Raw genomic sequence first — 1,153,433 nt, 5'->3', positions numbered from 1 at the left:
CGGAGTGCAATTCTGACGACGGCTGGAGCCTCACGTACAACAAGTCTGGGATTGTCGTGTGGATCCAGATCCTGGAGGCAGAGAAATCCCTGCACAAGATCAAGGTAAGGAATGCGCTGTGGAGCGTGGAAGGATCTGGCCCAGCACAAGCAACCAGGGTTTTGTTGTGGCTTCAGGCCACAGGCCCTGGTTGGCAGGGTTGTTGTTTTTTAATTCTCTTGTTTATTAACAACTTTTCTTTTCTCTCAGTTGCCACTTCTACTTTTCTGTCTCTTTTGGGGTCGACGCAGGAAACCCAAGGCAGTTTTCAGACGTAGCGTTTTGAGGTATTTAATATGCAGGGGGCTGCAGCCCATAGTGAACCTGTCCCACGCGAGCCTCACAAAAAGGAAATGTGTGAGAGGGCACCTGTGGCCTTGCACCACTCCTGTGAGTTGTCACGTATGACTCCCAACCACGCCAGAATGCCTGGCGGCTGAAGTTTCGAAACCTAACGTGCACTTTGCTGGGAAGTCCGGTTGTCCTCTTAACCTGACATTTTGACCGCTGCATGGAAGTCCTTGATAAGGCATTTCGTTAGAAATTCAGTTGCGCAATCCTCAGCGTCACCGCCACAAAATGAAGCAAGTCCCACAAGGCAGAAGAAAAGCGGCAGATTACTAACTCACAAAAGGGCAGGAGTTACAAAGCGCTGTGCTGTCTTGAACTGGGCCGCTTTGGAACATGTAGATTTTCGGGTTTCACAGAACTCTTTGTCAGATAGAAACTGATGAAGACTTTTGAAAAAGTGGAACATGTGCATGCTTTTATACCAGCTAAAAACATATAATGTACCGGCTATGTTTTCCTTTCCCTGCATGCACCAAGTTTAAATTTTTTTGGGGGGGGGGTGCATTTGTGCAAACCTGAATATCTTGGTCTTTTTTATTTGAACTTCTAAGTCACCTGAACTCTGTCCTTGAAGCTCCAGGGAGGCTGCAGTGCAAACACCCACCCACCAGTGATTCACTGCCCTGTGAACCAGGAACTTCCTGGTGCGAGTCTTTCACGAGATCACCCTCTGTCCAACTTAGCAACTCCTCTTTCGATCGGGTTAAGATGATGCTGGCCTTCCTTACAGGGGCGGCGTTGCGTTTAGTTGGTCAGGATGCAAAGTTCCCTGAATCCTATAAGCAGTATAATGATCCTTGAATCACTCCGGTGCTTTCCCTCCTTATCAACACAAGAACCTTGCGAGGTAGGTCAGGCAGGGAAAGAGAGTTTTCTCCAGAGAGCATTGAAGTTCCACTGGAACTAGAATCTTGGCTGCTTTTGGCTGAACACCACATGCTAACTACTATATAATAAATGGAGGATGCCCTAATGTAATTATTCTTTAAGAACAGAGGAAGCTTATTGCCTTCACTCACTGACAGTGATTCTCTCAGGTTTCAGATTAGTGCCCCCCCCCCGGAGATGCTCTCCAAGCATTCAAAACTTGCTAGGTACATTTTGCACCAGGCTATCAGCCACTTGCGACCAAGTGAAGATGCCCGGGAGCCAGGATGGCACCTGATGTATCCACCACCTGTGGATCCTTGGCTCAGGACTGTTTTCACGCACCAATTCCACAGGTACCAAAAAGTCGCACGGAAAAATACGACTTTTGAGTCGTCTGGAGCCCAAATGGCCACTAGGCATTCCATTTTGGCAACCCTGGTTTAAGGAGCCATTTGGCGCCTAGCATATATATCTGAATTCCTAACCCTGTTTGTCTCTGAGCTTTGCAACGCACACAGCTTTCTGAGAGCTCCAAGTGCCTCCCATACAAGGTCTTCCTAATACTCGCAACAACCCTGTAAGCGAGGCAGTAATTATTATCTCGCTATGAGCCAGGGTAGGGCTGTGGCCCTGGCGTCTTACACGGCGCCCCCTTCTGGATTTCTGACGGAGGCAAGGTTGGTTGAACCAGGGGATTTTATCACATGCGACTTTTCATACAGGGGAGGGAGAAGCTGCTTTGGAGATCCCCTTTTCTATGCAAGGAGTTAGGGGCTCAGCGGGCCTCTCCCCTCTATGCCTGCCTGCTAGACAGAAAGTAGCCAAACAATTAAACCCCTGTGTTGCAAACAATTATCAGTAATAGCCAAGGCAACACAATGACCAAGTATAACAATGCGATGTCAATATGAACTCTTTATATAATCCATACAGAACATTGAACAGCATGAAATATATGAAATATGCACCCTCTGCAAAACCAAATAAACAGAAATCTTATAAATCTCTGAAAGTCACAAAATAGGCACTCTTGATGGATCCTCTTGAAAACATAGAACCAAATAAACATAAGTCTTAGAAAGTCTTTGTAGACTATGCAGGTCTCTGAAAGAAGCAATGGGTCAGATTCTTATCTGGTGAAAATAAGCCGTAAAGCTTTGTTTTATGACGTCCAACGCTGCTGAAGTGGTCCGCAAACAGATGTAGTGAGCAGTGATTCCAGATATACCCACTTTCTGCTGTACAGAAAGGGCTTCTCTTCATCCAGGACTCCTTTGGGAGGGGAGGAAGGGCAGGATACCAATCTTTGTTAATAATAATAATTATTAATTATTATATTAATAATGATAGAGAAAACTCATGTTCGGGCTTTGCCAAATACCCTGCATGTGGTTCAGATACACAGTGAGCCAGTTCACACATGCATTTTAAACGTGGCATTTGTTAGTCAGCTTTTCTGGGTCTTGCGAATGCTATGGTGTCCAACGGGTGTTGAGATCGCAGTTCATTGCCTCCAGCCTCAGTTCTATTGGCCATCCAACCACGGCTTAAAAACCTCTCCCGAAGGAGAGTCCACCATGTTCATAAGACCAATCACTCTGGCAAAGAGGAGAACCAAACCGGACTGAAAAGGCAGTTATAGGAGCCGACCCAAAGTTTCCCCCCCCTACATCATGCGAGAGAGCTGTGAAAATATGATTCCTTTCCCCGTTCCTCATCTGTCTCCTCACCCATCTCCTTCTGTCTCGTATGCCTGAAGCTTTTTAGCAGAGATCCTCTTTGCTTAATCACATAAAGAGATGGAGCAGGGAGATCGGTTTCCCGAGGGGGGAAACGGATGTTTCCATCCCATTAACGTTACCCGGCACTCTGGGGCCAGAGGTCAGTTGGTGCCTCCGAGACGCCGTCTCTAAGCAGCAACAAGGATCAATGGGCTCTGGTGGCTCCTTCCGTGCTTTGCATCCGCGCAGAACGACGGCTAAGTGGTGTCAAGGAATAGATTCATTCGCCACAGATTTAAAGAGGTGGATTTGGAGGACGGGCCTCAGAGATCCTTGAGCGCCAGCAAACGTAGATCCTTTTTAGGCTTGGCAAGTGACCAGAAGCAGGAGGGAATGATATGAAGTGCTCTTGTGCTGTTTGGCGGCAGCTCAGTCTGTGGAAATCTCCCGGTGAAGCTTTTTCGCAGCCTGGAAATAAACACCGTGCTTTTTGTAAACATGAAATCTGCCTGCGGTGGCAGATCTCGAGGTACCAAGCTCTTTCTGCACAGCAGCAGAGGCATTTTGAGAAAGCTGGCAACCTCAGCTCCACAGGTCCATCTGCCTGCATCTCTTGATCCAGGCATAGCCTTGGAAAGAGATTTCTTTTATTTTCTCTTGAAAAATAATAGAATCAAACGTTTTTATTTTTCTGGCTCGGTTAAGAGGAACGGTTACCCTCCAAAATCGTGCCTCAACAGGGTGAGGGCTTGGAGAAACGATATATGATAGCTTGTTTCCTCCAGTTCCATCTATTGGAGATGGTGAAATGAGGCAGCTGTTTAAGAGGCCCAGAATCTGTTTTCCCATCTTGCAGTTTGTAATCTCATCTATTCTCCCTTCTCAGAAACACACACACACACACACACACACACACACACACACACAGAGAGAGAGAGAGAGAGGCACAGAGGCATAAACGAAAGGGTAGCACCACCTGGTAGATGACTCTTGGTGGTTATTGTTGTTATAATATATTTAATTATACCCTGTCTTTTTCCTTGACGGGGACTCGTCGACTTACAGTTAAAAATAAGAACTGCTAAAAATGTAAGGGGAGGGCAAACAATAACCAAAAAGCAAATTAAACATTGATAGAATTACAACTCTTTCTCTCTCTCATCATAGAATCATAGGACTGTAGAGTTGGAAGGGACCACAAGGGTCATCTAGTCCAGCCCCCTGCAATGCAGGAATCTTTTGCCCAGCGTGGGGCTCAAACCCACAACCTGAGATTAAGAGTCCCGTACTCTATGGACCAAGCACACACACATATATGTATATCTATTAAAACTATACATATAAGTGCAATAAAAACAGCAAGCAACAGACCTTTCCTTAAAAGGAGTCAGATCCCCAAAGTCTGTTGGAACAAGCAAGCCTTCATCTGCTGGAGGCAGGACAGCAAGGAGGGAGTCTGTCTGGCTTCTCTAGGGAGGGGGTTTTCAGGTTGCTTGGGAGGAGCCACCACCGAGAAGGCCCTCTTCTGCGTCCCCAACAAGCGTCCCTGTGAGGGTGGTGAGACCGAGCTAAGGGCCTCCCCTGAAGGTTTGCAGCTGACCAGCTGCTCTTCAGAGTTAGGGGAGGTCAATGGATGCTGCAGGGATCGGCAAACCTTTTCAGCAGGGGGCCAGTCCACTGTCCCTCAGACCATGTGGGGGCCGGACTATAATTTGAAAAAAGATAAGAAAAAAAAGAATGAATTCCTAGGCCGCACAAATAACCCAGAGATGCATTTTAAATAAAAGGACGCATTCTACTCATGTGAAAACCCGCTGATTCCTGGACCGTCTGCGGGCTGGATTTAGAAGGCGATTGGGCCGGATCCGACCCCCGGGCCTTAGTTTGCCTACCCATGCTGTTGAGAGTTTCAGAGAAGGAGACGGATAGACCTTACGCATGGCTAGAAACCAAGAGAGCTGGCATGGTAGTGGTTAGAGAGTTGGACTAGGACCTGCGAGACCCAGGTTCGAATCCTGACTTGGCCACATGCATTGTGTGGCCTTGGGGGTCAGTGGCTGCCTCTCAGCCCAGCCTACCTTGCAGGGTCGATGGGGGGATTAAATGAGGAGGGGGAGCATCACTTAGGCCCCCTTGAGCTCCTTGGAGAAAAAGGTGGGAAAATACATTGGATAAGTAGATAACAAGGGCACAGCTCTACTGGGAGAATGTCCCACTAGGTAGCGTGTCGTTTTAGGGGCTGAAACCCAATTTTTCATCCTTAAAAATATGTTTTTGGGTGTAAGAAATTCAAACCTGCTATTATTTTCTGTGATTGGACAATGCGTAGCTTGGTAAGGCTACTTTTGAAGAAGAAGCACATAAACCGCTTGAAGGAAAACCAAAGGATTTTAATCTTACCTTCTGAAAATGGCAGGTAATGCTAAATAACAGCAATAAATATAACAAGATATAATATTATATGACAGATGGACATCTGCCCTCTGTTTAAAAACTGCCTGTGGTGAATAATCCATCACTTTCTGAGTGGACGTTTGTGGATAAGGCGTTTCTGCCGGGAAACTGGTACAAATTGTTAAGGACTCCATGTGCTAACATATGAGTGAATGCTGAGGGAACAGTTGTCATCTAACGTCCCTGCAAACTTTGCGCAAGCAAAAAGGCATTTCTTCTTTTTAAAAAGACACGTGTTCTAAGGTGCTACAGGTTCGTAAATGTCACATATAAAGCATTGGGGGGGGGGGGCCTGTTGGTCAGTGTCAGAAGGTCCCGGGTTCAAAACTCACTGGCTTCTCCAGGAAAGCTGGGAGAGATCCCTGCCTGACCACTGGTCTGATTCTATATTACACAGCTTCCCTTGCTCTTATCTAAGAGTCCAGCTGTTTCTTCTCCACCAGAGCCAGCATGAAATTGTGCAAAAGACCGGCAGCGTTTCTCAATCTGAAGCCCACTTCCTGGCATTCAGAACTTTGCAGATGGCGTGTACAGGTTCTTAGGCCCTTGCAGACTTGTGTTCAAGGCATGAACGTGCGGCGTTGGTTGGTGAAGCTAAATAGGTTTGCGTCCCAAGCCCAGTTATGGAACTCATTGCCACAGGAGCAGAGTTGGCCACTGACCTTAGATAGCTTTAAAAGACCAGTAGGCCAATTCATGGAGGAGGAGAGGGCTATCGAGGGCTTCGAGCCAGGATGGAAGTTTCTGGAAGCCACAGGAGGGGAGAGGGCTCCTGTGTTCACTTCAGATCCTGCTTGTGTTAATATTTTAAATTCCCTGCCCTGGAGCTCCAGACCACCCCTCCATACATCATGCATACATCACAGAAGGGGTGTAACCCAAGACCACCACCCCAGAAACGTACATCACAGAAAAGGCGGTCTACAGCAGAAATCTGAGTGTGTTGTTTACCTCCTGTCTGGCAGGTTACCTGTTAATGCTTGCTTGATTGGATACCCTGGGGAGCCTGGCCAGTCTTTTGTAATGATAAATTCTTAGTTCCTGAGCCAGGTCACAGCCTCACACCATTCATACACAGACATACCCTTAAGACAGGATTTGTGAAGGAAAAGACAATGGGGAGGCTTTTCCATTTTCCTTTGACCTTGCAGAGAAAACATTTGGTCAGTTTGGGAATAAAAAATGGTTTCAGGTCGGTCTTCCTGTGCTGATCTATGTATGTGCTTGGTTGGTACATTTATGAACATTTCATACATATCTAAGACCTTAAAATTGTTATCACACTTGCAAGAGGTATCTGGTTGGTCTCTGCAAGAACAGGATGCCGGGCTAGATGGGCCATTGGCCTAATTCAGCAGGCTCTTCTTAGGTTTTTAGGTTATGTCCCCCCCCCCCCGACACCAAGAGACACCAGTACAACACACACAAACACACACGAGACATTGGGCGGACAAAAAGGTAATTTGGTTCTTAGGCTTCTACATTTGGAGAGAGGCAAGAGTTTTCTCTCGGCAGAAGGGCAGATGTTGGGCACCTTATTTTGTGCCAGGCCTACCACGCCTTTCCCTGCTGCACAGCAGGCGGAAATTAAACCGGTGCAGTTTCCCAGCACCGCTGGGGTGTGGCGCCGGGAAAGCTTTGCTTCTTGAACCCTTGCGAGTAGCGTGTAAGGTAGAGGAGAACCTGACAGAAGAAGATAAGTGGCAATTTGAAGAGAAACCCAGGTGGAAGCTGTTCACTGTGTCCTTTGAAAGCGATTCTTTGCAAGCCTTGAGAAGCAGGCGAGGCAGGCGGGGGTCTTTTTTTAGAAGCAAGAGTCTTCATTTTGCTTCGGCATTTACACTTTGCTGATACAAAGCTTCCCACTCTCCACGGGGGAGGCAGTTTTAGCTCATTGTTGAGTAAATGAGAAGCTTCTATCAGTCCTTGCTGGAGGCACCTCACTCTGGCAGATAAATTCACACTTAGGCAAGAGAGGTTACAGGTTCCTGTTTCTCCCTTCCTTCAAAAGAAAGGGGAAAGGGAGAAGAATATTGTCTCTGCTTCAGAGGCCTGCATTCAGGCTTCAAAGCCAGACAGAGAAACATCCACAATGTTTTTATTTTCCCTCTGCGTTAGAGAAACCTGGGCTATGGGTCTCCTTCCAGCCCTTTCTCTCCACCTGCTCTCCAAGACTGATGAGCGGTTTGGGTTCGGATGGGGCTGGAAATCTGATTCAGATAGCATTCGTAGGTGAATCTGATTTGCACCTTCCGAAACAAAAGTGAAGTGAAACGCAGCCATCGTTGGAAATTTTCACATCTCCGAATCTGCAGTGCCCTTTTCCAGCCCAGAAACATAAACAAAATTGCACATCATTGTGTGCAGGAAAATGCATGTTTTATTTATATAGTGCATTTATATCCCACCTTTCCTTGAAGGAGCTCAAGGTGGGCTACGTCGTTTTCCTCCTGGGGGCTGGTCCCCACCCAGGGTTACCCAGTGAGCTTCATGGGTAATTTGAACCTTGTTCTCTCTCCCTCTCTATCCCAGCCCAGCATTCTAACCTGCTCCTTTTCCCTTATGGGGTATCTAAGAGCCTGTATAGAGTCTTTAAGAAGGTCCCCTATCGGAAGGAGAAAACAACAGAGGCCAGCTAGAGAGTATTGAGAAGCAAAGCAGCTAGTAAGCCTGATCTTTATCGATCTGTTGCAACAGGGTCCTCGCCACTCACCACATGCAGGAGGGAGGAGGGACCCAGAACAGTGGTGCGCAAGCCCTTATACACTGTAAAGACCTATGAAATTGCCCCCCTCGTAGCCCAAGACCACCCCCCAAAACAACATACATACATCACAGAAGGAGGCTGTCTACAGCAGAAATCCTGTGTGCCAGGATACCTGATAATGGTCACTGATTGCTTTAACTGGGCAGCCTGGCCATTCTTTTGTGATGGTAAATACTTTAATTCCTGAATCCAGGTCACAGGCTGGTAAGCAAAAGACAATGGGGGAGCTTTCCCATTTCCTCCCTCACTGCAGAGAATATTTGAGTCAAAATGACTTCGGGACTGCTCTCCTGTACTATTTCAGACACGTGGTTTATATTGTCTGTGTTTGCCTTGTAGATTTATGAACATATGATTTATATATATGAGACCTTAGAATTCCCATAACAACCTGCCTCTCCCAACTCTCTTATCACAGCCCAGCCTTCTAACCATTGCACCACACCGGCATACAAATTGCATGATGTAAGCAAAAACTGCTTTGCAAAAATGGGTATATTGGCCAAACTGCAGATAAAGGTGGGTGAGTTAGGAGAAGTCTTCCCTTACAGGTTGCCTAATTGTCACAAGGACTTTTGTTGTTGTTGTTGCAAAATTCCACTTAAGAGTGGAAAACAGAGAAATTTAGATTGACAGATTTATCCATCCCTAACTGTGCAAAGAGTGAAGGAGCAACTTCAGCCGATTTTGGATGCCGCTAAGGGTGAGACTGACAGATCCAACTTGTGGATGGAAATTCAGGGCCCCGTCCATTGCCTTATGCAACTGTGCTGACCACTCGATTTCACAGCATTTTCAGTGGACCCGTACCCTAGGCCTTAATCCAGCTCTGCTTTTAATTTTTTAGTGTCAAGTTTGCTTCTGACACTAACTTTTTCTCCATTAAAAAAAAGAGTCCTTTTTGTGCTTTGAGAAATATACATCTTTGGAGCGTGTTCTCTTGTTCACATTGCTAGGAATAATATGTTTGCACAGTTGCACTTTTCAGCAAACCGAGGGCGTGAAATGCAGGCGGCAGAATCCTTGCCCAAGTTGTGAGACGGAAATGGCAGCTTTGTATCTTTTCTGATCCGAAAACGGTCCGTCTTAAAAATAAATAAAAATGCCCTAATTTCAATTACCATTTCTAACAAGTAAGATGGGTTCTTCCTTAGGCTGTTTGCTGTGAAGTTCGGGATCCATTTAGGAACATGAAAAGCTGCCTCGTGCAGAATCGGACCCTTGTTCCACTAAAGACAGGAGTAGGGGAACATCTGTGGCCTTGCAGATGTGGCTGGACTCCAACTCCCATCATCACTGACTGGGGCTGATGGGAGCTGGAGTCCGGCAAGCCTTATGGGGAGCAGTTGAAGGAGCTGGGTATGTTTAGCCTGGAAAAGAGGAGACCGAGAGGAGATAGGATAGCCATCTTCATATATTTGAAGGGCTGGCACATGGAAGATGGAGCAAGCTTGTTTTCTCCTGCTCTGGAGGAGAGGACTCGAACCCATGGCTTCAGGTTACAAGAAAAGAGATTCCAACTATATGTTGAAGAATCATTGCTTCGACACTGGTGATCTTTGCTTCTTCCAGTACACTGGTATTTGTTCGCCTGTCTTCCCAAGTGATGTGTAGATTTTTTCAGAGACACTGTTGATGGAATCTTTTGAGGAGTTGGAGATGGCGTTTATAAGTGGTCCATGTTTCACCATAGTTTAATAAACCACGGCTTAGTGTTAAGTGAGCATTGGGGGGGGGGGGGTCCGAGGTGCCTCTGAAACAAGGAGACCTAGCGGTAAGTGGGAACTCAGTTCTGCATCTGGTTAGACCAGTTCTCTTCCTCTTCTCCCGCCCTTCCTCTTCCCCTGACAGTTTCACCTGCTGTCAGGGCTGGCTCCGGGTCCCAGCTCACCAAGGACCAACGCTAGCCGATAGTACAGTATCAAAGTCTTTATTGAAGAATAGTCTCCATTTACAAGTCTCAGCGTCCCAGCCCTACGTCTGGACTTTAGACCGGCGAAGCTCTGTCTGGATCTCCACCCCCTGTGCACCAGTTCAAGACTCTAATCTTACTCCACCTCTTCCTTCTCTCTCTCTTCCTCTGGGTCTTACTACCCCCCGGGGTCTCATTCCTCCTGGACTCTTCCGACGCAGAGCTTGACCCCTCTGACTCCTCCCCCTCTCTTCGGCGGGCTTTAGGACCTGGCTCCCTACCCGGGCTGCCCACCTTGCCGCCCTCCTGTACATTTGAACTTGGCGCGCGCGCGCGTTTTACTTTCCGGATGACCGTTTCCTCGCTCCCTGACGAGGGTGTGGCCACTCCTGCCTCACGTTCTCCCTCTGCCTGCGCGCTCCCTGATCCCGATGCCTTGGACTCCTCCCCCCTACTGCACTCTGGGGGGGACGCTGGTCCGGATTTCCAGCTGCTACTCTCTGAGTCCCCTCTGGCCCCTTCTTCCCGAGGTGTCCCCCTGGGCACTCCCCTTGCCCTGACCATGGGGGCCCCTCTCTGTGAATCCTCCGAGTCACTGGAGAGACTCAGAGACCTTGGACTACTGTCGCCGCTGACATTTCCTTCCGACTCCTCCCCCTCGCTCTCTGTTTCTTCCCTCTCCAGTGACTCTGCTCCTGAACCCCTGACACCTGCTCTTTAGATTTACTGGTTCCATAAAAAGATAAGCCTTTCCCACACCTGTGCACGTCCTTGAGACGCCTCCAGCCTTCTGAGTCTCCCGTCCTTCCCTAAAGATTGCAGTTCCCAAGAGAGAACCGGTTAGGGTTCCCATATTTCAAAAAGTAGAAACCAGGACACACCGAAAGTTTGGTGGGAAAAGCCACCCAGAAACCCACAATTTTTCGATTGACTTGCCTAAGATCCAGGACAAAGCGCCACCCTCCTAAAATTCCCCCGGACGTCACTTCCTCCCTTGAAATCCCGGTAATGTCTGGGAAAATCCAGACATATGGCAGCCATAGAAACTGTGCTGGTCTGGAGCTGAGCCTGGCAGCCTGTTTTCAATACTGGGGCTTTGTCTTTGAGTACTGAAGTAGTGAAGAAGAGCGACTGTGAGCATGCGCAAAGTGCCCTTCCCCTCACCCCTGCACAGCCTTATCCTCCTGCACAAATGGGTGTGATCCTCTTTTAAAACTTTCTTTCTTTCTGTGTTGCATTTACCGTATTTTTCGCTCCATAAGATGCACCTGGCCATAAGACACACCTAGTTTTTAGAGGAGGATAACAAGAAAAAAAATATTCTGAACGAAACAGTGAATGTATGATTTTTGTGGTTCATGCTGTGGCCACAGACATGTGATTTGATGGTGAGTTTGGGATAGCCCAATGCAAAAATCCTGAGAATCCATGTGGATCTGTGCTTTGTAACTACATTTTTGCGTCGTTGTGGTCCACGAAACAGTGGATATGTGTGTTTTTTGGTGCAGGCTGTAGCCATGGACATGCTATGTGATCTGATGATGCATTTGAGGTGACCCAATGCAAAAATCCTGAGGATCCATGTGCTTTTACCTCCCCCCCCCGGCAGCCTCCTTTATCACTAGCGTCCCTTATCTCCCTCCCGATCACTTGCCGATCAGCTGCTCAGCGGCTTCGTTTCAACACCCCCTACCCTCTTTCTAAAAAAAGAAAGAAAAAGCACAATCTGCTTTTCACCCCTGGGCAATTTGCCTCCAGGGACCACGCATTCGCTCCATAAGACGCACACACATACATTTCCCCTTACTTTTTAGGAGGAACAAAGTGCGTATTATGGAGCGAAAAATACGGTACATCCCACCTTTTTCTTGAGGTGGCCTACATGTTTCTTCCCCTCCTCTGTTAATCCCCACCACAACCCTGTGAGGTAGGTCAGACTGAGAGGCAGTGACTGGCTCAGGATCACACCCAAGGGAGCTTCATAGCCGAGTGGAGATTCGAACCCTGGTCTCCCAGGTCTTAGTCTGACACTCTAACCACTGCCCTCCTGTGGCAGGGAGTTCCATAGTTGAACCCTGTGCTGCATGAAGAAGTACTAATTCTTCCCACATTCAGCTTTATGGGATGCCTGCAAGTTTGAGTGTTCTCAGAGAGGGAGAACACTTTCCTCTATCCAATTTCTCGAGGCCTGTCTTCCTGTCTTCTAGACAACGGGGATTATCGGTTCTCGCAGGCAGCAAAAGAGATGTTAACGCTTTTAACTGGTCTGGACTACAGGGGGGTGTCTCCTTTTATTTTAATTTGCGCAGAGGGGGATTCAGCTCCTCCTTTGAGCCCCTGTTTGCATCTGGAAGTTGTCCAGTCCAGAAACAGCTTTCCCCTCCTTCTCTGCTGTTTGGGAACAGCAGGACTCGGCCCCCTCCCCCATCATTGATTTATTGATTTATGGATAGAACAAATTATATCCTGCCCTTCAAAATGGTGTTTCTAGGGCAGCCTTGCAGCCAAACAAAAACAAAACACGCAACCGATCCGTCAGAACAGGACAATGTCAAGGATAACGGATAAAACAGGATATGCAAGCAGCGTGGAACCAGGCACCTCCCAAGCTGTGCAGGGCTTCTGCCCATTTGCTAAGTCCCTGTCTCTCTTGGTTCCTGGCTGCCTGAGGTCCTTTGCCAGGCTGGCGTCCTCTGGAAGTTCCGGACTACAACTCCCATCAGCCCCTGCCAACATGGTCCGGACGTTTCAGACTACAGTGGACCCTAGGGTTACGTTACCTTCGGGTAATGCAACTTTCGGGTTGTGAACGTGGCAAACCGGAAGTGTATTCTTCTGGGTTTCGTGTGCGCGCACGTGCACAGAAGTGGTGCCTCTGCTTACAGAATTTTGGGGTGCAGACAGACCCCCGGAAAGAATTAAATTCATATCCAGAGGGTCCACTGTACAGTGGTACCTTGGTTCTCAAACGCCTTGGTTCTCAAACAACTTGGAACCCAAACACTGCAAACCCGGAAGTAAGTGTTCCAGTTTGTGAACATTTTTTGGAAGCCGAACGTGCTCCATTCTGAGTGCCACACTTCCATGTTGAGTGTTACGCTGAGGTCTGTCTGTGTTTGGTATTTATTTTGTGTTTTTGTTTTTGTGGCTCTTTTTTTGTTTTGTTTCGTGACTTTGTGGAACCCAGTTCAGCTACTGATTGATTGATTGATTGTGTGACTGCAGTACAGTGGTATCTCGGGTTACATAAGCTTCAGGTTACAGACTCTGCTAACCCAGAAATTATACCTCGGGTTAAGAACTTTGCTTCAGGATGAGAACAGAAATCAAGCGGCGGCAGCGGGATGCCCCATTAGCTAAAGTGGTGCTTCAGGTTAAGAACATTTTCAGGTTAAGAATGGACCTCCAGAATGAATTAAGTACTTAACCCGAGGTACCACTGTACATTGTTTATTGCTTTCATTTTATGGATCAATGGTCTCGTTAGATAGTAAAATCCATGTTAAATGGCTGTTTTAGTTTTTTGTTTTTTTTAAGTCTGGAATGGATTAATCCGTTTTGCATTACTTTCTATGGGAAAGCACGCCTTGGTTTTGGAATGTTTTGGTTTGGAACAGTCTTCCGGATCAGATTAAGTTTGGGAACCAAGGTCCCACTGTACAAAGCCCATCATCCTGAGCCAGCACAACTGTGCACCTGGGTCAGCAGAGTCCTCTCTAGGCATCATCCATGAAACTGTCCTTTACTTACATAATGTTCCACTACACTTTTTGGGCAGGTATGACTCATCCTCTGCTTTCCCCCATTTCTTTATTTTCGTTGCCGTGATCATTCCCCGCTCTTCTGCTTTATATAGTCCAGATCTATCTTTCCCGGTAACAGAGACGTTTCAAGACCCTGACTGCTCTGGCGTTCATTAAGATGTTGTTGTTGTTTAGTCGTGTCCGCCTCTCCGTGCCCAAGGGACCAGAGCACGCCAGGCACTCCTGTCTTCCACTGCCTCCCGCAGTTTGGTCAGACTCATGCTGGTAGCTTCGAGAACACTGTCCCACCATCTCGTCCTCTGTCGTCCCCTTCTCCTTGTGCCCTCCATCTTTCCCAACATCAGGGTCTTTTCCAGGGAGTCTTCTCTTCTCAGGAGGTGGCCAAAGTCTTGGAGCCTCAGCGTCAGGATCTGTCCTTCCAGTGAGCACTCAGGGCTGATTTCCTTCAGAATGGATAGGTTTGATCTTCTTGCAGTCCATGGGACTCTCATTAAGATAAGCTTTGCTAAAAGTGCGTTGCTGAGACCTCAGACCTTAGAGCACGTGCTGAATAAGGAAGACGGAGATCACAACGCTTGAGGCGCTTAGCTTGCATGTGATCTGAGAGAGTGCAAAAAATATCCCCTTCCCAAAACATTTTTCTCAGGTTTATTGCTTTCAGCTTGCAGATGATCTGTAAAAAAACTACTATAACAACAACAACAACAACAACAACAACAACAACAACAACAACAATTTATTATTTGTACCCTGCCCATCTGGATGGGTTTCTCCAGCCACTCTGGGCAGCTTCTAACAATTATTCTGGATTAATTGCGGTTTCCGGGTCACCTTCAAAGGTAGCCCCACGTAGAGCACATTGCAGTAGTCCAAACGGGAGATAACCAGAGCATGCACCACTCTGGCGAGACAGTCTGCGGGCAGGGAGGGTCTCATCCTGCGTACCAGATGGAGCTGGTAGACAGTTGCCCTGGACACAGAATTGACCTGCGCCTCCATGGACAGCTGTGAGTCCAGAATGACTCCCAGGCTGCGCACCTGGTCCTTCGGGGGCACAGTTACCCCATTCAGGACCAGGGAGTCCTCCACACCAGCCCACCCCCTGTCCCCCCAAAACAGTACTTCTGTCTTGTCAGGATTCAACCTCAATCTGTTAGCCGCCATCCATCCTCCAACCGCCTCCAGGCACTTGCACAGGGAAGGGAAAGGAAGAAATTTAGTGGGAAAGGGAATGGAAGAAATTTAGTGGAGTCACTGAAGTCCCCCAAAGTTCTGTAGGCGACAGGATAGACATTTATGAAATTCTGCATCCTTCCCTCATAAGGGAGTCGCTCCAGTCCCTCCCTTGACCATTTTGGTTGCCCTTTCCCGAATCTTTTCCAAGTCCACAATGCCTTTTTGAGGCAAGGTACCCAGAATCCTTCACAACTTGAGACCTCAGTACTTAAGACCCCGTCCCTTATACACCTCCCTGCATCCTAAGCTCTAGGAAGCCCCTTCTCTGTGGGGTCCCTCAACCTGAAGCTCAGAAGGGGGCAACAAGAGAGACACGCCCCTTTGGTGGTGGCCCCACATCTATGGAACGCTCTCCCAAGAGAAACCCACCCAACACCCCCTTTGCGGTTCTTTAGGTTAAGGTTTTCCTGATCCTCCCCATCCTTTTAAGATCAAGTCCCCATGTTATCGGTGGCAGGCTTAATTTATACTTTATTGTGCTAGTTTTGCATTTGGTCTTCTATTCCGGTTCCCGCTTATAATCTTATCGTGGCTCGATTGCAGTATATAGCTTTAGGGTTGTTTTATTTTTTGGGACTCGGACAGCGGCTAGATAAGATTATTTTATGACGTTCCTTATCGGCGTAATAAATGAACGGATTGCGCGGAAGAGAGAAGGGGCTTTGTTTTGTTTGAGCACCTGCCATTCACCTCTCTTGCCTCCCTCCCCGGTCAGTTTCTCCCTCAATAGATGTTCAGGATACGTCATGGAGCGCAATCTAACCCTGAAAGGTTTTGGCAGGGAGCCGGTTCTGGGAACAGCCGATAGCCTGGCTCATCTTGGCATCAAATGACACGTCTCACTTATGAGACTCTGCCTGTTAGTTAATGTTTAAACAGCCACCCTGATCTGCTTCCAAACAACATTAGCTGAGTTTTCCCAACTGACATGAAAAGTGGGCGCTGCTCGCATCCTGCTGTTCCCTGTCATTATGGATATGTGGAAAGGCATGATTCACACAAACCACACAGGCTGTCGCTCCTTGATGGCATGTGTTTAACAGATGAGGATACAGCCTCAAAGACAATTCCCATGTGAAAAAGGGACCTTAGACATAACGCAGCCCAACTCAGTTCAGGGAATAAAGGTAAAGGTAAAGAGACCCCTGACCATTAGGTCCAGTCGTGACCGACTCTGGGGTTGCGGCGCTCATCTCGCTCTATTGGCCGAGGGAGCCAGCGTACAGCTTCTGGGTCATGTGGCCAGCATGACTAAGCCGCTTCTAGCGAACCAGAGCAACGCACGGAAACGCCGTTTACCTTCCCACCGGAGTGGTACCTATTTATCTACTTGCACTTTGACGTGCTTTTGAACTGCTAGGTTGGCAGGAGCAGGGACCGAGCAACGGGAACTCACCCCGTCGCGGGGATTCGAACCACCGACCTTCTGATCGACAAGTCCTAGGCTCTGTGGTATAACCCACAGCGCCACCTGTGTCCCTGTTCAGGGAATAGTTCCACTCTATTCTGCCTTGGTCAGATCCCCACCTGCGATATTGTGTCCAGTTTTGGGCGCCACGATTTAAGAATGATGTTGACAAGCTGGAAGCTAGACTGGTGACTGGGAGCAGCCGCCAAGACCACATAACACCAGTCCTGAAAGACCTACATTGGCTCCCAGGACGTTTCCGAATGCAATTCAAAGTGTTGGTGCTGAACTTTGAAGCCCTAAACGGCTTCGGCTCAGTAGACCTGAAGGAGCGTCTCCACTCCCATCGTCCAGCCCAGACACTGAGGTCCAGCTATGAGGGCCTTCTGGTGGTTCCCTCCCTGCGAGAAGTGAGGTTATAGGGCCTTCTCGGTAGTGGCTCCCTCTCTGTGGAATGCCCTCCCATCAGATATCAAAGAAATAAACAACTATATGACTTTTAGACGACATCTGATGGCAGCCCTGTTTATGGAAGCTTTTAATATTTGATAAATTATTGTATTTTAATACTTTGTTGGAAGCCGCCCAGAGTGGCTGGGGAACCCAGCCAGATGGGTGGAGTACAAAGAATATATTATATTATATATATAGGTCTGCAGATGATCAAGGGTCTAGAACATGGGTAGGCAAATTAAGGCCCGGGGTTGAAGGAGCTGGGTATGTTCAGCCTGGAAAAGAGGAGACTGAGAGGAGATGCGATAGCCATCTTCAAATATCTCAAGGGCTGTCACATGGAAGAGGGAGCAGGCTTGTTTTCTCCTGCTCTGGAAAGTAGGACTCAAACCCATGGCTTCGAGTTACAAGAAAGGAGATTCCGACTAAAGACTAGGAAGACCTTTCTGAGAGTAAGAGCTCCCTTGGAAAGTGGGTGACTCCCCTTCTTGGGAAGTTTTCAAGCACAGGAAGTGTGCCAGCCCTGGAAATGGGGCACTGATCGGGCCGGCAGCTCGCAGATATCGAAGGGGGTGGGGTGGGAGTTTGTGTCTGCTGGCTGGAGAACAGTTCCCCAACCCATTTGCTAGGATAATAATTTGTGCGGATGCCGAGAGAGGCAGCATTTCATGGAAACAGCCTTGAGCCGAAGCCTTGAGCTCTCAGACCTTGAAGGGATTAAATTTGCGCAACTGAAGAAGTGTGCATGCACACATTTGTGTATCTGAAGAAGTGTGCATGCACACAAAAGCTCATACCGATAACTAACTTAGTTGGTCTCTAAGGGGCTACTGGAAGGAATTTTTAAATTAAATTAAATTTATTTTGTTTTGTTTCGATTTGTGCAACAGTGAGAGCTCGATGTGTAACAAAAATATACATGCACCATTTTGTTATTTGTTCGCCAGGCTCTATATCTCACGTTTGTCCAAAACACGAATGGAGAACCTCTGGCCCAGAGACGAAATGTGGCCCTCTGGGCGTCTCTCTCTGGCCCTTGAGACTCTCTCCTGGCCACACCCCTTTTACCCAGGCCACGCCCCTCAGTGGCTCTGCTCTGCAACTTCCTCCAGTGGTTTTGCCCCGACTTTAATTCTGCTGTTGAACTGGAGGGAGGGAGGTGCGTGTTTATGTGCGTGTAAAAACCTCTGGCCTTTGCGTGGCTAGAGTGTAAACCAGTAGGGCAAAAGAAGAGGAGAAGATCATGCTGGATCAGGCCCAAATGGCACATCTAGTCCCAAGTCTCCGCTTGTCACTATGGCCAACCAGATGCCTGTGGGAAACCCGCAATCGGGATTCGAACACAAGACCCCTCTCCCCTCCTGCCGTTTCCGGCAACTGGTATTCAGAAACAGCCATCCTCTCCTCCATGAATTATCCCAATCCTCTTTCAAAGCCATCCAAGTTGGGGGCCAAGCAAGGTCAAGCATGGGTCTTCTTCTTCTTCTTCTTCTTCTTCTTCTTCTAATAGTTTTTATTGAAAATTTCAACATAACAATTTATCAAAAATGTTAAGTTGTGGGTTGACATAGCAGATGACACAGCGATTTCTCCAAAGCAGCTCTTTATTTTGTAAGCTGGAACAGAACTGAGCTGAGGGGCTCAGTCAGCCTGCTTATATAGAGCTACAGAACAATTGTAACTGTTGCCATTTTCTAAAACTATCCAATCACTGAACATCACTTTTCGATCCTTCATTTGCATACAAAACTATCCAATCACTGAACGTCACTTTTCGATCCTTCATTTGCATACAAAACTATCCAATCACTGAACGTCACTTTTCGATCCTTCATTTGCATACAAAACTATCCAATCGCTGAACGTCACTTTTCGATCCTTCATTTGCATAACTATCTACAGTATCCCCCTGCTGGCCCAGGGTGAGGACTTCAGTACATAACAAAAAACATATCTTCCTCACCTCCCCCCCCCCCAATTTTCCCTCACCCCTCCCTAAAAGAAACCCACCCTCCCGGACTTCCCTCAACTCCTCTCTCTGGTTTTTAAGCACATATTATTTTCTGCGTATTATCAAATTGTAATGATCCTTAATTTGTCTGTCTATAAGTTACCAATAATAAATTTGCTTTTTGTTTATTCAAAGCCTGCCAAGGAGATCGGTTCATTTTGTTGTTTCTTTAAATACTTTGAAAAAGGTCCCCATTGTTTTTAAAGTCACAGTTGGCCTTTTCCCGTAATTTATACGTCAATTTCGCCAGTTCCACATATTCCATTAGTTTCCCTTGCCGCAATTCTTTTGTCGGGATTTCTTCGTTCTTCCACCCTTGCGCTATTAAGACTCTTGCCGCCGTTGTCGCATACATGAATACCGTATTTTTTGCTCTGTAAGACGCACCAGACCACAAGACGCACCTAGTTTTAGGAGGAGGAAAACAAGAAAAAATAATATTGTGAATCTCAGAAGCCAGAACAGCAAGAGGGATCGCTGAGCAGTGAAGGCAGCAATCCCTCTTGCTGTTCTGGCTTCTGGGATAGCTGTGCAGCGTGCATTCGCTCCATAAGATGCACACACATTTCCCCTTACTTTTTAGGAGGGAAAAAGTGAGTCTTATAGAGCTAAAAATACGGTATGTTCTTCAATTTCCTTGGCAGGTCTTTGCCTACAATCCCTAACAAAAATGTTTCATGGGGCTTATTCGCTCTCCCACTCTTTAGCGCTCAGTCAGAGCAAACAGCAGTCGGGTTTTCTGCGGAAAGCTGTTCCCGTTGGAGCTAAATTGCGGGTTTTCTTTGGGAACGGAGCGTGACAAGGGGAAAACTGCTCTGACCTGTTCTTTCCAGCCATGGGACAAGCAGAGTTGGGGATTTGGGGACGAGCCCATGGTTTAACTTTTCACTGTGTGGAGAAGGACTTCCTTCCAGGTGTCCTCAATCTTCGAAGCTTCATGGGATATCCGCGAGTTCTAGTGTTACGAGAGACGGAGAAGAACCTTTCCATATCTTCTTCCATATCTTCTTTCTCATGAACTTTCCTCCTATTCCCTCCCTCCGTCTCATCCCTGCTCTGCACCTGGTCCTTATCGTGCTTTGATTCTCACCAAACCTGTTTTTCCGGATTCTGCCAATGTTGAGGCAGAACCACCAGCCTTTGAACTGGGCGACTTTCCTAAATGCAAATCCACCGCCCCACAACCAACACCACAACTCCCCCCTAGGAAGGGCAAGGAAGATCGTGGAGAGATGCTTGCAGAGGATTGTCCTCACCCATCTAACCAGTCCGCTAGGAGTCCATGAGGACAAGGCCCTGGAAAGGTCTCCTGTCCTCTCCTTGGCAGTGCCTGCTTCTTACCTTGAGACTCATCCGGAAGAACCAGAATGATGCCCTAGCTGGACTGTTGATGTGGACCAGACCAAGGGGAGCGAGCAACTCACACCTGCGGTTAAAGTTTGCAACGTTTGGGATTTTTCAGCCCCGAGAAAGGGCAAGGAAGAGGCAATGGCATTTATAAAATCAAACATGGCAGGGAGAAAGTGGACGGCGGGGGAGGTTTCCCTCCCTCCCGTGTAACTCTAGAACTTGTTGAATGCGGGAAGATTCACAACGGAGCAAAGGAAGTCCTGATTAATCTGTGGAACTCCCTCCCACAGGAAGCAGGAAGGGCCACCAACTAGGATGGCTTTGAAAGGAGATGCCCGGTGCTGGTGACACCCAGGTTGTGGGTTCGATGCTTATGCAGGCCACCAGCATATTCCTGCATTGCAAGGAGTTGGACTAGATGAACCCTGGGGTCATGATTCTGTGAAATTCATGGAGGAGGAGACGGCTGTCGACGGCTACTAGCCAGGATGGCTATGTTCTGCCTCCGTGGTTGCTGGAAACCCCAGGAGCGGAGATTGGTCTTGTGTTCGAATCCTACTCGCGGGTTTCCCACAGGCTTGGCCACTGTGAGAACAGGATGCTGGACTAGGTGGGCCATTGGCCTGATCCTGCAGCCAGGCTCCTCCTAGAGCTCTGCAAACATGGAGAGAGGATTGCAGGAAAACGTCTGTCTGGTGTCGGTGGCGCAATTCTTCCAGGGCTGTCCAGAGCAGGGGCACTGCTGCCTTGCCAATGAGTAGCAGACCCAGCCGAAGGCTGCCAGGCCCGAGGGCATCCTGTGCCACGTCGCCAGGCCCCCTTTACAAGCAGCCCATCTTCAAGCTGCACACCTATACTTTGCCATTTCGCTGCCTTGCCCACGCCTGCCTTTCTCCCCTCCCTGTGGTTACTGACAGCGCTCTTCAGAAGTGAAGCCCACAACTGTAATTAAATGAAACGGGCCATCATTTTGGATGTCGGGAATCTTTCCTGACACATGTCTTGGTCGCTGGGGTCGGTCGTGACGATGTGGAAAGGAGAGAAGGCAGGGACGTCTGTTCTGTGCAGCTCAGGGGGGGCTGGGAAGCGAAACCCAACCCATTGGACCTCATTGTTCTCAGGCCCAGTGTTTGGAGATGCTCAGCTAAGCGCTGCTCATGCAGAAGACCTCAAGATCAACCCCCAGAGTCTCTAGGCAGGACTGGGAAAAGACTAATCTAAAATCCCGACTGGTGTACACAAAACTGGGCTAGAGAGGCCGACGGTCTGGCTCCCTATACAGCAACTCCCTCTGTTCCTGGTTGAACCCTTCATTCAAAACTATGAGGACTAGCATCTTAGCTCAGTGGTAGAGTCCTTGCCCTGCACGCAGAAGGACCCTGGTTCAATCCCCAGTGCCTGAAACCCTGGAGAGGTGCTGCCGGCCTGTGTAGCCAAGGCTGGACTGAATAGATGGTCCCCTTCCACCTACTGAGCTTCCTGCATTGCAGTGGGGTTGGACTAGATGAGCCTTGGGGTTCCCTCCGATGCTACAATTTTATGATTCTGTGACAGGCAGGGAGCCCGGAATGGCGCTCCCGTCGGCCCCTCTCGCAGCCAAAGCCCAGGAAACGAAACTTGCCCCTTTGGAATCGCACTCAGAGCTTTGTGCCGGCACTCGATGGCTGGCTGGCATAAGGGAGGGAGAGCACAGGGCCAAGAACTTCGTATCAGCTGGTGGACATCTTCCAGCTGAAGAGGATAAAAGCAGGCTCCGTGCGAGGTGGATTCCAGAGGGCAAATCGCTTCGGGGGATTTTGCATTCCACCACTTCTCCGCTCTGGGCCTGGGGCTCATCGAAGAGGGCTTGAAAATCAGAGAATCGTAGAATCGGAAAGGACTCCGAGGATCCAACGCCCTGCAAGGCGGGAAGACCCAGCTGCCTTTTTCAAGGAGAGAAGTTGCTCCTGAATCGGTAAGGCTATGTGTCCTGTCTTGGTGTCCCCATACAAACCCAGGCTCATCCTGACATCTGCTTCATCATTTATTTTGCAGTATATCTGTGTCTTCCTTAGGTGTTTGAGCTGCTGCTCTGTAGGATTTCAGTGCAATGGGTTTCAGTGGAATGGACTCTCCTTCTTTGGAGGTTTGTAAACAGAGGTTGGGATGACCCTCTGTCCGGGGTCCAACTCCCCAGTTCCATGTTCCTACGATCTCTATGGACTTACTTCTGGCCGAACACGCCCAGTTCTGGACTGTACATCTCAGCTACGGGGCCGAGGTCTTGCAAAGCTCGCTCCGAAGTCCTGAGTCGCATTGGAGTCTCTGCGAAGCTCTCAGAAAGCCTGAGATGCCAGAACATATTTGGGATTTGAGGCTTAGGAACACCGGAAGCTGTCTTATACCAAGACAAACCACTGGTTAACCTAGGTCAGTATTGTGTGACACAGACTGGCAGCAGCTGTCTGGGGTTTAAGGCAGGGGTGCTTTTGCCAACCGGCCTGGAGACGCTGTGGCTCAAAACAGGCACCTTCTGCAGGCCAAGCAGGTGACCTACCACCGAGTCACCGCCCTTTCCCTAAATTGTGAATCTAATGAATAGTATGGCTTATGAATCTTATGGGAGGCAGTGTGGGGTAGTGGTTAGAGTGTCAGACTAGGACCTGGGAGACCAGGGTTCAGATCACTTTGCCATGAAGCTCATTGGGTGACCTTGGGCCTGCCACTGCCTCTCACCCTGACCAGTCTCGCAGGGGATTAAATTGGGTTAGACCACGTATGCCATTGCACAAAATAAATAGATAAATAACGGGGAACATTTGAACCTTCAGCTGTGACCCCTGCAATGGGGCTGGAATTTATGATTTGGCGAATCTGCCATTTACCAAGTCGGACCCTTGGCCCATCGAGCTCAGCTTCGTCCAGACTGGCTGACAGGGGCTCTCCAGGGTTTTGGAAAATGGGGGTCTCTCCTAGCCCTACTGGGATATGCCAGTGGCGGTTGAACCTGCCTGCAAAGCGGTGCTCTACCACTGAACTACGGCCTGGAAATCAGTGCCTGCCACCGACATGCCTGCTTTCTCCTTCTTGTCATCTCCCAGCTCGCTAGAGAGAGTCAATATTGACTTGCAGCTGAGCGATTCCTTGCCCTGTTCTGCAAAGAACCCGGATCTGCTGCATGCATCCCGCGCAGGACTGGCGAGCACAGAAATTTCCTTCGCCCGCCCGTTTTCCCTGCTGTGCTGCTGCTGCTGCTGCCTGGCTGCTGTGGGGTCTTCTCTTGCTCCCCCAAGGGCAGAGTTGGCCACACGGCTGGCGCTGATGGGTGACTAGGAGGAGGAGGAAGCAAAGGGCATGGCTGTCCTTCAAGCTGCGCTGATTCATCATCCACATAAGACCATATGAAGGGCCTCGCTGGATCTGGCCAAGGGCCCATCTAGTCCGGCATCCTGTTCTCACCATGGGAAACCCCTCGAGCAGGATCCGAGCTCAAGAGCAACTCTCCTCTCCTGGCATCTCCAGCAACTGGGAATCAGAGGCTGCCTTTGCTGCCTGCCGTTTGGAAGCCGCTGCTGGCAACAAATTCATCACAGAGTTGGGGGGGAAAGGTTCAGGAAAGGGCCACCCAAATGATGGAGGGGGTGGAGTAGCTCCCCTAAGAAGAAAGGTTGAAACATTTTAAGTTTAGAGAAAAGACGAGCACACACTTCGCTTTCCCCTGCCGCTTCCCTGCGGGGAAACTTGCTGCTCACCGCTGAATCCCAGCAAATGTCAACTGGGTTTTCTCAGAGGAAGGGGACAGAGAGACCTTTTTCTCCCTCTCACTAGAACTTGGGGGCATCCCGTGACGCTGAATGTTGGAAGATTCAGGACATCTCCATGCGGCGCAGAATTAAACTGTGGAACTCCCTCCCACTGGAGACAGGATGCCCACCAACTTGGATGGCTTGAAAAGAGGATTAGGCAGATTCATGGAGGAGTAGAGGGTGATCAAAGGCCGCTGCCCATGATAGGTGTTTTCTGTCTCCAAAAGTCAGAGGCAGCAAAGCCTTTACTGGAAACTGCAGGAATATGCAGCTGTCCCATACAGGGAGCGAACCTGCAACCTTGGCGCAATCAGCACCATGCTCTGACCCATTACGAATGAGGGACGTCAACCTTTCTTGGACCAGCTTTGGGAAAAGGGCTGTTGATTCCCCTCCTGGGATGTCAGAAGGAATAAGTATTAAAATAAGAAGAGCTGGGGGTTTTTAAAAAGTGGTATTAGTAGGAAACCATCAATTTTAATTCCCTGCCAAGAGCGCATGGAGCGGTTTGTGCAGATTCCAGCAGCTGTTGCGAAGCAATTACCTGCGCAGGAAACAGATCAAGGTGCCAACACTTCGTCTCTCTAAGAGCATAAAAATAGCAGCCAAGTGCGGCACGACTCCGCTCGGTTTCTCTGATGCTCTCTGGTGCTCCCAGGGACCTGTCACAGACTCTCTGCCTGCTGCTGAAAGCCATGTAACTTTGGAGTCAGAACTGCTCACCCAAGGCCTAAGAGCACCAGAAGAAGATCCTGGCTCCTGGATCAGGCCCACGGGGGCTGCTCTCGTCCAGAATCCTATTCCCACCGTGGTGAACCAGTTGCCCCAGAAGGAAGCCCTCAAGCGAGATCTAACCACTAGTCATCATGGTCCAGCTCGGCCTCTGTACTTGCCGCAAACCAGTTTCTGGAAACCACAGGAGGGGAGAGATGCTTTCGCACTCGGGTGCAGGCTCTGGGTTTCCCAAAGAGGTCCCCGGTTGGCCCCTCTGAGTACAGGGTGCCGAACCAGATTCTTCTTCGGGTCGTCAGGTCACAGGGATGGCAACTGAACGGAGGAGCTTTCGGGACACTTGAGCAGAAGTCGTTCTCCATGCAGCACCTCGTTAATCTGTGGAACTCCCTGCCACAGGAGACAGTGAAGGTCACTGACCCGCATGGCTTTGAAAGAGGATCACCAACAATAATAGATTGGCAAACACTCATGAGCGAGTATTTTCAGTTAGCAAAGCTGACTGGAAAAGTCAGGGGAGCCCCGAACCAAAAAGCATAAGGGAGAACGGAAACTATTCGAGGAATATATAAGGATATATTGTAATAACGATATTATCCTAGCAGAATTGAATGGTGCTTGTATATAATAAACAAATGAAACAAACAAACATCTTAGAAGAATAAATAGAAAATGTTATAAAACAAACTGTGCGATAAAATCATGACGACATAAAAAAGTACAATGAGAACGATAGGAAGTTTTTCTCAGAAGACTTTATTGGATAAGATATGATGCTATATAAATAATTGGCTTTTTAAACTGATTTTCTTTTTGTTATTGTTTATTCTTTTTATGTATTTTTTTCCTTTTTTCTTTCTTTCTTTTCATTTCGGGTTCAACTCTGCTGTACTCATCTGTAATGTATGATTGTATTTTAAATCAATAAAGACAATTTTTTAAAAAAGGAAAAGAAAGAAAGAGGATCAGACAGGGTCTTGGAGGAGGGAGCTATCAGTGGCTGTTTGAAGAGCTACTTTATTTTATCCGTCCATGCGCTCATGTCCACCGTGAGGAGAGCAGGGTGCTGGACTAAGATGGGCCTCCTTTGGCCTGATCCGTCAAGCACTTCTTATGTTCTCATGACCTGAGTGTGACAGCATCGCTCTCCCTGCTTGAGATTCCTGGCAGTGCTGAGTAGCCATCTTCAAATCCTGTATCTCAAAGGCTGATTTCTCCTGCTCTGGAGCTCAGGGCCTGAACCAAAGGCTGCTGCTGTTATGATTGCAGCGGCGTCAGCGCAGAGAAGCAGGCAAGATATCCTCTTACCCTCTTTGGGATACTCCAGGCACTCGTTTCGATTTGAAAGCCATGTAATTGCCCTAAAGTGCACTTACTGGTTGACTTTACGTCAGAGGCTAAAAACGTCTCTCTCTTCCTTGCTCAGCGATGCCAGCTAAGTATTTCGGGAGGTCTGCGGTCCGGCTGTGATGACATGGCTAGCAGAGCTGCAATTTCTCCCTCTCTTTCTCCCCCTCCCTGGCCCCTGTGTGGCAGCAAAAATAGTCGAGAGGTAGCCATGAGCTCTGGTTTTCCCAGTAGTGATGTCTGGAAGTGAGAGCTGGACCACAAGGAAGGCTGATCGCCGAAGAATTGATGCTTTTGAATTATGGTGCTGGAGGAGACTCGTGAGAGTCCCATGGACTGCAAGAAGATCAAACGCATCCATTCTTAAGGAAATCAGCCCTGAGTGCTCACTGGAAGGACAGATCCTGAAGTTGAGGCTCCAAGACTTTGGCCACCTCATGAGAAGAGAAGACGCCCTGGGAAAGACCCTGATGTTGGGAAAGATGGAGGGCACAAGGAGAAGGGGACGACAGAGGACGAGATGGTGGGACAGTGTTCTCGAAGCTACCAGCATGAGTTTGATCAAACGGCAGGAGGCAGTGGAAGATAGGAGGACCTGGCGTGCTCTGGTCCAGGGGGTCACGAAGAGTCGGACACGACTAAACAACTAAATAAAAGCCACGAGACAGCCGGAAACACCAGCCCAATTTGCACCACCTGGATTGCACGGGAGGGTCTAGGCTTTTTCCATCTCGTCTCCTTCCCAATTCTTCACTCCTTTCTGCTCTAGTTTGGCTCCCTTTCCTCCACCCCCTGGAAATGGCTCATAGAAGAATCATAGAATTGTAGGGTTGGAAGGGACCCCCAGGGGTCATCTAGTCCAACCCCAGCAATGCAGGAATTTCAGCTAAAGCATCCCTGGCTGGTGGCCACCCAACCTTAAAAACCTCCAAGGAAGGAGAGTCCACCACCTTCTGAGGGATTCTGGGAAAGAGGAGACTCGAGGAGATAGATAGCCATCTTCAGATATCTTAAGGGCTGTCACATGAAGGATGGAACAAGCTTGTTTTCTGCTCTGGAGGGTAGGACTCGAACCAGGTCCTGCCCTATGGAGCAGCGGGAAACAGGCTGGCACCATCTTCCATGTGACAGGTGATTTTTATCAGAGCAACCTCTGCCAACCTGGTGCAGAGGGCGCCAGCACAGCCTGATGGGAGTTGTAGTCCAACGAATATCTGGAGGGCACCAGCTGGGCAGAGGTTCCTCCAGTAGAAGGAAGCTGTCAAAGGTAAAAAGGAAAAGAAAAAGGACCCCTGGATGGTTAAGTCCAGTCAAAGGTGACTATGGGGTTGCGGCGCTCATCTCGCTTTCAGGCCGAGGGAGCCGGCGTTTGTCCACAGACAGCTTTCCAGGTCATGTGGCCAGCAGGACTAAACACTTCTGCTGCAACATAACACCGTGATGGAAACCAGAGCACACGGAAATGCCATTTACTTTCCTGCTGCAGTGGTACCTGTTTATCTACTTGCACTGGTGTGCTTTCGAACTGCTAGGTTGGTAGGAGCTGGGGCAAAGCAACGGGAGCTCACTTTGTCACAGGGATTCGAGCCGCCGACCTTCCGATCAGCAAGCCCAAGAGGCTCAATGGTTTAGACCACAGCACCACCCGTGTAGCTATCAAGGTAAAGGTAAAAGGTAAAGGACCCCTGAATGGTTAAGTCCAGTCAAAGGCGACTATGGGGTTGCAGCGCCCATCTTGCTTTCAGGCTGAAGGAGCCAGCGTTTGTCCACAGACAGCTTTCCAGGTCATGTGGCCAGCATGACTAAACCACTTATGGCACAACTGAACACCATTATGGAAACCAGAGAGCACTTAATCACCGTTTACCTTCCTGCCAGATTGGTACCTATTTATCTACTTGCACTGGTGTGCTTTCAAACTGCTAGGTTGGCAGGAGCTGGGACAGAACAGCAGGAGCTCACCCCGTCGCGGGGATTCGAACCGCCTACCTTCCGATCGGCAAGCCCAAGAGGCTTAGTGGAAGCCATTAAGTAGATGACCATGAGGTGCTGTGCTCTTTGCGGTGCTTAGTCGAACTTGTAAGAAGTTCTTCAGGATGCTTAGTTAATCCTACATCATGTGGGAACAGTTTTTGCGAACTTGGAAGCCAGTTTCCACTGGAAAATTTGATGACTGTCTGAAAGAACTTGGCACAGACTTTGCCACCAGGAAGATGGCTAGTGTTGCCAGGCCCAATGTGATCATCAGTCGCAATGGAGACGTTATAACCATCGAAAGAGACAGCAGTCTAAGGAACACTGAGATTTCCTTCAAAGGGGAGTAGGGGAGAGTTTGATGAGACCACTGCAGATGACTGGAAAGTAAAGAGCGTTGTGAGGTTAGACAGTGGGACATTCGACCAGTTGCAGAAATGGAATGAGAAAAGAGATGGCAACAAAAAGACGAAGAGCAGATGGGAAGCTGGTTGTGGAGTGTGAAATGAACAACCTTATCTGCACCAGAAAGCATGAAGACAGACTCCTTTCCCTGTGTGGTTAATGGGACATGGAAACAGGAGAGTTAGCTGGTTCAGGGAGCAGAGCCCCACAAGACAGTTGTTTTCTCCAAAGAACTGAGACGGTAGTTCTAGAACTATTCCCAAGAACCTGTATACAGTATCCAACCTAAAAGCATTGTGACTATTCAACAAAGGGCTTAATGAAAAATAATGAAAAATAATGTAAATAATAATAATAGTAATTTATTATTTATACCCCGCCCATCTGGCTGGGTTTCCCTCAGTGGAACTCCCTGCCACCAGCCTGGATGGCTTTAAAAGAGGATTGGACAAATTCATGGAAGAGAAGAGGGCTGTCCATGCCTCCTGGCCACAATTGCTCTGCTCTGCCGCCACGGTCAGAGGCATCAATGCTTCCGAATGCCAGTTGCTGGAAACCACAGGAGGAAAGAATTGCTCTTGCGCACGGATCCTGCTTGGGGGTTCCCCACGGGGGCATCCGGTTGGCCACTGCAAATACAGGATACTGGACTAGATGGGCCACTGGCCTGATCCAGCAAGCTGTTATGTTCTCAATCGAGGGATTTACTGTATTTTTACTCACCTAGTTTTTAGAGGAAGAACGGGGAAAAGCCCCTTTTTTGAGGATCAGCTCAAAGTTGTTGAGCTTATTTTGCAAAGGGGGAAAATCCTGTTTTTATGGGGTTCAACTCACAGTTCTGCAGCTTCTTTAGGAAAGGAAAGGGAGCCATTTCTACAGTTTTCAGACAGATAATCTAATCAGCCAGTCCCATGTCGCTGGGGAAACAAACAGCCTCCGTCTGCAGAACATTAAAAAATGGAGGACTGGGCAAGAGGCCGGAAAGGGAGCCAGCGATCGACCCACTCCATAAGACGCACAGACATTTCCCCTCACCTTTTAGGAGGAAAAAAGTGTGTCTTATGGAGTGAAAAATACGGTAATTTTCGAATGTGGGGTTTGTCGTCTTAAGGCTGCACAAAACCTTTGCTTTTTTAATTCACGAGCGTTTCAGTTGTGAGACTGAAGTCAGTACGGTGTCCTCCTAGCTTCTGCAAAATCCACTTTACCCCTACAATTTGTGCGCGCGCTGGCAAGTCCAGGCCATGCAGCTGGCTCTGGTTAGGAGTGCAGCTGCTGTCTACCCACTGCAGAGAACAATCCTGTGCCGCTTAACCCAGAAAAGTAAAATCTCTGGAGTGCACCTTTTCGTGCGGCAGGACCGAGTGTTTCCAAAAATATCTGGAAAAGAGGGAGATTTGTGCCTTCAAGGAGCTTAGCGTCCGGCTCAGTCAAGGAAGCGAAGAAATGTGTTGAATTGGAGTGACGAGGGCGTGCAGATGGCTTGCTGGAGCCAATGCTTTGCACCTCTCCTTGGGGATGGCAAGAGGCGCTGCAGGATCCGTGGCGTAATCTCTCCGTCTCCCGCGAAACAAGCGCAGGTTATCCCCAGATGAGTTTCAGGAGCAAGCCAGGAAAATAGAGGTTTGCTTTTATTCGGCATAATGGCAGATAAGCTGTCGGGTGTTTTGAGCTCGCATCGCGCCAATCGGTTCCTTGGCGGAGAGGAGAGCGGCTCGCTTTTTCCCGGGGATCAAAGGGAAGGCTTCCCAGAAGAGATCAAATAGCAAAATGTAAATCGATGGAAATGTCTTCCTGCTTCCTCGGCGGCCTAATTGGCACGGAGAAGCCGGGCCTGGCTTCAAAGGCAGCCGTGGGGACCCCTAGAGGCCTCGCTGCTGCAGAGACCGGGGGCAGGCAGGATGGCTGGGTCTCAAAAGGGGCCTGAGCGCCTGCTGGATCAGGCCAGCATCCTGTGGCCAACCCAGGGGAGCAGGATGCCAGGCAAGATGCCTCTGTTGTCTGACCCAGAGGGGTTCTTCTTACTTTTAGTTAACCAAACATTTTATCTGACAGATTTTATCTTTGCGTGAAATCAATGCCTGCTAAAAAAGGTAAAGGGACCCCTGACAGTGAAGTCCAGTCGCGGAAAACTCTGGGGTTGCGTGCTCATCTTGCTTTACTGGCCGAGGGAACCGGCGTTTGTCCACAGAGAATTTTTCCGGGTCATGCGGCCAGCATGACTAAACCGCTTCTGGTGAACCAGAGCAGCACACAGAAATGCCGTTTACCTTCCCGCCAGAGTGGTACCTATTCATCTACTTGTGCTTTTTGCACTGCTAGGTTGCCTGCTAGCGGGGGGGGGGGGGATGCACTGTGGAAGGTACATTTTTGATAATCTGAGGGTGACTGCATTTGTAGCACTCAACTTCAGCAGTGCTCCCAGAAGCCCTGAGCAAACTGGGGATGATGGGAGTTGTAGTTCAAAAGAATTTGGAATGCACCAGGTTAGGGAAAGCTGAGGTGCACCAAGGAAAATTGTGTGCCAGTGTTGAAGTGAGACATCAGAGGGGAGCCCCCAGCCCTCTTCCAGTTCTACAGTTACTTAGCACATCATGTCGGATAATGATAATAATAATAATAATAATAATAATAATAATAATAATAATAATAATTCAGTGGTGCTTTAGATCAGGGGTCAGCAAACTTTTTCAGAATGGGGCTGGTCCACTGTCCCTCAGACCCTGTGGGGGGCCGGACTATATTTTTTTGGGGGAAATGAACGAATTCCTATGCCCCACAAATAACCCAGAGATTAAATTTTAAATAAAAGGACACATTCTACTCATGTAAAAACAGGCTAGATCCAGGGGCCGGATTTAGAAGGCGATTGGGCCTGATCTGGCCCCCGGGCCTTAGTTTGCCTACCCATGCTTTAGATGCACTCTGTTCTTATAGGTACCAAAAGGGTTTTATTCTGTGTCATTAGATCTGCTCTCATAAAATCTATAGTGCTGCCACCTAGTGGATAATGCAGGGAAGCAGCTCTGAGAGCTCCAGGTGGTCTCAGTGGTCTTCAACCAGTGTGCACCCTGGGGTGCCTTGAATGATGGTCAGGGGTGCTGCGGACAAGACTGGCCTCTGTCCCGCTTTCCTTGCCTCCCTCTTCTGATGCCCTTTCAGGACTCTGCCTCCCAAAGCTTGCACAACTGTCTGTTGCAGCAGCCCTGGCTACACGCTCTTCAGGCGAATGGTGCCTCTGGGGCTGGCCAGGGGCTAATAGCCAGGCCCCTATGCGGCAGTGTGAGGAGGCACCTCTCTTTGGGGCAGGGTAGGGGGCAGTTCATGCCAACAAAGGTCCGTATAGTTAAAGCTATGGTTTTCCCAGTAGTGATGTATGGAAGTGAGAGCTGGACCATAAAGAAGGCTGATCGCCGAAGAATTGACGCTTTTGAATTATGGTGCTGGAGGAAACTCTTGAGAGTCCCATGGACTGCAAGAAGATCTAACCTCTCCATTCTGAAGGAAATCAGCCCTGAGTGCTCACTGGAAGGACAGATCCTGAAGCTGAGGCTCCAATACTTTGGCCACCTCATGAGAAGAGAAGACTCACTGGAAAAGACCCTGATGCTGGGAAAGATGGAGGGCACAAGGAGAAGGGGACGACAGAGGATGAGATGGTTGGACAGTGTTCTCGAAGCTACAAACATGAGTCTGACCAGACTGCGGGTGGCAGTGGAAGACAGGAGTGCCTGGCGTGCTCTGGTCCAGGGGATCACGAAGAGTCGGACACGACTGAACGACTAAACAACAACAACAACAACAGGGGGCAGTTCAGAGACCAGGGGCAGCAGGTGTGGCTGCCCAGAGGACTCCCAAGGAGAGGGGAGAGGAGGCTGAGGGAACGCTCCACAAGGGAGGGTGCTCAAAAAGGGGTGAGGGGCTGCCAGCTCTGCAGGCAAGGGGGGGCATAATTGGGGTCCTGAGCCCCACAGGGGTGCCGCAGACAGAATGTAGTTGGTCGAGGGAGCCAGGGACTCAAGAAGGTTGGAAACCTCTGACCTAATTAAAATTCTCTCTCTGTGTGTATATATCTGCGGAAAATGCTCACATGGATTTCCCCCCATAAATTCTAAAGATTCGATGCCAAACAACGTTGATGTCAAACATTGCTTCTGTGTGTGCAAGACGTTTGGCACCAGCTTGGCAGCAGGAGTTGCCCGAAGGAGGCAGTACAGCGGTACCTCGGGTTACAGACGCTTCAGGTTACAGACGCCGCTAACCCAGAAATAGTACCTCGGGTTAAGAACTTTGCTTCAGGATGAGAACAGAAATCGTGCGGTGGCGGCGCAGCAGAAGCAGGAGGCCCCATTAGCTAAAGTGGTGCTTCAGGTTAAGAACAGTTTCAGGTTCAGAACGGACCTCCGGAACGAATTAAGTGCTTAACCCGAGGTACCACTGTATAAGGCGCCATCCAACCGCCTTAGGGACTCCACTCCAGATTTGTGTGGCGCAGGCATGTCCAAAGTCTGTTTCAGGGGCCTAATCCTGCCCGCCGGTCAGTTTAATCCAGCCCCTGTGGCAGTTTATTTCCTGGGGTAAAATCCTAAAAAAAACCCTCAACAACTTCAGTCCTAAAAAACAACTTTGGTCGGCCCTTTGGTCGGCCCTCACAACCCTTCACTTCATCAAATCTGGCCCTCTTTGAAAAAAGTTTGGACACCTCTGTAGGGTTTCCCCCTGAGCTTTTCTTCTCCCGAAGTTATCCCCCCCCCCACGCATACGGCTGACAATTTGCTGAGCGTTCTCCAAGTATTTATATCCCCATTTCGCATCTTATGTCAATGGGTTTCAGTTGCTGATATTTCACAGTCGAGAGTCAACAGTCGCTCCTGGAGCCATATTGATGCTATTTTGGGGTGGGCCATCTGTCAGGGCCCCACCCCTGAGGAGGAGGTGGATGGCATTCCAAGCTGGAGATAAGAAGGCAAACATAGAATTATAGAATCCTAGAGTTGGAAGAGACCACAAGGGCCATCGAGTCCAACCCCCTGCCAAGCAGGTAACACCATCAGAGCACTCCTGACATATGGTTGTCAAGCCTCTGCTTAAAGACCTCCAAAGAAGGAGACTCCACCACACTCCTTGGCAGCAAATTCCACTGGCGAACAGCTCTTACTGTCAGGAAGTTCTTCCTCATGTTTAGGTGGAATCTTCTTTCTTGTCGTTTGGATCCATTGCTCCATGTCCGCTTCTCTGGAGCAGCAGAAAACAACCTTTCTCCCTCATATTATCATCTCCCTCATATTAACATCATATTATCAGCGCTTGCTTGGGAAGATGCTCTCAGCTGGGCTGGCTTTGAACCAGCCCTCCAGAACCTGCCGCTGAGCCAGACCTCTTTGGGTTCTCCACGTATTTGCAGGATCCCTTTGTGGGGGCCACTCATCCCTAGCAAAGACCGTGGGAAGGCAGCATCCATCCGATAGCCATCCAGCGTGAGTGTTGACTGTCCTTAGTCGGACTCTGTTAGGTCTCGGATGGCTTAAAAAGAGGATTTGGCTCATTCGCGGAAAAGGCTATCAATGGCTACTAGCCAGGATGTCTACCCTTTGCCTCCGCAGTTGGAGGTGTTGTAAATAAAAATCTGTCCTTTCCCCCCCTTATGGGGTACCCAAGAGCCCATATAGAGTCCCTATGTAGGTTCCCTATTGGTAGGAGAAAATAACAACCAGAGAATATTGAGAAGCAAAGCAGCTCGTAAGCCTTATCTTTATTGATCTGTTGCAACAGGGGGCTCACTGCCACACGCAAGAGGCAGAAGGGACCCGAACAATGACACACAAGCCCGTATATAGACATTTTAAATTGCTTGCCTTGGAGTCCAAGACCACCCCCAGAATATCATACATACATCACAGAAGGGGTGTAACCTAAGACCACCCCCCAGATACATCATACCTACATCACAGAAAAGGCGGTCTACAGCAGAAATCCGAGTGCGTTGTTTATCTCGTCTGACAGGTTTACCTGTTTAATGGTCACTTGATTGGATACCCTGGGGAGCCTGGCCAGTCTTTTGTAATGACAAATACTTAGTTCCTGAGCCAGGTCACAGACTCACCCTCACACAGACAGACATACCCTTAAGACAGGATTTGTGAAGGAAAAGACAATGGGGAGGCTCTTCCATTTTCCTTGACCTTGCAGAGAAATCATTTGGTCAGTTTGGGAATCAAAAATGGTTTCAGGTCGGTCTTCCTGTGCTGATCTATGTACGTGCTTGGTTGGTACACTTATGAACATTTAACATATATCTAAGACCTCAAAATTCCTATCACAGAGGCAGCTGTGTTTCAGAATCCCAGTTGCTGGAAACCGCAGGAGGGGGAGAGGACTCTTGGGTTCGAATCCTGCTTACTGGTTTCCCATGGGAGAATCTGGTCGGCCCCTGGGAGAAGAGGATGCTGGGATAGTTGGGCCATTGGCCTGATCCAGCAGGCTGTTCTTATTACCTTAAAAGGGGCAAGAGGAGCCAGCCGGGGTGTAGGTCTGGACCTGGGCCATAGAATCATAGAGCTGTAGGGGAGACCCCAGGGGTCATCTAGTCCAACCCCCAAACCCGCAATGCATAGCAGGATGCCTGGTGCCTTTCCTGCTTCTTGCCCTGCCTTTGCACCCAGCCTTGTCAACCCCCCCAATATCTGACCCCCCCAGGCTTTTTTCAGCGCTGTTTGTTCCACCTGGTGCAGTGGAAAAATGAGCCCCTGCGCCTTTGAAATGGGCACAATGGCAGGTTTGTGCAATTCATCCCCTTCACAAAAGGCCCCCTTGAAAGCCAAGCGCTGCCGTGGGTCCCAGACCGCCTGATGTTCTGCCCAGGAGGAGGAGGGGGGCTCTTTGTGGGTATCGGTGTTGCGCATCAGGTTTCGGGACTGCAGACCTTTCCGTTCCGTGGCTTCCTGGGTCGAGAGGCAGCCTCCTTTGTTTGGCGGTCTTCTGGCGGGCGGGTGGCGAGAAACGACTCCGGATGGCTGATGAAATATTTAGAGGCTCGGCTTGTAAGCCGGCAAAAATGATAGGCCTGATTAATAATGAGAGAGCCTGGAAATGGATCCACAGACCCACTTTGCCACGATTGCCGCCATCTGACAGGCAGTGTGCTTTTGCAAAAGGAGCCGTGTGTGTGTTTGTGCTGGGCCCGCAGGGAGGAGAAAACGAGGGATGTTCTAAATTCTCATCATCTTCAGGTCTGGGTGCCCAAACTCCATTTTTGCAGCCTCATCCTGTTTGCTGAATATTCCGTGGGGAAGCGGGGGCTCTGTCTTGGCCCTCAATTGCCCATTGATCTCTAAGTTCCTGAAATAAACCAAACAACTCAATACAATCAAAAGCAGAGTTGCCGTATTTCGAAAGGTAAAAACCAGGACACCCTGAAAGTTGCTGAGGCAGCCCTAATCGAAAGAGCAGAAGTACAAAAAAAAATCATCTGAGAGAGACTGAATATTATGGATGAGGAAGTACTTAAGGCCATTAAGAAAGTCAGTTTTCATGTTGCACTGTAGGGAGAAAGGCCTGTGGGTCTAAATTTGTTGCACATGAGATAAAATCCCACCAAACATCATCTTTTGAGGTCCTCTGAGCCTTTGGTAACAGGGGCGGAGGAAGGGTGTGTGTGGTGTGTGGGGGCCGGCCCGGGTGTCACCACTGGGGTGTGTGTGACAAAATGCCCGGCGGCACTCACCACAGGGCCTGCAGTGTGCCCCCACCCCTGGGCACACAGCCCCAGGTGCCCGAGCGGCTTCCTCCGCCACTGTTTGGTAACACGTAACTTATGAAGTTTTTCCCCCAGCTAATGCAAAACTCCACATATTTTAATAACAAAACAGAAGTTGCAAATCCTGCATCCATTTTGGGGGAATATGAGGTTTTGGCAGCTGCCAGGGTCCTGAGAGCTGAAACCTTTCAATGGGTCGCCCCATAGATTTAACGAACAAAACTGCAATGAATTTGGAATGGGGTATTTTGAGGGATTTTGGTAATTTCTAGGCAAACCATTGTTCAGAATTTGAATCCTTGTGGGCAGTGCCACCATAGGTGGGGGAAAGTGCCTATTTTTTGAAAAAAAACAGTTTGGAGACCAGTTCAGGAAAGGGCTTTCTTTGCTAGAGCATCCAGCTCAATGCCTCTCACATGTACTGTGAGAGACAGAGTACTGTGTCCAGTTCTGGGCACCACAGTTCAAGAAGGACACTGACAAACTGGAACGTGTCCAGAGGAGGGCAACCAAAATGGTCAAAGGCCTGGAAACGATGCCTTATGAGGAACGGCTAAGGGAGCTGGGCATGTTTAGCCTGGAGAAGAGGAGGTTAAGGGGTGATATGATAGCCATGTTCAAATATATAAAAGGATGCCAAATAGAGGAAGGAGAAAGGTTGTTTTCTGCTGCTCCAGAGAAGCGGACACAGAGCAATGGATCCAAACTACAAGAAAGAAGATTCCACCTCAACATTAGGAAGAACTTCCTGACAGTAAGAGCTGTTCGACAGTGGAATTTGCTGCCAAGGAGTGTGGTGGAGTCTCCTTCTTTGGAGGCCTTTAAGCAGAGGCTTGACAACCATATGTCAGGAGTGCTCTGATGGTGTTTCCTGCTTGGCAGGGGGTTGGACTTGATGGCCCTTGTGGTCTCTTCCAACTCTATGATTCTAGGATTCTATGTGTTGCATCAGGAAAGTTTTGGGCATCGCAGGGCAGGAGAGAGTTTCAAAGATGTGCTCTCTTCAGCCCACATTCCCAGGCTATTCACACTGCTGTCTCTGCACTATCTGCACTGGCTTGGCCATGTCCACAGAACGGAAGGCGGCAGGATCCTCAAGGATGTTCTCTGTGGGGAGCTGGCTTCAGGCGCAAGCCCCGTTGGCAGACTGACTCTGCAATATGAAGATGTCTGCAAATGTTACACAAAGACTGGCAATGTTGACCCCGCCCTGTGGGAATCCCGGACGACCGCAGTGCCTGGAGACAGTCAGTCAGTGCATCTCTAGCAGTGACCAGAGGAGGAATGACCTCTGGGAGGAGAGCAGAAAGGAGAAATGCCCGGGTGCATCTGCAGCAGCACAACCGGACGCCTTCCTCTGCCCCAGCTGCAACAAAACATCTCTCTCCCCTATCGGTCTCTACAGCCACAGCAGGTGCTGCAGGTGTCCAATAGTTTGCCTTCACCCCAAAGGAGCACTTCTCCACTGTCTCCCGAGATGGACGGATGCCAGCAAATTCTCTGCCGGCCCGTTCTTTCTTGGCAACCACAGAAAGGTGATTTCTCATCACCTGAAGATGGACTTTGCATTTATTTTTTAAGCGTTGCATCCCTTCCAACCAATAGATAATACTGTACAGTTTGGCTTCCACTGACTCCTTTTGCCTAGTTCTGCCTACAAAATCAGTCCCTGGTATTGCTGAGTTAAAGACCGCCGTGTTTCTCTTTAAATCTGCTCTTTGCCTGCCATGGGAAGCTCTGAGTTCCCTTTACAGTTTGAGACAGTTCTGGGTTACAAGCCAGACACTTGAAGGTGGAGGGTTCTTTTATCTCAGAATCCCAGGCGTGCAACCTGATAATCTCAGCGCCTGAGAGGGGCTTAGCTTGCAGTCTCCACCTTGGAGCTGAGTCTACAAGCCCACCTCGTGGCTACAACATCCAGGTTTTTTTACACGCACAGACCCCTCCCCCTGCACCCCTGGCTTTGTGCAACATCTTGCCCAGTCGAGAGCTCTGGAAAACTCAGGAGCTTGCAAAACTCCTGCGGCTTTTTGGTCGCTCTCAGAAAAGGTGCTGCCTCACACAGAAAGGATATTGCAGAATTGGAAAAGTTTCCGAAAAGGGCAGCCCAAATGATTGAGGAGATGCAGCGATTTCCTCCCCTGTGAGGAAGCTCCCAACCAAGACAGATTGCAGCATTTGGGACTCTTTAGTTGAGAGAAACTTTGAGGAAGAGGCAACATGATGTTTATAATAGAAGTTTATAAAATGATGCTTGGCCGAGAGAAAGTGTATAGGGAGCAGTTTTTCTCCGTCTCTCATATCACTAGAACTCGTCAGCCTCCAAGGAAGCTGAAGGTTGGAAGATTCAGGATGGGGAAAACAAAGCCCTTCTTTGCACATAATTAAGCTGTGGAACTCCTTGCCACAGGAGGCAGTGATGGCCACCAACGCAGCTGGCTTTGAAAAAGAATCAGACCAGGGGTCACCAAACCTTTTCAGCAGGGGGCTGGTCCACTGTCCCTCAGACCTTGTGGGGGGACGGACTATATTTGGGGGAAAGAAAAGAAAAAAAGAATGAATTCCTATGGCCCACAAACAACCCAGAAATGCATTTTAAATGAAAATAACGTCATGTCCCTGAAGATTTCCAGAGGGGTCACTGTGTTGCAGCAAAAGCCGTTTTTAATTCTCCACCAACAACACAGTTAAACAGTGGAACTCACTGCCACAGGAGGGGATGGCCACTGCCTGGGGTGCTTTTAAAAGAGAATTCTGCAATTCATAGAGATTTGCCACAATGTCTATTCTCTGTGTCTCCACCTCGGAGGCAGCAGGGCTTCTGAATCCCAGTTTCTGGAAACCACCAGAGGGGAGAGAGCGGTTTCCCACGGGGGCACCTGGTTGGCTGAGTCCTCTTTGAAGAGGTCGGGGGGGGGGCAGATGAGGAGCTCTTTGCCCCCCTGACCCCAGAGCCAGGCTCTGCTTATCTCCTTTGGGTAGTCGGGTCACAGGGATGGCAATTGAATGGAGTAACATTCAGGACAGAGCAATGGAAATAGGTCCTTACGCGGCACATAGTTATCCTGTGGAACTCCCTGCCACAGGGGTGGCCACCAACCTAGATAGCTTTGAAAGAGGATCAGACAGATTCTGGGAGGAGGAGAGGGCTCTCCATGGCTGCGTGAAGAAATTCTTTCTTTTATCTGGCCTGGATGTAGCGAGCGTGCCTCGCACTCGTGTCCTGCTTGTGAGGAAGTTGCACTAGATAAGCCTCTGGTCTAGTCTGACCCAGCAGGGCTTTCCCTGCGCTTACTGAACAACAATCTTTATCTCTGGGCGAAAGCAGAGACTGTGTCAAAATACGCCTCTGAGGAGGAAACAAAATTGCATTGCAGAAGTTAAATTTCTGATAATTTGAAAGCACTTGAATTTCCTAACGCTGCAGCACTTTGTAGAAATCTTTTGTCTGATCCGTGGTGCCTGTTTGATTTTTCCGTTGAGAGCCCGTTTTAAATCTTTGAGTGTAATGTGCAGATATAATTAAAATTGGACCTTGTGCTGTGTTTGTGTGTGAGGCTAATTTGGTCCCGCTTTCGAATCTTGCAAATGGCTCTTCTTACAAGAGGGAGCTCCCCTCTGTGAAGCTGCAAATTTCATTTCTTCCTTCGTATTTCCTTAGCCTGCCTTTTGGCCCTGCAAGCACACCCCCCCCCCAAGCAGTAAACAATAATTAAGATAAGGTTCACATCAACAGTATAAAATGATGTCATGTGCAATAGCTGTAAATCAGAATTTGCATTGTTTTGTTTACATGAAAGCTTTTTAGCTCGAGACGTTTGGAGAGGAATGTAATTTCCCCAATTAAGGAATGAAAAAGCAAATTATATGAATATGCAATTATGGATAAATTACGCTGTAACTAAAGGAAGAAGACATAATCCGTTACTGTGATAATTGGCTTTGGCTTATTAAATTATTGGAACGACAATGAAGGGGAGCATTTCAACTTGTTGACAGTGAGGCTGCAATCCTGGCTAATTTACTTGAGAGTAAGTTCCATTGCTCTTGGGGGGACTTACTTCTGAGTAGCCGTGTGCAGGATTGTGTAGGCTTGCACTGTTATCATGGTCACAGAAATAACTGAAGTGTACCTATAATTATCTATAAACATTGTGATTAGGGTGAGATTACTTGATGTATATTTCCAGATGTTTCTCTTACGCAGTTTTAAAAATTCTCCTAACTTTCTTCAACAAGGCCTCTGAGGCAACTTTATTGAGATGTTGAAATGCAGATTTATTTAAACGTTGGCAGTTGGTTATTTGGAGGGGAGTTTATTCTGCAAAAGGATGCTGCAAACTTTGGCAGCTCTGAAACACTTCTTTCAAAATGGGACTTTCAGGCATTTCAGCTCTGAGAAAGGAAACACTTTTCAAGGAGCGTTATGTGTCTCATTAATACAGGGATCTTTATCCCCATTTACAAATAATAAAGATTTTAAAGATTTAGAAAAACAAGAGCATTCACCAGCGGACTGAGAAAAAAGGTTCTGCATAGGCACTGAGTGACCATGTGCCTCAGTATTTGTGTAAGAAATAAAACCGTGCCATATATATTTATGGGTGGGTGGGTGTCGTTTGAGCTCTGCCCTTTGAATGCTGCTAGCTCATGAAATATCTTCTCAAGACGGGTTGTTCCCAGGTCTGTGTTCTATGAAGACCACCCCCCTCCACCAGTTGACATACCTTCTCCCAACAGGCTGTGCACATGTAGTCGGAGACTTTGCCCGCATTGAAAATACCTCTGCTCTTCCCTTTTCAGCCCACTCCTGGTTCTGGGAGACAGCAATGCAAAAGAGGAGAGGAAGCACTTGGCCCTTCACTTGCCTGGCCTGCCTCTTCCTCCTCTTCTTCCTCATCCTCCAGCTCATCCCTCCAACTCCAAAACTTCCCCTGCCTCTGACTCCTGTCTCCTGGTTGGCACAGTTCCCCACAAATCACTGGCCCCCTCTCCTGAGTAAGACTCCAGCCCCTCTGCCCCCGGTGCACACTTGCCAGCGAACACCCTCCAACATTTCTCTGGTGAAAATAGGGATGTCCTATTCAACAACAACAGTTTTGCAATTTTTACCACACTCAACTGACTGAGTTGTCCTAGCCACTCTAGGCGGCTTCCAACACATATCAAAATATAATAAAACATTTAAAAACTTTCCTACAAAGGGCTGCCTTCAGACGGCTCAGGGTTTGAATAACTCCATCCCCTCCAACATTTCTACTGTGAAAATCAGGACGTCCTATTCCATCCCCTCCAACATTTTCCCAAAGAAAGTAGGGATGTCCTATTCCATCCCCTCCAACATTTCTCCCATGAAAATAGGGACGTCCTAAGGAAAAGTGGGGCACTCTGGGGTCAAATAAAAAACCGGGACGGCTTCTGTAAATCCTGGACAGTCTTTGGAAAATAGGGGCACTTGGGGGGTCTTCCAGTATCCGGCCCGGTCCCTGACATCTAGGGTTGGGAAAGAGACCCCCTGCCTGAAACTCTGAAGAGCCTCTTCCGGTCAGTGTCGACCACACTGAGCCAGGTGGACCGATGGCTCTGACTCCGTAAAAAGCATCTTCCTACATGGCCCAAGAATCACAGTTTCCCCACTCCAGTTTGAAAGGGATCCTGCGGACATTAGTGCCGGCGTTTGGGCTGCTGTTGGGTTTCTGACGCCCCGTTTCTCTCCAGTGCAGGATAGAGTGCAAGGATGTTGCGGCAGAAACCCTCTATGACGTCCTGCACGACATCGAGTACAGGAAAAAGTGGGACACAAACGTCATTGAGACCTTCGACATCGGCAAGCTGACGGTCAATGCCGACGTGGGATACTACTCCTGTGAGACGCTGGGGGAGTTTGTGCGGGCGGCTCTTGTCTAAGGCAGCCTCCGCCAAAGAGGGGTGTTCCAGATGTTTGGAATGGCAGCTTCTGTCAGCGCTGCGGCCCAAATCATCTGGGGGTCCCAGATTTGGAAAGGCAGGCTGCCACCAGTTGCCGTTATTTCGAGCCATCAGTTGCCTGGATGTTTTTGCCCAGATGTTTTGGCCCTCCCCAAAACAGCCCAGCTGTGCTGGCTGGGGTTGTTGGGAATTGCAGCCCCAAACGTCTGGAGGGTGCCAGGTCAGCAGAGCCAAATCTAGGGGTCCCTCCTGAAACTGCAGCCGTGTTCAGGTCGACCCCGGAGGAGAGGGCTGTTGGTGACTTACTAGCTAGCAGCCTCTTCTGTTCTGTCTCAGGGGTCCCTCCCACACCTTTGAGGTGATGCTGACAGCCACCTAAGGAAGCTTCGCATGCTCAGAGGGCACTGGATTCTGGATCATGGCCTTATGGCTGCAGTGCCTCCGCCAGCACATCACCCTTAAGGCACGGGGCATTTAACTTTACTCTTTGGTGACAACATCAAACGTCAGGGGTGCCCAGTGACGTCTGCCCTTTATGTTGCAGCAATCTATAGGAGCCAACTCCTAGGGGCCCTGGGGGCTTTGCCCCCCCTAAAATATTTGAGGGGGCTGGGCTATGGTTACCAGATTTTTTCCAATGAATCCGGGGACACTTTTTTCTTTGAAGCTGAGTAGCAACAGGGAGTCAGTAGCAGGGATGGTGAGGCAAAAGACCCTGGGCCCAAGCACACATGCATGTTGTATAAAGGTGCAAAGCCCTTCTTTTGCACCCTGTGAAACATAAATGTGCAGAGTTTTTAAAAAAACTGGGCAACGGCCGCCCGCCTGCAACTCCCGAGCCTCCCCCGATCAGTCAAAGCAAAGGGGGCAGGAGATCTGTACCGCTGGACGTCCCCAGTTCCCCTTCGGCAGCAGCAGCGGCAGTGAGCAGCCTGGAGCCAGCCTGGTAGCGCAGTTGGCTCTGGCTGGCTTCAGGAGCTGCTTGCTGCCCACTGCTGTGGTGCCCTCCATTTTCCCTCACCAGAAGTTCCGGCAAGGAAAAATGGAAGGCGCCACAGCAGCCAGCAGCCAGCAGCTCCTGAAGCCAGCCAGAGCTGAGGCTGCTGCTGCCACGTTTTCCAGGGACAGATTTGCAAATCTGGGGACTGTCCCTGGGAACTGGGGGCATCTGGTAACCCTAGGCTGGCCCCCCACATTGTTCAAATGGTGTGTGTGCACTGCGTCATGATTGATTATGTGGGGTGGGACTGACCCTGGGCCCCCCAGCAGCAAACTAACCTGGAAGCTTCCCCTGCAAGTTTAACTTGCATGCATTCAGACACACTTTGGAAACTCCTTGCCTAGTGAAATCCTCCGGGCTCCTTCCCTGCGTTCTTTTTGGCATGTGCTAAAGGCATTCTCCTTTGGGCAAGCCTGTCTAGAAGTTTAGAATGCTGGTGTGTTTTTAGTTTATCGCTGTGATGTTCTTGTCGTTTTATAGAAAAAGAGCGATCGCTTTATTTGTTCTTAGTTATAACCTTGATGCTTTTTTCCTGCCCTAAGCCACTTTGAGGGTTTTTTCTCTACACAGCTGAGAGGCATATAATTTTTTGGTGTGGAGTTATAAATACACAATAGGTTTGCTGCAGGGAGAGGGGTGAGAGTTGTTAGTTGCAGCCAGGATGTCTGTTTGCTTTTCCTGAAATGACCTTCCCTCTCCTCTCCCCCCGCTTTTTGGCAGGGAAATGCCCCAAGCCCTTGAAGAACCGAGACGTCATCACCTTGCGCTCCTGGCTGCCCATGGGCAACGACTTCATCATCATGAACTACTCCGTCAAACATCCTGTGAGCGACAGGCTTTTTCTGGAGAGGGGGGAGCGAGGAGGAGGGGTGTGCATGGACGATGTTCTGTACACAGACGCGGGTGATCTAAACCACTGAGCCTCTTGGGCTTGCCGATCAGAAGGTCGGCAGTTCGAATCCCCACGACGAAGTGAGCTCCCGTTGCTCTGTCCTGGCTCCTGCCAACCTAGCAGTTCGAAAGCACACCAGTGCAAGTAGATAAGTAGGTACCACTGCAGCAGGAATCTAAAAGGCGTTTCCATGCGCTGCTCTGGTTTCCATCACAGTGTCCCGTTGTGGCAGAAGCGGTTCAGTCCTGCTGCCCACATGACCCAGAAAGCTGTCTGTGGACAAACGCCAGCTCCCTCAGCCTGAAATTGAGATGAGCGCTGCAACCCCAGAGTCGACTTTGACTGGACTTAACTGTCCAGGGGTCCTTTGATAGGGATGCGGGTGGCACTGTCAGAAGGTCGGCAGTTCGAATCCCCATGACAAAGTGAGCTCCCGTTGCTCTGTCCTGGCTCCTGCCAACCTAGCAGTTCAAAAGCACACCGGTGCAAGTAGATAAATAGCTACCGCTCTGGCAAGAAGGTAAATGGCATTTCCATGCAGTCTGGTTTGTCTGTGGACAAACGCCAGCTCCCTCAGCCTGAAAGTGAGATGAGCTACACAACCCCGTAGTCACATTTGACTGGACTTAACCATCCAGGGGTCCTTTACCTTTTACACATGCGCTAGAGTTTTAGGTACTGCAGAAATTCTGGGGTTGAGCTTGCAGCAAGTGGCATGCCTGTTATAGGAAAAGCTAAACAGGAAGGATGGCTTTTCAGGATGATTTAATACTGGGGTCCTGAACGGGGCACCCTAGGGGCACCATGGTGCCCCGAGACCCCCCGCATGGTACCTGCAAAGGCCCTTCCCCCCATTGTTATTCGTTAGAGCGGTTAGAGCGACCCACTCTTGGTCTGGTCCGCTCCATCCATCGGATCCTGTCTTCGGGAAACCAGGGATAAAAACATGAGAGCAAGAGTCCTCTTGCCTCACATGGTTTCCAGCAATTGGGATTCCCCCACCCGCAACACCCCATACAACTCCCACAGGGAGGTCTAATATAATAATTGATTTATTGCTTATACTCTGCCCATCCAGCTAATCTGGGCGGCTTCCAACAGGATTATTAACAACACAACAAAACATTAAAAACTTTCCCTAAACAGGGCTGCCTTCAGATGTCTTCTAAAAGTCTGGTAGTTGTTTATCTCTTTGACATCTGGTGGGAGGGCGTTCCACAGGGCGGGCGCCACCACCAAGTAGGCCCTCTGCCTGGTTCCCTGTAACCTCATTTCTCGCAGGAAGGGAACCGCCAGAAGGCCCTCGGCGCTGGACCTCCGTGTCCGGGCTGAACGATGGGGGTGGAGATGCTCCTTCAGGTATACTGGACCGAGACTGTTTAGGGCTTTCAAGGTCAGCACCAACAACAGCCCCCCCCCCGAAGCACATCTTTCCCCTAAATTAACTCCGGATTGGAGGAGGGCGCTCCTTGCTGGCAGTTTGGGAGCTGCACGGATGGCCGTCCTAGATGGCTTATGGCAGAGTTTCAATTTCACCAGTCTTTTTTGTTTCTTCTTTTTGCCTTCCCCAGAAATACCCTCCTAGGAAAGACATGGTGAGGGCCGTCTCCATCAAAACTGGTTACCTGATCCAGGGGAAAGGAGAAAAGAACTGCAGCCTCACCTACCTGGCCCAGGTAGACCCCAAAGGTAAGGTCCGTGAAGAGCCACAATTTCTTGGGCGGTGGTGTCAGTGTCCTGGCTCACGATGAACAGTGACACAACTTCCTATTTTAAAATATTGCTCGTCCAAGCTTCTTCCTTGCTCCCGGACAATAAAGTTGGATAAAAATCATAGAGTTCTTTCTCTCTGCAAGAACGGACACGCATGCATAAGAAAATGAGAAGAGGCTGCTGGCCCATGGCCCATCTAGTCCAACATCCTGTTCTCAAGGGGTGGATCGGATGCTTGTGGGAAATATAAATAATAATAATAATTTTTTTTTTATTTATACCCCGCCCTTCCCGGTTCAAAAACCAGGCTCAGGGCGGCTAACAACAAATTTAAAACACTTTAAAACACTTAATTATAAAAGCAGCATAAAATACAGTATAAAAACATGAATAACAATAAAATTCAAAATTCAATTAGATAATCCCCAGGGCTAGCTGGCTGAATTGGCCCTACTTGGGCCAGCGAGGAGGCCAGGGGAGAATTAGCTGTGGGGTCTCAGAGCGGGTGATCTTCATAAAAGGGGAGGGGGAGGGAAGAGAAGGGAAATAAAAGATCAGGCTGAATTCAAATTAAAGGCCAGGCGGAATAGCTCTGTCTTACAGAGGTTAGGAGGTTAAATCCTGCAGGGCCCTGGTCTCCTGGGGGAGAACATTCCACCAGGTCGGAGCCATCACTGAGAAGGCCCTGGCCCTGATGGAGGATAGTCTGACTTCCTTAGGGCCCGGGACCTCTAAACTATGGTTATTCATGGGCCTTAAGGTCCTCTGCGGGGCATAGCAAGGAGAACTGGAACGCAAGAGCAACTCTCCCCTCCTTTGGTTTCCAGCAACTGGTTTCAGGGCTCAGCCACACTTAGCTTTCCTCTGCATTTCCAGGCACAGGTGCAATCTTTCTAGGTCTGCTGTGTTCGAGCAAATTTTTGTCCCCACACCTTTCTCTGCAAAAAGCCTGCTGTTTACTCCTGAATTGGCAATCTGCGGGAAACCCAAATTGCCGTTGGTTCTGATTCAGGGTAAATATTGAGTTTTCCTTGGGGAAAGCAGCAGAAAGGGGGAAAAGCGCTTGGATACGGACTGGGGAAATGCAGACCTGAAAAGGGTGGGATGAATGGTAAGTGTGAATGAACCCTCTGATACTCTGCTTCCTCTGATGAATTCTCCTCCATGAATTTGTCCAACTCTCTTTTAAAGCCATCCAGGTTAGTGGTCATCACAGCTGTCAACGTTTCTGTTATGTACTGAGTTGAATAGGATCCAAAAGGCAGCAGTCTGATTGGCCCTAGAACAATAGGATTCGGAATGCAGCAGTCTGATTGGTCCACAGGAGCCACCCAATCCAGCTCCAGGTGGAAGTGAATCTGCAACCTGATTGGCCTACAGGAGAATCCTGGAATTAGCCAATCACGTGCAGCCCATTGTGTAAATAATGTATATAAGGCAGACATTCTGGAGGAACTTCCATTCCTCCTCACCACTATGAGCTGAATAAAAAGCACGAAATCCACTCTCGACTCCAAGTATATTTCAGTTTGCTTTTTTTAAAGGGAAATTCCCTTATTCCGAATAGGATTCCTTGCAAGAAAAGGGAAAAGTTGACAGCTATGGTTGCCATCACTGCCTCCACAGTTTGACTATGTGCTGCGTGAAAAAGTCCTTTTTTAATTCTGCCCCGAATCTCCCATCGATGGATGCAATTGATAAAAGCTCCAATTTTATGCAAGAAATGTTGCATAATTTATGGTCAGGGTTTAGGGATGCTTGTTGCAGAATTATTCAGGCTGTTTTTAGCAAAGCAGGGAGAGGAGGTAGCGGAGTCAGCAGAGCTTCATTCTCTGCAGTCTCAGCCACCCATTAAATCCCCTCCTCTCCAGCTTTGCCCCTAATCAGCCGTGTCTGAGCCCATAAAGGCCCTTCTCTAGCTCTGACCTTGGAGTCTGTCCAGGCTGCCAAGAGAACGGCGTCTCTGCAGCGGAGCCCCTGTGCCGCTCGGCAGCGCGGAATTTGCTAAGCGCCGGCGATTGACGCGGGGAGTTTGCAGGCACTAAAGCTGGGCAGATTTGGGAGTTATCCTTTTTTTAGTCCTTTAAGCACAAACCCCAGCTGTGCAGAGGATTTCTGCCAGCTTTGGAGAAGATGGATCTTTGGGAAAGGTGAAGGACACTGAGGACCATCAGAACAGAAAAAGAGCCTGCTGGATCAGGCCAATGGCCCTTCAAGTCCAGCATCCTGTACTCACAGTGGCCAATCAGATGCCCTAAAGGGAAACTGACAGGATTCGGACACAAGAGCCTTCTTCCCTCCTGCAGTTTCCAGCAACTGGCATTCAGAAACATCGCTGCCTCTAAATGTGGAAGCAGATCACAGCCATTCTGGCTAGTAGCCTTCGATAGCCCTCTCCTCCTCCTCCTGAATTTGCCTAATCGCCTGGAGAAGAAGAGACATTTAAGAGGCGATATGAGAGCCACCGTCCAATACAGTGGACGCTCGGGTTGTGAACATGATCCGCGAGGGATGAACGTTCACAACCTGCAGCGTTCGCAAGCCGCGTCTGCACACGCGTGGGTTGCAATTCGGCGCTTTTGTGCATGCGCAACCGCCGAAACCCGGAAGTACCGTATTTTTTGCTCTGTAAGACTCACTTTTTCCCTCCTAAAAAGTAAGGGGAAATGTGTGTGCGTCTTAGGGAGCGAATGCAGGCTGCGCAGCTATCCCAGAAGCCAGAACAGCAAGAGGGATCGCTGCTTTCACTGCGCAGCGATCCCTCTTGCTGTTCTGGCTTCTGAGATTCAGAATATTTTTTTTCTTGTTTTCCTCCTCCAAAAACTAGGTGCGTCTTATGGTCTGGTGCGTCTTATAGAGCAAAAAATACGTAGCCTGTTCCAGTACTTCTGTGTTTTGGTGGTCCGCAACCCGAAAAAATGCAACCTGAAGTGGCTGTTACCCAAGGTATGACTGTACAGTGGTACCTCGGGTTACAGACGCTTCAGGTTACATACGCTTCAGGTTACAGACTCCGCTAACCCAGAAATAGTACCTCGGATTAAGAACTTTGCTTCAGGATGAGAACAGAAATCGTGCTCCGCAGTGCGGCGGCAGCGGGAGACCCCATTATCTAAAGTGGTGCTCAGGTTAAGAACCATTTCAGGTTAAGAACAGACCTCCGGAATGAATTAAGTTCTTAACCCGAGGTACCACTGTATGTGGAGGGCTGCCACATAGATGCTGATGGAGACAATCCATTTTCCTTTGCTGCAGGCTCAGAATGTAGAGCCTACGCGGGCAGGTTCAAATCACAGTGAGTTACTTAGGCAGAGGCGTACCTAGGGGCTGGTGCATGTGCAAAAATCACCTATCATTGGGGCTTTTTTTCCAGCCGGAACTTGCCAGAACTCTGATCTGGCCCCTCTCGGGTGGGTGCCATTGTCATTCGAAGACAGGCAACCCCAAACTCGGCCCTCCAGAAGTTTTGGGAATACAACTCCCATCATCCCTAGCGAACAGGAGCAGTGGTCAGGGATGATGGGAATTGTAGTCCCAAAACATCTGGAAGGCCAAGTTTGGGGGTGCCTGTTCTAAGAGAACAAGGGAGGCGTTGGTGGCGAGTTCTCTGGAAAAAAATATCACTGCCTATCGTAGCATGGAATGTATGGCATATCCGTGTGTGTGTGTGTCGATGCAATGAGGCAAGATCAAATGAAGGAGAAGCTTCCTGTCCTTCTTGCACTGTGGCACAAAGGTGATTGGGGTGTGTGTGTGTGTGCGCACACCAATACAGCTCCTTGCCAGGGGTGCAAAGGACCCTCAATACGCCTCTTTATTTTAGGAAGACCCTCCTTGTCTGTCAAGCAGCTTAGCTCATCTTATGTTCTTATGCTTTGGGGCTTCCCATCATGGCCATCTGTTTATAATTATTATAATAATAATAATTTATTATTTATACCCCGCCCATCTGGCTGAGTTTCCCCAGCCACTCTGGGCGGCTCCCAATCGAGTGTTAAAAACAATACCGCATTAAATATTAAAAACTTCCCTAAACAGAGCTGCCTTCAGATGTCTTCTAAAAGTCAGTCAGTTGTTTATTTCCTTCACATCTGATGGGAGGGCGTTCCACAGGGCGGGTGCCACTACCAAGAAGGCCCTCTGTTTGGTTCCCTGTAACCTCACTTCTCGCAATGAGGGAACAGCCAGAAGGCCCTCGGAGCTGGACCTCAGTGTCCGGGCTGAACGATGGGGGTGGAGATGCTCCTTCAGGTATACTGGGCTGAGGCCGTGCTCGGAAACGTACTGGGAGCCAGTGCAGATCTCTCAGGACTGGTGTGATGTGGTCTCAGCAGCCGCTCCCAGTCACCAGTCTAGCTGCTGCATTCTGCATTAGTTGCAGTTTCCTGGTCCCCTTCAAAGGTAGCCCCACGCAGAGCACATTGCAGTAGTCCAAGCGGGAGATAAGTGTTTGGTCACTGTGGGGCCAGGACTCTAGGTTAGACGGGCTGCTAGCCAGACCCATCATCCCAGGCTCTCCCGTCCCCTCCAACATTTCTCCGGGGGGAAAAGGGATGTCCTATTCCATTCCCCTCCAACGTTTCCCTGGTGAAGGCAAAGCGGGACATTCCAGGATCAAATCAGAAACCGGGACGGCTTCCGTAGTTCTGGGACGGTCCCTGGAAAATCAGGACACTTGGAGGGTCTGCTCTGCCATTCATAGAACCACAGAATTGTAGAGTCAGAAGGGTCCCCATGTAGTCATCTAGTCCAACCCCCTGCAATGCAGGAATCCCGGCTAAATAATCCTTGACAGATGCCCAACAATCTTCAGCTTAAAAACCTCCAAGGAAAATGAGTCTTTGTTCCAGATATTTTGGAAGGGTGCAGAAAAACCGTCTTATGAGATTTGAGGGCAAGGTGTCCATTGCTTTGGGATTTTGGTTTGCAAGCCTGGGGTTGAAAACCACATACCGTATTTTTCTATCTATAACACGCCCCCTGTTTTTTGGGGCTCCAAATTGAGAAATGGGGGGGGGGGAGTGTTGTTGAGCTTTTTGGGGGGTGGTTGCTGAAAATTGCTCACCCACAAGACCACCACAGCCAATCGCACACACGTCAACCAATCCTGCAGGTTCGCCAAAAGCAAACAGCAATCGCCCTCCCATTTGCAGCAGCAGAAAATCGCCAGTGGACCTTGCCGCACCTGCCAATCACAAGAAAATACGCTGGTGACAATCTCCTGATCACAGCAGCCGCCAATACCCCATCCTGCCTCTCCGCTATCCGTGTCTAGGACGACCCAAAAAATTTACCATACTATTTATGTAAAGTAACCTCGTCTTATACACGGAAAAATACGGTATGTAGGGGCCAAGACTCCAGGGACTGTGTTTCCTTCCCGCCTGCATTTTGTACACCTTTTTTGGGTGGGTGTTTTCTTCTCCTTGGGGTACGGGGCTGTGTCGCACTCTAAAAACTCTTCTCCCCTCCTCAGGTTCTTTGCCAAAGTGGGTGGTGAACAAGTCCTCTCAGTTCCTCGCTCCAAAAGTAAGTCAAGAGAAACCGTCCCGTCCTTCCTCTGCCTCTTTCGTCCCGCCAGCCGGCTGCCGGTTGTCCGTGTTTCCCTTTCCTTGCCAGCCTCATCCTTAGGCTCTCCGTGGAAACAATAAGTGTGTGGACTGTTGCTGGTGACGCAGAGGAAAAAATTGTTTTCTGGGGGGTCACAAATGGGGCTGCACAGGACCCCCAAAGGATCTGGCAGAGCCTCCTGAGCCCCTTTGGCTAAACTCATTTTCTGCACGTGAGACAAACGGGTTATTTATTATTTTATGCCTTTTTTATCTTGCCTTTTTCTCCATGGTTCTCCCCCCCCCTCCTATTTTAGTTCCCACAACAGGGGCTGGCTCAGTGAGCTCCATGGCCAGTTGGGGATTCGAACCCTGGTCCCTCCTAGGCCAGAGGCCAGTGCTCCAACCGCTACACCCTACTGCCTCTCTCATATTATTCAGGATCCATCTTGAATAACTTTTGCAAAAGGTTCAGTTACGTTTGGTCTTTATTGAGCATCCTTTCTGGTTTGCTTGTTGGCTGTTTACACTTGGTCACATTCCAAATTTTCTCAGTCACTTTCCTAACTGCAAAAAATAAAATAAAAATCCATTTATTTTTCTGTGCCAGGGAAACAAGAGTCTTTCATGGTGCAAACCCACGGTTCCTGGGATGCGATTGGGCTTCTCCCTCAAAACACTGGCACTCTCGAGGCGCCTCGAAATGAGCCAGTATGGTATAGTGGTTAGAGGACTTTGGAAAGACCACAGTTCGAATCCTCCCACTTGACTGTGGTTCTCAGTGGCTGGACCTTGGCTCAGTCTCGGCCTTCTCTCAGGGCGGTTGTGGGGATTAAATAAAGGGGAGAGCTATGTCCATCAGTTCCTCTGGGAGAAAAGGCAGCCTATAAGCGCCATGCCATCCCATGCAGCAGGCAGCTTTCCACAGACGGCCATTTCTTCCAAGAGCGCCCCCTTGTGGTGCGATTGGAATTTTATCTCATGGAATCATCGAATCGGGTGGGACCCCTCCCGGTCATCTAGTCCAGCCCCATGCAATGCAACTAAATAATCCTTGTTTCTACTTAAAAATCTCTGATGAAGGAGAGTCGTTGTTAGCAGTCAGGGGCCTCAGGAAAACACCCCTAGTTTCTGTGCATTTTGGCTGAAAGGGGGGGGAAATGAGATTTTAAAGGCGCTTGCTGTTTCGTTCCTGCCCAAAGGGCCTGGGATGAAGCCTGGGCTCACATGGTCTGGCTCTCCAGGCTGCCGAACGTGAGGCCGGCATTGTGCTGGGCCTCCTTCGATACTGTTACGGTAAAATCTGGGTGCGAGGCTGCTCTGCCACCCAACTCGTCGGACTAAGCCGGAGACAGGAGCAAACTGCAGAAGATCCATGTTTATTGCGCAACAGGTTCAAAGCGAGATTGAACAGCGAGAAAGGGGTGACATGAACTTTTGAAACTTCCCTCCATGTCCCAGAATACAGTGCAAAATACATCCCAGTTACATCATGAATACATTAAGAAGAGGTTGGGTTACACAGATTACATCATGAATATATTAAGAAGAGGTTGGGTTACACAGGATTAATATATGGAGGAAGGAGGGGGGAATATGCAGAGCTGGAGATATGCGCAGATAAGCACATCCTGAGTCCGGGTGATGAGAAGACAATGGTCCATGTATGCATAGTCTGCCACCTGGCATTGCCCAGAGGAAAGGCTTGGCAGAGTGATTTGACAGGGTTAGGGTCTTGACACCTTGCTTGAGGGATTATGGAGGACAGGGGAGGTGTCATGGAGTCCTAGAGAAATTGAGCAAATTGGCATGTTGATTTTCTATGAATTTTATAGATTTTAGTCCCTTTTGACATTGACAATTGGAAATAAATGGATATATTGTAGCGAAGAAGGAGGTGAAGAAGACATGCCCCCCCTCCATATCAGATGCTGACACCCACAGAGGGCACATGAGCGCGCTGCCGTCTCCCATGACCTGGGCAGGTCACCCTCTTGCCACATTGCTCTCCTTTTCCATGAGCCCATCGCCGGATTAATTAGCCTTGTTGCTGAGATGTCACGCTAAACCCCTCCATGGCACCGGAGAACAGAGCAGATCAGCAAATGAGACGATGCCTCCATTTAATTAAAAAACCCAGAACTGCAAGAGAGAGAGAGAGCGCACACATTTGTTCTTCGCGAGCATATTAGCTTTCCAGAGGCGGAAGGCGTCTTGAGTTTTTCTGGGGTTTCTGCTCAGCAAAGGAGGCCTGTTTTTTGAATTTCATTTCATTTCATCGTCTGGGGATTCCCCCCCCCACCTGGGGGGGAACAGATGACGACAACGCTGTTCTTTTGCTTCAGAAATCGAGGTGGATTATGAGATCCAGAAGGCTGTGTGGTGAAATTGAACGCATAAGCCCTGCACATGTCCGAAATGCAGGGCCAGACAGATGCAGCTTTGTGGTTAATAATAATAATAATAATAATAATACCCGGCCACTCTGGGTAGCTTCCAACAGAAGGTTAGAAATACATTAAAACATCAGTTATTAAAAACTTCCCTAAACAGGGCTGCCTTCAGATGTCTTCTAAATGTCAGATAGTTGTTTATTTCATTGATGTCTCATGGGAGGGAGCCACCACCGAGAAGGCCCTCTGCCTGATTCCCTGTAACCTCACTTCTTGCAGGGAGGGAACCACCAGAAGACTCTCGGAGCGGGACCTCAGTATCTAGGCTGAATGATGAGGAGATCGTATCTATATACTTTTCTGAATGTCTTTTACCAGCGCAGCTTCCTCTGGCTGGTAGATCACGAGACTCTTAATCTCAGGGCTGCGAGTTCGAGTCTCGCGTTGGGCATTGCAGGGGGTTGGACTAGATGACCTTGGAGGGTCCCTTCCAACTCTAGGGTCCTACGGCCGGAGCGCCCCCTGCTTTGGCCTCGGCTGCTTCCTCTTTCCCTCTCTCTTCCCCTCCAGGCGATGAAGAAGATGCACAAGGCTTGCTTAAAGTACCCAGACTGGAAGCAGAAGCACAACCCCAACTTTAAGCCCTGGCTGTACCCGGAGCAGAACACCCTCGCCAGCCTGGCGCTCTCGGATCTGGCCATCCAGCACGCCGACTCCCTCGAGAACATCGACGAGAGCAGCCTCTCCGAGACCAAAGACGACCGGGGCGAGGCCAGCGACGAGGACAGCGTCAACTGAGTGCCGCCCACCGGCCTCTCCTCCTCCTCCCCATTCGCGCACCCGGCCTTTGTTTTGTCTGTGTGACCCAGGCCTCGGCCAGCCGGGGGTCGCCGGCTCTTTCGGACTACAACTCCCACGGCGCCGGCTGGGCCGTCTGGGAGTTGTGGCTCAAAAGAGCGGCGGGGCCCCAGCTTGCCAAAGGCCGGGGTCACCAACGCAGTTTGTGTTTTCCGAAAAGATACCTCCACGCCTGTCCGGCACGCTCAGTGGTGCAGGGGGGAGGAAAGCGGGTTGGAATGGATGACCTCGGGGGATCCCTTTTTATCCCCCCGCCCACAGTTCTATGATCTCCACTCACAGGTGTAGCAAAGCACCCACTTGTCCCCTCTCCGGGTGTTTTGGGCTATAATTCCCATCAGCCTCAACCAGGACAGCCTTATGATGCCCGGGCTTATGACAGTGGCGGAGTTTGGGCTCTCAGATTTCAGCGGCGCATTGAACTGCGCCAAAATCCAGCCCCCACCCCACCCTGCCTCCTACCACCCGTTGCTTGTCATTGTAGCGGCACCCGGTGCAGGCGAACCGGTCGCGCCCCCCTAAATCCACATCTGGCTGGTGGGAGTTGTAGTTCGAAGCAGCTTGGAGGGCTCCACGGCGCCGAAGGCTGGCGGAACCAATGCAGTTTGTGGCTTTTAAACCGGTCCCCTCTCCCGGCGCTTTGGGCCACAACTCCCACCAGCCCCACCTGAGACAGCCTTAAGACGCCGCGGCTGGCGGGAACTGTAGTTCGAAACATCTTGAGGGTGTCCAGCTGGGGAATGGGTAGCGGAAATAAGACTTTTCCTTGGACGGCGAGCAGCAGACCAGATGTGCTTTCCCCTTTTGGGTTCCTTGTCCGTCCAAAAGCCTGCTTAGGCGACAGATCCCTGCCCTGCCCTCGGTTTTAAACACACATTTTAAACCGAGCCACAATTGTGCTTTGCAACGGTTTGCAAATGGGTGGAGAAGCAAATTTCAAATTTTCTGCTCCAGGTTGCTGCCTCCCTCTCCCCCAACCACCCGGATTTCAGGTCCTGGCCGTGTCTGGTGGGGCCCCTTTCCCTGCAAATCTTGTCCCCCCGCGGAGGTAGCTGAAGAAAACACTCTGGACGCTCCCAGGAGCCTTGTACATCTTTTCGTCTGGTTCAGTGGCTGCTATTTTTCACTCTTTTCTGTGTTTCTCCGTAATTGTTATTAGAGCTGCCTCTTGAGGGTTGGGGTCAAGTCTTTTCTTTCTGGTGTGCTTGTGATGGCCGTGGAGGGAGCTTCTGTTTTTGCCGGCGGGGTGTGGGGGCCTTTTCGCAATAGGTTTGGGGGCCGAAGTCTCCCGCAGGCCTCCTCCTTCAAGCCTGTTGCCCTCTTTCTCTCCCTGCAAAATCTGGAAGCCTTTAGCAGCCTTTGGCGTGGAATTTAGCCACTCACAGATCTGGGGTTTGATGACTGTTTTATTGGGGGGGCAGGCGGGCTCCTTGAAGCCTCTTTTGAATTTCGGGGGGTGGGGGCAAAAGAAGAAGAAGAAGAAGCGAGATTTCATACGTTGTTATCGGAGCCGTTTATTTCAAAATAAAAGAATTCAAGCAAGCCTGTGTGTCGTCTCTCTTTGCATTGGAAGCGGCCTAGATTAATAATAATAATAATAATAATAATAATAATAATAATAATAATAATAATTTATTTATTATTTATACCCTTACCATCTGGCTGGGCTTCCCCAGCCACTCTGGGCGGCTTCCCACAAAATATTAAAATACTGTAATACATTAAAAGCTTCCCTAAACAGGTCTGATGAAAGATCTAGAAACCGAGCCTTGTAAGGAACGGTTGAGAGAGTTGGGCATCTTTGGCCTGCAAAAGAGGAGACTGAGAGGCGATATGAACCGCCCTGTGACCTTTGGATGAAAGGAGGTATATAAATTTAATAAATATATGAGAGCCATCTGCAAATATCTCAAAGGGCTGTCACCCGGAAGATGGGGCGAGCAATGGTGATGAGGGCGATTTCTGCAACCAGTGAAAACGTCACCAGGACCCAACATCCTTTTTTAAAATGTTATTATTTTATTAAATTGATAATACACAAGGATAACAGAGTATTCAAACAATTCAATAAAAGGGACGAAAAAAAGTGAGTGTGGTCAGGGGATGAAAGCTAAATATTTAAAGAAACGTGTGCAAAAGAGGCAATATGGCAGTATGCCAAGATATGGCATAAAAACCGGATCACAAACTCTCATAATCAAAAATAGCACCAGATTATATCATTTTTGGACGGCGTTTGCCATACATGCAACTTTTATGATTTTTTCCATTTCTTTTGTTAAAGGTATAATACTTGGACAAAATTAAGAAATATTCACCATCCCTCAAAGTAGTAGTAGTAGTAGTAATAATAATAATAATAATAATAATAATAATAATAATAATAATAGTCTTGCTTTCCAGAATGTGAATGCTTTTACTAAAGACTGAACATCTGGCGCCCTCGTGTGGCAGCACTTGGAAATACTTGTGTGTGTGAAACAGCGCCCCCTGCTGCCTCCATTCATGATCATATCATAAGAAAAATGCCCAAATCCACATTAGGGCAATAATAATAATAATTTATTATTTATACCCCGCCCTTCTGGCTGGGCCATATAATTACTGCAGCAGTGGGGACCCTTTTTTGGCCCCGCCCCCACGGGACAACTTTTGACGAGGCAGCCCACCTGCCAGTCCATCTATTCTGATTGGCCTGCCCCGGCAGCCGAACTCTTCTGAAGTTGAAGCCAAATAAAATATCACAAAGTAGCCTGCGAGGTTTTGATTCCTCCCTAATAGTTGATCATGCTGGGGGCAAAAACCATGGGGAAGTGGGGAAGGAGAGAGAGAGAATACCATATTTTTCACTCTATAAGGCGCACTTTTTCCCTCCTAAGAAGTAAGTAATGTGTGTGCATCTTATGGAGCGAATGCAAGCTGCGCAGCTATCCCAGAAGCCAGGACAGCCCTGCGCAGAGCTCACTCTTGCTGTTCTAGCTTCTGGCTTAGCCCCTCAGTCCTTTTCCCCACCTCCCGGAAAAGCCCCCAAGAGCCGTGCTCCCTTTAAAGAGCTGCGCGGAGCATGTGTGCGGCTCATGGGGGGTTTTCCCCAAGGAGGGAGAAGGGCCTCACACACACTCCACACAGCTCATGAAAGGGAGCGCTGAGCAGAGCCTGGGATGCATACAGGCTCTGCTCAGTGCTCCCTTTAAAAAAATATATTTTTTCTTGTATTCCCCCTCTAAAAACTAGGTGCGTCTTATGTTCAGGTGCGTCTTATGGAGCGAAAAATACGAATCTGTGTCTGCATTTGGTAAGAGTTTTAAGATAAAGCAAGAGCTTGAGGCAGAACTTCCAAGTGTCCCTATTTTCCAGGGACAGTCCCAGATTTATGGAAGATTTCTGATTTGATCCTGGAATGTCTTACTTTTCCGTAGGACACCCCTTTTTCCATCGGAGGGTATTGAGTTATGTGCCCCCCAAACCAAGGTGATAAGAAACTGTACAATCTTTAGAAGACACCTGAAGGCAGGCCTGCATAGCGAAGTATTTTTTAATGTTTACTTTTCTATTATGCTTTTATATACAGTGGTTCCTTGGTTCTCAAACTTAATCTGTTCTGGAAGTCTGTTCCAAAACCAAAGCATTCCAAAACCAAGGCGTGCTTTCCCATAGAAAGGAATGCAAAATGAATTAATCTGTTCCAGACTTTTCCTAAAACAGCAATTTAACATGAATTTTTTACTATCTAACGAGACCATTGATCCATAAAATGAAAGCAATAAACAATGTACTGCAGTCACACAATCAATCAATCAGTAGCTGAACTGGGTTCCACGCAGTCACAAAAACAAAACAAAAAAGAGCTGCAAAAACAAAACAGCAAAATAGATAGCAAAAACAGACAGACCTCAGCGTAACGCTCAAAACGGAAGCGTGACACTCAAAAGGGAGCACGTTCGGCTTCCAAAAAAAGTTTGCGAACCAGTAATTCCGGGTTTGTAGGTTTTGGGTTCCAAGTTGTTTGAGTACCAAGGCGTTTGAGAACCAAAGTACCGCTGTATGTTGGAAGCCGCCCAGAGAGGCTGGGGAAACCAAGTCAAATCGGTGGGATATAAATTTAAAAAATAGTAGTAGTAGCTCCCCTCCCCCCATAAATAAGCCAAAACATAATGCTAGTAACCTGAATATTCAAAGTGCTTTCAATTATTATGTTCTGTACTTTGGAAACAGAATTGTAGCCTTCTCGTCTTTGGGTTATCAATAAGTCTACTAGACAGCATGTCTCATCTCTGCTTCCAGAATTGGAGGCAGCAACGCTTCTGAATCCCAGTTGCTGGAAACCCCAGGAGAGGACGGGGTCTTGTGTTCGAATCCTGCTTATGGGTTTCCCATAAAGGGCACCCGGTTGGCCCCTGTGAGAAGAGGATCCTGGACTGGAGGGGGATCTGGCTGCAGCTTCTTATGATGTTCGCATCGCTAGGCAGTCTTGGCTGCCCTCCAGATGTTTTTGACCGCAGCTGTCCTGGCTGAGGCCAATGGGGATTGTCGCCCAAAACATCTGGAGCATCCCAGCTGGGCTGCAGGGTGTTGCAATGTTGGGGATTTGTTTGGCGCATGGCAATATTGCAAAGCATGGAAACTGGTGGAGGCTGCTTCTGCTAATCCTTTGCCCTTGTCAACCGAAGAGCAGAAGAACGTAAAATAAAAACGCCCTGCTGGATCAGGCCAGCAGCCCATAGAGTCTAGCATCCTGTTCTCACAGCAGCCAACCAGTTGCCTGTGGGAAATCTGCAAGCAGGATTCGAACAGAAGAGCCCCTCTTCCCTCTTGCGGTTTCCAGCAACTGAGATTCAGAAGCGTTGCTGTCTTCAACTGGGGAGGGCAGAGCAGAGCCATTAGCAGCTCTCTCCATTCATTTGTCTCATCCCCTTTTAAAGCCTCTGTGATGGCCTGGGATTCGGACTCGGATGCTGAACCTGAGGGATCCCAGCCTGCACAGGATTCCCTGCCTCCAGAACCAGCTGAGCCAGGGCTGGGGCATGAGCCTGAAGGGTCCTCACCTGTGCTGGATCCACAGCTGTGGGCACCAGCTGAGTCTGCTCTGGCTCCTGAGGTGATGGAGGACCCATTGCGTGCAGGTGCTCCACTCTCAGCCCCGTCAGAGAAAGCTGAGGTTGCCTCTGGGTCCGGTAACCCTCCAGCCACTCCTGAGCTGCAGAGGCTCAGGGTTAGAGAGGCAAGTCACCAGAGGATCGGGGCCGCCCTATGCCTCAGGGCAGATAAAAGCCGGCCAGCCCCAGTCCCAAGTTGCGGGAGCAACATTGTTGGTTGCTAGTTCCTGCCTGAGCTCCTGACCCGTCCTGGCTCCCTGCTTGCAAGCCTGTTCCTGACTTCACCCAACTCCCTCCCCTGCACCCAGCTTCAGCTACTACGGACTGCCTCCGCGTTGCACCTTTGACCACAGACTGGACTTAGATCTAGCCTCTCGGGTAACCCACGGGACCAGCACAGCCTCCCAAGTTGGCAGCAAGTTCCTGTGGCAGTGAGTTCCATAGTTTACCTCTGTGCTGCATGAAGAAGTCCTTTCTTTTTCTCTTCCCTGCCTCTTCCTAGGGGGCCCCTGAGTTCTACTGCTCTGACCACTTTCTCCAGGCAATGCATCCATTTATGCAATTATATCAGATCACCTTTTCCCTAACCTAAAAAACCCTGCAACCTTTCTCCCTCCTGGGTTCGCTCAATCGGCTCAATCATTTCGGCTGCCCTTCCCTGCACCTTTCCCAATGCTGCAATATCCCCCTAGAGGCAAGGCAACCGAAATTGCTTCTCTTCCTCTCCCTTTCCTTTTTATTCCAAGTAAATATTCCCCGTTTTTTATTCCTCCCACGGCACACGGATCTCGTTTAACGGAAAGGAAAGTCCTGGTCCCCGTGAGATTCTGCTCTCCTCCTCCTCCTCCCACCTCTGGGATGATGCACAACCCCAGGTGAGTCTCTCAGGGGCACCTTTTGGGGAGTTAGGACGGGTGCCTCGGATGCCAGGGGGCACAGGGGTGAAGGGAGGGAGAGGCAGAGGAGGAGGAGGAGGAGGCCTGGGCGCCTTGTGCTGAGTCATCGCAGCGGTAGCATCGCCAGCTGCTCCCGCTGAGTCACGCTTTTGTTGCATGTGGACCATCGCCATGGCACTGGGGTGCCAATCTTATTTATTTATTCCTTTGATTGTTCGTGCAATTCATAGGGCTTCCTGGAAGCCGAATGCTTGGAGTGGCAAACAGGAGTTTAATGCCAGAGGGTGCATTTGGGGCACTGCCTTCTGGCTGACCCTCCTCCAGGGCCCACAGCAGAAGGTCCTGACCTATACTGAATCCATCTAGTTCAGTAGTGTCTACACTGGCAGGCAGCAGCTCTTTAGGATTTCGGACAGAATCTCTCCCCTGCCGCTGAGCCATGGCCTCATCCTGTATGTCCGTGGTGGTCTCTTGCCAAATGCAAGGCGGTTCTTTTAAAGTGAGGTTCAGAAGCAATACCAAACACAAGCGAGTGAGAAGATTAAAGGTTTTATTCTCAACAGCAAGCAATTTCTCAAAACAATGTCCAACATCAAAGAAGGTACCCAGCACTATCACTTCCTCCCAACTAACTGATTAGGACATTAAAGGCTGTTCTTCATGCCATCAGAGAACTTAAGAAGAGACGAGGGGAGGGGAAAGGAACGAGGCAGGAAGAGAAAGCATGTCAGGTCGCTAACTCCTTGAAATACCATTTATCTTCCGGATGCAGTGCCCATACAGGTGGGCACGGCTGAGGCGAGAAAGGGGAATGTCACCTGAGCGCCCCTCCTCTCTCACAGTCAGGGCTTCAAAGAAGCATTTTATCCAGGGCTTTGAGAGACCATCCTGGGCTGCTGTGGGACGAAGGGAGGAAGAAATCCCTGCATTGCAGGGGGGTGGACTAGATGACCGCTGGGGATCCTGGCACAACTCTCCAGTTCTCTGACGGGAAAGCTCAAAATAAAGAAAAAATAAAGAAATCGGGAAGATTGCAACCGCGGGAATGAGGATTAGCCCTCGCCTCTCCAGGAAGATTGTATCCTCTGGGGATGTGTTGTAAATAAAAATATGCCCTTTTCCCTTATGGGGTATTCAAGAGCCCATATAGAGTCCTTACATAGGTTCCCTATTGGTAGGAGAAAATAACAGAGGCCAACCAGAGAATATTGAGAAGCAAAGCAGCTCGTAAGCCTGATCTTTATTGATCTGTTGCAACAGGGTACTCCCCTCACACGCAGGAGAGGAAGAGGACCCCCAAAATTGCTGTGCAAGGGCTTATAAAGACTTTGAAATTCCCATCCTGTAGATCAAGACCACCCCCAGAAACATTATGCATACATCACAGAAGGGGTGTAACCTAAGACCACCCCTCAGATACATCCCACCTACTTCACAGAAATTTAAATGTTGTTTTTCTCCTGTCACAGTTTATCTCCTGTCTGGCAAGTTACTTGATTGGATTGCCTGGGGTGCCTGGCCATTCTTTTGTAGTGGTAAAATACTTATTTCCGGGGCCAGGTCACAGGCTCACACCTGATTCAAACAGACATATCTTGTGAGGAAAGAGACAATGGGGAGGCTTTTCCAGTTTAACCTTGCGGAGAAAGGATTTGGTCAGTTTAGGAATCAAAATGGTTCCAGGTTGGTCTTCCTGTGTTGATCTATGTATGTGCAGTTATGAGCATTACCATATGTCTAAGAGCATAAAATTCCTATCACAGATGGAAGGATCTGCCAAACTCAGTTCTATCAGTTTCTGCTTCTTCTATCCTGAAATTTGGGATTTTTTTAACATTTCTACAGCAACTTGCAAATATTCCTTTAAAAAATCCCAGTGTGAATTTCTCCCAGTAAACACATTTTTGATTGCGGTTTTGTTGCACACCTTTCCTCCACTATTTTCATAAACACGGGTTGGTTGGGAAACTGCCAAGAAGATTTTGAACAAGCGCAAATTTCAAAGGACTTTTTGGATCTTGCAATGTCTGAGAAAGCGCAAAGTTAAGAAATCCGGCTTTAACTGTGAAGTGAATCAAATATCTCCCCCCACAGCAATTCAGTTAATAATAATAATAATAATAATAATAATAATAATAATAATAATTTATTATTTATACCCCGCCCATCTGGCTGGGTTTCCCCAGCCACTCTGGGCGGCTTCCAAAAGAATATTAAAATACTGTGATACATCAAACATTAAAAGCTTCCCTAAGTTTGAAAATGCCTTCTGTGGGAGCCCATTCAAGGCTTTCCCCATTAAATCTCATCCTGCCCCCCCCCCCACCTTGCACATCCACCCAACTTAATTTTCAGCCCCATTTCAGGTGGAGTGTTTGCTAACATTCTACCACCTGCATTCCGCCTCTGAGCAACTTCAAGTGATTAATAATACTAATATTATGTGGCTTTATCCAATGGATTTCAAAAGAAGGAGCTTATTCCAGACAATGATTTGTAGGCAGCCAGGGCAGAGAACCCACATTTGAGGCGAATCGCAAAATCTGTGGCCCTGTTGCACCAAGCGCTGGGTCTTGATGCAAGTCCAGGAATCGGACTCCAGGGGGGGCCAGTGGTCCAGGTCATCACTAAAGTATTTCATTTGGCTCTTGAGCAGCTGAGAGGCTGCACTGAACCCATGCAGGGAGAGGAAGGCAAAAGCAGCCCCTCTGGACACATTTTAAATAATAATAATAATAATTAATTTATAACCTGCCCATCTGGCTGGGTTTCCCCAGCCACTCTGGGCGGCTTCCAGCAAAATATTAAAATACAATAGTCCTTCCGATATTAAAAACTTCCCTAAACAGGGCTGCCTTCAGATGTCTTCTAAAAGTCAGGCAGTTGTTTATTTCCTTGACATCTGACGGGAGGGCGTTCCACAGGGAGGGAGCCACCACCGAGAAGGCCCTCTGCCTGGTTGCCTGTAACTTGGCTTCTCGCAGGGAGGGAACCGCCAGAAGGCCCTCAGAGCTGGACCTCAGTGTCCGGGCAGAACTATGAAGGTTGGAGACACTCCTTCAGGTATACTGGGCTGAGGCCATTTAGGGTTTTAAAGGTCAGCACCAACACTCTGAATTGTGCTCGGAAACGTCCTGGGAGCCAGTGTAGGTCTTTCAGGACCGGTGTTATGGGGTCTTGGCGGCCGCTCCCAGTCCCCAGTCTAGCTGCCGCATTCTGTGTGAGTTGTGCATTCATTGGTGCCCATGATGCAATGGGCGAGTCTTTCTGTTACGGTGCAATCCTCCTTTGCACAGCTGGGCTAGATTGGCCTGATGACCCAGCGGGCTCTTATTTCAGGACCCCCCTCATTTTTTACATGATTGCACCTTTGATGGTGTATTTGCCTGGGATTTGGTCTATATCCACCATGCATGCTTTAGCTGCGATGTCTGCATTGTGCCGGGTGGGGTGGGATAGATGGCATTTGGGTTTCCCTCCCAACAGTCTACACATCTATGATTTAGGCTGCCTGCAACCCTGTCCCATCAAAGTGCATGGGACTTACTTTTGAGTAGGAATGGACAGGGTGGTGGTGATGCTGCTTTAAAGGAGGCCTGTTTTCCTTAAGCCATCATCATCATCATCATCATATCTTTATTGTCATTGCCCCCTTCGGGGACAACGAAATTACTTGGCTGCTCCATAAAAACACTAATTAAACAATATAGTAAAATACAGCAAGGGAGATTAGATGACTTTCAAAGTCCGGGCTTCCCATTCAGGGCCGAGATCGCTCTGGAGAAGAAGCTGTTCTTAAGACGGCTCGTTCTTGTCTTCATCGTCCTGTATCTCCGTCCCGACGGCAAGAGCTCGAAGAGACAGTGACCAGGATGCGATGGATCTTTTACTATGTCCAGTGCCTTCCTATGGCACCTTGTGGCATAAATCTGCTCTAAGGTGGAGAGAGGGCAGCCAACAATGCTCTCTGCTGCCTTAACAACAACAACAACAACAACAACAACAACAATGCAATTGTGCACCATCAAGAGACAGCCCCCTGTTCAGCTGGCCCTAAAATAGGAGGAAGTTTGTGATATACAGAGTCACAGAACCATGGAGTTGGAAAACCCCAAGGATCATCTAGTCCAACCCCCAGCCAGGCAGGAATACGCAGCTGTCGCGCCACAACTGCAGCTAGAATTTTGTTAGCCAAGAATTGTAAAACACAAGAAGTGCCAACAGTGGAGGAATGGCAGGTGAAGATGATGGACTTTTCGGAGCTGGCCGACCCGACTGGAAGAGTCCCCGATCAGAAGGAGGAGGAGTACCAGGAGGAATGGAAGAAATTTAAAGAATATTTAGTTAAATATGTTAAGATAATTTAAATAGAAAAACTTGCAAACACCAGATAGGATTTAAATATGTGGTGCTATAGAATAACATGTTTAAATTCTATATGAAAAGAAAGAAAGACGTTAATGGATTAAGTAAATTTTATGAGAAATTTTCGGAAAACTGTTATAAATGATATATATTGGAACTCAGCCAGGGGGATTCGAGGAAGTCACGTAACAATGTTATTAAGACTGGAATTATTACAGTTAGGATTTATGTTTGTTTGTTTATAAATTTTGGAAAATCAATAAAAAAAAATTGAAAAAAGGAATAGGCAGCTGTCCCTTAGGGGGCTCAAACCTAAGACCTCGGTGTTATCAGCACCAGCGCGCCCTAACCAACGGAGTACAGTGCAAGGGGGGGGGGACCCCAGTTCCAAGGAGCCTTGCTGCCCTGGGTGCAAAAGGTGCCCTCTTTCCCGGCCCGCCGCGCCTTTCCTCTGCCCCTCCCGCGGCGAAGCTCCCTCCCAGTTTTCCCCGGCGGAGAAAGGGAAGGAGGCAGGAGGAGGAGAGGAGGAGGAGGAGGAGGAGGAGGAGCGGAGCCCGCGCGCGAAGGAGGAGCAGCTGCGGAGCAGCAAGCGCCTCGCCTGCACTACTCCTCTGCCCTCCTCTTGCGCCTTTCCTTTCTTTACGCGTCTCCGCCGAGGAGGAAAAAGAAGGGGGAAGGCGGCAGCGTCTGGCCAGCCCTTCGTCCGCCGGCCTGGAAGGAAGGAAAGAAGGCAGCCAGGCAGGAGGGCCGGCCGGGGAGGTGCTTGGCCGGCGGCGAGCGCTTCGTCTCCCCGCCCAGGCGCCGCCTCCGCCGGCCGAGAGCGCACGGAGGCGCCGGGGAAGGAGTCGGCGCGGCGGTAAGTGGATCGCGGGTGCTGCTCTCCTTTGCCTCTGGTCTTGAAGAGCTGCGGAGCAGGCAGGCATTCAACGGGGGCAGTTTCCCACCCGTTCCCTTTTTGGAGAAGCGTTCCCCGTTGGCTTTCTGCCTACCTCGGGGGAAGGCAACGGGCTGGGGGAATCTTCTAACACAACTCCCGTTCGTCCTTATTTGGAGAGGCTCCCCGGCTGAGCTTGTGCAAAGCAGGCAGACATTCAACAGGGAAAGCTTATTCCACACACCAGTGGGGAGCGGCGGCGGGGGGGGGAACTTCCGCCGTTGAGTTTCTGCGAGGCAGGCAGAAAGTCAACAGGGGAAGTTTCCCCCCCTCTACTCGCTTTTGTCATTCAGAGAAGCTTCCCCTGTTGAATTTCTGGGAGCTTTCGCACCCCCCCCTTGCTAGTGACCCGCTGGTGAAATGGATGCAGGAGCCAAACGAGGATTACACGCGAATGAGGTTAGGATTGATCTGCCTGTTTTATATACATTATAAGATGACAGTTTCTTGGGACTGTGGAATTTCAGAGCTGGCAGGGGACCCCCAAGGGTCATCTAATCGAACCCCCTGCAAAAGGCGGGCGGGCGGGGGGGGGGAGCAGCTCGTAAACCAGCCCTCCCTAACCTGGTGCCCTCTAGCCATTTGCAACTACAACTCCCAGAAGCCCCGGCTGGCTCATCAATGGGACTTGTAGTACAAAACAGCTGGATGGCGCCCAATTGGGGTGGGCTGTCAAACAGGGAGGCTCAGAGGCTACAATATTATTACTACTACTACTATTATTATTATTATTAATAATAATAATAATAATAATTTATTATTTATACCCCACCCATCTGGCTGGGCTTCCCCAGCCACTCTGGGCGGCTTCCAACAGAATATTAAAAATACGATAAAACATCAAACATTAAAAGCTTCCCTAAGCAGATCCACGCTGTGACATTTCTGCAAAGTGGACTTCTTAATATTTCTGCTGCGGGAGAGGTGTCACTTCAGCAAAGCGAACCCGGGAACATTATGGGATGCGGACCTTATAGCACTGCTGTTGTTTGTATTTATTTGAGCTTTGCTTGGAAATAAACCTGTTTGCGTTTTCCCAGACCTTTCAAACTCTCAGCCTCACTGAATTCAAGAGCCCCAGTTCTGCTTGCAGCCGAGGCCTGCCTCTGCAAAATCCCTTTCTTGCTTCTCGCTGGAATGCCCGAATAACTAGGGTTTTGTGTCCTAGTTGCGTTTTAAAGTATAAATGCGTACGAAATGGGGGGGGGGGGTTTAAATAGGTCTTGAAGCCGCCTCCAGCTGCAGAGGGGGAAATCATTTTAAGTGCGTGTAATTGGGTCTCGGCTACTCTGGGGACTTGCAAATGTTTGCTGCTTCTTATAGAATCGGAGAACGGTAGAGTTAGAGGGGTTCCCAGCGGTCATCTAGCCCAACCCCCTGCAATGCAGGAATCTCAACTAAAGCATCCCTGGCAGGTGGCCGGGGGGGGGGGGGTTCCCACAGTGAGTGGGGGACATGGTGGGGCAGGGAAGGGACTCTTTCCCCATTACTAGCTTTGCTCATGTGTGGGTTTTTTAAAAGACTTGCCTATTGGAGCAGCATTGTGATCTGAGAGCCTCCTCCGCAGGGTCGTTGTGTCCGACATCATGGGGTGCAGTTGATCTTGAGGCAGAAAAACATCCCGGGTCAGCCATGCTGTGGCTAATGCCCTTTTTGGTCTCGCAAAGTGGTGAAACTCTACCTTTGCTGGAATATTTCTGTTACTTCGTGTGATTTCAGTATTTGTTAACACCTGCTTCTCTCGTTGTGTCTGTGGGTCCTTTGGGGTTTTCCCCAATCATGTTTCTGAAGACTTGAGGACTAGCGACTTGATCTTCTAAAACCCCTACATTTTTGGAATGCTGATTTTAGAGGTGGACATCTAATGGCTGCAAGTGAAATTGTGAATCCTTTAGACTGCGATCTGATTTTATTATTGTTGTTGTTACTAAATTTGTATACTGTACTGGCCTTCATCTGTAGATCTCAGGCCATAAAATTACAAGAAAAAAACACAAACACTTCTTAAACAGACTTATGAGCTCATTGGGGGGCTATGACACTGTGTTAAAGATTTTAACCGCTGAGTAAAAACTGCCTCTTTCTTGGTCATCTGACCTGGTAGGAAGTGTGTGGACCACAGGAAGCAGCCTTGAAATAAGCAGGCTGCTGGGTCAAATTACCATATTTTTTGACCCATAAGACGCACCTGACCATAAGATGCACCCAGTTTTTAGAGGAGGAAAACAAGAAAAAAAATATTCTGAACAAAACAGTGGATGTATGATTTTTGTGGTTCATGCAGTGGCCACAGACATGTGATTTGACAATGAATTTGGGGTAGCCCAATGCAAAAATCCTGAGGATCCATGTGGATCCGTGCTTTGTAACCACGTTTTTGCACCATTGCTACCCCACGAAACAGTGGATGCGTGATTTTCTGGTGCGGGCTGTAGCCATGGACATGCTATGTGATCTGTTGGTGAATTTGGGGTGACCCAACGCAAAAATCCTGAGGAGCCATGTGCTTTTACCTCTCCCCTCCCAGGCAGCCTCCTTCATCGCTAGCGTCCCTTATCTGCTCAGCTGCTCAGCAGCTTTCTTTCAACACCCACTTCCCTCTTTCTAAAAAAAAAGAGCATAATCTGCTTTTCACCCCTGGGCAATTTGGCTTCAGGGACCACACATTCGCTCCATAAGACGCACAGACATTTCCCCTTACTTTTTAGGAGGAAAAAAGTGTGTCTTATGGAGCGAAAAATACGGTAGCTTACTGTAGTTGGCATTGAGTGCCATGGGACTCTCCAGGATCTTAACCTGAGGACATTCCTCTCTCTACCTGGAGATGCCAGGAATCCAACCTGGAACACCAGAGGAGCCGGCTGGATCAGGCCAGTGGCCCATCTATTCCAGCATCCTGTTCTCACAGGGGCCGAGCAGGATCCGAACCCAAGCGCCCTCTCCCCTCCTGCGGTTTCCAAGCAACTAGTATTCAGAAGCATCCCTGCCTCTGACTAAGTCAGGGCTCAGCCGTCATGGCCAGTAGCCACCAATAGCTTTATCCTCCTCCATCAATTGGTCCAGTCCTTTTAAAAACTTTTGCAGGAATTTATGTGGGGGTGTTGCCCCTCCAGCAGATATCAGGCACATGCAGCCCACTACCAAAATCAGCACAATCACTTTTGTGACTTGTGTGATTTGTCCCCACGAAATACTTCATCACACTTTCTTCCTTCCTATCTATTCAAAGGGCCTTTGCTACACAATACCAAATGTAATAATTCACTGATAAATGTATCTATGCACTGGCTCACTGGGGAAACTTCAGAAATTCATATAGACATGTGAGCTCATCTACTCAGCAGCCCCTCTGCCTGAGTGATAATCCCTGGCATCCTGATACCTGAGTGCCAGACAGGTAGCCATTCCAGAAATACCAAACCCAGATGAGGACAAAAGGGTGGGATTAACTTGGCTGGGAAACAGGCAAATGTAAATATCTTTTTTGTGACACTTGATGGGTGTTTGGTGGAGGGCAAGGGGAACCATGGGGCAGGGTCCAGGATGCTCAGATCACTGCCACCAGACCTCCCCTTTCATGATGTAACCATGATGTATTAGTGATATGGTTTGGGGGCATGTAACATGGGGATTAGCAGCTAATAAAAGTTTGGGTTCTCTTTTGTACGGGGCTTCCATCTTGCTTCGTCTTGTGGCAGGTGGGAGTCCTGTCACGACAGTCTTCAAGAAAGACCAAGCTGCTGTTTTGCTGTGGTATTCCTGGCTGGTGTCCTTGTTTTTTGTCCAAGGGAACCCTCAGATTTCTCCGTTAACAGAAGCCATCTGGCTCGGCGGCCCACTGCTGCGTCCTGTGGCAGGGAGTTCCATAGTTTTAACTTCCGCATGTGTAGCAGGTTCTCTGCCCCTGACTCCTTACCGAAGCCTGCTGATGGCTCAGATTTACTAAAGCTGGGAAATTTTAAGGGCGCAGCTGGCATGCCTTTCGGAGAGAGATGCGCTGGTAAAACCCAGAGCCAGCTGAAGCAGGAGCAGGAGGAGATGGAGGCGGGCTTGGCATGTCTGCCACATCGGCCTCCTCTTGGCATCGGCGCTTTTGCGAGGTAGCCGAGGGGAAACAAGGCCTGCAGAGCCTTCAGCAGGAGCCAAGACTCGCGTGCCCATCGCTGCAGCGCTGGGTCCTGGGATGCAGGCCTTGGCTTGCGTGCCACAGCTGTTCCTGGCAGCGGTGCCAAAGGAGAGATGTAAGGCTCCTGGCTTGGAAGCTGCATCCCTGAGGCTTCCGGTTGGTGCTGGGCTCACAAATTGAGGCTTGCCCTCCAGCCTGCCCTTTTGCAGCTGGGAAAACAAGTCAGCTCCGACAATCTCACTGCTGTGCGCATATCTGGGGTTAGAGGGACAATGCTCCCAATTTCTGGGCAGTTTTAAGAATTCAGCAGCAAGCCAAGGATGGAAAGAAATTCCAGGTCTTTTGTTGTTGCTGCTGCTGCTGCTCCTTCTGCCTTGGTGACCACCAGGTGACTGGGAATTTTTTATTTTTTATCTCTGGCTGTAGAGTCCAAAGTTGCAGCTTCCTTGCTTCTGGAGCTGCTCTGAAACATAATTGAGAAAAGTCACGGGGCCCTTGAAAGATGAATGGATGTGTTGTGGCGCCCAGGGCTGTGTCAGATTTGGGAAGCTTTCTCAGGGCCCCCAAACCCTTTTCTCGCCTGACTCTCCCTTCTCTGCAGGCTGAAAATAAAGGGTAGCTCTGATGTTCAGGGAGGCTGAGCTTCTGATCTTGGCCCCCGCAGATAGAAGGCTGGATGTGGCCCTTTGCTTGAGCTTCACTTCAGAGAGCCGGGATTCTGTGCCCAGTCCAGGAGAAGTTTAGCAGGGCACCCTCACCCAGCGCGGAGAGCGGGGAGAAAAGGCTCTTTGTCTGCCGGAAGAATAGGCCAGAAATTCCCCTTACATTCAGACCTTCCCACAAACATTTCTGTTCCTGCTACGAGGCCGAAGGGGACCTGGCTGCTCCCTGGTGAAGCACGCGGTCTGCAGGGACGGATCGGTGCCAGGTTTTGCTTTGATTTCCAGGAAGCCATCGCCCCTTTTCTGTCTGCTGCCAGGTGAGTTCTTCCCTGTAGCCCAGGCTAAACAGCCTCTTCGCCCCGTCTCTCTCACGTTCTTGGGATGACTGAAGGGGGCTCAGAAGTGGGGTCCCCTCTTTTCCTCCCCCTCCCCAGTCTTCAGGGCCCTTTAGAGAATAATAAAGAGCCCGAAATGTACCGTATTTTTCGCTCTATAAGATGCACCAGACCACAAGACGCACCTAGTTTTTGGAGGAGGAAAACAAGAGAAAATATATTCTGAATCTCAGAAGCCAGAAAAGCAAGAGGGATCGCTGCGCAGTGAAAGCAGCAATCCCTCTTGCTGTTCTGGCTTCTGGGATAGCTGTGCAGCCTGCATTCGCTCCATAAGACGCACACACATTTCCCCTTACTTTTTAGGAGGGGAAAAATGAGTCTTATAGAGCAAAAAATACGGTATGTTCCAGCCTTAGGGAGGCAGCGCTAGGAAGAGGCCAAAGGGAGCTGACTGGGGCTGCCCCCCCACTTGTGTTTGGGGTGTCCAGGGATGCGGCAAGGGTTTCAGAAATCGGACCGACCCGCATCAGGCGCAATGCCTTGGGAAGGTCTCCTGCACAAGCTCGGTGAAAACTGGGGGTGCCCACGCATGTCCCCCTCTCTTGTGTTTTGCGTTTCCTCCTCCCTTTGAACATTTATTGCGTTCTCTTTTATGAATCGGGATGAATCGGGGTCTGTGTCTCTTGCCAGACTGGGAGGGGCGGAGAATAGAGCGCCCTTTCTGATGGGGCTCGGCTGCGGTTCCTTCGTCTTGCTCTTGAGGAAGGCCCCTCTCGCCTTATCTTTTCATATTTAATAGCTTAATCCACTCTGTTTGGCCTTCTGGTTTATGAGGAACTTTGGGTGGTGGTTTGATTATGCCTTTGGTTTTATGGGCTGGAGGGAGATTCCCTGCGCCTTTCGCTTGCTCAGATTCTGACAGTTCGGTTTGGATCGGTGTGCATCTGCAAGGGCGTTTTCACGAAGTGACATTGAAAGCCCCTCAGCTTCCAGTGCTGGCTCCAGGAATCTGCACTTGTGTGTGAATTGCCAGGGGTGGTGGGAGTGATTTAAGTTCGCAGAATAAAAGAATGCAACAGTCATTTGAGGAAATGCAGGAGGAGGTGAAAGAATGAGAACAGGAAAGCTTGAAATGTTTTGGGCTTTTTGGTTTAGAGAAAAGCTGAGAAAGGAGTGGAAATGTGTAAAATCATGCGTGGCCTGGAGGAAGTGGCCAGGGAACAGCCTCTCTCTCTCTCATATATATAATATTGGAAGGTGCAGAACAGATAAAATACAGTAAAGGGCTTTTTCATGCAGCACCATAATTAAACTATGGAACCGGAGGCAGTGATGACCCCCAACTTGTACGGTTTTAAAAGGACTGGGCAAACTCACGGGTAGCCTTGGCATTATTAGCACTGCAGTTAACATTAACGAAGTTGTAGCCGAAATCCACTGCAACTTGAGTGTGCCATATTAAGCCAAGCTCATCTCCTTGTCATCCGGCCCCCTCCCAGGGTGAACGCCACATTCCCTCCTCTCTCTGTTGGAATGTGTGTCTTGTCAGAGTAGATGCGGGGGACCTCTATGTGTGCCCCCATTTCCCTCACCCCCTTTTTTTTAAAAAAGGAATTGCATCCTTTTCTCCCTTTTCTCTATCTAGTAGGTTTCAGCCCAAGCCAAGATATTTTGCTGTCTGAGGCAGAGGAGGAAATGCTCCCCCCCCCAGCTGTTTCCTTCTCAAGGCGGCCCACGTCATTTTGGTACCCGAATGAGGGGAAAACAACAACTAAACCCAATCAAAAACAAAACAACTAAAAAATGAAAGTGTTTAACCATTTCCTGCCCTGTTTCCTTTTGCCCCTAATGGTAGGGCCGGCCCATAATCATCTGGTTGCTGCAGCCACTGCGTGGCACCTTGTCTGTCTCCTTCCAGCAACTCCTGCAGCCCAGGTAAAGGGACCCCTGACCATTAGGTCCAGTCGTGGCCGACTCTGGGATTGCGGCGCTCATCTCGCTTTATTGGCCAAGGGAGCCGGCATACAGCTTCTGGGTCATGTGGCCAGCAGGACTAAGCCACTTCTGGCGAACCAGAGCAGCGCATGGAAACGCCGTTTACCTTCCCGCCAGAGCGGTATCTATTTATCTACTTTGACGTACTTTCGAACTGGTAGGTGGGCAGGAGCAGGGACCGAGCAACGGGAGCTCACCCCGTCACGGGGATTCGAACCGCCGACCTTCTGATCGGCAAGCCTTAGGCTCTGTGGTTTAACCCACAGCGCCACCCGCGTCCCTGCAGCCCAGCTGGTGCCAAATGTCTTGCTCTGCTTTCCTTTGGACCACATCTTGTTGTCTGGGCAGCCCAGGACCCCAGACAAACTGCCCAGGCTTGCAGGTCGCTTCAGTGCTGCTAACACAGCAGAAACAACACGGGACGCAGCAGTTTCGAGTTGCCGGCCTCTGCAGCCGCAGCAGCCGCTGCGATTCTCCTACAGTTTCACTTCACCCTTGGAGGCACACTCCATTGTCTCTCGAGACGAGTTTTGCCGATTCTGCAGATTAAAGTGGTTAAGTGGGCCCATGCGGGTGTGGCAATCTAGTCTCAAGTTGTGAAGGACTTTATTTATTAAGTGTTTAACACCTTGAGCTTGGCCGGGTTGAAAGGGAGGTCTTACGAGAGAGGAAGACGGAACTTCAGGGAGAGAAGTGCCAGCGTGATTTGGGGCTGCAGGTCAGGGCCTGGTCAAAGGAAGCTGGAATGGCGCCCGAGGGGCGCAGAGCCAGGGATTTCTCAGAAGCCACAGGGACATCCAGGCCTGCTGTATTTATAGCGAACGAGGGCAGAGGCTGGGCTTCCGCGTGTCGCAGGGTGAGGTGGAGGGCAGGGGATTTGAGGGGGCAGAGCGGACCGATTCGGGGAGGGCTGAGGATGCCACACTATGTACCATTCTGGTCGCCTCCACTAAAAAGGATATTGGAAATGGTTCAGATAAGGTATAGCTTCCGTTACATTCAGATATCCCTGGTCATTACCGGGATTTCAAAGGCGGAATTGACGTCGTGGGTGTGGATTTCCAAAAGGTGGCAAGTCAATCGAAGAAATCACTTGGTGTGTTTCTTTGGTGTTTTAGTAAAAAGAACTAAACAACTTTGGGATTTTACCAGTGACAGGTTTACCTATAAGCTAAACAAGCTGTAGCTCAGGGCCCCACACTCTCGGGGGCCCCCCAAAAATTTAAGGGAAAAGAAAAACTGGATGTACATTTCCGAAATAGAAGATAAAAAACAGATAAAATAAAACCTACATACAGCAACAGTGCTTTGTGTTGTGTAGGCTCCTATGATATAAGTCATGGGCCCTGCCTGCTAGCCTGCTCCCTAAAATATCACTGGTTTGCTGATTTCTATATATAGGGTGCCTACATTCTGCATGTGCAAATGGCTTCAGATACCTATTAGGTCCATAAATTACCATCTAGCATATATGCAACACAAAAAAACAGTGACAGTTTGTTGTTGGCAAAGGACAGCTGGACATATAAAGGGCCCCATTACCTTCGGTAGTTTAGGCCCTCATCAAACCTAAACCTGGCCCTGGGTTTGACTTTAAAAAAAAAAGCTAAGTGAGGGGATAAGGAAGGAAAGGTTGCAGCATTTGGGACTTTTAGAGATGTTCATAAAAATGCACACTGCATAGAAAAAGGATAGTTGAAACTGTGGAACTCACTGCCACATGAGGCAGAGAAAGCTGTGGATGGCTGCTAGCCAGGAGGGTTCTTCTCTGCCTACGCAGTCAGTATCCCAGTATCAGGGTACTGGTTGGCCCCTGTTTGCCTTTTGAGACTTTATTATGAGGTTAAAATAACAAACCAATAGGAATTCTGAAATAAAGAGAGAGAGAAAGGGGGAGGAGAATGAAAAACAACAACCCGGGTTCACAGCCTCATAAAATAAAGAGCCTTCTCAAGTGACTAACGATTGAATTGGATGTTACAACAAGAACTGACTTGATGCGCAGGGAGTGCAAAACAAATGAGACGAATGCTTAAATACTTGGCTCCCTGAAGTTGGGTTTATTCCTATTTCTGAGAAATTAACAGCGTCTTCAGGCTGCAGCAAGACCTATGGGTTTTGCCTGGGGGTGTCCTGCCTGATGAAATATGACTTTTTAGGGTTTGCCCTTTTTAAAAAATGCCCTCCTGCTTTGACAAACGAAGAGGAACTCCCTGCACAGAGAGAAATAGCAGGTCAGGGAGCCAAAGCAAAAGCGGTTTGTGTGTGTGTGTGTGGGGGGGGGGACACACGCAGATCTGCAAAACTGAGGGGTTTTTCTGTGGCTGGATGAAGAAGTCCAAGTGGAAATTTACTGCTGGGAATTCTCAGGCGGGCGGCATGCCAAGCGGTAAATGGGGCAGCAAGAACAACTCACAAGCCGCAGCAGGGAGATGGGGGGGAAGAAGCAGAATTCTTTGCACTGTGCTCTCCTGCTAGTCCTCTCCCCGGGAATTGGAGCAGGAGGGGGGGTCAATGGAAGGAAGGGGGAGGCGTGGATGGGTGACGGTGTCTGGAAACGGGTTTGCACGGGTTTGGAGACTTAACCTGGGCAGAAAACAGCAAAGACCTGATGAAGAGAGCACAGCAGAGGTTATATTTTCTGAGAATCCTCTGGAAAAACAATCTCGCCAAGGACCTGTTGATGGCATTTTACCATTGTACTGTGGAGAGCGTATTAACTTATGGTCTGTGTGTGTGGTTTGAGAGCTGCACGGTCAGGGAAAAAACAATGCTGTCCAGGGTTGCAAAGACTGCGGAGAGAATAATTGGGTGCACTCTTCCCACCTTGGATCAAATCTATGCTGCCAGGTGCCATAAGAAAGCGGCAGAGATAGCGCAGGATAGTGCGCACCCCGGAAATGATCTCTTTCTGCCTTCTGGAAGAAGGTACAAGATTATAAAGACCAGGACTAGCCACCTGAGAAACAGTTTTTATCCAAATGCGATCTTGGTTTTAAACGCAGTGTAAGGTAGTTTCTGTGGGAGTATATTGTATTTTAAAATGGGGTATCAGAGTTTTTAGGGGCTAACCAGGCTGGGATAGCTGGGATAGCAGACTTGTGGGTTTTTGAATGTCTTATGTAGATTTTCAATTTCGTTGTTCTGTATGGGACAATGACAATAAAGATTATTGTATCGTATCATATGGTATTCTGGGTGGGTGGCAGAGGAGGAGACCTGGCAGCTGTGACTGTGTGCCCACAAAGTTACCCGAAAGAAGAGGATCAGGGAGGGAAGCAAGGGAATTGTAGGATTTTAGAGTTGGAAGGGCTCTCCAGGGGTCATTTAGACCAACCCCCAGCAATGCAGGAATCTCTGCTAAAGCATCCCTGACAGATAGCCGTCCAACCTGTGGTGGAAAACCTTCAAGGAGGGAGAGCCCACGACCCCCCGTCTTACAGTCAAACTGCTCTTACCGCCAGAAATTTCTTCCTGGTGTTTATTCGGAATCTCCTTTCTCGAAACGTGAAGCTATGGGTTCGAGTCCTACCCTCCAGAGCAGGAGAAAACAAGCGTGCTCCCTCTTCCGTGTGACAGCCCTTGAGATACTTGAAGATGGCTGTCGTATCTCCTCCTAAATGGCAGGCGAGTGGTTATATTAATCATCCCTGGGGATATTTGCCCACTGCTTAATATACTGCATCCCTAAGTGGTTTAGGTCAGGGGTCAGCAAACTTTTTCAGCAGGGGGCCGGTCCACCGTCCCTCAGACCTTGTGGGGGGCCGGACTGTATTTTGAAGGAAAAAATATGAATGAATTCCTATGCCCCACAAGTAACCCAGAGATGCATTTTAAATAAAAGGACACATTCTACTCATGTAAAAACACGCTGATTCCCGGACCGTCCGCGGGCCGGGTTTAGAAGGGGATTGGGCTGGATCCGGCCCCCAGGCCTTAGTTTGCTTACCTATGGTTTAGGCATAGCTGTCAACGTTTCCCTTTTTTAAAAGGGAAATTCCCTTATTCCGAATAGGATTCCTCGCAAGAAAAGGGAAAAGTTGACAGCTACGGGTTTAGGTCATACTAAAACACATTAAGATTTTTATTTTGATGGGGGGGGGGGAGGAAATGTATGTGCAACATTAAAAACCCAAAATACAAAGAGATGCGCCAGTAACCCTTTCTGTGCTGGAAATCCCACGGGCTTCAAAGTAGAGGTTTGCCCCATTGACCTCCTGCTTCAAGGTCAGGGGTCAGCTCTGGACCCCTTGCCTCCCAGCTCTTTCCTTTTCTGTCAATATTCCTATCATCCTCCTCATCTTGGAAGGTTTGAGGAAACTCCCACTTACCCTCAGGGCTCTTTGCAGTTTGAAAAGAGAGAGAGGCGGAGGGAGAGACAATAACAACAGCAGCGAAATAGAAATTCCAGGATATTGTGCCAAAGTGGAGCTTAATTCTGCGAAGGAAGCGAGTTGGCATATATACTGTTGTTTGTAAGGAGGCTAAGCAGAATACCAAATATCCTTTGGGTGCCAGACGCTGCCCCGCAAGGTGCCTGTCTGTACTGCCATAATCCTGTTTTATTGACCTTCCCCCCCCCCTTGCTCTTGGGTCAAAAGGGCTGCCAGAGCGACTTACAAAAAACCACTGGCTTATCTAAAAGGCACAACACAAAAGGAAGAAGGAACTGGAAGGGAGGAGGAAAAGAAAACTTGGGTAAACTTTATTTAACAAAGACCTCTGCAGTTTTCAGGAGGAGGGATTCTGTGCTCAGTGCTGGGTAATGGCACTTCCTCTGCGGAATTATGGGATGTCAGCAGAATCAGGGCAGGGCTTTGAGAGCAGAAATGTTGCCACTAGGTGGTGACTAATTGCAAATGCGCCATCTAAATTTTTTGCTCCATATACTTGAAGCGCTGAAAATGTGTCTTGGGGTTAAAGCCTGGGTCACGCTGAGCTTTGTCCTTGTTTTACTTCATTTTGTCCGCTCAGACGGCCTTACCGTGAGGGACATTAGACCAAACATCTTGCTCTCGGGACTCCTAAGAATTCGAACCCAGATCTCGGTTTGCTGGCCCAGTGGATTGAGTGACTTGAATCGTTCAGATGGATAAAGAAGAAATACTTGTAGAAAAACTGAGACCCTTTTCGGATTATTTGAGAAAATATTGCAGTGAAATGAACTCACAGGCGGGACTTGAAATATAAGCAAAAAGGAAGGAGAATGATGAAAGGAATGTACTGTAAGATACACGCGTTGGAGAAATATTACATATATGACAGGCGATGAATGGTTTGAATAGAAACATCGTGGAAAGTCAAAATCTCACAGCAGTATTGCATTGAAATTGAACTGAATTTGTTAAATTGTTAGAAAACCAATTTGAAATTATGTCTGTGTTTGGAAGCTGGTCTACAGGTAAGATTCACATTCGTTGCTCCGCCTACTTTCTCTCCTGACCCCGCCCCCACTGTCAATGTGGCCCCCAGAAGCTTGTATGGAAGGAAATGTGGCCCTCTGGTGGACAATGCGTCCCCAGCTCTGCGGCGGCAGAGCCAGGTTCCCAGGATAGGGGAAGTGGCAGTTCTGAGTCTCCTGTCTTAAAATAAATCACCGTTAACCGCAGACGGGATGCTGTGCCTTGGCACTGCCCACCCTGGTTGGCGTCACTGCTGCGTGCCTTCCTCGCAGGGCTCACGTTTTGCCCGAGTCACTGCAGGTGGGGCAGGCCAGGGGGCGGGCGAGAGGCCTCCCGACGGGAAGCCAGGGTGGCTTGGGTGACTCACAGGAAGGGACAGGACCTCTGGTCGATGAGTCAGCCCTTAGGGGCTGTCAGGCAGAGCGATTGCTGCAGATCGGTGCCCCGGCTGGTGTTGTAAACAAAATATGCCCTTTTCCCCCTTATGGGGTACCCAAGAGCCCGTATAGAGTCCTTACATGGGTTCCCTATTTGTAGGAGAAAATACCAGAGGCCAACCAGAGAATATTGAGAAGCAAAGCAGCTAGTAAACCTGATCTTTATCGAACTGTTGCAACAGGGTGCTCCCCTCACCCGCAGGAGAGGAGGAGGAACCCAGAACAAAGGTGTGCCTGTCCTTATACAGTATTTGTTTTGTTGTTTAGTTATTTAGTCGTGTCCGACTCTTCGTGACCCCTGGACCAGAGCACGCCAGGCATTCCTGTCTTCCACTGCCTCCCGCAGTTTGGTCCAACTCATGCTGGTAGCTTTGAGAACACTGTCCCACCATCTCGTCCTCTGCCGTCCCCTTCTCCTTGTGCCCTCCATCTTTCCCAAGATCGGGTCTTCTCCAGGGAGTCTTCTCTTCTCATGAGGTGGCCAAAGTCTTGGAGCCTCAGCTTCAGGATCTGTCCTTCCAGTCAGCACTCAGGGCTGATTTCCTTAAGAATGGAGAGGTTGATCTTCTTGCAGTCCATGGGACTCTCCAGAGTCTCCTCCAGCACCAGAATTCAAAAGCATCCATTCTTCGGCGATCAGCCTTCTTTATGGTCTAGCTCTCACTTCCATACATGTCCTTATACAGTATAGATATTTTAAATTCCCTGCCCAGGAGCTCAAGACCACCCCTCCATACATCATACATACATCACAGAAGGGGTAGTACCCAAGACTACCCTCCCAGATACATCATACCTACATCACAGAAAGGGTGGTTTACAGCAGAAATCTGAGTGGTGTGTTTACCTCCTGTCTGCCAGGTTACCTGTTTAATGGTCACTTGATTGGATTGCCTGGGGAGCCTGGCCAGTCTTTTGTAATGATAAATACTTAGTTCCTGAGCCAGGTCACAGGCTCACACCCTATTCATATCTTAAATGAGCCCTTAAGACAGGATTTGTGAAGGAAAAGACAATGGGGAGGCTTTTCCATTTTCCTTTGACCTTGCAGAGAAAACATTTGCTCAGTTTGGGAATCAAATGGTTTCAGGTTGGTCTTCCTGTGCTGATCTGTTTACGCGCTTGGTTGGTACACTTATGAACATTTAACATATATCTAAGACCTCAAAATTCCTATCACACTGGCAGAATTTCAAATAACCAGCTCCACCTCGCCTGGCTCTCTGATTGCAGGTCCTGTCACTGTTTAGTAGGTCTTCTTTAAGAACAGGAATTTCAATAGGGTCAAATGTCAGGTTCTGCAAAGGCAGGAAGAACCAGACGCACAAATATAGTATGGGGGTCATCTGTGTTATAATAAAAAAAACTCAGGCTCCCTTTCCCTTATGAGCCCATTTAGAGTCCTTAAGTGGGTTCCCTGTCGCTAGAAGAAAATAACAGAGGCCAACCAGAGAATATTGAGAAGCAAAGAGGCTAGTAAGATCTTTATTAAACTGTTGCAACACTCACCACACACAGGAGGGAGGAGAAACCCAGAACAATGGTGCACGAGCCCTTATATAGACTTTTGAAATTGCCCACCTTGGAGCCCAAGACCACCCCCAAAAACATCATACGTGCATCACAGAAGGAGGCGGTTTACAGCAGAAATCCTGTCTGCTGGGATACCTGATAATGGTCACTGGTTGCTTTACCTCTGCTTAAAAACCTCCAATGAAGGTTTTAAGGTCTCTTGTTGTGCCAGTTCGGTACGTCCCCCCCCATCCCCCCCCCCAAAAAAGAATTCATGTGCAAAGGATTTGTTGGGGCTGTTGGCAATCTTGTCAGAAGAAGATCCGTGGAAGATGGAGCCGGCTTGTTTTCTGCTGCTCCAGAAGGCAGGACTCGAATCCATGGCTTCAAATGAGAAGAACTGAGATTCTAAGATTCAGGAATAACTTTCAACTGTTCAGCAGTGGAACGGACTCACCCACGTTGGAGGTTTTTAAGCAGAGGTTGGGTGACCGTCTGTCAGGGATGCTTTAGTTTGAGATTCCTGCATTGCATGGGGTTGGGCTAGATGACCTTAAGGGGTGCCTTTCAACTCTTAAGACTCATCAGATTCTATGATTCTAAGGTCTGGCATGACGTTCTCCCTTCTGAAACACAGGGGGCCCCTTCAGTGCTGCCATTCCCCCAGCTCAGGTAGACACACCTGTGAAAACAGCCTCCCTCCCTTGATCTCCTGACCAGAGCGTCCTGTTCCAATTGTTCTCATTGTTAACGCTGGTTCAGTGGGTTTTCTTTATTGTACATTTTAATTATGGATGGATGCTTCTAACGTTTCGATGGAATGGTTTTATTGTGCATTTTAACCACGTGTGGATGTATTTTTGAAATAGGTTTTTTACTTTGACACTGCCTGGATAAATTATCGTTATTACAGTATTATTATTTTTTTTCAATATAATTTTTATTCAGTTTACAAATAAAACAAATTAATACAATTCATACAATTTTTTAAAAACCATTCTCACTTTTTGACTTCCCTCAACTTGGCTGGTACTCCTTCCCTTCTTAATTTCCCACACATTTCTTAATTCTCATCTAGTTTGTAAATTAAATCTTATTTCACTCCAATTTTAATCTTTCTTTTTTACAAAGCTTCATTAAAAGTTACAAGCGTTATTTGTTTTTCACTTAAATTATGCATATATTCTGAAAATTTTTCCCATTCTTCAGTAAATCTCTGATCTCGTTGATTTCGAATTCTTCCTGTCATTCTGTCCAGTTCTGTAATGTCCATCATCTTCATTCTCCATTCTTCCAGTGTTGGTAGTTCTTCTTGCTTCCATTTCTTGCTTCCATTTCATCGTTATTATTAACTGCATTTCATTCATACACACACACACACACACACACGCACATTATTGAATCATAGAATTGTAGAGTTGTAAGGGACCCCTAGGGTCATCTAGGCCAACCCCCTGCAATGCAGGAATCCTGCGCACAGCCGTCCCTGGGTGGGCTCGAACCACCAACCTTCTAAACATCCTCTCGGTGACATTTGAGAGAGTGAAGAGTAACCCTGGCGGTCATCTAGTCCAACCCCTTGCAATGCAGCTACAGAATCCCTGACCGATGGCCAGGCATCCTCTGTTTAAAAGCCTCCAAGGCGGTGAAGGTCCTGTGTGAGTGTCAAGAGGTGGTTGGAGATGGATCGTGGCTAACAGATTGAGGTTGAATCCTGGCAAGACAGAAGTACTGTTTTTGGGGGACAGGAGGCGGGCAGGTGTGGAGGACTCCCTGGTCCTGAATGGGGTAACTGTGCCCCTGAAGGACCAGGTGCGCAGCCTGGGAGTCATTTTGGATTCACAGCTGTCCATGGAGGCGCAGGTCAATTCTGTGTCCAGGGCAGCTGTCTCCCAGCTCCATCTGGTACGCAGGATGAGACCCTCCCTGCCCGTGGACTGTCTCGCCAGAGTGGTGCATGCTCTGGTTATCTGCCGCTTGGACTAATGCAATGCGCTCTTTGTGGGGCTACCTTTGAAGGTGACCCAGAAACTACAACTAATCCAGAATGCGGCAGCTAGACTGGGGACTGGGAGCGGCTGCTGAGACCACATAACACCGGTCTTGAAAGACCTACACTGACTCCCAGTACATTTCTGAGCGCAATTCAAAGTGTTGGTGCTGACCTTGAAAGGCCTAAACAGCCTCAGTCCAGTATACCTGAAGGAGTGTCTCCACCCCCATCGTTCTACCCGTACACTGAGGTCCCGTGCCAAGGGTCTTCTGGCGGTTCCCTCCCTGCGAGAAGTGAGGTTACAGGGAACCAGGCAGAGGGCCTTCTCGCTAGTGGCGCCTGCCCTGTGGAACGCCCTCCCACCAAATGTCAAAGAGAACAACAACTGCAGTGGTACCTCGTGTTAAGTACTTAATTCGTTCCGGAGCTCTGTTCTTCACCTGAAACTGTTCTTAACCTGAAGCACCACTTTAGCTAATGGGGACTCCCGCTGCCGCTGAGCTGTCGCTGCACGATTTCTGTTCTTATCCTGAAGCAAAATTCTTAACCCGAGGTAATATTTCTGGGTTAGCAGAGTTTGTAACCTGAAGCGTATGTAACCTGAGGTACCACTGTACCAGACTTTTAGAAGACATCTGAAGACAGCCCTCTTTAGGGAAGCTTTTAATGTTCAACAGACTACTGCATTTTAATACTTTGTTGGAAGCCGCCCAGAGTAGCTGGGGGAAAATAATAAATTCTATTCTATTCTATTCTATTCTATTCTATTCTATTCTATTCTATTAAGGAGGGAGAGTCCATCACCTTTGGAGGAAGTCTGTTCCACGGTCAAACAGCTCTTGCTGTCAAAAAGTTCTTCCTGATGTTTACTTGGGGATCTACTTTCCCATAACTTGAATCCGGGTCCTAGCCTCCGGAGCAGGAGAAAGCAAGCTTGCTCCACCCTCCAGCCCTTCAGATACTTGCTATTAATATTCCTCCAGGGGCTCAAAGTGGCGCACATGATTCTCTCCACTCACCTTTTAGCCCCACAACAACCCTGCGAGGTAGGACAGGCCGAGAGGCAGTGAGTGGCCCAAGGGCACAGAGGAGCATGCTTCACGCTCTGGGTGGGGATTTGAACTGCGCACCACATGGAAAAGGATGTGGTATGCGAAATAAGAACAACGGCAACTTGTGGGCATCTCAGGAGCAAAGGAGGACCAGGGGAAGGAGGACCATGGCAAGGCTGGATTCGACCCTTTGCTTCAGAATCCCAGCTGCTTTGGAAAATGCAGGGCTCTTGCGCTCGGATCCTGCTTGCCAGTGTCTCACAGGCATCTGCGAGAAGAGGACGAGCCCTTGGCCTGATCCAGCCACCTAGCCCACAAGGCGAGCCCTCGCTGGCGGAAGCAGAGCACAGAAATGAAAGCAGAGGCGTTGCTCCTCTCTCTCCGCTTCACTAAGTGCCTGTCGTTTTTTCGCATGCATTTCCTGCCCGGCGCTGGATCATGTCTTAATGAACTTCCTGGAGCAGGAAACGTGGGTCAAGGCCGTTGCCCTTTCGGATCCGGCGCCCTGCAACACACAACAGAGCGGATCCTGCCAGCAGCAGCAGCAGCAGCGAATGAACCAAATTGCATTATGTTCTGGAATGTAAAACTTGCTGCAGCGAAGAGCGCTCCTTGCAGAATGAAAGGGGATGGGGGCCAATCCAGCCCACTGGTCAATTCAATCCTGGTGGCATCATATGTCCTTGGGTAAAATTCTTTAAAAAGTTCAGCACTTTCAACTCTAAAAAAAAGCTCAACAGCTTTGGTTGATCCTCACGCATGTTCAGTTCATCAAATCTGGCCCTCATCGAAAAAGATTTGGGCAAGGGATCCCAATTTTTTTCAGGCCAGCGCCTCCTCGGTTCCATCAACTCGTCCTCAGTGGCCCCCCCTTACCCTATTACAAAGTGTTATTCATAATAGCGATTTGCACGGCCCATTAAGGACATACCCTCCAACATTTCTTGGATGAAAATAGGGACATTTCTCATTTCCCCCCTCCAACTGGTAAAGGTAACCCTGACCGTTAGATCCAGTCGCAGACGACTCGGGTTGCACGCTCATCTCGCTCTATAAGCCAAGGGAGCCGGCATTTGTCCGCAGACAGCTTCTGGATCATGTGGCCAGCATGACTAAGCCGCTTCTGGCAAACCAGAGCAGCGCACGGAAACGCCGTTTACCGGAGCGGTACCTATTTATCTACTTGCACTTTGACGTGCTTTCAAACTGCAAGGTTGGCAGGAGCAGGGTCCGAGCAACGGGAGCTCAGCCCATCGCGGGGATTCGAACCGCCGACCTTCTGATCGGCAAGTCCTAGGCTCTGTGGTTTAGACCACAGCGCCACCCGCGTCCCTCCCCCTCAATGTTACCCTCCTCCTATTTTTTGCAGAGCATTTCCTATCAGAAGAAGGGTCAGTGCCATCACCGGTACACCAAGGGGACACAGCGCACACACCGTCTTGAGAAAACCCCTTAATCCTGATCCTTACGGGATCTTCGCTGCGAGATCACATTCACTCAGTGCTATACCAGCTGCACTGGCTCCCGGTGGAATATAGGATCAGGTTTAAGGTGCTGGTTTTAACCTTTAAAGCCCTATACGGCCTAGGACCCTCGTATCTATGGGACCGCCTCTCCTGATATGCCCCACAGAGAAACTTATGGTCTTCAAATAAAAACATCTTGAAGGTCCCAGGCCACAGAGAGGTTAGGCTGGCCTCAACTAGAGCCAGGGCTTTTTCGGCTGTGGCTCCATTCTGGTGGAACGCTCTGTCACAAGAGACTTGGGCCCTGTGGGATTTGACATCTTTCCGCAGGGCCTGCAAGACAGAGCTGTTCCACCAGGCCTTTGGTCAGGGCACAGCCTGACTCCCTCCATTGGCAATCTTCGCAGAGCTCTGGCCCAATGGTTGCCAGTGGCTTGAATTAATTAATTTTATAATGAATGATTTTAGAGTATTGTGTTGTACTGTTGTACTGTTTTATTGTTGTTAGCCGCCCTGAGCCCGGCTTCGGCTGGGGAGGGCGGGATATAAATAAAAATTATTATTTATTATTATTATTATTATTTTAATCTTTGGTAAAATCATAGAATTGTAGATTTGGAAGGGACCCTGAGGGTCATCTAGTCCAACCCCCTGCAATGCAGGAATCTCAGCTAAAGCATCCAGGACCGATGGCCATCCAACCTCTGCACTGGGCTGGGTTTTGGCAGCTGCAGCCATGCCGCTATGAGCTGCCCAAGGGAGGAGGCTGGCTGCAGCCGCTATGGAGAGGCCATGAGACGCTCCCTTGCGGCCATCGTTGTCCCTTGGGACAAGTCTCGGCTCGACCTCTTCCCCGAGCTCAGCAGCAACAGCAGCAGCACTGGCAGAGGAAATGGGGACATTCCAGCATCAAATCAGAAGGCGGAATGGCTTTCGTAATTCTGGGACTTTCTGGGGAAATTGGGACATTTGGAGCAGTGCCAGATTTATGTATAAGAAGAAGAAGAAGAAGAAGAAGAAGAAGAGTTTGGATTTGATATCCCGCCTTTCACTCCCTTTAAGGAGTCTCAAAACGGCTAACATTCTCCTTTCCCTTCCTCCCCCACAACAAACACTCTGTGAGGCGAGTGGGGCTGAGAGACTTCAGAGAAGTGTGACTGGCCCAAGGTCACCCAGCAACTGCATGTGGAGGAGCGGAGAAGCGAACCCGGTTCCCCAGATTACGAGGGTTCCCCAGATTACGAGACTACCGCTCTTAATCACTACACCAGGCTGACTCTCTAAGCTAAACAAGCTACAGCTTAGGGCCCCACTCTCTTGGGGGCCCCAAAAAAATTTAAAAGGAAAAAAGAACTGGATGTTCATTTCCAAAATATAAGATAAAAAACAAATAAAATAACACCTACAGCAACAGTGTTTTGTGTTGTGTAGGCTCCTAGGATGTAAGTCATGGGCCCCGCCTGCTAGCCTGCTCCCTAAAATATCACAGGTTTGCCCCTTTCTATATATAGGGTGCCTACATTCTGCATGGACTGGTTGCATGGCAACCTGTGCAAATGGCTTTAGAGACCTATTAGGTCTATAAATTACTATCTAGCATATATTCAACACAAAAAACAGCAACAATTTATTGTTGGCAAAGGACAGCTGGACATATAAAGGGCCCCATTACTTTCAGTAGCCTGGCCCTGATTTGGAGGGTGTGCAACCCACCAAGGTTAGACAATAACGCAATAAAATTCATAGTAGTAACAATTAGTTTCACCTGTCTTCAAAATCCAATTAGATGTATTTCGTGTTGATGGCAAGGAAAAAGATGCCAAGATCCAGGTTTGGGGCACAAACTCTTTGGCGAGATGCCCCAGGGAGAAGCTGGCAAGGAGGACTTGAATACAACAGCATTTGCTCTCCCCACCTGCAGATCCTGGCAACAGGTGGCTCACCTGTTCAACAGGTGATTGTGAACATAGAGCAGAGCCCTTGTGAGAAGCGCCGGCTTAGAAGGTGGCTGCGTTCTGCGTCGTTTTGTGTGACTTCCCCGGCTTGCGGAGAAATCATCTCCCCCCACCTGTAGCTCTCATGATTTTGTCGATAAGATTTGGAAGCAGACAGGCGGGGTCTGAATGGCTCCAGTGTTCAGCGGCTGGAATGTCCAAGCCCTCTGGCGAAACTCTTGCTCATCGTCTCAGCCATCAAGTTTCCGCACCCTCCAAAATTTCTCCAAAAAAATCAGGATACAGTGGTACCTTGGGTTACATACGCTTCAGGTTACAGACACTTCAGGTTACAGACTCCGCTAACCCAGAAACAGTGCTTCAGGTTAAGAACTTTGCTTCAGGTTGAGAACAGAAATCGGGCTCTGGCAGCGTGGCAGCAGCGGGAGGCCCCATTAGCTAAAGTGGTTCTTCGGGTTAAGAACAGTTTCAGGTTAAGAACGGACCTCCGGAACGAATTAAGTACTTAACCAGAGGTACCACTGTACAGTCATACCTCGGGTTACAGCTGCTTTAGGTTGCGTTTTTTTGGGTTGCGGACTGCTGAAACCCGGAAGTACCAGAACAGGTTACTTTCGGGTTTCGGCAGCTGCGCATGTGCAGAAGCGCCGAATCGCAACCCACACGGGCGCAGACGCGGGTTGCGAACGCTGCAGATTGCGAATGTGTATCCTGCACCGATCACGTTCGCAACGCGAGCATCCACTGTACAACAACAACAATGACAACAATTTTATTATTTATACCCTGCCCATTGACTGGGCTGCCCCAGCGTCTCTGGGCGGCTTCCAACATAGATAAATACATAGTAAAACGTTAAACATTTTAAAAGCCTTCCCTAGACAGGGCTGCCTTCAGATGCCTTCCAGAGGTTGTCTAGTTACTTATCTCCTTGGCTCGGGGGTTGCATAACTCCACACCCTCCCAACATTTCTCAGATGAAAACAGGGACGCCTTAAGGAAAAACAGGACATTCCAGGATCCAGTCAGAAACTGGGACGGCTTCTGTAAATCCGGGACTGTCACTGGACAATAGGGACACTTGGAGGGTCTGCATTGGGTCTGTGTGTTTGTGTGTGTGTTTGTGTGTGTGTGCGCAGGAGAGCATCCTGGTGGATAGTTCCCCAAATCATCAACAGGGGTCAATGGAGCCGCTTGGATTACTGTTTAATAGCTGTTCTTTAGGAGTTCTGTCTTGAACGGCACCCTTTCTCCTAGTTCCCACAACTCTTCCGTTGTTCCTCTGCCTCCTTTTTAAAAATAATTGATCTTGTTAACAAAATGTACAAACATAACCCCCCAAAAAAGAAAAGGAAAGAATCAAAAATGTGGACCGTGGAGTGTTATAGTCTGGAAAAACAAGTCCAAAGATGTCGTTCAGTTCCAAAGGCTTAAGAAAGTATTAACTCATACAGGGATTCGCTTTACAAATAAGAAAGATGCGTCAAAATACATCCATTCTCCATCTGTGAGCGCCATCCTTATTGAGAATAAAGTTTCTACGGGGGTCTTAGATGAGTTTGACATTTTCATATACTGGTGGCACTGGATGACCCTGTGGCTGAAAGTTTGTTTAAGAAAGGAAATCCACCCACACATGCCATATCTCTGTGTGATTCAGCCTCTGCCTTTTCGATTCTTTTAGTGTAGGCGATACCTTTTCATGAAGGGCACTTTGCCAGAGCCTTGAAGACCAGCAGTCCAAACTATTAGGATTAAAGGTCTTTCAAGGGTTTGTTTCTTCCGGCCAGTTTCACCCATCAATCATTTTTTATTTTATTTTTTTAAAAAAGGCTCTTTTGCATTTCTGGGGCCTTAGGAGACAGGAATGCCCACGCGCCCTCCTTCCTTCTGCTATGAGCTAATTGCAAAACGCTTTCTGCCGAATATTCAATTCCCCCCCCCCTTTCAAGTTCCTCATCTGCAATTTCTGCAGTTGGAAAGGTCTCGTAAGCAGAAACTCCCTCGCTCTTGACGGAAGCACAGTAGCCTTCAGTAAAAGGGGGCATGGATCACTCAGACCCACCCAGACATTGCCAACGGAGGAGCTGAAGACCATAGGTTGGTGCCACAGTGCCTTTTTTCCTTAAAATAAACGTTGTTTTGGGGAATCTTAGGATGTGCTACCCTGGGGCTCGAGGGATGTTTGGGGCGAGTTTGTTTGCACCTTTCTGTTCAAGGAGGCTTTTCTTCCTGGTGGGTGTTGGGCTGGCATGATCTTCGGACTGAAAATGTGTAAAAGAGGGCATGGGCAGGAAAATCTCAACAGCTGGGAAGCGTCTTTGACCCGCGTTGCTTTGGGCAAATTCCTAAGGAATATCCTGGGGTTTCTCTTCTGGCGCCTCCGTTTTGGTTCATAATATGTGGAACTTGACAGAGTGGTAAGAGCCTTGGGTGGAGAAGGTTCGCTCCCCAGCTTCTCCAGACTCTGCCCGAGAGAGCTGCTGGCAGTCAGAGTAGGCATACTGAGCTAAACAGGCCAAAAGTTTGACTTGATATAATGCAGGTTCCTGTGTTGCTGGTTGAAAGAAAAGCTAGCTTTTTGCAACTGATTTTGCTACCCTGGAAATTCCTTGCCTGATTCGCTCACATAGGAAATGCTGGATGAAATTTGTCGCAGTGTACTTTAGACGGAATGGTTTACTTTAGATGAAATTTGTCGCAGGGCTCTGTTTGGGCCAGGAAGTTTGCCCTCTGCAACCCTCATGATCTCGGGTGCTTTCCTCCCACTGGGGAGCGTGACAAATATGGGACAGGCTGTCAGGCGGTGTGGAACTAGATTTTTGCAAAACTCTGTTATTTGTTGTCCTCTCCCAGTGAAATTTGCTTTTTCTCTGTTTTGGTTGCTTCTGCATTGTGGGCGTATTTTCACTTTCTGCTGCAGCGTGTGTGTGCTCTGGAAGCCCGTCCCCCGCCCCCCCCTCCTGGTGCCATCTGGCTTGTCTTAGCACACGGCACAGCTCTGTATTGTGTGGGCTGTTCTGTGAGCAGAAGGACAGAAGGACCATCTCCAGTCCTGTTCTCACAGGGGCCAAGCAGATTCCCGTAAGCAGGATTTGAACACAGGAGCAACTCTCCCCTCCTTCAGTTTCCAGCCACTGGCATTCAGACGCATTTCACCCTCTGACTTCCCCATAGCCATGGTGACTAGTAGCCGTCAACAGCCCACTCCTCTTTCAAAGCCATCTAGGTCCCTGCATCCTGTGGCAGTGAGTTCCATAGGTTAACTCTCTGCTGTGTGAAGAAAGACTTTCTTTCATTTGTCCCGAATCTTCCAAAGTTTAGCTTCGTTGGATATCCATGAGTTCTAATGTTATTAGCGAGGGAGAAAAACGTCTCTCTCTCCACTGTGCAATGCAGCACAGAGGCTAGCAGGCTTGTTGTGGGAGCCTCACGATGATCGTCCCCTGTTGTCCATCGCTAGCAGTTGGAACCAGTGCCGGATTTACGTATAAGCTAAACAAGCTATAACTTAGGGCCCCACTCTCTTGGAGGCCCCCCCCCAAAAAAAAGTAAAGAAAAAAACCTGGATGTACATTTCCAAAATATAAGGTGAAAAACAAATAAGATAAAACCTACACATGGCAACAGTGTTTTGTGTTGTGTTGGCTCCTGTGATGTAAGTCATAGGCCCCGCCTGCTCCCCAAAATATCACTGGTTTCCTCCTTTCTATATATAGGGTGCCTACATTCTGCGTAGGGACGCAGGTGGCGCTGTGGGTAAAACCTCAGTGCCTAGGACTTGCCGATCGCATGGTCGGCGGTTCGAATCCCTGCGGCGGGGTGAGCTCCTGTCTTTCGGTCCCAGCTCCTGCCCACCTAGTAGTTCGAAAGCACCCCTAAGTGCAAGTAGATAAATAGGTACCGCTTTATAGCAGGAAGGTAAACGGCGTTTCCGTGTGCTGCGCTGGTGCTGGCTTGCCAGAGCAGCTTCGTCATGCTGGCCACGTGACCCGGAAGTGTCTCTGGACAGCGCTGGCTCCCGGCCTCTTAAGTGAGATGAGCGCACAACCCTAGAGTCTTTCAAGACTGGCCCGTACGGGCAGGGGTACCTTTACCTTTACATTCTGCATGGACTGGCTGCAAGGCAACATGTGCAAAAGGCTTTAGGTACCTATTAGGTCCATCAATGACCATATAGCATATATTCAACACAAAAAACAGCGACCATTTGTTGCTGACAAAGGACAGCTGGACATAGAAAGGGCCCCTTTACCTTCAGGAGCTGAGGGCTTCATCAAACCTGAATCCGGCCCTGTTTGGGACCCAGAGGTATACTGCTCCCGCTCTGGAGGCTCCATTTGGTTAAGAGCCACTGACGTACCTTCTCTTTATTTATTTTGAAAAATGTGCCCAATCCCCCTTCTTAACAGTACTCAGAGCTGGGTTTGGCAAACTGCCCTTTTTTTTTTTTTTTGAAATAATTTTTATTAACAGGCCAATCACATCACATTGTTCAAATCACATTAGTTCCAGATTATACAGCCAAATTTTAAAATTTTGGGGGGTACCCATACATCAAGCTCCGCACGAGTCCAAAATTCCAGATGACTCCAGACATCACTTATTTGCTGCTTTTATTAAACAGTTCCATCCAGTTTGATTCGGATAGACCTTTATTACTTTCTTTCTCTTCTTGTTGTTATCATTTATTCCTTTCTTTGCGATCTCTGATGGTTTTCACAAACAGATTGAAGATTTGGCGTCTCTGTGTGGGTTTTGTGCTCTTCCAAGCTCATATTATTCAGGAACGACCTCTGTTAAATACTTCCATAAACAAAGTTAATCTTCGGTCGGTCCATTATTTTTCCTCAGGCTAGCCCAATAAATCAGACAAATCAGGGGGCTCTGTCAGGTCAAACTTGCATTCCAACCTTCCTTCTCTTTCAAGTAGTCCTGAATCTCCTCCCCCTGTTCCTTCTGTTCCTTCTCCGGCCAGCCTGTCTTGGCGAGACGCCATATTTTTTTAACTGCGTCATAGAAATTTTCCTCCTTCTCGCCATTCGATCTTCTCTTATTGTAATTATTTCCTCCCACACAGTCTTAAAGTTCTGTTTATGATTATTAAAACGCGACGATCTTATTTCTTTCTGGGGTGGAGGATTATTATAGTCATATCATGCAAAGGAAATAGAAAGAGTTTTTTCCTCCACCCCCCCCTTCGTTCCAGCCTTACATTCTCATAGTGGTAATTCATCAAAAGATTTACTTATCCATCCGTCACTCCCGGTCACAGAGATGCATTAATCAGCAGTCTTATCGTCGAGCTTCACTTGATACATGTGCTTCAGCCTTCTTTCCAATCCGTTATTTCCAATTAGTTCCAATTATAATTCCAAGCTGAAGCAACCAGCACTCGCTGATTGGAATCGGCGTCGGGAAGATCTGATTCCATCGAGGGCTTGTGCCAAGTGTTCCGCACCCCCGTCTCTCGGATCAGGGGGTGCATTATGAACACCGCTGGCAGGGCAGTCCCCCCCATACCCTTGGGGGGCCAGGAAGGCTGCCAACTTCCCATAGCAGCCCCTTAATACCTCGTATGGGTCAGAGAGATGTTATTGTCGGCCATCTTCCAACGCGCCACCCTTCTTGAAAAGATATCTCACAAACTAAGCATATCGAAAGGACATTTAATAGTGACAATTTTTTAAAAATGGCATTATTTTATTTCTCAGGCAAATATTGAGGCACGTGGTTGCTCAATGCAACTTCTTCTTTGCCAAGCATTACTTTACAAACTCCCACCATGTGGCCTGTTCCTCACCTTTAACCTGAAAGGTCTGAGATGCTGCAACTTTTCTTCACCCCCTTTTCTGGAGTGGAATCTGCACACATAAAAAAACCATTGTGAAAATGCTTTTTTAAAAAAAGACGTTGAATTTTCCGTAAGGCTCACCACCGCCATCTCCTGCCACATTGTATATTGCCCTGAAAACACACTTAAAATATTTTATTTGCAGCTGTATAGCTGAGTCCCAAGTCTAAGATAGCCTTTTTTCGGTGAGGCGACCAGAACAGCACCCAGTATTTCAAATGCGGGGAAAACCCGGAAGCAGAACTGCTGGCATCTTTTATCTCTCTCTCCCGGCAAGGCTGCTGAGCGGATTAACGCCTGAGCAACAAGCCAGCGTTTTTTAACGCTGCAGCTTTCCTCCAGCGCTGCAACTTCTTGCCTCGAAAAGACTCAGCAGTCAGGGTCTGCTTGCCCCGCGTTTGCGGAAAGCGCTGGAGCTTTGTCGGGGAGGAAGGCAGTCGTGTGGACTAGGCGCTCCTGTTTGCTGTCATTGAGTTGGGCTGCTGGGCTTCCAGTTCCTTCTTGAGTTCGCTGTTTCAGCCACAGAGAGGAATCGCACATGGAGCAGCTTGTGGTTAGCAAGTAGAAGAGGGAGACTCTGTTTTGCATACATTTTAAAGCCGCCTTTGGCAGCTTGGTGTTCTTCATAACACCTCCACGAGAGGTTCAGAGGGTGGCAACACGACAACGGGGCCTTTACTGCAGTGGCTCCCCGTTCATAGGGTGCTTGTCTGGTGCCTTCATTATATACATTTATGCGCCAGGAAAAGCCGTTCCTCTTCAACCAGGCCTGTGACTGGTTAACGTCTGATACCCTTTTAAATGTGCAGACTGATCACAGAATCACAGAGTCATCTTCTTCTTGGGTGATCACTTGTAGCTGAGTAAGATTGTCTTCCATGAACACGGTTTTAACAGTGATTCCGTAAGTGACTGTGGAGGCCAATTCTGGACCCACACGTCCTTCCAAAGTGGGGACATTGGTTTCCGGGCGGGAGTTGATCACGGTGTGGGTTTGCCAAGCGTGCCTTCCTCTTAGCGTCCTGAGTTCGAGTGTCTTCAAAGCCCATGACACCTTTGGTCAAGGCTGTTCTCCAACTGGAGCGCTCGCAGGCCAGTGTTTCCCAATTGTCAGTGTTTATGCTACATTTTTAAAGATTTGCCTTGAGACAGTCTTTACAGACTCTACTAACTGAGCTATTGTGGGAAAGGGGGATTATTGGTTTGCTTTTGCTTTTATTACGAAATTTGAGTTTCTTATATTGTAATTTCGTGTTGCAAAGAGCTGGAGCATAGCACTTGAAGCGGTGGCTTCAAGTTACAAGAAACGAGTGGGAAAAACTGTGGACTAAAACAATTAAATTTATAGCATGTGTGTCACTCAAAGAAAATATATTTAAGATGATGTACTGATGGTATATCACACCTGCCAAACTTGCTAAAATGTATAGAAATCAAGACAAAAATGGTTGGAAGTTTAAGGAGAAAGAGGGGAATTTCCTCCATATGTGGTGGACTTGCTCCAAAGTGAAAGCCTTCTGGGATATAATATATAATGAGTTTTAAAAGGTTTTGAAATATAACTTCAGTAAAAAACCAGAGGAATTTTTATTAGGTTTAATTGGTGAGGAAATACACAAAAGAGATGTAAACATGTTTATGTATGCCACAACGACTGCAAGGACACTTCTGACTCAGAAATGGAAGCAGCAGGAACTTCTAACACTGGAAGATTGGCAGGTCAATAATAATAATAATAAATTTTATTTATATTCCGCCCTCCCCAGCCAAAGCCGGGCTCAGGGTAGCTAACAACACTAAAATAGTGCAGCATTATAAAAACATTATAAAAATTAATTAAAATCAAAATTGATGGCAACCATGAACTAAAGTTTTGTAAAGATTGCCAAAGAAGGGAGTCAGGCTGCGCCCTGACCAAAGGCCTTGTGGAACAGCTCTGTCTTGCAGGCTCTGTGGAAAGATGGTGGAGAACGTAGAGATGGCCAAGTTGACGGGGAAGATCCGGAATCAGCGCGACAAACTGTTTCAAAAGGACTGGAACATATTTATATTTTATATGAAAGAAAATTGTAAACATTTGAAAACGTTTGTAGGTCTGAATTGAAATGTTTTGTAATGTAAATATAAGGAACTAATTTGCCGATAGTAAGGTGAAATATTATAATTTGACAAAGGGTAAATAAGTGATTATAGAAATGCGAAGAATATGGAAATGTATGTGGAAGTCAGAAAAAGGGAGGGAAGGAGGTCGATGCTCTTACAGAGTAATATATAAAGTCATAGAATTATGTAACAAAATGTGAATATGATTTAAGCGGAAAATCCAATAAAAATTATTTAAAAGGGGAAAAAAAGAAACGAGATTCCAACTAAACTTCAGGAAGAATTTTCTGACAGTGAGAGCTGTTTGACAGTGGAATGGACTTTCTCGGGAGGTGATGGACTCTCCTTCCTTGGAGGTTTTTAAGCAGAGGCTGGATGGCCATCTGTCATGGATGATCTAGCTGAGATCAGACTACATGACCTGCTTGTTGGTTTCCCATAATGGGAATTTGTTTGGCCATGGTGAGAACATGATGCTGGACTAAATGCCTACTGCACCCGGCCCCAATCTGGTGCCCTTCTGACGTCACGGACTACAACTCCCATCAGGCACAGCATCATATGTCCGTGCTGGCTGGGGTTGATGGGTGTTGTAGTCTGAAACATCTGGAAGGCAAGCTGGCTGGGGAAGCCTGCTTTAATGAGCCATAAGATTGCTACAATACAGTGGTGCCTTGGTTCTCAAACCTGCCTTGGTACTCAAACAACTTGGAACCCAAACACTGCAAACCCGGAAGTAAGTGTTCTGGTTTGCAAACGTGCTCCGTTTTGAGTGTTACTCTGTCTGCTTTTGCTATTTATTTGGCGTTTGTGTTTTTGTGGCTCTTTTTTGTTTGTTTTTGTGCAACCCAGTTCAGCTACTGATTGATTGATTGTGTGACTGCAGTACAGTGGTACCTCTGGTTGCGAACGGGATCCGTTCCGGAGGCCCGCTCGCAACATGAAAAGAGCGCAACCCGCAGCGGCATGTCTGCGCACTCGTGGGTTGCGATTCGCTGCTTCTGCGCATGCGTGTGACATCACCTTGCGCTTCTGCGCATGCGCGAGTGGCGAAACCCGGAAGTAACCCTTTCCAGTACTTCCGGGTCACCGCGGGACGTAACCTCAGAGAACGTAACATGAAGCAAACGTAACATGAGGTATGACTGTATATTGTCTATTGCTTTCATTTTATGGGTCAATGGTCTCGTTAGAAAGTAGAATTCAAATTAAATTGCTGTTTTAGGGGTTGTTTTAAAAAGTCTGGAACGGATTAATCCATTTTGCGTTACTTTCTATGGGAAAGCGCGCCTTGGTTTTGGAACGCTTTGGTTTTGGAACGGACTTATGGAATGGGTTAAGATTGAGAACCATCTCCCCTTCCTTTCTCTCTTTTTCTGACTGATGATGAGCAATGTCCGCCAACCCACTAGGGGAACAGCAGGCTAAGCATCTGCTAAAATAATATTACTGGTTGGAGGAAGAGTGTGCAGGCTGGCTTGCCATAGTCTGCCACATGGTCGATGTCCCTCATGGAGTTGCACGAAGAAGCACCGTTCGTTTTTGTCTTCGGCGGGTGGGTTTTGCTCACGCCAATTTCACTCGCGCAAATTTGGCGAGACCGGCTTTGTGAAACACGATTGCATGCGTGGAGGAACGTGCCGAGTGGCCAGCTAGGCCTTAAATCCGCAGGAGTCAATATAAGCTTTTTAAAAAATGGCATGATATCTGCTGGAGGGACAACCCCCCCAACCTATACATAAATTCCTGCAACAAGGTGTACAGTTATTTTAGGACAGTGTGGTGTAGTGGTTAGAGTGCCATTCTAGGATCTGGGAGACCAGGGTTCCAATCCCCTCCCCACTCACTGGGTGACCTTGAGGGGTGGGGGCTGTCACTCTCAGTGTCCCCTACCTCACAGAGTTGTTGTGCGGACACATGACTAAGTGGGGGAGTACCATGGTTTGCCACCTTGAGCTCCTTGGAGATATAAATTCAGCCCAGTAAAACAAAGTAAAATAAAATAGGCAACCTAATGAAACCTGTACATGATTACAGCACATGAGAAAACGTTAAAAGTTCTGGGATAGCGTGATAGGAATTTTATGGTCTTAGATATATGTTAAATGTTCATAAGTGTACCAACCAAGCATGTACATAGATCAGCACAGGAAGACCGACCTGGAACCATTTTTGATTCCCAAACTGACCAAATGTTTTCTCCGCAAGGTCAAAGTGGGAAACCTCCCCATTGTCTTTTCCTTCACAAATCCTCTCTTAAGGGTATGTCTGTGTTTGAATAGGGTGTGAGCCTGTGACCTGGCCCAGGAACTAAGTATTTATCATTACAAAAGACTGGCCAGGCTCCCCAGTCAAGTAACCTGCCAGACAGGAGATAAACAAGGCAGGAGAAAAACAACATTCAAATTTCTGTTTACACCGCCTTTTCTGTGATGTAGGTGTGATGTATCTGAGGGGTGGTCTTAGGTCACACCCCTTCTGTGATGTATGTATGATGTTTCTGGGGGTGGTCTTGATCTACAGGGTGGCAATTTCAAAAGTCTTTATAAGGCTTTGCGCGCCATTTTTCTGGGTTCCTCCTCTTCTCCTTCGTGTGAAGGGGGCACCCTGTTGCAACAGACCAATAAAGATCAGGCTTACTAGCTGCTTTGCTTCTCAGTATTCTCTGGTTGGCCTCTGTTATTCTCTCCTACCAATAGGGAACCTATGTAAGGACTCTATATGGCCTCTTGGATACCCCATAAGGGAAAAGGGCAATTTTTGTATACAACAATAGCTCAGTCGGTAGAGCATGAGAGTCATCATCTCAGGGTCTTGGGGTCAAACTCCACATTGGGCAAAAAGATTCCTGCATTTCAGGGGGTTGGACTAGATGTCCATAAGTATTTCTCTTCCAGCTATGAGCCCATCAGGACTTCCTCAGTTAAAATATACAGTATAATTAGCCAGCTGAAAAGCATAACCCAGCGGGCTGCACACCATGTGCTCAGGAGTTTTGTAGCCCTGGGCATCTACTGATGGCACTCTTGACGTGCTCTGGAGGCCCCTGCGGCTGCCCAGGGTTATCCTGCCCTTGCTGGGGACCAAGATGTGGTCCTCCTGCATTTGGTGCCCACCCCCTGAAATGTTCTCCCCGATGATCTCTCTATCTCTCTCTGCTTATTTGCTCCACACTCCCTCGCTTTAGATATTGCGTGGCGAGTTCCCGCCCCCCACCAGGATAAATAAAGACACGTGACACCATGATATAAGGTTAAATGGGCGAATTAGGCCACAACTTTATTGAATTCAGGAATGAGAGGCATTGGCTTAGGCACTGGTCCTACCGACTATCCGGCTCCAGCCCATTTGCTGGAGACACGGTGAAGGGTTAACACCATAGTGGGGGAGTCTCCTGAGGCACGTCAGCTAGGAGCTCCCCCGGTCACCGCTCTGGGGCGTGCCTTCGGCCCACACCTCCATAGGCTTCGGACAGGGCCACGCCCCCCGGAGTCCTTTAACGGACCACCCTTCGTTCAATGGGGGGAGGTGATGGCGTCCCCCCCCCACATCCTCTGAACCCCTTCTTACCAATGCCTAACCGCCAATGCCGAGGAGTTGTGACGAGTTGCTACGAGGTAGGCGAAAAACCAAAAGGCTGGAAATTGCCAATTGGGAAAAATTCCTACCATGCCCCTTGCGACGACAGACCTAAAGGGAGGGAGGGCGGGCAAACGTGGGGATTTCCTACTCTCGCGGGGGCTAAACCAGCCCCCGCTCACGTGGGGTGGGCATGACGCCCGCAGCCCCACCTCCTGGGGCAAGCCGGAAGTGGCTTTGCGAAAACCATTAACTTAACAGTTTGGGAAGAACTATGGAGAAAGTACTTGAAATTTACAGCCTGTGAAGTTTTGAGGGAAAACCTAATCAAGATGTTTTATAGATGGTACTTAACACCTACCAAAATAGCTAAAATGTATAAGACAAAAAACAAATCTGTGCTGGAGGTGTGGTAAAACAGAGGGGACGACATGTTTGGTGGACCTGTGAAAAAAAATCAAAAGCTTCTGGAGCACAGTATATGACGAGCTTAAAAAAATGTTTAAATATAACTTTATGAAAAATACAGAAGCTTTTCTACTAGATATAATGGACACAGGTATAGCAAGAGAAGATTAGAAAATATTCCTCTATGCCACAGGAGCAGCAAGGATCCTAACTGCTAAAAACTGGAAAAAAGAAACTGTGCCAACAGAAAAGGAATGGCAAGACAAACTGTTAGAGTATATTGAACTGGCTAGATGAACAGAGGCAATGAGAGATCACACTAGACAAGCTTTTCAAAAAGCATGGGGGAAATGCAGAAACACTTCACAAAACAGTGCCCTAAAATACATACCTGGACTTGTTTCGATTAATGTCTGCAGGAGACTTTGTGAATATTTAAGTTATACCGTATTTTTCGCTCTATAACACGCACCCGACCATAACACGGACGTAGTTTTTAGAGGAGGAAAATCCGTAGGCATGCCACCCGTAGGCAATCCCTCCATAACACACACAGACATTTCCCCTTACTTTCTAGGAGGAAAAAAGTGAGTGTTATGGTGCAAAAAATACGGTAATTAGAAAATTCTTAATAATTATTCAGAAAGGAAACAGTTTATAAGAAGTAAATAAGGAGGCCAGATACAGGATAAAGGAAGTCTTTTATTTGGTTGTTTGTACAGTGGTACCTCGGGTTACAGATGCTTCAGGTTACAGATGCTTCAGGTTACAGGCTCCACTAACACAGAAATAGTACCTCGGGTTAATGAGGCATCTGATCAAGATCTGTATTTTAAATTGAGCTTAAAAATATATATATATTTGCAAATGCTTGTTTCATGCCAGGCAGAAACCAGCTGGCTGAGTACTTTTGCAGTTGTTTACCTCAAAATTGTAAAAGGAGCAAAAGCTGGGAGCAGAGGTCATACAATCAAGAATACAATCAAGCTGCAAAAACACTAATTAAGAGTTGGTAAATAGTTCACCATGTGCCTCCCATCAGCCACATTTTCCTAAGGTTAAAGGGCAAGAGCTAATAGGAACAGCAGCTGGCTGGGAAAGGGGGGGGTGTAAAATGAAGAGGTTTTTCTCTTTACTGAGTTTCTCAGGCAAAGGCCTTTCTGCTAAAAATCTATGTTATGTATGAAATATATTAGCTTTAATGTAATTATGCAAAGGATTTAGAAAGTAAGAAATGTTAGATTCTTATGTTAGATTCTTATTTCATTGATGGTGTGTGAGAAGGTGAACCCAAGATCTCTGTTACCATGAGCCATCTGTTTTAGCCATCTGTTTTGGAGTGAAGGGGCAATAGAGCAATAGGGCAAAAAGGGCAAAAGGTGATCTGGTAATTAAGGTGCCTTGTCGAGGCAAATGTAAGATATATGACTACTTGTCTGCCATTTATGGATAGAAGGAAATATAGCTCTTTGTCTCCCATAAAAGGTAATAGGAAATGGGTGTATCTTTTATGATTGGTTCTAGCAAACAGCCAATAGGAATTTCAACCAGGCTGATTGGACAGAGGCAGCCAAAGGAGGAGTAAGGAGGCTGGGCTGAGGAAATATAAGTGCTGGCCACCAGGGCTGGAGTGTGCAGAGCTTTGGTAACCATATACCACTGTGCCTATCATTTATTTGTCTGACAAATAAATTATTATTTTAATTTCTCTATTGCTGCGTTGAATATTTCATTCCAGCTAAGCGTTAACCACAAGCAGGGTGCTACATTAAGCACTTTGCTTCAGGATGAGAACAGAAATTGTGCGGTGGAGGAACTTTGCTTCAGGATGAGAACAGAAATTGTGCAGCAGGAGGCCCCATTAGCTAAAGTGGTGCTTCAGGTTAAGAACAGTTTCAGGTTAAGAACGGACCTCCAGAACGAATTAAGTTCTTAACCTGAGGTACCACTGTATTGTTGTATGTTATGCTCACTGTATGTTATGTTCACGTTTAATGAGGGTGGATTTCTGTATTGTGTTATGTTCTTCTTCTTCTTCTCCTCCTCCTCTAGAAGGGATGCTGCAAGAATTTCTAAGTCTCTTACAAAAGCCGTTAATGCCCGTTGCCTAATCCTGGGCAGGAATGCATTTTGCAAGGACTTGGCGGGGATTTGTGACTGGGGTAGGGACGCCAGTCATGGCTAAGGCAGGGAGAAGAAGAAGAGGAAAAAAATGCTGGATCTCTCTCTCTCCCCCCTCTTTCTTTCTTTCTTTCTTTCTTTCTTTCTTTCTTTCTTTCTCTGCAGCTTTTGTGGGGCCCTGTAATGCACTTGGTCTTTGGGAGACCAGAGGTAAATGCAATCTAAAAAACACACGACACAAAAGGAAAATGGATTGTCAGGGAGAAGGAAATAAGAAGACTCAGGCGCAAGCTTGTAGTCGTTAAAGGTAAAGGGACCCCTGACCATTAGGTCCAGTTGTGGCTGACTCTGGGGATGCGGCGCTCATTTCGCTTTACTGGCCAAGGGAGCCGGCGTACAGCTTCTGGGTCATGTGGCCAGCATGACTAAGCCGCTTCTGGCGAACCAGTGCAGCACACGGAAACGCCGTTTACCTTCCCGCCGGAGCGGTACCTATTTATCTACTTGCACTCTGACGTGCTTTTGAACTGCTAGGTTGGCAGGAGCTGGGACTGAACAACGGGAGCTCACCCCGTTGCGGGGATTCGAACCACCGACCTTCTGATCGGCAAGTCCTAGGCTCTGTGGTTTAACCCACAGTGCCGCCCATGTAGTCGTTAGCGTACCTTTTGAATACTTATTTAGGTCACGATGACTGCAGTCTTATCACACGTTTACCCGGGAGTAAGTCTCCTTGAGCTGAATGGCCCCCGCTTCTGAGCGGGGACATAAGGATTGTTTGTGCGTATAAAGTTTGTGCTGTGAACTGCAATTGCCCAAAAATCACGGGGGGCCTGGGGTTATGTTTGCTTTCCGTTGCTGCGTTAAAACGACCAGAAGCTCCCTTTGATAGTGTAGATGGTTTCACAATCTTATCATGCCCGTTTCTGCAACTCAAGTGCTTCTAAGCAGTAAAAGATGCAGATTTTCCACACGCGGAGATGGGCTTGTGGCTGTGACTCACCCTGTGTGTTTTCCCCGGACTGTCCCGGGTCCTTGGGTGACGTACGAGGAGTGTGAGAAGCAGAAGAAGAAGCAGCCCAGGGTGATGCAAGAAGGACACAGCCCTTGCCAGGACAGCGGCGAGTAGAGACCCCGTGACGGTGAGCCCTCCGTTCTGCTGACATCGTCCTGGGCGTGATGTGCAAATTGGAAGACGGTGGTCTGTGATCAACGAACAAACTGAAATTTGAAAATATGGTGGGAGCGGATATTGATAAGAAGGATCAGAAATTGTTCCTATACGCAACAACAGCAGCGAGATTACTGCTTGCTCAGGTGTGGAAGCAACAACAATTGCCACCAGTAGAAGAGTGGAAGTACAAGGTCAAGGAATATGCGGAAATAGCCAAAATTCGACAACAGGGCAATGAAACATTTCAAAAAGAATGGGAAAAGCATCATCTGCCATGGATGCTTGAGCTGTGATTCCTGCAGTGCAGTGGGTTGGACTGGATGACCCCTGGGGTCCCTTCCAACTCTTATGATTCTATGAACCCATTGGTTCAGGTCCCCCCCTCTGGAGCAGCAGAAAGCAAGCTTGCCAGCGCATCACTCTGATGTTCAGCTGCCCGTATGCTCCTGGGCCAGTTTCAAATTTCTTCTATTATTTTACAAGGCCCTTAACAGCTTGGGTCCAGGATCTCTCAGGGACTGCCTGATCCCTTATATCCTTGCCCTCTCGCTGAGGTCTTCTGGTGTCTGCTGAAAACTCAAAAAATAAATGAATCCAACAGGCCTTTTAAATGCATTCTGATTTTACGGTTTTAACTGATATTGGTTTATTTGTTGTTTAGTTGTTTAGTCGTGTCCGCCTCTTTGTGACCCCCTGGACCAGAGCACGCCAGGCCCTCCTGTCTTCCACTGCCTCCCGCAGTTTGGTCAAACTCATGCTGGTAGCTTCGAGAACACTGTCCCACCATCTCGTCCTCTGTCATCCCCTTCTCCTTGTGCCCTCCATCTTTCCCAGCATCAGGGTCTTTTCCAGGGAGTCTTCTCTTCTCATGAGGTGGCCAAAGTACTGGAGCCTCAGCTTCAGGATCTGTCCTTCCAGTGAGCACTCAGGGCTGATTTCCTTCAGAATGGATACGTTTGATCTTCTTGCAGTCCATGGGACTCTCAAGAGTCTCCTCCAGCACCAGAATTCAAAAGCATCCATTCTTCGGCGATCAGCCTTCTTTATGGTCCAGCTCTCACTTCCATCCATCACTACTGGGAAAACCAGAGCTTTAACTAGACGGACCTTTGTCGGCAAGGTGATGTCTCTGCTTTTTAAGATGCTATCGGTTTATTACTCAGCGCCTAAAAGCCACAGATGTGGTGCTGCTGCAAAAATGGAGAGTGCAGTTCTTTGATGCAGTAGCAAGTTGAAGTATTTCTGGTAGATTTTCGAAGGGACTTGAGGCGATTTCAGGTCCTGCTCTTTAAATGGAGGGCAGTATACAAATTTAATAACGTCGGACAAACTTGGAAGCCTGATTTAATGTACTAATTAGTTTTAAATTTCTACTGTCCTTCAAGCTGAGCAACAGGAGCCAAACACATGCAGTTGGGTCTGTACCTTAACGCACCCTTGAGCCTCTGCGCTTAATACCTTTTTAACGAAGCTTTCCTTTTTTTATAGAATAAACGTACCTTGGAACTAAATTTAGCCTCGGCTAATGAGGGCTTAACAGCTACAGGAGTGTTGAAAAGATGCTAGGTCATTTTCTCCCTCCAACAGCGCCGTGTCCTTTTTTGAGTCTTCCATGTAGAATCATAGAGATGTACAGCTGGAAAGGGAACCTCAGGGGCCATCTAGTCCAGCCCCCTTCAACGCAGGAACCGCGGCTCAAGCAGAGGCTGAACGAGGGCCCAGTCGGAGGTGGAGCAGTCCCTCTTGGTTGACTCAGCTGTTCTGCTTCCGCTAGTAACTTCTGGGAGAAGTCGTTTCCTGGGAGAGGACGGGGGTTTGGAGTGTGTGCGTGTTTTTCAAAGTCTTCTGCTCTGGGGAGGCTGCTGGATTTAGTGTTGGGAAAGACTCTCTAGCCGCAAAGCAGCATGACGGGCCGTTGGTATGTGAACGTTTTCAGGAAGCTTAAATTAGCTGAGTTGGGCTATTTTTACCCGTTTCTTGTTTACCAACAACCCCGAGAGAAAAGTCAGCCTTGCGATGCGATCCGGGCAGGGTGATCTAACTTCCCTTTCCCAGTTTTACTAGACTGGGGCAAACTGCAGCCCTTTGCTTTCTGGAAACCGCAGGAAGGGAGAGGGCTTCTGTGTTCGAATCCTGCTCACCAGTTTCCCGCAGGCATCAGGTCAGCCCCAGTGAGAGCAGGATGTCATTGGCTCGGTCCAGCCGGCTCTTCCTAGTTTCCGATATTCTGGATGGCGGGAGATTCAGGAGAGGTAAAAGAAAGCCCTTCTTTGTGTAGCTCGTCGTTAAACTGTGGAACTCCCTCCCACAAGGGGCAAGGGTGGGCAGAAACCCAGATGGCAGCTTCCAGGAAGAGAGAGCCCGCGATTGATGGCCGCTAGCCATGGTCAGAGGCAATGATGCTTCTGAACAGGAGGGGAGAGAATTGGCTTGTGCTCGGATCCTGCTTGCAGGTTTCGCACAAGAAGACCAGGACGCCAGGCTGGATGGGCCACTGGGTCTAGTAGCCCTCAAGAGCCCTCTCCTGCATGCATTTGTCGAATCCTCTTCTAAAGCCTTCTATTGCAGCCATCACTGTGGAAGGGAGTTCCGTAGGTTAATCATGCGCCGTGGTGCCCAAATGCTGTGTGTTAGTTCAGCAAAGTGATGAGCAGTCCAAATGGACATCTCTGTTGAATAACACACAGTCCCCAAACCATAAAGCAGTAGAATTCTAGAATTGTAGAGTTGGAAGGGAACCCTAAAGATCATCTAGACCTTCCCCCTGCAGTGCAGGAATCTAACCAGCTGAGTATGTTTTGGACGGTGTCAGGGCCGGATTTAGGTCTGATGAGGCCCTAAGCTGCTGGAGGTAATGGGGCCCTTTGTATGTCCAGTTGTCCTTTGTCAACAACAAATTGTCGCACGGAAACGCCGTTTACCTTCCCGCTAGTAAGCGGTCCCTATTTATCTACTTGCACCCGAGAGTGCTTTCGAACTGCTAGGTTGGCAGGCGCTGGGACCGAGCAATGGGAGCGCACCCCGCCGCGGGGATTCGAACCGCCGACCTTTCGATCGGCAAGCCCTAGGCACTGAGGCTTTTACCCACAGCGCCACCCGCATCCCAATTTATGGACCTAATAGGTATCTAAAGCCATTTGCACATAACACAATACGTATTTTATCAAAGTAATTGGTGAACTGAAATACAATTAAGAAGTATATTAATAGTAAAATACAATTAAGAAGAAGTATATTAATAGTGAAATCATTATTAAGCTCTAACTTAAAATGATTTTTGAGTCATAACAAACTTAATAATGCAAACACATTGGCATTAGCAATAATAAAAGTTCCTTTAGAAATACAATTTACAGACACTCATAATCTAGTCTCTAAAAACCAGTCTCTATGCAACCAGTCCATGCAGAATGTAGGCATCCTATATATAGAAAGGAGCAAACCAGTGATATTTTAGGGAGCAGGCTAGCAGTCTTACATCATAGGAGCCTACACAACACAAAACACTGTTGCTGTATGTAGGTTTTATCTTATTTGCTTTTCATCTTATATTTTGGAAATGTACATCCATTTTTTTCCCTTTACATTTTTTTGGGGGGCCCCAAGACAGTGGAGCCCTAAGCTAGAGCTTGTTTAGCTTTATATGTAAATCCAGCGCTAAACGGTGTGCTAGCTGGGACCCATGGGAGTTTGTGGTGTAAAATAAGTTGGAGGGGGCAGATTGGCGAAGGAGCACACAGAGGCCGGACCTTTGCCCTTCGTTCCCTTTCTGCATCAGTTGAGGTTTGCTGGTTTTGGTCGCAAAGGTCATTTCTGAAGAGGCTGGGCAATGCCTCCCTCCTCTGAAAAGCGCTTTGTGACGGGACCAGTTGCATCCTGGCTGCTAGCTCCTGGCCACAGTCCCGCACAGGCAGGCAGGTGCCTGTGGCGACGGCTGAGGGAGAGGGAGCAAGTTGTGAGTCACCGAATTGTGACTATGATGGGCAGCCGTTTCTTTTAGCGTTCCTTTTTTTAGCTGCAGGAAACTCCTTCCGCCCCCACATCCGGCAACTGTTTTGCAACTCCAGCGCCTCTGGGAGAGCCTGGCAGGAGAGGGTTTTCGTGGCTACCCTTTCTAAGCTTGCACCTCGCCTCTTGCCCTCGAGGGCTCGGCCGTTCAGATTTAGCCTTCCAGACAAGAGGATTTAGTTGCAGGAGTGCAAAATTTTGCTAAAGGGCTTTTCAGACGGCCTCGTGGTGCAATGCAATCACTAGAGAATTATTTGTCGGTTTTGCAAATATCACTCGCGTAAGCAAGCAAGCAAGCAAATGACGGTAATTTAGTCATACCTCGGGTTACAGACGCTTCAGGTTGCGTTTTTTTCGGGTTATGGACCGCTGAAACCTAGAAGTACCGGAATGGGTAACTTCCGGGTTTCGGCGGTCGTGCATGCGCAGAACCGCTAAATCGCGCTTTGCACATGCGCAGAAGCACTGAATCGTAACCCGCACATGCGCAGACATGCTGCTGCGGGTTGCAGATTCTGTGGCTTGCGAACGTGCATCCTGCACGGATCATGTTCGCAACCCGAGCATCCACTGTATATTGAATAAGGAAATTGTATTGTCTTTTAGCAGCAAATAATAAATACGAGACCATATAACACTGGTCCTGAAAGATCTACATTGGCTCGCAGTACGTTTCCGAGCACAATTCAAAGTGTTGGTGCTGACCTTGAAAGCCCTAAATGGCCTCAGTCCAGTATACCTGAAGGAGTGTCTCCACCCCCATCATTCTGCCTGGACATTGAGGTCCAGCTCCGAGGGCCTTCTGGCGATTCTCTCCCTTCGAGAAGTGAGGTGACAGGGAACCAGGCAGAGGGCCTTCTCGGTGGTGGCGCCTGCCCAGTGGAACACCCTCCCACTGATGGGCTGCCTTTCTCCCTCTCCGGGAACTGGGAGGGACCCCAGTGGTCATCTAGTCCAACCCCCTGCAATGCAGGAATCTCAGCTCATGGGTCCCTGTTGGGGGGAGCAACCGATGCCAGGTGATTAGGAGACATGACCGGTGGAGATTCCCGGTCTGGGACAACACTCGCCACTCCCCTAATTTATGTCATGGTCTGGCCAGCCAAATGATGGTTTGCCAGGGGAACAGCAAGCCAGTTTACCCCCCTCTGTATATTGTGTTAAAAGAGGATGTTGGGGAAATTAAAAAGTACTTTTGGGGAAGGGATAGGGAAGGCGAGGAATCCAGAACAGGTTAGCCACCCTTGCCCTAGGGCACACCCTGGTTAAGAGCGGCAAAACCTTGAAAACGTTTCCTCCTTTTTTTGTCTTCAAACTGAAAAAAAAACCCCCAACCTGTAGGCAAGAATGCAGTTGTAAGTTTAACACTGTGCCTGCTTCAAAGGCAGATTTATTTATTTTTATTAAAAAAACCATACACATCCAAGCCTGAAAAAGGGTTCTGTGTCACTCCAAAAGCTTGCACACTACAAAGCTTGCAAGTGTGCATACTTTTAATACTGTCGGTGTAAAGAATTTGCAGGGCGTACGGTTCCACGTCATACTGTCTAGAGTAGACGGGATCGGGTTGATCCGTGAGTCTGACTTGGTGGCCAGGCCTGGTGTGGAAATAGAATAGAAGATCCCATGTGCCAGCCACTGCTGTTCATATGATACACTTTCCGGTCATGGAGAGGAGAAATCTGAATAGGGAACTCATCCAAACTTACCTTTTCCCTGTTATTTCCAGGCACAGATCCATTCTTTAAAACTCTGTGTCCAAGCAGTTTTATATATATTTTTGCCCCGGAGCTTCCCCTGCAAGACCCTGCTCTTTGGCACAAAACCCGAGCAAATGTCAGTTCACGTCTTCCAAAGATTGCTCTTTGCTCCGATTCACCTTTAAAGAGCAGCTTTTCGCAGGGAAAGCTCTGGAACTCAGACATGGAACTTTAAAGCATGAATTTTTGTGTGTGCATGTGACCTTGAATTCAAAACAGCCCTGTTTCTTCTTCATGTGATCTATTTGGATGAGATGATCACAGAATCAAGACGTAGAGTTGGAAGAGGGTCATCTATTCTAGTCCAACCCCCTGCAATGAAGGAATCTGTCACCCAAGGTGGGACTATAACCCACAACCCTGAGATTAAGAGTCCAACAGAGATAGAAGCTGCCGATGGGCAAGACTTGAAGGCAGGGTGGATAGAAATCAATGATTTTTTAAAAAGTAAATATTTTATTTTGGATTTTTTGAAATTTAAATTGAATTTTTTTGATCTAAATTGGATTTTTAAAATAAAATGCTTTTGGAGAAAAAAATCTTTCTAAAGGTAGTTTTCTACGTATTTAAGTTACAGAGCCTAGGGCTTGCTGATCAGAAGGTTGGCGGTTCGAATCCCCGTGACGGGGTGAGCTCCCGTTGCTCTGTCCCAGCTCCTGCCAACCGAGCAGTTCAAAAGCACGTCAAAGTGCAAGTAGATAAATAGGTACCGCTCCGGTGGGAAGGTAAATGGCGTTTCCGTGCGCTGCTCTGGTTTGCCAGAAGTGGCTTAGTCATGCTGGCCACATGACCCGGAAGCTGTACTCCCTCGGCCAGTAAAGCGAGATGAGCACCACAACCCCAGAGTCGGCCACAACTGGACCTAATGGTCAGGGGTCCCTTTACTTTTACCTTTATTGTATAGTCCAAAGGCTATTCATCAGGACATAAGGATTTGTTTTAAGTTTTTCATGTGTGCTAAAACTCAGTATAAATTTGTTTGTTTTTTTAAAAAGTTTAACCACATCAGTTAACAAACAGGGATACATATGCTGTAATATTATTGTTTTAGTTAAATAAATTGTTTAAGTTGTTATTAAGGGAATGATTATTTTTCTCCTTCCAATAAAGTACAGCAGAAAAGTTGTCCAAATATAAACAGTTAACTTATTAAACCTCACAATCAGTTCATAATTATCAGTCTACGTATTTATAATAGTATAACCAAATCAGTAATTTTTGTTATAACTGTAAACACTACTGTACTCTGAAAATTTATTATTCCAAAAATGAAACCTTCATCTGGTTGTAAATATTAAGTTGATACCAGCAAGAATGAGCCTTTCTGTGAAAAAACGATTTAAATCAAGTCTTACTGACTAGTGATTTAAATCGTGATTTAAATCAGTTTGATTTAAATCAGATCCGCCCGGCTTGAAGGTGACTTTGCTGTGCTCTGTCTGATTGGCAGGTCCCACACGATCATCCGCACGCTGTTTGTGCATCTGGTGCTAACGTGACGAAGCGCTTTGAGCCACACAAAGCTCCCATTGTTCCCCATCAGGGCATTCCCCAGATTGCAGGTGAGCATGAGGAGGGAGAAAGGTTGTTTTCTGCTGCTCCAGAGAAGCGGACACGGAGCAATGGATCCAAACTACAAGAAAGAAGATTCCACCTAAACATGAGGAAGGACTTCCTGACAGTAAGAGCTGTTTGACAGTGGAATTTGCTGCCAAGGAGTGTGGTGGAGTCTCCTTCTTTGGAGGTCTTTAAGCAGAGGCTTGACAACCATATGTCAGGAGTGCTCTGATGGTGTTTCCTGTTTGGCAGGGGGTTGGACTCGATGGCCCTTGTGGTCTCTTCCAACTCTAGGATTCTATGATTCTATGATTCAGTAAACAGAAACACCCAACCACTCGCACAAGCTCTTCGTTGGGTCTGTGGATCAGGACCACGGAGGGGTGGGAAGGAGACCTTGCTAATGCTGTAAAATGCCTTTCCACTCATCCTCGCATTGTCACTGCAAAGCTTGCAGGCTTCAATGTTTTCACACATCCCTGTCTTGAATCCTGGCAGTAAAATCTCCGAGAAAGAAGAAATTCCTAGTTGTCTGAAATTTGCTGTGTGTGGGCCTTGCAACCATGCAGAGTCATTGTTCTCAGAGAGGGCTGGAGATCCTGGCATGGGGACGGAACAAGAGATGACTTGCCGTTCCTATGATCATCATCATCATAATTTATTATTTGTACCCCGCCCATCTGGATGGGTTTCCCCAGCCACTCTGGGCGGCTTCCAACAAAGATTAAAAATACAGTCATACCTCAGGTTACAGATACGTCAGGTTGCGTTTTTTCGGGTTATGGACCCGCCGAAACCTAGAAGTACCGTAATGGGTTACTTCCAGGTTTCGGGGATTGCGCATGTGCAGAAGCATTAAATCGTGCTTTGCGCATGCGCAGAAGTGCCGAATCACAACTCGTGAGTGTGCAGACGCACCGCTGTGGGTTGTGAAATCACGTTCGCAACCCAAGCATCCACTGTACATTAAAATGTCACACATTAAAAACTTTCCTAAACAGGGCTGCCTTCAGATGACTTCTAAATGTCAGGTAGTTGTTTTTCTCTTTGACATCTGAAGGGAGGGTGTTCCGCAGGGCGGGTGCCACTGCCGAGAAGGCCCTCTGCCTGGTTCCCTGTAACCTCACTTCTCGCAGTGAGGGAACTGCCAGAAGGCCCTCGGAGCTGGACCTCAGTGTCTGGGCAGAACGATTGGGGTGGAGACGCTCCTTCAGATATACTGGGCCTTTGAGACCGTTTAGGGCTTTAAAGGTCAGCACCAACACTTTGAATTGTGCTCGGAAACGTCCTGGGAGCCAATGTAGGTCTTTCAGAACTGGTGTTATGTGGTCTTGGCGGCCGCTCCCAGTCCCCAGTCTAGCTGCCCCATTCCAGATTAGTTGTAGTTTCCGGGTCACCTTCCAAGGTAGCCCCATGTAGAGTGCATGGCAGTAGTCCAAGCGGGAGATAACCAGAAAATGCACCACTTTGGTGAGATCAGTGTTTGAGTCTCCTGATCTGCTCACTGGGATTATGATGGGCTAGACCTGGGGATGCTTTGACATTTTGCTATTGTTTGGGATAATTGCCTCCAGTTCAGAAGGTGCGGACAGAGCGAGCCAGGCGCTTTGGGAGAAGGCTTTCTCAGTCGCCTTATCTTTTCTTGTCGATCTGAGCAAACGTCAGTGTAGGGGTTGCTCGTGCGTAAGCTTGTCCCAACCTGGCTGGGTTACCTGAGTGAACCTTTCCTGTCCGGGCAGCCACTCGCCCGTGACTGTCTCAATCGCTGGCAGGATCCGTCAGTGGGCGTTTCTTAAACTTCTTCCAGCAAAGAAGCTCTTTGACGCCTAGTCTCCTCCTACTCTCTCTGCGCGAAAGCCTTCTGCGCAAGGAGGGCGTAGGCAGCGGAGGACCTCTACTCTCCCCGCTGGTCCCAGGAAATGAGTCATGGGACCGCCTTGCCGATTCCCCCATCTGCCCCCCTTCTCCACTGGTGCTACGTTGATTCTCTTCCCCAGAAGACGGGCTGCCTCTCCCACTCCCGGGACGCTCTCTGGGATCCCTTCAGAGCTTGCTCTCTCCCTCGGACACTGATGGCAGTTCCCTGACAGTCAGGTGTATGGGAAGGGAGCGTGGTGCTTGAGTCCTCCATTGTTCTTTGCAGTGTTTTCACAGTAATTCACCTGAAGCACTTCAAGCAACCACTTCCTTGAACAGCAATATTTGGACTTAAATCCATAGACATGGAAATAAAAGGAGAGCGGGAGAAAGAATTAGGGTGGGCCTTCCCCTCCTTTTTTCTTTGATGGAGTTCCGTTTTCAGACTAGGTGCTTAAATGGCAAAGCCCAGAGTGGCTGGGCCAACCCAGTCAGATGGGTGGGGTATGTATGTATTGTAATAAAAAACAATCTGCCCTTGTTCCCTTATGGGGGACACAAGAGCCCTTCTAGAGTCCTTTGCAGGTTCTCTATTGGTAGGAGAAAATAACAGAGGCCAAGCAGAGAATATTGAGAAGCAAAGCAGCTAGTAAGCCTGATCTTTATTGATCTGTTGCAGCAAGGTGCCCCCTTCATATGCAGGAGAAGGAGGAGAACCCCAAACAAAGGTGTGCCTGCTCTTATATAGACCTTTTAAATTGCCCGCCCTGGAGTCCAAGACCACCCCCAGACACATCATACCTACATCACAGAAAGGGCGGTCTACAGCAGAAATCTGAGTGCGTTTTTTACCTCCTTTCTGGCAGATTACCTGTGAATGCTCACTTGATTGGATTCCCTGGTGAGCCTGGCCAGTCTTTTGTAATGACAAATACTTAGTTCCTGAGCCGAGTCACAGGCTCAACCTATTCATACACAGACATACCCTTAATAATAATAATAATAATAATAATAATAATAATTTATTTTTTATACCCCGCCCATCTGGCTGGGTTTCCCCAGCCACTCTGGGCGGCTTCCAAAAGAATATTAAAATACTGTGATACATCAAACATTAAAAGCTCCCCTAAACAGGGACAGGATTTGTGAAGGAAAAGACAATGGGGAGGCTTTTCCATTTTCCTTTGACCTTGCAGAGAAATGGCTCCAGGGCTGCCCTCCTGTGCTATCTCAGACATGTGGCCCATACATTTATGTACATGTTTCCCTGGCACATCTATGAACATTATACACACACACACACACACACATATATATATAACCTTTTTTAAAAATTTCAGTATGTATGTATAAACAAACAAACAAACAAACAAACAATAAATAAAATCTTGCTGGCTTGCTTGCAATAGTGTCTGTATTTGGAATTAAAAGCTGAAACATGCCTCTCATCAGCTTTAGCCTTTGCTGAATGAATGCCCCATGTGTCTTCACAAGTTAAGCCGGTGCATATTTAGTCAAAAGTCCACCTCACTGAATTCACCGGGGTTTGCTCACAGGCAACCCTGAGCAGGATGGGCGTTTTAGATGCCGTTGAAAGGCGGATGGCTTTAAAAGAGGATTCGAAGACAGCGGATAGCTCAGTTGACAAGAGGGTGGTGCTGGCAGTGCCAAGGTCGCAAGCTCGATCCCCGCATGGGACAGCTGCGTTGTAGGGGGTTGGGCTAGATGACCGTTGAGGGTCCCTCCCAACCCTACAAGTCCATGATTTTATCTCTTTCCCTTGCTTCCTTCCCCAGGTGCGGCCGCCGTTTGGGGTCCAGCGAAGACGGAGGAGCTGGAGGGATGAATTGAGGTTTCGGCTGGTGCCCCCTCCGGTGCCATGGCGGACGGGGCCTCGCTCCCCATGGGCGACTGGCTCCGTGCCCTCCATCTGGAGCAGTATGCCGAGAACTTTGAGCGGAACGAGCTGTGGCGCGTCTCGGACTGCCAGCACCTGTCGGACGAGGCCCTGACCCGCCTGGGCATCCTTCTCCCGGGGCACCGCCGGCGCATCCTCTCTGGGCTCCTGAAGGCCTTCACCGAGGCGCTGCCCGTCATGGACGCCCCCAAGCTGCCCCCCAGGAGGCCGGTGCCCATGAAACGCAACATCTTCCGCGCCGGCGCTGCAACCGCTGCTTCCTCCACGGAGCAGGAGGCTGGCAGCGACTCTGCGACAGAAGCGTCGCCTCCTCGCCGGGAGCTGGAAGCAGCTCCCACGCCGCCGCCCATCCCTCCCCGGACGAGCTGTCACCCGCCGCTGAAGTTTTCCTCTACTGCTGCGTCCGAACTTCCCGCAGGCCCTTCTCTTTTGGAGTTTACGTCGCCGGCAAGAGGCAGGCTCAGCCCGGACGCTGCGGAAGAGACAGGGAACCCTCCCCTGCCCCCTCTGCCTGCCAAGCGCCACCATCTGGAGGGCAAGCCCCCCGCCCAAAAGGCCCCTCCGGTGCCCAGCCGCCCTCCCACGCTGCCCCCCAGGGGCCCACCCCAGAAAGCAGCAGCCAGGTGAGTCCAAAAGATGCAAAGGTGTTGGGCAGGGGGCGTTTCTGAGTGAGGGGACGGTCGCTTCCTTCCCACTGGCCTGAGCCGCTGCGGTGTAGTGGTTAGAGTGTTGGCCTGTGACTTAAGAGACCAGGGTTCGAATCCCCTCTCGGCATTGTTGACCCTGGAGCGGGTGCTGAACTGGCGTTCGAAATTTGCCAGGTGCATTTTGAACCTGGCTATCGGCCACTTGCAGCCAGGTGAAGATGCCACCCCCAGAAGCATCATACCTACATCACTGCAGGGGTGTAGCTCAAGACACCCCCCCCCCCAAGATACATCATACCTACATCACAGAAAAGGCGGTCTACAGCAGAAATCTGAGTGTGTTGTTTACCTCCTGTCTGCCAGGTTACCTGTTTAATGGTCACTTGATTGGATTGCCTGGGGAGCTTGGCCAGTCTTTTGTAATGATAACTACTTAGTTCCTGAGTCAGGTCAGGCTCACACCCTATTCATATCTTTAATGTGCCCTTAAGACAGGATTTGTGAAGGAAAAGACAATGGGGAGGCTTTTCCATTTTCCTTTCACCTTGCAGAGCAAACATTTGGTCAGTTTGTTAGCCAAAATGGTTCCAGGGCTGTTTTCCTGTGCTGCTTCAGACATGTGGTTTATATATTTATGTACGTTTGCTTGGTCCATTTATTATATATATATATATGACCTTAATTTTTTTATTTCACCACCATCGCGAGGTGCCTGCCTGGGGAATCCTTGGAGTTGCCTGTTCTCACGCAGAAATCTCACATCCTGTAGCTATTTTATCTGCACAGTCAGAACGGATTTCAGGAACCAAAAAGTTGCATCGAAAAAGACGACTTCCGAGCTGCCTGGCCCCCAAATGGCAACTAGGCATTTTGTTTTGGCGACTGTGACCCAGGTTTAAGGGGCCATTTGGTACCTAGCTGTAATGGTTCTAAGGGGTTGCTCGTGCGTAAGTTGCCTTTACTCCTGGCTAGGTTGCATGGTTGAACCCTTTTGTCTGGACAGCCTCAAGTTCCGTGGCTGCCTCAGTCGCTGGCAGAATCCGTCAGTGGGCGTTTCTTAAACCGCTTCCAGCATAGAAGCTGTTTGACGCCCAGTCTCCTCCCCCGTTGCCTGCGCGAAAGTTTCCCTGCGCAAGGTGGGTGTGGGCAACGGAGTACTCGTGCCCTCTCCGCTGGTCTCCTGCGAAGAGTCCTGGAGCCACCTCTCCGATTCCTCCATCTCCTCCCCTTCTCCACTGGTGTTGCGCTGATTACCTTCCCCAGCGGATGGGCTATCCCTCCTCCTACTAGGACCTTCTCCACCATCGTCCGGGAGCCTCCTCTCCGCCTCCCGCTCCGATGGCAGTTCCCTGACACAAGCCTTTATATCTGAATTTGTAACACTGAGTTGAACTTACCCTGCAGGGTTTTTGTGGGGTTAAATAAGGAGGGAGAGAAGAACCATGCGGAAAGGCGGCGCAGCCTTCTGGGAAACAAAAAACAGCAAAGGGTCTGGTGGCCTGATTATGATGGCATTGTCTGGGCAAGCAGGCTTTAAAAAGGGCTAGCGTTTAAGGCGAGCTTCTGCAACCTGGTGGTTCTTCAGGTGGTTGGACTACATCTCCCATCAGCCCCAGTTAACTTTCTCGCCCTGATCTGGCCACAGTGATCCCTGCGACAGTCACCTCCAGGCTTGATGATTGTAACTCGCTCTACGCCGGGCTGCCCTTGAAGCTGGCCCAGAAACTCCAGCGGGTGCAGAATGCCGTGGCGAGGCTCTTTGCCGCGGGATCAAATTCATTCAGTGCTTTACCAACTGCACTGGCTCCCAGTGGAGTACGGGGTCAGGATTAAGGTGCTGGTTTAAACCTTTAAAGCCCTATGCGGCCTAGGACCCTTGTACCTACGGGACCGCCTCTCCTGGTCTGCCCCGTGGAGGACCTTAAGGTCCACAAATGACAACACATTGGAGGTCCTAAGTCACAAGGCGGTTAGATTGGTCTCAACTAGGGCCAGGGCCTTTTCAGCACTGGCCCCGACTTGTGGAACGCTCTGTGTGAGAGACCAGGGCCCTGCAGGACTTGACATCTTTCTGCAGGGCCTGCAAAATGGAGCTGTTCTGCCTGGCCTTTGGTTTGGACTCAGTCTGACCCTTATGTTTCCCTCCTCTTACGGTTTTGATCTATGGGCTACTTTTAAAATGAGGCTGCATTTTAAATTGTATTTTAACCCGTATTTTAAATTGTTTCCCCGCTTTTTCTTTCTTTTTTCCTCCTGTTATGTTTTTATTGTAATTTTACTGGTGTTAGCCGCCCTGAGCCCGGCTCTGGCCAGGGAGGGCGGGGTATAACTAAAATTTATTATTATCATTATTATTGGAGTTGGGGATGGGGCAAGGGGCTTTTAAGGACAGGCAGAAGAAAGGACTTCTTTGCACAGCGCATGAGCTGTGGAACTCCCTGCCACAGGAGGCAGGGATGCCACCAACATGGGTGGCTTTGATAAAGGATTGGACAAATTGGAGGAGGAGAGGGCTGTCCATGGATCCTGGCCACAATGGCTCTGTTCTCCCTCCACGGTCAGAGGCAGAAACCACAGGATAGGACAGGGCTCTTCTGGCCGGATCCTGCGTTTGGGCTTCCCGTGAGCAGCAGGTTGGCCAGGTGAGGTGAAACTTGAATTCCTACCTGGGCTGCAGTTTGCTTTCTGAGCTGCTGCTGTGGTTGTTGTTTAGTCGTTTAGTCGTTTCCGACTCTTCGTGACCCCCTGGACCAGAGCACGCCAGGCACTCCTGTCTTCCACTGCCACCCGCAGTTTGGTCAAACTCATGCTGGTAGCTTCAAGAACACCATCCAACCATCTCGTCCTCTGCCGTCCCCTTCTCCTTGTGCCCTCCATCTTTCCCAACATCAGGGTCTTTTCCAGGGAGTCTTCTCTTCTCCTGAGGTGGCCAAAGTCTTGGAGCCTCAGCTTCAGGATCTGTCCTTCCAGTGAGCACTCAGGGCTGATTTCCTTCAGAATGGATGCGTTTGATCTTCTTGCAGTCCATGGGACTCTCAAGAGTCTCCTCCAGCACCATAATTCAAAAGCGTCAGTTCTTCGGCGATCAGCCTTCTTTATGGTCCAGCTTTCACTTCCATACATCACTCCTGGGAAAACCATAGCTTTTACTATACGGACCTTTGTTGGCAAGGTGATGTCTCTGCTTTTTAAGATGCTGTCTAGGTTTGTCATTGCTTTTCTCCCAAGAAACAGGCGTCTTTTAATTTTGTGACTGCTGTCACCATCTGCAGTGATCACGGAGCCCAAGAAAGTAAAATCTCTCACTGTCTCCATTTCTTCCCCTTCTATTTGCCAGGAGGTGATGGGCCCAGTGGCCACGATCTTCGTTTTTTTGATGTTGAGCTTCAGACCATATTTTGCGCTCTCCTTTTTCACCCTCATTAAAAGGTTCTTTAATTCCTCCTCACTTTCTGCCATCAAGGTTGTGTCATCTGCATATCTGAGGTTGTTGATATTTCTTCCGGCAATCTTAATTCCGGCTTGGGATTCATCCAGCCCAGCCTTTCGCATGATGAATTCTGCATATAAGTTAAATGAGCAGGGAGACAATATACAGCCTTGCCGTACTCCTTTCCCAAGCTTTCTGAGCTACAATCCTTCAAAAACTGTGTGGAAGAGATCTTAAAGCGCGATGAGCATTTCTGAAGCGCCACCACTTTGTCCCAAAGAGCAGCAAATCAGCTCAGATGGGTAGAACAGAACTTCCTTTTTGAGGGCAAATAGCTGGTTCCCCAGAGTGAGGCTGTGACTATGCCGATTTTTAGGTGATGCTGCCACCTCGTGTTGAAATCAATTCAGCCGAGAACCCAGTGAGAGAGGTAAGTTAACAGGCACGGCGTCCTAGGAATGTCTCCTGTTCAAGTCCACATCGTAGAATCATGGAATTACCGAGTTGGAAGGGACCCTGAGGGTCATCCAGTCCAACCTGGAGAATAATAATAATAATAATAATAATAATAATAATAATAATAATAAATTTATTTATACCCCACCCATCAAACATTAAAAGCTTCCCTAAAAAGGGCTGCCTTCAGATGTCTTCTAAAAGTCTGGTAGTTGTTTATTTCCTTGACATCTGATGGGAGGGCATTCCACAGGGCAGGCGCCACCACCGAGAAGGCCCTGTGCCTGGTTCCGTGTAACCTCACTTCTCACAGGGAGGGACCGCCAGAAGGCCCTCGGAGCTGGACCTCAGTGTCCGGGCAGAACGATGGCGGTGGAGATGCTACTTCAGGTCTACTGGACTGAGGCCATTTAGGGCTTTCAAGGTCAGCACCAACACTTTGAATTGTTCTTGGAAACGTACTGGGAGTCAGTGTAGGTCTGTAGAGACACTGTACATGAAAGCACTAGCAGGGCACTCATGGTGGTGGCCCCCACAGGTGGAACTCCCTGCCTGGGAAAATCCCACTTCTAGCCGTGTTCAGGCGCAGCTTGGAATCTCTCCTCTTTTGTTCAGGCCTTTGGGATGTGTGTGTGCATATAAGAAGGGTGTCAGGGAGATATTATCTGCTGCCATTTTTGTAGATTTTTTAAAACGGTGAAATGTATTGCTTTGTTGCTTGAGAGCCGGTGTGGTTTAGTGCTTATAGTGCCGGACTGGGACCTGAGAGACCAGGGTTCGAATCCCCCACTCAGCTGTGAAGCTCCCTTGGTGACCTTGGCTTAGCCTACCTCACAGGGAAGTTGTGGGGATCAGTTGAGGAGGGGGAGAACCATGTTGTTGTTGTTTAGTCGTGTCCGACTCTTCGTGACCCCCTGGACCTGAGCACGCCAGGCACTCCTGTCTTCCATTGCCTCCCGCAGTTTAGTCAAACTCATGTCCATAGCCTCGAGAACACTGTCCAACCATCTCATCCTCTGTCGTCCCCTTCTCCTTGCGCCCTCCATCTTTCCCAACATCAGGGTCTTTTCCAGGGAATCTTCTCGTCTCATGAGGTGGCCAAAGTATTGGAGCCTCAGCTTCAGGATCTGTCCTTCCAGTGAGCACTCAGGGCTGATTTCCTTCAGAATGGAGAGGTTTGATCTTCTTTCAGTCCATGGGACTCTCAAGAGTCTCCTCCAGCACCATAATTCAAAAACATCCATTCTTTGGCAATCAGCCTTCTTTATGGTCCAGCTCTCACTTCCATACATCACTACTGGGAAAACCAGAGCTTTACAGGGACGTAATTGCAAAATTGTTATGCCGTGGTACGGCTCGTTCCTCCTGGGCCGTTTCCAGAAAGTGGGACAAGTCTAAACTGAATTCTGTCCTCTTAGGCAAAGAACACAAGACGACCTGGCTGGTAGCCAGATTCTGCGCCCAGATTTGTAGGTACAGATCATCCTCTAGAATAAAATATCTTACTAGGAAAATGCTGAAGTTGCCCTTTGGGGCACCTCAGGGTCAATTTTTATGGCAGCCCAAATCTCAGTTGGACGGGTGTATGTATATATCTCAGTTTTAACTCATGAGCTATTGCTGCAATCTGCTCCGATTGTATAGTTTATCTTTATGAACGCTGTTTTTATTGTGTTATGTTATGTAAGCTGGTCTTTGACCGTAAGAAATTATCTCATCCAACTATCTACCCAGCTCTACCTCTGACACAGGTCCTGTGTGAGTGTCTGGAGATGGTTGTAGGAAGGATGGCAGCGTAGGCGAGTCGGTTTGGCCAATCTTGGTTCCAGACGGGCAGCGGCAGTTGGTGAGAGCGAAACAGCTTTCCTTGGCAGACTGGAGTGAAGACTTGGACTTGCGAGTCGGTGAAGAGGGGGTGTCAGACGGAGCCAATCGGCAGACCTTAGCAATGTGGCCCCTTCTGGAACACGTGCGACAGATGGCGTCTCTGAATCAATTGAGGTTGAATCCTGACAAGACAGAAGTACTGTTTTTGGGGGACAGGGGGTGGGCTGGTGTGGAGGACTCCCTGATCCTGAATGGGGCAACTGTGCCCCTGAAGGACCAGGTGTGCAGCCTGGGAGTCATTCTGGACTCACAGCTGTCCACGGAGGAGCAGGTCAATTCTGTCTCCTGGGCAGGTGTCTACCAGCTCCATCTGGTATGCAGGATGAGACCTTCCCTGCCCGCAGACTGTCTGGTCTGAGTGGTGTGTGCTCTGGTTATCTCCCGCTTCAGCCATTCTTTTGAGATGGTAAATGACTTAGTTCTTGAATCGAAGGTCACACGCCCATCTTAACCATCCACCAAATATGCCCTTAAAACAGGATCCGTAGGATTTGAAAAGAACTGGGGAAAGTTTATCGAAGGCATTTGCTTCTGCAGAGGAAACACTTCGATTCATTAGGAGAGACAAGATGGCTTTCGGGATTGTTCTGTGTGCTAAAATAAAGGACAGTTTTCTCAGGGTTTGTTTCCCAAAATGCCCAAGGGTGAAGGAATGGTTTTCTGTGCAGTGTGTGCACCCTTAAAATGTCATAGCAATTACAAAGCAAAAGACAGACACTTTTAAACACAGGTTGCTTTTGTCTTGCAGCCCTCTTGTTTCTGAGCAACGCAGATTGTCTTCTCTCTCTCTCTCTCTCTCTCTCTCTCTCTCTCTCTCTCTTTCAAGGCCAGACCCTTCAGAACCTCCGGGGTCTGTGCAAAAAACAAAAAAGGAGAATGAAAAGAAGTTTCTGCGAGAGGAGGAAGTCTGTCAGCCGTGGTGGATTCTGGGTGCTGTCGCTTTCTCTCTCCCACTTTCATATTCTCTCTCTTTAAAGCAGCCTGTCCGCTGTCTCTCTCTCTCTGCAATTTTCAGGAAGTCCTATCAGGAAGCAATTTTGCCGAAAGCAACAAGAAAAAGTTTGCTCTGCAACGGTTGTGGTCTCTTGGCTTTTCCAGTTCATCTGGAGGGGGGCTCCCTTTCTCTCCCTTTCTTTCTCTCTTTCTTTTTCTCTGGGGCAGCTCTCTAAAGGGGGATCTTTGAGACAAAAGGACAGAAAAGGGGCGCCCCCTTTTTCGCTGCTCTCTTGTGCCCCGCTGGCATTTGGGAGCCAGCCTGCCTGCCACGGGACTGCAGAGGTCTCCGCCTTCGCCGCCACTTCCCCCAGGTAACAGATCTGAGGACAAACTTGGACTTGTCTCCTTTTTGCAAAGCAAGGAGCTGAAAGGAGAGGCATGACTTTTGCTTTGTGTGGGTCGATGCCGTTAACTCTCTCTGCCTCTTTAGCAGGCTGCCTGTCTGCCTTTTTTTCCTGATTTACCGCTATTTGATCTCGCCTCCGGGCTGTTGAAAACTGCTCTGTGTCGACATATTTTGGAAGGAGATTTGGGGCTTTTGTGGGGTGTGTGGGGGAAACATCTCCTTGTGTAGGGGAGAGGGAGAAATTTAACTTTCTTGATGTGGATTTATTTATTCTTTTAAGCTGCTTGGTTTCTCCCAGTTTGGGGCTTTGTTTCTGGAAGGTCTGAGGTTCTATGAGATTTATATGTGTGTAGAAGTTGGGAAACTTTGTTGAAGCTTTGTGAAGAGTCGACCCCAAGGAGCCTCGCTGATGCTCCAAGATTGAGAGGGTGCTGGCAGAATCACAGAATTGTGGAATCAGGAGGGACCCCAAAAGATCATCATTCTAGACCAACCCCCTGCAATGCAGGAATCTAAAGTTCCCCGTCAATCACTTATCAGGGTTATTGATTCTGGACTGGGATATTTTCCCTTGTCATGGTAAACATGGGTGAAAGATGGCTAGGATTTATTGGGGCTTTTCTGGCTGCTGAAAGGAATCTTCGATAACAAATCAAATGAAAATGTATTTTATCAGCCAGCTGGGAGTTGTAGTCCAAAAACATCGGGCGGGAACCAGGTTGGTGGAGGCTGGGATAGAGAATGTATGTTCTTCCCCCACCCAAAGAACTCCAAAATGGTTATTCCCGTGTTAATCAATTCAGTCGATTGATTAACTAACGTGCCGCCCCCTACTTAAAAATTTTAATTATTACATAAAACAATATTGAATAGGCTGGAAAATGCATATGTTGCAGTCTACACAGAAGCACAGGGTGTTTTTCCCCCCAAAGTTGGCTTTTCACTGTTAACCTCAGGATTTCCCATGATTTTTATTGATAATTTGATTTTTATTGATCATTTTATTCTTTTATCTCTTTTGTAAAATGCTTTGAGTTTTTTGTTTTTACAATCAAGCAGGGTATACATTTTATGAAATAAATAAATATGATTTGTTCACACACACACACACACACACACACACATACATATTTAAAGAGCAGCAATAAATGAGAACATGCCTTTCGGATAAAAACTGTTCCTTTATATATTCATTTTTACATATAATTTCCAAAAATCTTATACCATATTTTCTTATACAATGCTTTGACTTCCATCAACTACATCTGTAGTTTTTTTAATCATTATCACTTAATCTGCATTTCATTAATTTCACTATTACTTTTAATAGTCCTTCACTAATAATTCTCATCATAATTTTCTCTGCAATATTTCGCCTAGTCCTCCTTACAAAACTACTTGCAATCCTATTAGTGTCATTTGTGGATTACAATTGCTTTTCAAATAATTCACGTATTTACTCCAGTCCGGATAAAAAAATGTTTCTTAGACCTACCCCAAAACGGGCCAAGGGGGAGCTTAGCGGATCTCCCAAGAGATCTCCCTTTGTGGAGCCACCACTGAAAAGGCCTTTACCGAAGATGGGGCAGAGAACAGAACCCCAAGTGAAGATGCCCAGGTGCCAGGATGGTGCCTGGCGTCTCTACCATCTGGAGCTGCATGCCTGGGGGTCCTCGGATCAGGACCGTTTTCAGAAACTAGCAACGCATCCTGTAGAATTCTATCAGTTATATTTTATCTGAACAATCAGAACGAATTTCAGGAACCAAAAAGGTCATACTGAAATATATGACTTTTGTGCCATCTGGCCGCAAAATGGCACTGGGCATTCTGTTTTGGCGACTGTAACCCTGGTTTAGGGGATGCGGGTGGCGCTGTGGGTTAAACCACAGAGCCTAGGACTTGCTGATCAGAAGGTTGGTGGTTTGAATCCCCGCGACAGAGTGAGCTCCCGTTGCTCGGTCCCTGCTCCTGCCAACCTAGCAGTTCGAAAGCACAAAAGTGCAAGTAGATAAATAGGTACCACTCTGGCGGGAAGGTAAACGGCGTTTCCGTGCGCTGCTCTGGTTTGCCAGAAGCGGCTTAGTCATGCTGGCCACATGACCCGGAAGCTGTATGCCGGCTCCCTTGGCCACTAAAGCGAGATCAGCGCCGCGACCCCAGAGTCGGCCACAGCTGGACCTAATGGTCAGGGGTCCCTTTACCTGTGGTTTAAGGAGCCATTTGGCGCCCAGCTTATATACCCAAGTTCCTAACAGTACACAAAGATTGTGAAACTTCACAAAGGCTGGCAACATCAACCCCACTGTGTGGGAATCCCTCGCGGATGACCGCAGTGTCTGGAGACAGGTTGTGCATCCAGAGCAGTGACCAGAGGAGGAATGACCGCTGGGAGGAGTGCAGAAAGACCAAACGCCCGGGTGTATCTGAAGCAGCACAACTGGACACCTTCATCTGGCCCGGCTGCAACAAAACATGTCTCTCCTGTAACGGTCTCTACAGCAACAGCAGGCGCTGCAACCTCCCAGCAGTTTGACTCCCAAAGGCACGTTCCTTCACCGTCTCCCGAGAAAGATGGGTGCCGACAACAATAGCACCTGCGATGCATGCAGAAGACCCCAAATTCAGTCCCCGGTGACTCCAGGTACGGCTCGGAGAAAAGCCTGTTTGAAATTCTGGAGAGCTGCTGCCAGCCAGTGTAGGCTAAGGTTACCAGATCTTTTCCAATGAATCCGGACACACTTCAAATAAATAAATACTACACGTTAGGGATGTTGATGCTGCAGCGATGGCGGTGGCAGAGGGGCGGCCACCGCCTTGACCTCAACCGCCACGGTTCCCCTTCCTCCGAGGCTTCTATCTCCTTTCTCCATGAGCCTGGGCAGCCCCTGAGTTGTGGGTTCTTCGGTGGTGGGGAAGCGCTGCGCGGCGGGTCAGGCATGGAAGGTGAAGAAGGAGGGCCAAGAGCAGCGGCAAGGCTTGGGCAGCGCGATGGCTCCCTTCCCATCGGAGCAGCCCCAATCCCATTCCTACTTGCATGCTAGCAGGAGGGAGCGTAGATCCCTTAGCTGCGAAGGGAGGCTTTACACTGCCTTTCGGAGCAGCCCCATCCCAACTCCTACTTGCGTGCAAGCAGGAGGGGGCAGGGATCTCTCAGGCAGCGCGATGCCTCCCTTCCCATCAGAGCGGCCCCAATCCCATTCCTACTTGCATGCAAGCAGGAGGTGGTGGGGATCCCTCAGCTGGGAAGGGAGGCTTCCCGATGCCTAAATGAGAGGTGCCTGCCCCCTCCTGCTTGCACGCAAGCTCTGATAGGCAGCGTAAAGCCTCCCTTCACAGCTGAGAGATCCTCGCTCTGCTCCTGCTTGCACGCAAGTAGGAGTTTGGAGGCTGCTCCGATAGGCAGCATGAAGCCCCCTTTCACAGCTTCATTGCTGGGGTCAGGGAAGGTGGAGGCAGCCCGGAAGCTGCATCTTGGAGCCCCTGCACCACCATCATATGGGGACTTCTGAACAGCTCCGGAAGCCAGCCAGAGCCAACTGCTCCGGGCTGCTGAGACTGCCGCTGCTGCGTTTCCCGGGGACATTAGATGAAATCCGGGGACATTCCGGGGATGGAATTTGTCCGGGGACATATTCGCGAATCTGGGGACTGTCCCCAGGAAACGGGGACGTCTGGTAACCCTGGTGTAGGCAGCACCAAGCCGGAATTAATGCTGCATTTAATGCTTATTAGCCAGAAATTATCCTTTCCTGGCAAGGGAACAGGGATTTTTTTTTTTTATCTACAAGAAGCGGCCATTTAATTCAGTTGTGATTCCAGCATTGCAGGGGGGCAGTCGACTAGGTGCTTTTTGGTTGCCTTCTGCGATTCCACTTTAATGGCTTTCCTCTCTCCTTCTCCCCAAACGAATTATGAAGATTGCGGCCCACATTCTTAATTCGCCCAGTGCGGCCAGATTCCTAAATGCAGGGGGTTGGACTTGATGACCTTCGGGGGCCCGCTTCCAACTCTGCAATTCCACCAGCCTAGAAAGCAGCCTTGAGTCACAAGGAGCTGGCTTGGGTTATTCCCGTCTCCATCTTCCCAGAACCTAATGACAGGGCTGTAAGGAAATAATTAACAGGATTCTGGCTCTTTTTTGCGGCCAGTGATGTCGGGAGACAAGGGAGTCCTTGTTCCTGCAGCTGAGGCGGGTGCTGAGTTTGGGGAGAGGGCAGTTTCTTTCAGCTCTTTCTCTCCAGCTTGTGGTCTGCTTGGCCTCTCCGTCTCCTTTGCCCTCTCCGGCGTCTATATTTAGGGCTCTCTCAGACAGCGCTAATTTGGGTGCAGAGAGGGCAAGTCTTTTCCATATGCATTTAGGAACAATGGGCAGCACAGATTGGGGGTCACCAACTCTCTGACCCTCTGCCTGTTTCCACCCTTGAGTGCATCGTGAAGTTTAATACACACCAAGATGCATCTTTGGGTAGAGGCATTCCTAAAAATGGTTGTTTATTTCATATAAGGTAACGGTACCCCTGCCCGTACAGGCCAGTCTTGACAGACTCTAGGGTTGTGCGCCCATCTCACTCAAGAGGCCGGGGGCCAGCACTGTCCGGAGACACTTCCGGGTCACGTGGCCAGCGTGACATCTACTTGCACCCGGGAGTGCTTTCGAATTGCTAGGTTGGCAGGCGCTGGGACCGAACGACGGGAGCGCACCCCGCCACGGGGATTCGAACCTCCGACCTTTCAATCAGCAAGCCCTAGGCGCTGAGGCTTTTACCCACAGCGCCACCCGCGTTATTTCATATAGAAATGTCTTAAAAGGTAAAGGGACCCCTGACCATTAGGTCCAGTTGCGGACGACTCTGGGGTTGCAGTGCTCATCTCGCTTTACTGGCCAAGGGAGCTGGCATACAGCTTCTGGGTCATGTGGCCAGCATGACTAAGCCGCTTCTGGCAAACCAGAGCAGCACACGGAAACGCCGTTTACCTTCCCGCTGGAGCGGTACCTATTTATCTACTTGCACTTTGACGTGCTTTTGAACTGCTAGGTTGGCAGGAGCAGGGACCGAGCAACAGGAGCTCACCCCGTCGGAGGGATTCAAACCACCGACCTTCTGATCCGCAGGTCCTAGCCCCTGTGGTTTAACCCACAGCGCCACCCGCGTCCCGAGGAATCTCTTACCATAGAATAAAAACATATATGCAGTGTTAGAAACTTAGGTATATAAGCTAGACACCAAATGGCTCCTTAAACCACGGTTAAAGTTGCCAAAACAGAATGCCTAGCTGTCATTTTGGGGCCAGACAGCACAAAAGTCGTATACAGTCATATCTTGGGTTACGAACACTGCGGGTTGCGTGTTTGCGGGTTGCGGACCGTGCCGAACCTGGAATTACTGGAACGGGTTACTTTCGGGTTTCGGCGCATGCGCAGAAGCGCAAAATGATGTCACACACATGCACAGAAGCGCCGAATTGCGCGTGCGCAGATGCGGTGCTTCAGGCTTTGAACGCTGTGGGTTGCAAACATGCCTCCCGCACGGATCACGTTCACAACCCGAGGTATGACTATACAGTCGTGCCTTGGATCTCGAATGCCTTGCCTCCTGAATAAATCGGCTCCCGAACGACCGAAACCCGGAAGTGAGCATTCCAGTTTTCGAATGCTTTTTGGAAGCCGAACGCCCGGCTGCAGGAGCCTCCTTCAGCCAATCGGAAGCCGCATGTTTTGGAAGTTGAATGGACTTCTGGAACAGATTCCGTTTGACTTCCCAGGTTCCAAGGTATTTCAGTATGGCCTTTTTGGTTCCTGAAATTCGTTCTGATTGTTCAGATAAAATATAACAGATAGAATTCTACAGGATGTGTTGCTAGCGTGTGAAAACGGGCAAGACCCAAGGATCCAGGTGCAGGAGACGTCATGTGTCTGCTTGGCGCTTACCTGGCACCTGGGCATCCTCCCTTGGTTGCAAGTGGCCCATAGCCAGGTGCCAAATGTGCTTGACTCCTGGCAGATTTTCTGCCTATATCCATAAAAATGCAAGGCTGTCGTCACACTGCTCCCATTGGAGGATTTGTAGGGCTGTATTTCAATCCTGGATTTGTACAAAGTCAAGGGTCGGTAGGGGAGCAAAGGGAAGGCAGGTTGCATCAAACCAATGGCCATAGCATGGGCATGAGAAGGGGGAGACACTGAAGGGGGAGGGAATTGTGGTTTAAAACAATAGTTTACTCAAAGTCTAGTGTCCTGATCAAGGGAAGTAATGGTACCACTGTATTCTGCTGTGGTCAGACCCCATCTGGAACACTGGGTCCAATTCTGGGCACCACAATTTAAGAAGGATGTTGACAAGCTGGAAGGTGGGCAGAGTAGAGTGACCAAGAGCCAGGGTCTGGAAAGGATGCCTGATGAAGAATGGTTGAAGGAGCTGGGTATGTTTAGCCTGGAAAAGGGGAGACTCAGAGGAGATAGGATAGCACTCTTCAAATACCTGAAGGCCTGTCACATGGAGGAGGGAGCAGGCTTGTTTTCTCCTGCTCTGGAGGGTAGGACTCGAACCCATGGTTTCAAGTTGCAAGAAAGGAGATTCCAACTAAATATAAGGAAGAACTTCCTGCCAGTCAGCTGAATGGTCTCCCTCGGGAGTTTGTTGACTGTCCTTCCTTTTGAGCAAAGCTTGGATGCTCATCTGTCATGGATGATCAAACTGAGATTCCTGCATGACGGGGGTTGGACTAGATGGCCTTTGGGGTTCCTTCCAACTCTGCAATCCTATGCTGCTTTGACGGAAGTAAGCTCCCCTGGGTTGCTGGTTATCACTTTGCACAAAGTTGTAAGGGTGATCTCAAAGCTGGCTTAGTAGTGAGATAGCTTCTGTTACATCTCCCATTATTTTTTCAAGCTATGTACTTTGTCTGATTGATATCCTACAGCCTTTTAAATGTCTTTGTGGGAAGTGGGGAGGGGGGTTATTGCTTTTATTTTATTTTATTTTATTTTATTTTATTATTTTTACAATCTACTTGTGTTTTTACCTTGTATGAAGCTCTTGTGACAAAGGGCCAAATATGAATCTCACAATACTTTGCAATATACCGTATTTTTTGCTCTATAAGACTCACTTTTTCCCTCCTAAAAAGGAAGGGGAAATGTGTTCGCGTCTTATGGAGCGAATGCAGGCTGCGCAGCTATCCCAGGAGCCAGAACAGCAAGAGGGATTGCTGCTTTCACTGCGCAGCGATCCCTCTTGCTGTTCTGGCTTCTGAGATTCAGAATATTTTCTTTCATATTTTCCTCCTCCAAAAACTAGGTGCGTCTTGTGGTCTCGTGCATCTTATAGAGCGAAAAATACGGCAAATTGAGCAGAAACCTCTAGATACGGGCACAAGAAGGCCTCTCGCAGGCAGCCTCGCTGCAGCTCTTGCCCTCATTGTGTCTGGCTAATCGGCATTCATTTGGCATTGCATTTGCGCCCAAAATGCATTTTGTTCCGCCCCCTGCAAGATGGGGTGCTGGTGCTCATTTTCGGCACACTTTTAGCGCTGCGATGGCCAGACCCCTTTCCCCAAATGCGTGTGAAGGTGGCGCAGAGCTTCTACCCAAAGGTTTTATTATTATTATTATTATTGATACAGCAAGAAAAGAAAAAAGAGAAAACACAAATACCGAATTCCACACAGGAATAACCACAGACACAGAATTTTCTTAAACAATAAGACATAAACTGGTCTTAACACTAAAGACCCAACCTCCCGTCTATTCCGTATTTCAATTTCATATAACTTATTTCCAATACACACTTTTATCATCATTAAACTTTTTCTTAATATATCTTAATTCTTATATCTGCCTTGCAGCTGTTACTGAAGTTCCTCGAATGCCACAACCGAGTTTAAACTACTGTATTTATAGTTCAAATATTCTTTGAAAACCTCCCATTTTGAAACAAATTCCTGTTTTGATTTATTCTTTATTTTTTTCTGATAGACCGTCGAATTCTGCATATTCTGTCAGCTTTTGAACCCAATCTTGTATAGAGGGAATTTCATTACTCTTCTGTTTTGCCGCGATAAGAACTCTACCCAAAGTTTTACCCTCTGGCTTGGCACACCTTTTCCATTCAGCCTCTGGGAGCCAGGATTACTGCCTCTTTGTTTCCTGCATGGATGGCTGAAGCTCGTTTCTATAGAGACGGCAGCCCAGGGAGAGCCAGGCCCAGTTGGATTTGCCATGTAAGTTTCCACCACTGCCCTCCTAGCCTGCCCAGAGGCTGGCTGTCCGGGAGCCAAGAATAGGGTGTCCGGCCCCCCCAAATCCCATCAGGCTACAAGGGACCCCAGAGGTAACCCCAGAGCCTGGACGCCAGCCCTGTAAGGGGGGCTCTGCTGCAGCTTGGACTTGCCAGGGACCCTTTAGCTGCGGTTGTTGCATCCCAGGGGTTGGACTTGATGAGCTCTGGGGGTCCCTTCCAACTCTCTATGAGGCCAGCCAGGATTCCTCTTTTGCTGTTTCTGATCTCCTCTGTTCTTTGCATTCAGGTCAGTTCCACTCTTAAAAAGAGAGAGAGATTGAGAGAGAGAGAGATTTTGTTCTTTTAAAGCAGCCTTTCTCAACCTGTGGGTCCCCAGATGTTGTTGGACTACAACTCCCATCACCCCTAGCTAGCAAGGCCACTTATTATTGAGGGGGAGTGTGTGGAACAGGTCTCGGAGTTTCGATTTCTGGGAATGGAGATGTGAGATGACCTAACCTGGGGAGAAAACAGCAAAGACCTGATGAAGAGAGCACAGCAGAGGTTATATTTTCTGAGAATCCTCCGGAAAAACAATCTCTCAAAGGACCTGTTTTACCATGTTACCATTGTACTGTGGAGAGTGTATTAACTTATGGTCTGTGTGTGTGGTTTGGGAGCTGCACGGTCAGGGGAAAAAGCAATGCTGTCCAGGGTTGTAAAGACTGCGGAGAGAATAATTGGGTGCACTTTTCCCACCTTGGATCAAATCTACGCTTCCAGGTGCCATAACAAAGCGGCAGAGATAGCGCAGGATAGTGCGCACCCCGGAAATTATCTCTTTCAGTTTCTGCCTTCTGGAAAAGAAGGTCCAGGGTTATAAAGACCAGGACTAGCCGCCTGAGAAACAGTTTCTACCCAAATGCGATTTTGGTTTTAAACGCAGTGTAAGGTAGTCTGTATGGGAGTATATTGTATTTTAAAATGGGGTATCAGAGTTTTTAGGGGCTAACCAGGCTGGGATAGCTGGGATAGCGGGCTTGTGGGTTTTTGAATGTCTGATGTAGATTTTTCAATTTCGTTGTTCTGTATGGGACAGTGACAATAAAGATTATCGTATCGATGATGCGAGTTGTAGTCCAACAACATCTGGGGACCCACAGGTTGAGAACTGCTGTTTTAAAGTCTGTGTGTGTGTGTGTGTTTGTGTTTTGGGGGGGAGGACAGGAACCTCCCACTCTGTTTGGCGTTGCTCTCTTTGGTCAACATTTGATCTTCCGGATGTGGCAACAGGTTTCCCCCCAGTGCACTCTCCTTGCGCATGAACTCCCTCTCCCCTCCCTCTCTGTCTATTTCTGTAACAGGCCCTGGCGTTTGGCAGGAATCTCTTATTGTATTTGGGGACTTTGCAACAAACGAATTCATTTGGCTTTCCACCCTGCTCTCGCTCCACTGGCCAGGGGCCTCTTTTGCAGTTGTCGATGGCACATGTGGTGAGAGTCTGCTGTAGCTTTCCGCATTTCACTGCGCTGTGGGGGGTGGCTTGCAGCGAACACTCGGCACGTATTGTGCCGTCTTTTGTAAACTACCACTTTTAGGGTTTCCCCAACCGCTTAGAAATATGAAGCAGTCAACAATAAGTCAACAATAAGTCAACAAACTTATATCCTGGAGCAGTGTAGACAGGGCTTTTGTTTCCAGGCGGAGCTCTCAGGAGCTCAGTTCCGGCACCTCTCAGGTGGGTGCCATTGCCATTCTGAGAGAACGAGGGAGAATGTGAGCTCCAGCACCTGTTTTTCTTGAAAAATAGCACTGAGTATGCAAGTTCAATATGGTTAATAATAATACAGTGGTGCCTCGCAAGACGAAAAGAATCCATTCCGCGAGTCTTTTTGTCTTGCGGTTTTTTCGTCTTGCGAAGCAAGCCCATTAGTGGATTAGCGCTATTAGCGCTATTGACAGTTTAAGGGCTAAAAACGGCTTTTTAAGGCTTAAGGGATTAGTGGTTTTGCTGCTAAAATGCTTTTAGCAGCTTAGCGCTTCAGAAAAAGGGGTTTTGGAGCGAAAAAAACCCTCAAAAATTTTCGTCAATTTTCGTCTTGCGAAGCAAGCCCATAGGGAAATTCGTCTTGCGAAGCGCCTCTGCAAACGGAAAACCCTTTCGTCTTACGGGTTTTCTGTCTTGCGAGGCATTCGTCTTGCGGGGCACCACTGTAACAAGATTGTGTACTGCTTCAGGAAATCTGTTCGTGTGGTTTACACCTCAACAAAAACCAGTGCATTCTCCCTAAAAATACAAATCCTTTGTCCGCCCGCAACTTCTTAGTGATAATAGTAAAATCACACCTTTTAAATAAGCAATAGGCAGCTCTTTTCAGTGTGCGTGAAATAAAAAAACAAGCAAACCACTAAGAAATCCATTGTGACACACCCCCAGAGTGCAACATAGCTGCAATATATATCTTAAAATATCTCATAAATATCACCAAATGAAAATGGGTGTTCACATGTAATAATAGAAAGCTGTTCGACAGTGGAATGGACTCAGCTTTGCTGGAGGTTGGATGGCCATTTAGGTTAAGAACGGACCTCCAGAACGAATTAAGTTCTTAACCCGAGGTACCACTGTAATCAGGTACAAATCCTGCCACAGGTCAAAAACTGACCCCCCATCCTTTCCACCCCATCTCTTACCTGGGGGACAGTGACGTCCCCCCAACTCTCAGCTAGAGAGATGAACGCCCTTCTCCACCAACAGACGCCCACCCTGTATTTTAAATAATAACCACATAAATAAATGCTTCCCTTTGCCAAGAGAGATCAGTGCCGAGAATCCATCCTCGATGTATCTTTGTTCAGACAGGATACCGTATTTTTTGCTCTAGAAGACTCACTTTTTCCCTCCTAAAAAGTAAGGGGAAATGTGTGTGCGTCTTATGGAGTGAATGCAGGCTGCGCAGCTATCCCAGAAGCCTGAATAGCAAGAGGGATTGCTGCTTTCACTGCACAGCGATCCCTCTTGCTGTTCTGGCTTCTGAGATTCAGAATATTTTTTTTCTTGTTTTCCTCCTCCAAAAACTAGGTGCGTCTTATGGTCTGGTGCGTCTTATAGAGGGAAAAATACGGCACTTAAGAAAACAATGAGAGACCTACATTTTAAAAAACGGTTTGCATTTTTTTAAAAAACCAACAACCCATAGTTCCTCTTTCTTTTTTTGGACCAGTTAAGGCCTGTGTGCATGTTTTTGCAAGAATCGTTTTAGAAGCCCGATGGTTGTGTTTTGTTGCTTTCAAGTGAGTCCTGTTTTCCCCTTCTGTCTGGGTTTCTCGTTGCTGCTGATCTCAGTGGTGGATTGGCAGGGATCCCAGAGGCCAAGTGGAAAAGCAGGTTTCGAGTCTGCAGATGCCATGGGAACCTGTTTTACTGCAGGACGAGGTTTCTCCAGGGAGGAACGGTCTGCCGAGTGAACTGCAGAATGTAATTTTTGGGAGGCGGAACCTTGCAAAAGCTAAAAGAACTGAAAAGCAGCAGCAGCAGCCTGCTTTAGTTTAATGGGGTGTGCTGTGGCTGCAGAGATCTAGAAAAACTGCTGATTAGGAAAAGGGAACAACTACAGAGCCTGAGGTTGTGCCCTCACTACTGGAGAAGAGAGAACTTCTCAAATCTCTGCTCTTGAATTAACTTGGAAACCTAACTAGCCTCTTTTGTAAAAGGGATTTTTTTCTGAGCTCATGTGGACTCTGTGTGTGTGGAAGAAATGGACACCTCCCCCTGCCATGAACTGGGCACCCCAGTTTAGAAGGATACTGACCAGCTGGAAGGTGTGCAGAGAGGGTTGAACAAGATGATCAAGGGTCTGGAGACTAAGCCATATGAGGATCGGTCGAGGGAGTTGGGTATGTTTACTAGGACTGGGCGATATCTGGTTTTCAATATGGGACGTGGGTGGTGCTGTGGGTTAAACCACAGAGCCTAGGACGTGCCGATCAGAAGGTAGGCTGTTCGAATCCCTGCGACGGGGTGAGCTCCCGTTGCTTGGTCCCTGCTCCTGCTAACCTAGCAGTTCAAAAGCACATCAAAGTGCAAGTAGATAAAGAGGTACCACTCCGGCGGGAAGGTAAACGGCGTTTCCGTGCACTGCTCTGGTTCGCCAGAAGCAGCTTAGTCATGCTGGCCACATGACCCGGAAGCTGTACGCCGGCTCCCTTGGCCAATAAAGCGAGATGTGTACTGCAACCCCAGGCCACGACTCGACCTAATGGTCAGGGGTCCCTTTACCTTTACTTTAAGCATCGCGATATACCAATATATCACAATGTCTGGAATAAGGATGGAGCTATGTAAAGGTGATATCTGGTTTTCAGCTAAGTAGAGGCATTGACTTGCTTTATGGTTTTCCCCACATCGTGATTTCTGCATAGCGCACACAAACACGTCATGATTTGCGATATATTGCCGGGTCAAGAAGTACAAAACCGATCTCACGATACGGACTTCAAACCGGTTTTGGATGATATACCGACATCTTGCCCATCCCTAATGTTTAGCCTGGAAAAGAGGAGACTGTGAGTTGGTATGACAGCCGTCTTCAACTATCTGAAGGGCTGTCTCATTGACTGATGGATTTATCCAAAAGTTCTCCAACCTTTTCCCTGACAGAACTCAAGGTGGTTTCCAGATAAAAGGTAAAGGTAAAGGGACCCCTGACCATTAGGTCCAGGCATGGACGACTCTGGGGTTGCGGCGCTCATCTCGCTTTACTGGCCGAGGGAGCCAGCGTACAGCTTCCGGGTCATGTGGCCAGCATGACTGAGCCGCTTCTGGTGAACCAGAGCAGTGCACGGAAACGCCGTTTACCTTCCCACCGGAATGGTACCTATTTATCTACTCGCACTGTGAGGTGCTTTCAAACTGCTAGGTTGGCAGGAGCAGGGACCGAGCAACGGGAGCTCACCCCGTCATTGCGGGGATTCGAACCCCCGACCTTCCGATTGGCAAGCCCTAGGCTCTGTGGTTTAACCCACAGCGCCACCTGCGTCCCGGTTTACAGATAAGAACTGCTAAAAATGTAGAAAGACAGAGCAAGCTTGTTTTCTGCTTCACCGGAGGGCAGACCTGGAAAGGATGGATTCAAATAGCAAGAAAGGATGTTTCCGGCTAAACATTAGGAAGAAATGCCTGAGGGCAAAGGTTGTCTGACCACAGAACGGACTCCAACGGAAGGTGCGGGAGTCTCCTTTGTTGGAGGTTACTAGACAGTGGTTGGGCGGCAGGAATTCATTAGCTGCGATTACACTTCTATGATCCCCTCCATTGCATTTGCACGTAAAGCAGCCTTTGCCAGACTGCAGTGCTCCTGATGTTTTGGACTACAACTCCCATCAGTCCCAGCCGTCACATACCATCAAGCACTGATGGGATTTGTAGTCCAGAAACTACAAGAGCACTCCAGGCTGGTGACCTCTGCCCTAGAGGGAGATCTAGGCCTGTGACAACAGCATGTCCCTAGGTGTCCTTGCACCTCCTTGGAAGGGACGCCAGGGGCCATCACGTCCAACCCCCTGCCATGCAATGTGGGGCTCGAACCCACAACCCTGAGATTAAGAATCTCAAGCTCTACCAACTGAGCTATCCCAGCTATTGCAGAGCCCATCTAGTCCAGCGTATTTTCACTGGGGCCATCCAGCTTCGTAGCAAAAGGGAACGGGGAACCGATTATTTATTTTGGGGGGAACCAGTGATTTAGTTTTTCCGCTTTGCTCGGGGGGGGGATCCCCCCTCCTCGTTTCCTGAGAGTAAGTAAATCACTGCCTCCTCCTCACGTGGCGCACTGAGCTTGGAAGGCAGCGAGAGGGAAGTTGCAACAGCAAAGGAAGTCTAATTTTGCTGCGTTTTCTGGTTGCAGCAAAGAACCTTCCTTTGTGCCTCCTCTCTGGGAGCCAACAGGGTGACTCTTGGCCAGTTGGTGACTGGGCACTTCTCTAAAAGAGGGTTAGACAAATTCAAGGAGGAGAGGGCTTTCGATGGCTACTAGGCAAGGTGGCTCTGCCCTCCCTCCACAGTTGGTCCATTGACCACTTTGAGGATGGGATGCTGGTCTTAGGTGAGCCATTGGGTTATAAAAAGCCTCTTCCTAAGATCTTGGCCCCATTTTTAAAAAATCTGTAACCTTGAGTTCCTTTCTGACTCTCCTGTTTGCCTTTCTGTCATTCTGTTCTCTTTAAATTGCTGCAAAAGCTCACATTCAGATTGTTACAATAAAGACATCACATTACTAGTGATATTATTATTATTATTGTTATTATTATTATTTATTACATTTGTTTATATCCTTTCTGAAGCTGAAAGTGTCTAGAAGACAAACTCTACAAAGTAATTTAATAGAATTAAAACAGTATAAAGAAGGGAATCTATTAAAACAGAAGTACAGTGGTGCCCTGCAAGACGAATGCTTCGGAAGACGAAAAACTCGCAAGACGAAAGAGTTTTTCGTTTTCTGAGTTGCTTCGCAAGACGGATTTCCCTATGGGCTTGCTTCGCAAGATGAAAACGTCTTGCGCCTTTTTTTAAAAACCGTCAATGCATTCCTATGGGAAACCGTCAATGCACAGTGGTGCTTCGCAAGATGAAAAAATTCACAAGACGAAAAAACTCGCAGAACGAATTAATTTCGTCTTGCGAGGCACCACTGTAATAAAAACAGAGTGCTGCTATTATCATGGGTTTCAGCAGCTTACAGTAAATCCTCCCAAGTATCTCTCGGAATTGCTCATCCCGCTGGGACATCCAAGAAGAAATTGAGGATAGTTTTTTGAGGGCCTTCTTGGTAGTGACGCCCGCACTCCCAGCAGATGTCAAGGAAATACACAGCTATCTGACTTTTAGAAGACATCTGAAGGCAGCCCTCTTTAGGGAAGTTTTTAGTGTTTGATATTTTATCATGTTTTTAATATTCTGTTGGGAGCCGCCCAGAGTGGTTGGGGAAACCCAGCCAGATGGGTGGGGTATAAGTAATAAATAATAATAATTTTACATAAAATGATTTTTATTAAACAATTTCAACATACCAAATTATCAATCCAAATAATCAGTTACATTATTTCCCCCCTTCCGCCCCCCACCCACGGAATTCCCTCAGCTCCCCTCTTTGCCTTATCGATCAGATGTTCAACTAATAAATTTGTGGATGTTTATTCAAAACCTGCCAAGGAGTCCAGATCATTTTCTTGTCTTTTAAAATAATTTGTAAAAAGTTCCCACTCTTCCTTGAAGTCACTTCCTTCTCAGGCAGCTTGTATGTCAATTTGGCCAATTCCGCATAGCTCACCAATTTTTCTTGCCAGTGTTCTTTAGTTGGGATTTCCTCATTCTTCCATCCTTGTGCTAACAAGACTCTTGCCGCTGTTGTAGCATACATAAATAAGTTCTTTATTTTTCTTGGCAGGTGGACTGAGATATTTCTTTTTTTCCTCTTGCACAAGACCTGTCCTCTGTTGTCCCCTTCTCCTTGTGCCCTCCATCTTTCCCAACATCAGGGTCTTTTCCAGGGAGTCTTCTCTTCTCATGAGGTGGCCAAAGTCTTGGAGCCTCAGCTTCAGGATCTGTCCTTCCAGTGAGCACTCAGGGCTGATTTCCTTCAGAATGGATCGGTTTGATCTTCTTGCAGTCCATGGGACTCTCAAGAGTCTCCTCCAGCACCAGAATTCAAAAGCATCCATTCTTCGACGATCAGCCTTCTTTATGGTCCAGCTCTCACTTCCATACATCACTACTGGGAAAACCAGAGCTTTAACTAGACGGACCTTTGCCGGCAAGGTGATGTCTCTGCTTTTTAAGGCTAGAACTAGAACCCAGTAAAGCTGAATATTGTAGGATTCAGATGAAAGAAATAACTTCTTGACACAGTGCATGGTTAAATTATGGGATTTCCGCCATAATGGCTCTGTTTTGCCTCCATGGTCGGAGGCAGCGATGCTTCTGGAAACTGCAGGAGGGGAGCGTTGCTCTTGTGTTCGAATCCTGCTTGCTGGCTTGTCCCTAGAGGCACCCTGCGAGAACAGGATGCTGGACTCGGTGGCCCAAGGGCCTGATCCTGCCGGGCTCTTTGGATGTTCTTCTGAGCTCATGAAGCGGCTGAGCCAGGAGAACGATGCCAGCTTTGGGGCTGATTTTAAAGCGAGGTCTCTGTTGTTTCTCATTCCAGTCCTCCTGTGAAAAACGACCGGCAAGATCCCGAGCAGCCGCCCGCGCTCTTTCCCCGCCTGAAGATTGTGGAGCGGACCGGTGCCCCTGAGCCACCTTCGAAGCCCCCCCTCCTCTTCCAGACAGACTTGGGTGAGTGCCTGTGACTGGCGGAAGAGAAAGCTCAGTGCTGTGCGATCCCTCCTTTGCAGGGGGGGGGGGGTTTGGACTAGATGCCCTTTGACGTTCCCTTCCAACACAGCAGTTCTGTGATTCTGTGAAAGGGGTATTTGGAAGTCGGCCCGCTTTCCCCAACTTCACTGTTCAGATTCTGAATGTGAAGTTCTGTTTTGAAATCTGGGCATGTGATACAGTTTGGCACCTCTCAAGCGAGCACCAACAATATCGCCCACCTTGGAAAACCTCTTCCAATAGATTTTGGTCTAGGTGCACAATAGGGCATTCCTGGAAATCTAAGCCACTCTTGTGCGTCCCACAAAATGTCAACATCGCAGAAAAACGGGTTGGTGTCAGTTTTAATCTGGTTTTTATAGTCTGTTGGTGTTTTAGCTTTCAGAAGCTTTTTGTTGTTCATCTTGGCCTGGAAACGATGCCTTATGAGGAACGGCTAAGGGAGCTGGGCATGTTTAGCCTGGAGAAGAGGAGGTTAAGGGGTGATATGATAGCCATGTTCAAATATATAAAAGGATGTCACCTAGAGGAGGGAGAAAGGTTGTTTTCTGCTGCTCCAGAGAAGCGGACACGGAGCAATGGATCCAAACTACAAGAAAGAAGATTCCACCTAAACATTAGGAAGAACTTCCTGACAGTAAGAGCTGTTTGACAGTGGAATTTGCTGCCAGGGAGTGTGGTGGAGTCTCCTTCTTTGGAGGTCTTTAAGCAGAGGCTTGACAACCATATGTCAGGAGTGCTCTGATGGTGTTTCCTGCTTGGCAGGGGGTTGGACTCGATGGCCCTTGTGGTCTCTTCCAACTCTATGATTCTTTCTCTGTTACAATGTTATCGTCTACTATTTTGTAAACTGCTTTGAGATTGGTTTTTTAAAAAAGAATAAAATATTCATAATAATATTTAAAATAATATCAGCAGCAGAAAAAATATATCAGTAATAAAATTATATCAATGAAATTGATATCAATAACAGCAGAAAAATAATACCGCAGCAACAGCCCTCCCCAACAGAACCCCCTAAACAACACCCCTGTCCGAGAGTCTGTTCAGCAGCCTCAGCTTTTGCAGCTGGAGTCAGTCCGGACCAGCTGGGAGAAGTCCTTCAGGCAGGGAGCAGGTCTTCCAGGACTCATAGCCAAGGGGATTAGTAGCCTCCACCTCCTTCTCCATGAACGTGCTTAATCCTCTTTCATAGCCATCACTGCCTCCTGTGGCAAGGAGTTCCATAGTTCAACTATGCCTGGTCTGTCTCCGCAGATGATTCTGATTATGAAGATCCCCCGTTTGAGGAGGAGATAGAAGCTCTGGCAGAAGAAATGACTGACAAGGTAGGTCCGGATCTCTCGGGGGGCCATGCTGCCCATCTCATCCTCAAAATAACTCGGAGGTTGCCTTCCCCTCCCAGATGTCCTAATGCAGGGGTCGGCAATTTTTTTCAGCAGGGGGCCGGTCCACTGTCCCTCAGACCTTGTGGAGGGCTGGACTATATTTGGGGGGGGGGAATGGACAAATTCCCACAAATAACACAGAGATGCATTTTAAATAAAAGGACACATTCTACTCAGGTAAGCCACCCTGGTATATTATTTATACCACGCCCATCTGACTGGGTTTCCCCAGCCACTCTGGGCGACTTCCAACAGAATATTAAAATACAATAGTCTATTAAACATTAAAAGCTTCCCTAAACAGGGCTGCCTACAGATGTCTTCTAAAAGTTTGGTAGTTATTTTTCTCTTTGACATCTGGTGGGAGGGCGTTCCACAGGGCAGGTGCCACTACCGAGAAGGCCCTCTGCCTGCTTCCCTGTAACTTGGCTTCCCACAGGGAGGGAACCGCCAGAAGGCCCTCAGAGCTGGACCTCAGTGTCCGGGATGGACGATGGGGGTGGAGACGCTCCTTAAGGTCTACTGGGCAGAGGCCATTTAGGGCTTTAAAGGTCAACATCAACACTTTGAATTGTGCTCGGAAATGTACTGGGAGCCAGTAGGTCTTTCAAGACCGGTGTTATGTTGTCTCAGCGGCCGCTCCCAGTCCCCAGTCTAGCTGCCGCATTCTAGATTAATTGCAGTTTCCGGGTCACCTTCAAAGGTAGCCCCACAGAGCGCAATGCATTAGTCCAAGCGGGAGATAACCAGAGCATGCACCACTCTGGCAAGACAGTCTGCGGGCAGGTGGGGTCTCATCCTGCGTACCAGATGGAGCTGGTAAACAGCTGCCCTGGGCACAGAATTAACTTGGGCCTCCATGGACAGCTGTGAGTCCAGAATGACTCCCAGGCTGCACACCTGGTCCTTCAGGGACACAGTTACCCCATTCAGGACCAGGGAGTCCTCCACACCCGCCCGCCTCCTGTCCCCCCAAAACAGTACTTCTGTCTTGTCAGGATTCAACCTCAATCCATTAGCCGCCATCCATCCTCCAACTGCCTCCAGACATTCACACAGGACCTTCACCGCCTTCACTGGTTCCGATTTGAAAGAGAGGTAGAGCTGGGTACCATCTGCATATTGATGGACACCCAGTCCAAACCCCCTGACGGTCTCTCCCAGCGGCTGCATGTAGATGTTGAAAAGCATATTGCGAGCAGCAGGGGCTGGCAGCGGCGGGATGATGAGCAGCGCGTGAAAGGGCTCCGGAGAGGGGCTGGCAGCAGCAAAGCCCAGCCCCCTTACTCTCCGCTCTAGGGAGGGTGGGGAGAAGCCAGGGGGAGGGAGGGAGGAGGCGCCGCTGAACGCGAGCAGTGGCGCAGCCCAAACGATCAGATCCACGCCAATCCACACGGCGATTACTGGACCGTCTGTGGGCCAGACCCAGACGGCAACTGGGCTGGATCCGGTCCCCGGGCCTTAGCTTGCCTACCCATATGCTAATGGGTTGTCCCAGCCACTCTGGTTTGTTCAAAGGCTTGGGACTTGTGTTCAGAGTAGGTGTGCCTATTGGATGTGCAGCAGCAGAGATCATTCCGTTTACTTTAAGGGTTAAATCTGTTATTGGTAAGTCAGCTGACCAAGAGGGGCAGGGAAGGAGGTGTTGCTTAGCAGCCAGGCGGAAGGGCTTGAGCCTCGCTGAGCTAGCACACGCTCTGATTGGCTGTGTAGCCTAGAGGAAGTTTTCCTCTGTGTGTTTGGTTGAAAGCCTCGGTGTTTAGCATGAGGCCTGATCATAAGAAAAGTGAAAGCTTGCTTTCTCCTTAAATCACACACTGGTTTTGTTCATTTTGCTCAGTTAAAAGATAAGCAAGAGGACCCATTAGCGAAAGCATGCCTCTAGTTAAGAACTGTTTCAGGTTAAGAACGGAGCTCCAGAACTAATTAAGTTCGTAACTAGAGGTACCACTGTGCTACCAATAGAGTAAAGAAAAAGAAAGAAAGTGTTAATATTTTCAGGATGATATTAAAGAACAACAACAGCTGAAATACAAATGGTCTGCTCCTAATCTGCTCTCATGTTTGCAAGTTTGCTTTTTCCCAGCACCTGTTCCTTTTTTATTTTATCTTATTTTAAACTTTTGTTTTGTGGCATCTTCAGCAGCTTGAGCTCTGAGATTCCTTAAATCCCTGAGCCCTTTCTAAAGGAATAAGGGGTGGGGGGAAGACGAAATGAAACATGAAAACTAAATGAAAAGGATAGAGAGAGGACAAATTCATTCCCCCCGTCTCCTCTTTGTTTCTTGAAAGGAAGTGGTGAACATATGAACATAGTAAGCTGCCTTAGACGGAGTCCGACCACTCATCTATCTACCTCTATATGGTCTGCACTGACTGGCAGTGGCTCTAAGAAACATCAGAATAGCCTTCTGGATCAGGCCAATGACCCACCTTGTCCAGCGTCCTCTTCTCACAGTCGCCAACCAAATGCCTGTGGGAAACCCGCAAGCAGGATTCGAACCCAAGGGCCCTATCCAGCAAGGAAGCATTGCTGCGTCCGGCCGTGGAGGCAGAGCCCAGGCACCCTGGCTAGTAGCCATCCATAGCCTTCTCCCGCTCCATAAATTTGTTGAATAATCTTTTAAAGCCATCTCAGCTGGTGGTCCTCTCTGCTTCCTGCAGCAGGAAGTTCCGCAGGTTAACTATGTGCTGCTTGAACAAGCCCTTTCTTTTTACTGTGCAGAATCGGGGGGTGGGGAATCAGTTAACAACAGGTATTCAAAAACAGTATTATTACAAATACTATTATTATTATTTATCAAATTAGTGTACTGCCCTTCATCCATAGAGCTCAGGGTAACACACAAGGTAAAAACACGCAAAAAGGATTTTGGCATGTGAAAGAAGGGCATGAGAGAGAGAGCTTGGTCTTTGGGTGGCCTGTGGGTAAAAGCCTCAGTGCCTAGGACTTGCCGATCGAAAGGTCGGCGGTTCGAATCCCCGCGGCGGGGTGAGCTCCCGTTGCTCGGTCCCAGCGCCTGCCAACCTAGCAGTTCGAAAGCACTCTCGGGTGCAAGTAGATAAATAGGGACCGCTTATTGGCGGGAAGGTAAACTGCGTTTCCGTGTGGGGCTCTGGCTCGCCAGAGCAGCGATGTCACGCTGGCCACGTGACCCGGAAGTGTCTGCGGACAGCGCTGGCCCCCGGCCTCTTAAGTGAGATGGGCGCACAACCCTAGAGTCTGTCAAGACTGGCCTGTACGGGCAGGGGTACCTTTACCTTTACCTTTTAAATATCGTCACTGTTACAGTGGTACCTCTGGTTGTGAACGGGATCCATTCTGGAGCCCTGTTCACAACCTGAAAGGAATGCAACCTGCGTCTGCGCATGCGCGTGACGTAATTTTGCGCATCTGTGCATGCGTGAGCTGTGAAACCCGGAACTAACCCTTTCTGGTACTTCCGGGTCACCGCAGGACGCAACCTGAAAAGATGTAACCTGAACCGATCGTAACAAGAGGTATGACTGTATAAGAATTTAAGGTCTCAAATATATAAATTCAGTGTTCATAAATGTACAAGGCAAACACATACATAGGGATATAGTCCACATGCCTGATATAGTACAGGAGAACAAGCCAGAAGTCATTTTGACTCTCCCAGTGACCACAAATATTCCTCTGCAGTTTGTCATTGTCTCTGTGCTCACAAATCCTGTCTTAAGGGTACATTTAAGATATTACTAGGGTGTGAGCCTGTGACCTGGACTCAGGAATTAAGTATTTATCAGCACAAAAGAATGGCCAGGATGCCCAGGTAAAAGGATTCAGTGACCATTAACAGGTTTGCTGCCAGACAGGATGCTGCTGTAGACTGCGCCCTGTGATATACCATATTTTTCGCCCTATAGGACGCACCGGCCCATAGGACGCACCTAGTTTTCAGGGGGGGAAATCAAGTAAAAAAATATGATTTCCCCCCCGCAGCTCTGGGAGCAGCGGACAGGCTGCACGCAGCCTGTGCGCTACTCCAAGACCTTCTCCCTGCTTTTGTGGGAGGTGGCGGAATTCCCCCACCTCCCAAAAACCCCACAGGAGCCCAGCGTGACTCTTGCGGTCTTTTCGACCAGGAGGGAGAAGGGACTGAAACGGCCAGTCAGTCCCTTCTCCCTCCTCGAGGAAAAGCCCCCAAGAGCGGTGCGCTCTTTAAAGGGTGCGCGGCTCCTGCGGGCTTTTCTAGGAGGTGGGGGAATCCCCCCCCCCATAAAAAAGCCAGCAGAAGCCGCTGAGCCCCTTTAAAGAGCGCGTGGCTTTTGTCTGCTTTTGCGGGAGGTGGGGGAATTCCCCCATCTCCCGCAAAAGCCCACAGGAGGGTTGGAGAGTAGTGGGAAGGCGTCACGCGCCTCCCCGCTGCCCCCCATCCTCTGGGGCTGGCGATGGGGGAAGCGCTGCTTTCCCCACCGCCAGCCTTGAAGCCGGGTTGGAGAGTAGCGGGAAGGCGTTGCGCGCCTTCCTGCTGCCCCCCATCCTCTGGGGCTGGTGATGGGGGAAGCGCTGCTTTCCCCACCGCCAGCCTCAAAGAGCAGACTCTCCTGGCTTCAGCGGAAGCAACGCAAAGCCTCCAAAGCGCAGGCTTCGGAGGCTTCACATTGCTATCGCTGAAGCCAAGGAGCCTGCATTTGCCCCATAGGACGCACACACATTTCCCCTTCATTTTTGGAGGGGAAAAAGTGCGTCTTATAGGGCGAAAAATACGGTATTTCTGTTGGGGACCACCTCTTTCTGTGATGTATGCATGATGTATTGGGGGGTAGTCCTGGGCTACAGGGTGGGCAATTTCAAATGTGTCTATATAAAAGCTTGCATACCAATATTCTGGGTTCCTCTTCCCTCGTGTGTGTGTGTGAGAGAGAGAGAGAGAGAGAGAGAGAGCACACTGTTGCAACAGTTTAATAAAATCAGGCTTACTAGCTGCTTTGCTTCTCAATATTATCTGGTTGGCCCCTGTTATTTTCTCCTACTGACAGGGAACCCACTTAAGGACTCTATACAGGCTCTTGGGTACCCCATAAGGGAAAAAGAGCCGGTTTTGTTTGCTTCAGTCACCGAGGAAGTAGCAGTGGGGACGGAGAAGCTGAAATCCCTGATTCTCTTTGCTCTGCTGTGGCCCAGGGGGGAAATTGCTGATGCGCCTCTCAGCAGAAAGCTCCCGGACGGTGGTTCTTTCGGCTATTAATAGAGGAGTTCTGTGCAACATCCGGTTGCATCATGCACCAGAAGCAAGGAGGCGGTGAAGCGGCCCCAGCCGAGGAGGAGGACAGCTTTGACCTTCCAAGCACCGCTCTGCACCCCAAGCAATTTTTCATTTGTGGTGCATGGCAATAATTCTCAGGCGGGGCTGGTGCCAGACCCAGGGAGCTGGGTGGGACATTTTGCAGCCACTTCCTGGTTCCTTGCATTAAGAGCTGTGCGCTGTGGTCTAAACCACAAAGCCTAGGACTTGCTGATCAGAAGGTTGGCGGTTCGAATCCCCGTGACAGGGTGAGCTCCCGTTGCTCGGTCCCTCCTCCTGCCAACCTAGCAGTTCGAAAGCACCTCAAAGTGCAAGTAGATAAATAGGTACCGCTCCGGCAGGAAGGTAAACGGCGTTTCCGTGCGCTGCTCTGGTTCGCCAGAAGCGGCTTGGTCATGCTGGCCACATGACCCGGAAGCTGTATGCCGGCTCCGTCGGCCAATAAAACGAGATGAGCACCAGAGTCGTTTGCAACTGGACCTAACAGTCAGGGGTCCCTTTACCTTTTGCAGAGCTGCAACATGGAGCCATTTCACCGATCAGGTCAAAACTCTCTTAATTGGTTTTTAAAGCTGCCATCTATTTTATTTTATTTTTTATCATGTGAAATTATCTCCCCCCCCCATTTCCCCCCCCCAATTGAGTTTAGAAAACCTAGCAACAAATGCTACCTTGGGCAAGGGCTGGCCAAATCACCTTTTAATTTAATGCTTCCACATCTGTGTGGGGCCACTGCAGAAAAGGCTTGTTCTCATAGCATTGGAATTGTGAAGTTGGAAGGGACCCCGAGGGTCATCCAGCTCAACCCCCAGCAAAAGCAGGAATCTCAGCTAAAGCTTCCAGGACAGATGCCCGTCCAAACTCTGCTTAAAAACCTCTAGGGAAGGTTTTTAAGTATTGGGTGTCAAAAAAGGTTATTTAGGTCTGCCACTCTCATGGCCTGTGTTTCGTTAGCCCCAAAATGGAAATCGAGCGAGGTCCCAGCTAAAGAAGAATGGCAACTTAAACTGATGGAATCTGCACAACTCACAGACTTAACATACAGAATAAGGGAATAAGAGGAACTTAAGTTTAGAGAAGACTGGGAAATATATGGGAAATAACTGTGTACAGCTGAAAACACTGGCAGCGATAAGATAAATTCAACGGTGTAAATAAGTTATGATGGCATACGGAATGCTTTAGTTTATATAAAATATGCAGGGATTTATGCTATTCAAAATGAACCATGGAAGGAGAAGAAGGTAGGCCTTGATATTTTAAGGTTGTATAAATCAATATTCTAAATTGTAAAACAGGAAATTTAATAAAAATTATATATACAATGGTACCTCGGGTTACGTACTTAATTTGTTCTGGAGGTCTGTTCTTAAGCTGAAACTGTTCTTAACCTGAAGCACCACTTTAGCTAATGGGGCCTCTTGAAGCAGAGCGTCTCCACCCCCATCGTTCTGCCCGAACACTGAGGTCCAGCTCCGAGGGCCTTCTGGCGGTTCCCTCCCTGCAAGAAGTGAGGTTATAGGGAAGCAGGCAGAGGGCCTTCTCGGTGGTGGCACCCGCCCTGTGGAACGCCCTCCCATCAGATTCCAAGGAAATAAACAACTGTCTCACTTTTAGAAGACATCTGAAAGCAGCCCTGTTTAGGGAAGTTTTTCATGTTTAATGCTGTATCGTGTTTTTAATATTCGTTTGGGAGCCGCCCAGAGTGGCTGGGGAAGCCCAGCCAGATGGGTGGGATTGTTGCTTAGTCATGTCCGACTCTTTGTGACCCCATGGACCAGAGCATGCCAGGCACTCCTATCTTCCTGTGGGGCGTTAATAATAATAATAATAATATAATAATAATAATAATAATAATATTCTGAGTGCAACTCCTTTTTGTCTTCTTCCCTCTGCAGGAGGATGTGCTGGTGGAGTCGACATCCCAGAAACGTCGCTCTGCCAGGTTCAGCAGCCTGATGAGCGAAGACGAGCTGATTGAGGATTATTTCAAGGAGGAATCTCCCACCAAGTGAGGGCTGCTTTGGTTATATTTGTCCATGTGTGGGCACGCACATTTTGGCAGTTCGGGTGAGCTCCCGTTCTTCGGCCCTTGCTCCTGCCAACCTAGCAGTTCAAAAGCACCTCAAAGTGCAAGTAGATAAATAGGTACCACTCCGGCGGGAAGGTAAACGGCGTTTCTGTGCGCTGCTCTGGTTCGCCAGAAGCGGCTTAGTCCTGCTGGCCACATGACCCGGAAGCCGTACGCCGGCTCCCTCGGCCAATAAAGCGAGATGAGCACCGCAACCCCAGAGTCAGCCACGACTGGACCTAATGGTCAGGGGTCCCTTTACCTGGAATATCTGGCCTCGCCCTCTTGTTTCCAGGGATGCCTTCGAAAGCTAGGAAGGAGCTTCCGCTTGATAGACAAGCTATGCCAGGTCCAGAAAAAGAGCAACTGAAATGATCAAGTGGATCGTAGTATTGGAAGGGGCCTTCAGGGGTCATCTAGTGCCACCCCCTGCATTGCAGCGGGGATGGAGCAACCTGCCGTCTCAGGTTGCAGAATTTGGAGCTATTTCGTTTAGAGAAAATGCCAACGAGAGGCAACATGTTAGGTTCCTGGCATGGAGAAAGCAGAGAGAGAAAAGCTCCCCGCTCCTTTATCATAACATCTTATGAACTTGAAGGCTGGGAGATTCAAGACAGACAATTGGAAGCACTTCCCATGCAGTGCATAGTTAACCCGGTAGGGTGCTGTCAAGTCAACCAGCCTCAACCAGACATTGAGCGTTTAGCATCCCTGGTCCCAAGGGATGCTCTTCTGGCAGCGATGCAACAGGGAGTCTTGCTTTCGACTTCCAGGCATCCCTGGAAGATTTGTTATGTGGACAGGCCTACGCAGTTGTTCAGAAATGTCCTGGAATAACCATGTGTTCAAACCATTTGACTGGCGATGCCCATCAACGTTTTTGAGGGGCCCCCACTCCCCTCAAATAATTTATTGGGGAGCGAAGGGGCCTCGGCCCCTAGGAGTTGGCTCCCCTGCTCCCAGCCCTTCAGTTTCCCAGGAGGTTTGTGGGTGGTTTTTTTGTTTTTTTAAAAATTATATCTATTAGATTTTCCACAAATACCAAAAACAAAGTTACAAAGACAAAAAGAACGAAATACCACAAGATAGAAAAAAAAGGAAGAGAAAAAAGCAAATACCCAAAACTACATAAAAAAAACCACCCTCCCTCCACCCCACCTACACAAAAAATAACAAAAAAGCACAAACATTCAAAGAGAAAAAGAAAAATTTCCATTTTTCAAATTCCAACTTTCAATAACTTATTTCCTCGGCCTCCTCCCACCTCCCTTTCTGTATTCCAGTTATTAATCAAATCAGCAAATTCTTTCCATCTTTCACTGCTTGCTTATTCACTTATTGCTTATTTACTTATATACCTTAATCCATTTAAACTTTAATCTCCCATCAGCATCTAAAAAAGACCCCTACCCCTACCTGCTAAATGGGTACAGAGAAAAAGAAGAAAAAGTAAAGAAAAAACCTTAAATCTTATCCCCTTAGATCCTAATGTCTCAACTCTTTATCTTGTTTTCACTAAAGCCAAATAGATTCATTCCACCATCTCCCAAGAATTCTTAATCATACAATATTATACTAAATATTATTTTTGTGGGTGTTACTTGCAGCCAATTCTCTGCTGGGGTCCTCTGTGGATTTTGCAGATGACTCATCTCAGGCCTTCCTTGTAGTTAGTGGCCCTGTTTTCCCGGAAGAGGGTGCTCAGCAGGGCTTCCAGGAAGGGCGACAGACTATTTCTGACCCAGGGGGAATCTAAGGGGGGGGGGGGGAAGAGGCTGCTATTTCCCAAACATGGTTTTGCAATGCAAATGGGGAGGAAGCAGAGTGTATTTCAAAGTGGGATGAGAGCAAAAAGCAATTTGGGATTTGGAAAATGGGGTTTTATTTTAGTAATCTATGCAGACGCATAGTGAATGGGCATCCAAAAGCAAAGTTCCATCTATTTATCGTGGTTCTTTCCCGCGTTATCCTCTTAAGGACTTGTCGGATGTTCTGGTTCCAAATAACATTTGCAAACCGGAACACTCACTTCTGGGTTTGCGGTGTACGGGAGCCAAAACGTTTGAGTTGCAAGGTGTTTGGGAGTTGTGATAAGAACATAAATATATAAACCACATGTCTGAAAACCCCACAGAAAAAAAAAGTCCTGAACAAATTGACCTCAATTATTTCTCTGCAAGGTCAAAATGGGAAACCTCTCCATTCTCTTTTTCCTTCACAAATCCTGTCTTGAGGGCACATTTAAGATACGAATAGGGTGTGAGCCTGTGACCTGGCTCAGGAACGAAGTATCATTACAAAAGACTGGCCAGGCTCCCCAGGGTATCCAATCAAGTGAGCATTAAACAGGTAACCTGTCAGACGAAATAAACAAGTCACTCAGATTTCTGCTGTAGACCGCCTTTTCTGTGATGTAGGTATGATGTATCTGGGGGGTGGTCTTAGGTTACACCCCTTCTATGATGTATGTATGATGTATGGAGGGGGTGGTCTGCAGCTTCAGGGCAGGGAATTTAAATTGTCTATATAAGGCCTTGCGCGCCATTGTTCTGGGTTCCTCCTCCCTCCTGCGTGTGGCAGTGAGCTCCCTGTTGCAACAGATCAATAAAGATCAGGCTCACTAGCTGCTTTGCTTTTCAATATTCTCTGGTTGGCCTCTGTTATTTTATCCTACCAATAGGGAACCTACGTAAGGACTCTATATGGGCTCTTGGATACTCCATAAGGGGAAAAGGGGCAGATTTTTGTTTACAACAGAACCAAGGTATGACTATATATAAAAATAAATAAATGTAAATATACACACAGCTGAACATTCGACGTGGCTTCCACGGCTTCCGATTGAGTGCAGGAAACTCCTGCAGCTAATCAGAAGACGCACCTTGGTTTTTGAACGTTTTTGCAAGTCGAACAGACTTCCGGAACGGATTCTGTCTGAGAACCAAGATCCGATTGTATATACACGACACCCACGCTCTTCCTCCTCACAATGACAATGGATAGATCCATGCCAGTTTTTTTTATACAGGTAGGTAGGTAGCCGTGTGGGGCGCGGGTGGCGCTGTGGGTAAAAGCCTCAGCGCCTAGGGCTTGCCGATTGAAAGGTCGGCGGTTCGAATCCCCGCGGTGGGGTGCACTCCCGTTGCTTGGTCCCAGTGCCTGCCAACCTAGCAGTTCGAAAGCACCCCCGGGGGCAAGTAGATAAATAGGGACCGCTTACTAGCGGGAAGGTAAACAGCGTTCCGTGTGCGGCTCTGGCTCGCCAGATGCAGCTTGTCATGCTGGCCACGTGACCCGGAAGTGTCTCTGGACAGCGCTGGCCCCCGGCCTATAGAGTGAGATGGGCGCACAACCCTAGAGTCTGTCAAGACTGACCCGTACGGGCAGGGGTACCTTTACCTTTACCTTTTTAGGTAGCCGTGTTGGTCTGCCGTAGTCAAAACAAAATAAAACAGTTCCTTCCAGCAGCACCTTAGAGACCAACTACAGTGGCACCTCAGGTTACAGACGCTTCAGGTTACAGATGCTTCAGCTTACATACACTTCAGGTTACAGACTCCACTAACCCAGAAACAGTGCTTCAGGTTAAGAACTTTGCTTCAGGATGAGAACAGAAATCGCGTGGTGACAGTGGGAGGCCCTATTAGCTAAAGTGGTGCTTCAGGTTAAGAACAGTTTCAGGTTAAGAACGGACCTCCAGAACGAATTAAGTTCTTAACCCGAGGTACCACTGTAAGTTTGTTATTGGTATGAGCTTTTGTGTCCATGCACACTTCTTCAGATACTGTGAGTAGATCGCAGTCCCTGATCTAGACCAGGGGTAGGCAACCTAAGGCCCGGGAGCCAGATCCGGCCCAATTGCCTTCTCAATCCGGCCCACGGACGGTCCGGGAATCAGCATGTTTTTACATGAGTAGAATGTGTCCTTTTATTTAAAATGCATCTCTGGGTTATTTGTGGGGCATAGGAATTCGTTCATTTCTTTTTCCAAAATATAGTCCGGCCCCCCACGAGGTCTGAGGGACGGTGGACCGGCCCACGGCTGAAAAAGGTTGCTGACCCCTGGACTAGGACCTAGGAGGCCTGGGTTCGAATCCTTCCCTGCAAGGCCTGATGTGTCGCCCCTCTTTTTTCTCCACAGCAGCAACCACTGGAATGACTGCGAGCTGAATTCGTACTCCGGCAGCGCTCTGTCCTTGGGCGCCTTGAGCCTCCACGGTGACGGGATGAACAGGACGGAGTCGTCCTCTCAGCTCTCGCCTGTCATCAAGGCGGGCTGGCTGGATAAGAACCCGCCTCAGGGGTGAGCAAAGCAAAATTGTGCCTCCCTTGCAAAAGCCGATGGGAGTTGTAGTACCAAAACACCCGGCAGGTTGGCAGTGGCTGCCCTTGTGATAACGTGCGCCTGGTTTTATTAAGACCCTGATCTGCTTCAAGCCCCTGTGTTTGTTTGCAGTGAAAAAAAGACAGTCACGGAAGCAAGAAATTACACAAAACAAAAGAATTGCCATGAAAATCCCTGAAACGAGAAGTATTCGACTCTAGAATTGGATTAAATAACAAAAATCAAAAGAATTTAAGGGGAAATTAACCTAGAATTAAACAAAGACTTAATGAGATGCCGGCTACAAAACTCGTTTCACTGAACTAATCAGTTTCCTCAGAAGGAAATAAAGAAATTTATAAACCTTAAATGATTTTAGGTGATATCAAACAAACTCAAGAGCAGGGCTGAAACGCTTCCTTGAGCTTACAAAAAAGTTATGCAAACCTCAATGACAACTTTGAAACATAGCCCTATTTAAGAGAACCAAGCAGTAGTAATAAGAAATTGAGATTTTAAGTTTCAAACAAACTCAAAAACGGGGCAGAAACTCAAAAACAGGGCTGAAGCGCTCCTGACTGCTGATGTTAAAGACTCCAGGCACGGGTTCAAGAGATTTTTCTTTGGCCCCGCTGCTCCCCACCCTCCCGGGGAAAAAAAACCGCTCTTTGCCGCTGAATCGGAACCAACAACCATCCGATGGACGCTTGCTCCTTTTCGGCGGGAAAACGGCTGGGCAATAGGAAAACCGATTGGATCTGCTTGGAGGCAAATCTGTTTATTCCGTTAATTTGACAGGCAACATTGTGGCCTGTCCTTGCCGCCCCCCCCCCCGAGCCCAATCCCCGTGATCTTCAGAGGAAGGGCGGTATACAAATCTAATAATTATTAATAATAATAATGATTGCCCTTTCTGATGCACTGGGTATACCAGCCAGTTTTCAAAACCGCTTTTGTGTTCCTGAGTGCTCTAAGATGCTTTGTCAGGATTCTCAATGGGGGCTGTAGTTCCATAGTCTATCTCCCCCCCCCCCAGCTCTATAGAGTTGAGTCGGCAGCTCTTTCCCCAATATTGTGCTGCTGTTTTTCCAGCTGCAGACATGAAAAAGATTAGCGGGCCCTGAAATGCATATGGTTGTCTACAAACAGATTTAAGAATGCCAGCCTTTAACCCTGGAGGGTTAAAGAAAGAGGAAAATGGTGTAAAAAGTATAAAGATAGAGGTAATCTACATTTGACACAACAACTTTGAAAGAGTAAAAATTTTGAGGTCTTAGAACAAAGGAAGGAAGTTAATACGTGGTTTTGTATGTAATGATTAGATTAGAAGGATGATATGGTTTTATTTGTAGATGTGTGTTTTTGGTTTTTGTGTTCTTTTTTCTCTTGTGTTTTTCTTTTCTTGTTTGTACTGTTTCATTTTGGATTCAATGTTGGTAATTTTTGTTGTAATTTTGCATTGAACAAAAAAATAAAAATAAAAGAATGCCAGCCTTGGATCAGGTTGCATCGCCTGTCCTGTGATAGAAGAAACAATTTTATTTTATTTCGTAAAAATAAAATATGCCGCTTGACTGCAAATAACCACAAAGCGGTTTACGAAAAGAGATTCTTCTGCGAAATGATCCTGCAGTTTCCATGCGGTTATAAGCTGCTTTGGGTTGTCTTGGGCAGGATAATTAATAAATGATAATAAAATAATACTGGGGTGGGAATCCTGCAAGTCATTGACCACCTGATTTTACCTCCTTAAGGACTACCCTGCTGACCCACAGAGCACCCCAGCTAACAGTCTTTTCCGGCTCCAGGTCCTATATCTACCAGAGGCGATGGGTGAAATTGGATAGCGACAACCTCCGCTACTTTGACAATGAGAAGGTGAGCGGGGGAAAGATAGGTCCACGCAGAGCGCAGCAGTTAGACTGTGGAACTCCCTGCCACAGGAGACAGGGGTGGCCGCCTGCTTGGATGGGTTTGAAAGAGGGTTGGACAAATTCATGGAGGAGGGGGAGACAATACAAATAACCCCTTTGACTCCCCCCCCCTTTGTGGATCTTTAGGTTGCAATTCCCCCCCCCCCCACTGCATCTCCTGTATAATTCCAATTTTTAATAAATCCTTAAGTATCCCTTAGTTAAAAAATTTAACTGCAAGTTTTAAATCAATCCTGCTAATGAATTTAATTGTTTCCAGTAATTTTTTCCAATAAATTATATACTTGCCCCCTTCTTTATTAAAAAATGGGTTCTTCCTGGTTTCTAATTCTTCCCATTACTGCGTAGTCCATTAATTTCATCTGCCGTTCTTCCTTGGTCGGTATTCCTGTTTTCCATAAGGCTCTCCTTATGGAAAGCAATGGGGATAGATGGGTTTGGAGGTATAGCCTACAGTGGCGTAGCGTGGGTTGTCAGCACCCGGGGCAAGGCAAGTAATTTGAACCCCCTAACCCGTGGATTTGCGCCCCCTAACCCGTGGATTTGCGCCCCCTAACCCTACCCCCCAGATGTTGCGCCCGGTGCGGCTGGCCCCCCCTGCACCCCCCACGCTACGCCACTGATAGCCTATCCCTTTCCACATTCTGCACCAATTTTGTGCCCTAACTCAGCCCCCCACCTGCCCACCTGCAGGATAAATTTAAATCAGTACCAGCCATCGCTTCCCCCCAAAAGTGCTGGGAAGTGTAGTTCTTTATAGGGGATTAGAGTCGCTAAGGTAGGGTTGCCATATTCCAAAAAGTGAAAATCTGGACAGAAAAGAAAATAATTGTTTTGAGCTATTTTTAAGGCTCCCCCCCCCCAAAAAATACTAGGAATTAAATATTGAGTGCCTCGCTCGGTCCCCAAATTTCCCATTGTGTCAGTCTCCTGCCCCTGAAGAACTGCTGAGAAACTGGTGGCTGGGTTTTGCTTTTTCCTCTGCCCTCCTCATCCTTCTTTCCTTGCATGTGTGTGTGTCTGTTGCATTTGTATCGATTGCGAGCCTGCAAGTAGCGTGCAAAAGCCACCCTCCGAATGACTCATGGCGATCATGCGTTCTGTTGACCAACCTCTCTTTCTAATGTTTCAGGATGTTTACTCCAAACGGCTCATCCCCATTTGCTGTATTTCCCGTGTGGTCAGTATCGGGGACCAGAAATTTGAGGTGATCACCAACAACCGGACCTTTGCTTTCCGGGCTGAGAGTGACGGTAGGTGAGATTCCTCTCCCTCCCTCTCTCACAATGCTGTTAAATTTCCTGTTTTAATTTAAAATGCTCATTTAAACAGCCTTAAAATATCAACGACTCCCCATCTTCTCTTCCATGGTTCATTTTACATATCATAAATCCCTTCATATTTAAGAAAAACCATGCCATTCAGTATTCCATTATTACATCCATCAAAACATATTTACACTGTTGAATCTATCTTAATGCTGCCAGCATTTTCAGCTGTACACAGTTATTTCCCATATATTCAATAAACGTTTTCCAATCTCCCTTAAACTTATGTTCCTCTTGTTCGCTTATTCTAATGTTAAGTCTGCAAGCTGTGCATATTCCGTCAGCTTAAGTTGCCGTTCTTCTTTGGCTAGGACCTCACTCGTTTTCCATTTTTGGGCTAACAAAACACGGGCCGCAGTTGTTGCCTACATAATTAATCTTTTTTGACACCTGGGAATTTCAGTCTGAATTATCCCCAACAATAAGGACTCTGGTTTTTGTTTGTTTTTTGGAGAAGTACATTTAAACATTTTTTCCCAGTTCACTATGGATTATTTCCCTAATCCAAAAGAGAGAACTTCTTCAACCCGCTTGTGGAGACTATCAGAGATCACAAAGAAAGGAATATATGATAACAACAAGAAGATGAGGAAAATAACAAAGAGACTATCTGGGCAGAACTGTGTAATTAAAGCAGCAGCAAGAGAGATGTTTGGATCCCTTTCGGAGCTCGAAGCATGAGTACCCCCAACAACAAAAAATAATTAAAAATTTGGCTGTGTAATTTGGAACTACAGTGGTGCCTCGCAAGACGAAATTAATTCGTTCTGCGAGTTTTTTCGTTCTACGAGTTTTTTCGTCTTCCGAAGCACCACTGTGTATTGATGGTTTCCCATAGGAATGCATTGGCGGTTTTAAAAAAAAAGGCGCAAGACGTTGCGTCTTGCGAAGCAAGCCCATAGGGAAATCCGTCTTGCGAAGCAGCTCAGAAAACAAAAAACTCTTTCGTCTTGCGAGTTTTTCGTCTTCCGAGGCATTCGTCTTGCGGGGCACCACTGAAATGTGATTTGGAATTAATGTGATTTGATTGGCCTGTTAATAAAAATTATTAAAACAAAAAACAAAAGAGAGAACTTCTTCATATAGTTAAACTGTGGAACTCCCTGCCACAGGAGCCAGTGATGGCCACCTAGATTCTTTGATTTCTTTTTCCCCTGCTGGGAGAACATTATACATGGGATCCCCCCTCCCCGAACGAAGTAGCGCCATCCGAGAACGGTTCTGTTTTGTTTCTCTAAATACCAACGCTGTCTCCTGCGCTGCAGCGGATCGCAACGAGTGGATCAGGGCCCTTCAGAAGGTAGTGGACGAGAAGAAGTCGAGGTGTTTGGACAGAGCGTCCGCCTTCCAGGTGCCCGGCGGCAGTTTCGACTCGGTGGACAAAAGCGGCCTCTTGGAGCTGCGAGGATTTAAAAACAAGCTGTATGTTGTGGTGGCCGGGGAGAAAGTTTTCCTCTACAAGAACGCAGAGGTGAGATATGCACTACAAGTGTGCTGCTCATAGCCGCTGGGTTGAACTGCGGAACTACCTGCCACAGGAGGCCGCCAATCTGGATGGCTTCAAAAGAGGATTGGACAAATTCATGGAAGAGGAGAGGGCTATCGAGGGCTCCTAGCTAGGATTAAAAACTTCCCTAAACCGGGTTGCCTTCAGAAAGTCTTCAGAAAGACTTCTGAAAGTCAGATAGTTGGATGAGATAATTGATTACGGTCAAAGACCAGCTTGCATAACACAATAAAAACAGCGTTCATAAAGATAAAATATACAACCAGAGCAGATTGCAGCAATAGCTCATGAGTTAAAATTGAGATATATATATACACCCGTACAACTGAGATTTGGGCTGCCATAAAAATTGACCCTGAGGCTCCCCAAAGGGCGACTTCAGCATTTCCCTAGTAAGCTATTTTATTCTAGAGGATGATCTGTGCCTACAAATCTGGGCGCAGAATCTGGCTACCAGCCAGGTCGTCTTGTGATCTTTGCCTAAGAGGAGAGAATTACCGTATTTTTCGCCCCATAGGGTGCACCGGCCCATAGGGCGCACCTAGTTTTTTGGGGGGGAAATAAAGGGGGGGGGAAATCCCCCCACCCCAGGCACGGGGCTGGTGCGAGGGAAGCCCGAGCTTCCGCCGACCCCAGCCCCCAGAACAGGCTGCTATCCGCAAGCCTAGGGAGCCCGGTGGGAAGTCGCGCCGGTCTCCCCAGGGTTGCGGATATCTGCCCGAAGCCCGGGGCGTGCTGCTCTCGCTCTCCAGGCTTCAGCGAAAGCCTGCATTCGCCCCATAGGACGCACACACATTTCCCCTTCATTTTTGGAGGGGGAAAAGTGTGTCCTATAGGGCGAAAAATACGGTAAGTTTAGACTTGTCTGAAAGATCGGTGAGTCTCTTCAGCAAAGGATCAATGGTGTTTCTTCGAAACTCAACATAAAAAGGACATCTAAGAAATATATGTTCAGGGCTTCCTATTTCCCCTAATGGGCAGGTGCAAAGTCTCTGTGCATATGGAACTCTTCTATAGGAAGTCAGATAGTTGTTTATTCCTTTGACATCTGATGGGAGGGCATTCCACAGGGCGGGTGCCACCACTGAGAAGGCCCTCTGCCTGGTTCCCTGTAGCTTCGCTTCTCGCAGGGAGGAAACTGCCCAAAGGCCTTCATAGCTGACCTTGGTGTCTGGGCTGGACGATGGAGGTGGAGACGCTCCTTCCATCGTGAAACCACTTTCCAATCCAGTACGGATTGCGATTGAGGCCTCCCTTTCAATTCTTGTGCCCTCGACTTAGGAATTCCGCCTGGGCATTGGGATCACCTACATCGAAATGAACGTGGGCAACGTCAAGGATGTGGACAGGAGGGGCTTTGACTTGACGACACCCTACCGGATCTTCAGGTAATGATGGCTGCTAACGCAGAAAGGCCTCATCCTGCCCCTGTGTGTTTTGGGGAAGGGCTGAGCTCAACAGCAGCAGACTGCCTTGCTTTGCCACAGAAGAACCCTGGTCCCATCTCTGACATCTCTGAAACTTCTGGGTCCCAGTTACTGGAAATTGCAGGAAGGGAGAGGCCTCCGGGGCCCGGATCCGGCATTTGCCATTAAGGTTGGCCACAGTGAGAACAGGACGCCAGACTAGCTGAGTAGGCTATTCTTGCATAGTTCTAGTTACAGGTAGGTAGCCGTGCTGGTCTGCCGTAGTCGAAACAAAATTAAAAAAATCCTTCTAGTAGCACCTTAGAAACTAACTACAGTGGTGCCTCGCAAGACGAAAAGAATCCGTTCCGTGAGTCTCTTCGTCTTGCGGTTTTTTTCGTCTTGCGAAGCAAGCCCATTAGCGGATTAGCGCTATTGGCGCTATTAGCGGTTTAAGGGCTATTAGCGGCTATTAAGGGATTAGCGGCTATTAAGGGATTAGCGACTATTAAGGGATTAGTGGACCAGCTGATAAGCGGCTTAGCTAACAGCTGTTAAGCGGCTTAGGGGCTGGGGGAAAAGGGGGAGAGGGAAAAAACCCCCGCAGAACTCGCAAGACATTTTCGTCTTGCGAAGCAAGCCCATAGCAAATTCGTTTTGCGAAGCACCTCCAAAACGGAAAACCCTTTCGTCTAGCGGGTTTTCCGTCTTGCGAGGCATTCGTCTTGCGGGGCACCACTGTAAGTTGGTTATTGGTATGAGCTTTCGTGTGCATGCACACTTCTTCAGATACTAAAATATCCACCCGATGAAGTTAAACAACAGATCAACAGAGCCAGACTGATACCCAGAGAGAATTTGCTGCAAGACAGACCCAAAAAAGAAAATAACACAACACCACTAGTAATCACATACAGCTCCCAAGTTAAAACAGCACAACGCATCACCAGAGATCTACAACCTCTCCTAGACAGTTCTCTTTCTCAAGCTCTGGGAGGAAAACCTTTCATCGCCTACAGACCCAATCTTAAACAACTCCTCACCCACAATAATACAACAACCAGACTTAACATGGACACTGGTACCAGAGCCTGCAATAAACCCAGATGCCAACTTTGCTACCACATACACCCAGACAGGGACGCGGGTGGCGCTGTGGGCTAAACCACAGAGCCTAGGACTTGCCGATCAGAAGGTCGGCGGTTCGAATCCCCGCGACGGGGTGAGCTCCCGTTGCTCGGTCCCTGCTCCTGCCCACCTAGCAGTTCAAAAGCACGTCAAAGTGCAAGTAGATAAATAGGTACTGCTCCGGCGGGAAAGTAAATGGCATTTCCGTGTGCTGCTCTGGTTTGCCAGAAGCGGCTTAGTCATGCTGGCCACATGACCCGGAAGCTGTACGCCGGCTCCCTCGGCCAATAAAGCGAGATGAGCACCGCAACCCCAGAGTCGGCCACGACTGGACCTAATGGTCAGGGGTCCCTTTACCTTTACACCCAGACAACACCGTTACTGGCCCCAACAACATCAAACATACCATCTCAGCACTATTTAATTGCTCATCTTCTAACATTCTGTATGCCATTAAATGCCAGCAGTGTCCTTCAGCTTTCTATATTGGACAAACAGGCCAAACCCTACGCCAAAGGATAAATGGACATAAATCTGACATCAGGGATCACAAGACAGAGAAATCAGTAGGAGAACACTTCAGTCTCCCAGGACATTCTATACAAGATCTCAAAGTAGCTGTCTTATTACAAAAGAATTTTAGAAATAGACTGGAAAGAGAAGTTGCTGAATTGCAACTTATTACCAAACTTAAAACCATGGAGAGACCTGGTCTGAATAGAGACATTGGATTCTTATCCTATTATACATGATAAAGCTATTTTTAGCCATCTCACCCCTTGCTTTTTCCTGTAAGCCCAATTGCAGTCGTTAACAGTCGTCAACAGGTTTACCACCCCTATCAGCCAATCACCCCTTCCCACCACCCATCTGAGAAAAACCCCTCTCCACCCTCTCACTATATATAAGGGTCCAGTGACTTCTGTTTCAGTGTATCTGAAGAAGTGCACATGCACACAAAAGCTCATACCAAGAACAAACTTAGCTGAGCTCTAAGGTGCTGCTGGATGGAATTTTTTAATTTTATTCTTGCATAGTTACGTTTTGTCCTTGCCGAACTCCACAGCATGAGACCCAAACCAGAATTTGCTGGCTCTGACCCACCTGCTGCCGGTTCTGGCCGCTGCTCCTGTTTAGCCTCCATCTGTTCCACTTCCAGATTCCTCCCCTCAGTCCTAGATATCGCACAGGATTAGTCCTCAGTCCCTAACCCGCTGCTCTTCTCGTCTTTCCCAGCTTCATTGCAGAATCCGACCAGGAGAAGGAGGAATGGGTGGAGGCCATGCAGCAATCCATTGCCGAAGCGCTTTCCAACTTTGAGGTGGCCGAGAGGATTTGGAAGGTGGAGGAAAACTGCTTCTGCGCTGACTGCGGCTCCCCAAAACCTGACTGGGGCTCCATCAACCTCTGTGTGGTCATCTGCAAGAGATGCGCAGGTAAGGAACAATTTGTTTCTCTCTCTCTCCCACCCCCAATCATTTTATTGTACCTACGGGACCGCCTCTCCTGGTATGTCCCACAGAAGAACTTGCGGTCTGCAAATAAAAATATCCTGAAGATCCCAGGCCACAGAGAGGTTAGGCTGGCCTCAACTAGAGCCAGGGCCTTCTCGGCCGCAGCTCCAATCTGGTGGAACGCTCTGTCACAAGAGACTAGGGTCCTGCGGGACCTGACATCTTTCCGCAGGGCCTGCAAGACAGAGCTGTTCCACCTTGGCCTTTGGTCAAGGTGCAGCCTGACCCCCTCCTCTGGCAATCTGCACAGAATCTTGCTTAATGGTTGCCATCAAATGATTTTAATTAATTTTTATAATGAAAGGTTTTTAGAATGTTGGATTATTTTGATTGTTGTTAGCCGCCCTGAGCCCAGCTTTGGCTGGGGAGGGCAGGGTATAAATAAATTTTATTATTATTATTATTATTATTAATCTGGGTTTTCAAAGAGAACCATAAAACAAATAGAAAACAGACCAAGCAACTTCTTGCAAGATTCATCGGATGAAAATGAGCCCCGCAGTGCTTCTCCTTGATCTGGACAGACAAAAGAAAGCCTTTCTTCCTGGTTAAACTGTGGAACTCCCTGCCACATGAGGCAGTGGGGATCACCAACTAGGATAGCTTTAAAAGAGGATTAGGCAAATTTGTGAAGGAGGAGGGGGCTACCAGTGGCTGCTAGCCAGGACGGCTATTCTCCGCCTCCGCAGTCGGAGGCAGCAATCCTCCTGAATCCAAATAATTCCAGCAGTAGAAAGTATATAGAGTATGAAAAGGTAACATGAACAGAAGCAGATATGGACTGATGAAAATATGCAGCAGAGCAGGTTTTGATAAAGGACGTCATGGAAGGGGAAAGGGAAGCCAAGGTTTATAGGCTGTCATTATGTGTTGTTGGAAAATTATAAATAAAATTATTTTTTTAAAAGCAATGCTTCTGAAATCCCGGTTCCTGGAAACCACAATCAGGAGAGAGTTCTCCTTGTGCTCGGATCCTGTTTCCCAGTTTCCTGCAGGCATTGGGTAATCCAGACTTGCAAGTCCCGAATGCTGCAAGCTTTCCATATGGGGTTGTTGCTCAGCCTGCAAAAAGTATAATTATAGCCGAAGCTCTTTTTAAAGTGTATTTCTTCTGGCCTTTTGCAGCTTCTTTCCCTTAAGCGGCGTTGCTCCTTGCAAGTGTACGGAGCGAGAAACTGAGGCGCGAAGCTGTTCTCGAGGTCAGCGAGTGGGGAAGACCTCCCCGCCTGTCTCGCCAGGCCTCTGCGCTGCGATTTTGGAACGCGGCACCTTTTCAAAAATTCTTCCTCTCCTTCCCGACACAGGAGAACACCGCGGGCTGGGACCCAACGTGACCAAAGTCCGGAGCCTCAAGATGGATAAGAAAGTCTGGACGGAGGAGCTGATTGAGGTGGGGAATTAAGGGGCTGGAAAGGAGCGAGGGAACTTGCGACCACATGTCCTCAGGGAGCTCTAATATCATCTGTATTTATTTATGGCATTAGAGGTTATATTTTCTGAGAATCCTTTGGAAAAATAATCTCTCAAAGGACCTGTTGATGGCATTTTACCATTGTACTGCTGAGTGTATTAACTTATGGTCTGTGTGTGTGGTTTGGGAGCTGCACAGTCGGGGGAAAACAATGCTGTCCAGGGTTGTAAAGACTGCGGAGAGAATAATTGGGTGCCCTCTTCCCACCTTGGATCAAATCTACGCTTCCAGGTGCCATAAGAAAGCGGCAGAGATAGCGCAGGATAGTGCGCACCCCAGAAACGATCTCTTTCAGCTTCTGCCTTCTGGAAGAAGGTACAGGGTTGTAAAGACCAGGACTAGCTACCTGAGAAACAGTTTCTACCCAAATTCAATACTGGTTTTAAACTCAGTGTAAGGTGGTCTCTATGGGAGTATATTGTATTTAATTATGGGAGTCATAGAATCCTAGAGTTGGAAGAGACCACAAGGGCCATCGAGTCCAACCCCCTGCCAAGCAGGAAACACCATCAGAGCACTCCTGACATATGGTTGTCAAGCCTCTGCTTAAAGACCTCCAAAGAAGGAGACTCCACCACACTCCTTGGCAGCAAATTCCACTGTCAAACAGCTCTTACTGTCAGGAAGTTCTTCCTAATGTTTAGGTGGAATCTTCTTTCTTGTAGTTTGGATCCATTGCTCTGTGTCCGCTTCTCTGGAGCAGCAGAAAACAACCTTTCTCCCTCCTCTATGTGACATCCTTTTATATATTTGAACACGGCTATCATATCACCCCTTAACCTCCTCTTCTCCAGGCTAAACATGCCCAGCTCCCTTAGCCGTTCCTCATAAGGCATCGTTTCCAGGCCTTTGACCATTTTGGTTGCCCTCCTCTGGACACGTTCCAGTTTGTCAGTGTCCTTCTTGAACTGTGGTGCCCAGAACTGGACACAGTACTCCAGGTGAGGTCTGACCAGAGCAGAATACAGTGGCACTATTACTTCCCTTGATCTAGATGCTATACTCCTATTGATGCAGCCCAGCATTGCATTGGCTTTTTTAGCTGCCGCGTCACACTGTTGGCTCATATCAAGTTTGTGGTCAACCAAGACTCCTAGATCCTTTTCACATGTACTGCTCTCAAGCCAGGTCAAGCCAGGAGTATAAGAGTTTTTAGGGCACTAACCAGGTTGGGATAGCAGGCTTGTTGCTTTTTGAATGTCCGATGTAGATTTTTTCAATTTCGTTGTTCTGTATGGGACAATGACAATAAAGATTATCGTATCATACCACCTCTCCCCCCCCCCAAGGAGTTCCAGGTGGCTTCTTCTCCCAACGACCCTGTGAGGTTGGTTCAGCTGGGAGTGAATGGCTGGCCCAAGGCCACCGCGTGAGCTTTCATGGCTGAGTGGAGATTCAAACCCTGGTCTCCCAGGTCCTAGTCCGATGCTCTAACAGCTGTATGACGCTGGCATTCTTCCGCATTGCCGAAAGGGTGATAATGTGAACAAGTTGGGGGAAAGTGAGAAGATGCCATCGGCAGCAAGAGTCTTAAGAGCTGGACCGAGGGCAGGATGATCAGTCTTCCTCCATGAGGATTTCTGCACTTCCTTCCTGACATGCGCCTCATCAGAAGCTGCATCTGAAAGGTGCTGGTTAGGAGGCAGAGGCCAAGAGGGTTTTTTGGTTGGGTTCACTCCTGTTTGGAAGAAGAAACTCTTCTTCACTCTCTGCAGGCTCATTTGCTAGAAAAAGGGCCTAAAGAAGATCCCAGAGTATTGATGCAAGGAATTAATTGCTGGAGAGCAAAAAGCAAGGAATTCAGAAGGGGGTTGGGTTGGATAGCCCTTGGGGTCTCTTCCAACTCCACAATCCTAAGATTCTATGACTATTTGTTGTGAAAAAGTGTCAGGATGGTGCAGTGTTCAGGGTGTCTGAGTCGGACCTGGGAGAACAGGCTTCAAATCCCTATGTAGCCATGAGGCTCCCTGGGTGACCCTGAGAGACAAGGTTCTGTCAGCATCGCCCTTGAGCCAGTGTCACCAACTGGACTCATCCACTCAGCCCCGACTGGGCTAGGCGAGGTGGGTAGCACTTCCAGAAGACCACCTTCTGCACAGGAACAGGTCAAAGTGCTGTGGACTCGCAACTCAGAGCTGTGAGCACCGCAAATCACTCCAACAAGAAGACAGTCGTTGTACAGCAGAGTCCAGCAGAGCATAAATCACTCGGACGACAGCGCTGAAGAATATCTTCTTTTATTCACTAACAGCTACTGTACTATACAAACTATATACAAATGGAGATGCTGGAGTGCACTGAGCGTTTCAGCTGCTTTCTGCAGTGACCTTATCTACACAGAGATAACACTCAGTCTTTTCTCTCCCTGACTGACTCACTCACTGACCGACTCTCTCTTTCACTGACCGACTCACACACTGACTCTGGTGCTGGAGCAGAATATGTAGATATCAGAACACGCCTCCTCCTCTCTGCAGAATCAGCAGACTGCTCAGGAGATTCTTAGATATGGGAGGGGTGAAATCTCCTCAGGTTCCTGCCTCTCAGCCCAACCTACTTTGCAGGGTTCTCTTGAGGGTTAACTGAAGAGGAGGAGAACTCTGTACATCGCCTTAGAGTTCCTTGGAGAACAAAGTCGGATATAAAGACAAGTAGTGATGATGACAAAGGTCCGTATAGTATAGTCCGTCTAGTTAAAGCTCTGGGTTTCCCAGTAGTGATGTATGGAAGTGAGAGCTGGACCATAAAGATGGCTGATCGCCGAAGAATGGATGCGTTTGAATTCTGGTGCTGGAGGAGACTCTTGAGAGTCCCATGGACTGCAAGAAGATCAAACCTCTCCATTCTGAAGGAAATCAGCCCTGAGTGCTCACTGGAAGGACAGATCCTGAAACTGAGGCTCCAATACTTTGGCCACCTCATGAGAAGAGAAGACTCCCTGGAAAAGACCCTGATGTTGGGAAAGATGGAGGGCACAAGGAGAAGGGGACGACAGAGGACGAGATGGTGGGACAGTGTTCTCGAAGTCACCAGCATGTGTTTGACCAAACTGCAGGAGGCAGTGGAAGACAGGAGTGCCTGGAGTGCTCTAGTTCAGGGGGTCACGAAGAGGCGGACACGACTAAATGACTAAACAACAACAGCAACGATGATGATGATGATTTGAACCAAGGAGCTTTTCCTCTTCCTGAAATGCCACTTTAAAGCCCTTTGACTTTGGACCTTGGCCTGGGTTGAGCCAATTGCATTTCTCAAAAAGCAAGGTTGTTTTAAATCTCAGAGATGCACCAATGCTTCCACATGAGGGCAGAGTTTTCATAAGATAGCACCTCTGCTCAGAGTGTCTTTGGGAAATCTTGGAGAGAGCCACTCTCCTTTTCTGGAGCCAGTTTGCAAGCTCCTTTTCCTGCAGCCTGGGCCCCCAAAGAGAGAACCACCCCTTTAATCCACCCCATCTGGCAAATACAGAAAAGGCTGCTCTCGTTCAGGGCTTTAAAGGTCGGCACCAGCCCTTTGAATTGTGCTCAGAAATGTCCTGGGAGCCCGTGAAGATCCTTGAGGACCGGTGTTATATGGTCCCGTCGGCCGCTCCCAGTCACCAGTCTAGCTGCCGCATTCTGGATTAGCTGTAGTTTCCGAGTCACCTTCAAAGGGAGCCCCACGGAGAGCGCATTGCAGTAGTCCAAGCGGGACATAACCAGTAACAGCAACAACACCCCAATGAAACCCCAGCCCAAGATAAGATCTGTTTTCAAAAGCCAGTCCTTGTCTGCTGTCTCATGTTTGGAAAGACATGGCACAAAAGGAAAAAAGGGATGAGGAGGGTAGAGGGAGACAAGCTGCGTTATAGATCGCTTTCCTGACTGTGCTTGGGCACATCTAGTCTAGTCCCTTGGTGAGATGGCAGCTCCTGAATTTCCCCATAGTTTAACCCAGCCATGTCCAATCTGGTACCCTCCGGATATTTTGGACCTCCGCGCGAGACAATTAGGATGTGGTGGGATAATGATTTTGATGTGTTTTCCTGCCACCACTGGCTTATTTATCCAAAATTCTCATCCTTGCTTAAGCTTCCAGCTGGGGCAGATGGGAGTTGTGGGCAGTACGGTGTAGTGGTTAGAGTGTTGGGTTCGAACGTGGGAGAGACCATAGTTCAATGCCCCACTTGGCCACAAAGTGTCATAGAAGCTACCAACATGAGTTTGACCAAACTGCAGAAGACAGGAGGGCCTGGTGTGCTCAGGTCCATGGGGTCACGAAGAGTCGGACACAACTAAACTACTAAACAACAACAAGCCCTGCACTGACTACGCTATGATTTATTTGCTAATGAATTGTGCAAAGAAAGGGCGCACTATATCACAGTGATTTCGTTTTACTGCTTCTAATTGTTCTCTTATATGCTCTAATCTTATGTCATTCCTTCCGCTGAGGATCAAGCAACAACTATTGCTAATGTTGCTGATGATAGTAAATCCTGGATGTTCTGAGGTCTTGGCAATGCGTCCCAAAACATCCCAGTGCTGCTGGGTGTGTCTGGCTGATCTCATCCCTCGGAAATGCCTGCTTGGCTTTTAATGTTAGTGCAGCTCCCAAGCGCTGTGAGGTTTAAGGTGCCCTGAGCTGAAATCATTTGTCTGTTTGTCTGTGTGCTTTTGACTGTATAGAGTTGAATCCCAGAATTGTAGAGTTGAAGACCATGAGGGTCTCCCAGTCCAACCCCCTGCAATGTAGGAATCTATTGCCCAGTGTGAGACTATGTCACATTCATCACTGTGCCCACATTTCTAAGCCTCTTTTACACCTTTTCAATGATACATGGCAGGGGGGTTGCAGTAGATGTTCCCGGGCTCCGTTCCAAATCTACAATTCCACGATTCTGTGATTTTTTGGGGGTACATTATTTGAGCTGAGATCTGTCTTGCAAAATTTGGAGAAGGGTGAATTCTGAAGGGTGGTCATGTTTCAATCAGGGAGGGGTGAATTGGGTCACAATATGGACCGAACAAACTTCTCTTCCATTGCTGGCTCGGGGGTCTGGGGGCTGACTCCCTGGGGCCCTGGGGGCCTGAGCACCCACAAAATTCCTCACGAAGGGGATATAAATTAAAAATATATCTATTATTATAAATAGTTAAGAATTTTGGGAGATGCAGGTTGATGCAGGTTGTTGGGGTTTTTTTGGGGGGCGCCGTATTCTCCCTCCCAGAGCTACGATTCCCAGAATTCCCAGGGAAGAGGGGCTGGTCGTTAAACCACTGTGGGAACTGGGAGGGGAATGGTGTGTGTGTGTGTGTGTGTGTGTGTGTGTGTGTCTGTCTGTCTGTCTGTCTGTCTCTCTCTCTCTCTGTGTGTCTCCAAACAACTCTCAGCACCCTAAGCCAGGCTTCCTCAACCTCGGCCCTCCAGATGTTTTGAGACTACAACTCCCAGCATCCCTGACCACTGGTCCCTCTAGCTAGGGATCATGGGAGTTGTAGGCCAATAACATCTGGAGGGCTGAGGCTGAGGAAGCCTGGACTAGATGACTCCATGAGGCCCAGAGCGGCGGTGGATCAGGCAGTGCAGTTGCTTAGTCTGTCCCTACATGGCCGGCCTTCACCTCCCTGCTCCTTTTGCCTCCTCAGCTCTTCCTACAGATTGGCAACGCAGTGGCCAACCAGTTCTGGGCGGCCAACGTCCCCCCCAGCGAGGCCGTCCACCCCAGGAGCGACAGCCAGGAGAGGCGCCGCTTCCTCGTGGCAAAGTACAGGGAAGGAAAATACCGGCGCTACCACCCGCTCTTTGGCAACCAGGAGGAGCTCAACAAGGTGGATATTCCGATTATTATTATTAGAATTATTTATTTATTTACTGAATTTGTATATTGCACAGAAGAATACAGAAGGATAACACACAATACATAATAACAAACGAAAGCAAAAGCAAAAATCCCCACCTCCCACAACACATTTTATTTTATTTTTTTATTTTTTATTTTTTAGCCAAAAACGTAGCATTTATATCTGCATTCTAATATGTCAAAGCGCACCACATACATAACCTAAAGGGCACCAGATGTCAATCCTCCAAATAATAATAAGATTTTTTAATATATATTTGCACTCTGCCCAACTGGGTCACCCCAACCACTCTGGGTAACTTCCAGCACATAAAAAAACATGCAGTCATACCTCGGGTTACAGACGCTTCAGGTTGCGTTTCTTTGGGTTACGGACACGCTGAAACCCGGAAGTACTGGAACAGGTTACTTCTGGGTTTGGGGGGTTGTGCATGCACAGAAGTGCTAAATTGCGCTCTGCTCATGCGCAGAAGTGCCGAATTGCAACCCGCGCAGACATGCCGCTGTGGTTTGCGAACGCTGCGGGTTGCGAGCGTACATCCCGCACGGATCACGTTTGCAACCTGAGCATCCGCTGTAGTACACTCATACCTTGATACCTTGGTTCTCGAACGCCTTGTGACTTGGAACATTTTGACTTCCGTGCACCACAAACCCGGAAGCGAGTGTTCTGGTTTGCGAACAATTTTTGGAACCCGAACGTCCGACGGGCCTTCTGATTGGCTGCAGGTGCTTCCTGCAGCCAATCGGAAGCCGCGCTTTGGTTTCTGAACATTTTGGAAGTCAAGCGGACTTCTGGAACGGATTCTGTGGGACTTCCAAGGTACGGCTGTATGTCTGGCCTGGTTAAAAAGGAACGTTTTTGCCTGGCACCTAAGGGTGTAGAACAGGGGTCAGCAAACCTTTTTTAGGAGGGGCCTGGTTCACCGCCCCTCAGACCTTGTGGCGGGCCGGACTGTGCACACGCACGGGGCAGAGGGGGGCTACTCTCTCCCCCCCTCCCCCCCAGCCACTCCCCTCCCCCTGCTTTCCTACCTCCTCCGCCGCTCTGCCTGCAGTTGGGTGGCGGCGATGGCGGTGAAGCCTCTCTTTTAGGGGTCAGCTATCTCGGACGCCAGGTGTGGGGCCAGCAGGCATGCCAAGCTCCTGCTGAAGCCCCGCGACACGCCCCGTCAAGATGCCCACAGCGTGTACATAAATATTTATGTATGCAACTATGGCGGCAAGGTTATTGATTGCCAAAAATTGGAAAAGCAGCAGCGTCTCAACTAAAACAGACTAAAATGATGGAATACTTCCATATTGCCGAACTAACAGGGAGGATAAGAGGAGATAGATAAACTTGATTCGCCTTAGCCAACGGCCATGGCAACATAAAACAAGCAATATCTACAAATAAAAAGACAGCAATGGGTAAAAAGGGCAGTCAAATGAGCAATGTTATGGTTCACATAGTGGCCCTTAATCTCATCGCACCCTTGATAACCCTAGCAACCTTTGCTGTTGTCTGATCATTTTGATCTGTATAAGAGGAGATCTGGTACAAAAAGTGAATAAGGAGTGGGCTATCTTTAAGGAAGGGATGCGGGTGGCGCTGTGGGTAAAAGCCTCAGTGCCTAGGGCTTGCCGATCGAAAGGTTGGCGGTTCGAATCCCCGCAGCGGGGTGCGCTCCCACCGTTCGGTCCCAGCGCCTGCCAACCTAGCAGTTCGAAAGCACTCCCGGGTGCAAGTAGATAAATAGGGACCGCTTACTAGCGGGAAGGTAAACGGCGTTTCCGTGTGCGGCTCTGGCTCACCAGAGCAGCTATGTCACGCTGGCCATGTGACCCGGAAGTGTCTCCGGACAGCGCTGGCCTCCGGCCTATGGAGTGAGATGGGCGCACAACCCTAGAGTCTGTCAAGACTGGCCCGTATGGGCAGGGGTACCTTTACCTTTACCTATCTTTAAGGAATCCATCAAAATTTATGTGGGAAAAGTAGAATTTCTGACAGATACTGAGTGAATCCAGAAAATGATTAGAGTGAAAGGAGTGTAAAGTTAAGATAGAAGATGAGATTAAAGAAACAAAGAAATGTGTTTAAGCTAGTTGGAAAAATAAAGCAGCGTAACAAGAACGGCTGAAAGTCAAGTCACTTTGTGGGTGTCCATGTGGGGTAGGTGTGTAGGTATGTTGATATGTATAGTATAGGTAGGTATTATATAGAGTAATGTTTTATGTTATGAAAATAAGGTAGTGTGTTGTGTACGTGTATTGTGTACAGTGGTACCTCGGGTTCCATACGCTTCAGGTTACAGACTCTGCTAACCCAGAAATAGTGCTTAAGAACAGAAATCGTGCTCCGGCGGCGTGGCAGCAGCAGGAGGCCCCATTAGCTAAAGTGGTGCTTCAGGTTAAGAACAGTTTCAGGTTAAGAACGGACCTCCAGAACGAATTAAGTACTTAACCTGAGGTACCACTGTAATAATAATAAAAAGAGGCCGGCGGGCAGGCAGTGAGTCTGAGCTGCGGCTCAGCGCAGGGGCGGCGAGTCTTTGGATTGACAGGCACCGATCAAAGCAAGCTCCCTTTCTCTGCAGGGTGGGGAGAAGCCAGGAGGAGGGAGGGAGGAGGCGCCGCCGAGGTGTGTGTGTGTGTGGGGGGGAGCCACCCTCCCTCAAAATTGCAAAAAAATGGTGCAGCCCGAATGATCACGCCGATCCAAGCGCCGATTCCAGGACCGTCCTCGGGCCAGATCCAGAGGGCAATTGGGCCGGATACGGCCCACGGGCCTTGTATTTTCAGGACCGCCTCTCCTGGTATGCCCTGCAGAGGACCTTAAGGTCCATGAATAATCATAGTTTAGAGGTCCCGGGCCCTAAGGAAGTCAGATTATCCTCTACCAGGGCCAGGGTCTTCTCAGTGATGGCTCCGTCCTGGTGGAATGCTCTGTCCCAGGAGACCAGGGCCCTGCAGGATTTAACTTCCTTCCGCAGGGCCTGTAAGACAGAGCTACTCTGCCTGGCTTTCAGTTTGAACTTAGCCTGATCTTTTATTCCCCTTCCTTCCTTCCTTCCTTCCTTCCTTCCTTCCTTCCCTCCCTCGCCCTCCCCTTTTTATGAAGATTACCAGCTCTGAGACCCCACAGCTAATTCTCCCCTGGCCTCCTCGCTGGCCCAAGTAGAACCAATTCAGCCAGCTAGCCCTGGTGATCATCCAATGTTTATTGGATGGATTCCCCCCCCCCTCCAAATTGATTTTTGAATTCTGAATTTATTGTTATTCACGTTTTATATTGTATTTTACGCTGCTTTTTGTTGCATCAATTAAGTGTTTTAAATTTGTTGTTAGCCACCCTGAGCTCGGTTTTCTGAACTGGGAAGGGAAGGGGTATAAATTATTATTATTATTATTATTATTATTATTATTATTATTATTATTTTATTAGTTTGCTGATCCCTAGTGTAGAAGGACGGCACCAGGCGAGCCTCCCTGGGGAGAGCATCCCACAAACGGGGAGCCACCACAGAAAAGGCCCTGTTCTCATGTTGCCACCTTGGGTAGAAGGCAGACGGAGAAGTGCCTCTGAAGATGATATCCGATTGGTTCATATGACAAGAGGGGGTCCTGAGCTGTTTAAAGCTAGTTCCCGGATAGGGAGGGCGAGGGTTAAGAAACCGGGTCCCCCAGGCCTGTGCATCTTGGACCGGCAGGTGGGCAGATGCTGTCATCTGGATAGCAGAAGGGGGGGCGGGGTGTGTGTGGAACTGCCTCTGCTTATGGCTTGCATCTCCTGCGCCAGATCCGGCTCTGGGCGAGACGCCCAGAACGGTGTCCAAGCAACCAGGAAATTTGTTCATAGCTTGTAGGAGCTGGGCGAAGAGCAATGAATTGCAGTGTTGTGTCTCGTGGTGCAGAGAGCCTCTAGGCGTGTGCGGAGTGCCTTTCCCTCACCTCCAAAGCTGAGTTTAATGGTAGGAAATCCCTACCATTTCCCCCATGGTTATTAGTACAGTGGTGCCTTGCAAGACGAAATTAATTTGTTCCGCGAGTTTTCTCGTCTAGCGAATTTTTCGTCTTGCGAAGCACGGTTTCCCATAGGAATGCATTGAAAATCAATTAATGCTTTCCTATGGTCAAAAAAAGTCGGAACAAAGCCAAATTTGGTACAAGAACAGTTTATTAAGTGCTCTTTAAAGTCACACATACTGTAAAGAGCATTTCAAATTTTTTTTAAAAAAAATGGCAGTTTGCCCAATGGTCACAGCAAGTCAGAAAAATGCAGAAAACTCCCCACAAACTTCCAGATTCCTGCAAACCCCTTCTCAACAACTCCCTGAACCACCCCCCAGCCACCCTCCACACAGAAATCCAAAGCCTGAATTTTTTTTTTTAAAAAAGGCAGTTTACCCCAATGGTCACAGCAAATCAGAAAAATGCAGAAAAACCTGCAAAAGCTTCCAGATTCCTGCAAACCCCTTCTCAACAACTCCCTGAACCACCCCCCAGCCACCCTCCACACAGAAATCCAAAGCCTGAATTTTTTTTTTCAAAAAAGGCAGTTTACCCCAATGGTCACAGCAAATCAGAAAAATGCAGAAAAACCTGCAAAAGCTTCCAGATTCCTGCAAACCCCTTCTCAACAACTCCCTGAACCACCCCCCAGCCACCCTCCACACAGAAATCCAAAGCCTGAATTTTTTTTTTTAAATGGCAGTTTGTCCCAATGGTCACAGCAAGTCAGAAAAATGCAGAAAACCCCCCACAAACTTCCAGATTCCTGCAAACCCCTTCTCAACAGTTCCCTGAACCCCCCCAGCCACCCAACACTCAGAAATCCAAAGCCTGGAATTTTTTTTTTCAAAAAATGCAGTTTGCCCCAATGGTCACAGCAAATCAGAAAAAATCAGGAAAAAAAACCCACAAGCTTCCAGATTCTTGCAGACCCTTCCCCAACACCGTCCTTCAATTCCTAACACCCCAACCCAAAATCCAAAAACCCCAAAAAAGTTTTTAAAAGTTTTAAAAGTTTAACTTACGAAATGGCTGCAAAAGAAGTTCTGGAAAATCTTCAAAAAATCACAGAAGTCTTCAAAAATCGCAGAAATCGCAAAAAAGGCTACCACACCGCATGCTATGAGTTGCTCCTTGAAGTCAAGTCGCAACTGCACCTCTTGAAGCAATGCACCCTGGGTATTAACAGTTTTAAGAAACAGGAAACAAACTTGCAAGACGTTTTCGTCTTGCGAAGCAAGCCCATAGGGAAATTCATCTTGCGAAGCACCTCTGAAAACGGAAAACCCTTTCGTCTTGTGGGTTTTTCGTCTTGCGAGGCATTCGTCTTGCGGGGCACCACTGTATTAGTATTTTTAGTAGTAGTATCGCTATTCTTTCTTCTGCAATTGGTTCCCCATTCCCAGAGCAGGGGATAAATGAATCCATTTCCTCCATAGACCTATCTGCGCAGTTGGTGCATAGCTGTCAACTTACAGATTTGAAAATAAGGGACCAGCAGCCTTGAAAATAAGGGACCAGGTAATTTTTGGAGAGCAGCGCCAGTTTTTAGCCCTTCATTTCCAGAGGTTGCTGCTCAAGACACCAGCCGATGAAACATTGCAATTAAATAACTACAAGCAGCAACCACTTTTCGTGCAAAACGAAGTCCAAGTTACGAAGATGCTGTTGCAGTTCTGTATCTTTTCTCTCGTGCTTCATCTGCAGCTCTCAGTTCCATCAGGCAGGAGGGGTGGGGGGAATAGCGCCTGAAGTAAACCCGCAGATCAGACCACCTATGCCAGTCTACCACTACAAATCTATGGGAGAAGCGCTTGCGGTCCTTCCCTTGTAGCCCTTGGAACACCTGCCCACGCCTCCCCCTCCTCCTCTTCCTCCTCTCTCTGAACTGCTTTCTCTATGGTTGCCCTCGCTCTCCTCTCAAGGCTCCTCATCAATTCATAGACCATGCCAGGCTGCCCATCTCATCCGGGTCCTTCGGCGGCACAGCCGCAGTACGGCCTAGCGGGAGCGGCGGTGACGGGCAGAGGGGAGGCCCCAGGCAGAGACGCTCAGTTTGGCGCCCGCAAGGAGGATGGCGGCAGAAGGGCCTGAGGCTCCCACCAGTCCCAGCAGGGAGGGGCTCCCGGGGGCCGAGGCTGGTGAGAGGAGGCCGGAGGGGGGTGGGCTGGGCAGCCAAGCAACACAGTTGGAGCCTCCCTCCTCCCTGGCCGGCAGCGAGGGAGGGAGAGGAGCTGCTTCCTTTGAAACCCGGGAAATTTAAGGGACATCATCAATAAGGGACAGCAGCGGGACACGGAGCTGGGATAAGGGACCGTCCCTCCAAATAAGGGACGGTTGACAGCTATGAGTTGGTGAGTGCCAGTCCTCAGGGTCTTGCATTTGAGCATTTTTTAAAAGGGGGCCGTATTTCAACAAAACCACCTGCCTCCGATGCATCATTCAGAGCATGTCGGGGGTTGGACTAGATGAGCCTTGAGGGTCCCTTCCAACGCTGTGATTCTCTGCTTCTGAGTGCATGAGGCCGCTTCCTGTGTTCCTGCCGCGAGGGTGTGCGCTGAGCCATTTTATGGCCGTGGAAAACCGGCGCCTCTCCCCTATTTATTTTTTTCTTCGGAAATGTCCTGGCCCCAGAGAGCTGTGAGGAAGCTGTGAAGGAATGCGTGAAAGAAGCTGGAATCGTTTGAACATCCCTTGCAAGCTCAGTCGCTTGACCTGCTGGGATTTTTATACACTTATTATTATTATTATTGTACCCTGCTTTGGATTTCCCGCTTATGGGCTTAGTGAGCAAGACTTCCGGGACGTTTGCTTTCGTGCTCTGGGGGGTGACTGACCTTTTTTATTGCAAATTGACGAGCCTTGGTGGGCGCGATTGGAATTGCTAAGTTCAGAGGGAAAGCAAGGAAGAGGCGACCTGAAATGTGTAGAATTAGGCACAGCGTGGGCAAAATCTTATTATATGTCAAGGGAATCTTCGGACCAATTTATTCTTTATTATCGCTTTGGAGCTGCGCTGTGTCTTTCGGACTTTAGTCCTTCTGGGCTGGGACACTGGATGCTTTCAACGTTGGATTCTTTGCCTTCCTCCTTTTTGTGACGACCCCACTTCCCCGCTTAATACGGTGGTACCTTGGTTCTCAAACCTAGTCCGTTCTGGAATCCGTTCCAAAACCAAAGCGTTCCAAAACCAAGGCACGCTTTCCCATAGAAAGTCATGCAAAATGGATTAATCCGTTCCAGACTTTTAAAAACAACCCTTAAAACAGCAATTTAACATAGATTTTACTATCTAACGAGACCATTGATCCATAAAATGAAAACAATAAAGAGTGTACTGCAGCCACCCAGTCAATCCATCTGTAGCTGCACTGGGTTCCACACAAAAACAAAGCAAAAAGAGCCGCAAAAACAAAAACGCAAAATAAATAGCAAAAACAGACAGACCTCAGTGTAACACTCAAATGAGAAGTGTAACACTCAAAAAGGAGCATGTTCGGTTTCCGGAAAAAGTTTGCAAACCAGAACACTTACTTCCAGGTTTGCAGTGTTTGGTTTCTAAGTTGTTTGAGAACCAAGGGGTTTGAGAACCAAGGTACCACTGTAAAGGTAAAGGTGACCATTAGGTCCAGTTGCGGACGACTCTGGTGTTACTGTGCTCATCTCACTTTCCTGGCCGAGGGAGCTGACGTTTGTCCGCAGACAGTTTTTCCGGGTCATGTGGCCAGCATGACTAAGCCGCTTCTGGCAAACCAGAGCAGTACACGGAAACGCTGTTTACCTTCCTGCTGGAGTGGTACCTATTTATCTACTTGCACTTTGACGTGCTTTCGAACTGCTAGGTTGGCAGGAGCAGGGACCAAGCAACGGGAGCTCACCCCGTCATTGCGGGGATTCGAACCGCCAACCTTCCTATTGACAAGCCCTAGGCTCTGTGGTTTAACCCACAGCGCCACCCGCGTCCCCTAACCACTGTAAATCAATGCCAATATAAATGAGCCTGGGGATGAGGCACGCCCCCTGCCCTCAGCTGGTGCAGCGGAAGAGTCGCCCTTCGCTTTTAAAAAATGCGAGCTTGGGAGCAGTCCAGAGCTGCGTTCCATGCACTGTTTTTGCAGCTCGTGTGTTGTTTCCCCATGCGGCGGTGGGGGAAGGGAGGCCAGTGACTCTCCCCCCTCCTCCATCCCTCCTCCCCTCTACCCTCCGGCAGAGCCAAGTTAGTGGGATCTGACCTTGCAGGATCAGATTGCAGCCTCCCTCCCTCCCTCCCGGGGCTTCTCTGCTTCTCATTTGCAGCAAAGTCTAGTCCCCACCCTCCTGGCCAGGAATGCCACCCGTGGGGTGCCTTGCCTCCTTCCGATAAAGACCCGTTGCCTTCTCTCGGGCTGAAAACTTCCTTTGTGCAGCCAGCTCCCGCTGTCTCCCTTGGACGGCTCCTGCCGTCTCAGCCAACGCTGCTTTGAGGATGGTTTGCTGGCACCTGCCTGGGCAGAGGTTCGGAAGTCCCCCTCTCCTCCTTCCTTTCCTCCTCTCTCTCAGGTGCGCCTAACTCTCTCCCCCTTGTCGTCGTCCCCCCCCACAGGCTCTGTGCGCAGCCGTGACCACCAGTGACCTGGCGGAGACGCTCTCCCTCTTGTTCTGCGGCGCCGAGGTCAACTGCTACACGGGCGACCCCGGCTACCCCTCGCCCATCGCCTTAGCGGAGCAGGCCGGCCGGAGGCTTCAGGTGGAGTTTCTGCTGCACAACAAGACCTCCGGTGAGGAGGGGAAAGGGGCAGAGGAATTTGGCCAGAGGGGCTGGAGCAGAGGGTGCCTGCAAGTCGGAGTGCGGGTGTTGCAAGCCGGACAGCGAGTGCCTGGGGAAATGAGGCAGGAGGAAGCAAGGGGGCTGTGTCGTCCAGAGTTTTCTGGGCTTCCTCCCGAAACTATTTCTCTCCCCGGTGCATTTGGAAGCACCAGCCATCAGATGTGAGGTGCAAGCAGCAGGTGTCCGCTGCTTCAGTATCCCATAGCCAGGTCAGACTCTAGCCTAGGATCATAGAATCATAGAATCATAGAGTTGGAAGAGACCACAAGGGCCATCAAGTCCAACCCCCTGCCAAGCAGGAAACACCATCAGAGCACTCCTGACATATGGTTGTCAAGCCTCTGCTTAAAGACCTCCAAAGAAGGAGACTCCACCACACTCCTTGGCAGCAAATTCCACTGTCGAACAGCTCTTACGGTCAGGAAGTTCTTCCTAATGTTTAGGTGGAATCTTCTTTCTTGTAGTTTGGATCCATTGCTCCGTGTCCGCTTCTCTGGAGCAGCAGAAAACAACCTTTCTCCCTCCTCTATGTGACATCCTTTTATATATTTGAACATGGCTATCCTATCACCCCTTAACCTCCTCTTCTCCAGGCTAAACATGCCCAGCTCCCTTAGCCGTTCCTCATAAGGCATCGTTTCCAGGCCTTTGACCATTTTGGTTGCCCTCCTCTGGACACGTTCCAGTTTGTCAGTGTCCTTCTTGAACTGTGGTGCCCAGAACTGGACACAGTACTCCAGGTGAGGTCTGACCAGAGCAGAATACAGTGGCACTATTACTTCCCTTGATCTAGATCAGGATCAGGGCCTTGCAGAGCCAGGCAGAGGCCCCGGCCAGGTAGGTAATGTGCACCCCCCTTTTTTTTTACCCTGGGGATAACTGAAGTCTTATAAATAAGTGTATAAATAATTTTCACAAAAGTTATGCTGACAAATAATTTTATTTCAAGGCTTGAACCGCATCTGCATATAAAGACAAAATGGAAAATATAGATGTACAATAGTGCTTTTAAAAAAATATGCTGACCCTTTGGAATCAGAGGCCCGGGCCAAGTGGCCCATTCCCCCCCCCCCCATCTGGACCTGCCTAGGATGGTCTGCTCTGACTGGCAGCAGCTCTTGGGGGCGTTGGGCATTGCAAGGAGGTTGGACCAGAGGACCTTTAGGGTGCCCTCCAACTTTATATTTCTATGATTGTGTAACTCCAAACTGGGAGGGGTGGCTAACACCCCAGAGGACAGGATCACACTTCAAAACGACCTTGACAGATTAGAGAACTGGGCCAAAACAAACAAGATGAATTTTAACAGGGAGAAATGTAAAGTATTGCACTTGGGCAAAAAAAAATGAGAGGCACAAATCCAAGATGGGTGACACCTGGCTTGAGAGCAGTACATGTGAAAAGGATCTAGGAGTCTTGGTTGACCACAAACTTGACATGAGCCAACAGTGTGACGCGGCAGCTAAAAAAGCCTTATGAGGAACGGCTAAGGGAGCTGGGCATGTTTAGTCTGGAGAGGAGGAGGTTAAGGGGTGATATGATAGCCATGTTCAAATATATAAAAGGATGTCACCTAGAGGAGGGAGAAAGGTTGTTTTCTGCTGCTGCAGAGAAGCGGACACGGAGCAATGGATCCAAACTACAAGAAAGAAGATTCCACCTAAACATTAGGAAGAACTTCCTGGCAGTAAGAGCTGTTTGACAGTGGAATTTGCTGCCAAGGAGTGTGGTGGAGTCTCCTTCTTTGGAGGTCTTTAAGCAGAGGCTTGACAACCATATGTCAGGAGTGCTCTGATGGTGTTTCCTGCTTGGCAGAGGGTTGGACTCGATGGCCCTTGTGGTCTCTTCCAACTCTATGATTCTATGAACTCTGCAGAGGTCTGTGTCCAGCTTTCCGAAGTTGTGAAGTGGGAAAGCATGGAGGACGTTGACCAGGAAAGACAATCATTTTTTTGGGGGGGGGGCACCCGGTTGAACCTGTAAAGGGTCTAGACCAGCAGTTCCTAAACTTTATTAAACCACCGCCTCCTTGGGGGGGTCCCTTCCCAGTGACTGCCACCTGACCTTATCAAAAAAACATCATTCAGAATAGCAGTTTGCACCACCCCCTAAGGAAGACCAATAACAAAATAACGTTGAAACTAGTAACAATGATTTGCACATTTATTTTTGCTTGGGGAACTGTTGTACCTGAGCAGGAGACTTCGGACCAGCAGTTCAGCTCTGCGCTTCGGAATTGGGAAGGAAGGGGCATGGATATTGGGTGTGATGTTCCGGCATATCTTCCATCCCTGGTCCTTGCCCCCCCCCACCCCCCCAAATGGAAGAACAAGGCAGGGCAGCTTTATCTGCAAAGAGAACCCTGCAAAACCACACTCCTTTGCACCCTCTCTTGCGGTTTTTGGGAAATGAACCGTTCTCCCCCCCCTTTTTTTTTTGAACCTGAAAACAGACCTGAAAATGTGTCGGAAGCATAAAGCGGAATACCTCAGATTTTGCTGGTGTTTAAGGTAAAAACAACAACCAGCAGGAATCAAATGTGGCTTCTAGGTCGGAAGCATCGCTGCGTCCAATTTGTGAAGGCAGAACATCGCCCTTTTGGCTGGCAGCCCCTGAGGCTACTCCATGAATTTGTCTTGTCCTTTTTTAAAGCCACCCAGATTGGAGCCCATCCCTGTGGCAGGGAGTTCCACAGTTGAACCACCTGCTGCCTGAATAAGTCCTTCCTTTTCTCTGCCCTAAATCTTCCAACATCCAGCTTTATGGCATGCCCGCAAGTGTTACGAGAGAGGGAGCAAAACCTTTTCTCTCTCTGATTTCTCCACCCTAGGCTTCATATTATAACTTTCTGTCAAGTCGCCTCCTCCTCGCCTTTTCTCTACGCTGGAAAGTCCCAAAGGCTGCAACCTTTCCACGTAGGGAAGTTGGTCCACCCCTCTTGATATTTCCGGGGTCATAGAATAATAGAATTGTAGAGTTGGAAGGGACCTCTAGAGGCATCTAGTCCATCCCCGGCAATGCAGGAAGCATCCCTGTTCCGTACCTTCTCAATACCAGATATTGTAAGAAATGGGGGGTCTGTTCTGGGAAGTGGAGAAGCAGCTTTGCTGGGAATCCAGACTGCGCAGGGCTTGGAACAAAAGCCCCTCTGCCCCACCGCCAGGACGACAAAAAGCCAAGCCCAAATTCCCAGCTCCCCCCGCCGTAAGTTCTTATTTCGCTACCTACCCAGAACGATGCTTCGCTGACTCACTGCTTTTGGCAAGCTCAGCACAGCCCCGCGCTGACCCTTCCCCGCTCCCCTTCCGCCTCGGCCAAATTTCTCCCCACACCCTTTTCGGTTTTTGGAAAGCCCACGGAGCGAATTACTGGCAGGAAGGGCCAAAAGGCTTGTCTCTGAAGATGGATGAGCCGGTGACTGAGCGGCTTGAAAAACAAAAGGCGGGTGGGCTGGAAAAACAGACAGGCTTGCTGAGCGGGCGTTGCAAAGCTTTGATGGGTCTTCCCCCGCCCCCCCCGGCACATCTGGTTTGCATCGATTCTCTGGCCCCCACGCCCCTTGGCTGTTTGGCTTGGCGGCTCGGGCCCCTGAAGCAGTCAAGAGCAGGGGCAACCGAGTTGGGGGGAGTAGGAGGTGTCCTGTGCTCTTTGTGTTTTTTACAGGAAGGGAGGAAAGGAAGGCAGAATCACAGAATCGTGGAGTTGGAAGGGACCCCCAAGGGTCATCCAGTCCAACCCCCTGCAATTCAGGAATCACAACTCAAGCATCCATGACAGGCGGCCGTCCAAGCTCTGCTTGAAAACCTCCAAGGAAGGAGAGTCCATCGCCTCCCAAGGGATATTGTTCCACTCTCAAATAATAACAATAACAATAATAATATGATAATAATTTATTATTTATATCCCGCCCGTCTGGCTGAGTTTCCCCAGCCACTCTGGGTGGCTCCCAGTGTTCAAAACATGCCATGTTTAAGTTGATCAGGTCCAACATGGTTTAAACTAAAATTTGAAGCAAGCTTGCATTTTTAAACTACAGTGGTACCCCGCAAGACGAATGCCTCGCAAGACGGAAAACCCACTAGACGAAAGGGTTTTCTGTTTTTCGATGCGCTTCGCAGGACGAATTTCCCTATGGGCTTGCTTCGCAAGATGAAAAGGTCTTGCGAGTCTTGAGATTTTTTTCCGCTCCCCACCCCCTTTTTCTAAGCCGCTAAACCGCTAATAGCCTTTTAGCAGCTAATCCGCTAATCCCTTCAGCCTTTAATAGCCGCTAATAGCGCTAATCCGCTAATAGGGTTGCTTTGCAAGACGAAAAAACCGCTAGACGAAGAGACTCGCAGAACGAATTAATTTCGTCTTGCGAGGCACCACTGTATTCACGCTTAAGAAAGGCAGTCTGTGGATGTTGTGGCCAATTTTAAACACAATTTTTAAAACACCCCTTAAACATTTCTAAAATGACAGAGACACAAGAAACAGACTCACATACACTTAACGGTATCATATGTGGTCCCAGCACATATGATAAAATGTTCCTTCGTTTTCTTTATAACAGACCCTTGATCATCTTGGTGCCCTCCCCTGCACGCTTGTCTGATGGTAGGGGTGATGGAGAGACACGAATGGTGCTGTCATAGAATCATAGAATCGTTGAGTTGGAAGGGACCCCGAGGGGTCATCTAGTCCAACCCCTGAAATGCAGAGATCAGAGCTAAATAATCGGTGACAGATGGCCACCGAACCTCTGCTTAAAAGCCTTCGAGAAAGGAGAGCCCACCAGCTCCCGAGGGAGCCCAGTGTTGAATGGCTCTTGCCGCCCAAAAGTTCTTCCCGACGTTTTGCTGGAATCTCTTTTGTCGTCATTTGAGTTCAGGCAGGCTTCCTCCATCTTCCATGGGGCAGCCCTTTGGAGGTGGGACTCCATCTCCTCTGCTCCAGGCCAAGCGCTCCCTGCCCTGTGACGTCAGCCTGCCACTCACCCCGTTTCTCTCTTGCCTTGGCAGAGACCCCTCAGCTGGACATGGGCACCAACATCGAGAAGCACTACTCCATCAGCCTGCCTTCTGTCGCTCACAACGGCTTCCTCTACAAGGCGCCCTCCATGGCCAAGCTGGTCCACGAACAGAAATCACGGGAAGGTGAGGCAAGGCGGGGGGGGGGGGCACCGAGGCAAGTTTCTAATAATAATAATAATAATAATAATAATAATAATAATTTATTATTTATACCCTGCCCATCTGGCTGAGTTTCCCCAGCTGCTCTGGGCGGCTCCGAATCGAGTGTTAAAAGCAATACAGCATTAAATATTAAAAACCTCCCTAACAGGGCTGCCTTCAGATGTCTTTTAAAGATAAGATAGCTGCTTATTTCCTTCACATCTGATGGGAGGGTGTTCCACAGGGCGGGTGCCACCACCAAGAAGGCCCTCTGCCTGGTTCCCTGTAACCTGACTTCTCACAGGGAGGGAACCGCAAGAAGGCCCTCGGAGCTGGACCTCAGTGTCTGGGCAGAATGATGGGGGTGGAGATGCTCCTTCAGGAATACTGGGCAGAGGCTGATGGCCGGCAGAAAAGCCGTCAACTTTCCTCCCTGCACTGCCACCGCTTGAAAACGCAACCCTGAAACGTGGAGCAGAGATCGAAATCACTGACTTCACTCTCTCATGGACCCCCCAAGATTGGCTGCACAAAAAGCAGCGGCAATTTGTTGTTGGCAAAGGACAGCTGGACATAGAAAGGGCCCCATTACCTTCAGTAGCTTAGGGCCTCAACAAACCTAAATCTGGCCCTGCCTTTTTGAGCAAGTTGCTAGACCTCATGGTTCTTGCAGCGTTTCTGAATGCGCAGGGGGGTGGGCTGCTGATAACCTGCCGAAATCTCTCAAGACGCGATGGCAGCTTAAGTGATAAGGGTTGAGCGTTAGTCAAGTGGACCCGCCGGGGAAAAATTAATGGGCGTGACCGACTTAGGTCCATTGATTTTGGTGTGTTTACTCGTTGGGCTCTGAAGGCAGGGCACATGTTTTGGCACCTCCATAGCAGAAAAGTACCGTATTTTTCGCTCTAGGGCGCACGTTTTCCCCTCCAAAAATGAAGGGAAAATGTGTGTGCGTCCTATGGAGCGAATGCAGGCTCCTTGACTTCAGCGATAGCAACGGGAAACCTCCGAAGCACAGAGGGAGCACTCCCTCCGCGCTCCAAAGGCTTCGCGTTGCTTTCACTGAAGCCTGGAGAGCGAGAGGCTTTGGTGCGCAACAGGTGTTCCCCCCGCGCTCCAAAGGCTTGCGGATAGCAGCCTGAAGCCCGGGGAGCGCAGTGCCAACTCCCGCTGCGCTCCCCGGGCTTGAGGCAGCTATCCCCAAGCCTTTGGAGTGCGCCTCCAGCCCTGCAAGCTCCGGGAGCGGCAGCAAGGCTGCGTGCAACCTTGCCGCCGCTCCTGGACCTGTTCTGGGGGCTGGGGTTCCCCCGCCCCAGCCCCGCGGCTAAAAACGAAGCCAAGACAGCGAGCGGGCTCCATCCAAATGCCGCATGCAGCCTCTCCCAGCTGGATAGGTTGTGCGCGGCTAAAGAGGAAGCCAAGACAGCCAGTGGGATGGATCCTGCATGCTGTCTTGGCTTCTTTGCTCTTTGGGGCTGGCGGGGGGTATTTTTTTTTATTTCCCCCCCTAAAAACTAGGTACGCCCTATGATCCGGTGCGCCCTATGGAGCGAAAAATACGGTACAGTTGTGCCCCGCCAGACGAATGCCTCGCAAGACGGAAAACCCGCAAGACGAAAGGGTTTTCCGTTTTTCAATGCGCTTCGCAGGACGAATTTCCCTATGGGCTTGCTTCGCAAGACGAAAATGTCTTGCGATTCTTGAGGTTTTTTTCCGCTCCCCAACCCCTTTTTCTAAGCCGCTAAACTGCTAATAGCCTTTTAGCAGCTAATCCGCTAATCCCTTAAGCCTTTAATAGCCGCTAATAGCCGCTAAACCGCTAAGCCGCTAATAGGGTTGCTTCGCAAGACGAAAAAACCGCTAGACGAAGAGACTCATGGAACGAATTAATTTCGTCTTGCGAGGCACCACTGTATTTTAATATTGTGTTGGAAGCCACCCATAAGGGACCGTCCCTTGCATTGCCTCGAAGTGTGCTCCAGCGATGGGTCTTGTTCTCTCCCTGAGCTGAGCTGTGCCTCTCCCTTTCTCCGCTCTTTTGGCTAACGCTTGACTCCTTCCCCACTTAGAGTTCAGCCGCCGCTGGTGCCGGCTCCACGAGGGCATCTTCAGCTACTACGACAGCAACACCAGCACCGTGCCAAACGGAGAGATCCGGATGCAGGAGGTGGCCTGCCTGGTGAATAACCCCCCGGAGGCCCACGGGTGAGCAGGGCTGCCCCCTTTGTGCATTGGGGGGGTGGGATTTAGGGGTACCCCCAGCGTAGGATGCTTGGTTCATCACCCTACTGAGGAAGTGGGGTCCTAAGTAATGAAACTGACCGTAATTATTATTACCATTACAATCATCCGTTTAATTTATGCCCTGCCTTTCCCCCCCCGACGGGCTTCCACCAAATGAGACAGATAAAATGCAAAAGGTCGAAAGCATATAAAGGATCGTAGCTAAGAAGCAATTAAACTGTAACGGAACAGAATCCATATAAAAATGATCCCTTGAAATGCAGGTAGTTGTGGGAATGTTCAGGGATGCAGGAGAGGATATATATTTTTGATTATAGCCTTTCCAACTTGTGTTAACAAGTTTCATAATTTAGCAGAGTAACATTCCCCTTTTTAAACTTGCAGCGGATGCGTTTGCTCAGGCTTGCTAAAGCCTCTATAATAACTGTTCTGGTATTTCCCCCTTATTCCCTCATAAAAGATAAGACACTACACAGTCTTCTATAAAAGTATAAAAAGGTTTACTCACACATCATTCTGTTCACAATTGGATCCCAGAAGGCAGACTTAGATTAGAAAAGTAACATATACCTGGAAACTATCTCATAAGGAGACAGTCCCTTTATCCTGTCTTGGCTGGAAGACAAGAGAGCATCTTTGGCTAATCAGATGTTGCTTCTTCGATGCATGTAGTCAAAGAGAGAGAGAGATGGCTGCCCTGCCCTGTGCTTTTGTCGTTACCTGCACAGGTGAGGCCACGCCCACCTCTAGTCACATGCAGAGGAAGTCTGTCCCAGCCCAGAAGGAAACTGGAAGTTTAGCTGCTGGCTGGACAAACATTCCTCCTCATGTGCAAACATGTTCACTCTAGGAATGTTGTACTTGACTGCTCTTGTGTTTCACATCTCACAGTAGTAAAATGACACCATCATAAAAAAAAACATTGGCAAACTATGTTTCCCAGGACCTTGGGGGGAAGTCACGTGCATCAAATGTGGGCTGGATCCTTCTCCAATTAAGTGGAGGGCATCTGTCCTAATTAATTTTCAGAATTTGCCGGGGGCAAGAAACATATCAAGGCATCGGCCCATATTACTCAGTGGTCGCCTAAAGCCAGAATCCTCTTCTCCCAGTGGCTGACCAGGTGCCTATTGTGCGAAGCCTGCAAGCAGGATCCGAACCCAAAACCAACTCTCCCCTCTGGTGGTTTCCAGCAACTGGGACCCAGAAGCATTCCTGTTCCCGACCGTGGAGTAGCCATCACTATCCCTCTCCTCCTGCAAGAATTTGTCCAATCCTCTTTTAAAGCCGTCTAGGTTTGGTGGCCATCCCTGCCTACTGTGGCAGGGAGTTCCGCAGTTTAACTCTGTGCTGCGTGAAAAAGGAAAAATTATTTGTCCCGAATCTTCCCCGCGTTCAGCTTCCTCGGATGCCGCCCAGTTCTAGCATTACACGAGAGGGAGAAGGACTTTCCCCAATTCACCTCCTCCTCTCCCTGACGTTTCCTCCCTGTCTTTTGCCGCAGGTTTGCCTGCACTTTCGAGGTCTATATAGAAGCGGAGAGGCTCTACCTCTTTGGGCTGGACTGTCCAGAGGCCATCCGGGAGTGGGTCAAATGCATCGGAAAGGTGAGAGCGTCCGGCAGGTACTTCTCCAGCTCTGGGAAACTCGAATCCCGGCTTGTGGGGGCTTGGCATCTTCTGGGGTTGGGCTAGAAAGCACCCCTCTGCAATGCTCCCTTCCTGCGCCACAATGTGGGTCTTGAAGAGCGAATTCCACCCCCCTGCCAGCTGTGCGGTTGGTTCTGTTGCATTTCCATTGCCAATTAATTTTGTTTGTCTTTCAAAAAAAAATTAACCGATTCACATGAAATTTAATACAGTGGTGCCTTGGTTCTCAAACTTAGTCTGTTCTGGAAGTCCATTCCAAAACCAAAGCGTTCCAAAACCAAGGCACGCTTTCCCATAGAAAGTCATGCGGTCCAGACTTTTAAAAACAACCCCTAAAACAGCAATTTAACATGAATTTTACTATCTAACAAGACCATTGATCCATAAAATGAAAGCAATAATCAATATACTGCAGTCACACCACCAGTCAATCAATCAATCAATTGGTAGCTGAACTGAGTTCCACACAGTCATAAAAACAAAACGCAAGGAGTCACAAAAACGTAAAATAAATAGCAAAAACAGACAGATCAACGTAACACTCAAAATGAAAGTGTGGCACTCAGATCGGAAGTGTATCTAACGAGACCATTGACCCGTAAAATGAAAGCAATAATCAATGTACTGTACTATAAAATAAATAAGACAGTAGATGATAAAAAAAAAATTAAAAAAAATTCTTACCTGCACTGATGATAGTTATTGTTTGGATGGGGGGCTTTTATCCATTTCTGCAGTCACACAGTCAATCAATCAGTAGCTGAAGTGGGTTCCACACAGTCACAGAAACAAATTAACCGAAAAAGCCACAAAAGCGCAAAATAAATAGCAAAAACAAAAGTGCCAAACTTAATCCATTCTGGAAGTCCATTTGACTTCTGAAATGTTTGAAAACCAAGCAAAGCTTCTGATTGGTGCAAGTGCCCCGGAAACAATAGCCGACAGCTGCATTGGACGTTTGGCTTCCGAAAACGGTTTAAAAACTGGAACACTTACTTCCAGGTTTTTGGCGTTTGGGAACCAAGGCACCACTGTACTAGTTTAAAAGTTGACTTCCCAGGCCCCTTCTATAATATTTCTCTTCCCATATCATTAATTCCCACCCCCCTTCCTCATTTTTCATTGGCTGCACATACAGTCATACCTGGGTTACAGCGTTTTTGTGACTCCTTGCGTTTTGTTTTTATGACTGTGTGGAACTCAGTTCAGCTACCAATTGATTGATTGATTGACTGATGGTGTGACTGCAGTATATTGATTATTGCTTTCATTTTATGGATCAATGGTCTTGTTAGATAGTAAAATTCATGTTTTAGGGGTTGTTTTTAAAAGTCTGGACCGCATTCCTTTCTATGGGAAAGCACACCTTGGTTTTGGAACGCTTTAGTTTTGGAACGGACTTCCAGAACAGACTAAGTTTGAGAACCAAGGCACCACTGTATTAAATTTCATGTGAATTGGTTAAATTTTTTTTTGAAAGACAAACAAAATTAATTGGCAATGGAAATGCAATAGAACCAACCGCACAGCTGGCAGGGGGGTGGAATTTGCTTCAGGTTGCATTTTTTAGGGTTACAGATGTGCTGGGTTTCGGCGGTCACACATGCGCAGAAGCGCTAAATCACGCTTTGTGCAGAAGCGCCGAACTGCAATCCATGTACAGACACACTGCTGCAGGTTGTGAACGTGCATCGCGCACGGATCATGTTTGCAACCTGAGCGTCCGCTGTATTCCAGTTCCTGCTTCGTTTGACTATCACCTGTTCCCAAAAGGTGGTGTTCTTTTTCACTTTGCCTGCCGGTTGCGTTTCCTTCCAGTCCTTCGTCCCCCCGGGGGCTGACGGCTTGCTTTCCCACGACTTTGAGCGCCTCGGGCGGCTGCAGTACAAAGGCGGCCTGAACCTGGAGCGGGCCAAGGAGGGCTGGTTTGCGCTGGCGCAGGGCACCCTCTACGCCTACCTGGAAGGCAGCGAGAAGGAGGAGGCCGTGCACCTGAGGAAGCTGCAGGAGCTCTGTGAGTACCCGGGGGCAGGCGGGCAGGGAAATGCCAGGGTGCCAGACTTTCCCAGGGACCCCAGCAGAACCCCCTCCTCTTGGGCAGAACAAATCCTCTAAGCAGTCCATCTCCACCCAGTCGTCCTTTCCCCTAATATACCTCGCTGGGTGCTCTCAACCAGGAGTTATCTGTGCCCCACATGTGCCCACCGAACTGCGTTAATGGGAGACAGTTTCCAGATTTGTAAGAACCCAGTTATCCACTCTGGAACTCCCTGCCTATTGATACCACGCAGGTGCCTTCGCTGTCCCCTTTGGGGCTGAAAGCATTTTCCGGTTGGGGTTTCTTTCTTTTTTTAAAAAAAAAGATATTTATTGACTTTTCAACACATTACAAAAATTAGAATAAATAAATAAATAAATAAATAATTAAAATAAAATAAAATACAAAATAAAAACAGTTAAAAACAAATCAGTATTTCTGTATCTTTCCTTTCATTTACTTGTTTCCCTGACCTCCTCACACCTCCCCTTCTTGTATTCCAGTTCAGTTGGTTAATTCAGCAAATCCTTTCCCTCTTTAACTTTATCTTAATCTTTTATCTTAATATATTAGCTTTAAATTGTGACCCATTAACAATCCATTTTTACACATTCCTTAACATTGCTGCTAAAAACCCCCCACTTAAGTTCAATCCAGCATCATTCTAACATTCATTAATTTTGCAGTGTTTCTGTAAATAATCTTTAAATTTCTTCCAATCTTCGGAAGAAGAAGGTTCCGGTTGGGGTTTCGACCCTGACACCCCGTTTAATCTCTTTGCTCTTGTTCTTTTCACATTTTGAAAGTCTTAACCAATGGGTAGGTAACCTAAGTCCCGGGGGCCGGATGCAGCCCAATCGCCTTCTCAATCTGGCCTGTGGACGGTCTGGGAATCAGTGTGTTTTTACATGGGTAGAATGTGTCCTTTTATTTAAAATGCATCTCTGGGTTATTTGTGGGGCATCGGAATTTCTTCATTTCCCCCCTCAAAATATAGTCCGGTCTCCCACAAGATCTGAGGGACAGTGGACTGGCTCCCTGCTGAAAAAGTTTGCTGACCCCTGTCTTAAATGATTGTTGATTTTTCTCATGGGGAGCAGGGGTCCCCCACTCCCTTGCCAACCGAAGCCCATTGACTTTCCAACCCTCTAAACTGGCTTTCCCCTACCTGAGGCCTTCAAGATATTTTAGACTGCAACTGCCATCACCCGCCGTGTCCGACACAGCAGTGCTGCCATCTTCCTACGGCATCGGGCAGCTGTGCTGGCGCTGGGAGTTGTAGTCCAAGACATCTGGTGGGCCCCAGATTGGCAAGGAATGCCTCAAGGGAGGAACAAACTCTTTATTGTCCAAAGCACACTTACATGTTGAGAAAAGGCACATATTATTATTATTATTATTATTATTATTACCCCACCCACCTGGCTGGGTTCCCCTGCCACTCTGAGCGCCCGCCAACAGAATATTAAAAACACAATAAAACATCACACATTAAAAGCTTCCCTAAACAGGGCTACCTTCAGGTGTCTTCTAAAAGTCTGATAGTTGTTTATTTTCTTGACATCTGATGGGAGGGCGTTCCACAGGGTGGACAGGGGAAGTCACTGATACCTTAAGGATGTAAAATGAGTATTTTAAATTCTAAAACAGAAAATTTTAGGGGTGTGTGTGTGGAATTGTAGCGTTTGTTATGGATTGGGGGCATTTCTGGTTTCGGTCACGGTGTCCCATTGCACCAGAAGCGGTTTAGTCCTGCTGGCCACATGACCCGGAAGCTGTCTGCGGACAAACGCCGGCTCCCTTGGCCAGTAAAGCGAGATGAGCGCCACAACCCCAGAGTCGCCTTTGACTGGACTTAACAGTCCAGGGGTCCTTTACCTTTACCTTTGTACAGATTATTCATTAGCCACACCCTCCCAATGCCTCACTCTCTGAAAACAATGTCCAACATCAAAGAAGGTACCCGGCACTATCACTTCCTTCCAACTAACTGATTAGGACATTAAAGGCTGTTCTCCATCCCATCATGTATCACTTCCAGGGTGCGCACTATCCTGCGCTATCTCTGCAGCTTTCTTATGGCACCTGGAAGCATAGATTTGATCCAAGGTGGGAAGAGTGCACCCAGTTATTCTCTCCGCAGTCTTTACAACCCTGGACAGCATTGTTTTTCCCCTGACAGTGCAGCTCCCAAACCACACACACAGACCATAAGTTAATACACTCTCCACACTACAATGGACTCTTGACTCTCCACCAGCCTGACCTCTCTCTTCCTCTTGCACCTGTTCTTTGCTCTGCAGCCCTCCAGCGTCGCCTACCTCTGACCCTCTCCTCCTGGCTGTCACAGGTTCCTCTGCATCACCGAGCCCCACATCTTCCAAGCCCACTTCTCCCAATGCCCTGTCAGCATCGCTCTTGAGCCAGTGCCATTCACTGGACTCATCCACTTCGGCCCCGACTGGGCTAGGCGAGCTGGGGTAGCACTTCCAGAGACCACCTTCAGCACAGGAACAGGTCTAAGTGCTGTGGACTCACAGCTTAGGGTTGTGAGCACCGGATTCACTTCCACAAGATGACAGTCGTCGCACAGCAGAGTATAGCAGAGTATAGCAGAGCATAAATGACTCGGAGAGCAGCTCTGTAAAATATCTTCTTTATTCTATCTACAACTATAATACACAACTATATACAGAGCTAAATGAGGTCTAAGCATAAAGAATGCTGAACCGCACTGAGTGTCTGCAGCTGCTCTTAGCAGCAACCTTATCTATACACACGATCTCTAACACTCAATCTCTCTCTCTCCCCGACACACTGACTGACTCACTGACCGACTCTTTGATGTGGTGCTGGAGCAGAATAAGTAGAGAGCAGAACACAGCTCCTCCTCTCTGCAGAATCAGCAGACTCCTCAGGAGATTCTTGGATATGGGAGGGGTGAAATCTCATGCCCATGTGGAGTCTTCTTTCCAGTCCCTGACACCATTCAAACCAACGGCAGGTTGCATCCCTAAGCATTAATGCCGGTTTTTGCCTTGCAGCCATCCAGGGAGACAATGAAGTTCTCGTGCTGGTGGAGAGGAGAAGGTAAATGGTTTTTTTTGGCGGGGTGGGATGGGACGGAACCTGGGATGGGATGAAAATTGGAAAGCAAGCCTTATGTTACCAGATCCTCTGGTTCCTCCGCTCCCCACGTTATTTCCTTTTGCACATTTGTTATGAAATGTTTTGCATCCTGCCCTGCCAAAATCCAGGCGACTTCCAAAGTACGTTGAAACAGCTGATGATTCCTTTGCAGCCTAGCAGAACATGCCGGGTATTAAATGAAATAAAATAGAAACGATAAAAGACCTGCAGAGATCACGTGGTCCAGCCCAGTGGTGGAGTTTGGGCTGTCAAATTTCAGCAGCGCTCTGGGTGGCGCGAGAATTCGGGACACGGTGGGACCGCGCCTCTCGCACCACCTGAAAAATGAAGGGAATCTTTTTATACATCTTTCACACCCGGTTTCTGACGTATCTCCCCCAGGACGCTCTACATCCAAGGTGAGAGGAAACTGGACTTCCTGGGTTGGGTCAACGCCATCCAAAAGGCAGCTGGAAGCTCGGGAGATACCTTGTCCGAACAGCAGCTCACAGACACAGATGTGCCCATCATTGTGGACCGATGCATCGATTATATCACGCAGTGCGGTACGTTGGGTTTGTGTGCCGGGGAACTCAGTCTTGAATCCTACTAGGCGACCTTGGGCCAGTCCCCCATTCTCAGCCTAATCTACCTCACAGGGTTGTTGTGAGGGTGAATTTGGAGTGTGTTGGGGAAAGACCTGTGTGTTCCACCATGAGCTCCTTGCTGGCCACATGACCCAGAAAGCTGTCTGTGGGCAAATGCCGACTCCCTTGGCCTGGAAGCGCCGCAACTCCATAATTGCCTTTCACTGGTCTTAACCATCAGTTGATCGTTCGGGAGCTTCAAAGCTTTTTTTAGCCCGAACATGACAGCGACCGTTGCCAACAGACATCGGCACACTTAGGGATCCGCAGGGTCTTCGCAGCTTGTGTAACAGACCTCAGCAACTCAGCATTTTGGCTAATCTACTTTATTTACATATAAACACACACGGAGCACTGCAACATGGCTCCCTCCCTCTCTCTAGCATCAGACAGCAATTATTATTATTATTATTATTCCCCCAGGACTGACCTCGGAAGGAATCTATCGGAAGAGCGGACAGAACTCCAAGACGACGGGCCTCTTGGAGATCCTCCGCAAGGATGCCCGCAGGGTCCGGCTCAAGGAAGGGGAGCACCAGGTGGACGACGTGGCCAACACCCTCAAGAGATTCTTCCGGGATGTGGAAGACGGGCTCTTCACCAAAGATTCCTCCCCGGCCTGGCTGAAGGCAACAGGTAAAGGTTGGCGCACGATGGCCTTCTCTCCCAGATTCACCTGCCTGCACCTTGAACCTCGTTGACATCAACACGGCAGCCACAGAAGCGCCGCTCCGTTGTTAAACTGCAGAACCTCCTGCCACAGGAGACAGCGACAGCCACCAACCTGGGCAGCTTTTATTTTTTATTTATATACATTTTTATTAGATTTTTAACATATCATTTTCAACAATACCTTATACAGCTTTTTTTGACTTCCATCAATCACATCTGAAAATTTTCCAATCTATTCACTTAATATACATTTCTTACTTTCACTATTACATTTAAATCTCATAACTAATATTTCTATTCTTTATCTGCTTTGCAATATTCCATATATTTCTCCTTACAAAACTTCTTGTAGTCCTAGTAGCATAATTTGTTGATTGCAGTTGCTCTTCAAATACCGTATTTTTCGCTCTATAAGACGCACCAGACCACAAGACGCACCTAGTTTTTGGAGGAGGAAAACAAGGGGAAAAAATATTCTGAATCTCAGAAGCCAGAACAGCAAGAGGAAAGCAGCAATCCCTCTTGCTGTTCTGGCTTCTGGGATAGCTGCGCAGCCTGCATTCGCTCTATAAGACGCACACACATCTCCCCTTACTTTTTAGGAGGGGAAAAGTGAGCCTTATAGAGCAAAAAATGCGGTAATTCATATACTTCTTCCAATCTTCTGTAAATCTCTGGTCCTGCAGGTTTCGAATCCTTCCTGTCATTTTATCTAATTCTGCATAGTCCATTAATTTTGTCTGCCGTTCTTCTTTCGTCGGAATTTCTTCTTGCTTCCATTTCTGGGCTAACAAGACTCTTGCCGCTGTCGTTGCATATAAAAAGAATTTAACATCTTGTCTATTAATATCCTCACCTGTAATGAACTTGGGTGGCTTTTAGAGAGGACTGGGTAAATCCACGGAGGGAGATGGCTCGGTTGGTTGGAGCACGGTGCTGATAACGCCAAGGTGGCAGGTTTGAGCCCCGTGTAGCACAGCTGCATCGCATGGGGTTGGACTAGATGACCGCTGAGGGTCCCTTCCAGCTCTACCATTCTATTGACGGCTACTAGCCGCGATGGCTATGTTTCCCTTCCGATGTCGAGAGCCAGCAATGCTCCTGAATCCCAGTTGCTGGGAGTCACAGAAAGGGGGCCTTGGGTTCGAATCCTGCTTGTGGGTTTCCCTATAGGATCTCTGCTTGGCCCCTGTGAGAACAGGATTCTGGCCTGTGTGGGTCACTCACCAGATCCAGCAACATTTTCTTATATTCTTACTGAGCTCGGAGGTTTTTGGGTCCTTAGACAGCTTTTCCAATAATGTTGGATGACTTCACCAGCCCTTTCTTGTCAGTCCCCCCATCTTATAATATAATAATAATAATGATAATTTATTATTTATACCCCGCCCATCTGGCTGGGTTTCCCGAGAGACTCTGGGTGGCTTCCAACAATATTAAAATACAGTAATGCATCAAACATTAAAAGCTTCCCTGAACAGGGCTGCCTTCAGATGTCTTCTAAAAGTCTGGTAGTTGTTGTTCTCTTTGACATCTGGTGGGAGAGCATTCCACAGGGCGGGTGCCACCACCAAGAAGACCCTCTGTTTGGTTCCCTGTAACCTCACTTCTCTCAGGGAGGGAACCACCGGAAGGTCCTCGGAGCCGGACCTCAGTGTCCAGGCTGGACGATGGGGGTGGAGACGCTCCTTCAGACTGATGCCATCTTACCCTTGCAAAGGGCAGAGGTGAGCCAGGCAACTTCAGGGCAACCAGTTCCTCCGACGTAGACCCTCGTTGCCTGGGAAATGGTGTTCTTGATGCTCCCAGACTCTGTTGGTAAAGTTTTTAATGCTCAAAGCGCATGCTGCATCTCAGAGCAGCCGGTCCCTCCTTAAAGAAACACACACCTATTTTTGGAGCCAGAGTTATTTCTCTTGGAAACAGCTCAGGGTGCTTTCTAGCTATGAAAAAACGCCCCTCCTGCTTTCTTAAATCCTGGGATCTCTGACTTCTCATGGGAATAATAAGGCACAGACAGATCACTTTTGCGCCCCCTGCTGGTTGTTGTTTTATTGCAACAGGACTGAAAATGTACATTTGAAAATTAATTATACTACTTTGCTTTCTCAGATGTGGGACACCTGAAACTCAGGTTAGGCTATCGGGGACATTCTGGCCAGAACTCAGAGTCTGTTTTTAACCCTTTTGCCCTGGTTAATGGTTTTTATTGTCTGGCTTTTATGTTTTATTGCTATAAACCACACACATAAGAAGAGCTTGCTTTTGTTGTTGCTGTTGTTTAGTCGTTTAGTCGTGTCTGACTCTTCGTGACCCCCTGGACCAGAGCACGCCAGGCACTCCTGTCTTCCACTGCCTCCTGCAGTTTGGTCAAACTCATGCTGGTAGCTTCGAGAACACTGCCCAACCATCTCGTCCTCTGTCATCCCCTTCTCCTTGTGCCCTCAATCTTTCCCAACATCAGGGTCTTTTCCAGGGAGTCTTCTCTTCTCATGAGGTGGCCAAAGTCTTGGAGCCTCAGGTTCAGGATCTGTCCTTCCAGTGAGCACTCAGGGCTGATTTCCTTCAGAATGGAGAGGTTTGATCTTCTTGCAGTCCATGGGACTCTCAAGAGAGTCTCTTCAAGCACCATTATTCAAAAGCATTCATTCTTTAGCGATCAGCCTTCTTTAGGGTCCAGCTGTCACTTCCATACATCACTACTGGGAAAACCAGAGCTTTAACTATACGGACTATATACAGTGGTGCCCCGCAAGACGAATGCATCGCAAGACGGAAAACCCGCAAGACGAAAGGGTTTTCCGTTTGCAGAGGCGCTTCGCAAGACGAATTTCCCTATGGGCTTGCTTCGCAAGACGAAAATTGACGAAAAATTTGAATTTTCCCCCCGCTCCAAAACCCCTTTTTCTGAAGCGCTAAGCTGCTAAAAGCATTTTAGCAGCAAAACCGCTAATCCCTTAAGCCTTAAAAAGCCGTTTTTAGCCCTTAAACTGTCAATAGCGCTAATAGCGCTAATCCGCCAATGGGCTTGCTTCGCAAGACAAAAAAACCACAAGACGAAAAGACTCGCGGAACGGATTCTTTTCGTCTTGCGAGTCACCGCTGTAGTCTACCGTTCTATGATGATGAAATCCAGCTATATGCTGTAGGTTACAGTCAGTTGATTTATCTTGCCTGGAATGCAGAATCAGGCGATCTTTCAAGGCCTGGGAGAAACAGCAGTCTTGCAGCTCAGTTGGTAGAGCATGCGACTGTTAACTGCAGGGTCATGAGTTCGAGTCTCACATTGGGCAAAAGATTCATCCGTTGGAGGGGGTTGGACTAGATGACCCTTTGGGGTCCCTTCCAACTCTACAATTCTGTGCTTCTGTGATGTGTAGCTGCATCCTTTATACCGGCTGCTCCCACACCACTCACTGCTATTGGGCACAGTTTCCTATGGAGGATGTTGGTGTTCATCAATTCAGGCTTGGGCGGGATATCAGAGAAGGGAGCTGGCTGGAGCTTGGCTCTGGCTAGGTGCCTTCTGCATCTGGAGCTGTTCCTGGCTCCAGGTTTTCCTGCCCTGCCTGAACGGAGCTGGTCTTGAAGGATGTTCCTTCGCAGAGATTTTCCATCCCAAAACACCACTGCTCCCTTCCAGCACAATGTTGGGGATGCTCGCCGTAACATCTCTGTCCCTGCCAGACTCCTGTTCATGGCTTTGCATTTCTCTCTCTTTTAAATTTTATGCATGCTTTTCAGGTTTTTACATTGCAATAATTTTACAATCATTTTCACATTCCAAAACTTGACTTCCTTCCCCACCCCTCTTTCTGCTGTTCCTTCAATTTATTTTTAATACAGTGGTGCCCCGCAAGACGAATGCCTCGCAAGACGGAAAACCCGCTAGACGAAAGGGTTTTCCGTTTTGGAGGTGCTTCGCAAAACGAATTTCCTATGGGCTTGCTTCGAAAGACGAAAATGTCTTGCGAGTTCCTGCGGGGTTTTTTTCCTCCCCCCCCCCTTTTCCCCAAGGCGCTAAGCCGCTTATCAGCTGATCCGCTAAGCCGCTTATCAGCTGATCCGCTAAGCCGCTTAACAGCTGATCCGCTAAGCCGCTTATCAGCTGATCCGCTAAGCCGCTTATCAGCTGATCCGCTAAGCCTGCTAAGCCGCTAATAGCGCTAATCCGCTAAACCGCTAATGGGCTTGCTTCGCAAGACGAAAAAAACCGCAAGACGAAGAGACTCGTGGAACGGATTCTTTTCGTCTTGCGAGGCACCACTGTATCTTCTGCATATCCAAGTTAACTTAATTTGCTCCTTCATTCATCTACTTTAAATATACAGTCGTACCTGTAATTACGTATCCCTCTGGATAGGGAATCTTCAGGTTACGGCCATGGCAAACCGGAAGTGTATACTTTCCGATTTTGCCGCATGCACAGAAGCGCACCTTTATTTACATAATTTGTGGGGTGCGAACAGACCCCCAGAACGAATTAAGTTCTTATCCAGAGGGTCCACTGTATACTCTTATAAAACTGCAGGTTATTACAAGAATCCCACCAATGCTCTTACCTGTGTACAATTTACCTGTAAATATTCAATAAGCCATTTCCATTCTTTTATTACGAGTTTCCACCTTGATTTCTTATTTGCGTCTCACTCGCCCTTCCAGCCATCGAAGACGACAAGGAGAAGGTCGGCCGCTATCGGAAGCTCCTCAGCAGCCTCCCCGCCGTCAACAGAGCCACGGTGAAAGCGCTCATCAATCACCTGTACAGGTGAGAAGGGCGTCGCAGGTCTCAGGCCACCCTTCCGCCTAGGCCACCCACCTTGGCTGGACCTGCCTCTGCGCCCTCTAGTTGGCCAGAGAGGGGTGCTTGGACGCAGAGGTCCCCGGTGGGTGGGTGGCTGCAAGGGAGCAAAGCCAAGAGTCATCTAGGTTGCCACACCCAGGTCTGCCTCTGACGGATGTCAGTCAGACATCATTCCCCCCTCGGTTGTCACCCGGGGGAAGCCATTCCATCCGGCTACGTCAGCAGGAGAAAAAGGACGCAGGCGGCCCATTTCACACTTTGCTGGAGGTTCCTGCCCCTGAACTGGGCCAGCTGGTCATTATAGGAGCAATAAGTTGGAAATGGGCACCTGAGTTTTGCTTTTTCCTCTTCCCTCCCCATCCCTTTCCCCTTGTGTGTCGTGGGTGTTGTTGTTTTTAATTTTTTTTTTGAAAAAGAAGTTAAGCGGATCTGGGGGTCTTTTTGGCTGAAGAGTGTGGGACAAGCCCTGCAAATAAATACAGGCAGCCCCCCCCCCATATTTACACAGGGGTTACATTCTGAGGTACCATGCTCATAAGTGAAAACATGTAGAATTGAAACCCGTTGAAAAAGCCTGCAAACACCCCAGTCTGCCCCTGTTCTGCCATTTTAGAGACGTTTCAGGGACTTCTTTATGATGTTTCCGGGTCGTCTCACGCACATATTGATCGCATGTAAATGGGGGTGGGGGTGGGACGAGGAGGGCCCTGCCTGCAAATAAATATTAAGATAAATTACCCCTTCAATAAACAAATCACACAAACAAACAAACAAACAAACAAATAAACAACAAACCAACCAAACATATGGTCCGAAAAAATAACTAAATAATAAGTCAAGTAAGTTGCATAAATAATAAAGTAAGTACCCCCCCCCCGGATAAACAAATAATAAAAGAAAAAAGCCCTACAAACAAACAAACAAACAAACAAGTAATGAACTAAATAAATCCTCCAAATAAATAAATATTAATATAAATAAATACAGTGGTGCCCCGCAAGACGAATGCCTCGCAAGATGAAAAACCCGCTAGACGAAAGAGTTTTCCATTTTTCAATGCGCTTCGCAGGACGAATTTCCCTATGGGCTTGCTTCACAAGACGAAAATGTCTTGCGATTCTTGCGATTTTTTTTTCGCTCCCCACCCCCTTTTTCTAAGGCCCTAAGCTGCTAATAGCCTTTTAGCAGCTAATCCGCTAATCCCTTAAGCCTTTAATAGCCGCTAATAGCCGCTAAATGGGGTTGCTTCGCAAGACGAAAAAACCGCTAGACGAAGAGACTCGCGGAACGGATTCCTTTCGTCTTGCGAGGCACCACTGTACTTCAAATAAATGAATAATAGAATAAAAAATAAATAATAAAATAAAATAAAATAAATTACACAATAAATCGATAGATATTCCCACCCCCTAGCCTAAGGCGTCCCCCCCCCTTACAGGGACAGCCCCTTTGAGGCTCTTCTCTCTCGCTGGACGGAGGCCCCCCCCCGTTTCCCAGCGGCTGCTTTGCCTCCCTCTCAGGGTCCAGTGCTTCTCGGACATGAACCAGATGACCACACACAACCTGGCCATTGTCTTTGGGCCGACACTCTTCCAGACGGACGGCAAGGACTACAAGGCGGGGCGCGTGGTGGAGGACCTCATACGCTGCTACGTGGACATTTTCAGCGTATGTTTGGCTGGGGGGGGGGGGGAGACACCTCGCCCTCTGGGGTGGGAGGGGGGCCAGGCTGGAGCAGGGTCGGGCTGCCGGTGGGACATCCGCCCCCCCCCCGCCTGTCACTTGGCAGGACTGGGACGGGAGGAGGCACAGAGGTCTCCCCAGGGTGGGCAATATCCTGCTTGGAGGAAGAGCACCCGGCAGGGAATCCTGGAAGACTCAGGATCGGTAAAAGAAAGTCCTTCTTCACACAGCGCATAGTCGTAGAATCATAGAATCGTAGAGTTGAAAGGAACCTCAGAGGTCCTCTAGACCCACCCCCTGCAAGGCAAGAATCTTAGCTAAAGCATCCATAGTTGCGTAATCGTGTTGCGTAACTCCCAGGTGTACGGAATCTTCAGGTTACGGCCGCAGCAAACCCGAAAGTGTTTACTTCTGGGTTTTGCCCCTCGCGCATGTGCAGAAGTGCTCTATCGTATTGCGCGCATGCGCAGAAGCAGTGTCTCTAGCTACGGATTTTTCAGGGTGCTCATGGCACCCGAAAACGAATTAAATCCGTAACCAGAGGTACCACTGTAGTTTGAATGAATCACGTAGTTTGGATGAATCACATAGTTTGAATGAATCTCAAAGGAACACATACCATATTTTTCGCTCCATAAGACACACCTGACCATAAGACCATAGTTTTTAGAGGAGGAAAACAAGGAAAAAAAATATTCTGAATGAAACAGTGGATGTATGATTTTTGTGGTTCATGCTGTGGCCACAGACATGATATGTGATTTGACGGTGAGTTTGGGGTAGCCCAATGCAAAAATCCTGAGAATCCATGTGGATCCTTGCTTTGTAACCATGTTTTTGCGCCATTGCGGCCCCACGAAACAGTGGATGCATGCTTTTTTTGGTGCAGGCTATTGCCATGGACATGCTATGTGATCTGATGGTGAATTTTGGGTGACCCAATGCAAAAATCCTGAGGATCCATGTGCTTTTACCTCCCCCTCCCAAGCAGCCTCCTTTATTGCTAGCGTCCCTTATCTCCTTCCTGATCGCTTGCCGATCAGCTGCTCAGTGGCTTCGTTTCAATAACCCCTTCCCTCTTTCTAAAAAAAAAAAAAAAGCACAATCTGCTTTTCACCCCTGGGCAATTTGGCTCCAGGGACCACACATTCATTGCATAAGACGCACAGACATTTCCCCTTACTTTTTAGGAGGAAAAAAGTGTGTCTTATGGAGCGAAAAATAGTTTGAATGAATGGAACCCATAGTTTGAATGAATGGAACCCATAGTTTGAATGAATGGAACCCATAGTTTGAATGAATGGAACCCATAGTTTGAATGAATCTCACAGGGGGGCACAGGCTTAGGGGGCCTTTGGTCAACTTCAGGGGGTCCCCCTCACATTCTTAGGACATGCTCCCCCTCTCAAGCCCCAAGGCCAAGGCAGGTCACCCAGCTCCTATTCTTGCTCTGGTCCTGAGGGGGTTGAGTGCCTCGCCTTAAATGCAAAGAGGTTTCTTGCCCAACGCTCTGGAAGGTACCAGCTGAGCTCTCAAGTGCTTCCCCCTTTGCTTCTGCCTCAAGAGACAACAGAAAAGTGTGTCATTGGGGGCGAAGCCAAGCGGTTGGAGAGTCCGATGTGGGAGAGGCATGTTTTGTTGGGATACTGCTGGGGAGATGGGGGCATTCGGCAGGCCCCCAGCTGGCTCCAACCACTGGCTGGCAGCCGGACAATCACCGGTCTCCCTTGGAACAGCATCAATCAGCGACACGAGCCTCAGATATGCTTAGAGACCCGTGCATGCTCTATCAGCAGAGTGAATAAATCTTCTCACAGCAGAAGAGGCGGATAGAGAAATGTGTAAGCATAATGTGCAGCATTTTATTCAGCATAGTTCAGGAACAAAGGAAAACATGTCTGCTTCCCTTCATCTCCAGCAAAACAGCAGCAATGCAAAAGCTATATACAAACAAATAGAGAGGCACAAATACAAGATGGGTGACACCTGGCTTGAGAGCAGTACATGTGAAAAGGATCTAGGAGTCTTGGTTGACCACAAACTTAACATGAGCCAACAGTGTGACGCGGCAGCTAAAAAAGCCAATGCAATTCTGGGCTGCATCAATAGGAGTATAGCATCTAGATCAAGGGAAGTTATAGTGCCACTGTATTCTGCTCTGGTCAGACCTCACCTGGAGTACTGTGTCCAGTTCTGGGCACCACAGTTCAAGAAGGACACTGACAAACTGGAACGTGTCCATAGGAGGGCAACCAAAATGGTCAAAGGCCTGGAAACGATGCCTTATGAGGAACGGCTAAGGGAGCTGGGCATGTTTAGCCTGGAGAAGAGGAGGTTAAGGGGTGATATGATAGCCATGTTGAAATATATAAAAGGATGTCACCTAGAGGAGGGAGAAAGGTTGTTTTCTGCTGCTCCAGAGAAGAAGAAGAAGAAGAAGAGTTTGGATTTGATATCTCGCCTTTCACTCCCTTTAAGGAGTCTCAAAGCGGCTAACATTCTCCTTTCCCTTCCTCCCCCACAACAAACACTCTGTGAGGTGAGTGGGGCTGAGAGACTGTGACTGGCCCAAGGTCACCCAGCAGCTGCATGTGGAGGAGCGGAGACGCGAACCCGGTTACCCAGATTACGTGACTACCGCTCTTAACCACTACACCACACTGGCTCTCACGGAGCAATGGATCCAAACTACAAGAAAGAAGATTCCACCTAAACATTAGGAAGAACTTCCTGACAGTAAGAGCTGTTTGACAGTGGAATTTGCTGCCAAGGAGTGTGGTGGAGTCTCCTTCTTTGGAGGTCTTTAAGCAGAGGCTTGACAACCATATGTCAGGAGTGCTCTGATGGTGTTTCCTGCTTGGCAGGGCATTCGACTCGATGGCCCTTGTGGTCTCTTCCAACTCTATGATTCTATAAACAGAAGTTCCCAGCGAGACTGTGCTGGAAGTAAACAGACATGTGACACAACAGTCATGCCTGTTCCCTTTTAAGGTGGAACGGAACTATATCCTCACCTGTTTTGCTGCAGCGGAGCAGAAGTTTCTTCTCTCTGCGCTGCAAAGGCAATGGATTGCCCGTGAACAAGAGGTTTGCTTGAAATGTGTTGGGGGAAGAACCAGGCCTGTGTTTCCTTTCTCACCAGAAACTGCCGCCGCTGTTTTCATGGACCCCCATTGCAACGTTATGACACTGACTTTCGTTTCTGGCAGAAGCGAAGCCTTGGCCTCCCCCCCCCCCCCCCGCGGCTTGGTTTCTCCTCTTTAGTCTTCTCTCTCTTCCTCAAATGCTCGGCAGGTGGACGAGGAGGAGATGAGGAAGCAGCAGGAGGAGATCACGGCCATCATGAAGATGCGTGAGGCTGGTTCTTCTAGTGCGACGCAGGTGAGATGGGGCAGGGCTAGGGTTCGGCCGGCAGCCGGCCTGGCGGGGGAGCAGAGGCAGAATAACAAGGCTGCCCTCCTTTTCTCCTTCTCTGCACCAATCTTGATAATAATCATTTTATAATTTATACCCCGCCCATCTGGCTGATTTTCCACAGCCACTCTGGGCTGCTTCCAACAAAATATTAAAATACAATAACAGGGCTGCCTTCAGATGTCCTCTAAAAGTCAGGTAGTTTTTTATCTCTTTGACATCTGATGGGAGGGCATTCCACAGGGCGGGCGCCACTACCGAGAAGGCCCTCTGCCCGGTTCCCTGTAACTTGGGTTCTTGCAGCGAGGGAACCACCTGAAGGCCCTCGGAGCTGGATCTCAGTGTCCGGGCTGAACGATGGAGGTGGAGACGCTCCTTCAGGTCTACTGGACCGAGGCCGTTTAGGGCTTTCAAGGTCAGCACCAACACTTTGAATTGTGCTTGGAAACATACTGGGAGCCAGTGTAGGTCTTTCAAGACCGGTGTTACATGGTCTTGGTGGCCGCTCCCAGTCACCAGTCTAGCTGCTGCATTCTGGATTAGTTGTAGTTTCCAGGTCACCTTCAAAGGTAGCCCCACGTACAGCGCATGGCAGGAGTCCAAGCGGGAGATAACCAGAGCATGCACTACTCTGGCCAGACGGTCTGCAGGCAGGGAGGGTCTCATCCTGCGTACCAGATGGAACTGGTAGACAGCTGCCCTGGACACAGAATTGACCTGCGCCTCCATGGACAGCAGTGAGTCCAAAATGACTCCCAGGCTGCGCACCTGGTCCTTCAGGGGCACGGTTACCCCATTCAGGACCAGGAAGTCCTCCATACCCACCTGCCCCCTGTCCCCCAAAAACAGTACTTCTGTCTTGTCAGGATTCAGCCTCAATCTGTTAGCTGCCATCCATCCTCCAGCCGCCTCCAGACCCTGCGTCCAGGCAGTTGTGTTGATGGGGAGCTGGAGGCAGCCTGGCAAAACCCTCCTCAACTGCTGGTACCACACTTGATCTTCTGGATGAAGATGGGGACAGGAAATTAAATGCAACTTCTAAGGTTGTTTTCAATGCAACTTCCAGTTTAAGGCCTTTGCCCGGAGCTTTCATTCTCGGCAGCAATCCTCCGTCCTTCTAAATATATGTTCTGGACTCCAGCTCCCATCACCCCTGGCTTCTAGGGCTGCTGGGAGTTGTAGTCAGCGCCTGGAATGCCCGGGACCTTCTGCCTTTTTGACCTGGCTTCCTTCTCCACCCAGCAAGCCGGAGACTTCATCTGCACGGTGTACCTGGAGGAGAAGAAGACGGAAGCAGAGCAGCACATCAAGGTGCGTGGAGGGAGGGTCAGGGAGGAGACCCGGGAAGGGTTCGGTCACGCGGGGAGGAGGCAGAGCCAACTGGTGGCTGGTATCTCTGGTGGGAGAGAAACCGGCCTCTCTTGGCAAGCCGTGGGGGGAGATAGTGGCGGGACGTTGGCTGTGTGTTGGCAAAGATGGGAAACGAGAGAAAATAACAACAACAACAAAATTTATTTATACCCCGTCCTTCCTTGTTCAAAAACCAGGCTCAGGGCAGCTAACAACAAATTTAAACACTTAATTGTAAAAGCAGCATAAAATACAGTATAAAAACATGAACACGATACGATAATCTTTATTGATAAAATCTTTAATGATAAAATCGATGCTTCCAGGTGCCATAAGAAAGCTGCAGAGATAGCGCAGGATAGTGCGCACCCCAGAAATGATCTCTTTCAGCTTCTGCCTTCTGGAAGAAGGTACAGGGTTATTGTTATGGTAAAATCTGGGTGCGAGGCTGCTCTGCCACGCAGCTCGTCGGACTAAGTCCGCGGGTCCCTGCGGAGGAAAATGAGCTCAGCCGGAGACAGGAGCAAGCTGCAGAAGATCCAAGTTTATTGCGCAACAGGTTCAAGGCGAGATTGAACAGCGAGAAAGGGGTGACATGAACTTTTGAAACTTCCTCCATGTCCCAGAATACAGTGCAAAATACATCCCAGTTACATCATGAATACATTAAGGAGAGGTTGGGTTACACAAATTACATCATGAATACATCAAGAAGAGGTTGGGTTACACAGGATTAACATATGGAGGAGGGAGGGGGGAATATGTAGAGCTGGAGATATGTGCAGATAAGCACATCCTGAGTACCGGTGATGAGAAGACAATGGTCCATGTATGCATAGTCTGCCACCTGGCATTGCCCGGAGGAAAGGCTTGGCAGAGTGATTTGATAGGATTAGACTCTTCCTGAGAGTACGTGACACTTTGCTTGAGGGATTATGGAAGACAGGTGAGGTGTCATGGAGTCCTAGAGAAACTGAGCCGATTGGCACCAGAAGCAAGAAAATCGGAGTTGTGGTTGATTTTATACGAATTTAGATTTTAGTCCATTTTATATTGATAATTGAGATCGGAAACAAAATAGATACATTGTAGTGCGATTTCACACTTTTATGGGTTCACAAGTTTTGATTCCATTGTTCTCCCAGCGGGGAGCCGTCAGCAGCTTGTCAAGAGGTTAAATGAGGCGTGCGGGGGCTCGCTGAGCTAGCTCTGCAAAGACTAATGCATGGTTCTGATTGGGTAGAACGCACCCATTCAAGAGATACAAAATGTCTGTATACACGGTCTACTAATGGAAACAATACAGCGGGTATAGCGAAAGGGAGACATAAGGCGGTTTGGGCTTATTTTCGCCCGGTCTATTTATTCTAGCGAATGGACGTAGGGAAAGGAGAAAGGCAATCTTATTTATGGGGTTCGGAGTTAAGTGTGGTGCTTGTGTAACAGTGTGGGGGCTGAGGGGTCCATATGGGGCTGGGTGCCCTAGTGGTCATCGCCTCAGACCCTCTGGTGACCGGCGGAAGGGGTGAAGAAGACATGCCCCCCCCTTCCGTATCAGTTATAAAGACCAGGACTAGCCATCTGAGAAACAGTTCCTATCCAAATGCGATTTTAGTTTTAAACTCAGTCTCTATGGGAGTATATTGTATTTAAAAATGGGGTATCAGAGTTTTTAGGGGGCTAACCAGGCTGGGATAGCAGGCTTGTTGGTTTTTGAATGTCTGATGTAGATTTTTCAATTTCATTGTTCTGTATGGGACAATGACAATAAAGATTATCGTATCGTATCATCTCTGGAAGGTCCTTCATTCACACACACACCCCTCTCCGCCTCCAGATCCCGGCCACCATGACTGCGGAAGAGCTAACCTTCGAAATCTTGGACCGGCGGAAAATCGTCATGAAGGAGAAAGAGTTCTGGAGCTGCTTCGAAGTCAACGAGCGGGAGGAGGCAGGTAGGAGTCTTCTGGGGGCTTCTGGTGCTCACAGCATCCTCTTCCTCGGGGCAGACCCCCCCCCAATCGGAGGGCCCCCCTTGAAAGTGCTGCGAAAGATGCGCCTCTCTGGTGGCCCCCTGCCTAAACTCTGCACCGGGCTTTCTTCTGTCGCCATGTTGGAGGGGGCTGCAGCTGTCTTAGGGTTCCCACACTTCTACAGTGGCGCCTCGGTTGTCAAACGTAATCCAATCCGGAAGACTGTTCGACTTCTGAAACATTCGACAACGAGGCTCAATGGATGGTCTGCAGAATAATAATAATAAATAATAATAATAACAATTTTTTATTTATACCCCGCCCTCCCCGGCCAACACTGAATATAAATACAGTAAAAACATTTTTTAAAAAACCCAAACAAACAAGCAGTTGATTAAAATATAAATTAGAATACAGGTTAAAATGCAGCTTAAAATGCAGTCTCGTTTTAGTGGTAGCCTATAGATCAAAGCCATAAGGGGAGAAAATGTCAAATCCATTGAGAAAATGGAGAAACGTGCCTTGGAAGCCATTGGACTCCTGAGGCATGTCCAAGAACGGACGCAATGACCGTATTTTTCCGTGTTATAACATGCCCCCTTGTATAAGACTATTTTGGGGGGCTCAGGATTAAGAAAATGAGGAGAGATTGCCCCTGTGTATAAGGCTATGCCACCTTTTAACATTATATTTCAGTAAAGAAAACTTAGTCTTATAGACTGAAGTTTTCCGTCCCTGCAGCCAAACGAGCCTGGCTTAATCGACTACAGTATAGTGTAAATGCAGGTGGCGCTGTGGGTTAAACCACAGAGCCTAGGACTTGCCGATCCGAAGGTCGGCGGTTCGAATCACCGCGACGGGGTGAGCTCCCGTTGCTCGGTCCCTGCTCCTGCCAACCTAACAGTTCGAAAGCACGTCTAAGTGCAAGTAGATAAATAGGTACCGCTCTGGCGGGAAGGTAAAGGGCGTTTCCGTGCGCTGCTCTGGTTGGCCAGAAGCGGCTTAGTCCTGCTGGCCACATGACCTGGAAGCTGTACGCCGGCTCCCTCGGCCAGTAAAGCGAGATGAGCACCGCAACCCCAGAGTCATTCGCAAGTGGACCTAACGGTCTGGGGTCCCTTTACCTAACTTTTTATATTCAGTGGGAAAGCAACAAATAAAAATGTTGTGGCTCGCTTTATTCCGATATTTGCTAACTTGCAGTGGTCTGGAACCGAACCCACAGTACAGCGTTCGAAATTCACCAGGCGCATTTGTACCTGGCAGTTGACTGCTTGCGACCAAGTGAAGATGCCTGGGTGTCAGGATGGCACCTATGTAGAGGTGCATGCCTGGGGATCCTTGAGTAGTAATAATAATAATAATAATAATAATAATAATAATAATAATAATAAAAAATTTATACCCCGGTTTCCCCAGCTACTCTGGGTGGCTCCCAACAGAATTAAAACATCAGGCATTAAAAACTTCTGGACTGTTTTCACACACTAATTCCGCATCCTGTAGAATCCTGTTTTGTCTGCACAATCAGAAGGTATTTCAGGAACCAAAAAGTCCCATTGAAAAATGCTACTTTTGTGCCACTTGACCCAAAAAATGGTTGCCAGGCATTCTGTTTTGGTGACTGTACCCCTGGTTTAAGGACATGACATCTTTCCACAGGGCCTGCAAAGCCGAGCTGTTCCACCAGGCCTTTGGCTAAGGCACAGCCTGACCCCCTCCTTTGGTAATCCTGATAGAACTCTAGCCCAATGGTTGCCATTAACTTGATTTTTAATTGATTTTAGAATGAATTGATTTTAGAATGCTTTTATTGTTGTTAGCTGCTCTGAGCCCAGCTTCGGCTGGGGAGGGCAGGATATAAATAAATTATTATTATTATTATTATTATTATTATTATTATTATTATTAGCACCTAGCTTATACAAGCTATATACAAGCCATGGTTTTCCCAGTAGTGATGTATGGAAGTGAGAGCTGGACCATAAAGAAGGCTGATCGCCAAAGAATGGATGCTTTTGAATTCTGGTGCTGGAGGAGACTCTTGAGAGTCCCATGGACTGCAAGAAGATCAAAGCGATCCATTCTGAAGGAAAGCAGCCCTGAGTGCTCACTGAAAGGACAGATCGTGAAGCTGAGGCTCCAATACTTTGGCCACCTCATGAGAAGAGAAGACTGTCTGGAAAAGACCCTGATGTTGGGAAAGATGGAGGGCACAAGAAGAAGGGGACGACAGAGGACAGGTCTTGTGCAAGAGGGAAAAAAGAAATATCTCAGTCCTGGTGCTGGAGGAGACTCTTGCAAGAAGATCTAACCTCTCCATTCTGAAGGAAATCAGCCCCAAGTGCTCACTGGAAGGACAGATCCTGAAGCTGAGGCTCCAATACTTTGGCCACCTGATGAGAAGAGAAGACTCCCTGGAAAAGACCCTGATGTTGGGAAAGATGGAGGGCACATGGAGAAGGGGATGACAGAGGACGAGATGGCTGGACAGTGTTCTCGAAGCTACCAGCATGAGTCTGACCAAACTGCGGGAGGCAGTGGAAGACAGGAGTGCCTGGCGTGCTCTGGTCCATGGGGACACAAAGAGTCGGACACGGCTAAACGACTAAACAACAACAAAGCTTATACATCTGAGTTTCTAGCACTGCTGCAGTGGGATGCCTGTATATCCATATCATATGTTTTTCTGCCACTCCCCCCCTCTCTGTATTTTCTCCTTGGAAAGTCTAATTTAGCCTCTTTTTCTCTCTCGCACGCAGAACGGCCTTTGCACTACAGCGAGAAGGTGCTTCCCATCTTGCACAGCCTGGGCAAGGACAGCTACCTGGTGGTGAAAAAGCAGCTCTCGATGGAGAACATGCTGCTCTATCTAGGTAGGTAGGCAGGGGCAGAGGAAGCCCATTGCCACCCAGGGGGAAGGGGCAGAGCTGGGCACCGACCAGGAGCGAGACCCCAGGGTTTGTAACAGAGAGCACGCAGAAGACATGAACCCCGGGGTGCAGCAAATTCCAGGCTAGGGATCGTTAGGAAAGGAGCTGGAAACAAAACTGCCCCTATCAAAAGACCGTTCTTTCATTTCATTTACCCGCTTTTAATTTGTATACAGTGGTCCCTCGGTTCTCGAATAGTTTCGGAACCCAAAGGCTGAAAACCCGGAAGTAAATTCTTCCATTTTCAAATGGCTTCCGCTGAGTTATTTTTCAATTTTCTCTATTGAATTTGCAGGCTGCCCTTTGCGCCTCAGTTTTCGAACGTTCCAGAAGTCAAACGGTCTTCCGGAACGGATGACGTTTGAGAACCGAGGTTCCACTCTGCCTCTTTTCTCTTATTACTATACACATGGGGTTTGCGTCAGCAAAACAGACAGCAAAGATCACCCGTCTTGTAATAATCTGACCCAATATAACGATGTCATAATTTTAAAATAAAGAACTTGTATCGAACGACGTAATGTTCAATAATCCACTAGGTTACAATAGTACACAATGTAATGAAGTCTCAAAATATTGGCAAACAGCAATTGAACTGAAATTGCCATATTTTTTGCTCTATAAGACTCACTTTTCCCCTCCTAAAAAGTAAGGGGAAATGTGTGTACGTCTTATGGAGCGAATGCAGGCTGCGCAGCTATCCCAGAAGCCAGAACAGCAAGAGAGATCGCTGCTTTCACTGCGCAGCGATCCCTCTTGCTGTTCGGGCTTCTGAGATTCAGAATATTTTTTTTCTTGTTTTCCTCCTCCAAAAACTAGGTGCGTCTTGTGGTCTGGTGCGTCTTATAGAGCGAAAAATACGGTAACTCATAGCAATTGCAGTCAAGAATTATGAAACTACCCTCAGTGAAAATAATAGCAGGTCGCAATGCATGAAATACCACTGTACAGATTCCCCTACAGGGAAAGGTTTCAGCGTTTGGGACTTTTCAGTTTAGGGAAAAGGCAAATAAGTGGTGTTATGATTGAAGTTTGTAAACTGCTGCCTGGCATAGAGGAAGTGTCACTGAGCACCCCTCAGTGAAGATTTGTCTAAGAAATAAATCACGGCATACCGTATTTTTCCGTCTATAAGACACCCCCTATTTTTGGGAACTCCGATTTAAGAAAGGGGGTGGTAGATACTATCTGTGTATAAGGCGAGCCCAGATTTTGAGCTTTATTTTAGAGTAAAAAAAAAAGAAAAGTATTGTACATGGAAAAGTACGGTAATTTTTTAAAAAGTCTAGTCATCATCATCACTTTTTATTTGTGTACCGTCTTTCTATTTTGCAATACCCAAGGCGGTTTGCAAGCCGAAGAAACAAAGAATGTACACCTTATAACAATCTAATCCAATACAAAAATGTGATAATAAAACATAACTTTAAAATAAGCAACTTGCTTCAAATAAAATAATATTCAACAATCCATTAGAATAGTATAGAGTAATGCTCAATAGTATATAAAATTAAACTGAAATCCACTCTTACCAATTATAATAAATAATTTCTAACCTATAATCAATAAAACAACGGCAGTAATTTGAGCTTTTAGATGACGTTTAATTTATGAGCTATCGTTTCAGGAAGGGCAGTTTGCCAAACCCAGCTTTCGGTATCTTTAAGAAGGGGGAATTGGACATGTTTTTCAGAGTGAATAAAGAGAAGGTACCTCAGTGGCTCTTAACTAATGGAGCCTCCAGAGCTGGGAGCAGTATACCTCTGAGTCCCAAATGCTAGCAATGGACAACAGGGGACGACCGCCGTGTGGCTCCCACAACAAGCCTGCTAGCCTCTGTGTTGCATTGCACCCGTTTGAGGGCAGGGGAACGGGGGAGCTGATCTCCTCCCCCCAAAAAACCCCCAAGGGATAGCTCAGTTGGTAGAACATGAGACTGTTTTTTATTATGGATCTTTTATTAGAAGAATTTCATTTGTAAAAAGTGGTGTAAAGAAGAAAAGGGGGGGGGAGGAAAATAATAATACTTTTTTATTTATACCCCGCCCTTCCCGGTTCAGGAAACCAGGCTCAGGGCAGCTAACAACAAATTTAAAACACTTAACAGCATAAAATACAGTATAAAGTGTAAATAACAATAAAACCAAGAATCAAAAATCAATTGGGGAGGGGTGGAATCCATCCAAAAATGTGAATGAAAAGAAATACTCAATTACATTTCCATATGAAGAGCATGAGACTCTTAACCTCAGGGTTGTGGGTTCGAGACCTGTGTTGGGCAAAAGATTCCTGCGTTGCAGGGGCTGGGACTTTATAATCCTCGTGGTCCCTTGAAATCCAGCAATTTCATGACCCCTCACTTTTAACCTACGGACTTGCCCTTCAGCAATTGCTAACCAGCACCCGTCACCTCCCTCCTCCATTGCCCCCATAAGCCTTGCCATGGCGCTAGTCCTCAGGCCCTTGGCTCCCCCCCCCCCCAGCGTCCTGATGCCTTTGTTCTTCCCCAGCCAGCAAGGTGGGCGACAGCAAGCATGGCATGATGAAGTTCCGGGAGGAGAAGAACGTGCTGGGCATGGGGCTCAGCACCGGCTTCCACGACCGATATTTCATCCTCAACAGCAGCTGCCTGCGCCTCTACAAGGAAGTCCGGGTACGTGCAGAGGTCCCCTTGACAACCCTCTCCGGGCGCCAGCCCCGTCGTCTGCCTGTTTTGAGAGTCTTGGCCACATTATGTGGCTGGCAGAGGCCATGGTGACTCCCAGACACTTGATTTCCATTTTGCAATTGGGGGAAGAGCTCAAGTCAGCACCGGTCTCGAAAGACCTACATTGGCTCCCAGTACGTTTCCGAGCACAGTTCAAAGTGTTGGTGCTGACCTTGAAAGCCCTAAACGGCCTCGGTCCAGTAGACCTGAAGGAGCGTCTCCACCCCCATCATTCTGCCTGGACACTGAGGTCCAGCTCCGAGGGCCTTCTCGGTGGTGGTGCCTGTTAGGATATTTCCGTTCCACCTTAAAAGGGAGCAGGCTTTGACAGTCACAGAGTCTGCGTATTTCCTGTTTCACAGGATGTTTCTGTTGTGTCTTTGTTTTCGTCTCTCTCTGCCGGAACACTGAAGCAGGCAGTCATGTTTTTCTTTATTCTGATCAACGCAGAAATAAACTTGTAAATAATGCTCTCCTGAGTGCATCTTTCACTGTGCGGTATCTGCTGATAGAGCGTGCATCGGCTCTGGAATGTGGCAAGCTATTTCTGGAGCTTGTGTCGCTAATTGCTGATACTGCGTGTCTACGGGAGATCAATGGACGTCCGGAGACGACGTGGAGTCATGATGGACTTTGTCTCCCTGGCAGTATCCCAACAGTGCCCACCCCATGGAACACCCTCCCACCAGATGTCAAGGAGATAGACAACTGTCTGACTTTTTGAAGGCAGCCCTGTTCAGGGAGGCTTTTAGTATTTGTATTTTATTATTTTGTTGGAAGCCACCCAGAGTGGCTGGGACAACCCAGCCAGATGGGCGGGGTATAAATAATAAATTATTAATTATTATTATTATGCAAACCGTCCTGGGTTCAATCCCCAGTGCACCCCCTAATATGTCTAAGACAGGCGTCCCCAAACTAAGGCCCGTGGGCCGGATAAGGCCCGAGGGACTCATTTATCCGGCCTGCGGCTACTGCGGCTACCCGCTTTTACCTGTGCTGCGCTGCACAGCTGCCCACTTCCAGGTTGAAGGAGCACCGGAAATAGCTTGCGCGCATGTGTAAGAGTTATTTCCGCTCCACATCCGGGTCGGAGGAGGCCCGTGCACATGCGCACAAGCTATTTCCAGTGCTCCTCCGACCCAGAAGTGCACCGGAAATAGCGTGTGATTGGTGCTGGAGACACCGGCATGAGGCACGGTAAGTTTGCTGACCCCAGTTCTAAGATTAAATCCTGCCTCAAATCCCGGCGTTGACAGCACAGTACCAACGTAGACTAGGGGTTAGAGTCTGCTTCTGACAGTGGCGTAGCGTGGGGAGTGCAGGGGGGGCCGGCCGCACCGGGCACAACATCTGGGGGTTAGGGTTAGGGGGCGCAAATCCACAGGTTAGGGGGCGCAAATCCACGGGTTAGGGGGCGCAAATTACTTGCCTTGCCCCGGGTGCTGACAACCCACGCTACGCCACTGGCTTCTGAGGTTTGGCTCTTGGGATTTGGGGATGCTCGTCTGATTTGCAGGTGACATCAAACTCAGAGGGGTAACTGCAGTCGTACCTTGGTTCTCGAACGCCTTGGTACTCGTACGTTTGGCTCCTGAACGCCAAAAACCTTGAAGTAAGTGTTCCGGTTTTCGGACATTTTTCAGAAGCCAAACGTCCGATGCGGCTTCTTATTGAGTGCAGGAAGCTCCTGCAGCCGATAGGAAGTAGCGCCTTGGCTTTCAAATGGTTTCGGATGAAGTTCGAGAACCAAGGTTTCACTGTAACTCCACAGAAGGCAGAACCAGGATCCAAGGTGACCTGGACAGGTCAGGGAGCTGGGCCAAAACGAACCAAATGGATTTCAGTCGGGGCAGGAAGAACCAGATGTGCAAATGTAAGATTGGGGGACACCCCTGGCTTGCATGTGAACAGGATTGAGGGGTCTCAGTGGACCACAAGCTGAACATGAGGCAACAGCGCGTTGCAGCAGCAAAAAAAGCTAATACTATTCTGGGCTGCATCAACAGAAGTCTAATGTCCAGGTCAAGGGAAGGAATAGTACGTTTATGGGGGTTTAAATACAGAGCTCACAGGTTCAATCCTCCGTTGGAGGTTTTTAAGCTGAGGTTGGATGGGCACCTGTTAGGGATTCTTTAACCGTGATTTCTGCATTGCAGGGGGTTGGACTAGATGACCCCTGGGGTCCCTTCCAGCGCTACAATTTTGTGCCGATGAGTCACAGAATTGTAAGTTCCCTTTCTGCTCTCTCACTCTTCTTGTTCTTCTCCAGAGCCACAAACCAGAGAAAGAATGGCCAGTGAAGAACCTGAAGATCTACCTGGGAATAAAGAAGAAAGTCCGTCCTCCGAGCTGGTGAGTGTCTGCTCTGGGTTCAAGTTCCGCTGCCTCTTCATCTATGCCAGTCTCATCCTGGCTGGACACCCCTTTATCCGGGCTGAATTTTTGTCAGCGCGCCTGACCCTTCTTCCTCAAAAGATCCGCTTCCAGAACCTTCAGGATCACCGAATCAGAGAATTTTAGAGGGAACCCCAAGGCTCATCTAGTCCAACCCCCTGAAGCCCATGGCAATGTTTCGTTATGTTTATGTGTTGTGCGTGAAGCATCCCAGAGTGACTGCAGCAACTTAGTTGGATGCATGGGGGATTAATAATAATAGTAATAGTAATAATAATAATATTCTCATCAGCACCATATTCAGAGGAGTGCCTCCTGCATCTCTGCCTGAGTCCATGAGTCTATAACCCTCCAAATGTTTCTGGACTCTGGCATAGCCGTAGCCAGAGAGGCAATACATTAATACATAAAAATACTTACCGTATTTTTCTCCCTATAAGACGCACTTTTCCCCCTCCAAAAATGAAGGGGAAATGTGTGTGCGTCTTATGGGGCGAATGCAGGCTCCTTGGCTTCAGCGTTAGCAATGCGAAGCCTCTGAAGCCTGCGCTCCGGAGGCTTCGCGTTGCTTTCACTGAACCCAGGAGAGTCTGGTCTTTGAGGCTGGCGGTGGGGAAAGCAGCGCTTCCCCCATGGCCAGCCCCAGAGGATGGGGGGCAGCGGAAAGGCATGTGACGCCATCCCGCTACTCTCCAGCCCTCCTGTGGGCTTTTGCGGGAGATGGGGGAATTCCCCCACCTCCCAGAAAAGCAGGCAAAAGCCGTGCACTCCTTAAAGGAGCTCTGCGGCTTCTGCTGGCTTTTCTAGGAGGTGGGGGAATTCCCCCACCTCGTAGAAAATTCCCCCACCTCGTAGAAAAGCCCGCAGGAGCCGCGCACCCTTTGAAGAGTGTGTCCCTCTTGGGGGCTTTTCCCCGAGGAGGGAGAAGGGACTGACTGGCCGTTTCAGTCCCTTTTCCCTCCTGGTTGAAAAGCCCGTAGAAGTTGCGCACGGCTCCTGTAGGCTTTTGCGGGAGGTGGGGGAATTCCACCACCTCCCGCAAAAGCAGGGAGAAGGTCTTGGAGTAGCGCACAGGCTGTGTGCAGCCTGTCCGCTGTTCCCAGAGCTGCGGGGGGGGGCGTGTCATATTTTTTTCCTTGATTTCCCCCCCTGAAAACTAGGTGCGCCCTATGGGCCGGTGCGTCCAATAGGGCGAAAAATACGGTAACAAACTGACCAATTGCGTCACAGATAGCTCGGTTCTGTCCCCCCCCCCCGAAACATAAATCCTGGCTGTGCCTATGGACTCCCCCCCCCCCCCGACTCCTTCCTGCCAGTTTGGAAGATTCAGAGCCAATAAAAGAAAAAAACCTTCCTTGTGCAGTGCAGAGTTAGACTGTGGAACTCTCTGCCACAGCGATGGCCAACAACTAGGACGACTTTAAAAGAGGCTCGGGAGGAGAGGGCTATCAAGGGCCACACTCTGCCTCCACAGTCAGAGACAGCAATGCTTCTCAACATCAGTTACCGGAAACCACAGGAGGGGAGAGCCGTTCTTGGGCCTGGATCTGCCTGCGGGTTTTGCACCGCGAGAACAGGAGGCTGGGCTGGTTGGGCCCCTGGCCTGATCCTGCAGGCTCTGCTTACCTGTTCTTCTTGAGCTCATGCAAAACCTGCCTTTGGCCGCCAGGTGGCAAACCTGCTTCGCAAGACGCACAGCTCTGTTAAGTGGTACCAGCTGAGCACAGGGTTTCTCCATCTGGGGGAAAGTTTTGAGGGTCTGGGGAAAAACACCCACAGGGCTCTCAGCTGAAGAAAGGACCCTGATTTTGCTGCAGTTGCTGCCTATTAGGGCTGATCGCAAAGAGGAGGTGTGATGCTTCAGAGAGGAAGTAAGGTGTGATGCTTCAAGGGAAGTAATAGTGCCACTGTATTCTGCTCTGGTCAGACCTCACCTGGAGTACTGTGTCCAGTTCTGGGCACCACAGTTCAAGAAGGACACTGACAAACTGGAACGTGTCCAGAGGAGGGCAACCAAAATGGTCAAAGGCCTGGAAACGATGCCTTATGAGGAACGGCTAAGGGAGCTGGGCATGTTTAGCCTGGAGAAGAGGATGTTAAGGGGTGATATGATAGCCATGTTCAAATATATAAAAGGATGTCATATAGAGGAGGGAGAAAGGTTGTTTTCTGCTGCTCCAGAGAAGCGGACACGGAGCAATGGATCCAAACTACAAGAAAGAAGATTCCACCTAAACATTAGGAAGAACTTCCTGACAGTAAGAGCTGTTCGACAGTGGAATTTGCTGCCAAGGAGTGTGGTGGAGTCTCCTTCTTTGGAGGTCTTTAAGCAGAGGCTTGACAACCATATGTCAGGAGTGCTCTGATGGTGTTTCCTGCTTGGCAGGGGCTTGGACTCGATGGCCCTTGTGGTCTCTTCCAACTCTATGATTCTATGATTCTAGGAGCTGGAACTGATGTTCAAAGATGTGCTCTGTTGCGTGATGGCGGGATTTGAAGTGTGGGCATTGGTGGTGGGCTGTGGGGTGAGTTTTCAGCCCTTCCGGGAGACACCATGTTGGACCAGGGACCTTCGGGATGCTGCTCAGATAATAATAATAAAATTTTTTGGAGGTCCCATCCAGCTGTACAGTTCCGTGATTCTGTAAATGTGTGTAACCTTCCCTGCCCACCTGCTTAACCTGGGGAAACACTGAAACCCCAAGGAACCATTTCCCCTGAGGCAGCCCAAAAATGGGATGGAGGCGGCTGGTGCTTTTTCTGGCTTGCTCTCCTTTTGACTCTTCCTCGCTCCCTCTCTTCCAGCTGGGGGTTCACCGTCTTCTTTGAGAACGAGAAGCTGGAGAAGCAGCAATGGTAAGCGGCTCGTTGGGGGTCAGACCCACAACTGTGGTTTTTGGCTTGTTTGTTTCCAGCCCATCCCATTGCGATAAAAGCTGGGGGAATTCCTTTTTATTTATTTCGTAAAATTTATATGCCGCCTGGCCGGGGGTGGTGGATCAGAGTGGTTTACAGGAAAAAATAAATCAATAAAATTTAAGAAAAATGGGCAGCAATAATTTATGGCTTTCGGAAAAGTTTGGTAGGCAGACAGCCTTTTTTCGAAGGCAAGGGATGCTGGGCACAATCCCAGATACATCCCTTCCTCCTTTTCATTTTGTAATGATTCCCCCCCCCCCCCAAGGTTTTATCTATTCTGTGAGCCACCTCAAGTCCCCGACATGGGGAAAAGCAAGGTATAAATAAATAGAAACAGTAATAATGTGGGTTAAACCACAGAGCCTAGGACATGCCGATCAGAAGGTCGGCGGTTCGAATCCCCGCGATGGGTTTGAGCTCCCGTTGGTTCGGTCCCAGCTCCTGCCAACCTAGCAGTTCGAAAGCACGTCAAAGTGCAAGTAGATAACTAGGGACCACTCCGGCGGGAAGGCAAATGGTGTTTCCGTGCGCTGCTCTGGTTTCGCCAGAAGTGGCTTAGTCATGCTGGCCACATGACCCGGAAGCTGTACACCGGCTCCCTCGGCCAATAAAGCGAGATGAGCGCCTCAACCCTAGAGTCGTCCACGACTGGACCTAATGGTCAGGGGTCCCTTTACCCTTCACCTTACTTTGATTCTCAAACTTAATCCATTCCAGAAGTCCGTTCCAAAACCAGGGCACGCTTTCCCATAGAAAGTAATGCAAAATGGATTAATCCATTCCAGACTTTTAAAAACAACCCCTAAAACAGCAATTTAACATGGATTTTACTACCTAACGTAGTAAAATGAAAGCAATAATCAATGTACTATACTATAAAATAAATGAGATAGTAGATAGTATTGTAGATGATAATAATAATAATATTTTTTTCTTACCTGCACTGATGATGTTTGGATGGGGGGCTTTTATTCATTTCCGCAGTCGTACAATCAATCAATCAATCAATCAATCAATCAACCAATCAGTAGCTGAACCGGATTCCATACAGTCACAGAAACAAATTTGTCAAAAACAAAAACACAAAATAAATAGCAAAAACAAAAGCCCCAAACTTAATCCGTTCCGGAAATCCGTTTGATATCCAAAATGTTCGAAAACCAAGGCAAAGCTTCTGATTGGTGCAGGCACCCCGGAAACAATAGCTGACAGCTGCGTCGGACGTTCGGCTTCCGAAAAACGTTTAAAAACCAGAGCACTCACTTCTTGGTTTTTGGCATTTGAGAACCAAGGCGTTTGAGTACCAAGCAAGACAAACCTGTTTTGGTTTGGACTCACTCTGACCCTTATGTTTCCCTCCCCTTACGGTTTTGACTTTTAAAATGAGGCTGCATTTTAAATTGCATTTTAATCTGTATTTTAAATTGTTTTTTCTTTTTCTTTTTTGCTTCTTATTATGTTTTTACTGAAATTTTATTGATGTTAGCTGCCCTGAGCCCAGCTCTGGCCTGGGAGAGCAGGGTATAAAGAATTTATTATTATTATTATTATTATTATTATTATTATTATTATTATTATTATCTCCCCACCCCCCACAGGTATCTCTGCTGTGACACGCAGATGGAGTTGCGGGGCTGGTTTGCCACCTTCCTCTCTGTGCAGGTAAGTGGAGGGGTCTCGGCCTGACCTACCTCGCAGGGTTGTCGGAGGGGGGTGGGCTAGATGGCCTCTGGGGTCCTTCCCAACTCTACAATGCTAGGATTCTATGAGGGTGGAGCAGGAGGGGGAGAACTGACCTGCGACTAGCCGCCGGGCCTGGTCCACCTTGTCCCTTCTTGTGCTCCTTGTGACCTCTTCCTCCCCCTCTGGCTTTCCCAGCACGGCGGGAACATCTGGCCGCCAGAGTCCTCCAAGGTTCGGGCGTCCAGGATGCAGCACGATTCCCGGCTGGGGAACATCTCCCTGATCCCTCTGCGAGGCAACGAGAGCGAGATGAGGAACAGCGTTGCGGCCTTCGCAGCCGACCCGCTGACGGTGAGGGCAACACACAGGTGCTGCCTTTGGGCACAGGTTGCCTGCATTCTGCTGGGCGCTAGGCACCTGGGGGGCGGGCAGCAGGCGAGGGGAGGCTGCTCAGCTCTGCATCCTTGTTGGCAATACCCCAGCAGAGACGTCCGCGCTCTGCTTTTTTGCTCTAAGAAGCCAGCGTCAATTCTGTGCTCAGGGCAGCTGTTTACCGGCTCCATCTGGTGCACAGGCTGAGACCCTCCCTGCCCGCAGACTGTCTCGCCAGAGTGGTGCATGCTCTGGTTATCTCCCGCTTGGACTACTGCAATGCGCTCTACGTGGGGCTACCTTTGAAGGTGACCCGGAAACTGCAACTAATCCAGAATGCGGCAGCTAGACTGGTGACTGGGAGCGGCTGCTGAGACCACATAACACCGGTCTTGAACGACCTACACTGGCTCCCAGTATGTTTCCGAGCCCAATTCAAAGTGTTGGTGCTGACCTTTAAAGCCCTAAATGGTCTCGGTCCAGTATATCTGAAGGAGCGTCTCCACCCCCATCGTTCTGCCAGGACACTGAGGTCCAGCTCCAAGGGCCTTCTGGCGGTTCCCTCCTTGCGAGAAGCCAAGTTACAGAGAACCAGGCAGAGGGCCTTCTCGGTGGTGGCGCCCGCCCTGTGGAATGCCCTCCCACCAGATGTCAATTTTTTTCAAAGAGAAAACCAACTACCTGACAGTTAGAAGACATCTGAAGGCAGCCCTGTTTAGGGAAGCTTTTAATGTTTAATAGGCTATTGTATTTTAGTGTTTAGTTGGAAGCCGCCCAGAGTGGCTGGGGAAACCCAGCCAGATGGGCGGGATATAAATAATAAATTATTATTATTATTACTGTCCCTGATCACCACACACATAGCTGGGTCTGGCTTATTTCTTTGGTAGAGCAAGCCCTACAGGCTTGAGAGGCAGTGTGGTGTAGTGGTCAGAGTGTCAGACTAGGACCTGGGAGAGACCGGGGTTCGAATCTCACACGTGGCCACTCACTCTCAGCCAACCTCGCAGGGTAGTTGTTGTGAAGATAATAGGAGGAGGAGGACTACTTAGGCCACCTTGAGCTCCGTGGAGGAAAGGTGGGGTGGAAATCCGAGACCAGAGAGAAGAGTCGGTGGAAGAAGACTGGAAAAAATTCAGAGTATATTTACAGAAATATTGCAAAATTAATGAATGTTAGAAGAATGCTGGAATGAAGTTATATGGTTTTAGCAGAAACTTAAGGAATTAAGTGAAAACTGATTGGCAATGGGCCAAAGTGGAAAATTTAAAGTTAGATTGTGTTAAGATTAATTATAGAACAAAAATTTGAGAAAGTTGGAAAGGATTTGCTGAAATAGCTATGAACTAGAATACAAAAAAGGGAGGTGTGAGGAGGTCGATGAAACAAGTAAATGAAAAGTAAGGATATGGAAACATTGGATGTGTTTTTAAATTTTTCTGTTCTTTTTGTTGCCTTAATGCACTGTTTTTTTCTGTTTCTTTTTTATTTTACTTTTGATGTATTGATTGTTAAATTTTTTAATGGTTTTTGTTGTCTTTCTTTTTCTCTTCCCCCCCTGTAATTATTAAACTTCTAATAAATATTATCATATATAAAATATAATATATATATATATAATGTTAATATATATATATAAATATATATATAAAAGGAAATGCAATGAATCAAGGTTTCCCCATCTTGGGTCTCCCGCTGTTTTTGGACTACAGTTCCCATCATCCCTGGCCACTGGTTCCACTAGCTAGGGATGATGGGAGTTGTAGTCCAAAAACACAGCAGGGAGACCCAAGCTGGGGAAACCCTGCAAGAAACAGCAGCCGTCCTGATGAGGCCTGTCAGGCCCCGCCCTGGGCCAGGTGGCGAGACAGGAGGACAGGAAGGTGACTTCTCCCTTTCTAAGCTTGTCTCCTTTCCCCTCCAGCTCCTTCGGGATGTATGAAACCGGACACCGAGCATGGCAGGTAACTATTGTCTCCCTGGGCCACGGATGCCAACTTGCCCCCACATGCAGTCCGCATGGCTGCTGAGAAGAGACCTGGTTTTCAAAGGACCACTGAGGTCTCTCAGTCCTCTTGACCAAAAGGTTTCTAAAAGCCACAACACCCTGGCTCAGGAGCAGTTTCACAACAAAGGCGATTGACTAATGCTCTTCTAGGGGCATCAGCTGAAGTCCACTGTCCAGACCAACGTAGAAAAAATCTGGTACAGTGGTGCCCCGCAAGACGAATGCCTCGCAAGATGGAAAACCCGCTAGGGTTTTCCGTTTTGGAGGTGCTTCGCAAAACGAATTTGCTATGGGCTTGCTTTGCAAGACGAAAATGTCTTGCGAGTTCCTGCGGGGTTTCCCCCCTCCCCCCCTTTTCCCCAAGCCGCTAAGCCGCTTAACAGCTGATCGCTAAGCCGCTTAACAGCTGATCCCTAAGCCGCTTAACAGCTGATCCCTAAGCCGCTTAACAGCTGATCCACTAAGCCCGCAAAGCCTCTAATAGCCTTTTAGCAGCTAATCTGCTAATCCCTTAAGCCTTTAATAGCTGCTAATAGCCGCTAAACCGCTAATAGCGCTAATCCGCTAAGCCGCTAATGGGCTTGCTTCGCAAGACGAAAAAACTGCAAGACGAAGAGACTCGCGGAACGGATTCTTTTCGTCTTGCGAGGCACCACTGTATATGCACAAATGGCAACCAGGGGACGGGGTATTGTTAAGAAGACCTTGCCTGAACAGACCTAGCCTAGGATCCTCTTTCCCCCAGTGGCTAACCAGAGAGAGAGAGAAAAAAAACTTTATTCGCATTAGCCAATGGCCATAGCAACAGTAAAGCATTACAGTATACGCAGAAAAGGAAATTTGACATAAAAGCACAATTTAAATTCCTGAATCAGCAGTCAGTTAGTAGCCCTTATTCTGATTGCCCCTGCTATGAATCTAGCAACCTTTGCTGTTATCTGATAGAAGAAAGGGCATTGTGGCAGCGGCCCTGGGATGCTTAGTACAAGTGGGGTGATGATCTCATTCCTCAGGTCTTTTTAGTTTTGTACAGGACAGGTGTGTAGAGAGTACAGGACAGGAGGACGTGTTCCTGGGTGTAATTTATCGTCTCTCTTTCCTCCTGCAGGATGGTTGGCCAAAGTCCAAGGAGGCGAAGGAGCCGTCCAGAAACAAAGAGCCCTTGGCTGGTCCAGCAGGGAAGGGAGGGGGGGGATGTTCAGGAACAAAGCCTGCCCTTTAGGGACTCCCCATCTCCCTGCGAGGCCGAGCCGAGGACTCCCAAAAGGAAGGAGGGAGCTTTCTTCAAGGACAGCCCTGGAGACAGTCCTCAGGAGGCTGGGACATTGATAAGCCGACTGGAGAAGGAGCCCCGGGAACCCAAGACAAACCCCAGGAGGACATTGCATCTCTGATCAACATGTGCCAAATTCGCTACCGAACCGGCATCGCTCCTGCCCCCCCGTCCTGTCCTGGTGGCTTTAGCCACAGGTGTCCCTCGCCCGCGGCATCTTCCTTCTTTTGGATTGTTCAGGAACCGTGAGATGCCTCCACTGGCCGCAGCGTGGATTTTGAACCCTTTCTGGAGGTGCTCCAGGGCTTTGCCAACCCAGTTTTGTTCTCACTGAGAAACAGTGGGGCAGAAAGGACTGTGACCATTTTGGATCCGGCCGAGGGCTTCCTGGCAGTATCACACAGGGAAATCCTGCCGGATCGGGCCAGTGACTTGTCTAGTCCTGCATCCTGTTCTTGCAAGGACCAAGCAGATGCCTCTTGCGGGGCGAAGCCGCCAGCAGGATTCGAACACAGAGCGCACTTGCTTTGCAGGGACTGGTATTCAGAAGCATCTCTGCTTCCTGCGCTCACTTCAGAGAGTTGGCAGGAGAGAGATGCTGTTGTCCGCCTCTCTCCGCGTGGCTTTTTGCCAACCCCTTTGCCTTGACCTGGTGGGTTGCGGGTGCTGAGAACTTTTGCCTGTCTCCCTCGGCAAGACCGGGTGCTCCTGTTTGGTACCCGGGTGGACGGAGGAGGGCCAAAGGAGCCTCGCCAGAGCCGCCAAGCAGCAGCGCTGGGTGCAGAGAGATGTCAGGGCTGGGTGCTTCTCGCCCGCCTCTGTTTGGACAGGGAGGAGGCCAGCGAGGCTTAAGGCCCGGGAAAAACCCCCTGCCTTCTTCGTCTGATGCTGGGAAGCTGTGGGAAAAGCGGGCAGGCAGAATCTTTCCTTAAGAGCAACACCTCTTCTTGTCGTCTTTTTTTGTAATGTTAATAAATACCCTCGGAGAATCCCGTGTCATGGTGTCTCTGACATTTTATTTAGTCGCATCCACTGCTATGCAGGGATCAGAGTTCTCTAAAGGGCTGTCGCCAGGATACTGACTGAGGATTGTGAAGGGGAGGAGGGAGACAGATTTCTTACCTCTTCTATTTTTAATAATAATAATAATAATAATAATAATTTATACCCTGCCCATCTGGCTGGGTTTCCCCAGCCACTCTGGGCGGCTTCCAGCAGAATATTAAAATACAATAGTCTATTAAACATTAAAAGCTTCCCTAAACAGGGCTGCCTTCATATGTCTTCTAAAAGTCTGGTAGTTGTTGTTCCCTTTGACATCTGGTGGGAGGGCATTCCACAGGGCGGGTGCCACCACCGAGAAGGCCCGTTGTTATGTGGTCTCGGCGGCCACTCCCAGTCACCAGTCTAGCTGCCGCATTCTGGTTTAGTTGTAATTTTCGGGTCACCTTCAAAGATAGCCCCACGTAGAGCACATTTCAGTAGCCCAAGCGAGAGATAACCAGCATGCACCACTCTGGCCAGACAGTCCATGGACAGGTAGGGTCTTATCCTGCGTACCAGATGGAGCTGATAAACAGCTGCCCTGGACACAGAATTAACCTGCGCCTCCATGGACGGCTGTGAGTCCAAAATGACTCCCAGGCTGCGCACCTGGTCCTTTTGGGGCACAGTTACCCCATTCAGGACCAGGGAGTCCTCCCCACCTGCCCGCCTCCTGTCCCCCCAGAACGGTACTTCTGTCTTGTCAGGATTCAGCCTCAGTCTGTTGAATGTGTTTATAACCTACCTTTTTCTGCAAGAGGTTGCTTTCATGACTCTGAACCTCCTTCCAACATTGCAGTTCTGTGATTCCCTGCCTTTGCGGGAGCAAATTCATGGTTTAACCGGTGACCTGTGGCTGAGCAGTGATTTGGGCAGAGCGACCTGTATGCATCCCTTTCTGTGTTCCCACACGCCGTGGGATCATGTTTGCAGTTTCTGGGCTGCCCAAGAGCTGAGATCCTCTCCCAACGTGTTTTCATCCTGGCTTTTTCCTCTTGCACTGAACATTGCAAGAATCCTTTCTTTTTATTATTGTTAGGATTCAAATGCATCCATTAACGCCAGAGCAGCGGCTGCTTCTGCAGCTAATGGAGAAGAGTCTTCCACTGTGTCAGTCCCCAAGGCTCCATTAGTCTCCCTGGGCTATTATGCATCCATTTGCCGGGTGGGGGGGGGGGAGGGGAGGAGGAGATGATGGTGCAGGGATCCCATGTCCCTTTTAAGGGAACAGAAGAGACAGCAGCATTGCAAAGCTGGTAAGAGGGAGGTTTCTCTTTGGAAAGAACTTTGTCATTTATTGCATTTCTATCCTAGCTTGTCTTCCAAGGAGCTCACAGCCAGTGGCGTAGCGTGGGTTGTCAGCACCCGGGGCAAGGCAAGTAATTTGCGCCCCCTAACCTGTGGATTTGCACCCCCTAACCTGTGGATTTGCGCCCCCTAACCCTAACCCCCAGGTGTTGTGCCCGGTGCGGCCGGCCCCCCTGCACCCCCCCACGCTACGCCACTGCTCACAGCAACCCTGTGTGGTAGGATAGGCTGAGAAGCACTGACTGGCCCCCAGGGTCACAGCCAGTGAGCTTCATGCCCAAGTGGAGATCTGCACCCGGGTCTCTCCCAGGTCTCTAACCATTGCACTGCACTGCCTGTCGTGAAATAACACAGAACAGGGACTTGGCCTTTGCTATTTGTTCTGGATTCTGGGGCCCAGCCCAGGATGCAGGAACCAGAATCTGGATAGTGTCTCTGAACATGTGCAAAGGGCATTTCCCTCCCTCCAGTTAAATAACTGCTGGCAGTGGCTCTTTGCAGGAGAGGTTTGCCTGCTTTTTGTTTTTTAAGCATCAGAATACTCATGGGGAAAACCAGAACTATTGCTCATCCCCACCTAAACGGGAAGGGAGGGGGCATTGTCCAGCGCAAATCAAAATAATGCAATGAAATCAGACCCTGTCCTGTGTTGCAATTAGTCTATGTTTCATTTTCATTTCATTAAAAAAATCCTTTACAGTTCAGTGTTGTTTTTATTTTGAATTCTGTGGGGCCTTAATCTGGCTTTGGGGGCAGCAGTGCCTCTCAATAGCAGCTTCCGGAAGCTGCAAGAGGAGCGAATAGTAGAATCATGGAATTGTAGAGTTGGAAGGGACACTGAGGGTCATCTAGTCCAACCCCCTACAGTGCAGGAATCTTTTGCCCAACGTGAGACTGGAATCCACAACCTTGAGATTAAGAGTCTCCTGCTCTTACCAGCTGAGATATTAATGGTGCTATTGAACTCAAGTCCAGCTTTTTATTTTTATTATTGCATTTCTACCTGACTCCCCCCCCGCCCTGCAGGAGTTCAAGGTGCCCCACACGGTTCTCCCTCTTGCCATTTGATCCCTGCAACAGCCCTGCGAGGTAGGCTGGCATGAGAGACTGGTTTCATATTGCTTTTATTTCGAATCACACATATCATCTTTTCAGTGCTTGGGGCCTTTCAAGGACTTAATCCAGCCCAGGAGGGTGGCAGTGCTGAATCTGAGGATCACGTCCCTTGACATGCTTTGGCTGTGCTTTCTGCGTTGCAGGGGGGTCAGACTAGATGACTCTTGGGTAGGGTTACCAGACGTCCCCAGTTCCCGGGGACAGTCCCTGGCTTTGCAAATCTGTCCCCGGGAAACGTGGCAGCGGCAGCCTCAGAGCAGCCTGGTAGCGCACTTGGCTCTGGCAGGCTTCAGGAGCTGCTTGCTGCCGCCGCCACTGCCAAAGGGGACCTGGGGACATCCGGAGGTTTAGATCTCTTGCCCCCTTCCCCCTTTGTTTTGACTGATCTGGGGAAGCTCAGGAGTTTCGGGTGGAAGGCGCGCCATTGCCCAGGAGGGGCAGTGGGTGCACAGTTTCTCTGCCAGGCAAGGTGCAAAGCCCATCTTTTGCACCCTGTGAAACATAAATGCACAGTTTTTTTAAAAAACTGGGCAATGGCCGGTCAGCCGCAACTCCCGAGCCTCCCCCGAATCTGTCAAAACAATGGGAGAAGGGGGCAGGAGACCAGGGAAGGCTTGGGAGTCACGGGTGAGCGGCACGCTGTTGCCCAGGTTTTTAAAAACTGCGCATTTATGTTTTACAGGATGCAAAAGAAGGGCTTTGCACCTTTATACAACATGCATGTGTGCTTGGGCCCAGGGTCTTTTGCCTCACCATCCCTGCTCCTGACTCCCTGTTGCTTGCAGGGCTTTGCACCTGGCTTGAGAGTAGTACATGTGAAAAGGATCTAGGAGTCTTGGTTGACCACAAACTTGACATGAGCCAACAGTGCGACGCGGCAGCTAAAAAAGCCAATGCAATTCTGGGCTGCATCAATAGGAGTATAGCATCTAGATCAAGGGAAGTAATAGTGCCACTGTATTCTGCTCTGGTCAGACCTCACCTGGAGTACTGTGTCCAGTTCTGGGCACCACAGTTCAAGAAGGACACTGACAAACTGGAATGTGTCCAGAGGAGGGCAACCACAGAGCCAACCAAAATGGTCAAAGGCCTGGAAACGATGCCTTATGAGGAACGGCTAAGGGAGCTGGGCATGTTTAGCCTAGAGAAGAGGAGGTTAAGGGGTGATATGATAGCCATGTTCAAATATATAAAAGGACGTCACATAGAGGAGGGAGAAAGGTTGTTTTCTGCTGCTCCAGAGAAGCGGACACGGAGCAATGGATCCAAACTACAAGAAAGAAGATTCCACCTAAACATTAGGAAGAACTTCCTGACAGTAAGAGCTGTTCGACAGTGGAATTTGCTGCCAAGGAGTGTGGTGGAGTCTCCTTCCTTGGAGGTCTTTAAGCAGAGGCTTGACAACCATATGTCAGGAGTGCTCTGATGGTGTTTCCTTCCTTGATGGCCCTTGTGGTCTCTTCCAACTCTATGATTCTATGCTACTCAGCTTCAAAAAAACACCCCAGATTCATTGGAAAAAACCTGGTAACCATACTCTTGGGACCCCCTTCCAACTCCATCATTCCATGACATGCCCGGATCTCTCGCTGCCTTTTCATTTCGGAAAAGAAAGCCTGGAGCCATGCTGACATCTACTGGGTTCAAGTGGGCAGGGAGAGAGGCGCGCTCTGCAGAGTGAGAACGGGAGGCGGTGGAGGAAGAAGGAGGAGGAGAGCGTTCGCATCACAATGGCCATCCTCGCAGGGGGAGCGTTTGCGCCCGCGAGACGGAAGGAGCAGGTGCAGAGAGGTTGCAGGCAATGAATGGACAAGAGGCGGAAGCGAGCCGGCTCCGTCTTGGGCTGGGAGTGCTGATCATTGTTCGAGATAATCAACGTGGGAAGCCTTGGCAACCTTGAGATGGAGAGGCGTGCCGGTACAAAAGAGCGAGAGGAATCTGCGCTCCGCTTCGAAGGCTCTTGAGGCGTCTCTGCGCAAGCGAGACCCGCTTTCGAAGGCTGGGGAACGAGTGCCAGGCAGGCTGTCCGTCGAGTGGGCGACAAATTAAGTTTCCCTGCGACTTGTTCTGACTTGGAGCATTTTCCTCCTTGAAGCAGAGCACGGGGGAGGCCACGCAGAGAAGGGATGGCGCTCAATGCGACTGCAAACTCTGAGCTTGCGAGGGGGAAAGGGCTAGGGCAAGGAGGGCTAGCAGTGGATCCAGGGCCGGATCCAAGCTCCTGAAGGTAATGCGAAGCCCACAAGCTGTACTCTCCTCTCCTGTAGTTCCCCAAAAAACATGTGGGGCCACAGCATGGCCATAGGATCCATTCAGTGCCAGATTACTAAGCCAAACAATTTAAAGGGGAAAAAAACCTGGAGGTACATTTCTAAAATATAAGATAAAAAACAAATAAAATAAAACCTACACACAGCAATAGTGTTTTGTGTTGTGTAGGCTCCTATGGTGTAAGTCATGGGTAGGCAAACTAAGGCCTGGGGGCTGGATATGGCCCAATTGCCTTCTCAATCCAGCCCACGGGCGGTCCAGGAATCAGCGTGTTTTTGCATGAGTAGAATGTGTGCTTTTATTTAAAATGCATCTCTGGGTTATTTGTGGGGCATAGGAATTCGTTCACTCCCCCCAAAAAATATAGTCCGGCCCCCCACAAGGTCTGAGGGACAGTGGACCGGCTCCCTGCTGAAAAAGTTTGCTGACCTCTTATATAAGTAATGGGCCCCGTCTGCTAGCCTGCTCCCTAAATGATCACTGGTTTGCTCATTTCTATATATAGGGTGCCTACATTTTAAGTTAGAGCTTAATAATTATTTCAGTATTAATATACTTCTTAATTGTATTTCAGTTCAACAATTACTTTGATAAAATACATATTGTGTTATGTGCAAATGGCTTTAGATACCTAGTAGGTCCATAAATTACCATCTAGCATATATTCCACAATAAAAAAAAAACAGTGACCATTTGTTGTTGACAAAGGGCAGCTGGACATACAGTGGACACTCGGGTTCCGAATGTGATCCATGCAGGATGCATGTTCGCAACCCACAGCTGCACGTCTGTGCGCGCATGGGTTGTGATTCGACACTTCTGCACATGCGCAAAGCACGATTTAGTGCTTCTGCACATGCGTGACCACCGAAACCCGAAAGTAACCCGTTCCAGTACTTCCAGGTTTCCGCGGTCCATAACCCCAAAAAATGCAACCTGGAGGTATGACTGTATAATTGAAACTAAAAGTCAAAAAGGTAAAAGGTCAAGGACCCCTGGATGGTTAAGTCCAGTCAAAGGTGACTATGGGGTTGCGGTGCTCATCTCGCTTTCAGGCCAAGGGAGCTGGCATTTGTCCACAGACAGCTTTCCGGGTCATGTGGCCAGCAGGACTAAACTGATTCTGGCGCAACGGGACACCATGATGGAAACCAGAGTGCATGGAAACACCATTTACCAGTACCTTCCTGCCGCAGTGGTGCCTATTTATCTACTTGCACTTTGTGCTTTCGAACTGCTAGGTTGGCAGGAGCTGGGACAGAGCAACGGGAGCTCACCCCATTGCGGGGATTCGAACTGCCGACCTTCTGACCGGCAAGCCCTAGGCTCTGTGGTTTAGCCCAAAACTATACTGAACTGTAAAATATTTTTTTTAATGAAATGAAAGGAAACATAGACTAATTGCAACACAGGCCAGGCCAGTGGTTTATACCGCAGCGTCACCCGCGTCCCTGAAACTAAAAGTAATAATACCTTTAATGGGTAACAGAAAGGGATGGTTTTGGAGTAATTTAAGAACTTCCTGAGACCTTCTATCCGACCTCAGTCACTGAGACCATGCCAAAGAGCACCAGAGATCAGGTGTTCAGTATTGCTGGTCCCAGACTGTGGAATACTCTTCCAGCAGAGATGAGACAGACACCCTGGCTTTTGACTTCCAGACGTCCAGATGATTTCTTTGTTAATTATGTGTCTCTTTTTTTTAGAACACTGATTTGGGTTTTAACATCGCAAAATGCCCTGATATGGCAGTAGAGAAATCCTCGCATGAATCATGGAGCGATATTTTCCTGCAATTTTTCTTGGGTTATTGCTGCAAATGTTCCTTCCGATGCAAACTGGGGGCACTGCTGGAATAGAGACACACGATGGTTTTGCACCCCGCAGGGCTTCACTTGCAGGATCAACGTGACGTCAGGGAAGAAATCTTCAATGCGCCACAACTAAGGATCCTGTGCGGAAATTCATTTTTCTGCTTGGACTTCCTTCATAGAATCATAGAATCATAGAATCATAGAGTTGGAAGAGACCACAAGGGCCATTGAGTCCAACCCCCTGCCAAGCAGGAAACACCATCAGAGCACTCCTGGCATATGGTTGTCAAGCCTCTGCTTAAAGACCTCCAAAGAAGGAGACTCCACCACACTCCTTGGCAGCAAATTCCACTGTCAAACAGCTCTTACGGTCAGGAAGTTCTTCCTAATGTTTAGGTGGAATCTTCTTTCTTGTAGTTTGGATCCATTGCTCCGTGTCCGCTTCTCTGGAGCAGCAGAAAACAACCTTTCCCCCTCCCCTATGTGACATCCTTTTATATATTTGAACATGGCTATCATATCACCCCTTAACCTCCTCTTCTCCAGGCTAAACATGCCCAGCTCCCTTAGCCGTTCCTCATAAGGCATCGTTTCCAGGCCTTTGACCATTTTGGTTGCCCTCCTCTGGACGCGTTCCAGTTTGTCAGTGTCCTTCTTGAACTGTGGTGCCCAGAACTGGACACAGTACTCCAGGTGAGGTCTGACCAGAGCAGAATACAGTGGCACTATTACTTCCCTTGATCTAGATGCTATACTCCTATTGATGCAGCCCAGAATTGCATTGGCTTTTTTAGCTGCCATGTCAAGTTTGTGGTCAACCAAGACTCCTAGATCCTTTTCTCAATTTTTCAAGTGAGCATGGGATTTGGCTCACTTGCGTGAATCACCAGAATCTTCCTTTGCGAGGCGCCGGCTCACAGCCCACGCTGCGCAATGTCACATCACGAGGACATTTTATTTATTGTTTCCTAACATTTATGCACTGCTTGTTTGCAAAACCAAACCAAGCCCCAAAGTGGTTTGCAAGAAAGATAATACAGTAAAATTGCCCATAAGAAAGATTACCAGTGATAACTTACAGACTTTCGAAAAACTAAAATGACAACAGAACTAAAAGCAGATTAAAACGCACATCAACCTCCTGAACATCTGGGTAGGCTTGTCTACACAAAAAAACCTGTTTTTAGCAGGTGTGTGAGTGGGGGGAAAGAACGGCGAAGGCATCTGCCTGATGTCAATTGGCAGGGAGTTACAAAGTTCTGAGTTATTACAAAGGTGGAAGGGGTCTTATGTGCATCTCTGAGAGTGCCAGTTCTGTGGATCAAAGTGGTCGAGTTTGTGTATACAGTGGTACCTCAGGTTAAGTGCTTAATTCGTTCCGGAGGTCCGTTCTTAACCTGAAACTGTTCTTAACCTGAAGCACCACTTTAGCTAATGGGGCCTCCTGCTGCCGCCGCACCACCAGAGCACGATTTCTGTTCTTATCCTGAAGCAAAGTTCTTAACCTGAAGCACTATTTCTGGGTTAGCGGAGTCTGTAACCTGAAGCGTCTGTAACCTGAAGTGTATGTTAAGAGAGTCTGTGTACTGGTCCAGTAAGTGCTTCCGCTGCGCCACCAGCAACAGCTTTCTTTGCAGAGCATTAATTAAGTCCAGTGCAGAGATTCTTGTTGCAGTACAAGTTTCAAAGTCTCAGCAGCAAAAAAAACGACACAGGGAAGCCTGTCTTTCCAAAGACAGGTTTATTGCAGAAAGATAACAGAAACACCTCCGGAGCTTTCAGACATTTTGCTTCACGCCCAGCCCCCCCCCCCCAAACAAGCAGAGAAAACAAACACTCTTTATATACTGAGCAACTTAACAACTTAACGAGCTTGACTACTTAAAGTCACATGACATTGCTAATTTGCCAGCGTCTTAGGTGTAACCCAAGGTACCACTGTATGGAATAAGGAGATGTCACAGGTAAACTGTTCCCAGGTTGTTTTAAGAAGTGCTAGTGATTTGTGAATGAGACAGAATAGCAGGACTGGGTAGAGCCAGATTCTGAGCTATTAACTCTGCTATAAGCTGTAAACAAGGTAAAGGTAAAGGGACCCCTGACCATTAGGTCCAGTCGTGACTGACTCTGGGGTTGTGGCGCTCATCTCGCTTTACTGGCCGAGGGAGCCGGCGTACAGCTTCCAGGTCATGTGACCAGCATGACTAAGCTGCTTCTGGCGAACCAGAGCAGCGCACGGAAATGCCGTTTACCTTCCCGCCGGAGTGGTACCTATTTATCTACTTGCACTTTGACGTGCTTTCGAACTGCTGGGTTGGCAGGAGTAGGGATCAAGCTGCGGGAGCTCACACCGTCATTGCGGGGATTCGAACCGCCGACCTTCTGATCGGCAAGTCCTAGGCTCTGTGGTTTAACCCACAGCGCCACCCACGTCCCTGTAAACGGGATGTATGTGTGTGTGTTTGTGTGTGTGTGTGTATGAACTAACCAATGTTATTCTTTTTAATGGTGGTGCTACATCTGGTGTGCAAGCGCATTATTTATTTCAGGCCCTGTTCTTCTTATTCATAGACCTGCTTCCTATCACAAATTGCACGGGGAATATTGCTTTGCAAAAAGGAAGGAGGCAATCAATTAGACGCTCCCCTGCTTTCCGACAAATGCAAAAAGAAAGGGGGGAAGAGAAACCCGGCGAGGATTAAGTTGAAGAGCACAACCAAGGGAAGAAAATTGAAATAAGGACAAAGGGGGAAATTATTCTAGGTTCCTGGGGAAATGAAGCCTGCTGTTATTTCGGTGATGCATATGTTTGCATAGAGAGCAGCCCTCCTTGCTTGCTCCCGCACAGAGATGTTTGTGAGCTGGCCTGGCCCTTTCCAAAGGGAGCTTGAAGTAGCCAGGCAGAGGGCCTTCCCGGTAGTGGCGCCCGCCCTGTGGAACTCCCTCCCACCAGATGTCAAGGAAATAAACAGCTGTCTGACTTTTAGAAGACATCTGAAGGCAGCCCTGTTTAGGGAAGTTTTTAATGTTTGACGTTTTATTGTGTTTTTCATATTCTGTTGGGAGCTGCCCAGAGTGGCTGGGGAAACCCAGCCAGATGGGCAGGGTATAAGTAATAAATTATTATTATCATTATTATTACTACTACTATTACGCCCACCCCAAGGGCAGGAAGCTGGCAAAACTCCCAGTTCATCTTGGACATAAGTGCCAGTCCCAACTTGAAACTTTGGATGGGATGACCTGTATTTGTTCCTCCCCAGGAGTTCAAATTATTTTATTTTTGAAGACACAAGATCTACCCACCAGGGAAGAATGGCAGATGAAGCTGATGGACTACATGGAATTGGCGGAAATGACTGGCAGAATCCGAGACCAGGGAGAAGAGTTGGTGGAAGAAGACTGGGAAAAATTCAGAGTATATTTACAGAAATACTGCAAAATTAATGAATGTTAGTAGAATGCTGGAATGAAGTTATATATTTTTAGCAGAAATGTTATAAAGAATTAAGCAAAAACTGATTGTTAATGGGCCAAAGTGGAAAATATAAAGTTAGATTGTGTTAAGATAAAGTATAGAACAAAAATTGAGAAAGATGGAAAGGATTTGCTGAAATAGCTGATTGAACTAGAATACAAAAAAGGGAGGTGTGAGGAGGTCGATGAAACAAGTAAATGAAAGATAAAGATATGGAAATATTGGATGTGTTTTTAAATGTTTTTGTTTTTCTTGTTGTTTTGATGTAATGATTTTTTTGTTTTTATTTTTGATGTATTGTTTGTTAATTTTTTTATTGTTCTTTTTTCTTTCCTTTTTTCTTCTTCTGTAACTATTAAACTTCTAATAAATATTATTTAAAAAAACAAAACAAAACAAAACAAATTATTTTATTTTTGTGATATACAAAGTCTAAAAACCTCCCAAGAACCTTTTCTGCATCCTCCCAGCAGCTGGCGCATCACCTCCCCCCTTGGTGTTTTGGGTGTAGATGACCTGGGCTCTGTGATTGGACACCAGTTTGAATAGGCCCTTGCTGAGAAGCCAAGGAACCTCGAATCTTCAGCCTCTCAGAGACCACAGCAAGTGTGATGAGTTTGTCATTTGGCACCTCCTTGCACAGCTTGTCGTAAGTAGCTTTGTCAAACAGAACAAGGTTGTTCACCTTTTCTCTTACTTTCCCTTCTTCTTCTTGGCTTTTCCACCAGACTTGTTGATGGGCCCCTTGTCCTTCTTGGCTGACTTGTCCGCATCCTTCTTCTTCTTCATCTTGGACATAAGTGCCAGGTCCCAACTTGAAACTTATGATGGGATGACCTGTATGACAGGGAAGAGCGATTTCACAGAATCACATAATTGTGGAGTTGGAAGGAAACCCAATGGCCATCTAGACCAACCCTCTGAAATCCAGGACTCACAGCTAAAGCATCCCTGATAGAGGGCCTACAAAGGAGAGTCCACCACCTTTCCAGGGAAGATATCATAGCCACCTTCCAGTATCTCAAGGGCTGTCCCCTGGGAGAGGAAACCAGCTTGTAGTCTCCTGCTCTGGAGGGTAGGACCCGAACCCATGGCTTCAAGTAGCACTCTCTTCTCCCTTGGTCAGATGACACCTGTGACTAGTTCTGGGCATCACAATCTGAGAAGGATGTTGACAAGCGGGAACATGGGCAGAGGAGATGATCAAGGGTCTGGAAACCAAGCCTTATGAGGAACGGTTGAGGGAGCTGAATATGTTTAGCCTGGGGAAAAGGAGACCGAGAAGAGATTGATAGCAATATTTCAATATCTCAAGTATCACGTGGAAGATGGAGCAAGCTTGTTTTCTCCTGCTCCAGAGGGTAGGACTCGAACCCATGGCTCCAAGTCACATGAAAGGAGATTCCGACTAAACAACAGGAAGAACTTTCTGACAGTGAGAGCTGTTCAAAAATGGAATAATGGTCTTGCTTGCTTGACTGTAGACTCTCCATCCTTGGATGTTTTTAAGCAGAGCTTGGATGGCCCATCTGTCATGGATGCTTGAGCTGAGATTCCTGCATTGCAGGGGGTTGGACTAGATGACCCTTGGGGTCCCTTCCTACAATTCTGCATTTCTATGCATTTCTCCAGCGGGTGGACTACGCAGAATTAGATAAAATGACAGGAAGGATTTGAAACCTGCGGGATCAGAGATTCACAGAAGACTGGAAGAAATATACAAACTATTTGAAGAGCAACTGTAATCAACAAATTACGCTAGTAAGACTACAAGAAGTTTCGTGAGGAGAAATATATGAAACATTGCGAAATAGGAAAAGAAGAGAGATACAGTGGTACCTCGGGTTAAGTACTTAATTCGTTCCGGAGGTCCGTTCTTAACCTGAAACTGTTCTTAACCTGAAGCACCACTTTAGCTAATGGGGCCTCCCGCTGCCGCCGCGCCGCCAGAGCACGATTTCTGTTCTCATCCTGAAGCAAAGTTCTTAACCTGAAGCACTATTTCTGGGTTAGCGGAGTCTGTAACCTGAAGCGTATGTAACCTGAAGCGGATGTAACCCGAGGTACTGCTGTATTAGTTATGAGATTTAAATGTAATAATGAAATGGATACTAAGTGATTAGATTGGAAAATTTTCAGATGTGATTGATGGAAGTCAAAAAAAATCGTATAAGATGTAAAATAATGTTTAATTATTGTTGAAAATGATATGGTAAAACAAATAAAAATTTATATTTATAAAGGAAAAGCCCAGCGGGGCTGCCTCCCTCCCGCAGTTGCAGAGCAATGACTCATTCCTGAGACCTTCCTTCTCCAAAGCTGCTCTTGCAATGTGCCAGCCGAGCTCCATTGAAGCCAAGCTGTCTTTGGAGAGCTCTTGAGAGCATTTAGAGGCCCCTCGAAGCCCTGGAGAGGGAGGCGCAAGTGGGAGAAGAAGACTCAGTGGAAAGCGAGGCCTCTTGGCTCGCGAAACGCAGGCACCTGCCTTCGACTGAGGCAGGAAGCGGGGAGCAGGTGGAGTGGCCAAGGAGGGTGACTCACGGGGCTCCAGAAGGCAGGAAGAATGTCAGAGCGCGCGCATCTCGCTTCTGCGCTCTCTCCAGAGCACCGGGATCTTTTGTCGCCTGCGAAAGCGGGAGATCTTAATCGGGCGACTTGTCATTCAGAAAGCTGCTTTGCCGGAGAATAAAAGAAGCCAAGATATGGACACTGAGGGAGCTGCGGAAAGAAAGGGATGTCGTTGCACAGAGAGGTGGGCGCCCTCAGATGGGCGCTCAGGTGGATGTGAACCGGAGGAGGAGATAAGGGCTTCCTTTCACCGGAGCGCTCTTCTTCGCAAGGAGAGATTTCCACACGCAGGGAACAGGGCTGCATCAATAGGAGTATAGCATCTAGATCAAGGGAAGTAATAGTGCCACTGTATTCTGCTCTGGTCAGACCTCACCTGGAGTACTGCGTCCAGTTCTGGGCACCACAGATCAAGAAGGACACTGACAAACTGGAAGGTGTCCAGAGGAGGGCAACCAAAATGGTCAAAGGCCTGGAAAAGATGCCTTATGAGGAACGGCTAAGGAAGCTGGGCATGTTTAGCCTGGAGAAGAGGAGGTTAAGGGGTGATATGATAGCCATGTTCAAATATATAAAAGGATGTCACATAGAGGAGGGAGAAAGGTTGTTTTCTGCTGCTCCAGAGAAGCGGACATGGAGCAATGGATCCAAACTACAAGAAAGAAGATTCCACCTAAACATTAGGAAGAACTTCCTGACAGTAAGAGCTGTTTGACAGTGGAATTTGCTGCCAAGGAGTGTGGTGGAGTCTCCTTCTTTGGAGGTCTTTAAGCAGAGGCTTGACAACCATATGTCAGGAGTGCTCTGATGGTGTTTCCTGCTTGGCAGGGGGTTGGACTCGATGGCCCTTGTGGTCTCTTCCAACTCTATGATTCTATGATTCTATGTGGGGAAGATGAGGCCTGGCGGAGGAAAACAGTGAGTTTCCGAGCCGACGGCCATCACCTTTCGTTCTGGCGTTGAAGTCCCCTGCGTTGTTTGTGAGCTGAATGGAAGAGTTGTTTCGGGTGCCAGGGTGTGAGAATCGTGGCATCCCAGCATTGGAAGGGACCTCTGAGAGCCATCTAGTCCAACCCCCTGAAATGCAGGAAAAAATGCTGCAAAGGTCTAGGAGAGCAGGAGGAGTCCTAGAAGTGTGGAGCGACTTCTGGCTCCCGAAAGGGAGAACCGGCTGGCCATCCTGGGAGATCAATTTTCCTGGCTGACAGGGGTCATCTTGGTCATCCTGCCAATATCCTTCTTAAACTGGGGTGCCCAAAAGGAGGAGAATTCTCAAGATCCCCTTTCTCCAAACGAGGCATCATTTTTCTAATCCATGTTTAAACTTGGGAACTCCCTGCCACAGCAGGCATTGATGGCCACCAACCTAGATGGCTTTTGAAGAGGATTAGACAAAGAGAGGTCTATCAAAGGCTACTAGCCAGGAGGCAGCAATAAATACTACTACTACTACTAATATATTATTTATACCCTGCCCATCTGGCTGAGCTTCCCCAGCCACTCTGGGCAGCTTCCAACAAAATATTAAAATACAGTAATGCATCAAACATTAAAAGCTTCCCTAAACAGGGCTGCCTTCAGATGTCTTCTAAAAGTCTGGTAGTTGTTCTCTTTGACATCTGGTGGGAGGGCGTTCCACAGGACGGGTGCCACCACCGAGAAGGCCCTCTGCCTGGTTCCCTGTAACTTGGCTTCTCACAGCAAAGGAACTGCCAGAAGGCCCTCAGAGCTGGACCTCAGTCCGGGCAGAACGATGGGGGTGGAGACGCTCCTTCAGATATACTGGACCGAGGCTGTTTAGGGCTTTCAAGGTCGGCACCAACACTTTGAATTGTGCTTGGAAACGTACTGGGAGCCAATGCAGATCTCTCAGGACCGGTGTTATGTGGTCCCGGCGCCCACTCCCAGTCACCAGTCTAGCTGCAGCATCCTGGATTAGTTGCAGTTTCCGGGTCACCTTTAAAGGTAGCCCCACGTAGAGCGCGTTGCAGTAGTTCAAGCGGGAGATAACCAGAGCATGCACCACTCTGGGGAGACAGTCTGCGGGCAGGAAGGGTCTCATCCTGCGTACCAGATGGAGCTGGGAGACAGCTGCCCTGGACACAGAATTGACCTGCACCTCCATGGACGGCTGCGAGTCCAAAATGCATCTGAATGCCAGCTGTTGGAAACTACAGGACAGGAGAGGGGTCTTGTGTTCTAATCCTGCCGGTGGATTTCCTTTTGGGGCATCTGTTTGGCCACCGTGAGAACTGGTCTACATGGCCCATTGGCCTGATCCTGCAGGCTCTTCTTATGTTTCAAACCATTTTAAAAATATCTCTGCCTTTGGCCCCCGGGCTGGAGTCCCTCTCCCTCCCTGCCGTAACAATTGAGTTAGTTTTGCGGCTTGAAAATATTTCCCTTGCTTCTTCCCGAGCAGAGAAGCTGTGACAGCCGTGATAACGTGCGATCAAATTATTACTTAAGAAGCCTGGAATGTGGGTGACGAAGAAACTGTGTTTCTTTTCACAGAAGTTCTAATTGTTAACAAATATTGAATTAACTTCTTAAGTGACAGCTCATACAATGCCGTTCCAAAATACTAAATTTAGATGAGGTGAACAAACAGCCAATGGTATGAGTTATTAAATCTCCTTAAGTCTCTTAGCTACCTGGTTCTCTGAGGCTGACGTCATCCCATGCCCCAGTTTGGGCTTTTTCTGCCAGAAAGTTCTTCCTGGTGTCCGAGTTGGAATCTCCTTTCATGTAACACGAAGCCATGGGTTCGAGGCCTACCTTCCAGAGCTGGAGAAAACAAGCATGCTCCCTCCTCTGTGTAACAAAACATTTAAAGCTGGCTATCAAATCTCCTCTTTTCCAGGTGAAACATTCCCAGCTCCTTCAACTGTTCCACCTAAGGTTTCCAATTCCCTGATCATCTTGGTTGCCCTCTGTTGCACTTTCAGGTTTGTCAATATCTTTCTCAAATTGTGGTGCCCTGAGCATCTGGTTGGCCCATAGGTGTCAATGTTTCCCTTTTTTAAAGGGAAATTCCCTTATTCCGAATAGGATTCCTCGCAAGAAAAGGGAAAAGTTGACAGCTATGGGTTGGCCTGCAGAAGGTCCCAGCTTCCATCTTGGGTAAGGCTGAGAAGACTCCCTGTCTGAAGCCTACAGAGATGCTGATGTTGATGATTCTGAGCTGGATGGACCAATGGTCTGACTCAGTATTCTTCCTAAGACTGGGGATACCCTGGCTATTGTAGTCTCTGTGTTGGTACCCTTGGGGCTAGACTCCTGCAATGCGCTCTGTGTGGGGCTGCCCTTGAGCTTTATGGTGTTTATGGAAGACAATCTTACTTGGCTACATGAAATACACTCGGAGTCTAGTGTGAATTTCATGCTCTTTATTCAGTTCATAGTAGCAATGAATGAAGCTTTCCCCAAAACGTCTAGCTATATATACATTATTTACACAATGGGCCCCATGTGATTGGCTAATTCCGGGCTGCTCCTGTAGGCCAATCAGGTTGCGGATTCACTTCCTCCAGAAGCCTGATTGGCTGCTCCTGCAGGCCAATCAGGTCACTGATTCACTTCATCCAGGAGCCTGATTGGCTGCTCCTGCAGTCCAATCAGACTGCTGCATTCTGGTTCCTATTGTTCTAGGATTCAGCTCAGTACATAACACCACGAGTGATCGCCAAAGAAGAAGAAGAAGCCTTTGAGCTGGGTGCAGACGCTCCATCTGGCGCAGGGATTCAGAGTCAAGGCTGCAGATTGGACCAGTTAGCAACACAGGACATCATTTAAAACACATCTGCTCTGGCTGCCCATCTGCTGCAGAGTCAGGTTCTTTTGTAAATTTACAAAGCCCTGAAGTACTTCAGTCCACAGCGGCTGAGAGATTGCCTGAAGCATTTTCTCTCTCGCCCGATCACTGAGATCATCTTTGCTTGTCCCCTGAGAGGCTGAGCCTTGCCTGATGTCAACACATAACCAATCCTTGAGCTGTCGGCCCAGTCTTGTGGAATCCGCTTCCAGCAGAGACTCGGCAGCCATCTTCAGTATTAGTTTGTAAACATTTGATTCCTGCCTTGCAGGTGTGATAGGAATTTTGAGGTCAAAGGCCTGGAAACGATGCCTTACGAGGAACGGCTAAGGGAGCTGGGCATGTTTAGCCTGGAGAAGAGGAGGTTAAGGGGTGATATGATAGCCATGTTCAAATATATAAAAGGATGTCACATAGAGGAGGGAGAAAGGTTGTTTTCTGCTGCTCCAGAGAAGCGGACACAGAGCAATGGATCCAAACCACAAGAAAGAATATTCCACCTATACATTAGGAAGAACTTCCTGACAGTAAGAGCTGTTCGACAGTGGAATTTGCTGCCAAGGAGTGTGGTGGAGTCTCCTTCTTTGGAGGTCTTTAAGCAGAGGCTTGACAACCATATGTCAGGAGTGCTCTGATGGTGTTTCCTGCTTGGCAGGGGGTTGGACTCGATGGCCCTTGTGGTCTCTTCCAACTCTATGATTCTATGATATATGTTAAATGTTCACAAGTGTACCAGCCAAGCACGTACATAGATCAGCACAGGAAGACCGACCTGAAAACATTTTTGATTCCCAAACTGACCAAATGTTTTCTTTGCAAGGTCAAAGGAAAATGGAAAAGCCTCCCCATTGTCTTTTCCTTCGCAAATCCTGTCTTAAGGGCTCATTTAAGATATGAATAGGGTGTGAGCCTATGACCTGGCTCAGGAACTAAGCACACACTTAGTTCCTGAGCCAGGTCATAGGCTAAGGAACTAAGTACCATACTTTTATCATTTTTCATTACAAAATTTATCATTACATTACAAAATTTATCATATTTATCATTACAAAAGACTGGCCAGGCTACCCAGGAAATCCAATCAAGTAACCTGCCAGACAGGAGATAAACAATGACAGCAGAAAAACAATATTCAAATTTTCTGTTTTAGACAGCCTTTTCTGTGATGTAGGTGTGATGTATCTGAGGGGTGGTCTTAGGTCACACCCCTTCTGTGATGTATGTATGATGTTTCTGGGGGTGGTCTTGATCTACAGGGTGGCAATTTCAAAAGTCTTTATAAGGCCTTGCGCGCCATTTTTCTGGGTTCCTCCTCCTCCCTCCTGCGTGTGGTGAGTGAGGACCCTGTTGCAACAGATCAATAAAGATCAGGCTTACTAGATGCTTTGCTTCTCAATATTCTCTGGTTGGCCTCTGTTATTCTCTCCTACCAATAGGGAACCTATGTAAGGACTTTATATGGGCTCTTGGATACCCCAAAAGGGAAAAAAGGGCAAATTTTTGTTTACAACACAGGGGGTTGGACTAGATGATCCTTGGGGGTCTCTCCCAACTTTACAGCTCAATGATTCTGTGCCACCAGGCTTATGCAGACAATTAAAGTGAGTGTGGGGAATCTTATACAGTTAGCTGGCATACTTTGATTTTGATGTGCCCGTGTATTTGCGGCACATCTTAGAATCATAGAATCCTAGAGTTGGAAGAGACCACAAGGGCCATCGAGTCCAACCCCCTGCCAAGCAGGAAACACCATCAGAGCACTCCTGACATATGGTTGTCAAGCCTCTGCTTAAAGACATCGCTTGAATGTGAATGAAATGGTGGTCTATCTGTATCTTGATCAATTGAACCAATTAACGCGGAGTTTGCGATGACGGCCAGGAATGGAAAATGGCAGAAGGCTTTGCGCAAAAGGGATTTTGGGGGGACTGCCCGGAACAAAAGAGGCGCGTAATAACAAAACGGTGCCCCTGTTGTTGCAGAGCCTTTGGCCTCTGGAAGAAATTCGATGTCAGTGTTGCAAACACGGCGGGACTAATTCATGGAGGAGAGGGCTATTGATGGCTACTAGCCATGACAGCTATTCTCTCCCCTCCAAACAACCCCACCCACCAGGGTTATGTGGTTGCCCATTGTGCAGAAGCAAACACACCTCAGCTCCTCTTGATGTACCCTGAGCCGTCAAACATTCAACCCAACAGACTTTCTCTTTTTCTCTCCCCATGCCTGCATCTGGCAATGTATTTAACAGATGGCGACATCTTTGACCGGTAGCTGAGAGTTAAAGCTGCGTGCAATCCAATTTGCCAGAAAGCTCAGATAAGTGTGGGCTTTTGTTGAAATTTGAAAAAATAAAATAAAAACTGATCTCCGAGAAGATAAGACGGAACGTACTGACAGTTCTCAGAGCCTTGACCTCAGAAGGAAGAGAGAGGACACAGCTTCACGTAAATGAGATGATTAAATGAATCCCAACTCCGGAGAGACAAGTTTGGTCCTAAGCGCAGGGGGAAGATCTTCTGTCTCACAAAAACAGGTCTGACTTAAGAGTCAAAAGTATCAGAGATGCTTTCAGTTGGCCACGGCAACTCTGCTTCCCTCTTCCTTCATGTGCAGGCACTGGCCGGTAGCAGCGCTCTGTGGAAGATGACCAGGTCTGCAGCTGTGGTTAGAATCATAAAACCTTAAAAGGGACCCCAGGGGTCATCTAGTCCAACCCCCTGCAAGGTAGGAATCTCAGCTTGATAATCAGCTGGGCTTTGTGATTCCTTCAACCCATGTGCCAATTTTATCATTTTGCTTTTCATCTTTTAATTTCCCTCTGTTGTTATAATCATATATATATGATTATAAAATGAAATATTAAAAAAAAACCACCTTTACCGAAAAAGGAAGAAATCGGAGGCGTGTTTCTTTCTTCGCTGTAAATAATTGCCCTCTGCTCCCTGCCCCGGCCTCAGTGTCCCTTTCAATTGCTCCATTTGCAGCCCTGCAGCGCTGGCAGAACGTGCCAGGACAGATTAGCGCTGGGCAGTGACATTGCAGCGGGTGGCCCTCGAAGCTGCAGCTCGTCACCCTCCAAAGCTGGATTTCGACTTCGATTTTCTTGGAGACGTTCCCTCCAGCGTCTCGAGGAGTTCCCCGGCCAACTCATTTGCAGCCTCGCATGAACCCCATCTCTCAAGAGCCGCTGCCTGCCACTTTGGGTTTAACGTACCAGCTGCTCCCGGCTTCTCAGGCGCCGCGGAATTGGGGAAGTGGAGAAATGAGGCGCCTTGTGCCGATTTCCTTGGGGCCTCTCTGGCAGCCGCAGAACTGCTCTGAGACTCATAGAACTGTAGAGTGGGGTCCCCAGAGACCGTCTAGTCCAGCCCCCCGCAATGCAGACAGTCTCTTTTCCTTTATTTTGCCCGGCTAAAGGTAGCAACTCTAATCCAATAACCCCCCGTGACAGTATTGCTTTCCTCGTATATTTTCATTCATTTTCAAGTGTAATATCTAGGGACAGGATAAAATAGAAATGTCCTCAGCAGTGCAGGTATTTGTCATTTTTTAGTCAGTAACATTTACTGCAAAGGTTGAGGGATGCAAAATAGATCCAATGACAATAGAACAAATAACTATCACCCCCCCACCCTTCAGAAGACACCCCCCTCACCGCCGCCGCCAAATAAAATTCTTTTGTTAGCATCCGCCAGAATAACACTTCAGCAAAACTCTATTACGAGTGGGAGACAAAGAAGATAAATAAGGTCAGGGAAAATGTTTGCAAGACAAGGTAACAACATTGAATTTTGAAGTGAAGTGTACTGACAAAGGAAGAGCGATCTGAGCTCAGCCATACTGTAGAGTTCACACAAGAAAGTGTTCTTGAACAACCTTGGATCATGGCCAGGGAGAGCTTTCTCCCTGCACCCGCAAGAGCAGTGGCCTCTCTTTTTCTCCGCTGTAGCTCCTCAGACAGCTGAGGAAATGCCAGGAAGTCTGCATCACCTTGTGGGAATGTTCTGGGGTGCAGGAGAGGATATATTGACTATTTATATCCTTATCCAACTTGTGCTAACAAGTTCCCAAAATATCAGCAGAGGTTATAGACATTCCCCTTTAAGTTCGCAACGGTAACGTTTGCACAGGTTCGCTAGAACCTCTATAATAATTACTCTGGTAATTTCCCCTTTTTGTTCCCTCTTAAAATACAAGACACGACACAGTCTTCATAAAAGTATAAAAGAGTTTACTCACGTTCTGTTCACAATATGATCCCAGAAGGCAGACAGGCTTAAAAAAAGTTACATACACTTAGAATCTATCTTGTAGCAAGATAGTCCTTATCTCCTCTCTTGGCTGAGAGCCAAGAGAGCATCCTTAGATGTTTCCTCATCGAAGGAAGATGGCAGAGAGAGAGAGATGGCTGCCTGCCCTGTGCTTTTATCATTTACCTGCACAGGTGAGGCCACACCCACCTCTGGTCACATGCGGAGGAAGTCCATCCCCAGGAAGTTTACCTGCTTGCTAGACAGACATCCCTCCCCATGTTCTAACATGTACACTCTAGGAATGTTGTCATTGACTGCTGCTGTGTTTACATCCCACACACCTCCCATTTGATCCCAGAGGTACCGGGGCCTGTGTTCATCACTTGGCACCAGGTCATTGCAACCCGAGCCTCAGATTAGGCAGGAAGAACCAGACGCACAAATATCAGATGACTTACTAGCAGTACATGTGAAAAGGATCTTGGTGGACCACAAGCTCAACATCAGTCCACAGTGTGATGCAGTGTGACCCCAGAAACGTAAGGATAGGTGGTTCAGATTTTCTGCAGTAGCCGGAAGCATTCTTCAGAAGTGTCAACTTGATTGTGATAGAATGGTCGATCGGAGAGAGCGGTCGGAGGCTAATTGCTTGTATGAAATAAATCTTCTGTTAAATGACCTCTTGCGTGCTGTTTTCTCAAGCCGGCCACCGGCCAGCTCCTGGCAGTTACAGCGCCTGCTGTGGCTGCAGAAACTGATACAGGAGAGAGATGTTTTGTTGCAGATGGGGCAGATTGTGGGGTATTTGGAATGCAGTCAAAACCAACAACAACGCATGTTTGCTAGATAGGAACATGATAGGAGCTGGAGCTTACTGAGTTTTCCTGTAAGAGGACTCTGTGAAAGACACTCTCGCTGTGCCCTGGCAGGGAAAAGGAGTAGCTATATTTAGTCTATTGTATAATGGCATTACGGCATTGGACAGTCCCCCCCCCCAATCCTTTTTAAATGATCCCTAGCATGGCATTTGCCTCTTCCACAGTGGCCACACACTGTGTGCACACATTCACCGAGTCCCCCACGGTCACAAGGTCTTAGATCTCACCCAGAGAGCTACCTAACCTACCTTCTGCCAGTCTCTAGTCTAGACACTGTTTTGCCAGCCGTGGAGGCCCTGTGCCAGTAATGTTTTGCAAAGCTGCCTCGATTTCATACCAGGAAACAACAATAACCCTGAATGGCAAGCCAGAGGTTAGAGGATTGCACTGGCTCCCAGTGGAGTATCGGGTCAAGTTTAAGGTGCTGGTTTTGACCTTTAAAGCCCTTTGTGGCTTAGGGCCCTTGTATTTACAGGACTGCCTCTCCCAGCATGCCCCGCAGAGGACCTTAAGGTCCATGAATAACCATAGTTTAGATGTCCCGGGCCATAAGGAAGTCAGATTATCCTCCACCAGGGCCAGGGTCTTCTCAGTGATGGCTCCGTCCTGGTGGAATGCTCTGTCCCAGGAGACCAGGGCCCTGCAGGATTTAACCTCCTTCCGCAGGGCCTGAAGACAGAGCTATTCCACTTGGCTTTCCGTTAGAATGTGGCCTGATCTTTTATTCCCCTTCCTTCCCTCCCTTTCCCCTTTTTATGAAGATCACCCACTCTGGGATCCCACAGCTAATTCTCCCCTGGTCTCCTCGCTGGCCCACATAGGACTAATTTAGCCAGCTAGCCCTGGTGATCATCTAATGTTTATTGGATGGATTTCCCCCCAAATTGATTTTTGAATTCTGAATTTATTATTCATGTTCTATACTGTATTTTATGCTGTTTTTTGTTGCATCAATTAAGTGTTTTAAATTTGTTGTTAGCTGCCCTGAACCCGGTTTTTTGAACCGGGAAGGGCAGGGTATAAATAAAAAATTATTATTGTATTAGGAGACCTGCGATAGAATCCCCACTTGACGCTCACGGGGCAACGTCAGCCTAACCTACCTCGCAGGGCCGTTGTGAGATTGGAATGGGACGAAGGAGAACCTTGAGCAACTTGGGGGGGGGGGGAGGTGGGACATAGATAGACGAGGGTCCCATCTTCTAGCCAATGGACGTTGGCTCAGCTCCACAGGCTGGACATCCAACAGGTGCAGCAGGCGGGTGCCGTGGCGAGGAGACTGCCGCCTGGGACCGCAGGGAGAAGCCACTTTTGTGCTTCAGGCTTTGCAGAGCTTGGATCCTGTCATGCTGAGCAGTCGTGGGGAAAGTGAGTTGGAGCAGGGTGTGGGGGAAAATTGACAATTTAATGGGGCGTCTGATGAAATAATGACTGTTTTAAAGTCTGGCAGAGCGCGGCGGCTGTCCTATTAAAGAAACGCTGTTCCTAATCGGCAGCAGTTATTACTTCGGCGTGGGTTGGGGTGGGAGGCGGGGGGGGGGCCATCTTCACGGGCTTCAACGGCAGGGTGCTCAGCGCTCAGCTTCACACGCAACTGAAATCTCACTGCCCCCCCCCCCTTTTGTGCAGAAAAGGATCAGAGGGGCTGGAGAAGGAGTGGGGACCTGGAGGTGGGCTGGGGGTGATGAAAGGCCTAGCCAGAGGAAGGACAGGACAGGATGAGGGAAAACAGGATTTAAGGTCAGGTGGAAGTTTTGTTTGATGAGGGTAAAGAGAAGAAAAAAGAAATTAGAATATAAGAATACAGTGGTGCCTCGCAAGACGAAAAGAATCCGTTCCGCGAGTCTTTTCGTCTTGCGTTTTTTTCGTCTTGCGAAGCAAGCGCATTAGCGGATTAGCGCTATTAGCGGTTTAGCGGCTATTAAAGGCTTAAGGGATTAGCGGATTAGCTGCTAAAAGGCTATTAGCAGCTTAGTGCCTTAGAAAAAGGGGGTGGGGAGCGGAAAAAACCCCCAGGAATTGCAAGACATTTTCGTCTTGTGAAGCAAGCCCATAGAGAAATTCGTCCTGCGAAGCACCTCCAAAACGGAAAACCCTTTCGTCTAGCGGGTTTTCCGTCTTGCGAGGCATTCGTCTTGCGGGGCACCACTGTAGCTTGCTCAATCATCCCAATGCCTTATCTGGTCCACCCTCCTGTTCTCACAGGGGGCAACCAGAGGTCCATTCTTCTTTGGCGATCCCTCGTAGCCGAGTAAGATTGTCTCCCATGAACACGGTTTTAACAATGAGTCCGTAAGTGACTGTGGAGGCCAATTCTGGACCCACACGTCCTTCCACAGTGGGGACATTGGTTTCCGGGCGGGAGTTGATCACGGTGAGGGTTTGCCAAGCGTGCCTTCCTCTTAGCACGTTTCTCCCTTGCATCCTGAGTTTGAGTGTCTTCAAAACCCATGACACCTTTGGTAAAGGTTGTTCTCCAACTGGAGCGCTCGCAGGCCACTGTTTCCCAGTTGTCAGTGTTTATACTACATTTTTAAAGATTTGCCTTGAGTGTCTTTAAACCTCTTTTGTTGACCACCAGCATTATGCTTTCCATTTTTAAGTTTGGAATAGAGTAGTTGCTTTGGAAGACGACAATCAGGCATCCACACAACAGGACCAGTCCAACGAAGTTGATGTTGAAGAATCATTGCTTCAACACTGGTGATCTTTGCTTCTTCCAGTACACTGGCGTTAGTTCGCCTGTCTTCCCAAGTGATGTGTAGAATTTTTCGAAGCTACCATTAGAAGAGAGGGAGGAAAACTTTCCTCTACCCACTTTATTCCTTTAACTGATAACTTAAGGATATTTGAGCAGCCCTTGGGGATCCTGGTCCAACGCCACAGTTCCGTGATGGGAAAGCTCATAAAATTAAAATAAAGAAATCACAAAGATGGCAACTGTGAGAGTGAGGATTAACCCTTCCCTCTCCAGAAAGATTGTCCCATTCTGGGAGGGAAGGACCTGCCAAGTTGCCATAAGTCCTCTTTTCCCAGGAAATGTCCTCCTTTTCATGGGTAGGTAAAATGGGAGTCTTCATAGTGATCCATAGTTAATAGTAGAAGTTGGCAAATGTGTCCTCTTTTTTTGCTCTTCAAAATATATCAACCCTATGACAGAGTAGCTGGGGAAACCCAGCCAGATGGGCGGGGTATAAATAAATTATTATTATTATTATTATTATTATTATTATTATTATTATTATTAACTGTTCAGTTTGTACAGACTTCACACACACTCACACTCACACACTACATACGCTACACTTCTGTTATAAATTCATAGAAAATCAACCATACATCGGATTTGCACTGTTCCACTTTTATTTTACTCCATGAGGGAAAGACTACAGAATGGGGAAGGTTTGATACAGGGCGCCATAATCCCTTCACCATCCCAGCACATCCACAGGAGCCCTGCCCAGTTGCTATGCCAACCCTGATGATCCCAGACAGAGGACAATCAGGATCACAAAGAACTTGCATATGGGAGTGGATTCGGCAGAGGACAGTGATCGGATCTTCCCTCAGGGGGCAGGAAACTGCGACTACCTTTTGTCTTCAGAAAATGACTCATGGGGAGGGGTAGAAGGGAACCAGCCAGGTGACAGGACACTCAGGTTACCACCACAACTCCTCCCTCAACCCCTCCTTTCTGTGATGTATGCGTGATGTTTCTGGGGGTGGGCTTGACCTAGAGGAGGGGAATTTCAAAAGTTTTTATAAGGTCTTGCACACCATTTTTCTGTGTCTTTCCTCTCTCCTGCAAGTGAGGGGAACACCCTGCTGCAACAGTTCAATAAAGGCCAAGCCTACAGGCTGCTGATTTGCTCCAATTTACTCTGGTTGATGTCTTTACTTTTTGTCCAAGGGAGCCCTCGGATTTTTCCGGTAACAACTGCAAGCTGGATTTGAGCACCAGAGCCACTCTCTCCTCCTGTGGCTTCTGGCAACTGTTATTTGGAAGCATTGCTGTCTGCAAGTGAAGAGGCAGAGCAGAGCTATTCTTCTCTGCAAATTTGGGAGGAATCCCAAGAGATGGCCAGGGGAAGCGGGCAAAAGCATGTTTCTCTATTCAGGGAGGAGAGGATGATTGATGGCTACTAGCCATGATGGCAAGACCCTTGCTCATCTCTGTCGCCCTCCTCTGCCCACGTTCCAGCTTGTCAGCATCCTTCTTCAATTCATAGAATCATATAGGATCTTCGAGTTGGAAGGGGGCCTCAAGGGTCATCTAGTCTGACCCTCTGCAATGCAGGAACCTCAGCTAAAGCATTCAGGACAGATGACCATCCACCCTCTGCTTAAAAACCTCCAAGGAAGGAGAGTCCACCATTGCCCAAGGGAGTCGGTTCCACTGCTGAACAGCTCTTGCTGTCAGAAAGTTTCCTTTCTTGCAACTTGAAGCCACGGGTTCGAGTCCTACCCTCCAGAGCAGGAGAAAACAAGCTTGCTCCATCTTCCAGGTGACAGCCCTTAAGATATTTGAAGATGGCTCTCATATCTCCTCTCAGTCTCCAGGCTAAACATACTTACCTTCTTCAACTGTTCCTCATAAGGCTTAGTTTCTAGAACGTTGATCTGTTGACTCATGTTAAGCTTGTGGTCCGTCAAGATCCCTAGATCCTTTTCACATGTACAGTGGTACCTCGGGTTACATACGCTTCAGGTTACATACGCTTCAGGTTACAAATGGTTCAGGTTACAGACTCCGCTAACCTGGAAATAGTACCTCGGGTTAAGAACTTTGCTTCAGGATGAGAACAGAAATTGTGTGGTGGCAGCAGCGAGAGGCCCCATTAGCTAAAGTGGTGCTTCAGGTTAAGAACAGTTTCAGGTTAAGAACGGACCTCCAGAACGAATTAAGTTCTTAACCCGAGGTGCCACTGTACTGCTAGAAAGCCAGGTGTCCCCCATCCTATATTTTGGCATCTGGTTCTTTCTTCCTAAGTACAGAACTTTAACTTTGTCCCTACTGAATTTCATTTTGTTAGCTTGCACCCTGCTCTCCGATCTCTTCAGGTCGTTCTGAGTTCAGATTCTGTCTTCTGTGGCCTTAGCTACCCCTCCCAGTTTGGTGTCATCTGCAAATTTGATGAGCGTCCATTCCTTCATCCAAGTCACTGATAAAAGACGTTGTGGTTGTGCGAGCCGACAACCACAAAGCCATTAAGCACGTGCCTCCCTAAACCGCAGGCACCTAGAAGCTAAGTCTGACCCCTGGCTCATCTAGGCCAATTCTGTCTGCACTGACTGGCAGCCATGATTGGCACCAAGCCTGCTGCTCCGAGTTCCTTGAAAGGGAGAGATTACAGCATCACCGGTAGCCAGCAACTGTTAACTTAAACCTTATTAAAGTCAAGATGTATGTGGGCAGGGAATCAAGTGTGTGTGTACTTGTGTGCTTGTACACTGGGAAAGCTTTTAAGCGTGCCAGAAAGGGAAAATGAGCCCCCCTCCCTTCAAAACCCTTTCAGACTCCACAGGCCCCCCTCCCCCTGTGTTCCCGCTTTCCCCTCCATTAGCTGCCCACACATTGCTTGCTTTCTTTCGAAAAACGCAGGAGCACTGTTGCACGTGAGATGTCAGGTTGACAGCTCTCCTCGCCAGAACGGATCGCCTACTCAGCCCGTCTCTCCGTTCTGCTTCGGATCGGGCCTCCTCGTTCCAGATCTATGCCTCCCAAGTTGGCGCTCCCCCAGAACATCCAGACCCTCCAAGTGTCCCTATTTCCCCGGTTTTACAGAAGCTGCCCCTGTTTCCAATTTGAACCCAGAACGTTCCCCTTTTCCTTAGGATATCCATATTTTCGCCAGAGAAAAGTTGGAGGGCATGGAGTTCTGTGACCCCTGAGGCAAGGAGATGAGTAACTACAGTGGTACCTCATAAATCGAACGGAATCCATTCTGGAAGTCCGTTCGACTTCCGAAAACGTTCGAGAACCAAGGCGCGACTTCCGATTGGCTGCAGGAAGATCCTGCAGCCAATTGGAAGCCGCAGAAGCCGTGTTCAACATTCGGGTTCCAAAGAACATTCACAAACCGGAACACTCACTTCTGGGTTTGCGGCGTTCAGGAGCCAAAACGTTTGACTTGCAAGACATTCATGATCCAAGGTATTCAATCTTTAGAAGACATCTGAAGGCAGCCCTGTCTAAGGAAAGATTTTTAACATTTAATGTTTCATTATGCTTTCATATTATGGTATAAGCCACCCAGAGTGGCTGGGGCAACCCAGGTGGGGAGGGGTACAAATAATAAAATCATTATTATGGAATTTGTTGTTGTTGTTTAGTCGTTTAGTCGTGTCCGACTCTTTGTGACCCCCTGGACCAGAGCACGCCAGGCACTCCTGTCTTCCACTGCCTCCCACAGTTTGGTCAAACTCATGCTGGTAGCTTTGAGGACACTGTCCCACCATCTCGTCCTCCGTCGTCCCCTTCTCCTTGTGCCCTCCATCTTTCCCAACATCAGGGTCTTTTCCAGGGAGCCTTCTCTTCTCATGAGGTGGCCAAAGTCTTGGAGCCTCGGTTTCAGGGTCTGTCCTTCCAGTGAGCACTCAGGGCTGATTTCCTTCAGAATGGATCGGTTTGATCTTCTTGCAGTCCATGGGACCCTCAAGAGTCTCCTTCAGCACCAGAATTCAAAAACATCCATTCTTCGGCGATCAGCCTTCTTTATGGTCCAGCTCTCACTTCCATACATCACTACTGGGAAAACCAGAGCTTTAACTAGACGGACCTTTTAGGACGTTCCTATTTTTGTGGGAGAAATGTTGGCAGATATGGAACCCCACTCTGCAAATGTGAAAGCTTTTTTTCTTTTTTTTGTGGACAATTCAAACTGGATCCCAAAAGACAGAGCATTGGAAAGTTTGGCCACCAGTGTGGGGGTCGTGTCTTCAAAGCCAACATTTTTTGGGGTGGTGTGGAGCCGAGTGCAATTTTCTCAGCTATCTTTGCAAACCTAAGCAAGTTGACCATGTCCTCTGATACTTTTAAATGAAGATAGGCAAGGAGCTGAGATGCGATCACATTACAAAAACTCAAGTATATAAAAAATATTTATTAATTGCCTTTATATCCCATTCCCTGCCCCCTGCAAGAAGCTCAAGATACCATACCCTCCAGCATATTTCTCAGATGAAAATAGGGATGTCCCATTCCATAATGATAATTTTACTATTTATACCCCGCACATCTTATTGGGTTGCCCCAGCCACTCTGGGAAGCTTCCAAAATATATAAAAATATAATAAAACATTAAACATAAAAAATATTCCTATACAGTACAGGATTGCCTTCAGATGGCTCAGGGGTTGGATAAATCCATCCATCCATTTCTTCAATGAAAATAGTAAAAGGTAAAGGGACCCCTGACTATTAGGTCCAGTCGCGGCCGACTCTGGGGTTGCGGCGCTCATCTCGCTTTACTGGCCGAGGGAGCCGGAGTACAGCTTCCGGGTCATGTGGCCAGCATGAATAAGCCACTTCTGGCGAACCAGAGCAGTGCACGGAAATGCCATTTACCTTCCCGCCAGAGTGGTACCTATTTATCTACTTGCACTTGACGTGCTTTCGAACTGCTAGGTTGGCAGCAGCAGGGACCGAGCAATGGGAGTTCAGCCCGTTGCGGGCAGTGGCATAGCGTGGGGGGTGCAGGGGGGGACGGCTGCACCGGGCACAACATCTGGGGGGGGGGCGCGCTTGCACTCGCAGCTCTCTGCCCCTACCTGGCTCACTCACTCTCTCTCACTGCAGTGCTGGCTGTGCGAATCCGATCCGAGCCGCCGGTTCACCGCCCACTGTGGAGGGGAGGGTGCCAGGCGTGCGGTGCGGTGAGGAGAGAGAGCGAGGGACTATCTGGGGGAGGGATAGTGTAGCGGGGGGGGGGGGCGCAAATTACTTGCCTTGCCCTGGGTTAGGGGGCGCAAATTACTTGCCTTGCCCCGGGTGCTGACAACCCATTCTACGCCACTGGTTGCGGGGATTCGAACCGCCAACCTTCTGATCGGCAAGTCCTAGGCTCTGTGGTTTAACCCACAGCACCACCCACGTCCCCCAATGAAAATAGGGATGTCCTAAGGAAAAGTGGAATATTCTGGGATCAAATAGGAAACTAGAACGACTTCTCTAAATCAAGGAAGTCCCTGGAAAATAGAGGCCCTTGGGGGGTCTGCGATACAGGGGACGCTCGGGTTGCGAATGTGATCCGTGTGGGAAGCACATTCACAACCCACAGTGCCGCATGTGATCATGTGAGGGTCGTGATTCGGTGCCTCTGCGCATGCGCAAAGCGTGATTAATGCAATGGTTTAGCGCAAGCGCCTTGCGCAGCCTGAAGTCTCTGTAACCCGAGGTCTGACTGTACATGTTTCTCTTCCTCCTCCTCCTCTAATTTCCCACAACAGCCCTGTGATGTAGGTTATGCTGCAATGATTTGAAATTGCCACAGGCTCGAAGCCAGCCTTGAACATGCACCCAAAGTCTGAGCCTCCTGCCCTGGCACTGCTGACCCTTCTGGTTTGCCCTGGTGCTCCCAGCGGGGGGGGGTTCAGCTGCCCTCCCTCCTTCCTGCTCCTCATCTCATCTCGCCTCTGTTTGCAGGAACCGGGAGCTGCCGGCCTCTCGCCGGGTTTGTCTGTCTTCATTAATCAGACATTGGATTTCGCTTTATTTTTAAATAACGGAGCCCAGATTAGCGCGTCCTGCTTGGCAAGCTTTGCCTGCAGGGCCCTGTGTGCACTGAGCTGTTTTCGCTCGCCGGCTCCGGAAAGAGCAGCTGCTGCAGTCAAATCCACAGGTGGCAAAAAACAATTTCCTTCTTTCTCTCCCTCGGTCCTTTTTTGCTTTCAAAGGACCAAGCCAACCTGGCGGAGGGGCGGGGAAAGAAAGTGGATAGAGAAAAGCTTTTATCCTACAGGGACAGACTTGGGTCTTCTTTGCCAATAGGGCGCTCCTAGTGAAGCCAAAAACTGGCACCTCCAAATGGGCCTAATAATAATAATAATAATAATAATACAGTGGTGCCTCGCAAGACGAAAAGAATCCGTTCCGCGAGTCTCTTTGTCTTGCGGTTTTTTTCGTCTTGCGAAGCAAGCCCATTAGCGGATTAGTGCTATTAGCGCTATTAGCGGCTATTAGCGGCTATTAAAGGCTTAAGGGATTAGCGGATTAGCTGCTAAAAGGCTGTTAGCGGCTTAGATCAGCTGATAAGCGGCTTAGATCAGCTGTTAAGCGGCTTAGCGAACAGCTGTTAAGCAGCTTAGGGGCTTGGGAAAAAGGGGGGGGGGAGGGGAAAAAAACCCCAGGAATCGCAAGGCATTTTCGTTTTGCGAAGGAAGCCCATAGCAAATTCGTCCTGCGAAGCACCTCCAAAACGGAAAACCCTTTCGTCTAGCGGGTTTTCCGTCTTGCGAGGCATTCGTCTTGCAGGGCACCACTGTAATAATAATAATAATAATAATAATAATAATAATAATAATAATAATTTATTTATACCCCGCCGATCTGGCTGAGTTTCCCCAGCCACTCTGGGGGGCTCCCAATCGAGTGTTAAAAGCAATACAGCATTAAATATTAAAAACTTCCCTAACAGGGCTGCCTTCAGATGTCTTTTAAAGAGAAGATAGCTGCTTATTTCCTTCACATCTGATGGGAGAGCGTTCCACAGGGCAGGCGCCACCACTGAGAAGGCCCTCTGCCTGGTTCCCTGTAGCTTTGCTTCTCGCATTGAGGGAACCGCCAGAAGGTCCTCGGCGCTGGACCTCAGTGTCCAGGCAGAACGATGGGGGTAGAGACGCTCCTTCAGGTATACTGGACCAAGGCCGTTTAGGGCTTTAAAGGTCAGCACCAACACTTTGAATTGTGCTCGGAAACGTACTGGGAGCCCATGTAGGTCTTTCAGGACCGGTGCTATATGGTCTCGGCGGCCACTCACCCAGGGACTTCCATGATTCCTCTCTAAAACCTTCAGGTCATGAATGACGATGGCCACGCTTCCACCATCAAAGACAAGATCTTGACCATCGATGTGCGCTCAGGGTGGGAACAAGGAACAAGGATCACCTTTCAAGAGGAGGGAGACCAGGTCATGCCACCTTGGGCGCGAGGGAGGAGAGAGGCTGCTTAAATCTTGGAGCGCCCCTGCCCACGACTGCATCTCAATATTTGCTGTTACGAGAAGAATGATTCCGACTCGAGGGTTACCTCGCACGACCCTGTGCTAAAGGTAGTCCCCACGAAACTGGAGCGGTATTTCTCTTTTTTAAAAAAATAATTTTTTTATTAGATTTTCCACAATGATAACACAAACCACAAAGCAAAATGATACACAAAAACAGAAAAAAGGAAGAATAAACAGATAAACAATAACAACAAACTTCCCTCCCTTCTGAGTTTCCTTGTAATTAGAAGTAACAGCTTTCCAATATCATTATTAAACTAAAACGATTTCCAGTTATAGTCCATCTTATTCACTTTTCTTAACATTTTAAATCCCATTTATTTATTTATTTATTTAATTATAACTTAGTTTAATCCTAGGCCTATTTGTTTCTTTCAAGTAATTTCTAATTTTCTATATTACAATATTTATTCAAATAGTCCTTGAATTTCCTCCAATCCTCTTGAAACTCCTCTTCTTTCTGGTCGTGGATTCTTCCGGTCAGGTCAGCCAGCTCCGAAAAGTCCATCATCTTCATCTGCCAATCTTCCACTGTTGGTAGTTCTTGTGTCTTCCAATTTTTAGCAAGTAATATTCGGGCGGCCGTTGTGGCATACAAAAATAATTTAACATCTTTCTTGGCAACTCGGAACCTGTTATTCCTTCTTGGAGCAGTAATTCTCACAGGGGCAATGCTCCTGCCACCAGCCTCAATAGCTGTAGCATGAGCAGTTTTTCTCTGGACTGCAGCCATGGGTTTTATAACATCAGGTCGAAATCCAACCGGTGCAGCACTTGGTTGCTTTGGGGGTGGGGAGGTGTGACCGGCCTTGCCCCTGTGTGGGCATGCTTCCCACCTTGTGGTGGGCAAAGGGGTCAGTGGGTCTTACCTTCTGCCCTCCCTACAGGTGCTGGGGACAACCATTGGGTCTGAACCCCACACCCCCTTTGGGCTTCTTCCTGCGTTTCATTCCAGGGCCCAAACATCATCCCAGCAGACATCATCTTCATCGTCAAGGAGAAGATTCACCCCAGATTTAAGAGAGAAGGCGATAACCTGATCCATAGATCAGGTCCACTGGCTTTTCTTATGTTCTTATGCAAAGGGCCAAGTGTGGACCCACAAAGGCTCCCCAGTTCAATTCTGGGATCTGAAAGAGCAAGGCTGGCTCATATTGATTCATTCAGTCAATCTATTGCATCTTTCCATGTAGCTTGCAAGAACCCTATAAAACCCAGCAAAACACACATCAATTTAGCAGTTGACATTTATGGGTTCCCGGGATTTTTTTTTAATCTATAGTTTTGATTCAACTGCGGGCACCACTGTTTAAGAAGGATATTGAGAAGCTGGGAAGCGAGCAGAGAAGGGCAACCAAGATGATCAAGGGACTGGAAACTAAGCCTGATGAGGAACGGTTGAAGGAGTTGGGTGCATTTAGCCTGTAAAAGAGGAGACTGAGAGAAGATACGAGAGCCATCTTCAAATATCTCGAGGGCTGTCACATGGAAGAGGGAGCAAGCTTGTTTTCTCCTGCTCTAGAGGGTAGGGGCAATTACAATTTAGAAAGAACTATCTAAAAGTAAAAGCTGTTTGAAAGCTTGAAGGACTCCCTTCATTAAAGGGAGTTGGACTAGATCAGGCTGTGACCAACTCCCAAGAGACTGTGATCTACTCACAGTTAAAGACTGGCAGTGATCTACCCCTTTTTGAGGGGTTCAGGTCAAAGTTGTTGAGTTTTTTTTAGGGAGTAGGAAAGACCCGTTTTTGTGGGGTGCAGGAGGCATATGAGCTTCTTTGGGGGGGAGCCAGTGATCTACCACAGACGTCCAGTGATCTACCAGTAGATCACCATCTACCTGTTGGACGTGCCTGGACTAGATGATCCTTGGGTCCCTTCCAGTGCTATGATTCTATGATTTGTTAGATTGCTGCTTATCTATCTTACCTTGTTTGTCAGCTAGAGGCTATTTTTGCACACGCAAATCATAAATCTAGCAAACACACAACCGTCTAAAATAAAAAAAAATCAATCTTCACATAGCAAAGGCAGCATGACTTGACAGGGCATCAGCAAATTTTTTTAAAAAATCACGGCGAAGTACTAAATGCAGCTGCTAGGTCCCAACTAGAAAAAGCAACAGCAACAGCAACAAAGTTTGGCTGATGGAAGGAGATTGTTGAGCTTTGCTGAGGATGGAATGATATTCGGAGGGTGCCACTACTAAAAAGGCCCTGCCCCTTCTCTAATGCTGAAGGAGTTTTGGAGCAAGGCCCCACCTGAAGATCTTAGTCCAGAAGATGGGTCTCTTATGAGCCGAGAGGAGACCTCGCTGCTGGAGCCTGCTGCCAGTCAGAGCGGACAGCATTGGGCCATTGGCTCAAGTTAGCGCAATGCAGGTTCATGTCTGTCTTCTGAAGCCCATTGTAATCTTGGCCAAAAGTGGCCTTGCTGGTTGGATGAGCTAGCCACAAAATTTTAGAAGGAAAAGCAGGTATTTGTAGAGAGGGGCCTTGCGGGAAGGACAGGGCCCCGAGTTCCAAACTCTGTCACTTATAAAGCCGGGATTTCTGCGCCGCAGAGGGTTGGACTGGATGACCCTTCCAACTCAGCTCTATGATTCCATGAAAGTAAGGCTGGCTAAGTTTGAACTGGCCTGTGGCCAACCCTCTGGGGCAGGGTACTGTGTTCCAATCCCTCCCAGTCGTAGGTGTAGCTACCCCACATTCTCATGCATGGAGGTGCACAGAAACATATGCAAGCTCCACAGAGATCAGCACCCATCAAATGATAAATTGGATGACTGGCGGAAGGGGCAATTTGTCTCCCCCTCAGGGCACTGGGCCGTGTGGAGAGGTTTAAACCTCTTTGCACCCTCAATTTTGCTGCCCAAATCTGATGGAGCTCTGAGGGTGAAGGCAATAAGCCCCTTCTCTGGGAATCAGCCGTCCCTGCTGTGCTATGAAGGGAGCGCTGTGCTTGCGTAAGCCTCCCAAGGCCATCATCACCTCCACCACCAACTTCACCTCCAACCATGAACGAGAAACAAACAAGCAAGCCCCCCAACGAGGGAAAAAGGCATTCTTTCCCACAGGCTCCCTCAGGATTGGTTGCCATCAGAGCAGTATCCCGTTGGGAGGTTTCCATGGCTACCTGGGGGACCTTGGCAACCGGAACCAACTGGGGATGTGGATGCAACAGGCCTTCCATGTGCGCAAGAGCACATGTTTCATAACACCGATAATAATAGTAGCAGCGCACCTTGAAGCCACTCGCTGGGCAGTGCGCTGGCATTAATGCTTTCTTAGCTTCCTGCGGAGATGAAGGCGCAGAGAACTGGGAGGAGGCTCAGCGGAGCATCTCCTGCACCCGGGCAGAGGGCCTGTACCGGTAGCATCAACAGGTGTTTTCTCTCTCTCTCCTCTTTCTTTCTTTCTTTCTTTCTTTCTTTCTTTCTTTCTTTCTTTCTTTCTTTCTAGAAAGTATTAAGCAGTCGGTCCCTTACCTTTCTTGCCCTGATCTGGCCATAGTGATCCATGCCACGGTCACCTCCAGGCTTGATTATTGTGTTGCATGAATTTATGTATAGGTTAGGGGGGGGGGTTGCCCCTCCAGCAGATATCCTGCACATGCAGCCCACTTCCAAAATCAGCACAATCACTTTTGTGACTTTTGTGATTTGTCCCCACAAAACACTTCATCACAGTTTCTTCCTATCTATTCAAAGGGCCTCTGCTGCAGAATACCAAATGTAAGAATTCACTGATCAATGTACCTGTGTACTGGCTCACTGGGAAAACTTCAGAAATTCACATAGACATGTGAGCTCATCTACTCAGCAGCCCCTCTGCCTGAGTGATAATCCCTGGCATCCTAATACCTGAGTGCCAGACAGGTAGCCATTCCAGAAATAACAAACTCGGATGAAGACAAAAGCGTGTGATGAACTTGGCTGGGAAACAGGGAAATGTAAATATCTTTTTTGTGACACTTGATGGGTGTTTGGTGGAGGGCAAGGGGAACCACGGGGCCGGGTGCAGGATGCTCAGATTACAGCCACCAGACCTCCCCTTTCGTGATGTGTTAGTGATGTAGTTGGGGGGGGTGTAACATGGGGATTAGCAGCTAATAAAAGTTTGGGGGCTCTTTTGTTCAGGGCTTCCGTCTTGTTCCACCTTGTGGCAGGTGGGAGTCCTGTCGCGACAGTCTTCAATAAAGACCAAGCCTACTGGCTGCTGTTTTGCTCTGGTATTCCTGGCTGGTGTCCTTGTTTTTTTGTCCAAGGGAGCCCTCAGATTTCTCCATTAACAATTGTAACTCGCTCTATGTGGGGCTGCCCTTAAAGCTGACCCAGAAACTCCATTGGGCGCAGAATGCTGCGGCGAGGCTCCTTACTGGGTCCTTGCCGCGGGATCACATTCATCCAGTGCTTTACCAATTGCACTGACTCCGGGTGGAGGACAGGGTCAGGTTTAAGGTGCTGGTTTTGACCTTTAAGGCCCTATGGGACCACCTCTCCTGGTATGCCCCGCAGAGGACCTTAAAGTCCACAAATGACAACACTTTGGAGGTCCCAAGTCACAAGGTGGTAGGATTGGTTTCAGCTAGGGCCAGGGCCTTTTCAGTACTGGCCCCAACTTGGTGTCACAAGAGACCAGGGCCCTGCAGGACTTGACATCTTTCCGGAGGGCCTGCAAGACAGAGCTGTTCCGCCTGGCCTTTGGTTTGGACTCAGTCTGACCCTTATGTTTCCCTCCCCTTATAGTTTTGATGTATGGGCTACTTTTAAAATGAGGCTGCATTTTAAATTGTATTTTAACCTGTATTTTAAATTGGTTTTTTCCCCATATTATGCTTTTATTGTAATTTTATTGGTGTTAGCCTCCCTGAGCCCGGCTCTGGCCAGGGAGGGCGGGGTATAAATAAAATTATTATTATTATTTTCTTTCTTTCTTTCTTTCTTTCTTTCTTTCTTTCTTTCTTTCTTTCTTTCTTGCAGCAAAGCTACACGAGCCCTGGCTTGCCCCCGGATCAAAACTCCTGTTTCCAGATCTCCTGGAATCTCAGCCTGTCTCTCCCCTCTTCGTCCCATCTCTCTTTCAAAAATGGAATTAAACCCCTGGATAGTAATAATTAGAATAATAATAAATTTTATTTATACCCTGCCCTCCCTGGCCAGAGCCTGTCTGGAGCCACCCTTCTCTGTGTGCCCATTCTAGGAAACAGGAAATGTTGGACTTGGCTGCTCTGTCTGGATATCCCACGCTTATGCAGTTTGAAAGATCTGAAGGGAGGGGGGCAAAATCGGAGAGCCAGCTTCAGGGTCTGCTGTTTGCTCCACATAGTCTGCCTCCCTTTTTCCCTGACTGGATTACCACGCCCAGTGGGGTCACCACCCAGCGGTCATAAAAGAAAATTGAAAAGCGTAACGCTGGTGGTCAACAAAAGAGGTTTAAAGACTGTCTCAAGGCAGATTTTTAAAAATGTAGTATAAACACTGACAACTGGGAAACACTGGCCTGCGAGCGCTCCAGTTGGAGAACAGCCTTTACCAAAGGTGTCATGGGCTTGGAAGACACTCGAACTCAGGACGTAAGGGAGAAACGTGCCAAGAGGAAGGCACGCTTGGCAAATCCACGCTGAGATCTACTCCTGCCCGGAAACCTATGTCCCCACTGTGGAAGGACGTGTGGATCCAGAATTGGCCTCCACAGTCACTTATGGACTCATTGTTAAAGCCATGTTTATGAAAGACAATCTTACTCGGCTACGAGGGATTGCCAGAGAAGAAGACTAGGAGCCTGAGGAATGTAGCTGCTGTAATAAACAAAAATCTGCCCTTATTCCCTTATGGGGAACACAAGAGCCCTTACAGAGTCCTTTGTAGGTTCTCCATCGGTTGGAAAAAAGAACAGAGGCCAACCAGAGAAAACTGAGAAGCAAAGCAGCTCGTAAGCCTGATCTTTATTGATCTGTTGCAACAAGGTGCCCCCTTCACATGCAGGAAAGGAGGAGGACCCAGAACAAAGGTGTGCCCGCCCCTGTATAAACATTTTAAATTGCCTGCCCTGGAGCTCAAGACCAACCCTCCATACATCATACATACAGCACAGAAGGGGTGTAGCTCAAGACCACCCCCCACAAACATCATACCTACATCACAGAAAAGGTGGTCTACAACAGAAATTTGAATGTTGTTGTTTTTCCTGTCTGCCAGGTTATCTGATAATGCCTTATCCGATTGCCTTTCCTGGTAGTCTGCCCACTCCTTTGAAATGGTGATTCCCCAATTCCTGAGACCATGGGAAGGTTCCCTCACCCCCTCCCTCCTTGCAGAGAAAACATTTGGTCAGTTTGGGAGTCAAAATGGTTTCAGGGAGGTCTTCCTGTGCTGCTCCAGACATGTGGTCCCCATATCTATGTACGTGCTAGATTGGTACATTTATGAACATTTATATATATTGTTGTTTAGTCGTTCAGTCGTGTCCGACTCTTCGTGACCCCATGGACCAGAGCATGCCAGGCACTTCTGTCTTCCACTGCCACCCGCAGTTTGGTCAGAATTTATATATATAGAAGACCTTAATTTTTTTATTTCACTCCCATCACCCTCATATTATTCTATTATCTAGAAAGTGCTTTGCGACCCTTTTCAGAACCTGTCAGTTGCACAGCGCTCAAGATCCAAGGGGCATCACGCCTGGGAAGTTGGTCCTGGGGTCCTGCCAAATGACAAGCCCCCTTCCAGCTGACTGACAGCCAGGCCAAAGGTGCTTCGCTCAGGTCCTTCCTCGAAAGGTCAGGTTTCCTGGGAGACAGGACCCTTGGCTAGTTGTGACAGCTGACCCCACGTGCTCAGAGGCAGGGGGCGCCCCATGCCTTGCCCTGGGTGTCAAGGGATGGGCTGTCCTTGTCTTTCATCCGGGCTATGCATGCTTCTTCCAAGGTCTGAACCGGCCAGAGAGGATTTCTGCTTGCAGGGCAGCGGGTAGGAAGGAAGAGGGCAGTTTACGGGCTCTTACGGGAGCAGTAAGGGACCGGGGGGGGGGGGGGGACTTTATAAAAGACTGGGGGAAATTCATGGATTGTCTGAAATGTTATTGTATACATAGATAGGTTCATTAGCAGGATTAACTGAAACCAGTGGTGTCCAAACTTTTTTCAAAGAGGGCCAGATTTGATTTAGTGAAAGGCTGTGAGGGCCGGCCAAAGGACCGACCAAAGTTGTTTTTTTAGGATTGAAGTTGTTGAGGATTTTTTAAGGATTTTACCCCAGGAAATAAACTGCCACAGGGGCTGGATTAAACCGACCAGCAGGCTAGATTAGGCCCCTGAAACTGACTTTGGACATGCCTGACTTAAACCAAACAAACTGGGGAGTAATTGTTAATTGGAGTAATGAAGGAGATGCAGTGTTATAAATTTAAAAAGATAATAAACCACAAAAGGAGGGGGGGGAGATATTTTTGTGGGAAATATTGGATTATTATTATTATATTATTATTGTTATTATTATTACCGTATTTTTCGCTCTATAAGACACACCAGACCACAAGATGCACCTAGTTTTTGGAGGAGGAAAACAAGAAAAAAATTATTCTGAATCTCAGAAGCCAGAACAGCAAGAGGGATCGCTGCGCAGTGAAAGCAGCGATCCCTCTTGCTGTTCTGGCTTCTGGGATAGCTGCGCAGCCTGCATTCGCTCCATAAGACGCACACACATTTCCCCTTACTTTTTAGGAGGGAAAAAGTGAGTCTTATAGAGCAAAAAATACGGTATTATTATTAATAATAATAAAATACCCTGCCCATCTGTCTGGGTTTCACCAGCCACTCTGGGCGGCTCCCAACAGAATATTAAAAACATGATAAAACATTAAAAACGTCCCTAAACAGGGCTGCCTTCAGATGTCTTCTAAAAGTCATATAGTTGTTTATTTCCTTGACATCTGATGGGAGGGTGTTCCACAGGGTGGGCACCACTGCTGAAAAAGAGGGGAAGTCACTGATATCTTAAGGATGTAAAATGTAGAATTGTAGCATTTGTTATGGATTGGGGGGGCGGGTGGTGTTGGGATACTGCCAGGGAGACAGGGGCATCAGGCAAGCCCCCAGCTGGCTCCGGACAATCACCGGTCTCCCGTGGAACAGCATCAGTCAATTAGTGACACTAGCCTCAGGTCCGTTCTGAGACCCGTGCACACTCTGTCAGCAGAGGGTATAAATCATCCACAACGGAAGATACAGATAGAGAGAGTTGTGCAAGCATTTTTACAGCATTTATTCAGCGTGTTCAGGAACAAAGAAAAACATGACTGGTCAGACCTCACCTGGAGTACTGTGTCCAGTTCTGGGCACCACAGTTCAAGAAGGACACTGACAAACTGGAACGTGTCCAGAGGAGGGCAACCAAAATGGTCAAAGGCCTGGAAACGATGCCTTATGAGGAACGGCTAAGGGAGCTGGGCATGTTTAGCCTGGAGAAGAGGAGGTTAAGGGGTGATATGATAGCCATGTTCAAATATATAAAAGGATGTCACCTAGAGGAGGGAGAAAGGTTGTTTTCTGCTGCTCCAGAGAAGCGGACACGGAGCAATGGATCCAAACTACAAGAAAGAAGATTCCACCTAAACATTAGGAAGAACTTCCTGACAGTAAGAGCTGTTTGACAGTGGAATTTGCTGCCAAGGAGTGTGGTGGAGTCTCCTTCTCTGGAGGTCTTTAAGCAGAGGCTTGACAACCATATGTCAGGAGTGCTCTGATAGTGTTTCCTGCTTGGCAGAGGGTTGGACTCGATGGCCCCGGTGGTCTCTTCCAACTCTATGATTCTATGATTCTATGACTGCTTGCCTTCGTGTCCAGCAAAACAGCCGTAATACAAAAGCAACACACAATGGAAGTTCCCAGCAGACAGTGCTAGGTGTAAACAGGCATGTGATACACAACAGTCATGCTTGACCCTTTTAAGGCGGGACCTCCCCCAAACCCTAGAAATTAATAAATGGTAGGATTTTGATGATTTGGGATGTGAAGGGAGAGATACAAGCTGCAGAGGAGTTCCAGAGCTAGCCTATGCAAAATGACCTGGCCAAGCTAGTGCCAACGGAGAAATAAGAGAGGTCCATTGAGAGCCATTGGCAAGGGGAGAGAACTGTCCTTCCTCTTTGTCCCGAGGCATGGACAGAGATTGGGGGCTTGGAAGGTTGCCAGGGGAAGTGGGTGTGAGGTGATGGGAAAAGAGAGTTATTAGCAAGGTGTTTTTGGGAAGCGGAAGGAAGAAGAGAAACTGGGATCCATCTTGGGCAGGCTGGCTGAAGGCTGGCTGGCTGGGAGAGATGCCTTGGTCTCCAGGGCTGCACTGCTATGGGGGACAAGCCCCTCTTGAAAGGACCATGCTCTAAGATCTGGACTCCCTCTGTGCACACGGAAAGTGTAAATAGGGGACTAAGACACCTTTCTTAAAGCTTAGTCTCCACCGTGCCTCAATTCTCCAAAGGACCACAGACCCTGGGTGAATGCCTGGAAGCCCCTGGAGTCTTTGTTAGAATTCCTGTTCTATGATTGCAGTCATGAGATTGTTGTCTATCACATGATGGTGTATGTTGTCATTCCACAGAGTGGGAAGTGACGGAGACAGGATGTTTGTGTTACTGTGTTCCAAGAAGTGGGACTGTTGTCCTTTGTTCTTTTTCTCTGCTAGATGCTAGAGAGAGAGGGAGCCATGTTGCAGTGCTCTGTGTGTGTTTCTATGTAAATAAAGTAGATTAGCCAAAATGCTGCGTTGCTGAGGTCTGTCACGAAAGGTGCGCAAACTCTGTGGATCCCTAAGTGTGCCGGTGTCTGTTGGCATCGGTCGCTGTGATGTTCAGGCTGAAGAAAGCTTTTGAAGCTCCCAAACGGAAGACCAGGAGGGAAAGAACATGCCAGTTGGGCATGTGTCTCTACCAAGGTCCTACTCGAGTGTAGGATGAGCTCCTGACACTCTTGCCATCACTCGGCAGAGGGAGGGGGAGGCACCAAACTTTTGCAACACATTGTAGCATTGGAAGGGACCCCCAAGGGCCATCTAGTCTAACCCCATTCCGTTGTGGCAACTGAAGTTTAAGTGCAATTTGGCACCTAGCTTTTATATCTAGCACTGAGAGAAGGCACCGGCTGGACCACGATCACCCAAGTCAGCTTCATGGCCGAGTGCAGAATTTGAACCTTTGTCTCTCCCAGGTCTTATTTCGACACCCTAACCACGCTGGCATGCTGGCTCTCAGTCTGAAATCCCGGCGTCTCCACGGTTTGCAGGACAGCTGTTTCCCTCCTTTCCTCCTTGCTCACTTGCTGTCCAAGAAAACAAAAGGCTCAATCGGCGCAGTGCTGAGCCGTCAATTAAATGTGCAGGAGGGCAGTAATGGATTGCCTGGAATCAATGCCAGGTGGCATAAAGGAGGCCTTTGTGCGGAGCTGATCAGCCGGCGCATTACACGGAGCCGTGCCGATAAAGCCTCTTGTATTCGAAGAAAGAGAGACGAGCACTTAGTGCACTGATGGCTCTCTGGGCTGGGAGCCCCACAGGAGCAGCGGAAGGAAAAATCACTTTGGCTGCTCCCAGCCTCCTTTTAGCAGGAGCTGGAAGCACCAGGTAGATCCCAGCCTGTGGCAAGAATGCCCACCAGAATCCATGGGATCCCAGATTTGGGGTGGGTGCACAATCATAGAATTGTAGAGTTGGAACAGACCCCAATGGTCATCTAGGAATCACACCCGAAGAATGAATCCCTGATAGATGGCCACCCAGCCTCTGTTTTAAAACCTTCAAGGAATCATATAATTGCAGGCAGGGCTGGATTTAGGTTTGATGAGGCCCTAAGCCAGGGGTCAGCAACCTTTCTCAGCTGGGGGCTGGTCCTGAGGAGATTTCACCCCTCCCATATCCAAGAATCTCCTGAGGAGTCTGCTGATTCTGCAGAGAGGAGGAGGTGTGTTCTGCTCTCTACTTATTCTGCTCCAAAGAGTCGGTCAGTGAGTCAGTCAGTGAGTGGGTCAGTCAGTGTGTCAGAGAGAGAGAGACTGTTAGAGATTGTGTGTATAGATAAGGTTGCTGCTAAGAGCAGCTGCAGACACTCAGTGCGGTTTAGCATTCTTTATGCTTAGACCTATTTAGCTCTGTATATAGTTGTATAATAGTTGTAGTTATAGAATAAAGAGAATATTCTACAGAGCTGCTCTCCAAGTTGTTTATATACTCTGCTGGACTCTGCTATACTCTGCTGTGCGATGACTGTCTTCTTGTGGAAGTGAATCCGGTGCTCACAACCCTAAGCTGTGAGTCCACAGCACTTAGACCTGTTCCTGTGCAGAAGGTGGTCTCTGGAAGTGCTACCCAGCTCGCCTAGCCCAGTCGGGCTGAAGTGGATGAGTCCAGTTAGTGGCACTGGCTCAAGGGCGATGCTGACAGGTCCACCGTCCCTCCCACCTTGTGGGGGGGCCGGACTATATTTTGAAAAAAAACAATGAACAAATTCCTATGCCCTACAAATAACCCAGAGATGTATTTTTAATGAAAGCACACATTCTACTCATGTAAAGACACCAGGCAGACCCCACAAATAACCCAGAGATGCATTTTAAATAAAAGGGTACATTCTACTCATGTAAAAACACACTGACTCCCGGACCTTCTGTGGGCCGAATTTAGAAAGTGATTGGGCCGCATCTGGCCCCCGGGCCTTAGGTTGCCTGCCCCTGCCCTAAGCTCCTGAAGGTAATGGGGCCCTTTCTATGTCCAGCTGTTCTTTGTCAACAACAAATGGTCACTGTTTTTTGTGTTGAATATATGCTATATGGTAATTTATGGCTCTAGTAGGTATCTAAAGCCATTTGCACATAACAAAGTATGTATTTTATCAAAGTAATTGATGAACTGAAATACAATTAAGAAGAAGTATATTAATAGTGAGATGCAATTAAGAAGAGGTATATCAATAGTGAAATAATTATTAAGCTCTAACCTAAACTGATTTTTTATTCATAACCAACTTAAGAATGCAAACACATTGGCATTTGGCAATAACAAAAGCTCATTGAGAAACACAATTGACAAAGACTCATAATCTAGTCTCTAGAAACTTGCTATAACATGAAATAATAATAGGTGTAAATATATGATGCAAACTACTAATAATTATGAATAGCTTTATTAATATGGAATTAAGCATTATAACCTGTACAATACAACAATACAATTGTAGGTTTTATTTTATTTGTTTTTTTATCTTATATTTTGGAAATGTACATCTAGGTGTTTTTTTCTTTACCGTATTTTTCGCTCTATAACACGCACCAGACCATAACACGCACGTAGTTTTTAGAGGAGGAAAACAAGAAAAAAATATTCTAAACGAAACAGTGGATGTATGATTTTTGTGGTTCATGCTGTGGCCACAAACATGTGATCTGACGGTGAGTTTGGGGTGACCCAATGCAAAAATCCTGAGGATCCATGTGGATCCATGCTAAAGTCGCCCTAAAGTCGCAGGGGCGCTGGGGGAGTGAACCGGAAGCAAGAGGAGAACAATGCCTCACACACAGACACACAGAGTATCAATCCTAAAGTCGCAGGAGAGCGCAGGGAGAGTGAACGGCAAGCAGGAGGAGGAGAATGATAGCTCAAGCACACACACATACACAGCCCCTACAGTGGCTAATCCAAAATCGGAGAGCAAAAATCTGCAGGCAGGGACAGAGAGCACGGGGTTGTTTTAAAGCAGCCAACCCCGCTCTGCTTCTCTCCCTCCTCCTGGCTAGGCTGGCTGAAATGCTTTGCTGCTTCTTAGCAGCTCAGTGGGGAGGAGAGAGGGACATAGAGCACGGGGTTGTTTTAAAGCAGCCAACCCCACTCTGCTTCTCTCCCTCCTCCCCGGCTCGGCTCCCTGACAGGAGCCGCTTACACCCGCTTTGCAGTTTCAAAGCGAGCCACGGACTGCTCACGACTGCAGCTGATTCCGCTGCCATCCGTAGGCATTTCGCACTAAATTTGGCACTGATTGCAGAGGAGAAGGGACCCTCAAGTGTCATCTAATCTAACCCCCTGCAGTGCAGGAATCACGTCAGAAAAAGCCTTGACAGATGGTCACCCTGTGGGATTGTTCAGGGATGCAGGAGAGGATATATTGTTTGATTATAGCCTTTCCAACTTGTGTTAACAATTTAGCAGAGTAACATTTCCCCCTTTAAGCTCACAGCGGATGCGTTTGCTCAGGCTCGCTAAAGCCTCTATAATAACTGTTCCAGTATTTCCCCCTTATTCCCTCATAAAAGACAAGACACGACACAGTCTTCTATAAAAATATAAAAAGAGTTTACTCACTCACATTCTGTTCACAATCGGATCCCAGAAGGCAGACTTAGCTTAGAAAAGTAACATACACCTGGAAACTATCTCATAAGGAGACAGTCCCTCTGTCCTCTCTTGGCTGGAGCCCAAGAGAGCTTCTATGGCTAAGCAGATGTTGCTTCTTCGACGAATGGAGTCAGAGAGAGAGGCATGGCTGCCCTGCCCTGTGCTTTTGTCATTACCTGCACAGGTGAGGCCACGCCCACCTCTAGTCACATGCAGAGGAAGTCTGTCCCAGCCCAGAAGGAAACAGGAAGTTTACCTGCTGGCTGGACAAACATTCCTCCTCATGTGTAAACATGTTCACTCTAGGAATGTTGTACTTGACTGCTCTTGTGTTTCACATCCCACACACCCAACCTCTGCTTAAAGACATTCACCTTTCAAGGGACTCTGTTCCCCCACTGAGCAGCTTTTACTGGGACAAAGGTCTTGCTAATGTTTAGTTGGAATATCCTTAGTTGGAATTTCCTTGTCATTGGAATCCATTGGTTTAGGTCCTTCCCTCTGGAGCAAAAGAAAACAAGCTCGCTCCATCATCCGTGTGGTGGCTGGCTCTTCAGATATTTGAAGATGGTGATTGTATCTCCTCTCAGTTTTGTGGTGTGGCAATAAAACTGCTCGCACATTTGCAAAGCTAAGCAGGGTCCTGTATGGTTTCAAATTGGATGGGGGACTGTGCGTTGAGATTCCTGCATTGCAGGGAGCTGGACTCAAAAAAACAAAGATCGTGGCCACTGGTCCCATCACCTCCTGGCAAATAGAAGGGGAAGAAATGGAGGCAGTGAGAGATTTAACTTTCTTGGGCTCCATGATCATTGCAGATGGTGATAGCAGCCACGAAATTAAAAGATGCCTGTTTCTTGGGAGAAAAGTGATGACAAACCTAGACAACATCTTAAAAAGTAGAGAGATCACCTTGCCGACAAAAGTCCATCTAGTAAAAGCTCTGGTTTCCCCAGTAGTGATGTATGGAACTGAGAGCGGATTGCCATCATCCGAAGAATTGATCGCCGAAGAATTGATGCTTTTGAATTCTGGTGCTGGAGGAGACTCTTGAGAGTCCCATGGACTGCAAGAAGATCAAACTTCTCCAATCTGAAGGAAATCAGCCCTGAGTGCTGACTGGAAGGACAGATCCTGAAGCTGAGGCTCCAATACTTTGGCCACCTCATGAGAAGAGAAGACTCCCTGGTAAAGACTCTGATGTTGGGAAAGATGGAGGGCACAAGGAGAAGTGGACGACAGAGGACGAGATGGTGGGACAGTGTTCTCGAGGCTACGGACATGAGTTTGACCAATCTGCGGGAGGCAGTTTAAGACAGGAGTGCCTGGTGTGCTCTGGTCCAGGGGGTCACGAAGAGGCGGACACGACTAAACAACAAACAAAGGACTCGATTACCTTTGGCAACCCTTATTAGGGACTGCGAAATATTTGTATGAATCTCAGATCAATAAACAAAGCTGTTTGAAACAGATTTGGGACTTTTCTGCACTGAAGGGGGATCTTTCCAAAGTGCTCAGAGATTTGGGCATCAAGGAGAAAAATGCTGCTGTGTGTCTGCAAAAAAATTACATCTATCGCTCCAAACTTGCCAGGTAAGGAGAGCACCAGAGGTGTAGGAAAGGGGGAGTGGAGCTTCTTTGTGACTGACACAAACAGCATCCTATCCGAAGGACTGATCTCACCAGGGTTGTCCAATCCCCATGCCTTTGGGAAGGGATGCTGAAGCAATATATCAATTTTGTCTCTTCTATGTTCTTCGCTAGCTCTGCTCACTTAGGAAAAGCTGGGCTTCCAAGTCCTTCCAACTGCCATATGCCTCTAACGTCCACACCTGTCAAATCAGGTTTGCGCACGGTTTATGTGACGTTTGGTGCCAAACTGAGCAGAATGCAAGCCTGCAGCGGCTGATTTCGTTCCCCGTCACTCCCCAGCCCCTGACCTCATTTTGCAGGCTCTGCTCCTGGGGCACCTCCATGATGTATGCCATTTCAGAAATGAAATCATTGCCCACAAAACCACAGGGAAGGCAAAAAAATAAAGACACATGTTTCGAGTTCTTGAGAACTTAAGACTAGCCTCCTTGATCAGCGCAATGACTCATCTAGGCCAGCATTCTGTTCTGAGAGCCAGTGTGGTGTAGTGGTAAAGAGCGGTGGACTCGTAATCTGGTGAACCGGGTTCGCGTCTCCGCTCCTCCACATGCAGCTGCTGGGTGACCTTGGGCCAGTGACACTTCTCTGAAGTCTCTCAGCCTCACTCACCTCACAGAGTGTTTGTGGTGGGGGAGGAAGGGAAAGGAGAATGTTTGAGACTCCTTAAAGGGAGTGAAAGGCGGGATATCAAGTCTAAACTCTTCTTCTTCTTCTTCTTCTTCTTCTTCTTCTTCTTCTTCTTCTTCTCACAGTGGCCAACTAGATGCCCCCATGGGAAACCACAAGCAGGATTCAAACACAAGGGAACCCTTCTGTGGTTTCCAGCAGCAGCTGGGATTCAGAAGCACCACTGCCTCCAGACATGGAGGCAAAGCATAGCCATCCTGGCTACAAGCCATCAATAGTCCTCTCCTCCTCCCTGCATCTTCTTTTAAAGCCATCCAAGTTAGTGGCCATCGCTTCTTCCTGTGGCAGGGAGTTCCACAGTTTATTACAAAACCAAACCAAGGTAATATCAAAAATGTATGATACATTATTGGAGTGGGAGGTCAAAGATGAACAGGTCAAGGAGGTAATGATCATGTGGGCTTTAGATATTGGGAAAACCATTAACTTAACAGTGTGGGAAGAACTATGGAGAAAGAATGGGAAATTTACAGCCTGTGAAGTATTGAGGGAAAACCTAATCAAGATGTTTTATAGATGGTACTTAACACCTACCAAAATAGCTAAAATGTATAAGACGAAAACAAATCTGTGCTGGAGGTGTGTTAAACAGAGGGGAGACTTATACATGTTCAGTGTGAAGAAACCAAAAGCTTCTGGAACATAGTATACGACAGGCTTAAAAAAATGTTTAAGTATAACTTTACGAAAAATACAGAAGCTTTTCTACTAGGGATAACAGATACAGCAAGAGAAGATCAGAAAATATTCCTCTATGCCACAGGAGCGGCAAGGATCCTAATTGCTAAAAACTGGAAAAAAGAAACTGTGCCAACAAAAAGGAATGGCAAGACAAACTGTTAGAGTATATTGAACTGGCTAGATGAACAGAGGCAATGAGAGATCACACTAGACAAGCTTTTCAAAAAGCATGGGGGAAATGCAGAGAACACTTCGCAAAACAGTGCCCTAAAATACATACCTGGACTTGTTTCGATTAATGTCTGCAGGAGACTTTGTGGATATTTAAGTTATAATTAGAAAAATCTCAATAATTATTCATAAAGGAAACAGCTTATAAGAAGTAAATAAGGAGGCCAGATACAGGATAAAGGAAGTCTTTTATTTGGTTGTTTGTATTGTTGTATGTTATGCTCACTGTATGTTATGTTCATGTTTAATGAGGGTGGATTTGCGTATTGGGTGGGGGGGTGGGGGGGTTTATATTATGTTGTAAATAAAATTCCAATAAAAAGGGGGGGGGGGAGGGGAAAAAAAGAAGTACTTTCTTCCCTCGACTTTAAAAGTGCTTAGCACAAAACCTCCTAAAATTTGTGAGATTTCTTACCTAGGGGCACCTCTCTCAGTAGGCTATTTTCATACAAATCACCCATAAAACAATAGTGGATCTTAAATGGTTACTTTCAAAACTGCAGATACCTTTATGAATTTGACAGGATTCATTTGCTCCAGAAGATGCTATAAGTCTGCAACTTTTACCCAATTCTTCCAAGAAGTATGAGAAAGGTCCCCTTCCTCCCAATCAGGGTGGAATTTCAGATTTCAAAGGTGTCAAGCAGAAGATCTATTTGTCTGGTTTTTGGCAGGTGTGATGGAGGGTATAATGTGCCTGCAAATTTCATCCAATTCTGCAAAACATGCAAGGCGTAGAGGTTAAAAATAAACAAATCCTATAAAAAGTTTATTGGGAAGAGATAATAATAATAATAATAATAATAATAATAATAATAATAATAATAATTTATTACTTATACCCCACCCATCTGGGGCGGCCAGCCACTCTGGGCAGCTTCCAACAGGAGATTAAAAATACATTAAAAACACCAGTCATTAAAAAACTTCCCTAAACAGCTTTGCCATTCTGAATTGGGATTATAATTTGGGCTTTGAGCTGAGCTGGGCAGCCCCCAAAGTCCTTTGGACTAAATTTTGCTCTTTTCTGAAGCAGGGTCTGAATTGAAGTTTATGGTAAGTGCAAACCGCTGCTGTTTGTGTATGTACCCACATAGTGACTGGCTCCAAAGGTCACCCAGTGAGCTTCATGGCTGAGTCAGGATTCGAACCCAGGCCTCCTAGGTCCTAGTCCAGGGGTCAGCAACCTTTTCCAGCAGGGGGCCGGTCCACCGTCCCTCAGACCATGTGGTGGGCCGCACTATACTTTGAAAAGAAGAAGAAGAACGAATTCCTATGCCCCACAAATAACCCAGAGATGCATTTTAAACAAAAGGACACATTGTACTCATGTAAAAACACGCTGATTCCCGGACCGTCCATGGGCTGGATTGAGAAGGCGATTGGGCCGGATCCGGCCCCCGGGCCTTAGGTTGCCTACCCCTGTCCTAGTCTAACCCCTGTACCATAACAGGTTGCATTGCCTCTTTCTTCCACAGGAACAGGCAGGAGACTCAAACAAGGACCTGTCCGGATTTCTTTTCTCAGCTCCAGAAACGTTGCCTTTATTTACCGTATTTTTCGCTCCATAACACCTTTCCCCTCCTACAAAGGGGAAATGTGTGTGCGTCTTATGGAGCGAATGCAGGGGGGGGGGCAGGCAGGAAAAGCCCCAAGAGCCACACACAAACTCCACACAGCTCTTGTGGGCTTTTCCCCAGCAGCGAGAAGGGACTGATGCGGCCAGTCAGTCCCTTCTCCCTCCTCGTAGAAAAGCCCGCAGGAGCCGCACGCTCCTTAAAGGGTGCGTGGCTCCTGTGGGCTTTTGCGGGAGGTGGGGGAATTAAAGAGGAAGCCAAGACAGCGAGCGGGATGGATCGCGCTCGCTGACTTGGCTTCTTTAGCCACGCACAACCTCTCCAGCCGGGAGAGGCTGCGCGCGGCTATGGCAGAAGTCAAGACAGCGAGTGGGATGGATCCTGCTCGCTGTCTTGGCTTCTTCACTCTTTGGGGCTGGGGGGGAAACCCGGGCTTCCCCCGGCAGCCCCGAGAAGCTCTGGGAGAAGCAGACAGGCTGTGCGCAGCCTGTCCGCTGCTCTTTGGGGCTGGGGGAAAAAACAATTCCCCCCCTCATTTCCCCCTCTAAAAACTAAGTGCGCCTTATGGTCCGGTGCACCTTATGGAGCGAAAAATACGGTAATTTAAAGATGAGCTTCCTTTCTGGGAATCCACGCTTCCTTCTCTCGCCTGAAGAGGGCAGGCAGAAGCACCCGTCATCACCCCCATCGCAGAGCCTGTGTGTTTTTCATCTGAACATTTTCACCGAGGTTTTTAATTAAATCTCCCAGTTGCGAAAAGCATTAGCGGCGTGCAAGGAAAATGCTCTGCACCCAAAGAGCTCTAAATGGAACTTTTCAATAACAGCAATAAACGCGGATCTTCAAGGACATGTTGCCATCACACAAACTGGTGATGAAAAAACGGGCCAGCAAACAGCAAGACTGTTTGGCGAAGGAGAATTTCATCTTTCTCAGGGTGTCTGGAGGCCTGGGGAGAGAGGAAGGTTTGCCAGGAATGACTCAACAGATCAACCTCTAAAATGAGGAAGCCATCATAACTCCATGGTAGAAACCCTGTCTGGCATTCAGAAGGTCCCAGGAAGCCCTGTAAGGGGAATTTTTTAATGTTTGTTTTTTTCAGAAATACAGTATATCTTTATTCATTTAAAATAAATACATTTATGAGAAAACAGACGTACATACAAGTAAATAAACATACAATCAAACAAACAAACAACAGAAAAATCAAACAAACCACCCCCCTATAAGATACAAGAAGATTAATATAATTATCATCATATATACTCCTGATACTGAACACAATTATAAAACTTATAGAGAAGAAATTTAAAACTGACTTCCAATTAATCTCACTGTACTTTATCTATCCATCACTTTATACCACACAGTTACATATTTCTTATATAATTTCTTTTTACCTCCCTGTTTGATGTTCTGTTATGTTTTTCTATGTGTTGGAAGCCACCCAGAGTGGCCGGGGCAACACAGCCAGGTGGGCGGGGTATAAATAATCAAATTATTGCTATTATTATTATTGGAGGTTTTTAAGCAGAGGTGGAATGGCCATCTCTCTTGGAGCCTTTAGTTGAGGTCCCTTCAACTCTGTGATCTCTCTCTGACATCCTGGACAGCCCCTGAAAGCACTAAACCTCTTGACATTGTTATAAGAATTCTAAGGTCTCAAATTAAATGCTCGTAAATGTACAAGGCAAACACATGCATAAGTATAGGAACCATGTGTCTGAAATAGTACAGGAGAGCAATCCTGGGGCCGTTTTGACTCTCCCAATGACCTCAAATATTCCTCTGCAGTAAGGGAGGCAAATGGTGAAAACCTTCCCATTGTCTTTTTGCTTGCAAATCCTGTCTTAAGGGCACATTTGTGTATGAATAAAGGTAAAGCTAAAGGTACCCCTGCCCGTACGGGCGAGTCGTGTCCAACTCTGGGGTTGCGCGCCCATCTCGCTTAAGAGGCTGGGGGCCAGCGCTGTCCGAAGACACTTCCGGGTCACGTGGCCAGCGTGACGAAGCTGCTCTGGCGAGCCAGCACCAGCGCAGCACACAGAACGCCGTTTACCTTCCTGCTAGTAAGCGGTCCCTATTTATCTACTTGCACCCGGGGTGCTTTCGAACTGCTAGGTTGCCAGGCGCTGGGACCGAGCAATGGGAGCGCACCCCGCTGCGGGGATTCGAACCGCCGACCTGATGATCGGCAAGTCCTAGGCGCTGAGGTTTTACCCACAGCGCCACCCGCATCCCTGTGTATGAATAGGGTGAGCCTGTTACCTGGATTCAGGAACTAAACTATTAACCATCACAAAAGAATGGCCAGGCTGCCCAGGTAAAGCAATCAGTGACCATTATTAGGTATCCTGGAAAACAGGATTTCTGCTGTAGACCGCCTCCTTCTGTGATGTATGTATGCTGGGGGTTTTTTGGGATGGGGGTGGTCTTGGGCTACAGGGTAGGTGCCATTGTCCGGGGTTCTCTCCTCCCTCCTGCGTGTGGTGAGTGGGGACCCAGTTGCAACAGTTTAATAAAGATCAGGCTTACTAGCTGCTTTGCTTCTCGATATTCTCTGATTGGTCTCTGTTATTTTCTCCTACCGATAGAGGACTTACTTAAGGAATCTGCTTGGGCTCTTGGATACCCCATAAGGGGAAAGGAGCAGGGTTTTTTTCTTATAACAACAATGTTTTAAGTCAGTGCAATGGTGAAAATTGTAACAACAAAGAGCAGAAAGCAAGCCTTAAAGGGACCCCAAAGAATTCGGGCACATTAGGGGGGGTATGCATGTGTGGAGGACAAATGGAACATCGCAAAGGAGCATCCAAGAAAAAAGCATTGTAATCTTTCCTTGAACTTCCTTCATTCCTAGATGGCTCCCTGAAGTAGAGTCAGGCTTGGATTATCCTGGGACATTCGCAGGGAAACCAAAATGCTTGTTTACAAAGCTATTGTACTACCAACCTTACTGTATGCTTGTGAAACGTGGACCACTTATAAATGCTATCTCCAACTCCTTGAAAGATTCCATCAATGGTGTCTCTGAAAAAATTTACACATCACTTGGGAAGACAGGTGAACAAATACCAGTGTACTGGAAAAAGCAAAGCTCACCAGTGTTGAAGCAATGATTCTTCAACATCAACTTCATTGGGCTGGTCATGTTGTGAGGATGCCTGACTGTCGTCTTCCAAAGCAACTACTCTATTCTGAACTTAAAAATGGAAAGCGCAATGCTGGTGGTCAACAAAAGAGGTTTACAGACTCTCTCAAGGCATGTCTAAAAAAATGTAGTATAAACACTGACAACTGGGAAACACTGGCCTGCAAGCGCTCCAGTTGGAGAACAGCCTTTACCGAAGGTGTCGTGGACTTTGAAGACACTTGAACTCAGGACGCAAGGGAGAAATGTGCTAGGAGGAAGGCATGCTTGGCAAATCCACGCCGTGATCAACTCCCGCCCGGAAACCAATGTCCCCACTGTGGAAGGACATGTGGATCCAGAACTGGCCTCCACAGTCACTTACAGACTCATTGTTAAAATCGTGATTGCCAAAGAAGAAAAAGAAGAAGATCCTGTATTGGAAGACACAAGAATTACCCACTCTGGAAGAATGGCAGATGAAGGTGATGGACTATGTGGAATTGTCGGAAATGACCGGCAGAATACGAAACCAGGGAGAAGAGTTGGTGGAAGAAGATTGGAAGAAATTTAAAGACTATTTACAGAAATATTATAAAATTAATGGATGTTAGAATGATGTTGGATTGAGGTTAAGGGGTTTTTAGTAACAACGGTACGAAGGAATATGCAAAAACGGAATGTTAACAGGTGAAAATTTAAAGGTATAATATATTAAGATCAAGATAAGGATAAAGTAAAGAGGGAAAGGATTTGCTGAATAAATAAATTGAATTGGAATACAAGGAGGGGAGGTGTAGGGAGGTCTGGGAAACAAGCAAATGCAAGATATGTTACGAAAAATTGAATTGTTTTTAACTGCTTTTCTTTATTCTTTTTTGTATTTTTCTTTTTCTTTTTGGAAAGATATGGAAAATCTTAATAAAAATATTATTAAAAAAAGAAGAAGAAGAAGATCCTGGGAGGTGGAAACACCCCCTCCTCACCAGCCCTAACAGGAAGACATACTTATCAAAGTGTATACACAGGAACAAGGTCCTCATTCATGCCGGCTTGTAGCAGGAAGAAGGAAACAAAGCGACTGGTGGCAGCACCTTGATCAAGCAGATTTATTGCATCTTTTGTGAACTATAGGAGTGCAGTTTATCCTCGGCTGACAGAGAGATTATCCACACACACAGAGGTGGGTGCAAATAGGACACCGGGAGCCCAGGGCTCACCACACAGGAGCAGAGACCCAGTTCCTAATCACAGTAGCAGGAGCGATTGCCTGGGATGTTAATGGTCATTCAGCTAGTGCAAATGACTAATGTTTATGTATGCCTGTCTTTCTTTACCTCTTTGCTTTTATGAATCACTTTCCGTGAATCATCCAGAGCGACTTCCCAAAACAATAGACCGCAGAATCATATAATTGTAGAGCTGGGTCCCCCAAGGGTCATCTAGCCCAACCCCATGCAATCACAGCTGACGAATGTTGTAAACAAAAATCTGCCCTTTTCCCCTTACGGGGTATCCAAGAGCCCATATAGAGTCCTTATGTGGGTTCGCTATTGGTAGGAGAAGATAACAGAGGCCAACTAGAGAATATTGAGAAACAAAGCAGCTAGTAAGCCTGATCTTTATTGATCTGTTGCAACAGGATGCTCCCCTCACACGCAGGAAAGGAGGAGGAACCCAGAACAAAGGTGTGCCCGCCCTTATATAGACATTTTAAATTCCCTACCTGGAGTCCAAGACCATTCCCAGAAACATCACACATACATCACAGAAGGGGTGTAGCTCAAGACCACCCCCCAGATACATTATACCTACATCACAGACGGTCTACAGCAGAAATCTGAGTGCTTTGTTTACCTCCTGTCTGCCAGGTTACCTGTTTAAAGGTCATTTGATTGGATTGCCTGGGGAGCTTGGCCAGTCTTTTGTAATGATAAATACTTAGTTCTTGAGCCAGGTCACAGACTCACACCCTATTCATCTCTTAAATGTGCCCTTAAGACAGGATTTGCGAAGGGAAAGACAATGGGGAGGCTTTTCCATTTTCCTTTGACCTTGCAAAGAAAACACTTGGTCAGTTTGGGAATCAAAAATGGTTTCAGGTCGGTCTTCCTGTGCTGATCTATGTACGTGCTTGGTTGGTACACTTATGAACATTTAACATATATCTAAGACCTCAAAATTCCTATCGCAGGAACCCCTGACAGGTGACCATCCAACCTCTGCTTAAAAACCTCCAAGGAAGGAGAGCCCAGCACCTTCGCTTCTAACTGTGCAATATTCATATTAATTTCTGCAATATGTGTGGCCCTCCTGCCTTGCATGGGGCCTTCCCAAAGGGCATCTGGTCAGGACAGAGGCTTCTCCGCAGCCTAGGACTTAGTGTGGGATCTTAACTTAAGCCCGGAAGTGTCCTCTTTGCCAGCATGGTGGTGATTGGCAGGTAGCAACGTGGCTTGGCTTCTCCTGGGGAGAAACAGATGCAAACACAGCCCTCTCTGGACTCCCATTGCCTTTTGGCTCAGGTTGCAAAGTTAAATAAACAGCTGACCTCGTTGAGCATCTATGCCTCCCGCATTGATCCTTGGACAAATCAATTCACCGCAGTGTGACTTTCCAGCGCTAATTGCTGTAGAGATTTCCAATCGGAGCGAAAGACAAAATGGGCTTCGCCCAGAGTGGGTGTTCTTCCTAGCCCATCGCCTCCAGGCGAAGGCAGGGAGCACGGGAAGAAGGCTGTGGAGGAAAGCAGCTTCCAGGAAATTAATTCAGCAAAACTACTAAGCCATCAGGAAAGCAATTATGGGCTTGCTGACAGCACAAAGATGGTTTGATTGAGGACGTATTTATCCCCTCTTTGCAGAACACCTGGGTCAAAAGGAAACAGTTGAGTATCACACAACTGTAGAGTTGGGAAGGACCCAAACGGGCATGTAGTTCATGCCTGGAAAGCATGGAGGAAAGGCAAGCCCAGAATCTCTCTTCCTGTCGGGTGGCAAACATAAACCATCAGCCCTAGAAGTCTTCCAAGCTAAACCCCTAGCACAGCTACTATACGGGGCTCAGATTTGGACTGGTGCCACCTTAGCACTTCGGAAGCTGTTCAATCAAAGTTTCTAAGGCAGATTTTTTCTGTACCACCATGCGTCCCAAACACATCATTGCGACTGAAGGCAAGTCTCCCTTCAGTAGATGTATGAACTTGGCAAAGAACTTTTAACTTCTGGCTCCGCCTAAACTCAACCCCCCCCCCCCCCGGTTTACTATCCCTAGTACTTCAAGACTCCCATAAAAGTGCCTGGCTTAAAACCGTCTATCAAAAACTTCACTCTTGTGGCCTATCCCCACAACACCTACTCCGTTGCTCTGTCCCAGCTCCTGCCAACTTAGCAGTTCAAAAGCACACCAGTGCAAGAAGATAAATAGGTACTGCTCCGGCGGGAAGGTAAACGGCGTTTCTGTGTGCTCAGGTTTCCATCATGGAGTCCTGTTGCTCCAGAAGAGGTTTAGTCCTGCTGGCAACATGACCCAGAAAGCTGTCTGTGGACAAATGCCGGCTCCCTCGGCCTGAAAGCGAGATGAGCGCTGCAACCCCATAGTTGCCTTTGATTGGACTTAACCGTCCAGGGATCCTTTACCTTTTTACCTACCGTATTTTTTGCTCTATAAGACTCACTTTTTCCCTTCTAAAAAGTAAGGGAAAATGTGTGTGCGTCTTATGGAGCGAATGCAGGCTGCGCAGCTATCCCAGAAGCCAGAACAGCAAGAGGGATCGCTGCTTTCACTGTGCAGCGATCCCTCTTGCTGTTCTGGCTTCTGAGATTCAGAATATTTTTCTTCTTGTTTTCCTCCTCCAAAAACTAGGTGCGTCTTGTGGTCTGGTGCATCTTATAGAGCGAAAAATACGGTAATCACTACACCACACTGACCCATATATCCCTAAAGAGGGGGAACGGTCTTATTTTGGCCTGGGGCATTTTTATTTCTGGCTTATACCTCCTTCTGGAAGTACAGGGAAATACACACATGTGGAGCAAGCTGTTTCTAACAGTCTGTCTTTTGTGGCAAACTGGAACGTGGCTTCTCATCCAACTTCTCAGCTTCTTTATCTTCCTGGTTCTTCCTTCCTTGGCTCAGCTAACTGGGCTCTCCACCCCCCACCCCCAACGAACCAGCAGCCCTGCCAAGTTCTGTGCACACACCATAATCGCTTCTCGTTTTAACATCTCTGATTATGGCAATTGGTGCTTTGACCAGCTGCAGCTGACTCACTCGGTCCAAACATGGTGCCACATCAGCAAACATCAATCAGTCCTCTGGGGCTTCCGGTGTGGGGGTTGGGGTGGGTCGGCCGATGGGCCTGAGAGCATGCGGTGCTGCCTGGCTCCCGCTCTGTCCCTGCGGAGTGCGGGCAACAGTGTCTGACATGAAGGCAATTAGCCAGCACAGAATTTTAAGGGCGAGCTTACATAATCTATTTTTGACACTGCCACGGTGTCACAACAAGGTGACATTTCCCTGCGAGGAAACAGATTATTCTAAAAGAAATTGGAGGGTGACTCAGTGGAATCTGTAAATGCCCCATCATAGAATAATGGAACTGTAGAGCTGGAAGCGGACGGCCAAGGGTCATCTAGTCCAACCCCTTCACAACGCAGGAATCTCAGCTAAAGCATCCATGATAGATAGCCCTTTCTTGTAACTTGAAGCAATGGGTTGAAGTCCTACTCTCCAGAGCAGGAGAAAACAACCTTGCTTCCTCTTCATTGTGACAGCCCTTGAGATATCTGAAGATGGCTATCATATCTCCTCTCAGTTTCCCAGCCAGATGGGCGGGGTAGAAATAATAATAATAATAATAATAATAATAATAATAATAATTCCTTCTTTCCAGGCTAAACATACCCAGCTCCTTCAACCATTCCTCATCAGGCCTGGTTTCCAGACCCTCAATCATCTTGATCACATCCCTCCTGTGTCCACATTCCAGCTTGTCAATATCCTTCATAAATTGTGCTGCCCAAAATTGGACACAGCATACCAGGTGTGGTCTGACCAAGGCAGAATAGAGTGGAACTATTATTCCCTTGACCTGGACGCTAGACTTCTGTGGATGCAGCCTAGAATGACATTTGCTTTTTTTGCAGCTGTATCACACTGTTGGCTCATGTTAAATCTGTGGTGCACTAAGACCCCTAGATCCTTTTCACATGTCCTGCTAGTAAGCCAGATGTCCGCCATCTGTCTGGGTTTCCCAAGCCACTCTGGGCAGCTTCCAACCAAATATTAAAAACAATACAGCATCAGACATTAAAAACTTCCCTAAACAGGGCCGCCTTCAGTTGTCTTTTAGAAGTAAAATAGTTGCTTATTCCTTTGACATCTGCTGGAAGGGCGTTCCACAGGGCAGGTGCCACTACCGAGAAGGCCCTCTGTCTGGTTCCCTGTAAGCTCACGTCTCGCAGTGAGGGAACCACCAGAAGGCCCTTGAGGCTAGATCTCAGTGTCCAGGCTGGATCATGGGGGTGGAGACACTCCAAGGTCCTTTAGGGCTTTCAAGGTCAGCACCAACACTTTGAATTGTGCTCGGAAACGTACCGAGAGCCAATGAAGATCTTTCAGGATTGGTGTTATGTGGTCTCATCGGCCACTCCCAGTCACCAGTCTAGCTGCCACATTCTGGATTAGTTGTAATTTCCGAGTCACCTTCAAAGGTAGCCCAAGTGGGAGAAAACTAGAACATGCACCACTCTGGCGAGACAGTCTGCGGGCAGGTAGGGTCTTAGTCTGCCTGCCAGATGGAGCTGGGAGACAGCTGCCCTGGACACAGAACTGACCTGTGTCTCCATGGACAGCTGTGAGTCCAAAATGACTCCCAGGCTGCGCACCTGGTCCTTCAGGGGCACAGTTACCCCATTCAGGACCAGGGAGTCCCCCACACCACGCCTCCTGTCCCCCCAAAATAGTACTTCTGTCTTGTCAGGATTCAGCCTCAATCTGTTAGTTGCCATCCATCCTCCAGCCGCCTCCAGACACTCACACAGGACCTTCACTGCCTTCACTGGTTCTGATCTGAAAGAGAGGTAGAGCTGGGTATCATCTGCATGTAGATGTTGAAAAGCATGGGGGAGAGCGGATGGCAGCGGAATCCCCCCCCCCCTGCAACACAGCCCACTCCCCCTCATGTCTCCCAATCCAGTTCTGAGACCAGTTGTTGCCTGGAGCGAAAAGTGGGTCACACCAAAGCTTGAGTTGAAGAGGGCAGGCAGGATCACGTGGGACACTGCTGCCCCCGTGGGGGATCTTGCACTCAGATCAGGTGCCGGCGCTCTGCTGTCTGCGCATATTGCCAGCCTGTGATTTTGCTCCGATTTCCTTGCCAAACTGCCGGAAAGAATGTCCTCAGTAGCAGCTCCCCCAAACCTAGACAGCGTCCTAAAAAGCAGAGACATCACCTTGCCAACAAAGGTTTGTCTAGTTAAAGGTCTGGTCTTCCCAGTAGTGATGTATGGAAGTGAGAGCTGGACCATAAAGAAGGCTGATCGCCGAAGAATGGATGCTTTTGGATTATGGTGCTGGAGGAGACTCTTGAGAGTCCCATGGACTGCAAGAAGATCAAACTGATCCATTCTGAAGGAAATCAGCCCTGAGTGCTCACTGGAAGGACAGATCCTGAAGCTGAGGCTCCAAGACTTTGGCCACCTCCTGAGAAGAGAAGACTCCCTGGAAAAGACCCTGATGTTGGGAAAGATGGAGGGCACAAGGAGAAGGGGACGACAGAGGACGAGATGGTTGGGCAGTGTTCTCGAAGCTACCAGCATGAGTTTGACCAAACTGCGGGAGGCAGTGGAAGACAGGAGTGCCTGGCGTGCTCTGGTCCAGGGGGTCACAAAGAGTTGGACATGACTAAACGACTAAACAACAACAAAGCCGTTCCCCGCAAAGCCACACCCCCTCAAGCATTAATTGGCTGAGGAGGGGGAAGGAAAGCGCATTGCCCAGAGAAAGTCTCAGGTGCTGGGCCAAGGAGGGCAACAGAGCTGCGAGGTTTGGCCAAAGGGTACCCAGTTGCCTCCCGAGGTGGTGGAGCAACCTGGGGACGTCCATCAGGAAACCTACAAGTTCCCTGGGGAGTCAACTGGCCGCAGTGCCAGCTGAGAACATAAGAAGAGTCTGCCTGATCAGACCACTGGCTGTCCAGTCCAGCATCCTATTCTCACAGTGGCCGACCAGATGCCCCAAAGATGCCACTATTGGGAAACCCACAAGCAGGATTTGAACACAAGAGCAACTCTCCCCTCCTGCAGTTTCCAGTATTTCCAGTTGGTTTGTTTATAAAGCAAATCTATTAATTTTCAAAAAAAGAGAGAGGTTATATTAAATTCAGTGTTATCAGACTGTTGGTGACTGTTGGTGACCATGTACATGGTCCATATACAATTATAGTGGAACCTTGTTCCACTGGGTCAAAATTAAGGGAGAGAAGAATAACAGTGACCTCATTGTGGGAGTTTACTATAGATCCCCAAGCCAAACGGAGGACATAGATGATGCCTTCCTGGAACAGATGGCCAAGCATGCAAAAGGAAGGGAGACAGTAGTAATGGGGGACTTCAATTACCCGGATATTTGTTGGATGTCAAACTCAGCCAAGAGCATAAGGTCAAACAGATCCAAACTACAAGAAAGAAGATTCCACCTAAACATTAGGAAGAACTTCCTGACAGTAAGAGCTGTTTGACCGTGGAATTTGCTGCCAAGGAGTGTGGTGGAGTCTCCTTCTTTGGAGGTCTTTAAGCAGAGGCTTGACAGCCATATGTCAGGAGTGCTCTGATGGTGTTTCCTGCTTGGCAGGGGGTTGGACTCGATGGCCCTTGTGGTCTCTTCCAACTCTATGATTCTATGATTCTATGATTCTATGATTCTCGGTTTCTTGAACAAACATTTCGGTTTTTGAATGCCATAAACCTGGAAGTAAATACTCGGTTTTCGAACTCACCTTGGAAGTCGAACATGCCATGCAGCTTCCACATTGAGTTTTCTGTATTGTGTTTTCCATATTGAATTTTTGCTTTTCAAACGCTTCAGAACTTGAACAGTCTTCCGGAATGGATTACCGTATGTTTGAAAACCGAGGTACCACTGTATAGAGCCCCGTTGGATGAAAAATGACATAAAATAAGACTGCAAATAACCCAGATGTATGTGAATGCAGAGAAAGTAGTGCCTGGAAGTATTCATAACATAGACAGGGTTAAGCAAGACAGGGTTACAAAACATGGACCCCATTATGCCAAAGGAAAGTGCCCTCTCCTCTTCTGTCATTTCCAGCAACTGGGATTCAGAAACATCGCTGCCTCTAACTGTGAAGGCAGAGCGGAGCCATCCTGGCGAGGAGCCATCAATAGCCTTCTCCCCTTCTGCAAATTTGTCCCATTAAGCCATACAAGTTGGTGGCCATCACTGCCTCCTGTGGCAGGGAGTTCCATAGTTTAACTGTGTGAAGAAGTCCTTCCTTTTACCTCATCTGAATCTTCCAACATTAAGAATATAAGAGGAGCCCGCTGGGTCAGTGGGGGATGGGAAACCTCCTGCCTGGGGGCCAGATGAGGCCGTCCCTCCCGGTCGTTCTTCTTGGGCCTATTCCCAGGCCACACCCCCTTTCTCAACCACATCCCCTCCCCAGGCCACGCCCCTTGCCACTTGCAATCTTGCACGGGTGTATTTTGTTCCTTGGTGGGATGTCTCCCTACACCAGCGTGGTGCAGTGGTTAAGAGCGGTGGACTCGTAATCTGGGGAACCGGGTTCGCGTCTCCGCTCCTCCACATGCAGCTGCTGAGTGACCTTGGGCTAGTCACACTTCTCTGAAGTCTCTCAGCCCCACGAACCTCACAGAGTGTTTGTTGTGGGGGAGGAAGGGAAAGGAGAATGTTAGCCGCTTTTGAGACTCCTTAAAGGGAGTGAAAGGCGGGATATCAAATCCAAACTTCTTCTTCTTCTTCTTCTTCTTCTTCTTCTTCTTCTTCTTCTTCTTCTTCTTCTTCTTCTTCTTCTTCTTCTTCTTCTTCCTCTTCTTCTTCTTCTTCTTCTTCTTCTTCTTCTTCCTCCTCCTCTTTTTCTTCTTTTTCTTTTTCTTCTTCTTCTTCTTCTTCTTCTTCTTCTTCTTCTTCTTCTTCTTCTTCTTCTTCTTCTTCCTTTTCCTCTTCCTCTTCTTCCTCCTCCTCCTCCTCCTCCTCCTCTTCTTCTTCTTCTTCTTCTTCCCTGCCTGGATAAAGGACAGAGAGCAGTTGATGGGTGGGTGTAGAAGAGGGTTACCAGACATCCCCAGTTCCCGGGGACAGTCCCCACATTTGCAAATCTGTCCCTGGGAAACGTGGCAACAGCAGCCAGCACTGTTGGCTCTGGCTGGCTTCAGGAGCTGCTCGCGGCAATGGCACCCACCACTTTTCCTCTCCGGAAGTCCCCATATGATGTGTCTCGTGTGCAACGCATCATGTGGGGACTTCCGAGAGGAAAAATGGTGGGCACCACGGCCGTGAGCAGCTCCTGAAGCCAGCCAGAGCCAACTGCGCTACCAGGCTGGCTCCGGGCTGCTGACTGCCGCCTCTGCTGAAGGGGAACTGTGGACCTTTCACTGGGTGCAAAAGAAGGGCTTTGCACCTTTATACAAGATGCATGTGTGCTTGGGCCCAGGGTCTTTTGCCTCACCATCCCCTCTACTGACTCCCTGTTGCTACTCAGCTTCAAAAGAAAAAAAGAAAAGAAAAAGTGTACCCTGATTCATTGAAAAAAAATCTGGTAATCATAGTGTAGAAACCAGCCTATCATAGGAAAGTAAAATTCCCATGCATTGTCCCTGCCAGCCACTGGGATGTGGCCCCCCAGAAGACCACTTAGAAGCAAATGCGGCCCTCCGGCTCAGAATCTTCCCCCAGCTCAGATTACACGGGATAGGAACTGCAAGGTGCCCTGTTGCCAAATGATATTGTTTCCCGCTGAAAGAAAGCCACCAACCTCTCTCCGCCCATGTCCAGCCTGCGTTGGTGATGATCATAGAGTCACAGAATTGCAGAGCTGGAAAAGGACCCCAAGGGTCATCTAGTCCTGTGGGATGTGATACATAAGTAGCAGTCAAGTACAACATTCCTTGTTTTCCTAGAGTGGACATGCGGGGGAATGTTCGGTCCAGCAGTTGAAAACTTCCTGTTTCCTACTGGCTGGGACATATTTCCTTTGCATGTGGCTTAGGGCCCTCATATTTATGGGACTGCCTCTCCTGGTCTACCCCGCAGAGGACCTTAAGGTCCATGAATAACCATAGTTTAGAGGTCCCGGGACCGAAGGAAGCCAGACTATCCTCCACCAGGGCCAGGGCCTTCTCAGTGATGGCTCCGACCTGGTGGAATGCTCTGTCCCAGGAAACCAGGGCCCTGCAGGATTTAAGAAGAAGAAGAAGAAGAAGAGTTTGGATTTGATATCCCGCCTTTCACTCCCTTTAAGGAGTCTCAAAGCGGCTAACATTCTCCTTTCCCTTCCTCCCCCACAACAAACACTCTGTGGGGTGAGTGGGGCTGAGAGACTTCAGAGAAGTGTGACTGGCCCAAGGTCACCCAGCAGCTGCATGTGGAGGAGCGGAGACGCGAACCCGGTTCCCCAGATTACGAATCTACCGCTCTTTACCACTGCACTTCCTTCTGTCGGGCCTGTAAGACAGAGCTATTCTGCCTGGCCTTTAATTTGAATTCAGCCTGATCTTTTATTTCTGTGATGGCCTGGGAATCCGATTCAGAGGCTGAACCGGAGGAATCCCAGCCTGCACAGGAATCCCCGCCTCCAGGGCCGGCTGAACTGGGGCAGGGCCTTCTTTCTGAAGTGCCTGCACCTGTGCCGGATCCTCAGGAGCAGGCACCAGGTGATTCCACTCTGGCTCCGGAGGTGGTTGAGGTCACAGTGCCTGCAGGTGCTCCTCTCCCAGCCCTGTCAGGGGAAGGTGAGTCTCCCCCTGGGTCCAGTAACCCTCCAGCCTCTCCGGAGCTGCAGAGGCTCAGGGCAGAGAGGCGGAGGGAACTGGTTTCTCCCAGGAGGAGTGCTCGCCTTAAGGCCAGGAGAGGCGGGTCTCCTGGGGGCCGGGACCGCCCCTGGCCTCAGAGAAGATAAAGGCCAGTCAGCCCGGTCCCAGGTTGCGGGAGCAACGTCGTTGAAGAGCTGTTTCGGCCAGCACCCAGTCCTGTTCCTCCAGAGTTCCTGTCCTTGCCAGGCTCCCGCTTCGCCTGTGGAGGACTGTCTGCCAACCCTCGACTCAGGTCCTGGCCCTCGCCCCACGGTAACCTCCTCCCGGGACCAGCACAATTTCCCTTCTCTTCCCTCCCCCTCCCCTTTTATGAAGATTACCTGTTCTGAGACCCCACAGCTAATTCTCCCCTGGCCTCCTCGCTGGCCCAAGTAGGACCAATTCAGCCAGCTAGCCCTGGGGATTATCTAATGCTTATTTCCCCTAAATTGATTTCTGAATTTTGAATTTTATTGTTATTCGTGTTTTTATACTGTATTTTATGCTGCTTTCACAATTAAGTGTTTTAAATTTGTTGTTAGCCACCCTGAGCCCAGTTTTTGAAGGGCGGGGGAGGCCGGGGTAGAAATATTTTATTATTATCATTATTAGAGGTGGACGTGACCTTACCTGTCCAGGTAACAAAAGGACAAGTCACAAAGAACTCTCTCTTTGACTTCCTCCATCATTGGAGCAGCTTTTTAACTAGAGATGCTCTGTTGGCTTCCAGCAAAGGACACTGGGATTATCCCCATATGGGATAGAATAGATCCACATGTATATACTTTGTACCTAAGTCCGCCTTTAGGGATCCAACCGTGAACTGAATGTGAGTAAACTTCTTTTATATACTTTAAACAAGATTGTGGTGTGTTTATTCTTTTAAGAGGGATATAAGGGAACTTAGCAGGAACCTGGTAGTGAGAAGCTTACACAAGCCTGCAACCAGCAATCTGCTGTGCGTTTAAAAGGGGAATGTGAAACTCTGCTAAGTAAAGGAACTTGCTAGCACAAGTTAGGAAGGATGTTAACAAATGATATATCTTCTCCCGCCTCCCTGAACATTCCCACAAGTCCCACCCCCTGCAATGCAGGAACCTCATCTAAAACATCCATGACAGATGCTGTACAGTAGCAGGCATGATGCTTATCCCAGGACAGGAAATGGCAGGTTTTGCTGTTGTTGTTTTTTAATGATATTTTATTAAGATTTTCACAAAAAGAAAAAAAGAAAAATACAAAAATAAAAAACAATTAAAAACAGTTCCATCTTTCATAACATATCTTGCATTTGCTTGTTTCTCGGACCTCCCCACACCTCCCCTCTTTGTATTCCAATTCAATTTATTTCTTCAGCAAATCCTTTCCCTCTTTACCTTTATCTTAATCTTGATCTTAATATATTATAGCTTTAACTTTCCACTTGTTAACATTCCATTTTTGCATATTCTTTCAACATTATTGCTAAAAAACCCTTAACCTCAATCCAACATCATTCTAACATTCATTAATTTTACAATATTTCTGTAGATAATCTTCAAATTTCTTCCAATCTTCTTCCACCAGCTCTTCTCCCTGGTCTCGGGTTTTGCTGTTTTTAACTGTTTATGCAGTTTTCTTTACCATAGGCATTGGTTTTCAAGACATTTCGAAACAGTGTCTTTACAGTGGTTCACGTTGTCTGCTGGCAATATTTGTCTGTTTCCGAAGCCTTCCTCGTCCTCCATGGATGTGCCTTTTTATTTTTTTAAAAAGAACTTGTAGCCATTGACAGTTGTCTCTAAATAATGAAGCCTGGAATGACGCCATTGAAGAGACAATGTGGGATGTAAAAGGCGATTTAAGAGTCTTTTAATAGCCTCGACTTGTGACTTCACCTCATCCTCCCTCCAGAATAACACATTTCCCCCAAACCCCTGACTGATAGAATATAATTGCATTTGCTTTGGTGGCATTTATACTGTTTTGCCTCTCGGATTAGGAACATCCACGTGGGGGATTGGATCTGATTAACAGATAGCCATTTGTCACACAAGCCAAGCAGGGCATTGCAATCTCCCAAATGAAAGGATTTGAGGAAGCAAAAATGCTGAGAGTTTTTGCATCAGGATTGTCATATAGGCAGAATGGGCGCAGCTAAATTGATCTGTTACAGTGCAGAAGGGGGGGGGGGGGAACCATACATAAAGATCTACCCTTTTTTTCTTGCTACATCAGCACAGAGAAACATCAAAAGCAAAATTGACAGGCGGAAAGCGTTATGAGCAGCCATCCAATCTATATCCTATTTCTAAATTGGTGCGGATGTTCATCTGTGTGAGAGCATCTCATGGCTGGAGCAAACGAAGCTCTAAGTGACATGTCAAATATAAGCGGAGAAGGAACAGCCTATGTTTTTATCTGCAGAAAGTAAAAGACACAAACTAGGAAGGCACAGGTTTAGGTGAGCAATCATAGAATTGTAGGGATCCCAAGGGTCATCTAGCCCAACCTGCCTGCAATGCAGGAATCATAGCTATGAGAGAGGGCTGTTGTCCTGTGTTGGTGTGGCAGCGCTTCTCAGCCCTTGGTTGTGGGTGATTCTGGTTGCCTCACCTCAAAAAGGATATTGCAAGGTCCAGAAAAGGTCCAGAATAGAGCAACGAACTGGCTTCGGCTGGGGAAGGCTGGATATAAATAAAATTTAGTATTATTATTATGATGATGATCAAGAGGGTGGAGCAACTTCTCTAGGAAGAAAAGTTGCAGCGCTTGGGGCTTTTTGGCTTAGAAAAAAGGCAAGGAAGAGGCAACATGATAGAAGTTTATAAGGTAAAAAGGTAAAGGTAAAGGACCCCTGGATGGTTAAAATCCAGTGAAAGGCGACTATGGGGTTGCAGCGCTCATCCAGGCCGAGGGAGCTGGCGTTTGTCCACAGGCAGCTTTCCGGGTCATGCAGCCAGCAGGACTAAACTGCTTCCGGTTCAACAGAACACTGTGACGAGTGCCAGAGTGCATGGAAACACCGTTTACCTTCCTGCTGCAGCAGAACCTATTTATCTGCTTGCACTGGTGTGCTTTGGAACTGCAAGGTTGGCAGAAGCTGAGAAAGAGCAATGGGAGCTCACTCTGCCGTGGGGTTTCGAACCGCCAACCTTCTGATCAGCCAGCCCAAGAGGCTTGGTGGTTTAGACCACAGCCCAACCATGATGCCTTGCATGGAGAAAATCCCTGCCCTCCATAACACTAGAATGATTCAGGATAAATAAAAGGAAGTCATTCTTCATGCAGCACATTGTTAACCTGTGGAACTCACCCCCACAGGAGGCAGTTATAGCCACCAGCAGCTGCATGAAACCACAGGAGGGGAGAGGGCCCTTGTGCTTGGATCCTGCTTGGGAGTTTCCCATGGGGGCATTTGGTTGGCCACTGTGAGATCAGGATGTTGGACTAGATGGGACATTGGCCTCATCCCAGTATACGGCCTCGATCCAGTATATCTGAAGGAGCATCTCCACCCCCATCGTTCTGCCTGGACGCTGAGGTCCAGCGCCAAGCGCCTTCTGGTGGTTCCCTCACTGCGAGGCTACAAGAAACCAGGCACCGGGCCTTCTTGGTAGTGGCTCCTGCCTTGTGGAACGCCCTCCCATCAGATGTCAAAGAGATAAACAACTACCAGACTTTTAGAAGACTTCAGGGATGTTTTTAATGTGTGACATTTTAATGTATTTTTAATCTTTGTTGGAAGCTGCCCAGGGTGGCTGGGGAAACCCAGCCAGATGGGTGGGGTACAAATAAATCATCATCATCATCTTCATCACAATCATCACCCAGCATCCTCTTCTTAAGTTCTTGACTTGCTGTGATGTCACTAAAGCTTATGGAGGGATGTAACGTCGGAAGGCAGCGGGGACTACAAGATTGGGGAAATGAGCAGAAAGAGGGGTTGCTCCTCTTTTCAGGCCTGTGAGCCCTTTTCCTGGGGCTGATGGGAGTTGTAGTCCAAAAAACATATGGAGGGCACCAGGTTGGGGAAGAGGGTTCTAGGCAAGACTGAATTTGCTAACTGGAAACGTGCGCACACCTTGCCAGGAGGCTTTGCTTTATCACTGGCAGTTTGTAGCCGGGGGGAAAAGGTCCAGATATAAATCAGTAGAGGTAATTTAAATAAAGCAATTAACATGGAAAACTGCAGTCAGAACAGCAGAAGCCGTAGATCAGGCTTCCAGAAGCACAATAAAATATTCTCCTTACTCAAGGAGGGATGTGGAATTAATCACATTTTGATGAGCTAAAGCATCACTTAATGACATAATACACCCTTTTGGGTGCCTGCACACTTAAGTGAAACCAGTTTGGTATTAGCTCTGCTCTCAAGACATTTCAGAGGATAATTGCGTCGAGTTTTGCAGCATTACAAGGTGCTGAATGTATAATCCACGGGGCTTTTCTCTGGACTAGGGACCTAATGAGAGAGAGAGAGAGAGTAGAAGAAGAAGAAGACGAAGGGGAGGTCGAACCCTCTCCACAAAGTGCCCCAAATTGGCTTCAATTCCATCAAGGCTTTTCACTGCTGAGTTTCTGCCATAATGGCCACACTTTGGGTTAAATAGAGCCTCCATTTTCTGGGCTTTAAAACTGAGTCAGAGGTAGACCCAGGCCCAATGAAAGGAAGAGCTCTAGATGGCTTCCCCACAGAACAAAGTAGAGCCATAGTGATGTGGGGTTTTTTTTGGGGGGGGGGCGATATATTAAAAATTTGCTCGTGTCCATTTGCTGAAAAACAACACGGCTCAGTGGGGAAATGAACAGAGGAGCAGTCAAATTGTGCTTTGGCAATGGATTTCTCCTGCGGAGCCAAGACACAAACCGATTCAAATTGCAAGAAAGGAGATTCGGACTAAATATTAGGAAGTTAAGTGCCATCTGACAGTGCCATGGATGTTCTTGGAAGGCAGCGGACTCTCCTTGGTTGGTGGTCTTTAAGCAAAGGTTAAAGGGATTCCTTAGACGTGATTCCTGCATTGCAGGGGGCTGGTCCAGTTGACATTGGGGAGCTCCTTGCAATTCTACAATTCTATGATCCTACGACTTAGACAAAACTTAGAGAAGAACTTGCTGAAGGGAAGAGCTGTTCAGTCATGGGGGAGGCAGCCTCGGTTAGGGCTCTTGAAACAAAAGTCTGGGTGGCCACCTGCCAGGGATGTTGCAGCAGTGGATCCCTGGCAGCTGGCAGTGGGCTGGACTAGATGGCATCTGAGGGGCCCTTTGAGGGCTAAGATAATGGGGAGGCAAACTAAGGCCCAGGGGCCGGATGTGGCCCAATTGCCTTCTCAATCCGGCCCACAGACGGTCTGGGAATCAGTGTGTTTTAACAGGAGTAGAATGTGTGCTTTTATTTAAAATGCACCTCTGGGTTATTTGTGGGGCATAGGATTCATTCATTTTTTTCCCTTCAAAATATAGTCTGCCCCCCCCAAGGTCTGAAGGGCAGTGGACCGGCCCCCTGGTGAAAAAAATTGCTGACCCCTGGCTAAGATCCTCTGGTCCTCTGCCCATCACTGCCCTGATCACACTGACGCCTGGTGGGGAGAGGTTGGCTCATCGTCTGCCTGTTGATCAAATCAAGAGAAAGGGGAAAACACATCCATGATTAAATAAAGGCAGAGTCTGAATAGAGCTTGTGTCATCCCCAGAAAGAGGCTGAGCTCACATACAGAGTCGCCAGGGCCCGGCTGACTGGAGGAGAGCCCTCTTTGCCAAGCACAGCATAAGTGTCCTGATCTCTCCTTGTCACAGCAAGCTGCAGCCTTTCAGGGCAGAGAGAAGAAAGGACTTATTCATACAGCACAGAGCTAAACTACGGAACTCCCTGCAACAGGAGGCAGTGAGGACCAGGAGCTCGGATGGCTTCAAAAGAGGACTACACAGCTTAATGGAGGAGGGGATGATTAATAATAATAATAATAATAATTTTTTATTTCTATCCTGCCCTCCCCAGCCAAAGCTGGGCTCAGAGTGGCTAACAACAGTAAAAATAACACAATTTCCATAAAATCACAGTCAATTAATTGAAATACGTTCCAAAATCAGTTCAGAATCAAATTAATGGCAACCATTGGGCTAGAGTTCTATGAGGATTACAGAAGGAGAGAGGAGGTCAGACTGTGACTTGGCCAAAGGTCAGGCGGAACAGCTCCGTCTTGCAGGCCCTGTAGAAAGATGTCAAGTCCCGCAGGGCCCTAGTCTCTTGTGACAGAGCGTTCCACCAAGTCGGGGCCACAGCCGAAAAAGCCCTGGCTGTGGTTGAGGCCAGCCTAACCTCCCTGTGGCCCAGGATCTCCAATATGTTTTTATTTGAAGACCGTAAGGTCCTCCGTGGGACATACCAGGAGAGGCGGTCCCGTAGGTACGAGGGTCCTAGGCCGTATAGGGCTTTAAAAGTTAAAACCAGCACCTTAAACCTGATCCTGTACTCCACCGGGAGCCAGTGCAGCTGGCATAGCACTGGGTGAATGTGATCCCACGGCGGCGACCCCATAAGGAGTCTTGCCGCTGCATTCTGCACCCGCTGGAGTTTCTGGGTCAGTCTCAAGGGCAGCCCCACGGGCTCAAGGGCTGCTGTCGATGGCTACCCCAGTTGGAGGCAGCAATGCTTCTGAACTCAGTTGCTGGAAAGCACAGGAGGGGAGAGATGCTCTTGTGCTCTAATCCCGCTTGCAGGTTGGCCCCTGTGAGAACAGGATGCTGGACTAGATAGGCCATTGGCCTCATCCAGGAGGCTCTCCCTATGCCCTGATGTCTCTTTTGCTTAATCCGATGTTGTCTGGCTCCTCTCCTCCCCCCCACCACACCCCGCTTTGCTCCCGCAGCTTGAGCTGCCTCTCCCCAACCGGCCTTTGTGATCAGGAATCATCCTGACCCGATTTCCGAGGCTCCCCCTGTTTCTTACAGCCTGCCAGCGAAAAACGGATTAACATACACAGCGGCTCCTTTCCCTCTCCATTGTAGCAATGCGAGGAGGAGAAGGAGAAGAAAAAAACCCTGCGCGAATTAAATTACCAACATGCACCCGGCTAATAATAGCTAGAGCGATTTCAGCAGTGGAACAGCAGCCCCGAAATCGACCAGCTCACTCATTAGCCACAATTAGGCATTCTTGGCCCAAGCCAGGCTCAAGGCGGCTGCTTTGGGGAGAGGGAGATGGGTTGGCGCACTGGCGATGGTGTGTGTGCATTGGAGGTGTGGGTAGGGGCAGTGAGAGGATTCCTGCAGGGTCCTTGATCCCAGCAGGAGGGAAGGAACAGCAGTTTGAAATGGGACAGGAGAGGAGAGAAACCTTCACAGTTGAAGAAGGACACTGACAAACTGGAACGTGTCCAGAGGAGGGCAACCAAAATGGTCAAAGGCCTGGAAACGATGCCTTATGAGGAGCGGCTAAGGGAGCTGGGCATGTTTAGCCTGGAGAAGAGGAGGTTAAGGGGTGATATGATAGCCATGTTCAAATATATCAAAGGATGTCACATAGAGGAGGGAGAAAGGTTGTTTTCTGTTGCTCCAGAGAAGCGGACACGGAGCAATGGATCCAAACTACAAGAAAGAAGATTCCACCTAAACATTAGGAAGAACTTCCTGACAGTAAGAGCTGTTCGAGAGTGGAATTTGCTGCCAAGGAGTGTGGTGGAGTCTCCTTCTTTGGAGGTCTTTAAGCAGAGGCTTGACAACCATATGTCAGGAGTGCTCTGATGGTGTTTCCTGCTTGGCAGGGGGTTGGACTCGATGGCCCTTGTGGTCTCTTCCAACTCTATGATTCTATGGAGGCAGCCACACTTCTGAACAGGGCTGCCTTAAGCATATCCGGCGCCGTGGTGCAAAGATCCCTCCGATGCTGCCCCCTTTCCCAGAGTTGACCATTTTTTAGGGCTGGAGGAGGCGGGCAGCTGCTGGAGGGCAGCTCCTATGAAGGGGAAGAGGTGGAGGCTGGACGCGGCACCTCCTGGCTCGTGCATCACTCCCACCAATCGCCGGCTCGGTTTTTTCCCTTTTAGTCTTCTGGCGCCCCACAGAATCAGTGCCTGAAGGCTAAAAGGGGAAAAAACCGAGTTGATGCTCAGTGAGAGTGGTGCGCACCCCCTCGCTCACTCAGCGCGCTCGTTCGGTGTTCCCCGGACTCTCGCCTGGCGCCCTCCAGAACCTGGTGCCCTGGTGCCCCACACCACTAGCCTCTGTGGGTAAGATGGGCCTGTTTCTGAATCCCAGTTGTGGGATCCACAGGATCGAGAGGGCTCTGGTGCTTGGATCCTGCTTGCAGGCTTCCCTGCAGGCATCTGCTTGGCCACTGTGAATACAGGATGTTGGACTACAAGCCCCATTATCCCTGGCTGCTGTTCCTGCTAGCTAGGGAAGATGGGAGTTGTAGTCCAAAAACAGCTGGAGACTCAAGTTTGGGAAACCCTGTTCTAAGGGGACCAGATATGCAAGAAGGGTCCTTTGGGAGAAATAAAAACTGGGAGTCAGGGAGTTGAGGGGCACAGGGAGGGCTTGGCTGGAGACCAAGTGCAAGAAGACGGTCGTAGGGTAATATAGCGAGTCTCTGCCTGCCTGTGTATTTTGACTCTCAGCTGCAAAGTGCTGTAAATAAACCCACTGGTGGAGGAAGAGGAGTGGAGCGCACCTCCCCTGGCAGCGTGATCCCAGTAGGGTGCCATTGCGGCTGGCCCAGTGGCGTAGCGTGGGTTGTCAGCAGCCGGGGCAAGGCAAGTAATTTGCGCCCCCCCCCCCCCGCTGCACTGTCCCTCCCCCAGATAGTCCCTCGCTCTCTCTCCGCACCGCACCGCACACCTGGCACCCTCCCCTCCACAGTGGGCAGCGACCCGGCGGCTCGGATCGGATTCGCACAGCCAGCACTTCAGTGAGAGTGAGTGAGTGAACCAGGTAGGGGCAGAGAGCTGCGAGTGCGAGTGCCCCCCCCAGATGTTGCGCCCGGTGCGGCCGGCCCCCCCTGCACCTCCCACGCTACGCCACTGTGCTGGCCCCCCCCCACCAGTGTTGGGCGCCATGCCCCTGCAGGCAGCATACCCCACCCCCAGGATGCATGCCATGCCCCTATGGGCTGTGCAGCACACCCCCACCAGCCCCGTCCCCGCCTGCTCTCCACCCACCCCCCCGGTGCCGGAGCATGAAACTCTGCCACTGAATAAACCCAATGGCTCAGATGCTCCAGCCAGAGAAGAGGATTTATTGGGCACACATGAACCAGCATCTGAATAAGCAGACACACACTGTAAGAAAAGCCTCCCGGACTAGTCATGTGGCCCATCAAGTCCACCATCCTTTTCTCGCCGTGGCCAACCAGATTCCCCAAAGAGAAGCCCCCAAGTAGGCCCTGGGCAGAGCAGCACTTGAGATTCCCTGCAACTAGTATTCTCACAGTAATCCAGTCCAGCTCCCGGCACTCTATAGCCTGGCTCACATGCAGGGCTAAGTAGCTAAGGCTCATCAAACCGTGGCCTGGCATTATGTCTGAATCCAGCCTAGCAGCTTAAGTCGAGTTAAGTGTGGTGTAGTGGTTAAGAGCGGTAGTCTCGTAATCTGGTGAACCGGGTTCAATTCCCCGCTCCTCCACCTGCAGCTGCTGGGTGACCTTGGGCCAGTCACACTTCTTTGAAGTCTCTCAGCCCTACTCACCTCATAGAGTGTTTGTTGTGGGGGAGGAAGGGAAAGGAGGATGTTAGCCGCTTTGAGACTCCTTCGGGTAGTGATAAAGCGGGATATCAAATCCAAACTCTTCTTCTTCTTCTTCTTAACATAAGAGAAGCCTGCTGGGTCAGGTCAATGGGAGCCCAGCAAGCCCCACATCCTGTCCTCGCAGGGGCCAACCAGGTGCCCTAATGGGAAACCCACAAGCAGGATCAGAGTGCAAGGTTTCCTGCGACTGGTGTTCAGAGGACTTGTTGCCTCTGAATGTGAAGAGCCATCCTGGCCAGAAGCCATCAATAGGCCTCTCCTCCTCCATCAATTTGTCCAACCCTCTTTCAAAGCCATCCAAGTTGGGGGCCATCGCTGCATCTTCCAACCTCCAAGGCGGGGCCTCAGCCCCTGGGGGTGTATGAGGCCCTCCATAGCCCTCCATGTGGCCCCTTGGGACTTTCCCCAGACCATGCCCCTCACTGGTCCTGCCCTCTGCTCTCCTTGGGCGCATTTGGCTGAGCGCCATGTGCTCTTGAACTGTGATCCTGCCTCTTCCTCCTGCCTGGATGGAAAACGGGAAGAGTCACGGGTGCAGAAACCTGTAGTTCAGGTGTGGCTGGAATTTATTTATTTGGGAGATTTTTACCCCACCTTTCACCTGAAGTCCTCAAAGCACCTTTCGATGCCTCTAACACACAGCAGATGCACTCAAGAGCCCAAACAGAGACACCTTGCTTGATGAGTCCTGTGATCTCCAGTACAGACTAGCCAGACAGCTCAGTGAAGAGGCAGGACAGAGTGTCTGTCCCCACCTGCTTTTGCCAATGGAGCATATTGCTACTGAACAGAGAGGCAACTTTCTGGCTGTTTTGGCTAATCGCTGCTGATTGGTCAACTGACACTGCCTGTGTCAATTTGCCTAATTTGCATACTCTAGAGGTCACCTGCTGTGCAAAGGTAATGAGTATGTGCTTAGAGGGTGAAACTTGGATCTGGGAGACTCTGGTTCGAATCCTCACTCAGCCCATCAAGCTCACCGGGTGACCTTGGGCCAGTCCGTCATGCTCAGCCTAACCAACCTCACAGGGTTGTTGGGAGGATGAAATGGGGAGGAGGAGAACCATGCACACTACTTTGAGCTTTGGGATATAAATGTAATAAATTAAAATAAAGAGCTGCACCCTTTTCTCCATCCACTTTTTTTGCCTCCCCCCACACCTGGCATTTGACTAATAATAATAATAATAATAATAATAATAATAATAATAATTGTACCCCACCCATTTAACTGGGTTGCCCCAGCCACTCTAGGCAGCTTCCAACAAATATAAAAGAGTACTAAAACATCAGACATGAAAATCTTCCTGATCCATGACCACCTCCAGTAGGTTCCTCATGGGGCAATGTGGTCTTCAGCATGAAAACAGCTCCCAACACCTGCTCTGGAGCATGAACATGTTCTCATTAAGCACAGCAGCCTCCTTATTAACTATCCCACAGAGCTGCTTCAGTGACAGAAGAGAATCAGTGTGGTATAGTGGTGAGAGTCTGGATTAGGACCTGGGAGATCAGGGTTCAAATCCCCAATTCAGCCATGAAGCTCACTGGGTGACCTTGTGGGCCAGTCACTCTCCCTCTCAACCTAATCTACCGTATTTTTTGCTGTATAAGACTCACTTTTTCCCTCCTAAAAAGTAAATGTATGTGCGTCTTATGGAGCGAATGCAGGCTGCGCAGCTATCCCAGAAGCCAGAACAGCAAGAGGGATTGCTGCTTTCACTCTGCAGCGATCCCTCTCGCTGTTCTGGCTTCTGAGATTCAGGATATTCTTTTTCTTGTTTTCCTCCTCCAAAAACTAGGTGCATCTTGTGGTCCGGTGCGTCTTATAGAGCGAAAAATACGGTACCTCATAGGGTTCTTGTGAGGATAAGAATGAAGGGGGGGGGCAGAAATGTGTGTAGCTACCTTGAGGTCTTTGGAGAAAAGCTGGAATATAAATGTTATAAAGGATAACTAATAAACAGGAAGGCCAAGTGAAGGGAACGGTCCTGTCCTCCCCACCCCCGCCATTGGGGTAGGGGCCCTCCAAGCTCGTGCACCTAGTCTTGCTTACTCACTGGCCTACAGAGAGGGGCTGGAGCAAACACCAGTTTTGTCCTGGACCCCACAACTGGAAGACCCACATCCTGGATATGTGGGGAGATGGGGAGGCTGGGCGGCAGCACCTCGAGGAAACGCATCCCTTAGAGCAGCGGTTCTCAACCTGTGGGTCCCCAGATGTTGTTGGATTATAACTCCCATCATCCCTGAGCTCTGGCCTTGCTAGCTAGGGGTGATGGGAGTTGTAGTTCAACAACATCTGGGGACCCACTGCTTGAGAAAGGCTGCCTTAGAGTGTCAGAGGCCCCCGCTTCTGTATTGTTGTTTCCTTGATTCCTGTGTTCAGGTTTTGGGGCTGATCTCCAACGAGCCTTTGCGCCTTCACCCCTGCAGTGTTGTGAAACGCTGCTGGGCTCGCTGTCAACAGCTCAGGGCGATGGTGCATATTCTATAGCCCACTTTTCCTTTTTTTAAAAAAGCAAACCCAGATGTGTCAGTGAGCAAGAGCCAGCCTTTCCGCACCGCCTAGTCCTGGCAGAGGCGACAACACGCCTCTAACCCTCTCTGCTTTGCGACACCACGAAACCGACCCGCGGGTTCGCCAAAGCGGGCTCCTCGCTCGCTTGTTCACGCGCCACACATCCACGCTCTCTCTCTCTCTCTCTCTCTCGCTCCCTCTCTCGCTCACTCCCCCCTCCTTCTGCATGCTTCGGCAACCTGCATTAGGATCCGTTACAGCATCAGCCTTGAGAGCAGAGCAGAGCGAGCGAGCGAGAGGAGAGTACCCTAACACAGCTCCATCATTTTTTGTTCTTCGGTGGAGGCGAGCGGCGGCTGCCTCGCCCCGGGGGCCACTGGGGCGGCATCCCTGGCCACCGGCCCCTGCCTTCCCGCCCGCCCGCCCGCCCGCCTCCTCCTCTTCCTCCTTCTGGCGAGGCTGACGAAAGGATGAGGAGTCATGGGCCAAGCTTGCGGCCACTCCATCCTCTGCCGGAGCCAGCAGTACCAGCCGGCGGCATCTGACTTGTGAGTGGTTCGTCCTTCCCTCGGAGTCCCTGGCCGCCGCCAGGAGTTCGGAGACTTATGGGGAATTTGGGAGGGGGGAGGGGGAGAGGGAGGCGGACGGGACCGGAGCCGAAGGAGCCTGGCTGGCGGAGAGGCGGGGAGAGAGAGAGAGACAGAGAGGCGAAATCGGGAGGTGGAGAGAGTTGGAAAGGAATGCAGGCAGTTCGGAAATAGCAGCCAGGAAGAACAAAAGGCTTTGGAGAAAGAGAGAGATGGCGGGGAGGGGCGCGCGCGCGCACAGAAGCGCTGGGAAGAGTGATTAGACCGAGATGGGAACGCGGAGGGGGGGAGTGGAAGGGGGGTAGAGGGGGGAAAGGATGATGGAATGTGGAAGGTGAAAGAGGGGGTAAAAGGGGGGATTTAGAGGGTGTGTGTGGAGAGAAAAGTTATCCCCGCAGCTGGATGGAAAGCGTTGAGCTGGACAAAAAAAAAAAGCCAAGAGGGCTTTGCTCCCCCCTGGGTTGGTCCCTCGGCTGCAGGCACACCTGTCCAAGGTAGAAGGGAGTGGGGCGCGCGGCATCCCCCTCCCCAAGCGGTTGCCAGGGCGACGCCGAGGGATGCTGTGCTCCGCCTGCCTTAGAGCATCCCTGCATCCCACGCCGGCCGCCCTTGGGTACCTCTCGGCGAGCGCTGTCCGTGGTGCTGAAGGCGGGAGGTTGCGCGGAGCGAGGCGGAGCGCCTGCAGCGCCTGGCGAGGGGAAGGGCGAGAGGGAGGAAGCCGCTGGCTCCACATGGGCGACTTTGCCAGGTGCGGAGACACCTGAGGATGCGGCTGGGCAGGTAGCTGGGATTTCCCTCGCTGAGCTGGGCTGCTCCTTCCTCCGGGGTTGAGTCGGTGTCACTGTGATGGTCGGCTGGCCGGGTGCAAAGAAGGCAACAGTTTGGGGTGGGGGTGGATGGGGGTAAAACGGTTTTGGTCAAGTTCTGCCTTCCGTTTCCTCCAGGATATGCTGGCGCAGGGCGGGGTGGGGGACATCCTGTGAGGGAACAGGAGCCTGAAAAGGGTTCCACTGGTAAGGAGAGCTCCCCTGGTCTTGTTGATACAGGGAACCACATTCCTCAAAGTTTGGTTGCTGCTCAAAACTAGAAATGCATGGAAAGGTGAGTGTGGATTGTGAGTTATGGAAGGGCTACTTTGGATCTTGTGGGGATTCAGTCGGATTCCTCTAAGAGTGGTCATTTAATGTTTGCAAGCATTTAAAGTGACATGTCATAAAGAGTGAAAGGTGAAAGTGGTCCAGTGAGGGGCTGCAACCTTGTTGTGGTTTTAAGCTTCGCATCTCTTTCATCCAGAGCGCTGGATGGTTGGCACCATGTTGAGAAGAAGCCTCAGTTTGGTTATGACTATAAACAACGTCTCTCCACCACCCCCAGCTGGTTTTGTGTGCTCTTAAGCTAAAGGGAGGAAGACCAAGATATGGTTATTTCTGCTTAGATTGCAGTATGTGGCTTGCCTCAGAAGAGCTGCATCACTTTGATGGTCTTCACTGAAGGGCAGAGGATGGAAATGGAATACATTACTTGCTGTCCAGCGCCCTGGATCAAGAAACTTCTCCCCTCTTATCTCTAAGCTGAAGGAGCAAATGCTCTTGTGATCTTCCGTGATCTGATGGTGTGGATCGCTGTGCCAGTTGAAAAGTGGAAAGGCTCAGGCCTTTGCATGTCATGGAGTTGCACCCAGGGAGTTGCTCTGTCTCGAGTGGTGCAAATGCTCTGGTGCAAGAGTGCAAAATGGGGAGGAAGAGGGTGTGGGAAGGCACAAGTCAATGGAGTGACAGCAGCAACTCCAATCCTGAGCAGGACAAAATGCACTTCTTGCAGGGGTGCAACCACCAATGGTGATGATGATTTATTTGTTGCATTCATATCCCTCCTTTTTCTCCAAGGAGCTCAAGGTGGTGCACATGGTTTTCCCCTTCCTAATTCAACCTCCAGAACAATCCTGTGTAGTAGATTAGGCTGAGAGGCCACGACTGGCCCAAGGCCACCCAGGCCCTAGGCCTACACTCTAACCATTATGCCACACTGCCTCTTACCAAGACCCACAGGTGCAACAGAGTAGGTATTGCAGCACAAAGTACAAACAGCTGCACACCTATAGAATAAAACTAAAATCTCAGAAGTTTTCAAGTGGTTCAGATGACAATTTTCACAGATGGCTGAAGAAGAGCCCTGTGCTGCTCTGAAGCTTGGCAGCCTGCCAGCACAGCTAGTCCTCTAGAAGTAGGCAGGCAGGCAGGCCCCATTAAATGGTACCCACTGAAGACACTAATCAAAACCATCCTCACTATCCCTTCTATGCTGAACAGGCCTTCTGTTCACCTTCAAGAGCCTACTTTTTGTGCTATGCTTTGATACTTTGAGCCCACGTGAAAGTCCTAGCTTGCCTACATCTTTCAGATAATTAGGATGACTTGCACATTGTGGAAAATATGATGTGAGAAATGGGGGCATATCATGGTCAAGTCTCTGGCAGCCATGCTAAGGGTTGTGGGAGTTGCACAAAAACCCGTTGTGTGACCCACCGTGCTAATGATGTCACCACTGCTCTTCCGCTATTTACATAGGTCACGTAAACCAGCTGCTCTGCTTGTAGACTCTTGTAAAGCCTTTAGGCGAAGTAGGTATGGTGTCCTATATATATATGAATATATAAGAGCAAAACACACAGCCAGGGAATAAATAGAAACACATCAGACTGTTAAAACGACAGCTAAACTTCAAGAACCAGTTCAGCTCATGCATATATGAAGTCATCTCACTAGGCAATTTGGGGCAAGGTGTCATCAGCGCGCTGACGATGCCCAGATCTCTTTCTCTGTAGCATCTTAATCACAAGAGGCTGTGCAAGGCTTGGAACGGTGCCTGGACTCAGTGATGGCTGAACGAGGGCCAGTAAACAGATTTTGAATCCTGGCGTGATGGAGGCACTGTGGGAGGATAGTTCCTGAGTCCGGATAATTGGTCCATTGTCCTACGGTCGATCCTGTAGGAGTTGTGTGGCCAAAGCATACAACATGGGCTCAAAAGCTAGCTATGGGGAGCACATGGCTCCCATGTTGCAAAAGCTCCACTGGTGACCTGTCTGTTTTGAGGCACAATTCCAAGTGCTGCTATGACCTATCAAGCCCTTTAAGGCTTAAGTCCAGGCTATCTGAAAGACCGTATTCCCTCATATGAACCTACCTGGGCTCTGAGGAAGCCCTTCTCTTGGTCCCACCATTCTCAGAGGGACATTTGATGAGGATGTGGAAGAGGGTCTCCTCAGTGGTGGCTTCTCCCAAACAACTTTGGAACTTTCTCCCTAGAGAAGCCAGACTGGCTCCTTCCTGGTTTTCCTTCTACCAACAGGTGAAGGCAGTTTTATTCCAGCAGGTCTTTGGGAACTGACTGCATTTTGAGGAAAGGGAGTTTAAAGAGTGCTGTGCTGATTTTTATTATCTGTACTTAAATAGATTTTTAAAAATATATTGTTTTAATTCTTTTAACGGTACTGTTTGATGTATTTTAAGCTATTTGTGTTTTACTTGTGTGGTTATGGCCTGTGGAAGCTGCCTTGAGACCTGGTTTGGAAGAAAGCTGAGATATTATTATTATTATTATTATTATTATTATTATTATTATTAGCTTTGAGGAGGTGCTCTCTCTTGGCAGAAAGTAGTGTTGGCATAAAGGTGTTATAAGAGGCTCATGAATTATGATCCTCAGACAGCAGCAAAAGTGTGTCTTCTTGGCAGATTTATACTGAAACTGACACTCATACGGATCTTAATAGAGGGATAATCTTCATGGAACACGCATGCAACATCAAAATATAGACATCCATTGCTGCAATGGGGAGCAGCCCGGCAACAAATGTCTACATTTCTTTGGTTTGAGAGAATTAGCTAATTTATTCTAACCATGACTAAACTCTCTCACACACAAAACATACAGACGAGGAGAGGCATAGGTGGCTCTCAGACCACCTCCTTAAATCTGCTCTTTTCTGGGCTAGACATCCCCAACCCCTTCAACCATTCCTCATAGGGCTTAGTTTCCAGACCTTTCATCATCTTGACCCCCTGCCTCTGCGCACTTTCTAGCTTGTCCACCCCCTTCTTAAACTGTGGGGCAGGGCGAGGTTTTAGTCTCACGAGGAGAGGGCCCATCTCTCTAGGCTCCTCCCTGCTCCCTCCAAATGTTGGAGTGCCTTGCTCACTTTCTGTGCACAAGCCTTGAGGCCATCGGTGCAACTCGTTTGGTGTCTCTTTTGCACGATGCTGCCAGTCTCCCTGCCTTGCAGATGAGAACCCCCTGGAACCATTTTCAAGAATCGTATGCCGGCTGCTGAAGCAGGGTGTCTCCCCGGCTCTTGCAGCCAGCAGCCTGGCAATATTAAATATCCAGCCCGAGGTGTTTTGTGCTCTGAGTCTTGATCTGCTTATTTACCCCCAGCGGCTGCTGGATGGAAGTAGGTCACACTGCTTGAGTTGGATCGTGTCTTCCTCTGCACTCATTGCATGGTCATTGCAGGGACATCCAACAATTGCTCCATTGACTGGCTTTTTGTCCCCACTTAGTAAACTCTTTCTTTCTTCCTCTCCTTTTCTTTCTGTATATTTATTTACTTATCACGTTTCTATACTTATCACGGCATAGGACCCTCGTACCTACGGGACCGCCTCTCCCGGTCTGCCCCAGGGAGGACCTTAAGGTCCATAAATAGCAACACCCTAGAGGTCCCAGGCCCTAAGGAAGTCAGATTAGCCTCAACCAGAGCCAGGGCCTTTTCAGTACTGGCCCCAACTTGGTGGAACGCTCTGTCTCATGAGACCAGGGCCCTGAGGGATCTGATTTCTTTCCGCAGGGCCTGTAAGACAGAATTGTTCCACCTGGCCTTTGGCTTGGAATCAACTTGATCCCCTCCCCCTCTTTCCTTTTTCCATTCTCCTTCTATGATGGAACTCCTAGTTGGGGACTTCCCTGGCTTTTTTTCTGGCCCACGTAGGACCAGTCTGGATAGTTGGCCTTGGTGAAGACTTGACGTTTTCATCCCCAAAAAGTTTTTGATTTGAGTTTCTACTGAAATGAGGCTGCATTTTAATGTTGCATTTTAATCTTGTTTTTAAGTTGTATTTTAATCAATTGTTTTTATACCTGGTGTTAGCCGCCCTGAGCCCGGTCTTGGCTGGGAAGGGCAGGGTATAAATAAAATTTATTATTATTATCCCACCTTTTCCTCCAGGGAACCTAGGGGGGGGGGTCACATGGTTCTCTTCACAACATCCCTGTGAGGTAGGTCAGGCTGTATGGCCACGGCTGCCCCTCCAGGTCCACCCAGTCAGCTTCATCACCAAATGAGAATTAGAACCCTGGCCCAGTGGCGTAGCGTGGGTGGTCAGCACCCGGGGCAAGGCAAGTAATTTGCGCCCCCCCCCGCTGCACTGTCCCTCCCCCAGATAGTCCCTCGCTCTCTCTCCGCACCGCACGCCTGGCACCCTCCCCTCCACAGTGGGCGGCGACCCAGCGGCTTGGATCGGATTCGCACAGCCAGCACTGCAGTGAGAGAGAGTGAGTGAGCCAGGTAGGGGCAGAGAGCTGCGAGTGCGAGCGCGCCCCCAGATGTTGCGCCCGGTGCGGCCGGCCCCCCCTGCACCCCCCACGCTACGCCACTGCCCTGGCCTCCCATGGTCATAGTTCCCATTTCATCATCACAACAACCCTGTGAGGTAGGGCAGGCTGAAAGGGAGCCACTGGTCCAAGTTGACCCAGTGAGTTTTATGGCCAAGAGGGAATCTGAACCCTGTTCTCCCAGGTCCTATTCTGACACCGCTGCATCATAATTTTCTGTGGGCCCATGTGGACCCCTACCTACCAACAGAGAAGAGGACACTTAACCTGAAAAAGTAGGGCACGGTGTTCTCCATTAGCCTTAAGGTTGTTGCAGACCCAGGCAGTACAGATGCCTGATTTACCCAGGAGTAAAGTTTCATACAATGGTTTTGCTTGGTCATCTCTGTTCATGAAAACGTGGCGTCATTTGTTTAATTATTATTTTTTTGCAATTAACTCTAATGCATGGTGAAGGTTAGGATCTGTATCATGCCATAAGGCTTGTCCACATTTACCACTTGGAATCATAAAGTTGGAAAAGAACTTAAGGATCATCTAGTCCAACCCTCTGCAATGAGGAATATGCAAGGATCGAACCTGCAACCTTGGTATTATCAACACCGTGCTCTAACCAACAGAGCTATCCAGGCTCCCTTGATCTCTTCATCATCTGTAAGAACATAAGAGCCTTCTGGATCAGGCTGGTGGCTCATCTAGTCCACCATCCTCTTCTCACAGTGGCCAACCGGATGCCTGTCGGAAACCCCCCAAGCAGGATTCAAACACAAGGGCATCTCTATCCTCCTGTGGTTTCCAGCAACCGAGATTCAGAAGCAGACTGTGGAGGGCAGAGCATTGTCATCAATAGCCCCTTCCTCCTCCATGAATTTCTCCCATCCTCTTTTTTTTTTTAAAAAATATTTTTTATTAGGAATTTCAGCATAACAATTTATCAAAAACATATCGTCCTCATTCCCCCCCTTTTCCCTCCCCAAGAGAAACCCACCCTCCCGCCCCCACCCGGACTTCCCTCAGCTCCTCTCTCTGGTTTTTCAGCACACATTATTCTCTGCATATTATAAAATTGTAAAAATCCTTAAATTATCTGTCTGTATGTTGCCAATAATAAATTTGTGATTGTTTATTCAAAACCTGCCACGGAGGCCAGTTCATTTTGTTGTTTCTTTAGCTACTTTGTTAAAGTTTCCCATTCTTCTTTAAAGTCACAGTTGTCCTTTTCACGCAGTTTGTGCGTCAGTTTCGCCAGTTCCACATAGTCCATCAATTTCTCTTACCACAGTTCTTTGGTCGGGATTTCTTCGTTCTTCCATCCTTGTGCTATTAAGACTCTTGCCGCCATTGTCGCATACATGAATATGTTCTTCAATTTCCTTGGCAGGTCTTTTCCTACAATCCCTAACAAAAATGCTTCAGGCTTTTTTACAAATTTTAATTGGAACATTTTCTTCAATTCATTGTATATCATTTCCCAGAATTTTTTAATTTCACCTCACATATGATTTTATCACACTCCCTTCTTTTTCCTTACATTTCTAACATATGCTTGAACCGGTTTTGAACCCATCCTCTTTTAAGCCATACAAATTGGTGTCCCTCACAGCCTCCTGTGGGAGGGAGTTCCGTAGTCTAACCATGCAATTTCTTTATCTGTCCTGAATTTCCCAGCATTCAGCTTCATTAGGTGCCCATGAGTTCACACACAGCCTCACAGAAGTCTGCTTTGAAGATGCATCCTTCTATTGATATAGACACATCCTTGATATTCTGACAATCCCTTCATTTCTTCCTCTCTCTGCTTGACTGACGGGATGAGAGAGAGAGGGAGAGAGAGAGAGAGAGAGAAGAGAGAGGAACATCTGTGGGATGGGATGCTGAAATATCGGTTGACATGGTGTGATAAAAGGAACATAATATCAAGGCAGCTTATCATGTATTTATGCAGCATGGAGGCACATCTTATCAGAGCAATTATGCTTAATAAATGAGTTGCAAGACAACAGAGACCCCAGAGTGAATAATTGCCTTATTGGGCCATACCCAGAGCTAGTTTAAGGCTTGACTGCCTCGCTTACGTAGGAAACTGCAAATTCACCAGAACGCAAGTGATGGAAATGCATCTCCTTCAAGCTTTCAAGGGTGTTTTTTTTTGGGGGGGGGGAACAGTTACTGTCCCATACTTGGTTCACAGGCCGTGACTGACAGCGTGTCAAAAACCCCAGAGGGGTTTTCCTAGAATAGAAAAAGAGGAAAACGGGATCCTTTTGTGTCTGCTCTGCCTGTGACATTGCAAAGCCGCCTGGGTACGGAGGGAGGCCAAAATGTCTCCCACAGGCCTCAGGGTGATTTCGGTCTGTGAACAGAGTACAGAGGACTGACAAAAGATTTTTTTAAAAAGCCAAATGTCCAAAGAAGAACATGGTCTAAGCCCAAATAAGGAACCCTGGAAGAAAAAGGAAGTGTTTAGAATTTTTTAGTTTAGAGAAAAGGCAAGTACGGTGATACCTTGGTTCTCAAATTTAATCCGTTCCGGAAGTCTGTTCCAAAAATCAAAGTGTTCCAAACTCAAGGCACGCTTTCCCAAAATGCAGAACGGGTTAATCCGTTCCAGACTTTTAAAAACAACCCCTAAAACAACGATTTAACATGAATATTACTAATTGACAAGTCCATTGATCCATAAAATGAAAGCAATAAATAATGTACTGCTCTATAAAATAAATAAAACAATATTGTAGATGATGAAAATTAAAATTATTATTTTTTATTAGCTGCACTGAAGATAGTCATTGTTTGGATGGGGGGGGGGGGGGCTTTTATCGATTTCTGCAGTCACACAATCAATCAATCAATCAATCAATCAATCAGTAGCTGCACTGGGATCCACACAGCCACAACAACAAATTAACTGAAAAAGCCTTGAAACAAAAACACGCAAAATAAATAGCAAAAACAAAAGCACCAAATATAAGCTCCAAATTTCACCCCAGAAGACTGCAATCGGAGACAGAAGGCTTGAATTACGATGGGTGGGACACAAATTAGCAGCGCAACAGGAAACACAGGGGGACGAAAAATGGGGCACGTTCAGCTTCCAAAAAAAGTTCAAAAACCGGCACACTTACTTCTGGTTTTGCAGTGTTCTGGTTCCAAGTTATTCGTGAACTAAGCTGTTTGAAAACCAAGGTACCACTGTAACAGGTGACAGAAAAGAAATATATAAAATTATACATGGCATGGAGAAAGTGAATAGAGAAACATCTATCTATCTATATCTATCATCTATCTATCTATCTATCATCTATCTATCTATCTATCTATCTATCTATCTAACATCTATCTATCATCTATCTATCTATCTATCTATCTATCTATCTATCTATCATCTATCTATCTATCATCTATCTCTATCTATCTATCTATCTATCTATCTATCTATCTATCTATCTATCATCTATCTATCTATCATCTATCTATCTATCATCTATCTATCTATATCTATCTATCTATCATCTATCTATCTATCATCTATCTATCTATCTATCTATATCTATCATCTATCTATATCTATCTATATCATCTATCATCTATCTATCTATCTATCTATCTATCTATATCATCTATCTATCTATCTATCAATCATCTATCTATCTATCATCTATCTATCTATCTATCTATCTATCCATCTATCTATCTATCATCTATCTATCTATCATCTATCTATCTATCATCTATCTATCTATCTCTATCTATCTATCATCTATCATCTATCTATCTATCTATCATCTATCATCTATCTATCTATCTATCTATCTATCTATCTATCTATCTATCATCTATCTATCACCTATCTATCTATCTATCTATCTATCTATCTATCTATCTATCATCTATCTATCTATCATCATCATTATCTATCTATCTATCATCTATCTATCTATCTATCTATCTATCTATCTATATCTATCATCTATCTATCATCTATCTATCTATCTATCTATCTATCTATCTATCTATCTATCTATCTATCTCTATCTATCTATCTATCTATCTATCTATCATCTATCTATATCTATCTATATCTATCTATCTATCTATCTATCTATCTATCTATCATCTATCTATCATCATCTATCATCTATCTATCATCTCATAACACTAGAATTCATGGGCATCCAATGATGATGAATGCGGAACGATTCGGGAAAGATAGAAAGAAGTCATTCTTCACACAATACGTAGATACACTGTGGAACTCCCTCCCACAGAAGGCAGTGATGGCCACCAACATGGATGGATTCAAAAGAGGATTAAATTTGCAGAATCACAGAGTTGGAAGGGACCCTGAGGGTCATCTAGTCCAACCCGCTGCAATGCCGGAATCTCAACTAAAGGATCCATCTAACCTCTGCTTAAAAACCTCCAAGAAAGGAGAGTCCACAAGGTGGTGGGCTCTCCTTCCTTGGAGGATTTTAAGCAGAACCTGGGTGGCCATCTGTCTTGCATGCTTGAGTTGAGATCCCTGCATTGTAGCGGGTTGGACTAGATGACCCTCGGGGTTCCTCCCAACTCTACAATTTTATGGTTCTGTGTGCCTTTGCAGCTGGAGATTTGCATTGTGCTGTGCATGAGGGTGGGGAGAATAAAAAGGAGACCCATAGCCTTGGCTTCACTGTCAGTCTGTGATTCCAGCCCTCAATCACTGCCTCTTAGCTAACCCTGCAGTTTTGTCCCTCCGTGGGGGACATTTTCCTCCCTGATTATCTGGTTATCCAAGTGTTTTATTGCTCTGGCATCTAAGCAAATGCACAACGCTGCCTCTTCCGGATGGCGCAGAGGCCGCCGAAAGAGCGGAGGCACAGCACGCAGCGTTGGGGGACGGCAGCCCCCCGTCTTTTGCAGAAAAGACCTGTGTTTGGATTTCCAAAACACGACGGGATAGGGATATTTCTGCAAGGCCTTTGCGCGCGCATTTCCGCTGCGAGAAATGCACGGCAGCCTCCGCAATGGGGCTCTCTTCATGAAACAGGAGGGGGAAACAATGGGGTTTATTATTTGCAATGGGCTGCCCTTCCCGGCCTCTGAGGCCGTGGTCGTCATTCCACCACCGAATGCCAGGCACGGGTTACAATTGTGGTGTTCATGTCAGCTGGCTTCAGAAGCTGCCTCTGCCTACGGACATTTTTAGTAGCAAGACCAGCACTTTTGAGATGCACACTTGACCGCTGTCGATGCAAGCTAGAATTGCGTCAGCTTTCACCCCTGCTGCTTCATGCTGCTGGGCTTAAATCTGGGAGGGGGCTCTGCTGAGACCTTCTTGCTCATACCCACCCACCCCACTCTGGGCTAGCCCTAACACATTCCAACTGTTCCCATTTCCCCAGGTTCCTGTGTGATATCTTGTCTGCTGTGCCACATGAAATGCTGCCCCTGTTTTGGCCTTGTTAAAAAATGTGATGCCTTTGTCAGGAGTTCAGCCTACACTTGAGAAAGGACCCTGGCAGAGACACATGCCCAACTGGCATGTTCTCTCCCTCCTGGTCAATAGTTCGGGAGCTTCCAAAGCTTTCTTCAGCCCACAGCGACCGATGCCAACAGACACCGGCACACTTAGGGATCCGCAGAGTTTGCGCACCTTTCGCGCGACAGACCTCAGCAACTCAGCATTTTGGCTAATCTACTTTATTTACATATAAACACACACAGAGCACTGCAACATGGCTCCCTCTCTCTCTAGCATCAGACAGCAAAGAGAAAAAGAACAAAGGACAATAGTCCCACTTCACGGAACACAGGAACACAAACATCCCGTCTCCGTCACTTTCCACTCTGTGGAGTCAAAACACATACCGTCATGTGATAGACAACAATCCCATGACTACAATCATGGAGCAGGAATTTTAACAGCCTTGTGAGTGACTTGGTATCTCTCAGGGTCCAATTCCTTTGCCCCCTGGATTCCTAGAAGTTAAACAACATGCCTCACTTCTTTCTTTCCTTTTAAAATATTTTTATTAAAGTTTTCTTGGTTTGCAAAGGTGTGTGCAATGTCTCTTTTTTCAAGTTACATTTTCCACAGGTCAGTTTCATTTGTTGAAACATTAGGGATACATTAGGAAGAAAAGGGGGGGGGAGAGGTGGAGGGGGGAAAGGTGAGGGGTGAGTGTCGGGAGGCGATGTTTCTAATTTGCTTAACGTATGTGTGGGTTTTTGTGCCAGTGTCGTTTGTGAGGGTTCTCTATGCTATTTGCTTGTGTTCCTTTGGTGGCGAGAGAAATTGGGGTTGGCATAGGGTGCGGTTGCTTGTTTGCGATTGGCAGTAGTGAACTTTCTTTTCATGTGTGAGTGGGGCGGGTGGGTGTCTTTGAATCAGCCATATTGATTCGTATGCTGGAGGTGGATCTTGTAGAGTTCATGCTCATAGAACTGTAGATCGGGAATGTTATGTACTGAGTTGAATAGGATCCAGAATGCAGCAGTCTGATTGGTCCACAGGAGCCACCCAATCCAGCTCCAGGTGGAAGTGAATCCGCAACCTGATTGGCCTACAGGTGAATCCTGGAATTAGCCAATCACGTGGGGCCCATTGTGTAAATAATGTATATAAAGCAGACATTCTGGGGGAACTTCCATTCCTCCTCACCACTATGAGCTGAATAAAAAGCAGGAAATCCAATCTCAACTCAGAGTATATTTCAGGGAAGAAGAAGAGGAGTTTGGATTTGATATCCTGCTTTATCACTACACGAAGGAGTCTCAAAGCGGCTCACACTCTCCTTTCCCTCCCCCCCCCCAACAAACACTCTGTGGGGTGAGTGGGGCTGAGAGACTTCAGAGAAGTGTGACTGGCCCAAGGTCACCCAGCAGCTGCATGTGGAGGAGCCGAGATGTGAACCCAGTTCAACAGATTACGAGACTACCGCTCTTAACTACTACACCATGCTGGGACCCAAAGAGTCATCTAGTCCAACCCCCTGCAATGTATGGGGGTTTCATTTACACTCCCAATCCCCCCCCCCAGGAACTTAAGGGCTTAAGGTGCTCAAACACACAATTTCATTTATATCCCACTTTCTCCAAGGAGCTCCAGGGGGCATATGCTGTTCCCCACAACAACCGTGTGAAGCAGACTAGGTTGAGGGGAAATGACTGGCCCAAGACCACCAAGGGAGCTTCATAGCTGAGCAGGGATTTGAACCCCAGTCTCTCCCAGGTCCTAGTCTGACACTCTAACCGCAACACTATGCTGGCTCTGATAATCCACCCTACTGATAATACAACTATATATATATTGCTGTGGTCTTGAAAGACCTACACTGACTCCCAGGACGTTTCTGAGCACAATTCAAAGTGTTGGTGCTGACCTTGAAAGCCCTAAACGGCCTCGGTCCAGTATATCTGAAGGAGCGTCTCCACCCCCATCGTTCTGCCTGGACACTGAGGTCCAGCTCCGAGTGCCTTCTGGCAGTTCCCTCATTGCGAGAAGCGAGGTCACAGGGAACCAGGCAGAGGGCCTTCTCAGTAGTGGCGCCCGCCCTGTGGAACGCCTTCCCACCAGATGTCAAAGAGAAAAACAACTCCCAGACTTTTAGAAGACATCTAAAGGCAGCCCTGTTTAGGGAAGCTTTTAATGTTTCATAGACTATTGTATTTTAATATTTTGTTGGAAGCCGCCCAGAGTGGCTGGGGAAACCCAGCCAGATGTGCAGGGTATAAATAATAAATTATTATTATTATTATTATTATTATTATTATTATGGCACAGACACTGCAGCTGCGGAGGCATGTTTTGAAGTGTGGCTGCCTATTGTCAGCCAGCGATGTTTTCCTGCTGCATCTTTAGCCACCTTGTCTTTTGAATTGGTGGAAGACAGGCTATTATCAGAGGCAATGACTCCCGCAAATCGAGAAGAGGAGAGCCTTTGGCGATGGGAGGGAGCTGTCAGCATTGACCTGGGAACAGGGGCACTGCAAGCATGACTCTGTTTCCGCAGGGAAACACGGGCGCGCTTGGGATGTTAGCTCCACAGGGAGGTTCCTGGTGTACTCATAGAATCGTAGAGTTGTACGGGAATTGCATTTAAACAACTCCTGATCTTCCAACCTCCATTTAAAAACCTCTAGTGAAACAGAGCCCACCACTTTTGAACAGCTCTTAACTGTCAGATGGCTTTTCCTGATGTTTAGTCAGACCAATGGCTCCAAGTTGCAAGAAAGGAGATTCCTACTACAGTGGTACCTCGGGTTAAGAACTTAATTTGTTCTGGAGGTCCGTTCTAACCTGAAACTGTTCTTAACCTGAAGCACCACTTTAGCTAATGGGGCCTCCCACTGCTGCCGCACGATTTCTGTTCTCATCCTGAAGCAAAGTTCTTAACCCGAGGTAATATTTCTGGGTTAGTGGAGTCTGTAACCTGAAGCGTCTGTAACCTGAGGTACCACTGTAAACATCAGGAACAACTTTCTGGCAGTAAGAGCTGTTCAAAAGGGGAACGGTCTCCCTTGGGAGATGGTGGGGTTTCCTTCCTTGGGGGGTTTTAAACAGAGGGTGGGTGGCTGTCAGGGATGCTTTAGGTGAGATTCCTGCATAGCAGGGGGCTGGACTAGATGACTTCTTGAGGTCCCTTCCAACTCTGTGATTCTGTGCAGACGTGGCATCGCAGCCACCCCTCGTCTACCTCCGTTTTAGTCCCACTCTTAAAATACAGGCCTAACTTTCACAAGACAATAGGTGCTTTATTTCAGCGGCAAGTTTCCAACCAGCCTGTTTTTATTAAACCTCCTCGTAACGGAGGCTCCACCGTCTCCCTCGAGGGCTCTCGGAAGCAAGAACATAACTTAACGTCTACCTTGTTGCAATTTAAACCCATTCTTGGCTTCCCTTTGGTTGCCATGGAGAGTGTTTGTGGCACACACACACACAGAGCGCATTGTTCAAAGATCTATCGGTTCATGTGGCTTGGAAGGAACCCCATATTTCATTTTGTCCAACGCCAGTCCACAAAGCATGTCTCATATGCCAGCCCAGTTTCCTTTATATGCAGCCTACACCTGTGAGACTTTTAACAGGTGCTCAACTGGTAGACATTAAGCAAAGAAAGGCTTCTGCACCAGCTTGCATTGAAGCTAAGAAAAATAAAAGACCGATTTTGTGTGTGGATCAGGCTGCTGTCGAAGGGGCAGGGACGGAGCCAGGTTGTTGTTGTTTTTTAGCCTCTCCTGCTGAAAGAACAGAGCAAAGGAAGCACATCTAGGTCAGCATTGCAGACACTGACTGGCAGGCTCTCTCTCCAGGATTTCAGCCAGAGGTGTCCCCCAGACCTACTGGAGATGGTGGGGCTTGAACCTGGGACCTCTTGGACACAAAGCAGATGCTCTCCTCACTGAGATACACTCCCTGTGCTCAGGGCTAAAACGCTTTGCTACTAGGGGACTCTTGGAGAGGAGAAGTGCACTCTAGTATTTTTATTTATTAATGCATTAATTTGGAGGTTTAAAGTACTTATTTGTACTGAGTAGGTCTGACACCTGATTTGAAGGAATGTCTCCTTATTTGACATTACATTTTAACGTTACTCAATTGCAGGAGGGCTGGACTAGTTGGCCTTTGAGGGTCCCGACTCTACAACTCCATGATTCTAAAGAAGGGACTGTTCCTTTAAATAAGGAACAGGTGGGATGGGGAGCCTATTTACATTCTTCTCTTCTTCCAAAGAGCTCAAGACAGCATACACAGCCTCGTTTTTTACTATTTCAGTCACCCAGTGAGGTCACTTATACCTAGTGGAAGCCCCACAGCTGTGGAATGTAATACATAAGTAGCAGTCAAATACAACATTCCTTGTTTTCCTAGAGTGGACATGTGGGGGAATGTTTGGTCCAGCCAGTTGAAGCTTCCTGTTTCCTCCTGGCTGGGACATCCTTCTTTTGCATGTGACTAGAGGTGGGTGTGACCTTACCTGTCCAGGTAATAAAAGGACGAGTCATGCAGCACACACACACTCTCTCTCTGACTTCCTCCATCATTGGAGCAGCTTTTTAGCTAGAAATGCTCTATTGGCTTTCAGACAACAGAGGACACTGGAATTATCCCCATATGTGATAGATCCACATGTATATACTTTGTAACTAAGTCTGCCTTCAGGGATCCAACTGTGAACTGATGTGAGTAAACTACTTTTAGATACTTTAAACAAGATTGTAGCATGTTTATTCTTTTATGAGGGATATAAGGGAACTTACCAGGAACCTAATAGTGAGAGGCTTAAAAAACCCTGCAACCAGCTATTCGCTGTGCGTTTAAAAAGGGGAATGTGAACCTCTGCTAAGTAAAGGAACTTGCTAGCGCAAGTCAGGAAGGATATTAATAAACAATATACCCTCTCCTGCCTCCCTGAACATTCCCACAATAGCTGGATGTGGATCTGAACCTGGGATTCTGCAGGCACTGTCTTTGTTGTGACACACAAGAGAGCTCACCCCCTGACGGTATGGTCAGCTTTTCCCAACCTGGGGAGACAATGGAAGACAGAACACTTTTGCAAGTGAAGTCAACCTGTTGGAAAGTTTCAGCGCCTGCTATGGCTGTAGAGACAGATACAGGAGGGACATGTTTTGTTGCAGCTGGGGCAGATGAAGGCGTCTGGTTGTACTGCTGCGTTTCTTCTCTCTGCACTCCTCCCGGAGGTCATTCCTCCCCTGGTCACTGCTATGAATGCATGACCTGTCTGTCTCTGAGCACTGCAGTCGTCTGCAAGGGATTCCCAAAGGGCAGGGCTGATGTTGCCAGCCTTCATGATACATTTGGAGACATTCCAACTAAACCTTAGGGAAAACGTTCCAAAGATAAGGGCTGTTCAGCAGGGAGACAAACTCGCTCGGAGGGTGCTGGACTCTCCTTCCTTGGAGGTTTCTCAGCAGAGATTGGACGGCCACCTGTCAGGGATTCTTCCGCTGTGATTCCTGCATTGCAGGGGGGTGGACTGGATTGCACCTGGGGTCCCTTCCAACCAGCACTGTCTTTAGCATATGCAAAGTTCTGCCCAGTGCCTCCAAATTTAGTTTAGCCCCCAAATTAACTTTTACTATGCTTATGTCAAACACCACGCTTACGCCTTATCTCTTGTTCACAAAAGAAGAGAGGAAAAAGAAACAAACCTTTTTATTTGCTCATTTATTTACAATGCACTTATACTTAAGTATACAACACCACAACACTTAAACTTATAAGTATTGTTTAGGCACCTACTTAGGAGAAACACCAGTCGTGTCAAAGGGCCACTAACCCCGCAGCTGAATAGCAGCTCAATACAATACGTAACATAATATTTTGATGTAAGAGTTAATTCTGCGTGCACGGTGCCGTTGTGAATGACAAGCGCCGTCGTTGAGTCTGACAAGTGCCGCTGCTGGGGCGGCGCGTCTTTGGTAAATGAGCGCACAAAGTCGAAAGTCCTTTAGTGAAACAGTAGGTATACATTTTGGTAATACCTAGGTATACAGTCATACCTCATGTTACGTTTGCTTCAGGTTGACCGTTTTCAGGTTGCGTCCCGCGGCGACCTGGAAGTACCAGAAAGGGTTACTTCCGAGTTTCGCCACTCGCACATGCGCAGATGTGCAAAATGATGTCACGCACATGCGCAGAAGTGACAAATCGTGACCCGTGCACGCGCAGATGCACAGATGAGGGTTGCGTTCTGCTCATGTTGTGAACGGGCCTCTGGAACGGATCCTGTTCACAACCAGAGGTACCACTGTATATGTATTTTGTTTTTCTAGCTTGATCAAAATTATTTATTACTTCATAACAGGTAGATAGTTAAGAGCTTAGGCGGCTTCAGCGGGGGGTGCCTGGCACCCACCAGAATTCGGCGCCCGGGTGCCCCGCACCCCTTGCACCCCCGGGTAAAGACGGCCCTGCTTCCAGCTCTACAGTCCTATGGTTCTATGACTTGGGAAGCAATGGGTTCAAACCTGTTGAGAAAATGAATTTGATGCTGTGCCCCGTTCATCAGTAACTTGACACACTTCATTTCAGTTTCTCAATAATAATAATAATAATAATAATAATAATAATTTTATTTATACCCCACCCTCCCCGACCAGAGCCAGGCTCAGGGCAGCTAACACCAATAAAACCACAGTAAAAATATAAGGGGGGGACCAATTTAAAATACAGGTTAAAATGCAATTTAAAATGCAACCTCATTTTAAATAGCCGATAAATCAAGACCATAAGGGGAGGGAAACATAAGGGTCAGACTGAGTCCAAACCAAAGGCCAGGCAGAACAGCTCTGTCTTGCAGGTCCTGCAAAAAGATGTCAAGTCCCGCAGGGCCCTAGTCTCTTGTGACAGAGCGTTCCACCAAGTCGGGGCCAGTGCTGAAAAGGCCCTGGTCCTAGTTGAAACCAATCTAATCTCCTTGAGGCTCAGGACCTCCAAAGTGTTGTTATTTGTGGACCGTAAGGTCCTCTGCGGGGCATACCAGGAGAGGCGGTCCCATAGGTACGTGGGTCCTAGGCTGCATGGGGCTTTAAAGGTCGAAACCAGCACCTTAAAGCTGACCCTGTACTCTACCGGGAGCCAGTGCCTCGAGACATCTCTACATTTCCCCAAATCACAGATCCTGAAACAGGTTGGTAGTTAGCTGCTGCCAGAAGATGAACTTAGTCACTCTGATGTCAAGGGGAATGATTTCACGAGTGCCCGCCTGGGAGAATTCAGGTCTCCTTGAGCTCTGCACCCGCCTTCCCCATGCCTGAATTAACTTCTCCGCTCTTTATTTCTGTTTTGGATCTTTCCTGAATCTCATGCATACTCAAAACCAGGAAGATGCCACAACAATGCCCTCCGGCAATGCACCCTTCATTATTGCTCTCCCTTCCCATCCGAAGAGAGAAGCCAGAGGGGCAGCAGTGACTTGCTCAAGGCTCTGTTGTAGCCTGCCGGATGCAGAAAGGACGTCTGAAATTGTTCCTTGCCAAGCCTCACCCTGTCTGCTTTCCTGCCTGCAAAATAAGAATATATTTTTTTTCAGTTTCCTAATGCATCCCCTGAATTTGTGGTGCTCATGAGAGCATCCATCCATCAGCCATCATGTGTACCCAGAACAATATTAGGACTCATGACAGATAAAAGTTAGTCCTTCTTCATGCAGCACATCATTAAACTGTGGAACTCCCTCCCACAGGAGACGGCTACAGCAGCCATTCTAGATGGCTTTAAAAGGGCTGTCAATGGCTTCTGGCCAGGATAGGTCTGCTCTGACTCCACCGTTACTCTTGTGCTTGAATCCTGCTTGCAGGTTTTCCACAGGCATCTGGTTGGCCTCTGTGAGAGCAGGATGCTGGACAAGATGGGTCACTGGCCTGATCCTGCAGGGCTTATGCTCTTATGTTCTTAAATGGTGGCTGGGCAAGAGTCAGACACAAAGGCCTTTCATTCATAGACTCGGAGAGAGGGAAACACACACAGGAGAAGAATCAAGAGGAGATGTGTTGAGCTGCTTTGCCTGCAAAGACTTCCTGGCTCTTCTTCCAAGCAACCAGTTACTATTTCAGTTGAGGGGAAAGACTGAATCACATGAAGGCTTGGTTAACTCTGATATTGCTCAGCAGAGCACATGGCTTTTATGCGGCCGCAAGCAGAGGCAATTTCAAGATCTGCCTGCCTGGCTTTGAGAAAGCCAAAGGAAAGTGCTGCCCAGTTCCAGGTCAAGTGTCAGACTGTATTGTTATGAGTTCGGGGGCCTGTCTGGATGATAACCCGAGTCCCTTCTGTAAGGAGCTCATCCTGCACTCGAGTAGGACCCTGGCAGAGACACATGCCCGACTGGTATGTTCTCTCCCTCTTGGTCTTTCGTTCGGGAGCTTCAAAAGCTTTATTCAGCCCAAACATCACAGCGACCGATGCCAACCGACACTGGCACACTTAGGGATGCACAGAGTTTGCACAGCATGCACATGACAGACCTCAGCATTTTGGCTAATCGACTTTATTTACATATAAACACACACGGAGCACTGCAACATGGCTCCCTCTCTCTCTAGCATCAGACAGCAAAGAGAAAAAGAACAAAGGACAATAGTCCCACTTCATGGAACACAGGAACACAAACATCCTGTCTCCGTCACTTCCCACTCTGTGGAATGAAAACATACACCGTCATGTGATAGACGACAATCCCATGACTGCAATCACAGAGCAGGAATTCTAACACCTTCCAGTTCTTGGGGTTCTGTGTGCAGTGATGGTTAACTGCCAGTGAGCACTCAGGGCTGATTTCCTTCAGAATGGTTCGGTTTGATCTTCTTGCAGTCCATGGGACTCTCAAGAGTCTCCTCCAGCACCAGAATTCAAAAGCATCCATTCTTCGGCGATCAGCCTTCTTTATGGTCCAGCTCTCACTTCCATACATCACTACTGGGAAAACCAGAGCTTTAACTATACGGACCTTTGTTGGCAAGGTGATGTCTCTGCTTTTTAAGATGCTTTGCCAGGTTGTATATACCTGCGCATAAAAGCATATCTCCTGCAGACACCACGGTCTGCGCTGACCTTCCTTCCAAGGAAACCCAACCTGTGTAAGTGTCTGAAATCCAGAACCCCTCCCCATTCAGAGATTGGGGTGGCGTGCGACAGTGTCTCTGGAGCAGGGAGGTCACTTTCGTAAGTGATGTTACAAATGTCATTTTTGTCTGCGGCATATATTTCCTCCCCCTAAAAAAGCTTGACTCGATATAGCACAGGGAACATGAATTTTTAATGTGAACTATATCATCTTTTAAAAGATATATTCTTATTTATAAAGCGTCCAAGAAAGGGTTGGCAAGGTGCTGGTCGAAGATAAAAATAAATGGCAGGCTTTTGCCTGCAGGAATGCAATCTGAAATGTCCCTGGGTTATGGCTATTACAACCCAAGTGATCTGAAAAGTGTGCATTTGCTTGTTCACTTAAACAGACATAGTCCTAAAGGCATTTATTGTTAGTAATAGTCGTTGAGGGCCATCTTTAGCTGCATCTACACAGCTGTAAAAAACACCGCTCTGGAAAAAACACACGTTTTAAAGCTCACAATGGAAAATTTCATCGAGTTCCGAATTCAGCTCTACAGCGCCATCTGGTGTCACGGTGTTATATCGCATTTATAATTTGTGTTTTTTTACTGAAGTAGCTGAGTCCTTTGTCAAAAAGGAACCTGGAGCAAACAGGCTTTGCTGCTGCTACTGTGTGTGAATGCAGCCTACGACCCTGTCCTGGGAAGCAAATTGGGGAGGGTTTCTGTGGCTAGAAATGCCTTTTGCCAGCTACCAGTGGTATGAGAGCTATGGGCATTACTAGACTGGGAAAGCTGTTCATGCGCTGGTCCCTTTGGACCAAAATGAAGTTCTGGAATAGCTGACCTGGTAGAGCACAAGATTCTTAGTCTCAGGTTCATGGGCTCAAGCTCCACATGGGGCAAAAGATCCCTGTATTGCAGGGGGTGGACTTGTTGACCACCCAGGGTCCCTTCCAGCTCTGTGATTCTTTGATTACATGTCAAGACAGGATAATAATAATAATAATAATAATAATAATAATAATAATAATAATAATAATTTATTATTTATTATTTATACCCCGCCCATCTGGATGTTTCCCCAGCCACTCTGGGCAGCTTCCAACAGAACACTAAAATACAATAACCTATTAAACATTAAAAGCTTCCCTAAACAGGGCTGCCTTTAGATGTCTTCTAAAGGTTTGGTATAGGGACGCGGGTGGCGCTGTGGGTTAAAGCCTCAGTGCCTAGGGCTTGCCGATTGAAAGGTCAGCGATTCGAATCCCCGCGGCGGGGTGCGTTCCCGTTGTTCAGTCCCAGCGCCTGCCAACCTAGCAGTTCGAAAGCACTCCCGGGTGCAAGTAGATAAATAGGGACCGCGTACTAGCGGGAAGGTAAACAGCGTTTCCGTGTGCGGCTCTGGCTCGCCAGAGCAGCGATGTCACGCTGGCCACGTGACCCGGAAGTGTCTCCGGACAGCGCTGGCCCCTGGCCTCTTGAGTGATATGGGCGCACAACCCTAGAGTCTGTCAAGACTGGCCCGTACGGGCAGGGGTACCTTTACCTTTACTAAAGGTTTGGTAGTTATTTTTCTCTTTGACATCTGGTGGGAGGGCGTTCCACAGGGCGGGTGCCACTACTAAGAAGGCCCTCTGCCTGGTTCCCTGTAACTTGGCTTCTCGCAATGAGGGAACTTCCAGAAGGCCCTTGGAGCTGGACCTCAGGGTCTGGGCAGAACGATGGGGGTGGAGACGCTCCTTCAGGTATACTGGGCTGAGGCCGTTTAGGGCTTTAAAGGTCAGCACCAACACTTTGAATTGTGCTCGGAAACGGACTGGGAGCCAGTGTAGATCTTTCAGGACTGGTGTTATGTGGTCTTGGTGACTGCTCCCAGTCACCAGTCTAGCTGCCGCATTCTGGATTGGTTGTAGTTTCCGGGTCACCTTCACTGCAATGTGCCCTGTGTGAGGCTTCTCCTGCGCCTGATCCGGAAGCTGTAGTTGGTGCTGAATGCTGCAGCATGATTGCTGACGAGAGTGAGGCCTTGTCAGCACAGAACACATAATTTGCCCTGGTTGCCAATTTTCTACTTGGCCAAGTTAAAACCCTCAACAATTTGGGACGCCTTGGTGCTCAAACAACTTGGAACCCAAACACTGCAAACCCGGAAGTAAGTGTTCCTGTTTGTGAACTTTTTTTGGAAGCCAAATGTGCTCCATTTTTCACTTTTACACTTCCAGTTTGAGTGCCACACTTCCGTTTTGAGCATCGCACTATCTGTTTTTGCTATTTATTTTGTGTTTTTGTGGCTCTTTTTGTGTATGTGACTGTGTGGAACCCAGTTCAGCTACTGATTGATTGATTGTGTGACTGCAGTACATTGTTTATTGCTTTCATTTTATGGATCAATGGTCTCGTTAGATAGTAAAAATTCACGTTAAATTGCTGTTTTAGGGGTTGTTTTTAAAAGTCTGGAACAGATTAATCCATTTTGCATTACTTTCTATGGGAAAGCGCATCTTGGTTTGGGAATGCTTTTGTTTTGGAACGGACTTCCGAATTAAGATTAAGTTTGAGAACCAAGGTACCACTGTATTTATTTTTATCATGTATCATCGCATTCAAACAGTTTGTGTAATCATTTTGTGAGATTCTCTGAATCTCGTGACTTTCCCCACCCCCTACATGGCTCCTTAAAACAGAATTTAAAACTACATATCAGTACATTCTCCGTAATTTTCATTTTTCCAAATTACCGTATTTTTTGCTCTATAAGACTCACTTTTTCCCTCCTAAAAAGTAAGGGGAAATGTGTGTGCGTCTTATGGAGCAAATGCAGACTGCGCAGCTATCCCAGAAGCCAGAACAGCAAGAGGGATCACTGCTTTCGCTGCTCAGTGATCCCTCTTGTTGTTTTGGCTTCTGAGTTTCAGAATAGTTTTTTTTTCTTGTTTTACTCCTCCAAAAACTAGGTGCGTCTTGTGGTCTGGTGCGTCTTATAGAGCGAAAAATACGGTATCCATAATCTCCGTACTTTACAAGTGTTTCTTAAGAGTCCAGCTAGGATTTTAATTCGTTTACAATGGTCTCCTAGGTAAATTATAATTTCCCCCCATTCTTTTTTAAAGTCCTTGTCTTCTTGATTCCTGAGTCTCCCTGTTAGTTTTGCCATTTCAGCACAGCAGCATCTTGGTACCAAGGTACCCCTGTACTTGACTGCACTGCCAAAGCAAGCCAATAGCTTTTTGCCTCCCAAGGAGGGAGGGATCTGCAGAGACTAATGATCTCACGCCGCCGCCGATTCCAGGAATCTATTCCCCTCTCCCTCCCGGCACCTCTCAGCCTCTGAGCTTTTATTCTGCCTTTTCCTCTGCCTCCTTCTCGGCTCCCACGTGGCCGGCTGATGGGTGTGTTGGGCCTTTGCCAGGGCTGGAGAGGAGGAAGCTGCCGGGAGTCTCTCTGGAGAAGCCCAGACAGGAGCAGCGGCGAGGAGGCTGATGTCGCTGCACCTTCAGAGGGGATGGGCAGAAGCGATGGAGCGGGTGGGAACGCGTGGAGCTTTCAGAATCCATTCCGCCCCATTCCCAGCTTGCATTAACCATTTCTTTCCTGTCGATTCTCCTCCTCATACCTACTGCATTTAAAACTCAAGCCTTATAGAATTGCAGAGTCGGATGGGACCCCTAAGGGTCATCTAATCCAACCCCCTGCAATGCAGGAATTTCAACTAAAGGATCCCTGGCCGTGCAATGTCTGTTTAAAAACATCTGATGAAGGAGAGTCTAGCACCTCCCAAGGGAGTCTGTTCCACTGTCAAACCCATCTTATTTCGAATGAACGTATATAAATGAAAATATCAGATGCTGTGCTCATGTAATAATGTGGTCACTGCAGATGGGTTTATGAAGCATTCTATAGCTACGCAGGACGCGGGTGGTGCTGTGGGTTAAACCACAGAGCCTAGGGTTTGCCAATCAGAAGGTCAGCGGTTCGAATCCCTGCAATGGGGTGAGCTCCTGTTGCTCGGTCCCTGCTCCTGCCAACCTAGCAGTTTGAAAGCCCATCAAAGTGCAAGTAGATAAATAGGTACCACTCCGGCAGGAAGGTAAACGGTGTTTCCGTGCGCTGCTCTGCTTTGCCAGAAGCGGCTCAGTCATGTTGGCCAAATGACCCGGAAGCTGTACGCCGGCTCCCTCAGCCAATAAAGCGAGATGAGCGCCGCAACCCCAGAGTCGTCCGCAACTGGACCTAACGGTCAGGGGTCCCTTTACCTATATCCACCCACCACGCTGATGAAGAATTCTACAAAACAGTAGTCAATATCCGGAATTACTGTTCAGTGTTGGACATCATTGTTGAATACACAAAGCTTCACAGCTTGTCTTCCACCATGCAGCGTCTGGTACCTTGCTTCATTTAAAGATTTTCAGAGACTTTGAGATTAAAGATTACATTTTGAACTTTTTATGATTTGAAGGAATTCTATAAAGATTGTCTATTACGTATATATATGGTCATCGTGTTGCCTAGACATTGTTGACGTTCTCTTGGCAACACAGGGGTTTGCTTGGATGCAAACTGCTCTTCTTGTCAGAAAGTTATTCCTGAATTTTAGCCGTAATCTCCTTCCTTGTCATTTGAATCTATTGGTTTGGCTCCATCGTCCTCCTCTCCAGAGCAGCAGAAAACGGGCTTTGTCCATCTTCTATTATATATATAATTTCTAAGGATCATTCCATAGAGTCGTAAAATTTGCCATAGGATAATGGAATCGTAGAATTGTAGACTTGGAAGAGACCACATGGGTCATCTAGTCCAACCCCCCTGCAATGCTCAAATCTTTTGCCCAGTGTGGGGCTCGAACCCATGGCCCTGAGGTCAAGAGCCTCATGCTCTCCTGACTGAGCCAACCCTTTGTGTGTTGCTTGCTTTAAGCAGCCCTGTTTTGCAAGATGCCTCCACTTATGAGACAACAGCAGCAGGACTGCAGATACGGACTGCAGCAGGGCCTTCTCTGTGTGGGCACTTTCACTTTGGTGATGCTCATTCCCCAAGAGTCTAGATTCAGGTAGGTAGCCGTGCTGGTCTGACGAAGTCGAAACAAATTTAAAAAATTTAAAAATTGTCCATTTGCACCTTAGAGACCAACTAAGTTTGTTCTGGGTATAAGCTTTCTGAAGAAGTGTGCATGCACATGAAAGCTTATACCCAGAACAAACTTAGTTGGTCTCTAAGGTGCTACTATGGGACACGAGTGGTCTAAACCACAGAGCCTAGGGCTTGCCGATTGGAACATTGGCGGTTCAAATCCCCGCGACAGGGCGAGAGCACATCAAAGTACAAGTAGATAAATAGGTACTGCTCCAGCGGGAAGGTAATACTACCAAACTTTTAGAAGACATCTAAAGGCAGCCCTGTTTAGGGAAGTTTTTAATATTTAATAGGTTATTGTATTTTAGTGCTTTGTTGGAAGCCACCCAGAGTGGCTGGGGAAACCCAGCCAGATGGGCAGGGTATAAATAATAAATAATAATAATAATAATAATAATAATAATTATTATTATTATTATTATTATTATTATTATTCCGTGCGCTGCTCTGGTTTCAGTGTTCTTTTGTGCCAGAAGCAGTTTAGTCCTGCTGGCCACATGACCCGGAAAAACTGTCTGCGGACAAACATCCGCTCCCTCGGTCTGTAAAGCGAGATGAGCACCGCAACCCCAGAGTCGTCTGCGATTGGACTCTACTGCCGGGGGTCCTTTACCCTTTTTTTAAGGTGCTACTGGACAATTTTCTAATTCTCCAAAAAGTTAACCAAGTTAGTGAATCGAAGGGAGGAAATGTGCAAAGAGGAAGCTGCGAACCGATGCTCACATTGGTCCATCTACCTCAATATTGTCTACCCTTTGGGCATGCAAGGTAGATGCTCAAACAGTGAACCCAGGTGAGAGCAGAAGGGAGCCACAAACCCTCAGCTTGAGCTCTTGGAGGGGCCTCTCTCTCCACCTCTGTGGGTGGCATCTCTCTCTCTCTCCCCTGTTGGCACCACGGAAATATCACTGCGCATGGGGTTACCGGAGAGTTGACTCACATCTCCCAGGCAGAGAGCTGGGATTAAGATGCCAGGGCTCCCTCCGGATATCTTGTGCATTTCACAGCCTCTGCACGATAGCTTCTGGCAGCAGGGTTCCTGCCAGAGTGGCTGGCTAACACCAGTTGGGAAAGCTCCGTTTGATTTTGGAAGAAGGGGGTGGGAAGGTGGGGGGGGGCAAGGACTCTCAGGAGGAGGAAGCAGCTCCCAGATCTGGAGAGTTCTTCCTTGGGGCACAACCTTTTGTCTCTTGATCTCGCCACGGACTCTTGTGCTCATGTAATAAGCTATTAAATATTAAAAACTTCCCTAAACAGGGCTGCCTTTAGATGTCTTCTAAAAGTTTGGTAGTATTACCTTCCCGCTGGAGCAGTACCTATTTATCTACTTGTACTTTGATGTGCTTTCGCCCTGTCGCAGGGATTCGAACCGTCATGTAATAATGTGGTCACTGCAGATGGGTTTATGAAGCATTCTATATCTACGCAGGACACGGGTGGCGCTGTGGGTTAAACCACAGAGCCTAGGGCTTGCCAATCAGAAGGTCAGCGGTTCGAATCCCCGTGACGGGGTGAGCTCCTGTTGCTCAGTCCCTGCTCCTGCCAACCTAGCACTTTGAAAGCCCATCAAAGTGCAAGTAGATAAATAGGTACCACTCCAGTGGGAAGGTAAACGATGTTTCTGTGCGCTGCTCTGGTTCGCCAGAAGCGGCTCAGTCATGTTGGCCAAATGACCCGGAAGCTGTACGCCGGCTCCCTCAGCCAATAAAGCGAGATGAGCGCCGCAACCCCAGAGTCGTCCGCAACTGGACCTAACGGTCAGGGGTCCCTTTACCTATATCCACCCACCACGCTGATGAAGAATTCTACAAAACAGTAGTCAATATCCGGAATTACTGTTCAGTGTTGGACATCATTGTTGAATACACAAAGCTTCACAGCTTGTCTTCCACCATGCAGCGTCTGGTACCTTGCTTCATTTAAAGATTTTCAGAGACTTTGAGATTAAAGATTACATTTTGAACTTTTTATGATTTGAAGGAATTCTATAAAGATTGTCTATTACGTATATATATGGTCATCGTGTTGCCTAGACATTGTTGACGTTCTCTTGGCAACACAGGGGTTTGCTTGGATGCAAACTGCTCTTCTTGTCAGAAAGTTATTCCTGAATTTTAGCCGTAATCTCCTTCCTTGTCATTTGAATCTATTGGTTTGGCTCCATCGTCCTCCTCTCCAGAGCAGCAGAAAACGGGCTTTGTCCATCTTCTATTATATATATAATTTCTAAGGATCATTCCATAGAGTCGTAAAATTTGCCATAGGATAATGGAATCGTAGAATTGTAGACTTGGAAGAGACCACATGGGTCATCTAGTCCAACCCCCCTGCAATGCTCAAATCTTTTGCCCAGTGTGGGGCTCGAACCCATGGCCCTGAGGTCAAGAGCCTCATGCTCTCCTGACTGAGCCAACCCTTTGTGTGTTGCTTGCTTTAAGCAGCCCTGTTTTGCAAGATGCCTCCACTTATGAGACAACAGCAGCAGGACTGCAGATACGGACTGCAGCAGGGCCTTCTCTGTGTGGGCACTTTCACTTTGGTGATGCTCATTCCCCAAGAGTCTAGATTCAGGTAGGTAGCCGTGCTGGTCTGACGAAGTCGAAACAAATTTAAAAAATTTAAAAATTGTCCATTTGCACCTTAGAGACCAACTAAGTTTGTTCTGGGTATAAGCTTTCTGAAGAAGTGTGCATGCACATGAAAGCTTATACCCAGAACAAACTTAGTTGGTCTCTAAGGTGCTACTATGGGACACGAGTGGTCTAAACCACAGAGCCTAGGGCTTGCCGATTGGAACATTGGCGGTTCAAATCCCCGCGACAGGGCGAGAGCACATCAAAGTACAAGTAGATAAATAGGTACTGCTCCAGCGGGAAGGTAATACTACCAAACTTTTAGAAGACATCTAAAGGCAGCCCTGTTTAGGGAAGTTTTTAATATTTAATAGGTTATTGTATTTTAGTGCTTTGTTGGAAGCCACCCAGAGTGGCTGGGGAAACCCAGCCAGATGGGCAGGGTATAAATAATAAATAATAATAATAATAATAATAATAATTATTATTATTATTATTATTATTATTATTATTCCGTGCGCTGCTCTGGTTTCAGTGTTCTTTTGTGCCAGAAGCAGTTTAGTCCTGCTGGCCACATGACCCGGAAAAACTGTCTGCGGACAAACATCCGCTCCCTCGGTCTGTAAAGCGAGATGAGCACCGCAACCCCAGAGTCGTCTGCGATTGGACTCTACTGCCGGGGGTCCTTTACCCTTTTTTTAAGGTGCTACTGGACAATTTTCTAATTCTCCAAAAAGTTAACCAAGTTAGTGAATCGAAGGGAGGAAATGTGCAAAGAGGAAGCTGCGAACCGATGCTCACATTGGTCCATCTACCTCAATATTGTCTACCCTTTGGGCATGCAAGGTAGATGCTCAAACAGTGAACCCAGGTGAGAGCAGAAGGGAGCCACAAACCCTCAGCTTGAGCTCTTGGAGGGGCCTCTCTCTCCACCTCTGTGGGTGGCATCTCTCTCTCTCTCCCCTGTTGGCACCACGGAAATATCACTGCGCATGGGGTTACCGGAGAGTTGACTCACATCTCCCAGGCAGAGAGCTGGGATTAAGATGCCAGGGCTCCCTCCGGATATCTTGTGCATTTCACAGCCTCTGCACGATAGCTTCTGGCAGCAGGGTTCCTGCCAGAGTGGCTGGCTAACACCAGTTGGGAAAGCTCCGTTTGATTTTGGAAGAAGGGGGTGGGAAGGTGGGGGGGGGGCAAGGACTCTCAGGAGGAGGAAGCAGCTCCCAGATCTGGAGAGTTCTTCCTTGGGGCACAACCTTTTGTCTCTTGATCTCGCCACGGACTCTTGTGCTCATGTAATAAGCTATTAAATATTAAAAACTTCCCTAAACAGGGCTGCCTTTAGATGTCTTCTAAAAGTTTGGTAGTATTACCTTCCCGCTGGAGCAGTACCTATTTATCTACTTGTACTTTGATGTGCTTTCGCCCTGTCGCAGGGATTCGAACCGTCATGTAATAATGTGGTCACTGCAGATGGGTTTATGAAGCATTCTATATCTACGCAGGACACGGGTGGCGCTGTGGGTTAAACCACAGAGCCTAGGGCTTGCCAATCAGAAGGTCAGCGGTTCGAATCCCCGTGACGGGGTGAGCTCCTGTTGCTCAGTCCCTGCTCCTGCCAACCTAGCACTTTGAAAGCCCATCAAAGTGCAAGTAGATAAATAGGTACCACTCCAGTGGGAAGGTAAACGATGTTTCTGTGCGCTGCGGCTCAGTCATGTTGGCCAAATGACCCGGAAGCTGTACGCCGGCTCCCTCAGCCAATAAAGCGAGATGAGCGCCGCAACCCCAGAGTCGTCCGCAACTGGACCTAACGGTCAGGGGTCCCTTTACCTATATCCACCCACCACGCTGATGAAGAATTCTACAAAACAGTAGTCAATATCCGGAATTACTGTTCAGTGTTGGACATCATTGTTGAATACACAAAGCTTCACAGCTTGTCTTCCACCATGCAGCGTCTGGTACCTTGCTTCATTTAAAGATTTTCAGAGACTTTGAGATTAAAGATTACATTTTGAACTTTTTATGATTTGAAGGAATTCTATAAAGATTGTCTATTACGTATATATATGGTCATCGTGTTGCCTAGACATTGTTGACGTTCTCTTGGCAACACAGGGGTTTGCTTGGATGCAAACTGCTCTTCTTGTCAGAAAGTTATTCCTGAATTTTAGCCGTAATCTCCTTCCTTGTCATTTGAATCTATTGGTTTGGCTCCATCGTCCTCCTCTCCAGAGCAGCAGAAAACGGGCTTTGTCCATCTTCTATTATATATATAATTTCTAAGGATCATTCCATAGAGTCGTAAAATTTGCCATAGGATAATGGAATCGTAGAATTGTAGACTTGGAAGAGACCACATGGGTCATCTAGTCCAACCCCCCTGCAATGCTCAAATCTTTTGCCCAGTGTGGGGCTCGAACCCATGGCCCTGAGGTCAAGAGCCTCATGCTCTCCTGACTGAGCCAACCCTTTGTGTGTTGCTTGCTTTAAGCAGCCCTGTTTTGCAAGATGCCTCCACTTATGAGACAACAGCAGCAGGACTGCAGATACGGACTGCAGCAGGGCCTTCTCTGTGTGGGCACTTTCACTTTGGTGATGCTCATTCCCCAAGAGTCTAGATTCAGGTAGGTAGCCGTGCTGGTCTGACGAAGTCGAAACAAATTTAAAAAATTTAAAAATTGTCCATTTGCACCTTAGAGACCAACTAAGTTTGTTCTGGGTATAAGCTTTCTGAAGAAGTGTGCATGCACATGAAAGCTTATACCCAGAACAAACTTAGTTGGTCTCTAAGGTGCTACTATGGGACACGAGTGGTCTAAACCACAGAGCCTAGGGCTTGCCGATTGGAACATTGGCGGTTCGAATCCCCGCGACAGGGCGAAAGCACATCAAAGTACAAGTAGATAAATAGGTACTGCTCCAGCGGGAAGGTAATACTACCAAACTTTTAGAAGACATCTAAAGGCAGCCCTGTTTAGGGAAGTTTTTAATATTTAATAGGTTATTGTATTTTAGTGCTTTGTTGGAAGCCGCCCAGAGTGGCTGGGGAAACCCAGCCAGATGGGCAGGGTATAAATAATAAATAATAATAATAATAATAATAATAATAATAATAATAATAATAATTATTCCGTGCGCTGCTCTGGTTTCAGTGTTCTTTTGTGCCAGAAGCAGTTTAGTCCTGCTGGCCACATGACCCGGAAAAACTGTCTGCGGACAAACATCCGTTCCCTCGGTCTGTAAAGCGAGATGAGTGCCGCAACCCCAGAGTCGTCTGCGATTGGACTCTACTGCCGGGGGTCCTTTACCCATTTTTTAAGGTGCTACTGGACAATTTTTTAATTCCCCAAGAGGTTAACCAAGTTGGTGAATTGAAGGGAGGAAATGTGCAAAGAGGAAGCTGCGAACCGATGCTCACATTGGTCCATCTACCTCAATATTGTCTACCCTTTGGGCATGCAAGGTAGATGCTCTAACAGTGGAACCAGGTGAGAGCAGAAGGGAGCCACAAACCCTCAGCTTGAGCTCTTGGAGGGGCCTCTCTCTCCACCTCTGTGGGTGGCATCTCTCTCTCTCTCTCTCCCCTGTTGGCACCACGGAAATATCACTGCGCATGGGCTTACCGGAGAGTTGACTCACATCTCCCAGGCAGACAGCTGGGATTAAGATGCCAGGGCTCCCTCCGGATATCTTGTGCATTTCACAGGCTCTGCACGATAGCTTCTGGCAGCAGGGTTCCTGCCAGGGTGGCTGGCTAATACCAGTTGCGAAAGCTCCGTTTTATTTTGGAAGAAGGGGGTGGGCAGGTGGGGGGGGGGCGAGGACTCTCAGGAGGAGGAGGAGGAAGCAGCCCCCAGACCTGGAGAGTTCTTCCTTGGGGCACAACCTTGTGTCTCTTGATCTCGCTACAGACTCTGGATTCCTCCTGCCTCTGAATTCTCAGCCACACCATCCGCACATCATTCGAGCTCTCGGCCCTTCGGAAACTGAGGTCTGCGCTTTTCAAGATCATTTCTTAGAACGCGGCTATATAGCTACACTGGAAGCTGCTTTATTCTGAGTCAGACCGTTCGTCCATCTAGCTCAGTATTGTTTTACACACAGACTGGCAGAGGCTCGCTAGGGTTTCCGGCAGGGATCTCCCGCATCCCTACTTGGAAATGTGGGAATGTTCAGGGATGCAGGAGAGGATATATTATTTGATTATAGCCTTTCCAACTTGTGTTAACAAGTTTCAAAATTTAGCAGAGTAGCATTCCCTTTTAAAACTTACGGCGGATGCGTTTGCTCAGGCTCGCTAAAGCCTCTATAATAACTGTTCTGGTATTTTCCCCTTAAATGGTAAAGGGACCCCTGACCGTTAGGTCCAGTCGCGGACGACTCTGGGGTTGTGATGCTCATCTCGCTTTATTGGCCAAGGGAGCCGGCATACAGCTTCCGGGTCATGTGGCCAGCATGACTAAGCCGCTTCTGGTGAACCAGAGCAGCGCACGGAAACACCGTTTACCTTCCCGCCGGAGCGGTACCTATTTAACTACTTGCACTTTGACGTGCTTTCAAACTGCTAGGTTGGCAGGAGCAGGGACCGAACAACGGGAGCTCACCCCGTCGTGGGGATTCGAACCGCTGACCTTCTGATTGGCAAGTCCTAGGCTCTGTGGTTTAACCCACAGTGCTGCCCGTGTCCCTTCAGACTCCTTAGGGTAGTGATAAAGTGGGGTATCAAATCCAAACTCTTCTTCTTCTCTTCTTCTTCTGGGTACCACCCACAGCAGGGGAGATTTGCTCTTGTGCTTGGTTCTTGCTTGTCGGTTTTCCAGGGTGGCCCCTGGTGGGTCCCTGTGAGAAATGGACTAGATGCAACCTTGGCCTGATCCAGCAGGCTCTGCTTACTTTCTTTTGATTCCCTGGGAAGAAAGAGCGAGCGAGCGAGCGTTTGAACCAGTTTGTTTGGTAAATATATCTACAGTGACTCGCATGCAGGGCCCCCGGGTGCCTGTGGCATATCCAGCACAGTATCCCTGGCAAGTGTAAGGATGCAGGTGTCTGTTCTCCTCACTCACTGCGGTCCACTGGGGCATGGAAGAGGAGCCTAGAGGCAGCAGCAACACGATGGGCATAATCACTGGGATGCCAGCCCTCAAATCCTCAGATCCGCATCCCATGCAGGCCACAGACAGACAGCCAAGCTGCTTCTCAATCTCAGGCTCCTTTATGAATTCACAAGAGCGCAAATGAGTTTTGCTAATCAAGTCTTTATTAGGTGTCTCCTCTTGCCCCCCATATTTCTCCTTTTGTACTTTGCATCGCATTAATCTCTTAAACTCCTCTGGAAGCGCATCGCAGTGCGTTAATTACAATGATATCTTTGGAGCGCAGCAACCGCTGCCTCCCATTGTATCCGCGATCCGAGCGACAGACCTTTCCAAATTCCCTGCTCCGTCCTTGCGCATACAGCCCCCCCTCTCCCCCTTCCCCCCACCTCCCCTTTCCTCCCAAAACAACCGCTGATGAGATGAGAAGGTTCATCGTACCTGGCCTCTCGCTTGTAAAATTACTGGTGACAACAACTCTAAACGCTGCTAATTATATCAAAGCTTGCAGGCTGCTTTGGGCTCACCTCAAAAGGGGTTTTTATAGAGTTGCAAGAGGTGCTGGAAAGGGCAGCCAACATGATGAAGGGAAGGGGGCGACTCTCCTGTGAAAAAAGCAAGTGAGAGGCGACATGATGGAAGTTTATGAAATGTTGCCTGGCCTGGAGAGAATCATAGAATCATAGAGTTGGAAGAGACCACAAGGGCCATTGAGTCCAACCCCCTGCCAAGCAGGAAACACCATCAGAGCACTCCTGACATATGGTTGTCAAGCCTCTGCTTAAAGACCTCCAAAGAAGGAGACTCCACCACACTCCTTGGCAGCAAATTCCACTGTCAAACAGCTCTTACTGTCAGGAAGTTCTTCCTAATGTTTAGGTGGAATCTTCTTTCTTGTAGTTTGGATCCATTGCTCCGTGTCCGCTTCTCTGGAGCAGCAGAAAACAACCTTTCTCCCTCCTCTATGTGACATCCTTTTATATATTGGAACATGGCTATCATATCACCCCTTAACCTCCTCTTCTCCATGCTAAGCATGCCCAGCTCCCTTAGCCGTTCCTCATAAGGCATCGTTTCCAGGCCTTTGACCATTTTGGTTGCCCTCCTTTGGACACGTTCCAGTTTGTCAGTGTCCTTCTTGAACTGTGGTGCCCAGAACTGGACACAGTACTCCAGGTGAGGTCTGACCAGAGCAGAATACAGTGGCACTATTACTTCCCTTGATCTAGATGCTATACTCCTATTGATGCAGCCCAGAATTGCATTGGCTTTTTTAGCTGCCGCGTCACACTGTTGGCTCATGTCAAGTTTGTGGTCAACCAAGACTCCTAGATCCTTTTCACATGTACTGCTCTCAAGCCAGGTGTCACCCATCTTGTATTTGTGCCTCTCATTTTTTTTGCCCAAGTGCAATACTTTACATTTCTCCCTTGTTTGTTTTTGCCCAGTTCTCTAATCTGTCAAGGTCGTTTTGAAGTGTGATCCTGTCCTCTTTTCCACCCCTCCCAGTTTGGGAAACTTTCCTCCCTCTCTTGTAACGCTAGACCTCGTGAGCATCCTCATGGACAACCCCCTGCAATCTTTTTGCCCAATTTGGGGCTTGAACCTTGCATCCCATTTATCCAAAGCCTTGGCTGATGCGTCAGAGGCAGCCCCAGCATCAGAAGCAGCACATGTTTCGCCCAAAGGGACTGTTTCAGTCAAAGTCCTGGTTGATATCCCACCTGGGGCAAGGAGATGTGGGACACTTTCAGATTTCCATAATTCAGAGGATCACAGCTAGAGCCCCTGGAAGCCAGAAAGGCTTTGGTGCAAAGCTTGCCAGACATCCAGTCTGCCGTTCCAGAGCAGTGCCTGCATGAGAAAGGCAGAGCAGTAGCAGCCACATGCAGTTTTAAATGCAGGGCTGGAACAGATCTCATCACTGCATGGAGCTTAGAAATTAGTGGGAAGGTGCAGAATTCAGCACCTAGGAAATCTCCATGTTCTTTTTCCAAAGCAAGTTTCTTCCTGTTTTTACTTCTTTCATTCTTGCTCATCTTCCCAAGGATCTGGGTTGCTGAGGCTGAGGAGAAGGAGGAACTGGCTCAAGGGAGCGCCATCTGAACCACAGATTATAGAATTGTAGACTTGGAAGAGACCCCAATGGTCATCTATATTTCAGATCAGTGGCGTAGCGTGGGGGGTGCAGGGGGGGCCAGCCGCACCGGGCGCAACATCTGGGGGTTAGGGTTAGGGGGCGCAAATCCACGGGTTAGGGGGCGCAAATTACTTGCTTTGCCCCGGGTGCTGACAACCCACGCTACGCCACTGTTTCAGATATTAATATTCTGCAGTTTGAAGCAACTGGAAGCATAAGAACGGGCTCCTTTTGGAAGAAATCATTGTCCAGACCCATAAAAACACTATTTGACTTTTACTTGCAGAAATTTTGTTATAAGAAAAACTGCTCCTTTTTCCTTATGGGGTACCCAAGAGCCCATATAGATTTCCTGTGTAGGTTCTCCAACAGTAGGAGAAAAGAACAGAGGCCAAACAGAGAATATTGGGAAGCAAAGCAGCTAGTAAGCCTGATCTTTATTAAACTGTTGCAACAGGGTGCTCACCTCCATGTGCAGGAGCGGGGAGGAAACCAGAACATTGGTGTGCAAGCTCTTATATAGACTTTTGAAATTGCCCACCCTGTAGCCCAAGACCACCCTCCTGAAACATCATACATACGTCACAGAAGGGGGCAGTCAACAGCAGAGGAGGCGGTCTACAGCAGAAATCCTGTTTGCCGGGACCTGATAATGCTCACTGATTGCTGATAATGCTCACTGATTGCTTTTACCTGGGCATCCTGGCCATTCTTTTGTGATGGTAAATACTCAGTTCCTGAATCCAGGTCACAGGCTCACCCTGTTCATACACAGATACGCCCTTAAGACAGGATTTGTGAGCAAAGAGACAATGGGGAGATTTTCCCATTTCCTTCCTCCTTGTAGAGAAATATTTGAGGTCAATTTGGGAGAGTCAAAACGGTTTCAGGACTGTTTTCCTGTACTGTTTCAGACATGTGGTTTATATATTTATGTATGTGTTTCCCGGTACATTTATGAACATTTATTTTATATCTTAGACCTTATAATTCTCATAACACTTTCTTCATAACACAATTAAAGCATCAAATGTACATCAAAAATATCCATAGAATATTTTGTGTTGCCCAGAACAGGCTCAGCATCTTAGAAAATATGAAATAACCCAAACAGACCCAGAAGCAAAGGTTTCTCTCCTTCAGAACCCTTTTGCCTGGAGCTGTTTTCCTTGAGAGCTTCACTCCACAAAGTCTTGAGAAAAAGGGATCAAGGACTACTCCCTTCAAAATGGAGATTTGCAACCAAATACCACCACCAACTGATCTAAGGTTACTCACGTGTTAGCTAGCAGGAAACAACAACAGTTAATTATCAACTAGTTAAAGCTCAGACACAGCTCTTTTTGCTTTTAATATAGGCCCATGGAAAATTGCCATGTTAAAACCTTTTCACCAATACACAGTCCAACTTCAGTGTCAAATAAACCAGTTTCTCCAGTGAAAATAGGGACGTCCTAAGGAAAAGAGGGACATTCCGGGATCAAATCAGAAACCTGGATGGCTTCTCTAAATCAGGGACGTCCCTGGAAAATGGCGGCACTTGGAGGGTCTGAACCTGTGGTGTTTCAGCTCTGTCATGCTGCCTGAGCATCAGCTGCAGCAAGGTATGCTGGGAGCTGCCCCTGCAAAGGGAGGGGGCTTTTCCCTTTTCTTTGAGATTCATGGCAGTGTAGGAGTGTGAAGCGAGATTTAGAAAACAAAAAACACCCAGCAGCTGAGCTGCGTTCTGTTCCCTTCCAGGCTGTGTCAAAAACCCACCTGTTTATTTTCTCCCTTTTAATTGCCAGCTCGGGAAGCGGCCTGATTTGCGCAGCGAAAGAGCAAGGGTCGAATCCGAGGCTGGTGCTAATTGCAGAACATTTCTTGGCTGCCTTCAGCTCCTGCCACGCGGGGCCGTTTGTCGCCAAAGTTCAGCGAAACGCTTTGGAGGCCGGGGCCTAATGAAAGGCGACGCATTGCCGACTCCTTTGGAGAAGGCTGAGCCTCAGGTGCCCACAGAGGAGAAACCTCTCCGCCTTTTAGATCAGAAGATGTTGGAGAAGGAAATGACTGCCTTTCTGATTTTGGGCTGCTCTGAGATCCTTTAGGCATGAGCATGAGTTCTTGAAGGAGCAGCAGAGCTGGCAAGTTGAGATATTTTGTTTGCCTCTGAGGCAAATATGCCCATTTTGGTTCCTCTCAGTTTTAAGTCTGGCTCTCAATATCAGCTGCAAGTTTTGAGAAACGCAAGATCTCGTGAATATTCAGTAGCATTTCGCATCCAAACATACATACCTTTTTACACCATTGCCTCATCTGCCCATTACCGCAAAGCAATTCATCCTAATGCAATGCACTTTTCTATGTTCTTTGCATATGCATTCTGCACACAGTTTACCCTGGTGAGAGTTTTTCTATATACATTACTGATGCGCGTGGCATTGCAAAATTGGGGAAAGTGTGAAAACCATAGGAGAGTGGCGTCGCATATTGGGAGTGAGAATGATGGAAAATTGCTTTCAAATACAAACTGAAGCAATTTCCCCTCCAATTCCTACTAGGAACATGCATGGCATTCTCAGCGCCATCCTTTAAGAGAGCTGCATACCAGCAGATGTTTGCAGCGAGAGATTTTGGGGTGCTCCTCTTTGACCCAAAGGGTGCTTAAGGCGAAAACCCCCCAAAAGTAGTTTATGATCACCTTTATATCCAGTAAGAATAAGAATAAGAATAAGAATAAGAATATAGTATTTATACCCCGCCCATCTGGCTGGGTTTCCCCAGCCACTCTGGGGGGCTTCCAACACAATATTAAAATACAATAATCTATTAAACATTAAAAGCTTCCCTAAACAGGGCTGCCTGCTGCCTTCAGATGTCTTCAAAAAGTCTGGTAGTTGTTCTTCTCTTTGACATCTGGTGGGAGGGGGTTCCACAGGGCAGGCGCCACTACCGAGAAGGCCCTCTGCCTGTTTCCCTGTAACGTGGCTTCTCGCAGCGAGGGAACCGCCAGAAGGCCCTCGGCATTGGACCTCAGTGTCCGGGCAGAACGATGGAGGTGGAGACGCTCCTTCAGGTATACTGGGCCTTTGAGGCCGTTTAGGGCTTTCAAGGTCAGCACCAACACTTTGAATTGTGCTCGGAAACGTACTGGGAGCCAATGTCGGTCTTTCAAGACCAGTGTTATGTGGTCTTGGCAGCCTCTCACAGTCACCAGTCTAGCTGCCGCATTCTGGATTAGTTGTAGTTTCCTGATCACCTTCAAAGGTAGCCCCAAGTAGAGCGCATTGCAGTAGTCCAAGCGGGAGATAAGCAGAACATGCACCACTTTGGTGAGACAGTCTGCGGGCAGGAAGGATCTCAGCCTGCGTACCAGATGGAGCTGGTAAACAGCTGCCCTGGACACAGAATTGACCTGTGCCTCCATGGACAGCTGTGAGTCCGGAATGACTCCCAGGCTGCGCACCTGGTCCTTAAGGGACACAGTTACCCCATTCAGGACCAGGGAGCCCTCCACCCCTGCCCACCCCCTGTCCGCCCAAAACAGTACTTCTGTTTGTCAGGATTCAACCTCAATCTGTTAGCCGCCATCTATCCTCCAACCGCCTCCAGACACTCACACAGGATCTTCACCACCTTCATTTACCCACAGTGAGAACAGGAAGCAGGATTAGATGAGCCATTGGCCTGATCCACCAGCCTCTTCTGATGCTCTTACATTTTCTGAACCCTGAAGAGACCCTGCCAGTCAGAGTAGACAATATGGAGCGAAATGGACCAAAGTAGTCCAACTTGGTATAATGCAGTTTTCATCGTTCCTTACTGGCCGAGATCCCCATTGATCACTGCCATGTTTCTGATCATAAATACATACATGATGAATGCTTTCCCAGGAGCGTGAAAACAGCCGACGGCAGCAACCTGGAAGGAAGCGGGGAGAGAAGGCAACAGAGCCCCGGATAAATAATGGGATTCAAACACCAGCCGTCTCGCCCGCTTTGATTCATTCTAGTGAGGACGCTCAGGTCGATAAATAAGCGGGACTTGAGGGATGTGAGAAAGGTGCTGTTCTGAGCTGCGACTGGGGGGAGAGGAGCGAGGGGACTTCTCTGCATGGCAGGCCTGCCTCATGATAGGTCCTTCGAGGAGAGATAATGGAGGTGCCTGATTACCTCTAATTCCTCTCCTCCCTGCTGCGAATGTACCGGGGGTTTAATAAATGCAACATTTAGGAACCTGCCTGTTCATCTTTCAATTAAGAGATCCCTTCAGCAGAAGAAGGGAAGAGTAGGAAGAGATGAAAATAAAGATAATTGCCTAGATGGTAGGTTGACATAAGTTCTCTTTTTCCGGGACATGTCTTACTTTTTCAGAATTAAAAATTTCTCTTCAGGCAGATTTTTAAAATTTGGCAAAATGTCCACTTTTTTGTGTGGCTTACACCAACCCCTCCCCTCGCCATTTTCATGAATGAAACGGGAGCATTCCACAGCACTGTCTTCCCAATGAGGGGTTGCGGCTGTGGTCATGTGGGTCTTTGTAGTTGCAACGCCCGCAGCTCTACTCCTGCGGGCTCCTTAAAGCAGGCATAGGCAAACTCAGCCCTCCAGATGTTTTGGGACTACAATTCCCATCATCCCTGACCACTGGTCTGCTAGCTAGGGATGATGGGAGTTGTAGTCCCCAAAAACATCTAGAGGGCTGAATTTGCCTATGCCTGCTTTAAAGTTAAGAACATTGCTATTAGCAATCTACCATAGGGTTACCAGACATCCCTGGATTTGCGAATAAGTCCCTGGACAAATTCCATCCCTGGAATGTCCCCGGATTTCATCTAATGTCCCCGGGAAACGCAGCAGCGGCAGTCTCAGCAGCCCGGAGCAGTTGGCTCTGGCTGGCTTCAGGAGCTGCTCAGAAGTCCCCACATGATGGTGGTGCAGGGGCTCAAAGATGCAGCTTCCGGGCTGCCTCCACCTTCCCTGACTCCAGCAACTAAGCTGTGAAGGGGGGCTTCATGGTGCCTATCAGAGCAGCCTCCCAACTCCTACTTGTGTGCAAGCAAGCGGGGCGGGGATCTCTCAGCTGTGAAGGGAGGCTTCACGCTGCCTATCAGAGCTTGCGTGCAAGCAAGAGGGGGCAGGGATCTCTCAGTTAGGCAATGGAAAGCCTCCCTTCCCAGCTGAGGGATCCCCGCCCCCTCCTGCTTGCATGCAAGTTGGAGTTAGGATGGGGCTGCTCTGGAAGGCAGGGTGAAACCTCTCTTCCCTCTGCCACTGCCATCGCTGCAGCATCAATGCGCCGAACATGTAGTATTTATTTATTTATTTATTTATTTATTTATTTATTTAAAGTGTCCCCGGATTCATTGGAAAAAAAATCTGGTAACTTTAATGACAATTAATACCAAGGAGGTTCATAGATATGAGAGAGGAATCTCCTCAGGAACTTCCCCTGATTGCTATCTGCCTAAGTCAGCGGTCAGCAAACTTACTGCGCCTCGGGCCGGTGTCTCCAGCGCCGATCGCACAGCGGGCTGGAGGGCGGGGGAGTGGGTGCCCATATGCGTGTGCACACATTATTTCCAGCGCACTTCAGGGTCGGAGGAGCACTAAAAATCGCTTGTGCGCATGTGCATGGGCCTCCTCCGACCCGGATGTGAGCCAGAAATTAACACTTGCGCATGCACACAAGCTATTTCCAGTGCTCCTCCGACCCGGAAGTGGGCAGCCGCGCAGCGCAGCGCAGGTAAGAGCGGGCGGCGGCAGCAGGCGGCGGGGGGTCACTGCGGGCCGGATAAACGAGTCCCTCGGGCCTTATCCGGCCTGCAGGCCTTAGTTTGGGGACCCCTGGCCTAAGTGTTCTCAGGCAAGGGGGATTAAGGAGGCGAGGAAATATTTAGAGTATTTAGGAGTGCCGAGATGGTTTTTAGCTTGATCTCCTGTACTATTTTAGACACTGTTTTAGACAAACTTAGTTGGTCACTAAGGTGCTACTGGACAATTTTTTAATGTATTTCAACTGTGTCAGACCTACCTGAATCTATTTTAGACACGTGGTTTACAAACTTATATATGTGTGTTTACCTTGTGCAGTTATCAACATTTATTCTATACTTGAGACCTTAGAATTCCCATAACACTGGAAAACACAGGAGAGAAGGGTTGGTCGAATCCTGCTTGTGAGGTTTCGCATTGGAGCATGTGGTTGGCCCCTGTGAGAACAGGATGCTGGACCAAATGGGCCATTGGCCTGATCCTGCATGCCCTTCTGATGTTATGTCGTACAACCACTGTTACGGTAAAATCTGGGTGCGAGGCTGCTCTGCCACCCAGCTCGTCGGACTAAGTCCGCGGGTCCCTGCAGAGGAAAGTGAGTTCAGCCGGAGACAGGAGCAAACTGCAGAAGATCCATGTTTATTTCGCAACAGGTTCAAGGCGAGATTGAACAGCGAGAAAGGGGTGACATGAACTTTTGAAACTTCCCTCCATGTCCCAGAATACAGTGCAAAATACATCCCAGTTACATTACGAATACATTAAGAAGAGGTTGGGTTACACAGATTACATCATGAATACATTAAGAAGAGGTTGGGTTACACAGGATTAACATATGGAGGAGGGAGGAGGGAATATGCAGAGCTGGAGATATGCGCAGATAAGCACATCCTGAGTACCGGTGATGAGAAGACAATGGTCCATGTATGAATAGTCTGCCACCTGGCATTGCCCAGAGGAAAGGCTTGGCAGAGTGATTTGACAGGATTAGGGTCGTGACACCTTGCTTGAGGGATTATGGAGGACAGGAAAGGTGTCATGGAGTCCTAGAGAAATTGAGCAAATGGGCACGTTGATTTTCTATGAATTTTATAGATTTTAGTCCCTTTTGACATTGACAATTGGAAATAAATGGATATATTGTAGCGAAGAAGAAGGTGCATGCCCCCCCCCCCGTATCAACCACAAAGAGGCACCTGAAGATTTGCATCTCACAAATTCGTTTATCGACTACAAGCCCATTTAATTCTTTGGCAGCCCCCATAAAATGTACTGAGTGGAGGGATCTAGTGGCAGTTAAGCCCCTGCAAAGGACGGACTTAAATACAAGCTGCCCAACTTTCCCCATTGAGACGTTCTGACTTTTCCGGACTGGGGTTTTTCCTTGCTGCTTATTTGGAAGAGAGAAAGAAAGAGTTGCGAACTGCCTACACCCCTCTCCTAAATTACATGGCTTTGATCCTGCGGCTTTCAAGGGAAAATCATCTCCGATAGCGAGTTCCAGTTCCACGCAGCTAGCAGAAGTACAGTGGAAGTCAAGGAGGTGGAACACCTTCTCTGTTGGGAACAGCTGCAGCCTTTGAGGCTTTGAGGCTTAGATTCAAAAGACGCCTCTCTATAGGGGCTTTTGCAAATTTATCGAGGGGGAAACTTCCCTCCCACTCGTATCGCATTGGAACTCAGAGTCACCAAATAGAAGCGGCAGGAGATGGCCCTTCGCCAACCTGGCGCCCTCTGTGTGTTCTGGACCACAAACCCCGTTAGCCCACCAGATGCCCTAATGGGAAACCCACAAGTAGGACGCGGGTACATGAGGGCTTCCCCCCACCTATGGTTTACAGCAACTGGGGTTCGGAAACATTGAGAGCTTCTAATCTCAGGGTTGTGGGTTCGAACCCCACGTTGGGGAAAAGATTCCTGCATTGCAGGGGGTTGGACTAGATGACCTGCAGGGTCCCTTCCAACTCTATGATTCTGTGACCGTGCAAGTTGTTACGGAAATGACAAGGGGGGGGGGCACATCTTTAAGATCGGGTTTCTGCCTCCCCCCTTGTTATGTACTGAGTTGAATAGGATCCAAAAGGCAGCAGTCTGATTGGTCCTAGAACAATAGGGTCCAGAATGCAGCAGTCTGATTGGCCCACAGGAGCCACCCAATCCAGCTCCAGGTGGAAGTGAATCCGCAACCTGATTGGCCTACAGGTGAATCCCGGAATTAGCCAATCACATGGGGCCCATTGTGTAAATAATGTATATAAAGCAGACATTTGGGGGGAACTTCCATTCCTCACTACTTTGAGCTGAATAAAGAGCACGAAATCCACTCTCGACTCCGAGTATATTTCACCCCTTTACTCTTAAGCCCCAGGATGATGAGCCCAAGCCCTTCTCGCCATCAGTCGCACAAGCACAACACACACATCTTTTGATTGCCTAAAGTTGTTGCAATGTTACAAATATGCCTGAATGTATCCTTTCGACTTGACAGATCAGGGAAGAAACCTAGCTTTATAAATTTGTAAAAAATCCATACTTTAACCGATTCTCCTTATTCTCCTCATTCCAAGCCCATTTTAACCGTTAAAGAAAGGTGAATTTGGACTCCACTTCCCTCCATGAACCAAGAAGCGGGAAGTCACGTGGGCAGCAGGAACAGGGCATCACGCCATAATTCCCCAAGTGTGGAAGCACATACAGGGCCCCCCACCCAGGAAGTGACCAAGGGGGCAACAATCAACATTGCAGAGGCAGTTTTGCTAAAGTCAGGTGTTCTTGCTAAAGTCAGGTGTTCTGAAAGTCCATCTCCAGACAAGTCCTGAGGGCAAGGAGATGTAGAGTTTTATTGTTCTTTCGGTGATGGGTACTTAAGAGGTTGGGACTTGGGTGGCACTGTGGTCTAAACTACTGAGCCTCTTGGGCTTGCTGATCAGAAGGTTGGTGGTTCGAGTCCCCATGACGGGGTGAGCTCCTGTTGCTCTGTCCCAGCTCCTGCCAACCTAGAAGTTCGAAAGCACGTCAAAGTGCAAGTAGATAAATAGGTACCGCTGTGGCGGGAAGGTAAAAAATGTTTCTGTGGGCTCTGGTTTCCATCATGGTGTTCTGTTGTGCCAGAAGTGGTTTAGTCCTGCTAGCCACATGACCCGGAAAGCTGTCTGTGGACAAATGCCGGCTCCCTCGGCCTGAAAGCGAGATGAGCGCCGCAACCCCATAGTCACCTTTGACTAGACTTAACCATCCAGGGGTCCTTTACCTTCTACCTTTACCTTTATTTAAGAGGTGTTGGGAAAGGTGTCTGATAAAGTGGCCTAATGTTGAACTTGTGCAACCCTTGTATACCCCTCCCCATTTGTGACATGCTAGCGATGTAGTGAGTGGATGCGGGTGGTGCTGTGGTCTAAACCACAGAGCCTAGGGCTTGCTGATTGGAAGGTCGGCAGTTTGAATCCCTGCGACGGGGTGAGCTCCCGTTGCTCGGTCCCAGCTCCTGCTAACCTAGCAGTTTGAAAGCAAGTCAAAGTGCAAGTAGATAAGTAGGTACCGCTCCGGCGGGAAGGTAAACAGCGTTTCCGTGCGCTGCTCTGGTTCGCCAGAAGCGGCTTAGTCATGCTGGCCACATGACCCGGAAGCTGTCTGCGGACAAACGCCGGCTCACTTGGCCTCTAGAGCGAGATGAGCGCGGCAACCCAAGAGTTGTCCATGACTGGACCTAACGGTCAGGGGTACCTTTACCTTCTTAGTGATGTAGTGATGATGTATCAATGATACCACTCAAAGTGTATTCTGGGGGAAAGAGGGACATTTTAAAAGAGGACGTCACCCCATGCTTGGGGTTCTTGCTCTGTGCGGGGACCTGTTGCGCAACAATAAAGATCGTGGTCTACTGACCGCTGTTTTGCTCCAAATTACTTGGCTAGAACTTCCTTCTTTTACTGACTGCATGGACCCGCGGGGGACTTGCACCCCCGCTGAGCTGGACTGTTGAGTAGCCTCTCACCCCAGAATTTTTCCGTCACAATGCAAAGCATAGTCATCGGGGCTAGTAGGCCTCAATATCTCTCTCCTCCTCCATCAATGGGTCTAATCCTCATGGAGTCTCTTACTTGTTCTTCTCTGAACTCAAAAGCCCCAGCCCTTTCTTTGCAGGGGAGTCTTTCCACCCCCCTCAATCATTTTGGTTGCCCTTCTCTGACCCTTTCCCCAAGTCCACAATATCGTTTTCGAGGTGAGGCGGCCAGATGGAGCCTTGGTCTGATCAGAACAGCCCTTTCTGGTGCTTGATTTCTCTGCACAATCCACCCTGAATCCCCAAGAAATTGCGGGGAGCGATTATTCCTAATAAACACCGGCAAAGGAGCAGGGTGGGAGGGGCAGGGCTGGGAGCGAGGCCGTTAGGCTGATGAGGAAACGAGGGCTAATTAATGCTCAGGCTGTCTCTCGGCAAGAATTGAAACCTAATTAAGTGCGCTGGGCAGCCGCGGGTTATCGGGAACGGTGCTGCGCTCACCGGCACAGCCTCAAGCATGTTTTGCAGCCCCTGCATCCTTGGCAAACATCTTCAGGATTGACAGCTGCCAACCCAGCCAAGGCAGCCGAGTGGGGTTCTGGTCCAGGGGCTCTTGGGAAACTTCCCCATAAAGCAGGGCTGGCCCAAGACATTTTGGCACCGGATGCGAACCACAAAATGGCCCGCTGAGCCACGGAATAAGGGGTGAATGAAAATCTACTGATCTGATGCCCCTGTGGAAATAATAATAATAATAATAATAATAGGCAACCAAGAATTCTGCAGCACCATAAAGTCTAAGGCTCCAGTTCCCAAACCTTTATCCAGCCATCTCATTCCAGCCCAAAAGTTGGGCCTAGTGAGCATTTAAGGTTCCCAACCCTAATCTGAGGGATGCCATCTGATTGGATTTTATTCTGATCCTGATCTGATTTTAGGATGTAGTTTAATTGATTGCCTGATTTCAAGTTAATGTGTTGTAGACTTGATGTTAGCTGCTCTGAGCCCAGTTTTGGCCAGGGAGGGTGGGGTAATAATAATAATAATAATAATAATAATAATAATAATAATCTCACACCCTCCAAGTGTCCCTGTTATCCAGGGACAGTCCTGGATTTACAGAAGCCATCCCAGTTTCCGATTTGAACCTTCACTGGAGGTTTTTAAAGACAGGTTGGGCGGCCCTCTGTAAGCTGAGATTCTTGCATTGCAAGGGGTTGGACTAGATGATCCCAGGGGTCCCTTACAGCTCTACGATTCTACGCTTCCATGAGGTTATCGATGAGCTGGCCATTGGTGCAACGGCAGCTTCGTCCCAGAGATGAGCTGCGCTATGAGAAAGCCTATCCGACCCCGTAACACAGAGCGAGTGGGTTTTGGAAGAATCTCCGGAGATGGAGGGTTGCAGCCTCCAAGGTCAAAACTCACGCTGGCATTGACACAGTGCCTGACCCTTCGAGCAACTTGCACAGCCTCTGGTGTTACGGTCCCATTCTTCCTACGCAATTGCCACTGGCCTTTGCTCTTTCTCCTCCTTGGAGGGCCGCCGGGAGAAGCTTGCCGGCTTTTGTTGACACAGTCAAGACTCCCTTTGAAGCCTTCCTGTGGTTTATTTGACCTCCTCGACTGTAGAAGGTCAGGCGGTGGTGACATTTTCCAGAGCTCGGGCCGCTAGGTCAGGCTCTATTTATGCACATAGTGAGCAAATTGTGTGTAATTTGCGCTTGTTATGAAAAAATCTAGGTGTGAGGCTGCTCAGTCACCCAGCTCGCCGGGCAGAGCCCGCGGGTCCCTGCGGAATAAAGGAAGGAGTCCAGCCACCAACCGGAGCAAATAGCTGTAGACCAAAATTTATTGCGCAACGGGTTCAAAGAGGAATTTTGAACCCCGAGGATGGGGTGACAAGGACTTTTAAAACTTTCCCACCATATCCCAGATTACAATTCGTACAGCATCATTGATACATCACTGACATGTCACAAAAGGGGAGGGGTAGACAGGGGTTACACTAGTTTAACCATGGCAAACATGTCCAGACAAGTCCTTGGTACAAGCTTAGCATAAGGGTATAAGATTAGCCTAGGCAAACACCTCTAAAGTCCCACCACCCAAAGTCCAATAGAACTTCCTTTGCATGTCTGAACCCCTTGGCAGGTCTGGTGGTGGGATTAGGCTTTCCTTGGAGAACAATGAGACCAGCCATTGTCACCTCTGGGCATTTCCTGGGGTAAAGGTACCCCCCCTGCCCGTACGGGCCAGTCTTGACAGACTCTAGGGTTGTGCACCCATCTCACTCAAGAGGCTGGGGGCCAGCGCTGTCCGGAGACACTTCCGGGTCACGTGGCCAGCGTGACATCGCTGCTCTGGTGAGCCAGAGCCGCACACGGAAACGCCGTTTACCTTCCCGCTGGTAAGCGGTCCCTATTTATCTACTTGCACCCGAGAGTGCTTTCAAACTGCTAGGTTGGCAGGCGCTGGGACCGAACGACGGGAGCGCACCCCGCCGCGGGGATTCGAACCGCCGACCTTTCGATCGGCAAGCCCTAGGCACTGAGGCTTTAACCCACAGCGCCACCCGCGTCCCTTATTTCCTGGGGTAGGAGGTGTGTATACATGTCTCCACGCTTGGGGAGGTGGCAAGGAAAAGGGTTGTTTTTCCAAGAGCAAAATAGTGTTGAAATGGAGGAAACTGGCAAAGGGGTTGATTTTATATGATTGTTAAGGCTAGGCAACTTCCCTGAGCTGTCAAGTCGAAAGGATACATTCAGGCATAATATTTGTAACGTTTAACAACTTTAAAGATGTGCCCCCCCCCTAATTTCCGTAACAGCGCTCGAAGATGCTTTCAGTGCAACCTTCCTTCTGCAAGCTGGCGCCCTCCCAGATCTTTTGGATGGCAACTCCCATCCACTGCACCCAGCGCGGCCCAGATCTTTCAAACTACAACTCCCGCTGGGACCGATTGGAGTTACGTTCTAGAGGGCACCAGGTTGGGAAAGACTGGGCTGGACCAATTCATGGAGGAGGGGGAGAGGTCTGTCAGTAGCCAGTTGTCATGATAGCTAAGTGGAACCTCCATAGCCAGTAGCAACATATCCCTTAATAGCAAAGAAAAAGGACGACTTCTTGGCGGCTTCATGTCCTGAAATGGAAGGTGTGTACGGCTGCCTCTCCTGGAAAATCACTCTGTTTCATGTTGTTAAAAGTTTGGAGGGGTGTCAGTTTGGATTATATCCACGGGTACGTTTCAGGCTTGTGATCCTGTATCCATTGAGATTAGCATGGCTGGGGCTGATGGGTGTTGTAGTCCAAAGCATATGGGAGGGTGCCTGGTCACAGACGACCTGCTCCAGTAGTTTGGGGTGTTTGCACCTGTAATATATGAAAATCTGCCCTTATTCCCTTATGGGGGACACAAGAGCCCTTGCAGAGTCCTTTGCAGGTTCTCCATCGGTCGGAGAAAATAACAGAGGCCAAGGAAAGGAGGAGGACCCCAACAAAGGTGTGCCCGCCCTTATATAGACATTTTCAATTGCCTGCCCTGGAGTCCAAGACCGCCCCCCAGATACATCATACCTACATCACAGAAAGGGGTGGTCTACAACAGAAATCTGAGTGCGTTGTTTACCTCCTGTCTGGCAGTTTACCTGTTAATGCTTACTTGATTGGATACCCTGGGGAGCCTGGCCAGTCTTTTGTAATGACAAATACTTAGTTCCTGAGCCAGGTCACAGGCTCACCCTATTCATACACAGACATACCCTTAAGAGAGGATTTGTGAAGGAAGAGACAATGGGGAGGCTTTTCCATTTTCCTTGACCTTGCAGAGAAAACATTTGGTCAGTTTGGGAGCCAAAATGGCTTCATGGCTGTTTTCCTGTGCTGCTTCAGACATGTGGTTTATATATTTATGTACGTGTTTGCCCGGTACATTTATGAACATTTATTATGTATGTAAGACCTTAATTTTTTTATTTCACACCTATTAGCAAATCATGACCCAACATGCTGTCCTTTAACAGGATTCTTTTCAGCCTTTCGGAAAATAAAGCAGCCCTGTTTCTGCTCTTCCCTAATTCTACCTTCAAGCGGAAAAGGTCAGTTTAGGTGGGGTTCAAGTGTTTGAATAATAATAATAATAATAATAATAATAATAATAATAATAATAATAATTTATTATTTGTACCCCGCCCATCTGGCTGGGTTTCCCCAGCCACTCTGGGCAGCTTCCACAGAAACCAAAAATACACTAAAATATCACACATTAAAAACTTCCCTGAACAAGGCTGCCTTAAGATGTCTTCTGAATGTCAGGTAGTTGTTTATCGCTTTGACATCTAATGGGAGGGCGTTCCACAGGGCGGGCGCCACTACCGAGAAGGCCCTCTGCCTGGTTCCCTGGTTTGAAAGATCCACTTTGCACCGCTCCCGACTGGTACTGTTGTTGCTTTTGCTGTACATGCCCCCATGCTTTCTGTTAACTGCTCCTGCCTCACTCCTGAATTCGCTGCACAGATGATCCCACACAACCAGGAATCACGCTGCCAACAGCACCAGGTCCCAGCGCTGACCTCATGCTGACCTAGTTAGGCAATGAAGTCATTGAGGTCGGTGCAAATGAAGGAGCGGAGGTTTCTTGCAAGGAGTGGTGAAAAATTGCCAAGAGGCACGGCTAATTGTGAAAATGGAAGTCATTCAAGCTTTTACTCTGGAAAACAGGCTCCTCTCTTAAGCTCTTTGGCTCAGCCCCCAACTGTGTTCTTGGCAGAATCCTTATGCCTTTCGAATGGGGGTTGGCAGGTGCAGCAACTCTGAGCTCACCATAACTTTGCACATCCTGCCCTGACGCCAGCCCCTGATGGAGGCAAGGAGAGCTCCTGCCCCTTACAGCCTACTCACTTTATTATTATTATTTGACATCTGGTGGGAGGGCATTCCACAGGACGGGTGCCACTACCGAGAAGGCCCTCTGCCTGGTTCCCTGTAACTTGGCTTCTCATAGCGAGGCCCTAGGCACTGGACCTCAGTATCCGGGCTGAACGATGGGAGTGGAGACGCTCCTTCAGGTCTACTGGGCCGAGGCCATTGAGGGCTTTCAAGGTCAGCACCAACACTTTGAATTGTGCTCGGAAACATACTGGAAGCCAATGTAGGTCTTTCAAGACTGGTGTTATGTGGTCTCGGCAGCCGTTCCCAGTCACCAGTCTAGCTGCCGCATTCTGGATTAGTTGCAGCTTCCGGGTCACCTTCAAAGGTAGCCCCACGTAGAGCGCATGGCAGTAGTCTAAGCTCCATGTTCCTTAGGATGTCCCTATATTAATCGGAGATTTCTTGGGGGGTATGGAGTTATCCGACCCCCAAGTCAAGGAGATAGCAAGACAACCTCTAGAAGACGTATGAAGACAGCCCTGTCTAGGGAATTTTTTCAATGTTTAATGTTTTATTATGTTTTTCTGTATGTTGGAAGCTGCCCAGAGTTGATGGGGAAACCCAGTCAGACGGGCAGGGTATAAATAATAAAATTGTTATTGTTGTTGTTGTTGTGTTTTCCGGCTTCTGCTCTTGCCCAAACTTCCTCCCAGAGCCTTTCGCCTAGGTGTGCAAATTACACCCCACTGAACCCAAAAAAACACTCATTTGCTGCCCGAAATAGGCCATTCTCAGGCATGTTTGTCTCTCTCCTGCATACATGATCCGAATGATGGCAGAAAAAACCCACATTACGATTCCTGACCTACTTTCCCGGGGTTTGCATTCGGCGCCAGCCAAGGGGAGAATGCGAAAGCTGCTTTACTTGGGGTTTTGAAACGTTGACAGCTGTGCGCTTTGCACATTGAGATAATTGCGTGGAGATGACTTGAAGAGTGTGGGCAGCAGCGTGGTGGGTCTCGCAGAGGAAGAGCAGAAACCGCCTTGTGTGCTGACTCAGACCCTTGAGCCACCTAGCCCAGTACAGCCTGCACTGACTGGCAGGGGCTGTCTAGGAATGCATGCAGGGAGTCTTTCCTACCTGGAGGTGCCAAGGGGGTTCAAACCTGTCAAAGTAGATGCTGTCGCTAAGCTACATCCCTTGAGCCAAGATGTGCCACTACTATTGCGCTCTTGAAGTGCAGGAGTTTTATTTATGAACGCATTGATTTGGAGAATCATAGAATCATGATTCTGTTGTAAATCATAGATTTTGTTGTAAACAAAATCAATCTGCCATTTTTCCCCTTATGGGGTATCCAAGAGCCCGTATAGAGTCCTTACGTGGGCTCCCTATTGGTAGGAGAAAAGAACAGAGGCCAAGCAGAGAATATTGAGAAGCAAAGCAGCTAGTAAGCCTGTTCTTTATTGATCTGTTGCAACAGGGTGCTCCCCTCACATGCAGGAAAGGAGGAGGACCTCGAACAATGGCGCGCGAGGCCTTATATAGACATTTTAAATTCCCTGCCCTGGAGCTCCAGATCACCCCTCCATACATCATACATACATCACAGAAGGGGTGTAACCCAAGACACCCCCCGATGCATCATACCTACATCACAGAAAAGGCGGTCTACAGCAGAAATCCAAGTGCATTGTTTATCTGGTCTGACAGGTTACCTGTTAATGCTCACTTGATTGGATACCCTGGGTAGCCTGGCCAGTCTTTTGTAATGGTAAATACCGTATTTTTCGTCCTATAAGACGCACTTTTTCCCCTCCAAAAATGAAGGGGAAATGTGTGTGCGTCCTATGGGGCGAATGCAGGCTTTCGCTGAAGCCTGGAGAGCGAGAGGGGTCGGTGTGCACCGACCCCTCTCGCTCTCCAGGCTTCAGGAAGCTATCCGCAAGTCTTGCAAACCCGGCGGGAGGTCCCGCGGGCTGCCAAGGCTTGCGGGCAGCAGCCTGCAGCCCAAAAGCTCGGGGGACAGCAGGGAGGCGCAGCGCCGCCACCCCGCTATTCCCCGACCTGGTCTGGAGGCTGGCGGGGGGAGAAGCAGGCTTGCTTTTCCCCCCTGCCAGCCCCACAACCTCGGAGGATAGCGGGGAGGCGCAGCGCCGCCACCCCGCTATTCCCCGACATGGTCTGGAGGCTGGCGGGGGGGAGAAGCAGGCTTGCTTTTCCACCCTGACAGCCCCACAACCTCGGAGGATAGCGGGGAGGCGGAGCACCGCCACCCCGCTATTCTCCAACATGATCTGGAGGCTGGTGGGGGGGAGAAGCAGGCTTGCTTCTCCCTCCTGCCAGCCCCACAACCTCGGAGGATAGCGGGGAGGCGGAGCACCGCCACCCCGCTATTCCCCCACCTGATCTGGAGGCTGGCGGGGGAGAGGGGAGAAGCAGGCTTGCTTTTCCCCACTGACAGCCCCACAACCTCGGGGGATAGCGGGGAGGCGGAGCACCGCCACCCCGCTATTCCCCCACCTGATCTGGAGGCTGGGGGGGGGGAGAGAGAAGCAAGCTTGCTTCTCCCCCCCCCACCAGCCCCACAACCTCGGGGGACAGCGGGGCAAGCCGCTGCCCCACGGAGGCTAGAGAGGCTGTCCCTGAAGGCAGAAGAGGGAGACGGTGCGCTCCGTCTCCCTCTTCTAGCTTGGGTATGGCTGCGCAAACCTGGGGGGGAAATAAAAATTTTTTTCTTGATTTCCCCCCCAAAAAACTAGGTGCGTCCTATGGGCCGGTGCGTCCTATAGGGCGAAAAATACGGTACTTAGTTCCTGAGCCAGGTCACAGGCTCACCCTATTCATACACAGACATACCCTTAAGACAGGATTTGTGAAGGAAAAGACATTAGGGAGGCTTTTCCATTTTCCAGTGTGGTGTAGTGGTTAAGAGCGGTAGTCTTGTAATCTGGTGAACCGGGTTCGCGTCTCCGCTCCTCCACCTGCAGCTGCTGGGTGACCTTGGGCCAGTCACACTTCTCTGAAGTCTCTCAGCCCCACTCACCTCACAGAGTGTTTGTTGTGGGGGAGGAAGGGAAAAGGAGATTGTTAGCCGCTTTGAGACTCCTTAGGGTAGTGATAAAGCGGGATATCAAATCCAAACTCTTCTTCTTCTTTGACCTTGCAGAGAAAACATTTGGTCAGTTTGGGAATCAAAAATGGTTTCAGGTCGGTCTTCCTGTGCTGATCTATGTACGTGCTTGGTTGGTACACTTATGAACATTTAATATATATCTAAGACTTTAAAATTCTTATCACAGGACCCCCGAGGGTCATCGAGCCCAAGCCCCTGCGATGCAGGACTATTTTGCCCAGCCCGGGACTTGAACCCACAACCCTGACATGAAGGGCCTCATGCTGTACCATGGAGTAGCTCCTCATTTGATATTTGAATGCTGCTTAATGGCTCTTCCTTGAAAGAAGGAACCGCTGGCAAGTCTGTTGATATTCCCTTTCCAAAGAGCTGAGGATGGCATACATGGGCTTATGGTATTTGGGCCTGGCAAGAGCCCTGTGGCAGCTGTGGGTTGTGCGATTGGCCTTGCAGAGGAACAGCACCAACTGCCCTCTGCAGAGTCAGACCCTTGGCTCTCATCTTAGTTCAGTATTGTCAACACAGGCCGGCAGCAGCGACTCTCCAGGATTTCAGACCAGGAGTCTTTGCCAGCCCTGCTGGGAGATGCCAGGGATAGAAGTTGGCACCTTCTGCATGCAAGCAGGAGCTCCGCCACTGAGCTATGGCCCTTTTCCAGCAGGAATGGTGCTTGCTTCTGTAGGGGAGGCATATAGCCATTCTGGCTTGTGGCCGTCGAAAGCCTGATCTTCCACGAACTGAGAATGGGAAAGTGGTTTTCAAGGACTGGGCGCCGGGTTCCTTCACGCCTTGCCACCTTCCATCTTCATTCCTCCGGCAGAGAGGGCGCGTGCTTGCGCTCATCGCCGCAATAGTGCACGAACGTATGGGCCACTAAATGCGGTAATTGCAGCTAAGCTTTAATTAACATAATTACATTTCTGTACAAATAAAACATTCAGCCTCGTAATTCCTAGTCTGCAAATGCGAGCTGGCAGATTTTTCTCTTCTTTTGCTTCCCCTCCAACTTAACAACAGCAGAAAGCAAACGGCTTAACCGAGGGTGAGTAAATACAATCGGAATTCAGGCGAGTGAAGGGTGTGCTTGCGAGTGCGAGGACACACACACCTTGTGGCTGTGAGCCAAATGGTAGAGCTGCCTAACTGAATCTCACAAAGTCTTAAATTGTTGGATATGCTATTGCAACTACAGTAGCTGGAAGCAGGGCTGGATTTAGGTTTGATGAGGTCCTAAGCTACTGAAGGTAAAGTAAAGGTAAAGGGACCCTGACCATTAGGTCCAGTCATGGCTGACTCTGGGGTTGCGGCGCTCATCTCACTTTATTGGCCGAGGGAGCCGGCGTACAGCTTCCGGGTAATGTGGCCAGCATGACTAAGCCACTTCTGGCAAACCAGAGCAGCGCACGGAAACGCCATTTACCTTCCCGCTGGAGCGGTACCTATTTATCTATTTGCACTTAGACGTGCTTTCAAACTGCTAGGTTGGCAGGAGCAGGGACCGACCAACGGGAGCTCACCCCGTCGCGGGGATCTGAACTGCCTACCTTCTGATCGGCAAGTCCTAGGCTCTGTGGTTTAACCCACAGCACCACCCGCATCCCTTACCATTATTTACCATTACTTACCATTACCCTTACCATTACTGAAGGTAATGGGGCCCTTTATATGTCCAGCTGTCCTTTGTCAACAACAAATTGTTCCTGTTTTTTGTGTTGAATATATGCTATATGGTAATTTATGGACCTAATAGGTATCTCAAGCCATTTGCACGTGTTGCCGTGCAATCAGTCCATGTAACCAGTCCAGGCACCCTATATATAGAAAGGAGCAAACCAGTGATCTTTTAGGGAGCAGGCTAGTAGGTGGGGGCAGTGGCGTAGCGTAGGGGGTGCAGGGGGGGCCGGCCGCACCGGGCGCAACATCTGGGGGGGGCGCTCGCCCTCGCAGCTCTCTGCCCCAACCTGGCTCACTCACTCTCTCTCACTGCAGTGCTGGCTGTGCGAATCCGATCCGAGCTGCCGGGTCGCTGCCCACTGTGGAGGGGAGGGTGCCAGGCGTGCGGTGCGGTGCGGAGAGAGAGCGAGGGACTATCTGGGGGAGGGACAGTGCAGCGGGGGGGGGCGCAAATTACTTGCCTTGCCCCGGGTGCTGACAACCCACGCTACGCCACTGGGTGGAGGCCATTACTTACATCATAGGAGCCTACACAACACAAAACACTGTTGCTGTATGTAGGTTTTATTCTATTTGTTTTTTATCTTATATCTTGGAAATGTACATTTAAATTTTTGGGGGGCCCCCAAGAGAATGGGGCCCTGAGCAATAGCTTGTTTAGCTTATACAGTGGAACCTTGGGCTATGTTACCCTTGGGTAATGTAAACTTAGGGTTATGTTACTGGCACCCCCGGAAGTGTTTCGCTGCGCACGCATGCGCAGAAGCGGTCTATCGCTGCACGCATTTCTGGTTCTCTGTTTTTATCTTGCCGCTTTCCCAGGAGAAGCTGCTGTTTCCCACTGGGTCAGAACAAAAGCCAATCAATCCACAGAAAACCCAACTGGCTTTTGCTCCAATTCAGCAGTAAACAGAGGGTCTCCCTGGGGAAAGAGGTGGGACAAAAGAAATCATGGCTAGAAATCAGGGGACAAAGAGAAATGTGGATAAGCGCCAAGTCTAGCTTAAAGAGGAAAGAACCTGAAGGAGAGAGAGCGGGAAAGCTGACCATTAATAGTTAGCACCTAGAGAACAGCCTTTCCCACAGGTGTCATGGGCTTTGAAGACACTTGAACTCAGGACGAAAGGGAGAAACTGCTAAGAGGAAGGCACGCTTGGCAAATCCACACCATTCGGAAACCAATGTCCCCACTGTGGAAGAACTTGTAGATCTGGAATTGGCCTCCACAGTCACTTACGGACTCACTGTTAAGACTGTGTTTATAGAAGACAATCTTACTCGCCTTACATCATGATTTGTGATATATTGCCAGGTCAAAAATTATGAAACCAACATAAGGACTTAAAACCAGTTTTGCATGATATATTGAGATCTTGCCCAGCCCTATCACCGTTTGGGCCCAGCAGGGCTTGTTTTATGTTTTTTAAAGCGTGCAGAAATCTCTTTGGATAAAAAAAACTGCTGAGCTTGGCGGAGGAGAAAGAGGAGCGGTAGAAAGGTTCATTTCCCCTCCTCCTCCTCCTCCTCCCTCTTCCAATTCCTCTCCAGGATTCTCTATTCACAGCAGGAGGACATCCTGCAAAGCCTCTCTCTGCATCAAGGACCTGGCTTTTTATAGACTAATTAATGATACATGTGGCCTTTTTTCTTTATTGATGACAAAAGAGATACAAGGAGTTTGGAAGCAGCTCCCAGCTCTTTAGGAGCAGACCTGTTAATGGAGCCATAAGGACCCACTTTACACTTAGCCTCATTGACTAAGCAGGCAATTCTAGATGTGCAGGGAAGCAAATCCCATTGAAATCAAGGTGACTTCAGAGTAAATGCAGATGGCATTGAGCTGCAGGTTAACCACAGGTACCCAGCACCCTCTCTGTTAAGGGATCAGGGTCTCCGTGGCACCAGGAGCTCCTCCAGAACTTCCTGCTTCTTGGAGATCCATCCTGATTTGCTTGTACAGTCATCCCTCGGGTTACAGCAGCTTCAGTTTGCATTTTTTCGGGTTGTGGACCGCTGAAACCGGGAAGTACCGGAACGGGTTACTTCTGGGTTTTGACGGTTGCACATGTGCAGAAGCGCTAAATCATGCTTTGCACATGCGCAGAAGCACTGAATCGCAACCCACACATGTGCGGACATGCAGACGCAGGTTGTGAACGCTGCGGGTTGCGAATGTGCATCCTGCACGGATCATGTTCACAACCTGAGCGTCCACTATACAACGCTTAAGCAGTAGCAGGAGTGCTTGCCTGGGAATTTTCAGAAACAAAAATTATATCACGATATATCACCAGTGGCCAAAAAATGGGCATGGTCACATCAAAGTCATGCCTTGGTCTGACATCTTGATTCAAGTGCCCAGCAATGTCCAGAAATGTTAAGAAACCCAGAAACACTGTGATTTCTAAATCGATAGTGTAAATTGTGAGTTTGGGCCAGTCGCGCCAATGATTGGATGGAGTCACACCAGAGTGACTCCTTGGTCTACCATTCAGTGCTGGGAGGGGCGACTGGAGAGCATCTCCTAGTCAGTGTGTTGGTGTTGTTCTTTAGTTGTTTATGTTGGGATACTGCCAGGGAGACAAAGTCCATCATGAGTCCACGTCGTCTCCGGACGTCCATTGTTCTCCCATAGACATGCAGTATCAGCAATTAGCGACACGAGCTCCAGAAATAGCTTGCCACATTCCAGAGCCAATGCACGCTCTATCAGCAGATAATGCACAGCGAAAGATGCACTCAGGAGAGCATGATTTACATGTTTATTTCTGCGTTGATCAGAACAAAGAAAAACATGACTGCCTGCTTCAGTGTTCCGGCAGAGAGAGACGAAAACAAAGACACAACAGAAACATCCTGTGAAACAGGAAATACGCAGGCTGTGGTACAAACATCCTGCTCCCTTTTAAGGTGGAACGGAAATATCCTAACAGTTTAGTCGTGTCCGACTCTTTGTGACCCCATGGACCCTCCTGTTTTCCACTGCCTCCCGCAGTTTGGTCAGACTCATGCTGGTAGCTGCAAAAACACTGTCCAACCATCTCGTCCTCTGTCATCCCCTTCTCCTTGTGCCCTCCATCTTTCCCAACATCAGGGTCTTTTCCAGGGAGTCTTCTCTTCAAGTCAGTGTAGGGAGCATTATTTATTTATTTTATTTATTGAATTTATATACCGCCCTATACCCGGAGGTCTCAGGGCGGTTCACAAAAAAGATCACTCTATATAAAATAAAAATAAAAGCAATAACCCAGCAATACTCCCCCTCCCAAAAAAGAGCCACATTTTAAAAGGGTATAGGATGTTGATCAGATCAACCAAAGGCCTGGTTGAAAAGGAACGTTTTTGCCTGGTGCCTAAAGGTGTTTAGTGATGGCGCCAGACAAACTTCCCTGGGGAGAGCATTCCACTGACAGGGAGTCACTGCACACAAGGCCCTGTTCTCGTGTTGCCACCCTCCACACCTCTTGAGGAGGAGGCACATGAAGGAGGGCCTCAGAAGATGATCTCAGGGTTCATATGGGAAGAGGCAGCTCTTGAGGTACTGCGGTCATGAGCTGTTTAAGGCTTTATAGGTCAAAACCAGCACTTTGAATTGGGCCTGGAAACTAACTGGTAGCCAGTGTTGACATTTCTATTCCACCTTAAGGAGCAGACGTGTGGAACTGTTGCGTGTCACTTGTCTGTTTACATTCCAGCACAGCTTGCTGGGAACTTCCGTTGTGTATAGCTTTTGCTTTTCCCATTCTCTCTGAGACGAAGAGAAAGAGAGACGACATGTTTCTTTGTCCTGATTTATGATTAATAAATCTGTAGTTGTGGTATGCTTCCACAAGCCTCAAGCCTATTCTGTGTGAGCAGTTTGCTCTGCTGATAGTATGTCCTGGCTTTGAAGCCTGGGTCGCTGATTTACATCAGAGCAGAGGCCGATGGTCTTCACAGCGGGACGACTGGAGGGAAACGGCCCAGCTGGGGCTAGCCAGCTGGCCTTGCGACCCTCTGCATGCCGACAGCCAGTGCAGTTGCTGTAAGTTCGGGTGGCGCTGTGGTCTAAACAACGTATGTTATGTAAAAGGTTAACATGAGTTCACAGTGTGATGCAGCAGCAAAAGCAGCTAATGCTATTCTAGGCTGCATCAACAGAAGTCAAGTGACCAGATCAAGGGAAGAAATAGTTCCAGTCTATTCTGCCTTGGTGTACAGAGGAGGGCGACAAAGATGATCCAGGGTCTGGAAACTAAGCCTGATGAGGAACGGTCGAAGGAGCTGGGTCTGTTTAGCCTGGAAAAGAGGAGACTGAGATATGAGAACCACCTTCAAATATCTCAAGGGCTGTCACATGGAAGATGGAGCAAGCTTATTTTCTCCTGCTCCGGAGGGTAGGACTCGAACCCATGGCTTCAAGTCGCAAGAAAGGAGATTCCAATTAACATCAGGAGGAACTTTCTGACAGTAAGAGCTGTTCAACCTTGGGATGGAAGGTGGTGGTGGGTTTTAAGCAGAGCTGGGATGATGGCCAACGTTCATGGACACTTCCATTGCACTCCAGGGGGTTGAAGACCCTCAAGGTCCCATCCAACTCTTCCAATTCTTTAATTCCATGATCTCAGGATTATGATCATCCTGCCCCTGATAGCAGCTCTGGGCTGGCTCAGTGATGGTTCCATCTCTTTGCCAGGCAGTTGCCCTGGATTCCACTTTCTTTACAGCTCCTCGTCTCGGGATAAAATACGGCGGCTGTAAAGGTTCGTGTTTGCAGGGACAGGGAGAGGAAGGCGATTTGCCGCAGCTCATCGCGTCTTACAGTAATAATGACAAGGCTGGCATGCCGGCCGCCGTGGCTGAGCTGTCAGCCGGATGTTCTATCGCTCTCTCGCCAGCGACGCTCAGCCTGCCACGGCAGCTGCTCCAGCGCACTGGCTCCCCGGGCTTGTGCCGCGCGGCTGACGAGGCCAAGCGCACCGTGAAATATGACATCTCTGTGGCAGGGAGACAGGGAGAGGCCTCGCTCGTCTTTATTAAGTGTGGGCGGGAGACGGAGAAATGAGCGTGGGAATGGGAGGAGGAGTCTCCCCGCTCTCGCGCATCTTTACGCACCGGCTCCATCTCATAGGATCGTTGGGAGGGACCCCCAGAGGTCATCCAGCCCAGCCCCCTGCAATGCAGGGGTCACAGCAGGAGAATCCAACCTCTGCTTTAACCCCTCCAACGAATGCCCCCCCCCGCCATGTTGTGATGGAGTCGGTCCCACTGTCGAACAGGTCTGGTTAGTTAAGTACCGTGATTTAGCATCACCAAGGAGGCTGCTCTGTTGCCATGGAGACCCCGCTCACCTGTCTTGAAGGCAGAAGAACAATAGCCAAGGTGGTTGTGGGTGTGCGAGCCAGAAGCTGGGAACCAGATGCTGAAAGCTGGAGACAGAGGGGTGTCTTTGCTCAGCCCTTAGTTAAGTGGAACCAACTTGAAATAGCTTCTTCCTAACGCGAGCAAAAGGCTGCCTTGCTAATGGAGGCGAAAACCCTCCTTCCGTGTCTCAAAGCAGAAACTATTAGCTTCCTTCCCAAAGGTGTTTCTCCCTTAAGAAAATATGAAAAAAAGTAGATTTGGCATCACAAAGGATGGAAAGCATGTAATTATTATTTTGATAGAAGAGCGTCGGAATTGCCTTTAAAAATATTTCCCCCCCTCCCTTTAATTCAGCCCCCCCCCTTTTTCTGGCACTGCATATTAAAGCATTTATATAACTCGCAGTAAATGACTTAAAAGGGATGACTCATTACAGCAAGTACAGAAAAGTCACTGTATATTTTTAGCTGCCACAGCGCACCCTCGGCGCACGTTAACCCTTTGGTGGAAACAGGGAAGGCAGAGCTTCGTCAGGCCCCGAAGGAAGGAACCCCCCCCCCCCAAATGTGGGAAATGTGTATTTTATTACACTTGTGTCCCATGTGTGCTTCTCCCCCTCACAACAACCCTGTGAGGTAGACTAGGTTAAGCCTAGCCCAAGATGAGCTTCATGGCTGAGTGCTGATTTTAACCTGGGTCCAGGGCCGGATTTAGGTTTGATGAGGCCCTAAACTACTGAAGGTAAATTAAAGTTAAAGGGACCCCTGACCATTAGGTCCAGTCATGGCCGACTCTGGGGTTGCGGCGCTCATCTCGCTTTATTGGCCGAGGGAGCCGGCATACAGCTTCCGGGTCATGTGGCCAGCATGACTAAGCCGCTTCTGGCGCACCAGAGCAGCGCATGGAAACGCCGTTTACCTTCCCACCAGAGTGGTACCTCTTTATCTACTTGCACTTTGATGTGCTTTTGAACTGCTAGGTAGGCAGGAGCAGGGACCGAGCAACGGGAGCTCACCCCATTGCGGGGATTTGAACCACTGACCTTCTGATCAGCAAGTGCTAGAGCCTACTGAAGATAATGGGGCCCTTTATATGTCCAACTGTCCTCTGTCAACAACAAATGTGTTGAATACAGCCATACCTTGGGTTGAAGTAGTTTCGGGATAAGTATTTTCAGGTTACGCGCTGTAGCGACCTGTAAGCAACGGTGTACGTTACTTCTGGGTTTCGATGCATGCGCATATGCAGATGGTCAAAATGACATCATGTGCATGCGCAGAAGCAGCGAATCGTGACCTGTGCATGCGCAGACGCGGGTTGCGTTCTGCTCATGATGCGAACAGAGCTCTGGAATGGATCCCGTTCGCATCCAGAGGTACCACTGTATATGCCAGATGGTAATTTATGGACCTAATAGGTATCTAAAGCCATTTGCACATGCAGAATGTCGGCACCCTATATATAGAAAGGAGCAAACCAGGGATATTTTAGGGAGCAGGCTAGCAGGCGGGGCCCATGACTTACATCACAGGAGCCAACACAACACAAAACACGGTTGCTGTATGTAGGTTTTATTCTATTAGTTTTTTATCTTCTATTTTGGAAATGTACATCCATTTTTCCCCTTTAAATTTTTTTGGGGGTCCCAAGAGAGTGTGAGCCTAAGCTATAGTTTGTTTAGCTTATACGTAAATCCGGCACTGCCTGGGTCTGCTTAGTCGTAGATTCATTAATTTCAATTTCATGCTCTTTGTTGTATCTGTCTTCTAATTTCCTATTGGAAGCTGTCCAGAAAACCTATGTTATTGGAAGGCACATAGCTATCGTAAATAAACACATTAAAGGCATAAGATGGCATCTCCCCCCCCCCATGTAGTTATTCCCCCCCCCCCAGCTCCAGGTATGGGCTGGGCTGGGCACATGCACCAACTGGGACCAAATCAGTGCGTCCATCCCATAATGTCTGCAAAGTGCAAACTGCTTTAAAAGCAGGACGGTACATATAACCCCCCTGATAGCATCTTGAGCACAAATCATCGCAAATGAGCAATAAAAAGGACTTCTGCCAAAGCCCGTGGAGAACAGAGAGCAAATGTTCGTGGAACAAATTTGGCTCTCTGGTTCCCCCTCCATTTCCAGACAGCCAGCGGCCAATCGCACCGCAGAGCCCTATCATTCTGGTCATGTCTAAAGAAAGAAAGAAAGAAAGAAAATCTGATCGTTAACGCTCTCTCTGCTGCTTGGTTTCCTTCCCAAGGCTCCTGCGTCGGTCTCATTAAATGCGATCCCCTTTCCGCAGCTCCTCTCAGCACGATACCCCGGCAAATTAATTTGGAAATATAAATATTGAATGAATTAATTGGGAGAGAAATGATCCCTTTTTAATCCAGGTTGAACTGCTTGGCAAAGCGTGAGCAGGGGAGGGTGGGAGGAGAGAGACCGTGTGTGGTGTCAGGAGAGGTCTCTGTTGCTGTTAAATCAAAGCACAGAAGTGCAGGTCCCGGGAAGCGACTTTGAGCTCCTTGGATGGAAGGTGGGATAGAAATGGAATAAATGCATGTACCCTTGTCAGCAGTTCTTTAGCCTCCTCGAATCATGGGGTTGTAAAGGGTCCAACCCCCTGCAATCAGTGGCGTAGCGTGGGGGGTGCAGGGGGGGCCGGCCGCACCGGGCGCAACATCTGGGGGTTAGGGTTAGGGGGCGCAAATCCACGGGTTAGGGGGCGCAAATTACTTGCCTTGCCCCGGGTGCTGACAACCCACGCTACACCACTGCCTGCAATGCAGGAAACACAGTTCAGATGGCCGGCCAACCTCTGTTTAAAATCTCCAAAGAAGGTCATCCTCTCACAGTTCAGGGGGTCATAGAGATTTAAAGTTGGAAGGTGCCCCCAGAGGTAATCCATGTCAGTACGCCTTTCAACTGATGTCAGCGACTGGGCTCAATCACTGGTTCTGCCCCGACTGGGCTAGGCGACTGGAGCACTTTCAGAGACCTTCCAATCCTGGAAAACAGGTCCCAGGGCACTGGACTCACAACTGCGCATTGTGAGCACCAGACTCATGCAGAGGATAAATAACGCGTAAGTTAGCTGTGAAGCACAACTCCTTTTATTTCTAATACCTCGGGTTACATGCGCTTCAGGTTACAGACTCCGCTAACCCAAAAATAGTACCTTGGGTTAAGAACTTTGCTTCAGGATGAGAACAGAAATTGTGCGGCGGCAGCGGGAGGCCCCATTAGCTAAAGTGGTGCTTCAGGTTAAGAACAGTTTCAGGTTAAGAACGGACCTCCGGAACGAATTAAGTATGTAACCAGAGGTACCACTGTAGCTACTACAAACTAACGAGCTACCGGCTTGCATGAGTGTGAGAGCTCCCACTCAGCCATCTGGTCACTACATAGATAAGACTCTCTCCACACACAGAGTCAAGCAGTCAGTCAGGAGTGGATGAGGAGAAGAGGAGTTTCCGCCCCTTCCTTTCTCAAAACATCAGATCAGGAAGATCTGTCAATGGGAGGGGTGAAAATATCAACAATCCAGTCCAACCCATGCCAAAATCACAACTAGGTGGTCATCCCAACAATTGAAAGACCCCCAATGAAGGAGAGCCTGCCACTTTCTGAGGGGGTCCATCCCACGGTTGAACACCTCTTATGCTCAAAAAGTTCTTCCTGATGTTGAGTCAGATTCTCCTTTCTTCTCACTTGAATCCATCGGTTTGGGTCCTACAGAGAAGGAGAAAACAAGCTTGCTCTATCTTCCATGTGACAGCCCTTCAGCTATTTGAAGGTGGCTCTCATGTTGAGCTCTCCATCTTCTCTTCTGCAGGCTACACCCCCCCCCAACTCTCTTGGATCCCAGAATTGTAGAGTTGGAAGGGATCCCAAGGATCATTCAGTCCGGCTCCCTGCAATGTAGGAATCTCAGATATGGGTTTCTCAAAAATAAGTGTTGATGACCTGGTTAGTGGGGTAGAAGTGGAAGGATCATTAGGTGCGAGTGATCATGCCCTTCTGAAGTTTACTATACAGCGGAAAGGAGCAGCCAAGCATACTAGGACTCAATTTCTTGACTTTAAGAAAGCCGACTTCATAAAACTTAGGGAAGTGCTGGATGAGATCCCATGGACAGTAATACTAAAAGGAAAGGGAGTTCATGATGGCTAGGAGTTTGTTAAGAGTAAAAGCACAACTTCAGGCAATACCAATGATCAAAGGCCTGGAAACGATGCCTTATGAGGAACGACTAAGGGAGCTGGGCATGTATAGCCTGGAAAAGAGGAGGTTAAGGGGTGATATGATCGCCATGTTCAAATATATAAAAGGATGTCATATAGAGGAGGGAGAAAGGTTGTTTTCTGCTGCTCCAGAGAAGCGGACACGGAGCAATGGATCCAAACTACAAGAAAGAAGATTCCACCTAAACATTAGGAAGAACTTCCTGACAGTAAGAGCTGTTCGACAGTGGAATTTGCTGCCAAGGAGTGTGGTGGAGTCTCCTTCTTTGGAGGTCTTTAAGCAGAGGCTTGACAACCATATGTCAGGAGTGCTCTGGTGGTGTTTCCTGCTTGGCAGGGGGTTGGACTCGATGGCCTTTGTGGTCTCTTCCAACTCTATGATTCTATGATTCTATGATTTTGAAATATACTCAGTCGCAAAGTGATTTCATGCTCTTTATTCTGCTCATAGTGGTGAGGAGGAATGAATGAATGTCCCCTCAAAGTATCTGCTTTATATACATTATTTACACAATGGGCTGCACATGATTGGCTAATTCTGGAATTCTACTGTAAGCCAATCAGGTTGTGGATTCACTTATATCTGGAGCATGATTGGGTGGTTCCTGCCAACCAATCAGACTGCTGCATTGTTCTAGGACCAATCAGACTGATGCATTCTGAATCCTATTGTTCTAGGACCAATCAGACTGCTGCAATTTGGATCCTATTGTTCTAGGACCAATCAGACTGCTGCAGTTTGGATCCTATTCAACTCAGTACATAACAGATTTCTTCTTTTTTTGATGGAGTTACATGCTTGGTGGATCAAGGGAATGCTGTGGACATAGTGTATCTTGATTTCAGCGAGGCTTTTGGTATTCTGATATTCTTGTGGGGAAACTGGTAAAATGTGGATTGAGCGAGGTTACTGTTAGGTGGATTTGTAGCTGGTTACCATAATTGGCTGAACCCAAAGTGTACCCATTAATGGGAGCCTTCAATTACTGGTTCAAACAAAGAGAAACAAATCCCAAACTATAATCTGTTTAATCTGTTTTTAGTTTAACTGTGGAAGTCTGAACTTGGTCGCTGCTTTTGAATAACCTCTGTAGTTCTACCAAGTAAGAAATAAGGATGCAGGAGAAAGAATATTCTACTGTAAAAGGTTTGTGCAAAAAGTTAGTAAACTAGAAATGAAGTATGGAGAAGATGGGAAGTCAATGAATTACAATATTTATTGTCAGTTATCGTATTTTTTGCTCTATAAGACTCACTTTTCCCCTCCTAAAAAGTAAGGGGAAATGTGTGTGCGTCTTATGGAGCGAATGCAGGCTGCGCAGCTATCCCAGAAGCCAGAACAGCAAGAGGCATTGCTGCTTTCACTGCGCAGCGATCCCTCTTGCTGTTCTGGCTTCTGAGATTCAGAATATTTTTTTTCTTGTTTTCCTCCTCCAAAAACTAGGTGCGTCTTGTGGTCTGGTGCGTCTTATAGAGCGAAAAATACGGTATATAAATTTATCCTTTTTGGTAAATGGTGTAATTTGTAACAAATGACATAAGTACTTTCTTTTTGTGCATTTTGTTGGTGCGTAAGCATAAATAAAGGGACGCGGGTGGCGCTGTGGGTTAAACCACAGAGCCTAGGACTTGCCGATCAGAAGGTTGGTAAATTAGTTTTATTGTTTTACACTGTAAAACAGGGGGTTGTTTTTGTTCCTTTCCTTGTTTGCTTTGTGAGCCGCCCAGAAAGACTCCTTCCATGGGGGGCGGCCAAATAAACCCAGTAAATAAAAAAAATTATTTATTGCTCTGGCAATATTATCAGCACAGCACAGCCCTGCCTTGCACGGAAGCAAAGGAATTTGTGCTTTTGGCAGATGTACAGAGCACATAATCCCATTTAATCCATTTCAGGTCTGTGCTGAGGGTCACCATGTTCCCCATCCACGAATCTGGGAGGCCTAGCTTGCATATTATGCAAATTCTTTGCCAAGCATGCAAATTCCATTCTGACTTGATGGGAAATGACATTGCATCAAGCAAATATTATACCACACTTTCCAGGTGCATTTTCTCTCTCCCCCCCCCATATTTATTTATAGTGGTACCTTGGTTCTCAAACGCCTTGGTACTCAAACAACTTGGATCCCAAACACTGCAAACCCGGAAGTAAGTGTTCCGGTTTGTGAACTTTTTTTGGAAGCTGAACGTGCTCCATTTTGAGCGTTATGGTTCCGATTTGAGCGCCACACTCAGTGTTACACTGAGTTCTGTCTGTTTTTGCTATTTATTCTGCGGTTTTTGTGACTCTTTTTGTGACTGCGTGGAACCCAGTTCAGCTACTGATTGATTGATTGTGTGACTGCAGTACATTGTTTATTGCTTTCATTTTATGGATTGATGGTCTCGTTGTTTGTTGTTGTTTAGTTGTTTAGTCGTGTCTGACTCTTTGTGACCCCCTGGACCAGAGCACGCCAGGCCCTCCTGTCTTCCACTGCCTCCCGCAGTTTGGTCAAACTCATGCTGGTAGCTTCGAGAACACTGTCCCACCATCTCGTCCTCTGTCGTCCCCTTCTCCTTGTGCCCTCCATCTTTCCCAGTCCTCAGTCTCCTTCATGGATCACTGCCTTGCTGTGGAGATGGGGCTTGAATAACTCGGAGAAGCTATGAACTATGCCGAGCAGGGCACCCAAGATGGACAGGTCATAGTAGAGAGTTTTGACTAAACGTGATCCACCTGGAGCAGGAACCGGCAAGCCACTCCAGTATCCCTACCAAGAAAACTCCATGGACAAAGACAACAGGCATGGTCTTGTTAGATAGTAAAATCCATGTTAAATTGCTGTTTTAGGTTTTTTTTTTTTAAAGTCTGGAAAGGATTAATCCATTTTGCATTATTTTCTATGGGAAAACGTACCTTGGTTTTGGAACACTTTTGTTTTGGAACGGACTTCCGAAATGGATTAAGCTTGAGAACCAATGTAGCACTGTATTTATTTTTATCATGTATCATTGCATTCAAAGTTTGTGTAATCATTTTGTGAGATTCTCTGAATCTCGTGACTTTCCCCCACCTCCTACATGGCTCCTTAAAACAGAATTTTAAACTACATATCAGTAGATTCTCCATAATTTTCATTTTTCCAAATTATGCATAATCTCCATACTTTACAAGTGTTTCTTAAGAGTCCAGCTAAGATTTTAATTTGCTTACAATGGTCTCCTAGGTAAATTATAATTTCCCCCCATTCTTTTTTAAAGTCCTTGTCTTCTTGATTCCTGAGTCCCCCCCGTTAGTTTTGCCATTTCGGCACAGTCCAGCATCTCGGCTTGCCATTCTTCCCTTGTTGGGATTGTCGTTTCTCTCCATCTTTGGGCTAATAACATCCGTGCAGCTGTTGTCACGTACATTAAAAGTCTTTTCTGATCTTTTGGAATCTCGGTACCTATAATTCCTGGTAAAAACACTTCTGGTTTTTGGACAAAAGTTATTTTAAACATTTTTAACAGTTCATTATATACCATTTCCCAGGATGATTTTATTATCTTACGTGTCCACCACATATAAGAAAAGCTACCTTCCTTTTCTTTTCACTTCCAGCAGATATTTGAACTTGTCCTATACATTTTAGATAATGTAAAGGTAAAGGGACCCCTGACCGTTAGGTCCAGTCACGGACGACTCTGGGGTTGCAGTGCTCATCTCGCTTTACTGGCTTACGGAGCCGATGTTTGTCTGCAGAGAGTTTTTCCAGGTCATGTGGCCAGCATGACTAAGCCGCTTCTGGGAAAACCAGAGCAGCGCATGGAAACGCCATTTACCTTCCTGCTGGAGCGGTACCTATTTATCTACTTGCACTTTGACATGCTTTCAAACTGCTAGGTGGGCAGGAGCAGGGACTGAGCAACGGGAGCTCACTCCGTTGCGGGGATTCGAACCGCTGACCTTCTGATCAGCAGGCCCTAGGCTCTGTGGTTTAGACAACAGCGCCACCCACATCCCTTTTTAGATAATTTTGTTGTTGTTGTTTAGTCGTTTAGTCGTGTCCGCCTCTTTGTTACCCCCTGGACCAGAGCACGCCAGGCACTCCTGTCTTCCACTGCCTCCTGCAGTTTGGTCAAACTCATGCTGGTAGCTTCGAGAACACTGCCCAACCACCTCGTCCTCTGTCGTCCTCTTCTCCTTGTGCCCTCCATCTTTCCCAACATCAGGGTCTTTTCCAGAGAGTCTTCTCTTCTCATGAGGTGGCCAAATTATTCAAGCCCCAGCTTCAGGACCTGTCCTTCCAGTGAGCACACAGGGCTGATTTCCTTCAGAATGGAGAGGTTTGATCTTCTTGCAGTCCCTGGGACTCTCAAGAGTCTCCTCCAGCACCATAATTCAAAAGTATCAATTCTTTGGCGATCAGCCTTCTTGATGGTCCAGCTCTCACTTCCATACATCACTACTGGGAAAACCATAGCTTTAACTTATACAGACCTTTGTTGGCAAGGTGATGTCTCTGCTTTTTAAGGCAAATGGCTCAATTATAACAACAGATGAAGATTGACAGGTGAAAAGCAAAACTACAAAACAGACACGTAGAATGACCACAGTTGCACATGGGTTAAAAAATAAAAACCTCTAAGATTATCAGCGCTACCGGATTATCGAATATACTTCCAGATTTTCCAGGCCTGTGGCGAGGGTTGTTTTGAAAATGGTGGTTCTGCTGTAAATGTCATAAAAAATGCTAAATCATATTAAAAGTGGAAGTGGTAGTCCTTGTCAAAATATCAAATTATGCATATTTTTTTCCATTATAGTTCTATTCCAGAATGAGTGGTGCCAAGTGTCCTGCATAAAATTTTGAGATTTCCTCCATGAATTTGTCTTTTGACCCTCTTTGAAAGCCGTCCAAGTTCGTGGACATCGGCAAGAGTATTGTTAGCCCAGAAATGGAAGCAAGAAGAAATTCCGATGAAAGAAGAATGGCAGACGAAATTAATGGACTAAATGACAGGAAGGATTCGAAACCTGCAGGACCAGAGATTTACAGAAGATTGGAAGAAGTATATGAATTATTTGAAGAGCAACTGTAATCAACAAAGTACGCTAGTAGGACTACTAGAAGTTTTGTAAGGAGAAATATACAAAGTAGAAAAAGATAGAGATATTGGTTATGAGTTTGAAATGTAGTAGGGAAAATAAGAAATGCATACTAAGAGATTAGATTGGAAAATTTTCAGACAGGACTGATGGAAGTCAGAAAAATTGAATAAGATGTAAAAGTATGTTTAATTACTGTTGAAAATGATATGTTAAAAAACTAATGAAAATTTATATATATAAAACAAAGTTGGTGGACATCACTGCCTCCTGTGGCGGTGAGTTCCATAGTTTGTGCTGCATGAAGATGTCCTTCTTTTTCTCTGTCCCAAATCTCCAACATTCCTTGGATGTCCACAGGTTCTACTGTTCTGAGAGAGAGAGAATGACTTTCCTTCCTTCTTTTTCTCCCTGCCATGCATCATTTTACAGACTTCCCTTATGTTGTCCTCAACTCGTCTTGTCTCCAAATGAACAAGTTCCAACTCTGCAACCTTTCTTCATAGGGGAGTCACTCCAGTGCATTAATTTGTTCTCCCTCCCCATTAGCACCCCACGCCCCACTGGCTAGCATGAACGCTCCTTCCCGGTAGACCACTTAGAAGACGTAAATTAGCATTCGAAACAGCCAGCCAAGTCCTGTTCTTCCAAAGGGACTTATGCAAATTGTGATAAGACGCTGGCGATATCACAAATAATACTCGACTATAATTACATCAGGTAGTGGTGCTCAGGGAGGGCATCGCGGGGAGGAGGGACTAGCCTTCAAAAGCAACTGGCATGAATACAATGAGTCACGGAATGAGGGTCCCTCCCAGGGAATAGGCTAAGGATGCAGCTCCAGAGTCTTTGGGAATGCTGGGTACAGTTCTGGTCGCCTCGCCTCAGAAAGGAGTTGGAAAAGGTTCGGAAAAGGGAGACCAAAACTGTTATGTACTGAGTTGAATAGGATCCAAAATGCAGCAGTCTGATTGGTCCTAGAACAGTAGGATTCAGAATGCAGCAGTCTGATTGGCCCTAGAACAATAGGATCCAGAACGCAGCAGTCTGATTGGTCCACAGGAGCCACCCAATCCAGCTCCTGGTGGAAGTGAATCCGCAACCTGATTGGCCTACAGGAGAATCCTGGAATTAGCCAATCACGTGGGGCCCATTGTGTAAACAATGTATATAAAGCAGACATTTCGGGGGAACTTGCATTCCTCACTACTATGAGCTGAATAAAGAGCATGAAATCCACTCCCGACTCTGAGTATATTTCAAAAACGAATAAGGAGATGGAGCGATTCCCTCGTGAGGGAAAGGTTGCTGTGCTTGGGACTTTTTATGTTAGAGGAAAGGCAAGAAAGAGCTTCCCCATGTTTTGTTCTGTGCCGCTGCTCAAAACCAGGAAAACCACTCTTTAGCACTCAGTCAGAGCAACCGGTAATTTTGGCTCTCTCCAGATTGATGTTTGCTCTGATTTAGCACTAAAGAATGGGTTTTCTCGGGGAAAGGTGCAAGGCAAGAGGGGAAATGTGTGGGTCTGTGCTTTCTAGCCACGGGGCAAGCAGACGTGTGGGCAAGCCCTACGAGGAGGCGTGGCAGACGTTTGCAAAATGTCGCATGGCGTGAAGAAAAGGATGGAGAAAAGTTTTCTCGTAACCCTAGAACCCGGGACATCCAACAAAGCTGAATGTTGGAAGAGCCGGGAAAGATAAAGGAAAGTTAAACTATGGAACTCCCTGCTGCAGGAGGTGAGAAGAGGGCCCTCTGCTCTCTAACACTAGACCAAGATTAACCTTCCCTTGCGATGCAAATCAGGTCCCTGCTGAAAATCTCCTGTTGGCTACTGTCTAAATCTCAGCATAGGTTAATTCAAGGTAAAGGTAAAAGGAAAGGAAAAGGTAAAGGACCCCTGGACAGTTAAGTCCAGTCAAAGGCAACTATGGGGTTTTGGCACTCATCTGGCTTTCAGGCCGAGGGACCTGGCGTTTGTCCACAGACAGCTTTCTGGGTCATGTGGCCAGCAGGACTAAACCGCTTCTGGTGCAACGGGACATCGTGACGGAAACCAGAGCGCATGGAAACGCCGTTTACCTTCCTGCCACAGTGGTACCTATTTATCTACTTGCACTGGCATGCTTTTGAACTGCTAGATTGACAGGAGCTGGGACAGAGCAACGGGAGCTCACCCTGTCAGGATTTGACCTTCTGATTGGCAAGCCCAAGAGGCATGGTGGTTTAGACCCCTCAACGCCCCCTGAAATTCACTAGCCACCACCCCGCCTCCAGGCAAACATCATGGCTATTTAGCTTTAAACTGCTTTGGTAACCAACAGTGTGTTTGGATTTGATATCCCGCTTTATCACTACCCAAAGGAGTCTCAAAGCGGCTCACATTCTCCTTTCCCTTCCTCCCCCACAACAAACACTCTGTGAGGTGAGTGGGGCTGAGAGACTTCAGAGAAGTGTGACTGGCCCAAGGTCACCCAGCAGCTGCATGTGGAGCAGCAGGGAAGCGAACCCGGTTCACCAGATTACGAGTCCACCGCTCTTAACCACTGCACCACGCTGGCTTCCTACTCAATTCCCTGATGCAAAAAAGGCTCAGCTTCCAGAAACACAAGGGAAACTCATAACCGAATAGCTCTCGTCTTGTGGGAAGAAGAAGACTGCAAGACCTCTTCCTTGCCTGAATGGACTACTCCATCCTCGCCCACAGTCTCTTGATCCCCCTCCGTAAAATCTCTTTGCAGCTGAGCCTGGATCGATTTCAGGAAAGCTGCAACTGTTGTGGAGACAGGCAAGGTACCAAGAGGGACTCGTTCCTTTTGTTCAGCTGCTGGTGGAAAGGGGAATAACTCTTCTCTAGCCTCTTTCCCCAATGCAAGGCATAATTCTGTAAGTTTCTATCGTGCCATCTCTCACCTGCCTTTTCTCTGAACTAAGGAGTCCCCAGTGCTGTGCTCCAAATCTGGCCAAACCATAGATTTGTATAATGACCTTAAGATTATTACCAGTTTTATTTTCAATTCCTTTCCTGGTGATCCCAAGCCTAGAATTTGGCTTTACGGTTTACACAGTGGTGGAAAGAGAGGGAAGTGCAGCCTCTCACCTTTCCCATGAGCGCATGAGCACATTTTTGGAGCCTTCTCTCTTCTTAAAACAAGGGCTTTTTGATCCTCAAACTGTATTTAAGAATTCTCTCTGCCCGCAGGCAGCGTGGCGATGTACATCGTTAAAGCACAGAACATTGTGTTGTACAAAAGACCTGCTCCGGGTTGTTTCTCAGGCGGATTCGAGGCTGCTGCTTTTCAGGTGGGATTCAGTCCCAATTCAGGCAATTCAAGTTCACAGGGAGCGCTTGCAGGACAAATCCAGCCCCCCCCCCCAAAAAAAAATTGGATTGGAAAATGCACCGGAACATGTTGTACGCTGAAAGAAAACTATATGAAATACTGGTGGTATTTGACGCCTACTAGAGTCCCATGGACTGCAAGAAGATCAAACCAATCCATTCTGAAGGAAATCAGCCCTGAGGGCTCACTGGAAGGACAGATCCTGAAGCTGAGGCTCCAAGACTTTGGCCACCTCATGAGAAGAGAAGACTCCCTGGAAAAGACCCTGATGCTGGGAAAGATGGAGGGCACAAGGAGAAGGGGACAACAGAGGACGAGATGGTTGGACAGTGTTCTCGAAGCTCCCAGCATGAGTTTGAACAAACTGCGGGAGGCAGTGGAAGACAGGAGTGCCTGGCCCAGGGGGTCACGAAGGGGTGGACACGACTGAACGACTAAACATACATTATAAAATGGATTTAAAAAAAAAAAACTTTTGAAAAACAACAACACTAGCCGTGATGGCTGTGCTCTGTCTCCACGATCAGAGGCAGTAGTGCTTCTGAATATCAATTGCTGGAAACTGCAGTATGGCTCATTGGCCTGAGCCAGCAAAACTCTTCTTATGTCCCCGACTCCTGGCCCTAACTCCTTCCACATTTCTCTGGGATTTCCTGAAGTTTTTGTGTGGCAAAATTCAGGCCACCCACCTGCCCGCCCCAGGACTTAGGTCTGCTGCATCAGAGCTCCAAAATTAGAATTCCTGCTTTTTTTCTGGAGTGCAATTAGTTTCTGATTGTCCTCATTGTCGGATGCATGGAGCTGATTGTAGGAATGGATTTAGACACTAGGAGAGGATATTTTGTTCTAACTCTACAATTCTACGATTATTATTCCTTGCTCACTCCATCCTTTGCAGCTTAAACTTGGAAAAGACAAGGTTGATTTAACCTTCTAGAAATGGTAATTGGGATGCTTTAAGGCAGGCTAGATATTCCTGGTATTACCCCTATTCTCCTCCTTAAAAACAGCTCTCTCTCTCTCTCTCTCTCTCTTTCACACACACACATGCTGTTTGGTGGAGAAGTAAAAGTCGTATTTACTTACATAACCGAGGTCTCGAAGCAGCAGTTACAAAAGCAACATTAAGGGAAGTTTATAACTACTATTACTCAGAGCTTGACCATGAGTTTGACCAAACTGCGGGAGGCAGTGGAAGACAGGAGGGCCTGGTGTGCTCTGGGTCACAAAGAGTTGGATACAACTAAACAATAACATAACTACTATATAAGTTACAAAAGTACAAGAATCTAAGTTAAAACTTATGTCTGAGCTGCAGACCTCAGACATACACATGGGCTCAGCTTGGAAGCATGACAAAGAAAAACATAGATGCCCAGGCAACAACAACAATGCTGGGAGTCATTTTGGACTCACAGCTGTCCATGGAGGCACAGGTCAAATCTGTATCCAGGGCAGCTGTTTACCAGCTCCACCTGGTACGCAGGCTGAGACCCTCCCTGCTCGCTGTCTGTCTCGCCAGAGTGGTGCATGCTCTGGTTATCTCCCGCTTGGACTACTGCAATGCGCTCTACGTGGGGCTACCTTTGAAGGTGACCCGGAAACTACAACTAATCCAGAATGCGGCAGCTAGACTGGTGACTGGGAGTGGAGACCATATAACACCTGTCTTGAAAGACCTACATTGGCTCCCAGTACGTTTCTGAGCACAATTCAAAGTGTTGGTGCTGACCTTTAAAGCCCTAAACGGCCTCGGTCCAGTATATCTGAAGGAGCGTCTCCACCTCCATCGTTCTGCCCGGACACTGAGGTCCAGCTTCGAGGGCCTTCTGGCAGTTCCCTCACTGCGAGAGGCCAAGTTACAGGGAACCAGGCAGAGGGCCTTCTTGGTAGTGGCGCCCGCCATGTGGAATGCCCTCCCATCAGATGTCAAAGCGATAAACAACTACCTGACATTCAGAAGACATCTGAAGGCAGCCCTGTTCAGGGAAGTTTTTAATATGTGACATTTTAGTGTATTTTTCATCTTTGTTGGAAGCCGCCCAGAGTGGCTGGGGAAACCCAGCCAGGTGGGCGGGGTACAAATAATAAATTATTGTTGTTGTTGTTGTTGTTGTTGTTGTTATTATTTATTGGCAGCTGCAAGAGTTATTATAGCTAGGAAGTGGAAGGGGCAAGCAGAATATAAAATGGAAGAATGGTATAAAGAGGTGTGGGATATAGCTTATTAATGATAAATTAACATGTGCTGGAGAAATGATTTTGAGGAAATATGGAAGGTGTTTGCAGAAAGGGGTTAAACCATCGCAAGAGGTGTTGAAATTTTTGGGAGGTTGGATAGTTACAATGGAGTGGTCTCGGTGGTGAGGTGCACATTTTTATTCTTATTTATGTATGATTATTACTTTGTCAAAATAAACTTAATTAATTAATTAATTAATTAATTGAAAGAAAAATATGAAAAGAAAAAGAGATGGGGAAGCTGTGGTCCTTTGGATGTTGTCAGACTCCAACTCCCATTAGCCAGCATGTCCAGCGGTCAGAGATGACACAAGCTGGAGACTGAGGCTATGTACACGCCTTGCATTTGTCTTCCGTATCCTTGGCGTCTCTTCCAGCTCTACAGTTCCATGAGCCTATTAAATCCCTCTGAGTTGCCAAGAAAGTCTTTGCAACTTCTGCAGAGTGCGGTGCGAACGAGATGGCGGAACTGACTGCATCACTTCCATCTAGGGCAGGGGTCTGCAACCCGCGGCTCCAGAGCCGCATGTGGCTCTTTTACACCTTTGCCGCGGCTCCGGGGCAGATACTAGCGAGGGGAGGAGGCGCATTGTGCGCCCCGACACTCCCCACTGTGGCGGGCTCTGAACTTGCTGTGACGTCGCATGGGGGCGGGGTGTGCGTTAGTCACGCACCGTCCCGACGTCACCTTCCCGCCCGCTGTCAGATCGCGGCTCCGGAGATATATTTGTTTTAAATGTCTCAATGGTTTTGCGGCTCCCAGTTTTTTCCCCCTTCGGAAACGGGTCCAAGTGGATCTTTTTGTGTTAAAGGTTGCAGACCCCTGATCTAGGGGAATCCTAGAATATGCAGCTTAACGTAGAGAAAGCTAGAGCAGGGCCACTCTCCCATAGCTGCTAGCTTTCCTCTTGCAAGGAGCTCCATTGACTGTTGTCCTTTTAAGCAGGAGGGTGGCTGAGGCGGGGGAGGGATGGAAGAGAACATTTTCCCTTTTGCTGCCCAGAATGATGCAGTCCTCTCCGCCCCCCTCTTCAGGTGGGGGGTACAGTCCCAGGTAGTTCAACGACGACACTGAGCCATCTTCATTCAGAGGCCTTTGGCTTCCACAAGCCACCGGTTCAGTTTGTACATCTAATTTTAATGCGCTGCCCTTGGCACCAGCTTGAGGAAATAAATGGGACTTGGCAAGTTATTCCTAAATGGTAATTTGGGATGGAAATTAGGAGCTAATCACTTGCTGAAATGTAAATTGACCCAGTTAGGCGACTGTGGTCCAGCTGTTCCCCAGGAGGAGATGAAAGGAAATCCACGAGTGGGCTGCCTTCAGATGGCTTATTTTGGGCTCGTAATATGGAGCCCCTTCGTAGGCCAGGGAGGAAATTGTGGGACTTCAGCCACACTGTCCTGGCGTCGCCACCTTTCTGAGCTGGTTGGTGTGCCCAAAGACCCACCCTGGGAGTGGCAGCAAACGGGCATTTGGAGGGTCTGCAATACAGCTGGCACAATTTGAGCCGTACTCGCAGCGCTTTCCCTCCCTCTTACAACGCGCACAACCGAACGATCCTTTGTGCGGGGTGAAGACACCACAACGTTCAACAATGGGGGAAACAAATTGTCTGGCTTTTGCTGGCTGGCAGCCCGCAGAGAAAAATCCCACCCCAAGCAGAAATACATAGCAGAAGTTATTGACCGTATTGGCCAAGACCCCCAGAGACTCTGGTCTTTGTTTAGAGAACGTTCCACTTTGTATTATACTTTCCTTTGTGTCGTGGGCATCGACGAAAAAGCCTGACTGATTTCAGTCTGGCATTCATCGCATCCAAGGCCGTTCCTGCATAAAACGTGTGAAATTCAGCCTTAGGTTTTTAATATTCGATTTAGAGTCCTACAGTGATGTTGCTGAGCGGGCAGACGGAAGGAGTGCCATACGCTGTTACTGTTAAACGGAAAAACAAAGCAATTTGTTAGGGGTTGGTTCTGAAATGTATAATTCCATACCAATCTGTAACTTGCCAGCAGGCGCAGCCCACTATTGTTCCTTGCTGCTGTTCTTACGAACATAAGAAAATAAGAACCGCAGAGCCTGCTGGATGAGGCCAATGGCCCGTCCAGGCCAGGATCCTGTTCTCACAGTGGCTGACAAGATGCCCCAAAGCGAAACCCACAAGCCGAATAACTGCATTGCAAAACTGCAGGTTTCAAAGGACAGCTGGGTATCAGGCTGAAGACTGTTTTGAACCCTGTGAATTTGAATCGTAGAATTGTAGAGTTGGAAGGGACTGTGTGGGTCATCTAGACCAGGGGCCAGCAAACTTTTTCAGCAGGGGGCTGGTCCACTGTCCCTCAGACCTTGTGGGGGGCCAGACTATATTTGGGGGAGGGGGAATGAATGAATTCCTATGCCCCACAAATAACCCAGAGATGTGTTTTAAATAAAATGACACATTCTACTCATGTGAAAAGACCAGGCAGGCCCCACAAATAACCCCGAGATGCATTTTAAATAAAATGACACATTCTACTCATGTAAAAATACGCTGATTCCCAGACCATCCGCGGGCTAGATTTAGAAGGTGATTGGGCCAGATCCGGCCCCCGAGCCTTAGTTTGTCTACCCATGATCTAGACCAACCCCCTGCAATGCAGGAATCTTTTGCTCAAACCCACAACCCTGAGATCCAGAGTCTTGTGCTCTACCGACTGAGCTATCCCATCCCATTTGATTCACTTTTAAATGCGAATGGAATTGAATTGTTCCATTGTCATGGGCCAGGAGTCGGCTTCACCTGTTGAGCAGCAGCCTGAAGCAGCAGAGGGCGAAGGGGCTCCACCTGTTGCTGATCAGCCTTTATTGCTCCTGATGAGAAGCAGCTGGCTCCAGCTTTCTGAAGCAGCGTTTCCAGCCTCACTCAGTTGCTGGAAATCACATTCGTTGTTCTTGCGCTGACCTTGCTGCTTCTTGTGGACCCTCGGCTTTCTTGACCTCCAGATCGCCTGACTATGTGAACTGCGAAAGACCTGGCCTTAAGACTGAACTCTGCCCCCAGGTAAGTACCCCCTGGTTGCCTCCACTGACCTCTGCCACAGCTGGCAGCGCAGGACTATGACAGCCACCCCTAGCCAGGCAGCTGACTTCCGGGAGTGTGCTGTTCTCCCTCCCATCTCAAGTGATCTGCCTCACTCTTCCGCATTGCAGAGGGTTGGCCTAGATGACCGTTGGGGGTCCCTTTCAGCTCTTCAATTCTGTGAGTCAGAGTCACTCACCCAGCTCCCATGTTTTGCTGCTAACTCAAAGCTGCAGCTTGGTTTGGGGGCGGTGGAAACAATGAGCCACTGCGTGAAAAGATTACGCCAATCATCCAGGGCGCTTATCTGCATTTTCTGTTCAGGAGTGTTTTTTTCCTTTATTTTTCTTTTTTTGCATGGAGGTGTTTATTTGCATAGCACTGCAAAATGTGGCATTTTAAGGGCAGCAGAGCATGCAGAGGAATTCAGAAAGGTAGAGGCTTTCCAAGAGAGCAGGATTTCTCTTTTTTTGGGGGGGGGGGTGTCCTAAATTAAAGGAGAAGGAGGCACCCATTTTTTCATGCTCCCACGTTCTGGAGTGGTGCCAGAAGTCAAGATGAACCAGGGAAACTGTGTCTTATGAGGAATGGTTGGGTGTTCTGAGTCTGGAGAAAAGATGGAAAGGTGAGACAATAGAGTCAGGATTCAAGATGACCTTAACAGATTGGGGGAACTGGGCCAAAATGAACCAAATGATTGCTGATCGGGACAAAAGTAAGGTTCTACACGTGGCCAGGAAGAACCCAAAGTGCAAATATAAGAATGGGAGGCACATGGCTTGAGATCAGTACATGTGAAAAGGATCCGGTGACTTAGCAGATCTCAAGCTGAACAAGAGTCCACAGTGTGATGCAGCAGCAAATAAAGCTAATGCTATTCTAGGCTGCATAGCAGAAGTCTAGTGTCCAGGTCAAGAGAAATAATAGTGCTGCTTTATTGATCCTTAGTAAGACCACACCTGGAGTCCTGTGTCCAGTTCTGGGCACCACAATTTAAGAAGGATGTTGACAAACTGGAACGAGTGCAGAGGAGGGTGACCGATATGATCAAGGGTCTAGAAGCCAAGCCTGATGAGGAACGGCTGAGGGAGGTGGGTCTGTTTAGCCTGGAAAAGAGGAGACTGAGATATGAGAGCCATCTTCAAATATCTGAAGGGCTGTCACATGGAAGAGGGAACAAGCTTGTTTTTTCTTCCTCTGGAGGGTAGGACTCGAACCCATGGCTTCAGGTTGCAAGAAAGGAGATTCCGACTAAATGTCAGGAAGAATTTTGACCGTGGAACAGACTCCCTCGGGAGATGGTGGGCTCTCCTTCCTTGGGGGTTTTTAAGCAGAGGTTGGATGGCCATCTGCCATGGATGCTTGAGATTCCTGCATTGCAGGGGGTTGGACTAGATAACCCTCGGGTCCCTTCCAACTCTACATTTCTGTGATTCTACAGCTGAGATTTGAACCCTGGCCTTTCAGGTCCTAGTCTGACAACCTAACAACCCCACCACACTGGCATGGGTGGGTCATGTTGTGACTGGCACCAAAGCGTGGGCTGTGTGAAGGTCCCTTTCCCATTTATGTAAGGATATGTTTAGCATTTTGGGGACGCGGGTGGCTCTGTGGGTAAAAGCCTCAGCGCCTAGGGCTTGCCGATTGAAAGGTCGGCGGTTCGAATCCCCACGGCGGGGTGCGCTCCCGTTGTTCGGTCCCAGCGCCTGCCAACCTAGCAGTTCGAAAGCACTCCCGGGTGCAAGTAGATAAATAGGGACCGCTTACTGATGGGAAGGTAAACGGCGTTTCCGTGTGCGGCTCTGGCTCGCCAGAGCAGCGATGTCACGCTGGCCACGTGACCCGGAAGTGTCTTCGGACAGCGCTGGCCCCCGGCCTATAGAGTGAGATGGGCGCACAACCCTAGAGTCTGTCAAGACTGGCCCGTACGGGCAGGGGTACCTTTACCTTTTTATGTTTGCATTTAGCTAATCCTGCCCAGAAATTTGCATCTGACTACCTTCCCCCTTTCAGAACCTCTCGACTCATCTGTCATGAATACTGTTTTCAAAAATAATAATTAAAAGATGGGGAAAGAGCAAAGCCCTGTCCTGGAGTCAGGGAGATCATTTATGGCCTGCAATGGCGGAGCCTAAGAAGACTGCATTATGTTTCTCTCTGCTTATCGTGGTAAAATCATTTCCTTAGATACCAGTAATACAGTTATGTCAGGTCATTACTCTGTGCTGTTGTGTAAATGGAGGTCAGAAAAAACCTTGGCATTTCAGATCCTCCTTTTCTTCCGGGAAGAGCTGCCAGAGATATTTTCATAATAGTCTATTCTCTATTAGGACTGTGAGTGGCTTTGCTAAATGTTATGGGGGGTGTGTGTGCACATTTTGAATCTGTTGCGGGCTTGTGAATTAGTTGTGCGACCAACAATGAGGGAGTGAAGGAGGGTGAGAAACGGTGTCCTTTGTGGAAAAATGGCCTCCGTGGAAAATGGGATCCCTTTATTTCATAATGGAATTCTTGCCGTACAATATTAGGGCAGAAAGATGATTGATTGATTGATTGATTATTCACCCTTCACCTTAAGGTCCCAGAGTACATTATGACAAAACAAACCCAATGCTAAAAGCAGCTTAAAATGGCTTAACCATTTAACAGAGATGAGGTGGGTCATCAAATTGTATTACTGGACGGGGCTCCCAAGGTTCATCTAGACCAACCCTCTACAAGGCAGGTGCTAAAAGAATTAGGACTACCTGAGAAGGTCCTTCGTTGGAGGTTTCAAAGCAGAGTTGGGACGGCCGTCTGTCATGGATGCTTTAGCTGTGATACAAGCATTGCAGGGGGTTGGACTGGATGACCCTAGTGGCCCCTTCCAACTTTACAGTTCTATGATTCTATGAAGATGCTATTCTCAGAGGTGGGAAATTTAGCAGAGGATGCAGAGATGTTCTCTTCATGCTCTGCAGCAAACATAGACTTGATTTCTTCCCTTCGGCCTCTCAGCGAAGCAAATGGATTTCACACTTTCCCCTCTCTGAGAGATGTCTGAGCTGTCAGGAAAACACCGGAAAGTTGTGCTAGGTGAGCGGTGCCCAGCAAAACAAAAATTGCCTCCCTGTATCGGGCAGATGGAAATACTTGCCTGTCAGGGCTCCTTCCTGTTTTTTGAGCAACGCCTGTCTAATTCTTCCTGTCAGCATCTAGCAATCACACAAGGCTTTTCTCTCGTTGCTTCTGCGTATTTTCCACGGGCTTTGAAACCTGACACGTATACCTGTTCAAGACCCGCTCTGTTTTGTGTGACTGTGTTTTTTAATTGCGAGTTTTTTTTAAACTGCTTTAAACTGCGCTTTAAAATGCTGTGATGGGCCCTGGGAGCCTAGAGCAGGGGTCAGCAAACATTTTCAGCAGGGGGCCAGTCCACTGTCCCTCAGACCATATGGGGGGCCGGACTATATTTTGAAAAAAAATAATGAATGAATGCCTATGCCCCACAAATAACCCAGAGATGCACTTTAAATAAAAGCACACATTCAACTCATAATAATAAATAATAATAATAAATTTTATTTATACCCAGCCCTCCCCGGCCAAAGCCGGGTCAGGGTGGCAGTAAAAGGTAAAGGTACCCCTGCCCGTACGGGCCAGTCTTGACAGACTCTAGGGTTGTGCGCCCATCTCACTCAAAGAGGCCGAGGGCCAGCGCTGTCCACAGACACTTCCGGGTCACGTGGCCAGCGTGACAAGCTGCATCTGGCGAGCCAGCGCAGCACACGGAAACGCCGTTTACCTTCCTGCTGGTAAGCGGTCCCTATTTATCTACTTGCACCCAAGAGTGCTTTCGAACTGCTAGGTTGGCAGGCGCTGGGACCGAACGACGGGAGCGCACCCCGCCACGGGGATTCGAACCGCCGACCTTTTGATCGGCAAGCCCTAGGCGCTGAGGCTTTAACCCACAGTGCCACCCGCGTCCCGTTGTCAGGGCGGCAAACACCAATAAAATTTCAGTAAAAACATAATAAGAAAAAAACAACAATTTAAAATGCAGGTTAAAATGCAATTTAAAATGCAGCCTCAAAACCATAAGGGGAGGGAAACATGATGGCAAAACATAATCATGTAAAAACATGCTGGTTCCCGTACTGTCCATGGGCCGGATTTAGAAGGTGATTGGGCCAGATCCGGCCCCCGGGCCTTAGGTTGCCTACCCATGGCCTAGAGTGAAAGGCAGGTAACAGAACTGACCTGAATCCAAGGAAACTGAAGGTACCATCTCAGAGCCTGTGCCTTTATCTTTCAGTTGCGTATTTTGCCTGAGGTCGAGGGACCATCTCCTCCAGCATCCTGTTCTCACAGTGGCCATACAGATGCATCAGTGGGGGGAAAGCAAGCAGGATCTGAGCACAAGAGCATCTTCTCCCCTCCTGTGCTTTGCAGAAATGGCTTTCAGAAGCATTGCTCCTTCTGACTGCGGAGACAGAGCCGAGCCATCGTGCCAAGTAGCCATTGATAGCTGTCTCCTCCATCAATTTATCCAACCCTCTTTTAAAGCCATCCAGCTTTTCCGAGCACAATTCAAAGTGTTGGTGCTGACCTTTCACGCCCTAAACGGCCTTAGTCCTTTATACCTGAAGGAGCATCTCCACCCCCATCGTTCAGCCCAGCTTCCAAACTCGGCTTTGTATTGTTGCTTGCTGCCCCAATCACAGAGTGCTGAGAGACTCCAACAGTCCCAGGTGTGGGAATGTTCAGGGATGCAGGAGAGGATATATTGTTTGATTGTAGCCTTTCCAACTTGTGTTAACAAGTTCACAAATTAGCAGAGTAACATTCCCCTTTTTAATCTCACAGCGGTTGCGTTTGCTCAGGCTCACTAAAGCCTCTATAATAACTGTTCTGGTATTTTCCCCTTATTCCCTCATAAAAAATAAGACACAACACAGTCTTCTATAAAAGTATAAAAAGAGTTTACTCACTCACATTCTGTTCACAATTGCATCCCAGAAGGCAGACTTAGCTTAGAAAAGTAACATACACCTTGAAACTATCTCATAAGGAGACAGTCCCTTTGTCCTTTCTTGGTTTCCAGCTTTGGCTAAGTAGATGCTGCTTCTTTAACAAATGGAGTCAGAGAGAGATAGCGGCCTCCGCTGAGATATTTTGTTACCTGCACAGGTGAGGCCACGCCCACCTCTAGTCACATGCAGAGGAAGTCTGTCCCAGCGCTGAAGGAAACAGGACAAACATTCCTCCTCATGTGTAAACATGTTCACTCTAGGAATGTTGTACTTGACTGCTCTGTGTTTCACATCCCACACCCCTAAAAAATTTTTAAGAAGAAAAACACTGCCCAGAACATTTAGACTAGACTAGTCTAGTCCTCCTAGCCCACTGACCGCACACCGTTGTTCCAAGCTGAGTTTAAAATGTATAGCGCTGTTTAATATCTCTTCAGCTCCCTGTTCTGCCTAAGGTCGAGGGAGCCCGGAAGCAGAGTTTATGGAAAGTGTCTCCTGCAAAGCTTTGAAATCTCTCTCTGATTCACACTGGGGCTGCCACACTTTCTGAAAGTGATCCTGCTGGAGGGTTTCATGGGAAGTGCTAATTGCTGGCCTCCCCCAGGGGGACTGTAGGCAGCTGATGAACCTCTCCAAAGAGTTTGAGATCCGTGCAGCTCTGGGGAGGCACCGGCTGCCGCACAGTAGTCGTGTCCCCACGGGGGTCTTGAGAGGCAATCAGAAAAGCATTAAAAGACTCGATGAAGGGAAGAGGGCTGCATCGCAACTCAGCACTGCTGTGTGCAGGCACAGTGTGTGTGCGTCCATGCGCACTTAGAGTTCGGTGGGACCCCTGCTGGTCATCTAGCCCAACCCCCAGCAATGCAGTGATATGTCTGTCGGAGGAAGGCAACATCTTGCTCAAAGGGCTGTGCTAAATATTAGTTTTAAATGCACAAAAATCCCCCCAAAAGCCCCACAACGTCATATATTTGGGTAAGGTAAAGGACCCCTGAAAGTTAAGTCCAATTGCGGACGACTCTGGAGTTGCGGCTCTCATCTCGCTTTACAGGCTGAGGGAGCCAAGCGTTTGTCTGCAGAGAGTTTTTCCGGGTCATGTGGCCAGCAGGACTAAGCCGCTTTTGGCGAACCAGAGCAGCGCACGGAAACACCATTTACATTCCCACCGGAGCGGTACCTATTGATCTACTCGCACTGGCGTGCTTTCGAACTGCTAGGTTGGCAGGAGCAGGGACCGAGCCACGTGAGCTTACTCTGTTGCAGGGATTCGAACCGCCGACCTTCTGATCGGCAAGCCCAAGAGGCTCTGTGCCACCCACGTCCCCCGTGTCCCTTTATATTTGGGTAGATGTTGCCAAAAAAAAGCTCCACAACTTTGAAAAAACAAACAACTTTGTCCTGATTTTCACTTTGGGGAATATGGCAACCCTAACTGTGCGCTAGTTTTGACCAGGGAGATCTGCAGACTTTACATAATGATCTGTGAGGGATTTTTTAGGTGTGATTCCTGCATTGCAGGGGGTTGGACTAGATGTCCCTTGGGGTTCCTTCCAGCCAATCTTACGATTCTGTGATAAAGGCGTGATGGAGCAGATCTGTGGATTCCAAACTTTTTCAGGCCATCATTGCATAAACACATTCCCTTTTTAAAATAAATAAATAAATAAATATTTATTACTTTTCCAACAATTTAAACATTACAACAAAAAAGAAAAAAGAAAAAATAGACAATACAATAAAACACTACAAAACACTAACACTAGCACATCAAACTAACAAAACAAAAACAAAAACAATTTAAAACACATCAAACAATTTCAATATCTTATCTTCCATTCACTTATTTCAATGACCTCCTCACACCTCCCTTTTTGTGTTCCACTTCTATTAATTGTTTCAACAATTCCTTTCCATCTTCCTCTGTTTTCTATCCTATAATTATCTTAAAACAGTTTAACCTTATTTTTCCTTTAACACTCTATTAGTCTAAACAGGTAAAGGTACCCCTGCCTGTACGGGCCAGTCTTGACAGACTCTACGTTTGTGCGCCCATCTCACCCAAGAGGCCGGGGGCCAGCGCTGTCCGAAGACACTTCCGGGTCACGTGGCCAGCGTGACATTGCTGCTCTGGCGAGCCAGAGCTGCACACGGAAACGCCGTTTACCTTCCCGCTAGTAAGCGGTCCCTATTTATCTACTTGCACCCGGGAGTGCTTTCGAACTGCTAGGTTGGCAGGCGCTGGGACCGAACAACGGGAGCGCACCCCACCGCGGGGATTCGAACCGCCTACCTTTTGATCGGCAAGCCCTAGGTGCTGAGGCTTTAACCCACAGCGCCACCCGCGTCCCCTCTATTAGTCTATTTATACTTAATTCCTTATAACATTTCTGCTAAAGCCATATAGCTTCATTCCAACTTTGTTCTAACATTCATTAATTTTACAGTATTTCTGTAAATAGTCTTTAAACTTTTTCCAGTCTTCTTCCACCAACTCTTCTCCTTGGTCTCGAATTCTGCATTGCATAAACGCATTCCCAGTGTCTCCTAAACAAACATCAGTCAGAAAGGGGGTTTGCATGGCTCACCAGATAATCGCTTAAATAAAATCCACACAGTAACAATTAATTGCACGTATGTTCAAAACATGATTAAAACTATTTAGTTGAAGGGCCTTCTCAGTGATGGCTCCGACTTGGTGGAATGCTCTGTCCCATGAGACCAGGGCCCTGCAGGATTTAACTTCATTCCGCAGGGCCTGTAAGACAGAGCTATTCCGCCTGGTTTTCAATTTGAACTTGGCCTGATCTTTCATTCCCTTTCCTTCCCTCCCCTTTTTATGAAGATCACCCGCTCTGGGATCCCAAAGCTAATTCTCCCCTGGTCTCCTCGCTGGCCCAAATAGGACTAATTTAGCCAGCTAGCCCTGGTGATCATCTAATGTTTATTGGATGGATTTCTGAATGTATTGTTATTCACGTTTTATACTGTATTTTGTGCTGGTTTTGTTGCATCAATTAAGTGTTTTACATTTGTTGTTAGCTGCCCTGATCCTGGTTTTCTGAACTGGGAAGAGTGGGATATAAATAAATTATTATTATTATTATTACCCATTTACATATCCAGGGGCACCTGTCTCCTTGCCCCTTAGCAGCCCTGGGTAATTCCACCCAGCCTAGGGTTGTGAGGACGCGGGTGGCGCTGTGGGTAAAAGCCTCAGCACGTAGGGCTTGCCGATCGAAAGGTCGGCGGTTCGAATCCCTGTGGCGGGGTGCGCTCCCGTTGTTCGGTCCCAGCGCCTGCCAACCTAGCAGTTCAAAAGCACTCCCGGGTGCAAGTAGATAAATAGGGACCGCTTACTAGTGGGAAGGTAAACGGCGTTTCCGTGTGCGGCTCTGGCTCGCCAGAGCAGCAATGTCATGCTGGCCACGTGACCCGGAAGTGTCTTCGGACAGCGCTGGCCCCCGGCCTCTTGGGTGAGATGGGCGCACAAACGTAGAGTCTGTCAAGACTGGCCCGTACGGGCAGGGGTACCTTTACCTTTACCTAGGGTTGTGAGGAAGGATTTCTGGCCAGAGGTGATGGTGGTCTCTGGGCAAATGGGAGCACCGCTGACTCTCTGCGCAGAAATTGCCTGGGGGGGGGGGAGCAGGGAGTACCCAGCTTCTATTGATTACCCCTTTCCTGTAGCTAAGCAACAGGAGAATTTGACTCCAGCGCTTTCCCGGTATCTTTCCACTTTAGATCTGAGAGAGGAGCTGCTGGTGATGGAAAGCTTTCTCACTCGCCTCAGACTGGTGGAATCCCCCTGCCCAAGACTTAACCCATTATTGCCAATGGCAACTAGCTCTGCCTCCGTGGGTCTCAAGTAGCCCTGCCGGAAGTAACAGGAGAGTTGCTCTTCTGTTCGAATCCTGCTTGCAGGTTTCCCACAGGCTTTTTGTCAGTCACTGCGAGAACAGGATGCTGGACAAGATGGGCCATTGGCCTGATCCTGCAGGGGACTCTTCTTATGACTTCCATAGAACCATAGAAATGTGGGGAACACTGGGACAAGATGCTTGGAGCCCATTGCACTGATCCTGGCCCGACTGCACTGGCTGCCATTTAGTTTCTGGGCCCAATTCAGAGTGATGGTTTTTAGCTATAAAGACTTAAAGAGCTCAGGACTGCAGTATCGGAAGAACTGCCTCTCCCAGGGTTGCTATATTTCATAGAATCATAGAATCATAGAGTTGGAGGAGACCACAAGGGCCATCGAGTCCAACCCCCTGCCAAGCAGGAAACACCATCAGAGCACTCCTGACATATGGTTGTCAAGCCTCTGCTTAAAGACCTCCAAAGAAGGAGACTCCACCACACTCCTTGGCAGCAAATTCCACTGTCAAACAGCTCTTACTGTCAGGAAGTTCTTCCTAATGTTTAGGTGGAATCTTCTTTCTTGTAGTTTGGATCCATTGCTCCGTGTCCGCTTCTCTGGAGCAGCAGAAAACAACCTTTCTCCCTCCTCTATATGACATCCTTTTATATATTTGAACATGGCTATCATATCACCCCTTAACCTCCTCTTCTCCAGGCTAAACATGCCCAGCTCCCTTAGCCGTTCCTCATAAGGCATCGTTTCCAGGCCTTTGACCATTTTGGTTGCCCTCCTCTGGACACGTTCTAGTTTGTCAGTGTCCTTCTTGAACTGTGGTGCCCAGAACTGGACACAGTACTCCAGGTGAGGTCTGACCAGAGCAGAATACAGTGGCACTATTACTTCCCTTGATCTAGATGCTATACTCCTATTGATGCAGCCCAGAATTGCATTGGCTTTTTTAGCTGCTGCGTCACACTGTTGGCTCATGTCAAGTTTGTGGTCAACCAAGACTCCTAGATCCTTTGATTCTATGATTTCAAAAGGTAAAATTCCTGACACCCACTAAGTTGTTGAATATTTCTTTATAGGAAGACCTCAACATTGCGGAGCTTTTTTGGGGAAACCTAACCCCAAAATAGTGATTCTAAGCATTTTGAGCTGTTTCACTGTTATTTTCCATTGTGTTGCGGTACATCCGGGTTTCCCCTGATATTTTGCCGGTTTGGCAAAATTCCCCCCAACGCCTTTTTTGCACCCGAAAACCACGACATGTCAGGGATTTTCCTGACATTCGGCAAGCCTAGCCTCTCCCCATATATACCACCCCTGACTGTGTCCATCCTTTGAGACCCTCCTTCGCATGCCACCTTCTTTGTGGCAACATGAAAACGGGGCCTTTTCTGTGGTGGTTCCCCATTTGCGCGATGCTGTCCCCAGGGAGGCTCACCTGGAGCCTTCATTATACATCTTTAGGCACCAGGCGGAAACGTTCCTCTTCAACCAGGTTTTGGGCTGATTTGCATCTGATACCCTTCTAAATGTGGTTGTGGGAGGTGGTGTGTAGGAACAGCAAACCCTCCAACACGACACAGCCCAAATAAGGACACCATCTTCCAGAATCGAAATCTTGTATGAGTCATGTGGCCCACGAGAGATCACCGACCCCCCAAAAGCGCATGATGCAACCCCGAAATGTTTTTTCAGGGTGAGATCTCAGTGTGAAATTGTGCGAGAGCAAGGGGCCCCAAATGGCTGCCATGCTCTTGCATTGATAAAAGGGATGTCCCAGTTTTTCTGGGGCAGTTAATGGGCAGGGAGGCAGGCTTATTATTTTGTTTTGGTTTTATTATTATGTATTTTGTGTGTGGGGTTTTAAATCTTGTATTTTTATGCTGTCTATCGACCTGAGATCTACAGATGTATCTCAGGTTACAGACGCTTCAGGTTACATACGCTTCAGGTTACAGACTCCGCTAACCCAGAAATAGTGCTTCAGGTTAAGAACTTTGCTTCAGGATGAGAACAGAAATCGTGCTCCGGCGGCGCAGTGGCAGCGGGAGGCCTCATTAGCTAAAGTGATGCTTCAGGCTAAGAACACTTTCAGGTTAAGAACGGACCTCCGGAACGAATTAAGTACTTAAACCGAGGTACCACTGTATACAAATTGCAACAACAACATCATAAGCCAGGCTTTAGAGACTGGTGCATATTGTTTAGGTTTGTTAATTCAGCCTTTGGCAACCTGGTGCCCTCTGGCTGCTTTGGACTACAACTCCCATCAGTCTGATGTAGTTCAAAACATCAGGCTGGATAGCTCAGTTGGTTAGAGCGTGGTGCTGCTAATGTCAAGGTTGCTGGTTCAATTCCCGTATGGGACTGTTGCATATTCTTGCATTGCACTGAGCAAAATTCAAAGTGTTGGTGCTGACCTTGAAAGCCCTAAACGACCTTGGTCCAGTATCCCTGAAGGAGCGTCTCCACCTCCATCATTCTGCACGGACCCTGAGGTCCAGAGCTGAGGGCCTTCTGGCAGTTCCCTCACTGCAAGAAGCAAAGCTACAGGGAACCAAGCAGAGGGCCTTCTTGGTGGTGGCTCCCTCCCTGTGGAATGCCCTCCCACCAGATGTCAAAGAGATAAACAACTACCAGACTTTTAGAAAACATCTGAAGGCAGCCCTGTTTAGGGAAGCTTTTAATGTTTAATAGGTTATTGTATTTTAATACAGTGGTACCTCTGGTTAAGTACTTAATTCATTCCGGAGGTCTGTACTTAACCTGAAACTGTTCTTAACCTGAAGCACCACTTTAGCTAATGGGACCTCCTGCTGCTGCCATGCTGCAGGAGCACAATTTCTGTTCTCATCCTGAAGCAAAGTTCTTAACCTGAAGCACTATTTCTGGGTTAGCGGAGTCTGTAACCTGAAGCGTATGTAACCTGAGGTACCACTGTATTCTGTTGGAAGCTGCCCAGAGTGGCTGGGGAAACCCAGCCAGATGGACAGGATATAATTTTTTTTTTTTATTATTATTATTATTATTATTATTATTATTATTATTATTGCAAAGGGTTGGACTGAATGATCCTTATGGTCCCATCCAACTCTGCAGTTCTGATTCTCTCCAAAGAGCACCAGGTTGCCGAAGGCTGACTCAGAGGCACCTTCCGGAAATGGCTCTTCCGCGCTGCCGTTTTGCGGGTCCCGAGTTCAAATCTGCCTCCCCCAATGGGCTTCCTCCGTCTCCCCTCGGGGCTACCTCCCCGTCCAAAGAGGCCAGCTGGGTCAGCCGTCGAGTCTTTCAAATCAGGCTGGTAGCTCAGCTTCTGCTGGTGGATGAATTGATGCCCAGAGGGAGCATAGCAGGTTCTGCGCGGAAGGAAAGGCCTAATCGAAATGTGATATATGAGTGTGGTCTTGCACAGGGCATCGCGTACCGAGGGGGCTGGGGATTAATGCACACTTGTCTGCTGTGGGAAGTGGGGGAATGGATATTGATTTGCAACGGCGGGCTCACCTGGAGATGCCCATCTCTGCCATTCTTGCGCAGCCTGGGAGTCATTTTGGACTCACAGCTGTCCGTGGAGGCGCAGGTTAATTCTGTGTCCAGGGCAGCCGTCTCCCAGCTCCATCTGGTACGCAGGCTGAGACCCTACCTGCCCGCAGACTGTCTCGCCAGAGTGGTGCATGCTCTGGTTATCTCCCTCTTGGACTACTGCAATTCGCTCTACGTGGGGCTACCTTTGAAGGTGACCCAGAAGCTGCAACTAATCCAGAATGCGGCAGCTAGACTGGTGACTGGGGGCGGCCGCCGAGACCACATAACACCGGTCTTGAAAGACCTACATTGGCTCCCAGTACGTTTCCGAGAACAATTCAAAGTGCTGGTGCTGACCTTTAAAGCCCTAAACAGCCTCGGCCCAGTATACCTGAAGGAGCGTCTCCACCCCCATCGTTCTGCCCGGACGCTGCGGTCCAGCTCCAAGGGCCTTCTGGCGGTTCCCTCATTGCGAGAAGCAAAGCTACAGGGAACCAGGCAGAGGGCCTTCTCGGTAGTGGCACCCGCCCTGTGGAACGTCCTCCCATCAGATGTCAAAGCGATAAATAACTACCTGACATTTAGAAGACATCTTAAGGCAGCCCTGTTCAGGGAAGTTTTTAATCTGTGATATTTTACTGTATTTTTTGTTTCTATGAAGCCGCCCAGAGTGGCTGGGGAAACCCAGCCAGATGGGCGGGGTACAAATAATAAATTTATTATTATTATTATTATTATTATTATTATTGAGATGTTAGTGTCACAGTCAGGTTTATGGGTTATCAAAGTCCTGGCTGAGGACGTTGGGACCGGGGGCAAGATGGCAGGGTGGGAGCAGGAATGAGAGTCCAGAAGCCAGGAATCTGAGGGTCAAAGAGCTGGGAGTCAAGCAGCCAAGGGTCCAAGGATCAGGAAGCAAGGAGTCACAAAGCCAAGGGTCTGAGGATCAGGAAGTAAGAAGCCAAACACAGCAAGGCAGGAAGTGTGTTCCTGTGGCAAAGAGCCAAAGGAAAATGCTGAGCTTATATCCCTTCCCGGCTCTTGCCACCAGGTGCTGTGAGTTACCAAACGGCCTCACCTGTGCGGCCATGGCTTGCCTCTTGAGAACAAACTTAGGAAGGCCCCAGTCCTGCGAAGCCTTACCGGTCACAGGGCCTGGCTCCTGCACACACTCCTGACAGTTAGCGGCCCTTTGCAGAGCACAATGGGGTCAGAGGCCACCATCATGAATCTGCCCAGGACAGTTCAGAAAGGTCAGTGTGGGGTGACGGGTCCTCCACTTCTTCTTCTTTGGCGATCCCTCGTAACCGAGTAAGATTGTCTTCCATAAACACGGTTTTAACAGTGAGTCCGTAAGTGACTGTGGAGTCCAGTTCTGGATCCACATGTCCTTCCACAGTGGGGACATAGGTTTCCGGGCAGGATTTGATCACGGTGTGGATTTGCCAAGTGTGCCTTCCTCTTAGCACGTCTCTCCTTTGCATCCTGAGTTTGAGTGTTTTCAAACCCAGGACACCTTTGGTAAAGGCTGTTCTCCAATTGGAGCATTCACAGGCCAGTGTTTCCCAATTGTTGGTGTTTATACTACTATTTTTTAGATTTGCCTTGAGAGAGTCTTTGAACCTCTTTTGTTGACCACCAGCATTACGCTTTCCATTTTTAAGTTAGATTAGTTGCTTTGGAAGTTGATAATTCGGCATCCGCACAACATGACCAGTCCAATGAAGTTGATGTTGAAGACTCATTGCTTCAACAAGGGCGATCTTTGCTTCTTCCAGTACACTGGTATTAGTTCGCCTGTCTTCCCAGGTGATGTGTAAAAAATTTCGGAGACACTGTTGGTGGAATCTTTTGAGGAGGTGGAGATGGCCTCTAACTCATATCCCTTTTCGTCATAATACTATAAGTTTGGGGGAGGTTAGGGAACCAGTCAGGCAAGTTTCTCCAAAGACAACAGCAGCTGAGCACTTTAGTGCCCTGATCAGAACAATAGATTGTAGAGTTGGGACCCCAAGAGGACATCTAGTCCAACCCCCTGCAATGCAGGAATTACAGCAAAGTATCCCTGGCAGGTCGTTACCCAACCTGTGTATAAAACCTTCCAAGGAAGAGTCCACAACCTCCCAAGGGAGACTGATCCATGGTCAAACAACTCTTACTGTCAGAAAGTTGGGACGGTTCACATCTTATTGTGTTGGACAAGATCTACCTGTGAGTAAAGAATTTGCATTCTTCTTTCCCCTTCTTTTTTGTTTGTTTAGATTTTAATGTGTTTTAATGTTTAGTTGGGAACTCCTTTCTTGTCATTTGAGCAGAGCAGCAGGTCATATGACAGCCCTTCAGATATTTGAAGATGGCTAGAATTGCATTAGCTTTTTTTGCTGCTGCATCACATGGAGACTTGTGAAGCAGGTGGGGTCTGTGTTTTCGTCTGTGTTTCATAGAATCATAGAGTTGGAAGAGACCACAAGGGCCATTGAGTCCAACCCCCTGCCAAGCAGGAAACACCATCAGAGCACTCCTGACATATGGTGGTCAAGCCTCTGCTTAAAGACCTCCAAAGAAGGAGACTCCACCACACTCCTTGGCAGCAAATTCCACTGTCGGACAGCTCTTGCTGTCAGGAAGTTCTTCCTAATGTTTAGGTGGAATCTTCTTTCTTGTAGTTTGGATCCATTGCTCCGTGTCCGCTTCTCTGGAGCCGCAGAAAACAACCTTTCTCCCTCCTCTATGGGACATCCTTTTATATATTTGAACATGGCTATCATATCACCCCTTTGCATGTGAGCAGTGAGAATTTGGTGGTTTCTCAGTGAAATGCAAACAAAATAGATTTCCTCCTCCATCCCTATTGTGGCAGCAAAATGCAAATGACTACCTAGGGTCTGCTCCTCCTCCTTCTTCTCCTTGGAAAGGAGATCCCAACATAACATCAGGAAGCACTTTCTGACCATAAAGTGGAATCTAAAGGTCAAAGGTAAAGGGACCCCTGACCATTAGGTCCAGTCATGGATGACTCTGGGGTTGCGGCGCTCATCTCGCTTTACTGGCCGAGGGAGCCGACGTACAGCTTCCAGGTCATGTGGCCAGCATGACTAAGCCGCTTCTGGCGAACCAGAGCAGCGCACAGAAACGCCATTTACCTTCCTGCCAGAGCGGTACCTATTTATCTACTTGCACTTTGACGTGCTTTCGAACTGCTAGCTTGGCAGGAGCTGGGACCGAGCAACGGGAGCTCACCCTGTCACGGGGATTTGAACCACCAACCTTCTGATTGGCAAGTCCTAGGCTCTGTGGTTTAACCCACAGCGCCACCCGCGTCCCACCAAGGTGGAATCTACACACATGCTAAAAGCGTTGTGAAAACCCTTTCTTCAAAAATCGTTCTGAAAAATGCATTGAATTTGCTATAGCTCACGGCCGCCATCTAGTGTCACAACTGTATATTGCACTTTACAGCACACTCCAAACCTTTTCTTTGCAGCTGTATAGCTGAGTCCTAAGAGCTGTTTGACACTGGAATGGTCTCCCTCGGAAGATGGTAGACTCTCGTTCCTTGGAGGTTTTAAAGCAGAGGTTGAATGGTCCTCTGTCTTGGATGCTTCAGTTGAGATGCCTGCATTGGAAGGGGTTGGACTAGATGACCCTCAGGGTACCCTTCCCACTCTGCAATTCTGTGATTCTCGTTCTCCTCCTCCTTAATTCCAGCACATTTGGGTCCGGTGCCTTCCCCTTGTTGACGCCGCTTCCAAGCCGCCACTTAAGTTTCTCTCGAGCGCACACAAAACCAGCTGGAACGCCCGCTTTGCTCTGCCACAATTTCCCGCTCTGGGTTGTTGTCAAAAAGTGCTTATTTCAGGCAGCTGGAGCGCCACACTTTACCTGCCAGGGGGCTGTCATTGCCAGCAGGGGTGGGGAAGCAGCGGCAGCCTGGCTATTACTTACTGTACCCTATCATCACGGCGGCTTCTGCTGCCACGGCGCATTTGCATCCAGACAGATGCCAAAGGCGGTCTCTAGGATCCTTCAAAAGAGCCTTTCGAGCACTGCTGGGAAGCACAGCTCCTTCATCTTCCTAGATTTCCCCTCCACCGTTGTGTCTCTGAGGTCGCCTTCCCATGGCCCTTCTGGACAAATAAACAACTCTGCCAATGGTAGCCAGAGAGTCCTTTTCCTTCAGGCATCTTTTGTTGTTGTTTAATCGCTTAGTCGTGTCCGACTCTTCGTGACCCCAGGGACCAGAGCACGCCAGGCACGACTGTCTTCCGCTGCCTCCTGCAGTTTGGTCAAACTCATGCTCGTAGCTTCGAGAACACTGTCCAACCATCTCGTCCTCTGTCATCTGAAATGAAGGCCCAATACAGGTGTTGATCATAGAATCATAGAGTTGGAAGAGACCACAAGGGCCATCGAGTCCAGCCCCCTGCCAAGCAGGAAACACCATCAGAGCACTCCTGACACATGGTTGTCAAGCCTCTGCTTAAAGACCTCCAAAGAAGGAGACTCCACCACACTCCTTGGCAGCAAATTCCACTGTCGAACAGCTCTTACTGTCAGGAAGTTCTTCCTAATGTTTAGGTGGAATCTTCTTTCTTGTAGTTTGGATCCATTGCTCCGTGTCCGCTTCTCTGGAGCAGCAGAAAACAACCTTTCTCCCTCCTCTAGGTGACATCCTTTTATATATTTGAACATGGCTATCATATCACCCCTTAACCTCCTCTTCTCCAGGCTAAACATGCCCAGCTCCCTTAGCCGTTCCTCATAAGGCATCGTTTCCAGGCCTTTGACCATTTTGGTTGCCCTCCTCTGGACACGTTCCAGTTTGTCATGTGAGCTGCGCACAGGTGGTCTGAAGCGAGCGAGCTACCACCATTCCTGTGGAGCCTCTTTTTATTGAGACAAATATGCAAGCTAGGCAAATACATTTTTGGGCTGTAACCTTTACACATCTTCCGTCCCGAAATCGTGGGGTGGCACAAAGCTATTTTGGCACCTGTTCCACAGCGTCATTTTCCCCTTGCACAGTGTATGACGTAGGAGACAAAAGGTCTTGGGGGAAAACTTACAGACAGGACACTGCTGACTCTGAGACCGCAAAAGGTCAGACATGGGTGGAACAATGTACAGACAGCTGTGGCTTGTCTGGGGGGGGGGGGGTTGCCCTGCACCCCAAGGACACGTGTGCAGGCCGACCGTGGCTGCCTGCTGGTGGGGAAGTGTGCTCCCTCCAGACCCCACAGCCCCACTCCGTGATATCCCTACAGTCATCCCCTTCTCCTTGTGCCCTCCATCTTTCCCAACATCAGGGTCTTTTCCAGGGAGTCTTCTCTTCTCACGAGGTGGCCAAAGTACTGGAGCCTCAGCTTCAGGATCTGTCCTTCCAGTGAGTACTCAGGGCTGATTTCCTTCAGAATGGATCGGTTTGATCTTCTTGCAGTCCATGGGACTCTCCAGAGTCTCCTCCAGCACCAGAATTCAAAAGCATCCATTCTTCGGCGATCAGCCTTCTTGATAGTCCAGCTCTCACTTCCATACATCACTACTGGGAAAACCAGAGCTTTAACTAGACGGACCTTTGTTGGCAGTGCCTGTTGTCTTTGTCCATGGAGTTTCTTGGCAGGGATACTGGAATGGCTTGCCGGTTCCTGCTCCAGGTGGATCACGTTTGGTCAAAACTCTCCACTATGACCTGTCCATCTTGGGTGGCCCTGCATGGCATAGCTCATAGCTTCTCTGAGTTATTCAAGCCCCTTCGTCATGGCAAGGCAGTGATCCATGAAGGAGCATCTTGTCCACCACTAAATTCCAGACCTGCTTTGGCATGTAGAAGGTCCCAGACTGGATGGCTGCCATCTCCAGGGAGGGCTGCGAAAGACTCCTGAATGAAACTCTGGACAGCCGCTGCCAGTCAGTGTGGGAGCTACTGAGCTAAGCAGACCATAGGAGCATAAGAGCCTGCTAGCTCAGGCCAAGGTTGTAAGGTTGGGGATAGGCTAAAGAAAGTGCTTCTTCCTGCAGAGCACAGTTACTGTAGAGCAAGAGATTATTTGTGGAATTGTAATGTTGGAAGGGACACCCTGAAGGTCATCTAGTCCAACCCCCTGCAATGCCAGAATCTTGATGTTCTTGTGGGAATGTTGTGGATAGTAGGAGAGGATATGTTGATTAAATATTACCCTTCCTCACTCACACTAGTGAGCTGGTAGCAGAGCACATTCCTTTGCACATTGCTGGAAGCAAGTTGATGGATTTGTTACCATCATTTAAGTTGAGCAAACCAGTCTGGCTTGTCCAGATTGGGTCGTTCCTGGCAAATTCCCCTTTAGTCATAGCTGTCAACGTTTCCCTTTTCTTGCAAGGAAACCTATTCGGAATAAGGGAATTTCCCTTTAAAAAAAGGGAAACGTTGACAGCTATGCCCTTTCGTTCCTTCTTAAAACCAGTAACGACATGACAGTCTTCTTTTAAAAGTAATGGTAAAGTTTACTTACATTCAGTTCACAGTATTGCCTTGAAGAGCAGGCTTTATCTTATAGTTACAGGTACAGTGGTACCTCGGGTTACAGACGCTTCAGGTTACAAACTCAGCTATAAGAACTTTGCTTCAGGATGAGAACAGAAATCGTAATGGGAGGCCCCATTAGCTGAAGTGGTACCTCAGGTTAAGAACAGTTTCAGGTTAAAAACGGACCTCCAGAACGAATTAAGTTCTTAACCTGAGGTACCACTGTACACGTGTAGAGAAAAGAAGCCTGAGCTAGGCCTCAGACTTTCTACCTTGTGGCTTCCATTCTCTGTAAGGATGAGCCGTGTGCTGCTGGCTAACACCCAGCAGAAGGAAGATAATAAAAATTTATAATAATAATTTAGTATTTATACCCCGCCCATCTAGCTGGGTTTCCCCAGCCACTCTGGGCGGCTTCCAACAAAACACTAAAATACAATAACCTATTAAACATTAAAAGCTTCCCTAAACAGGGCTGCCTTTAGATGTCTTCTAAAAGTTTGGTAGTTATTTTTCTCTTTGACATCTGATGGGAGGGCGTTCCACAGGGCGGGTGCCACTACCAAAAAGGCCCTCTGCCTGGTTCCCTGTAACTTGGCTTCTCGCAGCGAGGGAACCGCCAGAAGGCCCTCGGAGCTGGACCTCAGTGTCCGGGCAGAGCGATGGGGGTGGAGACGCTCCTTCAGATATACTGCACCGAGGCCGTTTAGGGCTTTCAAGGTCAGCACTAACACTTTGAATTGTGCTCGGAAATGTACTGGGAGCCAATGTAGGTCTTTCAAGACCGGTGTTATGTGGTCTCGGCAGCCGCTCCCAGTCACCAGTCTAGCTGCCGCATTCTGGATTAGTTGTAGTTTCCGGGTCACCTTCAAAGGTAGCCCCACAGAGAGCGCATGGCAGTAGTCCAAGCGGGAGATAACCAGAGCATGCACCACTCTGGCGAGACAGTCCACGGGCAGGAGGGGTCTCATCCTGCATACCAGATGGAGCTGGGAGACAGCTGCCCTGGACACAGAATTGACCTGCGCCTCCATGGACAGCTGTGAGTCCAGAATGACTCCCAGGCTGCGCACCTGGTCCTTCAGGGGCACATTTGCCCCATTCAGGACCAGGGAGTCCTCCACCCCCGCCCACCCCCTGTCCCCCATTGGGCAGATTGGGGACGCTCCTTCAGGTCTACTGGACCACGGTTCCAATATGGCAGCTGAGGTTCTCTTTGCTTGCCCTGTCCTCAGGGCAGCTCAGCCAATCGCTGCCCACTCCAAAACAGCAGCAGCCCGAAAGCTCCCTCAGAAGGTGTGTAGAAGGTGAGACGTTTGAAAGTAGGGAAGAGGCTGGATTCTGCAAAACATACAGGGCAAAGCGATGCTGCCAAACCAAGTAAATACAGAAAGACCTTCACGAATCTTCCGCTCAGCATCAGTATTCTTTTTTTTCATGCGCCCAGATTAGAATTCCAATTTATTTATTTGCCACTGGAAAAAAAAAGAGGATTCAAAGGGGAGAGCCTCAAAACCTGGAGAGTAGATTATGAAGAGCCGGGGGAATGTCAGTTTAAAACGAGCTTTCCTTTGGCATCGGTTGTCAGGGCAGAGAACATGGAAGGGCAGTTGGCAGGCAGGGCGATGCCCAGGCCAGAGGGCTCTGGTGTTCCAAGGCTGCTTGTTGGTTTCCCGTTGAGGCACCTGGGAGGGCAAGATGCTCTCTTGGCCTGATCCTGCTGCAGGACTCTTCTGACGCGTTCTTGGGGCCATTTCTCCCAAGAAAGCAAAAGCAGATGTTTCACCACCGACAGAGGCATTGCACGTGTGTGGGGTGGGGGGAAGCAGGGGCCACTGTCCTGGCTGCACATTCAGAAGGGCGCAACTGGGCCGCAGTGGTCCTGAAGGTACCGCGAAAATGGGAGGGATGTGGCTCCCTTTTTTGGCCTGGCAAAGCATAGCGCATGTGTTTCCTGGGTGGTGGGATGGGTTGTAAGTGTCAGGAGTTCAGCCTACACTCAAGTAGGACCCTGGCAGAGACACATGCCCAACTGGCATGTTCCCTCCCTCCTGGTCGATCGTTCGGGAGCTTCAAAAGCTTTCTTCTGCCCAAACATCACAGTGACTGATGCCAACTGACACCGGCACACTTAGGGATCCGCAGAGTCTTCGCAGCTTGCGTGACAGACCTCAGCCACTCAGCATTTTGGCTAATCTACTTTATTTACATAGAAACACACACGGAGCATTGCAACATGGCTCCCTCTCTCTCTAGCATCAGACAGCAAAGAGAAAAAGAACAAAGGACAATAGTCCCACTTCACGGAACACAGGAACACAAACATCCTGTCTCCGTCACTTCCCACTCTGTGGAGTTTAAACATATACTGTCGTGTGATAGACAAGAATCCCATGACTGCAATCATGGAGCAGGAATTCTAACAGTGACTGGAGAGTGGGCAGCCTGCCATGCGGAGCCCCTCTGTTTGCCCATTGCCTTCAGCACCTTGGAACAGTGCACGCCACCTGCTTCTCATGCCATGGCTGGTGCCACCATTGTGCGTGCTGGGCTGCTGCTGTGCGGGGCAGCCTCTTTGGCTGTCTCCTGCCCAGGCGCCACCACAGAACTCCCAGCGAAGGCCCCCATACGGGAGCAGGCAGCTGCAGGCACGGCGGGGCACTGCCAAAGTGCCTGACGCAGACACAGGTGAGCTGCGGTTCCTGTCTCTTTTGCTCCTTGCCCCGGGCACTGGCAACTGACGATACACCACTTGGTCCACAAGCTTGATCCCCATTGCACCCAGCAACTGATATGTGCCAAAACCATCACAATAAAAAGCCCCTGTGGGGATGCTGAGGTACATGGACCAGTGGCCTGATCCTGCAGGCTTGCCCTGAACTCAGACATTGCCTCTTGCTCATCTGGAGACGGTATGTGAGCCTGCTGTGCAACATTGGCACAGCCTTCTTTTGCTTTCTTGGGAGAAATGGCCCCAAGAATGTCAGAAGAGTCCTGCAGCCGGATCAGGCCAATGGAGCATCTTGTCCTCCTAGGGGCCAACTGTCAGGAGTTGAGCCTACACTCGAGTAGGACCCTGGCAGAGACACATGCCCGACTGGCATGTTCCCTCCCTCCTGGTCTTTCGTTTGGGAGCTTCAAAAGCTTTCTTCAGCCCGAACATCAGCGACCAATGCCAACCGACACTGGCACACTTAGGGATGTGTAGAGTTTGCGCAACTTGCATGTGACAGACCTCAGCAACTCAGCATTTTGGCTAATCTACTTTATTTACATATAAACACACACGGAGCACTGCAACATGGCTCCCTCTCTCTAGCGGCATCAGACAGCAAAGAGAAAAAGAACAAAGGACAATAGTCCCCCTTCACGGAACACAGGAACACAAACATCCTGTCTCCGTCACTTCCCACTCTGTGGAGTCAAAACATACACTGTCATGTGAAAGACAACAATCCCATGACTGCAATCATGGAGCAGGAATTCTAACATCAACCAGGTGCCTCAATGGGAAACCAACAAGCAGCCTTAGAGCACCCGAGCCCTCTTGCCTGGGCACCGCCCTGCCTGCCGAGTTCCCTTCCATGCTCTCTGCTCACTTTTGACTCTGACACCACCCAGCCCCGGACGGTGGTTCAGATCCAGCCAACTCTACTCCCTTCCTTAGCATGCCAATGACTTGACAGGCGAGCTGTCTGGGAGGCAGGGTGAATTCCTTCCTTTTGAAGAGAGGAGCAGTGGCGCTGCGCTGCTGGCAAGAGGCCGCTGCTCTCCGTGCCAGAGCAAGGATGTTCGACACATGTTCCCTCATTACCGAAAGGAGCATTTGCTGCTCGGATGCTTGGCTTACAGCTTTATGAGTCAGAAAGACGAGGCTTATGGGAGGGAAAGGGATGGAGCTCTCAGCTGGGAGAGGCTGGGCTGATTCGAGCCTTTCCCCAGCCCCAGTTTTGGGAAATTGAAAGGAATACTCTCCTTCCAGCGACTCCCACCAGTTTAGAGGCTGAAGTGCTGAACTAGGACCCGAGTTCGAATCCCATGAAGCTACCTTGCAGGGTTGTCGTGGGGATGAAACAAGAAGCATGTATGCTACCTTGTGCTCCTTGGGATAGAAAGGCAATGGAGAAAAGGAAATAAATCGGAAACAGACAAGTTCCAGAGGCTTTGCTAGCAATGGTTGCAGAAGGCACAGATCCTTGCAGGCAGCTCAGGGAGAGGGGGGTTGAAATGGGGCTCCACTTTACCAAAGGCCGAAATGGAAGGATTTCCAACCCCAACCATCAGCCTGAAGTACCTTGCAAGGTTGTTGTGAGCAGTGGCGTAGCGTGGGTTGTCAGCACCCGGGGCAAGGCAAGTAATTTGCACCCCCTAACCTGTGGCAAGGCAAGTAATTTGCGGGGCGCCCCCACTGCACTGTCCCTCCCCCAGATAGTCCCTCGCTCTCTCTCCCCACCGCACCCCACGCCTGGCACCCTCCCCTCCACAGTGGGCGGCGACCCGGCGGCTCGGATCGGATTCGCACAGCCAGCACTGCAGTGAGAGAGAGTGAGTGAGCCAGGTAGGGGGAGAGCTGCGAGTGCAAGCGCGCCCCCCCCCCAGATGTTGCGCCCGGTGCGGCCGGCCCCCCCTGCACCCCCCACGCTACGCCACTGGTTGTGAGGAAAGCATGGAGGGAGGGACAGAAATGCAATAGTGAAGCAATTTTGCTGCCCACTGAAACCACATTTGCAGAAATGTCGACCCCCTCCTTTCTTTTTTTGCAATATCTGAGGGCAGAAACAACCTCAGTGGGTGCTGTCAGGGTGGGCTCCAGCACTTGGCATCCCTCGGCAATGGGAATCGGAGATGGGGAGAGCGCTGCTCTTGGGCTCAGATTCCTAGCAGGGCATCTGGTTGGCAACTGTGAGAATGGGGTGCTGGACTCAGATGTGCCCAGGACTTTCCTCCTTCTGTTCATAAGAAAGACAATCGGGCAACAATTGTCTGCTCAAGTTTTTCCACCTGCCAGCTGTTTCCAGAGGCATAAAGTAACAGTGAGGCAGCACAAAATATTTGACTGGCCCAGCAGCTAACAATCTCCCTGTCTTTCGTTTTTTGAGCTGCCCTGGTACCCAGCCCTGATTTCGGACAACAGCCCCACCACCCGCTCCCATGCACCCCCTTCGGCACAGCTGGATCCAGGATGTACTATATCTCTGGACCCGAAAGAGCATTGCGGCCTTTTTAATTTTTCTTTTTGCAAGCGGGGGGTGGGGTGGGGGGTGGGACTCTAATTTTAGCACAGCACGGATTGACTCACCGCTGACAATGAACACTCCCACACTGGGAAGTATAGCTTTCCTTTGCAGCGTGAGTAACACTGCTCCACACACCTGCCAGCTCTGGGGAAATCCAGAAAGGGGGGGGGGGCTCTAGGGCTTTCTTGCCTGATCTTCCAACACCCCCCCCTCCCCACAACTGCAAGGCAAACGAAACATCACAGGCAGTTAAATACAGTCAGGCCAGCCTTGAAGGGTCAGACTGGGGTGCAATGGGGTGGGGAGAGCTGGCGTTTATTGGGACGGGGGTTGGATTGGATGACCTTTGGGGTCCCCTTCCAACTCCACAGTTCTATGATTCAAAGAAAAGGGAGCCCAGTGGAGCAGCCTCTGTTGTCAAGGTGGGCCCATCTATGCCATTTCATTTATTTGCTTCACTGGATTTGTACTCCGCTTGATGGTAAACAAACAAACAAGCCTATGAGACTCTCAATCTCTAGGTCGTGGGTTCGAGCCCCGCATTGGGCAAAAGATTCATGCATTGCCTGGGGTTGGGCTAGATGACCCTAAGGGGTCCCTCACAACTCTGCAATTCTATCACACTAATAAATTATCAAGGGGGGGGGAGGAGAATTGGCAACAAATAATTTGTGGCTTTGTTGGTGATGGTTCAACAATACCTGGTTGGGGGAGCAGGTTTCCCATCCTCCCTTTTTGCACATGTTGGCATCAAGAGGTTCTGCACATGCTCTCTTGATTAATAATGTTGTATGCGCTCCAATAGGACGCGGGTGGCGCTGTGGTCTAAACCACAGAGCCTAGGGCTTGCTGATCAGGTTGAATCGCCATGACGGGGTGAGCTCCCGCTGCTTGGTCCCTGCTTCTGCCCACCTAGCAGTTCAAAAGCACGTCAAAGTGCAAGTAGATAAATAGGTACCGCTCCGGCGGGAAGGTAAACGGTGTTCCGTGCACTGCTCTGGTTTCACCAGAAGCGGCTTAGTCCTGCTGGCCACATGACCCGGAAGCTGTACGCAGGCTCCCTCGGCCAGTAAAGCGAGATGAGCGACGCAACCCCAGAGTCGGCCACGACTGGACCTAATGGTCAGGGGTCCCTTTACCCTTTAGAAGAAGAAAAAGAAGAGTTTGGATTTGATATCCCGCCTTTCACTCCCCTTCAGGAGTCTCAAAGCGGCTCACATTCTCCTTTCCCTTCCCTTTACCTTTATGCGCTCCAATATTTGAGTCGTGAGAGATTCCAGCTCTTACCCAAGTTTGGTTTCCTTGGAATGAAGGTCTAGTGCTTTGGGGGCGTATGGTTTTATTTGCACATATATAGGATGGAAGGGCTCACAGCATTAACATCCCAGAAAATCTTGCTTCTCTGTTAGATATTTTTTTTGGGGGGGGGGGATGCCTCTGAAGCCTTAGCTTTGGTGTCAGCAGAGATAGAAAGTCTGGCCTCTCTGCCTTTCCACCTTTCAGCCCCCGGCCAAGAAGAAGCGCACTCACTCTGGAGATTGTTCTCCTACTTGCAAGAAGATGCTGTCTCCAGCCAGGTGGGAAGGAAGGCTGGCCCCCCCTCCGAGAGCATCCTCTCCCAGCTGTCTCTATGGCAACCTCTTCAGTCCTACAGAGGGGGGTACTTAACTGGGCCAGCTAGGAAAAAGAAAATGCTTTGACTAGTTCAGTTTCTCCTATAGACCCCCATGTGGTAGAGACAGGTGTGGGACCCATAGGCACAATCCAAACCAACCTCCCATCAAACCTAGCAAAAATGCTTCAGGATTTTTTTGGGGGGAAAGGTATATCTAAACATCTTTTTAAATCCATTATAGATCAGTTCCCAAAATGTTTTTACTTTGTCACAAGTCCACCACATATGGTAAAAGTCTCCGTCCCAGCAGCGCTCTTCTTGCACCCTTCTTGCATCCTTAAATGCTGTTCTGTTGGGCCGGGAGCTGATGGGAGTTCTAGTTCGAAACGACTGCAGAGCACAAGGTTGGGAATTGCAGAGCAAAACATCTGGAAGGGGGGGTTGACTTTGATGAGAGTGCAAAAATCAACAGAGGGAGCAGAGTTCCTAAACAACAACAACAAAAATATTCAGCTTTACTGAGTTCTAGTTCTAATCTTAAAAAGCAGAGACATCACCTTGCCGACAAAGGTCCGCTAGCTAAAGCTCTGGTTTTTCCAGTCGTGATGTATGGAAGTGAGAGCTGGACCATCAGGAAGGCTGATCGCCAAAGAATGGATGCTTTTGAATTCTGGTGCTGGAGGAGACTCTTGAGAGTCCCATGGACTGCAAGAAGATCAAACCTCTCCATTCTGAAGGAAATCAGCCCTGAGTGCTCACTGGAAGGACAGATCCTGAAGCTGAAGCTGCAATACTTTGGTCACCTCATGAGAAGAGAAGACTACCTGGAAAAGAGCCTGATGTTGGGAAAGATGGAGGGCACAAGGAGAAGGGGACGACAGAGGACAAGATGGTTAGACAGTGTTCTCGAAGCTACAAACATGAGTCTGACCAAACTGCGGGTGGCAGTGGAAGACAGGAGTGCCTGGCGTGCTCTGGTCCATGGGGTCACGAGGAGTCGGACACGACTGAACGACTAAACAACAACAACAACTTGAAATTTTGGTGTACTATCCCCTCACCACCTGGCAAATAGAAGGGGAAGAAATGGAGGCAGTGAGAGATTTTACTTTCTTGGGCTCCATGATCACTGCAGATGGTGACAGCAGCCACGAAATTAAAAGACGCCTGCTCCCTGGGAGAAAAGCAATGACAAACCTAAACACCATCTTAAAAAGCAGAGACATCACCTTGCCAACAAAGGTCCGTATAGTTAAAGCCCTGAGTGCTCACTGGAAGGACAGATCCTGAAGCTGAGGCTCCAATACTTTGGCCACCTCATGAGAAGAGAAGACTCCCTGGAAAAGACCCTGATGTTGGGAAAGATGGAGGGCACAAGGAGAAGGGGACGACGGAGGACGAGATGGTTGGACAGTGTTCTTGAAGCTACCAGCATGAGTTTGACCAAACTGCGGGAGGCAGTGGAAGACAGGAGGGCCTGGTGTGCTCTGGTCCAGGGGGTCACGAAGAGGCAGACACGACTAAACGACAACAATGAATTTGGTGAAAGGCTACATCTGAGCCTCCCTTGCCTAAGCCAGCCGTGTCCATTTGTGACGACAGAGTGACTAACCAGCATCCTTGAAAGCTAATTAGAGCCGACTGAACGTTTGACCTCACTCTGCTTTCCCCTTTCCTTGGCAACGATCTGCACCAGAGAATGGAGAAAAAAGGGAGAAGAAGGAGTTCAGTTATGAAATTGCCACTTGTGGAGATGAAAGCCAACGCGCGAGAGAGGATAATGAGCCACAAAGCATTGTAGAAAAGCAACGCCACACAGGCGGTAGTTATGGGTTTTGTAGGCTGTGTGTGTTGTGTGTGTTGTGTGTGTGTGTGTGTGTGTGTGTGTGTGTGTGTGTGTGTGTGTTTTAAAAAGAAGCACACAGCAACCCAAATTAATGGAAACATGGATGCCCCCTGAAGGATGAGAAGTTGTTTTCAAGGGAGCTTGACGCTCAGAGCGAAGATGGGCAATTTGATGCTGATTTAGGGGGGCTCTGTGGGACCCCAGATTCTGGTGCGCAGCCAAAGCCTTTCCTACCGGGGTTCAAGAGACAACTGATTTGATTGCTGGCTGAGGCAAGTTGTTGGCAAAAAGAGAGATGACTAAAAGAAGCAGCTTATTAACAGGAACAGGAGCCGAGGGAGGGAGGAAGGAGGAAGGAGGAAGGAGCCTCATCTCCACCCAACAGCCACTAGAGGGCAGCTGTGTTCCCTAGAATCACAAAAACTGTAGAACCGGAGAATTGAAAGGGACCCCTGAAGGCCATCTAGTCCAACCCCCCCACAATGCAGGAAACACAGCTCAAGGATCCCTGGCGGATGGGCATCAAATCTCTACTTAAGGCCCTCCAGTGAAGGAGAGCCCACACAACCTCCCTGGGGAGACCGTTTCTCGGTCCAGCAGCTCTTGCTGCCAGAAGGTTCAACCTCCAATGGCAGAACAGACCAGATAGCCAGCTTCAAATATCTCAAGGGCTGCCGCATGGAAGATGGAGCAAGCTTATTTTCTCCAGCTCTGGAGGGCAGAACTCGAACCCATGGCTTCGAGCTGCAAGAAAGGAGATTCCAACTAAACACACAGAAGGAACTTTCTGACAGTAAGAGCTCTTCGACGGTGGAATGATCTCCCTTGGAAGGTTGTGGACTCTCCTTGGACCTTTTTAACAGAGGCTGGGTGGCCATCCGTCATGGATGCTTTAGCTGAGATTCCTGGGTTGGTATGGATGACCCTCGGGGGGTACCTTCCAACTCTATGATTCTAGGAGTTTGAAGGAGGGGGTTGTTCTTCTGGTGCTTTTTTTTGCCCTTCCTGGTGAGTTTTGTGCTTGCTGCTTTGTTAGTCTTCTGGCCGGAGGAAGGCTCGCTTCCACCACAAGGGGGCGCTCTGGGACAGCTCAGAGCACCAGGCAGGTAGAAGATGGATCTTCTGGGTAAACTGCACTGCTAGTTTCTGCTAGTTTCCCTGTGCAAAAGTTAGGGTTTTATTTGCATCAGAACATCACAGGTTGCCTTCTGCTGTGTCAGACCCTGGGACCAATGAGCCTGGCATCGCCGCTCTCCCAGGCTTTCAGACATTGGAGCTTTTCTCAGTCCTGCTGTAGAATGAACCAGGGGCCTTCTGCATTCAAAGCAGCTGTTCGGCCATTGAAGTACAGGCGCTTGTCCCCATCTTCTTCCTCATTAACTTCTAAAAAGGGGAGGTGAGAATGTGGTAGCAGAGCTTCAGAAACTCTTTCTATCAACAGTGCAAGAGCGATAGAAGAGGCCAACCGGATGCCCCTTTTCTGCAAGCCTGCAAGCAGGATTCGAACACAAGAGCAACTCCTCCCCCCCCCCCGTGGCTTCCAGCAACATGTATTCAGAAGCATTCCTACCTTCAGAGCCATCCTAGTAGCCTTTGATAGCCCTCTTCTCCTCCATGAATTTATACAGCCCTCTTTTAAAGCCGCCCAGGTTGGTTTTGCACCACGGTTTCCGGCGGGAGGGAGTTCCATAGTCTATCTATGCAGTTTTTGTTTTTTACACTACTTAAAATTGCCATTTATTTCCGATTGTGTTTCTACATTTACTGCATCTGCAGATAAATAGAAATCCGGCTCTGGCTAGAATGTACATTGCAGTTTTAAAACCAGGCCCTTCCGCTTCCTCCCTCTTTTCAATGACATTCACAAGTCATGAAGTCCAGAACCCTGGTCAGCAACTGCTTCGAGGAAGAATCACTTCTGGTGTGGGGTGCTGTGCAAGTCAGGCCACTGCTTATTCCACTGCGGCCAGATCAGGGCCTCCCTCTGAGGTCTAAGAGTCCAGACAGGTTCATATAGGAGAGTATGATTTTTCAGATAAAAAGGTAAGGTAAAGGTACCCCTGCCCGTACGGGCCAGTCTTGACAGACTCTAGGGTTGTGCGCCCATCTCACTCAAAGAGGCCGGGGGCCAGCGCTGTCCAAAGACACTTCTGGGTCACGTGGCCAGCGTGACATCGCTGCTCTGGCGAGCCAGAGCCGCACACGGAAACGTCGTTTACCTTCCCGCTAATAAGCGGTCCCTATTTATCTACTTGCACCCGAGAGTGCTTTCGAACTGCTAGGTTGGCAGGCGCTGGGACCGAACAGCGGGAGCGCACCCCGCCACGGGGATTCGAACCGCCGACCTTTCGATCGGCAAGCCCTAGGCGCTGAGGCTTTTACCCACAGTGCCACCCGCGTCCCTGATTTTTCAGATAGACTGGGTCTAAATTGCATTAGGCTTTACAGGTCATAGCCAGCACTTTGAACTGTGCCCAGAAACAGGTTGGAAGTCAGTGTTGCAACAAGGCTGTCAACAAGGGAGCGGCTGTTGAGACCACATAACACCGGTCCCGAAAGACCTTTGTTGGCTCCCAGTACATTTCTGAGCACAATTCAAAGTGTTGGTGCTGACTTTTAAAGCCCTAAACGGCCTCAAAGGCCCAGTATACCTGAAGGAGCGTCTCCACCCCCATCGTTCTGCCCAGACACTGAGGTCCAGCTCCGAGGGCCTTCTGGCAGTTCGCTCCCTGCGAAAAGTGAGGTTATAGGGAACCAGGCAGAGGGCCTTCTCGGTGGTGGCGCCCACCCTGTAGAACGCCCTCCCATCAGATGTCAAGGAAAGAAAGAACCATCTGACTTTTAGAAGACATCTGAAGGCAGCCCTGTTCAGGGAAGTTTGTAATGACTGATGCTTTAATGTATTTTTAATCTTTTGTTGGAAGCCACCCAGAGTGGCTTTATATTTATATAAATTGTTGTTGTTGTTTATTAAACCTTGATCTGGGCACTTGACTTCTGTTGATGCAACCTAGAATAGGACTCATGTCAAGTTTGTGGTCTACTGAGACCCTCCAGATTCTTTCCACGGCTATTAAGCTGGGCAACTTCCTATCTTCTATTTGTGCCTCTGGTTCTTCCTGTGTGAGTGCAGGGACTTGTGCCTTTTGGCAGATCAGGCCTGGCCTGACTGCAGGGAGGGAGAAGTTGCTGAAGAGCGAGCAGCAGAAGGAGATCTCCCTGGCTCTGCTTCTGCACTTTGGCCTTGGGTCTTGTCCTCTTGGACCACACGGATGATCCACACGCCGGAGCCTCTGCGTGACGCAGTCATTTCCATAACAAGCATGCAGGATCCCTGGGACGCCGTCATGTGGGCAGATAAGCATGCAAATCGGTTGATGCGCAGCAGCTGCTTTGCACGCACAACCTCGTTCCTGGAAGAGTGTGAACGTGTGTCTCACAGGTGAGAGATTGGCAAAGCAGAAGCGAGACGGTGTTTTCTTTTTTTAAAAAAAATAATATTTATTAAAGGTTTTATAGTTACAGAAGAAAAAAAAGGAAAAAGACAATAAGAAGAAAATTAAGAGACAATACATAAAAAAAAATACATCAACACAACAATAAAAAGCAAAAACATTTAAAAACACACCCATTTTCCATATCTTTATCTTTCAATGACTTATTTCCTCGACCTCCTCCCACCTCCCATTTTTGTATTCCAGTTAATAATTAAATCAGCAAATCCTTTCCATCTTCCACTGCTTTCTATCATTTAATTGTCTTAATTTATTTTAACCTTATTTTACCATCAAAATCTTTATCTATACTTTATCTATACTTAAGTCCTTATCATATTTCTACTAAAGTCATATAATTCCATTCCACCATTTCCCAACATTCCTTAATTATGCTATGTTACACTAAATAAAAATTTAAAAATTTTCCCTATCTTTTTCCACCGTCTCTTCTGTTTTCGATGAGCCAGAGTGAACTTGGGCTGAGTGCTGCGCCTAGGCCTCAAGTGCCACAGTTCAGTGCTGGAAGATATGAACATGAGGACTCCTGAGCATGAGCAGAGTGTTCATTCCTCTGTTATTCAGTATACCTGAAGGAGTGTCTCCACCCCCATCGTTCAGCCCGGACACTGAGGTCCAGCACTGAGGGCCTTCTGGCGGTTCCCTCACTGTGAGAGGCCAAGTTACAGGGAACCAGGCAGAGGGCCTTCTCAGTAGTGGCACCCACTCTGTGGAACGCCCTCCCATCAGATGTCAAGGAAATAACGAACTATCTGACTTTTAGAAGATATCTGAAGGCAGCTCTGTTTAGGGAAGTTTTTAATGTTTGATGTTTTATCGTGCTTTTAATATTCTGTTGGGAACCACCCAGAGTGGCTGGGGAGGCCCGGCCAAATGGGCGAGATATAAATAATAAATTATTATTATTATTATTATTACTATTATTAGACTGGAAAGGAAAAGTCTTTGGAACAGGGTGTTGATGTAGCATAAGACGTTTTGGGAGGGAGGTGAAAGCAAAAGGGGTTTGAGGGAATATTGGTGTAATTTTATACAGTACTGGAAGTAAATGGCAAACCATTGTAGGAACCTAGGAAGCCGCGTGGATGTTCCTCAGAGAGAGAGAGAATGCAGGAAGATATGGGCTGAAAAGTTAATGAATGGAGTGCCTTCCCCCAGGACTCCCTGAACATTCCTCAAGTCACCCCAGGGTGCTACGGCACACGGGTTGAAAACCAATGATCTATGAGAACCCATACCACACCCTATATCAGGGGTTCTTAACCTGTGGGTCCCCAGATGTTGTTGGACTACAACTCCCATCATCCCTGAGCTCTGGCCTTGCTAGCTAGGGGTGATGGGAGTTGTAGTCCAAGAACATCTGGGGATCTGCAGGTTGAGAAAGGCTGCCAGATGGGCAGGGTATAAATGAAAACATTATTATTATTAATTTATGAGGTGTGATTTTTCCAGCATTTTGGAGCTTGAGTAGACATGGAAAACTCTGAGAACACATCTGCCCCCAAGGCCTTTTGTTGATTGAATTTATATTGTATCTTGAATAGATGCTTATGGGTCTCCCACTAGAGTTCCAAGTGCTTTTTCTGAGTTTGGTTTCTTTGGAACAAAAGTCAGCAGAGATTGTGGTGTCTTTAGGATATGTGGTTTTATTTATATACAACTTGACCACAGGGTGGAGGGGCTCACATCATTAACACCCCAACAGATCTTGCTTTGGTTTCCAGGGGAGCCCCCAAGTCTAGTTTATACTCAGCACAGATCAAGTTATATCTCTGTCTCTCTCCAGTATCCAGCTTTGGGCTCACATACACTCAACACCGGGACGCGGGTGGCGCTGTGGGTTAAAGCCTCAGCGCCTAGGGCTTGCCGATCAAGAGGTCGGCGGTTCGAATCCCCGCGGCGGGGTGCACTCCCGTTGTTCGGTCCCAGCGCCTGCCAACCTAGCAGTTCGAAAGCACTCTCGGGTGCAAGTAGATAAATAGGGACCGCTTACCAGCGGGAAGGTAAACGGCGTTTCTGTGTGCGGCTCTGACTCGCCAGAGCAGCAATGTCACGCTGGCCACGTGACCCGGAAGTGTCTTCGGACAGCGCTGGCCCCCGGCCTCTAGAGTGAGATGGGCGCACAACCCTAGAGTCTGTCAAGACTGGCCCATACGGGCAGGGGTACCTTTACCTTTACCTTTACACTCAACACCTCTGGCTATTTTTCTTCTACCTACCAGCCTGGTGAAGTGGGTGGAAAAAGGACCCACCCATTTGTTTCTATGGCAACAGAGCAACTTCTTTGGAGATGCTAATTTGCGGTACTTAACTACCTAGACAAAGGAACTGGTTTGGAAAACTTCCTCATTCATTATGTTGTTGTTGTTTAGTCATGTCTGACTCTTCATGACCCCCTGGACCAGAGTACGCCAGGCACTCCTGTCTTCCACTGCCTCCCGCAGTTTGGTCAGACTCATGTTTGTATCTTCAAGAACACTTTCCCACCATCTCGTCCTCTGTCGTCCCCTTCTCCTTGTGCCCTCCATCTTTCCCAACATCAGGGTCTTTTCCAGGGAGTCTTCTCTTCTCATGAGGTGGCCAAAGTATTGGAGCCTCAGCTTCACGATCTGTCCTTCCAGTGACCACTCAGGGCTGATTTCCTTAAGAATGGATGCGTTTGATCTTCTTGCAGTCCATGGGACTCTCAAGAGTCTCCTCCAGCACCAGAATTCAAAAGCATCCATTCTTCGGCGATTGGCCTTCTTTACGGTCCAGCTCCCACTTCCATACATCACTACAGTGGTACCTCAGATTAAGACCTTAATTCATTCCGGAGGTCCGTTCTTAACCTGAAACTGTTCATAACCTGAAGCACCACTTTAGCTAATGGGGTCTCCTGCTGCCCCCGCGTGATTTCTGTTCTCATCCTGAAGCAAAGTTCTTAACCCAAGTTACTATTTCTGGGTTAGCGGAGTCTGTAACCTGAAGTGTCTGTAACCCGAGCTACCAATGTACTGGGGAAACCATAGCTTTAAGTATACAGACCTTTGTCAGCTTCAGGACCTGTCGTTCATTGTACCCTCCTGCATATGTAAAAAAATAGGTTGTACAGTCTTCTGTGTATCTAAGGTTTGGGCACATGCTGTTGGAAGATTTAGGGCACATAAAAGAAAGTCCTCCTTCATGCAGTACATAATTAACCTATGGAACTCACTGCCACAGGAGGCAGTGATGGCCATTAGCTTGGATGACTTGTAAAGACAATTCAGCAAATTTACAGAGAAGGAGAGAGCTGTTGATTGCTACTAGCCACAGCGGCTATGCTCTCTGCATCCATAGTTAGAGGCAGCAGTGCTTCTGAATGCCAGTGGATGTGGATGGAAACCACAGGAAGGGAGAGGGCTCTCATGCTTGGATCCTGCTAATGGGTTTCCCATTGAGGCATCTGGCTGGCCACCATGAGAAGAGGATGCTGGACCAGATGGGCCATTGGCCTGATCCAGCAGACTTTCCTTGTGTTCTGATCTCTCTCTGCCTCTCCCGGGCCCTATGGAAGTCAGACTATCCTCCACCAGGGCCAGGGCCTTCTCAGTGATGGCTCCGACCTGGTGGAATGCTCTGTCCCCTGAGACCAGGGCCCTGCAGGATTTAACCTCCTTCCGCAGGGCCTGTAAGACAGAGCTATTCCTCCTGGCCTTTAATTTGAATTGAGCCAGATCTTTTATTTCCCTTCTCTTCCCTCCCCCTCCCCTTTTATGAAGATCACCTGCTCTGAGACCCCACAGCTAATTCTCCCCTGGCCTCCTCACTGGCCCAAGTAGGACCAATTCAGCCAACTAGTCCTGGTGACTATCTAACTGATTTTTTTATTTTTATTGTTTTTATACTGTATTTTATGCTGCTTTTATATTTAAGTGTTTTAAAGTGTTTTAAATTTGTTGTTAGCTGCCCTGAGCCCGGTTTTTGAACCGGGAAGGGTGGGGTATAAATAAAAATTTATTATAATTATTTTATTTTAGCATATTAACCTTGCTTTAGGGTAGCAATCGCTTGCCAAACATCCCCGCTCAAAGCAAATAATGAAAGGAAGCGTGGATCTTGGCCCAGGGGGCCAGGCTGACAAAAGCAGTTAGCATTTGCGAGAGGCTCGACGGCCAACCAATAACTCTGAAATGAAATGGAAGCTCAGCCTCAAGTTATCAGGCCCGCTTGGTGCGACTCCCTGCAGAGTTTGACAAATTTGTTTGCTGCGTAGGAAAAGAACACAAACCCGGGACTCTGGGCTCATTTGTAGCATTTAATCTTGATTAAGCTGGATTACCTGTGCGCTCAGGGTGATTCGTTTTGTATTGTCTCGATTCAATAAACAAAATGGAGAGGAAACGCACCATTTGAACCCAAGGCGAGATGGGCTATTCCAGAGGGGTTGTGTGTGCTGTTTTGCAAAGAGTTTGGCTGCCTCAACTTCATTTATTGATCGGGTCTCGCCAGCCTTCTGTGCGAGAGGTGCAGGGTGTGAGCTGATTTGCATGATTAAAAGGGATTCCACGTGTGGAGTGGACACGGCTGTCATCTTGTCCCCAGTACCGGAGGATGATTTCCCCTGTCCATTTCACATCCTTGCTTCCCGCTTTTGAAAAAAGAATTATTTATTTGCAATCCCCGAGGCTCAGAGGGGCAGCAACAATTTAAACGAGAGGTGACCGGTTAAGATTGGTTTTGATCCTTTTGGGCGTAACCTTCACAAAATGAAAATGTCGGAACTAGAGCCCGGCTGACGTGGTGCCCCCCCCCTCCTAATCCCCACAGCGCAGAGGACTGCTTCATAGAATCATAGAACTGTAGAGTTGAAAGGGGTTCCAGGGGTCATCTAGACCAACCCCCTGCAATGCTTGCTGCGCTATGTTGAGGCAAAGGAACTCTGCACGTGATTTAGTCACCCTCTTCTTTCATTAGTGACACTTCTGGGGTGAACCAGGTTCAAGTCCCCACTGGGTGACCTCAGGCCAGATATTTAACCCCTGAGTGCCTCCTTAATTGCCTTTCGCCCTAAACTAAAACTCCCCAAGTGCTGTAACTGTTCCACCCTCTTTTCCAGCCCCCAATATCGTTTTTTGAGGCAAGTCAGCCAAAATTGTACGCAACATTCCAAGTATGCTATGATCATAGATTTGCATTCTGAAGTACAAGTTTCAGATATACGCTCATGTATCCTGGCTAGTCAAGGATGCGGGTGGTGCTGTGGTCTAAACCACTGAGCCTAGAGCTTGCCAGTCGGAAGGTTGGCGGTTCGAACACAGCTGTCAACCTTCCCTTTTTTTTGTTGGCGGGAAATTCCCTTATTCCAGTGCCGTTTCCCGCTGCTATCCCGGATTGTTAGATATCCCGTAGACTGTCCCTGGGACAGGTGAGGCTGCTGATCCCTTATTTTCAAATCTGAAAGTTGACAGCTATGGGTTTGAATCCCAATGAAGGGGTGAGCTCCCATTGCTCTGTCCCAGCTCCTGCCAACCAAGCAGTTCAAAAGCACGAAGTGCAAGTAGATAAATAGGTATTGTCTGTGGTGTGGAGAAATGGAATAGAGGAATTCTCCTCTCTCATAAAACTAGAATTCAGGGCCATCCAATGAAGATGAATGTTGGAAAATTCAGGACGGATAAAAGAAAGTGCATTGTTAGCCTATGGAACTCACTTCCACAGGAGGCAGCGATGAACACCAACTTGGATGGCTTTAAAGGTGGAGTGGAAAATTCATGGAGGAGAAGGCCATAAATGGCTACTGGGCAGGATGGCTTTGCTCTGCCTCCGCAGATGGAGGCAAAAATGCTTCTGGATAGCAGTTGCTGGAAACCACAAGAGGGGAGTGTCGCTGCTGTGCTGTGGTCCATCTTGCAGATTTCCCGCTAAGGTACCTGGCTTGGCTAATCTGAGAACAGGATTCTGGACTAGATGGGCTACTGGTCTGATCCAGCTACAGGGTGGTTCTTACGTGCTTAATTGTAGGTGCCAGTGTCCTGGGTGCCTGAGCACCCACAAAATTCCCCATGAAGCGGCCAGGCACCTACAAATTTCAGGAACTAGGGCCATGCATGTTGCAGGGCACCCACAGTCACAGGGCCAAGCTGTTGCTAATAGTAATTGTATTTGTTCTGGGTGTACGATAACTGGCAGGCTCATATATCTGGAAACCAATTGTTTGGTGATGAAACCTGGAATAGGAATTGAGTATAAAGACACCAGAAAAGACTGAGGCATCATATCTCTGAATTATTATATGTTTGAGTCTCTCTCTCTCTCTCTCTCTCTCTCTCTCTCTCTCTCTCCCCCCCCCCCCCCCCCCAATTCTCATTAGCTTTCTTAACTTTACCAGCTTGGTCATTATTTCCACTTTCCAAATTCCATCCGTCAACTTCCAGAGCTCTCCTCTTTAGCTTTTAATTCCAGCCAAGCTACGTTTGATCCTCAGCACATTTAGAAATAATTCTGCTTAAGATGCGGTTTCTGTTGGTTTAAATAGGTTTCTTGGGCCACAGATGAATGCGGGAACACCTGCTCTGCATGTCACAGGACCCAGGTTGTGAACCTGGGCATCTCCGGTGAAAAGGACCAGGTTTCACGTGATGGGGATAAAGAACTTTGCTCGCAGGGGATCTGCAGAGAATGCGGCTGCCGTTCAGAACAGGCAATGCTGAGCTAGAACTGGACAGCTTGATATGTTCAGTTTCACATGCAATAGCTCTAAGACTAAGTCCAACAACCTCTTCTTACAGTGGCCAGACAGGATTTGACCAGAGGAGCACACTGCTGTCCTGTGGTTTCCAGTAACATTGCTTCATCTGACCCTGGATGCAGTCCACAGCCATCAAGGCTAATGAATTTGCCTAATCCTCTTTTCAAGACATCGTTTAAAGACAATAGTTCCATATAGTTTAAATACATGCTGCATGGAGAAATCTTTTTTTTTTTTAATCTGTCCTGAATCTTCTAACATTCAGCTCCATATGCTCTAATGTTTGACTGCAAACCTATGCACAAAACTATTGGACTGTGTGGAACTTCCTTCTAAGGACACATGGAAAACATGCATGTTGTTAGTTTTGGAGTCAAATGGTTTATTATTTCATCTCAGGCATCCTCCATTGACGTGTTTATTCCCCCGCTCATCTTATTTGCCTGCAGAAAGCGTTGTGCATTACTTAGACTATGCCCAGCCTTTATCGAGCATATGTTCTGATTTGCTTACAGGGTGGTTAAACAATGATCACTCATCCTACAATCATCCTGATTTGCTTGCAGTCTGTTTACACATCTTCCCTGTTGAATGACTGGGCCAGTTATCTGTTGGAGTTCTTTAGTATGCGAGTAAGCATTGTATGGTTAGTAGACTTTGCCTGTTGCAAACACACACACACACACACAGAGAGAGAGAGAGAGAAGGAGGGGGAGAGAGATTTGTTGTGCAAAAAAATAACAAATTAATTTATTATAGGAAGTACGTTTAACTTGGTTATAAATGATACCTAGTTCTAGCCTAAACAGCTACTCTAGAGAAGGCAAAGGCAATCAGGCCAATGGAACCTTTTGTGTGTTCCTGTCAAATTCATGTATACCTTTAAACCTTATAGACAATAAAGCAGAGTTCCCAAACTTGGGTCTCCAACAGTTTATGGATTACAATTCCCATCATTCCTGACCACTAGTCCTACCAGCTAGGGATGATGCGAGTTGGTCCAAAAACAGCTGGGGACCCCCTTTAAAAGTTTATTTCCAAAGTCCCCCTCTTCCCCTAGCATGGAAAAAGACCATGTTTGATAAGTTAAACATGGTTTACTTACAAACTCTCCAAAGGTCAGATTCATGTGCTTTTCCACACTGCATTCAGAAAAAGTTGCACAGGCAGTAAATCTTTGTTTAGGTACAAAGTGATGAAAGTTCTTAATTTATTGGTATAGGAACTCAGGAGTGGCTTCTGAGTGCATGCAGTTGAGCTGGAGCAAGCACCTCAAACCTCTTCTTCACTGGAGCTGTGAGCTAGCTAACCATTGGGGAAAAAACAAACCCCTCTCAGGTTTGCACATACTAAATTAAATTTGAACTTCTACGGGGAAAGAGGAGAGCGCTTGCTTTGAATTGCTGCTGGTTCCTTCTGGCTTGCTACTTCATTTCTGTAAGATTAAGTCTGAAGTGAGGATGGCTCAGCCTTAATTTAGGGAAGACGGCGTCTTATCATTGCAGTTCCTGAATCATAAATTGACCTTAAAAGCAATCTTCCATTTCCATTTGAGGCCTGGTTCCTGCCTACAGGAGTCTGATAACTAGATCTTCCTGGCAAAGGCAAAGATTAGCACACTGATCTTTTCTGGAACTGTTAGGCGGTCCAGAAGCTAGTTGTTCTCTGCAGGTCATGTATGAGATAAGAGCTTGTACCAGGGTCGGAGATCAGCTGCACTGATGCCATGATCCATAGAAATAAACCATGTGAAAAGTCTAGACTAGCACCTGCCGTTACACCTCTTCCTGAGCGCCATTTCCCCATCAAGGAAATCCAAAACCACACGTTCACAAAATCCTTTCGGGAACGGTTTACTCTCTTCTTTTCTGTTCCACTGCACAGCCTTCCCCAACCTAGTGCCCACATGGTGTCGTAAACTACAACTCCCACACCAATGGGAGCATGGCCAAGCTGGCGGGGGGTGATGGGAATTGTGGGCCAAGACATCTGGAGTGGAGGGTGTTGCCCAAGGCAGCACACACACAAAAAGGTCTCTGCTGCTTTCTGGAAGGATTGCCTCCCAGTCTCTATTTTGCTTGGACTGAATATTCTTAGTTCATTTCTGTAAGTCCTGGCCCCGCCAAAAAAATAAATCCTGGCTAGGCCCATGGTCCTAGGCCTCTGGGGGGATGTGGGGGCCCTTAAAGGCCTCAGCCCAGTATACCTGAAGGAGCATCTCCACCCCCATTGTTCTGCCCGGACACTGAGGTCCAGCGCTGAGGGCCTTCTGGCGGTTCCCTCACTGCGAGAAGTGAGGCTACAGGGAACCAGGCAGAGGGCCTTCTCGGTGGTGGCGCCCGCCCTGTGGAACACCCTCCCACCAGATGTCAAGGAAAACAACGACAACTAGACTTTTAGAAGACATCTGAAGGCAGCACTCTTTAGGGGAGCTTTTAATGTTTGATGCATTACTGTATTTAAATATTTTGTTGGAAGCCTTCCAGAATAGCTGGGGAAGCCCAGCCAGAAGGGCGGGGTATAATTAATAAATTATTATTATTATTATTATTATTATTATTATTAGTAGTAGTAGTAGTAGTAGTGGGTGCCATTGTTCAAAACCTGAAAAGTTGCATGTAGTTAAAGAGACACTGGGTGCTTCTGGGCGGGGGGCGGGTTGTCAAAATAAAATAATAAGCTGCGTAAGAATCACTGCTTATGAGCGATCAGTAAGAAAGCCATGGTGTAAAAAAAGTAAATAAGCAACGGGACTTCTACAGCAGCAGGCGCTGAGGTCTGGGGGACGGAGGCAGCCCCTCTCTCCGTCTCTCCAGGTTTTTAGGACCCGGGGAAGCCCCTAGGCTCTGCTGCTTCTTGCATCAAGCCTGCGAAGTCTTCCTCTTTGCTTCTGCCTCTGCTTGGCAGCGAGAGAGCGATGCCCAGCCGCGCTCCCGGGAGCAGGTGTGCATGACAAGCCAAGTGTGTGTGACAGAGGCAGGCCGGCCACCGGGAGGGGGGACGGGCGCGCTCTAGCTCTGTATCTCTCTCTCTCTCTGTCTCTCGCTTGCAAAAGTCTCCCGGCTCCAGCGGCGGCCGCGCTCGGTCCTCAGCCGGCTTCTTCTGCAAGCCCGGCGGGGCAGCAGGATGGTCCTGATCCTGCCGCACATTCTCATTGCTGCCCTTCACTTTTTCAGACGGGGCCAACAGGTCTTCCTGAAGGCGGAGGAGGCGGCGGCCCGAGGCTCGGACACGCTACAGGTAGGTCGCTCTTTTCGGTTCCCCCTTTTTTTTCTGGGGGTGGGGGTGACGGGTTCCCCCCAGGGTGGTCCCCAAAGGTGGTGACTCTCTTCGCGTGCTCGGGATGTCCGCCCTTTGCATGTTCTCGCGGCGCTCTGTACGTGGCCCGGTGAACTCTTGATTGCGGTTGAGGAACTCTTGTTGGCGATCGGCCAAGTTCCCCACGACCCCCCAAAATTAACTTGTTTTACTCTGTTCTAAACATAGCTGTCAACTTTTCCCTTTTCTTGCGAGGAATCCTATTCGGAATAAGGGAATGTCCCTTTCGAATGCCACTTCCATCCTTCCTTCCATCCAGCAACTGGCGGCTAACTTTGCAAATGACTTTGGGATGTCTCAAAAGATATTCCAAAGCATCTTAGCACTTTGAAATTGTCTGCGATTCCTGCATTGCAGGCGGTTTGAACGACCCCTTGCGGGGGGGGGGACACTCCCCTCCAACTCTTTGATTCTTCGTAAATGGACATGGCGCAAGCACAGTGAAGGTCATGCGTGGCATAAACAGAAGACAACTCTTCTGAATGCGATCCTTTGATCCCATCCCTAATAGATCATTTCGTAGCTGGCTGGGACAAAGGGTGGCGCTTGTTAACGCGGCCCCCAAAGCAGGGTTCGTCCAGAGGCACTGCGAAGCTTTTACAGTTTTGTTGTCCCGCTAGCATATCAGCGCCCAAAGATTTGTTCTCAACTAAGCATGGGGAAAGACCTAGGATTGCTGGTGCCTTCATCTCTGCCCGGTTGGGTTTTGAGTAGGGGGAGTGCGCTCTCCTGCTATTTCAGAAGAAACCAAGTCTTGTTTGTAATTGACCCAAAACAACCCCCCTCCTCTCTCTCTCTCCTTCCTTCCCTCCCTCCCTCCCTCCCTCCCTCTGTTGGCTAAAACACCTTTTATTCACATTATTTATCCTTTCCCTCTCCTTTATGTCTTCTCCTTCCCTCCCTCCCTCTCCTCTTATTGGACAGTCCGTGGGGCTCCGTCGCCTCTTCTCCTCGCCTGATTTTCCTCGGTTTGAGTTTGTCAATGGAGGAGCTCTTTGCGCCCCGGGCAGTACCACCCCATGCGTGCCCCCCCCCCCTTTTCGCGAGGCACGGAGGCTGCCAGCTACGACCCTCGCAGCGGCTCGGCAGGGCCCGGGAGGCGCGTGGCGCGCTCCTGCCAGCCGCAGGCAGAGCGGGCTCGCTGCAATGCAGGCGTGCTCTGCTCGGCACCGCTCCTGCGAGCAGAGCAGAGGCCCTGGAAGTCTCTGAAAGTTGCTGGCTGCTGTTGGCAAGCAGAGAAGCAGCTTCAGAGCATTGGCTTGGCGTCTGTATCTCCCTCTCCTCCTCTGCAAGCACCCAGGGGACTCTGCGGGCCACACACACACACACACACACACACACACACACACCATTCTTCTATTTCCAGGCACCTGCTTCTCTACCCGCCAGCACCCCAAAGCTGTGTGCATGATGGGTGGCAAATCTTTATTATTTTGATATCCCTCCTTTCCTCCTCCAAGGAGCTGAAGGCAGTGTACACGGTTCTCTACCCCCCTCATTTAGTTCCCACAACGACCCTGCAAGGTAGGTTAGGCTGAGAGGCAGGGACAGATAGCTCAACCGGTACAGCACGAGACCCCTTAATCTCAGGGTTGTGTGTTCAAGTCCCAAAGTGGGTGAAATATTGCAGGGGGTTGGACTAGATGACCCTTGTGTGTCCCAACTCTACAATTCTACGATTCTATCACTGGCCTCCAAGGTCACACCCAGGAAACTTCATGGCAGAGCAGGGATTTGAACCCTGGTTTCCCAAGTCATAATCTGATGCTCTAACCATTATGACACACTGCCTCTCTTTTGAAACCCGTCGGCTGGTTCCTGGGGTGAATCGTCAAATTCTGTGATTCTGCATTGCTGGTGCAAAACTTTGGCCTTTCTTGAAAGCTGTTGTGCGCAGGGAGTTGGCCGTTTGGTCAGTACGGATAAGCTAACATCATCCTAAAGAGAGAACCCCATATTGGAAAGAGAAACACCACTTTCTGTGTGGTGTGGTTTAATTTTATTAAAGTTTATTCAATATTTTATTGAAGATGGCTTCCATGCACCAGCTTCTCACGGGACTCTGTGGAAGAACACTTTGTGTTGATTTCTTCTTGCTGTGTGGCATCACTTTGCATCTTGATTCCAATGTACTATTTTTTAACGCCGTCTCTGTGCTTGGGGGAAGGGAGTGGACTGGCAATAATGTTGTTATTATGTTCTTAGTTCTGTTATATCTGAATATCAATGGAATACAGGGTTGGGTGTTTTGTTTTGTTTTTTTTTAAAAAAGGAATCAGAACTGGACCCTTTGACCTGCGGGGTAGTGCATGCAAGTTTATTTTGGGTAGGATTCCAGCCAGAATGCAAAGGCGTTGAGTCTTCTACAACATCTGCTGGCAGAAGAGTTCTAGGAATCGAAAGCCATGCCTGCTTCTCATAGAATTGTAGAGTTGGAAGGGACCTAAAGGCTGTGGGAATGTTCAGGGATGCAGAAGAGGATATATTGTCTGATAATAGCCTTTCCAACTTGTGTAAACAAGTTCACAATTTAGCAGAGTAACATTCCCCTTTTTAAACTTGCAGCGGATGCATTTGCTCAGGCTCGCTAAAGCCTTTATAATAACTGTTCTGGTATTTTCCCCTTATTCCCCCATAAAAAGATAAGACACAATACAGTCTTCTTTAAAGGATAAAAAGAGTTTACTCACACATCATTCTGTTCACAATAGGATCCCAGAAGGCAGACTTAGCTTAGAAAAGTAACATACACCTAGAAACTATCTCAAAAGAAGACAGTCCCTTTGTCATCTCTTGGCTGGAGCATCTTAAGCTAAGCAGATGTTGATTCTTCGACGAATGGAGTCAGAGAGAGATAGTGGCCTCCACTCAGGTACTTTGTTACCTGCACAGGTGAGGCCATGCCCACCTCTGGTCACATGCACAGGAAGTCTGTCCCAGCCCAGAAGGAAACAGGAAGTTTACCTCCTGGCTGGACAAACATTCCTCTCCATGTGTAAACATGTTCACTCTAGGAATGTTGTATTTGACTGCTCTTGTGTTTCACATCCCACATAGGCTCATCTACTCCAATCTCCTGTGATGCAGACAATGGCAACCAAGATGCTTGAGGGCTTGGCAGGTCCCACTTGTGAGCTTCCCATAGGCATCTGGATGGCCACAGTGAGGACTATTTGGCTGGTCCAGTGTCTCCAGGAAGCCCACAAGCAATAAATAACTCCTTGCCCTCTAACAGGTGGTATTCAGTGAAAGATTCCCCCTAACTCTGGGGATTCTACAGAGCTATAATTGATTATTACCATTGATACTCTTCTCCTCCTCTTCTCCATGAATTGGTGTAACAAACATCCTTTCCCAACCTCCTCAGCTAGCAGCCCTTGTCTCGCCTTGTGCTTCTGAATTCCATAGATTCATTCATTTATATATATATATATATACACACACACATACATTTTAATTGATTTTTTAGCATATCAGTTCCAACAGGCATACAACATATCTTCTCATCTTATACAATATTTTAGACTTCCGTCAACACCTTTCCATTCTTTGTCACTTATTCTGCATTTCTTAATTTCTATATTACATTTACTTATCCTTAACTAATAATTCTCTTCATAGTCTTTCTTGCAGTATTTCAAATAATCCACCTTACAAAACTTCTTGCAGTCCTACCAGCGTAATCTGTACATCACAATTACTTTTCAAATAATTCATGTATTTACTCCAGTCTTCTAAGAATCTCTAATCCCACAGGTTTCGAATCCTTCCTGTTAATTTAATTTATCTAATTTTGCATAGCCCATCAACTTCATCCTCCATTCTTCTTCCGTCGGTAGTTCTTCCTGCTTCCATTTTTGTGCCAATAATATTCTTGCTGCTGGCATTGCATATAAAAACAACTTACAATCCTGTCTATTAATATCTCCTACAATGCCAAGTAAAAATGCTTCTGGTTTCTTAATAAATGTATATTTCAACATCTTTTTCATCTCATTATATATCATTTCCCAGAATTTTTTCCATAGATTAATTCAATGTTACATGAAGCCCCCATCAATGATGTCAGGCGAACAAAGACCCAGAACACTTTTGTGTACTTCAGATCTCTTGTTGCTGAGCTTCTCCTGAACTAGACCTTGTGACCACCAGCCAACTCAGTCCCTGTGATTTCTCCCTTCTGTGCTGCACATTTGCCTAGCACTTTTGAAAACATCTTTGCCTCCCCTAGAATTGCAGAGTTGTAGGGGGACCCCGTGGGTCATCTAGTCCAGCCCCCTACAACACAGCTAAAGAACCCCTGGCAGGTCGCCGTCCAACCTCTGCTCAGAAACTTCGGATGAAGGAGAATCCACCTTCTGAGAGAGTCTGCTACACTGTCAAACAGCTCTCTCCCTCAGAAAGTTCTTCCCAGTCTTGAGTCAAAATCTCCTTTCTTGTCATTTGAATTAATTGGTTCAAATCCTCCCTTCTGGAGTAGCCGAAAACAGGCTTGCTCCATCCTCCATGTGACAGCTCTTTAGATGGCTATCATATGTCCTCTCTCAGCCTCCTCTTTCACAGACTAAATATTCCCAGTTCCCTCCGCCATTCCTTGCACGGCTCGGTTTCCAGACCATTTTCAGTCTCCCTCCTCGGCACACCTTCCAGCTTGTCAATATTTTTTGAAAACACTCCGTGCTCGTAACCTTTCTGTGCCGCAGAACCTGGTCTGAACTTTGTGTCCCCTTCACATGGAGCGAGACACCCCCAGCTCTGCACCTCATCAATTCGTCCAGATGGCAACTGTTTGGCTCGAGGTTTCGAGGATGTTTGCATCAACCTCAAATTGGGGGACTTGTCATCCTCCGCTGGCTCATCTCCAAAGAGGAGATAATGATGTTCAGATGCTTCCGAAGGATTATTTGCCAGTGGAATAGACTGGCCTTGATAGCATCACGGGGTACCTTGTCTGGAAGCAGGGGACATTCAGCAATGGTTTTTAAACATTCATTGGAGGTGTTTGAACAGAGGTTGGGTACCCACCTCTCAAGTATACTACTACTACTACTACTAACAACAACAACAACAACAAAATTCTGGAGTTGGAAGGGACCCTGAGGATCATCTAGTCCAACCCCCTGCAGTGCAGGAATAATAATAATAATAATAATAATAATAATAATAATAATAATAATAATATAAAAGGATGTCATATAGAGGAGGGAGAAAGGTTGTTTTCTGCTGCTCCAGAGAAGCGGACACGGAGCAATGGATCCAAACTACAAGAAAGAAGATTCCACCTAAACATTAGGAAGAACTTCCTGACAGTAAGAGCTGTTCAACAGTGGAATTTGCTGCCAAGGCGTGTGGTGGAGTCTCCTTCTTTGGAGGTCTTTAAGCAGAGGCTTGACAACCATATGTCAGGAGTGCTCTGATGGTGTTTCCTGCTTGGCAGGGGGTTGGACTCGATGGCCCTTGTGGTCTCTTCCAACTCTATGATTCTATTCTATGATTCTAATAATTGTACACAACGCATCTTACTGGGTTTCCCCAGCTACTCTGGGTGACTTCCAGCATAATATAAAAACACAACTAAACATCAAGCATTCAAAACTCCCCGATACAGGGCTGCCTTCATGTAACAACAACAACAACAACAACAACAACAACATTTTATTTATATCCCACCCTCCCCGGCCAGCGCTGGGCTCAGGGCGGCTAACACCAAATATAAAGTACAATAAAATGTATATAAAAAAACCCCAGTTAATTAAAATGCAGCTTAAAATGCAGCCTCATTTAGTAGCCCATAAATCAAGACCATAAAGGGAGGAAACACCAGATATTCACCCGAGCCAGCTATCCATGCTGGTCCTACATGGGCCAGCAAAAAAGCCAAGAGAAAAATTATATACCAAATCCCATATAAGGGGTCAGAGTGAGTGTAAGCCAAAGGCCAGGCGGAACAGCTCCGTCTTGCAGGCCATGCGGGAAGGTATCAAATCCCGCAGGGCCCTGGTCTCCCACGACAAAGTGTTCCACCAGGTCGGGGCCAGTGTTAAAAAGGCCTTGGCCCTAGTTGAGACCAATCTAACCTCCTTGAGGCTCGGGACCTCCAAAGTGTTGTCATTTGTGGACCTTAAGGTTCTCCGCAGGGCATACCAGGAGAGGCGGTCCCATAGGTACGAGGGTCCTAGGCCACATAGGGCTTTAAAGGTAATTGGTTATCTCCTTGACATCTGATGGAAGGGCATCCCACGGGACGGGCACCACTACCGAGAAGGCCCTCTACCTGGTTCCCTGTAGCTTCACTTCTCACAGGGAGGGAACCGCAAGAAGGCCCTTGGAGCTGGACCTCAGTGTCCAGGCAGAACGATGGGGGTGGAGACACTCCTTCCGGTATACAGGATACTTTAGCTGTGATCCCGTCCTTGCAAGGGTTGGACTAGATGACTTCTGGGGTCCCTTCCAATTCTACAATTCTATGGTTCTTTGTTCCAGATCATTATGCATGTATGCATTGCTCATTCTTCCTTCTAAGGCATCAGAGCAGGCTGCAACATTATAGCAGAGCATTAAGAACAGTTTAAAAGCCTTCTGCGTGCCCCAGAAGTTGCATGATGAAGGTGCCAGGCAAGCTCTGCAGGAGGGAGTTCCTCAGCCTGGGCATCTGGTTGGCCCCTGTAGGAACAGGATGCTGGCACTGGCCTGATCCAGCAACCTCTTTTTATGTCCTTATCCTTTCCAGCAAGCCATCCCCGTTGGCGGCACACAGCACCAGTAACCGAGAGCAATAAAGTCCGCTATCTGCTAGATGAGAGTAATTGACTTTGCCCTCAAAGGGTTGCTAAAGACTCCTAAAGCGCGTTGCCAATTAAAAAATGGCAAATTGCACCGGCGACATCCTCCTGTTGGCTGCGCCTCTCCGGTTTTATGGCAGGCAAATGTTCTGTTCCACAAAAGGAGTGCTATGCGCATGAGAGGAGCCAGCGCCAGTTAGCTGAGAAGGTCACCCACCCGTGTGGCTTGTCGGCATCCGAGACGCACAGCAGTCCTGGAAGGCGGGCTCTGCCTGGTTGTCAGGAATTCCGTTCTATTCTGGCAACAAGCACACACTGCTCTCCTTCTGCTGGGGAGAGGAACTGGAATCTCAGGAAGACAGTGGAGCTGGCAGGCAGGCGGTGGCAGCAGAGAGTGGAGGTGTTCTTGTTTGTTCTGCTTAATGGGATGTGTGGCTATTTTATTGCTCTTGGAGCCGGCCGAGGGGGCACGACCGGCAAGCTTTATCTGTGGAAAGCCAGGCTGAACAGGCTCTGGAGGTGTCAAGAGGGACTGCTGGGGAAACCCACTGTTTTCATGCAATATATTCTCACAGGTGGATTTTCCCAAGCAAACGTAGTACCTCGGGTTACAGACGCTTTAGCTTCCGGACTCTGCTAACTCAGAAATAGTACTTTGGGTTAAGAACTTTGCTTCAGGATGAGAACAGAAATCATGCAGCAGCAGTGGGAGGCCCCATTAGCTAAAGTGGTGCTTCAGGTTCAGAACAGTTTCAGCTTAAGAACGGACCTCCAGAACAAATTAAGTTCTTAACCTGAGGTACCACTGTAATTGGTATTTCATTCAGGATCAATGAAGAACATTCAAAGAGCCTCCTGGATTAGGCCAATGGGCAGCATTGCTAGAACAGGTGATGGTTCATAGAATCATAGAACTGTGGAGTTGTAAGGGACACCGGGGGGACGCGGGTGGCGCTGTGGGTTAAACCACTGAACCTAGGGCTTGCCGATCAGAAGGTCGGCAGTTTGAATCTCCACGGCGGGGTGAGCTCCCATTGCTCAGTCCCTGCTCCTGCCAACCTAGCAGTTCGAAAGCATGTCAAAGTGCAAGTAGATAAATAGGTACCGCTCTGGCGGGAAGGTAAACAGCGTTTCCATGCGCTGCTCTGGTTCGCCAGAAGCGGCTTCATCATGCTGGCCACATGACCCGGAAGCTGTACGCCGGCTCCCTCAGCCAGTAAAGCGAGATGAGGGCCGCAACCCCAGAGTCATCTGTGACTGAACCTAACCGTCAGGGGTCCCTTTACCTTTAAGGGACACCAAGGTTCATCTAGTCCAACCCCCTGCAATGCAGGAAACTCAGCTAGGTTCACCTAGCCCAGCATCCTGTTCTCCCAGTGGCCAGTCAGATACCTATATGGGAAACTGAAAAGCAGGTTATGAGCACAAGAGCAACTCTCCCCTCCTGTGGTTTCCAGCAACTGGTATTCAGAAGCAGCGCACCCGATAGCTGTCTCCTCCTCCATGAAATTGTCCAATCCTCTTTTAAATCCATCCATGTTGGTGGCCATCATTGCCTCTTGTGGCAGGGAGTTCCACAGTTTATATATGTGCTGTGTGGACCACTTCCTTTTCTGTGTCCCAAATCTTTCAATGTTCAGCTTAATTGTTCTAGTGCTACGAAGACAAAGGAAAACCTTTCGCTCTCCCCCTTTTCTCTGCCATGCACAATCTTATAAACATTTTTTTTAAAATATAAATATAAATAAATATAATATAAATAAAATTTATTTATATTTTTCGGGTTTATACATTTCACTAATTACAATCATTTTAACATTTCAAAACTTGACTTCTTCCTCCCCCTTCTTTCTCCATTTCCTTAAATTTATTTTTAATATCTTCTGTATATACAAATTAATTTAATTTGCCCATTTATTCATCTACTTTAAATATATATACTCTTATAAAATTGCAGGTTATTGCAATAATCCTGCCAATGTTCTTCCGGTAAGTTTCATTATTTCTGCATAATCCATAACTTTTTGTATCCATTCTTCCTTTGCTGGGACTTCTTTTTCTTTCCATTTTTGGGTGAGTAGCATTCTTGCCACCTATACATGCATAAGTTTCTATACAGTTTAGGTAGTTCTGTCGCTATAATTCCCCAAAGAAAAGCTGCTGCTGCTGCTGCTGCTGCTGCTGCTGCTTCTCCTTCTTCTTCTTCTTCTTCTTCTTCTTCTTCTTCTTCTTCTTCTTCTTCTTCTTCTTCTTTGCTTTACACAAATGTTATTTTAAACATCCTTTTCAATTCATTCTATATCATTTCCCAGTAAGCTTTAATCTTACTACAAGACCGCCACATGTTATAAAAAGAACCTTCTTTCTCTTTACATTTCCAACACATAAACTTCTATCAGGTGGCATCCTTGCTTTCCTCTAAATTAAAAACGCCCAAATGCTGCAAGCTTCCTTCGCAGGGCAATCGCTCGCTCTCCTGGCTCCTCTTGTTTGCTCTTCCCTGAAGCTTTTCCAACTTGATCTCAGCCATGCAGCCAGGAGGCAAAGATTCCCATGCTTGGTTCTGGTGCTGTTTTGCTCACCATCCAGGGGGTCGTGCGCACACTGGGAGGCAGTGTGGCGCAGCTCCTGTTGCTTCTAGTTTAGCAGGCAGAAAAAGCAATGCAGAGAGAGAGAGAGAGAGAGAGAGAGAGAGAGAGAGAGAGAGAGGCAGGTCAGATGAGCAGAGCTGGGCTATCCACTCTTAAATAAATGGCTTTGCACCCACTTTGAGAAGCGCTTTGCTAGCAGAGGGGCCTGGGAAGAGCCTTCTGAAAATCTCACAACTGTGATATTGACACACTGCTGCACCTGGAGCAAAACAGGGTGGGCTATCGTAGGGTTACCAGATGTCCCCGTTCCCTGGGGACAGTCCCCGGACAAATTCCATCCCCGGAATGTCCCTAGATTTCATCTAATGTCCCCGGGAAACGCAGCAGCGGCAGTCTCAGCAGCCCAGAGCAGTTGGCTCTGGCTGGCTTCAGGAGCTGTTTGGAAGTCCCCAAATGATGGTGGTGCAGGGGCTCAAAGATGCAGCTTCCGGGCTGCCTCCACCTTCCCTGACCCCAGCGAGTAAGCTGTGAAGGGAGGCTTTGTGCTGCCTATTGGAGCAGCCTCCCAACTCCTACTTGCGTGCAAGCAAGCGGGGCGGGGATCTCTCAGCTGTGAAGGGAGGCTCCACGCTGCCTATCAGAGCTTCAGTGCAAGCAGGAGGGGGCAGGGGCCTCTCATTTAGGCAATGGGAAGCCTCCCTTCCCAGCTGAGAAATCCCTGCCCCCTCCTGCTTACACACAAGTAGGAATGGGATTGGGACTGCTCCGATGGGAAAGGAGGCATTGTGCTGCCCGAGTCTTGTTGCCACCCAGGCTTATGGAGAGAGGAGATAGAAGCCTCAGAGGAAGGGGAAACATAGTGGTTGAGGTCAAGGCGTTGGCCGTCCCTCCACCACCGCCATTGCTGCAGCATCAACATCCCAAACGTGTATGTATGTATGTATGTATGTATGTATGTATGTATTGTGTCCCCAGATTCATTGGAAACAATCTGGTAACCTTAGGTTATTGACATTGGACAGGTCTCTGAAAAAGGAGAGGGTAGTAAGGTAGAAGATACATGGCAATGCTGAGATCACAATTTTTGGATTTCCTGATGTCACGGGATGGTGTCGACAGTGGAATAGGCTCCCTCGGAAGGTGGCAGACTCTTTTGTTGGAGGCTTTCAAACAGAGGTGGGATGGGCATCTGTCAGGGATTCCTGGGCCTCGGTTCCTGCATTGCAGGGGGCTGGACTAGGTAACTCTTGACCAGATGACTACAGTGTGGTGTGGTGTGGTGAAGAGCGGTGGATTCGTAATCTGGTGAACCGGGTTTGCTTCCCCGCTCCTCCACATGCAGCTGCTGGGTGACCTTGGGCCAGTCACACTTCTCTGAAGTCTCTCAGCCCCACTCACCTCACAGAGTGTTTGTTGTGGGGGAGGAAGGGAAAGGAGATTGTTAGCCGCTTTGAGACTCCTTAGGGTAGTGATAAAGTGGGATATCAAGTCCAAACAGACTCTTCTAAAGTGGCAGAGGAGACATGGACCTAGACTAAATTGCTGGCAGAGCAGAAAGAGATGGGAAGAGGTTTTGCCCAGGCAGGTAAGAGAAGCTACAGCTTAGTCCTCCTGCTGTCAGGGCACAAAAGAAGTATCTCGCAGAGTTCTCTCTAGCAAACTTGCAGGGAAATTCTGCGAGCTTCCGCTCCCGTCATGTGCATATGTAACATGGCATCATAGACTCATTCAGGATGGATGGGAGTATGGGTGAAATATTGAAGGCCCGAATGCAGGCGGTACCAGCAAGAAAGAGAAGTGGGAGGCATCTAAGGAAACCGGTGTGGTTGCATAAGGAGCTTACAGACCAGCGGAGATTTAACAAGGGCACGGAAGAAAGGAGGAAATAGGAAAACGTGAATTGAGAATATCTCTCAAGGCTGAGAGGCTGTCACTGGCCCAAACTCACTGGCCACCTTGACCGAGTGGGGATTTGAACCTAGATATTTTACACACATGTGCCATTTCACATAGATCTGCCCCTGACATTGCAGGGGACGGCTAGCCAAGCCCCTGGCCAACCTCGTGAGTGACGTTGCAGGGAGGGCGGTTTCCACTGACAGGGGCAGTGTTGAGGAACTAGTTGGTGCTCATAGCATCAGGACAAGAAGATAATAAAAGCACCCTTAAAGAGGCCTGGAATGACCCTAAATTGTAGCATTGGGGGAGACGATAAGAGTCACTTCTCCCCCCAGCTTTCTCTTGAAAGAGCATGCCTGATTTCATAAGCGTGTGTGTCTAAACTAGGCATCCCCAAACTCAGCCCTCCAGGTGTTTGAGACTACAGTTCCCATCACCCCTGACCACTGGTCCTGTTAGCTAGGGATGATGGGAGTTGTAGTCCCAAAACAACTGGAGGGCTGAGTTTGCCTATGCCTGGTCTGAGCACAAGTTATGGACAGGGACACCTTTCAGTGAACTAGATTTCTGTTGCAGCAAAATGATCTCCACTCATGTGTGCTCCCGTGGCAGTGAGTTCTGCAGGCTTATTCTGCGAAGAAGCATTTCAGACAAGTACCTGGAGGAGTATGCATTCCTGAATTTCAGAGGGTTGGGCTAGATGACCCCTGGGTCCCTCCCAACTCTATGATGCAGGGAGTTGATGGTGAACTGATTTCAGGCAGTCAGCCCCCTCCCTTTCTATGCCGCAGAATTATTAGTACAGTGGTACCTCGGGTTAAGTACTTAATTCGTTCCAGAAGTCCGTTCTTAACCTGAAACTGTTCTTAACCTGAAGCACCACTTTAGCTGCCACCGCGCCGCCGGAACACGATTTCTGTTCTCATCCTGAAGCAAAGTTCTTAACCCGAGGTACTATTTCTGGGTTAGCGGAGTCTGTAACCTGAAGTGTCTGTAACCTGAAGCGTATGTAACCCGAGGTACCACTGTATTGCATTTCTGGCCCACCTCTAGGGAGCTCAAGGTAGCGTAGGTTGTTCTCCTCTCCTCCCCCCTCCCCATTTAATCCCCACAACAACCCGAGAGATTCAGTGACTGGCCCTAGACCACCCAGGAACAGGGAATATGTAGAGATGAGGAGAATTTTCTGTGGGCTGCTAACTTTTGCTTCCAGAGTCAGGCCACAGAGCAGTCCCTGGCTGACATCTCGCCCTACAAAACCCCTGCCGCCATGTGCCTCTGTCAGAAGGGGCTGGTTGCACATAATGCAAGCCACTGATTTCATAGGAACAGAGGTAAGTGTCTTACATTGAATCAGAACACTGGTCAATCTTGCTTGGTGTTGTCCACACAGACGGGCAGCAGCTCTCCAGGGTATCAGAGAAGGCTCTTTCCCTGTCCTGTCTGGAGAGGCCAGCGGTGGAACTGAACTTGGGACCTTCCCCTTAACAACAACAACAACAACAACAACAACAACAACAACAACAACAGATTCTAGTCTCTGTGGTTCTACAAAAAGAAAATAGAGTTGAACTGAACAGGAGCTGCCTTGTTCTGAGTTATACCTGGGTAGCTCAATTGGTTGCGTGGAGCTGATAAATGCCGAGGTTGCAGGTTCGATCCCCGTATGGTAAAATCGCATAGTCCTGCATTGCAGGGGGTTAGACTAGATGATCATGGGGACCCCTTCAAATTCTGATTCTATGATATAGAGCCATGGTGTCCATCTAGCTCAGTAATGTCTGCTCTGGCTGGCAGCAGGTTGCCCAGGGTTTCCCCGCCCTGCCCGGATATATTATTGAGACCTTCTGCATTCAAAGCAGCTGAACCACAGCTCCTTCTGCAATATGAAAGAGAACTTCAATCTCACTTAGAGAGGCGGGTGGAGAGAAGCTGCGCTCTCGCTTTCTGTGCAGGAAAGCGCTTGTGGATCGTGCTTCCTAACTCACGCAAAAAACCCAGGCTGGTCCTGGTGAGCGAGGCTCCCTCGCCAGGCGCGGCAGATGAGTTGGGGAGCGGGGGGGGGGGGCTTGGCTTGGCTCGGCGCCCCGTTCCTGCCTCCCTCGCCCGGGCGCACACGCTCCTGCATCATTCCTCGCGCAGAGAGAGGCAGCCGCGCGCTCTCGCGCCGAGGGAGAGCCGCCTTGCAGACCGCAGCGGTTCGAGCCGGAGCTTGGAGGAAATGGGCAGGACGAGACTCCCTCTTCCAGGGCAGCCGAGCTGAGCCCCGTCTCCCCGCAGCCTCAGCACCACTTTCCAGGGACCCAGCAGGCTGGCCGGATCGCAGGTGATGGGCTCCGGACATGGGCACCTTCTCCGAGAGTGTAAGGACCCCTTTTTACTCGATGCGCTTTGAGGGGCGCTCGGCTGCGCCTCCCAAACTCCCCGCCTCTCCAGCTTGCAAGCCTGCCTCCCTCTTTTCCTTGTCCTAGTCTCTTATAGTTGCGATTCACATCCTTTTCGGAGAGAAGGAACGCCCGACTTCAGCTTGCTGAGGGGGTCCCCTGTTCCCGAGAGGGCTGCGGAATTGCTTCCCGCCTGCCTTTCTGCTTTAGGGCTTTGTGCACGTGTGCAAGCGTAAGAACTGTGCTCCGGTTGCGTGTGCGTTTTCCTGTTGGGGAAGTCGAGGTGACTGACTGAGCACTAGCGAGCATTACGGAGCATGGTAGGTGGCGAGGCTGAGCATTTCAGGACAGCCGGAGGAACATTTCCTCCTTGTCTTCTGGGAGCGAGAACGGCTGCTCCTTAGTGCTTGATCCGTCAGGGATCCCGGCAGATCCACCCACCTTAAACCTCACTCTGTCCTGTCAGGGCATATTCCCGCTGTTGCCCCCAGATCTCTCCGGGTCCGGGTGGGCGTCACAGCTAACCACCCCCTGTGCCTAACACAGGAAAATAACGGTTCGCCGTTGGCCCTGACATTCTCTGAAAATGATTCTGAGCATAAAAGTTTTTGGACTTGGGTGTTTCCTTCCTTCCTGCTCTGCGCTGCCTTTCAGGTCGGGGATGAAACGTCTGCCAGGGGACCTCCTCCTAGATGCCTCTTTTATTGTATGGTTGTCATGATCTGCGCTCTTGATGGTATCAGGGAGGTTATACGCAATCCCACTTTAATTCTGTTTGAGCTTGCAAAAGTTTCAGGGTGGGTGTACTGCAACTTTTCCAAACTGGGGCACTTCCCGTTGAAACCCTGTAACTTTTTAGACTGCTAATGTGGGTTGTTGTGGCTTTATTTTTTTTGGGGGGGGGTGTTTATTTGTCACATTTCCGTTGCTGTGCTCTGACACCAGCATGTTACAGTCATTAGAGTGTCTGACTAGCAGCAGGGAGACCAGGGTTCTCATCCCCACTCCTTTTTAAAAGGGAAATTCCCTTATTCCAAATAGGATTCCTCGCATAAAAAGCTGACAGCTATGCATGAAGCCCGCCAAGTGACTTTGAGCCTGTCCCCATCTCTCTGCCAAGCCTCCCTCACAGGGCTGTTGTGAGGTTAGCATGGAGAGGGGGAGAGAATTGTGTGTGTGCCTCCTCAGGCTCTTTGGAGCAGCATGTGGCTCAGTTCTGTTTTCTGAAAAATGGCCTGATCGCTGGAGCATCTTGGCACAAATGCCATCCCTTCTGCTCTCTGCCTGCAGCAGCAGCCTGTGGGTGATGTGAATTGATGGGCGGAAGCCCGGCTGGCTGTGGATCTCTTCCAGTTCCCTGATTTCCTGACCGGCGTCCGTTCCGGACCAAGATTGTGTGATTCTGGCAGAGATGTTCATTTGCTGCAACCTATACATGCAACGTGCTTTCGGTCAGCGCTGGCGTGGCGCGAGGTTAAGAGGAAGCAGCTCAGTAGCAGCTGTAGCTTTCCAAGGCAGCCTTTGGCAACCTGTTGGAAGTCGTAGTCTGAAATATCTGGAATCTGGAGGGCGCCGCGTTGGCAAAGCCTTTTTAAGGCTTAAGCGGACATGTGTATCATTATGAATGAGCAACTGTCAATCACTGGTGGGGAACATTTGTCATACTTGTGGGCGGGGCTGGGTGCAAAAGTAGGAAGAGTGACAGCTGTGGCTCTCACCTTTGTACAGCGGCCATTTCAGGCATACAGATGGGCCATAGCTCAGAGGTCCCGGTTCAATCCGCAACGGTATCTCCAGGTAGGGTTGGCAAAGAATGTTGCCTGAACTCCTGGAGCTTTCACTGCCAATCAGGGTAGACCAGGGCTTCCCCAACTCCAGCTGATTTTGAACTCCAGCGCCCATCATCCCTGATCACTGGTCCTGCTAGCTAGGGATGTTGGGAGTGGTAGCCCCAAAACAGCTGGAGACAGTGGCTTAGCATGGGTTGCCAGCACCCGGAGCAAGGCAAGGATCCTCAGCGCTGCCTGCTGATAGGGTGGAAGGGAGGGGCGATAGCTCAGCGACTGACCTGAGTGGCAGCCGAGGTGCCCCATGAGCTTTGAGCATGGAGGAGAGTGGGATGGGAGATTGCTCAGAGTGATTACCTTTCCAAAGTCTGTGCAGAGGGTGCCCTAGCAAAGCGGCCGTCACTCAAATTCATTCCTCCATCTGCCCACGCGATCGTCAGGAGATTTTCTCTGTGAGGGGGAGGATGTGTTATTTTTTATTCCTACTTTTTGTCTTTTGAAATTTTGTAACCCTAAGAATTTTGTGCCCAGGGGAGCCTCCCCCCCCCCCCCATGCTATGCCACTGGCTGGAGACCCAAGTATGAGAAACTCTAGGCAATATGAGCTCAGTGAGCCGAAGGTCTGACTCTGTAAAACACAGTTTCCTATGCGCATGTAAAGGCCAGAGGTTTCTACATATCCAGGAAACCAAGAGGCATAATTCAGTCCAATGGGGTGGGGTGGGGGGCTGCCTGGGAAGAAGGGGTGTGGTTTAGTTTAGGGAGAGTCCAGTAGAGAGATCTGGATGGTCCACACCCTGTTATCACATCATGGTATTTACCACACCATTGTTGTATAGATGCCAGAAACAGAGAAACGCCACAATCGAGCTGGTTTTTAGAGGTCTCCGCGGTTTAGCTTGCTGATGACTGTGTTTCTTGTCTACGCCGTTTGGTGTCATAACCTGGCCTGCAATCTGAAATAGGTGTGCATAATAAAAATAAATCGATAAATAATCTGACTGCAGTACTAAACAATACTAGAAGCTGTTGGAGACGCCAAACCTCCAAGGGACTCGGCTACTGAAAGGACACTCCTTTTGGTCTGGGGTTTGTGTGTGTGGAGTTGTGGACCAAGTCAAGGGGTGTGGGGACATGATTTTGTGTGTGTGTGTGTGGGGGGGGGGTAGGAGGGTAGCTGTGGAAAAGGGTTTACAGCTCGTCTTCTCGCTCCCCCACCCTTCCCAATCTCTCATCGCTTCTGCGCTTGACATTTAAAGAAAAGCTTTGAGGCTTCTTAAACATGTTCTTGTGTGATAACTATAGTGAGAAACGATGGCATTAAACCCTGGTTTCTTTCTGACCTTTCATGGGGTTTTTTTTAAGGGAGCCTGGGTGGTTTGCTGATGTCTGCCACATGAAACACACCCAGGGCTACTTCAGACTGATTTATTCAGTATTTATCCTGATTTGCTTACTTTGCTGTCAGACTATTAGCTGATGTCCAGACTTTATTGACCATTCATTCCACAAAAACATAAGAAAGGGCTGCTGCTGGCTGAGCTCAACCACCCAGCTGGTCCGTCATCCTGTTCTCACAGTGGCCAACCAGATGCCCGTTGTGGGAAACCTGCAATCAGGATCCGAGCGCAGGTGGCCTCTCCCTTCCTGTGGTTTCCAGCAACTGTGACCCATAAGCTTTGCTGCCCCCCAACTGTGGAGGCACAGCAGAGCCATCCTGGCTAGTAGCCTTCGACAGCCCTCTCATCCTCTATGAATTTGTCTGATCCTCTTTTAGAACCATCCAGTGGGAGGGAGTTCCATAGGTCAACTGTCTGCTGAGTGACGTCTTCTCAGTCTTTTGAGGTGCAGTGATGCCATGCAGCTGCCCCTTTCTTCAGAACCACCCTTGGATAGCCTGTGACTGAAGAAGCCAACATGGCGCCCTCCGGATCTTATAGGACTGCAAGTCCCATCATCCTTGACCCTGCTGCCTGGGGCTGATGGGAGTTGGAGTCATTCAGTGTCTTTTTTTTTAAAAAAATGCTTTTTATTGGCGCTTCATTTAATACAAACAAACAAAATACAGCAAAATTCAATAGTCATTTACCCACACTCTGCTGAGCATTGGCTTCCTTCCCTCCCTTCAAGAGGTTTTCTTATGTCAGTTACTTTTCCACAGTTTCTTATTGTATCCAATCCTATCGACATTTTCAGATTTATTTCAGTCCTGCCAGAGTCTTCAAATTTCTACAGTTATTATTTATGTATTCCATAGTTTTACTCCAATCTTTTTGGAATTTTGTTTCCTCCTGATTTCGGATTCTACAGGTCAGTTTTGCTAGTTCCGCATAATCAACCATCTTCATCTGCCACTCCTCTATTGTTGGTAATTCTGGTGCTGTCCATTTTTGGGCTAACAAAGTTCTGGCAGCAGTCGTAGCATACATAACTAACCTTTGACCTGCCTTTTCTATTTCCTGTCCCATCAAGCCTAGCAAGAAAGCTTTTTCGGGAAAGTGTATTAAAATATCTTTTTCAATTCGTTATAAATCTGTTCCCAAAGTCCTTCAGTGTCTTGAGGGCCCCATGCCAGCTACCCTGTGGGGTGGAGGTGGGTGCTTATCATTGGGGAATCTGGTTGGCCCCTGTGAGAGCAGGATTCTGACCTAGATGGGCCATTGGGCTGATCCAGCAGGCTCTACTCATGTTCATGATGCCCGTGGGAATGTACAGGGAGCCAGGAGAGGTTATATTGTTTAATTAACAAGTTCTACAATTTAGCAGAGTAACATTCCCCTTTTAAACTCGTACCAGCAGATAATGTCTTTGCCAGGCTTGTATAAGCCTCTAAAATAAGTTTCCCGGTCAATTCCCCTTTATTCCCTCATAAAAGATTAGACACGACACAGTCTTGTATAAAAGTATAAAAGAGTTTACTCACACACATTCTGTTCACAGATGGATCCCAGAAGGCAGACTTAAGTTACAAAGTATATACACCTGGAATCTATCTCATGAGGAGATAGTTCCTTTGTTCTTTCAGGGTAAGAAGATGTTGCTTCTTCGAACAATGGAGTCAGAGACAGAGATGGCAGCCTCCCTTGTGCTATTTTGTTACCTGCACAGGTGAGGCCACGCCCACCTCTGGTCACATGTAGAGGAGGTCTGTCCCAGCCCAGGAGGAAACAGGAAGTCCAACAGGCTGGTCCAGACATCCCCTTTTTATGTCCACTCTAGGAATGTCGTATTTGACTCCTCTGTGTTTCACATCCCACACTACCAAGGACCAGAGTCGGCCTTCCTCAGAGGTGCGAAGTGTGATCCTCAGATGCACATTGTGTGAGGGTGGGGTGGAATTGCAAGCAGTATGGTCAGAGCAGAGGCAAATGAAATGCAAAATTTGCAGACGCTGAGCGTTTGAGCGTGAGGATCTCACATTTCCTGTTTCCCTGCTTCTCTGCAACACTCATTGCAAAATTTCTTCGTTTTCCCTGCCAGAAAGAGGAAGAAGCTGCCGCCTCTTCCTGTGACAGGAGAAATTAGAGTTCCCCACTGAATCTTGCAGAGACGCCTGCGAGCTGCTTGTTCTCTGCTCTTGAAAATAAGCAGCAGGGCCTAGGAGTTAGCACAGGACCTTCCCCAAACCTGGTGCCCTCTGGGTGAGTTGGACTGCAACTCAGAGAAGTCCCAGTTAGCACAGGCCAGGGAGATGCTTTGGACTACAACTCCCATCAGCCCCAGCCAGCACGCTGTCCAACAGATCCTGAGGGCAACAGCTTGGGGAAGGCTGAATGAGCACATTGCACGTGTTCTGGGGTGACTAGTGACCAAACTTCCAGTGGAAATGCCACTCTTAGCATCTCTCCTGCCCAACTGCTAATGTCCTTATTCTTCACCATATCGCGAGGATTTCGTTGTGACCTCCAGTCTCTTACAAAAGTAACTTCCTAGTCCTCATGAATAGGGAGAAAACCCTGTTTTATTGCAAGAGAATCAAGGTCCCCAGGGTTGATTTGTGTTTTTGGGACTTCTCATGTATAGTACCTTGTAATCCTTACAGAAATGGGGTGCAGGTCAGTCAGATGATCTCCCCATATTTCAGAGTTGCCAAAGCTTGAAAAGAAAATGGCTTTCTGATGGCCATTCAGGGAGTCCACGGCAGAGGAGACATTTGAACTGCGGACCTCCTGGTTTGTCGTTTAACCTGTTTCCCCTTCTTCCCTTCTGCACCAGCTCTGCAACGTTCTAAATCTCCAGCTCATTCAAAAATCCCAACAGAAATGATTTTAGAAAGATAAATGATTTTAGAAAGATAAATATCCACCGCAACGTCTCTCCTGCAAAGAAATTGATCTAGCAACACAAAAGGATGTCCAGTCTCTAGAGGCCTCCAGTCTCTATAACGGGGGAACCAGCATGGTTAATTCAAGATATCCTTGGACCCCTACCGCACAGCTGGAGGGAAATGTTTTCGGCCTGGGGCCGTATTATCTCATGGGCTATCTTCTAGGGGGCATGAGCCAGTCAGGGCAAGAGGCGAAAGTGGGTACAGCAGTACCAGAGCCTACATTGACTCCCAGTACGATTCCGAGCACAATTCAAAGTGTTGGTGCTGACCTTCAAAGCCCTAAACGGCCTCGGTCCAGTATATCTGAAGGAGCGTCTCCACCCCCATCGTTCTGCCCGGACACTGAGGTCCAGCTCCGAGGGCTTCTGGCGGTTCCCTCCCTGCGAGAAGCCAAGTTACAGGGAACCAGGCAGAGGGCCTTCTCGGTGGTGGCGCCTGCCCTGTGGAACGCCCTCCCATCAGATGTCAAGGAAAGAAACAACTATCTGACTTTCAGAAGACATCTGAAGGCAGCCCTGTTTAGGGAAGCTTTTAATGTTTGATGCTTTATTGTGTTTTGAATATTCTGTTGGGAGCCTCCCCGAGTGGCTGGGGAAACCTAGCCAGATGGGTGGGGTATAAATTATGATTATGATGATTATGATTATGATTATTTATTTGCCTTTTGTACAATAGAGTGCATTCACAAGCATGCAAAGGTCAGAGGTCTCTCCCCTACAGTACTCCTCTCCCCACACAGGCAGGCAAGAGGCGTCGATGCAGTCCAAGGATGTAATCTGGCCAAGCCAGAGCAATCCAGTGGGGGGGGGGGAGGGATGGAGAGGGGGGGCCCTGGGAGAGGGGGCATGGCCAGAATCCAAAGGGCCGCATAGACAAGTCTAGAGGTCCACATTTGCCTCCCAGGTGTTATTCTGACTTCACCCCTGGACGCGCACTCCATTGTCCCATTAAGACAATGTCTCTTATTGACCTGGGTAGCTCAGTTGCTTACAGCGGGGTGCTGATAACATGAAGGTTTACAGGTTTGATCCCCATATGGGACAGCTGCATATTCCTGCATTGCAGGGGGTTGGACTAGATGATCCTCAGGGTCCCATCCAACTGTATTCCAGGACACATGAATGCCAATAAGAACCTTAGGGAGAGCAGACTGGGTTTTAAGGAAAGGGCCTTAGAAGCACCACAACGCTTTTATTACCTGCCTTTTAATAGATTTGTTTTTAATATTGTTTCAATTCTATTCAAAGTTAATCACCTTTGTAATGACTTCCCTGTTTTTAGCTTTTTGTATTTTCCCTGCATCGTTTTAATGTCTTTAAGCTGCCTCGGGTCTGGGAGTATAAGTCAGGATATAAACAAAGGTAACAGAAGCTCTCATTGCCCTGGACCGCTGGCCATGCTGGCTGGCGCAGATGGGAACCACATTTGAGGTTGCTACCTCTGGCTATCCCCAACAACTGGAGCATATCCTGGAAGCCATTCATGGGTTAGGATGGATCTGGTTTTGCTCAGAGGGCTCTCTCTCCTTTGCACTTGCTAAGTAAGGGAGTCATTTCTTACCTACTTTGGGGCCTTAATTTTGGAGACCGCCAGTCGAAAACTCAGCGGGAAGTCATGCTATAATGGGACGGATCTCTCTCTCTCTCTCTCTCTCTCTCTCTCTCTCTCTCTCTCTCTCCTCCTTCCCCCCCTTCTCTCAGCAGCCCATGACTTTAGTCCCTTCAGCCACTGGCTAGAAGCTAGATCTCTCGGCTTGCAGCTCAATGCAATTATCCACTGTCAGTGACACTCCGATAAATCACACCCTAATTGATATGTGTTAGCAGCCTGCCTAAATGGGAAATAATCTGATTGTGAGTCCCTGGTGCTGCTGCTGCTGCAGCAGTTTCTTTCTTGTTTCCAAGCCAGGGGAGCACAGAAAGAGCGAGAGCATGTCAAAAGGACAAAGGGAAGGACCAACTGACCACAACCTTCTCTTTTTGTTCTAGAGCAGTGATGGCCAAACTCGGCCCTCCAGCTGTTTTGGGACTACAATTCCCATCATCCCTGACCACTGGTCCTGTTAGCTAGGGATGATGGGGGTTGTAGTCCCAAAACAGCTGGAGGGCCAAGTATGGCCATCACTGTTCTAGAGGTTAGCTGTAAGCCACACCCACCTAGAAGGGGCAGAGATGTAAATCGCTCTGAGCGGCAGCCAGGCTTCCTCTATCTGAAACTTCCAAAGGTTTAGCAGATTCTGAACGGCTGCCTATCCCAAACAAGACGTTCCTTTCATTTCACTTTTAGGGAAGTTTCTAAATGTTTGATGTTTTATCGTGTTTTTAATACTCTTGTTGGGAGCCGCCCAGAGTGGCTGGGGAAACCGAGCCAGATGGGCAGAGTATGTATGTATGTATGCATGTATGTATAAATAAATAAATAAATTATTATTATTAGAATTTGTATGCCGCCTTTCTATATGGAGAGCCAGTGTGGTGTAGTGGTTAAGATCAGTGGACTTGTAATCTGGGGAACCGGGTTCGCTTCCCCGCTCCTCCACATGCAGCTGCTGGGTGACCTTGGGCCAGTCACACTTCTTTGAAGTCTCTCAGCCCCACTCACCTCACAGAGTGTTTGTTGTGGGGGAGGAAGGGAAAGGAGAATGTTAGCCGCTTTGAGACTCCTTCGGGTAGTGATAAAGCGGGATATCAAATCCAAACTCTTCTATATTACTATGCACAAGGCAGCTTACAAAGCCGAAGAAACAACAAAATAGACAGCAAAAGTCACACTCCTCATAACAATCTGACTCAATACAAAAAGCCACATTAACTTTAAAATAAACAACTTAATCCATCAGAATGTAATAGTAAACAGTAAAATCAAACATCAGCAAATAAAATTTAAGCAGTTTACAGTGGTACCTCGGATTAAGAACTTAATTTGTTCTGAAGGTCCGTTCTTAACCTGAAACTGTTCTTAACCTGAGGTACCACTTTAGCTAATGGGGCCTCCCCCTGCTGCCGCACTGCCAGCATGCAATTTCTGTTCTCATCCTGAATCAAAGTTCTTAACCCAAGGTACTACATCTGGGTTAGCGGAGTCTGTAACCTGAAGTGCCTGTAACCTGAAGCGTCTGTAACCCGAGGTACCACTGTACACTTATCCTTTGCTATAAATAATTACTAAAGTATGATAAATAAAAACAATAGCCCGTCGCAGTGCATAAAATACCACAAAACATCCACAACCATGTGAAAGGATCAAATTGAGAAACAAGGACACACAACTTAAAAAAATATTTTATGAAAATATCCCTGAATATTCTGCTGTTTTCAAAGCCGTGGGTCTGGGAAAGGCTCCTGAGGCTGGAGGGTGGAGCAAGGCAGGTGGGAAAAGCTGTTGCCTGATGGACAGCAGAAAGTCAATCTCCCCCCTCATGTTTTGCACTATATTTCCCATCAGCCCTGTTCCAGTGTGGCCATACTCCCAGGGGCAGATAGATGGGAGTTGTAGTTCAAGATAATTGGAGGGCACCAGGTTGAGGAAGGGTGCTAGATTCCAAACATGGATTTGGCGATTTATTGACATTGGTAACCCCACAGGAAATGGGGTTAAGAACTAAAGCCTTAAGAACATATAAGTGCCCTGTTGGACCAGGCCCATCTAATCCAATGGTTTAATACTTCCAATAGACCAAAAGCAGATTAAAGCTTGCATCAGCTTTCTCTACATCTGGGTAAAATGTTTTCAGCAGGTGCTGAAAGCAGTGGAGGCTCCTGTCTGGTGTTCAAGTGGCAGGGAGTTCCAAAGTGCAGTGGAATGAAACGTCACGTTTTCACAAATGTGGCACAAAATGTGGCTGCTGGGCCAGTTCTGCCGATTGAAGGGTTTGAGGGGGTGCATATGGGGGTCAGTCCATTTCATGGGTAAACTGGTCTTGAGCTGCTAAAGGCTTTACACGCTCATAACAACACCCTGAAATTGCCCCGGCAGCAAATCGGCAAGCAGTGCGGATTTCTGAGCCCAGGTGTTATTTGCTGGCAAGGCCTCACACCTGTTCAGCAATTGGACTGCAGCATTCTGCACGGACAGCAGCTTCTGGCTCAACTGCAAGGAGAGGAAAGGGAAGAGGTAGGGGAAGGAAGGAAGGAAGGAAGGAAGGAAGGAAGGAAGGAAGGAAGGAAGGAAGGAAGATAGATAGATGCATAGAGGTTCCTGCTGCCGACCACTTGGCAAACCATTCCATCTATATCATCATGTCTTCCAGGACGGAGGAGGACCTTACCCGCTTCTTGGCTCCTTCCCCAGATTTCTGCTCATATCCTCCTTGGCACCATCACTCAGGCTGTCCATGTAAACAGTCTCCACTGAGTGTGCTGCCTCTGAGGGCGATGTAGGGTGACAGCGACGCTCTGTCTTTGGCGAGCGGCCTGGACACTTGCCAGCCCTGCCATGTGATGCTGCAGTCATTAAGGGATGAGCGTGCCTCTGCCAATGCTGGCAAGAGTGCTGCTCACAGGTCTGGTTCGAAATGGGTGGCACAGGAGGGTGGCACAACTCCGAAAGGGCGTTCCCTTGGGAAAGGGTGTTTGTGTGGCTTCCCCACATCTGTGCCAAAGCAGGAGTATGCCTTGCCTGATTCCCTGACATTGCCGGTTAGAACAGCAGTCAGCAAACTTACTGCGCCTCGGGCCAGTGTCTCCAGTGCCAATCGCGAGGTGGGCTGGAGAGTGGGGGAGCTCGTCCCCATACACATGCGCAAAAGCTATTTCCGGTGCTCCTCCGACCCGGAAGTGGGCAGCCGCGCAGCGCTGGTAAGAGCGGGCAGCGGCAGCTGGCAGCAGGGGTCACCATGGGCCGGATAAACGAGTCCCTCGGGCCTTAGGCTGGCCTCAACTAGAGAGGTTAGGCTGGCCTCAACTAGAGCCAGGGCTTTCTCGGCTGCGGCTCCAATCTGGTGGAACGTTCTGTCACAAGAGACTAGGGCCCTGCGGGACTTGACATCTTTCCGCAGGGCCTGTAAGACAGAGCTGTTCCACCAGGCCTTTGGTCAGGGCGCAGCCTGACCCCCTCCTCTGGCAATCTGCACAGGGTCTTGCTTGCTGGTTGCCATCAATTTGTTTTTGATTGATTTTATAATGAAAGGTTTTTAGAATGTTGGATTATTTTGATTGTTGTTAGCCGCCCTGAGCCCAGCTTTGGCTGGGGAGGGCAGGGTATAAATAAAATTTATTATTATTATTATCCAGCCCACGGGACTTAGTTTGGGGATCCCTGGGTTAGAATCACGGAATCATAGAATAGCAAGGTTGGAAGGGATCCCCACGGGTCCAAAGATCTGCAATGCAAGAATGACAGAGTTAATGGGGAATCAGTTTCCCCACAAATGACTTTTGTTTTACCTGTCCTGGCCACCTAGTGAAACCCGCAGCTGTATCAGGGACGTGATAATGGAGAAGTAAAAGATTTGGATCATCAAAAAAGATGAGGGAGGAAATGATTAAATTAGGACCCATAAAGCGGAGGGTGGAAGTCCAGGGGGATGCTTTGCTTTTTGGCAGACCGGCGTCTTTTGCTGAATTTATACCGTTCTGTTTTGGTTGGTGGAATATACTCGGAGTCAAGTGTGAATTTCATGCTCTTTATTCAGCTTGTAGCAGCAATGAATCAAACTTTCCCCAAAAAGTCTAGCTATATATACACATTATTTACACAATGAGCCCCACGCGAGTGGCTAATTCCGGGCTGCTCCTGTAAGCCAATCAGGTTGTGGATTCCCTTTCTCCAGAAGCCTGATTGGCTGCTCCTGCAGGCCAATCAGGTTGCTGATTCACTTCATCCAGGAGCCTGATTGGCTGCTCCAGCGGACCAATCAGACTGCTGCATTCTGGATCCTACTGTTCTAGGATTCAGCTCAGGACATAACAGTTGGAACAGTTTTCCTGCTGGACAGTGGAACAGACTCCCACAAGAGATGGTGGACTCTCCTTCCGTGGAGGTTTTAAGCAGAGGTTGGGCGGCCATCTGTCATGGATGCTTTAGCTGAGTTTTCTGCATTGAAGGGGATTGGAGGAGATTACCTTCAGGTCCCTCCCGACTCTACAATTCTGTGATCCTTATATCATATATTGGTATCTCATTCTGGGGACATTATGGCAGAGGTCGGATAAGAGATGTTGCAAATGAGCGAATAAACAAACCTCCAACCGCTGCGTCATCCTTGACTAGCTGGCTCATGATTGTCATCTGGTCCTCATAGATTGGTGCGGAATTGATGGACTGTCTCCTCCTTGTGGGCTTAGATGAGCTTCTCTTGCCCCACACAATTTCTTCTCTTCTTCTTAGGCGATCCCTCGTAGCCGAATAAGATTGTCTTCCATGAACACAGTCTTAACAGTGAGTCCGTAAGTGACTGTGGAGGCCAGTTCTGGACCCACAAGTCCTTCCACAGTGGGGACATTGGTTTCTGGGCAGGAGTTGATCGCGGTGAGGGTTTGTCAAGCGTGCCTTCCTCCTAGCGCATTTCCCCCTTTTGTCCTGAGTTTGAGTGTCTTCAAAGCCCACGACACCTTTGGTCAAGGCTGTTCTCCACCCGTATGTGCACACCTCCAGGACTCAAAGCGAATCCTCTGCAGGTGTGAGCTGCACCTGTGAATGGTCCGCCAAACCCACGATGGGTGCAAAGGGGAGGAGACCCTTTGGTTCCCACCCATCTCTACAGTTGCGACCTGAACTGCAGGCAGCCCCTCTTCAGTGAAACGGCGTCCTACTGCGGCATGACTAACTGAAATGTGAGCCGTCTCCTTCTGCACATGATTGCTACAAATGCGCTTCCTTAGCAGATCTAATGATCGTGGTGAATTGCCGCCTGCCTCGGTAATTAGCCCTTCTGCCAATATGGTGCCTATCGAGGAGGAGGAGGAGGAGGAGGAGGTTTTTCTTGTTAAGGGAAGGAGGGCGGTGAGGATGGTCCCAGCAGCGGATCATAGAATGGTAAGGGGCCACCAATGGTCATCTAGTCGCTGCTATGCAGAAGTGTGTGAAGAGCAGGCATGGCAGCAGGACTCCTGGGTTTGATTTTCATCCCAGGGACAGGAGCACAGCTTACAAAGGTGCAAGCAGCTGAGGGGAAAGGCTTCTTGTTGTCCTTGCACATGCGCATGCGCGCGCACACACACACGCACACACGAAACCTCCATAGAATAATAATAATAATAATAATAATAATAATAATAATAATAATAATAATAATAAATTTTATTTATATCCTGCCCTCCCCAGCCAAAGCCGGGCTCAGGGTGGCTAACAACAATAAAACAGTACAGAAGTACAGCACAAACAACACTCTAAAATCATTCATTATAAAATTAATTAATTCAAGCCACTGGCAACCATTGGGCCAGAGCTCTGCGAAGATTGTCGAGGGAGGGAGTCAGGCTGTGCCCAGGCCAAAGGCCTGGTGGGACAGCTCTGTCTTGCAGGCCCTGCGGAAAGATGTCAAGTCCCGCAGGGCCCTGGTCTCTTGTGACAGAGTGTTCCACCAGATCGGAGCCACAGCCGAAAAAGCCCTGGCTCTAGTTGAGGCCAGTCTAACTTCTCTGTGGCCTGGGACCTTCAAGATGTTTTTATTTGTAGACCGTAAGGTCCTCTGTGGGGCATACCAGGAGAGGCGGTCCCGTAGGTACGAGGGTCCTAGGCCGTATAGGGCTTTAAAGGTTAAAACCAGCACCTTAAACTTGATCCTGTACTCCACCGGGAGCCAGTGCAGCTGGTATAGCACCGGGTGAATGTGATCCCACAGCGAAGACCCCATAAGGAGTCTCGCTGCAGCATTCTGCACCCGCTGGAGTTTCTGGGTCAGTCTCAAGGGCAGCCCCACGTAGAGCGAGTTACAATAATCCAGTCTGGAGGTGACCGTCGCGTGGGTCACAGTGGATCAATTTCTTTAGCTTGCAAAGTTGAAGCCTGCCTTTCAGCTGTGCAGAGCCCGAGAGCATCCATCATCATCATCATCGCCACCACTTTTAATTTGTATACAGTACCATCTTTCTATCTTACAGTACTCAAGGCGGTTTACAAGGAATGTACATCTTATAATAATCAGTGCAATACAAAAATGTGATAATAAAACATAACTTTAAAACAAGCAACCTACATAAAAAAATGTAATATTCAACAATCATTAGAATAGTATAGACCAGGGGTCAGCAAACTTTTTCCGCAGGGGGCCGGTCCACTGTCCCTCAGAACTTTTGGGGGTCGGACTATAATTTGGAAAAAAAATAATGAATGAATTCCTATGCCCCACAAATAACCCAGAGATGCATTTTAAATAAAAGGACACATTCTACTCATGCAAAAATACACTGATTCCTGGACCATCCGTGGGCTGGATTTAGAAGGCGATTGGGCCGCATCTGGGCCCTGGGCCTTAGTTTGCCTACCCATGGCATAGACTATAATTTCAGGCTCCAGACTTTAATTTCAGGCTCTTGAAAACAGAGGCGCTCTTCCAGCCTTAGACTCATAGAATTGTAGAGCTGAAAGGGGCACACTAGGGCCATCTAGTCAACCCCCTGCAATGCAGGAAGCACTGCTGAAGATTCCAGCTCCACAGTTCCCTTCCAGCTCTACAGCTTTGTGACTCGGTTGGGAATAATTGCACAAACTGAATTTTCTGGTTTGCGGTCGCCGAATCCACCCGCAAGCAGCGAGAATCTGGGAGCGCTCTGGGGCGACAAGGCAAGGTTCATTCAGGAGCCGGAACCAGTTCCTCCCTGCTCCCCTCCCACACCCTTGTTTTGTATCAGCTGTATTTGCTGATTGAACAGTAATCTGTCTCCTGCCAATTTAAAAGCCAGAGGATGTTTGTTTTCTGGGTTGATGATATGCTAGAAAAACGTAATTGACCTCCGCAAGGTTTTACAACAGTTCGGAACAGGACTCGGCAGCTGCAAGGTGTAAAACAGCCATGCAGGGGGCTGCCTGGTTATCGTAGCGCAGTGGTTCTCCACCTGTGGGTGCCCAGATGTTGTTGGACTACAACTCCCATCATCCCTGAGCTCTGGCCTTGCTAGCTAGGGGTGATGGGAGTTGTATTCCAACAACATCTGGGGACCCACAGGTTTGAGAAAGGCTGTCTTAGTGCATCTGCACTTGACTTAGGAACATAAATCCACAAAAGCTATGAAGATGGATCGGGCCGAAGGAGGCCCATCTAGTCCAGCGTCCAGTTCTCACAGTGGCCAGCCAGATACCCCCCAAAGGAAGCTAAAAGTTGGAAGGTTCCAGGCACAGAAAACAAGTCTGTCTTTCATGCAGCACGTAGTTAAACTGCGGAACTCCCTCCCACAGGAAGCTGGGATGACCATGACCCTGGATGGTTTTGAGAGAGAATTAGACAACATTATGGAGGAGGAGAGGGCTATCTGGCCATATCTGGATAGCTATCTGGATAGCTATCTGGCTATCCAGCTAGAGGGCTAGCTGGAGGCAGAGATGCTTCTGAATACCAGCTTCTGGAAGCTGCAGGAAGGAGAGTTGCTCTTGTGCTCAGATCCTGCTTGTGGGTTTCCTGTGGGCATTTGTTCCTCCGCCACTGTGAGTACAGGAGGCTGGACCAGGTGGACCTTTGACCTGATTCAGCAGGTTTCTGGAATCATAGAGTTGAAGAGTTGGAAAGAGACCGCAAGGGTCCTCTAACTCCCTGAAATGTACGAATCTCAACAAATGCCAGCCAGATTTTAAGTCATGACTCTCCAGGTCCAGAATGTGTGCATTATCCAATGTAATCCATTCTCTTAACCAGCACAAGCAGGCTGCCTCATAATACATTTGCAGGTCAGGCAGGGCAAAGCCTCCTTTTCCATTTATGTCTATCATAATTTTATGTTTAATTCTTGGCTTTCCCCCCTGCCAGATGAAATAGGAAATATCCTCCTTCCATTCTTTGAAGCAGCCTGAATTATTTATAATAATTCAGAAGATTTTTTTTGGGCAGTACAGTAGATTCATTTTGGTGGCTGAGATTTTGCCAAGCAAGGAGAGCTTCATTCTCTCTCCCAGATCTCCAACTTTTTCTTAATCTCTTTTCACAGTTTAACATAATTATTTCCAAAGAAGTTGAGATTTCTTACTGTGAGCCAGATTCCCAGATTTCTAACTATTTTAAAAAAACGTATTTTCAAACCAAACTGTTTTTCTAACATATTTTTCGACACACGGTCCCACATCCAATTGAAACCATATCAGACCCTCCTTGAAAATATCCTAGCATGGTCTTACGCTACGTACCAGTATGGCTGAATACTCTTCCAAGTTGCCTGCTGTATGTTCAGCATACAGGGACAGTCCCGGAATTACGGAAGCCGCCCCGGTTTCTGATTTGATCCTGGAATGTCCTGCTTTTCCTTTCCCCTCCCCTCCGTGTCTCAGAGAACAATGAAAAGTGTGCGTTTGTAGGTGCAAGACCGGAGTCCTGTTTATCCTGAACATAAAATCCCTGCACCAAATGGAGGAAATGGTGACGCTGGCATAATAAGTCCTTCCTATAATTTTGAAGGGAAACGTCAGCAATCCACTTTAAATCCTCTCATTGCAATGCTTCCGCAGCCAGCCATCTCTTAGGAAATGCATGGAGTCTTTATTCCTTTATTGTAAGTGGAGCCTGACACTATCTACCGAGTCCCACTATATTCAGTTGAGCTTACTCTCAGGTAACCCAGTAAAGACTGTGCAGCCTTACACTGCAGTCCTAAGCCTTTTTACTCAGAAGTAAGTCCCGCTCTGCTATGTTCCCCATCATTCTTACAGTTTCCATTATTATTATTATTATTATTATTATTATTATTATTATTATTATATCCCACCTTTTCCCCTGGCAGGCACTCAAAGCAGCTTACTGCCTATTTCAAAAGAAGTGATAAGTGATGATCCATAATGAATTGGAAAAAAATGTTTAAAAGTACTCCCCCCCCAACCCAGAGTCCTTTCTTTTGCAGATAATTCAGATTGAAATTCAGATAATTCAGATTGAAACTCCCAAGTGTCAAAAAAAGGTTATTTGTGTATGCCACCACTGCAGCCCATGTTTTGTTAGCTCAAAAATGGAAAACGAGCGAGGTCCCAACCAAAGAAGAACTTTGACTGAGTATGTACAACTCGCAGACCTAACATAAAGAATAAAAGAGCGTAAGTTTAGAGAAGATTGGGAAATGTATGGGAAATAACTGCGCGCAGCTGAAAACGCTGGCAGCATTAAGATAAATTCAGCGGTGTAAATAAGTTGTGATGGATGTAATAATGGAATACTGAGTGGTATAGTTTCTGTAAAATATGCAGGGATTTATGTTATGCAAAACATAATGTTATGGAAAGAGAAGAAGGGAAGTCGTTGATATTCTCTGAGTGTTTAAATGAATATTCTAAAACAGGCATCCCCAAACTCGGCCCTCCAGATGTTTTGGGACTACAACTCCCATCATCCCTTTTTACAGTATGTGGGGTCACCGCACGTACCCAGTTCTGGGAAGCCAGGAAGAGACCAAGCTTTCCATGTCATTGTATGAAGTCACAGGCTGCCCTTCCCCTCTCATTTATCACCAGCCTGAAGAGTCATGAGAGGAAATGCTGCTTTGTTGTTGTTGTTGTTTAGTCGTTTAGTTGTGACCCCCTGGACCAGAGCACGCCAGGCACTCCTGTCTTCCACTGCCTCCCGCAGTTTGGTCAGACTCATGCTGGTAGCTTCGAGAACACTGTCTAACCATCTCGTCCTCTGTCGTCCCCTTCTCCCTCTGCCCTCCATCTTTCCCAACATCAGGGTCTTTTCCAGGGAGTCTTCTCTTCTCATGCGGTGGCCAAAGTCTTGGAGCCTCAGCTTCACAATCTGTCCTTCCAGTGAGCACTCAGGGCTGATTTCCTTCAGAATGGATCGGTTTGATCTTCTTGCAGTCCATGGGACTCTCAAGAGTCTCCTCCAGCACCATAATTCAAAAACATCCATTCTTCGGTGATCAGCCTTCTTGTTGGTCCAGCTCTCACCTCCATACATCACTACTGGGGAAACCAGAGCTTTAACTATACAGATCTTTGTAGGCAAGGTGATGTCTCTGCTTTTTAAGATGTTTCTTAAGGAGAGACAAATGAGGAACTGGAGGCCGTCTCAACCGGACACTGCAACCCTGGTTGCTTTGCCAGTTGGGGATGCCATGATCAGACTGGAAGAGCTCGGTTTCCACAAAGCCTCTGCAGTTGCTCAGAAGTCCCACCACCTGGGGGTACAGTGGCATCACCTGGGGGGCCCTTAGAGCAGGCATAGGCAAACTCGGCCCTCCAGCTGTTTTGGGATTACAGTTCCCATCATCCCTGACTGCTGGTCCTGTTAGATAGGGATGATGGGAGTTGTAGTCCCAAAACATCTGGAGGGCAGAGTTTGCCTATGGCTGCCTTAGAGGCAAGGAGGCGGGGGGGGGGGCACTGGAAATGGCTTCCTCCAAGTGCATTGATCAATTATTTTCCATTCACCAGCCTAGAGCCCAGAGCAAAACATCTTCCTTATTTAAACTTTTACTGCTCTTCTTACTTTCAAAGCTGTTGCCTTGCTCAGTGTTGTATAAATTAGTTACTGTACATCTCTGTACAGATGAAGGTTCGGTAAGTAGTTTTATATGAATGTTTCAGGCTATAAATTACGCAAGAATGCGTAAAAATATTTTTCATGCAATACTCTTTGCTGCATATACCTTTTTTTTTAAAAAAAAAAATACAACCTACAAGATCAGATCAGAGCATAAATTTATTTATCCAAATTACTTTTTCTGAGAACTCATACCTACAAATGGGGTTTTGAATAAGGGTGCAATTAATTATTGCTGTTTTGAATTTTATGATGTTACTATATTCCTGAACGGGTTGTGCGGATCGCTGTTCTGAGTTATTTATTTATTTCATGAAAATTTATGTGCCACTTGCTTGATTATAAAAACAACAGCAATGACACCTCCAAGCAATTTTTTTGAAAGATAAAACAATAAAACTGAGAAGAAGAAAAACCACAACCACACTTTAAAACATACAAAAGTTAAAACGCTAAAACAAATTAAAATTACTCCGATAGGGTAGGGGGCATTGAGGATATGTTTATTGAACCAAGTGTGCAGTTGCCAGAAAAAGTTGGGGAACGTCTAGCATTGTGGTAAATGCTGATATACAGGATCGCTTCCAGGCCAGAGGTGGGGGCAGGGACAGGGCGGCAGGACCAGATTTACCGTATTTTTCTCTCTATAGGACGCACCGGACCATAGGACGCACCTTGTTTTAGAGGGAGACAACAAGAAAAAAATTCTCCCCTCTCTGCTCAGCGCCCCTTCAGCGAAGCGGCAGGAGGAACGGAGAAGCTTGTGGGGCTGGGGGTGGGGGGAAGCGCTGCTTTCCCCCCACCGCCAGCCTCAAAGATCCCTGAAGCCTTTGGAGCGCAGCAGGACCTCGCGCTGCGCTCCGAAGGCTTCAGGCGGCTATCCCTGAAGCCTGGAGAGCGAGAGGGATCGGTGCGCACCCTCTGCCCTTCAGAGGCTTCATGTTGCTATCGCTGAAGCCAAGGAGCCTGCATTCACTCCATAGGACGCACACACATTTCCCCTTAATTTTTGGAGGGGAAGAAGAAGAAGAAGAGTTTGGATTTGATATCCCGCCTTTCACTCCCCTTCAGGAGTCTCAAAGCGGCTAACATTCTCCTTCCCCTTCCTCCCCCACAACAAACACTCTGTGAGGTGAGTGGGGCTGAGAGACTTCAAAGAAGTGTGACTGGCCCAAGGTCACCCAGCAGCTGCATGTGGAGGAGCGGGGAATCGAACCCTGTTCCCCAGATCACGAGACTACCGCTCTTAACCACTACACCACACTGGCTGGAAAAAGTGTGTCCTATAGAGATTCAGGTTTGATGAGGCCCTAAGCTCCTGAAGGTAATGGGGCCCTTTCTATGTCCAGCTGTCCTTTGTCAACAACAAATTGTCACTGTTTTTTCTGTTGAATATATGCTAGATGGTAATTTATGGACCTAGTAGGTATCTAAAGCAATTTGCACGTGTTGCCATGCAACCAATCCATGCAGAATGTAGGCACCCTGTATATAGAAAGGAGCAAAGCAGTGATATTTTAGGGAGCAGGTGAGCAGGCGGGGCCCATGACTTATATCATAGGAGCCTACACAACACAAAGCACTGTTGCTCTATGTAAAGGTAAAGGTAAAGGGACCCCTAACCATTAGGTCCAGTTGTGACCGACTCTGGGGTTGCGGCATTCATCTCTCTTTATTGGCCGAGGGAGCTGGTGTACAGCTTCCGGGTCATGTGTCCAGCATGACAAAGCCGCCTCTGGCGAACGAAAGCAGTGCACGGAAACCGCTGGAGCGGTACCTATTTATCTACTTGCACTGGTGTGCTTTCGAACTGCTAGGTTGGCAGGAGCAGGGATCGAGCAACGGGAGCTCACCCTGTGTTGCTGTATGCTGGTTTTATCTTATTTGTTTTTTATCTTATATTTTGGAAATGTACATCCAGTTTTTTCTCCTTTAATTTTTTTGGGGGAACTTCAGGTGAGTCAGGCCCTAAGCTACAGCTTATTTAGCTTATACGTAAATCCAGCACTGGGGGGTCAGGCAGCAAGGCTTCTGAACACTGGTTGCTGGGGGCGATAATTGCTCTTCCCATTGGCCTCATCTGGCAGATTCTTATGTTCAATGCAGGAGTGCCAACTTGGCCCTGTGACTGTGGGTGCCCGGGGCCCTGGGTGTCATGTAGCATGTATGGCCCTGGTGCCAAAATTTGGGGGTGCTTGGCCCCTTCATGGGGAATTCTGTGGGCACCCAGGGCCCCAGGGAGCCAGCACCTATGGTTCAATGTGTATGTGCCACTTTGCTAAAAGAGTGATTTTATTTTTATTTTAACAAACGCGGGTGTTATGTGGCACTTGGGTTGTTGTTTTTTTGTTTTTTATTAAGGATTTTCTTGTTTTACAGAAGTAAGTGTAATGCCTCGTTGTTTTGGTCCCCCCCCCCCCCCCCGTGTAACATTTTTACAAATCCATTTCGTTTGTTGAGGCATTAGGGGGAGAAGAAAAAAAAGAAAAAAGAAAGGGGGGGTGGAGAGAGGGAAGATGGATGGGGGTGGGGTCGGGTGGCGGTGTTTCTATTATGTTTAATGTATGTAGAGTTTGGGGTCAGCGTTGCTTGTGCTGTTCACTTGTGTATCCTTTGGTGGTGAGAGAGGTTGGGGTTGGCCTAGGGTGTGATTGTTTGCTTGTGATTGGCTGTGGTGATCTTTGTTTTCGTGTGTGAGTGAGGTGGGTGGGTGTTTTGGATCAGGTTAGCCATACTGATTTGTATGCTGTTGGTGGATTATTGTCATTGTCCTGTTGAGCTGTGTATGTGATAAAGGGGAGCCATACCGGGGTGAAGGCGTCTTCTTCTGTTTGTCCCCATGTCAGTTTCAGTTTATTAGTTAATTTTTCTAGTATGGCTGTTTCCCATACTATTTGGTACCATTGGTCCATGCTTACTCCTGACATGTGGCACTTGTTGACAGTGCCAGTATATTAGGCCAGTATATCTCTGTCCTGAGATCTTCGGATGAAAGGGGTGGTGGTGTACAAATGTAATAAATAAATATGAATAAAACGTTAGTTGAAGTTTCATACCACAATCTGCATCTTAGGAGAGACCCAACCCGTTCTGAATCTCCCATCCAGCCACCAAGCAGCTTCCCACACTTCGTAGGGGAAAGCAAATTGGACGGGAATCAGAAAAGTGAGATCATCCCTTTGGCACTGAAATATCCGCATTGGACATCAAAGCTGAAAGGGACCTGAGAATTCGGGAGTGTTGGGTTGGGTGCGGCTTGGAAGGCACCAAAAGATCCCACCTTCTCACCCGTCTCAAACCCCAAAACCTTTGGGAGGAGGAGAGTGGCAAAACCTAAGGGAGGAGGGAAGAAAACTCCCCCAGCATTGTCTGAAGGTAGTTAAGGCGTTGCTAGGGAAATTACAAATTATTGAGTCGTTCTGGATGAATGTGGCAGGATGGAGTACTTGGCTGACAGGAAAAGAACACCCACCTTGCAAGGAGTTGCCATGGGGACTGTTGCATGCTTACAGGCGCCTGTTCAGCCATGGGGGGGGGGGTCATTTAAATCGACCCTCTTTAAACTTCCCTGCCCCCCAAGTCTCCTCTGTCTGGCTAAAGAGCCTCGGAGATATGTCCTGAAGCCTATGTCCAGCTTCAGCCAAGGGGGGCAATGTACACCAGCCGTTAACCTCTTTGACCTCTCCTCAACAATTCTGTCAAATTCACAATTTATTTATCTTATTTATTCACCTCATTTATATCCAACCCTTTTCTCCAAGGAGCTCGAGGTGTCTTTTTGTGGTTCTGCCCCTCTGTTTTATCCTCCCCACAACCCTGAAAGGTAGGGCAGGCTTGACAGGCAGTAGCTAGCCCAACGAGCTTCACACCCAGCAAGCTTCACGGATGAGTGGGGATTTGAACCCTGGCCTCCCAGGTCCTAGTCCAACACGCTAACCACTACACCACCTTTTTGCGGTTGGCATCCATCCGTCTCAAGAGACAATGGAGTGGGCCTCTGTGGGATGTAATCCACTGGGAGCAGTCAAATACAACATTCCTCGTTTTCCTAGAGGGGATGTTTGGTCCAGCCAGTCGAAACTTCCTTGTTCCTCCTGGCTGGAGCATCCTTCCTTTTGCATGTGATAGAAGGTGGGCGTGACCTAACCTGTCCAGGTAACAAAAGGACGAGTCACGCAGCACACCTCTCTCTTTTTCCTTCTTCTTCGCTCGACCAGCTTCTAGCTAGGACTGCTCTGCCAACTCTCAGCTAGCAGAAGCACTGGGATTATTCCTCAATATGGCGTAGATCCACGTGTACATATTTGTAGCTAAGTCTGCCTTCAGGGATCCAACTGTGAACTGATGTGAGTACACTTCTTTTATTGACTTGGAATAAGATTGTGGCGTCTTTATTCTTTTAAGAGGGATTCAAGGGAACTTACCAGGAATGTACAATTCAATCTATCTTAGATTGAATTGTACAATAGTGAGAGGCTCACACGAGCCTGCAACCAGCTATCTGCTGAGCATGTAAAAAGGGGAATGTAAACTCTGCTAAATAAAGGAACTGGCTAGCGCAAGTTAGGTAGGATATTAATAAAGAATGTATCCTCTCCTGCCTCCCTGAACATTCCCACAGCCTCCAGGAGTAAAATCAGACCAGTGGAGGATCACGGCGCCTGCTGTGGCTGCAGCGACCGGTAACTCATAACTGCTGCCTCCTGCGTTGTTTTTAGCAGCACCAAAGTAACGACTCTGGGGCTTTCTTGCCAAATGCCAGGTGGTTCTTCTCAGATGAGATTCAGAGGCAATACAAAACATAAGTGAGTGAGAAGATTAAAGCATTATATACATTACCAAGCAAGCGCTTCGATCTGCTACTTGGAAGCCCTCAAGATGCGGCAAAGTGACTCCCCCAGGTAGCCTTTGGTTTGCACGACCCTCTATCGATCATCTGCTTTCTAGGTAGATAGCCTGTTAGCCTGCGTAGTTTGCCTGGCTGGCTATGTGCTACTAGCTACGCGCAAATTATTTATTAGCCACCCTCTCCCAATGCCTCACTTTCTTCAAACAATGTCCAGCATCAAAAGAATGTACCCACCAATATCCACTTCCTTCCAGCAGATTAGGACTAGGACATTAATGGCTGTTCTCAGCCATCAAAGAGCTTAACAAAATATAGGGAAAAGGAAGGAACAAGGTGGCAGGAAGAGGGCAACCGAGTTAGATCGCTAACTCCTCGAAATACAAATGATTGCCCATAGAGGGGCACAAGCCTGGGCAATGTGTCTGGAGGTCCTGGGCTGCCCAGATGACAAGGCCTCACGGATCTGGTCCACAGGAAAGCAGAACTGTAGCTATATTGGGGGAGAGACAGGCTAGGCAGGTTTTTTGCCCTGTGTGAAGCCTCCAGAGGCATTGAGGCTCCCAGCCTGACCTGAGAGAGAGAGAGAGAGAGAGAGAGAGAGAGAGAAAGAAAGAAAGAAAGAAAGAAAGCAAGCAAGCAAGCAAGCCTGTTCTCACCCTCGTCTACTATCCCTGATGGCTCAGCTCAGCTTCCACGGTCAGGTGCAAGTGATTGTAATAAACAAAAATCTGCCCTTATTCCCTTATGAGGGACACAAGAGCCCTTATAGAGTCCTTTGCAGGTTCTCCATCGGTCGGAGAAAATAACAGAGGCCAAGCAGAGAATATTGAGAAGCAAAGCAGCTAGTAAGCCTGATCTTTATTGATCTGTTGCAACAGGGTGCTCCCCTCACACACAGGAAATGAGGAGGACCCTGAACAAAGGTGTGTCCGCCCTTATATAGACATTTTAAGTTGCCTGCCCTGGAGCTCAAGACCACTCCTCCATACATCATACATACATCACAGAAGGGGTATAACCCAAGACCACCCCCACAAACATCATACCTACATCACAGAAAAGGTGGTCTACAACAGAAATTTGAATGCTATTGTTTTTCCTGTCTGCCAGGTTATCTGATAATGCCTTATCCGATTGCCTTTCCTGGTAGTCTGCCCATTGCTTTGAGATGGTGATTCCCCAATTCCTGAGACAATGGGAAAATTCCCTCACCCCCTCCCTCCCTGCAGAGAAAACATTTGGTCAGTTTGGGAGTCAAAATGGTTTCAGGACGGTCTTCCTGTGCTTCTCCGGACATGTGGTCCGCACATCTATGTATGTGCTTGGTTGGTACATTTATGAACATTATATATATATATATATATAAGACCTTAATTTTTTTATTTCACAATGCTTCTGAAACCAAGAGGGGAGAGGGCTCTTGAGTTTGAATCCTGCTTGCGGGTTTCCCACAATGGGCATCTGGTCAGCCACTGTGACAATAGGATGTTGGACTAGATGGACCACTGGCCTGATCCAGCAGGTGATTCTTATGTTCGTGTGTGTGTGTGTGTGTGTGTGTGTGTGTATGTCTTTCCATTTTGGGGAGGCTTGATGTCTTTGGAGACCTGTCGGATTCCTCTAGGTGCTTTGAGCCAGCCTTGCTATTTCGCACCAAGATGTGACTTTTCTCATGTAGGGGGCAACCCAGCTGACCTGCTTGATTCCCCAGGAGGCAGAAACAATGGTCCCCTTCAGTGGGGTCTGTGCAGCTGTCCAGACCCACCAGAAAGCAGAGAGAAGCCATTGGCTGCCATCTAGAGCTCCTCACTTTTCCTTAGTGCTGCTTTTTCATTGCAAAACCATGGTGAATATTTTTTTTAGGGGATGGGGGATGAACTGTGCTATCAAACTTTAAAACACCCCCCCCCAAAAAAAAACTCCCACAAAATATATGGAGCAAAGCACTCTTCCTGGTTCAAATTGCCTTCTGCTTTCCCCTTTTCCTCCTCCCTGAGCTTTTGAAGCCAGGAGGAGATATTTGCAGTGAGAGGCAATTAGCAGCCCCATTCGCTGCCCTGATAAGCGCCTGGCTCATCCTCCAGGGCTGACAAAACAAACTGTACTCAGGTTGAAGGAGCCTTGGAGTAGAGAAGTTGTGGAGAGCGGCTCCCCTTTATCACATACACAGCCCAACAGGACAATGACAATAATCCACCAACAGCATACAAATCAATATGGCTAACCTGATCCAAAAGACCCACCCACCTCACTCACACACGAAAACAAAGATCACCACTGCCAATCACAAGCAAACAACCACACCCTAGGCCAACCCCAACCTCTCTCACCACCAAAGGAACACAAGTGAACAACACAAGCAACGCTGACCCCAAACTCTACATACATTAAACATAATAGAAACACCGCCACCCGACCCCACCCCCATCCATCTTCCCTCTCTCCACCCCCCTTTCTTTTTTCTTTCTTTTTTTTCTTCTCCCCCTAATGCCTCAACAAATGAAATGGATTTGTAATAATGTTACATGGGGGGAAAACACACACACACACACAAAAAAAAAAACATGCAGGGCCATGGTGTGTTTTTTAAAAAGAGGAAGGCGTAGATCAAGCACCCCCAAACTCGGCCCTCCAGATGTTTTGGGACTACAGTTCCCATCATCCCTGACCACTGGTCCTGTTAGCTAGGGATGATGGGTGAGGTATAAATAAATTATTATTATTATTATTATTATTATTAAAGGTAAAGGTACCCCTGCCCGTACGGGCCAGTCTTGACAGACTCTAGGGTTGTGTGCCCATCTCACTCAAAGAGGCCGGGGGCCAGCGCTGTCCGAAGACACTTCCGGGTCACGTGGCCAGCGTGACATCGTGCTCTGGCGAGCCACAGCCGCACACGGAAACGCCGTTTACCTTCCCGCTATTAAGCGGTCCCTATTTATCTACTTGCACCCAAGAGTGCTTTCGAACTGCTAGGTTGGCAGGCACTGGGACCGAGCAATGGGAGTGCACCCCGCCGTGGGGATTCGAACCGCCGACCTTTCGATCGGCAAGCCCTAGGCACTGAGGCTTTAACCCACAGCGCCACCCGCGTCCCGATTATTATTATTATTATTATTATTATTATTATTATTATTCCCCTTTTAAAGCCATTGAAGTTGGTGGCCATCACTGCCTCCTGTGGCAGAGAGTTCCTTAGTATGTGCTGCACAATGAAGGACTTTATTTTACCTGCCCTAAATCTTCCAACATGCTTTGCATGCGGGAATCCCAGCTTCAATCGCCAACAACATCTCCGGGCAGTGCCAGGAAAATATTATTGTCTGACAGCTCATTCACACTTCCGCTTGACCCAGAAAGCACAGGTCTGAGTGGTTTCCCACTTTCCCCATGATTTCTGGGCACACGTGAGCAGTTGTGCCTTTGCCCTGCTTCTTTCATAGAATCATAGAATTGCAAGGGACCCCAACGGCCATCTAGTCCACCCCCCTGCAATGCATTTTGCATTGGGAAATTTTTTTGCCGTGGAAAATTCGCTCTCTGGTGCTAAATCATAATACGAGGCAATTCCTTTTTTATAATTTTTTATTGAATGCTTTCACATAACAAATTATTCCAACAAATCATCTTCATTCTATTTCACCCTGTTTTCCCCCTCCCCCTCTCTCCTCCCTCCGACTTCCCTCTCTCTAATTTTTTAACACACATTTTTCTCTGCATGTTATAAAAATGTAAAGATCCTCAGTTTATTTATTATATTAGTAACAATAAGTTTGTGCATGTTTATTCAAAACCTGCCAAGGAGTCCAGTTCATTTTGTTGTTGTTTTTTAAAAAAATAATTTGTAAAAGGTTCCCATTCTTCTTTAAAGTCACACTTGTCCTTATCTCGCAATTTATACGTCAATTTTGCCAGTTTTGCATAATCCATCAATTTCTCTTGCCACTGTTTTTTTGTTGGGGTTTCTTCATTCTTCCATCCTTGTGCTATTAAGACTCTTGCCGCCGTTGTTGCATACCTAAATATATTCTTCACTTTCCTTGGCGCAGGTCTTTTCCTACAATCCCTAACAAAAATGCTTCTGGCTAGAATAAGAGGCAATTCTGCAGAAAACCCAATTGCTGTTTGTTCTGATTCAGTGCTAAACTGCAGAAGGAAAGCTTTGGGGCAAACCCAAGTGTTGTATTATTTTATTGTTGTTAGCTGCCCTGAGCCCGGCTTCGGCTGGCGAGGGCGGGATATAAATAAAATGAAATTATTATTATTATTATTATTATTATTATTAAGTGTGGGTGAGCCCTAAAATCCCGGACAGCTGCTTCCAGTCAGTGTGGACATTACAGAGCTAGCTGGACCAAGTGCCAGTCCCAAATTCAGTTGCCAGCTTGCAAAATTCTTCATATCACTCCTAATTTGTGGTTTGGTGGCAGAACACTTGCTGGGCATGGAGAAGGCATCTCCAGGTCGGGCCGGGTCTCCTTTTGATTTGCAATTCCCTTCTTCCATTCAGCACTGACAAAACTGAGCATAGCAGATCTAGCATGGTGGGAACAGCTGCTCTAGGTGTTTTTCCTCTTCTTGCACACCTGACTGAAGAGCTGCAGATTCTTCTGCCTTGATACAACGCCAGAATATCTGCCTGGCTCTCTTATCCGTGTCGAGAGCTCCTTGGATGAATGAGCGCTATTGATCCTGAGTGTTGCTATTCCTGTCGAGCTTCTTGCGGTTTGGGTTCTGTTTCTGGGCCAACACAAAACCCAGGGGACCCGTCCCACGCTCAGGGTCTCGCTCACACTTGGGTGATGATGGCTCATTATGTTTCTCTCTCATGGCATCTTTTCCTTGTCAGTTAGGAAGGCCCAGCTTTGACTTTATGGCACCAGGGTGACTCCAGCCACTGGAAAGGGGGCCTGTTAGAGAGGTCTTTGTTTTTCAGTAACATAAAAATGAAACGATAGCTGTGTTGTATATTAAACGAAAATCTGCCTTTATTCCCTTATGGGGGACACAAGAGCTCTTAGAGAGTCCATTGCAGGTTCTCCATCGGTCAGAGAAAATAACAGAGGCCAAGCAGAGAATACTGAGAAGCAAAGCAGCTAGTAAGCCTGATCTTTATTGAACTGTTGCCACAGGGTGCTCCCCCCACACGCAGGAAAGGAGGAGGATCTCTAACAAAGGTGTGTCCGCCCTTATATAGACATTTTAAATTGCCTGCCCTGGAGTTCAAGACCACCCCCAGAAACATCATACCTACATCACAGAAAGGGTGGTCTACAACAGAAATCTGAGTGCGTTGTTTACCTCCAGTCTGGCAGGTTTCCTGTTAATGCTTACTTGATTGGATACCCTGGGGAGCCTGGCCAGCCTTTTGTCATGATAAATACTTAGTTCCTGAGCCAGGTCACAGGCTCACATCCTGTTCATACACACCCTTATGGTTTCAGCTCTACAATTCTGTGATAGTTCTGATTGCCCTTATCTACAAGGCTTATGCCCCACTTTGCCACCCTCTTTGCCTTTGTCAGGTATTTCCCCAAAAATGAGCTGTGAGTTCTTATGGGTCAACTGAAATAAAAAATGTAAGGTCTTATATGTATAATAAATGTTCATAAATGTACCAAGCAAACACATACATAAATATATAAACCACATGTCTGAAGCAGCACAGGAAAACAGCCCTGAAACCATTTTTGATTCCCAAACTGACCAAATGATTTCTCTGCAAGGTCAAGGAAAATGGAAAAGCCTCCCCATTGTCTTTTCCTTCACAAAGCCTGTCTTAAGGGTATGTCTGTGTATGAATAGGGTGAGCCTGTGACCTGGCTCAGGAACTAAGTATTTATCATGACAAAAGGCTGGCCAGGCTACCCAGGGTATCGAATCAAGTGAGCATTAACAGGTAAACCTGTCAGACGAGATAAACAACGCACTCAGATTTCTGCTGTAGACCGCCTTTTCTGTGATGTAGGTATGATGTATCTGGGGGGTGGTCTTAGGTTACACCCCTTCTGTGATGTATGTATGATGTTTCTGGGGGTGGTCTTAGACTCCAAGGCGGGCAATTTAAAATGTCTATATAAGGGCAGGCACACTTTTGTTCTGGGTTCCTCTTCCTGCGTGTGAAGGGAGCACCCTGTTGCAACTGATCAATAAAGATCAGGCTTACGAGCTGCTTTGCTTCTCCATATTCTCTGGCTGGCCTCTGTTCTTTTCTCCTACCAATAGGGAACCTACGTAAGGACTCTATATGGGCTCTTGGATACCCCAAAAGGGGAAAAGGGCAGGTTTTGTTTACTGTACAGTCGGAGGCAGCAAGGCTTCTGAATTGCAGTTGCTGGGAACCACAGCGGGGCAGAGTTGCCCTCGTGCTCGGATCCTGCTTGCGGCACTGATGCGTCTGGTCAGGCCCTGGGAGAACATGATGCTGGGCGACCCAACAGGCTCTTCTTAGGTACTTCTGTTTTGAAATGACAGGCGTGCTTTCTCTCTGCTTCCCCCGTCTAAGCACCGCTTTCTCGTGATCTCGTTGCCTGTCGAGAGGAAGTGGGGGAAAATGCAAGCCTGCCCTGCCATGGCAGGCTCTGCATCCTGACCTCTGACCCGTCCCAAAGTGCTTTTCAGAGATGTTTGTTTCCCGAAGAGAAAGGAGGTCACTGGGTCTCCTCTTCCTGCCTGCACCGAAGAGTCGGAGAGCTTCTGCCTGGAGGGAGACAAAGGGCAGTGGCAGAAATAGGGCATTTATTCCACGCCTTCCACACGTCAGGGGAGAGGGGAGGCGGGCAGAACACAGCGTGGAGCATTGGGGGATGAATGGAAAGTGCTTTTGCTGCACTCGCAGAATCAGAGAAGTGTAGGGATGGAAGGGCCCCCTGAGGGTCATCTAGTCCAACCCTCTGAAATGCAGGAATCATCCCTGACATGTGGCCATCCGAGCTCTTCCTAAAAACTTCCAGCAAAGGAGAGTCTGCCACTTTCTGTTTTTTTTTATATAATAATATTTTATTGAGATTTTCACAAAAAGAAAAAAAGAAAAAAAAGAAAGATACAAAAAGTAAAAAGCAATTAAAAACAGTTCAATCTTTCATAACATATCTTGCATTTGCTTGTTTCTCCGACCTCCCCACACCTCCCCTCTTTGTATTCCAATTCAATTTATTTATTCAGCAAATCCTTTCCCTCTTTACCTTTATCTTAATCTTGATCTTAATATATTTTAGCTTTAACTTTCCACCTGTTAACATTCCATTTTTGCATATTCTTTCATAACATTATTGCTAAAAAACCCTTAACCGAGTCTGCCACTTTCTGAAGATCTGGAAGCCCCTTTCCCAAATGAGGTGGTGCTCCCAAAGTTGGAGAACTGGGAACTGCTATGTTCCTTAAGAAAGCAGGCAGGCAGGCAGGAGGCAGGCGGCCTCTAAGAAATCCTGCAGGGCTGCTGCCAGTCAGTGCAGGCTATGCAGAGCTAAATGGGGCAAGAGTCCGATTCGGGATCAGCCAGCTTTTTATGTCCCCGTGTTAGAATCATGGAATTGTACAGCTGGATGGGACCCCATTTCAGTCCAAACACCTGCAATGCAGGAATTGTGACTAAAACTTCCATGAGAGATAACCAGCCAACCAATAATAATAATAATAAAAAAAAAATTTATTTATATCCCGCCCTCCCCAGCCGAAGCCGGGGTCAGAGCGGCTAAAAACAGTAAAAAACACAGTTTACATAAAATCATAATTTAATTGAAATACATTCTAAAATCAATTCATTCTAAAATCAATTCAGAGTCTAATTAATAGCAACCATTGGGCTAGAGTTCTGTGAGGATTGCCAAAGGAGGGGTGACGTCAGGCTGTGCCCCGGCCAAAGGCCTGGTGGAACAGCTCTGTCCTGCAGGCCCTGCGGAAAGATGTCAAGTCCCTAGTCTCTTGTGACAGAGCGTTCCACCAGAACGGGGCCACAGCCGAAAAAGCCCTGGCTCTGGTTGAGGCCAGTCTAACCTGTCTGTGGCCCGGGACCTCCAAGATGTTTTTGTTTGAAGACCGTAAGGTCCTCCGTGGGGCATACCAGGAGAGGCGGTCCCGTAGGTACGAGGGTCCTAGGTCACATAGGGCTTTAAAGGTTAAAACCAGCACCTTAAACCTGATCCTGTACTCCACCGGGGGCCAGTGCAGCTGGTATAGCACCTGGTGAATGTGATCCCGCAGCGAAGACCCCGTAAGGAGTCTTGCAGCGGCATTCTGCACCCGCTGGAGTTTCTGGGTCAGTCTCAAGGGCAGCCCCACGTAGAGTGAGTTAGAATAATCCAGTCTGGAGGTGACCGTCGCCTGGATCTGCTTAGAAACCTCCAATGGACCTTCCTATGTTTACACTCGGATGAGGATTTTCTTGGGGTTTCAGCAAATGCAGCCACCAGGAGTGGGTGGTGGTCTGCAGAGTGCAGACCCCTGGAGATAAGATTTGTTGCATGAAGGGTGCTCACCCACCCCAGCCCAACCTGTGCATTTCACAAAGCCTGCCTCTCTCCTTTCATAATTTTCAAATGCAGCTCCTTTCCTCAAAAATACATGGAGGGAAGAAAAGAATAAAAATAACGCAGGTTAAAAATTTTCTGGCACAACCCTAACTCCAGATGTATCTGCTCCTGTCCAAGATTGAGCTCACTCCCCCCTCCTCCCTCCCCACCCCCCAAAAACCTGGCAGTGGGATGCAAGTTGCCCAGATTCACCTCTGGTTTGTTCTAATTAATTTTCAGCTGCTCCCCCCCCCCCAAACAGGGCAAGCAGCAAACGAGCACATCAAATCAATACAACAAAATGAATATATTTTTTAAAAAACGACAAAATCAATATCCCCCCCAAAAAAGACAAACAAACCATTTAAAAAAAAAATCCTGACAATGAGCAGAAATAAATGCACCAGGGAAACAGCGAAATCATCAGTGTAAAAAAAAAAAAAGCCCTTTAAAAATGCCTGTTGGGATAATGAAATAAAAGTTTTCAGAACCCATCTAAAAGCAGGATGGGAGGTCAAGGTTCTGATGGATTGTTTCACAAAGGGAGTTCTATACTGGTGGGTGTGGGATGTAATCCACTGGAGCAGTCAAGTACAACATTCCTTGTTTGCCTAGAGTGGACATGCAGGGGAATGTTGGTCCAGCCAGTCGAACTTCCTGTTACACCTGGCTGGAGCATCCTTCCTTTGCATGTGACCAGTAGGTGGGCGTGACCTTTCCAGACTTGGTCAAAGGCCAAGTCTTGTAGCTACCTCCCTTCCTTTTCATCCTGCCTGCATCACCTGGACTGCACTCTCAGCCAACAGTCCCTGGGTTATCTCCCATATGGGGTAAACCTGTTTGTACATATTTGTAACTTTAAGCCTAAAGTCTGCCTTCAGGCATCACACTGTGCTTTGCCTGATCGTGAGTAAAACTACTTTTTGTTGCAGGCAGGTAGCTGTGTTGTTCTGCCGTAGTCGAAACAAAATTAAAAAATTCCTTCCAGTAGCACCTGAGAGACCAACTAAGTTTGTTACTGTAGGGACGCAGGTGGCGCTGTGTGTTAAACCACAGAGCCTAGGACTTGCCGATCAGAAGGTCGGCAGTTCAAATCCCCATGACGGGGTGAGCTCCCATTTCTCGGTCCCTGCTCCTGCCAACCTAGCAGTTCAAAAGCACGTCAAAGTGCAAGTAGATAAATAGGCACTGCTCCAGCGGGAAGGTAAACGGCGTTTGCGTGCGCTGCTCTGGTTCGCCAGAAGCGGCTTAGTCATGCTGGCCACATGACCCGGAAGCTGTACGCCGGCTCCCTCCGCCAATAAAACGAGATGAGCACCAAAACCCCAGAGTCGGACATGACTGGACCTAACGGTCAGGGGTCCCTTTACCTTTACCTAAGTTTGTTATTGGTATGAGCTTTCATGCTCATGCACACGAAACGGTATCTGAAGAAGTGTGCATGCACATGAAAGCTCATACCAATAACAAACTTAGTTGGTCTCTAAGGTGCTACCAGAAGGAATTATTTTTTTAAAACTTTTTGGTACTTATGAATAAGGCTGTTGTGCCTTTATTCTTTTAGGAGGGATCAAAGGGGAATAATAGAACATATCTCATTCTGGGCAAGCCAGATTGAATTGCTTATTGCCTTAAGAGACTCATACGAGTCTGCTGCCAGCTTCCTGGTGTGTAATAGGGGAATGCAGTTTGCCGTATAAAGAAACTTGTTAGCGCGAGTTAGGAAGGATAATATTAATCAATATATCCTCTCCTGTTAACCACAACATCCCCACAGTGGGGCCACCCACGAGATGGCAGTAGGGCAGGGGTATTGCCTTTGGGACGCGGGTGGCGCTGTGGGTAAAACCTCAGTGCCTAAGACTTGCTGATCGTAAGGTCGGCGGTTCGATCCCCCGCGACGGGGTGAGCTCCCATCATTCGGTCCCAGCTCCTGCCCACCTAGCAGTTCGAAAGCACCCCTAAGTGCAAGTAGATAAATAGGTACCGCTTTATAGCGGGAAGGTAAACGGCGTTTCCGTGTGCAGCGCTGGTCTGGTTCGCCAGCTGCAGCTTCGTCACGCTGGCCACATGACCCGGAAGTGTCTTCGGACGGCGCCGGCTCCCGGCCTCTTAAGCAAGATGAGCGTGCAACCCTAGAGTCGGACACGACTGGCCCGTACGGGCAGGAGTACCTTTACCTTTATTGCCTTTGGAGGTTCAGTATAACCACCCCAAGTTCTCTACTTCTTAGGCTTTATTCAGAGGAATGTGTTACAGGGCAAACTCTGCAAGATCGCTTCATTATGATACACTCTCTATAGGAAAAATATGCATGAACTTAGCACTCTTTCGCCCCACCATCTTTCATCTCACCACAGTCCCTGGAAGCTCAGCTCATTTTCTTTACTGTACATGCAGGCCATTGGCCTGATTCTGCAAGCTCTTCTTCGGTGACCTTTGAAAGGACCGACTGTGTCTCTTGGGCAAAAAGGGTTCCCACTTCTCTAGTCTAAAGCACCTTTGTGGAATGAACTCTGCAAGGAGATGTGAGTAGCTGACTGCTACCTCCCCTGCCTGGTCGAACCCCTGGGGTTTTCCCGGAGCATCTTAAAGATGTCTTTGTTACACGGAGCCGAGCCCTGAATTATGGATCTGTTCTGCTGCCCTCAAGTCCTTGTTTTTAATCTCTCTTCTTCTGCTTGTATTGATGTGCTAGCTCTTTTTAGATTTGCTTTTTTTGTGGGGGGGAGCTGATATTTTATATATGGTTTTTTTTTTATACTGTGGGAAGCGAGAATCTTAGTGGGATGAACAGCATATGCGTTTAAATAAATGAAGGGATGGAAATTTGCAAGTGGGCAGAGACTGAAGCAGCAGCGATGTGTGAGAAGAGGAAGACGAGGAACAGGGGATTGGGGCCTGACCCAGAAGACAAACTTTCCTGCATTGTCATTGGGTCGAGGGCTGGGCCAATTCATGAGCAACATCTGTGCAAAGGTCCTGCAGCTCACAATATGACACAGTCCTGATCACAGAATCATAGCGTTGTAGAGTTCGAAGGGACCTCTGAGGGTCATCCAATCCAACCCCCGGCAACACACCAATCACAGCTCAAGGATCCCTGACAGGCAGCCTGGATCCAGCCTCTGCTTAAAAACGTCTGAGGAAGGAGATTCCTGCAAGGAAAAACTTCAGAATCTCCTTCCTCAGACGTTTTAAAGCAGAGGTTGATGGCTTGTGGTCATCCATCAGGGAATCTTGAGCTGCGACTCCTGCATTGCAGCGGGTTGGACTGGATGACCCTCAGAGGTACCTTTGAACTCTACAATCGTATGATTGAAAAGTCATCTCAAGAAGCAGGGATGGAGAAGATGCTGTTTCTGCCTGAGACCCCAAGGAGGTGAGGCAGTCATGGAGGGGAGCAATGAACGGTCCGACTCAGCCGCCGACAACTTCATACGTTAAGTCTTTTTTTGGCACAGTTTGGGCCCTTTCTTTCTTGTTGACTTACCCGTCTGTTTTTATTTTCTTCCTGTTTTTTGCTCTCTCAGCCACTGATAAGTGGGATGGGCTTAATCTCCTGATGTGGCGACAGGCGGCCACGTTTTATATATATTATTGCAGGCGCAGGTTGGGAAGGAGTTAACCGCCTTTCTTTCCAACTCAAGGGCCGCAGTTGAGCAATTCTTCATATTCCTGATGTTTTCCACCAGGCGCCTGCGTCTTCATAATCACTGTGATTAAACCACCCGCGGAGAACTAGGTCCACACAGAAATGAGCTGCCGAAAGTGAAAATACTCTGGGCTGTGCAGTTGTTGCCATTTGAGGAGCTGGAGAAAAAAGGAGGGAGAGAGAGAGGTTAAGAAACACTTTATTTTGGCAAGGAGGGCTTTGCTGGCTCCTTTTGTGACTCAGTGACACTTTGAAGAGGAAGGAAGAATTATTGCACTCATGCTTGGAAGTCCCAGAGTCCCGGGCAAACCAAGTTGATGGACTATGCCGGGGTCAGCAAACATTTCCAGCAGGGGGCCGGTCCACTGTCCCTCAGACCTTGTGGGGGGCCAGGTTATATTTTTTGGGGGGTGGGATGAACAAATTCCTATGCCCCACAAATAACCCAGAGATGCATTTGAAATAAAAGGGCACATTCTACTCATGTAAAAACACGCTGATTCCCGGACCGTCCGTGGGCCGGATTTAGAAGGCGAATGGGCCGGATCCGGCCCCTGGGCCTTAGTTTGCCTACCCATGGACTATGCCGAAATGGCAAAATTAACTGGGCAACTCAGAAATCAAGAAGACAAGAACTTTGACAAGGAATGGGGAAAGTTTATAATTTATTTAAGAGACCACTGCAAGCAGGTTAAAACATTAGCAGGATTTGAACCACACTTGTAAAGTAATGGAAAGCAGGGATAATTTAGAAGGATTAATTTTTTTAATAAGTATTGATAAGTATACCTGAAGGAGCATCTCTACCCCCATCATTCTGCCTGGAAACCGAGGTCCAGTGCCAAGGGCCTTCGGGCAGGGTTTCCTCCCTCCGAGAAGCCAAGTTACAGGGAACCAGGCAGAGGGCCTTCTCAGTAGTGGCACCCGCCCTGTGGAATGCCCTCCCACCAGATGTCAAGGAAATAAACAACTGACTTTGAGAAGACATCTGAAGGGAGATGGGAAGTTTAGGGAAGTTTTTAATGGTTGGTTCTATTTTTAATATTCTTTTAGGAGCTGCCCAGAGTGGGTGGGGTATAAATAATAAATTATTATTATTATTATTATTAGTAGTAGTAGTAGTAGTAGTAGTAAATAATACGCTTAGGACCCACAAAGGGATGGGGGGAAGTCAAAAGATTCAGAGCAATCTTGATATTGGGATTCGGAACTATTTTTGGTTGTATGTTTATATATATACTTAAATCAAATAAAAAAATTATATATATAAAAGGAAATCCCAGGGTCCCTCCAGATAGCCCTTCTCCTTATGACAAATTGTGCTCACGATGGTGTCAGAGCACTTATACACAACACAACTTTCAGTAGTATTTGCAGCTGCAAAAGTTTTAGGGAAGATATATCACCCCAAAAAGGATATTATAGAGTTGGAATTTTTTCAGTAAAGGGCAAGCCAAGTGACCCAGGGGAAGGAGAGACTCCCCTGTGAAGAATGGGGAGTATTTGAGGCTTTTCAGTTCTGAGAACAGCCAAGGAAGATGCAACATGGTAGAAGTTTTAAAAAATAATGCAAAGTAGGGAGAAAGCAGAGAGAGAAAAGTTTTTTCTCTTCCTCGCTCATAGCGCTAGAACTTGTGGACACGCAATGAAGCTGAACGTTGAAAGACTGAGGACAAAAGAAGAAAGTCCCTCTTAAAGCTATGGAACTCCCTGCCACTGGAGGCAGGGATGGCCAGTAATCTTGATGGCATTAAAAGAGGACCGGACAAATTCACGGGGGGTGAGGCTTTCAATGGCTACAGACCACGATGGCTAAGCTTTGCCTTCACAGTTGGTGGCTGCAATTCTTCTGAATACTAGTGGCTGGAAAAAGCAAGAGGGGAGAGGTGCTCTTGTGTTCGAATCCTGCTTGCGGGTTTCCCATAGGCATCCGTGAAGACAGGATACTGGTCTGGGTGGGCCGTTGGCCTGATTCAGGAAGCTCTTCTGACATTAATGTCCAGTTTCTCTAAAGTTATGCTGTGTACTTACTTGCACCCGTCCTCTTAAGAATATATAGAAAAAGCTAAGGTGGCTGGACCGACCTTTCTTCTCCCCTCCTTTTCACTGAAAATAAACCAAACCCATTTCAGTTGCAGGAGGTGATCAAATTAAATCCCATTCAGCTGCCAGTAATGAGCGGAGGAGGCGGGGGAATATTGAGGGACCACTTCTTCACTCTCATTATTCGCATGAAGAGAAGCATGAGGTATTTTATTCTGTTCTCCAGAGATGCTGAGGGTGGACTTGTCTTTTCTGGCTACAAGTGGATGTGGGAATGTTCAGGGTGGCAGGAGAGATATGTTGTTTATTAATATCCTTCCTTCCTTGCGCTAACAAGTTCCCTTATGTAGCAGAGTTTACATTCCCCCTTTTACATGCACAGCAGATAGCTGCTTGCAGGCTCGTGTGAGCCTCTCTCTATTATACAATTCAGTCTGTCTCAGTTGTATGTTCCTGGTATGTTCCCTTGAATCCCTCTTAAAAGAATAAAGATGCCACAGTCTTATTCAAAGCCAATAAAATAAGTTTACTTATGACAGTTCACAGTTGGGTCCCTGATGGCAGACTTAGTTACAGCTATGTGCATGTGGATCTACCCCATATGGGGAATAATCCCAATTACTGCAGGCTAGCAGTCCAGCAGTTCACACGATGAAAGGAAGATGGAAGAGGAGGAGGTGTGCTGGTCACGCCCACCTTCTATCACATGCGAAAGGAAGGATGCTCCAGCCAGGAGGAACAGGAAGTTTTGACTGGCTGGACCAAACATTCCCTTGCATGTCCACTCTAGGAAAACAAGGAATGTTGTACTTGACTGCCTCTCATGGGTCACATCCCAGAGTGGAGAGTGAGACTTCGCTTTCTGCCTGCCTCTTGTAGCACAGGGGTGATCAATACCGGTGATTACCTGCAGATCTGGGAGAGATCAAGCCACTGCTTTTGCAGATACTCCTGGTGGGGGGGTCCGACCAAGGCAGAACCCTAAAATGCTAGAATTGCAAGCTGGGAGGGACTCCAAGGGTCATCTAGTCCAACCCCTGCAATTCAGGAGTCCCAGCTAAAGCCTCCGTGACAGAGGGCCACCCATCCAGTAAGAGCTGTTTGACAGTGGAATTTGCTGCCAAGGAGTGTGGTGGAGTCTCCTTCTTTGGAGGTCTTTAAGCAGAGGCTTGACAACCATATGTCAGGAGTGCTCTGATGGTGTTTCCTGCTTGGCAGGGGGTTGGACTCGATGGCCCTTGTGGTCTCTTCCAACTCTTCTATGATTCTATGATTCTATCCCCTGTTTAAAACCTTCCAATGAAGGAGAGTCCAGCATCTTCTGTGGCGGTGCAAGGCGCTGTTCCTTCCCCCAATACTTTTGTTGATGCCGGCCAGAATTGGACTCGCTTTTCTTTCGTTGCTGAGCAATGAGCTCGGCTTTATCGCTTTGCAGCCAGACTAGGGTGGTGGGGGGGGGGGGTAGAAGCAAAGAAGGCAAAATGCTTAAATGGGGGGAGGGGGGCGTTGTTGCTGCTTTCCCCAGACACAGAACAATCCAGCCTGTCCGGCGAAGATCTAATAAAAGATAACTTGGCGACTCATTCCCCCGAAGCAGATGGAGAGCCTAGCAACCGTCATCGACAGTCGCTGATAATTACTTTTAATCAAGGCAGATTCATTCTTGTAGGGGTTTCATTTAAAACCACACACAAAAACAGCCCACGTTGGTCCGCTTTTCCCTGTTCTCCGCAGCCCTTTCTGTCTTGTTTTCACAGGGTGGCTTCGAAGGACTAGAAACTTTGCCCAGTTTGTGCCACCCCACCCTCTGCCGCGCTGGGCCACAACAGCTTGAGTATCTACTGCCCCACCTCCTTTTCCTTATTCCGATGCAGCCAAGGATTTGCGAGACCCTTCTCTCCAGCACTGCCAAGCTCCCCTTCCCTTTCCCCACCGGTCCCATCCTGTCTTTCTGTCAAGGAGTCTAGGATCTCGTCTCTTCTCTTCCTCCTCCTCCTCTCTGTCCATTTTCAGTTTGCCCAGGAGGGCTAGGGGTGGAGTAGAATGGCAGCAAGCTTTTATGAGCCCCCTACCCACTCGAGAACCTTCCGAATGAAGTGAGCAAACCTTGTGTTCGAATTCTGCTTGCAGGTTTCCTTTGGGGGCATCTGGTCGGCCACTATGACAACATAATATTGGACCAGATGTGACATTGGCCTGATCCAGCAGACGCTTCTCACATCTCCTCCAACATTTCTCCGATGAAAATAGAGACACCCTATCGCATAATAATAATAATAATAATAATAATTTTATTATTTATACCCTGCCCATTGAGAGCCAGTGTGGTGTAGTGGTTAAGAGCGATAGACTCGTAATCTGGGGAACCAGGTTTGTGTCCCCGCTCCTCCACATGCAGCTGCTGGGTAACCTTGGGCCAGTCACACTTCTTTGAAGTCTCTCAGCCCCACGCATCTTGCAGAGTGTTTGTTGTGGGGGCGGAAGGGAAAGGAGAATGTTAGCCGCTTTGAGACTCCTGAAGGGGGGTGAAAGGCGGGATATCAAATCCAAACTCTTCTTCTTCTTTTTCCATCTGACTGGGTTGTCCCAGCCACTCTGGGCAGCTTCCAACATAGAAGAACATGTTGTTGTTGTTTAGTCGTTTAGTCGTGTCCGACTCTTCGTGACCCCCTGGACCAGAGCATGCCAGGCACTCCTGTCTTCCACTGCCTCCCACAGTTTGGTCAGACTCATGTTCGTAGCTTCAAGAACACCGTTCAGCCATCTCGTCCTCTGTCGTCCCCTTCTCCTTGTGCCCTCCATCTTTCCCAACATCAGGGTCTTTTCCAGGGAGTCTTCTCTTCTCATGAGGTGGCCAAAGTCTTGGAGCCTCAGCTTCAGGATCTGTCCTTCCAGTGAGCACTCAGGGCTGATTTCCTTCAGAATGGAGAGGTTTGATCTTCTTGCAGTCCATGGGACTCTCAAGAGTCTCCTCCAGCACCAACACCAGAAAAACATAACATCACATTAAACATTTTATTAAAAAAAACACCTTCCCTAGACAGGGCTGCCTTCAGATATCTTCTAAAGGTTGTCTAGTTACTGACATCCTTGGCTCGAGGGTTGCATAACTCCATACCCTCCCACATTTCTCCGATGGAATGATGGACACCCTGAGGAAAAGCGGGAGATTCTAGGATCAAAATGTACTTCTTTAAGTCTGAGGCTGTCCCTGGAAAATAGGGAAACTTGGAGGGTCTCAGGTTCTTAGGCAAGCTGGGTGTCAGCTTCAGCTGTTTGGAAAGGTGGCAGGTGTGCTTCGAGTTTAATGGCAATTTCTGAACCTGCCACGAAGGCTGAGATTTGTAGAGGAGGTGTGGGAAACCGATCTTGCGCAGACCTCAAAGTACATGTGCCAGAATAAATATGACTCTGCTGTCTGGGCGCTGGTTGCCCTTCAAAGTGAGAAAAATCCTTTTGTCTCCTGTGACAACAATGCCCGTGCCCTAGAATGCTGCAGCATAGCTCTTTATCCCACATATAGCATGCAGCCCATGAGATGCTGGCCCTCTGATCTCCCCAGAAAAGCCCCAAGCCCCACGCTCTACCCGTCCCAAGATTCCAGGAACAGAACAGCTGAGATTAATGCTTTGCATTCCACAGCTACAATCTCAGGGTTTCTGCTTCAGGGCAGTAATCCCTCCGGCCAGAAATAAATGCCTTGAGGGCAGATCCGGTTACATCTGAATGTGGCATCAGCTGGCTTTAGCAACCTGTTTGCTTGTATGGCAATGGAGATATCTCATGTCTCTCTTTGAAAGTACATGAGAACATATGCGCCAACCTGGACCTGGAGATCTTCTTCTGTGGCCCTTCTTCATGTGCCTCATCTGCCAGAGGTCTAGAGGGAGGCAACACAAGAACAAGGCCTTCTCTGCAGTGGCTCCCCGTCTGTGCAGAGAGGCTCATGAGGCGCTTCATAATACACCTGGCATAGGCAAACTCGGCCCTCCAGATGTTTGAGACTACAATTCCCATCATCCCTGACCACTGTTCCTGTTAGCTAGGGATGATGGGAGTTGTAGTCCCAAAACATCTGGAAGGCCGAGTTTACCTATGTCTGCAATACACCTTTAGGGCCTAGGTGCAGGGCATAAATATTCCTCTTCGACAGATGTCCATCCAACCTCTGCTTAAAAACCTGCAAGGACAGTCCATCCCACGTCTTGAACAGCTCGCTCTTTCAGAAAGTTCTTTCTGATGTTTATTCAGAAACTCCTACCTTGTAACTTGAATCTACTGGGTTGGGTCCTGTCTGGAGCAGGAGAAAACAAGATTCCAGTTCTGGGCACCACAGTTCAAGAAGGACACTGACAAACTGGAACGTGTCCAGAAGAGGGCAACCAAAATGGTCAAAGACCTGGAAACGATGCCTTATGAGGAACGGCTAAGGGAGCTGGGCATGTTTAGCCTGGAGAAGAGGAGGTTAAGGGGTGATAGGATAGCCATGTTCAAATATATAAAAGGATGTCACATAGAGGAGGGAGAAAGGTTGTTTTCTGCTGCTCCAGAGAAGCGGACACGGAGCAATGGATCCAAACTACAAGGAAGAAGATTCCACCTAAACATTAGGAAGAACTTCCTGACAGTAAGAGCTGTTTGACAGTGGAATTTGCTGCCAAGGAGTGTGGTGGAGTCTCCTTCTTTGGAGGTCTTTAAGCAGAGGCTTGTCAACCATATGTCAGGAGTGCTCTGATGGTGTTTCCTGCTTGGCAGGGGGTTGGACTCGATGGCCCTTGTGGTCTCTTCCAACTCTATGATTCTATGATTCTAAGATTGCTCCATCTTCCATGGGGAATCCATTAGAGATCTGAAGATCGCTATCGTATCACCCCCTTAGTCTTCCCTTCTCCAGGCTAGACTTGCCCAACTCCCTCAACCATTCCTCACAAGGCTGGGTTACCAGATCCCAGATCACCTTGGTTGTTCCCTCTGCACACGTTCCAGCTTATCAACATCCTTCTTAAATTGTACTGCCCAGAATTAGACACAGGACTCCAGATGTGGTCGGAACAAGGCATAATAGATTGGTATTGCAACTTCCCTTGATTCTGAATCAGGCCCTGGTTAGATTTCCACTCTGTAACTGTGGTTAAGCAGCTTTCTTTACAGAGCTCTGGGCAAAGCAAAACCTTTCTCAATCTCCCGATACATCTGTATCTGCCTGCTGTTCTCTTTATCCCGCATGCTGAGCAGCAGCAGCTCAAAGAAACTTAACAGAGCTGTCCGAGGCGCTGCTACAAAATTTAGTGTGCTTTTTATAGACTGCTGTTTGGATGGCTTTCAGAGAGGATTAGGAATAAAGGCTATCAGTGCTACTAGCCATGGCAAAGGCTATGCTCTGCCTGCAAAGTTGGAGGCTGTGAAGCTTCTGAGTAGCCATGGCTGGAAGCCCCAGGAGGGGACAAGAGAGGCTCTTGTCTCCAAGTCTTGCTTGTGGGGTTCCTGCAATGGACCTCTGGTTGGCCAACGTGAGGACTAGGTTGGCCAGTGGCCTGATCTTGCAGAATTCTTTTCGCGTTCCTAATACTTGTCTGGAGAGATGCTTTGCAAATGGCTGCGTTTCAGTTCATGAATTGTTTGGGGAAATGTATGACAGTAGAACCTCAGGTTATGTACCGTCCTCCTTACGCACACTACGGGTAATGAGCTCTGCTAACCCGGAAGTAGATGCTCCTGGTTGTTAACTTTGCCCTGGGATGCGAGCGGAAGTTGTGCGCCGGCGGCACGGTTGCAGCGGGAGGCCCCATTAGCGAAAGCACGCCTCATGTTAAGAACGGTTTCGGGTGAAGAACAGACCTCCGGATCAAATTGAGTTCTTACCCGGAGGTACCACTGCATTAGTTTTGCCTTTCATTGTGAGATGAATCTGATTTCTACCCGACTAGATATCAGGAAGAACTTTCTGACAGTAAGTTTGACAGTGGAACAGGCTCCCTTGTGAGGCGGCGGACTCTCCTCCCTTGGAGGTTTTCAAGCAGAGGTTGGACGGCCATCTGCCAGGGATGCTGTAGCTGAGTGGGCTAGAGGACTCTACAGTTCTGTGATTCTATACCCTCTCAATACCAGCCACTCACAGAGATGCTCATTTGGACCCTGAGTGAACATTTCAGGTGATAAAACTGGCTGCCCCCAGATCTGCAAGGAAACCATGTCAGCCCGCAGGGCAGAGCGAGGAAACACGTCTGCTTGACTGGCCCCTTTGGATAACCATTTCTTGAATCATTCTTCCTGTGATTCTCATATTCCGGGGGTTGGACTAGATGACCCTTCGTGTCCCTTGCAGCTCTACAATTCCGTGATTCCTTCCTTCCTTTTCAGCAAAGCAGTAGGTGATGCCACGCACCGGAGCATCTCCTCCTGACTGACAGCTCCTCATTTCACTAAGAAGAGGGTGGGCGTCGAGTTCAAATCCCTTCGCAGAATGGCAGCTCCCCTTAATTACAGGCTTTGCATTGCCCCCTGCTCTCTTTCCCTCCTTCCTGATCTTGGGCTCTCTAATTTCTCATTAGGCCTTGTGTGCTCACGCTCTCTGGATTCCAGCTGCATTGGCAGATTTGGCCGAATCTCTCAGGCTCGCTCTGAAGCCATCATCTCCATTGCCTGATGTGCCCCTTCCATCTCTTCATCTGTTAAGCAATAGAAAAAAGCTAGGAACAGGTGGGGATTGCAGCAAACTGTTGAAGCCTGGAGGGAGGTGAGGAGGTTTCTATCTCGCTCTGTGTTTATCACAACCAGCACTGTTCCTTCTCTGCTAGAAGATGCAGAGACAAGATGTAAACCAAGCCTTATGAGGAACAGTTGAGGTAGTTGGGGATATTTAGCTTGTAGATTGAGAGGAGATATGATAGGTAAAAGGTAAAGGGACCCTTGACCATTAGGTCCAGTCGTGACCGACTCTGGAGTTGCGGTGCTCATCTCGCTTTATTGGCCGAGGGAGCCGGCGTACAGCTTCCGGGTCATGTGGCCAGCAGGACTAAGCCGCTTCTGGCGAACCAGAGCAGCGCACGGAAACACCGTTTACCTTCCCGCCAGAGTGGTACCTATTTATCTACTTGCACTTTGAGGTGCTTTTGAACTGCTAGGTTGGCAGGAGTAGGGACTGAAAAATGGGAGCTCACCCCGTCGTGGGGATTTGAACCGCCGACCTTCTGATCGGCAAGTCCTACCTTCTGTGGTTTAACCCACAGCGCCACCAGCGTCCCGCGAGAGGAGATATGATGGTTGTCTTCAAATATCTAAAGCGCTCTCACAAGCTTGGACCCAAATCAATGGACAATTGTCTTTGTATTTCTCTTTAACAACTCTACTAAAATTTATTTTTATTTTTACAAAAGAAAAGTTGAGAGAGTTGTTGGGAATGTTTAGCCTGGAGAAGAGGAGATGTGAGAGCCACTTTCAAATATCCGAAGGGCTTGTTTTCTGCTGCCCCATCGGGGAGGACCCAAACCAATGGATTCAAGGGCAAGAAAGGAGATTCTGACTAAGCATTAGGAAGAATTTTCTAAGAGCCGTTCGACAGGGGATGTTGGGTTCTCCGTCATTGAATGTCCTTAAACAGAACTTAGCTGTTAGATAATTTATTACGGTCGGAGACCAGCTTATAAAACACACTTGGGGGTACAATCCCAAAAGGAAAACAAACATTTAACACAATGTACAACAATAAATTTAAAATTTATAAATGCGATCATCGTATAGACACTTAAACTTTAAGATAAGCCACCGCAGAGAGATGACCCAGAGTCACCCATGGAACCGAGTTGGGGGATTTTCTTAACGAACTAGTTTGGGTTGAGGGATGGTCTGCGCCTACAGATCTGTACACAGAATCTGGCGACCATTCGGGTCGTCTTATGACCTTTGCCTAACAGGAGAAGGTCAATTTTTTGCTTTTCCGGGAGGTCAGTGAGCCTCACCAGCAGGGGATCAATGGTCTCACTATGTGCCTCTTCATAAAAGGGACATCTAAAGAACAAGTGCTCTGGGCTTCCTATCTCCCCCAATGGACAGGCGCAAAGTCTCTGAGCATACGGGACTTTTTAAAAGGATGCTTCCAGGACCTGTGAGGGCAGAGCTGAGCTTCTGGCGAGTGTAAAAGCCCTTCTTGCATTCTTGGATATGAGAAAGAAGAGATATGCTGCTAGTGTGGCTCTCACTCTCTCTCAATTTCTCCAATTTGAACTTAGCTGTTCAAGAGTGGAATTAATTTCCTTGGAAGGTGGTGGGCTCTCCTCTGGTTTTTAAAGAGAGGCCAGGATGGGCACCTATTAGGGATTCTTCAGCAACGATTCCTGAATTGCAGGGGGTTGGACTAAATGACTCTTGGGGTCCCTTCTCTACAATTCTATGATTCTATGACATGAGAAGGTGGTGCTATGGATTAAACCACAGAGCCTAGGACTTGCCGATCAGAAGGTCGGCAGTTTGAATTCCCATGACCGGGTGAGCTCCCGTTGCTTGGTCCCTACTCCTGCCCACCTAGCAGTTTGAAAGCACGCCAGTGAAAGTAGATAAATAGGTACCGCTCTGGCGGGAACGTAAACGGCGTTTCCGTGCGCTGCTCTGGTTCACCAGAAGCAGCTTAGTCATGCTGGCCACATGACCCAGAAGCTGTACACCGGCTCCCTCGGCCAGTAAAGCGAGATGAGTGCCACAATCCCAGAGTCAGCCACAACTGGACCTAATGGTCAGGGGTCCCTTTGTTGTTGTTGTTTAGTCATGTCCGACTCGTAGTGACCCCCTGGATCAAAACACTCCAGGCACTCCTGTCTTCCACTGCCTCCCGCAGTTTGGTCAAACTCATGCTGGTAGCTTCAAGAACACTGTCCAACCATCTCGTCCTCCGTCGTCCCCTTCTCCTTGTGCCCTCCATCTTTCCCAACATCAGGGCCTTTTCCAGGGAGTCTTCTCTTCTCATGAGATGGCCAAAGTCTTGGAGCCTCAACTTCAGGATCTGTCCTTCCAGTGAGCACTCAGGGCTGATTTCCTTCAGAATGGAGAGGTTTGATCTTCTTGCAGTCCATGGGACTCTCCAGAGTCTCCTCCAGCACCAGAATTCAAAAGCATCAATTCTTTGGCGATCAGCCTTCTTTACGGTCCAGCTCTCACTTCCATAGATCACAACTGGGAAAACCAGAGCTTTAACTATACGGACCTTTGTCGGCAAGGTGATGTCTCTGCTTTTTAGGATGCTGTCACTTTACCTTTATGACATGAGAACAGGCCTCCTCGGTGGTGGCTCCCTGCTTGGGGAACCCTTTCCCTAGTGAGGTACACCTGGCACCTTCACTATCTGTTTTTAGGCACCGTGCAAAAAGTTTTCTCTCCTGCCAGACCTCTGTGACCTTGTTTAGTGGGCGTATTAGTAGGAATGTATTTTCAGCTTTTATTCTGTTCTAGCTTCATGTGGGTTTTAATGTATGTCCCTTTTTTTTGAGCTACTTTCCGTTAATAAAAAAACAGCGACTAATAATTGCAATCAATCAATCAAGGTTGGAAGAAAGTGCTTGAGGGTTCGTATCGGAGAGCTTCCAGTGGGATCATGTTGTGATTTAGCCCGGCTGGGAACCTCTGAAAGCTACCCTGCCGTACAATGGGGGCAGCCCTGCCAGCTAAACAGAATAATTGTCCGGCTTCTAGCTGCGCCGCCTGAGCTGGGGATGGACGTGCTGCCTTTGATGTGGCTGAGAACTTGCTCTCTCCTGGGAATGCGCTCACGGATAAACAACTTCATTTGGTATTGTGTGTGCTCCCCTCCCTCTTTCATTGTGCACAAGCTAGCCAGCGGAGAGTTGTGTGTGTGGGAGAGATGTTTTTGCGGTTCCAAGGCGAAAGTGTGCACTTGCTTTGGCCACATCTGCAAAACCACTGATCGTTGCGCACTGACACCCGCACAGAGAGGAGCACATGACCTTCCCTCTTCTCTCCCAGACCCTCCAATGTCCCTACTTTCCAGGGACAGCCCCGGATTTACAAAAGCTGTCCCGGTTTCTGATTTGTTGGAGGGTATGGAGTTATGCGACCCCTGAACTGAAGAAGAAGAAGAAGAAGAGTTTGGATTTGATATCCCGCCTTTCACTCCCTTTAAGGAGTCTCAAAGCGGCTAACATTCTCCTTTCCCTCCCTCCCCCACAACAAACACTCTGTGAGGTGAGTGGGGCTGAGAGACTTCAAGGAAGTGTGACTGGCCCAAGGTCACCCAGCAGCTGCATGTGGAGGAGCGGAGATGTGAACCCGGTTCACCAGATTACAAGACTACCGCTCTCAACCGCTGCACCACACTGGCTCTCTGAGGCTCACTGAGGAGATAAGGAACTAGACGACCTGCAGAATATATCAAATCACACCTCTGAAGAGGTCCAGAAGAAGGATTGTGCTCCTTGTCCCTTTTGTTCCCCAGCAAAACAGCAAGGATGTTGAGAACGAACAACACCTCCTGTTTACACCCTGGCAGCTGGCCCCTGTTGGAGTCACAGCACAGGGGAAGATTAACCTTTAGTCCCGTCCACCATGGCCTTGCCTAGATTCTTGACAGCTTTATTCTCGATGAATTGCTTCGCTTGACATTCCCGAAAACAAAAGTTGGCTCGCAGCTGGGCGTGAGCTGGGCTGGAGTGGGCTGCATGTGCGCAAAGAATGTCTTTAGTACTTCTCAAGGCCAGGCAAACAGTTTATTTTGATGTCCAGGGCTGGGGAGGTACGGCACGCCTCTCGCACCCAGAACCACTTGTCTCTTCTCCATCCTTTGTTTACCCCTTAAATCAACGACTTCCTGCCCCTTCTCGGAGAGCCACCCCAACGCCTCCGCCTTATCCCCGTCTTGTGAGCGGCAAATAAGAATACAGTGTTCGCTTCCAGGGAGAGCGCAATGTTCTGCGCGACGGGAAATCCTTGAAGAGGGACGCCAGGCGTCCGCCGCACCATTTGTCCTCTCCGACAGCTGAGGATCAACAGGATGCGGCCTTGACACGGGCTCCCTCTGTTTCCCTTTTCTTAATCGCTGCCCTCGAGGCTTTTTGTTCAGCTGGGCGCTTGACGCGGGCGATGTCCAGCTGGGGCAAGGCTGCAAGGGGAGGGCGGGAGGAGGTGGCCCCCGAGGTGCCAAATGGGCACATCCAGATAACGTAGGCGCACGTGTTGGCTTCTGCCTGCCCTCCGGGGAGGACACGATGTGCAGCGGGAGATCTGACGGATGCCTTCTTTTGACGCAGCCTCCCACAATCCGGGCACGGTGACATACCCTCCAAGGTTTCCCCGATGGAAATAGGGACATCCTATTCCACAACAACAACAACAACAACAGCAACAATTTTGTTATTTATATTCTGCCCATCTGACTGGGTTGCCCCAGCCACTCTGGGCGACTTCCAACATATATAAAAACACAATGAAACATTAAACATTGAAAAAACAAACTTCCCTATACAGGGCTGCCTTCTAAAGGTTGTCTAGTTGTCTAGTTGCCGTGGCTGGGGGGCGGGTCACATTATTCCATACCCTCCAACATTTCTCCAATGGAAATAGGGGTGTCCTTTTTAAAAAAGTTTTTTTTATTAACAAATTCAGTGTAACAAATCAACAATACAAATCATCTTCGTTGTTTCCCCCCTCCCATTCCCCCCCCCACCTCCCCAACAAACCCTCCCCCCCCCCGGATTTCCCTCAGCTCCTCTCTCTGCTTTCTCATCTCATATTTTTTTCTGCATATTAAAAAATTCTATACATCCTTATATTATCTATCCACCATATTGACCCAATAAATTTGTGTATGTCTATTCAAAACCCGCCACAGAGTCCAATTCATTTTGCTGTATTTTTAAATAGACTGCAAAAGGTTCCCATTCTTCTTTAAAGTCACAGTTGTCTTTGTCTCGCAATTTACATGTCAGTTTCACCAGTTCTGCGTAGTTCATTAATTTCTCTTGCCACTCTTCTTTTGTCGGGGTTTCCTCATTCTTCCATCCTTGCGGTATCAAGAGTCTTGCCCTAAGATAAAGCAGGGCCTTCCGGGATCAAATCAGAAACCGGGATGGCTTCTGTAAATCTGGAACTGTCCCTGAAAAATAGGGAAACTTGGAGGGTCTCAGGTTCTTAGGTAAACTGCAGGTAAGCTCCAGCTGCTTGGAAAGGTGGCAGGTGTGCCTTGAGTTTAATGAAAATTGCTGAACCAGCCACGAAGGCTGAGATTTGTAGAGAAGGTGTGGGAAACGGACATTTGGAGCACTGACCCCTCCATATATTGAAAGCACCATGGCTTTACATAGTCATGGCTTCCCTCCCAGAATCCTGGGAATTCTGTTTTTCAAAGGGTGTTGAGCGATGTTAGGTGACTTATTAATAATATTAATAATATGAATACCCTACATTTCCTCCAGGGAGCATACACAGCTCTTTTCCTTCCCATTTACCCCCACAACCAGTGGCATAGCGTGGGGGGTTCAGGGGGGGCGACCGCACCGGGCGCAACATCTGGGGGGCGCTCGCTCGCACTCACAGCTCTCTGCCCCTACCTGGCTCACTCACTCTCTCTCACTGCAGTGCTGGCTGTGCGAATCCGATCCGAGCCGCCGGGTCGCCGCCCACTGTGGAGGGGAGGGTGCCAGGCGTGCGGTGCGGTGCGGAGAGAGAGCGAGGGACTATCTGGGGGAGGGACAGTGCAGCAGGGGGGCGCAAATTACTTGCCTTGCCCCGGGTTAGGGGGCGCAAATTACTTGCCTTGCCCCGGGTGCTGACAACCCACGCTACGCCACTGCCCACAACAACCTAGGCTGAGAGCCAGTGACTGCCTCACCCTGTGAACCTCATGACTGAGTGGGGATTCGAACCCAGGTCTCCCAACACCCTGTCAACATTCCACAGCTCATCCTTTCCACTCCCCACCGCCTGGCAGCATTGGAATGCTCACGTGCATTCTGTGACATCACAGCAGCTCCACTCGTGGCTGGGAAGTGAGAGAGGGGACCGTATGTAGAGCAGATCCTGAGGTTCACTAGGCAATATAAGAGAGTTGACCCAAATAATGGGGGCTGTATTGTTAAGCCCCTCTCCTGGCAGACGGGGCAGCATTTAAAGTCTGGTCACTGAGCCCAGAGAAATGGCATTGCGAGGCAGATGGACCCCAGGCAGAAAGAGTTTTCTTGGCACTGGTTCTCGTTATCCTATTATCAAAGGTTACGCAATTAGGAGGGGTACCTCCAGCTGCAGGCTGTGGCTGCCTGATTTGATTCCAGGAATCTAATTTGCAAACTAAGCTACGTTGGGAAAGAAATCATCACAGGGCCTGGAATGAATTCGCTTTCTTTCTTTTTATATATATATAAATTTTTATTAGTTTTTTTAACATATCATTTTCAACAATAATTAAACATACTTTTACATCTTATACAGTTTTTTTGACTTCCATCAATCACATCTGAAAATGTTCCAGTCTATTCACTTAATATACATTTCTTACTTTCACTATTACATTTAAATCTCATAACTAATATCTCTATTCTTTCTCTACTTTGCAATATTTCATATATTTCTTGTAGTCCTGCTAATGTAATTTGTTGATTACAGTTGCTCTTCAAATAGTTCGTATATTTCTTTCAATCTTCTGTGAATCTCTGTCCCGCAGGTTTCGAATCCTTTCTGTCATTTTATCTAATTCTGTGTAGTCCATTAATTTTGTCTGTCATTCTTCTTTCTTTGGAATTTCTTCTTGCTTCCATTTCTGGGCTAACAGTACTTTTGCCGCTGTTGTTGCAAATAAAAACAATTTAACATCTTGTCTATTAATATCCTCACCTATAATACCAAGTAAAAATGCTTCTGGGTTTTTAAAAAATGTATATTCCAACATCTTTTTCATCTCATTATATATCATTTCCCAGAAGTTTCTTACATTCCCACCACATATGATAAAATGTTCCTTCTTTTTTCTTTACATTTCCAGCATTTATTATTTGTCTTATCAATAAGTTTCCTAAATCTTTCATAAATCTATTCTAAACACAATCAATACCTTACATTTAATCCTTGTCCTTCTTCTTCTTTGGTGATCACTTGTAGTCAAGTAAGATTGTCTTCCATAAACACATTTTAGCAGTGAGTCTGTAAGTGACTGTGGAGGCCAATTCTGGATCCACACGTCCTTCCACAGTGGGGACATAGGTTTCCGGGCAGGAGTTGATCACGGTGTGAATTTGCCAAGTGTGCCTTCCTCTTAGAACGTTTCTCCCTTGCGTCCTGAGTTTGAGTATCTTCAAAGCCCACGACACCTTTGGGAAAGGCTGTTCTCCAACTGAAGCGCTCGCAGGCCAGTGTTTCCCAGTTGTCAGTGTTTATTAGATTTGCCATGAGAGAGTCTTTTAACCTCTTTTGTTGACCGCCAGCATTATGCTGTCCATTTTTCTTATATATATAATATTTTATTATGATTTTCACATTAAAAAAAGAAAAAGAAAAAAATACAAAAACAAGTAAAAACAATTCCATTTTCATAGTATTTGTTACATTTGCTTATTTCCCAGACTTCCCCACCCCTCCCCTCTCTGTATTCCAGTTCAAATATTTAGTCAGCAAATCCCTTCCCTCTGTCTTGTCTTTATCTTTATCTTAGTATACTATACCTTTAATTCTTCATCTTTTTAATCTTCCATTTTTCCATACTCCTTCACCACATTATTACTAATAACCCTTTAACCTCAATCCGACATCATTCTAGCATTCATCAATTTTATAATATTTCTGTAGATAGTCTTTAAATTTCTTCCAATCTTCCTCCACCATCTCTTCTCCCTGGTCTCGGATTCTGCTGGTCATTTTGGCCAGTTCCATATAGTCCATCACCTTCATCTGCCATTCTTCCAGAGTGGGTACTTCTTGTGTCTTCCAATACTTTGCGATGAGTATTCTTGCTGCTGTTGTGGCATACATAAAGAAAATTCTATCCTTCTTTTGCACCTGTTGGCCCACCATGCCCAGGAGGAAGGCCTCTGGTTTCTTCGGAAAGGTATATTTAAATACCTTTTTCATTTCATTATATATCATCTCCCAGAAAGCCTTAATCCTTGGGCACGTCCACCAAAGGTGAAAGAATGTGCCTTCAGTTTCTTTACATTTCCAGCATTTATTATCGGGCAAATGATAGATTTTTGCTAGCTTGACTGGTGTCATGCTGTCCATTTTTAAGTTTGGAATAGAGTACAGTCATACCTTGGGTTACAGACACTTCAGACTGCGTTTTTTTCGGGTTACGGATGCGCCGAAACCCGGAAGTACCGGAACAGGTTACTTCCAGGTTTTGGTGGGCGGGCATGCGCAGAAGCACCGAATCACAACCCGTGCATGCGCAGACGCGGTGCGGTGGGTTGCGAACGCTTTGGGTTGCGAATGTGTCTCCCACATGGATCACGTTTGCCACCCAAGCATCCACTGTACAGTGGTACCTCGGGTTACATACGCTTCAGGTTACATATGCTTCAGGTTACAGACTCCGCTAACCCAGAAATAGTACCTCGGGTTAAGAACTTTGCCTCAGGATGAGAACAGAAATCGTGCTCCGGTGGCGCAGCGGCAGCAGGAGGCCCCATTAGCTAAAGTGGTGCTTCAGGTTAAGAACAGTTTCAGGTTAAGTACAGACCTTCGGAACGAATTAAGTACTTAACCTGAGGTACCACTGTAGTTGCTTTGGCAGACGACAATCAGGCATCTGCACAACATGACCAGCCCAATGAAGTTGATGTTGAAGAATCATCGCTTTGACACTGGTGATCTTTGCTTCTCCTTTGCTGGCATTAAGGTAAAGGTACCCCTGACCATTAGGGACGCGGGTGGCGCTGTGGGTTAAAGCCTCAGCGCCTAGGGCTTGTCGATCGAAAGGTCAGCGGTTCAAATCCCTGTGGCGGGGTGCGCTCCCGTCGCTCGGTCCCAGCGCCTGCCAACCTAGCAGTTCGAAAGCACCCCCGGGTGCAAGTAGATAAATAGGGACCGCTTACCAGCGGGAAGGTAAACGGCGTTTCCGTGTGCGGCTCTGGCTCGCCAGAGCAGCGATGTCATGCTGGCCACGTGACCCGGAAGTGTCTTCAGACAGCGCTGGCCCTCGGCCTCTTTGAGTGAGATGGGCACACAACCCTAGAGTCTGTCAAGACTGGCCCGTACGGGCAGGGGTACCTTTACCTTTACCTTACCCCTGACCATTAGGTCCAGTCGTGACCGACTCTGGGGTTGCGGCGCTCATCTTGCTCCATGGGCCGAGGGAGACGGCGTTTGTCCGCAGACAGCTTCCAGGTCATGTGGCCAGCATGACTAAGCTGCTTCTGGCGAACCAGAGCAGCACACGGAAACGCCGTTTATCTTCCTGCCAGAGCGCTACCTATTTATCTACTTGCACTTTGACGTGCTTTCGAACTGCTAGCTTGGCAGGAGCAGGGACAGAGGAACGGGAGCTCATCCATCGCGGGGATTCGAACCGCCGACCTTCTGATCGGCAAGTCCTAGGCTCAGTGGTTTAACCCACAGCGCCACCCGCGTCCCTTATGCTGGCATTCGTTCGCCATTATTTCACTGGCATTAGTTTGATCACAGGCTGCAATGCAGGAATATGCAGCTGTCCCATACGGGAACAGAACTCGCACCCTTGGCATTATCCGCACCAGGCTGTAACTAACCAAGCAATCCACTGGGATGTGAATTTTAATCTGCTTTAACGTTTTAACTTTTCGTATGTTTTCTTGGCTTTATCTTTTCGCAAACAGCTTTGAGAGGCCTTCTTTGCAATCAAGGGTGTATACATTTTATGAAAAAAAGATACCATATTTTTTGCCCTATAGGACGCACTGTCCCATAAGTCGCACCTAGTTTTTTTTGAGGGGGGGGGGATAAAGGGGAAAAAAATATTTCCCCCCCAGGCACGGGGCTGGGGCTGGGGAAGCCCGAGCTTCCCCCGACCCCAGCCCCCAGAACAGGCAACTCTCCGCAAGCCGCGGGAGCCTGGCAATGGGCTCCCGCGCCTTGCGGACAGCTACCTGAAGCCCCGGCACGACTGCTCAGCGCGCCGGGGCTTCGGGATAAGAGGCAGCTCTGCACAAGCCGGGGGAGCCCAGGGGGAACTCCCGCGGGCTCCCAAGGCTTGCGGATAGCTTCCTGAAGCCTGGAGAGGGAGAGGGGTCAGTGCGCACCGATCCCTCTCGCTCTCCAGGCTTCAGCGAAAGCCTGCATTCGCCCCATAGGACACACACACATTTCCCCTTCATTTTTGGAGGGGGAAAAGTGCGTCCTATAGGGCGAAAAATACGGTAAGTAAAGTAAATCATGGGACATGGTTTGGGGTCTTCCTCTCATCCCTCCTCCTCTCTCCGTCTCAGCTACTGGCCTTCCCCCTCCCATGTGCATACCCGCCAACATTTCTCCGATGAAAATAGGGATGTCTCATTCCATAGTTATACTTTTTTACCATTTAGGCCCCACACATCTTACTGGGTTGCCCCAGCCACTCTGGGCAGCTTCCAACATATATAAAAAACATAATAAAACATTAAACATTAACAAACCCCTTCCCTATACAGGATTGCCTTCAGATGCCTCAGGGGTCAGATAACTCCATACCCTCCAACACTTCTCCAATGCAAATAGGGACGTCCTAAGGAAAAGTGGGATATTCCAGGATCAAATCAGAAACTGGGACGGCTTCTCTAAATCAGGGACGGCCCTGGAAAACAGGGACGCTCGGAGGGTCTGCATAAGCCTCTTCTTCAGCTCCGCAGTCCCAGGACAGCCACAGGGGCTGAGTTAAAGGATCGTTTCCCTTTCCCATTAAGCTCAGGATGCCAGAAGGAAGGTCCTTTCCTGCCGGGACAGAGGCCAAGAGCGGTGCTGTGAGGTGCCCTTGCGAGAGGCAGGTCTGTGGCCGGCGGGGGGGGGGGGGGGGACTCCAGGATGTTCAGCCCCTCCACTTGGAGGGTTTGGTTGTGACAGAAGTCAGGGCTTTTCCTGCCGAAAAAGGGAAAAAGGCATCTTGGTTTTATGCCCTGTTACCTCTCTCTCTCTCTCTCTCTCTCAATCGAATGCCCCTTTTAGAAAAGATGGGAGACCTACAGAATTCTGCAAAGTGAATGGAATATGGAAATTGTGGCATTGTGCATCTGTATTTTTAAAAACTTTGCTTTGCTGGTTGTGTTGGTGGAGTGGGGAAATGAATGTAGATCTCTCTGCCTTTGACAGAGGAAATACAGTGGTGCCTCGCAAGACGAAATTAATTCGTTCCGCGAGTTTTCTCGCTGTACGAGTTTTTTCACCTTGCGAAGCACCACTGCATTTAAACACTGACAATGGCGGGGAGGGGCGGGGAGAAGCAGGACAGCTGCCGCAGCCGGTACCTCAGACTCCCCCGCGCGTTGTGGCCACCGTGCAACGTGGCTGCTGGAGGGCGGCGGGGCTCAGGAGCGCGACTCCAGGGAGAGAGAGGCGCTGGCGGCAACGGCTCTCTGAGGGGAGCGCGCGAGGGGGGTGGGCAGCGGCGCGAGGCACTAACCGTCAGCCGGAAGGTGGGAGGGAGCCGGAGGAGCGGGGAAGCGAGCGTGCGTGCATGCAGTGACCGTCGCCATGACACGAGAGGCAGGGCCGTTTCGTCTAGCGAAGCAAGCCCTTAGGGAAATCCGTCTTGCGAAGCACCTCAGAAAACGAAAAACCCTTTCGTCTTGCGAGTTTTTCGTCTTCTGAGGCATTCGTCTTGCGGGGTACCACTGTAATAATAATAATAATAATAATAATAATAATAATAATAATAATAATTACTACTACTATTATACCCTGACCATCTGGCTGGGTTTCCCCAGCCACGCTGGGATGCTCCCAACAGAATAGAGTAGTATCTCAGGTTACGTTACCTTCGGCTAACGTAACTTTTGGGTTGTGAATGCTGCAAACCCGGAAGTGTATATTTCCGGGTTTCGCTACACGCAGAAGCAGCACCTCATTGCGGACTTATCTGGTTGTGCAAGGACCCCCAGAATGAATTAAGTTTGTATCTGGAGGGTCCACTGTATTATTAATAAAAGCGATAAAAGATCAAACATGAAAAACCTAACTAAACAGGGCTGCCTTCAGATGTCTTCTAAAAGTCAGATAGCTGTATAATTCCTTGACATCTGATGGGAGGGCATTCCGCAGGGCGGGCGCCACCACCGAGAAGGTCCTCTGCCTGGTTCGCTGCAACCTCACTTCTCACAGGGGGGGAACCACCAGAAGGCCCTCGGAGACGGACCTCAGTGTCTAGGTAGAACGATGGGGGTGGAGACACTCCTTCAGGTGTACTGGGCTGAGGCCGTTTAGGGCTTTCAAGGTCAGCACCAACACTTTGAATTGTGCTCAGAAATGTACTGGGACCCAATGTAGGTCTTTCAATGTAGGAAAGAGGCTGCCTTGGAAAGTGGTGGACTCTCCTGCAGTGGAGGGTAGGATCGTAGAATTGTAGCATTGGAGGGCAAGCGGTCATCTAGTCCAACCCTACGCAATGCAAGAATCCCAGCTAAAGAACCTCAGACACATGGCGCTCCAAACTCTGCTTGAAAATCTTGTTTCCTTTTCAAACAAAAGAATTCAAATGACAAGGAAGAACTTTCTGATGGCAAGAGCCGTGGTGGATTCCCTCGGAGGTTTTTAAACAGAGGTTGGATCACGGGTTCCTGCGTTGGAGGGGGTTGGGATCTTTCCAACTCTACAATTCATTCATCTTATGGGATTTGGGCAGCGGCATGCTTGCTCTTGCGCTAAAAGTGTTCCCTGTATGCGCCTTCCGAAGTGGAAGGTGGGCCCCAAACGCACTCCGCTCCGCTGCCTTGTGTCACGTACTTCATTTTGAGCTCCAGAGGCAGATGGCTCATGCAACAGCAAGAATGAATTCGCGTACACTCGGGGCCCCGGCATCCCACTGTGCTTTGCCCAGCATGGAATGGGCAAATTCCAATTGTTTCTGACGTACTGCAAGTTTCCAGCTATGCCAGCAGATAATTGAAGAGCAAGGAGCCGCAAGCGTGCCTGCACCATGGGATGCGTTGCAAAGTGAATCACAGCCGAACTTTTGCATAAGGCTGGGTGGGATTTGGTGGAGCTGCTGGGCAGCGCAACTCAGTGGTTGCAGCATGCATACTTTGAATGCCGGAAGTCCCAGATTCAGCCTGCAGCATCTACCGCAAGAAGCTTCCTTCCCCAAGCTGGTAAGACAAAGCATGCAAAAGGATGCTAGTCTCTTTCCCAGCCCCCTCTGGTAAAGGGTGTATTCATAAGAGCAGAAGAAGGTAAGAGACTGCTGGGTCAGACTAAAGGGAGCCTATCTATTCAAGTGTCCTCTTCTCACAGGGGCCGACCAAGCAGCTTTGACATGGTTTCCTTGCAGATCTGGGGGCAGCCAGCTTTATCACCTGAAAGACTGAAGGAGGGAAAAAGAGCAGGGGGCAATGCAAAGCCTGTAATTAAGGGGAGCTGCCATTCTGCGAAGGGATTTGAACTCGACGCCCACCCTGTTCTTAGTGAAACAAGGAGCTGTCAGTCAGGAGGAGATGCTCCGGAGCATGGCATCACCTGCTGCTTTGCTGAAAAGAAAGGAAGGAATCATGGAATTGTAGGGACACGAAGGGTCATCTAGTCCAACCCCTGGAATATGAGAATCACAGGAAGGATGGTTCAAGAAATGGTTATCCAAAGGGGCCAGTCTGTTGGGATATTTCCGTTCCACCTTAAAAGGGAGCAGGATGCTTGTGTCACAGCCTGCGTATTTCCTGTCTCACAGGATGTTTCTGTTGTGTCTTTTGCTTTCGTTCTCTCTCACTGCCGGAACTCTCTCTCATGCAGGCAGTCATGGTGTTTCTTTGTTCTGATCAACGCTGAATAAACCTCTAAATAATGCTCTCCTGTGTGCATCTTCCTTTGTGCATATCTGCTGATAGAGCGTGCAAGAGCTCTGGATCTTTGGGAAGCTATTTCTGGAGCTCCTGTCGCTAATTGCTGATACTGCGTGTCTACGGGAGATTGATGGATGTCCGGAGACGACGTGGAGTCAAGATGGACTTTATCTCCCTGGCAGTAGCCCAACAACAGGTTATGGGCCCAGACGTGTTTCCTCGCTCTGCCCTGCGGGTTGACATGGTTTCCTTGCAGATCTGGGGGCAGCCAGCTTTATCACCTGAAATGTTCACTCAGGGTCCAAATGAGCATCTCTGTGAGTGGCTGCTATTGAGAGGGTATAGAATCACAGAAGTGTAGAGTCCTCTAGCCCACTCAGCTACAGCATCCCTGGCAAATGGCCGTCCAACCTCTGCTTGAAAACCTCCAAGGGAGGAGAGTCCGCTGCCTCGCGAGGGAGTCTGTTCCACTGTCAAACTTACTGTCAGAAAGTTCTGTCTGGTACCTAGTCGGGTAGAAATCAGATTCATCTCATAATGAAAGGCAAAACTAATACAGTGGAACCTCTGGGTAAGAATTTAATTCATTCCGGAGATGCGTTCTTAACCCGAAACTGTTCTTAACATGAGGCGCGCTTTCGCTAATGGGGCCTCCCACTGCTGCCATGCTGCTGGCACACGACTTCCGCTCGCATCCTGGGGCAAAGTTCGCAACCAGGAGCATCTACTTCCGGGTTAGCAGAGCTCATTACCCGTAGTGTGCATAAGGAGGACAGTACATAACCCGAGGTTCTACTGTCCTACATTTCCCCAAACAATTCATAAACTGAAACGCAGCCATTTGCAAAGCATCTCTCCAGGCAAGTATTAGGAACGTGAAAATAATTCTGCAAGAACAGGCCACTGGCCAACCTAGTTCTCACAGTGGCCAACCAGAGGTCCATTGCAGGAACCCCACAAGCAAGACTTGGAGACAAGAGCCCTCTTGTCCCCTCCTGTGGCTTCCAGCCACGGCTCCTCAGAAGCGCCACAGCCTCCAACTTTGCAAGCAGAGCATAGCCTTTGCCATGGCTAGTAGCACTGATAGCCTTGATTGCCAGGAATTTGCCTAATCCTCTCTGAAAGCCATCCAAACAGCAGTCTATAAAAAGCACACTAAATTTTGTAGCAGCGCCTCGGACATCTCTGTTAAGTTTCTTTGAGCTGCTGCTGCTCAGCATGCGGGATAAAGAGAACAGCAGGCAGATACAGATGTATCGGGAGATTGAGAAAGGTTTTGCTTTGCCCTGAGCTCTGTAAAGAAAGCTGCTTTGCCACAGTTACAGAGTGGAAATCTAACCAGGCCCTGATTCAGAAGCCCATCCTAAACACTGGGCTGTGATTTAGTCTCTTCCACCTTGAGAAGTCTGTGAATCCAGGACTGCCCCTGCTTTGTGCTGCGGAGTCCAGTATGGAAGACTCTAGAGGTGCAACCATCCACCCAACACCTCACCTTGCTTCAAGGGCTGAAGCATGCAGTTCAGTGGCTTACCACATGGGGCAGCAGCAGCAAATCCCAAAATCTCATAAGTGTGGCCATAGGCCACCACACCCTTCCAAAGCCCTCCTATTTCCTTCCCACCAATTAAGGGCAGCTCAGGGCATGGGAATGAGGGCACATGACCCAGCAATACTATGGAACCCAGGCAGCTTTGGGTCTCATTCTCAGTGACCACCATCCTCCAAAGTACAGTTGGTGATGACACAAGGGAGTGAGCCTTTTTCGTGGCTGCTTCCCGATTGCGGAATTCCCTCCCCAGACAGGCTTGTTATCCTCCCACCTACAGGTTAAGTCCTCGTTCAAGCAGGCCTTTGGAGACTAAGACTGACCGCCTGGCTGCTGTCGGTGCGAACTGTATTTTAGTCGCCAGTTCTAAACATGTTCCAGCGGGTTTTAGCTATTGTCTTTCACTGCTTCATTAAAATGCTGGAAGCCTCCTTGAATCTCCATCTCAGGAGAAAGACGGGATATTAAGTAAATAGACAGCAAATAATTAAATGCTTTAAGTAAAAAAGACAGCAATGAACATTTGAAAACAGCAAATTAGCCACAGGCAAAACCTCCTTGGAAATCTCTTTCAGTCCATTTTTAAGACACACACGCAGTAGACTCTACATGCCAATTTAGTACTTGCTTGTTCAATTGTATGGAGAGATTAGGCCCTGCCTTATCTTTGCCGGCAAAGTGACAAGAGCTTTAGTGCAAGGCAGTTCAGAGCTGGACACACCGACCTGGATTACCTGAAGGCAGCAAAGAGCTCCTTCCAAGTTTTGACATGAGCGTCCGTGGCTGCGGGGTTGGCGTGGCAGTGTTTGATCTCCGAGGGATTCCATCTCTGAGCTGGTAAATCCACGCAGCCCAGCTTATTATCCCCTTCTTTAGAAAAGGAGCAGCCCTCCCCTGACCATAATGGATGATGGGGCTGGAAGATGGTTGGGTGGGCATGCAAGAGAGAGCTGGGGGAGGAGGGCTTGCTGAAGCATTCCTGCAAGGACAGCATTTGCAAGCTTTAGTCAAAGCTGACACTTTACGAAAATGACCAAAGTCCATAAAACTATTGCACGGCAAGGAGAAAATGGATAGGGAACATGAGAACAGCCAATGACCCATATAGTCCAGCATCTTCTTCTCAGGGTGGATAAGCAGATGTACAATGAAGCTGAATGTTGGAAGATTCTGTTAGGAGCGTCCTACTCTCGTGTAGGACCCTGGCAGGGACACATGCCTGACTGGCATGTTCTCTCCCTCCTGGTCGATCGTTCAGGAGCTTCAAAAGCTTTCTTCAGCCCAAACATCACAGCGACTGATTCCAAGAGACATCAGCACACTTAGGGATCCGCAGAGTACAGAACCAATAGCACAGCATTTTGGCTAATCTACTTTATTTACATATAATACACTTGGAGCATTCTGACTTAGCTCCTGCCTCTTTCTCATCAGACAGCAAAGAGAGAAAGAACAAAGGACAATAGTCCCACTTCACGGAACACAGTAACGCAAACATCCTGTCTCCGTCACTTCCCACACTGTGGAATGAAAACATGCACTGTCATGTGATAGACAACAATCTCATAACTGCAAACAAAGAGCAGGAATCTTAACAGATTCTTCCTAATGTCTGTTTGGAATCTTCTTTCTTGAATCCATTAGTACCCACTGGAGCAGGAGAAAACAAGTTTGCTCCATCTCACATATGACAGCCCTTTAGATGTTTGAAAGTGGCTATCGTATCTCCTCTCAGTCTCCTCTTCTCCAGCCTAAGCATACCCAACTCCATCTATTGTTCCTCATAAGTTACAAGAAAGGAGAATCCAACAAAATGTCATGAAGAACTTTCTGAAAGACAGTGGAACAGTCTCCCTTGGGGGGTTGTGGACTCTCCTTCTTTAATCAGAGGTGAGATGCTAATGGGTCATGTATAATCTATCTGAGATTCCTCTGTTGCAGGGTGTTGGACTAGATTTCCCTTGGGGTCCCTTCCAATCTACAATTCTATGATTCTGTAAAGCTTGTTTTCAGACCCTTGATCATCTTGGTTGCCCTTCTCTGCACACATTCCAGCTTGTCTTAAATTGTGGCGCCCAGAACTGGACACAGGACTCCAGGTGTGACAGAATAAAGGCTGATCGCCGAAGAATTGATGCTTTTGAATTCTGGTGCTGGAGGAGACTCTTGAGAGTCCCATGGACTGCAAGAAGATCAAACGCATCCATTCTTAAGGAAATCAGCCCTGAGTGCTCACTGGAAGGACAGATCCTGAAGCTGAGGCTCCAATACTTTGGTCACCTCGTGAGAAGAGAAGACTCCCTGGCAAAGACCCTGATGTTGAGAAAGATGGAGGGCACAAGGAGAAGGGGACGGCGGAGGATGAGATGGTTGGGCAGTGTTCTCGAAGCTACCAGCATGAGTCTGACCAAACTGCGGGAGGCAGTGGAAGACAGGAGTGCCTGGCGTGCTCTGGTCCAGGGGGTCACAAAGAGTCGGACATGACTAAACAACAATAACTTCCCTTGATCTGGACATTATTACCTCACTTGATGCAGCCTAGAATAGCATTTGACTTTTTTGTTTTGCTGCTGCAATATGTTGCTCGTGTGAAGCTTGCGATCTTCTAAGACCCATCAGGTCCTGTTCACATGTACTGCTATCCAGCTCAGAACAATAGCCTATCTCCAGACATGCCACACACCTTTGAGCATGGCAAGAACAAGCATGTTTCGGAGCGAAGGTGACTAGAATTCATTCCTTCAGCCCCTGCTGGAGTGTCGTCTCCGCTCCACAGAAGATGATGAGTTGAGCTCCGATAATGGAAAACAAAGGCACCTATTTCCATCTGTCAAATGTCAGGAGGCAGGTGGAGGAAGTGAAAATGAATCCTATTTCCGGCTGGGGGCACAGCAGGGGCTGATGTCAGCAGAAGGCCCCAAGAACTTTCACTGGAGAGAAAGTTTTACAGCAGGACAAGACGTAGCCGCTTTTTTTGCAACCATGCGTTGAAATATAAACTATGTCCTCTGTTCCTTTGGCTCTGCAAACAGAGAATTGCCACCTTGGGCCCTTAGAACAAAGGACGTTCATTGCTGGGGAAAGAGCAGAGAGATCGCTCACCTCAGTGTTTCAGCAGGGGGAGAGCCTTTCGACAGTGGACTCCATCAGAAGGCAGTGGGATCTCCTTCGATGGAAGTTTTGAACAGAGGCTGGGTGGTCATCTTGGAGGCTTTTAAGTGGATGACCTTCTGTTGGAGATTCCTTAGCTGCACTGAAGGGCTTTGGGCTAGATGACTCTTGAGCTCCCTTCCATGTTTACAGCGGTATGATTCTATAATTCTATGAAGTTTCTCCTGAGTGCTAATGACGAAAGGAGCAGATGCAGCACTCCTGTTCCTCAAATGGGGAGCCATCACTTAGAAGGCCCTGTGTTATGTACTAAGATTGGATCCTATAACAATAGGCAAGTAGGATCCTAGAATGCAACAACTGATTGGCTTGCGGGCATCCTGATCAAATTTGCAGATGACACCAAACTGGGAGGGGTGGCTAACACACCAGAGGTGATATGATAGCCATGTTCAAATATATAAAAGGATGTCACATAGAGGAGGGAGAAAGGTTGTTTTCTGCTGCTCCAGAGAAGCGGACACGGAGCAATGGATCCAAACTACAAGAAAGAAGATTCCACCTAAACATTAGGAAGAACTTCTTGACAGTAAGAGCTGTTCGACAGTGGAATTTGCTGCCAAGGAGTGTGGTGGAGTCTCCTTCTTTGGAGGTCTTTAAGCAGAGGCTTGACAACCATATGTCAGGAGTGCTCTGATGGTGTTTCCTGCTTGGCAGGGGGTTGGACTCGATGGCCCTTGTGGTCTCTTCCAACTCTATGATTGATTCTATGGAAAGCATTTTGCAGAACAGCAGTTTGAATGACCCGCTAATGAAGATAACAACACTGTTAAATTCAAAGTGGTAACAATTAACTGCACGTTTATTCAAAAATAAATACATGCAAACAAAAATATGTGCTATGGTCTAACCCTGTAGCTAAAAAAAGGACGCGCAGCTAAGAATATCATGTGAAAAGTATTTATACGCATTGCTACTAACGCAAACATAAGGGTGAGGGAAATTTATAGCATAAAATGTTTATACGTACATAACTGCTTACCAAATATGTACAAACTGTCCCCTGCCGCAGATGTACGGTTTAATAAGAAGAACAATAATTGGCCATCTTGTGACAATTCAGAGTTGCAAATACAAAGAAAATATGAGCAAAGGCAACAGCTTTGAAAGTGATAAGAGCAGGAAAACGTTAAATACGAAGCAAGGGAGGCGTTTTGTTCTAGGAACTAGCCTGGTCAATTGTTGTTGTTGTTTAGTCGTTTAGTCGTGTCCGACTCTTCGTGACCCCCTGGACCAGAGCACGCCAGGCCCTCCTGTCTTCCACTGCCTCCCACAGTTTGGACAAACTCATGCTGGTAGCTTCGAGAACACTATCTAACCATCTCATCCTCTGTCATCCCCTTCTCCTTGTGCCCTCCATCTTTCCCAACATCAGGGTCTTTTCCAGGGAGTCTTCTCTTCTCATGAGGTGGCCAAAGTCTTGGAGCCTCAGCTTCAGGATCTGTCCTTCCAGTGAGCACTCAGGGCTGATTTCCTTAGGAATGGATAGGTTTGATCTTCTTGCAGTCCATGGGACTCTCCAGAGTCTCCTCCAGCACCAGATTTCGAAAGCATCCATTCTTCAGTGATCAGCCTTCTTGATGGTCCAGCTCCCACTTCCATACATCACATACATTAATTGTGTATGTGATCAATGGGGGGGGGGGGCTCCAGTGCCCTCCTGCTGCTTCCTTGCCCCATAGCATCTCCCCAGGTAACCCTACTGCCTGTTTTGGGATCCACTGCTCTAGACTGCCTCCAAGGGCAGCCCCATGGGGAGTACATTGCAGTAGTGCAGGTGGGAAGTCAGCCGAGAATGGACAATCAATCCCGTCTCTCTGGGTAACCTGAAAGGGGATTTGGCTGCTGCAGTGAAGCAGCCTGGTTAACTAAGGCTCTGCTTAGCCCTTCCTTTGAGATGCTGGGAGTTTGCAACAGAGTGGAAGTTTCCGACAAACTCACCGGAGGGGAGGCAGGAGCGAAGAACGGGCTATTATTTCTTTCTGGCTTTGTCCCTTGGCTTTTGCGAGCACTTCTGGAGAGAGGCCCAGCTGGGAGAAGGGAGATTACTCAGCCTTCCATCAGAAGCAAAGTGCTCACCTTTCTTTTGGCATCCTGGAGGAATTTGAATAGATGCTTAATAGAGGTCAAGTTGCATCGCACCAAGGCTTTGCAGATAGCAGCCACAATGTGTGTGTGTCTGTCTCTCTCTGCGTCTGTTTAAATACCACGGCTCTCCAATTTTCATTTTTTTAAAAAACTGCAATCACTGCACCTTATTCCACCTCCTTTTGCAAAGCATTTCCTCCTACCTGGCATATTTTCCGGGAGCCAATGCAGTGCCCTTCAAAGATTTGAGCGTTTCATTCTGACAGCTGAATCGAAAGCGGCGAGGAAAAACATCATCTGTGTCCAAGTCGGTTTATCCAGCCACTGCCAGCCAAGCACCTGAAATTGCTTTGGTGGTGATTAGTTAACCTGCGTGCTTTCCAAATGGCCAGGGATCGATTCTCCCCCACTGGGGAAACCGAGGCAGTCCCTGGCTAAAGTGCAACTTGGGGCCTATCCGCATGCCCTCTTTTCCCCCAGGAGAAACTGCTCTTTAGCGCTCAATCAGAGCAAACAGCAATTCAGGTTTTCCTCATATTGACATTTTATAGAATCATAGAAATGTAGCGTTGGAATGGACCCCAAGGATTAGCTACTCCTAGTCCAACCCCCAGCAATGCAGAAACCTCAGTAGAGTGAGCGGCAATAGACCTGAGAACATAGAATTTAAAAAGTGTTGGAAGGGACCTCAAGAGTCATCTTCTCCATGCCCTGCATGGCAACTCAATCATCCATGACAGATGACCTCCACTTAAAACCAGTGCCGGATTTATGTATAAGCTAAACAAGCTATAGCTTAGGGCCCCGCTCTCTTGGGGACCCCCGAAAAATTTAAAGGAAAAGAAACTGGATGTACATTTCCAAAATATAAGATAAAAAACAAATAAAGTAAAACCTACATACAGCAACTGTGTTTTGTGTTGTGTAGGCTCCTAAGATGTAAGTCATGGGCCCCGCCTGCTAGCCTGCTCCCTAAAATATCACTGGTTTGCTCATTCCTATATATAGGGTGCCTACATTCTGCATGGACTGGTTGCACGGCAACATGTGCAAATGGCTTTAGATACCTATTAGGTCCATAAATTACCATCTAGCATATATTCAACACAAAAAACGTTTGTTGTTGACAAAGGACAGCTGGACATATAAAGGGGCCTTCAGTAGCTTAGGGCCTCATCAAACCTCAATCCGGCTCTGCTTAAAAAGCCTCCAAGAAGGAGAGCCCGCCACCTTCTGAGAGGGAGACTGGTCCACTGTCAAACAGCTCTTAGTGTCAGGAAGTTCTTACTGATGTTTAGTCTGAATTGCCTTTCTTGAAGCCATGGGTTCAAGTCCTACCCTCCAGAGCAGGAGAAAACAAGCATGCTCCCTCCTCCATGTGACAGCCCTTCAGATATTTGAAGGTGGCTATCACATCTCCTCTCAGCCTCTTCTTTTCCAGGGGAAATATTCTCAGCTCCTTCAACCATTCCTCATCAGGCTTGCCTTCCAGACCCTTGATCATCTTGGTCTCCCTCCTCTGCCCACCTTCCAGCTTGTCAACATCCTTCTTAAATTGTGGTGCCCAGAATTCGACACGGGACTCCAGGTGTGGGCTGACCAAGGCAGAATAGTGGGGCTATTCCTTCCTTTGATCTGGACCCTAGCCTTCTGTTGAGGCAGCCTAGAATAGTGTTAGGGTTTTTTTGCTGCTGCATCACACTGTTGCGTTAAGCTTGTGGTCTACTAAGACTCCCAGATCCTTTTCACCTGTATTACTAGTAAGCCAGATCTCCCCATCTTATATATGTGCATCTGGTTCTTCCTGTATTTTTTCAATCTATCACTAAGGAGTGGGTTTTCCCTTGGAGCAAGGGGAAAACGGCTCAGACCTTCACTTTCTAGGCATGGCACAACAAGCGAAAGCAGGGACAAGCCCTTTGGTATTGATTCTTTTTGCCGAGGGAATAAGACTTATGTGCATGTTTTCTTGACACACAACTCCTCTTAGAAGGAAAGTTGGGCAGCCTGGAGGCGATTCTCAGCTTTTAGTTCTGAAGTAAGCCTGCTAACTGGCCAGACATTGCAACCGGAGATTGACAGCCAGAAACACAAAAATGGTGTTGCTGTTTTCATATATTATAGGAGATGTGGGTTTCTCCGTTCAAAAAATGCAGGCAAACATGCATCTCCTGGGACAAAGTGTAGATAAAAACACATTGATTGTGGAGCATATAGAAAAAATGCGTCGTATTAGGGGATCTTGCGGTCCCAAAAATGTGTTGCTTAGGCAAAATTGCACACAAATGCATCACATTAGGAAAGTGGTTGCCCATTCCCCACCTAAGCAACTCTAAAATCCTGATGCCCCCTCCTTGTGATATATAATTCTTGGTCTAACTCATTCTCAAATTGCCCTTCTTAAAAATCAAATTGCTGCCCACCCCCACCCCCTGTGGGCTGTTCCCCCGGTGGGAACCTCAGCATTAGGAGAAATTCGCAGGAAAACACCAGTGAAATTTTTGTGTCAATTTAAAAAAACAAACTGAATTGGTCAGTGAACTGAGTTTAAGCCTGGAAAGATGAAAAACTGAGAAAAACCAAAATAAGCAGATTTGCTCATCCCCAGCAAAGAGTTGTCTTCCCCTATCACTTAGTGACGGGTGTTGGAGGTAGCACAGTCTATTAACATGGTGCGATTGGGGGGGGGGGTATCAAACAATGCCCAGACCCTGAGGTCCAGCTCCGAGGGTCTTCTGGCAGTTCCCTCCCTGCAAGAAGTGAGGTTACAGGGAACTAGGCAGAGGGCCTTCTCGGTGGTGGTGCCCGCCCTCCCATCAGATGTCAAGGAAAGAAACAGCTGTCTGACTTTTAGAAGACATCTGAAGGCAGCCCTGTTTAGGGAAGGTTTTTAATGTTTGGTGTTTTATTGTATTTTTAATATTTTGTTGGAAGCTAGTCAGAGTGAAACCCAGCCAGATGGGTGGGGTATGAATGAATGAATAATGTACCGTACTTTTCCGTGTACGGTGGCACCTCAAGTTACAGATGCTTCAGGTTACAGAGTCCGCTAACCCAGAAATAGTACCTCGGGTTAAGAACTTTGCTTCAGGATGCGAACAGAAATCGCGCGGTGTCAGCAGCGGGAGGCCCCATTAGTTAAAGTGGTACCTCAGGTTAAGAACAGTTTCAGGTTAAGAACGGACCTCCAGAATGAATTAAATTCTTAACCCAAGGTACTACTGTATAAGACTAGGATTTTGTCTTCCAAAGTTATTCTAAAAAGTGGTGGTCGTCTTATACATGCATAGGGTGGACATTTGATTGACTGCTGCCATGGCTGTCAGCAGCTGTTGGGCGTGTTATTGGTTGCTGCGTCATGGGCTGGTGTTGATTGGCTGGCGCTACGGCAATTGGGCGGGCGATTGGCAGCTTCTGCCAGCGAGGGGGCAGGCGAGTTTTGCGCTGCGTGCAGGCTAGCCGTTTTTGTCAATCCTCCCCCCCCCAAAATAGCTCAACAACTCTGAGTTATCTCCCCCCATTTTCTTAAATATGAGTCCCCCCAAATTGGGGGTGTCTTATACACGAAAAAAATCGGTACATTCCTTGACTCCTAGCTGGAAGGTGGCGATTTCTCAGCTGAAAGGAAGGATAAGCATTGTCAGGAGTGCGTGCAGGAGCCAGGCCCTGTGACCAGTAGGACTTTGCAGGGCTGGGGCCTTCCTAAGTTTCTTCTGAAGAGGCAAGGCATGGCCGCACAGGTGAGGCCGTTTGGTAACTCACAGCACCTGGTGGCAAGAGCCGGGAAGGGATATAAGGTCAGCATTTCGCCTTGGCTCTTTGCCACAGCAACACGCTTCCTGCCTTGGGCTTCTTGCTTCCTGATCATTGAACCTCGGCTTCTTGACTCCTTGCTTCTTGATCCTTGGACCCTTGGCTTCTTGACTCCTGGCTCTCTGACCCTCGGACTCTTGGCTTTCTGACTCCTGGCTTCTGGACCCCCGTTCCTGCTCCCACCCCGCCATCTTGCCCTCAGTCCTGATGTCCCCTGCCGGGAATTCGATCACCCGTGAACCACACCGTGAGAAGCACATCTGGATTTGCATTAGCTGTGATTTCCGCCTTGTATGGGGTTGGGCTAGATGAGCTCTGGGGGTCCCTTGCAATTCTGCCACCTGTGAGTTGGGTTTGGCGCACCTGTGGATGGGAGTTCCACCTTGCCTGCATCATCTGCCTGCCTCCTTTCATCAGCAAACAGAGCAGGAAGATGGCATTTGCTGAGTGACACAGGCCGGCGGGAGGGGGTGGGGTAGATGTCAGTGCGTCGCATCCCATAACTGGCAGCTGAACTCCTCCGTCTCGGCCCTTCAGAGGTGTCGGAGGGAAGTGACACTGACACGGCGCTGTGACACTCTCTGCTACTACACTGCTGGGATGCCGTCAAAGGGTAAGAGAAGGGGGCAGATTATGTGGCCTGCCGCAGTGGCAATAATGCGGAGAGCCCTCCTGTTTGGCTGGCAGCCCCTGATTAATTCTGAGTCTCTCCTCTTTGTCAGATGAGCTGAGGTGTGGATTGACTCTGGCCCTTGCCTTGCAAGGATGCCTTCATGTCTGGGACGGCACTTGTCACCAGCGACCGACTGAGCAGCCTCTCTTTCCGTTTCGTCAGTGCTAATGCATCATATCCCGTTTTCGCACAGGTGTCTTGGAAAAGAACCCGCACAGAAGCTCTGCATTTAAACGGTGCTCAACTTTTTAGGTAAAATAAGCATCTTCAAGCAGTGGCGTAGCGTGGGTTGTCAGCACCCGGGGCAAGGCAAGTAATTTGCGCCCCCTAACCCGGGGCAAGGCAAGTAATTTGCCCCCCCCCTCGCTGCACTGTCCCTCCCCCAGATAGTCCCTCGCTCTCTCTCCGCACCGCACCGCATGCCTGGCACCCCCCCCTCCACAGTGGGCGGCGACCCGGCGGCTCGGATCGGATTCGCACAGCCAGCACTGCAGTGAGAGAGAGTGAGTGAGCCAGGTAGGGGCAGAGAGCTGCGAGTGCGAGCGCCCCCCCCAGATGTTGCGCCCGGTGTGGCCGGCCCCCCCTGCACCCCCACGCTACGACACTGTCTTCAAGGCTTTCTGAGGCATTGCCCCATAAAAACGCCCTGTCCTGTGGGCATTTTATACAATTATATGGGACGCGGGTGGCGGTGTGGTCAAAACCACTAAGCCTCTTGGACTGGCAGTTCGAATCCCCGCGACGGGGTGAGCTCCCGTTGCTCGGTCCCTGCTCCTGCCCACCTAGCAGTTCGAAAGCACGTCAAAGTGCAAGTAGATAAATAGGTACCACTCCAGCGGGAAGGTGAACGGCGTTTCCGTGCGCTGCTCTGGTTCGCCAGAAGCAGCTTAGTCATTCTGGCCTCATGACCTGGAAGCTGTACACCGGCTCCCTCGGCCAGTAAAGCAAGATGAGCGCCGTAACCCCAGAGTCGGTCATGGCTGGACCTAATGGTCAGGGGTCCCTGTACCTTTATGATTCTATAATTCTATGTTTATCACTCTGATGAGTCAACCTGGTCCAATCTCAAGAGAAGAACCAGAAGTCCCTGCCCCCATGTACAACTTTGGTCATAAGCCGTACTGTGCAATACTGTAAGAGAAAGGAAGAAGAGAATTTCGGGAATTATAGGGACAAAACTACTTAAATTATATAGAGATTTATTCATGTATGCTACTACAGCAGCAAGAATGTTGTTGTTGTTGTTTAGTTGTTTAGTCGTGTCCGACTCTTCGTGACCCCATGGACCAGAGCACGCCAGGCACTTCTGTCCTCCACTGCCACCCGCAGTTTGGTCAAACTCATGTTTGTAGCTTCGAGAACACCATCCAACCATCTCATCCTCTGTCGTCCCCTTCTCCTTGTGCCCTCCATCTTTCCCAGCATCAGGGTCTTTTCCAGGGAGTCTTCTCTTCTCATGAGGTGGCCAAAGTCTTGGAGCCTCAGCTTCACGATCTGTCCTTCCAGTGAGCACTCAGGGCTGATTTCCCTCAGAATGGATAGGTTTGATCTTCTTGCAGTCCATGGGACTCTCAAGAGTCTCCTCCAGCACCAGAATTCAAAAGCATCAATTCTTCGGCGATCAGCCTTCTTTATGGTCCAGCTCTCACTTCCATACATCACTACTGGGAAAACCAGAGCTTTTACTATACGGACCTTTGTTGGCAAGGTGATGTCTCTGCTTTTTAGGATGCTGTCTAGGTTTGTCATTGCTTTTCTCCCAAGAAGGAGGCGTCTTTTAATTTCGTGACTGCTGTCACCATCTGCAGTGATCAGCAAGAATGTTACTTGCCCCAAAATGGAAAGAGGAAGAATTCCCAGCAAAGGAAGAACGGATACAAAAACTTATGGAATATGCAGAAATGGCAAAACTTACCAGAAGAATAAGAAATCAAGATAGCGTTTATATATATATATATAAAATAAAGGAAATAGTTTATTGAATATTTCCAGATAAATGGTAAACAGATAAAAAGATTGGCAGGACTATTGTAATAACCTGCAGTTTCTGAAGAAGATGTATTTAAAGAAGATGAATAAATGAGCAAATTAAGTTAATTTGGATAAGCATAAGATGTTAAAAATAAATGTAAGGAACTGCAGAAAGAGCGGGGAGGAAGCCAGTTTTTGAAATGTCAAAAGGATTGTAAAATTAGTGAAATGTATAAACTTGAAAAGTATAAATAATTAAAAAAAAAAAACCAACCAAGGGAAAAAATACGGTAGGAACTGTTTGAGAGTGGAATGGACTCCTTCAAAAGGTTGTGGACTCTCCTTCCTTGGAGGCTTTTAAGCAGAGGTTAGATGGCCCTTTGTCATGGATGCTTGGGATTCCTGCATTGCAGGGGGTTCGACTAGATGACCCCTGGAGGTCCCTTCCAACTCTACACTTCTATGGTTCTTTGACTTCCTGGCTGGCGTATGAGGCGACAACTTAGTAAAGTTTGGCTTGTTCTGTCCCAGAACTTGCTGTAGTTCCTCTTTGTAGGTCTTCCTTCCATTTGTGGAAAAAATAGCTTTTTTGTATCAACGTGCAAAGCTTCAACGGCTGGAAAAGAAGGAAAAAACGAAATGTAAGAATGGTATTCCTGGCCATTTGGGGAGCAAGGGGGGGTCCCCTCTCCATTAAAAGCAAGGCCCCGTGATGCTTCTCATGTTCTTTCAATTTAATGGTCCGTGGGTCAAGAAAATGGCATTGAATCAGGAAATCAGTAGGGAGGCTGCCTTGGAGAGAGAAAGAGGCCGGATTTCATGTTCTTCAGGACTGTTGCCACACACACACACACACACACACACGACCAAATGAGCTGGGTGATGGCAAAGGTTATTGGTGGTCCCTTCCCGAAGCTTCCCCATTGCTGTGGGAGGCCATGCAATACAAATAAAACCACTTGATTCCCTTCTGGAAGTCTGGATCCATCATCAGACCAGAGATGGGTCAGCAAAGCTGGTAGAGGAACGTCCTTGTGCAGCTGTTTCACCAAATAATTTTAGAGCATGCTTGGTGGTCCTGCTATTTGCTGGACCTCAGAAGGTTCCTGGGCCAGAGGATGTGCTAATCCTTTCCTGCTGCTCTGTGGGGCAGGGGGGTGGAAGGTCTCAGGCAGGGCCTGACTTGCACTGCACCCCCAGTTGTGTGCTGCTGCTGCTGCTTCTTCTTCTTCTTCTTCTTCTTCATCATAACAATAACAACATTTTATTTATGTCCCGCTCTCCCCAGCCGAAGCCGGGCTCAGACAACAGTAAAAAAACCACAGTTTACATAAAATCACAATCAATTAATTGAAATACATTCTAAAATCAGTTCAGAATCAAATTAATGGCAACCATTGGGCTAGAGTTCTATGAGGATTACAGAAGGAGGGGGGTCAGACTGTGCCTTGGCCAAAGGCCTGGTGGAACAGCTCTGTCTTGCAGGCATTGTGGAAAGATGTCAAGTCCCGCAGAGCCCTAGTCTCATGACAGAGCGTTCCACCAGATCGGGGCCACAGCTGAAAAGGCCCTGGCTCTGGTTGAGGCCAGCCTAACCCCCCTGTGGCCCGGGATCTCCAAGATGTTTTTGTTTGAAGACCATAAGGTCCTCCGTAGGACATACCAGGAGAGGCGGTCCCGTAGATACAAGGGTCCTAGGCCGTATAGGGCTATAAAGGCTATAGAAGACTATAGAAGAGGACCCTGAGAGTCATCTAGCCCAACCCCCTGCAATGCAGGACTCTCAGCTGAAGGCATCCATGAGAGGTGGCTATCCAACCTCAGAAAGTTCTTCCTGGTGGGGAACTCCATGGGGAAGGAGGTCCACAGAGGCTGCCACAGAGAATGCCCCCCCTCCTGGGATGCCCCCCTAAGTCTCTAAGGATGGAGGAACTACCAAGAGGCCACCCTCTGCCAATCTCAGCACCTGAGAGGGTCTAGCAGTGTTTCTCAAACTTGGGTTCCCAGCTGTCATCGGGCTACAACTGCCAACATCCCTTGCTAGCAGAACAAGCAGTCAGGGATGATGGGATTTGTAGTCCAACAACAGCTGAGGATGCAAGGTTGAGAAACAGTCATCTATAGGGAAGGAGATATTTGGGGCCTGAGTCGTTTAGGGCATGGGTAGGCAAACTAAGGCCTGGGGGCAGGATCCGGCCCAATCACCTTCTCAATCCAGCCCAAGGATGGTCCGGGAATCAGCGTGTTTTTACATGAGTAGAATGTGTGCTTTTATTTAAAATGCATCTCTGGGTTACTTGTGGGGCATAGGATAGGAATTCGTTTATTTATTTTTTTTTCAAAATATAGTCAAGGTCTGAGGGACAGTGGACCGGCCCCCTGCTAAAAAATTTTTGCTGACCCCTGGTTTAGGGCTTTCGATACCAATATGTGCACCTTGAATTGGGCCTGAAAATGAGGTGGCAATGGGTACAACCTTTTTAAAAAAATAGGGGTTGTGTGAGATCAACACAGAACCCCCGGCAGCAACCCGGCTGCTCCATTTAGGACCAAATTTCTGAGTCATCTCCAAAGGTGGCCCCACGCACAGCGCATTGCGGTAGTCCAGCCTGGACGGTTCCAGAGCATGCACTCCTGGGTTGCAGGGGGTTGGACTAGATGACCCCTGGGGTCCCTTCCAATTCTACAGTTCTGTGATTCTTTGGTGTACAACGACCAGGACATCTTCATCCGAAAGGGGTTGTAGCTGGTGTACTAGCTGGAACTGGGAAAAGGCCCTCCTAGCCATTGTGGCTGGCTGAGTCGACAGGGACGGGGTCAGATCCTGAAGTATCCCCTTGGCTGGTTCTTCTGTCCCACGCTTCCCGCGGGCTTGGCCTCTTGACGCCAGTGGATCTTCTCTGTTCACAGCCTTTTTTGCAAGAACTGGCTGTTGACAGGCATGTCTCAGGGCTTTGTTTCCTCGTCGCTCCCCTTTGGGAGTTGCCGTTTTCATGTTTCCTTTCAATTCACGGCAGTGCGGGACACTTCATTTCAAAGAGCTGACAGGGTAGATCAGATACACTTTCCGTCAGGTGGTGGCTGGGAGCAACAGCAGCAGCAGCTGGCTGGCTGGCAGTATGTGAGAGCAAAGGAGTTCATTTTCGGTGGCAAAGCTTTCCGTCAAGAGGGAGTGGAGTATTGCATGAGACAAGGGGACTTCATTCCACATGGGAACCTCAAAAGAGCCAGTGGCCTCTCCAGTCCAGCATCCTGTTCTCACAGGGGCCAACCCATTATGAGAAACTCACAACCAGGATTCGAACACAAGAGCCGCCCTGCGGTTTCCAGCAACTGGCATTCAGAAACATTGCTGCCTCCGACTGTGGAGGCAGAGCAGAGCCATCATGACTAGGAGCCATCAACAGTCATCTCCTGCTCTGGAGGGTAGGACTCGAACCCATGGCTTCAAGTCAGAAGGAAGGAGATTCCGACTAAACATCAGGAAAACCCTTCTGACACTAAGAGTTGCGTGGCAAGTCCCCCCCCCCAACAGTGGAAATAATAATAATAATAATAATAATAATAATAATAATAATAATAATAATGATAATAATAATAATTTATTATTTGTACCCCGCCCATCTGGCTGGGTTTCACCAGCCACTCTGGGCGGCTTCCAACAAAGATGAAAAATACACTAAAATGTCACATATTAAAAACTTCCCTGAACAGGGAACAGATGTCTTCTGAATGTCAGGTAGTTGTTTATCGCTTTGACATCTGATGGGAGGGCGTTCCACAGGGCGGGCGCCACTACTGAGAAGGTCCTCTGCCTGGTTCCCTGTAACTTAGCCTCTCGCAGTGAGGGAACCGCCAGAAGGCACTCGGAGCTGGACCTCAGTGTCCGGGCAGAACGATGGGGGTGGAGACACTCCTTCAGATATAAAGGGCCGAGGCCTTTTAAAGACACATGAAACAATTATTAAGGTTAATGGGCTAAAAAAGGCCACAACTTTATTGGTTACAAGTATTGGCTTAGGCATTGGTCCTAACCGACTATATCTGACTTCAGCCCGTCCGCTTGAAGTCTGGGAAGGGTTAACCACCAGTAGAGGGAGTCCTTCACATGCACATCAACTAGGAACTCCTCCGGGGTCACCGTTAGGGGCGTGCCTTAGGCGTGCGATAGGGGCTTGCGATAGGGGGCATGCCTTCGGACAGGGCCACGCCCCCCAGAATCCTTTACTGGACCACCCTTCAATATGCGGGGCAGATGATGGCGCTACCTCCCCTCTTTCATCTACAGAACTATTCCAATGCCTAACTGACAATAACCAGAAAGTTGTGGCGATTTGCTACTAGGTAGTCGAAAACCCAGTGGCTGGTGCCAATTTGCCAAGTGGAAAAATTCCTATCAGGCCCCTCAACGGCGACCAACCGAAGTCCATAGCAAGGTCAAGGAATGAGAACCTTAGAGGGCGGGGAAACAGGAACAGTTGGTAGGTGGCAAAAAAGGGAGATTCCCCAGCTGCAGCTGCCTTAAATAGGGCAGGCCACACCCCCAGAGCTAGCCAATTGGGGGTGACGCAGCCGGGGATTCCCCCAATCTCGCGGGGGCTGGGCTCAACTGCCACGCACCGTGAAGCCCGCAACCCCACCTCCTTTGCAGGGTGGAAGTGGCTTTGTTTGAGAGTAAAACAGTCGCCCTCAGGAGATGGTGGGCTCTCCTTCTTTGGAGGCTTTTAAGCAGAAGTCGGATGGTCTCTGTTGTAGATGCTTTAGCTGAGATTCCTGCTTTGCAAGGGGGGCTGGACCAGATTGTGGTCCCTCCCAACTGTACAGTCCTCTTTTAAAGCCATCTAGCTTGGTGGGTACTGTTACCGGAAAAATCCGAGGGCTCCCTTGGACAAAAAGTAAAGACACCAACCAGAGTAAATTGGAGCAAATCAGCAGCCTGTAGGCTTGGCCTTTATTGAACTGTTGCAGCAGGGTGTTCCCCTCACTCGCAGGAGAGAGGAAAGACCCAGAACAATGGTGTGCAAGACCTTATAAAAACTTTTGAAATTCCCCTCCTCTAGGTCAAGCCCACCCCCAGAAAGGAGGGGTTGAGGGAGGAGTTGTGGTGGTAACCTGAGTGTCCTGTCACCTGGCTGGTTCCCTTCTCCCCCTCCGCATGAGTCATTTCCTGAAGACAAAAGGTAGTCGCAGTTTCCTGCCCCCTGAGGGAAATCTGATCATGCTGAATCCACTCCCATATGCAAGTTCTTTGTGATTTTTGATTGTCTTCTGTCTGGGACCATCAGGGTTGGCATAGCAACTGGGCAGGGCTCCTGTGGATGTGCTGCTATGCTCAAGGGATTATGGTGGCCTGTATCAAACCTTCCCCATTTTGTAGTCCTTCCTTCATGGAGTAAAATAAAAGTGGAACAGTGCAAATCTGATGTATGGTTGATTTTCTATGAATTTATAACAGAAGTGTAGCGTATGTAGTGTGTGAGTGTGAGTGTGTGTGAAGTCTGTACAAACTGAATGATGGGGGGGGGGTTTCCTGCTACAGTTCCACTACCTCCTGTGGCAGTGAGTTCCACAGTTAACTGTGTCCTTTAATCTATTTGTGCTGACTCTTCCAACATTCAGCTTCCACCAGTTATAATGTTGGGGGCGGGGACCCCTTTTCTCAATCTGCTTTCTCCATGGTTTTATGAACTCCTATCATTTTGCTTCACGCTTTACTAAAACAACCCAAATGCTGCAACTTTTCTCTCCATCGCCTTGATCATTTCGGTCGCCCTTTCCCAAACCTTCCCCACCTTTCTAAGGTGAGGCAAACAGAGAGGTACACCCATCTCCAAATGCCGCCGCGCCAGAGATCCGAGTGGCAGGATTATGACCCCGGCGCTTATATTTTTCGATTCCTTTCCTAACGATCCCTAGCACCTTCCACCACTCGCACCCGCCTCCCAGGCACACCCACCCAAACCGAGGTGGCCAGGAGTATTGTTCCTCCCATAAATAGTTCCAGAACTAATTTCGACGGGATGTTGCTAGGCGACTGGCATCACACCGTGGCAACAGAAACTCTATCGGACCTTCGGTGAGAAGGTGGAAGGGGCAGCGATATTTCGGAGGGGAGAAAGCAACTGTTTCTCTTGGCCTGGGGCAGGGCTTGGCAGGGCTCATCAGGACTGCGGCGACAGCGCCTGCCCAGCAAGAACTGGGGTATTTGGGGGGAAGTTTGGTCGGGAGTTTTTGCTGCGGTTACTTTTGTGTCTTTCTTTTTATGTGGAAATTGTTCAGTTGGGTTATGTGGATTTCAATGAGTTTTATTCATTTTTATGACTACAGTGGTGCCTCGCAAGACGAAATTAATCCGTTCCGCGAGTCTCTTCGTCTAGCGGTTTTTTCGTCTTGCGAAGCAACCCTATTAGCGGATTAGCGCTATTAGCGCTATTAGCGGTTTAGTGGCTATTAGCGGCTATTAAAGGCTTAAGGGATTAGCGGATTAGCTGCTAAAAGGCTATTAGCAACTTAGCGCCTTAGAAAAAGGGGGTGGGGAGCGAAAAAAACCCTCAAGAATCGCAAGACATTTTCGTCTTGCGAAGCAAGCCCATAGAGAAATTCGTCCTGCGAAGCACCTCTGAAAACGGAAAACCCTTTCGTCTAGCGGGTTTTCCGTCTTGCGAGGCATTCGTCTTGCGGGGCACCACTGTACTTTGCTATATTTGCATTTATGTAAGTCTTTTCATATTGTAAGCTGCCTTGAGCATTGTTTTAACTGTGGGAAGATGGCATACCCAAAAAGTAAAGAAAAGAAGGGATGGCGAAGATAAGCTTTTCCAGGGGTGTAGGAAGGGGGAGCGGGGGGCGGGGGCGGGCCACCCCAGGGGTCATCCTGGGGGGGGGCAACAAAATCCCCCCGGGTGTGATCGCCCCGTCCCCAGGTGCACGGCATGTGCGCTGCTCCGGGTGCTCCAGCGCTGAGCTTTGCAAAGGACGACTCCTGGCTGGTAATTCAGCAATCTTTTCCCTTGAGACGACTCAGTGGCCCAGCTGACTACCATAGCTGGGATCAGCGAGGGCTAGTGACAGCCCTAAGGGACGCGGGTGGCACTGTGGTCTAAACCACTGAGCCTCTTGGGCTTGCCGATCGGAAGGTTGGTGGTTCGAATCCCCACGATGGGGTGAGCTCCCATTACTCTGTCCCAGCTTCTGCCAGCCTAGCAGTTCAAAAGCACACCGGTGCAAGTAGATAAATAGGTACCACTGTGGCAGGAAGGTAAACGCCGTTTCTGTGCGCTTTGGTTTCTGTCACGGTGTGGCCGCATGACCCTGAAAGCTGTCTGTGGACAAACGCCAGTTCCCTCGGCCTGAAAGCAAGAAGAGTGCCACAACTCCATAGTCATAGTTGGGATCCAGGGATCCTTTACTTTTAAACCTTTTTTACCTTTAGCGACAATCCTGTGGCCCATATCTGTGTAGAAGACCGCAAGCTTCACACGAGCAACATATTGCAGCAGCAAAACAAAAAAGTCAAATGCTATTCTAGGCTGCTTCAAGTGAGGTAATAATGTCCAGATCAAGGGAAGTCATGTTGATGTCCGACTCTTTGTGACCCCCTGGACCAGAGCACGCCAGGCACTCCTGTCTTCCACTGCCTCCCACACTTTGGTCAAACTCATGCTGGTAGCTTCGAGAACACTGTCCCACCATCTTGTCCTCTGTCGTCCCCTTCTCCTTGTGCCCTCCATCTTTCCCAACATCAGGGTCTTTTCCAGGGAGTCTTCTCTTCTCACGAGGTGGTCAAAGTATTGGAGCCTCAGCTTCAGGATCTGTCCTTCCAGTCAGCACTCAGGGCTGATTTCCTTCAGAATGGATGCGTTTGTTCTTCTTGCAGTCCATGGGACTCTCAAGAGTCTCCTCCAGCACCAGAATTCAAAAGCATCCATTCTTCGGCGATCAGCCTTCTTGATGGTCCAGCTCTCACTTCCATACATCACTACTGGGAAAACCAGAGCTTTAACTATACTGTGGGCTGCTAGTCCTCATGAAAATGTACGCATGTATTTAAATTGTATACCACCCTATAACCGCAGGTCTCAGGGTAGTCGCAACATAAAATCACAAAATAAAAACACAAAATACATTTTAAAAAAACAAAACACTAGCATTTTAGTGCAGATTTCTAGTAGACACATTTTGGTATGCAATTTCCCCTAATATTTTGGTATGTTACTTTTTCACTAGCATATGCATTTTTTAACACACACTTGATTTATTTTTATTATTCATAGTTACATCCCACCTTTCACACCCAAGGAACTCAAAGTGTCATTCTTCTGCCTCTCTCCATATTTATCCTCACACCAGCCCTGTGGGGTAGGCTAGGCTGAAAGAAAACCCCCAGTGGGCTTCATAGCTGAGTGGGATTTGAATCCTGTTTGCCCAGGTCCTAGTCCAGCACTCTAACCACTGCACCACACTTCCCCAAGTATATGCATTTTTGTGCACATTACTCAGCTACAGGACTGTGCTGCAAAATTCAGAAAAGGGCGGATTTCTATATATATATATATATAGAGAGAGAGAGAGAGAGAGAGAGAGAGAGAGAATATATATATATATATATATATATATATTTGCTTTCGTAGATTTTCACGGGTACAGGAATGCAGGTTTTGGTGTCTTCGGGTGTCTTCCCGTGTAAAAGTTGGGGTGTCTAGGCGACGTTTCGACGAGGTCTCACTCGTCATCTTCAGGCTGGTGCTTTCGGCTTCTTGTTACTGGAACAGAGCAGGATCTCAGTGTTTGAGTTCCTATAAATACTGTTGAGGAGGTGTGGTGTATAGCCTCCAATGTTCTGGGCAGAGAGGAGGTTCCCAGGCTAGTGTGCCTTTTCTTCTTTTGTTCCTTAATTACTTGAGGGATATCTTGAGTGATTTCTTGAGTGATTTCCTGAATCCCACTTAGGTGGGTCGTTAGGTGTGGATTAGTTGTTAAAGCCTTCGTGTCTTGAACTCTTGAACTTTGTGAAGAGTTTTTCTGAGAAGATGGCTGTACTGCACTTGGTTGTGCTCTGGCTTGGCTTCGTGTATAGGGGCGAGCTGTGGTTTTGTGGCCTGTGCCAGCCAGATCTGTGTAGGGATTGCAGGGGGGTGCAGCATCCGGAGGTGCCACCCTGGTTTGGCTACTGGATGGTGTCTGTAATTTATCTGTGGAGAGGGTCTGGGTTTGGGTCTGGTGTGGTTGATTGGTGATGGCGTTCTGTGTGCCTCTGGATCTGGTGTCAGATTTTGTGGGGAGGGCTAATTTCCAGATGTCTGGCAAGCGGGATGTGTCGTCACACAATAAACACAATAAACTCCATAAACACAATATCAAAACAGCCTTTTGCACCAACCAAAAAATAGCCAATATCCTCAGAAACCCCAAGGATAAAATTCAGTTGGAAAACCAAGGAGTCTATGAAATACCCTGCAAAGTCTGCCCAGCCACGTACATTGGACAAACAAACAGACGAATAAATGCACGGATCGCAGAACACAAGAATGCCGTCAAAAAAGAAGAAAAAACTTCCTCTCTTTTCCAACACATGAAAGAAACAGGACACGAAATTAATTTTGCAGATTCCAAATTGCTCTTTAACATGGAACATCACCACAAGAGAATAATCATGGAAGCCATCGAGATAGAGAAACACCCTCACAACATGAACAAGCGTGACGACACATCCCGCTTGCCAGACATCTGGAAATTAGCCCTCCCCACAAAATCTGACACCAGATCCAGAGGCACACAGAACGCCATCACCAATCAACCACACCAGACCCAAACCCAGACCCTCTCCACAGATAAATTACAGACACCATCCAGTAGCCAAACCAGGGTGGCACCTCCGGATGCTGCACCCCCCTGCAATCCCTACACAGATCTGGCTGGCACAGGCCACAAAACCACAGCTCGCCCCTATACACGAAGCCAAGCCAGAGCACAACCAAGTGCAGTACAGCCATCTTCTCAGAAAAACTCTTCACAAAGTTCAAGAGTTCAAGACACGAAGGCTTTAACAACTAATCCACACCTAACGACCCACCTAAGTGGGATTCAGGAAATCACTCAAGAAATCACTCAAGATATCCCTCAAGTAATTAAGGAACAAAAGAAGAAAAGGCACACTAGCCTGGGAACCTCCTCTCTGCCCAGAACATTGGAGGCTATACACCACACCTCCTCAACAGTATTTATAGGAACTCAAACACTGAGATCCTGCTCTGTTCCAGTAACAAGAAGCCGAAAGCACCAGCCTGAAGATGACGAGTGAGACCTCGTCGAAACGTCGCCTAGACACCCCAACTTTTACACGGGAAGACACCCGAAGACACCAAAACCTGCATATATATATATATATATATATATATATTCAATTTACAAATGAAACAAATTAATACAATTCGTACATCTTTTTTACATCCAATCTCTCTTGACTTGACTGGTACTCCCTCCCTTCTTAATTTCTTACACATTTCTGAAGTCTCATCCATTATTTGTATATTAAATCTTATTTCACTCAAATTCAAACATTTCTTTTTTACAGAGCTTCATTAAAGCTTACAAGCGTTATTTGTTTTTCACTTAAATTTTGCATGTACTCTGTAAACTTTTCTCAATCTTCTGTAAATCTTTGATCTCGTCGATTTCGAATCCTTCCTGTCAGTCTATCAAGTTCTGCAAAGTCCGTCATCTTCATTCTCCATTCTTCTAATGTGGGTAATTCTTCTTGCTTCCATTTCTGAGCCATTAATATTCTCGCTGCTGTCACTGCATATAAAAATAACTTCCTATCTTTCTTATTTATCTCATTCCCTATAATACCAAGTAAGAGTGCTTCTGGTTTCTTAACAAAGGTATATTTAAACATTTTTTCAATTCATTATATATCATTTCCCAGTAGCTTTTTACTTTCTTACACTCCCACCACACAGAAAAGGGCGGATTTCAAAGGGTGTCTGTCTTTCAGTTTGCATTTTATTTCAGGAAGGGTGAATTAGGCAGGTTGATCTTTAAATGCGAACTGACTTGAATTTATCCCCGCATTCCCACCTCTTGATTCCAGTTGCTGGAAACCACAGGAGGGGAGAGTTGTGTTCGAATCCTGCTTGCGGGTTTCGCTTTGGGGCAAGTGGTCGGTCAGTTTGAGAAGAGGATGTTGGGCTCAGTGGGCCACTGGCCTGATGCAGCAGTCAGGCTCTCCTGACGAGTCCCTTCCATGTCTCTGTTTTTACAATTCTCAGTTCCACATCTGTAAAATAGGAAACTTAATGAAACTTGTCAAGGAGTTGCGTTCTGAGGCTGTCGGAGAGGAGGTTGGCAAATCGCTTTTGTGCAGGCTGAAAATTCTGCGGAAGCAACACATGATTAATGGTGATGATGAAAGTAGTTACAGAAGTTTGAAAACAAAGAATTAAGCTTCCTTCTTTCTTTCTATTTTGCCTCTCAGCGGGTGCCGGAGTCAAGATGCTGGCAAATTGCCTTCCCAGGTTTCTGGCATCATTTAGAGAAAAGGTTAAAAAGGCATTCAGGGATTTCATACTCCCTGTGAAACTGCAAACCTGAAGGGTGTGTGTGTGTGGAAATGTATGGGGACCAGCAGGGCCAACCCAAGACAGTTGGGCACCAGAGGTGAACTGCAAAATGTCTCTCCCTGCCTGGGAATCATAGAATCGTAGAATTGGAAGGGACCCTGAGGGTCATCTAGGCCACCCCCAGCAATGCAGGAATCTCAGCTAAAGCATCCATGCCAGATGGCCGCCCAACCTCTGCTTAACAATCTCCAAGGAAGGAGAGTCCACCATCTCTTGTGGGAGTCTGTTCCACTGTCAAACAGATCTTACTCTTTTTAAATGCTTAATGTTTATTACGTTTTTATATACAATTGTACCTTGGAAGTCAAACGGAATTTATTCCGGAAGTCTGTTCGACTTCCAAAACCTTTGGAAACCAAAGCACAGCTTCTGATTGGCTGCATGAAGCTGCTGCAGCCAATCAGAAGCTGCAGAAGTCCAGCCAGACGTTCAGCTTCCAAAAGGCCATTCGAAAACCGGAACAGTTACTGCCAGGTTTCAATTGTTTGAGAGTCGATTTGTTCGGGAGCCAAGGCATTCGAGATCCAAGGTACGACTGTACAGTGGCGCCTCTGGTTACGAACGGGATCCGTTCCCGAGGTCCATTCGCAACGTGAAAAGCCCGCAACCTGAAGCGCTGTATCTGCACAGGTGCGCGCCGCAATTTGGTGCTTGTGCACATGCGTGAAGCACGATTTGGCGCTACTGCGCATGTGTGAGCGGTGAAAACCGGAAGTAATCCTTTCCGGTACTTCCGGGTCGCCGCAGGACGCAACCTGAAAAAACGTAACAGGAAGCAAACGTAACATGAGGTATGACTGTATGTTGGACAACCCAGTCAGATGGGCAGAGTATTAACAACAACAACAACAACAACTGAATAGGCTGTCCCTATTTTAATGTTTGAGGGTATGCAGTTTTGAGAGCCGTTGGGAACCTTGACGATGGGGCTGACAGCTTGCCGTCGCTGCTTTCCTGCTGCGGAATAACATTTCCAGTGCTAACCGACGGCTTTGCTCACTTGCAAGTGCCTTTTAAGAAAGGTGCCGGCAGCAGGGAACCTTTCTGGTAGTGATCAGCGCTGCATTTTAGTGGCATTTTGCCGTGGCCTTTCCGTGACCCCGAAAACGTGGCTCTCCGTGTACCCGGCTCACAGACAAGCTCTTGCACGGAGGCAGCATCTGAATCTGATGTTCGAGGGATGGAGAAGAGCTTCCCCCCTCTGTCTGCAGGGGTGGGGGCTTTCCTCCCTGGAGGGGGGGGGGCCTCCCGCATGGATTGAACACGCACAATCCCACATTATGGATCTGTTGCATAGATCCATAATGTGGGGAGACTTGTGCGTTGTGCATCATCAGTCCTTGCAGGAGCCACATTATGGATCTTTTTTAATATCTATATATACATTTTTATTGATTTTTTAACACATCAGTTCCAACAGTCATACAACATATCTTATACAATATTTTTGATTTGCGTCAACACCTCTGATGATTTCCCATTCTTTATCACTTATTCTGCATTACTTAATTTCCTATTACATTTCATTGTCCTTAACTAATAAGTCTCTTCATAGTCTTTCTTGCAGTATTTCAAATAACCCGCCTTACAAAACTTCTTGCAATGCTGCTAGCGTAATCTGTTCGTCACAATTACTTTTCAGATGATTCATATATTTACTCCAGTGGCGTAGCATGGGTTGTCAGCACCCGGGGCAAGGCAAGTAATTTGCGCCCCCTAACCTGTGGATTTGCGGCCTCTAACCCCCAGATGTTGCGCCTGGTGCGGCCGGCACCCCCTGCACCCCCCACACTACGCCACTGATTTACTCCAGTCTTCTAAGAATCTCTGATTCCGCAGGTCTCAAATCCTTCCTGTCAATTTATCCAGTTCTGCATAGTCCATCAACTTCACCCTCCGTTCTTCTTTCGTCGGCAGTTCGTCTTGCTTCCATTTTTGTGCCATTAATGTTCCCCACATTGTGGATCTGTTGCAACATGCAATACACGTGGTCAAGGTTGCAGCATTCGAGACTTCTCAGGTTAGAGAAAAGGCGAGTAACAGGCCACATGATGGAAGGGAATAAAATGCGTGGCCTAGAGAGAGAGGCTGGAGAAAAGTTTCTCTTGCAGCAGTAGAACTCATGGACATCCCGTGCACCTGCAGTTTGGAAGACTCAGGGCAAATAAAAGAAAGCAAATTGTTAAACTATGGAACTCCCTGCCACAGGAGGAAGTAATTGACACTGACCCCTGATCGGCGGCACCCTCCAGGACGCACGCCACGCCCTCTGGGACGAGCGCCGCTCCGGGTACTGGAGCAGGTTGCTTCACCTCTGAAGAGGTCGCAATGTTTCTGAACACCAGTTGCTGGAAACCACAGGAGGGGAGAGGGTCTTGTGTTTGAATCCTGCTTGCAGTTTTCTCGCAGGCATTTGGTTGGCCCCTGTGAGATGCTTAAAATGCCACTGACTGCTTAAGGACATTTTAAGCCACATTAGACACTTGGAAGAGGGAGGCAATAGCAGAAGAACCCCACACTTCCCCAAGAGTTTGTTCCAAATGAGTCCAGCCCCACTCACTAGGCACTGCCGCATGAGTCCTTTTGTAGCTGGGCGTGTGAGGGCCTGGAAAAGGCCCTGGAAGGGAGCAGGCCCTGCAGTCCTCACCACAGCCGATGGTACGCAGATATTGTTGTATGTTTCGCCATTTCTCCACGCGATAGGAATTTGCAAGGGCGGCGTCAGGTTCCCTTTGGCTGAGAGGACACAGAAGGCTTTTGAGCACAAGAAGAGCCTTTGCTGGATCAGGCCAATGGCCCAGCGAGTCCAGCATCCTGTTCTCACAGTGGCCCAACCAGATGACTCAGGGGGGAAACCTGCAAGCAGAATTCGAACCCAAGAGCAACTCTTCTTCTGAATACCAGTTGCCGGAAACCACAGGGGGGGGGGGAGAGTTGCTCTTGCGTTCGAATCCTGCTTGCGGTTTTCTCGCAGGCATTTGGTTGGCCGCTGTGAGGACAGAATGCTGGACTAGGTAGGCCATTGGCCTGATCCAGCGGGCCCTTCCTATGTTCTTAAAAGATGCACATCATTGTAGCTTGCCTTTGAAGACACGTGCTGAAATAACAGCAATCTGTCCCTACCCCCACCGCCCACCCCCAGACTAATAGAGAAGCGGCTCGCTCCCTGCCATACTGTAAATTCGTAGTGGATGCAAAACACTGTCTGTTTTCTTCTGTCAAACCTTGAAGGGTGTGAATGATGGAGCTGGCGAGGAGGAAGGTGTGATCTCGGTTTGGAATGACAGAAGGCATGATGTTGAGGAATGAAAGCGGGCCAGAGAACGCCATATTAGCGCACTGGTGCATGCTGTCATTCAGAGCCAGTGGCCCTACCACAGGATGCAGAGAGGAGAACCAAGATTCTTGCAGAGAGCTAGAAGTGTAGATGACTTTCACTGATACCACTGCATCCAATCCATCTGTTTTCTTTAACGAATTAAACTAGATAGTTTTAATTTGGTTTTGAATAAATGTATAAGTAATTGTTGCTGTTTTGACGTTTGTTTTCATTCCTATCTTCCTTAGTGGGTCTTGCAACCCGCTCTTCTGAACAATGTTTTTTATAGGGTAGGGTAAGGGGTGCTGGGGATGAGTTAATGGAATGGATGGGATGTTAGGAGAGCTTGCAGCTTGGTGAATTGGATTGAAATGATCACTTGCAGTTTCTGGGGTTCAAAGGCTTTATTCATGCAGGAGGCATTCACAGGTTGAGTAGAGATGAAAGAGAGAAATAACAGACATCTTGTCTCAGCAAGTTGGGAGAGAGAAAAACCAAAACATGACTCAGCTTTTAGGGGCGGAGGTAACCTTGATGAAGAGGCTACAAGCAAGTTAGACCAGGCATGTGCAAAGTCCATGGGGGGGGGTTAATCCGGTCCACCGGCCGGTTTAATCCAGCCCCTGTGGCAGTTTATTTCCTGGGGTAAAATGCTAAAACCTCAACAACTTAGTCCTAAAAAAAGGTTAACTTTGGTTAACCCTTTGGTCAGCCCTCACGGCCCTTCACTTCATCAAATCTGGCCCTCTTTGAAAAAAGTTTGGACACCACTGAGTTAGACAAACAGTGGCCTCGTGTAACACATGCATTAGTTCAAGAGGAAGGAAATGTATTTATTTTTCTTTCAACGGGGGGCTGTAGCCCCCAAAAGTTTGCAAACCACTTGTCTAACCCCTTTGCCCTTTCCTTCAACTGAAAAGAAGCCTGTAAATGAGGGTGGTGGTTCAGATGAGCCAATGTGGTTAGTGTGTTAGACCTGGGAAACCTGGATTTAAATCCTCACTCAACCTTTGGGGTCAATCACTGCCTCTCAGCTTAACCTACCTCACAGGGTTGTTGTGACAATTAAAGAGGAGGGAAAGACCTGGGTGTGGGGGACTCCCTGGTCCTGAATGGGGTCACTGTGCCCCTGAAGCACCAGGTGTACAGCCTGAGAGTCATTTTGGACTCACAGCTGTCCATGGAGGTGCAGGTCAACTCTGTGTCCAGGGCAGCTGTTTACCAGCTCCATCTGGTACGCAGGATGAGACCCTCCCTCCCACAGACTGTCTCGCCAGAGTGGTGCATGGTCTGGTTATCTCCCGCTTGGACTACTGCAATGCGTTCTATGTGGGGCTACCTTTGAAGGTGACCCGGAAACTACAACTAATCCAGAATGCGGCAGCAAGACTGGTGACTGGGGGCGGCCGCTGAGACCACATAACACCGGTCTTGAAAGACCTACACTGGCTCCCAGTACGTTTCCGAGCACAATTCAAAGTGTTGGTGCTGAACTTTGAAGCCCTCAACAGCCTCAGACCAGGACATCTGAAGGAGCGTCTCCACCCCCATCATCCAGCCAGTACACTGCGGTCCAGCTCCGAGGGCCTTCTGGCAGTTCCCTCACTGCGAGAAGCCAAGTTACAGGGAACCAGGCAGAGGGCCTTCTCAGTAATGGCACTCACTCTGTGGAACGCTCTCCTACCAGATGTCAAAGAGAAAAACAACTACCAGACTTTTAAAAGACATCTGAAGGCAGGCCTGTTTAGGGAAGCTCTTAATGTTTGATGAATTATTGTATTTTAATTTTTTGTTGGGAGCCGCCCAGAGTGGCTGGGGAAACCTAGCCAGATGGGCGGGGTATAAATAATAAATTATTATTATTATTATTATCCCATGCAGACTGACCACTCCCAAACATTCTGCATTTGCGAAACTGTTCGTGTTTCTTTGTGTGTGCCTGTATGTTTCCTTGATACCGTTCAGCTCTTTTCACTGCTTGGCTTGTGACATTTATGAAGGTTGCTGCAGATGGAGATCATTCTCTCAAACTCTGCTGACTGACGGGAGACGGTTTTGTCACCTGCTGAGTCATGGGAGGGGACAGCGTTTTGCTTGCACCCTGTCCACTCATTGGTAGCGCTTTGCTTGCGCTTTTGCTGACTGGAGAAAAGAGCCCAGTCGATGGAGAGCTGTCCACGCTCATCGCAGGAGATCACAGGCACTCATTTGCTAAGTGTTTGACGTGCACCATTTGCAAGCGCTTGGCAAACTATTTGCCTTCCTGCCAAGAACACGGAGGCGATTTAACCACACTTCTGCACCCGATTTAAGTCCAGGAAAGCGAGAGAGAGAGCGCTAAGAATCATCTCACTGCTGGGCGGGAGGCTGCAGAAGGACGGCCGGCTTAATAGTGATATGTGCAACTTGAGGAGCAGTCAACTGTAATCACTCAAAGTTTTGGCAAGGAGAAGCTGCAAGGAATTAGCTTTGGCTGGTGGCTGCATGTCAGCCTTGCCAGCCTTGAAGAGAGCCAGTTCTAATCAGGCAGACAGCGGAGACAGAAAGCAAATGGGCTGGGCTGCTCTCCATCAGGTACGTCAACATGTAGAGACAGGCAGATGGAGGACTCAAAAGTCGAGAGAGAAGTTTCATAACACAGGCTGGGGAACTGGGTTCATCCTTAATCCTCAAACCCCTAAGGACCAGTTTCCAATCGTAATGATGGCAAGCCACTTTGAGCCAAAGATTGAGGAGGTCCAATGTTGCAGGCAGGCAATGAGCTCTTGTGACATCACTTTGTGGAAATGTTCAGGGTGGCAGGAGAGGATATATTTTTTATTAATATCCTTCCTAACTTGCACTAGCAAGTTCCTTTATGTAGCAGAGTAACATTCCCCCTTTTATATGCACAACTGATAGCTGGTTGCAGGCTCGTGTGAGCCTCACACTGTCTCAGACTGAATTGTACGTTCCTGGTAAATTCCCTTGAATCCCTCTCAAAAGAATAAAGATGCCACAATCTTATTCAAAGTCAATAAAAGAAGTGTACTCACATCAGTTCACAGCTGGATTCCTGAAGGCAGACTTAACTTGCACTAGGAATTTCCTTTACTTAGCAGAGTTTTACATTCCCCTTTTCACACATAGCAGATAACTGGTTGCAGGCTCGTGTGAGCCTCTCACTATTATACAATTAATTCTGTCTCAGATTGAACTGTACGTTCCTGGTAAATTCCCTTGAATCCCTCTTAAAAAGAGTAAAGACACCACAATCTTATTCAAAGTCAATAAAAGAAGTGTACTCACATCAGTTCACAGCTGGATTCCTGAAGGCAGACTTAGTTAAAAATATGTACATGTGGATCTGCTCCATATGGGGGAATAATCCCAGTGCTTCTGAGAGCTAACAGAGCAGTCCTAGCTAGAAGCTGGTCAAACGAAGAAGGAAGTCAAAAAGAGGGAGGTGTGCTGCGTGACTCGTCCTTTTGTTACCTGGACAGGTTAGGTCACGCCCACCTTCTATCACATGCAAAAGGAAGGATGCTCCAGCCAGGAGGAACAGGAAGTTTCGACTGGCTGCACCAAACATTCCCTCGCATGTCCTCTCTAGCATTACAAGGAATGTTGGACTTGACTGCCTCTTGTCGATCACTGCCCACACATGTGCACAAAGTGCTTGTGACATGACTATCTCAAGGGCTGTCATATTCTCTCTTGGTCAGACAGCTGGAATAGTGTGTCCAATTTAAGAAGGATGTTGACAAGCTGGAAGGTGTGCAGAGGAGGGAGACCAAGATGACCAAGGGTCTGGAAACCAAGCCTAATGAGGAACGGTTGAAGGAGCTGGGTCTGTTTAACCTGGAAAAGAGGAGACTGAGAGGAGATACGATAGCCATCTTCAAATATCTGAAGGCCTATCCCATGGAAGAAGGAACAAGCTTGTTTTCTGCTGCTCTGGAGGGTAGGACTCGAACCCATGGCTTCAAATTACAAAACTAAAGCATCTGGGAAAACCTTTCTGAAAGTAAGAACTGTTTGACAGGGGAACAGACTCCCTTAGGAGGCAGTGGACTCTACGCCCTTGGAGGTTTTAAAGCAGAGGTTGGGTAGCCATCTGGATGTTTTAGCTGAGATTCCTGCATTGCAGGGGGTTGGACTAGATGACCCTGGGTGTCCCTTCCAACTCTGCAATTGGATGATTCTATGTAATGTCAATCTGAGGAGAATCTGAATTGCCGTTTTCTCCAGTTGGACTAGAGGACCATTGGCCTTCCATCTCTACGATTCTTTGATCCTGAGACTAGGTGGGCCTGATCCAGCAGACTCTCCTTCGGTTCTTATGATCGTTCTTATGTTCAGGATTGGGAGCAGGGGGAGGTAGACAGTCTGGACTGGCTCAAACAAAACACCAGGGTGTGATGCTATGGTGGAGCATCTATGCGCTGCCTGCTTCCAGCCCTGGCGTTGCTTGTCTTAATTGACGTCTAGGGGTGCAGTTGAGTCATTCCCTTCCTCTTTGCCCTCTGGCGTCTCCTGCTATTCTCCTTGATTGAGAAGCTGGCAGGGAGCAGAAAGACAGGCTGATGAAGGCTGATTGGATTGTCGGATGTCAAGGACTCATCAAGTTAACCCGCAAGCGTCACAATCTCAGCCAGCCTTCCCCAAGCTGGTGCCCGCCGTCTGTTTTGGATGAACTATGGCTGGCGCTAGAGGTGGTCCAAAACAGATGGAGGGCACCAGCTTGGGGAAGGGTGATTTTTCAAGGAGCATTGCAAGTGTGTGCTCTTTTTTAAAATTAGCAGGGAGAGACAGGTAAGCAGAAGGGATCGCATAGCAATAGCCGGGCATAATTGGCCAAGGTGGAGAATCAGTTGACTAGCAGCCAGGGAATGAATGAATGAATTTAAAAACCTAAGAAGAGCCTGATAGATCAGGCCTATGACCCACCCTAGCTGTGTTATCAAGGGTTAGTGATAAAAGGCCTGGGAAAATTAAAATGTTGTTTTTTCATAGAATTGTAGAGTTGGGATCCCGAGGGTCATCTAGTCCAACCTGTTCAGTTTGGGCCTGTTACTCAGAAGGCCGCAGGTCTCATTTGCACCACCTCACCTGAGACAGCAGGAGCACCTCCAAAGAATATATTGAGGTATTGGCAGCCCCATGTGAAGGCATTCAGACTGAAAGGCTTCAATGTCTCTGAAGGCAAGGACCAGCAGTTTGAGCAGTCTGGATTGTTTTAAAAGAGGATTTGACAAATTCATGAAGGAGAGGGCTGTCCCTAGAAATTGCAGACATCCCGTGAAGTTGAATGCTGGAAGATCAAGGACAGGCGAAAGAAAGCCCTTCTTCACACAGTGCAGAGAAACTGTGGAACTCCCTCCCACAGGAGGCGGTCAAGGTCACCAACTTAGATTACTTTAAAAGAGGAATAGACAAATTCCTGGAGGATGTGATGGCCTGGGACTCGGAGCCAGGGGAGTCTCAGTCTGCACCGAACCCTTTGCCTCAGGCGGCAGCTGAAACTAGTCTGGGGCCTGATTCTGAAGAGCCCCAGTCTGCACAGGTTCCCCTGCAACAAGCACCAGCTGGGCCGAGTCAGGGGCCTGAGCCTGCCCTGGCTCCAGATGCGGGGATGACCTCGTTGCCTCCAGCTGGGCCATCACTTGCAGTTGCTCCACTACCGGTTGGGTCAGGAGAGGCTGAGGCAGCCCCTGGGTCTAGTAACCCACCGACGTCTCCCAAGCTGCAGAGACTCAGGTCGGAAAGAAGGAGAGACCTGAGTACTCACAGGAGGAGGGCTCACCTTTGGGTGAAACAGGGAGGTGAGTCGCCGGGGGATCAGGACCGGCCGTTACCCCGACAAAGATAAAAGGCTGCTGGACCCCACCCCAGGTTGCGGGAGCAACATTGCTGTTGGCCAGAACATGCCTGGGATCCTGTGCCTGACCTTGCCTGGTTTCCTGCCTTGGCCCTGTGGGACTGACTCCTCGCGGAACCCTTGGATTCAGGACCGGACCTGGACCGCGTTGCTCGGGTTACCCCCGGGCCCAGCACAGTGGAGAAGCCTATTGATGGCGAGAAGCCAAGCTGGCTGCACACTGCCTCCATGGTTGGAGGCAGCAATGCTGAATCCCACAGGGGCTGGAGATGGCTCTTGTGTTCGAATCCTGCTTTCATTTTTTTAAAATAATTTTTTATTAAGTTTTGCACAAATATATCCAATCATACAAATTCCCAATTAACATATTTTCAGTTTTAGGACTTCAGTTTTGGGTTTTAGGACTTCCCTCAACTTCTCTGACAATCATCCGTATTTAAAATTTTGTCTACGCATTCCTCAAATTTAGTATCGCCTTCTTTTTTTTTTAATGTCTTAATAGTCTTATTTGCATTTTTGCAATATTCCTTATTTTTTCACAGAGCTTCTTTAAAACCCACTAGCGTTGTTTGCTCGTCACATACACTCTTCAAATACTCTGAATTTTTTTTCCAGTCCTGCTTTCAGGGTTCTCTCAGGCATTTGGTTGTCCCCTGTGAGAAGAGGGTGCTGGTTTCGATGGGCCACTGGCCTGATCCGGCAGGCCCTTCTTAGGCTCTTTCCTTCTTAACTGATGATTCCAGTCTCCTCTCTGCTTCTTCATCTGCTCCCATTAACCCGACATGGATGCTCCGAAAACGCAGCACGTCCTCTATTGAAACGGGTGGGTGGTTTCCCTCCCCTCCCCAAGTGGACCCATGTTCCCGCATTGTGTCCCTCCTAATGAAAGCGGGGCCCTATCTTGTCCGCGATAAGGCTGCTATTGTGTCCTCTTATTTGGCGCCCAGCATCACCCGCCGCCATCAACGCCGCCCTTTGGAGAAGAGATCAGATAGGAGGTTATGAAAGGAAGAGTGCTGCCTTTCATTCGCTGCCCCATCCAGGCTAGCCGGGAGACTGTCATTGTTAGTATTGCTGTCACCGTGCTGTCAATGGGGCAGGCGTCTCTGCCGGAGCGCCCTCCCCACCCGCCGCTGCTGCTGCCATGGCCTTGCCACCCACTCGGAGGACGTGATGCCCCTCCTCTCCCTTCTCTAATCTCCTAAATGGCTCCATCAATAACAATCTCAAGGAGTGCGCATGAGACATATGGGCAAACCTTTATCGGTGTACGCGAGCCCCTGGCAAGGCACTTGAGAATGGGCCCAGACCAGCAGGGCTGGCGCGCTGGTGTCTTTGGGGGGCTGCTGACCCCCAGCAGTGTCTCCAAGTGATCCAGGGCAACTCTGGATTTCTGGCAGATTGCCGCGGACTCTGCAGGTTTGGCTCAAAGCAAGTGTTTGCAGCTCCTTGAAATCTTACCTTTGCAGCTAGTGATGTTCTGGGAGTTTTTTCCTTTCTCTCTCTCATGTGGGGAGGGGGGAAGGTAGCAAAGAGAAAACATAATAGCTGGTCAGTTTGGGTTAGAATGGGCGGCTGATAATGCCAAGGTTGCAGGTTTGATCTGCACATTCCTGCGTTGCATTGGTGGGGGGGGGGTGGACAAAATGATTCTCAGTGTCCCTTCTAACTCTATAATGTTATGATTTCCTATGATAAGGCCAGTCGCCCATCTAGCCAAACTTCCCACAGTGGCCAACTGATGGCTGCAGTTCACATCTGTGTCCGAGGTCATGAATGAAACTCACGCAGGCGAACAGGAGAGGGATTTGTTGCCTGCCTTTTATCAGTCCGCAAAATTACACACTGTTTTCTGCCTTGTTTTTGAAGTTTCCTTTCCCATGGAAATTCGTATTCCATGTTGCTCATTTAGTGAGATGAATGACGCAGGTCTTAGTGGAAGCTGAAGTGGAGCTGAATGGAAGCAGCGCTGGTGGTGCTGAACCCAGGACAGGATGGGGCCTCCTTACACCCCTAGAGGTTCACAAGTTCATGGCACACATTCGGTCTCCGTACCTCTCTCAGCCACCATCGTGGACCAGCATGCGTGACACACTCTCTGACACACACACACACACACACACACACACACACACACACCTTTCTGATGGCTCCGCTCTGCCCTCCACAGTCAATGGAAGATATGCTTCTCTATACCGGTTACTGGAAACCAAGTCTTGCTTTTGGGTTTCCCATGATGGGCATCTGTTTGGCCACTAAAAGAACAGGATGCTGGGTGTTGGGAGCGAGCCAACAGTAAATCACACCATGAAAGTTGGAATTAAGTCTTTATTACCAACTTTTTTCAAGATTCGGTTGAGCATCAGCCCTAATGAGCACAGCAGCTCATTCCTGGCACTTCCTCCATGGAAATAAGTTGCCAAGACTGAAAGTCCCCATCTCCCCGCAGCCATCTAAGTCCCTTCCTTCCCATGGCTTTTCCCAAGCAATCAGAGACTGTGCCTGTGTGATGCTTTCCTCTCCTCCGCCCTTTTCATGCCTCGCCTTGTTCTGGGAGACCAGGGAGGAGTGTAGCTTGTCACAGCAGGAGGGGGGGACATCCATGACTCTTCACCAGCCTGACTCATCTCTGCCTCTTGGCCTCCCTCATCCCACTCTCTTGCTTCCGCTTCTGCCTCTGATTCTGCACTGCTCTCTGCCACAGACTCCACCCGCTCACTAAGCCCTGTTACCTCTTCAGCCTCTGACACCTCCTCTTCCCAGGCTTCTCTCTCTTCTCCCTCTGACCACCCATCCTCGTCTCACCACCACTCCCCAGGCTCTGAGCCTTCTTCCCTTGGGGGTCCCCCAGCTGCTTCCTTCCACCATTCCTCTGCGTCCATGACATTGAGCTGCACCCTCGTGCAAATTAATTGAAACAAACAATGTCGTTTATTGTATAAAACTCATATATACATGTACAAAACTCACATACACGTACATTAGTAATGGATATGACCTCCGCTATTTTTAAGCAGCATTTGAACACGGTTTGGCATGGAGTTTAATAGTTTCAAACAGTTACTGTTGTTTTTCGGATCCCTGGACCACACTCAGATCAGCAGCTGAATAAGCTTCTCCATAGTCGTACCGTCTACAGCACGGAGGCGACTTTTGCATATAGCCCACAAATTCTCAATGGGATTTACGTCCGGGGAATTCCCTGGTCAATCAAATACCTGTATTGGCTGCTCTGAATTCCTTCACCACTTTCGATGTGTGACAGGGGGCTAGATCCTGCTGCAATATCCCAGTCCCATCAGGATACCTGTTTTCCAGCTCTGGAATAACTCTCTTTTGTAGAACCTCAATATATTGTGGCGAGCGCATCATTCCTTCTATTGGCTGCAGGCTTCCGACACCATAATGACCAACTGACTTTTCGTGTTTGTTTTGAGTACAGGATTACGAGTAAGATAGAAAACAGGCTTTGTTTCAGTTAATTTGCACAGGGGTGTAGATGTGCTGCTGGTCAGATCCAGAACGTGCTCTCCTGCTGTTCTTATATCCTTTGCCTTCGGCAGCCAGGGATGACCAGGGCTCAAAGAGAGACAGGTGATTTTGGGGGCTGGGCATCTTGACAGTTGGCCACTTTTGCCTTCAGCATCTTTGCACGTACCCTGGCAATCTGCCCATGCTCAATACAGCCATGAAAAGGTCCAGCCAGACTGTCCTGTTCGGCACCGGTCCTGCTTAAGCCCACTTAAACAGAGGAGCCAGGGATTCTCTCTCGTGTCCTTGAAGACATAGCCCCATTTTTGCGACTAGCTCACTAGGCCACACTACCCCGTTCCTCCTCCCTACGGGGCTCCCCTGCTGTCGGGAGGGAGGGCCAGAGTTACAGGCTTTGCCCGCCTGCTGTCCTCTCCCAGGCTGTCACCAGCAATTCCTCTCCGCTGTGAGCGCAGGCAGCCGAGGGCTGCGTGTTGTGGTGATGGTGTTGTTGTTGTGAACAAACCTTGGGGCTTGATGATTTCTTCAAAGCATCTGTCAGCTTTGAAGGCATCCAGCACGTTCGGGTTGTTCTGAGCCGCCAGCCATGACCTTTCCCCTGGCTGATGAGTTCGATGGAGAAGAAAGAGCTCTGGTGGAAAGCCTGGCATCCTTTTAATCCTCCAAATTTATGGTCGGCCCTGCAAGGGGGGAGTGATTTAGGGAGCCGCTGCCGCCCCACAAAAGGGTGGAGGGGAAGCAAGAAGGGCTTAAGGGAAGCAAGACCCTCTCCGTCCCCACCATGCAAGGTTGTCACCTGTCCTGTATCCTGTATTTTGATGCAAAATGCTATGTCTTGTTTTGATACGGTTTTGTCTTGTATTTCAAGTCTGTCCTCCCTCCCTCCCTCCCTCCCTCCCTCCCTCTCTCTCTCTCTCTCTCTGCCAAGTTAGGGATTCTTTCCAATGCATGTGTTTGAAGGGGTTTCAAAAAAATTCCACTGGAAAAACGGTTATGTCCCTGTGAAGATGGCAGTAGTGAGTCAGTGGCTCATGTGCTTCTGGCTTGCACCCATTATAAAGATTTGAGGAGTGAGGTTATTACCCCTCTATTATTGTACATGCCAGGTCACTCAGCCATTACTACTGTGTCCTTTCTTATAGCAGATCAAGATGATCAGGTGACAGCAAAAACTGCAGGGATTTTAGTGGGGGCACTTAGAATTAGATCTATTCTTTGATTATTGATGTAAACCCCAAAATGTATTTTCTATACCGTATATACTCGAGTGTAAGCTGACCTTTTCAGCACGTTTTTTCTGCTGAAAAAAGCCCCCCTCGGCTTATACTTGAGTGAGGAGGGCGGCGGAGGGATGAGCGGCCTGAAAGGAGCCCTTTCTGGCTGCTTGTTCTTCTTCCACCGCTGTCGCCGCCACCAGGTTTTGTGGTGTGGTGAACCGGCTTATACCCGAGTCAATAAGTTTTCCCAGTTTTTTTTTGTGCTAAAATTAGGTGCCTTGGCTTATAAAGTGGTACCTTGGGTTAAGTACTTAATTCGTTCCAGAGGTCCGTTCTTAACCTGAAGCTGTTCTTAACCTGAAGCACCACTTTAGCTAATGGGGCCTCCCACTGCCCCCGCGCCGCCGGAGCACAATTTCCGTTCTCATCCTGAAGCAAAGTTCTTAACCCGAGGTACTATTTCGGAGTCTGTAACCTGAAGCGTATGTAACCTGAGGTACCACTGTATTCGGGTTGGCTTATACTCGAGTATATACGGTAGTTAAGTTTTTACCTCCATTTTCAGTACATTTTATTTTATTTTATTGCTATGGCTGGTGCCTGATGCAAATAAAGATTCTTCTGACTCTGAAGGGGTTTGTGAAAGTTCATGTATTTAAGCTCTGAGTAGCCATGCACAGACAGATTTACACATTCGTGTGCATGTGTGTGAAAAATTCCAGAGGGGCCATCCTGTTAGGCTGCAGTAGTTGTAAGGGGTTGCTTTGAAGCTTCTTCAGCACTAGATGGGGGGGGGGGAATCTCCCCTCTTAACCGCCCCTCCATGTCCTGTACAGTGGTGCCTCGCAAGACGAAATTAATTCGTTCTGCGAGTCTCTTCGTCTAGCGGTTTTTTCGTCTTGCGAAGCAACCCTATTAGCGGCTTAGCGGATTAGTGGTTTAGCGGCTATTAGCGGCTATTAGCGGCTATTAAAGGCTTAAGGGATTAGCGGATTAGCTGCTAAAAGGCTATTAGCGGTTTAGCGGCTTAGAAAAAGGGGGTGGGGAGCGAAAAAAAATCTCAAGACTCGCAAGACATTTTCGTCTTGCGAAGCAAGCCCATAGGGAAATTCGTCCTGCGAAGCACATCGAAAAACGGAAAACCCTTTCGTCTAGCGGGTTTTCCTTCTTGCGAGGCATTCGTCTTGCGGGGCACCACTGTATTTTGCCAGAACAAAGGTGGCAACCCTGCTACCTAGACGGAAGGGTCTGTAGCCTTGGCTGAGAGGAGCCAGGAGTTTGTTTGTTGCTCTATTGTATGAGGGATAACCTATTAGGGATTCTTTAGCTGAGATTCCTGCATTGCAGGGGGTTGGACTAGATGACCCCTGAGTTCGCTTCCAACTCTACAATTCTATAATTCTAGGAATACAGTGGCTCTTGCAAATCATGGCACAGGATGATGGTGAGCAGCTGGCAGGATGCTTCTGAGTGCTTCACAGCTGAATGAATGCCCATGGGCATCTAAAGGGATCCCCCTACCCCTGTAAGATCACTAAATTTGTGGGAATGTTCAGGGAGGCAGGAGATGATATACTGTTTATTAATAGCCTTCCTAACTTGCACTAGCAAGTTCCTTTACTTAGCAGAGTTTTACATTCCCCTTTGAAACACACAGCTGGTAGCAGGTTTTATTAAGCCTCTCACTATCATACAATTCCACAGCAACCCGGAAGTAACGGAATCTGCCAGAATATTATTTCCAGCATGCATTTCTAGCTAAAAAGCTGCTTCAACAACAGAGGAAGTCAAAGAGACAGAGAGAGAGTGCTGCGTGCCTTGTGCTTTGTTACCTGGACAGGTAAAGTCACGCCCACCTCTAGTCACATGCAAAGGAAGTATGTCCCAGCCCAGGAGGAAAGAGGAAGTTCCGACTGGCTGGACCAAACATCCCCTTGCATGTCCACTCTAGGAAAACAAGGAATGTTGTACTTGACTGCTACTTACCTTATGTATTAAGATTAGCTGCAGTTCTCACTCAGGGCCACCAGTATGCAAATAAAGGATTGAGAACTGTCACTCACTGATTGGTTAGCTAGTTGGGCGTTGTTACTGTTACAAGTTACTTAGTATTATAGAAAGCAGCCAGCTAGGCTGCAGTCAGTCTGACTCCATGAGCAGTTCTAACTGCTGTAATAAAGAGCTGTGAATCTGACAGAGCTGTGCCCTTCATCCATCTTTCCCACTATTCAACAACTTACATATCACATCCCACAAAATTCAGGATCTGAAATTATCTAGCTGCACCTCTGACCCTTACGTATCCTCGCTCAGAGGTGCATTCTATTTCACGTCGGGTTAATGCCTGCTTTGCAAAATTCTAAAATGTGCATTTGGTTTCATGCAGGGAAAGAAGCAGCATTTGTCAGCTGCATAGTAAACCTGCTCACCTGTTCAACATTATGGGCCTAATTCTGCAGAAGTCTCCCTCTCCTGATGAGGTCAGACAGGCCTTCCTCCCTGTTGAACTTAGGAGCAGAGTAAGAAAGAGGCTGCTGGATTCGGCCAAGGGCCCATCTAGTCCAGCATCCTGTTCCCGCAGTGGCTGACCAGATGCCCATTATGGGAAACCCGCAAGCAGGATCCGAGCACAGAAGCCCTCCCCCCTCCTGCGGTTTCAAACAACTGGCATTCAGAAGCATTTCTTCCTCTGAATGTGGAGACAGAACATAACCTTCATCGTGGCTGCTAGCCATCAATAGCCCTCTCCTCCATGAATGTGTCTAATCTGCTTTAAAGTCTATCCAAGTTGATGTCCACCACTGCTTCCTTCTTCCATAAGTCTAGCCTCTGCTGCTTGGTGACTTATATACAACGATATACGATATCTTTATTGTCATTGTCCCTTGCGGAACAATGAAATTGAAAAACTACAAAAAACTACATAAAACTACCACAAAACTACATAAAAACTACATAAAAACTACATAAAACATTCAAAAACCCCTAAAAAACTCTAGAACCCCATTTTAAAATACACTATACTACAGAGACCCCTTATGCTGCGTTTAGAACCAGAATTGCATTATTTATGGAAGCAGGCATTTTTAGCAAGTTTCCCAGTTGATTTACCTTTTGTAAACTCACAGGGCGCTGTTTAGAGACTATGAAGTTAAGTGACATATAAATTGTTGTGGGGAAAAGGTTGGAATAAACTTAGCGGTAGAAGCAGGCGCAGAAGTTATCCCTCCAGGCGCAGGAACGCGATGGCAAAAGACAACGCCACCTTATTTTCAGAGCCTGCCTGTTCCCAAATATAATAGGCCTCCTTGGCGCCCATAAATCCTTCTGCAACAGCAGGAGAGTGAGCACTTGCTCTCTCCTGGGCAGCCTCCGTTGTGCACCGAGAAATGGAAGAGTGAGCTTCATTATTTACGGACAGCCTCCTGCCTTCCCTTGTGTTCCTTCCTCCTTTCCATCTAGCTGGGTCCCTAATGGAGAGCAGATACTCAAACAAGCTCCCTAACCATCCCTGACTGCCCGACTGGATTGGAAAAACATGGGTTTGTGCAGTGAGATGAAGAAGTCTTCGCCCCATTAGGGGGACAGGGGATTTTGTTTTTAGAATGTTGCACTATTTTAGTGTTGTTAGCCGCCCTGAGCCCGGCTTCGGCTGGGGAAGGCGGGATATAAATAAAAAATATTATTATTATTATTATTATTATTATTATTATTATTATTATGTGCATGTGTTGTGGCAGGGCTCACTACAGCCGCCCTAATGGGAGTACAGGGATCACATTCACTTTCACCCCTAATGTTAGGAGTTCTTGCTTCCATTTCAATCTATGATTGAAATGATTCTATGATTCTATGATTCAATCTGTGCACCCCTAAGGGTTAAGGGAGGGAGCAGGCATTTGATTCAAAGGACTTAGAATCAGGTCACCTTTGTTGCGCCAGAATCTGCCTTTTCCCCCCCGTATATAATTTTTATTTGATTTTACAAGTGTGAAATTACAACAGCATCAAATACATACAGTGGTGCCTCACAAGAGGAAATTAATTCATTCTGCGAGTTTTTTCGTTCTACGAGTTTTTTCATCTTGCGAAGCGCCACTGTGTATTGACGGTTTCCCGTAGGAATGCATTGGCGGTTAAAAAAAAAAAAAAGGCGCAAGACGTTTCGTCTTGCGAAGCAAGCCCATAGGGAAATCCGTCTTGTGAAGCAACTCAGAAAACAAAAAACTCTTTCGTCTTGCGAGTTTTTCGTCTTCCGAGGCATTCGTCTTGCGAGGTACCACTGTAGTCATTTAGAGATTTCTCTGTATCTCTATAGACTTCCCTCCAGGGGTCCTATTGTCAGCATTTTCAACTGCATATTATTTCATCATCCATATTTTAAATCTATCCATATTGTCCAAAGTATTTGTAATAATAATAATAATAATAATAATAATAATAATAATAATAATGTTGTATTATTTATACCCTGCCCACTCTGTGCAGCTCCTAACCAAATATTAAAAACACAATACTGTACAGCATTAAACATTAAAAACTTCCCTAAACAGGGCTGCCTTCAGATGTCTTTTAATGCCGGCTCAGACTCGTTATCCATCCAGCCCAGCATTTTTATTTAATTCTTATTTATTGCATTTATACCCCACCTTTACCTCCATGGGGCTCAGGGTGGCATTACTCAGCTCTCCATCCCACTCCTGACTGAAGCCCTGAGGGGCTGAGAGAGACAGCAACTTGCCCCCCCCCCCAGGCCACACCCAGCAAGTGCCATGATGGCCAAGTGGGGATTCACTGCTCTGTTAGCAAATCAGGTGCTGTTTCAACAAGCTAGTTGTCCTTGCTTTGCTTACCCTCTGCTTGCGTATTTTTAAAAAAATAAAGAAAAAGAAAACTTAGGGAGAGACCTGAAGTCTCTATTGTGGGAATGTTTAGGGAGGCAGGAGAGGATATATTGTTTATTAATATCCTTCCTAACTTGCACTAGGAAGTTCCTTTACTTAGCAGAGTTTTACATTCCCCTTTTCACACATAGCAGATAACTGGTTGCAGGCTCGTGTGAGCCTCTCACTATTATACAATTAATTCTGTCTCAGATTGAACTGTACGTTCCTGGTAAATTCCCTTGAATCCCTCTTAAAAAGAGTAAAGACACCACAATCTTATTGAAAGATGATAAAGGTTTACTCACATCAGTTCACAGTTGGATTCCTGAAGGCAGACTTAGTTACAAATATGTACATGTGGATCTACGCCATATTGAGGAATAATCCCAGTGCTTCTGCTAGCTGAGATCTGGCAGAGCAGTCCTAGCTAGAAGCTGGTCAAAAGGAGAAGGAAGTCAAAAAGAGACAGGTGTGCTGCGTGACTCGTCCTTTTGTTACCTGGACAGGTTAGGTCATGCCCACCTTCTAGCACATGTAAAAGGAAGGATGCTCCAGCCAGGAGAAACAGGAAGTTTCGACTGGCTGGACCAAACATTCCCTCACATGTCTTCTCTAGCATTACAAGGAATGTTGTACTTGACTGCCTCTCATAGATCACATGGCAGCTCAGTCCAGCCATATGCTACCCCTGGGTTGGGTTGGTGTTGGCATCCGTCTGTCTTGAGAGACAACAGAGTTTGTCCCTGGGGTGAAGTCAAACTACTGGAGAATCCCAATGCCCGCTGTGACTGCAGAGACGAGTAGCTCCTCACTGCTGCCCCCCGCGTTGTTTTTGCTGCGCACCGAAGTGACCTCCTGAGCAGCGTGTCTGGGGGTCCTGGGCTGCCCAGATGGCTTTGTGGTCCAAAGGAAAGCCGAGCAAGACGCTGGGCACCAGCTTGGAAGGAGGCATTTGAGGAGCCACCCAACCGATGGAGTTGAGCCTCTTCTTCTCCCGAAAATGTTCTGCAAAGCATCGGGTTGGGCTAGGATGGGTGCAAATGCTCAGGGTTCTTGTTGCCGGTGCCTCCGGGTCCCCTAGGCAGGCTTTGGGGACGGGATAGGCAGTATCTCGGATGGAGCCTCACCCAGAAACAGAGCCCCCAAACGGGCAGCGCCTGACGGAGCCCACGGCAAGGAAGGCCTGGCTGTATTCTACAGTGCATGTGTCTCCAGTGTTTTTGAGCAGCTGGAGATACGGCCCTGTCGGAATAACAGCCAGAGCCAAGAGCGTCAAAGGGATCCGTCTCTCAGGTATCTGCAGTGGGACTGATGACGTTGACTGATGATTTAGTTTACTTATATGCCGCTTTCCCACAACGTGCTGTGCCCAATCAGCTCACAGCAAACATTCAGAAACACCAAAACACTGAAAATACAAACATACAGTGGTACCTCTGGTTACGTACTTAATTCGTTCCGGAGGTCCGTTCTTAACCTGAAACTGTTCTTAACCTGAGGTACCACTTTAGCTAATGAGGCCTCCCACTGCCGCTGCGCGATTTCTGTTCTCATCCTGAAGCAAAGTTCTTAACCTGAGGTACTATTTCTGGGTTAGCTGAGTCTGTAACCTGAAGCGTATGTAACCCGAGGTACCACTGTACAAATTACAGAACATGTTAATAAAGTCAAATGACAAAAATCAACAATTCAACAAATGCAGAATAAATCAGTGTTACCAAAACAAACAAACAAACAAACCCCACCAAATCAATGTTTAAGTACATAAAGTAAAACAAAAGTGAACCAGCAATAATGTACTCTAAGGAGACTGACCCATAATTTAGAGGGAAGGAGTAGATGACGTACAGCTGGCATACAGGCTAGATGACACACAGCTGGTCGACTTAATATTTTAAGATATGGTCTCACTGACACATTAGACTGATTATATGCTGATTTATTAAAGCAAAAATACATACCCAGTTTCAAATGCAAAATTAGTACAAAGAAGAAGAAGAAGAAGAGTTTGGATTTGATATCCCGCCTTTCACTCCCTTTAAGGAGTCTCAAAGCAGCTAACATTCTCCTTTCCCTTCCTCCCCCACAACAAACACTCTGTGGGGTGAGTGGGGCTGAGAGACTTCAAAGAAGTGTGACTGGCCCAAGGTCACGCAGCAGCTGAATGTGGAGGAGCGGGGAAGCGAACCTGGTTCACCAGATTACGAGTCCACTGCTCTTAACCACTACACCACACTGGCTCCTCCAGTGGCATCTCTTCCATTTTCAGCCTCGTGCTGTTATTCGTAGCGGGAAAGGCAGGTCCAGCTTCTTCTCTGCTTTGCAAAAGTAACATGCCCGGCTAAGGGAGCTGGGCATGTTTAGCCTGGAGAAGAGGAGGTTAAGGGGTGATATGATAGCCATGTTCAAATATATAAAAGGATGTCACATAGGGGAGGGAGAAAGGTTGTTTTCTGATGCTCCAGAGAAGCGGACACGGAGCAATGGATCCTAAACATTAGGAAGAACTTCCTGACAGTAAGAGCTGTTCGACAGTGGAATTTGCTGCCAAGGAGTGTGGTGGAGTCTCCTTCTTTGGAGGTCTTTAAGCAGAGGCTTGACAACCATATGTCAGGAGTGCTCTGATGGTGGTTCCTGGTTGGCAGGGGGTTGGACTCGATGGCCCTTGTGGTCTCTTCCAACTCTATGATTCTATGATTCTAAGTAGATGCAGCCATGTTGTTTAGTATTGGGGACATGATAGAATGTGAGCCCAGGCCAGAGCAAACTTCGTAGTACAGCCATACCTCGGGTTACAGACGCTTCTGGTTGCATAATTTCAGGTTGCACACTGCGCCGAACTCTGAAGTACCGGAACGGGTTACGGCACATGCACATGCGGAGAAGAGCTAAATCGCACATGTGCAGAAGTGCCAAATCGCAACCCGCGTGTGCACAGACGCGGCGCTGTGGGTTGTGAACGTGCTTCCCGCTGTGCTACCAGTCTGCCTCCCCTCTCAAACTGGATGCTCTGCGACCCTTTAGGAATATTGGGACATTGGGGCAAGGCACTGGGCTGCGGGACAGGAATAAAAAACATTCCCATGGAATGGGGTGGGGGGTTAGGGGTGGGAAGAAAGGGGCCAGTGGGGGGGGGGAGCTCCCCTTTGGGGTTCGAGAATGGAGGCTCACACCATTCCCAATTGGTCAGACTTTATTTAGTGATGAATCACAGGCAGAGCCCAAAGGGTCTGCAAGAACATTTCCATTAGGACACACACAAGAAATAAATTGTTGTCTGCCCCCCCCGCCCCCAATCTCTGAGTTCTGTGAGATTCCAGTGGTTCGAGGGTTTGTGATTCCTTTTGGGATTGAGGCACAGCAGAGATTACAGTGTCTGTAGAAGAGGTTGTTTATTTACACATATATACAACCTGAGCCTACGATGGACGGATTCGCAGCATCAACAGCCCAAAAGGGTGTTGCTTCTCCCATAGTCAGCTGTATGCCGAGACCTTTCTAATTCCTGGTTCCAGCAAGTGCTAAAATCTAAACAAGGGTTAGGGAATGGCCAGGCTAGCTTCCTGGTGAGGTAATGGCCAGGAAGCGGGAGCCATGCCTGATTTCTGCTTGAAATAACCCCACAAATAACCCAGAGATGCATTTTAAATAAAAGCACACATTCTAAACATGTAAAAACACGCTGATTCCCCGACCGTCCACATGGCGGATTTAGAAGGCAATTGGGCCAGCTCCAGCTCCCAGGCTTTAGTTTGCCTACCCATGGTGTAAATAAACCATATATCATTGAGCCACTGCAGTCTCCTCTGTGCCTTATTCCCAGAAGGAAACACAAACAAGGAACCCCTGGAATCTCGCCCCACCTGGAGATTGGGGTGGTGTGCCAAAATATTTAGGGTGCCCTGCCTCCCTGCTGTGGATTTTTCTCTCCTGCCCTCCACATATTTCCCCCAGTCTCCGCCACCTTTCAGCCTCTCCTCGCTAGCTAAGCTATAATCCACACCCTCCCTGCGGCGTCTGCTCTCTGAGTTCATTACTGGGCCCTGCGATGGGCTTGTGAGCTGCATCGATCTGTCCATAAGCATCACAACACAGCTAAAGTATGTCCTGATGATCAATGACACCCGGCCTCGAGGGACAGCGAAGATGCTCGCAGGCTGCAGATGCTTGCACAAAAGCGAAGGAGTGTGTGCGAGAGAGACGGAGCCTCTCTCTCCAATTTCAGGTGCTTATGGCTTATGGCTGCAGTTAATCAATGGCGAGGCAAAAACACTCTGGACAAAGAAGCAAAGAATCGTAGAGTTGGAAGGGACCCCCCGGGGTCATCTAGCAGACACTCCAGGTGTCTCCAGTTCCTGGGGACGTCCCTGATTTAGAGACGCCATCCCGGTTTGATACTGGAACGCCCCACTTTTCCTTAAGATGTCCCCAGGGCCGGATTTAGGTCTGATGAGGCCCTAAGCTACTGAAGGTAAAGGGGCCCTTTATATGTCCAGCTGTCCTTTGTCAACAACAGATGGTCACTGTTTTTTCTGTTGAAAACAGTCATACCTCAGCAGTGGCATAGCGTGGGTTGTCAGCACCCGGGGCAAGGCAAGTAATTTGCGCCCCCCCCCGCTGCACTGTCCCTCCCCCAGATAGTCCCTGGCTCTCTCTCCGCACCGCACCGCATGCCTGGCACCCTCCCCTCCACAGTGGTCAGCGACCCGGCGGCTCGGATCCGATTCGCACAGCCAGCACTGCAGTGAGAGTGAGTGAGTGAGCCAGGTAGGGGCAGAGAGCTGCGAGTGCGAGCGCCCCCCCCCAGATGTTGCGCCCGGTGCTGCCGGCCCCCCTGCACCCCCCCACGCTACGCCACTGTACCTCAGGTTAAAGACGCTTCAGGTTGAGTGTTTTCAGCCTGCATCCCACGGCAACCTGGAAGTAACGGAATCTGCCAGAATCTTATTTCCACCATGCAGAAACAAAGCTGGTTTCCTGGGTGTGTGGGTGCGAGGAGAACCCTCTAGAAGAGTGTGTGATGTGTGGGGAAGGAAACATTGTACCTGGCAAGCTGATATCTGTTGGTTCCGCCTCTCCTTGGCTCTGGCTCCTCCTACCATAGGCTGTCTTGCCTTCTGCCCCACAAGTCCAAATGGGGTCTGCCCCCCACTGCTTATCAATGCAATATCTGTTTCCTCCTGACCACCACTGCAACAGTAGTCCAAGACCCTCCTGCAAGGTAAACCGACTAGAAATCTTTACAAGGGATATAAAATAAATGTGTGGTCTTAGAATCAAAGAGTTGCAGGGAAGGGATCCCCCAGCGGTCATCTAGTCCAACCCACTGCAATGCAGGAATCGCACGTAAAGCACCCCTGAAACATGGTCATCCAAAACTCATCCTAATCTCATTTTTTGTGTTGAGAATTAATGCGATAATATTCTTACCTGATGAGAAGATTGAGATCCTCGTGACTGATATCAATAATATAAGTGCTCACACGATCGCAGCTGAACTAACCATACGCTTTAAATTTTGAATGTGCACGTGTACCACAACGCAGCGGGCATCACACCTTGTTGTATTTGCACAGGGTTCGCTTATGAAAGCATGCAAATGCGACTGTGACTAACAAAATGAGACTCGGAAGTACTCAGTTCACAGCAAAAGTTTGCAATCCGTAATTCAGAATTGTGCATGCACTGAACAGGAAATATATAGATATATTATTAGGAATTACATAAAACATGTCCTATAATCTAGTTCAGGCAAACTCGGCCCTCCAGCTGTTTGGGGACTACAGTTCCCATCACCCCTGACCACTGGTCCTGTTAGCTAGGGATGATGGGAGTTGTAGTCCAAAAGCAGCTGGAGGGCTGAGTTTGGGGATGCCTGATCTAGTTGGACCCCAAGCCTCCTTCTGGACCCCCAGGCCCCAGTAATTTGTTCTACCTCCCCCCCCCTTCTCATCATCCCTGCCTAGGAGCGCCTTCAATTTCCACAAATCAGAAGCATGTGCAAAGCAGAGAAGAGTTAACTTTGTGCGTCAAACTTAAGATCCTGCAGTCCGTGGAGAAGATTCTTTCTCATATCAGAAGGAAAGCCCATTATTTTTGCCCTGCTATATCTGGCTGGTTATGAAAAATTGGAGCCAGCGATCATGGAAAAATTACTTTCGTTCTTTTTTTCTGCTCCCAGATAGGCTCCTGTCCTAAGAAAAGAAAAAGGATGCTCTGAAAATAGCAAGAGCCCCATTGTCCTCTAAAAGTAGAAAAATTGCTCTGAGCCATTTATAAAAGCTTCTTATTCCCCACCCCCACCCCCGCCAGTCCACCTCCCCAGGATATCTGTGGTTATGCAACCAAATTGTGGCACACCTCCAGGTACGCACAGGTCTTCTGTGGCCATCGATATAGGGGAGATTTGATTTATAGGCGTTTTTAGAGAAGGGCTCTATTCTCAGCTGGGCAGAGCAGAAAGTGGATGAGGCTACACATACACAAGGGATGTGGGTGGCGCTGTGGTCTAAACCACTGAGCCTCTTGGGCTTGCTGATCAGAAGGTCGGCGGTTTGAATCCCCACAACAGAATGAGCTCCCGTTGCTCGGTCCCAGCTCCTGACAACCTAGCAGTTCGAAAGCATGTCAAAGTGCAAGTAGATAAATAGGTACTGCTCCAGCAGGAAGGTAAACAGTGTTTCCGTGCACTGTTCTAGTTCACCAGAAGCGGCTTAGCCATACTGGCCACATGACCCGGAAGCTGTACGCCGGCTCTCTCAGCCAGTAAAGCGAGATGAGCACTGCAACCCCAGAGTCGTCCACAACTGGACCTAATGGTTAGGGGTCCCTTTAAACGGTGTTTCCGTGCGCTGCTCTGGTTTCACCAGTAAACTAGAAAAACTATCTGTGGACCAACGGCGGCTCCCTCGGCCTGTAAAGCAAGATGAGCGCCGCAACCCCAAAGTCATCTGCAACTGAACTTAACTGTCTAGGGGTCCTTTACCTTTTACCTTTAAAGCCCTTAGGGATGAGGGTGGTGCTGTAGTCTAAGCCACAGAGCCTCTTGGGCTTGCCGATTGGAAGGTCAACAGTTCGAATCCCCGTGACGGGGTGAGCTCCCGTTGCGCTGTCCCAGCTCCTGCCAACCTAGCAGTTCAAAAGTATGTCAAAGTGCAAGTAGATAAATAGGTACCGCTCCGGCAGGAAGGTAAACGGTGTTTCCGTGCGCTCTGGTTTCCGTCACGGTGTCCCGTTGTGCCAGAAGCGGTTTAGTCCTGCTGGCCACATGACCCGGAAAGCTGTCTGTGGACAAACACCAGCTCCCTTGGCCTGAAAAGCAAGATGAGCACCACAACCCCATAGTCACCTTTGACTAGACTTAACCATCTAGGGATCCTTTGCCTTTTTCCTTTACCTTCTCTCTCTCTCTCTCTCTCTCTCTCTCTCTCACACACACACACACGAGTTGTAGTGCTTCCCAGTGCTGGTGCAACAACTCTAGACAACACTGGTGCAGCTGAATTCTGCAAAGACTTTCTCAATGGTGCGGTGGGGCAGGTTTGGAGAATAGTCAAATTGCATACAATGACACTCCTATCATCATCATCATCATCATTATTAAGCTTGTATACCAGCCTTCATTCGATGATGTCAGGGCAGTTCGCAACATAAAAATACGGAATGAAACCCACAAAGTATGTAATGGAAACAAGAACAGGAGCTACATCCTTTGTGATGCTGAATCCACAAGACATGAAGAATAATGTTTGCAGTGCTTATGTGAGGCTGCCTTAAGAATTCAGTAAGATCAGAGGAGGTTGCTGGATCAGGCCCATGGCTCATCTCAGCCAGCATCCTGTTCTCCCAGTGGCCAAACCGATGCACCAGTAGGAAATCAGCAGACAGGATTCATGCACAAGAGCATGAATTGGCGCCAACCTGATGATTGGGCTCCAAGTGTGGGGCCAGAGCTAAATCATCCTTACAAGTAGCCATCGATAGCCCTCTTCTCCTCCATGAATTTGCCCAAGCCTCTGTTGGTGGCTGTCACTTTTCCTGTGGCAGGGAGTTCCACAGTTTAACTCATCAATGCGTGAAGAAGGACTTACTTTCATCTCTCCTGAATCTTCCAAGACTCCTCTTCACGGGATGTCTGCAAGTTCTAGTGTTAGGAGGGAGGGAGAAAACATTTTCTCTGCCCACTTTTTCCCTGTCATGCAACATTTTAGAAATTTCCTCCTTTTTTGGAAATAAATTTTATTAGTTTTACAAAACAAAAATTCTTCTGAATCTTAAACCTTCCCTCCTCCCCACTGTGGGTCCTTTCAATATCATAATCAACTGCATTTTATAGTTCATCCAAATTATAGTCCTCCAATATGTTCAAAATCTTTGTAACATTGCAAGAGTTATTGAAAGCCTGCCAAAGAGTTCAGGTGTTTACAGTGTTAGATGCCATCTGTGTTTACAGTTTTAGATACAATCTGTATTTATCCCATTCTCTGTTGAAATTTTGATCCTCCTGGTTTCTGATTTTCCCAGTCAATCTGGCCATCTCTGCATAGTCCAGTAATTTCATCTGCCATTCCGACTTTGTTGGCATCCTATCCTCTTTCCATCCCTGGGCGAGCAGCGTCCTTGCAGCTATAGTCCCGTACATGAACAGTCTTCTCAAGTCTTTCAGTATATCTGCACCCAAAATTCCTAAGAGAAAGGCTTCTGGTCTTTTAACAAAGGTTATTTTAAATGTGTGTTTTTTCCAAAATTCATTATATATCATTTCCCAGAATTCCTTTATCTTATTACAATTCCACCACATGTGGTAAAAAGTGTTCTCTTTTTCCTTACGTTTCCAACAGACATGTGAGTTAGTCCTTGAATACACTCGGAGTTGAGAGTGGATTTCATGCTCTTTATTCAGCTCATAGTGGTGAGGAGGAATGGAAGTTCCCCCAGAATGTCTGCTTTATATACATTATTTACACAATGGGCCCCCACGTGATTGGCTAATTCTAGGATTCTCCTGTAGGCCAATCAGGTTGCGGATTCACTTCCACCTGGAGTTGGATTGGGTGGCTCCTGTGGACCAATCAGACTGCTGCATTCTGGGTCCTATTGTTCTAGGACCAATCAAACTGCTGCATTCTGAATCCTATTGTTCTAGGACCAATCAGACTGCTGCATGCTGAATCCTATTGTTCTAGGACCAATCAGACTGCTGCATGCTGAATCCTATTGTTCTAGGACCAATCAGACTGCTGCATTTTGGATCCTATTCAACTCAGTACATAACAGTCCTACACATTTTCGCTAACTTACTGGGTGTTAAATACCCGCTGTACATCATCTTCATATAGTTTTCTTGCACTGTATAACACGCTGTAAATTTTAGCTCCTCTCTCCAAAGTTTTTCCCATGCTGCCAATTGTATAATATATCCAAAATCTCTTGCCCATTGAATCATTGCAAGTTTTAGAGATTTCCACCCGGTCGCTCCTTTCTCACCAATGATGGTCATGGACCACTGTTGGTCTGCAGACCACAGTTTGGGAACCATGGATCTTAAGAGCAGAAGAGCAGAGCGTTTCTCATATTGTTAATGCGTTGTTTCCAACACATTGGTGGTTCAGAGATGGAATCTTGAAAACACCAGAATGTCTGTGCGTGGTTTTTCCCAGAAGCCCCTCCAACCCAGCCACCAGCGCCTCATGACAGTGGCTGCTCAGGTGTCTCTGCAAAGCTTGATATCTCAGGACGTTCATCATCCACCACACCTGCAAATCCGAGCTGCCCTGGCTCACGGTACGGAGGCTTTCTTTGGAGCTGCGGCAGCTGATATACATTGATGGACGTATCCTCCACAAACATAGCTAATCCCTTTAAAAGCTTCTTGTCATGGAATGATGATGGATTTGATAGGCTAATTGGCTAATTACACTTCGAGAGAGAACCTGGATTGTCCTGAGCTCTAGTGTGTGGGTGAGAGAGAGAGGCAGACAGACTTCATTTCGCTCTCTTTCTTTCCTCCGCATCATTCATAACACGGTGGCTGGGCGTAGTGGTTAGAGCATCGGACTTGGACCTGGGAGAAGAGCAGGGTTCGAATCCCCACAACTCGGGCATGAAGCTCACTAGGTGTGACCTTGGGGGCCAGTCACGGCCTCTCACCCTAGCCCACCTCGCAGGGTTGTTGTGGGAATTAAATGAGGAGAGGAGGGGGAGGAACCATGCTTGCCACCTTGAGCTCCTTAGAGAGTGGAAGGAAGGAAGGAAGGAAGGAAGGAAGGAAGGAAGGAAGGGGGGAAGTCATATGTTTCTGGGTATCACATACCGGTATATCTTTATGAATGATGCACAAATTCGCTTGGCTCAAATTGATGACTGGTTGATCAGGCACCTTGTAGGAAAAGGTGTTATATAAATGTAAACAATAACAACGTTATTTAAATGTACCCCACCCATCTGACTGGGTTGCCCCAGCCACTCAGGCTTTGTTGTTTAGTCGTTCAGTCATGTCCGACTCTTCGTGACCCCATGGACCAGAGCACGCCAGGCACCCCTGTCTTCCACTGCCACCCGCAGTTTGGTCAGATTCATGTTTGTAGCTTCGAGAACACTGTCTAACCATCCCGTCCTCTGTCGTCCCCTTCTCCTTGTGCCCTCCATCTTTCCGAACAGCAGGGTCTTTCCCAGGGAGTCTTCTCTTCTCATGAGGTGGCCAAAGTATTGGAGCCTCAGCTTCAGGATCTGTCCTTCCAGTGAGCACTCAGGGCTGATTTCCTCCAGAATGGAGAGGTTTGCTCTTCTTGCAATGCATGGGACTCTCAAGAGTTTTCTCCAGCACCATAATTCAAAAGCGTCAATTCTTCGGCAGCTTCCAACAAATTATAAAAATAATACAGTCATACCTCATGTTACGTCTGCTTCATGTTATGTTCTTTCAGGTTATGTCAAGCGGCAACCCGGAAGTACTGGAAAGGGTTACTTCCGGGTTTCGCCGCTCAGGCACCTGCAGACTCGCCGCTGCAGGTTGCATTCCTTTCATGTTGTGAAGGGGCCTCCGGAACGGATCCCGTTCGCAACCAGAGGTACCACTGCAAACGATTCCCTTTGCCTGTTGGCTATCCCAGTTGTGCCGGGAGTCTTTTGGGCCCAGCAGTCAGAATCCTCAGCTGAAGCTCTGTAGCACCTTGAGCTCAAAGGATACAGGAGCAGCCCTCCAGTTTAGCTTCTCCTAGGGCGATATTTTAAGAGACTTGTGAGGAGATGGACTCTCTGAACTCGGGGGAAGATGGAAGACTCTTGCACTGAGCATGATGCAAAATTCCTCGAGGCTTTTTCAAGTCCTGTAAACAAACCACCCTCGTCTGAAATGACAGGCCCTCCAAGTTTTCTCCGTTGAAAATAGGGACGTCCGATTTCATAATGATATTTTTACTATTTATACCCTACACATCTTACTAGGTTGCCCCAGCCACTCTGGGTAGTTTCCAACATATATAAAAACACAATAAGACGTTAAAAAAGCAACATCTATACAGGACAGCCTTCAGACGGCTCGGGGTCAGATAACTCCAGACCCTCCAACATTTCTCCAAGGAAAATTAGGATGTCCTAAGGAAAAGTGGGACATTCTGGGATCAAATCAGAAACTGGGATGGCTTCTCTAAGTCAGGGACATCCCTGGAAAATAGGGACACTTATAGGGTCTGAAATGCATATCCCTCAATGCTTCCTTGCTTCTGGTAAAGCAAAATCGAGATTGCCTCCAGTTTTAAGTAAACAGATTCCTTTTTTCCTTAAATGCCTGGGAGGAAATCAACACACGGATCAGTCTTGTAAGATGCACACCAGCCTTGGAAGGAGAGAAGATGATTATATATAAATATATTTAAGCACAAGAAGGATGTCTCTGGGTAGAGAAAGTCCGTTTCACAATTCAACTACAGTTTACTGAGCATCCCCTTTGCAGTAAACAAATGTTCTCTGCAGAAAACTGGTGTGAGCCTGGAAATTTAGCATTATGTAGCATGACTTAAAAAGGGGGGGGGGAGAGAAAAAAGTCCGTTGGGCAGCAAAAATTGTTACATGGATGACTACATGTGAGAACAAGGCCATTAAGGCGGGCAGATATCCATTGCACAAAGAGAGGGGCTTCTTCTTCTTTGGCGATCCCTCGTAGCCGAGTAAGATTGTCTTCCATAAACACGGTTTTAACAGTGAGTCTGTAAGTGACTGTGGAGGCCAATTCTGGACCCACACATCCTTCCACAGTGGGGACTTTGGTTTCCAGGCGGGAGTTGATCACGGTGTGGATCTGCCAAGCGTGCCTTCCTCTTAGCACGTTTCTCCCTTGCGTCCTGAGTTCGAGTGTCTTCAAAGCCCAGGACACCTTTGGTAAAGGCCGTTCTCCAATTGGAGCGCTCACAGGCCAGAGTTTCCCAATTGTTGGTGTTTATACTACATTTTTTTAGATTTGCCTTGAGAGAGTCTTTAAACCTCTTTTGTTGACCACCATCATTACGCTTTCCATTTTTAAGTTCAGAATAGAGTAGTTGCTTTGGAAGACGATCACCAGGCATCCACACAACATGACCAGTCCAACGAAGTTGATGTTGAAGAATCATTGCTTCGACACGGGTGATCTTTGCTTCTTCCAGTACACTGGTATTAGTTCGTCTGTCTTCCCAAGTGATGTGTAAAAATTTTTGGAGGCACCATTGATGGACTCTTTTGAGGAGTTGGAGATGGCGTTTATAAGTGGTCCATGTTTCACAAACATACTGAAGACTGCGGTGACTTCGGAAAGAGATCCAGGAAGCACCAAAATGTAACAGCAGAATCAGACCACGGAATGGCTGCAGAGTTGCAATTGAGGGCCAAGGATTTCAGCTTAGCTGTTGTGTGGATAGTGTTGGACATTAGCCAGGGGGCAGGTGGGGGGTGGGGGGGGGGAGAGCCAGGTTTCCTTGGCATCCCTGATTTAAAGCCATTCTCCTTCCAGCTTCGATGGAGCAACTTCATCCCAGGAACATGAATGACATTTTAACGCACGAGGCTTAATATCCCTGATGGATATTTTGGCTGCGTTGAATATTCCGCTCTTGGCACCTGCGAGAAAGTCTGCAAACCTTGCTGAATTACTCTCCTCAGCGCTGCTGCTACAACAACTCTGACAAATCATTATTTTATTAGATTTCTTTTTTAAAAAAGCACTTTCCGTCTGCCGTGCTTGTGATGCTCAGTCTGAAGCGCTCGCAAGCGAAGAAGCATTTTCTCGGGCTGAAAACTTAGGTGTTAGTTATTCCCGCAGTTTTGTTCCTTCTCTGCTTCATTATTCATTCATTGTTTGGCAGCTCCAACTTCAAACTGTCTGCACATTGTTGATTGCCCGAACCATCTGGCCTGATGAAGGAGAAAGTAACTAAGTCCGGTTCCAAATGCCAAGATATTTGAATTTGGCAGACATTTTCTGTTTTAAAAGTGCCATATACCTGACAATGTACAAACAAGCAGAAGCCAGAGCTGGGGCTGGTGGAAGCTCTCATCCAAAACAACTCTCATTAGGGCACCACATTTGAGAACCATAGAATTGTAGAGTTGGAAGGGACCCCCAGGGTCATCTAGTCCAACCCCCTGAGATGAGACAACTACAGCTAAAAAGTGGTGATCCGACCTCTGTTTTAAAACCTGCAGTGAAGGAGAGAACACCACCTTCTGGAGTCCTCTCCTTCAGAAGGTTCTTCCTAATATTTAGTTGAAATCTCCTTCCTTGTAATTTGAACCCATTGTTTCAAGTCCTACCTTCCAGAGGAGGAGAAAACACGCTTCTTCCATCTTCCACATGACCAGGGCTTTTTCCCCAGACAAAACCTGCCAGAACTCAGATCCAGCGCCGCTCAGGTGGGCGCCACTGCCGTTATAAGAAAATGAGGGAGGCGTTCATGGTGAGTTCTGGCACCTCTTTGTGTGTAGGGTAGGGTAAGGCCCGGGGGCCAGATCCGGCCCAATTGCCTTCTCAATCCGGCCCACAGATGGTCCAGGAGTCAGTGTGTTTTTACATGAGTAGAATGTGTCCTTTTATTTAAAATGCATCTCTGGGTTATTTGTAGGGCATAGGAATTTGTTCATTTCCCCCCCAAAACATAGTCCAGCCCCCCACAAGGTCTGAGGGACAGTGGACTGGACCCCTGCTGAAAAAGTTTGCTGACCCCTGGTGTAGAAAAATAGCCCTGCATTTGACAACCCGTGAGATATCTGAAGATGGCTCTCATATCTCTTCTCAGTGTCCTCTTTTCCAGGCTGAACATTCCCAGCTCCTTCAACCATTCCTCATCAGGCTTGGTTTCCAGACCCTTGATCATCTTGGTCGCCCTCCTCTGCTCACATTCCTGCTTGTCAATCTCCTTCTTAAACTGGGGCACATAGAATAATGGAGCCTCCCTCTTCCGACACAGTGTACCTCTTGCGTACCAGTTGCTGGGGGACTAATGCTATCTTGTCACCCTGTTTGTGGGCTTTTGGAGTTATCTGATTGGCCAGCATTTCATCCTGTCCCCTCTTGCTCTCTCTCTCTCTCTCTCTCTCTCTCTCTCTCTCTCTCTCTCTCTCTGCAGCTGTCTTACATAATGCATATCAGAGCCACGTCACTAGCCAGCTGTTATCATTGCTGGAGAAAATAGCTTCTGGGCAGGCCTGTATGCAAAGGAGAATGTCAATGTGTGTTTTGGGAGAAGGAGGCTCCCATTTTGCCCGCGGCCGCCACTTTCTCTCCCACCTGACGCTTCCTGGGCAACAAACAGAAAGCTGCAAAACAGGTGCCAGCAAGGATGGAGAGATCTTACGTCGCTATCCTAACCCTGCTTACCTGAGTGCATAATTCCCATTGACTTCAGCAGGGCTTGCTTTCCAGCAGATGTGATTTTAAGGCACTTTCAAGGACAATTTGACCCTTCAACCGAGAGTTCGGGCTTCTCAGCTCTGGGGAATTTTGGCGCAGTTGCAGTCCTTAAAGCCAAACATAAACTACATCCTGAGAGCCCCCACCTTGGCTTGAGAGATGTCAAAGTTTCTTTTTTAAAAAATAATTTTTATTGAGTTTCCCACTTTTATTATATTCACATTTTGTTGCATAATTCTATAGCTTAATACATTACTCTATAAGAGCATTGACCTCCTTCCCTTTTTTTGACTTCCACACATCTTTCTATATTCTTCTTGTTGTTGTTGTTGTTTAGTCATTTAGTCGTGTCCGACTCTTCGTGACTCCCTGGACCAGAGCACGCCAGGCCCTCCTGTCTTCCACTGCCTCCCACAGTTTGGTCAAACTCATGCTGGTAGCTTCGACAACACTGTCCCACCATCTCGTCCTCTGTCGTCCCCTTCTCCTTGTGCCCTCCAGCTTTCCCAACATCAGGGTCTTTTCCAGGGAGTCTTCTCTTCTCATGAGGTGGCCAAAGTATTGGAGCCTCAGCTTCAGGATCTGTCCTTCCAGTGAGCACTCAGGGCTGATTTCCTTCAGAATGGAGAGTTTGATCTTCTTGCAGTCCATGGGACTCTCAAGAGTCTCCTCCAGCACCATAATTCAAAAGCATCACTTCTTCGGCGATCAGCCTTCTTTATGGTCCAGCTCTCACTTCCATACATCACTACTGGGAAAACCAGAGCTTTAACTAGATGGACCTTTGTCGGCAAGGTGATGTCTCTGCTTTGCTTTGTTTGTCTATATTCTTAGCATTTCTATAATCACTTATTTACCTTCTATCTTAATTGTAGTATTTCACCTTGTTATCGGTAAATCAGTTCCTTATGTATACATTACAAAACATTTCATTTCAAGCCTACAAACCTTTTCAGATGTTTACAATTTTCTTTCATATAAAATATAAATTTGTTCCAGTCCTTTTGAAACAGTTCGTCGCGCTGATTCCGGATCTTAAATCCAAACATAAACTACATCCTGAGAGTTTCCACCTTGGCTTGAGAGACGTCAAAGTTTCAGTGGCAGACATCCCAAGGAAGGGCTCACAGTAGCCTAAAGTGGGCTAGAAAACAGGGAGAAGGAACAGGAAAAGAAGGGATGGAAAGAAAACACCCTGTGACAGAACGGCAGATTGTGTGACATTGCAAATGAGGGAATAATTCATGAATAATGGCAAATTTGCAAGTTCAAGACGAACAATTTGCCAGGAAGAGGACAAATGTGACAGGCCTGCCTTCCTGGCTCGTTGTTCTTTCCACCCACAACGGCCAGGCAGACAGGAGAGTCCCCAGGAAGTCTTACGAACAGGGAAGATCAGTACATCCGCCCTCTGTCATTATGCCTACAAAGCTGAAATGTTGACAGTTGCCCTTTGGGTGATTCTGGCTAGTAGCCAAGAATAGATCTGCCTGCAATATTTCCCCCTAACTCATATTTGTTGGAAGATTTGGAACTGATGAAGGAAAGCGCATAGTTAAACTGCGGAACTCCCTCCCACAGGACGGAGTGATGGCAAACACCAATCCAGGTGGCTTTATAAGAGGACAGGACAAATTCGTGGAGGAGGAGAGGGCTATCGATGACTACTAAGCGCAATGATTTTGCTCTGCCTTCACAGTCAGAAGCAGCGATGCCTCTGAACCCCAGTTGCCAAAGACCACAGGAGGGGAGAGTGCTGCTCCTGTGCTTCAACCCTGCTTGCTAGTTTCCCATAATGACGTAAATGTAATAGGCTGTATAATAACAATTGGAAACTGCTTGCCGATCAGAAGGTCAGCGGTTCGAATCCCCGCAACGGGGTGAGCTCCTGTTGCTCAGTCCCAGCTCCTGCCAACCTAGCAGTTTGAAAGCACACAATGCAAGGAGATAACTAGGTACCGCTCTGGCGGGAAGGTAAACAGCGTTTCCGTGCGCTGCTCTAGTTCACCAGAAGCGGCTTAGCCATACTGGCCACATGACCCAGAAGCTGTACGCCGGCTCTCTCAGCCAGTAAAGCGAGATGAGCGCTGCAACCCCAGAGTCGGCCATGACTGGACCTAATGGTCAGGGGTCCCTTTACCTTTTTCTCATAATGTCAAAATCAGCATCGTGACCTAACATATTAAAATGTAGCTTATTCAGTTAACCACCAAGTCCAAGTGGTACCTCGGGTTACAGACGCTTCAGGTTACAGACTCCGCTAACCCAGAAATAGTACCTCGGGTTAAGAACTTTGCGTCAGGATGAGAACAGAAATCGCATGATGGCGGCACGGCAGCAGCCGGAGGCCCCATTAGCTAAAGTGGTGCTTCAGGTTAAGAACAGTTTCAGGTTAAGAAAGGACCTCCAGAACGAATTAAGTTCTTAACCCGAGGTACCACTGTATGTACAAAATGAGATTCCTATTTTGTCAGTCCTGTAGTGCATTCCTTTCTAATTTCTTCATCTTCTCTTGTATTTTCCTATCTGACGTACAGTGGTGCCTTGCAAGACGAAATTAATTCGTTCTGCGAGTTTTTTCACCTTGTGAATTTTTTCATCTTGCGAAGCACCACTGTATATTGATGGTTTCCCATAGGAATGCATTGGCGGTTTTAAAAAAAAGGCGCAAGACGTTTTCGTCTTGCGAAGCAAGCCCATAGGGAAATCCGTCTTGCGGAGCAACTCAAAACAAAAAACTCTTTCGTCTTGCGAGTTTTTCGTCTTGAGAGGCATTCGTCTTGCGAGGTACCACTGTATTCCTTAGAAGAGTACCATGAAATAGTCTTGCACAGTAAGTGCCTAATGAAGATGATAAGGTTGTTGGACATAAGAAACTGGCACTGGTAGATGCTGGCACAGGTAGGCAAGACAAGGATTCCTGGATATTCCTCTGTTTCGCCCCAAGGGGCTTCATCAGTTGTGCGCGGTTCTAAATCATATGGATTTGCACAATATAGGCATTCTAGTGGTTTTGGTTTCCCATAATGGGCATCTAATTGGCGGCCATGCGAACAGGACACTGTACTTGATGGGCTGCTAGCCTGATCATTTAAGGGCTCTTTTGATGTTCTTATGTTGTATGAAAAAGCCCCTGGCCCAGCCCAGCCTTGAGACTTCTGTGGGGATGCTGGGAGGACCTTGACCTCCCGCCTTGCCAGGCTCGGCTGGCTGCCAGCTCCTCTCCTGTTGGAGGCTAGCCTGATAACCCCTGCTTTCATCTCAGCCACGACAACTTAGCCCGTTGTTCATGGCATTCCTAACTCTGCATGGGATGGAGCTCACCAATGATGTCTCGCTGTTTGGAGAGGCAGCTTTGGAGTCAAGGTCGTAGGCAGTTAATGCACAAGATTCGACAGCGAGCAGTAAGAATAAATGCACGGGCCATTGCACCCAACCTAGAAAAGGAGGGCGGTTGCAAATGGATAGGCAGGGAGCAGCCTTTTAAGGAAGGAATAATTGCTGAGTGGAGCTTCACCTGGGACTCTGCTGCTGGTGGAGAATTCAAGCAGGATTTGCACCCCTGCAAAATTTCCCAATGGGCCAATGAATCATAGAACTGTAGAGTTAGAAGGGACTCCAGGGGTCATCTAGTCCAACCCCCTGCAATGCAAGACTCGCAGCTAAATCATCCATGACAGATGGCCGTCCGATCTCTGCTTAAAGACCTCCAAGGAAGGAGAGTCCACCACCTCCCGAGGGAGACTGTTCCTCTTTCGAACAGCTCTTACTGTCAGAAAGTTTTTCTTTATGTATAGTCAGAATCTCCTTTCTTGTAACTTGAAGCCATGGGTTCGAGTCCTACCCTCCAGAGCAGGAGAAAACAAGCTTGCTCCGTCTTCCATGTGACAGCCCTTGTGATATTTGAAGATGGCTATCCTATCTCCTCTCAGTCTCCTCTTTTCCAGGCTAAACAGACCCAAGTCTTTCAACCATTCCTCATAAGGCTTTGTTTCCAGACCCTCAATCATCTTGGTAACCTTCCTCTGCACATATTCCAGCTTGTCAACATCCTCCTTAAGTTGTGATGCCCTGAATTGGACACAGTATTCCAGGTGTGGTCTGACGATGGCAGAATATGGTGGTACTATTTCTTCCCTTGATCCGGACACTATTGATGCAGCCTAGAATAGCATTAGCCTTTTTTGCTGCTGCATCACACTGTTGACCTAGTGGCATTCTTAATAAATACTTTATTAAGCATATAAAATTCAGATAAAATTAAGGCCTTCTTCACACAGTGCATAGTCAGGGTTTTTTGGTTTGTTTGTTTTTTTACTGTTTATTGTACTGCAAACCTCGAGGTTCCCCTTAGAATGCTTTTGCTTCCCCCTGAACCCTCAATGGCTCCAATCCTGTCTGCATCTGAGTTTACTGTTGCACGATGTGACAAAAGAAATAAAGGGAGGGGAGATATGCAGGGAAAACAGCAATTAAATCTCCTCCACCTCATATCAGAAGCAGATGATTACAGTCTGAACACATACGCACAAATCAATTTAATGTGCACGATTTAGGCTTGAGACGCAACACTCAGCAGTTCCTTAGTGTGTAATTTGGATATATGCCCCCCCCAAAAAACCTGCCGACCCGTTTCCAAAGAGGAGCCTGGTTCTGTTTCACTCCCTCTCCAACTCAGGTGTGCTTACCTGCTCTTGCAATCTTTGCCAGTCCTATGAATATTGCATCATGAGTTCGTCGAGGAGTATGGGGAGTTGGAGAGTTACAACCTACCAGTAAATATTCAAAACGCAAAAGGTGCATTTTGGATTCGGTCTCATCCAAGCGTCTTAAAAAATTAACGGTTGCCTTAAGCGGTGTGCACTGTCAGCGGAGAACTTCGGGTGACACTCGCTGGGGCGGACTCTGTCAGATGGGGTCTAACTCGCACAGAGAGAGCAGCGCCTCTTGAGAAGGGGATGTGGGTTCATTGCAATATGCCGCACTGCCCTTGAAGCTAAAGCTAGTGCAGAAGGCAACAGCAAGGTTGTTTTTGGGTGCCCATGATAGATCCGGTCTGGTCGCCTCTCCTCAAAACGGAGGTGGCAGAGAAAAGGGCAAACAGAATGCTCAAGGAGATGGAGTGAAAAGCTGCAGCATTTGGGTAAGGGAGAAAGAGGTGACATGATAGGAGCTTATATAACGTTGGAAAATGTCAACCGCTTCTCCTACCTGGGCAGTTATCTTTCCGCAAGGGCCGACATTGATGCCAAAATCCAGCATCGCCTGAGCTCTGCGAGTGCGGCTTTCTCCCGATTGAAGTGCAGAGTGTTTGAGGACCGGGACATTCGCAGGGAAACCAAAATGCTCGTTTACAAAGCTCTTGTACTACCAACCTTACTGTATGCTTGTGAAACATGGACCACTTATAAAAGCCATCTCCAATTCCTTGAAAGATTCCACCAACGGTGTCTCTGAAAATTTTTACACATCACTTGGGAAGACAAGTGAATTAATGCCAGTGTACTGGAAGAAGCAAAGATCACCCGTGTTGAAGCAATGATTCTTCAACATCAGCTTTGTTGGACTGGTTGTATAGTGTGGGTGCCTGATGATTGTCTTCCAAAGCAACTACTCTATTCCGAACTTAAAAATGGAAAGCGTAATGCTGGTGGTCAACAGAAGAGGTTTAAAGACTGTCTCAAGGCAAATCTAAAAAAATGTAGTATAAACACCAACAATTGGGAAACACTTACCTGCTCCAGTTGGAGAACAGCCTTTCCCAAAGGTGTCATGGGCTTTGAAGACACTCAAACTCAGGACGCAAGGGAGACACGTGCTAGGAGGAAGGCACGCTTGGCAAATCCACACAGTGATCAACTTCTGCCTGGAAACCAATGTCCCCACTGTGGAAGGACATGTGGATCCAGAATTGGCTTCCACAGTCACTTATGGATTCATTATTAAATGGAAGACAATCTTACTTGGCTATGAGTGATCGCCAAAGAATAAGACATAATTATGCATGGCAGAGAGAAAGGTTTTTCTCCCTCTCTCATAACACTAGAACTAGTTGGCATCCCACGAAGCTGATTGCTGGACCATTCAGGGCAGATAAAAGGGAGTCCTCCTTCTTTCAGCACATTGTTAAACTATGGAACTCCCTGCCACAGGAGGCAGCGATGGTCACCAACTTTAAAAGAGGATTGGACAAATTCATGGAGAAGGAGAGGGCTAGAGATGGCTGATGGACATCAGGACTAAGCTGTGCCTCCACAGACAGAGGCAGTGAATACTTCTGAATACCAGTTGTGGATACAGCCATAGCTCATCTGCAGAAGATGGATGATAGATTAGATGGCTCTCAAAGGGGGTTGATCAAATTCATGGAGGATGGTGCTTTCGATAGCTGGCAGTTGTGACAGGAACCTCCATCTTCAGAAAAGGAATGCAAGAGCAGCTAAGCAGATCGGATGGCAGAGTTGGAAAGAGAGCGAAAAAGAACCAAGATCCTTTTCAAAGCATCCCTGGCCATTTGGGTGAGCTCCGCAAAAATTGTGGGAATGTTCAGGGATGCAGGAGAGGATATATTGTTTGATTTTAGCCTTTCCAACTTGTGTTAACAAGTTCCACAATTTAGCAGAGTAACATTCTCCTTTTTTAAACTTGCAGCAGATGCGTTTGCTCAGGCTCGCTAAAGCCTCTATAATAATTGTTCTGGTATTTCCCCCTTATTCCCTCATAAAAGATAAGACACGACACAGTCTTCTATAAAAGTATAAAAAGAGTTTACTCACTCACATTCTGTTCACAATCAGATCCCAGAAGGCAGACTTAGCTTAGAAAAGTAACATACACCTGGAAACTATCTCATAAGGAGATAGTCCCTTTATTCTGTCTTGGCTGGAAGGCAAGAGAGCATCTTTGGCTAATCAGATGTTGCTTCTTTGATGCATGTAGTCAAAGAGAGATGGCTGCCCTGCCCTGTGCTTTTGTCGTTACCTGCACAGGTGAGGCCACGCCCACCTCTAGTCACATGCAGAGGAAGTCTGTCCCAGACAGGAGAAACAGGAAGTTCCAACTGGCTGGTCCAGACATCCCCTTTTATGTCCACTCTAGGGATGTTGTACAGTGGTACTTCAGGTTACAGACTCTTCAGGTTACAGACTCTGCTAACCCAGAAAAGTACCTCGGGTTAAGAACTTTGCTTCAGGATGAGAATAGAAATTGCGCAGCAGCGGCACGGCAGCAGCGGGAAACCCCATTAGCTAAAGTGGTGCTTCATGTTAAGAACAGTTGCAGGTTAAGAACGGACCTCCAGAACAAATTAAGTTCTTAACCCGAGGTACCACTGTACCTGACTGCTCTTGTGTTTCACATCCAACCAAAATATGCACATATGCACATCTGAATTATGCACATTAAATAGATTTGTGTAGATCTGTTCATACTGATGTAGCTACTGATATAATCTGCGTCGGGGGGGGGGGGTCTCGCTCGGGTTGCCATGGGGTGCCCCGAGACTCCCCGGCAGCCTTATAGGGCTGCTAGTGTTGTACATGGCGGCTCCTTAGTAATCTGCACCGATTCCTGGCCATGATGGGCACATCGGCTCCCGGCTCCGATTTCAATCTGCCAGCATTGCTGATCTCGCAGTGCTCCCGCGGTGACATTTTCGGAGGGCACAATAGCACAGCATCAATCACAGCTGGGGAACAAACAACAGCAGCTCCACGCAAAGGCAAAAGGTCGGGGCAAGCGTAGACGTAAGAAAATGCCCTCTCCAGCTGTGGGGGGAGCCGCCCCCCACCCATGCAATGCCCTCTCCTTTGTGCATGGAATGTGTTCCAATTTGTATAGTCCCTCTCAATCTTTCTCTTTGATACCTGTCAGCTTTCCTACTATCCTCAAAAGAGACAGCAGCAGCTGTCAGATTTTTTTTTTTTTGGGGGGGGGAATCAGCTTGTAGAATCATAGCATTCTAGAGTTGGAAGGGACCCCTGAGGGTCATCTAGTCCAACCCGCTGCAATGCGAGAGCCACAGCGAGAAGTATCCCTGACAGATGGCCACCCAACCTTCGCTTAAAAACATCCGAGGAAGGAGAGTCCACCACCTCCCGAGGGAGACCACTCCTCTGTCTAACAGCTCTTGTCGCCAGAAGGTTCTGCCTAATTCTTGTCTGAAATCTCCTTCCTCATCATTTGAAACCACTGGGTTCACATCCTCCCCTGTGGAGTAGCAGAAAGCAAGCCTCCTCCGTCCAACAGCCTTTCAGATATTTGAAGATGGCTAGCAACGCGGGTGGTGCTGTGGTTAAACCACAGAGCCTTGGGCTTGCCAATCAGAAGGTTGGCGGTTCGAATCCCCGCGAAGGGGTGAGCTCCCGTTGCTCGGTCCCTGCTCCTGCCAACCTAGCAGTTCGAAAGCACATCAAAATGCAAGTAGATAAATAGGTACCGCTCCAGCGAGAAGGTAAACGGCATTTCCGTGCGCTGCTCTGGTTCGCCAGAAGCGGCTTAGCCATGCTGGCCTCATGACCCGGAAGCTGTATGCCGGCCAATAAAGTGAGATGAGCGCCACAACCCCAGAGTCGTCCGCGACTGGACCTAATGGTCAGGGGTCCCTTTACCCTTTACCTTTATCATGTCCCCTCTCTATCTTCACATACTCCCTCAATAAGGCTCAGTTTCCAGACTCCTGATCATCTTGGTCACCCTCCTCTGCCCACCTTCCAGCTTGTCAATATCCTTCTTCAACTGGGGTCCCCTGAAGTAAACACAGGATTCCAGGTGGCTTCTGAGCAAGGCAGAATAGAGCAGGGCTCTTATTGTCCTTCACCTTGCAGCCGTTGAAGTTCACATGGGCAGCTTAAGAGCATAAGAATAGCTTGCTGGATCAGACCAATGGTCCACCTAGTCCAGCACCCTGTTCTCACGCTTCAGGTTACAGATGCTTCAGGTTACAAACTCCGCTAACCCAGAAATAGAACCTCGGGTTAAGAACTTTGCTTCAGGATGAGAACAGAAATCGCATGGCAGCAGCGGGAGGCCCCATTAGCTAAAGTAGTGCTTCAGGTTAAGAACAGTTTCAGGTTAAGTACGGACCTCCGGAACGAATTAAATACTTAACCCGAGGTACCACTGTAAAGCCATCATTTTAACCCCTGCAGAAGCGAGTTACACAGTTTGACCCGGTGCTGTGTAAAGAAGCATTTCATTTTATCTCCCCTAAATCTTCAGCTACATTGGATGTCCATGTGAGAGAGAGAGAGTGAGAGAGAGCAGTCCTGGATTTACGTATAAGCGAAACAAGCTATAGAATCATAGAATCCTAGAGTTGGAAGAGACCACAAGGGCCATTGAGTCCAACCCCCTGCCAAGCAGGAAACACCATCAGAGCACTCCTGACATATGGTTGTCAAGCCTCTGCTTAAAGACCTCCAAAGAAGGAGACTCCACCACACTCCTTGGCAGCAAATTCCACTGTCAAACAGCTCTTACTGTCAGGAAATTCTTCCTAATGTTTAGGTGGAATCTTCTTTCTTGTAGTTTGGATCCATTGCTCCGTGTCCGCTTCTCTGGAGCAGCAGAAAACAACCTTTCTCCCTCCTCTATGTGACATCCTTTTATATATTTGAACATGGCTATCATATCACCCCTTAGAGCTTAGGGCCCCACTCCCTTGAGGGCCCTAAAAAAAATTAAAGGAAAAAAAACCTGTATGTACATTTCCAAAATATAAGATTTATAAGATATAAAATCTATATTAGGGGTCAGCAACCTTTCCCAGCCTTGGGCCAGTCCACCGTCCCTCAGACCTTGTGGGGGGGCGTGACCATATTGGGGGGGGGGGGAATGAACAAATTCCTATGCCGCACAAATAACCCAGAGATGCATTTTAAATAAAAGGACACATTCTACTCAAGTCATAACACGCTGGTTCCCGGACAGTCTGCGGGCCGGATTTAGAAGGCGAATGGGCCGCATCTGGCCCCTGGGCCTTAGTTTGCCTACTCCTGGTTTACTCATTTCTATATATAGGTTGCTGACATTCTCCGTGCATTTCAGTTCAACAATTACTTTAATAAAATACATATTTTGTTATGTGCAAACGGCTTGAGATACCTATTAGATCCGTGAATTATCATATAGAATATATTCAACACAAGAAACAGTGAAAATTTGGTTTTGACAAAGGACAGCTAGACATATAAAGGGCCCCGTTACCTTCAGCAACTTAGGGCCTCATCAAACCTAAATCCGGCCCTGAGAGAGAGAGAGAAGAGAAGATCCCAACTGGTGATCTGGGTCACTTGACCTTTGCTGCAGTACCCTGTCTGGCCATCGGTCGTGGGGGCGCTGCAGTGTTCTCCCAGGTCTCAGAATCACAGTCCGCTCTAGAAGCAATTTCCCTCCTGTCCGAGAAAACAAAGATATCATTGATGTGCTCAAAGCCATCGAATGTTGCTTCCCAGACTGGATCCAGCCAAGTCCCATTGTGCCTGCTGGTTTCAGCAGAAGCCCCTCGAGAGATATTTTTGTCCCGTACTCTATTAAACCATTCTGCAATCCTTTAAGCAGGGCAGGAAAGAGAGAGGCCTCTCCGCCCTCTTGTGGGTCAGAGTGAGGCCACCTCTGAAAAGCCAATCTCCTTTAGCGCACTTTGCCTGCGTTAGTCCATTCCTTGCAAAACGGTGGTGTTTTTTTTTTTTTTACCTTTAATATCAGTAATTTAGATTGCTGGCATTCAAGGGTTTGGCAAATTGCCCCTTTTGAAAATATATCTCAATGACTAAATGACTCCAGAGAGCAGGACTTGAACGACTTGGTTTTTCTTTTTTTAATGGCATGCATTCATTTCTTATACGGTAGCAAAATGAGGCACACGGTCACTCAGTGTCCACAGCAGAAGCAAATGCCTGGCTCATTTCAGACCACGTAGAACCTTTATTCACAATAATGAACTCACAGGTGGATAATGCTTCCATTTTTTGTATTTCTTTATTCTTTGAGAAGGGAATCTTTGTACAAGTTAATATGCTGCGCGCTGTCTTTCGACTTTTGTCCTTCCCAGCTCTGACGCTTTATGGCTGAAACGTCTGATTCTTTGTTTTCTTTCTTTTTGATAGGCTTTTGTTGTTAACAAATCAAGATTTTTTCAAAGATCGTTTTGCTAGGGATCTGCATGCACACCTTCAGCATCTCAAAGCAGGGATGCTCCCCAGCTAAATAGTGACTCCTAGAGAGGAAGAGGACAGCAGAAAAGACTGAGCGCTACACTCCAAATATTTAAATAATAATAATAATAATTTTTATTATTTATACCCTGCCCATTTGGCTGGGTTTCCCCAGCCACTCTGGGCGAATCCCAACAGAATATTAAAAACACGATAAAACATCAAACATTAAAATTTTCCCTAAACAGTGCTGCCTTCAGATGTCTTCTAAAAGTCAGATAGTTGTTTATTTCCTTGACATCTGATGGGAGGGCGTTCCATGCGGCAGGCGCCACCACAGAGAAGGCCCTCTGACTGGTTCCCTGTAACCTCGCTTCTCGCAGGGAGGGAACCGCCAGAAGGTCTTCGGAGCTGGACCTCAGTGTCCAGGTTGAACAATGGGGGTAGAGACGCTCTTTCAGGTATACTGGACCGAGGCCGTTTAGGGCTTTCGAGGTCAACACCAATACTTTGAATTGTGCTCGGAAATGTACTGGGAGCCAATGTAGGTCTTTCAAGACCAGTGTTATGTGGTCTCGGCAGCCGCTCCCAGTCACCAGTCTGGCTGCCGCATTCTGGATTAGTTGTAGTTTCCGGGTCACCTTCAAAGGTAGCCCCACGTAGAGCGCATGGCAGTAGTCCAAGCGAGAGATAACCAGAGCATGCACCACTCAGGTGAGACAGTCTGCGGGCAGGGAGGTTCTCAGCCAGTGTACCAGATGGAGCTGATAGACAGCTGCCCTTGACACAGAATAAAGTGTGCCCGCCCCCAACAATCATAGAATCATAGAATCATAGAGTTGGAAGAGCCCACAAGGGCCATCGAGTCCAACCCCCTGCCAAGCAGGAAACACCACCAGAGCACTCCTGACATATGGCTGTCAAGCCTCTGCTTCAAGACCTCCAAAGAAGGAGACTCCACCACACTCCTTGGCAGCAAATTCCACTGTCGAACAGCTCTTACTGTCAGGAAGTTCTTCCTAATGTTTAGGTGGAATCGTCTTTCTTGTAGTTTGGATCCATTGCTCCGTGTCCACTTCTCTGGAGCAGCAGAAAACAACCTTTCTCCCTTCTCTATATGACATCCTTTTCTATATTTGAACATGGCTATCATATCACCCCTTAACCTCCTCTTCTCCAGGCTAAACATGCCCAGCTCCCTTAGCCGTTCCTCATAAGGCATCGTTTCCAGGCCTTTGACCATTTTGGTTGCCCTCCTCTGGACATGTTCCAGTTTGTCAGTGTCCTTCTTGAACTGTGGTGCCCAGAACTGGACACAGTACTCCAGGTGAGGTCTGACCAGGTGAGGTCTGGGAACTGTACTGGTGGGTAAACTAGAGTTCCCATTATTCTTTGCAGGGCTGTTTCAAATGTATGGCATGTGTGCAGCAGTGGTCAGAGAACCTGGGAGTCCAGAGTTCAAATCCTCCCACTTGGCCATGCATCTCACTGGGTGGGCCAGTCATGGCCTTGCCGCCTCGCCTACCTCACAGGGCTGTTGTGGGTGTTAAATGAGGATGGAGGGGGGTGGGGAAGGATAACACACACTACCTTGAGCTCCCTGGAGGAAAGACGAAATATGAGCGCAATGCATCAACAAACCCCAAACCCAGCAAAGTGACAGATCTGTTTCTACTCTCTATCATTGTGGGTTGGCATGGCTGTTTCTCCTGGTCCTCTGTGATCCCACCGCTCAGTCCCTGTTCATCACTGGCAGATGCTAACTGAGAGAATTAGCATTATGGACTCACAAATTTTTATGTTGCCATTGGTAAAACGCCCATAAGAATCTCGTGTGCTGCTGCGACAGCATCAATCACACTCTCTGTGGCTGAAATGCCACAGTCAGTGAGAGGATCTCTGGTAGAAGCCAAAGATGCTGATTTGGGGACATTGCGTGCAAAGAGAAATAAAGCCGAACCGAACAGCAATCCTCCGCCCCTTTCTTTTTTCTTTTTTTAATATTTTATTAAGGATTTTCTTGTTTTACAGAAGTAAGTGTAATGCCTCGTATTTTTTTTCCATGTAAAATTTTTTGCCCCTTTCTTTTTTAGTTCCTGCAGGCTCTCGGTGCTTATAAACTAGAGAGGGGGAAAAGAAAAGGAGAAATAAGAAGTCAGTACCAGAAAATGAAAAGTAATAACTGTCCTCGGCAAGCTAGAGGCAGGCAGAGGTTGTTCCTTGGTTTCCGATTCGTAATTCCAAGCCGAACCTCAGTCATGTTTAGGGATGGAGGAGAAATTCAAGGGCCATAGCGCAGCGGCAGAGCATTTGCCTTGCATGCAAAACGGTTCTGGGTTCAGTCCCCAACGGCATCTGAAACTGTGTGAAGCTGCTGTGTGAAGCTGCTACCAGTCAGTGCAGGCACTACTGAGTTAGATGGGGCAGTAGGTCTGGCTCCGCATAGGGCAGCTTCCGCTGTTTTGAGTTTGCATTTGCTAAATACAATAGTTTTATTTATTTGTTCCCTGCATGGAAGTGGAGATTGTGGTTAATACAGTGTAATTCTGTCCATCAGGGCTAGGGGGGTCTGTGATGGGAGTGTCTCTGGTGGCATTTTGTAACAGTTTCCTTTTAGAGGGGAATGTTGTGCTTTGGGATCAAACCCCAGGGTGCAGTGGCGTAGCGTGGGGGGTGCAGGGGGGCCAGCCGCACCGGGCGCAACATCTGGGGGGGGGCGCTCGCACTCGCAGCTCTCTGCCCCTACCTGGCTCACTGCAGTGCTGGCTGTGCGAATCCGATCCGAGCCGTCGGGTCGCCGCCCACTGTGGGGGGGGGGTGCCAGGCGTGTGGTGCGGTGCGGAGAGAGAGCGAGGGACTATCTGGGGGAGGGACAGTGCAGCGGGGGGGGGGGGCGCAAATTACTTGCCTTGCCCCGGGTTAGGGGGCGCAAATTGCTTGCCTTGCCCCGGGTGCTGACAAACCACGCTACGCCACTGCCGGGGTGGCCTTTCTGTGGACAGCAGGATTCAGCAAGAGGTTGTCATCCGCTTGTGGGGACTGATAACAAGGCCCCGAACCAGTGTTGGCAACACTGATGAACTCAGATCTGCTTCTGGGACAGCGTAGGCTGAGCGTCATAGCCGGGGACTGGGCAAACACTCCATCATATTTGGATAAGGCAGCACAGCAATTTCGTATTTACCCACTGCCTTGCAGGACATCTTCTGGAGAGGAAAGGCCAAGGAATAAAATCAACATAAATGCAGAGCGGGGTCCCTGAGACTTGATTCTGTACTTGATTCTGACTAGGCCTCCTGATGTATATTGTGCTCAAGGAAGTCTGGTTTGGTCAGAATTGAGTACAGTGGTACCTCGGTTTACGAAAAGTCCTGTTTGCAAAAGATTTGGCTTACGAACTCTACAAAACCGGAAGTAGTGTCCCGGTTTGCAAACTTTACCTCGGTCTAAGAACGGAATCCGAACGGTGGAAGGGCACCAGCGGTGGGAGGCCTCATCAGGGAAAGCATGCCTCGGTTTAAGAATGGTTTCGGTTTAAGAACGGACTTCCGAAATGGATTAAGTCCATAAAACCAAGTACCACAGTACAGTCAAACCTGTAGAATGTAATCCATTCCAGAATACCGTTCGACTTCTGAAACGTTTGACAACCAAAAACTGAAAGCAGAAGCCTTGATACAATAGGGAATCTCAAAACGGAAGCCAGGTAGCACGTTCGGTTTCCAAAAATCGTTCGGAAACTGGAGCAGTTATTTCTGGGTTTTCAGCTTTGGGAATCAAGTCATGACTGTATACACTTCCAGGTAAAGGTAAAGGGACCCCTGACTGTTAAGTCCAGTCGTGGATGACTCTGGGGTTGCAGTGCTCATCTCGCTTTATTGGCCGAGGGAGCCGGCGTACAACTTCCGGGTCATGTGGCCAGCATGACTAAGCTGCTTCTGGCGAACCAGAGCAGCACACGGAAATGCCGTTTACTTTCCCGCCGGAGCGGTACCTGTTTGTCTACTTGCACTTTGACGTGCTTTCGAACTGCTAGGTTGGCAGGAGCAAGGACCGAGCAACGGGAGCTTACCCAATTACGGGGATTTGAACCGCCAACCTTCTGATTGGCAAGTCCTAGGCTCTGTGGTTTAACCCACAGTGCCACTCACGTTCCGTGTTCTTCTGATTAAAGTTAAAGGTAAAAGGACCCCTGACCATTAGGTCCAGTTGTGGCTGACTCTGGGGATGCGGCGCTCATCTCGCTTTATTGGCGAGGGAGCCGGCGTACAGCTTCTGGGTCATGTGGCCAGCATGACTAAGCCGCTTCTGGCAAACCAGAGCAGCACACGGAAATGCCGTTCACCTTCCTGCCACAGCAGTACCTATTTATCTACTTGCACTTTGACGTGTTTTTGAACTGCTAGGTTGGCAGGAGGAGGGACCAAGCAACGGGAGCTCACTCCGTCACAGGGATTTGAACCGCCGACCTTCTGATCGATAACCCTAGGCTTAGTGGTTTAGACCACAGCGCCACCCACGTCCCATACACTTCCAGACTTAACGCTAAATACATTCCTTCTGGCCAATGAGCCACCACAGCTGCTGGAGGGCCGTGAAAATGTGTGTCCCAGGCTTTTTAGACTTGTACTATGTGAAAGCAAAGAGATGCATTGGTTGCCAGATCAGAAAGATCTTGGCTTTGTTTTAAGCTCTCCCATCCCATTATAGTCACTGCTTCTCAGGCTAACCTATCTCACAGGGTCGTTGCGGGGATTAAATTGGTGAACCATGGACTCCACCTGGAGCTTATAGAATCATAGAATCATAGAGTTGGAAGAGACCACAAGGGCCATCGAGTCCAACCCCCTGCCAAGCAGGAAACACCATCAGAGCACTCCTGACATATGGTTGTCAAGCCTCTGCTTAAAGACCTCCAAAGAAGGAGACTCCACCACACTCCTTGGCAGCAAATTCCACTGTCAAACAGCTCTTACTGTCAGGAAGTTCTTCCTAATGTTTAGGTGGAATCTTCTTTCTTGTAGTTTGGATCCATTGCTCCGTGTCCGCTTCTCTGGAGCAGCAGAAAACAACCTCTCTCCCTCCTCTATGTGACATCCTTTTATATATTTGAACATGGCTATCATATCACCCCTTAACCTCCTCTTCTCCAGGCTAAACATGCCCAGCTCCCTTAGCCGTTCCTCATAAGGCATCGTTTCCAGGCCTTTGACCATTTTGGTTGCCCTCCTCTGGACACGTTCCAGTTTGTCAGTGTCCTTCTGGAACTGTGGTGCCCAGAACTGGACACAGTACTCCAGGTGAGGTCTGACCAGAGCAGAATACAGTGGCACTATTACTTCCCTCGATCTAGATGCTATACTCCTATTGATGCAGCCCAGAATTGCATTGGCTTTTTTAGCTGCCGCGTCACACTGTTGGCTTCTTGGTGAAAAAAGCGGGATAGATGTGCAATAAATGAATAATTCTTAAAAATAATAAAGAATGCCTGGGTCTTTGAACCGGCAGGGCAGTTCTCCTGTGCTAAAGCTCTTGCTGTTTTCCCCTTTCTCCCAGGATGCCTTGCTGAGCCTGGGCTCTGTCATTGATGTCTCCAGCCTCCGGGAAGTCATCAAAGATGCCATCGCCTCGGTGCTCCCCAAAGTGGTAAGTAGAGCAGTCAGTTTTTATTTTAGGAGGGGGCTGGCCTGAGGACGGGCAGCTTCTTTCCCCTTCCAGATTAATCTGTGCAGCTGAAATGGCCAGAGGGAGGAGGGGGCTCCCTTTTGAGAGAAACTGAGTTTTCAGGTGTAGAGGGCCGGGAGGCCAGCTGGCAAGCCCCAGCTGTGCTGTCTCCTTCCATCGGCCCATGCGTAAATCAGTGACCCGGGCTTCAAAGCCAGGGCATGCTATTAGCAGAGAGAACTGCGCACACAGAATAGGCGTGAGGCTTGTGGAAGCATACTACAACTACAGATTTATTAATCATAAATCAGGACAAAGAAACATGTCGTCTCTCCCTCATGTCGTCTCAGAGAGAACAGCAAAAGCTATACACAAGCGGAAGTTCCCAGCATACTATGCTGGAATGCAAACAGACATGTGACATGTAACAATTCCACATGTCTGTTCCTTAAGGTGGAATAGAAATCTCAACAGGTCCCAGTCTGCTTTGAAGCATCTTTGGAGGTTTTGTCTGCAGATCTTTGGAGATTCTGAACCACAGAACTGCATTTGCTTGCCTTCATGTTCCTGGCTAGAACGCCAGAAACTGCCTTCTACTTGGTTATGTTTAGATCCATCTTCTTCAGTATTGTTGTGAGTTTGGGGGGGGGGGTCAGTCTGGGTGATGTCCCAAACCCCTTGTCGGTCTTGGGGTCCTGTACCCAGTGGGAGTTAGCATCTAAGAGAGGATGCTATTGCTGAACTGGTCAGGCAGGTTTTATGGGGAGACAAATGACCTTAGCTGGCCACTTAAGTGTCCTCATCAACATCCCAAAAGAATGAGCTAGGTTGCAAAAGCTACAGCTAAGGAATGGTGCCCTCCAGGCTGGTGTGTGTGTGTGTGTGTGCTAAGTGTGTGCTCACCTGCCTGCTAAGTAGGAGGACTATAGTGCAAAATATGTTTGAGCGGAGCTTGAAAGCAGGCTGGGAGCTGGATGCGCAGAGACCTGCTTGCTCTGTGCTGGATCCAAAGATCTGACTAATGGAGAGGCAAGATCTGTTGGGGTGTCCATGCTGGGAACACCTTCGTCTTATGCTCTGGGGGTGGGTGTGTGTGTAAATAAATCCAGATATCCTAAAGACACCACAGTCTCTGTTGACCTTCATTCCAAGGAAACCTGACACCAGGGCAAGCTCCTGGAAGCCCTGGAATTTCTCACTGCTTGGAGACTGGGGTGGTAAACAACAGCATTATCTGCTGGGATGGACAGCTGTTTTCTCAAGGCCGGAGGGCTTTGCTGTCCTGCTACCCGAGATCCTTTCAGTTGGGGGTGTCGAGATTTGAACCCAGGACCTTCGAAACAAACCTGACATTCCCTTTGTCACTGACCTGCAGCTCCTCCTCTTCCTCCTCTTCTTGTTCCCTCTCCTCAATAAGGGCCAGCAGCTTAATCAACTGAAAAATTGGTGGGGGCCAATTTTATTCTGCAGGGCTTTTGGTTAAGGGCACACCTGTCTTTCATGATTCTAGATTCAGGAAGGTAGCCATGTTGGTCTGACACAATCAAAATACCGTATTTTTTGCTCTATAAGACTCACTTTTCCCCTCCTAAAAAGTAAGGGGAAATGTGTGTGCGTCTTATGGAGCGAATGCAGGCTGCGTAGCTATCCCAGAAGCCAGAACAGCAAGAGGGATTGCTGCTTTCACTGTGTAGCGATCCCTCTTGCTATTCTGGCTTCTGGGATTCAGAATATTTTTTTTTCTTGTTTTCCTCTTCCAAAAACTAGGTGCGTCTTGTGGTCTGGTGCGTCTTATAGAGCGAAAAATACGGTAAATTAAAAAATTGTCCAGTAGCACCTTAGAGACCACCTAGGTTTGTTCTGGGTATAAGTGTGCATACACACGAAAGCTTATACCCAGAACAAACTTAGTTGGTCTCTAAGGTGCTACTGGACAATTTTTATTTTTTTAAATTTATTTTGACCTGTCTTTCCATTTCAGTTCAGGTGTGTTTCCATAGCAGGTAATGGAGAACAGGGGAGGAAGTCTTAGAGATAGCTCCTCCTTTAAGCAATAAGTGGTAGCTTTGGTGTTTTTAATTTAAAGTAATATCTCACATATCTACATCTGAAAAAGACGCTTCCGTTGACTGTTTAGAAACATGCATATTAAATCTCAGGTGATACATGCGCTAATATTCTTGGGAATGATTGACAACCCGGCTGTTCACCCATGATGAAAGTAAAAAAATAGTCACAGCGTTTTAATATTTGCATTTTGTCAAGTTCCAAGACACTTCCCGTGGCCAGACTGTGAGGCTGAAGAGCCAGAAAAACACTGTTCCCCCTCTCTTCTGAGCGTGGCACCTCTTGGAAGATCCGGCTGCGTGACCTTAGAGTTGGATTCAGAAGCAGCTCAGGTTCAGCAGAGTGCAAGCTGTGAGGCTGTGCTTTGATCCAGCAACTCCTTGGGGATTATTCAGGTCCCGGAGTTCAGCTGGCCAGTTCAAAGCAAAGCACTGCTGCGTGGCTGCTCAGGTCTTTCCTGAGCTAATGTGTGCCACATAAGGGCGAAACTGCTCAGGTTGTCTTGCAAAGCAATCGACTACCAAAAGAAGATGCAGTTCAACAAGCCCCATCTGTTCCTAAAACCTGCACATGGCAGCTTGCCATGGGTCCGAGGCCAACCCATGCCTATTATTATTATTATTATTATCCCACTGTTTACTCCTTATGGGCTCCCTCCTCCTCTCCTCCTTGTCTGCTTCATCCGCTGAGTTTTGCTGTAACAGCCATGCTTGATAAGGTAAAACCCGGGTTTCCAGGATGATGTAGTGGTTAAGAGCGGTAGTCTCGTAATCTGGGGAACTGGGTTCGATTCCCCGCTCCTCCACATGCAGCTGCTGGGTGACCTTGGGCTAGTCACACTTCTCTGAAGTCTCTCAGCCTCACTCACCTCACAGAGTGTTTGTTGTGGGGGAGGAAGGGAAAGGAGATTGTGAGACGCTTTGAGGTAATAATAATAATAATAATAATAATAATAATTTATACCCCGCCCATCTGGCTGGGTTTCCCCAGCCACTCTGGGCGGCTTCCAACAAAACACTAAAATACAATAACCTATTAAACATTAAAAGCTTTCCTAAACAGGGCTGCCTTCAGATGTCTTCTAAAAGTTTGGTAGTTATTTTTCTCTTTGACATCTGGTGGGAGGGTGTTCCGCAGGGCGGGTGCCACCACCGAGAAGGCCCTCTGCCTGCTTCCCTGTAACTTGGCTTCTCGCAGCGAGGGAACCACCAGAAGGCCCTTGGAGCCGGACCTCAGTGTCCGGGCAGAATGATGGGGGTGGAGACGCTCCTTCAGGTATTCTAGACCGAGGCCCCCACCCACCCCTGAAGAAGTTTATTCCCCCCCTGTTCCTGGACTAGATCTTTCCTGGGAAGGGGCCATTTCGTGGTCCTCATGTGCGAAAATGTCTTGGGCCAGCCCTGCTCTAAATGCAGATGGATGGACTGCATGATAGATGGGGAGACACACCTGGTGTAGGACTGTTTCCTGCATTTTCCGAATGCCAGACATAAAAGCAAAGGTCACCTTGGAAACGTCCCGAAGTGACGGCGTGAGCATGTGCTTGTACCACTTTAAATCCATCTCCGTCCTCTGCCTCGTGGGCATGTTGCTTTGATGTGCTGTTAGCCATTTCAGAACATGAAATCATTCTTTCTGACATTTGCTAATCGCCCGCGCGCTCCCTCCCTCTTTCCCCGATAGCGCAGCGCTCAACAATGCCAAATCCCCGCTGCGTCTCCAAACTATTGTGTTCCTAATCTCCTGGCATTACAGCACTAATGCCGCAGGATAATAACACCTTGCGCAGGCCCCCCTCCCCCTCAGAGAGTCTATTAGCGCTTAATCTCAGCTATGAGCTCCTCCAGAAGGCGGCACAGGCGACCACGCTGCGGCTGTACCGGCGCTGCTCCCTTAGAAAGATAAGAGGAGCCTGCCGGATCAGGCCCATGGGAGTCCATCGAGTCCAGCATCCTGCTCTCACAGCGGCCGGCCAGATACGTGTTGGAAATCAGCAGGCAGGATTCGCACACAAGAGCCTTCTCCCCTCCTGAGGTTTCCAGCAACTTATTCAGGAGTTTTGCTGCCTCCAACATTGGGGGCAGAGCAGAGCCATCGTGACTAATAGCCATCAATAGTAAATTGCCCCCTTCGGAAAGGAGTTCCACAGCTGAATTATGCACTCGTCAAGTGCAAGTAGATAAATAGGTACCGCTCCGGCGGGAAGGTAAATGGCATTTCCGTGTGTTGCTCTGGTTTCGCCAGAAGCGGCTTAGTCATGCTGGCTACATGACCCGGAAGCTGTACACCGGCTCCCTCAGCCAATAAAGCAAGATGAGCACCGCAACCCCAGAGTCGGCCACGACTGGACCTAATGGTCAGGGGTTCCTTTAGCTTTTTTACATGAAGGAAGACAAACCTAGACAGCATCTTAAAAAGCAGAGACATCACCTTGCCAACAAAGGTCCGTATAGTTAAAGCTCTGATTTTCCCAGTAGTGATGTATGGAAGTGAGAGCTGGAACATAAAGGAGGCTGGTCGCCGAAGAATGGATGCTTTTGAATTCTGGTGCTGGAGGAGACTCTTGAGAGTTCCGTGGACTGCAAGAAGATCAAACGTATCCATTCTGAAGGAAATCAGCCCTGAGTGCTCACTGGAAGGACAGATTGTGAAGCTGAGGCTCCAAGACTTTGGCCACCTCATGAGAAGAGAAGACTCCCTGGAAAAGACCCTGATGTTGGGAAAGATGGAGGGCACAAGGAGAAGGGGACGACAGAGGACGAGATGGTTGGACAGTGTTCTCGAAGCTACCAAAATAAATTTGACCCAACTGTGGGATGCAGTGGAAGACAGGAGGGCCTGGCGTGCTCTGGTCCAGGGGGTCATGAAGAGTCGGACACGATGAAACGACAACAATATGAAGGAAGATTTCCTTTTAGCTGGCCTAAAACTTCTTCTATATATATATATATATATATATATATATATATATATTCTCATTTCTCTTTTCCATTCATTACATACATCTCAAATTCTTAACATTTACTATATATTCCTCCCTCCCTCCCTCCCTCCCTCCCTCCCCTCCAGGTCTTCCCCCAATTTTGTTTCTATTTTCACCCACTTTGCTAACTCTCAACAGAAAAAGTTAATAATAACATAACATCAAACATAAAAACATAAAAATAAAATTAAATACTCCATCCTATTTCACTATCTTATAAACATTTTCTGATGCTAATAATGTGGATTAAATCCTACCATCAAGTCTATTGACCTTCTTTGTTTCTGCAAATATAATATGAATGGTTCCCAATCTTGTTGAAAGTCTCTGTTGCCTTTTTCTCTTAGTCTTTCTGTCATTTTTGCCAGTTCTGCATAGTTCATCAACTTCTCTTGCCGTTGTTCTTTAGTTGGTATTTCTCCAGTCTTCCAATTTTGTGCAATCAACATTCTCGCTGCTGTAAAACTTCAACAACCAGCTTCATTTGAGGTATTAAGAGAGAGGGAGGGGGGAAATCTCTATCCACTTTTACCATGCAATGCATGATTTTTTAAAACTGATCTCATGCCAGATGTCAAAGAGCAAACAACTACCAGACTTTTAGATGCCATCTGAAGGCAGCCCTGTTTAGGGAAGCTTTTAATGTTTGATGCATTACTGTATTTTAATATTTTGTTGGAAGCCGCCCAGGGTGGCTGGGGAAACCCACATTCTACTCATGTAAAAACATGCTGATTCCCAGACCGTCCATCGGCCGGATTTAGAAGGCGATTGGGCCGCATCTGGCCACCGGGCCTTAGGTTGCCTACCTATGGCCTACTCCGTGGTGGCCCCTGAGTTGTGGAACGGCCTCCCCAAAGAGATGCCTCTGGCCCCTTCTTGGTACAGATTTCAGCAACTGTTGAAGATGCACCTGCTCAACCTCGCTCTTGACGCTTGAGGTGTGTATTTTTAGCACCCACCTTATTCTCGTTAATTTAAGCTGTTTCAAAATAGACATTTGGTGCTTCTGTGGTGGGTGGGGTCGTTGAGAATATAACCGTTGCAAATAAGTGGAAAAGCTAAAATATTTGGGGATTGCGGAAGAAAGAGCTCCAGAAGGAGCACACAGACACATATTGCCATAAAAAAACCCCCAAAAATAATGAAGTGAGGAAAGCGCATTAATGCTTCGAGTGCAGAAAAAGTGTCTGAGAGAAGACAGAGCTTGCTTCTCAGAGAATAAATGATTTTGAAAGTGGTCCTTGCTTTTCCCCAGCGGGCAAGGGGATGGTGACCAAACGGAAGCCAAGGGGCTAAAGTTTGTTCAGAAATGTTTATTTCAAAAAAAATTAAAATCATCAGGAGTTGAGGAGGGTGTAGTTTAGACTGTTTGCAGAATATTGTGTAATATTGTGCTGAATGTGTTTCCATTGTTGTAACCTGCCCTGGGACCTTGGAGTGATGGATAGGTAATAAGTTGTAATATTAATAATATTAATATTATTATTATTATTATTAATAATAATAAATGTTCTCTCTGTCCCCGATTCTCACACACGCATAGAGAGGGAGAGAAATAAATGAGGACGTTCTCGTTTTCCCCTTAGCTGTTTTCACGCAGTGCAATTATTGCTGAGCGCCTGTTAGCAAGGGAGCTTTGTGTGAGTGCGCATGTTAATTAAATTCTTTTCAAAAAGCCAAGATCAGAATGACTATTCTTTGTAAAACAGAAATCCACGCTTTGCAGCTTTGAGAGAGACTCGTTTGCTGCATTGGGGCGGGAGTGAAATCCCCTTGCCTTGTTTCTGGAAAAGATAATTGCGGGGGCTGTTCTTGTGTTAGAGAGGCACAGAGGCACTTTCAAGGCTGCAGGGGGCCCTGATCCTGCAAGCTCTCCCTAGGTCCTTCGGATCCTTATATTGACCTATCTTACAGGGTTGTTGTAAGCTCTGCAGCTAGACAACGCCGGTGCAAAGTCCCCAGAACACTCGCAAGCGCCAGACAAATGTAAAGTAGGACGTTTTTCAACCCACCAATTATCGGACAACCTCCCTCAAATCCCCCCTCCAGACAGCAGACGGCGCTTTCATGCTCTGACTCACTTCCTGGCAACTGGGTGCCAAAATAATTAATGATAACGAATGTGTTATTGGGTCCGTGCCAGCTAATTATTGCAGATCTTTCAGCCTGCCCTTGCCCAATTAAATACATTTAATTAACGCCGTTTGCAAAACTTGTACACACTGTAGCACCCTTTTGGAGGAAGCTGTGAAAAAGTTTGTCTTCAAGATGAGAGCTGTGTCTTTTGCAAAAACAAAGGCGCCTCCTCTGTGGGAAATGGTGCTTTGTGGTTTTCATCCGCGGTGCAAAGCCATCCATAGGGAGACCACCTGGCCTTCCTGTCTGCAGCTGGTGGTTGTGGAGGTCCTTGAGAGAGAGCCAGTCCGGTATAGACCACTGGGTGTTAAACTTGTACAGTGGTACCTCGAGTTAAGAACTTAATTCATTCTGGATGTCCGTTCTTAACCTGAAGCTGTTCTCAACCTGAGGTACCACTTTAGCTGATGGGGCCTCCCACTGCCGCCGCGCCACCGCGCGATTTCTGTTCTCATCCTGTAGCAAAGGTTCTTAACCTGAGGTAATATTTCTGGGTTAGCGGAGTCTGTATCCTGAAGCGTCTGTAATCTGAAGCGTCTGTAACCCGAGGTACCCCTGTACACTGAAGCAGGAAGGGGAACAGGGAAAAAGAAGTTGAGCAGATAGCGTACATTTTTTACACACAGTAGATTTTAGATGTGATCCCTGACAGCATTTCCAATTAAGAAGGGGTCGTCGGATAGCAGTTGAAGGGAAAGTGCGCTGTCCTGGCTCTCTGCCTAAGAGACCCTGGAGACCTGCTGGCAGTCAGGGCAGGCCATGGGTGGGCTTGAAGGACCGATTTTGGTGCTTTACTAAAACCACTGATGCCTCCTGAAGGCTCCTTCGTCAAGTCTCTCTTTGCTCTGCCCTCTTCATCCCTCTGTGTGTCTTGGGAATCCAAGTGGGGGAGGGTCATAGAATCATAGGGTGGAAGGGACCCCAAGGGTCATCTAGTCCAACCCCCTGCAATGCAGGAATCTCAGACAAAGCATCCACGACAGGTGGCTACCCAACCTCTGCTTAAAAGCCTCCGAGGAAGGGGAGTTGACAACCTTCTGAGGCTGTTCCATTGTCAAATAGCTCTTACTGCATGGGTAGGCAAACTAAGGACTGAGGGCCACATCCAGCCTAATCGCCTTCTACATCTGGCCCGCAGATGGTCCAGGAATCAGCATGTTTTTACATGAGTAGAATGTGTGCTTTTATTTAAAATGCATCTCTGGGTTATTTGTGGGGCATAGGAATTCATTCATTTCCCCCCCAAAACTATAGTCCGGCCCCCTACAGGGTCTGAGGGACAGTGGACCAGCCCCCTGCTGAAAAAGTTTGCTCACCCCTGTCTTACTGCCATAAAGTTCTTCCCGATATTTAGTGGGGATCCCCTTTCTTGTAACTTGAAGCTGTTGCTTCAAGTCCTACCTTCCAGTCAGGAGAAAACAAGCTTTTCCCTCTTTGCAGCAGGCAGGGGAGACACTTAAGCAGTCGGCCTCGTCTCTGTCTCCTGGCCCCTCTGCTCCTTCTGCTGAGTCTGAACTGCTCTCTGCCCCAGCCTCTTCCTGCTCACCTAAGCCTGTTGCTCCTTCAGCTTCTGATGCCTCCTTCTTCCAGTCTGCCCCCTCTTCTCCCTCTGACTACTCATCATCGCCCCACCACCAATCCACTGGCTCTGAGCCTTCTTCCCACCCCTCCCATGGGCCCCCAGCCTGCTGCCCTGAGACAATGCCTTCCGCTTGCTTCATGGGTGCGCCAGCTCTGTTTGGAAACAATGCAAAAATATGCCCAACATCTTTGATCAAGAGGCAGTCATTCCTAGCACATCGAACCCTTTCTGCATCTGAGCTAAATCAGTTAATTGCACTCATCGGTTAATTTAAGCTCGCGACCCGAATGATGAAGAGGCCTTGGGCTGGAGTTTGATGAGAGAAGCATTGGGTTGTTGCTAGTCCTGTAGTTCTGCCTCCATCGCGCAGATGATACCCAGCTCTACCTCTCTTTCAAATCAGAACCAGTGAAGGCGGTGAAGGTCACTTGTGAGTGCCTGGAGGCGGTTGGAGGATGGATGGCGGCTAATGGATTGAAGTTGAATCCTGACAAGACAGAAGAACTGTTTTTGGGGGACAGGGGGCGGGCAGGTGTGGAGGACTCCCTGGTCCTGAATAGGGTAACTGTGCCCCTGAAGGACCAGGTGCGCAGCCTGGGAGTCATTTTGGACTCACAGCTGTCCACGGAGGCGCAGGTCAGTTCTGTATCCGGGGCAGCTGTCTATCAACTCCACCTGGCACGCAGGCTGAGACCCTACCTGCCCGTGGACTGTCTCGCCAGAGTGGTGCATGCTCTAGTTACCTCCCACTTGGACTACTGCAATGCACTCTACGTGGAGCTACCTTTGAAGGTGACCCGGAAACTGCAATTAATCCAGAATGCGGCAGCTAGACCGGTGACTGGGAGCGGCCACCAAGACCACATAACACTGGTCCTGAAAGACCTACATTGGCTCCCAGTACGTTTCCGAGCACAATTCAAAGTGCTGGTGTTGACCTTTAAAGCCCTAAATGGCCTCAGCCCAGTATACCTGAAGGAGCGTCTCCACCCCCATCGTTCTGCCCGGTCCTGGCGTGCTTTTGAACTGCTAGGTTGGCAGCAGCTGGGACAGGAGCGGGAGCTCACTCCGTTGTGGGGATTTGAACCGCCAACCTTCCAATCAGCAAGCCCAAGAGGCTCTGTAGTTTAGACCACAGCGCCACCCACATCCCTTAGCCACCAGGTACACAGCAATGGCATGAATCAGTGGTCTCCTTTCCATCCTTTGGGTTAGCATCTGTGCTCAGCAGGCATGGCACACGGAGCATCTGTTTGCCAGAAACTAATGCGCAAAGCTCTCAGCACAGGTACTGATCACCTGTCCGAAAGGGGGGGGGGATCAGGCAGGTTAGCTGGCCTGCCTATGAAACAACTGTTGCTCCACACAATGGCTCAATAAGCAACACCTGTCACTCCATACAGGCTTGAAGCCAACAGGAAAACCTGCCTGGTACTGCCAAGTGGGTTACCGCACGTGGAACAACAACAAAGGGCTGGCTTGCGCTTATCACATGATGGCTGCTGCAACTCCTCATGTGACAACCCCAGCATCCAGTGGTGGCATTTTATGTGACAATGAGCCGCAGCAGACTGGACACTCATCACTTGATTGCCACCTAAGTGGAACACATTGTGTTTGCGGATGTGAAGGCAAAGAGTCATGTGTGGGACATTGCATGTACATTTCCAAAATATAAGATAAAAAACAAATAAAATAAAACCTATATACAGTGTCAAATAGGGACGTGGGTGGCGCTGTGGGTTAAACCACAGAGCCTAGGACTTGCCAATCAGAAGGTCGGCGGTTTGAATCCCCGCAAGGGGGTGAGCTCCCATTGCTCAGTCCCTGCTCCTGCCAACCTAGCAGTTCAAAAGCACATCAAAGTGCAAGTAGATAAATAGGTACCGCTCTGGCGGGAAGGTCAACGGCGTTTCCATGTGCTGCTCTGGTTCGCCAGAAGCGGCTTAGTCATGCTGGCCACATGACCCGGAAGCTGTACGCTGGCTCCCTCGGCCAATAAAGCGAGATGAGCACGGCAATCCCAGAGTCAGTCACGACTGGACCTAATGGTCAGGGTCCCTTTACCTTTACCTTACAGTGTTAAATGGCTTTAAATACCTATTAGGTCCATAAATTACCATAGAGCATATATTCAACACAAAAAGCAGCAACAGTTTGTTGTTGACAAAGGACAGCTGGACAAAGGGCCCCATTCCCTTCAATAACTGAAGGCCTCATCAAACCGAAATCCAGCCCTGGCTATGATGGAGTCCTTTCTGAGAAGAGGAGGTCAGGACAGGACACAATATGCCAAACGCGGTCGAGCCATAGAATGGTGTAATCTACAGATTTGTATAACGACATTTTCCGCCTGTGGAATCATTTGGGTGGGAAATGACTAGTCTGGGCTGCTGTTGCATTTTCCTTCCTCACATGTCACACGGTAGAACAGCAGATTATAAATGGGGCTTCCATTCCTCAACTGGACAGGCAGAGCTTAGCTTTAATTAACCCTGCCTCCGTGCAGAAGGAGAGATTAACAGCTTCCTGAAGCCTCTTCCAAGCCCTCTCATTTCATCGAGGCGGCGAAACAATGACCGGTTCTTTGAAGCTGGTCAACTGAAGTGTCCGCCCACCATGTTCCCCTCCGGGGTGCATTGCGCAGATTGCAGAACCCGTCATCAGACGGACTCTGAAAGGCGTCTGGGAGGGGAGAAGGTAGAAGAAAGCACTGACGGAGAAGGGAAGGAACTGGGAATGGTTTCGAATCATAAAACTATAGAATTGCAGAGTTGGAAGGGACCCGAGGGTCATAGAGTCCAACCCCATGCAATGCAGGAATCTCAAGATTTTGATGACCTCTGTAATAAACGAAAATCTGCCCTTATTCCCTTATGGGGGACACGAGAGTCCTTTGCAGAAGCAAAGCAGCTAGTAAGCCTGATCTTTATTGAACTGTTGCAACAGGGTGCTCCCCTCACACACAGGAAAGGAGGAGGAACCCAGGTGTGCCCGCCCTTATATAGACATTTTTAATTGCCCACCTGGAGTCCAAGACCACCCTCAGAAACATCATACCTACATCACAGAAGGGGTGTAGCTCAAGAACACCCCCCAGGTACATCATACCTACATCACAGAAAAGGGCGGTCTACAGCAGAAATCTGAGTGCGTTGTTTACCTCCTGTCTGGCAGGTTACTTGTTAACGCTTACTTGTTTAGATACCCTGAGGAGCCTGGCCAATCTTTTGGAATGACAAATACTTAGTTCCTGAGCCAGGTCACAGGCTCACCCTATTCATACACAGACATACCCTTAAGACAGGATTTGTGAAGGAAAAGACAATGGGGAGGCTTTTCCATTTTCCTTGACCTTGCATATGTCAGGAGTGCTCTGATGGTGTTTCCTGCTTGGCAGGGGGTTGGACTCGATGGCCCTTGTGGTCTCTTCCAACTCTATGATTCTATGATTCTAGCCAGTGTGGTGGCTGAGCAGTCAGCAACAGAATATGAGGTGAGTGAGGCTGAGAGACTTCAGAGAAGTGTGACTAGCCCAAGGTCACCCAGCAGCTGCAGGTGGAGGAGCGGAGACGCGAACCCGGTTCACCAGATTACGAGACTACTGCTCTTAACCACTACACCACGCTGGCTCAAAAGGTCAGGGGGGAACCCTGTTTTCTAGCCAAGAAGGCAAAAGGTCAGAGAAAGCATGCGCAACACTCCTTGCCATACTGTTGCATGTCTGGTGCGAGGTTTGCCTTTGCAAACCTCTGCTTAAAAACCTCCAAGGAAGAAGAGCCCACAACCTCCCCAGGGAGTTCGTTCCACTGCTGAACAGCTTTTACTGTCAGAAAGTTCTTCCTGTTTAGTTGGGACCTCCTTTCTTGTAACTTGAAGCCCTTGTGTCACGGTCTGGTCTACGGGCGATCGAAGTCCCAGCTGAGGATGTCGGGACCGGGGTTAAGATGGTGGGGTGGGAGCAGGAACAAGAGGCCAGAAGCCAGGAGTCCGAGGGTCAGGAAGCAGGGAGTCACGAAGTCAAGGGTCCGAGGGTCGAGAAGCAGGGAGTCAGGAAGCCGAGGTCCGAGGATCAGGAAGCAAGAAGCCAAACGCAGCAAGGCAGGAAACGTGTTGCTGTGGCAAAGAGCCGAAGGGAAATGCTGACCTTATATCCCTTCCCGGCTCTTGCCACCAGGTTACCAAGCGGCCTCACCTGTGCGGCTGCGCCTTGCTTCTTCAGAACAAACTTAGGAAGGCCCCAGTCCTGCGAAGCCCTACTGGTCACAGGGCCTGGCTCCTGCACGCACTCCTCACACCTTGCTTCAAGTCCTCTGTTCTTGAGAAGAAAAAAAACAAGCTCGCTCCACCTTCCATGCGACAGCCCTTGAGATATTTGGAGATGGCTATCACCTCTCATGAGTGCTCACTGGAAGGACATATCGTGAAGCTGAGGCTCCAATACTTTAGCCACCTCATGAGAAGAGAAGACTCCCTGGAAAAGACCCTGATGTTGGGAAAGATGGAGGGCAGAAGGAGAAGGGGACGACAGAGGACGAGATGGTTGGATAGTGTCTTCGAAGCTACAAACATGAGTCTGACCAAACTGCTGGAGGCAGTGGAAGACAGGAGTGCCTGGCGTGCTCTGGTCCATGGGGTCACGAAGAGTCAGACACGACCGAACGACTAAACAACAACAACATCACCTCTCAGACTTTTCCCCTCCAGATGAAACATACCCAACTCCTTCAACTCTCTCTCATAAGCCTCATAAGGCTCAGTTTCCACCATGACCACCCTCCTCTGTATACCTTCACACCAACAAGCCGCACAGATCCCAGCTTACCTGAGGGAGACCGTTCCACAGTCAAACCACTCTTGCTGTCAGAAAGTTTTTCCTGGTCCATACAGCTCAGTATTGTCTACACAGACTGGCAGCAGCTCTTCAGGGTTTCAGGCAAGGAGTCTCTCCTCCCAGCCTTTCCAGGAGATGCCAGCATGACTTGAACCCAGAGCCTTTTGCTTGCAAAGGAGATCCTCTGCCGCTGAGGTTCTTAATCCTGCCACCCAATGGCAAAACATCACACAACCGTGTTTCCTGGCTCGGAAGGGAGTTGTAGTCCAAAAGGGCTGTGTTGGCCAGGGCTGATGGGAGTTGTAGTCCAAAACAGCTTGGACTACAGGGCAGCAGGTTGGGGAAGAACGGCCTTCGCTCTTTTTCTCCCTGAGGTGCACAAAGATTTTTCTGTTCCACTGAGCCTTAGGAGTGTATTCTGCTGCCAGCAATGCTTCTTTTGAAACAGTTTTATCAAAGATGTTTAATTTGTAATAGTTTCCCGCTCCAATTTAATGCCATTTTGCAAACTTCCTTGAGAACATCTGTCAAGAGGCAGTCTATAAATACTGCGAGCACAAGAGTAAATAAGGGGGAAACACCGACAAAGACTACTGCAAAGGGAGGCAGAGTATCTCTTCCCTTCTCAGATCTTTTAAGCTAATCTTTTGGAGAACAAGGTAAAAAAAACAACAATTAAATCTGAAACCACTCAATTACAGTGGTGCCTCGCAAGACGAAAAGAATCCGTTCCGCGAGTCTCTTCGTCTTGCGGTTTTTTTCGTCTTGCGAAGCAAGCCCATTAGCGGATTAGCGCTATTAGCGGCTTAGCGGGCTTAGTGGATCAGCTGATAAGCGGCTTAGCGGATCAGCTGTTAAGCGGCTTAGCGATCAGCTGTTAAGCGGCTTAGCGATCAGCTGTTAAGCGGCTTAGCGATCAGCTGTTAAGCGGCTTAGCGGCTTGGGAAAAAGGGGGGGAGGGGGAAAAACCCCGCAGGAACTCGCAAGACATTTTCGTCTTGCGAAGCAAGCCCATAGCAAATTCGTTTTGCGAAGCACCTCCAAAACGGAAAACCCTTTCGTCTAGCGGGTTTTCCATCTTGCGAGGCATTCGTCTTGCGGGGCACCACTGTATTGGCTCATAAAATGCACTGCACAGTAGTATTATTGTGGCCTCTTGCCACAATAAGTCAAAAAGCACTGGTGGTGCCACAACCATCCTCTCTCCACTCCAGGGAAGTTCAGAGGTCCTTAGCAAAGGCCACAGTCATCTATAGAGAGCATATTGCACCAATCCTGGCCCAACTGCACTGGCTGCCAATTAGTCTCCAGCCCCAATTCAAAGTGCTGGTTTTGAGCTGTAAAGCCTTAAACAGCTCAGGATGGCAAGGCCTCAAGGGCCGCTTCTTCCCATATGAACAGACTCAGACAATTCCAAAATTGCCCTCTGGTCCTGCTGCAACTCCTAGCTCATCATAGAAGAGTTGGAAGGGAACCCAGTGGCCATCTAGTCCACACAGCCCAGCCCACCCTGTAATGCAGAAATCATGGCTCAATAATCTCTGACAGGTGGCCATCCAACCTCAGTTTTAAAAGGTAAAGGTAAAGGTACCCCTGACCGTTAGGTCCAGTCGCGGACGACTCTGGGGTTGCGCGCTCATCTCGCTCTATAGGCTGAGGGAGCCGGCATTTGCCTGCAGACAGTTTTTCCAGGTCATGTGGCCAGCAGGACTAAGCCGCTTCTGGCGAACCAGAGCAGTGCAAGGACGCTATGGTCTAAACCACAGAGCCTACGGCTTGCCGATCAGAAGGTCGGAAGTTCGAATCCCTGCGACTTGTTTGGTCCCAGCTCCTGCCAACCTAGCGGTTCGAAAGCACATCAATGTGGAAGTAGATAAATAGGTACCACTCCGGCGGGAAGGTAAACGGCGCTTCCGTGCGCTGCTCTGTTTTCGCCAGAAGCGGCTTAGTCATGCTGGCCACATGACCCAGAAAAACTATCTGTGGACAAACACCGGCTCCCTTGGCCTATAGAGCGAGCTGTTGCACTGTCAACGAGCTCTTGCCGCCAGAAAGTTTATCCTATACTTTAGCTAGAATCGCCTTTCTTATCATTTGACTCCATCGGTTCAGATCTTCCACCCTGGAGCAGCAGAACTTGCACCACCTTCCACTTTGCAGCCCTTTTGATATCAGAATATGACACAGGTTTGCCCACTGACTGCGAAGGACTAGCCGTAAGCAGTGGGGTCTCCCGCTTCAATTGCAAAGGCTGGTTCAGCATCCGCCTGTGCGCACCCCCCCAAATTGCCAGTCTCCCACCTGCTTAACATCTTCCCCAGGTTGTCCCCGTCAGTGCCAACTGGGACTCTGGCATTGCGCCACTCGGTTATCGTCTCCTCCTTCGGGAGGAGGCAAAGCGCCTCTTCTGTAATGAGCTTCATTGAGCGTGAAATTGAGCGGAAGTCCTTGTCAGCTCCCAAATAAATCAATGGCTCAGATAAATATAGGCAAGAGATGCAGCCACGCTCCTCAGAAAGATGTAGTGCCGTCGCCGTCATTTAAGCACGCTGCCCTGGAGGTTGTTAGAAGATGACAGCGGCAATTGATAAAGCACTTCAGGGAGGTTTGGAGTATTTTCTTGCAATCCTAACAATAGCCCTGTAAGGTAGGTCACTATTATTAATCCCCATGGGGTGTGGGGGGGGGATGAGAATGTCAGAAGAGTCTGCTGGATCAAGCTGATGCAGAGTACAGCTAGTGTGGCCAGAAGCCACAGAAAGCCCTCTTCTCCTCCATCAATTTGTTTAATCCTCTTTTAAAGGCTCCCAGGTTGGTGGCTATCATGGCCTCCTGTGGCAGGGAGTTCCATAGTCTATGCACAAAGAAGTCGTTCCTTTTATGTGTCCTGAGTCTTCTAACATTCAGCTTCTTCTTTTTTATGGTTTATTAATGTTTATATTTTGTTTTGGGTTTTTTTATTTACATTTCACTTATTTGTTAACATTCTTATATTACATTGGTAAACGTTGTCATATTACATTACAGGACTTACTATAATATAATTTCCAACATGTATACAGAAATTATAAAAAAAAATTATATACCTAGAAAGAAAATGAAACAAAAAGAAAAAAGAAAGAGGAGAAAAAACAAAAACACCAACACACTAGACTTCCTGTCTTTCCTGCTGTATATACCTTTTTCACAAATGAATGTACTCTTATTATTGTATATTTCTTTACGTATTATCTAATACATTCCTATATCAATATGTGCTCTTAGTCTTATTTCTCAGCTCAGTCTCACTCCAACGTCAATCAAATGCTAGCATAGATAGCGAACCTTTCCTGTATTTTTGAACATAAGTTTTATACCTATCCCACTTTTCCATCTTACATTCAGCTTCATTGGTTGACCACGAGAGATGGATAAAAGCATTTCTCTGTCTGCTTTCTTGTGTCATAAACTTCTATCCCGTCCCAGGCACAGCAGACTTTCTTCATAGAAAGACTTTCTCCATCTCCTTGATCATTTGGGCGCCCTGAACCTTTCTCAGCACTACAATATCTGGTGACCAGCGCAATATTCCCAGTGTGGTTGTACTACGAGAGAGCGTGAGGTTGCTTGGAGCCACCTTGTGAGTTTGTGGCAAGGGCAGGATTCAGAACTGGTGCCTTTGGGGCGAACTTCAGGGTGACATGGTCCCCTTTGACATGGGGATTTCCATCCTTAAACCTCCTTCCCCCTGTGTCCATCCTTTTTTGATGTTGAAGAATCATTGAAGAATCATTGAAGTGTCGAAGCTCTTGTTGTGAACACATCATGGCTCATATAATAATAATAATAATAATAATAATAATAATAATAATAATAATAATAAATTTTATTTATATCCCGCCCTCCCCAGCCGAAGCCAGGCTCAGGGCGGCTAACAACACTAAAATCGTGCAACATTATAAAAACATTATAAAAATTAATTAAAATCAAATTGATGGCAACCATAAACTAAAGTTTTGTAAAGATTGCCAAAGGAGGGAGTCAGGCTGCACCCTGACCAAAGGCCTGGTGGAACAGCTCTGTCTTGCAGGCCCTGCGGAAAGATGTCAAGTCCTGCAGGGCCCTTGTCTCTTGTGACAGAGCGTTCCACCAGGTTGGAGCCGCAGCCGAGAAAGCCCTGGCTCTAGTTGAGGCCAGCCTAACCTCTCTGTGGTCTGGGACCTTCAAGATGTTTTTATTTGAAGACCGTAAGTTCCTCTGTGGGGCATACCAGGAGAGGCGGTCCTGTAGGTACTAGGGTCCTAGGCCATATAGGGCTTTGAAGGTTAAAACCAGCACCTTAAACCTGATCCTGTATTCCACCAGGAGCCAGTGCAGCTGGTATAGCACCGGATGAATGTGATCTCGCAGCGAAGACCCCGTAAGGAGTCTCGCTGCGGCATTCTGCACCTGCTGGAGTTTCTGGGTCAGTCTCAAGGGCAGCCCCACGTAGAGCGAGTTACAATAATCCAGTCTGGAGGTGACCGTCGCGTGGATCACAGTGGCTAGGTCAGGGCGAGAGAGGTAAGGAGCCAACTGCTTAGCTTGGCGGAGATGAAAAAATGCTGCCTTTGTTATAGCTGCAATCTGCGCCTCCATGGAGAGGGAGGTGTCGAATGCTTGGCATTCTACTGGAAAAGAAAAAGGGGAGGGCAAAATCAGATCCCTGCCCCAAGGAGCTTACAGTCTAATGCAAGGCACAAGGGCACTGAATCTGACCAAATGTAGCGACATGTATATCTGGCTTTATTGTAGGTGAGATAAGGGCTCCCAGGACCAAGTCCTTGTGGAAAAGATAAAATTTGCATGGGCCGTTTGGAGAGAGGGAGAAAGGGATATTCTTCATTAAACATATTCAATGCTTCCCCCAGCCCCGGTGTAACCCAAAACAACTTACAGCAATAAATAAACAATATACGTTTAAAACCATCACAAAGCAAAGCATTGCAAAATCTAAAAGGCAGCCCTGTTTTTAAAAAGAAGGATTAAAACAACCCAACCGCTCAAGGTTGTTCTGCGTGCCCACCGTCCTGGATGATTCGCTAAATTAGGTTCCAGAATAGTGTTACAAAAGTTTGGTGCCTCCCGCTCTCTCTGCCAAATGGTGGCAAGAGTCCAGGGCAGTGGCGTAGCGTGGGTTGTCAGCACCCGGGGCAAGGCAAGTAATTTGCGCCTCCTAACCTGGGGCAAGGCAAGTAATTTGCGCCCCCCCACTGCACTGTCCCTCCCCCAGATAGTCCCTCGCTCTCTCTCCGCACCGCACCGCATGCCTGGTACCCCCCCCTTCACAGTGGGCGGCGACCCGGCAGCTCGGATTGGATTTGCACAGCCAGCACTGCAGTGAGAGAGAGTGAGTGAGCCAGGTAGGGGCAGAGAGCTGCGACTGTGAGCGCCCCCCCCCCAGATGTTGCGCCCGGTGCGGCCGCCCCCCCCCTGCACCCCCATGCTACGCCACTGGTCCAGGGGGTTCCAGGCACTCACCCAGTGTCTGTGGTCCTTTGGAGAATTGAGGCACGGCGGAGATTGTCTTAGCTTTAAGAAATGTGGCTTAGTCCCCTATTTACACCTTAGGTTTGCATGGAAGGAGCCTTGATTTTACAGCATGGTCCTTCCAAGAGAGGGTTGTGCAGTCCTGGGGTCCAAGGCATCTCTTCCAGCCAGCCAGCCTTCAGCCAGCCTGCCCAAGATGGAGCCCAGTCTTTCCTCTTCCTTCCTCTTCCAGCACACCTTGCTAAGAACTGTCTTTTCCTGTCACCTCACGCCCCGTTACCCTGGCTACCTTCCAAACCTCCAGTCTCTGTTCACACCTCAGGGCAAGTGGGGAGGACAGTTCTCCCGCATTGCCAATGGTCCTCAATGGCCCTCTCTTCTTTCTTTCTTTCTTTCTTTCTTTCTTTCTTTCTTTCTTTCTTTCTTTCTATAAATGTTATTGAGTACAAATTAGGGGGGGGAATACAAATATACAAAAAAAGAAAATACAAAAGAAAGAGAAAAAATTAGAAAACATTTTGCCTCTTTTCATATTTACAGTTATTTATACCTCTATAAAATACTATTCACAATAAAGAGGAGAAATGAAAGATAAATTATAAGAGAAAAAGAACAAAGAGAAAATAAAGAAGTAGGAGAAAAAGATCAAAGGTGAAAATGTTAAAAGTAGATAAGTATTCACTATACACAGCCATTTCCAACCAATATTTATATTCGATTATGTGATTTAATCTTGTCCTTGTCATCAAGTCCCTCTCTTGTTTCTTAATGGCTGTATCTTGGCCAGGTCATTTTGCGTAGGCTAACCCAGGAATTCCCTCAACCTGTATTTCTCCCTTCACATCCCAAATAATCAAAATCCCACCATTTATTAATTTCTAGGGTTTAGTCCCCATCCCACCCCCCAGAAATCTAAAACAAAAGGATCAAAACTGGTTCCCAGAGTGCAGCATGGCTCACTTGCTAGAGAAATTTGGAGAGATCTTCTTTTTAAAAAACACATTTCTTCTCTGTATGTTGCTCGGCCTGGGCTGTCCAGCAGATGTTGAAGAATCCTTTTAGCCTTATTTAGCTTTTTCTCTTTCATTGCAATACTTCAGTTGCAAGACAGTGAAAAGAATGGCTCTCATGGCAATTGCCAATCGATATATGAAACATTAAAAAAATCGTGGGGAGAAACCATCTGAAACAAACAGCAGTTGTTTTTAAGGCATACGCTGCAAAGTTCATCTATCAAAGTAAAGGCCTTTCAGAAAAGGGACATTTGTGCTATTATTTTCACTGACACAAATCACAAAGCCCAGAGACACCGCTTTGCACTCTGGTGATGCTCCAGGAACAGTCAATGTCTGTGTGTCACACACAAACTGCAAGAAGAATGTTGTCCCTACTCTCAAAGGACCTGGGTTCCTGCTTAGGCCATTTATTAGTTTAAAAAGACAGCTGTGCTGCTTTTTGAAGATTGCAACGTGGTGTGAGATCCATAAAATCCACCAAGGTGGTTAATACAATAAGATTACCTGGAGTCCAGTGTCCAGTTCTGGGTGCCACGATTTAAGAAGGATGCTGACAAGCTGGAAGGTGTGCAGAGAAGGGCGACCAAGAAGATCAGGGGTCTGGAAAAACCAAGCCTGATGAGGAACGGTTGAAGGAGCTGGGTATGTTTAGCCTGGGAAAGAGGATATATGATACAGTAGCAAGCTTGCTTTCTCCTGCTCTGGAGGGTAGGACTCGAACCCATGGCTTTAAGGAGATTCGGACGAAGCATTTGGAAGAACTTTCTGAGGGTAAGAGCTGTCCAACAGTGGAACAGTCTCCCTTGGAAGGTGGTGGGCTCTCCTTCATTGAAGGTTTTAAAGCAGAGGCTGACTGGCCATCTGTCAGGGATTTTCTATCTGTGATTCCTGCATTGCAGGGGGTTGGACTAGATGCCCCCTGGAGGTCCCTCCTGATTCTACAATTCTAGGACGGCATGAGGTGGTAGCAGTAACTGCTTTTAATTCTTCTGGAATATTTTACTTGTTGTCATAAACCGCTTTGTAGGTATGTTTGCCTGAAAAGTGTTATACAGATAGGATAATAATAATACAGCGGTACCTCTGGTTACGTACTTAATTTGTTCCGGAGGTCCGTTCTTAACCTGAAACTGTTCATAACCTGAAGCACCACTTTAGCTAATGGGGCCTCCTGCTGCCGCCGCACCACCGCTGCATCATTTTTGTTCTCATCCTGAAGCAAAGTTCTTAACCTGAGGTACTATTTCTGGGTTAGCGGAGTCTGTAACCTGAAGCGTATGTAACCTGATGCATATGTAACCCGAGGTACCACAATAATAATAATAATAATAATAATAATAATAATAATAATAATAATAATAATAATTTATTTATTATTTATACCCCCCCCCCATCTGGCTGGGTTTCCCCAGCAACTCTGGGCAGTTTCCAACTGAATATTAAAAACAATACAGCGTCAGACATTAAAAACTGCCCTAAACAGGGCTGCCTTCACTTGTCTTTTAAAAGTAAAATAGTTGTTTATTGCCTTGACATCTGCTGGGAGGGCGTTCCACAGGGCAGGTGCCACCACCGAGAAGGCCCTCTGCCTGGTTCCCTGTAACCTCCCTTCTCGCAGGGAGGGAACCACTAGAAGGCTCTCGGAGCTGGACCTCAGTGTCCAGGCAGAACGATGGAGGTGGAGATGCTCCTTCAGGTATACAGGACCGAGGAAACGTACTGGGAGCCAATGTAGGTCTTTCAAGACCAGTGTTATATGGTCTCAGCGGGTGCTCCCAGTCACCAGTCTAGATGCCACATTCTGGATTAGTTGTAGTTTCTGGGTCACCTTCAAAGGTAGCCCCACATAGAGCGCATTGCAGTAGTCCAAGCGGGAGATAACTAGAGCTTGCACCACTCTGGCAAGACAGTCTGCGGGCAGGGAGGGTCTCATCCTGTGTACCAGTTGGAGCTGATAAGGTCCGTATAGTTAAAGCTCTGGTTTCCCCAGTAGTGATGTATGGAAGTGAGAGCTGGACCATAAAGAAGGCTGGTCGCCGAAGAATGGATGCTTTTGAATTCTGGTGCTGGAGGAGACTCTGGAGAGTCCCATGGACTGCAAGAAGATCAAACGCATCCATTCTGAAGGAAATCAGCCCTGAGTGCTCACTGGAAGGACAGATCGTGAAGCTGAGGCTCCAAGACTTTGGCCACCTCATGGGAAGAGAAGACTCCCTGGAAAAGACCCTGATGTTGGGAAAGATGGAGGGCACAAGGAGAAGGGGACGACAGGGGACGAGATGGTGGGACAGTGTTCTTGAAGCTACGAGCATGAGTCTGACCAAACTGCGGGAGGCAGTGGAAGACAGTAGTGCCTGGCGTGCTCTGGTCCAGGGGGTCACGAAGAGGCGGACACAGCTAAATGACTAAACAACAGCAATGCATGTTTGCCTGAAAAGTGTTATACAGATAGGATAAATAAATAAATAGATGATATTTATTTCTGCTCAGTCCCATGGGGCTTATGCCGGTTGGGCTGGGAGAGAGCCCTGCCTGAAATCCCAGAGAGCTGCTGCCGGTCCGTGTAGACAGTATTAAGCTAGATGGACCAAGGTCCTGATGGTCCGATCCTGAGCAATCTCCACCTCCTCTACCCCCGGCGTGGCAGCATCACGTCCGCTGCCTCCTTCCCACCCAGCCTCCAACGCTCGGCTTTGCTGCTCCCCTGCTGCAAAGTGCCCGTCTCCGTGGCCAAATTAAGCACAGCTTCATTACGGACGTTACTATTACGGGTGGAGAGCGAGCAATTTGCAGGCACTGCTCTGCCTGGAGAGAGACTGCTGAACCCTTCATTTGTCTGGAAGGGGTGATTTAGACAAATCAGGGCCTCGAAGATCGGGAACAGCTGAGGCGGAACAAAACAGAGGGCATGTTTCTGTGGCACCAGGACGTCAAATCACTCAGCGGCGACTGCATTATTTCCGATATTAGCTAAAGATAATGGCTCCGCGTCCCACTCGACTGGCATGAATTGCGCTTACTGACTTCAGCATGCCTCTCTGCCTCGTTGTCTGCGGCAGGCCTGGAGTTCTGGGGTTGGGGACCCCATCTGCCCACAGCTATGGTGCAGCGATGTGCATCACCCATGGGCATACAGAAGGGATGCGGGTGGCGCTGAGGTCTAAACCACTGAGCCTCTTGGGCTTGCCGATGGGAAGGTCGGCTGTTTGAATCCCCGCGTCGGGGTGAGCTCCCATTGCTCAGTCCCAGCTCCTGCCAACCTAGCAGTTTGAAAGCACACCAGTGCAAGCAGATAAACAGGTACCGCTGTGGTGAGAAGGTAAATGGTGTTTCCATGAGCTCTGGCTTCCATCACGGTGTCCCATTGCTCCAGAAGTGGTTTAGTTCTGCTGCCCACCTGACCCAGAAAGCTGTCTGCAGAAAAACGCCGGCTCCCTCGGCCTGAAAACAAGATGAGCGCCACAACCCCATAGTCGCCTTTGACTGGACTTAACTGTCCAGGGGTACAGTAACAATCTTCTTTTAAAGCCATCTAAGTTGGTGGCGCTGTGGGTTAAACCACAGGGCCTTGGGCTTGCCAATCGGAAGGTCGGCGCTTTGAATCCCTGCGACGGGGTGAGCCCCCGTTGCTCGGTCCCAGCTCCTACCAACCTAGCGGTTCAGAAACACGCCAGTGCAAGTAGATAAATAGGTACCACAGTGGCGGGAAGAACTTCCTGACAGTAAGAGCTATTTCAAAGTGGAACAGGTTGTGGACTCCACTTCTTTGGAGGTTTTTAAGCAGAGGTTGCCATGGGTACTTTAGCTGAGATCCTTGCATTGCAGGGGGTTGGACTAGATGGTCCCATGGGGTTCCGTTCAATTCTTTGATTTTATGTCACAGAGATGGCATTGCTTCTGGGGTGCACAGCATCTTCTGGCCACACCCTGGACCAGGCATAGGCAAACTCAGCCCTTCAGATGTTTTGGGACTACAATTCCCATCATCCCTGACCTCTGGTCCTGTTAGCTAGAGATCATGGGAGTTGTAGTCCCAAAACATCTGGAGGGCCAAGTTTGCCTATGCTTGCCCTGGACCATTAGGATTTTAGCATTGTGCAATTGGAAGGGACCTCTGCTTAGGGAAGTTTTTAATGTTTGAAGTTTTATTCTGTTTTTAGTGTTCCATTGGGAGCCGCCCAGAGTGGCTGGCAAAACCCAGCCAGATGTGCGGGGTATAAATATTCTTATTCTTATCACCTCAAGTGTCATCCAGTCCAACCCCCGGCAATTCCCAAATTTGTTTTGGGGAAAATGATTTTCATCTGCAGTGGAAAACAATGCAATCGAATAAGAAGAGAGGGAGGTAGAACAGTCAGTCCGCCAAGAGAACAGCCACACCAACCCATTCAGCTAAGCCCCCCTGAAGAGGATTTAATTGTGAGGCTCCTCAGTGGTGAAGACATTGGGAGACAATTAGCAGCAAAATAGTATTAATCTGTTCCGGGAGGTTGCAAGACGTTGGCTATCTGGGGCATGGGGTGGGGTGGAGGCACGCAGGAAGTTGGGTTTTTATTCCGGAAAGCTGTGCCAACAGTGCCTGGGTACTGTGGCCTGTCGCCTGCCCTCCGCAATCCCCCTCTTCTCTCGGCGCTAATGGCCTGGCGTCTCCTGGGCGCCTTTGCCAGCCTCCCTGACACCCTTAATAGGCTCGAGCGGATGTCCAAATCAGAGTTAATTGGAGCCAGAAGCAGCGCTGTTTCATCTTGGGAAAAGCAACCAGCTCAGGCTCCAACTTCATGTGGATCTAGGATTCTGACAAGCACTGCAAATCCTCCATTGGGTGTTGCGTGATGACAACCTTATGTTTTTATTTATATAGGAAGATAGGGCTCTTCTGATGTTCTGGTGCCAAGCTGTACTGGGCTTTATTCACGCAAGCCAGCACCATGAACATAGCCCAGTAGGTAATTGATAGTATCTGTGACTTATTCTGCAGTGGCTTAACATGGCATAACAATCTGTACTCTTTAACCCTCAGGAAAGAGTGTATGTCTACCTCCTGGACGGGGAAACCCGGCTGACGTGCAACGACCCACCCCATGAGTTGCCACAGGAGGGAAAGCTTGGGTAAGCTATATCATCTCTATGTGGGGGGTGGATTTCATATAAAGAGATCGCAGTGTGACACCAGCATTACCATCTTCTGCAAGTGTTGTGCTATAGCATGTGATATTGATTTTATTGGAGCCCAGCACCGAATCCCCGCCCCGCGGTGGGGCGCGGGAAATGTGGCGTACAGAAGACCCACTCCCCGGCGTCGCTCCGATGGGGGGCCCAAGTCCTTCTGATCGAGGCACAGCCCGTGGACGGTGTGAGGCCGGTAGAGGCCCCCGGCGCGCCGGGACCGGGTCTTCTCGGAGTCGGGTTGCTTGGGAATGCAGCCCAAAGCGGGTGGTAAACTCCATCTAAGGCTAAATACCGGCACGAGACCGATAGTCAACAAGTACCGTAAGGGAAAGTTGAAAAGAACTTTGAAGAGAGAGTTCAAGAGGGCGTGAAACCGTTGAGAGGTAAACGGGTGGGGTCCGCGCAGTCCGCCCGGAGGATTCAACCTGGCGGGCCCGGCCGGCCGGCTCGGGCCGGCGGATCCCCTCCCTCCCCCCGCCCCCTCGCGGGGAGGGGGGCTCCGGGAGGGGACCGCTGCCCGTCCGGCCCCGGCCCCCGTCGGGCGCATTTCCACTGTGGCGGTGCGCCGCGACCGGCTCCGGGTCGGCTGGGAAGGCCTCGTTTCGGGGGAAGGTGGCCCGCCGCCCTTGTCCGGCGGCGGGTGTTACAGCCCCCGGGCAGCAGCTCTCGCCGCATCCCGGGGCCGAGGGAGACGACCGCCGCCGCGCCCTTTCCCCCTGCTGGCCCCCGTCCCTACCCCTCGCGGGGCGAGGCTGCGTGAGGGCCTGGAGTGCGGGGGCCGAGCCTCCCCCTGCGCGGCTGTCCAACGGGGCGGACTGTCCTCAGTGTGCCCCGACCGCGTAGCGCCGCCGGGCAGGGAGGCGCCACGGAGGGCGCCCAGGGTCCGCGGCGATGTCGGCCACCCCCCCGACCCGTCAAAAATAAAATAAAATATTGATTTTATTGGTCGAGAAAGAGAGTGAATCGGCTGTAACGTTCTTATTATTTCCCCATCTATTAATATACTACAAATATAGTCCTAGTGGTGCAGCAATGAAACTGCTAGCATATTGGCAAAGCTAAGTTGGCTCTGTTGGGACACGGGTGGCGCTGTGGGTTAAACCACAAAGCCTAGGACTTGCTGATCAGAAGGTCGGCGGTTTGAATCCCCATGAAGGGGTGAGCTGCCATTGCTCGGTCCCAGCTCCTGCCCACCTAGTAGTCCGAAAGCACGTCAAAGTGCAAATAGATAAATAGGTACTGCTCCGGCGGGAAGGTAAACGGTGTTTCCATGCGCTGCTCTAGTTCGCCAGAAGCGGCTTAGTCATGCTGGCCACATGACCCGGAAGCTGTACGCCAGCTCCCTCGGCCAGTAAAGTGAGATGAGTGCTGCAACCCCAGAGTCGGCCACGACTGGACCTAATGGTCAGGGGTCCCTTTAACTTTACCTTTAAGCTGGCTCTGGTATGGTGGAGGGGGGACAGCGTGTTGAGATTCCTGCATTGCAGGGGGGGTTGAACTAGACGCCTCGTGGGACCCTTCCAACTCTACAATTCTATGATTCTATGATTGCACTCTAATACAAAAAAAATCCCCAACAACTTCAGCCCATTTGCTGTCTTCTTTCCTCTCGGTCTTAATGTGAAAATGCCGGTCTGATCACTCTCAAATTTCATTTCACAAAGCCTTTCGCTTTTCACAAGCTCACTCAGCCACAGCTGTGTCATCAAATTCACAACAGCTAATTCCTGATGGTGATTTCTGATTGTACCTTTTATTTTATTTTTATTTTTACAGATTGGGGGGTGGGTGCCACAGACTACACACTTCTGAACTCCAGGTCAGGGAAAGGACATTTTTCTTGAAGGCTATGCATACTGAGCAGAGAGAATTCTCCATATTGACTGGAGAATGTACAATAGCCGAACACGGTGCAGGTGTTTGCGTGACGTCACAGGTGCTAGCCAATTGGCGTCCTTCACAGCTGTGTTTTGCAAGGGATTTGAAGAACTTATTTATTTTTAGCTTGGCCCTGGTGAGGAAAAAAAATACATGTGCATTGAAGGGAGTGGTGCTTCCAAACCTGCTCCTCCACTGTAACTGTTAAATCTGTTTTTGTCCAAATGTTATTGAGGGTTTTTCTTATTCTTATTAAAAATAAGAGGCTTTGTGTTTCTGCTGGAAAGAGGAAAGGATGCAAAACTGCCCATAATGATTCCAAATCGCCCTGCTTTATCTGCGGTTGCTGGTCTATCACTTGCAAATCAACTTGCCACCGTCAACAAACCAGTTATGGCGAAGGCGATGGCTCTTCCTCTGCAAAAATAACTTGTTATCTGAGTTACGATTCACTCAACTGCGGCATGTTCTCCTGGTCCCATCTGGACCTATAAAGTGCATCCACTTCAGTGACCTCACAGAGATAGATAGATGCACATAAAGCCACTCTCGCTGTGTGGATACAAGATACGGAGCTTTATAACCTTTCGCTAAAGCCTGCCAAGAACAGGCCAAGGGTCTGTTCAACCCAAGCACAATATGCAGTCTTCTTGGTCAAAGCCACTGCAGGTTGAGGGCAGCCTTCTCAGGTAGCTATTGATTTCATTTACTTATTTTACTAATACCCTACCTTTCCTCCAAGGGAGGTGGGTGGTGCTGTGGTCTAAACCACTGAGCCTAGGGCTTGCCGATCAGAAGGTCGGCGGTTCAAATCCCCATGACGGGGTGAGCTCCCGTTGCTCGGTCCCTGCTCCTGCCAACCTAGCAGTTTGAAAGCACGTCAAAGTGCAAGTAGATAAATAGGTACTGCTCTGGTGGGAAGGTAAACGGCATTTCCGTGCGCTGCTCTGGTTCGCCAGAAGCGGCTTAGTCATACTGGCCACATGACCCGGAAGCTGTACGCCGGCTCCCTTGGCCAATAAAGCGAGATGAGCGCTGCAACCCCAGAATCTGCCACGACTGGACCTAACGATCAGGAGTCCCTTTACCTTTACCTTTCCTCCAAGGAGCTCAAGGGGGCATGCACAGTTTTCGTGTTCCCCGTTCCCCCTCACAACAACCCTGCAAGGTAGGCTAAGCTGAGAGGCAGCCACTGTGACCTAAGGTCACCCAGTGAGATTCAAGCGGCCGAGTGGAGATTTGTACCCTGGTCTCCCAGGCCCTAGACTGACACTTTTAACTATTACACCACCACTGAGACCAGAAAGCAAGAGGAATTGATTGATGGATTGATTGATCTATTATATTTCTATGCCGCTTTTTATTCAAATGATTCCCAAAGCGCCTTATAATAGTTTAGTTGGTTAGAGTGGATTCTGACATATTTCTTCATTGCAGGGAATTGGATTAGACGGTCCTCAGGTTTTCTTCCAACTTTGTGATTCTATGAGAAATAACAGGTAGAACATAACAGGGCATCGCAAATCATATAGAATAATTAACGAATCACCGGTAAAACAATTGCAATCTATAAAGCACTGCAAACAAAGGAACAACTAAAAAATGAGCTAAATGTCACAATTTAAGCAAAAGTATTATATTATATGGATATTGTATTATTATATGGATGGGACGCGGGTGGCGCTGTGGGTTAAAGCCTCAGCGCCTAGGGCTTGCTGATCGAAAGGTCGGCGGTTCGAATCCCCGTGGCGGGGTGCGCTCCCGTTGTTCGGTCCCAGCGCCTGCCAACCTAGCAGTTCGAAAGCACCCCCGGGTGCAAGTAGATAAATAGGGACCGCTTACTAGCGGGAAGGTAAACGGCGTTCGGTGTGCGGCTCTGGCTCGCCAGAGCAGCGATGTCACGCTGGCCACATGACCCGGAAGTGTCTCCGGACAGCGCTGGCCCTCGGCCTCTTGAGTGAGATGGGCGCACAATCCTAGAGTCTGTCAAGACTGGCCCATAGGGCAGGGGTACCTTTACCTTTACCTATTATTATATGATTAACAAATCAAGACTGCGTTTACAATTAACGAAACAATAATTAACAGCATTAGCAAAATAGCAACCAAAAGACCAACTCAGCACTGTTAAGTTCATGCTCTCCACACCCCTGTGACTCAAAATCTTTTATTCTATTTCACTCATTAAACTACATATACAGCTAACGCCCTCCCAGCTGCTCTGCTCTATTGCAATGAAACGCGGGACTAGGACGGAAAGGAGAAATCTAAGAGCTGAAATCTCCTTGAGGAGGTTTAGAGAATGCTGTCCTAGCCTGGCGCCCTCCAGGTGCTTTGCGCTATAATTCCCACCAGCGCCAGCATCCCGTAGCGCTGCATCAACTACATGACCAGAGGCAGCTGTTCTGCTTCTTCCTCCTTAGTGCCAGCCCTTTTTGGTGCGCTTGCGGCTACTCGGCTGCAACCCGACAGCCAGTCTGGGAGAGGTGCCAGTTGCCAGCGGCAGATTAATGCCCTCCCCAGGCTGTTTACAGCCCCTGGCTGTTATCTACTGCAAACAAGTCAGCGGCAGGCAGACAAATCGTTTTCCGCGGATATTGCTCTGCTGCCTCAGAGTGCCAGAGGATAAGACGGCCTCCGTCGGCCAGGAGTCAGCCTGCCCACACCCAGCCCCTTTGCAGCTCTCGGACTGGCACACTGGGCTGTGGGAGGCTCTCATGAGATCGTAGAATTGTAGAGTTGCAAAGGGACCCCCGAGGGTCATCCAGTCCAGCCCCCTGCAATGCAGGAATCTCAGCGGAAGCATCCATGACAGGTGGCCATCCAACCTCTGCTTAAAAACATCCAGGGAATCCCTTGAGATCTCGGCTGGTCCTGTGAGATGTTGTGAGAATCTTCCAGAGCCTCTTAAGCAAGGAAGAGAACTTAAAAGCTCTCTGCCTTGCATTGGGTGGGAGATCTTTCCAGTGCAGCAGGTTAAGGTTGCTTGGATGGGGCAGTTCCAAGGGGGTGCTTCGAGGATGTAAGCCCCACGCCAGTTGCAAATCGACCGTATAAACAGACAAGCAGTGCTCAACTTAGAGCAGGGGTCGGCAAGGTTCCCTCATAAGGGTTGGTTTCCTAAGACTTGAGGGCATCTTATGTTAGAATCACAGAATTGTAGATTTGGAAGGGGTCCCACGGGTCATCCAGCCCAACCCCCTGCAATGTAGGTTAAAATCTGCAGTCCAGCTAAGTCAGATTGCTCCTAGCTGCCCTTGGTCATGAGGGTCCCAGAGCCTCCTTGGCTGGGCAAGCAGAAACTCCCCGCTTGGGGAAGAAAAGCTTGATAAGCCGAGCAAACTGATTCCTATAACCACACACTGCCTGGCAGGATCAGGGAATATGAATGTTGGCTATGCTGCAGCGCCACCGCTGCATGTGGCTGGCAGGTAGTACTGCAACCACCAGCTTCGGAGGGATCAGATGATGGAAGGAGCCCACCTGAGTCTCACTGGCCTTATAAAAGCTGCCAGTTGCCCTGGCACCTTGGTGCAAGCGGCACCATCTCTCCATCGCAGGATGAGATTCCAGGGCCGCCAGCCCAAACGGGAGCAAACAACTTAGCTGGCTAATGAATTGCTCTTAAAGGAATGGTGAACAGCCATCCCTTGACGGAGGCATTGCACTGGGGCACGGCTGCAGGAGTGATTTTAACAGTCCTTCAGTTGCACAGCCGCTATTCCGGTGGCAAATGTTTGCTTATCAGGACACTTCTTGTGCTTTTATAGCCTTGCACACACGGGAGCTGCCGGAGGTTTATGGCCTACTATTCATTTTAAGGTCTGTTTGCTCATAGGGACTTTCAGCACTTTTTTTCTGGAGATAGCAGATGAGGCTTCGGGGGGGGGGGGGCGGAGAGGAGCTCATTTCTTCACCCTTTCTTGGCACCTAGATGAAACTGCTCCCCTCATTTCAGGGACGGCTTCTTTTGCAAAAGACGTTCGAGTCATCTCAGTTAACATAATCAAGAAACTGCATTGTACTAAATCAAACCTTTAGACCACTTAGTTCAGAACTGCCTGCTCTGACCGGCAGCATCTGTGCAGGCTTTGGGGGCCTTTCCACTCTACCTGGAGTTGCCACTGGAGGCCGGACTGAGACTATCTGCCTGCAAGGTGGATGCTATCTCATCCAGCCATGGCCCCTCCTCTGCCCTAGGGAGTTGCCCTCTGTGAGTCAGACCTTTGGTCCACTTAGCTCAGTATTGTCTGCACTGACTGGCAGAAGCTCTCACAGAATCATAGATTTGGAAGGGACCACAAGCGTCATCTAGTCCAACCCCCTTCAATGCAGGAATCTCAGCTAAAGCATCTGTGACAGGTGACCGTCCAACTTCTGCTTAAAAGTCTCCAAGGAGCAAGAGTCCACCAGCTTCCAAAGGAGACTGTTCCACTGCCAAACAATTCTTGCTGTCAGAAAGCTCTTCCTGATGTTTAGTTGGAATCTCCTTTCTTGTAACTTGAAGCCATGGGTTCGAGTCCTACCTTCCAGAGCAGAAGAAAACAAGCTTGTTCCCTCCTCCATGTGACAGCCCTTGAGCTATTGGAAGATGGCTATCTCCTCTCAGCCTCCTCTTTCCCAGGCTAAACATCCCCAGCTCCTTCAACCGTTCCTCATACGGCTTGCCTTCCAGACCCTTGATCATCCTGGTCTCCCTCCTCTGCACACCTTCCAGCTTCTCAACATCCTTCTTAATGTGGTGCCCAGAACTGGACACAGGACTCCAGGTGTGGGCTGACCAAGACAGAACAGATAGAGTGGGACCATGACTTCCCTTGAGCCGGACATTAGACTTCTGTTGATGCAGCCTAGAATAGCACTAGCTTTTTTGCTGCTGCATCACACTGTGGTCTACCAAGATCCCTAGATCCTTTCCACATGTACTGCTAGTAAGCCAGGTGTCCCCCGTCCTATATTTGTGCAGCTGGTTCTTCCTGCCTGAATGCCTTCAGGGTTTTGGACCTGGGACTTTCCCAGCCCTACATAAAAAAGTCATTTGGGACTGAACCTGAACCAAAGAAGAGTTTGGATTTGATATCCCGCTTTATCACTACCCTAAGGAGTCTCAAAGCGGCTAACATTCTCCTTTCCCTTCCTCCCCCACAACAAACACTCTGTGAGGTAAGTGAGGCTGAGAGACTTCAGAGAAGTGTGACTAGCCCAAGGTCACCCAGCAGCTGCAGGTGGAGGAGCGGAGACACGAACCCAGTTCACCAGATTATGAGTCCACCGCTCTTAACACCACACTGGCTCCCTTGGGAAGGGAGAAATAAAACCACGTGTACAAAGCGCATGCAAACTTCCCTGGGATTCAGACAACCAACTGCCCACCCATTTCTTTAAAAGTCTTTTTTTAAAAAAGAAAGAAAGAAAGAAAGAAAGAAAGAAAGAAAGAAAGAAAAGAGGAAAAATAAACACCCTCAGCCCTCTTGCCTAAGGCCAGCCAAATCTCCGAAACCCTGAAATTTCAGTGAGATGTGACTGCCTCCCAATTTCGTGGGGTGTCTTTGTCGCCTCCCCATCACCCTGCAAAATAAAACCTAGACCAGAAGATGCAGCCAAGCTCTAAAAAGTCCAACGGTGTCAATAGCTCACAGCCACTGTATTGTGCCACTGTATTCTGCTCTGGTCAGACCTCACCTGGAGTACTGTGTCCAGTTCTGGGCACCACAGTTCAAGAAGGACACTGGCAAACTGGAACGTGTCCAGAGGAGGGCAACCAAAATGGTCAAAGGCCTGGAAACGATGCCTTATGAGGAACGGCTAAGGGAGCTGGGCATGTTTAGCCTGGAGAAGAGGAGGTTAAGGGGTGATATGATAGCCATGTTCAAATATATAAAAGGATGTCACATAGAGGAGGGAGAAAGGTTGTTTTCTGCTGCTCCAGAGAAGCGGACACGGAGCAATGGATCCAAACTACAGGAAAGAAGATTCCACCTAAACATTAGGAAGAACTTCCTGACAGTAAGAGCTGTTTGACAGTGGAATTTGCTGCCAAGGAGTGTGGTGGAGTCTCCTTCTTTGGAGGTCTTTAAGCAGAGGCTTGACAACCATATGTCAGGAGTGCTCTGATGGTATTTCCTGCTTGGCAAGGGGTTGGACTCGATGGCCCTTGTGGTCTCTTCCAACTCTATGATTCTATGATTCTAGCCACCAAGTCCTCTAATGGCAGGGTGATCTTTCCCCAGGGATCAAAAGGGCCAAAATGGGGCTCACGCCACTCTCTTCCCCCTTCCCTGTGTTATAAAGAGGTTAAGGCCACCACTAATCTCTCCGAATAGAAGGGCGGGACCAGCAGGGAGGCCCCACTCCTCGCTCGCTTGCTCGCCTGGGAGGTAATCGCTGCTCACCGTGGGCGATCAGGAAAGCGATGAATTACCCCTCCGCCAAACGGCAGGGCCCATTTCTGTGCCGCATGGCAATAAGCGCATATTGGGAATAATAATAGCAACAAATTAGAGACCGAGAGAGAGAGGGAGAGATTTGATTTGTTTCTGTCGCTTTTGCAGAAAGGGAGGGGCGGGGGAAAACCTGTCTCTGAAGCGCTGTCAAGAGAAGCATGTTGCGCTTCAGATTGACACACAGGGGGCAGGCATGTAGGCAGCGAAGTACAATAGGCAGGCAATCCAACACGCATCTGATTTTGGATTTTTTTTTAAGCGTGTGGGATGGCAGTGCTACCCCAGGAGGCGAGAAAACGCAAGTATACAGCGCGATCATTTTTGTTCAACTTTCAAAGGGTGTGTGTGTGTGTTTATGATTTGCATTCTTTTAAAAACCGACAGAGATGATTCATGCCAACCCCGCTTTGCCAGCAAGGCATATTTCATCTTGTTTAGCTGCGTGGCGAGCCGCTGTTAATTGCATCCGTGAAACACATCAAACGGAACCGGAGATAAATTGGAAATGGAGACTGACATGAAAAGGAAGACAGCCAGATCCATGCCTCTGTATCACACGGGAACCTTTCTTCCATGCCCTCAAGGTTGTTGGCCTGGGTTTATTTTCTCACCTTCGAAACACACTTTGTGGGCTCCTGCACTGTAGGCTTTGCTTTCATCTCCCGGAAAAATCCTGGGGGCGCCATTCTGCCTGGCAGAAGCAGACAGGCAGGAAAAGGTCCGTCCGCACAGAATTGAACTGTGGAACTCATTACCACTGGAGGAAGTGATGAGTATCAACCTAGAAGGCTTTAAGCCAAAGTTGGACGGCCATCTGTCAGGGATGCTTCCTGCTTTGCAGGGGGTTGGGCTAGATGACCCTTGCGGTCCCCTTGTTAGCGTTTCATTCCTCCGTTGATGGATGTGTGATTGTTACATCACATGTCTGTGTTTACTTTCCAGGCTTGGGAAGTGTGAGAACGGAAGTCAGTCCTATCTCTCTAACTAAATATTAATTTTAGTAGGTGACTACAGATGAGATTTGTGTGTTCCCAGGCCCTTCCTCAGGGTTCATCTTCCTTGAAATAAAGGTCAGTGGTGCCTTTAGGATACAGGCTCCTAATTTGCACGTGTATGCAACCTAAGTATAGTACCTCGGGTTAAGTATAGTACCTCGGGTTAAGAACTTTGCATCAGGATGAGAACAGAAATCACATGGTAGTGGCACAGTTGCAGCAGGAGGCCCCATTAGCTAAAGCGGTCCCTCAGGTTAAGAACAGTTTCAGGTTAAGAACGGAACTCCAGAACGAATTAAGTTCTTAACCCGAGGTACCACTGTACATTAAAACAGTCATTAAAGAGGGCTGCCTTCAGATGTCTTCTAAACGTCAGATAGTTGATTATTTCCTTGACATCTGATGGGAGGATGTTCCACAGGGCTGGCGCCACCACTGAGAAGGCCCTCTGCCTGGTTCCCTGTAACCTCACTTCTCGCAGGGAGGGAACTGCCAGAAGGCCCTTGGAGCTGGACCTCAGTGTCCGAGCAGAACGATGGGGGTGGAGACGCTCCTTCAAGTCTACTGGGCCAAGGCCGTTTAGGGCTTTAAAGGTCAGCACCGACACTTTGAATTGTGCTTGGAAATGTACTGGGAGCCAATGTAGGTCTTTCAGGACCGGTGTTATATGGTCTCGGCGGCCGCCCCCAGTCACCAGTCTAGTATCTTCTCTTAGCTTCTAAACCTCCCCGGGTACAAGACTCCAAGAATGACAAGGGGTTTAGGGCATCATCCAGACTGACGCCCGCCCACCTCCCAAAAAACTGATAACATCATTTTTTTAAAAAAAGTTTTCCTTTCATCACCCAATGAAAAACCAGTGAAGCTGGCCACACAGCCCAGGTTCAAGAGATTTTGCTCTGTGTCCATTTGTAGTTCAATGCCAGCCCCCCTTCTGCAACTTTGCTGAGTGGAGCAGTGAAAAATCAAACTGCCAGGGAAGAAAAATGCAGCAAGCCGCTTTCTCTAATCTCTTAATTGCAATCTTCTTTTTTTTAAGGTTGCTGTTTCTCTGTTCTTTGCAAAAGGTGTGATTTGTAAGCCGCCACGGTGCTTTGGGAATATTTCATTAGCACGGCGGGTTTGCACATTTAACCCAGCTCCCCGGGACTCCCGGAGTTTGCAATTGCTGCTTGAAAGGTTTCAGATCTTTCGACAAAGGAGCATTTAGGAACTGCAGGTCCTCCATAGCAGTGGGATGCTTTGGGCGTTTGCTTGAGACTGTCTCGCTGCAGATCCATTGATGGCCAGAAAAACCAAATGAGATCTGGGAATCTGTTGATCTTGGCTCCTTGTCAAGGAATTTGCCAGGCCCTGAGATGACACTTTTGAATTCTGGTGCTGGAGGAGACTCTTGAGAGTCCCGTGGACTGCAAGAAGATCAAACACATCCATTCTTAAGGAAATCAGCCCTGAGTGCTCACTGGAAGGACAGATCCTGAAGCTGAGGCTCCAAGACTTTGGCCACCTCATGAGAAGAGAAGACTCCCTGGAAAAGACCCTGATGTTGGGGAAGATGGAGGGCGCAAGGAGAAGGGGATGACAGAGGACGAGATGGTTAGACAGTGTTCTCGAAGCTACAAACATGAATCTGACCAAACTACGGGCGGCAGTGGAAGACAGGAGTGCCTGGCGTGCTCTGGTCCAGGGGGTCACGAAGAGTCGGACACGACTGAACGACTAAACAACAACAACGAGATGGGATCCTCTCCCTGCCCCACATAACTCCTGCCCCTCTCTAGAGAGATATCAGCTTGCCTAATGCTCGCTGGTTCGCTCATTTCTATATATAGGGTGCCTACATTGTGCATGTGGAAATGGCTTTAGATACCTATTAAAGGTAAAGGTAAAGGGGTAAAGGGACCCCTTGACTGTTAAGTCCAGTCGCAGACGACTCTGGGGTTGCGGCGCTCATCTCGCTCTATAGGCCAAGGGAGCTGGCGTTTGTCCGCAGACATTTTTTCCGGGTCATGTGGCCAGCATGACTAAGCCACTTCTGGCAAAACCAGAGCAGCGTACGGAAACGCCGTTTACCTTCCCGCCGGAGCGGTACCTATTTATCTACTTGCACTGTGTGCTTTCGAACTGCTAGGTTGGCAGGCGCTGGGACCGAACAACGGGAGCTCACCCCGTCATGGGGATTCGAACCGCCGACCTTTCAGTCCATAAATTACCATATAGCATATATTCAACACAAAAGAACAGCATCAATTTGTTGTTGACAAAGGGCAGCTGGAAACAGAAAGGGCCCCATTACCTTCAGTAGTTTAGGGCCTCATCAAACCTAAATCCGGCTCTGTTGGGTGGTGGCAAAGGGACCTGGGCCCCTGGGAGTTGGCACCCCTTATTGGCACTTGAAACTGATGGAATATGCAGAATTAGCAAATTTAACTTGCAAAATCAGAGAGCAAAATGAAATCGATTTCAAGGAGGGTTGGAAAATGTTTGTAGGTTATTTTTTTAAAAAATATTGTAAACGTGTTGGCACGCTAGCAGGTTTGGAGTATATTCAGCAGTTAAAGTTCTTTTGCAATAAAGCTGGAAAAAAAAGTTATAGATTCATTTTGATACACAGCAGCAAAAGATAGCCATGAGAAAACATGGAAGGGTGGGAGGGAAGTCGACTTTTCAAAGTGAATGTTTACTGGGAAATGTTTGATTAATTGTCTTTTGTTTTTGAAAAGTTAATAAATAAAAATCTAAAAAAGGAGAGTTGGTGCCCTCGATCATGGCACTGGCCTGGCCAGCCTGAATTTCAACTTCTGGTTGACTTGGTCACTGCAGAGGACTTTCTTCTCCCCCAGAAGGAGCAGCCAAGTACTGGGCGCAAGAGGTCTATCGGTGGCCACGAGCCACAAGGGCTCTGCTCTGCCTCCACGGTCGAAGGCTTCTCAATCCCACTTGCTGGAAACCACAGGACGCAAGTGGGGTCTTGTGTTCGAATCCTGCTTGCAGGTTTCCCATAAGGGGCATCTAGTTGGCCCTTGTGGAAACAGGATGCTGGACTAGACGGGCCATTGCAATCATCCAGATGGCTCTTCTTCTGTTAATGCAGCAAGCAATCGATTTCCTCCTCTCCGGCTGTTGGTGGAAAGATAAGGGGTTATTGTGGGCCACTTCATCATATGGAAACCATAGGCTGAGTTGTCACTTGGTTTCCTTCATCAGATCCACATCAGTCACGACTCTGAGCGGTTGTTTTTCATGGCGGGGGCAGGGAATAACGATCCTTTGATCTGAGACAGAAATGTAAACTTCTTTAAAAGTCTTGTTTCTCGGTTTGCAACCATCTGTGCCCAGAGACCTGTGCCTAAGACGACAGGAGGCTCTCAGCGCTGCAGAATGACGACAGTTGGTCTGCCTCGGTCTGTGGGCCCAATATGGCCACTTTGGATGGCCTGCGTGGCTGGGATTTGTGGCAGATGCTGTTTGACAGGCAGATGATTAATTGGCTGGGATGAGTAAATGGCCTGTGGGAAAGAGAGAGAGGGAGGGAGAGATTAATAGCATGCTAAAAATCAGTCTTTGCCAACCTGGTGCTCTCCAAATAAGAGCATTAAGAACAGCCTCCTGGATCTGTCCAAAGGAGACCCATCTAGTCCAGCTTCCTGTTCTCACACAGGCCAACCAGCTGCCCCTTTTGGGAAGCCACCAAGCAGGATTCAAGCACAAGAGCAGCAAGAGACAGCCGGAACATGTCTTTCGATCGGCAGCATGAGAAACCAGCCCTAGGATCGTGGAAATTCGGGAGCGACCTGCAGGCTGCCGAGCTGAGCTTCCTGTGATGGTCTGGGATTCAGACTCGGAGGCTGAACCTGAGGAATCCCAGCCTGCACAGGAGTCCCTGCCTCCAGAACCAGCTGAGCCGGGGCTGGGGCTTGAGCCTGAAGGGTCCTCACCTGTGCTGGATCCTCAGGTGCAGGCACCAGCTGAGTCTGCTCTGGCTCCTGAGGTGATGGAGGACCCATTGCCTGCAGGTGCTCCACTCTCAGCCCCGTCAGAGGAAGCTGAGGTTGCCTCTGGGTCCGGTAACCCTCCAGCTTCTCCTGGGCTGTAGAGGCTCAGGGCAGAGAGGCGGAGGGAACTAAGTTCCCGCAGGAGGAGGGCTCGCCTCCAGGCCAGGAGAGGCAAGTCACCAGAGGATCGGGGCCGCCCTAGCCAGGAAGGTGAGTCACCTGTGGACCAGGACTGCCCTATGCCTCAGGGCAGATAAAAGTCAGCCAGCCCCAGTCCCAGGTTGCGGGTGCAACATTCTTGGTAGCCAGTTCCTGCCTGCACCCTGTTCACCCTGTTCCTGCCTGCACCCTGTTCTGCTCTTCTGCCAGAGTTCCTGACCACATCCGACTCCCTGCTTTGGACCCAGCTTCAGCTCTGACGGACTGCCTCCATACTTCACCCTCAACCTCGGACTGGACACGGACCTCGCCTCACGGATATCCCACAGGATCAGCATACTTCCAGCATCCAGGGAGGGAGACTCAGAATGGACTTGCAGTTGTCTCTAACTTTCTGCCGCCGCCTCCTCCTCTGTGGTGGGGCTTGGTTTCTGATCGGCAAGGCTAAGGAGCTGTCCAGCATCACCAGGGTGCTGAAGCAGTGCAGCAGCCAAGGCACCACAACCCGGCCCCTGAGAACGCAAGGAGGTGCCCGGGGGATTGCACTGAGGGCATTATCCCAATGGAGGCGTGTTCCTTTTGGGGGTGAAGTCAAACCATCAGAGAGTTACAGTGCCTGCTGTGGCTGCAGAGGCCAATACAGGAGAGACACTGACAAACTGGAACGTGTCCAGAGGAGGGCAACCAAAATGGTCAAAGGCCTGGAAACGATGCCTTATGAGGAACGGCTAAGGGAGCTGGGCATGTTTAGCCTGGAGAAGAGGAGGTTAAGGGGGGATATGATAGCCATGTTCAAATATATAAAAGGATGTCACCTAGAGGAGGGAGAAAGGTTGTTTTCTGCTGCTCCAGAGAAGCGGACACGGAGCAATGGATCCAAACGACAAGAAAGAAGATTCCACCTAAACATTAGGAAGAACTTCCTGACAGTAAGAGCTGTTTGACAGTGGAATTTGCTGCCAAGGAGTGTGGTGGAGTCTCCTTCTTTGGAGGTCTTTAAGCAGAGGCTTGACAACCATATGTCAGGAGTGCTCTGATGGTGGTTCCTGCTTGGCAGGGGGTTGGACTCGATGGCCCTTGTGGTCTCTTCCAGCTCTATGATTCTATGATTTCTATGACATGTTTTGTTGCAGCCGGGGCAGATGAAGGCATCCAGTTGTGCTGAGGCAGATGCACCAGGGCGTTCCTTCCCTTTGTGTTTTTTAGGCATGAGTGTGCACTTTCCTGGTCCATGTCTGAGCACACACTCCCCTGCTGTTGCTTTCCCCAGGAAAACCTGCTCTTCAGTGTTGAATTGGAGCAAACAGCGATTCTGGTTTCCCATGGATTGTTGAGTGCTCCAGTTCAGTGTTGGTGCTGACCTTTAAAGCCCTAAACGGCCTCGGTCCAGTGTACCTGAAGGAGCGTCTCCACCCCCAGTGCCGAGGTCCTTCTGACAGTTTCATCACTGCGAGAAGCCAAGTTACAGGGAACCAGGCAGAGGGCCTTCTCAGTGGTGGCACCCGCCCTGTGGAACACCCTCCCACCAGATGTCAAAGAGAACAACAACTACCAGACTTTTAGAAGACATCTGAAGGCAGCCTTGTTTAGGGAAGCTTTTAATGTTTCATAGGTTATTGTATTTTAATATTCTGTTGGAAGCCGCCCAGAGTGGCTTGGGAAACCCAGCCAGATGGGTGAAGTATAAATAAATTATTCAGTGGCATATAGGAGATTTCTGTGGGGAAAGTGAAGTGGGTGGGTGTGTGCTTGGACAGGGATTTTTAAAGCATGGGGGTATGCCTAGCAATGCAGCACAAAAGCAACTCCAGATGAGCCCTAAAGACCCAGCATCCTGTTCCCACAGTGGGCAAGCAGGTCTCTTCTGGCAAGCCCACTCTCAGGACCTGAGTGCAACAGCAATTCTGGATGGCTTCAGGTTCCACCACCACCCTATCCTATCCTATCCTGGACCGATGTCCCTCCTGGTCACTGACACAAGAACATAAGAAGAGCCCACTGGATCAGGCCAGTATCCTGATCTCACAGTGACTAACCAGATGCCCATCGTGGGAAGCACCCAAGCAAGATTCGGGCACAACAGCCTTCCTTCCTTGCAGTTTCCAGCCTCCTCCATTAGTATGCTTAATCCTCTGTTAAAGCCACCCTAGTAGGTGCCATTACTACTTCCTGTGGGAGTGAGTTCCATAGGTGAACTCTGTGCTATGTGAAGTTGGGGGTGGGGTGGAGTATGCCCTGAAATTTCCAACATTCAGGTTCATTGGATGTCTGTCCCAGAGTTCTAATATTATGTGGAAGAGAAAAGCTTCTCTCCATCTTCGTTTCCCCACACTGTGCTTAATTTTATTCACTGTAGCAGCATTATGATATTGGCAGCTTTATTTCCAGTTCCTTTTCTAACGGCCCCTAGCATGTAATTTGCCATTTTCACAGCTGCTCCATGCTGTGCCAATCTTTTCATTGACCCCAAGGTCTCAGTCCTAATCTGTCGCTGCCAGTTCCGACCCCAGGAGTGCAGAGGTGAAACTAAGGTTTTGGGCTTGTTGTTTCTTGCCCTAATATGCATAAATTTGCACCAGCTGACATTGATTTGCATTTGCCATTTTACTACCTATCCACTCAGTTTGGAGAGGTTCTGCAATCCTTCTTTGCTTTAACCATCCTGAACAAGTTGGTGACATCAGCAAACTTGAAAGTACGGGCACCAGAATAGGCACCAGATCTCAACATTCATAGGTGCATCCAGACACATATAATTTGAGTGGTGCATCTGTTGTGTTAGTTTTGTTCAGATGTTCAACCTTCTGTGAAATGGTTTGGAAGGAAGGAAGGGCTTGTTGTTGTTTAGTCGTTTAGTCGTGTCCGACTCTTCGTGACCCCCAGGACCAGAGCACGCCAGGCACTCCTGTCTTCCACTGCCTCCCTCATGCTGATCTCTTTGAGAACACTGTCCAGCCACCTCGTCCTCTGTCGTCCCCTTCTCCTTGTGCCCTCCATCTTTCCCAACATCAGGGTCTTTTCCAGGGAGTCTTCTCTTCTCATGAAGTGGCCAAAGTATTGGAGCCTTGGCTTCACGATCTGTCCTTCCAGGGAGCACTCAGGGCTGATTTCCTTCAGAATGGATCGGTTGGATCTTCTTGCAGTCCATGGGACTCTCCAGAGTCTCCTCCAGCACCATAATTCAAAAGCATCAATTCTTTGGCGATCAGCCTTCTTTGTGGTCCAGCTCTCACTTCCAGACATCACTACTGTGAAAACCATAGCTTTAACTATATGGACCTTTGTTGGCAAGGTGATGTCTCTGCTTTTTCAGATGCTGTCTAGGCTTGTCATTGCTTTTCTCCCAAGAAGCAGGTGTCTTTTAATTTCATGACTGCTGAAGGAAGAGAAGAGGTAACCTATTCCTCCTGTTGGCAGCTGAAGCTGGCTGACCACAGCCCTGATTGGCCGGCTCACAGCTGAATCTGGCCGTGCACAGTGCTGATTTGTTCCCTACCTATGTTGCCACAGCCACTTCCCCTGGAGCTGTTTTTCAAACTTTTTCAAAACCGATTCTCTCCCTCTTCCCCAAGGAGGAACAAAACTGAATGAGGTGTACATTCTGTGCTTTTAAAATTCTTATTCTTTTTTAAAGGAGGCAGCGTGTGAAGAGGGCCGGGCAGTAAACTGAATCAGTGTTCAGTTAGTATGTCTGCCATTGGAATTCAAGGCACAGGAAGAAGGTGGACTCCTCCTCTGCTCCAAGGGGAAATCTATGCTGCAGTTCCTGGGCTTTTTATGTACTTTTGTACATACTTAGTTTCACTCTTCTATGAAGGAGAAACAAAATCCCCAGCTGCCAAACACAAACAGCCAGATCTCATTCATCGGGTCTCTGCATGTTCAAACAATGGACTCCTATGTCGCGAGTTTCCTTTTCCCTTAAAAAATGCATTTCGGGTTTCTTTTATTTGCATTTCAATTGCTTGATCCTCCAGAGCACACCAGATGATCTTGGTTTTTAGAAATACACCCATTCTTGTTATTCAAAAAGGGTTGCAGAGAGTTTCAGTCTTTCAGCAGGTGAGGTCTTCGGAATACTCCAGATGAAACCCTGTTTGCAGTGAAATAATCTGAAAACTTGCAGCCAGGAAGCTGGTCCTGTCTAGGCCGGCCTTGTTGTCGTTAACCTGTGGGACTCACTTCCACAGGAGACAGGGATGGCCAGCAATGTGGATGGTTTTAAAAGAGGATTAGATAAATTCATGGAGAGGGCTATCGATGGCTAATAGCCAGGGTGGCTCTGCCTCCACCATTGGAGGCAGCAATGCTTCTGAAAACCAGTTGCTGGAAACCACAAGGGGAGTGCTCTTGTGTTCGAATCCTGCTTTTGGGTTTCCCAAAGGCATCTGGCCGGCCCCTGTGAGAACAGGATGCTGGGCTTATCTTATGTTCTTATGTACCGCAGCAACCGGCACCCAACATTTGACAGCAGAGGTAAAAAGGTAATGGTACCTCTGACAGTTAAGTCCAGTTGCGGACGACTCTGGGGTTGTGGCGCTCATCTCGCTTTATTGGCCGAGGGAGCCGGTGTTTGTCCGCAGACAGCTTCCGGGTCATGTGTCCAGCATGACTAAGCCACTTCTGGCGAACCAGAGCAGCACACGGAAATGCCGTTTACCTTCCTGCCGGAGTGTTACCTATTTATCTACTTGCACTTTGATGTGCTTTCGAACTGCTAGGTTGGCAGGAGCAGGGATTGAGCAATGGGAGCTCACCCCATCACGGGGATTCAAACTGCTGACCTTCTGATCAGCAAGCCCTAGGCTCTGTGGTTTAACCCACAGCGCCACCCGCGTCCCTGACAACAGAGGTACGACATAGCTATTGAAGCTTTTCCAAAAGCCTCCCAACCTTGCTCTGTGTGAAGGTTGGTGCGGAGAGCAGAGGGGTTGCTGTCGCTTTTTTAAAAAAAACAACGAGGCAATAAGATCATCTCAGCATAAACAGAGAGGCTGACACCGAGAGCCATCAGTCTTGCCATTTGTCTGTGATGGAGAGCTTCAGCAGGCCTGGAGGAGAGATGAGTTCATGACTCTCCAGGCCATTAAGCAGGGACCCATAGCCACTGGCAGTGACTGATATCAGTGCCTGAGACATCCATCGGAACATCATTATTCTCACACAGCCAGGAAAGGAAGCCCATTAAACAGAGCCTATCTCGAGGTACGCTGTGCCCTCAAGGGGCCATCAGTCACAGGGATGGGCCGAGAGCCGGGAGCCACGTTCCTACGAAGTCACCTGTCTGGTGCTCTCCCTCCCAGCATTCACTTGGCAAAAAATCTTTTTCCTGTCCAGATGGCCATCAGCTCTTGCTCTGCTGGCCACAGTGCCGGATTTACGTATAAGCTAAGCAAGCTCTAGCTTAGGGCCCCACTCTATTGGGGGCCCCAAAAATTTAAAGAAAAGAAAACTGGGTGTACATTTCCAAAATATACGATAAAAAACAAATAAAATAAAACCTACAAACAGCAACAGTGTTTTGTGTTATTTAGGCTCCTATGGTGTAAGTTATGGGCCTCAGCTGCTGGCCTGCTCCCTAAAATATCACTGGTTTGCTCCTTTCTATATATAGGGTGCCTACATTCTGCTATTTATCATTATTAGTAGTTTGCACCATATATTTACACCTATTATTATGTCACGTTATAGCGAGTTTCTAGAGACTAGGCCATGAGTCTTTGTAAATTGTGTTTCTAAATGAACTTTTGTTGTTGCCAAATGCCAATGTGTTTGCATTATTAAGTTTGTTATGAATAAAAAATCATTTCAAGCTAGAGCTTAATAATTATTTCACTGTTAATATACTTCTTCTTAATTGTATTTCAGTTCAACAATTCCTTTGATAAAATGCATACTTTGTTATATGCAAATGGCTTGAGATACCTATTGGGTTCATAAATTACCATATAGCATATATTCAACACAAAAAACAGTGGCAATTTGTTGTTGACAAAGGACAGCTGGACATATAAAGGGGCCCCATTACCTTCAGGAGCTGAGGGCCTCGTCAAACCTAAATCCCGCCCTGCCTGGCCATATTTATCTATCTATTTATTTGATTCATTTAACCCGTCTCTTCCTCAAATGCACTTCTCTGCAAAGCAGCTTACAAATACATCTAAAACCACACCCTCCAACATTTCTCCAGTGAAAATGGGGTGGTCGTATTCCATCATCATCATCATCATCATCATCATACGCCGGCCATCTTACAGTGTTGACCCAGCCACTCTGAGCAGCTTCCAACATTCAATAATAATAATAATAATAATAATAATAATAATAATAATAATAATAAATAAATAAATAAATAAAAACTATACAGGGCTGTACAGTTACTTATCTCCTTGGCTCAGGGTTCGCATAACGCCAAACCCTCCAACCTTTCTCCAACGAAAATAGGTACATTCCAGGGTCATATCAGAAACTGGGACGGCTTCTGTAAATCCAGGACTGTCCCTGGAGAATAGGGACACTTAGAGGGTCTGTAAAACTACAGTCAGCACCACAAATGTGTGTGTTTGTGTGCAACAGTTGAAGGAGCTGGGAATGTTTCTCCAGGAAAAGAGGAGAGTGAGAGGAGAGATTACAGCCACCTTCAAAAATCTAAAGGGCTGTCACAGGAAAGACCGGCTGGAGCAACCCAGCCAGATGGGCAGGGTATAAATAATAAAATTATTACCATCTCAAGCTCCCAGGCTTGTTTTCTCCTGCTCTGGAGGGTAGGACTCGAACCCATGGCTTCAAGTTACAAGAAAGGAGATTCTGATGAAACATCAGAAAGAACTTTCTGACAGCAACAGCTGTTCAGCAGTGGAACAGTCTCCCTCGGGAGGTTGTGGACTCTCCTGACTTGGAGGTTTTTAAGCAGATGTTGGATGGCCAATTTGTCAGGGATCATTGAGCTGAGATTCCAGCCTTAAAGGGGGTTGGACTAGAGGAGCCTCGGAAGAATCATCTCCAAGGAAGGAGAAGCAGGTGCAACACAGTTCGAGTAGGGCAGTGGTGGTCAAACTTGTTTTTGGACTACAACTCCCATCATCCCTGGCTAACAGGACCGGTGGCCAGGGATGATGGGAGTTGTAGTCCCAAGACAGCTGGAGGGCCAAGTTTGGCCACCACTGGAGTAGGGCTATAAAAGGCTCCCTTTCTGAAACCCTGTCAACCAGTGTGGACATTACTGAGCCAGCTGGACCAAAGATCAGCCACAGCTTCCCATGTGGCTCATAATTTGGAGGAGAACGGTTAGGTAGAACACGTGCCTTACATGCAGAAGGTCCCAGAGTCACCTCCCAAGTATGGCTGAGAAGGACTCCCTGCCTGACACCCTGGAAAGCTGCTGGCAGTCAGTGTGGACAATACTGAGCTACATGGACTGATGTTACGGCTCTGTCCTAGGCTGCTTCCAAGGTTCTTTGTCCCTGAAAGCTCTCCTCCTATCTCACCCCAGGCCTGCTGAGGAGGAAAGGAACAGCTTGAATCAGTTTCCAACGACATGCCACAGATAAGGACGCGCAGCGACTGAGAGATGCTTTAGGAGGAGAACTTTTGCCAGCCATAAATCAAAACGTAGCTGGAGATCAAATGCAGGGCTCATTGTGGGTTTTTGAGGGACTTGTCATGCCTCCTGCAGATATTTTTCCAGCGGAAGAGATGTCTGTTTCCATGGCCAGCTGCTATCGGTAACCCCTCGGTGGGTTGTTCATTCTGCATTCCCTTTCTGCTTGCAAGAGGCACAGCAGATGCCGGCAACCACCGAGCTTCGCTCTGAAAGACCGTTTCCTGCTCCCAGGAAACACCATCTCTCTCTGGGGGAACTGAGAAGCCTCTGCACAAAGAAGACTCTGAATAGGTGTGATTGAAATGGAGCTACCTCTGGAGAGGAGCGCAGCGACAGCGGACATTATTTTATTGTTTCATGATCTACTGTTTCACAGCATTTATACACTGCTCAGTTGTCAATAAAACACACCGGAGCGGTTTATTAGGAGAATAAAATTATCAGTAAAAGCAACTATTGTGATAAATAAAACCAGCAATAAACTAAAAGCAGATTAAAATGCACACCAGCATTTTACGCATCCTAAAGCCCCGTGGATTGTGAAGGAGGCATGCGGTTCGTTTCGTTTGACACCTGTCCAACGGCACGGAATTTTGCAGAATCTTCCCGAGGCTCCAGAATCCTGAGAGCCCAAGCTTTCATCTTTGTTTTTCAGTTTAAATAAAAGTCTGCTTCTAGTTCACATTGTTACAGAGATAGGCTGGGACCAGTGGCGTAGCGTGGGGGTGCAGGGGGGGCTGGCCGCACCGGGCGCAACATCTGGGGGTTAGGGTTAAGGGGCGCAAATCCACTGGTTAGGGGGCACAAATCTATGGGTTAGGGGGCGCAAATTACTTGCCTTGCCCCGGGTGCTGACAACCCACGCTACGCCACTGGCTGGGACACCCATCATCCTTCTCTGTAAAAAAAAAGTTCAGTTGCCCAACAGATGGAGCCCTCAGACTGTACATCCCTGGTCAGTGCTGGAGGGGGGAAGGGGCTGTCCGTCCCGTTCTGGCCTGTCGTGGGCTTTGCAGTGATCCGGACGTGCAAGGATTAACTGAGCAATGAAAAAGCAGCAGGGAACTGTTTAATGGGATGATTCAATAATCCCATAGCCAGAAGTAACAGGAAACCACTAATTAAAGAGGAAGTAGCGTTGGGAGCCGAAAATGATTTAAACGAATAGAGGCAAGAGGAGATGGTTCATTCAAAGGCCTGCAGCGAAACAGGGATTTAAGTCAAAGAGGAGTACTTATGAAGAAACATGTATCAGGATCTTCCCCCTGGAGATGGCCTTTGCAGGATCATTATGGGAAATATACGGTTATATTAAGTGTGGAGCTAAAAGGCTGCCAGCTGAACGTGCAGGAGGAGTGCCACTTAGGGCTTTTTTCCAGCCAGAACGTACCAGAACTCAGTTCCGGCACCTCTCAGGTTGGCAGCATTGCAGTTACAAGAGAACAAGGGAGGTGTTCATGGTGCGCTCCAGCACCTCTTTTCCTACACAAGGGGGTGAGGGGAGGTTTGTAAACAGTGGGTCAGGGAACAGGCACTAAATTTCTACTGTCTCTGGAGGGTGTGCCATGGACAGCCACGAAAGTGCGCCCAAGGCACCTGAGATAGATAGACATTTAGTATCCACCCTATTCTCTTGACTGCAGTTTGGTTTAACTGATTGCAATATTGTATTTTTACATCGGTTACCCCACCCATTGGAGCTCAGCCTGCAGCTATATTGGATTCAAATTTGTTTTCATACATGAAATTGTTTCTAACTATTTGCATATACTGATTTTTTAAACATATGGATCTGCTTTCATCTGTGGAATCGTTTTTAACCATTGGTGTCTTTGCTGTGAACCAGCTTTGAGATAATTTGTGGGACTCGATTAATGAATAGGATTAAATGAATGAATGGTGGAGTCAAGCAAGAAATATTCATAACCACCCTTTCCCTGCCTTTTATGCCCTAATAAGATCTGTCACACTTGTTTCCCCCCCTCCCTCCCTTCTTGATCAGGAATTCAGCCCCTTCCTTCCACAATCATAGAACTGCAGAGTTGGAAGGGACCCCAACGGTCATCTAGTCCAACCCACTGCAATTCAGGAATCACAGCGAAATAAAACTTTATCCTCTTTGCTCTGCTCTCTCTATTCCAGCTCACCTTCAGCCGTCCTTCACCCATCTCCTATGGAATGCAGCTTGGCTTACTTGCTAGAGCTCTCTGGGGCGGCGTCTCCCGCAGGGGCCTGCTCCCCTTAGGGTAGCCCACCTGCCACACTCTCTGCTTGTAACGGACCCTGGCATAATAATAATAATAATAATAATAATAATAATAATAATAATTTATTCAGGACTGGTGTTATGTGGTCTCGGCGGCCGCTCCCAGTCACCAGTCTAGCTGCCGCATTCTGGATTAGTTGTAGTTTCCGGGTCACCTTCAAAGGTAGCCCCACATAGAGTGCATTGCAGTAGTCCAAGCGGGAGAAAACTAAGAGCATGCACCACTCTGGCGAGACAGTCCGCAGGCAGGGAGGGTCTCAGCCTGCGTACCAGATGGAGCTGATAAAGCCACTCCCGAGCTTGAGAGGGGGTGGGGTTGTGGGCTCTCGCCCGCGACCACAGTCTCGCGGGGCTGGGAAGCCCCGCGGGAAAGTCAGGGATTCCCCGGCCTTAATTATTATGCATCTCCCCCGGGCCAGCCAATCGGCTGGTGAGGGGGCGGGGCCGGCCAGGGCAATGTAAGGTCAGGGCTGCCCTGGCTCGCCCCTTTCTCTCCTCGCACCGGCTCCAGATCGCTTTAAAAAAAAGTTCAGTTGCCCAACAGATGGAGCCCTCAGACTGTACATCCCTGGTCAGTGCTGGAGGGGGGAAGGAGCTGTCCGTCCCGTTCTGGCCTGTCCTGGGCTTTGCAGTGATCCGGACGTGCAAGGATTAACTGAGCAATGAAAAAGCAGCAGGGAACTGTTTAATGGGATGATTCAATAATCCCATAGCCAGAAGTAACAGGAAACCACTAATTAAAGAGGAAGTAGCGTTGGAAGCTGAAAATGATTTAAACAAATAGAGGCAAGAGGAGATGGCTCATTCAAAGGCCTGCAGCGAAACAGGGATTTAAGTCAAAGAGGAGTACTTATGAGGAAACATGTATCAGGATCTTCCCCCTGGAGATGGCCTTTGCAGGATCATTATGGGAAATATACGGTTATATTAAGTGTGGAGCTAAAAGACTGCCAGCTGAACGTGCAGGAGGAGTGCCACTTAGGGCTTTTTTCCAGCCAGAACGTACCAGAACTCAGTTCCGGCACCTCTCAGGTTGGCAGCATTGCAGTTACAAGAGAACAAGGGAGGTGTTCATGGTGCGCTCCAGCACCTCTTTTCCTACACAAGGGGGTGAGGGGAGGTTTGTAAACAGTGGGTCAGGGAACAGGCACTAAATTTCTACTGTCTCTGGAGGGTGTGCCATGGACAGCCACGAAAGTGCGCCCAAGGCACCTGAGATAGATAGACATTTAGTATCCACCCTATTCTCTTGACTGCAGTTTGGTTTAACTGATTGCAATATTGTATTTTTACATCGGTTACCCCACCCATTGGAGCTCAGCCTGCAGCTATATTGGATTCAAATTTGTTTTCATACATGAAATTGTTTCTAACTATTTGCATATACTGATTTTTTAAACATATGGATCTGCTTTCATCTGTGGAATCGTTTTTAACCATTGGTGTCTTTGCTGTGAACCAGCTTTGAGATAATTTGTGGGACTCGATTAATGAATAGGATTAAATGAATGAATGGTGGAGTCAAGCAAGAAATATTCATAACCACCCTTTCCCTGCCTTTTATGCCCTAATAAGATCTGTCACACTTGTTTCCCCCCCTCCCTCCCTTCTTGATCAGGAATTCAGCCCCTTCCTTCCACAATCATAGAACTGCAGAGTTGGAAGGGACCCCAACGGTCATCTAGTCCAACCCACTGCAATTCAGGAATCACAGCGAAATAAAACTTTATCCTCTTTGCTCTGCTCTCTCTATTCCAGCTCACCTTCAGCCGTCCTTCACCCATCTCCTATGGAATGCAGCTTGGCTTACTTGCTAGAGCTCTCTGGGGCGGCGTCTCCCGCAGGGGCCTGCTCCCCTTAGGGTAGCCCACCTGCCACACTCTCTGCTTGTAACGGACCCTGGCATAATAATAATAATAATAATAATAATAATAATAATAATAATTTATTCAGGACTGGTGTTATGTGGTCTCGGCGGCCGCTCCCAGTCACCAGTCTAGCTGCCGCATTCTGGATTAGTTGTAGTTTCCGGGTCACCTTCAAAGGTAGCCCCACATAGAGTGCATTGCAGTAGTCCAAGCGGGAGAAAACTAAGAGCATGCACCACTCTGGCGAGACAGTCCGCAGGCAGGGAGGGTCTCAGCCTGCGTACCAGATGGAGCTGATAAACAGCTGCCCTGGACATAGAATTAACCCGCGCCTCCATGGACAGCTGTGAGTCCAAAATGACTCCCAGGCTGCGCACCTGTTCCTTCGGGGGCACAGTTACCCCATTCAGGACCAGTGAATCCCCCACACCTGCCCACCTCCTGTCCCCCAAAAACAGTACTTCTCTCTTGTCAGGATTCAATCTCAATCTGTTAGCCGCCATCCATCCCCCAACCACCTCCAGACACTCACACAGGACTTTCACCTTCTTCACTGGTTCCTATTTCAAAGAGAGGTACAGCTGGGTATCATCCGCATACTGATGAACACCCAGCCCAAACCCCCTGATGGTCTCTCCCAGCGGCTGCATATAGATGTTAAAAAGCATGGGGGAGAGGACAGGACCCTGAGGCACCCCACAAGTGAGAGCCCAGGGGTCTGAACACTCATCCCCCACCACCACTTTCTGGACACAGCCCAGGCGTAGTCAACAAGGAGAGCGTGGGGACCCCTGCCTTTCCTTCCGCAACAAACAATCCCTTAGCTTCCGTTCCCGCGTGGGTCCGAATGATCCTCGGGTGTCCCTTCCAGCCCTACCATCCTATGAATCTAGGAGCCTCGGTCTCTTTTCCAGCTCTGCTGTTCTTCTTTTAGGGAGCTTCTGATTCACCAGGAAGTCTCGCCTCCCCAAAGGGAGAGCTGGATCTCGTGGGCAGCTGTAGCAGATTACCGTCAAATCCTCTGAAATGCCAGGGAGGCTTTGGCAGTAATCCTGACAAGGTGGCAAGAGGGAGGGAGGGAGGGAGGGAGGGACACACACACACATATCACAAGCTGTTCTGCTACCTGAATGGAAATCAGGTGGGAAGCAGGGAAGCAATGGCCAGTTTGTGCCAGCAGCAAATATATATAAATATATATATGTATTCAAAGTGTTGGTACTGACCTTTAAAGCCCTAAACCAGGGCTTTAAAGGACCAGGTGCACAGCCTGGGAGTCATTTTGGACTCACCGCTGTCCATGGAGGCACTAGTCAATTCTGTGTCCAGGGCAGCTGTCCCACTCCACCTGGTACGCAGGCTGAGACCCCACCTGCCCGTGGACTGTCTGGCCAGAGTGGTGCATGCTCTAGTTATCTCTCGCTTGGACTACTGCAATGTGCTCTATGTGGGGCTACCTTTGCAGGTGACTCAGAAACTACAACCAATCCAGAATGCGGCAGCTAGACTTGAGACTGGGAGCGGCTACAGAGACCATATAACTCTGGTCCTGAAAGACCTACATTGGCTCCTAGTACGTTTCCAAGCACAATTCAAAGTGTTGGTGCTGACCTTTAAAGCCCTAAATGGCCTCGGTCCAGTAGACCTGAAGGAGCGTCTCCACCTCCATTGTTCAGCCCAGACACTGAGGTCCAGCTCCGAGGGCCTTCTGGCGGTTCCCTCCCTGCGAGAAGTGAGGCTACAGGGAACCAGGCAGAAGGCCTTCTCAGTGGTGGCCCCCACCCTGTGGAACACCCTCCCATCAAATGTCAAGGAAATAAACAACTACCTGACTTTTAGAAGACATCTGATGGCAGCCCTGTTTAGGGAAGTTTTAAATGTCTGATGTTCTGTCGTGTTTTTAATATTATGTTGAAAGCTGCCCAGAGTGTGCGGGGTATAAGTAATATGTTGTTGTTGTTGTTGTTGTTGTTTGGCATCCATGTCTCTGGATCTGAGCAGCAATCAAATCTGCAAAGGCTGAGACCATGTCTCTTCCAAAGCCCAGTTTATAATCTATTATTTTATCTTGTGAACCGCCCTGGGATCTTCTGATGAAGGATGGTATATCAATCTAATAAATAAACAGATATAAATTAAAATGAAATACTCTGTGGCTCAGCAGAATTAACTGTACAGCTTCCTTCCTTCTCTACCTGGGATCCGTTCTTACACCTGTGCAGCCTGCTCTGACGCTAAACATGAGCTGCTCGGTGTGTACATATGCTTGGCTGTGATCCCCGCATTGTGTGGGGCTGGACTAGAGGACCTTGAGGGCCCTTTCAACTCAGATGGTTAGAAACAATTTAAAGCGTACGCCTCAAGGTTCAAAAGTGGACAGGGGGTTTTCAGCATCCTCCTTAAACTGCTCAAGGAAGGTGGCAGTTACAAATCCTTGCAGAGGGAGTCCCACAGATTAGGGGCCGCCACAGAGAAGACCCTCTTCCCCTGAGGCTGCCGCCACCCCATAGCCTCTGAGGGCAGAGGGGCTACATTCAGCTGGACTGTTTTAAAGGCCTGGTCCTGGCAGGAGGCTGTTTCTCGCTTCCCCTTCACACTCAGCAGAGAAAAATCTTTGCTTGGTGAGAATGACCACTTAGCACTCTGATTCTAACCCAGGCTCCTTTATTGGGAAGCGCCAGCAAGCAGGTGCTAATGGGACTTGCTCCCGGCTTTTGAATGGCACCTCTGAGCACCCCACCCTCAGCTTGGAGAGGTCCCCTTTCTTTATGCTCAGTGTTCATTGCATATTTGAGAGCTTTTTGGAGAACACCAGGGCTCTGTTTCTCTAAAGAATTCCTAAACTGCTGAATGCACACCCTCCAATGAAAATTATTATTATTATTAGTAGTAGTAGTAGTAGTAGTAGTTATATAATATATGTTATAATATATATGTTATATTATATATTATTATATGTTTCCCTCCCCTTATGGTTTTTATCTATGGGCTACTTTTAAAATGAGGCTGCATGTTAAATTGCATTTTAACACCTATTTTAAATTGGATTTTTCCCCCTATTATGTTTTTACTGTAATTTTACTGGTGTTAGCCACCCTGAGCTTGGCTCTGACTGGGGAGGGTGGGGTATAAATAAAATATTATTGTTATTGTTATTTTATTTATACCCCACCCATCTGACTGGGTTGCCCCATCCACTCTGGGCGGCTTCCAACATCATAGAACATTTTTTAAAAACCTCCCTAGACAGGGCTGCCTTCAGACGTCTTCTAAAGATTGTCTAGTTACTTATCCCCTTGGCTCAGGGGCCACATAGCTCCATACCCTCCAACACATCTCTGATGAAAATAGGGACATCCTAAGGAAAAGTAGGGACATCCTAAGGAAAAGGGAAGCGGGTGGCGCTGTGGGTAAAACCTCAGCGCCTAGGACTTGCCGATCGCATGGTCGGCGGTTCGAATCCCCGCGGCGGGGTGCGCTCCCGTCGTTCGGTCCCAGCGCCTGCCAACCTAGCAGTTCGAAAGCACCCCCGGGTGCAAGTAGATAAATAGGGACCAGCGTGAAGGTAAACGGCGTTTCCGTGTGCTGCGCTGGCTCGCCAGATGCAGCTTGTCACGCTGGCCACGTGACCCAGAAGTGTCTTCGGACAGTGCTGGCCCTCGGCCTCTTGAGTGAGATGGGCGCACAACCCTAGAGTCTGTCAAGACTGGCCCGTACGGGCAGGGGTACCTTTACCTTTACCGTTATGGAAAAGTGGGACATTCCGGGATCAAATCAGAAACCGGGATGCCTAAAGATGGAGCCTTAAAATGGTGCCAGGCGAGTCTCCCTGGGGAAAGCATCCCACAAACAGGGAGCTACTGCAGAAAAGGCCTCGTTCTCGTGATGCCACCCTCTGAACCTCTCATGAAGGAGGCGCCTGGATTCCTTCGGCATTTCTCCAACGCTAATTTCCTCTACCATTTTGCATTTGCGGGGCACTCTAGACTTTCGCCTCATTCTCGTACCAGCTCTCCTTCAGCTCTGCTTTCCTCTTTAATTGTCCTTTCAGAGATGCCGTCCTGCAGCAGAAGAGGGTGGACTGCAAAGGGCTGCCGCCGGCTGAGTTGCAGGGCAAGCCCCTGGTTGGTCTGGCCGCCCCGTTAGCCCCGGATAAGCAAGGTAAGAACCGTCCTGGGGAAAAGCTGGAGCGGAAGCGGGTTGAGCTTACGGTTACGAGATTTCTTTCAAGGAATCTGGGGACACTTTCCTTTTTCTTCTTTTGAATTTCATGCTTTATTATTTTAGGAAAGCCACTTCCGCCCTGCGGAGGAGGTGGGGTAATAATAATAATAATAATAATAATAATTTATTATTTATACCCTGCTCATCTGGCTGGGTTTCCCCAGCCACTCTGGGCGGCTTCCAACAAAATATTAAAATACTGTAATACATCAAACATTAAAAGCTTCCCTAAACTGGGCTGCCTTCAGATGTCTTCTAAAAATCTGGTACTTGTTTTTCTCTTTGACATCTGATGGGAGGGCATTCCACAGGGTGGGTGCCACTACCAAGAAGGCCCTCTGCCTGGTTCCCTGTAGCCTCACTTCTCACAGGGAGGAAACTGCCAAAAGGCCCTTGGAGCTTGACCTCAGTGTCCAGGCTGAACGATGGGGGTGGAGACGCTCCTTCAGGTATACTGGGCCTTTGAGGCCGTTTAGAGCTTTAAAGGTCAGCACCGACACTTTGAATTGTGCTTGGAAACGTACTGGGAGCCAATGCAGGTCTTTCAAGACCGGTGTTATGTGGTTTCGGCGGCCGCTCCCAGTCAACAGTCTAGCTGCCGCATTCTGCAGGCTTCACAGCCCCACCACAGGTGCGGCGGCTGGAGCCCTGCCCCCCCCCCCCATGATTGGGGGAATCCCCAGCTTTCTGACTAGTTTGGGGGAATCCCCAACTTTCTGACTAGTTGCAAGACCTTAGCCAGACCTAGCAGAGTACACACAGAATCCACGGAAGCAATTGGCAGCTTGGCTGCAGACAGGATAGACAAGGCAGGAACCAGGAACTTGTAGTTAGGTGTTTATTATATATAGTGGATTATTTACAGGAACAGAACACGGATCTTTAGCTTGCTCTCTCATACACAACTCACAACTCCTACACTGACACACAGAACTCTGAACTCACGAACTCCGAACTAACAGATTCCAGTTAGTAGGCCATTAATTATCACTCCTTTGAAAGAGCTTGACCAATCAGGGAGCAGTCTCCATGTCTCTGTTATCACCAGGCAGACTTACTCCTTCAGATTGCCTTCTGGCTGTCTGCCAAACCTGAATTGACTCTGTGTGAGTAGCTGCACGTATACAGTTTCCCAACAAGATTTTGTCCGGGGACAGATTGGTGAATCTGGGGGCTGTCACCGGGAACCAGGGACGTCTGGTAACCCTAGTTTAGGTTATTGAGATCTATGGGTATAGGGTGGTGTAAAAATTTATTAAATAGTAACAATAAAAATATCCCCCCATTCTGCCCAAATAGTGCCTGGCTGGGGAACCTGGAGAGGCAGTGTGGTGCAGTGGTTAGAGTGCTGGACTAGGACCTGGGAGACCAAGGTTCAAATCCCCACCCATCCGTGAATGAAGGTCACTGGGTGTGACCTTGAGCCAGTCTCTGCTCCTCTCAGCATACCCTACCTCACAGGGTTGAGGAAGGGAAAGGAGAATGTTAGCCGCTTTGAGACTCCTTAAAGGGAGTGAAAGGTGGGATATCAAATCCAAACTCTTGTTGTTGTTGTTGTTGTTGTTGTTGTGAGGATAAACCATGCAGGAAGCGAAAGCTGCACACGCCACCTTGAGCTCCTGGGAGGAAAAGGGAGGCTTTAAATGCAAAACAAAATAAGGCAAAATTACATACATTTTATTTTTTTCTATCCCGCCCCTCTGACTGGCTTGCCCCAGCCTCTTTGGGTAGCTATGAGTCCGTTTGGAGAAGTTTGCACGAAAATGCTTGCAAACCTTCATGAGGATTTTATTTTTTAAAAATGATGTGGAAATCATAGAATCAGAGTTGGAAGGGACCACAGGGGTCATCTAGTCCAACCCCCTGCAATGCAGGAATTTTTAGCCAGGGGCTTGAACCCTGAGATTAAGAGTCTCTGCCGACTGAGCTATCTCACTTAATACAGAACAATGGGGAAACAAGGAACTGATTTTTATTTTTATTTTTATTTGGAGGATTAATACCCTGATCTTCAGCCCAAAATATCAGAGAAGCTTACATACGATCAGAACAAGACAGTCCCTACACACGGGCTTGTAATCTGGAAAAAAAAACACGACACGCAAGGGGAATGGGACAGGGAGGGAAGAGGAAGAACAAAACCTCAAACCAGGCACCAGTTTCTAAGCAGTTGTTCCTATAATGAACAGCCGGCTCGGTTCAGGTGCAAAGAGGTGCGTGGGGAGCTAAGAATCCAACAATATGGATGAAATTTTACCTGTGTTTGTTGTCCAGAATAGTTGGGTTTGGGGGCACTCCTACCACATGTGGAGGTATGTGCCTGTGGAGGTGCACCCTCTCCAGCATTTTGGTGAGGTTCCTGGACACATTAGCGCTAATTTTCTTCCTAATGTCTCAACAAATGAAACTGATTTGTAAGAACGTAACATGGGGGGGAAATACGAGAGAGAGACATTGCACACACTTTGTAAATCAAGAAAATATTTAATTTTTAAAAAAACCATTAAAAAAATATGGATGAAATGAGCCTTCTGCTTCCTGTTTCTCTCTCTCCTCCCTGCCCCAGCCCCCTGCCACCACCGCCCCAGGGCAACCTGGCAGAATGGCTGCCCCACCCGGGTGACAGTTGAAGAAATTACCCATTTCTCAAATCTGGGTAGCATTGCCCTGTTCCCGCTGCCTTTCTCCTCCATCTCGTGGGGTGCAAAGGGTTCTCCCCCCCCCATCTCCAGCCCCCCTTATTCCCACTTCCTTCTCCTTCCTGCCTCCCCCTTTGCTAAACTCTCGCCCTGATGGGGTCCCTTCCTCTTTGCCTTGCAGTGTTGATCATCCCCTTGGCAGACAAGGATTCAGGGACCGTGGTCTGTGTCATCCTGGTAAGTCCACAGGTATTCACACCTAAGAGGGTCTGCGGGGAAGGAGGCATTCTACTCAGGTCTTTGTAGACGGAGGCATTATTTATTTCACAAAATATATACACCTCCCAGTTGTTGTTTTAAAAAACCCTACAACCTCAAAGCGGTATATGAACAGGCTAAAGCAGTTAAATTATCACGACGAAAAACGAGCACCCATAATTTTAGATCTTTGAAAAGTTAAAATAGCAGTCGACTAAGAAGCGGGTCCCTAAGACTAGGGACGCGGTTGGCACTGTGGCTTAAACCACTGAGCCTAGGACTTGCCGATCAGAAGGTCGGCGGTTCGAATCCCCGTAAAGGGGTGAGCTCCCGTTGCTCAGCCCCACCTCCTGCCAACCTAGCAGTTCGAAAGCACGTCAAAGTGCAAATAGATAAATAGGTACTACTCAGGCGGGAAGGTAAACGGCGTTTCCGTGCGCTGCTCTAGTTCGCCAGAAGCGGCTTAGTCATGTTGGCCACATGTCCCGGAAGCTGTACGCCGGCTCCCTCGGCCAATAAAGCGAGATGAGCGCCGCAACCCCAGAGTCAGCCACGACTGGACCTAATGGTCAGGGGTCCCTTTACCTAAGAAGCGAAGAAAGCGCACATTCTCAACAACTGAGCCGGCTTGTCTGACCAAGGACGTTTTTAGCAGGCACCAAAAAGAATACAGGGAAGGCTTCTGCCTGAAGTCAAGAGGCAGGGAGTTCCACAGGGCAGGTGCTGCCACACTAAGCAATTGAGTTCTTACAAATGCACAGCAGGTATTATGTAGCAGCTGTGGCCGTGCCAATTTCACCAACTGAAGCAGTCGAGTGGGCAATACGTATATGGGGTACAGTGGTCTCGTAGGTAAACTGCTCCCCAAAGGCTTTAGATACCAATAGCAACACCTTGAACCTGGCTTGGCAACAGATTGGTGCCCGGTGTAGCTTTCTGAGCAGCAGATATTAGATGCCGAAAAGGCCTTGCTTCTGTTGGCATCCACAGCACCAAGTTGGCACCGGGAAGCCTGATTTAAATGGGCTGTTTTGCATTTAATTCCTGGGCTGGGCTCTGTAACGTTTTTTCAGACTGCTGCTTTCAGCTTGTTCTACCTGTAACGAGATTATTTTAGCCGTAGTTTGAGGTTTTAATTGCTTATGCGGGCTGCCTTGAGAGGGCTTTACCCAGAAACCCAGACTGGCGGCTCAGCAGTGTGTGGCAAGAGAGGCTGAAGAGGTTATTCGTGGCAGCCTCTCTGACACGGCCATTATCGGCACTCCAATTAAGCCGCCTCGTTCAAGCCCCAAGAGCCAGAGGGTCAAACCGGGGTGCGATTTCTGCAGAACTTTCCCTTCACGGAGGCGGCGAGGCGAGCGGCGAGGTTAACCAAGCCCTAGAGCTGCCCGACTTCTCTTGCCAGCGCCCAGCAAGGTTGCGGCGACGGAGTCGGCAGCCGGGGAGATAAGGGCTTAAGTGGATTAGCGCCTGGTGCTCTGGTACCACATCTGCGAAATTCGCACCAGCGCTTATTAAAAAGGAATTAAGATGATTAAGAGGCGCTGACCTTTCCCTGCTGGCACAGGGAGATGGGACCACATGGCAGCCGCCCTTCATTTCCACAAAGCCGCATTGGCCTTTACAGTTGCTGGCAGGAGTGAGGCCTTGTCAGCAAAATAAAATAAAATAATAATAATAATAATAATAATAATAATAATAATAATAATAATACCATGCCCCTCTGGCTGGGCAGCTTCCAACAAATGCAAAAGCATAATAAAATGACAAACATTAAAAACTTCCCGGTACAGGGCTGCCTTCAGGTGAATAACATCTGTGCTCAGAGATTGGCGCTGGCCACCGCTTTGCAACTGGGTGTTAGAATAATAGAAATGTAGAGCTGGAAGAGACCCAGAGGGTCATCTAGTCCAACCCCCTGCAATGCAGGAAACTCAGCTATTCCTATATAAAGCCGTTAAAAGCTCGGGGCCGGTTTAGCTGTGAGATCACCTCACCCCCTATGCACCCATTCAGCTGCTTTGACTGGCAGAACTGGCACCCAAGTATCACCTGTTCCACATTCGTAAGAATTTGCTCTTTTTGTGTGGCAGTGCTTACTATATACTTTGGAACTCCCTGCCACTTGAAATCAGGCAAGTACCTTCAGAGTCCTCTTTTCCACTCCTGCTAAAAACACCCCTCCTTTGACAAGCCAGTCCAGCGGTTTTAGAAATGGTGAGTTTTAATCTGTTTTGGGGGTTTTTTTAAAAAAAACTTTTGAAAAGTTTTAAATTGTTGTTGTTGTTTGGTTATCGTCAATCTTATCGCTTTATCTTTTTTTGTGAACAGTTTTGAGGTTTTTTTAACAATCGAGCGGCGTACGAATTTTATAAAATCAAATAAATTAAAATAAATAAAGATCAAGTATGTAGCTTTTACGGACAGCAAAAGGATGGCAGTAGAAACTTTAACTATCCAGAGTGGTTTAACCAGTCATAGGCAAACTCAGCCCCCAAGATGTTTTGGGACCACAACTCCCATCATCCCTAGCTAACGGGACCAGTGGTCAGGGATGATGGGAATTGTAGTCCCAAAACATCTGGAGGGCTGAGTTTGCCTATGCCTGGGTTTAACTATCCACCCCTCTGCATGGAGAATTCTGGAAAATGTAGCTCTGGGAGAGGAATTGAGGACCCCCTAGCAACTCTCAGCACCCTAAACAAGCTACAACTCCCAGGATTCTTTACCGGGGGGGGGGGGGAGCCATGGCTGTTTGAACTGGCATCATTGTGTTTTAAAGGGATGGTGTGAATGTGGCCAGGCTGATTGACAGGGAGAACTGGGCTCCTTTCTGCAGGATCTCATGCTCCCCAGTTGTTGGACTGGGCCTGCTTTTAGCAGCTTGCTTGTCAGAATTACAGAGCAGGGAGCTTGTGTTGCATTTCTTCCTGGCAGGCTTGGTGGGGTTGGCTAAGGTCTCTGCGAGGCTGGTGAGAACTCAGTGCTAATTAACCGGAGATTTATGACAGGGGCGCTTTTCTAGGGACAACTGCAAATGGAAGGAACGAAGTAGAGAAAGAGAAGAATGCTGTGCATTCATTGCCAGAATCTCTGTGGAAGCATTCTTAGTGTAATTCAGTGGCAAGAGGGCATTACAGTTTAATTTGCGCGCAGAGAGAGAGAGAGAGAGAGAGAGAGAGAGAGAGAGAGAGCGCTTTACATATAAGCTAAACAAGCTCTGGGACGTGGGTGGCACTGTGGGTTAAACCACAGAGCCTAGGGCTTGCCAATCAGAAGGTCGGCAGTTCGAATCCCCGCGACGGGGTGAGCTCCCGTTGCTCGGTCCCTGCTCCTGCCCACCTAGCAGTTCAAAAGCACGTCAAAGTGCAAGTAGATCAATAGGTACCACTCTGGCGGGAAAGTAAACGATGTTTCCGTGTGCTGCTCTGGTTTGCCAGAAGCGGCTTAGTCATGCTGGCCACATGACCCGGAAGCTGTACACCGGCTCCCTTGGCCAATAAAGCAAGATGAGCGCCTCAATCCCAGAGTCGGCCACGACTGGACCTAATGGTCAGGGGTCCGTTTACCTTTTTAAACAAGCTCTAGCTTAGGGTTCCACTCCCTTTGGGCCCCCAAAAAATTAAAGGTAAAAAAAACCCTGGATGTACATTTCCAAAATAGAAGATAAAAAACAAATAAAACAAAACGTACATACAGCAACCGTGTTTTGTATTGTGTAGGCTCCTGTGATGTAAGTCATGGGCCCCGCCTGCTAGCCTGCTCCCTAAAATATCACTGGTTGGCTCATTTCTATATATAGGGTGCCTACATTCTGCATGGTTGCATGGCAACCTGTACAAATGGCTTTAGATACCTATTAGGTCCATAAATTGAGACGCAGGTGGCACTGTGGGTTAAACCACAGAGCCTTGGGCTTGCCGATCAGAAGGTCGGCGGTTCGAATCCCCACAACGGGGTGAGCTCCCGTTGCTCGGTCCCTGCTCCTGCCAACCTAGCTGTTCGAAAGAACATCTAAGTGCAAGTAGATAAATAGGTACCGCTCCGGTGGGAAGGTAAACGGCGTTTCCGTGTGCTGCTCTGGTTCGCCAGAAGCGGCTTAGTCCTGCTGGCCACATGACCCGGAAGCTGTACGCCGGCTCCCTCGGCCAGTAAAGCGAGATGAGCGCCACAACCCCAGAGTTGTCCACGACTGGACCTAACAGTCAGGGGTCCCTTTACCTTTATCTTTAGGTCCATAAATTACCATCTAGCATATATTCAACACAAAATCAGCGACCATTTGTTGTTGACAAAGGACAGCTGGACATAGAAAGGGCCCCATTACCTTCAGGAGCTGAGGGCCTCATCAAACCTAAATCCGGCCCTGTACACACACAAACATACATACATTCAGTTTATGGCAGAGGAAGCTAACACTGCACACTATCTAGTTTGATGTCCAAACTCCCATCTGTGAGGTTTTCTCTTCTTCCCCAAAATCACCACTTTACTTTTAGAATGGTTGACTGTTAAGTGCTCTTTTGTGCAAAACGCATTCAATTTCCTCAAAAGTCTCCGCATCCCAGTTAAGGCAGCAGAAATCAAAACAGTATCATCGGCATACATTAGAACTGAGAGCTTGACATTCTGAATAGAAACAGGAAAATATTCTAGACCTCTCAGTTCTCGAACAATGTCATTTATATAAAAATGAAAAAAGAAAGCGTGCGAGGACTGTCTGGTTGAGGGAGCTGGGTATGTTTAGCCTGGAGAAGAGAAGAAACAGAAGAGATGTGATTTGCTGTTGTTTAGTCCTTTAGTCGTGTCCGACTCTTCGTGACCCCCTGGACCAGAGCACACCAGGCCCTCCTGTCTTCCACTGCTTCCCTCAGTGTGGTAACAAACTCATGCTGGTAGCTTCGAGATAGATGGGATAGCCATCTTCAAAGATCGGAAGTGCTGTCACGTGGAAGGGCAAAACCAAAACCAATGCATTAAAGTGGCAATAAAGGAGATTCCAGTTTTACAAAAAAAAAAACCTGGAATCATTCCTTCTTGGGATTCTAACTGACAATATTCCAAAAGAAAGATTAAAATTATTTTTCTATGCAGTAACGGTGGCTAGGATATTAATAGCCAAGTACTGGAAGGGTCTTGGGACGCGGGTGGCGCTGTGGGGAAAAGCCTCAGCGCCTAGGGCTTGCCGATTGAAAGGTCGGCGGTTCGAATCCCCGCGGCGGGGTGCGCTCCCGTTGTTCGGTCCCAGCGCCTGCCAACCTAGCAGTTCGAAAGCACCTTCGGGTGCAAGTAGATAAATAGGGACCGCTTACCAGCGGGAAGGTAAACGGCGTTCCGTGTGCTGCGATGGCTCGCCAGAGCAGCTTTGTCACGCTGGCCACGTGACCTGGAAGTGTCTGGGGACAGCGCTGGCTCCTGGCCTATAGAGTGAGATGAGCGCACAACCCTAGCGTCTGTCAAGACTGGCCCGTACGGGCAGGGGTACCTTTACCTTTTTACTGGAAGGGTAACCATATGCCAACTAGAGGAAAATGGCTACAAAAGCTGAGTGAATACTCGGAACTCGCTAAGTTGACGGAAGCCTTAAGGAACAAGTCAAATAAAGTAGCCCAGAAGGAATGGGAATGGCTAAATACCTACCTATCGAGTCAAGGTTCAACAACCAAGATTTGGTTGTGTTTAGAATAAATCCGTAAGTGGGGAAATGTCTCCTTATACCAAGATGAGGAATATATTGAAATACAGAGAAATTGTTTTAGTTACAGGAAATGAACCACCATGAGGTAGATGGAAGTAAAAAAAAACCAATAATAAAAAGAAATCCACTCTAAAAGGGTCAGCTTCTTGGTAGAGAAATGACATTCTGGGATGTCTATTATAGTTATCTTGTATTATACTTATGTTCTGACTTTTTGCGTTTGCTCTGTTTTGCTGTTTTCTTTTTTCCTTTTTTTTTATTCAGTTGAAATATTTGTATACTTTGTTTCATTTGCATCTGCATAATAATTCAATAAAAATTTAAATTAAAAAAAAATTGAAAAGGAAAAAATAAAATAAAGGTGATTCTGACCAGCCATTGGGTCCTCCAGTGGCATAACACCTCTCATAGAATCACAGCACAGCAGAATTGGAAGGGGACCCCCAAGGCTCATCTAGTCCAACCCCCTTCCAGGCAGGAACCACCGCTAAAGAATCCATGACAAACGACCACCCAAGCTCTGTTTAAAAACCTCCAATGAAAGAGAGTCCACCACCTCCTGAGGGAGACTGTTTCACTGTCCAACAGCTCTTACTGCCAGACAGTTCCTCCTGATGTTTAGTGGGAACCTCCTTTCTTGGAACTTGAAGCCATGGATTCGAGTCCTACCCTCCAAAGCACGAGGAAGCAAGCTTGCTCCATCTTCCACATGGCAGCCCTTTAGGTATTTGAAGCTGGCTACCCCATCTCCTCTCAGTCTCCTCTTTTCCAGGCTAAGCACACCCAGCTCCTTCAACCATTCCTCTGTTAGATTTCTGTTATGCCACTGTGCAGTTTTTGGAGTCGCAAGACTCTGTTGACATTCCAGACTGTTGGAAGTCTCATGGGAGACGGGAGACGGATGTTGAAGTTCTGGTTTCCTGTTTTCTTTGCTCTTATTGTTCTCTGTCTCTCACAGAGAGCAGACACATATTCTTTTCTGTCCTGCGTAGTTACAAAATAAACATAGCAATGTAGCACATATTTCTGGCTCGGTGTAGTGGTTAAGAGCAGTAGACTCGTAATCTGGTGAACCGGGTTCGCTTCCCCGCTCCTCCACATGCAGCTGCTGGGTGACCTTGGGCCAGTCACACTTCTCTGAAGTCTCTCAGCCCCACTCACCTCACAGAGTGTTTGTTGTGGGGGAGGAAGGGAAAGGAGATTGTTAGCCGCTTTGAGACTCCTTAGGGTAGTGATAAAGTGGGATATCAAATCCAAATCCAAACTCTTCTGTTTGGGTACTCTGCGTAATGGGAGTGTACCTGAAGTCTCATTAAAGGCTTAGGTTATTAATCACCGTCGGAGCAGAGTTTGATGGATTCCAAAGATACGACGAGGAGGAGAGCCATTACAGCTCGGTCGTACGGAAGTTTGGTTTCCAGACCCTTGATCATCTTGGTCGCCCTCCTCTGCACGCTTCCCAGCTTGTCAACATCCTTCTTAAACTGTGCTGCCCAGAACTAGACATAGAATCACAGAATTGTAGTATTGGAAGGGGGCCCAAGGGTCATCCAGCCCAACCCGCTGCAATGTAGGAATCCTTTTGCCCAACGTGAGACTCAAACCCACGACCTTGAGATTAAGAGTCTCATGCTCTACCAACTGAGCTATCAAGAAGAGAGAGAGAGAGAGCTCTTAATGTTCAGCCGATCGGCTGTTTGTGGTCCTTCGTTCTCAAACGGTTGCATCGATGGTCTGCTGCAGCACTTTTACTGCTGCGTAGTTTGGATAAGCTGTCAAGGTTCTGAGAAAATGGGGTGATAAACGGTGACACAAGCTCAGCTTCCAGCAGCTGCATAAAGCAGACCCATGTTATATTGCCCCCAGGCTGCATCAGTGGCCATAAGGCTGGGAGACGTGCCTGTTGCTGCCTCACGAGTCCATGTCCGAGGCCAGATCCGAACCAGAGGCTTCTGTCACTATCCTATGTCACTGCTGGCGCCCTCCATCTCTGCAGCCCCTCTTAAGAGCCCGTTTTCTGGGCTGGCTGGCTGGCTGGCTTGGGCCTTTCCTTCCACGAGTCAGAGAGAACTCTAGCATGTGGGAGCTTCTGCTAGGCAAAAGGACCTTGAGGCAAGGGCTTTGGGATGACGGGGAGCGAGGAGCACCCCCCCTTCTCTGCATCTCATTATCCTTATCTCCCTGGGACTGTAGTTATCTGTCTCTGCTTTCTCGAACTCATTTGTGTCTAACTCTCTGCTGAGGGATGCTCGCCTCGCGCAGGGAAGCAGAGAAGGCACTCACCCAAAGCGTAACCCAGGGGTCAGCAACCTTTTTCAGCCGTGGGCCGGTCCACCGTCCCTCAGACCTTAGTGGGGGCCGGACTATATATTTTTTTTTGGGGGGGGGGAGACGAATTCCTATGCCTCACAAATAACCCAGAGATGCATTTTAAATAAAAGCACATATTCTACTCATGTAAAAACACCAGGCAGACCCCACAAATAACCCAGAGGTGCATTTTAAATAACATGACACGTTCTACTCATGTAAAAACACGCTGATTCCCGGACCATCTCGCTTCATTTAAAGATTTTCAGAGACTTTGAGACTAACGATTTCATTTTGCACTTATTATGGTCTGAAGGAATTCCATACCTTCTCCTTTTCAGGTACACTGCAGTCAACTCTCTGAATCGGATGAGCTGAACCTTCGCGCTTTAGAGAAGCACGTAAGTATTATTATTATTATTATTATTATTATCCTTGTGTGATGCTACTCACCAGTACGGAATACCTTAAACTCTTTGTGTGTCTGCTGCTACCAACAGCACTTTGATCACGATATTTTTTTACCCTTGTCCTTGTTACCTGTCGACCTGCTTTAGACACCGTTTTAATGCGGGGACTCTGCTGCTGCCATCTCTTAAGACTCACCTTCCATCATCTTTCTCCCTGGAAGACATTTACATGTGTTAGCGGATAATATGTCATCTTCTTGAGCGGGTGGAGATTTACCAAGTTGTTACTCCAGCATCTCATCTACCGCAGTGAACATAAGAATATAAGGAGAGCCTGGTTTCAGAATCAGGACAATTCCCCCTGGGTAGTCCAGTATCAGGGGACACGGGTGGCGCTGTGGGTTAAACCACAGAGCCTAGGCCTTGTCGATCAGAAGGTCGGCAGTTCAGATCCCCGCGACGGGGTGAGCTCCCGTTGCTCGGTCCCTGCTCCTGCCAACCTAGCAGTTCAAAAGCACGTCAAAGTGCAAGTAGATAAATAGATACTGCTCCGGCGGGAAGGTAAACGGCGTTTCTGTGTGCTGCTCTGGTTCACCAGAAGTGGCTTAGTCATGCTGGCCACATGACCCGGAAAAACTGTCTGTGGACAGACACCGGCTCCCTCCGCCAATAAAGCAAGATGAGCACCACAACCCCAGAGTTGTCTGTGACTGGACTTAACTGTCAGGGGTCCTTTACCTTTACCTTTTTATCACTTCACCTCTCAGCCTTCTCTTTTCCACTTTCCAGCTTGTATGATATCCTTCTTCTGGGAATGTTGTGGGTCACAGAAGAGGATATATTGTTTAATATTTTCCTTCCTAACTTGCGCTACCAAGTTTCTTTACATAGCAGAGCGTATTCCCCTGTTACACAGCAGGAATCTGGTTGCAGATTCATTAGAATCTCTTAACTTCTGTTATTCCTGGTAAGACCCCTTTAATTCCCTCCTAAAAGAATAAAGACACAACACTCTTGCTCATAAGTAACAATAAGAAGTTTACTCACCGTCAGGCAGATCACAGTGTGATCCCTGAAGGCAGGCTTTAGGCTCAAGGTTACAAATATGTACAAATAGGTTTACCCCGTATGGGAGATAACCCAGGGACTGCTGGCTGAGAGTGCGGTCCAGGTGAAGCAGGAAGCAGACAGGACGAAAAAGAGAACGAAAAGGAAGATGGCTACGTGACTTGGCCTTTGACCAGGTCCGGAAAGGTAACGCCCACCTATTGGTCACATGCAAAGGAAGGATGCTCCAGCCAGGTGCAACAGGAAGTTCTACTTGCTGGACCAACATTCCCCTGCATGTCCACTCTAGGCAAACAAGGAATGTTGTACTTGACTGCTCCAGAGGATTACATCCCACACTTCTTAAACTGGGGTTCCCAGAATTGAACACAGGACTCCTCTGAGATAAGCTCTGGTTCCTGCATTGCAGGCGTTTCGAATGGGTGACGCATTGCATCCCTTCTGACTCTATGATTCTAAGTCCAATGTCATTCATCCTCGCCCTGTCTCCCTCCTTAGAGCACCATCCCTCTTAACAGGCCTCTTAGGGAACAGTAAAAATCCATCCATCCACATCCCTAGCCACACAAACCCTGCTCTCGCCTCGCAGATCTGAAAACTCCCGTCCGGCTTAATCAGCCGGCAACAGGAGACTAGAATAGTTGACACGGAGAGACCTGTGCGGGAGTGTTGCAAGGGAACGCCAACCCTGCCAGGTGGAGCGGGTGGGAGGCTGCTGCGAAGACGGAAGCGTTCAAAGCCGCTCTCCCTCTCCATCTGCCTGCGTTTTCTTGATGCCGTGATAATGAGGAGCCCACCTGCCACTCAAGAGACAAGGCGCTGCTGTAGCAAAGATGAGCTCCACACCCAATGAGTTTGTGCTAGCGCTGCATTTGGAACCTGGGGTGGGGGGTTGCAGGATTCAAGCCTGCCTATAAACCTCATCCTCTGATCATCAAGGTTTTGGACATTTTGGACTCACAGCTGTCCATGGAGGCGCAGGTCAATTCTGTGTCCAGGGCACCGGTCTACCAGCTGAGACCCCACCTGCCCACTGACTTTCTTGCCAGAGTGGTGCATGCTCTGGTTATCTCCCGCTTGGACTACTGCAATGTGCTCTACGTGGGGCAACCTTATTATTTATACCCCGCCCATCTGGCTGGGCTTTCCCAGCCACTCTGGGCAGCTTCCAACAAAATATTAAAATACAGTAATGCATCAAACATTAAAAGCTTCCCCTAAACAGGGCTGCCTTCAGATGTCTTCTAAAATTCAGATAGTTGTTTATTTCCTTGACATCTGATGGGAGGGAGCCACTACCGAGAAGGCCCTCTGAAGAATGATCATGATAATAATAATAATAATAATAACATTTTATAATGATAAGGGGAGAAGGGCAACTTAACTGGGGGTGGGGTTGTGCTTTGGGCCTCATTCCACTGCGAATTTTCTGTCCTTCGCACCCAGAGCTCTTTGCTCCATCTGTTTCCCTTGCCTGCTTGCAAAATGCACTTCCTTACAGATCCTGGTGTCCTACAAGCGCATCCAAGCCCTGCAGAAGCTGCAGCCCTGGCCGCAGGTCAGCCTGTCCACCAGTTCGTCGCAGAATTCTCTAGCAAAAACCGAGGGGCCCCCCAAGAACAGCTACAGCGACTTGGACCGCAAGATCCTCCAGCTGTGCGGTAAGGGTGCGAGGCAGCCAACGACGTGCTCTGATGCAGATAGATAACAATATACTGTACATTATTTTATATATCATCTTCAACCATTGTTTTTATATTTAGGGGTGCCACATTTCCAAAAGTGAACATCCGGACAGAGTTATTGAGCTCCCCACCTCCCACCCAGACATTTTGCTGATTTCTGAAACTTCCCACTGGATTTTCCTGGGCAGATAAACAAATGGCAGCCCTATATATATGCAATTATTTTAATTGTTTTTATATATTGCTGTGGCAGGTGGGGTCAGTCTGGATGATGCCATGAGTCCCTCCCAATTCATGGAGGTTCCTGTACCCAAGTGCTGGTTAGGGAGGATGCTATCACTGAACTGGTCAGACCAGTTTCTTTGTAAGACCTTAGCTGGCTGCTTAAGTATCCTCATTTGCATCCCAAAGGAAGGAGCCAGGTTGCAAGAGCTACAACTCAGTGAGGGGGCCACCCAGGTGGGCTTTTCCTCCACCCCCTCGCCTATCTGCTAGCTAGGAGAACAATACAGTGGTACCTTGGTTCTCAAACTTAATCCGTTCCGGAAATCCATTCCAAAACTAAAGCGTTCCAAAACCAAGGCATGCTTTCCCATAGAAAGTAATGCAAAATGGATTGATCCATTCCAGACTTTTGAAAACAACCCCTAAAACAGCAATTTAACATGAATTTTACTATCTCACAAGACCATTGATCCATAAAATGAAAGCAACAATCAATGTACTGTACTATAAAATAAGACAGTATTGTAGTTGATAAAAATTAAAATTAATTTTTTTTCTTTACCTGCAACGATGATAGTCATTGTTTGGATGGGGGGCTTTTATCCATTTCCGCAGTCACACAAATCAATCAGTAGCTGAACTAGGTTCCACACAGACACAAAAACAAATTAACCAAAAAAGCCTCAAAAACACAAAATAAACAGCAAAAACGAAATGTTCAAAAACCAAGGCCTTGCAGCTTCTGATTGGTGCAGGCGCCCCGGAAACAATAGCCGACAGCCGCATCGGATGTTCGGCTTCCGAAAAACATTTGAAAACTGGAACACTCACTTCCGGGTTTTCGGCGTTTGAGAACCAAGGCTTTTGAGAAGCAAGGTATCACTGGAACAGGAAAGTGTGTGTCAGCTGGGATTGAAAGCAGGCTGGGAGCTGGAGACACAGAGACTTGCTCGCTCTGTACTGGACCCAAAGCTCATGCAGAAGAAAGATCTTTTGTGGTGGCGATGCAGTGAGCTCCTCCATACCTTGACGAGGTTGCAAATAAAACCATGAATCCTAAAAACACTGCAGTCTGTGCTGACCTTCATTCCAGGGAAACCGAACCTGAGCAAACGTCTGAAAGCATTGGAGATTCTCACCTCTTGGGAGACCATGGTGGCCTGAAACACATATTCTTCTATATGTTTTTATGAATCGGTTCCGGGTTCCTCAGCGGAAGTGATTCAGAAATGAAATAAGCAGTTCTGGTTATGTTTGTTAATCTCGTAGCAAGAACTCACAGCTCCCGATCTGTTGCTTTTGCAGGCGAACTGTACGACTTGGATGCAGCCTCACTCCAGCTCAAAGTTATTAATTACGTGAGTATTTTGGAGCCTGGCTGTCAGAATCATAGAATTGTCGAGGTGGGACCCCCGAGTGTCATCTAGTCTGACCCTCTGCAGTGCAGGAATCTCAGCTAAAGCATCCAGCACAGATGGCCAGCCAACCTCTGCTTAAAAAAGGAGAGTCATTACTTATTTCCTGCTCGATCCCTGCTGGGGAAGAGGGGTCCTTTTGTCTTCCACAGATACCTGGGAAACCATTTCCAGCTAAGTGAGAAGGGAATGACGCCTTGTGGCCGTGACAACCTTCATTTCCTGCACTGCAGTGGGTTGTACTAGATAACCCCTTTGGGTCTCTTCCAATTCCATGATTCTATGGAGAACAGAAGTCTGATGGTCTGGGAGCGGCTGGGATGTGGGTGGCTTCCCCCTCCTGGGAATGGCTCACTTTTCTCTCTCCCTCTCTCGCAGCTGAAGCAAGAGACCCAGTCGCCCTGTTGCTGCCTCCTCTTGGTTTCTGAAGACAACCACCAGCTATTCTGCCAGGTGAGCTTCCTGCCCTAAGGGAATCACTGCTCCCGATTATTCCCCTATGCAGAGTTTTTGCAAGGCTGCCTAATTTTTGAGCTATGCTGTAGATCAGACTAAATCACACAGAGCACCATGAATGGCCTACCGGGGTATTGTTTATTAATTTTATTTATTGCCCCATGTGCAAAGACAGCTGGAATGGCAGGGCCTAAGTCGTGAAAAGATTCTAGAATTGTTGTGATAGTAATACCAAGTTAAGACCCAGAAGCTGAGGCTCCAAGACTTTGGCCACCTCATGAGAAGAGAAGACTCCCTGGAAAAGACCCTGATGTTGGGAAAGATGGAGGGCACAAGGAGAAGGGGACGACAGGGGACGAGATGGTGGGACATGAGTCTGACCAAACTGCGGGTGGCAGTGGAAGACAGGAATGCCTGGCGTGCTCTGGTCCAGGGGGTCACAAAGAGTCGGACACGACTAAACGACTAAACAACAACAACAAAGACCCAGAAAATGATATAGGAACACCTTGTGTAAAGGGCTCCCTAGATGTTCACAAGGCTTTTGACAAAGTTGATTGGGATTATTCATTCCAATTACAGTCACACCTCGGGTTACAGACGCTTCAGGTTGCACTTCTTCGGGTTGCGGACCACCAAAACCCGGAAGTACCGGAACAGATTACTTCTGGGTTTCGGTGGTCGTGCATGTGCAGAAGTGCTAAATTGCACTTTGCTCATGCGCAGAAGTGCCAAATCACAACCCGCATGTGCACAGATGTGCCGCTGCGGAAAGGACGCTGCGGGTTGCGAACGTGCCTCCCGCACGGATCATGTTCTCAATCTGAGTGTCCACTGTAAGCAGCAAAGGGGTGGGTGGGAGCTGGGTCCTGCTCTCTGGACAGCAAGATGAGTGCATCTCATAGAATCATAGAATCATAGAGTTGGAAGAGACCACAAGGGCCATCGAGTCCAACCCCCTGCCAAGCAGGAAACACCATCAGAGCACTCCTGACATATGGTTGTCAAGCCTCTGCTTAAAGACCTCCAAAGAAGGAGACTCCACCACACTCCTTGGCAGCAAATTCCACTGTCAAACAGCTCTTACTGTCAGGAAGTTCTTCCAAATTTGAGGTGGAATCTTCTTTCTTGTAGTTTGGATCCATTGCTCCGTCTCCTGGACAAGGCTGGAGAAAAGCATCGCAGCAGCAAAGTCACGTCCTGACTACTGGAAAACTTTTTCTCTGTGTTATGAAACGTGCCAGACAACCCACAAATCCCAACTTCCAGAGGAACGGCTAAGGGAGCTGGGCATGTTTAGCCTGGAGAAGAGGAGGTTAAGGGGTGATATGATAGCCATGTTCAAATATATAAAAGGATGTCACCTAGAGGAGGGAGAAAGGTTGTTTCCTGCTGCTCCAGGGAAGCGGACACGGGGCAATGGATCCAAACTACAAGAAAGAAGATTCCACCTAAACATTAGGAAGAACTTCCTGACAGTAAGAGCTGTTCGACAGTGGCATTTGCTGCCAAGGAGTGTGGTGGAGTCTCCTTCTTTGGAGGTCTTTAAGCAGAGGCTGGACAACCATATGTCAGGAGTTGGACTCGATGGCCCTTGTGGTCTCTTCCAACTATGTGATTCTATGATTCTATGAACTGGATGTACATTTCCAAAATATAAGATAAGAAACAAATAAATAAAACCTACATACAGCAACAGTGTTTTGTGTTGTGTAGGCTTCTGTGATGTAAATAATGGGCCCTGCCTGCTAGGCTGCTCCCTAAAATATCCCTGGTTGGCTCCTTTCTATATACAGGGTGCCTACATTCTGCATGGACTGGTTGCATGGCAACATGTGCAAATGGCTTGAGATACCTACTAGGTCCATAAATTACCATATAGCATATATTCAACACAAAATCCGTTAAGAGCTTGGGTGTAATCTTCGATACCTCCCTCTCCATGGAGGCGCAGATTGCAGCTACAACAAAGGCGGCATTTTTCCATCTCCGCCAAGCTAAGCAGTTGGCTCCTTATCTCTCTCGCCCTGACCTAGCCACTGTGATCCATGCGACGGTCACCTCCAGACTGGATTATTGTAACTCGCTCTACGTGGGGCTGCCCTTGAGACTGACCCAGAAACTCCAGCGGGTGCAGAATGCCGCAGCGAGACTCCTTATGGGGTCGTCACTGCGAGATCACATTCATCCAGTACTATACCAGCTGCACTGGCTCCCGGTGGAGTACAGGATCAGGTTTAAGGTGCTGGTCTTAACCTTCAAAGCCCTATACGGCCTAGGACCCTCGTACCTACGGGACCGCCTCTCCTGGTATGCCCCACAGAGGAACTTACGGTCTTCAAATAAAAACATCTTGAAGGTCCCAGGCCTCAGAGAGGTTAGGCTGGCCTCAACTAGAGCCAAGGCTTTTTCAGCTGCGGCTCCAACCTGGTGGAACGCTCTGTCACAAGAGACTAGGGCCCTGCAAGACTTGACATCTTTCCGCAGGGCCTGCAAGACAGAGCTGTTCCACCAGGCCTTTGGTCAGGGTGCAGCCTGACTCCCTCCTTTGGCAATCTTTACAAAACTTTAGTTATGGTTGCCATCAATTTTCAATTTGATCTTAATTAATTTTTTATAATGTTTTATAATGTTGCACTATTTTAGTGTTGTTAGCCGCCCTGAGCCCGGCTTTGGCTGGGGAGGGCGGGATATAAATAAAATTTATTATATTATTATTATTATTAAAAAAACAGTGACAATTTGTTGTTGACAAAGGACAGCTGGACAAATAATGGGCCCCATTACCTTCAGGAGCTTAGGGCCTCATCAAACCTCAATCCGGCCCTGCCAGGAGGCATCTTAGATGCATGGCTGCAGGCTCAGCGGTGAGCGCAGTCAAGGACATTTGTGACTATCAGACTTTGAAAAGCTGGAATTGAAGGTTCAAGTTTGTCAGTTTTGTTGAAACTAAATAGCTTTGTCACTGTTTTGAGTTTCTCTATGTTGTTGTCTTGGTGGGTCAGGCAAACCCCTGTTCTGAGTAATGTCTTTTGTAGGGATGAATTTTTGGAACTACTTATTCCTCCCTAAGGTCATTGTCTTACGAAGAATTTGTCAGACCATTGCAGCCACCTCTTCCATTAGTTTTTATCCCTCACTGGGTAGAGGACCCCCAAAATTGGAAGGGACTTAGTGCATTGTCCAAGACTGACCCCCCTTAAAAACCTAAAACAGTATATTCCATCCCCTCTGTTTCTGGTGATCAGGCGCCATTGATTATGTAGCCAAAACTGGATAATCTATCCAGAAAAATGGAGTAGTACCAGGAAGTCTGGACAACCTCTGAGATTTTCAGAAGTGCCCCAAATTGGGGTGGGGAAAATTAAGAGGGGAACCCCAAAATCACACTAGTGAGAGCTGAGCATACTTTGCGGCTGTGCTGGTCCGGGGGGGGGGTTACCGAGAGGCGTGGTCAGAGTCCGGTCCTGGGTCGAGGGTCTGGAGACTGTCCACCAAAGGCGAAGCGGGGTCCAAAGCAAGAAGCTGGGCGTGGTCAGGAACTCTGGAAAAACAGGTGTGGGTGCTGGCAGAAACAGGTTTCCAACGACGTTGCTCCCGCCACCTGGGACCGGGCTGACTGGCCTTTATCTTCTCTGAGGCCAGAGGCGGTCCCGGCCCCCAGGAGACCCGCCTCTCCAGGCCTTAAGGCGAGCACTCCTCCTGGGAGAAACCAGTTCCCTCTGCCTCTCTGCCCTGAGCCTCTGCAGCTCAGGAGAGGCTGGAGGGTTACTGGACCCAGGGGGAGACTCACCTTCCCCTGACAGGGCTGGGAGAGGAGCACCTGCAGGCAATGGGTCCTCAATCACCCCCCGGAGCCAGAGTGTCTGTTCCTGAGGATCCGGCACAGGTGCAGGCGCTTCAGAAACAAGGCCCTGCCCCAGTTCAGCCGGCCCTGGAGGCGGGGACTCCTGTGCAGGCTGGGATTCCTCCGGTTCAGCCTCTGAATCAGACTCCCAGGCCATCACAGCGGCCACACAAAGCTGTCAGAATGGAGTAGTTGGAAGGTATCACTCTACACTGCAACATTTTGTTGCAGTTCCCACTTGTGTGTTATCTTTAGGTGGACAATATTTCAAGTGATTGCTGCTCCCTTCCTCCCAGCCAACCATTCGGTGAGATGGTGGTCTGCAAGCCTTAAGAAACGACCTGTGGCTCCTTCAGCATCCGAGATTTAAATGCTGCTACGTCTTTGAAGATGGGAAAACCTTTGATTCCTTCCTTTTTCCCACACTCCTGTTTCCTTGTTTCTTGCAGGTCGTTGGAGACAAAGTGTTGGAGGAAGAGATCAGCTTCCCTGTGAGTGGATCATCATCATCATCATCAGTGCTTTTTTCTAAAGAAAATGTTTAGGGCTACTCTCATTTTGACTCAAGAAAATCACCATTTCATAGTTTGAATCGAGGGAAATAAATACAGTAAATGGACAAAAGTACAGAGATTTACAAAATGTTTAGGGGTATGTGCACCCCTGCGTCCCCCCAGAAAAAAGCACTAATAATAATAACAATAATAATAATAATAATTGTGCCTTGCAGTTTAGGAGGCATCTCTTCTCCTGGAGATCGTGAGCCTCTGTCTAATTATTTTTATTTTTCTTTTATCCCGCCTTTTTCCCTGACAGGGACTCAAGGTGACCTGAGGTGCTGATTGCAATCCTCTAAGTAATAATAATAATAATAATAATAATAATAATAATTTATTATTTATACCCCGCCCACCTGGCTGAGTGTCCATATTTCCCCTTCCAACTCTGCAATTCTGTGATTCTCTGAAGCCTTCGCCTCTTTCCCATCGCTCTCTCTTTCTTTCCCCCATGCAGTTAACGGTTGGGCGTCTGGGGAAGGTTGTGGAGGAGAAGAAATCGATCACTCTGCAGGACATCAGCTTGGTAGGTCTTTCCGTGCGGCCGATTCTGCCCTGGGCTTCTTCAGTGCGTGTCACGGGGGCTCCCATGCTGTGGCTCCAGCACGCTTCACATTTTATTTCTCCGGCTGCCTGCTCTTGAATGAAGCCAGGATTACAGAGATGCATGTCAACTGCCTACCCAGCAGCGGCTGTTTGGAATGTGCCCTTTCATATTTGGTTTGCAAAAAAGAGGCAGATCTTCCTGGAATATATATATATATATATATATATATATATATATATATAAGGTAAAGGTACCCCTGCCCGTACGGGCCAGTCTTGACAGACTCTAGGGTTGTGCGCCCATCTCACTCAAAGAGGCCGGGGGCCAGCGCTGTCCGAAGACACTTCCGGGTCACGTGGCCAGCGTGACATCGCTGCTCTGGCAAGCCAGAGCCGCACACGGAAACGCCGTTTACCTTCCTGCTAGTAAGCGGTCCCTATTTATCTACTTGCACCCGGGGTGCTTTCGAACTGCTAGGTTGGCAAGCGCTGGGACCGAACAGCGGGAGCGCACCCCGCCGCAGGGATTCGAACTGCCGACCTCTTGATCGGCAAGCCCTAGGCGCTGAGGCTTTTACCCACAGCGCCACCCGCATCCCTATATATATATATATATATATATATAGTGGTACCTTGATTCTCAAACTTAATCCGTTCCACAGGTCCATTCCAAAACCAAAGCATTTTAAAACCAAGGCGCGCTTTCCCATAGAAAGTAATGCAGAATGGATTAATCTGTTCCAGACTTTTTAAAAACAACCCCTAAAACAGCAATTTAACATGGATTTTACTATCTCACAAGACCATTGATCCATTCAGCCGGCACCTCTTCCTTAACCGCGATTTGCTCAGCTCAAACCACTTTGGCTCAATCTGTCTTCTCCGTGCCCAATTTAAGAGCCCTCTCGCGTCCCAGACCTCCTCTCTCTCAGCTAGATTTGTCACGCTCCAGGGTGGACTAATATCGCGTCTTAATCGTGGCTTGGCTGTACGCAGGGAAATCTGGCGGGTCAGGGAAAGGCTGGCCGGCCCTCTCCCTTTTTCTGCCTTGGCAGTCGGCTGCCAGGCAGCATCCATGCAAGGCTGGCATCCCGCGATTTTGGACCAGCCAGAAATGTGTTTAACTCCCCGGCCTGCCCTATTTGTTGACTGAGGCATGGATGACGGATCGGCCGAGCAAAAGAGCTTGCCGAGGCGCCACAGGCTGGCTCTGGCGGTTGCGACGGGGATGGGTTTGATTAAAGGGGGAAAATAGAACTAGTTGCTTCCCTTCTTCGTTCCCGAATGTTTTGGCTCCCGAATGTTGCAAACTTGGAAATGACTGTTGCAGTTTGCAAACTATTTTTGGAAGCTGAACATCCAGCAGGGCTTCCGCGGCTTCCGATTGGCTGCAGGAGATTCTTGCAGCCAATCGGAAGCCTCGCTTTGGTTTCTGAATGTTTTGGAAGTCAGACAGAGTTCCGGAATGGACTCCGTTCAACTTCCAAGGTACGACTGTATCGGTAAAATGCCCAGGAAAATCTGGGCATATGGGAACCCGTGTTGGAAGTGTTGGTTTGCGGGCGAATTTCCTTAAAAATAGTTTTTTAAAAAACCAACAACTTTGTCATCCCCCCGCCCAAAAAAACCCTCAATAACTTTTTGAAATATGGCATTTATCTGAGGGATGTTGGAGGGTATGCCAGGGGGGTTCCCTAGGTCTCAGGTTTGGACCCTAATATCTCAGGGTCTGTGACATTTCTGATGTTTCAATCCTCGAGACGCCCCACCCCACCAAGCAAACCACAGACGGAAGGGAACCTGCCAACTCTGCTCCCGTCCCCTGGATGACCAGCCCTTGTCTCTCCCCGCCAGGAGGAGCATAAGCAGCTGAACAGTATGCTGGGCTTTGAGGTGACCGCCATGCTGTGCGTCCCGGTGATCAGCAGAGCCACCTCGCAAGTCGTGGCGTTGGCCTGTGCCTTCAACAAGATCGGTGGAGAGAGGTGAGTTCGAGGCTCCGTGCCGGCTGCGGACAGGAGTCGGAACAGAGCCGCTGCCAAGAATTCTCCCCTGCAAAGTTTGATGGTCTCTCAGTCTAGACCCCCTTCCTGCCAGGAATATATATTGCAACAAAACCATAACTGATGTGCCCTGGTGGCTGTTTTCATTGGGGGGGGGGGGAGAAAACTTCCACAAAAGCACCATGAAAATTTCTTTCTATGGAAGCTTGCTACAGGAGTGGGGAGGGATGGCGGCAAATGCGACTCCAGTGGCGGGTAGTTCCGCAGTACAGAATTAACATGGTTCCTGTTCTTCTCTTCCCCCCTCATCCCTGTAGCTACTCAGAAATGGATGAGCACAAGATCCAGCACTGCTTCTGCTACACCTCCACGGTGCTGACCAGCACACTGGCCTTCCAGAAGGAGCAGAAGCTGAAATGCGAGTGTCAGGTGAGGGGCGGGCAGGCGGGCACACCTGGCGTCTCTAGGGCAGTGCTGGAGAGGTGGGTCTGGAGCTCTGCATCTCAAGGGCATCTCCAGACAATGTGCTTGCATCAGTTTAACCGGTACAAAGGCACTGTAGTTTGTTGATATGGCAGGGCACTGCGGTGTAGTGGTTACAGCAGGGGTTGGCAAACTAAGGCCTGGGGGCGGGATGCGGCCCCCCAAGCTTGTAAATCCAGCCCGCAGACCCTGCCACCTGCTCAGTCAGTCCCCGCGCACTGCAGATGACTCGCCACGCGGGGACTGACGTCCGTGACACTGGCAAGGCTTCTGGGCGGGTGGCAACACTGGCGAGGCTTCGGATCAGCTGCAGAAAGCTCCTGCAGCCCATCCGAATTGCAGGCAGCTCTGGGTGGGTGGTGACGCTGGCACAGCTTCGGATTGGCTGCAGGAAGTTCCCACAGCCAATCTGAAGCCTCGCCCCCTGCGGCTGAGGTAAACCCGGCAGGCGGGCAGCGGGTCTGGACTGTGCCATGGGCATCGTGACGGGCGCATCGCGGGGCTTCAGCTGGAGCTTGGCACATCTGCTGGCCCCGCACCTGGCGCCTGGCTCGGCATTGCTGCTGGTGGCACGCTCGGCGGCTGCGCTGCCTGCCCGGTACTCTGTGTGCACGGCCTGCCCGCCGACCTGGCCTCAGACAACAGGCCGCAGCGCATGGTGCACCTAGGAGCTCCGTGGGGACAGGCCAATGGAGCAGCTGCTGTTTGTCAACAACGCCAGTGAGCGGGCACCACCGAGACGCGCTCCTGAGCGCGTGCAAAGTGCATTCCTCCTCCAGATCCGAAGGCAGTTCAGGACCTGCTTGCAGGATATTTGTATTTTTCAAAACCTAGTCCGGCCCCCCCACAAGGTCTGAGGGACAGTGGACCAGCCCCCTGATGAAAAATTTTGCTGACCCCTGTGTCCAAATGGTTGCCCTTTTCTGAACGTCCCCCTCTTTAGCAAACTCTCATCTGCCCCCCATCCTTGAAACCTTCCTTGGTCCTACTGCCAAACGCACGCCCAGCATGGAGGGAACTTTCCTTTGCCGGAGCCGTGCAAAGTTTTTGACCTGTCGACTGAAACTCTTGTAAATACTGCTGTTCTCCGTTTCCCCACCCACTGGCCTTCTGACGCTGGAAGCAGCAGCGAAAGCTCAGCAAGGATGCTCTCTGCAGGATCCTGCGCAGCCCACAGAGCAGCCTCTGAGCTCAAGCAGCAAGGGGGACGCAGGCAGTCGCCTTCTCAAAGGCCCCCGGCCTCATTAGAGCCAGCCAGGTGACTGCATGAAAGGGAAGGACGGAAGCAGGTTCCGGGAAGCAAGCTGAGATCAAAAGAGCCGGGAGGCTGCTGCAGAAGAGGGGGCAGGAATCGAGGAATCCTAGAACCTTAGAGCTGGAAGGGGTCCCCCAGAGGTCATCCAGTCCAACCCCCCCCCATGCCCACACCACAGTTAAGCCTCTGTTTGGAAACCTCTGGTTTGAAAGTTTTTCCAAGTTAGGTTCAAAGGAGCATATGTACAGCAAGGACATGGAAACACAGAATTGCAGAGGTGGAAGGGACCCTCAGGATCATCCAGTCCAACCCCCTACAATGCAGGAAGATGCAGCTGTCCCATATGGAGATCGAACCTGCAACCTTGGCGTTATCAGCACCACGCTGTAACCAACTGAGCTATCCATTCATTTGGCAAAATAGCTTGCAGACAAAATAGATTAAAAACAACAACAAGGGTCTGAGCCATTCGTGTCCTTGGTCCAGTCTGATGAAATGCAGGCTTTTCCTGTTCCAACTTTTAATAGAATCACGATCTTGTCGAGTTGGAGGGGACTCCAGTGGTCATCTAGCCCTGCCCCCTGTGATTCAGGAATAACAGCTAAAGAATCTCTGACAGATGCCCACACCCCAACCTCCCCAACCCTTGTGGGGGGCCAGATGGGTGGGGTATAAATAATAAATTCTATTCTATTCTATTCTATTCTATTCTATTCTACAATCTTATTCAAAGTCAAAAAAAGAAGTTTACTCACATCAGTTCACAGTTGGATCCCTGAAGGCAGACTTAGTTACAAATATGTACATGAGGATCTACGCCATATGGGGGAATAATCTCAGTGCTTCTGCTAGCTGAGAGCTGACAGAGCAGTCCTAGCTAGAAGCTGGTCAAACAAAGAAGGAAGTCAAAAAGAGAGGGAGGTGTGCTGCGTGACTCGTCCTTTTGTTACCTGGACAGGTTAGGTCACGCCCACCTTCTATCACATGCAAAAGGAAGGATGCTCCAGGAGGAACAGGAAGTTTCGACTGGCTGGAACAGAGCCCCCCCCCAAAAAAAAACAAAGAAAGAAGAGATGGCTATCGGGAGCTACTAACCAAAATGGCTCTGCTGTGGAGGTTGCTAGAAACCACAGGAGGCGGCTCTTGTCTTTTAATCCTGCTTGCATGTTTTCTGGTTGATGATTTGTGAGAACAGGACTGGAGGGGCCATGGCCCTCATCCAGCAGGGTCTTCAAATGTAGCCAAGTCTGTGGGTAGTATCCCATCGCCCACCAGGCTCTGCATCCCCCCCCCCTTTCCACCCCAAAACACCTGAGTAGTTCTCCAGCTCCCCAGAGATAGATAGATAGATGATAGCTAGATAGATAGATAGATAGATAGATAGATAGATAGATAGATAGATAGATAGATGATAGATAGAGAGATAGTTTATTACGGCCATAGGCCCATATTCAATACATCATACAGCAACACAGGTATAACAAGATAAAATTAATAAATTAAATTACGTTAAAATCAAGTACATCTCAGACCGTAGGTTTCTAAATTCCATTAAAATAAGAACAATATAGCGCTTAAAATATCAAATTATCAGTATAAATCAATATTATTTAGGCAAAATCAATAATCATAGAGTAATCCATTTTTCCTTTTATAGGCTAATGCTGTTATCAGAAATCTGGCAACAGAAAGGGACCTACTCGGATCAGAATCTTGCAATAAATGCATTAGCTGTGTTTCCAAGGAGTCACCTGAGATTTCCAATAATAAAGGGGACAAAAATCTGACCCCAAAACACCTAAGTAGTTCTCCAACTCCCCAGAGAGCAAAGGTCATGAATTGGGTGAGCAGGGGACGGCAGCTGGCTGGTCCAAATGAGAGCCAGTGTGGGGCAGTGGTTAGAGTGTACCAGGGAGAGACCTGGGTTCGAATTCCTCCCCAACTGGGCCATGAAGCTCATTGGGTGTGACCTTGGGCCCAGTCACTGCCTCTAACCTCCCTCGCAGGGTCGTTGTGGGGATAAAGCGAGGGGTGCAGGACAACCATGCACTGTCGCTTGGAGCAGACAGGTGGCAAAAATCAAGGAAAATATTAAAGGACGGCTTTCTCAACTTTAAAATATTTTTGTGCCAACTGCGTGCAAAGGGCACCCTCCTGTGGCACCAGCTGGTGCTGCAGGGCAATAAATAGCATTGGCTGAGGAGCAAAGCTGATTTACTGCTAATACTGCTGCACATGGAAATTGATTTGGCGTGGAAGGATTTATTTGTCTGTTTGTTTCATAAAATTTATACACCACTTGCTGGATTTAAAAAACCATTGTGTTCCTTCTGGGGTGGTTTGTCCACCTTTGGTTCCTATCCTGAACTCAGCTCACCTGTGGCTCCTAGAAGCGGTCAGAAGGCCACAGCAGCCAAACCCAGGAAACAGCTTCCGCTGACCGATTAAATCAAGTGAAGGCAGCCGGTGGGTCTCTAACCCTCAGGGAATTAGGGACCTCCCCTGAATGAGAAGAGAGGCTCTTGAAGATTGAGGAGACCAAGAGTGGGTCTAATGGTCAAGAAAGCTGTTTCTGCAAGTGCTGTAGAGAGAAGGGAGGGGCAGGCTGGGTCATCCACTTGGAAGGGGGCCCATCTAGGAGAAGGAAAACTCTGGTGCTAGATGTCTTCTGCCTTGAGGGACATCTTCGGGAGAAGAAGAAGAAGAAGAAGAAGAAGAAGAAGAAGAAGAAGAGGAGGAGGAGGAGTTTGGATTTGATATCCCGCCTTTCACTCCCTTTAAGGAGTCTCAAAGCGGCTAACATTCTCCTTTCCCTTCCTCCCCCACAACAAACACTCTGTGAGGTGAGTGGGGCTGAGAGACTTCAGAGAAGTGTGACTGGCCCAAGGTCACCCAGCAGCTGCATGTGGAGGAGCGGAGACGCGAACCCGGTTCCCCAGATTAGGAGTCTACCGCTCTTAACCACTACACCACACTGGCTCAGGAGCAAACCCTACACAAATCTGGAGTGGAGTCCTGAAGACAGTTGGATGGCGTCTTTTATACTCCTCTTTCCAGCAACTCTGGCAGCCAGGTAAAGGTAAAGGAACCCCTGACTGCTAGTTTCAGTCATGGCCAACTCTGAGGTTGCGGCGCTCATCTCGCTTTATTGGCCGAGGGAGCCGGCGTACAGCTTCCTGGTCATGTGGCCAGCCTGACTAAGCCGCTTCTGGCGAACCAGAGCAGCACACGGAAACGCCGTTCACCTTCCCGCCAGAGTGCTACCTATTTATCTACTTGCACTTTGACGTGCTTTTGAACTGCTAGGTGGGCAGGAGCAGGGACCGAGCAACGGGAGCTCACCCCGTCGCGGGGATTCGAACTGACCACATCAGCAAGGTTGAGAGGGCCTCATATACTACATAGTGTTGTAACTCTAATTCCATTGTCATTTTGATGTTGTGTCGTATGAATCACGAAGTGGGCGGGAAGGCATCACCTGCTTTGATTTCAGAATTAAGGAGTAAGGTTTATATATTTCATCTCTCTCTCCTTCTCTCTCTCTCCTCCCCCAGGCTCTTCTGCAAGTAGCCAAGAATCTCTTCACACACCTCGGTAGGTACCCTCCATCATGGCTGCCCCCAGTGGCATCGTGTAGCCTTGGGACTCAACCCCCATCTGTAAAATGGGAATAATGGCAACTACAACAAACAATGGGGGAGCTTTGCAATGAAATCCTGAAGGGCCAAAAAGGCCTCTGTGTGCCCCTGCAGTCATGATATTCAACGGGGAACATTTTCAATGGCCCATGTCAAGCATCGCTGAGCTGTTGACGTCAGGAGGGGCCCTTGAGCCACCCACCGTTCCTACCTCACAGGGTTGTCGGGAGGGTAAAATGGGGAAAGGGGGGGGGGGAATCCTGCGTGCCACCTTGAGCTTCTTGGACAAACAGGTGGGGTCTAAATGTGATAATATTAAATAAATCGAAGGGGAAAGGGGGCTGCAGGGAAAAGGGGTGCCTTTCTGGTCCTCGCTCTGGACCCCAGAAGTCTCTCCGCATTTGAGACTCACCACAGCTTGACGCGCTCTCTTGTGCTGAGCGAAGGAAGATGATGGGATACAAACTTAGCCTAGAGTTTCCAGCAGATGTGATGGAAGTCCTGTATGGCTTATTTATTTACTTTAATCATTTTTATTGATCTTCCAATAAAAAACATCCAATTAATATCTCCAATCATAAAATTAAAAAAAGCTAAAATAAAAAAGACCAAATTATAATTATTAATTTTTCAGAGCTCCCCACGGTCTGGATCTCTGAAGCGTATCTCCACACCTCAGTGCTGCCTCTCCTCGTTGTTTCCATATTTTCCACATCTCGATTTTGACGCTTTATAATTCTCCGTCTCTTGAGTCCACGATTCTCAATCATGTCAAACATCATGTACTTTCATCCGTCGACGACAGCTTTGTTAGTGTATATTTTTCCAACTGTCTTTTTATCAGCGCAGGTTCCTCTTGACTCCGTTCCAATCTGGGATGTTGTCCAAGTCTGTTATCTGGAGTTTAATGGCGCAGCAACTCCCAGTCATTAATTGTCCAAACCTTCCTTTTGAGCTTTATTGAACCAGTACCTTCCAAGTTAAATTGTTAGGCAAAACTGTTTGGAATATTGCAATGTAGATAAACTGTATTCCACAAATATCAGTCATTTGGCGATTGATCAGCCTTTGGAGGCCGCACTCTGCCCCCTCTGGGGAAGTCCTATATGGCTTAGGTCCAGGCTATCTGATAGGCCTTCTCCTTCCTGGGCTCTGAGATATTCAGAGATGCTCTTCTTTGAATCTCCGCTTGGTGGGGACGTGGCAGAGGGCCGTCTCATACCTTCCCAAAACCAGGATGCCTGTCTTCCAGGACATCTTCCCGGGCGAGTCATGTGACCCACAACTCACTCTCGCTCCCCCCCAAAAAATGCTTTTTTCAGGGCAAAATCTCACATGATGCCCCAAAGTATGCATTTTTGGGCGCCGTGCAAAATCGCAGCTCCCAAAATGGCCACAGTGCTCTCGTGCAAAAAACCCCGTTTTTTCTGGGGCACTTGGCCGGTTATGCCTTCTCAGTGGTTTCTGCTCCCAGACAACTTTGGAATTTGCTCCCTGGAGAAGCCAGACTTCTCCTTGCTGTCGTGCCAACAGCCAGGGGAGACTGTTTTATTCTGGCAGGCCTGGAAAACTGCCTGTTTTCCAAGGGCTTTTCAACAGTGCTGTGCCATTTTCACTGTATTTTCATAGATCTTTAAATTGCTTTAGCTCTACTGCAGTCCAGTTGTTTTTCGACAATCATCTTTGATATGTTTCCAGCTTTTTGTATTCTGACTTGCTTTCAATTTCTGCAACCCTCCTTGAGTCCCGGCCGGGATATAATTAAAATTAGCCGTAACCAAGAATAAGAATAATCTTCCACAAGCCGCTCAGTGGCCTTTGGGTCTCCTAACCGACTGCTTCTCTGACCCTTGGCAGATGACGTCTCGGTGCTGCTGCAAGAGATCATCACAGAAGCCCGGAATCTCAGCAACGCCGAAATGTGAGTCTCCCGCAGCGACAGTGACGCACGGAGCCCCCTCTGGTGCAACGTGAAGCCAGGGGGGCTGGCATTCCTGAATCAAGCCCCCGCCCTGAGACACCAGACCCTCTGGCCAAGGGCGGGTCTTTTCATGGGTCGGTATATTTAGAAAATTGCCTCCAAGATGGTTTGGGAACAGCAGGACAAACACATTTCTGAATTTAGCCGTGTGGGTTTGGATTCCCAATGCTTCACCCCCGCAAGGAGTTTGTTCCCTCTCCCTGTTATTTGTTTTGTTTTTAAAAATGAATTTGGGGTTGTTTTGGAGAAATGAGCTAGAATAAGCTTTAGGTAAAGGTAAAGGGACCCCTGACTGTTAAGTCCAGTGGCCGACTCTGGGGTTGCAGCGCTCATCTTGCTTTATTGGCCGAGGGAGCCGGCATACAGCTTCCGGGTCATGTGGCCAGCAGGACTAAGCCGCTTGTGGCGAACCAGAGCAGCGCACGGAAATGCCGTTTACCTTCCCGCCAGAGTGGTACCTATTTATCTACTTGCACTTTGATGTGCGTTCGAACTGCTAGGTTGGCAGGAGCTGGGACCGAGCAACAGGAGCTCACCCCGTCGCAGGGATTCGAACCGCCGACCTTCTGATTGGCAAGCCCAAGAGGCTCAGTGGTTTAACCCACAGCGCCACCTGCGCTTTAAAGGAGGCTTTAGTGCACCAATATTCCCCTATCTCTTAGTTTCCGCATCCTGTTCCAACTTTCACCTGACGCAGAAGAAGCTTGTGGAAACCAAGTGGAATATAGCACAAGTTTGGCACTCATTTCTGCGCTATTTGCTTCCAGCAAAAATCCATTTCTAAATAACGTGGAAATGAGCGCTTAACCTGCACCAGGCAGCACAATCACCTCTTGCACCCGGGTAACTTGTGCTATTTCAACCATACGTAGCTTCTGGGACCTCACAGTTTCTCACCCCGCCACCGCCACTTGAACCCGTGCGCAGGCCCAGAGGTTGCGTTCCTCCTCGCTTGTCTCAGAGAACGGTCAGGATCCTGGTGACGGTGGTTTATCGAGCCCGTATCTCACCTGGGCTTGTTCTTTTGCAGATGTTCTGTATTCCTGCTGGACAGAAGCAGCCATGAGCTGGTGGCCAAGGTTTTTGACGGGGGCGTGGTGGATGATGAGGTAAGGGCCACCGGCAGTGGCGGATTTACGTGTAAGCTAAACAAGCTCTAGCTTTGAAATATACCTGGAGTCGAGTGGATTTCATGCTCTTTATTCAGCTCATAGTGGAGAGGAGGAATGAGAGTTCCCCCAAAATATCTGCTTTGTATACATTATTTACACAATGGGCTGCACATGATTGGCTAATTCCGGGATTCTCCTGTAGGCCAATCAGGTTGTAGATTCACTTCCACCTGGAGCTGGATTGGGTGGCTCCTGCGGACCAATCATATTGCTACATTGTTCTAGGAGCAATCAGACTGCTGCATTTTGGATCCTATTGTTCTAGGAGCAATCAGACTGCTGCATTTTGGATCCTATTCAACTCAGTACATAAGAAGCTTAGGGCCCCACTCTCTTGGGGGCCCCCAAAAAATGTAAAGGGAAAAAATCCTGGATGTACATTTCCAAAATAGAAGATAAAAAACTAATAGAATAAAACCTACATACAGCAACAGTGCTTTGTGTTGTGTAGGCTCCTATGATGTAAGTCATGGGCCCCGCCTGCTAGCCTGCACCCTAAAATATCACTGGTTTGCTCCTTTCTATATATAGGGTGCCTACATTCTGCATGGACTGGTTGCATAGAGACTGGTTTTTAGAGATTAGATTATGAGTCTCTGAAAATTGTGTTTCTAAAGGAACTTTTGTTATTGCCAAATGCCAATGTGTTTGCATTATTAAGTTTGTTACGAATAAAAAATCATTTTAAGTTAGAGCTTAATAATTATTTCACTATTAATATACTTCCTAATTGTATTTCAGTTCAACAATTACTTTGATAAAATACACATTTTGTTGTGTGCAAATGGCTTGAGATACCTATTGGGTCCATAAATCACCATATAGCATTTATTCAAACACAAGAAACAGCGACAATTTGTTGTTGACAAAGGACAGCCGGACATATAAAGGGCCCCATTACCTTCAGTAGCTGAGGGCCACATCAAACCTAAATCCGGCCCTGGCCACCAGAAGGAAAGCACGGGGAGGGGACTGCAGTGAGAGTGGGAGTGGAGAAATGGGGGTCATTTTTCTCCAGTTTTCCCCATTCTTTTTTCCAGTTTTTTAGGGACAAATTGAGGGGGGGGAGAGGAAAAATGGGGAAGGGAAACCCCTCCCCTGAGTCTCCCCCCTTCATATATCTCTGGTCCCCCAGATATGGTTGGATCAGAATTCCAACCATCCTCATCCCTGACCAGTGGCCATACTGGGACTACTGGGAGGTGGTGGGGTCTAACAATATTTGGAAGGCAGCAGGTTAGACACCCCTGAACTAAAGGGATGGGAGTATAATTGTGGGCCCTGCCTTATTTTTATCCTTGTAAGTTCTTTTAAACTGCTCTTAATATTTCATTTCTTGGTTGTCTCAAGGATTTGGCCCCAGTGTGGTTTTTAAGGCTCCAGGTATCTTTTGCCAAACTCAATTCCCATCCCTTCTCTTATTCTTTTTTTAAAAAAGATATTTATTAAAAGTTTTTTAGTTACAGAAAACAAAAGTATAAGAGAAAACAGAAACAATGAAAAATTTTACAAACAATACATCAAAAATAAGAAAAAAAGAAAAAGAAAAAAGAACAATACCTCGAAACAGCATAATAATAAAAAAAGAAAACACATCCAAATTCCATATCATTATCTTTCATTTACTTGTTTCCTCGACTTCCTCACACCTCCCTTTTTTGTATTCTAGTTCAAATTAACTAATTCAGCAAATCCCTTCCCTCTTTCTCAATTTTTTATTCTATAATTTGTCTTAACCTAATCTAACTTTAAATTTTCCACTTTAGCCCATTAACAATCAGTTTTTGCTTAATTCTTTATCACATTTCTGCTAAAACCATATAATTTCATTCCAGTATTCTTCTAACATTCATTAATTTTACAGTATTTCTGTAAATATACTTTAAACTTTTTCCAATCTTCTTCCATCGACTCTTCTCCCTGGTCTCGGATTCTGCCAGTCATTTCCGCCATTTCCATGTCCCTTCTCTTATTCTTACACCATCTGAATCCGGAGAGATTATTGCAAAAATGAAATAAAAAAGAACTGGGAGAATTTGAATTCATTTTAAATCCCAGCACATTCAAGCCAAGCTTTTGGCAGTAACTGACCTTTGGGTGGAAGCTAGAAGTCAATTTTGCACCAACGCTTTGGTGAAGGAAGCCTCAACTGGCTGGGAGGAAAATGGAAAGAAATTCTGGGCAGGAATTATCCAAATTTCTGGCAGCTGTCAGAGCCTCAGTTGCCCCCTAACTTGAAAACCTCACTTGTGACTTTCGCTTTGGTGCAAAAGTAGGTGAGATTTAGCATTAGCTGAAAGATACTAAGTCATATATTGCATGTTGCCAAAGGCTTGGAGGACCCTGGTAAATTCTAAGCTGTTCGGTGCAGTGGCGTAGCGTGGGTTGTCAGCACCCGGGGCAAGGCAAGTAATTTGCGGCCCCCCCCCCCCGCTGCACTGTCCCTCCCCCAGATAGTCCCTCGCTCTCTCTCCGCACTGCACCGCACGCCTGGCACCCTCCCCTCCACAGTGGGCGGCGACCCGGCGGCTCGGATCGGATTCGCACAGCCAGCACTGCAGTGAGAGAGAGTGAGTGAGCCAGGTAGGGGCAGAGAGCTGCGAGTGCGAGCGCGCCCCCCCCCCCCGATGTTGCGCCCGGTGCGGCCGGCCCCCCCTGCACCCCCCACGCTACGCCACTGGTTCGGTGGGATTTTATCTTCGATACAGCAAATGCAGACACCCAGGACTCCCTCCCCACAGTGCAACATGAAATTTGGCTTTCCTGATGGTCTTATGCAGTCTACCAGCCTAATCACAGAACTGCAGAGTTGGAAGGGACACCTGAGGGTCATCTAGTCCAACCCTCTGCAATGCAGAAATCTTTTGCACAACGTGGGGCTCGAACCCACAAACCTAAGAGTCTCATGCTCTACCGACCGATAACACTTTATTAGAAAAGTAAGCTACGGCGAAGTCACTTATTTAAGATATTTATCCCGTTAGATTTCAAGCAGATCAATTTTCAGTATCTTTTAATAGTCTGCTCCTGGTTAATATTACGTGTTTTCCGGATAAATCACACTGGTTTTTTTGAACTTCTGTTATTTTTATTCTGTCAGTTTCCCCCCTTCTCCTCCCAACCAGTTTGTGCTTCCATCCCCTCCTTTCCTTCCTGTTGAGGCAGAATGTCTGATGTCTTCGAGCCGAAGGCCGAGTATTGGCTGGCCTTCCTCTCAGTCCTCAACGATGCCCTTCCAGTAACAAGGCTGGTTGGTGGCGGGTAGTTCCACACACACACACACACGACTGTGGAGTAACCCACTTTCCTTCTGCTGTGCACTCCTTTCTCAGAGCCACGAATTCCGGATTCCGGCTGATCAGGGCATCGCGGGCCACGTGGCGACCACGGGCAAGATCCTCAACATCAAGGACGCCTATTCGCACCCGCTCTTCTACCGCGGGGTGGACGACAGCACCGGCTTTCGCACCCGGAACATCCTCTGCTTCCCCATCAAGGACGAGAACCAGGGTGAGTGTGCGGAAGAAGCGCAACGCCAGGTGTGCGCAGTGCCCCACGCGGGTGAGATGTTTGAGAATCCCCGTCTTCCGTGCTCCCCCAAGTGGGAGAAGGATCTACGTCCCTTCCCCCTTCCCCTCCACCTGGGCTCACCGACTTACTCGAGAGTAACTGACAGCTCCCTTGCCTCTTGACGTGCCAAGAAGAAGGCACATCATCAGAGCACCCTTTGGAAGGGAGAAAGAAAGAGAAACATAAGGAGAGCTGGCTGGATCAGGCCAGCAACATGCCAATTATGGGAAACCCGCAAGCAGGATTCGAACACAACATCCCTCTCCGCTCCTGCTCTTTTCCAGCAACTGGCATTCAGAAGCAGAGCCCTCCTGACTAGTAGCAACTGATAGCCCTCTCCTCCTCCATGAATTTATCTAATCCACTCATTGCTGCCTCTGGTGGGAGAGAGTTCCGTAGTCTAACTATGCACTGCAATTGTGGGAATGTTCAGGGAGGCAGGAGAGGATATATTGTTTATTAATATCCTTCCTAATTTGTGCCAGCAAGTTCTATAACTCAGCAGAGTTTCACATTTCCCTTTTAAATGCACAGCAGATAGCTGGTTGCAGGCTTGTGTAAGCATTTCACTATTAAGTTCCTGGTAAGTTCCCTTATAAGGGATGCGGGGGGCGCTGTGGGTTAAACCACAGAGTCTAGGGCTTGCCAATCAGAAGGTCGGTGGTTCGAAACCCCGCAACGGGGTGAGCTCCCATTGCTCTGCCCAAGCTCCTGCCAACCTAGCAGTTCGAAAGCACACCAGTGCAAGTAGATAAATAGGTACCGCTCCGGCGGGAAGGTAAACGGTGTTTCTGTGCACTGCTCTGGTTCGCCAAAAGCGGCTTAGTCATGCTGGCCACATGACCCGGAAGCTGTATGCCCGCTCCCTCGGCCAATAAAGCGAGATGAGCGCCGCAACCCCAGAGTCGGCCACGACTGGGCCTAATGGTCAGGGGTCCCTTTACCTTTACCTAAGTTACCTTATATCCCTCTTAAAAGAATAAACACGCCACAATCTTGTTTAAAGTATATAAAAGAGGTTTACTCACATCATCAGTTCACAGTTGGATCCCTGAAGGCAGACTTAGTTACATGTGGATCTATCCCATATGGGGATAATCCCAGTTTCTTCTACTGGCTGAAAGCCAACAGAGCATCTCTAGCTAAAAAGCTGCTTCAACGACGAAGAAAGTCAAAGAGAGGAAAGAAGAAAAGTGCTGTGTGTGTCATGCTTTTGTTACCTGGACAGGTAAAGTCACGCCCACCTCTAGTCACATGCAAAGGAAGTATGTCCCAGCCCAGGAGGAAAGAGGAAGTTCCGACTGGCTGGACCAAACATCCCCTTGCATGTCCACTCTAGGAAAACAAGGAATGTTGTACTTGACTGCTATCTATGTATCACATCCCACAGCAATCGGGTGTGCTCCTTTTCCTGCCCATCCAACGCCAGAACTCACCTGTTGTCTTCTTCTCCGCTTCTTCCAGAGGTCATTGGAGTGGCTGAGCTGGTGAACAAAATCAACGGGCCTTGGTTCAGCAAGTTCGATGAAGATCTGGCCACGGCCTTCTCCATCTACTGCGGCATCAGCATCGCCCACGTAAGCAGGATCCTTTGGGTTCCCCTGGCTCTTTTCTCCACCTCCCTTGCGCAGTGGACCAGCCTTCTCCAACCTTGTGCTCTCCAGAAGCCTTGGGTGCAGCTTCCACGACTGCGCCAGCTGGGAGGGCACCAGATTGGGGAAGCCTGCAACGGACCATATTCTTTCCAGGGAAGAGGGTGCAAAGCAAGCCTTCTTGCTGAAGATCACTAGATTTTGATCCACTAACACAGAGACGCGTTTCCATCCTATAAAAAGGTTTTTCAAGCTTTTACTTGCAGATCTTTCTTCAGAAACAAAACAAAAGCATCCAAGATACATCAAAAACATCCATACACTCAAGTAGGACCCTGGCAGAGACACATGCCCGACTGGCATGTTCTCTCCCTCCTGGTCTTTTGTTCGGGGGCTTCAAAAGCTTTCTTCTGCCGAAACATCACAGAGACCGATGCCAACAGACACCGGCACACTTAGGATCCGCAGAGTCTTCGCAGCTTGCATGACAGACCTCAGCAACTCAGCATTTTGGCTAATCTACTTTATTTACATATAAACACACACGGAGCACTGCAACATGGCTCCCTCTCTCTCTAGCATCAGACAGCAAAGAGAAAAAGAACAAAGGACAATAGTCCCACTTCACGGAACACAGTAACACAAACATCCTGTCTCCGTCACTTCCCACTCTGTGGAGTCAAAACATACACCGTCATGTGATAGACAACAATCCCATGACTGCAATCATGGAGCAGGAATTCTAACGGGGGGCACCACTGGAAGCCTTCATGGGTGCTTTGGTGCCCGTGGTCACTGGATTGGCGACCCCTGTATTAACATATTCCCTACCCACCCCTTGTTTTCCTTCACTCCAGTCTCTGCTCTACAAGAAGGTCCATGAAGCCCAGTACCGGAGCCACCTGGCCAACGAGATGATGATGTACCATATGAAGGTAAGGCTGGCTTGCCTTTGCGTTATAGAATAATAGAACTGTAGAGTTAGAAGGGACCCCAAAGGTCATCCAGTCCAACCCCCTGCCATGCAGGAATCCCAGCTCCAGAATCGCTGGCAGGTGGCCATCCAACCTCTGTTTAGAAACCTCCAGTAGAGTCTACTGCCTTCCGAGGGAGACCATTGCACTGTTGATCAGCTCTTACAGTCAGACGGTTCTTCCTAATGTTCAGTTGCATTTCTGGTTAATTGAATCCATTGGTCCAAGTCCTTCCCTATGGAGCACCAGAAAACAAGCTGACTCCCTCTTGCTGCATCACCTTCCTCTTGGGGGCATGTGAGGGGGGTAGACCTGAGCTATCTCCAGCATCAATATACTGATAGCGTAGCTCAGTGGCAGAGCATCTGCTTGGCATGCAGGAGGTTCTGGGTTCGAACCCTGGCAGCATCTTCAGGTATAATAATAACAAATAATAATAATAATAATTTATTATTTATACTCCACCCATCTGGCTAGGTTTCCCCAGCCACCCTGGGCAGCTTCCAACAAAATATTAAAAATACATTAAAACATCAGTCATTAAAAACTTCCTTAAACAGGGCTGCCTTCAGATGTCTTCTAAAAGTCAGATAGTTGTTTATTTCCTTGACATCTGATGGGAGGGCATTCCACAGGGCAGGTGCCACCACCAAGAAGGCCCTCTGCCTGGTTCCCTGTAACCTCACTTCTCGCAGGGAGGGAACCACCAGAAGGCCCTCGGAGCTGGACCGCAGTGTCTGGGCAGAACGATGGGGGTAGAGATGCTCCTTCAGGTATACTGGACTGAGGCTGTTTAGGGCTTTAAAGGTCAGCACCAACACTTTGAATTGTGCTCGGAAACGGACTGGGAGCCAGTGTGGGTCTTTCAGGACTGGTGTTATGTGGTCTCGGCGGGCGCTCCCAGTCACCAGTCTAGCAGCCGCATTCTGGATTAGTTGTAGTTTCCGGGTCACCTTGAAAGGTAGCCCCACGTAGAGCGCATTGCAGTAGTCCAAGCGGGAGATAACTAGAGCATGCACCACTCTGGCGAGACAGTCTGCGGGCAGGTAGGGTCTCATCCTGCGTACCAGATGGAGCTGGTAAATAGCTGCCCTGGACACAGAACTGACCTGTGCCTCCATGGACAGCTGTGAGTCCAAAATGACTCCCAGGCTGCGCACCTGGTCCTTCAGGAGCACAGTTGCCCCATTCAGGACCAGGGAGTCCTCCACACCTGCCTCCCCCCTGTCCCCCAAGAACAGTACTTCTGTCTTGTCAGGATTCAACCTCAATCCGTTAGCCACCATCCATCCTCTAACCGCCCAGGTAGGGCTGGGGAAGACCTTGGAGAGTTAGAATCATAGGCTTGGAAGGGATCCCGAGGGTCATCCAGTCCAACCCCCTGCAATGCAGAAATCTGCTGCCAGTCATACTGGAAAATACTTAGGTGGATAGACCATGGCTCTGATTCTGTAACTGCCGGCTGCCTAGGTTCCTGTCATCCTATTTCAGCTTATGGCAGCCTCTGCTCACCTGGCACCTTGCACTGTTGAACTACAACTCCCACCATGGCTGGGCTTGAGGGAAGTTGTGCTCTAACAACCTCCGGCCAGCACCAGGTTGGCAGAGGCTGGCCTATGTGTTGCTAAACAGGTAAATGAACATGCTAACACAAGTGACTTAGTACTGGCAGTTTAGCTTAAAGTTGGGGTTGTGGCCAGTTTGCAGGTACATCTTCATGTGGAGTCGAAAAGGGACTCCAAGTGTCATCTAGTCTAACCCCCGGCAGTCACCATTTCTCCTTCTCAAAACAGCTTGCTCCAAATAATAATAATAATAATAATAATAATAGGCGGCACCAGCTATTTTTCCTTTTGAAAAGCTAAGCGCTGCTTCGTCTTCCAGGTTTCAGATGATGAATACACCAAGCTCCTCGACGAAGGAATCGTGCCCGTCTCAGAAATTGACCCAAACTTTGCCAAATTCACCTACACCCCCCGTTCCCTTCCGGAGGATGACACGTCTATGGTGAGCATTGGCGGGCAGAGGAGAAATCCGGTTGGGTTTGCATTTTAATGAGAGATGTACCTATTTTGTACTTTCCAAAACAAGGCAAAACACAGGGATCCTTAGAAATCGGCTCCAGATTTTGTGAGGGAGATCTCCACCCATACAGCATATGCCCTCTGTGCTTTCTTGGGCTGATGGGAGTTGTAGTCCAAAGGTGGCACAGTGGTCTAAACCACTGAGCCTCTTGGGTCTGCCTATCAGAAGGTCTGCGGTTCGAATCCCCGCGACAGGGGGAGCTCCCGTTGTTCGGTCCCAGCTCCTGCCAACCTAGCAGTTCGAAAGCACGTCAAAGTGCAAGTAGATAAATAGGTACCACTCCGGTGGGAAGGTAAACGGCATTTCCGTGCACTGCTCTGGTTTCGCCAGAAGAGGCTTAAAAACGCCGACTCCCTCAGCCTGAAAGCAAGATGAGCGCCGCAACCCCATAGTTGTCTTTGACTGGACTCAACCGCCCAGGGGTCCTTTACCTTTTTCTCTTAGGCTGGTGGGAGTTGTAGTCCAAAGGAGGGCATCAAGTTGGGATTGGCTGCTTCTGCACACCTCCTGAATACTCTCTCTCTCTCTCTCTCTCTCTCTCTCTCTCTTCTCCACAGGCCATTCTGAGCATGTTGCAGGACATGAATTTCATCAGCAGCTACAAAATCAACCGCCAGACCCTTGTCAGGTAGGATGTCAAGAGGGCTGCCTTTTTTCTCTCCCTTTCATAGACTCACACATTAGAATCACAGAATTGTAGAGGTGGAAGGGACCCCTAAGGGTCATCTAGTCCAACCCTCTGCAATCTTTTTGCCCAACGTAAAGCTCAAACTCACGACCCCGAGATTAAGCGTCTTGTGCTCTGCCGACTGAGCTGTTGCTTGCACCCGGCTTTTGCCCAAGACTGGGACTCGAGGTGGCTTAAAACAACACAGATAAAATACAAAAGACCAGAAACGTATAAGATCTTTATTAACTCAGTTAGCATCAAAACAATCTAAAAACCAGAAACAGCACAGTGCTATTAAAAGCACTTTCTCTAAAAACAAAAACCAGCCAGTTCTCAAAGACCTGCAGGCAGTGCCGGATTTACGTATAAGCTAAACAAGCTATAGCTTATTTTTTTTTTTAAATAATATTTTATTTTCCACATTCAATAAACAAAAAAAAAGAACAAATCGACAAACACATCAAAAGGAAAAAAGCAAAAGAGAAACAATACATACATTATACAAAAACAAAAAGAAAAATGAAAACAGTAAGAATAAAAGAGTTAAAAACAAATATTGTATCATTGTATTCTTCAGCATTAACTTGGGTCTGCGACTTCCCCATGCCTTCCCACTCTGTATTCTAGGTCTTATATTCTGGTAGTAAACTCTTTCCCTCTGGCGTATCTTTGGTTCAGATTAATATTATTGTCTTATTTATCCTTACATTTCCCTATGTCTTGTTAAATATACTTTCTTTAACATTGTCATTTTTATAATAACATTCTTTTGCATTCAATCTGATAACCTCAAACGTTCGTAATTTTATAATGCTTCTGTAGATAGTCTTTAAATTTCCTCCAGTCTTCCTTCACCATCTAAACAAGCTATAGCTTAGGGCCCCGCTCTCTTGGGGGCCCAAAAAAAATTTAAAGGAAAAAAGCTGGATGTACATTTCCAAAATATAAGATAAAAAACAAATAGAATAAAGCCTACATACAGCAACAGTGCTTTGTGTTTTGTAGGCTCCTGTGATGGAAGTCATGGGCCCCGCCTGCTAGCCTGCTCCCTAAATTATCACTGGTTTGCTCCTTTCTGTATATAGGGTGCCTGCATTCTGCATGGACTGGTTGCATAGAGACTGGTTTTTAGAGACTAGATTATGAGCCTCTGTAAACTGTGTTTCTAAAGGAACTTTTGTTATTGCCAAATACTAATGTTTTTGCAAGGCAACATGTTCAAATGACTTTAGATACCTACTAGGTCCATAAATTACCATATAGCATATTTTCAACACAAAAAACAGCAACCATTTGTTGTTGTCAAAGGACAGCTGGACATATAAAGGACCCCATTACCTTCAGTAGCTGAGGGCCACATCAAACCTCAATCCGGCCCTGCCTGCAGGAATATAACTATCTTCACCTGCTGGCAAAAGGACAGGGGTCTGGCTTCTCTAGGCAGGGACTTCCAAAGTTGCCTGGGATCAGCCACCACAGAGAAGGCCCTTCCATTGTGGCACCCCAGGCTTAACGTGAGCAGGCGCCATGACGAAGCTGAGCCATTGAACTCAAACGCTGGGAACAAAGTCAGAGCCAGGAGGGTCCGTGTTTTCACTTGCCGCACCTGTGGCCCTTGGCAGCCCCAATGAGCCCCGGCCATCCCCACAACCTCAGAACTGCAGTAGGGGCAAGGGTCTCTCCAGGGCTATCTTAAGCATATACAGCACCAAGGTGCAAAGATCTGCCTGGCGCCCCCCCCCCCAAGTTGCCCAGTCTCAGGCGCGCAGGAGGGCGGAGCTGGTTTGCTGCCTCAGCGTCTCGCTGGGCCGGTTACCCCCGAAATCACTGCACAGAGCCTGCCACGGCACTCCGATCAATGGGCGGGGTCTTTCCCGGACTCAACTCTCAGGCCCCAGACACTCGGCCTGGTGCCCATGAGAGCCTGGCCCCCAGGTGCCTCACACCCCTGGCGCCTATGGGTAAGATGGCCCTGGATCTTTCCCCAGTGCCTGCCCCTTCACTCTCTAGTCCGCCACTGGGAGGAGGAGGGCTGGGGCTTGCCCGGCCCCTGGGTTGTGACCAAGAGCGCCCAAACCAAGCACCCCAAACTGGCTGTGCAGACTCAGTTATTTGGAAAGAGCAATTCAAGAGGTGCCCACTTTTAAAGGTCTTGCAAATGGCTGGGTTTCACCCGCCGAGCTTTTTTGAGTGCCACCTAATTTTCACTCCAGACTTATCATCATCATTATAAATGTATGGATTCATTATACATTTAAATTCCGCACGCTTACTCCAAAGGAGCCAAGGGCGGCACAACATTGGTATTTCAGTATGGCAGCACCTGCGCTTAGCAACTCCCTGTTGATTGATATCAGGGCCTTTTGTTGTTGTATTTTCAGCATTGGCTAAAAAAAACACCTTTTTGTTTAAGCATGCCTACCCAGACATGTGCATCTGACATGTATATTAATATGCAATTTTATTTTATTGGGGGGGGGGGGGAATAGACTAACTTTGGGTTTTTTTAATGTTTAAATTTATCCTGAATTTTAATGTATATTGAATGTACACTACTTAGTAGTTGGCTTCTTTTTATGACCAAACGGAGTGCAAAATCTATTAAATGAAAATGAAAATAGCCAGTGTCATTCTCACCAATGGGCTTCTTTTGGGGGGGTTTCTCACAGGTTCTGCCTGATGGTGAAAAAGGGATACAGGGACCCCCCATACCACAACTGGACCCATGCCTTCTCGGTCTCCCACTTCTGCTACCTGCTCTACAAAAATCTGGAGCTGGTTAATTACTTGGAGTAGGTGGACGATGCTTTGCGTGCCAAAGGGAGGGGGGCAGAGTTTACGCCAGGGATCAGCCACAGAGCGCATGGAGGCAGGGACAGGGGAGGGTGTCCTGGTGATGCGGAGCTTGGTGGGGTATCTTCTTCTTTGGCGATCCCTCGTAGCCGAGCAAGATTGTCTTCCATAAACATGGTTTTATCAATGATTCCGTAAGTGACTGTGGAGGACAATTCTGGATCCACACGTCATTCCACAGTGTGGACATCGGTTTGCAGGCAGGAGTTGATCACGGTGTGGATCTGCCAAGTGTGCCTTCCTCTTAGCTCGTTTCTCCCTTGTGTCCTGAGTTCGAGTGTCTTCAAAGCCCATGACACCTTTGGTCAAGGCTGTTCTCCAACTGGAGCACTCGCAGGCCAGTGTTTCCCAGTTGTCAGTGTTTATACTACATTTTTTAGATTTGCCTTGAGACAGTCTTTAAACCTCTTTTGTTGACCACCAGCATTACGCTTTCCATTTTTAAGTTTGGAATAGAGGGGTTGCTTTGGAAGACGACAATCAGGCATCCGCCCAACATGACCAGTCATGGGGCTCGAACCCACAACCCTGAGATTAAGAATCTCAAGCTCTACCAGCTGAGCTAAGGACCCATATCCTGACTCTGAATCCAATACTGACCTCTTGCTCTTTGACCCTCCCTGCTCCCCTGTTCCCTGGCTACTTACCAAGGTCCCCTCCCCCTCTGCTTTAAGAAAATGAAATACTTTGGATCTGAGGGTGTGCTTGGTTGGCAGGGGGGGGCACCAGGTTGGGGAGGCTGAGCGAAGATGCCACCTCCGGCTCCCCTGGGGCTGGTTTGCATATGGGGTGCCTCCTCTACTGCCAAATTTGGGAGCAGCCCAGGCATCTCAGAGCCCTTCCGCAGCTCTTACGTGGTTTTTGCTCTTTTCCCCTTCGACAGAGACATCGAAATCTTTGCTTTGTTCATCTCCTGCATGTGCCACGACCTGGACCACAGAGGCACCAACAACTCTTTCCAGGTGGCTTCGGTACGACTTTTTATCTATTCATTCCACATTAAAGGTAAAGGTACCCCTGCCCGTACGGGCCAGTCTTGACAGACTCTAGGGTTGTGCGCCCATCTCACTCAAAGAGGCCGGGGGCCAGCGCTGTCCGAAGACACTTCCGGGTCACGTGGCCAGCGTGACATCGCTGCTCTGGCGAGCCAGCGCAACACACAGAAACGCTGTTTACCTTCCCGCTAGTAAGCGGTCCCTATTTATCTACTTGCACCCAGGGGTGCTTTCGAACTGCTAGGTTGGCAGGCGCTGGGACCGAACAGCAGGAGCGCACCCTGCCACGGGGATTCGAACCGCCGACCTTACGATCGGCAAGCCCTAGGCGCTGAGGCTTTAACCCACAGCGCCACCCGCGTCCCCCACATTACGGTTTATTTATATGTCACCTTTCAGCCCAAAAGGCTCCCGAGAACAAATGTACAAATGCAGTATTGCAAATGCAAAATAACAACGCGGATGGCGCCAATTCAAAATGTTTCTGCGGTCTTTCCAAGCCAAACACGCCTGTGTCCCTGCCGAAAAGAACATTCCTTGCAACAATGTGAAGGGGAAACAAAAATATTCAAGCAGAACCCGTCTTCAAGAAAGGGAGGAAGAGGTTTGGGGTCTCGTATCATCGTCCTGGATTGAGACAGCAGCTTGGGTTCCCTGACGTGATGTCTCTTTATTTTCTCTTTTCAGAAATCGGTCTTGGCTGCCCTGTACAGCTCAGAAGGCTCAGTGATGGAGGTAAAACTATTACAGACATTATTAATATTGTTCAGTTTGAAGTGGCTGGATGCATGAAAACTGGCTCCTTCTTGAAAATAAAACCGTGTCAAGGTTCCTGCCCTCTGGAGCAGCAGAAAGCAAACTGACTGCATCAATAACAACAACAACAACAATAATAATATATTTATACCCTGCGCATCTGGCTGGGTTTCCCCAGCCACTCTGGGTGGCTTCCAACAAAATATTAAAATACAATAGTCCGTCAAGCATTAAAAACTTCCCTAAAGAGGGCTGTCTTCAGATGTCTTCTAAAAGTCTGGTAGTTGTTGTTCTCTTTGACATCTGGTGGGAGGGTGTTCCACAGGGCGGGTGCCACTACCGAGAAGGCCCTCTGCCTGGTTCCCTGTAACTTGGCTTCTCTCAGTGAAGGGACCACCAGAAGGCCCTCGGCGCTGGACCTCAGTGTCCGGGCAGAACGATGGGGGTGGAGACGCTCCTTCAAACAAAAATATCTTCAGTAGGCGCCTAAACCCCATGATGCAGGGCACCTGTCTAATTTCAGCTGTCAACTGATTCCAGAGGGCTGGAGCTGGGACACTAAAAGGGTGTGTTTTTCTCTCTGCACAGAGGCACCATTTTGCTCAGGCCATCGCCATCTTAAACACCCACGGCTGCAACATCTTCGATCATTTCTCTCGGAAGGTGAGTCAGAAGAGGGTCAGCAGTTCCCGGGGTCTCACAGCGAAAAGCATTGATGGGTAAAGCCGGTCATTTCTCAACACTCCGTCATCTTGTGCACTCCAGGACCACGACACCCATCAACCTCAGCCAGCATGACTGGCAGCTGTCTTGTGTGTCACCGGCAGCTGATATAATTTCAGGAGGGTGTTCTATAGAATTGAAAAGTTGGAAGGGACCAGGAATCACAGCCAAAGCATCCTTGAGAGATGTCCACACACATCCTGACTCCAAGGAAGGAGACTCCACCGCCTTCCGGGGAAGTCCGTCCCACAGTCAAATGGCTCTCGCGGCCAGAAGGTTCTTCCTTGTTTTTGGTCGGAATCTCCTTCCTTGTGACTCAACGCCATGGAGCAGAAGCCTGTTCCAACAGCCCTTAAGATACCTGAAGATGGCTCTCCTATCATCACCTGTAAGTCTTCCTGTCTGTGATTCCTTGGAGGACCTGAAATTCACATTGCCTCTCCAAGGCAGCCTATCTCCCTGTCAGGAGTTCAGCCTACACTCGAGTAGGACCCTGGCAGAGACACATGCCCGACTGGCATGTTCCCTCCCTCCTGGTCGATCGTTCGGGAGCTTCAAAAGCTTTCTTCAGCCCAAACATCACAGTGACCGGTGCCAACTGACACCGGCACACTTAGGGATGTGCAGAGTTTGCGCAACTTGCACGTGACAGACCTCAGCAACTCAGCATTTTGGCTAATCGACTTTATTTACATATCAATCAATCAACCTTTTTATTTGACCGTCAGTCAGCAAAAGGAACATTTGTCAGTACACAGTTAAAACATCGAAAAAGATTTTTTAAAACTTGGCCAACACTAAAATGGGCTAAACAGATAGCCCCATATCAATAAAGTCAATTATAGTCTTATGACGCTTAAAAGCTAAAAAAAGAAATTTGGCCACCAAGGAAGGTACAGCTCTAGTGACATTATTCAGCAAGTGTAAGACCTGGTTTTCTCCAGGTAGAAAGCTAAGTTGACATAGAAGTGGGTCTATAAAATTTTGTCTAAGCTCTGCATAAGAAGGACAGGTCAAGAGAATGTGTTCGGTGGACTCAACCACACCCATGGCACAATGACAGGTTCTCTGGGCGTATGGTACTCCCCTGTACCTTCCCCACAATATCGCAGAGTCAAGGACATTTAGTCTAGCCGCTGTAAAAAGTCTGCGGTATTCCACATAGTAGATTTCTGCAAGGTAGGGGGCTGGTATGGTCCGGTAAATCTGGTCCCCTAGGAACATCCCTGGTTTTACCTGGGCTATGTCCTCTTGCCTAGCAATGTCACTATTTACATATAAACACACACGGAGTTCTGCAACATGGCTCCCTCTCTCTCTAGCATCAGACAGCAAAGAGAGAAAGAACAAAGGACAATAGTCCCACTTCGCGGAACCAGTAGAACAAACATCCCGTTTCCATCACTTCCCACTCTGTGGAATAAAAACATACACCATCATGTGATAGACAACAACCCCATGACTGCAATCAGGGAGCAGGAATTCTAACACTCCCGCCCCCACTGGGCTGCCTGCTCCCCCGAGGTGAAAAGCAACAACTTCTGTGGGAATGTTGTGGATAGTAGGAGAGGATATGCTGATTAAATATTATCCTTCCTCACTCATGCAAGTGAGCTGATGGCAGAGAACATTCCCTTGTACATTGCAGGCAGCAAATTGATGGATTTGTCTGAACTGTTTGAGTTCAGCAATCCGTTCTGGCTTTTCCAGATTGGGTTGTTCCTGGTAAATCCCCTTTAGGTAAAGGTAAAGGGACCCCTGGCCGTTAGGTCCAGTCATGGACGATTCTGGGGTTGCAGCGCTCATCTCGCTTTACTGGCCGAGGGAGCCGGCATACAGCTTCCGGGTCATGTGGCCAGCATGACTAAGCGCATCTGGTGAACCAGAGCAGCACACGGAAACACCGTTTACCTTCCTGCCAGAGCGGTACCTATTTATCTACTTGCACTTTTTGGTGTGCTTTTGAATTTCTAGGTAGGCAGGAGCAGGGATCGAGCAACGGGAGCTCACCCCATCGCGGGGATTTGAACCACCGACCTTCCGAATGGCAAGCCCTAGGCTTTGTGGTTTAACCCACAGTGCCACCCGCCTCCCCTAAAATCCCCTTTAGTTCCCTCTTAAAAACAGTAATGACACAACAGTCTTCTTTTAAACGTCATGATAAGGTTTACTTACATTCAGTTCTCAGTTTGATCCTGAAGGCAGGCATGAGCTTGTAGTTACAGTTACAGAGAAATGTGTGGGTTCATCCTCTGAGCCCTTGTCTTTCTTCTTTGGCGATCCCTCGTAGCCAATAAGATTGTCTTCCATGAACACGGTTTTAACAATGAGTCCGTAAATGACTGTGGAGGCCAATTCTGGATCCACACGTCCTTCCACAGTGGGGACATTGGTTTCCGGGCAGGAGTTGATCACGGTGTGGATTTGCTAAGCGTGCCTTCCTCTTAGCACGTTTCTCCCTTGCGTCCTGAGTTCGAGTGTCTTCAAAGCCCATGACACCTTTGGTCAAGGCTGTTCTCCAATTGGAGCACTTGCAGGCCAGTGTTTCCCAATTGTTGGTGTTTATACCCTATTTTTGTTAATTTGCCTGGAGAGAGTCTTTGAACCTCTTTTGTTGACCACCGGTATTAAGCCTTCTATTTTTAAATTCAGAATAGAGTACAGTGGTGCCCCGCAAGACGAATGCCTCGCAAGACGGAAAACCCGCTAGACGAAAGGGTTTTCCATTTTGGAGGTGCTTCGCAAAACGAATTTCCTATGGGCTTGCTTCGCAAGACGAAAATATCTTGCGATTCCTGAGGGGGGGGGTTTCACTCCCCACCCCCTTTTTCTAAGGCGCTAAGCTGCTAATAGCCTTTTAGCAGCTAATCCGCTAATCCCTTAAGCCTTTAATAGCCGCTAAACCGCTAATAGCGCTAATCTGCTAATGGGCTTGCTTCACAAGACGAAAAAACCGCTAGACGAAGAGACTCACGGAACGGATTCTTTTCATCTTGCGAGGCACCACTGTAGTTGCTTTGGAAGACGATCACCAGGCATCCGCACAACATGACCAGCCCAACAAAGCTGATGTTGAAGAATCATTGCTTCAACACTGGTGATCTTTGCTTCTTCCAGTACACTGGTATTTGTTTGCCTGTCTTCCCAAGTGTTGTGTACAAATTTCCGGCTGCAGCAGACAAACAAAAGACATCAAGTAAGCAAGACCAAGAGAGTAAGGGGAAGATGGCTGCGTGACTAGCCCCTTTATAAGGACTCCCAGGGCCGTGCCCATCTACCTGGTCACACGCAGGGGGAGGATGCTCTGGACCAGGTGTGACAGTAAGTCCTCCTGGCTGGAGCAACATTCCCCTGTGTGTCCACTCTGGGCAAACAGGGAATGTTGTTCTTAACTGCTTTGGTGATGTTACACCCCTCAACTTCCAGTCTTATTGTCCCAATAGGATTACCAAAGGATGCTGGACTTGATGAGAGACATTATCCTGGCTACAGACCTTGCTCACCACTTGAGGATCTTCAAAGACCTCCAGAAGATGGCTGAAGGTAACCAGGGGTTCACCTGTCAGGGAGAGGCAAACGGGAAAAGATGAAAGGACAGAAACCAGCAGTTATAGAGAGCCTAAAGAGATTATCAGCAGCCTGTCGTCTGACAATGGGTCTGACGTAGAGGGGGAGGAGGATGAGCCTGGAAGAAGTCATTCTGTACACAGAGGAAGTCAGGGGAGGGGTTTCCGCAGACTTGCATGCTAGGTACGGAAAAGGAAGAAGAAAAATTTGAGGCGGCAACTGCGCAACAACGGGACGGACGCTAATTGAAATGCTGGAGATGTATGTTCGAACTTTGTCAAATAAATCAAATAGTTTGGAACTGGCTGGGAGCCCGGAGTCTTATCTATGCCAGCTGGACAGCATTAAGCCTCCGACACCCCAAGTGGAGCCAGATTTGAAGGGCATGGCCACCAGATTTCTAAAGTTGGAAGGGAGTCTCCCTACATAATAGCTACACACACTCACACAACTACTACTACTACAACAATTTATTCCTGTCTTATGACAAGGAAACAGAACCCGGGGCTAGGGTCTATTGCTTTTCTTGTGTTGAAATATCTTCCTCGAATACACAATTCAGTCTAGCCCACAGGAAATATTAGGTATGAACCATAGAAGAAGTTAGCCCGGTTTTCCAGTAAGGCACAAAAACTTAAAACACACTGCTCTCTCCACCTTCATCTTTTCAGACACATCCCTAGCATAGCTGTCAACATTTCCCTTTTTTTAAGGGAAATTCCTTTATTCCGAATAGTATTCCTCGCAAGAAAAGGGAAAAGTTGACAGCTATTATCCCTAGGGGGATGAGAGCTAGAAAGAAAACAAAGGCAAAGTCCTAAAGAAACCAGATTTTGAAGCGCCAAATCACGAAATAAAAAAAATTGTAGAGTTGGAAGGGACCCCGAGGGTCATCTAGCCCCACCCCGTCATACAGGAATATTTCACCCAATGTGGCACTTGAACCCACAATCTTGGGATTAAGAGTCTCGTGCTATTAATAATATTATTATTTATTACATACCCTTCGTGCTAAGGACCCGGGGCAGGTTGCAACAATTTGAAATACAGCATTAAAAACCATTTATTGAAACAAAAGAGAGAAAAAATCACAAAAGAATCTAATAAAAATAACATCTTATCAGAAGTAACAAAAGTTCCTACAATGGCTTATATTTTGTTTAGATTTCCAGTCTTTCTGCATTAGAAATCTTCATGGCCCTCTTCCAAAAAGTGATTACTTTTCCCATGTTGTGGGACGGAGAGTTGAGAGGGACCCGGGGTCATCTAGTCCAACCCTCCTCAAAGCAGGACCAGATCTCACGTTTCTGACAATAGGGGCTTATATTTAATAAGGTCAGGTGGCACCTGTTTGGCTTGAGAAGCTGCTTTCTTTCTGTTGTTTTTTTTTAATAAAAATTTATTAGATATTTTATACTTATAAAAGAAAAACAGTAAAAGAAAAACAATACACAAATTCAACAAACAATACATCAACAACAAATAAAATAAAATAAAGAAAAGAAAAAATACAATACAACAATACAACATAAGAAAAAAATACAAAAACACAAATCCAAATTTTTGTATCCAGATCTTTCATTAGCTTATTTCCTTGACTTCCTCGCACCTCCCTTTTTTGAATTCTGGTTCAAATTATCTGGTTCAACAAATCCTTTCCCTCTTCTTCAATTTAGTCTATAATTTATCATAACATAATTTAACTTTCAATTTCCCAATTTAACACATTAGCACTTAATGTTCATATAATTCTTAATAACACTACTGCTAAAAGAGAAGCTGCTTTCTTTCTGTGGCCCAAATACTTATTTTTACCCAGTTCTGTTTTTTGGGGGGTGTGGGGATTCAATCACAGGCAATGGATTGTGATTCTGAATCCCTTATGATACGATAATCTTTATTGTCATTGTCCCATACAGAACAACGAAATTGAAAAATCTACATAAGACATTAAAAACCCAAGCAGCCTTCTATCCCACCTATCCCAGCCTGGTTAACCCCCTAAAAACTCTGATACTTCCATAATTAAATGCTATATACTCCCATAGAGAGTACCTTAAAAGGTTAAGGGACCCCTGACCATTAGGTCCAGTCACGGACGACTCTGGGGTTATGGTGCTCATCTCGCTTTATTGGCCGAGGGAGCCGGCGTACAGCTTCTGGGTCATGTGGCCAGCATGACTAAGCCGCTTCTGGCGAACCAGAGCAGCGCACGGAAACACTGTTTACCTTCCCGCTGGAGCAGTACCTATTTATCTACTTGCACTTTGACGTGCTTTCGAAGTGCTAGTTTGGCAGGAGCAGGGACCGAGCAACGGGAGCTCACCTCGTCACGGGGATTCGAACCGCCAACCTTCTGATCAGCAAGTCCTAGGCTCTGTGGTTTAACCCACAGCGCCACCCGTGCCCCTGAGACTACCTTACAGTGCGTTTAAAACCAAGGTGTGATTCTCCTAAGGGCTATGGCGGGGGGGGGGGGGGATAGAGACCCCACACCTTCCAGGCCTCGTTTCTTTGGGGAGAGGGTCTTGCTGGCTTTGTGCTGTCTCTGCGGAGTCCAGAAAATGAGACCTCCTCCATCTCTCGCCCTTTCCAGTTGGCTACGACCCCAAAAACAAGCAGCACCACAGCCTCCTTCTCTGCCTTCTCATGACCTCGTGCGACCTCTCGGACCAGACCAAAGGCTGGAAGACCACCCGCAAGATCGCGGTGAGTGTGGGAATCCTAGAGCTGTAGAGTTGGAAGGGGAGGGTCCCCCCAGGGTCATCCAGCCCAGCCCCCTGAAATGTAGGAATCTCGACCAGATCATACATGACAAGGTAGCCTTCTCACCTCTGCATCCTCATGAGGAATGGTCGCCACCTCCAGGGTTTCTTCAATTCTGGGGAAAGGCGAGTCAGAGGTGTGTAAAATCACGTATGGCATGGCGGGAACAGAAAGCTTTTTCTGCCTCTCTCATAACACTAGGACAGGCATTGGCAAACCTGCCCCCCCCCGATGTTTTTGGGACTACAACTCCCATCATCCCTAGCTAACAAGACCAGTGGTCAGGGATGATGGGAGTTGTAGTCCCAAAACATTGGGAGGGCCGAGTTTGCCTGTGCCTGCACAAGAACTCGGGGGATGTTGGAAGATTCAGGATTTCTTTCTGTATGTTTTGTGGTATTTTGTGCATTGTGACTTGCCAATATTCCTATTGATTATAATTTATTGGAATTGTTAAATGTAAACTGTTTCATTATTATTTGCTGATATGTCATTTTGCTGCTTACTATTATGTTCTAATGGATTATTGAATATTGCTTTATTTGATATGTCATTTATTTTAAAGTTATTGTAGCTTTTTTCTACAGTGGTACCTTGGTTCTCAAACTTAATCCGTTCCGGAAATCCATTCCAAAACCAAAGCGTTCCAATATCAAGGTGCGCTTTCCCATAGAAAGTAATGCAAAATGCATTAATCCGTCCCAGATCTTTAAAAACAACCCCTAAAACAGCAATTTAACATGAATTTTACTACCTAATGAGACCACTGATCCATAAAATGAAAGCAATAATCAATGTAAGATAAAGTTAAAGGGACCCCTGACCATTAGGTCCAGTCGTGAACGACTCTGGGGTTGTGGTGCTCATCTCACTTTACTGGCCGAGAAAATAAATTAGACAGTATTGTAGATGATAAAAGTGGGGGGGGGGGAATTTTCCCTTCGCTGCACTGATGATAGTCATTGTTTGGATGGGGGGCTTTTATCCATTTCCGCAGTCACACAATCAATCAATCAGTAGCTGAATTGGGTTCCACACAGTCACAAAAACAAATTAACCGAAAAAGCCTGAAAAACGCAAAATAAATAGCAAAAACAAAAGCCCCAAACTTAATCTGTTCTGGAAGTCCTTTTGACTTCCAAAATGTTCGAAAACCAAGGCGCAGCTTCTGATTGGTGCAGGCGCCCCGGAAACAATAGCCGACAGCCGCATCGGACGTTCAGCTTCCAAAAATTGTTCAAAAACACTTACTTTGTGTTTTCGGAGTTTGAGAACCAAAGCGTTTGTACGACTGTATTGTTATTAGGTGTGTGTTCTTTGCTGCCCATTTTGTTGTTGTTTTTTTGCAGCTTGTAAACCGTCTTGTGTGTCGCAATATAGAAAGGCAGCGTGCAAATTAAAAGCAAAATGAAACGAAACTGTGGAACTCCCTGCCACAGGAAGCAGTGATAGCCACCACAATGGAAAGCTTTAAAGGGAGATTAAACAAATTATTGAAGGAGCACCAGGCTATTGGTGTCTGCAAGCCATGAGAGAGGCTATGCTCTGCCTGTACAGTCAGAGGCAGTCATACTTTCATTTTGCTGTTTAACTTAATTTTGCTGGCAAGCGCAGAAGAGGGTAGGGGGCTGTTCGACCGCGAGTTTCGCACAGACATCTGGGTGCCTGTTTCTCTATGCCTAGAAAAGCTTTACTTGTTGCACTGCTGCCAGGAGGTTAGAAAAGGACTTACGCTAATTGCTTAGGGATCCTTGGATCCCTAAGCATGTGCCTGCTTAAATCACGGCGTCTCTGTTTTTCAAAGGCTATTGGGTGGTAGGGCCAGGGAAAATTTCTCAGTGATGGCTCCGACCTGGTGGAATGCTCTGTCCCAGGAGACCAGGGCCCTGCAGGATTGAACTTCCTTCCGCAGAGCCTGTAAGACAGAGCTATTCCGCCTGGCCTTTAATTTGAACCTGGCCTGATCTTTTATTCCCCTTCCTTCCCTCCCCCTCCCCTTTTTATGAAGATCACCCGCTCTGGGATCCCACAGCTGATTCTCCCCTGGTCTCCTCGCTGGCTCAAATAGGACTAATTTAGCCAGCTAGCCCTGGTGATCATCGAATGTTTATTGGATGGATTTCCCCCCCTAAATTGATTTTTGAATTCTGAATTTATTGTTATTCACGTTTTATACTGTATTTTATTCTGCTTTCTGTTGCATCAATTAAGTGTTTTAAATTTGTTGTTAGCCGCCCTGGGCCCAGTTTTCTGAACTGGGAAGGGTGGGGTATAAATAAAAAAAATTATTATTATCATTATTATTATCATTATTATTATTATTATTATTATTATTATTATTATGAGACCCCAAGACTCTGGGGCTCCACTGCCAGGCAGAGGAAACAGTTGTGGGTAGCGCATACCAATGATCAGAGTCAGAGGCTGAAATTTGGGCAAACAGTCAGGGGCACATATCTCCAAGGGTGCTGGCTCGCCTGAGCAGGGAAGAAGGCAGCCGGATGACTTCACATGGAGGAAATTAATTAAAACTTGCCTAAACCATGACTTTTGCTTTCCAGGAGTTGATCTACAAGGAGTTCTTCTCCCAAGGAGATCTGGTACGTAAGAAAACTCTCCTGAGACAACGCATGTACACCTCTCCCCCCCCCCCCCAATAAGCCCATTGCCCAGATCCTTGCTGACCCCTTACCAGGCCTGACAGAGCTAGAAACGGTGGTTGGGAGGTCTCCCTTGTAGAAAGATCATCGGGTGCTCTGGGAAAATCAGATTTCCCAGGGTGCCCAGGATCTTGCTAAACCTCATCCAAGCTGTCAAGGAGAAAGGGAGAGTGTGCTGAGGAGGAAACCTTCTTCCCTGCTTCCACTTTTCCTGCTGCTGCTGCAGATCCCAGATCTCCCTCGTAGAAAGAACATCAGGTGCCCTGGGAAAATCAGATTTCCCAAGGTGCCCGGGATCTTGCTAAGAATCATATGAGCTGACAAGGAGAGGTGGAGAGTATGCTGGGGAAAAGACCTGTCTGCTCCCACTTCTCCTGCTGCTGCAGATCCTAGATGGGTAAATGAGAGGAGGGAAATTAGGTTACAATCTGAACCAGGAGAGTCCTCATGCACCTCTCCAGTTGGAGGTTTTCTGAGTTGCAAAGGTTTGGATTCCAAACCAGGCAATCGGGAGGCTTGGCACCACCATACACACCTCTCTGGCTGTGCATTGCAACATTAAACTCCTGATTCAACACTGGATGATGGCAGATCTTTCTCTGCCTCTGAGCTTGTATTCGTTGCAGGAAGTTTAACTTTCGGGGTCTTACAAGTACATTTCGGAGCACAATTCAAAGCGTTGGGGCTGACCTTTAAAGCCCTAAACGGCCTCTGTCCAGTATATCCAAAAGAGCGTCTCCATCCCCATCGTCCAGCCTGGACGCTGAGATCCAGCTCCGAGGGCCTTCTGGCGGTTCCCTCCCTGCCAGAAGCGAGGTTACAGGAACCAGGCAGAGGGCCTTCTCGGTGGTGGCACCCGCCCTGTGGAATGCCATCCCATCAGATGTCAAGGCAATAAGCAACTATTTTACTTTTAAAAGACAACTGAAAGGCCCTGTTTAGGGAAGTTTTTAATGTCTGACCCTGTACTGTTTTTAATATTGGGTTGGAAACCCAGCCAGATGAGCGGGGTATAAATAATAAATTATTTTTGTTGTGGTTACAAACTTCTCAGAGACATTTGGTTACAGAGCAGTATGTACAGCCTTAGATTTTCCACGGACAGTGAAATTAGAGACATCGTTTCACTCGCAGGAGATGATTATCTGCAGCGTTTTTTGAAGAGCGTGTTGCTGGGGCAGGGCTCTCTTCTCCTTAGACAAAATCCCCCCCAACTTGGGATTTGTGTGAATTTAGTTAAGCACATCCAGGGCATTTGATGAGTTACGATCTCAACTCATCCATGCTCGCAAGAGTGCTCCTGTATTGCAGCATCACGTGGAAACATTGCAATGATGCCTCCACATTCAAAAACGACTGAGAATTTATCTCTGGGTCTGGGCTGGATTTGGAAAGATCGGAGAGTCACAGAATTCTAGAGTTGGGTGGGATCTCAGGGGTCATCTAGCCCAACCCGCTGCAACGCAGGAATCATGGCTAATGCATCCCAGGCAGATGGACACCCAAGCTCTGCTTAAAAACCTCCAGTGAAGGAGACTTCATAATCTTCCAAGGGAGTCTGTTGGCTATTCCATGGTGCAAGAAAGGGGAGCCTTTTGTGATCCAGTTGTCGCTGGACTACAACGTCCATTCTGGCCGGGGCTGATGGGTGCTAGGGTTCAACAAGTGGAGGGGTAGGCTCTCTGTTTCTCCCCAAGAGTGTGGAAAGTCAGGTGGGGGTCGTTCCTCAGCTCTCTGGGCTCCCAGGAAAGCAGGGAAGTGAGCTGTGCCTTGTCGACTTGAACAACCCGATTTCTCTGCAGGAGAAGGCCATGGGCAACCGGCCGATGGAGATGATGGACCGGGAAAAAGCCTACATCCCGGAGCTGCAGATCAGCTTCATGGAGCACATTGCCATGCCCATCTACAAGTGAGTGCTTGGGGGGCGGGAGAGGATCATGGAGGGAGGGGGGCTGCAATCTGGAGTAAAGCTCTGTCTGGCCACAGTGGTGCGTGCTCTGGTTATCTCTGCGGGATCTGATATCTTTCCGCCGGGCCTGTAAGACAGAGTTGTTCCGCCTGGCCTTTGGCTTGGAATCAACTTGATTCCCTCCCCCTCTTTCCTTTCCCCTCCTGCGATGGAACTCCTATTTGGGGACTTCCCTGGCTTTTTTCTGGCCCACGTAGGGCCAGTCTGGATAGTTGGCCTTGGTGAAGATTTGACGTTTTCATCCCCAAAAAGTTTTTGATTGGCGTTTCTACTGAAATGAGGCTGCATTTTAATGTTGTTTTTAAGTTGTATTTCAATCAATTTGTTTTTATATCGGGTGGTAGCCACCCTGAGCCTGGGGAGGGTTGGGTATAAATAAAATTTATTATTACAGTGGTACCTCGGGATGCGAACGGGATCCATTCCAGAACCCCATTCGCCTCCTGAAGCAAACGCAACTCGCGTCTGTGTGCGTGTGGGTCGCGTTTCGCCGCTTCCGTGCGTACGCATGACATCATTTTGAGCGCAACCCAAAAATACTTAACTTGAAGCACATTTATCCCGAGGTATGACTGTATTATTATTATTATTATTATTATTATTATTATTATTAGCTCATAGCTACGACTCCATATTGTTCGTTCATCGACATGGATGTTGTTGGACTTTCTGAGAGCCAGTGTGGTGTAGTGGTTAAGAGCGGTGGACTCGTAATCTGGTGAACCGGGTTTGATTCCCCGCTCCTCCACCTGCAGCTGCTGGGTGACCTTGGGCCAGTCACACTTCTTTGAAGTCTCTCAGCCCCACTCACCTCACAGAGTGTTTGTTGTAAGGGAGGAAGGGAAATGAGATTGTGAGCCGCTTTGAGACTCCTTAGGGTAGTGACGCGGGTGGCGCTGTGGGTTAAAGCCTCAGTGCCTAGGGCTTGCCGATCGAAAGGTCGGCGGTTCGAATCCCCGTGCGCTCCCGTTGCTCGGTCCCAGCGCCTGCCAACCTAGCAGTTCGAAAGCACCCCTGGGTGCAAGTAGATAAATAGGGACCGCTTACTAGCGGGAAGGTAAACGGCGTTTCCATGTGCGGCTCTGGCTTGCCAGAGCAGCGATGTCACGCTGGCCACGTGACCCGGAAGTGTCTCTGGACAGCGCTGGCCCCCGGCCTCTTGAGTGAGATGGGCGCACAACCCTAGAGTCTGTCAAGACTGGCCCGTACGGGCAGGGGTACCTTTACCTTTACCTTTAGGGTAGTGATAAAGTGGGATATCAAATCCAAACTCTTCTTCTTCTTCTTCTGTGTCTCTCTCTTTCTCCCCCGCCCGCCCGCCCCCCCAGGGTCCTCAACGACCTCTTCCCCAAGTCGGCCGAGCTGTACGAGAGGGTGGCCAGCAACCGGGAGCACTGGATGAAAGTCTCGCACAAGTTCACCATCCGGGGCCTCCCCAGCAACAACTCCCTGGACTTTCTGGACGAGGAATACGACCTGCAAACGATGGGCGAGAACAACGGCCTCAAGATGAACGGCTGCCTGGACTCGGAAGACGGGCACATGGAGGCAGAATGACGCCCCCAGGCACCTCCCCGCTTGGGGGGGGAGGAATCCGGACACACACAAGTGCAACTTTGCAACCCTTTTCCCTTCCGGGAAAACAACGGGGCTGATTTTGGAAACAAACAAAAAAAGGGGGTTCTTCTTATTTATATATACAATGTGCTCTCCCCGCCGCAGGCATCTCCTTCCATCGCCACCCACCTCCCTCTCCCCACTCTCCATGCTCCTCCTGTCAGACACCTACGCCTCACCCCACCCCGCAACACCTCCTCCATGAGGACTAGGAGCCTGCCAGCTTGCTGTCGTTTCTAAGCTTCCTCGCGCAGTTGAGTGGGATGAATGCACGGCACACACACCCCGCCCCACACCACCCAACCCACTTGACTCACCCGCTCGTCGTCAGCGTCCAGTCAGGCAAAGTCATCTTTGGGTAGCCTGGTGAGATGTGCGTGTGTTCCCCAACTCTGGTAGCAGAGTCGTTTAGGGCTTTAAATGCTAAATGTGATCAGCAACAGGTAAAACTGCCCCGGCAGAATGCAGCCCACCTCACCCCCCTCTCCTATACCCAGAAATGCAATTCCTTCTCATAGTCAGGGCTGAGAGCTGTTTCACATGGAACTACTGTCTTGCGCCTCTGGTCCCACACACTCAGTAATGCCCACACTGGCTGGCAGTGACCCACCCAGGGGTCTACCTAGAGATGCCAGGATTGAACCTGGCACTTAGACTTGCCACCCGCTGCCAAAGGATAACCACAGAATTGCAGAGTTGGAAGAGACCCTGAGGACCATCTAGTCCAAAGTTCCCCAAATTTGGGTCTCCATCTTTTTTTGGACTACAACTCCTATCATCTAAGCAGGACCGGGGGTCAGGGATGATGGGAACTGTAGTCCAAAAACAGCTGGAGATCCAGCTCTAGGATTGTTCTGGCCCAATTCTAGGCTTGAAAGGACACCGTTCTCTTTCGGTATTCTGAACCGAACCAGCCAGGTCTGTAGTCGAAGGAGATCCATCTACCCCTTTAGCAAATCGTGGTTCACTGAGTTCAGGCTTCCAGTTTCTTCTCTGTCTTCTTTTGAAACAAAGCGTTCTCGTTCCTGGCATTGAACTTTCAGGTTGCTAAGCCATTTGGAGTCCAGAGCCCAAACAGTCGAGTCAGTGATGGGCTGCCTTCTCTTCAACCCTAGACAGCTCTACAAATAATTTGGAGGTTAAATCCTCAGGCGTCCACTTGATCCCCGGAAAGGTAGTGCTGCTCCTGGATTGGGTCCGGAACAAGCTTCCGGTGCCTGGCAGGCCCTGAATTGCACGATGCCATGGGAGCGGTAGCAGGGGTCCTGTTGACAATTTGAAGCCTTTATGGACTAAGCAGCGGGTTCTTGTGGGGCAGGGTATCAGCAAGTTATGGGGAAAGCAAGAGTTCGCTGGAGAACCCAAAGCTCAGACCGGCAAATCAATGCAGGAAACTTGCTAGGTGCATAAAAACAAAACCTAGGATCTTGATTAAAGCGTTTCCTCCCTGGGAGTGGGCGAGTCTGACAATTCCAGCTTCTCTCAATTTCTCATTTCCCCTGATCTTAAATTCCCCGCATTTTCACATCAGTTTGCAATATCGTCCTTGTGAAAAACCATCGCCATTTCAGCGCAGATCACACACCCCCCGTGTGAATATTTTTGTATGCGATTTTGCCTAACGTGCACTTTTGTAAATTATTTTCACCAATATACACATTTGGAAGCGCACGTCGGCTGAGCGTGGGGATCTTTGTACGCTTGGCTGGAGAGCGGATCTGCAAAATTCGGAGAAGTGCAGATTTCAAAAGGCAGCTGTGCTTCAGTTTATGTATTGCTTCGGAAACTGTAAATTAAGTAGATTCACCTTGCAATGTGAATTGAATTTCTCCCTCACCCCTGCTCATCCATAACCACAATCAGTAGCCAAGGTTTGACCGATGGTTGCAGGTTGTTAAGGTGGAGAGATCTAATCTATTGTTCCAGCTTCAGATGACGCACTAAGCTAAATGCAAAGGCAACTGGTTTTTTAGAAGCATCGCTGCCTCTAACCTTGCAGGCAGACCACATCCATCGAGGCTAGTGGTTATTGACAGCTGTCTCCACGGATTTGTCCAATCCTCTTTTAAAGCCATCTAGGATAGTGGTCATTGTTGCCTCCTGTGGCAGGGAGTTCCATAGATTAACCATCCAACAGCCAAATATGGCTGGGACTTCTGGGTTGAGGAATGTCAGGCTCAAAGAAGGGGTGTGATTTCATAGAAACATAGAACTGCGAAGTCAGGAGGGGCCCCCGGGGCCGTCTAGTCCATCCCCCTCCAACGCAGGAATTTCAACTGGATCGTTCATGACAGATGGCCCTCCAACCTGTGCTTAAAAACCTCCCAGGAAGGAGATGGCCACCAGCTCTTGTGGGAGACAGTTCCACTGTCGAACAGCTTTCCATCAGAAAGTTCTTCCTGATGTTAAGTCGGACTCACCTTTCTTGTAACTTGAAGCCATGGGTTCGAGTCCTACCCTCCAGGTCAGGAGAAAACAAATTTGATCCATGTTCCAGATTTGAAGATGGCTGTCATATCAGTCTCCTCTTCTCCAGGCTAAACATCCCCAGCTCCTTCAACCGTTCCTCATCAGGCTTGGTTTCCAGGCTCTTGATCATCTTGGTCGCCCTTCTCTGCACCCATTCCAGCTTGTCGACATCCTTCTTAAATTGTGGTGCCCCAAGTTGGACAGAGAACTCCAGGTGTGATCTGACCAAGGCAGAATAGAGTTGGACTATGACTTCGTTTGAGCTGGACACTAGATTTCTGTGGATGCAGCCTAGAATAGCATCAAGAGAACCGATAGCCTCCTCCATGAATTTGTCTGATCCTCTTTTAAAGCCATCTCGGTTCATGGCCGTCGCTGCCTCCTGTGGCAGAGAGTTCCATAGTTTAACTATCCAGCACCCAAGTATGGCTGGGACTTCTGGGTTGAAGGATGCCAGGCTAAAAGAAGAAGGGGTGTGATTTGCATTCCTGATGCTGCTGAAGGCCTTTTGCGCTCGCTAAATTGCCATTTTGAAAGCCGCTTGGCAGAGAATCTCAGGACGAGGAGCAAAGCCAGAGAGGCGTGTTGCAGCGGTGCTAAGGCAGCGTGATTCCCACCCTCTCCCCTCTTTTTCTTAAAAGTGATGGGCAGAGGGATGATTCCTTGAGTCTCCACTCTGGACCAAACACAAGAGCAAAGTGATGAATAGCTGGAAATGCTAGCTGTAGCGTGCCACTCCTGAAAACTTAAGAACCTAAGAGGAACATGTAGCATTCTCTTCTCACAGTGGTCAGCCAGGTGCGGGCACGATTCGAACTCAAGAGCAATTCCCTCCCCTCCTGCATTTGCCAGCAGCCGGTGGCTGTGCGAGTGCCCAAAGCACATGGGTGGGTTCCCTTCAAAATACCAAATTTTTAAAACCAGGTCTCCGCTGAAACTGGCCTTGCTTTGGGAAAGTTTTGTGGGTGCAGAAAACCGCCTTCCCATCTCCGTCTCCCCTGCTTTCTTTGCATCTTATCTGTGCCAAAGATGTTGGCACTTCTCCAAAACACCTCCCTTCTCCCCGCAGGCCCGTCTCTGCCTGCTGGCGATACGGTGGTCCCCGTGTCTTTTTTTTGCCGAGGCATTTGCAAAGAAAGTCCCGTGGCTTACCTGGGCCATGGAGGTTCGATCGCAGTGTGGGGATATGAGGCTGAGAACCACCTCGAGGGCAAAGAGAGGGGACCTGGCACGGAGAAGGAGCATAAAAGGGCACCGGCAGGGTTTTTTGGCAGCGTCATAGAATTTGTCTACTTGGAAGGGCCCCCTAATGCTCATCTAGTCGTACCCCTTGCAAAGCAGGAACAAGCTACTTTCAAATGAGCTGTTCTCAAAAAGGGTATCAAAGTTAGAGAGCAATGGAAGAGTGGGAGGTCTCCTTCCCCTTCGCTTGAAGAAGAGAAAGTCCCCTTCATGTTTGAAACTCTGGACATTCTGAATCACAGAATTGTAGAGCTGGATGGGACCTCAAGAGGCCATGTAGTCCAACCCCCTGCAATTCAGAAATGTCAAAGTTCACATTCTCAATCGGATATTTGATCTCTGTCCGTTGACAACGTCATCTTTACAGTCTCGAGCATGAACGCGCTAGACCAGTCTTTGCCCGCCAGGAGTTTGGGACTACAACAACCATCGTCCTCAGCCATCCCCTCTGTGCTGGCAGGGGCTGATGGGCATTGTAGTACATAACACCTGGAGGGCGCCTGGTTGGCAAATGGATGCCCTAGTTCCGCATTTTCTCTCTGGCCTGTTTCATTTTGCACTCGTGCACGGTCCCTTTCGCAACGCAGCTCACGCGAATCTTTGCTGAGATTTCCTTGGCGTTCTGCATCGTCCGGTTCCCGTCATCACTGCCAGTTTCTATCTTTGGGAAAAACGGGTCTTTTTCGGTATCAGTCCTCTCTCACTCTAACAACGCAAGGGCTCCCGAGAACCATTCAAGTGTTACACATTTATTACAAAATAAAAATAATAATAAAAATGGCGATCCTCTGCCCCTCCCTGCCTCCCCGCGAGTGACAGGAGTGTCTGTGCGAATCCTGCTGCATAGTTGTCCTGTATTTAATAACAACAACACAAAGAGGAACATCGAGGTGTCCTGTGTGACACTGGTGTTTGCCCATTGCGGCCATATCCTTACTGGTTTTAACGTGGGTGGGTGTGTTGTCACGTGTGTGTGTGTGTGTGTGTGTGTATCTGCAGATATATATATACACAATATATATCCCAACATGTAGATACTGTTTGAAAGAGTCAGGTCAGTAGGGATATTCTCTTTGCGTGGGGCGGGGGGGACCGTGTTGAAAAATATTTCCAATTTGCTTTCCTGTCTTTTCTTAATGATAGTTGATTCATTCTGGGTTTTTTGGGAGGGGGGCTGGGCTGCCTCCTTTTCCTCCCCTGAATAGATGTGAAGGGGCAAAAACGAGGATTCTCTTTTCCTAATAAATTTCATATGCAGATCTCTGGAGTCTCTGGTCCTTATTTATTCATTGCATTCACATCTTTCTCCAAGGAGTTCAAGTTAATGCACGTGGGCCTCCCACCCTCCTAATTTAATCCCTACAACAACAACTCTGTGAGTGTGATGGCCTGGGATTTGGACTCAGATTCTGAACCTGAGGAATCCCAGCCTGCACAGGATTCCCCGCCTCCAGAACCAGCTGAGCCGGGGCTGGGGCATGAGCCTGAAGGGTCCTCACCTGTGCTGGATCCTCAGGTGCAGGCACCAGCTGAGTCTGCTCTGGCTCCTGAGGTGATGGAGGACCCATTGCCTGCAGGTGCTCCACTCTCAGCCCCGTCAGAGGAAGTTGAGGTTGCCTCTGGGTCCGGTAACCCTCCAGCCTCTCCTGAGCTGCAGAGGCTCAGGGCAGAGAGCCGGAGGGAACTAAGTTCCCGCAGGAGGAGGGCTCGCCTCCAAGCCAGGAGAGGCGAGTCACCTGAGGATCGGGGCCGCCCTGTGCCTCGGGGCTTGTAAGCCTTTTCCTGACTTCACCCAACTCCCTGCCCTGCACCCTGATTCAGCTTCTACAGACTGCCTCCACATTGCGCCTTTGACCACGGACTGGACTTGGACCTCGCCTCTTGGGTAACCCACGGGACCAGCACAGCGAGGTAGGTTTGAATGTCCCCTCAGAAGCACAAGCCGAGAAACAAACTGATATGAGTTTTAAACTCTGCCCACAATATAGTAAATATTTGGTAATCAATATCACAAAACCATGGGCAGAATTATTTCAAGTTGACTTTTTACCCGTGCTGAAAAGCGTTAAGGGGGATCTTGAAAGATGCTCAAAAGATTCCTGTCCCTTGGGTGAGTTAGACAGCGTCAGTCAAAAGGATATTACCAAAAAAAAAATTTCGTTCCAAACTGTACCCATATGTATTTCAGCAAAGACTTTCAAGAAAAGGCAAAAAAGGAAGAAGAAGAAAGAGAAAAGATTGTGAGCTTCATTCATCAGGGCAAGAGATCTAGACTGCAATGAACTGTATTGTATCAGAATTCCTCATGTGGAACGTCTCACTCAGAGACAGCTTCGTGCGACTCTGGTTGTCCTCTTGCAGCTTAACAGGTTTCTTGCTCACCAACCCAAAGTCCTTCATGAGTTGGTCTAGCCAGGCAACCTCTCTGCATGCTTCTGTAGCTGCAACATAATCTGCTTCTGTGGAAGACAATGCTACACAGTTCTGTTTATAGCTACCCCATGAAACAGGTCCATCCCCAAACATAGACACGTATCCACCTTCAGGCAGGTAGCTGTGTTGCTCTGACGCAGTCGAGATATATATATATATATATATATTTGCTTTCGTAGATTTTCACGGGTACAGGAATGCAGGTTTTGGTGTCCTCGGGTGTCTTCCCGTGTAAAAGTTGGGGTGTCTAGGCGACGTTTCGACGAGGTCTCACTCGTCATCTTCAGGCTGGTGCTTTCGGCTTCTTGTTACTGGAACAGAGCAGGATCTTAGTGTTTGAGTTCCTATAAATACTGTTGAGGAGGTGTGGTGTATAGCCTCCAATGTTCTGGGCAGAGAGGAGGTTCCCAGGCTAGTGTGCCTTTTCTTCTTTTGTTCCTTAATTACTTGAGGGATATCTTGAGTGATTTCTTGAGTGATTTCCTGAATCCCACTTAGGTGGGTCATTAGGTGTGGATTAGTTGCTAAAGCAAAAACTTCCTCTCTTTTCCAACACATGAAAGAAACAGGACACGAAATTAATTTTGCAGATTCCAAATTGCTCTTTAACATGGAACATCACCACAAGAGAATAATCATGGAAGCCATCGAGATAGAGAAACACCCTCACAACATGAACAAGCGTGACGACACATCCCGCTTGCCAGACATCTGGAAATTAGCCCTCCCCACAAAATCTGACACCAGATCCAGAGGCACACAGAACGCCATCACCAATCAACCACACCAGACCCAAACCCAGACCCTCTCCACAGATAAATTACAGACACCATCCAGTAGCCAAACCAGGGTGGCACCTCCGGATGCTGCACCCCCCTGCAATCCCTACACAGATCTGGCTGGCACAGGCCACAAAACCACAGCTCGCCCCTATACACGAAGCCAAGCCAGAGCACAACCAAGTGCAGTACAGCCATCTTCTCAGAAAAACTCTTCACAAAGTTCAAGAGTTCAAGACACGAAGGCTTTAGCAACTAATCCACACCTAATGACCCACCTAAGTGGGATTCAGGAAATCACTCAAGAAATCACTCAAGATATCCCTCAAGTAATTAAGGAACAAAAGAAGAAAAGGCACACTAGCCTGGGAACCTCCTCTCTGCCCAGAACATTGGAGGCTATACACCACACCTCCTCAACAGTATTTATAGGAACTCAAACACTAAGATCCTGCTCTGTTCCAGTAACAAGAAGCCGAAAGCACCAGCCTGAAGATGACGAGTGAGACCTCGTCGAAACGTCGCCTAGACACCCCAACTTTTACACGGGAAGACACCCGAGGACACCAAAACCTGCATATATATATATATATATATATATATATGCTTTCGTAGATTTTCACGGGTACAGGAATGCAGGTTTTGGTGTCCTCGGGTGTCTTCCCGTGTAAAAGTTGGGGTGTCTAGGCGACGTTTCGACGAGGTCTCACTCGTCATCTTCAGGCTGGTGCTTTCGGCTTCTTGCTCTTTAACATGGAACATCACCACAAGAGAATAATCATGGAAGCCATCGAGATAGAGAAACACCCTCACAACATGAACAAGCGTGACGACACATCCCGCTTGCCAGACATCTGGAAATTAGCCCTCCCCACAAAATCTGACACCAGATCCAGAGGCACACAGAACGCCATCACCAATCAACCACACCAGACCCAAACCCAGACCCTCTCCACAGATAAATTACAGACACCATCCAGTAGCCAAACCAGGGTGGCACCTCCGGATGCTGCACCCCCCTGCAATCCCTACACAGATCTGGCTGGCACAGGCCACAAAACCACAGCTCGCCCCTATACACGAAGCCAAGCCAGAGCACAACCAAGTGCAGTACAGCCATCTTCTCAGAAAAACTCTTCACAAAGTTCAAGAGTTCAAGACACGAAGGCTTTAGCAACTAATCCACACCTAATGACCCACCTAAGTGGGATTCAGGAAATCACTCAAGAAATCACTCAAGATATCCCTCAAGTAATTAAGGAACAAAAGAAGAAAAGGCACACTAGCCTGGGAACCTCCTCTCTGCCCAGAACATTGGAGGCTATACACCACACCTCCTCAACAGTATTTATAGGAACTCAAACACTGAGATCCTGCTCTGTTCCAGTAACAAGAAGCCGAAAGCACCAGCCTGAAGATGACGAGTGAGACCTCGTCGAAACGTCGCCTAGACACCCCAACTTTTACACGGGAAGACACCCGAGGACACCAAAACCTGCATATATATATATATATATATATAATTTAAAATATGTCCAGTAGCACCATAGAGACCAACTAAGTTTGTTCTCAGTTTAAGCTATGGGTAGGCAAACTAAGGCCCAGATCTGGTCCATTCACCTTGTAAATCTGGCCCACGGAAGGTCCGGGAATCAGCGTGTTTTTACATGAGTAGAATGTGTCCTTTTATTTAAAATGCATCTCTGGGTTATTTGTGGGGCATGGGAATTTGTTCATCCCACCCCCAAAAATATATATAGTCCGGCCCCCCACAAGGTCTGAGGGACAGTGGACCGGCCCCCTGCTGAAAAAGTTTGCTCACCCCTGGTATAAGCTTTTGTGTGAATCTGAAGAAGTGTGTATGCACATGAAAGCTTATACCAGGGGTCACCAAAAATTTTCAGCAGGGGGCCAGTCCACTGTGCCTCAGACCTTGTGGGGGGCCAGACTATATTTTGGGGAAAGAAAGAAAAAAAGAACGAATTCCTATGCCCCACAAAAAACCCAGAGATGCATTTTAATTAAAAGCACACATTCTACTCATGTAAAAGCACGCTGATTCCCGGATCGTCCGGGTCGGATTGAGAAGGTGATTGGGCCGGATCTGGCCCCATGGCCCCTTAGTTTGCCTACCCATGGCTTACACTAAGAACAAACTTAGTTGTTCTCCAAGGTGCTACTTGACATTTTTAATTTTTTTTTCATATATTTCGACATATCCACCTGTCATACAAAACACCCCCTAACATGTCCACTGTAGGAATGTTGTACTTGACTGCTATAGGTCATACACCCCACAGTACGTACAGGGCGGGGCTTGACACTGATTGGCAGCTGTTGGCCGTCAGAGGGTTGGGGCTTGAGGGATGGGGCGGGAGTTTGGGCTGATGGGCAGGCAGAAGTCCCAAGAGGCTTGCAGCCCGAGTGGCCGGCGGTGGCTTCAGGTGGCGGTCCCTGGGACCAGAGGCGGAGCTTGGGGGGGTTGATTGGCGGTGGGGCGTTCGGAATCGGAACCGAGTGACAGTTGGAGCTCTGGGGAGGGGCCCGTTGCCGGGAGACGCCCGAGGGGGGCAAAAGTGGCTGGAGGCCGGGAATGTGGCCCCCTTTGCCTTGCCCAGGGCAGGGCATGTCGGTCCCGGGGGTGCTGCCCCTGCTCCTTCTCCTTGGCCCAGGTGGGTAAAAAGTGGGGGGGGGGTCAAGGGAGAGACCCTCCCCTCCCCTGTCTCTCCCTCTGTGGGTCCCAGCTGAGGAACTCCAGGGGTCCATACATGCTCAGGTCCCCGAATATATATAAATGCCCTATGTATTGCATTTATATACGCCACCCTTTCCTCCCCAAGGAGCTCAACATTTACCGTATTTTTCACTCTATAAGACGCACCAGACCACAAGACGCACCTAGTTTTTGGAGGAGGAAAACAAGAAAAAAAATATTCTGAATCCCAGAAGCAAAAGCAGCAATCCCTCTTGCTGTTCTGGTTTCTGGGACAGCTGCGCAGCCTGCATTCGCTCCATAAGACGCACACACATTTCCCCTTACTTTTTAGGAGGGAAAAAGTGAGTCTTATAGAGCCAAAAATACGGTAATCCCCACATCAGCCCTGTGAGGTAGGCTAGGCAGATAGGCCTAGATAGGATCCCTCTTAATAAATGGACCAACAATGTGCTGATACTTGCAGCTTATGTCTTTAACGTCTGACATTTCATTATTATTTTTTATATTTTGCTGGAAGCCGCCCAGAGTGACTGGGGAAACAAAGCCGGATGGTGGGGGGGTATAAACAACTAAATAACAACAACAATAATTAGACTGCTTACCGGGCTAGACTTTGTTTGGATAAATGTGACAGTATTTGGAATGAGTTCATACAAAATGTAGTAGGCTATTAATATTTACATTAAGGTTACCAGACGTCCCCGTTTCCCGGGGACAGCCCCCAGATTTACAAATCAGTCCCCATACAAAATCCATTGAAGTTGAAAAGTGTCCCTGGATTAACTGAAAAAAATCTGGTAACCTTAATTTACATGTGTATTGGGATAATAATATCAAATTTATAAAATAATGTATGGATTAGGGTATTTTTCATATATATTCATATATATATATATGTATACACACACACACACATTTCTACACATTTTTGTTCCATTTTATCTTTCTTCTCTTCTCTTTGTATCACCTTTTTTCTTTAAAATTGATCCATTTTCAATAAAATATTAATACCCCCCCAAAGGCTAGGTTGAGAAGCAGTGGCTGGCCTCCAACGTCACACCCAGAGAGCTTCATGGCGGCCACGTGGGAAGATTTGAACCCTGGTCTCCCAGGTCCTAGCCCAACATTTCTAACCGCCACACCACTGCTAGCTTGTGTTGGCTCTGGAGCAGATAAAATAACAAACCCAAGAGTGTCTCTGAGCACCTACAGAGCGTTATATAATTAAGAAATAGGGGTGAACTGGTCCAGAGCTCCAGCCAATCAGGAAAGGCGTTCCGAGCAATTTTCAGCATCATCTGCCCTGTGTCTCTGGCTCTGAAGGCAGTGTGCTTATGGCAAGACTCTGAGCACACTTTTCGCCCTTTGAAAAACTGCTTTTCTTCCCAGGACTTATGGAAGCCTCTAAATACCTGTACTCCGAAGTGGTGATCCCACAAACGCTCGATCCGAAATCTGGCTTCTCCACTAAGGTAATTTTGCTGACACGCCACCTGCCTGAACTCGTCAATCGATAGCCTACCTGACCTCGTAATACCCCAGGGGTGACGGACTGCTTTTTCGCGCGGTGCGTAGTTAATCTGCGGAACTCCCTGCCACTGGAGACAGGGATGGCCACCGACTTGGGTGGCTTTAAAAGGGGACTAGGCAAATTAACTGGGTGAGGGGAGGGCTATGGCTATGCTCCGCCTGCACACTTTGAGGCTGTGATGATTCTGAGGTGAAAAGTAGGGGTAGCAGGTGTGATTTGGGGGGAGCCTCGCTCCCAAGATCTGCTCACTGCTGCTCACTGCAAGACAGGGATGAGGTAGGGTACCAGTAGAGTTGTGGGCATAGAGCCCAAGCCCCTGTATCAGGAGGATGGCTCCATCACTTGCACACAGGGCTGGATTTAGATTTGATGAGGCCCTAAGCTATTGAAGGTAAAAAAAGAAAAAAAAGATATTCTGTACTGGACCAACCAACCAATTCCCTGCTTCAAGATGCTAAAGCTTCACAGTGTGACGCGGCAGCTAAAAAAGCCAATGCAATTCTGGGCTGCATCAATAGGAGTATAGCATCTAGATCAAGGGAAGTAATAGTGCCACTGTATTCTGCTCTGGTCAGACCTCACCTGGAGTACTGTGTCCAGTTCTGGGCACCACAGTTCAAGAAGGACACTGACAAACTGGAACGTGTCCAGAGGAGGGCAACCAAAATGGTCAAAGGCCTGGAAACGATGCCTTATGAGGAACGGCTAAGGGAGCTGGGCATGTTTAGCCTGGAGAAGAGGAGGTTAAGGGGTGATATGATAGCCATGTTCAAATATATAAAAGGATGTCACATAGAGGAGGGAGAAAGGTTGTTTTCTGCTGCTCCAGAGAAGCGGACACGGAGCAATGGATCCAAACTAGAAGAAAGAAGATTCCACCTAAACATTAGGAAGAACTTCCTGACAGTAAGAGCTGTTCGACAGTGGAATTTGCTGCCAAGGAGTGTGGTGGAGTCTCCTTCTTTGGAGATCTTTAAGCAGAGGCTTGACAACCATATGTCAGGAGTGCTCTGATGGTGTTTCCTGCTTGGCAGGGGGTTGGACTCGATGGCCCTTGTGGTCTCTTCCAACTCTAGGATTCTATGATTCTATGAATCATCAGTTGTTAAAAGCGGCAGTTCTAAATATGGACTCTAGGGGGCGGTATCACACAATGCCCAGAATGGGGGAGGACAGCAATTATTAACATTCCCAATATCTGCAATAAAAACCCCTTAAAGAAAGAAAGAAAAACCTCAATCCAAAATGAAGAACAGTTTTTGAGTGTGTATTACTGCTTTTTTAAGACTAAGAGAGGGAGCTAAAGAATAGTAGCAATTCTATTATGAAAGTATACAGAATAGACTAATTTTAGGCGTAATTTGTCTCAGGTTTCAACTGTATATATATATATATTTCATTTGAATCCTTTAGAGAGAAGTGTCTTATGTAATTAGAATTGAAGGATCTGACAGAACTATTCACCTTCGACAGAAGTAAGTGGTTGCTTTTTTCATAGTAAAATGTCAATAGGAACATTCTGTTTGGAATGACAAGCAGAAGTGGCCGATAATCAGAAATTGTTTGCTGAGTCTAGACGCAGCATTTTGCAAGTACCACCCCGTGTTTCTAATGCAAGCTTTCTATTTGCAGATTCTTTATATTTCGAAATATGCCTGTTTACTCCTTTACTACAGAAGGAAAACGTCAAGTGCAGAACCCATATATCCAGGTTTATTTTATTCATATTTTTAGAAGTGCAAAGATGACATTAAGCATGGATTATTTTTAATATATATAGAGAGAGATTTAATATCTGGAGTCTGGGGCCCAAGTCTGTACCACTGACCCTTACCTTTCTCAGTGGCTCATGCATTCTTTTTTTTCCAGGGAAAGGGTGATCTCCCTTTTGACTTGCACCATTTCAACCTTGTGCGATTGGAATTGTGCAAATTAAATGCACGCAAAGTTTTCCTGGCTTGGAAGGAGCTTTTAAGCTGTCTGTCCTGCTGACTGGGCAAGGCCCTCTCAGCGTGTTGGCTCTGAGAGCCTGGGGACGGCCCTGCAAAATCTCTGGCGAGATCTCGCAAGAGCAGCCCTGAGCCCACGCAGTGCGCTGGCTCCAGAAGGGTAAGGATGCTTGTGCAGGCTCAATGCGCTTATATGCGCCATCCTTGGAATGTAACCTCTGTGTAAGATGGGATCATAATGTAGCTCACAGTCATTTCAGGTAGCCCTTCTCCAATGAAAATAGAGACCTCCTGTTCTATTACTGGGGACACGGGTGGCACTGTGGGTTAAACCACAGAGCCTAGGACTTGCCGATCAGAAGGTCGGTGGTTTGAATCCCCGTGACGGGGTGAGCTCCCGTTGCTCGGTCCCTGCTCCTGCTAACCTAGCAGTTTGAAAGCACCTCAAAGTGCAAGTGGATAAATAGGTACCACTCCGGCGGGAAGGTAAACGGCGTTTCCATGCGCTGCTCTGGTTCCCCAGAAGCGGCTTAGATCATGCTGGCCACATGACCCGGAAGCTGTACGCCTGCTCCCTCGGCCAATAAAGCAAGATGAGCGCCGCAATCCCAGAGTCGGCCACGACTGGACCTAATGGTCAGGGGTCCCTTTATCTTTATTCTATTATTATTATTATTATTATTATTACTACTACTACTACTACTACTAATATTATTATTATGTGATTTATACCCCTTCCATCTGACTGGATTGCCCCAGCCATTCTGGGCAGCTTTCAACCTATATTAAAACATAATAAAACATTAAACATTAAAAAAAAAAAACTTCCCTATGCAGGGCTGTCTTCAGATGTCGTCTAGAGGTCGTAGAGTTACTTATCTCCTTGGCTCGGGGGTCATATAACTCAAAAAACAAACAAACCCCACAACATTTCTCCCTTGGGCAAAAAGTAAAGACACCAACCAGAGTAAATTGGAGCAAATCAGCAGCCTGTAGGCTTGGCCTTTATTGTACTGTTGCAGCAGGGTGTTCCCCTCACTCGCAGGAGAGAGGAAAGACACAGAAATGATGAAAGCGGGACATTCCAGGATCAAATCAGAAGCTGGGGTGGCTTCTGTAAATCCAGGACTGTCCCTGGAAAATAGGGACACTTGGAGGGTCTGATCTTGCCCTCAGTTTGTCTTGGGCAGTATTTAAGTGCGGATGCCCAAATCAAGTGAGGGGACGACATGTACATGTGGCAATTGTGGGGCTTTTAAGCCTCTTGCTGACACCATCCCGCAATCGTAGCCCCAGTTGGATAATGGTCCATACTCCTGAGTATCTGCTTGGAAGCTGAGAAGGGAAGCAGGACAGCGATCCATCGCGTCTCCTCCTGCTTTCAAACAATATTGCCAGAGATCAGTGTGAGGACTTTGTGAATACAGCAGCTCCCTGCCCCTCACTGTTGCTCTTGGAGCAGGAGCAAGTGGCTTTGTAACCAGTTTAATGACAATAAAAGCAAAAAGGAATCCCGTCACATCAGGTTCTTGCCATCTCTGCCCTCTGACTTCAGCTGCACAGTTCAGGTCTTTCACCATAAATTCCACCCATTTAATTAATACAAGATCCATTTGTAGGTTAGTTACGAACCACAATGTGTGTCGGTTAGCCAAGATACCTGTCCTTGAGCCCTGAACTCTACCTCCACTTCGCTTTCAAATCAGAACCAGTGAAGGCGGTGAAGGTCCTGTGTCAGTGCCTGGAGGCAGTTGGAGGATGGATGGCGGCTAACAGATTGAGGTTGAATCCTGACAAGACAGAAGTACTTTTTCTGGGGGACAGGAGGTGGGCAGGTGTGGAGGATTCCCTGGTCCTGAATGGGGTAAATGTGCCCCTGAAGGACCAGGTGCGCAGCCTGGGAGTCATTTTGGACTCACAGCTGTCCATGGAGGCACAGGTCAAATCTGTGTCCAGGGCAGCTGCTTACCAGCTCCATCTGGTACGCAGGATGAGACCCTATCTGCCTGCAGACTGTCTCGCCAGAGTGGTGCATGCTCTAGTTATCTCCCACTTGGACTCCTGCAATGCGCTCTACGTGGGGCTGCCTTTGAAGGTGACCCAGAAACTACAACTAATCCAGAATGTGGCAGCTAGACTGGGGACTGGGAGCGGCCAACCAGACCACATAACACCAGTCTTGAAAGACCTACATTGGCTCCCAGGATGTTTCCGAGCACAATTCAAAGTGCTGGTGCTGACCTTGAAAGCCCTAAATGGCCTCGGTCCAGTAGACCTGAAGAAGTGTCTCCACCCCCATCATTCTGCCCGGACACCGAGGTCCAGTGCCAATGGCAGTTGCCTCACTGCGAGAAGCCAAGTTGCAGGGAACCAGGCAGAGGGCCTTCTCAGTAGTGGTGCCCACCCTGTGGAACACCCTCCCACCAGATGTCAAAGAGAAAAACAACTACAGTGGTATCTCAGGTTACATACGCTTCAGGTTACAGACACTGCTAACCCAGAAATAGTGCTTCAGGTTAAGAACTTTGCTTCAGGATGAGAACAGAAATTGTGCCCTGGCGGCACGGTGGCAGCAGGAGGCCCCAATAGCTAAAGTGGTGCTTCAGGTTAAGAACAGTTTCAGGTTAAGAACAGACCTCCAGAACGAATTAAGTACTCAACCCGAGGTACCACTGTACCAGACTTTTAGAAGACATCTGTTCCCTGTTTAGGGAAGCTTTTAATGTTTCATAGGTTATTGTATTTTAATATTCTGTTGGAAGCTGCCCAGAGTGGCTGGGGAAACCCAAACAGATGGGCGGGGTATACATAATAAATTATTATTATTATTATTATTATTATTATTATTATTATTATTATTATGTTTTTGAACCTTGCAGGTGGACTGCTATTACGGAGGATATGTGGAAGCCTTGCCAGACTCCAACGTCATCCTGTCTACCTGCCATGGGCTTTGGTAATGTCCATCTCCCCGAGGTGTTGAAAATATTGTGGCTGATCTGGGGATTAGGTTAAATGAGGCATTGAGCAAATCTTCATGCCTGGGCCTGTAGGACCCGTAACCCAGCAGGATGAATGCAGACCCTCATCAGATGCTCACAACTGTGTTTTTGCTTCAGTGCTCCCTAGGCAGGACAAAACCAAGGGGTTAGTCATGCTGCATAGGCTGCAAAACAGGGCTGGTGAAATGCCTTTAGCACAGGAGATCACAAGATCTGACCTCTCTCTTGCACACACACAAACACACCCACCTCCCGAGGGTTTGTGACCCATCAACCACTCTCACCTGGTTTAGCCAGCCCCAGGGCCAGATTGAGGTTTGATGAGGCCTTAAGATCCTGAAGGCAATGGGGCCCTTTCTATGTCCTTTGTCAACAACAAATTGTTGCAGTCTTTTTGTTGAATATATGCTAGATGGTAATTTAGGGACCTAATAGGTATCTAAAGCCATTTGCACATAACAAAGTATGTATTTTATCAAAGTAACTGTTGAACTGAAATACAACTAAGAAGTATATTAATAGTGAAATACATTTAAGAAGAAGTATATTAATAGTGAAATCATTATTAAGCTCTAACTTAAAATGATTTTTTATTCATCACAAACTTAATAATGCAAACACATTGGCATTTGGCAATAACAAAAGTTTCTTTAGAAACACAATTTACAGACACTCATAATCTACTCTCCAGAAACTTGCTATAACATGACATAATAGGTGTAAATATATGATGCAAACTACTAATAACGATAAATAGCAGAATGTAGGCACCCTATATATAGAAAGGAGCAAGCAGTGATATTTTAGGGAGCAGGCGAGCAGACGGGGCCCATAACTTACATCCTAGGAGCCTACACAACACAAAACACTGTTGCTGTATGTAGGTTTTATTCTATTTGTTTTTTATCTTATATTATGGAAATGTACATCCAGGTTTTTTCCCCTTTAAATGTTTTGGGGGCCCTCAAGCGTGTGGGACCCTAAGCTATAGCTTGTTTAGTTTACATGTAAATCCGGCACTAAGCCGGCCAGTCGAAGCCGTTCCCAGGATTGTGGCGGCTGTGTCATGCTGACGTGCAGGAGCTGGAGCTGAGAGCTGAGAGCAGGATGGGGTCCAAAGGTGGACAAACTATCCCAGTGCCTGGAAACCCTGGAATCTCGAACCGCTCAGAAGTTAGGGTGGCATGCAGCAATATTCATCCTTAGAGAGCAGGTCGGTTTTAAGAATTGGTGCGTAGCTGAACTGGGAGTTTTCCTTCTTTTTCTTCATTCTGTCCTCACTCCGCTTTCTCAGTCACATCTTGTTGCTGGGGCAGAATGGCCCTGGGAACGACCTACTGTTATTTCTGGAGGAATACTTAGGGGGAAGATGCTTCCCACATTGCGGCTAATGGACAGAACATCTTTCGTCTCTCCAAGAATGCCCTTTGGAACTTGTTTTTGAGCTGGGAAGCAAAACTTCCACATACAGTTTCTGCCTGCCAACAAGCCTGTATCTGTTTTCTGTCTCACGTCTCATTTTATTGAATGTTGTTGTGCTTTTATGTAGACCAACCAGACTTTTATTATGTATCCCATTTTTATTCTTTATTACATTTCTTTCCTACCTTTCCTCCAGGGCGCTCAAGGTCTCACAATAGCTTCTCCCTTATCCATTGCATGAAAAAGTACAGTGGTGCCTCACAAGACGAAATTAATTCGTTCTCCGAGGTTTTTCGTCTTGTGAATTTTTCGTCTTGCGAAGTACGGTTTCCCATAGGAAATGCATTGACGGTTTCCCATAGGAATGCATTGGCGGTTTAAAGAAAAAGGCGCAAGACGTTTTCATTTTGCGAAGCAAGCCCATAGGGAAATTCGTCTTGCGAAGCAACTCAAAAAACAAAAAGCTCTTTCATCTTGCAAGTTTTTCGTCTTGCGAGGCATTCGTCTTGCGAGGTACCACTGTACAATAATGATAAAAGAAGCTAATTATTATTATTATTATTATTATTATTATTATTATTATTATTGGATTCCTTGTACAGTCGTACCTTGGAAGTCGAACAGAATCTCTTCCGGAAGTCCGTTCAACTTCCAAAACATTCAAAAACCGAATCGCGGCTTCTGATCGGCTGCAGGAAGCCTGAGAAGCCCCGTCAGACATTCTGGTTCTAAAAGAACATTTGCAAACCGGAGCAATCACTTCTGGGTTTGCAGCGTTCAGAAGCCAAAACATCCGAGTTCCAGGGCGCTCGGGATCTAAGGTACGACTGTAGAGCTTGCCAAACCGCTCCTAATGATCCTTTCGTTTTGGTTTTCAGGGGACATATACAGATTGGACAACTGCAGTATGAGATACATCCTTTTGAGGGTTCCTCTACGCACCAGCACTTTCTCTACCGCATGGCCCCAGAGCAGCAGGAGCCATGCAGAGGCATCCCTGATCCCCAGAAGCAGCTGCCAAGGCATGAGATAGAATTTACTCCAGCCACAGTGTCCTCCGAGGAGAAGGTAAGCTTTCATCCACTAAACCTGAGGAGTCAGTGGAAACTCTATACCCCAGGGGTGCGGTGTTGGGGTCCATGTTCTAAGGCAGGGTTTCCCAAACTTGAGCATCCAGCTGTTATGGACTACAAATCCCATCACTGGTCCAGATGGCTAGGGATGATGGGAGTTGTAGTTTGGGAAACCCTGGTCTAAGCAGCCTCAGATACATGCAGTAACATTTATGCCTCTCCAACGAGAAGCCCAAACACCCGCCATGTTTGGATACATCCTTTTCATATGCCGTATTTTTCGCTCTATTGGACGCACTTTTTCCCCTCCAAAAATTGAGGGGAAATGTGTGTGTGTCCTATGGAACGAATGCAGGCTCCTTGGCTTCAGCGATAGCAACACTAAGCCTCCGAAGCGCAGAGGGAGCGCTCCCTCCGTGCTCCAAAGGCTTCGCATTGCTTTCGCTGAAGCCTGGAGAGTGAGAGGCGTCTGTGCGTACCGACCCCTCTCGCTCTCCAGGCTTCAGGGATAGCCGCGCAGCCCCTCTGGCAGGTGGCTATGGCTCCTTTAGCCCCGCGCAGCCTCTCCAAGCAGGGAGAGGTGACATGGGGCTAAAGAGGAAGCCAAAACAGCCAGCCGGATGGATCCCGCTAGCTGCCTTGGCTTGTTCCATAGCCGTGCGCAACCCCTCCGGCAGGGAGAGGCTGCACGGGGCTATGGCTTCTTTAGCCTCGCAGCCTTGCCAAAACAGCAAGCGGGATCCATCCCGCTGGCTGCCTTGGCTTGTGCCATAGCCGCGTGCAACCCCTCCGGCAGGGAGAGGTTGCACCTGTACGCTGCTCTTTGGGGCTGGGGGGGAAATAAGATTTTTTTTCTTGATTCCCCCCCCCCCCTAAAAAATAGGTGCGCCCTATGGTCTGGTGCGCCCTATGGAGCGAAAAATGATTTTCTTTCAACGTTTAACACATTGTGAATTTTAAATCCCAATTCCATAACTTCTCCCATGCTGTAATTTATATATAACACCCAAACCCCAGTGTATCATTACTCTTTCCTGATGGACTTGACTGGGGTGGACCCAACATTAGATCCATCCGATTTGCCAGCTGCATCTTCCGCTTCCAGCCCAATGGATTTCCTGCAGAAGTGGTACAATGTCTGCAGCTCTACGTTGCTTTGATTTGCCTCCCACAAACCTAGAGCTGTGTGCATTTCATTTCAGACAGAGTTCCCTGGAGCTGATGCACCATCCAGATACCTAGAGTATTTTGCTGTTTGCGACAATTCCATCGTAAGTGGCGATAACCTGTATTTTCCGCCTGTAAGAGTTATGCAAAAATTCAAAGAGTGTTGGTGCTGACCTTTAAAGCCCTAAACGGCCTCGGTCCAGTATACCTGAAGGAGCATCTCCACCCCCATCGTTCTGCCCGGACACTGAGGTCCAGTGCCAAGGGCCTTCTGCCAGTTTCCTCGCTGCGAGAAGCCAAGTTACAGGAAACCAGGCAGAGGGCCTTCTCGGTGGTGGCGCCCACCAGATGTCAAAGAGAACAACAACTACCAGACTTTTAGACAACATCTGAAGGCAGCCCTCTTTAGGGAAGCTTTTAATGTTTGAGGCATTAGTGTATTTTAATATTGTGTTGGAAGCCAACCAGACTAGCTGGGGAAACCCACCCACTGGGTGGGGTATAATTAATAAATTTATTATTATTATTATTATTATTATTATTATTATTATTATTATGCATGTCAGATTAGATTTTCAGATTAGAGGACAAGCGATTCTCCTCACTGGTTAGCGGATTGCAAAAGTTAATATAGATGAAGAGAGCCTAATTACTTACCCTGGTTGTGGAATTTTATCGAAAGACAGCACCTTCCCAGAATGCCCTGTGGTGTGGCACGTTTTGGCACGTTTTGGCAGTCTTCAAAAGCATTTAAAGATAAAATGCAATAGAATGACCGCTCCCCACATCAAATGGGGGGTGCCTTTTGTGTGGTCACGCACAGCCCCCATGATCCCATGTGGCTCCCGGCAGTACAGCCTGGATTTGTGCCCCCCCCCCAACACCTGGAGGTGACCGCCTACCTCTGCCAGTTACCCAATCCCAGCTGGGGAGGCGTTGCCAGGAGAGAGTTGGCCAGGTAAGGGGAGGGATTGACCTGCCCACACAATAGTGGGTGGAACTTACCTGGGAGTTCCCAGTCGAGCTTCTCCCACCCTGCCCTCCCTCAGTTAAGCTTTCTTTCGCAGGTTAACCTTTTCTTCGCAGGTACGCAGGTACTGCTACGCTATGGTCGCTGTTGAAGGGCCAGAAAGGAATTTTCCTGCATAGGCAGGTTTTGCCTTCCCCGTAGCAAAACGTCACAACTTTGGTGGTTTCAGGCCTTGGGCGGAATCCTTTAGTCCAGGGGTGGCCAACTCCCAAGAGACTGGCAGTAATCTACCCCCTTTTTTGGAATTCAAGTCAAGGTTGTTGACCTCCTTTTTTTTAGGGAGGGGAAAAGCCATGCAGGGCAAAAATGCTGAACTTTTTTTAGGGGAGCCAAACTTGTTGAGCTTCTTTGGGGGGAGCCAGTGATCTACCAGTGATCTACCACAGACGTCCAGTGATCTACCGGTAGATCACGATCTACCTGTTGGATGTGCCTGCTTTAGTCTATCTCCCCTAAATGGGGGGGGGGGGGCGTGAAGCGGTGATCCACGCCCCCGCTGCGGCGTCAATCCCAGGGTTCCCCGTTAAAGCGGTTGTTTTGAGGGGAGTCATTGGCCATAAGCCGAGAGGCTGTCATTGGTCTCCCCCATGTAGCGGCGAATTGGGGGATGGGCTCTCTGTTTGAACAGACTTTCTCCAGAGCCAGCCCAATCCCCACACATTCTGGATAGCCCTGATGTTCCCCAGATCTCCAGCCGGGGACTGGGAGGAATAAACGCCCAATGCCTAAGCCAAGGTCTCCCTACATCTGAAGTTTTAATAAAGTTGTGGCCAAAATTTTAATCCCGTAACACGTTGTCTTGAGTCATTATTCCACTTGGGTGTCGCCTGGGGTTGGAGGGGGGTCAAATGCAATAAAGAAAGATGCCAGCCCTAGCTTATAAAGAACTCTTTTATTTTAGTATCAGCAGAAAAAGAAAAACGTGACTCAGGTGATATTGATGGTGCTTCAGATTCTATCTGTCCTTCACAATGTAAGTATGTTTATTGGAAATTTCTGAATAATGTTCTGTGTCTTGCCTGGGGGAGGAAAGAGGTGAAAAGCACTATCTTAACTTGAAGTACGGAGGACAAAGGGCACATCGCATGCAAAGGCATCGTGAGACGCTCTGGTCTTTGGGAAATGGTTTCCCTTTTGCAAAGAGGGAGAAGGGGGATTTATGTGTTAGCTGGAGCGAAACTTTCTTGCCGCGATAGTCAAATGTAAAGGGTGATGAGCTGTGCATATTTCAGGTATTAATACTGCGCAGTTTGAAGCAACTGGAAGCATAAGAACTGGCTCCTTTTGGAAGAAATCATTGTCCTGGCCCATAAAAACATTATTCAAACTTTCACTTGCGGAACTTTCTTCATAACAGAATTAAAACATCAAATATACACCCAAAACATCCCTATGATGTATTGTGCTGTCCAGCACAGGCTCAGCATCTTACAATAAAAGATAACTCCAGAAATCAAAATGTGTCTTTCTCCCTCATTCCAGCTTCTTGGAGGGCCATTATCGCATACTTCTGTTCTCTGTCGCTTTCAGAGAAAAACTAACAATCACAACCCTTTCAAGAAGGTGCATTTGCAGCTCAATGCCTTTTCAGCTGATTTAAGGTTACAACACTCACCTGTTAGCTAGCAGAAAACAACAGTTAATTATCAGCTCGGCAAGAGCTCAGAGTCTACAGTAGTTTTCTAACCACTGTGGGGCAAACCCAGTGTTAGCCATACACATTTAAGCATTTTCCATTTTAAACCTTCATTGATAAGGAAGCATTTCCCCATTTCTGTGTGAATTAAATCAAATCAAATGTCCCTGGTGTGACTTCATTAGGTTAGACTCCTGCCACACCTTTTGCATAATGGGTGAGAGTCGCTCCTAATGCACAGGGTAAGTAGAAGACAGCAGTTATTACTGCCTTGCAGGGGGTTGGACTACATGACCCTTGGGGTCCCTACAATTCTATGAGTCTAAGATTTAACAAGTTGCCTTGCGTGTCTCAAGCCTTGACTTGACACACCACTTTCCTGTAGCTTGGGGAATTTCTGTAGTCAAACTGCAACAAGACTGAGCTCTGCAGGGTAGCAGGTGGGAGAGACTCTGAACACATAAATTGATTGCTTTGGTGTGAACTGCCAGGGCATCGGGCATAGAAATGTATTTAATAATAATAACAATAAATAAATACAGTCATACCTCATTTTATGTTTGCTTCAGGTTGAGTGTTTTCAGGTTGCGTCCCGCGGCGACCCGGAAGTACCGGAAAGGGTTACTTCTGGGTTTCGCTGCTTGTGCATGCGCAGACATCATGCGCAGAAGCAGCGAATTGCAACCCGCGCACGCTTAGACGCGGGTTGCATTCTGCTCATGTTGCGAACGGGCCTCTGGAATGGATCCCGTTCGCAACCAGAGGTACCAGTGTAAATAAATATTACTAATAATGAACAATTGATTGATGGTAATGTGTTCAAAGCACTTAACACATGCTTTGTCTCACAACAACCCTGTAAGGTAGATCAGCATTATTATAACTGTGCGTGTGTCTGTCTATAGAACCATAGAATTGTAGAGTTGGAAGGGGACCCTAGGGGTTGGGTCACCTAGTCCCCATCTTTTGCGCCACATGGGTCTTGAACCCCATGACCCTGAGATTAAGAGTCTCACGCTATCTTATGCATGTGTCTATATATATATTATCAGTATGTTTTATAAGCACATACTGATTTCCTATTTTCTGTTTTCAGATATATGACGACATAGGTCTTCACGTTGTTTTGACAGGAATAGAGGTGTGGACAAGTCAAGATCTGGCAGGCAGCGATGCCGGTTTGGAAGCGTTTCACGACTACGTCACCTCTGAGCTCCGGACTCAAGTCCATTTCGACCATGCCTCCTTATTCACGTGAGACGCTTCCCCATTTCCGTTGCTGGGAGTGTATGGTCACCCTGCTTTGTCTGCCTGCTGCTGAACAGAACAGAACAGAACAGAATAGAACAGAATTTATTATTTATACCCCACCCATCTGGCTGGGTTTCCGCAGCCACTCTGGGCAGCTTCCAACAAGGATTAAAAATACATCAAAATGTCACACATTAAAAACTTCCCTGAACAGGGCTGCCTTCAGATGTCTTCTAAATGTCAGGTAGTTATTTATCGCTTTGACATCTGGTGGGAGGGCATTCCACAGGGCGGGCGCAACCACCAAGAAGGCCCTCTGCCTGGTTCCCTGTAACTTGACTTCTCGCAATGAGGGAACTGCCAGAAGGCCCTTGGCGCTGGACCTGTGTCCGGGCAGAACGATGGGGGTGGATACGCTCCTTCAGGTATACTGGACCGAGGCTGTTTAGGGCTTTAAAGGTCAACTCCAACACTTTGAATTGTGCCCGGAAACGTACTGGGAGCCAATGTATGTCTTCCAAGACTGGTGTTATGTGGTCTCGGCGGCCGCTCCCAGTCACCAGTCTAGCTGCCGCATTCTGGATTAGTTGTAGTTTCCGGGTCACCTTCAAAGGTAGCCCCACGTAGAGCGCATTGCAGTAGTCCAAGCGAGAGATAACTAGAGCATGCACCACTCTGGTGAGACAGTGTGGGCAGGGAGGGTCTCAGCCTGCATACCAGATGGAGCTGGGAGACAGCTGCCCTGGACACAGAACGGACCTGCGCCTCCATGGACAGTGGTGAGTCCAAAATGACTCCCAGGCTGCGCACCTGGTCCTTCAGGGGCACACTTACCCCATTCAGGACCAGGGAGTCCCCCACACCAGCTTGCTTCCTGTCCCCCAAGAAATATCAACAAATGTTATCCGTCCTTGCCCCTATAATTTAAGGATCCAGTTATGCCCTGAATTTCGACATCTTCTCTTTTCTAGGGCTGTGGGTCAACATAATTCCTTTGGGAACTCGTGGGAAGAACGTTTTTGTCTTCAGGATCATGTCTCAGTTTCTTCTGTCAGAGTAAGTGGTGTGGCACATTATTTGATGTGACCTTGCCAGTCCCTGGTCCCTTTAATTCACATGTTTTTATACACTAGCGTAAAGCTATGATGCATATTTATTTGTACCCCACTTTTCAGCCAGAGCTCCCTCCCTCAGACTCCCTCCAGAGCTGTTTACGTGAAATCCAAACAAGACAGGCTTACATTCTAATAAACAAAGAATGAAATTAATAAAAACACAACACACAGGGCGAAGGGGACAAGGAGGGATGGGGGAAATTAAACTCAAAATTCCAGCACCAGTTTCTAGACAGTCGTTCCTATATTGACCAGCTGCTAACATAGGCTGCTTGGGGCTTCTCTGTACAGTGGTACTTCAGGTTAAGAACTTAATTCGTTCCTGAGGTCCGTTCTTAACCTGAAACTGTTCTTAACCTGAAGCACCACTTTAGCTAATGGGGCCTCCTGCTGCTGCCGCGCCACTGGAGCACGATTTCTGTTCTCATCCTGAAGCAAAGTTCTTAACCCGAGGTACTATTTCTGGGTTAGCGGAGTCTGCAACCTGAAGCGTATGTAACCTGAAGCGTCTGTAACCCGAGGTACCACTGTATACTACTTTTTAAATTAATAGGTTTTCAGTGATGCTCCATAGTAGTCTGAAATAAAAATAATAATGACAAGACCAACAGTCCAAAATACCAGCTGAAAAGAGTGAAACCGTATGACCATTGGATACTGAAAAATCAGACCTTTGTTTTACGACTCAACATTTTATCTATTTCCTCCAATTTCTGTATACAAGTCACAACATGGTGATGGACTTCTTTGATTTTCCCTGTGATAACATTTATATTGAAAATGTAAGAAAAGCCCTGCTGGATCAGGCCAGTGGCCCATCTAGTCCAGCGTTCTGTTCTCACGAGGCTCAACCAGATTTCTACCCATAAGTAGGACCCGAGTACAACAACACGCTCTGCTTCCTGCGGCTGTTCTTCATACTGGCTGCCTTGCAGAACATCCTGGGGAGAAGAAAAGGCTCAAGAATTAACCCTGCATAAACCTGGAGCTGCTGTTTTGCCGCTTTATCGTGCAACCCAAAATGGGGTGTTTTTTTTGCAAAAAGCTTTGGATAATCTACTCCCCCTGCGGAACCACAATTCGCAGGCAATTGTGTGCACTCCTGCATTCCCAAAAAGGTTTCCTTATTTTATTTTTTATTGAATACAGCAAGAAAAGAAAACACAGATACAGAATTACACACAGGAATAACAATAAACACAAAATTTTCTTAACAAACAATGAAACACTATAGACCCGACCTCCCGTCTATTCCTTATTTCAATTTCATATTACTTATTGCCAATACACACTTTTATCACCATTTAACTTTTTCTTACTATATTTTAGCTCTTATGTCTAACTTGCAACTGTTACTGAAGTTCCTCAAATGCTGCACACTCTCAGACCTCACCTGGAGTACTGTGTCCAGTTCTGGGCACCACAGTTCAAGAAGGACACTGACAAACTGGAACGTGTCCAGAGGAGGGCAACCAAAATGGTCAAAGGCCTGGAAACGATGCCTTATGAGGAACGGCTAAGGGAGCTGGGCATATTTAGCCTGGAGAAGAGGAGGTTAAGGGGTGATATGATAGCCATGTTCAAATATATAAAAGGATGTCACATAGAGGAGGGAGAAAGGTTGTTTTCTGCTGCTCCAGAGAAGCGGACACGGAGCAATGGATCCAAACTACAAGAAAGAAGATTCCACCTAAACATTAGGAAGAACTTCCTGACAGTAAGAGCTGTTCGGCAGTGGCATTTGCTGCCAAGGAGTGTGGTGGAGTCTCCTTCTTTGGAGGTCTTTAAGCAGAGGCTTGACAACCATATGTCAGGAGTGCTCTGATGGTGTTTCCTGCTTGGCAGGGGGTTGGACTCGATGGCCCTTGTGGTCTCTTCCAACTCTATGATTCTATGATTCTATGAAAGGTTTCAATCGCCTTTGGGCTCAATTCCCTGTCCGTCTTTTTCCTCCCCTGCATACAGACGTCCTTGTCTTTAACAAATGACGGCGTATCAGCCGCCCATCAGCTGGGCCACGCGGTCTTTGGCTTTGTCCACGACGACCTTCCAGAGCTTCAAGGCAGAAGGTGTGACTGCACCTGCACCTCGGAGCGTGGCCGCTGCGTCATGCATTCAGCCGTTGCGTAAGTAGGGGGTCAGTGCTCTTTCGACTGCTGTAGTTTTGACTCTGGAAATAAAGCATCTTTGTTGGTTATATTCTTGGTCACTGCCCAAGTCAGCCTTGAAAAGCTGTTGGCGGACAAATGCCGGCTCCCTTGGCCAGAAAGCGGAGACGAGCACCGCACTCTATAGCCAAATTAGGGGTCCTTTAACTTGACCAGTCAACCCCCCCTTCAGACATACAGTGGTACCTCGCAAGACGAATGCCTCGCAAGACAAAAAACTCGCAAGACGAAAGAGTTTTTCGTTTTTTGAGTTGCTTCGCAAGACGAATTTCCCTACGGATTTGCTTCGCAAGACGAAAACATCTTGCGCCTTTAAAAAAAACCATCAATGCATTCCTATGGGAAACCGTCAATGCACAGTGGTGCTTCGCAAGGCGAAAAAATTCACAAGATGAAAAAACTCGCAGAACGAATTAATTTCGTCTTGCGAGGCTCCACTGTATTTATTTTGGGGGTGGGGAAGCAGGACCCAATGATTTCAGTTAAACTGATTGGTAACTGGGAATGACCAATATGATCATATCGTGCCAATCTGTTTCTAAAGCTGGTCTTAACTTTGAATGTTTTGGGTCCACATTCCCTGAAGGATTGTCCCATATATACCTGCTTGAGTCTCAAGATACACCTCCAGAGCCTCTTCTCCACCAGATGATGATGATGATGATGATGATAATTCTTTATACCACGCCCTCCCCAGCCAAGACAAGACTGGGCTCAGGGCAGCTAACACCAGGTGTTAAAACAATTGATTAAAATACAACTTAAGAACAAGAGTGTTCCACCAGGCCAGAACCAGTGTTGAAAAGGCCCTGGCCCTGGTTGAGGCCAATTTGACTTCCTTAGGGCCCGGGACCTCTAGGGTGTTGCTATGTATGGACCTTAAGGTCCTCCACAGGGCATACCGGGAGAGGCAATCCCATAGGTACGGGGGTCCTAGGCCTTGATGAGGTGGGGCAGATGCCATATGGAGAGATCCTTCTCGGTGGTGGCCCCCAGGTTGTGGAATTCCCTCCCCAAGGAGGTATTTTCAGGAGCAGGCAAGTGTCCTTTTCATTTCCCCGGGCTTTAGTTATTTTTATGTCCTTTGCGCCATTCTTTTTCCGTTGCCTGTTCTATTCACAGGCTCTTTTAATCGTTTTGGATTTTATGGCTGCGGGTTTAACTTTCATTTGTCAAGCACCCAGGAAGCATTTTTGTTTGTTAACGAGCACCGTGGAAATAAAAAGTAAAATTAAAAGATTGCTGTTCTGCTAACAGTTTGTTGTCTTTTATTGCAGAGGGTGTCACCGATTTAGTAACTGCAGCAAAAATGCATATTACGAATTCCTAGCAAACCGGGGGAAATTTTGTTTGCTGAATCTGCCTAGGGACTCGTTTGAAAGCTACTCTGAGAATACATTTAACATAAAGATGTGTGGAAACGGAGTGGTGGAAGGCGAGGAGGAATGTGACTGTGGTAGGCCTGAGGTTAGAGCTTATGTGTGCAGGGGGTGTTATTAAATATATATGTTTTCTGCCTTGAGGGGCATGCAGTTTCCTTGCTTTTTAATCTGCTGTAAGGTTCTTGCATCCTGTTTTGTTAGCAAATTAACAACTCCTTTCGTTAAAACATGAACTTAACTTTGCTTCCCAGGCACATTATCTCCAGTTTAATTCTCATTTTAAAATCCCAAATCGTGGAATACATTCCAGGGGGAGCATATAGATTGAATGTGTCTTCTCAGGTTGAGAATTCCCTGGTGACTTGGTGGCAGATAAGAACTTGGAATACGTTTTGGCTACTGTTGATTTTAATCATCTTTGGAATATTAATGCTTTGTTTTATATTTTTGGCAAACCACTTAGAGGAGTTGTTCGTTTACAATCAAGCAGTATAATAAATTTAGTAAAATTATCTCCACATCCACAAATCAGAATGAATGCCCATTAAACAGCAGATGTAGTAGAATCTCCCTACAAACTTTGTCCAAACCAGCCGAGATGAATGTTCACAAGTAGGTATCTCCTGTTTTTCTGTTTCACAAACCAAGGCACAGAATGATCAAGGTTTTTTAATATATATATATACAGTGGTACCTTGGTTCTCAAACTTAATCCGTTCCGGAAGTCCGTTCCAAAACCAAAGTGTTCCCAAACCAAGGCGCGCTTTCCCATAGAAAGTAATGCAAAATGGATTAATCCATTCCAGACTTTTAAAAACAACCCCTAAAACAGCAATTTAACATGGATTTTAGTACCTAACGAGACCATTGATCCATAAAATGAAAGCAATAATCAATGTACTGTACTATAAAAGAAATAAGACAGTATTGTAGATGATAAAAATTATAATTATCCCCCCCTTACTTGCACTGACGATAGTAATTTTTTGTATGGGGGGGGGGCTTTTATCCATTTCCGCACTCACACAATCAATCAGTCAGCTGATCTGGGTTCCACACAGTCACAAAAACAAATTAACCGAAAAAGCCTCAAAAACAAAAGCGCAATATAAATAGCAAAAACAAAAGCGCAAAATACAGTGGTACTTTGGTTCTCGAACTTAATCCATTCCGGGAGTCCGTTTGACTTCCGAAATGTTCGAAAACCAAGTCGCGGCTTCCGATTGGTGCAGGTGCCCCGGAAACAACAGCTGCATCGGATGCTCGGCTTCCGAAAAACATTCGAAAACCGGAACACTGACTTCCAGGTTTTGGGCGTTTGGGAACCAAGGCATTTGAGTACCAAGGCGTTTGAGAACCAAGGCATTTGAGTACCAAGGCGTTTGAGAACCAAGGTACCACTGTATTTAAAAACTGGCAGGATGAAAGCGTGGGTGAGACGGGACACTCTGTAATTTTCTTTTTTCTTTTTTTCTTGGAAAAGGATCTCAAAGAACTACAGGACGTTGCTTCGCTATCGGAAAGCAGAGTACAAGAACTGAAAAGGCTGGAGGTAAGTTGTGACTAAAACCAACTGCCCTTTGTCGCTGTCATTCAAGAGCACTGCTCTGGCCCCAAGGAGCCCGCACAGATCCTGCAAAGTCTAATGTAGATCTTCCCGTTGTTGTACGGCGAGTGGCCCACTGGGAGTGAGGGTTGAGGGCAGCTGGAAGTTGAGCTGACACAACTAAAACGATCTAAAATGTATAAGAACATTTCAAGTAACTGCTGGAGATGTGGGGAAGCGGAAGGCTCAATGCTACACACCATATTTTGCGCTCCATAAGACGCACCTAGTTTTTAGAGGAGGAAAACAGGGGGGGGGGGGGGAGATTCTGAACGAAACAGTGGATGTATGATTTTTGTGGTTCATGCTGTGGCCACAGACATGTGATCTGATGGTAAATTTGGGGTGACCCAATGCAAAAATCCTGAGGATCCATGTGGATCCGTGCTTTGTAACCACGTTTTTGCACCATTGTGGCCCCACGCAATAGTGGGTGCGTAATTTTTTTGCTGCAGGCTGTAGCCATGGACATGCTATGTGATCTGATGGTGAATTTGGTGTGACCCAATGCAAAAATCCTGAGGATCCATGGGCTTTTACCTCCCCACTCCCAGGCAGCCTCCACTAGGTCCCTTATCTCTCTCCCCGATCACTTGCCGATCAGCTGCTTCCTTTCAACACTCCCTTCCCTCTTGTTTGCCTTAGTGTCTTTTCCTTAGCTGGAGCAGTTTTTTGCTCCTCCTTTTCTTCTAATTTCTCTCCTTATTGCTTTAGTCTTCCTGTTTCCCCCCCTTTGCAAGTTTGCTGTCTTTACCTCCCCCCTCCCAGGCAGCCTCCTTTATTGCTAGCATCCCTTATCTCTCTCGCTTTGTTTCAACACCCACTTCCCTCTTTCAAAAAAAGAGCATGATCTGCTTTTCACCCCTGGGCAATTCGGCTCCAGGGACCACACATTTGCTCCACAAGACGCACAGACATTTCCCCTTACTTTTTAGGAAGAAAAAAGTGTGTCTTATGGAGCGAAAAATACAGTATGTGGTGGACCTGTAAGAAAATAAAGGAATTTTGGGATGTAATTTATAATGAGCTCAAAAGAATGATTAAGGTATCTTTCATTTTAAAAACCCCGAACGCTTTCCTCTTGGGGTACTAGGCCCAGATATACCTAAAAATGCAAGAGAAATATTATTGTATGCCATGATAGCTGCAAGAATATTAATTGCTACAAATTGGAAAGGAGAGAAAATGTTGACAAAGCTGGAGTGGCAAAATAAACTCTTGAAATATGCAGAAAAATATGCAGAAAAACTGAGAGGTCACACTGACCAAACATTTATTAGGAAATGGGTCATGTACAAAAAAAATACCTTAAGGATTACTGTAATAACATGACATCAGTGGCAGCCCTTGAATGACTTCTGTGGTATGATGGCTAATGGTAGGAGAATATAATACTGATGAAACTTAACAAGAGAAAACGAAATTAAATAGTGCGCTAGATAGACTAAGAGGTGGGTGCATGATGGGGTGGCGGGAAGTCATTAAAAGTTCAAGAAGAACGTATTGTGATGTGATGTAACAAATATTACCATTTTCTTTTCTTTCTTCTGGATAACGCTTTTGTTTGTTACTTCTTTTTAATCTCAATGAACCATATGTGTGTGTGTGTGTGTGTATGAATGAAGCTGAGCGTGAGGCTCTGAGATCAGAGGTTTGCAGAGAGTGGTACCCTCTTCCATCCTGCCAGTTTTCCCTCCATAGGGTGCCACAGGGGGTGTGGGTGGGGTGTCCTTCTGTGGGGCTCTTCCTGAGGAAGCTTTTGTTGGGATACTGCCAGGGAGACAAAATCCATCTCGACTCCACGTCGTCTCCGGACGTCCATTGTTCTCCCGTGGACACGCAGTATCAGCAATTAGCGACATGAGCTCCAGAAATAGCTTCCCACATTCTAGAACTGATGCACGCTCTTATCAGCAGATAATGCACAGCAAAAGATGCACCCAGGAGAGCATTATATAGAAGTTTATTCAGCATTGATCAGAACAAAGAAAAACCATGACTGCATGCTTGAGAGTTTCCGGCAGAGGGAGAGAAACGAAAGCAAAGACAAACATCCTGTGAAAACAGGAAATACGCAGACTCTGTGACTCAAAGCCTGCTCCCTTTTAAGGTGGAACAGAAATATCCTAACAGCTTTCACATTGACCCAATGCAAGTAGCAGTGTCAGGGAAGGACACCCCCTTCCGTCTCCAAGGCCAAGGAAGGGGTCAGCCCTTTGTCAGGACAGGGAAGGGAAGAGTCACCAATGTGGATTTGGTAGAGGAAGAAGAGTCATGGCGGTTGGACATCGCCCCTGACCATTGGTCATGCTGGCTGCAGCATTCTCTGCTGGGCACCAGCTTGGCCTGGTCTGGTCTAGGCTTTAAACACAGAGGGCCATAGAATTGCTGAGTTGGAAGGGACCCCAAGGGTCATCCAGCCCAACCCCCTGCAACGGGAAGTGCAGGAACGTCAGCCTTTGAAGAAGGCACCACCACCATCCCAGCAGCAAAGTGGCCTCAGCACACCAGGCAGCAGTTCAACAGGTGCAGTGGAGAGGCCCGTGGGGTCATTTTTGCCCCTGCTGCCTACTGGGAGGTGGGGGGGGGGCACATGGATGAGACCTCCCATTGAGCTTCCATCCTGACAAAGCCTCAGCCATCCTTTCTTGGTGCCCAAAGGCACCACATGGCTGCGAAGAGTAGGGCTGGGCAACATGTCGATATATCGTCCAAAACCGGTTTGAAGTCCATATTGTGATCTCGGTCTCGTGGTTTTTGACCTGGCCATGTATCGCAGATCACGATATGGGTGTGTGCTATGCAAAAATCACAATGCTTCTCTTGATTCCTGCAGCCTGGCTCAGCTCTTCCCTGCCTCCTGTCCCCCAAAAGGGGCTCCTTCGTTTGAGCCTAGCTCTGACAGCTCCTTCATGCGCAGCCACAGCTTCCACTCCCAGGTCAGGTCTGCCTGGGGGGGGGGTGAAGAGAAGGAGGAGAGGAACAGCTCTGGAAGGTGCTCTAGGTCCAAGAAGCTGTTAACTAGCCTGCAATCTTTTGTGACAGGAGTGCCAGAAAAATGATTGCTGCCAAGAGGATTGCAGGCGGAAACCAAACGCAGTGTGTACTCATGGACTCTGCTGTGACAACTGCAAGGTAAGATCGCCACAGCAGCTGCCATTGGCCTCTGGTTTGGTGCTTAAAATCCTTACTCTCTGGGTCTGTCAAACCTCCAGCAAATGCCTTCGTGACATCCTTGTGCAGATAGTTATCTTAACCTCACAATGCCTTTCGCTGCTTCTTTGCATTAGATAATGCACGTGGTCTCTTTCTTCGGGTCGAATTTCTTCTCCATCTCGAGTTGGCGAAGGCCAAACATATGCTAAATTATCTGCATTTATGCCTTTCTTCTTTAGCAACCCTCAATACTTACCCATCCTCATTTTATTTTATGAGTACATCCACTGCAGCGCCATTTTACAGACAAAATGCGCTCATCGTAGGCAATATAATTTTTAAGAGCCTTGTTTTTCGACAGTTTGCAAGTTCAACGCTGTCAGCCAGGAAGGAACTTGCTGAGCTAGAGAACCCAGGTTTGCATAGATCTGTTTGCGTATCCCACACTGATGCACTTGTGATTATTTATATTTATTTGCAAAGTTGGGCTCTGGCAGATTGAGCAGACTAGAGTGGGTCCAACGGCCAAGAAGGCCGTTTCTGCACGAGATGAAGAGGGAATACGTGGGCAGAAGGGGCTCCTCCACCTGGGAAGGGAGGCTAAGAAGGAAAACTCTGATCCTAAACCTCCGCTGCCTAGTGGGACATCGTCAGAAGAAGAAATGCCTAAGGAACAAACCCTACACAAATCCGGAATGATACAATACGATACAATACTGTACAATAATCTTTATTGTCATTGTCCCATACAGAACAACGAAATTGAAAAAATCTACACCAGACATTCAAAAACCAACAAGCCTGCTATCCCTGCTATCCCAACCTGGCAGTGGCGTAGCGTGGGTTGTCAGCACCCGGGGCAAGGCAAGTAATTTGTGCCCCCGAACCCGTGGATTTGCGCCCCCTAACCCTAACCCCCAGATGTTGCGCCCGGTGCGGCCGGCACCCCCTGCACCCCCCACGCTATGCCACTGCAACCTGGTTAGCCCCCTAAAAACTCTGATACCCCATAATTAAATACAATATACTCCCACAGAGACTACCTTACACTGCGTTTAAAACCAAAATTGCATTTGGATAGAAACTTTTTCTCAGGCAGCTAGTCCTAGTCTTTATAACCCTGTCCCTTCTTCCAGAAGGCAGAAGCTGAAAGAGATCATTTCCGGGATGTGCACTATCCTGCGCTATCTCTGCAGCTTCCTTATGGCACCTGGAAGCGTAGATTTGATCCAAGGTGGGAAGAGTGCACCCAATTATTCTCTCCGCAGTCTTTACAACCCTGGACAGTGTTGTTTTTTCCCTGACCGTGCAGCTCCCAAATCACACACACAGACCATAAGTTAATACACTCTCCACAATACAGTGGTAAAATGCCATCAACAGGTCCTTTGAGAGTCCCTAAGACGGCTGGATGGCGCCTTGTACACCTCCTTCCAGCAACTCCTGCAGCCAGGCTGGTGCCAAAAGTCTTGCTCTGCTTTACTTTGGACCCCATCAGTGAGGACGGGGGGGGGGGGTCTTGTCGTCTGGGCAGCCCAGGACCTCCAGACACACTGCTGGTACCCCAGGGAGGTCACTTTGCTAAAGCAGCAAAAACAACGTGGGAGGCAGCAGTTTCAAGTTACTGGCCTCTGCGGCCGCAGCAGACGCTGTGATTCCCCAGCAGTTTGGCTTCCCCTCCAGAGGCGCACTCCATTGTCTCTCGAGGCAGACAGATGCCAGGAACATTTTATTCCACATCTTGTCTGTTATGGGCATATTTCCATGTGGTGTTACAAAGCCAGAGCCTGTTGTATGTAGGCAGTCAATACCGTATTTTTTGCTCTATAAGACTCACTTTTTCCCTCCTAAAAAGTAAGGAGAAATGTGTGTGCGTCTTATGGAGCGAATGCAGGCTGCGCAGCTATCCCAGAAGCCAGAACAGCAAGAGGGATCGCTGCTTTCACTGCGCAGCGATCCCTCTTGCTGTTCTAGCTTCTGAGATTCAGAATATTTTTTTTTCTTGTTTTCCTCCTCCAAAAACTAGGTGCGTCTTGTGGTCTGGTGCGTCTTATAGGGCGAAAAATACGGTAATTTGAACAGTAATAGCAATAATAATAATAATAAATGTTTCTGCATCCAAACAGTGTGGGGTTTGGTTCTTCTTTCCAACAGATTGTCACCGAAGGGAAAGAATGCCGGGAAGCAGCTTCTGAATGTGATTTCCCCGAATACTGCAATGGGGTTTCCTCCAAATGCCCCCCGGATGTGTACAAGCAAAACGGGATGCCGTGCGGCACCAATGACATCTGCTACTCAGGGAAATGCTTCAATGCTCACCAGCAGTGCGAAGAGATCTTTGGCAAAGGCAAGGCTCACATGATTTAATACAAAATAGCTAGCAGCTTTGTGTCATCCTGTATAGAGTGTCCCTAAATGTGCCTTTTCGGTTTCTCAGTTTTCCAGTCTTCGGGTCTCCACATTTCCACTTCAGCTTTTGAATTATTATTATTATTATTATTATTATTATTATTATTATTATTATTATTTTCCAGGTCCTCATGAAACTTAATCAGCATTTCAGAGCTACTTTCTTCTAATATACATTTTTGCAAAGTAATTTCCCTTAGTATAATGCAGTTCTGCATATTTTGGCTAATTTTTATGCGCACTTTACCAGAGCATATGCATTTTCTCCTCCTTGGTGGGAAAAGTGCATTGCAACTGTCAGGGAACTGCCATCAGTGCCGGAGGGAGAGAGCAAAATCCAGAGGGATTCCGGAGAGCGTCCCGGGATTGGAAGAGGCAGCCCATCTTCTGGGGAAGAGAATCAGTGTAGCACCAGTGGAGAAGGGGGGCAGATGGGGGAAGCGGCGAGGCGGTCCCATGACTCCTTGCCGGGGACCAGCGGGGAGAGTAGAGATCCTCCGCTGCCTACGCCCTCCTTGCGCAGAAGGCTTTCGCGCAGAGAGAGTAGGAGGAGACTAGGCGTCAAAGAGCTTCTTTGCTGGAAGAAGTTTAAGAAACGCCCACTGACGGATTCTGCCAGCGATTGAGACAGCCACGGGTGAGTGGCTGTCCGGACAGAAAAGGTTCACTCAGGCAACCCAGCCAGGTGTTTGCACCGGCTTACGCACGAGCAACCCCTAGAACCATTACAGCAACCTCCAGAGAGGTGTGAGTTTTGATGGATGGTTGTGTTTCAGTTTGCCACTCTTTTCAGAAAGTGTGATTTGGGTAGGTTCACATTTAAGGTCAAACTGGACTTTAAGGTACTTCTACCCAATCTCCACCTCTGTGATCAGGAATTTGTGAGTCTTCTCCTAGGAGGGACAAATGCTGTATTATTATTAATAATAATAATAATAATAATAATAATAATAATAATTTTTTATTTATACCCCGCCCTCCCCAGCCAAGGCCGGGCTCAGAGCGGCTTACAAGCAATAATAAAAACAAGATGAATGATTACAACTTAAAAACAAAAGTAAAATACAACATTAAAATAATGGAACATTAAAATATTAATATTTGACAATATTAAATGGCAACCTCACACTGAATTTCTTATTCGCGAATCTTTCCCTCTTGTGCACAAATCAACAAATACTGAAACTGCCTGGGACCAGCCTTCGTGCTTATCAGCTCCTTCAGCCACTGGCTGAGCTGCTGCGATGACACAGATTGTACACATACTATTCTAGCTGCATGGATGAAACTGCCGCAGTAGAACTTTCAGCTAACTTGGCTATGCTTTAGGGAGGACCTTTGGGGTTTCTTAAATTGCTATGGATGGGAGAGAGACATTCCACCCAAGTCCTTAAAGGAATCTGGTTGTAATTTACCCAAATCATGTAAGTGGTATAGAACCCATATGCACCTCCTATGCACATGATGACCAATACTCTTCCATGGTAAAAAGGTAAAGGTAAAGGGACCCCTGACCATTAGGTCCGGTCGCGGACGACTCTGGGGTTGCGGTGCTCATCTCGCTTTACTGGCCGAGGGAGCCGGCGTACAGCTTCCAGGTCATGTGGCCAGCATGATTAAGCCGCTTCTGGCGAACCAGAGCAGTTCACAGAAATGCCGTTTACCTTCCCGCCAGAGTGGTACCTATTTATCTACTTGCACTTTGACGTGCTTTTGAACTGCTAGGTTGGCAGGAGTAGGGACCGAGCAATGGGAGCGCTCCCCGTCACAGGGATTCGAACCGCCGACCTTCTGATTAGAAAGCCCTAGGCTCAGTGGCTTAGACCACAGCGCCACCCGCATTGCCATATTCCAGAAGGTGAACGTTGTTGCGCTTTTCCTGCAAAATCTCAAAAGTTCTTGAGCTATTTTTAATGAAATTCACCCAAAAAAACCCTACACTTTCCAGCCAGATGCTGTTTGCGAGGTCCAAATATCGGCTATGTCTGGATGTGTGGCAACCCCACGGTGGAGGCTATTGCCCAATCAGGGTTGTTTGGGTCTTCAATCTGACGTTCAGGAGGTCAAACTGCAATTATGTCCCAAATTTCAATATCTTAAGTCTGTTGATTTCGGTGGGTCTGCTTTTGGCTATCACCGTTTACCTGCTAGAGATGTGATGCGAAAGAAAAGAGGCCAACCATTTTAAGAGCTAGCCATCTTAATAAATTCAGATTATTTGGATGGGGTGGGGGGATGCTTTCCCTGTCTTATTTGTGAACGTACACACACTTTGCTCCTGACAGATGCCCTCTTTCCCCCTCTTTCCTCTGTCTCCTCTCTCTCCCAAATCCAAAGGTGCAAAAAGTGCTCCGCTGAGTTGCTACAAAAAAGTCAACGTGAGAGGAGATCGGATTGGCAACTGCGGCAGGAATAAATTTGGGTACAAGAAATGCGAAGAAGAGTAGGTTCTACCTGGGGGCTTGGGTCCAACCTGATGAGTCCGATGCAAAGGGGGCGATTGATCAGTGGCATAGCGTGTGTTGCCAGTGCCCGGGGCGAGACAAGGATTGCGCTCCCTAACCTTCTTGGGGGGCATCACGTGGGAGGCAACAGGTAGACTCTGCTGTGCCCCTGTGGCGGTCGCCTGCCAGTCTCTGTGTCCGCCCTCTCAGCTCGGCAAGCTCCTGGCTGGTTCTCCTTGGTGGGAAGCCGCAGCTGTGGCAGATATGCATATAGCTTTCATTTTATCAGAGTTTATTTTCTGAAAGATTCTTTTTTTTGCTGTTCTTAGTTTTATCTGTTAGCTGCCTGAGTCCCTGTCAGGGGGAAAAGGAGGGGTAAAAACAAATGTATACATATGAGAACTTTTTTATCCCCTCTCAGATTTAATACAGTTAGCAAAAAAAAAGGCATACTCATACATTTAAGTTATACAGCGTATGAAATAAGGGGTGGAGGAAGTTACTAGGAAGATCGTGCATAGAAAATATTGACTCCAAGTGGCCAAAGGTCTTAAATCAAGGCACGACTCCTCTAGGAAGTTTACTAGAGAAATCTAACTGTAGCTGCTTATTGTTTTTTGGAATTTCATGTTTTTACTCAGTTTTAGGACCCAGATTCTTGACAACAGATATATCCATCTTAAGGGGACTGGATTTTCCCACTTAAACCATGAAGATGGAACCAGTCTGAAAATAAGTCATTAACCTTTAAAAACACATCATTGTCATCGACACTGGAGGCAGGAGGGATATCTTGTTGGGCCTTGGTAAAAATAGCCAGCCTAAAGCTCCCTTTCCTTAGGATGACCTTGAAAGTTCAGGGTCCATTTCATAGAATCCTAGAATCATAGAAGAGTTGGAAGAGACCACAAGGGCCATGGAGTCCAACCCCCTGCCAAGCAGGAAACACCATCAGAGCACTCCTGACATATGGTTGTCAAGCCTCTGCTTAAAGACCTCCAAAGAAGGAGACTCCACCACACTCCTTGGCAGCAAATTCCACTGTCGAACAGCTCTTACTGTCAGGAAGTTCTTCCTAATGTTTAGGTGGAATCTTCTTTCTTGTAGTTTGGATCCATTGCTCCGTGTCCGCTTCTCTGGAGCAGCAGAAAAGAACCTTTCTCCCTCCTCTATGTGACATCCTTTTATATATTTGAACATGGCTATCATAATAGATAATTTTAGAATATCTAACTGTGAAGATACATAAAATGAAAGGGTTTAAGGTCAGTGAGAAAGAGGAGGAATGGTTCGAGAAGATATTGAATTATTTGGGTAGGTTTGAACAATTAGGGGCAATTAAAATGTTAAAAGTTAAATAAACCTTGTGGAGGGAGGAGTGTTAATGTATATAGAATTGTACATTTGGTTGATTTGAATATGTTATTATTGATTATGTATACCCAATGTATCAGCCGCCTGGGGCGTTCACTGTTTGTGTTTTGCCCTTAGTGAGATTAACAAGCCAGGTTGAATTTGGTGACCAGGCATCCCGGGACGGTCGCTCTGAGTGGAGAAGGAGCTGTATGTCCTCTCTCTTTCCCTTCTCACTTTTCGTTGCAGAGATGTCCTTTGCGGAAGGATCCAGTGCATCAACATCAACAAAATCCCAAGATTTGCAGCCGAAAAATCTGTAGTTCAGACTCCCACGGACAATCTATTGTGTTGGGGCATAGTTTCCCACAAAGGGGATGACATGCATGATGCTGGAGCGATAGCGGACGGATCAGTGTGTGGGGACAACAAGGTGATGTCGGTTACCTCTGAGCAGGGCTGAAGGGGCAAGTCCTGGAGGGTTTAGGGCATGGGTAGGCAAACTAAGGCCCAGGGGCTGGATCAGGCCCAATCGCATTATAAATCTGGCCCGCGGACGGTCTGGGAATCAGCGTCTTTTTACACAAGTAGAATGTGTCCTTTTATTTAAAATGCATCTCTGGGTTATTTGTGGGGTATAGGAATTTGTTCATATATTTTTTTCAAAATATAGTCCGGCCTCCCACAAGGTCTGAGGGACAGTGGACCGGCCCCCTGCTGAAAAAGTCTGCTGACCCCTGGTTTAGGGGATGGCCATTTTAGAGGTCACCATGCCTGGAGGCAAGATTGGCTACAGCGCTTCTGCAGATGGTTCTCAGCTGGGCATGCTATGGCATTTAGTCTTCTTACCTGGTTGGGCTGCCAGGAATCCGTGGCTTTCAAAAAATGCTGCATTAATTATTATATATTGTCATGGTTACGAGTAGGCTAAACTCAAAAAATAAGTATCCACCGAAGGGTTTGCCTTGACCTCACTAAATAATATGTTTAGAGAAGGCCAGGTGGTAATTTTGTGGCTCTGCAAATCAACATGTCGGCCGGGAGGCTAGCTGATAAGCCCCAGCTGTGCCGTCTCCTTCCATCGGCCCATGCTCTGACGTAAATCAGCGACCCGGACTTCAGAAGCCAGGGCACGCTATTAGCCGAGTGTACTGCGCACACAGAATTGGCATGAGACTTGTGAAGTCATACTTTAACTACAGATTTATTAAACATAAATCAGAACAAAGAAACATGTCGTCTCTCCCTCATGTCGTCTCAGAGAGAACAGCAAAAGCTATACACAAGCGGAAGTTCCCAGCATACTATGCTGGAATGTAAACAGATACACAACAATCTCATGCCTGTTCCTTAAGGTGGAATGGAAATGTCAACACAACCATCTGCCACAGGATGCATCTGCTCAGCAGTTTTCTGGATGTCTGCAAAAGTAGAAGAAATCGGGCTTTCCTGCTGCCCATTAACACATTGATACATCCTTTTTCCTAGATATGCATAAAAAGAGAATGCGTTGACCTGAAAGTTCTGAATTATGATTGCAATTTCACAAGATGTAACAACCAGGGGGTAAGTATCATAGGAGCACAGAATCAAAGAGTTAGAAGGGACACCGAGGGTCATCCAGTCCCATCCCCTGCAATGCAGGAATGCTGGCCACAGCTGTCCCTGGGTGGGCTCAAACCACCAACCTTCCAGTAATAATAATAATAATAATAATAATAATAAGAAGAAGAAGAAGAAGAAGAAGAAGAATTTATTATTTATACACTGCCCATCTGGCTGGGTTTCCCCAGCCACTCTGGGCGGCTTCCAGCATAATATTATAATACAATAATTCATCAAATATTAAAAGCTTCCCTAAACAGGGCTGCCTTCAGATGCCTTCTGAAATTCAGATTGTTGTTTATTTCCTTGACATCTGATGGGAGGGCATTCCACATGGCGGGTGCCACCACCGAGAAGGCCCTCTGCCTGGTTCCCTGTAACCTCACTTCTCACAGGGAGGGAACCGCCAGAAGGCCCTCGGAGCTGGACCTCAGTGTCCGGGCCGAACGATGGGGGAGGAGACTCTCCTTCAGGTATACTGGGCCAAGGCTATTTGGGCTTTAAAGGTCAGCACCAACACTTTAATTGTGCTTGGAAATGTACTGGGAGCCAAAGTAGGTCTTTCAGGACCGGTATTATGTGGTCTCAGCGGCCGCTCCCAGTCACCAGTCTAGCTGCCGCATTCTGGATTAGTTGTAGTTTCCAGGTCACCTTTAAATGTAGCCCCACGTAGAGCGCATTGCAGTAGTCCAAGCGAGAGATAACTAGAGCATGCACCACTCTGGCAAGACAGTCTGCGGGCAGGAGGGGTCTCAGCCTGCGTTCCAGATGGAGCTGATAAACAGCTGCCCTGGATACAGATTTGACCTGCGCCTCCATGGACAGTGGTGAGTCCAAAATGACTCCCAGGCTGTGCACCTGGTCCTTCAGAGGCACAGTTACCCCATTCAGGACCAGGGAGTCCTCGGTCAACAGCCAGACACTCTGTCCCATTGCACCACCTGAGATAGGATGCTGTGGAAGGTCTGTAGCCAAGTGGCAGAGCAGCTGCTTTGCAAGCAGAAGGTCCTGGGTTCCAATTCTCCAACGGCAAACCCAGGTAGAGCTGGGGAAGAGGCTCCCTGCCTGAAAGCCCAGTGATCCCCATCGCTGTGGTAATACTGAGCTACCCAGCGGTCTGACTCAGGAGAAGGCAGCCTCCTGCGTCGGAGCTGTAGAACATGGAAAAGAATCCTTTGTTTGCTGCTCAAATGCCTGATGTATTTCAGTTCTGCAACAGCAACAAGAACTGCCACTGCAGTTACGGATGGGCTCCTCCCTATTGTGCTGGCAAGGGGTTTGGAGGAAGCCTGGACAGCGGTCCCGCTCCGGAACTGTCGCGTGAGTATCTTCTTCCTGGCTGCAGCTCTTACGGCAGAGAAGTTCGCGCCTGTGCTGTTTCCCTGAACAGTCCAAGGAAATCTCTGGACCGCTGACACATCTTGCAACAGATCCATCCTAGATTCCTAAAGGAGTGGTTCCCAAACTTTCTCCAGAAGTTCTCCCTTTCTGCAAACATTGCTGGATCCACCTGGCATCTCTGTAGCAAGTGCCAGTTCTCAGAATCGAAGGAAACAGATTGCTATGATTTTTTTTTTGTCTAAAATGCCGATTTGCGGTTCCTAAAAAAATGCCCGTAGGTCAGTTGCAGCTGTGCCTGTGCACTGCAACAACACCCCCTTTTTTGCATTCAATTACAGTGGTGCCCCGCAAGATGAATGCTTCGCAAGACGGAAAACCCGCAAGACGAAAGGGTTTTCCGTTTGCAGAGGCGCTTCACAAGACGAATTTCCCTATGGGCTTGCTTCGCAAGATGAAAATTGACGAAAATTTTTGAGGTTTTTTTTCACTCTAAAACCCCTTTTTCTGAAGCGCTAAACCGCTAATCCCTTAAGCCTTTAATAGGTGTTAATAGCCCTTAAACTGCCAATAGCGCTAATAGCGCTAATCCGCTAATGGGCTTGCTTCGCAAGACGAAAAAACCGCAAGACGAAAAGACTCGCGGAACGGATTCTTTTCATCTTGCGAGGCACCACTGTATATAAATTACATTACGGTTGGTTTCCTGCTGGATGCAACATGTTCCATCCATCTTGGGGCTTTTGAAATTCGTTGTCTCCGTGAAACGCTCGCAGGTGATACAGTGGGCTCCTCTGCACTTTCGCTTGCCCCCAAGAACCCCCCCCCCCAGCTTATTTTATTTGTTAGGCTTATATACCCCTCTTCATCCAAAGGTATCAGAGCAGTTCACGGAATAAAATACAAGATAAAGCACAAGTGAATTCAGCTTACCGCTGAATCAGAGCAAACGTCAATTGGGTTTTCTCCGGAATGGCATTTGCTGCAACTTAAGGGCTAAAGAGGGCACAGGTGGCGCTGTGGTCTAAACCACTGAGCCTCTTGGGCTTGTCAATCAGAAGGTCAGCGGTTCGAATCCCCGCGACGGAGTGAGCTCCTGTTGCTCTGTCCCAGCTCCTGCCCACCTAGCAGTTTGAAAGCACAAAGTGCAAGTAGATAAATAGGTACTGCTCCGGTGGGAAGGTAAACGGCGTTTCCTTGCGCTGCTCTGGTTCGCCAGAAGCGGCTTAGTCATGCTGGCCACATGACCTGGAAGCTGTACGCCGGCTATCTCGGCCAATAAAGCGAGATGAGCGCCACAACCACAGAGTCGTTTGCGACTGGACCTAATGGTCAGCAGTCCCTTTACCCTTTAAGTGCTAAAGAGGGCACAGGTGGCGCTGTGGTCCAAACCACTTAGCCTAGGACTTGCCGATCAGAAGGTCGGCGGTTCGAATCCCCATGACGGGATGAGCTGCCGTTGCTCAGTCCCTGCTCCTGCCAACCTAGCAGTTCGAAAGCACATCAAAGTGCAAGTAGATAAATAGGGACCGCTCTGGCAGGAAGGTAAACGGCGTTTCCGTGCGCTGCTCTGGTTCGCCAGAAGCGGCTTTGTCATGCTGGCACATAACCCAGAAAAACTGTCTGCGGACAAAAGTCGGCTCCCTCGGCCAGTAAAGCGAGATGAGCGCCACAACCCCAGAGTCGTCCACAACTGGACCTAACTGTCAGGGGTCCCTTTACCTTTACAAGTGGTAAAGAGTGGGTTTTCCTGGAAGAAAGTGGAAGGGAAGAGGGATGAGCCCAGAGTTTGGAAGTACAAGAATGAGATCCAGGATTGCTGATGGCTTAAGTGTGTGTGTGTCCTTTAGCACTGAAGTGCAGAATACTAATTCCCTCTCTTCCTCTTTCTCTCAGACACTAGGAGGGTTGTAATGCTGAGCTCTATGCTTGGGATTGGTGTGCTTTTGCTGGCTACTGTTATAATGTTCAGGAACTCTATACAGACCTGGTAAGAAAAGTCTCCTCCATTCTTTCTCCATGAGATAAAAACATGTCTGCAGTGGCGTAGTGTGGGGGGTGCAGGGGGGGCTGGCCGCACTGGGCGCAACATCTGGGGGGGGGCGCTCGCACTCGCAGTGCTAAAATCAGTGCTAAAATCCACGGGTTAGGGGGCGCAAATTACTTGCCTTGGCCCGGGTGCTGACAACCCACGCTACGCCACTGCATGTCTGCACCGCCAATGTTAGAAACTCAGATATATAAGATAGTCGCCAAATGGCGCCTTAAACCTGGGTTATGGTTGCCACAACAAACGTCTAGGTGCCTTTTTTCCAGTGGGGTTTTGTTGTTGTTATTAGTATTATTTTCATTTCTGTACTGCCTTATATTTCAAAGAAGAAGAAAAAAGCATAAAGCATCCAATAAAACAATCCAGAAAAAAAGCAAATTCCATCTTCAAGGAAAATATTTCAGATCCTTCTGACACTTTGCTTTTCCCACATTCACTTGCCTACTTAATTCATAGTGCTGCCCCACAGCAGAAGTCCTCTCTGAAGCCAGTGTGGAGTAGTGGTTAGAGTGTGGGGCTAGGATGTGGGAGATCAGGGTTCGAATCCCCACTCCATCATGAAGCTCACTGGAGACCTTGGAGTCAGTCGCCAGTCTCTTAAAGGGCTCACAGGGTTGTTGCAGGGATTAACTGATTAGCAGTCAGAATGGCCATTCAACTCTTCTTGTTTCACCACAACAGGTTTGGAAGACTAATCAGTGATAGAATATCTCCGAAACCTATTGATTCTGCTTCGGAAAGTACTGTAAGTTCCTAGAAGGTTCGAGAGCAGAAGGTCTTCTTGCTGGGCTTTCCATTTTCTTTTCTTTTTAAAAAAAATATATAATGGAAGAGCATCTAAGCACTAGAGCATGGGTAGGCAAACTAAGACCCGGGGGCCGGATCTGGCCCAATTGCCTTTTATTTATTTTTTTATAATAATATTTATTAGTGGTTTTATAGTTACAGGGGGGGAAATATGAGAGGGAAAAAAACAATAAAAAATTAACAGTACATCAAAAATAGAAAGAAAAAAAATACATCAAGACAACAAGAAAAAACAAAAGCATTTAAAAACACATCCAATTTCCATATCTTTATCTTTCATTTACTTGTTTCCTCGACTTCCTCACACCTCCCTTTTTTGTATTCTAGTTCAAATTAGCTAATTCAGCAAATCCTTTCCCTCTTTCTCAATTTTTTGTTCTATAATTTATCTTAACACAATCTAACTTTAAATTTTCCACTTTAACCCATTACCAATCAGTTTTTGCTTAAATCTTTATAACATTTCTGCTAAAACCTTATAACTTCATTCCAGTATTCTTCTAACATTCATTAATTTTGCAGTATTTCTGTAAATATACCAATTGCCTTTTAGATGTGGCCCGCAGAGGGTCCAGGAATCAGTGTGTTTTTACATGAATAGAATGTGTCCTTTTATTGAAAATGCATCTCTGGGTTATTTGTGGGGCATAGGAATTGGTTCATTCCCCCCCCCCCCAAAGTATAGTCTGGCCCCCCACAAGGTCTGAGGGACAGTGGACCAGCCCCCTGCTGAAAAAGTTTGCTGACCCCTGCACTATTACTATTACTATTATTTATTTGTACCCCGCCCATCTGGCTGGGTTTCCCCAGCCATTCTGGGATGCTTCCAACAAAGGTTAAGAATACATTAAAATGTCACACATTAAAAACTTCCCTAAACAGGGCTGCCTTCAGAGGTCTTCTAAATGTCAGGTAGTTGTTTATTTCTTGGACATCTGGTGGAAGGGAGTTCCACAGGGCAGGCGCCACTACCAAGAAGGCCCTCTCCCTGTAGCTTTGCTTCTCGCAGGGAGGGAACCGCCAGAAGGCCCTCGGAGCTGGACCTCACTAGAGCAATACTCTCCTCTCCTGTGGCTTCCAGCAAGTGGTGTTCAGAAGCATAGCTGCCTCCGACTGTGGAGGCAGAGTAGAGCCTCTGTGACTAGGAGCCATTGGTAGCCCTCACCTCCTCCATGAATTTGCCTAATCATCTTTTAAAACCACACCATGACTGCATGCTGGTTACTGGCATAGCTATTAAATGGGGGTCACAAATGCCGCCCGGAAAGTGACTAGATAGGATGGCACCCTGTCACTTTCCCGGGCACATACCTACCCCCTTCCCCCTCCTTGTCATACAGGACCCACATAAGGCAAAAAATACCCCCCAAATGGGTTTAGCCGTCTTTTTTGCTGTAGGGTGTCCATGTGAACAATGGGACATGGTCACATCCTGTTGCTTCCCAGGGGGCATTCCCAGCCCCATTTTCTCTGGGTGCAGCCAGAGCAAGTGACAATTGCGTTTTTCCAGGTCTCCTGGTATGTAAAATGTTAAAATCTTAATCTTATGATGATTATTAAGCTGCACATTAAATGCAGAAATGGGGTGCAGTGAATTAAGCTATGGGGATACGTGGAAGGGGGATGGAGCGAAGGGCCTGGCCACACTTCCCTTTGCTTTTCCCAGGCACAGTTCACGATTCAAAGCTCTGTGGCCAGGCACCCTTACTCCCTATAAAAACCAGCGCTTTAAAGCTGAATCGGAGCAAACCTCCATCTGCGGAAAACCCGAATTGCTCCGATTCAGCTTTAAAGAGTGATGTCCCACGAGGGAAGCACAGGGCCAAAATGAAAAACGTATGTGTGAATAAGCCCTTCCAGTGTCTCTCAAACTCGGGTCCCCAGCTGCTTTTGCAGGACTACAACTCCCATCATCCCTGACCACTCGTCCTGCTGACTAGGGGTGATGGGAGTTGTAGTCCAACAGCAGCCGGGGACCCGAGTTTGAGAGACACAGCATCCGTCCATCATTACCCTGGAGGTCAGGTTCCCTCCCCCCCCCCTTCCCTGATGATTACATTCAGGCGCATCTGAGCAAACAAAGGCTTAAGAACATAAGAAGCGCCTGCTGGATCAGGCCAAGGGCCCAGCTGGTCCAACTTCCTGTTCTCACGGCTTGCATCACTTTGCAGGGTCGAATCACTGCAGGTCTGGCATGTGGTTTTCAGTCCCTTCTACAGGTCTGCTGGGGGGGGGGGGGCAGTCTGTATCCCATAAATCTAGTTAAAACTACATTGGAGCTGAAGGATTACCTAGCCTATACTAGGGGCAAAATGGGGAGTTGTGGGGTGTGACATCTCACACGGGGTGTGGGGGGAACGTGGTTTGATTTTCATGCCCGCTTTCCTCATTCCAGGAGCAGCTCAGTGATGAAGAGGAACAGAGCGACTGACACACCATCCCTCTGTAACCTTGCGGAGGACGCTGCCCAGGTCAGTTTCCAGGAAGGAACCAAGGCGGAAGGGGGGGGAGGGGGCCACGGGGACTTCTGCGTATCCCGCAAATCGTGGCTTGCATCGAAAGGTCAGGCAAATTTCAGGGCCTCGTAAGGGAAAGGGAAAGGAGCCCTGGATGGTTAAGTCCAGTCAAAGGCGACTACAGTGGTACCTCGGGTTAAAAACTTAATTCGTTCTGGAGGTCCATTCTTAACTTGAAACTGTTCTTAACCTCAGGTACCACTTTAGCTAATGGGGCCTCTCACCCCCGCCACCGTGCAATCTCTGTTCTTATCCTGAAGCAAAGTTCTTAACCCGAGGTACTACTTCCGTCTGTAACCTGGAACGTATATAACCTGAAGCATCTGTAAGCCGAGGTACCATTGTATGGGGTTGCGGCACTCATCTCGCTTTCAGGCCAAGGGAGCCGGGTCATGTGGCCAGCATGACTAAGCTGCTTCTGGCACAATGGGAAACTGTGACAGAAACGTGCATGGAATCAATGTTTACCTTCCCGCTGGAGTGGTACCTATTTATCTACTCGCACTGGCGTGCTTTCGAACTACTAGGTTGGCAGGAGCAGGGGCAGAGCAATGGGAGCTCACCCCGTCGCGGGGATTTGAACCGCCGACCTTCCAATCAGCAAGCCCAAGAGGCTCAATTGTTTAGACCACAGCACCACCCAGGGCCTCGTATACAAAGGACAGCATCTCTCCCCATCCCTGTCCATAACCCCTTCACTTGCCAGTCCCTTGCAGGCCCCATGAGAAAGGTTAAAAGGTTCTCTGTCCTGCAAATTATCCAGGGTGCTTCTCTTCAAGGAGAGACATGCTGCGGTAGTTCTGCAAGCTCCTGAGTTCTCCAGAACTCTCGATTGGGCAAGATGTTGCACAAAGCCAGGTGTGCAGGGGTGTGTGTCTGTGCGTGTAAAAAAAACCTGGATGTTGTAGCCACGAGGTGGGCTTGTAGACTCAGCTCCAAGGTGGAGACTGCAAGCTAAGCCCCTCTCAGGCACTGAGATTATCAGGTTGCACGCCTGGGATTCTGGGATAAAAGAACCCTCCACCTTCAAGTGTCTGGCTTGTAACCCAGAACTGTCTCAAACTGTAAAGGGAACTCGGAGCTTCCCACGGCAGGCAAAGAGCAGATTTAAAGAGAAACACGGCGGTCTTTAACTCAGCAAAACCAGGGGTTGATTTTGTAGGCAGAACTAGGCAAAAAGAGTCAGTGGAAGCCAAACTGTACAGTATTATCTATTGGTTGGAAGGGATGCAACACTTAAAAAAACAAACTGCAAAGTCCATCTTTCTGTGGTTGCCAACAAAGAACTGGCCGGCAGAGAATTTGCTGGCATCCGTCCATCTTGGGAGACAGTGAAGAAGTGCTCCTTTGGGGGTGAAGGCAAACTGCTGGACACCTGGAGCACCTGCTGTGGCTGTAGAGACCGATAGGGGAGAGAGATGTTTTGCTGCAGCTGGGGCGGAGGAAGGCATCCGGTTGTGCTGCTGAAGATGCACCCGGGCGTTTCTCCTTTCTGCTCTCCTCCCAGAGGTCATTCCTCCTCTGGTCACTGCTAGAGATGAGCAACCCGACTGACTGTCTCCAGGCACTGCGGTCGTCCGCAAGGGATTCCCACAGGGCGGGGACGGTGTTGCCACCCTTCGTGTAACATCTGCAGACATCTTTGCAAACAAAGATGCGCTCCCGAAAGCCCACATTCCCAGCACTTCTGTCTCTGTGACTGCTACACTGGCTTGCTCACGTCCACAGAATGGAAGACAGCAGGATACCCAAGGATGTGCTCTGCACCTGGCTTCGGGTACCAGGCCCATGGGCAGGCTAAGTATGTCTGCAAATGAGACATGAATATTGCCAAAGAGGGTTAGGTAAAGGTAAAGGGACCCCTGACCGTTAGGTCCAGTCGTGGCCGACTCTGGGGTTGCGGCGCTCATCTCGCTTTATTGGCCGAGGGAGCCGGTGTACAGCTTCCGGGTCACGTGGCCAGCATGACTAAGCCGCTTCTGGCGAACCAGAGCAGCACACGGAAATGCCGTTTACCTTCCCGCCGGAGTGGTACCTATTTATCTACTTGCACTTTGACGTGATTTCGAACTGCTAGCAGGGACCGAGCAACGGGAGCTCACCCCGTCGAGGGGATTCGAACCGCCGACCTTCTGATCGGCAAGTCCTAGGCTCTGTGGTTTAACCCACAGCGCCACCCGTGTCCCCAACAAGAGTTAGATATGCCTTGTTGTTGTTGTTGTTGTAAAGAACTCGGAACTCCCCTGTGACAGAAAGCCGCCTAGTCCAGGATAACCCCTCCTTTCTCATCTTTTAGGGGTCAACGGAGAGCCAACAATCAACCGAGGGCATGTGGCTCTGCTGCGGACTTGAGTCTGGCTAACTCGTGCAGCAGAAGACATTTCTCATACCTGAAGATTGCGGAGGAGCTTGTGGTGGAGAAGGGAGGGCGCGCCTTCTGCCGGCTGCTTCCCGGCTGCTCACCCAGCATCCTCTTCCGCTACTGAATCTCTTGTTTCTTTGCCCAATCTCATCATTTGCCTTTGAACAAAGTGTTCCGTCTTCCAATGCTGTATATATTTGTCACTGGTCTGCTCCAGGCACAAATCAACACTTCAGTTCTGAGAAATAAATCACACATCAACCTCACTCGAGTGCCCCGCATGTCTGTTTTCTTCTAACGTTAAATTTAACTTTCCTCTTTGGATATATATATATTTTAAAGATATTTATTAAGATTTTTATAGTTACAGAAAAAAGTGTAAAAGAGGGGGGGAACCAATGACAAATTTAACAAACAATATATCAAAAATAAGAAAGGAAAAAAAGAAAAAGAAAAAAGAACAATACATCAAAACAGCATAATAATAAAAAAACACACACATCCAAATTCCATATCATTATCTTTCATTTACTTGTTTCCTCGACTTCCTCACACCTCCCTTTTTTGTATTCTAGTTCAAATACTAATTCAGCAAATCCTTTCCCTCTTTCTCAATTTTTGTTCTATAATTTATCTTAACTCAATCTAAATTTTCCACTTTAGCCCATTAACAATCAGTTTTTGCTTAATTCTTTATAACATTTCTGCTAAAACCATATAGCTTCATTCCAGCATTCTTCTAACATTCATTAATTTCGCAATATTTCTGTAAATATACTTTAAATTTTTTCCAATCTTCTTCCATCGACTCTTCTCCCTGGTCTCGGATTCTGCCAGTCATTTCCGCCATTTCCATATCCTCTTTGGATATTCTGGCTTCTCGCTATGGTCTTATATCACTCCAAAGTGGCCTTCTTGCAGCATGAAGGCTGGGACAACAACAAAGTCCTTCCGCAACACTCCCCCCCAGAGCTTAAGTCTGGCTCCTCGGTCTACCGACCCACATCCGCCCCACAAGCTGCCCACTAGGGTTGCAACTTTTAACAACCTCGTGTTCCTGTAGCTTAGCTAGATGAACTTTTGCCTAAAAAACAAAGGAATGAACTGTCATTTCCAAATCTCTTGGAAAAAGCTCACTTCGAAATCAATCGCTGTTTGTATATGTAGCTGTACAACGTGTTGTGTAATATGCAGAGCGTGTCTTATAATACAGGGAAAATAGAGCTGGCAAATTCTCTAATACTCGCACAATGTTTTGTACATTGTTGCTTAGAATAAACCGAGGTTGCAGTTGGCCTTTGCTTCAGCTGCAATAAAATTGGCTTTGATTGTGTGATGCACACCGATTACTTCCTGCGATCTGGATGGATGGATCCGGCAATTGTCCAATACAGTTTTAGGAAGTTCCAGACAAATGTAAAAGTTCTAAACAGATCCATTAAGGGTTTTTTTACAGTGCTTATACTTATGAGTAGTAATGTTACTATCAGGGAACTGCCACCAGTGTCCGAGGGAGAGAGCAAGCTCCAAAGGGATCCCAGAGAGCGTCCCGGGAGTGGGAGGGGCAGCCCATCTTCTGGGGGAGAGAATCAGCGTAGCTCCAGTGGAGAAGGGGGGCAGATGGGGGAATCGTCGAGGCGGTCCCATGACTCCTTGCCGGGGACCAGCGGGGAGAGTAGAGGTCCTCCGCTGCCTACGCCCTCATTGCGCAGAAGGCTTTCGCGCAGAGAGAGTAGGAGAAGACTAGGCGTCAAAGAGCTTCTATGCTGGAAGAAGTTAAAGAAACGCCCACTGACGGATTCTGCCAGCGATTGAGACAGCCACGGGTGAGTGGCTGTCCGGACAGAAAAGGTTCACTAAGGTAACCCAGCCAGAGGTTGGGACAAGCTTACGCACGAGCAACCCCTAGAACCAGTACAGTTACCTATATGGTGATTCCAACTTTTCATTTTGGGGTGCCCTTTTTTCACAGCTGAGAGGAATCAGTCCCCTTTTAAGCATAAGTTTATCCATTTATGATACAGGAAATCATCTTTTTTTGGGGGGGGTCAAAAGGTTCTAACCCTACTGCTCAAAGGTCACTCTTTGTTTTCCCAGGCCCTGAGAATTGCCAGGAAAGTGAACTGGTTCTAGGCTTCTGCCTGAGTCCTGGACAGAAAGACCACCTGCCCCAACCCTAGGCTGGAAGGCAGAACCAAATAGATGTGTGTCATTTATTTCAAATGGTGTCTTTAAAGCCCCAAACAGCTTAGGAGCTGAAGACCCTGCAGCCCACCTTATTTCATCTATTTTTCTCTGCTTGCTCCATCCAGTATCTGAGGCCTGGCTCCAGGTGAGAGGGTCGGCAGGCAATGATAAGCAACAGGGTCTTCTCGGTGGTGGCGCCTGCCCTGTGCAATGCCCTTCCACATGAAACCCATCGCCAGGCATTTGGTTGTTTAAGAAAGACCTCTAGAGGAGTGTTTTCTGCTCCTTTGTCTGTTTTCGCTCTCCCTCTCTTTCTAAATCGCTGCTTTATGAACTGCTGTTTCCGTTTGCTTAATTGATTTCTGGGCTTGCTACGTTAACCAAGGTTTCACACCATTACTTTTTATGTACCGCAGACATTTTATGTATTATTTCGTCGTTTTACTGCTTCAGACAGATTTGAAAAATAGGCAGGGTATACATTCAGATCACGGTGGTGCAAAGCCTACGAAGAGACAAACCCTGCTCCCAAGCGCCACTTGAAGCAGAACCCAAGGAAAGAATCATAGAATTGGGAGGGACCCTGAGGGTCATCTAGCCCAACCCGCTGCAATGCAGGATTATTATTTTTTTGCCCAATGTGCTCGAACCCATGACCTTGAGATCAAGAGTCTCATGCTTTGCCAACTGAGCTATGCCACAGAAGAGGAAGAAGAAAGCTGGTTTAGTGCATCTTTGCCCTTTCCCCCATGCACAAAGAACCATTGAATTGTAGAGCTGGAAGGGACCCTGACGGTCATCTAGACCAACCCCCTGCGTTGCACCTGCTCCTTCTTTCTCCATTTTCATTCTAAATGCTAGCAAGTGCCTGCAATGGCAGGGAGAAAAGGGGCAGGTGAGGAGAGATACTGGGTCAGGAAAGGACTGCAGACACTTCGGGACAGTCCCCCATGAGCATTTGGAGGGGGCACCAGGTTGGCAAACAACCGAGTCACACCAGTAGGTATAAAGTCAATCTCTCGGCTGCATCTACCTTGCAGGGTTGTTGTGCAAAAGACACCTGAATGCAATACTGATGAATCATTAGTCCAGCATCTTGTTCTCACAGTGTGGGCGGTGTGCAAATTTAATAAATGAAATAATAATTGTGGGAAGCCTGCAGCGAGACCTGATCTCAGCTGCCCTTTTCCCGCTTGGGATTCCCAGCAGCCAGAAGCATTGCTGCAGATGACAGCCGCCCTGGCGAGGAGCCACCGAATGGCCGCCTCCTCCTCCAAGAATTTGCCCCTCTTAACGTCTCCCACGCTAAGAAGGTCCGTATAGTTAAAGCTCTGGTTTTCCCAGTAGTGATGCATGGAAGTGAGAGCTGGACCATAAAGAAGGCTGATCGCCGAAGAATGGATGCTTTTGAATTCTGGTGCTGGAGGAGACTCTGGAGAGTCCCATGGACTGCAAGAAGATCAAACCGATCCATTCTGAAGGAAATCAGCCCTGAGTGCTCACTGGAAGGACAGATCCTGAAGCTGAGGCTCCAATACTTTGGCCACCTCATGAGAAGAGAAGACTCCCTGGAAAAGACCCTGATGTTGGGAAAGATGGAGGGCGCAAGGAGAAGGGGACGGCAGAGGACGAGATGGTTGGACAGTGTTCTCGCAGCTACCAGCATGAGTTTGACCAAACTGTGGGAGGCAGTGGAAGACAGGAGTGCCTGGCGTGCTCTGGTCCAGGGGGTCACAAAGAGTCGGACACGACTAAACGACTAAACAACAACGTCACCCATGGTGGGCACCATCACTTGGCACTTTCCCTTTGTTAATGGAGAAATCTGAGGGCTCCCTTGGACAAAAAACAAGGACACCAGCCAGGAATACCAGAGCAAAACAGCAGCCAGTTGGCTTGGTCTTTATTGAAGACTGTCGCGACAGGACTCCCACCTGCCACCAGGTGGAACAAGATGGAAGCCCAGAACAAAAGAGCCCCCAAACTTTTATTAGCTGCTCATCCCCATGTTACACCCCCCCAAACTACATCACTAATACATCACAGTTACATCATGAAAGGGGAGGTCTGGTGGCAGTAATCTGAGCATCCTGGACCCTGCCCAGTGGTTCCCCTTGCCCTCCACCAAACACCCATCAAGTGTCACAAAAAGAGATATTTACATTTCCCTGTTTCCCAGCCAAGTTCATCACACCTTTTTATCTTCACCTGGGTTTGTTATTTCTGGAATGGCTACCTGTCCGGCACTCAGGTATCAGGATGCCAGGAATTATCACTCAGGTGCTGAGTATCAGTGAATTCTTACATTTGGTATTCTGCAGCAGAGGCCCTTTGAATAGATAGGAAGAAACTGTGATGAAGTGTTTTGTGGGGATAAGTCACAAAAGTGACTGTGCTGGTTTTGGTAGTGGGCTGCATGTGCATGAGATCTGCTGGAGGGGCAACCCCCCACCTATACATAAATTCCTGCAACACCTTGAACCCAGGACCCCGAGAAAAGCCTTGTTGGGTCACGCCAAAGGCCCACCCAGCCCACCGAGAGCCAGTGTGGAGCAGCGGTTCTGGGAAAGACCCGGGTTCGAATCCCCCCAGGAGGCGAGACCTGGGGTCCAGTCGCCGCCTCTCTGCCTAGCCTACCTTGCAGGGTTGTTGTGATGGATGAAATAGGGCGGGGGAGGGAGAGTCACGCGAGCCCCCCCCCCCCAATTCCCCAAAGGCCACGAAACCCGCGGGGCCCCCAGAGGACAGCGCGGCGGTCCCGCCTGGGGCGAGCGGCTCCTCCGCTCGCAGCTGGCCGGGAGGGGAGGGGCTTTCTCCGAGCGAGGCCCCGCCCACCCCGCGAGCCCGGTGATTGGAGGGAAGCGGGAGGACACGTGGAGGAGGCCGGTTCACGTGACGGGGCGCTCTCACGTGACGGGCCGCCCTGGCTCCGCGCCGATTGCACGTTTTGGGAGGAAAGGAGGATGGAGGGAGAAGGAGAACAGGAAGAAGAGGGAGAGGAGGAGTGGCTGCTGGAGTCCTTGAGACTGTGAGTCAGCGGGGGGGGGAGGGGGGAGAGAAAGGGGAGGGGGGAGAGGGAGGGGAGATCGGGGAGGAGATGGGGGAGAAAAAGAGGGGAGGGGAGAGAGGCAGGGGAAAGAGAGGAGAGGGAGGGGAGGGGGAAGAGGAGGGAGAAGGAAAGAGAAAGGGAGGGGAGGGGGGAGAAGAAGAGGGGAGAGGGAGGGGAGGGGGAAGAGAAAGGGAGGGGAGATTGGGAGGAGATTGGGAGGTGGGTCCGGCTTTGGGCTCCCACTTTGCCTCCGTGGCCACTGGGGAGCAAGGGCTGCTCTGCCCCTTTGAGCCATCCCAGTGGCTCAGTGTCCATCCGTCTGTCCATCCATCCATTCATTGCATTTCTCTCCCACTTCTCTTTCCCCGTGTTTCCAGGTACAACGATCTCCACCTGTTTGAGCTGCACGATCCCACCAGAGTCATTGAGTGGACGGGAGAAAAAAGTGAGTTTTTGTTTTCTTTCTCTTTGGCAATTTTTTTGCTTCCGCTTTTTGTTTTGTTTTCTACGAATTCAGATTCCTAGTAATTACCAGCTTCAGGGGTCCTTTACCTTTAGCTTTTACCAGCTGACAGTTGGGCACGATGCCCCATATTTTTCTTGATGCCCCATATTTTTTTTTTTTTTAAAGTAATGTTTTAAAAAGGAACAATGTTGGTCTGATTTCTTTAGGTATTTGTGTGGCGGGGTATGAAAATGGAAGGAGGAATGAAATCCTTCAGCTTCTCCTGCCTCAGAGGCTGTACGCAAAGGAGAACCAGGTAATGTTAATGATAATATTTTGGAGATTCCCCTCCCCATTTGGGCCCAACTTCAGAAGAGAAAGATGTTTGTGCAAAAATGCTCTCCTGGGTCTCTTTTCTGCTGAGGCCCAGGCTTGGATCCTTAGCTGCAGCGTGGTTTTCGGGTGGAACCCTTACTTTATTTATTTTTAAACAGGGCTTATGTCCAGAAAGAGATTTCAAGGTTGAACATGGTGGATTTTCCGATCACCCAGTGTACATGCTGAAGCACGTGCCAAAAACCAGGTCAGTGGTGCTAAAAGGACTTGGCCTCTCGGTTGCTGGTTACTATAGAAATTTTATTAAGGTTTATAGAGAAAAATACAGAACTTAATATCCTTTCCTTTTCTTAAAGGAATATTATCTAGATACAATAAAAACACAAAAAGCCGGGGGGGGGGTTAGAAATAAAGAGAACAAAAATAGGTTAAAAGAGAAAGAAAAATAAGATTAAGAAAATCCTTATTTTCTGATTGCTGGTTATCTAGATGTGCAAAGCCTGCCTAGAGCATTCGGTACAGAAGCGGTACCTAAATTACCGTATTTTTCCGTGTATAACACCCCCCCATGTATAAGACTCAAAATAGAGAAAGGGGGGGGGGGAGAGAGAGATTGCACAGAGTTTTTGAGCTTTCTTTGGGAGAGATTGCTAGAGTTGTTGAGCTTTTTTGGGGGGGGGGGGGTTGCCAAAAATCCCTCTCCCGCAGGACCGCAACAGCCAATCACACACACATCGGCAAAGCCACCAATCATCTGCACGCTCGCAAAACGTAATCGCCAATCACCCACCCAATTGTTGCCACAGTAGCCAATAACCAGCGGACTTATTTTGCCCATACCTCCTACCCCAGGAAGTTCCCAGAGCTGAGCTAATTGTTGGCCAAGGAAAGCCTAATCGCATCACCAGACCTGCCAAGGGGTCCAGACATGCAAAGGAAGCTCTATTGTACTTTGGGTGGTGGGACTTCAGAGGTGTTTGCCTAGGCTCATATTATACCTGAGTCTTGCCCTGCCATGTCTGCTTATGCTAATCTTGTACCAAGGACTTGTCTGGACATCTTTGCCAAGGTTAAACTAGTGTAACCCAACCCCTGTCTTTTTTCTTTTCTTTTTTTAATAATATTTATTAGAAGTTTTATAGTTACAGAAAAAAAGTATATAAAAAAGCAAAAAAAATAACAAACAATACATCGATAATAGAAAGAAAAGACAATACATCAAAACAACAAAAGAAGAAAAAAACAAAAACATTTAAAAACACATCCAATTTCCATATCTTTATCTTTCATTTACTTGTTTCCTCGACTTCCTCGCACCTCCCTTTTTTGTATTCTAGTTCAAATTAGCTAATTCAGCAAATCCTTTCCCTCTTTCTCAATTTTTTGTTCTATAATTTATCTCAACACAGTCTAACTTTAAATTTTCCACTTTAGCCCATTAACAATCAGTTTTTGCTTAATTCTTTATAACATTTCTGTTAAAACCAAATAATTTCATTCCAGTATTCCTCTAACATTCCTTAATTTTGCAGTATTTCTGTAAATATACTTTAAATTTTTTCCAAACTTCTTCCATCGACTCTTGTCCCTGGTCTGGGACTCTGCCAGTCATTTCTGCCATTTCCATGTAGTCCATCAGCTTCATCTCCTAGTGTAACCCCTGTCTACCCCTCCCCTTTTGTGACATGCCAGTGATGTATCAATGATGCTGTACGAACTGTATTCTGGGATATGGTGGGAAAGTTTTAAAAGTCCTTGTCACCCCATCCTCGGGGTTCAAAATTCCTCTTTGAACCTGTTGCGCAATAAACTTTGGTCTACATCTATTTGCTCCGGTTGGTGGCTGGACTCCTTCCTTTATTCCGCAGGGACTCGCGGGCTCTGCTCAACAAGCTGGGGGACTGAGCAGCCTCGCCCCAAGATTTTTCCGTAACATGTATTAAATACTTGTCTTATACACGAAAACATACGGTAGTTCTAGTGTTCTTGCAGTGCTGAGCGGACTGTGCTGACAGCCTTGGGAGCCGGGAGCCTTGATCATCCTGAACTGGAGTTCTCTGTTGACAATATGTCAAGGATGCCTCTTTCTAGGGTTTGTGTGTGAGGGGAAGCCCACCTATGTCCTGCCCCTTTCCCAAGCATTCCTAACTCTTTTTTGCTTGTGGCTGTAGCTTGCTGGTGACAAGTGGCCCATCGGACGGCTCCCTGCAGGTGTGGCACGTGGGACAGGATGAAACAGGTGCGTCAATCAGCAAGTCACTGCTTGATGTATTATTATTATTTATTAATTAAATTCACCTGTATAGTGCCTTGCATCTGAAGATTGCAGGGCAGTTTCCAGTACAAAAACCCCTAATTCAAAAGAAAACCTACATAGTTTATTTTCCTTTCACTACACCGTGAGGCTTGCCACGTGCCCGAAAAGCTGAAACTAATATTTTCCTTTTTTATATATAATAATTTTTATTAATTTACAACAAAAACAAATCATACAATAATATCACATCCAATTTTCACAAAGTCTTTCTTTTCTAGACTTCCTTCAGCTTTCCCGTAAATCTTTCGTAGTCTTTATTAATTTACGCATTTCTTAAGTTTGTATTGTCATTATTTAAAACTTTCTTTTTCTATTCCCTTTTAACAATACTTCTCACGTTTCACAGTGCTTTTTTAAATCCCTCTAGCGTTATTTGACCCTCACTTATGCTCTCCAGATATTCCACAAATTTTCCCCAGTCTTCTGTGAACTTTTGGTCTCTTAAGTAATCTTCCCAGTCATTTTATCCAGTTCAGCATAGTCTAGCAGCTTCCTTCTCCATTCTTCCATTGTCGGTATTTCCTGTTGTTTCCATTTCTGAGCCAGTAACATCCTTGCAGCTGTCACTGCATATTGAAAGAATTTACTATCCTTTCTCTTTATCTCTTTTCCCAAAATACCTAACAGAAAGGCCTCTGGCTTCTTTATGAATATATACTTTAGTATCTTTTTTAGTTCATTATATATCATTTCCCAGAAGCCTTTCACTTTCTTACATTCCCACCACATGTGATAAAAAGAACCTTCTTTCTCTTTACATTTCCAACACTTATTGCATGTTTTCGCTAATTTTACCGGTGTTATATACCATCTGTAAAACATTTTCATAACATTTTCTTTTAATGTCACACATGCTGTGAATTTTAAAGAAACTAATATTTTCCACTTTATGATTAACATAAGGGGGGTCTCTGCTGCATGCCGATGCCAGAAAAGCCAGGCTGCTGGATGAGGCCAGAGGACCATCTAGTCCAGGCCTCCTGCTCTCACAGGGGCCAACCAGATGCCTCTTCTGGGAAACCCACAAGTGGGATCTGAGCACAAGAAGAACTCTCCCCTCCTGTGGCTTCGACCAACTAGGATTCAGCAACATTGTTGACTCTGACTCTGGAGACAGAGCAGAGCCACCCTGACTAGTAGCCTTCAATTGCCCTCTCCTCCATGAATTTGCCTAATCCTCTTTTAAACCCACCCAAGCAGGTGGCCATGACTGCCTCCTGTGGCAGGGAGTTCCGCAGTTTAACTCTTGAATAACGGCTTTCTGCTACGCATCCTGAGTTCTCCGACATTCACCGAATGTCCACAAGGTCGTGTGTTATAAGAGGAGGGAGGAGAGTGTAGCATTCCCAAAGCAAGGAAGGATTGGACTCTGATTAATAAAATACACAAGAGGCTTGACCAGCAAGACTCTGGGAGGAGTGTGTATAATAATTCTCTCTCCACCCCTTTTTATTCACAAAAGAACTTTTTACACAGTGTTGGTAAGAACCAATCAGATTTCCTCTGAGCATTTCAAAAAACTCCACGTGGGACAAAGTCAGATCAGAAGAAATTCTTTTAACTACAAAGAATCTATTTCCTACTTGAGCATTGCATATGTAGTTCAGAGTAAATAAAATAGGAAGGAAGGAGGAATGCTTTTAGCAAACTCCAGAGGTCATAAACAGCAGTAAAGAGGAGAGGAAGGATCATAGAATCATAGAGTTGGAAGAGACCACAAGGGCCATCGAGTCCAACCCCCTGCCAAGCAGGAAACACCATCAGAGCACTCCTGACATATGGTTGTCAAGCCTCTGCTTAAAGACCTCCCAAGAAGGAGACTCCACCACACTCCTTGGCAGCAAATTCCACTGTCGAACAGCTCTTACTGTCAGGAAGTTCTTCCTAATGTTTAGGTGGAATCTTCTTTCTTGTAGTTTGGATCCATTGCTCCGTGTCCGCTTCTCTGGAGCAGCAGAAAACAACCTTTCTCCCTCCTCTATGTGACATCCTTTTATATATTTGAACATGGCTATCATATCACCCCTTGACCTCCTCTTCTCCAGGCTAAACATGCCCAGCTCCCTTAGCCGTTCCTCATAAGGCATCGTTTCCAGGCCTTTGACCATTTTGGTTGCCCTCCTCTGGACACCTTCCAGTTTGTCAGTGTCCTTCTTGAACTGTGGTGCCCAGAACTGGACACAGTACTCCAGGTGAGGTCTGACCAGAGCAGAATACAGTGGCACTATTACTTCCCTTGATCTAGATGCTATACTCCTATTGATGCATTTTTGTGAACTCTCTTCCTGGCCCTAAGATTAACAAAACTAACAGTAGCTACGTCAAGGAAGCTACCTTCTATCTTTATGACCCAGGATGCCTGATGAAGCAACCGGCAACTGGTCTGTGTATTTAGAATGCTTATATGTGCCTGTCAGGCATAGAGAAAGCAAATGGCAGAGGTGCGGAGGCTTGTGGGATTCGATCAGAAACCATTGTCAATGAATCAAACCCAGTCATCGCGGACACGATGGCTTGCTCCATATTTCACAATCCCACCTGACCCCCACACTCTGGATATTTGCACCCCTGCAGGAGAGCTTTCCTCCATCCAATTCCTCCAGGTCATAAGATTCTCCAATCCTCAATTACATCTCCCTTTCTGCAGCCGTTAAATCGGGATTCCTTAAACGCGCACCGCAAGAGCGGTGAGTTTCCAGTTCGAACCCGACCGTCTTCGCTCGGCCTTAACTGGCTCTTCTGGGTTCCAGTTTCCAGTTTGCTGGTGCTTGTATATGTTTTTTTAAAATAATATTTATTAGATATTTTATAATTATAAAAGGAAAGACAATAAAGAAAAACAATACATAGATTCAACAAACAATACGTCAACAATAAAAAAAATACAATACAACAATACAACATAAAGAAAACAAAAACATTTAGACACACATCCAATTTTCATGTCTATATCTTTCATTTGCTTATTTCCTCGACTCCCTTGCACCTCCCTTTTTTGTATTCTAATTCAAATTTGCTAATTCAACAAATCCTTTCCCTCTTCTTCAATTTTGTTCTGTCATTTATCCTAATACAATTTAACTTTAAATTTTTCACTTTAACACATTAACAATTAATATTCATGTAATTCTTAATAACACTTCTGCTAAAACCATATAACTTCATTCCAATATTCTTCTAACATTCATTAATTTTACAATATTTCTGTAAATATACTTTAATTTTTTTCCAGTCTTCCTCCATCGACTCTTCTCCCTGGTCTCGGACAGTTTGCTGGTGCTTGTATAGAGACCCCGCCCCAATATCGATGGACTTCAATTCCCACCTGCCCCAGCCAGCACAGGCAGTGCTCAGGGACTGTGGGGCTTGTAGAGAGCGTAGAGACACACACAGCCATATCTTTTTTTTTTTTCAATATAATTTTTATTCAGTTTACAAATAAAACAAATTAATACAATTCATACAGTTTTTTTAAATCCATTCTCTTTTTTTTACTTCCCTCAACTTGGCTGGTACTCCTTCCCCTCTTACTTTCCTACACATTTCTGAAATCTCATCTAATTTATAAATTAAATCTTGTTTCATTCCAATTCTAATCTTTCTTTTTTACAAAGCTTCATTAAAAGTTACAAGCGTTATTTGTTTTTCACTTAAATTATGCGTATATTCTGAGAACTTTTCCCATTCTTCAGTAAATCTCTGATCTCGCCGATTTCTGATTCTTCCTGTCAATCTATCGAGTTCTGCAAAGTCCATCATCTTCATTCTCCATTCTTCAAGTGTTGGTAATTCTTCTTGCTTCCATTTCTGAGCTATCAGTATTCTCGCTGCTGTTACTGCATATAAAAATAGTTTCCTATCTTTCTTATTTATCTCATTCCCTACAATACCAAGTAGGAATGCTTCTGGCTTCTTAACAAAGGTATATTTAAACATTTTTTTCAACACAGCCATATCTTGGGGATAACTGTCTTTTCCCTTCCTCCCCGCTAGATGTTATTAAGCCCCTCTACACTGTCTGCACCACACGAGGAGAGGCGCGCTGCTGGGCAAAGATTGCAACCGCTTTCTCCAAATCGGCGTGGGTCCTTCATGGCCTGCAGGTCAGCGATGTTCAGGTGACCGAGATGGAATCCAGGAGAATCATCTTTGTGGCAGGTAGCCTTCAGTCTTGCGGGATAAAACCCTCAATAATAATAATAATATTTTATTATTTATACCCCACCCATCTGGCTGAGTTTCCCCAGCCACTCTGGGCGGCTCCCAATCGAGTGTTAAAAACAATACAGCATTAAATATTAAGAACTTCCCTAAACAGGGCAGCCTTCAGATGTCTTTTAAAAATAAGATAGCTGCTTATTTCCTTGACATCTGAAGGGAGGGCGTTCCACAGGGCGGGCGCCACCACCGAGAAGGCCCTCTGTCTGGTTCCCTGCAACCTCACTTCTTGCAATGAGGAAACCGCCAGAAGGCCCTCGGAGCTGGACCTCAGTGTCCGGGCTGAACGATGCGGGTGGAGATGCAATAAAAACAAAAATAAAAAGTCCAGTTGTCTTCCAAATTGTAATCTTAATATTTTTGACTTCTCACGGTCTGAATGTTAGGCAAAGCTGTTTGCAATAAAGATAAATCGTATTCCACAAATATCAGTCATTTGGAGATCAATCAGCCTTTGGAGATCACACACTCTCCCCTCTCGATGACGTTTGACGTGATCGAGAATCCTGGACTCAGACAGAGAATTAGAAAGCATTAAAATCGAGATGTGGAAAATATGGAAACAGTGAGGAGAGGCAGGCCTGAGGTGTGGAGATACGCTTCGGAGATCCAGACCGTGGGGAGCTCCGAAAAATTAATAATTATAATCTGGACTATAATTTGGTCTTTTTTATTTTAGTTTTTTATTTTAATTGGAGTATTATGATTGGATATATTAATTGGATTTTTTTTATTGGAAAATCAATAAAAATGATTTATTTATTTTTTTTAAAAAAGAGTCTCCTTAAGATTAAGAGTCCCATGCCCCAGCTACTGATCCAACCCTCAAAGGACCAAAAATCAACATCAGGAAGAACTTTCTGACGGGAAGAGCCATTCGAGGTGGTGCTCTGTCCTTCTTTGGAGGTTTTTAGCAGAGTTTGGACGGCCATCTGTCCTGGGTGCTTTAGCTGAGATTCCTGCATTGTAGGGGGTGGGACTGGATGACCTTTGGGGGTCCCTCCCAAGCCTACAATTCCACGATCCCCTTGTGCTCTTGTTTCCTTCTGTAGGCTCCGCAAACACCGATGAGGTTGCCACCCTGGAGTTCCTGGACGAAGCCGCCGTCCTGGCCTGCGGCACGAAGGGGCAGCTGTTCGTGGCTGACACCAGGCAGCCGCAGGGTCTCCTGCGGGTCGCTGAGGATGCCCACGTCTCTGAGGCGCTGCCTGGGCAGAGCTGGTGTGCTGGAGTTTGCTGCGGCCCCCTGCCATCCACTGGGGACAGGCGGCTGGTGGCCCGCCTCTCCTCTGCCGGCCGTGTCATGCTGACCGACCTCAGAAACCCCACGAGACCTGTGAAGATGGCTCAGTGCTGTGTGCCCACGGGTGGCCTCGGTGGGGCAGGGTTCCTCTCGGTCTCCTTTGCCCCTCTGCTTGGAGAACACCTGGCCGTCTCAGGTAAGCCTGTGGGGCAGAGATCTCGGTAATTCTTTGGTCCTGTTTGTGCCAGAATTTGGAGGGTGGGGAGAAATTTAGCTGCTAGTGTCATGCTGCCTAGGCTTTCAAGGTAAAGGACTCTTGGACGGTTAAGTCCAGTCAAAGGCAACTCTGGGGTGGTGCTCATCTCGCTTTCAGGCCGAGAGAGCCAGCGTTTGTTTTCTGGGTCGTGTGGCCAGCAGGACTACACTGCTACTGCCGCACGGAGGACCATGGCGAGTGCCAGAGCGCACGGAAACACCGTTTACCTTCCCGCTGCAGTGGTACCTATTTATCTACTCGCACTGGTGTGCTTTCGAACTGCAAGGTTGGCAGGAGCTGGGACACAGCAACGGGAGCTCACCCCGTCGCGGGGATTTGAACCACCGACCTTCCAATCGGCAAGCCCAAGAGCTCAGTGGTTTAGACCACAGTGCCACCGGTGTCCTAGTCTTGGCTCAAGGGCTACAGAAAACCCGAGGGAATGGGGTGTGGGGGCAAGTCAACCACCTCAGGGGCCCTATCTGGTTGGAGACACAACTTTTGACTTGACAGGGGAGCTTTTGGCAAAACAGCCACGGTTCTCCACTTCTGTAAAATGGGAATCCTATCCAGTGGAGAGGTGCCCTTTGGGCCGGGTTACAGTAGCCTCTTGCCCAGCTGCCAGGCTCTGCAGCAAAACCTCACTTCATTCTCCAGAGCAGCTGCTTCCAAGCTGAGAAACATTTTAAATGTTGTGAGGATATTATGCCCTTTTAAAATGTGTAGGGAGGGTGGAATTTGGACAACCCTGGGGGTCCTTTCCAATTCTGCAGGTCCACGATCTCCGAGCATGGCTGGAGAAACATTTCTCCAATTGTCGCATGCTCAGGTGCAGCCACAGGGGCCTGCACCCCTTCTCCTGTACAGCCTCCGCATTTGGGGTGCAGTTTCACCTCCAAATACCAGCTGGTAGGCTGTGGTCTAAACCCGAGCCTCTGGGGCTTGCCGATCACAAGGTCGGTGGTTCGAATCCCCGTGACGAAGTGAGCTCCCGCTGCTCTGTGCCAGCTCCTGCCAACCTAGCAGTTCAAAAGCACGTCAAAGTGCAAGTAGATAAATAGGTACCACTGCGGCGGGAAGGTAAACAGCGTTTCCTTGTGCTCTGGTTTCCATCACGGTGTTCCGTTGCGCCAGAAGTGGTTTAGTCCTGCTGGCCACATGACCTGGAAAGCTGTCTGTGGACAAACACCGGCTCCCTCAGCCTGAAATTGAGATGAGCGCTGCAACCCCAGAGTAAATTTTGACTGGACTTAACCATCCAGGGGTCCTTTACCTTTTTACCTTTACCAACCGCAGGCGATGGAGAGGCCCTGCTTGTGAGAGAGCAGGATGCCAGGGCCCTGATCCTGTTAGGTACCTTCCCTCTCCTCCCTCCTCTGTGCAGGGAAGTACTCATCTCTCCCCTCCCCCCCCCCTTGCAGGCTTCGATGGAACCGTGCGGGTCTACGACACACACAACTGGGTCCCGTCCGTGCAGGACGCCAAACCGGCCTTCGTCCACAAAGGGCACGTCTTCAGCGGGGCGGGCAAAGCTGGAGTCGCAGCCCCGGTCGTCACAACCCACGCCTGGCACCCCTCCAAGCCCCGGACGTTGCTGTCGGCGGCGAGCGATGGGTCGCTGCACGTGTGGGACTGGTCTGAGCTCTGTGCGGCCAGCTAGCCCAGTTCTCTACATTGCGCATTGGAGAAACGAAGGGGTCCAGTCCCACCCCCCGGAAGCAATTGGATATCTTGCAAAGGAAGGGCTTTTTTGGGGGGGTTGCATCTTTGTGGAGCTCACCCTGCGAGGCTGTTCTTCCTAATGATTTTTCTTTTGAGAGGAGTCCAAACCCCCAATACCTTCAGTGCTCTGTGGCTGCAAACTTCTGCCAGTTGTGTCACATAGGAACGCAGGACACAGAGTGGACAAAATGAAGCAAATGAGGCTGGCTACAAAACTGGGGGTCTTTTTAGTGTCGCCCCCCCCCCAAACAGAGAACCTGATGCCCACACAATGACCTTTTAAGGTACCCCAGGTTTGTCCTTTTTACAGTTGTTGTACCGGTGTCGTTCTGATTTTATCCTGCCTTACATTTCGGGGTCCTGTTTTATGTTTCTGGTTTTTACTTGTGACCCGCCCGGACAGGTGTGCCAACTTGGAATATAGTACTGGGGAGGGCAGCAGGTAAGCCCTACTCCCCCTTAACCGATTGCAAGGTGTGGCATGCAGCCCCCCCCCCCCCCAATTTGAATGGCAATACCCAGTAACTTTGGAATGGCTGGTCAAATATTTTATGGGATGCAAAGACCCCTCAGCCTCTAGAAGTTGGCTCCAGAGGACTTTTGTCGTCAGGTGGTGGCTCAATATAGGAGTTAAATAAATTGGTGGTGCAGGCATCATGCAGGGGAGAGAATTAGGCTCTGTAGGTCTCAGCTGCTGACGTCAGCAAAGGTGAAAAGCCGTTTGTGGGCTGCCTCCCCTTCTGTCTCTTAAATATTGCTGCAGCGCATTTGCTCCCCCCCCCCCTTTAAAGAGATTGTAGGTACGGTTAAAGTTGTTCAGTAGAAGCCGTCTTTGCATTCTGGCTTTCAGGGGTGGCTAAGATCAACGTGACGTTAGCGACCCTTCAGACACAAATGGGCTGTTCCGTTCTTCCCCATGAGGGGCAGAGAAAGAGGGGAAGGGGTCTCAAGAGGGTCCTTGCCTGCCAGCTCCCTTAGGACGTCATGTTCAAACAGTTTTATGGGGTGCGTGCAGGATGGTTTTTAAGCTTTGCCCGTTGGGCTTGTGCACACTACACAGAGCCCTGTAAAATGGGGTGTGGACCCCCTCGTCACTCTTTATTTCCGAAGACCTCCCTTATCACTAGGTACCCATTTTATGGCTCTGTTTGTTCATACAATCCGCACACACAATCCGAGGCAGTGAATAAAAACAAAAGACCAACTTATCAGTGAAGCCTTGGCACTGTACTTAAATCGAACAATAAATGAGTTTTCCTAAGCTAGGAAGTTTTAATTTTCTTCCTGAAACCCTTTGAATGTGGCACCTTCTAGGGCTAAGCCCCAAGTGAGTTAGCAAAACATGCAAAAAGTGTCCCCCCCCCCCCCGTTTTTTGTCAATGAGCCAGGAATAAACCACTCTCACTGGTCTGCCAGACTCAATGAGGAGGGAGGGTGGGAACTTGATGTTTTTGGCACGCTGGGCAGCCAGTGTGGGGTAGTGGTTAGAGTGCTGGACACGGGAGACACGGGTTCAAATCCCAACGCAGCTATGAAGTTCCCAGGGTGAGGTTGGGCCAGCCGCTGCTGCCTCTCAGCCTAATCTTACCTTGCAAGGTTGTTATTCTGAGCATTAAATGGGGAGCAGCGTGTACGCCCCCTTGACCACCCAGGAGGGATCTAAATGCAATAATAACAGTAACAAATTGGACTCTGGAGGGTGGCAATTGATGAGGAGACATCGCGTCGCAACGGACACCGCCATCTCAAGATGCCACACCAGGGACTTTTGTCGAGATGGATGTTTGAATTTGTGGAGCTCTGCCCTGGAAGCAACGAATAACCATGAAGGGGGAAACAGAAGAACTCAGGGAATGGGGTTTGGGGCAATAATACTGTGCTCCTATTGTTTCCTGTGATATGTGTGTACATGTGACCTGCAAGAAGTTTTGGTTTTCCCCAAAACGCTAGTATCATTTTGCTTTCGGAATCTATCCTTCCATGGACTGAGATAAGTTTAGGAAAACATATATCAAAAGGGAAGTGTGGACTTTCTCGCCAGCCAGGTTCCTTTCAGAAGTTTTGGACTACAAACTCCATCATGCAGCGCTGCCATACTGCGGATGATGGGAATTGTAGTCAAAAATACCTGTAATTTGGTTCAACGGTTTGCAGCTTTTATTTCACCCCGCCGCTCCGCATTACCGTTTTCTATGGGGACTTTTCTCCTTTTTTTTCAGCGCTGACACTACATGCAACAAAATATTCAATAGGAAGTTGAGGTGGGGGAGAAACATCTGGAAGACGCCAGGCCGGGGGGGGGGGGGAGGCTGCTTTAGTCATACCTGACCAACAACAACAAAAAAGGCATCCCAGTGTCTGTCATGGTCATTTCTGGCAAAAGAACTCCGGTTCAAGTAAGAGAGACACAAAGGAAGTCAGGCACCGTGCGAGAGCACTTTGTATTTTTCTAAGATTAATAAACTAGAATAATTTATTTGACAAAAACACAGAAAACGTCACGGATACAGTGGAGGAAGCCATGGTGTTTTCCTAACCCTCCCCCCTTAAAGAACAGTACAAAGGAACCACGTTACAAAACGGACCGCCTGGTTTGCTTAGGTAGAGTTTGCAAAGGGCTCCCTTCGCCCGGGATGCCTTCAGCCTTCCTCCCCCTCCCTCCCAGGGAAAGGGGCGGCCGTAACTGTGCTCTGCTTGCCTCTCAAGCCCCCCAAATGCACACTTACTAGCAGGGGCCTCCGAGACCCAAAACGGTTCTAGCAAATGTGGAAGCTGCAAAAAGTCAACACAGCAACGTGAAACACAATCGCGGGTGGGACCGAACACAAAACCTGGGCAGGCGCAGTTGTCGCTGCTGCTGCTGCTTTTGTAGAAAGCTTGGGAAGGGGAACTGTGGAGCCGTCTAGTCCAACCCCCTTGCTATGCAGGAATATTTATCAGGGGTATTTAATAGAGTGCTTTTTGCAAGAAGAAAAGAAAGCGGTTTTGTGAAAACTCCTCCTCCACTTTCTTGAGATGGCCTCTCTCGCCTAAGACTGACCCTAAAGGGAATTCCATTAACCAGCAGCTTGGTTCTATTTCACTCCACACTTCAGTGGCACGATTCTGCCCATCAAACTGTTTCTAAAAGCACAGAAGAAGGAAGGACCTGATTTTTTCCCTCTTGGTCAGAGGGCAACCTCACTAGGTTGTTCACTGGAGGAAGACAGTTTGAGCATACTGCATTCTACATATCACTACGTGTTTTGTGCTTTTCTCTTGCATTTTTTACGTTGCGAACCGCCTTGAGGTCTTCAGATGAAGAGTGGTGTGCAAATTTAATAATGAATAATATACATATTTGGCCAATTGTTTCTACCAATTTCTCATACTCTAATAATAGTAAAACATATGGTTTAGTAAAAGCTATGGTTTTATGGTATAGTAAAAGCTATGGTTTTCCCAGTAGTGATGTATGGAAGTGAGAGTTGGACCCTAAAGAAGGCTGATTGCCGAAGAATTGATGCTTTTGAATTCTGGTGCTGGAGGAGACTCTTGAGAGTCCCATGGACTGCAAGAAGATCAAACCTCTCCATTCTGAAGGAAATCAGCCCTGAGTGCTCCCTGGGAGGACAGATTGTGAAGCTGAGCCTCCAAGACTTTGGCCACCTCATGAGAAGAGAAGACTCCCTGGAAAAGACCCTGATGTTGGGAAAGATGGAGGGCACAAGGAGAAGGGGACGACAGAGGACGAGATGGTTGGACAGTGTTCTCGAAGCTACGAACATGAATCTGACCAAACTGCGGGTGGCAGTGGAAGACAGGAGTGCCTGGCGTGCTCTGGTCCAGGGGGTCACGAAGAGTCGGACACGACTGAACGACTAAACAACAACAACAACAACAACAATAATACGACTGCAGTGGTAATATCTGTTCTGCATGCAAAACTGAAATCTAGCCCTTGTAAATGGAACGAGGATGTAAATGAAGCTTTTCCAGGTAGCTGATTTCTGCAAGTGTTTGAGGCACACAGATGCTGCTTTGGTGCAGCTCAGCCAAAACATCTTGGAAGACATTTTTTGCGAAGAAGATCTATTCCGCTTTCCCCTTTTCCTCAGCTCCTTGGGGAAAGAAGGCTGCTTTGCAGAACGGACTCCAAATCTTCCCTAGCATGGCAGGGGTGGGCTAGATGGCTTTTGGGGGCCCTTCCAACTCTGCAATGCTATGATTCATCCCCTGGAGAAATTCAGGGAACCGGTCCCCAGTCCTCTGCTGACAAATGGCAGCGGAAGAGGCTCTACATGCCAGATTAGTAAAAGCACATCATTCTTTGGGATAGACAAAAATCTTGCCTGCCATCCTTTCGTTGACAGCAGACCTCCTTCCTGACGCTTCTGGGTCATTTGGAGAAAGCCTAGCTGCTCCCCCTCTTCCTTTTTTTATTTTTTAAAGTATTTTCCAGTACAGTGGCACCTCTGGATACGAACGGGATCTGTTCCGGAGCCCCATTCACATCCTGAAGTAAACCTAAGATGTGTGTGCGTGGGTTGCGTTTTGCCGCTTCCGTCATGTGTGTGACGTCATTTTGAGCGTCTGCGGATGCGGTGAAACCTGAAAGTAACGTGCTCCGTTACTTCCGGGTCGCCACGGAGCGCAACCCGAAAATATTCACCCCGAAGCTACTTCAACCCGAGGTATAACTCTATTCAATACACGCAGCATACTTTCCCATCATGCAATATTTACATACTTCCCAACCCAAGACTCCCAAAAGGCATTCTAGAATTATCTTGTTTTGCTGCATATCAAAAAATTTATCCACCCTATTTTTCCCATTTCATGTCTTCGCTCACTGTTGCTCATAAAGCTGCCCTAACTAGAAATTTTGGTGTAGTATCCCCTCGCCACCTGGCAAATAGAAGGGGAAGAAATGGAGGCAGTGAGAGATTTTACTTTCTTGGGCTCCATGATCACTGCAGATGGTGACAGCAGTCACGAAATTAAAAGACGCCTGCTTCTTGGGAGAAAAGCAATGACAAACCTAGACAACATCTTAAAAAGCAGAGACATCACCTTGCCAACAAAGGTCCGTATAGTTCAAGCCCTGAGTGCTCACTGGACGGACAGATCCTGAAGCTGAGGCTCCAATACTTTGGCCACCTCATGAGAAGAGAAGACTCCCTGGAAAAGACCCTGATGTTGGGAAAGATGGAGGGCACAAGGAGAAGGGGACGACAGAGGACAAGATGGCGGGACAGTGTTCTCGAAGCTACCAGCATGAGTTTGACCAAACTGCGAGTGGCAGTGGAAGACAGAAGTGCCTGGCGTGCTCTGGTCCATGGGGTCACGAAGAGTCGGACATGACTAAACGACTAAAGAACAACAATCTTTAATGGGGGGGGGGGGGGAGCTCAGGCCGAATTTGGCCCATGACGCCTTCCCCCTTGGCCCATGAGGCTGTTTTGGCCAGACCACACCCACCTGACCCTACACCTGAAGCTGATTTATAGCATCAGGTGTGAGGCAGGTAAACAGACGGCGGGAGGGGATTCGCAGGTGGGGGGGGGGGACTCCAGCCAGTGCAGACAGTGCTGAGCTGGATGAACCAAGTCTGCTGTTACTAAATTTCATCTCCAGAGCCCACCTCTGCAGATTTATTATTAAATTTATTAGGTTTCACCTGTCGAGCTCAGGGACGTTCACAGCATAAAAAGGCAGCATTACTGGCAGGAAATTTTGCCTGTTCGAGAGAGAGACAGAGACAGCCTGTCTGTGATAATGGCACCAACTTCACAGGTGTCCTTCTGACCGCGCCAGCCTGCAGAAACCAGGTGCCTGTTCCACACTAGTAAGAAACATTTTAATGTGACAGCTCCCATACACTTTGGAAGTCCCGGCTCATTGATACCGTCCTATTTTCGGTGCCTGCCCAAACCATCCTTATTTATAGACAAGCCTGTCCGGACAGGTGGAACGTCAATGCATGTTTTAGTATGTTCTCAGTTTATTACATACTTTCTCTTTCAAAATATCAAAGAGATTCTTTTACTGGTAATTTTATCGCTTCGTTCTCTTTGTAAACGACTTTCAGGTCTGTTGGTTTGTTTGAACAATCAAGCTGTATATATTTTATGGAATTAATAAGATAACAAATGCATAGTCCTTGCTCACTGAAATCACATTGAAGAAAGAGACCCCTCACCCTGCCTGGCGATGGAAACTTGAGTGGCAGGTTTTGCTCTCCAGTCCAGATTGGCTTCTCGGAGCCGAATGCAGCAAATCACGGCATTCGAACCCACGGCAGTAACTCCCGGGAGCTGCTGCCGCCCCAAAGAACAACCTTTTCAGGGGCTGGAATCGGAGCAACTTCACCGAACATCTTTTGCACGTTCCCTTCCAGCTCTGCGATTCTATGAAGCTAAAGCGTCTAGAACAGGGGTCTGCAACCTTTAAGACAAGAGCCACTTGGACCCGTTTCCGAAGAAAAAAAACACCTGGGAGCCGCAAAACCATTGCGACATTTAAAGCACGTGCGCCGCTGCCTCTGACAGCGGGCGGGAAGGTGACATCGGGACGGTGCGTGACTAATGCACGCACCCCCCCATGCGACGTCACAGCCAGTAGAGCGCCTGCCACAGTGGGGAGTGTCGGGGCGCACAATGTGCCTCCTCCCCTCACTAGTATCCACCCTGGAGCCACGGCAAAGGTGTAAAAGAGCCACATGCGGCTCCGGAGCCGCGGGTTGCAGACCCCTGGTCTAGAACATGCAATACGGGTTTGGAAGGGAGAATTCTCCAATTCTGCAAAACCGGACTGCTGCCTTTGTTCACCCCTCATCTCCATTCCGTCAACTTGTGCATCTTTTTCTATCTTGTTCCATTTATCTAGAGACGATGGGGAATGAGCCTGCCGATAAACTCCCTCACTGAGTCATAGCCCCTCCTTGGACCTGGGACAGCTCAGTGGGTGGAGCATGAGACTCTTGAACTCAGGGCCCCACATTGGGTAACAGATTCCTGCATTGCAGGGGGGTTGGACTAGATGACCCACAGGGTCCCTTCCAACTCTAATATTCTAAGCATCTCAAAAAGGCCCTTGGGGCAAGACATGGAAAACCTGGGAAGACAGTACAGCACTCGACTAGATCCGACCCAAAGACCACGGCAGCCAGCTCTAGGCATGCCGCCTCCTGGCTTAACAGCCGACAGGCCTCCAAAATCGCCTTGGGAACTGCCAGGGCAAGAGGCGCCCATTGCCGCATCTTGTGGCAGGGGGTTCCACAGGTGAACGGAGCGAGGTGCGAAGCAGCAGGGCCTGGAGCCAGTGGGGTGGGGACACTGGGATGGAGCCCCCAGCAGAAAGCAGAGCACAGTTACCAAGCAAGGCCGCTGCTCTTTCCTGGGCAAACGACGACAACGACAGAAAACACGCACACACAGCCCGCCCTCCAGCGTGGCTCACAGGGGGGTAGGCATTCGCCCTCCTTGGAGGCCGCCAGAAAAATCTGTGGCTCGCAGAGCGGGTGGGAAAAGAACCCAAGGCTCTTGCAAGCTCCCCGACTCACCCCACAGGTTCCGGGTCAGTGTTTTAAAAAACAAAGGAACTCGACCCCCACCCCAAGCCCGGAGAAAAGAAAGAAACCTTTATACAAAAGATAAGAAGCCTAGTGCTCAGGTGCCAGGACTTGGAAACGGAGAGATTGACCCACAGGGAGGAGATCCAGTTTATCTGTCGTTCAGCTGCGGGGAGCTCATGCCCTCGTCCTCTTCCTCTTTCTCCTCGTCTTTCACCCCCTTCAGCCTCTGGCGGGCAAAGTCCTCAAAAACGATGTCGTCGTCACTAGTGGAAGAGAAAAGGTGAGAGGGAAAATGGGCCAAGAGCCGCAAAAAGATGGGACATGGGGCTAGGAGTAGGCAGGTACCTCTGGGGCAGTTGCAGAAGTGCAGAAATGCAGAGGTGGAAGCGATACCCCAGTGATATCACTAGGCAAGAAGTGGAAATGGGCAGAGGGGCCCCCTCTTGGTTGTTCCACTGCACTCAGAAGTGGGGAGAATGGCAGCCTGGGAGAGGGCCTTCTCCGGGGGTGACCCCAATACTATTTTTTCCCTCCGTTGCATTCTCTTTCATTCCGTGCTTTTGGCTTTCAACGGTTAACAAGTTGCTGGGCACTTGTTGACATTTGTACACCACGTTAGAGACATATTTTGTAGAAATCTACGTAAACGTGCAGTAAAAATAACGATACAGTGGTGCCTCGCAAGACAAAAAGAATCCGTTCCGCGAGTCTTTTCGTCTTGCGGTTTTTTCGTCTTGCGAAGCAAGCCCATTAGCGGATTAGCGCTATTAGCGTTATTGGCAGTTTAAGGGCTATTAACGCCTATTAAAGGCTTAAGGGATTAGCGGTTTAGCTGCTAAAAGGCTTTTAGCAGCTTAGCGCTTCAGAAAAAGGGGTTTTGGAGCGGGGAAAAAACTCAAAAATTTTCGTCAATTTTCGTCTTGCGAAGCAAGCCCATAGGGAAATTCGTCTTGCGAAGCGCCTCTGAAAACGGAAAACCCTTTCGTTTTGCGGGTTTTCCGTCTTGCGAGGCATTCGTCTTGCGGGGCACCACTGTAATCATAATGAATTGCAAGCAAATTGTGGGCAACAACAGATTTCCTCCAAAAAAGGCTAAATCCAGAGGAACTGGGGGGAAATATGGGCGTTTTGATGACAACAATATATTGGGGGCCCTGCAGACCCCTGAGTGCAGGAGGAGTCCCCATCCCATAATAACCCCCATCTGGAGGCACCCAGAGAGAGACTGGGATATTAAATTGTGGTCTTCCTCTCCTCCTTTCCCATTGAGAAACTTTCTTTGTTTCCTTATGAAACTTTCAGCAAACTTTTCTGCATCCCGATAAGAATTTGGCCGGGCTGTTCTATGATGTCTCCTGAATTGGGGGGGGGGGGAGAGATTATTTGCCCCAACCCCCAAATTTCTCTCCTACCAGAAACCTGAGCAAGCGAAGTCAAGCTGCAAGATCTAACCGATGCTTCGCCTCTGCTCAATCAGGTGCTGCATGTTTTTGGTTTGTTTACGAAACCTGCAACGCCTGTTGGATCAAAGGTGAAAAATCAGGGGCGAAAGCGACAATGGTGCCTGGCCTGTGGCCCCAGGCGCAGAGCTTCTCTCAGGCCACTTTCTGCTCAGAAGCAGCAAGCCTGGGCACAGCCCAAGAATTGTAGCGGTGGAAGGGACCTCTCCAGGTCATCTAGCCCAACCCGATTGCAGTGCGGGAACACAGAACACAAGGGAACACAGAAGCAACCGCTGAGCAAAGGCAGAGATTAGGAGAGCTCTTACTGTGTTTTTCCTGCTCCGTGGGCCATGCAGAAGAGGCGATGGTTGGGAACATGCAAGGGGGAGGGAAGAGAAGAAAAAAATGCAGATTTCGTGTTACATGCAAGAGCGTTAAAAGGAAGCTGCCGCAGACCTTTCCATGGAGGATGGCAAGTTAGTCGGTTAGCGAGTGGCATGCGGAGGAAGTGAGGTGACTCCCTATCGAGCTACATGCAGATGATGGAGAGACATGCAAAGGATGCAGGATTCCCCATGTGGACGTCCCCCCCCCCATCGTCCTCCCCCCACAGTGAGTCCGGCTTACTTCGTATCAAGCTCTATGAGATTTGTGTCAATCGGAGCTTCATTTTCTGGAACTGAACAAACGGAATCGGGGCAAACGGTTAGTTTTATCGAGCGCCGGAAGTCAGCCATTATTTCCCCAACATCATCATCATCATCATTATTGTTATGTACTGAGTTGAATAGGATCCAAACTGCAGCTGTCTGATTGGTCCTAGAACAATAGGATCCAAATTGCAGCAGTCTGATTGGTCCTAGAACAATAGGATTCAGAATGCAGCAGTCTGATTGGTCCTAGAACAATGCAGCAGTATGATTGGTTGGCAGGAACCACCCAATCATGCTCCAGATAGAAGTGAATCCACAACCTGATTGGCTTACAGTAGAATTCCAGAATTAGCCAATCATGTGCAGCCCATTGTATAAATAATGTATATAAAGCAGATACTTTGAGGGGACTTGCATTCATTCCTCCTCACCACTATGAGCTGAATAAAGAGCATGAAATCACTTTGCGACTCTGAGTATATTTCAATTATTATTATAAAAATTTATATACCGCCCTATACCCGAAGGTCTCAGGGTGGTTCACATAAAAGGATCACAGTACAGTCATACCTCGGGTTACAGACACTTCAGGTTGCGTTTTTTTGGGGTTACAGACTCGCCAAAACCCAGAGTACCGGAACGGGTTAATTCTGGGTTTCGGCAGCCTGGCATGCACAGAAGTGCTAAATTGCGCTTTGCACATGCGCAGAAGTGCCAAATTGCAACCCAGACGCGGTGCTGCGGGTTGTGAACACTGCGGGTTGCGAATGTGCCTCCCGCACAGATCACATTCACAACCCAAGCGTCCGCTGTTTGCCATATTTTCCTGTGTATAGCACCCCCTCATGTATTTTTGGGGACCGCAACAAATAAATTTTTAGAGGAGAAATTGCCCAGAGTTATTGAGCTTTTTTTGGGGGGGGGGGGAGGTACCAGCCCCCATCATTCCTAACCACTGGTCCTGCTAGCTAGGAATGATGGGAGTTGTAGTCCAACAATAGATGGAGTCCCAAGCCTGTGAAACTGGCTCGTTCTACCGTTTGGAAGAACTCAGTCCTTTGGTATGGCAGGACCTAAACGTTGGAACTCCCTGCCAGTTGACATTGGGAAGGCTGCTCTGGGGCACAGGTCCCATCGATGCACAAGTTCCGTCCTAACAACCGCGCTGCCGTGGAACAAGTTCGGGCTTCCAGCCTCATGGCTGAAACTGGGTCCTTCCAAAGCGAGATGTCCCAACTGTGGGATGTAATCCGCTGGGAGCAGTCAAGTACAACATTCCTTGTTTTCCTAGAGTGGACATGCAAGGGGATGTTGGTCCAGCCAGTCGAAACTTCCTGTTCCTCTTGGGCTTGAGCATCCCCTTCCCCTGCATGTGACTAGAGGTGGGCGTGACCTTACCTGTCCAGGTAACAAAAGGACGAGTCACCCAGCACTCTCTCCCTTTTTCACTTCAATCTTCGTTGGACCAGCTTTTTAGCTAGGAGTGCTCTGCTAGCTAGCAGAAGCACTGGGATTATTCCCCCATATGGGGTAGATCCACATGTACAGTGGTGCCCCGCAAGACGAATGCCTTGCAAGACGGAAAACCCGCTAAACGAAAGGGTTTTCCGTTTTGGAGGTGCTTCGCAGGTCGAATTTCTCTATGGGCTTGATTCGCAAGACGAAAATGTCTTGCGATTCCTGGGGTTTTTTTTCCGCTCCCCACCCCCTTTTCCTAAGGCACTAAGCTGCTAATAGCCTTTTAGCAGCTAATCCCTTAAGCCTTTAATAGCCGCTAATAGCCGCTAAACCGCTAATAGCGCTAATCCGCTAATGGGCTTGCTTCGCAAGACGAAAAAACCGCTAGACGAAGAGACTCACGGAACGGATTCTTTTCGTCTTGCGAGGCACCACTGTACATATTTGTAACTAAGCCTGCCTTCAGGAATCCAACTGTGAACTGATGTAAACTTCTTTTATTGACTTTAAATAAGATTGTCGTGTCTTTATTCTTTTAAGAGGGGTTAAAGGGAAAGCCACTCCGCCCTTCGGAGGAGGTGGAGTTGTGGGCATCACGGCCCCAGCCCCCCGCACGATTGAGGGGATTCCCGGCCACATCACCTCCTGGCCAGCCAATCAGCTGGCTGTGGGGGTGTGGCCTGCCTTGTTTAAAGCAGGACGCGCCGGGGATCTCCCTCTTTGCTACCTGCCAGCTGTTCCTGCTTTTCCCACCCTCCCTCCCTATAAGTTCTCGTTCTTAGACTTTGCTATGGACCTCGGCTGGTCACCATTGAGGGGCCTGGTAGGAATTTTTTCCACTTGGCAAATGGGCACCAGCCACTTGGTTTTTGCCTACCTCAAAGCAAATCATCACTTTCTTGGTACTGGTGGCTAGGCATTGGTATAGTTCTGTAGATGGAAGAGGGGAGGTCGCGCCATCACCTGCCCCACATATTGAAGGGTGGTCCGGTAAAGGATTCCAGGGGGCATGGCCCTGTCCGAAGCATAGGGAGGTGAGGGCCTAAGGCATGCCCCCTATCGGTGACCCTGGGGGAGTTCCTAGTTGATGTGCATCAGCAGGACTCCCCCTACTGGTGGTTAACCCTTCCCGGATTTCAAGCGGATGGGCTGAAGTCAGATATGGTCAGTTAGGACCAATGCCTAAGCCAATACCTGTAACCAATAAAGTTGTGGCCTTTTTTAGCCCATTAACCTTAATAATTGTGTCATATGTCATTATTTCCACGGGGGGTGGGGGGGTGGGAACTTGCCATGCAACTTACCAGGAATGCACAATTCAATCTGAGACAGACTGAATTGTATAATAGTGAGAGGCCCACACGAGCCTGCAAGCAGCTCTCTGCTGTGCATGCAGTGGCGTAGCGTGGGTTGTCAGCACCCAGGGCAAGGCAAGTAATTTGCGCCCCCCCCCCGCTGCACTGTCCCTCCCCCAGATAGTCCCTCGCTCTCTCTCCGCACCGCACCACACGCCTGGCACCCTCCCCTCCACAGTGGGCGGCGACCCGGCGGCTCGGATCCGATTCGCACAGCCAGCACTGCAGTGAGAGAGAGTGAGTGAGCCAGGTAGGGGCAGAGAGCTGCAAGTGCGAGCGCGCCCCCCCCCCCAGATGTTGCACCCAGTGCGGCCGGCCCCCCCTGCACCCCCACGCTACGCCACTGTGTGCATGTAAAAAGGGGGAATGTAAAACTGCTGAGTTATAGAACTTGCTAGCGCCAGTTAGGAAGGATATTAATAAACCATCTCTCCTCTCCTGCCACCCTGAACATTCCCACACCAACGAGACCCCCACCAAGCAGAGCCCCCTTGCGGAGTGGGGCAGACGCTCAACTCACCGTCCCGTTGCAGAGGCTCCTCCTTGGGTTTGGGGTGCATAAGGGTGAATGGCAGCTCCACAGCCACATCGCTGGAAAGAGAGGCAAGAGAGTGAGCGCCCCAAAACACTCCGAGTTAGTTTGCTCAGGCTCTAGCGAAGCCTTCTGCGGCCTGCAGCACCCCCCAGATGTCTGGGACCACGACTGAATGGCTGTGAAGGGCTTGAACAAGGAGGAGGGGGACTGCTTTGCTGGGATTGGGAGGGGGGGGTTTGCAGTTCCAAAAGTCAATACAGTGGTACCCTGGTTCTCAAACGCCTTGGTACTCAAACAAATTGGAACCCAAAGACTGCAAAACACAGAAGTTAAGTGTTCCGGTTTGCAAACCTTTTTTGGAATCCGAACGTGCTCCGTTTTGAGTGTTACGCTGAGGTCTGCCTGTTTTTGCTATTTATTTTGCGTTTCTGCGGCTTTTTTTGTTCCGTCTTTGTGACTGTGTGGAACCCAGTTCAGCTACTGATTGATTGATTGATTGTGTGACTGCAGTAGATGGTTGATTGCTTTCATTTTATGGATCAATGGTCTCGTTAGATAGTAAAATCCATGTTATACTGCTGTTTTAGGGGTTGTTTTTAAAAGTCTGGAACGGATTAATCTGTTTTGCATTACTTTCTATGGGAAAGCGCGCCTTGGTTTTGGAACGCTTTGGTTTTGGAACGGATTAAGTTTGAGAACCAAGGTACCACTGTAACTTGATTGTTTGGTATGGCGGCACCTGCACTTTGGAACTCCCTGCCTGTTGACGTGAGGAAGGCACCTTGGCAGTGCCCTTTTCAGCTTTTGTTTGGGCAAGCCTACCCAGATGTCTAGAACATTGAGTTTGAATGCATTATTAGTCTATTGCTAACTTTTTGAAAGTCTTAAACTATTGCTGTCATTTTTTTCTTTTAGATGACCTTTCTCGTTGCGTTGTGTGAAAAAGTACTTTCTTTTATCCACTCTGAACCACAGAATCATAGAATTGTAGAGTTGTACGTGGTCCCCAGTGGTCATCTAGTCCAACCCCCTGCAACGCAGGAATATGCAGCTGTCCCATGCGGGGATCGAACCTGCAACCTAGGCAATATCAGCACCACGCTCTAATCATCTGAGCTAAGCCTGTCCAGACACATGGACATCCCAGGCTTTTTATTTCTTTTTAGCTAGAGTTGATTTTTGAAATCGCCTTCCGAATGCTTTTAAACACCGGTGTGTAACTGTGTGCGGGGTTGTAATCCACGATTTAAATGTTTTACGCTGTGCTTTTGCCTTGAAGTCTTCTTACGGTCGAGGGATATATAAAAGTTGTTAATAAATAAATGGCGCCCATCATGCAACTGGTCCCGTCCAACTCTACAACTTCCATGATTCTGCGAATTCGCTTCCAATGGAGTACAAGTGTAAAGTTATTGCCCAGGACAGGAAAATAATGGGCTGGCTCTTCTCTGCCAGCAGGAGGCGGCATTGAGCTAAATCTCTCTTTCTGCATGGATCTGAGATCAAGATGCACCCAGCTGATCAGAGGCAGCTGCTTTTGGGGATGCATCTTCTTGGGACTTGAGCCCTTAGCTCACTGCAGCATCTCAGTTTTATGCTGCCTGCTGTCATCAATGAATCAGGGTGGCTGAGAGAGGATACTGAGCCCCTGGAACGGGAAGAACCTCTCAAGAGCAAAATCTGCCAGAGACAGTGAGGAAAAGCAAGAGCTTTGGAGTGTTTGCACCCGGAGCACCTCTGGGTGGGAGGACAAGACGTGGAAACTCATGGGCGTCCAATGAAGTGAAGGCTGGACGATTCGGGACGGAGAAATGAAAGCACTTCTGCACACAGGTGACCTGCGGAACTCCCTGCCACAGGAAGCAGAGGTGGCCGCCAACCTAAATGGCTTTAAAAGAGGACTAGGCCATTTCATGGAGGGGGGCTATCGATGGCTATTAACTAGGACGGCCAGGCTCTTCTTCCCAGCTGGAGGAAGCAGTGCTTCTGAATACCATTTGCTGGAAACTGCAGGAGGGGAGTTTGATCTTGGGTTTGAATCTCGCTTACGGGTTTCCCTATGGAGCATCTGGCTGGCCCCCGGGAGAGCAGGATGGGCCACAGGTGAGCCCTTTTTGTGTCCTTCTGTTCTTCATTTGGCCATCCAGAAAGAGCTCCATGAATTTGCCTGTTCCCCTTTATGTATCTAGACAGAGTTGTGCTGGATCAGACCCAGACCCCATCTTGTTGCCAATGGTGGATAACCATATTACAGTGGTGCCTCGCAAGACGAAAAGAATCCGTTTCACGAGTCTCTTCGTCTAGCGGTTTTTTCGTCTTGCGAAGCAACCCCATTAGCGGATTAGCGCTATTAGCACTATTAGCAGTTTAAGGGCTATTAACGGCTATTAAAGGCTTAAGGGATTAGCGGATTAGCTGCTAAAAGGCTATTAGCAGCTTAGCGCTTTAGAAAAAGGGGTTGGGGAGCGGAAAAAAAACTCAAAAATCGCAAGACATTTTCATCTTGCGAAGCAAGCCCATAGGGAAATTCGTCCTGCGAAGCACCTCTGAAAACGGAAAACCCTTTCGTCTAGCGGGTTTTCCGTCTTGCGAGGCATTCGTATTGCGGGGCACCACTGTATTATTATTGTTGTTGTTGTTGTTGTTGTTGTTGTTGTTGTTGTTGTTGTTGTTATTATTATTATTATTACCCCATCCATCTGGCCGGGTTGCCCCAGCCACTCTAGGTGGCTTCCAAGAAATAAATCCTTCTGGGAAGGACACAAGAGGCCTTGGTTGGGAATGGAAGGGAATTGTAAGCCAACTGCAAAAAAGGAGATTCTCACTGAACCTTAGGAATAACTTTCTGGTGGGGAGGGCTGTTCGACCACGGAATGGACTCCCTTGGAAGACAGTGGAGGGGTGTTTTTTTCCCAGAGGGGGGCTGGATGGCCATCTTCCCTGGATGCTTCAGTTGTGATTCCTCAGCTGCAAGGGGTGGACTACATGGCGGCTGGGGGTCCCATCCAACTCTATGATTCCAAGAGCTACAGGATTGCATTACAAGCTAGCACATGGCGACAGCGCAGCTGCAGAATCTGTGGGGGTACCTCCAGCAGAGCCATGGGGGGGGGGAGGTTTTTCCAACGGCGCAACCGACTCCCCTGAGAGGTGGCGAATTCCCCTTCCTTGGAGCTTTCGAAGTGCTCAGATGGCCACCGGCCATGTAGGGGCTCCCAGATTCCTCCCCTGAAGGGGGTTGCACTAGAGCAGGGATCGGCAAAGTAAGCCCTGTGGGCTGGATCAGGCCCAATGGCCTTCAGGATCCACCCTGCAGACTGTCCGTTCTGCAGAGTTCAGAGTTGGGACATCAGAATTGGACATTTGCTGGTCATACAAAGCTTCACACCTTGCTCTGGCCCCGTGATTCATCTTAGGACTTCCAGAGACTTTGGTTTGTTAGTTTTGATGTTTTGAATTATTCCATTAAGTTTTTCACATTGTGTTGCTTCTGATATTTCTGACTCATATTTTGCAACATGGAGGAGGAAGGAGGCTGGGCTCAGCTGGCTAAGCACCATTTTAAGCAGCCCCTCTCCGGAACAAGCCCTTTCGCGCCGCTCAACTTCCCTCCGCCGCCCTAGTGCACCTGTGGGCCAGAGAGCAGAGCGGACGATCTTGCTCTGCCTACTCACGAGAAGCAGCAGAGGCAGTGGCAGCCCCTGGGAAGGTAAGCGCAGCGGCTGGGGCTGACTACTTGCCCCTGTCGCCTCTTCTTCCAGCTCCCCACCTGCCCACCACAAGGTCTGAGGGACAGTGAACCGGCCCGCGGCTAAAAAAATTTGCCGACCCCTGGACTAGAGAACGAGGATCTAGAGGGGTACCGGGTGGGGTGTTGAGGCTGGTCCGATGCGGCAGCTTGGAGGGGTCCAAGTGCAAAACGAAAACTTCCGATGGAGGAAGAGAAATGACGGAGATGGCAAAATAAAAAGGAGAAAAAGATAGCGAGCGGAAGATGAGAAAAGTGGGAGGGGTGTTCCCCCCAAGCATGCTGGGTTGGGGTGGGGGCCACGGTCAGCCGCAGCAGGCGGAGTCTGAGGGCGTTACCTGGAGGCAAGGTCTCCCAGCAGCCTGGTGTTATCAAAGGAGATGGAGAGAATTTGTTAGAGGTTGCAACAATCACAGCGGCACAGTCGAGGGGAATGGGATTTGCGCGCAAGCTCAACAACCCCACACCGTTCCGGAGCCTCCGGTTTGCGGAGCCTCGGGGCACAGACCTCCGGATGCCGCCACCAAGACAGAGGGGATCGCTGGGGTGGCGTGGGGCATGACGCAAGGGGGCGGGGTTATCCAACTGGCTTGGCGGCTCATCGGCACATGGGAGCATGCAGAATTGCCAGGTCGGAATTCCCTGGCCCACCACGCAGCCGTTATTTAGATGCAAGCCCCTCAAGTTCAGTGGGGCGACCCTAGGTGGCTGTCTCTAGGGCTGCTGCCGGTGATTGTGGACTCCAGGGAAGAGAGCCCTGGAGCAGCGATTCCGAGCGCTCCCCAAATCCCTCTAAGCGGAAAGAAGGCATTATGTCACTTTGCAGAACTGAGCAGCACTCACCCGCCACGAGAGACCACCAGCTTCACTTTCACTTTGTAGGAGACAATGATGCCCAAGACCTCCTTGTTGGCGCCGTCTCTCAACCTGGAGGAGTGAGAGTGTGCAAAAGAGCGTGGAGCCAAAGCGATCGTTTGCAGCTTAGGGCCCTCGTATTTATGGGACCGCCTCTCCTGGTCTGCCCTGCAGAGGACCTTAAGGTCCATGAATAACCATAGTTTAGAGGTCCCAGGGCCCTAAGGAAGTCAGACTATCCTCCACCAGGGCCAGGGCCTTCTCAGTGATGGCTCCGACCTGGTGGAATGTTCTGTCCCATGAGACCAGGGCCCTGCAGGATTTAACCTCCTTCCGTCGGGCCTGTAAGACAGAGCTATTCCGCCTGGCCTTTAATTTGAATTCAGCCTGATCTTTTATTTCCCTTCCCTCCCCCTTCCCTTTTATGAAGATCACCCACTCTGAGACCCCACAACTAATTCTCCCCTGGACTCCTCGGTGGCCCAAGTAGGACCAATTCAGCCAGCTAGCCCTGGTGACTATCTTAATGCTTATTAGATGGATTTCCCCCAAATTGATTTCTGAAATTCGAATTTTATTGTTATTCATGTTTTTATACTGTATTTTACGCTGCTTTTACAATTAAGTGTTTTAAATTTGTTGTTAACTGCCCTGAGGGAAGGGCGGGGTATAAATAAAAATTTATTTATTTATTTATTTTTATTGCCGCGTTCGAAACCCCCGTGTGAGCTTTGTACAACATTCCTCCGGGGCGGTCTTTTCTAACGAGCGTTTCCTAGTGCCAGATTAGCAAATAGGCAGAGCAGGCAAGCGAGCTTTTAGGGGCCCCATGACGATGGGTCGAAAACATATTGGATATGATCTTGAAAGAAAGTTGCAATCAAGATGTGATGGCCTGGGATTCGGACTCGGAGGCTGAACCTGAGGAATCCCAGCCTGCACAGGATTCCCTGCCTCCAGAACCAGCTGAGCCGGGGCTGGGGCATGAGCCTGAAGGGTCCTCACCTGTGCTGGATCCACAGGTGTGGGCACCAGCTGAGTCTGCTCTGGCTCCTGAGGTGATGGAGGACCCATTGCCTGCAGGTGCTCCACTCTCAGCCCCGTCAGAGGAAGCTGAGGTTGCCTCTGGGTCCGGTAACCCTCCAGCCTCTGCTGGGCTGTAGAGGCTCAGGGCAGAGAGGCGGAGGGAACTAAGTTTCTGCAGGAGGAGTGCTCACCTCCAGGCCAGGAGAGACGAGTCACCTGTGGACCGGGGCCACCCTATGCCACAGAGGAGATAAAAGCCGGCCAGCCCCAGTCCCAAGTTGTGGGAGCAACATTGTTGGTTGCTAGTTCCTGCCTGAACCCTGTCCTGCTTTCCTGCCTGAGCTCCTGACCTGTCCTGGCTCCCTGCTTGCAAGCCTGTTCCTGACTTCACCCGACTTCAGCTACTACGGACTGCCTCCATGTTGCAGCTTTGACCACGGACCGGACATGGACCTCGCCTTTCGGGTATAGCTGGGCCACTGGCCTGATCCTGCAGCCTCTCTTTCTTAACTGCTTAGCTCTGGGTGCTACACGGAAACAGAAAACACCAAACTCCACCCCCAGTTTGCTCAGCTAGGGAACCTGGCTGCCCCTCCCCCCAACTGCTGGTAGGTAGGAAAAAACCTCACAGTGTGCTAGAGGCCAGGTTGGTGTCTTCGTGCTTGAGCTTCCCGTCCAGGGCGAGGCCACGCTTCTCCCGGTTGTTGGCGAGGAACGGGGTCAACGTGTAGACTTTGCAGAAGGTGGAGCTGGGAGCCACCACGTCGCTGGAGACGGGGATAAAACCACAGATTGGTGAAAAACAGCAAGGCGCAAGGCGAAATGTATAAAGAGATTAATATAACTAACAGTACAGTGGTGCCTCGCAAGACGAAAAGAATCCGTTCCGCGAGTCTCTTCGTCTTGCGGTTTTTTCCGTCTTGCGAAGCAAGCCCATTAGCGGATTAGCGCTATTAGCGGCTATTAGCGGCTATTAAAGGCTTAAGGGATTAGCGGATTAGCTGCTAAAAGGCTATTAGCGTCTATTAAAGGCTTAAGGGATTAGCGGATTAGCTGCTAAAAGGCTATTAGCGGCTTAGATCAGCTGTTAAGCGGCTTAGCGATCAGCTGTTGAGCGGCTTAGCGAACAGCTGTTAAGCGGCTTAGGGGCTTGGGGAAAAGGGGGGGAGGGGGGAAAAACCCCCAGGAATCGCAAGACATTTTCGTCTTGCGAAGCAAGCCCATAGCAAATTCGTTTTGCGAAGCACCTCCAAAACGGAAAACCCTTTCGTCTAGCGGGTTTTCCGTCTTGCGAGGCATTCGTCTTGCGGGGCACCACTGTAGTTGTAAATGAATACAGACGGACAACAAGAATTGTATAAACAGGAGGATTTATTTGTTTGTGGTTATACAGTCATAACTCGAGTTGAATGTGCTTCAGGTTGAGCACTTTCGGGTTGCGCTCCGCGGCAACCTGGAAGTAATGGAGTGCATTACTTCCGGCTTTTGCCGCTCGCGCATGCGCAGATGCTCAAAATGACATCACACGCATGCGCGGAAGCAACAAAACCATCTTATGTTCCATTCAGGATGCGAACGGGGCTCCGGAACAGATCACATTCGCATCCCAAGGTACCACCGTACTATGGGCAGATATGGAAAATGAATAACAATATACAAAATGGATGAAAATAATGCCATGAAATTATATGTGATATAAAACACCAGAAGAAGGAAGGAGGGAAGTCAGCACTTAGGAGGAAGTATAAATGTAAAATGCAACACTGCATTTTGAAGGACACTGACAAACTGGAACGTGTCCAGAGGAGGGCAACCAAAATGGTCAAAGGCCTGGAAACGATGCCTTATGAGGAACGGCTAAGGGAGCTGGGCATGTTTAGCCTGGAGAAGAGGAGGTTAAGGGGTGATATGATAGCCATGTTCAAATATATAAAAGGATGTCACATAGAGGAGGGAGAAAGGTTGTTTTCTGCTGCTCCAGAGAAGCGGACACGGAGCAATGGATCCAAACTACAAGAAAGAAGATTCCACCTAAACATTAGGAAGAACTTCCTGACAGTAAGAGCTGTTTGACAGTGGAATTTGCTGCCAAGGAGTGTGGTGGAGTCTCCTTCTTTGGAGGTCTTTAAGCAGAGGCTTGACAACCATATGTCAGGAGTGCTCTGATGGTGTTTCCTGCTTGGCAGGGGGGTGGACTCGATGACCCTTGTGGTCTCTTCCAACTCTATGATTCTATACATTATGTGTATGTGGAGTATGTAACCGGAAAACTAATAAAGATTATTTGGGGGGGGGGGAGAGAAAGAGAACAAGGTGCAGCGGGCTCAAACCTCGACTGCACATCGCTGCAGCTGCCTGGCAGCCATGTTTCCCAGCAGGAAGCCTGGTTGCAGTAGGAGGGAACTGCAACAAGATGTTGCAGCGTGCAGCGCTATCTCCCAAGTATTCCACTCTCTTCCCTTTCCTCAACCGTGAAGTATTCTGTTTGTCCCTCAAATGGCCAACTGGCATTCTGCTACCACGGTGTGTGGTTAATTCCCCACTGGGCTGTGTTTTTTGGGGGCAGGAAGGGGTCTTACTTCAAGGGTTTTTCCTAAGGTTTTGTGGGGTGTTCTTTGGTACTTCTACACACCTCAGAGCCCTGAAATCCTGTACCTGGATGTTGTTGTTTTGCCTACATTAGTCCTGGCACTTGGAGACCTGAAATTTTATCAGTTTATACTAGCGCTGCAACGAAGTGTTGCAGTGTGAAGTGCTCCCTTTCAGGGCGGTTCTGCACTCAATCCTTCTTTCCTAGGGGATTCTGGGAATTGTGGCTCTGTGGGGAGAACAGAGGCCCTCCAACAACTCCCTGCGCCCCTGGCCAGCTATAGCCCTCGGGATTCACTGTGGGAAGACATGACGATTTAAAACAGTACAGTTATGCTTTCAGTGCATGATGCAGATGCAGTCATTTTGCACGTGAACTTTTCCCAAATTCCCAAGACTTCCCAAACTCCCAAGATGGCATTACAAGATGGTGACCCCCAACAGCCGAGCACCCAAGTCCTCACCTCAACTCATAACAAAATCAAAGCAAGCTTGGCTTCCTCACAGTCAACCCTCTGGTGACTTTTGCCTCTCAGGCTCCAGGCCAACTTTCCCCAACCTGGTGCCCTCGAAACGCTGCTTAATCACAGCCCCTATCCTTCCTGGACATGTTGGCTGGGGCTTCTTCAGACTGTAAGCCCCTTGCGGGCAGAGTCCTGCCTGCTACACGGTGCCCACGTGGATGGAGAAAGCCAAACGACAATACTCACTCTGCTTCTTCCACTGCAACGGGGCATTTGTACTGGGCTGTGTTGAAGAGGCAGATGTCTGCGTATTGGCGAACTGCAAATGAAAGGAAAGAAAGAAAGAAAGAAAGAAAGAAAGAGAGAGAGGGGGAGAGAGAGAGAGAGAGAGGACATTAGATCAGTGGTTTTGAATTTTATTGTGTTATTATCTTCCTTAGTGGGGTGTGCAAACCACTGTTCAGAATAATGCCTATTATTATTATTATTATTATTATTATTATTATTATTATTATTACAGTGATACCTTTAGTTTTGAACTTAATTCGTTCCGGAGGTCCGTTCTTAATCTGAAACAGTTCTTAACTAGAGGCGTGCTTTCGCTGGCACACGATTTCCGTTCTCATCCTGGGGCAAAGTTCACAACTAAAGGTAACTCTTTCAGGTTGGCAGAGTTTGTAACCTGAAGCATTTGTAACCTGAGTCGTTTGTAACTCAAGGTACCACTGCATTATTATTATTATTATTAATAATAATATCCTGCCCATCTGGCTGGGTTTCCCCAGCCACTCTGGGCGGCTTCCAACAGAATATTAAAATACAGTAGACTATTAAACATTAAAAGCTTCCCTAAACAGATAGTTGATTATTTCCTTGACATCTGATGGGAGGGCGTTCCACAGGGCAGGTGCCACCACCGAGAAGGCCCTCTGCCTGGTTCCCTGTAACTTCACTTCTTGCAGTGAGGGAACCGCCAGAAGGCCCTCGGAGCTGGATCTCCATGTCTGGGCTGAATGATGGGGGTGGAGACGCTCCTCCAGGTATACTGGGGCTGGAACCAAGTCACGGGGGGCAGCCCCCAAAACTCAAGCCACCTCTCCTTTGCCTGGTTGCTCCTTTGACCCACCCACAAGGTAAGTGATGCCCGAGAGGCATCCAGGCTCACCTGAGATTTTAATCTTCTTCACCGTCTTGTTGGTGTTGTTCGTCACGTGAACGTTGACGCTGATCGGCTCCCCGTGATAGTAAATCTACAGAGAACACAAGCGACAAGTCCTCAGGGAGGAGATTTTAGGAATTAGGAATTGTCACAATCTGACAATTCCGGCAGATGCACCTTGCAATTCACTCTTGGAAAGAATCACCATGGGAGTTTATTTATTTAACAGATTTATAAACCGCCTCACAGCCAGAAGTTAATGAAGTCTGTTTTACTCATTTGTTTCATTTCATAAAATTTATATACCATTTGATTGCAAAAAAGCGTAGACAGACTGCCATCCAACCTCCTGATTAAAAACCTCTCTCATTTTATAAATTTATAAAACTTGTATTCTGCTGTGTCATAAAAAATAGATCAAAGCAGGTTACAGCAATTAAACATAAAACCACACAATAAAAACAATTACAAAGTTATAGAAATACATCAGTTAACCCCTGTGAAGTATGTATTCTTTCTTTTTAAAGAGAAATCTCTCTTTTAAAAAAGTTTATTTTTGCATTTTCTAAGCGAAATAAAAACATAAAATCCCCTTTGACTTCCCTCCCCATATTGTGGATCCTAATATAATGATTTCCCCCTCTGCATCTGTTTCATAGCCCTATTCTTATAAATCCTTTATCATTCCATAGTTCAAATTTTTACTACAAGTTTTCTGTCAATCCTACCAATGTGTGTAATTGTTTACAATAGTCCCCCCCCCCAAAAAAAAATAGATTGTAGATTTTCCCCATTCTTTATTTGGTGGATGACTTCTTAATTGCCTGCATAAGGCGGGTGGAACAGAAAAGTTTTCAGCAGGGATTTAAAAGTTGGCACAGAAGTTGCCTGCTGGATCTCCAGTGGCACAGAGTTCCACAGGGCTAGGCCAAAGACACTAAAGGCTCACGGACTCGGGGAATGACCAACAAGGGTGCTGCAGATTATCTCTGTGAACTCGCTGGAATATAAGGCTTCAGGCGATCTCTGCGGTGCCCTGGCCCTAAGTTGTTCAGGGCTTGCTAAATTAACACTGTTCCAGAGGGCTGAAGGAGCAACACTAAAAGTCCCGTTTTGTGTACGAACTAAGCACCGGGGCACGCAGTTCTCCATCAGCAGCGCCCCAACTGAGAAGCGCAATTGCGGGGCCAAGGTCTGCGGGGCGAGACCGTCCCCAAGAGTCCCCTGTACAAGCAGGCATCGCAGTGCCGGATTTACGTATAAGCTAAACAAGATATAGCTTAGGGGGCCCCCCAAAAAATTAAGGGGGAAAAAACTCGAAGTACTTTTCCAGAATATAAGATAAGAAACAAACAAACCTACATACAGCAACAGTGTTTTGTGTTGTGTAGGCTCCTATGGTGTAAGTCATGAGCCCCGCTTGCTCCCTAAAATATCACTGCTTTGTTCCTTTCTATATATAGGGTGCCTAAATTCTGCTATTTATCCTTATTAGTAGTTTGCATCATATATTTACTCCTATTATTATTTCATGTTATAGCAAGTTTCTAGAGACTAGGTTATGAGTCTTTGTAAACTGTGTTTACAAATTCCAATGTGTTTCCATTAAGTTTGTTATGAATCAGAAATCATGTTAAGTTAGAGCTTAATAATGATTTCACTATTCATATACAGTGGTGCCTCGCAAGACGAAAAGAATCCGTTCCGTGAGTCTCTTCGTCTAGCGGTTTTTTCGTCTTGCGAAGCAAGCCCATTAGCGGATTAGCGCTATTAGCGGTTTAGCGGCTATTAGCGGCTATTAGCGGCTTAAGGGATTAGCGGATTAGCTGCTAAAAGGCTATTAGCAGCTTAGTGCCTTAGAAAAAGGGGGTGGGGAGCGAAAAAAAACCCCCAGGAATCGCAAGACATTTTCGTCTTGCGAAGCAAGCCCATAGAGAAATTCGTCCTGCGAAGCACCTCTGAAAACGGAAAACCCTTTCGTCTAGCGGGTTTTCCGTCTTGCGAGGCATTCGTCTTGCGGGGCACCACTGTACTTCTTAATTGTATTTCACTAATAACACTTCTTCTTAATTGTATTTCACTATTAATATACCGTATTTTTCGCTCTATAAGACGCACCAGACCACAAGACGCACCTAGTTTTTGGAGGAGGAAAACAAGAAAAAAAAAATTCTGAATCCCAGAAGCCAGAACAGCAAGAGGGATCTGGCTTCTGGGATAGCCTCTTGCTGTCCTGGCTTCTGGGATAGCCGTGCAAAGCCTCCCCTGGGCAGTGGGATGAAGGCTTGGGTCTCCAGCTGTTTTTGGACTACAACTTCCATCATCCCTAGCTATCAGGACCGGTGATGGGATTTGTAGTCCAAAACAGCTGGATGCTCAAGTTTGGGAAACCATTACCTTCGGTAGCTTAGGGCCTCATCAAACCTAAATCAGGCCCTGAGCAAGGCCACCCCCGAGAGTCCGCCCAAAACAAGCAGGCAGCCTCCAAGTGGAGTCAGGATTTAGCCCAAACTACAACCCAATCCCGGAAGGGAAGACAGCAAGAGCCGCCCGGCGGATTCTAGAAAACAAGCACAAAAGGAGGGCCTGCAAGATACCTCTTTGTCCAGGGAAGCTTCCAAGTGCAGGGGCTTGTCCGACATGAGGAACTGCCGGGTGGTCTCGGCCATCGGCTGCGGCCCCGGCCGCTCCGGAGCATACTGGACTTTGCGGATGACCAAACGTACTGAGTTCCTGCAGGGGTGCGGGAGAGCAGACATTGAGGGGGGTTGTAGGAAATTATGTTTAGATCACAACAACCCTGCAAGGAAATTATGTATCCATCACAACAACCCTGCAAGGTAGGCCTCCTGGGGGGATTCAAACCCAGGTCTTTCCCAGAACCGCTGCTCCACACTGGCTCTGGGTGGGCCTTTGGCGTGACCCAACAAGGCTTTTCTCGGGGTCCTGGGTTCAAGGTGTTGCAGGAATTTATGTATAGGTGGGGGGTTGCCCCTCCAGCAGATCTCATGCGCATGCAGCCCACTACCAAAACCAGCACAATCACTTTTGTGACTTTTGTGATTTATCCCCACAAAACACTTCATCATGACAGATTCCTCTTCATCCTGGAGAAGAGTGACTAGTGGGGTGCCACAGGGTTCTGTCTTGGGCCCGGTCTTATTCAACATCTTTATCAACGACTTGGATGATGGACTCAAGGGCATCCTGATCAAATTTGCAGATGACACCAAACTGGGAGGGGTGGCTAACACCCCAGAGGACAGGATCACACTTCAAAACGACCTTGACAGATTAGAGAACTGGGCCAAAACAAACAAGATGAATTTTAACAGGGAGAAATGTAAAGTATTGCACTTGGGCAAAAAAAATGAGAGGCACAAATACAAGATGGGTGACACCTGGCTTGAGAGCAGTACATGTGAAAAGGATCTAGGAGTCTTGGTTGACCACAAACTTGACATGAGCCAACAGTGTGACGCGGCAGCTAAAAAAGCCAATGCAATTCTGGGCTGCATCAATAGGAGTATAGCATCTAGATCAAGGGAAGTAATAGTGCCACTGTATTCTGCTCTGGTCAGACCTCACCTGGAGGACTGTGTCCAGTTCTGGGCACCACAGTTCAAGAAGGACACTGACAAACTGGAACGTGTCCAGAGGAGGGCAACCAAAATGGTCAAAGGCCTGGAAACGATGCCTTATGAGGAACGGCTAAGGGAGCTGGGCATGTTTAGCCTGGAGAAGAGGAGGTTAAGGGGTGATATGATAGCCATGTTCAAATATATGAAGGGATGTCACATGGAGGAGGGAGAAAGGTTGTTTTCTGCTGCTCCAGAGAAGCGGACACGGAGCAATGGATCCAAACTACAAGAAAGAAGATTCCACCTGGACATTAGGAAGAACTTCCTGACAGTAAGAGCTGTTCGACAGTGGAATTTGCTGCCAAGGAGTGTGGTGGAGTCTCCTTCTTTGGAGGTCTTTAAGCAGAGGCTGGACAACCATATGTCAGGAGTGCTCTGATGGTGTTTCCTGCTTGGCAGGGGGTTGGACTCGATGACCCTTGTGGTCTCTTCCAACTCTATGATTCTATGATTCTATGGTACTTCCTATCTATTCAAAGGGCCTCTGCTGCAGAATATCAAATGTAAGAATTCACTGATCAATGTATCTATGTGCTGTGGGTTAAATCACAGAGCCTATGACTTGCCGATCAGAAGGTCGGCGGTTCGAATCCCTGCGACGGGGTGAGCTCCCGTTGCTCGGTCCCTGCTCCTGCCAACCTAGCAGTTCGAAAGCACACCAGTGCAAGTAGATAAATAGGTACCACTCCAGCGGGAAGGTAAACGGCGTTTCCGTGCGCTGCTCTGGTTCGCCAGAAGTGGCTTAGTCATGCTGGCCACATGACCCGGAAGCTGTACGCCAGCTCCCTCAGCCAATAAAGCGAGATGAGCACCGCAACCCCAGAGCCGTCCACGACTGGACCTAGTGGTCAGGGGTCCCTTTACCTTTGCAAAACCCGGAGAGTCGCTGCACCCACCTTTTGTGGATCTTCTCCTCCAGACTCTCTGCACAGAAAGCTTTCACTTCATAGTCAACACCGCAGGCCTAGGAGGGAAGAGAAGGAAGCAGAAGCAGCGTCAAGAACGATGGCAGATAGAAGCAGAAGAACAGATTAAGCCAAAGAATCACTGAGCTATAGAGTTGGAAGGGAACCCAAAGGACATCTAGTCCACCCCCCACTCCATAATGCAGAAATAGCAACTAAAGCATCCTTGGCAGATTGCGAGGAGTCAGGCCACACGAAATAAAAGGGCAGAAGCTTCGCAAGGAAGGTGCCAGGCAAGCCTCGGTGGAGAGGGTGTTCCACAATTTGGGGGCCACCACAGAGGAAGCCCTCTCCCAGGCCGCCTTTTGCCACACTTCTGAGGGCAGCGGAGAAACCAAGAGGAGCACCTCTGCTCATCTTCACTTTGGAACTCCCTGCTTATTGATGTACAGTCGTACCTCGTGTTACAGACGCTACAGGTTGCACGTTTTCGGGTTGTGCACCGCGCAGAACCCGGAAGTACCAGAACGGGTTACTTCCCGGTTTCGGCACTTGCACATGTGCAGAAGCGCTAAATCACACTTTGCGCATGCGCAGACGCGCTGAATCGCGACCTGCACATGCGGCACTGCGGCTTGTGAATGTGCCTCCCGCACGGATCACTTTCGCAACCTGTGCGTCCACTGTACTCTTTTCGGTGTCTGCTCAAAAAAATCTTTTTTACACACGCCTACCCAGATGCCTTTGAATTATGGTGCTGGAGGAGACTCTGGAGAGTCCCATGGACTGCAAGAAGATCAAACCTCTCCATTCTGAAGGAAATTAGCCCTGAGTGCTCACTGGAAGGACAGATCCTGAAGCTGAGGCTCCAAGACTTTGGCCACCTCAGGAGAAGAGAAGACTCCCTGGAAAAGACCCTGATGCTGGGAAAAATGGAGGGCACAAGGAGAAGGGGACGACAGAGGACGAGATGGCTGGACAGTGTTCTCGAAGCTACCAACATGAGTCTGACCAAACTGTGGGAGGCAGTGAAAGACAGGAGTGCCTGGCGTGCTCTGGTCCAGGGGGTCACAAAGAGGCGGACACGACTAAACGACTAAACAACAACAACCACCCAGATACTGAGACTCTTGATGTGAATTTCAATCTGCTTCGGCATTTTAAATTGTACTTTTTAAAAACATATGGTTTTAAATTCTTCTCGGTTTTACCGCTTCATCTTTTCGCAAACCGCTTTGAGGTTTGTTCCTACAACCAAGCGGTGTATAAGTACAGTGGTACCTCGGGTTAAGAACTTAATTCGTTCTGGAGGTCTGTTCTTAACCTGAAACGGTTCTTAAGCTAAGGTACCACTTTAGCTAATGAGGGCTGCCGCTGTGCCGCTGGAGCACGATTTCTGTTCTCATCCTGAAGCAAAGTTCTTAACCTGAGGTACTATTTCTGGGTTAGCGGAGTCTGTAACCTGAAGTGTCTGTAACCCGAGGTACCACTGTAGTATGAAAAAAAATAAATAATAAATCCTAAACCAGTTGTAAGTTCTGCTTCCCCTTATCTTGACCTGTTGGCCTTAGGAAAAGAAAAGGAAAACTGCCTTGATGATCCTTGGAACCAACACACTATTATTCTAATTATCAATATTATTATTATTATTATTATTATTATTATTATCCCCTTCATGGATCACTGCCTTGCCGTGGCGAAGGGGCTTGAAGAACTCAGAGAAGCTATGAACTATGCCGAGCAGGGCACCCAAGATGAACAGGTCATAGTGGAGAGTTTGGACCAAACGTGATCCACCTGGAGTAGGAATCGGCAAGCCACTCCAGTATCCCTGCCAAGAAAACTCCATGGACAAAGACAACAGGCATATAAAAGATATGACGCTGGAAGATGAGCCCCTCAGGTCGGAAGGCGTCCAACATGCTACTGGGGAAGAGCGGAGGACAAGTACAAGTAGATCCAGAGCTGATGAAGCGGCTGGGCCAAAGCCGAAAGGACGCTCAGTTGCGGATATGCATGGAAGCGAAAGGAAAGTCCAATGCTGTAAAGAAAAATATTGCATAGGAACCTGGAATGTAAGAACCATGAACCTGGGTAAGTTGGATGTGGTCAAAAATGAGATGGCAAGAATAAACATTGACATCTTGGGCATCAGTGAACTAAAATGGACGGGAATGGGCGAATTCAGTTCAGATGACTATCATATCTACTACTGTGGGCAAGAAACCCGTAAAAGAAATGGAGTGGCCCTCATAGTCAACAAAAGAGTGGCAAAAGCTGTACTGGGATGCAATCTCAAAAATGATAGAATGATCTCGATACGAATCCAAGGCAAACCTTTTAACATCACAGTAATCCAAGTTTATGCACCAACTACTGGTGCTGAAGAAACTGAAATTGACCAATTCTATGAAGACTTACAACAGCTTATAGAAGGGACACCAAAGAAAGATGTTCTTCTCATTATAGGGGATTGGAATGCTAAAGTAGGGAATCAAGAGATAAAAGGAACAACTGGCAAATTTGGTCTTGGAATTCAAAACGAAGCAGGGCAAAGGCTAATAGAGTTCTGTCAAGAGAACAAGCTGGTCATCACAAACACTCTTTTCCAACAACACAAGAGACGACTCTACACATGGACATCACCAGATGGGCAGCATCGAAATCAGATTGATTATATTCTCTGCAGCCAAAGATGGAGAAGCTCTATACAGTCAGCAAAAACAAGACCTGGAGCTGACTGTGGCTCAGATCATCAGCTTCTTATAGCAAAATTCAAGCTTAAACTGAAGAAAGTAGGAAAAACCGCTGGGCCGGTAAGATACAATCTAAACCAAATCCCTTATGAATACACAGTGGAAGTGAGGAACAGGTTTAAGGATTTAGAATTGCTGGACAGAGTGCCTGAAGAACTATGGATGGAGGCTCGAAACATTATACAGGAGGCAGCAACGAAAACCATCCCAATGAAAAGGAAATGCAAGAAAGCAAAGTGGCTGTCCAATGAGGCCTTACAAATAGCGGAGGAGAGAAGGCAAGCAAAATGCGAGGGAGATAGAGAAAGATACAGGAAATTGAATGCAGAATTCCAAAAAATAGCAAGGAGAGACAAGAAGGCCTTCTTAAATGAGCAATGCAAAGAAATAGAGGAAAACAACAGAATGGGAAGAACCAGAGATCTGTTCAAGAAAATTGGAGATATGAAAGGAACATTTCGTTCAAAGATTACCGTAATAAAGGACAAAAGTGGTAAGGACCTAACAGAAGCAGAAGACATCAAGAAGAGGTGGCAAGAATACACAGAGGAATTATACCAGAAAGATATGGATGTCTCGTACACCCCAGGTAGTGTGGTTGCTGACCTTGAGCCAGACATCCTGGAGAGTGAAGTCAAATGGGCCTTAGAAAGCATTGCAAATAACAAGGCCAGTGGAAGTGATGGTATTCCAGCTGAACTATTTAAAATTTTAAAAGATGATGCTGTTAAGGTGCTACACTCAATATGCCAGCAAGTTTGGAAAACTCAGCAGTGGCCAGAAGATTGGAGAAGGTCAGTCTACATCCCAATCCCAAAGAAGGGCAGTGCTAAAGAATGCTCCAACTACCGCACAATTGCACTCATTTCACACGCTAGCAAGGTTATGCTTAAAATTCTTCAAGGAAGGCTCAAGCAGTATGTGGACCGAGAACTCCCAGAAGTGCAAGCTGGATTTAGAAGAGGCAGGGGAACCAGAGACCAAATTGCAAACATGCGCTGGATTATGGAGAAAGCTAGAGAGTTCCAGAAAGACATCTACTTCTGCTTCATTGACTATGCAAAAGCCTTTGACTGTGTCGATCATAGCAAACTATGGCAAGTTCTTAAAGAAATGGGAGTGCCTGATCACCTCATCTGTCTCCTGAGAAATCTCTATGTGGGACAAGAAGCTACAGTTAGAACTGGATATGGAACAACTGATTGGTTCAAAATTGGGAAAGGAGTACGACAAGGCTGTATTTTGTCTCCCTGCTTATTTAACTTATATGCAGAATTCATCATGCGAAAGGCTGGGCTGGATGAATCCCTAGCCGGAATTAAGATTGCTGGAAGAAATATCAACAACCTCAGATATGCAGATGACACAACCTTGATGGCAGAAAGTGAGGAGGAATTAAAAAACCTTTTATTGAGGGTGAAAGAGGAGAGCACAAAATATGGTCTGAAGCTCAACATCAAAAAAACGAAGATCATGGCCACTGGTCCCATCACCTCCTGGCAAATAGAAGGGGAGGAAATGGAAGCAGTGAGAGATTTTACTTTCTTGGGTTCCATGATCACTGCAGATGGTGACAGCAGCCACGAAATTAAGAGACGCCTGCTTCTTGGGAGGAAAGCAATGGCAAACCTAGATAGCATTTTAAAAAGTAGAGACATCACCTTGCCAACAAAGGTCCGTATAGTAAAAGCTATGGTTTTCCCAGTAGTGATGTATGGAAGTGAGAGCTGGACCATAAAGAAGGCTGATCGCCGAAGAATTGACGCTTTTGAATTATGGTGCTGGAGGAGACTCTTGAGAGTCCCATGGACTGCAAGAAGATCAAACGCATCCATTCTTAAGGAAATCAGCCCTGAGTGCTCACTGGAAGGACAGATCGTGAAGCTGAGGCTCCAATACTTTGGCCACCTCATGAGAAGAGAAGACTCACTGGAAAAGACCCTGATGTTGGGAAAGATGGAGGGCACAAGGAGAAGGGGACGACAGAGGATGAGATGGTTAGACAGTGTTCTCGAAGCTACAAACATGAATCTGACCAAACTGCGGGTGGCAGTGGAAGACAGAAGTGCCTGGCGTGCTCTGGTCCATGGGGTCACGAAGAGTCGGACACGACTGAACGACTAAACAACAACAACATTATTATTATTATTATTATTATTATTATTGCCTGTGCAATTCTGGGCTGCATCAATAGGAGTATAGCATCTAGATCAAGGGAAGTAATAGTGCCACTGTATTCTGCTCTGGTCAGACCTCACCTGGAGTACTGTGTCCAGTTCTGGGCACCACAGTTCAAGAAGGACACTGACAAACTGGAACGTGTCCAGAGGAGGGCAACCAAAATGGTCAAAGGCCTGGAAACGATGCCTTATGAGGAACGGCTAAGGGAGCTGGGCATGTTTAGCCTGGAGAAGAGGAGGTTAAGGGGTGATATGATAGCCATGTTCAAATATATAAAAGGATGTCACATAGAGGAGGGAGAAAGGTTGTTTTCTGCTGCTCCAGAGAAGCGGACACGGAGCAATGGATCCAAACTACAAGAAAGAAGATTCCACCTAAACATTAGGAAGAACTTCCTGACAGTAAGAGCTGTTCGACAGTGGAATTTGCTGCCAAGGAGTGTGGTGGAGTCTCCTTCTTTGGAGGTCTTTAAGCAGAGGCTGGACAACCATATGTCAGGAGTGCTCTGATGGTGTTTCCTGCTTGGCAGGGGCTTGGACTCGATGGCCCTTGTGGTCTCTTCCAACTCTATGATTCTATGATTCTACCCTTTGACCAAAGTTCACAGGGCAGTACACAACATTAAAGACATACACAGCACAATAAAATCATAATAACATGCCCCCCTACATTTAATAGGTCATAGATTATTTTTAATGGCCGAAAGCCTGGGTAAAGAGGAATATTTTCACCTGGTGCCGAAAGACATGTAATGATGAACTGTGCAACCCTTAAGTGGACTGAAGTGCATTGCATGGCATTGAAATTAATGGCCAGCATATGGCGCTGTTGTCAACTGTGGTCTCTTAAAGGAACACACCGAAAGAAACAAAAGCCTGCTGAGAGAGCTCCGAAAATAACGCATTAAGGCAGCTTCCCCCAACCTGGTTCATTGGACTACAACTCCCATGATCCCTGTTTGCCGAGCAAGTTTGCAGAGGCTGATGGGAGCTGAAGCCCAACACAACCGGAGGGCACCAGGTTGGGGAAAGGTAGCGTGAAGAAAAGAAGGGGCCTGTGCCTTCCGTGCAAGAGCTTTACGATGTCTTGAAACTGCCACAATTCCCCAGGGCTGTCGTCAGCACCCTTTTCCCCACTCCTCTCTTTATTTCATTTTCTTTCTTTTTTTACCTTTCCTGTGTCTTCGGGTCCCGGCTGCAACGTCACGGAGCAGGGAAGGTTGGGAAGGATCTGGAAGGGGAAAAATGTCCCGCGTAAGGGACAGCGTCGCCAGGCTGACCAACAATGCCAAAGTCTGTGTATGTATGAACATTTCATTCAGGGTCCATCTAGGGACGCGGGTGGCGCTGTGGGTTAAACCACAGAGCCTAGGACATGCTGATCAGAAGGTCGGCGGTTCAAATCCCCGCGACGGGTTGAGCTCCCGTTGCTCGGTCCCTGCTCCTGCCCACCTAGCAGTTCGAAAGCACATCAAAGTGCAAGTAGATAAATAGGTACCACTCCGGGGGGAAGGTAAACGGCGTTTCCGTGCGCTGCTCTGGTTCGCCAGAAGCGGCTTAGTCATGCTGGCCACATGACCCGGAAGCTGTACGCCGGCTCCCTCGGCCAGTAAAGCGAGATGAGCGCCGCAACCCCAGAGTCGTCCGCGACCGGAGCTAATGATTAGGGGTCCCTTTACCTTTTTAAGGGTCCATCTAGTTGAGCAGCCCGCTCTCACAGCAGCCAACCAGGTGGCTCAAAGCGAAACCCACAAGCAGGATTCGAACTCCAGAGCCCTCTCCCCTTCTATGGTTTCCAGCCATTGGCATTCAGAACCATTGCTGTCTCCGACATGGAGCCAAAACATAGCCACCCTGGCTAGTAGCCATCATAAGATAGCCCTGTTCTCCTCCATGAATTGTCCAATCCTCTTTTAAAGTCCCCTAGGCATCTGGCCATCGCTTCTTCCAGTGGCAGAGAGTTCCATAGTTTAACTCTACATACATATTTTTATTCATATGCTGCCTTTCTATATAGTTCAAAGCATCATGAAAAAAAGACATCATTGCAGCATAGCATAAGTAGTCAAAAGCAAGAAATGGCACAGCTCCGAAACGTGAGAAACTCTGGATCAGGGCTAAACTCCTGGGGGGTCCCTTGGCTGTCCTGCCAGCCACCTGCCACCATTCTTTTCACTGCCTCCAGTGGCAGAGAGTTCCACAGGCTAACAATGCACCGCATACAGAAGGGTGCCCTTTTCACAGAATCCTAGAACTGTCTAGTGGGAAGGGGTCCCGAGGGTCATCTAGCCCAACCCCCTTTTACCCGTCCCGCCCAGCAGGAAGCGTGGCCCTTGGGTGGCCCTTGGGCCAGCAGCTGCCCAATTGTGAGAATTTTTTGTCAGTGAGGTGCAAATGTCGCCTGGGGTGAGCGACTGGCGAAGGAGGGCTGGTGGGAGAGGGGAGCTAAAGGTAGGGGGAGAAAGAAGGATCCGTACCTCGAAGGTAAAAGGGTAGGCCTGCTCACCGAGCTTCTTAATCAGCCGTTCCTGGAGCCGCGTCAGAGGCTTCTTCTCCTCAGTGACCGGAGGGAAGGCCTGGATGTTGGCGACAAAGAGGTCCTTGCGGAAGGTGAGCCCCAGGACGTCCAGGTCCTCGCGGCCGTAGCGGAAGGCGCACGTGAGGGTCACGAAAACTGCAAGCAGGGCAGAGAGGAAGGCATGTGGCGCAGAGGACAATACAGAGGGCCGGAAGTGGCCCGTTTCCCACCTGTGCCCAGGGCTTGTGTCGGACTCGTCGCGTTTCTGCGCTGCCCTCCGAACCCCAAGGCGGCTTTCGAGTGATGCAGCACAACCGCAGAATGCGAAATGGGGCAGCCGCCAACAGCCGAGCTCATGGAGTCATCGGACATTGCCAAGAGGCAGTGTGGTGTAATAATAATGATGATGATGATGATGATGATGATGATAACGATAATGATATCTTTATTGTCATTGTCCCGTGCGGAACAATGAAATTGAAAAACTACTTAAAACTACATAAAAACTACATAAAACATTCAAAAACCCCTAAAAAAACCTCTAAAACCCCATTTTAAAATACACTATAATAATAATAATAATAATAATAATAATAATAATAATAATAATAATAAATATAATATTTTATTTATATCCCGCCCTTCCCAGTTCAAAAAAACGGGCTCAGAGCAGCTAACAAATTTAAAACACTTAATTGATGCAACAACAAAAAAACAGCATAAAATACAGTATAAAACGTGGATAACAATAAATTTAGAATTCAAAAATCAATTTAGGGGGGAAATCCACCAATAAACATTAGATGATCACCAGGGCTAGCTGGCTAAATTAGTCCTAGTTGGGCCAGCGAGGAGAGCAGGGGAGAATTAGCTGTGGGATCCCAGAGCGGGTAATCTTCATAAGAAGAGGAGGGGGAGGGAAGGAAGGGGAATAAAAGATCAGGACAAGTTCAAATTGAAAACCAGGCGGAATAGCTCTGTCTTACAGGCCCTGCGGAAGGAAGTTCAATCCTGCAGGGCCCTGGTCTCCTGGGACAGAGCATTCCACCAGGTCGGAGCCATCACTGAGAAGGCCCTGGCCCTGGTGTAGTAGTTAGAGTGCCTGGGTTTGAATTCCCGTTTGGCCACGGAGCACGCTGGGTGTGACCTTGGGCGCTGCCTCTCAGCCTGCCCTACATCGCAGGGTTGTTGTGAAGCTGGGAGGAGGACCATGTGCACAAGAAATGAACAAGAAAGCCTTTGCAAGTACAAGACAGCAGAGGGAAGCTTTCTGGGGGCCGCTTTGCCAGGTGTGAGAAATGCCAGAGGCAAAAGTCAGGTAGTGTAGTGGTTAAAGGTCTGGACTAGGACCTGGGAGACGGGGGTTCAACTCCCAGCTTGGCCATGATGCTCACGAGGTGATCTTGGGCCAGTCACTCAGCCTAACCTACCTCACAGGGCTGTTGTGAGGAGCAGGAGAACCACGTACACCACACTGAGCTCCTTGGAGGAAAATTGGGCAATAAGTAAATAATGAAGCAGGCAACTGGCGCAAAACTCACCTTTGCAGGATAGGCTACATTCCAGGCGCAGGTCAGAGTTTTCTACCCCTCCCCTCGCCCACCTTTCCATCCAGACAAGCAAAGAGGCACTGTCACCATTCAAGGGCCCATTCCAGCCAGTCAAAAGCCTTTTCGGAGGTTGTGGGGCAAGGACCGCGAGGGGTGTGGCTCGAGGAGAGAAGGCGTGGCCTGGGAAGGGGTCCTGACCTGGGGAGGTTCCCAAGAGCCAGACAGAGTGGTCTGGAGGGCAGCACCCAGCCCCAAAGCCTGAGGTACACACACACAAACACCGGAGTTACCTTTCCTTTCTTTTAAGTATTCTGGATCGACCAGCACGACGCCATCTGCAAAAGGAACGAGAGGCAGGTATGAGGGCAATGCAACAATGGTACTTCTGCTCTGCATGGTTAGTGTAGCTAACCCGGCTCTGTCCACGGAAACATGGCTGGCGACACTTCTTGGCTCGATGCAGAGGAACAGTGGGAATATTGAGCTGGGGAACCCCCAAGGGACGAAGGCTGAGAACCCGGGATGTGGGAATGGAAAGGGCTGGGCGATATCTGGTTTCAAGTGCATACAAAAACATCATGTTTTGGATTCAGGTGGGTAGCCGTGTTGGTCTGACGCAGTCGGGAAAATAAATAAATAAAAAATGTCCAGTAGCACCTTAGAGACCAACTAGGTTTGTTCTGAGCATGAGCTTTCGTGTGCATGCACACTTCTTCAGATACACTGAAACAGAAGTCACCCACAATAATACAGCAAACAGACTTAACATGGACACTGGTACCATAGAACCAGTATCTGAAGAAGTGTGCATCCACACGAAAGCTCATACCAATAACAAACTTAGTTGGTCTCTAAGGTGCTACTGGAAGGAATTTTTTAATTTTTTAAAATTTTGTTTTGACTACTACAGACCAACACAGCTACCTATCTGTTACTGGTACCAGAGCCTGCAATAAACCCAGATGCCAACATTGCTGACACATACACCCGGACAACACCATCACTGGCCCCAACAATATCAAACACACCATCTCAGGCCTATTTAATTGCTCATCTTCTAACATTGTGTCTGCCATCAAATGCCAGCAGTGTCCTTCAGCTCTCTATATTGGACAAACAGGCCAAACCCTACGCCAAAGGATAAATGGACATAAATCTGACATCAGGAATCACAGGACAGAGAAACCAGTAGGAGAACACTTCAATCTCCCAGGACATTCTATACAAGATCTCAAAGTAGCTGTCTTATTACAAAAGAATTTCAGAAACAGACTTGAAAGAGGAGTTGCTCAATTACAACTTATCACTAAACTGAAAACCATGGAGAGACCTGGTCTGAATAGAGATACTGGATTCTTGTCTCACTACACATGCTAAAGTTATTTTTGGTCATCTGCATACTATCCCTTCCCTTTTCCTGTAGGACTAATTGCAGGCATTAACAGTCGTCCACAGGTTTACCATATCCATTGAGTCAATCACCCATCTCCTACAACCCTTCTGAGAAAAACTCCACTCCACCCTCCAACAATATAGAGGATCTGGTGACTTCTGGTTCAGTGTATCTGAAGAAGTGTGCATGCACACAAAAGCTTATACCCAGAACAAACTTAGTTGGTCTCTAAGGTGCTACCGGACATATATATATTTATTTTTTAATTCGATCATATTTTGGGCTGGGGGTGGGGTCAGTCATAGAATAATAGAATCATAGAGTTGGAAGAGACCACAAGGGCCATCGAGTCCAACCCCCTGCCAAGCAGGAAACACCATCAGAGCACTCCTGACATATGGTTGTCAAGCCTCTGCTTAAAGACCTCCAAAGAAGGAGACTCCACCACACTCCTTGGCAGCAAATTCCACTGCCGAACAGCTCTTACTGTCAGGAAGTTCTTCCTAATGTTTAGGTGGAATCTTCTTTCTTGTAGTTTGGATCCATTGCTCCGTGTCCGCTTCTCTGGAGCAGCAGAAAACAACCTTTCTCCCTCCTCGATGTGACATCCTTTTATATATTTGAACATGGCTATCATATCACCCCTTAACCTCCTCTTCTCCAGGCTAAACATGCCCAGCTCCCTTAGCCATTCCTCATAAGGCATCGTTTCCAGGCCTTTGACCATTTTGGTTGCCCTCCTCTGGACACGTTCCAGTTTGTCAGTGTCCTTCTTGAACTGTGGTGCCCAGAACTGGACACAGTCTGGATGATGCCCTGAGTTCCTTCCAATGTTTGGGGTCCTGTGCCCAGGGAAGGTTGGAATCTAACAGAGGATGTTGCTGCGCTGCTCAGACATGTTTATTTGCAGGACAATGGCCTTCGCTGCCCACTTCAGTGTCCTCAACAGCATCCCCAAAGAATAAGCTGGGTTGCAAGAGCTGCGACTAAGCGAGAGTGCCCTTCAGGCAAACGGCTGGGCCTTTCCTCCAGCCCCCTCACCTATCTGCTGGGTAGGAGAAGCCAGAGGGTTGTTTTTGAGCTGAGCTGGAAGCCAGCTGGGAGCTGGAGACACCAGGATCTGCTTGCTCTGGGCTGGATCCACAGCTGAGATTAATAGAGAAGCAAGATCTCTTTGGGTGTCAATGCTGTGAGCCCCTGTGCCTTATGCTCAGGTTTAAGGTAAAGGTAAAGGACCCCTGACCATTAGGTCCAGTCGTGGCCGACTCTGGGGTTGCAGCGCTCATCTCGCTTTACTGGCCGAGGGAGCCGACTAAGCCGCTTCTGGCGAACCAGAGCAGTGCACGGAAACGCCGTTTTCCTTCACGCTGGAGTGGTACCTATTTATCTACTTGCACTTTGACGTGCTTTTGAACTGCTAGGTAGGCAGGAGCAGGGACCGAGCAACGGGAGCTCACCCCATTGCAGGGATTCGAACCGCTGACCTTCTGATCGGCAAGCCCTAGGCTCTGTGGTTTAACCCACAGTGCCACCCGCAACCCTATCATGCTCAGGTTTATATATGTGGAAATAAAACCAGATATCCTAAAGGTGCCAGTCTCTGCTGACCTTCCAAGGAACCCAGGTGAGTGCCTGGAACCTTGGCCACTCATAGATTGGGTGGTTTGTGGCAGTAACTAAAGCTGCCCATATGCAACGGTATCAGGATTTGCCCCTGATATGGAAACCTCAAAGTTCTGAAGCACAGATGAGATGGAGAAGTTTGAGCCTTTCCCCCCTTCTAAATGCTGGAGCCAATTAATTTCTTAAATGGGGAGAATAGCTCAGGTGGTTAGAGCGTGGTGTTGATAACGCCAAGGTTGCCGGTTCAATCCCCGTATGGGACAGCTGCCAATTCCTGCATCCCTGGGGGTTGGACTAGATGATCCTAAGGGTCCCTTTCCAACTCTACGGTTCTGTGAAGACAGGACAGAACTGAGAGCTGCTGGGGAACGTCATATTGGCAGGATCAGCTCCCATCGGAGCAGAGGAAGTGTGCTGCAGAGATGAGTCAGGCTTTGCAGATTTCCAGGGCGGAGAAATGAGCAGACAGGAAAAAGCCTTCGCTGCTGGTTCAATGTGCCACCAGAGGAAGGGCGGTAATTAAATAGTGGGCGGTGGCGTGGGGGGCAGAGAACAAAGCAAAACACCCGACATCCGCAACAGGAATCCTCCGGATCAGAGGTGATGAAGGCTCCGTGCAGCCCGCTGGCCTTAATAAATAACCAGAGGAAGCAGAAAGCACCACACACACAAAGCCGCAGAGCAAGGAACTGTTGGCACTGTTGCAGCAACAGGGCTACGGACTCCAGTACGGGCTGTGGCACTTTTGGAGCTAATTGGTGCCAATCAGCTTTAAAACCTGGATCTGTCTGAATTGGCACGGCAGAGGAAAATGACCATTTGGGGTCTCTGCCCGTGGCACCATCTTGCCTCCTACCTAGAGGTTTATATTTGGATGATAAACAAGGCAAGCTAAAATTCCCTGCAAGGAATTCTCCACTGAGACACACAAACACAAGGATCCGATTCAGCTAAACGTGTGAGGCAACCGGCCGTTCCGTCAGGTTGCGTAGGAGAGGCGAGAACCCAGAACAATGGATTCCAATGAGGAGAAAGGAGATTTTGACTAAACACCGGGAGGAACTTTCTGGCAGTAAGAGCTGTTCAACGGTGGAACAGTCTCCCTCCAGAGGTTGTGGACTCCCCTTCCTCGGAGGTTTTTAAGCAGAGGTTGGATGGTCATCTATCAGGAATTATTCACCTGTGATTCCTGGACTAGATACCTTCCAATTCAACAATCTGATGATTTCTATGAGAGCGGGAGAGAGGGGGCCGGAGGGCCTCTCCACCTGCTCTGGGCTTCAGCCCAGTGATGTTTAACTCCTCATCTCTCCCTCTATCTTTCCATCCCAAGAACTCTGTAACTAAGAAGCAGCGTGATAGATAGAGCTGTGCCTGAATACAACCAGACTGCATTTTGTGTGAATTATTTCATTCACCCCTTTGGCCAGAGTGGGTTTCTCATCTGCAGCCTAAGCGTGACTCACAGCAGAAGCTTGGAATGCCCCAGACCATGAGTAAGATTTGTGATCTTCCCAGAAACCGAGAGATGAGTGCCACCATCGACACGTGCTTCCTCGGACGACATGAACTGTTTTCACCCCAGCCGGTCCCAGGTCCCAGCCCCACAGGGGCAGCCTGGGAAGCCCCACTGCCTTGCTGAGATAACAACAACAACAACAACAACAACAACAACAACACTGGTCAACAACAAATTTGTTGTCTGCATTTTTTCAGCTGATTTAGGATGAATCTGATGCGCTGAATCCAAAAATCACATTGGTTTTGCTCAATCAGGTCAAGTTCTTGAGCTATGGCCACATGTCTTTTTTTACGTTTTTGTTCACATGTACGCTTGTGTGGAGCATTTTAGAAGAAGTTGGTGGGGGTAAAATGCCATGTCGAATAATTGTTTTGATTGGAAATGATTATTTTAAAGACAAGAAGTATTCAGGTCCGATAGTTCTGGGTGATTATGTCAAAAAGGGATCAGTTTGAAGTCATAAAACCTCGAAATCTTCTATAAATTGGTGTGCTGTTGATGTGACTGGGATCAACAGAAAGAACCGGAGCAGCCTCAAGTATCCTGATCTTCAATCAACACATCGTCCTGTAGCTCATTGTGATGAAATTCCAGTGCCTATCTTCGGAGAACATCCTGACATTAGTGACAAAGAGGCCTCCAGTGTTGAAGGACATGAAGAAGAAGAAGTGGTTCTTGAAGATGATGCTCCACATCCATTTTCCCAAAAGGAGTTGAATGATCTATTTCGCGACCTCAGCTTGTCAAAGGACTCTGCCGAACTGTTGGCATCCAGATTGAAGGAAAAAAACCTCCTCTCTGACAGTGCTCGCATCAGCTTCTTCCGCAACAGGCATCAAGAGTACCTCCGTTTTTTCTCGGAAGAGAAGGACTTGGTGTACTGTGCAGATATTGCGCAGCTTCTGCTCAAGCTTGGAGTGCCACAGTACGAACCCAAAGATTGGAGACTGTTCATTGACAGCAGCAAGTGATCACTGAAATGTGTTCTGCTACACAACGGCAACCAGTTTGCCTCCATACCCCTGGCTCACTCGAGTACACTGAAGGAGAACTATGAAGCGGTGAAGTATGTGCTGGAGAAAATTGGTTATGATCAGCATAAGTGGTTTATTTGTGTTGACCTGAAGATGGTGAACTTTTTGTTGGGACAACAGTCTGGCTTCACCAAGTACCCATGTTTTCTGTGCATGTGGGATAGTAGGGACCATGCTCAGCATTACACAAAGAAGGACTGGCCTGTGCGGGAGTAATTGGTGCCTTGCAAAGAAAGGAACGTCATCAACGACCCTCTGGTGGACAGAGACAGAATACTCTTCCCACCACTGCACATCAAGCTCGGCTTAATCAAGCAGTTCACCAAGGCTCTGGACAAGGATGGTGACTGCTTCATTTACCTGTGCCAGGTTTTTCCAGGATTGACCATGGAGAAGTTGAAAGCTGGCATCTTTGACGGTCCTCAGATCCATCAGCTTATCAGAGATCCAGAATTCGGAAACTCAATGAACGAAGTGGAACTGGAAGCGTGGAAGGCATTTGTTCTGGTAGTGAAGAACTTTCTTGGCAACAATAAGGCCAGAAACTACGCAGAACTTGTCAACAACATGCTGACTGCTTTCAGAAACCTGGGCTGCAACATGAGCGTCAAGATGCACTACCTATTTTCACATATGGACCGGTTTCCTGAGAACCTGGGTTCAATGAGTGACGAGCAGGGGGAGAGATTCCATCAGGACATGAAAGAGATGGAGACCAGGTATCAGGGTCGCTGGGACGCAGTCATGATGGCTGACTACTGTTGGACTCTGAAGAGAGACCTCCCTGCCACTGAGCATTCCAGGAGTTCCAAGAAACGGAAGTTCAAGCCCTGAAGTTTGAAAAATGGTGGTGCAACATGCAATTTATGCATACTTACCTTTATCAATGCCCACCATTCAGTTTACAGAAAACCTGACCTGATGGAGAGAAACGGATGCCATTTCCTGATTCAGCACTGCAAAAATACCCTAAATCAGTTGTAGAAATCTAGACAACATTCAAAAAGTAAAAAATTGTTGCCCAGTGTAATAATTTATTTATTATTTATTATTTATACCCCAGCCACTCTGGCCAGCTTCTAACAGAATGTTATAATACAATAGTCTATTAAACATTAAAAGCTTCCCTAAACAAGGCTGCCTTCAGATGTCTTCTAAAAGTCTGGTAGTTGTTGTTCTCTTTGACATCTGGTGGGAGGGCGTTCCACAGGGCGAGTGCCACTACTGAGAAGGCCCTCTGCCTGGTTCCCTGTAGCTTCACTTCTCGCAGGGAGGGAACCGCCAGAAGGCCCTCGGAGCTGGACCTCAGTGTCCAGGCAGAACAATGGACACAGTTGCCCTGGATACAGAATTGACCTGCGCCTCCATGGACAGCTGTGAGTCCAAAATGACTCCCAGGCTGCGCACCTGGTCCTTCAGGGGCACAGTTACCCCATTCAGGACCAGTGAGTCCTCCACACCAGCCCGCCTCCTGTCCCCCCAAAACAGTACTTCTGTCTTGTCAGGATTCAACCTCAATCTGTTAGCCGCCATCCATCCTCCAACCGCCTCCAGGCACTCACAAAGGACCTTCACCGCCTTCACTACGATGCCGCGAAATGACATCACATATGAATGTAAAGAAGAACGGTGACTTCTTAAAGAATCAGTGCCTGAGGTTGTTGTTGCTTTTCCCCTCCTCCCAGGTAATCTCCCATCTGAGCATTCACACCATAGAACAATAGCATCACAGAATTGCAGAAGGGACCACGGGGGCCATCTGGCCGAACCCTCTGCAATGAAGCAATCCTTTTTCGCTTCGGCAAGGCAGCTGCATCACAGGTCTGTAGGACCATCTCCCGGACCCACGAGACGGATGCCTCAAGAGAGCAGCGCCTGAGGGCGTGCCTCTCTGCGGCACTTCAGCGGGCGCCGGACCCAGCTAAGAGCTCACTTACCCACTGGATCGACGACATCTATGTGGTCCACGAAGTCCCTCTTGCCCAGGTAGACTGTGAGCTGCAGAGAGGAGACACAAAGGCATAATAAGGCGGCTGTCAGCACCCAGCTGATTCAACAGTAAGGTTTCTCACTATGTTATCAACCGATGTCCGCATGCAGTATATCTGAAGGAGCGTCTCCACCCCCATCATCCAGCCCGGATGCTGAGGTCCAGCTCCGAGGGCCTTCTGGCGGTTCCCTCACTGCGAGAGGCCAAGTTACAGGGAACCAGGCAGAGGGCCTTCTCGGTAGTGGCACCCGCCCTGTGGAATGCCCTCCCATCAGATGCCAAAGCGATAAACAACTACCTGACATTCAGAAGACATCTGAAGGCAGCCCTGTTCAGGGAAGTTCTTAATATGTGACATTTTAGTGTATTTTTCATCTTTGTTGGAGGCCGCCCAGAGTGGCTGGGGAAACACAGCCAGATGGGCGGGGTACAAATAATAAATTATTATTATTATTATGCACACACAGTCGCGCAAGCGCCATCAGCCACTTAAAATGTGAGCAGAGCAGATGGGCTGTGAGAGGCATGACGGCAGGATCGCATCTAGTGAAAACACGAGGCGGGGCCTTTTCTGCGGTGGGTCCCCGCTCGTGGAACGCTCTCCCCAGGGAGGCTCGCCTGACACCTTCACTATATATTTTCAGATGCTAGGAGAAAACATTCCCCTTCAACCAGGCCTTCAGCCATTAATACACATAGGGCCTTTTAAAGTGTGTGTGTGTGTGTGTGTGTGTGTGTGTGTGTGTGTGATTTTTAATATTATTTGTTTTTATGTTGTAAACTGCTTTGTGGTCTCATGATGAAAGGCGGTATATAGTGGTGGACTTGTATGGTTATAAGCGAGTTTTGGAATAACATATACGACGAATTAAAAAAATTATTTAAACTTAACATCAAAAAAAGGACTGGAGGTTTTCCTTCTAGGAATATTACCAACAGAAATAAAGCAAAACACAAGACCACTGTTTATGTATTCAATCATAATACATAATTATGATTGCAAGAATACTCGTAGCCAGAAGTTGGAAATGTGAAACAACACCAACAATAATAGACTTGGCAAACACTCATGGTAGAGTATTTTCATTTAGCAAAGCTGACTGGAAAAGTTAGGGGAGTCCTAAATCAAAAAGTATATAGAGAATGGATATTATTCAAGGAGTATATAAGATCACACTGTAAAAATGAAACTATCCTGGCAGAATTGAATGATACTTGTGTATAATAAATAAATGGGGGAAAATATCTTAGAAGAATATGCAGGAAAAGCTATAAAATAAACTCTGCGATAAAATCAAGACATTAGAAAAAGTACAATGAGAATGATCGGAAGTTTTTGTTCCAAAAGACTTTATTGGTCATGATATGATAATACAACCGATATTCTTTTATTTTAATGTTAACTCTTTTTTGCTCTTTATTTTTATTTTTATTCTTTTTTCCATTTGCGTGCGAAACTCTGTTGTAACCATTTGTAATGTATTTGTATGATAGTATTTTAAATCAACAAAGATGCTTATTAAAATTTCTAAAAAAGGTGGTACAGTGGTACCTCGGGATGTGAACGGGATCCGTTCCGGAGACCCGTTCGCATCCTGAACAGAACATAAGACGCGACTGCGCAGGTTGCGTTTCGCCGCTTCTGCGCATTACGTCATTTGACTGTGCATGCGCGAGCGGTAAAACCCGGAAGTAACGCACTCCGTTACTTCCGGGTCGCCGCGGAGCGCAACCCGAAAATACTTATCCTGAAGCGTATTTATCCCGAGGTATGACTGTATATAACGTTAATGAATAAATACATAATCTAAACAAGTAAATAATAAATAACCCCACAGTCGAGGCAGCGATGCTTCTCAGTGTCAGTTGCTGGAGAGTAGAATTGCTCTTGCGTTTGACTCCTGCTTTGAGGGTTTGCCATAGTGGGCATCCTGTTAGCCACTGTGAGAAGAGGATTCTGGACTCAATGGGCCACTGGCCTGATCCAACAGGCTCCTACTTTCTTGTAAAACACCACACGCAGCAATTGCACATAACAGCAACCACTGCCGCCACTTCAATGGAGCACAGAAATCTGTCCCATCCCAACCATTGAGCCAGCATCATCCCTGGCTGGCAGCAACTCTCCAGAGTTTTTAGACAGCGGTTTGTAGGAGCATAGGAAGCGGCTGAGTCAGACCACAGGTCCATCTGCCTCAGTACTGCCTACACTGGCTGGCAGCAATGGGTTGGTGTCTCCACAATCCCTACCTGAAGATGCCACTGAGGGTTAAGGCTAGGCGATATCTGCTTTTCAGCTTCATGATCTATCACCATCTAAACACTGTGACGTAACTGATATAGGATTTAGATCATCAGTTCTGTGTCCAGGGCAGCTGTCTACCAGCTCCATCTGGTATGCAGGATGAGACACCACCTGCCCGCAGACTGTCTGGCCAGAGTGGTGCATGCTCTAGTTATCTCCCGCTTGGACTACTGCAATGCACTCTATGTGGGGCTGAAGGTGACCTGGAAACTACAACTAATCCAGAATGCGGCAGCTAGACTGGTGACTGGGAGTGGCCGCCGAGACCACATAACACCAGTCCTGAAAGATCTACATTGGCTCCCAGTACATTTCCAAGCACAATTCAAGGTGTTGGTGCTGACCTTGAAAGCCCTAAGCAGCCTCAGCCCAGTATACCTGAAGGAGCGTCTCCACCCCCATCGTCCAGCCTGGACACTGAGGTCCAGCTCCGAGGGCCTCCTGGCGGTTCCCTCATTGCAAGAAGTTACAGGGAACCAGGCAGAGGGCCTTCTCGATGGTGGCGCCCACCCTGTGGAACGCCCTCCCGTCAGATGTCAAGGAAATAAACAACTACCTGGCTTTTAGAAGAAGAAGAAGAAGAAGAAGAAGAAGAAGAAGAAGAAGAAGAAGAAGAAGAAGAAGAGTTTGGATTTGATATCCCGCCTTTCACTCCCTTTAAGGAGTCTCAAAGCGGCTAACATTCTCCTTTCCCTTCCTCCCCCACAACAAACACTCTGTGAGGTGAGTGGGGCTGAGAGACTTCAGAGAAGTGTGACTGGCCCAAGGTCACCCAGCAGCTGCATGTGGAGGAGCGGAGACGCGAACCCGGTTCCCCAGATTACGAGACTACCGCTCTTAACCACTACACCACACTGGCTCTCCAGAAGACATCTAAAGGCAGCCCTGTTTAGGGAAAGTTTTTAATGTTTGATGTTTTATTGTATTTTTAATATTTTGTTGGAAGCCGCCCAGAGTGGCTGGGGAAACCCAGCCAGATGGGCAGAGTATAAGTAATATATTATTATTATTACCTCGGGATGCGAATGGGATCCGTTCCGGAGCCCTGTTTGCATCCCGAATGGAACGCAAGACGCGACGCGTTTTGCTGCTTCTGCGCATGACGTCATTTTGAGCGTCTGCGCATGCGTGAGCAGCAAAACCAGGCAGAAACATCCTCCGTTACTTCCGGGTTGCTGCGGAGTGCAACTCGAACGCCCTCAACCCGAAGCACATTCAACTTGAGGTATGACTATTATTATTATTATTGTTATTCGAGACATATTGGCAGGTCAAAAATTATGAAACCAAATTCACAATATGGACTTCAAACCTGTTTCTGGCGATATATTGATATATCACCCAGTCCTACTGGGGTCTGAACCTGCATGCAGACAAACTGTTCCACTGTTTACCCAAACCTCCAGTAGGATGTGGGGTGTCTTATATGCCCAACCTGCGCTCTGCTGCTGACATTTGCTGCCAAGTTACTCCCAGAGTAAGGAGGGCTTTGCTAATAAAAATTGGGCAGGGGTGAGCTCTGCTCTCTGTAAACTCTTCCTTGATCAACTTCAAATTAAAACGACAAAAACAACAGCTTTGAAGAAAGGAGGCCAGACTAACAAAGGCAACCTAAGCTGAGCCCTTCTTTGGCCGACAGATGGCCCCGAGAGGAGCTTAAGGGAGAATTTGGATGATCTTCCCTACTGCTGTGCTGGACCATGTCTAGTTTTCAGAGGCTCATCCATCTTACGCAGCATTTAGAAAGAAAGATTTACAAGGCTTGTGGCGGAAAACCAGGCAGGCTTTGTTCAATTCCCGCTTTATAGCCGCCCGGCCCTAATCGCTCAGTTACCCGCCAGCAGCCAAAAGGGGCCTGGGTGCTCTTAGTTCCATAAAATTGTAGAGCTGGAAGGGACCCGTCATCCATCTCAACCCCATGGGAGCACAGGAATCGGCAAGGGAGGGGAAAGGTTTCTTGTAAACTTGGCAAAGATCAGCCTTCCTCAACCCACTGCCCTCCAGGGCTCCAAAGCAGCTTTATCTGGGTTTTGCAAGTCTTTATGGCCACCAAGAGACTTACGCTCCATGCCTGGAAGGATAAACACTGTTTATTACTCAACGGTCTGAAGACTTTCAATGCCTACAGTTCAACACTCCTTCTAGAAACCTCAGCTTTGCTCAGAGCCACAATGGGCCCCACATGATTGGCTAATTCCGGAATTCTCCTGTAGGCCAATCAGGCTGCAGATTCACTTCCACCTGGAGCTGGATTGGGTGGCTCCTGCGGACCAATCAGACTGCTGCATTCTGAATCCTATTGTTCTAGGAGCAATCAGACTGCTGCAGTTTGGATCCTATTCAACTCAGTACATAACAATGGCAGAGTCCTCACTGCCTCCTGCAGGAGAGAGTTACGCCGTTCCAACTATGTGCCGTGTGTAGAAGTCTTCTTCCCCGGTGGCATCAGCTGCCACCAGAAGCATCAACCTCACCAAGGCTAGGTGGCTTTCAGCAGCATGATATATCGCCAGCTAAGCATTGCAATATATTGATCTACCGCAACGTCTGAAATAAGGATGGAGGCATTCGCTGGCTGACCGGTTCCACCCACGTTGTGATTTTTGCCGGCGCCTGCTCTCGCGATTCTCTGCCCCGCTGCAGGACGTAGGGAGAGCTGAGCCGGCTGAGCTAACGGGGGCTGCTGGAATGGAGAGACACATTTTCTTTTTTTCTAAATGATTTTTATTGGATTTACATATAATCACATTGCGTAACATCGTAACCCTCTTGTTTTCTCTCTCTGGCTCGACTGAGCCCAACGACTTCCCTCCCTCCCGTCTGACGGTTTGCAAAATTAAACTTTACATCTTTACATTTCGCTTCGTTTCCTAGCCTTGTTATATCATTACCTAAAATATTATATTACTCAACCTGCATAGGTAGCAATTTCACCTTACAGATCTGCAGATAACCCTGTTAATGATGTTAATTGCTTACAGTTGTCTTTCAAATATAATATAAATTTGTTCCAGTCCTTTGGGAATGCTTGGTCTCGCTGGTTCCGGATTCTTTCCCCCAGTTTCGCCAGTTCTGCAAAGTCCATCATTTTCATCTGCCACTCTTCCTTTGTTGGTAACTCCTGGTGTTTCCATCTTTGGGCTAACAAAATTCTTGCCACAGTTGTTGCATATAAGAAGAATCTTTTATCTTGTCTCGGTATCTCTCTACCCACTATACCCAATAAAAACAACAGTGTTTTTAAACATTTTCTTTAACTCATTATATATCATTTCCCAGAATGCTTTTACCTCTTTACATGTCCACCACATATGGTAAAAAGTACCTTCCTTTTCCTTGCATTTTCAACATTCATTTTTTGTTTTAAACATTTTGGCACATCGTGTTAAATGTTTTAAACATTTTGGCACATCGTGATTTTTTCATAGGTAAAGGTACCCCTGCCCGTACGGGCCAGTCTTGCCAGACTCTAGGATTGTGCACTCATCTCATTCTATAGGCGGGGAGCCAGCGCTGTCCGCAGACACTTCCCGGTCACGTGGCCAGCGTGTCAAGCTGCATCTGGCGAGCCAACGCAGCACATGGAAATGCCGTTTACCTTCCCGCTACTAAGCGGTCCCTATTTATCTACTTGCACCCGGGGGTGCTTTCGAACTGCTAGGTTGGCAGGCGCTGGGACCAAGCAACGGGAGAGCACCCCCGCCGCGGGGATTCGAACCGCTGACGTGACAATCAGCAAGTCCTAGGCACTGAGGTTTTACCCACAGCGCCACCCGCGTCCCATCCATTTTTTCATAGCAGACACATACACCATGATTCGCGATACATTGGCAGGTTCAAAATTATGAGGCGGGTTATCGTGACACACACTTCAAACCGGTTTTGGATGATATATTGACAGATTGTTGTTGTTGTTTAGTCGTTTAGTTGTGTCTGACTCTTCGTGACCCCCTGGACCAGAGCACTCCAGGCACTCCTGTCTTCCACTGCCTCCCACAGTTTGGTCAAACTCATGCTGGTAGCATCAACGACACTGTCCAACCATCTTGTCCTTTGTCGTCCCCTTCTCCTTGCGCCCTCCATCTTTCCCAACATCAGGGTCTTTTCCAGGGAGTCTTCTCTTCTCATGATGTGGCCAAATTATTGGAGCCTCAGCTTCAGGATCTGTCCTTCCAGTGAGCATTCAGGGCTGATTTCCTTAAGAGCCAGTGTGGTGTAGTGGTTAAGAGCAGTGGACTCGTAATCAGGTGAACCGGGTTCGATTCCCCGGTCCTCCACCTGCAGCTGCTGGGTGACCTTGGGCTAGTCACACTTCTCTGAAGTCTTTCAGCCTCACTCACCTCACAGAGTGTTTGTTGCGGGGGAGGAAGGGAAAGGAGATTGTTAGCTGCTTTGAGACTCCTTAGGGTAGTGATAAAGTGGGATATCAAATTCAAACTCTTAAGAAGGGATAGGTTTGATCTTCTTGCAGTCCATGGGACTCTCAAGAGTCTCCTCCAGCACCAGAATTCAAAAACATCCATTCTTCGGCGATCAGCCTTCTTTATGGTCCAGCTCTCACTTCCATACATCACTACTGGGAAAACCAGAGCTTTAAGTATACGGACCTTTGTTGGCAAGGTGATGTCTCTGCTTTTTAAGATGCTGTCTAGGTTTGTCATTGCTTTTCTCCCAAGAGGCAGGCGTCTTTTAAATTTGTGGCTGCTGTCTCCATCTGCAGTGATCATGGAGCCCAAGAAAGTAAAATCTCTCACTGCTCTCACTCATTGATAGTTTGCCCAGGCCTAAACCTCACTAATGTTAGGACCAGACCTGATGCAGACCATCTTCCTGCTTAACCGGTTTGTGAAAACCTCGGTTGTGGGGGTGTCTGCTGAGCGCAGAGTGCCCATGAGGCTGCCATAACAAGCCACCCCAGTGGAGAGGGAGGCAGCGCAGGATAGGGCCCTTTGGAAACAGCTACAGGCATTCCAGGAATCGCTGGTGCTCCTGGTGCAGTGAGTCATCGGCTCGATTCAAATTCAAATGCAGACCTTGCCTTCCTCCCTTCCAGCCTCCAGGAAGGCCAGAGATAAGCAGTTCGTGAAAGGCCAGAGAGCTCCTCTCAAACCTTTGTGCGCTGCCTGAACAAGACCACATTAAAGTGTTTAATCACAGGGGCGGCTACATCAGGCGCATCATTAAAAACAATTACGAGCCCAGCTCTCAAGTGGGAAGGGAGAGAGAAGCAGGTGTGGAAAGGGAAAGCATCAGCAGGTACCCTCGTCTCTCTTTTTTAAAGATATACTTTTCAAGTTTATACATTTCACTAATTTCACAATCATTTTGACATTTCAAAACTTGGCTTCCTCCCCCCTCTTTCTGCGGTTCCTTAAATTTATTTTTAATATCTTCTGCATGTCCAAACTGACTTAATTTGCTCATTTATTCATCTTCTTTAAATATAAACTCCTACGAAACGGCAGGTTATTACAATAGTCCTGCCAATGTTCTTATCTGCTCACAGTTTATCTGTGACTATTCAATAAACCATTTCCATTCTTTTATTAAAAAAAGGTTTTTATCTTGAATTTCTTATCCTTCCGGTAAGTTTTGCCGTTTCTGCATATTCCATAAATTTTTGTATCCGTTCTTCCTTTGCTGGGGCTTTTGCTTCTTTCCATTTTTGGGTGAGTAACATTCTTGCCATTGTAGTAGCATATATGAATAAGTTTCTATACAGGTTAAGTAGTTGTGTCCCCGTAATTCCCAAAAGCTTCTGGGTGGGGCGGGGGGGGTTAACAAAGATTATTTTTAACATCCTTTTTGTTTCATTATATATCATTTCCCAGTAAGCTTTTACCTTAGCACAAGAACCACATATGAATAGGGAGCCAGTGTGGTGTAGTGGTTAAGAGCGGTAGTCTCGTAATCTGGGGAACCGGGTTCGCTTCCCCGCTCCTCCACATGCAGCTGCTGGGTGACCTTGGGCCAGTCACACTTCTCTGAAGTCTCTCAGCCCCACTCACCTCACAGAGTGTTTGTTGCGGGGGAGGAAGGGAAAGGAGATTGTTAGCCGCTTTGAGACTCCTTAAAGGGAGTGAAAGGCGGGATATCAAATCCAAACTCTCTTAATACTCTTGACTCTTAAGCCCAGTTGCGGGAAGCTGCCCTAGGATGAGTCAGGCCACTGGGCTGCCCAGCCCAGGACTGGCAAGAATGGAAAGGGACCCCCAAGGATCATCCAGTCCACCGCTCTTGCAATGCAGGAACCGGAATAATAATAATAATAATAATAATTTTATTATTTTCACCCTGCCCATCTGGCTGGGTTTCCCTAGCAACTAAAGCATCCAAGCTCTTGTGAGATCTCGTGCTTGACCTCTTGGGGACTCTTCCAACTTGACGATTCTACAATCAGCCATCTAGCAGGGCTCTTTGCGTCGCGCCTGCTCCCCTTATTCCCCCAGACTCTGTCTCCATCTCCCCCTCCCCCCCCCCGGGCTTCGGCATCAGCCGTACGAAGCGCGATAGTCGTGCTTTTGCAAAGCTCCAGGAATTCCAGGCGCAGCTGATTAGCTCCCTAACCCTGCAGTTCATCCAATTAGGTTATTGAATAAGCCTCCATCTCAATCACATTTCGAGGGCTTGGGAGGCGGCTGCATGACTCACCGTCGCTGGCAGACGACATCTGGGAAGAAAACAACTCCGGTTATCAACAGAGTCGCCTGCCGACGAATCTGCCTCGGTGGCAGATGGGTCCTTGCGAAGGTGGCTCAAAATCTCTTTGAAGGCTGAGCTCCAGCTGTGAATGATGCCCTGAGTTCCTTCCAATGTCTGGAGTCCTGTCCACAAGGAAGGTTGGAATCTAACAGAGGATGTTGCTGCGCTGCTCAGACATGTTTATTTGTAGGTCTTCTTTTTGTTCAGCGATCCCTCGTAACCGAGTAAGATTGTCTTCCATAAACAGGGGTTTAACAGTGATTCCGTAAGTGACGATGGAGGCCAATTCTGGATTCACACGTCCTTCCACAGTGCGGACATAGGTTTCCGGGCAGGAGTTGATCACGGTGTGGATTTGCCAAGCGTGCCTTCCTCTTAGCACGTTTCTCCCTTGCGTCCTGAGTTCGAGTGTCTCCAAAGCCCATGACACCTTTGGTAAAGGCTGTTCTCCAACTGGAGCGCTCGCAGGCCAGTTTTTTCCAGTTGCCGGTGTTTATACTACATTTTTAAAGATTTGCCTTGAGAGCGTCTTTGAACCTCTTTTGTTGACCACTGGTATTATGCTTTCCATTTATCTGAAGAAGTGTGCATGCATACGAAAGCTTATACCCAGAACAAACTTAGTTGGTCTCTAGGGTGCTACTGGACAATTAAAAATAAAATAAAAAATTATTCCATTTTTAAGTTCAGAATAGAGTACAGTGGTACCTCAGGTTAATAACTTAATTCATCCTGGAGATTTGCTCTTAACCTGAAACTGTTCTGAATCTGAGGTACCACTTTAGCTAATGGGGGCCTCCTGCTGCTGCTGCGCCACCGCAGCACAATTTCAAGAAGGACACTGACAAACTGGAGCGTGTCCAGAGGATGGCAACCAAAATGGTCAAAGGCCTGGAAACAATGCCTTATGAGGAACGGCTAAGGGAGCTGGGCATGTTTAGCCTGGAGAAGAGGAGGTTAAGGGGTGATATGATAGCCATGTTCAAATATATAAAAGGATGTCACATAGAGGAGGGAGAAAGGTTGTTTTCTGCTGCTCCAGAGAAGCGGACACGGAGCAATGGATCCAAACTACAAGAAAGAAGATTCCACCTAAACATTAGGAAGAACTTCCTGACAGTAAGAGCTGTTCGACAGTGGAGTTTGCTGCCAAGGAGTGTGGCGGAGTCTCCTTCTTTGGAGGTCTTTAAGCAGAGGCTTGACAACCATATGTCAGGAGTGCTCTGATGGTGTTTCCTGCTTGGCAGGGGGTTGCACTTGATGGCCCTTGTGGTTTCTTCCAACTCTATGATTCTATGATTCTATGATTCTGTTCTCATCCTGAAGCAAAGTTCTTAACCCGAGGTAATATTTCTGGGTTAGGGGAAGCGTATGTAACCCGAGGTACCACTGTAGTTGTTTTGGAAGACAATAATCAGGCATCTGCACAATATTTGCAGGACCAATGGCCTTTGCTGCCCACTTCAGTGTCCTCAACAGCATCCCCAAAGAATAAGCTGGGTTGCAAGAGCTGCCACTAAGTGAGAGTGCCCTTCAGGCAAACGGCTGGGCCTTTCCTCCAGCCCCCTCACCTATTTGCTGGGTAGGAGAAGCGAGAGGGTTGTGTTTGAGCTGAGCTGGAAGCTGGCTGGGAGATGGAGACACCCAGACCTGCTTGCTCTGGGCTGGATCCACAAAGGTGGCAAATGGAGAAGCGAGATCTGTTGGGGTATCGATGCTCTGAGCCACTCCATCTTATACTCGGGTTATATTTATGTGTGCAAATACAGTCACACCTGGGGTTAGAGATGCTTCAGGTTGCGTTTTTTCGGTTTACGGACGTGCCGAAACCCGGAAGTACCAGAACGGGTTACTTCTGGGTTTCAGCAGTCGCGCATGCGCAGAAGCGCTAAATCGCGCTTTGCACATGAGCGCCGAATCGCAACCCATGCGTGCACAGGCACGGCACTGCGGGTTGCGAACGTGCCTCCCGCACGGTTAACGTTCACAACCTGAGCGTCTACTGTATAACCAGATACAGTGGTACCTCGGTTTAAGAACAAACGATTCGGTTTATGAACTCTGCAAGTATCCAGGTTTGCGAACTTTACTTCGGTCTAAGAATGGAAGCCGAACGGTGGAAGGGCACTGGCAGTGGGAGGCCTCATTAGGGAAAGTGTGCCGCAGTTTAAGAACGGTTTCGGTTTAAGAACGAACTTCTGGAACGGATTAAGTTCGTAAACCGAGGTACCACTGCATTCTAAAGACACCGCAGTCTCATCTGACCTCCATTCCAAGGAAACTGAAGCCTTGGACTCCCTCTCAGACATTGCGGTGTCGTGCAACAGCTAGTTTAACGCAACTGAAGTGGGTCGAAGTGCTCTGCCACACGGCACAACAAATCTGCTTCAAAAAGCAAAACAGCTGGACGTTTTGAGGGTTGGAAAAGCGAGACGCCAACCAATGACTCATGGGGAGATGTGTAAACATGCCACAAGCAAATCAAGATGGAGGGCAGGAGTTGTATAAGCACCCCACAAACAAATCGCAACAAATGTCAACACCAGATGTAACACAACATCCTGGAAAGCTTTGTGCAGGCAAATGAGGATGAAAGCTCACTAAATAGGTCATCCGGAGAGCCCATCAAAAACTGCCTTTTCCTTGCCTGGAAAGGAGTTGGGGACCCAGGCATCCTGACACCTTCCCACTGCTGTTTTACCCCATTACCACCCCCTGAGGCTGGCTGCCCCAATTCCAGCCTGTCCCTCTTTGTTCCACGCAGACCTATTGTTTACCAAAGGAAAATATCCACAGAGCCAAAGCTCTCTGAAACAATGTCCTCCACCCACCACCACCTCACCCTTGTGAGACTCCAGACTGAACCCGGGACCCTCTGAACGCTGCTCTACCACTGAACCACGGTCCCGTCCAATACTCAGAATGCCTTTTGAGAAAGCTCTGGGTGCTTGCCTGTTTTATTCCTCTTGTTCTGAATTTGCAGAAACAGTGTTTCCTAGTTCGCAAAAGGTGTGGGGTTCAGCCCCGCTATCCACCCACCCACAGCAAGCAAGAGTCCTGCTTTGGAGAAACTCATGTCCCATGGAAAAAGGGGAGGGGGGGAAATAGTATTCAAAATGCAACAAAGCAATTTTGGAGTCAGCTCAGAGGCAGTCTATTAAACATTAAAAGCTTCCCTAAACAGGGCTGCCTTCAGATGTCTTCTAAAAGTCTGGTAGTTGTTTTCCTCTTTGACATCTGGTGGGAGGGCATTCCACAGGGAGGGTGCCACCACTGAGAAGGCCCTCTGCCTGTTTCCCTGTAACTTGGCTTCTTGCAGCAAGGGAACCGCCAGAAGGCCCTCGGCGCTAGACCTCAGTGTTTGGGCAGAACGATGGGGGTGGAGACGCTCCTTCAGGTATACTGGGCCGAGGCCGTTTAGGGCTTTCAAGGTCAGCACCAAAACTTTGAATTGTGCTCAGAAATGTACTGGGAGCCAGTGTAGGTCTTTCAGGACCGGTGTTATGTGGTCTCAGCGGCCGCCCCCAGTCACCAGTCTGGCTGCCACATTCTGGATTAGCTGCAGTTTCAGGGTCACCTTCCAAGGTAGCCCCACATAGAGCGAATTGCAGTAGTCCAAGCGGGAGATAACCAGAGCATGCACTACTCTGGCGAGACAGTCCGTGGGCAGGGAGGGTCTCAGCCTGAGTACCAGATGGAGCTGGTAGACAGCTGCCCTGGACACAAATTGACCTGTGCCTCCATGGACAGCTGAGAGTCCAAAATGACTCCTAGGCTGCGCACCTTGTCCTTCAGGGGCACAGTTACCCCATTCAGGACCAGGGAATCCTCCACACCTGCCCGCCTCCTGTGCCCCCAAAGCAGTACTTCTGTCTTGTCAGGATTCAACCTCAATCTGCTAGCCGCCATCCATCCTCCAACCGCCTCCAGACACTCACACACTTAAAAGCCATCTCTCCCAGCCTTGCACAGTCAGGATAATGGGCCTGGGGACTGTCTCCCCGCCTTCAGCCAATCCGATCCAGCATCCTCCTTCCCCTCTTATGAGAGCACTGAGTGATGTGTATCAGGGTCAGGCTGAGGCAGCACAGGTGAGCTCGCCTAGCAACAAGATGCTGGTATGCAAGGAGGCTTTTGTTGCCTTGGATGAAAAGCACTTAGCCTGCTGGCAAGGTGAAGGACGGCCCAAATGGTGGATGCTGGCATTCTGAACAAGCTTGCCAGTATACTCACTATTATGATTATCATTATAATTACCGTATTTTTCGCTCCATAGGACGCACTTTTTCCCCTCCAAAAATGAAGGGGAAATGTGTGTGCGTCCTATGGAGCGAATGCAGGCTTTCACTGAAGCCTGGAGAGTGAGAGGGGTCGGTGCGCATCGACCCCTCTCGCTCTCCAGGCTTCAGGAGAGCCCCAGCACCAGCCCCACAAGGTCGGGGGACAGCAGGGAGGCGGAACGCCGCCATCCCGCTGTTCCCGGACCTGGTCTGAAGGCAGGCGGTGGGGAGAAGAGCGCTTCTCCCTGCTGCCTGCCCCGCAAGCTCCGGGGACAGCGGGGAGGCGCAGCGCATCTTCCCGCTGTTCCCGGACCTGGTCTGAAGGCAGGCGGCGGGGAGAAGAGCGCTTCTCCCTGCTGCCTGCCCCGCAAGCTCCGGGGACAGCGGGGAGGCGCAGCACATCTTCCCGCTGTTCCCGGACCTGGTCTGAAGGCAGGCGGTGGGGAGAAGAGCGCTTCTCCCTGCTGCCTGCCCCGCAAGCTCCGGGGACAGCGGGGAGGCGCAGCGCGTCTTCCCGCTGTTCCCGGAGCTGGTCTGAAGGCAGGCGGTGGGGAGAAGCGCGCTTCTCCCCGCTGCCTGCCTCACACGAAGCCGCGCGGCTCTCCCATGGCTAGCGGAGACCTTGCCGGCATCCAGAAGCTTGGGGCGCGCTGAGGTCTGCACGCCCCAAGCTTCGGGATTGGTGCAGCGCACCTGGGGGGGAAATAAAAATTTTTTCCTTTATTTCCCCCCAAAAAAACTAGGTGCGTCCTAAGGTCCGGTGCGCCCTATGGTGCGAAAAATACGGTATTTATTAAAGCCATTCGTTGCTTTTTTTCTTGCCACAGCGATGCAAAGAGTCTTAGAATCACAGAACTGTAGAGCTGCAAGGGGACCCACGAGGGTCATCCAGACCAACCCCCTGCAATGCAGAGATTGCAGCTAAAGCACCCTTGACAGGTGGCCGCCCGACCTCTGCTTTAAAATCCCCCAAGGAAAGAGAGCCCACAACCTCCCGAGGGAGTCGAAGCTCTTGCACCCAGGGAGTTATTCCTAACGTTTAGTCGGGGGTCTCCTTTTTTGACATTCATTTATTTATTAAATTTATGGACCGTCACAAGATCTCAGGGTGGTTCGCAGAATAACCAAAGCTGCACATTACTCTTATTTATTGAGTCCAGACAGGGTCTCAAGGAATCTTACAGTCAAAAACAAACAACTAGAAATATATATTTATGTGAAGGGGCAAAAGCAAGTATCCACCACAGCTTGGCTTGTATTGTATTGTATTGTATTGTATTGTATTCTGTTCTGTTCTGGTTTTCCCAGTAATGATGTATGGAAGTGAGAGCTGGACAGTAAAGAAGGCTGATCGCCGAAGAATGGATGTTTTTGAATTCTGGTGCTGGAGGAGACTCCTGAGAGTCCCATGGACTGCAAGAAGATCAAACCAATCCATTCTGAAGGAAATCAGCCCTGAGTGCTCACTGGAAGGACAGATCCTGAAGCTGAGGCTCCAAGACTTTGGCCACCTCATGAGAAGAGAAGACTCCCTGGAAAAGACCCTGATGTTGGGAAAGATGGAGGGCACAAGGAGAAGGGGACGACGGAGGATGAGATGGTTGGACAGTGTTCTTGAAGCTATCAGCATGAGGTTGACCAAACTGCGGGAGGCAGTGGAAGACAGGAGTGCCTGGCATGCTCTGGTCCATGGGGTCATGAAGAGTCGGACACAACTAAACAACAACATAATGAATGAGGAAGCTTTCCAAACCAGTTCCTTTGTCCAGGTAGTTAAGTACCACAAATTAGCATCTCCAAAGAAGTTGCTCTGTTGCCATAGAAACAAATGGGTGGGTCCTTTTTCCACCCACTTCACCAGGTGCCTGGCATGCTCTGGTCCATGGGATCAGGAAGAGTCGGACATGACTAAACGACTAAACAAATACACAAGGCAGCTTGCAAGAAGGAGCAAAATATTATTCCTGCATTGCGGGGGGTTGAACCAGACGGGCAACTCCATGATTCTGTGATTCTATGAAATATACAACAAAGATTGCCCACCCCATAAGAATCCGATCCAATGCAAATAAGTCATAATAAAACTTGTATCAAATAACAAAATATTCAACAATCCATCTAGAATATGCAAAGCTTGTGTAGCCATGCCTTACACCCGCTGTGCCTTGCCTTGATGACGGGCCACACTTAAAGCCTTTAGCAGAAGGCTTTCTTCCGAGTCTGAGTCCTGCATCCAGAGGGAGGGAGGATGCAAGTTCCCCATTCCCAGAAATAAATAATGAGAACAAAATCCCTCCCCCTCCGTCTTCTTCTCTCCCACTTCCCCAAACGAAAGAAACCCAAAGAACTGGCGAAGAAGTTCAGCTTACCTTCCCATTGGGACTGGCTTTCTTGAACACCCTGAAAAACAAGAGGGGAAGGAGAAGTTGAGTGAGGGGGAACGAGAGAGACCTTCAGCACACAGGAACTAATGTGCAAAGCATAGAATTGTAGAGTAGGAAGGGACCCCGAGGGTCATCTAGTCCAACCCCCTACAATGTAGGAATCTCAACTAAAGCAGCCATGGCAGGTGGCCGTCCAACCTCTGCTTAAAAACCTCCAAGGAAGGAGAGTCCACCCCTTTCCACTGTCAAACAGCTCTCACCATTCTTCTTGTTTAATTGGAACCTCTCTTCCTGTAACTTGAAGCCACGGGTTCGAGTCCTACCCTCCATAGCAGGAGAAAACAAACTTGTTCCCTCTTCTATGCGACAACTTTTGAGATATTAGAAGATGGCTATCATATCTCCTCTCAGTCTATTCTTTCTCAGGCTGGGTATGTCAAACATACCCAGCTCCTTCAACTGTTCCTCATAAGGTTTGGATCCCAGTCCCCTGATAATCTTAGTTGCGCTCCTCTGCACACCTTCCAGCTTATCAACATCCTTCCTAAATTGTGGTGCCCCGAATTGGACACAGTATTCCAGGTGTGATCTGACCAAGGCAGAATAGAATTGCTCCATGACTTCCCTTGACCCGGGCACACTATACATGCAGCCCATAATAGCATTAGCCTTTTTTGCTGCTGCACCACACAGTTGACTCATGTTAAGCTTGTGCACCACCAAGAACTCTATATTCTGTTCACAAATCCCAACAATGCACAGAGAATTCCCTGACTGAACTTTTACCCCATCACTTTCTTGTTTGCCCAGTTGATGGGGACTTAAGAACAGCTTTCTTCAAAGATTTAAAACTCATCTGACACATATCCTGGATTATTAGATGTTTAGGAAGTTGAGGTAGTTCTCACCTGTTTTAGTATTTCAACTTTTCTAAGTTTTAAAGTATGGCTGTAAATTTTTCCTGGTGTTATTGTTGAAACTTCATGTGAACTGCTTATATATATATATATATATATATATATAGCCATATAGATTTTCTGAAATAAATAACTGATCAACTTTCTATTAGGTCCCCTTAACATTTCTGAGCAGGCAGCCCATTTTGCCATTACAGTGGCAATTCTGAGAAAGGTTTGCATGGATGATAAGTGGAGCTCATTTTTATTGGACAGAACACCTGGTTTGAATAATTACCTCGTACCTACGGGACCGCCTCTCCTGGTTGTCCTGTGGAAGACCTTACGGTCCACAAATGACAACACTTTGGAGGTCCCAAGCCGCAAGGTGGTTAGACTGGTCTCAACTAGGGCCAGGGCCTTTTCAGCACTGGCCCCGACTTGGTGGAACACTCCGTCACAAGAGACTAGGGCCCTGCGGGACTTGACATCTTTCCGCAGGGCCTGCAAGACGGAGCTGTTCCGCCTGGCCTTTGGTTTGGACTCAGTCTGACCCTTATGTTTCCCTCCCCTTATGGTTTTGATTTATGGTCTACTACTAAAATGAGGCTGCATTTTAAACTGTATTTTAACCCGTATTTTAATTAACTGTTTTTTCTTTTTCTTTTACATTTTATTGTAATTTTATTGGGTTAGCCACCCTGAGCCTGGTTCTAGCCAGGGAGGGCAGGGTATAAATAAAAATGTATTACTAATATTATCATTATTATCTCAACTTTTGCAGTGTACAGTGGTACCTCGGGATGCGAACGGAACGTAAGACGCGACAGCGCATCTGCGCGTTTCGCCACTTCCGTGCATGCATGTGACATAATTTTGAACGTCTGCGCATGCGCGAGCGGCGAAACTCGGAAGTAACACGCTCCGTTACTTCTGGGTCGCCGCGAGCACAACCCAAAAATACTTATCCTGAGGGAGAAGAGTTAAGAGCCTCGGATAGAAGAGCACCAGGCTGATGGACTATATGAAACTGATAGAAAAGACTGACAAAATCTGAGACCAGGGAGAAGAGACGGTGGAAGAAGATTGGGAAAATTTTTAAAATTTTATTTAGAGTAATATAGCATAATTAAGGAATGTTGGGAAATGGTGGGATGAAATTATATGACTTTAGTAGACATATGATAAGGATTTAAGTATAGATAAATTTTAAGATTTTGATGGTAAGATAAGGTTAAAATAAATGAAGACAACTAAATGATAGAAAGCAGTGAAAGATGGAAAGGACTTGCTGATTTAATTATTAACTGGAATACAAAAATGGGAGGTGGGAGGAGGTCGAGGAAATAAGTCAATGAAAGACAAAGATATGGAAAATGGGTGTGTTTTTTAAATCTTTTTGTTTTTTCTTGTTGTGTAGATGTATTGTTTTCTTCTTTTATTTTTGATGTGTTGTTTCCTAATCTTTTTTATTGTCTTTTTCTTTTCTTTTGTAACTATAAAACCTTTAATAAATATTATTTTTTTAAAAAAACAAAACCAAAAATACTTATCCTGAAGCATATTTATCCCAAGGTATGACTGTATTTTATCTTGTTTTTATGTATCTTGCTTTGCAGCTGTTTCGGCTACACAAATAAAGAAAAATGAATAATAGGAGGAGTCAGGCGCACAGAATCCCCTGGACTGCCACAGCCTCTTCATTCAGCTCAATGGAGGGACCCAATCCACCCCTCACTTTGCGAGAAGTCCATCAGGGCTGCGGCACACACACCGTCCCTCAGAGACGGCACAAATGAGAGGCACAAATACAAGATGGGTGACACCTGGCTTGAGAGCAGTACATGTGAAAAGGATCTAGGAGTCTTGGTTGACCACAAACTTGACATGAGCCAACAGTGTGACGCGGCAGCTAAAAAAGCCAATGCAATTCTGGGCTGCATCAATAGGAGTATAGCATCTAGATCAAGGGAAGTAATAGTGCCACTGTATTCTGCTCTGGTCAGACCTCACCTGGAGTACTGTGTCCAGTTCTGGGCACCACAGTTCAAGAAGGACACTGACAAACTGGAACGTGTCCAGAGGAGGGCAACCAAAATGGTGAAAGGCCTGGAAACGATGCCTTATGAGGAACGGCTAAGGGAGCTGGGCATGTTTAGCCTGGAGAAGAGGAGGTTAAGGGGTGATATGATAGCCATGTTCAAATATATGAAGGGATGTCACATAGAGGAGGGAGAAAGGTTGTTTTCTGCTGCTCCAGAGAAGCGGACACGGAGCAATGGATCCAAACTACAAGAAAGAAGATTCCACCTAAACATTAGGAAGAACTTCCTGACAGTAAGAGCTGTTTGACAGTGGAATTTGCTGCCAAGGAGTGTGGTGGAGTCTCCTTCTTTGGAGGTCTTTAAGCAGAGGCTTGACAACCATATGTCAGGAGTGCTCTGATGGTGTTTCCTGCTTGGCAGGGGGTTGGACTCGATGGCCCTTGGGGTCTCTTCCAACTCTATGATTCTATGATTCTATGACCCCGGAGAGCTACAACTGGAGCAACTGATTTCTTAAGTTGCACATTTTTAAAAACAACAACACCAGAGCCCAGTTAGACTCCAATACAGACACAGACACTGTGTGATTTCCGCATTGCAGGGGGTTGGACTAGATGGCCGCTGGGATTCCCTCCCAACTCTTCGATTCTTCGATTCTACGACATCCCTGACTGCAGTAATGAGAGTGGTGATGAGAGAGTCAAACTGAGATTTCCACCGTTTAGCGACAAGCTTTGCCGAGCAGGCAAATGAACAAGCTGGTGGCAATCTAGTTTGATCTCGTTATTGCTGCGCGGTAAATGACAGCCGGGGATATCCCTCTGGGGTTTTCCAGTCCTTCGCTGCCATCAGAAAATCTAAACCTCCTGCGCAAGCCAGACGCCGCCGCTGCCACCAACCCCAACCTGGCGATTCAGGACTGATAAAAGGAAGAAGTGCCCTTCTTCGTGCAGCGCACGGTCAAATAATAATAATAATAATAATTTATTATTTATACCCCGCCCATCTGGCTGGGTTTCCCCAGCCACACTGGGCGGCTACCAATCGAGTGTTAAAAGCAATACAGCATTAAATATTAAAAACTTCCCTAAACAGGGCTGCCTTCAGGATTTAAAGGATTGAACTTGTAAGACAGAGCTATTCTGCCTGGCCTTTAATTTGAACTTAGCCTGATCTTTTATTCCTCTTCCTTGCCTTTTTATGAAGATTACCCGCTCTGGGATCCCACAGCTAATTCTCCCCTGGTCTCCTCGCTGTCCCAAATAGGACTAACTTAGCCAGCTAGCCCTGGTGATCATCGAATGTTTATTGGATGGATTTCCCCCCTAAATTGATTTTTGAATTCTGAATTTATTGTTATCCATGTTTTATACTGTATTTTATGCTTTTTTTTGTTGCAGCAATTAAGTGTTTTAAATTTGTTGTTAGCCGCCCTGAGCCCGGTTTTCTGAACCAGGAAGGGAAGGGGTATAAATAAAAAAATATTTATTTATTTATTTATTTATTTATTTATTTATTTATTTATTTAACAAACTATGGAACTCCCTGCCACAGGACAGGGGGTAGCGACATCCAGCAACATGGATGTTTTTGACAGAGGAGGAGGAGACAAATCCATGGAGGAGGAGAGGGCTTTCAGTGGCTACTAGCCAGGATGGCCATGCTCCATCTCACGGTAATAGGGAAAGACTTCTAAATACCAGTTGCTGGGTGAGGATGACGGACTAGATTGGCCATGGGCCTGATCTGGCAGACTCTTCTTACGTTCCTCTTGGAACTGCATTTCCTTTTGGCCCAGGCCTGACTCTGGAACAGGGTTCGAAATTAGCCAGGCGCCAGGCACATTTTGCAACAGGCTTTCAACCACTTGCGACCAAGTGAAGATGCCCAGGCTTGCGCCTTATATCTCCACCTGCGGATCCTTGGAGCCGCTGGGAGAGATCCTCAGGGGGTTTGGGCTGGGTGTTCATCAGTATGCGGATGATACCCAGCTCTACCTCTCTTTCAAATCGGAACCAGTGAAGGCGGTGAAGGTCCTGTGTGAGTGCCTGGAGGTGGTTGGAGGATGGATGGCAGCTAACAGATTGAGGTTGGATCCTGGCAAGACAGAAGTACTGTTTTTGGGGGGACAGGAGGTGGGCAGGTGTGGAGGACTCCCTGGTTCTGAATGGGGTAACTGTGCCCCTGAAGGACCAGGTGCGCAGCCTAGGAGTCATTTTGGACTCACAGCTGTCCATGGAGGCGCAGATCAATTCTGTGTCCAGGACAGCGGTCTACCAGCTCCATCTGGTATGCAGGATGAGACCCTCCTTGCGGACTGTCTGGCCAGAGTGGTGCATGCTCTGGTTATCTCCCGCTTGGACTACTGCAATGCGCTCTATGTGGGGCTACCTTTGAAGGTGACCTGGAAACTACAACTAATCCAGAATGCGGCAGCTAGACTGGTGACTGGGAGCGGCCACCGAGACCACATAACACCGGTCTTGAAAGACCTACATTGGCTCCTAGTACGTTTCTGAGCCCAATTCAGAGTGTTGGTGCCGACCTTGAAAACCCTAAAGAGCCTCGGTCCTGTATACCTGAAGGAGCGTCTCCACCCCAATTGTTCTACTCAGACACTGAGGTGCAGCGCCGAGGGCCTTCTGGCGGTTCCCTCATTGCGAGAAGTGAGATTACAGGGAACCAGGCAGAGGGCCTTCTCGGTGGTGGCGCCCGCCCTGTGGAATGCCCTCCCTTCAGATGTGAAGGAAATAAGCAGCTATCTTATCTTTAGAAGACATCTGAAGGCAGCCCTGTTCAGGGAAGTTTTTATTATTTAATGCTGTACTGTTTTTAACACTCAGAGTGGCTGAGGAAACTCAGCCAGATGGGTGGGGTATAAATAAATAAATTATTATTGTTATTGTTTTATTGTTATTGTTATTATTATTGTTATTATAGATCTTGTTTTCACATATTAGGATCCCATCTTGTAGAATTCTATCCGTTCTATTTTATCTGCACACTGGGAATGAATTTCAGGAAGCAAATTGCTTTTTCTGCGCATCCTGAGCAGCGGCAGTGGACAAAGTTGTAGTTAACAGTTGTAGCTTTTCTTGACTCAGCCCCCCCCCCCCCCCGTGCTGCTCTGCTCACCGTTGTGAAGAGTATTCTTGCTTTATGAATGGTCATGAAGAAAAAGAGGTGGGAATAGGCCAATATATATGTTGGCTGTCCCTGGATCAAGAGACTTTTCTTTTTTAGTTTTTCAAAGCTCTTAACTGGTCCTCTGAACTAGCCAGATGTTTAACTGAGGATCTATCACAGTCAATCCATCATTTGAAAAAATAAGACTTGCCCATAATGGTAACTACCGTATTTTTCGCTCTAGACCATAAGACACACCTAGTTTTTGGAGGAGGAAAACAAGAAAAAAAATATTCTGAATCTCAGAAGCCAGAACAGCAAGAGGGATCGCTGCGCAGTGAAAGCAACAATCCCTCTTGCTGTTCTGGCTTCTGTCATAGCTGCGCAGCCTGCATTCGCTCCATAAGACGCACACACATTTCCCCTTACTTTTTAGGAGGGAAAAAGTGAGTCTTATAGAGCAAAAAATACGGTAGGTATGCCGTTTTGCTGACCTTGGTTTAAGAAGCCATTTGCCACCTGGCTTATATGGCTGAGTTTCCAACACTGCCCTGGAAGTTCTGAAGTACAATTCCCATCAGTTCTAGGGCACTGTGCCCTCTGCTCCCTAGGGCGGCAGCCCCTGCCAACCGGATGCCCACCAGAGGTTTTGTAGTCCAAAACATCTGGATGGTGCCAGGATGGAAACGGAAGTGAAGACACAGCAGGAGACTGACCACACCAGAAAATACTGACCCCCCCAACCCACCATTATTCATTGATCATTTTAATCTGCAGCTTGCCTTATCCCAAAGATGCACGCGAGCATTTTGTATTTTTATTGCTATTTATTTATTTAGCACATGCACAAACAACATTTCTGTCCGTGATTTGCAACTTAAAATAATGGCACAAACCACCTTGTTCTCTCCCTCTTGTTTAACCCCCCAGGTTCCCTTTCCTCTACCGTCCGGCTTGCACCCACACATTTAGAAAGAACCATTTCACATTTTAAAACACACACTTAAATGCAACCTTTGGGGAAACCGTTGGCAAGCTAATGCAAAAGCAGGACGGCAAGGGCTTTGGGTCAACGCCTCATCCCGAGGGATTGAGGGGGTGGAGAAGTTTGCAAAATTATGCATTGTGTGAAGAGAAGCGGATCGAGAAAAGTTCCCAACCCCCAAACCCCCACTGGAACGCAGGAGTATCTAAATGAAGCTGAATGTTGGAAGATTCGGGACAGAGAAAAGGAAGGAGTTCCTTTACGTAGTGCATAGCTAAACTACAGAACTCCCCGCCACTGGAGGCAGCAATGGCCACCCACCTAGATGGCTTCAAGAGGCAAATTTGTGAAGGAAGAGGCTACTAGCCGCTATGGCTATCTCTGCCTCCACAGCAGAAAAGGATTTAGGGCAGCGCGCAGGGCCAGATTTAGGTTTGATGAGGCCCTAAGCTCCTGAAGGTAATGGGGCCCTTTATATGTCCAGCTGTCCTTTGTCAACAACAAATGGTCGCTGTTTTTTATGCTGAATATATGCTATATGGTAATTCATGGACCTAATAGGTATCTAAAGCCATTTGCACACGTTGCCCTGCAACCAATCCAAGCAGAATGGAGGCACCCTATATATAGAAAGGAGCAAACCGGTGATATTTGAGAGAGCAGGCTAGCAGGCGGGGCCCATGACTTACAACAAAACACTGTTGCTGTATGTAGGTTTTATTTTATGTGTTTTTATCTTATATTTTGGAAATGTACATCCAGGTTTTTTTTCCCTTTACAATTTTTTGGGGCCCCCAAGAGAGCGGGGTCCTAAGCTATAGCTTGTTTAGCTTATATGTAAATCCAGCACTGAGCCGGAGGCAGTGTGCATGGACAATGTTCTGTACACAGACGCAGGTGGTGCTGTGGTCTAAACCACCGAGCCTCTTGGGCTTGCCGATCAGGTTGGCAGTTCAAATCCCTGCAATGGGGTGAGCTCCCATTGCTCTGTCCCAGCTCCTGCCAACCTAGCAGTTCGAAAGCACGTCAAAGTGCAAGTAGATAAATAGGGAAGGTAAACGCGTTTCCGTGTGCTCTGGTTTCCATCACGGTGTCCTCTTGCACCAGAAGCGGTTTAGTCCTGCTGGCCACATGACCCGGAAAGCTGTCTGCAGACAAACACTGGCTCCCTCGACCTGAAAGCGAGATGAGCGCTGAAACCCCATAGTCGCCTTTGACTGGACTTAACCGTCCAGGGGTCCTTTTACCTTACCCTGGTTGGTCCCAGTGAGAATGGGATGCCGGACTAGAAGGGGCCATTGGCCTGATCCAGGAGACTCTCCTTGTGTTCCTCTGTAATGCTGTACCTAAGCAAGGTGCTTGGGTGGGACACGGGTGGCGCTGTGGTCTAAACCACAGAGCCTAGGGCTTGCCGATCAGAAGGACGGTGGTTCGAATCCCGTGATGGGGTGAGCTCCCATTGTTCAGTCCCTGCTCCTGCCAACCTAGCAGTTCAAAAGCACGTCAAAGTGCAAGTAGATAAATAGGTACCGCTCCAGCGGGAAGGTAAACGGCGTTTCTGTGAACTGCTCTGGTTTCGCCAGAAGCGGCTTAGTCATGCTGGCCACATAACCCAGAAAAACTGCCTGCAGACAAACGCCGGCTCCCTCAGCCTATAGAGCAAGATGAGCGCCACAACCCCAGAGTCGTTCGCAACTGGACCTAATGGTCAGGGGTACCTTTACCTTTAAGCAAGGAGCTTACATAAGCAGAGAAGAGATGAAATTGCAAGCAACTCCTGGACCAAGAATGGCAGGTGCATTTCTAGAGAATGCTTTTATCGACTGATTTAAAACACTTCTGCCCTGGACAATAAGACGATTGGTGGCTCCTGGCCACAACGGCTACGCTCTCCTTTCACTTTCGGAGGCTGCAATGTTTTTGAATACCCATTGCTGGAAATGGCGGGAGGCGAGAGGGGTCTACGTTTGGATCCTGGGCTTCCCATATTATTGGGAATTTGGTTGTCCACTGTGAGAACAGGATGCTAGACTAGAAGGGACCACTGGGCCTGATTCAGCTGCAGGTCTCTGCTTACGACTGTATCCAGCCTTTCAATCAATCAATCAATCAAAATCCACCAAGGAGGCAAACACCTCCACGTGTCAAAAGTTCAAACCAATCCATTTGCAACGCACACAATTTGAAATGCACACAGAAACAAAAGGAGACCAACAGTAACATTATATGCCTTGGTACTCAAACAACTTGGAACCCAAACACTGCAAACCCAGAAGTAAGTGTTCCAGTTTGGGGACATTTTTCGGAAGCCAAACGTGCTCCGTTTTGAGTGTTATGCTTCCGATTTGAGAGCCACACTTCCGTTTTGAGTGTTACACTGAGGTCTGTCTTTTTTTGCTATTTATTTTGCGTTTTTGCGGCTCTTTTTTGTTCTGTTTTTGTGACTGTGTGAAACCCAGTTCAGCCACCGATGGATTGATTGTGTGACTACAATACAGTGGTACCTCGGGTTACATACTGTCAGAGCTGGCTCCGGGTCCCAGCTCACCAAGGACCAACGCTAGCCGGTAGTACAGTATCAAAGTCTTTATTGAAGAATAGTCTCCATTTACAAGTCTCAGCGTCCCAGCTCTACGTCTGAGCTTTAGACCGGCGAAGCTCTATCTGGATCTCCGCCCCCTGTGCACCAGCTTAAAACTCTAATCTTACTCCACCTCCTCCTTCTCTCTCTCTTCCTCTGGGTCTTACTACCCCCCGGGGTCTCTTCCCTCCTGGACTCTTCTGACGCAGAGCTGGACCCCTCTGACTCCTCCCCCTCTCTTCGGCGTGCTTTAGGACCTGGCTCCCTACCCGGGCTGCCCACCTTGCCGCCCTCCTGTACATTTGAACTTGGCGCGCGCGCGCGTTTAACTTTCCTGATGACCGTTTCCTCGCTCCCTGACGAGGGTGTGGCCACTCCTGCTTCACGCTCTCCCTCTGCCTGCGCGCTCCCTGATCCCGATGCCTTGGACTCCTCCCCCCTACTGCACTCTGGAGGGGAAGCTGGTCCGGATTTCCAGCTGTTACTCTCTGAGTCCCCTCTGGCCCCTTCTTCCCGAGGTGCCCCCCTTGCCCTGACCCTGGGGGCCCCTTTCTGTGAATCCTCCGAATCACTGGAGAGACTCAGAGACCTCGGACTACTGTCGCCGCTGACATTTCCTTCCGACTCCTCCCCCTCGCTCTCCGTTTCTTCCCTCTCCTGTGACTCTGCTCCTGAACCCCTGACACATACGCTTCAGGTTACATATGCTTCAGGTTACACACTCGGCTAACCCAGAAATAGTACCTTGGGTTAAGAACTTTGCTTCAGGATGAGAACAGAAATCGCGGGGCGGCAGCAGGAGTGGTGCTTCAGGTTAAGAACAGTTTCAGGTTAAGAATGAACCTCCGGAACGAATTAAGTACTTAACCCGAGGTACCACTGTACATTGTTGATTGCTTTCATTTTATGGATCAATGGTCTCGTTAGACAGTAAAATCCACGTTAAATTGCTGTTTTAGGGGTTGTTTTTAAAAGTTTGGAACAGATTAATCAGATTTGCATTACTTTCTATGGGAAAGCGCACCTTGGTTTTGAAATGCTTTGGTTTCGGAAAGGACTTCTGGAATGGATTAAGTTTGAGAATCAAGGTACCACTGTATATACAAGGTCAAACAAATGATAATTCACCACAATATAGCTCAGTTGGTAGAGCATGAGACTCTTAATCTCAGGGTTGTGGGTTTGAGTCCCCAATCGGGCAAAAGTTTCCTGCATTGCAACGGGTTGGATTAGCTTCACCTTTCGCCTTAGCCCCAGTAAAGTAGGCGGCAAGCAAGCCTCCCTGGGGAAAGCGCTCCTTAATTGGGGGGGCCACCACCAAGAAGGCCATGCTCCCCCAGTTGCTACCAATCTGAGCCTGAAGGTGGAGGTGCCCACGGTGGGTCTGCGATGGGGGTCTTAATGAACAGTCCTGCTCATGTGATATTTCTTAAGCATTACCTCACAGGTGTGCATTTCCTAGTGCCTGTGCAATCCCAGAGATGAACACGGGCAAATTGCATTTCTGCTCTAAGGCAGCCTTTCCCAACCCAGTGCCCTCCAGTTGCCAGACTGTAACTCACACACACACACACACACACACACACACACCCAGCCAGCACAGGTGCTGGAAGTTGAAGTCCGGCAAGATCTGGGTGGGGGCACCATGTTGGGAAAGGCTGCCCTAGGAAAAAACACACAGTTTGTTCTTTTCTTACGGAGGATGTGTTTTCAGTCCAATAAATTCTCCCTCCCCCCTTTCTCTCTCCATCTCCCCCTCTCTCTCTTTCTTTCTTTCTCTTGCACTCTAGCTCAGAAAACATGAGTGAAAATGCATTAATAAAAAGCAAAAAGACTTTCATGGCGGAAGGGTGTTGTTTTTGCAGCGCTCCCCTGCCGCATTCGAAGAGCTTGCTGGATAGCTCATCCACCCAAGTGAACAAGGATTTTACCAAAACAGAAACCTACTGCTTTTTTAAAAAAAAGGGAAAAGAAAACTCTTTTCTAAGTTTCCAAAAATGCACAGCACGAGAGAGGGTGAGGACCACCCTGAGCGCCAGCCAGCAGTGATGTCACGGGCACTGTCCAATAGCACCCTCACCCCCCAAAGCGGTAGTAGCCCAATGACATCGTTAGGTACTTAAGACTTTGGGTGCCTCTCAAGGTGATACTACAAAAAAAAACCCAACCCTCTTCATTCCCCGGGGGACAACTGCGGGAGACAAAAAGCAAACTGCAATTGATGCATCTCAGCGAGTAAGAAAAACAAATCAATGCTCTGGAAAAATGAATCTGCTCTACCGGAGCTGTGGCTCCCTTCTTGGGGAATGATTTTCCTTGACTGGGCTCTGGCTGCGGCATCCTCTGATCTCGTCCCCGCGCAATCCCTTACCGCTTCGTCAAGTCTTCTGTAACCGTCTTCCTGAAGACTCCATCCCTGCCTATGTAGCCAAGGGGGGGCTTGTTAGCCGAATCTCCCTGCGCCCCCTTCATCTGGGCTCTCCGGCTCACCAAGCGAGCAGCCGGCAGAAGTCACGACCGAGGGAGGGAGAGAGAGAAAGCTGTTCCTTGACTGGGTCTCAAGGGGGCCTCCCCAGATCCACGGAAAGCTCTCAGCTGGAACGCCAGGGCGAGGTATTCGGGAAGAAGGCCGGGATGCAAGCAAGCAAGCAAGCAAGCAAGCAAGCAAGCAGCCGCTTCCCAGCCCGCGGGCCTTCAAAGGTTTTTCTTGAGGCGGCGGTGCAAAGGAAATCCCGCTATTATTCGTCACAACCCAGCTGCTTCCAGAGAAACACGAAAACAAACCACCTGGCCGCAGCCCAAGAAGCAGCCGGATGTTTCAAAAGCAAGAGAGCATTCCACGTCTCTGCAGCTTCACAGGGAATCAGGGAGGGAATCTGCCTCCCTCCGAATCAGGTCACTGGTCCATCGAGATCCATATTGTCTACCCTGACTGGCAGCTGCTCTAGGTTTCCTCCCAGCGCTACCTGGGACCTCTTGCATCTGAAACAGAGGCTTTGCCACTGAACCACAGCCCTTTTCTCTGCCAGTTCTCTGCCTCAGATGAACCCCTCCACCTCCTCCCGGCCTGCCATCTTCTTAGCACCTTCTGTACTGGGCTCATAGAATCACAGAATCGTAGGAAGGGACCCCGAGGGTCATCTAGTCCAACCCCTTGCAATGCAGAAATCTCAGCCAAAGGATCCCTGACAGATGGCCATCCAAGCTTTGTCTAAACACTTCCAAGGAAGGAGAGTCCACAACCTCTGGAGGGAGACCGTTCCACCACTGAACAGCTCTGGCTGTCGGAAAGCTCTTCCTGATGTTTATTCAGAAACTCCTTTCTTGTAACTTGAAGCAGAGACATCACCTTGCCAACAAAGGTCCGTATAGTTAAAGCCATGGGTTTCCCAGTAGTGATGTATGGAAGTGAGAGCTGGACTGGACCATAAAGAAGGCTGATCGCCGAAGAATGGATGCTTTTGAATTATGGTCTGGAGGAGACTCTTGAGAGTCCCATGGACTGCAAGAAGATCAAACCTGTCCATTCTGAAGGAAATCAGCCCTGAGTGCTCACTGGAAGGACAGATCCTGAAGCTGAGGCTCCAAGACTTTGGCCACCTCATGAGAAGAGAAGACTCCCTGGAAAAGACCCTGATGTTGGGAAAGATGGAGGGCACAAGGAGAAGGGGACGACGGAGGATGAGATGGTGGGACAGTGTTCCCGAAGCTACCAGCATGAGTCTGACCAAACTGCGGGAGGCAGTGGAAGACAGGAGGGCCTGGCATGCTCTGGTCCATGGGATCACGAAGAGTCGGACATGACTAAATGACTAAACAACAACAAATTATTTGCAACAAAGCATCACGTCCCCTTCCCCCGTTGGCACCATGCGTTCCCAGCAAATCTGTAGACACCTTGCGGGCTGTCATGTTTTAGTCATGGTCCCATGAATTTTTCATTGCTGTGCTCCCTCTCTCTCTTGCACAGCGCCCCCCCCTCCCCAAATAAGAATCAAAGTGACTTGAGTAAATCATTAGCGCGACCTCCCTAGGAAATAAAAAACGCTAATGAGCCTGGGTGCCCAGCAAGGCAAGGGGACTCTCTCTCCCCATCTGGAACCCCCCCACAACAGAGACAGCCAAACACACCCCATACCTGGCCAAAAAGGGGAGATTGATGAATTGGGGGAGGAGCAGAGGCAGGCAGGGGGATCCCCCCCCAAAAGGACCTGCTGAGACTCCTCCCAAGGAGGGATGTCAAAGCCCGGCAGTTGCCATGACAGCCACAGCTGTCTCCCTACCAGGGAGCTCATTAAGGGAAGCTCTTCGCCATGCAAATTAGCAGCGAGACAGAGGCATCTGAGGGCAAGGATGGGGAACAGGGGAGAGACCCAGTACCGTTTTGGCAGGGGGGGCAATTTGGGGAAGGGGTGCGGATCCAGTGCGAGGCATTCGGAGACTCACAGAATTGTAGAGTCAGAATGGTTATCTGGTCCAAACCCTTGCAAGGCAGGAAACTTTTGCCCAATGCAGGGATCGAACCCACAACCCTGACAGGAGCTCAGAACATCCAAATTTAAGAAAGGCCAGCTGGATCAGGCCCAGGGAGGCCCATCTTGTCCAGCGTCCTGTTCTCACAGTGGCCAACCAGGTGCCCATTACAGGGAACCCCTGCAAGCAGGATTCGAGCCCAACAAACTTCTCCCACTGTCAAACAGAAAGTTCTTCCCGGCGTTTAATCGGAATCTCCTTTCTCGCCACTAGAATCCTTTGGCTTGTACCCTCCAGAACAGGAGAAAAACCAGCTTGCTCCATCTATGTGGCAACCCTTTAGATATTTGGAGGTGGCAATCATATCTCCTCTCAGTCTCCTCTTTCCCAGGCTTAACATACCCAGTTCCTTGAACTACTCCTCACAAGGCTTGGTTTCCAGATACCGGATCATGTTGGTCGCCCTCCTCTGCCCACCACCTTCCAGCTTGTCAATATCCTTGCGTGGCGAGTCCCCCCCCCCCCTCGCCAGTGGAAATAATGACACATGACACAATTATTAAGGTTAATGGGCTAAATAAGGCCACAACTTGGTTACAGGTCATGAGCGGTTTTGGCTTAGGCATTGGTCCTAATAGACTATATCTGGCTTCAACCTGTCCGCTTCAAGTCCGGGAAGGGTTAACCACCAGTAGGGGGAGTCCTGCCGATGCACATCAACTAGGAACTCCCCCAGGGTCACCGCTCGGGGGCGTGCCTTAGGCCCTGTCCCTAGACTTCAGACAGGGCCATGCCCCCTGGAATCCTTTATCGGACTACCCTTCAATATGTGGGGCAGGTGATGATGCTACCTCCCCTCTTCCATCTACAGAACTACACCAATACCAATGCCTAACCGGCAAGACCAAGAAAGTTGTGGCGGTTTGCTAGGAGGTAGGCGAAAACCCAGTGGCTGGTGCCAATTTGCCAAGCAGAAAAATTCCTATCAGGCTCCTCAATGGTGACCAACCAAAGTCCATAGCAAGGTCAAGGAACAAGAATCTTATAGGGTGGGAGGGTGGGAAAACAGGAACAGCTGGTAGGGAGATTCCCAGCCGCGCCTGCCTTAAATAGGGTTGGCTGGTTGGCTGGCCAGAGGGTGATGCAGCCGGGAGTGGCTTTCTTAAACTGTGGTACCCAGAACTAGACACAGTATTCCAGGTGTGGTCTGACCAAGGCAGAATAGAACAGGGCTATGACTTCCCTCCATTGGGATTCCAGATTTCTGTGGACGCAGCCGAGAATAGCATTAGCTTTTTTTGCTGCTGCATCGCCCTGTTAAGACGGCCAATAAGCCAGGCAATACTACTGGAAACAAAGCCTTATTCTTGCGATGTGCAGGCAGTGCCCCTCTGCGCTCCTCTCTCTCTCTCTCTTCTTGCAGAAACTCATCTTTTAACACGTTGTCCATTTTCCAACAGCAGGACTTCAAAGCCTTCACAGCCTGTGTGGCGGCTGGTCTCTGCATCCTTATCTATGTTCCTTAAATCATTTCTCCACCTTCGCTAAAGCCTTGTTAATATCCACCAGAGGATGTACAGGCGCAGCTATCGTCTTAAGCAGCTCGTTACAAACCAGAAATCTATAAAAGAAGGTTGCAGATGCTTCACGGAGCCCCTTATCGCAGAACTAACAGCCAGACACTCATCCTCGCTGAAGCACCAGAGTTTATAAGATAAGAGGCACCAGGGCAGAAGGACTGAAAGTCCTTTACTTTCAATCCAACAGGTGGGAAGGGTGTCTGGCTCCCAGGTGAGGGGGTGGGAACCCTGTGTGTGCTTTGAAGTCCTGCTGAACCACCCTGTTAAGATTTCCCGATGGAAAGTATTCCTCTGAAATCTCGGGAGCAAAAGCTCCCAAATGTTTAGTTTGTCCCCCGAGAGTGCAGTTTTTGCAGGAAAAAGCATGCTGAAATGGCATCAGGCAGGGCATCACTTAGAATCTTGGAATTGTAGAGCTGGAAGGGACCCTAAGGGTCATCTAGTCCAACCCCCCTGCCATGTAGGAATAGCGACTAGCCAACTCCCTGCAATGCAAATTGACACAAGGCATATCAGGACTTGGCCTGGGGGTGAGATTTCAGGGGGAAACTCTGGAGAATATGAAGTGATTTCTCTCTCCCTCCTCTTTTGCAGCCAGATGTGATCAGAGACAGAATCACATAAGTGCAGCATCATATAATGAGATGAAAAAGATGTTGAAATATACGTTTTTTAAAAAACCAGAAGCATTTTTACTTGGTATTATAGGTGAGGACATTAATAGGCGAGATGTTAAATTGTTTTTACACGCAACAACAGCGGCAAGAGTACTGTTAGCCCAGAAATGGAAGCAAGAAAAAATTCCGACGAAAGAAGAATGGCAGACGAAATTAATGGACTATGCAGAATTGGACAAAATGACAGGAAGGATTTGAAACCTGCGGGACCAGAGATTCACAGAAGATTGGAAGAAATATGTGAACTATTTCAAGAGCAATTGTAAGGAGGAATATATGAAACATTGCAAAGTAGAGAAAGAATAGAGATATTAGTTATGAGATTTAAATGTAATAGTGAAAGAAAGAAACATAAATTCAGTGAATAGATTGGGAAATTTTCAGGTGTGGTTGGAAGTCAAAAAAATTGTATAAGATACAAAAGTATGTTTAATTATTGTTGGAAAATGATATGTTAAAAACCTAATAAAATTAAATTTTTAAAACTAAGAAAGAAAAAACCTCAGCTAAAGAATCCCCAACAGCTGGCCATCAAATCTCTTCTTAAAAACCCCCAAGGAAGGAGAGTCCAGCACCTTCCAAGAGAGTCAACAGATGCGCAGAGAAATTTTGGCAGGCTTGTCTCAGAGTTTGTGTGGCAGATGAAACTGATGGACTATATGGAAATGGCGGAAATGACCAGCAGAATCCGAGACCAGGGAGAAGACACGATGGAAGAAGATTGGAAGAAATTTAAAGTATATTTACAAAAATATTGTAAAATTAATGAATGTTAGAAGTATATTGGAATGAAGCTATACGGTTTTAGCAGAAGGAATATTAAGAATGATATGAACAGTGTGTTAATGCGTTAAATTGGGAAATTGAAAATTAAATTGTATTATGATAAATTAAAGATTAAATTGAAGAAGAGGGAAAGGATTTGTTGAATTAGATAATTTGAACTAGAATACAAAAAAGGGAGGTGTGAGGAAGTTGAGGAAATAAGCTAATGAAAGATGTGGATATAAAATCTGGATGTGTGTTTTTACTTTTGTTTTTTTTTGTTTTTTATGTTGTATTGGTATATTGTTTTTATTTCAGTTTCTATTGTGGATGTATTGTTTGTTGAATTTGTGTATTGTTTTTTTCCTTTTTCTTTTATTATTCTTTATTGTCTTTCTTTATATAAGTATAAAATACCTAATAAATTTTTTTATTAAAAACAAAACAAAACAGAGTTTGTGTGTGTAGGCTGCAGCAGGGAGAGTCCTCCCAAAATGCAAGTGAGGGGTGAGGGACAATGAGGACGGGACGGAGGCGGCCCTGCCTGGCTACCCGGCACTGGAACAAAGGCTCGCCAGTGATGCCGTCCTCCCCTGCCAGCTCCCGCGTGACACGCCCTGCCTGGCACCTCCCATTGGCCCTGGCCAGAGGGTGTGTAAAGCCTCAGCCTCGCAGCAGCAGCAGGAGGAAGGTGGCTGCTTGGAACTCTCGGTGGCCCACCAAGGCAGCAGTGTGCCTCTGAGCGTGTGTAGAGCGCTGCACCCTCCCCCCACACAGTGGAGGCCCCCCAAGGAGAAATGCACGCCCTGGGGGTTGTGGCTCTGTTTTGCACACACACCCCGACGCCCCATCCAAGGTGCTTCTACTCCGTCACAAGTTGAGCTGAGGACTCGATGAGCCGCCCTCGCCTTCTGCCGGCTTTGTGCTGGGGCGACGGCGCATGTGCACAGAGAGAGGGCTCTAAGTGCCTCTTCTGGCATGCGCACCATAGGTTCTCCACCATTGGGCTAGACAATGTGAGGATCAGCACCTTGGAGAGGGGCCGTGGTCTAGGTTTCAGGACCATGGTTAGCACCCCTACTGCTGAGGCAGAAGATGCGAGTTGTCTCAGCGATGTCCTGGGCCAAGTGGCAGATCTTTAGAGCCTACAGATTCATTGACAAGAGGCTCCACCCCCTGAATGCTGCATGTGGCCCATTAAAAGGCCAACAACATCCTCTGCAGCCCTGGGCACCATCTGGGCTCCAAGGGTTCAAGCTGATCCTTCAAGGAGTCCAGGGTCTGGTCATAAGAATCATAGAACATAAGAGCCTGCTCTGGATCAGGCCAATGGTCCATCTAGGCAATCCATCCTGTTCTCCCAGCGGCCAACCGGGGGCCCCCATGGCAAACCCTCAAGCAGGATTCAAGCACAAGAGCAACTCTCCCCTCCTGTGGCTTCCAGCAACCGGGATTCAGAAGCATGGCTGCCTCCAAAACATGTGCCGCATGCAGATGGCAAGCCAAGAACGTAAAGAATGGCTTTAAAAGAGGACTGGACAAATTCATGGAGAGGTCTATCAATGGCTACTAGCTAGGACGGCAATGTTCTTCGCTCTGCAGGAAATCAGAGGAGGGGAGAGGGCTCTTGGGCTTGTGGGCTGTCCACAACGGGCATCTGGGTTGCTGCTGTGAGAATAGGATGCTGGGCTGGAGAGGCCACTGGTCCAATCCATCAGGCTTTCCTTATGTCGCTATTTCCTTGTCCATTTTATCTTTTGCATCTGAGCCTCTGTGACTGTGCTGGTCCCGGGAGGTTACCGTGCAGCGTGGTCCGAGTCCAGTCTGAGGTTGAGGTATGGAGGCTGTCCATCAAGGCTGAAGCAGGGTCCAAGGCAGGGAGTCGGGCGTGGTCAGGAACTCTAGCAGAAGAGCAGGACAGGGTGCAGGCAGGAACAGGTTGCCAACAATGTTGCTCCCGCAACCTGGACTGGGCTGGCTGGCTTTTATCTGCCCCGAGGCATAGGGCGGTCCCGGTCCACAGGTGACTCACCTTCCTGGCCTGGAGGTGAACACTCCTCCTGCGGGAACTTAGTTCCCTCCGCCTCTCTGCCCTGAGCCTCTGCAGCTCAGGAGAGGCTGGAGGGTCACTGGACCCAGAGGCAACCTCAGCTTCCTCTGACGGGGCTGAGAGTGGAGCACCTGCAGGCAGTGGGTCCTCCATCACCTCAGGAGCCAGAGCAGACTCAGCTGGTGCCTGCACCTGAGGATCCAGCACAGGTGAGGACCCTTCAGGCTCATGCCCCAGCCCCGGCTCAGCTGGTTCTGGAGGCGGGGAATCCTGTGCAGGCTGGGATTCCTCAGGTTCAGCCTCTGAATCCGATTCCCAGGCCATCACAGTGACCTTGGTCCGTCATCCTTCCGGTTCTGCTGAGCCAAAGGAGAAACATTCCGGAAGGTCTACAGACGCCATCTTGGCAGTCAAGATAACCCCAAACTAATTGGCCGTTGTTGCACAAGTGAGCTCATACATGCTTATGCATTCACTTGCTTTGATGTATGCTAATTGGCCGGCTTTGATGCGGCGCTTATCGTTAGGCCTTGGGATGCTGGGCTCGAGGCCCAGAGAGGGGAGAAGTTCTGGACAGCTGCCACCTATGGCCTCACCGGCCAGTTGGGAGTGGAGGGCCTGGGCAAACGGACGTACACTGCTTTGTGCATAGATGCATGTTAGCTTGGTTGTGGACAAGCCATCTCCTTGCTGTTGTGTCCGTCCCATGTCTTCAAAGGCTGGGAGACCCGGCAGGCTGATTTGCTAGAAGTCTACACCTTCTTTGAATACAGCTCTGCAACTGATCATTCTAGAGTTATTGACATTCTTCTTTGGTATTCCTGAACCCAGCCCCTCCCATGAACCCGCCTTTGGGCCGGTGGATCTAGGACTGAGCAATGTCTGGTTTTCACCAGCTAAACATTGTGATGTACTGAGTAACACGATGCCTGAAATAAGGATGGAACTAAGCAGAGGCAAACGGGTTAATTTCCTGGCAACTTCTACTACTTAGTGGTTTAAAGCTGATACATTTTACTTACATTTAACATATAAGAATAATAATAATTTATTATTTGTACCCCGCCCATCTGGCTGGGTTTCCCCAGCCACTCTGGGAGGCTTCCAACAAAAATTAAAAATACATCAAAATATTACAACTGTTATTTTATAGTACAGAGCAACAGAGGCAGAAGAAATCATGAGAGAAGCAGTGGAACGGTCTCCCTCGGAAGGTTGTGGACTCTCCTTCCTTGGAGGTTTTTAAGCAGAGGTTGGACGGCCATCTGTCAGGGATGCTTTAGCTGAAATTCCAGCATCGCAGGGGGTTGGACTAGATGATCGTTGGGGTCCCTTCCAATTCTACAATTCTATGTTGCTAAGCGATGACCGGTTTGACAATTTTTTAAATCACAAACAAATACAAATTGTGATTCGGGTTCTGTCGTGGGCCCGCTGTTGTTCCAACGTCTTTATAAATGACTTCGATGAAGGAATTGAGGGGATGCTCATTAAATCAGCAGGCGACACCAAGCTGGGAGGGGTAGCTAAGCTCGAAGAAGACAGAATAAGAATTCGAAATGACCTTAACAGATTGGAGAACCGGGCACAAGCTAACCAAATGAATTTCAAGAGGGACAAGGTTAAAGTTCTGCACTTGAGCAAAAAGAACCAGCTGCACAAATATAGGATGGGGGACACCTGGCAGTACATGTGAAAAGGACCTAGGGATCTTGGTGGACCACAAGCTTAACATGAGCCAACAATGTGATGCAGCAGCAAAAAAGCGAATGCTATTCTAGGCTGCATCCACAGAAGTATAGTGTGTCCGGGTCAAGGGAAGTAATATTTCCAGTCTATTCTGCCTTTGCCAGACCACACCTGGAATACTGTGTCCAATTCTGGGCACCTCAATTTAAGAAGGATGTTGACAAGCTGGAAGGTGTACAGAGGATGGCAACCAAGATGATTGGAGGTCTGGAAACCAAGCCTGGTGAGGGATGGTTGAAGGAGCTGGGTATGTTTAGCCTTGGAAAAAGGAGACTGAGAGGATAGCCACCTTCAAATATCTGAAGGGCTGTCCCATGGGAGAGGGAGCAAGCTTGTTTTTCTGCTGCTCCGGGGGATAGGACTCGAACCCATGGCTTCAAGTTACAAGAAAGGAGATTCCGACTGAACATTCATGATTCTATGATATATCGCCATGTCAGATATTATGAAACCAATATCATGATGTGGACCAGACCAATTTTGGATAATGTATCTACACATTACCCAACCCTATAGGACAACCGTGTGCTGTTTTGTGATTTTCATAACCATTTACACCTCTGTGACATTTTCTTGCTCAGTGACTCAGAAGTTACAAGTCTCCAAAATCTGATGAGGTCAGCTCAAAAGCTTCAAGATTCATTCAAACAGCCCCCCACGGGACCCTGCTTTCAGAAAACGCCCCACCCCAACTTCAGAAAACAGGACCTAATATTGATGTACCAGACTGAAAACATTGCCAGAGAAAATCCCCCTCCCCTTCGAAATAAACATTGTGGGGGCAATTTGGGTCTTGCTGACAGATGCCGGCTAAGCGTGCTGCAGACACGGTTGTTTGAAACGCATCATAAATTGCGGAACAGCAAATAAGATTCTCCACGCAGCTTGTACTGAGCTTCCGAATCTCTCGCCTGAATTTTTTTTTTGGGGGGGGGAGGGAACCTATGCAAACAGACCAAAGTAGTTTGTGGTCTCCTGCGGCAGGTCGAGCTTAGCTGCTCCCCACTTGCGGCTGAGAGCCCTGCGTTTCCCTCTGTTTGTTTGGCGCTCAAGAGGAAATTAGCAAGGCTGCTTTCCAGGCTTGCTGGCAACAGAGGCTTAACTAATTAGACAAATGGTGGTGTCAAGAGAGGACAGGAAGGAAGGAGGCAGCGCCTCACCTTTGTAGCACCTGGCGAGACTTCTCTGCCCAAAGGCCTCCGGGGGAAGGGAATTGGCTGAGGCTCAGGTATGGCCATCCTGCACATGAATCCCAACCAAACACAGGTCTGGGCCCTCGGGACACAGTTGCAGTGGCAGTCCAGAGCCTTCAGATACAGTGATACCTTGGTTTTTGAACAGAATGCACTCCGGGAACCCGTTCGACTCCCGGAACCATTCAAAAACCAAATTGCAGCTTCCGATTGGCTGCAGGAGCCAATCAGAAGCTGCACCGGACGTTCGGCTTCCAAAAATCATTCGGAAACCGGAACACTCACTTCTGGGTTTAAATCATTTGGGAGCCGACTCGTTCGGGAGCCAAGCCGTCCGGCTTCCAAGCTACGACTGGTGAGTGCCGCCCGACATTTTTTCACCCCCCTCAGTGGTGACACCCGGGGCGGTCCACCCCCACCGGACCCCCCTTCCTCCACGCCTGGGCCCAGCCTGTCCCTAGCAGGTATGCATCTCGTAGCTGTGGTAGTGGCTCATAGCATTGCCCCATGTGGCTGATACCATATGCTGGCTGGCAAGCAGCCTCTGTAGGGCTTTGGCACATGCGGGGTTCCTGTGGCTTCTCTGACAGCCTGCTGTCCTTATCTCTGTGTGTGTTTCTCTTCCCTCCTTTCTTGCTGGGGGCTGTGATGTAAGCCTTCAGTGGATGATAATGAGCAGTCTGGACTGATGCTCCTGCAGGCCTCTCGAAGTGCCCCCTCCTCCCTCCTCCTGCTGTCATCCCTCCCTCCCTCCCACCTTATGCAAATGAGGCACATCAAACAGAGCACCCGAACCTCTGGCAGCCGAAATCTCTTTAAAGCCAGCAAATCTGATAAGGAAGTTTCAAGCATCAGATTATTGCATTACAGGGAGAGCGAGAGTGGAGCAAGCTGGGGCATGTTAATGAGCGCAGGGAGAGATCAAAGCATTCAGCGCCTGGTGGCAGAAGCTCTCCCAGCGCAAACCACTCAGCCTGACGCATGGAACGTGCTACATGCGTCTGCGCGCACACATGGGGGAAACCGCTGCCCAGCTCTGAAGCGCCAAGGCCGCCGAACGGAGCAGGTGAACTCAGGTCGGCCGGCTTGCTTTGTATACCAGGTGAATCGATCCCAATTCACAACAGCTGTGCTGTCTTTCTCTGCTCTGCTCATTGAGCACTTAGGTAAATTCCTGGGAAAGAGTGTTTGCTCAGTGACCGGATATTGATAGCGCGAACAAACACTCTTTTCTGCCCAAGCACAAGCAGCAAATTCTCTCCTCGCCCTCCCAAATGGATGGCGTTCCTTTCAGTCTCCTTCCCCAACTTTTTTATTTATTTTGGGAACTGCCCTGTGATCTTTTGATGAAGGGCAGTATTGTTAATGTTAACAGTATGTAAATCTAATACATGTTTTTGGACTACAGCTCTCGTCGTGCTGTGCTTGGCTGAGCCTGATAAGAGTCATCTTCAGTGCTTTTTAAAAAAAATTCTCAAGGTGTGATGGCCTGGGAATCGGATTCAGAGGCTGAACCTGAGGAATCCCAGCCTGCACAGGAGTCCCTGCCCCCAGAACCAGCTGAAACAGGGCTGGGGCATGAGCCTGAAGGGTCCTCACCTGTGCTGGATCCACAGGTGCAGGCACCAGCTGAATCTGCTCTGGCTCCTGAGGTGATGGAGGACCCATTGCCTGCAGGTGCTCCACTCTCAGCCCCGTCAGAGGAAGCTGAGGTTGCCTCTGGGTCCGGTAACCCTCCAGCCACTCCTGAGCTGCAGAGGCTCAGGGCAGAGAGGCGGAGGGAACCAAGTTCTTGCAGGAGGAGTGCTCCAGGCCAGGAGAGGCAAGTCACCAGAGGATCAGGGCCGCCCTATGCCTTGGGGGAGATAAAAGCCAGCCAGCCCAGTCCAGGTTGCGGGAGCAACATTGTTGGTAGCCTGTTCCTGCCTGCACCCTGACCTGCTCTTCTGCCAGAGTTCCTGACCTCACCCGACTCCTTGCCTTGGACCCTGCTTCAGCCTTGATGGACAGCCGCCATACCACACCCTTGACCTCAGACTGGACTTGGACCATGCCGCACGGTAACCCCCTGGGACCAGCACACAAGAGTACATTGTACCGGCACTGGTTTTTTGAGAAGAAGAGCACCGGTCGTAGTGCAAAACATCTGGAGGGAACCAGGTAGGGGAGGTCCAAAATGCAGTTTGGCAAATTCATGTGAACGGACATGTGTTTCATCAGAAATTGCCTCCAGATCTTTGCTCCATTTAGCTGTCCAAGGGCTCAGGAAATTCAGTCAAGAGCCCTTCAGGGTTTAAGCATAACAGAATGCCCAAGTTAGAGTTACACATTTTTCCAAATCTGTTTGCACAAGAACGAGGCGCTTCTGGGGGGCTTTAGAAACCTGAAAAGAGTGTGCTGGATCAGGCCATTGGCCCATCTAGTCTCCTGTTCTCACAGGGGACAACCAGATAAAAGGTAAAGGACCCCTGGACGGTTAAGTCCAGTCAAAGGCAATGATGGAGTTGCGGCGCTCATCTCGCTTTCAGGCCGAGGAGGCCGGCGTTTGTCCACAGACAGCTTTCCGGGTCATGCGGCCAGCAGACCTAAACCGCTTCTGGCGCAACGGGACACTGTGACGGAAACCAGAGCGCATGGAAACGCCGTTTACCTTCCTATTTATCTACTTGCCCTGGTGTGCTTTCGAACTGCTAGGTTGGCAGGAGCAGGGACCGAGCAACAGGAGCTCACTCCGTCGTGGGGATTCGAACCGCCGACCTTTCGATCACCAAGCCCAAGGGTCTCAGTGGTTTAGACCACAGGAGCACCCACGTCCCAAGATACCCATTATGGGAAACCCACAAACAGGATTCGACTTCCTTGTGCATCTGCACAAACTCTGCACGGATATGTGATTATATGTTGCATATGAATTTAAGAATCATAGAATCATAGAATCATAGAGTTGGAAGAGACCACAAGGGCCATCGAGTCCAACCCCCTGCCAAGCAGGAAACACCATCAGAGCACTCCTGACATATGGTTGTCAAGCCTCTGCTTAAAGACCTCCAAAGAAGGAGACTCCACCACACTCCTTGGCAGCAAATTCCACTGTCAAACAGCTCTTATTGTCAGGAAGTTCTTCCTAATGTTGAGGTGGAATCTTCTTTCTTGTAGTTTGGATCCATTGCTCCGTGTCCGCTTCTCTGGAGCAGCAGAAAACAACATTTCTCCCTCCTCTAGGTGACATCCTTTTATATATTTGAACATGGCTATCATATCACCCCTTAACCTCCTCTTCTCCAGGCTAAACATGCCCAGCTCCCTTACCCGTTCCTCATAAGGCATCGTTTCCAGGCCTTTGACCATTTTGGTTGCCCTCCTCTGGACACGTTCCAGTTTGTCAGTGTCCTTCTTGAACTGTGGTGCCCAGAACTGGACACAGTACTCCAGGTGAGGTCTGACCAGAGCAGAATACAGTGGCACTATTACTTCCCTTGATCTAGATGCTATACTCCTATTGATGCAGCCCAGAATTGCATTGGCTTTTTTAGCTGCCGCGTTACACTCTTGGCTCATGTCAAGTTTGTGGTCAACCAAGAATCCTAGATCCTTTTCACATGTACTGCTCTCAAGCCAGGTGTCACCCATCTTGTATTTGTGCCTCTCATTTTTTTTGCCCAAGTGCAATACTTTACATTTCTCCCTGTTAAAAGCATTACACCAAGTCAGACCACGGTCCATCTGGCTCAGGACGTTCTATAGTAAGTGGGACCAATTCTTCAGCATTTCAGGCAGACAACTGTAAATGCCCTCCCACTTAGTTTTACCGTTTCTCCTGCTTCGCACAGAAAGGACATATTGTACCAGGGCTTCCCAAACTTGTGTCTCCAGCTGATTTTGAACTACAACTCCCACCACCCCAACCACTGCTCCTGCTAGCTAGGGATGATGGGAGTTGTAGTCCAAAAACAGCTGGAGCCCCAACTTTGGAAAACCCTGTATGATACCAAGGACCCAGATGTCCGTTGCACAACCCATTTTTTTCTGGGCACAGAATTGTATTCCGAATAAGTTATCGACTATATGGAATTGACCAAGGGAGGCTTGGGGAAGTCGGAGAAATAAGTTAATGCAAAGAATATAAGGAGACAAAAATTGTTTTTAATATTTTTCTTTTTCTTTTTTATGCCCTTGTTGTTTTGTGTTTGCGTGTTGTCGTGTTTCCCTACTTTTTCCCCTTTTTGTTGTGCTGTTTTTTACCTATTGTTGTGCTGTATTTATTGTAAAACCCAATAAAATATTATATATATATATTAAAAAAAAAACAGAATTGTATTCCGAATAATCGCCATCCACATTCAGGCATTGAGTATATTAAGGGAAACGGTAAATAGCCAGGCTGTGACCCAACACCATTTTTTCCCTTGGCCCACCAACTAAGGCCGGCAGTATATCAAATCCAATTCAGGGCAGATGGCCGCTTACGCAGAGAGGAAGGAAACGGCCCCACGTTCAATCCATTATTGATTAGCCATTATTCTTCCCCAGGCTTTTTATTTTATTGATTCAATAAGCCGAGAAGTTTGGCACTGCAGCAGCTTTTGGCTTCCATCTGTAGCCACTGGAAGTCAGGGATGGAAACCAGCCAAAAGAGATTAAAAAATAAAAAAATAAAACCTTGCGCTCCGCCCCCCCCCCCCCCCCAAATCCAGGAGTGACATTAATCGGAAGGAAGGAGGCACTTGCAAACTGCAGGATCAGAGCTCTTTCTGGCTCTTTCCCTTCCCTGACTGTGACACTTTCAGACACATAGAGTTGGAAGGGACACTGAGGGTCATCTAGTCCAACCCCACCTGCAATGCAGGAATCGCAGCCAATGGCCTGATCCATGCTGCCTCTCAAGTTCGCAAGACCATCCCTTGCAGAGCAGAACCACTAGGCCAGGGATGGAGACAACATCTTTAAGCCCTGGGGCCACTCTGTCTCCTCAGCAATCTTCCGGGGACCACCTGTCATGGGGTGAATGTGGCCAAAGTCAAAAGTGGGAGGGCCATAAATTCCACCTTTTTACAGTAGGTGTCATGGGCAGGGAAGAAGACTCAGAGCCCAGGGAGTGCTGGTGGGACAGTGATGAGTGGTAAGAGGGAGAAGAAGGAGAAGACTGGGAGGCAGTGGTGTCGGAAGCTGAAGAAGCAACAGGGCTTAGTGAGCGGGGAGAGTCTGGGGCAGAGGGCAATCCAGACTCAGAAATGGAGGTTGTAGAGGAGTGGGGCCAAGAGGTAGAGATGCGGCAGGCTGTTGAAGAAGCCATGATGTCTCTCCCTCTTGCTGCAACCAGCTCTCTTCTCCCCTGATTTTCCAGAACCAGAAGAGGTGTGAAAGAGGGAGGAGCAGAGAGAGAGAGGATGGCAGAGTCTCAGATTGCTTGGGAAGGATCCAGGGGAGGAGGAGACAAGAGATCTGTCAGAAGGCAGGGACCTTCAGTCCCCCAAACTGCCTCACAGGGGCAAGTTCTACCAGGAAGAGTAGCTGCGCTCACTAGGCCTGGCCTCCTGAGTTGACTTCGTTTCCTTGAGTAAAGAGCCAATTTCACAGACACCGTGTGATTTATTGCTCACCCGCTCGTGACGCCCACTCCTGAGTCAGCGAGAGGCATTGTCAAGAGTCCACAAATTTATCTGGGGGTGAAGCTGGGTAAGAGAGGGGTGCAGCCTGAGGTCCCCCACCCCAGCGCTAGACAACAGCAGAGCAAACCTCAGGGCAGCACAGGGCTATTTCTCCCTCCCTCCCTCCTCTCTCCATCCTTCCTTAATTTTCTCCTCCGCAGCCTAAAACAAAAGAGGAAAAGCAGGCAGCGATGAAAGGGAAAGGAACAGCAAAACAGATTAATTCCCTAATAGGCAGAGGAGCTATTCGGCAGAAACATTTAGCGCATACTTTCGTCGGGGGCCCAGTAATTGCCGGCACAATGCCTGCTTCCTCAAAGAGATTGAGGACATTGCAAAGAGTGGCAGCGCCACCGGTGCCATCGAGGGGCACGCTCCAGTCGCTCTGGCGGCGCCAAATTGTCTCAGAGCAGCTCTGCTTTGCAGGAGGCCTCAGAGCTTTCATGCGCAGGAAGGTGGAAGGAGGGAGGGAGGGAGCCAGATGAGGAGAGGGAAATCGGGTGGGGGAGAAATTCACCAGCAGGCTCTAACACCGAGGGCAAAAACTGAGGCCCTCTAGATGTTACGAAGCTAAGAAGATCCCTGCAGGATCAGGGCCCACCTGGCCCAGCATCCTGCTCTCACAGCGGCCGGTCAGATGCCTCTGGTGCGAAACCCGCAAGTAGGATCCGGGCAAAAGAGCCCTCTCTCCTCTTACCGGTCCCTGCTTTCTCCAACTGTGGACTCAGAGCACAGCCATCATGACCAGATTTACGTATAAGCTAAACTAGCTATAGCTTAGGGCCCCACTCTTTTTTGGGGGGGCAACAAAATTAAAGGGGAAAACACTGGATGTACCTCTCCAAAATATAAGACAGAAAACAGATAAAATAAAACCTACATACAGCAACAGTGTTTTGTGTTGTGTAGGCTCCTATGATGTAAGTCAAGGGCCCCGCCTGCTAGCCTGCTCCCTAAAATATCACTGGTTTGCTCCTTTCTATATATAGGGTGCTCTGGTTTTCCTAGTAGTGATGTATGGAGGTGAGAGCTGGACCATAAAGAAGGCTGATCGCCGAAGAATGGATGCTTTTGAATTCTGGTGTGGAAGAGACTCTCTTGAGAGTCCCATGGACCGCAAGAAGATCAAACCGATCCATTCTGAAGGAAATCAGCCCTGAGTGCTCACTAGAAGGACAGATCGTGAAGCTGAGGCTCCAAGACTTTGGCCACCTCATGAGAAGAGAAGACTCCCTGGAAAAGACCCTGATGTTGGGAAAGATGGAGGGCAGAAGGAGAAGGGGACGACAGAGGACGAGATGGTGGGACAGTGTTCTCGAAGCTACCAGCATGAGTTTGACCAAACTGCGGGAGGCAGTGGAAGACAGGAGTGCCTGGCGTGCTCTGGTCCAGGGGGTCACGAAGAGTCGGACACGACTAAATGACTAAACAACAACATATATAGGGTGCCGACATTCTGCATGGACTGGTTGCAAGGCAACCTGTGCAAATGGCTTTAAATACCCATCAGGTCCATAAATTACCATCTAGCATATATTCAACACAAAAAACAGCAACCATTTGTTGTTGACAAAGGACAGCTGGACATATAAAGAGGATTTGCACCAAAAAGAGGATTTCCGCCTGCTCTTAGCGACTCTGCCACAGCAGCTCAGCATTATATGGCTGGTGGCAGGAGAAGGAAGAGCCGTGGCTTGTAGGGTAAGGCAGGGTGGGGAACCTCACACCCGGTGCAGGTCAAATGTGGCCCTTCATACCTTCATACTTGGCCCTTGCTACTTTCCCCAGGGCACACCAGCCTCGCTTCTCCCCCTACCTGAGTACATGGCCCTTCAGAGGCTGCTCAGAAGGGAATCCGGCCCCGGGTGGAACAAGCTCCCCCTCACCCCGGGGGAAAAGGTAGGTGGGGACCCAGGTGTCCAAAGGCCAGGCAGCCAAGCCTTCTCCATGCCGGCTGGTCCTGTGTGCCAAACGGGGCCCCTCATGCGGCACCACTCATCTCTCTATGGGTTATCGATCCGCTAAGTGCTTGCAGCTCCTCTGAGCCTCAGGGAGGATGAACTTTGGAGCAGAAACAGCAAGGAAACTCTGCAAGCAAGGCTCCCCGCAGTAGTTTTCCAACTGAGTCATGTGGGAGAGAAAGCGCTCTCTTCCAACGCCCAGGCGTCCCCTCCAAAGGGGAAAAAGCCCCCGTAAATGTAGCAGGTTCCGCTCTCTTTCGCTCTCCCATCGCCATGGAAACGGGGGGGGGGGAGTTTGCATTGCAGGGGCTGCTCCCGTCGCAGGCCTTCCTGCGCAAGGTGGCGTTTCTCTTCCCTCCAGCGGAAAAGCTGCACCTGTTGAACGTCTGCCTGGCTCCCATGTCTCTTATCAAAAGCACATCGGTTTTGCCGGGCGGGCCGAGGAAGCCTCTTGTCAGGACCGCTCTGTGCAAGGATGTCTGGCCTTGAGAGGCAGCGGTGGTGCAGTGGTTAGTGTCGGGCTGGGACCCCGGAGAGCCGGGTTCAAATCTCCCCACTCAGCCACGAAGCACAGCCTAACCTGCCTCACAGGGTTGCTGTGGAAATGAAATGGGTGGTGGGACGAAAACTCTGCATCTCGAGCTCCTTTGGGGGGGGGGGAGATGGGATATAAATGCGGTAGCACAAATCTCGGAAGGTGCCATTTGAGCCCAGTCCAAACGCAGCCAAACCGGGGTGTGGAGGCTGCCAGCTGACTAAGGGAAAGAAACAACTTGGCGCGCTTCTGCGCTGAAATCAGTAAGCGAAGCTTTTTCACGGCATGGAGGGAAGTGCTGTCAGCTGCTCGTGCCAGCGAGCCAAGCCGCGGTTTACGGGCAGAGGAGGAGGAAAGCACGGCTATTTCCACCCTGCCCTGCCCTCAGAGGACTGGCTCATGTGTGTGCTGAGGAACATGTGTCAAGAGACAGGGTGGTGTAGTGGTTAGAGTGCTGCTGAACTGGAACCTGGGAGACCCAGGTTCAAATCCCGCACTCAGCCATGACAAAGTGACCCCAAAAACCAGTCCTTGCCTCTCTGCCTAACCTACCTCACAGGGCTGTAAAAGGTAAAGGGACCCCTGACCATTAGGTCCAGTCGTGACCGACTCTGGGGTTGCGGCACTCATCTCGCTTTATTGTCCAAGGGAGCCAGAGTACAGCTTCCGGGTCATGTGGCCAGCAGGACTAAGCCGCTTCTGGCGAACCAGAGCAGCGCACGGAAACACCGTTTACCTTCCCGCCAGAGTGGTACCTATTTATCTACTTGCACTTTGAGGTGCTTTCGAACTGCTAAGTTGGCAGGAGCAGAGACCGAGCAACGGGAGCTCACCCCGTTGCGGGGATTCGAACCACCGACCTTCTGATCGGCAAGCCCAAGGCTCTGTGGTTTAACCCACAGCGCCACCCGCGTCCCACCACAGGGTTGTAATGAGGAATTAAATGAGGGCCCAGAGAACCACGCACGCCGCTTTGGAAAGAAGAAGCTGGGCTACATATGCAACGAATAAATGGAACCTGTCTCCGAAGAACAAGTATATTTCCTGTGGATATTACGCTTGATCTTTGAAATTAATTTTCTGTGGCTCTGATAAGTCAGATCGTGTTTCTTGGGAGAGGGAGAGGAAGGCAACTCGTCCTAGCGCTTGGCTGCTGTTGTTGTTGTTTCTGTTGCTGGTTAATTAAGGAAGCCCATTTGCAAATCTCTGGGAGTGCAAACACATTTTCCAAGCCCCAAATTCCCCAGGCATGAGAGGCTGCCCAGCTCAACAACAGAGGCCCTTCCCTGAACATGCAGCAGCTTTCAAAGTACAAAGGAACTGTTTGGTTCCCACTCTCAACGCAGACCTAAGTCCTTAACCAGTTACGGACTGAATCAATGCCATTCTGGGCTGCAGTACCAGCCCTGCTTGCAGAGAAGCAAGAATCCAACAGGCTCCCCCCCTCCCCACAAATGAAAAGCACTGCAATTCTTCCCCAGTTGGATTTCTGCCTGCCACGCAGCTGATTAAAAAGTGAAAGGAGCCCTCCAAGGAAGGCTGGGGTGGGGAAAACAGCTGGCAAATCTACACAGTGAGAGGTTGACTTGTTAAGAGATAGGGATCTTTTCTCTATCCATTTTCACCACGAGATGCATAATTTTATACACGTTTATCATGTTGCCTCTTCCTCACCTTTCCTCTAAACTAAAAAAATCAAAACCCAGCTGTCACTCTGCCTTGCACACAGAGTAAACCTCCTGCAGCTGCTTCTGAGTCACTGCAAATCCGTTACATGCGAAAGCTGAAAATCGAGGGCCAGGCTAGGTCTGCAGCAGAACAAAAAAAAAGGTAAGCCTGCTTTTAGCTTCCCCTGATGTTAGGATACCTGATAGGCTACTTGGACAAAGAGGTTGCGGATCGTGGACTTGAAAGGGAACCCCAGAGGTCATCTGGGCCAACCCCCTGCAATGCAGGAATCTCAAAAGTTTTTCTCCATCTCTCATAACGCTGGAATTCATGAACATCCAAGGAAGATTCAGGATGGAGAAAAGAAGGTTACTTCTTCATGCAGTGCATAGTTAAACTATGGAACTCTCTGCCACAGGAGGCCACCAAGCCTAGATGGTTTTAAAAGAGGATTGGATAGTGAAGAGGGCTGTCCACAACTACCAAGAAGGGGCCCTAGAATCTACACCATGATAACAACAGCATTTAAAATTAAGCTAGCCAGCAGATCTGATAAGCGGGGGGGGGGGGGGTGTTAGAGGAGGAATAAAAGAATCTGATGCAAATTCTGCACAGCTAAAATGCAGCACAGCGAAAAGGCTCCCAGAGCAATCAGATGGGTATTGTTGCAGGAATTTATGTATAGGTTGGGGGGGGTGCCCCTCCAGCAGATCTCATGCACATGCAGCCCACTACCAAAATCAGCACAATCACTTTTGTGACTTTTGTGGTTTGTCCCCACAAAACTCTTCATCACAGTTTCTTCCTATCTATTCAAAGGGCCTCTGCTGCAGAATACCAAATGTAAGAATTCACTGATCAATGTACCTGTGTACTGGCTCACTGGGAAAACTTCAGAAATTCATATAGACATGTGAGCTCAGCTCCTCAGCAGCCCCTCTGCCTGAGTGAAAATTCCTGGCATCCTGATACCTGAGCGCCAGACAGGTAGCCATTCCAGAAATAACAAACCCAGATGAAGATAAAGGGGTGTGATTAACTTGGCTGGGAAACAGGGAAATGTGCCCTAAATATCTCTTTTGTGACACTTGATGGGTGTTTGGTGGAGGGCAAGGGGAAGCATGGGGCAGGGTCCAGGATGCTCAGATTACTGCGACCAGACCTCCCCTTTCATGATGTAACTGTGATGTATTAGTGATGTAGTTTGGGGGGGTGTAACATGGGGATGAGCAGCTAATAAAAGTTTGGGGGCTCTTTTATTCGGGGCTTCCATCTTGTTCCACCTTGTGGCAGGTGGGAGTCCTGTCGCGACAGTCTTCAATCAAGACCAAGCCTACTGGCTGCTGTTTTGCTCTTGTATTGCTGGCTGGTGTCTTGTTTTATGTCCAAGGGAGCCCTCAGATTTCTCCGTTAACAGTATAGATATTAAAGTGCATAAGCCGGGGCTTGATGACAAGATAAAACTTTCCAGAGAGGACAGATCAACAAATAATCAGCTTCGGAATGTCTTGACATTTAACATTCAGAACAAGAGGACGTCAGTTCAAAACAGAGGGCAGCGCTCCTCCCCAGAGGAAGCCGAGCCAAACTGCGCATAAGCTGGAATGTGGGGCCGGCCAGAGGTCTGTTTCCACTTTAGGCACTCGGCACTGACATCCCACTGAGTGCTCAAAACAGCATTAGGCCTCTATCTGAGATAGGGCGGCCATGTGTCCTGCCTTACAGAGGACAGGTTTCTTATCAGCTGAAGATTCAGGGCACTTTTTAACATAGAGCATGGTTAAAACTGTGGAACTTTCTCCCACAGGACGTGGTGACAGTGACCAGCTTGGATGGCTTTAAAATAAGGTTAGGAGGAGAGGGCTATTGGCTCACCAGCAAGACATGTGAAAAGGATCTCTACGAGTCTTGGTGGACCACAAGCTTAACATGAGCCAACAGTGTGAAGCAGCAGCAGAAAAGGCGAATGCTATTCTAGGCTGCGTCAGCAGAAGTATGTGTGTCCAGGTCAAGGGAAGTCGTAGTCCCGCTCTATTCTGTCTTGGTCAGACCACAGCTGGAATACTGTGTCCAGTTCTGGGCATGGCAATTTAAGAAGGGTGTTGACAAGCTGGAACATGTGCAGAGGAGGGCGACCAAGATGATCAAGGGTTTGGGAAATAAGCCTGATGAGGAACGGTTGAAGGAGCTGGGTATGTTTAGCCTGGAAAAGAGGAGACTGAGAGGAGATATGATAGCCACCTTCAAATATCTGAAGGCCTGTGACATGGAAGAGGGAGCAAGCTTATTTTCTCCTGCTCTGGAAGGTAGGACTCGAACCCATGGCTTCAAGTGGTAAGAAAGGAGATTCCGACTAAACATTTGGAAAAACCTTCTAACAGTAAAAGCTGTTCTACATTGGAACAGACTCCCTTGGCAGGGAGGGACACGGGCGGTGCTGTGGTCTAAACCACTGAGCCTCTTGGGCTTGCTGATCGGAAGGTCGGCCATTCAAATCCCCGCGAATGAGTGAGCTCCCGTTGCTCTACCCCAGCTCCTGCCAACCTAGCAGTTCGAAAGCACACCAGTGCAAGCAGATAAATAGGTACTGCTGTGTCAAGAAGGTAAATGGTGTTTCTGTGCGCTCTGGTTTCCATCACGGTGTCCTGTTGCGCCAGAAGTGGTTTAGTCCTGCTGGCCACATGACCCGGAAAGCTGTCTGTGGACAAACGCCGGCTCCCTCGGCCTGAAAGCGAGAAGAGCGCTGCAACCCCATAGTTGCCTTTGATTGGACTTAACCATCCAGGGGTCCTTTACCTCACCTTTACCCTCAGGAGGTGGTGGGCTCTCCTTCCTTGGAGGTTTTCAAGCAGAGGTTGGGTGGCCATCTGTCAGGGATGCTTTAGCTGAGATTCCTGTGTTGCACGGGGGTTGGACTAGATGACATTTGGCAGTTCCCCCCAACTCTATGATTCTATTATCTCTCTTCTAAATTGGTGGCACATTCTGCTGTGGCTGTGGCTTTTAGCAAAAAGACTGGTCTTGAGCTGGGGGAGCAGGTGGGTTTGCTGGACAAGGTAAAGGTAAAGGGATCGCTGACGATTAGGTCCAGTCGTGGCCGACTCTGGGGTTGCGACGCTCATCTCGCTTTATTGGCCGAGGTACAGCTTCCGGGTCATGTGGCCAGAATGACTAAGCCGCTTCTGGCGAACCAGAGCAGCACACGGAAACGCCGGTTCCCTTCCCGCCAGAGCGGTACCTATTTATCTACTTGCATTTTGACATGCTTTCGAACTGCTAGGTTGGCAGGAGCTGGGACCGAGCAACGGGAGCTCACCCCGTCGCGGGGATTCGAACCACTGACCTTCTGATCGGCAAGTCCTAGGCTCTGTGGTTTAACCCACAGCGCCACCCGCGTCCCTTTGCTGGACAAGACACCCCCTCCAGATCAACTCAAACTGCATGACTTGACTTTGACGGTGGGATACAACTCAATCGTAACCTGGATTCTGCGGTGGTCTATAAGAACCCCCCAGCTCTAGTGAATTTCACATCTTCCTGTTGCATCCATAACCACAAGTCTTCCGCTGTCAATTGGAGGCAGGAAAACCAAATGCCCCCACTTTGCACAGGCATTTTTCCTTCCCGGAAATTGCTTTGGGTAATTATCTCGGGGGGGGGAGGGGGGACACCATTCACACTGAGGTTCTAAGCTTTTAAAATTCTGCCCCATGCCAAAGATTCCGCGCACGATCTCCGCAGACCTTTCTTCGCTGCCTACTGGGCTCGGGTCTTGTTCTCTCCACACGTTTTGAAACTACAGATGCTGTTGGCTCTCCCGGCTTGTTTGACACCTGCCACCCTCGGAGAAAAGCTCGCTTCCATTTCATCTCCGTTAATGATACAAGGATAGAACAAGCAGCAGCTCCCTTCCCCAGGGTCTCCCTCTACCAGGAAAGCGTTTGCGTTATTACAAGGCCTGATTTTCAACAGGAAAAAAAGCAGAGGTACTGGAGATTTCTTCCTCTGACCCCAGCGCCTTTGAGCCAAGATGATCAAAGGCCTGGAAGCCAAGCCTAGGGTGGAACGGCTGAGGGAGCCGCTTCTGAATGCCAGTTCAGCATTTGCGCCTGAATTCTGCTGGTGGGTTTGTGTGTTGGTTGCATGTGTGTTTGTTGTTGTTGTTTAGTCGTTTAGTTGTGTCTGACTCTTCGTATAGTTATGTCCGTATAGTTAAAGCTCTGGTTTTCCCAGTAGTGATGTATGGAAGTGAGAGGTGGACCATAAAGAAGGCTGATTGCCGAAGAATGGATGCTTTTGAATTCTGGTGCTGGAGGAGACTCTGGAGAGCCCCATGGACTGCAAGAAGATCAAACCTATCCATTCTTAAGGAAATCAGCCCTTAGTGCTCACTGGAAGGACACTGGAAGCTGAGGCTCCAAGACTTTGGCCACCTCATGAGAAGAGAAGACTCCCTGGAAAAGACCCTGATGTTGGGGAAGATGGAAGGCACGAGGAGAAGGGGACGACGGAGGATGAGATGGCTGAACGCTGTTCTCAAAGCTACCAGCATGAGTTGGACCAAACTGCGGGAGGCAGTGGAAGACAGGAGTGCCTGGCGTGCTCTGGTCCAGGGGGTCACAAAGAGTCGGACATGACTAAACAACAACATGACTATATGGGGAAGCTTTGCAAGACGGTTGGATGGCACCTTGTACTCCTGCAAGCAAGCTGGTGCCAAATGTCTTGCTCTGCTTGCTTCTGGACCACATCAGTGAGGCCGGGGGGGGGGGGGACGAGGCCAGGCCAGAAAGACCTTCGTACACACTGCCCAGGCTTGCACCTCAGGGCGCTGTTAATGCAGCAGTTTGACTTCACTCCCAGAGGTGTGCTGCATTATCCCTTGAGACAGATGGATGCCAAGAACAACGGAGCTCTCTGGTTTCCCACCCGGCAACTCCATGAGAACATCGAGAACAGGATGCTGGAGGAGATGGTCCCATCGGGCCTGATCCCACGGGGCTCTTTGCGTTTCCTTATGTCCAGCGCCATCAGGCCTGCTGGTGGATCCCGGGCGCTGCGCTTCTGAGTCCCTCAGTCCAAGGCGAGCAGCTCCTTTCCGGAGGTGCCGCCTGCTGCAAACCACAAAAGCCCCAGGTGCCCGCCCTCCTCCGCAGGCAGAGCTTGCACTGCGGGGCGCTCTGCCAAGGGAAACCAACTTCCTAGAACACCAGGAACGGAGCCAGGGGAACTGGCAAGAGTTGGGACCAGCCGGGATGTAAACAGAGGGAAATGAGCGCCACAATATGATCCAGCTGCTCAGCTGCAGGCAAAAGGGTGTTTTGTGTGGAAGCAAAGCACCCAGAGACATTCTTGGAAAAGCATAAAGGTAGCTAAGCTGCGGGTGGGCTTGTTTTCCTCTCTCTTCCACCAACCCAAAAGACCATAAGATGAGCCCAGCTGGGTCAGGTCAAACGGGGACCATCTCTCTTCATCACGATCTTTCAGACAAGTCTAAACTTAATTCTCTCCTCTTAGGCAAAGATCACAAGAGGACCTGGCTGGTAGCCAGATTCTGCGCCCAAATTTGTAGGCACAGGTCATCCTCTAGAATAAAACAGCTTACTAGGGAAATGCTGAAGTCGCCCTTTGGGGAGCCTCAGGGTCAATTTTTTATGGTAGCCCAAATCTCAGTTGTACCGGTGTATATATTTCAATTTTAACTCATGAGCTATTGCTGCAATCTGCTCCGGTTGTGTATTTTATGAATGCTGCTTTTATTGTGTTATGTGAGCTGGTCTCTGACCATAATAAATTATCTGTCTATCTATCTTCATCACCATCCCCGTGACAGGGACTCTAGGCAGCTTTCAGATAAAATAAGAGCAGCTGAAAACATGGGGGAGAAACCGCAATCCCTTAAAAAGACACCCCACAAAATATCTATTTAAAATACAGAGGACCCCCCAAAACAGCACCAGCCCTTTCATTAAAAGCAGGGGGTTCCCCAAAGTGAGTTGGGAGAAGGAAGGTCTTCACCTGCCAGAGGAAGGGCGACGAGGAGGGAGCCAGTTTCGCTTCTCCAGGAAGGGAGTCCCAAAGTCTGGGAGCAGCCGCCCAGAAGACCCTCTCCCCGTATCCCCATCAAGCAGGCCTGTGAGGCTGGCAGGAGCAGGATGCTGGCGTAGATCTTCGCTGCAGATCTACGCCAGCATCCTGCTCTCACAGTGTCCAGCCAGATGCCTCTCGGAAGTCTGCAAGCCGCACATGAGCACAACAGCTGCTGTTCGCTCTGAAGAAATCTCTGGCAGTAAGAGCTGTTTGATAACGGAATGGCTTATCACCAGAGGAGTCTACAGAATCAGGCTCATCTAGTCCAGTATCCTGGTCCCACAATGGCCAGGCAGATGCTGCAATGGGAAACCTGCAAGCAGGATGCGAGCCCAAGAGCACCCCTCCCCACCTGCGGTTTCCAGCAACGAGGGTTTAGAAGCATCACTGCCTCCAACTGAGGAAGCAGAGTGGAGTCATCCTGGCTAGGAGTCCTCAGTAGCCCTCTCTTCCTCCAGGAATTCATCTAATCCTCTTCTAAAGTCATCTAGGTTGGCCATAACTCAGGCATAGGCAAACTCCGGCCCTCCAGATGTTTGGGACTACAACTCCCATCATCCCTAGCTAACAGGACCAGTGGTCAGGGATAATGGGAATTGTAGTCCCAAACATCTGGAGAGCTGAGTTTGCCTATGCCTGCCATGACTGCTTCCTGGGGCATAGAGTTCCAGAGTTCAGCTAAGTCAGGGGTCAGCAAACTTACCGCCCCCTGGGCCGGTGTCTTCAGTGCCGATTGCGCGGCGGAGCGCGTGCCCATAAGCATGCGCACACACTATTTCCAGCGCACCTCTGGGTCAGAGGAGCACTGGAAATAGCTTGTGCGCATGTGCATGGGCCTCCTCCGACCCGGATGTGCACCGGAAATAAAGCCTGTGCATGCGCAAATAACGCTTGCGCATGCGCACAAGCTATTTCCGGTGCTCCTTCGACCCGGAAGTGGGCAGCCGCACAGCGCAGAGCCAGTAAGAGCGGGTGGCGGCAGTGGGTGTCGCCGTGGGCCGGATAAACGAGTCCCTCAGGCCTTATCCAGCCCGCGGGCCTTAGTTTGGGGACCCCTGAGCTAAGTGCTGCCTGAATAAGTGTTTTCTTTTATTTGTTCCAAATCTCCCAATGTCCAGCTTCGTGGCACATCTCATTCTGGCGTGATGCGGGGTGAGGAATCTTTGCTCTATCCAATTTCTCCATGCCATGCAGAATTTTATAAATTTGCAAAGCCGTAGTGTGAAATGTACCAGTTGTCACAGTGCACGTAGTGATGGTGAGAATGCGTCTTCACTTTGATCGCCACGTTCTGCCTCTCTCTGCTCTCCTCGGCCCCAGTGGTGTTATTGACCCCGCCCCCCGCCCCGCCCCGCAAGCAGAAGAGGCACCATGGAGGGGGGGGTGTTATGCAACCCAGGACCCTCCAAACTTCCATGGTGCCAATGTGATGACTTCAAATGGGCAAAAGTGCAGCATTCCGCATGCAGAAAACTCAAGGGAGCAGGAAGTCAGGGCTAAAAGAAGGAGGTACCTGTATTTGTAGGTTGCCGCCATGTCACGACTGCGAAGCAAGGCAGAAGACAGAAAGACAGAGTGGTTGGTCAAAGCCGCAGCAGCTAAACAAGACTTTCTGGAGGCACAGCCTAGACCTCCTGGCTAGTGGCCCTCGATAGGCCTCTCCGCCTCCATGAATCTGTCCAATCCTCTTTTAAAGCCATCAAGGTTGGTGGCCTTCACTGCCTCAGGTGGCAGGGAGTTCCACTGCTTAACTTCATCTGTTACGTTTGCTATAGGCCAGGAGCAGATGCCAAGGCACATTGGCCACCTGCCTCGCAACAGACCATTCCTACCCAATGGAAGACAGCCGCACAACCTGTTCACATAGCGATTGACCTTGCAAAGATGCCCCAACTATTCAGTTGCCTCTCCTGTGTTCACACAGTCAAGAGGTGAATCTGGAGCAAACATCCCTAAAGGGTCTCCAACCTTTTGCTTCCCTGGAAAGGTGATCTGGTGATCTTTGCAAGTTGGCCTTCGCAGACCTGATGCCCTACAGATGTTCTGGAGAACTCCAGAGCACATGCGACAGCCTTTCAGATATTTGCAGAGGGCCATCCTATCTCCTTTCGGTCTCCCAACCTAAACATAACCAACTCCCTCAAAGGTTCCTCATCAGGCTTGGTTTCCAGAGCCTTCGTCATCCTGGTCACCCTCCTCTGAACACCTTCCAGGTGATCAATATCCTGGAAAAGAAGACAGCTGTGACAGCAGAGGGGGACGTCAGAAGCCCATCTCCTGGAAGCCACAGAATCCTGGCGCTGGGGGCAACTTTTCTAAGTCACAGCACAGGAGCACCAGGGGCATAGCATGGGGGGTGCTGGGGGGCCGCGGCCCCACACACACAATTGAGGGGGCACAAACCACGCAGGCAACCCCAGCAAGGCCCAGTCCGGTGCGCCTTTCAGCTGCCAAGGGCTGTCTTGGCTGGCCGGGCTCCCCACTGCGTTGGCTGGCAAGAGGCTCAGCGCGGCCCCGGTGAGGGTGGGGTCGCTCCGGCAACATCATTGGTGAGGGCTGGGCTGGGGCAGACCCCCCCCCCCCATTCTCAGAGTACATGCAACCCCTCACCCTGTCCAGTGTTCACACGAGCCCCGGGCACCGGCAAATGATGCTACACCACTGAGGAGCAGCACTGAAAACCGATTAGAAGTGGATGGAATCAGGGCCGTCTTAAGCATATCCGGCACCCGTGGTGCAAAGCTCCCTCCAGAGCCCACCCCCATTTCCCAGAGTTTTTTAGGGCGTTGCCGGCAGGGCTGGAGGAGGCAGGCAGTGGCTGGAGGACAGTTCCTCCGGCGGGGAAGAGGTGGAGGCTGAACGTGGCGCCCCCTGGCTCAGCTGGCCACTTTGTGCCGCGGTGGCCACGGCAAACGGAGGCTCCGGGAGCAGTGCTGCTTTGGCGTGGCATGGCGGGCGAGGGCGGAAAGCTGGGGGGCGCCGTGTCCAGCTTCCGCCTCTTCCCTGGCGCCTTCCAGAACTTTGCGCCCTGGCGCCCCGCGCCACTACCCTCTATGGGTAAGATGGCCCTGGATGGAATCAGCTGCTTCAAAGGAAGGGTTGCAGATTTGCAAAGGAGAGCAAGTCTAGGGCACTGTGACTAGGAAGAGGTGGAGATTTCTCTCTCTCTCTCTCTCTCTCTCTCTCTCTGTGTGTGTGTGTGTGTGTGTGTGTTAAACAGAAATTGGTTCTTGGAAAAAAGCAGGCAGAAAATAAATGAGAGGGGTGGCGCATGGCAGGCGCATGAGAGAGCGTCTTCTCTGCTTTCCCCTACGAAAGACAGGAGACAACCCAACACCTTGAAGATCAGCGTGTCAGAAGCACGAAATCCTTTGCAAGCCTTTTGCAAGCGACTGGATGTCTCCCCGTCCGCCTGGCACCAGCAAATGCAGACAGGATGGCACAGGGCACTGAGAAAAGGAGAGGGGGGGTGGAAGAGCAGCTCAGGGAAGGCAGGGGGAGGGGTGGAATCACTGAACTGTAGAGCTGGAAGGGACCCAAAGGGTCATCTAGTCCAGCCCCCTGGGATGAGGGGGAGTATTTGGCTTGCAAAGCGCAGGGTGGGTGGCCAGGAAGGAAAGTCAGAGCGGTGCGCAGAGAGGTGTGGAAAAGGCAAATTCCACGCTAGGGAACTGAAAACGGAACTGCCAATATCGTCATGTTGTAAATCTATGGGGAGACCCCACGTAGAATTCGGTGCACAGTTCTGGCCACCGCATCTCAAGAAGGATGTTGGAAGGAGTCGGAAAAAGCTTCAGAAAAGGGCATCCAGAAAGATCAAGGCGATGGAGCAACAGAACCCCCCCTGCTATGAGGAAAACCTGCAGCATTTGGGACTTCTGAGTTTAGAGAAACGGAGAGGAAACGGCAACATGATACAGTCAAACCTCAGATCCCGAACGCCTCCATTTTGGAATGTTTCAGCTCCCGAATGATGAAAGCCTGGAAGTAAATGCTCTGGTTTTTGAACGTTTCCCAGAAGCCGAACATCCGACGTGGCTTCCGTTTGAGTGCAGGAAGCTCCTGCAGCCAATCGGAAGCCGCGCCTCGGTTGTCGAACGTTTCGGAAGCCGAACGGGCTTCCGGAACGGATTAAGTTTGAGAACTGAGGTTTGACTGTAGAGTGGTACTTCTGGATATGAACGGGGTCCATTATGGAGCCCCGTTCGCATCCTGAAGCGAATGCAATTTGCTTCTGCGCATGTGCGGGTCACGATTCACCACTTCTGCACATGCGCGTGACGTCTTTTTTGACCATCTGCGCATGCGCGAGCGGCGAAACCCAGAAGTAACACACTCCATTACTTACGGGTCGCCGCAGAGCGCAACCCGAAAACGCTTAACCTGAAGCAACTTCAACCCGATGTATGACTGTAGTTGCAAACAGGCTATAAAGAGGCAACACGAAAAGAAAAATAAAATCCCCGCGCAGAGAGGCATGTTTTCCCCATGGAGTGCGCCAAATGCATGTTTATGTCACAGAGCCACGCTCGCAGGTATCGTTTAGCTCTCAGGAAACCTGCTGCGATTCCTCTTGGGCTCACCTCAGGCGTGCAGCGCAGTCAAGAAAAAGGAGCTGCAAAAGAATATCCCCCCCCAGCCCCCGCTTCCAATGTCCTTGGCATGAGCGCCAAAATACCCCAACCCAACTTTGGACAGACCCTTCGCCCCCCCCCCCCGAAGCTTGCCAGGCCCTGATCGATGGCCTAATGAAAGAAGTGACAGATGAACATCGATCTGCCATCAGATCAATCCCAGGGAGCTTCCCAGAGAGAGGAACAGCTCGTCTCAGGGCTGCAAAGAAAGCACCGATGGCTCCCTGCCGATACACTCCGCTAATTATTATTGTTGTTGTTGTTGTTGTTGTTATTTATTATTTATACCCCGCCCATCTGGCTGAGCTTCCCCAGCCACTATGAGCGGCTCCCAATCGAGTGTTAGAAACAATAGAGTATTAAATATTTAAAAAATCCCTAAACCGGGCTGCCTTCAGATGTCTTTTAAAAATAAGGTAGCTGCTTATTTCCTTGCCATCTGATGGGAGGGCGTTCCACAGGGAGGGAGCCACCACCGAGAAGGCCCTCTGCCTGGTTCCCTGTAACTTGGCTTCTCGCAGGGAGGGAACCGCCAGAAGGCCCTCGGAGCTGGATCTCAGTGTCCGGGCAGAACGATGGGGGGTGGAGACGCTCCTTCAGGTATACTGGACCGAGGCCGTTTAGGGCTTTAAAGGTCAGCACCAATACTTGTCACAGAATGGAGCGCACATGAATGCGGGGGGGGGGGAGGGGTTGCGGAGAGGCAGAAGGCCTGTGGGAAACTGGCCAGCAGAGCCTGAGCCCAAGAGCCATTCCCCCCCCCCTCCTGTTTCCAGGAATTGGGTTTTCAGAAGCCTTGGTGCCTCCGATTGGGGAGGGAAGAGCAGAGCCACTCTGACTGGTAACCACCAATAGCCTTTCCTCCACCATGAATGTGTCCCATGTTCTTTTAAAGCCATCCATGTTGGTGGCCACCGCTGCATCCTGTGGCAGGGAGTTCCATAGTCTGCGCAGCATGAAGAAGCCCTTCCTTTTCTCTCTCTTTTAAAAAAAATTTTTTTTAGTGTTCTATTGGAATTTGCTTTACAACATAACATAAACCCCCCACCCCACCCCAACACACAATCCACCCTCATTAAACGCGAACACAACATACAGGGAGCGGTCAGGGACCCCTGACCATTAGGTTCAGTTGCGGATGACTCTGGGGTTGCGGCGCTCATCTCACTTTACTGGCCGAGGGATCCGGCGTACAGCTTCCGGGTCATGTGGCCAGCATGATGAACCAGAGCAGCGCACGGAAACGCCATTTACCTTCCCGTCATTTATTTACTTCCTGCTATTTATCTACTTGGGACGCGGGTGGCGCTGTGGGTAAAAGCCTCAGCGCCTAGGGATTGCCGATCGAAAGGTCGGCGGTTCGAATCCCCACGGCGGGGTGCGCTCCCGTTGCTCGGTCCCAGCGCCTGCCGACCTAGCAGTTCGAAAGCACCCTCGGGTGCAAGTAGATAAATAGGGACCGCTTACTGGCGGGAAGGTAAACGGCGTTTCCGTGTGCTGCGCTGGCTCGCCAGATGCAGCTTTGTCACGCTGGCCACGTGACCCGGAAGTGTCTCCGGACAGCGCTGGCACTCGGCCTCTTAAGTGAGATGGGCGCACAACCTTAGAGTCTGTCAAGACTGGCCCGTACGGGCAGGGGTACCTTTACCTTTATTTATTTACTTGCACTTTGACATGATTTTGAACTGCTAGGTTGGCAGGAGCAGGGACCGAGCAACGGGAGCTCACCCCGTCGCGGAGATTCGAACCGCCGACCTTCTGATTGGCAAGCCCAAGAGGCTCAGTGGTTTAACCCACAGCGCCACCTGCGTCCCTTAGACGTCCACAAATTCAGGCATTGTGCCACGCGTAATTTTTTAAACTTCTAGCACGTGGCCTCTTGCTGGTCTTTCCACTAAACTAAAAAAGGCCCAAAGGCTGCAACCATTGTTTATACGGGAGTCACTCCGATCCCCTTAACCTTGCACATGTGAGAGAAAGCGGGGGGGGGTGTGCTGGGACAAGTGAGAAGGTGGCTGTGCAGGGACTGACGGAGCGAGGAGCTTAATCTGCTTTATTTGTAATCCACTTTGAAGTAAACCAGCATTAATAAATTCCCTGGGAACAAACAGCCCTGTTTGGCCAACGCTATTTTCATCCGTTTCAGGATTGGCCGGGGGGGGGGGGGTGTTGAGGCGAAAAAACAAAGCAATAACTCAGGCTTTGCCCCCCCCCCCCCCGATTTCCCAAGTCCGTGTTTTTAGGTTAGCGCCTTTCAAGCTTCCTTCTACCTCCACATTTGCTGGGCATCACATGTATCATAATTATTATAATTATTATATTTATTTATAGCCTGCCGTTTTTAGACAAACTAAAACAAACAGATAAAATACAAAATAGCTAAAAGCGTATAAAAGGTTGTCATTAAAAGAAAACTGAACTCTAAGATAACTAAAACAAAATACAAAGCCACATCTATTAAAATGCAGGTAATAGCAATAAGGCAAACAGCTTTGCACCATTTAAAGCCCCTTGCATTTTTTATTTTAAGAAAAAAGCTGTCAATTCCCAAATGCCTGTCAGAATGAAACAGCCTGCACAGAGAGGAGGGAGCCAGTCTGGCTTCTCTAGGCAGGAAGTTCCAAAGTGGTCTGGGAGGAGCCACCACGGAGAAGGCCCTGCTCCATGTCTCCACCAAGCAGGCCTGGAAGGATGGTGGGACTGAGAGAAGGGCCTCCCCCAGGGACCCCGGATCCTGGGCAGGTTCAGATGAGGGAATACGGTCCTTCAGATAGCCTGAGCCTAAGCCATTTAGGGCTTATAGGGTTGTCCTCTGGTCTTGAATTCCTGCTTGCTGATTTCCCATAAGCATCTGGTTGGCCCCCGAGAGTACAGGATGCTGGATTTGGGGGGCCAGTGGCCTGATCCAGCAGGGTCTTCTGACGTTTATTTCTAAAGGGAAACCTGATTGACATTGAGCCAGGGAACTTCTACGCATCTCCCCAAAAGCCCCAACACACAGCACCACATTCTGGCTGCAGGTAGTTCTGGGGTTCAGTTATCCACAGTTAGCCATCACTTTACATATCTTTTAAAGGAGACCTCATGAAAATCCAGAAGAATTTTAATTTATTAAATTTGTTAAAGCTCTGGTTTTCCCAGTAGTGATGTATGGAAGTGAGAGCTGGACCATAAAGAAGGCTGATCGCCGAAGAATTGATGCTTTTGAATTATGGTGCTGGAGGAGACTCTTGAGAGTCCCATGGACTGCAAGAAGATCAAACCGATCCATTCTGAAGGAAAGCAGCCCTGAGTGCTCACTGGGAGGACAGATCCTGAAGCTGAGGCTCCAATACTTTGGCCACCTCATGAGAAGAGAAGACTCCCTGGAAAAGACCCTGATGTTGGGAAAGATGGAGGACACAAGGAGAAGGGGACAACAGAGGGCGAGATGGTGGGACAGTGTTCTTGAAGCTATGAACATGAGTTTGACCAAACTGGGGGAGGCAGTGGAAGACAGGAGTGCCTGGCGTGCTCTGGTCCAGGGGGTCACGAAGAGTCGGACACGACAAAACAACTAAACAACAATGCTCCCCTTGGCTGGACAACTGCACTGCTTTCAGAGACGTCTAAAATCTTTTTACAAAAGTTCTGGCTGGTTTGTGCTGCTGTATCATTATTTCAGGAAGTGCAAATTGGTTCACCTTTAAACGTGAACCGGGTCGAATTTCTTCTCCATCTCGAGGTGGCGAAGGCCGAACATACGCTACATTATCTGCATTTATGCCTTTCTTATTTAGCGCCCCTCAATACTTACCCATCCTCATTTTATTTTATGAGTACATCCACTGCAGCACCATTTTACAGACAAAATGCGCTCATCGTAGGCAATATAATTTTTAAGAGCCTTGTTTTTCGACAGTTTGCAAGTCCAACGCTGTCAGCCAGGAAGGAACTTGCTGAGCTAGAGAACCCAGGTTTGCATAGATCTGTTTGCATATCCCACACTGATGCACTTGTGATTATTTGCATGATTATCTGTATTTATTTGCAAAGTTGGGCTCTGGCGGATCGAGGGGACTAGACCATTAGTGGGTCCAACGGCCAAGAAGGCCGTTTCTGCACGAGATGAAGAAGGAATATTGGGCAGAAGGGGCTCATCCACCTGGGATGGGAGGCTAAGAAGGAAAACTCTGGTCCTAAACCTCCGCTGCCTAGTGGGACATCTTCAGGAGAAGAAAAGGCTAAGGAACAAACCCTACACAAATCCGGAATGAAGTCCCTAAGACGGTTGGATGGCGCCTTGTACTCCTCCTTCCGGCAACTCCTGCAGCCAGGCTGGTGCCAAACGCCTTGCTCTGCTTTTCTTTGGACCCCATCTTTGAGGACGAGGGGGGGGTCTTGTTGTCTGGGCAGCCCAGGACCTCCAGACACACAGCCCAGACTTGCACCCCAGATATGCCACTTCGTTGCTGCTAAAGCAGCAGTCTGACTTCAGCCTTGGAGGCACACGCCATTGTCTCACAAGACAGACAGATGCCAAGTTTTATTTTTATTTATTGAATTTCAGTGCTGCCCTTCGTCCGAGGATGACATGTGATGCCCTCTTTCTTTGCATGACTGCATTTCCCAGTAGTAGTAATAATAATAATAATAATAATAATAATAATAATAATAATTATTATTATTATTATTATTATTATTATTATTATTTATACCCCGCCCTCCCTAGCCAGAGCCGGGCTCAGGGAGGCTAACACCAGTAAAATTACAGTAAAAACATAATAGGGGGAAAAAACACCAATTTAAAATAACAGGTTAAAATGCCATTTAAAATGCAGCCTCATTTTAAAAGTAGCCCATAGATCAAAACCATAAGGGGAGGGAAACATAAGGGTCAGACAGAGTCCAAACCAAAGGCCAGGCGGAACAGCTCCGTCTTGCAGGCCCTGCGGAAAGATGTCAAATCCCGCAGGGCCCTAGTCTCTTGTGACGGAGTGTTCCACCAAGTCGGGGCCAGTGCCGAAAAGGCCCTGGCCCTAGTTGAGACCAATCCAACCACCTTGCGACCTGGGACCTCCAAAATGTCATTTGTGGACCTTAAGATCCTTTGTGGGGCATACCAGGAGAGGCGGTCCCATAGGTACGAGGGTCCTGGGCCGCCTTGAGTTGTCTCTGTAAAAGGACTGCCTGGACCCTGAGATGATGCCGCAATGAGCTTTTCAGAGGTCCAACCCTGAGGAAAGTCTGGAAGGTGGCGAAGCGAGAACAGGATCCCCTGACTGCTCAATTATGGGATGCGTCTCCCAAGGAGGCCCAACCTTGTAGTGTTTCTTTGAATCCAGCCCAAGACTGTACTTTTAAATGTATTTTTAATAATACTGTTGGGAGGGTATTCAGCCATGTTTCACTCAGAGCAAACACCTTGAAATTAATGAACCTGGCTAAGCTGGGTCAATTAATTTCAACAGGTCTACTCTGAGTAGGGCTTTGTGATCTATCACCAGCGAAACATCGTGATACAGCGATATATGTCTGAAATAAGCAATGTCTGAAATAAGGATAGTGCCACTTAGAGACACTGAGTGGCTTCATGGCGATTTTTGCATAGAACACACAAACACATCATGTTTCTCAATATATTGCCAGGTCAAAAATTATGAAACCAATATTATGATATGGACTTGAAACCAGTTTTGGGCAATATATTGATATATCAACCAGTCCTAACACACATCCTGATTCACGATATATTGCCAGGTCAAAATTTATGAAACCGTTATCATGATATAGACTGGTTTTGGACAATATATATTGATATATCGACCAGCCCTGACTCTAAGTAAAACTTAGTTGCCTATCCTCCCCCCACCCCCACCCGAAGGGTCTGGCGTTATTATTGTGTTCTTATTTTCTGAACTTTCAATTCGGGATTTTTTAAAGACGGAAAAGGTAAAGGTAAAGGTACCCCTGCCCGTACGGGCCAGTCTTGACAGACTCTAGGGTTGTGCGCCCATCTCACTCTATAGGCCGGGGGCCAGCGCTGTCCGGAGACACTTCCGGGTCACGTGGCCAGCGTGACATCGCTGCTCTGGCGAGCCAGAGCCGCACACGGAACACCGTTTACCTTCCCGCCAGTAAGCGGTCCCTATTTATCTACTTGCCCCGGGGGGGGGGGGCCTTTCGAACTGCTAGGTTGGCAGGCGCTGGGACCGAGCAACGGGAGCGCACCCCGCCACGGGGATTCGAACCGCCGACCTTTCGATCGGCAAGCCCTAGATGCTGAGGCTTTTACCCACAGCGCCACCTGCGTCCCTTTAAAGACGGAAGTGGGGCACAAATTCAACACATCAAACTGAATTTACGGTGAGTTTCTGCTCCCTCTCTGGTTTGGGCGGGAAAAGGCCAGCCAGAAACTTGGTTTAATTCCTGGCGCTGCATTTGGCTTAGGGAATCCTAAAGCATGAAGACTACAAAAACAAAGAGCAGCTGAGGATGCTTGAAGGGGAGATTTCCCCCCAACAAAGACCATTACAAAGCTGGCCTCTCCAGCCCATCCCCACCAGCCCTTTCTTATTAGAATTCGGAAACGTTCTCCGCCAGGGAAGACCAGACAAGGCTGGACTCTCCTGGGAAGGAAGCTAAAGCTAAAGCAGCTGCGCTCCTAAGCAGCCTTCTGCCACCTCGAAAGCCTTGCGCCATCTCACAGAGACTCCATCTGCTTCCTCTGGACTGCCTTTCACCTCCTTAATCCACTTATTGCTGGAAACGTAATTAGAAGGATCGCTGCAGACCAGGGCCCGTAAACACAACGCATTTGCTCCCGGAAAGGAAGATGGCAGGTCCCAGGAAAAGGTTGGGGAGGCTTCACCGTCACCGGGGGGGGGGGGGGAATAGCAACAAGGAACAAGCCCTGTGGCTGGATCAGACCAAAGGCCCGCCCAGCATCCATCCTCTCGCAGGGGGAAACCAGGGGCAGGTGGGACACCCACCAGCAGGATCGGGCCACAACAGCAATCTTCCCTCCTGTGGTTCTAGCCCTCTCCTCCGTGAATTTCTCTCGCTCTCTTTGAAAGCCACCTAGAATCCTAGAGGTTAGGGCTGCCTTAGGGCTGATACCCTGGGATATCAGGAATATCCCAGACAAAGCCGGAATACGGCAGCCAGAAACAGTGTCCGGTCAGGAAGCGCTTAAATGTCCAGGAAAATCCAGACGTAATGGCAACCCGTGTCGGACGTGTAGATTTTGGCAAATTTCCTTAAAAATAGCCCCCCCAAAAAACAACCCTCAACAACTTTACCAAAAAACGCTGAACAACCTTTGTGTGCAGATTTTCACTTTTTGAAATATGGCAACCCTAACAGAGCTGGAAGGGACCCTGGCGGTCATCTAGTCCAACCCCCTGCAATGCAGGAACATGCAGCTGTCCCATAGGGGGATCAACCCTGCAACTTTCCTGCTACCAGGACCCGTTCTAACCAGCTGAGCTACCCAGGACCATAGCCTCCAGCCGGAGCGAGTTCCATAGATTAACTGTGCGCTTTATGAAGAACTACTTTCATTTATCTGTCCTGAATCTTCCAACCGCCCCCTTCATTGGAGATCCATGAGTTCTAGTGTTATGAGAAAGGGAGAGGCACTACAATGCTGAGGTCCAGCTCCGAGGGCCTTCTGGCGGTTCCCTCACGGCGAGAAGCGAAATTACAGGGAATCAGGCAGAGGGCCTTCTCGGTGGTGGCACCCGCCCTGTGGAATCCCCTCCCATCAGATGTCAAGGAGATAAAGAACTATGCAACTTTTGGAAGACATCTGAAGGCAGCCCTGTACAGGGAAGTTTTTTATGTTTTCTGCTTGATTTTATTTTTATATGTGTTGGAAGCTGCCCAGAGTGGCTGGGGAAACCCAGCCAGATGGGTGGTGTATAATTATTATTATTATTATTATTATTATTATTATTCTCTGATAATCACTCGTAGCCGAGTAAGATTGTCTTCCATAAACAGGGGTTTAACAGTGATTCTGTAAGTGACTGTGGAGGCCAATTCTGGATCCACATGTCCTTCCAAAGTGGGGAACTAGGTTTCCGGGCAGGAGTTGATCATGGTGTGGATTTGCCAAGCGTGCCTTCCTCTTAGCAGTTTCTCCCTTGTGTCCTGAGTTCGAGTGTCTTCAAAACCCATGACACCTTCGGTAAAGGCTGTTCTCCAACTGGAGCACTCACAGGCCAGTGTTTCCCAGTTGTTGGTGTTCATACTACATTTTTAAAAATTTGCCTTGAAATTTGCCTACATTTTTAAAAATTTGCCTTTGCCTCTTTAAACCTCTTTTGTTGACCACCAGCATTACGCTTTCCATTTTTAAGTTTTTAAGTTTGGAATAGAGTAGTTGCTTTGGAAGACGACAATCAGGCATCTGCACAACAGGACCAGTCCAACGAAGTTGATGTTGGAGAATCATTGCTTTGACACGGGTGATCTTTGCTTCTTCCAGGTCACTGGCATTAGTTCGCCTGTCTTCTCAAGTGATGTGTAAAATCACTATCATTATTAATATTATTGCATGTTACAGACACCCACTTGCGTCTTTCTGCTTGGCCAAATCCTGCTGTTGCTCAGAAGGCCGGTTTGCTGCCTTACCTGCCTCCAGCTGCCAGAAAGGCAAAGTTAACAGCTGGAAAGCCATTGCACACACACACACACACAGAGAGAAATATTCCCACACCAAACCCAGGTGACACTTCCTTGAACATGTGGTTGCTCTCTCTGCATCTGCGAGGCGGCATTTTTTGCCCACAAATCAAATAGCCAATGCATCATTTATCGCCCTTGTGGTGTGCGCTTGCAGAAATGTGGGTTTTTGTCTAGTCCTGGAATTTTGGCTCCCGGTTTGATGGCAAAAGAGCAGCGCACGCAGGCGGCCGGCGTTCAGACAAAAGGAGCCTTTGATCTCTCGGCTCTCCTTTATTTATACTGCTATTAAAGCCTCTTCCCTGGCTTTAAGCCACGAATAATGGTGTCTCTGTGGATGAGCCGCACTCGCGCTTGGATTCTAGTAATGCTATCTCGGAAGATTATGAACAGCGGTTCAGGCACAGAGAAAGAGCCAAGACAAGGATCGAGGGGACGGTGGCATCGGCTTGCTCCAAAAACAGAAGCCAGGATCCTCAGGTACCAGCCAGAGTGGGCACCCAGGCCATTTGACTTTCCCCCAAAACTGCCAAGAACTGCTGCAGTCACCCACTGCAAGGGAGCTTATTGGACAGTAGTGGGGGGTTTGGGGGGGTCAGTTTGGATGGTGCCCTCTGTCCTTTCCAACGCTTGGGGTCCTGTGCCCAGGCAGAGGTTTGGAATCAAGAGGAGGTTGATGAAATGGTCAGGCAGGTTTATTAGTAAGACCAGGGGTCAGCAACCTTTTTCAGCAAGGGGCCGGTCCACCGTCCCTCAGACCTTGTGGTGGGCCGGACTATATTTTTTTTGGTGGGGGGGGGAATGAACGAATTCCTATGCCTCACAAATAACCCAGAGATGCATTTTAAATAAAATGATACATTCTACTCATGTAAAAACACCAGGCAGGCCCCACAAATAACCCAGAGATGCATTTTCAATAAAAGACTTTAAACGGCCTCGGTCTCCACCCCAATCGTTCTGCCCGGACACTGAGGTCCAGCGCCGAGGGCCTTCTGGCAGTTCCCTTCCTGCGAGAAGCCAAGTTACAGAGAACCAGGCAGAGGGCCTTCTTGGTGGTGGCGCCTGCCCTGTGGAACGCCCTCACATCAGATGTCAAAGAGATAAACAACTACCTGACATTTAGAAGACATCTGAAGGCAGCCCTGTTCAGGGAATTTTTTAATATGTAACGCTGTACTGTTTTTAACACTTGATTGGGAGCCGCCCAGAGTGGCTGGGGAAACTCAGCCAGATGGGCAGGGTATAAATATATTATTATTATTATTATTATTATTATTATTATTATTACTACTACCCACTGAGCTACCCCAGCTGTTGCGCTCAGATCCTGCACTTCTGGGCTTCCCACTGGCATCTGGTCGGCCGCCATGAGAGCAGGAGAATGGGCGGGCCACTGGCCTCATACAGCAACCAGCCCTTCTTCTGCTCTTAGGAATCCAGGTGATCCTTCCAGTTTCACAAACCACGGTTTACAGGGCCAGGAGCACTCATGGAATCATAGAATCCTAGAGTTGGAAGAGACCCCAAGGGCCATTGAGTCCAACCCCCTGCCAAGCAGGAAACACCATCAGAGCACTCCTGACATATGGTTGTCAAGCCTCTGCTTAAAGACCTCCAAAGAAGGAGACTCCACCACACTCCTTGGCAGCAAATTCCACTGTCAAACAGCTCTTACTGTCAGGAAGTTCTTCCTAATGTTTAGGTGGAATCTTCTTTCTTGTAGTTTGGATCCATTGCTCCGTGCCCGCTTCTCTGGAGCAGCAGAAAACAACCTTTCTCCCTCCTCTATGTGACATCCTTTTATATATTTGAACATGGCTATCATATCCCCCCTTAACCTCCTCTTCTCCAGGCTAAACATGCCCAGCTCCCTTAGCCGTTCCTCAGAAGGCATCGTTTCCAGGCCTTTGACCATTTTGGTTGCCCTCCTCTGGACACGTTCCAGTTTGTCAGTGTCCTTCTTGAACTGTGGTGCCCAGAACTGGACACAGTACTCCAGGTGAGGTCTGACCAGAGCAGAATACAGTGGCACTATTACTTCCCTCTTCCTCCCCAGACCATGTTGTGGTTTCAGGTTTGCAATACGTCTGAACTGGGAATTGTCTTGAGACAAGTCAGTGTGTTAGTTTGAACGTCAGCGTGTGGCAGGATGGGAGGAAGGGTGAGAGATTAGAAAAGCCCTTAATTGACGTTGGAGTGAGACTGAGTTGAGAAAGAAGACTAAGAGCACATATTGACATAGGAATGTATTAGATAAAATGTAAAGAAGTATACAATAATAAGAGTACATTCATTTGTAAAAAAAGGAATATACAGCGGGATCGACAGGAAGTCTAGTGTGTTGGTATGTATATGATTGGGGGGGAGGGGAATTGTTTTTTGTTTTTTTTGGATATAATTTTTGTATACATGTTGGAAATTATATTATAGTAAGTCCTGTAATGTAATATGACAACGTTTACCGGTGTAATATAAGAGTGTTGACAAATAAATAAAATGCAAATTTTAAAAAAGCCCTTAAAAACACACCAAAACAAAAACCCGCAGTTTACAGATCGTAGAAGAACCGTACAACCTGGGCCATTATTTGCAATCAACAGCTGCTTCTGAAATATCCCAGTGCCTCTCAAACATAAATGGAGCTCCTTGGGGGAAAGCTATTCAATGTATACATTGCAAAATCAATATTCCAGCCGAATATGAGCTCTGCCAGCTGACTGCATAGAAAGAGATTCACCCGGGAGCTGCAAAGGCCGGTCAAGTATCCTGGTGAAAAGAAAGATGCCTTCTCCTCTCGCACGTCCGGGAAATCTGGAAAACAGGCTCCCTGATTTTGCTTGGCTTAGGATCATTGGATGTAGAGTCGGAAGGGGCCCCCCAACGGCCATTTAGTCCAACCCCCACCAATGCGGGAATCGTGACTTATTATTATTATTAATATTCATTTCATTTCTCTAACGCTTTATATTTTAAGGGGGATGGGATCTCAAAGTGGTATATAACACATCCAAACATCAAACAATCCAGAGTAAAACAAAGTCACGCTTCCAGGAAAATATTCCAGATCCGTCTCTAAGGGACATTTCGCTTTCCACATATGAATTACCTACCGTAGATTCCGGTGTATAAGACGACTTTTTAACCCCGGAAAAGAGATTTAAAAGTCGGGGGTCGTCTTATATGCCGGGTACGGCTTTCTCCCGGCGCGGAGCTGCCAATTTGGGGGGTCGTCTAATACGCCCAGTCGCCTAATACGCCAGAATCTACGGTACTTCCCCATGGCAGAAGGACTCTAGGAAGACAGTGGGGTATAGTGGTTAGAGTGCCGGACCAGGACCTGGGAGATCAGGGTTCAAATCTTCTGCTTGCTTGCTTAAGAATGGGGACGCCAGCCAGGTAGACCTGTCAGTCACCAACCTGCCGCCCAGAGCTCTCCGTGTGGCTGCAATTGGACCCACACCGGTCGCGAAACGCACCTGGCGCCTGGGAAATTTCGAACACTGAATGTGAGAACAGGATGCTGGACTAGATGGGCCACTGGCCTGATCCAACATCTGGCTCTTATCCGCTTCTCAAAACACTCATTTAATGGTTATAGAATATATGTTCAAAAAAACAAAATAGTTTTGACTCCGTGCTAGCATTCGAGTGACAAAGGAAGTAAACAGAGGTGGATAACAATTAAGGATTTATTATGTTTTCAGAATGTATTGGAAAATTTATATAGAAAGATTTATTGTTTTGCGTACATTCAATTGTAAGATAAAACATATGCAAAGGGACTTGACAGGAAGTCAAAACTGAAGAAAAGATTTTGTAAGATAAAAGGGGGAAAATATTTACTTTCAATATTATCATTATCTATTTCTCTGTGTGTGTGCGCAGGTGTGGGTTTCGTATGGAATGTTTGGGAGGAAATAAGACGGCAAATAACATATAACAAACAAAATACTGATGTATGTAATTTTCATTTCTCAATTACACTGTGTGGTACGCATGGTGGTAATGTTTTTTGTAACATAAAATCATTCAATAAAAATTAACCGTATTTTTCGCTCTATAAGACGCACCAGACCACAAGACGCACCTAGTTTTTGGAGGAGGAAAACAAGAAAAAAAAAATACTCTGAATCTCAGAAGCCAGAACAGCAAGAGGGATCGCTGCGCAGTGAAAGCAGCAATCCCTCTTGCTGTTCTGGCTTCTGGGATGGCTGCGCAGCCTGCATTCGCTCCATAAGACGCACACACATTTCCCCTTACCTTTTTGGAGGGAAAAAGTGAGTCTTATAGAGCAAAAAATACGGTATTTTAAAAAGCAAACAAACACTCATTTAACTGGACTTGACATCATGAAAAACCAGGGCTCTTCCCCTGAGCCTTTTCCATCCTGGCCGGTTTCAGCACCGGCTACAAACAGCTGGTTCCGCTTCCTTACATCAAACAAGCCATTAAGAGTCTTGCAATTAGTTGTGCAATAGGCAGCGATGGTGGTTTAGAAGCACGGTTAGGAGGAGCAGGATGTGATCCTCCGCCCGCCCGGAGCCGGCTTGTAATAAATCAGAGCGCGCTTCCCACTCGACCTCTCGCAAATGGCCTGGGAACGAGCGCAATCGCTAAGAAGCCCTGGCCGGCTGTATAAACAGTTTGATCAAAACTTCCAAAAGACTTGTCCAAGGCCACCCTCCTCAAGATCGCAGGCCTCCTCTTCGAAGGACAATGCGGGGCCGGGGATGTCAACCACATCAAGGTGTGTGTTTGTTTGTTTGTTACAATCAAGCAGTGAATAAATTTCATTAAACCAATATATGGATATAGCTGAGAGGGCGAAGCAGCGCGAAGGGTGCTGCAAGAAGCAGTCGAAATCCACCAGGTACATTTTGCACCTGGCTATTGGCTACTTTGGGACGCGGGTGGCGCTGTGGGTTAAACTACAGAGCCTAGGGCTTGCCGATCAGAAGGTCGATGGTTCGAATCCCCGCGAAAGGGTGAGCTCCCGTTGCTCGGTCCCTGCTCCTGCCAACCCAGCGGTTCGAAAGCACATCAAAGTGCAAGTAGATAAATAGGTACCGCTCCGGCGGGAAGGTAAATGGTGTTTCTGTGCGCTGCTCTGGTTTGCCAGAAGGGGCTTAGTCCTGCTGGCCACATGACCCGGAAGCTGTACACTGGCTCCCTCGGCCAATAAAGCGAGATGAGCGCCACAACCCCAGAGTCGTCCATGACTGGACTTAACTTTCAGGGGTCCCTTTACCTTTACCTATTTGCAAATATAAATGGCCTGAGCATAAGACGGAGGGGCTCGCAGCATCAGCCCCAAAACAGATTTCGCTTCTCCATCTGTCATAGCTTTGGGTCCAGCGCAGAGCAAGCAGGTCTCTGTGTCTCCAGCTTCTAGCCTGCATCCAGCTCAGCTCTCACACAACTCTCTCGCTCCTACCCAGCAGATAGCTGAGGGGGCTGGAGGAAAAACCCGCCCATTGACCCACACTCTCTTCGCTGTAACTCTTGCAACCAAGCTCAATTTGAAGGGGTTATGACTCAAGTGGCCAGCTGAGGTCATGGTCCTACTCAGGGGTAAGCAACCTAAGGCCTGGGGGCCGGATGCGGCCCAATCGCCTTCTCAATCCTGCTTGCAGCCCTCCCTCGGCCAATAAAGCGAGGTGAGCGCCGCAACCCCAGAGTCGGCCACGACTGGACCTAATGGTCATGGGTCCCTTTACCTTATTGGCCACTTGCAACCAAGTGAAGATGGCCAGGTTCCAGGATGGTGCCTGATGTCTCCACCATCCGGAGGCGCGTGCCTGCGGATCTGTGGATCTTGCCTGTTTTCACACACGAACAACACATCCTGTAGTATTCTGCTATTTTTTATCTGCACAATCAGAAAGAATTTCAGGAACCAAAAAGCCGCATTGAAAAAAAATACAGTGGCACCTCGGTTTACGAAATTAATCCATTCCAGAAGTCCATTCTTAAACCGAAACTGTTCTTAAACCAAGGTGCGCTTTTCCTAATGAGGTTCCCCACCGCTGATGCCCTTCCACCATTCAGATTCCGTTCTTAGACCGAGGTAAAGTTCGCAAACCGGGACACTACTTCTGGTTTTGTGGAGTTCGTAAACCGAATAGTTCGTAAACAGGACTGTTCTTAAACCGAGGTACCACTGTAAGACTTTTGAACCATTTGGTATCTAGGCATTCTGTTTTGGAGCCTATCTTAAACACCTGAGTTTCTAACACTGGTTCCAAGGCCCTGATAGAGAGTCCAGGAAGGAGGGCTAAATTTGGGCCCCTGCACCCCAGCTTCCCAGCCCCTGGAATATGTCATAATAATAATTCATTATTTATACCCCGCCCATCTGGCTGAGTTTCCCCAGCCACTCTGGGCAGCTCCCAATCGAGTGTTAAAAACAATACAGCATTAAATATTAAAAACTTCCCTAAACAGGGCTGCCTTCAGATGTCTTTTAAAAATAGGAACTAAATACCCACTTCAAAAAATTTAAGTTAGAATTTCTAGAGTGCAAAAAGAACGATGTAAAACATGTGGTCAGGGGAATCAAAGCAGGACACTTATTTTTTTAAAAAAAGCCACAGTAAGAGCTGCTGCCTTCGAAGATGGTGGACTTTCATTTGCTAGAGGGTTTTACGCAGAGGCTGGGTGGTGACGGATCCAGCGTGCTGGAGCCGTGAGCTCCCTGAGACGGCAGCCGGGGCTGGACTAGATGACCTGATGGGGTCCCTTCCCAACCCTTAAGATTCTAAGGAATCGTAAGGTGCCAGTTTAAAACGGCGCACAGCTTGTTCTCCAGGCCTGAACATAAAGCAAAAGGCTGGGAGGCGTCAAGGCCCTGCAAAACCAAATCTTTCCCCGCACGAGTGACACAGATGCAGGATGAATTATGCAGAGGCTAGGAAAATAGATGTGAGCGAACCACTTTGCTTGGCGCAGCGTGTGGTTCCCCTGGCGCAAAACCTCAGCTTTACAATTCGGCTGGTGCCTTGCAAAGGCAGGCAGGCAGGCAGGGCAGATACCGTTTTTTGCATTTCTAGATCCGTCCTGGCAACGCAAGGCAGGACGTGATGAGCAGAGGGTGCTAAGGAGGGACATGAGACCCCGGGAGCAAAAGGCCCCATCCTGATTTATGCTGTGTGCACAGGGGCAGGTCTGCAAAGCAGCCGACACTCCCTTGGAGACGAATGAAGCGGCCCGAGTTTTGCACAATCTGACCGACGAGAAACGCCAGGAATCTCGGCAGATAAGGAAGCGAGGAGTTTCTGACACCGAAAACACAACGCAGGCTGCATAAAGAAGAAAGGCTGATGTAGCCCAAGAGCAGGACACTCTAACCTAGCAAATCCTAGGAGCTGTCAACATCCCGATCGGAACGTTTTTCTGCTCAGAAACGTCTCGGATAAATAGCAACCCTCGAGGCTCAGAAGGAGATTTTTAATGTCAAAGTGCCTTTTCTCCAGGGTCCAAGAGCTGGAGAGAAAGAAAGGATGGGGGAGGGGAGAGCCAAGGGCAATGTCAGCCAGGAAACCTAAATATTCAGCAGATTCACTCGGTGGTTTTTTTTTGGGGGGGGGGCGGGGAGAAGCAGATGGTGTCGCAGAGAAAACGAGAAGCAGCAAAACAGGGTGATGGCTGCCAGTTCTTGGATTAAGTAGCATCCAAAATGCTGGGAGCTTTTGAGTGACTTGAAGCTCTTCACGAAGCAGCATAAAGAGTGACAAAAACATTTTTTTAAATTAATATTATTATTATTACTATTACTATTATTTTGGGGGGCTGATACTATTTTCAGGTCTGATTCAGTCACATACAATGGTACCTTGGTTCTCAAACTTAATCCGTTCCGGAAATCCGTTCCAAAACCAAAGCGTTCCAAAACCAAGGCGTGCTTTCCCATAGAAAGTAATGCAAAACAGATTAATCCGTTCCTGACTTTTAAAAGCAACCCCTAAAACAGCAATTTAACATGGATTTTACTCTCTGATGAGACCACTGATCCATTAAATGAAAGTAATAATCAATGTACTGTACTATAAAATAAATAAGACAGTATTGTAAATGATAAAAATTAAAATTAAATGACAGTCATTGTTTGGATGGGGGGGGGGGCTTTTATCCATTTCCTCAGTCAATCAGGAAATCAATCAGCAGCTGAACTGAGTTCCACACAGCCACAAAAACAAATTAACCGAAAAAGCCACAAAAACAAAAGCGCCAAACTTAATCTGTTCCAGAAGTCCGTTTGACTTCCGAAATGTCCGAAAACCAAGGCACAGCTTCTGATTGGTGCAGGCACCCCGGAATCAATAGCCGACAGCCGCATCTGACATTCGGCTTCCGGAAAACGTTCGAAAACCAGAACACACACTTCCGGATTTTCGCCATTTGAGAACCAAGGCGTCTGAGAAGCAAGGTACAACTGTACTGGAATTGAAGTCCATTTAGCACTCTTGCATAGCAAACCCACTCCCCTGAAAGCTCGAATTCCTTGCAGTAAGTAAAGCAATGGAAAACAGCACTTTAAAGTGTGCAATAACAATGGTTTGTGCAACAGTGTGTAACCTCCCTGCAAACATATAAGAATGAACGCTCAGTAAATAGCAGACATCGTCTGACCTCCTGCAAGCTTGGTGAAAACAGATCAGGATAAATGCTAAAAAAATTGTCATCGTGTTTTTTAAAAAATAGTCTCGCTAGGGAAGTTTTAAAACTGAATTTTCTTTTTTAAAAAAACCCTTTTAACCAAGGAAACAGGAACTTTTTCAGCAAAACCTCCATAGAAATGAATGGGAGGCGCACAAGAACATGATTTCTTTACAAAATTTATATACAGCTTGATCGTTAAAACAAACAAACCTCAAAGCGGTTTGCAACCCAAATTTCTCAGGTTTACAAAAAGAGTAAAACAATGCAACTGTTAGTAAAAACAACCAAAACATTCAAAAAGTGAATTCCAAATGCCATTAAAATTGGAATTCATTTTTATAAACAGTGTATTAGGTTAAGTTTAGGTTAACTACAATAACAATCATGTAAAGTTTAGGTTTTCTGTTTGTTTGTTTACATGGGTGTTTATTTTTTAATTATTGTTTGCACTTCCTATTTTACCTTGTGCACTTACAATTTCATACTTACTTTTCAATAAAAAATATTTAAGAATTCAAAAACTTAAAAGCAGCAATAAGCTAAAAACACACCAGCATTCCAGATATCTGAGTAGCCAAGTCTAAACAAAAATGACCGCACGTCCTTGCACGTCCCATTATTTTCAGTGCGTGGAAGAACTTCCCACTCAACATTTTAAAGCAGAAACTATTAGGACGGCCCATTGTTAGTGGATATTAGTGACAGGATAGCAGATATCTCTGCCTTTCTTTAAATGTTAGCGCTGTGTTGTTGTCCTCGCCCCGCATTTCTCGCCTGGCACTGAGAACCAAAAAAGGCCCTGCAGAAATGTTTGGAGCCTCTGGTTCAGTCTTCCAAACAAGCAGCAAAGAGCAAATTGCCTTTCCCAGAAAGCTGCCGCTTCCTTCTTGGAAACAAGCAAAACTCCCAGGAAAGCCAATTCCCCCAGGCATTCTGAATTTGCAAGGATCCGGCCAAAGGGAAGCTTTTGAAAAGTTCACCCCGGTCCCAAACAGCAGGCTCATCTCTGCAACGCTCGGAGCTGCCTTCCTCTTCACATTCCCTGGATGGCAGCCAGGACGGCTGCACTGGACCAGGGGTCAGCAAGGTTGACCTCGCCCGGGCCGGTTCACTCCAGCAGAGATCGCTCCGTGGGCTGGATTGCACGCACGCCCGTAATTTCTGGCGTCTGCGCAGACATGATTTTTGGTAAAAATAAATAAATATTTTTTATTAGAAATTTTAACAAATCATATTGTTGTTGTTTAGTCGTGTCCGACTCTTCGTGACCCCATGGACCAGAGCACGCCAGGCACTCCTGTCTTCCACTGCCTCCCTCATGCTGGTAGCTTCGAGAACACTGTCCCACCATCTCGTCCTCTGTCATCCCCTTCTCCTTGCGCCCTCCATCTTTCCCAACATCGGGGTCTTTCCCAGGGAGTCTTCTCTTCTCGTGAGGTGGCCAAAGTCTTGGAGCCTCAGCTTCAGGATCTGTCCTTCCAGTGAGCACTCAGGGCTGATTTCCTTAAGAATGGAGAGGTTTGATCTTCTTGCAGTCCATGGGATTCTCAAGATTCTCCTCCAGCACCATAATTCAAAAGCATCCATTCTTCGGTGATCAGCCTTCTTTATGGTCCAGCTCTCACTTCCATACATCACTACTGGGAAAACCAGAGTTTTAACTATAAGGACCTTTGTTGGCAAGGTGATGTCCTTGTCCCGTAGTTTATGTGTCAGTTTTGCCGGTTCTGCGTAGTCCATCAATTTCTCTTGCCATAGTTCTTTAGTCAGGATTTCCTCGTTCTTCCATCCTTGTGCTATTAAGACTCTCGTCACCGTTGTCGCATACATGAAGATATCTTTCAACTTCCTTGGCAGGTTTTTTCCTACAATCCCTAACAGAAATGCTTCAGGTTTCTTAACATATGTTAGATGGAACATTTTCTTCAGTTCATTGTATATCATTTCCCAGAATTTTTAAATTTCATTACAGTCCCACCACATATGGCGAAATGTCCTCTCCTTTTCCTTACACTTCCAACACATATTTGAGCTAGTTTTGTGCATTTTCCCTAATTGCACTGGTGTCATATACCATCTATGCATCATCTTCATATAGTTTTATTTTAACAAAGAGCAATCTGTAAATTCTAAATCAATTTCCCATAACCTTTCCCAATCTTCCTGCGCAGACGCGATTTCCGGTGCCGCGGAAGCGAGTCCCCGTGCTGCGCTGTGCCGGTTTAGCACAGCATGCAAGGACTCACCAAGCAGGCGGCCCAGTTCGGGGGCGGCTCGGGGGCTGGTTAAACAACCCCCGTGGGCTGCTTGTGGCCCATGGGCCTTAGGTTGCTGACCCCTGCACTGGACAAACATCAAACGCTAAGGGGGAGCAGTTGCTTAGGCTCCACATAGAAGCTCCCCTTCACCGTCCCAACAAATGCGCTTCTATTCTGGCTGTCTTGTCAAGGAGCCCTGCTGGAAAAGAGCCAGGGGCCATCAAACCCTAAGGTGGCCAGTTAGGTATCTCAATGGCTTGCTTGCCTTTGGGTTTACCCAGCCCCCTGCCCTTGATATTTGCTTTATGAATGGTCCGTGCCATCATTTAAAAAGGAAAAAAAACAAGCCCAGAATAAGCCACTAGATGTGTGGGCTTCCACTGGATCGGGGGACTTTTCTTCTTTAAGTTCTCAAAGTTCTTAACCGAGGTTGTCACCTGAACTAGCCAGATGCTCAACCGTGACTCAATCACAGCCAGTCAATCCTTTGAAAAATAAGACTTTAGAACTGTCTTGCCCCAAAATGGCAATTAGGCATTCTGTTTTGGTGACTGTAACCCTGGTTTAAGGAGGACTGTAACCCTGGTTTAAGGAGGACTATAACCCTGGTTTGAGGTGGACTGTAACCCCAATCTAAGGAGGACTGTTCTTTGTCGTTTAGTCACTGTAACCCTGGCTTAAAGGTAAAGCGACCCCTAACCATTAGGTCCAATCGTGGCCGACTCTGGGGTTGCGGTGCTCATCTCGCTTTATTGGCTGAGGGAGCCAGCGTACAGCTTCCGGGTCATGTGGCCAGCATGACTAAGCCGCTTCTGGCGAACCAGAGCAGCGCATGGAAACACCATTTACCTTCCCACCGGAGCGGTACCTCTTTATCTACTTGCACTGGTGTGTTTTCGAACTGCTAGGTTGGCAGGAGCAGGGACCGAACAACGGGAGCTCACTCTGTCACAGGGATTCGAACCGCCAACCTTCTGATCGGCAAGCCCACAAGGCTCAGCGCCACCCATGTCCCAAGCAACCCTGGCTTAGGGTGGACTGTAACTCTGGTTTATTTGGCGCCTAGCTTCTATATCTGAGTTTCTAACACTGCTCGCCTGAAGTAACAAAGATGGCACATCTCAAGCTGGCTTACTCAGAGGCTTTGAAAACAAGACGGAAAATGCCTTGCTATATGGGAAAAACAAAGAACGTGTAAAATTTTGCATATCAGCAATGAGATGTTCCTACACACACAGACAGGTAGTGTGCGGCTCAGAGTTAGTTAACTGAGGAAGTGCATTGGGGGAAATCAATTCGCTCCGCTCTCCTCCCTGAAGAAGAGAGCTCTCGACATTTCTGAACTTTCCAAGCAAAGCTGAACATCATGTTTTGTTCCCAGCATGCAAGTGGATTATGGGAAGCAGGCAGCAATCTCCCCCCCCCCCACACTCTCTGTGCGGAAACAGAACCTTTACCTCTGAAGACCTATCCAAATTTTGACGCAAATGCTGAGAAGCTTAGAAGTGAACATGGCACAGTCAGCCTGCAAATATATTGCACAGCTCCAGGGAGGAAGCATCCAGCTCAGCGCCTGCAGAAGGTACCGGGTTCAATTCAAAAGCTCTTGCCTGTAACCCTGGAGAACCACTGCCAGTCAGAGTAGACAAAATGGAGTCAGCAAAAAGCAGCTCCTTCAGTTCTTATATATTTTTAAGCAGCAGTTGTGGTTCAAGACAGAAAGAGGGCACCAGGTTGGGGAAGACTGCAGGGCAGGAAATCTAGATAGCTATGTCTAAAAAAAATATTAAAAAAATGAATCCCTGTTCGGTCGTGGTCACAAGAACAGTTAACGAAGTAAGCAATACAGAAGGAACCATTTTGGAGAAAAAGGGAACAGGCACATACAATCACGTTTTCATTTTAGTATTGTTAACATTTATCTACATATCGCCATCAGGGCACAGGGCTCCGTGCACAATTAAAACAATAAATTCTGCCACTGCCTTTCCATAGGTCTGGATTATTATTCGGTTTCAGCACTTCATGTCTTGTGCTACTTACAGTGGTACCTCGGGTTACAGACGCTTCAGGTTACAGACTCTGCTAACCCCAGAAATAGTACCTCAGGTTAAGAACTTTGCTTCAGGATGAGAACAGAAATCATGGTCTGGAGGCGCAACGGCAGCGGGAGGCCCCATTAGCTAAAGTGGTACCTCAGGTTAAGAACAGTTTCAGGTTAAGAACGGACCTCCAGAACGAACTAAGTACATAACCCAAGGTACCACTGTATATTCCCAGTAGTGATGTATGGAAGTGAGAGCTGGACCATAAAGAAGGCCGATCGCCGAAGAATTGAAGCTTTTGAATTATGGTGCTGGAGGAGACTCTTGAGAGTCCCATGGACTGCAAGAAGATCAAACCTCTCCATTCTGAAGGAAATCAGCCCTGAGAGCTCACTGGAAGGACAGATCCTGAAGCTGAGGCTCCAAGACTTTGGCCACCTCATGAGAAGAGAAGACTCCCTGGAAAAGACCTTGATGTTGGGAAAGATGGAGGGCACAAGGAGAAGGGGACGACAGAGGACGAGATGGTTGGACAGTGTTCTCGAAGCTATCAGCATGAGTTTGACCAAACTGCGGGAGGCAGTGGGAGACAGGAGTGCCTGGCGTGCTCTGGTCCAGGGGGTCACGAAGAGGCGGACACAACTAAACGACTAAACAACAACAACAACCACTGTATCAACTTTAGTAACCGGTTTTTGATCTGTTTCTCCCCCTATGCGTACAGCTGAAACGGATGCTTCCAGCCGCTGTCGCATGTAACCTGCATGATATGTTATACACGCAATGAAAGTGTTTGGGTGGGGAGGGGGAGAATTCGTGCCCCAAAGGGCATCCAATCTGCAACAACAAATATGAACGATGTGATTTTTTAAAAAGCCATGGTTTGAAATGCAATTTTCACAAGCCATTACCTTCAGGTACGCTAAAACAGCTGCGCCTTATTTTGTGACCTCATCTTAACGCATCGGGAGAGGTCCCTAAGTTGTGTACTCAAGACAACGCGAGTGAGGCATTCACGCCTCTCAACCATCCTTTCATACCACTCATTCTTTTTTATTATTATTAAGGATTTTCTTGTTTTACAGAAGTAAGTGTAATGCCTCGTATTTTTTCCCCCCATGTAACATTTTTACAAATCCGTTTCATTTGTTGAGGCATTAGGGGGAGAAGAAAAAAGAAAAGAAAAAAGAAAGGGGGTGGAGAGAGGGAAGATGGACGGGGGTGGGGTCGGGTGGCGGTGTTTCTATTATGTTTAATGTATGTAGAGTTTGGTGTCAGCGTTGCTTGTGTTGTTCACTTGTGTTCCTTTGGTGGTGAGAGAGGTTGGGGTTGGCCTAGGGTGTGATTGTTTGCTTGTGATTGGCTGTACATACCTCCACATGTGGTGGGAGTGTCCCAAAATCCAACCATTCTGGACAACAGCCATACAAGAAATATGTAAAATAACTAAGCAAGTAATAGACATCACCCCAGAATTGGCCCTACTAAACATCTTCCAAGACAACAATGCCCATTTACAGCACAAAGAACTCATAACCCACCTACTCTCAGCAGCCAGAAGCATCATAGCCAGACATTGGAAAGACCTGTCAGGAGTAAGCATGGACCAATGGTACCAAATAGTCTGGGAAACAGCCCTACTAGAAAAATTAACTAATAAACTGAAACTGACACAGGGACAAACAGAAGAAGACGCCTTCACCGCGGTATGGCTCCCCTTTATCTCATACCACTTGTTCTTAGAGCTGAAAAGGCAACACTATTCATGCCAGCGACGTTACATGCTAAAAGTGGCCTTGCATGATTCTTTTAAGTCCCTGCAGATATCAAGCTATTGTGTCAGGATGAAGGCAGATCAGAAGCATTCCCTCCACCAACGAACTCACAAGGTATGTGCCGGATTTTTCCTGGGCAAGCCGGAGCGACCAACACAATGTGAAGTGGTACAGCCCAGTGACCGCACCACTTGAACCTCCAGATAGTGTGGTTCATTTTTTGCCTCCACATTCCACCTTTCCAAAGACCTTGACAGACCAAGTGTTTCTCCCCTACCTCATTTAATTCCCACGATGGCCCTGTGAGGTAGGTTAGGCTGAGAGGCAGTGACATGCTCTGGTTATCTCCCGCTTGGACTATGGCAATGCGCTCTACTTGGGGCTACCTTTGAAGGTGACTTGGAAACTGCAATTAATCCAAAATGTGGCAGCTAGACTCGTGACTGGGAGCGGCTGCCGAGACCACATATCAACGGTTCTGAAAGACCTTCATTGGCTCCCATAGTTTAGCCCGGACACTGAGGTCCAGCTCCGAGGGCCTTCTGGCAGTTCCCTCACTGCGAGAAGTGAGATTACAGCCAGGCAGAGGGCCTTCTCGGTGGTGGCACCTGCCCTGTGGAACGCCCTCCCATCAGATGTCAAGGAAATAAACAACTATCTGACTTTTAGAAGACATCTGAAGGCAGCCCTGTTTAGGGAAGTTTTTAATGTTTGATGTTTTAGTGTGCTTTTAATTCTGTTGAGAGCTGGCCAGAGTGGCCTTCTGGCGGCTCCCTCATTGTGAGGGTTACAGGGAAGCAGGCAGAGGGTCTTCTCTGTGGTGGCACCCTCCCAATGTCAAAAGAAACAAACAGATGACTTTTAGAAGACATCTGAAGGCAGCCCTGTATAGGGAAGCTTTTTAATGTTCTATTAGAGGCACCCCCAAACTTGGCCCTCCAGATGTTTTGGGATTACAACTCCCATCATCCCTAGCCAACAGGACCAGTGGTCAGGGATGATGGGAATTGTAGTCCCAAAACATCTGGAGGGGCAAGTTTGCCTATGCCTGGTATATTATGTTTTAATATGTGTTGGAAGCTGCCTAGAGTGGCTGGGGCAATGCAGCCACATGGGCAGAATGTAAATAATAAAATTATGATGGTGATGATGATCACTGGTGGTGGGGAGAGAGATCACAAATGAACCCTGAGCCACAGGCGTCATCTTTCTGGCCCCAGAGTTGGAGCCACAAAAGCTTATTCCACCGATGCCTCTCTGCCTCACCAGCCCTGCCTTGGTAGTTCACCCCTGCCAGCCGCTCTGGTTAGGCTCAGGAACTAACGAGCTCGTTAGGCACGCGTCTGGGATGCTCCGTAGCTAAGGATCACTCTATTTAGTCGCCAATAATTGAGTGGTGTTTGTTTGATCTCCATTTCGAAGATTTATGGGGTTTTTTATTTCTTTCCATGTGGCAAGAGCAGAATATTAAAGCAATTTCATCGATTTCCCTTGAACACACTGAATGGAGAAGGAAATCCAACCTGCTCAACATTTTAGCGCAATGCTCGGGGATGTTGCAGCAGCTGGCATTGCTGGATGTGCAAAGGGTAAAAAGGAGGAGGAATGGGCATGCGAGGGCAGTGGCTCAGGGTAGGAGGTCTCGGGTTGAAATCCTGACCCCAGCAGCCTCTTCTTCTGTTCTTAGGCCCAGCTCCGCCATGGTGACCCTTCTTTCCTTGCAGCAACACGCACTCAACAGTGCTTGAGAAAGACTCAACATGGTGGCCCCTTTCGAGGAGGAGAGAGAGAGCTTTTCCACAAGTCTGAGCTTACAACAGAATAGTGTTTGGCCTGAATATCATAAGGAAGTAAAAAGAGAATGCTAGATCAAGTCAATGGTCGAGTCCGGCAGCCTGTTGTCACAGTGGCCAACGAGATACCCATTAGATTATCTAAGTGGCTCTCGGTCCAATAGGAGCGTCTCCACCCATATCGTCCAGCCCAGACACTGAGGTCCAGCTCCAAGGGCCTTCTGGTGGTTCCCTCACTGCGAGAAGCCAAGTTACAGGGAAGCAGGCAGAGGGCCTTCTTGGTGGTGGCGCCCGCCCTGTGGAACGCCCTCCCACCAGATGTCAAGGAAATAAACAACTACCAGACTTTTAGAAGACATCTGATGGCAGCCCTGTTTAGGGAAGTTTTTAATGTTTGCTGTTTTATTGTGTTTCTAGTGTTCTGTTGGGAGCTGCCCAGAGTGGTTGGGGAAACCCAGCCAGATGGGTGGGGTATAAATAATAAAATTATTATTACTATTATTATTATTATAGTAGGATCCAACCACGAGAGCAACTCTCCCCTTCTGTGGTTTCCAGAAACTGGTATTGAGAAGCAATGTTGCCTCTGTCCACGGAGGAAGAGTGTAGCTGTTCTGGCTAGCATCTACTGATAGCCCTCTTTTCCTCTTTTAAAGTCTCCCATCAGATGTCAAAGAGATAAACAACTACAGTGGTACCTCGGGTTACAGATGCTTCAGGTTACAGACTCTGCTAACCCAGAAATAGTACCTCGGGTTAAGTACTTTGTTTCATGATGAGAACAGAAATCATGTGGCAGCAGCGGGAAGCCCCATTAGCTAAAGTGGTGCTTCAGGTTAAGAACAGTTTCAGGTTAAGAACGGGCCTCCAGAATGAATTAAGTACGTAACCAGAGGTACCACTGTACCTGACGTTTAGAAGACATCTGAATGCAGCCCTGTTCAGGGAAGTTTTTAATGTGTGACATTTTAATGTATTTTTAAATCTTTGATAGAAGCCGCCCAGAGTGGCTGGGGAAACCCAGGCAGATGGGCAGGGTACAAATAATAAATTATTATTATTATTATATTATTATTATATTATTATCCAAGTTGTTGGCCATGGCTGCTTCCTACAGAAGCGAGTTCCACAGTTTAACTGTGTGCCGCATGAAGGATTGTCTTCAGAGCACTGCCACCGAGCTCAGATCTTGCCTGCAATCTCCCCGATGTGGATCGCCACTGCGAGAACTAGATCCCGGCCTAGGTGGGCTCGATCCAGCAGCCAGCTCTTTCTTAACTTCTTCTGGTTCCCTGCTCCGGGAAATATAGGGAACACACAGCCTGGGTGGCAGCAGAATGCGCAGGCGGCGCGACCCCCCTCGGCCCCCCTCATGTTTGGGAAGCGCTGCTAGGGAGCTGGAAAACAAACATGGCTCAGTGGTGGAGAGATCAAGGCAGGAGTGTTTACAAAGGCCGTATGTAATGAGAAAGAGCACTGGGCAGCCACAGCAGAGCACCATGCGTCTTGACGGCTGCGCTGCAAAGGGATGTTGGCCACGCCTAGGAGAGGCTCTCGGGCGCTCCAGTTGCACAGCCAACACTCGGTGGGTTTAATTTTGGAGATACTTAATTTTTGCTGTTGCTGGTATTCTATTTTTGAATTGTTATTGCCAAGCCTGATTACGAGTTAGGTGGAGGTGGTTCAGTTTTACTGCACGCTGAGATGTTTTTATTTATTGTTGATGACTAGGGCTGGGCAATGGGGGACGCGGGAGGCGCTGTGGGTAAAAGCCTCAGCGCCTAGGGCTTGCCAATCGAAAGGTTGGCGGTTCGAATCCCCGCGGCGGGGTGCGCTCCCGTTGTTCGGTCCCAGCGCCTGCCAACCTAGCAGTTCGAAAGCACTCTCGGGTGCAAGTAGATAAATAGGGACCGCTTACTAGCGGGAAGGTAAACGGCATTTCCGTGTGCGGCTCTGGCTCGCCAGAGCAGCGATGTCACGCTGGCCACGTGACCCGGAAGTGTCTCCGGACAGCGCTGGCCCCCGGCCTCTTGAGTGAGATGGGCGCACAACCCTAGAGTCTGTCAAGACTGGCCCGTACGGGCAGGGGTACCTTTACCTTTAGGGCTGGGCAATATCTGGTTTTCAACATTGTGATATATCAAAAGCTAAACGTCGCGGTATTTTGGACATCATGATGTATCGGTATAAAGATGGAGCTACGCAGAGGCACTGCCTAGCTGCACAGTTTTCCCCATATTATGATTTTTGCACAGAACACATACACACAGACACATCATGACTCATGATATGTCGCCAGGACAAAAATGATGAAACCAACATCGCAATATGGACTTTAAACCTGTTTTGCATGACATATCTCCCAGCCCTACTGATGACTACTTTTGTTATATTTTTGCAATTATGTAAATCTTTTTTCCATTGCGAGCAGCCTTGAGCCTCGTTTAGATATGGAAAGGCAGCATACAAATAGATAACGATGGCGATGAAAGCGGAAGTTCCCTAAACTGGTTTTCACAAGGACTTGTTTCTGATTCACTGGTTCATCACAAATCCCAGGCTCCTGGCTTGAAGCAGGTTTAGGGTTTGTGATAATAAGCTCAGACGCTACAAGAGGCAAACGTAAAGGCCTCTGATCTGCTGAAGGTTTTAGAAGCACGAGAAGCTAGACAGGAGGAAGATAGCTGGAGACGACAGTGTGTGTTGATGGAACCTTCCTCTGTCTATGAATTCTGGCAGGTGAATCAAACAACTGATAGGGAGCATCTCTCTCTCTCTCTCTCTCTCTCTCTCTCTCACACACACACACACACACAAAATGCAATTCAGCAAAATCTGGTCCAACTGCAAAAGAAACCCCCAAACAATCAATATCTGGACTAGACGGGCTTTTGGTCTGATCCAGCAAAGCTTTCCTTATGGTGTTAGGGTGCCAACCAAGCAGTTTGTGTACCCCAGAATCAATCCTGGGTTGCAACACCGGCACGACAGGCTCCAGCCAGGGACCCCAATGATGGAAGACACAGGACCGGGCGAAAGGGAAAGCGCAATGGAATTTTGCTACCATCAGTTAAGAGAAGCGGTCCCCAAACTAAGGCCCGTGGGCCGGATAAGGCCCAAGGGACTCGTTTATCCAGCCCGCAGTGACCACGCCACCTGCTGCCGCCGCCAGCTCTTACCGGCGCTGCGCTGCGCTGCGCGGCTGCCCACTTCCGGGTCGGAGGAGCACCGGAAATAGCATGTGCGCATGGCAAGCATTATTTGCTCATGCGCAAGCATTATTTCCAGCGCACATCCTTGTCGGAGGAGGCCCGTGCACATGCGCACAAGCTATTTCCGGTGCTCCTCCGACCCGAAAGTGCGCCGGAAATAGCATGTGCGCAAGCGTATGGGCGCACACTCCCCCGCCCTCTGGCTCGCCGCGCGATCGGCGCTGGAGACACCGGCCTGAAGCACGGTAAGTTTGCTGACCCCTGGTTACAAGCATCCGAAGAGCTGGCCGGATCAGGCCCACCAAGTCCAGCATCCTGTTTTCCCAGGAGGCCAGGGCGGAACTTCCTCCCAGAGACGCTTTGCTTTCGCAAACACTGACATCCTCCTCTCGACAATTGAAAACGCCCTCATTTATTCCAGTGGGGTAGGAGAGCTGAAAATAATGCTTTGGTTTCAGATAGTAGCTGAGTAGGTGACTCTTAAAAGCCCCAGACACAAATGTTCATGGCCCTCTAGCAGCTGACCAGAAGTGAAGTCTTTAGCGTTAACTCTGGAAGAGAGGCATGGAAAATGTTGTATATCCAAAACAATTAATTTTGATACTAACTATACTAGTTAGTATAGTTTGTATAGTATAGCTTGGGACGCGGGTGGGCTTGGGACGCGGGTGGCGCTGTGGGTAAAAGCCTCAGTGCCTAGGGCTTGCCGATCGAAAGGTCGGCGGTTCGAATCCCCGCGGCGGGGTGCGCTCCCGCTGTTCGGTCCCAGCGCCTGCCAACCTAGCAGTTCGAAAGCACTCCCGGGTGCAAGTAGATAAATAGGGACCGCTTACTGGCGGGAAGGTAAACGGCGTTTCCGTGTGCGGCTCTGGCTCGCCAGAGCAGCGATGTCACGCTGGCCACGTGACCCGGAAGTGTCTTTGGACAGCGCTGGCCCCCGGCCTCTTGAGTGAGATGGGCGCGCAACCCTAGAGTCTGTCAAGACTGGCCCGTATGGGCAGGGGTACCTTTACCTTTATACTATAATACTGCACTGAAATGTTTAAATGGTTCTTTGATTGTCCTTGAACCTTCCCGCTACACTTGCCATCCTCCCCTGCCACACCCTTGGAGGAACACTGCTCTAACCACTATGCCACACTGCCTCTCATATATCCAAGGCGGGATGGGGGGAGAGAAAGGGAAGCGGCTGGGGCGACATCTTGGCTTTAGCGTTTATATTTTGAATCGGGTTTGGTATTTCAATGTTTACGTGAAAGCGTCCAGAGAATCTGGTCAGCCATCGACCAAGTGCCATGAAGATTAAAAACACCGTATTGGCCCGAATACAGGCCGCACCCAAATATAAGTCGCACCTTTAGAATTAAAGGGGGGGGGAGAGAGAGAGAATACCTGAATATAAGCCGCTTCCTTAAAATTCCGCAGGCACTCACAACCGTTCTGTTTTACCGTATGTCTGTTTCAGCAGCAATATCGTAAAAGAGCCAATTTTTGTAAGTTAAGCCGCACTTAAACTTTTCACGGTCAGAATTTGAGGGGGGGGGGAGAGTGAGGCATATATTCAGGCCAATACGCTAATTATCCTCTTCCAAAGAAGAAAACTGGAACCAATAAGGCAAGCATCCCCAAACTCGGCCCTCCAGATGTTTTGGGACTACAATTCCCATCATCCCTGACCACTGGTCCTGTTAGCTAGGGATGATGGGAGTTGTAGTCCCAAAACATCTGGAGGGCCGAGTTTGCGGGTGCCTGCAATAAGGAGATAAATGAGCTGTCCCTGGAAACGGAAGATGCAGTCTCATGCATCAGGCTAGGAAGCAGCCAAGTCTGCCTAGTTCATTATTGTCTACACTGACTGGCAGCCCTGTCTCTCCAGGGTTTCAGACAGAGAGTGTTTGAAAGGGGGGGGGGGAGAGAAAGGAAAGCCATTCAGCTCATGTCCTTCTCTACTTGTGAACTAGGCAGGAATTACTTCTGAGCAGACATGGTGATCACTGCACTGTAAATCCATTGTGATGGCCTGGGATTCCGATTCGGAGGATGAAACAGAGGAATCCCGGCCTGCACAGGAGTCCCCGCCTCCAGGGCCGGCTGAACTGGGGCAAGGCCTAGATGCTGAAGAGCCTGCACCTGTGGCAGTGCATCAGGAGCTGGCCCCAGGTGAAGCCCTTCTGGCCCCAGAGAGGCTTGACGACTCAGTGGCCACAGGTGAGCCTCCTCCAGGGCCCAGTAACCCTTCGGCCTCTCCTGATCTGCAGAGGTTTAGAGCAGAGAGGCGAAGGGAACTGGTTGCCCCCAGGAGGAGTGCTCGCCTTAAGGCCAGAGGAGGCGGGGCTCCTGGGGGCCGGGACCGCCCCTGGCCTTAGAAGAGGATAAAAGCCCAGTCAGCCCGGCCCCAGGTTGCGGGAGCAACGTCGTTGTTGGCTTCGGACCTTCCTGCGTTCCTGATCCCTGCTCGGCCTCCTGTTCCTGACTATCCGGTACTCCTGTTCCCTGCTCGGCCTCCTGTTCCCGACCATCCGGTGTTCCTGTTCCCTGCACAGCCTCCTGGTCCAGCGTTCCTGTTCACCGCCCGGCACTCTGCCTCGGACCTTGCCCCTCTTCGTGTGGACTCTGCTACACCCAAGGTACCTTACCCCCGGGACCAGCACAGTTTGCTCCCGCCACCTCCCGCACTCCCCCTTCGTAGGGGTGCGTTCGGGAAGAGCCAGAGGCCATGGCTGAACAGGCGGCTGCACTGGTGGCTTTGGCCCAGGAGAACCAGGCCTTGTCTCACACCGTGCAGCAGCTCAGTGACGCGGTTGAGGCACTTCAGCAACGCTTGGAAGCCCTACCGGCTCCTGGGGCCGACGCCCCGGCTCCGGGCAAGTACCCAGTGGCTTTGCCTGAGAAATTTGATGGAGCCCCGGCCAGCTTTCCCATGTTCCTGGCCCAGGCCAAACTGTATATTCAGGGGCGAGCCCGGAACTTTCCTGACGACCGTACCAAGGTGCACTTTTTGATTAGCTTGTTAAAGGACCAGGCGGCCAAGTGGGCGTTGCCGCTACTCAGGCAAGACTCCCCCTTGCTGGCAGACTATACGGGGTTTTGCAATCGTTTGGAGGCCGCGTTCGGCAACCCCCAGAAAGAGAGTCAAGCCAACCGGGCGATTCGGCATTTGAAACAGGGCAAGTCCACGGTGGCCACATATACCACGGAGTTTCGGCTGTTGGCACAGGACTTGACCTGGAATGACTCGGCACTGCGGGACCAGTATCTCGAAGGGCTTTCGGACGAGGTACTGGACCAGTTGGCCACAATGGAACGCCCCACCACGCTGGACACTCTCATTCAACGGAGTCTACAAATAGACGACCGGTTGGAGGATCGTCGTCAGGCCCGGGGTCGCCGACACTTCCAGTTCACGGCACCAGCTTTTTCCGGCAGCCCCACGGTCACAACTGATTTAACGGAGGAGCCTATGCAGCTCGGGGCAGTGCGGCCACGCCTTTCCCCCGCAGAGAAGGCGCGGCGTCGGGATGGAAATCTCTGTCTTTACTGTGGCGGAAGTGGACACTTCGCTCGGTCCTGCCCTGAGAAACGCCAGCCGCAGGGAAACCGCCAACCCCAGTAGCTGATGGCCCTAGCTACCGGGGGTCCCAAACCGTACAGAATGGGCCCGCACCAATGGACTTGCAACATCTTATGGTTTCGGTACGTTTATACCCTCCAGGTGGGCCCTGGATCCTCACCCATGCTTTGGTAGATTCAGGGGCAACCCGCTCCTATATGGACGCTGCTTTTGCCGCCCATCATCAGGTGCCACTTCGGAACAAGCCAGTACCGGTCCAGGTGGAAGCGATTGACGGACGACTTCTGCGGTCAGGTGCCGTTACTCAGGAGACCCAGCCTCTGGTCCTGTGTCTCCAGCAGCACCGGGAGTTGCGAACTTTGGACATTGCCTCTATGCCCCGCTTCCCCCTGGTGCTCGGGATGGACTGGCTGGAAGCCCACAACGTTCAGATTGACTGGGTCAAACGGACCGTGCACTTCCCAGTCCCATGTTCCCATGCTCAATCCGGAACGCTGGCGGCCGCGCCCTCAGAGGAGGCAGCACCCACGCTCCCAGCCGTGTACCAGGACTACCAGGACGTGTTCGAGGAACGGGGGGCAGACCAGCTGCCGCCGCATCGGCCTTTTGACTGCGGCATAGACCTCCAACCCGGAGCGCCTTTACCAGTGAGTCGCTTATATTCCCTAACAGAGCCAGAGCGCGAGGCTTTGCAGGACTTCTTGCGCAAGAACCTGGAGCGTGGGTTCATTAGGCCTTCCACCTCGCCCACCGCGGCACCGGTGCTTTTTGTTAAGAAGAAATGTGGGGAACTCCGCCCTTGCCATGATTACCGAGCCCTGAACAAAATTACCGTCCCAGACCGGTACCCCTTGCCCCTTATCTCGGAGCTGCTGGAGCGGGTGCAAGGGGCACAGGTGTTCACCAAGCTGGACCTCCGGGGGGCCTACAACTTGATTCGGATCCGAGCCGGGGATGAGTGGAAGACAGCGTTTGGGACCCGGTACGGGCAGTTCGAATATTTGGTTATGCCTTTCGGTTTGTGCAACGCGCCTGCTGTGTTTCAACGCTACATCAACCACGTGTTTCAGGACTTGTTAGACAAGTACGTGGTGGTGTATTTGGATGACATACTGATTTACTCCCGTGACCCGGCTCGCCATGAGGGACATGTCCGGACCGTGCTGCAGCGCTTGCGTGAGCACCGTTTGTACGCAAAGCTCAGCAAGTGCGAGTTCCATCAGCGGACTGTGGACTTCCTTGGTCACCGGCTCTCTCCAGATGGGGTGCAAATGGACCCGGGGAAGGTGACAGCGGTTCAAGAATGGGCGGCACCCCGGAACCGCAAGGACCTACAGCGTTTCCTGGGGTTCGCCAATTACTACCGGACCTTCATCGCTGATTATGCTCATCGCACCACCCCGTTGACCCGGCTACTGCGCCCAAAGACGCCGTTTTCCTGGGACAAGGAGGCAGAGGAGGCGTTTCAGGGGTTGAAGGCCTGTTTCCAGAGGGCACCAATCTTACAACATCCTGACCCCTCTCGACCCTTTGTGGTGGAGACCGACGCTTCCAGTACGGCTCTCGGTGCCGTCTTGTCTCAACAGATTGGTCCTGAAGCGCCACTCTTACCCTGTGCCTTCTATTCCCGCCAGCTCCTACCAGCGGAGCGTAACTATACTGTGTGGGAGCGGGAACTACTGGCCATCAAGGTAGCCTTTGAGGTCTGGCGCCACCATCTTGAGGGGGCACGACATCCGGTGGAGGTGAGAACCGACCACCGGAACCTGGAGTACCTCCAGACCACCCGCAAGCTGAACCAAAGACAGATCCGGTGGGCGTTGTTCTTTTCCCGGTTCCAGTTCCGGATCCGCTACATCCCTAGCTCTCAGAATCAGAAGGCGGATGCCCTGTCCCGGAAACCTGAAGACAACGCAGACACGGTACAGCAAGCAGAACCCACCACGATCCTACCTCCGGCTGCATTCCTGGCCACCCAGGAGGCGCAGCCACTGCAGGTTCGGGTGCGGGAACAGCAGCGGGTCGACGCTTGGGCCCAGGAACGACTCCGGGAGCTGGCTGAAGGGTCCAGCCCACAGTATCCGGGGCTGGTCCTGCATCAGGGCCTTCTGCTGCACCACGGTCGTCTGTACATCCCGCCAGGGCCACTACGGCTGGAGGTTCTCCGGATGGCCCATGATGCCCCAGCAGCGGGGCACTTTGGACGGTATCGGACCACCCATCTGGTCAGTCGAGAGTTTTGGTGGCCCCGCCTGAAGGCTGACGTGGCTCGCTACGTTGCTGGTTGTGATGTCTGCCGGCGCGCTAAGGGACCTACCGGGCGACCCCCCGGCCTACTTCAGCCATTGCCAGTTCCACCGCACCCTTGGCACACGGTTTCGTTGGACTTTGTAGTGGACTTACCCTCGTCTCGTGGCTGTACCTGCCTTCTGGTTTTCTCCGACCATTTCACCAAGATGGTGCACTGCGCTCCCTGTCCATCTGTACCCACAGCCAAGGAAACTGCTCAGCTGTACCTTCAGCATGTCTTCCGCCTGCATGGCCTACCTGAGCGCGTGGTGTCCGACCGGGGCGTTCAGTTCACATCCCGGTTCTGGCAAGCACTACACCAGACCCTCGGGACGGAGGTCTGCCTCTCGTCAGCCTATCACCCACAGACCGATGGCCAGACGGAACGGGCGAACGCGGTGCTGGAGCAGTACCTCCGGTGTTACTGCAGCTACCAGCAGGATGACTGGGTCGACCACCTGGCATTGGCGGAGTTCGCCTATAATAACGCGGTGAATGCGTCCACCCAGCAGACCCCGTTCCAGGCCAGTTATGGTTATCATCCACGGCTGTTTCCAGAGGTGCTGCCGACATCCGCAGTCCCGGCGGTGACGGAGTGGCTACAAGAGCTCCAGTCCCAGCAACAGCTTTTGGTGGAGCAACTGCACCAGGCCAAGGAAGCGTACAAGGCCCAGGCCGACCGCCACCGCCAGGTGGGGCCGGAACTTCGCGTCGGTGACCTGGTTTGGCTCTCCACTCGCCACCTCCACCCCTCTCGACCTTCGCGGAAGTTGGACGCCCGCTTCACCGGCCCGTTCCCTATCGTAGACCAAGTCTCTCCTGTGGCATTTCGTCTCCGGTTACCCGCAACCCTGAAGGTTCACCCGGTCTTCCACAGGTCCCTTTTGAGTCCGGTGGCCCCACCCGACGAGTTCCACCCGAACCGTCCCCGACCGCAGCCAGTGTTGGTTCGGGGAGAGCCTGAGTACGAGGTGGAACGTATCCTGGACTCCCGATACCGCAGGGGAAAGCTGCAGTATCTCATTGACTGGAAGGGGTACGGACCGGAGGACCGTTCCTGGGAACCAGCGGCCAACGTCCACGCACCTGCCTGCCTCCGAGAGTTCCATGCGACGTACCCCGGCAAGCCGGGTCCGGACCCTCGGTTGAGGGGGGGGCCTGGGAGGGGGGATGGTGTGATGGCCTGGGATTCCGATTCGGAGGATGAAACAGAGGAATCCCGGCCTGCACAGGAGTCCCCGCCTCCAGGGCCGGCTGAACTGGGGCAAGGCCTAGATGCTGAAGAGCCTGCACCTGTGGCAGTGCATCAGGAGCTGGCCCCAGGTGAAGCCCTTCTGGCCCCAGAGAGGCTTGACGACTCAGTGGCCACAGGTGAGCCTCCTCCAGGGCCCAGTAACCCTTCGGCCTCTCCTGATCTGCAGAGGTTTAGAGCAGAGAGGCGAAGGGAACTGGTTGCCCCCAGGAGGAGTGCTCGCCTTAAGGCCAGAGGAGGCGGGGCTCCTGGGGGCCGGGACCGCCCCTGGCCTTAGAAGAGGATAAAAGCCCAGTCAGCCCGGCCCCAGGTTGCGGGAGCAACGTCGTTGTTGGCTTCGGACCTTCCTGCGTTCCTGATCCCTGCTCGGCCTCCTGTTCCTGACTATCCGGTACTCCTGTTCCCTGCTCGGCCTCCTGTTCCCGACCATCCGGTGTTCCTGTTCCCTGCACAGCCTCCTGGTCCAGCGTTCCTGTTCACCGCCCGGCACTCTGCCTCGGACCTTGCCCCTCTTCGTGTGGACTCTGCTACACCCAAGGTACCTTACCCCCGGGACCAGCACATCCATACACAAATCCATTTTTCTTTACAAATCCTGAATAGGCTGTGAACTTGGCCACCGTTTTATTCACGAGGGTTTGGGGAAAGGAGGCCCACACTGAACCTGTCCGCAAAGGCAACAATAATTTTAAGCAGCTCTCCCCCCTGCCACAGCCCCGGTGCCGAACAACGCACAATCTGTCACCAGCTCAGGCATTACGCAAGGAAGAGTGCAGCGCACCAGAGGCACTTGAGAATGTGCTTGAGAAATGGCTGCATTTCTACACACACACACACACACGCCAGAAAGAGCCTTGCTAAACCCAAAAGCCTCCGCCTGGTCCAGCACTCGGGCCCCAAACGCAGGCAGGCAGCCGGCGTGCGTCTGATAAGCTGACAAGCGGCAACCCCACACTCTACATTGCATCTCATAGTATTGGATGGGATCCCCAAAGGCCATCTAGTCCAACCCCCTGCAATGCAGCTGGAGAATCCCTGGGAGATGGATATCCAACCTCGACTTAAAAACCTCCACCGCCTCCCGAGGGAGACCGTTCCACTGTCAAACAGCTCTTCGCATCAGAAGGTTCTTCCTGATGTTTAGTCGCAATCTCCTTTCTTGTAACTTGAAGTTACGGGTTCGAGTCCTACCCTCCGGAGCAGCAGAAAAACAAGCTTGTTCCCTCTTCCATGTGACAGCCCGTGAGATATTTGAAGGTGGCTCTCCTATCTCCTCTCGGTCTCCTCTTTTCCTAAGCATACCCAGCTCCTTCAACCGTTCCTCATCAGGCTTGGTTTCCAGACCCTTGGTCATCTTGGTCGCCCTCCTCTGCACACCCTCCTTCTTAAACTGAGGTCCCCAGAACTGGTCACGTGACTCCAGGTGGGGTCTGACCAAGGCAGAATAGAGTAGAACTACTACCTCCCTTGACCTCCTTTGCCCCCAACTCCCAGTGGTATACTACCCCTGAACATGGAGGTTCTGTTTTACTATCATGGCCAAGGGCCGCAAAAATAAAAACATAAATGATTCAGAGGGATATAAAAGCCATCAGTCTTCAACCTGCCTGAGCCTGTTGAGCCAATGCAGCCCCAATTAGTTACAACGTCATTTCGCCCCTTGCTGGGAACTAACTGGCAGCCAACAAGACATGGAAGGCTTCTGGGCGAGACCTTAATATCACCAGAAGTCATGCACAATTATTATTATTATTTTTTAAATTATTAGCTTTTCTACAGAAAATCTGGAGGAGACTCTTGAGAGTCCCATGGACTGCAAGAAGATCAAACCTCTCCATTCTGAAGGAAACCAGCCCTGAGTGCTCACTGGAAGGACAGATCCTGAAGCTGAGGCTCCAATACTTTGGCCACCTCATGAGAAGAGAAGACTCCCTGGAAAAGACCCTGATATTGGGAAAGATGGAGGGCACAAGGAGAAGGGGACGACAGAGGACGAGGTGGTGGGACAGTGTTCTCGAAGCTACCAGCATGAGTTTGACCAAACTGCGGGAGGCAGTGGAAGACAGGAGGGCCTGGCGTGCTCTGGTCCAGGGGGCCACGAAGAGGTGGACACGACTAAACGACTAAATAAGAACAACAGAAAATCTGAGTCCTGGTTGAAGGAGTAAAGGCTGGCATATCTGTGCCAATGATGTTGTGGAAAACACATGAGCAGCATTGATCCCACCACAGACTCCTGACCTTACGGCAGACAAGCCGCAGCTCAACCGTAGAGCATCTGCCTTGCAAGCCAAAGGGGGCAGGTTTGATCTCTAGGTAGGGCTGAGGATGCTCCGGAGCGCCATTGTTGCCAGTCAGTGCTGGCAATACTAAGCTAGGCAGGACAGAAGGCAGCTACTTCCTATGTTCCGAATACCAGCCTGGCCTAGACCCCCCCCCCCCACCTTCTTTTCTGGCTCTCCGGAGAATTAGTGGTGTTGTTGTTATTTAAATTTGCATAAAAGCAGGAATCCCCCGCCTCTTTGGTGCTACTCATGCGAGGCTGCAAAGCAGATACACACTCACTCAGGAAGGACCTACACCAAAACCAGCGCGATTTACTTTGGAATGCACCTGCGGAGATGTTCCTAACTTCCAGGTACCCTTTTACACCGATACCGAGCTGTCCCCCAACGCCCCCCGCCCGCTTTTCAACAGGCGCCACCCGCGCCACCTCTTCACACGTTACGTTTTGCGCGCGTGCATCAAATGCGAACGCAGCCTAAACACGTGCCGCACACACTGCATCAACGTGACCGGATCCGTCGTGCAGCCTCCGGGTGGGAAGACACCGCGGCTTGCTGCTGCTGGGTCCACGTCCAGTGTTTGCAGGGCAGCGGCTGAAGAAGGAGCCAAAAGGGGTTTCTTGTGTGTGAGATTCTTGTGGCTGATTAGCTGCTTTCCCTGGTCAAAGGTCAGAGGGGGCAGGGTTTCTGTTGAGGCAGGTGATTAGCTGTGGGAGGAGCTTATCAGTGTTTGCAGGGCAGCGGCTGAAGAAGGAGCCAAAAGGGGTTTCTTGTGTGTGAGATTCTTGTGGCTGATTAGCTGCTTTCCCTGGTCAAAGGTCAGAGGGGGCAGGGTTTCTGTTGAGGCAGGTGATTAGCTGTGGGAGGAGCTTATCAGTGTTTGCAGGGCAGCGGCGCGCGCCTATCGGCGCGCGCAGTTTGAACCATCTTTTAGATTTAGGGGAGCTAGTCTCAAGCCCAACGACACATTCTCAAGATGGAGGGGGAGGGAACAGCTGCAGTCGCCTGCGGTTCCTGCGCAATTGTTTGCCATCTTGCCAAAGGTTGCAGGCAGCTTTACGTGCAGCAATTGCATGTTGATTGCCCTCCTAAAAGACAAAGTCCAGCAACTGGAGGAACGTGTAGCTACGCTCCAAAGAATTAGAGAGCTGGAGCTCTTCTTAGAAGCAACAGAGCACACCGTCTCCACCAAGGAGGAGACAGGGGACTCCCCTGAGAAGGAGGCTAGTTCACCAACACAGGAGCCCGATATGTGGAGAAACGTGACTCAAAGAAGTAGGAGGCCCAGGGTTCGCTCTGATTGTCTAGAAATACACAATCGCTTTGAGGTCCTCTCCCCTAGCATGGAAGACGAAGAGCAGACTCCATTTGAGGATCTCTCCCTCATTACAGTCGATCACGTATATGAAGATGAGCGGCAAAGTCAGTCCTCAGGGAATGTGCAGGCGACCTTGGAACGGACCGCTCACGGAAGAACCCTGACCAAACCTAAGAGAAGGCGTGTAGTGGTGATAGGGGATTCCTTACTGAGGGGAACAGAAGCAGTGATCTGTGGGCCTGACAAGATGTCTCGGGAAGTGTGCTGTCTCCCCGGGGCTAAGATCCAAGATGTAACTGAACGACTGCAAGGAATCATAAAACCCACTGACAAATACCCCTTCCTCTTGGTTCATGTGGGAACCAATGACACTGCAAGCAATAGCCTCCAGAAGATCAAAAGAGACTACGAGGCTCTGGGCAGGAAATTGAAGCAATTAAATGCACAAATCGTCATCTCATCAGTCCTCCCAGTTGAACGACGTGGCCCAGGGAGAGAGAGGAAAATAGTGGAAGTAAACAGCTGGCTTCGCAAATGGTGTAAACAGGAACGGTTTGGATTCTTAGATCACGGACTGCAGTTTCTTGAGGATGGACTTCTGGCAAGCGATGGGCTGCACCTCACAACGGTTGGGAGGAATGTTTTTGCCAAAAAACTCAGAAACCTCATCAGGAGGGCTTTAAACTGACTTATGTGGGGGAGGGAGACAGTGCTCCTGAAGGTAGGAGTCTATCAATTGATGAAGATGATCATCCAAATGTCATAGACCAAATGGAGCAAACAGCAAGCAGACCTAGTGGTGGGAGGAAAAAATCCTTAAATAAGAGACACGGGGGAATGACTAATGGACTTCAATGTCTGTACACTAATGCACAAAGCATGGGAAATAAACAAGATGAGCTTGAGCTCTTGGTACAGCAAACTAAATATGACATAATAGGCATCACTGAAACCTGGTGGGATAAGTCCCACGATTGGAATGTAAAAATGGAGGGATACAATCTATTTCAGAGAAACAGACCAGACAAGAAAGGAGGAGGAGTGGCGTTATATGTCAGGGATGTGTATACCTGTGAAGAGATCCAAGATTTAGAACCTCAAAGCCAAAGTGAGAGCATTTGGGTCAAAATTAAGGGAGAGAAGAATAATAGTGACCTCATTGTGGGAGTTTACTATAGATCCCCAAGCCAAACGGAGGACATAGATGATGCCTTCCTGGAACAGATGGCCAAGCATGCAAAAGGAAGGGAGATAGTAGTAATGGGGGACTTCAATTACCCGGATATTTGTTGGATGTCAAACTCAGCCAAGAGCATAAGGTCAAACAGATTCCTCACTGGCCTTGCAGACAACTTCATTGTCCAGAAAGTGGGAGAAGCAACAAGAGGAACAGCCATTTTAGATCTGGTCCTAACCAATGTCGATGACCTGGTTAATGGGGTAGAAGTGGAAGGATCATTAGGCGCAAGTGATCATGCTCTTCTGAAGTTTACTATACAACGGAAAGGAGCAGCCAAGCATACTAGGACTCAATTTCTTGACTTTAAGAAAGCCGACTTCATAAAACTTAGGGAAGTGCTGGGTGAGATCCCATGGACAGTAATACTAAAAGGAAAGGGAGTTCATGATGGCTGGGAGTTTGTTAAGAGGGAGATAGTAAAAGCACAACTTCAGGCAATACCAATGAGACGGAAACATGGAAGGTGCCTAAAGAAGCCAGGGTGGCTATCTAAAGAACTTTTAACTGAGTTAAGATTAAAAAAGGATGTGTACAAAAAATGGAAAAGGGGGGAAACCACCAAAGAGGAATTCAAACAAATAGCCAGCACGTGTAGACACAAAGTCAGAAAAGCTAAAGCACAGAATGAACTCAGGCTTGCTAGAGAGGTTAAAAGCAACAAAAAAGGCTTCTATGGGTATGTTCGTAGCAAAAGGAAGAACAAAGAAACAGTGGGGTCACTCAGAGGAGAAGATGGTGAAATGCAAACAGGGGACACAGAAAGGGCTGAACTCCTCAATGCCTTCTTTGCCTCAGTCTTCTCCGATAACGAAAACAATGCCCGACCTGAAGAATTTGGAGCAAATGATTCAGCAGAGGAAACACAGCCCAGAATAACTAAGGAGATAGTACAAGAATACTTGGCTAGTTTAGATGTATTCAAGTCTCCAGGGCCAGATGAACTGCATCCAAGAGTATTAAAAGAACTGGCAGATGTGATCTCAGAACCACTGGCAGTCATCTTTGAGAATTCCTGGAGAACAGGCGAAGTCCCGGCAGACTGGAGGAGGGCAAATGTTGTCCCTATTTTCAAAAAGGGGAAAAGAGAGGACCCAAATAATTACCGCCCAGTCAGTCTAACATCAATACCAGGGAAGATTCTGGAGCAGATCATTAAGCAAACAATCTGTGAGCACCTAGAAAGGAATGCTGTGATCACCAATAGTCAGCATGGATTTCTGAAAAATAAGTCATGTCAGACTAACCTGATCTCATTTTTTGACAGAATTACAAGCCTGGTAGATGAAGGGAACGCAGTGGATGTAGTCTACCTTGATTTCAGCAAGGCATTTGACAAGGTGCCCCATGATATTCTTGTAAAGAAGCTGGTAAAATGCGGTCTTGACTATGCTACCACTCAGTGGATTTGTAACTGGCTGACTGACCGGACCCAAAGGGTGCTCATCAATGGTTCCTCTTCATCCTGGAGAAGAGTGACTAGTGGGGTGCCACAGGGTTCTGTCTTGGGCCCGGTCTTATTCAACATCTTTATCAACGACTTGGATGATGGACTCAAGGGCATCCTGATCAAATTTGCAGATGACACCAAACTGGGAGGGGTGGCTAACACCCCAGAAGCCAGGATCACACTTCAAAACGACCTTGACAGATTAGAGAACTGGGCCAAAACAAACAAGATGAATTTTAACAGGGAGAAATGTAAAGTATTGCACTTTGGCAAAAAAAATGAGAGGCACAAATACAAGATGGGTGACACCTGGCTTGAGAGCAGTACATGTGAAAAGGATCTAGGAGTCTTGGTTGACCACAAACTTAACATGAGCCAACAGTGTGACGCGGCAGCTAAAAAAGCCAATGCAATTCTGGGCTGCATCAATAGGAGTATAGCATCTAGATCAAGGGAAGTTATAGTGCCACTGTATTCTGCTCTGGTCAGACCTCACCTGGAGTACTGTGTCCAGTTCTGGGCACCACAGTTCAAGAAGGACACTGACAAACTAGAACGTGTACAGAGGAGGGCAACCAAAATGGTCAAAGGCCTGGAAACAATGCCTTATGAGGATCGGCTAAGGGAGCTGGGCATGTTTAGCCTGGAGAAGAGGAGGTTAAGGGGTGATATGATAGCCATGTTCAAATATATAAAAGGATGTCACATAGAGGAGGGAGAAAGGTTGTTTTCTGCTGCTCCAGAGAAGCGGACACGGAGCAATGGATACAAACTACAAGAAAGAAGATTCCACCTAAACATTAGGAAGAACTTCCTGACAGTAAGAGCTGTTCGACAGTGGAATTTGCTGCCAAGGAGTGTGGTGGAGTCTCCTTCTTTGGAGGTCTTTAAGCAGAGGCTTGACAACCATATGTCAGGAGTGCTCTGATGGTGTTTCCTGCTTGGCAGGGGGTTGGACTCGATGACCCTTGTGGTCTCTTCCAACTCTATGATTCTATGATTCTATGATTCTATGATTCTACGTCGCCCATACCGGGGCGCTAACGCTCGTCAGAACGCGCCCGACGCGCGTCCCAAGCGCGGCTGCTCCGCAGTCCCGCTCCGGACCCGCATCTCCCTCCGGGCGCGGCCCTGTGAAGCCCCCACCCAGGAAAGACCCCCAGCCAGCCAACCTCCCTCTCCGCGGAGCGCGGCGGCGCACTCACCGGGTGCCTTTGTCGCCCATGGCCTCGGCTGGCGGCTCTCCTGCCGGGCGCGGAGAAAGCGAGAGACGGGGGCGCGCTCCTTGGTCGTCCGTCGGCGGGCGACGGGGCTCGGCTTCTCCCGGCCTGCGCAGCCCGGGCAGGGCAGGGACGGAGCTCCGCCCGGCGGCGGCGGATGCTGCGCGTCGGGAGCCACCAGCTGCAGCCAGAGCGCAGCGCAGCGACGGAGCGAGAGGAGGGGAAGCGGCGCCCGCCTGGCAGCAGGAGTCCGCGCGGGGTCGGAGAGGGAGCTGCCCGCTTAGAGACGCCCTGACATGCCTCCCCCGCGCCGCCGCCGCCGCCTTCTTCCGGGCCGGGATTGGAGCGCCGCCGCCGCCGCCGCGTAGGGACCGGCCGCTCGCGAGCAAGAGGAGGAGGAGGCGCCGCCAAGCAGCAGCCCAGGCGCGCGCCCCGGATTCCCCTCCTCCGTGCGCGCGTCACGAGCGGCAGACCGCCGAGCCGGCAAACGAACAAAAAAAAACCCCAATCCCAAGAATGGCTCGTCCCCGCCCTGCCCGCCTGATCTCGACACGCGGCGCGCCTTCGGGACGCGTTCACACGATGCCCCGGCACGGAAAGGAGTCAGGGCGCGAGGAGCGAGGCTGGCGGAAAGGCTGGCAGGCTGCTAGGATTTTCGCTTTTGAGGAAGGGAGATGGGGCGGGTGGGGAGATGCGTAGGATTGTAGAGCTGGGAGGGACCCGAGAGGAGGGTTGCTAACTCGGTCCTGGCAAAATACAGTGGTACCTCGGGTTAAGTACTTAATTCGTTCCGGAGGTCTGTTCTTAACCTGAAGCACCACTTTAGCTAATGGGCCTCCCGCTGCTGCCATGCCGTCAGAGCACGATTTCTGTTCTCATCCTGAAGCAAAGTTCTAAACCTGAAGCACTATTTCTGAGTTAGCGGAGTCTGTAACCTGAAGCGTATGTAACCTGAAGCGTATGTAACACGAGCTACCACTGTAAAGGACTGGGAGGGGCAGTTGGGGGGCCGATATTTTTCCCCTTTGGTGCTGAAGTGACTTCAAAGCAATCCATTACAGTCTATTGCAGCCTGACCCTCTGGAATTTGTCACACACATGCCAGCACACACACAGGAATGTGTGAATCTGTGCCTGGGAACCCAGAGTTTAAATACATGGCCTTTCACACACCCTCTAAAACACATGCATTTGGAGAGGACCCCTAACTTGGGGGAGAGAGGGGACCTGAAATAAAGGAGAATCATAGAATCATAGAGTTGGAATAGACCACAAGGGCCGTCGAGTCCAACCCCCTGCCAAGCAGGAAACACCATCAGAGCACTCCTGACATATGGTTGTCAAGCCTCTGCTTAAAGACCTCCAAAGAAGGAGACTCCACCACACTCCTTGGCAGCAAATCCCACTGTCGAACAGCTCTAACTGTCAGGAAGTTCTTCCTAATGTTTAGGTGGAATCTTCTTGTAGTTTGGGGCCACTGCTCCGTGTCCGCTTCTCTGGAGCAGCAGAAAACAACCTTTCTCCCTCCTCTATGTGACATCCTTTTATATATTTGAACATGGCTATCATATCACCCCTTAACCTCCTCTTCTCCAGGCTAAACATGCCCAGCTCCCTTAGCCGTTCCTCAATACAGGACGTAGCATTTTACATTTGAAATATGGGACAATCCCGTATTATGAAGAACAGGTGGCAATCCTCCCTGAGGGTCATCTAATTCCAACTGGCTGCAATGCAGGAATCTTCCGCCCACCGTGGGGCTTGAACCCACGAACCTGAGAGTAAGAGACTCAGTGGCCGCTAATGGTTGGCATCTGCCTGTTCATGCCTCAGGATTTGAGGTGCCTGCTGCTGCCCTTATTGTCTGAAATCCAGACACCTGGGCAGGAACCTCCCCAGCGGAGTCTGTGAGAAACACTCTCGTTCTGTCAATAAAGCTTTCTTGTTTTTGCACTTTCACTGAAACCAAGCGATGAGGACGTGATGGAAGTCCCTGAACGAACCCAGGCCAGGCCAGACACCAGCCCTTTCACAAGCGCAAAGGACCACCCCAAAGTACGTAACTCAAGCCAGTGAGCCCAGCTGCAAATAACATGTCATGGGGGTTTGAGAGAGTGCGTGTGAATATGGAGGGTGGGAACAAAGAATGCAGCCATAGCTCCGCTCTAGAAACTCCCTGCCCATTGATATTAAGGCAGGTCCCTTCACCGTATTGTTTTTGGCACCTGCTAAAAATACTTTCTGTTCAGGCTACCTTACCCAGGCATGGAATGTTGACATGCATTTTATTTTTTTAAGCTGCCAGCAGTATCTAAACCCAATTAAATAAAATGAATAGGAAACTGCGGTATGAGATCATTGGCCCATTCAGCTCAGCAATGCCTGCACTGACTGGTTCTCCCAGCCCTTCTTGGAGAGGCAGGATTTGAACCTGAGACCTGCATGGAAAGCAGATGCAAATATTGGAATTACACATTCAGAATTCTAAACCCTCCCGGAAGCTGCTGGTTTGGGGCAGGGAATATGATTACTGTTTAGCAATGTATCGGGGTGGGGGAGTGTTTCCTTAATGGGCGGCCTTGTGGGGGCCAGGGGTGGGCGGGGCCAGAGCCAAAAGAGGGTGGAGCAGGGGATCTGACTCCTTGTCTTTGCACAGGCGGCTACATTCCAGCCACATTTTTGCGTTTGTTTGCAAGAATTATGTTCATTGGGCAAAACTGCATACAGAAACCTGTATATTAAGAGAAAAAACACACGTTTGGGTTATTCTTTTTTTTTAATTGCAAACTGATCCAGAAATGTGCTGAACTATGGAAAAATGAGAAACGGGGAGAAAACCAGAACTGACCGATTCGAGCTGTCAGGAAATGCCACTTGAGTCAGACACTTTGCCCATCTAACCCAGCCTTGCACGCTCTGGCTGGCTCCATCTCCCATCATCCAATATAAAAGCCATCCGATTGCGACTCTCACAGGCTTCTCTCCCCTGTCTTGTGGCAGGGAGTTCCAAAGGCAACGGTTTCTTCAAGGAGTGTTTTCCCCAAGCATAGGAGCCTGGGATTGGCCCAGGTGGCCCGAGAAGTGAATCAATGGTTCTCAGCCAGCTGTGAAGCTGGACGTCAGAACTGCCTCGGGGGTTCACCTGGCACGCCATTCCAGCTGCCACCAGGCACATAAGGGGGGAAAGGGCTGCTTGATCACAGAATTGCAGGTAGGAAGGGACCACTAAAGGTCATCGAGCCCAACCTCTGCACCTGACTGGCTGGAACAGCTGCCTATAGTGGAAAGAAAGACTCCCAAGGCAGCTGTGGCTATTCTCAGACGCTTACATCTGCTTTTGGCTTGCTGGCTCCAATCTTGAACTGTATCCTGTTTCCAAAAGTGGCTGTTCGGACGCAAAGCAGGAGGCTAGTTACCTTCTTCACTTCCTTGTCCTCAGCACCTACAGTTCAGAGGTACACTGCCTCTGGAGAAGGATGCTCGCTTGCTTGTTTTATTGCTAACCATATTTATTTCCTGCCCGGCAACAAAATTCTCCTGGCAGCTTGCAGTAAACTTTGAAGGACAGTGGTGCCTTGGTTCTCAAATGCCTTGGAACTCAAACAACTTGGAACCCAAACACTGCAAACCCGGAAGTATGTGTTCCGGTTTGCGAACTTTTTTCAGAAGCCGAACATGCTCCATTTTGAGTGTTACACTTCCGATTTGAGTGCCACACTTCTGTTTTGAGTGTTACGCTGAGGTCTGTCTGTTTTTGGTATTTATTTTGTGTTTTTGTTTTTACAGCTTTTTTGTTTTGTTTCTGTGACTGTGTGGAACCCAGTTCAGCTACTGATTGATTGATTGTGTGACTGCTGTACATTCTTTATTGCTTTCATTTTATGGATCAGTGGTCTCTAGACAGTAAAATCCACTTTAAATTGCTGTTTTAGGGGTTGTTTTTAGAAGTCTGGAACAGATTAATCCATTTTGCATTACTTTCTATGGGAAAGTGCGCCTTGGTTTTGGAACGCCTTGGTTTTGGAACGCTTTGGTTTTGGAACAGACCTCTGGAACGGATTAAGTTTGAGAACCAAGGTACCACTGTATAGCTATTATTTCCAGCAATGATTAGGTTCCACCGATTGCTCTCAAATTTGTCCACTTCTCTTGCAAAGCCGTTTCAGCTACCAAAAGTCTGCAGGCAAAAGCTGGGAACTTTGCAGACCCTCCGTGGTGGCCGAAGCCTCTTCTCTCGGACCTAAAGGCCTTGTATGCCAGGCCAACCCTTTCCTTTCCTGTTCTGGCTGCTTGGAGACAGAAGTCTGTGCTTACTTGGACATGGGGAGCGAGCCCACAGACTTGTGACGTCCCTGGACATGCTCTTGAGCCCAGAGACCAGCAGCAACAGACACAGGTAGGCTCAGAGGGAGACAGGAGCCTGAAATTGTTCTCATCTCTATGTGGCCACAGGGCGAGAGCTCAGCTCCAGAGGACCACCTTCCTGCCTCGGTCCACACTCCCAATGTAGGCTCCAGAGGGGCTCCAGGCCACAGCGTTCACAGGGGAGCTGGAGGCACAAGGAAGGAAAAAAGAGAGGCACCATGATGACATATCACACCCACTCCTTGGACCATATTAAGAGGATGCTACATTATTAGGGACGTGGGTGGCGCTGTGGGTTAAACCACAGAGCCTAGGACTTGCCGATCAGAAGGTCGGCGGTTCGAATCCCCGCGACGGGGTGAGCTCCCATTACTCAGTCCCTGCTCCTGCCAACCTAGCAGTTCGAAAGAACATCAAAAGTGCAAGTAGATAAATAGGTACCACTCCGGCGGGAAGGTAAACGGCGTTTCCATGCGCTGCTCTGCTTTGCCAGAAGCAGCTTAGTCATGCTGGCCACATGACCCGGAAGCTGTACGCCGGCTCCTTCGGCCAGTAAAGCGAGATGAGTGCCACAACCCCAGAGTCGTCCACGACTGGACCTAATGGTCAGGGATCCCTTTACCTTTACAATTATTATTATTATTATCATCATCATCATCATTATTATTATTTATATATATACCGCCCTATATCACAAATGTCCACAAATTCTAGGCAAAAAAAAAGGTAAAGGACCCCTGGATGGTTAAATCCAGTCAAAGGCAACTATGGGGTTGTGGAGCTCATCTTGCTTTCAGGACGAGGGAGCCAGCATTTGTCCACAGACAGCTTTCCGGGTCATGTGGCCAGCAGGACTAAACCTCTTCTGGTGCTACGGAACACTGCGATGGAAACTAGAGCACACGGGAACACCATTTACCTTCCTGCCGCAGCGGTATCTATTTATCTACTTGCGCTGGTGTGCTTTCGAACTGCTAGGTTGGCAGGGGCTGGGACAGAGCAACAGGAGCTCACCCCATAGCGGGGATTTGAACCGTCCGACCTGATCAGCAAGCCCAAGAGGCTCGGTGGTTTAGACCACAGCCCCTGGGAGTCTCAGGGCGGTTCACAGAATAAAATCACGATCTAAAACCACAAAATACATAGTAAAAATAAAAACAACAACCCAATAGCCCCCCACCAAAAAAACCCACCAGGGCATAGGATGTCAATAAGATCAACCAAAAGCCTGGTTAAAAAGGAACATTTTTGCCTGGCACCTGAAGGTGTATAAATGAAGGCACCAGGTGAATTTCCCTGGGGAGAGCATTCCACAGACGGGGAGCCGCTGCCTTAACACTTTGGGACCAGGTTACCTATGAGATCACCTCCCACCGCATGTGGCGACTCAACCACTTCAACCGGCGGAACAGGCACTGCTACAGGCGCTGCAAAACACCCGTTCCGCCATGTGGCTGTGGAACTCCCTGCCTCTTGATGTCAGGCAGGCGTCTTCGCTGTACTTATTACAGTGCCCACTAATAACATTCTTGTTTAGACAGATCTACCTGGATGTTTAGAAAATCAATGTGTGCTTTAATTTTTTTAGCCGACAGTTATTTTCATTTTTGAAAGTTTTGCATTATCTCGCTGTTCGTTTTTCTTATTCATAACTTTATTGTTTTTGCTTTGAGGTTGTTTTTATAGTCAAGCGGTCACGCTTCCCTCTAGGATGGCTAAGTGGGGCCAGGTTGCAGCTGTGAGCAATGCCAGGACAGGAAAGAAATTTCCTAGGGGACAGTGGCCTTCGATGCTCACCGAGTGGGCCTCGCACATTGAAGGCAGGCTGGTTGAAATTGCACAAGTCAAATCATGCAAGTCGTATCATCCAAGCAAAGCAGAGACCTTTAAAGCTTTTTAAGCACCGGGTAACCCCAAAGGATAGCTCAGTTGGTTAGAGCATGGTACTGATAATACCAAGGTTGCAGGTTTGATCCCCGTATGGGACAACTCCATATTCCTGCATTGCAGGGGGTAGAACTAGATGAATCTCGGATGATCCTGTCCAACGTTGTGATTCTGTGACCTTTTAAGCTTTTTGCCTTGCTTGGATAATTTGACTTGCACAAGTTCAACCAGCCTGCCTTCAAGAGCACAGTTGGAATCGCGCAAGTTAAATGCACGTAAGTGTCCTTTCGGCAGATGGCATGGTTCTTTACTCTTGTTAAAGCTAAGTGTGTTGGGGAAATGACAGCCTGAGATAAAATGGAGAGGCTCTTTTTTCAAAAAAATCTGGATTTTGGCATGCTGCAGCCCCTAGAAGGTTCTCACCTGTGCACTCCAGGCAGGCTGGTCTCTAGCTTCCCCGTCTCCATGTTCCACAGGTAGAGAGCGCCGTCTGCGGAGCCAACCAGGGCATAGCTTTTATCAGGGCTGGAGAAAGAGGGAAGGAATGTCTGTCAATTAGTGGGATGAAGGAGAAGAGGGATGCCTGGTTCCAGGACTGGACTGAGGTTTGATGAGGCCCTAAGCTCCTGACGCGGGTGGCGCTTTGGGTTAAAGCCTCAGCGCCTAGGGCTTGCTGATCGAAAGGTCGGCGGTTCGAATCCCCGCGGCGGGGTGCGCTCCCACTGTTTGGTCCCAGCGCCTGTCAACCTAGCAGTTTGAAAGCACTCTCGGGTGCAAGTAGATAAATAGGGACCGCTTACTAGCGGGAAGGTAAACGGCGTTTCTGTGTGAGGCTCTGGCTCGCCAGAGCAGCGATGTCACGCTGGCCACGTGACCCGGAAGTGTCTCCGGACAGCGCTGGCCCCCGGCCTCTTAAGTGAGATGGGCGCACAACCCTAGAGTCTGTCAAGACTGGCCCGTACGGGCAGGGGTACCTTTACCTTTACCTTTACCTTTAAGCTCCTGAAGGTAATGGGGCCCTTTATATGTCCAGCTGTCCTTTGCCAACAACAAGTGGTCGCTGTTTTTTGTGTTGAATATATGCTATATGGTAATTTATGGACCTAACTGGTATCTAAAGCCATTTGCAGATGTTGCCTTGCAAGCAGTCCAAGCAGAATGGAGGCATCCTATATATAGAAAGGAGCAAACCAGTGATATTTTAGGGAGCAGGCTAGCAGGCGGGGCCCATGACTTACATCACAGGAGCCTACACAATACGAAACGCTGTTGCTGTATGTAGGTTTTATTTTATCTGTTTTCTGTCTTATATTTTGGAAATGTACATCCTGGTGTTTTTTTCCTTTAAATTTTTTGGGGCCCCCAAGTGAGTGGGGCCCTAAGCTATAGTTTGTTTAGCTTATACAGTGGTGCCTCGCAAGACGAAATTAATCCGTTCCGCGAGTCTCTTCGTCTAGCGTTTTTTTCCGTCTTGCGAAGCAACCCTATTAGCGGATTAGCGCTATTAGGGGTTTAGCGGCTATTAGCAGCTATTAAAGGCTTAAGGGATTAGCGGATTAGCTGCTAAAAGGCTATTAGCGGTTTAGCGCCTTAGAAAAAGGGGGTGGGGAGCGAAAAAAAATCTCAAGAATCACAAGACATTTTCGTCTTGCGAAGCAAGCCCATAGAGAAATTCGTCCTGCGAAGCGCATTGAAAAACAGAAAACCCTTTCGTCTAGCGGGTTTTCCGTCTTGCGAGGCATTCGTCTTGTGGGGCACCACCGTACGTAAATTCGGCACTGGTTGTAGTGAAAATCATCTGAAAGTTACCAGGCTGGCTGGGGAAAGCTGGATGATCCCCTTACCTGTTTACTCCAAAGCACCAGAGACTCACCTGAATACTGCTTTGGTCCCATCAGAACCGCACTTGAATCCCTCAGCCCTATGGAAACAAAAAGGTTGTCGTGAACCCTCCCCAACTCTGTGCAAACAGAAAGTGAGACATCTCACCCAGGTTCACATGTTTCAATGACTTACATACTGGTCAGATTTTCCTGTGACATCCGATAACCAAAGGATCTTAAAAATCCATCCCTGTTAGGAGCAGAAATGAGAAACTGCCTGCAGGTTTGGTTCGGAAACAGGCTGAGCTCTTTCCACAAACCAAGGAGAAGCCAGAAATTCTTTTCCGACTTCAACTGCAATCTGAGCTAAAGAATATTTTGGGTGCTTCTAGCCTCTTCTTTAAGGCAGCAGGCCCTGACGCTGATAGCCGAGTCCTGGATGGAAAATATCTTGCCAGCAACTTTAATTCTCAACCTGATAGGTCCATGTTCAGTTTTGAGTTGGGGTGAAATGAACGACGCGTTGTTTTGGCAGAGGAACGTGCTGAACTCACAGCTACAGATGCAGAGATGGGGAGGGGGTTGCAAGGAAGGGGAGTGGGTGCGCAGATCAACTCTCCTCCAAGCCTGATGGTTCTCTGAAAATGGTCTCCCTTCTTCCATGAGCACAATCAGGATCATGCAGGGCTGGAGCTTTCTGGTACCCTCATGTTGTATAGTTCTGCCATTAAATTTGAAGAGGACTCTCGGTTTTTGAGCCAGTTCCTGTGGTCATACTCAAATCCGATGATGCTAATATCTGAGTTTCACATCCTGCCAAGCAGCTGGTCTGAAGGAGTCACAAAAGGGCCTTCTTGGTAGTGGCACCTGCCCTGTGGAACGCCCTCCCATCAGATGATGATGATAATAATAATAATAATAATAATAATAATAATAATAATAATAATTTATTATTTATACCCTGCCCATCTGGCTGGGTTTCCCCAGCTACTCTGGGCGGCTTCCAAAAGAATATTAAAATACCGTGATACATCAAACATTAAAAGCTTCCCTAAACAGGGCTGCCTTCAGATGTCTTCTAAGTCTGGTAGTTGTTGTTCTCTTTGACATCTGGTGGGAGGACGTTCCACAGGGAGGGAGCCACTACCGAGAAGGCCCTCTGCCTGGTTCCCTGTAACTTGGCTTCTCGCAGTGAGGGAACCGCCAGAAATAAACAACTACCTGATGTTTAGAAGACATCTGAAGGCAGCCCTGCTTAGGGACGTTTTTAATGACTGATGTTGTAATGTATTTTTAATCTTTTGTTGGAAGCCACCTAGAGTGGATGGGCAGCATCTTATCTTATCTTATCTTATCGCCTGTGGCACTTATCTGCATGCAAGATTCCCCCCTGTGCAAGCAAGCCATGTCACGAATGCACACCTGAAACCTACATGATCCTGAAAGTCTTACGGAAGGCCTGATCCTGCACAGATTCAGCTCTGGCATCCCAACACTGGTAAATGTCTGGATGCAGCCCTTGTCACATTCCACCTCAAAACAGGCCTATGTAGATGGGTCACAATGTTCCCATTTTACAGATGGGAACTGAGTCTGGAATCAAGGTGATGGGCACCTGACTAAGTTGAGCCTAATGGGCTCTGTACTGGAAGAGGCAAAGTTCCCCAGTGTCAAAGCAATGATTCTTCAACATCAAATTCGTTGGACTGGTCATGTTGTACGGATGCCTGATGATCGTCTTCCAAAGCAACTACTCTATTCCGAACTTGAAAATGGAAAGCGTAATGATGGTGGTCAACAAAAGAGGTTTAAAGACTGTCTCAAGGCAAATCTTTAAAAATGTAGTATAAACACCAACAATTGGGAAACACTGGCCTGTGAGCGCTCCAGTTGGAGAACAGCCTTTCCCAAAGGTGTCGTGGGCTTTGAAGACACTCGAACTCAGGACGCAAGGGAGAAACGTGCTAAGAGGAAGGCACGCTTGGCAAACCCTCACCATCACCAACTCCCGCCCGGAAACCTAGGTCCCCACTTTGGAAGGACGTGTGGATCCAGAATTGGCCTCCACCGTCACTCATGGACTCATTGTTAAAACCATGTTTATGGAAGACAATCTTACTCGGCTACGAGGGATCGCCAAAGAGATAGAGCCCTCCCATGTCCAAGCCTGACCTCCTGTTGATTTGGCTGGGTGCTGCCCAGGTACCCGCCCCCTGGTCCCTGGCTCCTCACCTGAAGACCTGCCGGATGTTGTGCATTCGAAGGTCGATGACCTTGAGGGCGTTGTCCCTGGAGCAGCTCAGCAGGTGCATCTGATCGGGACTGATGCTCAAGGAGGTCACCTTGCCTTCCACAGGGATCACCTGTGTGCAGCGGGGATCTCTGGAGGAAGAAGATGGCAGGGCGCATTGTGGAGTTACCATGTCGCCATTGAACATCTGATGAAATATGAGAGCCCCATCTGGAGTGGAATTCTGCCCGTTTCCAGGGGTGTCCCTACCGGTTCAAGTACTCTGGACCAAACTCTCCTGTTTAAATTGCTGTGTTGTTTCTCATAGGGTTGGTTTATTGCATATTTTAAATCACAGATGCTTATATTTTAATGTTTTCATGGAATTTCTTCTATCTGCGCGTATTTTAATTGCAGGTTCTTACTTTAACGTTTGCGGAACTGGTTTTTTTTATAAACCGCTTAGACACCTATTTTGGCATTAAGTGGTATCTAAATGAATGAATGAATTTAGAAATGATGCATAATAATGATTTAAAAACAATTACAAACATATTAATAGCCAGACAGTTGCAAGCAATTAGTGAACTTAATTTGCATGTCATTAACATAATTTGCATATGGGTAGGCAGCTGTGTTGGTCTGCTGCAGTTGAAACAATTTTTTTAAAAAAACAATTCTTCCAGTAGCACCTTAGAGACCAAGTTTGTTATTGGTGTGAGCTTTTGAATGCAGGCACACTTCTTCAGATAATTTGCATAGTAATTCTGGACATCCCAAAGCTGGTAGACATGAGGAGCTTTCCTCCCTCCCTCCCTCTTTCTCCCCATGACATTCCAGTGCCCTGGGTTTTGTGCTGAAACATGCTGGAGGGTTTTTGTGGAACCATTAACGGAACAAAAACTACTGCAGAGATATCCACATCTTCAGAAGTAGAGAGTCCATAGCTTGACTTTTGGGAAACAGGGGATCTGTAGTACTCAGCTAATTGGGAGTCACTGAATTAGAGTCTCCAGGAAGGATATCCCTTTGCGGCAATGGAAGAGGCAGGGCTGGTAGCTGGGCAGATGAAATGCAGCCCCCCAGCATCTCCCAGAGGCAGTGAGAAATTTTACTTTCTTGGGCTCCATGATCACTGCAGATGGCGACAGCAGCCACAAAATTAAAAGACGCCTGCTTCTTGGGAGAAAAGCAATGACAAACCTAGACAACATCTTAAAAAGCAGAGACATCACGTTGCCAACAAAGGTCCGTATAGTAAAAGTTCTGGTTTTCCCAGTAGTGATGTATGGAAATGAGAGCTGGACCATAAAGAAGGCTGATCGCCGAAGAATTGATGCTTTTGAATTATGGTGCTGGAGGAGACTCTTGAGAGTCCCATGGACTGCAAGAAGATCCAACCTCTCCGTTCTTAAGGAAATCAGCCCTGACTGGAAGGACAGATCCTGAAGCTGAGGCTCCAAGACTTTGGCCACCTCAGAAGAAGAGAAGACTCCCTGGAAAAGACCCTGATGCTGGGAAAGATGGAGGGCACAAGGAGAAGGGGACGACAGTGTTCACAAAGCTACCAGCATGAGTTTGACCAAACTGGCAGTGGAAGACAGGAGTGCCTGGCGTGCTCTGGTCCACGGGGTCACGGAGAGTTGGACACGACTAAACAACAACAACAAAAAACTTAACCTAATACACTGTTTATAAAAATGAATTCCAATTGTAATGGCATTTGGAATTCACTTTTTGAATGTTTTGATTGTTTTTACTAACAGTTGCATAGTTTTACTCTTTTTGTTAAGCTGACAAATTTGGGTTATAAACCAGTTTGAGGTTTGTTTGTTTTAACGATCAAGCTGTATATCAATTTTGTCAAGAAATCATGTTCTTGTGTGTCTCCCATTCATTTCTATGGAGGTTTTGCTGAAAAAGTTCCTGTTTCCTTGGTTAAAAGTTTTTTTAAACAACTAAACAACAAAAGCATCTCCGTGGCTCAGGGGCCGTCACACACAGACCTTTTCTTTTCAGTTAAGGATCTCTCTCCTCTGTGAGAATGGCACTCTGAGCACATAGGGATGCAGGCAAAACAGCAGGACATCCATTAGCATCCTGACCTTCCTGATTCACAGAACAAGAACTCCGTAACAAAGGAGAGGCGGTTGGGGGGGGTCACACGCAGTACAAGCCCGTCAAAGGACAGCAGCTATAAATAGGGAAGGTGAGGCACCGAAATAGCAGCAGCAGTAACAGCAACCTGTTGCTTGTCTATTAAGAGGCTGGTGGGGAAGGGAAGAGATTTTGCAGCCCTCAGAGACTTGTAGAGTTGGAAGGGCCCCCAGCGGTCATCTAGTCCAACCCCCTGCAATACAGGAATTCCAAGTTAGGGGTATTGCTTAGGGAGGTTTGTTGAAGGGTCAGGTTTTAATTTCAGAGGTGTTAAGCAGTGATTTATGAGAGGAAAATGGAGGAAGGAGGGTCTTCAGCTCTAAGGCTCATTTCAAGGCAAGTTTGTTGCTCTATAATCAACCCTCAGTACGACAAACCTGGTTGCATCGTCATCTGGCTGCTTGGTGGGCTCACCTGCTGTCCCAGAAACGGATGGTCTTGTCGTGATGTCCACTGATGATGAAGGTGTCGCAACACACAATATCGTTGCAATAGGAGAAGACGTCGATGGTTCTGTAGCCTGCCAGAAAAGCCATGGACAGTCGCGTCAGGGAAAGGAGATGGGCCTCTGGATAGGGCTCGCCCCCCTGTAACTACACAGCCGGGATGCAGCCAGATAAGACTGTGACTCTGTTGGTGGGTGGTTCCTCAGACCAGATGGCTGAGAGGCTGCCTGCTCTAGATGGGGTTAAGTTTTCCCTGAAGGAGCAGGTTCATAGCTTGGGGGTCCTCCTGGATCCTTTGCTGTCGCTTAAGGCTCAGGTCGTCTCAGTGGCCCAGAGTGCCTTCCATCAGCTTTGGCTAGTGGCCCAGATACACCCCTATCAGGACAGGGATAGTCTAACTACTGTTGTCTATGCTCTGATAACCTTAAGGTTAGATTACTGCGTTATACCTAGGGCTGCCTCTGAAGATATTTTGGAAACTTCAGCTGGTGCAGAACTCAGCTGCCAGGCTGCTCACCGGAGCAAGACGGTTTGAGCATATTGCACCAATCCTGGTCCGACTGCACTGGCTTCCGATTAGTTTCCGGGCCCAATTCAAAGTGCTGCTTTGGACCTATAAGGCCTTAAATGGCTCAGGACCGCAATACCTCAAGGACTGCCTCTTCCCATATGAACCTACCCAGACCCTGAGATCATCTTCCGAGGCCCTTCTTCGTGTGCCTCCTCGAGAGGTCCAGAGGGTAGCAACACAAGAACGGGGCCTTCTTTGCAGTGGCTCCGTCTGCAGAATGCTCTTCCAAGAGAAGTTCACCTGACACCTTCACTATACGCCTTTAGGCACCAGGCAAAAACATTCCTTTTCAACCAGGCCTTTGCCTGACTTGATCTACATCCTATACAGTCATACCTTGGGTTACAGACGCTTCAGGTTGCACTTTTTTGGGTTACGGACTGCTGAAACCTAGAAGTACTGAAACAGGTTACATCCGGGTTTCGGCGGTCCTGCATGCGCAGAAGCGCCGAATCGCAACCCATGGGTGTGCAGACACGCCACTGTGGGTTGAGAGCACTGCGGGTTTCAAACGTGCATCCCACACAGATCACGTTTGCAACCTGAGCATCCACTGTACCCTTTTTTAAAATGCTGCATCCTTGGGGGTTTTTTTTTATTGGGTTGTTGGTTTTGATTTTACGTATTTGATACTTTATGTGAGCCACCCTGAGACCTTTGGGTATAGGGCAGTGCAGTGGTGCCTCGCAAGACGAAATTAATTCGTTCTACGAGTTTTTTCGTTCTGCGAGTTTTTTCGTCTTGCGAAGCACCGCTGTGCATTGACGTTTTCCCATAGGAATGCATTGGCGGTTTAAAAAAAAAGGCGCAAGACATTTTCGTCTTGTGAAGCAAGCCCATAGGGAAATCCGTCTTGCGAAGCAACTCAAAAAACGAAAAACTCTTTCGTCTTGCGAGTTTTTCGTCTTCCGAGGCATTCGTCTTGCGAGGTACCAATGTATAGAAATTAAAATACTACTACTACTACTACTACTAATAATAATAATAATAATAATAATAATGCATGTCTAGTGTGCTGCTAGATCAGGGCCCTCCATCCCCACCGGAAGAGTTGGCCATCACTTACACGCCCCTTTGGTCAAATCCCACTCCTTCACTGTCCTGTCCCGGCTGCCCGTCACAGCTTGGTGCCGGGTGGCTCTGAACCTGGCTGCCGTCACTTTGTCCGTGTGCCCCGTCAGAACCTCCTAGGCAAGAGAAGAATTGGGGGCGTTCAGAGATTAGTTGCTTTTCAGTGCTGCTCCTATCGGACACAAAGAATGGAAGCTCTGAGAAGAGGAGTTTGGATTTGATATCCCGCCTTTCACTCCCTTTAAGGAGTCTCAAAGCGGCTAACATTCTCCTTTCCCTTCCTCCCCCACAACAAACACTCTGTGAGGTGAGTGGGGCTGGGAGACTTCAAAGAAGTGTGACTGGCCCAAGGTCACCCAGCAGCTGCATGTGGAGGAGCGGAGACACGAACCCGGTTCCCCAGATTACGAGTCCACCGCTCTTAACCACTACACCACACTGGCTCTCTAAGAGGAGCCTGATGGATCAGGCCAATGGTCCACCTAGTCCAGCATCCTGTTCTCACAGTGGCCAACCAGAGGCCCATTACTGAAGGACCGCCTCTTTCCGTATGAACCTACCCAGACCCTGAGATCATCTTCTGAGGCCCCCCCTTCGTGTGCCTCCTCCCAGAGAGGTCCGGAGGCTGGCAACACAAGAATACTTGTGAATACTTTCTTTATCCTGAGCAAACCATTTTGTATGACTGGCTTTTCGGACTGATGAAGCGTGTAGTGAAACCTGTGACATATCCGGAGAACAGGTCTCCTTTTGCCCACTTGTGTTATTCTCACCAGGGTGGCGGCTTTGACTTGCCTCCCCGTGATTGATCCGTGCACACGGCTTTGTGTTTCCAACTCAAGACCCATTGAAGAACATCTCATAGAATCATAGAGTTGGAAGAGACCCCAAGGGCCATCGAGTACAACCCCCTGCCAAGCAGGAAACACCATCAGAGCACTCCTGACATATGGTTGTCAAGCCTCTGCTTAAAGACCTCCAAAGAAGGAGACTCCACCACACTCCTTGGCAGCAAATTCCACTGTTGAACAGCTCTTACTGTCAGGAAGTTCTTCCTAATGTTGAGGTGGAATCTTCTTTCTTGCAGTTTGGATCCATTGCTCCGTGTCCGCTTCTCTGGAGCAGCAGAAAACAACCTTTCTCCCTCCTCTAGGTGACATCCTTTTATATATTTGAACATGGCTATCATGGCTGTCTCATCCAGTTCAATCTTTGAAAAACAGCTTTGGAAAACTTTTTCATATTCTCCTGTGCACTACCCTTGCCGTTGTGGCGGCACTGGGTTGCCGTTCTGTGATTGGACTTACGCTACTTGTTGAACGATTCATTTATCCAGTCTCTATAATGTTTACTGCACATGTAATTTGTCAAGATAGAGTTGTGCATTTATCCACTCCATGTTTACAGTATCTCCAGGCTTTGTCTTGCACACGGCACCTTAGTATGTTTGTTGTTTGAATGGTTACAAGTCTATCTCTATTCTAGTTATTATTCTAGTAAATTTGGTTTTATACTTATAAGCCAGTCTGTGGTGGTGTTGTTTTGTTGTATTATTATTATTACTGTCACCACATTTGATACTTTGTGTATATACAACACAGGAACAGGGCCTTCTCTGCAGTGGCTCCCCATAAAAACGTTCCTTTTCAACCAGGCATTTGATTGACCTGATTGACATCCTATGCCCTTTTAAAATGTGGTTCTTTTTTTTTAAAAGGGGGGTTGTTATTAGCTTTCTGTTTTTATTTTGATTGTAGATATATTGTGGTTTTATATTCTGATTTTGTTCTGTGAACCGCCCTGAGACCTCTGGATATGCAGCGGTATAAAAATTCAATAAATAAATAACACAAGCAGAATTTGAGCACAAGCGCAACTCTCCTGTCCTGTGGTTTCCAGCAACTGGGATTCAGAATCCCTGCTGCCTCCAGATCTGAAAGGCAGAGCATATCCCTCCTGGCTAATGGCCATTGACAGCCCTCTCCTCCTCCATGAATTTGTCTAATCCTCTTTTCAAGCCATCCATATTGGTGGCCATCACTGCCTCCTGTGGCAGGGAGTTCCATAGTTTAACCATGTACTGTGTTAAGTACTGTACTGTCTTTTATCTCCAACATTCAGCTTCACTGGGTGCCCATGAGATCTAGAAAGGGAGGAAAACTTTTCTCTATCTTTTTTCTCAAGGCCAGGCACAATTTTGTAAACTTTTATCATGTCACATGTTAGGGCTGGCGTTCCCCCCTGCCCTTGCCGCTTTCCCCATGAAAAACCGATCTCCGCAGCTGAATTGGAGCAAATGGAAATTCAGCTTTTCCATGGACTGCCATTTGCTCCAATTCCACCATAAAGAGTAGGTTCAGATTCCTTCCTCGGCCCTGAAACCTGGCTTAATAGTTTCCCATCGCACAAATGCACCCCTCCGCCGCAAATGAAAGGAACCCAGCTGATCTCACCTTGAAACGGCAGTCGTCAACCTTCCATAGCTGAGCAGCATTGTTGTATGTAGCAGCCAAGACGTGAAATCCCTGCCGGGGACAGAAAGAGAGAGAGTTTGGAGAGGAATCAGACCAGCCACCTCTGCTCTGCCCTGGCTGTGGGACTTGGCTTGGCACTGGGAATGTTTCAAGATCCAGAAGACGGGCAAGTGGGGCTGAACGACTCACAAAAAATGTTTCCCCTAGTAGTCCAGGATTAAAAGCAGGGATGGACTGAATTGCACCAGCCTCATTAATATAATTTTTTTAAACAAGTCCGCTTCAGTCACTACTTTTACTTTGAAGAGATATTTAAAATAGTAATAGTAAAATAGAAAAATAAGCTGCTGGCTAAACACTGCCCGCTCTGCAGAAGCGTGTGGGGTCTCTGTATATATTCAGCTGCCCCCCACTATCGTGGTAGCTGCCAGTGAGCGGCAACCATTTTGAATTCCCCAAAATTCAGAAAGCACCTTGGAACAGGGACTTTGGGGGGTAACAAAACGGCAATCGCCACTGTTTTTTATTTTGGTTTTGTTCTGCGAACCTCCCTGAAACCTCCAGGTATAGGGCGGTATATAAATTCTAATAATAATAATAATAATAATAATAATAATAATAATAATATCAAATTGTAATGGATTCTGTAAGTTAAACTGGGTAATGAGGCCCTTCGGCATCTCTGTTTCCCCTGAAGCTCTTGCCATTCCACGGAAATTGCTATTTCCCCACATTCTAGGAGTATGAGGGAGGCTGACTTTTCTCCATCTGCTTAGTCCACCCTTCCTGCTCTCATGTTGGACCGCACTGCAGGGGGTTGGACTAGATGACCCTTGAGGTCCCCCTCAAACTCTATGATTCTATGAGCAGAACTCATTGTGGGGAGCAGAGCCCCGTTTGGAGGGGGAGGGCTTCCTTCTCTGCTTCTCCCTGCTTCTTTTCAAACAACCTAGCACAGAGGGTCCAAACTTTTTTTCAAAGAGGGCCAGATTTGATGAAGTGAAGGGTCGTGAGGGCCGACCAAAGAGCCATCCCAAGTTGTTAACCTTTTTTCAGGATTTTACCCCAGGAAATAAACTATAAACTGCCACAGGGGCCAGATTAAACCTGCTGACCGCCTGGATTAGGCCCCCAAAACGGATTTTGGACATGCCTGGCCTAGCATTTTGTTTGATTTTTGGGACGGCCATTCATCCCACTAATGAGCTTGGAAAAGTTCATTTTGCAGTCCCTTCCTCCAGATGGCTGCAGCTGGTCAGTGGGGAGCCCCACACCCTCCCCGCCTTTGGTTCCTATCGTAGGAGGACGAGAAATCTCTTTTGGCGGGGTGGGAATGATGATGGCAAAGGACCGCGTTGGCAAGGCAACAGCCTCCGCAGGAAGCCCAGTGCTGCCTCCTGGTGGACGTGGGCAGGAAACACCCCTTTCCGAAGAACCCCCCCCCCCCGGAAACTATTACACCAGCAGTTCAACCATTCCATAATATTTGGGCACTGCCTGCTGCAAATACCAGGGGCAATTAATAATAATAATAATAATAATAATAATAATAATAATAATAATAAATAATTATAATTATAATTTATACCCTGCCCATTATAATTTATACCCTGCCCATCTGGATGTGTTTCCCCAGCCACTCTGGGCGGCTTCCAACAGAACACTAAAAAACAATAACCTATTCAACATTAAAAGCTTCCCTGAACAGGGCTGTCTTCTAAATGTCAGGTAGTTGTTTATCTCTTTGACATCTGGTGGGAGGGCGTTTCACAGGGCGGGTGCCACTACCGAGAAGGCCCTGTGCCTGGTTCCTTGTAACTTGGCTTCTCACAGGGAGGGAACCACCAGAAGGCCCTCGGAGCTGGACCTCAGGGTCCAGGCTGAACGATGCTCCTTCAGGGATACTGGACCGGGGCCGTTTAGGGCCTTAAAGGTCAGCACACTATGGCAGAGAGAGGGTCTTTTCCTTCTTCTGTTACCTGATCTGTCAAAATGGCAATGCTAACAGAGTGCGGCTCGATCCCTATAAGTTGGAGGTACGGTTGGAGGCAGTTCCTAGAATAATAGAATCACAGGTTTGTAGAGTTGAAAGGGACCACGGGGGTCATTTCATCCAACCCCCCAACCCCCAAATGCAGGAATCTTTTGCCAAACGTGGGGCTCCAACCCTGAGGTTAAGAGCCTCAAGATTTACCATAGGGACAAATAATTAGACAGGCGGTGTTCAGTCTAGACCAGGTCACACTCGCCTTTAAAATAGCAAGGCTGCAGCTGGGAGGTACTCTCTGTCCTGTGCTTATGATAATCTTTTTTATTCTTGCGAATGATGCTGCTTTCAACGTGCATTTTATATTGGACATTTTATATTGAGCAATGTTCTCTCCTGAAATGTTTAAGATCATTTCCGTCGTCGTTGTTAACTTTGCCGTGCTCAACGTGCAATCTGCAGTTGACCTCTTTTGGAAATCTTTAAGATAATATTTTCGTTTCCAGCCAGTTGTGTTGCTTTGAATGTGTACGTACTTGACTTTCGTCGGTAGTGTTTTATTCCGGACTGTTTTACTTGATGTAGGTTGTAAACTGCTTTGAGATCCCCCCCCCACACACACACCTTAAAAATATAAAGCAGTGGAGATATGAAATGAGGAGGAAGAAGAAGAGGAAGAACATAAGAAGTGCCTGGTGGATCAGGCCTATGTCCCACCTAGTCCAGCATCCTGACACTCCTCTAACACAGGTGCTAAAATCCTAGAACTGTAGGGTCACAAGAGTTGACAATATTGGGCTAGATCAGCAATGTCCAACCGGTCGACCACAATCGACAGGTAGATCGGCAGGGTTCTCCAGGTCGATCGTGGGAGAAAAAAAAGAGATCGCCCTGTTGCTTCTCAGCAGCTCTGGGCTCCACCCTAAAGGAAGCTCACCAGCCGTGGGTTCCCCATCCCCTAAAAAAGCTGACCAGCTATCTGCAATGGCAATGGGCAGATCTCTGCCAGTTTTATTATCCTGGGAGTAGATCGCAGTCTCTTGGGAGTTGGATGTGCCTGGGCTAGATAAACTGCTTGGCCTTGCAGTTCCACATCCCCAATTAGTTGGTGGATGATTGCTCTAGCTTTCTCATAACCTACAGCTATTAGGGCCTTTTGGGAAAACCCCAAGCCTCTTAGCTGTACAGTGGTACCTCAAGTAAGTACTTAACTTGTTCCGGAGGTCTGTCCTTAACCTGAAACTGTTCTTAACCTGAAACACCACTTTAGCTAATGGGGCCTCCTACTGCTGCTGCACCGCCGGAGCACGATTTCTGTTCTCATCCTGAAGCAAAGTTCTTGACCTGAAGCACTATTTCTGGGTTAGCGGAGTCTGTAACCTGAAGCGTATGTAACCACTGTACTACCAAAATGATTAAGGTTTTAAATGACAATTTTAGATTATATTTTAGTGATCAAGATTTAATATATATTTTTAACTGCCACCATATCTGAATTGTCTCTGTTATACCCAATTGCAATTCAATGTATTCCTGTTGTGTTTTATGATTTTCCTAATATTGTAAGTGAGCTGGAACTGGTCTGTGACTGTAATAATAAGATTCATTCCCTGCTTGGCCTGGTTCAGTATAATAAGGCAAGGAGGGAAGGCCCTTTGCAGATGGAGCGCAACTTCCGGGCAAGGCCAAACCATGGTGCCTCCTCCAAGCAACCAGCGGCGTTTGCCCTGCCGCAATTCACACTCACCGATGGGTCAAACTCAACGCTGGTGATGCCTCCGTTAGCCCCTTCCAGTGTCTTCATCTTCTCCAGTCGGCCTGCAGGAAGGCAAACAGAACAGGCAAGGTGACCCAGAGCAGCAACAATTAGAACCCACACTTCCCTGAATATGGAAAAAAAGCACCAGGAAACTCTGCAAGAAGCAGACAGTGCACTTTCCAAAGAGAGAGAGAGAGATTCCCCCACCCGGGATCTGAGATCTTTCTCCTTGCTCCACAACTCTGCCTTGCGAAAATCTCATCTCACCTGTAGAACTGAAGCTCAGATAAGCAAAATCTCTCAGACACCTGTAATAGTGCCACTGTATTCTGCTCTGGTCAGACCTCACCTGGAGTACTGTGTCCAGTTCTGGGCACCACAGTTCAAGAAGGACACTGACAAACTGGAACGTGTCCAGAGGAGGGCAACCAAAATGGTCCAAGGCCTGGAAACGATGCCTTATGAGGAACGGCTAAGGGAGCTGGGCATGTTTAGCCTGGAGAAGAGGAGGTTAAGGGGTGATATGATAGCCATGTTCAAATCTATAAAAGGATGTCACATAGAGGAGGGAGAAAGGTTGTTTTCTGCTGCTCCAGAGAAGCGGACACGGAGCAATGGATCCAAACTACAAGAAAGAAGATTCCACCTAAACATTAGGAAGAACTTCCTGACCGTAAGAGCTGTTCGACAGTGGAATTTGCTGCCAAGGAGTGTGGTGGAGTCTCCTTCTTTGGAGGTCTTTAAGCAGAGGCTTGACAACCATATGTCAGGAGTGCTCTGATGGTGTTTCCTGCTTGGCAGGGGGTTGGACTCGATGGCCCTTGTGGTCTCTTCCAACTCTATGATTCTATGATTCTATGACCTGATAAGATCCAATGCGGCTTCTACTTCCATGCATTGGCAAGACTTTTTGTTTGTTTGTTTGCTTGTTTGTTTGATTTCGTTTTGTTTAAGAAATGAACGAGCCTCAAGAAAATACTGATGCGGAAACAAAGCCTAGAGCCGAGGCCAGAAATCTCTTATAAAGGCAGAGGCAGCACCTCACTTGCGTGATCTCAAGAGATTTGAGCCGGACAGTTGCCAGCCCCCAGCAGACAGCTGGCAGAGATCGCTAATACTTTTATACATTAAAAAATAAAATAGTGTGCAATAGGTAAAATGATAAAGGACCCCTGGACGGTTAAGTCAAAGGCGACTATGGGGTTGTGGCGCTCATCTCGCTTTCAGGTCAAGGGTGCCAGTGTTTGTCAGCAGGCAGCTTCTGAGTCATGTGGCCAGCAGGACTAAACCGCAACGGGACACTGTGATGAGAGTCAGAGTGCACAGAAATGCCGTTTACCTTCCCGCCAGAGTGGTACCTATTTATCTACTTGCACTGGTGTGCTTTCAAACTGCTAGGTTGGCAGGAGCTGGGACAGAGCAACGGGAGTTCACCCCATCACAGGGATTCGAACCGCTGACTTTCTAATCGGCAAGCCTAAGAGGCTCAGTGGTTTAGACCGCAGCACCAACCATGTCCCTATTAGGGTAAAGGTAAAAGGTAAAGGAACCCTGGGTGGTTAAGTCCATTCAAAGGCGGCTATGGGGTTGTGGCGCTCATCTTGCTTTGGGGCTGAGGGAGCCAGTGTTTGTCCGCAGGCAGTTTTCCGGGTCATGCGAATGAAATCAGAGCGCACGGATACACTGTTTACCAGCCCACCGCAGTGATACCTATCTATCTACTTGCACTGGCATGCTTTCAAACTGCTAGGTTGGCAGGAGCTGGGACAGAGAGGTAGGAGCTCACTCTGTCATGTGGATTCGAACCGCTGACTTTCTAATCGGCAAGCCCAAGAGGCTTGGTGGTTGAGAGCCCAGCGCCACCCGCTGTGTGCAATTGTCAACTAATTCCGCTCTGCGCATCCGCTCACCTCCTGTCACATTCCAGAGCCTGATCAGCTTGTCGGCCCCGCCAGTGGCCAACACGGATGAATTGGGACTGAACCTGGCAGCGTTGATTTCGGAGGCGTGCCCTTCCTGGAGAAAGGGGGAAAGGACAAAGCAATTAGTCGCTTACCTTTCCCGCCCTGATCTGGCCACAGTGATCCACATGACAGTCACCTCCAGGCTTGACTACTATAATTCGCTCTACGCGGGGCTGCCCTTGAAACTGTCCCAGAAACTCCAGCAGGTGCAGAATGCTCCAGTGAGCCACCTCACGGGGTTCTTGCCGTGGAAGCATATTCACCCAGTGCTTTTCCAGCTGCACTGGCTCCTGGTGGAGTATCGGGTCAGGTTTAAGGTGCTGGTTTTGACCTTTAAAGCCCTTTGTGGCTTAGGGCCCTCGTATTTACGGGACTGCCTCTCCTGGTCTGCGCCCCAGAGGACCTTAAGGTCCAAGAATAATCACAGTTTAGAGGTCCCGGGCCTAAGGAAGTTAGATTATCCTCCACCAGGGCCAGGGCCTTTTCAGTGATGGCTCCGACCTGGTGGAATGCTCTGTCCCAGGAGACCAGGGCCCTGCAGGATTTAACCTCCTTCCGTTGGGCCTGTAAGACAGAGCTATTCCGCCTGGCTTTCAATTTGAACTTAGCCTGATCTTTTCTTCCCCTTCCTTCCCTTTTTATAGAGATTACCTGCTCTGGGATCCCACAGCTAATTCTCCCCTGGTCTCCTCGCTGGCCCAAATAGGACTCATTTAGCCAGCTAGCCCTGGTGATCATCTAATGTTTATTGGATGGATTTCCCCCCTAAATTGATTCTTGAATTCTGAATTTATTATTCACGTTTTATACTGTATTTTATGCTGTTTTTGGTTGCATCAATTAAGTGTTTTAAATTTGTTGTTAGCTGCCCTGAGCCTGGTTTTCTGAACTGGGAAGGGAAGGGGTATAAATAAATTATTATTATTATTATTATTATTATTATTATTATTATTATTACTACTACTACTACTACTACTACTACCAGGCAGGGGTGCCATGGAAGTCCAAAAAGTTTCTCTTCTGTAGTAGATATGGGAATTTTGCTGGTGGGGACAATTGCAACCCAAACTCACCCTCCAGTCACGTTCCCTTTCTGTCAGCATGTGCAAGGAAAACGACTGGGGGCCAGACGCACAAATGATCAAGAAGAATTATTGAGAAGAGCCCTGCAGCTGGATCCGGCCAATGGCCCATCTAGCCCAGCATCCTGTTCTCAGGGTGGCCACCCAGATGCCCCCACAGGGAGCCCACAAGCAGGATTCGAACACAAGAGCCCTCTCCCCCCCCCCCGCGATTCCCAGCAACAGCACTGTCTCCAACACTGGTGGGACCAGTGTGGTGTAGTGGTTTGAGTGCTGGACTAGAAACCTGGGAGACCAGGGTTCGAATCCCCGCTTGGCCATGAAGCTCGCTGGATGACTGCCTCAATCTAACCTACCTCACAGGGTTGTTGTGAGGACAGAATGGGCAAGGAGAACTCTGCACACCACCTTGAGCTCCATGGAGGAAGAGGTGGGGTATAGATGCAATAAGAAATAATAGCAATAGTTATTTCCCCCAGCTCATCCATAAAAATGCAGCTCCCTTCGGCGAATGGCTAGAAGATATGTACAAATTTGCAACACATGAGTGTATAAACATAGACTTGCCATGGACCAATTTAACGATATTTGGGATTAATTTCTATATTTAGGTTAAGTGTGGGTTAGCTACAGTAACAATCTTGTAATGTTTATAAGTTCTGCTTTTGTTTTGTATTGGATATGGGTGTCCTTCCTTCCTTCCTTCCTTCCTTCCTTCCTTCCTTTCTTTCTTTCTTTCTTTCTTTCTTTCTTTCTTTCTTTCTTTCTTTCTTTCTTTCTTTCTTTCTCCTTTTCCTTTTTCTCTTACCGCCCCTTCCCAAGACTTATTTTACCCTGTACACTCTGTACACTTACAATTATATACACGTTACTTGTTTTTATTCATAGAATCATAGAATCGTAGAGTTGGAAGAGACCACAAGGGCCATCGAGTCCAACCCCCTGCCAAACAGGAAATACCATCAGAGCACTCCTGACATATGGTTGTCAAGCCTCTGCTTAAAGACCTCCAAAGAAGGAGACTCCACCACACTCCTTGGCAGCAAATTCCACTGTCGAACAGCTCTTACTGTCAGGAAGTTCTTCCTAATGTTTAGGTGGAATCTTCTTTCTTGTAGTTTGGATCCATTGCTCCGTGTCCGCTTCTCTGGAGCAGCAGAAAACAACATTTCTCCCTCCTCTATGGGACATCCTTTTATATATTTGAACATGGCTATCATATCACCCCTTAACCTCCTCTTCTCCAGGCTAAACATGCCCAGCTCCCTTAGCCGTTCCTCATAAGGCATCGTTTCCAGGCCTTTGACCATTTTGGTTGCCCTCCTCTGGACACGTTCCAGTTTGTCAGTGTCCTTCTTGAACTGTGGTGCCCAGAACTGGACACAGTACTCCAGGTGAGGTCTGACCAGAGCAGAATACAGTGACACTATTACTTCCCTTGATCTAGATGCTATACTCCTATTGATGCAGCCCAGAATTGCATTGGCTTTTTTAGCTGCCGCGTCACACTGTTGGCTCATGTCAAGTTTGTGGTCAACCAAGACTCCTAGATCCTTTTCACATGTACTGCTAGCAGGCTCTTCTTATGTTGCACCCAGGTGAGGTGGCACCTGGTGCTTGGGGATTTCAGATTTACCTGCTCGTCGCTCACTCTTGATGGAAGGCAGGCAGCCGCACAGGAGGGAATGTAATAGTACCGTTCCTCCGATGGGCTGCTGAAGGAGCTCCCGCGTTTCATCCTGAAACTAACAGGTGAAAGTTTTGCACCGTCTTGGATACAGACATAATTACCTCGCATTTCTTGCTCTCCCCCTCCCTCCAACTTCATAATAATAATAATAATAATAATAATAATAATAATAATAATAATATACTATTTATACCCCGCCCATCTGGCTGGGTTTCCCCAGCCACTCTGGGAGGCTTCCAACAAAATAGAATAATACATCAAATATTTAAAACTTCCCTAAACAGGGAACTTCCCTAAACCATAGCAATTTTGAACTTGCTGTGACGTCAAATTAAGTATTACAGGTTCTTCTGTCTTCAGACAGTCAAAAGCCACACAGCTAAGCTGCTTAGAAGGACGTCCAAATCAAGTAAACTGGTTCGCCTGCAAACAAGCACTGGAGACCTCATCCAAGCCGCGGTTTCCAGTGCCACTTTGGATACAACCATGGTCTGCAGGAACCCTATTTGCTCTGAATGAGACCTCAGGGAAAACCACAAGGAACTGAGAACCAGGAAATGGGGATCAACTTCAAACGTGGAAGAAGGCCGCCCGGAGAGGGGATACAAGTTAAAGGTTGTGCATTTGAAAGTTTATGAAAATGCACGAAGCTAGTCACAAATCTTTCACAGGGCTGGGGAGTAAAATGCCAGTTTTGATTTTCAGTTATGTAAACTTTTAAGTCTATAGTTCCGGAAGTGGGAAAGAGGGAGGGAAGATGGAAATTGCTACAGAAACTCTTGGCTACAATGAATTTGTTAGCCCTCTATGTAATCAGTGCTGGATTTACGTATAAACTAAACAAGCTACAGCTTAGGGCCCCACTCTCCTGGGGGCCCCAAAAAAAATTAAAGGGAAAAAAACATTTCCAAAATATAAGATTAAAAACAAATAAAATAAAACCTACATACAGCTACCGTGTTTTGTGTTGTGTAGGCTCCTATGATGTAAGTAATGGGCCCCGCCTGCTAGCCTGCTCCTAAAATATCACTGGTTTGCTCCTTTCTATATACAGTGGTACCTCGGGTTACATACGCTTCAGGTTACATACGCTTCAGGTTACAGACTCCGTTAACCCAGAAATAGTACCTAAGAACTTTGCTTCAGGATGAGAACAGAAATTGTGCTCCAGCGGCACAGCGGCAGCAGGAGGCCCCATTAGCTAAAGTGGTGCTTCAGGTTAAGAACAGTTTTGGGTTAAGAACGGACCTCCGGAACGAATTAAGTTCTTAACCCAAGGTACCACTGTATAGGGTGCCTACATTCTGCATGGACTGGTTATATGGCAAGATGTGCAAATGACTTTAGATACATATTATGTCCATAAATTACCATATAGCCTATATTCAACACATATATTCAATTTTCCATCCCCGTAGAGATCTGTGCAACACTGAAGTTTGCTACCTTACCCACAGTTGATCCAGATAAAAAGCTAGTATCATCAAAATGATTCAGGATCTTATCTTGATTCTTTGGGAGCAATTCAAACACACACTCCAGACCCAAGTAACCCTGAATGCATAGAAATGGAGCAACCAACTTACTCAAACAAGCCCTTGAAAACACCCACGTATCTGGTGAGGGTCATGGAAGTGGCAGAAGCAGATCTAAAACAAGAAGTCAAGAGGAAAAAAGTGATGAACACAGGAATTAAACTGGGGAACCAAAAAAAATTCATTTTCTGTTGCATGAGATTTTTCAACTGTTCTTATATGTTCTTTCAATGCTGATTTCAAATCTGAAATCGATTTTCATGTACATGCTAAAGTTATCTTGTAATTTTCGACTTTTGCCAATATGTCATATTTACACTGGAGATAAGTAGACAATGACACGTTGATCTACCCTAACCACATGGTAATTATTGTTTTGCAAACTTAATTTTTCTAGTTTTGTAACCCAAATATTTGTATTTTTCAGGTCGGACCATGGCTTCTTCAAGTAGACAAAAGTGTGTGAACAAGGAAGAACTACCGTATTTTTCGCACCATAGGGCGCACCTGACCATAGGGCGCACCTAGTTTTTAGAGGAGGAAAATACGGAAAAAAATATTCTGAATCAAATGTTGCACTAAACTATTTAAAGCAGCAAAGCGGGCGGCTCCTGTCCACTTTGCTGCTTTAAATTGAGCCTCAGAGGAGGGTAGGAAGGGGAACCATGGTTTATCTAAGTCCAGTTAATAATGCTGAGCCTGACTTATGGCCATCGAGATTAGCCTGGCCATTTCAGTGGAAATCTGGGGAGGCTGAGGTGGACTTTCAGTGGTCAAAGTGTGGTTGTGTCTTCCTGCCCGGCATCTATTTCCTGCCGTCTTTCCCCTGCACCCCCGCACCCTGCTTTGAGGGAAGGAAGCGGAGCCATGGATCCTCTGCTCGCAACTGCACTGGATTCCCTCCACTTTGAAGCAGGAAAGTGGGAGAGGAGCTGCTTACACAAGTGTAAGCTGCTCCCCTCCCACTTTGCTGCTTCAAAGGGAGCCCGGGAGAAGGGAATCTGCTGCATTCGCCAGCAGAGGATGCATGGTCCCCTTCCTTCCCTCCTCCTTAGTTGCTTTGAAGGAGGAAAGTGGGAGAGGAGCTGCTTACACTCGTGTAAGCTGCTCCCCTCCCACTTTCCTGATTCAAAGCAATCATGGAGGAGGAATCCGCTGCAGCCGTGAGCAGCGGAGGATCCATGGTCCCCTTCCTTCCCTCCTCCGTAGTTGCTTTGAAGGAGGAAAGTGGGAGAGGAGCTGCTTACACAAGTGTAAGCTGCTCCCCTCCCACATTGCCGCTTCAAAGGGAGCGCGGGAGGAGGGAATCTGCTGCAGCTTCCCCCACCTCCCGCAGAAGCCGTGCGCTCTTTAAAGGGGCTGCGCGGCTTCTCCTGGCTTTTCTGGGAGGTGCGGGGATTCCCCCACCTCGTAGAAAAGCCCGCAGGAGCCGTGCAGCCTTTAAAGAGGGCGCCGCTCTTTGGGGCTTTTCCCCGAGGAGGGAGAAGGGACTGATGCGGCCAGTCAGTCCCTTCTCCCTCCTGGAGAAAAGCCCGCAAGAGCGCACGAAGCTTGTGTGCGGCTCTTGGGGGCTTTTCCCGCCTGCCTCCCCCTTGCATTTGCTCCATAGGACGCACACACATTTTCCCTTGCTTTTTAGGAGGGAAAAAGTGCGTCCAATGGTGCGAAAAATACGGTACTTTTCCTTCCAGGAAAGTGGTTTGGGTTTCGTTTCTCATTCCTGATGTGTGCAAAATTCATTTTCAGCATTCTAAACAACTCCTTTCTTGCCAGAGGAAGCTGAGCCATAGCTGAACTGCAGAACCACAGAGCGGACCTGGGAGGAATCTGCTGTTCCCTAGTTCCGCAAGAGACCAAAATGGTCAAAGGCCTGGAAACGATGCCTTATGAGGAACGGCTAAGGGAGCTGGGCATGTTTAGCCTGGAGAAGAGGAGGTTAAGGGGTGATATGATAGCCATGTTCAAATATATGAAGGGATGTCACATGGAGGAGGGAGAAAGGTTGTTTTCTGCTGCTCCAGAGAAGCGGACACGGAGCAATGGATCCAAACTACAAGAAAGAAGATTCCACCTAAACATTAGGAAGAACTTCCTGACAGTAAGAGCTGTTCGACAGTGGAATTTGCTGCCAAGGAGTGTGGTGGAGTCTCCTTCTTTGGAGGTCTTTAAGCAGAGGCTTGACAACCATATGTCAGGAGTGCTCTGATGGTGTTTCCTGCTTGGCAGGGGGTTGGACTCGATGGCCCTTGTGGTCTCTTCCAACTCTATGATTCTATGATTCTATGAGATCGTAAAATACATTTATTAAAAAACCAGAAGCATTTCTCCTGGATAAAGTAGGGGAAGAAATTCCAAAAAGGGACCAAAAATTGTTTCTGTATGCAGCTACGGCAGCAAGGACTCTTTTAGCCAAAAATGGAAGCAACAGGAATTAGCAACGATTGAGGAGCGGCAGATGAAGGTGATGGAATATGCACAACTATTTTATGATTGTTTTTATGAGCGTTTTTTAAAAAACTGTCATGTTTTCTATGTGCTGCATTCTTTTTGTTGCTGCAAGACTTTGATGGGAGGAAATGATGCAAAACTCTTTAAAAGGAACCACTTTAAAAGGAAGCTAATTCAATAATAGCAATACAAAAACTATGAGCTCCACAGTTCATGCCTCACCGAAAGGGCCTTTTCCACACCTTTTCGCCAGGCTCCTCCTGGGCGTCTCTGTGGGGCATCTTTTGCTCATCAGCCTTCCCTACTTCTGGCTCTCTGACAAAGAGAAAAGGTGCGGAAAATTAGGGAGCACAAGAGCAAGATCAACAACATTTTAATGTATTTATTGCATTTAAAGATCGCCTTCTTTCTCCAAGGGCCTCAAGGAACAGCACACGGATCTCCCTATTTAATTCCTCCAACAGCAACAACAACCCTGTAAGGTAGGCTAGGCTGAGAGGCAGTAAAGGCCACCCGGTGGCAGAGTGGGGATTTGAATCTGGGACTCTCAGATCCTAGTCCGACACAGTGGTTCTCAATTATTATTATTATTATTTAGACAGGTTAAAAACTTGTGTCGGTGCATTCAGGAAGTGTATCAGCTGGTGGATAACCAAGTTCCAAAATCTGGAAATATAATGACATTTGAATTGCAGGCAGATAGATAGATAGATAGATAGATAGATAGATAGATAGATAGACAGACAGACACACACCCACACACACACACACCATACTTTTCCGTGTATAAGACTTGGATTTTTTTCTTTAAAAATTATGTTCAGAAAAGGGGGGTCGTCTTACACACACACACACACACACACGAAAGCTTGCAAATAAATGTCTATGTATTGGAATACTAATTTCACTTATAGGTAAAGGTAAAGGGACCCCTGACCATTAGGTCCAGTCGTGGCCGACTCTGGGGTTGCGGCGCTCATCTCGCTTTATTGGCCGAGGGAGCTGGCATACAGCTTCCGGGTCATGTGGCCAGCATGACTAAGCTGCTTCTGGCGAACCAGAGCAGCACACGGAAAACCGTTTACCTTCCCCCCCGGAGCGGTACCTATTTATCTACTTGCACTTTGAAGTGCTTTCGAACTGCTAGGTTGGCAGGAGTAGGGACTGAGCAATGGGAGCTCACCCCATCGCGGGGATATGAACTGCCGACCTTCTGATCAGCAAGTCCTAGGCTCTGTGGTTTAGACCACAGTGCCACCCGTGTCCCTAATTTCACTTATATACTTTCATAATAGACAAATTTTTATGTACTTTTTGTTTCCTTTCCTCCTATACTTTGCTTAGAGAAGTATTTCAAATAAAATATGATTTTTTTTTAAGTTCCAGAGCTGTCCACGTAATCTGGGAGGTGCAGTTCAAGCCACAGGGAATTCCCTGAGCCTTCCTAATGACAGGAAAAGGTCTCTTCGTCCCAGAGGCCACCTGGAGGGACATTGACAAACCGGCTGACTTGCGGAGACACTGAACTGCCACTTAGCAGCCTTGGAGCATTTTAGGTCTTGGCGGAAAGGTGTTACGCACAGCATGAGGAGCATGGGGCTGATATTGCACATTTCAGCAGCAGTCTTGCTCCCTACCTCCCCCCTGGGTATTTAATTAGCAGCAGCCCTGGGGACACAACGATCAACGTACCAATTAACTCAGGCTCTTTGCAGCTCCCTCTGCATCTTCACCAGGAGAATCTGGTTTATATACAAACATTTCGGTGGCCAGCCCAACAACTTGTTTCAGCTCAACCAAGAGGGGAGGGGGACAGGGAAGATGAGGACAGATAAATTAGATAGATAGATGATGATAGATAGAGATAGATGATAGATGATAGATAGATAGATGATAGATGATAGATGATAGATGATAGATGATAGATATAGATAGATAGATAGATAGATAGATAGATAGATAGATAGATAGATAGATGATAGATAGATAGATAGATAGATATAGATAGATAGATGATAGATAGATAGATAGATAGATAGATAGATAGATAGATAGATAGATATAGATGATAGATAGATAGATAGATAGATGATAGATAGATAGATAGATGCTATAGAGAGAGATATAGATATATATTCTGCCTTTCAACCAGGCAGAGGGCCTTCTCGGTGGTGGCGCTCATCCTGTGGAATGCCCTCCCATCAGATGACAAGGAAATAAACAACTATCTGAATTTTTAGAAGACATCTGAAGGCAGACCTGTTTAGGGAAGTTTTTTAATGTTTGATGTTTTGCTGCTTTATTATTACAGTGGTGTCCCGCAAGACGAATGCCTTGCAAGACGGAAAACCCGCTAGATGAAAGGGTTTTCCGTTTTGGAGGTGCTTCGCAAAATGAATTTGCTATGGGCTTGCTTCGCAAGATGAAAATGTCTTGCGATTCCTGGGGGTTTTTTTTCCCTCCCCCCCCCTTTTTCCCAAGCCCCTAAGCCGCTTAACAGCTGATCTAAGCCGCTTATCAGCTGATCTAAGCCGCAAATAGCCTTTTAGCAGCTAATCCGCTAATCCCTTAAACCTTTAATAGCCGCTAATAGCCTTTTAGCAGCTAATCCGCTAATCCCTTAAGCCTTTAATAGCCGCTGAGCCGCTAAACCGCTAATAGCGCTAATCCGCTAATGGGCTTGCTTCGCAAGATGGAAAAAACTGCAAGACGAAGAGACTCGCGGAACGGATTCTTTTCGTCTTGCGAGGCACCACTGTATTATTATTATTAATATTCTGTTGGGAGTTGCCCAAAGTGGCTGGTGAAACCCAGCCAGATGAGCAGGGTCTAAATAATAAAATAAATTCATTATTATTATTATTATCATCATCCTTATTCTTATTATCCGAAGATCTTTGAGGACCCACGAGCATGACTTACACCTTTATGCCCACCGGGGTCCTCGCTGCCTTCTTCAGCTCCTTGGCCAGCCGGTCTTGCTTTGCCCTGCAAGGGGAGGAAGGGCATCAGGGGGTGTGCAAGACATGCTCCCTCCATATGTTCTGCTTGCTAGATTTTCCAGGTCCTTTTGGGAGACAAGGCTGTGCTTCTGTCAAGGATGGGCTGAGGTCACGGGTTATGTACTGAGCTTGGATCCTAGAACAAGAGGCAGGTAGGATCCTAGAAGGCAGAAACCTGATTGGTCGGCAGGAGCCGCCCAATCCAGCTCCAGGAGGAAGTGAATCAGCAACCTGATTGGCCTGCAGGAACAGTCCAATCAGGCTCCAGGAGGGGAGTTGAATCAGCCAATCACACAGGACTCACTGTGTAAATCATGTACAGCGGACGCCTCGGGTTGAGAATGTGATCCATGCGGGAAGCGCGTTCACAACCCGCAGTGTTCGCAACCCACAGCACCGCGTCTGCGCATGCGTGGGTCGCGATTCGGCACTTCTGCGCATGCGCAAGCGCCAAAACCTGGAAGTAACCCATTCCGGTACTTTTGGGTTTGGTGCAGTGCGCAACCCGAAAGCGCACAACCCGAAGCGTCTGTAACCCGAGGTATGATTGTATATATAGCCAGAGGTTTTGGGGAAAAGCACTCACTCACTGTTGATGGGAGTTGTAGTCCCAAAACAACTAGAAGGCCGAGTTTGCCTATGCCTGATGTAAGTCATTGGCCCCGCCTGCTCGCCTGCTCCCTAAAATATCACTGGTTTACTCATTCCTATATGTAGGGTGCCTACATTCTGCATGGACTGGCTGCATGGCAACACGTGCAGATGGCTTTAGATACCTATGAGGTCCATAAATTACCATACAGCATATATGCAACACAAAAAACAGCGACAATTTGTTGCTGACAAGGGACAGCTGGATGTAGAAAGGGCCCCATTGCCTTCAGGAGCTGAGGGCCTCATCAAACCTCAATCAGCTCCTGTTCATGCTGTGAGCCCTCCTGTGGTCAGGTTGTATATATGTACAAATAAAGCCATATACAGTCGTACCTTGGTTTTCAAACAGCTTGGTTCCCGGTTTGCGAACTATTTTTGGAAGCCGAATGTCTGAGGGGGCTTCCGATTGGCTGCGGGAGCTTCCTGCAGCCAATCGGAAGCTGTGCTTTGGTTTCTGAACATTTGGGGAGTCAAACGGACTTCTGGAATAGATTCCGTTCGACCTCCAAGGTACAACTGTATCCTAAACATGCCACTGCCTTCATTCCAAGGAAACCAAACTTGGGGCAAGTGCCTGGGTTAAACCCCAGAGTTTCTCACTGCTCAAAGACTGTATTTCAAAACCCTGGTGAAAATTGGGACGTGTATCTTTTGGTGCTGAGAGAGTCAGCATCTGACACCTCCCCCATCTTATCCCATTTGCGACACAAAGGCTATTCCTGCAAACAGCCAGAGGGGGGTCGCTTTTACTTTTGCAAGATTGAATGTATTGCCCTGGTCTGTACTGGAGGGACGATTCCAACAGATTCCACACGAAAAACGCTTATGTCCCTGTGGAGATGGCAGTGACGAATCGGTGGCACATGCCCTTCTGGCTTGCACTCTTTATAAAGACTTATCACCCCTATTTTATTGTCCATTCCGGTTCGCCCAGCCACTGCCACAGTGTCCTTTCTCTTGGCAGATCAAGATGAGCAGGTGACAGCAAAGGTGGCAAGGTTTTTAGCTGGGACAATCAGAATAAGATCCACTATTTGACTACGGATTCAAAACCCTAAAATGTGTTTTATATACCGTATTTTTTGCCCTATAAGACTCGCTTTTTCCCTCCTAAAAAGGGGAAATATGTGTGCGTCTTTTGGAGCGAATGCAGGCTGCGCAGCTATCCCAGAAGCCAGAACAGCAAGAGGGATCGCTGCTTTCACTGCGCAGCGATCCCTCTTGCTGTTCTGGCTTCTGAGATTCAGAAAAATTTTTTCTCGTTTCCCCCCTCCAAAAACTAGGTGCGTCTTGTGGTCTGGTGCGTCTTATAGAGCGAAAAATACAGTACTTGCCCTTTTCTTTCTATTCTTTGAATATTGTATTCTCGTTTTATTGCTATGGCCGATGGCAGACGCAAATAAAGATTCATTCATTCAGCCAGCAGGGGGCACTTCAGCCCACACTTCCCCCGTTCCAGACTCTCCGGATCTGAACCACTGCTGCCCCCCACGCCCTGACCGCCCTCCCCGTTTCGCGTGGGGGGGAGGTCGCCCACCTCTCGAGGGCCTTGTTCCTGTGCTCGGCGGCCTCCGCTTTCTTCTGCATGAAGCACCTGAGCAGCTCCAGGCCTCTCTCGGCCGCCCGGCGGAACTCCCCCTCCTGCTGCCGGTAGCGCTGGTGCAGAGAGACGTAGTCGTCCTTCATGGCCGCAGTCCTGCGGCTCAGCTCCTCCACCTGCTCCCGCAGCCGGCGATGCTCGGCCTCCAGCTCAGAGACGTGCCCACTCAGACCGGCCAGCCTGGGGCAGACCAAAGCAAAGGGTGAAGGCAGGGCGTCCGAAGAGCCCTTCCAGCCCAGCATCCGGCTCTCCCAGGGGCCAACCAGGTGCCCATTATGGGAAACCCGCAAGCAGGATTCGAACACAGGAGCAACTCTCCCCTCCTGTGATTTCCAGGAAGCACTGTTGCCATCAAATGTGGAGGCAGGGAGGGGGTTATTTTGAGCAGGAATTTGGGGGAACTGAGTCTCCTTACCTTTTCAAAATTAAATCATTGCAGTGGTATCGCTGGATACAAAAGGGATCCGTTCCGGAGCCCCGTTCCTGTCCTGAAGTGAAAGCAACCCGCGCCTGCGGGTCGCGATTCGCCGCTTCTGCGCATGACGTCATTTTGACCGTATGCGCATGTGCAAGCGGTGAAACCCGGAAGTAACATGTTCCGTTACTTCTGGGTCGCCGTGGAGCGCAACCCAAAAATGCTCAACCTGAAGCAACTTCAACCCGAGGTATGACTGTATTGTGTTTTGTCGGGGGGGGGGGGGGGCTGGAATGGATATATTTACCCAATGACTGAGCCAAAATCCACCTGTATCTGTAATCAATCAAGTTGTGGCCATTTCTCATCCTGATCATTGTCTGCTTGAGTAGAACTTCTCCCACCATTGCCCCCACCAAAAAAAGAAAGAATCGAAAAGAGGCGTTGCGCCATAGAAGCAGCCGGACGGAGGTACGTTACCTGCCCCTCTGTTCCTCCAGTTCGGCATCTTTCGCTTTCAGCTGCAAGTTCCATTCATAGATGCTGTAGGCAAGCTGAAAAAGAAGAGAGAGGAGGTGGAAGAAGATTGGAAGAAATTTAAAGACTACTTACAGAACTATTATAAGATTAATGAATGTTAGAATGACATTGGATGGAGGTTAAAAGGTTATTAGCAATTAATGCGGTGAAGGAGTATGGTAAATTTGAAGGTTAAAAGATATAAAATTAAAGGTTTAATATATGAGATATTAAGATAAAGATTAAGATGCATCAAGATGTTAAGATAAGGACTAAGATAAGATAGACGGAAGGGATTTGCTGATTAAATATTTGAATTGGAATACAGTGAAGGAAGGTGTGGGGAAGTCTGGGAAATAAGTAAACGCAAAGAATATTATGAAATTGGAATTGTTTTTATTTGTTTTTCTTTCTGTTTTTTGTATTTTTGTATTTTTTTTTGTTTCTTTTTTCTTATGTAAAAATATTATAAAAAAAAGAAAAAGAACAGAGAGGGGTCCCCTGGTCAGCTGGTCTGCAGGCTTCTCCTTCAGTGAAAGACTGGATCATGCCTTGGCAGGGGAGACATCCTGGAGAAGGTGAAGGCATCAGGGCAAACAAGAAGCTGGAATGGGTGATGGCAGGGCCGGATTTAGGGCTGATGAGGCCCTAAGTCAGGCATCCCCCAACTCGGCCCTCCAGATGTTTCGGGACGACAACTCCCATCATCCCTGACCACTGGTCCTGTTAGCTAGGGATGATGGGAGTTGTAGTCCCAAAACATCTGGGGGGCCGAGTTTGGGGGTGCCTGCCCTCAGCTCCTGAAGGTAATGGGGCCCTTTATATGTCCAGCTGTCCTTTGTCAACAACAAATTGTCAGTTTTTTGTGTTGAATATACGCTAGTTGGTAATTCATGGACTAATAGGTATCTAAGGTCATTTGCACATAACAAAATATGTATTTTATCAAAGTAACTGTTACAGCCAGTCCATGCAGAATGTAGGCACCCTATATATAGAAAGGAGCAAACCAGGGATATTTTAGGGAGCAGGCGAGCAGGCAGAGCCCATTACTTGCATCATAGGAGCCTACACAACACAAAACACTGTTGCTGTATGTAGGCTTTAGTTTACAGTGGTGCCTCGCAAGACAAAATTAATTCGTTCTGCGAGTTTTTTCGTCTTGTGAATTTTTCGTCTTGCGAAGCACGGTTTCCCATAGGAATGCATTGGCGGTTTTAAGAAAAAGGCGCAAGACGTTTTCGTCTTGTGAAGCAACTCAAAAAACAAAAAACTCTTTCGTCTTGCGAGTTTTTCATCTTGCGAGGCATTCGTCTTGCGAGGTACCACTGTATTTGTTTTTTATCTTATATTTTGGAAATGAATGTCCAGGTTTTTTTCCCTTTAAATTTTTGGGGGGCTCCCAAGGGAGTGGGGCCCTAAGGTATAGATCAAGGGTCAGCAAACTTTTTCACCAGGGGGTCTTGTGGGGGGCCGGACTATACTTTTTTTTGGGGGGGGGGATAAATGAATGAATTCCTATGCTCCACAAATAACCCAGAGATGCATTTTAAATAAAAGCACACATTCCACTCATGTAAAAACACGCTGATTCCCGGACTGTCCGCAGGCTGGATTGAGAAGGTGATTGGGCCGGATCCGGCCCCCGGGCCTTAGTTTGCCTACCCATGCTATAGATTGTTTAGCTTATATGTAAATTCGGCACTGGGTGATGGACCACTGAATAATTCTGCTTACCCCTTCTGTCCCATTTCCCTGGCCTCTCCTGTTCCTTGGATGTGGGAGAGGTGTCTCGCCCAAATTCCCAGGCCCAATCCTGTGTCAACTTACCTCCCCGTTGATGCTTTCCAGCTCCGCCAAATGTCTCTCATGAATCCCCTTCAGGGTCTCTGTTGTTTCTGCAGAGCCCAAGACTGCACCCAAGAAACAGTCAGTGGTCTCCTGGATGGCTCTGCAAAAACACAAGCAAATTCAGATGAGAAAATCAGAGCAGCCACTGGTCATCAATAGCCCTCTGTGAATTTGCCCTATCCTCTTCAAAAGCCATCCAGGTTGGTTGCCGTCACTGCCTCCTGTGGCAGGGAGTTCCACAGTTGAACCACGCTCCGCATGAAGAAGCCCGCAAGCAGGGCTGGAAGCAACAAACCCTCCCCATCATATTCCCTGGCAACTGGTACCCAGAGGCACTTTGCTTTAAAAAATAGAGCCTTTGTTTAGACAGCAAGGCTCCCAGATCAGCGCTCCATGAATTAATCTGTGCAACCAACAGTCTGTGTGAACCCCACAGTTCTTGCAGTCATGGAAATTAATATTGGGCATGGAAAATCAACTTCTGGAGAATGCCTTTTTGTTTCTAATTCAAAGCCGCTAACCAGTGAATTCCGTGCATCCGCTATGCGCTGTTTGAAGACAGGCTTCCCTTTGTCTGTGCAAAATCTGTTGCCAATCAATTTAATTGATTCAGTTCCAGCGTCGTAAAAGAGATTTCTCTTAATCCACTTTCTCCGTCATCTTTTGGTGTGGGAGCTCCACACACACACACACATACACTGGGTGCGGGTGTCCTGGGTGGGGGGAACAGCCCTCTTCGACCCCAGATGAACCAAAAACCTCAGACACCCAGATTTCCTTTCAAAAAGGGAAAGTTTCTAACAGTGGTAAGACCTGAGGAAAATGTACAAATGCTTTACTTCTTTGTGTGAGAAACCTGCATGTTCCCCCTTTCTGGCTGGACACTGTGTGGCAAGGATGCTGGACTAGATGGGCCACTGGCCTGATCCAGAAAACTCGAATAAATAATAATAATAATAATAATAATAATAATAATAATAATAATAATAATGTATTTATACCCCGCCCATCTGCCTGGGTTTCCCCAGCCACTCTGGGAGGCTCCCAACCAAATATTAAATACACAATACAGCATTAAACATTAAAAGCTTCCCTAAACAGGGCTGCCTTCAGATGTCTTCTAAAAGTCTGGTAGTTGTTGTTCTCTTTGACATCTGGTGGGAGGGCGTTCCACAGGGCGGGCGCCACCACAGAGAAGGCCCTCTGCCTGCTTCCCTGTAACCTTATCACTAGGGCTGGGTGATCTATTAATATATCGTGATCTATTAATATATCGTCCAAAACCGGATTGAAGTGATATCGGTTTCATAGTTTTTTACCTGACAATACATCTTGAATCATGATGTGTGTTTGGGCTAGGCGATACATCGTAGAAAACCGGTTTGCAGCCCGTATCATGATATCAGTTTCATGATTTTTGACCTGGCAATATATCTTGAATCATGATGTATGCGTGTCTGCTATGCAAAAATCACAATGTGGGGAAAACCGTGAAGCCAGCCAATGTCTCTACCTAACTCCATCCTATTTCAGACATTGTGAAATATCAGTATATCGTGATTCTTAGCTGGTGTTATAAGAAAAAAACTGCTCACCCTATTCATACACAAATGTGCCCTTAAGGCAGGATTTGTGAGCACAGAGACAAAGATGGGGGGGGGGGGGGGCTTTTCCCATTTCCATCCAAACTGCGGAGGAATAGCCGAGGTCACTGAAAGAGTCAAAATGGCTTCAGGACTGTTTTCCTGTACTGTTTCAGACATGTGGTTTATATATTTATGTATGTGTTTGGCTGGTACATTTATGAACATTTATTTTATATCTTAGACCTTACAATTCCCATAACACTGGTGGTATAGCAAGATACTGAAAACCAGGTATCGCCCAGCCCTACTTAGCACTCGGACTGGGTGCATGAGAAGGAAATTCAGATGTGCTACTACTAATCTGCAGCCAGCAGAATTTGAACGCACACCCTCCCAACCCTGGTACTGCCAAGGTCCCTGACTCAGCACAGATTCTGCCCAGGAGGGAGGCAGGGCTGAATTAGCCTTGCAAGACTTGTGCAAATGGGGAACAGCGCCCATTGTAAACGTGCAAGGCACAGCCGCTGCTATTCTGAGTTATTTTGGTCCTGTGCGGTGCCAAGACAAGTTGTGCCTGTGTGTTTACTTCCACAACCGAGTAAAATTCCTGCACAGTCATCTTGAGGGGGGAAAGAGAAGAGGCCTCTGAGCCTGCCAACCATCACCCAGCGCGGGTGTCACAGGAAGCAAGAAAAAGAAAAATAAGAAAAACAGAGCAGGACAGCAACAGGAAACTCCCGACTCCTACCCACTAAAGCCAGGACTGCCCAGTGGCTAAACTACATCTTGACACAAAGACAGGGAGAGAACTGAGGTTTTGATACCTGGGAGGGAAACCTCGCAAGTTATCCAGAGATTTTGCTTGCAGCTTTGCAGTGAGGTTTTCCAGGTTGGATTTTTCCAAGAGCTTGTTATCTACAAGAAAATAAAGAAGATGGAGGCTATGAAAGGGAAGACCAAAGAATAAGATTCCTGGAGAATTTACGGCAACACATCTCCCACTGGCAGCGATGCAGGACGGAAGACTTTCCCATCGTATTTTTTCTGCCAAAGATATTCTACTTTTAGAAATACGTTGTTTCCCAGTGCTTGGTTTACGTATAAGCTAAACAAGCTATCGCTTAGGGCCCCACTCTCTTGGGGCCCCAAAAAAATTTAAGGGAAAAAAACCTGGATGTACATTTCCAAAATATAAGGTAAAAAACAAATAAAATCAAACCTACATACAGCATTGTAGAAAGTCTTCCATCCATATGTGTTAGAGTTTTTTATGTTGTGTAGGTTCCTATGATGTAAGTAATGGGCCCCACCTGCCATATAAAGGGCCCCATTACCTTCAGCAGTTTAGGGCCTCGTCAAACCTAAATCCAGCTGTTAAGTTGTGGGTGAACATATCAGACGACACAGCGATTCTTCAAACAGCTCTTGTTTATTCACAGGCCAGGACAGAACTGAACTGAAGGGTTCAGTCAGCCTGCTTATATAGAGCTCCAGTACAATGTACCATATTTTTTGCTCTATAGGGCGCACCGGACCATAGGGCACACCTAGTTTTTAGGGGGGGGGGGGGAATAAAAATTTAGCCCCAAAGAGCAAAGAAGCCAAGACAGCGAGCGGGAACTCCCGCCGCGCTCAGAAGGCTTGCGGATAGCTGCCTGAAGCCTGCATTCGCTCCATAGGGCGCACACACATTTTCCCTTCATTCTTGGAGGGGGGAAATTGCATCCTATAGAGCAAAAAATACGGTAACTGTAACAATTTTCTAAAACTATCCAATCATTGAACATCACTTTCAATCCCTTATTTGCATAACTATCTACAGTATCCCCCTGCTGGCCCAGGGTGAGAACTTCAGTACATAACACCGGCCCTGATTGTTTCATAAATTAACAGGTTGCATGGTGAATAGAACACAATGCAGGTCAAACAGAGCAGTCAAATCTAACTCAAATTGATGATTAACTTTTTCCAGGTTCCTATTGCTAGGAAGCAAATATAACTGTGTGCTCAGCTCTTCAGGCATTGCAAAATTGGTGCGTTAACAGTTTTCAATCCTCTTTTTCCCCCCTCTTGAAATCTAACGTAGGAAAATGCTTAAAGTAGCTGCAAGAATTCTAATTTTTAAAAGCCAAGTAAAATTCTGAATTTGTTCAAACCTAACACTGAAACCCCACCAAAGCTGCAATCCGATATCCATTTACCAGCACGGAAGCCGATTTAACTCAATGGAACTTACTCCCGAGGAGACATTTTTTGCAAGTGAACTTTATTGAGCGCCCTTACCCCCACCCGCAATCTAATATTTTAGTGCAACTCCTTTTCCAAGTGGGAAACTTTTTCCACCATTTCAAATCAATACAAAATTATCAAGGCATGACTCTTCTTTAAGACACTAAATCAGATCTATGCTGATTTAGGACAATAGAAAATTCATATATAGATAGATCTGACTTCATGCCAGCTCAGCCTTTAAGAGCCATAGTTGCTCTTAAGTTCTTAGTATCATAGAATTATAGGTACCATATGTACCCCCCAAGGGTCATCTAGTCCAACCCTCTGCAATGCAGGTTCTTATTTCATACAACGCAAAATTACAGTGGTGCCCCGCAAGACGAATGCCTCGCAAGACGGAAAACCCGCTAGGCGAAAGGGTTTTCCGTTTTGGAGGTGCTTCGCAAAACGAATTTCCTATGGGCTTGCTTCGCAAGACGAAAATGCCTTGCGAGTTCCTGCGGGGGTTTTTTCTGCTCCCCACCCCCTTTTTCTAAGGCACTAAGCTGCTAATAGCCTTTTAGCAGCTAATCCGCTAATCCCTTAAGCTGTTAATAGCCGCTAATAGCGCTAATCCGCTAATGGGCTTGCTTCGCAAGACGAAAAAACCGCTAGACGAAGAGACTCGCGGAACGGATTCTTTTCGTCTTACGAGGCACCACTGTACTTACTTTGTAGGCCCAGAGCAAGAGGCTTATTTATTGTTGAACAGGCTAAAACAACAACAACAACAACGGGAGATGTAAGGAGTCAAAACAATGAGCTAAGGATGGAATCAAAGCTACAACCCATAATAACTGGATACAGTATTTCACTTTGTTCATTGCTATAATTGCCACGACACATGTGCCCTTTTTTGCAATAAGAACTTTTTATTCTCCCAGACTTAACAATGGCCATGTTCGTCTGGTGCTTAAAAAAAATTCTTCCCCCAACTTCTTCCCCCTTGCTAGTAAAGCTGGTTTTATGCTGCTGCGATTATTCTGTATTCTACATGGCCCTCTCTCCCGCTGTTGTTTTGTGTAGCTTATAACTGGTTTTATTGTCGGAAACCTTGGCCTGCGTTTTGTAATTTCATAAGCCGTAAAAAGAGCCCAGAGGACAAGGAGGTACACGAAGTCACTCACTGAATAAAAAAACCTCTCCCCAATCTAGCAGAGGGCTGAGCGGATCCTGCCGATTCGGACCGGTTGCCATGGTTACGAAGCCGCACAGAGCACTGAATGCGCAGGACGAACGGGGCAAAGCGCCTTGCAGCAAAAAATACGACAAGTGACTTTAGCTACATCTGGACTAGGGCAAGTTTTAGGGGAAAGAATGAGCAGAGGTTGCACAGACACCTGCCAGGGATCCTTTACCTGCAATTCCTGCGTTGCAAGGGGTCGGGCTAGAGGACCTTTGGGAACCCCTCCCCACGCTACAGTTCTAGGATTCTCACAACGTTCTTTTGCTGCAGTGCAGAGTCATCTTATTGCAGCATGATTCTGCATTGGGTAGAAATATGCACAGGTGCAGTTTTGGAAGGGATAAAACAGCTACTTGAGATGGTGTTTGGATGATGCTCAGGTCTACCCGCATGCATGCTCCAGCGCTAGGAGGGAACCGGCCACAGCTGGGGCTCGTGTGCAAACTCCGGGTCTCAGGCAGCCTTGCTGTTGTTTAATCGTTTAGTCGTGTCCGACTCTTCTTGATCCCCTGGACCAGAGCACGCCAGGCACTCCTGTCTTCCACTGCCTCCTGCAGTTTGGTCAAACTCATGCTGGTAGCTTCGAGAACACTGTCCCACCCTCTCGTCCTCTGTCGTCCCCTTCTCCTTGTGCCCTCCATCTTTCCCAACATCAGGGTCTTTTCCAGGGAGTCTTCTCTTCTCCGGAGGTGGCCAAAGTATTGGAGTTTCAGCTTCAGGGTCTGTCCTTCCAGTGAGCACTCAGGGCTCCTGAAGAATGGAGAGGTTTGATCTTCTTGCAGTCTATGGGACTCTCAAGAATCTCCTCCAGCACCATAATTCAAAAGCATCAATTCTTCAGCGATCAGCCTTCTTTATGGTCCAGCTCTTCCATACATCACTACTGGGAAAACCATAGATTTTACTATATGGACCTTTGTTGGCAAGGTGATGTCTCTACTTTTTAAGATACTCAGGCAGCCTAGCTGGATGTAAAAAGGGTCCGTTCGAAAGTTGCTCGCAGTGGCCATCCTCACACGCTTTTCACTGCTCAGTAGGGTGGTTCTGTGGGTTAAACCACAGAGCCTAGGACTTGCTGATCAGAAGGTCGGTGGTTCGAATCTCCGTGACAGGGTGAGCTCCCGTTGCTCGGTCCCTGCTCCTGCCAACCTAGCAGTTCGAAAGCACTTCAAAGTGCAAGTAGATAAATAGGTACCGCTCTGGCAGGAAGGTAAATGGCATTTCCGTGCGCTGCTCTGGTTCGCCAGAAGCGGTTTAGTCCTGCTGGCCACATGACCCGGAAGCTGTACGCCGGCTCCCTCGGCCAATAAAGCGAGATGAGCGCCGCAACCCCAGAGTCGGCCACGACTGGACCTAATGGTCAGGGGTCTCTTTACCCAAGGCAAAGAGGCAGCTGGAGATGGGATGCTGAGAACCAGCACCAAATCTGGGCCAGACACCAAAACCTTCTGGGTGGCCACAGCCTGGGAGCAAGCGCGGGAAAAAAAACTCTTTGGTTATGAGATGCAGCGCAGGACAATGGTTAGAGCAGGTTCTCGAAGGGTGTAGCAGGAGAGGACAGCAAGTCCAGTGCTAAAATTGAAGGGCAATCTATAGTGTCAAAATACTTAAGGTACATCTGTATGAGGCTTCTTTTTAATTATACTTTGGGACTGATTCCTGTTCTTATGTAGATGCCTTGTTTTATCCTTTCTGGGTGCCCCATGATTGTATTTTAAAGTCATCGTGTTCTAGGTTATAAAATTTGGCGCTGCTGGGAGTCGTTCCCTTTTGTTTTCCGGTGCATTTCTTATCCGCAAAAAAATCGGCGTGGGGCGAGCAAATTTTTATTCTGGAAGTGTGGCCCAGAGAAAAATGTTTGAGAACCAAAGGGTTAGAGTGTCACACTGGGATCTGGGAGAAGTGGGGGCAGCGGGGGCGGAGAACAGGCGGGGGCATGGCTGGCGCATGTCCTGTAGGTGTGTCACGCTGCCTGCGGGGGCATGGTGCCCGGTGCAGGGTGGCGCGCATTGAGCGTCCGGAGAGACAGCCGCAGTAGCAACCCCCCGGGATGGTACCTGGAGCAGCCCGCTCCCCCCGCCCCCTTCCTCCGCCAGTGCCTGGGAGAGCAGAGTTTGAATCCCTACTCAGCCATGGACCTTGGGCTATGCACCATCTCTCGACACACCTAGTCTGCGTCACAGGGTTGTTGTGAGGCTCAAAGACCGGGCGAGGAAGTCTTCACGCCATCTTGAGCTCCTTAGAGGAATGGTAGCGGAAAGATGTATCAATAAAGCAACATTGGTCATACACAGTACGTTTCCGAGCACAATTCAAAGTGTTGGTGCTGGGCTTTAAAGCCCTAAACGGCCTCAGCCCAGTATACCTGAAGGAGCGTCTCCACCCCCATCGTTCTGCCCGGACACTGAGGTCCAGTGCCGAGGGCCTTCTGGCAGTTTCCTCCCTGTGAGAAGTGAGGTTACAGGGAACCAGGCAGAGGGCCTTCTCGGTAGTGGCACCCACCCTGTGGAATGCCCCCCCATCAGATGTCAAGGAGATAAACAACTACCTGACATTCAGAAGACATCTGAAGGCAGCCCTGTTTAGGGAAGCTTTTAATGTGTGACATTTTGATGTATTTTTAATCCTTGTTGGAAGCCGCCCAGAGTGGCTGGGGAAACCCAGCCAGATGGGTGGGGTACAAATAAATAATAATAATAATAATAATAATAATAATAATAATAATAATAATTCTTACACAGAGCACACCAACCATAATCAATGGACGGAAGCAGTAGTTTAAATAATTGGGATGTAGTTAAATCTTTCCCTACAGGTCTCGGCTGTTAAGGAGGCAGTGGCGGCTCCCAACTTGAAAGGCTTTTAAAGAGGGTGGGACAAGTTGACAGGCTATCAAAGGCTGCTAGGTTATACTGAGAGGCACTGACAGAGCTTCATGTCCACAAGTGGGGATTTGAAACTGGGTCTCCCAGATCCTAGTCCGACATTCGAACCACTAGACCACCCTGGCTCCTATCCATACTGGGTCAGGAGCAAGTCTTGCTGAGCTCAATGGGACTTTCTGAACTCTCAGGTGCAGGCATACAAGATTGCAGCCTCCTTGCAGAATCTTTGCAATGCCTTTACGAAAACAGAAACTGAGCAGTGCCAGCTTTTGAAACTGCATCGGTTCCTCCAAGGAACGGCAGCTGTTCCTTCTTCCCAGGAGGCTGACTTACGTTGCATTACATTGTTTTCCTACTGCTCTTTCGAACGTTGCAACATCCCGCAGAAAAGAGGATGCTAAAATGATTTCCCCTTCCGCACTTTGGTGTGTGTGGTCTCACCCAAAAATGGATCCTGCACATCCGTTTGTCTGCGGTTTGCCAGAATTTGCCGTGCCTCCCTGCGGCCATCTGCCTTGGTGGCGCCGCAGCACATTGAGTGGGGCTGGTGATGCCGGTATCTGGCTGCCAGAGTCCCGGGGTTCTGAGTTCAAATTCCCGGCAATGAAGATCATAGGGTGACCACGGGTCAATCACTCTCTCTTACAGGGTGCTTGTGAAACCTCCATACCTGTGAAGCACTGAGCTCCTCAGAAAAAGATGAGGAACATATTGGCATCTGTCTGCCTTGAGAGGCAATGGAGTGTGCCTCTAGGGGTGAAGTCAAACTGCTGTGACCTCTCAGGACAGGGCTCAGCAACGTGCGGCCCACGGGCCGGATGCGGCCCACGAAGACAGTTTTACCAGCCCATGAGCCACCCACAAACCGAGCCACCCACTTGGCAAGTCCCCCGCGCACTGCGCTAAAGCAATGCAGCGTGGCGCCAGGACTCGCCGAGTGGCACAGGAAATGGCATCTGCACATGCACAGATACCGGAAATCGCGTCTGCGCATGTCCAGACGCCGAAAACCGCTTCTGCGCAGACACAATTAACGGCATCGCGCTGCGCCAGTCCGGCTCACGGACGATCTCCGTGGGAGTGATCCGGCCCATAGCCAGTAAACCTTGTGGACGCATGTCCCAGGAGATCCTGGGCTGCCCAGATGACAAGACCCCCCTTTCAGCCTCGCTGATGTGGTCCCAAGAGCAAGACGTTTGGCACCAGCTTGGCTGCAGGAGTTGCCGGACGGAGGCAGACAAGGAGCCATCCAACCATTTTAGGGACTCCAATCTGGGTTTGTGTAGGGTTTACCTCTTAGCCTTTTCTTCTCCCACTAGGCAGCAGAGGTTTAGGATCAGAGTTTTCCTTCTCCTAGACAGGCTCCCATCCCATCTGCCCCTCACTTCCCTCTACAGTATGTGCAGAAGCCGCTTTCTTGACCGTTGGACCCACGCATGGTCTTGTCTGCTCAATCTGCCAGAGCCTGTCTTTGCGGGTAGGGGAGGTCCCTCACTTCCTCCATTACAGGGGATTAGATGACTGTTGGGGTCCCTGCCAACTCTACAGCTCTATGATTCTATGATCACCAGCACAGATTTGAGGCCTCCTTTCTGGGCTGACTGTCCAAGACCAAAACGAAAGCAGAGCTATTAGGAAAAGCCATTCTTGGCTCAAGCCCGCTCAGAGGACGAGAGGCGTTCCCCAACATATCCAAGAGTTGTTACCGTTGTTCTGCCTTTTCAAAAAATGTCCTTTTACACAGATGATGATTTAAAGGCATGTTCCCTTCATTGGTCTACTAATCCGCAAACAGTACAAATTAGCAATGCTTTTAGCAAGCAGGAAAACAAGGATGATCTCATTGCCCTTTTCGTAAGCGGGGGGGGGGGGGTAATTTTGACGGCGCTACAGCTGGCATTTCCTGCCTTAGTTTAATTGCAACCATCAATATTTTAAATGATGCAGGATAGCCCAGGAGTTGGAGAGAAATCATGCTAAGCCTATGAAGAGAGAGAGCAAGATGCCTTTCAGGCAGGACTGAGCTTGTAGAAGATGAGAGGGAGCAGACCATTCCCAGGCAGCGAATATTGCAAAACATTGCTTCAGACAGGGGCAGGTCTCGCAGTGCTACTTTTATCGAGGATCTTTGCACATGGGCAGGATCCCATGGGTGGAGGAGAGGATCCTTCCAGCTAGCAGGACATACACCCATTCGTGGTCACAGAGCAGCCAAACAAAAGCCAACTGCTCACTTCTCCTTTCTCTAGCAATGTCGAAACCAGGGAATAAAACGGTTTTAAATCACACCGGGAAATGAATTAATGGGCCATTCCCCTTGTGACAATTCTTCTTTGTTAGCCAGGGACTCTATTTACCATGGCGAATGTTATTTCTTAATCCCGCAAGAGAGAAAGTGAAGATTGAATCAGTGCACTAATTGAAGAAGTGATAATGTAATTGATGGGGTTTTCCACTCTCGTCATCTTTATATAGATGTAGATAAAACAGAGAGACCTTTGAACATGTGGATTACCGAGAATCAAGGCTTGGATAGAAACCAAGAGATCTTAATCACAGGCTTCCTGCAGTTTTTGCTTTGCTAATTAGCAAACATGTAGGGCTGAGGAACAGCAATCTGGTGGGAATATTCAGCAGCCTATCCCTCGACAAAAACTCCTTGACTTGCATGAATGAATTAAATGGATGCTTGTCACGTTTGCAGATGACACAACTGGGAGCGGTGACAGCATCAGGGTCCAAGATGCTCTTAACAGGTTGAAGAGATGGAACCAAACCAACAAAATGAATTTCAATGGGGACAAATGTCAGGTTCTGCACTTAGGCAGGAAGAACCAGATTCACAAATAAACAATGGGGGACACCTGGCTTGCCAGTAGTACATGTGAAAAGGATCAAGGGGTCTTAGTAGACTACAAGCTTAACTCAAGCCAACAGTGTGATGCAGCAGCAAAAGAAGAAATGCTATTCTAGGCTGAATCAACAAAAGTCAATTGTCCAGATCAAGGGATGTAATAGTACCATTCTATTCTGCCGCTGTAGGTTAAGCCACAGAGCCTAGGACTTGCTGATCAGAAGGTCAGCGGTTCGAATCCCCGCAATGGGGTGAGCTCCCGTTGCTCGGCCCCTACTCCTGCCCACCTAGCAGTTCGAAAGCACATCAAAATGCAAGTAGATAAATAGGTACCGCTCCGGCGGGAAGGTAAACGGCATTTCCATGTGCTGCTCTGGTTCTCCAGAAGCGGCTTAGTCATGCTGGCCACATGACCCGGAAGCTGTACGCCGGCTCCCTCGGCCAGTAAAGAGAGATGAGCGCCGCAACCCCAGAGTCGGCCACGACTGGACCTAATGGTCAGGGGTCCCTTTACCTTAACCTATTCTGCCTTGGTCAGACCCCACCTGGAATACCGTGTCCAATTCTGGGCACCACAATTTAAGAAGGATGTTGACAATCTCGAAGGTGTGCAGAGGAGGGTGACCAAGAATGATCAAGGGGCTAGAAACCAAGCCTCATGAGGAATGGTTGAGGGAGTTGGACATGTTTAGCCTGGAAAAAAGGAGACTGAGAGGAGATATATCTAAAGGGCTGTCACATGGAAGATGGCGCCATCATGTTTTCTCCTGCTCTGGATGGTAGGAGTCCAATTACAATGGTACCTTGGGTTAAGTACTTAATTCGTTCTGGAGGTCTGTTCTTAACCTGAAACTGTTCTTATCTTGAAGCACCATTTTAGCTAATGGGGCCTCCGCCGCCGCCGCACGATTTCTGTTCTCATCCTGAAGCAAAGTTCTTAACCTGAGGTACTATTTCTGGGTTAGCGGAGTCTGTAACCTGAAGCGTATGTAACCCGAGGTACCAATGTAGTAGAATAAAATGGCAAGAAAGGAGATTCTGACTAGACATTCAGAAGAGCTGTTCACAGTGGAACAGACCTGCAACATGAAAGAATCTTTCCCAGGTGCTGGTGACTTAAGTCTTACAAACTCTTCCCATGTATAAAGTGCCAACAAGCTAGTCCTCAGGGCTCTGCAACCGCCCCCGCCTCCATCCCCAATAGAGGAACCAAATAGAGTCACACCAGGATGAATCAGAAGCACAAACTTAGCTACTCCCACAGAGCCAGCTGCAAACAACATCCTTTAGCCATGCTTTAGCCAAGAGACCATCCTCTTTCTGAACTGTACAAATCCTCATTTCTCTGGCAATTATTTATCCAGCAGCCGCGACTTGGGGACACTTCCATCCGTGAAAGCAAACAGTGGGCTAAAAAGGAGAGATCAAAATCCCTTCTTTACCGTTCACCTTCCCAATTTCTTTTTCCTAAAGACTGATGAGAGAGGATTCAAGTAGTCGTTCAACCAAGCACCTAGTTCTCATTGAGGTGGCAAACTTGTCTCTGGGCTGTACCATTTCAGACTGTGAGGGAAGACCATACTTTGGGGAATGTTCCTACATTTAAAAAAATAAATCCTTGCAGACAGAAATCTAGCATGCAAGCAGAGGTGCCAACTTGAATAACATATGGGGGGGGGGGCAGGTAAGCCCTGCCCCGCATAATCAATCACAGATTAGGTTAGGTTAGGTTAGACCGAGTCTGAGGGTGGGTTAGGGCAGTGCATATGATTTCTGCAAAGTAGCTATTTGTGTGTGTGTGTGTGTGTGTGTCATGACTCTGCACAAACTCCGGCCACAACTAGGCACCACCTTAAAACCACAATGCCTGTTTAGTTCTGGGAAATGTTCCGGGTTTTGTTTTGCTTTTTTCCAAACTATGTTGATTTTTTTATTTAAAAAACCAGCTACCAAGCATACAGTATTGTCTTCCAGGACCAATGCCCGCACAGGTGTTAAGTCTTGCATGCATGCAGCTATCCACATGTTCCCCAAACGAACTTGGAAAATCTTTTTACATCAAGCTCGCATCCAGAGGGTATCCAATCTAAAGCGTCAAGGTAATTTCTCCGTAGTGGCAGCTGTGACTGAGACGGACGGCAAATTACTGGGCTGCTATTAAAAAAAAAGGATACTGTGCTTCTTGTTAATAAAGGATATGACTCAAGATACGATGGAGTCAAACCCAACTCCTTCTTTCCCCCTCCAATGGGGAATTAAACATTCCAGTGCCATCAGTCATGGTCAGTGTCAACCCAGGCAGCGAGCAGGTGTCAATCTGGAGGGAAAGGGCAGATGGCAGGGTCCAAAATTTGGACGAGGATTCAAGAGTTGCATCCTCTGCAATATGAGGAGGAAGCCTAGGATCCTGGGGGGTGGTCCTTTTGGATCTTGCTTAAAATAAAAACTAAAAGATATTCCCTGTTACAAGAGATGGGGAAGCCGGGAAGAGAAACACGCAGAAGATAGCAAGTATAGAAATGTGTTTTTTTAATGCCACCCCCTCTCCTTTTCCTTATTCATCCCGCCCTCAATTGGTGGCGTTGTCTTCCCATATGGGTGCAATAAAAAAGTTGGCTTGTTTACCGTTCTGGGTGGCGGTTGTTGCTCACGGAAAGCAGGACAAAACACACGCACACACCCAAAAAAAAACCCCCTGCAGGCAGTAAAATAACTGCAGTATTAAGGGTTGGGGGGGGCAGCAAATGTCCATCTGTGCAATCGGCGCTGCCCCCTCTCCCTGCTGCCTTTTCTCGGACTTGAATCAAGACTGCACTTTGCACATGCTCTCGTGCCTCCCGGGGCTTGGTCCCCTAAGCACGGGAGCTGGTTGAGCACCTGCGGAGATCCGCGGCGCAAACCTGCGCGCCCACCCCGGGACCCCCGGCTCCCTCCGCAGCCGCTCGACGCGGGCTCCCCAGGCGCGCTTTCCGCAGGGGGAGTCGCGGGCAAGACTGCCTCTGGGCATGTGCAGAAGGCCCTGCCCTCCCTCCGGCTGCGCCCCGCCGACTCACAGGCCTCCACCAGGCCGAGGAAGCGCGCCTTCTGCGCCCGATCCCGCTGCTGCAGCTGCCGGACGATGTGGCGCTTCCAGCAGCGGCGACACAGCCGGCCGCCGCCGCCGCCGCCGCCTCCAGTCTCGGCCATGGCGCCCCGCCGCAGCCCCGGGGCCCCGGATGACAAAGGGCGACGCGCGGCCAAAAGGGGAGGGAACTCCCAGTGACGTCGACGCCCAGGGGTGGGGCCAGAGCGGGGGAATCCCCCCGGTGTCGCCGCCCCGAGGAAGAGCAGGCGAGGCTTAGAGCGCTGGAAGTGGAGGACATCCAGTGCCGGATTTGGGTATAAACTAAAGAAGCTATAGCTTAGGGCCCCACTCTCTTGGAGGCCCCCCCAGAAAATTCAAGGAAGAAAAACTGGATGTACATTTCCAAAATATAAGATAAACAGCTTCTTAATTGTATCAACAATTGTTGTTGTTTAGTCAGTGGCGTAGCGTGGGTTGTCAGCACCCGGGGCAAGGCAAGTAATTTGCGCCCCCTAACCCGGGGCAAGGCAAGTAATTTGGCAAGTAATTTGCGCCCCCCCCCCTGCACTGTCCCTCCCCCAGATAGTCCCTCGCTCTCTCTCCGCACCGCACCGCACCGCACGCCTGGCACCCTCCCCTCCATAGTGGGCGGCGACCCGGCGGCTCGGATCGGATTCGCACAGCCAGCACTGCAGTGAGAGAGAGTGAGTGAGCCAGGTAGGGGCAGAGAGCTGCGAGTGCGAGCGCCCCCCCCCCCCAGATGTTGCGCCCGGTGCGGCCGGCCCCCCCTGCACCCCCCACGCTACACCACTGTGTTTAGTCGTTTAGTCGTGTCCAACTCTTCGTGACCCCATGGACCAGAGCACGCCAGGCACTCCTGTCTTCCACTGCCTCCCGCAGTTTGGTCAAACTCATGTTCGTAGCTTCGAGAACACTGTCCAACCAGTATCAACAATTACTTTGATAAAATACGTATTTTGTTACGTGCAAAAAGGCTTTAGTGACCTGTTAGGTCCATAAATTACCATATAGCATATATTCAACACAAAAAAACAGCGACAATTTGTTGTTGACAAAGGACAGCTGGACATATAAAGCATAGCTGCCAACTTTCCCTTTTTTAAAAGGGAAATTCCCTTATTCCGAATAGGATCCCTCACAAGAAAAGGGAAAAGTTGACAGCTATGATATAAAGGCCCCCATTACCTTCAGTGGCTTAGGGCCTCATCAAACCTAAATCCGGCCCTGAGGACATTGCATAAAGCAGAACGCAGAAAGCATTCAGAAGGAGACCGTTCCCCTGTCCAACAGCTCTGTCAGAAAGCGTTTTCTGTATGCTTAGTCTGAATCTCCTTTCTTGTAACTTGAAGCCATTGGTTCGAGTCCCGCGAGACTCAGCTAGATTGGTAAAGAAAAAGCATTTTATAGGTGTTGTATATGTGATATATAACATTGTGGCACCAGATGGAGTCCCACCTTTCACTGTATGAGTTTGCAATGCGTTTAACTGAATCGCTTCTTTGAGGTGTCTACATCCAGCCCTACCCTCTCCAGCAGGAGAAAACAAGCTTGTTCTTTCTTCCATGTGACAGTCCTTGAAATATTTGAAGATGGCTATCCTGTCAGTCCCCTTCTTTCGAGGCTAAACACACCCAGCTCCTTCAACCGTTCCTCATAAGGCTTGGTTTCCAATATTTTCCTCATGATGAGGAGAGCTGACCTGCTGATTTCCTTTTTTGTCACATGACTGAGATACACACAAGATTCCTGCAAGGGGGTAGGGAGGGAAAAGAAGGCAGCCCAGCTTATCTCCCACTCCTGCCTTAGAATCATAGAACTGTAGAGTTTGAGGGGACTCCAGTGGTCATCCAATCCAACCCCCTGCAAAACAGGAATCAATTTAGTTGTCCCATAAGCCCTCCAGGGAGAGATTGTGCCATTTCTTTATGTTCTGTACTGCATTCAGCATGCCAGTGATAGTAAGTGATGTGGTATTTTTGAAGGAAATTGGGGGCTCCTTACATGCAGCCATGCCTCCATGTTTCCTTCTCTGAAAAATGCTCTCGGATGGTCAGTATAAGGCAACTCTGACACCTGGTGGCTGGATAGATGATTGCACTTGGAATATTTCCCCCATGCTAGTAGTGTACTATTTTAAAACCAGGAGATTGAAACATTGGACCAGATCCATTGTTCGTGCCTTTTCTTCAGAGGTAAGGAAAACACTGGATGGCTTTAAAGCAGTGGCCAAACTCGGCCCTCCAGCTGTTTTGGGACTACAACTCCCATCATCCCTAGCTAACAGGACCAGCGGCCAGGGATGATGGGAATTGTAGTCCCAAAACAGCTGGAGGGCCAAGTTTGGCCATCACTGCTTTAAAGGATCACATACATTTTTCCTGTGGCATGAAGGGCCAGTGGCTTAGAACCTGCTTCTTTAGATGTTTGTGGAAGTAAATCAGGCATCTTTAACCAGATTAAGAAAGGGGGGGGGGATTTATTTTGAAACAAATCCCTTGAACAGAAGAATGCAACATGTTGTTTTCTCCAAGTCACTGTGGCAGCTCATGCCTGACATACAGTGGTTCCTTGGGTAAAGAACATAATTTGTTCTGGAGGTCTGTTAACCTGAAACTGTTCTTAACCTGAAGACCACTTTAGCTAATGGGGCCTCCTGCTGCCGCCACGCCGCCAGAGCACGATTTCTGTTCTCATCCTGAAGTGTTGCAGGAACCCCCCCTCCCCATCATTCAGTTTGTACAAACACGGCACACACACACTCACACAAATCAGCCATACATCAGATCTGTACCGTTCCACTTTTATTTTGCACCATGAAGGAAGGACAATCAAAGAGGGGCGACTTGACACAAGGCAGCCATAATCCCCCAAGCTTACCAACACGTCAGCAGCAAGCCCTACCCAGTTGGCATGCCAACCTTGATGGTCCTAGACAGAAGATCATTACGCTCACAAAGGACCTGCATATGGAAGTGGATTCAGCACGGACTGAAACAAAGGACAGTGACCAGCCCTTCCCTCTGGGAGCAGGAAACAGTGAACTCCTCTTTGTCCTCAGGAATGTAATCATGGGGAGGGGGAAAGGAGAAACCGGACAGGTGACAAGACACTCAGGTTACCACCACAACTCCTCCCTGAACTCCTCCTCTTTGTGATGTGTCAATGATGTAGTCATGATGTAGTTGTGATGTAGTCTTAGGGGTGTAGCATGGGCAATTAGTAGCTAATAAAAGTTGGGGTCTTCTTTTGTTCGGGGCTTCCATCTTGTTCCACCTTGTGGCAGGTGGGAGTCCTGTCGCAACAGTCTTCAATAAAGACCAAGCCTACTGGCTGCTGTTTTGCTCTGGTATTCCTGGCTGGTGTCCTTGTTGTTGTTTTTTGACCAAGGGAGCCCTCAGATTTCTCCATTAACAGAAGCAAAGTTCTTAACCCGAGGTACAATTTCTGGGTTAGAAGAGTCTGTAACTTGAAGTGTCTGTAACCCGAGGTACCACTGTATACACATGCAGAACAGACCACATAAATGGCACATAATGTGCAATGTTCAAGAGAGAGCTCATTTTATTTGAAGTGTGGGAAGGCAAAAAACAGAAAGATTCAACAACAAGATTCAAGCAGGCCAAACAACACTGAGGAAATTGATGAGACACAATACATCTCTCTTGGGAGCACCTGTTATTTCCTTCTGTCTAACAGCACAGTCTAGTTTCAGTTGTTATGTCCGACTCTCGGCTTTTCAGTGACATGCTACATTCTGACCCGAGGCTTGCTTGTGATCCCTAAAAGATAAGAAATGAGGGTTACTATATCCCATTTGGCTCACAAAATGTCTCAGCTGGGACAGTGATGAGGTGAATTTATAGGGCATTTTCCAGAGAAGGTGGGTGGAGAATTTCTGCCACTTTTACAGAACTCTCACAAAGGTTGTAAAAAGTTTGGGATGTGAGGGTACTCGCTATTAGACAGGTTGGCTGAATCATCACTGTCTCCCCACCCCCAGCCCATATAACCTGCTGCACTCAGCAGCTGGCTGCTATTGAGTTAAAAATCTCTTTTAAGGATGGTGAAAGAATGTGACTATGTGATGACTTAGTGCTGCTCCCTGCAACATTGTACAGGAAACAAAGGTGTTTGTTTCCTATTTGAAAGAGCAGGTGACTGCTGCTGAGTTCAGAAGCTTTCCCTTGTTAAAGAGGCGCTGCTTCTAGTCCCATCAGAGTGTGTGTATGTGTGTGTGCGTGTGTGTGTGTGTGTGTGTGTGTGTGAGAGAGAGAGAGAGAGAGAGAGAGAGACTTACAGCAGGGCAATCCAACCTTTCATACCAAGTGGGCTGCAAGAGGCCTTTGACATAGATCCCATGGGTTGCACAAGGCCAAAATTTGAGCCCTCATGATGCCTGCCCCAAAATGGCTAATTGAGGTTCTAGGCTTTGGGGCAAGGCTCTGGCAAGGTCCTAGAGCCCTCCCACTTCTTCCCAAAGCTGGGAAAGAGCCAGTGTGATGTAGTGGTTAAGAGCAGTGGACTCATAACCTGGTGAACCGGGTTCGCGTCTCCGCTCCTCCACATGCAGCTGCTGGGTGACCTTGGGCTAGTCACACTTCTCTGAAGTCTCTCAGCCTCACTCACCTCACAGAGTGTTTGTTGTGGAGGAAGAAGGGAAAGGAGAACATGAGCCGCTTTGAGACACCTTCAGGTAGTGATAAAGCGGGGATATCAAATTATTAGGCTTTGGGAAGGTAAATGGAGGACTCTAGGATCCTGTCAGAGGCTCACACCTCCTTCCCAAAGCTCAGCATCTTGCTTACCTGGTTTTGGGAAGGCAGCACAAGGATTGTTGGGGTTGTGTATCAAATGTTGCCAAGGGCTGCCAAAAATCCTTGGTCGCATGTTGGACTGCCCTGACCTATAGGATGGTGTAAAGAAACTGGACAGTTTAAAAAGAACTAAAGATCTAGCACATAGGTGGTTTGGAATGTGAACAAGCCAGTCTGCAGATGGAATTAAGACAAACGTGTCCTTCCTTGCTCTTCGGTGTTTTGAATGTTTGTGCATTACACTAGGAGAAATGATTTGGCCAGAGGGTATCCATGCCAGACTTTAGCTGTTGGAAAGTTGTTTAAGTTAGGGACAGCCAGATGTGTTTATCCTGATTTGTTTTGCTTTGTCCCTTTTTTGCTCCTTTTGGGTTTGCTTGTGTGCTAAAATTTCTTCTTTGTTTTCAATGGGGTCCAGTTAAAATGCAGAGAGAAATTCAGACCACCATGAGTACATAGATGGTCTCTGTGCTTAACTGGGGGGGGGGAGTATTAAAAACTGAACAATGGAGAATTCTGAGTGCATTGGTTCCAGTTTGGTAAGTTAATTCTCAGCTCCAAAATCCAGGAAGAAATCTGGATGAGAGAAATTTTGCAAGCATCCCTAAGGGTAGGTTAAAATTATCTTTCTGTAACTTGGGTCTAAAGGGAGCAGCATTAAAGGCCATATATCTCATTGTGATGATAGTGAAACAATGATGTTAACTATTTTTCAATCATGAAGCATAAATCTGCAATATGAGGTACAGGAAGCCCAGTGAAGCCACACTTTATGGTACCTGGATCAGGACTTTGTTTTATTCCAAAGATTAAAGTCTGGCAAAGGTAGGTGGAACGGATATAGAATGCTTGAAAGAAAACAGGACAACGTTCTAAAAGAAATATTTGAAATCTTGGTGGATCATTGACATTCACAGACTTCCTCCTCTGTGGTCAGTAATAAGAATCTGGATTTGTAGGTCTTTTGGACCTCCCAGAAAAGAGCTTTCAGTAACTTACTGTATCTCCTGATCCTATTCTTTTCCAGATCACTCTAGCAAACCTGTTGATGAAAACCACAGAGAAGTTAGTAGCCCTTCAATATGGTTCAAGCATTGCAGCAAAACAACGAACAGCTGTCTTTTCTGGTCTTGAGATATAACAACACTGTCACAGTCAGCCTTATCATGAAGGAAACATTTACTTAGGTAAAGGTACCCCTGCCCGTATGGGCCAGTCTTGACAGACTATAGGGTTGTGCGCCCATCTCACTCAAGAGTCCGGGGGCCAGTGCTGTCCGGAGACACTTCCGGGTCACGTGGCCAGCGTGACATCGCTGCTCTGGCGAGCCAGAGCCGCACACGGAAACGCCGTTTACCTTCCCGCTAGTAAGCGGTCCCTATTTATCTACTTGCACCTGAGAGTGCTTTCGAACTGCTAGGTTGGCAGGCGCTGGGACCGAACAACCGGAGCGCATCCCGCCGCGGGGATTCAAACCGCCGACCTTTCGATCGGCAAGCCCTAGGCGCTGAGGCTTTTACCCACAGTGCCACCCGTGTCCCTTACCAATACTTACCAAGCCCCCAACTGCATTCTCTTAAGTGTGGCAACAAAACCCAGAGCAAGGAACAGCAACGCAGCCAGGGTGCCCGTCACAACGACGAGACTGGTAGCCACTGCAGGCAAAAATGAGAAAGAACAAAATATTTTATACGTTCAGACCTAACAAGCAGTCACGACTTCCAGCTTTTGTCATGTCCTGAAATAATCTGCAGAGCTGGGGGATCCATAGCTGAACCACAGGCAAGAATGTCCTTTAGTGACTGGATCTAGGAAAGCCCCTTGAAAGCAAAGAGGCCAAAGTACCAAACCCAATGGATACTTACTCACATTACTCGGAGGCGGCCCACTGTCAATGCTCCCACCGAACCCTCTGCCGGAGCAGAAAGGAGGGGCCCATCCATAGGAACAATGGCAGTTTCTCTTGCTGTTGCACACCTGGAAAACATAAAGGGTGTCAAGCAGCAACTGGCACATATAACCTACTTGGCTAATATTGTATTCAAACAAGAACTTCCACAAGGATGGCCAGTGCAGGTTTGCCACTGGCAAAGCCAGCAGAGGTAAAAAAACAAAACAAAACACTGTTGTAAAAGGAATGTTCTTGTCAACGTGTTGTTTTTTTGCAAATGCTTCATAGGAAGTTGCTACGGGCTCCCCCTTGGTGTCCTGGGTTCCAGAATGCAACAAACACTCTACCAACAATACTCTGCATGCAACAGTACTGAAAACAACTCCTTTGCTACCCTCATCACAACACAATAGGCTTTAAAATGGGCTCTGACCCAGGGGTCAGCAAACCTTTTTCAGCAGAGGGCCTGTCCACTGTCCCTCAGACCTTGTGGAGGGCCGGACAATATTTTGAAGACAAAAATGAACAAATTCCTCCCTGGCAGACCAGGGAGAAGAGTTAAGAGCCTCGGACATAAGAGCACTGGGTTTATGGAATTAATGGAAATGACAGAAAAGACTGATAATTAGCAGAAAAGACTGATAAAATCCGAAACCAAGGGGAAGAGATGGTGGGGGAAAATTGGGAATTTTCTAAAACAGCATTTAGTATAATATTGCATAATTAAGGAATGTTGGGAGATGGTGGAATGAATTTGTTGGACTTTAGTGGAAACATGATAAGGATTTGTGACATTAGGATTTAAGGGTATAAGACTTAAGGGTTTTTTTCTTTTCTCTTTTTATTAGATTGGAGTATAGATAATTTTCTAGATGGTTGATGGGAGGATAAGATTTAAATGGATTAAGATAAATAAGTGAGTAAACAGTGAAAGATGGAAAGAATTTGCTGATTTAATTAATAATTGGAATACAAAAAGGGAGGTGGGAGGAGGTCGAGGAAATAAGTTACAGAAGGATGGAATTTTGAAAAATGGAAGTGTTTTCTTTTTTAAATGTCTTTGTTTTTTTGTTTTTTCTTGTTGGTGGGGTGGGGGGAGGTTTTCTATGTATTCTTTTTAATTTTAATTTTTGTTTTTTTGTTTTTTTCTTTTATTCCATTGTACTTTGTCTTTTTCAATTTTTTTGTATTTGTGAAAAATGAAATAAATATTTTAAAAAAACACAAATTCCTACGCCCCACAAATAACCCAGAGATGCATTTTAAATCAAAGCACACATTCTACTCATGTAAAAACACACTGATTCCTGGACCATCCGTGGGCTGGATTGAGAGGGCAATTGGGCCAGATCCAGCCCCCGGGCCTTAGTTTGCCTACCCATGCTCTAACCCATGGTCAGATGCCTTTCCCCACCATCACTCTAGCCACCTCCCTAAGCACTTCACAGCAAGGAGCCCATGTTCTACGCCACACCCAAGGGTGATCATGTCCAACACTGAGGTTATTGCCTCTTTCCACAGATCAATTGTGGGTTCAACATTAACCTGAGCAGGTCCTCAAGGGATGGCATATTTTCTTCTTTTTTTACTACTTACCCCTCTGTTGCTACATTTTGAAAAATCACAGTCGTAATTCAAAATGGCCCGGTCAACACAAGATCTGTTCATGCATATCTGGAAAGGGATGTATGAAATGTTAATTTTATATAGTGCACTGGCAGCTGAAAAGCTTGGATTCTGACGGTTTGGAAGCCAAGACTCCTGGTGAATACTCCTAGGCTGTGCACAAGCAGACCTTGAAACAGAAGGTGTGGGTTCTCCTGCAGAGAGACCTGTGCTTCCCCAGTGGCGTAGCATGGGTTGTCAGCACCCGGGGCAAGGCAAGTAATTTGCGCCCCCTAACCCGTGGATTTGCGCCCCCTAACCTGTGGATTTGCGCCCCCTAACCCTAACCCCCAGATGTTGCGCCCGGTGCGGCCGGCCCCCCTGCACCCCCCACGCTACGCCACTGTGCTTCCCTCACTCTTTCCTTCATTAATGACACACATAAAGGCTCCAGATCCAGCATCGCCCCACAACCTTGTTTCAGGTGGCCTATCCACTTGTGTGGTTATTTTTTTAAAAGCTCCTTGCATAGCCAACTGCTTGAACATTTGTTCTGTGCTTTATTTTTTATTATCGCTTTTAGACTGTTCATAGAATCATAGAAGAGTTGGAAGAGACCACAAGGGCCATCGAGTCCAACCCCCTGCCAAGCAGGAAACACCATCAGAGCACTCCTGACATATGGTTGTCAAGCCTCTGCTTAAAGACCTCCAAAGAAGGAGACTCCACCATACTCCTTGGCAGCAAATCCCACTGTCGACCAGCTCTTACTGTCAGGAAGTTCTTCCTAATGTTTAGGTGGAATCTTCTTTCTTGTAGTTTGGATCCATTGCTCCGTGTCCATTTCTCTGGAGCAGCAGAAAACAACCTTTCTCCCTCCTCTAGGTGACATCCTTTTATATATTTGAACATGGCTATCATATCACCCCTTAACCTCCTCTTCTCCAGGCTAAACATGCCCAGCTCCCTTAGCCGTTCCTCATAAGGCATCGTTTCCAGGCCTTTGACCATTTTGGTTGCCCTCCTCTGGACACGTTCCAGTTTGTCAGTGTCCTTCTTGAACTGTGGTGCCCAGAACTGGACACAGTACTCCAGGTGAGGTCTGACCAGAGCAGAATACAGTGGCACTATTACTTCCCTTGATCTAGATGCTGTACTCCTATTGATGCAGCCCAGTGCTGCTGCCAAAGGCCAACCAAATGACTTGCAAGATCAGTCAATTAATAAATAAATAAAAACCAGGAAAACATATTCAGGGAAGACTGTACTCCCTAGTAAAGCAAATTGCCACCCCATCCCAAGTTAGAATTTGAGAAATCAGAGCCAAGCAAGGGATCCAGCCAAAGTTACCTTGCCAGTTCCACAGGTTGTTCCATCTCTCACTGCTCCAAGATCATAAACATGCTGGCCAATATGACGTTCAAAACCCCAGCAGAACATACCCTCCACTGGAGTCTGAACTACAGTTTGTCCTGTTAACATTTTGGGGATTTTATTAACGTGAGTGCACTGGAGCCTTCCACAAAGAACATCTCTGAAAGAAAAGTGAGGAAGGAAAAATGTTTGGGCAGATCCAGACCAGACATTTAAAGCACAATGAATGCACATTTAAAGTACGTGACTTCCCCAAAAGAATTAGGGGAACCTTTGTTTCCCCTTCGGGACGCGGGTGGCGCTGTGGGTAAAACCTCAGTGCCTAGGACTTGCCGATCGTCAGGTCGGCGGTTCGAATCCCTGCGGCGGGGTGCGCTCCTGCTGCTCGGTCCCAGCACCTGCTAACCTAGCAGTTCGAAAGCACCCCCGGGTGCAAGTAGATAAATAGGGACCGCTTACTAGCGGGAAGGTAAACGGCGTTTCCGTGTGCGGCTCTGGCTCGCCAGAGCAGCGATGTCACGCTGGCCACGTGACCCGGAAGTGTCTTCGGACAGCGCTGGCTCCGGCCTTTAGAGTGAGATGAGCGCACAACCCTAGAGTCGGACACGACTGGCCCGTACGGGCAGGGGTACCTTTACTTTACCTTTATCTTGTTTTCCCTTCACAGAGCTACAGTTCCCAGGACCCTTAATGACAGTTTGCAGAATTCTTTGGGGGGAGTCATGTGTTTTAAATGAGACTCATGTTGGAGCAGAATAAAAAATAAAGGTAGAAAAGAAGAATTCCTGGATGCTAAGATTCAAGTTTGAGGCAAATACTTTTGGTGAGAGAACCCCAGCAGAGATTCAAAATCACAAAATATGCAGCAAAGTAAACTGTGGAAATACAAGCTGTTAGAGCCAGACCTTTAAAAAATGCCCTTCTGAGTTCATTCCGAAGTTTCCCACCCCTAGCATAGAAAAAGACCACACATTTGTTAAGTTAAAAATGATTTACAGTACTTACAAACTCTTCCAAGGTCAGGTTCATGTGCTTTTCCATGAAGAAGTCAGAAAAGTTGCACAGGCAGTAAAACTTGGCATAGTTACTTGGTGAAAGTTCCTAAATTATTGGTATGGGAACTCAACAGTGACTTGTGAGAGTCATGAGGTCTGACCCCCCCTCTCACACTGAACTTCTCAGGTAGATTGGCAGAAAACAATATGTCTGATTACCTAGTTCCTGCCAAGGCAAGCTAAGCTTGGCAGGCAGTTTACTCTATGGTCTTAACCCCTTCATGCATTAATTCAACATAAGCATGTTGGTTATGTGAGGATTGTTATCCCACACACTGGATGTGTTTTAAACATTAAACTCCATTCTCAGTGTCAGCTGCTCTGGCCACCCAGGAATCCAGATGAGGTACAGTTTACAATAAGGGGGAGATAACAGCTCACTGAAGAGGCTGAAGGCTGTGAGGGAAAATACACATGCTTAAGGGCTCATCCACGATTAACTTTTCTCCACTTTTCAAGGCACAGGATTGGGCTTTCCAGGTCTGTGTCTGAACACTTTTTTGACCCAGCGTTTCCCCTGTGAAAACCCGCTCTTTACCACTGACTTGGTGCAAATGGTAATCGGTGGAAAACCTGAATTGCTGTCTGCTCCAATTCAGCATTAAAGAGCAGGTTTTCTTGGGGAAATTGGCAGGACAAAAAAAAGTGCTCGGACATGAACCAGGAAAGCGCAGGGGGAAAGGTCAGCGTGGATGAGCCCCAAAATAACAGGAGAGGGACATACCAAAGGGACCGTTTCCATAGTTCCACTGCTTTCAGAAACCTGGCAGTAGGGCTGCAAGAGGGCGTTCTCCATGGCAGCCGCTGTCCTGTAACATTCCCTCCCCACACAGGTGCATCTGGCACCTTCATTATACAGTTTTTGCCATACGCTGACGATGAGCATCTTCACCATGACCTTTGACACTTGGGAGATACAGGCACACACACATTTGGGCCCATCCTATTGTGACTGCAATTTGTCTTAAACTGTTTTTAATGTTATGGGAAATGGAATGAGTAATCTAAGAAAATAAGATACCTGCCCACAGGTATAACCTACTCTTCATAACATTTTCTGTATTTTAGTCCATCCTTGCCACAGTTGCCAGCCTGGTCGCCTCGCATATTCACTTTCTTGAAACAACTTAGAGGGGCCTGTTTTGCACCTGCAGAGAGGGAAAGGGGAAGGAGTGAAAAAATGACGACTGGCACGAACTAAATTAAGGCATATAAAAGAGGCTATCTAAGTGCTTAATGTTAAGATCTTGCCACAAATGTTATTTGGAGCAGAAGTGTTTACGTTTAACAGTTTTGAGGCTCCAGAATCTGTCCAAACAAAATTTCTGAGAACTGTTCTTAGTCTTCCAGGATGTGTGCCCAACAAACCTTCACAATTAGAGACTAGATAAATTTCTATTGTGTCTCGGATCTGGATATATAAGTTAAATTTCTGGTTAAAACTGTTATTCATGCCTGAAGGCCTGGCCCCCCTGACCAACCCTTACCAACCCTTACTGATACATTTCAGTAACAGTGGAAGATAGTAAATGAGAAAGTACTAAACCAAATGCCATTCTTGCTATGAGTTATGCAAAAGCCAAAAAAAACCACAAAACCATATGCCAATGCATCTGAGATTTCGAGTTGCAAAATTATATTAAGTGTAGCTTCTATCTTTCCAACTTTTAGAGGGTGGGCTCTCCTTGATGATCATCTGATCAAGGTGGCTATTCCAAAATTCAGGCTAAATTTAATGTGCTCCCATTTGCAGTACCGAAGGGTAGATACTACAATGTACCATACCATGAATGCTTATGCCCCTGTGAAGCAGAAAAAATAGAAATTGTAGGACATGTTTTATTGTACTGTTCTTTCTATCAACTTTCAATGTTCATCTTAACTGTTATTAAAATGTTTACTGCAAACCTGCACATGAGTGTGTTACACATCATCTGGGCTTTCTGCACCCGGGGCCATATAATGAGCAGAAATCTGTGAATTTGGCTGGGCTAGAAATTCAGTATCCATAAAGTTGGCTCACTGAATTTCCTCACCAACACTTGTTAGCAAGCTGGACTGAAAATTCTCAAGAAATTATTCTATTGTAAGTTTTGGAAAAACAAAACTTTTTTGAGTTCCTCCCCAACTGTTGAAGACTTTCAATTCTTCCCTTGAGAATATTCAGGCAACCCCACACCTCCACATTTCAGCATTTGTTAATAGGGTGGGGGATTCTGAGATAACTGTGGATTCAGTTTCAGTGCCATTTAATACTATTTTAATATTGTTGAAGGAATCAGTGGGCCTGGCCCCCTGCTCCTTCAAATCAACCTCTTAGCCCACCACTACTTTCAGCCACCAGCATTAACCAACAACAAAGTTGCATTAATCATTAAGTGGTCTGCAATTTCTCAATGGAGGCTTTTAAAAGAATGTTTCTGTTCCGCCCACCCCCAAAGAATGTCAACTCTCTCCTCATTATGCCAACAAACAGCATGGATAAATTTGGGAGAACCCTAGAGCCTGACATCCACTAAGGAAAGGCTAAAGAGAAAAATTACTCGGGACACACAATGTAGCAGCAGTGGCGTAGTGTGGGGGGTGCAGGGGGGCCGGCCGCACCGGCCGCAACATCTGGGGGGGGGGGCGCTCGCACTCGCAGCTCTCTGCCCCTACCTGGCTCACTCACTCTCTCACACTGCAGTGCTGGCTGTGCGAATCCGGTCCGAGCCGCCGGGTCGCCGCCCACTGTGGAGGGGAGGGTGCCAGGCATGCAGTGCGGTGCGGAGAGAGAGCGAGGGACTATCTGGGGGAGGGACAGTGCAGCGGGGGGGGGGTCGCAAATTACTTGCCTTGCCCCGGGTGCTGACAACCCACGCTACGCCACTGCGTAGCAGAAGATTCCCGAAGCCCTCTTCCCAGATGGCACTCATGTGTTAAGGAATGAAGCAGATTTTCCCTTTTCTTCCCGAAGCGAAGGTTAATCTTGCCTTGGCCAAAAAGAGATGTGCAGTGTTTGTGGAGGTCAATGCAATTCCCCATAAAACAGCTGTTACTGTTGCTACATGGCATCCCATCTTGTTTATGGACGTCTGGCGGGCAAACAGGAGAGCTCCCATTGCAGTACTCCGGAAGGTCACACTCGGAAACAGCTTCTCTGCACACTGTTCCCTCTTCTAACAACTGTTGGAAACAACAATTGAAGCTTCTCATTCTGACGTGTCATGTTTCCCCTTCAGAAACCGAAATTACTTGTGGAGCTAAATTACACAAATTAAAGTCCCAATGTTGGTTGCATTGCCAATGACAAAGCAACTCAGGCAGGGGTGGGGGTGGGGGAATAAAATTCTTTCCTTATCCGTCATTTCTCTTGGCTTCCCCAAGCAGCTCCCTCAATGAGGTTTAAAACTCATGCATGTCCTTGGAAATGCATTGAAAATATATGCGCCTGCAGTGTGCATGGGTGGACAACTTACAGAGAATTTAAAGTATAGGAAATTGCAGGTGGGGAAAATGTCAAATGCTTCCTTCCCTGTCATAAATGCCATTTTCTATCTGCCTTGGTGAGTCTGAGCGCAAAGCACCATGTAAATGAACCCTCAGGTCTCATTTTTAGTCCTTTTCTTGAGCTCAGAGAAGCTCCTGCAATGCCTCAATGCCTCAAATAGGCAAAACTGGACTCCCAATATTTCCTCTTTCATCGCAGAATAAAAACATACTTCCATGTCCCCTGGTGCTGAAGCACGGGGTTCTGTCAATAATGTACAGCTTCTGGTGGTTTGGCTGCTGTTGCAAGCCTATTCTGCAATCTGCTGGAAGCCCAAGTATCAAGGGGAATTATGCTGTGTGCAAAACTGTGTGGGAAACCCAGCCAAAGACCATCTTATTCAATCAGACAAAGCTGAAGTGAATTCTTGCTGTAGCTATAAATTGCTCTTGGAGCTCATGGGGCACAGTGGATAGTGACATGGGAATTCAAGGCCTAACAGCCATTCATTCACTAGGTGGCCTGGGGCAATTCGCCATTGCTTTCTACTCTTCAGGATCATTGTGTGGCCAAATAAGATGACAGCTAGGAAGTACTCTATGTATTCAAAGTACAGCCTAAATGTGGGGGCCAGGGGTTTGGGAGTTTTCTAAAAATGACTGAATTTTTTCCTTGAAAGGGATAAAATTTCAGACAAACGGGGGCAATGACAGGGGACCCAAGTCCTCTCATAAAATCTGTGGGTCAGGGGACCAAGTTGAGGAAAGGCAAAATTCTCCATCCTGGTATGGGGCACCTCACAGTGGCCACAGGTGAGAGCCACCATTTTCTTTCCCCCTCCCCCAATACCTGAGAATGACACTATGTGGAGAAGCTGCTGCTAGACTGCTTGCTTGCTCACGAGTAGCCTAACCAGTCATCAGCCAGGATGGCTGGATGTTGACTATGGTAGGGTTACTAGACTTCCCCGGATTTGCAAATCTGTCCCTGGACAAATTCCGTCCCTGGAATGTCCCCAGATTTGCAAATCTGTCCCCGGGAAATGTGGCAGCGGCAGCCTCAGCAGCCCGGAGCCAGCCTGGTAGAGCAGTTAGCTTTGGCTGGCTTCAGGAGCTGCTTACTGCCGGGAACCGGGGACGTCCAGTGGTACAGATCTCCTGCCCCCTGCCCCCTTTGTTTTGACTGATCAGGGGAGGCTCGGGAGTTGCGGGTAGGCAGCCCACCATTGTCCAGGAGGGGCGCAGTTTCTCTGCCGGGCAAGCTGTAAAGCCCTTCTTTTGCACCCTGTGAAACATAAATGCGCAGAGTTTTTAAAAAACTGGGCAATGGTGCATCACGCGCCTGTAATTCCTGAGCCCCCCCCCCCAATCTCCTGCCCCCTTCCCCCCTTGTTTTGACTGATCGGGGGAGGCTCAGGAGTCGCGGGCGGCTGGCCATTGCCCAGGGCTTTGCACCTTTATACAATATGCATGTGTGCTTGGGCCAAGGGTCTTTTGCCTCACCATCCCCACTGCTGACTCCCTGTTGCTACTCAGCTTCAAAAAAAAGGGGGGGGGAGGCGTCCCCGGATTCATTTTTAAAAATCTGGTAACCATAGACCATGGGTGTGTGTGGAAAGAGGCTGCAAGACTCTAGCCTCCTGATGATTGATGGCTTATATGCTTCAGAAAGAGTACAGTGGTACCTCGGGTACTTAATTCGTTTCAGAGGTCCGTTCTTAACCTGAAACTGTTCTTAACCTGAAGCACCACTTTAGCTAATGGGGCCTCCTGCTGCCGCCGCGCCGCAGGAGCACGATTTCTGTTCTCGTCCTGAAGCAAAGTTCTTAACCTGAAGCACTATTTCTGGGTTAGTGGAGTCTGTAACCTGAAGCATATGTAACCTGAAGCGTATGTAACCTGAGGTACCACTGTAATGGAAAAGAAAGACCTAAGAAGGTAGAGGCTGGCTCTTGGGGGGGGTATAGTAACTGGTGGCAGGCAGGCTGCTTTATCTATCCTCTCCCCTCTTCTCAAGCAGGGCTTTTCTGTTCTGATGGGAGCACGGAGCATGGAGTGCAGCCAGCTCCTGAACAGGAACTGGGATGCAGCACAAGATGTTGGCATAGCATTCCTCTGACAAGGCTGGCTGGGGGTGGGATGGGTGGGCATAAACAACTTCATCCCAAAGCCATAAGAACAATGCTATATGATGATGTAGCATTACTCTGACAGGGTAAAAAAAATTAGTGCTCCACTTTGGGCAGAAATATCTATTGGGCTGGCCATGGGTGGGTGTGGGAGGGGAGTTCAGGGCATCCCTAGTTATTAAAAAGGTAAAGGTACCCCTGCCCGTACGGGCCAGTCTTGCCAGACTCTAGGGTTGTGCGCCCATCTCACTCAAGAGGCCGGGGGCCAGCGCTGTCCGGAGACACTTCCGGGTCACGTGGCCAGCGTGACAAAGCCGCATCTGGCGAGCCAGCGCAGCACACGGAAACGCCGTTTACCTTCCCGCCAGTAAGCGGTCCCTATTCATCTACTTGCACCCAAGGGTGCTTTCAAACTGCTAGGTTGGCAGGCGCTGGGACCGAACAACGGGAGCGCACCCCGCCGCGGGGATTCGAACCGCCGACCTTTCGATCGGCAAGCCCTAGGCGGTGAGGCTTTTACCCACAGCGCCACCCACGTCCCATAACACAGTTGCATTGGCCGGGAATCAAACCCGGGCCTCCCGCGTGGCAGGCGAGAATTCTACCACTGAACCACCAATGCAGGCCCTAGTTATTACATTTATTTGAAATATGCTGTTTTTATATTACCTTACATCTCTCGCAGCAAAGTCCATAAAGACATTCAATGCCTGGTGCTAATTTACAGTCCTTTCGGCAACAGCCATTCCTTTGGCATTCCTGCAAAAGAAGGAATTATCTCTCAATACTGTACTTTAAATGCAGGCTCTTAGACTAACTATGCCATCGGGTGTATTCATTTATTACATTTGCCAAGCTGCCTTGACCACCAGATGTCCTCCATCCTCAGTCTAAACTTAAACTGCAGATTCCTTTTGAGGCAAGGGCTTGTCTTTTTTTTTTTTTTTTTTGCTTATATGAGGTCAAGAAACTGGGGGATTGCGGCCAAAAGCAATTTTATCTGACTTCCCAGCAGGCGTACCATATTTTAATCAAGAGACTGTAAAATGTTTGGTCACCATTGCACTTGTAAGGAAAAGGAAAACGTTTTAAGGAATACAGATATTCCATATCTTAGCATTAATATACAACTTACACTGGGCCCTTGGAATTCTGGAAAGTTGCTATCCATTAATGAACTGATGATCCCTGATTCACCCTCTTCCTATAAAAAAATGAAAGAGTTGTGGCATGGCTCATAGTATCTACTTTCAAATATCAGAGCAATACATATTGGTTCCCGAATGCTTCATGGTATAGAAACAAGACACTGCAGATACATTTATTTAGCTAAATATTGAATGAAGGAGTAGACAGTGTAATTAACCAATTTTAGGAAGGTCACAAAACCAGGAAGGATTACAGATACTTAAAAGGATCAGCCATAAACTAGAGGGCTGACATATCGCAAGTGACACTACAAAATTCAAGACAGGCTATACTGAAGAATTTGTAAGCGCTAACAGATGAATTGGAAGAAATAGTGGGGAGAGCAGCATGTGACTAAACGGGTCAGAGATGCAACAAATGTATCATTGAGCTTACATTTCTTTTATTTATTAAATTTTTATACCACCCTTCATCCATAGATCTCAGGGCAGTTCACAACATAAAAATACAATATAAAAAACACAAAATATGTATATAATATAACAGCAAAAATTAAACACACACACACACACTAACCAATGCCCCCCTCTCCACCCCTTCCCACAAACACATTCAAAAGAGGTATAAGATGTTAATCAGCCCAAGGCCTGGTTAAAGAAGAACATTTTTGCCTGGCACCTAAAGTGTATAATGAAGAGACCAGGTGAACCTCCTTGGGGAGAGCATTCCCAAGTGGGAAGCCACTGCAGAAAAGGCCCCGTTCTTGTGTTGCCACCCTCCAGACCTCTCTCGGAGGCAGCGCATGAAGAAGGGACTCAGAGGATTAATAATAATAATAATAATAATAATAATAATAATTCATTATTTATACCCTGCCCATCTGACTGGGTCTCCCCAGCCACTCTGGGCGGCTTCCAACAGAACACTAAAATACAATAACCTATTAAGCATTGAAAGCTTCCCTAAACAGGGCTGCCTTCAGATGTCTTCTAAAAGTTTGGTAGTTGTTGTTCTCTTTGACATCTGATGGGAGGGCGTTCCACAGGGTGGGTGCCACTACTGAGAAGGCCCTCTGCCTGGTTCCCTGTAGCTTTGCTTCTTGCATGGAGGGAACCGCCAGAAGGCCCTTGGCGCTGGACCTCAGTGTCTGGGCAGAATGATGGAGGTGGAGACGCTCCTTCAGGTTTACTGGACCAAGACTGAGGATGATCTCAGGGTTCGAGTCTGTTCATATGGGGAGAGGCAGTCCTTGGGGTATTGCAGTTCGTAGCTGTTTAAAGCTTTATAGGTCAAAACCAGCACTTTGAATTGGGGCTGGAAACTAACTGGCACCCAGAGAGCAGTTGGGGCAGGATTAAGTACATTGCGGAGTACTGGGATATCCAAGTTCCCGTACTGATGACACCCACCACAGCTGGAATGGCTCTCTTAACCAGGCTTGCCTGATAGCAACAGAGAGTCCCAACATCAACGTTGTCGTTTTAACGTTTTTTTCAAAAAGCCATTTACATTACATGAGTTAACATAGTAGCAAACATTCAATGTAGCATTATGTGTGACGAGAAATGACATAATTTAAATAATATTTTACCAAAAACTTACAGACATAACTTTAGACCGTGAGTCATCAGCAAACAAATATTGGTTCTCTGATCTTTGCATCCACTGTCTAAAAAACTAAAAGGGAGTTACAAAACACTTTACTTCATTTACTCTTTTACACTGCTGTCTGGCTTCTACCACTGAATCAATTTAAATAAATCTAAATATTGCAAAACCTCTGAAACATGTATTGGCTGACTAAATCGCTTTCTTTTAAATATATTAACGTAACCTTTACAAGATACAGAAACTATCATTCATTGTAAAGCCATTACTACAATTTTCATTAACTTGTGCGAAGCAACTTCTGAGGCAACTGCAATGCTTTTAATCTTCCAAGCAAGATCATTAAAGGCAAGGCTAATATATTTAAAATAAAGTGATTTCCCCCCCCCAGTCAATGCATGTCTCCTCTCCTGTGAAGATGTTGGCTGCTGATGTAAGTCCAGCTCTGTATCTGTTATGTTAACATTGGCAGAGTCATAAAGCAGCCCCAAAGTTCCTTCGCAGCTTCCAGGGGTGTGTCCTGTAGAAATTCTTGGCAGTGGCTTAGTCACTCAACATGTTGACTGCTTTCTTACTGCTAAGGGAATTTTCATGAGGTTTTCATGACAAACAAATCCCATCATGAAACTTTGGAGACTGCTAGTATGGTCCACAGAACAGCTGATATTTATGTGGAAACATGTAAATAAAGCAGAACACTTCAATATCCAGCTGGGACAAAACATCTTTTGGTTATCGCATGCTTCAAAAAGCAGCCAAACTTCCTTGTACTTCCTTTCATACAGGGTATAACTTAATGGCCTACCTATGTGGTGTTTAGCCAGCTGGCATTCCTCATCACACAACCAAAGACACTTCTACTACTGGGAGACCCAAAGACATGTAGCAAAATTTGATGTGGGAAACAGTGTAATTCTACTAATATTTTATCCACTCACCTGAGACTGTATTTTGGCCCCTGAAAGTTTTGTAATTGGCTGCAGAAATATATTCAGGATCCCTGCCTCTTCTAGTTCCTGATAAAAGAAGAAAAAATATATTGAATGCTATAGCGTAGCAGCTCTTTCATTGTTGTTGCCTTGAGCCAGTGTGGTGTAGTGGTTAAGAGCGGTAGTCTCGTAATCTGGGGAACCGGGTTCGCGTCTCCGCTCCTCCACATGCAGCTGCTGGGTGACCTTGGGCCAGTCACACTTCTCTGAAGTCTCTCAGCCCCACTCACCTCACAGAGTGTTTATTGTGGAGGAAGAAGGGAAAGGAGAATGTTAGCAGCTTTGAGACTCCTTAAAGGGAGTGAAAGGCGGGATATCAAATCCAAACTCTTCTTCTTCTTCTTCTTGAGAGATTTGCAAAACAGAACTTTGTGGGGATGATGGGTGTCCACTGTACCTGTGCTTTTCAAACCTTCCACCTCTCTGGGACAGGGTGCCACTGCAATGAGCTTCTCTTTAAAGTCACCTTAAGTTGCATATGAATATACAACCCCACACTCAAGAATCCTGTAAATTATAGCTGTGTAGGGGGTAAACTACTGGGACGCGGGTGGCACCGTGGGTTAAACCACAGAGCCTAAGACTTGCTCATCAGAAGGTCGGTGTTTCGAATCCCCACGACGGGGTGAGCTCCCGTTGCTCGGTCCCAGCTCCTGCCGACCTAGCAGTTCGAAAGCACGTCAAAGTGCAAGTAGATAAATAGGTACCGCTTTGGAGAGAAGATAAACGGTGTTTCCGTGCGCTGTTCTGGTTCACTAGAAGCGGCTTAGTCATGCTGGTCACATGACCCGGAAGCTGCACGCCGGCACCCTAGGCCAGTAAAGCGAGATGAGCACCGCAAACCCAGAGTCGGCCACGACTGGACCTAATGGTCAGGGGTCCCTTTACCTTTACCTAGGGGGTAAACTACGGATCCTAGGATTCTTGTGAAGGGTGCTTTAAAGGTATGGTGTGTACAGAGTCTTAATGTATGTACTTAATAACACACACCAACTTACTTAATACCTCTTGTAGGAATATGTGTCGCAAGGGCAACTGGAAGCTGTGCTCAGCTACTTCTTGCTACCTCCCTAATTATGATTCACATCATTCCTTGCCCTATCAGCGAAAGAAAGTGGGTGTAATCCAGTAATTGTTTTTCAGGGGGAAATGTCTTGACTGAATAAAACTGAAAATTGAGGCCCCTTTCTCAGTGATGTGGGAGCCATTTTTCTATGCAGCTGTGAAGTGTGGGTGGAGTATTCAAAGCCATTTTCTTGGCTCTTTCATACCTAACTGGCATGTTTTCATATAATAAATATACCCATTCTAAGAGAAAGACCTACGCTATACCGTTACAGGAGAAAGGGCTGTTATGTTTTTATAGTTATTTCTGTGTTTTGTGTTTTTAATGGATCTTTTAATACTATCTTAATTCTGTTAGTGTCCAATTACATTTTAATGACTGCCTTTTCTATGTTTTTCACTTGTTCTATTTTATCTCTCTCACAGACTGGGGAAAAGGTGGGATATAAATAAATAAAATAATAATAATAATAATACTCCCTACCCGGAAGAGATTACACCATAGAAAAACAGTTCTCACCCTACTCTTGTTCTCTCTGTGTGAGAAAAGGCTCTCAGACTAGCAGTTTTAGCGAAGTAATTTGGTCCTGAAAAGTAAATGATCTAGGCTGCATTCCTATGTGCATTTCCTTGGGGAATAAGTTGCATTTAATGTAACAGGACTTACATCTGAGTAGACAGTATAAGGCTATGCTTGTCTAAATAAGCTCTGTTAACTTATTTAAGTATGAAACAACAGTAGCATTGATTTGCTAAGAATACAGAACAGAAGATTTCGGAGCAGACTGAAAAGTTAGAATCAGCCATTGTCCTCCTGAGCAATTCCACAGCTCGGAAAATATATACATCCACACTTTATTAATTCTTCTGTGCACATCTTTCAGAGCAGTCTTAATGCCTAACCTCATCATGGCCGCAGTCACACTCTTCGTCATCCTCAATGACACCATTTCCACACTTCTTTTTGATAATTACGTTGCTAGGTATGTCAATAAGACATTCTTTTCCTGGTTTTCTTATTGCATCATAATACACCTTCCTGCTGCAGTTACTCAGCCTTGAGCATGTTCTGTAACAGAGGAGAAATTATTATCCAGTATGATGAAATGATTTATTAAATATATTTACTATACTAATTTGTATCTTGCCTTTCAGGGTACAAATTCTTCTAAGGTGCTGTACAACAATAGATAGAAACAAAAATAAATAGTTAAATTGTTTCAAATCCTCAAAATATTGAAACACACTAGGAGAAAATGTATAAAATCACTTATTCCTTAATAGAGGTTACAGCCAGATGCTTAGGCTAAGGAAGCCAGGAAATAACTGCGCCATGCTGCTACTCAGTGAGGAATACACTGTAAGCCCCACTCACCTGCCATCTCATACGGGTTCCTTTGTTCTAATGGCTCACTGCCCCACACAGGAGGCTAGTCTGGCTTAATTAGCTGTTAACGTACGCTGATTCCAGATGATTTGGAAGTATCTAGTACACATCTTAATACACAAGGTCTAGCTATCACCTCACGCAGGAGACTAGCTTAGCTTTTGACACCCCAAGCCTTAGTTAAATTCTATCATCTACAGGACCCAGGAATTTAGGGTGTCTAGAACCCACAAACTCATAACAATACTTTGTAAAAAAAATATAGTTTTTTTATTTCATCTATCTGATAATGAAAGAGATTCTTATCTTGCTTATCTTCTCCAAAGAAAATCCACAAAGGAGCTCAATGTGTGTGTACTGTAGAAGGTTCTTCCAGTGGGAAATCTACCAAGAAACTGTTCAGTTCTCCACAAAATTATTGAGAAGGACGTACTCTAGCATAGCTCCCATTTACTTCAAGAGGGATTACAAGATAACTTTCAGGTGGAACTGCCTACAAGTTACGTGAAGTGCATAATTAGCAGCTTCGTCATCATGCTTGTTGATGGAAAGGGCAATTAAGATCAGGGTTGCAGTGGGGGAATGAAAGCCGAGCACACAACACTAATGGGATACTTAATGTAATCTGTAGTTTGACTCTAAGAAGGACAACCGAGCAGAATGTCTTTAGTGGCAAGAAATGAACTGAGCAAAAATATAACGTGACCAGCTTTTCTTTCCAAACCCAGACAAAAACACTAGAAAGAAAGAAAGAAATCGATTAAGGACTACTCACGGATTGCCGGTTGCTGCCATTATACACCTGCCAGGCTTGGTGCAATTACAGTCACAGCCCCGAGCTTTGTTTAAGGGTGTGTCGTCATGGCCAAAGCCAAGAGAATGACCCAACACATGCGCAATGGTTTCAGCATCAACTTTAGGATTTCTGTATGTCTGAGATACAATGAGGAAAAGGAAAGAAGGGACTGAGGTCATCAGAATATCAAACACTTTCAATAAATACACACTTCATTTACATCCTTTGAGTATATTCCAACTGCTTTAAAAATATGCAAATTGGGTTCTACCCTACAACTATATCTTTTGGAAGATGATTTCAGCATTTGTGCTATTGAAAGGAAGTCGTTTCTCTCTCCCCCACCCCCCACATTATGCCTTAATACATTTTGAGACCTGGATTTGTTTTGTCCTTGCTACTTTCCTCTTTTTCAACAGCCCACTCCGCCCCCAGTCCCAAGCTGAGTAGTTCACATGGAGGCCAGAAGAAGAACAGCTGATTCTTCCATTCCCTCAGCAGGATCAGCCATGAGACAGAAGACCAGAAGCCCCTGCTGACCTGCCTGTCCCATTCCCACCCCACTTCCTAGACCAACAACCACCAGATTTCATCCTCCTTCCCATCAGCACCCCCTCAAGTTTGACAGTGGAGACACAAATTCAGTCACCCACCACCTCCTGTGAACCTTTCCAAACTACACAGCAGTCCCCAATGATGCCAGCCGTAGTACCAGCACAGGCCTAACGCCAAGCTAAGGTCTGAGCCCTTTCCAAACACTTACCCACCCCACCCCAACCTATGCTCAAGGTCTGATGCCAGACATGGTCCCATCCTCCCGGTCAATCACTCTTTTCCCTCCCCATCACCTTCACTCAGATGGAGCTAGTTGGGGCCTTTCCCATGGCACCGCAGCCTCATCACTTGATTAGAAGTCCCTATGCTTGCCCATGCAGGCCACCTCCATTTTCCTATGGCACTGGGCCAGGTTAGATCCAGCTGCTAATGATGGATGGACATTGAAGGCTGTAACCAAGTGCCCACTCAGCATAGGTCCAGTAAAGATGTTTTCAATGGGGTTGCACTCACCTTGAAGGATCAAGTGCACTGCCTGGGGGTAATTGTTTTTTGCCACTGGGTGTACAACTGGTCATATTGCCTTATACTAGCTTCAGCTGGTGGCCCAGCTGCAGCTCTATCTGGATGGGAATAAACTCACTTCAACGATCTATGCCCAGCTAACCTCATGGCTGGATTACTGCCATGTGTTGTAGCCATAATGGCTCTACTCTGCTTCCAGAGTCAGAGGCAGTATGCTTCTGAATAACAGTTGGAAACCGCAGGAGGGCAAGGTACCGCTGTACTCAGGTCCACTGGCCTGATCCAGCTGCCTAGTCTTATATTGTTATGAGACATTTGTGTAAAGCAACTAATAGGTTAATTAAATAATAGTATTATATTTGTACAAGGGGTGAATGGTGATAGAACTATCACTCTTGCCTCAATCTACAGTCCATATTTGAGCCAAATCTCCTTTCCCTGGCAGCTGTGTTATTTTAAAAAAACTGCAGCAAATTTCCTTTGGTCACAGGTAGCTTGGCCCCAATGGAATGCAATGGAATGGAAAGGAAGGTCTGGAGAACTAGTGGCTGAACCCCTATTTACCTTCCTCCCTCTGGCAGCCTACTAATTTTAGGAATATATTACAAAGACAAAAATAAAGATACTGATAATCACCTACATGAATAGCAGACACTGAAACTAGAGTGTAAAGACAAAACCGGTCCCCCCAAGAAAGTCCAGCAGGAAACCCTTTAGCCCTGTAACATAACAGAAGATATTACTGTACATGTTATAGTTATAAAACACTGCAAAAGTTACAGAGTGGCTATCTTGCCCAAGTTTATGAGCAGAACATTTTAATCTTCCTTTAATCTACAGATTTAATGTACGCTTCCTCCCTGTGTATACTTTGTAAGAAGCTGGAGTATGAATGAACAATAATAATAATAATGAATGAATAAGCTAAGACCAAAGACAAGGGAAGGGTCCTTGCTAGGGTTCCTACTATAAACTGATACAGGTGCAAAGGAATTTTTTAAAATGTTTTTCCCCCCATTACTTGTGTATTTGCCACTCAGGGCTTCTTTAGGATAATGATGATGATGATGATGATGATGATGATGATGATGAGGTAAAAAGGTAAAGGTACCCCTGCCCGTACGGGCCAGTCTTGACAGACTCTAGGGTTGTGCGCCCATCTCACTCAAAGAGGCCGGGGGCCAGCGCTGTCCGAAGACACTTCCGGGTCACGTGGCCAGCGTGACATCGCTGCTCTGGCGAGCCAGAGCCACACACGGAAACGCCGTTTACCTTCCCGCTAGTAAGCGGTCCCTATTTATCTACTTGCACCCGGGGGTGCTTTCGAACTGCTAGGTTGGCAGGCGCTGGAACCGAACAGCGGGAGCGCACCCCGCCACGGGGATTCGAACCGCCGACCTTTCGATCGGCAAGCCCTAGGCGCTGAGGCTTTAACCCATGATGAGATAATGTAATAATAATCTGGCCTTTTCATATTGTTGAAAAAGAAGGCAGACAATTTCAAGAAAGAAACTGTAGAGTCTTACGTAATTATTCCTGAATGATCAAAATGCACATTTGGCTGCAGCTCAGAGATGGCATATTGGTAAAATGCAGCTAAAGTCACGCCAAGATTCTCAGTATCAATTGTTATGTAGTCTCTTTCTGTCCACAACTCCAATCCTACCAAATAAAGGTGAAGACCTAATGGCAAGTATATCTGAAAACAGAAAACACCAAATTGGGCAGTTATAATGCATAGTATTGTTGCCAAAGTGCCTCCATTTTGGCCCACCACCTCCAGTTTCCCCTTTCATAGTTGTTGTGGTGTCAAGAGCCAACAGCAATGTTTCCTGGCGGTCAGGAACACTGCCCATCCCACACGGCTATGATTAATCAAAGAAACCTAGAATTGTGGAGTTGAAAGGGACTTGTTGAGAAAGGACAACTCTTACTCAAGTTACAAGAAAGGAGATTCCCACTAAACATCAGGAAGAACTTTCTGACAGCAAGAGTAGTTTGACAGTGGAACGGACTCCTCAGGAGGTGGTGGACTCTCCTTCATTGGAGATTTTTAAGCAGAGGTTGGATCTCCATCTGCCAGTGCATCCCCAACTACACTCAGTTTTCTCTTGCCTCTGTATAATGAAACTGAAGAGAACATTATCACTTCCTCCCAAGGAGGAATCTAGCATCTAGATCAAGGGAAGTAATAATGCCACTGTATTCTGCTCTGGTCAGACCTCACCTGGAGTACTGTGTCCAGTTCTGGGCACCACAGTTCAAGAAGGACACTGACAAACTGGAACGTGTCCAGAGGAGGGCAACCAAAATGGTCAAAGGCCTGGAAACGATGCCTTATGAGGAACGGCTAAGGGAGCTGGGCATGTTTAGCCTGGAGAAGAGGAGGTTAAGGGGTGATATGATAGCCATGTTCAAATATATAAAAGACTGTCACATAGAGGAGGGAGAAAGGTTGTTTTCTGCTGCTCCAGAGAAGCGGACACGGAGCAATGGATCCAAACTACAAGAAAGAAGATTCCACCTAAACATTAGGAAGAACTTCCTGACAGTAAGAGCTGTTCGACCGTGGAATTTGCTGCCAAGGAGTGTGGTGGAGTCTCCTTCTTTGGAGGTCTTTAAGCAGAGGCTTGACAACCATATGTCAGGAGTGCTCTGATGGTGTTTCCTGCTTGGCAGGGGGTTGGACTCCATGGCCCTTGTGGTCTCTTCCAACTCTATGATTCTATGATTCTATGAAGGTTCCCAGGATTTCCACTTTGTCCAGCAGTTCCTTCTTGTTGGTGAGGACCAGGTCCATGAGAGATTATCCCCTTGTTGCTTCTTCCACCTTCTGGGAAATGAAATTGTCAGCAAGGCAATGGAGGAATTTGTTGGACCTTACGTTCTTGGCAGAGTCTGAGTTCCAACAGATATTGGGGTACTTGAAGTCTCCCATGACTGCTATCTCTCTCCTTTTTGAATGTTTGGTAATCTGCTCTAGGAAGGCATCAGCTAAGTTTTAGCCTGGCTTGAATTCTACAGCAGACACCCACAGTAACACCACGATTTCCCTCTCCTGCAGTTTTTACCTATGCACTCTCAATCTGCCTTCCATGCTCCAAGTCATGAATTGCTTCTCAAGTGTACACCTTTACATATAATGCTACTCTTCTTCATGTTTGGTATATTCCTTTTGAATAAGTTAAACCCCTCCATTTCTACATCGATGCAAATGTCACAGCCCTTGGATGCTGCAGAACAATGTCTTGTTTGCATTTGGGTGTCAAGGAAATGGGACATTAGGGTTTGAACTAAATGACCCTTTGGGTCCCTTCCAACTCTACATTTCTATGAAGGCACCACTCTGCCAGTTTTCGATGAAGTATGCCAAAACCTTATACACTGCCTTTATAACAATTTTCAGAAATCATTCCTGGCACTTTCAACCCATTTGAATCCAGTGGACCTTCTTTTACAGCAGACAATTTTAATATACTTTTGTTTTCCTAAAGTTATAATTGTTTTTGGACTCCTGTATTTGATGTATTATTAAGAGCAATCTGCTTGATTGACTCTTGGAACTTCTAGCTGGGTGTACACTCTGCAGTCATGCCCACTGAAAATCCTACTGTGGTTTGGGGGTGCCTGCTCTCCCAGTCATGGGCATAGCCGGGGGGGTGCAGAGGGGGGCAGCTGACCCCCTATATCAAGTTAAACAATAAAAATATTTAACTAACTGACCAATCACATTGGTTCTGCCACCCCCAACAAAGCCCCACCCCCAACAAAAATCCTGGCTACACCTATGCTCCCAGTCCTTCTGCTTCTGGTTGCCCTAGAATCATAGAATCATAGAATCATAGAGTTGGAAGAGGCCACAAGGGCCATCGAGTCCAACCCCCTGCCAAGCAGGAAACACCATCAGAGCACTCCTGACATATGGTTGTCAAGCCTCTGCTTAAAGACCTCCAAAGAAGGAGACTCCACCACACTCCTTGGCAGCAAATTCCACTGTCAAACAGCTCTTACTGCCAGGAAGTTCTTCCTAACGTTTAGGTGGAATCTTCTTTCTTGTAGTTTGGATCCATTGCTCCGTGTCCGCTTCTCTGGAGCAGCAGAAAACAACCTTTCTCCCTCCTCTATGTGACATCCTTTTATATATTTGAACATGGCTATCATATCACCCCTTAACCTCCTCTTCTCCAGGCTAAACATGCCCAGCTCCCTACTAAAGCCTGAGAACAGCTGGTCCAATTTTTGCATGCCAAGCATACTTACCGTACTTCATTTGTTTCAACAGATTAGGGACAGGTAACAATCCCCCTTATCTCTTTGTCTCTCTCCCCTCACATTTTCTTCCTCGCTTTCCAATACATTCTCTCTCTCTGTCTGTCTCATTCACCCCCACTCTTTCAAAGATAGCTTTCCCAATTTATATTTCTAACAATGGTTCAGAGATTGATGCTTTGTAGAATTTTCCCCTTGTCTTCAAATTCCCTTTTGGGGTTAAGTCCTGTAGTCTTGTGTCTTTTTTTTCTTTGTCAAACCCTTCTCTTCCAAAAAGCCTGATAGTGGTACTCTAAATCACCCTAATCCCTCAATAATTTGAATGCTGATGCTGTTCTGTTTTTATAATGCTGTTGCTTTTTAAGTGTTTGTTTGCAGTATATTTTATGCTATTTTACTGCTATAAATTCTTTATTGCATTATGTTCTATTACATTATTTGTTACGGTCTTATTTGTAAGCTACCTTAACGGTCCTTCACGACTGAAAATTCATGGTATGAAATAAAGTGAATAATAATAAATAGTAGGTACCCTACCTTCACAGGGAAGGCTGTCTCTGCAAGGGCCTCCCACTTGCAGAAATGAAAGGACAAAACATTACGCTTAGAATACTGGGGCACAGTAATTCAAATAGGTCATTTTTGACTGACTCAGTCAAGAAAATGAAATCACAAACAAAGGCATTAGAGACTCCCTGGTCAGTTATCATTCCATTTCACATCTTTCTTTTGGAGAAAACAATGTAGTTAAAAGAGGTTAGCTTCAGTTTAAGGCGCACCTGAATTTTCTAGTCTTCTGGAAGTGTACCTGTTTGTTATTTAGACTGGATATGGCCTGAGGCTACACTTACTATATGCAAAGAAAAACATTATTTAAAAATACTATAAAATATAAACAATAAGTTTAAGGATAAGAAAAGTTCTAGGGCACCATTAAATTGATTTTTAAAAAACAAGAATATTTGCAGGGTCAGGATGCGATCAAAGCTAAACCAAAATCTTGGATATCTGAATTGTTTTCTATTGGGGCAGCAATCAGTTCTCCGTGAGATTCACAGAAAAGACTTTTAAAAGAAGCAAGAATTCATTGAGATAATAGGGTTTCGCTCCATAGTTTTCTGTTTGTCTAACTGACAAACTTACATATAAAACCCATGGGAGAATAGTGTCTGCCCATCCTGCTTCATCTCATATTTTGTGTATCCCTGTGACCATTTAGAGTGATTATGTTTAACATGCCCTTCACAAAAGGTCTTATAAAATATACTCACACTGTGAACATCAGAGATCATACGAAGCATTATCAACACTAACTGAGTTTCATTGCGATGATTGAGAATAAACTAAGAGATAGAGAAAAGGAAAGACAAAAGGTTTAACTATGACTTGGGTTCTTCAGATGCATTGAAATTCCCTCCTCATCATTAATACTCCTTTGGATAATTTTCATTAAAATATTGTATGTTGAGAGTTTCATAAACCTAAGATTCTAAATGAATACAAATGCTCCATACTATTAGAAACTACAATCGATATAAAAAAATGTGTGGGATATATGCATCTTTGAACAACTATTGAAATTAGTAATGTAATCCCCCCCCCCTCAATAAACTATCCTGATTATTCCATTTAGCTAGCCAAGGATAACTATACACATCCTAATAACTCAGACTCTCAATATGATTTAACTGGAAGTCTGTAGTCCTGAAAACAAACTTGAAAGAGATCTGTAATATTTATGTTGATTGGTGTGGGCATGGGTGTATGTGTCATTGTATGTATATGAACACCACAACACACACGTAACTAGCTGTAAAGCAACATAAACATGATATGTAATAAAACTGTAATTTTAATCGTCAAATTTTTAATCAAAAAGCAGAGATATCGTTGGTATCTTCCTCCCACCAAATTGGCAAAAATGTACAGAACTAGTAGTAAAACTTGCTGGAAATGCAAGGAAAAGGATGGCGAATTCTTTCATATGGGGTGGTCATGTAATAAATTAAAAGAGTTCTGGGAATCGATTTATAACGAGTTAAAAAAGATGTTTAAGTATAGCTTTCCCAAAAAGCCAGATGAATTCTTGCTAGGTTTGGTGGGAGAAGATATTAAGAAGACTGATCAAAGATTATATTTGTACGCAACAACAGCAGCTAGAGTTCTGATAGCGCAAAAGTGGAAGCAACAGGAGATGCCGACAATAGGAGAATGGCAGATAAAGCTGGTTGAATACGCGGAGATGGCTAAATTGACACACAGAATTCGCAATCAGGAGGAGACAAAGTACCAAAAAGAATGGAGTAAATTTTTGATCTATATAAGTGAGAACTGTGCAAATTTGAAAACTTTAGCAGGATTGAAGTAAATCTTATGTCATGTTGTAATATCTAATCAAAGAAACTGTGAACTATAGAATAGAATAGGAAAACTGATGGAAGGGAAGGACGGAAGTCAACAGCTCTACGGAGCATAAAGTAGGATATATGTAATAAGATTTGATGTTTTACTGGTTTTGGTGGGTGTTGGTGGGTGATCTTAAATCTCAATAATTTTTTTTTTATAAAAAATAATAATCAAAAAGCACAGTTCCTGATGGCAACGTATCATATCTTCTATATGTATTGGTATCGTACAGTCCAAGGATTGTCAAGTCCAAAGATTACAATGCAGTTCCTGTTGCCAATGCCATTTCATAATGATATCTTCCTTCTGTATCATCCAACGTCTTAAGAGTGTTACAAGCAAAACTACCTTCTGCACCGTCCTATGTCTGAAAGTGTGACAAACAGAACTGATTGGTAACAAAAGGCAGCTAATGGTAGAATAGTTCTCAGGACACACCCTTGTTTCGCCCATCAGGCTTCTTCAGCGACAAAGGAAGGAAGATATCAGCATGAAATGGCATACCTTGGGATAAGAACTTAATTCGTTCCAGAAGTCTGTTCTTAACCTGAAGCTGTTCTTAACCTGAGATACCACTTTAGCTAATGGGGCCGCCACCACACAATTTCTCATCCTGAAGCAAAGTTCTTAACCCGACGTACTATTTCTGGGTTAGCGGAGTCTGTAACCTAAAGCGGATGTAACCTGAAGCGTCTGTAACCCGAGGTACCACTGTACATATAGAAGATATGATATGTTGCCATCAGGAACTGTGCTTTTGATATGATGATTAAAATTACAGTTTTATTACATATCATGTTTATGTTACTTTACAGCTAGTTACGTGTGTGTTGTGGTGTTCAAAAGATGGTTCACATAATGGCAATAGTGGTGTGTGTTGACTTAGTGTATGTATATGTGCCTGTGTATTACTATACATATGTTACTTGTAAGCCACTTTGGCATGATTTATATCATGAAAGGCAGGATATAAACAGTGGTAATAAGCCTACCATATATTTTAAGGTGGAAAGGTCTGCTTGATATGCATTTGAACACCTCTTAAAATATAACAACATTTTGCATTAGGAGGTTTTTGTCTATGTTTAGATACAATTGGACAACATTTTGACTCAAGACAGTGGACATCAAGCCTTTAAAAAATGCATTGATTTTTTGGTCTCAGTTCCTGAGCAACACCAAATATGAGGCTGCTAGTAAATAAATATGGCAACATTTACTATGGCAACATTTACCGTGCTTTTGTCAACAACAGCATAATATTCTAGATATCTGACAGATGGGTCATATTCAAGATCATCTAGCTGAAACAAAATATACATAAAACAAAGTTTCATTGCATAAATGTACCATGAATACTCCTTTAGAAGAAACCTAAACAGGCCTATCACCTAAAATTAACCTTACAATAAACAACTATACCCATTATTCAGCTAGAAGCTCTTACCCCAATAATTCTATTTCATCCATCCTTTACCCTAGTTAAATTTATTGGTTTAGTTATTTATAACCCGATAAGAGAAGTTATCTAGGTGGCTTACAAAGAACCAAACTTAAGAATCACCCTTACAATAAAAATACAATCGTATGCAACAAAAAAACCGCAACAATAGATTGAAATGAATAATATTATTATTTTAATTTATTACATACCCTTAACTCATATTCCCAGGGCAGGTTACAACAACTGAAAATGCAGTATTAAAAAGTTTAAAAACATTTAAACTGTTGTTTTAAGCTGTTTTTAACATTGTATGTTAAGTGTTAGAGATCTTCCTCTTTCAAAAAGTTTCTTCTGCAGATACAATAACCAAATGTGCCCAGTGGTGTAGCGTGGGGGGTGCAGGGGGGGCCGGCCGCACCGGGCGCAACATCTGGGGGGGGCGCGCTCGCACTCACTGCTCTCTGCCCCTACCTGGCTCGCTCACTCTCTCTCACTGCAGTGCTGGCTGTGCGAATCCGATCCGAGCCGCCGGGTCGTCGCCCACTGTGGAGGGGAGGGTGCCAGGCGTGCGGTGCGGTGCGGAGAGAGAGCGAGGGACTATCTGGGGGAGGGACAGTGCAGCAGGGGGGGGCGCAAATTACTTGCCTTGCCCCGGGTGCTGACAACCCACGCTACGCCACTGAATGTGCCCCTACCTTACACTATAGTCTCCCTTCTTCTCCTTTCTCATATTCAGAGGCATCAACTGTACAGGGTGAAAGGGGCTTCATCCCCCTTAATATTTGTGGGTAGGGGGCCAAGCCCCCCAATATTGAGGCCCCCCAAACAGATCAGCCTCCCACCTGCAAACACACCCTCCGAGCTCCCCATCCCCCACTTGCCGATGGGCAAGCGCTTGTGCAGTGGCATAGCGTGGGTTGTCAGCACCCGGGGCAAGGCAAGTAATTTGCGCCCCCCCCCCCCGCTGCACTGTCCCTCCCTCAGATAGTCCCTCGCTCTCTCTCCGCACCGCACCGCACGCCTGGCACCCCCCCCCCCACAGTGGGCGGCGACCCGGCGGCTCGGATCGGATTTGCACAGCCAGCACTGCAGTGAGAGAGAGTGAGTGAGCCAGGTAGGGGCAGAGAGCTGCGAGTGCGAGCGCCCCCCCCCCAGATGTTGCGCCCGGTGCGGCCGGCCCCCCCTGCACCCCCCACGCTACGCCACTGCACTTGTGTGCTGGCAGGGGCGAGGCACAGAGGGTCATCTTCACTCTCCGTGCTCTCCAGCCCCTGCCGCTGGCAGGGCGCAACGGGGATCTCTGCAGGGGGCACCTGGTTTGCATCTCCCCAGATTGCACACTCAGGGCAACGGCCCCCCGGCACCTCCCACCCAGCGTATGGTGTGCATATGATGTCATGTGACGCCGGGCCCCCTCAATGTGGGGGGCAAGTTGGTGCCCCTGCTCACACTCCACATCCTTCCCGGTCAAGACTACCATCCCTACTCTCTTTCAAACGGCACCATATTCAGCAACAGAGGATGTCACTAATATTTATTCTAATAAAAATATCTTTTTAATATCTATATGAAGCCGCTAGGAGAGATCATCAGGAGGTTTGGGCTGGGTGTTCATCAATATGCAGATGACACCCAGCTCTACCTCTCTTTCAAATCGGAACCAGTGAAGGCGGTGAAGGTCCTGTGTGAGTGCCTGGAGGTGGTTGGAGGATGGATGGCGGCTAACGGATTGAGGTTGAATCCTGACAAGACAGAAGTACTGTTTCTGGGGGACAGAAGGCGGGCGGATGTGGAGGACTCCCTGATCCTGAATAGGGTAACTGTGCTCCTGAAGGACCAGGTGCGCAGCCTGGGAGTCATTTTGGACTCACAAATGTCCATGGAGGCCCAGGTCAATTCTGTGTCCAGGACAGCTGTCTCCCAGCTCCATCTGGTACATGGGATGAGACCCTTCCTGCCCACATACTGTCTTGCCAGAGTGGTGCATGCTCTGGTTATCTCCCGCTTGGACTACTGCAATGTGCTCTATGTGGGGCTACCTTTGAAGGTGACCTGGAAACTGCAACTAATCCAGAATGTGGCAGCTAGACTGCTGACTGGGAGTGGCCACCGGGACCACATAACACCGGGCCTGAGAGATTGGCTCCCAGGATGTTTCCAAGCACAATTCAAAGTGTTGGTGCTGACCTTGAAAGCCCTAAACGGCCTCGGTCCAGTATACCTGAAGGAGCGTCTCCACCCCCATCATCCAGCCGGGACACTGAGGTCCAGTGCCGAGGGCCTTCTGGCAGTTCCCTCATTGCGAGAAGTGAGGTTACAGGGAACCAGACAGAGGGCCTTCTTGGTAGTGGCGCCCACCCTGTGGAATGTGAAGGAAATAAGCAGCTATCCTATCTTTAAAAGACATCTGAAGGCAGCCCTTTTTAGGGAAGGTTTTAATATTTAATGCTGTATTGTTTTTAACACTCGATTGGCAGCCGCCCAGAGTGGCTGGGGAAACTCAGCCAGATGGGTGGGGCATAAATAAATTATTATTATTATTATTATTTCCCACCAAGCAGCAATGTGGAATGGCTGAAACTATCAAAATTGATGGTGGGAACCGAGCTTTTCCATTTCCCTTCTACCCACCCCAACAGTCAGGAACATATCTTTCTACATTCCCAAACAGGTAAGAAGGATCTTAGGCTTAGACTATTTAAGCCACATTCGGTCCATAAGATCAATTTAATGTATGGATTCAGCAAAACCAAAAACTACTTACTTCCATGGCAGAAGGAATTGGGCCATCACTGTCAACTATTCTTATTTCTCCAGCTTCACTTCCTAAATATGTTCCATCTTCCATTATTCCTCTGCACGGTTCAAGGTGCTCTGGAGTCTTTCGATAAATAAGGTGTTGAAATGTGGAAGAGTTCTCAAAAGGTTCAATTTCATAGCATAAAGTCCCAATTTGCACATGTCCCCTGGGGGGTTGGGGCGGAAACCCAAAAGACAGACTTAGAGTCAACAAATCAGCAAATGCATTAAGCCAGGGAAAGGCGATTGATGGTCCTGGGTCATATTTATCTGGCTCAGTGGCGTAGCGTGGGTTGTCAGCACCCGGGGCAAGGCAAGTAATTTGCGCCCCCTGACCCGGGGCAAGGCAAGTAATTTGCCCCCCCCCCGCTGCACTGTCCCTCCCCCAGATAGTCCCTCGCTCTCTCTCCGCACCGCACGCCTGGCACCCTCCCCTCCACAGTGGGCGGCGACCCGGCGGCTCGGATCAGATTCGCACAGCCAGCACTGCAGTGAGAGAGAGTGAGTGAGCCAGGTAGGGGCAGAGAGCTGCGAGTGCGAGCGCCCCCCCCCCCATGTTGCGCCCGGTGCGGCCGGCCCCCCCCCCTGCACCCCCCACGCTACGCCACTGATCTGGCTGGCCCAATCAAATTTTAGCTTGGGTGAGTTCCCGCTAAGTATAGAACAGTAGGTTTTGCTGCATGGGTTGCATTGTCTAATATATTTATCATGGCTTGTATATTATCTTTGAGAGATATTTCCCTAATAAAGCCCTTTGATGTTCATTGATGTACTGCCCTATAACATAGTTTAATCTGTTTGCCATTATAATTGCCAAAAATTTATAATCCACATTTCAGATGGAGAACAGCCTGTGGCATTCAACTTTATGTATATTGCTATGAGGTTTCATTCCATGTACGTACTTGGACGATTCATAATTTGAATCATTTCATCATATAGTTCTTTAAGAATTGATGTTATTTTGCTACTTAGAATTGAAAGTATAATATATTTAGAATTGAAGGTATAAGTTTAAAGATTACCTACAGAAACACTATAAGATAATGAATGTTTGATGACATCTGATTGAATGTAAAAGGTTATTAGTAAAAAGTTTAAAAATTTAAAAAGACCCAATATTTTAAGATATAAGAAAATTAAGTTATATTAAGACATTAAAATCAAGACAAAACTAATTAAGACAGAGGGAAGGAATTTGCTGACTGAATATACGATTTGGAATACAGAGAAGGGAGATCTGGGGAGGTCGGAGAAATAAGTTAATGCAAGGAATATAATGAGGATAAAATTGTTTTTATTTTTTGTTTTTATTTTTTGATATTTTTCGCTGTTTTGTGTTTGTGTTTTATTGTATTTTTTTATTTCTGTTGTGTTGTTGTTTATTTTCTGTTGCTTTATCTCTTATGTAAAACCTAATAAAATATTTATAAAAAAAATAAAAATAGAATTGAAGGTATAACAAGTATATCTTGGGTCCCAAAAACTGCCTGCTTCCCACAGTGCCTTATCATTGTGTTTGCAAATACAAGAAATGAAAACTAAATTAAACTTAGACTAACTCATGGAGGGAAATATGCATAAAATCTACTCTGAGAATAGCCGTAGAGGCACAATTATTCACAACTTAAGGCTCATGGTATATCTCTCTCTTTCAGTTCTACCCCAACATCTTTATTACCAAAGCCCAAAGCAGGTAGAGAGGAAGGCCTGAGAGTCTAAGGCATCTTCTACATATCCACTGTAATAGCAGTCATCCTGCAAGGAACAAATACACATCCTTAGGAAAAAATCAAATGAAGTTGAATAGAACAGCTTGACAAAATGATTGAACCATTAATAACTTTGACATCCTGCACAAATCCAGGTGATTCATCATAAAACCCACACATTATTATTTCTGAATCACTTCTCATGAGGCATTTTGAAGCAATTTACAGTATGATATATACAAAACAATTCCACATATAAAAACAGTTTTAAAAATTACATATTAAAAAATGTAAAAGGAGCAAAATGCAGAACAGTTTGAATAAGATATTGGGTTTCAACCAGAAGTATTGATACTCCAGACACTGAAAATAAATCTACCTGAGTTCTACATAAACTTTCAGAATTTACCGTAAAAAAAAATTCCATTTTCACATGCCCATTTTTTAAAAATTGGGCACATGTCTTTTAATGCCTTAAACTATTGTGGTGCACATGAATAAAATTTACCTGAATATATGGATAATCTGCAATCCGGTCTCGCTTCACATTATATGTATAAATAGGCATATTTGCAGTTATAAAAGACCTGAAAGTTTTAAAATAAATCAAATGGCAGAATTATAGTTTGCTAGTTGCAATCTCTGAGGCATGGTAAAGTATTGCAATGGATTAAGATAGCTACTCCTCTGAAAGTTACTTTGTTCAGCGATCGGCTCAAACTTTCTGTTTTCACATCTTATTCTTATATCTTAATAAGAAAAAAAAAGAGAGAGTAGCCTTCCACATCTACAGGGAATGCCTCTTGCGACAGAAGTCACATATTCAACAATTTATCAACGGATGCAGCCACTTACCTCTGTTTAAGATGAACAACTCTGTCATTTTCTTCCATTTTAATAATATAAGACATATCTGTCTAAAGTTAGACGGGGGGGGGGGAATACAGAACAGTTAATTAATTCTCATTACCATCCTCCCTGAGAACTTACTCTTAATTTATCATGTATTCAAGCTTGGAGAGGGTGGAGCTTATGTGAAAAGCTTAATATAACAGTTATGTACTTATTTATATAAATCAGTTGGTTGTAAACTTGATTAGACCTATTCATGTCTATCAGTGCTCTGACTATACCTCTATGTACCACGTTCTGGGAGCAAATGATGTCAAAACTAGCAATAAATTTTGATAGGGAAATCAGATACCGATTATCTTTTGTTGTTACTTTTTAAAAATTACTAAAAGACTAAAAGAAAAGAATTCATTTTAGTTCCCCTTTCCTTTCTCCAAACTTGTTTCAGCAAGATTATGCTATTGTGATTTAAAGAAGAACAAACAGGCCTGGAAACAGCCAAGGCACAGTTTCCCAAACTCTCCAGTAAGATTTTTGAAAGGGAGGTGAAGTCTTGTCAGACTACAGACTGTGTCAGGGAGATAGGTATAGTCAATGTTAACTCACAGCCATGCAGCAATTAAAATAGAAAAATAATATTCTACAAGCAATGAACTCCATCAGTGTGTATGCATGTATGCCAGTGGTCAACAAAAGAGGTTTAAAGACTGTCTCAAGGCAAATCTTTAAAAATGTAGTATAAACACCAACAATTGGGAAACACTTGCCTGCGAGTGCTGCAGTTGGAGAACAGCCTTGACCAAAGGTGTCATGGGCTTTGAAGACACTCGAACTCAGGACGCAAGGGAGAAGCGTGCTAAGAGGAAGGCACACTTGGCAAATTCACATCGTGATCAACTGCCCGGAAACCAATGTCCCCATTGTGGAAAGACGTGTGGATCCAGAATTGGCCTCCACAGTCACTTACGGACTCATTGTTAAGACCATGTTTATGGAAGACAAACTTACTCGGCTATGAGGGATCGCCAAAGAAGAAAGAAGATATGTATATGTGTGAGTATTATAGCATATATCACACACACACCAAACTCTTGTACAGAGCTTTCCAAACTATGTGTCGCGACACTGCAGTGTGTGTATCATGTAAACACTCCCCGTGTTCCTCTTGGAGCTAGAAAGGGTTTAGTTTAACCTCTGGTTTGCTAATAAAAACAGAATTACTGAGACCCCCAGGTATAGGGCGGTATATAAATTCAATAAATACCAATAACAATGACTGTGTCATGATATGATGCATGTCTAAGAGTGTGTCACCAACATGAAACGATTTGAAAGCTCTGCTCTAGAAAATACTAGATCACTGACTGCATTTTAAGAAATTAAGTTTTAAGAAATATCTGGAGCAACTCAAATGGTATTCAAAAGGAAAATTACTTTGCTACCCTTTGATTCCAGCCGCTTTGGCACTATTACTTCAGAGTAAATGTATCTTTGTGTTGGTTGTACAAAACCTATAAAGAAACAGAAGAGGGAAATCAACATTTGTAATCGATGGAATATCTTCTTTCCCATTCTGATGCTTTAGAGCCAAATTTAGTTGTAAATTTAGTTTTGAATTTTATTTAAAAGGTTTTAATGCCACCTTTCAGTGAAGGGCAGCTTACAACAGCATAATAAAATAAAATAAGAGATAGCAATTAAAGCAACAACATGAAAATCAACAAGTGAATAGATAAAAGTAAGCAGCAAAAAAAAAAAATCTATTAAAAACAGCCTGTGAAATTCAGCAGAACAGATAAACCTATAGCCATCTTAGCTAGATTGTTTATTTTGTTAAAGCCAAGGCAAATAAAACTGTCTAGACATGGCACCATAATAACACGAGAGGGGGCAAGACGGACCTGCCCAAGGAAGACTTATCACAGATGGTGCGCCCTGGCCTGCACCAGCCACCACGTGTGACTATAGATGGTGGGTAACAGAGAAGAGGATTGGAAATAAGGGTTGGAACGGCTGGCATGGTAGGAAGCAATCTTTCAGCCGGCAAGCCATTTAACGCTTATCAGAAATACTTGTTGTTGTTGTTGTTTAGTCGTTTAGTCGTGTCCGACTCTTCGTGACCCCCTGGACCAGAGCACGCCAGGCACTCCTGTCTTCCACTGCCTCCTGCAGTTTGGTCAAACTCATGCTGGTAGCTTCGAGGACACTGTCCAACCATCTTGTCCTCTATCATCATCAAAGAAACCTAGAATTGTGGAGTTGAAAGGGACCTGTTCTTTCTCAACACGATCCTGTTCTCACAGTGGCCAAGCAGGTGCCTCAGTGGGAAACCCGCAAGAGGAATCGAACGCAAAACCCGTTTCCTCTCCTGCGGTTTCCTGCAAGTGGGATTCAGAAGCATTGCTGCCTCCAACCCGGGAAGCACAGCTCAGCCGTTGCGACTAGCAGCCATTCATAGCTGTCTCTCCCTCCGCTAATTGGTCTAAAAACCCTTTTGGAAGCCATGCAAGTGGGTGGCCCTCGCTGCCTCCTGTGGCAGGGAGTTCCACAGCTGAACTGTGCAAATCAGGAGTTTATTTCCTCTGCCCTGACTCTTCCAACATTCGGCTTCTTCCCATCTCCACAGGGCAGCGGGTGGGGAACCTGGTGCCCGCCAGATGTTGTTGGCCAGGGATGGCAGGACCTGGGGGTCCGGCCACATCTGGAGGGCCACGCAGAGGTTCCTCCTCCCTGCTTTGTAGGAGGCACCCATTATACTGAGGGTATGGGATTTTATTTTATTTTTAAGAAAAAACACACCAGGGCCAAGCAGAAGGAGGAGGAGGAGGAGGAGCATATCTAGCACCACCTCAGAGCAAAATATTCCCAGCCTCTGTGGGGAAAACCAAGTCAAGGCCTCGAGCGGCTTCTCCTCAGCCATTTCCTGCCAAAAACATTCCCCTCCTCCCTCCTCAGAGCTCCAACTGCCACTTGGTTTTAGCATCCCAAGCTCTCCGCTGCCACTCAGCCTGGAGGCCCGCCCCCTCAAAGCCCCCATTGCACCGTTCGAAACTCTAACTGCCTCCTCAGACTCAAGAGCTCCAATAGCAAGCGGGCTCAGTTTCGAGTCCCTCCCTCCCAGCTCTTCGGTTGGCTTGTTGAGCACTCGGACCCTGCCCCCTCAGAATCAATGTCAATGAACGCACCAATCCGCTCCGGTCCTGCCAAACGCCACTCCGCCCGACAACGCAGAGTGTGCCAAATAAATCCTTAGCAACAGCTGCAGCTGCTCCAAGACCCACCCCCTTTAGAGCTCAAGCTGTCACTCGGCTCCAAACTCCGCCCCTTTCCAGGTACTTCCTGGTGTGCCCTTTTTAATGAAGGGCCGCCATATTTCAAAAAGTAAAAACCAACAACTTGTTGAATATCCAGACATATGGCAGCCCAATTTAATGTTCAGTGTTTTACTGTTTTATATATATGCTTTCTTGGGAGAAAAGCAATGACAAACCTAGACAGCATCTTAAAAAGCAGAGACATCACCTTGCCAACAAAGGTCCATATAGTTAAAGCTATGGTTTTCCCAGTAGTGATGTATGGAAGTGAGAGCTGGACCATAAAGAAGGCTGATCGCCAAAGAATGGATGCTTTTGAATTCTGGTCCTGGAGGAGACTCTTGAGAGTCCCATGGACTGCAAGAAGATCAAACCTCTCCGTTCTTAAGGAAATCAGCCCTGAGTGCTCACTGGAAGGACAGATCCTGAAGCTGAGGCTCCAGTACTTTGGCCACCTCATGAGAAGAGAAGACTCCCTGGAGAAGACCCTGATGCTGGGAAAGATGGAGGGCACAAGGAGAAGGGGACGGCAGAGGACGAGATGGTGGGACAGTGATCTTCAAGCTACCAGCATCAGTTTGACCAAACTGCGGGAGGCAGTGGAAGACAGGAGTGCCTGGCGTGCTCTGGTCCAGGGGGTCACAAAGAGTCGGACATGACTAAACGACTAAACAACAACAAAATATATGCTGTAAGCCACCCAGAGTGGCTGGGGAAAACCAGCCAGTTGGGTGAGGTTTAATAAATTAATAATAATATCACCACCACCACCACTGTGGTCTGCTTCATGGTGTGGAAAAAACCCTACTCCTTTCCCCTTGGGCACCCAAGGGCTCGTATTGAAAGTGGCATAGCTTCATGCTCCGGTACTGGGGGGCGGAGAGCAAGCAGGAGCGGGGCTGGCGGATATTATGGGGGCGTGGCACGCTACCCACAGAGGCGTGGCTCACGTCTTGGGGTGTGGCACTCCGCCTGCAGGGCGGGGCTCCCAGCGCGGGTGGGGGGAGCAGCCGCAATGGCACCCTACCCGGGACGGTGCGCTCCCCCCCCACACTCCTCTTCCTCCGCCAGTGCGTATAGAGTAAGGTTATCAGATTTTTTTTCAAATGATCCGGGAACACTTTTTGGAAAGAGAAAAAAAAGTTATTAAAAATAAATAAATAAGAAGTAATATCTTCTCTTCTGTGGTCTCCTCTGCCGCGTGGCCTTTCTCTGGGCCCCAGCCTGCTCTCTTGGGGCACTAGCCGCCGTGGAGTAGGCTCGTGTCAGGCCTGGGATCAGCCATGTGTCTTTGCCCTCCCGGTGCGCTCCTACCTCTCGTCTTCAGTGGCGACGCGGCAAGGTCAGGGCTCCCCTCTTTTTTCTCTTTCCTCTTTCTCTTCCTTCTCCTTCTCTCCTCCTTCTCCCTGCATTGGCTCCAGGGTTTTCCTGGCCCCGGAGTCAGCCGGGTGGCCAGCAGTGGCGTAGCGTGGGTTGTCAGCACCCGGGGCAAGGCAAGTAATTTGCGCCCCCCGCTGCACTGTCCCTCCCCCAGATAGTCCCTCGCTCTCTCTCCGCACCGCACCGCACGCCTGGCACCCTCCCCTCCACAGTGGGCGGCGACCCGGCGGCTCGGATCGGATTCGCACAGCCAGCACTGCAGTGAGAGAGAGTGAGTGAGCCAGGTAGGGGCAGAGAGCTGCAAGCGCCCCCCCCAAATGTTGCGCCCGGTGCGGCCGGCCCCCCCTGCACCCCCCACGCTACGCCACTGGTGGCCAGTCACTCTTGCTCCTGGCTCAATTTAGGTTGGGGAGGGTCAGCAGTTCCCCCAATTGACATGCTGGGTGTCCCCAGTTCCCCATTCGGCAGTGGCGGTGGCAGCGGCAGTCTCCGCAGCCCAGAGCCATCCTGGTAGCGCAGTTGGCTCTGGCTGCTTTCAGGAGCTGCTCGCTGCCATGGCACCCACCATTTTGCCTCACCAGAAGTCCCCATACGACGTGTCTTGTGCCATTGTACCAATCACGCTTCATTCCCTACTAATAAATCTACAACAATTAAAATAGAAATCCGGGGACATCAAATGAAATCCAGGGTCGCCACTCACCACACGCCGGAGGGAGGAGAGAACATTGTTGTGCAAGCCCTTATATAGACTTTTGAAATTGCCTCCCCTGTAGCTCAAGACCATGCCCCCAAAACATCATACATACAGCACAGAAAGAGGTGGTCCCCAGCAGAAATTTGAGTGTATTGCTTCTTTGCTGTCTGCCAGGATACCTGATAATGCCTTATTTGACTGTCTTTTCTGGGTAGCCTGGCCATTCCTTTGAGTTGGTAAATACTTAGTTCCTGAATCTCTTACACATATCGATAGTGTGCTCACTTGCCAGACTGTATTTACAGGGAGGTCTAAGCTCCTACAGTCCAAAGACAATTGGAAAGCTTTTCCCATTTCCTTTCTCCTTGCAGAGAAATATTTGAGGTCAATTTGGGAGAGTCAAATTGGCTTCAGGATTGTTCTCCTGTACTATTTCAGACACATGGTTCATATACTTCATGTATGTGTTTGCTTTGTACATTTATGAACATATATATATATATATATATATATATATATATATATGTATATAAAAGACCTTAGAATTCCTATAACAGTGTGTGCTAAATCTTTTTGATTAAAATAAAATTGTAAAAAAATAATAACGTGAAAGTTAATTTCCTAAATATGTCAGTGGTTTTCTGGGAAGCTTAAATACTGAAGCACCAATATAATGGCCACCACCAAGGAGGCTGTGTCTGTCCTGCAACCCTTCTTCTCTGCAGAGGCTTTTGTCCCTTCCTGGAAATATCTCAGGCTGGGAGGAAGGCAAGTGGGAAAGGAATTGTTGTTGTTGTTTAGTCGTTCAGTCGTGTCTGCCTCTTCGTGACCCCCTGGACCAGAGCACGCCAGGCACTCCTGTCTTCCTCTGCCTCCTGCAGTTTGGTCAAACTCATGCTGGTAGCTTCGAGAACAGTGTCCAACCATCTCATCCTCTGTCGTCCCCTTCTCCTTGTGCCCTCCATCTTTCCCAACATCAGGGTCTTTTCCAGGGAGTCTTCTCTTCTCATGAGGTGGCCAAAGTCTTGGAGCCTCAGCTTCACGATCTGTCCTTCCAGTGAGCACTCAGGGCTGATTTCCTTCAGAATGGATAGTCTTGATCTTCTTGCAGTCCATGGGACTCCAGCACCATAATTCAAAAGCGTCAATTCTTCGGCGATCAGCCTTCTTTATGGTCCAGCTCTCACTTCCATACATCACTACTGGGAAAACCATAGCTTTTACTATACGGACCTTTGTTGGCAAGGTGATGTCTCTACTTTTTAAAATGGAAAGGAATACAGGAAGGTAAGTCATGAGAGGGTGGAAGGATTGGGTTGCTAGTATCACCTGCATGCCCCTTTTACTTTTAAAAGAGATTCCTCCACACCTTTCTACTGTGCTTGTGGCAGTTCTGTGTTTGAGCAAGAAGGATTGATGGCACTGTATTTATTTATTTATTTTATTTAATTTATCGGCTTTCCTAGATTGTTCTCTGGATCTATGAGCCTCTCTTTTAGAAGAGATTTTGCTAGAAGCTGCAAATCACTGACTTCATTCTCAGATGGCCATAAGGCCCAAGTGATTTGCTTCCGCTGAGCTTCCATGCAATTATGATCTTATTATTCATGGCATTATTTATATCTTGCTGCAATAACCAACTCTCCACTCTGCATCATTTTCTTCTGAAAGGTATGGACCATGTGATGTTAAACAGGCAAGCTATTGCTTATTTAGGAAAAAAATAAAATTACTATTCCCACTAATAATAATAATTCTTTTCAGGGACTGTGACTGAAATGACTCAAATTTGCGGTTATGTTGAATTTTAATTTTAACCCTGTTGCATTGTTTTTGCTTCCTCCCTCCCTTCTTCTTTCTTTCTCTCTTGCTTCTATGCTATTGAAATGCATGTCCTTTCTTAAATAATTAAAAGTTTTTTAAAAGTAGAAAATACACAGTGTACATTAAAAGCAAAACTGCAAGGATAAACAGATTTGTTTATCAGGACAAACAAATCAGATGGTAGATAAGTTCCAAACACCGTTATAGCAGCCTGCTGTTTAATTCCTCACAGACAACTTTATAGCCAGTGTTCCCAATCTGAATTGTCATTGAGAGTAACAGGATCAGTTAGTCACCGATAACTTATGTCTGGGGCGTTTATGCGTCATTCCCAAGCACTGCCTGCAGTGCCTAAACAGATTCCAGCTTCAGCCCATGAAGGAAAAAAAAATCTGACGATAAGAAACTTCTTCACAGCGCTTTTCACTTCCTTATTCCTGAGGGTATGAATGAGAGGACTGACCAAAGGGGTTGAAATAGCAAAAACCGCATTGCTCATGACATGGACATCAAAGGGCATATTGGCTTTGTAGGAGAGGTACGCCATGGCAATGGAGGCGTAGTAAATGCTAACCATAATCAGGTGGGAGGAGCAGGCTGAAAAAGCCTTACTGCGTCCTTCTCTGGAGTTGAGGCACATGACAGAGATATCATAGAATCATATCATAGAATCATAGAGTTGGAAGAGACCACAAGGTCTCTTTCCTGCCAAGCAGGAAACACCATCAGAGCACTCCTGACATATGGTTGTCAAGCCTCTGCTTAAAGACCTCCAAAGAAGGAGACTCCACCACACTCCTTGGCAGCAAATTCCACTGTTGAACAGCTCTTACTGTCAGGAAGTTCTTCCTAATGTTTAGGTGGAATCTTCTTTCTTGTAGTTTGGATCCATTGCTCCGTGTCCGCTTCTCTGGAGCAGCAGAAAACAACCTTTCTCCCTCCTCTATGTGACATCCTTTTATATATTTGAACATGGCTATCATATCACCCCTTAACCTCCTCTTCTCCAGGCTAAACATGCCCAGCTCCCTTAGCCGTTCCTCATAAGGCATCGTTTCCAGGGCTTTGGCCATTTTGGTTGCCCTCCTCTGGACACGTTCCAGTTTGTCAGTGTCCTTCTTGAACTGTGCTGCCCAGAACTGGACACAGTACTCCAGATGAGGTCTGACCAGAGCAGAATACAGTGGCACTATTACTTCCCTTGATCTAGATGCTATACTCCTATTGATGCAGCCCAGAATTGCATTGGCTTTTTTAGCTGCCGCGTCACACTGTTGGCTCATGTCAAGTTTGTGGTCAACCAAGACTCCTAGATCCTTTTCACATGTACTGCTCTCAAGCCAGGTGTTAATTATAATTATGTGAGTGTAGGAAATGGAGAGAAGTAAAAGGGGGACAAGTAAAAAGGGACACGGGTGGCACTGTGGGTTAAACCACTGGCTAGGGCTTGCCAATTGGAAGGTAAGTGGTTCGAATCCCCACGATGGGTGAGCTCCCGTTGTTCGGTCCCAGCTCCTGCCAACCTAGCAGTTCAAAAGCACACAGTGCAAGTAGATAAATAGGTACCGCTCTGGCAGGAAGGTAAAAGGCGTTTCTGTGTGCTGCACATGATCCGGAAAAACTGCGGAAGCAGACAAACACCGGCTTACTCAGCCTGTGAAGCGAGATGAGCACCGCAATCCCAGAGTCGTTCGCGACTGGACTTAATTGTCAGGGGCCCCTTTACCTTTACCTAAAAGGGAGACAATCGTGTTGTTGTTGTTGTTGTTTAGTCGTTCAGTCGTGTCCGACTCTTCGTGACCCCATGGACCAGAGCACGCCAGGCACTCCTGTCTTCCACTGCCACCCGCAGTTTGGTCAGATTCACATTTGTAGCTTCAAGAACACTGTCTAACCATCTCGTCCTCAAGACTATCGTAGCAATAGTAAATTCTAAAAAAATTCTGAAATTAAGTGTAGGAATTTGGACAAGCTGCTTGGACAACAGCCATGTGGTCACAAAAGCAATGATAAACTTTGGGCGTCCAGCTGGGATTGGGACCAACAACGCAGAGAACCAGGCACTTGCTGCCAACCAGATATTCACCCTCTTTGTCATTCGGACTGTGGAATGCAAAGGATTGTGGGTGGCTTCATAGTGGTCATATGACATGACAGCTCAGAGGAACGTTTCAGTCGCCACTAGGCCCATAAATCTGCAGGAAACACCCCTGGGCAGAGATATGTTTGGAACTGACCAAAAACATGTCCAATGTTTTGGGAATAGTTGTGGTGGTGAGCAGAATGTCTAAGAAGAGAGATTAGTTAGGGAGAAATACATGGGCTTGTGGAGTTTTGCATCTGTGACCACTGCCAGGATGATGGAGAAGGTACTGGCAAGGATTAAGACGTAAAATACCAAGAAGAAGAAGAAGAAAAAGAGAGGGGTCTGCTGATCTTGAAAATTAGGAAAACCAACAATGAAGAAGTACTGAACCAAACTACCAGTAAAGATGCAAAGATCCATTGTTTGAATGCACAAGGTGTCTAGAAAAGAGATCAAAAGAGGTATACAGTGGTACCTCTGGTTAAGAACTTAATTCATTCTGGAGGTCTGTTCTCAACCTGAAACTGTTCTTAACCTGAAGCACCACTTTAGCTAATGGGCCTCCTGCTGCTGCTGCGCCGCCGGAGCACGATTTCTGTTCTCATCCTGAAGCAAAGTTCTTAACCTGAAGCACTATTTCTGGGTTAGCGGAGTCTGTAACCTGAAGCATATGTAACCTGAGGTACCACTGTAATGTCAGCTGCATCACTAAAGAACATAGGGCTGTATTTAATAATAATAATAATAATAATAATAATAATAATATTTTTTCTTAATTTCTGTGGGTCTCTGCTGAGTCGGACTACCTTTGTATACAACCTTTAGGATTGAGGTTTCTTAAAGTCTTATTATATAATGTTGACAACTATATTTACTTATTTATAGGCATATTCATAAAGCATCTCCACGACCTAATGACACTTGCATCTCACACCAGGTCCTTAGCGCCACTTAGTGTTAAGTCCTGGGTCACCTCCCCCCTGGTTGGTTCTAGGGCCTCACAACTCAGATTTCCCCACATCACTGTGGTTAATGTTCAACACAACGGATGACTTCTTCTCAGCACCAGCCAGTTCCTCTAGTCTAGAGTCTCAACCTTTGCAACTAGGGGAGACAAGTCCGTATTCAGTCCTAGCGTCCATCACAAACCCATCCCTAGATAATGATCCATTCAGCCAGAACTGTGAGCCTCCTGCCTACCCAAATCATCCAGTCTGCCATATGGACATTATAATACAGACGTACCCTTCCAGGAATATGTGTGTGTGAAAGATACAGGAATAAAATAATGTTTCTCGAAATATATATTCTGTACCATGAAAAATAAATTTAAAAACATTATTTAAAAACAACAACAAGAAGAAGAAGATAAGGTGCATGAAGAACTTATAGATGCTAAGCAATTATGGCAGATGCTGTCAACTTCTACCAATATGTTGTATCTTACAGTAATTGCATTTTCATGCTGGCAGAGAAATGTTACTCATGCAAACACAACTGGAATAGTGATGGCAGGATCTAAAACAGGGGTCAGCAAACTTTTTCAGCAGGGGGCCAGTCCACTGTCCCTCAGACCTTGTGTGGGGCCGGACTATATTTTTTTGGGGGGGCGGGGAATGAATGAATTCCTATGCCCCACAAATAACTCAGAGATGCATTTTAAATACGTTTGGCCCTCAGCTGGAACTTCCATTCTGGCTTTATCACACTTTCCCCCATTTCTCCGTAGTGCTGCTACTGTTTACTGAACCTGCCTGCTGTTTGCATATGTTTGCAGAGATGTTTTGATTCATTTTCAGGCCCACGGAGCTATACAGCCAACAGAGGCAGCCTGCATATATTGTGCTGCTACCGGCTTTCCTTGTTTCATAGCTATTTTTTATTGCACTCTCTCTTTATGTGTGGTGATTTTCTCTCTCTTTTATGGCCTCAGCTGCTTCCTGAGCCCCACTGCCTGTTCTTTATTTTCTGAATCTTATTTTTCTATCTCTTGCCTTTAACCCCTTTTCTATTCTTTCATCATCATCATCAACAACAACAACAACATCGTCATTCTTTCTTCCCCTTCTCTATCCCCCCCCCCACTCCCTCTTTTGTGTTTCTATTGTATCTATAGCAAAGTCTTGGTTTGGCTTTAAAAGTGGGTGGGGGAGAGAGATATTAACACTTTGTATTTTTCTTTGTCAATGGGCTACTTTTAAAATGAGGCTGCATTTTAAATTGCATTTTTTTTATTTTTTAATAATATTTATTAAATATTTTGTAGTTATGAAAGGAAAGACAATAAAGAAAAACAATACATAAATTCAACAAACAATACGTCAACAATATAAAAAAATACAATACAACAATACAACATAAACAAAACAAAAACATTTAAACACACACCCAAATTTCATATCTGTATCTTTCATCTGCTTATTTCCTCAACTTCCTCGCACCTCCCTTTTTTGTATTCTAGTTTTAATTTTCTAATTCAACAAATCCTTTCCCTCTTCTTCAATTTTTGTTCTATAGTTTATCCTAACACAATTTAACTTTAAATTTCCCACTTTAACACATTAACAATTAATATTCATATAATTCTTAATAACGCTTCTGCTAAAACCATATAACTTCATTCCAATATTCTTCTAACATTCATTAATTTTGCAAAATTTCTGTAAATATACCTTAATTTTTTTCCAATCTTCCTCCATCGACTCTTCTCCCTGGTCTCAGATTCCGCCAGTCATTTCCGCCATTTCCATGTAGTCCATTACTTTCATCTGCCATTCTTCCCGGGTGGGTAGCTCTTGTGTCTTCCAATACTTTGCGATGAGTATTCTTGCTGATGTTGTGGCATACATAAAAAAAGTTCTATCTTTCTTTAACACCAGTTGGCCGACCATGCCCAGGAGAAAGGCCTCTGGTTTCTTCAGCATTTTAAATTGCATTTTAACCTGTATTTTAAATTGGGTTTTTTTCCTTTTCCTGTTATGTTTTTACTGAAATTTTGCTGGTGTTAGCCGCCCTGAGCCCGGCTCTGGCTGGGGTATAAATAAAATTTATTTATTATTATTATTATTAGAATTTATTTTGGAAAATAAAGAACACATTGCAAATATAACAATGAATAAACCAACACTGAATGAATAAGCACACAAACACACAGTGGCCCACTGTGGCCTTCTCTGGCCCAGGCTCTGAGGCTCCGCCCCTTTCCCACCTCTGGCCCCTCCCACAAGGAAACAATGGCCTGGCCTTCCTCTTGCTGACCTGGCCGTCGCCCGCGGCAACCGGGCCGCAGCCGAGGGAGGTGAGGCAGCGCACCAGGCCGCAGCCTGAAGCCGGGGGGCTGGCGAGACCCTTTCCCGCCTCTCTTGCTCCCCTTCCTCTTCCCCCTCCGAGCCAGGATTTGTTCAGCAAAACAAAACAAAACAAAAAGAGAGAAAACAAGCCAGGAAAAGACCCTTGCGGTTGGTTTCCCTGAGGTGTTTCCACCCTTCATGCGCGCCTGTGGCTTGGACCCCCCTCGCGGCTGCCCTTCTCGAGGGGGGCAGAGCAGCTCCCCCCTGCAATATGGCCCCCTTGCCCTCAAGCAGCTCGAGGATCTGCATGGGAAATGGGCCTTTTGTTGAAAAAGGACGCTTCCGACCTCACAGGCCGGGCACCTCTGTGCATGTGCAGAGTTCCTGCCCTTCCGAGGAAGGCGGGGTGGCATGCATGCTTCTCTTGCTCTGGAAAGGCACGTCGGGCAAAGCGCCACCTGCCATGTGCAGAGGGCCTTTTCCCTTGCGAGGAAATGCTCCTGGGAGGGGTGCCATGGGGCGGCACGGCCCGGATTTCGCCCCCAGCCTGCCTGCCTAGGGTGATGGTCGCCTCCTCACAAGCACCCTGGGAGTAGCATGGGACATGTCAGGACGAAAGAGGAAGGCATAGGCACCACTTAGGGCCGTCGGGCCCACCTGACAAAACATACCGTATTTTTCCGTGTATCACACGCCCCCATGTATAAGACGCCCCTTGTTTTTGGGACTCCAAATTGAGAAAATGGGGGGAGACTGTATCCGTCTATAAGACGACCCACAATGCTGAATATAATTTTTAAAATAAAAAAACAGTCTTATACACGGAAAAGCACGATACGTACGGTCTCTTGCAAAACGGTGGTGACATTGTGTTGTTTAACTGTTTCCACCAATAATTTAATTGCTTTATTCGTTTATTGTAAACTACTTTGGTGGTTGCTGTTTCCTTACAATCAGGTGCATGTAAACTGTGAAGTAAATACATAATGAATACATTGTAAAGGGTAGAAAATGGAGGAAATCAGAGAACGCAGCCCCACAGAATCTCTGGAATGGAAGACAATGCCCCTTTGATGGAAAAGTCTTAATTATTATTGTGTCGTTGTGCAGCTCGCATTCATTTACGTGGTGACTGCGAAAGAGAAAATTCCCATTTTTGGGTCACCGCTCTTTAATATTCCATAGGGTACGCTGAATAGACTTTCCCACCACACATAATTTAAGTGCTCATGTAGGTCTATAAAAGGGTAGGCCTTTATTAGTAACTTGTATATACAATGGAAGTTGGTGTCTTTTCAAAAGCACTTAGACAGCTGAAACAGCAGCAGTTTATCAAAGGAAACCTAAGAAGTCCACTTAAAAAATAATAATAATCTAATGAAGCTAGGCCAAAATTTTTCATTCAACTCCTAAAATTTCAAATTTCCAACATCTATAGTTCTAGAGCACAATCCACTAAAATATATGAGAAAATTAATTTTCCACTAATGCCCCTTTACAATGGAATTCCTTTCTCCTGCCCTGTGGGAAATAGCAGCCATCAGTTTTCCCAGATGTTTCATAAAAACATGCCTTTTTGCCCAGGCTTTCCTTGACCCATAATATTAATTTGTTTTTATATGCTTCATACTGCTATTTACTGGTTTAATGTTATATTTTTGTGTTAATTATATTCTTTACTGTTTTATGCTGTATGCCACTTGGAGATTTTTAAAATACGACATTGTAAATCATTGTAGAAATGCTTTGAAAAAATTTCGTTAACAGGAACATTGTGATTGCTAAAAATATTTTGCTTTTGTTTTCTTCTTTTCAGGGCTGTTCTGTCCCTTTTCCTCATCTCAGGGCAAGAAAATATGTTGAATGATCAAGGTAGAACCCATGTCTGAAATTGGGACTGGCTGTTAGTGGAGAGCACTTTGCCTCCCCCCCCCCCATTGATTCAACCCACCCTTTTCCAGAATTCTTTCACCTGTGGACTGGAGTAATTCAGCTAAGTTGGTGTGCCGAGGAAGGACTTATGCCTTTGAAGTTTGGAGTCAAAAAAAGTTGCTCAAGGACACTTGCCACAAGGACATGCCTCATCATCCAAGTGTAGACATAAGTAGTGGCGACACCTGAGGAGGAAGCAGCTACGGGTAGGTGCAAACCTTCATTGAGTTATGAATGCTGGGGAGGCTTTCCTATGTGTCTACCTTCAGCCAAAGTGAGTAAGGGTCTGTTGAGAAAGGAGGGCAGGGTTGCCTGGCCTCTCAGGGGGTGCAGCCTTTGAGACAAGGGCAAGTGCACATTGAGATGGTGGCAGGTATGGATCCAGGTTGGAGAACCTGTGACAATCTCTGGAGTCTGGAGTGTCTGGAAGTGGTTGGAGGATGGGTGGCGGCTTTTGAGGTTGAATCCTGACAAGACAGAAGTACTGTTTTGGGGGGACAGGAGGCGGGCAGGTGTGGAGGACTTCCTGGTCCTGAATGGGGTAAGTGTGCCCCTGAAGGACCAGGTGCGCAGCCTGGGAGTCATTTTGGACTCACCGCTGTCCATGGAGGCACAGGTCAATTCTGTGTCCAGAGCAGCTGTCTACCAGCTCCATCTGGTCCATAGGCTGAGACCCTTCCTGCCCGCAGACTGTCTTGCCAGAGTGGTGCATGCTCTAGGTATCTCTCGCTTGGACTACTGCAATGCCCTCTATGTGGGGCTACCTTTGAAGGTGACCCGGAAACTACAACTAATCCAGAATGCGGCAGCTAGACTGGTGACTGGGAGCAGCTGCCGAGACCACATAACACCGGTCTTGAAAGACCTACACTGGCTCCCAGTATGTTTCCGAGCACAATTCAAAGTGTTGGTGCTGACCTTGAAAGCCCTAAACGGCCTCAGTCCAGTATACCTGAAGGAGCATCTCCGCCCATATCGTTTTGCCCGGACACTGAGGTCCAGTGCCGAGGGCCTTCTTCACTGCGAGAAGCAAAATTACAGGGAACCAGGCAGAGGGCCTTCTGGGTAGTGGTGCCCGTCCTGTGGAACGCCCTCCCATCAGATGTCAAAGAGTAGCACAACTACCAGACTTTTAGAAGACATCTGAAGGCAGCCCATTTGCTCAATTGCTAATTCAATGGACTGAAAATGGATGGTTGTTGTTATTATGTTTAGGGAAGCTTTTAATGTTTAATTGACTATTGTATTTTAATATTTTGTTGGAAGCTGCCCAGAGTGGCTGGAGAAACCCAGCCAGATGGGCGGGGTATGTATGTATGTATGTATAAATAAATATATTTTTTGAGGGGGGGGAATGATGCAAGAGCACCATGAGCCCCGGTGGCTGCTTACCTGTGTCTTGCGAGCGGCAGGGGCTGGGGGGGGGCGGTAAAGGGGCGATGAGTGGCGCACAAAAGGACTGTGGAGAGGGGCTGCTTAAAATGGTGGCCGCTCGAGCTCTGATGCTGCGGGCACCAACAAAGCCCAGCCTCCTTCCTCCTCTAGGCAGGGTGGGGAGAAGCCGGGAGGGAGGAGGTGCCGCCGCCATGTGAGAGAGAGGGTAAGAAGGCGCGTGCTGGCGATCCATGCGGTGATTCCCGGACTGTCCACAGGTCGGATCTAGAAGGCAATTGGGCCTGATCCAGCCCACGGGCCTTAGTTTGCCAACCCATGCTCTAGATGTTGCTTCACTCCAACTCCCATCAGCTCCAGCCTACATGGCAGTGGTCAGGGATGATGGGAGTTCTGGTCCAACATTGTTGAGAGCCAGGGATCCCCCATCTCTGGTGTAGATCCCCAAACGGCTAGTGTTCTGCCTCCAAACGGCTAGTGTTTGAGCAAGATGGTACTACTGTAATGGAGGAGCTTCTGTGACATTGTGAGCTGGGGAAAAAATTGAAAGCCCATTTTGTGCCTAAATGTCTAGTGTATAATGCTCTAGGAGATGTACTGTTGGATGTTTGAGCAAGATGGTACTACTGTATGGGTGTATGGGTGGCCAGTAAAATGTAATTTCCCCCCTTTTTTGCTGAATCATACTGATAAGACCTATAAAGCAGAGTTATTCTGAACAGATGAAGCCATGATTTAAGCGCAAGTTTAATGAGAATAATGAGATATTAGACTGGATTAGGAGATGGTCAGCTTCTCCTGCTGTGCAGTAAACAAAAATCACTTTAGTTAAGTGAGATGTACACCCAAGTAAGCATGTATAGGATTGCAGTCTGAAGGGCTTTCTTTTATATAAGCATACACAAACACATACAATGTTTTCATATTTACAAGTTAACTTTCTTATTCATTTCATTTGTGAACCATTTACCATGAAACATCCTGAAGTGCTTAATAAGAAAAAGCATTTTCCCATCCTGGGATCTGAAAACTCCAGTTAAAAGGCTTGTTGAAAAATTACCTTAACTAATTCTTCTAATTTACTCCATATAATATATCTACCATTGTCATTTTCCCATTCTTCATTTTTCAGCAGTGAGAAAACTCTTACTTCTAAATTAAGGGCAATACCCAATGTTATACACACCTCTTTACCCTGGCATTTGCTACCTGAGATGTATATTTTCAGGACCCATTGTTAGTTTTTAAACGGTTTTTAACATTGCATTTTAAATTGTTGTGACCACCTCTTGGACCTCACGGTGAAGGTCTACTGGTAAATAAATAAATATATAATCAGAGTAGACAAGTGAAATTTAATGTTGACTAAAGTGCACTGAATTCAGTGGGTCTCAGTTCTGAGTATGACTTAACTGGCTATCATCCTAAATCAGGAGTGGGAAACAACTGACCATCCAGATGTTCCTGGACTCCAACTCCCATCAGCCCCAACCAGCATGTCTAATGGTCAGAGATGATGTGAGTTTTAGTCCAACAACATCAGCAAGGCCAAATGCTCCCTACCCAGCCCTGAATATTTGCTTTATATAATCAGCATGGTTCTTTGCCATACTCTCTTAAATGTACAAATTCTGTAAGTCTGGATATCATAGCAACATACCATTTTGCTTAAATCACTCATTTTCAGTGAGCGTGATCGGTATTTTTGCTGCTATTATTAATTTCCCAATTCAAATAGAATGTTCTAATTGTATTTCAGTTTTCAGATACCCTAAGCTATGTATAATGAGTTTGGTGTTATGGAGCAGCAAACCATATTTGCTATATTTTTTATAATTTCTTTTCAATAACTTCTGACAACCTATTTATGTTCCACCATATCTCCAACACCTACTGCTTACATTAGGATAAATATTTGCTAACTGCTGTGGAGTTAAACGATATATATTATCCTTCAAATCCCATTGATTTCAGTGGGAGTGTTAAGCACCTGCTTAAATTTCCCTCAGTAAGAGCTGGCAACAGTTAATTTTAGATGGATCATACTCATTGTATCTTGGTCTCATATGCTATGGACTATACTATTAAATATATTATAGTGACCTACTGTATATAAAAATGGAGCAACACGGATCATGGACACAGCTCAGCAAGCATTAGGCATGCCTAAGCAGTACAAAGTACTAGAATGAGACTTAGCTACTGCTAATTTCTGTTGGAACGGGATATATCGGCTTGCCATTTTAAGGCATGGTCCAGCAGAGGGACCCAAGAACTGTCAATGACTGAGCTCAGAACAAGTTTGTTATAGAAAGTGCTAGTGAAAGGCTGTTTGTTTCACACTTTAGTTAGCCCTGGGCAAGGAGGGACTCACTGAGTTAAAGGGCCAGATGCTTAAATGCACCATTCTGTTGGACTTGCAGGTACTTACAAATGCAAATAGCATCAGCAGGAAAAGGGGGCTGATTATGACTGGGATCAGGGTGAGGTGGAGGGGAAATTTAACACTTTCCTCCTTGCTGTTTGCATTGGGAGGAACATCCCCATTTGTACCAATAGGGTACCCCCCCGCTAACCCCCCTCCACACCAATACCAGCTTCCATACCCTCCAACATTTATCCGATAAAAATAGGGACCCCCTAAGGAAAAGTGGGACATTTGGGGATCAAATCAGAAACTGGGACAGTTTCTGTAAATCCGGGACTGTCCCTAGAAAATTGGGACACTTAGAGGGTCTGGAATGAGCCTAGAGGCTTGGAATTCATGCTGCAAGAAGTTTAGGGTCAGTTGTTGTAAGAGACCAGCATGCTCTTCTGAGATCTGGGAGAGCCTCGAGGAGTGTGGGCTACCTTTACACGCTGAGTAACTTACAAGGGAACTGCCTGGGAAACGCAGGGTGTGTTGGTCTCAGAGTTCCTGGGTTTTAGGAAGTTTGGGGGTGTCTGCTAGGGCAAAGACAGCCCTGCTTCCCCCAGCAATTTTTGTAGGGTGGACTGAGGAGTGCTGAATGGACTGGGGGGAAAAACCTGTGAAATGCCATGTCTCTCCTGACTACCTCCCCAAATATTATCCATCTCTTTTGTTTAGTGTTTTCATCAGAACAATGTGAATAGTACCAGAAGGCTGGTTTTTAAGCATTTAATTGCAGAATATAATTTTAAGATAATTTGCATATATATAAGGAAATAATAAAAGAGGAGATAATCCCTTTTTCATTATTTCTCAGATTTAAAACCTCCAATAAGAACAAAATCCAATCACATTTTTGACAATCAAACGAGCATTATTACAAATGCAAAGATATAATCTACATCTGTATCATGGGCATATTGGAGAATATGATTCTATCACATTGCATTCTACAATCAATTGGAAATTGGCTAGCAGCAATAATTTTACTTGAGTTTTTAACAAAATAGTGCAGAAGGTTTGCTTTAGAGTGTTTAAAATAGAATATATAAGCAGAACCTTCAACATGGACCACCTGATAGAATGACAAAAAGTGAGATTAAAGAAAGATCACAGCTCTCCTAAAACAATGGCTGAACACTAGGGATGTAAGAAGGTAGCGATTCCCTTCTGACATATATTGTCACAATCAGCACTGTTTTCTTTCTGCTACAGTTCCATTTTTGTCAAATACTATGGGCAAGATTCACATTTCTTGTCCTGTCAGCAGAAACCCCATGCAAGGATTTCCAATTGCACAATGGGTCTCTCCCCCCCCCCCTGCATTAGGAGAGCTTTCAGCTTGGGTAAATAAATAAATAAATAAAACTTGATTTTGCAAAAGACCTCCACAGGCCACCCAGACCCTAGTTTCATAGAACGGAGAAGCTACACATTTTGGCCTGCGTTGATTCTGTTTGCAGCAACCTGGCTGATTCCTAGTTCTTATACAACAAACACTAAAGACTAAACACATATTAGTCATTGTTTGGCAAAGAGCCTCTTCAGTGTTATACTGTTCATATGGATTGTGTACAATGGTGTCACCAGAAAGAAATTTATTGGGGGGGGGCACAGAAGGGGCAGAGCATATTTATAGGTAGGTGAGTTGTATCACATATCTTAGGATCTCTGAAAGAAAAATAGCAGTATATGTTCATAACAGGGGTACAGCAATGGAGGGTAAGTGGAGGAAGCAGCTTCTGGTTTGGGGGAAGGTGGTTGCCCCCCCCCCCCAGCCACCCATGAGTGTCTACATGAATAAATGCTTTCCATAGTCCCCATCTGACCACGATCAGCTTGTGCTTCCAAGTCAGTGCGCTTTTTGGATTGGGCACTGCAGCAGCAACCTGCTACTGTGCACACAATCACTCCGTCCCTGCATTTTAATTATGGCACCAATACTATTGGACAAATCCGCAGCACTAAGAGACAACCAATTTGCACAGTTGTTTCCTGCCAGGATGCCCAATTGAGGCAACTGAAACAAACATGTTTTGAAACAAATGTTCCAATTACAAAATGTTTACAGCCGCAATTGTTTCCTTAATGTAGCAGGAGGACAGCAGGCTCTCTGGTGCCAAATTGTCCAATTAAAAATAGTTGTTAATGGTCTCTCTCAAGTTTGATGATAGTCTCAGATCTGGTGATGTAGTAAATAATGAGGACAGAGGCTGAATGCAATGCTTACCTAGGCCTAGGCACTCTTGCTCCTAAACATTTAAATGCTGCTGTTGTAAAAGTAATGCCATTTACTATTTATTCAGAAAATGTATATACCGCTTAACAAAAATCTGCATCTGATGTACAGAAAATGAATCAAAGTACAATAAGATATGAAAGAAGTTCAGAATACAATTAATACTTTTCAAATGCAACATTTAAAACAGCCACTGAACAAGGTAACACTCTCAAACATCTCTAATGGGCCTGAGTAAACAACCAAACTTTTAGGAGACATTTGAAACATCCCACAGATGGAGCTTCCCAAACCTCTTGTGGGACAGAAATGCAGAGGGTTGATGCTATAAACTAAAAACAAGAAAGAGGTTTCTAGAAAGCAGTCTGCTGCCCAAGTAAAGTCTCTTCTGGTGAATGTGAAGGCTGTTTTTGTTCATTTCTATTGATCTAGTTTATAGCAGAGGAGGTAGTTTGCTTGGTATCCTGGTTCAAGTTGTTTGGGACTTCATGTGCTAATAACAAAACCTCAAATAGCCAGCCAGTGCCTATCCTTGCACACCAGTATAATATGCGCACTCAGTACTCTAGTCACAGTATTCTGCAGTAGCTGCAGCTTCCAAACCAAGCACAAGGGCAGCCCCATATAAAGTACATGACAGTAATCTAAACACCAGTTGCTGGAAAGCATTGATGGCATGGTGTTATGGCTTCAAGCCCTGATTACCGTATTGGCCTGAATATAAGCCTCACTTTCCCCCCAAATTCCGACCGTGAAAAGTTAAAAGTGCGGCTTAAATTCGCAACCTTATAAAAAGTGGCTTTTACGATATCACTGCTGAAATAGACATACAGTAAAACGGAACGGGTGTGAGTACCTGTGGAATTTTAAGGGAGCGGCTTGTATTTGGGTATTGTCTTTTTTTTCTCTCCCCCCCCATGAATTTTAAAGGTGCAGCTTGTATACGTGCCAATTCCAAGCCATCAGCTTGGCCATTGTACAAAACAGAATGCTGGACAGGATAGCTCAGCCACTAGAGCATAAGACTCTTCATCTCTCTGTTGTGGGTTTGAGCCCCAAGTTGGTTAAGAACTTCCTGAATTGCAGGGGTTTGGACTAGATGACTCCTTACAACTCTACAATTCTATGATTCTAAGTGTAGGTAGGTGAACCCTCAGTTGTATTCAGCAGGGATCTATGTATGACACAGAGACATCTCTAAAAGCATATTTCCATAATGTAAAAGGTAAAGGACTCCTGGATGGTTGTCCAGTCAAAGGCGACTATGGGGTTGTGGTGCTCATCTCGCTTTCTGGGTCATGTGGCCAGCAGGACTAAACTTCTTCTGGCGCAACGGAACACCGTGACGGAAACCAGAGTGCACGGAAATGCCGTTTACTTTCGCACCACAGCAGTACCTATTTATCTACTTGCACTAGTGTGCTTTCAAACTGCTAGGTTGGCAGAAGCTGGGACAGAGTTCACACCATTGCACGGATTCAAGCTGCCAACCTTGCAATCGGCAAGCGTAGGAGGCTCATTTCCATACATCAACCCTAACACAATTAAACTAAAAATATTAAAATTGAATAAGCCAGCTAGCATGCCGCTATAATCCATTTCAATTTATAGTACAGTGCAACATTAAGGGCTCATTACAGCAGCTAACGTCCCATTAACAGAACATTGTTCAATGCAAATGTTTGTGTGGGCAGAGCATTGAAAAGCAAGGACAGCAAGTAATGCTTGGTGGGCTTTTTGAGATTAATGAAAATGAGCACCTGCAAGCTGCCTTGGAGGACCTTGATAGTCAGAAATGCTTTAAGTAACTGAGCCTACATTTGAGGAAGGACTCTAAAGGTTACAGTTGAAAAGGCCTCGATGCTCATCCTCATTGACACCCCCTTCCTTGGAGTCACCTTTTGGAGCAGGGCTATTGAGCAGGAGAAGCTCTTCTCTAAAGTTGGCAGGGATGAAAGCAGGCTCTGAGGGATTAAATCCAAGAACGTGTGGAATTTCTCTCAGAAATGTTGCTTTCTTTTTTTAAAAACTCTGTATCCCCACTAGAAATATTTTTGACATCTTTCCCAGGCAGGAGGGTTCCAAGTCAACTCAATATTTACCGTATGTTTGTGGGCAGCTCTAGTCCCAGATTATTGGTTTTTTTGGCCGGGGTGTGTGTGTGTCATTGTAACAAATAAACATTCTTTTATAAACTTTACCAACTTAACAAAGCTATTCCCATACAATCCAACATTTCTCCAATGAAAATAGGGATGCCCTATTCCATCATCATCATCGTAATTTTATTTTACCCCACCTTTCTGACTAGGTTGCCCCAGCCACTCTGGGCAGCTTCCAACATATATACAAACATAATAAAACATTTAAGATTACAATAACTTCCCTATACAGGGCTGCCTTCAGATGTCTTCTAAAGGTTGTACACTTACTTATCTCCTTGGCTTGGGGATCACATAACTCCATACCCTCCAACATTTCTCTGCTGAAAATAGGGATGTCCTAAGGAAAAGCAGGACATTCCAGGGTCAAATCAGAAACCAGGATTGCTTCAGGAGTGTCAGGAGTGCTCTGATGGTGTTTCCTGCTTGGCAGGGGGTTGGACTCGATGGCCCTTGTGGTCTCTTCCAACTCTATGAGTCTATGATTCTGTATATCTGGAACTGTCCCTGGAAAATAGGGACACTTGCAGGGTCTATATTCCATGCTCGGTCCTGGTTTGTTCTAGTTTCATTACCTTTACACTACAACTCTTATTTGTTTCCCTGTCAGCCCCACTTCCTGATGATCTCTCCACACCCTCTTGGCCATTTTGGGAACTGAGCCTGATTCAGCTATGTCTCATCGTTTGATTATCTATGAAGGATAGATCTACCATTAAGCCCTGACAGATATTCCTGTATCTCTGAAAAATAATGGTTATTAAAGAGCAAATGATGGGGAAGGGATGTTGTCTTCATGCTCTGCACATGGGCTTCCCATTGGGGCATCATCCAGTTGGCTGCTGTAGAAAAGAGGATGCTGCTGGTCTAGATAGGCCTTTGATCTGATTCAGGAGGGCTCTTGGGTTGTTAGATGCCTTGGCCCAAGCAAACAGTGAAAGGCTAGGATACATTCAATGGGTGAAACTGCAACAAAACAGTTTTGTTTTGTGTGTTTTTTTTTGGGGGGGGGAGAGAGTTTGCTAAGTTGTTAGGTAAATTAGCATTGAAGCAATGTATTCATTATTGCCGTAGAGTTAGAACTTATGTGTTCGCATAGGAAAAGTAAAGTGCTCTGTATTTGTCGGTCTTTCCAAAGTTGGGGGAAATTTATGGTGTGATCATCTAATTTCAGCTGAGCTTTTATCATTAGTTCTCAGATGATTTCCAGCCAGTATTATAAATCAGATGGAGATTAATGAAGAGAGGAGTAATAAGAGAGCAATTTAATATGGTTGCATGAATTATACATGTATAACTTTAAACCCAGAGTTCATAAAAATTACATCAGACACCTTAATGGTTGAAATATATCTCAATTCCCAGCTTGTAACTAGAATGACTTGTGAGAGGTGCAGGTGGAAGATGGTACATGACAGAACAAAATGTCATGCCCCCTTTCTGCACTGAAAAACAGCTCTGATTTGTGCAGAATGGCTTCTAGGCCACAGGGTGTGACTTCACTGCTGCTTCTCCTCGGATGTATTATTCTTTATAGTTTTCCCTGTAGAATGACCTGCTTTATATTGGTCTCCAGACATTTCACCCCATATTGCCATTTGCTCTGGGTGCATGATAAATGGCTCTACAGAGCAGCCAACTCTCTAAAGACGCACGGTTTTAATGGAAATGTTACGCTGTAATGGGAGGAACAGGTAACTGAGAATAATCACAATCTTGCTAGTCTATAATAAGTAGCCATAATGAAGAATCACTTCTGATGCTGTCAAGAGACCTTCTTTTCTTCTTCTTTTTGACCTAATTTATAATGCAAAACTTTCTGTTGAAAGTTCTTGTACAAGCATAGGCAAACTCTTAGGGGCCAAGGCACTTTCACACACACACACCATGTTTTTTTGGGGGGTATGGGCCCCCTCAATGTTCACAGGGTGTTCAGCTCTGCCCCCTGGTTCCTCACCATGTCAGGTTGTCGTGTTTTGGCCCCCTCAATCATCTTGAGATGTTGGCGCCTCTGTGTGCAAGGATAATGTTGTTGCCCCAATAATATGGGAGTTATTGTGCCCCTTATCTCAACTTCAGGAAATAATTGCTCTGCTTCAATCAATGCAGCCAGAGGATGTGGGTAAAGTGCTTGTGTTCTCATTGCCCATTTTGTCTACTTACATCTTGCAGGAAGGCATTGACTGCGTGTGTCCGGGAGATTATTAATACCACTTTATGGAAGGGAGTGTTCCCATGTACCTTGAAGAAGGCAGTTGTGCAATCGTTCCTTAATAAATCTTCTCTGGATCCAGTAGGATTGCTCAGCCCAAAATATCTCCTCTTTGGACAAGGTGGTCTAGATGGTGGTAGCAGCTCAAGTCCAAACACTCTTGAATGAAGCAGATTATCTGAGCCCATTTGCTGTAGGTTCCCCCCTGGCATCTCTCAACTGAAGAGTTGTAAATGTGACTCCTGGTCTTTAGGTGGCAGCATTCGCGAAAATAAAAACCGAGGAGCGCTCTCTGAGCCTGCAGTTCTTTCTCCTGCAACATTTTTTGTTTATTTATTTTTCTCCTGGCAGAAGCACTGCTCTTCATTTCAACTCATTGTTTCCTGTTTTGATTTAGGAGGCTTCCCTTTTGTTTTTGGTGCAGTTTGTAACACTCGCCCTCTGGTGAATTCATTATCACTTTTGTGACCTTTCCCAAAATGCTTTATCCTATATATCTCTGTCCTTCCTGGCCCATCAAATAAGGTTGCGCAATCTCTCCCTAAGCAGACTGCAGGAAGCAGCACAGAGAAATAATGAGAAAATACAGTGGATGGTCATTGAAATCTTACATGGGCTGATGGGAAGCACTGCACCTGCAGGAATCCCAGGTGGAATGATGTGCCTGCCAGCCATATTTTAATCATTTAGTTTGGTTGGAGAACATTAATGTGAATTTCTCCCAGTCAAGTGCAAATTCTAGTGATGAACCACAGCAGATACAACCACAGCGTTGCATTCAATGTCTTTTAGTGTTTCTATTGTACTCTGCTCATAGCCCGTGGGCGAGATTGCTTGGGAGGATTGATTTGCTATTATAACTTTGTTTTTATAGCCTCTTAAAGCATTGTTCTGCTCTGCTATTCAGTATGAGGTTTTGCAGCAAATTGCACAGGCAAGTCCAACCAACCTAACTTGTCCTAGTACGTGTAGCTCAGCGCCTCAGCAGAGGTTGAGACAGGCAAGCAGTTGCTTTCCTGGAAGGAAGGATTTGTTCTCTTTTTCAAACAGGATTTCCCCTTTTCTCACTTGGAACTGGGTGGAATTACCTGTCAGGATCAGCTGAGACACAAACTGGGGGCCTCCTGGTCTCTGTGTGGATGCCACTTGTCAACAATTTATCAAATTTGTTACCCCAGTTGCCAGGAAGCAACTGCTTATGGGTTTGTCCTGCTTATGGGTTTGCCAAGGGCATCTGCCTGGCTACCATGAGAAACAGAATACTGGACTGATCCTGCATGGCTTTGCTCATGTGTCTGTGGGTGACCATTCATGGCAATGTTCTCATGGAGAAGCTGCTAAAATGTGGGCTGGACGATGTAGCTGTTAGGTGGATTTGTAGCTGGTTATCTGACCAAACCCCCCAAGTGCTCATGAATGGTTCCTCATCATCCTAGAAAAAAGTAGCAAGTGGGGTGGTGCAAGGTTCTGTCCTGTGCCCGTTGTTGTTCAACGTCTTTATAAATGATTTGGATGAAGGTATTGAGTGGATACTCATCAAATCTGTGGATGGTAAAAAAGGTACAAAGATAAAGGACCCCTGGATGGTTAAGTCCAATCAAAGGTGATGGTGGGGTGTGGCGCTCATCTCGCTTTCAGGCCAAGGGAGCCGGCGTTTGTCCACAGACAGCTTTCTTAGTCATGTGGCCAGCATGACTAAACTATTATTGGTGCACGGAGGACCATGACGAGTGCCAGAGCACACGGAAAGAAGACAGAATTTGGATCCAAGATGACCTGAACAAATTGGAGAATTGGGCCCAAACTAACAAAATGAATTTCAATAGGGACAGAAACATCATAGCCAGACACTGGAGAGACCTATCAGTAGTAAGCATGTACAATGATATCAAACGGTATAGGAAACAGCCTTATTAGAAAAACTAACCAATAAACTGAATGTGACACGGAGACAAATAGAAGAAGATGCCTTCACCCCGGTATGGCTCCCCTATATCACATACACAGCCCAACAAGACAACGACAAGAATCTGCCAACAGCATATGGAATCAATATGGCTAACCTGATACACAAACACCCACCCACCCCACTCACACATGGAAACAAAGTTCACCACAGCCAATCACAAACAAACAACCACACCCTAGGCCAACCCCAACCTCTCTCGCCACCAAAGGAACACAAGCGAATAGTAGCGAGAACCTGCACAAGTGACCCCACCCATACATTAAGTAGAATAGAAGCTTTGGCACCCAACCCCACTCACCATGCCCCCCTCCACCTCTTCCCCCCTTTTCTTCCTAATGTAACACTAATGTCTCAAGAAATGAAACTGATCTGTAGAAAATGTAACTTGAAAAAAGAGACATTGCACATACTTTTGTAAACCAAGAAACCTTTAATAAAAAATATGTTTGAAGCTGGAACAAAATAGGGACAAATGCAAGGTTCTGCATTTAGGCAGGAATAACCAGATGGTGGGATGTGGGTGGCGCTGTGGGTTAAAGCCTCAGTGCCTAGGGCTTGCCGATTGAAAGGTCGGCGGTTCGAATCCCCGAGGCGGGGTGCGCTCCCGCTGTTCGGTCCCAGCGCCTGCCAACCTAGCAGTTCGAAAGCACCCCTGGGTGCAAGTAGATAAATAGGGACCGCTTACTAGCGGGAAGGTAAACGGCGTTTCCGTGTGCGGCTCTGGCTCGCCAGAGCAGCGATGTCACGCTGGCCACGTGACCCGGAAGTGTCTTCGGACAGCGCTGGCCCTTGGCCTCTTTGAGTGAGATGGGCGCACAACCCTAGAGTCTGTCAAGACTGGCCCGTACGGGCAGGGGGGGTAACCAGATGCACAAATATAAGCTGGGGGGGCAGGCACCTGGTATAAGAACATGTGAAAAGGATCAAGGGGTCTTAGTAGACCACAGGCTTAACATGAGTCAACAGTGTGACGCAGCATCAAAAAGAAAGAAAGAAAAGCTAAGACTATTCTAGGCTGTATCAACAGAAGTATTGTGTCCCTATCAAGGGAAGTAATGGCACCACTCTAATCTGCCTTGGTCAGACCACACCTGGAATACTGTGTCCAGTTCTGGGTGCCACAATTTAAGAAGAATATTGACAAGCTGGAACGTGTGCAGAGGACGGGGACCAAGACAATCCATGAGGAACGACAATCTGGAAACCAAGGAACAGTATGAGGAACAGTTGAGGGAGCTGGGTATGTTTAGCTTGGAAAAGAAACTGAGAGAAGATATTATAGCCATCTTCAAATATCCTAGGGGCTGTTGCATGGAAGATTAGATCTCTTCTCCCTTTCTAAAATGTCACAGACCATTTTAGGCAAAATTGTCTGCTTTCAGATGTAGCTGAGGCTTTCTGTCTGATAAATAAAGCTCCCAGGTGCCGGTAATGTTTAGAAATGTCTTATATTCACAATAAGATCCAAATTATTCAACTCTCCAAAGTTTAGGAGCAAACTCCAGTTCCTGTTGGATATAAAAAGCTGCTGCTGTTGCTTTTTTACTCGTTTGCTATTTCTCCCCTGATTAAGCACTTCTAATCTTGGGAAGCTCAGAAAGCCTCCTCCAGAGGCTGTGAATGAAGAGCAGAACGGCGTGTTCCAGCAGAAAGCAACAGGGCAGCCATCCACTCCTCTACCCTGCAGACTCCTTAAGAAGGGAAGGGGAAGAATCTGCTGCCAGTAGGTGTGTTAATGCTCGGAAACAAGAAGCTAGGGAGTCAGCAGGAGTCTAGTGAAGCGCTGCTAAGGAAGAAGAATCGAAAGTGTCTTGAGTGCTTTTGACCTGAAAAAGGAAGGCGAGGCGATGGACTTGACTTTTGCAGGAACCAAACTGTGGCTTGTTTAGATCCACTTCATTGAACCTCGGAGTTGTGCAATTCAAGATTGTCATTTTGTCTCTTTTCCAGAATCTAACCTAACGCTTCCAGTCTGTTGATCTCATAATAACCATGGCTGCAGAGGCTAAAATCCTTGCAGGATCTCTCAGGGTAAACAGGTGCTAACAGCTGAGAATCCTCGAGTGGAGGAAGGAGGGATTTGGAATCAGGGCCAAAGCTAGGCCAAGACTAGGGATGGAAAGATCTGTCAATTTTGGTTCTCTCTCTCATTTTTCCAAGTTTTCAATCTTAAATTCGGTTCTCCATATTTATGCAGGTGACATATGCATGCAGTTGTAAACGGCACTTTTGTATAATGGCAAAAGTGGCTGGTTGCTATTAAAGGTTCAATGACCAGTCCACATTCATGACAGCTAATCAAGTCATGCCCTTCCTTTAAAAGGGCCTTAACTGTAAGTAAGCATTTGCTAGCATCACCATCACCTCCAAAGCCCTCCTTTTAAGCTGTGAGTCCCTGCTGCTGTGTGTCACCTTGGTGCCTGTCCTATCCCTCACTCTCTATCTTGTGCCATGGTTAGTTGGTATCTATCTTTTTCCACTGCTGTTGCTCTTTTAAGATGCTATCCCAATCTATGTTGGATGCTCCCAGCTCTTGTCTTGACTAGGGATGGGAGCAGGGCTCGTCACATCTATCAAATACTGTATGCACTTTTAGGAACAATATGAGAACTGAAACACAGCTATCCCACAATATTTGCATATATCTGAATTTTGCAATGCAGTTCTCCAACCAAACATGGTGTATGAAACCATATATATTAGGGGACAGTGTGTATAAAATGGAGATACTGAAAATAACACAGAATGCATTGTATTAGGAGAAACTGCTGTTAAAAAAATTGTAAATCAGTCAAAACGGCAAACAAAAATATATTTATTAGGAGACTTTCGCAATACAATGCTGGAAATTTCTTATGGACTTTTTATGTGTGAGAGAAAATTAACTTGTAATATCTGGATTTAAAGACTGAAAAAATACTGGTTTACAGAAGATAGAATGGCTGGATCTTAGTTAGTTAGCTGCAGGACAGAGACCCAGAAGTCCTTTTATCTTCCCTTTTTTAAACATTTCATTGATTTGAAAATAATGCAGCCAATCATTGACATATTCCTTAACTTCTTCATATGGTTTCAACATCCATTTACCATCAATTTTTCTTATTAGATCCTGATATGTTACCCAATCCCCTTTCATATTGATTTTTTTCACACACAGCACCTCTAATGGTGACAACCAATATGGAGTTTTTACTTCCAACAGGTTTTTGTACTTTTCCCAAACCTCTATCAAGGATCCTCTTATGGTGTGGTTTTCAAACCCTTTATGTACTCGCTTTTTGTCATACCATAAATAAGCATGCCACCCAAATCTATTATTAAAACCTTCTAGGTCTAATAAATCAGTGTTTTCCAACTTCATCCATTCCTTCAACCAGCCGGTTGCTTTCTCTCTCTTTAGGTCTGTCTTTTCCCTTTTTTAAAAAATTCTTTCTGCCCTTGTTCTTTTTAAGATTAAGTAGCTGTTTTATTTCAGCATATTATAAAAAGATACTTTGTAATAGGTTTGTATTTCTGTATATCTTTGAGTAAACACACACACACACACGAGACATCAGCATATTGTAAGTTCAAACCCAACATTGCTCGCTGTGGAAGCTGCTGTCAAAATTTAGAGCCATAAAATGAGCTGTGGGAGTGAATTATGGGATGGAGTCACAAGCAAACCAATATAGTTTATTCGTTTCTTCCTCCTGGAGTGACTAACTGCAAAGATCAGCTCCTGCTTCTTTTGCAAGATTGCCGAGTGATGGTGGGTGGATGGAGGAGCTACTGGCTGTGACAGTGGAGGCGCTGGTTCGATCTGAGCTTTGCAGTGAAGCTTGCCAGGTGACCTTGGGCATGCTGTTTCGACTTGTCCTAATCTGCTTCACACGTTCATGGTGTGAAAAATAAAGGGGACCAAGGTCTGTCTTGAGCCCTTGCGACAGAGTGACAAGACAAGAAAAGCCTTTAAACATAAAGGCTGTGAGGGGAATGAGGAGTCCTTGAGTGTGGGCACAGATCCAAAACTGAGCAGGAAAGCCTGCCTTGCCTGCTCTCTTGCCTTTAACAGCTTCTTGATGTGCAGAAATCAGCCACTGAAGCTAATTTCTCAGCATAGAGATCAATAGCACCACCTGCTAATGTCTTCTCACTGTACTTAGGGATGCCCATGTATCCATTTGCCAAATTTCCAGGGACCAAGTGCCCTTGTTTCCCGCTCAGTGCAATGAGGGGATCCTTTCCCCTCCCCGGGCTCTGGAGGGGGCCCTCTCAAATTGTGCCAGGCCTTGGAGCAGGCAGAAGATTCTTACACCGAGACTTGGGCTACTACCACCTGTTTCAAAGCTCAGCGTGATATGCAGGATGCTTCTTCCCCTCTGCCAAATTGTCCAGCAAACCAGAGGACTTGTGAGGTAGGGTGCGGGGAAGGAGACAGTGGTGACCACAAATTATGGCTGGCACATAAGTCTGAATTTGAGGAGCGCTTTCTTCTCACCAAGCTGCCCTACAGAGTTCACAGTGGTTGCTTCAGTGCTGTGGTTTACAACCAAATAAACTAGTATAGCCTACTAACTCCACCTCTCTGAGTTCGGTTCCAAAATGTTGCTGGTAAATGGGAGGGAACTGGCTCTGCGTACTTTTAAGGGGAAGAAAGGCAGTGCGGAGATCCTGTTCTAACTGGGGCTAAAGTGAACATCCAGCCATAAACTGCTGGCTGAGGCAGCTGTAAGACGGTGAAAAGCAATTGTAAGTATCAGACAGAATGCTATTCAATTTCCTGGTTCTTAACTGAAGAGCCCCACTTCCCATACTGAAAACAAGTCCTTCTTTGGAGGTCTTTCTAGGTCTCTAATCTGCCTTAACTGGCTTTTCTTTATTATTATTTTTAATTAATTTTATTGAGAGTTTTCAACATAAGATCCAATGAAAACTAAACCAAAGTAAACTAACTGGTAAAACTGGTAAATCTAACTGGCTTTTCTTTATAGCGCCTTTTAAAGCTGTTTGTGGCTTGGGTTTCTTTGCTGTCCATATGCAAGAGAGCAAGCATATCTTTTCAGTCTGTGTAGACTTTCAGGGAATGTTTCTTCAACTGCTCTGTCCTATCTAGTCTGACACCCCCAAAACATTAATAGATCTGTTTTCAACATTCCCATTTGTTCTACCTTACAGAACTCACCTGGAGTGAAAAGCATATAGTGAAATAGGATAGAAAGCCCCCCCCCCTTTCATTCGGTAACTATTGGACTAAAATCTACATAGGAAGGAACATAGGAAGGTGCCTTATACTAAGTCAGACCATTGGTCCATCTGGTTCAGTATTGTCTACACTGACTGGCAGAGGCTCTCCAGGTTTTCAGTAAGGAGTCTTTCCCAGTCCTACCTTGGGGTACTGAACTTGGGACTTTCTGCCTGCGAAGGAGATGCTCTTCCACTGCATTATGTGGCCCTTCCCTTCTCTAATCTTTGCTTTCAGAAGTTCCACCAAGTTTCCAAAAGGCATAACCAAGAGGGACCTTCTACGGAATCTACCTTCCACTGAGTTGGGTTATTGATTCACCTTGCCTCTATTATTGGAAACTTTGTAAGGATTGTTATGGCTGATATCCATTCCATAACTTTTATTAATCTTTATTAAGATCTTTATTGATCTTTATTAAAAAGCACATGTGTTCTTACCTGCTTTGCCTGGAAATGCATTTAGAACGAGGCATGACAGCTGCTGTGCCAACACAGTCTTCAGCCCAGACTCAGCAGGGGTCAGCAAACTTTTTCAGCAGGGGGCTGGTCCACTGTCCCTCAGACCTTGTGGGGGGCTGGACTATATTTTGGAAAAAAATATGAATGAATTCCTATGCCCCACAAATAACCCAGAGATGCATTTTAAATAAAAGGACACATTCTACTCATGTAAAAACACACTGATTCCTGGACAGTCCGTGGGCCGGATTTAGAAAGCAATTGGGCCGGATCTGGCCCCCAGGCCTTAGTTTGCCTACCCATGGGCTAGATGATAGGTCTGGCAAATGACAGAGACACCAATGTACTCAAGAGCTGGTGGGGTTTGGGGCATTTAAAGGTGAGCCTACCTAATTTTCACTTTTCAGAACAATATGTGAATGGCACAACCAGTCTTCTAAACCCACAATTATTCTGAATTTTGCAGTCCTGTTCTCCAGCTGAATAATGTATACAGAAATGCATATACCCAAGTAAAGTGTGCATAGAAATGCATATATTAGTGAACATAACATACCAAAAGCATTTTATTGAAGTTGCTTTGCAAATATGTTTTGTTTAATTAGGTAAAATTTCATGCAAAAATGTGTATAAATTATATTATTATATTAGAAATTAGCACCAAAATGCTGATTAATTTTCATGAGGACTTTTACAAATATATATTCACATACTGTTATGGAGAACTAAACCTAAGGTTGGAAATCTTAGAAACGAAGAGAAACCAAAATTGACAGGTTGACCTATCCCTACTCTGAATACCAGATGCTGGGAACCACATGGGAGCAGAGCACTGCTGTGTCACTCATGTCCAACCCAAATGTTGTTTTCCACTCTGGCACTGCTCAGGCTGCTGCTCTGTGTGCACCCTAACCTTTCTCCAAATAACTTCTCAAGCCACATAAGGTAAACAGGAGAAAAGGGGACTTTCAAGGGCTTTGGGTAGAGCTGAGAATAGCAGATATTTATGTAATTCTGTGCCCTCAAACATTTGCACAATGGCCTCAGCAAAATGACCACCAGCCCCCAGAGGAGGGCAAAGTGATTACATGTCAGAGAAAGCACAAATTAGCAAATACAGCAAAACCTCCAGCACTGATTTTGCTAAACTCAGGCTGTGGTGATAACAACAGCTGTGTCAGCAGTTAGAGGGCAGCTGTCTATACAGTGTCCTCTACTTTTAGAAAATGACAACACTATACTGTAGACATTTTCTTCCGTTTCAGTGTTCCTATGAAGGTAGCCCTGGTTTGTAGCCAATTATCCCAGGAGCTTGTGAAATGGATAATGATTCTGGTCCTGAATGTTCCTGAAAATGCTTCCTTTTGTAACAGTTTGTATTAGGGAAGCTTTCTGTTCTGTTAAGAACATGAATGCTTCCTTCAGTGCTGGAGGAAGTATGGCCCTGAAGAGCAGTTGCTGTTACACTTAGTTCCTGCTTTCAGATTTATTTTGGGGGCACCTGGTTGGCTACTGAGAGAACAGGATGCTAGACCAGACAGACAAGCTACTTCTTTTTTTATTTTTCCTTGCTGCACATGCCTAATTATAATTGATTTGATATTCCATATATAATGCAAAATTTTCTTCTTTTATTATTTATGTTTCCTATTTCTGGTCGTCGGTATCACTCACTGCTAATCTATATTGGATGTTAACCTAGACGCATATTCGTAAAGGCTGCTTGCTGTTTTGCCAGAAGATTCAGTAATGTTCTTTGCAATATCTGAATGGCAAAAATCTGTTTTTAGCGATTTTGATTACAAAGATACATATACAGTGGTACCTCGGGTTAAGAACTTAATTCGTTCTGGAGGTCCATTCTTAACCTGAAACTGTTCTTAACCTGAGGTACCACTTTAGCTAATGGGGCCTCCCGCTGTTGCAGCGCCGCCGCCACACAATTTCTGTTCTCATCCTGAAGCAAAGTTCTTAACCCGAGGTACTATTTCTGGGTTAGGAGTCTGTAACCTGAAGCGTCTGTAACCACTGTAGTTTGTTTTTATGTAATGGGCAATGAGCCCTTGGAGTTTGTGGGAAATCATTCTTCCTGGTTCTCAGTTACCTTTCATCCAATATTCCAGAAACTGTCAACTAGTAAAGTAAATTATTGCCCTCATAAGGAGAGATGTTGATTTAAGGACTAGGGAGATAATGGTGGCCTGTGGAGCAGGGAGCACAACCGTAGTCAATTTTGCAAAACTAGGAATGTTCCTCATTAGAGACAAACAGCAACTAGGACTGTGGTTTAATCAAATTCTGGTTACCAAGAGCTCTTCAATTGAGAAGATCACTAATGGCAGACAAGCTTCCCTGAAAGGCAGCCTGTCCACCACCATCAGTATCACCTTCAATTATTTTGAATTCTTCACAAAAGTCAAATTTGCTCTGTAGGTCTCCCTGGAGCATGAAATATTTTGGCTGATGATAGTTCACAACATTACAAAAGCATACAAAGTGCCAGATAACACAATTCAATTGAAAAATGATTATTATTTTATTTGGCTACAGTCTTATGTTTGGCTGCCACTCTGCTGTCTCTCTTTGCCAAGGACAGCCCTTGTTTTCTGTTACCCAACTCCGGTAAATCACAATCACTGCTCCTATTTCTGTCTCCAAGGAAAGGCCATGTTGAAATTCAACTAGCAGTAATTTGCTAACATTGTCATTCTTCAGGGTTTAGTATCCCTGCCAGAGTCTCTAGAAGTTAATTCTCTGCATGGGGGATGGATGCATCTATAGTGAATCTGTTTTAAAGCTTCTTTTTGATGCTATTTTTAATGACTATTTTATACCATTTTATATAAACTCCTTAGAGGGTTTTTAAAAAAGTGATATACAAATCTTGTTAAATAAAATTTAATTTTTTTAAAAATGTGCATGAACCCTAATGCTGTAATCCTAGACATGCTTACCTGAGAGTAAGTCCAACTGAATTTTAATCTGAATACTGTATAGGGCTTTGTGTGCTGGTCCTAATATCTTGAACTGGACACAGTAGCTCACTGGGAGCCAGTGTGGTGCTGTGAGTATCAGTGACACATAGTCCCATTAGACGTAGTATTCTACACTAGATGCAGTTTCTGGACCATCTTCAAGGGCAGCCCCGCAGAGAGTGCATTGCGGTAGTCTAGACATGTATAAGATTGCACTGCAAAGTACCATGCAGGGTTTAGCAGTGGCCAGAGGATTTGAGAAGATCAGTCTACATCCCAATCCTAAAGAAGGGCAGTGCCAAAAAATGCTCCAGCTACCGCACAATTGCGCTCATTTCACACACTAGCAAGGTTATGCTTAAAATTCTACAAGGCAGGCTTAAGCAGTATGTGGACCGAGAACTCCCAGAAGTGCAAGCTGGATTTCGAAGGGGCAGAGGAACCAGAGACCAAATTGCAAATGTGTGCTGGATTATGGAGAAAGCTAGAAGCTTCCAGAAAAACATCTACTTCTGCTTCATTGACTACGCAAAAGCATTTGACTGTGTCGACCACAGCAAACTATGGCAAGTTCTTAACGAAATGGGAGTGCTTGATCACCTCATCTGTCTCCTGAGAAATCTCTATGTGGGACAAGAAGCTACAGTTAGAACTCAATATGGAACAACTGATTGAATTCTGGTGCTGGAGGAGACTCTTGAGAGTCCCATGGACTGCAAGAAGATCAAACCTCTCCATTCTGAAGGAAATTAGCCCTGAGTGCTCACTAGAAGGACAGATCCTGAAGCTGAGGCTCCAATACTTTGGCCACCTCATGAGAAGAGAAGACTCCCTGATGTTGAGAAAGATGAAGGGCACAAGGAGAAGGGGACGAGATGGTTGGACAGTGTTCTCGAAGCTACCAACATGAGTTTGACCAAACTGTGGGAGGCAGTGGAAGACAGGAGTTCCTGGTGTGCTCTGGTCCAGGGGGTCACGAAGAGTCAGACATGACTAAACAACTAAACAACAGCAGTGCAGCTTCCTATGTTCCTTTTGCGGAAAGCCCTTCTCACCTGCTGTATTTGTTTATTCCTTATTGTTGTTACGAGATATGCCTGAAAAATAGAGTTACTCTACGCTATGTAATCAACAGTTCAATATATTCTGCAGCAGCTACGGTATGTGAAATGGCATCACACAGGGTCTAGCCGGCTGTTTTGCATTCTGCAGCTGCTGAGGAATATTTTGAGCGGTCGATCAAATCTGCCTTATATCGATCAAATCTTCCTTTAGCCCTCCAACCTTAGTATTACCTGCAGTAACTGGCAATGGCTCTCCAGGGTTTCATACAGGAGTTTTTCCCAATCCATAACACGAGTTGCAGGATACTGAGCCCAGTAGCTCTTCAGCATGCAAATGAAGTGCTCCGGCAACCAGCAAAACCCTTCCCTAATGTGTATAATAGCATATGTGTCTTGGGCAGCAATTCATGGTATCAAAATTCAGGTCCTACACAAGCATGCCCCTAGATTCATCTGTGAATCGTAGGAGGGAGCAAATGTGCAAATAATTGAAAGTAAGCTCTTTTGAAAGCAGACCAAATATACATAGGATTGGCCAGTAAGGTCTGAGTATGCCAGCAAGCACATTCCTGGAGTCTAAAATTTTCTCAAGTAGGAGCTCTGCCCTCAAATGAAAGGGGATGGCCTAGATTTCTTCTTCTATAATATTTCTTAAAATTCTGAAACAAGTGGACTGTTATCTGTGGTTAAGATCAAAATGTGCTTATTCCATAACATGAAACATACCACAGAGCGCCTCACTCGACATTACCTGCTTTCACTGTTCACACTGAGACTAAAGTTCCACTGTCAAGAAAAGTGTGTGTGTGTGTGTGTGTGTGTGTGTGTGTGTGTAAAACAGCATCTATACATAATTAATTAGCATTTTCTGCATCCTATTAAATAATGCTAGGAGGGCACCCATTTGTGACATGAATTAATTATGGCACCAGCAGATGAACAAATTGTTTTGCAGGAGCTGCACAATATTTCTGCCACAAACAGTACAGAGTGCCTGCCCTATCATTCATCCAGATGTCGCTGAAATCACATGGCAGAGCAAACCTCGTAGATTAAGCTGGCAGCTTCTGAAAATTGCACTACAGTTTGCAGCTCCTGCAGCAGTCCGGTTAGTGGCAAATGGGTCTCCCTGTGGAGGAAGTGGCTTGAGGATCACAGTCACTGGCAATTAGTTCTTTGCAGTTCTCCAGGGCTTGTTGTGTAATATTGCGGTTTAGTGTAAAAAAAAAAAGTTTTGGATTGGGACCCATGGGACCAGAGTTCAGATCAGCCCACATCCAGACTCATCTCTCAGTCATGGAATAAGCACAACTACCTCCAGTTCAGAAATCACCACTTCTGAGGTTGAATTGACCCAGGGGCTTATTGGACTGTGTGGTTAAAGGATCCTGGATTCAAGGTGCATTAACTGAGTTAAAACAGTTTTAAATCAATTACTTTTCTTTCCTATGCCAGTAAAAGGTTAAATGCAGAATGTACCATAACCTTTCCCCTGATTTGTAGTATAGCTATTCACCGCTGTTGTCTGCACTGAGCCATTGTGCCATTGAGATGAATTTCTTCACAATATATTTTATCCAGAGTTCTTAAAAGGAGTGATTTCTCCTTTCCCCAGTTAATAGCAGCACCCAGGAGCAAGTTATATGTTTCACAAAAGGTGGCTTCATTAATTGATGGAGCTGTCTGGATCACAGATAATCTGTTGAACTGGCTTCCTTCCTATAGTTTAGATTGCTTGTAGAAGCTGCAGCAGCTTTGGGGCAGGTTGACCTGATCCACGTGCAATTGCAGAGTATTTCCAGTCCACCCCCAGCGTAAATTCAGAATATCTTGAAGGCAGACTGGAGGGAAATACTGCTGTTATGATTTCTTGCTTGCTTTTTGTTTGTTGGTCAGTGAAATTCTAAAATGAAAGGGTTGGGCTCTGTGCCTGTTTGGGTATGACTCTGCATGCCTCTCCAAACCTGGAATATTTTCTCCCTAACCTCAGACATAAGAGACTGATTATGATTACTCTAGTGTAATATACTCTGTACAAGAGTAGAGATTATTGCTTTACATTTTTCAGGACTGAGCCACACATTACAAATGTGTTTTGCTGTGCTCTGAGGTGCCCTGACTCATATGAAACAATTTTTTTTTGCCTCTTAGGTTGAATACATCATTCTTTAATTTTAGAGAAAAGGAGGGGAAGCCCAAAGGAGAAGCATGGAGACTGGGAGAATGGATGGGTGATGGCGAATGCCCTTCCGTCCTTCGGAGGCCTTGGGCAAACTGTTGGGCTGGGCTAGAAGCAAGTCTCAAGTATCTCACAGGGGCGGTGGGGGGAGTTGCATCCTAAACACTTGGCACCTACAATTGATTTCCTCAGAGCACATCAGCACATGTCCCACAAGGCAGTGGGTGTGGATTTTTCCTTGGGGTTTACTCCCAAAGCGTTTCTCACGAGTAAGTATAGCCACAAGCTAGCAAAAGTTTAGGACCAGTTCCAGATTTACGTATAAGCTAAACAAGCTATAGCTTAGGGCTCCACTCACTTGGGGGCCCCCCAAAATATTTAAAGGAAAAGAACCCCTGGATGTACATTTCCGAAATATAAGATAAAAAACAAATAAAATAAAACCTACAGACAACAACCGTGTTTTGTGTTGTGTAGGCTCCTATGATGTAAGCAATGGGCCCCGCCTGCTAGCCTGCTCCCTAAAATATCACTGGTTTGCTCATTTCTATATATAGGGTGCCTACATTCTGCATGGACTGGTTGTATGGCAACCTGTACAAATGGCTTTAGATACCCATTAGGTCCATAAATTACCATATAGCATATATTCAACACAAGAAACAGTGAAAACTTGTTGTTGACAATGGACAGCTGGACATATAAAGGGCCCCATTACCTTCAGTAGCTTAGGGCCTCACCAAACCTCAAGCCGGCCCTGTTTAGGACCAGAGTACAGTGGTACCTCGGGTTACATACGCTTCAGGTTACATACGCTTCAGGTTACAGACTCCGCTAACCCAGAAATAGTGCTTCAGGTTAAGAACTTTGCTTCAGGATGAGAACAGGAATAGTGCTCTGGAGGCGCGGCAGCAGCAGGAGGCCCCATTAGCTAAAGTGGTGCTTCAGGTTAAGAACTGTTTCAGGTTAAGTACGGACCTCCGGAACGAATTATGTACTTAACCCAAGGTACCACCGTATTTCTTCTCCTAGATGGGCTGCCTTCCTAGGTTAACAAGCCCCATCTGCCCATCATTTTCCTCTACATTACAGCATGTGCAGAAAGTGCCTTCTTGACTGTTTGACCCACTCTTGGTCTCATCCACTCAATCTGCCAGAACCTGTCTTTGCATGCAGGGGAGTCTCTAACTCACCAAGGTTTTGAGAGCCATCACCTGGTTTAGCTGGCCAATTGAAGCTGCTCCTGGGGTGTGGCCCCTGTCACATGTGGACAGCTTCTAGGAGCCACAGATGAGAGCTGAGTGGGCACCAAAGGGGGACCAACTACCCCAGAAGAAGCACGATGTGCCCCTCACCAGAGGTGCTACCCCTCCCCTAAACCCCCCCACACCCATGCACACATCCACATACCCACCCGCACCTACCAGTTATTTTCAACTGTGGCAATGAAATCTATGAATGAATTACGAATGCCTTCAGGATTCTGATATGGGAAGTGCTGACAAATCCCATATAATTCACACAGGGAGTCCTTGAGGATGTTCCACACTATTTATTTGATTGTCCTGTTTTTGACAGTGTATATGCAAAATTTCTCATCTCTGCAAAGGTTGTGAATATTGGTCTAATTTACCAGGGGGGAAAACAAATTCCTGTTCCCTAGTGATAAACAAGTTGGTAATGCAGCAAGCAACTAGCTACCTTTGCTCTGGCAATAGCAAACAAGCATCCAGTGCATTTTGATATTTGCGGGTAAATGAAATTTACATGCATTCTATAAAATGTATTTTTGCTGTCTGAATAAATGAAATGGGGACTGAGGTGGAGTGTGAAACCCATGTCTGAAATACTGGAATTTTACATCCTTGAAACTTCATTATTTATTTGTCATTTTGACTTTGATTGTTAATTGCTGTTACACTCCGTGGCCAAACAAATAATTTAAACTGCAGATTTGTCACTGTTATGCTCCACGGCCAAACAAATAATTGAAACTCTGTAACTTTGTTAATTATGTGTTGAAGTATATGTTGCGTGACTGAGATGCAAGCTATGTTCTTCCCATAAAGAACAAACAATGGGTGCTTTGCTTATCACAGAGTCGTTGGCTTCATTGATTGCAAAGAGGAAACCACTCACTTTTGTCCTTAAACAAGGAAACCTTGTTCTATAGAACACTTCTGAGAAGTTAAATTTGATTGCCCTTTCATGGTTTTTTAAAATGTAACTTTCTTTGCTACCGTAACCCCTATCAAAAATGTGGAAAGTCCCACTAACTTTTATGGCAGTTGAACTTTATTTCCCGGAGCTCCAGTTGACTTCAAAGCGTGTGATAAGTAAACAGTTTTCAACGTCTCTTAGAAACTTTGTCCGCTTGAAAGGTCTCTGTAATAGGGTCAATGTCTTCATTTGAAAGGAATGACCCAGCCGTTGCTGCCATTTTGATGTCTCCCACTGTGAGAGTTTCTTCCTGATTACATTTCCAAAGTGAGGCAAGGTGAGGCAAGTCCTTTTGAGCATTGCAGTATTTAGTCCTTTATCCAGGGCTATGTGAACTCTATACTACAATCAAATCAACATTTTGCTATCCAAATACTGTGGTACCTCGGCTTAAGAACTTAATTCGTTCTGGAGGTCCGTTCTTAACCTGAAACTGTTCTTAACCTGAAGCACCACTTTAGCTAATGGGGCCTCCCACTGCTGCCGCACCGCCAATGCACAATTTCTGTTCTCATCCTGAAGCAAAGTTCTTAACCTGAGGTACTATTTCTGGGTTAGCGGAGTCTGTAACCTGAAGCGTCTGTAACCCGAGGTACCACTGTACTGCTCCAGTAAAAGCAATTCTACAGAAATAGGCTTCAGAAATTAACTAGTGGACTCACAGGGTCTTTCAAGACGATCAGTTCAAGACACAGCAAGTGGGCAACACAGACAAGAGCAAAGTTCTGCATTTAAGTCAAAACCGCAAAAGTAGGTGCACAGGCATAGCACCCCAGGGTACCTGACTGGGGAGTAGCATATGTAAAAAGGTTGTTGGGGAAGTACTGTAGTCAGTTTCAACTGAACATGTGTCAGCATTGTGATGAAGAGAGGAGAATGTGATTTTGAGAACAGCCTTGACCAAAGGTGTTGTGGGCTTTGAAGACACTCAAACTCGGGATGCAAGGGAGAAACGTGCTAAGAGGAAAGCACGCTTGGCAAATCCACACCATGATCAACTCCTGCCCGGAAACCAATGTCCCCACTGTGGAAAGACGTGTGGGTCCAGAATTGGCCTCCACAGTCACTTATGGACTCATTGTTAAAACCGTGTCTATGGAAGACAATCTTACTCGGCTGCGAGTGATCACCAAAGAAGAAGAGGATTCGTTCACAGAACCACGGTTTTGAAGTATCGGCTCTACTATATTCCATTTTACAACCTCATCTAGAGGTTGTGTCCAGTTCTGGGTGTCACCCTAAAAGGAGTATAGAAAAGTTGGAGTGAATTCAGATGAGGGGAACTAAGATGGCAATGGATGTGGAAAGCAAGTCCAAAGAGCAGGGATAGCTCAGTCAGTAGAGCATGGGTCTCTTTGGACTCAGCAACACAGGTCAATTTGTAATGTTAAAAACGTGTTCTAAAAATGTGACACCGGTTGGCGCTGTAGAGGAGAATCCAAAGTCAATGGCAGATTGCCTGGGAACGTCTTTTCTTCATATAGAGTTTTTAATAGCGGTTTGTTTTTTTAAAAATATATCTGTATAGATCTAGCCTTAATCTCAGGGTCATGGATTTGAGCCCCATGTTGGACAAAAGAATCCTGCATTGCAGATGGGTTGGGCTAGATGGCCCAAATATATAAAATATATAAAATATATAAAAGGATGTCACATAGAGGAGGGAGAAAGGTTGTTTTCTGCTGCTCCAGAGAAGCGGACACGGAGCAATGGATCCAAACTACAAGAAAGAAGATTCCACCTAAACATTAGGAAGAACTTCCTGACAGTAAGAGCTGTTCGACAGTGGAATTTGCTGCCAAGGAGTGTGGTGGAGTCTCCTTCTTTGGAGGTCTTTAAGCAGAGGCTTGACAACCATATGTCAGGAGTGCTCTGATGGTGTTTCCTGCTTGGCAGGAGGTTCAACTCGATGGCCCTTGTGGTCTCTTCCAACTCTATGATTCTATGATTCTAATTATATGATTCTTTGAGGAAAGGTTGAAAGAACTGGGTATATTTAAGCTGGAGAAGAGAAGACTGAGAGGGCCAAAAAAGCAGGGTTGTTGCATAGAAGAGGGCAAAGACTTGTTTTCTGTTGTCCAGAGGGTGTAAGTGTAAGGATATGGGAGGAGAGATTTCAGCTGAACATTAGGAGAAAGCTCTTGATGGCAAGAGCAGTCTGAGAGTGGAACCCAGTGACCTAGGGAGATGGTGGTGGGCTGTCTGTAAAACTGCAGGTGTTGAAGTAGGCTATGGAGCCATCTACTAGGGATGCTTTACAAAACAGTGAAAATCCAACAGGGAAGGGACCAAGTGACTTCCACTATCTGGGTGATGTGCCTGAAAATGTCCTTTCCTGTATCCCAGGAAACTGGTCTTTGGATGGCAGTGGGATGTGGAGCATGACCGCCAGTGAAGAATACTGTGGGATAGCAGGCTTATGAAGAAGAAGAAGGCATTATTTTGCTCCCAAATCCTTCAAAGCTTTATAGGAATAGACAGCCCAGCTCCTACTTCCTCTCTGTCATTACAGCTGAGCTGTTGTCATGCAGTTGCTGCAGGAAAGGGGATAGTGGGACGCTGCACTCAGAGCGAAGCTACGGTTCTTGCTTCTTTGAAAGGATCTGAACAATCTCTCAAGATTTATGTTCAGTTCTTGAGGAGAAGCCAGAAATTACAGGCAAGATAAATTTGCAGTGCCGTGTAGAGCATTTGCCATCTGAGCGTTGCAAAGCGATTTATGTACAAACATCTAGGTAATTAAGCTTCAATGTGAACATTCTCTCCCTTTTTAATTAGCTTCATGTGAGTAATTTGTTGATACTTGCACAGTCAATTTAATTACATTAACAAGTCGGAGTTGCTTGCTGTTTTGACACTGCAGGGCAGTCCTTGGGGAACTTTCTCCCAGTGGCAAAGTATGTATACACACGCAGACCTACTGTCAGAGAAAAGGTCTGTCGTTTTTGGTAGCTCTGGTGACTGAATGGTGACAAGGCTGGTCAACATTGTGCTAGGTAGACTCAGCCTCTGTGTTGTCCATTGTGGGGTGCAGTAGCCAGAACTGCACAAAGCACTCCAAGCGAGGACATAGCATTGTGTAGTGGTTAAGGTGTTGGGCTGGAACTGGCTAGGCCCGGGTTCAAATTCCCACTCAGTCATGAAGTTCATAGGTGACTTGGGGGTAGTCTTAGACCAACCCACCTCACAGGCTTGTTGTCAGGCTAAGAGAAGAACCCCGTATGCTGCTTTCAGCTTTTGGTAGAAAAGAGGGGATGCAAATTTAGTGAATAACACTAAAAGAAGGCTGATGGACTGACTTGGTGTAATAGGACAGCTTCATAGGATCGCATGACTGCAGGCAGTAGTTTGTGGGGAAGTGGAGTGATTAGTTAAAGCCATTTCCATTTCAGTCCCTCTTCTGGATTTCTCCTATAATTGAATAGGTTTGAAAGAGCCACAGCTCGCTATTCAGGAGTTGATGAAAACTATTTACAAGTGTCAGCTGATGCCATACAGCGTGTGTTCTTGGACTGATGCCTTGTGCTCATTTTCTCTCTCCTAAGAGTTACAGAAGCATCATGGTTTAATCCAGCTCTGCTTGTCTTGACAAGATCAAGCCTGACAGCAGAAATGTGATCAAATTGCATTAGCCTCTCGATTTTCCTCATTCTTAGGGGGCAAAGAGAATTATAGAGAAATAATGAAGTATAATAGATCAAATATTCCTCCTTCCACATTCACATTAGTGCTTCGGATGATGTCCTTATAGAAATACAACAGCATTCTTTATGGGCTTCAGAGTTCTTGCAATTGTGATTATCAACAGCATTGATTTTTCCATGACACCTTAACCCATGTGAGTCTGTATTGGTGGATAAGGAAATTGCCACTGTCGTTCCACAACTGGGTCTGTGGGGTGTGTGGCCTGACCCACAAGTGCTGGAACAAATTCCTCTGTCCTCATTTAATTCCACACCTTCCAACATTTCTCTGATGAAAATAGAGGTGTCCCTTCCAAGGAAAAGTGGGACATTTTGGGATCAAATCAGAAACCAGGACGGCTTCTGTAAATCTGGGACTGTCCCTGGAAAATTGGGACACCTGGAGGGTCTGTAATTCATCCCTGAGGCCTGAGAGATGCAATGAGAGCCAGTTGCTCAGGGATCTGTGAGGCCTCAATGTCTCTTGGACAAGGGTAAGACTAGTCTCCACCCACTCGTAGTGTAGCTGGTCCAGGCACGTCCTTCATCGTCGCAAACCAGATACCTATAGCAACTCTGCAAGCAGGGCATGACCACAACAGCACTTTCCATACTCATGGTCCGCAGCATTTGGTACTCAGAGGCAAGGTGGTTCCGGTACTAGAACTATTACTCAATGGCAATGGATAGAAACTATTGAGATTCGAGTACTCTGCTGCCGAACGCTTTTATAGAAATGTGATTTGTCTCTTTCCAGGTTCTCTGTGCATGGTGGAGTTTGGTGTGCTTAGGGGCAAAGTGCATGTTACATGCTAGCATGTTTAACCAAAGCCTACTGCCATTTTATTTTTTTTAACTTAGGGCTTGGCCACACTTCCGCGTGTCCCATGCACGGGTCCGAGAGGTCTTCCATTTCTCCTTTGCTTTCTAGGTACGTCTCTGAGCGGTTTTGTGTTTGTTCTGCCACTTTCCCAGGGAAAACCCGCTGTATACGGCTGAATTGGAACAAGCATCAATCCACAGAAAAACTAATTCATGATTTTTTGATTTTTTTCCCAATTCAGCAGTAAACAGTGAGTATTCCCAGCGGGACAAGCACCCCTTAGGTAAAGGTAAAGAGACCCCTGACCATTATGTCCAGTCGCAGACGACTCTGGGGTTGCGGCGCTCATATCACTTTATTGGCTGAGGGAGCCGGCGTACAGCTTCCGGGTCATGTGGCCAGCATGACTAAGCCACTTCTGGCAAACCAGAGCAGCGCACGTAAATGCCATTTACCTTCCCGCCGGAGTGGTACCTATTTATCTACTTGCACTTTGACGTGCTTTTGAACTGCTAGGTTGGCAGGAGCTGGAACCGAGGAACGGGAGCTCACCCCGTCACGGGGATTCGAACTGCCGACATTCTGATTGGCAAGCCCTAGGCTCTGTGGTTTAACCCACAGCGCCACCCACATCCCTAAAGCACCCCATAACCCCCAGCAATTAATGGGCTCGTTCTTATTGACAAATATGTTTGTTGTGATTGCCGATGAGTCCTGTTGATGCTTACAGTCTCCCTCTGAACAATGTCATGCTGTGCTAAACCAGGTGGAGAAACTTAGGTACGACTTTTAACAGCCTGATTTCTCTTTTGCAGAGACACAAAGCACACATTTAAAAAATGCCAGACGAAAGGAGCAGTCGTCTCTTCCAACGAATATCTCATGCAGGCTCATTTTTCACTATCAAAGTAAGTACCAGGAACCAGATTAATCCCTCCTGCCCGATCAGAGCTCCAAGGAAGAAAAGTACACTGAAGTGCAGTTTCCTTTCTGCCAGTGGGTGCTTCCAAATGGCAGCTTTGAAGGGGTGTATTGTTCTAATCCTGCAAAAGTTTTTAGAAAGGATAAGCTGAATAAAAAGGGATGCACAATGGAAACCAGCAAAGGGTGAAGGGAAGTCAAGGGATTCTGAGAATCCTAAATATAAAGGTGATTGATATGTTTAAATGGAAATACATTATGTAAAATTTAATTTATTTATTTTTTTAAAAAATAATAATAATGTGATTTTCATTAGAACCATAGCATGCCAGGGCAAGGTTAACCAACCCCCTCCTGTAGGATGTCTGCTGGTTATAGTTTTGTGTTTTTAAAAACATTTTTAAATGATGCACACAATTTCAAACAGCACATTTAACTTCACGACTGGTTTGGTGACCAGTCCCCAGAATTGCAGGCTGGAAAGGATTTCAGGAGGCAGGACTGGAAAGGATTCCTGCTGGGGCCCCTGGAAAGCTGCTTTTCAGTCAGAGAAAGCAATATTGGGTTTAGTCGGCCTTCCCCAAGCAGGTACCCTCCAGAGGTTTTGCACTACATCTGTCAACCCCAACCGGCACATCTGTATGGTGCTATGACTGATGAAAGCACAGCCAGGCTGGCTGGGGATGGTGGGAGTTGTAAGTACAGAACAACTGGAGGGTACCAGCTTGGGGGAAGACTAGGCAAAACATCAGTCTGGTGCAGCATGAGGCAGCTTCACATGACATGTTTTAAGTTTCTTCTCAAACTTCCAGAAGAGCTCAAAATGAGAATAAGCAGCTCATGCTGTGGCCTTTTTGTGCCTGAGCTCTCAGAGCACCATCTGTTACCTGCTGGCTCACTTGACCTTCAGTGCCTCTCTTGCACTTGAATCCAGAACTTGCTTCTAGGCACTTCAAAGCCATCTGCCCACCTGACCCTTTCCTGTGTCAGAGAGGAAGCTTGGCTGTTCCGGCAAGCTGGCTGCAACCCCAGGAACTCTTATCTTTGCCTTTGTGAGCAAAAACATTCCAAGCAGGTTGGAAGCTGCTGCTTCCAAGATAGTGGACTTTTAAAAATAGATGTTCGTTGCATGTGTAAAAATGTAAAACACCCCAGGGTTGGCTCCCCGCTTCCCCTTTTCTTTAAACTAGGGTGTGGGGGCGAACTGTGGAGAAAATGTTATTCAGTTTGCAGTGATTATAATTAGTTTCCACTTGGTATTCAAAACTTTCCACATTTTGCGCCATGTGCAGCGAGTGAGCAATGAACGCACTGAGATAAGGAATGGGTTAAACATGGCCACCATTTTCTTTTTAAACAATTTTTATTGGTTTTTAATCAAATACAATAACCATTAAACACTTATCCAGCAGTATAGCTAATGGTGTTTGTTTTATCCATTGTCCCTAAACATGCACATTCAACATTCAAACATATTACTTAACATCACCTCTCCGCTGAGAATATCCAGCGTTTGGTATAAGAAGGTCTTGATTTTGGTCATTAATATAGTTAAAGAAAAGGGTCCACGTTTCTTGGAAGGTGTCTCTATTTGTTTTGCCCTTAATTGCCCTCCTTGTGTCTGGGATACAGACATTGCTGTATCCCAGATATTGTTTCCCTATATGTTCAGGGATATTTCAGTCTGGCACCATTTTCATTTATTATAATGATAGTAGAGGTGTGTATGGCATAGGGCAAGGATCCTACTCTCGGGCAGTGCCACTGCTGGCTGCTATCTCACATCCCACCCTGCTGACTCAGTCACCATCAGGGAATTGCCAGACACCTGGGCCCACCACAGAGTAGATCATTCTGGTGGGACCCTCCCCATGCTGAGGATGAGGCCTTTGTGCAGCCCCACTCAAGTCACCATATGGGGGTTCCCCCAGTCGATTATGGTTCCTTGTTAATGACACACACACACCCTGCCATTATTTCAAGTTGCAACAAAACAAATCTAATGATAATGGCACTTAATTGAGTGTTCGATAACCTGGCTGTTTTTAAGTCTTCCAGATTAGTGGCTCGCAACAGTTTAAAAGCCCACAAGAATAAGTGGCATGAAATTAAAACACCTCTGATCATTTTTTTTTAAAGCCATGCACACAGGTTTTAAAGTCTGTGTCAAATCATCTTCTAACTTTAAGAGGGTATCTAAAGTGATGTTTGTAGGGAACCACCCTTGATTGTTGAGACTTGGTGTGTGACAACAGAAAAGCACCACCATTTTGAAAGGCAGCGTCAATATGTAACATTAGTGTGACTATCACACATGCAGGTTCCCATCTTGTATTTATTGCTCACAAGCAGTCTGTTTTTTGTGTATTTGCACACACTGTTAGTGGCAAAAAACAAAAAACAAAAACCGTACTCATTCCTTGAGCTCCCAATCCCTCTATTTTGCCTCAGACTAAGAGCCATATTAGTCATAGAATTGTAGAGTTGGAATAGACTGCAAGGGTCAACTAGCCCACCCACATGCAGTGCTGAAATAAAATTACTCTTTGGTCAGAGAACCCAAACAGAGATTTTAAATCACAAAACATGCGGCAAAATAAAGTGTGGAAATGTAGGACGGAAGATGTTTAAAATATGCCCTTGTGAGTTCCAAAACTTCCCTTTTCCCTGAGCACAGAAAAAGGCCTCACCTTTGGTAAGTTAAAAATGGTTTACTTACAAACCCCCCGAAGGTCATATTCTTGTGCTTTTCCGTACAGCATTCAGAAAAAGTTGCACAGGCAGTAAAACTTGGCATATTTCCAAAGTGGTGAAAGTTCCTAAATTATTAGCACAGGAACTCAAGACTGGCTTGTAAGAGCCATGCAGTCTGAGCTGCAGCAACTAGCTGAGACCTCCTCACACATTGAGCTTCTCTAGAACAAAAGCTTGATTAATCATTTCGTCCCAAAGTGAGGGGAGTGGATATAGCTAAGCCAGGTAGGACAGTGTACAGTATTAACCCCTCCATGCATTAATTAGACCTAAGCATGTTGGTTATTTGAGACTGGTTATCCCACAGTTTTAACTCTGCACAGATACATCACAAAACATGATAGTTAGAACTGGGGTTTGGGACCACAGGTATTTGTGACAGGGAAGGGAAAGGAGGCAGAGACTTGGCAGATGGGTTGGAGAGCAGCTGCTGTGTGCCCTGCACAGACTACCTAGTAAGGAGCGAGTCAGGACTCGTTACTCCCAGTGCGGCAGAACAGCCTCAGGTTTCTCAGGTTCCATTTTGATTTTTGTTCATTCTTTTTCTCTCCTTCTGCAGTTCTTCGTTTTTTGCCAGGGGTTTCTGCAGTTCTCTCAGCTGATGACATCTAGCCTTGTGAAAAGCTCCATTTCCACAATCGAGAAGCGCTTTGGACTGTCCAGCCAGATGGCCGGCACCGTGGTCTCCTTCAACGAGGTACCACCTTTGCTCCTTGTGCATCTTTCCTCCCCTGCTTTTATCCTTTCATAAGGATGTGGCTTCCCCAAGGTCCTAAGAGGCCTCTCAACCTCTCATCTCACTACCCAGGTGGGGAACACGCTGCTGATCATCTTTGTGAGTTACATGGGCTGCAGAGTCCACAGGCCCCGCTTCATTGGCTATGGGGCCGTCCTCGTCTCCATGGCTGGTCTGGTCATGTCGCTTCCTCACTTTATCTCAGGACCCTACGAATATGATCGCTCCGTTACTGGTAAGGACTTCCTATGTATGATCTCCTTGGGTACCTTTTCACCACGGAAGTTCACAGTTGGAATTGGGGAAACTGTTGATTCATAGAATCATAGAGTTGGAAGCGACTCCAAGGGTCATCTAGTCCAACCCCCTGCAATGCAGGAATCTCAACTAAAACATCCATGGCAGATGGCCGTCCGATCTCTGCTTAAAATCACCACCTCCCGCGGGAGACCATTCCCTTGTCGAACAGCTTACTGTCAGATAGTTGAGGTAGGTAGCCATGTTGGTCTGACTGTTGTGTTCGCAAAGTAAAGGAAGGATTGAAATCTGATTAATAAGAATACACACAGAGGCTTGAACCAGCAAGACTCTGGGAAGGGTGCGTATAATCGTGTGTCTCTCTGTGCCCGTCCCGTGTGCAGCCCCTGGCCCGGGTAGTTTTATTCACAAAAGAGCTTTTTACAGAGTGTTCGTAAGAACCAATCAGATTTCTTCTGAGCATTTCCACAAACCCACGTGGGGAGAAAGTTAAACTACTAAAACTAATTAAGCACAAATATTTCTGGGGTAAACAAAGAACAGAACTACAAAGAAGAGCATCTGGCAACCCCGAGGTAATAAACAAGCAGTACGTATGATAAGAAGGATGGCCAGGAGGACAGTGACCATTATCCCCCTAATGTGAGATCTGTTTCCTGGCCCTAAGATTAACATCCTACATCAAATCAACTTGCCCACTATCTTTATGGCCCAGGATGCCTGCCTGGCGAAGCAACTGCTGTGTACGTGACTTATGAAGAGAGAGAAATGGGCAGCAGAGGGAAAAGGGCATGAAAAGGGCATGAATGTAGAGTCTTATGGGATTTAATCAGAAATTATCGTCAATATATCAAACCCAGTCAACACAATGCTTTCATCGTGGACACGATGGCTTGATGTATATTTTATAATTCCTCATGGTAATCCCATCTCATCCATACACTGACGCAGTCGAAATGAATTAAAATATTGTCCAGTAGCACCTTAGAGAACAACTAAGTTTGTTCTGGGTATATGCTTTTGTGTGCATGCATCTGAAGAAGTGTGCATGCACTCAAAAGCTTATACCCAGAAAAAACTTAGTGGGTCTCTAAGGTGCTACTGGACAATTTTTTATTTTGTCAGATCTTCCTGATGTTTTGTTGGAATCTCCTTTCTTGTAACTTGAAGCCATTGGTTCGAGTCCCATTCTTCAGAGCAGGAGAAAACAAGCTTGTTCCATCATCCGTAAGACAGCCCTTGAGATATTTGAAGATGGCTATCATATCTCCCCACAATCTCTACCCAAATCTCCTTGGGTAGCTTTTCAGTATGGAGGTTCACATTTGGAATTGAGGGGGAAAACTATTGATTCCCACTCTCATTTTGCATTAAAAAACCACAGACGATCAAGCCAAGAGTTGGACATTGACACACACCCAATTCCATTTTTATTTTATTTTATTGGTTTTTCAATTATGTTTTATTATACTTACTTACAGCTGTACAACATAAACTTAAATTCATTGTTACCAGTAAACTAATACATTTAAAAACACACACACACAAAAACATTTTGACAATAAATTCTCTTCTCAAGCTAAGTTAGAATCTATTGCCAATTTCAGCTAGTCTGATGGGGGGGGGCAATAATGAGGGTCTCACTGCACATTCCATTAAATGAATAGCATGAGACAGTGATGAGAGTGGGTTTTCCCTTCTCTCCCGGCCCATGATTCATAAGAACATGGGAAGAATCTGCTGGAAAAGGCCAGTGGCCCCTCGAGTCCAGCATCCTGTTCTCACAGTGGCCACCCAGATGCCCATTGTGGGAAACCCGCAAGCAGGATTCGAACACAAGAGCCCTCTCCCCCCCTATCGTTTCCAAGCAACTGGTGGAGGCACAGCCATAAGGGCTAGTAGTCATCGATAGCTCCCTCCTCCATGAAACTGTCTAACCCTCTTTTCAAGTCATCCAAGTTGGTGGCCATCACTGCCTCCACCAAACCTTCAACAAGCCTGCTGTACCAGAACTGGATGTGGAGACTGCAGCTGAATGAGACACAGCTCCAGGCAGAATTTTGGTGCCGGCACAAGGTGTCACTGTATTTGAAACCCAAAAGTCTACCACTGCAGGGCCTTCTGGGCCAGTCTCAAAGACTTGGCAGTTTCTGAAGTAACCTGGTCATAAGCCAACTATAGAATGCTCCTCCTTGCACGACTGTGTGCTGCTGTAGCATCCTTCCATATAGAGGCTGGGTAGGGACAGGTAAGAGAAGATGGTAAGAGAACAGAAACCAGCTTTGTGTTGCTGCTGCTGCTGCTGCTCAATAGCTCTGTTTGCTGTGCCCAGTTCCAAAGGGAGTTTCACCCAGCAGTGAAGCAATAGATGGGTGTGGCAGCTTGATAGCATCTCCTTTTGCCTCTACAGGTTCTGAAACTACCACTTCAGACATATGCCTCCCAAACCGGAATGAGACAGAAGTATGCACTAAATCCGAAAAGAAAGAAACTCAAGTGGTTGTGATGCTGCTCTTACTTGGGCAGACACTGCTGGGGATTGGCGGGGTCCCCATCCAGCCCTTTGGCATCTCATACATTGATGATTTTGCCAGTAAGAGCAACTCCCCTCTCTATATAGGTAAGATGCTAGAAACAAAGGCTAGCTGCCCAGGCTAGTGCCTTATACCATATAGGCATCTTGTCTTGAGTTGTGACCTGCAACGCACCTGAGAATGGATGAAGGAGGGCCCTGAGCCAAGGAAAGAAGAGATAAAGCAGCGGTTCCCAAACAGATTGTCTGGATGGACCACAAACAAGAGGCTTATCCACTAATCCTCTTGTCCCGCTGTTTTTCCCTGGGGAAAACCGCTTTTCAGCACTCAGTCAGAGCAAATGGCAATTCAAGTTTTCCCCAGATGGATGTTTGCTCCAGTTGAGCGCTAAAGAGCTGGTTTTCCCTGCGAACGGAGTGGATCAAGGGGGAAACTGAAAGCTCGGGACAACTGGAAGTGTGGAGGAACCCAAAGGCCAAACTAGATGTGTTAATGTTAATGATGTTAATGTTAATAGCTGGGAGGAGGGATTTTCATCAGGCCTGCAGTGAGTAAGGAGTTAAACTTTTTCTTCTCTGTTGCAGTCCCAACAAAAATTGCTCCCCTGTCGCAACCCCCGCAAAATGATTGACAAAACCAGCAGTCAAAGCATAAAATAAATTTAATCATAAAATAAAACAGCTGTCAGGATATGAACCTTGTAGTGGGTGCTACAGTTGAACATGAGGCTGCAAGAGGCCTGTCAGGAGGCTGGCTTTACAGTTTACTTTTTGGGTTGAAAGGGACCCTTATCCCCAGGCAATGGTGGTATGTGTGTGTGGCTTTTTCTAGGTGATCTCCTTTCCTTGAGTAGATGCTGACTGTCTTTGTGATTTTTTCGTTTTACCACCAGGCCTTTACTTAGCAGGAAGCTTCCCACCACCGCCACCATACTAAATTTACCTTTTTAGTCAGCCTGGGCAGGAATTTACCACCATTTGGTTGGGTGGGGATACAGCAGCCTCTGTCTGAAAAATTTAAAACATGGCATGGACTTGCCACTGACCTGGATATGCATCTGCACATACACTGAGCCATCTACAAGACTGGGATGATGCATACATACCCAAACCGAATCTAGGGTTGGAAATCCCCTGGAAAAGTGAGTTGTGTGAATCCACCTCATTATTCCAATCCCACTTAGAGGATAAACTGTTTAAAGATTTTACCACAATCAGGTATATACAGTATACCTGTATATACAGGGCGGTATATACAGTAAATGTTAAATAAACTCGTTGGGACAAATTTTGAAAGATGCTTAGTGGGCTTGCTACTTGAGCAGAAGTTCTGCTTCCTTTTTTACAGGAATCCTCTTTGCTGCAACTACGGTGGGTCCTGCATTAGCATTCATCGTGGGGGCAGCTACGTTGCGCTATTTTGTTGACATCGATAAAATTCCCGCAGGTGAGTTAACAAATGTTCTGTGTGAGCATCTTTGTGAGTGAGTAAATCTCGCAGACACAGAAGGAAGGAAGTGTGGGCCAGAATTTGTGCTTCTGCTCTGATGTCTATCACTATGTCTGGTAATTGTGTTCGTCTTCTTTGGCGATCACTCGTAGCCGAGTAAGATTGTCTTCCATAAACACGGTTTTAACAATGAGTCCGTGAGTGAATGTGTACTTAGCTGAAGTCAGCACTACTGACCTTCCTGTGTCTCAGAGTGGAGGTTTATGACTTCAGTCCTAAGCCACCAGGGTTCAGATTTCATAGAAACAAATGTACACAAAGACAGGCGAGCAAATGGAATCTGCTAGTGTAGGAGATGGGTTTAAAAGAACCAGGCCTCACTGAGCAAATGACGTCCTTCACGGGAAGCCACTACAAGATGTGCGGGATTATAGGATGTCAAACACAGTTTAAAATGAAGATATTTGTGCCCTGACCCCATAGAAATGCATAGCACATTTCACCAGGGATTTGATTCCCTCTAAAAGGGGAAAAAATATTGAACTGATACTCATAATCATAAAGGATATTATTTTTATTCACCAAACAAACAAAAGAAACTAAAACTTAGCTAAGCACTGGTTTTTAAATTAACAACTAAACTTTCCCTGAAAAATACCAACTTTAAAATTAGACAACAAAATATTATTTTGCTGTAGTGATATCAGGTGTTGCTGTAGTGATACAGTTAGTTTTCATGTTCTTTGTCTTTAAACAGATAATGAGCTAACCCAAATTGACCAAAACAGATTAAATTTTCTTCACCTTCCTGTTCTAGAGAATGAGATGTCACTCACCAGGTGTAAGCAAAATGTGGTGAGTGGTGAGATGGAGACAGAGCCATGCAACAGAGATGCAGGCAGAAGAAAAAGGCCAGAATGGATCTGCAGCTTCCACCTGTGCCACTTCCAGAGACAGACACAGGCCGACGCCACAGATCTATTTCAGCCTTTTTGTGCCTTAAAAGGTGGTGTAAAAGCAAATCTGGATGAGCCTGAGTCTATGTTCCTGGCAAAAGGGGTAGGCAGCTGTTGAGGCCTCTGAGAGTTGTGCTATCAGCCACCAAAGCACCAGCGTATCTTTGAGCTCTTCCATGTGCTTTGTGTTTCAGCGGAGATTCACATTAATAACAAAGATCCACGATGGGTTGGAGCCTGGTGGCTCGGTTTCATAATTTCCGCCAGCGTGGTCGCCATTGCTTCAATACCTTATTTCTTCTTTCCAAAAGAGCTGCCTAAAGAGGTAAGGACACGCTTGAGAATAGCTATTCTCAAGGCACAATCTCTTTCCTCTTGAAATGGAAAGTAAGGCAATTCAAAACACTGGCGCATGAGCCACTTCGGCTTAGTGGGTAGGGTGCTGGGCTTGGACCAGAGATATCTGAATCCACATTTGTGCCCTCCTGTAAAACAACCATGGTGCTCTAGGGCCAAGCCCTCTCTCAGTCTAACCTTTTTAACCCACAGGGTTGTGGACGTTTTTCTTGCATTCCAAAATCTTAATAATTTCCATTACTTTCCATTTAGATATAATAATTCCTTATATAAGAGCTACAATCTTGTGATTTCATTCATGTTGGTATATTAGGTAATTTATGAAGTTCCAAGTGAGGAACTCTAACTGTAATCCTTATTCTTTCTTGCGTGTGACATTTTCCTCCCCCCACCCCATGATGTTTTCCTGTCCATATGGTGTTATATCCTTCATTATTACAACTGTTTATGGTTCCCGTCATGTCTTGGGAGAAGCGGTTATCTCAGTTTCCAAAAGTCACTGCATCACTTTGTCAAGCCATCTTCAACATTTTTCCAGCCTAGGAAGAAGAGTCTGAATTCAGACTGCAAATAGTTAATCCAAAAGCTTCTATTCCCATAGCTGGTAGACTCCTTTCTTCCCTGCTGCTGATTTATGGCCAATTGTCCTTATCTCAAACACATTCCTTTGTGGATAAAGGAGGTTAGAGAGGACTTTGCTCCATATTTTTGAAGCATAGTGTTTTTCCCCTCCCTTCCCTCTCAGTTCCTTTCTCTCACGCATGTGCAGTTCCAGTTTTGTTAAATTCCATATTTATATTCCAATTTCTTCCTTCCACACTTGTACAGATTTTTTTTAAAAAACCCCTGCATTCAGGGGAGAGTTGCCATATCATAAATGTAGAGAAAAACTTTGATATAAGCAAAGCGTGAGCTCCTCTCCCCGCATTGTCTCTTTCACCGAATGAAATCCCCTCTCAATCTAAACCTTTTAAATCCTTGTAGCTGGGTTCATTTTCACAGTTTTTTATCTCACCGTCTCTAGAAGGCGTCTAGTTTATTCCAATTAAACAAACCCAATTAGCAGGATAACCTGTGCTTCCAGGAAAGGGATCGGGGGGGGGGGCATGGTCGCAGCAGCCAGAGTACTCCACGCACCCAGTGCCTTTGCCTGCCCTCGCATTCCATGAGGAAGAGAGTGCCAGACCGCCAGGCAAACTGTGGGTGAGAGCAAGGTCCCTCTTCCAATCAAAGAGGAATGCAGAAAATGCAATTTCCCCCATCATTTTCTGGTTATCTCCGTCTATCTTGCTCCACGGTGTTGGGAGAGGCGTACATCCCCTGGCACACAGGAAACAGGAAGCCCAGACAAGCCTTTCATGAGTAGGTGCACCATCAAATTTCAAGTCGTGAAGGTGGAAGTGGGTGCGAGTCTCGCGACAAAGTGTGCTGGCCATGTGGCAGAAGGATGGCTGAGTTTCTATCTTTGTGTCCTGTGTGAGAGACAAGGAAGGCCCAAACCTTTTTGCTGCTAAAAGTGAAGGTGAAAATGGTGCCTCCACAAACGACGTACAGAAGACCAGTCATTGAATGTTACTTCATCACTGGCAAATAGACAGTGTCCTCCTCTACACTTGAGGGCAGCAGACTAGCTTAGGGGGCACAGAGCAGGCACATCAGTTCTGTTCACTCCCTGGTCTTCAGAATCTGCCACCTGAGGCGGCCACCCCACTTTGGCTAATGGTAGGGCCAGCCCTAGGGACGTGGGTGGCGCTGTGGTCTAAACCACTGAGCCTCTTGGGCTTGCCGATCAGAAGGTCGGCGGTTTGAATCCCTGTGATGGGGTGAACTCCCATTGCTCGGTCCCAGCTCCTGCCAACCTAGCAGTTTGAAGGTAAACGGCGTTTCCATGCGCTGCTCTGGTTTCCGTGTTCCGTTGCGCCAGAAGCAGCTGAGTCATGCTGGCTGCATGACCCGGAAAAACTGTCTGTGGACAAACACCGGCTCCCTCGACCTGTAAAGCGAGATGAGCGCCGCAACCCCAGAGTTGTCTGCGACTGGACTTAACTGTCAGGGGTCCTTTACCTTTTTTTAGGGCCAGCCCTAGTGAGAGAACACCAGGAAATAGAACACTGAAACAAAGAAAGAAAGGTGATGAGTCACAGATATATATCTGATCCAGAGGCATTCTTAGAGAAGGTGAAGATGGGCTGTGAAGGGTGGCAGTAGGGGAAGTCTCATTTGTTTGCTAAGTTGCTTCCCCCTTGATTATGAGCAGTTTCTCCAAAAGATCAGATCAAGCAAACACAATCTTCTGCTGAGGCAGAAATGCTTGCTTTTGTGATCACTGGCAAACAGTTTGCTGCAAGAAGCGTGGAGGAGAAGCAGCGTTTTGAAATGAATTGCTCTTTTTCCAGTGAGACATAAAGCCGAGACCCTGGTTGCGCCTGATTGTTAACAATCCCTTGGCATGCGCTGTAAGAGCAGCAGTGATAAGTTTTGATGTCCTGGCCACTTCCCAAGCTGGGTAATTGCTTTTTTCCTGCCTCCGCTCCACCTGCATTTCTCAGTGGAAGCCTCAGCCCAAGTGGCCTGCAAAGTTTCATCACGATGCAAGAAGCCCCAAGAGAATGTCCTGTGTGACGGTCATGGTTTCCTCCTCGTGAGGAGGGGTCAAACTGAAGCTGAGGCAGTGGTAGGGGGAGACAGATGCTTAACCCTTCCCTGCCCTTCTGGTTTTCTGATGCAACTGCTTTCCCCGACTGCGTTCCAGACAGGTTTATCCTCACAAGCCCTTGTAGGGTAAAGCTACTAGATCCCCCCCCCCAAAGAATCCAGGGACACTTTTTTAAAAAGAGAGGGAGGTGGGAGTTATTTTTTAAAAGTTATTTTTAAAAAAAGAAGAAGTAATCTCTTTTGTGGTCTCCTCCGTTGTGTGGCCTTCCTCTGGGCCCCACTTGCTCTCTTGGGGTGCTAGCCACCTTGGAGTAGGCTCAGGTTGGGCCTGGACTTGACCACGTGTCCTTGCACTCTCGGTGCTCTCCTACCTCTCCTCCTTAGCGGCGGCAACAGCAGCGTGGCCAGGTCGGGGCTCCCTCTTTTTTCTTCTTCCTCTTTTTCTCTTTCTCTCTCTTCCTTCTCCTCTCTTCCTTCTCCCTGCATTGGCTCCAGGGTTTTCCTGGCCCTGGAGCGCCGCTGGGCTGTCAGCTGGGCACTTTCACACCCGGCTTGATTTGGGACGCGGGGGGGGGGGGTGTGTCCAGCGGTTTTCCCTTGGCAGCAGCAGGAGCGGCAGTCTCAGCAGCCTGGAGCCAGCCTGGTAGCGCAGTTGGCTCTGGCTGGCTTCAGGAGCTGCCCGCTGCCGTGGCATCTGCCATTTTGCCTCACCGGAAGTCCCCATATGATGTGTCTTGGGCCATTGAACCAATCACGCAACATTCATTCCCTACTAATAAATCTACAACACTTAAAATATAAATCCAGGGACATTAAATGAAATCCAGGGACATTCCGGGGACAGATTTTGGCCAGGGACAGATTTGTAAATCCGGGGACTGTCCCTGGGAGACAGGGATGTCTGGTAACCATATTGTAGAGGTTGGGGTAAGCAGCAGTAGAGGAAAGAAGTGATTTCAGGATGGGGGGGTTAAGCATTCTCACCTGCTGCTTCTCCAAGTCTCTTCCTCCTGACGCTGCTTCCCAGAACAAGCCATCGCCAGGGTTTATACATATACACACACTTCCATGTAATGAGTGTTTTAGCTTTCATAGTAAAACAACTGTACTTGTACCGGCCAGATTCAGCATTCAGCTACTAAGTGCCATGAAGCTGAGAGCCAGGCCAGCTAAATGTCACTTCCCCAGAAAGACAACGCAGGCATTAACCTCTCCACGGAAGGATATTTAAATGGATCTTTTCTGCCTTTAAGTGGAGTGCTGACTTTGCCGCATCCATTTGATTTTATGCCATTCTATTTGCACAGAGTCAAATTGATTTGCCCCTAGGGAATCTCGGGGACAGGGCCGTCCACTGTAACAAAGTCCACAGAGGAGATCCAATAGCCTTAACAAAGAGAAGGACAAAAACTCTCTTCTATCCTTTTTCTTGGCAAAATAGCGGATTTGAGGAGAACAAGATTACAAAAGCAGCAGAGTGATAAAAGGATGTTTTATGTTCGTGACCTCACTGAGTCTTCGGATTTCAATCTCCCTTTCTTGGGCCAGGTTATTAAGCAGGTGGTTATGAACCAGGTGGAGGAAACTGATTTTCTAGATCCATTTCAATTGGGGTTTGGGCCCAGTTTTAGCACAGAAACTGTTTTGGTCATTCTATACGATGACCACTGTTGGGAGGGAGACATGGGAAATTCTACTCTGTTAATTCTACTTGACCTCTCAGCAACTTTTGATACCACCAACCATGATATCCTTCTGGAGTAGCTGTCTTGAGTTGAGGTGGCGGCAGCACTGCTTTGTGGTACCAGTCCTGCTTGGATGCTTGCTTCCAGAGGGTGATGCTGAGGGAGTGCTCTTCAGCTCCATGGAGCCTTCAGTGTTGAGTTCTTCAGGCCTCAATTTTATCCCCTAGGAGGTTTAACATCTACATAAAACCACTAGGTGGGGTCTTTCAGAGCTTTGGAGTATGTTGTCAGCAATGTGCTGATGACACAACAACTCTACCTCTCCTTTACATCTGCAGGTGGGGCAGTGGATGTGCTGGACTGTTGCCTTGTCTTGCCTCGGTAATGGACTGGATGAAAGCCAACAAACTGAAGCTCAGTCCTAAGGGGGCAGTTGCTTAGACTGGATGATTGGGAGGTTTTCTGCTCTTGATGGAGTTACCCTTCTTCTGAAGCAGATTTGTAGCTTGGGGGTGGGTACTCCTGGATCCCAAGGCAAATACAACGGTGGGTGGGATTGCTGACTTTTTTTCCTGGATGCCCCCCCCCCCAAAAAAATATATATCTTTTTTTGGTCAAATGTGTAAAGCTGAAATTGTACAGGTTAAATGGATGGATGCTGCGGGTTGACTCTGTGTGCACGTGTGTGTGTGTGTGTTATACCCCTGCTGAAAATGTCTGTGGAAATCTGTGGGTGGGTTTGGATCAGACTGAAGCAGAATGCAGTTAGCTAATCCAGTGGAAAATGATTTGAATCAGCCAGCTACTAAACTTATCAGATTAGTTGCTGGCTGATATAATAGTAGCTGGCCTATAATGGAAACCGATAAAATACTAAGTGTGCAGTGGGGTTGCATCGCTCTGCGGAAACAGTGGGTTGCAAAGGAGGTGTAGCAAAAAGGGAAACAGCAGTAGGATGCAATTCTGACTGAAGCGGGGGGGGGGGGATAAAAAGTGAGGTTGAGTTCATCTGAGTTTGGGAGTGAGATTGACAAAGTGAACTATGGAGAGACCAAAGCCCAGCTTGAAGGACTCCTGGTCTTTTGTGCAGGATTCTCGCTTTGGTGGACTGATCCAGAGGTTTCCCAGGAATATTACTGTTTCTTTATTTATTGCATTTACTGGTATATAACCCCCCCTCCATTTTCTCCAAGGAGCTCAAGGTGGCATACGTGGTTTATCCCCCTACTCATTTAATCCCCACAAAGTCCCTGTGTTTAGGCTGAGGCAGTAGCTGGCCCAAGGCCACCTGTGAACTTTATGGCCAAGCAGGGATTTGAAAGCTGCTCTTCCAGCTTCTAGTCTGACGCTCTGACCACACTGACTCATAGCCTTGTGTTTATGTCTAATGCAATGTCACTTGCCCAATTCTAGGAAGAGTCGCCCCAGAACAGCCCTTCAGACGCTCAAAACAACGACTTCCTACCCGAAAGAAGTAAAGATAAAGAACTGAAAGACTACACGCTGAAACAGTTCATCGGAAGTAAGCTTGTGTTTATTTGCCCATCTAGAAGCCCTGCTCGTCTCTGCATACCCAAGTTATGAAGCCTACACATGTCTTGGTTCACACATTACACAGGCACCCATGTTTCCCCATGTAGGCATGAATCTTTGGGCTATTTGCTCCAGAGTTTGTTGCACACCACAGAGGTTGCTGCACTCACTTAATTACTTGAAAGAATTCGCAAAAACAAATAAATCCCAAGTAATATGGCTTTGCATCTTGAAGAACCGAATGCAGTTTTGGAGTAGAACAAGATTATACACAGGCTACCCTAACCCACACAACCTGAACCAAGAACTTGTACTTAAACTGTGTACACATCACCTGCTTAAAATGCAGCTAGATTGTTTATCAGTTTGGATCCAAGTGAGTTTAGTGTGATATTTCATAAAGAAAAGACAAGGATGGATATCGATTGTGGCTAACGTCTTGTGTGGAAGCAAACTGGATGCAGTTTGCAGCACTAACATATTACTACTAGAGAGAGAGGTAGACAGAGATGGAGAGTCTGTTTGTTGCTGCATAAGTTACACAGAACATGTTAGTGATGTGGCAAGGTTAAATGGGGGCATAGACAGACCAGGGGAAGGCTCAAATGCAATTAACCTGGGTTTGGACTATGTGAGGACAGAGAGATAGTGAGATCTAGGAAATGAAGATGACGGAGAGAATAAAGAAATGGCAGGAATTAACTGTTCCAGAGAATGGAGAGAAAAGGGGTAGGTTTCCTACAGTCCCAAGTAAGCAGCCTTAGAACCCTTCCAAGTTGAATCAAAAATCAAAAACTTCATGCTCAATTACCTGGTTTCTGTTTGTTTAATTTGTTTTGTGACAGCAGGGAGCAGTGCTCCCCACAGATCTTCATTGCCCATTATGGACTGGTATAATACCCAAACACTTTCAGCCTTCAGCTTAAAAATGAATAAATTTCTTCCTTTGGCCTTCCAGGTTGCTGTTTCTATACCTTACCTGTTATTGTGTCTTCTGGTTGCTTCATTTATTTGTCTGTTTGTTTGTTCTTGCACATCAACAATCAGTACTGAGACTAAGTTCACTGTTGTTTTGTTATGTATGTTGTGTTTGTTATTATGTATTTCGTATTTGTCCAAGAACATTTCTTTTTTAAAATATATATATATATAATTTTTATTAACAGGCCAATCAAATCACATTATTTCCAAATCACATTAGTTCCAAATTATACAGCCAGATTTTTAAATTTTTGTTGGGGGTACCCATACTTCAAGCTCCGAAAAGGGGTCCAAACATCACTTATATTGCTGCTTTAATTAGACAGTTCTATCCAGTTCTGTCCAGATAGTCTCTTTGTTACTTTCCTCATCTTCTTGTTGTTATCATATATTCCTTTCTTTGGGATCTCTGATAATCTTCACAAGCGGGTTGAAAACAAACATCCTGTGTGGGTTTTACACTCTCCAAAAATCATATCACATAAGAACAGACGCCATTTCCACACCTCCGTAAAGAACTTTGCCTCAGTCTGTCCGTTGATTTCTCCAGGCTTGCCAAACATATCTCAGAGGGCTCTGCCAGGTCTAGGTCACATTCCGATAATCATTCGCATTCCGATGCAGTGGCGTAGCGTGGGTTGTCAGCACCCGGGGCAAGGCAAGTAATTTGCACCCCCTAACCCGGGGCAAGGCAAGTAATTTGCGCCCTCCCCCGCTGCACTGTCCCTCCCACAGATAGTCCCTCGCTCTCTCTCCGCACCGCACGCCTGGCACCCTCCCCTCCACAGTGGGCGGCGACCCGGCGGCTCGGATCGGATTCGCACAGCCAGCACTGCAGTGAGAGAGAGTGAGTGAGCCAGGTAGGGGCAGAGAGCTGCGAGTGCGAGCGCCCCCCCCCCAGATGTTGCGCCCGGTGCGGCCAGCCGCCCCTGCACCCCCCACGCTACGCCACTGTTCCGATGACCCTGGTGCTCCTCCCCCCGTCCTTCTTAGGAAAGCCTGTCTTGGCGAGACGCCATTTGAAACTGCGTCATAAAACTTTCCTCCGTTCTCCGATGTTTACCAATCCTCTCTTTGATCAATAATTCATTCCACACAGTTCTTGAATTCCTGCTTGTCATTAATAAATTGCAACGATTCTTCTCTCTGGGGTGGAGGGTTATTAATACTCACATAAGGCAAAAAGGAAGAAAAGTTTTTTCCTCCACCCCCTTTCCGTTTCACTCCAAACGTACCAGTCTTTTAATGGTGATTCATCACATGATTTATTTGTCCCACCCATCGCTCCGCTCACAGAGATCCATTAATCAGCAGTCTTTACTCCCGATCTTCCCTTGATGTATGTGCTTTAGCTTCTTTCCAATTATGTATTTCCAATTATATATTTCAAGCCAAAGCGAACCAGTGCGCTGATTGGAGACAGTGCCAGGAAGAGCCGACTTCACACGAGGGCTTGTGCCAAGTGTCCGCACCCCCTTCTTTCGAATCTGGGGGTGAATTATGGACACCGCTGGCAAGGCAGTCCCCCCCATCCCCTTGGGGGGCCCGGGAAGGCTGCATACTTCCCATAGCAGCCTCTTAATTACCTTGTGTGGGTCGGAGAGATTTTATTGTCGGCCATCTTCCAATGCGCCCCCTGGTGGCCCCCCTTGTCCAAGAAAATGTCAATGGAAATCCATTTCTATTTGTATAAAAGATAGGTTTTCCAGAGAGCACACTAATGTTCCTTTAAGTTTCATGATTAAACTGCTATAACATAGAGAAGAGGCAGAGAGATGGGGAGAGGCAGTAAGGTGAGAGCTGAGGAGGTCTGCTCACATGGCATCCAAGCAGACCTTGTTGTTGTTGTTAAACCCTGCCCGTCTGGCTGGGTTTCCCCAGCATATCTAAAAACATAATAAAATCATCAAACATTAAAAACCTTCCGATACAGGGCTGCCTTCAGATGTCTTCTAAAAGTTGTGCACTTCTTTATCTCCTTGACATCTGAAGGGAGGGCACCACTACTGAGAATCCCTGCTTCTCTCTTCTCTGAAAGAAGAAAAGCAGAGGGCAGACTTTTGCAGGGCGTCTTGAGCAGGAATGGATGAATGGCAATTTCAGTTCTCAGTTTCTCATTTTTCCAGTCTGAAGTTCAGTTCTAATTTCTTCAGCAACCTGCAGATTTGTGGTGGTTTTTTTAATCTCTTTGAAAACATTTTAGTGTAGAAGACATTTAGGGCAGATTTCTCCTAATAAACACATTTTTGTCTAGTTACAGGTAGGTAGCCGTGTTGGTCTGCCGTAGTCAAAACAAAATTTTAAAAAGTCTACCTACCTACCTGTAACTAGAACTATGGAAGGCACCACATTGAGCCGCATGAAATGGACCAATAACAAACTTAGTTTGTCTCTAAGGTGCTACTGGAAGGATTTTTTTTACATTTTTGTCTGTGCTTTTGGCTAATATGCACTTTTCTGCAAGCATTTCCCCTTGCTATAATAATGCATCTCCATGTTATTTTTACTAATCTATGCATTTTATGCACATTTCACTCAAAATATGCATTATTGTACATATTATTTGGTTGGGTAATTGAATCACAATTTTTTTAAAGAAATGCAAATTTCTAAGGATGGCTGTGGTTTGGTTCACATATTGATCTGAGAACTGGGAATTACATAGTTTCTCATTGAAATCATAGTATCATAGACTTGGAAGGGACCCCAAGGGTCATCTAGTCCAACCCCCTGCAGTGCAGGAATCTCAGCTACAGCATCCATGACAGCTGGCCATCCAACCTCTACTTAAAAACCTCCAAGGAAGGAGAGTCCACAACCTCCCGAGGGAGACGATTCCACTCTCACTGTCAGAAGGTTCTTTCTGATGCAAATAGAATTAAATTTCTCCTCCATTCTTGAGGGGGGGGGCAGGTCTCCAAAACAAATGTTGGCTACATTCTGGTTTTTTTATATAATATTTTTTATTAAGGTTTTTACGTAAAAAGAAAAAATAACAGAAAAATACAAAAGTACAAAAATACAAAACAACAGAAAAAAACAACACAACAAGAAAAAGGAACAGAAAAACAGTTAAAAACAATTCCATTTCGTAATATTCATTGCATTTACTTATTTCCCAGACTTCCCCACACCTCCCTTCACTGTATTCCAATTCATATATTTGATCAGCAAATCCCTTCCCTCTGTCTTACCTAATTTTTAACTTAATCTTAGTATCTTAATGTATCTTAATCTCTTTAATATCTTAACAAATTAAAGCCTTTTAATTTTACACCTTTTAACCTTTAAATTTTCTGTACTCCTTCACCACTTTATTGCTAATAACCTTTTACGCTCAATCCTATGTCATTCTAACATTCATTTATCTTATAATATTTCTGTAGATAGTCTTTAAATTTCTTCCAATCTTCTTCCACCGTCTCTTCTCCCTGGTCTCTGATTCTGCCGGTCATTTCTGCCCGAAATGTTGGCTACATTCTGGAACTAGTTACATAAGAATCAGAAAACCTATACAGGTTACCAAGATCCCATATGGGAGAAGGTAGAGACATTTCCCGGGAAATGTATATTTAGGCTTGATCCCATCACTAGTGAAGTTGCTTTTTTCAGAATTAATAACTGGATCTGCAAACAATAGCTAGAGTAAATTTTCTAATTAGGCCGGCATGTAGTAGACACTGTGAACATTCAGACTTACACTGCTGCTGTGGAAGGAGGTTTGGCTGAAACCACCATGGCTTCCTCCAGTTCCTTCGTAATGGCCCTGAGTCCATTTGCTCAGGGGAAAATAGGTTTGTGGAGAATTCCAACTGAATGGCTCTTCTTGGTAACACCGGGCAGATTTTAACCAGCCACCAGACTACTAATCTGCATCATGATAAAGCGATAAAGGGCCAAAGACGAGCCTATAACTTTCTCCACGATTGCAGGGGAAATTCCAGACGCGCTGTAAAACTGCAGCTTTAAAGCTCTGTCGGGATGCAGCGTACTTAAGATTGATTTAGAGATCTGTTATCAGGCAGAGTAATGGGGAACATTCGCTGTCCGGTCCAATAAAGCACTCTCTTTCTCCTCCGGATTAAGCTAAATGCCCTGTTCCTACTTTTAGCCTAGCAAGTTTTATTTCCATCAGATAACAATATGCTTCCAATCTGCCACTGTGCTTCTGGACGGCCAAGAAAATGTTAATCAGCCAGGGAGACAAATTCCAGAGAGAGAGAGAGAGATCACCATGCAAAGCATTCTACTGCAATAGAGGAATCCAGCAGCTCCTGAGCTTACCACCCAGAGGGAAGGGGGGGCTTTATCAGCTGAACTGCAAAAGACTCTTGGGCTGAGGAGTTGTTGTAGGTTTTTTGTACAGTGGTACCTTGGTTTACGAACTTAATCCGTTCCAGAAGTCCGTTCTTAAACCAAAGTGTTCTTAAACCAAGGTGTACTTTCCCATAGCAGCGGGGGACTCAATTTACAATGGAACACACTCAACAGGAAGCGGAACATGTTCTGCTTCCAAGGCACAGTTCACAAACTAAAACACCTACTTCTGGGTTTGCAGCATTCTTAATCCAAGTTGTTCATAAACTAAGCTGTTCTCAAGCCAAGGTACCACTGTATCTTCGTTTTAGATCCTGTTATGATTTACGTGGAAATTGTTCAGTTAGGTTATATGTTTTTTAATGCTTTGCTTCCTGTTTATGACTACTTTTGTTGAAGTTATGTGTGTGTGTATTTCATGTTGTAGGTCGCCTTGAGCATTTGTTTGAGTTGTGGAAAGGCGGCATACAAATAAAATGATATCTGATGAACTGCCAAGGAACAACACCTTGTACATGGCAGAAGTCTTTGGGGGGATGATGTTGACTGCAAAGTCTGCTCATGTGAGGGGTGGCCTGACTCGTTGGGCCGTGCCATCATCCTCTGTGGATCAAGAGTCTCAAGCAGAAATGAGCTGCACAGAACCACTGGCACTACTATTCTGCCATTTGGAATTTTTCCATATAAAGGAAAAAGGAGTAGGGAAAGGGGGTCTCTCTATGTGACCTGGGCTTCCACCAGCTAGGTTTCAGAGCCTTCCTGGCCCAACCACCAGGGAACTGTTTCCTCTGCAAGCCTTGCAGATCTCTCCCCCCCCCCCCATTTCTTAGTCATCTGACAGCATAACTTATCACATGTCCTCTGAAATGCAGGTTCCTCAAGGGCACAGTGTCAACTGCCATAAACACCTCACTTAGCACTCAGTCAGCTGACCATACTGGCTCCACTGGTCATGGAATCATAGAATTGTAGAGGTGGAAGGGATCCCCAGGGGTCATCTAGCCCAGCCCCTTACAATGCAGGAATCTCAGCTAAAGCATCCATGACAGATGCCCATCCACCTTCTGCTTCAAAACGTCCGAGGAAGGAGAGTCTGTCACCTCCCGAGGGAGACCGTTCCACTGCCAAACAGCTCTTGCTGTCAGAAATTTCTTCCTAACATTTAGTCAGAAACTCCTTGTTAGTTAAATCCATTGGTTTTGGCCCTCCCTTCTAGAGCAGCAGAAAACAAGCTTGCTCCATCCTCCATGTGACAGCCCTTAAGATATTTGAAGGTGGCTCTCATATCTCAAGTCTCCTCTTTTCTATGCTAAACAGACCCTTTTAAGTCCTTTTAAGCCCCAGCTAGTTCTTTAGTCTGAGCAACAGATTTTGTTGGACACGCTAAACTGCCATTCCTTCCTACATATACATTACATTGCCACCCTGTGTTGGCTGCCCTAAACTACCATACTTGCTGTTGCTGCCGCTACAAGACAAAAAACAGCCGAGTGGCTCTCAAATTTTTTCACACCACCGCCCACTTGGTTCCATAAACCTATACCCAGTTCCCTCTACCCTACCCGATAAAAACCATTATTCAGAAAAATGGTGTGCACAACCCACAAAGAAGATAATAACACAACAAAATTCAGAATTCCAAACAGTAGTTGCAAATTTATTTAAAACCCAATTAAAACTATTTAGTTTAACGAATTCAACAAAAATTGATGAACTTGATCCAGTGGCACCAGCTTTTCAAAGTCTGGCACTCATTTATACTTCTGGTGTCCCCTTGCCACTTAGCACCCCTTAGGTATTCCCACTGCCCCCCCGGAGCAGGAGCACCCACGTTGAGAACTACCTGCTTAGTCTGTGGCAGCAAGAAACAGCAACAGAATAATGCCTATTATTATTATTATTATTAATTATAATTTGCTACTCTTTCTTCTGTTGCAGTGTTTCCTGTGGTTTTCATGAGGCTGATGAAGAACCCCATCTTGGTTGTGGTCATCTTGGCTATGGTCAATCTCTCTGGCATGATTGCTGGCATAGCAACCTTCATGGCCAAACTGTTGGAGAGGCAGTTCTCCCTGTCAGCATCTGTTGCCAACATGATCCTAGGTGTGTGCTACTTCCTTGTTTCCAGATCACAAGACCTCAAGGTCATTTAGATCCCATTCCTCTCGCGTTTAGCAAGGAGCAGTGTTGTGCCAAATTTTGGCAGCGTTCAATTTTTTCAGGGCAAAAATTGGTATCCGGCTAAGTTTTACTAAGGTTAAACCCATTGAAATCAATGGAGAAAACAATGGACCATGTTATCCCTACATCTCTTTGCCAAGAGATGGGAAGGGATTGCGTTCTGCATCAGGTGGTGAGCAGTCTGTAGGCTTTTGTTGTAGGATGTACTTTGGGAATCTACTGGATTCCCAAGAGCCCAGAGGAAAGTAGGGGTGGGCATCTGAGTCTGAGTGTATACTCAGCCCAGGAATTTGCTTTTCAGTACCAGGCTTGAGCTTTTGACACAAAAAGAACTCCTGGTTTCCTCCCACCCAGATTTCTTTCAGTGGTTCAATGTGGGCGCAAGAGCCTTTTCACGGTCACTGTTCTTAAACAACTGGGAATCAGAAACCCTTGTCAATCTGTTGTTGGTTATACGTGGAGTGCCTGCTCTAAAATGGCAAATACATGCCATGAGAAGTGCAGGAATGTGGGGGCCACTGTGCAGGTCAAACCCCCCCCCCCATTTACAAGGGGGTTACGTCCCGAGGCACCATGCACATTGGTGAAATCACGTATATTTGAAGCACCGTTAGGAAAAACTGCAAACACCCACCCCCACCCAGTTCCACCCCTTTTTAAAGAAGCTACTTTAAAATAAGCAGGCTGTGGGCAGGGAAAGGTTGTTCTGCTGGTGGATCTCTGCATTGTTTATATATCTAACAAAATCCACATACCACTTGATTGTAACAAAACCCCTGCGGTTTAAAGAAGGAACAGGCAGGGCTATCGTTGCTTTTTAGAAATGTATTTTGTGTTCTGATTTTGTAGTTTTATGTTGCGATCTTCGTGTGAAGGTTGGTACACAAATTTAACAAATCATCCCCACCACCCCACAGGAGCTGTCAACATCCCGAGTGGCATGTTCGGAATCGCCCTTGGAGGTGCCATCATAAGGAACTGCCGCCTCTCCCTCACCCAGATCGCCCTGATGAGCGTCATCAGCATGGGTCTCTGTACCATCTGTGACGTGCCGCTCTTCTTCTTGGGCTGCCAGACGCAGACGGTGGCAGGACTTGACCTTTCTGGAAGGTATACAAGCATGCCTGTTTAAAGGAAGATGTGGGAAGTTATCCAGTTTAAGGCCATAGAAGTGTAGGTTTGAAGAAAAATGAAAGTCTTTAACTGTAGGGATTTTCAGTTGACGCCTCGATTCCTGGCTCCTTCCTTAAGTCTTCCTTTTTTCTTTGGCACTCCCTCCTCTTTGCTCTGCAGGAAACCCATTTTCTGTCTACACCTTGTTATAGGAAAATCCTTGGGCTCACTTGCATTGCCAAACAAAGACACCAGCTAGGAATATAGGAGCAAAACAGCAGCCTGTAGGACTGATCTTTATTTAGAAGACTGTTGCAGGACTTTCAGCCACCACATGGAAAAAGCAGAAAGAAGCCCCGAACAAAGGATGGCTCCCTTTTTTATAAGTTTCCCTTTTTACCCACAACATCATACATACATCATATATACACCACAGCTATTTCATAACCTGGGAGGGGTCTTCTGGCAGAAACCTGAGCATCAGGTTTGCCCCTATCCGTACCTTGACCTCCACTTCACACCGATTAAGTACAGTGGTACCTAGGTTCTCAAGCTTAATCCATTCCGGAAGTCCGTTCCAAAACCAAAGCTTTCCAAAACCAAGGCAGCTTTCCCATAGAAAGTAATGCAAAATGGATTAATCTGTTCCAGACTTATAATAACAACCCCTAAAACAGCAATTTAACATGAATTTTACTATCTTACGAGACCATTGATCCATAAAATGAAAGCAATAATCAATGTACTGCAGTCACACAATCAATCAGTGAACCAATCAATAGTTGAACTGGGTTCCACACAATCACAAAAACAAAACAAAAATGAAACTGCAAAATAAATAGCAGAAACAGACAGACTTCAGCATAACTCTCAAAATGGAAGTGTGGCACTCAAATCGGAGCACATTCGGCTTCCCAAAGAAGTTCGCAAACTGGAACACTTACTTCCGGGTTTGCAGTGTTTGGGTTCCCAGTTGTTTTGAGTACCAAGGCGTTTGAGAACCAAGGTACCACCGTAAAACAAAGGTGAGTATGTACATGGCCAAGTTAACCACACCTCTTTTGTCTTGACCAAGATCCTAACCAACTGAGGTTAGGATGGCTACTGTCTGGCACTCAGAGCCAGGATGCCAGCAATTATCTCCCATGCAAGAGGTTGCTGGGTTCGTGATCTTGGGCTTCAGGGATTATGGCTGCCCACTTCCCAGACTCCCCCCTTGGTAGTCATTCATTTCCTGAACAGAACAAAGTTGGAACGGCACAAATCCGATATTGGAGTGATTTTACAGTGGTGCCTTGCAAGACGAAAATAATCCGTTCCGTGAGTCTCTTCGTCTAGCGGTTTTTTCGCCTTGCGAAGCATGCCTATTAGCGGATTAGCGGATTAGCGCTATTAGCGGTTTAGCAGCTATTAGCGGCTATTAAAGGCTTAAGGGATTAGCGGATTAGCTGCTAAAAGGCTATTAACAGCTTAGTGCCTTAGAAAAAGGGGGTGGGGAGCGGAAAAAAACCCCCAGGAATCGCAAGACATTTTCGTCTTGCAAAGCAAGCCCATAGCAAATTCGTCCTGCGAAACACCTCCAAAACGGAAAACCCTTTCGTCTAGCGGGTTTTCCGTCTTGCGAGGCATTCGTCTTGCAGGGCACCACTGTATATGACTTTCTAAAGTTTTCCCATTCAGCCAATACATAGATCCATTTATCAGTGAACTGTTACATTTGGTATTGTGCAGCGGAGACCCCTTTGAATAGACATGGGGGCGGGGACTGTGTGATGAAGTGTTTTGTGGGAACATTTGCGGGCGTGATTGTGTTGATTTTGGTAGTGGGGGTATGTATGATGTCTGCTGGAGGGGCAACCCCCCCAACCTTTCTCCAAATTCTGGTAACAGCCTTGCGTAGCTTCTTCCATCTTGCATTCCCATTTGCTCCTCTCATGCTTCTCCATACTACCTCTGATTTCTGCCATTTCTCATCGACCCCTCTTTCTTTTCTCAACACTGACCCATTCCTAAGTTTGCGTGGGTTTGGGAGTTGTTGGTATATGGGATCTAGTCCCAAGATGCTCTATAACAGGCATGGGGCCTGTGGGTGAATGTGCAGGCTTTTCTTGGCCTTTTGTCACACCCCTCTTTTGCACACCACTCTTCTGCGTCTAGCCACTCCCACCACGGATCGGAAGCCCCCAGAAGGGGTTGCCTCTGAGGGGATGTGGCATGTGGACTGAAGAAGGTTCCCCAACATTGCTTTATAGATACTATGATTAATTAGATTTATCAATTGTTGTCACAGAGGTAGTGAAGGGGAGGAGGGTGGGGGAAGAGAGAGAACCAGGAACTAAGCTTAGCAAAAATGCAAGGCCACCAGAGCAGCAAATTTAGGAGAAAGTCAGGGCTGAAGAAGAAGACTGGAAATGAAAAGGTCCTCTAGAGCCACAGCTCAAGCAACAAGGTTGGCTCATAAAGGAAGCTAGGAATATGGAGCCAGGCCAGATCGAGAAGGTTCTAGCCTGAGGGGCTGCAATTACGCCTCTCAGCACATGTTGCAGTGCCCAGCAGTTCCTGGCACTGGGATGCCGCCCGCTGTGACACGTGTAAACATCACATACAAAGACTCTGTCATGGATGCTTTAATTGAGATTCCAGCATTGCAGGGGGTTGGGCTAGATGACCCAACTCTCTGATTCTGGAAGGAAGGAAGGAAGGAAGGAAGGAAGGAAGGAAGGAAGGAAAGCTTTTTGTATTCAGATGTAATTTATGTGCAAAGGCAAGCCGATTTAATCAAGTAAAACTCATACGATCAGTTGACTGTGGTGTCTTGTACTGAATGACAGCCCCAATAAGTATTTGCATAAGCCTTTGTGCAAGCGCATACAAAAATGTCCCAGGGCCATGATGCTCTTGCTGACCTAATTCTGTGCTCTTCCTTCTGCAGTTCTGGAATTGAGGAACACGTTTTCGATTGTAACCAAATGTGCAAATGCTCCCCGTCAGCCTATAACCCTGTGTGCGGTGCGAATGGTATTGAATACATCTCCCCTTGCTACGCTGGCTGCACGGGGCTAAATATCGACTCCGAAACACATAAAGTTCTGGTGAGTATCGATTCTTCTAGATCTTCATAAAGAAGCCTGCAAGAGGAAAGTGGTCGGGAAAGTGGTGGGCTTGGAGTGGAGAAGCATCAGGTGGGAGGTGTCCCTACCTCTTCCGTGCCTCTGCTGCAAATTGCCCTCTTTTGTTTTGTCATCCAGAGTCCGCTACATGCTCTTGCCTGCCATGCATAGTTAGGCCTTAAGTAACCACACTCAGTCCCCTCCACATACAGGATACTGGGTCAGTATCCCTCAGGCAGGCTTGAAAATGGGCACTGCTAATGTGAAATACACATGAGCCCCATGCTGGGCAAAAGATTCCTGCATTGCAGAGGGTTGAGCTGGATGACTCTTGGGGTCCCTTCCAACTCTACACCAGTGTGGTGTAGTGGTTAAGAGTGGTAGACTCGTAATCTGGTAAACCGGGTTCGATTCCCTGCTTCTCCACATGCAGCTGCTGGGTGACCTTGGTCTAGTCATACTTCTGTGAAGTCTCTCAGCCCCACTCACCTCACAGAGTGTTTGTTGTGGGGGAGGAAGGGAAAGGAGATTGTGAGCCGCTTTGAGACTCCTGAAGGGGAGTGAAAGGCGGGATATCAAATCCAAACTCCTCCTCCTCTTCCTCCTCTGCTTCTTCTTCTTCTTCTCCTTCTTCTTCGTTTGTGATTCACGCTTTTAGATTAATGGATGCTCCTTATTCAAGATGGGGGAATGGCGATGGGGAGAAGGGAAGGAGGAGATCAGTCTTAACCTTTCCTCCCACCTGCCCCTGGTACTGTTGCCGTTGCTCCTTCTCTGACTTCCTGCCCCTTCCCTCAGAACTACACCAGTTGCAACTGCATTGTTGTCGACGGCGGCTATGGATATGCTACGCCTGGCAGCTGCAGCTTCCACTGTTCCAAATTCCTGATGCCTTTTGTGACCATCGCTTCCTTGTCCACGTTCCTGGGGAGCCTCGCGCACACGCCGGGCTTCGTGCTTGTTCTGAGGTACTTCGTGACATTTTAAAAGTACTTCCTAGGAACATTTGAGCAGCGGCCTTTCTCTGTCAAGGAATCTAGATCAGATGCGTTTGTGGCCTCTGCTGTCTTTGAATGCCTGTCCTTCGCAAAGGGGAGGGAAGAGATGGTTAATTGAAGAAAAAACCAACAGTTTATGCCCAGTTGCTTATTGATTAGTGTTCACCAGGAATTATATGGCACTTCACCGACAGACTCTGAGTCCCCAAAGAGCCTATAGTCTAAACCAGGGGTCTGCAACCCGCAGCTCCAGAGCCGCATGTGGCTCTTTTACACCTTTGCTGTGGCTCCGGGGCGGATACTAGTGAGGGGAGGAGGCGCATTGTGCGCCCCGACACTCCCCACTGTGGCGGGCGCTGTACTGGCTGTGACGTCGCCTGGGGGTGGTGCGTGCGTTAGTCACGCACCGTCCCGACGTCACCTTCCCGCCCGCCCGCTACATTGTAAGGGGCATGTACGCTGGTCACTGCATTGAAAGGGGGCATGTACGCTGGTCACTGTTTTGAAGGGGAGTGAAGAACACACACACACAAAAGGTAACTTGTTAATTTAACATTTATTTCTATGAGGAGGAGTAATTCTGAGGGGTCAAACAAAGAAATAATAAAATGTGACAAAAAGTTATTTTTATAATGGCGAGTTTTGTGGCTCCCAGTTTTTTCTTCTTCAGAAATGGGTCTAAGTGGCTCTTTTTGTCTTAAAGGTTGCAGACCCCTGGTCTAAACTTTGACAATGGAAGAAATGGCAGCTATGGGGCAGGAATGGGAAAGGCAAAGGAAGCAAAAATATGAATATGAACAAATGCAGCTAAATGCTCTCTCTTGAGCTCAGTTCAGTGGAAGTAAGGAATAAGGGCATAAGCCTCCTGTGAAAAGTGAGTTTCAGGGGGGATTTTAAGGGAGAGACTGAGAAGGAAGTGCCACCACAAAGTGTTTCAAAAAGAAGTTCCAGGCATTAGGAGCAGCAAGGGAAAGAGAACAGCATCTCTTCTGAAAAATACACCTCATGTGCAGAAAGCTGGAACTAGGGCTGGAAGGATCTGTCCATTTCAATTCTCTTAGTTGATCCCCCCAACTTCCAATCTTAAATTCAGTTTTCCAGATTTCTGCAGCAATTTGCATATATATGGTTATTAACCCTCATGAAAATTTACCCACGTTCTGTTGTGGATTTCTTCCAATAAGCACATTTTTGCATGCAGTTTCAACTGATGTGCACATTTTTGCAAGCAGTTGTTTTCTAGCGTAGCAGCAGATTACCTAGCCTGAAGAGTCCCCAAGGGCTCACAGCCTTCTGCAGACATGCCCCTGGGGCTCCCACCAATCCCTTTTGGCTTTCTCTTTCAGAAACGTTGACCCTGAAGATAAGTCTTTTGCCATAGGGATACAGTTCCTCATGCAGAGAGTTCTAGGTAAGTCAGAGTCAAGTGGTCCGTGTGTGTTTGGGGCACAGTCAGTTTGCTGTTTGGTGGTGAATTTCGCATCCTGAAAAGGAAATTTCCAGCCTTGGTGGTTGTACAGAAAACTTGAACACTTGTTGAGTGTGCAGGGTGAAATCTCAGAAGCCAGAGCAATCTTTGCTTTCTGTGCATTTTAACTTGTGGACACATTCAAGAAGCATTTACAAATTTGACTGGGGTCCAATAGGCCCCAATAAATTCATAGTCAAAGCACACACACACTATACTGAATAATTATTCCAAATTTAAGATACAACGTAAGTTTTTTATAGTACAGGTGTGCAATTATGCAGGGGTGATAATGTAATGATCCCCCCAAACAATATTACCGTATTTTTCCATCTATAAGACGCCCCCATGTATAAGACGACCCCTATTTTGGGGGACTCCAATTTAAGAAAATGGGGGAGATGGCCCCTGTGTATAAGATGCCCCCACATTTTGGACATTATTTTTTAGGGGGAAAACCTAGTCTTATACACAGAAAAATACAGTAATTCCCATTGTGCTTGGCAGACCCCTGCTTACTAATGCAATGTTTTTCTTCAACTCAAACCCTTCTTGAGAAAAAGAACCAAAATACAGTGGTACCTCTGGATGCGAACGGGATCCGTTCCAGAGCCCCGTTCACATCATGAAGTGAACGCAGGCGACGCATGCGCGGTTCACTGTTTCTGTGCATGCGCGTGACATCATTTTGAGTGTCTGCGCATGTGTGAGCGGCGAAACCCGGAAGTAACATGCTCCGTTACTTCCAGGTCGCCGCAGAGCGCAACCCGAAAATCCTTAACCTGAAGCTACTTCATATGAAATAGCTAACACTGCCTTATTTTATCTGCCACATCAACATAAAGTAGGTGTTGTTGTTTTGTTTTAAAATCAAACATATGCTATCATCAGTTTTCTTAATGACAAATAAATCATAGTAAATAGTGATATACTCACACACAATTCGTGAGATTATATGTAATCAATAATAATATAGAAATGTCCATCTAGTTCTTAATTATAAAAAAGATAAAAAGAGGGGGAAAATAGGTGGTAAAATTAAAAAAATGAGTAGAAAGAGAAAACGTAAGCCTTAAAAGCAATCATAATCACATTTCATAAAATTGAGAATTATAATAACCTCCACCTGCTTACTACCCCAAAGTTATATAAGTTGTGTCCAGTCCTGTTCAGATCTGTTTACCCTCTTTTTCTGCTTGTGGAACTGAAACAAACACAAGTAATTTTACTCAAAAGAGCCATTTCCCACAATTTGATGTGACATTCCGTCAAATGGGGGCATTTCCTTTCTCCACCAATATTTTGCATATGGAATTGGGGCTACCACTATCATCTGAAATAACAAATTTCCCTCTTCACTGGGTGTTGCACTTTTCAACTACATAAACAGAAAAATTCAGAAATCTTTCTGAACCTGGAGTTTCAAAACAGATCTTGTATTGGTTGTTGTTTCTTGCCAATTTCTTTAAGCTTCAGGCAGTTCCACCAACTGTGTCTAAAATCACTTCTGGTTGCACCTCATCCCCAAATGTGGAGATATAGCTATTGCACTGTGCTTTAAAGCAAAGTGTTAAGCATGTTGGGATCATTTGGCTCCCACCAGTACCTTGGATAGGTGGTTGTCCCCCACCACACGTACATTTCCATTGCAATTTAACTTACCTCAGTACCTTTTACAGTGGTGCCTCGCAAGATGAAAAGAATTCGTTCCGCGAGTCTCTTCGTCTTGCGGTTTTTTTTCCGTCTTGCGAAGCAAGTCCATTAGCGGCTTAGCGCTATTAGCGGCTTAGCGGGCTTAGCGGATCAGCTGATAAGCGGCTTAGCGGCTTGGGGAAAAGGGGGGGGGGGGAGTGGGAAAACCCCGCAGGAACTCGCAAGACATTTTTGTCTTGCGAAGCAAGCCCATAGCAAATTTGTTTTGCAAAGCACCTCCAAAACGGAAAACCCTTTCGTCTAGCGGGTTTTCCGTCTTGCGAGGCATTCGTCTTGCGGGGCACCACTGTACTGAACCCCTCAAATTAAAGACACACACATACCAAATAATTTTATTTTATTTTATTTTTATAAAACGACACACATGAAGGGACAGGGGACCTGAAATACAACCATTGCTCTTACTACAATGGAATACAGTAAGCATGCAGTGGCATAGATATGGGGTGGAGGCATCTGTCTCGCTTATCTAGATCAGCCAGTAACAAACTGAGCTGAAGCTGCTCTTTCCATTAGTTGCAGGCATACGTAATAATGAAATGCCTTCCTTATTTAGGCTGCTCCAAAATAGGATGCCACTGATCGGGGCCCCATGCAATCGTGTGACTCTCTTCTGCCCTGCAATGAAACTGCCTGTTTCTTACTGCGAGGCCAGCAAGCAGTTTCCAAGCTGCTTGGGTGACTTCAACGCAGTGCATCTCTAACCCCTTTCAGTTCTCCAAAACCTGCAAAATGGCCAAGTGGTCCAGGCTGAAATCTGGCAATATCAGGGCTGCTCTTGGAAAGGTCTGGGGGAGGCCAACTCTTACGTGGCATGAACCTCTTGCTTGCTTTTCTAGCCTGGTTGCCTGCCCCAGTGGTGTACGGTAGCCTCATTGACACAGCCTGCGTCCTGTGGCAATACAAGTGCAAAAAGAGAACAGCCTGCAGATACTATAACAATGTATTATTCCGGCACAGGTAAGCCTCCTACTGAGCCCCTCTCTTTGTCCCCATAACAGGTCACTAATTTGGGGGGGGGGGTGTTTGTGGCATCAATACTATCTACAGACAAGGGTCAGGTTGAAAGGCAACAGCAAAAGATGGAGTTTGTTTATTTTAAAGAATGCATACCCCGCCCCTCATTGCAACTGATCTCATGGCGCAGCAATTTTAAAATACAGCAAAGTGAAAACAAGACAAAGCAAAAGAGATGTAAAGTCCCACAAGACTGGCCATCGGTTCAGGTGGCCAGGTGCATAACACCTGCCCTTCAACTGCTTTTGGCTTTACTGAGTTTCCTCCTCATGTGCAGGCCATGTCTTCAGATAACGAGGACTTTCAGAAGTTTCCTCTAGGTCAGAAGATAGGGTTAGTTGTATGAATCTTAATTTTAGCCACAGTAGTCCTTTCAAGCCCAAGGCAGGGCATGTGGCAGAATTTGGATTCCTGGGGAGTGGATAAGAAGGCCTGGCATCCATTTTAAAATGGAAGGATGGCTAGGCAGGCAGGTAGATGCTGCACTGTGGCCCCTTTGACCTCACTGATTTCTTCCTTTTAATTTTTTGGGCCCTCAGGTTTGTTGGCCTTCAGATTTTTTTGGAAGCAAGCTGCTTTGCGTTGCTTTGCATTCTATACTTCATGTTAAAAAACAAGGAGAGTGGAGCCCACAGAGAATCCGGCACCAGCTCTCCGCCAGTGGTCCAGGAGACAGCTGCTTGACCAATGCATCAGAACCAATTTCTATTCCACCAAAAGAAGAGGCCGAGCTGCAGAGGTTAAGCATGAGTCCCAGCTGCTATGCGAACAGAACGAGACTGAAGGCAGAGGAGACTTCCTCGTGCTGTGTTTTGGCACTTTTATCCGTTCCTTCTTTTGTACATACGACTTGGTTTTAGCTGCCCAAGAGCCATTTGGCAAAGGGCAAGATATAAATATTATACAGAAACATATAACCCACCTGTCAGTAGTAATAGGATCCCCAAGCTGATCATCAGACACTGCATACCACCTTGGGTGCAACGTCTTCCTGGAGAGAGGCCTGTGGTTCTGGTTTGCTGGTTCAAGATGAAGAGCAGTGGGAAATTGGGCAACGGCACCAGCAAGAGGAGGCTGCCTTTGTCTGCTACAGTGAGAAGGAGAATCCTTCTGGTTGAACCCTTCTTATCCTCATGGAGGAAGCAGCGGCGCCCTACAATTTCATCACGATATCCCCTTTACGTATAGTAACAGCACAGGGAAGTGGCACCTTAACGTGCCCATTTTACGGACAGAGAACTGAGATAACGACCTCGTCCAAGAGAGTCGGGTGGACTGGCTGTTCTAAAGCCCGACGCTGTCACTTCTGGATTACATGGACTCTCAAAGAAGAGAACCAGTAAGGGCTGGAATAATTCCTTCCAGGAGTAATCGCTTTTGTATAAAAGAAAGCTTCCATTGACAATAATATATCCTGTGGCATTGTGCGTTTATTAAAAGTTTGTGTCAGTTGCACTGGGGCAAGTTAGTCTGACTCCAGGGGAAGTGTTGTTTGGAACATGTCATGTTATGGGGAGTCTACAGAAGTCATCAGACTTGGTCCACGATTGGGTCAGGAAAGTGCAGGAACGGGTGTGGGGTGCTTCGTTCAACTTCTGGAGAATCATCTGTCCTTTCAAAAAATAAAAGCGAGCCTTGGAAGTGTGTGGGTCGAGGGATGGTCAGAAGCTGGGGTTTGGGGCTAGGCATATGAAGCTGCCTTCTCCTGAGTCAGCCCAGTGAGGTCTCCCCTGGCTCTTAGCCGCTGATCAGGGTATCTCAATCCTGCAATCCTTTTGAGTCAAAATCCTGGGGAGTGAGCTGGGGAATTCTGAGTGCAAAACCGATGCTCTGTCAGTGAGCCATCACCTCTCCAGATGTGGAAGGAGAAAGAACTTGCCCATGTGAAGACCACCTGGTGGAAACCCTTACACATATGGTTCTTAATTTTAAACTATATGCTGATCTCCGCCAGCAATTTCTAGATGAACTCTGTATCCCCAAATGGAAACCAGAGTTGGAGGTCATACATTTTCTATTACTGGGGAATGATCAGGAGCTCACCAAGTTAGTGGCTAAATATCTCTATTTGTTGGTTGTTTTTTTGTCGTCGAAATACACTGCAGATGTCTGATCTCCCTGGAGACCAAGAGATGTGACGATAGACCTCTCTGCCTCCTTTCTTTTAGCAAATGTTTTGTGCCACTGGGGAAGTAGTAACTCTGTCTTGATTTGTTTTAGATGTTTGTATGTGATGCCAATAAAAGGTTTGATGATGAGATTAAGGGTAAGGATGGGAGAGAGATGTGCTAGTAGGCAAACCTACCCGATCCATATCTCCCAAACCAATAAGCGAACTAAAACACCTAACCTTCAAAGTTCAAACTTCTCCAAATTTGGAGGCACAGTTCTCCAAACATAAGGTATATAAAAATGCATATCTTGATGAAAACATTGTTTTCTTTAAGTTCTGTCCGGCGGCCCTTCCTCCCAGAGGACCTCAGGGCAGCAAACAACAAGTGATACACACATACCGTATTTTTCGTCCCATAGGACGCTCCGTCCCATAGGACGCACCTAGTTTTTTGGGGGGGAAATAAAGGAAAAATTTTTTTCCTTTATTTCCCCCCCAAAAGCAGGTCCAGGAAACCGAACCAGGTCGAGGAACAGCGGGGTGGCGGCGCTGCGCCTCCCTGCTGTCCTCCTAGCTTGTGGGGCTGGCCAATGTCTGCCTGGCGTGAGGGGCGCCCTGAAGCAGAGCGCCCCTCACGCCAGGCAGCAGGCTGCTATCCGCAGCGTGGGGAGCGCTGCGGGGAACTCCTGGAGGGCTCCCGACGCTGCGGATGTATGCCTGGCGTGAGGGGCGCCCTGAAGCAGAGCGCCCCTCGCGCCAGGCAGCAGGCTGCTATCCGCAGCGTGGGGAGCGCTGCAGGGAACTCCTGGAGGGCTCCCCACGCTGCGGGTGTCTGCCTGGAGTGAGGGGCGCCCTGAAGCAGAGCGCCCCTCGCGCCAGGCAGCAGGCTGCTATCCGCAGCGTGGGGAGCGCTGCGGGGAACTCCTGGAGGGCTCCCCACGCTGCGGGTGTCTGCCCGGCGCGAGGGGCGCTCTGCTTCAGGGCGCCCCACCCGCCGGGCGGCAGGCTGCTATCCGCAGCGTGGGGAGCCCTACGGGGACCTCCCGCAGGGCTGCCTAGGGTGCGGACGTGTTCCCGAAGCGCCGGGCGCTCTGCTTTCAGGGCGCCTGACGCTCCGGGAAGCAGGCTGCTATCCGCAGCCTAGACATCCCTGCGGGACCTCCCGCAGGGCTGCCTAGGCTCCGGATGTCTTCCTGAAGCCTGGAGAGCGAGAGGGGTCGGTGCGCACCGACCCCTCTCGCTCTCCACGCTTCAGCGAAAGCCTGCATTCGCCCCATAGGACGCACCCAGATTTCCCCTTCATTTTTGGAGGGGAAAAAGTGCGTCCTATAGGGCGAAAAATACGGTATTAAAACAATTCCAGCACAGATGCAACCTGGGAAAGATCTTGACTTCAACAGCTTGCTGGAAGAGGAAAGTCTTCAGCGGGTGCTGAAAAGACTACAGAGTCTGTGCCTGACTAATATTCAGGGGGAGGGAATTACAAAGGGTCAGTGCCCCCACACTAAAGACCTGATTCCTATCCCATAGGGACTGGACCTCCTGATAACATAGTATTTGAGGGAGTCTCTCTCCTGCAGGGGGCAGCGATCCACTGAGTATATAAGGGGGTGGGTGGTCTTTCAGGTCTTCTAGTCCCCAGCTATTTTAGGGCTTTATACACACCAAAACCAGCACCTTCAACTTAGCTTGAATTTTGTATTGATAAGAAATACGCTGGAAAACAATAAGGAAGAACTTGCAGTGCTCAGTTTATAACATAGGACACGACTTTATAATGTGATCATGGGGCGTCGAGAAAGTGTAAAACAAGGCAGCTACATAAGAACAGGAATCATTCTCAAAATATAATTATAAACAAACCTCTTACATATGTACCTTAGGTGCGCCAATTGGGCAGATGACCCCCCCCAAACAAAATTCAGTGAAGGGACTGGGAGTTCTGTGGCAGCCATGCAGGCACATCGCAGGACATGTTTGCGTCACACGTTCAAGCTGCACATATACAAAGTCACTGAGAGGTGTGAGCTTACTTTTGCCGGGTAATCGCATTTACCATACTTTTCCATCTATAAGACGCCCCCTATTTGGAGGGACTCAAATTTAAGAAAATGGGGCGGGGGGAGAGATGGCTCAGAGTTGTTGAGCTTTTTTGCAGAGGATTGCTGCCCAGAGTTTTACAGCTTTTTTCGCTCACATGTACCATCGACACTAGCATACAATCACCCACTTGCCAGAGGGACAGCCAATCAGAAAGAGACCCTTCCCCAGCAAAAAAATTCTTACCTGACTGAGAAAAGCTGTCTGCTGGCAATCGCGTGCGCTCCAGAACAGGCGCCAATCACGGCAGCGGCAGCCAATCAACAGCAGTGTTTGCTGCAGAAGCCAATCACCAACCCAATTAGAGAAGCAGCAGCCAATCCAAAGCAGCCCTTCTAGCAGCCAACAATCGTCACTGACAAACTCCTGCTTGCAGCCGGAGCCAATCACCCGTCCACCCCATTCACTATCCATGTACAGTCATACCTCATATTACGTCCGCTTCATGTTACGTTCTTTCAGGATACGTCCCGCGGCGCCCTGGAAGTACCGGAAAGGGTTACTTCCGGGTTTCGCCACTCGTGCATGCGCAGAAGTGCAAAATGACGTCATGCGCAGAAGCGGCAAATCGCAACCCACGCATGAGCAGACGCGTCACTGTAGGTTGCACTCTTTTCATGTTGCGAACGGGCCTCGGGAACAGATCCCGTTCGCAGCTAGAGGTACCACTGTATAAGACGAGGCAAGTTTTTGAACATAATTTTACAGTAAAAAAAACCCTTGTCTTGTACACGGAAAAGGTACGGCATATTAGGCCTAACTTGGGACAAACAAATGCTCATCTCGTCAGCGCAAAGAAGCCTTGTTCTTTTCTGATCTTGCATATTTGCCAGAGTTGAAAATCCCTGATCACAACAATATGTCATGGAGAATGGTAGAAGAATATAAAAGTGCTCTTGAAGAGAGGTGTTTCTGGATGAACATCCAAACAAATTTATGATATTATACCGAAATGTTTAAATGTTTATTTGACTGTCCTTGAAACTTCCTGCCACCCTTGTCATGCTCTCCTGCCACACCAGTGTGGCCTGCCACACCCTTGGAGAACCACTGGAATAAGGCAAGCTCCTATTTATTCCTGCATCGCAGGGGGTTGGACTGGATGATCTTTGGGGTCCCTTCCAACTCTGCAATTCTATTACTCTGCTTTGCATGCAGAAGGTCTCGATTTCTGTCCTTTTCACCTCCATGTTATAAAGGTCCAGGTTGTTGCCAATGATCTGGAAGTCCCTCTCCCTGAGAATCTGAGGACCACTCTGCATAAAGTAGAAAATACCTGGCTAGAACAGAGACTGTGTGACTCTGGTGCAAGGGCTGAGCTTAGGCTCCCTCAAAACCCCACCAGGTAACTCCTGGTTAAATGCTGGAGCTCAAATCCATCAGGGAGCAAGAAGAAGATTCAAGCAGGAGACAGTTGGAGAGGCATGGGCTGAATATTGTATTGAATGGCACAGCTGTTCTTTAGTCCTGGCGATTGCCGGAAATGAGCAGGAAATGAGCCTACCTGCATTGTCTGCAAATATTCCATGCCCCCCCCCCCAAAAAAGTAAGAGGCATCTTTTGCAATAATTTTGCTGCAGTCTGCATGATGCAATGATAAAAAGCCGGACCAATTACCCACCTCAAAATTGGGAAACTCATTTCTGACAAGGAAAGGCTGGAGCAATTTGCTAGCCATTCAAGCCAGAACAATGGGCAATCTCACTAGGCCTTGTGAAGGGGAATAATTGTGTGTGTGTGTGTGTGTGTGTGTGTGTGCGTGCATGCGTGTGTGTTGCCAGTCATGATCATGGCCTTTCTGGCTTCAGAGGCTGCTGTGTTGGGTTGGAGAAATGGGTGTGATTAAGGAAACCAGATGCATTTGGGAGGGGGCAGGGGAGCTGGTTTCACTTCCTGAGATTGCGGAAGAGAGAATTTTGGGGACTGCCAGGACTCATCTACACAGCTGCAAATAAAACATTTTAAATGTGTTCTAAAGTGCAATATACAGATGAGACACTAGATGGCGACAGTGAGCTACGCAAAATTTGATATATTTTTCAAAACGTTTTTTAATAAAAGCTTTTTCGCAACGTTTTTTATATGTGTGTAGATTCCACCCTAGTCTGATCCCTGCTGTAGCACTACAGCATGAAACATTTCAATGAGGGGAGATTTTGACACAGGTTGCTTTTAAAAATCAACTTACCTAATTTGCAATTCCTGAAAAAATATGCAAACTGAAACAGAGCTGCTGATTGAACGCCACACTTCTCTGAATTTTGCAGTGCAGTTCTCTAGCTAACTAATATGTGCAAAAATGCATACAGTAGAACGTGTGCATGCAAAAAAATGAAAATACTTGTGAAAAGCACATCCAAAAATCCATGTTGTGTGGGAAAACTGCTTTATACAACAGCAAGAAAAGACAGGGAGTTTAACTTAGTTTCAAAATGGTGAATACTTCAAAATTATTTGTATAGAAACACAAAGATGGCTTGCTAAAGCCATGCGGTCTAAGCTTGGAGCATCCAGCATAGACCTCCCTGGTAGTAGTGTTCATATGGTGGAAAAAGAGAGAGCAAAAAGTTTGGTAACCCTTCCTCCCAAGGTGAGGGGGTTTGAATTAGCAAAACATGATGTGACAGCTTGCTCTATGATCTTAACCCCTTCATGTATTAACTAGAGTTAAGCATGCAGGTTATATGAGGCTGGATTCATCCTTCAAATAAAGCAATCTCAAGATAACTGGGGATGTTACTGTACCAAGATTATTTTTTGCATGGCGTTCCACAGCTTCGCATGTGTACATCTGTTGAGAAACTGCACAAAATGAACCTTGTGGCAGATATCCCTGCAGACTCAACATATATTCTTTTATGTGCTGCTTTATCCCTAAGCAAGGGATGCTGGTGGCGCTGTGGGTTAAACCACAGAGCCTAGGAACGAAGGTCAGCAGTTCAAATCCCTGTGACGGGGTGAGCTCCCGTTGCTTGGTCCCTGCTCCTGCCCACCTAGCAGTTCGAAAGCACGTCAAAGTGCAAGTAGATAAATAGGTACTGCTCCGGCGGGAAGGTAAATGACGTTTCTGTGCGCTGCTCTGGTTCGCCAGAAGCGGCTTAGTCATGCTGGCCACATGACCCGGAAGTTGTACGCCGGCTCCCTTGGCCAGCAAAGCGAGATGAGCGCCGCAACCCCAGAGTCGGCCACGACTGGACCTAATGGTCAGGGTGTCCCCTTTACCCTTTTTATCCCTAAGCACACCTACCATAGGGAAACAAGTGTACTGCAAACATCTTCTTTATTCTTAATGGATTCGAAAATTCCCTTAAACCTCATTTGGTTGTTCTCCATTTGCTTGCCCATTTGGCATAATTATAGCCCTTCCTTCATCTTCATCAATCACAGGGTGGGGTGAAAAACACATGTTAAAATAGCACATGAGCCCAGATCCTTAAAAGCCATCCAAACTATAAACATAGTGAGAGATGCTAAAAATGCAATGCTAAAGCTATTTGAAATTGCACAGGAGTACTCTAATAACCTGCAAATTGTCCAGGCAAAGCGAGACATCTTTACTTGGCGCCAGAATGATGGAAGTGTCTGAGCCATGCGTGCTGCCAAGGGGAGGGGGCCACCCATTTACAATTGTGCTGCAGCCACGTGAGAGAGAGAGAGAGAGAGAGAGAGAGAGAGAGAGAGAGAGAGAGAGGAGCCATTCTTGCTGGCCTCACCACCTCCGTCATGTCCCTGCCTGGCCGGCATGAGAACGAAACTTCCGAGGAGCTCTCCTCTTTCCTAGAATCATAGACTTGCATAGTTGGAGGTAACCTAAAGGGTCCTCTAGTCCAACCGCCTGCAATTCAGGAATCACAGCTACAGTAACCTTCCCCAGGAGGCAGGGAACATGTCTGGGGTTGCCAGACATCCAGGTCTGACCTGAGGTTTCCAGGTTGCCTAGCCTCCTCCGGTGCCAGGTGGATGGCTTCAATCTTCAGGTGGGTCTTTAATGATGATGATGATGATTTAAGAAGACTGCCTGCAGCTTGTGTGCATCAGCCTGGCAAGAGCTGGCTGCAAATTATAGTAAAGATAAAGGTACCCCTGACCATTAGGTCCAGCCGCAAACGACTCTGGGGTTGCGGCACTCATCTCGCTCTATGGGCCAAGGGAGCCGGTGTTTGTCCACAGACAGCTTCCAGGTCGTGGCCAGCATGACTAAGCCGCTTCTGGCAAAAGAAGAGAAGTGCACGGAAACGCCATTTACCTTCCCGCCAGAGCGGTATCTATTTATCTACTTGCACCGATGTGCTTTCGAACTGCTAGGTGGGCAGGAGCAGGGACCAAACAACAGGAGCTCACCCCGTCGTGGGGATTTGAACCGCCGACCTTCTGACTGGCAAGCCTTAAGCTCAGTGGTTTAGACCACAGCGCCACCCGTGTCCCGCAAATTATAGTACACATACCCTTTTGGGGGGAGGGAGGGGTCTGTGTTCCTGGGCTTCCCTCTCCCAATTAACTTCCATCGCCAGGGGCCTCCTCCCATGACATCAGCAGGGATTGGGGCCTTGCGCAAGTTCTGGGATGCTCCTGACCTGGCAATGCCAAGCCTACCTGTCTGCAATGCAGCAACTGGGGTAGGTCCAGTGGGAAGAGCACATTCCCCACCCAGCTGCATTTAAATTGGAGCTCGAGCAGGCATTTTGCAGGAGGAAATCCTAAAGGAGGAGAACCGGGCATGGCGGGATTCCCACATTCCTACCCTGCGCTTCATGCCTCCCTCTGCAGCTTTCATTACGACTCAAAAAACCCAAGGGGAAAGGAAATCATTTATGTTGTTTAGTCGTTTAGTCGTTTCCGACTCTTCGTGACCCCCTGGACCAGAGCACGCCAGGCACTCCTGTCTTCCACTGCCTCCTGCAGTTTGGTCAGACTCATGTTGTGAGCCCTTTCTGTCCTTTGGTGCCAGATGAGGGGGAAACAGGGAACGCAAAGCAGGAAGCAGCCTGCAAGAGTACAGAGGGCTTGCTGGAGAGACGGAAAGAAGAAGAGACTCTACCCAGGCAGGCAGGAAGATACAGTGGTATCTCAGGTTAAGAAGTTAATTTGTTCTGGAGGTCCATTCTTAACCTGAAACTGTTCCTAACCTGAAGCACCACTTTAGCTAATGGGTCCTGCTGCTGCACGATTTCTGTTCTCATCCTGAAGCAAAGTTTTTAACCCAAAGTACTATTTCTGGGTTAGCAGAGTCTGTAACCTGAAGCGTCTGTAAGCCGATGTACCACTGTATATAGCTACTCCCTCTGTCAGGACCATAGCTGTCAACTGTTCCCTTTTTAAAAGGGAAATTCCCTTATTCCGAATAGGATTACTCGCAAGAAAAGGGAAAAGTTGACAGCTATGGTCAGGACACACTGGTAGTGTCTCTCACAGAGTTCTCTCTAGCAAAGTTACAGGAAAACTCTGTGAGCTTCAGCTCCTATCACGTGCCTATCTAGCAAGACATGAATTGTTGGTTTGACTGCATTTTAAGTACCCCACACCTAAGGTAAAGGTAAAGGTACCCCTGCCCGTACAGGCCAGTCTTGACAGACTCTAGGGTTGTGCGCCCATCTCACTCAAAGAGGCCAAGGGCCCGCGCTGTCCGAAGACACTTCCGGGTCACGTGGCCAGCATGACATCGCTGCTCTGGCGAGCCAGAGCCACACACGGAAACGCCGTTTACCTTCCCGCTAGTAAGCGGTCCCTATTTATCTACTTGCACCCAGGGGTGCTTTCGAACTGCTAGGTTGGCAGGTGCTGGGACCGAACAGCGGGAGCGCACCCCGCCGCGGGGATTCGAACCGCCGACCTTTCAATTGGCAAGCCCTAGGCACTGAGGCTTTAACCCACAGCGCCACCCGCGTCCCACCCCACACCTAGGGGCCCTACAAATCCAGAAACCATCACACAGAGAACAAGAAGCCTTGCTTTATGCTGGAGGGGCTGCCTGGGGACTCCAGGGGGGCAAAGCAGCACCTTTTCCTCTACCAACAGAGAAGACCTTACCTAGGCCAGGTATGGCCAGATACTGCTCCACAGGTGGGATGTGGCCCTGGAAAGAATTCCCCCCTGAATCTAATTACGACCTCACCAGATTTGAATTGAGGCAACGCAGCCATGCTGGGAGTTGTAGCAGAGTTTTGATTTTTGCTTTCCTCTTCCCTCCCTGAGCCTTTTTCCTTGTGTGTCGTGGGACGTTTTTTAGATTATAAGCCTGGGGGTAGGGGGTGTTTTGTGTAGAAGTAAATGCTCAACACACAAACACAAAATTTTAAAGCGTTACTTGGTTTAAATGTTGCAAAATACAATAAAAAATACATTGTGATGTAGTGGTTAAGAGCGGTGGACTCATAATCTGGTGAACTGGGTTCGCTTCCCTGCTGCTCCACATGCAGCTGCTGGGTGACCTTGGGCCAGTCACACTTCTCTGAAGTCTCTCAGCCCCACTCACCTCACAGAGTGTTTGTTGTGGGGGAGGAAGGGAAAGGAGAATGTTAGCTGCTTTGAGACTCCTTTGGGTAGTGATAAAGCGGGATATTAGATCCAAACTCTTCTTCTTCTAAGTTGCTGTTCTTACATACAATGGTGTAAGGCTCCAAAACATACCTTTTCCAGAAACCAGCTCTTTCAGCTGAGAATCCAAAGAACTCTATCTTCCCCTTTCCAGCTTGCTGCATTTTGGTCCATGCCCAGTAGTTTGATAAGAGTGCTGTTGCAGTGCTATTTTTCTGGAAAAATACCGTATTTTTCACTCTATAAGACGCACCGGACCACAAGATGCACCTAGTTTTTGGAGGAGGAAAACAAGAAAAAAAATATTCTGAATCTCAGAAGCCAGAACAGCAAGAGGGATCGCTGTGCAGTGAAAGCAGCAATCCCTCCTGCTGTTCTGGCTTCTGGGATAGCTGCGCAGCCTGCATTCGCTCCATAAGACGCACACACATTTCCCCTTACTTTTTAGGAGGGAAAAAGTGAGTCTTATAGAGCAAAAAATACGGTATGTGCCGGAACCCACCATGAACCCCTCCTTCATTCCCTTAGAAGGGCAATGGTGCCCACCTGAGAGGTGCAAGAACTGAGTTCCTGTAAGCTCCTCCTGGGGGGGGAAAGCCCTTGTGCTGGGAATTGTATCTCTTTTGGTGGTAAACTACAGTTTCCAGGCTTCTTTGGGTATGGTGTGTATCCAGCCACAGAGAGACACACTTTCAATATAGATGAATGGTCCAATCGGGGATTTTTAACCCAGCTTCACCTGAACCACATTCAGGTCAAAACTAAAGGATGCCTGTGGATCACCAAATCATCTCACCTGCTTTGTGCAAAGGTGAACACACCCCCGTGGTGGAGGAAGGGGGTGGGGGCGGTTTGCCCCGGGTGCCATCTCTGAGGGGGTGACGGATCGCACCGCCACGAGCGGAGGATCCCACCGCCATCCGACCAGCTGTTGAGCAGCGCCATCAGCAAGTACGGCGCATGAACATGCCCCACCGGGCAGTTTGCCCTGCCCCCGACACGCTGCTCCAGGTGCCGATTAGCCTTTGATCACCCCTAGCGCACCCAGTTCTGTCCACCAGAGGACAATGTTGCACACAGTTGCTTCACTCCGGCCGGGGAGCCTGCAAGGTATTCACGCCTCTTGATTGGGTTCCCGCAGTGGGGAGAGAGCCCTGAGGTCTAGAAACCCGCGTCTTCTCAATAACTTGCCATTGTCAATTTCTCTTCGCAGTAATTAAGGTAAGCAACGCGGCAGGGTGCTGACGACAATATCACACCTCACTTTGGGGTGCTAATGAGCGCTGTCTCTCCCACCATCAGGCGAACCAATAGCAAGCTTACCTTACCGGCTGCAAGTTTGTCCTTTGGTACAGCTCTGATCACATCAGGACAAAGAACGGCCTCTCTGGGAAATGCATGCAAGGGGTATATCGGACCCTGCGTTCTCTCTCCAGCAAAGGCAAGCCAGAGGAGAGCTTAGGAACAGCTGCTCTCCCTTCCTGCAGTTTCCAGAATCTGGTATTCAGAAGCATTGCTGCCTCCAACTGTGGCACAACCAGCCTGGCTAGTAGCCATCCATAGCCGTCACTCCTGTGGGAGTGAGTTCCATAGTCTAACAATGCGCTGTGTTAAGAAGTCCTTTCTGTCTTTCAGATACCACAGAGAAGCTCATAAAGCAAGACTTAGTTGAATCAGTGGTGTAGCAAGGGGTTGCCAGTGCCCGGGGCAGTGGGGAGAGGGCAGGAAACGGACGCAGTACACATGCGCATTCAACTGCCTAAGAGCATCCATGACACCAAGGGGGTCACAGCCACAGAGATAAGAAAAGAAGAGTTGTTCTGCTCTCTGGAGAGGTCACTTCCTGGTTGACATCAAGAAGCCATTTTGAACAGAGAAGAAACGGAAGTGCTCAGCTGTGCTGAGGTAGCACCAGGTGTTGAAATTTTGCACTCCTAACAATTTTGCACCCAGGACAGCCACCCTTGTGCTCCCCAGGTTACACCACTGAGAAGAAGGAGAAGGAGGAGGAGGAGGAGGAGGAGGAGGAGGAGGAGGAGAAGGAGAAGGAGAAGGAGAAGGAGAAGGAGAAGGAGAAGGAGAAGGAGAAGGAGGAGGAGTTTGGATTTGATATCCCGCTTTATCACCACCCAAAGGAGTCTCAAAGCGGCTCACAATCTCCTTTCCCTTCCTCCCCCACAACAAACACTCTGTGAGGTGAGTGAGGCTGAGAGACTTCAGAGAAGCGTGACTGGCCCAAGGTCACCCAGCAGCTGCATGTGGAGGAGCAGGGAAGCAAACCCGGTTCACCAGATTACGAGTCTACCGCTCTTAACCACTACACCACACTGGCTCCCTTGAAGCAACTTCATCCTGTTATTGCTATCTGGAGATATACTGCCATGAATAGGGAGGTTCTATGTAGCGTTGGGCCAATAATTTGTCTAATTCTTTGCAGAAGCGATTGAAGTTAGTACCAAATTCTGGCGCTGTGAGGGAGGAGGAAACATTTTCTCAAACTGCTTTCCCCACACCACAGCGGCTGGCTCTGGCAGAACCGTACCTCGGCTCCAATCTAGCAGAGCTATTTTTGTGCTAAAGGTGGAGAGTCAAGCGCAATTTGAGATTTTGCAAAAGTAGGAAGGGGGGGGGATACGCCACCCCTCCTGTTTCTTTTGCTTTGTATTTACATTTCACCCTGGAAGCGAACCGAGAACAACAGCTGAACAATGGCTCCAAAAGGCCAGGCGTTTGCACTTATCAAACCCTCCTGGCACTTCAGCACCTTAATCTTTATAGGGAAAGCAGAAATTAATCGGGAGGAAAGCCGAGCGGCAGCGGAAGATACATAATTCATGAAGCTGGAGCGGGATGCTTTAATTAGAACGGGGGGGGAGCAAAGGTGCCGTCTGTTCTTGGGGTCCAGGTCTGAACCGGCCGGCTTGCAATACTGCAAGTTCTCAAAAAATGAGAGGCACAAATACAAGATGGGTGACACCTGGCTTGAGAGCAGTACATGTGAAAAGGATCTAGGAGTCTTGGTTGACCACAAACTTGACATGAGCCAACAGTGTGACGCGGCAGCTAAAAAAGCCAATGCAATTCTGGGCTGCATCAATAGGAGTATAGCGTCTAGATCAAGGGAAGTTATAGTGCCACTGTATTCTGCTCTGGTCAGACCTCACCTGGAGTACTGTGTCCAGTTCTGGGCACCACAGTTCAAGAAGGACACTGACAAACTGGAACGTGTCCAGAGGAGGGCAACCAAAATGGTCAAAGGCCTGGAAACGATGCCTTATGAGGAACGGCTAAGGGAGCTGGGCATGTTTAGCCTGGAGAAGAGGAGGTTAAGGGGTGATATGATAGCCATGTTCCAATATATAAAAGGATGTCACCTAGAGGAGGGAGAAAGGTAGTTTTCTGCTGCTCCAGAGAAGCGGACACGGAGCAATGGATCCAAATTACAAGAAAGAAGATTCCACCTAAACATTAGGAAGAACTTCCTGACAGTAAGAGCTGTTCGACAGTGGAATTTGCTGCCAAGGAGTGTGGTGGAGTCTCCTTCTTTGGAGGTCTTTAAGCAGAGGCTTGACAACCATATGTCAGGAGTGCTCTGATGGTGTTTCCTGCTTGGCAGGGGGTTGGACTCGATGACCCTTGTGGTCTATTCCAACTATGATTCTATGATTCTATGATTCATGCACATACAACCAAGAAGCCTTAATTTTGAGGGCCTCTTTCCTTCGAGCCCCAATGAGAGAGAACCCCCCCCCCAGCAACCCATGGAGGCAGAGCCTAGCCACCCTCGCTAGTAGCCATCACTATCCCACTCCTCTTCTACGAATTTGTCAAGTCCCCCTCTAAAACCATCCAAGTTGGTGGCCACCCCTGCCTCCTGTGGCAGAGAGTTCCACAGTTGAACAATGCAAAACCGGAGGCTCCACTTCGTCCCTGCTCTGCTGCAGCACTGCTGGCTCTCTCCATCCATTTAAAAGGATTTCAGGGAGCAGGGGACGGCAAGACCCTCACTCCGTCTGAGACCCTGGAATGTGGTTACCAGTTAGGCGAGGCAGTATTGGCCTTCATGGACCAGTAGCCTGGCTTAGTGTAAGCAGGGCTTTTTGTTCAGCTGGAGCTCACCGGAACTCGGTTCCAGCACCTCTCTTTTTTTATATATAATATTTTTTATTTAGGTTTTTACATAAAAGGAAAAACAAAAGCAAAATACAAAAATACAAAAAGACAAAAAGACAAAAACAACAACACAGAAAAAACAAATAAAAACAATTCTATTTTCATTATATTCCTCGCATTTACTTATTTCCCAGACTTCCCCACACCTCCCCTCACTGTATTCCAATTCAAATATTTAATCAGCAAATCCCTTTCCTCTGTCTTCACTTAATCTTTATCTTAATACCTTAATGTATCCTAATCCTTTCTTAGTATCTTAATATGTTAAACCTTTTAATTTTACACCTTTTAACCTTCAAATTTTCCATATTCCTTCACCACTTTGTTGCTAAAAACCTTTTAACCTCAATCCGATGTCATTCTAACATTCATTAATTTCTGTAAATAGTCTTTAAATTTCTTCCAATCTTCTTCCACCATCTCTTCTCCCTGGTCTCTGATTCTGCCAGTCATTTTTGCCAATTGCATGTAGTCCATCACCTTCATCTGCCATTCTTCCAGAGTGGGTAGTTCTTGTGTCTTCCAATACTGCGCAATAAGTATTCTTGCTCGGTTCCGGCACCTCTCAGGTGGGCTCCACTGCCATTCTAAGAGAATGAGGGAGGTGTTCATGGTAAGTTCCAGCCCCTCTTTTTCTAGAAAAAACAGCACTGAGCGTAAGACCTCCCAGCAGAATAGGTGAGCATCAAGGAGATTCCTTGGCCCTTAGAAAGCATAGCCCCATCACAAACACTTGTGAAATATTGGCATATGCCAATATTGAATAGACAGATTCAGGCCTCTTTGCAAATTAAGGTGGGTGGGCAAAGTCTTGCCAGCACAGCTCTTGGAGGTCCTGTAAACAAAGGTTTGTTTTTTAAAAAATAAGTTTCAGGAAAAGGAGGGAGGGGATAAGATATCTGGGGACCCCAGGAGAAACGGCTAGGGTTTCAACACCCCTGGGGACCTCTTAACACTGTCCCTGTTATATGGCCTTAGATAATTTATTTTTCCCATTAAGAGCACTGGGGGAAGGCAGCTCTAAGCCCTTGTGATGGATGTGCCCAAAGGTGGCAATTTTGGGGGGGAACAAGTATTTAATGACTAACAACAACAACAACAACAACAACATTTAATGAAATAAGCAGGATTACACATCAGCATGTCACAAAGACTTCAGACCTTGCATTACTGAATTTGTATTTGGATGGTCTTAATAAACCAGGAATTGATGGGGAAAAAACACCAATAGTATTTCTCTCAATGGCAGCATGTAGGGTTATACAGTGGTACCTCGGGTTAAGTACTTAATTCGTTCCGGAGGTCTGTACTTAACCTGAAACTGTACTTAACCTGAAGCACCACTTTAGCTAATGGGGCCTCCAGCTGCCGCTGCGCCGCCGGAGCACGATTTTTGTTCTCATCCTGAAGCAAAGTTCTTAACCTGAAGCACTATTTCAGGGTTAGCAGAGTCTGTAACCTGAAGTGTATGTAACCTGAAGCGTGTGTAACCTGAGGTACCACTGTAGATGCATTCTGGAAGGACTTAAAAAGGTGCAGACTTGAATGCCTGGTACAAGGAGGGTGGGGTATTGCCCTTATGGAAAAATTGACTCACAAATTAAGGCTGGGGGGGGGGGAGCACAGAGATGCCTTTGTGGAATCTTCATTTTGTTCACAAATTCTTCAGAAAAACCAAAGACTAGTTGCAAAGGTTTGTGGAAACTTGTGGATCACTTAATAAGAATGAGTTTTTCAGATGGATACTGTTTTGAGTTGCGGCATATGCCCAGGAATACAGGCTTTCATAGTGCATTTGGGGAGAATTTAAGGAACAAAAATGGAAGGTCATCTGTTTGGAATACTTGGGCCCCTTCCACCCCCATGATACTATAACAAGTAATTTTTACAAAGAGCGAAACAATAAAAGCACTGGGAAATGCCAGCTTTCCTTGTCCGCTGCCAACATTAACAGAGATTAGAAACGCTCAAGAAATACTCACTTCAGATCTACAAGAGAGAGAAGGGCTGCCTTTTAAAATCCTTTCCATTCTCACTGATTACATGCTAATTCTAATGAAATTAAAAGTGGACACTTTCCTCATTTGTACTCCCTAATGCACCCTGACGATTTGCAGCAGCTTTTCACGATGCAGCGCATGTCATTGCGAAGCAAGGGAACATGATGTGCTGGGCTCCTTGGCTCCCGTTAAGGTGCCCCTTGGTGGGGGCGGCTGTTTGGGCTGCGTATGTGTGCATTTGAGTACAACTAGCGACTGGCTGCATATGATTAGATTAAATCAATTAACTGTGGACTCCTCTGTCTGCCATATGGACGGATAATTCGGTTGCGTAACTTGCCACAGGGATTTCCAATTGGCAAATGTCATTCCGGTTCACTACGCGCTCGTCAAGATGAGCCCACAGCATGAGATTTAGCTCTCCTCCCTGATCTTCCCATAGAGAAGATCCCCCACCCAGGAACCAACACATGCTGGCAAGATGATAAACAGCCCTGCTTGAAGGACTCCCCCAATCAGAGAGTCAGGCTGCAGCAGAACTGTCCTTTCCCGGCTGCGCCATTTCTCTACGTCTTCACTTGTGAGCCCGTTTCATCCCATTTGGTAGAATCATAGAATCGTGGAGTTGGAAAGGACTCAGGGGTCATCTTCTCCAAAAGCCTGCAACACAGGAATCTCAGCTAAAGCACCCAGGACTGGCAGGGCTGGCCCACCCATGTCGAACCTGTAGAGCAGCCTTTCTCAACCTGTGGGTCCCCAGATGTTGTGGAACTACAACTCCCATCACCTCTAGCTAGCAAGGCCAGAGCTCAGGGATGATGGGAGTTGTAGTCGAACAACATCTGGGGACCCACAGGTTGAGAACTGCTGCTGTAGAGATAGTTGGATGGATTTAGATGAGTAGGAGAGGATATTTTATTTAGTAATTGTCCTTCCTCACTTATGTGGCGCCCGCCCTGTGGAACACCCTCCCATCAGATGTCAAAGCGATAAACAACGACCTGACATTCAGAAGACATCTGAAGGCAGCCCTATTCAGGGAAGTTTTTAATATGTGATATTTTAGTGTATTTTTCATCTTTGTTGGAAGCCGCCCAGAGTGGCAGGGGAAACCCAGCCAGATGGGCGGGGTACAAATAAATTATTATTATTATTATTATTATTATTATTATTATTATTATTATTATGTGACAATGCAAATATCTACTTCAGCAGAGTTCAGCACCACCATCCATGCACAGCTTATCTCTGGAGGCTGTTAGGACAAATTTTGCATAATCTTCTAGAGCAATTATTATATCCAAGGAAACTTTAGGCAGACTTGGATTAACTTTCCCCTTTTATAAAGGTAAAGGTAAAGGGACCCCTGACCATTAGGTCCAGTTGTGGCCGACTCTGGGGTTGCAGCGCTCATCTCGCTTTACTGGCCGAGGGAGCTGGTGTACAGCTTCCTGGTCATGTGGCCAGCAGGACTAAGCTGCTTCTGGCAAACCAGAGCAGCGCACGGAAACACCGTTTACCTTCCCGCCGGAGCGGTACCTATTGATCTACTTGCACTTTGACGTGCTTTCAAACTGCTAGGTGGGCAGTAGCAGGGGCCGAGCAACGGGAGCTCACCCCATCACAGGGATTCGAACTGCCAACCTTCTGACCAGCAATTCCTAGGCTCTGTGGTTTAACCCACAGCGCCACCCGCATCCCTTTTTCCCTTTTATGCTTCCCTCCTAATAAAGAAACCACACTTAGAATCTTAGGTGAACCAGAAAATATGAGGTTTACTCACATCAAAAGGACTCAACAGACACAGCAATGAAAATCAGACAGGCAATCATCCTTAAATATCTATAAAAGGTAAAGGGACCCCTGACAGTTAAGCCCAGTCGCGAACGACTCTGGGGTTGCGGCGCTCATCTTGCTTTACTGGCCGAGGGAGCCGGCGTACAGCTTCTGGGTTTGTGGCCAGCATGACTAAGCCACTTCTGGCGAACCAGAGCAGCACATGGAAACGCCGTTTACCTTCCCACTGGAGCAGTACCTATTTGCACTTTGACATGCTTGCACTTTGACATGCTTGCACTTTGACATGCTTTTGAACTGCTAGGTTGGCAGGAGCTGGGACAGAGCAACAGGAACTCACCCCGTTGCGGGGATTCAAACCACCAACCTTCTGATCAGCAAGCCCAAGTGGCTCGGTGGTTCACACCACAGCGCCACTCACGTCCCACAAATATCTATAGTTCAGTTCAATATGTAGATTGCTCTCCGGAGGAGAGGAAAGATAGTTCTTCCCCCATCACAGGTACGAGGAGGAGTGTCCGCGTTGGGAAGAAGTAGAGATTAAGTTTCTATTGTTCCCCTTCCTGCCACAAATGTTTAGAGGATATAAAATAATAATAACAATAACAACAACAATAATAATTTATTATTTATACCCCGCCCATCTGGCTGAGTTTCCTCAGCCACTCTGGACGGCTCCCAATCGAGTGTTAAAAACAATACAGCATTAAATATTAAGAACTTCCCTAAACAGGGCTGCCTTCAGATGTCTTTTAAAGATAAGATAGCTCCTTATTTCCTTCACATCTGATGGGAGGGCGTTCCACAGGGCGGGTGCCACCACCGAGAAGGCCCTCTGCCTGGTTCCCTGGAACTTGGCTTCTCGCAGCGAGGGAACCACCAGAAGGCCCTCAGCGCTGGATCTCAATGAACGATGGGGGTGGAGATGCTCCTTCAGGTATACAGGACCGAGTCCTGTATACCTGAGTATACTCATGGAGTCCCCTGTCTATGACTATTTAGCCCCTTTGCAATCTGTGACTTGGCAGATCCTCCCACAGAGGATCTCTTGCAGTCTTACAGGAGCTCCATTGCTGGTGGAAAAGCAGTGTTGGCAATTGCTTCTGGAGAGATCTCGGGAGATTTGCCCAAATCTCATGAGATCTCACACACTCCACGAGATCTTGCCAGATCTCACCGGAAACTGCCCATCATTGCCCCCTCGTTGCAGGTGCTGCTGCTCAACCCGCGCAAAGGAGGCTTCGGTGGTAGGGTGACATTTTTCCATTTCGCCTCAGGCAGCAAAATGGGGACTCAACACCCCTGCTGACAGATGGCCACCCATCTCTGTGTTGATCTTCCCCTTTTTATTTTTAAAAATCTGTGCACAAATCCACACTGAAATATCTATCTGAAAATACACATCCACAGTTTGTCCCCGACGGCCCACTCAAGAGGGAACGGCAGTCTTTCACAGCAAAGGACTGCAACTCCGTCGCAGAGCTCATCCTTTGGAATTAGAGCACACCAGGATCGATCTCTTAAATCTCAGGATCCATCCATTCTGAAGAGCCCCAGTAGATATTTTCATTGTCACATAACAACAACAACAACAACAACAACAACTCAGGTCTGAGAGAAGGAGAGACCTGAGTACTTGCAGGAGGAGGGCTTGCCTCCGGGCGAGACAGGGAGGTGAGTCGCCAGGGGATCAGGACTGGCAGTTACCCCGACAGAGATAAAAGGCTGTCAGACCCCGCCCCAGGTTGTGGGAGCAATGTTGCTGTTGGCAGAACCTGCCTGTGATCCTGTGCCTGTCCTTGCCTGGTTTCCTGCCTCATGTCCTGCCTTGGCCCTGTCGGACTGACTCTTAGCGGAACCTTCGGATTCCTAACCGGTCCTGGACCGCCTTTCATGGGTTACCCCCGGGGCCAGCACACCACAGAACTCCTTCCCACAGAAGGCAGGGATGACTTCAAAAGAGGATGAGAGAAATGGAGAAGAGGCCCACTAGCCAGGATGACTATGCTTTGTCTCCACATCTGGAGGCAGCAATGCTTCTGAATGCGTTGCTGGAAACTGTTGGTACTAAAGGGTTAAGAGGTAACAAGTCGCTCTAATCACTGAGCAGCTGGAAGTCATTAAGCATCCAGGAATGTGAGTTCGTTTGTATAAATAGTCAGTTCACCCGTGTGTTCTCTCCTCCTCCGCCCCTGCCTCTTTTTGACCTGACTCGCAGACTCAGTTTGTGGCCATGGGCGTGTTTGCTGATATGAGTTAAGTTTAGAGTAAAGTTTTCTTTATGCCGGAGATAAAAGCATGTGTGCTTTATCGCCAGGGTTTTTTCTTTTGTAAATAAAGTTTTTTTCCTGAGTTCCAAAGTGCTTGCTCCAGGATTCTTCATTGAAAGGTACTGACTCTCCTGCCTTCTTTAACCGCTGCACAAAATTCTCTGCTGAGATAAGATTTATGGCGTTGGAAGCGCACTGGACGTTTACTTAACATTAAACTAATTAAAGTTTAATGGACAGAAACTGCAGGTGTTGAGAGGGCTCCTGTGTTCGAATCCTGCTTGCAGGTTTCCCACACCAGCTGAGCTATTGGCCTGACCCAGCAGTCTCTTCCTATGTCTTTATTAAAACGAGACAAGCAAATGTCAGTTGTTTGCAATCACCAGCGAGGAGACACCTGCTTTTCTCAGGACCTGCTTGCCGGCTCCTGGTAGGCGTCTGGCATCGGGATGCTGAATTAAAGCAGCCTGTGTTCTGACTCATCTGCCGGGCTCTGATGTTCTTAGACTAGATGACCCACAAGGTCCCTTCCGACTCTACCACGCTATGATTCTAGGATCACTAGCTGGCCAGCTGGGCAACACATTTGATTAAAATTGAACATCCTGTCTCAGGTGCCCTGCAAATGCCAGGAATGAAAACAGGCACAAACCCAAACTTTAGAAAATTAAAATGTTGGCACCTCCATCCTCAATTTTTTTGGGGTGGAGTCTTGCTGACAGGTTTGAAAGCAGTCATTTCAAAGCACTCCATTCTCTCAAACCTCTCCTCCCCCCCCCCCAATTCATGAGAATCCACAAATTCTTTTTAAAAGGAAGAAATAAAAGAACTTGGAGAATCGAAATTTACGTTCTTGCCACTGAAGTCAGCCTAGGAAATATGTTTGAGGAGGTCCCCACCCCCCAAAAAATCCTCCCAGGTCTGAGCCTTGCTGACTGTGATTTTCCCTCCACCTCTCCCTCCCTCCCTCCGGCCCCCGCACCTGCCACCCTGTGCGAAAAGGAAAAAAGGAATTATTTTCTGCAGCAAAGCGAGGTCATTCAGCGGCACGCACTGCAGGCTGGAGCCATAAACCTTCACTCATTATCGAGAGCCTGGTAATCATTTTTCTTTCCTGAGCGAGATGCGCTGGATTTATTGCCTTGACTCAGCAATCTGACTAAGTTTCTCAGTGGGAGGAAGGAAGGTCGAAGGAGAGTTTATTAACAAAAATAAAGTGAAGCCCGGGTTCCGGTCAGGAGAGAGGTTCCCTGCTTCCTCAGGAGGGAGACCCAGGAATGGCTCATGCCAAGGCAATGTGGCTGGCTGCACTCCGACCCTCAGGCTGACTTTATCATGCTGGGAGGCCCCCTGGGTCAGCTGAGCCCTGTAGGGTGGTCTGGACAGGTGTTGGGCTGGCAGAATTCCTTGGCTTCTGGCCAAATTTGGAAAACCAGCAGGAGCAGCAACCAGATCTTGCAGGGGGGGGCGTTTTCTTGTTCACTATTCTGGCCAGCCATGTCCTCTTGCGCAAGACTCCATTCCGTTCCCATAGGCCCTGCAAAAGTCACTCAGCACTCTGCGGCTGCTGAAGATGCTCAGTTCTATCATCATCATCATTATATATTTATTGATTTTTTAACATATCATTTCCAACATTATAAAACATACTTTTATATCTTATACAGTTTTTTTTACTTCCATCAATCACATCTGAAAATTTTCTAATCTTTTCCACTTAATTTATATTTCTTACTTTCACTATTACTTTTAATTAACTAATGTCTCTCTTCTTTACCTTCTTCGCAATATTTCATATATTCCTCCTTACAAAACTTCTTGTAGTCCTATTAGTGTAATTTGTTGATTACAATTGCTCTTCAAATAGTTCACATATTTATTCCAATCTCTGGTCCCGCAGGTTTCGAATCCTTCCTGTCATCTTATGCAATTCTGCGCAGTCCATTAACTTCGTCTGCCATTCTTCTTTCGTCGGAATTTCTTCTTGCTTCCATTTCTGGGCCAACAATACTCTTGCTGCTGTTGTTGCCTATAAAAACAATTTAATGTCTTGTCTATTAATGTCCTCACTTATAACACCAAGTAAAAGATGCTCAGTTCTCATTGGGTTCTTATGAAGATAAGAAGAGCCTGCTAGATCAGGCCAATGGCCCTTTGAGTCCAGCATCCTGTTCTCACAGGGGCCAACCAGACGCCCATTATGAGAAACCTTTAAGCAGAATTCGAACACCAGTCTTCTCCCCTCCTCTGGTTTCCAGCAACTGCTGTGGAAGCAAAGCATAGGCATCCTGGCTAGTAGCCATTGACAGTGATGTGAGGGCGATCTGGCTGCGACATCTGTCACCCCATTGATCGCCAGGGTTGATTCGGCTGATCTGGCTGGCTAGGCGGGTGTCCCCTTCCTCCCTCACCGCTCCATGTGCGTCCCTCCCGAAGCTGCGCGCTCGGTGGAAGAGGACGACCATCCCAGATAGAAGGAGTGTACTGTTCTTCGGTCAAGGGTATACGATAGCTGCGCTCCCCTGCTAGAACCTCCAAACAAGCTCAAGGTCTATTGACAGACCTCTCCTCCATGAATTTGACTAATCCTCTTTTAAAGCAATCCATCACTGCCTCCTGTGTCAGGGAGTTCCATAGTTTGAACCGGCACTGTGTGAAGAAGGACTTCCTTTGCCTGTCCTGAATCTCCTGACCATCAGCGTCAATCGATATCCACGAGTTCACGTGTTATGAAAGAGGGAGAGGAAAAAACTTTCCCCTATGAGGAGCGCTTGAAGGAGCTGGGGATGTTCAGCCTGGGAAAGAGGAGACTGAGAGGAAATATGATGGCCATCTTCAAATATCTTAAAGGCTCTTACATGAACGATGGAATGAGCTTCTTTTCTCCTGCTCCAGAGGGAAGGCCCTGAGCAAATGGATTCTTTTTAAAAAATAAATTTTATTAGTATTTTCCACACAACAACAACACGAAAAATATCAAAAAATAACAATACACAACATACAAAAACCAACATTTGAAAAACTAAAAAAGCAACAACTAAAAAAACAAATCCATATCTTACAAGTTAAGAATATAAACACTATAAAAACAGCAACAAAACATTGACTTCCACCAATCCCACAGCACCTCCTTTATCTCTCATTGTGTCTTCCTGTTTTCCTGTTTTCCTTATCTCTATCCTAACATCTAGATATAAATCCCTCTTTCTTATCCTTTCACTTCACAAGGTTATTCCAGACTCAGCCAGATTTCTGTCCTCGAACCTTGACTTTTGAGGTATTCATTTAGGCACTCCCATTCTTTTTTTACATTGTCTTTGACAATGGATTCAAGATACGAGAAAGGAGATTCCGACTAAACATTTGGAAAAAAACTTTCTGACAGTAAGTGCTATTTCAAAGCGGAACAGTCTCCTGCGAGAGGTTGTGGACTCTCCTGACATGGAGGTTTTTAAGCAGAGTTTGGGTGGCCACCTGTCATGGATGCTTTAGCTGAGATTCCTTCACTGTAGGGGGTTGGACTAGATGACTTGGGGGGGGGGTCCAATCCAACTCTAAGATTCTGTGATTCTATGATTACTCTCTGCCATACAGAAACCTACACTTGGTTCCCTCTCCAAGGTGCTGAACTTCCCTTGCTTTGCTGTAACCCTGGGAATACTGGCAGCTCTTTGGTTTCGACCAGGGGTCAGCAAACTTTTTCAGAAGGGGGCTGGTCCACTGTCCCTCAGACCTTGTAGGGAGCCGGTCTATACTTTTTTGGGGGAAATGAACCAATTCCTATGCCCCACAAATAACCCAGAGATGCATTTTAAATAAAAGGACAGATTCTACTCGTGTAAAAACACACTGATTCCCAGACTGTCCACAGGCCGGATTGAGAAGGCAATTGGGCCACATCCAGCCCCCGGGCTTGGACCATCAGCTCTGCACAGTGTGTGTGTGTGTGTGTGTGCATTTTCTTGGATCAGGATACTCACAGGATGAGAGGAATGTCCTGTTTTTTCCAGAAGCAGCCCATCAGATATCCCTGGGAAGCCTCTGACTTTTCTTTTCTCTAAACTGAAAATCCCAGATGCTGCAAACTTTTTTTTTCATAGGGGGAGTCGCTCAATCCTTTTGATTGTCCTTTTCTGAACCTTTTCCAACTCAACAATATCCTTTCTGAGATGAGGTGGCCACAACGGTACACAATATTCCAAATGTGGTCACAACATATATTTGCATAATGTTGTTGTTGTTGTTAGGAGTAGGAATACTATACTGCCCTGTACCCACAGGTCTCAGGATAAAAACACAATATAAAAACACAAAATACATACTAAAAATAAAAACAAGAGTAACCCAATAATCCCACCCTTCCCAACACATTTAAAAGGGCATCAGGTGTCAATCAGCCAAAGGGCTGGTTAGAGAGGAACTTTTTTTGCCTGGTGCCTAAAGGCGTATAATTGGGTAGTTGTTTTTATTTTGATTATAACTTTTGTGGTTTTGTATTTTGATTTTGTTCTGTAAACCGCCCTGAGACCTCTGGGTATAGGGCAGTATATAAATTCATAATAATAATAATAATAATAATAATGATGATGATGATGATGGCACCAGGCAGACCTCCCTGGGGAGAGCATTCTACAAACAGGGAGCCAGCTATATTTCTGTTGCCACCCTCCAGACCTCTCAAGGAGAAGGCACACAAAGAAGATGAGATGAGATGATGATCTCAGGGTCCAGGAAGGCTCATGCGGAAAGCAGCAGTCCTTGACGGCTTGAGGAATTATGTCAGCAGTTTTATTTTCAATTCCATTCCTAATGATCCCTAGCAAGAAATTTGCCCTTTTTTTCACAGCTGCCACCCACCGGTTCAACACAGAGCTTTCTATTGTGACCCCGGGGTCTCTCTCCTGCTCCATCTCCCCTGGTTCAGACTCCATGAGCGTATATGTGAAATTAATATTTTTTGACCCAGCACGCACCAAGTCGCCCTTGGGGCTTGGGGGGCCGATATCGCATGGCCCGTGGTGCCTGTGTCTTGGGGGCGGCGTTCTCCCTGCAGCTGGAGGTGCCTCTGGGTGTTAATCATCACCTATGTCACCAGATTGCTTCGTTTAAATAACCCCCGACAAACGTCGCTGCCAGTCTGCCTGCAGCTTTCTGCGCCCGGGGAGATTTGGGATCTGCCAGTCACAATCCCGTCCCCTCCATCTGTTGGGCTAAATAAATTAAAGATTTGCTCGTTCAATCTGCAATCGGCTGTTTCCCCGAATCATTAAGGCCGGGCCGGATGGTTTGCAAAATGGAACGCCGTCCGAGATGGATGGGACCCACCTTGTTTTGGCTGGGGGGGGGGAGCGGAATTTGCCTATCGCTGCCTTTGTTCCCTACTTACCAATATGCACCTCCTCGTGAAGCTAAAACAATTAATGCTCATCTTGGCGCTGCGAGCAAGTCTTGCCCTCCTGAAACTGTATCTCGGCCCTGCTGAGAGCACATTGTAGCAATCCGTCTTTGGACATTACAGACATTTCCCCATTACAGGAGGGCTCCCCTATCCGTCTTCCACTAAACGACTGTCAAATTAATCTCACGAAACTTTTAAGTGCTCCAGATATCACGGCTTCTAATTACGGGTTGGGGGAATTGGACACAGCGAAGCGAGAACAGAGAAGGGAAATAAAGGACTAGGTTTTGTGTTGGGGAGGAAGAGGTTCTGTCCAGAGGGATTGAATACCACTCTCTCCACCCACGCTGATGAATTTGAATGTTCTCTCAAAATATGTCTGGGCTGTGCCAATGGGATTTCAAAACTCCTTTTACAGCCCATCTGCCTCCACAAACCGGACCTGGTTTTTGGTATTCACATTTCGCAGGAATAGTAAACATTGGACAGCCAGCATTCAGCAGTGTATAATTTTTATATTTATGTCAGGAATGCAGCTCGCCAGTCAGGGAACCTTGTTTTGAAGAGGTGATGAAGAACCAAACAGAATTCATTTTGGCAACCCAAATGAATAACAACACTCCCGACTCCTTCTCATGATGACAAGCATCGAAATAATGCATTAAAATGGCCAGTGTGCTCCATGTACATTATCTCAGCAGTTTAGTCCTTCCTGAGATTCATTCGGAATATCCTTGTCTTTTGAATCCGTTACTTTGAGTCCTACCTTCTGGAGCAGCAGAAAACAAGCTCGCTCCATCTTCCATGTGGCAGCAGAGCGGATATTTGAAGATGGCTGTCAAAGCTCCTTTTAGTCTTCTCTTCTGCAAGCTAAACAGTTCCTCTTTAGACTTGGTTTCCAGACCTGTGATCATTTCGGTCGCCCTCCTCTGCACACATTCCAGCTTGTCAATATCCTTCTTCTTCAAGGTTGAAAATAGCCCAGCTTCTTCATTCTGCTTCCTGTCCCCGGCCATGAACTATGGTCCTTGCCCCGTTCCCTGCCCAGTGCTCTGTCTGTGCCACCCTGCCCAATGCTGTGTCCACTCTCGCCACCATTTTAACCTACAACCTTTCTGTTAAACGATAGATTTATAAAGGGAGGGCCAATGTAAGGTAACGTAAACTATTTCTTTAAATGCCTGCATCTGAAGCTGTTCTGCCCAAAGTCCAGAAGCAGAGAGCGACAGGGAAGAGATTTTATGGGAACAAAAACCACAATGCGCCAGCGAGTCCTTTATCAAACTCCCAGGGGATTTCACACATTCCTTTCTGGATAAACAAATGCTTATAGTGTGACAACTTTTCCTTGCTAATAGGCCTCTTAATATTCAGGATCACCGCCTGCCTTTTGTAAAAACAGTAATAATAAAACGTGATTTAGAGCATCGGCGCAGCGCAGATCCCACAGTGAGACTTCTAAAGGCTTTGTGCCTCTGAATGTACAGAACTTTGAAGAGCATACATTATATCATCTCTGCTAGCGGGAGGCATGGTTTAAGGTTTGTGGTTGTTTTCAGCCTTTGCAAAAGCTAATGTTTCTGCAGGGTGTAGGCAAAGTGCTGTAGCCCCCAAACCAGTCCTAGAATGCAGAAAGCTGCCTTATACTTTCTTATCAGGAAGATAGAGCTTGGGGCCATGTGTAGAGTGTCTTGTCTGGAACAGTGAATAACCATCCCTTGTCCCACGTTATGGATAATAGCAATCAATAGGCCCTTCCTCCACAAATTTGTCTAATCATTTTTTTAAAAAACCATGTAAGTTAGTGGCCTCCTGTGGGAAGGAGTTCCATAGTTCAACTATATGCGGCATAAAGAAGGACTTTATTTTCTCTGTCCTGAATCTTCCAGCATTCAGCTTCATAGACTATAGCAGGGACATCCAACTCCCAATAGACCGAGATCTACTCACAGTGTAAAAAACCCTGGCAGTGATCTACCCCTTGTCGTTGCATGGATGAAACTTCTTGTTGAGTTTTTTGGGGGAAGCCAAAGTGGTTGAGCTTTTTTTTAGGGAGCAAATGAATGAATGGAACTGAAGGAGCATTGCAATATCAATATACAAAGAACATAATCAAAAGTTGATTATATAAAACACAGAGTTGAGGGTTCTGAATCCCCAGTCCGATAGTGGAACTTAATGTGATGGCCCACTTTTTGCTAGGGAAAAAAGTTGGTGAGCTTTTTTTTAGGAAACCAAAGTTGTTGAGCTGTTTTAGGAAAGGCAAAATTCTTGAGCTTTCTTGGGGAAGCCAAAGTTATAGAGCTTTTTTGCGGGGAGTAGATCACTGAGGGGCCAGAGATCTACCAGGAACACCCCACGATCTACCAGTAGATCACGATCTACCAGTAGATCACGATCTACCTGTTGGACGTGCCTGGACTATAGACTCATAGATTTGGAAGGGACACTGAGGATCAATCTAGTCCAACCCCTGCAGTGCAGGAAGATTCAGCTGTCCCATTCAGGGATCAAACCTGCAACCTTGGCGTTATCAGCACCATGCTCTAACCAACTGAGCTATCCAGGCTGACCATACTGCGTATCCCTTATAGTTATGACCTGATATTTTTGGGTGTGTGTGGAGAGAACACTTTTGGCATTATAGGAGCAGCCATTAATAATAATAATAATAATAATAATAATAATAATAATAATAATAATAATTTATTATTTATACCCCGCCCATCTGGCTGGGTTTCCCCAGCCACTCTGGGCGGCTTCCAAAAGAGTATTAAAATACTGTGATACATCAAACATTAAAAGCTTCCCTAAACAGGGCTGCCTTCAGATGTCTTCTAAAAGTCTGGTCGTTGTTGTTCTCTTTGACATCTGGTGGGAGGGCATTCCACAGGGAGGGCGCCACTACCGAGAAGGCCCTCTGCCTGGTTCCCTGTAACTTGGCTTCTCACAGCGAGGCCCTCGGCACTGGACCTCAGTGCCCGGGCTGAACGATGGGGGTGGAGACGCTCCTTCAGGTATACTGGACCGAGGCCGGTTAGGGCTTTAAAGGTCAGCACCAACACTTTGAATTGTGCTCGAAAACGTACTGGGAGCCAATGTAGGTCTTTCAAGACCGGTGTTATATGGTCTCGGCGGCTGCTCCCAGTCACCAGTCTGGCTGCTGCATTCTGGATTAGTTGCAGTTTCCGGGTCACCTTCAAAGATAGCCCCACGTAGAGCGCATTGCAGTAGTCCAAGCGGGAGATAACTAGAGCATGCACCACTCTGGTGAGGCAGTCTGCGGGCAGATAGGGTCTCAGCCTACGTACCAGATGAAGGGCAGTGCCTGTTTCCTAGCTCTGAGAAAGCTTCCCCCAGCCCCGTCCTTCTGCTCCATCATTCAGCTGACAGCTGACAGTCTTCCCTGGACACACATTTCTCTGGCCTTCCCAGATTTTGTCTCTCTGCCTATCTCTGAATTGTTTTCTTCCATCCATCACAAGATCCATCTCCCTTAAGAAGAGCTCCTGGCCAGGGTTATTATTACTTCCACAGAACAGTTTGTTCTGCAATAAAGAAACCCGTTTAATGGGCCGTCTTCAGACAAACAGCTTCTTAAGGTTCAAGCAATCTCAGTTTTGCCCAGCCTTCTCACCCTCAACACGGATATTTCATGAAAGAGGTTTTGCATTGCAGGGGGCGGGCCTGATGACCTTGAGGTCCCTTCCAACTCTACAGTTCTATGATTCTTCTCCTTGCAAAAGGCCATCTTTATATCAAGTCTGAAAAGGTTCAGGAAGAGGGCGAGAGAAATGATCAAGGGGCTGGAGCAGCTTTTCTGGGAGGAGAGCTTATAAAGTTGGAGATTTTCAGTTTAGAGAAAATGTGAGTAATAGGAGTGAGGTTTTTTTTAAAAAAAAATGCATGGAGAGAGTGGAGAGAGACGGTGGAAGAAGATTGGAAGAAATTTAAAGATTATTTACAGAAATATTATAAAATTAATGAATGTTAGAATGACATCGGATGGAGCTTAAAAGGTTATTAGTAATAATGCGGTGAAGGAGTATGGAAAATTTGAAGGTTAAAAGATGCAAAACTAAAGGTCTGATACATTAAGATATTAAGATAACGATTAAGATAAGATAGAGGGAAGGGATTTGCTGATTAAACATTTGAACTGGAATACAGTGAGGGGAGGTGTGGGGAAGTCTGGGAAATAAGCAAATGCAAGGAATATTATGAAAATGGAATTGTTTTTATCTGTTTTTCTTTTTCTTTTTGTATTTTTGTATTTTTCTTTCCTTTTTTTCTATGTAAAAGTCTTAATAAAAATATTATTTTAAAAAAGAGAGAGAGTTTCCCCCCCCCTCTGTGCCATGTATATTTGGCTGGACCTATCATAGTAAAAGCTCTGGTTTTCCCAGTAGTGATGTATGGAAGTGAGAGCTGGACCATAAAGAAGGCTGATCGCCGAAGAATGGATGCTTTTGAATTCTGGTGCTGGAGGAGACTCTTGAGAGTCCCATGGACTGCAAGAAGATCAAACCAATCCATTCTTAAGGAAATCAGCCCTGAGTGCTCACTGGAAGGACAGATCGTGAAGCTGAGGCTCCAATACTTTGGCCACCTCATGAGAAGAGACTCCCTGATGTTGGGAAAGATGGAGGGCACAAGGAGAAGGGGACGACAGAGGACGAGATGGTGGGACAGTGTTCTCAAAGCTACCAGCATGAGTTGGACCAAACTGCGGGAGGCAGTGGAAGACAGAAGTGCCTGGCGTGCTCTGGTCCGGGGGTCACGAAGAGTCGGACACGAATAAACGACTAAACAACAACAACAACAACATCAGTGCTCATCAAAGCCCCATTGAGCTGGCTGACGACATCCTTTGGTGCAAATGGGAAAGAGCAGTTATACCTAGATGCCCATGAATCAGGCCTGAGTCCATTTGGTGAGAGCCACCCTGTTAAGTATAATTGTTTAATTCACGCTGAAATGGAGAATGTTTGTGTGTTTTGCTGAAAGGGTTTAATGGGAAGATTCCATTGAAGCTAAAGAAGGGCAAAGAGAGCTCTCTAAGCACCTAGATGGGTTGATAATTAACCATTGTTCTCTACTACCTAACACAGGAGTGTTTAACCTTAGAACACACGAGAAATATTCAATTGCAAAATGCCATTTGAAGCGAATTGCCTTTGGTCTTTTGTTCCCAGCTAGGGTGGGGATAATGGCTCTCTAGGAAGCCTTAGGCAGGATACAGGCCAATTCAGGCTGGAATGTGTGTGTGAGAGAGAGACACAATTTTGATTTCTGGAAGAAGTAAAGTTATTTTTAAGGTGCTGAGCCTGGGCTGGACGTGCACAAGATTTTTGTACAACTGTTTGGACACATCATTTACTGTTTTTCATTCTGTATTGAAGAAAGTTCTGCAAGTAAAGTTTTGAATCAGAGTTATGGGTCAGGACAATGTTTTATTCCAAAAAGGGTCAGTTTTTGTGCATCCAGTTGCTTCAAAAGAACTTGGCTGCTGGATCCGGCCAATGGCCCATGTAGTCCAGCATCCTCTTCTCACAGCGGCCAACCAGATGCCTCAAAGGGAAGCTCAGCACTCTTTTCGAGTTTGGGAACAAATAATCCATTACAGAAGTAGTCCAAGCCCTCCCCCACCTCCAGGGGCCTTCAGATGTTTTTGACTCCAGCTCCCATTAGTTGCAGTCAGCAAGACCATGTCCCCAACATCTCTTAGAATTGTAGAGTTGGAAGGGACCCCCAGGGGTCATCTAGCCTAACCCCCTGGAATATGACCATGCTAGTCGTGGCTGATGCATCTGAAGCATTTGGAGAGCGCTAGGTTGGGGAAGTCTGACTCATCTTAGCCATCTGAAGAGGTTCAGTCTCAGGACTTTCCAAAATAGCTCCTGATATAATAATAATAATAATAATAATAATAATAATAATAATAATAATAATTTATTTATACCCCGCCCATCTGGCTGGGTTTCCCCAGCCACTCTGGGCAGCTTCCAACAGAATATTAAAATACAATAGTCTATTAAATATTGAAAGCTTCCCTAAACAGGGCTGCCTTCAGATGTCTTCTGAAAGTCTGGTAGTTATTTTTCTCTTTGACATCTGGTGGGAGGGCGTTCTACAGGGCGGGTGTCACCACCGAGAAGGCCCTCTGCCTGGCTCCCTGTAGATTTGCTTCTCGCAGTGAGGGAACCGCCAGAAGACCCTCGGCACTGGACCTCAGTGTCCGGGCAGAACGATGGGGATGGAGATGCTCCTTCAGGTATACTGGGCCGAGGCCGTTTAGGGCTTTCAAGGTCAGCACCAACACTTTGAATTGTGCTCAGAAACGTACTGGGAGCCAATGTAGGTCTTTCAAGACTGGTGTTATGTGGTCTCGGCGGCCGCTCCCAGTCACCAGTCTTGCTGCCGCATTCTGGATTAGTTGCAGTTTCCGGGTCACCTTCAAAGGTAGTCCCACATAGAGCGCATTGCAGTAGTCCAAGTGAGAGATAACTAGAGCATGCACTACTCTAGCAAGACAGTCCGCAGACAGGGAGGGTCTCAGCCTGCGTACCAGATGGAGCTGATAAACAGCTGCCCTGGACACAAAATTGGCCTGTGCCTCCATGGACAGCTGTGAGTCCAAAATGACTCCCAGGCTGCGCAATTATTATATTCTTTAGGGGCAGAGGTTGAAAATTAACCTTCCTTCCTTCATTTCTTTCTCATCTGCCTTCCTGAGAAATCTTCTCCATCTTCAGAAACGAAGGCATTTCTCCCTCTGGGCAACGTTTCTTCAGAACAATCTTGGGATTTCATTTCCTGGTCCTGCCGTTTTTGTTCCCTCCTGACTTTCACCTAAAGAGACACTGAGGCTGCCCCATTTGTTCGCAAGGCAGCCGCGAGGCTTTGGCAGAAGCCAAACCTCCTGACTTCGCAGGAATCTCTCGATGCAGGTCAAGCACGGAAGTGGCAGCAGCAGAGAAATTGGCTGTGCATGAATCAGATGCCTGCGAGGAACAATTAGGGGAGATGGGAATGGGAAGGTGTGGGGGAAAAGAGTTGGGGAAATATTGTATTGTCCAGTGAGAGCAATCCAGGCAGAGAAATAATTGACCTGTTTTCTCTGAAGGAAATGGATGGAACCAGAGCCCAGTCGCTTGAGTTACGGAGTCATATCTGACTGTATCCAAAAGTTACAGAGACATAACTTGGCAGCTTCGATCTGCAGACCTGGTGCTGTTACAGAACCCACATAATGCTTGATCTATGTTTGTAAGCAATTTGTTCCCACAGGAGGCAGTAACATACCCTTCAGCATTTCTTCGATGAAAATAGGGACGTCCTATTCCATCATCATCATCATCATCATCATCATCATCATCATCATCATCACAATAATAGCAACAACCCCAATAACAATGTTTATACCCTGCCAATCTGACTGGGTTGTCCCAGTCATTCTAGGCAGCTTCCAACATACCATATTTTTCGCTCTATAGGACGCACTTTTTCCCTTTCAAAAATGAAGGGGAAATGTGTGTGCGTCCTATGGAGCGAAGACGCCATAGCCCCGCGACCCTCTCCTGGCTGGAGAGGTGACGCGCGGCTATGGCAGAAGCCTCTCCGCTGCGCCTTTCCAGTGCTCTCTGACCTGCTGTTTGGGGCTGGTGGTGGGCTTCCCCCCGCCAGCCCCAAAGAGCAGGTTGAAAGGAACCTGCACCGACCCCTCTCGCTCTCCAGGCTTCCAAGGTAGCCGCCTGAACGCACCTTAAACGGCACCTTGTTTTAGAGCGGGAAAACAAGAGGGGGGAAATTCTCCCTCTCTCTGCGCAGCACCTCCCGCCGCTTCGCTGAAGGTGCACTGGGCAGAGAGGGGGAGAATTTTTTTTTCTTGTTCTCCCCCCTCTAAAGCAAGGTGCGTCCTATTGTCCGGTGCGTCCTATGGTGCGAAAAATACGGTATATAGAAACATAACAAAACATTAAACATAAAAAAAAACTTCCCTATGCAGTGGTACCTCAGGTTAAGTACTTAATTCATTCCGGAGGTCCATTCTTCACCTGAAACTGTTCTTAACCTGAAGCTGCCGCCGTGCCACTGGAGCACGATTTCTGTTCTCATCCTGAAGCAAAGTTCTTAACCCGAGGTAATATTTCTGGGTTAGCGGAGTCTGTAACCTGAAGTGTATGTAACCTGAATCGTATGTAACCCGAGGTACCACTGTACAGAGCTGCTTTCAGTTTTCTTCTAAAGTTTTTATAGTTATGTGCTTAGCTCTTTGGCTAAGGGGTCGCATAACTCCATGCCCTCCCATGAAAACAGGGACGTCCTATTCCATCCCCTCCAACATTTCTCCCGTGAAAATAGGGACACCCTAAGGAAAAGCAGGACATTCTAGGGTCAAATTGGACACTGGGACAGCTTCTGTAAATCCAGGACTGTCCCTGGAAAATAGGGACACATGGAGGATCTGTCATAATGGCCACTAACTTGCATTGCTTTTTAGAAGGATTTGATAAATTCGCAGAGGATCAGGCTATCAATGGCTACTAGAAATGATTGCTATATTCTACCTCCTCCATTAGAGGCAGGTTTGGAGGATAAGGCGATTAACAGGGGGTAAGGATAAGTGGGTTGGACTAGATGACCCCAGGTGTCCCTTCCAACTCTGCAATTCTATGATGTTGTTGTTTAGTCATGTCCAACTCTTCGTGACCCCCTGGACCAGAGCACACCAGACACTCCTGTCTTCCACTGCCTCCCGCAGTTTGGTCAAACTCATGCTTGTAGCTTTGAGAACACTGTCCCACCATCTCGTCCTCTGTCGCCCCCTTCTCCTTGTGCCCTCCATCTTTCCCAACATCAGGGTCTTTTCCAGGGAGTCTTCTCATGAGGTGGCCAAAGTCTTGGAGCCTCAGCTTCCAGTGAGCACTCAGGGCTGATTTCCTTAAGAATGGATCGGTTGGATCGTCTTGCAGTCCATGAGACTCTCAAGAGTCTCCTCCAGCACCATAATTCAAAAGCATCCATTCTTCGGTGATCAGCCTTCTTTATGGTCCAGCTCTCACTTCCATACATCACTACTGGGAAAACCAGAGCTTTAACTATACGGACCTTTGTTGGCAAGGTGATGTCTCTGCTTTTTAAGATGCTGTCTAGGTTTGTCATTGCAAATTCTATGATAACAGCTGCCAATTGCATTGGCTATGTTCCTTCTCCACTGCTGGAGGCAATATGACTCTGCATACCGCTTGCTGGTCTTGAGAGTGTGGAGAGTCGCTCTTGAACTTGAATCCTGCTTGCAAATTTTTCTTGGGGGCATTTGGTTGCCCACAGTGTGAACAGACGGGCCACTGGCCTGGTCCATCGGTGATCTTCTTATGGTTTTTACACTTGTGGGAGACATGCTTTTGATTCTGAATTAAAACGAGAGGCACACTCTACTGTTAACAAATGAAAAAGAGAGAGAGAGTTCACTTTTAGAGCTTGAAGGAGCCTGCCCAGGGCTTTGATGAACCATTCAGCAAAAGAGGAGCCATCGACAGCCCTCTCCTCCTCCACGAATTTGTCCAGTCCCTCTTAAAAGGGAGCAGGATGTTTGTGTCACAGCCTGCGTATTTTCCTGTTTCACAGGATGTTTATGTTGTGTCTTTGCTTTCGTTTCTTTCTCTCTCTCTCTGCTGGAACACTGAAGCAGGCAGTCATGTTTTTCTTTGTTCTGATCAACGCAGAAATAAACTTGTAAATAATGCTCTCCTGAGTGCATCTTTCACTGTGTGCTTTATCTGCTGATAGAGCGTGCACGGCTCTGGAATGTGGCAAGCTATTTCTGGAGCTCGTGTCGCTAATTGCTGATACTGCGTGTCTACGGGAGATCGATGGACGTCCGGAGACGACATGGAGTCATGATGGACTTTGTCTCCCTGGCAGTATCCCAACAGAACCATTCAGCAAAAGAGGAGCCATCGACAGCCCTCTCCTCCTCCACAAATTTGTCCAGTCCTCTTCTAAAACCATCCAAGTTGGTGGACATCGCTGTCTCCTGTGGCAGAGAGTTCCACAGTTGAACAATGCAAAACCAGAGGCTTCCCTTCATATCTGCTCTGCTGCAGCACCGCTGGTTTTCTCCATCCATTTAAAAGGATTTCAGGGAGCAGGGGATGGCAAAACCCTGGAATGTGGTTACCAGTTTGGGGGGACAAAATTGGCCTTCACGGACCAGTAGCCTGGCTGAGTGGAAGCAGGGCTTTTTTCAGCCGGAACTCACTGGAACTCGCTTCCAGCACCTCTCAGGTGGGCTCCACTGCCATTCTAAGAGAATGAGGGAGGTGTTCATGGTAAGTTCCGGCATCTCATTTTCTAGAAAAACAGCACTGAGTAAGCCAGACACATTCTTGTAACATGACGATGTATCTTCTGTCCAGATACTCTTTGGAAAAACAGCAGATGTTTTTGATGTATATCAAAGTTGTTTCATCAGATGTTTCTAAAATTGTTTTCTTCCTCTGCTGAGAATAGATGGTGTTTAATCGAAATTATTGCAAAAGTTGCGAAGTGTGTCTTGTGGCGCGCTTTCATGTCATTTGGATAGTATTGGAAAATAAGAAAGTTCAGAAAAACGCGTCTCCCTCAAAGGAAAAACAGGGTATAAATATCCTATGCTTTGAGCATCTCTTTCACCTGAGAGGTCCCAGACCCCTCTTCGCATCTGTTCTAGAATAGCATTGCTGATTTACGTAATTATGATTTAATAGGAACCTTCTCTGCTCTACATCAATAATTTATACTTTAGATTTGTAATGGTAGTTTGTTCTCTGTAATGTTTTATAATGTTTTATTGATAACCTTATTAATCTTTTCTTTTTTTCCTGTAATGCTTTATTACATTCTTCTAAGAAGAAGGAAATGCATTTGCTTAATCTATGTGCCTAAAGACTTGTCCTTGAATCCAACATTGTCTGCGTGTCAATACGGAACGGGACTCACACTCCCCACCCCCCATAACATTGCAGAGGGAACAGATATAAAGAATTTAAGGGTCAGCCCCCTAGAAGTCAGGCTTCCCTTCTGAACAAAGCAAAATTGTCACAAACGGAGGGCTTATCCACAATTCCCGTTTCCCTGAAATTTCTTCCATTCATCACCGTGATTTCAGCTACAGGTTTATTTTTCGGTATATCTTGTAAGTCATGTGGGCCAGACTTCTTGCTTATTCATTTTTTATGATGGTACCTTCCACTTTCCTGTCTGTAAAAAAAGGTAAAGGTAAAGGACCCCTGACAGTTAAGTACAGTTGCAAACGACTCTGGGGTTGCAGCGCTCATCTCGCTTTACAGGCCAAGGGAGCCGGCCTTTGTCTGTAGACAGTTTTTCTGGGTCATGTGGCCAGCAGGACTAAGCCGCTTATGGTGAAACCAGAGCAGAGCACGGAAATGCCGTTCACCTTCCTGCCAGAGTGGTACCTATTTATCTACTTGCACTGGTGTACTTTCGAACTGCTAGGTTGGCAGGAGCTGGGACCGAGCAATGGGAGCTCACTCTGTTGTGGGGATTCAAACCGCTGACCTTCTGATCGGCAAGCCAAAGAGGCTCAGTAGTTTAGACCACGGCACCACCCATGTCCTGTTCCGGTCTGTATCTTATCGCAAATATCCAGATAACCAGCTTCATAATTTATTCTTGTGAATGTATCTTCCCATGCCAGCTTTGGTCCTGTTCTGTTTTGTCTCCTGAAGTTGTATTTTGTTATTTGGGTTATATGGCTAAAATTCGAAATCCCACCCCAAAAAAGGGAAAAAAGAAATAGGTTGAGCTATTGAGGAAATCTTGCAGGAAGATAGAAGGGAACCCTAAGGTTGGCTTCTGGTGTGAGTACTAATCAATTTCCAAGAAAGGCAACCATGCTATTTATGAGTCAGGCATCTCAATTCTGGATCCTTGAACCACCTGAGCACTTCTCCTCCACGGGGACACAGCAGCATCCATGCCAGACCGATTCCAGGATGAGCCGCACTGGTTCGCCACAAGGAAGATGCATCGAAAGCAAGGTGCCAGCGCATTGTGAGGAGATGCCACAGCTGTGCCTCTTGCCCTGTTCCTAACAGCCTCATCGCTTACTGCTCCTCTCTCACTGCCCTTTGCAGGGTTGTCGCTACAGCCTGGTGGCCTCAGGAGCTGCAGGATGTGATGTCATGGTTGGCTGTGTGTGATTCTGTAGTTGCGAAGGAACCCTGCACAGAACTCTGATGTCTCTGAAAAAAATTACACATCACTTTGGAAGACAGGCGAACTAATGCCGGTGACCTGGAAGAAGCAAAGCTCACCAGTGTTGAAGCAATGATTCTTCAACATCAACTTCGTTGGGCTGGTCATGTTGTGCGGATGCCTGATGATCGTCTTCCAAAGCAACTACTCTATTCTGAACTTAAAAATGGAAAGCGCAATGCTGGTGGTCAACAAAAGAGGATTAAAGACTCTCTCAAGGCAAGTCTAAAAAAATGTAGTATAAACACTGACAACTGGGAAACACTGGCTTGCAAGCACTCCAGTTGCAAAACAGCCTTGACCAAAGGTGTCATGGGCTTTGGAGACACTCGAACTCAGGACGCAAGGGAGAAACGTGCTAAGAGGAAGACACGCTTGGCAAATCAACACCGTGATCAACTCCCGCCCGGAAACCTAGGTCCCCACTGTGGAAGGACGTGTGGGTCCAGAACTGGCCTCCACAGTCACTTACGGACTCATTGTTAAAACCGTGTTTATGGAAGACAGTCTTACTTGACTACGAGGCATCGCCAAAGAAGAAGAAGTGTGAGATTCTATAGTTGTAAAGGAACACTGGACAGAACGCCTCAGCATGGAAATTCAAGGCCAGGCTTCCTCAAACTCGGCCCTCCAGATGTTTTGAGACTACAATTCCCATCATCCCTGTCCACTGGTCCTGCTAGCTAGGAATCATGGGAGTTGTAGGCCAAAAACATCTGGAGGGCCGAGTTTGAGGAAGCCTGTTCAAGGCCAATAACCAAACCTTGCTTGCAGAGTATTTGGATGCAATTTGCACAAAGAGATTGGATATTAGGGAGCCTGTGGGGAGTTAATAGGCCCGAGAAATTGACAGAGGGGGATGGAGATGAATGCCCAGGGTGCAGCTGGCAGTTTTCCTTGCAGAGTAGCAGACGGACCTCACTGGGGGGGAACGGAAAGGGAGCGAGGCTCCTGATTCCGCTGTGCTGGATCCAGATTCTTAAGACAGGAGACTCTGACTTAAACACGGAAAAGAAGACAGTGGACCGGTCTCCCTCGGAAAGACTCTCCTTCCTTGGAGGTTTTTAAGCAGAGGCTGGCTGGCCACCTGTGATTCCTGCATTGCAGGGGGTTGGACTAGATGACCCTTGGGGTGCCGTCCAATTCTACATTTCCCCTCCCAGCTAGGAAATTCTCTGGGTCACCTTCAGCCAGTCACTGCCTCTCAGCCGAAGCTACCTTGTAGGACTGTTGACAACCAGAAGAGTAGAACCAGCTGCGCCACCTTGAGCCCCTCGAATGAAAGGTGGGGTACCGTCATAAGAAATAAACAAACCGTGCAGGCGCTTTGAGAAGTTAAAGAGAAGCGAAGGGGGTGCAATATTGCAAGAGCTTTTCCCCTTCGCCATTTATTTAAAGTTGAGACTCATCTGCTCTGGAAGCTTCTGCCGGATGGAGGTTTATAAATTATGGATGGCAGTCAAATGAGAAGCATCGGCCCGAGCGTCGGATCTCGGCTGCGTAAAAGACCTGTATTTATTTTATTTTCATTTATTATAAATGCCCACCTTTCCACCATCCTCCCCCCAGCCCAAGACATCTCCTTTACATTGCTGATATCAATCTAGGGCTTCTAATGGGCTCCCACTTAGAGCCTCCTGCAAAAACTCCCCGGGAAAGACGAGACGCAGAATATAAATAAATGCTCCTCCAAACGGAATTGGCCAAGGGAGACCAAGGTCAAGGTATACCCAGCAAAGGCCCTTATTTTTCAGGGTACGGGTGACACCCCCGCCCACTCCACTGTGGTCTCTGTGTGCCCAGAGAGCCCAGTTTATTATTTATTTATTTAGAAATATTGATATGCTAATCATAGAATCTTTAGAGTTGGAAGGGACCCCGAGGATCATCTAGTCTGACCCCCTGCAATGCAGGGAATCTCACCTAAAGCATCCATGATAGACGGCCACCCAACCTCTGCTTAAAAACCTCCAGGGAAGGAAAGGGTCATTAAAATGCATCACAGCAGTTTGCGACAATAGGGAACCATAATAATAATAATAATAATAATAATAATAATAATAATAATAAATTTATTTATTTATACCCCACCCATCTGGCGCCACTCTGGGTGGCTTCCAACAGAATATAAAAATACAATAGTCTATCAAACATTATAAACTTCCCTAAACAGAGCTGAATTCTGATGTCTTCTGAAAGTCTGGTAGTTGTGTATTTCCTTGACATCTGAAGGGAGGGCGTTCCACAGGGCGGGCGCCACCACCGAGAAGGCCCTCTGCCTGGTTCCCTGTAACCTCCCTTCTCTCAGGGAGGGAACCGCCAGAAGGCCCTCGGAGCTGGACCTCAGTGTCCGGGCAGAACGATGGGGGTGAAGACGCCCCTTCAGATATACTGGACCGAGGCCGTTTAGGGCTTTCAAGGTCAGCACCAACACTTTGAATTGTGCTCGGAAATGTACTGGGAGCTAATGTACGTATTTCAAGACCGGTGTTATGTGGTCTCCGCAGCCGCTCCCAGTCACCAGTCTAGCTGCTGCATTCTGGATTAGTTGTGGTTTCCAGGTCACCTTCAAAGGTAGCCCCACGTAGAGCGCATGCAGGAAAATTGTTAAGTAGCTAAAAGCAAATTTAAACCTAAACAGGCATCAGTGGAAGGATGTGCCCATACTTGCCTGCGTGGACCTGGCAGAATAGAAATGTTTTCAGCAAGCATTTAAAAGTGCCGTCCGAACCTCTGGCGCAGGCACCCCCAACCTGCGTCCCTCCAGATGTTTTGGCCTACAACTCCCATGATCCCTAGCTAACAGGAGATCCGTGGTCAGGGATGATGGGAAGTATAGTCCAAAATATCTGGAGGGCCAAAGGTTGGGGATGCCTGCTCTAGTGGCAGGGTGTTCCACAGGACAGGGTCCATTGTCTCAGGGCAATCCATATGAACTTAAGAAGAGCCTGCTGGATCAGGCCAGTGGCCCATCTAGACCAGCATCCTGTTGCCACAGTGGCCAAACAGATGTCCCACCGGGAATCCAGCGTGCAGGATCCGAGCAGAAGAGCAACTCTCCCCTCCTGCAGTTCCAACTGTAGAGGCAAAGCATAAGGATTGTGGCCAGCAGCCATCAATAGCCCTCTCCTCCACAAATCTGTCCAACCCCTGCACTATATTACAATGTTTTCCTTGTGTTTCCTTTGCTGGGGCTTCTTTGAGCTATGCTGCATCTGAAAAACAAAATTATGAAAAGTCACCTTTTTTTGTTCCTGCATTATCCCGTATCTACCGGACTGCCTCTCCTGGTCTGCCCCGCAGAAGACCTTAAGGTCCATGAATTACCATAGTTTAGAGGTCCCGGGCCCTAAGGAAGTCAGACTATCCTCCACCAGGGCCTTTTCAGTGATGGCTCCGACCTGGTGGAATACTCTGTCCCATGAGACTAGGGCCCGGCAGGATTTAACCTCTATTCTGCCTGGCCTTTAATTTGAATTCAGTCCGATCTTTTATTTCCCTTCTCTTCCCTCCCCCTCCCCTTTTATGAAGATTACCTGCTCTAAGGTAAAGGTAAAGGGACCCCTGACCATTAGGTCCAGTCATGGCCGACTCTGGGGTGGCGGCACTCATCTCGCTTTACTGGCCGAGGGAGCCGGCGTACAGCTTCCAGGTCATGTGGCCAGCAGGACTAAGCCTCTTCTGGAGAACCAGAGCAGCGCACGGAAACGCCATTTACCTTCCCGCCGGAGCGGTACCTATTTATCTACTTGAACTTTAACGTGCTTTCGAACTGCTAGGTTGGCAGGAGCAGGGACTGAGCAACGGGAGCTCACTCCGTCACGGGGATTCGAACCGCCAACCTTCTGATCTGCAAGTCCTAGGCTCTATGGTTTAACCCACAGCGCCACCCACGTCCCACCCCAACAGCTAATTCCCCCCGGGTCTCCTCGCTGGCCCAAGTAGGACCAATTCAGCCAGCTAGCCCTGGGGATTATCTAATTGATTTTTGATTTTTGAATTTTATTGCTATTCATGTTTTTATACTGTCTTTTATGCTGCTTTTCCAATTAAGTATTTTAAATTTGTTTTTAGCCACCCTGAGCCCGGTTTTTGAACTGGGAATTGGGGGGGGGGGGTATAAATAAAAAATTATTATTATTATTATTATTCATTGTAAGGGGCTGGACCAGATTACCCCCCCCCCTCCAACTCTACAATTCTACGATTCTAAAGTTGGGGGATGAAACAAAATTCTCTATTGCCCACCACTCAAAAAAGCAGAGTTTTGCAACTCTCCCCCTCCCCAGTTCTGATCTCTTGGGGCACAGAGTGGAGTGTTGCTAGCAGCAATTTGTCTGCTTTCATGTCTGAGAAAACAAATGCTGTTCTCGCAAACCCAATTATGCCTCAATCGACTTCGATGGGGTGGGAGGGAGCCATCTTCACCTGACACCAGCGATCCAAATTTAGCCAAGGGGAGAGCATCTTTCCATCTGAAATGCAGCCTCCCTCTCTCTCCCTCCCACCCCCCCCTCTCTCGTCCCGCTAGAAAAGAACATCTTTTCTTGACTGATTGTGGGGCGGATGGGAGACAAGTACATCTAAAAATGGAGACGTGCACAATTAAAATGTAATTTTCCAGGCCGTAAATCAAGGCTTAAAATCAGATGTAGAGGTACGGCGCTCGGGTCGACGTCAGTCGGTTTGGGGTTTTTTTGGTGTGTTTTTATTTCACGGGCTGCACGTGCAAAGGGCCCTCCATGGCACGATTATTCTGACTCTGCGAAGCTGGGGCATGTTCTGTTAATAGCTGATCCTTTATCTCTCCTTTCCTCAGTCCCTCTTGTCTAGTTCGACAGTTGATAAGAACATATTTATGAGATTCCGCTCTCTGCTGCAGAACAGACCCTCTTCCCGTTGAGCATAAGATATCTTGATTATTATCGAGGAGAAAAGGAATGATAATCAGCTCTTCAGCCTCATCGCCTACAGTCCTGGAGGTGGTGGTGGTGGGGGGGTGAGTCTATAGGGTGCCAACTTTCCCTCCATTTTCCCTCCAGGAAAACTCACATGCCTCCTCCTGGCTGCCATGTCATCTGTCTACAGGCTTTTATTCCACATCTGAAGATGGAGCACATGGAAGATGGAGAAAACCCCAGGGGGGTACGACCTGAGCTGATGGATTCAAATTACAGGCCATGCAACCCCGACTGAACTTTAGAAAGAACTTCCTGATGCTAAGAGCTGGTGGAATCTCCCTCGCTGGAGATCGAGTGACCATCTGTCAGGGATCCTTAGTTGTTATTCCTGTATTGGACTAGATTACCCTCGGGGTCCCTCCCAGCTCTTCAATTCCATGATTCCTCGATTCCACAATCTTATGAAATTATATACAGTGGTGCCTCGCAAGACGAAAAGAATCCGTTCCGCGAGTCTTTTTGTCTTCGGGTTTTTCGTCTTGCGAAGCAAGCCCATTAGCGGATTAGCGCTATTAGCGCTATTGGCAGTTTAAGGGCTATTAACGCCTATTAAAGGCTTAAGGGATTAGCGGTTTAGCTGCTAAAATGCTTTTAGCAGCTTAGCGCTTCAGAAAAAGGGGTTTTGGAGCGGGGAAAAAGCTCAAAATTTTTCGTCGATTTTCGTCTTGCGAAGCAAGCCCATAGGGAAATTCGTCTTGCGAAGCGCCTCTGCAAATGGAAAACCCTTTCGTCTTGCAGGTTTTCCGTCTTGCGAGGCATTCGTCTTGCGAGGCACCACTGTATATATATATATATGGAAATAATTTTGATTTGATTTCACAAATGTAGAATTATAACAATACAAAACACATATCCATATTTAGAGATTTCTCTGGATCTCTGGGCTTCCCGCCTTCCCCTCCGTGGGTCCAGTTGTCAACCTTTTTGGCAGCATATTATTCCATAATCCATATTTTATATCACTCCATTTGGTCTCCATAGTACCTGCTACATTACAAGTGTTACTGCAATCCTGCTGATGTTTTCATCTGTTTACAGTGGCCTCCTGGGTAAATTATAATCCCCTCCCCCCCATTCTTTATTAAAGTTTTGGTCTTCTTGGTTCCTGAGCTTCCCGGTCAGTTTTACCATTTCTGAATGATGATGATGATTACTTTAGGATCGGAGGACTCGATCCCTTCCTCCTCACACATTCCGTTGTAGGATTCCTAGGCAGAACTTAGGCAAGCACACAATTCAACAGAAATTCTCCGACTGATATTTACATTGTCTTGACGGGTGAAAAAGGCTTCGTCTCCCAGTCTGGGTCCTGGGTGTTGTGCTGCCTTTGTCCATCAAGGAACGGGACATGGAGAGGTCTCTGTGTGTTCTTCTGCAGTGGTCATGATGGAGTGAATTATATTTTATCTGATCAGGTGTGGTGCTGAATAACCTCTCAAGGATCTCCCCAAACCCCAAGACCCTGGCGGTAAAATGAATCGTCGAAAGAGGCCAAATCAGTTGAACTTGGCAGGTTCCCTTTGGTTGGGTCTTTGCAGATCTAGAAAGGTGGCCAAGGACAGGCGATTTGTTGCTACAGGAGCTAACGGTGCTACAGGAGCTAACTAGTATAGCATCTAGATCAAGGGAAGTAATAGTGCCACTGTATTCTGCTCTGGTCAGACCTCACCTGGAGTACTGTGTCCAGTTCTGGGCACCACAGTTCAAGAAGGACACTGACAAACTGGAACGTGTCCAGAGGAGGGCAACCAAAATGGTCAAAGGGCTGGAAACGATGCCTTATGAGGAACGGCTAAGGGAGCTGGGCATGTTTAGCCTGGAGAAGAGGAGGTTAAGGGGTGATATGATAGCCATGTTCAAATATATAAAAGGATGTCACATAGAGGAGGGAGAAAGGTTGTTTTCTGCTGCTCCAGAGAAGCGGACACGGAGCAATGGATCCAAACTACAAGAAAGAAGATTCCACCTAAACATTAGGAAGAACTTCCTGACAGTAAGAGCTGTTTGACAGTGGAATTTGCTGCCAAGGAGTGTGGTGGAGTCTCCTTCTTTGGAGGTCTTTAAGCAGAGGCTTGACAACCATATGTCAGGAGTGCTCTGATGGTGTTTCCTGCTTGGCAGGGGGTTGGACTCGATGGCCCTTGTGGTCTCTTCCAACTCTATGATTCTATGATTCTATGAAATCTTTCTGGAAGTCTTTCTCTGCCCATCTGCCCATCTCCCATGGAATTCATGCCATTAAAATGCCTGCGTGTGTGAGGAATACCAAAGATTTGCTGTGCTGGAACAGAGCCTGGATGAGGCCCAGAGGCCTGACTTGCTCTCTGTGAGCAACCAACGCGACGCATTGGGAGTTCCCCAAGAAATCTTCTGGGCAGCAATATCTGTTCGAGTTAAGGCTGCCAGCTGCCGTCTTATCCTCACTTATAGGTGTAATAAACGTCAACACCATAAATCTCCATTGACTGCCTCCAAAAGCAGAAACATCTCACTTCTCAGGAACTTGGATATGCACAATAAGGGTCCCTAAACTTAGGGGGTGGAATGACTCCGCTATCAAGGAAGGTTGCAGCATTTGGAGCTTTTTAGCTTAGAGAAAAGGCAACATCATAGAAATTATACATGGCCCAGAGAGAGTGGAGGGAGAAGAGCTTTTCTCATTCTCTCATAATACTAAAAATCATGGAGATTCAATAAATCTGAATGTTGGAAGATTCAGGGCAGATTAAAAAGTACTTCTTCGCATAACACCTACGTAGTTAAGCTGTGGAACTCCCTCCCACAATAGGCAGGGATGGCCATGAACTAGGATGGCTCTGAAAAAGGATTATTGGGCAAATAACTGGAGGAGAGGGCTATTGATGGCTAGTAGCCACAGTGGCTGTGCTCTCCCTCAATAGCTGGAAGCAGAAATGCCCCTGGATCCCAGCTGTTGGAAACCACAGGAGGGGAAAGTATTCCTCTTGCGCTCGAATCCTCCTTCCAGGTTTCCCATGGGGGCATCTGGTTGGCCACTGGGAGAACAGGAGGCTGGACTAGATGGGCCATGGACCTGACCCACCTGGGCTGTTCTTATGTTCCTAAGCTTTTATGTAGTATTTCCAACCACCAGCAGGATTTTAGGAGCCAGAATGGGACAGCCTCAACCTCAATGTCCTACTGGAATTATTAGGAAGATAGGATGTTGCTTTGGACTCACAGCCATCAATGGAGGTGCAGGTCAATTCTGTGTCCAGGGCGGCTGTCTACCAGCTCCATCTGGTACGCAGGCTGAGACCCTACCTGCCCACGGACTGTCTCGCCAGAGTGGTGCATGCTCTGGTTATCTCCCGCTTGGACTACTGCAATGTGCCCTATGTGGGGCTACCTTTGAAGGTGATCTGGAAACTGCAATTAATCCAGAATGCGGCAGCTAGACTGGTGACTGGGAGTGGCCAAGACCATATAACACCAGTCCTGAAAGACCTACATTGGCTCCCAGTATGTTTCCGAGCACAATTCAAAGTGTTGGTGCTGACCTTTAAAGCCCTAAATGGCCTCGGCCCAGTATTCCTGAAGGAGCGTCTCCACCCCCATTGTTCTGCTCGGACACTGAGGTCCAGCTCCGAGAGCCTTCTGGCGGTTCCCTCCCTGCGAGAAGTGAGGTTACAGGGAACCAGGCAGAGGGCCTTCTCAGTAGTGGCTCCCTCCCTGTGGAACGCCCTCCCACCAGATGTCAAAGCTATAAACAACTACCTGACATTCAGAAGACATCTTAAGGCAGCCCTGTTCAAGGAAGGTTTTGATGTCTGATGCTGTATTGTTTTTAATATTCAGTTGGAAGCTGCCCAGAGTGGCTGGGGAAACCCAGCCAGATGGGCAGGGTATAAATAATAAATTATTATTATTATTATTTACATCAAGTCAGACTCTCTCTCTCTCTCTCATTTATTTATGCATTTTCCATTTTTCTATGTACACAACATACATTTTCCATCATACGAAATTTCTCTGCAGACTTCCCAACCCAACACTCCGTGGCATTCTAGATATACCTTCATCTGCTGCCTACCTGCTAATTTTCTCACCCTGCCTCCCCCCCCCTTTTAATTCCTTTGCTGTTGTTGACTGTTGCTCATGAAATTGCTCCTACCTGTAGGTTAGTTTTCGTATCATATCCTTTAAAATATTCTCTGAGGCTTTCCACTCGCCCCTTATCTGCCTCTCATCCTGGTTCCTCATTTTGGCTCTCATGTTTGCTAATTCGGCAAATTCTATCGCTTTGTTACTTCAAGTCAAATGCTCAGTCCATTACCTCAATACTGCCAGCACAGACCGGCAGCCTCTCTCCATGGGAAGGGGCATTCCCAGCCCTGTGTGTAAATTCTGCTGTGGGTTCAACCTGTGACATTCTGCTCTACCTTTAGCTGCAACCCTTCCCCTTAAAATTATTTTTGAATCCCGCATGAAATAATGAGTTGACCCTCTGGGGAACGATGCTACTCAGCCACCCCATTTCCTTCCCTGCTACATTAGCCTAAGAACACTGTGAATAATAATACTTATTTACTCAGTACTTGGAGCATGAAAAGCACTTTGCTGGGTCTTTTTTCCTCCCTCAAAAAAAAAACAAAAAACCTCATTAATCCTTAACAGCATCTCTGGGAAGGTAGCCATTATGATTAGACTTTCCATGTTCTGGCTGGATAAATGAATCTGAGAGGTAAATAAGTACTGCAGAGTTGCCAGCTCTTGAGGCTGCAGTGTTGATTTTTGCATTTTTCAAGTTTCCCAGAAGTTCAGATGTGTCCGATTTGTGAGTTCGAAAGGCCCCCGGAGTTTCCGTCCTGTTTCGAATCTTGGCCTCTGGGTGCCTGTGCCTGCGCCAGGGCATTGAGAGTGGGAAAGTCTCAGGAGCAAAAGAACCTGCCTTATCTCAGAATTGCCTACACTGACTGGCAGTCTCTGTCCTTGGCCCTCTCTCCTGGGCTGAAACTTCAGCTCTCACTCCTCAGCTCAAATGCTGAAATGGACAGCCTGCGCCGCCTCCGCTTGGCACGACACTGAGGCAGGCGAGCGCCTGACAGGTGGAGCCCTTCCGCGGCACGATCCTGCTCCTCATCTTCCGCTCCTGGTGCCAGTTGCCAATGGGATGCCAGCCCATCAGAGGAGAGCCTCCTCGTGACTCCATTACGGTTCCCCTCTGAGAATTTAACAATGTGTGCATTAAGCAGTTGCTCCCATTGCCTCCCTGTTAATGGCTCCCATTTACTTGCACTTACTTCCATTTAGCTCCCCCACCCCTCCTGCTGTAAACATATGCATGTTTAATGGGATTCCTCTTTTAACACCAGAGCTGCCAGCTGGCCTTTCCTGCAGGGCACGGATTTAGAGGAAGGGAGTCCGCGGCTGCAAACTCTGGGCCTGCACAGAAAAAGAAGAGGGTCTTGTTGCATGGATTTTGATGGGTGGGAGAGGAAGTTTTATTTAGTAATTATCCTTCCTCCTTTTCTCACTTGCGTGAGAATGCAAATACCGATGTCAGCAGAGAAAAATCACCATCTATGTGCAACTTAGAAGTTATTTAGGACAAGGTTGCATAACCTTCTAGAACAATCATGATGTGCAAGGATGCTATCGGCAGGCTTGGTTCGCCTTCTCCCTTCTATGTGTCCCTCTTAACAAAACAACAACAACACTCTGACAGTTTAAGTAAAACAAAAAAATACAAGGTTTACTCACACTAGAAGTCTTGCCAGCATCTTCAACAGCAGTGAAAATCAGGCAGGGAATAATTCTTAAAACTTATAAAATTCCATAGTCCAGTTCAAAATGGAGCGTGCTCTCTAGGGGAGAGTTCACATCACAGGTAAGAAGAAGAGTGTGCAATGACAGGAAGTTTCTATTGTTCCCTTTTCCACCACACAAGTTAAGAGGGCACGACTGTCAGGAGTTCAGCCTACACTTGAGTAGGACCCTGGCAGAGACACATGCCCAACTGGCATGTTCCCTCCCTCTTGGTCGATCGTTCAGGAGCTTCAAAAGCTTTCTTTTGCCCGAACATCACAGCGACTGATGCCAACCGGCACCGGCACACTTAGGGATCCGCAGAGTCTTTGCAGCTTGCATGACAGACCTCAGCAACTCAGCATTTTGGCTAATCTACTTTATTTACATATAAATGCACATGGAGCACTGCAACATGGCTCCCTCTCTCTCTAGCGGCATCAGACAGCAAAGATAAAAAGAACAAAGGACAAGAGTCCACAGAACACAGTAAGACAAACATCCTGTCTCCGTCACTTCCCACTCTGTGGAGTCAAAACATATACCGTCATGTGATAGACAACAATCCCATGACTGCAATACTGGGGCAGGAATTGTAACAATGACATCATAGAGTCCCCTAGCTGTGGCTATCTAGCAATCATGCATTTGTGATTTTGGCTGCACATCCTCCCACAGGTCTGATTTCTAAAACGAGAAGAAGCACAGCTGAAAATGCTCAGGTGTTGACTTATTTTGGTTTTTTCCAAGGGTTTCAGGAAATGGGGAAGCTGAACGAGGGCGAATAGGTGGGATGTTAAGCCCTGTGATTGACTGAACCGCCAACACTCTGAAGAAAGATCATATTCTTGTGGGGGAATAGAGTGAGTGGGCAAGCAAGAAGGTGAGCGAAGACCAACCCCATTATTGGAGACTGCCTTGGTCAGGAAGTTAAGCTCTGAGCTTGGAGAGTGAAAGGGAAAGCAATAGAGCCCCAGGTTCTGGGGCACTCTACATGTAAATACCAGGTAGCGAGGCACCACTTTCTCATTTGCCTCCAGCGGCAAAATGTCTTGGGCTGGCCCCGGGTAAAGTGTGTATTTTAATGCATATAGTATCCATGAACATAACAGACAAAATAGTGTTATATCAGGGGAAATGGCTTTGCAAATATGCATATGCATGGTAAAAATTGCATCCAAAAAAAGGAGAAATTTGTGTTAAAATGCTAATGAATATTCAGGAGGGTTTTTAAAAAAAGAAAATGACCTGCTGATGTGGAAATGTGGCGAGCCAAACGTAAGATGGTAATAATGAGAAACTGAAATGCCCAACCCTAGTCAGGAGAGACAGCCGTGGGTTGCATCCTTGGATGAGAGGAGCAAGAGAGCAATAAGTCACACAGAGTAAGTAAAGTCTTTCTTAGAAGAAGCAGGGTCTGCTCAGGAGTGCTGGGCCAAATGAGCACAGCAACTCTTCTTTATAGGTCTTGCCCCTATGAGGAAGTTCCAGAGACTGAAGGGTCCTGTCTTCCCACAGCTGACTAAGTCTCCCCCTCTCCAGGGTTTTCCCCAAGCAATCTGAGACTACACTGGCATGGCTGCCTTTGCTGCTCCCGCTTCATGCCTCTTCTGATACTGAGAAACCAGGGGAGAGGGGAATTTGTCTTCTCCCTCTGGCCACTCTGAGCCTTCTTCCCTTGGGGGTTCCCAAGCGGGTGCCTCCCACCGTTCCTCTGTGTCCAAACCGTTCATGACATAAGAGCGCAACATGCCTCCGGGGGCCGGATCTATCACAACCCCCTTGTTCTCCTGCTCCCAAATGTTGCTGGTGGGGGCAGCTGGCCAGGCAGTCTCCTCCTGGCTCTCAAAGGTGATGATGTCGGGGTTGCACTGAAAAGCCCCCATCAGATTAGCCTCCGCAGAGAGAACAAAATGCAGGAATCACAATCCCAGACCTTTTCTTGATTACCTGCCAAGGTGGCTACATTCCGTTCTCAGGCTCGCCCACGGATTCCCTCGCAGAGATCCAGATATGATCTTTGAAAGGAGGCTTTTGTTTCCCTGTAATCTTCTACTCAGTACGGCTACGACGGCAGCCGGCTTATTCCTTGAGCAGGGCCAAATACACACACACACGACACACCTGATGTGCTCTGCATTTTAATCATACCAAGGCAACACGAATGGATAAAGAAGAACATTTTGCAAGCCGAATTACAGATGCATTTTAAGAATCTAACACAGTAGTTCCCAAAGAGGGGAACTTCTTCTGCACACATTCCAGCTTGTCAACAGCCTTCTAAAATGGTGGTGCCCAGAACTGGACACAGTGGGTTTTTTTGCTGCTGCATCACACAGTTGACTCGTGTTCAGGTTGTGGTTGGTCCACACCCATCTGCAATGGTTTTAATCCGAAAAGAAGAAGAAGAAGAAGAAGAAGAAGAAGAAGAAGAAGAAGAAGAAGAAGAGGAGGAGGAGGAGGAGGAGGAGGAGGAGTTTGGATTTCATATCCTGCCTTTCACTCTCTTTAAGGAGTCTCAAAGCGGCTAACATTCTCCTTTCCCTTCCTCCCCCACAACAAACACTCTGTGAGGTGAGTGGGGCTGAGAGACTTCAGAGAAGTGTGACTGGCCCAAGGTCACCCAGCAGCTGCATGTGCAGGAGCGGAGACACGAACCCGGTTCCCCAGATTAGGAGTCTACCGCTCTTAACCACTACACCACACCACCATAAGTGGCTGCTGGATCAGGCCAATGGCCAATCGAGCCTGGCATCTTGTTTTCACAGTGGCCAACCAGATGCCCATTATGGGAGACCCACAAGCAGGATTCGAACCCAAGAGCCATCCTGTGGTTTCCAGCAACTGGCATTCAGAAGCACTGCTGCTGGTAGCCATCACTAGACTTCTCTTCCTCCATGAATTCTCCAACCCTTTTTTAAAGGCACCCGTGGGAGGGATTTCCGTAGTTTGTGCTGTGTGAAGAAGTAGCCCTAACCATCAGTGCCCTAAACCAGCCGCCCCCCGACCTGGTGCCCTCCTGGTGCACTTTTGGACTGCATCCCTATTAGTCCCAAACTAATCTGGAGGGCATCAGGTTGGGCAAGGCTGCACCAAAAGCCGCAGAGCCTTGCCAGAAGAGAAGAGGCATCCACCAGGGTGGACTTTGGCAAGAGGAGTGTGTCTGTTTTCAGGCCCTTGTTTTCAGCCGTAAGCTGCTGGTTCCAGTGTGCTCAGAGCAACCTCTCAGCAGCCTGAACGGAACGCTCTTGGCACGGCCTCTTCAGGTGAAGCTTCCTCATTTTCCTGTGCAAGGCAGAACAGCAGCAAAGTGGCCCAAAAGCAATCAGAAAGGGATCCACGTATTTGCCAGCCGTTGCCTCTCCAAAACACTTGCAGAGGTGGACTCTGTGGAGAAGTGTTTTGTTTTGTTTATTCAACTTATACACTGCCCTATACCGGGAGGTCTCAGGGCGGTTCAAAACAAGACCACAACATATAAAATCAAACCAAAAGCAGTAACCCAATAACCACCTCCCAAAAGCCAAATTCTAAAAGGCTGTTGGATGTCAATTAGATCAACCCAAGGCCTGGTTGAAAAGGAAGTTTTGACTGGTGCCTAAAGGTGTAAAATGAAGGTGCCAGCAACTATTCTGGACAACAGCCATACAAGAAATATGTAAAATAACTAAGCAAGTAATAGACATCACCCCAGAATTGGCCCTACTAAACATCTTCCAAGACAACAATGCCCATTTACACCACAAAGAACTCATAACCCACCTATTCTCAGCAGCCAGAAGCATCATAGCCAGACACTGGAGAGACCTGTCAGGAGTAAGTATGAACCAATGGTACCAAATAGTATGGGAAACAGCCCTACTAGAAAAATTTACTAATAAACTGAAACTGACACGGGGACAAACAGAAGAAGACGCCTTCACCCCGGTATGGCTCCCCTTTATCACATACACAGCCCAACAGGACAATGACAATAATCCACCAACAGCATACAAATCAATATGGCTAACCTGATCCAAAACACCCACCCACCTCACTCACACACAAAAACAAAGATCACCACAGCCAATCACAAGCAAACAATCACACCCTAGGCCAACCCCAACCTCTCTCACCACCAAAGGAACACAAGTGAACAACACAAGCAATGCTGACCCCAAACTCTACATACAATTAAACATAATAGAAACACCGCCACCCGACCCCACCCCCATCCATCTTCCCTCTCTCCACCCCCCCTTTCTTTTTTCTTTTCTTCTCCCCCTAATGCCTCAACAAATGAAATGGATTTGTAAAAATGTTACATGGGGAAAACAAACAAACAAAAAAACGAGGCATTACACTTACTTCTGTAAAACAAGAAAATCCTTAATATAAAAGAAAAGAAAAGAAAAAGTGTGGTTAAAGAAACGTACAAATAAAAACAAGCAAATGAATTTCAAAAAAAAATAAATGAAGGCGCCAGGTGAACTTCCCTGGGGAGAGCATTCCACAGATGGGGAGCCCCTGCAAAGAAGGCCCCGTTCTCGTGTTGCCACCCTCCAGACCTCTCGAGGAGGCACAAGAAGGAGGTAGCTTTGGGGGCACTTTAACAAGACCCTTTTAAAAAGACAAACCTCTCCCTACATAGACACATTAAAACCAAGGGGAGAAAATACATTAAAAGCATCCCACCCACTTCTAAAAGACTACAGAAGATTATAGATGGATGTTTTTGCCTGGCACCTAAAGGTATGTAATGATGGCACCAGGCTAGGCTCCCTGGAGAGAGCGCCGCACAAACAAGGAGCCACTGCAGAAAAGGCCCTGTTCTTGTGTTGCCACCCTCCAGACCTCACGCGGAGGCAGGGGAGTAGGAAGGGGGCGTGGGGGAGGTCCGTCCTGGGTGTCATCTCAGAGGGGAGTGACAAAATCCCCCCTGGGCAGATCGCCGCCATGCCAATCAGCCCCCTGGGCAGATCGCTGCCGTGCTGATCGCCCTCCCGGGTAGATCGCTCTGCCCCCTGGGTGGATCACCCCACCCTGTGGGGGGCGAGCCCCCGTGAGCGGCGAGCCCCTCTCATGGGTGCATGACAGTAGACACCCACACATCTCTCCCGCCCAAAGCTCCCTGACAAGACGGTTACTTGAGACAGCCTCCACGAGCGTGAGTGTTCATGCGGTTTGCAGGGCAGCAATCCTTATCTGCAGTGGCGTAGTGTGGGGGGTGCAGGGGGGGGCTGGCCGCACCGGGCGCAACATCTGTGGGTTAGGGTTAGGGGGCGCAAATCCACGGGTTAGGGGATGCAAATTACTTGCCTTGCCCCGGGTGCTGACAACCCACGCTACGCCACTGCTTATCTGTCTCCTACCTGGGATCTTTGGCAGGGGAACACTGGGGGGGGGGGGACAAGCCTTTCTTAAACTGATGATGACTTTGTCATCCAGCTACTTAATTCCTTTGGGCATTTGATGAATGTATCGGCAAAGCTTCTTGCTGATGGGGAATGGGCAGAAATGGAAGGATGATCGACTGGAGCTGCCTGGGCGTCAGAGCAGCTCACTTTGGCCTCCCATTTATCAATATCCTCCTCATGCCATGCTTGCACGTTTCTGAGTGACAGGACAGCCTGGGTTGGACCAACAGCATCTCTACCTCCTCCCTGCAGCCAGATCATTTGACTTTGCAGTGGTTTTTTTTTACAAAGATCCACACTCCTGTGTCTGTCTGTCTGTCTGTCTGTCTGTCTGTCTGTCTGTCTGTCTTGTCTGTCTGTCTACACCAGGAAGGTGTAGAAGGAGGTTAATTTTAATGTACTGTCATACCTCTTGTTACGTTTGCTTCATGATACATTTTTTCAGGTTGCGTCCCACGGCAACCCGGAAGTACTGGAAAGGGTTACTTCCGGGTTTCACCACTCGCGCATGCGCAGATGTGCAAAATGACGTGACACGCATGCGCAGAAGTGGTGAACTGAGACCCACGCGCCCACAGACTCAGGTTGTGTTCCTTTCAGGTTGCGAACGGGGCTCCGGAACGGGGATCCTGTTCACAACCAGAGGTACCACTGTAGTTGGTTGGAATGGGGAGAGAATTGCATTCTAGGGACAAGAAACACATTCAGTTCAAATGAGAAACTGAGAGTAACTGAGAGTGAGAATATAAATAAAATTTATTATTATTATTATTAACTGAGATTTACAGATTCAGTCCTCTGTAGCTGGAGCCCAAAACATGAAACTAGGAGAGGTTGTTCTATCCTGAGGTGGCTGCTCTGATGCAGAAGGCTCTGGTTTAATAATAATAATAATAATAATAATAATAATAATAATAATTTATTTATACTCTGCCCATCTGGCTGGGTTTCCCCAGTCACTCTGGGCGGCTTCCAGCAGAATATTAAATAAATCGATTCCTCAAATATTAAAAGCTTCCCCAAACAGGGCTGCCTTCAGATGTCTTTAAAGAGTCTGATAGTTGTTTATTTCTTTGACATCTGATTGGAGGGCGTTCCACAGGGTGGGTGCCACTACCGACATCTCCACTTTGGGGAAAGCCTCAGGGATACTTCAGTTGTGATCCTTTCATTGGGGGGTTGGACTAGATGACCCTTGGGGTGCCTTCCAACCCCACAGTTCTATGATAAGCCTTCCCTCGCTCACGGGGAGCCACATGGAGCGCCTCAGGTCCCCTCCAAATCTGTCTCCATTTGGACGGCGCCTCCTGGCAGCTCCCTTTGTCTTGCCCGGGGCCACTCTTGCAGAACAGGTAATTGAATATTGAGCTGGGCCATTTGTAACAATCCATCTGGGCCCCGCCACGGAGGAGCACTTGCGTCGCGTTAATGGGGCCTTCATCTCGGGGAATAAATATCAGCAGCCTATTGATTCATCCCTTCAGCTTCCCTTAAAAATTGAAAAATTAAACGATGGAGAGAGGTTTCTCAGAACGGCAGCGGAGGAAGAACAAGACTCCAGCCGGCTAAAAGCCCCAGTGCAAATCCTGCAAGCAGAATCTGAGCCGAAGAGCAACACTCTGTCCCCCTATGGTTTCCAGCAACTGGTATTCAAGGCAGGGCTGCCTCCGTCATCAGTGGAGACAGACAGATAGAACCCAACCATCGTAGCTTGCCTTGCAAGCGTAAGAAAAATGCAAGGATGAAGCATCAGAAAGGCAGTGTGGTGTAGTGGTTAGAGCTTCAGAGCAGGGCCTGGGAGAGGCTGGGGTTTGAATTCCCCTACTTGGGTCATGACATTTACCGGGACAGATGCCTTGGGGGCCAGTTGCTGCCTCTCAGCCTACCCTACCTCACAGGGGTGTTGTAAACGAGGACTGGGATAATCAAGTACACTACCAGGAGCTCCTTGGAGGAAAAGGTGGGATACAAATGCAAAATTGATAAATAGAAAAACAGCACTATTGAATATATGGGATGCTGGTGCCATAGATTGGGGAGTAAAAGGTAAAGGGACCCCTGACCATTAGGTCCAGTCATGACCGACTCTGGGGTTGCACGCTCATCTCGCTCTATAGGCCAAGGGAGCCGGTGTTTGTCCGCAGACAGCTTCTGGGTCATGTGGCCAGCATGACTAAGCTGCTTCTGGCGAACCAGAGCAGCACACGGAAATGCCGTTTATCTTCCCACCGGAGCGGTACCTATTTATCTACTTGCACTTTGACGTGCTTTCAAACTGCTAGGTTGGCAGGAGCTGGGACAGGGCAACAGGAGCTCACCCCGTCACGGGGATTCGAACCGTCGACCTTCTAATAGGCAAGTCCTAGGCTCTGTGGTTTAACCCACAGCGCTGGAAGGGAACCCCCTAAATCATGGGTAGGCAAACTAAGGCCCGGGGGCCAGATCTGGCCCAATCGTCTTCTCAATCTGACCCACGGACGATCCGGGAATCAGCGTGTTTTTACATGAGTAGAATGTGAGCTTTTATTTAAAATTTATCTCTGGGTTATTTGTGAGGTGTAGGAATTTGTTCATTCCCCCCCCCCCAAAAAAAAAATATAATCCAGCCCCCACAAGTACTGAGGGACAGTGGACCGGCCCCCAGCTGAAAAATTTTGCTGACCGCTGCCCTAAATACTAGAAATTTATAGATGGTAGGATTTTGATGATTTGGGATGTGAAAGGAGAAATACAAGTTGCGGAGGTTTTCCTGGGCTAGCCTATGCAAAATGACCTGGCCATTAAGAAACAATACTGGGACATTGAGAGCCACTGGCAATGTGAGAGAACTGTCCTCTCCACTCGCCCTGATGTGTGAACAGAGACTGGGGGTTAGGAAGGTTGTGAGGTGAGAGGAAAAGAGAGTTCTTAGCAATATGCGCTGGGAAGAGGAAGGAAGAAGAAAGACTGGGCTCCATCTTGGGCAGGTTGGCTGAAGGCTGGCTGACTGGGAGAGATGCCTTGGACCCCAAGGAGCCCCTCTTGAAAGGACCATGCTGTAAGATCTGGACTCCCTCCATGCAGGCTGAAGGTGTAAATAGGCAAATCAACCATATTTCATACAGCTACAATAGTCTCCGCTGTGTCTCAATTCTCCAAAGGACCACAGACCCAGGGTGAGTGCCTGGAACCCCCGGGAATCTTGCTGTGGCTCTGCAGAGAGAAGGGGAGGCACCCAACTTTTGTAACAATGCTCTAAAATAATTCTCCTCGAAGGAACTGCTAACTTGGCTACTGGTTGCTGCCAGACTCCCTGCTGCACAAAAATGGAAGAACTTAAATGATGTGACTCTTGGGGTGTAAGAACTTGTGGAATCTCACAATTGCTGAAAGATAACCCACAAGGTCTGCGTGATGAAAGGAAATAACGTTTTTATGCAATTTGGTGGGACTTTTTTTATCTTGCATTTCAAACAATAACTTGCATGGCTCCTTACATGCACCTATGAAAGAAATATGGGCTAGTTCAATATACCTATGTAGAATTATGCATGCCATTATTGTGAGAGCACCCCTCTGATTACTTTCTGCACCCTTTGTGTTTAAAAATAAAAAAGGAAATGTTTGAAAATGGACTGTGTAGGCTTATGTCTAAAGTCAATGGATATAAAAAAACACTAGTAGATGTACCACTGGATAAGTGTTTAATGGTTCTTGTTTTTTGTGTTTGCACTTGTTTAAAAACCTATTTTTAAAATTTTTTTAAAATAAATAAACAAATAATTAAGGGACGCAGATGAAAGCATCAGCAAATTCACAGCATCTTCGGAGACTCATTCTGCAAAATTGTCTCTGGTTTATTGTGGCGCATGATGACACTGTGTGTTTGAATTTGCCACCCTAGAAGAGAAGGGCTGGGTGCTTCAGAGGGGGCCAGCCCCACGCAGGGAAGTTTGAAAGGTCTTGGCACCGCCAGGAGACAACCTTAAATATTTTGGTAATTACCCTTCCACTTCCCTGCTGCGAAAGGCGTATGTTCCTCTTAATGAAGATTGAACTGAATGGCGAGGGCTGAGTGCGAAGCAGCAGCGGGAAGTTAATCTGTCTGCTTGTAATATACGCAGGAAACGAATTTAATTGCCACATCAGAGAAATGATTACGGCTGCAGCAGGGTCCCCGTGGAGGCGGAAGATCAACAGAGCAAGAAGGTGGCCTTCTCCATGGGCATCCATTTTTTCACCCAAGGGGATATTGAGAGGAGAGAGGCATCTTCAACTATCTCAAGGGCTGCCACATGGAAGATGGAGCAAGCTTGGTTTCTCCTGCTCTGGAGGGGAGGACCAGAACCAATGGCTTCAAGTTGCAAGAAAGGAGATTCCAACCAAACATCAGGATGATCTTTCTGACAGTAAGTGCTGTTCAGCCATGAGATGGAAGGTGACGGACTCTCCTTCTTTGGAGGTTTTTAAGCAGAGCTTGGGTGGCCATTTGTCATGGATGCTTTAGCTGAGATTCCAGCATTGCTTGGGAAGACAGGCGAACTAAGGCCAGTGTACTGGAAGAAGCAAAGATCTCCGGTGCTGAAGCAATGTTCTTCAACATCAACTTCGTTGGACTTGTCATGTTGTGTGGATGCCTGTTCCAAAGCAACTACTACTCTATTCCAAACTTAAAAATGGAAAGTGTAATGCTAGTGGTCAACAAAAGAGGTTTAAAGACTCTCTCAAGGTCTGTGAGTGCTCCAGTTGGAGAACAGTCTTTACCAAATGTGTCATGGCCGTTGAAGACACTTGAACTCAGGACACAAGGGAGAAATGAGCTAAGAGGAAGGCATATTTGGCAAACCCACACCATGATCAACTCCCACCTAGAAACCAATGTCCCCACTGTGGAAGGACGTGTGGATCCAGAATTGGCCTCCACAGTCACTTACGGACTCATTGTTAAAACAGTGTTTATGGAAGACAATCTTACTCGGCTACGAGGCATCGCCAGAGAAGAAGACGACTAAATTACCCTGGTAGTCCCTCACAACTCTTCAGTTCTATGATTGCTAAAGTAGATGGGTCGAATCCAGCAGGCTCTTCTCCTTACGTTGGACATCCACCTGCGAGGGATTTTTCAGCTGTGATTCCTGTGCTGCAGGGGGTTGGGCAATATTACCTTTGTGGGGTCTCTTCAGACTCAACGATTCTGTGAGGTGCAACCAGCACAAGTGGACAGATCCTGGAAGAGCCCATGACGGTGGTCCTCCAATCCGGTTGCAGCACGCCAGGCCTGAAGCAGATTACTCAGAAGCAGATGGCTTTTAATTGGCAACTCCTCCAGCTTACTTCCGTCTCTGGCCCATTCAATTAAGGCTTCGAATCAAACTTCGTCCAAGTCAGGTTGGCTGCATGTAATTATGCAGAAATCTAGATGGGTTTAAAAGCTTAAGGCTATTCCGTTTATTCCAAAGGATGAGCAGGAGAGATCTGCTCCCTTCCCCTCTCTGCCTCTGTCAGTCCAGAGATACTGCAGGGGCAGCCAGCTTATTGATCCGGGTCCTTTGGCCGAAATCTGCTTCCTGCCTCCACCAACACACAGACCAAGGCTTCATTGCTGCAGGGAAGTCCTGGCCAAATGGATGCAGCAACCACCGGTCCCGACTCTGCTCAGGGCGAGGTGGAAGGGGGGGGGAGGGAGGAGAACAGGACTGAACTCACACAAGTCCAGTTTCTATTGCTAGGCGAATTTGCTGAGACGGTTTGCAAAGATTCTGCACTGATTCAGAAGCGTTTTTAAGCCGCCTTAGAGTTTTTAAAATCTCAGTGTTTCTAAAAGCGGTATACATAAAAACAAGAAAACAGTATCACATAAAATAGAGATATGACAGGGGTAGGGGGGGTGCAGAACCCCAGTAGAACAATACAGCATCATAGAAACAGGAATTTTGGGGTAACAGGGCTTGTTCATTGCTGGGAATAAGCAATCAGAGGCGGTTTTAGGGTAGAACAGAGTGTGAGAGGTAGTGTCACACTGAAATTTGAGACATATGCACCGAGGCGTCAGGTCCCCTGGACATGTGGAAGAAACCCTTTATTTTCTCCAAACTGCATTCACACTCTCGCTTCTAAGTTGGTTATGATGGAGCAATGAAAGGAAGGAGGTTTAATCTGCAGGTCCTGTCAACAACTCTGTCATCCTTCTGTTTTAGAGTTGGCTTCTCAAGCCTATTCGTGCTTTCAGTCTGTTTCCCTCCTCCTCCTCCTCCACCTTCTTTGCGAGGGCCCTTCCAGGTTGCCACTGTTTTCAGGGGGGATGGAGGCAAATTCACGTTGTGCAATTGGAGACCTCTGAAGGCAGCCCTGTTCTAGGGAAGTCTTTGATGTCTGGTGTTTTGTTGCATTTTTAATATTTTGTTGGAGACGCCCAGAGCGGCTGGGGCAACCCAGTCAGATGGGCAGTATATAAATAACAAAATTGCTGTTGTTGTTGTTGATTTGCAGTCCCGTGCAAGAAACCCACTTCCCCAAAGGATCAGCTGCAATAAGTGAAGGGGAAATGCCTTGCAAAAAGAGCAAGCACGTAGCTTGGGGGTGCTCCTGGATGCAGACTATAGACCCAAGTCTCCTCTGTGGGTAGGAGTGCTTTTTACTAGTTTTGTCTGATATGCCAGCTAAAGTCTTGCCTGGACAGGGATAGCTGGCCGCTTTGTGCTGCAGTGGCCACTGGCAGGCAGAGGCTCTGAGTGTGGCGCTGCTTCGGTGCAGCATGGCAGAGGGAGGCGAGGGCGGCGAGCTGATGCCAGGAGGCACCATGTCCAGCCTATGCCGCTGCCCTGGCGCCCTCCAGAACTTGGTGCCCTGGCACCCTGCGCCACTAGCCTCTATGGGTAAGACTCCCCTGCTGCATTAAGCTCCTTGGAAGAAAGGTGGGGTGGAGATCTTGGGGGGGGGCAGAAAAATTTGCTGAGGGGTGCTGAATCGGATCCCTATGCTGGGCTACTGTCTCATCTGTAAACGTTGAGGCATCCTTGAGGACTCCAAAAAAAAAGGTGCACTTTCTTTCCCAAAGAGCCTTGAGGCCCAAGTGTCCAAAGCCCATAACTCTTGCAAGGAGGAACCTTTTATTCCTCACAGAAACAGCGAGAGATGAGAAAATGCCACGCTGGAGGCCCACGTCCCTTGCGTAATGCCGACTCGGTTGGTGGTGCTGGAAGAACGTGCATTTCTGACGACCGGGAAAATGTTCGCTCCAGGCCGGCCAAGTGCCGAGAACACCTATTATGAAAACACGTATCCTGCAGCAAATCTTACACACACACAAAGTCTGCAAAAGTGCCTCTTTAAGTGGAAAAATCCCCAGAATGACTTCAGAGGCAGAAAAGGAAGGTCGGATTCTGTTCGACTCTCTCCTCCATCACCTCTGGGTGCTTTTGAGGTTTGGAATGGTAGCGCTGATAAAAGGAATTTGAGCTTCAAAATCCATTGCAGCAAAAGCTGACAATATCTGTCAAATATCTGATAGCTAGCATTCAATGTCATGATTTGGCTTCCGGCCAGATTTTATATTTAACTTCTAGTATTTGATATCTGGAGAGGCTTTAATGCCTATACTGTATTTATAAATAGTACGTATAAATAGTATACAACCTGCTGTCCTCTAGACTTGTTTGATTTGCTTTATTAGACTTGTATATCCCCTTGTACAATGCTAGCCCAATTTCCTGGGAGTAAACTCCATTGAATTTGAATCCCCACTGGGTGACCTTCGGAGGCCTGTCACAGCCTCTCAGCCTAACCTACTTCACAGGGCTGTTGTGAGGATTAAATCATAGAACCATACATTTGGAAGGGACCCCGAGGGTCATCTAGTCCAACCCCCTGCAAGGCAGGAATCTCAGCTAAAGCATCCATGGCAGAAGGCTATCCATCCTCTGCTTAAAAACCTCCAAGGAAGGCGAGTCCGCTGCCTCTCGTAGGAGTCTGTTCCACTGTCAAATGGCTCTTAGTGTCAGAAAGTTTTTCCCCTGAATGTTTTAGTCAGAATCTCATTTCTTGTAACTTGAAGCCATGGGTTCAAGTCCTACCCACCGGTGCAGGAGAAAACAAGTTTGCTCCCTCTTCCATGTGACAGCCCTTGAGATATTTGAAGATGGCTCTCATATCTCCTCTCAGTCTCCTCTTTTCCAGGCTGAACATACCCAGCTCCTTCAACCACTCCTCATCAGGCTTGGTTTCCAGACCCTTGGTCATCTTGGTCGCCCTCCTCTGCACACCTTCTAGCTTGTCAACATCCTTCTTCAACTGTGGTGTCCAGAACTGGACACAGTATCCCAGCTGTGGTCCCTGTTCTGAGGAGTGAGAAAACCTTGTATAACGCCTTAAGATGCTGGGTGGGGTGGGGCGCAAGGTAGGCTAAAAAGGACACAAATAAAACAAACACCCATTTCTGTGTGCCATTTTGTCTGGTACATATGTCAGTTGGCTGCATTGCAGAATTCAGAGAAGCGGGGATTTCAAAGGATGGCTTGTTGTTTCAGGAAGCGTGATTTCAAGTGAATAAACAATAAATGAGTTTGGCCTTTAATGCAAATCAGACTTCTCTTCCAATTCTAATTATGAGGTTAAAAAACAAGACAAGTCACACAGCCCAGCTCCTTCAAAGGCCACCCATTTTTATCATTTGTCTGTTTCAATACCCATTTTGCCTTTGGCTAAACTGGTTGGCTAGGAATCTTAAACAGCCCACTTACAAGAATGGCCCTTGGACAGGTATTGATCATACAATTCCGGAGGCAGAACTGGCAGGGATACCTTTGCTATCCATCAGTGTGCAATGCATAGTCACAATGAATAAACCTTTTTTTATTCATTACGATTGGGATCTGGGGGTCCCTGTGTGGAAACAGCCGTGGTCCAAAATCACCATCAAATCTCCCTGCCCTTCCCCACCCGGCTGTCTTCTTTTCCGCTCCGTGAATTCAGAGAGCAAACACCGTTTCCTTGCTTTAATGAATCCCCGAGTGCCTCTGAAGCAAAGAAAAAGAGGGATTAAGAGTAATTGGACGCATCCGAATGCGATTTTGCCTTCCCTGCTGGATGCAAAGCGGGAGATGATTTCCATCATCAGCTGACGAATGAATGAATGGAGAGGTGGCCGACTGGAAAGCCAGCTGAAGCAGCTGAATTTGGGAAGGGGAGGGCAGGGTGAAACAGAATGCGGAGACTGATAAAGGCAGCAGAGTGCGAGATGGACCAATTTGACCCGCGGGGACCGATCCACCAGGAACCCGTCCTGCACAACCGCCCTTGAAATGAGCATGGGCAGATACATACCATAATTTTTGTTCTATAAGACTCACTTTTTCCCTCCTAAAAAGTAAGGGGAAATGTGTGTGCGTCTTATGGAGCGAATGCAGGCTGCGCAGCTATCCCAGAAGCCAGAACAGCAAGAGGGATTGCTGCTTTCACTGCGCAGCAATCCCTCTTGCTGTTCTGGCTTCTGAGATTCAGAATATCTTTTTTCTTGTTTTCCTCCTCCAAAAACTAGGTGCGTCTTATGGTCTGGTGCATCTTATAGAGAGAAAAATACGGTAAATGGATAGATCCACACATACAGGTCGGATCGACACCTCAAATGGTTGATCCAATGACAAGGGAGGGGGCAAACAGCATCTTCATAAGGGTAGTGGGCTAAGCTGTGAGGTTCGGGCCTCTCTGCCCCCACACCCCAGTGCTGTGTTGACTTCTAAAAAAGAATTTAAATCTTTTTGATGCTGCCAAAATCAGTGGGGTCTTCGATAGCTTCAGCAGACCTGTGTGGCATACATGGTTCTCATTTAATCACCACAACGACCCTGTGGGTTAGGCTAGGCTGAGAAAGGGGAGTGACTGGCCCCCAAAGTCACACCCACAAAGCTTTGGGGCCAAGTGGTTGCAGTGGCGTAGTGTGGGTTGTCAGCACCCGGGGCAAGGCAAGTAATTTGCACCCCCAACCCGTGGATTTGCGCCCCCTAACCCTAACCCCCAGATGTTGCACCCGGTGCGGCCGGCCCCCCCTGCACCCCCCACACTACGACGCTGAGTGGCTGCATTTGAACCCTTGGCAAGTGTAATGCTGGTGGTCAACAAAAGTGATTTAAAGACTCTCTCAAGGCAAATTCTAAAAAATGTAGTATATGTTACACTGACAACTGGGAAACTTGACACTTGAACTCAGGACACAAGGGAGAAATGAGCTAAGAGGAAGGCATATTTGGCAAACCTACACCGTGATCAACTCCTGCCCGGAAACCAACGTCCCCACTGTGGAAGGATGTGTGGATCCAGAATTGGCCTCCACAGTCACTTATGATAAAGGTAAAGGGACCCCTGACCATTAGGTCCAGTCGTGACCGACTCTGGGGTTGCGGCGCTCATCTCGCTTTACGGGCCAAGGGAGCCGGCGTACAGATTCCAGGTCATGTGGCCAGCATGACTAAGCCACTTCTGGCGAAGCAGAGCAGCGCACGGAAACGCCATTTACCTTCCCGCTGGAGCGGTACCTATTTATCTACTTACACTTTGATGTGCTTTCCAACTGCTAGGTTGGCACTCACGGACTCATTGCTAAAACTGTGTTTATGGAAGACAATCTGACTCGGCTACGAGGGATCGCCAGAGAAGAATAGCCCATTTCACCATCGCAGCTTCCAGGTATATTTGGCGATCATTCGCAGCTGAGTAAGATTGCCTTCCATGAACACGGTCTTAACCAGGGGTCAGCAAACTTTTTCAGCTGGGGGCCAGTCCACTGTCCCTCAGGCCAGACTACATTTTTTTGGGGGGGATGAACGAATTCCTATGCCCCACAAATAACCCAGAGATACATTTTAAATAAAAGGACACATTCCACTCATGTAAAAACACACTGATTCCCGGACCGTCTGTGGGCCGGATTGAGAAGACGATTGGGCCGGATCCGGGCCCCGGGCCTTAGTTTGCCTACCCACAGTCTTAACAGTGAGTCCGTAAGTGACTGTGGAGGCCAATTCTGGATCCACGCAGAAGTTAAATGCAAAAGCAGCACAGATGCTCCGGGCGGCCCGGGCAGCCGTTGATCTCACCCAGAGGCTTGCTGACATGGCAGTAATGCACGGCCAACAGATTGGTAAGATTGCATTGCCATATTGTTTACCACCTCACCGCCCAGCCAGTGTGGTTTACTGCTTTATAATGGGCTGCAGATAATTGATTGACTGCATCCCCATCCCTCCCTCCCGGGAAAGGACAGCTATTTTTATTAGTCAAGATCTTGAGGGGGCTTAAGGTGGGGGAAGAGAAAGGCTGTTCACTACTCCTTAAAAGGCTCAGGCAAAGCAGATCTCAGAAGGGCAGAAGGCACAATCTGCCATCACCGTAGTCCCCAAATATTTTTGGGCCTCTGCCCCCTTGGTTCCATAAGCTCGCCCCCAGTGCCCCCTACCTATATAAAGGATTATTCAGATGTGAACCAGATGCCTCCATGGGGAAACCTGTCAGCACAAGAACAACTCTCCCCTCCTGCGGTTTCCAGAAACTGGTATCCGCAAGCATTTCTACCCAACTGTGGAGGCTGAGCATAGTCATTGTGGCTGGTCGCCATCAATAGCCCTCTCCTCCTTGAATTTGTTTGATCCTCTTTTAAAGCCATCCAGGCTGGTGGCCATCGCCGCTTCCTGTGGCAGCGAGTTCCATAGTTTAACTAGGTGCTGCTTTGCAAAACATGTATCTTAGGCAAAATTGCGCAATAGCCTGCTCTTTACCACTGAACTGGAGCAAACAGCAACTGGGGGGAAATCTGAATTGCTATGGGACGCAGGTGGCGCTGTGGGTTAAACCACTGAGCCTAGGGCTTGCTGATCAGAAGGTGGGTGGTTCAAATCCCCGTGACGGGGTGAGCTCCCATTGCTCTGTCTCAGCTCCTCCCCACCTAGCAGTTCAAAAGCATATAAGATACAGACAGGAACAGAACGTGGGTGGCATTGTGGTCTAAACCACTGAGCCTCTTGGGCTTGCTGATCAGAAGGTCGGCGGTTCAAATCCCCGCGACGGGGTGAGCTCCCATTGTTCAGTCCCAGCTCCTGCCAACCTAGCAGTTCGAAAGCACGCAGTGCAAGTAGATAAATAGGTACTGCTGTGGCGGAAAGATAAACGGCGTTTCCGTGTGCTGCTCTGGTTTCACCAGAGGCGGCTTAGTCATGCTGGCCACGTGACCTGGAAGCTATCTGCAGACAAATGGCGGCTCCCTTGGCCAGTAAAGCGAGATGAGCACTGCAACCCCAGAGTCATTTGCGACTGGACCTAATGGTCAGGGGTCCCTTTACCTTTACCAAATTGATATTTGTTCTGATTCAGCCGTAAAGAGCATTTTTTTCTGGGGGACCTACGGGGGCCAAAAACAAAAACAACACCACACACACAGAACTTTGAGATACAGACCATAGAAGCATGGGGCATTTTAAGTGTGGCTGAGCCCTAAGAGAAACTTATCTCACCAACTAGTTAGTGTATATCTGCAAGTAAAATGAAGATTCATATTCCTGTGTGATAGAAATTTTATAGCAGCAGAAAGTTAGTAGTTACTATAGATTAATTGATATGAATTACACGAGTGTCTCCTTGTGTGCAATAGATAGATGATGATAGATAGATAGATCGATGATAGATAGATTCTCCCCTTATTTTTAATTAAGCTTTCAAAACTGGTAACAGGCTAAGTAGCTGCTCCAAAAACAGTAGTTTGTGTTCCCTGCGGGCCTGTCAAAGCAAATGAATCTGTGGGCGCCTCAGGACATGCATGGTAAGGTAAAAAAAATAAAAGGGCATGGGCACATTGCACACAAACATAAACACACTTGCTTTAAAAGCTGCACAAATGGCAAGGTGAGCCACCCTGCACACCCTTATTAGGCAAGGGCTACTTCAGGAACAGAGTGCCTTAGTGGAGTTTTATGGGCAAGGGTTGATCTTGTCTCGGCAATTGCCCTCCTTCAGTTTCCGTGAACACTAAATTTGCTCATAAATCTGAGAGGTGCAGAACGCCTAGGAGCCGAGTGCCAGGACCAGGCAGGCAGGCAGGCAGGCAAAGATGCTTGCTTAAGCATTATGTGAGGCTGGCTCGTGATGATTGGGGAGGAAATCTGATGCATGCCTGTTGTGTGAGCTTGTCACCCAGCAGCGGCAAGGGGAAATAGGGGGCAAGTGCTTTCCTTAATGGGACAGCTACACCAAAACCATAATTAACTGGAGGAATGCTAATTCCCCCTCCTTAGCTCAGGAGGAGAGGGGGGGGCTTGTGATGTCTAAGGCATCATGCACACCGTAAATGTAAAGCACCTTTAAAGCACATCCCCCCCCCCAAAGAAACATGGGAATGGCAGTTTGCACCCCACAGATTATTATTACTACATTTGTTTATGCTCTGGCATTCCCACCAGACTCAAGGCAGCTTAGAGAAAATAAAACAACACAGCTAAAATACAAACAGCTAGAAGCACAGGAAAAGAAAATTGTTGAAAAGTAATTAGACTCAAAAGGAATTAAAACTGTATAAAAACAAATCTATTAAAATACAGGTAGTAAAAACAGAACAGCGCTATTTAAAGGCCATTTCCTAAAAGAAAACCAAACAAAAAACCAAACCCCCAACCGGTTCCCAAAGGCCTGTCAGAATAAAGCAGACTCCATCTGGTGGCAGAAGGGCAGCAAGGAGGAAGCTGGTCTGGCTTCTCTAGGCAGGGAGTTCCACAGTTGCCTGGGAGCAGTCACCACTGAGAAGGCCCTGTCCTGCATCCCTACCAACTGCCCCTGTAAGGATGGTGGGACTGAGAGAAGGGTTCCCCCGCAAGACCCCAGAGCCAGGGCAGGTTCATATGGGAGGATTTAGTCTTTCAGATATGCAACACCCTTAACAAACCAAAGTTCCAGGATTCTTGGTGGTGGCAGTGTGCTTTAGATATATGGTGACCCTCAGGACCCCTTCCAAGTCTAGAATTCTATGAATCTATGAGTTCATTCTGTTACCACAGATTTGCATGCATTTGCATAACGGAACTTCTGGAGAAGATCTGGAAAGGTGAACAGTGTGGGAATGCTGAGGACAGGAAAGGATATATTGAATAAGTATCATTCTTCCTTCTCTCACGCTAGTGAGTGATGTAGCAAAGCAGATTCCCTCAATATAGCTGGAAGCTAGTTTGCAGATCCGTCTGAATCTCTTAGTTAATCCATTGCTTATTTCCTGGTGTCCCCTTTGATCTCTCCTAAAAGAATAAAGACACAAGAGTCTTTCTGAGTAAAGTAACAAGAAGTTTACTCACATTTCAGTTCACGATTTGATCCCTGAAAGGCAGGCTTTACTTGGTAGTTACATAAAGAAACTGAGTTCATTTCATAGGGAGACTGAAACCATGTGCTGCTGGCTGAGAGCCAGCAGAGAGCAAGATTACATGAAGACCACCAAGTGGCTGCAGGAGAGCAGCGTGGCAGCAAAAGAGAGAACAAGACAACACTGGAACAAGACAACTTCAAGAATGAGAAAATGGTGTGTGACTTGGCTCTTTTATGGAGTCAGCCAGAGCCAGGCGCATCTCCCAGGTCACACGCAGGGGGAGGATGCTCCAGACCAGCAGAACAGGAAGTGACATTGACTGGATGTCCCTCTGCCTGTGCCCACGCTAGGGAAATAAGGAACGTTGCATTTGACTGTACCAATGTATTACATCCCACAAACAGGGCATGAACAGGCAGGGGAGATGGTTGGGGGGGGACACCAATATGCAAGTGTAAATCCTAACGCTAACAGAACGAGTGCCTTAGATGCCGCCCCATGGTACTTCCCCCATAAACTACACTTCCAGATCCTTTGGGGTTGGGGAGCCATGACAACTAAACTATCTGAAAAACTATCTGAAAAACTATCTGAAAGGTTTTTCTCTTTTCTCTTTTGTTAGATTGGAATTTGGATAACTTTCTAGATGTTGATAGGAGAATAAGGTTTAAATGCATTAATGATAATTAAGCGAATAAGCAGTGAAAGATGGGAAGAAATTGCTGATCTAATTAATAAATTGGAATACAAAAAGGGAGGTGGGAGGAAGTCGAGGAAATAAGTTATCGAAGGAAGAAATTTAGAAAAATGGGAGTGTTTTCTTTTTCTTTAAATGTTTTTGTTTTTTGTCTTTTTTCTCTTGTTGGTGGGGTGGAGGGGTGGTCTTTTTTACGTATTGTTAATTTTTATTTTTCTCTTTTTATTTTATTGTATATTGTCTTTCTTAATTTTTCTTGTATTTTTGAAAATTGGAATAAATATTATTTAAAAAATTGGAATAAATATTATTTTTTTTAAAAAAGACAACTAAGCTACCTGGCATCCATTTGCAACGTTGCAATGCTCTCTATGCAGAACAGAAAAGGAACATTGATCCCCATGCCTGCTGCCTGGGCCATTATCGCTGCAGTGTCACATTAGCCAGCAGCTAAGAAGTGCTTATATTATTAGCTCCTTGCTCCTTTCGCAGGCGGCAGAAGCAGGGCTTGCTTGTGAGAGACCCTCTGGGGGAGAGGGAAAGGCAGATTGTAGCAGCAGCAGCAGAAGAAGAAAGCTGTATTGGGAAATGACTTTAGTACAAGAACATAGGGATGTGGGTGGCACTGTGGTTTAAACCACAGAGTTGAGCTTGCCGATCAGAAGGTCGGCGGTTCGAATCCCTGCAACGGGGTGAGCTCCCGTTGCTCGGTCCCTGCTCCTGCCAACCCAGCAGTTCGAAAGCACGTCAAAGTGCAAGTAGATAAATAGGTACCGCTCCGGCGGGAAGGTAAACGGTTTTTTCCGTGTGCTGCTCTGGTTTCACCAGAAGCAGCTTAGTCATGCTGGCCACATGACCCAGAAAAACTGCCTGCGGACAAACAGAAATACAAAGTACAAATAAATAGAAATTAATAAAAACATATCTGTATGAGGAGATTCCCCGAATCTCGAGATTCCCCCCATCCCCTCCATGAAGTCTTATTTTGAGCATCTACAACTGCATTTTCATTCTTACTCCAATTTTGATTGTCCATAATATTTTTTACACTAACAGTGAATCAAAATCGTGCTCTTGTTGCCGTCTGCTTACAATGGTCTCCTAAGTAACTTATAATTTTCCCCATTCTTTATTTATAAATTTTTCGCCCTCTTGGTTTCGGAGTTTTCCAGTCAGCTTTGCCTTCTCAGCATAGTCCGTCAGCTTGGTTTGCCATTCTTCTCTAGTAGGAAGTTTAAACAACTTTTTGAATTTAAAATTCTCCAGGAGAATTTTAGGAGGATTTAGGTTTGATGAGGCCCTCAGCTACTGAAGGTAATGGGACCCTTTATATGTCCAGCTGTCCTTTGTCAACAACAAATGGTCACTGTTTTTTGTGTTGTGTTTTGTGTTGAATATACGCTAGATGGTAATTTGGGTCCTAATAGGTATCTTAAAGCCATTTGCACAGGTTGCCCTGCAACCAGTCCATGCAGAATGGAGGCACCCTATATATAGAAAGGAGCAAACCAGTGATATTTTAGGGAGCAGGCGAGCAGGCGGGGCCCATGACTTACATCACAGGAGCCTACACAACACAAAACACTGTTGCTGTATGTAGGTTTTATTCTATTTGTTTTTTATCTTCTATTTTGGAAATATACATCCAGGTTTTCCCTTTAATTTTTTTGGGGCCCCCCAAGAGAGTGGGGCCCTAAGCTATAGCTTGTTTAGCTTATACGTAAATCCGGCACTGCCTGAAAGTCATAAGAATGTAAAGCAATCTTGCTGGATCAGACCAATGGCCCATTTAGTGCAGCATCCAGTCCTCACGGTGGCCAAGCAGTGAGAAACCCGCAAGCGCAAGAGCCCTTCCCATGGTTCGAGCGACGGGTATTCATAAGCACTGCTGCCTCCAATCTTATAGTCATATTATTATGATCCTCAATAGTGAGGATGCCTCTGCCAAATCTCTGCTGGAAGAGGGGTTCCATGTCAATGAGACCAGTGTGTCAGGAATGAGCCAGCTCCAAGTGAAGGTTCACAGCCAACTGCAGAAAGCAGCCAAGAACAGAGAGGCTCAGGTGTTAGTCAGGCAGCTGCAGACGGGCCGACTGATAAGGCAGAAGCTGAGAGCGGGCTGGAACACAGCCAAAGCTCACAGGAAGCACAAAAAGGCATGAACAAGCTCAGAGACAGCCTTTCAGAACAGGAAGAGATTGCAGCTGATCCATTAAGTCCGAAGAGTCAGAGAATGGGAGGGCCGTTAGATAGGAAGCAAAACAAGAGATGTAAGGGTCGTAAGTGTTAGGAGCCCGACCTACACTTGAGTAGGACCCTGATAGAGACACATGCCCAACTGGCATGTTCTTTCCCTCATGGTCATTCATTCAGGAGCTTCAAAAGCTTTCTTTAGCCCGAACATCACAGCGACCGATGCCAACAGACATCAGCACATTTAGGGATCTGCAGAGTGTTCACAGTTTGCGTAACAGATCTCAGCATTTTGGCTAATCTACTTTATTTACATATAAACACACACGGAGCACTGCAACATGGCTCCCTCTCTCTCTAACATCAGACAGCAAAGAGAGAGAACAAAGGACAATAACCCCATTTCATGGAACACAGTAACACAAATGTTCTGTCTCCATCACTTCCCACCCTGTGGAGTTAAAACATACACCGTCATGCGATAGACACAATCCCATGACTGCGATCACAGAGCAGGAATCTTAACAGTAAGTTCAATATATTCTGTCGACGCCGGAAGGAGTCTTCAGAAGAGTCATCTTGACTAATGATGCTGGAGGTTTTGTTAGAGCCGTCCAGAGCTATCTGTTTGTTTTTGCAAGGAATCCTCCACTGACACGGTGGCACTGAATCCTTGATTTCTAACTGAAGCCATTAGGGCTTCTGAAACATGAGGAGTGACGGCAGTGCTCCTGCAGATGATCTCAGTTATTGAGCTATGGTGCAAGGTATCAGGTGGCCCTTAAGGTATCCTGCACCCAAGTTGTGTGGGGCTTTCCCTGCTTCCACTGCGACCAACCTCCCTATCCTCCATCACTTGGGTATCTCCTCCTTAGTCTGAATTACAATCCAGCGCTGGGGAAATAAACCGAGGCACTGAATGTCCGGCTGCCAGACTGAGAAGCGAGAATGGCCAGGAGGTGGACAGCAAATCCATTTGCTCAAGCCCATTAGCCTGGAAATGCTGGAGACCGCTGGGACATTGGGGGACGTCGGCTGGCAAGAGGCGCTCAGAGCTGCCACCTGTATTTTATCAGCTGCGCTCAGGATGCATTCTAAGAACTTCCCAGCTTGCCTCCTGTGCAAAACGTCTCCGTTCCCAAAGCAGAATAAAATCAATCACACAGAATGTGCATCGTGGGGAGAAACTAAGCTTGCCATGACACCTGTTGATTTAAATGAAATAGAGAAGGGGGGTGCATATTGGCCCCTTTCCTTTGAGACCCCCCCCCAGCTCAAATTCTTGTAATTATTTTAGCATTTTTTGTATTTTTATTTAGATTTTCCGTCATAGAATTTAATTTTAAAAAGAGAAATAATACATAACAGAAAAGAAACGTTAAATCATTGTACATTAAATCATTATACTATATCCAAAAAAGAACAAGAAAAAACATAAACAAAATAAAATAAACCCACCGCCCTGTTTAGCTTCCCTCCACCGCTACTCGTCTTCTCTAGAATCAGTTTTATCCTTATCATTGCATTCTGATGGTTTTTATTTTCTCTATATACATACGTACGTCATTGATAATTGCTCAAATTATGGGGGAAATGGAAGGGGATTCCGTAACGAAGTCCACGCTTCACTCACCGACTCCATCCCATTTGAATCAAGCCTCACACACCTCTCTGCAGCTTTCCAAAATTACCTTATTTTACCTAATTATGTATATGCTGCAAACAGCACCATTCAGAAAAGCAAAACATAATAATAATAATAATTTATTATTTGTACCCCGCCCATCTGGCTGGGTTTCCCCAGCCACTCTGGGCGGCTTCCAACAAAGATGAAAAATACACTAAAATGTCACATATTAAAAACTTCCCTGAAGAGGGCTGCCTTCAGATGTCTTCTGAATGTCAGGTAGTTGTTTATCGCTTTGACATCTGATGGGAGGGCGTTCCACAGGGCGGGCGCCACTACCTAGAAGGCCCTCTGCCTGGTTCCCTGTAACTTGGCCTCTCGCAGTGAGGGAACCACCGGAAGGCCCTCGGTGCTAGATCTCAGTGTCCGGGCAGAACGATGGTGGTGGAGACGCTCCTTCAGGTATACAGGACTGAGGCCGTTTAGGGCTTTAAAGGTCAGCACCAACACTTTGAATTGTGCTCGGAAACGTACTGGGAGCCAATGTAGGTCTTTCAAGACCGGTATTATATGGTCTCGGTGGCCGCTCCCAGTCACCAGTCGTGATATTTGGGAGCAGAGCCCTGCTTTTTTGCATTTCTAAATTGTGAACATTTCCGTAAGACTGTCAGGTGGTTTTGTAAGGGTAGCAATGGCAACAAGAACACAAGTTGACATCAGTATTTTTCTGGCTTCCGCAGACTGGTTGAAAACAACCGGCTGTACTGGGGGCCTCCCCTGTCTCTCTGCATCCTGACTCTTGATGTGATGAGCATAAAAGGTAAAGGTAAAGGTACCCCTGCCCATACGGGCCAGTCTTGACAGACTCTAGGGTTGTGCGCCCATCTCACTTAAGAGGCCAGGGGCCAGCGCTGTCCGGAGACACTTCCGGGTCATGTGGCCAGCGTGACATCGCTGCTCTGGCGAGCCAGAGCCGCACACGGAAACGCCGTTTACCTTCCCGCTAGTAAGCGGTCCCTATTTATCTACTTGCACCCAGGGGTGCTTTCGAACTGCTAGGTTGGCAGGCGCTGGGACCGAACAACGGGAGCGCACCCCGCTGCGGGGATTCGAACCGCTGACCTTTTGATCGGCAAGCCCTAGGCGCTGAGGCTTTAACCCACAGTGCCACCCACGTCCCTGTGATGAGCATACTGGCATCCAATTTTTGGACAGTCCCCCCGAGAGGCCCTAGAGCAGGTTTCGCATGCCACTGTAACCCCAACACACCTCAGTGAACTTCCAGCAATGTTGCATCGAGGAAGGACATCGCATCTGGCTGTAAAACCCCATTAACAAATCTTGCCTGTGTTGCTTTTTCTTCCTACCTTTGCACTGCAGTCCTCTTGAGAGGGAATTGACCAGTTGCAGTCAAAACAATTTTCTGCCTGGGAGCTTATGAGATATCACAGGCTGAGCCGTGTCGAGTCAGGGCCGGGATTTGCATGCCTGGCATTATTTTGGAGCCACCGGGAAGTAGTTGGAGGTGCAGGACCTGCGGCTGTGCAATGAATAGACAATTGTTCTGCGGTTAACGCATGGCTCTTTAAAAATAAATAAATAAAGGAGGCACGTCGTGTTTGCTTTGGGGCCAGTCACTGCAGCCGGAATGGGAGCATCAGGGGCTAATGTGGCCCTGCAGGTCACACAACCTGGCCCTCAGGACTTTAAGGCTATACCTCCTACCCATGCCACACCCCTCTCCAGCCCTGCTTCACAGCCTCCTGATTTATTTATTTTCGCTGCCTGGAACGTGCCCTTCAAATCTAACCATGCCTCTTGCACAGAGGGCAGAGAGGGGCTCCTGAGGGTGTGTAGAGGCCCACGAATGGTACAATGGTCGTTTTACATTTTTTGTTCGGCCTGCCTTTGGCCTCGGGCCCTGCCCACCTCTAGTGTGTGGAGGCTGCCCAGAAAGGAGCTGAAAGAGGCAGTGAAGTGAAGTGGTTATTACTGGGTCAGACAAGGACCTGGGAGGCCAGGGTTCAAATCCCCCACTCAGTCACAAAGCTGTTGAAGGACATCCTGTTGACCTCCCTGTCTGCTTTCCCGGCAAGATCCAGGCAGAGGTCGCGATAGGCGATCCTTCTCAGCGTGAGAAGAACACACACACACACACCCCGGCAGGGGAAAGAGATAGACAGAAACGTATTTACATGCCTTTATTTCTGTCTTTGCAGCGTTACAAAAAACATGACTGCTCTCTTCAAACTCCAGCAGTCGAGAGAGCAAACACTTCCTGTACAGCTCATATTACACTCTGATCTAATTCCGGTGCCCTCTGTTTCCCACGGACACTCCCAACATCATGTGATGTTTTCAAGCAAGCAACTCGCAGCAGCATTGTTTCTATATCGTAACATAAGCTCACTGGGTGACCACGGGGCCTTCGCTGCCTCTCAGCCTAATCTCTCTCACAGGGTTGTTGTGAGGATTAGATGAGGAGGAAGGATAATGGTGCACACCACCTGGAGCTCCTTGGAGGAAAAGGTGGGGAAGAAATGCAACAAACAAACAAACAAGTGCTCTGTCCCTGCATTGCAAGCACAGGTCTTTAGGGGTGCCACCAGCACTGCTACTTTTGAAGGATTCCTCATATTACTGGATCGTTGCATCATCTCAACCGAGCTGTAAGTAGCTTCAGAAAAGCCTTTTATTTCTTAAGTGAACAAGGGCGAACACTTACTGCAATGAGTCAGGTTGCATTGCAGAGGCCACAACTTGAGAGCTCACATCCTGCTTAATAACTTCTGCTAATGTTGGGGCATGTGCTCTAAATTTTATTGAGCTCCACTGTGCACTTCCTCAGAAGATCTGAGATATGAACCTCTGTATTACCACTCCAAATGCTGTTGCGGACATTAATGCACTTTGCCTCTATTGTTCTCAGTTCACCATATGCCTTCTAAAACCCATAAAAACCATTTAAGAAGGGGGGGAACCATTTCGGGAAGAGGAGATGGAAGACATTTGCATAATATTTGCTCTTCCCAGGGTTATCAGGTAGGGAAGGTAGCCCATCTAGGAGAAGGGAAACTCTGATTCTAAACCTCTGCTGCCTTGCAGGATATCTTCAGGAGAAGAAAAGGCTCAGGGGGGAACCCCAAGGAAAAATCCACACCCACTGTGTTGAGGGATGTCTGGGTGTTCATCAGTATGTGGATGACACCCAGTTCTACCTCTCCTTTAAATCAGAACCAGCGAAGGCGGTGAAGGTCCTGTGTGAGTGTCTAGAGGCGGCTGGAGGATGGATGTCAGCTAACGGATTGAGGTTGAATCCTGACAAGACAGAAATACTGTTTTGGGGGGACAGGGGGCGGGCGGGTGTGGGGGATTCCCTGTTCCTGAATGGGGTAACTGCCCCTGAAGGACCAGATGTGCAGCCTGGGAGTCATTCTGGACTCACAGCTGTCCATGGAGGCGCAGGTCAATTCTGTGTCCAGGGCGGCTGTCTACCAGCTCCACCTGGTACGCAGGCTAAGACCCTACCTGCCTGTGGACTGTCTTGCCAGAGTGCTGCATGCTCTGGTTATCTTCCGCTTGGACTCCTCAATGCGCTCTACGTGGGGCTACCTCTGAAGGTGACTCGGAAACTACAACTAATCCAAAATGCGGCAGCTAGACTGGTGACTGGGAGCGGCTGCCGGGACCACATAACACCGGTTCTGAGAGATCTGCATTGGCTCCCAGTACGTTTCCAAGCACAATTCAAAGTATTGGTGCTGACCTTTAAAGTGCTAAACGGCCTCGGTCCTGTATACCTGAAGGAGTGTCTCCACCCCCATCGTTCAGCCCGGACACTGAGATCTAAGCGCCGAGGGCCTTCTGGTGGTTCCCTCATTGCGAGAAGTGAGGTTACAGGGAACCAGACAGAGGGCCTTCTTGGTAGTGGCGCCCACCCTGTGGAACACCCTCCCTTCAGATGTGAAGGAGATAAGCAGCAATCCTATCTTTAAAAGACATCTGAAGGCAGCCCTGTTGAGGGAAGTTTTTAATATTTAATGCTGTACTGTTTTTAACACTTGATTGGGAGCCGCCCAAAGTGGCTGGGGAAACTCAGGCAGATGGGCAGGGTATAAATAAATAAATAATAATAAATCTTCAGGAGAGGAAAAGGCTCAGGAGAAAAGCCTACACAAATCTGGAGCGGAGTCCCCAAGACGGTTGGATGGTGCCTTGTCTGCTTCCTTCCAGCAACCTTTGCAGCCAAGCTGGTGCCAAGTCTTGCTCTGCTTTCCTTTGCAGTGGCGTAGCGTGGGGGGTGCAGGGGGGCCCGGCCGCACCGGGCGCAACATCTGGGGGGGCGCACTCGCACTCGCAGCTCTCTGCCCCTACCTGGCTCACTCACTCTCTCTCACTGCAGTGCTGGCTGTGTGAATCCGATCCGAGCCACCGGGTTGCTGCCCACTGTGGAGGGGGGGGTGCCAGGCGTGCAGTGCGGAGAGAGAGCGAGGGACTATCTGGGGGAGGGACAGTGCAGCGGGGGGGGGGGCGCAAATTACTTGCCTTGCCCCGGGTGCTGACAACCCATGCTACGCCACTGTTCCTTTGGACCACCTTAGTGAGGCCAAGAGGGGGTTCTTCTCATCTGGGAGCCCAGGACTTCCATGCACACTGCCCAGTCTTGCGCCCTTTAGAGGTCACTTCGGTGCTGCTCACACAGAGTTTTGACTTGTCCCCTGGAGGCGCATTCCATTGTCTCTCAAGACAGACGGACGCCAACAATAACAAGTTGCAAATATACAAGGAGAGCAGCAGTGGAGGCCGGTGAAATCAAGCAGTCCTGGGGGGGAAAGTCAGATACGCTGCCACACATCACATCCCCAGAGTCAGAGATTTAGCACCCCTTACAGTACAACTCTCTCTAACACTCTCTCTCTTCAGACTGCCAACTTCTGTTACTTTACAGGGGTGCCACCTTCTCTGAGCTCTGGTGGGCATATCCTCCAGATAGCACAAAAAGCTCCCTGCCTGCGCATCAGTCTGGCACCTAGGTCTTCTTTGTAAGCTGCCCTGGCTCTGAGACAGGCTGGGGGGGGGGAGTGGGCCTGATCAGCACCATCTACTGGCAGGGCAGCATTATGATAGGTGAGGGCACACCAGTCCCAGCTCAAGGCAGGTAAGGAAAAGTTGCATCTGTTTGGCCAGCTCAAGGCCTCTTGTATGCTTCCGCAAGGCTTAGCAGACAAGAGGCAGCAGTCAGGACCCTGGACAGCTCCTCCTCTCTGTCAGCTTGCCTTAAACAAAGGGAGCAGGAGCAGGAGCAGGAGCAGGAGCAGGCTCCCTGCATGTTGATCCTGAGCCACCTAGCTGTGCCTTTCTGCACCCAAGCAATAATAAATAATCATAAATAATCATAATAATCATAATCATAACCACACCCTAGGCCAACCCCAAGGAAATCAAACTCTGGGTCAGTGTGGGAACCCTTGGAGTCTCTTGGAGATAGGGGTGTGTGCAATAATATCCCCCCCTACTTTCTCATCACCTCTCCAAGCCTGATTCTCTATGATTGCTTGCCTTCTATCACTGTGCCATTGAGAGCGTGCTCACTTATGGCTTATGTGTGTGGTACGGAAGCTGTACTACCCAGGACAGGATGGGGTTGTGCAGGGTTGTTAAGGCAGCAGAGAGCATTGTTGGCTGCCCACTCTCCACCTTAGAGCAGATTTATGCCACAAGGTGCCATAGGATGGCACTGGACATAGTAAAAGATCCATCGCATCCTGGTCACTGTCTGTTTGAGCTCTTGCCGTCGGGACGGAGATACAGGACGATGAAGACAAGAACGAGCCGTCTTAAGAATAGCTTCTTCTCCAGAGCGATCTCGGCCCTGAATGGGAAGCCCGGACTTTGAAAGTCAACTAATCTCCCTTGCTGTATCATAATGTATTGTTTAATTAGTGTTTTTATGGAGCAGTCAAGTAATTTCATTGTCCCCGAAGGGGGCAATGACAATAAAGATATATATTATTATTATTATTATTATATTATTATTATATTAATGGATTTATATCCCACTCCCCCCCACTCCAAGTAGCGTACAATGTCCCCTTCCTCATTTAAATCCCACAACAACCCTGTGAGGTAGGTTTGGCTAGGAGAGAGTGACTGGTCCCCAATGCCCCCAAGCTTCATGGCTGACTGGGGATTTGAACCCCAGCCTCTGAGGTCCTCGTCCGGCACTCTAACCACTATACCATGCTAGCTGCTCATGTGACGATGCTGAACTCAACTCAGTGTTTAGGCTGACCTCTTGACCGCAGCTGCAGCCCAGCTATTCCCTTCCACCCTGGCCTTGCTGAGTCAGGTTTCTTGGCTGCCCCTTTGGCATTTTGGAAAGATCATTTGGAAGGAGGCAGAGAGCGGTGGGGGCGATGTAGGTGTTTGAGATTTATGAGCAGCCCTGGGTGCTTTTTGAGCTGAGCACTGGCATGCCAGTGAGCTACCTGCCCTCCTCAAAGGCCCTCCTGCCTCCTGCCACGTCCTAATGAAAAGAGGGGGGGAGTCTGTTTGAAAATAGCAGCCAGGAGAACAATCAAACAAGAACTGAGCAGAAAACGCAGAGCGGGGGGGGGGGGGGACTACCGTTAAAGACAACGCCGCAGTCAGCAAAACAACTTGAAACAGCCCCAGCAGGCGATGAAAGGTGGAGGACCTCTCCTTCTCTAGCTGCCTTGCATCTCCCTTGAAAGCCTTCTCTGAACTCGCTTCGGTTTTCAAACATCTCCATTGCCATTTCCCCCCAGTTGGTAAACCACAAACAAACTGGCTGTCCCCCATCCTGCCTTTTCCTCAGCTGGTCTGCTTGGCTTTGATCAGAGGTTCAAAGCGCAGCAGGGTGTGTGTGTTTTTTTAAATAAGAAATAAATAAAGCATTGCCTTAATCCAGGGGTAGGCAACATGGCCCAGGTGTGGCCCAATCGCCTTCTCAATCCGGCCCGTGGACGGTCCAGGAATCAGCATGTTTTCACATGAGTAGAATGCGTGTTTTTATTTAAAATGCATCTCTGGGTTACTTGTGGGGCATAGGAATTTGTTCATTCCTCCCCCCCCCCCAAAAAAAATATAGTCCAGCCTACCACATGGTCTGAGGGACAGTGGACCGGCCCACGGCTGAAAAAGGTTGCTGACCCCTGCCTTAATCTCAGCCCTATGCAATGGTGGATGTGAGCTAAAAATGGCTCCTGCCCAGTCAAAGGCACCTTACCTTTGGGTTACTGGAGCTGAGCTGTCTAGGCTGCCGAGAAGTTTAGAAGAGGTAAAAATAAACAATTTCACAAGAAAACGTGCAATGGGCTTAGGTTCATAGAATTGTGGAGGTGGAAGGGACCCCCAAGGGTCATCTAGTCTGACCCCCTGCAATGCAGGAATTTCAACTAAAGCATCCATGACAGGTGGCCATCCAACCTCTGCTTGAAAACCTCCAAGGAAGGAGAGTCTGCTATACAGCTTTTATGGTCAGAAAGTTATTCCTGATGTTATCCAGAATCTTTATCATTTGACTCCATTGGTCTGAGTCCTGCCTTCAGGAGTTATGAAAGTCACTACCAAAATACACAGCTATGGACACGTAACTTGAGTTTGGCTTTTTTTTTTAAGAAGTGGGACCCACAACAACATGTTGCAGACTCTATGGAGCATTGCCAGACTCTGACTTGGGTGAAAGCCAGAATTGCGGGCTGGTTGCCAAAGGGTTTTGAGCAAAAGTCGATAACGTCATTTTGATTTGGTGGATGTTCTTGAACAGGGCTACTCGCAGGTTCACACTCAGATGCTGGTGGGTGAATTGAGCTCATCATTTCAATGCTGCTTGCACTTCCATGCGCAGCTTCATCATGCCACACCAGAACAAAAGCGCAGGTTCAGTGTCCAGTCAGGAGATGGATAAGGCCAGTGGAACATCAAGTACTGCAACTGTGCTGGGCCCGGGGGTAACCCGGGTAACGCAGTCCAGGTCCGGTCCTAAATCCAAGGGTTCCGCGAGGAGTCAGTCTGACAGGGCCAAGGCAGGAAACCAGGCTAGGTCAGGCACAGGATCCCAGGCAGGTTCTAGCATACAGCAACCTGGGGTGGGGTCCAGCAGCCTTTTATCTCTGCCAGGGTAATGGCCAGTCCTGATCCCCCGGCGACTCACCTCCCTGTCTCGCCCGAAGGCGAGCACTCCTCCTGCGAGTACTAAGGTCAGACCTCACCTGGAGTACTGTGTCTAGTTCTGGGCACCACAGTTCAAGAAGGGCAGTGACAAACTGGAACGTGTCCAGAGGAGGGCAACCAAAATGGTCAAAGGCCTGGAAACGATGCCTTATGAGGAACGGCTAAGGGAGCTGGGCATGTTTAGCCTGGAGAAGAGGAGGTTAAGGGGGGATATGATAGCCATGTTCAAATATACAAAAGGATGTCACATAGAGGAGGGAGAAAGGTTGTTTTCTGCTGCTCCAGAGAAGCGGACACGGAGCAATGGATCCAAACTACAAGAAAGAAGATTCCACCTAAACATTAGGAAGAACTTCCTGACAGTAAGAGCTGTTTGACAGTGGAATTTGCTGCCAAGGAGTGTGGTGGAGTCTCCTTCTTTGGAGGTCTTTAAGCAGAGGCTTGACAACCATATGTCAGGAGGGCTCTGATGGTGTTTCCTGCTTGGCAGGGGGTTGGACTCGATGGCCCTTGTGGTCTCTTCCAACTCTATGATTCTATTCTATTCTATGAAATCCGTCAGCTCTGCCTGCTGGGGCAGGGGGGTGCCCTTCCAAAAGAGGCATCGGTCAGCTAAATATATCACACTTTTGGGGGTGACGGAGAGACCTAATTGTTGTTGGAGCTAATAAAAGTCTCCCTGCGCGTGGGCGGTTTGGATGCATTTGAATGCGACAAGGGCTGACTCGACTCAATCCCGCCTCCATCTTGCCAAGAGCTGCTGAGCCACCCAGGGCTTGAGATTCTATTAGAGGCCGGCTGAATAATTCATGGCACAGGAATATTTGGGCAGGAAAGAGGAGGGGGCAGCGGAAACGGCATCTATTTTCAGGGACGAGGACTGCTGCGCGCCCCTTGCTCATAGGAAAAGGAGTTCTCACTTGAACCCTAACGGATTTACAATGAATCATGAGATATTGGGGGATGCTAACAAAGGTCCGTATAGTAAAAGCTATGGTTTTCCCAGTAGTGATGTATGGAAGTGAGAGCTGGACCACAAAGAAGGCTGATCGCCGAAGAATGGATGCTTTTGAATTATGGTGCTGGAGGAGACTCTTGAGAGTCCCATGGACTGCAAGAAGATCAAACCTCTCCAGTCTGAAGGAAATCAGCCCTGAGTGCTCACTGGAAGGACAGATCCTGAAGCTGAGGCTCCAAGACTTTGGCCACCTCATGAGAAGAGAAGACTCCCTGGAAAAGACCCTGATGTTGGGAAAGATGGAGGGCACAAGGAGAAGGGGACGACAGAGGACGAGATGGTTGGATAGTGTCTTCGAAGCTACAAACACGAGTCTGACCAAACTGTGGGAGGCAGTGGAAGACAGAAGTGCCTGGCGTGCTCTGGTCCAGGGGGTCACGAAGAGTCGGACACGACTAAACGACTAAACAACAACAAAAGGGGGGGTCAAAGTTCCTCCCTTTGTCATCACACAGGGACGTTTTTGACAGGGAGCCCTGAAGGTTAGCAATTCCAAAGGTTGAAAAGAGAACAAGCAATGTGTCAAGACTTTCAGGAAGAATTCTGCATTTTTTAAAAAATAAAAAAACCTGATTGCCAAATCCCCAAGCACTGTACTGCCACAGGAAAGGAAGGAAGATGAAGAAATCAAATTTTAATGTCCAGATCAAGGTATGTCATAGGAGTAGTCCATTCTGTCTTGATCAGACCCTCCCTAGAGTCCTGTGTCCAGTTCTGGGTGGCACAATCTAAGAAGGGTGTTAACAAACTAAAACGTGCAGATTGAGGGAGCTGTTTAGCCTGGGAAAAAGGAGATTGAGAGGAGATAAAATAGCCATCTTCAAATATCTCAAGGGCTGTCACATAAAAGATGGAGCAAGCTTGTTTCCTGCTGCACCAGAGGGGAAGACCTGAACCAATGGATTCTAATAATAATAATAATAATAATAATAATAATAATAATAATAATAATAATAATAATAAATGTGTTCCCCCAGCCACTCTGGGTGGCTTACAGCATATAAAAAATTGTAAAAATGTCAAACATTAAAAACTTCCCTAAACAGGGTAGCCTTCAGATGTCTTCTAAAAGCCAGATAGTTGATTATTTCCTTGACATCTGATAGGAGGGTGTTCCACAGGTGCCACCACTGAGAAGGCCCTCTGCCTGGTTCCCTATAACTTCACTTCTCACAGTGAGGGAACCGCCAGAAGGCCCTTGGCACTGGACCTCAGTGTCTGGGCAGAACGATGGGGGTGGAGACGCTCCTTCAGGTATACTGGGCCGAGGCCATTTAGGACGTTCAAGGTCAGCACCAATACTTTGAATTGCGCTTGGAAATGTACTGGGAGCCAATGCAAGACTTTCAGGACCAGTATTATATGGCCTCAATGGCCCCTCCAAGTTACTAGTCTAGCTGTTCCTTCCAAGAAAGGAGATTCCAACTAAACAGGAAAGAACTTTCTGATGGTAAGAGCTGTTTGACAGTGGAACGGTCTCCCTCGGGAGCTTGTGGACTCTCCTTCACTGAAGGTTTTCAAAACAGAGGTTGGATGGCTGTCTGTCAGGAATTTTTCAGCTGAAATTCCTGATTGCAGGGGGTTGGACTAAGTGAGCCTTTGATATAAAATCAATAATAATAAATATAATAATAAATATAGATTTTAATATATACCATACCATACCAAAGAACAAATAAGAGCAGATTATTTGTCACTCGACCTACAGAAACCAGAAGATGGGGGCTTTCCATGAAAGAAAGGAGGCAGAATTAGCACCGTGAAATGTATACAAATAGAAGCTACTCTCAAAGGCACAGGAGCACGGTCTTTTTGAAAAGTTGGCAACCTGAAAGCTGACAGTGCAGAGATGAATTCTGTTTCCCAAGGCTGAGATAGGCAGTAGCTTTCCGGGTTATTTTTTCCCTGAGCTCTTCCACTCCTTTGCCCAAGGTGGTGTCGGGATTTCCTTTGGAGCCAAAACAGGCCAGTGGCTTGATCAGTTAACCGTTAGGTTTTTCATACCTGCAATTAAAGCTTTAGCAGTTGTGTTGAATTGCCAGAGGCAGCTTGCAAAATTAAAGTGTGCCAGAAAACCTCCTGGGAGCTCAATGTCGTGGACTGTTCTGGAATGAAGCCCATTCATAGCAGGAGTCAGCCAGGACGCAAGGCAGCCTAGACGCACATGGGGTTCCTCGAGAGGCAGGTATCTCTTGAACTGTGCCAGCCTTGGGCCCCTGCCTGTACAGCCAAGCCAGCCCTAGATTGGCCCACCTTGCAAGGCCGTTGCAAAGATGACTGCAATATCCTACTGGAAGCATTTTGAATGCTTGAAGTGCAAAAACACCCCAAACATCTTTCTACCGGTAATTATTGGTTGAATTAGTTTGCAGCCAAGGTCCTGTACCCCAAAGCAACCACAAGATCAAACTCTAGGGGTCTTAGTGGACCACAAGCTTAACATGAATCCACAGTGTGATGCAGCAGCAAAAAAACCTAATGCTATTCTAGGCTGCATCAACAGAAGTCTAGCGTCCAGATCAAAGGAAGTCTTAGTCCTGTTCTATTCTGCCTTGGTCAGACCACACTTGGAATACTGTGTCCAGTTCTGGGCACCACAATTTAAGAAGGGCTGTCACACAGAAGATGGAGTAAGCTTGTTTTCTACTGCTTCAGAAGGCTGGCCTTGAAGCAATGAAGAATTTTATTATTATTATTATTATTATTATTATTATTATTATTAATATACCACCCTATATCCAAGGGTCTCAGGGCAGTTCACAGAATAAAATCAAGGTATAAAACCACAAGATACATAATAAAAATAGCAACCCAATAAAGGTAAAGGTAAAGGGACCCCTGACCATTAGGTCCAGTCATGGCCGACTCTGGGGTTGTGCCGCTCATCTCGCTTTATTGGCCGAGGGAGCCGGTGTACAGTTTCCGGATCATGTGGCCAGCATGACTAAGCTGCTTCTGGCGAACCCGAGCAGTGCACGGAAACACCGTTTACCTTCCTGCTGGAGCGGTACCTATTTATCTACTTGTACTTTGACATGCTTTTGAACTGCACGTTTAAGCAACCCAATAGCCCCCCCAAAAAAAACACATTTTAAAAGGGCATAGGATATCGATGAGATCAACCAAAGGCCTGGTTAAAAAGGAACATTTTTGCCTGGTGCCTAAAGGCGAACTTCCCTGGGGAGAGCATTCCACAGACGGGGAGCCACTGCAGAAAAGGCCCTGCTCTCATGTTACCACCATGAAGGAGACCCTTGGAAGATGATCTCAGGGTCCGGGTAGGTTCATATGGGAAGAGGCATTCCTTGAGGTATTGCGGTCCTGAGCCATTTAAGGCTTTCAAATGAATTCAAATGATAGGAAAGGAGATTCTGAATAAATGTTAGGAAGAACGTTCTGGTCGTAAGAGCCATTCAACAGCAGAGTGGACTGCCCTTGCGGAGTGGTGGACTGTCCTTCCTTGGAAGTTTTCAAACAGAGTTTGTGTGATTCCCGCATTGCAGGGGGTTGGACTAGATGACCCCGGGGTCCTTTCCAACTCTATTATATGAAAACACTCCTTTGTGTCTCCTGAATATGTTTGACTTTACCTTTTTAGCCAGCTCTTCTCCTTCCCCGGCTGTCACTCTCCAACTGAGAGACAGAGTCTGGCCCGAAGGCCAGCAACTGAACATCGGGGGGGGGCAGAATTAGAGGTTCCCTGCCCCTCTCCACAATGGCACCCCATTGTTCTATTATGCCCCATTTATGCCTGTGGATTTCCTCCTCTGTCTGGGGGCTGCACCGTTTGGAGCCTGCAGAGAGGCTGAGTGTCACAGGGGCTTGGGGAAAGGGATCCTCCCAGCGACTTAAATCAGGGAAGAATCCTGCAAGAAGAGGAGGAGAGGAGGAGATGAATAAATCAGGATAATGTGGGCGGGGGACGGACGCTCACACAGAAGGGACTGTTTCAATACAACGGCAGCCTCTCCCGTTCCTTCCTCCCTTGCCCTGTGCCAGCCAAGCTCTTTCTGCAAAGGCCACTGATGAAATCTTTATAAAGGTGCAACATTTCAGGCAGCTAAATAAAGAAAGGGGTTTGGGGGGAGGGAAGGCAAGCCTTTAGAGAGGAATAAGAGACACGCTGCTGCTGCGTTCATTAGAGGTCAGGGCTGCTTCCGGCTGGAGGACGTGGGCTGGGCGGCAGGGCCTGGGCCCCTCTCAGACCTTTCTTTGAAATTCCAGCTTCCCTTTTTTAAAAAAATCATCCAGCACGGATAGGTGGTGTAATCCTATGCATCGGGGGGTGGGGGTGGGACTGCAGCTACAGGGGCAAAATGTGCCCCCCCCCCCAATATTCCCTTGCTGGCCCCTGCTACACTCTCCAGACCATGCCCCTCTCCAGCTCTGCTTTGCACCCTCCCTGAGTGCTTTTTGCATGGCTGGGATGCATCACAGAATCATAAGAGTTGGAGGGGACATCTAGCCAACCCCCCCTGCAATGCACCCGTGTCCTTGAATTCTGATGATGCCTCTCGCATGCCCAGAAGGAAGTCAAAAGTGTGTGTGTGTAGAAACGAGCTTCTTGTACAAAGGTAACATTCACATCCAATGCAAAAATAGATATACAGTGGTACCTCTGGTTGCGAACGGGATACGTTCCGGAGCCCCGTTCGCAACCTGAACAGAACGCAACCCGTGTCTGCACGTCTGCGCACCTGCAGGTCATGGTTTGCTACTTCTGCGCATGCATGTGACGTCATTTTGCGCTTCTGCGCATGCGCAAGCGGCGAAACCTGGAAGTAACCCTTTCCGGTACTTCCAGGTCGCCGCGGGACGCAATCTGAAAAGACGTAACCTGAGCCGAACATAACAAGAGGTATGAGTGTAGTTTGTTGGAAGCCACGCAGAATGGCTGTGGCAACTCACTCAAATGGCTGTGGAACAAATAAAATTATTGTTGTTGTTGTTGTTGTTGTTGCTATTGCCTCTGGCCCCATTGACAGGTGCACCCACCCACCCCAGAAGGAAATGGGCTGCTGTGTTCAAAAGATCTCACCCTCCCGCAATCAGGGCATTTCCACAGCTGCACAGCAGAGCATTTGCTTGGCATGCAGAGGTTCCCAGGGTCAGTTTTCAGCATTCACCATTCAAAGGATCAGCAGGCAGAGGAGGAGGAGGAGGAGGAGGAGGAGGAGGAGGAGGAGGAGGAGGAAGTAGTCATAGGAGAGCCTTCTGGATCAGGTCAATGGCTCATCTAGCCAGAGCTGGATTTAGGGCAGTGCAACTGGTTCTGCCACACTGGGAGCCGGGCCCAGGGGACGCTACAGGACACCCCTGCTATCACAGAATCATAGAGTTGGAAGGGACCCCAAGGTCCAATCCTGCGACTATGTTGCAGTGTCTTAAGCAGAACAGAAGGCAAGAGGTGGGGAGGGTGCCGAATTTTGACCTCTCTGCTGGAATTTGAAAGTGTGGTAATGTTCAGGGATGCAAGAGAGGATACATTGTCTGATAATAGCCTTTCCAACTTGTGTTAACAAGTTCACAATTTAGCAGAGTAACATCCCCCTTTTTAAACTTGCAGCGGATGCGTTTGCTCAGGCTCGCTAAAGCCTCTATAATAACTGTTCTGGTATTTCCCCCTTATTTCCTCATAAAAGATAAGACACGACACAGTCTTCTATAAAAGTATAAAAAGGTTTACTCACACATCATTCTGTTCACAATAGGATCCCAGAAGGAAGACTTAGCTTAGAAAAGTAACATACACCTGGAAACTATCTCATAAGAAGACCGTCCCTTTGTCCTCTCTTGGCCAAGAGAGCATCCTTGGCTAAGCAGATGTTGCTTCTTCGATGCATCTAGTCAAAGAGAGATGGCTGCCCTGCCCTGTGCTTTTGTCATTACCTGCACAGGTGAGGCCAGGCCCACCTCTAGTCACATGCAGAAGAAGTCTGTCCTAGCCCAGAAGGAAACAGGAAGTTTACCTGCTGGCTGGACAAACATTTCTCCCTATGTGTAAACATGTTCACTCTAGGAATGTTGCACTTGACTGCTCTTGTGTTTCACATCCCACAGAAAGACCCTTGGTCTAGTCCTCCCTGGTCTAGTCCAGTCTCCTGTTCTTACAGTGGCCAACCAGATACCCATGGGAAACCAGGCATGCAGGATTCAGGCCCAAGACCCATTCTCTCCTCCCAGGGTTTCCAACAACTGGGATTCAGAAGCATCGCTGCATCTGACCCTAGAGGCAGAACACAGCCATCCTTATGAGCAGCCATTGACAGCCCTCTCCTCCCTGAATTTATTGAATCCTCAGTTAAAGCCATCCCGTTGGTGGCCATCACTGCTTCCTGTGGCAAGGAGTTCCATAGTTTAAGTATGCGCTGCATGAAGGACTTTCTCTTTTCTGCACTGAGTCTTTCAACATTCAGCTTTCATGGAGATCCACAAGTTCCGGCATTATGAGAGGTGGAATAAAAGCTTTTCTCTGTGCCCTTTTCTCCATGCCATGCATAATTTCATAAACTTTTATCCTGTCACCTCTTCCTTGCCTTCTCTCCAAACGAAAAAGCCCCAAACTTTGCAGCCTTCCCTTTCAGCAACACAGCTTCCTAGGCTCCTGTAATCAGGCGAATGGTCCATCAGGTCCGGCATCCCGTTCCCACAGCAGCCCCCAGGCACCCATAGGAACCCCACAAGCAGGACCCAAGTGCAACAGTTAGCATGTTGTTATTTCAGATTTATCACCCCCCCCCCTTCCTCGCTGCAGGGAGCCCAGGGGAGCTCGCGATAATTGAATCAAAACAGCCCTATAACATCCTGTAAAGACAGCACTGTAAAAACTCCATAAAAGCCGCCTGCCGAAAGCCCCGATAAATAAGGGAGTCTTTGCACGTTTCCTGAATGCAAGGAAAAGAGGGGGAATGCCTGCCTCCCCTTGCAAGGAAGTTCCATGCTGAAGCCTTGCAGCTCTGTCCAGATCCCCATCACAGAAACCAAGGAGCTCAACAACCACAAGAGCGGCAGATTGCACCAGCTGCTGCTCTGGACTGTGAAGGAGCCGCTGGAAGCTGCAGGAGGGGACAAGTGCTGCTGCACTCCAGGTCTGCTTGCGGGCTTCCCAGGAAAGGCATCTGGTCAGCCCCTGCGAGAACAGGATGCTGGGTGGATTATCTGCCACTGGCCAGATCCCGCAAGTTCAGCATATGTTCTGAGCTGAGTGAAATCAGTAGTCCGTCCAGTATTGTTTACCCTGATTGACAGCTGCAGTTCAAGCTCTCTGGTTAAGAAAGGTATTCGTAGAATTTTAGAATCACAGAATTGGAAGGGGACCCCCAAGGGTCATCTAGTCCAGCCCCGCGCAAGGCAAGGGCTCTCAGCTAAAGCATTTCCTCAGCTGCTGGGGTGAAATGCTTTGAATGGCAAGGGAGAAACAGGCCCCGCTGAGAGCCAGCATGGTGTAGTGGTTAGAGCGTCAGACCAGGACCTGGGAGAGCAGGGTTCAGATCTCAACTCAGCCATGAAGCTCACAGGGTGACCCTGGGTGCCAGTCGCTGCCTTTCAGCCTAACCTACCTCACAGGGCTGTTGTGAGGATAAAATGAGGAGGAGGAGGAGAACTGTATGTGCCACTCAGGTGGGATGTAAATGCAACCCTTCTCCATTCTGGCATGCATGTGTGAATAACCCTGCGTCAACTTGAATGCAACTTGGATCCGGACAGTTGGACGTGGAGGTAAACCATCACCATTGTAGCCAGTGAAGGCCCGCATCCTGCATCCGTCACCAACTACAACTTCGCTACCCAAACAGGGTGCGTGGCAGATGACAAAGTTTGCATCATGCAACTGGAGTCTTTAAGGTCAGGTTGCCTGTCCTAGAAGCCAGTAATAAGAGAGAGAGAGAGCGACTCTGACGATGTGCAGCGCTCTTCCTCTCTCTCCCCACATGGGCCACTCAAGCTGCTTGAATGCCCTAGCCAAGCTGCAAGGCAGGCAGGCAGGCAGGCAACCCTAGTGGTAAAGGGAAAGGACCCCTGGACGGTTAAGTCCAGTCAAAGGCAACTATGGGGTTGCGACGCTCATCTCGCTTTCAGGCCGAGGGAGCCGGTGTTTGTCCACAGACAGCTTTCCGGGTCATGTGGCCAGCAGGACTAAACCGCTTCTGATGCAACGGGACACTGTGACGGAAACCAGAGCGCACGGAAACGCCGTTTACCTTCCCCGCCACAGTACCTATTTATCTACTTGCACTGGCGTGCTTTCAAACTGCTAGGTTGGCAGGAGCGGAGACAGAGCAATGGGAGCTCACCCTGTTGCGGGGATTCGAACCGCCGATGGATGGGCAAGCGCAAGAGGCTCAGTGGTTTAGACCACAGTGCCACAAGCGTCCCTAACACCAGCTGTCTGATGCTGCTCCAGGCCTGCTGGTCTGCCCCTGCCACAGCCACCCTGTAACCCCTCCCATCCACCCACCTTGTCAACTTCTTATATTTTGATACTGTTTGCTGGGGTTTTGTTGGTGCGGTTTTTTAGACGTTGCTTGTAAGCCGCCTTGAGAGGACGTGCATCCTGAAAGGCAAGATAAAATTGCAGCAGATAAACCTCATGGCAGGGAAACACTGGGGGCGGGGGGGGGGGAATGCATTGCTTTGTGCCTAACAGAGCATAATGGAGTTGGCTCGCGAGAGGGGGGGGTGTTACTGGTGTCCTCCTCGCCACCGCCACACACACACCGACCGCATTTCTGGCACGCAAGGCGCAAAAAAGTCTCCATCCACTCGTATGGAAGGCAGGAGGAAGGGGCTGCAGGGGAGACACTTCGACGGCTGGGGAACGCTCTGCCCCAGAGCTCCCAGGGTATGGAGTGGGGAGGCGCTCCCTGTCCCCTTCTCGGCGCAGAGCCTCTCTTGGACGCACACCCGGCCCGGGAAAAGCAGCCCCCGCGATGGCTTCTTAACTCGGACGGGGCCAGCCTCAGACAGGGGGAGCGCTTTCCTGCTCCTGGAGGGGGCTTCCAGGTCAGGCCTCGCAGCTTCACCTCAGGGCGGAGGCGGGGGGGACGCTCCTGCGGGCGAGGGACGCCCTCTTCCCCGCCTCCCTCCAGCTGTCCCGGCCGGCTGGGAAGCGGGCCTGCGCTCAGCCTCTGCCAGCCAATCTCAGGCAGCCGCTGCCCGCCCCTCCCTCGCCCCAACCTCGAGCCAGAAACCACCTGGCCGGCGGAGGGGCGAGTCTCTCCCCTAATCCTGCCGTCCGGGCGCTGCGCCACTAACCTGCCAGCCAAAGACGACGAGGGGAGAGAGGAGAGAGGAGATCGCCAGCCGCCTTCCTCCGACGCCCGCGATCCTCCGGCCCCCACCCTACCCAGGACCCCTCTCTCCTCCCCGCCCCCTCGGAACCGGCGTGGGGGAAGCCTCCGGTCCTGCTCGCTCGCCGCAGACGCCGCGCACCGCCATGAGTCACCGCGGCCACCGCCGGGTCTCCTCGGGCTCCGGGCAGCCCCGGCTGCTTCTCGCGGCGACAGGAGCTTCGGTGACCGTCTAACTCCGCCGCCGCACAGCCGAGGAAGAAGAGGAGGAGGTGCAAGGCGGGCAGGAAGCAGGCGGCGGCGGCGGGGGCTCGGTCCACCCGTCCCCTGCGCCCCGCAGAGATGCCCAAGCGGGGATAGCATGGCCCGGCGCCCCGGACGGCTCCTTCTGCGCCGCCGCCTCGTCGGGCTGCTGGCCGGCGTCGCCGCCATGCTTCTGCTGCCGCTACTGCAGGCGGGCCGGAGCTGCCCGTCGTGCTTCTGCTTCGCCACGCCGGACACCGTGCAGTGCCGCTACGTGCGCCTCCTCGAGCCCCCCGACGAGCTGCCCCGGGCCGTGCACAACCTCTCCATCGTCGGCGGCAACCTGACGGTGCTGCGCACGGCCGCCTTCGCCGGAGGCTGGGCCCGCGGCGAGCCCCTTCGGCCGCTTGGCAACTTGACGCTGCTAGTACTGACGCACAACCACATCGAGACGCTGGAGGAGGCGACCTTCGCCGGCCTGCCCGCCCTGGCCACGCTGGACCTGAGCCATAACCCGTTGCGCTCCGTGGCGCCGGGCGCCTTTGCCTCTTGCGCGCGGTTGCGCACCCTGCGCCTCAACCAGGCTCTGCTGGCGCCCGGGGCGCCGCCCTTCGCCGAGCTGTTGGACGGCGCGCTCTTGAACCTCAGCCTGGTGCGCCTGGAGCTGGCCGGCAACCGGCTGCGGCAGCTGCCGGCCCCCTGGGCCCTGCCGCCGGGCTTGGAGGAACTGGACTTGCGCAACAACTCCCTGCGGGCGCTGCGCTCCGAGCGCCTGGACGGCTTGGCGGCGCTGGGCCGCGTGCGGCTGCTGCTGGACTCGAACCCGCTGCACTGCGATTGCGCCTCGCTGCGGCCCCTGCTGCTCTGGCTGCGCAACGCCACGTGGCGCGCGCCCGGGGTGCGCCGGCTGCGCTGCGCCTCGCCGCCGCAGCTGCGCGACCGGCTGCTGTGGCGCCTTCGGCTCCTCCAGCTGGAATGCCTCGACGGCGCGGACTGGGCGCTGCTGGAGCCCGGCGGCGCCGAGGAAGAGGAGATGGAGACGGCCTCCTACGTCTTCTTCGGCATCGTCCTGGCGCTCATCGGCGTCGTCTTCCTCATGGTGCTCTACCTCAACCGAAAGGGCATCAAGCGGTGGCTCAGCAATCTCCGAGAAGCCTGCCGGGACCAGATGGAGGGGTATCACTACCGCTATGAGCAGGACAGCGACCCGCGGCGGGCCAGCCCCGGAGACCTCTGAGGCAAGCTGGCAGCAGGCCTGGGGAGCTTCATTCCACCCCCACCCACCCCCCAAAAAAACAACTTGAGAAGGGCGGTGGTGACACCTTCCTTTCTGGTCTTCCAAAGTGGGGGGGATGGACGGACAAGTGGAAACCCACTACCCAGCTCTGCAAACTTGTCCAAAACTTTACCTGTTGGGGGGGTGCAGGGACATCGCCCCAGGCAAGGTGCAGAGGACCCCCTCAACCCCAAGGGTGGCTCACGGCGGACTCTGCAGGCACCCTAAAGCCAGCCTCGAGGGGACTGTGTGGGCAATCTCTCCCCCACCTCCCACAAGCCAAAGGGACACGTTTTCCAGTTGCACCCTACTTGGGGGGCACTCAGCTTTTTACCCACTAAGGTACGCCCAGCCCTCCCAACGAGGGGGTGTGTGTGTGTGCTTTGTCTATAATTTAAAATGCCTCCCAAACCGTCACCCGGTAAGAAGGAATCTCCCCATTCTGGACACAGCACTATGCAGCGATAGGCTCCTATCTAGGGGGAGCTGGGAGTGCTGGGAATTATTTGGCCCCAATTCTAATCTGCCCCCAAATAGGGGGAAAGCTGGGATCCTGAGCAGACTTCTCTGGAAGTGAGTCCTGTTGAACTAAAACCGGACTTGCTGCCAAATAAACATGTAAAAAAACAACAACTGGTGCATGAAAACCCCACATTATTCTGCCTGCAGCTAACCCATTGCCCCATTCTCAGCTCTAGGCGCAGGAGAAGGCTGACGCAGCCGCCACCTTGGCATGGTCAGGATTGATTCCTTACAGACCTCCAAGCTTCAGGGAACAACAGGTTTATAGCAGAATCATCTCCCCTTCTGCTCCCAAACACACACACACCACTATGACATTATCCTAGCAGAGAAAGGTCTTGCTGGCTTGCTTTTGAGTAGTCCCACTGAAATCGACAAATTACTCCAGAGTCAGTAGTTCGCCAAAGAAAGGCTGTTGAGCTGCCATCTTCAAGCAGCTTCTTTCTGGAGTAGGCCCGTGGATTTCAGTGTCGCTATTGTACAAGTTAAGTGGATTTAGGGTGGGAGTTTAATTGCCTTTAGAACTGCATTGCGGGGGGGGGGGTGTCCCCTGGAATCAGTTTAAAGCTGACCTTCCTCTTTCGCCTCTCTCCATCAGCTGTAGCCCCCTGTGTTTAAGGAACAAGGGGGCGGGGATCTTGCATCCAGTGCTAGCCTTACTCAGAGTAGACCTAATGGAATCAATGGACACGACTAACTCAGGCTCATTAATTCCTGTGAATCTACGCTGCTAGCTTTGGGTGCAACTTGCAGCCACAGTCTTCATGGTTGGAGAAAGAAATGGGGGGAAACCCTGGACATATAAAACTTGGATTTTCCCTGGGAGAGCAAGAAAACTCTAGTCCCTTTCTCCTTTGCACAGCCCGTTTCCTCCAGCAAAGCCAGTTTTCCCTGGCAAAAGCGAGGGATACCAAATCCTGCCTGGCTCTAAATGAATCGAGGCCGTCCCTCTGGGGTGAGTTTGTCCCCTGACAGCAACCGGGTGCAATAGGGCGCCATTAGCTGGAACCCTGCAACCCCAAATACTATTTCTGTTTCCCAGCCACCAAAGAGCTACTACCCAACTGTTAGGCAGCTCAGCACAGAAACATTTGTGGAGGAAGGACCTGACCTGAGAGAGAGAGAGAGAGAGAAGATGTAATTTTCTCCTTGCTTCCCTTCAAGGAAATTAATGGTTGGTTGTGCTCCCCCCTGCCCTACAGAAGAGAATGCAAATGTTCAGCAGTAGCAAACCCTCCCCACTTAGACTGGCTGGCTGGTTGCATGACTCCGAAGCACGCATAAAATACGACGACTTAATTTCCCAAACTGTGAAGTAATGACAGATGACTTAGATTAGGGCCGTTTTCGCTGATCTTTGTATCAGGTGGGGGAGGGGGTTTGAAACGCTCGTTCTAGTTCATTCTTCCACAAGTTTGCTTTAGAACAGTGCCTGTTAGCGTGGTTTTGGGGCACGGCAGGATGAGCTCCCAGCCCGGTGCGCTGCGGTTCCTCTGGCTGGTGGCGCTACCTGTCATGCCGAAAGCCGCTGTTAGTCTCTGCCTAGAGCAAAGAAATTGAAATTTGCATCTCTTAACTGTATTGTACTTTTTTCTATAAAGCTTATTGCAATAATTTCAGAATACCCTCTCGGCTGCTGCAAAGTTATTCCTTTTGGCTTTTTCTCTCTGGCGCGGCTGTTAAGGGGGGGGGGCTGCCCTACAAACCATTGGTTTGCAAATCACAAACGAGACGGGAATAGCTTCTCCTTCCAGAGGATAAAAGGGAAAAACCACCAATTATCATCTCATTCTTCATTCCCTTCCTGGCACCAACAGTTATTCCAAGGTAAAGGTAAAGGTACCCCTGCCCATACGGGCCAGTCTTGCCAGACTCTAGGGTTGTGCGCTCATCTCACTCTATAGGCCGGGAGCCAGCGCTGTCCGAAGACACTTCCGGGTCACGTGGCCAGCGTGACAAGCTGCATCTGGCGAGCCAGCGCAGCACACGGAACACTGTTTACCTTCCCACTGGTAAGCGGTCCCTATTTATCTACTTGCACCCGGAGGTGCTTTCGAACTGCTAGGTTGGCAGGCGCTGGGACCAAACGACGGGAGCGCACC

The 1,153,433-nt window shown here is 47.9% G+C and overlaps 12 protein-coding genes and 1 long non-coding RNA gene across 51 annotated transcripts in view; 8 read left to right on the top strand and 5 right to left on the bottom strand.

Moving 5' to 3' along the window:
- LOC310675822 (uncharacterized protein) overlaps positions 1-398 on the bottom strand; it is a 16,523-nt gene extending 16,125 nt beyond the window's left edge. Inside the window, exon 1 of the mRNA XM_083436944.1 lies at positions 1-398. This exon is cut by the window's left edge and continues 615 nt beyond it. The gene's annotated coding sequence lies outside the window, so the exon portion shown is untranslated.
- STARD10 (StAR related lipid transfer domain containing 10) overlaps positions 1-56,210 on the top strand; it is a gene marked incomplete at its 5' end in the record, with an annotated part of 56,268 nt that extends 58 nt beyond the window's left edge. Inside the window, 6 exons of the mRNA XM_083436829.1 lie at positions 1-104; positions 42,054-42,201; positions 43,984-44,087; positions 45,727-45,844; positions 51,345-51,397; positions 54,381-56,210. The exon at positions 1-104 is cut by the window's left edge and continues 58 nt beyond it. Coding sequence (XP_083292955.1) covers positions 1-104; positions 42,054-42,201; positions 43,984-44,087; positions 45,727-45,844; positions 51,345-51,397; positions 54,381-54,608 — 755 coding nt within the window. The 3' untranslated portion in view covers positions 54,609-56,210. The remainder of the gene's footprint in view (positions 105-42,053; positions 42,202-43,983; positions 44,088-45,726; positions 45,845-51,344; positions 51,398-54,380) is intronic.
- Positions 1-284,318, bottom strand: part of LOC310676834 (tigger transposable element-derived protein 1-like) — a gene marked incomplete at its 3' end in the record, with an annotated part of 1,439,559 nt that extends 1,155,241 nt beyond the window's left edge. Inside the window, exons 1-2 of the mRNA XM_083439011.1 lie at positions 284,277-284,318; positions 43,089-43,195 (exon numbers count right to left, since the gene is read on the bottom strand). The remainder of the gene's footprint in view (positions 1-43,088; positions 43,196-284,276) is intronic.
- Positions 65,508-221,617, top strand: ARAP1 (ArfGAP with RhoGAP domain, ankyrin repeat and PH domain 1). Of its 19 annotated transcripts, XM_083436066.1 has the most exons (35): positions 65,837-65,881; positions 111,602-111,715; positions 113,112-113,856; positions 137,422-137,552; positions 138,849-138,919; positions 146,151-146,263; positions 150,465-150,626; positions 152,402-152,525; positions 153,714-153,834; positions 155,175-155,380; positions 156,698-156,804; positions 159,187-159,386; positions 160,769-160,854; positions 166,563-166,745; positions 175,353-175,527; positions 180,581-180,715; positions 182,803-182,938; positions 184,482-184,584; positions 186,445-186,640; positions 189,709-189,754; positions 190,196-190,359; positions 190,864-191,076; positions 195,775-195,880; positions 197,437-197,584; positions 200,894-200,980; positions 202,256-202,324; positions 204,201-204,318; positions 207,099-207,212; positions 209,780-209,922; positions 212,249-212,331; positions 215,179-215,229; positions 216,891-216,954; positions 217,171-217,326; positions 219,272-219,311; positions 220,464-221,617. In XM_083436066.1, the coding sequence occupies exons 3-34, from the start codon at positions 113,195-113,197 to the stop codon at positions 219,287-219,289; spliced, it is 4,491 nt and encodes a 1,496-aa protein (XP_083292192.1). In that variant the 5' UTR covers positions 65,837-65,881; positions 111,602-111,715; positions 113,112-113,194; the 3' UTR covers positions 219,290-219,311; positions 220,464-221,617. The 19 variants fall into 19 exon arrangements, 17 of the variants coding, with proteins under 17 accessions (XP_083292198.1, XP_083292185.1, XP_083292195.1 ...); XM_083436072.1 differs by lacking the exon at positions 111,602-111,715 and having other exon boundaries at positions 65,508-65,881; positions 152,456-152,525; XM_083436059.1 differs by lacking the exon at positions 111,602-111,715 and having other exon boundaries at positions 65,563-65,881; positions 150,468-150,626; positions 152,456-152,525.
- Positions 284,319-298,215: 13,897 nt separating the features above from the next.
- PDE2A (phosphodiesterase 2A) lies at positions 298,216-683,500 on the top strand. Of its 6 annotated transcripts, none has more exons than XM_083436263.1 (31): positions 298,216-298,577; positions 417,489-417,552; positions 565,251-565,340; positions 590,508-590,596; positions 619,915-620,024; positions 622,908-622,963; positions 631,334-631,393; positions 633,972-634,131; positions 635,686-635,738; positions 636,174-636,248; positions 640,548-640,589; positions 641,113-641,181; positions 643,056-643,186; positions 643,522-643,633; positions 648,497-648,536; positions 650,438-650,501; positions 651,592-651,670; positions 655,066-655,243; positions 656,768-656,880; positions 657,753-657,830; positions 659,754-659,876; positions 660,512-660,582; positions 663,294-663,416; positions 664,361-664,448; positions 665,160-665,207; positions 665,817-665,891; positions 669,395-669,494; positions 672,115-672,227; positions 674,846-674,884; positions 676,747-676,853; positions 678,242-683,500. In XM_083436263.1, exons 1-31 carry the CDS (start codon positions 298,510-298,512, stop codon positions 678,468-678,470), a joined length of 2,847 nt encoding a protein of 948 aa, XP_083292389.1. In that variant the 5' UTR covers positions 298,216-298,509; the 3' UTR covers positions 678,471-683,500. The 6 variants fall into 6 exon arrangements, 5 of the variants coding, with proteins under 5 accessions (XP_083292389.1, XP_083292391.1, XP_083292392.1 ...); XM_083436265.1 differs by lacking the exon at positions 298,216-298,577 and adding an exon at positions 299,368-299,396; XM_083436266.1 differs by lacking the exon at positions 298,216-298,577 and adding an exon at positions 416,998-417,023.
- On the top strand, positions 508,819-518,412 carry LOC310675867. The gene is made up of 2 exons (XR_014510261.1): positions 508,819-509,463; positions 518,115-518,412. It is a non-coding gene; the product is annotated as an uncharacterized lncRNA (long non-coding RNA).
- Positions 683,501-687,967: 4,467 nt separating the features above from the next.
- LOC310675544 (disintegrin and metalloproteinase domain-containing protein 21-like) lies at positions 687,968-728,807 on the top strand. Its single transcript, XM_083436369.1, has 23 exons — positions 687,968-688,125; positions 689,559-689,641; positions 691,114-691,175; positions 691,333-691,411; positions 694,529-694,605; positions 696,952-697,141; positions 698,349-698,417; positions 700,245-700,316; positions 702,076-702,233; positions 703,202-703,286; positions 705,311-705,471; positions 706,791-706,980; positions 708,379-708,447; positions 711,547-711,636; positions 713,812-714,004; positions 716,404-716,509; positions 718,113-718,296; positions 719,352-719,429; positions 720,677-720,788; positions 722,703-722,796; positions 723,538-723,601; positions 726,059-726,134; positions 728,476-728,807. Exons 1-22 carry the CDS (start codon positions 688,047-688,049, stop codon positions 726,092-726,094), a joined length of 2,331 nt encoding a protein of 776 aa, XP_083292495.1. The 5' UTR covers positions 687,968-688,046; the 3' UTR covers positions 726,095-726,134; positions 728,476-728,807.
- Positions 728,808-733,608: 4,801 nt separating this feature from the next.
- WDR73 (WD repeat domain 73) lies at positions 733,609-745,575 on the top strand. The gene is made up of 8 exons (XM_083436671.1): positions 733,609-733,756; positions 734,155-734,222; positions 734,450-734,538; positions 734,717-734,805; positions 736,730-736,797; positions 740,869-741,033; positions 742,146-742,532; positions 744,014-745,575. Exons 1-8 carry the CDS (start codon positions 733,692-733,694, stop codon positions 744,250-744,252), a joined length of 1,170 nt encoding a protein of 389 aa, XP_083292797.1. The 5' UTR covers positions 733,609-733,691; the 3' UTR covers positions 744,253-745,575.
- Positions 745,576-746,752: 1,177 nt separating this feature from the next.
- ARRB1 (arrestin beta 1) lies at positions 746,753-890,033 on the bottom strand. 4 transcript variants are annotated; one of them, XR_014510194.1, is made up of 16 exons: positions 889,611-890,033; positions 803,922-803,952; positions 788,213-788,273; positions 780,994-781,038; positions 779,113-779,309; positions 777,807-777,866; positions 771,691-771,758; positions 769,751-769,886; positions 767,160-767,244; positions 766,241-766,313; positions 763,571-763,708; positions 761,904-761,987; positions 757,298-757,368; positions 753,939-753,990; positions 751,359-752,132; positions 746,753-747,233 (listed from the first exon to the last, which is right to left on the bottom strand). XR_014510194.1 is itself a non-coding variant. In XM_083436625.1 (16 exons), the coding sequence occupies exons 1-16, from the start codon at positions 889,628-889,630 to the stop codon at positions 752,018-752,020; spliced, it is 1,260 nt and encodes a 419-aa protein (XP_083292751.1). In that variant the 5' UTR covers positions 889,631-889,990; the 3' UTR covers positions 751,055-752,017. The 4 variants fall into 4 exon arrangements, 3 of the variants coding, with proteins under 3 accessions (XP_083292751.1, XP_083292749.1, XP_083292750.1); XM_083436625.1 differs by lacking the exon at positions 746,753-747,233 and adding an exon at positions 761,399-761,422 and having other exon boundaries at positions 751,055-752,132; positions 889,611-889,990; XM_083436623.1 differs by lacking the exons at positions 746,753-747,233; positions 889,611-890,033 and adding exons at positions 761,399-761,422; positions 815,941-816,204 and having other exon boundaries at positions 751,055-752,132.
- Positions 890,034-893,104: 3,071 nt separating this feature from the next.
- ATG16L2 (autophagy related 16 like 2) lies at positions 893,105-941,191 on the bottom strand. The gene is made up of 18 exons (XM_083436514.1): positions 940,991-941,191; positions 929,566-929,656; positions 927,135-927,255; positions 925,266-925,339; positions 924,308-924,550; positions 922,037-922,102; positions 919,337-919,429; positions 916,718-916,780; positions 915,078-915,186; positions 912,306-912,411; positions 910,384-910,454; positions 906,629-906,700; positions 904,171-904,291; positions 902,502-902,607; positions 899,933-900,082; positions 897,751-897,798; positions 896,301-896,402; positions 893,105-894,174 (listed from the first exon to the last, which is right to left on the bottom strand). The coding sequence occupies exons 1-18, from the start codon at positions 941,121-941,123 to the stop codon at positions 894,087-894,089; spliced, it is 1,857 nt and encodes a 618-aa protein (XP_083292640.1). The 5' UTR covers positions 941,124-941,191; the 3' UTR covers positions 893,105-894,086.
- A 3,367-nt stretch (positions 941,192-944,558) lies between these two features.
- LOC310675521 (disintegrin and metalloproteinase domain-containing protein 21-like) lies at positions 944,559-982,117 on the bottom strand. 7 transcript variants are annotated; one of them, XM_083436291.1, is made up of 24 exons: positions 982,100-982,117; positions 980,349-980,425; positions 978,918-978,979; positions 978,571-978,649; positions 978,032-978,108; positions 976,316-976,517; positions 973,343-973,411; positions 970,973-971,044; positions 966,959-967,131; positions 966,073-966,151; positions 964,332-964,489; positions 963,073-963,238; positions 961,054-961,131; positions 960,110-960,184; positions 958,494-958,562; positions 958,028-958,117; positions 954,734-954,926; positions 952,804-952,909; positions 950,683-950,866; positions 949,324-949,401; positions 947,702-947,813; positions 947,392-947,491; positions 946,836-946,878; positions 944,559-944,801 (listed from the first exon to the last, which is right to left on the bottom strand). In XM_083436291.1, the coding sequence occupies exons 3-24, from the start codon at positions 978,971-978,973 to the stop codon at positions 944,712-944,714; spliced, it is 2,349 nt and encodes a 782-aa protein (XP_083292417.1). In that variant the 5' UTR covers positions 978,974-978,979; positions 980,349-980,425; positions 982,100-982,117; the 3' UTR covers positions 944,559-944,711. The 7 variants fall into 7 exon arrangements, 6 of the variants coding, with proteins under 6 accessions (XP_083292417.1, XP_083292412.1, XP_083292413.1 ...); XM_083436286.1 differs by lacking the exon at positions 982,100-982,117 and adding an exon at positions 981,714-981,881; XR_014510181.1 differs by lacking the exon at positions 982,100-982,117 and adding an exon at positions 981,714-982,004 and having other exon boundaries at positions 944,698-944,801; positions 947,706-947,813.
- Positions 982,118-991,449: 9,332 nt separating this feature from the next.
- SLCO2B1 (solute carrier organic anion transporter family member 2B1) lies at positions 991,450-1,058,596 on the top strand. 7 transcript variants are annotated; one of them, XM_083436485.1, is made up of 18 exons: positions 991,450-991,673; positions 993,322-993,377; positions 993,467-993,643; positions 1,024,489-1,024,558; positions 1,025,266-1,025,358; positions 1,028,685-1,028,822; positions 1,028,934-1,029,096; positions 1,031,530-1,031,739; positions 1,033,001-1,033,099; positions 1,034,253-1,034,383; positions 1,040,169-1,040,277; positions 1,047,525-1,047,689; positions 1,048,685-1,048,877; positions 1,051,813-1,051,972; positions 1,052,789-1,052,958; positions 1,054,335-1,054,399; positions 1,057,009-1,057,129; positions 1,057,726-1,058,596. In XM_083436485.1, the coding sequence occupies exons 5-18, from the start codon at positions 1,025,290-1,025,292 to the stop codon at positions 1,057,868-1,057,870; spliced, it is 1,938 nt and encodes a 645-aa protein (XP_083292611.1). In that variant the 5' UTR covers positions 991,450-991,673; positions 993,322-993,377; positions 993,467-993,643; positions 1,024,489-1,024,558; positions 1,025,266-1,025,289; the 3' UTR covers positions 1,057,871-1,058,596. The 7 variants fall into 7 exon arrangements, with proteins under 7 accessions (XP_083292611.1, XP_083292609.1, XP_083292610.1 ...); XM_083436483.1 differs by having other exon boundaries at positions 993,322-993,643; XM_083436486.1 differs by having other exon boundaries at positions 991,465-991,513; positions 993,322-993,643.
- Positions 1,058,597-1,149,178: 90,582 nt separating this feature from the next.
- On the top strand, positions 1,149,179-1,150,814 carry TPBGL (trophoblast glycoprotein like). Its single transcript, XM_083439157.1, has one exon. It carries the CDS (start codon positions 1,149,652-1,149,654, stop codon positions 1,150,768-1,150,770), a length of 1,119 nt encoding a protein of 372 aa, XP_083295283.1. The 5' UTR covers positions 1,149,179-1,149,651; the 3' UTR covers positions 1,150,771-1,150,814.
- The last annotated feature ends 2,619 nt before the right edge of the window (positions 1,150,815-1,153,433 follow it).

The sequence above is a fragment of the Podarcis tiliguerta genome (assembly GCF_965153285.1).
Source record: "Podarcis tiliguerta genome assembly, chromosome: 4".
In the NCBI taxonomy this organism is placed as follows: domain Eukaryota; kingdom Metazoa; phylum Chordata; class Lepidosauria; order Squamata; family Lacertidae; genus Podarcis; species Podarcis tiliguerta.
The sequence above is the reverse complement of the archived record's forward strand: the minus strand, read 5'-3'. Positions and strand labels throughout refer to the sequence as shown.

Coding starts and splice junctions, on each gene's coding strand:
- ARAP1 (XM_083436057.1), top strand. CDS start 113,195: ATGGCGGACGGGGCCTCGCTCCCCATGGGCGACTGGCTCCGTGCCCTC. Junction 189,755..190,195: donor GTGCTGGTGGAGAGGAGAAG/GTAAATGGTTTT, acceptor TATCTCCCCCAG/GACGCTCTACATCCAAGGTG. Junction 204,319..207,098: donor CAACGAGCGGGAGGAGGCAG/GTAGGAGTCTTC, acceptor TCTCGCACGCAG/AACGGCCTTTGCACTACAGC.
- PDE2A (XM_083436263.1), top strand. CDS start 298,510: ATGGGCCAAGCTTGCGGCCACTCCATCCTCTGCCGGAGCCAGCAGTAC. Junction 565,341..590,507: donor CCTCGGTGCTCCCCAAAGTG/GTAAGTAGAGCA, acceptor TTTAACCCTCAG/GAAAGAGTGTATGTCTACCT. Junction 672,228..674,845: donor AGACCACCCGCAAGATCGCG/GTGAGTGTGGGA, acceptor TTTGCTTTCCAG/GAGTTGATCTACAAGGAGTT.
- LOC310675544 (XM_083436369.1), top strand. CDS start 688,047: ATGTGGCCCCCTTTGCCTTGCCCAGGGCAGGGCATGTCGGTCCCGGGG. Junction 691,412..694,528: donor TGCAGAACCCATATATCCAG/GTTTATTTTATT, acceptor TGAACCTTGCAG/GTGGACTGCTATTACGGAGG. Junction 719,430..720,676: donor CAAGATGTAACAACCAGGGG/GTAAGTATCATA, acceptor GATGTATTTCAG/TTCTGCAACAGCAACAAGAA.
- WDR73 (XM_083436671.1), top strand. CDS start 733,692: ATGGAGGGAGAAGGAGAACAGGAAGAAGAGGGAGAGGAGGAGTGGCTG. Junction 734,539..734,716: donor TGTACGCAAAGGAGAACCAG/GTAATGTTAATG, acceptor ATTTTTAAACAG/GGCTTATGTCCAGAAAGAGA. Junction 742,533..744,013: donor AGAACACCTGGCCGTCTCAG/GTAAGCCTGTGG, acceptor CCCCCCTTGCAG/GCTTCGATGGAACCGTGCGG.
- ARRB1 (XM_083436623.1), bottom strand. CDS start 816,041: ATGAAGGGGGCGCAGGGAGATTCGGCTAACAAGCCCCCCCTTGGCTAC. Junction 777,867..779,112: donor CCTACCCTTTTACCTTCGAG/GTACGGATCCTT, acceptor TTCCCCTTCCAG/ATCCTTCCCAACCTTCCCTG. Junction 752,133..753,938: donor CTCATAGAGCTTGATACGAA/GTAAGCCGGACT, acceptor CTCTTCCACTAG/TGACGACGACATCGTTTTTG.
- ATG16L2 (XM_083436514.1), bottom strand. CDS start 941,123: ATGGCCGAGACTGGAGGCGGCGGCGGCGGCGGCGGCCGGCTGTGTCGC. Junction 925,340..927,134: donor TGGAAAGCATCAACGGGGAG/GTAAGTTGACAC, acceptor CTTCTTTTTCAG/CTTGCCTACAGCATCTATGA. Junction 897,799..899,932: donor AACATCCGGCAGGTCTTCAG/GTGAGGAGCCAG, acceptor TTGTTTCCATAG/GGCTGAGGGATTCAAGTGCG.
- LOC310675521 (XM_083436286.1), bottom strand. CDS start 981,834: ATGGCTGAGGAGAAGCCGCTCGAGGCCTTGACTTGGTTTTCCCCACAG. Junction 952,910..954,733: donor CACATCTCTTTTTGGCCAAG/GCAAGATTAACC, acceptor CCCTCTCTGCAG/GTGCAAAACAGGCCCCTCTA. Junction 950,867..952,803: donor TACAGAAAATGTTATGAAGA/GTAGGTTATACC, acceptor CTTTTCTTTCAG/AGATGTTCTTTGTGGAAGGC.
- SLCO2B1 (XM_083436485.1), top strand. CDS start 1,025,290: ATGCCAGACGAAAGGAGCAGTCGTCTCTTCCAACGAATATCTCATGCA. Junction 1,025,359..1,028,684: donor GCTCATTTTTCACTATCAAA/GTAAGTACCAGG, acceptor CTCCTTCTGCAG/TTCTTCGTTTTTTGCCAGGG. Junction 1,031,740..1,033,000: donor CAACTCCCCTCTCTATATAG/GTAAGATGCTAG, acceptor CCTTTTTTACAG/GAATCCTCTTTGCTGCAACT.
- TPBGL (XM_083439157.1), top strand. CDS start 1,149,652: ATGGCCCGGCGCCCCGGACGGCTCCTTCTGCGCCGCCGCCTCGTCGGG.